The sequence below is a fragment of the Ambystoma mexicanum genome, chromosome 6q (genome assembly GCF_040938575.1).
Source record: "Ambystoma mexicanum isolate Mex_15411 chromosome 6q, UKY_AmexF1_1, whole genome shotgun sequence".
Taxonomy (NCBI): Eukaryota; Metazoa; Chordata; class Amphibia; order Caudata; family Ambystomatidae; genus Ambystoma; species Ambystoma mexicanum.
In genome coordinates, this window is record NC_090937.1 from 80,977,355 (window position 1) to 82,130,787 (window position 1,153,433).

The 1,153,433-nt window shown below is 46.8% G+C and overlaps 1 protein-coding gene, 1 long non-coding RNA gene and 1 pseudogene across 4 annotated transcripts; 2 read left to right on the plus strand and 1 right to left on the minus strand.

Moving 5' to 3' along the window:
- Positions 1 to 10,674: 10,674 nt before the first annotated feature.
- Positions 10,675 to 750,388, minus strand: LOC138515785 (transmembrane protease serine 11D-like). 3 transcript variants are annotated; one of them, XM_069630499.1, is made up of 12 exons: positions 750,184 to 750,384; positions 702,751 to 702,895; positions 467,081 to 467,199; positions 403,264 to 403,397; positions 314,838 to 314,905; positions 268,225 to 268,385; positions 240,273 to 240,311; positions 200,492 to 200,548; positions 126,294 to 126,462; positions 114,433 to 114,692; positions 68,805 to 68,947; positions 10,675 to 18,773 (listed from the first exon to the last, which is right to left on the minus strand). In XM_069630499.1, exons 2-12 carry the CDS (start codon positions 702,783 to 702,785, stop codon positions 18,612 to 18,614), a joined length of 1,347 nt encoding a protein of 448 aa, XP_069486600.1. In that variant the 5' UTR covers positions 702,786 to 702,895; positions 750,184 to 750,384; the 3' UTR covers positions 10,675 to 18,611. The 3 variants fall into 3 exon arrangements, with proteins under 3 accessions (XP_069486600.1, XP_069486602.1, XP_069486601.1); XM_069630501.1 differs by lacking the exon at positions 750,184 to 750,384 and adding an exon at positions 617,716 to 618,075 and having other exon boundaries at positions 702,751 to 702,891; XM_069630500.1 differs by lacking the exon at positions 10,675 to 18,773 and adding an exon at positions 18,805 to 19,585 and having other exon boundaries at positions 750,184 to 750,388.
- LOC138515687 (ATP synthase subunit beta, mitochondrial pseudogene) lies at positions 126,819 to 170,655 on the plus strand (annotated as a pseudogene).
- A 360,757-nt stretch (positions 750,389 to 1,111,145) lies between the features above and the next one.
- On the plus strand, positions 1,111,146 to 1,112,749 carry LOC138515455 (uncharacterized). The gene is made up of 3 exons (XR_011282012.1): positions 1,111,146 to 1,111,225; positions 1,111,683 to 1,111,786; positions 1,112,328 to 1,112,749. It is a non-coding gene; the product is annotated as an uncharacterized lncRNA (long non-coding RNA).
- The last annotated feature ends 40,684 nt before the right edge of the window (positions 1,112,750 to 1,153,433 follow it).

Consider the following 1,153,433-nt stretch of genomic DNA (forward strand, 5'->3'; position numbering starts at 1 on the left):
CCCTCTTCAGTTTTGAACGGGTTCTGCCCAATTAGGTTTTGGGAAACACTAGACCGTTCAGTCAAGTTCTCATGCGTGCTCTCTATGCTTCTGCACTTCTTCCTTGTCATACTACTGATCTTGAGGTGTTCCCGTGAGTCAATTGGTCTCTCCCTTGTCTCAGTACTTAAGGGATACATGCCCCTTGAGGAGTCCACACTCTTCCTCGTCCTAGTACTTCCTATATTGATGGTATGGCAAAAAAATATAGGAACACTAGGGAGGTGTCTTAGGGTGAGGTTCACTATGGGGATACCATGTTCTCCCTAAGTCATCACTAATCTCATAAGGGGATTCCCTTGCCATGAGATCCACCCGTTTAGTGCACCCCATTGGGCTATCGGGTAGCGGCCTCACCTGCCAGGCCACCTGGAAATGGGCTCCCCCTAAGGGAGAAGTGACGACATCTAGGGATTCTGTTTACATTTTGACTGTTTTCAGTAGAGTGGTGTGAAGGGGACAAGAGGGCCCTTAATTCCTAGGACTCTTTTTTTTCCTTGACATCTAGGGATTCCACACAGAGCCTAAAGGAAACCACCTTCTATCTCTTACTCCGTCCAAGATATTCCTTTCTCTCACTAACCAATACCTCACTTTGTAGAAGCTCTCTGTGATTCTCCCACATGCTCTGCTGTGCTGTCCCTCCTACATCTGGTCTCCCGGTCTGCCTTCTCCTCCCTTGACCTCACCCGAACAAAACACACTGACCGGTTGCCCACATCCCCTTTCAGGGCCGGTCTTACAACAGATTGCACCCCAGGCGGGAAGCATCATTGGCGCCTCCCCTCCCCCGACCTGTGATCTCATGCATGTGTCATGAGCTGAGCAGCGGGAGTGGGGACTATGAGTTAACAAAATTGTCAATGCTGGCATCTGCTGAATTTTATGAACCTCAGAAAATAGCAATAAGAGGGTCAAACCCGAACAGGCCTGGTTATGTTAGTCTGCTTTTGCTCTTCATTTTTAGTAACAATGACCAGTTTGCTGCTGTGACTCAGGTCAGAGAATCGACAATTTCAGATCTACACTAATGTCATTCGTATGACCTCAAACATTTAGCCACTCTTAAGAGTTGATGAACTGGTTTTGAACAGTGTTACTCAAACCTCTAAGAACAAGTACCAGCAACATACCCAACGATAGCAGTACAAGCCCCTCTATCTCAGCATTAAAATACATGCATTTATGCAATATGTATTGCATCAAATATTTCACGAGAAGTTAAATATATTTAGGAGAGACCAACGTAAACAATATCACTACTCCATGTGAGTGGTAAAGTCTACTTTAAACATATGCAGAGAGTTAACATGCATGTACAATTCAACATAGCTCCCAATGTTAATGTTGGAGAGGTGGCATTCTAAAATTATGACATTACAATGTGGACTTTACAGTGAAACACACTGCAGTGCATTACCGCGGCAGAGAAATGGCAGTTCGAGTATTGGGGTTTGTTTCAAAATTCTTAAATGTTTCCTTCGTGATCACTCATTTTAGCTCCCGACAGCACCATGAAACTGTAAGATCACAATGAAAAATGATGTCTACCATCCCAACATAAAAACAAAAACAATCAAATTCTTATAGGGTGCAAGGCAACCTTTTCTTGGGACTCGTTAAGTTTACTTTTTGCAAATTACTAGTCGCGTGCTGCTTGAATAACAGCGGCCATTAGACAAATTTAATTTAAAGGAACTTGGAGTACTGCGGGTATCAGGGGAAGCATCTCCAGTGTACCCCAAGCGTAGTGCGCCTTTCCCTCCACCCCCAACCCCCAGCCTTGCAGCCCTGCACTTTTTCACATTCTCCATTATAGTAAAGAACATTGTCCCGAGCTTGGGAGAGAAATGGACTATGCAGAAGGAGCTGCCTCCCCACGGTGCGTTTAGCTGCTGGTGTATCAAATGCAGAAATGGGTGGCATCTTTTGCGCACTGGTTGGTCACACGACAGAAAGTGTGAGCAGGTGAATCCCCAACACTTAGAGACCTGGCTTTGATTAATTTAGCGTTAGCTAGTCATGGCCATTTCCCAGTGTTTGTGTTAAAGAAGATCGGAAGCTGTACCGTGCAGGGTATTTTAAAGGCCATGAATTGATGCTACAGCATGTCGCCCCCAATGGAACAAAGAAAGTGAAGCATGCATCCTGCAAGTCTGGGTATTTGCATTATACAGAAGATGGGCCATCCGTCCATGGAGACGGTTTCTACTGTACTTGCTGAGTCGCTTTCCCAAGCCAGCTGCTGTGCAGACTTCGCTCAGCTTTTGGTCCAGCGCCTGCATCCATCCTCCACACCATCATTCACAAGGCGCGTTTGTGTAGGTGTTTGTTTATCTCGTTAGATTAGCGTGATTGCTATTCCAAACAAAAGAAGCACAACGACAAAGAAGAGTATGAGACAAGTCTGAGTGAACAGTGAAATGTATGAAACTCTTGCACTAAAATAAAGTCAGCAGTGAATGCCCAGGAAAGAGGGAACGATGAACAATATGCTCAGGAGCGGGAACTAGGGGGGCATAGTAATCCCCAAACCAGCCCAAGCATGGTACCGGCCCCCAGATCCTCGCCCTCGAAGTGATTTTGGTCCGGCAATGGACTGATCAATCCAACCCCGCTGGAACGTGCAACTGTCTAAGATCTGCTGACGGTGACACTCTGCCAAGGTCTTCCGAGAACCGGCCATTTGATCTCCTGAGGAGAGTCCACCACCAGTGCTTGCTTCCTTTTTCACGACTACTTGAACCTTGACAAAAGTGTCTAGCTTTGTGGCCTCCAGAGGCTGTTCTTGGATGGCCCAGTCATCTTTGCAATACCATTTTAAAATAAATAAAACGCCTATGCAGCAATAGCCCTTACCTGCGAGGACGGGAGCAGGAGGAAAGAAGTGTGCTTGCCTCGGTAGGATGGAGTTACTGCCGGGTTTCCTGAAACAAGGCCAATCAGTGAGGGCAGGATGCAGCAACTGTTTGTATTTGCTGATTCTGCTGCTGCTTGGCAGTGTGTGCTTGTGATGGGAACAACTTCAGGATTTAGTGACCCACTCGCTCCTCTTTTCTATACTGGCCGGGGCCGACAACACCAGCCAGACCCAATCGATCCACACTTCAGTGTCAGTGCGCGCCCATAGTCTGGAGGAGGGCACACCGCACGTGCGCCCATGGGCCTGGCTGCTGCCAGCAGCGCCGGCGCCAACCGGGGCTGGGGCAAGGTAATAAAGCAACAAATGTTGCTAATTTATTTGCCACCTCCCACACCCACCCCCCCCATCCCACGCCATGGCTTAATGGTAGATAACAACAACAGGGTCCAGCACATCATCTGAGGATACAATGCGAGCATAGGGTTGCTTCCGAGAGAGAAACGGTGCTCAAAAAATAAGGTCCAACATATAAGAGTCACATGTCTTATAACAATCGATCTCCTCCCACTCCAAAGGGGTTGCCCCAATCGTGTTGTTCCCATCAAGAGAACCTTCTGAGATGGTTACTCGTGCCTCAGGCTGTTTTCCCGTATTTGTCAAAGAATGGCAGCCATAGGGCCTCGATGTTAGATTTGGATTCATCGATCAGGTGGGTCAAATACTCCATATCGTCGATTGCTCGTGTTTTCGCTACCCACAACTTTTTTTTTTTTAATGGAAGCTTCTGGGCTTTGGCAAGTGTCATGTGGTTCTTTATTTTTGGAGTGGCTGACTTTCTTGTTCAGGCCTATAAAAAAAAAAACGGGGTTCCACAAGTGTATCAATTTGAGCAGTGATTCTAAATAAGAAAGAATAAGAATAACGCATAATTTGGCTTTCTGGAATTCTATCCAATAATTGCCAGACTCATAAAGGTTTATTTCCAGGCACACTTTCGGTGGTCAGTCACTGATTTAGCCTGTTCTTAAACACCTTTACTCAGCCTTTCACCCTTCAGAGGTCGATAAATGAGAACCAACACAGGTTGGGGGATATTGTATATAATAACATATCATTCTCATTTGGCCTTGAACGTCTGCTTGCATTCACAGTAATTTGGTAATATAGTCCTATACACACTGATATTAACGATACATATGGTGATCCATCTTCTATGTAATGTATATAACATTTATGTAATGTATATAACATTAGAGTGATATCGCAACTATATTTCTCGTAGTGTACTTAGGAACAATATGTGATGTCCCTTTCTGTTTTGTCAAGGGGTGAAAGGTTGTGTTCCATTGCATCTCATGATGTGACTTTGAGGTGCGGGGGTGGGGGGTTGTCAAATGACATCACTTCCTGTGATGTCATCAGAGGTCAAAGGTCATGTGATGTCACTTCCGCTACCCCTGGAATTTTGGTGAAATAACATCCCTGGGAGGCGGGCAACTGCCCGTGGCACAATAGCCCCGGGGGACGCATTTGCAACTGTCCCTGCAGCCTCTGGAGGGGATGGATTTCCCCAGTTTGTGGGGCGGCGCATTGACGTGGGGAAAGTTCCGCAGGTCAGGTGCTGGCGCTGCCCCTTCCGACTGTAATGTCACGTAGTACAAAAGTACTACGTGACATTACAGAAGTCAGAGGCTCCCTCTGACCACTTCGTGCCACTTGTGGTGGGGGCATAAGCACACCAATAAAAACACTTTAGGTCCCCCTGCAGCTAAGACCAGCCCCTTCCATCACAATGCCGGCAGAAAACTGCTAATGGTGGCCCATAAGTCACTAAATGGTTTCGTGCTGGCATTGAGATGGGAGGGGAGGTGCTGTGGGCTGTGGGGAGTGGCCGTGCCTTGCAGGGACGCACCGTGGGCCCCGATACGGTACAAACGAAGACTCGTTTGGGCCCATGGTGCGTCCCTGCAAGCCCAGAAAATGGCCAAACTAATAGTTTAAAGCAGCGCTATTTCTTTCATGTTGCTTCTTTTCCAAACTATATATCAATTACACTTTAAACCACTTCCATGGCACTAGTGATGAGTTACTTCACTATGCGGATAATAGTTTACCAGTGTTGCTGAGTAAATATTCTTTAAGCTACGAACCAGTTTATTTATTTATTTATGCAATGTTTGTCGGGTACATGGAGACGGATAATTTATTTATGCAATGTTTGTCGGATACCTGTATGCGACATACATTGCATAAATAAATAAATATGCAGGTATCTGACAAACTTTGCATGAATGAATAAATAATCCGGGTCCATGTATCCTTATAACAAGTCAACAGACAGACTTTACTGTATCAAAGCATACACTTGATTCCCATTCAAAGAATGTTAAAGTGATTGTTTATTGGGTTCAGGTGTCTCCTTGTCATTGCCATTTTGGCTTAGGTTGCCTCCAAACCCCCTTCAGCATCTTGTGTTCTTTGTTGGTTGTATATACTGCATCCTGTGCCATATTCATGGTCTCTTGGTTGGTGTGTCCAGTCCTCATTATCTGCAGCCTAAGTGGGACTGGGGCATAACATTGTCTTGCACACCAGTAAAAAAGTGGCCCACTGTTGCAAATGGCAATTCATTCCTTGTGTGAAGGACTGTTTGACTTTGGGTAGGAGTTCCTTAGAAGTGTCGTTTGGGAATGGCGTGCAGGGTGCAGTGGGAGCGGTGCGCGGCAGGAGTGGAGCGTGGGGTGCAGTGGGAGTGGCTCATGGGATGGGGTGCTGGGGGGTGGCGCATTCCTAGTGTTTCGCCCTGGGCACTACATGGACTACAAACTGCCCTGGCCGAGCCCACAGCCTGCAGCAGTGCCAGTGGCAGAATACACGTGTAACACGTTAGTTTCCTAACATTATAAAAATGAACAGGTACATTCATTTTTATAATGTTAGGAAACTAACGTGTTACACGTGTATTCTAGCACTGTGGACTACTGGTGCAGCGCCCCCTAGAGGCTGACTGACGTCAGGCAGCCCTCTGGGCTGCCTGATGCAAAGACCGGCCCTGTCCCCTTTCATTCTCCTCCTCCCCTTGGTTCTGGCACCCATCTGGTTGTTCACACCAATCTCGGTCTAGCTTTTTCCCCAAGGATCAGGTTAGGCTTTAAAGCGCCTCTAAAGCCCTGCCTAGAAGCGGGTCCATATGAGTTTTGTAATGGCAGCCCAGGACCAAAATAGTCAATTTCAAAGTTCGTTTTCCAAAGATTCTTGAGTGTCCTGTTTGTCAGATGGCAGTGCATACTGCTAAGCAGGCTCTGTGCTCGTCGCAGGTTTACTTGTGGGTGGGTTGTGTGCTCCTTCCTGAACTGCAAGGACTTCTGAGCTCTGCAGTCCTGAAAGAGAAGAAAGAATACACTGGCCAGAAAAGGGTATGGAGGGTGTGGGTTGAACAAAAGTGTTACTTTGCATTGGAAGCTGGACATGTTTAGAGGGGACACAAACTGGGGCCTTGCCTACTCCATTACTCCACCTCTGCAGCAGTACTGTCTCTGGAAAACACTGTGATACCCCTCCTGCCCCAGGTTTAGAGGGGTTCCTATTCCCCTTGACCGGGTCAGATGCCTGACCTGTCACAGTATCCACATTGAAAACGTTTTTGGTTTGAACTTTTTTTGAGAGAGGATGCTTTCTGGGGAGGCAGCCACCTATTTGTGGATAGACTGGGCAACTGGTAAGGGGTGCAGAACTTTAAGGTCAGTATTATGGGTTACATTGAGGCACTAGGAGAAAGCCAATGCTCTCGAGGAAACTTTTGTTTTTTGGGGGTAGTTGAAAATTAAGTCTGTGATATGATTTGTGGTGCAGGATATACTGTTTGCTTAAAGGCTGCTGCAGAGAAGGGAGGCAGGCAAGTTTCGAAGACAGGGAGACAACACAATTTGTGTTTTTTCCCTGAACCATGATGCTTCTGTATGCTACAGTAGGCAATCAGGGGAGGTTGTTGAGGCTACAACATTGATATGGGCCATAAAGAAGATGAAAGCTGTGGCTGAACGGTGAGGTAAGAAAAGAGGCAACGGCTATGACACAAATACGTTGCCTTCCATTCATGGCGTGAATCCATTTAGTAATGTTTGGCTAGCGAAAGATTTGGCTCTATAGTCTTGAAGTATGTAGAGGGGCCTTGGTGTAAAGCAGCTGCTTCGTGATGCATAAAGAGTGCATCATGCTAAAAGCTTGGTTATAGTGTCATCCATTTTGTGGAAGCTATTGCAACTGTGTCAAATGTTGCCCTTTAGAACTTAGTTTGTTTCCATGTGTGAGACAGGCATGGTATCATGAGAGAAACACAGACACAATGATTCAAGTTTATGAAAACCTTTGGTTTGGAGACTGCCTAACTTGTCCTACGTCTATAATGGGAGTAGTGTCAACCATCAACCAAAGTCAGTCAAGTTAGTCAAAACAAAAGTGTCTTTGTTAAACCTATGCTTGCCCTCACACTCTCTAATACAATAATGTGCATGGGATTGGACTAAATAAAAAGGGTGCTTCAAAGTAAAGGACCGGATAGTATTGGAGCTAGTACACAGCTCCCTTCCCCAAGTCTTGAGCCACTTGGGATTCCGCATGCGTTCCTCGGCTTTCAAAGGCACTGCATAAAGTTCTTTTTACAAAGTTCAAACAGTTCTGGTCGCACAAGTTCAAAGTTACTTTAGGTATCAATTCCTCTGTGTCACCTCTCTTCAGGAAGTCTGCTACATAAGCAATATGCCCCGAGTGGCGGGGGCATTACTGTAGCTGGTAAGATAGCTCAGCGGGTTGAGCGCTTGCTGCTGTGATCTATGTGTGATCTGCAGGTCGCAGGTTCGAATCCCGGCAAGGTCAATTTCAGCCTTTCATCCTTCTGAGGTCGATAAATGAGTACCAACTTCGGTTGGGATGATAAATGTATGTAAATATGTTCTCTGTAGAGCGCTTTGGCTTAAGGCTCTATATAAATAACACATCATTATTATCATTATCGAGTCAGGTAATGCCTTGGGGCCCATAGTTTGCTCGGACCTTAACGAAGGCCCCGGGGCATTACCGGACTCAGTAATGCCCCCTGCCGCGAGGGGCATATTGCTATTCGTACCCCGGCCCGCAAGACTGGGGTATGAAAAGCATTTTTTTCTGTCCCAAAACGCTGCGGCATTACAGGATTAAAAAAAAAAATGTTCGCTCTGAAAAAGGAGAAATCAGAAGGTAAGTGGGGTTGGGAGAAGAAAAAAACATACCTGAGTCCCCTCGGGGGCGATGGCAGCTTCTCAGTCGTGTGGAGGCTCGGAGCGAGGATAGCCCTGCTTCGATCCTCCTCATTGGCTGAGGGGCTGCCACGCCCCCGTCAGGAACAATGGCTGTGGAATCCCAGCCGAGGGATTCCCGGCAACGACCCGGCCAGAGCCAATCAGAATGTGTTTTACATTCTGGTTGACTCTCGCTGGGTACTAATTATCATTAGTTCACAAGACTTTCACAGTTCACAACAGTATTGGTGTACCAGATCCTTTCGAAAATTCCCAATATTCCTGAGCTCCACCTCAGCTCTCCTCACATAGTTATTCAGCAGTTCAACGTATCAGACACTTTCGATGAACACACAGTACATGCGGCCCTGTGTGGGACCACCTCTGATACCTAGGCCCCTCTTTCAGCTTTCTCTTCTCATCGTGCCCTGGCACCTTCTTGCAGTTAAATCTTGGCTTACGTTCATCAGCTTGCCTCAGCACCTTTTTACAGTTCAACTTCAGCTTTTCTCAATATCGTGCCTCCGGCACCTTTCACAATTTATCAGCAAGCTTTCATGGGGTCTCGGCGTGCCTTTTCCCTCAAGCATACCCCTCCTTAATTTGCTTCTATATTCACAATCTCTCAATGAACTTCACTCCTGTACACAATGGGCCTCATTACGAGTCAGGCGGTAACTGTGCCAGAAATTCCAGCAGGTTACCGCAGGACTCGTATTACCATTCCGACTCCGTGATTGCCAGAATCACTGGGGCATTACAACCCTGGTGACCCGGTAATTCCAGAGGCGGAATTCTGTTGATCCCCATTCCCATGGAGTCCTATAGGACTCCATGGGAATGGGGAAGTGGAAACACTGGCACCATGCTATATTGGTGCCGGTGTTTTCCATGTCCACCTGCAGGCGGGTGGTGTTAAACCCGCCAGGTCAGACTTGGCGGGAGTGACACCTCCCGCCTGCAGGACTCTTAATCAGCCGGTCCGGAAAGAACGGTGGTGGCGGATTTACCACCCCCGTTCTTTCCGGACCGGCTCACTCGTAATGAGGCCCAATGTCTTGTCTCTGTTCACTAGAGCTCCTTTAACCACGTGTTAACGTACACGCGAACGTTTGCTACTTTGTTTCTCTGATATTTCAACTTTCACAACGTACAATCGAAGCTTTCCTCTTACGCTCGCTTCTTATCCTACGCTCGTCCTTGTAATTATCTTACTTCTTGCAACATTTTATCCCTCGCGCTTTGCTGCTATCATCAGCCAGGTTGCACTCTGGCTTTCAACTGACCTGTTGTGATTTCTTTAACGTCACTCATGGTTTCATCAAATTCAAAACCAAGGGCTCCTTGCCAGCCCCTCCAATTCTCTCGGGCGGCTCAGGATAACTAACACCCTTCCACAGACTTCACTCTGGAGAGCAGCTCTGCACTTAATCCCCTTCTGGCACCTTGGAGGCACAGCTCACTCGCCACGCTTTCGTTAGCCCTTTTACACCATAGGCTCTCAGCGTCTCTGCTCTCAGTTCACCCCCAGTAGGTCTCGGGTTCTCTGGGTGTCCCAGTTCGCCTGTGCTCTCGTACACCGACTTGAGAACCACCTCGGGCTCCAGCTTGCTCATTCTGTTTCGCTGGCTCACTCCTTTTATACACCTGTGGTGTGCTAACAGTCCTCAGGTGTACTCGCTCTGTATTCAGTGCCTGACTTCGCCTGTCCTTGTTAATGGGACATTGATAGAAATGAAAAAGTCCTCAGTTGGATTTAGCTGTGTTGTTAACAGAGCAGGGAGGTTTTGTCAAAGGGAAAAGGGGACAGTCTGCGGTCATTAAACAGGAGGGAATGTCGGCTTGGGGGTTATTGGAAAAAGGGGTACCATGTCTCACCTTCAGGCAATCCCTCCCCAATCCCAAAGGATCCTCCACCCAGGTGATTCTCCCTCGCTCGTCCACCCCAAGGGTCGGGATCCAATAGCGATGGCCCTCAGGTTTGCCACACATGGCGCTTGATATAATAATGCTATTTTTCTCTTTTGTGCCGCATCAAGGTGTATGCAAAGAACATAATAAGGAGGCTCATAGACTATAATAACTATCAACTATCTGATGCACAGCGTGGCTTTCCTTTGGCCATTGTATATTAACTAGAGCAGTTTTTTCATAAAAATCATCTAGGCATGATAGGATATGCTGGAACATGTTATATTTACATGTGTGTGTCTGCTTCATGTTACTGTTTCCATTCAAGTGCGTTTCTTTATGTTTGACAACCTTTGGCTGCAGTATAGGAAAACCTGTTCACTCACAGTTTGTTTTCGAAGGTTTGTGTAATTCAATGGTGCAAAACATATGTGCCATGGTACAATGCCGCTCTGCAGGGCATGATTTATGTCCCACTACATCACTGGAGTTTTACAATGAAGTGCAGCCTACGTAGGGTTGTTCAATCTCTAATTATTAGAGAGTAAACAAAGCAAAGTAGGAATTAACACAGATTGGCACTACTTCATTCTCTACATGTTTATTTTCATACGTGGACGATGAACAAAATCACGAAACCAAAACAGAAAACATTTCCTTCAAAGTAGTCAGTAGTTCAAAAGTACCATAAAAAAGTATTACAAATGTAAACATTTAGCTTTAAGAGTCCCCAACCACTACTCGCCATACCAAACTCTTTCAACAAATTAGAAATTACTTTTGATGTAGCAGTTATAAAACTGCATTACATAAGGCTGACAATGAAACATCAGTTAAGATAAATACAATTGTATTAAATAACAATTTCATTAATACATATTTCCAACAATATAAGCATTCAATTGCAGAGGGATAATTGAATTACATTGGCGAATAGTATTCAGATTTCACAAGTGATTTTTTTTATAGAATAACGTGCCATGGTATTGCGCTTCAATTCTAGAATAAGATGGTCCCACAGAGGGCTAGTTTTTGTTAACTGTAGCAAGTAGCACATTGTGATCTTGTGAAATCGTATATTGAGAGTGTTTGTATTCATCAGGACTCAACGTTGGCAGGATTCATACAGTACAGTTTTTGCAATCCCGGGCAAAGACCATAGGCATATATCTCTGTTTTCCGTTAGTAGGAAAGAAAAAGTTAACATTGGGAGAAAAAAAGAGACTCAAAAACATTGTGTCATTTTGATCTTTGGCAAGAAGTATATTGGGAGTGTGTGCGTTCCATAGGGAGGAATGAAAAGCAATATCCACTGGAAGATGGAAGGATCCATTACATTGCAGTTTTTTGTTCATGATCAAGCAGTATATTGTGAGGTATTGTTTCCCATGGCGATGAAAGAATGGATCAGCACATCAGGGTAAAGGGATTTATCATAGTGCATCTTTGTGACCTTTGGCAAACAGTATATTCTGAGTGCTTGTGTTCCAGCCACAGGCAAGAATGCAATCAACACTGCAGCCAGCACTGGAGTTGTGAGGATACAGCTTTTTTTTTATCTTGCCAACAGTAAATCCACAGCACTTCGGTTGCAAAGAAGGGAAGGCGTGGAAGAAATCAGAAGTGGAAACTGAATGGGCCTCATTACAACTCACCCGGTATGGAAACAACGGTGGCGATAAACCCGCCGCCACCGTTGTTTCCATACCGGGTGATCTCGACTACTGCAGGCAGAGGCGTCAATCCCGCCAGGTCTGACCTGGCGGGTTTAACACCGCCCGCCTGCAGGCGGACGAGGAAACACTGGCACCATCACGAGATGGTGCCGGTGTTTCCATGATCCCCATTCCCATTGAGTCCCATGGAACTCAATGGGAATGGGGATTTACACCATTCCGCCTCCGGAATTCCCGGGTCACCGGGGTTGTAATGGCCCGGTAATTCCGGGAATCACAGAGGCGGAATGGTAATACGAGTCCGGCGGTAAACAGGCGGTTTTACCGCCTCGGTTACCGCCAGACTCGTAATGAGGCCCAATGTCTTATTGAAGAGGAGATTTGGAATCGTGGGGAACTTGTCTAACGTCTATAATGGGAGTAGTCTCGACCATCAACCAAAAGTATAAGTCCAAAGTCAGTCAAGTTAGTCAAAACAAAAATGTCTGTGTTAAACCTATGCTTGTCTATGCTACACTGTCTAATACAATAACATGCATGGGATTGGACTGGTGTCTGTGTGCATGTGTGTGCGTGTATATTTATCTATATATGTATATCGATAGTACTATTTCTAAAAAATGTCAAGGTTAGGGTTTCCATGTTCAGACTTCCCAATCCACAAATGTGGTGGTGTGCCTAAGTGTTTGGAGGTCTTGATGCCCAGCCCTGATTGGCTTACTGGCAAACCTTCAATGATTCATGCCGGTGGATTGATGAGCAGAGTTGCCCCTGTTCACAGATAAATGTGTATATCTGTGTTAACCCTGTAGCTCTCGCAGATCTGTAATGAACTTCCCTGGAAGTACTGCTGGCAAGACAGAGGACTCTTGAAGCTGCTGTGACCTGCTATAGTGGCGGGGTCCTGCCCTTTTAGTGTGTTTTTCTGCTTCTACTTTCCTAGAAGAAACTCTGATGGGCTCTTTGCTGCTTCCCTTCAGCCTTCTTTGATGGAACGTCCAACCCTTCGTTGCTTGAAAAATATTGTGCTTGCAATCCTAGTGCTCTCCTGGAAACCCTCCTATCCTTGCCACATCCCTAAGGTAGTGGCACTCCATCCTGGGACTGTCCTTTTCTGACCCACTCAAACTTTATTTCCGCCCGAGTTGCCTGGCCCTGCTGTCTGGTGTCCTCTTTGCTTGCTCCATCATGGGTTGTCTTCACAGATTCTGCTTCTTTGTGATTTAGTTGTCCTGACTCTTGCACCTTCTACAAACTAGAGACCCTAACCACTGCTAGCTCGACCCAATCCCAATGTCAAAATGTATCTGTGCACTCACGCTTCATGGGTTATTTGCACTGTAGCTAGCTCCTTAAGTAGGTGTTGCTTGGTCCTTGGACACGTGTCCCATCATTGGTCTCCTCCTCCAGGGTTTCCTGGATCCAAGTGAATTTTGGGCTGTTTTACTGCAACGGAAAAAAACGCTGCTGAAAAGACTGTAAAGGTTTTGGCTGAAAATATTTTATTTTCCTTTACAGTCAAACAACCTAAAACCAACAATTTAGCTGCTCCCACCCCACCCTCTTACCTACATTGCGGCAGCACACTTCCCTGTGTGCTGCCGACTAGCTGTGTTTCTGCGATGCATGTTCCCACTCACTTCTGTGATCGTGAACGGGCGCTGCAGGGCCCTTTTTACTTTTCTTTATGCAAACAGCTGAGGGGGACACCCCCGTAACTCCTGCTGACATAGTGAACAAAGGTTCAGGGGACACCCCTGTGGCCCCTGCTGCCGTTGTTCACTATAATGCCACCGAATGGGGGATTTGGTCGAACATTTCGACCATACGAATTCGTATGGCCGAAATTCGACCAAATCTCCCAAACAGTCTTTTATATTCAATCTTTTAGGGTATTACCTCCAAGTGCAGTGTCTCTTCTGTGCCCCACTTAAATGCTACCCTAAAACAAGTGTAAGCTGACACCTCATCATGCTGTCATATATCTCAAGGCCTCTGGTTCTGGAACTGTGATCTAGAACACTTCTGCACGTGCACCAAGACTCCTCAGTTGGGTGGTTATAACCTCTTCCACACCTATGCAATGTAAGTAGAATGCAACTACTTTTATAGCATGGTCGTCCAATGAACACACTTTTGGGAATTTACCTGTAACAGTGTACTGCCATTTTACTCTGGTCCGCCTTGAGGCCCAGACGTTTTCAGGACAATCATATTTTTTAGTTGAACTGATGATTCTGCGTCTATTTTAGGTTGACAAATCACTGAATTTCATTCACATTGTATCACATATTGTAGCTCATTAGTGCCTGAATGTGTACTCGTTGTTGCTACTGTGTTTATGGGTCCTTTTAGATCCAGTACAGTACTTACTTAATATATTTACTTGATTGAAGACTATTTGGGTCTTTGTAACTTTTTTTAACCCACTTACTCCCTCCGGATGTAATGTGTTGTGACAAATCCAGGGGATTCGTCCCTTTACCCGAAGGGGGAACCACCATCTTTGTGACTAGGGAGGTGAGCATGATATGCAAAACACTCCCTAGGGGACAGGGCAAGCCGGATCTCAATAGGGGATACCCCCCCCTTACGGGACAAGGCATCCCCAAGTAGAGAAGACAATCTATCTCCTTGTTATACTGACTCACAAGCATTGATAGGATATATGGCAACTGAGCAACGTTATGATGTGTAGGGCCCTTTTAACGGGTTTGGCTTGGTTTCTGACTCTCTGATGTTGACACCCGCAGCTGTTGCCGAGAACCAATTGACTCTCTTTTCTTCTTCCAGATAGGAACTGAAAAGACTCGGCATCAGTGAGGGAGGGGGACGAGTAAGCCAGCCTGAAAAGACCAGCAGTCTGTTCAGGAGTGCGTTGGAGGAGCTGCCTCCCTTGCCTCAGCCTGGAGGCAGGACCACATTGGAAGTGTTATGTTATGTTAACGTAACTTTGAAAGTGCAGCATTCACCCAAAGGCATCATGGCATCACTCACGAAGAGGAGAAAGTGAATGGCCTAAAAAAGGTGGGTTTTCAGTGCTTGACGAAAGCGTAGGTGGGTAGAAATTGGTTGCAGTGAACAAGGAGGGGAGTTCCACAAAGTGGCTGCTGCTACAGAATAAGAGTATCCGCCAGCCCGACTAAGTTTTACCTTTGGGATAGAAACAAGAAGAGCAGTAGCCAAGCGTGTAGGGGTCCCCCAGGGACATATGGACAGAATTTCACCTGGAGGTATTTGGCCCCTTGTCCATAAAAGGCATGATGAACAAGGCACAATGCCTTAAATTGGATATGCTGCACTACCGGAAGCCAGTGGAGGATCCGTAGCATGGATGAGATGTGTGCACAACAAGATGTGAAGTTGGCCATATGGGCGGATGAGTTTTGAAGGACTTGCAGCTGTCTCAGAAAGTAGGCCAGCTGGAACAGATAGAGAGTTGCAGTAGTCAATAGAAGAAACAACTAGTGCCGAGTGTGGTGGGCAGAAAGCCTGTGGAACACTGCAGAGTCCAGGAATCAGGCAGAGAGCCGAGGACTGCCTCTGTGACCAGGAAACGAGTTGCTGCTATAGGTGCGTGCCAGCACCGAGCAACCCCAAAGCTGCAGACTTGACCCCTGGCAACAGGAGGAACCAAGGAGAGAGACGTGACCACAAGGAAGTTGGGGCTGCGGTACCGCAGTACCGGAAAACGACACCTGCCCCCAACATGCTCTGCCATGGAACACTGGTACAAGGCTGGAGAGAAGGACCGAGTGGAGGGCGGTGAGGCACCGAAGAAAGCCACAAAGGGCTGAAACTGAGAATATCTTCACAGAGCGAGAAGCCAAACTAAGAAATACAAAAAGAGTTTAAACTGTGACTATCCCGAGAGAGTTGGAAACCAAACTGAGAAACCCACTGCTTTTATTTTGAACTATTAACAGTTTCACTACTTTTTACAACTATTTTCATCATTCTGAAACAATTATTTTTTAACATACCTCTTCATTTTATCACCCAAGGCAATTAAGGCTAAACTGAAATATGTTTCACCATATATTCACAAAGAGAATGCCATCTCAGGCTGGATGAACTCTATCTGGCTTCATCATAAGTATCGGAAGCTGGAGGAAGTTCTGTTAACATTGAGAAATTATCTCTCGCAACCCCCCAGCTCCACTTGATTTTTGGAAAATGTGTCAAGTGTTTACCTCAGGATAAATGTTCAGATGTTACAATTGATAAAGGTCCAGGCCATTTCCACAGGATTTTATTTTAACAATAGGTAGCTACATGGGATTTACCCCTTCATACCACTGGACAAGTGTGCAGTTATAGTATGAGTTTTAGTGACTAGTCACTTGGAGAATTGTAATGCAATCCTTTGAGATAATTCAGGATCAAAGACTATTCATCCCACTGACTCTTTCAGACCAAAAGAGATAAAAGATTTTCAGTCGTGGTATCCATCCTTTATAATAAATGAACACATTCTATGACATGACAACACGCATGTTTCTAATGGCCAGGCCCCTGTTGAAAAAGTTGCTGTTCAGATAGGTGTTAGGTATGGATCAGCAAGTAGAGGCAATGGATTTCACAAGGCCACACATACATGTTTGAACTGACTGACCAACTGAGTGAAATTAATGAAAAACGATACAGATGTACCTATTACACCCACTTGGTTGTCAACCTGGCCCATCCACAACCCATTGACACATGTGTTGCACCTTTCTCCCTCCTGCCTACCCTGTCCCCTGCTGGAGTTATAGTTCCACTATTATTTGGCACACTTCTACCACTGGTGAAAGCAGAGTATATCCCACAAAGGGGTGGATGTGAATCAGCAAGCAGAAGGCCTGCCAGTGAAAATAACTAACCATGGGGTAAAATCAAAACAGGAAACAGACGGCCTGAAGGGTCCGAAAGTCAAGCTAAGAATGACAAGAACAGCAGTAGTTTTGGTAAGTAAAACCTGGAGACTTATTGTGTTTGTCGAGGACAACAGAGTCCAGAACCACAACTACTCTGAGGTGGAGAAGAACTGTTTGAACTTTCAAGATACTTTGCACAGTGGATCAGAGTAATCTTTTACAGGAGTTAAACGAGCCCATCTTTGAAAACCATCAACAGGCTCGGGCCTGGGAGACTCTGAGAACTAAAGACAGAAGTGGGTGCTGGTTAAAGAAAACAGCCACCTGAAGCCAAAGTATAGTGATTCTAAACTGACGTAGGACACTTTATATTGTTTTGTTTTAGTGTTAGGGCAAGCATAGGTTAGAATAGCTTTTTGGACCGAGGACGGAATTTATGTGAGCCATCCTGACAAGCACCCATTTGTTATTTTCTTTGTAGTTAGGGACCAATCATCGTAGACATAGGGCTAGTTTCTTTTCTTTTAATAGAGAAGTTGAATCATGTCTTCTTGTCCGCCACCTTTGACTGACTTACTACATACAGCACATACTAATTCCCTGTTAGTGACTCTCTTTCTCACTACGTTCTGGAGTGAAATTGCTTCATTTAAACCCTTTATTTTTGAATGCGTAGTATGCGGTCTGTGTAGTTACCCTTAATAATTAGTTCACTTATGTTTTTTACCTTATGAAGTACTTATAATAAATAGTATCTATATACATATAGATTTATGCACACAGTATACTTTATGTAGAATATTGTGTTGTGTTTGTGGGGGTGAGGGGATAATTGGTCATTGATTCTAGCCCATACCGCCCTAAGAGTGAAGCCAAACTGCTTAGACACACTACCATTGAGACAACACGTTAAGCTGATATATGATACTAAATGTATGTGGATGAGGCTTTCAGTTGTGTGACTTGAAATCAGTGTTCAGAATTACGGGAGGTTGGGAAGACAGAAGCCACACAGGTCTGTGTTTCCACTTCACATGGCAAATAAGAGTAGTGAAATCAGTACATATCTTTACATTCATACTGTGATTCAACAATACCATGCAATTTTCCCAAAATCAGCAAAGCAGAGAGGGTGCTGAGCAAGAACTTCTCAAATCTCACAAACATATATTCAATAATCTAAGCAACTGTAACATTTTAGCTTCATAAGGTAAATAACGAGCGATGTATAACTTTCAAATCACACCAGATTGCCAACACAGTGCAATAATACATTCATTTTGCCTGTCAAACTCTATTGCGCCCAAGGCATATTTGACATCAGAAACCAATTTCAGTAAAACAAGATATCTAGAACCAAAAAGCCCTAAAGAAATCTCACAAGTATCCTTTCGTGCACAAGGGCTTTGGCCTGTAGGAGCTGGGGTCTTCCAGCTCAAAGTAAGTAAGAACCTGTCCACCATGTTTTAGCTACATTTGGGGAACAAGAAACCTGGCACCACTGCAGGACCTTAACCAATGACCTCCCGCAAAAGGTCACCTGCATGGAAAACACATCGAGGAGACTACTAACATGTCATAAAAAGGGTTCAAAATCCAAAGGGAACATCTTCAGTGTTCTCCAACACACTTCTACAGGATAGCCATTATTTCCAAGTGTAATTAAAGTGCTGAATCTGAAACCATCTCTTCAGGTTACATTTCTCCTGGTTCTTATTGGAACTCTCTGTTTTAAATCATATGTTCCTCTCATCAGTTTTATCTCCATTCTCCCAAACTCTGTCTCTTCAGAGAATGCTGTTGATCCTCCAAACATGAAGCTTCCAGAAAAAACACTTGCTCATCAAAGATCATTGATAAGGATCTTGAGAAAGATGCATCGATGTCCAGTGGGACAACTTCTGTGGGAGATGCACGCTCCGTTATAATAACAATGCAGAGTTGTCGGACATCAAAAGTAGAAATGGGGCACTTTGTGATGTCTTCTCTAGAGACCTGTATTGTTGGCAATCCAGTCTCGCAAGGATGTGATTCGTGAATACACTCCAGGTGAATTTGGTCTGCCACATCCCAATCCCCAACTCACAATTCCAACAATGTACCAGGGACCTGTAGAGTTTGCTGTCATCAATGGTCCCCCAGAGTCGCCCTATGGAAAACAAAAACAACAATAAGTGTACATCAGAAATATTGCTCTTCCACACAGTAGTTCTCAAAGATTCTGTGTTGTAATTCACTCAATGCATCCATTACAGTAAGAAACAAAATATAAATCTTGCATGTATCTCGTTCCCTTTTAAATGTAAGCATAGTTGTTCCTTTCATGGCAGGCCTGGTCTGTGAGGTTCTTGTTTTCTTCTGTGCCTGTAACAATTAGCTAGGACGGACCTGATACGTGAAGCAGGCGCTGTCTCTGAAGGTCTCAGGGTTGCGCGATGGTGTTGAGAATGAGACAAAGCCACAATGAACATCCGTCTGCCTGATATGTAAAGGGCAGCATATGTTCAAAGGGCTGAGCCGAAGTGAAACCCTCTGGGGGTAAAAAACCCTTCACTCCATAGATGTAGCAAGGAATTCGAAAGAAATGTTTGGCGTTCTGGAGCGGCAGGAATTCAGTATGAAGAAAAGAGTATGCCAGGAAATCCAGAGCGGCAGAATCCTGAAGCGAGCACCAGAAGGCAGGAAGGAAGAAACTAACTGGACGGTAAGGAACTCAGAAGTGGAGCAGAGCAAAGAAAAGCTGTGGCGAAGCAGTAGCGAAGCACAGGGAAAGAAAGAAACTATGACAGGATCAGTGCTTGTGAGAAACAAAGCAACGCTGGAAGCTCATCGCTGAACTCATCTTTATGCTGTTGGTGTTGCCGGCAAGTCCTGTGTGACTCTGCTTGAATCCCACTCGCAATCTTCAAATCTGCTAGAACGTTACCTTGATGTTGGTTTAGTGAGAATCCATGGCACCATCTAGAAAGGGCAAATACTCAGTGAGGATGTCTCTTTCTCCATTACTGTCAAACCAGCCAGGTATTTGTGTGATTCTTCACAGTGCCATCATAATGGGTAAACTGTACATAGGATAAATAAAGGACAATTGAGGGTTAGGGTGTCCCTGACATGAGGAGGAACTGGGTCTGCCCGTCATGATTGGTGACACTGGATTTTATGGACTGTGATGTTGCATGTCTGTGAGTGAAGGCATTGTGGAGCTTGTGTACAAGTCATGGATCATACACAAGCCCTGAACCTTACAAGTGGTTATGTCAGTGTGCTGACACATGCTGACACATGCTAGAAGGCCCATTATCCTAACTTAGGTTAGTCTATCCTGACCTGGACATTTCAAAATGGTTCTTTTTTTTACTACCAATGGCCATCATGTTGGCAGTGGAATGGACCCCATGTTATGGAATTCCAGAATTGAGGCAGGGCAGGAAAAACGGATGTCACAGCCAAGGGGTCAAAAGACAACTCTGAAAGAGCTGGGTATAAACAGATTTATTTTACAACATAAATGGGTCCAGGGCTTGGGTTGAACTTTGTAAACGAATAGAGGTGTTTTGAAAGATATCAAACGTGAGCTATTCAAACTTGCTTAAGGACTTCTGTCAGTCCTCATTTCCTGGACACCTAGCAAAAGTCACTCATAGTCAATGTTTAATCTTGCTATTAGGGTTTATTTTCAATAGTCAACAAATAACATAAACCACCAACAGTACACATATGCCTACATCCCTTCATCTTTCCTCCATACTTATTAGTGTCCATTGTAACGGGACTGTCCGGCACCAGTAACCACATTGACTCGAATGGTAACACCAAGGGTGTTTATTGGGACTTTACAATCACTTTGGGGCAGGGGTTCTCGGGTAACTCTCAAGGCTAAGCATGTTCTTGGGGAATTGGCGCTAAGGCCGTCCCTGTCTATCTCGACTTCCCCAGCCTTTTCCACCTCCCTAAATCAGACGTCCATAACGGAAGGTTAGTAGTTAATGCCAGGTGACCCCGACTGTCTTTTGTTCTTCCTGCGGCTAAGTGTAGTTTCCCTAAGGCGTTGGCTACCTGACTCCCTTAGAGTCTTCTAACTCTCCCTTTCCTAGCCCTGCTTAGTGTTCTAGGGGTGGTATGGTATGGTGCCTCTTTCCACCCCAGTCCACCTGCTTGTTTTACACACACAGTCTCGCCTGACCCTTCTCTGCCCTTTGTACCAAGATACTCGCCTCCCACCATACTACTGTCCCTTTGATCTCTCAATCTAGCTTCCACCTCCACCCTTTGATCTGTCATCTCCTCTTACTTCTCAACTCCTTCACTCCTTACTATTGTTACCTTCTGCTACTCTGCTGTTATCCTCTCTTCTTTCTTCCCTCCTATTCTACCTCATATCCTATCGCTGTTCTCACATTATAATCACGGTCTCCCTATACGCTGATAGTTACTCCAATTCTCACACTCATTGTTGATGTTACTATTCTGTTTCTCCTACTATTTCTACTCCGTACTTAATCCTTGCTAATGCCCTCTACTACTGCTCTACTGCTTCTTCTACTCACTAACACTCGCTACTACCTACTCCACTTCCAATATTGGGCCTCATCATGAGTTAGGCAGTATCCGGTGGTAATTGCGCCAGGATACTACCCAATGCAATTAACGTTACCGCAACTGAGTCCGGTGCAAATTGCGCCAGATCCCGAGTTGTTGTGGCGTTGTTAGTCCCCATTTGTTATGAAACCATAGGATTCTATTGGGTTTTTCAACACTATTACCATCGGCAGTAATAGCACCGGTGGTAATTGTGCCAAAAATGGGCAGGAAGCTGAAGATTTTTCTCCAGCTCAGAGTAAGTACTCGGTGGGATTTTGTTCAATTGGACAAGCAGCTAATGTTTTTAATATTGAGTGTGTCTATTATGAATATTGAATTTTGATACATATGTGTTTTTTATCTGCCCTCATAGGGTCACTAGTTTCATCTGTCCTGAGGAAGCCTTGACATGGATGCTACAAATCTCGGCACGCCGAAACGGCATCAGTGCTTGACTAACCAATAACACACCAAAGTGTTGACAAATAATTTTGATATTTCACGTACACGTAGGCAGACAGAAGACATGACTATCTGTTAATCATGTCTATAATATAAAAACTCTCCAGGGTAACATTCTATATACCTTGTTGCAGTTCTAGAGTAGCACTCAGTCTAACTCGTAGCAGTTCACATCATTGTCAAATTGTTTGCATGTTTTTCTGTTTTAGTTTTTTCCCCAAATATTGTCTTACTTGGATTTCTTTGATCACATGTATTGTCATAGAATATTGTTTTTTATGTGTTAAAAAAAGAAAATGAGAAAAAATGCTTTATTCATTTCTGCATTAAATAATCTTTATATTCTAATGAGACTCTCTGTGATCTCTGTGCACACAATGATTTGCTAGCCAATAAGCATGAATGGTGACAACACATTGTATTGTCAGTAGCATGGGCATTTTCCTTTGTTTAAGACTTTATCTTTGGTAGGAAACCTTGGTCAAGCCCGCACAGACTCCAGAGTGTCTGTGAAGGCAGGAAGCGAGGGAGGAGTCCAAATCTCCACAGTCCTTTGTCTGTTTGATTGGCTGGGCTCCTGCATAAAAGTCAGATCCTGGAAGCTGAAGAGGTATTCGAGATGTATTCGACCAATGGAACGAAATGCTAAGAGAAAGACGAAGAAAATGCGGCTGAGACGATTTCCAGCAAACTGAGAGCCTGCTGTGTAACCCAGAGCCTGCTGTTACCCTTCCTCCCAAGCGACCTGGGGACTACGAAAATGATGACCCCGACCCAGCGCCTGGTGATAAACACTGGACTCAAGAAGACCTGCATTTCACATTCGAATGCAGTCACATTAGGAGACGCCGTAGCCGTGCAGCTCCAGACCATTCATGGACCGTCTGTACGAGCTGCAGCCACATTAAGAAGTGGATGACTCTACCCTCATCATACTTTGATGACAGTCTTTACCGCTTGAGGTATTTACCTGTTTCCACACTGGTTAGTCATATGCCAGCTTGTCATCCACACCAAGATGGATGTCTTTACTTACCCCAATGCTGGATAAGTCTTCGATAGAGACCCCGGGACTCCAATTCACTCCATCATACGTCCTGATGAAGGCCTGCACAAAAAGCTGCATTCTACAACTCACTTCTGGGCCGAAACACCTTAGTGTCGATGATTATATCACATGTTCAGTGCACAATCCATGCACTGCTTTGTTGTTTGTTAGATGTTCATTGAATTTGTTTTTTTGTTCACATTGTACCTGCATAACTTAATATGTTGTCCAATATCAGCAGAATTTGTTTGTTATCCATTTAAACCCAGTTCATTCCACCGGGTTATACTTACCTGTATTGTCTTCCCAATACTCCTAGGTACTCTATCCCCATATTTTGTCATTTATATGCTAATTAAATATATTAAGTCGAAACACGTGCGGTTATTGACTTTCATATTTGTTAGACTACTGGATTGGTGTGAACTCTCACCCTCAAATTTTTTTTTGTTTATTCAACTACGCCCACCTGGGTTTTTCAGGGCATAGCCAGGTGCCCTTACTTATACTCTAGACCTGCATTTTGAGCCATCCCATGTCATGCTGCGACCTTGCGCGGCTGCAATATCCTAATGCCCTGGGATCTTGAACCATCATGCAGTGTATGGTCTTCCGAATTCCAAATCGAGCTGAAACTTTGGTGGTATCCTGTTGGACCTCTAGAAACGTGATTCCAATCCGTGAAATCCCCTCACCAGACTGCTGGACCAGAGAGATATGATGTGATATGGCATTTATAACGTGCCTATACACAAGTGTTTCAAGGCACGACGAGGCAAGGGAGGGGAGACAGAGGGAAGACAAAAACAACGATCTTAATAGGCCTGGTGACATTGAGACCACATAAGTGCAGGGGAGAAGGAAGGGGGGAAGGGCTGGGGGCGGGGGAGAGGAAGGATGGGCAAGTGCAGGGCATGGAATCAATGCAACAAGTAGTGCAGCCAACAGGTGGCAAGTGCAAGTGTTAAAAGTATAGTCAACAGGTGTCTAATAAGTGCAGGAGAGGGGACTGTAGGATACAGATACAGACCACAAGTGCAGGGGATGCCAGGGGGCAGTGCAGATGTGCAACTGGGCTAGTAGGGTCCTGGGCCCGAGTTCAGAAGGTAGCTAGGTGACCAATGCAGTATCAGACAGGAGATCAGCAGGGGAGAGGAAGAGAGAAGGCAGAAGCAAAGAGGAAGGTCTTGAGGTGCTTCTGGAACCAGAGATGGTTCTACTCAAGTTTCAGAGAGGCAGGGAGGCTGTTCCAAAGGGAGGCCCCAGCCGAAGAAACAGATCTGCCCCCAACTCGTTGCTTGGAGAAGCGACTGACCCTGAAGGAGTTGGAGGTGGAGGAGAGAAGAGCTTCAGTAGGAAGATATTTCCGGAGAGAGAGGTGGAGATTTTGCTGTTGTAGACACGAGAAGGCCTTGTGGACAATGCAGAGGGTCTTGAACTTAATCCTTGCTAGCACTGGGGTCCAATGGAGAGATTTCAGGGCTGGTGAGATATGATCCCTGGGCTTGAGGCCAAGGACAAGTCTTGCAGTCCTTTTCTGGATGAGTTGTAGAGGACGAGAGTAAAGGCAGGTAGATTTAGAAAGAGGCTGTTGCAGTAGTCCAGTATATAGAGAACCAGAGCTCTGGAGACATTGAGCTTCTAGGGGAAGGTGAGGAAAGGTGAGAAAGATTAATGACGCAAGTCCAATCAGCGATATTCTGTCTTCTTTTGGTTCCGGAAAAGGGCGCCAAAACCACATAGCTGCATCCAGCCGCAAAGAAACTCTTACCTAGAGCCTTCCCCATTGATCCTTGTTGCAAAATCCCTTCCAAAGTCCTCTCTTCCGTCTTCATGAAAAAAAGTTATCAATTGACCAGGTTTTTGGCTGCAGATCCTGAAGTCTCCCCTGCCGCAACTCTTCTTCCGTGCTGAGGTACTGTGTTGGCTGAGGTATTTACCTACCTTAAGCCTTTGTGATTCCTGTTTCGCTTTGGGGTGTTTCTTGTGATTGGGAGTCCCCTCATCCAGTTCACCTAGGCCCACTGCTGGAATCCGCCTCGGGTGTCTTCTCAAAAGTCTCTGGACCCTTTCAGCCTCTCTCAAGTGTAATACTTACCCATTTGAACAATCTTCCATAAGGAACTCTGACTTTTGCTACTTCTGTACTAATCCTGAACTCCTAGTTGGACATTAGAGTCCTGGAGACCGACCCCCCCCCTTCTGCCACTGAGAACACTCATGCTCCAAGAATAAGGGAAAGACTTTCTAAGGATTGGGCCTATTGCCTAGAAAAGACAGTAATTGTTTAAAAGTGTACTTACTTCTAAATGAGTTGGTTGGTAACTGTAACTCTGAAAGTGAGCAGTTATAAAAGTTCTTACCTTGAATTTGTGCTGTGCCATTCTGGAAAGTATATGTAAGGATATTTTACTCACCTGTGAATTGGTTGTGCCTCTTCCCAAAAGTAATGCTGTTGGCTTCACTTAACTATTTCTTGCAGAATACTAGTGTGTAAGTTCACCAACTGGGTCTTGCTTCCCCTGTCCTGGTGTATAGTCTGTCTAAACTAAGTCTGCCTTGGGTTTTACATACCTTGAATAACATTGAGTCATTCATAAAGTGTAACATTGGGCCTCATTATGAGAAGTGCGCTAACAACGGAGTCATTACCGGCATGGAGGAAGTAGCGGGTCCGTGCTCGTTTGACGCCGCTAATAGCAGACGATTACGAGTGCGCGAACATGCGCGAACCCCCATGCCGGTAATGGCCATACCGCCATGCCGCTAAAGGCCCTTCAACCCCCTGATATCGGCATCACGGGACCCGCCGGTACCGCCTCCGCCTAGGAGGCACCCCTTAATACCGACCCGGTAATAACACCATGTAAATAACGGGCTCGTAATACTGGACCAGGGAGTAATGTCATTGCGTCGGAACGGGAAATGCACCGGCGGCCATCTTTAAAAACACAATCCATTGCAATCCTCCCAAACCACCAGTGTTGCATAGGAGAGACCAGGGCCATTGAAAAGAACATGTCTAAGGCAACCCGAAAAACCAACCCCCGCCTGCGCAAGAAGCATTTCTCTGATGAGGAATTGAACATGTTGGCAGACACCCTTGCTGCCCATGCTGATGAGATCAACACCCATAACCTCAAAAGGGAGGCGCAGCGGAGGAAGAAGGAGATATGGGAGGAGGTAGCCGCAAGGTGTCTGCAGTCGGCACCACCACACGCACAGTCAAAGACTGCAAGAAAAGGTGGGATGACCTCCGCCTCAGGGTACGCAACATCCTGGCCATCAATCGTCGGGAGGCCATGGCCACAGGCGGGGGTGCCCACTTCTTGGTCAAACTAATGCTCTGGGAGGAGACATGCAGCGCTACCATCCAGATGGAGTCGATCAAGGGCTTCGGGGAGATGGAGACGGGTGCCGCAACATCTGGAGATGGAGGTGAGTGACCCTGCAAACCCCAGTAGGGCAAACCATGACGTAGCACAAGTGATGTGGAATAGAGCCTAGACAAGGCAATGCATGTCCCATCACACACACATCAACATATCCATGTCCAGATGCAGGCCCAAACCCTGCCACAATGAAATGCATGCTGAGTGCCAATCCCATTACCAACAGACAGCCAACACACAGGGACCATTCCCATGTCATACATCACACAAACCCCAATACAACGGCATGCCACCTGGCATGCAGCATTGCCGAATTGTGACGTCACGGCTAATGCCAAAATGCCCCTCTTCAAACTATCCTGTGTGACACACCTGTAAGATATGAATGCATGGGAAATGAAAACTCCACAGCACCATCTCATGCATCTTGCATGTAACACCATCACTGATGCCCTGCATCTCTTCTTCCCCCCCAGGCACCGATGGAGAAGATGGCAGTCAAGACCCAGCCACAAGGCCAACCACGTCCCGGGCCAAACCACTTGGCACTGGCAAAACCGTACAGGCCAGGGCGAGTGCACAGGCCATGCCGGCACATGAGGGCCCCACAGCTGCGGATGGGAGTGCAAGCACAGAGCTGCCAACAACAGTGGAAGGGGAGGCCAGTGGCACCCGTTCTGCTGCAACAAGTTCAGTGGGTGAGGCAGCAGCCAAAGCCCCACTGAGTGACATTGACATAGGAGCGGAGGAGTACGTGGACCAAGAAGGCTTAATCCATGTGGCATGTCCACACCACCCAAGCCCCCCGTTCGCCCCCCAACCCCACACTCAGGCCACACTCTCCAGCCCCATGGCGGATCCTGCACTGCACAGTTCCGGCCTCAGTACCACCCCCAAGCCCAGACCTGCAATTGCACACCCAGCCGCAGCACCCTCAACCTCTGCTGCTCCCACTGACTTGGAGGCACGACTGTCAAGGGTGGAGGCAAGGCAGGACTCCATGCTTGAACTTGTTCGCCAATATGTGGCTGACGGAGAGGATACAAGGTGAGAGATCGCTCAGGCCATTGCAGGGAACACTGCCACCATATATGCCTCTACGATCATGATGCATGACAGTTTGGGGGCCTCACGCAGGTCCTGACCGGCATACTGCAACACATGCAGCAACAACAACCTGCATCAGCCGTGCCAATCCCTACGGCATCCACCCCATCCTCCACACCCGCATCCTCTGCACCCTCCAGCCCTGTGCGACTGACAAGGCGGAGTGCGAGGCAGTACGAAATGCTGCCCCAGGACACAAAGAAAGCACGCAAGTAGTGTGGGACAACAATGGGAGTGGGGGGGTGGTATCGGTGGTGTATAGGGGAATAAGGGGGTGTTCATTGGGGGTATGGGGAGTTCATTGGGGGTATGGGGGTTCATTGGGGGTATGGGGAGTTTTGGTGTGTTGGGGGGAGGTGGGATGGGGAGGGCATGTGAGTGGTGGAGGGGTGAGGCACTTTTCTGTAGTTTTCATTAATACACCCGTTGTGTAAAAAATAATTTAATGCCTGGACATTGTTCATTTCGTGTGTATACATTTTATTCATGACAGTGCACATTGCCCAACTCCCCACATACCCTGTGTGCATGTCCACATGGACCCAGTGCTCAGTGTAGCACTGACACATATCCATCAATGTCCCTGTGGTTCAGAAGTATTCGTCAATCAGTGATTGGCGTACAGCAGGCCATCTTGTGCATCACGTACTGGCAGGGGTGCTGTTTCTCCTCCATCTTCATCCTCATCATCCTCACCCGTGCATGCATGTCAATGTCAGGTGGCAATGGTACATTTCTCCGGATGCACATGTTGTGCAGCATGATATAGGCCATAGTGATCTTTGCCACGTTCTCAGGCCTATAAAGGAGTGCTCCACCAGACCTGCTTAGCAGGGGAACCGCGCCTTCAACAGGCCAGAGGTCTGCTCAATCAGGACACGGGTACGGGTATGAACCCGATTGTACTCCTCTTCATGGCTGTTACACAGGTTTCGCGCAGGGGTAAGTAGCCACGGCTTCAAGGGATATCCTCCATCACCTGCATGGGAGTACAAAGAGGCCTGTGAGAGTCATTCTGAGCTGCCACCTTCAGGATTCACAGCCATGGCCGCAGATATTTGCTGTTGACATGCACATGTCCCTGTACGTATGCACAATTTTTATTTGGATGCATTGTGTACTGCAATATGGTCTGCTAGTCTGGATGGCGTTGTATAGATGATGCAGGGTGTTGACTTGCATGCTGATGCGGATGTACTGTGGATGCGAAACGATGTCTTGCCTCCAATAATTGCAGTGTATGCTACTCTGTGCCTAATCACAATAGCGACATTGGCACACTTGTAATCATGTTTAGTCATGCATCGTTTGACATACCCATGGTGGGCTAGTTGTGCGTCTTACATGTTGTCATTGATGTACGGCATTGCTCCAATGTGTGGCAGTGATGTGTCATGTTCAGGTTGGGAGGTTCAGGTCAGAAGTGTTTAGCTCTGAGTGCATTGTGCACTCAGTGCCCATTCCCACCCAGGTGGAGTATGCATCCCCCCACATCACAACCCCAATGAACTGCCATGGGCCAGTCAGGCAACTCACCAAGCAGCAAGGCACGTCATCCAGCATGTTGCTCCATGTGACGGGGTAGCGTGGAGTTACGCAGCACCATGGCATCATGTGTCGATCCCGGATATCGGGCACAACAATGTGTGATGATCTTGCCGGAGTCACATACCATCTGCACATTGATGGAGTGGTATTTCTTGCGATTGCGGTACACCACCTCTATGGCATGAGGGACTACCAATTAGACATGGGTGCAGTCGAGGGCACCAACGCAATTGGGCATGCCTGCCAGTGCATGGAAGCCTACTTTGGTGTCGGCAATCTCCTGGGCAGTCTGTGGTAGGGATATGTGGGTGCTAGTGTGCTTCAGGAGGGCATCCAGCACTTGGGTCAGCATGCGTGAAAAGAGCGGTTGTGATATGCCATGCAGCTGGCCCACTGTGTGCTGATAGGTGCCTGTGGCCAGGAAGTGGAGCACGGACACCACCTTTAGTAGCGGGGGGATGGCAGTGCGTATTTCTATGACGATGTCGTCATGTATCATGTCCACAATGGTGGTGATGGTGTCCCGGTCCAACCGGTACAGGGTGTGGATATGCTCAGGGGTTAGATTGAATGGACTGGGTCTGATGCGAGGGATTGCTGGCTGCCTATGAGGTACTACTGGCTTCACTGGTGGTAATTGCTGGGCCTGTCTCACCTTCCTTCTCGTCCTGCGTCTCCTCTGTGCTGCCTGTTGTTGTGGCTGTAGTAGTTGTTGTAGTTGCTGTTGTTGCTGTAGTTGTATCAGTACAGGCATGTCCTCCAGCCCCATGATTACAACAGCTAGTTGTATCATTTTGGTGTGGGAAGGGGTGTGGTGTGTGGGTGTACTCCATTTATACTGGTACAGTCTCCATTGACTCCACCTGTGGTGATTGTGTGCACCTGTGGCAGTTGCCATCACTGCAGGTTGCTATTTACGGGTGGTCCGCGATGCCTGTATGGTCGCCATCGTGCAGGCTCTATTTACTGCGTTCGGGATGCCGGTAAGTGCATGCCCGCGTAACTTGTGATGTCCTCTTATTACCGGCATCCCGGTATTCCCTCCGCGAAGGGGCGTGTGTACGCGCGCAAGCCGGTATGAAGGGGCACGGTACAGGCAGTGGCGGTATTGGCGGGTCGGAATGGCCCGGACCCGTTAACGATGCCGGTAATACCATTCCGCCTTCCTATTTTCATTACCTCCATTCTCGTAATGAGGCCCATTGGGTTTTGCTTTCCGTGGTCTGTTTTATGCAGATGTTAAAACAGTCTTAGGTTTATACCTACCTTTAAGTTGCTGATATCTCCTTTAAAAAGTATATGGGATTTACTTACCTCGATCTGCCTTGTGCCATCCTAAAATAAGTTAGAAAGTGACTGCTTACCTTAGTTTGTGTTCCACTGACCTGAAAAGTAACTGTAATAGTATATCACAACATTAGGTTTTACTTGCCTAGAATAGCTGTGCGGCATGCTTAAAAAGTGTTCTGTAGGTGTAGCTGATCTTGGTCTGCCTGGAGCAATCCTAAATTAGTGTAAAGAGTTCTTCTTTACCTTACTCTGTGTTCCACTGAGCTGAAAAGGAACTGTAATTGTATATTACACCAAAAGGTCTTACTCAACTAGTAGAATTGTGCGTTATCCTGAATATGGTTGTAGGTTTCTACTGTTCCTTGAATTGGTTTTCCACTATTCAGAAAAAGTATACTTTCAGATTGGTTTACTAAGTGATTCCTTAAATGAGCGTCACTGCACAACTGCTAGGTCTACTACCCTTGGATTATTCAAGTATTCAGAAAGTAACCATGGGGGATCAAGGGCGCAGGAGTTGGAGCCCGCAGGAGCAGCATTGAGCAGAGCGAGCTGCCGTAGCCAAGCTGCCGTAGCCAAACTCCGCCCACCATCCACACTAAAACTCCAGAGTCTCCCTGTGAGGGCTGAAGCCCGCAGGGAATCAAGGGCGCAGAAGTTGGAGCCCGCAGGGAGTTAGAGCACACTGGTGAGTGACTCCCTGAAGTCCCTCTAACGTTTGGAAATATTTTTCTATTAAGCCCAACCCAGCGAATTTCCAAGGAAGCGAAGGAATTTGACTACATCCCCTGCTTTGCCTAAATTGATCTTTTTGGCGACAACCATACAAGAAGCGTGTTAGGCAGAATTGCAGGCAGTACCCTCTGGGACCACTACCCACAATTAGGACTACAGGTGTTAGCCAAACCAACCTTTGGTATAAGTCTGTACCACAGAGTTTTTGGTACCGAGCTGAGCAGTCAGGCTTATCTCAAGAGTGAATGTGAGCAGTACCAGTAGTTACACAAAGGATTTTCAATCACAGTGGTTCAAGTAAACTCTTATACTCAAGGTTTCTTGGTAACAACACTTATTAATTTATTACACAATCATTTAGAAAACATTTCACTAGGAGAAGGCAACTTAATATTATAAACCAATACACTTCAATACAAAATTCTAAGGTTTTGAGACAGTTTGGGCTCCCCTGAAATAGGAGCCAAATAGCAGTTCAGTACTTAGAAAGGAGCAAAAGGCACAAGGTAAGTAAAATAGATCATATATACGTTTTAGACAGCGCAAATAGTTTCAGTTTACTAGAGGAGTTCAATTCAAGTCAATAGGCCAGGCCAAAGTCAATGGGCTAGTGTTCTGGGTAGGAAAGAGCAGTTCTGGTATCAAACGGTAAAGTCTTTACGAAAGTTCCTAGAAGTAGTTTAGGCGAAAAAGAATCATATGTCGGGTCCCAAGCTGATTAGGCCTGCAAGTTGGGAAAGTTTCACAAACTTTCACCGCAAGAGTGGCGTTCTCTCACTCGGGTTGGCACAGTACCTTTGTACGAAGAAACAAATGCTGCTGAAGTCGTGGTTCCTGGCAGGTCCTGCAGATCTCATTGTTCCTGAGCCTCAGTCGTGGGGACAAGAGGGAGGACTTCGGGGGACTCCTGCACTGCACAGGATCGTTGAAGAAAGCAAACAAAATGGATTTACTTGAGTTCCAGTAGCTGTAGATTCAAGAACACAAGCTGGTGTCCCTCTCCCTGGTTAATCCTAACCAGCCTTGAGAATGGTATCCAGGTGTTTTATCAGTTGATTGGTCCCACCAACTCAAAGGAACAAACCGTCCTTGAAGGAGCTTCTCTGTCAAATGCAGTTTGGCAATTCGGACCTGCAGCAGGGCTTCACCGGGCAAATCAAAGGTCCAGGAGTTGCAGCAGCCGTCCTCTTCCAGCTCGTCTTCGGCTCTTTCGATCCAGTGGTGGACTCTGCCTTCCAGTCCTGGAGACCTGCCTTCTAAACAGTTTTCTCCCATTCATTCCGGCCTAGCTGTCACTCACCCAGCAGGGTAGCTGTCCTTGCTGGACAGTCAGCCAGTTAATCACACCAGAGTGCATTTGGATCTCCTAGGAGACTAAGCACAGGGAGTTTCGGGCACCTCCCTCAATTCCTGTGCACCCCAGACAGTCAGACACCAGAGGCGTTCTTCGGGCACCTCCCTCAATTCCTGTGCACCCCAGACAGTCAGACGCCAGAGGCGTTCTTCAGTCCTGAAGCCCGCCAAAGGCACACGAACAAAGGGACCAAACCTGGTTTGGCACGCAGAGAAAAACTCTAGAATGACCTTTCCAAAAAGAAACAGCAAAAAAGAAGACGGGGACCTGTTTAAACAAAGGGGCTTAAGGCGCCATCTTGAAAAACATGGCTCCCGTGATTTTTAGCTACTGGGGTTCGCGGTTGGGAAAAATCATGGTAGTTCATTGTAAAACCACTGCCACCAGCCTTTTCAATAGGAAAGGGTAGCATTTGACTGCTACATGAGTATTTAGACAGAGGGGATACTATGTAACACCTCCAGCACTCCATTGTAAGATGATGTGTGCTGGGTCTTAGAAAGACTAGTAAAGTCAATTTCGCTTTAGATACTCTGGGAAACAGTAGTTTGTCCCAGAGAAGGTATTTAAACCTTTGGGAAGTCTAAAAATACATCCCTGTTTCACTGCACTGAGGGTGCTGTGTAACACACATGAAAAGATGCCTATGGAGTTATCTTAAAACTCCAAAGTCAAAGAACACAAATGTAAAACACACATCAAAATACATACAAGAGTGGGAAAAAAGGCTCACACTCTTTCCAGGTAAACAAATCAAGTCCTCAAAATCCAGCAAAGTTGCTGGGGGTCTCTAAGGTGAAGGGACTTAGCACATTTATGAGAATTCTCCCTAACAAAGCACATATCCACACAAGGTAATGCTTTGAAAACCATCAATAATACTATTTTTTTAAATGGAGAGGCATGACTGTCGCATGAAAGTTCTTTGGACTATTGGGAATAGGAGCAAACAGCGTGAACATTATAGGCGTAGGGAGGGGGGAGCCTCGGATTAAGCGTGCTCTTCGAGCTGTCTGGCACGCCTCCCTCGCCTATACGGTCCCTGGAGGCACACACAGACCCTAGAAGTATTGGTGGACATACTCCTGCTGGGAGCCGGAACTGGCTATCATAGGCCGCACAACCTATTCATCCCACGAAAATATTAATTTGAGCCTGGACAGAGAGAGTGTACATTTGCACCAAAGCTGGGAAGTGGCATGCACTGTGAGGGTGTAAGGCATGAGGTGGAGGGATCCACAGATTAAGAGCACCCAGGAGGGGGAAGCAGCGGATTAAGCGAGCCCCCTGAGCTGCCAGTCCTGCCTCCCTAGGTAACATCCTCTAAGCAATTGAACCGAGTCCCAGAGATTCACTACAAATAACTCCACTGTGGAGCTGGACATATAATTGAATCCGGCCCATTGGTTCTTTTTTTTTGTTTTTGTTTTTTTTTGTCAATTTATTTACAATACAAACAAGAATACACCAATGCATAATACAATAACATTATATACAAAATCACAGACAAAAGTAAATAAACAGCAAAATTCAGGATCCAAACCCGCCCAACCCCCAGTTCACATCTCGTTACCTACAAGATCCGTTCAACACTGTTCCAAAAAAGTTCTCCAAATCTTGTGAAACAAACCCATTTTGGCTTGTTTTCTATACAGTCATTCCTCCAAAGCTGCCAAATTCCCGATTTCAGTCAGCCACAGCTCTTTGTCTAATGTAGCAATCGACTTCCAATTTCTCAGAATAATCGTTTTACCCATTGCCGCTCCTCTGAAGAACCATTTTTTCTGGCACTGAGTAAGATCTTCCAAAATGGAATCATTCCCTAGAATTAACGTCTCAAAATTAAAATCAATATTCACATCCAAGATTCTCTCACAAATTCCACCGATATCATTCCAAAACCCACGGACCTTCACACAATCCCACATCATATGTTCCATAGTACCATCCTCCTGGACGCATGCCCAACATTCCGGACCATCCTTCAAACCTCTCCTCCACAATTTTTCCGGGGTCCAATACACCCTATTCAGATTTTAATTTGTCTTGCCCGTTCAGTCAGTCCCAAGGAACACAATTTGATATTCTCACACATTCGTTTCCAACTTTCCTCAGTAATGTCCGCCCCAATTCTCCGACCCCATTCTATTCTTAGGCTATCATTTTTATAGGTATGAACAATCTGCCTGTACACCCGGCTCGCCAAACCGCCCTCATTCACCAATGATTTCCTCGTAGGAAATTCCAGGTTTAGACCATTCTGAAAATCAATTATACCAACTGCTAACTTCAATTTCCTGTAATCCGATAATCTGAATCCGTCAATACTGAACTCTTTGCAATTCTCTCGCACTTTTCCACACACCATCATTGAAGAGATCTCCAATCCATTTGACACCCCCAAAAACCATTCAGGCCAGAAAAAAGATTTGCCATTCAATTTAATAGACGGATTCATCCAAACAGACGCATTCGGGTCCCTGCATGCGTTCACACAAAATAAGACATTCAAGTTCTTCCAGGAATCTCTCAGTGATGTAGTCAATATATCCTTTACTCCCTTCGATACAGTGGTTAACAATGCCCTAGGAGAAAATGGACCATTTGCACTTGCCTCCGCCGCAGCCGATACACTAGGACTCATTACCATGTAATCCACCAAAAAATGCACAACTGAAGGCCAGATGATAGGCCCTGAGGTTTGGTACACCTAAACCACCCTTCTCTAAAGGCAATTGTAATTTCCACTCACTCAATCTTGCTGGTTTATTGTCCCACAAGAAACCTTGTATAAGCCTGTCCAATTCTTTCCAATAAGATGCATCAACATTCGAAGGGATCATACTTAAGATATAGTTAATTTTAGGGGCCGACATCATTTTTAATGCGTTCACCTTCCCCCAAAGCGACAGCTTCAGTAACCCCCATCATTCTAAATCAGATTTAAAAGCCACAGCAATCACATTCATGTTCACTCTTACCAAGTCACAAATCTTCAGAGTGATCCAAATCCCCAAATACAACATCTTATCTGGGCACCAACGAAACCCTAGATCAGTGACAAATTTTCTGTTACATCCAGGAACCAGCGGCAACACTTCAGACTTGTCCCAATTCACTCAAATCTCCTGAAATGAGGTTAAGACCTCCATCAATGTCGGCAATGAAAGACTTAAGTCCCGCAGGACCAAAAGTATGTCATCTGCAAACAGCCATATTATTTGACACAAACCCCAACATGAAACCCCAACTATATCCCGTTGATCACGAATGGCAGCTGCCAAAGGTTCAATCGCCAGAACAAATAACAAAGGTGAAAGCGGGCAGCCTTGTCTCGTCCCCCTCTCTAGTCTAAATGGATCAGATCGAATCCCATTAGTGTTAACGTCAGCTGTCGGTTCCGTATATAAGAGCTTAATCCACGAAATAAAATTCACTGCAAAACCCAACTTCTCAAGCACTAAGAATAAATAGTTCCATTCCACCCTATCGAAAGCCTTCTCCGCGTCCAATGAAAACGCAGCCATCTCTTCAGTCTCATTAGATGCCTTATTAAGCGTGTGAAATAAACGCCTGATATTGCTGGAGGTTTTCCTCCCTTTTACAAAACCTGACTGATTTTCATTGATCAACCTCGGTAGTAGACCTTCCAACCTATTAGCCATGATCTTAGCCAAGATTTTGTTGTCCGTGTTAATCATACTAATCGGTCGATAACTTCCAGGAAGTGTCTCATCCTTGCCCTTCTTCGGAAAGACAGATATCATATTGTGTCTAGTCGAAGTCGGCAGTATACCCTCAGCCAAAGAAGACACATACATATCCTTAAGAAGATTCAAGGCTGAATCTGGCAAGATCTTGTAGAATTCTACCGGGAGGCCATCAGGCCCCGGCGAGTTCCCCACATTTAGTTTGCTAATAGCCTCCTTAATCTCATCTAATGTCAGATCCTCCTCCAATAACTGTGAGTCACATTCCGGTACATTAGCAAGATTCACACTCTCCAGAAAGTCAATAGTCCCGACAGGCGCAACAATTTCACTCTTATATAAGTGCATGTAATAATCCCGAAAAACATTGTTAATTTCTTTCGGCATAAAAGTGATTTGGCCATCCTTATCTTGAATAGATGCAATTGATCTTTCAGCCTCCCTCATTTTCAATCTATACGCCAACCATTTATCACACTTCTCACCCTTCTCAAAATATGCACATTGCAGGTTACAATATATTCTTTCTGTCTTCTCCTCAATTATGTCATTAAGTTCCCTTTTCAGCACCCTCAACTCAGAATTAGTATCCCTGTCAAATGGGTCAGCCATAACTGTCTTGGATAAATCATCAACCCTAACTTCAAGTTCCTTCTGTCTATTTGCAGTTTTCTTTCTCAATCCGCACGTCAAATTAATCAGATAACCCCTCATAGTGCATTTTAAAGCTTCCCACACAACTTCCGGCCAGACATCACCAGTATGATTTACTGAAACAAAAAAATCAATTTCTGCCTCTAACTTATCCACCTCTTTTTCCATCTTTAAATACGTATTATCCATTCTCCACGTATACGTTCTCCGAACAGTATTTCCCAAGTCAATGTTCATCCTCACGTGAGCATGATCCGTCAATAAGATCGGGCCAATCTGACCTGACATAAAATTCTTGATCATCAGACCAGCTGTCAACAACATGTCTAATCTGGAGTAAACCAAATGTGCACCTGAGTAAAAACTGTACACCCTAGCATGCGGATGTTGCAACCTCCAACAATCTCGTAAAGCATGTTCCTCTAATAAGTTTTTAAGAGAATCATAGTGACGGTAACTATGTCTATAATTACCCGGCACACTCCTATCCAAATCCTTGTCCAAGACAGTATTAAAGTCACCACCAAGAATGATGTTATCCGAACCCAAATCCTGAAGCGTTTGAGCCACCTTTCTAAAGAACGAACCATCATCCACTGAAGGGGCATAAACATTACAAACCGTCACCAGAAAACCCTGAATATTGACCAGCAGAGCCACCAGCCTGCCCTCACCATCTGACATTTCGCGTACGACCTTCAATGAAGAATTCCTCCTGATCAAAATTGCCACTCCCCGTGACCTAGTGGAAAAACAAGAGCTATAAACCCTACCAACCCAACCTTTCTTCAGGCTATCAACCTCGTCTTTAAGCAAGTGAGTCTCCTGAATAAAACAAATGTCACATTTCAGCCCCTTCATATGATTCATAATCTTCAGCCTTTTCTTAGAATTATTAAGTCCATTTACATTCCACGTTAGAACTCATAAATCACCAGCCATTTTCACAGTCCCCTTGTCAATGCCAAAATCATCCAATACAAAATCCTCCACTACAATAGGAAATCTCAACAGGCAACCATGAGATGTGAACAAACACCTCCCCCCCCCCTGAAATAGAAGCAAGTCAGCAACAGCAGATAAATATAGTACACTAGATATAACATACTAAGTAGTCCAGTGTCCTGGACACCCCTCCTATAAGCCTATAAACACATAGGTCAATTTCCGGAACACAAATTAATGGAGGGAGTAATGCAACCAATCAGGTGGTTAGGGAACACATAAAGGAGCAGAGAAACCCCCTCCATCTTGCAGTTGGAAATCTGCGAGCGCCTAGTCATGTGGATAGAGGACACATGAGAGAGCAGGGAAGGTCCTCTCATCCCCTGGTGGGAAATATGCAAACTCACTATTTGAACACCCATAAACATATGCCGTCATGGATCACGCCACCCAACACAACCCCTCTGGGGAACAGGATGATGGGAGGGCTGAAACATGACCACAGCAGGATCCTTATAAACATCTGACAGCATTCCCCACTGTGAGGGCACGGCAGACCATTTCATCTGTTACATTACATAATGTGGGGAAAGATGTAACTGGGTCTTATGAAACACAGGAGGCCCTAGTAAACAGGTGTATCCATTTCTTTAGGCACACAAGAGGGTCCACGACTACCATTAGAAGTGACATAGTAAAGTGTGTGAGACAAAGCAAGGCCAACTGTGATGAGGACATGACTTTGGTCTTCCTAAAAAACAACTGGTTGATGGAAGGTCTTTTGTCCATAGAACTTCGGACATATCCTCCTCTGGGGTCAAAGATTTCAATTAGTCCAACAGTCAGGGCCTCATCACGAGTTGGCCGCTAACCCCGGCAGTAACAGCCAAACCCCCTGGCGCTACTAGCGCCGGATCAGGGGTTTGGTGGAACGGTAAGTCCCCATTCCCCTTTGGGCCCATTCGGGAATTTCTCATTCCCCATGGGGCCCAATGGGGAATGTTTGGCACTATTACCGCCAGCGCCGAAAATCAGAAACATTGCAGCGGATTTGCCCCCAGCTCAGAGCTGGGGGTAAATCCACCAAGCCTGTGATTTGATGGCCGCTTAAATGCGGCGGTAATAGCGTCACCACCAAACTCGTGATGAGGCCCTCAATATGCAGTTTATGGATGCCCAAAATGCTAATCATGTATCCCGTGGAAAACGACCTGTAGCAAGAGACCACCTGCAGCCAGGTAGACACTAATCTGGATGCTGTAGATTGACAAATCCCTACCCCCGAACTGAAGCAACAGCCGAAGGAGAGAGGAGTCGAACTAATCTCCTGAAATATAGCTGGCCTCAGGAAACATTTGATAGGTCCTGACTGGTGTAGCTTCGTTCGGGTATATGAAGTGGTATGCTTCCAGGAAACATGGGAATTGGGTTTGATTACACTCCAGGGCTATAAGGATTTCCAGGTGCTGGCCACGAAGAGGGCCATGGGTAGGCCCTTTGGTGGGATGGCAACATGGATCAATAGTGCTCTTAATTGGCAAATTTATAACATTGAGTCTAGTTCCCCTGATGTACAGCACCTGGTGCTTAGCCCACTGTGCATGCAATCAATTTCTATGTTTAATGTATATAATCAGGATACAAATAAAACAACGAACCATGCGATTGAACTGGCAAGGAATCTTGTAGAAACAAGAAAGACATATGCGGGTTTGGAACATCGAACCATACTTGCTGGTGACCTGAACCTGTACATTGAGCCCCTCTCAGATTTGGAGGGGGCTTGGGATGATTATGATGAGGTATGACATATTCCTCTCTTGGATTAATCATTGCCAGGCAGGGTTTATCCGCAAGCCCTTGGTTGTGCTGCTACCCTAAAGGGCTTGTAATGGGCGCTTTGGAAAGGATCAGCTGGAAAAAACTACTTACCTAGGAAATAACAGCACCTTGCACATAGATTATATTCTTTTATCAATGAAACTGTGGGCTAATAGAACGGATTTCGAGGTCTTGGAAAAACAGGGAAGAGATTGCAAGTCATTGTCCCTAATGTTGATTAACCTGCGCAATATGAGAGCAATCATCGAAGTAACCCTAGTTATTTCGTCCAAATCCTGCCTGACTTGGAGCGGCTCTTATCAATGGATTCTGGTAATGCAGATATCTACTCTGTATATGACAGTTTGGTCCTGTCTATACAGCCCTTTGTGACTAAGCCCAGTACGAACACAAAGAAATGTTCCATAAAACATAACACCTGGTTCAACGAGGACTGCAGGAAAGCAAAGCTTGACATCCTTAAATCATTTGTTTTTCGCCCAAAATTGAAAACGTTTACAAAACTCAATCTGAATATTAATGGATCTCCCCTTGAAAAAGTGTGATGCTATGATTACCTAGGGTGAGATTTAATGACCAAGGTAATGGGACATCACAAATGCTTAAATCCAGCATAAACCTGGAAAAATATGGGGGAGCAAGAAGGAGATTTTTCTTTGCTCATGGCCTGGGCGCCAATTCCCCGGCTCTCGCAATGTATGTTGCCCAGGCCAAATCTGCAGCCCTGCATGGGGTGGAGAATTGGGGCCATTCGACCAGTTACAAATTGGGCTTGGTTGAGAGATCTTTCCTGAAAAGTCTACTTGGATTGTCAACAACGTGCCTGGGCAACCCTGTGTATTTAGAACTGGGTCTAAGGCAAATTCAGAACAATGTCATCCTTAGACTGTGGATAACCCCTGAACATAAAACATATTGTGAGACACTAATAAACATATTGCATTCTGAGGGCGGCAGATCTTTACCCTGGTTTATACATGTCAAAAAATATTTGCAGGAAATTAACTTGGAAGATGTGTAATATGAACTTGGAAGATCTGTGGCACAATCCCCAGGGAATTATCCCAGGTGATGTGGATAAAGCTTAGAGAACTTCACAGGAGATTTCCGAGGTCGAATTGGTTAATGCTTGCAGTGGGCTGGCTACGGGAGATACATATTTGGCCAGCAAGCCGGCCTTGGGGTTTGAAAAATACCTAGACCTGGTTAATCCCTCTCTTGCACGTACTTTATATTTGAAGTTCAGTTTTTCCCAACTGAATCTGGCATATCGCACTAAAAAGTGGGAGCCCGCTGGCAATGGCCTTGATTTGTGGTGGCTTAGCCAAGGAATCCATAGGTCATTTCCTGTTTTTTTGTAAGGGTTACCATGTGGCCAAGTGAAAGTACTTAAAGACCATATGTAACACACACAGCATATGTCGGAAAAAGTGATACTCTCCTGCTTTTTAGGTGCAGTAATGAATAAACGTAGTATTCTTTGTAGCAAGCTACATCCATCAAGAATGGTGTACAAGAGCAAGAATATTGAAAGGTGGAGGATTCGGGAATTAGAATGCTGCCATTATAAATGGCGTCTATAATCGATCTCATATATTTTTTTTATTACCAGTGTGATTAATATAACCGAATCCTTCGGATCCCAGACTATCGCTCATGCAATTTTATATGCACTTTATTGCTCTTTCGCACTTCCATGACGCACGTAATAACATTCACTGATGCACCTTTTTTCTCCAATTATTTTGCACACTTTTTTGGAGTTGGGAATTAGAATACCATCATTGCAAATCGCTCCTATAACCGATCCCATATGGTTATTATTAAAGTGATTAACATCTCAGGAGGATAGCTGAGGGGCAACGTGCTCGCCTTGGAAGCAAGATGACACAGAGCACCACAGGTTCGATCCCCGGGTCTGCGCTTAGAAACCTCTGGGTATTAAGCGTGTTATAAATAACCTATCATATCATATTATAATCGAATTTCTGTGATCCCAGACTACTATCCTTGTAATTGTATATTCACTTTATTGTTCCTTACACTTTCATGATGCTAATATTTTACTAATGCACTTTGTTGCAACTTTTTGCACACTTTGTTGGGGTTGGGCAAAAATTTAGAAAGTTGTATTGTTCACCCTGGCCTCTTAACGTCCTAGGCATTTTATCTTCCGTATGGAGGTGTGATGCTGGAAATTCCTTATGGAGGGACAGTGCCTCTTGGCCTTGTCCTGCCACCTCTCTGTGTTTGTTTTCTCTATGTTTCCTGCCACTGCCGTCCCACCTGGAGCTCTTCATTCTTATCTTTTGGTGAACATCACCCATGGGATACCCTCATGGCACCCATGGGTGGGGGTACCCCTTGTACTCCTTATGGGTGTTTTTGGGCACCTCTGTGTGGCCCACAGAGCAGGGTATGGGCCGGTGGCAGCTACATGCTGACTGGACAGTGGCTCGGAGTATCCTCCATTTTGGGATACCCAGGCCCTGCCATAGGAATCAGTGGATTCCTGACATAAGGCAAGATGGCCCATGTGGCCTCTTGGATTCTACTGCCTTTTACCTTATTTCCCAAAGTCCTGGAAAGTCCTGGCTCTGTCCCTTGCTCCTAAATGGCTGGTGGGTGGAAACACCATATATGTCTCTGTTGTTCCCTTTCCCTCTGACTGGCTGTTGGGTGGAAATTCCATATATGGCTCTGGGGCTGCCTACTGTCAGACTGACTGGATGTGCAAGGAGACCTCTCCCCGAGCTCGTGCAGAACTGCTACTCTTCATCGAAGTATCCTGGAAGCCAGTCCTGTGTGCCTGCCGTTCCGAGAAGAGGTCTTCGAAGTCCAGAAGAGGAGTGCCGGACATCTCGAGCCAGAGAAGTCCATTGGTGTCACCCAGGGTCCGGAGAGAGAGTTGTGGAAGCTGGAAGCCGTTGCTGTCTACTGCCCAGAAGAGAGGGTACCCAGGCATAGTGCTGCTGGACATCCAGAGCTGTGAATGTTCCAAACTGCCTACGAACATTTGAAAGGACATCCTCGCAGTCACCAGTGACCACTTTTTCCCACTGGAGAGAGAGTCGTGGAGTGCCATAGAAGGTCTGCCGGTGGGTTTCCCGCCACCAATAGCTACCAAAGTCCTTGAAGTGTCATGGGTCTTATCTTCATCGACCAAGCCTTTTAGGAGACCACAGCAAGTTTTGTATTCACAGGACTTCTACTGTCAGAGAAATAGTCGACGGAAGAAGAGCACCTCAAAGAGCCACACTGCTGCCATTCTGAAAGACTTTGGTTCCTTTTTATTCTTGGACTCAGTATCCCAGTGGCTCCTTCTTCCAAAGGGGACCCATCCTCAGAGACAATCGTCGAGTGAAGCCAAGAAACTCTGCTACTTCGCCTGGCAAGGCACCAAAGGTACTGTGATGAGGAAGAGCATCTTCTAGCCTCAGGAATTATCGTCCAGGGGTCCCCAATTTGTCTTAGATCCTGTTCTCCTGTGGCCTCCCAGGTACTTTGGGGTTTTACCCATTACTGGTGTAGCATTGCTCGCCGGTGGCTCTATATCTAGCCCGTTTTTAGGCGTTTGTTCTTGCAGTTGAGGTAATGCCGAGTTGCTGGGAGAGGATGGATTCAATATATTCGGGCTTCCTTACGGGTTAGCCCCCTTGGCTAAGTTATCTCTCCCAGGGATACCATTGGCTGTTTTCTCTTATCTACGAACAGCTGGACACTTGCCCTCTTGCCACTGGCCTGGCTCTCTGTCCCAACAGTTAGATAGTCTTTTTGCCAGTTTATGCAAGAATTTGACCTGCCTGGTCGAATTGAATTTGGGGCTACTTGCCCTTGGGTTGTTCTCCCCTTCTAAATTGTTGGTACCAAAGGACCGTGAGGCCTCTCATCCCAGGACGGTTTATCTGGCATCTCCTCAGACCCTGCTGACTCTTTCGAGGCAGGGTCGTTTGGTCCCCCACCTTCAGCATAGTCCTCGGTTTCTTCCTGGTCTGATATCGAGTATGTCGATAGATCACATAAATCAATCGATGCCATCTCATCAAGGTCCTATGGTTCCTTGAGGGATTCCCTGAGCGGTGATAGGTGCTTTCTCTATTTTTCCAGTGCCGTCCTATTCGGTGTTGGAACGAGTTTTTCGGGTCTTGGGTGCATTGATAATTGTTGTGTCGGAACCATAAGTCTTTTTAGACAAGCCTTGCTTCCACTTGATCTAGATTCATCGTCATATTCTTGGCTTTGGTCAAAATATTTTTCACCCATTGCTTTTGTCTGGTCCTTGCCGATATTTCTTCGTCACAGTTTTTTTTTTTTAAAGTTTTATTTATTGGCAGAAGTTACAGCAACCACATACGGCAGAGTGCATTGCACAACAGGTGCATAAGTGGTAAACAGTGCATATAACAGACAGGGAATGTTACAATTACATAGCAGACAGTAGTTGACCAATGTACAGCACACAGGAGTACAACTATGAGGTGCCAGGAGAGTCACCACCAGACATTCTCATATTGGTCTATGAGATAGCTTTTAAAGGCTGACCACACATTTTTAGGTCGGGATTGCACTGGAAGCATTGTCAGATATTCTTCCTCACAGGTACGAGACCAGGTAAGTGCATTGAGCCATTTCTGAAAGGTTGGGGGAAGGGACTTTTCCAGCATTGCAGCACGTACTTCTTAGCTACCATGCAGCTAATATCGAGAAATGTAGCCTGTCTTCCGATTCCCACACTCCAAACAAAACACCCAACCGGTCCGGGTCCATTTCTACACCCGTAATGTCAGTGAGGGCTCCCATAACCCCCTCCCAGAAGTCCGCCAGCTTATGACATAACCAAAACATGTGTAAGCGGTCTGCGCCTTCCTCTCTGCATCTGTTACGCTCACCTGGTCTCCACGGGTGCGTCGTACGAAACTGAGTGATGAATGCCTGCACGTGTCTTCTCTGTCTCACTACTTCTTCACAGGGAGCATTTGTCTAGAATGTGAAACGAGATGTTAACCAGCCATGAGGGGCGGGCTAGGTTCCCACCTCCCGTAACCTCCAAGGGCCCCTCTTTGCTAATGCCTCACCTTAGGTGTTTTAATGATGGGCTCTCCGTCCTGCAATTGAATGCAGGGGCGCAGTATGTTCCAGCCTCTCGTCTGGATCTAGTTGCGTCACTGATCCTGCGGGCTGTAGCGGAGTCCTGAACAACTGTGACTCTGTAGGTAAGTCTCTATGCCAATAGACTCTTGGTATAGTTTGCCTAAATGTTTTTAGTTGCCAAAATTCTCACTTTTGTTCTTATTCTCTTACAGGGGTGGTTTAGGAGGGTGCCAGATGAAGGATTGCTGTCTCCCCACGACACTGAGCAGAATTCCTACGGGTGAGTATTAGCGTGAGAGCGCGGCGTCGAAATGTACAAAATGGTTCTTTTCCTTTGTGCGACTAACCTGCTGTTCTTTCTTTTCTGTTCGGCAGGTGCGGTGTGACTCCGGAGCGGCGAGCGCGTGAACCGCTTCAATGGAATTCAGGAAGAGCGCAGCCTCCGGGTGAGTATTGGCTCTCCATGCGTGTGTTTCCTTTCTGCAGATGCGACGATCCTGAGAGCGGCAGAAGGAAAGGCCTTTTTCAGATGGACTACTTCTCAGGTAAGGACTCAATTGCTGCTCTTGTTCGTGTTCTCTCTTCCTTTCCTTTCTCCACAGGTGCTGGTGGTTCGTGGTTCCCAAGGCAGGTGTGGCTGAAGACCGGGTAACTGGAGCTAAGCAGACACAGTGAGCATTACGCTGCAGGAGTGCAGAATAACGCGAAGCGTGTTCTGTCCTTACGGCGTGGTTTATATAGCCTTGCACAAGTAGTCCCAGGTAAAGTAGTCCCTCCAGCCACAGCCTGCACATGTAGTCCCAGGTACAGTAGTCCTTCCAGCCGCACCCGAAGCTAGACTGTATGGCTCAGTTCTTTCAGGCTGGGCTATGTGTGTTTCCATGCTCCCGGCAACAAGATGGAATAATATTAGCCTGGCCCCAACGGCGCCAGGACTGACTCCAGGAAGTCCTAAGGCAACCTTTTGGGGCCTTAAAGGTCCCCATGGGTGCCAGCAACTGGGGTAGGCTGGTCTGCTCCTGATGTCTGGGGGCATGCATCATAAAAGCACTCCCCTCCCTATGGCCCCCCCTTAGGGTGGGTTCTCCCGCTGGTCCAGGTTTGCTTGGATGATTATGATGGAAACTTTTTACCAAGCGTGGCGCATTAATGTGGTTACTAGGTTCCCATGTTCTTTCTTGTGGTCCATAGCCTTTCCAGTCGACTAGATAGAATAGTTTTGACTTGACAATTTTAGAGTCCAGAATATCCTTAACCTCAAATTCAGGTTCGCCGTCGACCATGATTGGTTTTGGTGGTTTCATTACTCGTATTCCAGGTTGCACTGGTTTCAGAAGCGAGACGTGCAACACGGGATGGATTTGCATATGTGGAGGTAACTCCGATTTCACAGCCACCGGATTAATGATGGCCTTAATGGTGTATGATCCCAAATATCTGGGATTGAAAATATGAGTTCCTTTTACTGGTATGTGTTTCGAGGCCAGCCTGACTTTATCCCCAACCTGATACTTTGGAGTTTCACTCCTACGTAGGTCTGCAGATCTTTTGTATTTTTCCTTAGCTTGCCTTAGATGTTCTGTCAGCCTTTTGAAGGCTTGTGTGATGGTAGTATGCAAACTTCTTACGGCTGGCATTTCCAAGAGATGAGGCAGGTCAAGGTTGGAGGTTTGTGGATGCATCCTGTATATCGTATAAAATGGACTCTGCCCAGTGCTGGAGTGTAAGGAATTGTTATAGGCATGCTCGGTTATCCACAAAGCATATTTCCAACTGCCTTCCGTTTGGTGTAACATGCACCTTAAGTACTGTTCTAATGTTTGGTGTGTTCTCTCGTTCTGACCATCGGTTTGAGGATGTGGCTAGTGGAAAGTCTTACATCAATTTGAACTAACTCGCAAAAAAATGCACAAAAATGTGAGATAAATTGGCTGCTACGATCTGAAATCAGGACGGAGGGGAATCCGTGTATTTGGACAATCTGTTCTAGTAACTCCTTTGCCAGGATTGAAGTGAGGGTAAGCCTTTTAGTGGAATGAAGTGGGCCATTTTGGAAAACAAGTCTACTACCACTAAAATGGTGTTGAATCCATTACAAGGAGGGTGATCAGTGATAAAATCGAGAGACAGCGTATGCCAGGGTGTAGGTGGAATATCCAGAGGTTGTAGTAGGCCTGGTGGTCTCTTTTTTTAGCCTTGTTTTGTGCACAAATACTGCATGATAGCACAAATTGCTTGCTATCTTTACGCCAAGTTGGCCACCAAAAATGCTGCTTGATTTTGGCTTCAGTTTTTGCAATTCCAGGATGACCTTCTACCAGTGATTCGTGGTAATTTGAAATGACCTTTTCTTGAAATTCCCTACTGGGTAGATAAAGGCAACCCTGAAAGTGTGGCAAATGATTTGTGACTGAATGGTGTTTGCTTTTAGTTGGCCAACCCTGCAGAGTCTTGGTATAGAGGAGATGCAAAATTTCCTCATGGATGTCATCCAGGGTCAGAGATGTCATAATTCCAAGGATTCTTCCTCCAGGGCTGATGGCTACTGGGGCTGGACTTGTGTATGCTTCATCTATCCCAATGCAGGACAGAGCATCAGCTTTTCCGTTTCGAAAACCAGGTTGGTATGTAATCACGAAATCGAATTCAACAAAGAACATCGCCCATCGGAGTTGGCGAGAGGATTGGGCCTTTGCCACCTTTGGGTATTGTAGATTGCAGCGATCTGTGATTACCGTGATGGTGTGACTTGCTTCTAGGAGATAATGCCGCCAGGCTTTAAAAGCCGCCTTGATGGCTAAAAGTTCCTTGTCCATCACGGCGTAATTTAATCCCGGTGCTGTGAATTTTCGTGACCAAAAAGCCACCGGGTGAAGTTGACCCGTCTCAGGGTCCTTTTGAGAGAGGACCGCTCCCATTGCCAGGCTGGAAGCGCCAGTCTCTACCACGTACGGGAGATCTGGGCGAGGGTGTTTCAGGATTGGAGCTGAGGTGAATATCTGTTTCAAGTCCTGGAAGGCCTTTTCCGCCTCTTCCGACCATTGAAAGCGTTTGTTCTTTCGCAGTAAGGATGTGATGGGATGTACCAGTTGCGAAAAGCCGGAATGAATCGATGACAGAAGTTCGCAAACCAGAGCATACTCTGGATTCCTTTGATTGAAGTTGGAGAGGCAAGTTGGGGATGGAATCTACCTTACGTGAATCCACACAAAATCAACGAGGAGTTAGGACAAATCCAAGAAACTCGACCTTAGTAACATAGAAGGAGCATTTATCTAATTTAGCATATAACTTGTGCTGCCAGAGTTTTTCAAGGACAGCACGGACGTGTTTCACATGATCTTGCTCAGAAGAGGAGTACACCAGAATGTTGTCGATGTACACTACGACACAGACATCAATCAATTCTCGTAGGACATCGTTCATGAAATATTGAAATGCCGCTGGGGCGTTACAAAGCCCAAAGGGCATCACCTGATATTCAAATATCCCATATTTGGTACAGAAGGCGGTTTTCCATTCGTCCCCTTTCTTAATTCGTACAAGATGGTACGCCCTTCTGAGATCTAACTTAGTGTAAAGTCGAGCGTCTTTTAATTGATCCAGTAGTTCAGGGATTAGAGGCAAGGGGTACTGATTTTTTAGTCACTTGGTTCAATGCGCGGTGGTCAATACAAGTCCTTAAATCTCCTTCCTTTTTAGGAACGAAGAATAAGGGCGAGGCTGCAGGGGACTTGGACAGAGGAATGAAACCGTTAGCCAGATACTGGTCTAGATATTTTTTTTTTAAATTAAGGTTTTCGGGCTCAGTGAGCGCATAGATCCGACTGCATGGAATCTCTGCGGCAGGTATAAGGTTGATGTGGCAGTCATATGGTCTATGCGGCGGAAGTGTATTGGCTTGATCCTTCTGGAAAACATCCTGATAGTCCTGGTATTCCTGGGGTAGCAGATTTGTGTCACCATCACCTGGGTCTCTGCGGGAGCAATGGAGTCCTCCGGATCCTTCCTCGCGTAACCCCGGGACTGGGAAGCAGACCTGCCAAGAGAAAAGATGTTTAGCGAGGGGTTGGTGAATAGGCTTCTAAACCTCCCTCCGCCCTCCCTGTGTCCCTGTGGAGTGTCTTCCCTTACTGGGGTGTGGCTCACCTTTTGTATTAGAGTGGTGCACTCTCCATCCTGCATCTGCAGGGGCGCTGAAGTCTGGGATTTAGAGCCAATTGCAGGCAGTTGAGTGTGCAAGGTGCACTTTCCGGAGTTCGCCCAGTTACAGCACTGGGTATGTCCATAAGTTCAATGAAAGACGCGCCCACAGGTAAGTCCAACTGTGCGTGGCAAGTTCAACCAGTTGCTTCACTGGATTGCGCGTTGCCTTTGTAAGGTGGGCGGTTGCGTGAGAAAAGCTGAACGTAGTAACGCTGTTTATTGTCTTTCACAGGTTTCAAAGCGGTCTGCTAGCTGGTTGCCGGAGTAGAGAGAATAGTTCCACTAGCCACAACTCAAAAGGTAAGTTCTGTGATTGCGCAGGAGACTGATGCTTTATTCTGCATGCATGCGCTTACTTTTACTGACTTTTGTTCGCTTCTTTCTTCCATAGGGCTTATCCGACGCACGGAAGAACTGCTGAGCGGGTTCGGGGCACGGAAGAACTGCAGAGCGGGTCCGGAGCGCTGAAGAACTGATGATCGGGTCCGGACGTGCGGAAGAGCGGAGATCCACCTGATCGCGAAGAAAAAACAGCTGATGGTGATCCCAGGATATCCGAGCAATGAGAGAGGCAACTGGTAGGTTCGCTCCAAGCTGCAGGGCGGCTGAAAACAGGTAGTTATCCAGGCGGCGGTGAACGTGTGCACGAGGCAACAGAAGGCACATTAAGCATGGACCAAATCTTGGGTGTGGCTTATATAGGCAGCCACACCCAAATACTACTGCGTGCCTTACAGTTCTCACATTTCTTTGATGTCCCTAAGCAGCCATCTTGAGGGTACAGGAAGTGGATGGGAAAAAAAACAAGCCCCTAAGAGTGTGTTCCTACTAACAGTTTCTCAGTGCATGTTTTGTTTGCCAGGCCCTCACCCATCTGGCCCCAGCTTGTGTTACAGGACTTATCCCACGTGTTTGTGTTCCCATACTGGTACCCATGACATTTGTTAGACTCATGATTGTTGCCACCTCTTTGGTCAAGGGTTCTTCTGCTTGATAGCATGTACGAGCACATTCGACTGAGAAGGTCAGCCTCTTAGCACGCCGGTCGATGCAAGGATTATGTGTCTCTAACCATGGCATTCCCAGAATTATTTGGAATTGTGGAGCCTTCATTAAGTCGAACACAATGGCTTCCCGATGCCCATCTTTGCACAAAAGTGTCATCTCTGTCGTCGAGTGTGTTACAGGACCTGAAGAAATCTCTGGTCTGTCGACAGTGGTGACTAAATCAGTTGTTGCCTTCTCGCAAAGAGGAAGATTCATCCTTGAAGCCAATTCCTGATTCATGTAGTTACCAATGGCTCCACTGTCGATGTAAGCTCTGACCGCGTGCATACGAGACGGTTGCTGGTGACTGATGAAAATCATTGGCGAGGCTAGGTGCGAGGTCTGGGAGTCTTTCTTTTCACTCGACAAACAGACCTCTACGCTTGTCGGGCATGGACGTTTTCTGGCTCTGGCTCTGCCCCGACCTTGTCGGCAACCCCTACTGCCTTCTTGGGTGGTTTCACCGGACACTCTCGGAGGAAGTGGTCGGCGGTTCCGCAATACAAGCACAACTGTTGTTGCCTTCTTTTGTCTCTTTCAGCCTTGGATAGTTGCCCCCGCACTCCTCCAATCTGCATGAGTTCGGACATGTCAGTGGGTTTGGAAGCATTTTCCCTTGGACGCACAAACACCCGTGTTCCCATCCTAGCTCGGTCAGCTTTACGGTTCTGCAGTCTGTGATCAAGCTGACCACCAAGTCAATGTATTCCGCACAGTCTCTAGGTGGATTGACCACTTAAGCTAAAACGTCCTTTAACTCGCCTCTCAACCCACGGTGAAACAGCGTTGTTCTTTTGTCGTCTGGCCAACCGGTTTCCACTACCAGTCTGTTGAAGGTTGCGATATACCTTAACAGATCTTGGTTCCCTTGACGCAGAGACAGGAGTTTGTTATCTAACGCTTGGCCTTGGGAATGCCGGGCAAACAACTTCTTCATATCCTGTTGAAACCTCTGAAAGTCTCATAGAAGGGGGTCATCCCGATTGACTAGTGATACCGACCAGTCTGCGGCACTGCCACTGAGATATGAAAGCAGAAAGGCTACCTTTGATTGGTCGTTTGGAAAGGCTGCTGGCCTGCATAGGAAATGAAGACGACACTGGTTCATAAAAACCGAATACCTTTTTGGGTCTCCTGCAACGCGTTCAGGGGGAGCCAAAGGAACGGCTCCCGGAAGGACCACCTGTACAGGGTTACTTGATGGAGCTGGGACTGATGACCTCATTCCAGGTAACAGTGTTTGGCCAGCCTGTGATTGAAGCAATTGTCTGGTTAGGTCATCTGTGCGATCCTTGGCCACAATCAGTTCTCTCCTTAAAGCATTGGTTTCTTGCCGAGCTAAATGCACCTCGGCCCTGAGTTCCCCCAAAAGCTGGGCTAACTGGTCAGTCTCTGAGGTTTTCATGACGTTCAGGTAGAGGATTTGTGTAGGGGTTTGTGTTCTGTTATGCTCACCTGGTCTCCACGGGGGCGTCGTACGAAGCTGAGCGATGAATGTCTGCACGTGCGTTGCACGAAGCTGAGGGATGAATGCCTGCACGTGTCTTCTCTGTCTCACTACTTCTTCATAGGGAGTGTTTGCCTAGAATGTGAAACCCACCTCCCACCTCCCGTAACTCTCTGCTTAGGCCTCACCTTAGGTGTTTTAATGGTGGGCTCTCCGTCCTGCAATTGAATGCAGGGGCGCGGTATGTTCCAGCCTCTCTTCTGGATCTAGTTGCGTCACTCATCCTGCGGGCTGTAGTGGAGTCCTGAACAACTGTGACTCTGTAGGTAAGTCTCTATGCCAATAGACTCTTGGTATAGTTTGCTTAAATGTTCTTAGTTGCCAAAGTTCTCACTTTTGTTCTTATTCTCTTACAGGTGCGGCTTAGGAGGGTGCCAGATGAAGGATTGCCGTCTCCCCACGGCGCTGAGCAGAATTCCAGCGGGTGTGTATTAGCGCAGGAGCGTGGCATTGAAATGTACAAAATGGTTCTTTTCCTTTGCGCGACTAACCTGCTGTTCTTTCTTTTCTGTTCTGCAGGCGCGGTGTGACTCCGGAGCGGCGAGCCCGTGAACCGCTTCAATGGAATTCAGGAAGAGCGCAGCCTCCAGGTGAGTATTGGCTCTCTATGCATGTGTTTCCTTTCTGCAGATGCAACGATCCTGAGAGCGGCAGAAGCAAAGGCCTTTCGGATGGACTACTTCTCAGGCAAGGACTCAATCGCGGCTCTTGTTCTTGTTCTCTCTTCCTATCCTTTCTCCACAGGTGCTGGTGGTTCGTGGTTCCCAAGGCAGGCCTGGCTGAAGACCGGGTAACTGTAGCTAAGCAGACACAGTGAGCGTTACGCTGCAGGAGTGCAGAATAACGGGAAGCGTGTTCTGTCCTTAGGGTGTGGTTTATATAGCCTTGCACAAGTAGTCCCAGGTAAAGTAGTCCCTCCAGCCACACCCTGCACAAGTAGTCCCAGGTAAAGTAGTCCTTCCAGCCACACCCGAAGCTAGGCTATATGGCTCAGTTCTTTCAGGATGGGCTATGTGTGTTTCCATGTTCCCTGCAACAAGATGGAATAATATGAGCCTGGCGCCAAGGGCCTTAAAGGTCCCCATGGGTGCCAGCACTGGGGTAGGCTGGTCTGCTCCTGATGTCTGGGGGCATGCATCATGACAGCATCGGGCGCATGTGTGTGTGTCAGTACCAGCAAATTTGGAGATCCGGTGAGGAGTATAGTACAATCTGTTGAGCAGTTTGAATTGGATGAGACGATAGCAGAAGTTAAGGGATACCCTTTTGGTATGGGAACACATCTTTTTCTATAGGTGGTACGAGATTTCCATGCCCATCTCATTTGCCCACTCAGCACGCGCACGGGCTTGTCGGGGGCGGGGGATCCGGGCCAGCAAAAGCTTGTAAAGAGATGAAACCACCCCACAAGTGCCACTGGAGTTAGCAATATAGGCGACTTCGGGAGAGTCAGGGGGTTCATCAGGAAAGCTGGGCCTCATAGCACGGAAGGAGGCAAGGAGCCTATAATACTGTAACTTTTCAAGTGCGGATTTCGTGTGGTCTTCGACACTGTCGTGGAGCTTTTCCTCCTGATATATACCATTGCCCTTTGTGACTGATTGCTTCTTTGCAAATATCTGGCATATTTTTTTCGATGATGGCAATAAGTCGTTTTCAAGGTCTATGTTTTGGTCTTTGTCTCTAGGTAGGTAGAGCCTCGGGTTTCTTGTTGGGTGCTCGTTATTTTTGGTTAGTAGCCAACCCCTGACCCAGCCTTGGTTCCGATGGATGTTGGGGCTGCAGATGGTCGTTATATTGCTTCCAGACACTGCCTCTCGTGGCATTAGGGTTCCATGGGGTTCTTTTGGTCTTGTCCCCAGATTAGATTGGTTCAATTGGATGTCTAATCGAGTAGCAGTTTCCGGGGGCCTATCCAACGGGAAAGTCTGTGGTAACTGAAGATTCTCAGGTGTCTCACTATCCGACCATTTTAGTACTGTTGATGCTATCCATTTTAGCTTCTCTTTGATGATCGGATCTAAAATGGTGTGTAAGAGGTCAGCTACTTTCGCCATGCTATTGTCCAGAATGCTTTGTATCCCTGTTACAAAGCCTTCCACGTATATTGCCTTGAAATGCAACATGGCTAGCATGGTGGTCTGATCCTTCAATTGGTCGCCAATCTGCTCACATAACTTCATGAAAGGACACATAATTGCTGTCAAAGTAGCTATAGTTTGGAAGTCCTTCTCACACGAACCACCATTTCCCACCATTCCCTGGTCCGGAAGTAGATCCGGCACCTCTGTTTGAGTGGTATTTGTGTAGGTGGCTGATTCAGTGGGAAGGTCACGCATGCTGTCTGCCCTGTCTGTGTTGATACCTGATTAGTAGTCGCTGTCAGACCTTCCCACAAGGATTCTATCGGTTCCAGTCTGGATCTTTTGTAGAGGCACGCTACATTGACCCTATTTGATCTTAAGGGCCTGTTGTTGGAAGTCAGTGCGGGGTACAATGTTCGGTGTACAAGGACTGGAGTGGCAAAGTCTATCTTCTTTGTTCCAGCATTTCTTATCTCCCACTCCCATTGAGTAGGTTGGTGTGTTCCATGAGTTACGTTGTTCAACTTTTGAGCTAGTGCAGGTAGACAATGTGGCTGGTCAAGCTGGTCTATTCCTAGTGTACCCTGCAGTAGCAAATGATCCGGGGTTTCTTCCATAGAGCTTAGTTTGCTTGCTGGAGCCTTTTGAGCATTTTGAACAGAGTTCACCTGGTGTCTATAGGAAAAGACACTTTCTTCTGTACCTCGACTAAGTACCAGTCCTTTTGGCTTCCAAATGTTGCAGTGCCCATTTTTAGAGTGTGCTGGCAATGTCAGACTAGTGGTTAGCGCATTACAGAGGACTGACTTGCCCCCGCAGATCACCTTCGAGGGCTGATCCTTTGGTCGTCCTATGTTGTTCTCCTCTACATTCCCACCTCCATCCATTATGTCTCTGGACAGTTGTTGTACCCCCAACCCTGATAGCAAGGGCGTGGGCAGATTGTCTAAGGCCACAGTTGGCGTGGAGGGGGACTGGTTCCCAAGAGGCCACCTTTGACAATGTCAGTACGGTCTCCCCCTCAGAGACATGCTGGGTCGTTGTTTCTTCAATATTGGCTGTTGCAGTAGGTCGTATCGGTAAGTCCCCAATATCATTGTCACATGTTACAGAGTTGTGATCCACCAACCGCATGGCAGGCAGACCCATACTTGGTACCTCACACAGGGAGGAGGGTGAGAAAGACCGGGTACTCTCCAACTCAGCAGTCCTATCGATATACGCTGCCGTGCTGTCGGCCACCAGTATGCTTATACTGATAGGTGGAGGATAGTTCCCGGTGCTCACCTCAAGGTGTATAGTTGATCTTTTGTCATCCGCTGGACTCCGCGCTGAATGTTCCCGAGGGCAGCAGGCATCCTCCGATCTCCTGCTCTCACTTTCGCTGGCGTTTGCAAACTCAGCAGGTATTTTAGCTCCAAATCCGTCTCCTTCGTTAGTTGCGATCGAGCACTCACCCGTCGTCACGGCAATATGCTCTTCCTACGTCGGAGCGGGCGACGGCAGCAACGACTCCATTGCTTTCTGGCCAGTGACCGCAGATGATTGACAATACCACAATGGCACTGTTATCAAGGGCGGAGTGGGAGAGTGACTGGATCGTTTACTCTGTGCCCTGCACACGGTCACATAGTCACTCTGCCTCACTCCGCCTCGGCTCTGCTGACCTCTGTGTAGAAGCAGGTGACGCTCTTCAGTAATAATAGACAACAGACTCTAGGCAGCACACAGTTACTCTGCCTCACACCGCCACAGCTCCGCCGACCGCGACGTTCTTGAATAAGCAAGTGACGCTCTTCATTAACAATAGACAACAGACTGTAGGCTGCACCCAGTCACTCTGCCTCACTCCGCCGACCGTGGCGTTCTTGTAGAAGCAGGTGACGCTCTTCAGTAACAATAGACAACAGACTGTAGCCAGCACACAGTCACTCTGCCTAGCTCCGCCGACCGTGGCGTTCTTGTAGACGCAGGTGACGCTCTTCAGTAACAATAGACAACAGACTGTAGGCAGCACACAGTCACTCTGCTTCACTCCGCCTCAGCTCCGCCGACCGCAACGTACTTGTATAAGCAAGTGACGCTCTTCATTAACAATAGACAACAGACTGTAGGCTGCACACAGTCACTCTCCCTCACTCCGCCGACCGTGGGGTTCTTGTAGAAGCAGGTGACGCTCTTCAGTAACAATAGACAACAGACTGTAGCCAGCACACAGTCACTCTGCCTAGCTCCGCCAACCGTGGGGTTCTTGTAGACGCAGGTGACGCTCTTCAGTAACAATAGCCAACAGACTGTAGGCAGCACACAGTCACTCTGCCTCACTCCGCCTCGGCTTCGCAGACCGCAGCGTTCTTGTAGAAGCAGGTGACGCTCTTCAGTAAGAATAGCAACAGACTGTAGGCGGCACACAGTCACTCTGCCTCACTCTGTATATTGCTGTCTTGCCCTACTAATTGTTTCACTTAGGAGGATTATAACCAGGACTGACCGGGATCCTACTTATTTACGCATACTGGACATTATGAAGTACAGCTCTAAATTATTTTTATAACAACATTTTGTATTATCTACCCACTGTCCATATAATACGATGGTATAATGAGATGCGCAACATGATGCGATGCTTTATATCATGTGCTGTGCATTATGGTGTACAGCCCCAGCTGCTTTTTAGAATGTTGTCTGTATTTGTATTCACTCTATGCATAACATGATAGCACAACAAGATGCTCAATATGATGTATTAATTGTTGCACTATGTTCTGTATCCATTTCTATCCTTTATATCATAAATTGGGATATTATGTGTTTTTTGGCAAATTACACAATTGTCGAATTGATGTATTGTCATATGATGAATCAGAATGTAACTTATGGTTTTACTCCCCATGAACAGTTGTGTCGTATACTAAATGTGTTTGATAAGGTCTGACTTGCCTAGAAATACTGTTTGTTTTCTAAACAAGGTTTATGCTTGGGTCTGTGTACCTTCAAGCAATGTGTTGTGTTTTTATAATGTGTTTGTGACTCTATGACAAAGTCCTTACCCCAAGACTTAACTTGGCCTAACTGTATTTATAAAAAACCTTTATTTTTTATAAAACTTATGGTTGTGTTTTTGTTGAACCCTTGGTATAATACAGGTTCTTTGCACCTTCCTACAGACCTCTCTCCCTCCTAAGATAAGCCTGGCTCCCATATCTATGCTACCATATACTAAGGTGGTACAGCCTTATAGTAAGAGTGGAGTCTTGTACTGTCTCAGTTGAATGGTTGTACTCAGCCCATAGTTGGACTGTCCTAACACGTCTCCTGCATTTTTTCTGAACCGGCACACTGCAAGTTTGCGGTGGGTGCCACGGATCACTCGGCAGGTCTGACCTGCTGGTAGATTAGGCCCACACTGTCAAAAAAATGCCTGAATCACTGGCACCATGGATCCATGGGAATGGGAACTTGCCGCCACTCTGCTGCCTGAAATATCCCGGTAATACAAGTTTATCGGGCGGCGGAGACAGTAAGTCAGTTACGCTGGTATCCCGCTGTTAATACCGGTGGGATACTGGAAAACCTGTAATGAGCCTCATAGTGTATTAAATATAGCTTCTACTTTTTTCGATGAGTTGAGTAAATCATTGCCGGATCCTGTACAATGCAATAAAGTCACCTCCGTTCTATTCACTATATTGACTCATGATCAGGATCAGACCGATTCTTGGGCATTAAGTGCTTTTACCATAGAGGAGTGTGCAAATTGTATGGAGAATTGAGAGCGTTGCGCCAACCAGCTCTCTATAATGAAACAGTAGTTGAATTATTAAAGGATTCACTGGACAAGTTAAATGGAAAAATAGACACCATCTACTCAACAGACCAGGTTCTGATGTCAAAGTGTGTTGGCCTGGAGGGAAGATAGTCATCCAAACACACACTGTCTGATTCTGGAATCCTTAATCTAGCCCTGAGGGTGAATGCAAAATTTAATTTTCAAGCTTGTGTTGTTATTCGAGATGGGGGATTTCATTTATTGTAATGCCAATGTAGAGCTGGAGGACTCCAAGATGGCTGGTACATATGAACCCAGTAGTCTGTTAAGCGAAACTAATTGAAGTATTGAGACTGATAGAAAAGAGACATTGGGCCTCATTACGACCCTGCGGTAGAGTGATAACGGCGCCGGTAGTGCTGCCGGCGCCGTTATCACTCTACTGCCACATTACGAGTGCTGCTCGCGTGGCTGCCCTGTAACCCTGGTCAGACCAGACGTGCAGAGCGGAACCTGCTAGCAGAACAGGATGCTAACAACGGTCCCATTATTAACGGGACCGTTGTTAGCATCCTCCCCATTCCCATTGAGCCCCATGGGGGCTCAATGGGAATGGGGACGTACCGGGGCGGGTCCTGCGAATGGGAATTGCCGGGCCCACAAAGGTCAGAATGGCCAGTAATTCCCATTTTACGGGACCCAGGCCCGAGTTTGGGGGTAGCCATGTCGCTAAAAACGGCATGGCTACCTCCAAACTCGTAATGAGGCCCATTGAGGCTGCCGATTTGCTTTGGCAATATTCCTAGGCTGTGTTGGCATATTACCCATGCTGTGGAATGGATTAAATTGATGTTAGGCATCTTGGTTTCACAACCTACTACTCCAACACTCATCGGCTTCCCTGGAGGATCCAATGTCCTCGGTCCGCTGCAGAAATCACGTGATTGCTGCATCCTCCTTGATCCATATTTAGCACAACGAGACACAGCAGTAGCGTTCTCGCAATGCTTCTCATTGCATCAAACCCTGGATTTGATGTATCTTGTTTCTTTTCCTAGTCACTTAGGTATTTAGTTAGTAGAAGAATTCAGGACTTTCCTTATATGATTTCGATCATCTATGACATTTGTTGAAGACAGGATCAGGATTGTTTTTCTTCTTTGCTGTTATTTCACATGTAAAGGTACTTTTCGATCTCATAAGTGTTGTCAACTTACTGCATAATTCCCGTACCATCTCCTGTACTTACACACTGCCATTGTCATCCTCTACAGCTCCTGTATCCTGAATCCCAAGTTGCAGATAGGAGGTGTGTCTTGTAGCACTTCTGGCAGGGAGAGGCACTCTGCTGTATGGTCAAACCCTGCCAGTGGATTGTGTCCTTACTGGTTGGTTGTGCATACCTTCAAGCTCCTGAGAGACCTTGAGTCTGGCCGTGATCATTAATAATTGAGGGCACCAGCTGCGGCCGAGAAGTTTTGCCCTACAACTTCAACCGCAGGAAAATGTCTTTAGTATTTTTCTCACTCAAGTTATAGAGCTAAAAACTGGGCACAATGAGAAAAAGATGTATTTTCTTCCATCATATGTCCACTTTTTGAATACCAACACAGGTATAATGTTGGAACCTGTAAGGCATATTTTGATGGCTAGGAGTAGAGTGGCTAGGAAAGTGGAGGGGATTGTGTTTTTATGTGTAAGACAGGATTTATTGCTGAAAAGATCCTAAAGTCATTGGGTAACTTGTGTATTCCAGGGAGGATGATCAAACAGACCCACTTGGTTTCTTCTATAAATCTCTTAAACCATCTACTACTCTGAAAGGGAGCTTCTCTTACATGATTCGGATAACAGAGAAGTTAATCTATGTTAATGTGTTTTCTGAAAATTCCAATAAAATTTTAAACAATAATTTAGAATAACTGGAAGCTTACTTCGTCCTTAAATACATTTATTCAAGCTCAATATCTCTCCTTAATGAGGAAAAAAGTTTGAAAGAACCCCTGGTACTCCAGATTTCTTAGCTGGCATGTGAGATGTATGATTGTACTCTTGCCGCTGTGACTATATAGGTATGACCACAAGGCCAGTTAATATGAGAATGCTAGGCCAGTTATTATGAGAATAATTGAGAACAGGTCTAAAATTAGATCAAAGAATGAGCCGGCACCGATGGTGTTCCATTTTATGGAAAAACAGAATAGTGAGGGTGGCTTGCATTGTGTGGTCCTAGGGAAAATGACTGCTGATGTTTTTAAGATTATATTTATATTCTTTTTTTCTTGATTATTGTACGGATTCACCCTTAATGATATGTAGGAAAAGGAGATTTAATTTTGAAATTGTACGCAAATTTATGTTTACAGTTAGTTCCTTTTCAGCTTCCGTATAAAGGCTGACCAATTTTCTATTAAATTGTTATTTATTCATTCTCATGAGAGACTAATCATCACCTGTCTAGTAATGTGTTATGTTTCTATTCTCAGAGTCGTCTACTCTTTTTTACATACACAGACTTTAGGTAGTGAATGGACAACATTAACATGGCTGCCATTTGGATATGTGAATATGTAATGATATCTCTGGTGATGTTAAGATTGGGGAATGCGATATGTCTAATGTTTAAGGAGCAAAATGGTGCTGATATTTGTCTGGAGACTTAACTTGATGCAGGATGCAGTTCCTTCATTTTATTTTGCTGCAAAATGGAAACAGGTAAATCCATTTCAATGAAGTCTTTACCCTGCATTTCCCACTAACTAAACATCTCAGCACAAACAACTGTATTGAAAAGAAAACTCAATTTTCTTGGCCTAGTTGTATCTCAGATTCAACTCATACAACTACCAGTGGGCTATGTTCAATGTTTCAGTCATTCCCAATAAAGAGGAAAAAGTTGCCCAAGATGTTTGAAGTTTGAAAGGTACTAGCAAACCCACACAACCCTGCATAGGATGTATTCGTAGTGTCTTCTCATCTTTTTAAACAATTATAGGTTTTAAGAGTGGTTGCATTACCAAATAAACATGTTGTCCCTTTACCTCCAGAGAAGCAAGCCCATCTCTAGAAAGATAATGAGATTCAGTGTCAAACAAATCAAATGCCCAACATGTTCTTCTTTGACCTACTATGTTTTTTTGTTCCGTTAGCAATTATATGTAAGTCAGATATCCTACAAGCCCACCCACACTCTACCGCTGCATTAACGCCCAGTGAATTTTAGGTGATGGCCTACCAAACTAATGGCATTCACACCAACTGAGCACATACAGAGACAACTTTGTAGCTAAAACAACATTCTACCAACAAGGGGGGTGGAGGGATCCTAATTTAGAGGTACAAAGGCAGCATCTGTAGCGGGGGAAGTATATCCAACCTGTAGGGATGTATTCAGGCAAATAGTAATGTAAACAACAGTACATGTGTACAGATTCCAAGGGAAGCAAAAATGGGTGTTTCATTGGCAGTATGTGAAAGCAGCTATTTCGAAATGGGTGCAAGGGACAGCTTTTCTCAGCAACAAGCCAGTAAAATTAGTATTATTTTTAAAAGCATTTAGCAAAACGATTTTAGCAGCAAGCCAGTAAAATAGGGTATTGCTTCAAAAGCATTCAGTAAAGGGGGCAGTCATTTTAAAATGCAGAAGCGTGCATATTTACAAATTGAATGTTTTTATATCTGTGTGGAACTGCATTGGAAATATCTAAACAACTAACAACTAATAAAAAGTCCCAATGAACTTTATAATGCAGTTTGGTAGGCACAGTTTGAAAGCCATTTCATTTTGGGTTTTTATATGGGGAGATGCACAATAGAAAAAAGCAGAAGGGCTGTTTGTTTTGTGCACGTTTTTTGTGCAGGTTAAGAACTTCCATTGTCCTCGCAGGAAATTAATTGTTACATGAAAACCCTTGCAATGTGATTGGTGAAAATCAAGGGGTGGCAGAACCACGTCAGAAGAGGCTGATCTAAGTTTGTCAGACAGGCAGAGGTGATTTAATCAGCTGGACTGGGGTGTGCTAGTCAGTCTGAGATTAGGTTCCTGTCAGCACACTGTGGGATGGTGTGTCCGGGGACTGCTGCTGCTGGAAGAGATTGAAGACAGCTGGCAGGCCATGCAGAAGGGGTGTCGGGCTGCTGGCATCGAAGTAGAAGGAAGTCCAAAGGCTGCAACCAGCGGCTGTGTGAGGGAGCTTTGCATAGATAAAGCTCCGGCAGCAAGAGATTCAGACTTTGCATACTCTGGTGAGTTAGGTCATAATTGAGGTGTGTATAAAACCAAATGAATGAAAGACAATGTACTTATTGGCAGACAGTGTAGTGAGTTAGGTTTGAAAGAAATGTGTCATGTTTCTCTCTGCATTTCTGCACTGGGTAAGAAAGTGCTGAACACTAAGTTCATTTTGCGATGTGCTTTATTTTGATCTCTTTCTTGCTGCATTTGTTTCAGAAAAATTGCATACACTCTTTTTATTTCTTCCATGTTGCCATGTGTTGTTTTCTTTCTATCTCTCAGAGAGTCGGAGTTGGGCTCACTGTTGGTAAGAACATGTAACTGAGATTATGTGATGTATTGTTTTATCTTTTTATTAGTGCAACATAATAGTGGTAATCAAACCATATTAGCATTAAAAAATAAAAAAAAACAGAACGAGGCTGTTGCTTGGTTTTTGTGTTTAATTATTGCCTCTGACGATCGCTGTGTTAGGGGGAAAAGTCAGTAGGTGATCCTAGTGTCATACCACTGTGGTAAGAAAATGTGCTACCTCATTTACCATCTGGGACAATGTTAGTGAAAAGAGTAAATCCATGCAGATGAGACAGATAGAGTGTGTGTGAATGGGCTTTTCTCTGCATGCTGAAGAGAAAGCAGTGTCATCTAAGGCACATAGGTTACTGGATGTAAATAAGTCAGTAACATGAGCTACATGCAATACGTCACATTCTGAATAAACTCACTGGGTTCCCTGAAGGTGTGCTAGGTCCAGGGGTTCTTCATAGTGAGCCAAGGGGTATCCCAATTATGGCAAGGGAAGTTTGTAGTATTATGGGACGGTAGTATAAAGGACATGCTCATCACTACACCACAAAAATAAGATACCACTAAAATGTACCGTCAATATAAGCTAACACTATATTATCACCAAAATAGGGTAATACTGAACTACCTCTAATGGTAAGGCCAGTTTACTGCCAAAATACAGCCAAAATACCATGGTCAGAAAATACCGTCAAGGGGGCGCTGTTGTATGCCGAACAAAATGGCCGCTTAACCCGTGAGCTCCGTGGCCGACAGAGATCCTCTGATAAAAATCCTGCGTCGGTGCTCCACTAGCGAAGTCCCTACGAAAACGATTCGACAGCAGCTGATTCAGAGACCACTCGGTCTGAAACAGGGAATGGACATCTACGGAGCCGCGACTCTGATAGACGGCTGGGACGCTGCGTGCGTGCCAAAAAACAGAACCTGCATTATTAGCGACACACTGAGAGGAGAGAGGTGCGTACCGGCCCCTGCCACGACCGGGGAAACAGCCTGACATCCCCCGGAAGCCTGAAAGCGGGAGTACATCCAGACCTACGCTACCCACACTATCTAACGGCGGATACCCGGAGGTAGACACGAGAGAATTGAAGCCCCGGGCCGCGGGTGAGACGCGGAGCGGCCGGCGGGGATGCTGAACCTGCGCCGGGCCGTGTCTCCTATGGCCCGGGCTGACACCCGCTGAAACGAACTTACGCCCTCCCCCCTCAGCGAGACTTCAATACCCAGGGTTGAGACGCCACGCACACACGTTACCCAAGTGCCGCGCTCCCCCATCAACGAGGAACGGTACGAATCAGACCAAGAAGGTATGAGGGACGTGAGGGGAGGGTGTTCTCTCTTCTTGGGGCACTAAAACTAAGTAACCCACAAGACATTTCACTTACACCCCCATGGGGAGCCTAGGGACGGGGAGTGATTGGGACACAGGGAGAGGAAACCACAAACGCCAGACCTCACCACCCTGGAGGGGGACATCTACTTCACCAGGGGGGGACAGATCAACACCCCAGCCGCCAGCACTGCGCATAAAACTGAACGCCAGCACCCCAGACCCTCACCAATCCAACTAGGAGAAGACACCCCTATCCAGCAACCAGGTCTATTTACAGAAGTGAACTATTCTCTAAAACTCCTTGTACTTTGCTCCAGACCACCCTCCCAACATTGGAACACAGGTAGAAAACGAGGCCAACACACAAGATTGATGGGAGGCGTGAAAAACAAAAAACGAGGCCCCATGGACGCGTTTGCGAGCACTCCTACATCAGCCCTGGAGACGGCGCAGACATCCAGCCAGAGGGACCCCGCATCAGATCCGACAGAGCAAACATGGCCCCATATATGGCAGCTATGGAGAAAGGCTTCTTAGCGATCAACTCCAAACTTGATGACATAGGCGAAAACATTACATCGATAGGAGCAGACATTAGAAAAGTCAACTCCGGAGTAGCAGAAGAAAGAGTATCTACCCTTGAAGACACATCTGCTGGGCAGAACAAAACTATAGAACAGATCCAGAAAGACATTAAAACCATTTGAAACAAATGAGAAGATTTAGAATCCCGCTCACGCCGGAATAATATTAGAGTGGTCGGGGTGGCAGAACACAAAATCAACACTCCCATGGAACACTGTCTTGAAGACATGCTACAATCTTTGTTTCCCAAAGCACCATTCTCGAAACAATTCCTGGTCGAAAGGGCGCACAGAACCCTAGCACCTCCACCTAAACCAGGCGCACCACCCCGAACAATCATAGCAAGAATACTAAACTACCGGGACCGAGACCTCATCCTCAAATTGGCGCAAGAGCATGCGCCCCTCTCCTACGACTCCAACCTCATACACATTTATCCAGACTTCTCATCGGGAGTCCAGGCTTTGAGGCGCTTCTTTGACCCGATAAAAAAAACACTCAGAGAAAGGAAGATAATATACGCAATGCTGTCCCCAGCCAAACTACGGGTACAACACAATGGCAAAACGCAATTTCGAGGAGGCCAGTGCATACATTGAACAGCACATTCCGGCAACCCAACATGGCACCTGAGATTCCAAACCTACCTACCCAAGCACAGAAACAAAAATTGGAAATTAATGCACCAACCACATAAGCAAAAATCAGCCACGACTCCGGAGCAGAAAGCGGGCCATGCAACCCCCCACACCTTGAAATGCTGCAACTAGTTCATAGGGATACACCACACGATTGGGGGGGCAGGTGAGGGAGGAGGGAAGGGAATGTTACAGGCTTGTTGCCAGGTTACGTCTGATCCTAAAGGAAATGGGATCACAGTTACAAAAGTTTGTTACAAAATAGGAAAACCTAGTTTACCTCAAGCTGAATATAAAAACCTGACAAGGCAAAACCTGAAAGATACATACTTGAACTACTCAAACGATGAACACATCCCGAAAACTGTGATTAATGGCCACCCACGATAAGACAAAGAGCACTAGGCTCATGTCCTGGAACGTAAGAGGCCTGTCCAATCCAATCAAATCCAGGAAAATTATGGCCTACGCCACTAGACACTGTATTGACATCCTCTTCCTGCAGGAAACGCACGCAACTGAAAAAGTGGTCACATCCCTCAACCGCACATGGGGCCAACAGGTGATTACCACCGACTACTCCTCAAAATCCAGAGGGACGGCGATAATCATTCACCGTAAAGTAGGATTCGTAGTAACCAAAACCAAATGCGATCCAGAAGGTAGATATGTGATCATATGGGGAACACTCCACGGACAAGACGTGATACTCCTCAATACCTATGGTCCCAACGTAGACAACCCGGAGTTCTACCGCCAGATACTGACGCTGATATTACCCGCAGGCGAAGAAAAAGTAATCTGGGGTGGGGACTTCAACACCATTCTAAACCTTGAAATGGATAGAACAACCACCAATAATCGTAAAGAGAGTAAGACAGCAGCAACTATCAAGCAAGCCATGCGCCAGCTACTACTATCGGACACTTGGAGAGTGCTTCACCCACACAAACAAGAATTTACATTCCACTCGCACGTTCATGGGTCTAGCTCCCGCATAGACTACTGGCTATGCTCCACGGACTGCATCCAAAATACCAAAGAATCTACAATACTGCCCCGCACCCTCTCGGACCACTCCCCAATCATCCTAGATATATCCCTTGACACTGCACCACGAGCCCCTCGAATGTGGAGAATGCCACCGCACATCCTACGAGACGAAGATCTGGTGGAAACGCTCTGCATCGAAATAACATCCTTTTTTGAGAACAATGAAGGCTCTGTGTCATCATACACCACAGTATGGGAAACGTTTAAGGCATGGCTGAGAGGACTGCTGATCGCCACAGTACACGGTAAGCTACAAGAGATCCGCTCAAATCTAACACACACCGAAACCTGCATAAAGGAGGCAGAAGAAGCTTAAACCATCACCCCAGGGCAAAACACCTTGAGCCTCCTACATGAGGTCACGGAAAGGTTCAAAACACTAGCGGACCAGGAGGTGTACTATATGATACGCCCAGTCAAAGCCAGGAGGTACGGTGAGGCTAACAAAACAGGAAAACTCCTGGCCAATTTAATTAGGTCGGAAATTGGGCAAGGACAAATAACCAGTATCATAGATGAACAGGGAAGAACACTCACGAATCAAAAGGAGATGAACGAAGTGTTTTTCAAATACTATAAGGAACTATACCAGAATAAGGACCAAAAAACACGAGATGAGCTTCAGCAACACCTGGTCTCATATTCACTCCCGCAACTCACGGAAGAAGACAAATTAGCCCTAGACATACCGCTCACTGAAGAGGATATAGCGCAAGCCATCAAAGACTTAAAAATGGGCAAAGCGCCAGGGGCAGATGGCATCACGACAGACTTATACAAAGCATTCGTCCAGGAACTAGCACCTCGGCTCCTGAAAGTGTGGGAGGAGACGTTAGAAAAAGGGGTGCTGCCGCCTACACTACGAGAAGCCATAATTACAGTCTTGTTAAAACCACATAAACCACCTCACGATCCTTCATCCTATAGACCTCTATCTCTCATTAACGTGGACGCAAAGATTATAGCCAAGGCCTTCGCCAACAAACTGAACCCGTACATGAATAAATTGATTCATCCGGACCAATCCGGCTTCATCTCATCCCGCTCCACTGCCCTAAATCTCTGCAGATTCTTTGCGATCTCATCACAAATGGACCCAAAGAAAAAAACAATTGCAGTAACTCTATATGCCGAAAAGGTGTTTTACTCCATCTCCTGGAAATTCATGTACGCCATCCTCGAAAAAATGGGATTCGGACCGGGATTCATCAGATGCATACGGACACTATATTGCAACCCCACAGCCAGAGTCAGAACCAACACGACCATCTCAAATACCTTTGAATTACAAAGAGGGACGAGACAAGGATGCCCGCTGTCCCCATTGATCTTTGTGCTCACAATAGAGGGAATGGCAGCATTCCTGTGAACCAAACACGCCTGGAGAGGGATACGCATCATGGGCAAACCTCAATTCATCTCACTATATGCAGATGACACTATGCTCTATGTCCGAGACCCAGAAACAAATCTCCCCCCGATCATGCAAGACATTGCAGAATTCACGAAGTACTCCGGATATAGGATAAATCAAAGTAAGTCCGAAATAATACCCTTAACCAAAGCCATCTCACAAATATAATCAATGTCTCAGTTCCGCTGGTCGCCCACCACCGCAAGATACCTGGGAATTATAATGGCAACGGATAAAAACACATTATACTCTACCAACTATGACCCACTATTGACGCAAATAGTAACCAAACTTAGCCTCTGGACGAAGCTACCGTTATCCATATACGGCCGGATATCCTTACTAAAGATGATAATCGTCCCCAAACTGCTATACCTCTTCGGAGGAATACCCATATGGCCAGGCCGTAAATTCTTCGAAAGCCTACAGAGAAGCAGTGCGAACTTCGTATGGGGTGGAAACACACGCAGAGCAAGTTGGACCAAGTTATGCGAACATTATGACACAGGAGGCCTAGCGGCACCAGATTACCTACTATACTACCAAGCGGCACAAGCCCAGTTCGCCAAATTCTGGTTCCAAAACACTGAACAATATGCACATATCCACATCGAGGAGATCGCTGCAGCCCCAAATGACCTACGGAGCATGCTATTCACGAAAGTTAAAGAAGAAAGGGTGGTCGCAGACCCAGTGTCAACCACGGTGAAAGCATGGATGCAGATCCTACAAAGATTCCAATGAGACACGCCATACTGGCCACACATCCCGCTATGGGCATACCACGATCTTGAACCGACACTTGATCGGACTATACAAAACCGCTGGGACCCGGAACGTGGAGCCAGACTAGGAGACCTTTTCCCTGAAGGACAATTCATCACTATGTCAGAGCTACGGGAGAGAACAGGTAAAGGCCTGATCCCAATAATGCAGTACCATCGACTGAAAGCAGCATGCAAAGCAATCTGGCCATCATTTCTGACGGAACCCCCGATACACATATTCCTTACAGATATTCTTACTACGGAAGGGTTCAGAAGCAGCGTCTCCGAAATATACAAGAAAGTACAAGCTCACACCCCCTCAGCTAACACAATGCGAACCAAATGGGAGGAAGATCTTAACGTTCACATTAATGAACAACAATGGACGCACTACTGCAGGTACACTAAAGCCATATCCATTAATGCGAATTTCCGCTTAATCCAATACAAAATCCTGAACCAATTACACATCACCCTGAGAAAAATGGCCAAATTTGATCCCACTAAACAAGCAAGATGTCCCAAATGCGGAACCATCGAAGCAGATGCACTACACATGTATTGGAACTCCCTCCAATTCATCAATTCTGGATAAATGTAGCGGAGAAGATAAGCGACATACTGAAGATGCACATACCGGCAACCCCACAGAAATACCTGTTTGGATACATTGGAAAAGCTTCGACTAAGACACGCAGACTGTTCGCAGTAGCAGGGGCGATAGCCAAGAGACTAAATTAGAAATCTACCTCCGCCCCTACGCTCCAAAACTGGCTTAGACAACTAGCCATAACACAAGAACATGAGGAGATTTACGTGCAAGGTATACAACCCCACTCCAGACCTAAGGATATATGGGCCCCGCTGAGATCATATCTACAAGCTCAGACACCAAGCTCAGACGAAGAGGACAACTAGAAAGACTGTTAGCGAATAATTGAGACATATCATTATTAACAACACAGTTTATATTAATAATGTTCATCCAAATATCCAAATGTATGAATATTTTATACCTGTTTACTATCTAATTGCTATGTCAGAACTAAATAAAGGTTTTAAAAAAAGAAAATACCGTCAAATCCAGAATTTGCCCCAGAAGACAAAACCTCCTACAAACCACTTTGATACTAAGCAATATCATGTTCTGCAGCTGTAGTGCTTTTAAGTGTGACCATTGTTCACAATGTCAAAGCACTACGCAATTCCCCCACCCCTTCCATCACCCACTGGATCATAGCATAAGATACATGCAAACATTGGAATGTATTTTATGAATCGTAAGCACTTTCTCTGTAGTGACCTACTGGTGGTCTGAGGAATATATATAGATTGCCACAAATTACATTGATAAATACATCCTTTTTTGTTCATTTTAGAATGACTGAGCAGTTTTTGATCGGAGGCTTTCAGCCCACTGAGAATGCTCTTGCTCATGCTCTTTACGTTTTCTTGTGGAGAATGTAACTTACTTGGCAGGTGTCAACTGTTCCATTCATATACCCAGCACACAGCATTGAGGATGTCACCCGTTGGATATACTCCACAGATTGCATGCATTCTTCAGTATCAATTATTCTAATTTGTCCTTGATGAAGGGTTGGGGAGTAGTCACCTAAACACAAAGGAATCATTTGTGAGGGGTCAAAGGATAGCTTGTATTTCAGAGTGCATCAATCGACAGAAATTTGGGAACAAAAGAGGGTAAGAAATTGCTTTGTGGGTTGTGGTTAAATGCCAGTAGCGCCAACTTGGCCAGTCATTCTTTTGAAGCTGATCAAATCAATATCATTAAGTTGAATAACAACAACTCACTGGTACCCTCCAAGTGATTTATAACTGTCAAGGAACTAGTAGATCAGCAATCAAGGGGTTCTGCCAAGATAGGTACCCATACTTCCTTCTAAGAAGGGCTTTATGTTAGTAGATCGGCCTGTAAGACTTCAGTATCAACGACATTGCAATTCTTTTGAAGAGATGTTCTTTCCCAAATTGAACCCTTCAGTAGACTTGGTTTTTCATCTAGGAGCTTGGCATCTTAAAATGTATTGGGTGTTGGGCTTAGTGCATGCCCTAGGTCGCTAAATGTACCCATCAGGAATTTACATTTTCTTTTGACAGGGAATTGGGCTTTAAAGATGAGAGCATTTTACGGTCACACATGCCTTCTCTCACCTCAGTGTCCTCCGCTGATCTGGAGAAAAGGAAACTGTGGGCAGTGAGTAGGTGGGTCGGACTACACATACAAGCAGCCACTCCCTAAAATCCTTATTTCCTAGAAATTCTCTCTTTAGCCACAGCTCGCAAGAAAAAGGATGGGGGCCTCCAGAGTGGGGGGATTAGATGGATGATGTGGGAGCTGCCTTTAGTTTCATATGTCGTATCACAGTGCCCGGGTAGGTTGCAGAAATGGCTGGACTCAGAAATTGTGGGTTACACTCTTCATATTTACATGGCAAACGGTCAACACACAAGCCAATTTAGCAAATGGAAATGTAACAGGTGTAGCAAATAAAGGTCTCCCGCCGCCCTTGGTTACCAACTCAACTTACCCCAGGGTGGTTGCGACTCTGTGTTGACTAGATAGCTGTAGCTATTCAGTACTAAGTGTCCTTAAGAAGTTCAGATCTAAGTTGACTTCTTGAAATCCTTGTTAATGCATTCTGCATCGTTTCCACCAGCAGTAGGTGCAACTTGAGTTTCTCCAGGGGTTGGAATTAGAGCCGGTAGTCCTCACTACCAGAATCTACTTCCAGGCATTTGCGCCACCTTTAGGGTTGAACCCCTATATCTCCTTTCTTCTAGGTTCCTCACAAATCCTGCTCTCCCTGCCTGGTTTCATAATTCCTCCCTTTTTCTGGATTTGACCTGGGCCAACTCGATCTCCTTGTTCCTTCCAGCTCTTATTGTCTTTGTCACCACCTTCTCCTGCTTAAGGCAACTCTGTCCACCCTCCTGTAATGTTGAAACCTCCTCTAAACTTTCACCACTGTTGTGTTTCCGCCCTGCGTCCCGCTACGCGGTGACGCAGGGCAAGTGAATAAAAGCTCCGCCCCTTGGTGAAGGAGGCAGTTCTGGGGCACAAAGCTACCGGCGTGTGTGCGTATTTCTTGTCAGCTCCTGCTGGAGCGACGCCAGAGCGGCCTACACACACGGCCACTCACGTTCGGGCCCAAGCCGGCACTACGCTAGGCCCGAACGCAACATTGGCGACGAGGAACGGGATCCGAACACGTGTGCCACACATCGTCGGACGTGCGCTTTAAGCGACGCACATAATTTTTGAACACCCGGTGGGGGTGGGCCACATGACAAACCCCCCCCCCCCCACCCAAAAAAAAAACCAAAAAAAAAAAAAAATTTCTTTCATAAGCAGCCATCACGCGCGCACGCTGTGATTTGTCAAATGGTGATCAAGTCACCTCTGTAAACCCAGCAAACCCGGGACATTGATGGGCCAACACACAGGTACAAGGAAAGCAGTGAGCAGGTCCACATAAACTGATGGTGTCAGGAACATTGGAAAACAAACCCAAGTCCAATTGAAACCAGCTGTAAATTATCGCCCGCAGGAGGAGCCACAGTCAATGCTCTGAGGTGAGGAGAAATTCCCTGGCAGGGGAGAGGGAGGCCACGCCATGGCCACTGGAATGTCCACCCCCAGGCCGAGCACACCATCTAGACTTGCAGCCAACCTATCTGTGTCAACGCCACAAACTCGATCACAGGGCAGCTCATCCATAATGATACAGCCATTTGACCCGTTCACGGATCCTTCATCGGTTGGCCCCCGATGGCAGTTATGGATTCAGAAATTTGAAATGGCTATGGATTGTAAAGATATTACTACTGCCAGGAAGATGAGATCACATTTGTTGTTAAATGTCGGGGATGAAGTACTGCGAATCTTCAACTCACTAACCATTGACGATGGCCAGGACATTTACCAACAGGCCAAGGATGCCATAACGGCCCATTTTCTCCCACAACTCAACCCGGATTATGAGACTTTCATATTCTGTACAACAATTCAAGCAGAGGAGGAGACCCTTGATGCATACCACACCCGGCTCAGAAAATTAGCCATTTCATGTGAATTCACAGACACTGAGAAAGAAATTAGGAGACAAATAATGAATGGCATCCAATCGGAAAAGTTGAGAAGGATGGTATTAAGTGAAAGAGGTATCACGCTAACACGCATTCTGGAATTGGGTCGCCAGAGAGAATTAGCACATGCCAGAGCCGCCCACATGGGCACAACGCTTCAAAAACTACAACCTGCCCTCACAACAACCATAGTGGCTCATGTCGCCAATCGTCACTCAACAAAAGAAGAGGTTGGGGGAAACACTATACATACCCGATGGCAACCGCGAATTCCAGGGCCAATGGAGTGTGGATGGTGTGGTGGTCCTCGACATGGACGACAAAACTGCCCGGCACAAGGGACCACGTGTGGTGCATGTGGTAGGATGGACCACTATGCAAAAGTATGCCGGTCATCAGGAGCTCAACCATCAACAAACAAACCACGCCAATGAGAAAAGTGGGAACAAGAAAAAGAAACAAGCTGGAGCCCGACAAATAGAGGCCACAAACTCATCCACTGACGACGAAGGAGATGACATGAATGCAGCACCTCAAGAGGCGATCAAGGAAAATTGGAGAAAAGGGAGAAAAGTATATATGGTCTCAGCCCTTAATCACCGACAAGCCACGTCAAGAAAAGGCCGCAGGAGACGAAAATGCCAAGTCATGATCCAGGACCAGCACGTGTGGATGACCATCGACACGGGGGCATCAGTCAATGTTATGCCCATAAGCACTTTCCGGTTACTACAGCCTCAGCCGGACCTCAAAAACACGGACACGCTACTATTTGCATTTGGATGTAAGAAACCCTTACCTGTGGTGGGCAGATTCTGCACCACTCTTAAGCATGGAGAAAGCAGTTTAACATCCAAAATATATGTAGTAAATGCTGGCATAGAGTGCCTTTTGAGTGGTGACGCAGCAGAAGATCTGGGGTTGGTGAGATTCATTTGCAAAGTGAATGAAGCACAAGAGGTTGAAAAACTCCTGGGAACGTACCCTAACCTGTTGAAAGGAATCGGGTGTTTAAAAGGAAAATCCATTAAACTCCACATAGATGAATCCGTACAACCAAAGGCTGTCAGACACCGAAGAACACCATTCCATATGCGTGAGCAAGTGGAAAAAGAACTAAGAACACTTGAGAAGGCCGGGATAATCGAAGAAGTAACAGGACCTACACCTTGGGTTTCTCCAATGGTTGTCACAAAAAAAACAAAACAGCCAGGGAAGGTCCGCATCTGCATAGACATGAGGTTACCCAACGCTGCAATCAAGAGGGAGCGACACATAACGCCAACACTGGATGAGATCGTGGCTGATCTCACGGGATCAAAAGTATTCTCCAAAATAGATTTGAAGGCTGGATATCACCAACTACGATTACATAAGGAATCCCGGTACATAACAACGTTTTCAACACATATTGGTCTGCGACGATACAAACGTTTAAGTTTTGGGATCTCCTCAGCAGCTGAGGTTTTTCAGCAGACTATTCAAGAGCTCATAAGGGACATACCGGGTGTGTTAAATGTGAGCGATGATATTTTAATCCATGCAGCTGACAGAGAAGAAGGGCCTCATTACACGGAAGGCGGTGAGCCATGGCGCTATTAGCGCCATGGCTCATGCCGGTAAAATACCGGCACCGCCTTGGCGGAAAAGGGATTTACCGCCCCATTCCAAGGTTGGTGGGGCGGTAAATCCCCCTTCCGCCATTGCCCTTCCCCATTCCCATTTCTGCCCCATAGGGCTCTATGGGAATGGGGAAGGCGCTAATTACGGCACTGCAATTTTGCGGTGCCGTAATTAGCTCCGAGGTCACTTAGCGGGTTGGTTTTTAACGCCTGCAAAAAGCAGGCGTTAAAGCACCAACCCGCTAAGGGACCTCGTAGTAAGGCGGTAGGGTTTTACTGGTACCGGTATTTTACCGGTACCGGTAAATCCCTACCGCCATCCGTGTAATGAGGCCCGAACACTTGAAAAGACTGCATATGCTCCTCGGCAGATTGGAAAGTGTTGGACTAACCATCCACCGTGAAAAATGTGAATTTTTCAAAACAGTTGTCTTTTTTCGGTTATACATTCAGTAGTACGGGCATCTCGCCGGACCCACAGAAGGTTGCTGACATTCAAACAGCCAGTCCCCCTACATCACCGACGGAAGTGCGCAGTTTCCTAGGGATGGCCACATACTGTGGAAGATTTATCAAGAAGCTAGCTACACTGTCGGAACCACTGCGTGAGCTCACTAAAACCAACACAAAGTGGGAATGGGGGCTAGCGTGTCAAGACGCATTTGAAAACATTAAAGAATCCTTATCAACGGACACCAAAATGGCCTATTATGACACCACACTTCCTACAGAGCTGTATGTTGATGCCAGTCCCGTAGGTCTGGGAGCCATACTGACTCAGGTGACAAGAGAAGGGGTACAAAGGCCGATAGCATATGCATCACGAGCTCTCACTATGACTGAACAACGATACTCTCATATTGAGAAGGAGGCCATTGCTGTTTTATGGGGTTGTAGACACTTTCACATATATTTGTATGGCAGGAAATTCACAACATATACCGATCATAAGCCTTTATTACCCATATTCATGGGCACCTCCTCCCATCCTCCGGCCAGGATTGCAAAATGGCTTTTGCATCTGCAACAATATGACTTTGAACTAAAATATCAACCAGGAACTGGAAATCCAGCAGATTTTCTGTCAAGGCATCCCAGAGAAGCAACCACACAGGAGGTCCAAGTGGCAGCAGAAACAGAAGAAAACATATGCCAAGTGGTGTGTGAAATGAGACCAAAAGCGGTCAGCAGCGAGGAGATTGCAGAGGAAACACGCAAAGACCAATGTTGCGACTTGGTGAAAAACACAATCTTATCAGGTGAATGGAATTCTTTCCTGAAGAACATTCATAACAAGACACAAGAAGCCAAAACATTTCTTGAAGGGATGTTCACAGTACGGCAAGACTTATCTATCACAGAACAAGGCCTGATCCTTAGAGGAGAACGCATTATCATCCCCATGAGTCTTCAAGAAAGAATAGTAGCGTTGGCACATGAAGGCCACCAAGGAATGGCACGAACAAAAGCTCGCATCAGATACCGAGTGTGGTTTCCACAAATCGATGCCATGGTTGAAAAACTCATCAACACGTGCTTACCTTGCCAAATCACTGGTGCCCCACCACACCCGACGCCGATTCAGTCACCAGTGTGAGGATGTGGAAGATGGGACGCTATCAGCCTTGATTTTTGCAAAATACAGGAAAACTTATATCTCCTAGTGGCTATTGATGACTATTCGCGCTACCCTGAAGTAGAGATAGTGAACTCAACAGCCGCGGAAGTGGTAATTCCAATGATTGAAAAAATGTTCGCGACACACGGTTTACCCACAAGAATAAAAAGTGACAATGGCCCTCCATTCCAAGGGGAAGAATTCAAACGTTACTTACAGGATCTAAACATACGATATCACCACATAATGCCAAGATGGCCCCAAGCCAATGGAGATGTGGAAGGTTTTGTGTGAACTACGGGTTTCAAGAATAGTGAAGTGAAATTTACTTTACTTACCTTTTCTCTTTGTAGGTCCAGCACACACCATCTTATGTGGAGTGTAGGGGGTTACTTAGTAGCCCCTTATCCTACCTACGCATTAACATTTTTCATGTTACCCTAATGACTTCAAATGGCTGGAGGCAGTGGTTTAATTTTCCTACCATTGTGCTTTTCTACCAGAGGCTGAATCCTCATCTGCCTATAGCACCCATGTGTGACCATTGTGTTAAAATGGCCCCAGTCTTCTTTTTTCACCATTTTCTGTTTGTGAGGTCTTTCCTGGTTTTCACTCTGAGTGCCAAGCCAGTTTTGAGCCTTTTGTTCATTTTGCCTTTGGTGGGCTTCAGTACTGAAACCCGACTCTGGCTCTAGGGTGTCTGGAAGGGCAGGAAGTGAGGGAGGTTCTCGAAACTCCCCTGTCCTTTGTCGATAGGAATGCCTGAATCCACCAGTCCTGATTGTCTGGCTGGCAGTCCTTTAAGAACAGCCACCCTGCTGTTTGAGTGACAGCTAGGCTGTGCATGAATGGGAGAAACCTGCTTAAAGGCGAGGGTTTTGGGACTGAAGAAAAAGTCGACCACTGGGAAGAACAACCCGACGAAGAAACCGTGAACAAAGCTTGCTGCATCCTCCTGGACCGTTCAATTGCCCGGTGAAGCCCTGCTGCTGTGCTGAAACTCCTTTTTCTAATCCTTTTTCTTTGATTAGTGGGACCAACTAACTTCGAGACAAACTCCACTGGTCCATCATCCCTGACTGGCTATACTTCTTTGCTGCTGCAGGAACCGAGTGCCAGGGGTCGAGAAACCCGTAGTCGAGTGCAACGTCTGATATCTGGCCAGAAGCTCCAGGAGTCTCCCCGGGACCCTCCAGAAGCAGGACGATAAGAGCTTTAGTCCTCTCACCAGAGTGCAGGACCCTCGGAGTGAAGGAGGACCAACCGGTATCGAAGATCCGCAGCGGTGCTGTTTACCATGTGCTGAAACCGCGAAGTGCCGCTGATCTGAAAAGAGCCCGTAGCTGCCGCCGACCTCTGAATTGCTGCCGCAGTAGTCCTCCAGGCATCCTCCCTCTTGTCCCCACGACTGCGGCCCAGGAACACAGGATCTGCATCACTGCAACCAGACAGAAGCCAGCTGGACCACTCTTCTTCTAACCAAAGGTACTGTTCCGGATTGGGGTACTTACCTCAGTGTCTTTAGCTTTGCTCTTCTCAGTTGAGATTTGGAGTAGCTACTTTGCTAGAGTTGATTTCAGCTCCACCCTTCACACGTGTAACAGCTTGTGACCCTACAGTGATTTTCCTTCAACAAACTCTCTAATGTTGTGCAAGACTTTGCTTTCTAAGAAGTGCCTCAGCTCTATAAACTGTGCTCCAATTGACTTTGGCTGTCCTGGCTCCCTGCAGACTCTTCGGGCCTCATTACGAGGTTGGAGGTAATGGAAAAACGATGCCGGTAAAGGATTACCGGCATCGCTTACCGCTCTGGTGTATTATGACCCGGCAACCCGCTACTAGCGGCACCCTAAATAACGGTGCCTCCAATAGCGGCATGGGCGCGTACACGAGCCCCTTCGAGGAGCAAATAACGGCATGCCGGTAATAGGAGGACATCACAACCCACACGGACATGCAAATACCGGCATCCAGAAGCCGGTAATCATGAGCTGCCGATGCCGGCCATACAGGCATCGCAGACCACCCGCAAACAGCAATCAGCAATCAAGCCAACTGCCACAGGTGCACACAATCACCACAGGTGGAGTCAATGGAGGCTGGGCCAGTATTAAATGAGCACACCCACACACCACACCCCTTCATACACCAAAATGCTACCACTAGCTGTTGCAATCATGGCGCTGGAGGACATGCCTATACTGCTACAACTACAGCAACAACACCAACTACAACAACAACTGCAGCAGCAAAAACAGGCAGCACAGAGGAGGCGCAGGAGGAGAAGGAGGGTGAGACAGGCCCAGCAATTACCACCAGCGCAGCCAGCAGTGCCTCGTAGGCAGCCACCAATCCCTCGCATCAGACCTGGGCCATTCAAACTAACCCCTGAGCAGATCCACACCCTGTACCAGTTGGACCGGGACACCATCACCACCATAGTGGACATGATACACAACGACATTACCAGCCTCATAGAAATACGCACTGCCATCCCCCCGCTACTAAAGGTGGTGTCTGTGCTCCACTTCCTGGCCACAGGCACCTATCAACACACAGTGGGTCAGCTGCATGGCATTTCACAACCACAATTTTCACGCATGTTGAACCAAGTGCTGGATGCCCACCTGAAACACGCAAGCACTCACATATCCCTACCACGGACTGCCCAGGAGATAGCCGACACCAAAATAGGCTTCCATGCACTGGCAGGCATGCCCAATTGTGTTGGTGCCCTGGACTGCACCCATGTGGAATTGGTAGTCCCGCATGCCATAGAGGTGGTGTACCGCAATCGCAAGCAATACCACTCCATCAATGTGCAAATGGTATGTGACTCCAGCAAGATCCTCACACATTGCTGCGCCCGATTTCCCGGATCAACACATGATGCCATGGTGCTGCGCAACTCCAGACTACCCGTCACATGGAGCGACATGCTGGACCACGTGTCTGGCTGCTTGGTGAGTTGCCCAACTGGCCCATGGCATTGCTTTGGGGTACTGATGTGTAGGGATGCATACTCCACCTGGGTGGGAAAGGGGCGGGATGCATACTCCACCTGGGTGGGAAAGGGGGGGATGCATACTCCACCTGGGTGTGAAAGGGGGGATAAATACTCCACCTGGGTGGGAAATGGGGGGATGCATACTCCACCTTGGTGGGAAAGGGGGGGGATGCATACTCCACCTGGGTAGGTAAGGGGGGATGCATACTCCACCTGGGTGGGAAGGGGGGATGCATACTCCACCTGGGTGGGAAAGGGGGGGGGTGCATACTCCACCTGGGTGGCATATGTCGGTGATTGGAGAATGCATGCCGAGCTAAACACTCCTCACCTGAACCTCCCAAACAGAACATGACACATAACTGGCACACATTTTACCAATTATGCATATCGAAGACAACCAGTAAGAGGCACGACCAGGCCACCATGGGTATGTCAAGCAATGCATGACTGAACAGGATTGCAACTGTGCCAATGTGGATAGTGTGACCATGCACAGTGTAGAATACACTGTATCAATGGGAGGCTAAACATAGTCGTACAACCACAGTACATCCGCCTCAGCATGCATTATTACACCCTGCATCATTTATTGAACGCCATCCAGACTACCACACCTCATAGCAGTATAGTATGCATCTAGATAACAATCTTGCATACGTACAGGGACATGTGCATGTCCACACCAAATGACTTTGCTTCCTGAAGGTGGCAGCGCAAAGTGACACACACCTATTTGTATTTGCTTGCAGGTGATGGAGGATATCCCTTGAGGCCGTGGCTACTTACCCCTGTGCGGAACCCGCAGAACAGCCATGAAGAGGAGTACAATCGTGTGCACACCCGTACCCGTGCTGTGATTGAGCAGACCTTTGGCCTGTTGAAGGTGCGTTTCCGCTGCCTAAGCAGGTTTGGTGGGGCACTCCTATATAGTCCTGAGAAGGTGGCAAAGATCACCATGGCCTGAGTCATGCTACACAACATGTGCGTCCAGAGAAATGTACCACTGCCACCTGACATTGACATGCATGCACCGGGTGAGGATGATGAGGATGGAGTCGGAGGTGAAGCAGCCCCCCTGCCAGTACGTGATGCATGGGATTTCCATGCAGTATGCCAAGCACTGATTCACGAATACTTCTGAACCACAGGGACTATGATAGACATGTGTCAGTGACACACTGGGTCCATTTGGACATGCACACTGGGATTGTTGGGTGTTGGCCACTGAACACCGTCACACATTAAATGGATATACACAAAATGAACAATGTCCAGCCATTTAATTTTTTGGCACACAACGGGTGTATTTCTTCAAACAGGGAAAAATGTCACCACTCCCCCCCAACCCCCAGTGAACTCCCAAACTCACCCAACAAACCCCAAAAGACCCCTCCATGAAATGGTCCCTTCACCCACAACCATGTGCCCCACTCCCATTGTCTGTCCACGCTACTTCTGGGACTTTTTGCTGTCCGGGAGTGGCATCTCGGAGTGCCATGCACTCCTTCGGGTCTGGCGCACAGGGCTTGCGGGGACTGAGGATGCAGGTGTGGTGGCTGTGGATGAGTCCGAGGCAGGTTCCACGCCTGCTCCAAGGCATGGCTGCTGCATATGGAGCAGGATGGAAGTGAGGACTTGGGTTACTACCCCCAGACAGTCCCTCATGAGCGCAGCTGACGCATTCACGGCGGCTGTGTTCGCTGCGATGGCCGATGTGGTCCCCGCAATGGCAGTTGCAATACACCTCCTTGTGTCCTCACCATCGGCAACATACTGCCGCAGGAGATCCAACATGGCCTCCTGTCGGGCCTCGACCCTCGACAGGCGTGACTCCAGGGTGTTGGTGGGAGCTGGAGTGGAGAGAGCTGGAGTGGTGGGAGCTTGAGTGGTGGGTGGTGCACTGGTGGGTGGTACACTGGTGGGTGGTGCACTCATGGGGCCTGCGTCCTGGGTGTTGTCCTCCTCGAAGGGGCACAGGTCTGAATCGCTCAGGTCAGAGTCATGGAGGCAGGGATCATCACTGATGTAGGTGGTTGAGTGCTCCATATGGGGTGGGGGAGTAGGCAGGGGGCTTGGGGTGGGTGGACAAGTCACTACTGTGTCTCCCCAAGGTCCACATTGCCATCCAAGACACCCTCGGTGGTGGCCGGCACAGGAAGGGACCCCCCTCCGACTGGTGTGGGTTGCTGGGTCGGATGTGTGTCCGGCACACCGGCAGCAGGTGTTGGTGGATGTGTTTCCACTCGGACAGGCACACTGCCTGTGGGTGTGGCCTGCTTGTCTGCCAAGGGGGTGGTGGTGGCGGTGCCCCTTTTCTTTTGGTGTGACACGGATGCCCTTGCAGTGTTCTCCTGACTGGCATCTTCCTCATCAGTGCCTGGGGGGTAGACGAGATGCAGGTCATCAGTGATGATACCAGATATGCCAGAGGCATACAATCATGCTGTTCAATATTCATTCATTCATTCATGCATTCATGTCTTACAGGTGTGTCACACTTGGTGTGCTGATGGGGCATATTGGCATTCACTGCATGGCAGGTGGCATGCCGTTGATTTGGGGTTTGTGTGATGTGTTACATGGGCATGGTCCAGGTGTGTTGGCCGTGTGGTGGTTATGGGATTGGCACTCAGCATGCATTTCTGTGTGGCAGGGTTTGGGCCGCAATCTGGACTTGGATATGTTGATGTGGGTGTAGGGACATGCATTGCCTTGCCTAGTCCCTCTTCCACATCACTTGTGCTCGTCATGGGTTCCCCTACAGGGATGTGCAGGGTCACTCACCTCCTTCTCGGGATGATGCTGCACCCATCCCCATCTCCCCGAATCCCTCAATCGACTCAGGATCGATGAAGCTGCTAGCAGTCTCCTCCCAGGGCATTATCTTTGCAGGTGAGTGGGGACCCCCGCCTGTCGCCATGGCCGCCCTCCTGTTGCTTGACATGACGTTTCTGACCCTCAAGTGGAGGTCGTCCCACCTCTTACAGCAGTCCTGGACACTACGTGGGGTGGTCCCCAAAGCAGACACCTTGCGGACTACCTCCTGCCAGAGTTCCTTTTTCTTGAGCTGGGCCTCACGCTTCATATCATTCGCTTTCATGTTGTCTGCATGTGCAGCGAGAGTGTCCGCCAACATATTCAGCTCTGCGTTGGAGAAACGCTGTTTCCGCTGCCGGGGGTGGTCTTCCCGGTAGCCTTGGACATCCTCAGAGTATTGCCACAGAGCACAACAGGAATCGACTGGTGGTTTGGGAGGATTGCAATGGATTGTGTTTTTAAAGATGGGCGCCGGCCAATTTCCCGTTCCGATGGGATGACGATATTTCCGGGTCTGGCTTTACGAGCCCGGTATTAGCATCTTGGTATAACCGGGTCGGTATTTAGGGGTTCCACCTAGGCGGTGGCGGTATCAGCGGGTCCCATGATGCCGCTATCTGGGGGTTGGAGGGGCTTTTGTGGCATGCCGGTTTGGCCATTACCGGCATGGGGGTTCGCGCGTGCTCGCGCACTCATAATCACCCGCTATTAGCGGCGTCATACGAGCACGGACCCACTCGTTCCGCCATGCCGGTAATGACCAGGGTTTTACCGCGCTACTCGTAATGAGGCCCTTCTAGTCCATTTTACTTACTGTCCCTCATAGGTGTCCTAGTTAGAGAAGTCACCTCAGGGTGTAGGAACTGTGTAACAAGCATCTTTAAAGCGTATCTACTAGCTTTGTGTGGATTGTGGAAAAGTATTTTAAAGTATTTTGATTGTTACATACATTGCCCTTTTTAAAGAATGCTTATTTTAAAACCGTGTTAAATAAATACATAATTATTTATAACTACAATCCTTGAGTATAAGTGTTACTTGGCTATTTGTATTTGTGGATTTCATTGTTACAGCTCTACAGCTCACATTTACCCCTCTTGACATAAGCCTGGCTGCTCAGTCACACTACCAACTTGTGTAGTACAGGCCTATACCAAAAGGTGGGTTACCTAGTACAAGAGGATAAGTGTTGTGTAGTCTCCCACAGGGTTACTACATCAATTCTTGCCTAACAAGGAACCGCTGCCTTTGAGACTAGGGGGGTGAGTCTGCTAAGCCTAACACCACCTAGGGGACAGGGCAAATCTGATCCCACTGCGGGTGACAACTCTCTGGGAATAGGCAATCCCTTACGAGGCATATATTTTATGCTCCCTTATCCCATGAATATCCTAGCTTTATGGGTTACGTGGGAGTTAATTTGCATGCTGACTTACCATTTCACACTATAATGGCTCGTGTGATTTCTGACCCCTTCAACCCGAGATGGAAAATGGGTGGAGAGTTAGCCCCCTCATTGTTTTCAAAAGAGAGGCCAACCTGCAGTACAAGGGAGGAAAAGGGTAGCTGCCAAAGTTACAGACACTGAGACCGCTCATGAAGTTGGTCAGGCAAAGAGACCTCCTCCTGGGAGGAGCCGAGCAGAGAGACACGTCTGGCATGGGGCCAGAAAGAGGCAAGACATTGGAATGTCTCATTCCCTTGCAAAGATGCAGACCGAAGAAGCCTGGTCCCAGAGGAACTCCACCACCAAGTAATGCCCGAAATGAACTGCACACCAATGAACCGACCTAGCGGAAGTAAGCGTTAGGGGAGCATAAGGGCAGTGTAAACTGCATGACACTCAGAACCGCCCGCAAGAACACCCCAAAGTGGGGAGAGGAGACACAGACCTCAAGCAGGGGTGGGAACCGTCAAACCCCAAGCTGAAGTGAGATCCAAACGACCACAAGCGATGGGGTGAGAGCCACGAAGCCCCCAGCGGGTGTGAGAACAAACAGAGCCCAACCGGGGATGAAAACAAAGGGAGCACATGCAGGGGTATGAGAGTCAACAGGCACCAAGGCGGGGTGTAAGAGAACCGACCCACAGGTGAATTGAAAGAAACTGCATGACATGGAGTAGTGTGATACCTGAGACCCCAGGGAGGGGAGCGAACACAAAGGAATCCAAATCTTGGAAAACTACATCCCCTGCACACTGTCAATGAGGCAATAAGCCTAAAGAGATGTAATAACAGGTATGGATATTTTAGAAAAGGCTTTTTTAATATATTTATCCACATATATCGTGTAAACAAGTGTAGAGTGACAGTGTTAATAAATTCAATATTTTCAAAAAATGACATTCAACAATTCTGTTGGTTTAGGTTAAGAGAAATCTTCTCCTTTTTTATTATTTTCAGGTTGGCCCAACGCGTTTCGAGATTCATTTTCTCTTCATCAGGGGCATAAGTATTTCAACAATTCTTTCACTTCAATCTACAAAAAATTAGTCCAACATTTAGTAATGTTATTTTAAAGAAAGTAAGGAGAAATCAATAGCAAACCAAATTACATCACTTTGTTTAGCAAGCTGTCAGAAAAATAATTTATAAAGAGGCGCATCCCTTTGCAAGTGTCAGGGATGGCACTCTATTAAGAGTGGCACAGGACACACAAAAAGGGTTTGGGTGGTTGTGCCTAAATAAAGTGGACCGAGAAGCACACACACAGCTGAAAGGAAAGAGAACGAAGAGTAGGCAAGAGTAGCAAGGAAAAGGTACAGAATGAATTCCCTCTTGGGGTGTATGCAGATATAGGAAAAGAGTATTCCACGAACCTTAGGAAATACTCAAGCCTTCTGCAGTTTGCTATAACAGAGGCCCACGCTGTTTGCTCATGACTTGGAACAGCAGCTATGGGTGTCTGTAATGTAGAAAAGAGACAAGGGAAGGGGCAGAGGTTGACTGATGGGAACCAACAGACAAGCTCTGTACAAAAGGGTCTACAAACAAGACAAGAGAAGATACTTGCAGACAAATCCAGGAAAGGAGGTTGATAGCAAACTAGCAGAAGGAAATGAAGGGAAAGTCATGTAACAGGATAGGATAGCAGAGGACAGTAAGGAACAAGGTTGAGAGCTCAGAGGAGCAGGAAAGCAATGAGCAAGCCCACAGGAGCAGGGCTGTAAGGTAGAGAGCCCAGAGGAAAAGGGCTTAGGGCAGCAGAGTAAATCAGGCTGCACGGCCAGGAACCCAGAAGGACCGGGCAGCAAGGAGTGGGCCCTGAGGGGCAGGGCCGCTGACAGTAGAAGGTTGCAGAGGACTGTAGAGGGCTGCTAGGCCGAGAACCCAGCGGAAAAAGGTAGGTAGTAGGCAGCGGAGCGTGATAAGCTGCAAAGTAGGAAGCCCAGAGGACAAGGGCTGTAGGCAGCCGGAGTGAGGCAGGCTGCAGAGCAGGGAGCCCAGAGGACAAGGGCTGAAGGCAGCCGGAGTGAGGCAGGCTGCAGAGCAGGGAGCCCAGAGGACAAAGGCCGAGGCTGGAAAGCAGCAGAGCGTGATCAGCTGCAATGTAGAGAGCCCAGCAGGGCAAGGGCGGAGGCTGGAAGGCAGCAGAGCGTGATCGGCTGCAATGTGGAGAGCCCGGCAGGGCAAGGGCGGAGGCTGGAAGGCAGCAGAGCGTGATCGGCTGCAATGTGGAGAGCCCGGCAGGGCAAGGGCGTAGGCTGGAAGGCAGCAGAGCGTGATCGGCTGCAATGTGGAGAGCCCGGCAGGGCAAGGGCGGAGGCTGGAAGGCAGCAGAGCGTGATCGGCTGCAATGTGGAGAGCCCGGCAGGGCAAAGGCAGAGGCTGGAAGGCAGCAGAGCGTGATCGGCTGCAATGTGGAGAGCCCGGAGGAGCAGGGCTGTGAGGAAGGGAGCCTGAAAGGCTATGGCTGTAGGCAGAGAAGTGTAACAGGCTGCAAGGCAGGAAGCCCAGAGGAGCTGGACTGAGGCATGGAGCCCTGAAGGCTAGGGCTGTAGGCAGCAGGGTGTAGCAAGCTGCAAGGCAGGGTCCAAGCAGGAGAGATGGTAAACAGCATACAAAGATCCGTAGAAAGACACGAAAGGTGGAGGAAGGTCTCTCAATGCAAGAGGCTGAGCCACTGCAGGCAGAAGCCTTTTAAACTGCCTAGCCAAGCACAGAGGCAGGCTGATTGGTTGCACCTGCCTAAGCACACCGGCAGACAATCGGCCACCTCCCTCTCTGTTCCTGAGCTGGTGGAAGCAGAGCATATCCCTAGGGCTTCTGGGGGGTGTAGTTCCTTTGATGACCAATAGGAACAGCCAGGAATCGATGCTTATAGCCAAGTGCATTGTGGTATGCGTAGTTTGTTGGAAAAAATAATAAAGCACCAAAGTCTCGCAAATGGGAAATAAAGTCCCCAAAGTAAATATAGATTGATCCAAGAGTCTGTTGTAAATAAATGATAAACAAATAGTCCATTTTGAGCGCAAATGGATGCGCCCATGGCGCAGGCATGACAGTATGCCCCTCTCCAGGCCCCTCTCCAGGCTCCCTGAAGACCGACCTACAAGAAGAATGTCTGTCACACCGTACAAGAGTCTTAATCCAAAAAGGCACATCATGAAGCACCAGAAATGGTTTAAGGTTGCAAGGTGAGAGTCTTGAATGACGGAGACAGTACAAATGTTCTGAACTTTTGATGTAGGAATCAGAAAAGACAAAGTCTTTGGAACACAAACCCCAACTGTGTGTGCATGAAGAGAGGAACTGCGAAAAACTGCTGCAGGCTCCATGATAGATTTTGCTTTAACGGGCAACAGTATGATGCTGGAAGGTGGAGACATAGGTACAGCAGAGTTGGTAGCTTTAGGAAGGTTTTCCAAGACATCCGGAGCAGCCATGACAACGTTAGGGTTAGCCGCAGAGAGTTCAGGAGTCACAGAGGCGGTTTCGCCATGATTAGTAGACAGTTCAGAGGTTACAGCAGCAGTGAGATCTTGAATGGCTGTAGAGAGTATCGAGGCTGTAGCAACTGGGTGTGTGGGTGCCATGAGAGACCCAGCGGGCTGGAACGCACCTGAGACTGGTAGAGTAGAGTCTGACAGTCTTAGTGCTTTAGATACACCAGCAGGAACAACTGGAACATTAGTCTTAACAGGGAAACCCTTCACTGACTTTGCAACAGTTAGCATGGTGGATGTAGGATCAGGAAGAGAAGGTGCTGCGGGATCAGGTTGTGTAGCAGAGGATTCTGCTGCAGCTAGCACAGCTGCGAAGGAAGTAGAAATCTGGGCATCGGGAGCATCAGAATTAGCAGTAGCTTCAGGAATCACAGTAGCTATAGCAACCTCAAGATTTGCAGCAGGTACTTCAGGAGACTCAAATGTGGCAGGGAGTTTAGGAGCCACAGCATCAGGAAGATCATGAATTGCAGTTGGAAGTACGGGTGCTGTAGCAGCTACAGACAGTTCAGGTGTTGCAACCACTGGTAGATCGGGTACCACAACCACTGGCGATTCAGGGGGTATCGAAGAAACTGGAGATGTTGATTGCTCAGGAGTGTTGTCTGATAGCACAGCCACACTTTGGCAAGCCCCGCTTGCCAACTCAGCATGCTCGGTGTGAACTGCGCCAGTCTCCTCAGCTGACGTTGTCATTCCAGAAGAGGTTGTAAGTGTGAGTACTGGACAATAGGCAAGGGTGAGGGCGGAACCATCCTTTGACTCAGAGGGATTTCCAATCAGAAGACCACCCTTGTTTTGTGGTGTAATGGCTGTGTGAGTGATTTGACCCACCGGAGGAGTTAATTCTTTTCTGTCAGTACAACAACCTGAGTTTCTATGGCTGGAAGGTGAAAGAACTGTGTCAGTCTTTAGAAGGGATACATATGCTATATTTAGGTCTTCCATCTGCTTGGTATAAGTCTGTATACTTTTCTGCGTGGCAATTCCAGGCCTTATCATGTCGATCTCTAAAGATAAGATGTCAGGTGTTGGACATAGTGTCAGATGGTCTGGTGACTTGTGTCCCTTCATAAGATTCTTATAATGCAAATAAACAAAGTCATCATAGAGGTCTTCGGTCTTTCTTTTAAGGCGTAGGAGTTGTTCGTGTAGCAGGTAAGTATCATTAGTTTGATCTAAAGCTTCAGAAGCTGGTGTGGCAGAAAATTCGGTTGTAGCAATGGGAAGACTGACCTTAGGGTTATTGTGGTTAGTAGATACTGTGGAAGCATTAAGACAACCGATGGTTAGTATAGGTCTTTTGTACCCAGGGCCAGATGCACAAACCTCAGGATAATGACTGCCTTGTCCTGTCAAATAAGGGTTTCCAGCATTCTGGGGAGCTTGCCAAGCTGATCTTGCGCATATCACTCTGGCAACAGCGTATTCTGGTTTAGAGTCTCCCACAATGAGTGCTATATCCTTAGCTGTTGCGGTGTTAGAAGGCTTGTCAGAAGACGCAGGAGTGTTTTTCACTGTTTGGTTTAACAAGATCTGTAAGAATTCATTATCTTGCTGTAGCTCTGCAACGGATAAGGACTGCGGATCATAGTCGCAAATGTCATAATAATTGTACATGGAAGAAGGGTCAGCTAGCCAGTGAGTATAGTACCGTGCTTGTAAATCTTTGTTTACTAAGGCGAGACTGTCCTTTAGACTAAGGTTCTTGTTTGCTGTCTTTAGGGAAACCATAGGTTTATGCAAAGGTTTCTTAACCCGAAAGGAAAGCATCTTTGGTCTGTGTGTGCCTTTCCGGCCTATGGAACAAGAAATTTTTGGCTCTTGCATTCTGTCAGGGATGGCACTCTATTAAGAGTGGCACAGGACACCCAAAAAGGGTTTGGGTGGTTGTGCCTAAATAAAGTGGACAGAGAAGCACACACACAGCTGAAAGGAAAGAGAACGAAGAGTAGGCAAGAGTAGCAAGGAAAAGGTACAGAATGAATTCCCTCTTGGGGTGTATGCAGATATAGGAAAAGAGTATTCCACGAACCTTAGGAAATACTCAAGCCTTCTGCACAGTTTGCTATAACAGAGGCCCACGCTGTTTGCTCATGACTTGGAACAGCAGCTATGGGTGTCTGTAATGTAGAAACGAGACAAGGGAAGGGGCAGAGGTTGACTGATGGGAACCAACAGACAAGCTCTGTACAAAAGGGTCTACAAACAAGACAAGAGAAGATACTTACAGACAAATCCAGGAAAGGAGGTTGATAGCAAACTAGCAGAAGGAAATGAAGGGAAAGTCATGTAACAGGATAGGATAGCAGAGGACAGTAAGGAACAAGGTTGAGAGCTCAGAGGAGCAGGAAAGCAATGAGCAAGCCCACAGGAGCAGGGCTGTAAGGTAGAGAGCCCAGAGGAAAAGGGCTTAGGGCAGCAGAGTAAATCAGGCTGCATGGCCAGGAACCCAGAAGGACCGGGCAGCAAGGAGTGGGCCCTGAGGGGCAGGGCCGCTGACAGTAGAAGGTTGCAGAGGACTGTAGAGGGCTGCTAGGCCGAGAACCCAGCGGACAAAGGTAGGTAGTAGGCAGCGGAGCGTGATAAGCTGCAAAGTAGGAAGCCCAGAGGACAAGGTCTGTAGGCAGCCGGAGTGAGGCAGGCTGCAGAGCAGGGAGCCCAGAGGACAAGGGCTGAAGGCAGCCGGAGTGAGGCAGGCTGCAGAGCAGGGAGCCCAGAGGACAAGGGCCGAGGCTGGAAAGCAGCAGAGCGTGATCAGCTGCAATGTAGAGAGCCCGGCAGGGCAAGGGCGGAGGCTGGAAGGCAGCAGAGCGTGATCGGCTGCAATGTGGAGAGCCCGGCAGGGCAAGGGCGGAGGCTGGAAGGCAGCAGAGCGTGATCGGCTGCAATGTGGAGAGCCCGGCAGGGCAAGGGTGTAGGCTGGAAGGCAGCAGAGCGTGATCGGCTGCAATGTGGAGAGCCCGGCAGGGCAAGGGCGTAGGCTGGAAGGCAGCAGAGCGTGATCGGCTGCAATGTGGAGAGCCCGGCAGGGCAAGGGCGGAGGCTGGAAGGCAGCAGAGCGTGATCGGCTGCAATGTGGAGAGCCCGGCAGGGCAAGGGCGGAGGCTGGAAGGCAGCAGAGCGTGATCGGCTGCAATGTGGAGAGCCCGGAGGAGCAGGGCTGTGAGGAAGGGAGCCTGAAAGGCTATGGCTGTAGGCAGAGAAGTGTAACAGGCTGCAAGGCAGGAAGCCCAGAGGAGCTGGACTGAGGCAGGGAGCCCTGAAGGCTAGGGCTGTAGGCAGCAGGGTGTAGCAAGCTGCAAGGCAGGGTCCAAGCAGCAGTGATGGTAAACAGCATACAAAGATCTGTAGAAAGACACGAAAGGTGGAGGAAGGTCTCTCAATGCAAGAGGCTGAGCCACTGCAGGCAGAAGCCTTTTAAACTGCCTAGCCAAGCACAGAGGCAGGCTGATTGGTTGCACCTGGCTAAGCACACCGGCAGACAATCGGCCACCTCCCTCTCTGTTCCTGAGCTGGTGGAAGCAGAGCATATCCCTAGGGCTTCTGGGGGGTGTAGTTTCTTTGATGACCAATAGGAACAGCCAGGAATCGATGCTTATAGCCAAGTGCATTGTGGTATGCGTAGTTTGTTGGAACAAATAATAAAGCACCAAAGTCTCGCAAATGGGAAATAAAGTCCCCAAAGTAAATATAGATTGATCCAAGAGTCTGTTGTAAATAAATGATAAACAAATTGTCCATATTGAGCGCAAATGGATGCGCCCATGGCGCAGGCATGACAGCAAGTAACTCAATGGACCTGTCTTGACTGCGGTGTAATTTTTTTCATAGAGCAATAGTTTGATTCATCATGTGCATTTTAGTAAATAGGTATTGTGTCATATGTGACAATAATGCGGATTAATCGAGATTTTAAACCCATCATGAACCTTTAATTTACATAGGTAAACTGTGTTTGAGAGTAAAAAATGCCTACAAATAGTCAAGTGTAAAATAAAAATAAAACCTTAATATAAGGTAGGGGGGAGAGAGAGAGAAAAATGGATTCAAGTGCAGGGAGAGAGCAGCTGGTTGCTGTAGATAGTCTGGTAAAGAAGCTCCGTTCTCCTATGGGAGAATAAGAGCATAAGTGCTTAGAATTTGTGTAGGCTAGAGAGATAGCCTAAAAGTGTAAGGAAGAAAAGACTTACAATTAGATACAGGAAGCAGGAACGGTCCACGGCGGGTACGCGGTCAGGAAGCAATGCTCACCTACCGCATCCGCCGTTGACCGCTTATTTATACTGAGTGTAAGAGCTGTGACATCACTCGCGCATGCGCGAGCGGCTTCGCAACAATTATGACGTCACTCACGCACGCGCGAGCGGTGAAATGTCAGAAATTGTCAAGATGCGCGTGCGCGGGCGACGTTAGAGACATGTCCCCCGCTACCGCGCGTAATCAATGTAAACAAGACTGGAAGTGAAATGATGACGTCACTTTTGTAACACGCTATTCGAATTTGTGAAAACGAATATAATCAAGGCTCACTATTACGCTGTGTATACAAGACTGGAAGTGAAAGGGTGACGTCACTTTTGTAACACGCTATTCGAATTTGTGAAAACGAATATAATCAAGACTCACTATTACGCTGTGTATAGGAGAGGGACCGAAGATTATGATGTTGTATAAAGACCTAATACTACAACAAAATGATATTTTCGGCTAAAGGCCATTCTAGTGAGCTACATAAGTGAGCAAGATCAGGATTCTGGTTTGATGGGCAATGTTGTGTCTCAATGTTAACCATCAGGAAGATTAAAATATCAAACTTTTTCATATCCACATATCAAAAAAAGAAAGTAGAGAATAGACACGTATACAAGTAGTCTAACCCAAAACGGAAGGGTGTACAATCTAATATCAATACCTTTCTCACAGTTGTCATGATTTATAAACACATTACGGGATATTGGAAAAGCATTGTGTGATTTAGAACAAAGGGTCTTAGATAGTTGTTGTAGTTTATAGACACATTTCGGGATACTAGACAAGCATTGTGTAAATTTGAACAATACCCCTGTTTACAGAAAGGGTCCTAAATAGTAGTCCTCATTAAGGCCCAGTGGGGTCATTGCGTCAAGTTTATTGATCCAGAACAGTTCTCTCTGGGCCAGTAGTTTAGGTAGGTTTCCTCCCCTGCTGAGGGGGTGTAGAACTTCCAAAATCACTAATCGCATTTGGCAGACGTTGTGTCTTGAGTCCCGGAAGTGTCTGAAGACTGGTGATTTAATGTTCTGTGTCCTGATGCACGATTTGTGTTTCGTCCATCTATCCTTTGCCCTTCTGTTTGTCTTGCCGACATAGTATTTCCCACAAGGGCAGAGAATTGCGTAGATGACATTTTTGGTGTTGCATGTCGCAAAATGCTTCAACATGATTTCTTTACCCGTATGTGGGTGACGAATGTGGTCTCCTTTAATTAGGTTGTTGCAATGCTGGCAATGCAGGCATGCGAAAGTGCAACGTTTTGGTTTACTTAGGGTTTTCTGAGTTGTAGATTTACTCCTTTCGGCTCTTATTAATTGGTCCCTAAAGTTCTTTCCACGTTTATAAGCCATCATGGGCGGGTCCGGAAACAAATTTGATAGAGTTTCATCTGATTTGATCAGGTTCCAGTTTTTATGAATGATTCTCTTAATTTGGAAACTTTGGCTTGAATATTATAGAGAATGTATCAGATTTTTATCTTCTCTCCTACGATTGGCCTGTAAAAGTACGTTTCTGTCCTGTGTCTCAGTGCGTATGATGGCTTTATCGATGGTCTCTGACGGAAATCCTCTGTCTAAGAACCTTTTCTTCATGTATTGTATTCTTCTTGTAGTGTGTCAGTTTCAGAGGTAATTCTTTTAAGATGTAATAACTGACTGTATGGTAGATTGTCTTTTAGATGTTTAGGGTGATGACTTGCATGATGCAGACAGCTGTTCACATCTGTGGGTTTACGGGAGATCTTAGTTTTCATGTGCGTGCCAGTATATTCCACTGTGACATCTAGGAAATTCACCGTAGGTTTACAGATATCCATTGTGAGGCCAATTCTTTGGTTAATGTTGTTTAGGAAATTTCAAAATTCGAGCAGTTCTGCTTCTGTACCTTTCCAAATCCCAAATATGTCGTCGATATATCTTAGCCAGGTTTGTATCTTGTCATGCCATCTGGGGTTGTCCAGTACATGTGTTTTCTCAAAGTGGTACATAAAAATGTTAGCATAGGATGGGGCTACTGAAGACCCCAACGAAGTACCCAAGATTTGGAAATAGTATTGTCCGTTATACCTGAAGTAATTATTGTAAAGTATGATATGTAACAGTTCCAATGCGAAGACTTTGTTGATGTTCACATCTCTGTGAGTCAATAGGAACCACTCCATAGCTTCTATACCTTCGGAATGTGGAATGGAAGTGTACAAACTATTCACATCCATTGTGAACAGAAGTACAGCGTTATCCTCCAGTTGTAATGCTTGTAAGCTTCTCAGGAAGTGAGTGGTGTCTTTGAGATATGTGCTGATCGATTGGACTGCTGGTTGAAGGGCAGTGTCTAAGTAGATGGCAAGGGGCTGGAAAATGCTGTCTGTCCCAGCGACGATGGGACGGAATGGCGGATCATTTACATTTTTATGGATTTTGGGGAGTCCATAGAACACCGGTGTGACAGGATGTTTTTGGATAAGGTATTCTGCTGTTTTTTCAGAGATCCAATTCATAGTCTCAGCTTTCTCCACAGTTGTCTGTATAATTGAGATGATACCCATAGCAGGGTCGTTGTCAAGTAGTTTATAAGTGCGCATGTCTTCCAATAGTTTTCGACATCCTTTGTCATAGAGTAAGGTATCCATCAAGACAAGTGCTCCACCTTTATCTGCCTGTTTTAGTGTCAACGTAGTGTCTTCTGCTAGTTGTTTTATCAGTTTCAGTTGGTGTTTCCTGATATTGCATTTCTTTGGTGGGGCGTATTTCAAACGTTTCAAATCCTTCATGGCTCTTTGTTTAAACAAGTTAATCAGGGGGTGATTCACTTGAGGAGTAACTCCAAATATCTTGGCGTGTCTTTTGGTCGTATATTTTCCTCTATGTTGTTAAAGAAAACCTTCAACTCCATTTTACGTATAAGTTTGAACAAGTTGACTTCCTCTTCAAAAAATGAGGTAGAATTTGTTGGAATAAAGGATATACCTAGATTGAGCGTTTGGATTTGAGCAGAAGTTAGTGGTTTAGATGATATATTAATGACCAAATGTTCATTTATTTCTTTTTTTGACGCAGTTTCCTTCTTTCCTCTTCTTGTTTTCCGTTTCCTAAAAAAGGAACAGGTCGATTATCTGGTGTTGGTCTGTTTCTGGTGTCCTCTGGTTCTTCTATTGTTGGAATATTAGCGGATGTTGATGCTGCTGAAGGGTGAGATCTGTCCTCAATTTCTCCACTTACCACTTCACTGCTATCCGTATTACTGTCTGGTGTATTGTGGGGTCTCTGTGGTCTCCTTGGCTGTGGTCTAGTATTAGCGTAGAACTCCTGCCAGGAATAGACAATATCTCTGGCGTAATCCAGGGTGTCACGGCGAAATTTTCTGATCTTCCTTTGCTCAATATCCTGTTTATAAGAATCCAATTTATTGTTCGTGTCTTCCAAAATTTGTTTTAATTCAGTCTCCGTTTTGAGTTTTGACAGTTGTACCGAGACTTCCTCTATTTCCTGTTGTAGTGTTAAGACAGATTTTGATAATTCTTCTATAGTGAACAGAATCAAGTCCAATGAACACTCGTTAAGAATGTGTTCCCATCTAGTTACAAATTCTTTGTTTTCTTTACAAAATGTTGGTTTAAGGTAAATCCTCAAACCTCGCGGGATTCGTTTAGCTCTATAGTACTGAGCAAGTGTGGTTGCATGAAGTTTTTGCTAGATTTCTCGGCGAATCAGGCGTTCCAATTTTTGGATTAATCGGTCTGGATTGTTGTCAGCTGAAGATATTTTACTTGTGTCCTTGATTAGTCCTAAAATTCTAGTTGCTTCCTCATCTGAGAAAGCTAATGTTTTAGCTGATTTGTCAGTCAATGTACTAATACTCGAAAATTACATATTCTAAGTAGGTGCTAGTGCAATATAGAGATACCAACCCACGTGGTGGGAAACTAATACTAACCAAAATGCTGAGATGCACTTGCACACCAAGTTATTAATGACATTCAAAGTGAAATACGTTATAATGTTCAAAAAGATAATTTAGTCAAAATTTTGAGGTGCAGGGGAGAAAGACTCAGCCTTGGTATCTAAACTGGAGTATAGTAGCGAACACAAAGGAATCCAAATCTTGGAAAACTGCGTCCCCTGCACACTGTCAATGAGGCAATAAGCCTAAAGAGATGTAATAAAAGTTCTGGATAATTTAGAAAAGGCTTTTTTTATATATTTATCCACATATACCGTGTAAACAAATGTAGAGTGACAGTGTTAATAAATTCAATATTTTCAAAAAATGACATTCAACCATTCTGTTAGTTTAGGTTAAGAGAAATCTTCTCCTTTTTTATTATTTTCAGGTTGGCCCAACGCGTTTCGAGATTCATTTTCTCTTCATCAGGGGCATAAGTATTTCAACAATTCTTTCACTTCAATCTACAAAAAATTAGTCCAACATTTAGTAATGTTATTTTAAAGAAAGTAAAGAGAAATCAATAGCAAACCAAATTACATCACTTTGTTTAGCAAGCAGTCAGAAAAATAATTTATAAAGAGGCGCATCCCTTTGCAAGTAACTCAATGGACCTGTCTTGACTGCGGTGTAATTTTTTTCATAGAGCAATAGTTTGATTCATCATGTGCATTTAAGTACATAGGTATTGTGTCATATGTGACAATAATGCGGATTAATCGATATTTTAAACCCATCATGAACCTTTAATTTACATAGGTAAACTGTGTTTGAGAGTAAAAAATGCCTACGAATAGTCAAGTGTAAAATAAAAATAAAACCTTAATATAAGGTAGGGGGGAGAGAGAGAGGAAGAGCTCACCCTTCTTCTAGTAGAAAAATGGATTCAAGTGCAGGGAGAGAGCAGCTGGTTGCTGTAGATAGTCTGGTAAAGAAGCTCTGTTCTCCTATGGGAGAATAAGAGCATAAGTTCTTAGAATTTGTGTAGGCTAGAGAGATAGCCTAAAATTGTAAGGAAGAAAAGACTTACAATTAGATACAGGAAGCAGGAACGGTTCACGGCGGGTACGCGGTCAGGAAGCAATGCTCACCTACCGCATCCGCCGTTGACCGCTTATTTATACTGAGTGTAAGAGCTGTGATGTCACTCGCGCATGCGCGAGCGGCGTCACAACAATTATGACGTCACTCACGCACGCGCGAGCGGTGAAATGTCAGAAATTGTCAAGAGGCGCGTGCGCGGGCGACGTTAGAGACACGTCCCCCGCTACCGCGCGTAATCAATGTAAACAAGACTGGAAGTGAAATGATAACGTCACTTTTGTAACACGCTATTCGAATTTGTGAAAACGACTATAATCAAGGCTCACTATTACGCTGTGTATAGGAGAGGTAAACAAGACTGGAAGTGAAATGATGACGTCACTTTTGTAACACGCTATTCGAATTTGTGAAAACGAATATAATCAAGACTCACTATTACGCTGTGTATAGGAGAGGTACCGAAGATTATGATGTTGTATAAAGACCTAATACTACAACAAAATGATATTTACAGCTAAAGGCCATTCTAGTGAGCTACATAAGTGAGCAAGATCAGGATTCTGATTTGATGGGCAATGTTGTGTCTCAATGTTAACCATCAGGAAGATTAAAATATCAAACTTTTACATATCCACATATCAAAAAAAAGAAAGTAGAGAATAGACACGTATACAAGTAGTCTAACCCAAAACGGAAGCCTTTAGCCGTAAATATCATTTTGTTGTAGTATTAGGTCTTTATACAACATCATAATCTTGTTTACCTCTCCTATACACAGCGTAATAGTGAGCCTTGATTATATTAGTTTTCACAAATTCGAATAGCGTGTTACAAAAGTGACGTCATCATTTCACTTCCAGTCTTGTTTACATTGATTACGCGCGGCAGCGGGGGACGTGTCTCTAACGTCGTCCGCGCACGCGCCTCTTGACAATTTCTGACATTTCACCGCTCGCGCGTGCGTGAGTGACGTCATAATTGTTGTGACGCCGCTCGCGCATGCGCGAGTGACATCACAGCTCTTACACTCAGTATAAATAAGCGGTCAACGGCGGATGCGGTAGGTGAGCATTGCTTCCTGACAGCGTACCCGCCGTGAACCGTTCCTGCTTCCTGTATCTAATTGTAAGTCTTTTCTTCCTTACAATTTTAGGCTATCTCTCTAGCCTACACAAATTCTAAGCACTTATGCTCTTATTCTCCCATAGGAGAACGGAGCTTCTTTACCAGACTATCTACAGCAACCAGCTGCTCTCTCCCTGCACTTGAATCCATTTTTCTACTAGAAGAAGGGTGAGCTCTTCCTCTCTCTCTTCCCCCTACCTTATATTAAGGTTTTATTTTTATTTTACACTTGACTATTCGTAGGCATTTTTTACTCTCAAACACAGTTTACCTATGTAAATTAAAGGTTCATGATGGGTTTAAAATCTCGATTAATCCGCATTATTGTCACATATGACACAATACCTATGTACTAAAATGCACATGATGAATCAAACTATTGCTCTATGAAAAAAATTACACCACAGTCAAGACAGGTCCATTGAGTTACTTGCAAAGGGATGCGCCTCTTTATAAATTATTTTTCTGACTGCTTGCTAAACAAAGTGATGTAATTTGGTTTGCTATTGATTTCTCTTTACTTTCTTTAAAATAACATTACTAAATGTTGGACTAATTTTTTGTAGATTGAAATGAAAGAATTGTTGAAATACTTATGCCCCTGATGAAGAGAAAATGAATCTCGAAACGCGTTGGGCCAACCTGAAAATAATAAAAAAAGGAGAAGATTTCTCTTAACCTAAACCAACAGAATTGTTGAATGTCATTTTTTGAAAATATTGAATTTATTAACACTGTCACTCTACATTTGTTTACACGGTATATGTGGATAAATATATAAAAAAAGCCTTTTCTAAATTATCCAGACCTGTTATTACATCTCTTTAGGCTTATTGCCTCATTGACAGTGTGCAGGGGACGCAGTTTTCCAAGATTTGGATTCCTTTGTGTTCGCTATTATACTCCATCTTAGATACCAAGGCTGAGTCTTTCTCCCCTGCACCTCAAAATTTTGACTAAATTATCTTTTTGAACATTATAACGTATTTCTCTTTGAATGTCATTAATAACTTGGTGTGCAAGTGCATCTCAGCATTTTGGTTAGTATTAGTTTCCCACCACGGTGGGTTGGTATCTCTATATTGCACTAGCACCTACTTAGAATATGTCATTTTCGAGTATTAGTACATTGACTGACAAATCAGCTAAAACATTAGCTTTCTCAGATGGGGAAGCAACTAGAATTTTAGGACTAATCAAGGACACAAGTAAAATATCTTCAGCTGACAACAATCCAGACCGATTAATCCAAAAATTGGAACGCCTGATTCGCCGAGAAATCTCGCAAAAACCACATGCAACCACACTTGCTCAGTACTATAGAGCTAAACGAATCCCGCGAGGTTTGAGGATTTACCTTAAACCAACACTTTGTAAAGAAAACAAAGAATTTCTAACTAGATGGGAACACATTCTTAACAAGTGTTCATTGGACTTGATTCTGCTCACTATAGAAGAATTATCAAAATCTGTCTTAACACTACAACAGGAAATAGAGGAAGTCTCGGTACAACTGTCAAAACTCAAAACGGAGACTGAATTAAAACAAATTTTGGAAGACACGAACAATAAATTGGATTCTTATAAACAGGATATTGAGCAAAGGAAGATCAGAAAATTTCGCCATGACACCCTGGATTACGCCAGAGATATTGTCTATTCCTGGCAGGAGTTCTACGCTAATACTAGACCACAGCCAAGGAGACCACAGAGACCCCACAATACACCAGACAGTAATATGGATAGCAGTGAAGTGCTAAGTGGAGAAATTGAGGACAGATCTCACCCTTCAGCAGGATCAACATCCGCTAATATTCCAACAATAGAAGAACCAGAGGACACCAGAAACAGACCAACACCAGATAATCGACCTGTTCCTTTTTTAGGAAACGGAAAACAAGACGAGGAAAGAAGGAAACTGCGTCAAAAAAAGAAATAAATGAACATTTGGTCATTAATATATCATCTAAACCACTAACTTCTGCTCAAATCCAAACGCTCAATCTAGGTATATCCTTTATTCCAACAAATTCTACCTCATTTTTTGAAGAGGAAGTCAACTTGTTCAAACTTATACGTAAAATGGAGTTGAAGGTTTTCTTTAACAACATAGAGGAAAATATACGACCAAAAGACACGCCAAGATATTTGGAGTTACTCCTCAAGTGAACCACCCCCTGATTAACTTGTTTAAACAAAGAACCATGAAGGATTTGAAACGTTTGAAATACGCCCACCAAAGAAATGCAATATCAGGAAACACCAACTGAAACTGATAAAACAACTAGCAGAAGACACTACGTTGACACTAAAACAGGCAGATAAAGGTGGAGCCCTTGTCTTGATGGATACCTTACTCTATGACAAAGGATGTCGAAAACTATTGGAAGACATGCGCACTTATAAACTACTTGACAACAACCCTGCTATGGGTATCATCTCAATTATACAGACAACTGTGGAGAAAGCTGAGACTATGAATTGGATCTCTGAAAAAACAGCAGAATAACTTATCCAAAAACATCCTGTCACACCGGTGTTCTATGGACTCCCCAAAATCCATAAAAATGTAAATGATCCTCCATTCCGTCCCATCGTCGCTGGGACAGACAGCATTTTCCAGCCCCTTGCCATCTACTTAGACACTGCCCTTCAACCAGCAGTCCAATCGATCAGCACATATCTCAAAGACACCACTCACTTCCTGAGAAGCTTAAAAGCATTACAACTGGAGGATAACGCTGTACTTCTGTTCACAATGGATGTGAATAGTTTGTACACTTCCATTTCACATTCCGAAGGTATAGAAGCTATGGAGTGGTTCCTATTGACTCACAGAGATGTGAACATCAACAAAGTCTTCGCACTGGAACTGTTACATATCATACTTTACAATAATTACTTCAGGTATAACGGACAATACTATTTCCAAATCTCGGGTACTTTGATGGGGTCTTCAGTAGCCCCATCCTATGCTAACATTTTTATGTACCACTTTGAGAAAACACATGTACTGGACAACCCCAGATGGCATGACAAGATACAAACCTGGCTAAGATATATCAACGACATATTTGGGATTTGGAAAGGTACAGAAGCAGAACTGCTCGAATTTTGGAATTTCCTAAACAACTGTAACCAAAGAATTGGCTTCACAATAGATATCGGTAAATCTACGGTGAATTTCCTAGATGTCACAGTGGAATATACTGGCACGCACATGAAAACTAAGATCTTCCGTAAACCCACAGATGTGAACAGCTGTCTGCATCATGCAAGTCATCACCCTAAACATCTAAAAGACAATCTACCATACAGTCAGTTATTACGTCAGTTATTACGTCTTAAAAGAATTACCTCTGAAACTGACACACTACAAGAAGAATACAATACCATGAAGAAAAGGTTCTTAGACAGAGGATTTCCGTCAGAGACCATCGATAAAGCCATCATACGCACTGAGACACAGGACAGAAACGTACTTTTACAGGCCAATCGTAGGAGAGAAGATAAAAATCTGATACATTCTCTAAAATATTCAAGCCAAAGTTTCCAAATTAAGAGAATCATTCATAAAAACTGGAACCTTATCAAATCAGATGAAACTATCAAATTTGTTTCCGGACCCGCCCATGATGGCTTATAAACGTGGAAAGAACTTTAGGGACCAATTAATAAGAGCCGAAAGGAGTAAATCTACAACTCAGAAAACCCTAAGTAAACCAAAATGTGGCAATTTTGCATGCCGGCATTGGCAGCATTGCAACAACCTAATTAAAGGAGACCACATTCGTCACCCACATACGGGTAAAAAAATCATGTTGAAGCATTTTGCGACATGCGACACCAAAAATGTCATCTACGCAATTGGCTGCCCTTGTGGGAAATACTATGTCGGCAAGACAAACAGAAGGGCAAAGGATAGATGGACGGAACACAAATCATGCATCAGGACACAGAACATTAAATCACCAGTCTTCAGACACTTCCGGGACTCAAGACACAACGTCTGCCAAATGCGATTAGTGATTTTGGAAGTTCTACACCCCCTCAGCAGGGGAGGAAACCTACCTAAACTACTGGCCCAGAGAGAACTGTTCCGGATCAATTAACTTGATGCAATGACCCCACTGGGCCTTAATGAGGACTACTATTTAGGACCCTTTCTGTAAATAGGGGTATTGTTCAAATTTACACAATGCTTGTCTAGTATCCCGAAATGTGTCTATAAACTACAACAACTATCTAAGACCCTTTCTGTCAACATGGGTAGTGTTCTAAATCACACAGTGCTTTTCCAATATCCCGTAATGTGTTTATAAATCATGACAACTGTGAGAAAGGTATTGATATTAGATTGTACACCCTTCCGTTTTGGGTTAGACTACTTGTATACATGTCTATTCTCTACTTTCTTTTTTTGATATGTGGATATGTAAAAGTTTGATATTTTAATCTTCCTGATGGTTAACATTGAGACACAACATTGCCCATCAAACCAGAATCCTGATCTTGCTCACTTATGTAGCTCACTAGAATGGCCTTTAGCCGTAAATATCATTTTGTTGTAGTATTAGGTCTTTATACAACATCATAATCTTCGGTACCTCTCCTATACACAGCCTAATAGTGAGTCTTGATTATATTCGTTTTCACAAATTCGAATAGCGTGTTACAAAAGTGACGTCATCATTTCACTTCCAGTCTTGTTTACCTCTCCTATACACAGCGTAATAGTGAGCCTTGATTATATTCGTTTTCACAAATTCGAATAGCGTGTTACAAAAGAGACGTCATCATTTCACTTCCAGTCTTGTTTACATTGATTACGCGCGGTAGCGGGGGACGTGTCTCTAACGTCGCCCGCGCACGCGCATCTTGATAATTTCTGACATTTCACCGCTCGCGCATGCGTGAGTGACGTCATAATTGTTGTGACGCCGCTCGCGCATGCGCGAGTGACGTCACAGCTCTTACACTCAGTATAAATAAGCGGTCAACGGCAGATGCGGTAGGTGAGCATTGCTTCCTGACCGGGTACCCGCCGTGGACCGTTCCTGCTTCCTGTATCTAATTGTAAATCTTTTCTTCCTTACACTTTTAGGCTATCTCTCTAGCCTACACAAATTCTAAGCACTCATGCTCTTATTCTCCCATTGGGGAACGGAGCTTCTTTACCAGACTATCTACAGCAACCAGCTGCTCTCTCCCTGCACTTGAATCCATTTTTCTACTAGAAGAAGGGTGAGCTCTTCCTCTCTCTCTCCCCCCTACCTTATATTAAGGTTTTATTTTTATTTTACACTTGACTATTCGTAGGCATTTTTTACTCTCAAACACAGTTTACCTATGTGAATTAAAGGTTCATGATGGGTTTAAAATCTCGATTAATCCGCATTATTGTCACATATGACACAATACCTATGTACTAAAATGCACATGATGAATCAAACTATTGCTCTATGAAAAAAATTACACTGCAGTCAAGACAGGTCCATTGAGTTTCTTGCAAAGGGATGCGCCTCTTTATAAATTATTTTTCTGACTGCTTGCTAAACAAAGTGATGTAATTTGGTTTGCTATTGATTTCTCTTTACTTTCTTTAAAATAACATTACTAAATGTTGGACTAATTTTTTGTAGATTGAAGTGAAAGAATTGTTGAAATACTTATGCCCCTGATGAAGAGAAAATGAATCTCGAAACGCGTTGGGCCAACCTGAAAATAATAAAAAAGGAGAAGATTTCTCTTAACCTAAACCAACAGAATTGTTGAATGTCATTTTTTGAAAATATTGAATTTATTAACACTGTCACTCTACATTTGTTTACATGGTATATGTGGATAAATATATAAAAAAAAAGCCTTTTCTAAATTATCCAGACCTGTTATTACATCTCTTTAGGCTTATTGCCTCATTGACAGTGTGCAGGGGACGCAGTTTTCCAAGATTTGGATTCCTTTGTGTTCGCTACTATACTCCAGCTTAGATACCAAGGCTGAGTCTTTCTCCCCTGCACCTCAAAATTTTGACTAAATTATGTTTTTGAACATTATAACGTATTTCTCTTTGAATGTCATTAATAACTTGGTGTGCAAGTGCATCTCAGCATTTTGGTTACCCCAGGGAGGGGAAACATACTGAAAGCAGTGAGGTGTGGCAAACACCACGAGGTTCCCTGGAGGGGGACCTGACAAGAAAGACCTGTCTGCGCTTACGAGCCAAGAAGTGTCCAAAGAGAGACTAGAACCGATAATAGGCCAAAGTCTCTGGCCTTCCAGAGAGAGAAAGAGAGAGACTAGCCAAGGACTGAGCAGTAATCCCACGAGAGGAATCTTGGAGAGACATGTGCAGGTGATTTGAATTGGAACTGTACTTCTGCCGAAAGAGATGCCCCTTTCCCTCAGAAATCAGCCACCATTCCATCATTTGGGTAGAAGATCCTTCTGATAATTATGGTTACATTACATTCTGTTTAGTTGGAAAGTGGTAGGGACAGAAATCAGGTTAGGATAGGTTGTTCCTGGATGAAGGGCTTGGATTATTTGTTTGTAAGGCATCCTGAAGTGCACTCTTTTGACTCCTCCTTTCTTTAACGGCTGAGAAGTTTAGGGATAGTATAGGTTTTTGTGTTCAAATAAAATTGTTACTTTAACCAAAATGCCACCTTGTCCATCTCCTGAAGATGACTCACCACAATTCTTATTAAAAAGAGGCAGGGCTTTGGGTGTCTGTCACTGCCGGCGACTGGCGTTTGTGGCGAAGGTGGAAACAGGGACGCCATTGAAGTGTTCTGTTACGTTCCTTCTCCGTCTACCAGACACGGTCTAGTTGTTTCCAAGATGGCCGCCGCCGTTTTTGTTTATCTCACTCGGCTGCCGGCGGCTCTGCGCGTTGCAACTGAGTTTATTCTCGCCCCGTTGCTTGCGCTAGTTTCCCTGTGACAGACTTGTCCTTCTTTCACGCCTTGTTTTCGGCGTCAGTTTTGCTTCCTTCTCCTCCCGTTCCATTTGGCTTTCCTCCTCTCTCTGTTTTCCGCTTGCCTTCTCCCCTTGCTTCCCGTGCTGCTTCCCCCCCCGCTGCCATTCTTTGCTCTTGGGTTCCCTCTGACTCCCGGATTCCCCCGTTCTCACTTGTCCTCCACGCTGTGGGGTACTTACCTATCCAGCCACCTCCAACAACCGGTCTGCATAGACACGCCAACCTCACTGTTCCTGGGTATTCGGCGGAGGACTAATCCTACCTACTACGGATCCGACGACTTCCATTGCCTTTACAACTACTCCGGATCCAGGGGTTTTTTGCCATCCAGTGGCTTTTTCCCCTCTGGCTGTCGCGGAGGGGAGTCACACGGTGGCTTCCTTCCGAGGTAGACCTTATTTTAAAAAAAAGAAGAAGCCTTACATTGGATTTACCCGCAGAAAGAAGCTGGACTATTCAGGTGAGGAGGAGGTGTTTGGGAAATGTAGTAACTCGAGTGAAGACGAAGACATTGCTGATCTAGCTGATCCCGTAGCCTATAGCGCCAGTTCTGATAGTGTCTGGTGGTATTAGTGTGACTGCCCCCTGATTCTCCCATTCCGTCCCACGCCCCATCATCTCTGGCTAAGGGTGGGGACATAGTCCCCTGAGTCAGCCAAGAGACATCATCACAGTAGGTATGCCACCACCTAAGTTACTTTATCATTACTTATCAGTTCTCCTGGGGGGACATCACATAAAGAGTGAGGGTGTCTGCTCTCTTTTGGTGAAGGGACGAGATCTCACACTTGGGTATACATCTACTTATAAAATTAATTAAAATATCAACAAATTCCTTTTCCAGATTTTAAACTCTTTTCCCATGGCACAACCTCGCTGTGATTTTGAAAGGTTTGCCCTGCTATTTCTTCACAATCATGAATAGGAACTCGCCCCTCATTTTCACAGCCAGCCGTATTGCATGTTTTGGGTGTCCTTGGGATTCAATGGCCTCACAAGCTATCTCATCCACCACCCTCCTGTGGCTACAGTTTCGTGGACCACCTGGAGATGAATGCATCATTAGAAAGTATTGGGAACTGAGAAAGAAAGAATGAAATCTAAGCAGGGTAGACAAAATCACTGCACTGGTCAAAAGTGAAATATTAAGCACAGACATGCTTGAAGAGAGTCAATTTGGGTCTCCAACATTTGGCTCCTAAGATGTTTTGGACTACAACTCCAATCAGCCCTAGCCAGCATAGTCAATGGCGAATGATAATGGGAGTTGTAGTCCAAATCATATGGAAAGTTGCAGGCAATAGACCCCTGCTTGGACAATACAAATGTACGTGAACGCCTCAGCTCCAGGTCCTTTCTAGGGGTACCCTGGAACAATAAGGAAGGCTGCCTCCATTACTTCCTGAAGGAGGTAGGTGGCTTCTTCGGTGCAGAAACAGTGGATTGGAAAATAAAATAGTTCTCAAATGCGCGAACAGCAGATTATATTTAACATAGCCAACGCTGGGGACAAGGTTGGCCGCTACTGTTAGGATTCTGTCATCTTGTCAGGATTCTGTCATCTTGTCATCAGATGACTTTGCCAAGGGCTCTGCAGGACCCTGCTGAGTGCCTGTGGACTCTGCCTGCACCAGACACATGTGCACAAATCGCCCTTACGGATTCCATTGCTACATAGCAGGAATGTTGCTTTGTTGTCATTATACTTTCCTTCACCTCAGATTATGAAATGGCTACGTCAAGGAAGTGGATTGCTAATTGTTTTTACCTGATTCATAAAAGCACCAATGTGCTTCATTGAAGCCGCATTTGTAAATTCTGTGTCGTTGTAGACGTTATTTTCTGCCAGGCAGGTTGTTTCTTAAAATCAAACTCGCAAGTATTATATTTCTCAGTTTTCCTGCCTCGCCACGTGGCTCTCACTGTCTTGTTTCTAGTTTGTTCCGGTCTGCGTGTGCCGTCTTGCCCAAACGTTTTGTGCAGCTGCAGACCAGGCCTCTGTATGAAGTTATGCCACCGCTGTCCAAAAGCGATTTTTGTAGTCCCTTCCCTTTTAATGAGGACAGGTTGGATATTCGAGTTACAAAAGTGGGCCGCTGTCGCCCCTCAGCCAGTGGCGTCATAGATAGCTTCGTAGAATTGCTTTATTGTACCATCTGCCCTTGCAGCAGACTTTCCGGTTCCTGTGAGAAGTTTCCGGTCTTCCAGGATTTCCACCTGGAGCCGCTTTTTTGCTTTCAGTATCTTGGCATTATAAATTCAGTTCAGACCTTATGGTGTTGCTATGAATAGCCCCATCTGAGCCCAGAAAAGATGCTCACTCAGCCATCAGATTCCTGTGCCTATTTTCGGTATCAGTTTGTATCCTTAAACCAGGGTGGAACCGGGCACGAATGAAAAAGTGTCCACAGCGACAAATAGCAATTCCTTCTTTTTGTGAAAGACGATTTGAATAGTACCGAAGGGGGAGTTTTTTGATAAAATGTGATGAAAAGTGTGCATTTTAAAGAATATGTATCCAGCAACACTGGTCAAAACTACTAGCTGCATGTTAAAGTAACTCATCAAACTGGCCCACAATCGCCCAAAAGGTGGCCCATTTTGACCCAAAAAAATTGCCCCACATTGTGCCCTATTGCTCTATAGGCCAGTCCAATCCTGACTTCCCGTCCTAAATGGAGACTAGCTTTTCTTAGCTTCCCAGTGAAACATGCTAGCTCTGGTGTAAGAATTAGCCATGCTGTACAAATGTGTCTCAGTTCCTTGCTCAACTCTTCACCTCAATAGACATGTCTTTCTTCATCAAGAGTCTCCAAGTGCCGTCCACTGCTCTGTGTTTTCAGGATACCCACTGACTTTGTAATTGCCTTCCACTTAGACCCACTGCATTTGGTTTTGGTTTGTGTGGCTAACCTCAAAACATAGAGTCGATTTAGCGCGCAAGTGCTAGATTTGAGACCTACCTCCTGCACCCTGTATCTATTAAGGTAAACGAATACTTCGAATGCACAGATGAAGTGCTCAAAGGTAGGCTTTATTGGGTTCATGCAATTATGTCAAGAAAAGGGTACCCCAGGGACCCAGGAGCAGCCACAGGACAGCCTTTCCGTTCAGTTTTACACCAGCCACCACTGGATAAAACCTCTTGATCCTCAGACATCTGGAACCTTTTGTCCCCTCTGGTTCGATTCCCTGTGCGCGAGGCCTTTTGAGGATACAGCTTTTAGTACACATGAAAGAACAATAAACCAGCATGTTATAACAGTATCACATATCCTATATCTCCAGACCATGAAGCTCTATATACTTGGAAAAAGTCGTTACTGGATGGCAACAAAGTAATGTACAACACACACGTAAGAAACTATAAAAAGGCTGCTAGTATGGCTAAGAGAGTATATCTTGACGATTTCCGTGCCAACCTGCATTAAGCATTCATGGGTTACGCCATTGTTGAAAAAATCAGGTCTTCCACTTGACGACCCTTCAAATTATCGCCCTATCTCTAATTCCCCCTTTCTGTTGAAGATTCTTGATAGGGTGGCGTATACACAGATGCTTACAAGCATGAGATCTGCTAACATTCTTAATAAGAGACAATCCGGCTTTAGGGAAAAGCACGGAACAGAGACAGCTATGCTGGACTTAAAGTCCAGACTCCTTCGACATATCGACCAGGGCAACACCAGCATGCTGATGCTGCTGGATCATTCTGCCACCTTCGACCTGGTGGACCATACTATTCTAGCCACCCGGTTGGAGGAGCTGGCGGGTTTTGCGACCTCGGCAGTTTGTTGGGTCAAATCATTCCTTGAGGGACGGCAGTGGAGAGTAAGTAGCGACCTAGCGGATGCTAATGCCAAGGACTTGATCCAAGGAGTCCCACAAGGACCCTGTCTCTTGCTGATATTCGACAACATTTTTACGGCGCCATTTTTGGATTTCCTGGATATTAACGGCATTGAATTTACAAATAATGCCGATTGACACCCAATGTGTCATCCCCCTTACAGGTATCTTTATAGAGATGAAATAACAATTAACAGGATTTACCATCTTATCCAAACGTGGATGTGTGTGAATGGTCTGGCTTTAAATATGAGTAAGACAGAATTGATGCTCGTGGGAACTGATTCTAAAACTTGCAAACTTGAAGGCCAGTACTCCCAACATCTGATCGGAGACTGCCTCATAGAATAAAAAAAAAAGGTCAAGACACTGGGGGTACACTTAGACCGCAATCTTAATATGAAGGCGCAGGTTAGCAGCATTGTGGCCTCAGTAGCTTACTACATCAAACTTTTGTTCCACGCCTGACCCTTCTTATCAAGAACCAGTAGGGAAACTCTAGTTCTTTGGTCTAGGCGCAGTTGTTGTATCGCATGATCCACTCATCACTCAATCAGGAACTTCCAGGTTTCCTTGAGTATTTCCATATTCAGTCAAAGAAGTGGTTTCTCCATCTATACTCCAACTTTGCACTCAAGGGGCCCCATTACAACTCCAGCGGTAGCCGTGCCAGCGGGTTGGACTGGGACAAGAAATAGACCCGGACACCCAAAAAAAGGTGGCCCACCCCTCGCCTAAAAAAATTGGCCCACCCCTCGCCTCAAAAAAGTGCCATACCCTACGCCTCAAAAAAAGTGGCCCTCAAACCATCATCTGTTAATCGCGTATATTTACGACTTTACTGAAAATGCTACTTATGGAGGGGTCATGTGTCTGTTACATTAGAACACAACTCATAAAATAACATAACTTTGCATACAGTTCTGTGACAGGGTCCACAGCTCCGAGGCGCAGGAGTGGCATGAACATGACCTTTCACCCCTTGACAAAACAGGAAGTGGCATCAAATAGCATTGTTCCTAAGTACACTACGAAAAATATGGTTATGATTTCACTAATGTGATATACATTTCATACAAGAATGGATCACTGTATGTATAATTAATAGCTGTGTGTATATATCCATATTGTCATATTACTGTGAATGCAAGCAGACGTCCAAGGCCAAATGATAATATGTTATTGTATAGCACTAACATTTAAGCTCTTTTTTATAGAACAAATATGCACACAATATCACACAACCTGTGTTGGTACTCATTTATCTACCTCAGAAGGATGAAAGGCTGAGATTGTTCGAACCTGCAACCTGCAGATCAAACACTCATCGCAGCAGCGAGCGCTCAACCCACTGCGCTATCATATCGGCTATAGTAAAATGAGCAATTACTCTGTAGTGTGGATACCATATAACTGGTGATTGAGATTTAACAGCAGACCAGTTAAGTTCATCTGCACATCTGGTGCAAATTTGGCCGCATGTCAAGCCTGCGTGCATCTATTTTTCAGGCTTCAGAGGTTGGCAAAATAGGGAAAGCAGCACACTCACAGGACATCGAATACTCTGAGCGCTTGCTACCTCGTACATGCAAACAAACATCCTGAACAGCATGCCAGGGAGATGGGAAAGATAGACACATTACAACAAAGCATTCATTGTGGCAGAATGAAGTCAATGGTAAGCCACTTGATGTGCTATGGTCAAATAGTTATACACTGTACACAAGCTTTTAGGCACAAGGATTTTGTCAAGTGACCGAGGACACTGAGATGGAATGATCGTAACAGAGACAACAGCAGAAAAAACATGCTATTACTGCACCTTGTCTATAAAGGCAGTAAAGTGGCTTAGAATAGGATCCCACATACAGAGGCAGCTAGCTGCAACATTTGTTCAAACTATCACTGCACATTCTGAATGCCAGCACAATTGTACTATGGTACTGTGAACTATCCAGCCCTGGAGAATCCAAGTGACTACAAGGACTCTGGCCGACCGCTGTATGTGGACTTTTATAGCAACTACATGTAGTTCCTGCAAGGCCTGCATTGTAGCAACAGGGCGCCATATCATTAGTAGTACGTTTACTCTGCACCATTTGTTTATCATGAGAGCGCGGACCCACTGTTGAAGGTGAATAGTAGGAGCAGAGGGCAGGTGCTGGAAGCGTGCTGCCCTGAATGCCGGCGTGTTGCTCTGGGTCTGCTTTGCAGTGTTCGAGCGGCTAGCGGCAGTGGAAGACATGCGCTGGGCCCGCTCTACCTCATACACCTCTGATAGTGGCACGGAACATAGATTGAGAATAGCACCCTAGTGAGTACTGAGAGGTGGAATTGCCCTGCGGGTGTCTGGTGAAGCCCACCTTGAATGGGTGCTGCTCCCCAGACTGGTGGATGCAGATGGTGTGTGTGCTCTCCCTGTCCCCCACCGTGGCTGGGGTGCTGGTGGAAGGGTAGGAGGACCACCCTGGCAGGGGGCTCTGCTGTGTTTTCTGGAGCAACTATGCCCTGTGATGATCGTAACAGAGACAACGGCAGAAAAAACATGCTATTACTGCAACTTGCTAAAAGCAAAATACATAGTTCGAAATGGAAGCTTATTCTACAAACTCTAAAATTGGAAATGCCAGTTATGGGACGCGATCATGTGAAAGAGGGGGAAAGGGGTATTGCACAGATGTAACTTACCGGCGCTGCAAGCCAAATACACGCAGAGTCCTACACAAGCAGCCACAGCCTTCCCGCGATTCCTGCTGCACTTGCAGCCTAGCAGCCACCAGAGCCTCCCCGAGTTCCAGCTCACTGAAATTGCTCCGGAACCACTTCATTGACATCAGAAGTCACGTGAAGGAGAGTTGGTGGCCTGTTTCTATGGTCCGTTTCTCAGATGGGAACTAAAAAAAAAAAGCACCCGCAACAGCCGGGTAGCCACTAGTTCCATGCTGTTGCGGGTGCTTTTTTTTTTTTTTTCCTTCTTGCAAAGGCATGGGCAGACCCCGGCCCCCAGGGACTCACCAGGATTTCGGTCCAGCCACGGGGCAACTGGCCGGTGGGTCAATCCGCCCCTGCGTGCCGGTAAAAATGGCAGGCTGCCGCCGGAGTTGTGTATGTTTTCCGGCACCTGGCAATGGGGAATCACCGGGGCTTAATAGCCCCGGCGGTTCCTGAAGGCATTGGAAAAAGTTACTTCCCATTCCCATTGAGTCCTACTGGACTCAATGGGAATGGGGAAGATGGTAGCAGTGGCACCGTTCATAATGGTGCCGGTGCTACCGTCAAAGTCTGCGAGCGGGTACCTTTCTGCCACCAGGTCAGAACTGGCGGGCGGGAGGGCATCCGGCCCACAAACTTGTACTCTGCACCGCTGTTACCGGACCGGCAGGGTTGTAATGAGGCTCAGAGTATTTTATTCAATGTTGTTTCTTGTTTGCTTTCAGTTCATTGTTTAATATGAGTAGTTGTACTGTTTCATATAACTCAATGTTCAAAATGAATAGTCTTTGGCTGCCTCCAAACCCGTGTCCGGGGCCGGGTAGACAGAATGGGGACTTACCGGGTCATTCCGACCTTGGAGGAACCGGTAGGTCCCTATTCTGAATACCATTCCCCCTTCCCATTGAGACCCGATAGGGATCAATGGGAATGGGGAAGGAGCTAATAACTAGCTATTTGCGGGCCCGTTATTTGCTCCATGGTCCCTTAACGGGTCCATGGAGCAAAGGACAGCTGGTCAGACCAGCCGTTCCTGGTGGGACCCGGTAAGGGACCTCGGAATGTGGCGGTAGGGGGTTAATGGCACCGGCATCCTTACCGGTGCCATTAACCCCCTACCGCCATGGCGCCATACTTGGAATGACCCCCTATGTCTTTCCTTTCACTTTGTTAATCATTAGGTGCATGTTTTGTATATTTCATTCAGTTCTGTATTTAATAAATGCAACTTTGTTAGTTTTATTCAACTTAGAGTTCAGTAAGAACAAATTTGCTTGTTTAGTTCAATTCAATGTTAAATAAGTGCAACTTTGCCGGTTTCATTCAAATCAGTATTCAATAAGGGCAACGTTACTTGTTTCATTCAATTCAGTATTCAAATAAATGCAACTTGACTTGTTTCATTCAATTCAATCTTTAAGAAATACAAGTTTGCTTATTTCATTCAATTTGTTATTCATGGCCCGTTTTGTTCAAGTCTATATTCAATAAATGTACGTTTATTTGTTTCATTCAATTCGGTTGTCAATAAGGGCAACTTTGTAGGTTTTGTTCAATTCTGTATTCAATATGGTTATCTTTGTCGGTTTTCAGGGACCACTATGTTATTTGCGTTCCCTTGGAGCACTCAGGCGTTTCTTGTGTCTCTGACACTTACCCGGACCAGCAGCTCCTTTCTGTGCAGCTTTTCCCCAGATGGGAAAGCCTGTTCGCTGGGTGCGTCAGCCAGAGTACACCGGCTCTCATGCGTAGCTTCGCCTCTGCCCTCTGACAGCTTTTGCTGCCTGCCTTCCCTTTTAAAGGATCTCCTTCCTTAAGAGTCCCATCAGCAGGTCTCCCGGAATCTGGATAAGCGTCTCGGCTTCTTGCATGACTCCTTCTGTTGTTTCTTCCTGTTCCCCTGTTTCTCTCGAATGTGTCTGCAGTCCATCTTGTATACACCTGTGATTGTTCAAATGGGCTGCAGGTGTATTCCATTAATTAAGGGTCCCTGACTCTGATTACAAAGACGTGCCTGGCCTTCATGCATTTTCTTCGTCCCAGTACCAAAGTTGTGAGAGTAAGTGGTGTCCATTACTCTTAGTTTCTTCTTCCTCGTCTCAGTACTAGAGTGGGCAAAGTGTGTGATGTTCCTAACTCTCAGTTGTTTCTTCCTCATCTAAGTTCTGTTAGATACCCCAAGAGGGAAATAGAGGGGAAATGCCTTATGATAACCCATAAAGGCCGGGGGAGGGTTAGGCTGGTTCTCACAAGGATAAGGGGGATACCATGTCTCGCCCGAAGGTACCTCACTTCCAATCCCCAAGGACCCTCCACCCTGGTGATCCTCCCTCACTTGTCCACCCTCAGGGTCAGGATCCAATAACAATGGCCCTTCCCCGGCCACCTGCGAAGAGAATTTAAGGGATTAGGAGTGAGAATACTCTCAGGTTTCACACATTATCTTCTTGTGAACCACAAACTCTTCCTCCGGGAAGTCGCACCCTATTGCAATTTCTCAGAGGCGGCTGTAAAATTAATTGATCTTTTCATCAGGTCGCTGGCGAGCTTGGCTCATTTGAAACCTTTCAAAATCTGGGTTGAGCTGCGGCTTGAACTTCCTAGTTAGCACTAGTTTTGCCATATCATAGTCGTCCTAGGTGCCTTTGTTGGGTAAGGAGTTGAATAACCACAGCACAAGGGTCCGAGGTTGAGTATCAGGAGTGTTTGCTTCTCCTCACAGTCCGTGACCTTGCGTGATTTTGTGTTCAGTTCAAACTATTGCAGCTACATTTCCCACCTAAGTGCAGTTCCATGTCCATATGGGTCGAAAGGCTTAATGAAAGTCCCCTGAGCTAAGTCGAACCACGTGTGGTTATCAGAGAGGAGTCCTTGGGCACCTGCTCTCGCTGGTGAGGCAGACGGGTCTGCCGTCATGATGGTAGGATGTTGTCGCTGCTTTGCAGACTGTAGGCGGGGCTCGCAGCTGTTAGAGATCAAGCGCCGGGTGGCTTGGTGGTCAGCGCCATTGATATGTTGTTTAAGGGTATCTTGTTCTTTTTGCTGGCTGCGTTAGTGCTAAATGCCTGGACTCTAAAGCTGTCGTTGCTCACTATCAGGGCAGCAGAGCCTTTCCTGTGCTGGCAGTGGCACACTCTCAATTAGGGGTTTGTACTGAGTTAGTGTGTTTTGTTCTGGTTAAAAGGTCCTTCTCCCTTTCCCATTTGCGGAAGAAAAATTGAAGGACATTTTCTTCCAGGGGGCACCCCTCCTGCCCTTCCTATGTGTTTCTGCCTTTTCGCTGCCGGCCTCCTGCTAGTAGGCAGGGCCCAGCTGATTGTTCGGGGGAGGATCGGGCGTGGTTTGGCGCTCCCACGCCTTCTGACGGTTGCCAGCACCTTCCCGATGTTGATTTCTTCGTCGGTGTGCTGTATAGCACATTGATTGTGCTAGTTTTCGTGGGGACGGAACATAGAGCCTCATTACAAGTGTGCAGGTCCGGTAACAACAGTGCCGGTAAGGCTACCTGCACTGTTGTTACCAGACCAGCACACCACGAGTCTGCCTGCCGGAGTTGCTGTGGCCAGCAGGTCTGACCCTGCCGGGAACAGCGGCCACGGTAGGCAGACTTTCATGGAAGCACTGGCACCGTTGTTAATGGTGCTTCCGTGGTCTCCATTCCCATTTGAGTCCTCTGGGACTCAAATGGGAATGGGGATTAACATTTACCAGTGCCTGACTGCCCGGAACACTGGGGTCGTAATCCCCCAGTGTTTCCAGCAAGCCAGGAGCTGGTAAACAATGCAAGTCCGGCGGCAACCTGTGGGTTTTACCGGTGGGGTTACTGCCGGACTTGTAATGAGGCCCATAATCTTGAGAAAGGGAGACAGAGCACCAAATACTGGGACGTCTGGTCACCCTAGCTTTCGCCCCTCTTCTATGACCACTGTGTACACTCACGGAATGACGCTACGCGCCATGCCGTCAGACAAGTCATATGACCATACCACATACATGGCTGTTCCCTTGCTAGGTACGAAACAGCCTGTATTTGCGGACTCCATGCTTATTGTTGATCTTCCTCAGAGTCCTAATAAGAAAAGTGTTATTTTTTTTAAACGGCAAAGTCACACACTGCCGCAAGGGCTTACAACAGGGAGGAACACAGCGTCCCTTTTCTCTTTCACACACAAGTTCCGATGCTCACTCCCTCCTATGCAGAGGCAATGGAGCTAGAAGGAGAGAAAGCAGCAATGCTGCTCATGTCTCCTACAGCAGGGCCTAAATGGAGTAGCTGGCCATATAGTGCGAATACTGCACTGAGGTTTCAATGGCAACGCTTGGAAATGCCACGAGCAACTGGGATTCTGATGACCGTACATGTTAATCATGTATATAGCTGGGCATTTGTTGGCAATATTTGGCCATGGTTGCAGTGCCTGGGGATAGCATGGTATTACCTGGCAAACAATGGGACTACCTGGGCATGTGATAGCAATACCTGGCAGTGGAGTGAGTACCTGGACTAGTGATGAAACATGTCAATAGCATGTGTGCCTAGTCATATCATTGCCCCTAGACTCCGGAACACTACCTCTGGGCCTTGGAATCTTCCATTCCCTCACACAGGGCAGAGCCGCCCTGACAGAATGACCAGTTCTAGCTCTCCTTTACTCCTTTTCTAGCTCTCCTCCCTGTCACAGTCTATTTCCTCTGTTTTTTTCTATCCAGATTCCCCCTCCCTCTCTTCCACCCCCATGCTGCCTTTCAGTCTGATCAATTGTTTGCAAACCATCTCTGCTCCTGCGTTTTGGGAGTCTAGCGCATAGAGACAATTTAGTTAGAGGTGTGTGCTGCTCACATCAATAAACATAAACACAAACAATTACACCTGGGATATTGCCCTTGTACCTAGGCACATGATGGCAAAACCTGGCAACATATAACACATTTAAACTATACAAAACCCAAGCGATTAGATTTGTCAGTGCTCGTTTTACATTTCTGCACAAAAGACAGCGGTGCGGGGCTAAGTGGAATTGACCCAGAACATCACAGTGTGACACAGTGGCATTCAGGTACTAACCTCCCTCTCGAAGTGCCCCCCATCCTACGATGTAGCAGAGGGAATCCGCTGGGAATATTCTGGAAGCTTCTGGTAGGCAAACTGGGAGTATGTTCCTCGTAAAATTGATAGGTTTGTCCAATTGTAGAAGGGCAATGTCATTGTCGTGGGTTTCACTGGTATAACCCGGGTATAGAAGGACGTCCTTGAGCTTTAACCCATCACCTGCGATCAAATCAATTGTTCCTAATCTCACAGTCCATTCACTGAAATCCTTCTGCCTGAAAAAAAGGTTGAATAACGAAAATATGTCATGCAAAAGCAATCCGTGGCAATGCTTTGTGAAGAAAATAGTATGGTACCATAAAGAGACAGGTTAAACGTTTTTCCTCAGAAGAGAAAATGGTGACAAACTATAGTGCATCCAACGGCATGCCTCCCATGGCACACCAAAACAAACATTGGCAATGCCAACAGTTTGGGCTTTTGTGTAGACATGGGAAAGGCACATGCCAGGCACAGCTGTAGTGCTATTAATTACCCATTGTTGGAAGCAGGTGCAAAATGGTGCGAATGCCTGGGCATCTAGTAGCAGTGCATGGCAAAACGCTTTAAATGTATGCACAATCCAAACATGTTGGCTGTGGAAATGCTTGTTTTAAACAAGACTTCAGTGGCTTTGCCAATGCTTGTTTTTAACAGTACTTCAGTGAAGGACACACTGGGTGCTTATAAAGCGAGTGGCTGAAGGCAGGCCTGGTAAGAAATGTTTCTTAAACCAATAGCGTGTTTACAACTCCAAATAAGTCATTCTCGATGTTTTGGTTTCTTCAAAAATTGCATTCTTTGTTGTCTATTCGATAACATCACTGCATACCACGTCAAAGCTGTTGGCTTTGCTAATGTTGTTATTCAAGCAGTGACTTCCTGGAGTCACTTCTCATGCTGTGTGCGTGCATGGATGCATGGTGGGGGTATGGAGAGTAAGTGTTGAGTATGGGCCAGTGAGCTGGTCCTTCCCAGATATACTCTACTTCAAGCGACCTTGCTCTTTCATCCCTCACTGCACTGCATGAGTTGGCCTGTGATGTGGTCTCCCACACTTTTGCCATTTTCGGCCTGCAACCTAGAGGTGGCCTTTTCTGTGTTTGGGTATGTTGCATGCACCTGCTTGTTTGTTACCTTGCACCTGCCTAAGTAGAAGAATTCTGAAGAGGGGCCAGTGACGCATGGGGAGCCATCTAACATGGAGGTGGATGGGTAATGAGGAAGGGTGAGAAAGCCACAGGTGGAAACAAGGGAGTGGACGAACCATGAGGAGGCTGGAGCAGAAGTCCAAAGTTTAGATCTGGAGTCATATGGAATGTTAGTTGATATGTGGATGGTTGGGGATGGATTTTGTGGATGTTCTGAGAGAACCCTCAAGTTGTTGGAGAAGGTGGCAAGGGCAATCCAGTGGGATGCTGGAGGAGACTGGTCAAGAAGGGCCAGCCCCCCGAAGACTCATAAGGGACCAGGCACCAGTCTCAGTGGCAGAAAGAGATTAGCACGGGAGAGGGAGAGAGAGGGAGGAGGACAAGAGGAAAGTTTTGAGAAGTTTAAGAAACTTTAGAAGGTCAGGCTCAACAAGTCTGAGGGGTTCAGGGAGGCCATTCCATTGGGAGGCTCCTGCAGAGGAGAGGGATCTACCTCCCACAATCTGCAGAGCGTTGGAGCTAGAGGACCGAAGAACTCTATCAGGGAGTTATTTAGGGAGAGAAAGCTGGATGTAGAGAGGTCCCAGACCGCAGACAGCCATGTGGATGATGCAAAGAGTATTGAATTTGATCCTTGTGGTCACTGGTATGCAGTGTAGAGATTTTAGGCTGGAGAGATGCAGTCCCTGGGCTTGAGGCCAAGGATAAGTCCTGCAGCCCTATTCTGGATTAGTTGAATTGGGCAAAGGGAAGAAAGGGGCAGATTGAGTAAGAGGCTGTTGCAGTAGTCCGGCCTAGAGAGAACCAGGGCTCTGGAGACATTGAGCTTCTGGGGGAAGGTGAGGAAAGGGAGAATGTCTTTAAGGAGGTGAAGCTGAAAGTTGGACTTCTTGGCAAGGACCGTGATTTGCGGGGAGAGAGAAGAGTAATTGATGATCCAAAGGTTTTTGGCCCTACAAGAAGGTGAGAGGACCCAAGGAGGGTGGCCAGAGAGAGGGGGGGAAACAGGGAGCAGGTGTTCCAATGATGAGAATCTCTGTCTTACTGGCATTAAGGCAGAGATCATTAGCAGAGCACCATGCCTGAATAGCAGTCAGGCAGTCAGGTATGAGAGCGGAAGGAGAGGAGGTTGAAGGGAGATTAAAGGAGAGCTGAGTGTTTTCAGCATAGCACTGGAAGTGAGGAGATAAGGTAGAGATCAAGTGGGGCCTGGTAGATATTGAAGAGCCATGGCGATAGGATAAAGCCCTGAGGGACGCCACAGGCAGAGAGTGAGGGGGCGGATAGGAAAGAGCCCAATTGCACTTGGGAGGGTTGGTTTCAAAGGAAGACAGCCACGCCAGTTCCTGGTCTGTCATGCAAAGGGTATCACAGAGACGATTTATGAGGATGGCATGATTGACTGTGTCAAAGGCATAAGAAAGATTGAGAAGGTTCAGAACAGAGGGAGAGTTTGAATCCAGGTTTGAGAGCAGGTCTTCACGGGTGTTTAGAAGAGCAGTTTCCATGCCTCTGGCTGCTCTGAAGCCGGACTGGTGGTCGTTGAGGCAGCCAGCCAATTCAGTGTAGTGGGTTCGTTGGGAGATGACCAACTTCTCCATGAGTATGCCCAAGAAAGGGGTGATGGAGATTGGGGCGATCGTTAGCTGGGCATGAAGGGTCTGCAGATGCCTTTTTTAGGGGAGGGTGCACGAGAGAGTGCTTGAGGGGTTGTGGGAAAGAGCCAGTGGCAAATGAGTGGTTACAGAGGTCAACCAAGGAAGGGGCAAGGGAGATGTTTGGAGGAGACTTTCATAGATTGGACAACTCTAGAGACCTCATCCAGTCCAATGGGAGAGAAGGAGGACAGTATTGGGAGGGGGGCCAAGGTTGAGAAGAGAAGAGTTGGGGAGTCGGGCTGGGGATAGTGAGGACAGGATGTCCTGAGTTTTGGAGGAGAATTGGGAGGCCAGTGCAGTGCAGAGGGCCTGGGAGAGAAGAGGTGACGAGGAGACTGCCATAGGATTGGCAAGTTCCCTGCAGATTTTGAAAAGTTCAGCCGTGTTATCGGTGGCTCCAGAGATGCAGGCTTGGACATGAGCCCTCTTCTTGGAGAGGATGGTGAGACGATATTGCATTTGGAGCAGGCGGCAGGCCAGCTTGTCAGAGGATGTACCTGAGGTCTGCCACTCCCGTTCAGCAGCTTTACACTTGCCTTGCCAAAGCTGCCCAGTCAAAGTCACACCAAGAGTTGCATTTGGAGACTGGCTTAATGCAGATCTTCATGAAAGGGGCAAGGATGTCCAGAGTGTTGGAGATGGACAGATGGAGGTTAGACAGTGCCAAGTCTGTGGAAGAGTCAGAGGTAGGGGAAGGAGGAGGGATGAAGGTGGGGGAAAATGCAATGAATGACACATGCTTCATCAGTCGAAAGACAGAGGTGGAGACTGGAAGTGCAGGCAGAGGCATTGTTGGGGGGCCAGGAAGCTCAGGGTGGGAGGAGAGGAGAGAGTGGTCAGACCAGGAGAGTGGAGTAGTTAGAGGGTTGGAGAGAGGAATGTCCGTTGAGAGGAGAGCATCCCGGGTGTGTCCGGCAGAGTGGGTTGGGCCAGAGGGAAGAATTGTGAGAGAGAGAGAGAGTCACAGAGGTCATGAAAGAGTACAGAGGCCAGATCCTGGGTGTCAAGATGGATATTAAAGTCCCCCAGGAAGAGAAGTCTGGGGTAGGAGGCCAGGAGAGAGGAGGAGAAGTTCGCCCATTCCGAGAGGAAAAGGGAGTATGTCCGGGCGGCCTGTAGATCATGGCAAGAGTGAGGGAGAGGGTAGGAGAGACAGTCATCCTGCAGACAAGGCATTCAAAGGAGGAGTAGGATTGAGTGGGAATGATGGTGGCCGGAACCGACCCAGGATAAATCAGGGTCACTCTGCCCACAGACCGAGAGGTCCTGGGATTGGATCGGATCTTATAGCTATTAGGTAGAAGGGTGTCAAAAGAAGTGACAGAGCTGGCCATGAACCATGTCTCAGTCAGAGCAAGGACGTCGAGGTCAAGGTCTTCAAGGAGGAAACATGCCAGAGGAGTGTTTGCCTACAGAGCGAGAGTTGTGGGTAGCTAAGTGTTTCTGGTTGCCCCCTTTAAATGTTTTCCCAGGGGGGTACAGGGGTGGGGTACCACCATCGGATGGGGGAGGGAGTGGAGAAAGAGGGCAGTGGGGCTGCGGGGGTGGGGTTGAAAAGAGACGGTAGACACGTGTCAAGAAGGAAGAGATTGGGCTGAGAGACCTGGGCCATGATAGTGACATTACGATAGACATTGATGATGCACCTGGATGATAAGAAGTGAGCCAAAAGCACTTGACATTTGGTACCACCATTAATGGGAGAGAAAGAGAAAGGGGAGAGGACAGAGACCATATGGGGAGTCCATAGGTCAGGAGAAGGAATGACAAAGAGAATGTCAGGGACAGTCTGTCTGGAGGTAGCATTGCTGTAGGTATCTGCAATGGGCAGACCTGGGTTGGAGTTGGAGACAAGGAGAGCCTTCTTGAATATCTTCCTTCCAGACTTTGAGAGAGAGAGAGGATAGGTGATGGAGAAGCAGTTGGAATTTATAGAAGAGATGGAAAACACCATAGGAAACGGGGGGACAGGGGGTATGGAGAGGAGGGAGAGCAATAGAACTGCACAGTGCATGACAGAATTCACCAGACGGCCTAGTAGCCAAGTAGAGCAGACACAGCACTAATAACAGGATCCTAGTGAGGGCAGCAGAGCTAGAGGTACATGAAATGAGGTTCAGATATATATGAGGACTGAGAGAACACAGAGGTTTTGCACAGAAAATGACCAGCAATTAAGAATCATTTAGCACAAATAATGCCTGGGGTACTTTCTAGTAAAGCACTAATATGCAGCAGAAAAACAAATCATATGCAGGAGTAATGGCACAGCTAGATTTGAGTTTCAAGTGAAGCACCAGAATGCAGCAGAAAAACAAGTCATGTGCAGATTTAAAGGCATAGTTATATTCAAATTTCAAGTAAAGCCCTAGAATGCAATAGAGAGACAAGTTAAAGTGCATGTTTAAGACATAGCAAGATTCAGGTTGCAGAAAACAACAGAAGTAGAGGGGCTTAACGAATCAGGCCCCAATAGTTAGGGCAAACAGGCAGCAAATGTTGGTAGTAGGGTAGGAGAGAGAAGAGGCAAGGGGAGTATGAGAGAGTGGTGGGGGAACACAAAGTGTGAAAACAGTGTTAAACAGAATGAGGCACAATGTTCGGCAACACTGTATAGACAAGTCAAGGCTTCTGTGTGAGAGTTCAGCTGCGGATCCACGGACGAAAGTCAAGAAGCATAATGTGGTAGAATCACAAGACCAACGGAGAGGCCACAGAATTAGCAAGCACGTCCTGGCAAAAAAGTCTAATCCCAACAGCTTTGGGCCGGAATGAGCGAGTGAGAAAAGGCAGGTTATGGCAGCACACGAGATGGGGAGAAGATAGAACACAAGAAGTGCAGGTGGCAAGGATGTTGAGGGCTGACCCATGGTGCGGGATAGTAGTCGCAAGGCAGGTGTGGGCAGAGGCCAGGGACATGGCTGGGGGTCCACACTGCCCTCACAGGTCCAAACAGGGGTCTTAGTGTGGGGCCTTTGTCAGTGGCTGGCTCAAGCCTGCCGGCTCCCTTATTGGTGTAAAGTGGCCCAGGCTGGCCAATCGCAAATGCTGCAGGGTGGGCTGGCGAGGCACTTCTTATGTGCAGATGGTGTCGGCCATGTTGGAGATGATAGCCCCGGCAGGATATTGCAGCCCTACTAGGCTAATGTGGCATTATGATAATCCAGAGTGGCCCAAAGTGTTGAAAGTATGCCCAATTTGCAAAACAGATTCTGTTCACCTTCACCCTTTATGCTGAAATATAAATGTAGTTTGTTACACTTATAAGTATACCACCCAGATTCTAGGCCCAATTCAAAACAAATTGCTTCAATAGGCACTGACAGGGACACGTTTAGCACCACATGCCATATTTTACCTTCCAGGATACTTATCTTTATCACAGGTGTCATCAATTCGGGACTGTAAGAAATGGCCGGCATACTTTTTCTGAAATAAAGTTCCTCCACTGGCAATAGTGAATAATAACAATATTTCATCTGTATCATCCACATTTCGAGAATACATTGCTAAATGTTCATATTTACGGTCTCCCTCACAGACTGCGTGTGTTTCTTATTAGAATGAAATGAACCAAAGTAAACCAAGCAGTCTACCACATCAATTCTATTACAGTTAATATACCAATTATATTTCCTAGAGACAGCTTTGGCATTATAACACATGATGTGGGATTTTACAAGGTTAATTAATAAGTGATTTCCCCTCACATATGCCTCCACATTCTCTAATCTTCTTTGGAGGCCGATCAGGGTAGCATCCAGTAGTATTAAATCATCGCCATAAGCTAACCAACCGACTTCAAGTGCCCCGATTCTAGTGGGAGAATAAGGATTTTGGAAAGCAAGTGGTAAATCAGATGTATACAAATCAAAAAGAGTGTGGCCCAACCTGAATCCCTGCCTTGACCCTGTGCTCACCACCATGTCCTATGAAAGCAATCCATCTAAATATAACCGAACTCTACGTTTATTGCTGGAGTAAAATAATAAAAGCATATTTAGCAGTCCAGAGAGAATTCCCTGATAAGACCATTTTTGCCATAACTTTCATCTACCAATCTGTCAAAAGCAGAGGACATATCCAGGCTTGCTAGAAAAAGAGGCTTCTTACCAGGAAGCCTGGACCTCCTCTGGAACAGAGAGATAATAAGGCCATTAAGGGATGTACCTAATCCCTGTCTAAACCCGTTGTGTGTGGATCTGCACTTGGAATCCTCAATCCACTTCACTAAATCCCTTCATACAAAGCTCGGAAGAATCAATCTGGGAAATCGCTTTATAGTAGGTTGGAGAAGCCTGATCCATATTTTTATAAATAGGAACTACTATAAAGACCAACCAAGATGCAGGAATGACCAAAGAGAAGGTAATCTGAACAAAGAGAGTCCAAAGAATTTTGCCCCACAGACCAACATTACTTTTTAGGACTTGGTTGGAAAGACCGTCTGGGCTGCTGTCCTGGAATTTTTCAACTTTCCTAAACAATTAGCCAAGTTCTCAAAATCAAATATGGGGGTCCGAGGAGTCCCACTTAAGGAGATTATTGGGGCAGAATCCCCATGATGCTTGAAAAAAATGTTGTCATAAAAATGTATCTAGCCTAATTCTGAAATGCAATTTACAAGAAAATAGCTCTGGTCGTACTGCAAGTCATGCAGCAAGCGCCAAATACCCCTAGAATGATACTTTATCAACTTGGTTAGCACGTTTTGGTTAGCTCTCAGATAAATATTAATTTTATATGTGTTTAACTAATTTTTATAATTTGCTTCAATCTCTTACATGTCTGTGTCTTCGCGTATTTCTCCCAATGAGGTCTCCCCCAAATACGTTTTCATTTGCATCACAGTTCTCTTTTGTGATTTCGAATTTGGATGGCAAAAGTATGTATATGGTTCTTAGTGAAGGGCTTTATTCTTGCTAGTAACATTACAGATGTTTCCAATTTATAGTGTTGGATAGCATCAGAAAAGAGACTAGGCGCACACATTAATGATTTCTTCTCATTAGACCGCAAGACCCGTGTGAAAGTGCATGTTGCTCACCCTAGAGCTAATGCATGAGCTCATATTGATCATGGGCCGGCCATAAGTCATCTATTTCTTGATATATTTAGCACTACATTTTTACAAGCAGAGGCGGAAACCCCAATACAGGCCAATTCAACACTACATTTTAATAGCAGTGTAGCATGATCGCTCTCCGATTTCTTAACACTTCTAATGAAGAGATCCTCTCCAAATGAGAAAAAGGCACAAATATGTAATCAATAGTGAAGTCTGAAATAGGACCAAACCAAGAAGGCTGCATGGACACATCCCCTCTCATGTTGCCATTCGGTCTCCACATGTTCCACTTTCCCATAAGGTTCAACCAGCCTATACTTCTGGAGTTCCTACCTGAAAAAGAGGGAATGTTACTCCCTCCTGTTAAGAATCGGCTGGAAGGCTGAGCATTCTCATCTGGAGCCTGCTCCAAACACACAGTTAAAATACCCTAAGAAAATGGCCATGTCCCGAGGATGCAGTGCCCACCATTGCCAAAGCATTTTGTCAAGTTCATGCCAAAGGGCAGAATCTGCATCAGCGGCCTGATTACTATCAATATCAATGAAAAGAATAATAGGCATCACGCCCGGCCGCGAGGGGCTAATTTCACCCCTAAAATTGAGTCCAGACTCGTCTTCCATGATGTAATTCTGTCTTTTGAATCAGAATTATGATTCTAAATTGTATTATGTGTTCACAGGAGAGTCCTGGCACGAAATGCTGTGGACGTTATATACCTGCATGGTATAAAGGAAAATCTACAAAGTGAAGATATTTTTCTTTAATTTAAGGTGATGATAAAACATGTTGAAATACACAAACTTGGGAGATGTGGATATGTACAAGGTACGATGTTAATTCATCTGCCATTTTCTTTCCGTGGCATTTTGTTATCACTAATTTTTGCTGCAAAAACTCATCGGAAAATATGGGGGACTGGGATAAGCGGTAGGATGTGTGGGGACTAGGTTGTAAACAGCTGGGAAAAGGTTTTGTGGGGGTAACCACCCCAAAAGATAAAAGAAATGTGCAGAGTTTTTGTGGTAAAAAATTCAGTGAAAAACAACAGGCGAGGGAATGACAAAAACCATGTACAGTTGCTGCTACAGTATTGGTGTGAGTAAATGGATGCATACATGTGATTATTTGCACCGCACACTGAGCGGCTAAACCGCCACTTGGCGCTGTCATTCACAGACCTGGGTGTGATGTGACAGTTATGTTTTGAGAAGAACTCAAACTAACATAATTGGACTGAGTGTTAATAGAAGCACAAGGTTTGCTCCATTGTTGGGGTCCTGTGACGAATCCAAGGAATTTGTCCCTTCTCTCCAATGAGGGAGCCAACACTTTTGGGACTAGAGAGATGATCCTACTATGTAAAAGTCTGCTTAGGAATTTGAGCAAGCGGGATCCCACTGGGGGTCACCACCTTGTGGGGACAAGGAGGACCCAACAGGCTTACATCTCACCTCCCTCTCCCTCTAAGAGCCCAGTCTTTATGGGTTACATGAGAAATTACCCAATTACTCACATGCAGGGCCCCTTTAAGGGGGTTGGTCTGGTGACTAACCTCTGTTTGCTCCCACCTCCTCTGAAGCCTGATGACAAATGGATTTCTTTTTCTAGATCCAGGGAGGAACTTAAAGTGAGCGAGAAAACAATCCAGAGAGAGAACATCCGGCAAGAATCCCAGGAGAGTAATCCGCGCCAAGACGCAGCCCCACCATTCGAGAAACGAAAACTGCGTAGAGGACATGGTAGACGGAGTGTAGGAGCTATGCAAGCATGGCAACTGCTTCAACAAAGGTGGGGACACCAGGAAGTCTGGAACGACTGAGGCAGGAAGCGCACTGCAACACAGCCCGGGGTACCAGTAACCCAATGCAAACACGCTGCCTTAGTGATAGGGAAGAAGCAGAGGAGAAGCTGGAGAAACACCCGCACAGCATACAGCAAGCCGTGGAGCCACCAGAGGCCGGGATCCCAACACCGTCCAGTAACCCTGCCGCACAAGGTACGTGGCAGGAAAAGGGGAACAGGAGGAAGACTGTGCGGCAAAAGGTAACAAGGGCTCAGAAAGCCCAGTGCCTGCTGGGGGTTGAGAGCCTCAAGATCCCAAAGGGGGTAGGAGAAACCTGCCGGTGGCTGAGAGCAACCAGACCCTAAAGGAGGAAAGCAGAAATCTAATAACCCAGCCCTAGGAAGCCCGTAGCTGGCTGAAAGCAGCAGGACCTTGCACAAGGATGTCAGAAAACTAATATGCAGGGAAAAGAGGTCCACAGCCCACTGGAGGCTGAACCAAACTAAGCAAAGGGGGCTAGAAGAAGCTCGCAAATCCAGGCCGAGAAAGACCATTGCCCACTGGGAATGAACAAAACAATATCTTGAAGAGAAACAGAAGAAACACACTTATGAGGGCTGAGAAAGACATTGTTGGTATGAGGGTCCGAACCCCAGCCACCACAAAGTTTACGAAGGGGGTGTAACTCTTCTGACTAAGCTATGACTTAGTCCACCCTCCTTCCTTCCTTCCTTCCTTCCTTCCTTCCTTCCTTCCTTCCTTCCTTCCTTCCTTCCTTCCTTCCTTCCTTCCTTCCTTCCTTCCTTCCCTCCCTCCCACTAACCACTACAACTGCAGAGGTGCCCCGGACCTGAAACCGATCGGGGCACATAGGGCTGCGATACTGGACAGATAAGAGGGTGAAACTTTATAAAGACAGTTGTGCACCTAACACAATATTATGAAAATAACTAAGCAAATGGTATCTTCTGTAGAGGCTAAAAACGAGACTGTGTGGTATACTGAAAGCATAAAATATATGAAAGATTCCCTTCCTGCCCCTGAGTCCGCTGCCTTACTGTGGCATGAAACGCTGTACAGGCAACAAGTATGTCATAGCCTTGTGTTAACAATCAAAGTATAGTAACATAACACAACACAAGGGTGTCAGACTGACACTGTACTGGGAAGGACAGATATCTGGCCCTTCCCTACCTGCCTACCCTGTATGTCCCACACCCACCTCATCCTTTTACACAGTCAAATGAACACAGCTTGCATAGGGAGCTCAGGCCATATTTTCTCACTGTACATGTCTATGTATTATATTAATATACTCTGATAACCTACGCCAAAAATAATGCCCACCCTGTCTCACCAATAACTAAAATAAAGTCTAGCATGACAGGGCACAAAATAAACTCTTAATAATAACCTTTATCGACATCAAGGCACCAGGCTTTTTCAGTTTGACCATGCTAGTTTGACCACTCCATTCCCCTACTGTCCCTTACCAGCAACATTCACCTTTATGCACAGTCTATTCTTCACTATGCCACTCATGGCTTGGGGCTTAGCTGTCACAGACTTAACATTCTGGGTTACACCGTAAAGAGATGCCAAGGTAAATAAGCCACCAAATGTCCAGTATTGCCCGAGCACACTCCGGAGCTCCTCAAGCATCCAACATTACATTGCATACTACCTTACAATTCTGCATATCTTTCTTGGAAACACAATCCATTTTGCAAAATACCTTAGGGTATATGGCCTCCTCACTTTTGCAGACCATGGCCCACCAAACAGGTCTGACATGCATGCATGCTATCACAAAACATTCTCCCCCCACTGCATGCTTCCCCTCCCTTTGTTTGTAGCATCCATTTCCTGCTTTCCCGTCCTCTTCAATCCAACTCATTTTCTTTCCTCCAGAAGGCCAAGGTTTGAACACAATGGCTGTGGTTGAATATGCCAGTCAGTGGACAAGCCTAGGTGCTTTTAAACTCCTACAATGGTTAACTGGCACAGTATCAAAGCATATTAACATAACATTACATGTGTAATGCTAGTCCTGAGAGGATCGCTTCAGGAACTTTCGTGATCTAGAAGTGTGGATCACTGAATGTACATTACTCTGTTATATGTGGCCCCTCACATGTTTGTGCTTAGACCATATAATCTTATACAAAACTTACCAATCAAAGCAGTGTGCTGCGGTAACAAGCCAGGAGTTGCTGAGGAGGGTTGCGCCACACCTGTGATAACCTTTGAATAGAAGACTCGCCATCCATGGCCATTCACCTATTTTCGCATTTGTCCCTCCTGTTATTCTCGCCGATGATTCCGCCATGCGTCGGCCACAACCTAAAACAGGACATTTGAAAATCCTGGTAAAGCAGGACTGCAAAGATACATTTTCCATTTTGCACACTTACACGTCATCGGCCCTTCCCCCCACACCTCATCAAAATTCAGACCTTGCTTCACCCTTTGCTTTGGTTATACCTGAGGCTGACATGTCTTTTTTATTAGCGAAAATACAATGAATTTGTTTTTATTTTCTGTTGTACCATGAGATACATTGTCTGTGCCTGAGAGGTTTTTTCCTGAGGCATCTTTCAAGGGCAAACAGCACTACAAAATCCCTACTAGATTTAAGGCCTGGAATCACAGCGCACCATGCAAAACGCCTGGCCTATCATAGACTCACTAGCAGACACATGGTTCACTCTGAGCAAATAGTCATTGTCTCCTACAACTTGGAGAGCATGCTTTTTCTTGATATTATGTGGTAAGTCAGAAGAAGGATACAGACTACTTTTTGTTAGGTGCCCCAAGTGGTGTATTAAAATGATAAGAAAGTGACATATATATCCCTATTCTGTGGGTTTCCTTACCTAACAAAACTAACTAGTGTGCTCATCGTCAGTAGTGAAGTCTGAAGTAAACAGTCTGTCCTCCGTTTCAAAATTAATCTATTCTGGCGCTACCACTAAAGAAAGAAATTACAAAAGTCCAGGAGAATGACTCCCTTCTCCTGGATAGGTTGTTTGCCCCAAACAGATGATTTTCCAATAGTTCTTGTTATCTCCTGGATTAATTCCTTAAGTTCTTCTCTGGGGCTCTTCCACTCTCCTTGCCTCCCCTTTCCTTTTCGATATGACCCTGTTCTCCTTGCAATACTTACATGTTCACCCCTTTGGGCTGCGTCCTCTTTAAGTGTCTCTATAAGGTTCCTTTTCCTCAACACTTTAAAAGAAGCCAAATGTCCCTCTCCTTGATCTTCACTTTCTGTATTCATTTGCTTCCTTATTTCCACAAAACCAATGTGTTTTACACAAATCTTTTCATGGTCTTTATAAATGCATGCTGCGTCACTGGGATGAGTGGGCTGTGTCTCGTAGTTATTCTTACGCTTACAAGAACGTGATGTGTCACTGAGACAAATAAGCTGAGTCCTGTAGTTATTCTCACACTTATAAATACTTCTTGTGTCACTGGGACAAGCATGCTGGGCCCTGTAGTTATTTTTACACGTATAAACACGTCTTGTGTCACTGGGATGAGTAGTCTGGGCCCTGTAGTTATTCTCACACTTATAAACACTTCTTGTATCACTGGGACAAGTAGGCTGAGTGTGTCCCTGATCCCCGTATGCCTTTCTGGGTCTCCTGCCTTTCCTGTTAGCTTTTTGCTGACAGGCAAGCATCACCGGATCTCTCATCGGGATCAGCACAACTTTCAGCATTGGAAGGATCTTGGAGGTGAAGCCGAATATTCTTGGTTCTCCGGTGTGGCTCTAAATAGCAACGGCTGCATCAGTTTCAGTGCTGTTTCTGGACTGAATAGTCCACCTTTCCCAGGTCACCCAATTGCTCACTTGGTCCTCCTTTCCTTGGAGTTCTCTTCCCCTGCACCACACAGTTCTCGGGTTTCCCTGTACCTCGTTGGTACGTCCAGTAGCCAGGTCCTCACAACTGGGGCACTCCCGCTCCTCAGCAGCTCCCAGCTCTTCCCAGGTACGAACTTCCCATTCTTCACTCCCCATCTTCATCCTTCTTCTATTTTTATATCTGAGCACTAGATCCTCCGCCATGTAACATCAAAGTATTTTCTCTCTCTTTGACGAGCAATCTCTCTTACTGGTCTCAGCTCCTTCGCCCCAGTTGGATAAACTTCTGCGCATGGAGTAATCTGTATTACTCACCCATGTCTCTTCTATTTCTCAGTAGTTTTGTCAGACATTTCTTCAAAATGAATGTTAGGACTAACTTTACAATAGCAAACAGTTGTTTGTTCTGATGGACTTTTCCGAAGCATAGATGTTATTGATGGTTCAACAGAGAGAGTTTTAGCGAGTTCCTTAACAGAATGGGAGTCCTTATGTTGGTAGGGGAGTCTCTCCTTGTGTGATCCCACTGACTGCCACCCCTAGGGGGAATATTGCAAAGTGGGCTCACCCCCCTAGCGTCAAAAGAAAAGGCTCCCCTTGGGGAGAAGTGAGGAAACACTGTGATTCATCAGAATTGTAAAAGAGATACATATTTTTCATATTTTAAGAGTGCAGGAATAAGGCCCGGACACAATGGTGGCATGTTTTTGGATATGGACTTTTATTAATTAAAAGAGGGTGGGAAAAATGCCTCTCTGTCTCTTAAGCTAAGAGAGGTTTCCCTACCTCAAAGAAAACTAGTGAAATTGTCAGGAAGTCCAAAACTAAAATTTCTGTCCCTGCTGTGTCCCAAAACCTACCTCTGCCCCCTAACACTAATAATGTAAGACAACTGTACAAGGATGATCTCTTAACAAAGTAAAAGTTTTCTTTGTGTTTTCAACCGACAAAAAAGTTCCCAATGTTCCAAAGTATAAGATTTCAATGCTAGCGTGGTGCTCCTTTTCCCTAGACTTCTTCTTATCTTAAGTCACTGGGGGCCTCATTACACATGGTTCATGCCGGTACAATACCGGCACCGCCTTGGCGGAAAGTGGAATTACCGCCCCATTCCAAGGTTGGCGGGGCGGTAATTCCCCCTTCCACCATTGCCCTTCCCCATTCCCATTTTTGCCCCATAGGGCATAATGGGAATGGGGAAGGCGCTATTTACGGTACCGCAAATTGCGGTACCGTAATTAGCTCCCTGGGTCCCTTTGCGGGTTGGTTTTTAACGCCTGCAAAAAGCAGGCGTTCAATTCCCCAACCAGCAAAGGGACCTCGTAGTAAGGCGGCAAGGATTTACCGGTACCGGTAAAATACCGGTACCGGTAAATCCTTACCGCCATCCGTGTAATGAGGCACTGGATATTTTACGAGGAACTGTTTCTAAGCTTCACAGTTCTTGTATCCTAGCAGCTTAGCGCGCTCTGCTACCAAGCTTAGGATTCCTTTTATCAGACTTTGAATTCTTGACCCTCTTGTTCTCATCCTCCCCTGTGGGTGCGAGATCCAGACTTGCAATACTTTAAACAACTTGGTTCACTGTCCTGTCAAGCCTGTGTTCATTTCTGTGCTGTCTCTTTTTCACTCATAGGGTCCCAGACCCTCTTCGATTTAGACTTCAGTTTCTCATATGGGCAAAGGCCCCAGGCTCATACTGTTGTGTTGTATTCGTTTGGTTCACTCTCCTGCCAAGTATACAACTCTTTCTTGTTTGCTTCAGGGTCTCAGACCCTCCCTCTCATCAGGGTCCAAGACACTCTTACCTTTGGGTGCGGGACCCAGACTTGCACTGTTGCATTTTATTTGCTTGGTTCATACGCCTGCCAAGTATACAACTGTCTCTCCTTTGCCTGAGGGTCCCAGACCCCCTCTTTCATCAGGGTGCCTATCCCTCTTATTCTTGGTTGTGGGTCCCAGACTCACACTGTTGCATTATATCTGCTTGATTCACTCTCCTGCCCAGTATACAACTGTCTCTCATTTGTTTCAGTGTCCCAGACCCTCCTTTTCCAGTTTCTGAGCTCACCCAGTTGCTACCCCGGACCGCTTCCAAGTCCCAGGCACCCTGTGTAGCTTTTTGGTTCCTTCTCAAAGGTACCAGTCGTTCCTGGGCAGCTGTGTCCTTTCTGGAGGCTCTGGTAGCGCTCGGGCATCTGGCGGGTTCTGTAGTGGCTCTGCACTCTGATTCCTTTCCCTGGCTGTGCGTTCTGTCTCTTCCTCACTTCGCTGGGCCCTGGGATGCAGAGAGAATTCTGGCATTAACCCGCGTAGTCCTCTTGTGATGGACCACACTCTGGTTCCCTCTTTCCTCTGGTTCAGGCTCTCTTTTGCTTCAGCTACTCCTGTGCACCGCTCCCACTCTTCCTCTCCAGAGGACATCTCTCTCGCGTCCCAGCTGCAATTGAGTTTGAGCTTGAACTGACTTCAAACTCTGGCGCGGAATTCGTATACTCCTTTGGGCCAATCACTGGCATTAGGGAACTAGACCACTCACTCTGCTTCTCATGAGTGATCCTTGGACTCCTGGTCATCTTCTTTGTCACCCTGTCAGCCTTAAAGCTGTATGCCTGATACTTTGTACTTTCTGGGTTTTCAGTGCTGTCGTGTAGGTTAGGTTGACTAATTTGACAACAAAACACAATTGCTCAATCCAGGGAGGGGGCAGGAAGATTTAGTGTTGGAGAAGGGGTTCAATGTATTAAAGCGGGGTGATACTGCGTTTTCTGGTGATGGTCGTCCCAAATCCTATAGGGGGATACCTTCCTCATGTGATCCTCCCTCGGTGCACTACCCCAATGGGAATATTGTACCTTGAACGCATCGCCCTAGCCCCATAGGAAAGGTCTCCCCTTAGGGGAGAAGGTACGATGTACTCAGATTCGTCACAGTAGTTGCTTGTGTGCAGAGAATGAGGCATGGGAATCCTGCCATACTTCACCAGATTTCAGTAGGACAGTCCTAAAAGCCCTCAGGCTGCTATTTGAAAGGATAGCAGTACAGGGCATTGTTTCGAAATATATATGGATTAAAGTTTACATGACCCCTGAATTGAAAGAGGCAGAAATTGAATATTACATTAATCAAATGAAAAGCATTAGACAGCAAATGTCAGAGCCTGATCCCTTCGTCTCTTGGGTTGGTAAACTAGACATAGGCCAGAACAGACTCTTTGCTGCAGTCACACAGCACACAAAAGGCAACCCTAAAACAACGTTGTCTCTATCATTAAATAACATGTTCCCTTTCTCATCAAGCACTTTGGATGCTACCAGCTGAAACAATTATGCTCTGAAAAAAGTGTACTTATAACCAGTATCGTGCTAGCGAGGCAGCAAAGGAGGACTGAAAGTGCACTGGAAAGGGCACCTGTAGTCCTGTATCGACTTTCTCCACTCAGACCCCCTAACGCTTCCTGGTCCTTACATGTCATCTAGCCCCACAAAACTCTTGAAAACCCTTCCAGCTTCAAATTCCAATGACCTCTGAAAAGAACGCTGTTCAGGCTGTCTTGATGAGTGAAGCTTTTTTGACCCTAGATGTTTAGGTTTCTGATGCCACTATAACTTCTCATTGCATCTTGGTGTCTAGGTGGTACTTGGCAGCATTTGTTTTCATATCCCCTACCCACTGCAATGCAACCTCAACCTATATTGATTCTATATATGTGTATGATATATGCTGGCCTTCACTCACCTCTCCTATCACACTTCCTCTCACTCCTCTCCTCATACCTCTCTCACACTTCTCCACACACTTTCCACCGCTCACGCAGGCGTTCTTTGATACTTGCTATGACTCAATTATTCAATCATCACCCCTCCAACTCTCACAGCATTTTCAGACTCTCCCTATCACTCCCAGCATCCTCACCTTCACTCAATCTTAACACTACTTACACTGCAACTCTCAGCACCACTTACTCACTCTGAGTATATTCCCCATTCATGCTGTCTTCTCAGTACTTACTCCAACCATCACTCATCCCTTCCTTGTCATCACAGCTTACAGCATCACACACCTACTCACACTGAAGCTCCCATTCACTGGCTCACACCACCCTCACATCACCAGTGACACTTTTATTGCCTCTCACTCCTACCTCATTTGAAGTCACAGTCGACAGCGACCTTTCACCACTATTCTCCGAAATCGCTTTAATCAACACCATTGATACACAACAGTTTCACAGCCATTCACAAACTACCTCTAACATGCCCTACTTCTACTATGCACCGCTAACGGTTGGTTGTGCATGGCAGTTCTCAAGTACTCACATGGAACCTTACTGAGCCTTCTGCATCATCTCTGCCAAAAACCATCACAAAAACCTATATAAAAAGAACACATCCCCACATATATATGCCCCTGTGGGGCATTTGTTTTATCACACATATGCCCCCTTCTGATGCCTTCCCAAAACCAAGCCAGAGTGACTTCAACATTTGGTTCAATGAATCCCGCAGATACTGCAAGCAGAAATGCTGAATGATAATCATCTTGAAGAACGTAAAAAACATAGGTAACTCCAGTGTTTAATTTGTGAAACAAAAGTGACAGGGACCAAAAACTCTTGGCTCACTAATGCCGGCACCTGCGGCGCCAGCGGCCCGGCTCAGTGCTAGATCAGCCCACCACCAAACCATCACACGCTGCCGCTCCATGTCACATGTTTGGTGCTGTAGCAACTGCTGGCACGGGCTAGTAGTGGGATAGATGGGGAAGGAGCACACATGCGTTGAGGAAGTATAATGCTTTAAAGTTGGAAAGAACTGTTATGGTAGTTTTAGTGGTTCTGGCACCCCCATAGGCAAAAGAGTGTATTTGAACATATCTGTAGACCATACTTGTTACAAGTCTGGACCATACTTGCGGTTCTTGAAGTAATAATGCATTTAAAAAAAATGGTTGAGAACCTACGGACGTTATCTTATTTGTCAATTTTATAAAATGTCCCCGCCCCTACCCCCCCCAGTGTCTCAAATGGTTCTTAGTGGAGCTGGAGTCTCTTGTGTTGGATTTTTCTGGGGGTTTCAGGTAAACTAGGAAAATAATAAACTGTAGTTCAAACAATATGTTTGCTTGAATGTAAGTTAACAGATGCTGCAGTAATTACAAATCTGAGACAACATCCTCAAAAACACTTTTTTATTTAACCTCTCACTGATTAAAGAATAAATAAACCCACTAAGAATAAATAAACACATTGAACTCAGAACCAAACAAAAAACACAAGTTGCCATGTTTTGTTTTCATTTTAAACTTAGAAAAGGAGGCAGTGGTGATAGAAAGCATCAGCATATATATGATCTTCTCTATACCCAGGCCCAAGGGTTCAGCAGGGGGAGTGGCATTGATGTTCCCAGAACGGATACCCTTGTCCATCATCCCGCTCAGGCCCTCTCCTCTTTCGAATGCCTAGTCTGCAGGCTCTCACTCTCTCCTAAATCTTCCCTCCTATGGCCACCTTCTATCGGCCACAAGGGCAATCCACACTCTTCCTCTCGGAATGGGCTGACCTGGCATCCTCTCTAGTCTCCTCCTCTCAACTCCTCCTGTTGGGAGACCTCAACATCCATCTGGACTCTCCTGACTCCTCAGGACCTTTCTGCAACCTATGCAATTCCCTCTCCCTCTCTATCTCACCTTCTGGCGCAACGCACATAGCAGGCCACACTTTGGATGCTCGCCATCACCTCTCTCTATCCCTCTCACTACCTCTCTCTCTTGGACGGACCAGTCTCTTCTCTCTTCACACTTAAAGCTCTACTCTCCCCTTGCATCAGCACAACCAGCGCGGCCACTCAGATTCATAGTCACCAGACCCATGAAAAGAGTGACAGCGGCTGCCTTTACCCCCACCTACTTTCCGCCTCCTACGCCTGCGGCTGACTCCCACCCTGACACAGTCCTTGCTAACTTCAATCTCTCTATCTCCATCACCCTTGACATTCTTGCCCCTGTCATGAGGGTCCAACTGAAGCCTTACAAAAAGTGCAACTCTTGGTGCGACTCTGATCTGGCTGCCCTTAAACGCAAGTGTAGACTAGCTGAACGGAAATGGAATGCATCAGGCAGTACCTCTGACAAACTGACCTACTGCCTCCGTCAAAGGCAATACCGAGTCTGCATCTGTGCCAAGAAAAGAGTATTTATTCAAGCCTGCATCTCTGCGGCATCAAACAACAATGACAAACTTTTCAAAGTCTGTAAGGAACTGGCCAATCCTGCAGCAACCTCCACTTCTGTCACACCCACCCAGGGCCTTTGCTCGGCCCTGGCTTCTCAACCCATGACATCCTTTCCTCTCTCACTTCCACACCACATCTTACATCAACAGCCCTGGAGCCCCCCTCGGCCGCTCCACCACTTCTCCTCTCTTCTCTGACTCCCAACACACCTGATGCGGTTGCCAGACAAGTCCGGTCTATGAAGGCCTCGTCCAAACAGGTGGACCCCTCCCCCTCCAAAACCATTAAGGAAAACATTGACTCTCTCACTCCAGCCTTGGTTGATCTCTGCAATCTCTCTTTTGCCACTGGAGTTTTCCCAACTTCTCTTAAGCACTCCCTTGTGTACCCTCTGCTTAAGAAACTCTCTGCCGACCCCTCCATTCTGGCAAACTAATGGCCCCTCTCTATCACCCCTTTCATGGGAAAACTCCTGGAGAAGCTGGCTATCTCTCAGCTCACCCTCCACACTGAATCTGCTGGTTGCTTCCACAGCCATCAGTCTGGCTTTAGAACATCCGGAGGCACGGAAACGTCTCTTCTGAACACCTGTGAAGACCTGCTCTCAAATCTTGACACTAACACCCCTTCTGTCCTCCTTCTTCTTGACTTCTCCTCTGCCTTTGACATGGCAAACCACAACATCCTGATTGCACGTCTCAGTGACACCCTGGGAATCACTGGTCAGGCTCTGACGTGGTTAACCTCCTTCCTGTCCACCCGCCCATCCCATGTGTAACTTGGTCACTTTCTCTACACTATCACTCTTTCAACTTGCAGCGTCCCACAGGGCCCGAACCTTTTCCCCATGTTCTTCAATGTCTACATGGCTGCCTTGGCTGCCTTGGCACGGGAGATTGCCAGTTTCACCTCTAATTTCCAATGTTATGTGGATGACATGCAACTCTCCTTCAGGCTACCCTCAGCCACCTCTTCTACCTATCTCATATCTGACTGTCTGTCTGCAATTCAGTCATGGTGTTCTGCAAACGACCTCTGCCTCAATGCCAGTAAGACTGAGATTGTTTGCATTGGGGCTCCTGCTTTCCCACTTTCACTCTGGCCAGCCTCTCTTGGCACTGCGTCCGCACCCACAGATGAGGCAAAAAAACATCGGGGTCATCTTCGACTCCACTCTCTCCTTCCCCACTTACATTTCGAACATCTCCGAAAAGTCCATCTACCAGCTGCACCTCCTCAGAGGTGCTCTAGCTTTTCTCACCGTCCCCTAGAGGCTCACTGTCTCCAGAGCCCTGGTTCTCTCAAGGCTTGACTACTGAAATAGCCTCATTCTCAACCTCCCTGCCTCTACGCTGCGCCCTCTGCAACTCATCCAGAATAGAACTGCAAGACTTATCCTTGGCCTCAAGCCCAGGGACCGCATCTCTCCGGCACTGAAATCCTTCCACTGGCTCCGCGTGACTGCAAGGATCAAGTTCAAGACCCTCTGCATTGTCCACAAGGCTTTCTGGACCTGGGACCCACCTATCTTCACTGATGTCTTCCTCCGTCTTGAGGCTGATCTCCTTAAGTTCCGAAAACTCCTTAAGACATTCCTCTTCTCCTCATCCTTCTCCCTCCCTCTACCCTGCTAACCTCTCTCTCCGCTTTATCCCTCTCTCCCTCCTTTTCCACACAGCATGCCGACTGGCCGCCGGGAGTACCTCAGAGTCTCACAGTTCCCTGGCACCCTCGCCAGTCCTCCAGCACTTGCCTCAAGGCCTGTACTTGTCTCATTGCTACTGCACTCGGTCAATTACCCATTGAGAATGGCATCTCTCAGCACTTGCCCAGTTTCTGACCCACTGTGGCATCTGTATTCCCCCACCCCCTGCACTCGTCCTCCTCCCCTCTCCTGAACCGTCTTTGCACTTGCATGATCTGAACGTACCATGCCTTGAAGATCGTCTACCTTTTCCTCCCTGTCTCCCCTCCTGCATGGTGGCGCCTCTATGCTCTTGGAAAAACTGCAGAATCATCGTCAGACCCATTTGTTGTTATCTTCACTGTTACTTTTACTATATGCACTTACTCTGTCTGGGCAGACTGGTTATCATTCGGAACCTCAAGGGCTCTGTATGACTGTTGTTTTTCTCCCCTGCTCCCTCCCTCTTTGAGCGGCCTTGAAACACTTGCCTTATGATTAGGCGCTTTACAAATAAACATTACCATTACCTTATTAAATAGGCTGTCAGATGCTATTTAAATGTTGTGTTTGTTCGAAGTACTTTACATTCTGCCAGCCAAAGTATTTAGCATAACTTGGCAAAATATTTTTGATAACATTTCAAAAAATGCCATAATCCAGTTACAGATTCTATCACAACTTTGCCAACAGCTGTTTGGGGTCACCATGACTGAAATAAGCTGCAGAAGTCAAGCGCAAATTGCAATCTATGAATATACAAAACAAACAAATGCAAATAGCAGTTTATACATAAAGTACAAATAACATATTAAATGATTACATGTGCAATAGTGCTTAAATAGCTGTCTCTATTTGCTCATAAAAGCCCATAAAGTGTCTAAAATTTGACCTGGCTGTGAACTCCTCTTTTTGTCCCTTACTCCTATTGTCATCAGCAGCTATTCGTCCTTTTGCAACCCATGAATTGACATAGGGGATGGGGTTGAACCTCTTCAATGGTGGGCCAACAAGATTAATAAATAATATGGATGTAATGGTGTCAGTATGCACAGATGCTCTTGTTGATGTGTAGACAAGATTAATTTGTGAAAAACCTTGTTCACACTCAGCAGTGGAGACAGCAATAATGTTCACAGCTGTCAAAATGTCCCTATAGTGTCTATGTACTTCTTTTTCACATGTCTCCCTATGCTCCCCGTAAGGCCGAATGGTTTGACGAGTGTCACCAATATCAAATCTTTCACACAGAGACTCTACCTCACATTCTCCATACATAGGTGGTAACTCATCTGGCTAGTATTGCCTGCACAAAACGTTTACTTTGCTTATTAGTTTCCCATACCCAACTTTGTTGTCAGCAGCAGCAGAACCCCCTGTTGATGACAAACGGATTCCGTACATTTTCTGCAAGTCTGCAAAAAAACTGTCCATGTTCAATTCTTTTGTCGCACAACTTTCCTTCATGCAGGTTCACTCCTTGGAACCTATTTTCTTTGGTGTTCTTCTTGCACTGAGAATAATGTTTTCCCGCCTTTCTACCATTGCCTTAAACACTCATATTTGTCAGCAAATAGCACGATGTGCACCAATGATCGTGTATTCATGTTTTTGTAAGTCAAGAGACAATTCTGACAACTCTTGAAGTGCATCAAACATAATGCCAATATTAGCAACAAACTGCACAGACGATAGGCGCCTACATAGTCCAGTGTACATTTTATGTGCTGTGCCATCACTAGAGCCATCACTGGATGCCAAGATAAAGTGTTTGTAAAGAGCAGGATAAGCATTCCAAACAGCCACTACTGTTCTGTAGCTTGAGGCAACCCAGCGAGTATCAAACACTCTACCTATTTTATTACAAAGCCGAATGTCAAGAGCAGATATGCACACCAGGATTGTGACTGATTTACCTATAAAGAAGGCAGAGAGATTACTATTAGAGACTTAATTAATTGTAAAACAAAACACGTTTACGCTATTATATACATGTGCCAGAAATTGTACATTGGTAGTTCCATCAGACAACAGAGAATTCGAATCAGGGAGCACCTTGCTAGCCTGAATAGTCAAAACCTCAGGTTACCATTGAGACATCACTTGCAAATATGCCATCAAATGTCCAATAAGGGTGACCTCAAATTCATTGGCCTCATGAACGCCAAGTGTGGTAAACATGGGGGAGATCTTAAACTGACTCTGGGACAAATGGAATCCAAATGTATTTGTAATCTACAAAGTACCACAGAAGGACTAAACACTGAACATGAAATGTATGTGTTCCTTTAACACGTTCACTAATGTTTCATCAACTGCTTAAGATTAATGTGACTGATGTTTATACATTCCAACTTGGCATTTGTGTGTATGTCCAAGGTAATGAAAAGATACTTGGAATGCCATGTACTCATTATAACGTCAAGTAAGGTTGGGACAATACATTTTGCTTCCAGTACCGTGTCAATTTTCACTTATACATGTCTTTAGAATGTTGGATAATATGTATTAAGATACCGGCATATCATAGGAGTTGATACAGACAAGTTGCGCTTTCATTATCCATTTTTTACATGTATCATCACGAAATGGGTGAATGCAGACTGACTGAAGAATCATTCCTGTCTCACTGTTTGATCAGTGATATTTGTCATTAACAAGGGAAATAACTAAATATAAAGACACTGGATGGGCGAAGCATCCCAAATACTTTCATACAGTAAGGCACGTTGGCTAATATAGGTGCCAATAGATAAACTGTCATTATAATTTAGGTTGAATCTGGCTGGCTATATTTACCAATTCAGACACCACTGCTGGTGGAAGCCAGTCCGATAGCACAGCGAGTAGCGTGCTCGCTTTGACATCTGTGCAGAGCCTACTGATGCAGGTTTGAATCCCGGCAGGGCCAAACTCATCCTTTCATCCTTCTGAGGTTGATAAATAAGCACTACACACTGTGGGTAATAATAGGCAGCGCTCAGATACCTGAGGGTTTGTAGCGCTATATAAATGCTAAATTATTATTATTATAATGAAGCAATTTCAATAGGGACTACACAATTAGTGATACATGCTCTTATGTTAGAGATCCTCCTTTGGATGTGGGGGGGGACAAACTGGCCATCAGTCCTCAACTGTGGCAATAGTGTGAGATTTAAATGCGATTGCATTATGGTGCACAATTATATAGGAGCTCCAAATATTGGCCAATGGGGCGATGATCCATACATCCTATAAATTAGTTGTCTTGCCATAACACTCACCCTACTAGACAGGGCAATTTTTACTGTTGTCCTAATTATCTATGCAAGGTTTATGAATTTTGCGATATTGGTTACAATAGAGTCACACCACAGCCATACACGAGGGTCTTTCATGCACTTCAGGCCTCGGGACAACCAAAGAACTTAGTAACATTCCTCCTACATTTATAGGAGCCATTAGAAACCAACACTATTATTCACCTTGTTGTCCAGGCCGATGCAATGGGCCAGTCCGTGGCTTCTCGTTAAGGAAACTTCCTTGTTTACAGTATCAGTCAAGGATGTGACGTCAAGCGGAATGCGTGTGACATCAGATGCACGTTAACAATTTAAATACTAGAAACAATATAGCACCTGCGCGGATTACATATGCGGGTCGCCTGTAAAGATCCCCTAAACCGGGTATCCCATCCAATATTAGGTAAGAGCCACCCACTATTGTCTTTAGGCATCAAAGATTGGAGTTACTGAATATATTTGGATACACTGTGGTTGTAGTAGTAGACAATACTAGCAATATCATTCCTGTTAATCGCTAAACAGTGAACATGTTAGCATTTAACCAGTTCAATTAATCTTTTTGTAGACATGACACTTTGCCCTAGTTACTTAACCGGGCTTCCTGTTTTTCCCCAGGATTATATATTTTAGCAGAGCCCACCCGCATTAATCTTACCGCAAAACACTAAAGGAGCTATAGGTGAGTGCGGGCCACCATATTTTGCAATAAACTAGAGGGCACACTAATAGGACAATTTTAACACTAGGATTCTTGGCAATTTTTCAGCCAGAAAACTATTTGCTAAACCAGTATTATTGAACGTTGACTTAGTTTGAAGAACTAGACACGGCACATGGGTAAGTGCCTCAAGAATACCATCTGGCACCATAAATGATTTATTGGATAATCACTGTCAGGACTGATCTGTAGCCAATTATCCCATATTTTCAACAGGCTAAATACTTTTAGACATTTTCAGTGAGTGTTAACTATTACTTCAACACACCACGCTTGCTACCATACCAAATGGTATTTAATTGAGACCCACTTGGGACCCACTTGCATGCACATAATGATCAATCTTAATCAGCAAGCCAGTTCACATCATGCCATATATGGTCACAGGTGTCACAACCTGTGGCCAGCTGTGGGAATAGCTTACCACTAATTTGCATGACAGGATTTTGGGTGCTTCTCTTGATCCACAATAATAAAATGTAATTTTTATTTGTGTTACCTACTATTTACAGTCTCAAATCAAGAGGACACATAACTATATTCATACAAGTGAATTCTGGTGTTATTTGTATTTGCTTACCCTTTCACTTTGTTTGGATTCCTTCTTCCTTTTGTCCTCCTGCTCTAACCCATGATTTTTGTATGTACATTTTATTTTAGTTAGAATTCTGGCTTAGTTATTCTTATTTGTTATTACTGTTATGGCTAAGCTTTCACAACAGCCTTGTGAAAGACCTTGTGTCGAAATGCGTGTTGGCTGTTTTCTGCAGAGGGTTGTACCACAAAAATACAGTTCATTGGACATATCATATTTGCACAAGATATATATTTTTTCTGATTTGTTAATTTGAGGTTGAGTGCAACTAACCAGTTTAACTGGTCAATGTGTACATTGCACGAGGTTAAGGGTAGGTGTCTCACAATACTAGTTACGTAGCATGCCACACAATATACTACAAGGACCAGAGCACACCCACAGGCGGTCATACTCAGATTGTTACTTGAATGTCAAGAGCATCTGCACATTCTTTTAGCTGCAAATGATTCTTTACAGATGTGCTAAAAGAGAATACAGTTTGTCCAACATCGCTTTGAAACAATTTGTAGCTCCAATGTCTTTCATGACATCGTTGACTGCAGGTTAAGCGGTGTGCTGAGCAGTGTCAGGCTACACTATTGGGAGAAATTCTTTCTTGTAACCTTTTTACCACCCCGTTATTACAGCCAAACATCACGGATGCTCCCTCACAAGCGACTAGCACCAGACATTTGGTGAGAAAGTCCTCACTAATGTTAATTATGTCTTTTTGGAGCTCAACCAGAAAACTGTTTACAATACCTTCAGCAGACACATCACTGAGCTCAATAAGGTCATCACAAATATCAGCTGGAGACTCCATATCCTGAAGCTGAATACATAGGTACACAATGAAAGCATGTTTTAAAAAAATGTAAAGCAGTTGCCTCATCCAGCAAAAGACTCACTTTAGGAAAAAAGGCAGCTATTTTGGCAAAGACCTTCACTTAATTTCCGATGAAATGTGTTGCTGTATATATATTTGAGCAAGCCACATTGGAATGTAAAATGCGTCCCATATCCAGCCCATTCAATTGCTAGCAGTCTATCTTAGATTCAAAACCATGGGCTGGCCTGTTCCGCTTTGCTTCTTTATAACCTGTATGGAATATTCTGGCAGTTGTTGATATTTTCACTGCTTGGGCTCTAGATGTTACTTTCAGCAATGTATCTATGTTTGCCTGCTCCAATATTTCTGATTCTGAGTTGTGTGCCTTTGTTTGTCTTTGTTGGTACTGTATGAGCTTACAGTTGACTCAGTGCATTCTTTAGACAACTTAATTACATGAGTTTTCTCTGCACCAAAGCTATTGACTTGACGACAAATAGTGCATCCAAGAATGAGTCCTCTAACAATCAACCATGGGCATTTGCTTTGAAAATATTGTTTCTGGTCCAGCTTCCATCCTTTAGGGATTAGGCCTTTTCGTTAAGGGAGTTGAATGTTGCGGAAAATAAAATTGACCAGATTCTTTGCTAGTGCTTGGCATTTCTGTGTCACTGTAGTTAGTCATTACACTGTCTTCATCAGTGATACCACCGTGCCCTTCTCCGAGTGGGATGCCTGCTGTCTTGATTTCTGTTTGGATGTTAACACTAATGCTGGTGGTCTCCTCTAGTGTTTTTTCTGGTTCTTCACAAACACAATATTTTACCTCATCTGTTTACTTCGCTTGTTTGTAGGCTGATCCGTTATACATTTTTCACCAGGGTTTGAAAAGTATGACCACATTTTCTTTTGGGCTCCTTCAAACATTCTATGGAAGGGAATTCCTTCCAATACACACTGAACTTTTGGCACAGTTACTTGAAAATACACATGCTTCACTTTTGGGGAAGTTTGCCCTGCTTTATTAATAATGAGCAGAGATGATAGATTTGGTATTGATCAAAAGACCAAAAACAAGAACAGTGTCAATCTCGCTGAATGTTATGTTACTTTGTAGTTATGATTTGTATAGCGCTGAAATGCGTTCTAAAAATAGTGCTGATACAGTAATGGAAGAGAAGAGTGGTTGTGCCTTTTATGTGTGCCCCGGACCCCCCAGTGCCTGTAGTACAGCAGGACACTGATACTTTGCCATAGGCCAACGGTACACATGCACCAGCATTGATACAGAACTCGGATAGCGGCTTCATAGAATGTACAACTGCTGTAGCACTGATGAAAGCGACACACCTGGTGCAATGAGCAGAATACACATATTGTTACGCTCACCTGGTTCCCACGGGGGCGTCGACCGGAACTGGGCCGCTGTTATTTCCACTAGCGTGACGTGTAGCACCGAGATGACTGACTGGACTGGCCCGCTCAGCCTAGTTTGTCTGGCTCGCAAGAATATTCTTCTGCAAAGGAGAAGAGGAATTAACCACCCGTGGAATTGAGTGTCAACCCACCTTCCCCACTCCCGTTGTCTTCCCACTGACCACTCTTGATGTCCCCTCCTTAGTCTCACCTGATGGTTTGGAAGGATGAGCTCTCCATCCTGCGTCGACCGCAGGGGCGCGTTGATGACCAGTTACTTCACTGGTGTAGAGGAATTGGTGAGTTCCAGTATTGACTCTAAAGTCCAATTGTTCATAAGAGTTCAAATGTCTGCTCTTCACTCTGTCCGATTCCTTGCAGGTTGCCGATTAATCCACTCGAAGATTTCCAAATGGCACTCGGTAAGATTCAGGTACGTCTATTGTGTTTTTCCCCTTAGGGGCCGGGGTACGGCGATGAAGCACAGTTGACTGTGCCGACCCGAGATGAGGTGAGACCCCCGTGGTAAATCAGGTAAGTTTTGTGGGGGGTAACTGGTATTGTCCTTGCTTTCTCCCCTTAGGGGCCGGGGTACGGCAATGAAGCAGAGTTGACTGCGCCGACCCGAAATGAGGTGAGTACCTCTCGTGGTAAATCAGGTAAGTCCTTGGGGGTAGCTTGTATGGCCTTAGAGAGTCCCCTTGCTCACCTTGCTGTCTTTGTTTCCTTAGGTGTCGGAGGGCAGCCGCGAGATGGAGAGAGCGTGATGGAATGCTGAAGTACCACCAAGCAGGTGAGTTCAGAGCGGAGCCGTAGGAATGCGAAGCGATGCTTCAAGGACTTCTGTCTTTCAGTTCCGTGGCAAAATGGATCAGGATTCAGGTAAGGATTAAAGTTAAAACTCCTGTTCTAACTTATCCTTTTGTCTTCTTGTTTCAGGAGTCCTAGGACTGAAGCGGGCGTGGCTGAAGACTGGAGCTGCTGAAAACACGGTGAGCGTTACGCTGCAGCAAGCAGAATAACGCGAAGCACGTGTGGCTGTCCGGGCGTGGTTTAAATAGCCTTGGAAGAAGATCCAGGTAAGTATTCTTCCACAGCCCCACCCAAGTAACAACATAGTCCCTTCAGTAAAATAGTCCCTCCTAAGCCTCATTTGGCTTGAGTCTTCATGCAGCATGGTCTGCCTCAGGTGAGTATGCAGCATGGTCTGCTTCAGGTAAGTTATCAATAATGAGCCTGGCGCCCATAGCGCCAGGACTGACTTTATCTTTATGAGCCTGGCGTCATAGGCGCCAGGACTGTATCCAAACAGCCCCTAACTGGGGCTTTTGGGCATGCTCCAAGTGGCATGATGCCTGCTTCCGGGGCTGCTGGGCCTGGTCTGGTCTTCCGGGGGCAGGCATCATGACACATATACCAAATCATAGATGGGGATACAGATTAGTTAGAGGTCCCATTTCTTTTAGTAGTTTTGCCATGCGTGCAGCAAGAAACAAATTGTGATGTCCTATATGCCATAGCTCCCTATTACTATACATGAAGGCGTGCTATCGTCAATTAAACCATGAGTGTAGATTTTTTTTAAGTGCGCACACTGAGAACTGAATTAATCTGAGGAACTGCCCATTTTGAAATATTAGGTACTGGGCCTGGCAATTTTACAGGTTAGGACAGAGATTAAAGTGTAATATAAATCACTAGTATGCCGTACCACTAGTTTTTTTAATTTTAACAGAGCATACCTTTACTTCAAAGCCTCGAGAAATGCGTCCTTGACACTTTGTCTTTCTCCTGAGCCAAATGTAGAATCAGCTCGGGTCGGATATTCAAACACTGCCCATTTACCAAGTCGCAACTAGGCAGACACACACGTCTAGCGTCCGTGGATATGCAGTTCATTAAGGTGCTCAGGTTGCAAACATATTTCAGTGGCAGATCCTTTCGTATGCATGATGGAACATTTCCAGCTCAAAGAGCTCACAAAGCCCAGCTAATTTGCAAATCTGTGCAAATCTGTGCAAGTTAAAGTGAGCAACACAAAGTGCCCATTTGAAGATTTGTGTATGCTCATGACGTCTAATATCTTGATATGCAAAACAATAAAGTTGCTTTAAGTAACTAATCAAATCTTTTCAAGATCATGAATAACAACGTGCTGGAAGTTTGAGACAAAGAATCTGCATATCCATCTTTGTTTATTACACAACTTCTTTTATTACATGTCCTAAATCACTGAAAGTACAGTGGGGTTAACTAGATTTTTCAGGTTGGCTGGGCTGCCATCTATGAGAGCATGGAGGCTTCAGTATGGAAGGGGGAAGGTATGGAAAGGGGTGTGGGCTCAAGGGAGTTATTTGTTCCCTACAATAAAGTGAAGACCAATATGGCAGAATAAGTCAAATAGACATGCTAATGTTTGTGTATTTTTTCTTCCCAAACTCTAGCCACTGAAATGTATTGAAAGATACATTTGCACCTGGGGAAGGGCGTGCAGCCAATCAGGTGGCTGGAACAGTGGGCGAGAATACACAATCCCTGGCTGCTGTCCCAGCCACCCAAGGCCCTTCCCTGGGTGGCATCTTTTTTCCCCCTTTCAATGCAGGGAAAGGCTCCCTGTTGCCAACCCTTGCCCCCAAAATGGCCCTATCCCCCTCCCCGCCCCCTCCACTTACCTGCGGGACAGAGGATTGCACTTCAGTCCGGCGCTCCTCCTGTCTGGCCACCACCATAGACATTGAAAAGGGAATCAGTCCCTTTTCCATAGGATGGCGCCCATCTTTTGGGACAGAATCTCAGAGTGAGATTGTGGGATCAGACCAAAAGAGGATGTGGATGGGGGGGCCTATATAATGTGCCAGTCATCAAGACTTGTATAACTTGAATTATAAAACATAGGCAATGGCCTATCACAAGGAGGAACAGGATTGGGTCAGAAGTCAGCAGTCATTGATTTCTGAGGGTAGTTCCCTAAAGTCTTTATTAGCTGTTTATTGTTTTTTTTTGTAGAAGGAAAGTGGTTAGGTTGTAGCAGGATTCCGGAATGAGAACTTTACTCACTTTAAGACTTCTTGACGAGCACCCTTTTAACTTTAATTTGTAGAATATGGTTTGAGTTTATAGGTTTGGGGAAAAGTTAATTTTGACTTGGAGAGAAAAATAAAAGAAGGTTGAGCTATGCCTCGTTGTCCAAGTCCTGATTTGGACCTATCACAGTTACTTGACAAAGAGTTGAATGTGTGTTATTATTTGTTAAGTAATAACCCACAAGTAAATATGTTTAAGAGCCACACTTCCCCCATTCATTCAAACAGGCTGTAGTGGAGGCTAGCACATGGTAAAGCAGCATTTGAGGAAAGGAATGGATAGAACAATTGATCACATACGCAATTTCTCTTTTGTAACAATTGGATTAGTAGAGTTTTTGCATTTAAACCCTTGAGAAGACTTTTCCTCAAAACTGAATTTTCAGAATAGCCAGATAGGGCGAAGTCAGAATGAGTAGCCCTTGGCAATTAAGAATTCTTTGTAATCTTAAAACTCGAGGAAGTTAATTTCTTCAGTTTAAGAGATCAATGATCCCTAAGGTTAAAATACATGTCAGATGGGCCCCCGTTTTTTACTACATAAACCTTTACCACTGTAGACCTGTCAATGTATGCTCATTAAACGATATAGTAACCAATAGTGCCAATGCAAAGGATTGAATAGTATCCTGGATCGATGTCTAGAGACCTCAGTTTCCCCACTTTCACCTCTAGTGTCTCCTTGTACAAGTCTTTTTCAACCACAGTGTTTGGATAACATACTGTGCAGAACCTGGAGGCTTCCTCCCATCTACTCCCCTTGATCCTATACTCAGGTGGCCAGGGAAAGGCCATCGCTTTTGGATCCTGACCCTGGAGGTGGATATGCGAGGGAGGATCACCTGGGTGGAGGGTCTTTGGGGAGTGGGGAGAGGATATCTTCAGATGAGACATAGTATCCCCCTTTTCTTTGTCAAAATGCATCCTTCCCTCCCCCTACCTTTGTAGGTTATTTTCAGTCTGCCCCTCTTTCACACCCACACACTGCCCCACATTCATATGCCTTTTGTACTGGGACGAAGAAGAGGCAACTAGGAGTAATGCACACTTCTATTGCTGTGAATCACTCTGGTACTGAGACGAAGAAGAGAACTGTAAAACACTACTACCATGGTCAGGCATGTCCCACTAATTGGGGTCAGGCAAAGGACTTACACCTACAGCCAGTTGACAGGCTACAGGTGTATATGAAGAGAAGCCAGCAAATGGCAAGGGGAGATCTGCCTGGGACAAGGAAGCTTTAAAAGATTTAGTCACAACGTTCCTCGATGTATTCTCTGAGAAACCAGAGTGCAAGGCACTTATCACTATATCAGAACTCGAAAGGGAAAAGTGGTCCATCTGAAACCATATAGACTCCCAGAAGCCCGTAAACAGATAGTGGTGGAGGAGGTGAACAAAATGCTAAGGGCAAATATTATCGAACCTTCTTCAAGCCCATGGTCCTCCCCTATAGTTTTGGTCACAAAACCTGATAATTCCTGGAGGTTTTGCATAGACATCTGACAGGTCAACGCTATCTGCGACTTAGATGCCTATCCCATGCTGTGCATCGATTAATTGATTGATAATTGATAACCTTGGGAATGCAACCTTCCTTTCCACCCTAGACTTAACTAAGGGGTACTGGCAGGGTGCAGTACATGGATCTGATAAGGAAAAGACAGCTTTCCCCTGGGACTATTCCAGTTCAAAATCCTCCCCTTTGGCTTGCACAGGGCCCTCACCCAGGCCCGGCTTCAGCAGGGGGGCCAGGGGACAGGCCCCCCAGAACCAGCCTCTGGCCCTCCCTAGAAAGGAGGTCATGTCAGTGCTGTTATACACCACTGCTAAACGAGGGAGTGGGGTGTGCATGTCACTCTAAACATTCAGCCGCAACCTCCGAGACATCATCCTGAGAGGCTGAATTGCAGGAGGCCTGACCAGGATTTGTTTTCTTACCCTAAACAATGATGTATGCCCCACAGCAATGAAAGTACAAGTTACCAGGAAGATGGAGGGCCATTTACACCTCTAAGTGTGTTAGCACACTTATTCAAGCAGGCTGCCTACAACTATTTTCTCAAACCTAAAATCACAATTTTGATTTCCATACTTTAAAGTAGGTTTCTTTTTTGTGGGAATATAGTGGTTTTTCACATCATGCGTATTAAAATGGTTAACTATATCAAACAATAAATTACAGGTAAAGTTGCTTGAACACAGATTTCTGCAGAAGGTGCGTCAACTGACGGGGGCCCCTTACAAATTACATTCAAGGTATATATTCTGCTGCATTAACTACTTGGGTATAAGTGCAAGAAAAGGTTGGCAGTAACAAAAATGTAATTCTGCAGGGTAGAGTGTAGTAAAATCATAAAGTGCTTGAATGCTTTGAATTAAACGTTACCACTACCGTTGCTCTGCGCAATATTCCATGCCTTAATTCTGTAGTATGTCCGTGCGATTAGAGAAGGGGACAAGCCATTAGCAAATTACATTTGGTGCTGCCACCAAAAGGTGCAGTTGAATCTCAATTGCTAGGCAGTGTTCCATCTGCACTGGTACACAAGCAACCACATGAATTTGTTGGCCCTGTGGTCTAGCAGTTTTGGAAGGGCTTCTGACATTAGTGATAGGGCCAAGACTGATATGCAAACAATGGTATAGAAGGCTGGCTAGAGCAATGACAGTGGTTCTAATTTATTCAGAGACTTTTTACCTATTAGGTACAACCAGAACGCATTCTGTGGAACACGGATAGGATGGCAATAAACTGTGAGGAGAAACACACAACCTATGAGTGTCTCTGATCATTCACCCACCTAATGACTAGCCATGGCTATGTTAATGCCTCACCACCAAAACCTAAACCTTCTAGAACTCTTTGAGCAAGCTCAACAACAAACGTGTTGCTGTATAGGGCCTGCCAGTGTTATATCTAAACATTCGTTTGAGTGTTTAATTACTTAATGGCCTCTGTTAATGAGCTCCTGGTGTAGTAGAATTCTCTTAATGTGTGTCTTCAGCCAGTCAATTTTTATAAGCAACATATGTGTCAATGCATCCGTGACTTGCACTGAAGTACTGTCTTAAACCAGCAATCACAAAGCCAGCATTTTTGGCATGCATATAGGTATTAGCAGACATTTGCCATGCCATAATATACCCAGTTACTTACACCATTTTCCAGCTTTTCCCATTTTATGGACAGGTGGTACCCTTATGGCAGTGCCTGGCAAAGGCCTATCCATGCCTAATCAAAAGCCCAAGCTGTTGGTAGGCCAATGCATGTTACCTTGAGTTTGTCTCCCTAAGGTGAACGTGTATATGCCCAGATGTGGGTGTCTTGCTTGCTATGCTAGGGAATCAAGCTGCACCTCAGTGAGCTGGTCCAACAAGGCCCTAACGGAAAAAATGATAAGGCTAGGTTGGCAAGTATTGACCAGTTTCAGATATTCTCATGCATACTTACCAGTGGGGCTGCTCTGACCTAAATAGAATGTATCTTTAATTGGAAGCCTAGTCTACTCTGCCAGAACGTTTCATGATTTAATCTGATAAGTACTGACTTGATAAAATCATTCTGCTTGCGTAACTTGACAGAGTTTGCATGCAAACAGAATATGTCATGTGTGTTGTGGGATTTGTTTGGAAAGTATGATGTAAATCCTGGGTACTGGGTGTTTAGGCAGTGCCGGAAATGAAACACGAACACCCGTAAAATAACAAAAAAGAATAGCGTTTTCTATAATGTTACGGACAACGAATAAAAGGTGTACATTTTTTATAACTAAAAAGCAGTATTTAAATATTTTCTAAAGAGTGCAATCAGAGGTGGATTTAACATTGACCTCCCCTCCCCCTGCTCTACTCTCTCCCCTCAAATACAGACAGCAGGGCTGAACAGGCCCTATCAGTGAGATCTTGGGCCTCATTATTAGTATGTCGGTCCGGTAACCACGGTGCCGGTGAGCTACCGGCACCGTGGTTACCGGACCGGCATATTCCGAGGTCTGCGAGCGGGAGACTTTCCTCCGCCAGGTTTGACCTGACGGGCAGAATGACACCCGCTCACAGACCTTGACGAATGCACCGGCACCATTAATGAATGGTGCCGGTGCATCCGTCCTCCCCATTCCTATTGAGTCCAATGGAACTCGAATGGGAGTGGTGAGTAATATTTTCAAGCTCCCGGCAATGAGGAATTGCTGGGACCGCCAGGACTGTAATGCCCCAGTAAGTCCTCATTGCCGGGCGCTGGAAAAAAAATGACTCTGGCGGAAGCCGTGCCGTTTTTACTGGCACGGCTACCACCGGACTCATAATGAGACCCCTTATCTTTTAACGTGTCTCAGAGGCAGATTATTTACAAAGAAGGAAGTGGTTAGAGATGAGAAAAGGTAAAAAGGCAGTGACCATTGCTGTGGCACTTTAAAGATTATATAGGGTTTTAAGAAGCTATTTAAGTCTGATTGTTTGGTGATTAGTAACTAAGGGGATACAGAACAAGCTGTGTGAAACAATAACCTTGTTATGCATTTCATTTCACTTTGTGTATGTATGAGATTTTTTGTAAGTTCTCATTAATCGCTATGCTGGAGCTTGTAGGCTTCCATTCAGGATGGGGAAAATAAAGCTACAGTCATCGGAGATAATTTTCCAGGTCAAGCGGAGTCGAAGAAGTGGCGCTACATGCATTTAGCTCCACTTTTTATGAGCTGCAGGATTTTGTTTGATTTGACAGGCAAAGTTGGAGAGCAGATCGGACTTAACAAGGTCCCCCTGCTAAATCCGATTGGTATTCCACCAGCATGTATTTTTACATTGGTGGAAAACCAATGGATTCCTATGGGATCTGCCTGACATTTACACCTGGTAAAAGCAGGCAGAGTACAAAGGAATACATTGTGGATGGCTCCCACAATCGTTAATTGTGGAAGTGATTTACACTTTTCCAGACACGTAGTGGTAAAGTAAAGAGCAAAGGCAATTTTTGCCTGTATTTTACTCTTTACTTTTCCAGTACTTGGTGGAAACAAATAAAATTAATGAACGGCCCCATTTACAAACAAGTGCAAACAGGAGAATTCCACTCTGTGCAATTTAGGATTCAAAACAAAATGCCCCCTTTTAATCTTTTCATTAACATGTTTCTACAATGATGAATACATTGTCAGGTTTGTTTATCATGTGACTTGTGCATTTTTAAAGTAATCTGTATAACATTTAGTATTATTTTAGGTATTCAAAGCCAACCTTCAACACATATTTGCACAAACTTGAGCTCGGAAGATGTGTGGTCAAGTATCTAAATTTTAGGCTAGGCTCAAATTATGGCTTTACCACTTGACCAAAGTGTGTGATCCTTGGCATATTTTTTAATTTCACTATGCCTTACCTGTTAAAATTAGGTGCCCGTAGAAGCGATTCAGTTCGCATTATAAGCTATTCCAAAAAGCGTCACTCATGGTTTAATAGATGGGCAGCACAGGCATTAGGACACAAACACACTAACTTTGAAAATATCCGGGCCACATTTATTGAACAGAATTGTGTCATTCAATAGCAAATCAAAGTAAACACATCAAACAAAGAGTCATCATGGACAATTGCATATTATAACCATTATGTAAACAGTATGTACCAGACAATGATTTACAGGGGCACACCCCACCAGGAGCAATACCAGGAGGCCACAACCCCCTCAACCAGCACTATCTGCCTCTTGATGCAGCCCTTACAGCCCTAGCACTCCCTTGCACTCTCAAATCAATTACAATGTGCTGCAAAAATGGAACAAAAAATAACATTTTGTGTTTAAAATGTAATTTTGGAGATGAACCATGATGGGAGACATTCAGAATGGAACTACTGTAGGGGTTCAGTTGGAAAGGAGGGGGGAGAAGGTTGTGGAATGAGTGGGTGAAGGGAGGATTGTATGTACATGTGTATGTTATTGGAGGATATGGTGTTGTGCTCGAAATATTCTTAAGATCAACAAGACTATCTGTATTGATTAGACATGGTATGTTCTCTTCTTGAAATTAAAAGAAGTTTGAAAAATAAATATTTAATTTTGTAGGAAACAATGGGTGTCATTACGAGTCGGGCGGTAGGGGATACTGGTGCCGGTAATCCCCTACCGCCTGATTCCGAGGTCCCCTAACGGGAACCACAAGGGACGCGTGGTCGGACCACACGTCCCTTACGGGTCCCGTTAGGGGACCAGGCCGCTAATTACGGGCCTGCCATTAGCAGGCTCGTAAATAGCGCCTTCCCCATTCCCATTGAGTCCTATGGGGGCTCAAATGGGAATGGGGAATGGTTGGTGCAATGTGGATTTACCGGTCCCGCCAGGGTCGGACTAGACCGGTAAGTCCCCATTGCACCAAACCGGACTCGGTCCCGTTATTGGAGGCAGTCATGGCGCAAATAGCGCCATGACTACCTCCAATCTCATAATGAGGCCCAATATCTCATTGCTTCAGTATTCTGGGGGGTCTATCTTTCACAACAAGATGGAAGGAGCACAAGAATCTCCTCCGGGGCGTGCTGGGTGTAGCCACAGTGCTCAGGAAGGTATTGTTGGGAGGACACCATTGGAGATGGTACAAAGACTGGGGGCCTCACTGTTCAGCCCTCTCAGAGTTGGAAGAGGAGGCATCACACTCAAATCTCCCAATCCAGGCCAGGAAAGGCATGCTGGGTGCTAGTGTGAATAGGTGGTCGGGGAGGTAAACGGGAACAGTGGTTAGGGCAGCTGAAGAAGGGTGACTGGATGGTGAAAGGTGAAGGAGGATCATATATAACAGAAATAGGAGAGAAGATGGGAAGGGAAGAAAGGTAGATTGAAGTTGCAACACTATTTTCGTTGCTTCTCTTTGCTAGGTATTGTTTTTTATAGAGGGGTGCAAATGTATTTTTCCAGATCTGGGAAGACTTTTTTTGCAGGATCAGGGATCTGGGAAATCTGGATCAACGCAAGCACTTTGTTTAGGGTACTCCAAGACCTACACCCAATGGAATGTGGGTCCCCCTGTTCACAACCCTGGCCCACCCAGATGAAAATTCCTGGAGCTCGGCCAGCCCCCGCCACTTTCCAATGACTCATGGACAAGATATTACAGCCTACTCCGATTTCTGTGGAGCTTACATTGACGATATAGTCATTTATAGTAAAACTTGGGAAGACCCTTTTCCATCTCTACTATTATGAGAGCCATCAGAGAAGCCAGCCTAACTGCCAATCCATCCAAATGTAAGCCGGCTCAATCAGCCGTGAAATACCTTGGCTTCTTTGTAGGGAATGGCAGTGTCCAACCTCAATGCGAAAAAGTAAAAGCCGTCTTAGATAGATACTTCCATGCCTAAAGCTAAGAGAGAGCTCAGTGCATTCTTAGGGATAATCGGTTATTACCGTAGGTTTATCCCTAACTTCTCGGACAGGACAGCTAGGCTAACAGACAAATTAAATAATGGTGAACCCCAGAAAATTCATTGGACTGACAAGGATGATGTACATTACAACAAACAAAAACAAACCTTGTGCCAGAACCCAATCCTAAAATTAGTAGTTTTCTCAAAGGAGTTTGTGTTGCAAGCAGACGCCTCCCTTGCAGGGCTAGGAGCAGTCTTGTCACAAGTTTGTGAAGGACTGGAACACCCAATCTTATTCACCAGTCGCAAATTCTTCCCACATGAAAAGAAGTGGAGCACCGAAAAGGCAAAGACCAAGGAAACATAGATTTCCTTTCTAGGCTTCCTTGTGATACAGATGCGGCTACATGGCAAAGGGGAAGTGCATGTGAGAAACCTGACTGTCAGGGTGCAGGCCTTGGGGTTGTGTGGTAAAGGTCCCGGTGCAGGCTACAGACATGGCCCACAAACAAACACCAACAAGAAACACCTACAAAAACAAATCCAGCCTTACAGAAGGCGTTTGTGCCCCCTCTGCAGAAAAAAGAACCTGCAAACTACACTACCCAGAGGACCCTGGGCCAGGAACTACAAATCTCCACCCACGTTGGGTGGGGCATGCTCGTGTATGCGCGCGTGCGCAAAAGCACGGGGCTTGAGCTTGAACATCCGAGTGAAACGGACGTGCAAACCGGAGCTCCGAGGAAGGGTCTCAGATGAGGGGCCACACCCCAGCCAACCTTCATTCAGGCCCCTCACAAGTCAGAGATAAGTACCGCGAGCGTAGGGGAGCCAGGGCACACGCAGGGAAGGCCGCGCCTACTACAGCGAAGCCGCGCTGAGGAGACAATCAGCAGGAAGCCTCCCACGCGAACCTGGGCATACGCAGGGGGCACCGCCCATACTCTTGAGTCCCCCTGCTCTAGAGAAGATAAGTCCAGCATGCAGTAGCGTTCCTACCCGTATCTAAATACCGCGCAAGGGGGATCCAGAGGTGCAGCGACCCCGCGAGCAATGCATATCATTACCATGCATAATTAGCCATGTGCGCCCTCTAAGGAAGCCGCGACTTGTAATACGGCGTGACTTGTATTGAAGTCGCACCGCGCCATGTGCGGCTAGCAGCACACCTAAAACTCAGTCTACGTGTGCCTTTTTTTTAGCACGTGAATGGATAGTAACTGCGGAGCCACATGCGGCATTAGTCCGCATGATAGTGTAAAACCCATTTCAGGGGGCATGTAAACTAATACGCACCCAGCCTGAGTCACATGGGTCTGCATGGGGAAGTGTTACTAACCCACTGATTGCACCATGCTGTGTGTGTGAGGAAACACCCACAAGGTAATAACTCAAAACTCTCTTTGCAGAATTTAACTGCTCCGGATACCGGACCTGAGAGTGCGCAGGCAGGAGGCCAGCACTCAAACCCAGAGATAAATTTGTTGTTTTCTTTAACTCACTGTTAAGACTGAAATCTTATGAACATGCAATAAGTATAATTGTGAAATGAACATGTGTATTTGTTAGTATTGTATTTACCCATATTCCCCTTGCCTGTCCAACTCCCCTCTCCTCACCCTCTTTCCGTTGCCCTGAAACCAGTTCCTGTCCAACCAACAATTCCCTAACCCTCTTTCCCCGCCGGGGTGTCGGAGGTCTGTGTAAGTTGTAACTTGCAGGCACCCAGACCGCGGAGGGGGTGGTTGGTTCGTGCCACTCCTGCGCCTGGAAACCGAAGCCCTGACACTGACAGAGTCTCACCCGCTAGTCCCCGGGGATTTGTCATCCAGTTGGCCAGGACATGGCCATCACTTTTGGATCCAGTTCTTGGGGGTGGACCAGTGCGGGAATGATCCCCTGGGTGAGGGGTCCTTGGGGAGTGGGAGTAGGACACCGGATGGCAAGATGCGGTATCCCCTTCCCTGTAACACCTTTACTCCAAAAGGGAGGATTTTGAATTGGAATAGTCCCATTGGTGTTGAGAAAGCTGCATTTTCCTTGTCAGGACCATGTAATGGGTCTTGCCAATATCCCATGGTTAAATCTAGGGTTGACAGTAATGTGGCATTTCCAAGTTTATCTATTAACTCATTGATTTGTGGCATAGGATAGGCATTGAAGGCGGAAATGGCATCAACCTGCCTGAAGTCTATTCATAACCTCCAAGAATGATCGGGTTTAGTTACCAACACAATATGGGAGGATCAGGGACTCGAAGAGGGCTCGATAATGTTTGCCTTCAGCATTTTCTTTAACGTCCTCAACTACAATTTGTTTTCATGCTTCTCAGAGTCTATATGGTTTCAAATGGACCACTTTTCCCTTTGGAGTTCTGTTATAATGATACACATCATGTACTCTTCCTGGCTTCTCATTGAATACATCAGGGAATGCAGCAATAAGGTTGTTCAAATCTTCCTTTTTCTGTTTAGATAGTTCTTAGGGAATAAGTTCAGAGTTGTCTATCTGCTCTGGTACTTTAAGGAAGGCATGGTAACAACAGTAAGACAGACACAAGTGATCACAGTTCAATGGTTTTATTGAACTTCAATTGGGTTTGAAAACCGCCTATCTAAACCTAAATCTAAAGATGGGAGCAAGGTACGACCATCAAATTATAATAATGCAGTCCAAGCCGAGTCTGTCAAAATAAAAGGGCCTATACTAATAAACATATTGCCAATCCTTACTTCTAAATACAAATAGTGTGAGAAAAAATGTTATGCAAAAAAAAAAGTGTTCAAGAAATTATATGTCAGGATATTCAAGCCGTTGGCTTCCCTTCCCCACGTTTTCAGCACGGGACAAGGTGGCACACTTGAGCTTAGCACACTGTCTGGCTTCTCAAGCGCTAGGATGCAGTTCAAAACCTCAACATCAGGGCCTTCTGTGTCAAAGTCTCTTTGCCATTCAAAGTCTCTTATTTCAGAGGGCCTGATGCAACACAACAAACATTAAAGTTCCTTTCTTCTTAGGATTTCACATATACGACTTCTCAGGTGATTTACTGTTCACCCGGACCCCCCTCCACCGGGCTCAGACCAACTTTAACACGAAACCTTCAATTGGTCTCCCTCCTCTGGGCTTGGACCAAATTTGTCTACTTCGTCAAAATCGAAGACATTCGACTGTGCGCAGGATTTTGCTCGACCCATCGCAGGACCACTTCGATACACAATTCCTCGTTCTCTTCTTGATATAACCTTTTCCTCGCTTTCACTCAGGCCTTCACTGGCCCTCCCGACACCGGGAGTTTCCCCGCTAGGCCGTGGGACATAGGGCCTCTTTCCTTTGGAGAAGGATACATAAATCAAATCACCGGCACACCACGTGACGCTCTTCACACAGTGCCAATAGAAGCCCCCCCCACACACTCCTCACGTGCTCAGCGGCCGTGTGGCCCCGTTTCCATCTCAAGCTACACCTGCCAGGAGTGCATCCATTTAGGAAACAAGGCAGCCGGTTGTCGCCTCGTTCTATGCATGGACGGAATTGAGGGGCTGTGTTTGGCGCAAGTTAATTTTGGAAAAAAGCTTCTCCCCTTCCCACGTCAGTCTTGATGTATGTTTCTGCAAGTACTATACGGAGCAAAATGGTTTATGCGCAAATTAGTTGTGCGATTATTGCTGCTGTTTTCCATTCCAGCTTCTGTGAAGAAAGCATGATGTTTATGTGAGCAATACTTGTTACCTCCAATCAAATGAAAAATAAAAGAGGAGCAAACGTATTTGCGAAGTGGCAAAGCAGAATCTCCCTAAATGCAAGTTGAACGTGTCCGGAATGCATTGGGCACTCAGATGCTGGGCAGTGAATGAATGCTCACCACCTGTGCCCGTGAGACAGGACGCAGGCCCGTGTGAACCAGCCTGGTTGTGGGTTTGCGGGCATCGCTGCATGATTCTGCCCGCCTGTGGATTATTTGGGCGTGCGCCTGCCACACGTGCCCCAGTGTGTTCGCATGTGTGGCTCGTGAACGTGCCGACGTGCTGTGCAGTGCTCCTATGACAGGAAGGCCAGCTGCATCCATTCGGCAGGCAGGAGGCAGCACATTGAACTGGCGAGCTGCTGCGACTCGAGGCTGGGGCTGAGGGCAGCAGGTCTGAAAGGTAAGGATTATCCCCACACTATTTTTCTTTTTTAAGTTGAAAAACATCAAATTCTGACCTGAATCGATACGTGCTGACTATGTGCCCCAAAGTGATGTTGTAGATTCTGATTGCACAGTAACATTTGGCAAGTAATGATGACCTTTAATACAATCTAGAGGCCTGCAAGGCGCAAGATGAAGCACAAAGTTTCAGCGCTTCTTCAAAATGTTTATTTATGACCTGCCTTCCCTAGGCATAATGCGCGCGAAACGCAATTGCTAAAAAGGGACGTATAATCCTGTTGTAGTGAAGTAATTTATCAATGTAACTAAGAATGCGTACTGTCAGCCTTGGCAATCAGCAATGCATTGCCTCTATGCAGTAGCTGAAGCAAATACATTCCCTGATATGTTTACTTTTGAGGGCCTGGGCCTTTAGAGCGTACAATCAATTCTACAGACCATTAAAATCCCATGTAAGTTCAGGGGAGCGGAGGCTGCGGAGGCTGCGGAGCCTTCGACTTCAAAGGGCCTCACATCTATTCTTGTAAAAATATGTTAGAAAATAAGGGCAACCGAAAAAGCTGATCTTTCCCAACATCGTCGGAAACAAGCAATCCACTAATACAAATGCAGTGACCGTGGATGTCCAGAGGATGCCATTTTGGGGGCACACTGAAAAACGTGTCTTATCACTTTTCAGGGTCAGCTTTGCAGTGCTTAGCTGTCATCGTGTGGTTGGGGGGTCACAGTCTCAGCTGCCCCCTCTCAGCCCCAGAAAGACACTCTTTGGCCTGCGAATGCTTGTGGTGAAGTTGCAGGGTGCAGCACAGTAGAAAAACAATCGGCAGCAACGAGAAGCGAAAGGTCGTGACCATGTGTCCGTAAATGTTTGCTGTCTTAGTCGTTTTCTGTTCGGAGGGTTGTACTGGGCAGGAGGTTTGGGGGACAAATATGCGTGTCTGGGAGGATGATTGCATTTATCCCTGATGTAGGCTCAGGAAGACTAACTGCAGTTAAATTCACGATGACTGAGGAGGGAGTTTGGTGGTGTAACTATGCTGTAAGATGATTTTTAAAAGCCATCACATTTGCATGGATTCATGATAAATGAAAACATTTTGCGTTACTTTCTGCAACGTGTTACCAAAGGGTGTGTACGCTGTTTGGAGGGAGAGGTTTTGGATATAGAAAACTGTAACTTATGTTCCAGCAAATGATTTAAGTGTGACAGGACTACAACAACCCCCCAGCATGAATCCCTGCAGCATTGGAGCGTCCCCAGACATTCTTTTTGTATTTTATAGAAGAGCAAAGCCCCATGGTTCAATCCTCATCTCATGCTGGGCCCTCTAGGAAAAGATGTGGAACTTTTGACCAGGAGACCAGCCGTGGTTTTCCATATCGCCAAAACTGTGTGATCTTGGGCACATTATGGTATCTTTGCGCTTCATTCCAATTATATGAGAATTCATCATTTGTTTGCAGGCTTGCTTATAGAAAGCAACATATGGAATCAGCACTTTGGGTGTACTGAATATTAGGGGTGTACTGGCTTACAGAGAACTCTGGAGATTTCCTTGTGGGTCTCTTTTGTGCAGTTACCTATTTTATTTGCACATTTTCTCATGGGAAATGGATGGGGCTTGCTCACACTATGTAATATAGGGCCACTTTAAAAAACATTTCCAGGGCCTCTTTTGGTTCCCAGTCCACCCCTGCTTTCGCTTCTGCCACTTCTAAGCTGGATACCTTACATAGACCTTCGAATGAGCACCCACAAGGTGCCGGACCACTCAGTCAAACGGGTTGTAGCTTGCTTTAAAGTTCAATCACTCATCAGCAGTTTAACTTCACTCGTGTCTCTTACTACGAGCATTTGAAAAATGTTCGTTCCAGCGATCGCCATATGTTGCTGCTTGCAACCTTGGTTTCAACACAGACCAGTCTTGTATCGGTCTCCCCAACTCTCCGGCTGTGTTGACTTCACTGATGCTGCTTTGTTCTTGGAGCTAAGGACCGTACCATGGCGGCTGGTGATTCTCCCCGCCTTGATTACTGATGTGGGAGGGCCCCGAGTATCTCCGACACACAATGCAGGATTCTTCAGCCTGGTTTCCTGGTCTTACGCTTTCTATTATTGAGGTCTCTGAAAAGTAATGGTTCCTTGTCGAAAAGGTCAAGGGACTTTCCCTCCTTGCGATCCCCTTCAGTTTTGCTGTCTTTCCCCTCTTGAAACTGCTGTTTCCCTGTGTGCTTTCATGCTGCACCTTTTATCCAGGTGTTAGTGATTGTTGGTAATTGCCTGACCTCGCATGACCATAGTATTGGGACATGTCAGGTACACGGCTCGGGTGTTAGTCTGTTTTCCCTTATAGTGGGCTGTCCGTGAGAAAGTGTTTATGTTGTAAAGGCGGGGGCAAGTTCCTAAATATCCTAATTGGTAGGATGGGGTAAAGATGTTACAGGGAAGGGGATACTGCGTCTCACCATCCAGGGTCCTACTCCCACTCCCCAAAGAGCCCTCTTCCAGGTGATCCTCCCGCACTGATCCACCGTCAGGAACTGGATCCAAAAGCAATTGCCGTGTCCTGGCCACCTGGATGACAGATCCTTCTGGAGGCACCTTCTGGTTTCTCACAGTACCTTTGCAAGGTGATGAGAAAGACTATGGGGGTCATTACGAGTCGGGCGGTATGGGATTCCGGGCACCGGTAAGGAGACCGGTGCTGGTAATCCCTTACTGCCCGATTCCGATGTCCCCCAACGGGAACCGCAAGGGACGTGTGGTCGGACCACACGTCCCTTACGGATCCCGTTAGGGGACCAGGCCGCTAATTACGGGCCTGCCATTAGCAGGCACGTAAATAGTGCCTTCCCCATTCCCATTGAGCCCTATGGGGGCTCAAATGGGAATGGGGAATGGTTGGTGCAATGGGGACTTCCCGGTCTCGCCAGGGTCGGACTAGACCGGTAAGTCCCCATTGCACCACACCGGACTCGGTCCCGCTATTGGAGGCAGTCATAGCACAAATAGCGCCATGACTACCTCCAATCTCGGAATGAGGCCCTATGTGTCCCCATTGTTGCCACTGGTATATCCCCCTAGCCTGAGAGAGTGCCTGCAGGTTGCAATGTTGTTAGACAACACATGTATCAATTCTTGTCTTCTTCGCTGGAAACTGCTCCTCTTTCCACTGCGGGTAAATGGCTATTGTTCGGCTTGACTGCACCACGTGGGTGAGGACTGCAAAACTGAGCTTTTTGGTCTGCAAATAGTGAGAATTTATTCTTCTATTTTACAGGTGGCTCCCTATCCCTGGAGTCAGGAATGTTCTGCTTGCCTCTGACATTGGCTACGAGCACCAGTTCTGAGCAGCGTGCTGTAAAATCTGTTTTCCTTCGTCCCTTATTATGAGGCCTGTGGCTTTTCATGTATCTCTGCTGTAGTTATGCTATGATTTCTATATGTCTAGATTGCACTATTTTCCTTATGGGTTAGTGGTACTTGGCTCTCTCAGGCTCCTTATACAGTCCTGTAGTTCCATATGGTTAGTTGCAATACACGGCTGCAAGCTTGCTCTGCATCTCTTGCTTCCTTGCGTTTCTGAGTTTTTGCCAATGAAAGACTTCTGACAGTATGTATATGTATCTGTCCTCTATCTATAGAACTGTGTAAGCATGTTCTTCGTGTGTGCACGTGTGTGTCCGTGTAACTTCGTGAAGGAATGCAAGTTTGTTTCGTGGCTTATGTTACTATGTCTTGGTGTCTCTATTGACATCATCACAGCTGGATATTTGTCATTAGTCAACCAGGTCCAGTGTTGAGGCACCTGTATCCGCGAAGAATATCTGCTCACATATGTGGAAGTTACTGGCCCTCTTGGGGCTGGCCAAACCGTGACTGGCATCAGTCATTTCTTAGTCTTCGGGTTGTAATGCGTATAACGGTAACACGGGGCATTCCAGGGACCCTCTCTTCACTGGGTAAGGGGAATTCACCCAGGTTATGAAGAGAAACTGTGGTTATATTTTAAATTGTACATTATTGTTTTGAACTGCCATATATTTCCTTGTTTATTTGTTATGTGTATACGTGTGTGAGAGAGATATCCTTTGTTACAGTGTTTCCTTTAGTTTATTTTAGGTTGGGAAATCCTCGTCAGGTGAGAGATATTGAGGCGTTCATCCAACCTTATACTCTAACAAAATGGCACTGGTTGAAAAAACTTCCCAACGTGGTCTGCCTCACATTTCTGACCCCTCACAGCTTCCTGGAACAAATTACCAATGCAGATAGGACTCAACCCCATCCTAGACTGCCCCCCACCTACACTTCTGGAACAACCTGAATTGGCCAGTCACTAATCAGACCAGTCAAAGCTTTCTCCCCTTTTGGTGTTCCGCATTCCCCTGCTCTGGCTATCCATCCCAACTCCGCTACCTAGGTGCCCTAATTGTCAGCCCTGGGTGCATCTCCTTTGTACAGTGCTCTGTTGCTTCCCAGCCAGATTCATGCGTAATGAATCCCATACACAAATACATTGCATCATGGTACTTTTAGTCCTGGGTTTATAATGGGAAAATAAAACTACAAGTCCCAGAACGCAAAGAACGAAATATCACCAGTTAAGCATCTCCTTCATGCTATATTGATATCCATGCATATTGGCATCCATGTTAAAATGTCTCTCCAAAAGGGAATACGCTTGTAAAGAAAATGATAAAGTGTGTCAGATTCACAAAGATTTGCAATGGAGCAAATCGTGAGATCTCCTGAGCACCCCAGATTTGCTTCTGCTGCATTATACTTTATTCAAAATTCCCAAAATAAGATCAAATGAAAAGCTGCCTGCAGCATCTCTGAGATGCCTTTGAAATTTGTTTTGTGAATTGCATTTGCACATGAGCATCTCAAAGATGCTCCTGCAGGTGTCAGATTTGCTCCCGTTTTAGGATTTCTAAACAAGTGATAAGCAGGAACAAATCTGAGATGTACAGGGCAATTCGGGATTTGCTCCAAAGCAAATTATGTGAATCAGGTCCACAGTGCTTAGAAGAATGTGTGATTACCAAGACACTGGATGCCTGCATATCCATCTTCTTCGTCCCAGTACTAGAGTGGTGTTTACATAGGAAGTGTGCATTACTCCAAGTCCCCTCTTCTTCATCTCAGTACTAGGTAGGGGTGAATGGGGGAGTATGGGTTGGGATTGTATATAAACCATGAAGGCTGAGGGAGGGTAAGGTAGGTCAGTATTAGGAAAGGGAGGATACCATGTCTCGCCCTCAAGTGCTCTCTCCCCAATCTCCAAGAACCCTCCACCCAGGTGACCCTCCCTCACTTGTCTGTCCCGAGGGTCGGGATCAAAAACCGATGGCCCTTTCCTGGCTATCTGAATGAAGATCCCTGGGGAATGGTTGTGAGAGCACCTTCAGGTTCCTCACAACCTCCACTAGGCAGAACAGGTTAGGTTATCAAGATTATGCCAGCCCTGTGTGGCCAACCAGAAGAAAGCATGAACTGGAGAAAGAATGTTGGCGTATATCAGCCCAAGCTATGGAATTCTCTCCCAGGAAAACGGAACTCCGGAAGACTACCTCGAGTCATGAGCACATTCAAAACACACCTAATCTACAAGGCTTTTCCGCAAGAATTGTCTTCCCAGTCTGCATTGTTTATGCCCCATCATCACTCGCAGGTATCCCACACATTACATGAAATACCTCACGTTCTCTGGTGTTTGTCCATTCTGCGACATGGAGTTGCACGTAAAGGAATGGTCCACTGATCATTATGGGGTAGGCACTTACAGCAAAGCTAAATGTCAATGTGAATATCACAAAATCAAATGTTACATGCAACAGGAGGGAGACTGTTATATTCTATTTCTCTTATCCCTACCTTTCCCTCATCCTGATGCCTCCCTATTGCTACTTCGCACAACCCACACCCCCTAACCTTTGCCTTGGATCCTCTGAAGCAGAATGTTTCTGCCTCTGGTGCATTAAAAAAAAAGTTAACAAATAAATACATATTTTTTTAAAATCATGCTATTGTCTTGGTACCAAATCAATAATATAACACTACTGGTCTGTTGCCTTGTATACTGTTGCTGCCCTGAGTGTTGCTACCGATCCTGTCAAATTGGCATCTATTGTCACTCTCTTTAAATGAAGAGGCTCCAGGGACAACCCTGTATACAGGTGGGAAGTCACGTATCTCCAGATGAGAGCCTTGCACAAGTATTAGGGTACTGGCAGATACTAAGCTCAGAGATCAATGAGACACTAGACAAGGTAGACCCATTATATATCTTCAGTGGAATCTACCATTTCTCGTTGTACCTATAACAGTTACCGTGCCATGTCACAGTACTTTGCCATCTGAGTATTCAACCATGAGTGTAATAACCTAATTGTTTGACTTTGTGGAAGGAAACCCCATTCATCCTCTGTGCAAGTAGGAGCTCTTTCGAACCTCAAAGTCTGATTTATCTCCAGATAACCCTTCTTCTAGTTCATGAGGGATCTATAGGTTTGAAGAAGATGACATCAGGGGGATGTTGTCCACTGCCTTTGAAAAAGAAGAAGTGGGATTTCACAAAGTGGACACAATGTGTACCAATCATACCAAGACCTAAAGGAAGACTCTGGGAACTTGTGATGAACCACAGGGCAGAAGTGCAAACTGGAAATGCAGATTCAAGTGGGAAGATGGGTATATCTTGTCACTCTGCACCACAGAAAATCGTAAAGTCTTCACATTACCTGTCGCTGCTTCTGGGTGCCTTAAGGTATACCCAATCCTAAGAAGTAATAAAGCTAGTGATGCGGTACCCATTTGATGCACCAGGTGCTCAAATGTCATCACAGAATTGTTAATAGATAAGGTGCAAAATTGAAATGTTTACTGTCAAAATTCCCATTATCATTTGTCCATATTTTGTCACTTGTTTCAGCCTCATGTAGACCTTTTTCAAAACTGGGCTTGTTTTCTTATGGTTCATGGATGTCAATTATGATATTATTCCATTGGAAATATATCATATAGTTTCAATTGATGCCCCGTGCTAACCACCGCCGGCCCAATACCCTGAGTCGGTAATGAACTTAATCGATGTCTTACGAGGCCCTCTTCGGATGAGTACACAGGAGGATGACTTTATTTTCGATAGCCTGCCTGCTGGCCCAAGGTGTCCCCGGGCATCTGGACACTTGAATATTGGCCAGGGTTCTGAGGAATACGCATCAAACCATCCTTTTAGTATTTTAATAGAAAGCGTTATCTCAGACATTAGATCTCTGGTGTTGAATCAAAAGAACATTCTTTGTCTTCTGAGTGAGATTCCAGCTTTGTCAGACATTCCCTGTAAGGAATGGGGAAGGATCAATTTTATCGATCTGTACAGAACAGATTGATCATTTATATTTGTGAAGTCCAAAATTGTGTTTGGCATTATTCCCAGGGAACGTGAAAATCTCAGAGTGCTGGGCTTTGATTTGTTAACTTTCACTGCAAAAAGGTTTGTTGGAAAGGGTTCATCTGTGGATATGAGGCGGGTGACCTGTGTTGATTCCATGGGATGTAGTGATGTGTTAGAGGAGCAAGTCTTAACATTGAAAAGGAAAATAAAGGTTTCAGAGGAGAGTACGGATTGGTCCTAGTTGTTCGGTGTGTTGAATTGAGAGCTTTCTGCACCCTTCTCCTCCTCCCCTCCTCACAAACCTAGCTCTTTTTCTTTCCTATCCTTAAACACTCGTGGCCATCAGCATCTTTTTAACAGTCCTTATCTGGGTCCATGTCTGAAGAATTATACCAGCGTTACTCTCCAAGAAACATGGCTTATAACTACCCCCTCTTTGGATGGTTATGTTACCTACTCCCAGGGTGCTTGACAGGAAGATCTCGGGTGCCCATACAGTGGTCTCTTAAACTTGGTGAGATCTTGCATTGAAATAAAGGGGGTTGACAACTATGATATTAGTTTTGGTACCATGGCCACACTCATTGAGCTCTGTGGAGAAAGTTATTTCCACTTGTTGATGTATAGTGGCATTCTGGCCTAATTCCGGTTTGTGATAAATTGGAGCTCATAATGCAGTTTATGAATGAGTGGATTAAAAACTTCCCTGGTGGACATAATATACTCTTGGGTGACTTAAACTCAGACTATATTCATCACCATCCTTTGTGTGATGTTGGGGATCTGATGGGTCAGCAACATCTTAAACTCATTAATGGGAAAAAGTGGCTTGAAGGGCTAACTGGTCTGGGTCTGTCTCCTCTGAATGGGACTGTCGTTGGAGATATTCCACCTCACTCCACCTGATCTAGTAAGACTGCCCACTCTATATGCTTTTGTTACCTTAAACTGCATAACCTAAGACTGTTACGGTTGGCCTACGCCAACGATTTTCTCATCTTCAACTGTACACCCATAGGTTTGCAGCATTTACTTAATGATTTTTCTAATTTTGTTGCCACACATTCGTTAAAGGTCCATTCAACCAAATCAAAAATTATTCAAATTTCAAATGAGAAAAAGAAAGTTCCATTCAGTTGGCACATTCGGTCTGAGCCTCTAGATATGACTGACACCCTTCTCTATCTGGGCTTCTTTGTCACCTCGAAAATAAATAAAATCAAGTTGCGGTCCTGGATAAGAATCAATGCCATTGCTATGGCAAATCAGCTCTGTAAGGTGGACTTGTGCTTCGGGAATCTTCCTTGTTGCCTTGTATTTGTTACTACTAATGGAATATAGTACCAAAGATTTTATATGGAATTGAAATTTACAATCTGACAATTCTAGACAATCTCCCTGTACTTGAAGCCCTGATTTGGAGGAAAGTCATTCGTGTCCCTGGCTTCATCCATCTCCTTGAAATGCGCTATGAGCTGGGCATAGTTTCTCTGAAAGCTAGAGCTCAGTGGAAGTGTCTTTCACTTCATAGGAAAATATTGGTGCCTAGCGAGGGATCTCTGGTTATGGATCTGAAAGAAATTTTGTTGGAAAAGGGATGTGGAGGATTGCAAGAATTTGATGAGTTTTGTACAGACTTAAGCATTGAATGTGGTTGCACTACAAGTGAGTTGATGGGGAATACAACCAAGGTAAAACATGCTTTATACAATCTTGATTGGATACGCACTGTTGATGGTTTCCATCAGTACATTTCACTGTCTCACTTGCAGGTGGATCATAAGAGGTTGGGTACGAAAGCCCCCTTTTTGGCAATTTGTCCTGATAAGAGTAAGCAGCGATTATTTCTTAGGTTTCGCTGCAACCTTGTGCTTACCAAAGAAATTTTGTTTCGATTTGGGCTAGTGCAAGCAGAGAATGCATTTTACAGGTTCTGTCAGGATAAAGGTCAACATGAAATTCCTAAGCATCTGTTGGTCCATTGTCCTGGGGTTCATGGACTGAGGTGGAACTTCCTCAAAGCGTTCATTGATTTGTTGGCTTGGGGAGAAAATGAATTAATTTGGAAATATTGTTTTGCTGAATTTACTACTTCTGTTGTGTTGGTCACCTCATTTTGAAACAATATCAACATTCATTTTGACCTTTTCTTGTTTTTTTTATATAAATGTTTTAAACTCATTCCTTATAATAATGTTTTCCTTAATCAATGTAACAGTGTATTTTAATGTTCACATTTTTCCTTTTTATCTTTTTAAAGGTAGCTTTTTTTAACCATATAAAAATAAAAAATATAATTAAATAAAAATGAGGACCCTACTTCCCAACAACCTCCTGTGCGTGTTACATGTTCTGGCCCTACCCATTGGCATTATTTTAGAGCCCATTCCATGATTTGCGGGTCCTATAAGGGTGCAGAAGTAGACGTGGGACACAGAGGTGACATTTTTCTTGTCAATGACTTTTATTGAAAGGAAATACAATGGAAATCCTTTCTGTCCCTATAACTAAGAGGGGTTGCCCTGCCTCAAGCAAAACTAAAGATAGTGTCAGATTGCCTGTCAACAGAAAGATTATCCACCGTCCTTTGTCCCAAATCTATTTACGTCCCTCACACTTCAAAAGAAAACTACAATACTAGCTTCACCGTGATTCCAGAAAGGTGTCTCCTTCCTTCTGGACAGGTTTCTGCAGTTTGTGACTATAAGGGAATATCCTCCTCTCCCTGGCATCACCAGGCCTTTCAAGATAGATTCACACAGTATAAGGTGGGGTCTCCCTTGCCCAGGTCCTCTTAGGCAGCTCTTTATAGTTCCATGAAGAAGGGGGGAATATATCTCCCTTCCCCAGTCCTTTATTAGGCTCCCCTTTTGTATTCCCACTAACGTCTGTGGATTTGCCGAGGGATCTCTTTCTCCTGCCATGGTTTTCTCTTCTCTCTTCGAAAAAGGGTATCATGGTTCGCTTTTCCACTTATGAAGGTACCAGACCACTTCCTCAGGTTTATAATGTCTCTCACTCAGGCCTGGTTCACTAACCTGCCAGGCACTGTTTTGTAGATACAATTCTGTTATCCTTTCAGCATTTGGGTCCCAGACCCCTCTCTAAAGTTTGTAGTGTCTCTCAATCAGACCCAGCTCACTAACCTTCCAGGCACGGTTTTGAACATACAAGTTTTCAATCCTCTCAGCATTCGGGTCCCAGACCCCTCTGTGTGGTTTCTAATGTCTCTCAATTGGACCCGGTTCACTAGCCTGTCAGGCACTGTTTGACATATAAAGTTCTCTGGTTGTCTTCCAAGTACTGGTATGAGGAAGATGTCAACTTTTGTACTCAGCTTGTTAGATTATTGTAATTGGTTTATCCCGGGGATCTATATTTTGCCCTGACTTAGTTCAACACCACCCCTCAGGGTCTCATTAGGGTTTTTGCACTGTCCTTTGCTTAAAGGAGAACTTTCTCATTTATTATCCCAGTTCACTTTATAGTTTCTTTCAACCCCAGTGGCTTGCTCCATACCCCTGCTTTCGGGCCACTTCTTTCTCAGGCTCCCAGCTTCTCTGGGCTTGTCTTGTCAGCTCTCAGTCTCTCTGGTCTTCTCTCACCAGCTCTCAGCTGGCCTGGGCTTCTCGTCAGCTTTCGGCTTCTCCAGACTTCTCTCACACCTCAAAGTCATGCAGCAGTTCCACAGCCCTGGGTCCCTCACAGGTACAGAGGGACCTTCTCCCGATCGCCCACTTGATGCCAGATACCTCCTTCTCCCTCTGTGGTCCACGGGTGTTAGCGGCGTGCTCCGCTGGGACATGTATGTTGGCTGTTCGGCATCCCGGTCTAATTTGGTCCCTATTCTCCGCACCCCAGCTCAATTCAACTCACGGTTCCACCAGGGAGGATCAGAGCCTGAGAGAAGTCCTTCCTCTCTTTTTATCTTTTGCCAGTCCAGATAAGAGCTGGTATGTTTGTTTTCATTCCGCGGAGGGCTCTTCATTGTTCCTTTCTTCTTCCTCGTGTCAGAGCCATCATTTTCCCTACTCTTCCTCGTCACAGTATGGTTTTCTTCGCAATAATACATAGGTGTACATTGCATAAAGTAATTATGAGTAGAAAGAAGGGGCTCGGAGGATGAGAATGTTGTGGCCTTAGCAATTTGTGGGGATGTGGCTTTAGAGGTAGAGTGGTAATTATCACACCATGTTCTCCCTCAATAGACTTCACCTCTCCCACACTGGGGGGATGCCCTCCCATGGGATCCTTCCACTGAGTAGCAGGGAGACTATCAGGTAGCGGCCTCACCTTGCTGGCCCCATGGTAAGGTTCCCCCTCTGGGGGAGAAGTGAGTTACCAAGGGATTGGCCCCGGGCCCTTCCAGAAAAAGATGTGTAGTGGCCCCTAATTTGCATATGTATTTAGTCTATGTGAAGGTATTTTATTGGTTAAATAACAATACAGCATTTAGGCATTCATGATTTTATAAAGAATGATTCCTCTTTTAATATATATGCTTATTTAAAATGTCCTATCTATGAAATATTTGTGATGTGTTTTATTTATTTATGTATTTTTCAGACAGAACTGTTTTATTCTAAATGTTAAATACTCTGTAGACAGACAAAGGACATTGGAACTAGGCAGTCCCCCCAGAGCCGCATAGAAATGAAACTTCACTGTAGGATGAAGGGAGTGCTTATGTGCTTATGGATAATAGAAAAGTCTTAAGCATATTCCTCTGCCATTTTCTCAGCCTTGGCAACAGCTTCTTCAATTGGACCAACCATGTAAAAAGACTGTTCTGGGAGATGATCATAGTGCCCTGAAAGAATTTCCTTGAACCACTTGATGGTTTCCTTTAGAGGGACTAGTTTACCCAAGTGACCAGTGAACACCTCAGCTACCTGGAAGGGCTGGGACAAGAACCGCTGTATTTTATGGGCATGTGCAACTGTCAGGTTGTCTTCCTCAGATAACTCATCCATACCCAGGATGGCAATGATATCCTGAAGAGATTTGCAGTCCTGAAGAATGTTCTGCACCCCACGAGCCACCTCATAGCGCTGAGCTCCCACAATATTTGGGTCCATAATACGAGAGGTGGAATCTAGGGTATCCACAGCAGGGTAGATGCCCAACTCGGAGATGGCACGCGACAGTACAGTTGTAGCATCCAAATGAGCAAAGGTGGTGGCGGGGGCAGGGTCAGTCAAATCATCAGCAGGTACGTAAATGAACCCGGGGAAGGATTATGAATGTAATTGGTGAACCTATTGATGAGGGAGGACCGATTACCACTAAGCAGTATGCAGCAATCCATGCAGAGGCCCCAGAGTTTGTGGAAATGAGTGTCAAGCAGGAGATCCTGGTCACTGGCATTAAGGTGGTCGATTTGCTGGCACCCTATGCCAAAGATGGAAAGATTGGTTTGTTCGGTGGTGCTGGTGTCAGAAAAACTGTCTTGATCATGGAGCACATCAACAATGTGACCAAATCACATGGTGGTTACTCCGTTTTTGCTGGTATTGGTGAGTGAACCAGAGAGGGCAATGACTTGAACCATGAAATGATTCAGTCCGGTGTCATCAACCTGAAGGACACCACCTCCAAGGTTGCATTAGTGTATGGACAAATGAATGAGCCCCCAGGTGCTCGTGCGCGTGTTGCCTTGACTGGTTTGACAGTTGCAGAGTATTTCATAGATCAGGAGGAACAGGACGTGCTGCTATTCCTTGACAGCATCTTTAGATTTACACAAGCTGGCTCTAAGGTGTCTGCTTTGCTGGGGAGAATCCCCACTGTTGTCAGATACCAGCCAACCCTGGCCACTGACATGGGTACCATTTAGGAGAGGATCACCACCACCAGGAAGGGATCCACCACCTTTGTGCAGGCCATCTACATACTTGTGATGTGGTTTATGTGTTTTGGCTAATGACTATTGTCGAATGAAGCCTAAATGAAATTAAATATGTATTTATGTCAGAAAAAATTACATCGCAGGGAGTGAGTTGCATGAGTCTTTCATGCTCGAGAGGATCATGTGAAGTTACATTACAAGAAGTTGCCATGAGTAAGCTAAGGGACACATAAACTCTGTGTTGTGCAATATGTAAATGTTTACTGTTGCTTCTATGAATGCAGCAATACCAGGAGAAAGGTTTTTTTTCTGATAGCGTACAGTGCAAACTGAGCCACTTCTAGGCACTTCTCATTTTGGCAGATAAAGCTCAGTGTGATAAAGATGATTTGCCCAGGATTACACACTTGAGTGAAGTTGTAAAGCAAGAATTTTAGACCAGTCTGCAACTTCACTAGATATCTTTACAGCGCTAGTTGGTGGAATGGCATTGTTTGGCTTCAAGAGTAGTCTGTTTTATAGAAATTAATGGAAAAGTACACACACCACAATAAACCACTCAGAAAAATGCTACAAAATGGATATTTCGCCACAGAAGATAGGAGCCCAGAATTGGTCTTTTTCAGTATGCCAAATTGCACATACGTTTACCATAATCCTTTTTACATTCATTGACCAACTTTGGGCAGGAAGTTAACAAATGGTGGGCTGTTTCAACTACTGAACCACATAATCTACACATTCTTAGGTTTTAAGGTGTCCTTGCCCAAGCTCCCAACAACATGTCAGTGGGAAGTTGAGTAAAGCCTAAGTGCATAATAAAATGCCTAATCTTCCAATTTTGCATATTCACAATATACTTAAAGGGGAGATTCATAGGGAAATCTTGCAACACATATTCTTTAAATAGAGATATAGTAGTAGTGTTACATGCGTCCCAGACTCTAGCTTTTTGCTTGATTTCCTTGTGAGCTCACATAAGATTATTGGGGCTCCTTAAGTCAAATTCAATTTCCTAATGAAAGGATATGACATCATTCAGCCACGAATAAAACACCCCATCTCTGAGATTTTTCCTAAATATATCTACAAAATTTGAATATACTGATGCAGGATTCTGTTCTTCGGCTAAAATCTTCATATACCGACAGCTCTGTGCAGTGTTCTACCTTGTGAGGAGTGAGGTAAGACCTAGTTCTTTACAGATTGCTTCAGCAAGGGTAGATTTTGTAAGGCCTAAGACTGAACGCCATAACTTGCTTTCTACTACTTTTAACTAGCCAGCTTCTTTGCTCTGGAAGATCTCTAACCCGTAGAGTGTACTAGGAACCATGCAGGCTTCTTGCATGTTAATTAGGCCTTCTGCTGACTAACCACGTCCCTCTGATATAAAAGCCTTAATTGCTCTGAACTTTTTCAGAATCTTGGCTTGAAGGGTATTTGCTGAGAGAGAAGCATCGATAGAATCGGAAATCAGAACACCAAGATAAGTCTAGCTGTTGACCACTTCCAAAGGGACCACATAAAATGTCCATACAAAACTGGAATTGTTTTTCCTGCCTTGCCGAATTGCCATCACCTTAGTTTTTCACTGATTCATTCAGATATTGTTCTCTAACGAAAACTGGTGCAGGGCATTAAGACTACATTGCAGACGTAGGGGCGTGTAATCAAGGATGATGGCGTCATCTGCATCCGCCAACCAATGAATCATTTATTTTCCAATGCAGGGGGGAAGAATATGACATGGTCGCAAAACTTTGTCTAGGTCTGATACATACAGGTTCAATAAAACCGGAGCTAGGTCGCATCCTTGCCTTGACCCATGATTAGTGGGTATTCTAGCAGTCAATCGACATTCACGATTCAGTTATTTGATTGCAGCTTTATTTTCCCCATCTTGAATGGAAGAAAATGAGTACCAGAATGCAAAGCAGCATACGAATCTAAAAAACTGCCACTATTTTAAAAATGTATTTTCAAGAATTAAAAGCCCACAACAAAAGATATTGGGCCTCATTATAAGCTTGCCGGTCCGGGAACTACGGTACCGTTAAGCATGCCTGTACCGTAGTTCCTGGACCGGCAAACTACAAGTTGTGCTCGGGTGTGCCTTTCTGCCCACCAGGTGAGACCTGGCGGGCAGAAAGGCACCCACGAGCACAGCATGTCGGTTGCAACAGCACCGTTATAAACGGTGCCGGTGCAGTCAACCTCCCCATTCCCATTCGGCCCTATGGGGTTGAATGGGAATGGGGAGCATCTTTTTTCCAGCGCCCGCAAATGGACAATTACCGGGTCGGGCAGGGCCGTAATGATCCGGTAATTGCCCATTCGCGGGCACCGGAAAAAGAATGACACCGGCGGTGCTGCCGATGTCATAATGAGGCCCATTGTGTGATAAGATCATCTGAATGTAGTAATTATTTGAGACAGGCATGCTGCATATTAGATATATAAAAAAAAGTGGAGATCCACAAAAAAGTAAACACTTTAAATATGTCAAATAAACACGTGAAAGTAAGGGTGACAATTCTAAAAGGTATTCTTATGTGTGACATTTTAATTCTCTTGAAAGAAGACACACATTTGGCTAGCTAAAAGAAGCTTTGCGCAGTATTTCTTAAGAAAAATGCATCTATCACAGTACTTAAACGTTACCAGGGTCTTGTCAGAAACAATATTTATACCAATGAACCCTCACTAAAAATGTTTCCTATTTAAGTGCTCTGCAACAACAGAGTGTTCTGCAATTATGTATTTGCAAAGCCCCTGTGGGACTTGAGGGGCTGAGCATGCTGAGCAGCAGGAAGGAGGGGAGAGGAGTTATCCCCTGGGCATTACACAGGTTAGCAGGAGAGTTGACAGGGCCTCACTGGGAGGGCAGACAATAAAAATGGGCCTGGTAACCCAAAACAGCCCCTCTAGACTACATAACAATTAGTTGCATTGTTATTTTGTCACAAAGTTACTTCTTCCAAATATCAACATCCCACTTAGGCATTGCTGAAGTCCAATTTGTGTGCGGTCAAAGGTCTTGATATTGTTTGCAAAAGCTAACCAATGGATTTTAAGTTGACCAATTCCAGATGGAAGCACTCTCTGAACTGACAGAGAATCGCACAGCTTTGAGAGGTAAAGGTTGAATAAGTAGGGGGCCAAAACATAGCCTTCATGTAGGCCCCTTCCAGTAGGAATGTTGTCAGTCAAGGCCCCCCTATTATTCAACCTAACTTCTACTGATGTGTTGGAATACATCATTATTTGTAACTTTAACAGGCCCTCAATTTAGTGATTTACTCTATCATAAACTCCATACTAGCAAAATAGGTATTAGCACCCTTCTTTGTGGCTGTACCTTGGAGAGGTGATATTATTAGGTCATTCAAAAATGTCCCCTTGTTCACTCGAAACTCGATCTGGAATGTGGAGAGTTGATTTGTTTCTAGGGTCCACTTTTGAAGATCTGTCAATACCAAGAAATTTTGCTGCACTCATCTGCATTCATCTAAAATGGCAATCTCACGATAATTCTTTGGATCCTCCTGGTGGCCCTATCAAAAGATAGGCGCTGTATGTGCTCTGTGACAAGGAATCGTATAGGTTTTACTGATGTTTCCAAAGAGTTTAACCAGAAGCTCTGGGCACAAGTTCAGACTTGGCTTTAAAATTGTTGTTGTGATCCCGTCTGGGCAATTAACCCAGGAGTTTTATTTAATTTCATTGTTTAATTGACTATATCCTCCTTGGTTGCTGTTAAGCACCAATCAGAATTATTTTTATACTCTTCAAATGAGACAAGAATTGGCTGTTCCTGCTTGTCTGGTCTACTTTCCTCATCAATCGACCCTCGGGTATCAGGCTCCTGCCTTCTTTCTTTTTCCTGTGCCTTGTCTGTGTCTTTGACGAGGTTTTTGAAAAACAAGGCATTCCTTTCGTTCTGGGCTGCCACCATTGTCCCTTTGATCTCAGTCACTGGTAAGGTTATTGATTCATATCGGATTCAGACTTCTGCATTCTTTGCTTCACCAAGACCTCATCTCCCTTGTTAAACACTTTTAGCTTTACTCCCTTCTTCCAGTCAGTTCACTCTTTGGCTTGCTCTTTCCTTTGGGCATCTTTCTCAGGTCAGATTCTTTTGTGCCCAGCTCTCCTTCTCGGTGTTTCGCCTCCTCCCATGGTAGCCTCGTCTTTGCTTGGTAGGCCACCATCAGTCCCCCTGGTGTCTTTCCTGTAGAGTTGTGCAGTCTGTTCCGGTACTGCCGCAACATTCTGCACAATGCCTGTTGTATCAGCATTATCTCAATCATGGCCTTCTGTATTGTTTATGGATGCCATAAATCGCTCTGCCTTGCCATTGGGGCCATAGGGGAGTCACCTCCTGATGCAAAAACCCCAGGTGCTTCGCAAATCTGTGAAACTCATGGCCATCAAATGGAGGCAGATTGTCAGTTTTCACTGTGTGGGTGATGCCCCATTCACTGAAAACTTAATCAATGACTCCTGCCACCTCTGCAAATGCCTTTGTGGTGGACTTCTTGATGATCGGAAATCCAGAGGGTTCGCCTATCATCACCAACAGGTAGCCGCCCATTTTCATTGGCTCATAAAAGTACATGGCGACGCTATACCACACCTTCTCGGACACCTCAGTCTCTTGCAGTGGCAAAGCGGGTCTCCTCTTGCAGTGCATTGCCAAGGGAAACATTTCTTCAACCATTTCGTCCATGAACATGAACCTTACATTCTGCCATAGTAGTTTCTTTGTGGTGTCTGCGCATCTGTATCCTTCATGCAGTGTCAGCACCATGTTTCTCCTGAGGGCAGCCGGGAAGACCAATCGGCCCCTCCTCAGGAAAATCTGGTGATCAGAGATCACTAATTCAGTTCTCACTTTTGCTAGTTGTTCCACCTCCCCCCTGTTGATGTTTTTGTGATGTTTTAGCTGTCGTCTATAGTCATTCCATTTGTTGGTGTTGATAATTGGAATGCCATGACGGTGGAAGGGTCCTCTTGTGAGGATTGAACAAGCTCCTCTAGTATCAGCTCTGGCATCAGGGCATTCTCTGTGATGTAGTACAATTATTCTGCATCACCTTCTCTCGGCTTTGCTGTTGGTGGCCTTGGCACTGTGATATGTAGTCAACCAGGTTGTTCTCTCCCCCTGGTCTGTGTATGATTCCATAATCGTAATCCTACAGCCGAATGCCCCACCTCTCAATCCGCAGTCGCACCTTCGTCCTTGGATTTCCAAATAGTGACAATAAGGCTTGGTGGTCCATTACTAGTGTGAATCTCTTCCCTATGAGAAAGTGGTGGAAGTACTCACATGCCCATACAGCGGCTAAGCTCTCCTTTTCAGCCTGGGAGTATGTCCCTTCAGTGTGGTTCAAAGCATGGCTGACGTAGGCCACTACGTCTGGTGCTTCTCACTGGGCTAGGATTGCCCCCACTCTGGGTTGAAGTAGGCCAAGTGCGTCACATTTGGCAGCTCGTCCATGATTGTCTCAAACGCCCGCTGGCACTCCGGTGACCATCGGAACATCTCTTCTTTCCTCAGTAATCTCTTCAGAGGTTCTGTGGTGATGGTGTACCTGAGAAGATACCTTGCACAGTACCCTGCCATCCTCAGAACCGACCTCTCTTCGCCACATGTGTGGGCCCAAATAACCCATTGATGGCGAGTACTTACTTGTGATTGGGTTGCATGCCTGGACTGGAAAACATGTGTCCACAAACCCGGAGTTTCTTTTTGTTGGTGTTTTATTTGTCAAGGTTCAAGGTGAGTCGGGCCTTTCATAGGACATCACAGACAGCCATGAGTGTTTGATCGTGCTCCTCTTCGGATGTTCCATAAACTAGTATATCGTTGCTGCAGTTAGGCGCTGATTTGATGGGGAGCAGCAGCTGCTTATGGCCTCCTGGAAAAGTTCTGCAGATGAGGAAATGCCAATGTTGGGGTGCTTGTATCAGAACAAGCCTTTGTTGTAGCAAACATTGTTATCGGCCTCGAGGGTGTAAATTCCATTTGATGATACCCCTTGTTTAAGTTTAGTTTGGAGGCCATGGTGGCCTTGTTGAGTTACATAATCATGTCCCCTATTTTTGTACCCAGGTGTCTTTCCCTTTGTATCAGTGCATTTGCCACCCTCATGTTAATTGTACAGAATGATTTTGCCCCCTTCCTTCGGTACCGTCAGCAGCAGCGAGATCCACAGTGGCAGACCCATTGCTTTCTCAAGTATCCCGTTGTCTAATTACTGAAGTACCGGGCATACATTTCCGTCAATGTGGAGTTCCTGATCATTTTCCCAAACCCCAGAAGGAAACATTTGTTGTATAATGTCCTTTGATATCTCTCTAAATGTCATTTGGCAGATGGTTCCTGCATTGGGGGGGCTGTTACTGCATCTTACTACCTCACTGCCTTGATAGTGGATGTCAGTCAGCCCTAGTTCCCTCACCGTTCGATAGCTGAGTAGACATTTCCCGCTTACAGTGCTTCTGAGGACATGTATAGCGGTGGCCGAAGTCTTCCCTTGATGGTACAGTGTGCACTGAAATTGTCCACTGGACGGCAGCGGTGTGTTGGTGCCCCATTGAAATATGCACACAGTTGACGGACATAGGCTGTTTGTGTCTTCTGTTTGTAGAAACTCCTTTTCCCCCATGATGTTGACGGTAGAGCCATTGTCAATTAGAAAGCAGCATGTTGCTTCTATCCTGACCATGATCTTCGGGGCTCCCCCCGCCTCTTGATCCCTGTGCATCAAGTTTACAAACTCGTCAGTATGTTCTGGTTACAGGTCTTGTGCAGGTTTCTCAAATTCTTGGTATGGGTCTGGCAAGCAATCATAAGGGTCAGGGATTACCTGCATGTTCCTCATTTTGCTCCTCTCAATAGTCTAAACCTTGGTCCATTGTTCTCCCCATTCTCCATGGCATCTGTGGGTACATCTGCGGGGGGCTCCAGGTTAATTTCATCTGCTGTCTGACTGGTGATCTCCATGCAACGGGCACAGGGTATCTCAGCACTGGCAACAGTCTCCCTTCCCTGCACACCGTGCGGAAGTGACCTTCTCTTACGCATTTGGAGCACTTCTGGCTGATAGCTGGTCACATCCCCGAATTTGGGAACGCTAGTCCACACCTGAAGCACATTCTCTGGGGTCTGGGGCCCTGTCACAATTGTTGGTATATGTCTCTTGTTGGTCCCCTTGTCATGGCAGGGATGCCTGAAGGTACTCTGGCTACCTCCCTTGTCGATATAACGGCTGCTACAGTCTCATCTTTTTCTCCTTTCTTCTTTGGCATTTCCATCGATGTTGCATCTCTACCCTTTCATGTAGCCTCGCTAGTTCAATAACTTTGTTTAATTGATAGGGGTCTCTTCAATAGCTGTTTTCTGAAAGCCGACGATGTGCAGTCCTCAATCACTCGCAGCAGGATGACTGTGTCATCTGAAAACTGCAAAAATTGGCAGTGCAACAACTTCTGTCTGAGTCTCATGGGGTAATTGCAAGCACTGATTGAAGACATATCTTTTGTTTACTCTATTGGGCTGCATCACTAGTTTCTTGTTAAGCGCCATCACCAGGTCCCCATACAACATCTTCTCTGTATCCGGGATGTTGTTAATGATCCCCTTAATTTCTTTGCCCGCCAGGTTCCTGAAGATGCCATTGATGATGGGCGATTTGCCTTCTCCCACAGTCCTTATGAAGTCGTCTAACTCCTCTACCCATTCGGCTCATCTGAGTCCTTTGTCATTGTGGGGCTGTGATGAGAATGGGGCCAGCTTCGTGAGGAATGAGGCTCTCGTGTCTGTGTTTTGTAGTGCTGGCTTGTCTGCCACCTGATCCTCCATGGCATTCTGTCGGTCCCAACAACGCAGTGTTTGTACGCAACTGTATAGTATGGAAGCAGTGTCCTTGTCAACAATGGTAAAGCCCTAGAGGCGTTGCTGTCATTGTAAGCCTGTCCTCTGCTCTTCTCCCTAGGCATGCAGTGGTATGGAGCCTGTTGGGCACTGCAAGCCACTCCTACTTGCGTCCATAATGGAGTTTAGGCGCTCGTGTGCCCCCCATCCCGCCTAGATCTGCTGCTTTGTCCAGGCTGGCAGGTCTGCGCTGGCTGCTGGAAAGCCTTGTGGCAGATGACAGCAGAGTGGTAAATCCTTCAAATTAGCAAAACCTCCAAATATCCTGTGGCAGGCCCCACGCCTAGGGGTGCCACGTGTGACACCAGATACTGGTCTTTTGGTGCGTAGGCCCTTCCTGCTGCCTTTTAGGAAGCCATGTGTGTCAGATGGCTTCAAACGTTATCTCGCTAGCCTGCTGGAGTACTCTATGTAGGCCTCTGGGCCTGTGTCTGATCAGGCTGCAGATAGCAGCAGGGGAGCGAGTCGCGGCCTGTCCTAGTGCTGTGTGTAGGCCTCTGGGGGATGTGTGTGATCAGAGCAGGCTGATGCCCATCAGAGTTGAGACGGCTGCCTGCGGATCACAGGCACTTGACGCCGGAATACGGCAGGAGATTCACGCAGCAGAGTGTAGCGATGTGGACGCTGTGGACTGCAGCCGGAACAACTGGACGCTATGGACGGTAGCCAATCCCTGAATTTGATGTGTCTGGCCCCCGTCCAGCCTGGGGCATAGGTGGAAGTGGTGGATTGATCGCCTCGACATGTACTTCAGGGCCACCATGGAGACCAACGAGGACAGCAAATTGGCAACCCTATTGTACTCTGCAGGGCCTGTGGTACATGAAATATTTGACTCTCTCCAACCAACAGAAACCTCTTACGGTGCAGCGAAGACGGCTCTTCATGACTACTTCCTTCCTTTCGCAAATGCAGACTATGAACATTTTGTGATGCTTTCCACCCGCCAAAAAGAGGATGAAACTCTTGACACCTTCTATGGCCGTCTCAGGCGGCTATCAGTGGAGTGTGCCTGGGACAATCCTGATGCAATGGTCAGGAAACAGCCAAGGTTGCTCGTAGAGGAAACTATGCAGACAGTTGCTGCGGGAGCCTGATATTACCTTGCCTCGTATCCTCGGACTGGGTCACTGCCAAGAAGTGTCTGAGGTATGTGCGTCCAGGATGGAAGCAGTAGTGCGCTCAGCCAAGGTGGAAGAGGTCTGTGCCGTGAGCCGTGGTGGCAGAAGTACCAGGAGGCCAGCAGGCAGCTTCTGTGACAGGGGCAGAAAGCCAGGGAGGCGTGCCTGAAGTGCGGGTATGACCTGCCCAACCCTGCTGAGTGTCCAGTTGTGGGAAAAGCTTGTGGTCGATGTGGCCTAGCTGACCACTATGCCCGGATATGTAGGGCATCCCTACCATTGATGGTGCTGCGGGGTCCTGTTCGGTCTGGCTACTTTCGCCAATCACGCCCGCCCAACATCGCCCAAGTCGATCAGGGTGATGAAGGTGCACAACTGGACGAGGAGGAGGAAGGGGAAGAGGAGAACATTTTCTCTGTATTCAGCGTCGAGGGCCTCAAATCAAAGAACAGACAGCAACCGCTGTTCATTGTCGCAGTTAATGAATCATCTGTCCGGGTACTAGTGGACATGGGGGCCTCCGTCAACGTAATGGCTAGGGAACACTACAACGCCATGGAGTTCCCCCCAAAACTGACTGCCCACATGGTCCGCATCTTCACGGTTGGGGGATCCCAGCCAATTCCCCTAGACGGTGCTTTTGTAGCGAAGGTGGGGCATGGTGGTTTAAAAATAAGGGCCTGCTTCTATGTAACACCTGTAAGCACCAACATGCTGTTGAGCTGTGCTGCGGCGGAAGCCCTAGGAATTGTGAGATTTGTATACTCAGTGTACGTGGAAGACATTCAAACTTTATTGGAAAAGTACTGCTGTTTATTTCAAGCGATTGGACAGATGGCAGGCGATCCGGTGAGGCTGCATATCGATGAATCAGTGCAGCCCGTCGCTCTCAAACACCGCTGGGTGCCTTTCCACTTGCGGGATTTAGTGGACTAAGAACTGGACAATCTTGTCCACCTTGACATCATCAAGAAGGTCGAAGGCCCGACACCGTGGGTGTCCCCCATCGTCGTTGCACATAAACCAAAGCAACCAGACTCAGTGAGGATCTGTGTTGACATGCGGCTCCCCAATAAGGCAATCCGGAGAGAGCGGCATCTAACACGGACCATAGATGACATCATCACTGAGCTGCAGGGGGCCTGATTCTTTCCAAAATTGGACCTTAGGGCCGGGAACCACCAGGTCGTGTTGCACCCTGAATCCCGCTACATTACGACATTCACCACTCACAGAGGGCTGTACCGATACAAGAGACTAAGTTTTGGGGTGTCCTCTGCAGCAGAGGTATTTCAAAATATCATCCATGGTGCCTTGCCGGACCTCGACGGTGTCTTGAACATAAGTGACAATATCCTTGTGTTCGCAAAGTCCGAAGCAGAACATCTGCACAAGCTTGCCAAGGCTTTTGAACAGCTTCAGTCCCTGGGTCTGACGCTCCACCGGGAGAAATGTGAATTTCTGAAACCTACCATCGAATTTTTCGGATTCATGTTCAAGGAGGGAGGTGTGTCCCCCGACCCCGCAAAGTCAAGGACATCAAGGACGCTCGCCCACCAGAGAATGTGTCGGAGGCACTGAGCTTCTTGGGCATGGTGACCTAATGTGGCCGCTTTATAAAGACCTTGGCATCTCGGTCAGAGCCCCTGCGAGCCCTCACAATGAAAGAGACCGTGTGACAGTGGGGACCGCTCAAACAGGTGGCTTTTGAGGACATCAAGAGCACCCCCACGGTTGATGACACTATGGCATTCTTTGATCCTGCCCTCCAGTAAAATCGTAGTGGACACCAGCCCGTTTGGCCTGGGAGGCGTGTTGGCAAGGTGCTGTCTGAGACTGAGCAGCGCTGCTCATAAATTGAGTGGGAGGCCCTGGCTGTTCTGTGGGGGTGCAGGCACTACCGTTTGTACATTTTGGGTAGACCTGTAACGGTTGTGACCAACCACAAGCCTCTGCTGCCCATCTTGGCAGGTTTGTCCTCTAAACCACCAGCGAGGATCGAAAGGTGGATGCTGGCGCTGCTCGAATATGGGGTCTCGCTGGTCTATCGGCCGAGTACCAACAATGCGGCTGACTACCTGTCTCGCCATCCCAGAGGTGACCTCGGGGGCTGGGTGGATGCCCGTGCAGAGGAAGCGGACGCCCATGTTCGGTTGGTAGTGGAGGCGGCAACCCCGAACGCCCTACCGTTGGAAGACATGGAGGCGGCGGCGACCCAGGATAAGTGTTTTCACATCCTGAAATCGGCGATGCAACAGGGATCCTGGAAGATGGTGCTGGACGCTCTGGCGATGCGAACACAGGACGCGAAAGTGGAGCTTGAGCAGGTGTGGAAGGTGAGGGATGAACTGTCATTCTCCGGGTCCGGCCTCCTACTTAGGGCCGACCAGATCGTGGTACCTCAGGCAAAGGTCCAGGAGGTCATCCGGTTGACCCACCAAGGTCATCAAGGGGCTGCCAAGACCAAAGCCCGCCTGCGCCTCAAGGTGTGGTTCCCTGAGCTGGAGAAACGTGTGGAGCAGTTTGTGGCCTCGTGTTTGTGGTGCCAGGTGGCACCCCCAGCACAGAGAGAGCCCTCCATCGAAGCCATGACCTGAGGCACGCGACCATGGGAGGTGGTGCATGACGAGTTTGGCTCCACAATGCAAGGCACCCACTTCCTGGTGGTGGTCGACGAATGGTCCAGATACCCGGAAGTTGAGTTAATTGAGTCGTTGGCCTTCGAGTATGTGGTGGTGGCCATGGAAAAGATCTTCGTGGCTCATAGTCTCCCCAAGACTTTGTGTTCGAAAATTGGGGCGCCATTTGAGGGTGAGCGGTTCGCGCCCTGATGGAAGACTACAGGGTTCAGCACAGGAAGGTCACCCCGCTCTGGCCCACGGCAAACGGGCAGGTGGAGAGACTGATGCGAACCATAAACAAAGTATTTCGCATAGCTCAAGGGCAAGGCCGATGCCTGGAAAGGGCGCTATACCAGTTCCTGCGCATCTACCGGACCACCCCCACACATCCACGGGATTGGCCCCGGCGGAAGCCCTATTCAAGTGATGCGCGAGAGGACTGTTTACGAGAGGTCGGGGAAAAGGAGCCGGCGGTCATTGATGACCAACAGGTGGAGCATGACTGCAGGCTGAGGACTTAACAAGAGAATCAGAGGAAAGGGCTCAGACCTCAGCAACTTGTGCCTGGTGATGAGGTGCTTATCGGAAACAGGCACCCACACAGGAAGTTATCCCTGACGTACGAACCTGAGACATTGGACGTAGTGGCTGTAAAAGGGTCCATGGTGACAGCCTCAGATAGCAAGGCATCGGTCACTAGAAATGTGAGCTTCTTCAAAAGACTGAGGGAACCTCGGGTGGAGGTGCCCCCGGACAAGGACGTTGTGGAGGTTCCAGACAAGGGCGGGGTTGCAGCCCCCCTCCCTCGCTCTCCGATCAGTGTGACGGCTGCTGAGGGATCCCTGCTCCAGGAGGCGAGCAGGAGATACCCTTTGAGGACAGGGCGAAGGAACCCTGTTCGCCCCAGGGACTATGTGTTGGAACAGTGATTCCAAGTGACCCCGGTGGGGTACGCTAGTGATAAGGGGACCCAGGTGGCTGTGATTAAAGGGGTCCAGTTGGGTTCTGAGTTGATGAGATAGTTATGTTTTAAGAGTGTGATGTGTATATTGTTTATTGTTTGTCCTCATGAAAAAGGAGGAGTGTGGGGCTGCCCATTTAAGGCCTTTAGCACGCGGCGGAGTGACGTTGCACTCTGCCGCGTGCCTTTAAATAAAGGGGGCGTGCCCCAGCAGTCAGAGTGTTCGGGGAGCCCGAACCGGACAGATGTCTCTGGTGTGATTCTGTGGCGGGTGGAAGCTCACGGGTATCTCGAGGCCTCAGAGTGCCCCACAACACGTCCCTTCTTCAGGGGCCAGTGCTGCAACCCGCGTCTCACCCATAACTCCTCCTACACCCCTACATGGCACAGGAGACTGCCCTGCAGCTGGGCGTTTGGCATCATACACCTCCTGGCGGCTATAGTGCCATTTGCTTATGAAAACCTTAACATCGTTCACCCCTATTCTAAACACTCCAGGTTGCCTATAGGATGAGCAAATTTTGACACGAATAACTGGGGTGATTTTGCAAAGTTAATACAACAGACAAGAAGAAGGACTCCAAAGGCTAACGGCCTGATTAACAAAAATGTTTTAACATGGGAAAGATCCATTGAATTTGTTTTATAAATGAGGTCCTTAGTCTTATAATATGCGTGACAAACCTGAGTGGCTTAATCCACAGAATGATGAGACTATTATCGTTGTTTTAATTTAATCAAGACTCTGGGTATCTCTAGCCCCTTTCTGTGCCATGTTTGAGTTCTTTCAAATATTTCAGAACCATTGTGCATTGTTTCCACCTCTGCAATGAGATCTGTGTTTTTCACAGCAGGGTACTAAAGTCCTATGGCACTAATGATGGTCAATACTGATGGGAACTCTACCGGGGCACTGGGGGTATGGACTGTCCCCACACAACCAAGATGCCTCGACGCCCTACCCATGGTGGCAGCTTCAAAATCTCCGATCACCACTGCCTGTCAGGTCAGGCGCAAAGGGACATTATATGGACTGGTGTCCCATGTGCTCCAAGGTCCCTTCGGTACCAAAAGGTGACAAAGCCACTGGCTGCAGAACCAACACAAAGTACCGACTTAAGTCTACTTGGCTGAATTTTTACCGCTTTGCAGTAACTTACTGAATTTGGGAAGCATCACTCCCTTGCTTCAAGTCCTCCCAAAAAGTGAGTGGACTCTGCCACACACAATGGGAAGAGAGATTTCAGGAAGTGAAATATGCACATTTAATTAAATGTGTCTTTACCAGTTGAAGGAAGTGCACTGGAAATATAAGCATTTATCAAGAGAACAGATTTTCCTCTAAGATTGCTGGATAAGTATAAAGGGTGTGCACCTTTTATGGCTAAGAATCTGTAACAAAACATGCACTGTATAGCAGAATGTCAATAAGAGATTCGTGTGTTGTCTGCTCCACAGCTGTGCAACCTTTGTTTCAATAGCGGGCACGGCAGGTTTACTCAAAGCGGGTGCATCAAATTGTATCCTTAAAAACACGCAGGTGCACTGCCCTGTGAAAAAAGTGGGCGGACGCCATCCCCCCACAAATTCCCTCGACTTGCGCCCATTCACTGCCCATTCATACTGTCTTTGTCAGGGTTTCTTTACTCGCAATATTTCTTAGAATGTCTATTGTATTTTAATGGGCCCGGCAGAGCTTCCGGCTTGATGTACGTTGTTAAATATTTTAATAAATGATAATTAAAGGAATTATTTCAGCGATTACTTTTTTTACAGTCATTAGTTTCTATGTTTGTACAATGTTTCTCGAATACCGATGGCAGGAAAGTACATTGCATTCTAAATAAGTGCAGTTTGAGAGCCAACACAAGTACGCAGTTCACAAAAGGACAATCGGGCATCGGTTGTTTTGTACTAGGTTTTTGAAAGCTATTCCTGCCCGAGACAATGCTGGGCGTTGACGCAGTTACTCCACTTGTGCACAGAAACGGAATATAGTGTTCCAGGAAACAAGCCCGCGCAAGGTGACTAGCTATCAACCGTGACAAATTCGAAATCTGTGCTGCGTGATCCTAAACGTTCAAACGGGAAGCAATCTGAGGTGTTTGGGGTTTAAGGTGTCCTACTTTCCCTCCCAAAATGCGCACCTTAATCAACAAGTAAGAATTACACGCAGACACTGCTTTTCACATCGGGTAGAAACCAGGGATCAAGTTGAGGGCACACGCACTTTTTTCTGAAGGTGGACGCCGCCCCCCTGGGTATTTTACACGCAGACACTGCTTTTCACATCGGGTAGAAACCAGGGATCAAGTTGAGGGTACACGCACTTTTTTCTGAAGGTGGACGCCGCCCCCCTGGGTATTTTAGAGGCCGTGTGTGAAATGAGCAACACTGTCCTGGGTCTTTAAACTTGTGAATGTACTCTGTCCTCAGCGCTCGAACCATGGTCGCAGGGCACTTCGCCATTGTATTAGATAAATTGACAAAAATTAGCAAACAACGAACGCTAAATGCCACATTTCGGAAATGCATATTCCAGGGGATGCATTGTTATTGATTCTTGGACTTTAAAACATGCACACCTTTTAACAGTATTAGAAGAAAATATAGTCTCTTGGTTTGAGTGTTGATTTTATGAAAGGCAAATGTATAGGCGCGTTATAAATGTCATATCATATCATTTCAAATGCTATTCGTCCTATGCAATTAGTATGGTTATGCAAAGCAATTGAATTAAATTAGCATACTTCGCCTTGTTATGTCAATTTCTGGTGACGTCACGTCCGATTGAGTATGTTAATGTGTTCCCCCACTTTTTTTTTTGCACTTGGCCATTGATAGACCCTAATGGAATTCGCCACAAAAACAGGTTTTATAAGGTCGGACAAGCACCATTGATTATTTTTGTGTGGCGAAGAATTGCTCCTTGCCGTATTCTACACTGGCACAAACAGGGGTGGTGGTGAAGCACACTAATGGGGAAGAAACATTGTTGCACTTAAATGACTAACATAAAAGGATAATTATCATTGCTCATTTTAGTTAACTAATCACCCATAACGTATAATACCGTTTGAGACAACAAACACTGCCTTAAAAAACACAACTGCAGCAGGCAGAATTCTAAAGTGCTAGGCCAATCAGCGTATACTCCACTCAACAGTGTCATGGAAATAGGGAGGACTTGTGCAAACTAGCCTTGTGGAAAAGCCGGGTTACACACTCTACGTGTGCATAATAGGACTGTGACCCCCACGGCCATCTCGGCAGGTGTCACTGAGTCATGTGAAACATTGTCTACATTAAGACCAGGGGCCTCATTACAGACACGTTGCACCAATGCAAGTGCAATTTTGCATTGGGTTAGCACAAAGCCAAAAGGTGCCCTGGTATGATATGATATTTTATTTATATAGCGCCTATACACAATGTGTTTCAAAGCGCTTCAAGGCAAGGGAGGGAACAAGGGTAAATACAATGACATTCTTACAGGCCATGAACCTGTAAGGATGTGAAATTAACTATCGTACTCGGCCTGACGACATTTCAGATAGTGCAAGAGCTTAGACATAGATAAGGAAGGGAGGGGGAGAGTGGGAAGGAAAGGAAAACAGACAGGCGACTACCGTACTAGGCCTGACAACATTTTGGGTAGAGCCAGAGAAAAACAAGAGGTGAGGGAGAGGGGTGCAGAAAGGTAGGGGAGGAACAAAACAAGTGACTATCATACTAGGCCTGACGACATTTCAGTTAGTGCTGGAGGGGGGGTGAGGAGGAGACAGACGAGGTTGCTATCATACTAGGTCCAGTGACAATTCTGATAGAGTAAGTGCATAGAAGAAAGTAATGGGAGGAGATCAGAAAAGGGAGAAGGGGAAGGAGGAGAGAACAGAGAGTTAGCAGTTAAAAAGAGTGGAGAAGCAAGAGGGGAGAGTGAATACAATTGCAGAAGTCAGTAGTAACACATAATTTTGCAAGTCAGGATACAAGATGAAGATGGGAACAGCATGATTCAGGGCCACCATGAGTACAAGATGCAAAGGAAGTCCAGCATGAGAGTTGAGAAAGGGTGACGCACCGTGAATCAATGAAGTCCATAAAAGTCAAATCCAGCATTTGCCACAAGACGGTGATGGTGAAACCAGAATGTATCAGGACAGACTCCTGCAGAAGTAGGCTTGAGGGAGGGAGGTTAGGGGGAGCAGGGTAGAAGAATCAAGCGAAACAGGCAACACCTGTGTGCAACTATGGATTATTTCAATGCATTTTTGCACCATGGCAATGTTTGCCCTGTTGCTAATACCATGCCCTATAAAACCAGGGCAAACATTGCCATGGTCAGAAAATGCATTGACTTTTTATTTTGCACTAGGGTCTTTTTTTGCCATGGTGCCAATACTGTGCAATATTGCATTTGCACCAGTACAAACTTTCTGTAATATGGCCCCTACTCAATGCATGTCTTATCTTGGGCACCGACTTTGTCGGTTTTCTAATGCTTGTCTCTGTAGCATAGCACAGGGGCAATGTGCTCGCTTTGGAAGCAAGACACACGTAGCAACAGAGGTTCGATCCCTGGGTCCGCGCTTAGAAACTTCTGTGTATTAAGCGTACTATAAATAACCTATCACATCAAAGTTGCATACAATCCAGCCTTTGCATGTACCATTCTCCATGTAAGTGTTCCATGCCTCTCCATGATAGGTCAATAATGGACATTAGCACACAGAGGTCATTAATGACCTCCTCTAAGCCAATAGGAATGCACTCAATTTCTACTGATATTCCCAATGGTTTGACTTCAGAAGCAGACAGGGAGACACCAGACAGGAAGTCATTCTCATCAGGGGCATGAAGTGCCATGGGGGGATCATTTGCACTTAGGTGCAAACACGCTCCTTCCAGGCATTATTCCTCATTTGCACTATGAAGAGCAAGCCAAAGCTGTAATTGCTTCGACGCTTTTACTGCTGCACTATGCAGTGCACACAGAGGAAACACAGACTGCCATTTACGCACGGCAGGCACCGTTTACAATGGATCTCTATGGAACCTGCCTGCTTTTTGCTGTTGTAAACAACAATCAATTAGTTTCATGCCAGCATAAAAAGGTCATGCATGGGGGGAAAAACCTAGTGGTTTTTGAAGGCGGGTGGGAAAAGGGAGTCAGAAGCTTGACTCCCATTCTGTGCCCCCCTTTGCCTTCAAAAACACAGAAATGGCACAGAGTGTAAATAAAGGTGTTAAGACAGGCCTAACACCTTTACGCCTGTCTTTAGCACATTTATTCACTATACAGAGACTTGAAAAAGGAGAACTTGCGTTTCTCTGCATTCAAGAAACCGAATTGAAATGCACCATCAATGTTTCTCCCCCAAGATCCTCCATCTCGGAAGGAATCTTTTCTTCACTGCACCTTCAAGATGACATACAACATCCATTTTAATAAACCAAAGTGAAAGTTAAAGCATGGGACAATACTTTCCCTTTTGTATTGTACCTAATGCAGGCTCATTTTAAAACGTTCATTTAAATATTAATATTACAAAATGAAATCACATTTAATTTATTTCCAGAGTTTGAGTAGAGTTACTTTGCCAACTTTTAAGTTAATGTGTTTCGCTTAATCACCTCAACTCCAAAACCTATATTGCTACTACCACTATGTGCGAATAGCTCACAGGTCTTCCTCAGGATGGGTCATTATCGCTTGGCATAATGGCCATTCCCCAACTTATTGCCTCTGGCTTTACCTCGGGCCAAAACTTCAGGGCGGGTCATTACCCATGATAATGACCCCCTCGCTTGGTCTATAAACTTACAGTAGTGCACACCTGGTGATAACCATGCCTACAGCCTGGCGGTGTGGCACCTCTTGTCCGTAAGCATGGCTACTGCCAGGCAGGCCATGCCACCCGTTTATGTAAGACATAGGCCCAAACATTGTTTTCATTTTTTGTGTGTTGGACCCACTATTACAAAATGTTCACAAAAGTTGCAAATCAATAAATGGAAAGCAGCAAATGCACTAATACAGTAGTATTTTGCTGGTCCATAACATTACTGCTAAACTACAAAAAGGAAAACAGTAACTCCCTCACACTTTGGTCTTCAGAATTGATCACCAAGGTGGATCGAAGGGTGATCATTTCAAAAGCGCTTTCCAAGATTTTTACAGACGCCATAGTCCACATTGTTTTCTCCCCTGACATCAACCTATTCCACCAAGTTGAGTCTTCATCTTCAAGCAGTTCTAAATGGTTTGTACGAAGGTTGTGTAGGTATGTGGCTCTTACATTTGTCAACTCTGAACATTGCAGTAAGAGATGCTTTATTGTTTCTGATTTGGATAATTCCTTACAGAGCCGACAAGTTTTGTCGTTGGATTGCATCCGGATCGCCATGATTTCACGTGTCGGCAGAAGATTAAATCGCGCTCTCATGTACATTTTCCTTAGATGTTTGTTTGGGAATTTCGTGCAGCATGCCACCGGCTCCTTCAGTCTGTTAAAGTTAGGTGGAAGATCTCTTGTCATTATGTTTACATGCGCTTTCTCCAGAGTCATTATCCAGTCTTGAGCCTGGAGTTTAGATTTCACTCTTGCTGGATTTATTTTCAAATCTTCTTCTGTGCATGCGATCTCAGAAAGCTTTTCTTTGAGCCTGTCTGTCCATTTGTTGAGAATACTTAAGTGGCGATTTGCTATTTCTGCTGCTATGATCTTGTATATGGGTGGACTATCTGTCATTAGAGTGTTCCTGAAAAGTTGCATTGCGCTTTGGGTCACTGTCGCTTCCAGAGAGAGTAATCCCAGCTCTCTTCTGATAAGATCCATTGACACTGAGTTTGGGAGTCCTAGGACCGTCTTCAGACATAACTCTCTAGCTTCCGCCAGATGTTGTTAGGCATGCTCAGTGTTGCCCCCATGCCATAAGTCAGTGTTGGGACAATTTTCCCTTTGTAGAATGCTATCACCGGACTTAATGAAAATTTGCCATATTTTCTGTCGATGACTTTCATTTGAGCAGCAAGATTTTTTGCTTTTCCCCAAAGGATGGTCTGCATAGATGCTTCTTTTGCTGAGTGGTCTATCTGAACTCCTAGGTATTTGAAACTATGCACCACTTGGATTTCAGATTTGTCCAACACCCATTTGTACCCTGGACGGGTCATCTTCGCACTTTTCCCCAAGATCACTATTTGCGTTTTTGTTTTGTTTATTTTCAGATTGTTTCGCTCCATGTATTGCGCCAGATTTGTAAGTTGGCGTTGTAAGCCAATTTGAGTTTGATCTAGTAATATCAAATCGTCTGCGTAGAGAAGACGCGATATATTTACCTTACCCAATTTGGGAGGGAACGCTTAAGCAGGTGTTTCTGAGTCTTTTATATCTCCCAAAAAGGCAATAAATAGTGCCGGGGCCAGAGGGCAGCCCTGTTTAACTCCCCTCTCCGCTGCTATCTCTTTAGACAGAAGGCCTTGGTTGTTTAAACGTACTCTTAGTGTCGTGTTGGTGTGCAGAGCCATCACAGGGTCTAATATTTCCATTGGGCAGTTCCATTTTTTAAGTTTGCTCCACAGCATCCGCCTGTCAACTTTATCAAAGGCCTGTGATAAGTCTACAAACGCAAGGAACACCGTAGGAGACCCTTGCTTTACCTTGGCTTTTATGAGATTGAGGATTAGGATGTTGACTGACGTGCTCCCTTTCTTTAGGAATCCCATTTGGAAAGAATCATAGGCCAGAGAGGTTCTAGCCCAAATTTGGAAATGGTGCAGAAGGAGAGTTGCGAAGATTGTACCTATTATATCTAGTAGGGCAATAGGTCTATAATTACCCGACTCTTCTCTATTCCCTTGCTTGAAAATCGGCACAACCACCGCAGTGACCCAGGACGCCGGAATAGATTTTGTCTGTCTGCATTGAGTGAAGATAGAGCTGATGAAAATAGCCCATTTTTCCGGATTTTGTTTTAGCTCGATGTTACATAGCCCATCTGGACCAGGAGCTCTAGAATTCTTTAGGTTGAGGATTGCACTTTTTATGTCGTCTATCGATGAAATATCGATCCAAGGTGTTATAACTGGTCCTTCGGCCGCCAGTGGGAGATGTTCCGGTGCCATAAACAAGTTTTCAAAAAAATGTACCCACGCATTTTCACTCACTGCGTTTACGATCTGATTGTCCACGTTCTTATCTGGTTTCTTGATAAGTGTCCAGAAGTCACCAGTTCTTTTGGTGCTTAACGTGCAAAGCATGTCCTCTGCATCTTTTTTGTACATTGCATGTCTGTGACCTCGGATCCAGGCTTTGTATTTTAAATTTTCATCTTTCCATTTGTTCCATGCTGTAGGTGAATTATCATTTTTTATTTTTATTTTCAATTTTCTCAGGGATCTTTTTCTTTCTGCGATCTGGTTGTCAAATATATGTTTGTTTTGTTTTGCCTTTTGCCTTTTCGCTGACTTCTTCGATCTGTATTGGAGTAGGAATGGAAGATAGTCCGGCCTTTGGGTCTTTTCCCCTTGCCCGTGGATGCTGGTTTTGTATTTTTTAATAATGGACTCGATGTTAGCCGCAGTCAGACATACTCGGTTTTGTTGATTATTCGACTCAATCTGGTTGTTGTAGTGGCTGTTTACAGGTCGTAGTGCTTTCCACTTTATAGCCAACAGATTGTGGTCACTCTCTTGGGTTTTTATCACTGAGTAGTCTTCTATGCATGCCACTAGACTGTTGGAAATGAAAAAGTAATCAATGTTTGCGCTAGAATTGCCCCTTTCCCATGTGGGAGTATTTATATTCCAGGATTTCTGAGAGGCCACATTGTGGAGATTTCTCGATTTCATTAGCCTCAGCCATACTTGTCCTCTGTGTTCCCCTGAAGATTTTATCTTTTTCACCCTATTTTCATTTTCATTGCTACAGTTGGCATTTAGATCTCCACAGATTATTATGTGCGTTTGAGGATCTTCAAGAATGATGTCGTCAATTGTTCCTGCTATTTGGTTACAAAAATCTGATGTTGTAGATTTTTCCGGGTTCCAGTATATTGTCATCAAAGCTAATTTCTCTTTTTCACATTCCTTTTTCCTTTCGTCAACTTGGGTCCATGTTGTAGAGACTGCCAGTATTCCATACGACTCGTATATCGTTTTTATGATGGAAATTCCTGAACCTGCCTTTATTGCTAGCAGGAGTCCAGCAGACAGACGGCCCAGGAAGCCTTTTATGGCAGGAGAGAAGGCTATCCCAAAGCCGTCTAAAGATGGTTTTTCTGTTAGCCAGTGCTCTTGGAGACATAGGATGTCGAAAACCCCCAGATCTTGATTTTCAGGGTTCGTCAAGTGTGTGTGGTCTCTCGTGTTCCATGAGGCCATCGAGATCAATTTCGGAGGAGTCGTTGCTTGGTAGTAGGTTGGAGGCGGTGTGCTTCTGGACCCACCTCCTGGTGGTTGCTATTTGTCCTGTTGAGGGTTTAACGTTTTTTTAAGCCAATTCCATGGTCCCTTTGGTTGTCTAAATTCTTGGCTCTCTCCCATTTTCATTTCTCGATCTTTTATCATTCTACACTCCTCTTCCGACCTTTCACTCCTGGTCTTGGTCATTTGCAACTGAGCCACAGTTTCAGCTCTATGTCGTTCCCTTCTTTCTTGGGATTGACCCCCATACCTGGATCGTTCTTCTTTTCGATCTTCCCTATATTCGGGGTCTGTTCGTCTATATCTTTCGTTTCTCCTCCCCCTTTTTTCCCACTCGTACTGCCGACGGTTTTCTTGTTCCATATGGTCCGAGGGGGCATATCTTTTTCTATTGTAGAGTTCTTTTGTTTTAGATGTATAGTGCCATTTAAGGCTCTCTTTCTCCTTTGAGGACTGTGCTTTTAGGTCTGTTTTTGACGTACCTATTTCCGTCAAGATAAATCCGGCTTGTTCTAAGTCTTTATAGGCTTCCTCCGGCACTCCTTTTAGTGCCTTGGATTGGATGTGTAGATAGGACTTAGCCTTTTGATCACGATGGTAGGGTTCTATTAGTAGAAAGTCTTCGGACTTCAGATATCGTAAGCAGTGTACCTTACTTAATAAGTACAATATTGTTTTCCTGTTAAGCACGATGTATCTGCTTTTGCAAGATATTTGTTCTAGTTTGAAAACTCTAGATTCTTTTTCGGTGTTGTCTGGGTTCTTATTTTTTTTTTCCGAGTAGTATTTAAGTTCAATTTCTCTGCTTTCCCCCTCACCCCTTTTACTTGTTTTCCCTTCGTAGCACCGGTCTAATCTTTGATTCAGGGGGGGTGATCCATGGCTAGGCATTGAACTAACTAGAGTTTAGTCGCTATTTGTTTCCCTCCTTCTTTCAGGGACAGATGTGCTTTCTTTTGCTAATCCGTCTGGACTTGTGTGCTCTTCACCCTGCACGTCTGCTTCGAGATGTAATGATAAGTCCATCAGTGCACTTACGCTCATGAATTCATTCACCGTTCTCGGTGATTTTTCAGTCGGTTTCAAGTTTTTTTTCGTCGCCGCAATTTTATGAGATGGAGTTTCAGGGCTTTGGGTTAAGTTGATTATTTCATCTTCCTTTTCGGATTCGGATGACGCTATTTTTATTTTGTTTGATTGACCTGTGATAGTTTCACTTGCCAAACACAGAGCAACTTTTTTCTTTTGATTTGTCATTGCTGGTACTATTTTTGCGGCCCCAATCATATTCTGAGTTTGTAGTTCTGACAGATCATTCGCGTTTTTTGATTTTTGCTTATTGAAGATTGATTCCATTTCTTTCTTATCCCACTTAGCCGTTGTTTGACAGGCTCGGTCCGTTTTTGATTTTTGCTTATTGAAGATTGGTTCCATTTCTTTCTTGTACCACTTCGCCGTTGTTTGACAGGCTCTGTCCATACATTTTTTTACAATTTTTTTTGTAGCTAGTGCTTCTTTTCTTTCCATCTCTAGATTGGCCAATTTCTCCTCCCAAATTGACTGCTGCTTGCTGTTTTTGATCTCTGCGGCTGTAATATAACCCTCCAGAAACTCTAGCTTAGATTGCATCTTGCACAATAGTGTAGTGTTGTCTTTTGCCGTATCACTGATTGTTTCATATAATTTGCAGAATGGTGCAAGTGCAATCGTAAGCGCCGCCATAATTGTGGTCATATCGGGTTTTTTGTTTTGGGATAGTTTTTGGGAATTGATCATAATTTCACTGTGTCTTCTGTGTTTGGCAGGCGTGTTCAAACTTTCCCTGCCCTGGCCAGTTTTGGTTTGGGTAGTTGAAATATCCCATATCGAGGTCCCAGCTGTCGCGATAGATACTTCAGAGCAGTCTGATAGTGTTTTAGAGGCAATTGGATCTATTGTTCCTCCTTCTTTGACTTGCCTGGTTAATTTTGCTCCTCTTTCTGTATGCTGGTGGTGGATTTTTGTCCAGGATTGATCGCTCATTTGAGGTCTTGGGCATAGAGCGCCTTCTTGATATCTCCCAGTCTCATTATTTATTTTCTTTCTGGCCTGTATTTCGGGTCTCAAGTTTCTTTTTGGACTTTCAGGTGGTACTTGCAGGTCCCTCTGCTCTTTTCTTGGGATTTTGCCTGGTACTAAATCATGGGGGTTCCGGGTTTTTAGTAGGGCCCGCATCTCTTCCTGTTCAGTCCATTTTTGGGGCCCGCTTTGTAACGTTGTTTTCGACATTGGCGGTGTGTCTGCGCCATGGATCAGTGACTCAGTGGAGATTGATTTTCTCCTTAAATTAGTACTCGGCCCCGATTTGGTTGCTTCAGGCCCCAGCTGCGGGATAAGATGGCTCTCGCTAATTTCCGAGGGGGCTTTAGGAAGGTCAGCCACCTTCCTTAGAGTGTCTGATGCTGTATTTTCTTCCCTGACGGCTTTATTTGGGCTTGTCGATTCAGTCGGCAGGTCTTTTCCCACGGTCATCTCTTTGGTCTGCATCTCCTTATCTTTCGTGATAGGCTGATTTACCTGTTTTATTTCTTCTGTGTTTGTTTTCTTTTATTCGGTCTCATTTAGGCACATTTCTTTCCTTGGGCTAGGCTGAATTGCCTGGCTTGTTTCCTCTACGTTTGCTTCCTTTTGTTTCATTTTATTTGGGCTGACCCCTGGCTGATCCGCTACTCTTGATCTCCTTTCACCATCTCCGATTTTGCTCTCACTGTCAGTCATATCTGTATCCGTTTTCCTCTCTTTTGTCGAAGGGAGAGACCCCTCTATCACTTCTAGAATTTCCGCATCAGTGATTTCGTCCTCTGTTTCTAGTTTGCGTTTCTTCTGTTTGGTCTTGAAGAAGGATAACAGGGCATTTGGGATGCAAGGCTTTTGGTGCGCTCCCGGCCCTGCTGCTGGTTTTTCCACTGGCGTACGTTTAACTTTGTTTATCCCCGTAGTACCGAGGTTTTTCTGATGATGCGTGGATATTTTATTATCTTGGTGGTTTTGGTTTAAGGATGCGCTTGCGGCTGTTTTTTCCCCCTTTTGGCGCTTAATATAATAGCGCTTATTACCATTGAATTTATTGCACTTTTTTGGGTCCATCATATTCGTAAATCCTGGGGACCCAAGATCGACCCAGTCTCCTGCATCAGGATTCGATTCCTTGGTTATGCAGTCAATCGGTGCTACTCTAGTCTCCAAACTCACATTTCCCTCCTTTGTCCTTATTGGCTGGTTGTTTGAGTAGCTGATTACAGTGTGTGTGGTGCTAGGTGCACCGATGCTATCATTTAAATCTGTCGCCATCTGTACGTCTTTAGTACTGTGAATTAGGGGTCTAGTTACAATGACCGGTCTTTCACTCGGCAGTGTCTGTACTGCGTCCCTTACGTTCTTCTCTGGGGACTTATAGATGTTAGGTAGCTCAGTCCTCCCCCCTCGTGTGTTAGCGCACAGGGCCAGGGGAGGGTCCCAGTCTGACCACCCTCCGGGAGTCAGGACTGAAGAACCACCCGCCGAAGCAGTGCTCTGTTCCTGCGCTATTTTCGCCACCTTGCTGATGTCCATGGGGTTTTGCGGGGGGGCGGCAAATATCCGTGAGGGCGCTGTAGCAGTTTCAAGGGACTCTTTGTTGGTATTGATATTACAGGGTGTGTCCTCCCCCCTTCTGCCAACTCCTAAGGAGGACTGGAGTTGGGTGGCGGTGGGCGTCAACTCTTTAGGAGTTTTCAAGTCTGATGTGGGGTGCACGGGAATCTTACCTTTTTTCACCGGCGACCTCCGCTCTCCTTTGGAAAGAGTCTTGTTGTTACTCCGCAGGATTCGATGTGAGTCCGGCGGCTCCGCCAGTTCTACCGGAGCTCCCGCCACCTCTTGATGCTGCTTTTCGGCGTCCTCCAGCTGGTCGTAGCCCAGCGCTCCCGCCCCAGCTGACTGCATTGTTCTTTCGATCTGCAGGGGCTCTGTGGGGCTCCGGGGCTCCGGGCTGGTTCTTTGCGTCGCTGAGTTACTCTTTACTTCCACTTTACTTCCACTTTACTTCCACAGAGCGGGGCGCTCCCGGACCTCCCTGGACCCACCGGGAACACTGGAAACACTCTGTCCACTCCGCTCCGCTCCGCTTTTTTGAGCGAGGGGTTTTTGAGAACTGGCTCCTCCTTCACAATGGGAATGGCAAACAGACTGCCAAACACTGGAAACACTGTGTCCACTCCGCTCCGCTCCGCTTCGTTGAGCGAGGGGCTTTTGAGAACTGGCTCCTCCTTCACAATGGGAATGGCAAACAGACTGCCAAACACTGGAAACACTCTGTCCACTCCGCTCCGCTCCGCTTCGTTGAGCGAGGGGTTTTTGAGAACTGGCTCCTCCTTCACAATGGGAATGGCAAACAGACTCCCAAACACTGGAAACACCAGTGATTATATTTACCAGCTTAAACAATGAACCCAAAAATAGTTTGCAACACTTCACAATGTCTCCAGCAAAGCCTGAACAAATGCCTTACATTTTGTCCTACATGTTTATTGATTTTTTTAAATTTCTTTTTTATTTGTGTCAGTTGTACAAATTGTACATTTACACAATCTTTTACAACAATTCATAACAAAAAAATCAACTCTGCACTCATCAATAATAAATTTGAAGACGGCAAGACAAGTAAGAAGAAAAAAAAAGAAAGGAAGTAAGAGAAGCAAAGAAATATTGAATATGAGAACCAGAAGGAATTATTGATGCAGGTAGTCAGGACATCAATAACGCCCAGTTAGTGTTGTTAATAAGAAAAAGGTTAATGTGCTCATTCAAATGAGCCCTTAAATCTTCTGAAGCAGACTGCCTCTGGGACAGTGTTCACCTCCATGGTCCGCTCTGCTGGAATTTGATAATTTCCCGGTCAGAGTGGTAAAAAGACACTCACATTGGAGTGGTTTTTGTGTTAATCTGCCTTTCACATCCCCGGCTGTCATGGATCCGTTCTCCCTGCTGCATCGCTGGAACCTCCACTGTCGCCGCAGTACTGTTGTCTGTACCCTTTCCAAGATGGCGGCTCGCTACACCAATCCCAAGATGAGGGTTCACTGGTTTCCTGATGCCAATAAGGAAATCTTAACCTTACTTTTCTACTAACCGTTATTCCTCGGGAATGCGCTCGACCCTGATATATTCTCCCTGACTTCTTTTGTATTTGTGTGTTTTTGTCTTGTCTAGCGCTGCAGGCTCTACAAATAAAATAAATACAATCCCAAAATGACAGATGCACTTCCGGTTTCAAATATGGCGTCCTGCGTTTGGTGGCAGGTATTTCTTCATGCAGAGCCGGAGGGGCGATGCACCTTATTGCATAAGTGATTCTGTGTGCTCCCTTGGACTGCTCTAGCTCCTTTCTTCGTTCTGCCCCGTTCATTGCACCCATTTGGTTCCTGTGTTTTTCCCTGCCATCCCTTCCTTCTTTTGGCCAGCTTTTATACCTAAAAACTTTGCCTCCTTCTCTTTCATTAGTTATTGAAGTCTGGTTTCCCTTGGGCTTCTCAATTGCTTGCCTGTTCTTCTGGAAACCTTTTGGAGTGCCAAGTCTTCACAAGAATTCTTCCCTGCTGGGTTTTCCCCTGTCCTGGAGGAGATTTCCCCACTTCGTTGGCCCTTTCCTTTGAGGATAACAAGGGGGGTCCTGGGAGACTCTCTGCCAGACATGAGTCCTGGTTACAAGAGCCTTACCCAGAGTCTTTAGCTCACTATCTTTCACAGAGGAGAAATATCCTAAACATATCAGTCTTTGTCCTGCCCTGGGGCAGTCCAGCACCAAAATGCTAGGAAATTCTCCTCTGAACAAGAGTACCAACAGCAACCCAGACACGTGTTTTGGTCTGGTTGAACCTCAGCGGTAGGGTGTAGATGTGCCTCTCTAAGAATAGTGAGCAAGGGGTCCATGTCTGAATTCCCCTAGTAACTTAGGGTGAGACCCAAATTTACTTGAAATATGCAAATAACAAGGGGGGTCCTGGGAGACTCTCTGACAGACATGAGTCCTGGTTACAAGAGCCTTACCCAGAGTCTCCCAGGACCCTCCTTGTTATTTGCCTTTCCTTTTGGGTACACCACGTAGGTTGTTTCTGCAAAACCAACAGCGTGGCTTCCTCAGAAGGTAGGCCCTTTTCCGTAAAAAAGACACGCCGGAAGACCCTGTCAAAAACGGCTCTTGACACCGGCTGACAAATGAGCATGGTGACTGCCCTGTGCATGCACAGTGGCCTTCATCACAATTAATCCCAATAGATTCTGCATGATTGGCAAATGAGCAGTAATGGCAGCTACCATGTACACGCATGGTGGCCTTTATCACAATGAAAACCTATAGATTCTGCATTATTGGAAAATGAGCAGTAATAGTGGCTTCCATGTGCATGCTTGGTGGCCTTCATCACAATGAATCCCTATAGATTCTGCATGATTGGCAAATGAGCAGTAATAGCGGCTTCCATGTGCATGCATGGTGTCCTTCATCACAATGAATCCCAATAGATTCTGCATGATTGGCAAATGAGCAGTAATGGCAGCTACCATGTGCATGCATGGTATCCATCATCACAATGAATCCCTATAGATTCTGCATGATAGGGCAAATGAGCAGTAATAGCGGCTTCCATGTGCATGCATGGTGTCCATCATCACAATTAATCCCTATAGATTCTGCATGATTAGCAAATGAGCAGTAATAGCGCTTCCATATGCATGCATGATTTTCCAATCATGCAGAATCTATAGGTATGGTGTCCGCTCAAAGTTTCGACTCAAAAGGGTCGAATGACAAAAGGGTCGAGTCAATTCGAGCAGTAACAGTGGCTTCCATGTGCATGCATGGTGTCCATCATCACAATGAATCTCTATAGATTCGGCATGATTGGCAAATTAGCAGTAATAGCGCTTGCATGTGCATGCAATGTGTCCTTCATCACAATGAATCTCTATAGATTCTGCATGATTGGCAAATGAGCGGTAACAGCGGCTTCCATGTGCATGCATGGTGTCCTTCATCACAATGAATCCCTATAGATTCTGCATGATTAGCAAATGAGCAGCAACGGCGGCTACCATGTGCATGCATGGTGGCCTTCATCCCAATGAATACCTATAGATTCTGCATGATTGGCACATGAGCAGCAACAGCGGCTACCATGTGCATGCATGGTGGCCTCCATCACAATGAATCTCTATAGATTCTGCATGATTGGAAAATGAGCAGCAACAGCAGCTACCATGTGCATGCATGGTGGCCTTCATCCCAATGAATCCCTATAGATTCTGCACAATTCTTTATGTTGTAAAAAGCAGGTGGTAATCCAAAGGGAATGGTGCCCCTGCACCTGCAGCAACATTAGATATGGGGGGGGAGACACTGTCTGTTACACCACATGGAGCAGAGACATATTTCCTGCTCCGCCAGGGGAATCCTGATAAAAATGGCACTGATTGGAAAAGACACACACAGAGGTTGTGTCTGTGTGTCTTTTTTCCAATCCATACCACTATGTTCCCCATCAAAAAGAGGAAATAAGTCATTTCTTGATGTCTTTGAGTAATGGCAAAATAGTGACCATGTACAAGGTTAATAAACTCAAGCGGGCACTTACTGTTGGGGTCTGGTTTTGGATCCATTCCTTCTTGTTTTGCATAATAAGAAGAACCAAATATTTAAGCAATATTTAAGTATATCATAGTGATCACACTAACATGTGAAGGACAATGTGCAACAAGCCAACCGCTATTGCAAAATACCATAGCAAACATGAACAAGGGCTTTGGTGCAGCTTGCTGGAACCCTACCTGGAAGGCTCCCGGTGGTGGCTTGAACGGTGGTTCGGGGCGTCGTGCGGCTGGGAACTGAAAATGAAGTGGAATCAAGATTTGAGAAAACAGATCTGCAACATATGAACATGGTATTCGTCCTTACTCCAAATGGTTGCCATCACTCGGTTTGTGGGTAGCAACAGGTGCTGTGAAGTTGAGAACACAATGAACGCTCTGAGTTACGAAGTCTCTTGTTACAGTGCAATTTGAATGGGATCTATGTGATTACTGTGACCCCCAGAAGTCCGACTGCCCAAAATGCAGACTTTTTTTCCAACCCCCATTACACCACATAGATATGCGGGAGGAGACCCCAGTGCCCCTCCATACTTGTATTATATCCCATACACCCCCCACACAGATATATTATATGTGGTGAAAAGGGGGTCCAAAAAGAAAGTGGGAATTTTCAGCAGTCGGAATTCCGGAGGCAACACATTGAAATATTTCCATTTGAACGTCATCAAAGCTTTGGTAGGCTTATTCACGGAGTACCAGCGTGGCTCCCTAAAGACAGCGTGCAAGGTACCCACATCAAAGCATATCCCTTACTACTATGGGCCAGACTGACCGTAAACAGCAACACGTGATGGGCGAAAAACATTAGTTAACGATAACCACCAACAGGTATTCTGGCCAGCTTTAATTCCACTGTTGTGCAACTCATCTGCAACATTACCGAAGGGGACCAACCAGAAGCAAATCAGTCTGGTAGTGCAACTGATCCCTTCTACGCGGCAACACAAGCAACCCCGGAAAAGCTGCACCAAAAGCCGAAACATGTCTGCGTCGTGCTCCCGTGCAGAATGTAAGTGGCCTGGCAATTCAGGCTGAACTGCCCCTATTGGTGGCAGGAAGGAACAGGGCAGACGTCCTCTATAACGAGGCAGAGGGAATGGAAGGCTAGTTCTGGGGCGCACCACAGCAATTGTCATTTACCGCTCAGCAACAGGATTACGAACGGAGAACATGGCACCCACTATCGTCTTTAGGATAGCCTTTGTAGCCTTTTAGTCTTGATCCCAAAACTCCTGGGAACCTGTGATATCATAGAAAAGATGCCAGAGATAGTGTTGTGCTTCAGTATCACCTCTTGTCTGGCCCCGTTTTTGACATGATATTGCATCAATTCCAGGTGGCTTATTCGTTGAGAAAGGTGAAAGTGTTGTATGGCTCACTAAAGCTATATTGTCATTTTGCACAATTACATATAACCTGAAAGCTATTGATCGGGCAAGCTCCACTATGGTTTCTATTTTATGTCCAGGGGCCTCATTATGACCCAGGCGTTAAGGAGTTAATGCCGCCGTAAAAGGTTGCGGCACCGCTAACCCCTTAACGCCTTACTACGAGGTCCCTTTGCTGGTCCCGACTTTAACGGCTGGTCTGTACCAGCCGTTAAGGTAGGGACCCGCAAAGGGACCTTGAAGGTAACAACGGTACCGCAATTTACGGTACCATAATTGCTGCCTTCCCCATTCCCATTGAGCCCTACGGGGCAAAAATGGGAATGGGGAAGGATCAATGGTAAATGGGGAATTATCGCCCCGCCAACCTTGGAATGGGGCGGTAATTCCCCATTTACCATTGGTGGAATCTGTAAAATACCGGCGGCAACCATGGCCCAACTAGCGCCATGGTTACCGCCTGGGTCGTAATGACCCCCCAGGTGTCGATTTGGGCAAAACCCAATATGGCCCACAAAATGTGCTCTGGTACTCACATCCCCCCACACCACCTGATGATGAAGAACATCCGTATTAAACGCTGCTGCTCCATTGGGAGGATAGCTCAGGGGCAACACGCTCGCCTTGGAAGCAAGACGATCAACCCAGGTTCGATCCCCGGGGTCTGCGCTTAGAAACCTTTGGGAATTAAGCGTGTTATAAACAACAAATAGCTGAAAATGCCTTCTTACATTTAAAAAAAAAAATTGGGTTTTGTAATAAAATGTATCTGGCCGTTGGCAGTGGCAGGCGTCTAAGGGACCCATGAGGTTACGTATACAAGTAGCCCAGGACTACTTAAACAAGCAATGGAAATGCCAACAGTTTGGGCTTTTGTGGAGGCATCGGAAAGGCACTTGCCAGCCACTACCATAGTGGCGTTAACTGGCTATTGATGGGAGCAGGTGCTAAATGGTGCGAGTACCTTGGCTCTAATAGCAGTGCTGGGAAAATGCCTAATACCTATACACAACTCAAAACTGTTGGCTCTGCCACTTTCTGTTTTTAACAGGACCTCAGTGAAGGGCATACATGCTGCCTATAAATCGAGTGGCTGGAGGCAGGCCTGGTTAAGATATTTTTATTACACCATTTACTGCTTCAATTAAGTCATTAACTCTGAGAAGACTGTTTTGAAAAAAAACACTGGCTGGGAATTTGAGTGCAAAGTTTGATAGGAAGGCTTGAATAAATTCTCATGAGGAGGTGTCTTGGGCGGGGAGGGGCAGGAACTGTGTGGGAATAGTCATTAGGATTAGCATGGCCATGGGCATCAATGCATGGGCAAATAACCAACAACGGATTCAAGCTTTCTGTCCCTCCTCGTATGCCATCTCTCCCTATCTGTACTCTAATGCAATTGTGTTGGCTTATAGGTGGCACTGCCACCTAATAGCCTAAACTAAACAAGCATTGGCAATGCCAACAGCTTGGGCTTTTGCGGGCATCTAATAGCAGTGCCTATGAAACGCCCAATACTTTATACACATGGTCAATCAATGGGAGGGCAAATAATCAAACAACTACTAGCTTTGTGTCGTCTCTAACACACAGTACTCACACAATCGGAAAAGATGCAACAGAATGGACCAAAACAGAAGCACCCCGCAACTTCAAATAATCAGTTCTGGGCTCTGCTTGGCTGCAAGATAAGCTAGCAACCAAAAGAGCATTCGCCGCTGCACCAGCAAGAAAAACATAGGTTTCAGCTCTGCGCTACTAAGAAGAAAAGAAATATCCCAAAACGTGATTATCCTAATTCTGGTCAATCACTGATGGATGAAATCCTGATTCCGCCTCATTGGGATTCAAACATTTGATCTATAGATTGCATTCTGTGCTCAGTCTGCAGCATTAGCTCAACCCAGCCATCTATCCCAGCTAGCAAAGTGAAAGGAAGCGCCCCCGATTTCAGCACGATCCTCCCCTCAATGAGAGACAATAAGGGACTCTCCCGTAGTGGGAATAAGACCAAGACAGAGTGCGGGTGAGCGTAAGTGGGAGTTTATCCAAAGAATAGGGCATGCAAAGAACTCTGCAACCTCCGAGAGCGCTCTGTCTGACAATAGCAAAGACAGGCGTATTTCTAATACAAAAAACGTCATCAGAACCTACACACTATAGGGGGCACAAGTTAATTGGGATTGGGTGGCGTCGACTAACTATAGGTGTTGCTGCAGCGTGGTTGGTCTTGGCGTGAGGACGTCACTGGTCAGCCTCGTGGGTTGGGTTGGGCCTGGCAGGCCAGCTTGAGGTCATCCGAGCGGTGTTGGTATGCTGGGGCAGCCTGTGACAAAGATGAATACTTTTCCTGACTCGTTTGCCCTAGGCCATGCACACTGCAGTTATTCAAGAAACGACATCTAAGTTCATCAATAAATCGCTCGGCAGTTTGTCTTATACAATAAACGCAACGCATGAGGAATGCACCTCTTGAGAGGTCCGGTGATTGTCGGTTAGGGTGAGATTTACCTGTGTCCTATTGACCGGTATTTTAGGTCGAGGGGCTGAGTTCTGGGGCCTGAGCCGACTGGTACATGCCTGTCTGCCGCGTTAGAAGTTATTATATAAATGGGTCTCTGTGTCTTGTCCCAGTGATGGGGGTCGTTCTTGGGGTGGTCTAGGGGGAGGGTTGTGGACTTTACGAGAGGGTGCTGGTAGATTCAAAACGTGGGTTTATTACCGTGCTGTAAATAACACAGGTGGTGGGCTGTGGCCTTGGGTGCGGTACCGGGGCCTCTGACTCTCTGAAGCGGCTCCAGCTTGGTTGGGGGAGGTGAGGGAGCGCGGCACAGGCCTTAGCTTCCTTATCTGGCGGGCTTGGCAGGGTGGGAGGGAGAATGGCCTTGCATATACTCACAAAGGTTTTTTCCTCGTGCGTTGCTAACTTTTAAATGCAGAACTTTTATAACGTTCCGCCTTATTTTGATGTTATTTAAACACACATATATATTTCCATTTCGTTACACATTTCTTTAATACAGTCGGTCCGAGTACCTTTTCGTTACCTAACATTATATTTACTACATGATGTGATTATTTTATGTACATTAACCGTTACACGAGGTCGTTCTAGGTTATGGCCTACAGAAATTGATGCTCGCTGCTTTAGGTGATTAAGAAAACATATATGAGTAAATAAAGGCTATACATTTGGTCGACATCTTTCTCTGTGGTTGTAGCAGCACTAGTCCAGACCTGGGGTGGTATCATGTAACGTTACATCTTTATGGTTTATTCACAGTTTACAGGATCTGTTTAAACCGAGGTAGTTCGATAATACCAATACTTGAATTATTTTCTACTTTCTTCAGATAGTGATGCTTCAGCTTTTTTCCCCGTCACCCCGGCCTCGCGGACCAGGTCATGCAGGGTGCAATATTACATTGTGGACGAGAATAATGTTACAGTGTTAGCATCTCGGGTTAGCTCATATCCGACTTTCTCATGGGAACGCGCTCGCAGCGGATCTACCAGGGCTACTGCGGCGGCAGAGATGCATGAAAGGTCCTCCAAAGGTGGGGGCCTCGTTACAGTGTGCTGAACTCACGCCATGTTTGCTAAACAAGATGGCTTCTAGGCCTAACTGAATTTAGGTATATGCAGGGAACGGATATGTGTGGGCAATGTCGTCGGCGGGTGACCCCTCCTCCACCTGGGCCCGGGTGGCATGAGGGGACGGCCACCGAGTCATGGTCCTCACCTGGGGAGAAGGCTGCAGTTGAGGAGGGCCTCGCGGCCAGTCCTCCCCTACATTTCCCCCCTTTCGTTACTAAAGTAACGAATTCTTTAGCTCTTCTAATCTTCTACATTCTTGCTCCTCTATCACTGCGTCATCCCATGCAGGTGTTCCTTTTCTAGGCATCCAGGCTCTGCATACCCCCCTCAAGTTCTCACCTCTTCTAGCATACTCATCTGGGGTACATGTTAAATATATACAGTCACCCGTCCCTTCCAAGTCTACCCAGACCTCCTCATACCATTCCAGTTCCACATCTCGGGGTTCCTTGATAGTGGTGTGCCATAGTTTATCTACTATGTACTTATCACGGCACATAGGCACTAACTGGTATCTGGGAGTGTTATCTGGTCCTGTCTGTACATGTACTTCTTGTGTCGCCTTAATTGTACCACCAGAGCTGCCCATTGTCACCATCATCATCGCACCGTTAGGGACTGCGTTAGCACAACATCGAAGGCCCACCTGGCACAGGCAGAACACCACAAGGAGGACCACCGCAACTGGTATCAATAATTTCATCGTCATTCCAAGCCAGGAGGGAACCCAGGAGAAGATATTGTCGAACCATGAGCTGTCTTGAGCCCCACCTTCCAGCTTCATTTTCTCTCCCAGGTTATGGACTGCTTCAATGACGTGGGACAGGGACCCATTTTCTGCGTCTTCAGAAGGTACGAACGTGCAGCACGCACTTCCTATTTTTCGGCAAACACCTCCATCGATTGCTGTTAGCAGGTCCAGAACATACCTGTTCTGCATGGTCATTAGTCGCAGAGCTCGTAGTTCCACCTTTATTATGTTGAACCCTTCTTCAGTGTCATTGGCCAGCTGAATCAGTTCCCACCGTGTGATCTGAAGCCATTTTGCATTTGCTCTTGCTTGTACACTTGAAACCAGTGAGGCAAAAAATGTTTCCACGGAGCTGAACAGGCGATACTTGTCTGGGATCTGTGCCAATAAATCGGATGACGCTTGTGATATGTAGTTTGATGCTCGCTTGTTCCGTGATAGCTCCTCTTCTTTCCCTCCGGAGGACAGGACATAGAGGTGTGCTTCTGCAGTGGGAGACTTCTCGTCCTTGTTCATGTTTCCTTGCGTCCTTTTATTATCGTCGACGTGGCTTTCTGGAATCACCATTAGGGCCGAATGCAAAGTGGCCATTGAGCAGCTGCCACTCCATGCCTGGGGAAGGTGCAAGTAGGCCTTATTCCCGCATACCCAGTATGTGTCCATTAGTGCTGCTGTTCCTTTTTTCATGTCTGGGATGGTGAGAGTTTTGTTACAGTTTTTGTTCGTTCCCATTGCCACTTTTCCTTCTCCCTTGAAACATAGTTCGTTTTGTATTTCACTTTGTAGCTTGAAGGGTTTCTCCATCGCTGTTACCCATGTTAGTTTAGAGATGTGTTCTTTCCATATTGGTAAGCACGTTTTTTCCATCCATCGCAGCTTGTCTGGTTGGACACCTCTCAGTGCTTCCGCTTTGCACAGTACTTCTTCATCTCTCCATTTGTTTTCTGAAAACAGCGTCCCTTGTATTGCAAAGAAAGGTTCTTTAGGACAGACCACTCCAGACGCTTTTGAATAGCACGTTTTGTTGTCCTGTATTATTTTGAAAGAGACATCGTGTGCTTGAAAGGTGTTCTTTATTCTACACAGTGTGAGATGAAGGAGACATTGGGCATCCACAATGGGCAATTCTCTTGGCAACAACACTTTGGGTGTACCTGATGCATGGGGGATGAGCGAACAGACATAGCAGCTTTCATTAGTTGTCTGTTTAGCTGTTGTACTCATATCTGCATACCATTTATTTGCTTGGTGGGGGTGTCGTGGGTCTTCCATCTTGTCTAATCCTAACCCATAATACTCATCATACCCCCTCCTGCTTGTCTCTCTTCTTCGCCTACTTCGGGAAGGGTAGTGGGGCTGTTATATATTTCAGGTAGGGGCATTGTGTCATTCTCCATATCTTTATCTTTTGATCGTGACAGGGCAGCAGTGGGTGGTGCAGTGTAGTAGCCCCATACAAGGCGGGATCCATCCCAGATCAAAAAATCACCTTCTTTAATATTCATATTTGTAATTGAATTCGTGCCAGGGGCAAGGGTGGTGTTACTCCCCCCTCCCCCCTCGTTCATCTCAGTAGAGATGAACGCTATGACCCAATGTGTCATTAGGCAAAATATTGAGATGAAGAACACAATAACACACATTGATAACCCGCATTCATATGAATATGTCAATCTATCTACTAACATTTCTCTAAATCTAACAAATCTATTAGTTGCAGGCTGCCCATTCGATGCCATAGTAAATCCTGTTTGAGACATAAAAGTGCATTAAGTACAAGCATGTAAACATTTAGAACGTTGTGAAATTTTTTCGGCAAAGTATGGGAGTGGGTGAGGGAGGGGGTATGTCCACAGACAAGGTAACTTTACAAATATTACTATCAGTACATTATTTCATACATAAAGAGATAAGTCGAGAGAGAGAGAGAAAAAAAAGAAAACTTCTCCAAAACCCAAAAAGGACCATAAAAACCTTTAAAAGTTGTAAAAAATTATATATATATATGTATATACACAGGTTTATTTCAGTACACATGTCGTGCGCCATTCGCGTTCAGTGTTCATCACTTAATGCACACAAAAATTCCCATCATCCATTCTGCACGACTTCATTGTCCGCAGTTGTCTGTGCCTCGTCCTGTACCTCTCCTTCCACGGCGCTATAAGCTCTGCGTACGTCTGTCAAATGCACCCAGTATCGTAGGCCCTTTACCTTTACTGCTGTAGGTGTGCAAAACACTACCTCATAAGGGCCATGGAAACGTGGTGCATTCCACCTTCGCACAAAACTTCGGACATATATAAGGTCACCAGGCATTAGTTGTAATGGTTTTTCAGGCATTGTCTCTGTTTCTGTTGTGTTCCCCTCTTCCTTGTAGAGGGGGGGGCTAGTTGCTTTGCAATTACGCGCGCTGCCCGTGTCAGTTTTCTCAAGTACTCTGTGAACTCCTCTCCTAATATCGCTGCACTTCTGTGTGCATCAGAACGTTCACGGAGAGGTGAATGCGCTGTGTGCATTCTCCTTCCCGTGACGATCTCATGCGGGGACAAGTGGTGGTCTTTACTTGGCTGATTTCGTAACTCGAACAAGGCCAAAGGCAGGCAGTACATCCAGGTCTTTTTAAGGGAAAAACACAGTTTTGACAATCTACTTTTTAACAGACCGTTCATCTTTTCCACTACGCCATTACTTTGAGGATGATAAATCGAACATAATTTGTGCTTTATTCCCAATAGGGTAGTCACTTCCTTGAATAGTTCATTAACAAAATGCGTGCCGTTATCTGAGCGAATAACTTCGCAAATCCCCCAGCGCGGGAACACTTCCCGCACTAGGAACTTCGCGGCGCCCTTCGCATCAGGGCGCGCACAGGGGCCTGCCTCCACCCATCTCGAAAATGGACATACAACCACAATCATGTAGCGAGCCCCGTTACATCTTTCTCCCATGTCTACATAATCAATGTGGAGCTCTCTGAATGGGCCATTTGGTTTGGGTATCGTTCCTCTCAGTGTGCGCAATGTCATACCTGAGTTGTAAATCTGACATGTCGTGCATTCTAAAGCCAGTCTTGTGACGTGTTCATGGAGGCAAGGTGCAAACCAATCTTCTTGTATCTCTGCCATTATGTGTTGCTTTGCGTTATGTGCGGGAAAGTGTAGTTGTTGAAATGCTATTTCTAACAATGTGACTGGCATTACCGCTTTTCCTGAACTTTTTTGTCGCCACAACAAATCAGTCGGCGATTTGCTGCATCCCCTTTTAGTCCACAGCAATTTTTCTTCTGCACTAGCTCCCTCTTGCAGCTCTATTATTTCTTGTGTGGGCATCATGTTGTATCCTGTGGGGACCTCTTGGCTTGCTGTGTGGTGCAACATGTACTCTCCTACTACACCTTTCTGTAAATACGAAGCTTCTTTGGCAGCGGCGTCTGCTGCCGCGTTCCCCAAAGATATAAAATCTGTATTTGTGGTGTGGGCTTGGCATTTTACAATGGCCACTGCCGTGGGGTCTTGCAGAGCCTCAATCAGTTCTTTCAATAGTTCTGCATGCTGAACTGGTGTTCCATCTGCTCGTCGGAACCCTCTCCGCCCCCACCGTGCCAACCCGCCGTGTACTGTCGTTGTCATATATGCTGAGTCGGTATATATTGTCACTGCGCACCCCTTGGCGGCATGCAATGCTTCTATTAGCGCAATTAGCTCTGCTGCTTGGGCTGAATAGTGGGATGGGAGGCGGTGTTGCACTAGTGTCTCGTATTCATCTTCCTCTAATCGTACAACTGCCATACCCACGTGTTTCTCTCCTGTCTCCATATCTATTGATGCTGACCCGTCCACGAAATACACCTCTCCCTCGTTCAGGGCATTCTCAAAAATCACTTGATCCTGACCTTCGTCACCTGTGAACGTAGCGCAGTTGTGGTTTTGCATGTCCTCTACGGTGCACGCCTCTGTGATGAATGTGGCTGGGTTCACTGTTTTACATCTTACTATGTGGATGTTTGCGCTGGACAGTATTATTTCATATGCTGTGGCGCGTTGTGTTGTCAATGTGCTCTTTGATCGCTCTAATATTGCAAAGAGTGAGTGTTCCACAAACAGTGTCACAGAACAGCCCATCACTATCGTGGCACTTTTCTCAATCGCGAACGCGGCTGCAGCTAGAGATTGCTCGCACGCGAAATGACCTTGCATTACTGCGTCTAGGGTGCCACTATAGTAAGCCAGCGGTTTGTGCCCTAACGATGTCTTTTGTGTCAATACTGCTGTCATCAGTGTTCCTTTGCAGTGTGAAAATAAGAAGAATTCGCGCCCATAATCTGGATTTGCCAGTACTGGAGCGCTTGATATCAGCTCTTTTAGTGAGTCAAATGCTGTGTTCATCTCTTCTGTCCATTCTATGTGTTTGTTTTCCTGCTGTGCCTCTTTTAGTGCCTGTAACAAGGGCCTCGTGTATGCTGCATAATCCAATATCCATGCTCGGCAATAGTTGCACATACCCAGAAATTTCTGCATCTCTTTTACTGTTTTGGGCTCCCCAACTGCTCTAATCGCCTGTGCCCTGTCTGGTATGATCCGCTTGCCATCCTTTGATATCAGCTGTCCCAAGTATAGGACCTCTGTCAGACAGTATTGTAACTTCCCCTTGTCCACCTTGTACCCTTTATTGGCCAATAATGTCAGGAGTGTTACTGAGTCCTTTCTACACTCTTCCTCCGTTTGTGAACAGATCAATAAATCATCAACGTACTGAATCACTGTGCTTTCTACAGACAAATTCCCCAGATCTTCATGTAGTACCCTGTTGAATATGCTTGGGCTCTCGCAATATCCTTGTGGTAGTCTGCAGTGTTCGAACCTCCTCCCCCCTAGTGTAAACGCAGTTAAGTACCTGCTCTCCTCTGCTAAGGGAATCGAGAAAAATGCATTTTTTAAGTCAATAACTGTGAAGTGGGATGCCGTTTTCGGAATGTTGCACAGTATAGTTGATGGGTTCGGCACTAAAGGGAACTCCTTCTGAATCACATCATTGAGTGGGCGTAAATCCTGTATCATCCTCCATGAACCTCCCTTTGCCTTTTTAATCGGGTAAATGCATGTGTTGCATGGGGAGTTTGAGGGCACTATTATTCCTTGTGCTAGCAGTGCATCCAGTGTCTCTCTGATCCCTTCTTCTGCTTCGCGCGACAACGGATATTGTTTTACCCGGGGTATAATTGCTCCCGGTTTCAGTTTTATTACCACAGGCTGAACCCCATGTAATAACCCCACGTCATGGGGGCCATTTGTCCATATGTTAGTGGGTACTAACCTCATGTCGTCATCAAAAAATGCATGTGGTGCTCCTACTACTGCCATTAATTCAACTTGAGTTTTTCTGGCTGTAATTACAATGTCACACGGCATTGCTAGTTCCATCACTATTTCGCCATCTGTCTCAGTGTCTAAAAATAGCTCCTCGTCCGAGAGCTCCCTCAGTGGGATATTTGCATTTGTACACAGTACTGTCCGCCACTCACATCCTTCCATGTCAACGCCAATCACACATATTCTGTTTGCTGACACGTGTACTGCGTGTAAATCCAACGATATCACTGACCCGAGAGCAGTGTCGGGGCTTGCTATGGGGCGGAAGAGGAATTCGGCTGGAATCCTCCAATCCATCCTTTTTAGTTCTGGTACTATGAGAGCCAATGTTCTCATGCCCTCAACAAACATCTCCTCGTTTCTTGGTAACCCTCTGATCTCTTGCATGATTGTGTGGCCGTGTATTACTGCTAATATGCGGAGGGGGCATATGCCTGGCGTCGAACATACGATACCGCTCCCTGTGAATGATATTGTCATATTTAGTTTGCTTAAGAGATCTCTCCCCAGCAAATTAATGGGAGAGTGTTCATAGTACAGTAAGGGTGCTTTCACTGTTTTACCCCCCACTGTCACATCCAATGCTTCTGTGTAAGGAACTTCAATTACAGCCCCAGAGAACCCCTGCGTCTCTAACGTTCTATTAGATAACGGGAATCGGCCCTCTCTAATGCATGATTTCTCCGCTCCCGAATCCACCATGAATATGAACTGCTTGTCTCCTATCTGCGCTCCTATCAATGGTTCCTCTGATGCATTGTGGGTCGTAGATAGTACTGGACACGCAAGTGCTCTCTGTGGGCTGTCCTATGCGGGGTGTCTCATTGCCCCCCCCTGATCAAAAATGTTCCCCGAAACTACTGACACCCCGCTGTAAGGTGCGGGAGCAGGTGCTCCGTTAGCTACTGTGGCGAAAGTGTTACCTGGCGTGTATTGCATATTGTCATTATTCTGTGGGTGGTTTTGTGTCCTGTACTGATGTCCGTGTAGTTGTGCGTTACTTCTTTGTCCTACATTTTCTGGTTGTTGGTATTGTCCCATGGGGAGGCCGTAGGGGCTTCCTGGGTGGGGGTGACCGTACTGTTCTGTCTCCTGGAACCCGTTGTTTTGTCTGCTCCTGCACTCTCTTGAGTAGTGCCCCCATCTCCCACAGTTCCAGCAGCTCCCCTGTGGACCTCTGGGACCCTGCCACCCATTACCTCCCATTCCTCCATACCCTTGTCCTCCTCTTCGGCCCCGGTACCCACCTCTTCCCCCTCTTGGGGCCCACTCTTGCCACGTTGGACCTCCGTTCTGCTCCTGCTCAGTCCACTGTCGTTGTCCTTGTCCTGCCCAATTTGCTGCTATTCTTCCTTGTATTGCTATTTGCCCCTCCTCTCCTTCGTCTCCCTCCCTCATCAGTGGGAGTCCTGCTACCGCTGCTGCAACCTTCACTAGTTTTGATTGTACCAACTTTGCCTCGTCTGCCAACCTTTTCTGTGCTACTTCCCTCTCTCTCTCTTTGATCCTTTTGCAATGGTGCACTATTATACTTTGGATCTCTGGCCACCCCTTCGCCTCAATGCCCGCTATCTTATCGAGTGCTTTCTGCACCTCTTTTGGGAGCCCTCTCTTAATGATAAAATAAAATAGAGATGTGGATTGGTGCCAGGGCGTGCCCGTTTCCGCTCTCCACATCTCCTGCACCCGGAGAATGTAATCCATAGCATCCTCCCCGTCATTCATTGTACATTGCATTACTGACTGTAAATCAGGGGTATCTGGGAATGTCTCCCGCAGCGCGTCCCACACCCTTGCTCGTACTGTATTAAAGGAAGCCCCATCATGACGATCACAATCTAACGTCACGGCCGGGAAACCAGCCTTAGCCCATACTCTGTCCGCTTGATCTCCTACTGCGGTTACTAGGAGGCTTTTCACATCGCCTACTGCCAACGGTATGCCGGCGGTATGCTTCTCAAATGCATATATCCACTTGCTCGCCCCTCCTGACAGCTGGGGCAATAATTTCATTAAATTAGCCTTATCCATCTGAGCCCATGGTATATAGTTTGGTCTCCCCCCACCTCTGTGTATTAATGGAAGTTGTAACTTCCCTTTTGCAGTTGCACCCTCCCTTTCCTTAGTCGCTGCTGACTCCAATGACGCCATCTTCCCCACCCTATTTCTTAGTCGTCCCATCCATTCGTCATCTATAGTCCCTAGTGAACATGCACCGTCCACTTCCTCGCTTTCCCCTCCCACTGCCATACTCAACCTATCGCTGTCATCCAACCCTCCTCTGACATCACATAACAAGTCCTCTCTGATCCCTCTCTCTCGTGATACATCACCAATGCTCCCTTCTACTGCTCCTACCTCTATTATTCGTGTCGGCTCTTCCTCAATCCTGAACAGTATTTCCCCCTTTTTCCATCCTTCCTCAATCTGTCTACCTTCGCTCGACGCTCTAGACGTGCGTCCTGATTGTGTGGGGGCACACGCTGTGCGCTCACATATGTCTTTTATTCTTGAGAGTTCATCCCTTGCCACAGTAAGCCTCGACTCTAAGTCACTCGTTAGCTTCTCTATATCCACCCTCTGTGTGCTTCCCTGGGCGCGCTCTCTGGTGCTTTCGTATGGCGGGGGGCTGTTGGTCTTTGTGGTGTACCAGTTGTGGGGGGAGGCACATACGTAGGGTCGCTGTATCCTGCTGCGGGGGCTGGTTTAGGTAATATCGGGTACAAACTAATCACCTCCGCAGGTTGTGCTGTACTTAGCTGTTCCTTTTCCTCTCTTGGAATCATCAATGGATTATCTGTGGTGGAAGGTAAATCAATATTTGGTGCCGGAGCTTTGGGTGGGGGTACCTCCTCAAACAATCTCCAGAGGTCTAATATCTCCTTCCTATTTTGCCATTGTTTCCCCTTATACTTGAGGCTAATGCATGTTCGTACCATATCAAGAACGCTTTTGTCAAAAGACCCTCCCTCGGGCCAAATCTGGGGCAGACCCTCCCCCTTCAATTCTGTTACCCATTGATTGTGATATTTATTTATTCGTTCAGCGTATCCCGGTAAGCTCTTACAAATATGTGACAAGGGAGTTTCGGCCCCCATCCTCTAAATCACTAACACAGCCGTGTCCACCTTCTTTACTTTTAGTTAGGTGTAGATATGTGTATGTATACCTTTATGGCACAGACAAGAGCGGACGTCTCAAATATTATCACCCAAGTTTATTCACTGCGCAAATCCTTTCGCACTCACCATAGCTCATTTCCTTCCCATTCCCATACACTCTCATGTGTCAGGCTTAAGTACTTCCTCCCCCTCCTCCTCACCTGGCTCCTCAGAGGTGTACTCTATTGGGATGGTCTCGGTCTTCTTTCCTTCCTTCCGTGACGTAAGGGTGTCCCTCTTGGGTGTCCTGCTCTTCTTTTCGTGCAAGTAGGGTCTGGCCCCTCCGGAGGCCACCTTGGCAGAGAAGAAACCCTAACCGCGGGGACCCCCAGGGGGCCAGCCCTAAACAGGGAAAAAGCACAAAGGCGGAAAAAACCCTGTAATTTCTGATGGGTTCAGTAGGCTGTGGTAACTTCCTTGACGACCTGAAGGCAGCCAGAGTTGGTAGAATTCAAGGGAAGGTTTGATGGTGGCAGAAGTTGGAAAAGGAGGGTTAACGAAAATGGAAAGGGGTAGAAGAAAAACCCGATAGAGACAGGGACCAGGGAATAGAGAGAAACAGTCAGAGCCAGTGAGTAAGTACCGAACAAGGAGCAGTAAGGTGCTTACGAAACGGGAACCGCTCAATAAACTAAATAGAGGTGCCGGGACCGGGCGTAACAAAAGTAGTCTAGCAAGGTACAAAACGGGAAGATAGAAAACCAGGTAGAGTGTGCAACACCTTAGAAAGGAACTAGAGAAAAACAGAAGGAAGTAAATATTTAGGACACAGGAAACCAAAATACTATACTGGAAAGACTGGAGGTGGCAAGAATTGCAATGGACAAGAGCAGGCAACGGGAGGATACGAAAGGTAGAAAGGAAGAAAAACGATCCGGCGAGACGGACCAGGAAGGCTGAAAAGGAAATGACGGGAAGAGGCAAAGAGAAATTCTCGGACAAAATTCCTCTCTAACCGTAGCGTTGGTAAAACAGATACAACGCATCGGTCGGTGGGAGGAGTCAGCATATAAGGACTCGTCCGCCATATTGGGTGAGGACTGAAACGCGTGTGCGACGATCAAAGCCTACAGCGTTTCCAGATCCTCTAACTCGTCCGCCATCTTGGGTGAGGACTGAAACGCGCGTGCGACAATCAAAGCCTCCAGCGTTTCCAGACCCTCCAATCCAAGTTCTTGACAGTATGCCCCCTTCTTCTCGGAGATCCCCCGGGTTTGCCCGGATGAAGTCGGTGGAATCGTCGTACCAATCTTGGTGCATGAACATGGCTCACTGGTTCCCAAGTCCGCTCTTCCACTGGATAACCCTTCCAGTGGACCAGATAGTACAGTCGTCCTTTAAGGTATCTGGAATCCACTAAATGGGATACTTCATACTCGTCGGGGGCAGGAGACACTTGAGTACGCCCTCTGAACACGGGCCTCTCGAAAGGGTCCTCCTTATGTTCTTTCAAAAGGGAAACGTGGAAGACTGGGTGCACCCTCTTGAGATATTCCGGAAGCTTGAGCTTAAATGCCACAGGGTTTATTTGTTGTAAAATAGGAAATGGTCCAAGGAAGCGCGAGGAAAATTTGCCTTTATGAACCCATCTCGGCAGGAATCTGGTGGATAACCAGACCAACTGCCCTATCTTCCATGCAGGATTGCCACTCCTTCCCTTGTCTGCCCATTTCTTTTGTGACCGTTGACTTGCTTGATGTGCTTCTTTGGCTAATCTGTGCACATTTAGTAAGTCCTGTAGAACTCCCTCAAGAGCTGGGATCTTGGTAGAAGGAGGAGTAAGCCAAGGTAAGTGTTGGGGATGGTACCCATATGTACAATAGAAGGGACTCATCTGGATCGAGGTATGTAAGGCGTTATTGTAGGCGAATTCTGCTTGGGGGAGGAAACGGTACCATTCTTCTTGTTGGGGACTGCAGAAGCATCGGAGGTATTGTTCAAGGCTGGCGTTTAACCTTTCTGTTTGTCCATTGCTTTGCGGGTGATACCCTGAAGAGAGAGCCTTGTGAATACCCAGGATCTGGCAGAGAGAGGTCCAAAATCTGGATGTGAATTGGGGGCCTCTGTCCGACACGATGGTTCTGGGTAAACCATGTAGACGGACTATGTCCTGGAGAAAGGTAGCTGCCATCTCGGAGGCAGATGGTATCTGTTTGAAAGCAGAAAAATGGGCCAATTTGCTGAATGAGTCAATGGTCACCATGATGACTGTCATGCCATAGGATGAAGGGAGGTCTACTATAAAATCAGTTGATATGTGCTCCCAAGGACGGTTTGGTAAGGAATGTTGCTGCAACAAACCTAGGGGTTTTCCAGTTTGGTATTTGTTCGAGGCACAGACTGAGCAAGTAGTAACATACTGAATTACATCCCTTCTTAATGTTGGCCACCAAAAACCTCTCCGTAGGAGGTCATAGGTCTTCCTTATGCCTGAGTGACCTGTTAAAGGCGTATCATGACACCATGACAATATCTGTGCCTGTAGTTTCTTGGTCGGAATATAGAGTGCACTTTCATGGTAATACATTCCGTCCTTGTCTCGGCTCACTTTAGATGGAAACTCCGTGCACATCTGATATTGTGGTACCAGATCTTGTAGAAAGGAAACCGTAGATGCCAACACAGTAAGTTTTGGAAAAATAAGCTCCTGTCCCTTATAGGAACCAGATTCTTCTCCCAGGCTTCTTGACAAGGCGTCAGCCTTCTTATTCTCTGTTCCTGGTATGAAGGTAATAACGAAATCATACTGTAAAAAGAAATAAGCCCATCTGGCATGTCTGGCGTTGGAACATTCCATCTGCTGTAAAACCCGAAGGTTGCGATGATCAGTTCGAATGGTAAATTGATGGTTAGCTCCCTGTAGTAGATGTCTCCACTCTTGACAAGCCAATTTTATCGCCAAAAGCTCCTTCTCGATGACAGAATAATTGCGTTCGCTACAGGTAAGTGTCTTAGAATAGTATGCTACAGGGTGTTCGTATCCATCTTCCCGCTCTTGAAGTAGGACTGCCCCTACAGCTCCTGAAGAGGCGTCCGTCTCCAGAATGTACGGACTGGTCGGATCAGGTTGGACCAAGATGGGTGCTGTGGAAAAGCATTTCTTTAGAAATTGGAGCGCCCTTTGGGGTTCGTCGCCAAAAATGAACTTAACACCCTTCTTCAATAAAGAGGTCAGAGGTAACACCTTGTTGGAGAAGTTGGGGATGAACCTCCGATAAAAATTGGCCAATCCTAAGAAGCTCTGTAGCTCCTTGATGTTACCTGGATTCTTCCACTCTGTAATGGCCCTTACCTTGTTGGCATCCATTTCGATACCTTCTTTGGACAAAACGAATCCCAAGTAGGACACAGAGGTGGATTCGAAAATGCATTTCTCTGGTTTAACCAGCAACTGATGGGATTGAAGACGTTGTAGGACCTGCTTGACCGATGATCTGTGATCTGGAAGAGTCTTGGAGAAGACGAGAATGTCATCCAGATACACTACCACGGATACAAATAGCATATCCGAAAAAACCTTGTCCATGTACCTTTGGAACACAGCTGGAGCATTTACTAGGCCAAACGGCATCACTCTATACTCGAAGAGTCCAAAAGGGGTACGGAACGCTGTCTTCCATTCGTCCCCCTGTCTTATTCTCAGAAGGTGATAAGCTCCTCTAAGGTCAAGCTTAGTAAAGTACTCCGCTCCTTGAACCGCCTCCAGGATATCTCGAATCAAGGGCATGGGGTATCTATCCCGGATGGTGACCTTGTTCAAGCCCCGGTAATCAATACAAGGGCGAAGTTCAGCTGAGTCTTTTTTCGGAATGAAGAACAACGAAGCTCCACAAGCAGACTTAGATTCTTGGATGAGTCCGTTCTGTATGTTTGCGTCAAGGTAATCCCTCAATGCCTTCCTTTCGGTTAACGACAGAGGATACATCCTCCCAAAGGGAACCACTGCATCTGGTGTTAGATCTATGCAGCAGTCTTCCGCTCTATGTGGTGGGAGTTGTCGTGGTATGGTATCTAGGAATACCTCAGAGAATTCCTGATAGTGGAGAGGAACTGAAGCAACAGTGATCCGTTCTGGGATTCTGCTTATGGAAGACTCCGGTCTCTTTGAAACCGAAGGTGATTCAAGACAGTGAGATTTACAAAACTTGGAGTCGAAGTGCACCTTGTTAGCGGTCCAATCTATATGAGGGTTGTGCCTCCTTAACCATGGAATACCGATAACCAAAGGAAAATGGGCTGCTCGGATCTGATCGAAGACCAGAAACTCCTCGTGGTGTTTCAACTGCATTCTCAAGGGGATTGTCTCCGTAGTTATCGGCCCAGACGACAAGGGTCTACCATCGACCCCTTCCACGGGAATAGGTGTGGCCTTGGTTCTAGTGGATACAAGATGTTCCGCTGCCCACTTGGAGTCCATAAAGTTCCCTGCTGCTCCACAGTCAAGCATAGCTAATACTTCAGTGGGACCGGCCTCTGTCAGCCAAAGGTGAACTCGGAACACCATCAAACTGCAATCCTCCGGAGTGTTTACTGCTCTTGTATGGTTGCAAGGGTGTTGAAGACTTCCCCCGATACTTCCCTTGCTGTAGATCGGAGGTTGTAGTTTCCCTGTCTTCTAGGAGGTACTTCCGGACAGTCTCTTAACAGGTGCTTTGAAGAGCCGCAATACATACACAACCCATGTTCTCTTCTTCTCTTTCTTTCTTCCTGCGTTAACGGTCCTCGGGTTGTTCCGATCTGCATAGGTTCATCAGGGGGATGAGAAGACCTGGTGGGAGGATTAGATGAGGGTAGAGGGGTTGGTCGAGCTGTGCCTCGGTTTCTTCTTCTTTCGGATCGTCTTTCCTTCAAACGAAACTCTATCTGAAGGGACAATGTAACAAGGTCCTGAAAAGACACAGGTCGGGCTACTCGGGCTAGCTCATCCTTGATCTCGTCATGAAGGCCGCGTCGATATATGGTTTGCTGGGCGGAATCTGGCCAATCCGCCTTGGCTGCCAGTCTCTGAAAACGGGAGAGATAGGTCTGGACATCAGTGTTTCCTTGTTCGACATCTAAGATTGCTTCCAAAGAAGAGTAAAACACCTCCGGTCTATCGAAGCGTTCCTTAAACACCTCCGTGAAACGATCATAGTCGTCCAATATTGGTTCATTTCTGGTGACAAAAGGTGTAGCCCATGAAAGTGCATTTCCCATTAGATTGGCTATTATAAACCCAACCTTTGATCTAGCAGTCTCGTAGGTGTGGCTACGAAAGGCAAAATATACCTTGCATGCATCGAGGAAATCCTTCATTCCTCCGGGGTGCCCCTCATACTTGCCAAAGGATAGCGGCATCGTAGGCAAGTCTCCACGGCCGTCACGATGCATTACAACCTGTTGTCGGAGGGCAATATTTTCAGTCCTTAAAGCCTGGACCTCCATCGTAAGATTCTGCATGGCTGCCACTAGTTCCTGATACTGTTCCAATGACGCCATGTTGGATTCTGGGCGTTGTATTCTGTCAGGCTTAAGTACTTCCTCCCCCTCCTCCTCACCTGGCTCCTCAGAGGTGTACTCTATTGGGATGGTCTCGGTCTTCTTTCCTTCCTTCCGTGACGTAAGGGTGTCCCTCTTGGGTGTCCTGCTCTTCTTTTCGTGCAAGTAGGGTCTGGCCCCTCCGGAGGCCACCTTGGCAGAGAAGAAACCCTAACCGCGGGGACCCCCAGGGGGCCAGCCCTAAACAGGGAAAAAGCACAAAGGCGGAAAAAACCCTGTAATTTCTGATGGGTTCAGTAGGCTGTGGTAACTTCCTTGACGACCTGAAGGCAGCCAGAGTTGGTAGAATTCAAGGGAAGGTTTGATGGTGGCAGAAGTTGGAAAAGGAGGGTTAACGAAAATGGAAAGGGGTAGAAGAAAAACCCGATAGAGACAGGGACCAGGGAATAGAGAGAAACAGTCAGAGCCAGTGAGTAAGTACCGAACAAGGAGCAGTAAGGTGCTTACGAAACGGGAACCGCTCAATAAACTAAATAGAGGTGCCGGGACCGGGCGTAACAAAAGTAGTCTAGCAAGGTACAAAACGGGAAGATAGAAAACCAGGTAGAGTGTGCAACACCTTAGAAAGGAACTAGAGAAAAACAGAAGGAAGTAAATATTTAGGACACAGGAAACCAAAATACTATACTGGAAAGACTGGAGGTGGCAAGAATTGCAATGGACAAGAGCAGGCAACGGGAGGATACGAAAGGTAGAAAGGAAGAAAAACGATCCGGCGAGACGGACCAGGAAGGCTGAAAAGGAAATGACGGGAAGAGGCAAAGAGAAATTCTCGGACAAAATTCCTCTCTAACCGTAGCGTTGGTAAAACAGATACAACGCATCGGTCGGTGGGAGGAGTCAGCATATAAGGACTCGTCCGCCATATTGGGTGAGGACTGAAACGCGTGTGCGACGATCAAAGCCTACAGCGTTTCCAGATCCTCTAACTCGTCCGCCATCTTGGGTGAGGACTGAAACGCGCGTGCGACAATCAAAGCCTCCAGCGTTTCCAGACCCTCCAATCCAAGTTCTTGACATCATGTGATTCCGCTTGCAACTGATCAAGTACTAGTTATGGTCAACACTCTCTGGCGCCACCTCGCGGTCAACCGGTCGTCCCCAACACTCACACGGTGCGCGCACCCATCACAATGCCTTTCCACTCACACCTCGTCTTTACTTCCTCCCTTTCCTCCCTGGCCAGCTGTCCCTGTTTTTCTGCTAAGGTTGCTATGTTCACGTCTGTACGTGCCACTACTTAGTCCCCACTCCTCAAAATGTGCTCCCTATTTTATAGTTCTTCTACAAGTATATTTATCTTATACCCTTTTCGCTTTCTTCCCCTGCCCCGTGGAATGGAAAAAAGAAATAGAGAGAGTAGCAATCACTAAAAAATATTCCCGGTGTCTCCTTTTGCCAGACACCAATAACTTATTTCTTACTTCTTCATATATTCCCAGTACTAGTTTAGATAGCACTATGCGGCGCCGCCTTCCACCCCCTTTCGGAGCTAGGTTTCCGTCACTTCTACCACTTCACTTATTTCTTACTCCTACTGGCCATATGCAAAGAAAAGATAAAGAAAGTTTCAAGACCCGTCTTTAGTAGACCCCCATTATTCTTCTCCTCTACCTGTCCCCGTTCTCCTGTTCACAGTTTCCCCTCCCTTCCCCTTTACGATCGCTCGCACTCAGTACTCACGTGCCCGTCTTGAACCAATAGTCTCCGAAACTGGGTCCGTCCAGGCGGTGTCACCGGTAACTCAACGGTCAGCCCCTGGCTCCGGCGAGCGGCACTCAAAGGGGATTTTTTTCCAATCGGGATCCCGTACCCTTTCTCATTGAGTGCGCACTTCTTATTGTGCCGGTCGCCGTTGGCGGGCAGCCTCCCGGAGCCGGCTCACCGTGCGTATCCCTTCTCGACCGGAGATTCTCGTGCCACAAGGGGGTCGTTAGAAAGGAGTTAGGAAAAATAATTTGGAGATATCACGCTATCGGGGTCACCACTGAAAGGAAGCGCCCCCGATTTCAGCACGATCCTCCCCTCAATGAGAGACAATAAGGGACTCTCCCGTAGTGGGAATAAGACCAAGACAGAGTGCGGGTGAGCGTAAGTGGGAGTTTATCCAAAGAATAGGGCATGCAAAGAACTCTGCAACCTCCGAGAGCGCTCTGTCTGACAATAGCAAAGACAGGCGTATTTCTAATACAAAAAACGTCATCAGAACCTACACACTATAGGGGGCACAAGTTAATTGGGATTGGGTGGCGTCGACTAACTATAGGTGTTGCTGCAGCGTGGTTGGTCTTGGCGTGAGGACGTCACTGGTCAGCCTCGTGGGTTGGGCCTGGCAGGCCAGCTTGAGGTCATCCGAGCGGTGTTGGTATGCTGGGGCAGCCTGTGACAAAGATGAATACTTTTCCTGACTCGTTTGCCCTAGGCCATGCACACTGCAGTTATTCAAGAAACGACATCTAAGTTCATCAATAAATCGCTCGGCAGTTTGTCTTATACAATAAACGCAACGCATGAGGAATGCACCTCTTGAGAGGTCCGGTGATTGTCGGTTAGGGTGAGATTTACCTGTGTCCTATTGACCGGTATTTTAGGTCGAGGGGCTGAGTTCTGGGGCCTGAGCCGACTGGTACATGCCTGTCTGCCGCGTTAGAAGTTATTATATAAATGGGTCTCTGTGTCTTGTCCCAGTGATGGCGGTCGTTCTTGGGGTGGTCTAGGGGGAGGGTTGTGGACTTTACGAGAGGGTGCTGGTAGATTCAAAACGTGGGTTTATTACCGTGCTGTAAATAACACAGGTGGTGGGCTGTGGCCTTGGGTGCGGTACCGGGGCCTCTGACTCTCTGAAGCGGCTCCAGCTTGGTTGGGGGAGGTGAGGGAGCGCGGCACAGGCCTTAGCTTCCTTATCTGGCGGGCTTGGCAGGGTGGGAGGGAGAATGGCCTTGCATATACTCACAAAGGTTTTTTCCTCGTGCGTTGCTAACTTTTAAATGCAGAACTTTTATAACGTTCCGCCTTATTTTGATGTTATTTAAACACACATATATATTTCCATTTCGTTACACATTTCTTTAATACAGTCGGTCCGAGTACCTTTTCGTTACCTAACATTATATTTACTACATGATGTGATTATTTTATGTACATTAACCGTTACACGAGGTCGTTCTAGGTTATGGCCTACAGAAATTGATGCTCGCTGCTTTAGGTGATTAAGAAAACATATATGAGTAAATAAAGGCTATACATTTGGTCGACATCTTTCTCTGTGGTTGTAGCAGCACTAGTCCAGACCTGGGGTGGTATCATGTAACGTTACATCTTTATGGTTTATTCACAGTTTACAGGATCTGTTTAAACCGAGGTAGTTCGATAATACCAATACTTGAATTATTTTCTACTTTCTTCAGATAGTGATGCTTCAGCTTTTTTCCCGTCACCCCGGCCTCGCGGACCAGGTCATGCAGGGTGCAATATTACATTGTGGACGAGAATAATGTTACAGTGTTAGCATCTCGGGTTAGCTCATATCCGACTTTCTCATGGGAACGCGCTCGCAGCGGATCTACCAGGGCTACTGCGGCGGCAGAGATGCATGAAAGGTCCTCCAAAGGTGGGGGCCTCGTTACAGTGTGCTGAACTCACGCCATGTTTGCTAAACAAGATGGCTTCTAGGCCTAACTGAATTTAGGTATATGCAGGGAACGGATATGTGTGGGCAATGTCGTCGGCGGGTGACCCCTCCTCCACCTGGGCCCGGGTGGCATGAGGGGACGGCCACCGAGTCATGGTCCTCACCTGGGGAGAAGGCTGCAGGTGAGGAGGGCCTCGCGGCCAGTCCTCCCCTACAAAAGCTAACATTATCCATTGCCTCTTAGCTGCCTCTGTCCCTCACTTTCTCTGCCTCTACTCTAGCACTTTACCCATCATGGTCACATCCTAAGCGCAGCTGGCCGTACTGCCTACCTGCACTTACACATTTCCAATGTTGGTTGTCCTTAATCTATGTATGTCCACTTATCAGGGTGCATCCTTGGAGCAGCAGTGAAGGTGCACAGATAGTGTGGGCATTGCTGTCCTGGTGTTAAGTGGGTTGAACATGAGCCTAAAAAGCTGGCAAGCCTCCAGATTGGCCAGCGGTGCCAGCTGACTGGAACAAAAGAACGCTGAGATCCTAAGTGTTCACTTGCCAAGGAGAAAACAAGATGCATGTAGTGCCTGCTTTAAGAGTGACTCTTCCAGGAAAACGCTACGCCAGAGACCACTGCTGCACAAGCAAGCCAATAAGATTGGGGGGTGGGCATTGGTAGACGCTAGTGAACAAGTCTCACCACAGTTTGTTATTGCAGGTAACTGGCATAAAGCCTAGCTTCACCGCAGAATGGCCAAGTAACCCGGTTGACCCGGAAATACTTTCCGGGAGCTGAGCCTGCACTCTTACTGGCATTATGTGCTACTGTTCTGTGGGAGGGTATTGGAGGAGAGTTCAAGTCTCCTGTGTCTTCAGGTGAAGACACAAAAAGAGTTCACCCTCATTTCTTCGTTGGGTTCTCACAGTCACCTTGGGGGGGCACCTTGCTCAATGGGTGGCGAGGGGATGATGGGCATTTAAGCTCTATTATGTTTCAATCAACAAGGTAGCTAATCAATGATACACAAAATCAAGCGTAACTTGCAAACATGTCCCGGGGCATGTCATGCCCTACCTGCAATCTTCACCAGCCACACCTTGCATCTCTGTTATGTGGTCTTTGCACTTCAGAAAAGGTGAAAAGCCGCCCTAGCCAACAGAATCGCTTGCTGAGAAAAGGTCAGAATGGCCCTAAACCAACAGAAATGCTTGCTTACCATTTCTCAAGCAGGTGGAATGTTTTAATGACAGTTCCCAAGCGGTAAGAAGGCACTTCTACAAGCAGTTCATTTATTCTGGAAGCATTGACATTGATTTTCCCATTAAAAAACAATTGTTCAAATCAGGCCCATAATGTTTACTAACAGATAGCATTGCCACACAGTTTTGTTTTTGTGCGTCTTTATGACTTAACTGAAAAGCTGCATAACGCATAGAAGATATTTTTAGGCTGACATCATTTGCAATTATATACCTGTAGTCTTGTTGCAAATAGGGAAAACAAGGTTACTGTCATACTATTTTTGGTTCGCATAAGTATTTATATTTTTGTAATTTCTGTTTACAATGTGATGTGTGTACAAAATTCCGTGAACACAAGGGAGGACAGTGCTCAAAATCTGTGAGCACGGGCTCTGTGTGTTTGGATTTTTCTCGCACTTTGGACTTCTAGCTCCCTGCTTCCAGCATGTGCCACGTTGCAGGCAGCAAGGAGCTAGAAATCCAAAGTGTGAGCAAAATCCTGTGAACACATAGAGGACATTGCTCACGTGAGCACTGTCCTCTGTGTGTTTGAGGGATTTTGCTCACACTTCAGATTTCTAGCTCCCCGATGTCGTCAACGCGGTGCATGATGGCAGCGGGGAGCTAGAAATCCTGAATGCGAGCAAAATCCCACGAACACTCAGAGGACAGGGCTCCCATCGGAGAGGATCTCGGGGCTAAATACACTGAGATCTTTTCCAATGTGAGCTCTGTTTGGTTTCATGTCCTATTGCAAGTTTCTTATTTGAGCACTTCATCGTTGGTTTAAAAGCAGCAGGGAACGGAAAACAACGGAAAGGGAAGGCATTGAAGGACAAAAATAGAGGTGGGGTGAGCCAGACAATTTATATGTGAAGCTGAGCACAACCAGTCGTATTGCGGGACGATGAGGGGCAAGCATCTGCATGACCCTTCTCAGCTAACAGAGAAAATCATTGAGCCAGTAAGGGTTCGAGCACATGACATGTATCACAACATTGCGATTTTGTGTTGTAAGACATTGGTACATATTAAAACTGATTTTAAAAGGCAAGCAACAACCGTAACTATATTTAAAAAAGTAAAGAAATGAAATGCAGAAAGGACAGAAATAATTACTGCTGTCGAAAGTATTGTAAATTACTTCAGCTATTTAAAAAAAGATTATACTCGCATGATTCAATGTATGATTTAATTTGCAAGATGCATGCTATCTTTCTTATTCAAAGATGGCTGCTACTTTCAGATTGTTTCCAGTGAGCTTCCTTAGAGACAGTCATCCAAGATGGCTGCCTCCGTGGAAGAGCTGAAAGAGCTGAAAGAGTTCAGACATGGGCAGGAATGGGTGGGATTAGCCATAGGGATTAGCATGGTTTGGGGCAGGGAATGGGAGGGATTCACTAAACTAACAACTGTGTATCCCTCCTCAAATGTCATCTCCATTGGAAACGCATTACAGATCCTTACTCAAAGCCCGCATTTGAAGCTCTTATGTTAAAGCTCTTATCTTAATGACAATAGTTTCATTTTAAAGGTAGCGCTTTCAGTGCCACCTCATAGCCCAAGGTAAAAACTACTGTTTTGGTTGAGGGTTTAGTCATTTTTCAGATGTGATGGTGTGGAAAAATTAGTGGTTCTGAATAATCATTCCTTACAAGACAGGAGAGAGTGCACTAGTGTCAGGCAGAGGTAGGTGTTGTATATATGTGTGTATGGCTCGTTCACTAGAAAATTAAGTGCAGAGAAAAAGTGATGAGCGAGCAAGTATATAAGTGAGCTCTGTTTTCGAAACATGGAGCAAGAGCAGGCATAGTAGTAGCAGAGCAAAGGCCCAGAGACACCAAGATGTGCAGCGGAGAGGAGTAAGGTACCAAGACATAAGCATGCAGGAGCACAGTGAAGGTGGCATGCTTGATAATAGCTAAGCAAGACGATTGATCCACACATGAAAGAGTATGCCAGAAAAACGACAAATGCTGAATGCTACCTGGAGCCCAGGGCAGTGGTCTGTGGAGCCCCAGGAACTGTGGATGTGGAATTTGGGGCAGCTGACTATTTGCACAATTTGAATTGTAGACAATTAAGGCCTTCCCCTTGTGCAGGTAAACCCTAGAACATCAAAGACCGAAAAGAATATGACCCATAAAACTGATTTTGGCTAAAAGAGAAATGTCCATGTAAAGTGCGCTTTTAAATTGCATTGATCTCCATAGACATACATTATTTTCTATGGAACTTCCTTCTGTTCTATTGACTACATTAATTTTTTTAAATTGTTTTACGTGTCATACAACTGAACAATGTCAGCTTTCTAACACACATCACATTAATGACCTTCACATTACATCAGAATAATAACCCTCATATGACATGACTGCATTCATTTCAAAGGGCCAGTATTTTCTGGTACACCATCTTTGCTGGCCAGCACATTCTAAGATTCTGTTTCATAGACTTTTCATTTATGAATGTTACTTGGTGTTTTTCCACTCTGCCTATGCCAAAAATGGAGGAAGGTGCCAGGCGACGGTTGCCCAATGAAAGAAACAACACACATTTGCCTAATTGCAGGATGTCAGTTAGACACCTTATGGAACCTGCATTTATTTATTTAATGAAATGGCCAATGAAAATGTTGTGCACATTTGTTGTTTGCTCATTTTATTGTGTCATTTTAACATTAGGAATACAGTTTTGTTATTTATTTTTCAGCTGGCACTTTATCTATGCCAACCTGACCTTACCCCAGCTTGTCAAGAACTCAAGTGGGGGATTACAAGTAGCCCATGTGTCACTTTTCCCACCACTACTCATGAGGAGGCACGCCACATTAACATCCCCGAAACATCCAGCAGTTTCGCATTGAAAGCAAGCTGGAAATGGTGCATTGGGCTGCATGTTGACTGCATACTTGGTCTGAGCCGGAGGGCTCAAGAGTTGGGTCTATCCAGGGAAAATCCCTCTCCTCAGGGGCTTGAGCTGCCTTTAGTCAGTCATCCAATCAGGCTGCTCGAAACATTCAGAGTATTCTGATAGTAGTCTGGTAGCTGAGCTCCCCTCACCAACATCTCTGACACACCTGCATCTTCACACTGCCACGCTACCACCCTCCCGCTTAGCTCTGAACATGAAATAAAAACGCCTGTTGGTGACGGTGCGTGGTACAAATACCTTTAACATTTAACACACTTACATCTCTTCTCGGAAACCGCCGTCATCTCGTGTTGCTGCCATGGAAGTACAAAAGGAGCTCCCTTTTCGTGTTTCCATGGCGGCTATTTTTACTTGGTATATCATTTCTTCCTTGAAAGGCCCTTCACCTGAGATCTCTTTTCATGAAAGGAAACTGCTTTTAAAATCATTAGCAGAACATCCGTGATACTGAGGTGCTGATTGCGATGGGAAACTTGCCAGCAACCTGGCTCTATTGGTAACCTCACCGCCCTGCCCATGTTAAGGGTCAGAGCAAACTTGGGTGGCGGCCGGGCCCGACAGTGTCAACCAACTGGCCAGGTTCTTGTCGCCCAAAAAGATGTCATGCAGTGCAGTAGGCGTGCAAGGCTGTGGCCAAACGCAGAGAGTGATAATGCCAATGTGCATGGTATCAACCTTCACAGCTGAACTTGGGTTGGGTGGAACCCACACTGTTGATTGACCAACGACATGATATATTATGGGGTTGTCAGTTATGCAGGTTTCAAAAAGGATTTTTCCAGCTTAGTCTGCATTCCAGGGTTTGGAAACCAATGATTTACCTTATTAAAAAAATATGTGGAATTGCTCTGGCAAATAGTAAAACTGTTGATTCATTCAAGTACTGTTTGGACCATGATTATTCTGCTAATTGCGGTGAAACGCGGATTATACCCAATCTTGCTTTATACCGAGTTTTGCCATGTCTGAGTGCCAGCGGAATACCCTAAGGTACGAATACCCTGGGGTAGTGGGGCAGCCGACAGGCCAGGAGATTTAAGCACTCGGCTGTGTTGGCGGAGACCCTCCTTCTGTTTGACCATGCAGGTGGTTTGTCAAAGAGTGTGCCATAAGGGGATCCTACGGTCACACATTTTTACTTGTTATGTTATGTTAAAGGTTCTTTTACCGCGCACTGTTGCCCCTGTGTGGTTTCCTGATGCTCTGGCCGATCTGCAAAGCAAGGGGGTGGGGGTGGGGTAAGTTAGTAGGACCGAGCGGGAGAAGAGAGCGAGAGAGCTGTGATGTGCTGTTGGCAGAGGCAGTTCGGTTTACACCGTTCGCTGAGCGTAAGTGTGTTTTTCGGTTGGTAGCCGTCATGTGCTGTTTGGGTGAGGCTATGCAAGATTTGTTTCGTTGTTGTAGTGCAGTGAAGTGCATGCAGTTTGTTGTGCTGTAGCGGTCTGGTTGTGTTTGGGTCATAGTCTGAGAGGTGTGGGTGGTTAGTGGCAGTACCCTATCCTACCCCCTCCATTATGACTGCTTGCGGCGCACATCCCTTTCCCTGTTGTATATTCTGGTGAGCTACACTTACCACAGCTATGTTGTGTACAGAGGTGTGCTTCCTCAACAGTGCTATTCAGTGGCAGCACCCTCTCCATCTCCAGTGTTCTCACCAATAGCCGCCCACAATCCTTCCCTCCCTGGCACACCCTGGTGTTTAGCAGCCACCACCCCATCAAACCCCCACAGGGGAGACCTGCTCTCTGCGCCCCGTGGTCCATCAGTTCTGAGTTCTAGACACCCCTCTTCCCTTTTTCATCTAAGGCCCGCTATGTGCCGTACAATGAGGTTGGACCTATCTCTCTCCCCCGTTTCTGTTTTGGCCCTCCATGGGGGCAGCTACACCAGGGTCTCCCTCCCATTATGGCACCTCTCTATTTCCCTGCACTTCACTCCGGTCCAGCCTACTCCCCATTCCTTTTCCTTTTTAGTTGTGTGTTGATTTCATGCAGCGTCAGTGTTGTTCATTCCTTTTCGTCCCGTTCTGAGTTGAAGAGACATGTTTTTAGAAGTTTTCAGAATTTTAGATGCTCTTTCACGGCTCGTATTTCTCTCCAGACGGAGTTCCCACGTTTTACAGCTAAGCAAGAGAATGCCGATCCACCAAGTTTTTTCCTTGTGTGTGGTTTATGTTCTAGGCGGATGTCGTTGCTGGATCTGAGTGTTCTATTTGGCTGGTATATGGTGATTTTCTTTTATACGAATTCCACCCCTAGGCTGTGTATTCTTCTATGTGTTATTCACACTGGGAGCCAATGTAGTGTCTTTAGTGCTGGAGTGATGTGCTTCCTTCGTGAGAGTTTGAAGAGAAGTCTGGCAGCGGCGTTCTAAATACATTGAAGTTTCTTCAGTAAATAATCAGGCATTCCAAGGTGTAAGCTGTTGGCGTAGTCTATCCTGGACATGATGAGGGAGATGATGGCCAGTGTTTTGTGGGTGAAGGAAAGGAATGGTAGAAATTTTCTGATTGTGTGTAGATGGAAGAAGCATTTCCCGATTATCGCATTTACTTGTGGTTTTAGGGTTAGCTCATTGTCCATTAGGATTCCAAGTTTTTGACAACTTTGGATGGTTTGGGTGCTGTTCCTAGTTCTGTGAGTCATGGGATGTATTGGTTGCTTCCTTCGTTGTTGGATGCAAGCATGATATCCATCTTGCCCAGATTGATTTTGAGGTTGTTAGCATTCATCCGTTGGTAGAGTTCTTTGAGACAGTCTATTAGCGTTGTGTTTCCCTCTTTTTCATCTCCGAATTTGTAGATGATTTGGGTGTCTACGCCGTTGTAACAAGTGAAGTTACGTCTTGATTAGTGGCGTCATATAGATGTTCAAGAGGAGCAGGGATAGCGAGGATCCTTGTGGTACTCTACAGGAGGTGTCATGTGGTGCGGATTTGAAGGGTTGTTTCCATACCTGATCACTGTCACTGATCTTTTCACAGCACGCACAGCCGTAGTCGTAAGGATGGGCCTGAGCCACAGGGGGCGAGAATAGAGGCCCACCAGCAACTTTTTTCCATGAACTGAACTGTCATAGAAGGATGGGGTAAAGCCAAAGGGAAAGTGACATTGACCCACCCGAAGTAGAGCTGAAAATAGGGAAGAGTAGCAGGGTGTACATGGAGACTGCATCAAACGAACGTTTGTTGTGTAGATAAACTTTAAACAGAACAGTTACATTGTCCTCTGAACAACTCATTTATTCAGCTCGTAATCAATCAGAAATAATATTTATAACTATATTTTTAGCTGTTAGATGGTACTACCCAAAGAGAAGGTGGGGAGGGACTGGAAGATTGGTCTGGAAGGGTAAACAGACTCACTGATTTCCACCAGGAGATACCAGATAGCCGACCCACATCTATGGACAGACATGAACATCAATCATCTATTAACAGGGGTGGGGGAGATTATATTTTTCTACTTCTGTCCAACTTACACATTATGATATGATATGATATGGTATTTGTAACGCGCCTATACACAAGTGTTTCAAGGCGTGACGAGGCAGGGAGGGGGGTACAAGGGGAGACAGAAAACGATCCTACTAGGCCAGGTGTCATTCAGATCGCGCAAGTGCAGGGGTAGGGGAGGGGAAAAGTGCAAGGGGAAGGGGAGGGGGGGAAGTGCAGTACAAGGTAAGAGGCGTACGTAATAAATAAATAAATAGGGCCAGCTGGTGGCAAGTGTGAGGTAAGTGCAGAACAAGTGCTGGGGGAGGGGGGGCTGTAGGGATACAGAGACATACCCGCAGTGCAAAGGGGTTCCAGGGCATCAGTGCAAGTGGAGAGTGGCAGGGCCCAGGACCGAGGCCGTTTAGAGTGGTCCAATTGCAGGATCAGTGCAGCTTCAGTGAAAATTAATTAGCCGCTCAGCAGGGGAGAGGGAGAGGGAAAGCAGAAGCAAAGAGGAAGGTTTTGAGGTGCTCCCGGAACCGGAGATGGTTCTCCTCAAGTTTCAGGGAGGCAGGAAGGCTGTTCCAGAGGGAGGCCCCTGCCGCGGAGAGAGATCTACCCCCAGCTCATTGCTTCGAGAAGCGGCTAACCCTGAGGGAGTTGGAGGCAGATGAGCGAAGGGCTCGGGAAGGAAGATATTTGGGAAGAGAGAGTTGAAGGTATTTAGGACCCAGGCCCCAGAAGGCCTTGTGGACAATGCAGAGGGTTTTGAACTTTATCCTCGCAGCCACTGGGAGCCAGTGTAGAGATTTCAGTCCTGGAGAGATACGGTCCCTGGGCTTGAGGCCAAGGACAAGTCTCGCAGTTCTGTTCTGGATGAGTTGCAGAGGGCGGAGAGTGGAGGCAGGCAGATTAAGATAGAGGCTGTTACAGTAGTCCAGCTTCGAGAGAACCAGGGCTCGGGAGACAGTGAGCTTCTGGGGGAAGGAGAGGAAGGGAAGAATACCTCTGAGGAGGTGCAGCTGGTAGTGTGACCTCTTGGCGACGTCAGAAATATGAGGAGAGAAGGAGAGTGTGGAGTCGAAGATGACCCCAAGGTTTTTTGCCTTGCAGGTAGGAGCAGGGAGGGGGCCAAGGGAGGCAGGCCAGAGAGCTACAGGGAAGGAGGGAGTGGGAGTACCGATGAGTAGAATCTCAGTCTTACTGGCATTAAGGCAGAGGTCATTGGCGGCACACCATTCTTGGATAGCAGACAGACAGTCAGAGATGAGGGAAGGAGAGGGGGAGGCTGAGGGTAGCCTGAAAATGAGCTGGGTATCGTCCGCATAGCACTGGAAATTAGGGCAGAGAGCGGCGATGCGGTGGGCAAGGAGTGCCAGATACTGGTTGAACAGCCAGGGAGAGAGATTAGATCCCTGGGGGACACCACAGGTGGAGAAAAAGATGTCGGAGAGGAAGGACCCCAGTTGGACCTGGGAGGGTCGATTTGAAAGGAAAGAGGTCAACCACGCCAGAGCCTGACCAGTGATACCCAGGTTTTCCCGGAGACGGTTGAGCAGGATGGCATGGTTGACAGTGTCAAAGGCAGAGGAGAGATCGAGCAGAATGAGAACACACGGAGTGTTGGAATCAAGGTTCAAGAGCAGGTCTTCACGGATGTTCAGGAGAGCAGTTTCCGTGCTTCTGGCAGCTCTGAAGCCAGATTGATGGTCATGAAGACTACCAACAGATTTAGCATGGACGTTAAGCTGGGAGATGGCCAGTTTCTCCAGGAGCTTGCCCAGGAAGGGAGTGATGGAGATAGGGCGATAGTTAGCCGGGCAGGAGGGGTCGGAAGAGGGTTTCTTGAGAAGAGGGTGCACAAGGGAGTGCTTGAGGGGGGAAGGGAAGACTCCAGAGGCGAAGGAGTGGTTGCAAAAGTCAGCAAGGGCAGGAGCCAGGGAGTCGATGTGGTCCTTGATAGTTTTGGAGGAACAGGGGTGAACCTGTTTAGACGAGACTTTCATAGATCGGACTTGTCTGGAAACCTCGTCAGCAGAGAAAGGTGGAAAGGCAGAGAAAGAGGGAGGAGGGGTGGTTGATACACAGGAAATTTTGGGTGGATCCCTGGCGGGACAACAATCAGACTTTAACGAGTTAACTGTACGTTTGGCCTCTTTAGAAGGCCTTGTGGAAGGAAAAACAAAGAATGACCAAAATATTAAAGAGGCCAACCGATTTCATAAAAGAAGGGAGGAACAAAATATTAGGCTGACCACTATGGATGCCAAAATTACTACACTGCTGCAATTTATGATTTTAGGGGAACGACCAGCCCCATCTTATAGAGGGGTAAGAGCTGAAGAAACCCTATGTCCGGGAGGGAACAGTGCAGATAATATTGAGCATCGAGATGGATCTAGGGGTCCAGAAAGCCCTTCCCCACTTTTGGATGCGATGGTAACAATAGAGGGGGAGGGTAATCATGATCCTATTAGGGAACCCACTAATGAGGCGGTGTTTTTGAACATTAGCAGTGAAGAATCTGTTTTTGTTCATCAGATTGCGCCAAAAAAGGGGGTAAAGTGTAAATAGAAAACTAAACACACTAAGAAAATACTTGATCAATCAGATGAGGAAACCCCGGTTTCTCCTAGACCTCAAAGACGGGGAGAATTACTTCTAAATATATCTAACTATGACATTAATGAGGTACCTCAGTCGCCTATTCGGAGGCGGAAAAAAGCTAAAAAAGGGGTCAGGATGCAGAAGAAAACAAAAAAATATGCCAAATACTAAAATTAAGGGGAGGAATTCTAATCTTAAAGCGATCAGAAATATACCAGCTCAAGAGGAGCAACCTAGCGGTAGTTGTAGAGGTAGTGCACTAATTAATGTTGAGGAGTTTGATCTGGGGAAAGGGACCAAGGAGGGCCTACCTACAGGAAGAGAAGAAAAAACAACTCTTGATAGTAGAGATAAAAATCAACCTAGGGCAGGACAAGACCGCCCACAAACCAAACAAACTAAGATGACGGCCTTTGGAAAAATAGTTAGCACTAAGCATGCTAGAATTTCCACAGGCCCTCAACAATTAAGTGCATTGCCAGTGGCGAGCCCACAATCATTGGCCTCTGTAATGAATGCCTTATCGATTAGTGGGATACAGTCTATGGTTAATAAACAGAGTGGACTGATTTTGAATAATACACCCAAGAATTTAACAAATATACTGGGCGTTAATACGCAGGAGATATTGATAGCTAAACCACTTAAATCTAATGATAATGAACAGGCAGTACCCAAACAGCCAGCCTTGGTGAGTAATACAGGGAAATTTATCGGCTGGATTAATAACAACAAGGCTGACCAAGTGGCTAATTTGAATAGAACTAATTTGTTAAAGATCTTTAAAAAATCCCATTACTTCGCTCTATAACGACTGACAATATAGATGCAATAGCTCTCCCAGGACATAACAACCACTGAATGGTAAGTAGTTTCCATTTGGAGATGGCGGCCAATATGGTCAGAGCACTAGAAAAAAATCTTGAGTCTTTGGGTTATGGTCTGTTCACATTAGCTAATGCTAGAGAGGCTGATGGATTCTTGGCATACAAGGAACCTGTGAATGCTCCAGTGGAACAAATTATATACTCGGGCTCCAATTCATCCATAAACTCTGAACCGGTCCCGACTGTGATCTCCCGCTTGTTAAACAATGGCCAGGATTGGTCATCGTTAAAGCCAGCTCTTAAAACCCTGGAGACCCTTAGACAGGGGCCAGGTTGTCCCTAACAGTATTGAAATTGAGATCATTTCATGTAATACGTGTAGGAGTACAAATTTGAATACATTTTTGATTAAGCATTCGATTTGTACTCTCCCAAATATCTACTTATTTCAAGAAACTATGATGCTCAACTTATATGGAGGGTTTCCATACTTTTTCTCACCTCGCCTCTAGGGGTATAGCAGGTAGGCCTAGTGGCGGTTTGACTGTTGCTGTTGATTGTAATCTGGGGCTCAAATGCAGAGTGATATATAGTAGTGATTGGCTTTTGGGTATTGTATTGCTCCTAGAAGATGAATTAGACCCAAATGTATTGCTGAATCTCTACTGGAATCCTCTGAAAGTGTCGTTTGAGAAAGTGAGGAGACACTCAGTGAGATTCTGGGGGATTGGTATGAGAATGGTTTTGGTGATCGTATTGTGATGGGAGGAGACTTTAATTCACTGTGTGCAGAAGGTACTATGTGGAATGATAGGGGGGCTATCCCTAGGGTGCTCCACCCTAACCTGAGTAGAGGGATGCGATGGGATAAAGTTTTGGAAACCTGGGACTTGGGGATGTTGGATCATCCTATTAACTCGAATCTACCTAAACACACTTGGAAGAGGGGCCTCAATAGTTCTACGATTGATTTTTTTAAATGTATCTAATGGGTGGAAGCAAGCCTGTGGTAATCTGATCCACATAGATACGGATTTGGGCGACCACACACCTTTACTCTTTACTTTGACCATGGCCCTCCCTGGTATCCAAGTAAGACCGGAGTATATGGGTCTCTCTGTTACAAAACAAGGGAGAGCGGTCAGTTGGCATATGAATACTGTTAAGAGATTTAATACTCTCATTTTAGAACATCTGACCAACGTTGCACACTCAAATTCAGGGGATGGGGCTCTCTCCTGTGAGGGGAATTTGTATAATAACATTATGATGTTGTGTGCCTATTAAATTAGCAAGGTGGGGAGGTTCCCCATACATAAACTTGAGAACATCAGCTGGGATTCTAGAATTTATAATTCTAAACTTAAAAAAAGTAGGGACTTGACGACTCTTAAGAAACATCGTTTATCATTTAATGAGTCGCAGGCATTGAAAAAAAAGATCATTATGAGACATAAAAATCTGGTTAAATTGTTGAAAATGGACCAATATCTGAAAGTCCAGCAGCAGATGATGGAAAGTTTGTGTAAGGGCATGGAGGGCACATTTTGGGCGACTGTTAATAGAACCTTAACCCCTGCCAAGGACAGGCTTGATTGTCCTATTCAAGCTGAGGCTTGGTGTACCCATTATACGAACAAATTTGCACTGCCTCAAAAATGTGCTACTGGGTTAGACATGGAACTGGGGTCTCCGGTGAAGGGAGCCTGCTGGTTTTTCTGGCACGGCTACCGCCGGACTCGTAATGAGGCCCAGTCTTCTTGCTTAGAAATTAAACTGAACCAATATATGCTTCAAGGAAACTTAATTGCAGATTCTCTCTGACTAATATAGAATACTGTTCTATGCCCAGTCATCTGACCCCCGGTGCCAGAGAGAGCTATCTTGCCAAGAAAGACCTACAATCACTTTTAGAGCAAGACATCATAGATCTAGATATCATATTGGCTTAAGTAATAGTACAGGTGATTATGCAACGCCCTATTAACAAACCACCTAGCTCAGATAGATTTTTAGGATTATTTTAGTAAGAAAATCAGTACCATCATGATTCCTAGACTGTTCTCTTTATTTTGGGAGAAGAGTTATGCACCATTCGTGAATCAGTGCTGAGCCTTACAGCCAAGCTGGGAAGGGATCCTTCAGAGTGCTCGGCTAAAGACCAATTTTATTGCTTAATTATGTTATGCAAATTTAACCCAAGTAGGGAGCTAACAAATGAACTGCTGCCATTTTACCCAAACTAGTGCATGCAGACTAGTCAGGCTTAGTCGCAGGTAAGCATACACATGACAATATTAGGTGGCTTGGTATGTTTATTATAGGTTTTGAAGACTGTGCAAAACTCTCTGCACCCTCTTCTCACGCACTCTAAAAAGGTGTTTAAATGTGTAGACTGGTCGAACATAAGGGTGGGACAGGGCCTCAGAAATTAGGTTTTGGTCTGAACTTTGAGACATATGTCCTGGCCAACTATGTTGATCTTAGTAGAAGGATCAGAATAAATGGTGATTATTCCTAGGCCTTCCAAATTCACCAAGGCAACAGATAGGCTTGCCCCCCTCCCCTTTGTTCTTTGCTCTTGCAATGGACCATTTGGTCAAAATCATATGTCAAAATGAGGGGAGCGCATATATTCATAACAGACTGACGTGCAATTAACAGGCCTTATTTACTTATCACATCATAATTATGATGCAAGGCTCTTCCTCAATTTAATGCGATAGTCCCAATCCTCTGATCAGATTTAGAATGTCATTGTATACAGTACCAAACACTTTATGTTGAGATGAGTGACAAGTTCAGAGGTTAGCAGGGCCCCTTCTCTAGCTCCGGTATGCGGCCTACCAGGGTATTGCCAGAGCCTGACCTATCCTAGAGGGGGATTGAGGGAGTTGAGAGGGACTCCAAACACTGGCTTTCCTCATGGGTGTTTGTGGCATGAGAGTGTTACTACCATTGTTCCCTCTGCAGTACCTGGCAGCCTCTTAACCCCTTAACACGTCAGAAGACCAACTGGCACTGGAGTCACACGACCCCAATAACCGCTATGGGATGCTCGTCAAAAAAACAACACAACAAGACTTTTTTGACTTCGCAATCAGCAGTGTCCACTGGCTCACAAGGAAGCTTCTTACATGGGGCGGTAGACAGAGCCATGAAGACAGAACTTCTTCACAGGACAATGAAGGAGCGGACACCAGAGAGTGAAAGGGGCGGGGCTTATCAGACATTTTGACATTCTTGTACTGAATTCCCAAACCCTGGGCAAAACTTAAGATAAGATTGGCTGACAGAAACAGGTGACAAGGGAAGCCAATGGGTGCCGGAGGAAGGGCACAGCAGGATGGAGGCTTAAAAGATGCATAAAGGCCCCTTTTCAACACAGATGAATGAGAGGTGTTCGAGGCAGAAGAGTCGAAGGTGGAGAGGAATATAACATGATTGCTGCATAGTTGGAGTGTGCAGGTTATGTAGTGGGGAAGGGAGACAGTGGTACCGATTTTGGATAAGTGTTGTGTGTGAAGAGTGTGTGAGTGAGTGACTGGTAAAGGGAGTATATATATGTAGAGAGAGGAGAGTGTAAGAGTAGAAGGGAGAAGTGGTATAGTGTGGAAGGGTGAAAGAAAATTGTGCAGATGTGTGAGAGGAAGGAGAGTGTGATTGGAAAGTGTTGGGCGAGAAAGGGTAGTAGTGAGGAGGTTGGAGAGCAAGTGAGGAAGGTAGCAGAAGTGGGAAGAGAGAGGTAGTGCGTGCAAGAACAGAGAGTGTGAGAGAAAAAGGCACAGATCAGAAAGAGAGAGGAAATAGAGACGGGGTGAAGAACAGGATGTGGAGAGGGGGAGAGAACCTACTAAGAGCAAGGTAGAATGATAATGGAGATAGATGGAGAAGAACGAAGGGGGCGAAGGAGAGGAAGCGAGAGAAATGGAGAAGGGGGACGAGAGAGAGTGAAAGAGAGAGGGAGTGCAGTAAGACCAAGGAGGAAGGAGAGTGGAGACAGGGGGAGAAGAAAAGTGGGAGGATAGGGAGAAATGGAGTAGGGAGAGCAGGAGTGAGAGAGGGGGAGAGAGATGGATAGAAAAAGACCGAGTGTGAAACAGAGAGGGGCAGAGAAAGAAAGAAGAAAAGAGAGAAAGAGAGAGAGAGAGAGGTCTGTGAGACTTCTGGAGCATAAACCTGTACCATCTCAGCATAATATGTTCAGTTAGTCCAATAAAAGGTATACAAGTTGGATTTCGTTTGATTTTAAAACTGGACAAAGACAAAATCAACCCTTTTCTGTACATATTAAATACAAGTCAGCTTTGGTGCATAATCCTTGTTGAGTGGAAGGAAGTACAGTAGTCCAGAACTATGCTGTCCGATGATGCCTGTACCCTGGCCTGGTCAAAAGGAAGGGAAAATCAAGTCCAGCTAAGTTGAAGGGGACGCACAGAGCTACTCCACAGCCTGAATGTGGAATCAAACATGAATACCCTACTCCCTGCCTCTGTGCAAGTATTCTCACGTGCAGACTCTTTTCTCCAGCATTTTCCCATCGAGCTGGGGGTAAACACGCCAGATTTGTGATTGGGCGGACCCTTAAATGCGGTAACGCCATTACCGCTGCATTTAATGGCTACCACCCAACTTGTGATGAGGCCCTCAGTCTCCTATTAAAGCAGCATCATATCAGGTAGGAGTTAGGTATGGATAAGATCAGCGAGTAGGAGTGAGGATTTCACAAAGGCAATACATTAACGTTATAACTAATTGACTGAGACAAGAAATGAAAACAATATTGGAGGATCTCCTTTTGCCTGTTCCAGCCACTTGACTGTCAACTTCTTACATGTTTTCCCAATCACAAAGTTTATTTTACGACTGCCTTTTTTCCAGGCCTACAAAATCAATCAATCTGTCAATAATGGTGCATTTTTATAAACATTCTAAAAAATAGATCATTACGTGGAGGGATGGATGAGTTGGCTTAAGCTCAGCACTAGAATGTTTGAAAACCTGAACATCCCAGGTTAGAATCCTGGAAAAGTGAATCGGGTTATATTAATGATGAATACATTAGCACCTAATTCTGTTGGGTAGTGATGCTTACAAAGCAAAGGGCCTCATTCCCAAAGAGTTGCTCTGGAACAAATCTGGCGATGTCCTGAGCAGATTTCTGTGAATCAATTGGCACATTAGGATCTCAATGGTGCTCCTGGCAATCACCAGATCTTCTCCAGTTGTTGGCTTTGTGCATCAGGTATAAGGTCCCAGGTGCACATCTGAGATACACACAGACACCACCTCAGCTGCACCAGTGCAAATGTGTGCGAATTAGGCCAACTATGTTATGTGAAGAGTTTATAATGCAAATGCGGCGTGACAAGCAAATCAATGTCATTACGTAGAAATATCTTAATCTGTGAACAGGGTCCGACCCCATCCCCTATGAACGTATGCTTGTAACAGGGCGAAAAAAGGGCCAGCACTTACCATTAAGGAGAAGATTTGCTGCTTCTGTTGTTGTAGCTTCTAAAATAGAAAAATAGATTTAAAAAAATGCTTATATGTCAATGTTCACCGTTTGAGGACTTCTTCATGTTTAGCAACAGGGTAACAGTTAGGATACCGTAATCAATGTTCACGTTGGTGGCAACAGAGAGTTGCTTTTTAGTTCATTCACAATAATCTTTATCTCCAAAACCAACGCTTGTGCATTACAGACAATTATCTAACTTGCTTTATAATTCACAGCATCACCTACTTAAAAAGTCTGAGATCAGAGCAATACCTTATGAAGTCTGTTTTATGTCACATTCCTGGCATAAAAACATGAATACGGACAGGGAAAATGTGTGCTCTTGTGTCAAGTGTGCTATATACTGACCTACATTTGAAATTTTGTGATACATTTTAAAAGAACAAATACACTCTTTCTCAATTTCTGCCAAAGCATTTGTATTAATCCCCCACATAAATTAGAGTAAAACAACCCATTGTGGGAATTGGGTACCTCTTGTTTTTTTTCCTACCTTTGCCAGGGGCGTAATTTAAGGGGGGGGGCAGGGGTGTTTGTCCCCCCCAACTTTCATGGCACAATAATTTTTTTCCCATTCATTTGGCTGTGGTACCTTTTCTTCAGATGTCCTGTCCCCCCCCAACATTTTCAGCAAAGTTACTCCACTGACCTTTGCACAATAGCGGGACACTGGGCTTTGACAAACTCACAATTTGCCTTGACAACAGTGCTCATAATTTAGGGTGTGCTGAGTACAAACAAGGAAGATTTCCACAGCTCGCGGACAGTTCCAGCTATTCCATGATAATTCAGGACCTCTTTTGGGAAATTATCTAGTGTATTTTCCCCTTGTTTGAGCAAATAAAGAGTGCTCATAAAAAGTGCCATTGCATGTGCTTAAATAATACTGTGTAGAATTCTGAGTCAGAAACGTGTTGGGTTTAGTCAAAGCCGCTCCAAATCTTTCTAACAGATATCGATGTCCATTTGATATCTTTTTACATGCTGATCATTGGTAGAAGGAGGACCCGGGCACAGCTGGTTGTGGCGCCTTATGATTAGAAACTTTACAAACATGATAGGGAACGCTGCCCTTTGTCAGGTCTGTTGCGATCCACTGCTGAACGTGGCTCGGACATGGCTATCAAGCCGTGCCAAGGTTCGCCCGGAACACAGGGATTACCGAATTAAATAAACTGATAGCAACACCTGTTCTAGGCAGTGTTATGATGTATCAATAAGTCAGCAGCAAATGCTATACAATAAAAGATAGTGAAATGGTATATTTTGCCAGTGACTTGTACGGTCCGACTGCCTTACTCACCCATAAAGTATTATACTTCTAGAAGGGCAGTGTAGATACAGTTCAGGTAAGTGGGTATGATCAGGGCTGGGCAAACAGCAGGCAAACTAGGCTGCTTCCTAGGGTGCTGGCCAGCAAGGGGGGCATAAGATCAGGTTTTTCCCTCTGTTTTCATGAAATACAAAAAACATGTAAACCAATCTGAGGTAAAGTAGCTGCATAATGTCCTCCTGCAATTAGGGGTTGCCCTGCTGCAAATCACGGTGCTTACATTTCTAAGAGTCTCCAACATGACAGTGGAGACTATTGCCTATTGACACATCTTTTTAGGCATCACAATAAATTGTCTGGCTCAAATAAAAGCACAGAGGCCTAGCAGGAAGAGATGTCTTTATAACAACGTGGCCTGAGCCAGGGCACTCACACCAGGTAATTCAAGAGTCATGGTAGAACCCACCTGGAACTTCTGCCAGCTGAGTAAGGGCCAGGTGAAGTACACCTCACAGGTCGAAGTGGAAGGAGATGGGGTGAGTGTACAGGCCTCCTGCAAGTTCAGCAACAAGGAGATAAGGGCCTTCCACATGATTTCAGAATAGGTCAAAGTGTGGTATGCTTATTTGAGCACGCCCTACTTAAATGTTTTCATTTGCATGGACAACATGATAGATACAACTTCTTAGGCAATGCTGTAAGGGCTGACTCTGTGTACCGACCCCACAATTGATTTGTTGCAGTGTTTGTTCTCAAGTAGAAGTAATGCATATTTATGCATGTAACTTTAGAACAATTTCATGAATAAATAGACTTTATTTTTGACACAATCACTATTTGAAAGTTGAAAATTCTTTGTATCCGAGTGAATTCACAGCTGCATGCATTATCTAGCAGTTATTTGAAAGTTAACAAAGATGCCCAATTAATTTACAATTTTCTGTGCTAACTACAAAGTAATGCTCAAGCCTTCCTGTCTTTGCCATTATAGTTATATATTGAGTGCAGGTTATGAATCAAAGATGAGCATGCAGGCTGAGGAGATGCATATGTTGTGGGTAAATACATCGCACTTTCGGGAGGATAGCTCAGGGGCAACGTGCTCGTATTAAATACAAGACGAGGCAGAGCAACACAGGTTCGATCCTCAGGTCTGCGCTTCGTAACCTCTGGATATTAAGCGAGTTATAAATAACCAATTACAATTACAACCTGTCAAAGGTTTATGGAGGTCTTCTGGTGTCAAAATGCTGGTCAAACATTAAATTTACAGTGAAAAGTATTAAACAAATCGAACATTTTGGAAGGTCATACTAACAATCTGATGATGGGGGAAAAGGTCTGACCTCTCCAAATTGATGTCCCTTAAAAGAAGGTCACCGTTTCTGAAAATAGAGGACGCTGATGGCATGTTGCCTGTAGTGCACATGTGCCCCAAATGGCTACATATGCACCAGCCATGCTGCACTGCCCTTAATGTTTAGAACTTGCTCTCTGGTTGTGCCCTCCCACCTCTTTGGACAGCCTGTGCAGACTTGGAGGTGGGGACATTCTGCAATGGGTGTGTGTGTGTCTGTTTTGTGCAGGGCAGCAACAGCTTACCACTCCATCTTCTCTTCTCATAGACCTTTCACCCGCAAACAAGTAAGTCTGATAATGGGATACGGTCAACACAGAGTGCAGAAAGCAGGCACGTTTTACACTGCAACCCCCGTACCTGACTGCCCCACTCCCCAGCCAGCAAATGGTCACTGGTAATAGCTGCTGATTGGGTTAAAGGGTCATGTGAATGAAGAGCTGTCCAGAAGAATCAGGGCTAACTCGCTAGATCTTGGGCGCATACTGTACCAGTTCTTCGCAGTTAAAAACTGGCACACTACCTATGCTGTACCAGCTGTCTGTTGAGGGAACTTGCCCTTGCTCTGACCATGCTGCACTCATACTAGTTTAGGAGAAAAACCTGGACTGCTCTTGCATATGCTGTACCTGCCCCAGTGTGTGAGAGAAGCTTCCCCTACTCCTGTTTGTGTCATAAATGTGCCTATTTGAGTGAAGTGTGCACAGGCCCTTGCCATCAGTTGCTCTGCAAATGCTGTACTTTTGCATATTTGCGAGCGAAACTTGCACTGGCTGTGGCATGCTGTGCAAGTACCAGTTTGCACGGGACTACCACTGACCCTGCTCATGTTGTACCTGTTTGTGAGGGAAGCTTGCCTGGCTCTACCCATGATGTCCATGTACACACTTGTGAGGGAAACATGCACTTTGCCTGTCTGCCCTGTACTTTTTTTGTGAGGGATGCTTGCATTGACTTTTCTTGTGAGGCAACTTTCATTTGTCCATATTGAATCGTCTGTGAAAGAAGTGTGCTCTCGTATAAATGCTGTATCTTTTCGAGATGGAATCTTGCACTAGATCTTACCATGCTGCATGAATACGTGGCTGTTAGGGAAGCTTGTAGTGATGCTGCACATGCTGTACCTGTTTGTGGAAAGTGCCCATGCAGTTCCTGACGGATTTTGAGGACGGCTTGAGGAAAGCCTGTTCTAGCCTTGCCTCTGCTTTACCTGTACCTGTTTTGTTTGTGAGGGAAGCCGGTGCTGGTCCTATGAATATAGTACATCTATGGGCCTCATTACAGGTTTGGCAGTATTATGCCAGTAAATCTGCTGGAATACTGCCAAATGTAATTACTGTTTCCGCCACTTGGTCCGGCAGATATACCGGCAGATTTCAAGTGGTGGTAGGTGGTGTAAGTCCCCATTTTTTGGAGTCTATAGGATACCAGGGGGATTTCGGCAGAATTACCACCTGCGTTTATTCTGCAGTTTTTGCCGATGCTTTGGTGAGCGGCGGTGGATTTTCCTCCAACCTTTTTGCAAGTATGTTGGTACGGTAAAATGACAGTAACGGAATTACTGCTATGTTATAGCTGTTTTTGTACCACACTGCTGTACTTGTAACGAGGCCCTAAGTGGTGTATTTGTCAGGAAAGCTTGCACTTTTGGAAACTTTGCAGCACTGTTGCCTAGACTGTGACCTATGGGTGCCTGTGAGAGAATTCAGACCTGCTGCTTCCCATGCTGTACCTGTTTGGTGTGTGATAGTAGCTTTGAATTTTCACCACATGGATTCCCTACAGCACCAGATGGTGCTCCGGTGGTGTACCACCTGCTTACCATGGTGGGGGCTAGCTCACCCCTGTTCTCCTCTCCATCTCTGAGACGCCAAAGGAATTCCCTCCACTTGTCTGCGATTGAGGTCAAGCAATGGGTATTTCTCTGCCATCCCTGATACCCAGAAAGAGAATGTGAGGGGGCTACCACCACCCTGAGCTAGTGGTACTGGTAGCAAAGCCACTGACAGCCACTAACACTCACGCTTTCAGTGACGTGAGCAGTGGTTTCTGCCACTCTCTTTAGTGGAGGCTTGATGGATGCAGAGGGAGGTAGGGCAGAGTCAGAGATACAGCAAGAGAAGTTCCGCCTCCAACTTGCTGTGCTCGCAGAGAGCCAGTGGGGTCGGAGAAAGGAAGCAATACTTAAAATGGAACACAATAGCCTAGAAAAGGGCCTCACAGAGGTAAACACACACGTGTGTATGTGGGTAGGTGAGGGAAGTGTGGGGGGATATCTGAAAGTCATTATTTTATTTTCTGCTGACATCGATTTTTTGGGATCAGCCTATTTGTAAAGCTAAATCCTTCCTGATCTGGTTATAGTTTCTACTCCATACTGTATATTATATGTTGTGAGAGCATATTAGTTATGAAAAGGTCAGAAATATGATGTATAACCTGCATCCTGAGAACATGGTAGGTGAAACATGCATTAACTTGGTGAGTGTATAAAGGAGGGTAAGTCCCAATGTTTTGTTAAAGGGGGATTGAGCTGAAAACGGGACTTGGTTCTAGAGGGAAAACAAGGGAACACAAGCTCAATTACCCCTCTTTTCGTCCGCCTTGCAAGGGAACAGGGACAGAGGGATTTTTTGATATATATATATTTTATCTATCTAGGAGTCGCATCGAAGTATTTCATTATTCAGAGAGCAGTCAAAGTAAAAACACAAATTTTAATAGTTTAAGTTATACACTTTTATAAGTAGTCGGTGCTTTCCGCAAGGCACCTCCAGACTTAGAAAGAAATACATGAAATTAAAAAGTCCAGAAAAAACACACACATTTGTCAATTTAATTGTTACATTTCTTGTTCAGTTTGGGGAAAACAAGACATTAAATGTACAGCATAAAAAATTTTAACGCTGCAAAAAACACAATTATTTTAGTGTCAGGATGTCTTCATATGTTTCGGCACACAGTTTGCATCAACACCATCCCTGGTGTTCTGCTGTTTTAATTGTGGCCCTCTTGAGGACAGGATGTTGTTTTTCAAAATGACAAAAGTTCAGAAAACCCCAGGTATTCACACTATTTTCCAGTGCTGTAAGGAATGGAAATATGGAATTTGTGTTAGTGTTACGTCTAGAACACGACTTGCATTAAAAACTCTTCTGATAAAAGTTTGTGCGACATGGATACAAACTTCTCCACATTCCCACTTGCCACTGACCTTTATATGCTTTTGTAGTCGGACTTAAGATTTTTAGTTTTATTTGTGGCGACAGGTGGATTCACTGCCATGCCCTGTATGTCGTCATACAGTGGATTGCTTTTATCTTGTTTGGGCTTAGTGGTTGGTCCTTTCGTCGAAATAATTCAGACTTTCAAACCTACGGAGACAATTCATATATTGAAGTTTTGACGAATCGTTATTGCGTTTGTACATATTGATATTTCCAAGCACAAGAGTCGTCTTCATTATTTACTGACCTGATGGTTTTATCGAAGTCATGTGGTCCAGTTTGGCACTGGTTGTTTTTGCAATTACACGTTTCCCCTGTATGTAATTTCCTAGGGGTACCTTCTTTTTCTATTCAAAAGACCTGTATGGACAGATGGGATAGAACCTACGTTAGGAGAAAAAATCTCCACATTAGCTGTAATATGCTATTCTCTGCTCGTTCATTAGCGTGATTTCGTTGTTGTTTTTAAGTTTCGAATCTTCAGCGTTTTAGTTTTGTTTACCTTCTGAATGATTCAGTAGGACAATCTTTTCTCATCGCAGTGCAGCTCCTCTCAGTTTCGGCGCGGGAAAACCAACTCGTTTGAATTTGGTACTGCGAGAGAGGGGATTATATTACTTCCGTGTTTGCATGTCATATGACTGCCACGTACGTGTTTCAAAAAACGCCTTTTTCTTTCTTGGTGGCACATGCGGCCATCTTGGAGAGTCTGAGTCAGATGGTGGATGCTCTTTATTTTAGAGGTCTCGAGATATGTGATTGTATTTTGTTCGTTGGAGTGAAAAGAAATGATACATGAAACACACATGGACAGTGTTTTCATACAGTACTGCCCGTGTGTTTGTTGTGGTAGAAAACATATCTGGGAAAAAAAGGCCATACAGGCTCAAGGTGTTCTCCTCAGAAAAAAATTCCCCACTCAACTGATGAATTAAAACCATTTTTCACTGTATCCAAGTCAAAAATCCACTTCTGTTCGCATTTGTGCAGAGCCAAGTCGCGGTCTCCACCTCTATTCGAAATTTGAACTGTTTGAATGATAAACCAGAATATTTCACATGGTTTATGTTTTAGTAGGAGATAGTGGGCAACAAGGGGTTTATTAGGTGTTTGGTTCCTGATGTTAGTCCGATGTTCTCCTATGCGTATTTTAATGTGTCTTTTTGTTTTCCCAATATACAGAAGTTGACATGGGCATTGGATCGCATATACTACCCATTGTGAGTTGCAGTTTGTGAATGATCTAAGATGCCAGACTCTTTCATTCAATTTTATACTTTTCATGTTTTTCGTGAGTGGGCAAACCGAACACATACCACATTTAAAATGTCCTGTTACCGGTGGGAGGTCCCAGAGAGTATTCTGTGAATCTGTTTTTTTTAATTGAGGGTATGTATGGACCAAGTTGTCCTTCAGGTTCTTCTGTCTTTTGAACGTAAATCTTGGGGGTGCTGGATTAAAGTCCTCAGTTTTTATAACATGCCAGTTCTTTAGGACTAGTTTGCGTAACTTGTGGCTAATCGGAGTGAAGGTTGTGATACATGTCATTTTTTCCACAGTGGTTTTATTTGGCGGATTTAGACATGTTTCTCGATTTTTATTTTTCACACTTTTGTATGCCACGTTTATATACTTTTTCGGATATCCTCTTTGTTCCAGACGTTTTTTAAGTTGTTTGCCATGTGTCCTGTAGTCCTCCAGATTCGTGCAGTTGCGACGTACTCTTAGGAATTGGCCTATCGGAAGGTTGGCCTTTAGGCTTGCTGGATGGTAGCACTTAAATTCAAGAAGTGTATTTTTATCCGTTTTTTCCCGATATAGGCTGGTGGTTAGAAAGCCATCTGTCTCTGTTCTGATTTCTAAATCCAGAAAAGGAATGGTCTTTGTATTGTGGCACATGGTAAACTTGATGTTTACATTACATTGATTTAACCATCCTTGGAATTCCAGCAGGAGTGAGTTTGGACCTCTCCATACTAAAAAACAATCATCAATGTACTGTACCATGCGATGATGTTAGTTTTGAAAGGGTTATCAGTGTGATAAATGGACTTTGTCTCTACAGAGTCCATATATAAGTTGGCAATATCTGGGGCAAACGTTGCACCCATGCTGGTCCCATGTCTTTAATTATAGAAAGTATCTCCACAAATGAAGTAGTTCTCCATAAGCGCCAATCGTGCGCATTCAAGGGTAAAGGGGGTTGGAACTGTCTTGTTGTTCATGGTTCGTTGGTTCAAGTATTGTTCCAGTATTTTTAAACATTCGAGCTGCGGAATGCTGGTATATAGAGCAACCACATCTAGTGTTGCTAAGATGTCTCCTTGTTCTCTGGTTATATTTTCTATGATCTTTATCATGCTCGTCGTGTCCTTAACATACGATTTCATACGCGATACAAAAGGTCTGAGAAACCAATCAACGTAAATTGACAAAGGTTCGAGGATCGAGTCTATTGCCGACACTATCGGTCTCCCCGGAGGTGTTGTACTGTTTTTGTGTACTTTTGGGAGTAGGTAGAATGCTGGAATAGTTGGATTGGTCTTAATTAGAAAACATTTTTCATCGTAATCTATCCACCCTTTGGCTTCTGCATGTTGCATTAGGCTCAATATCTCCTCTTTAAGGCGCGATGTCGGATCGCCTTGTAGGGGTTTGTAAAATTTCTGGTCTTGTAGATGTAATCTGATTTCCTCATTGTATGCGTTTTTATTCCATAAGACTATTCCTCCTCCTTTATCTGCAGGTTTTATTACGAGTAGTTCATTTGTTTGTAGGTCTTTCAATGCCTGTCTTTCCATCGGGCACAACTTGTCTTTGGAGAAATTATTAGTGCATAATAGTTTTTTGGTTCCTTCAATTATTTTGTTTTCAAAAGCAGCGATGGCTGGACTTATCATGTTGTTCGTGGGGAAAAAGGTCGACTGAGGTTTTAGGCCCATTGTGCTCTTTTCCTTTTCTTTGTTCCCTACTTTAGGATTTCGGAAGAAATATTTTAGCCTGATTGTTCGGAAGAATTTTTGCAATTCAATCTCTGTTTGGAAACTTTCTGCCTTTTTGACAGGTACAAAACTGAGACCACGACTTAGTACTTTAATCTCGCCTTCTGTGAGGACATGAGTAGAGAGATTGAAAATGGGTATTACCAATTCTGCACTGGTCCGTTCCAGTTCCGCGTCTGCATCCGTTGTGGGGCTTGGGTTCGATTGCGGCCTCCTTGTGCCCTCCCTTGAAAAAACTGTTGTGTCTGGTTTTTGCCTCCCCTTGGTGCGTTGGTGTTGGTGCTGTTGTCAGAGTCACTACTTGTAGTACTATTGGTGGTGTTCGAGAAAGTAACATATTGTTTCCTTTGGTATCCCTTTCTTCCTCTCGGTGGTCCTGTTTTGTTGATGTTGTCGTAGTATGTTTCGACAAGATATGGATAGGTCTTTGTTTCCTTGTACATTTTAATGTCCTTTTTTAGTTTCCAAATCTTCTTATCGATGGTTAATTTTTTGAATTTAGCCATTTCTTCCTCTATTTTTTCCAATTTTTGTTTTATTTCTGTAATAACCTGATCTGATTTGATTTTCTCTTCTAGAGTGTTGATTTCGGCTTGTTGTTCTTTCACTTCTTCCTGGGCGATGTCAATAATTAAAATGAGCCAGTCTCTTCAGCATTTATTTCCGACACCGCTAAATTTCCCTTTGAACTTTGCGTTGCCAATGAAAACTCGAGGGATATTTTTGACCTGGAGGCCTTCCGGGATTATTCCAGCTTTTAGTTAGGCTAACATCAGTTGTCCGTGTGATTCAGTTCTGATGAGCTTTTTCTTTTTTTGTGTTAGTATCTCGAAATCATTAACTTGGTGAGGACACATCTGGAATCAGGGTATTGTGTAGTCTGGACACATGGGGTTGTTAATGGGGGGCCGCAAAATGACCTTTCACCTAGGGTAGCAAAACTACTTGCACATGCTCTGGGTATTATTGGCTGCTTGGAGGAAAGGGGAATTACTGCCCTATTCCAAGGTTGGTGGGGCGGTAATTCCCCCTTCCCCCATTGCCCTTCCCCATTCCCATTTTTGCCCCATAGGGTATAATGGGAATGGGGAAGGTGCTAATTACGGCACCGCAAATTGCGGTACCGTAATTAGCTCCCTGGTCCCTTTGCCGGTTGGTTTTTAACGCCTGAAAAAAGCAGGCGTTAAAGTCTCCAACCCGCAAAGGGACCTCGTAGTAAGGCGTTAAGGGTTAACGGTCACCGGTACCATTAACGGTGACCGTTAACCCTTACCGCTGTCCGTGTAAGGGGGCCCAGTGTTAGGAGTATCATGATCAAACATGGAAATATAAATTTAGAAGATGCTCGGCTCTACAGCTGCAACCTCTGTCGAGCTGTCACTTAGCAGTGGAAACGTCGGGCCTTCAGAAAGAATCCAAGGAAATGGCCGCCAGGCCTTTTGCGACACTGAACCTGGTTGCAAGAGCATCTCTTAGGGCTCAGCTGTGGCCACTGTTCTGCTCCTTGTACCTTGTATGGCTGTTTTGGTTTGCTCCTGTAATATTTGAAGTTCTTAGTTTTGCACGTCTAACAAATTTACTTTAGCCACTTCGCTCACCAGGGTCAAAAGCCCTGTAATGTCACTCCTGTGATGGCACTGGTGGTCGATGGATGTGGGATGATGTCTGCCATGACGGATGGGTGAGATCCTGCCACTAAACACACCTCAAGAGGCAGTGCTACACACACAAAATATTTAGAAGACGCGACAGGAAGAACTAAGCAGTATCCAGTGATTACAGAGAAAACAATTACATAGAGGGAATTTATTACAAAACAAAAACAGCAGAAAAAACACTTCATTTTTGTGGTAATATAGATGTGGGGTGGGGTAAGGGGATACAATGGGTGGGGAGGGGGTCGGGTTGGGCTTAAACACATAGGGAAATGGGGGGATTGGGAGGGGGACCCCCAAATAGAAAAAGACAAATAGTTTTTTTCGCTGTTTTTGTTTCGTTAAAAATGGTCTCTCTGAAATTGTTTTCGCTATAATGAGCGCCAGGAGACCACTCAAGTGGTGCTAGTGCACGGTATAAATATCCTTTAACATTAACATTAACATAATCACATCGAATCAAACTAATCACACGTTTTGTCCCGTGAAGGTGGATCACCACAGCAGGGTCTGATGGCCGAGAATCTGGACTTTGCCCGGCTGAATCAACGTCGGATTCACTTTTACCTAAGATGGTTGCCATCGCTGCACTACAAAAACGACAGCATGCATTGTGCACCATGTTGCAATGACAAGTATGATCATTCTGAGGGTAAATAGTAGCACCAGCCGAGTCCACTGAGTAAATCAATGTGGTGGATCTCATCATGTTCCCCCCAAAAAGTCCTGTTCATGTCTGCGTCGTATGTGGTGCAAGGGGTGAGCCCACAAATATCCAGAGTTAGAGTTCGTCTCACCAAGTGTGTGGTGGTTTTATATCATAGAGTTTAAGTTATCACTGCCTGCAACAAAGATAGGTGTGGGTGGAGAAGCTGTCAGTTCCCCTCACAGAGCGGGCAAACACGGAGAGGATCTAATTTTCTTGCTCCACGTAATTTGATGGCAGGGACTTGGAATGTTTGCACTCTGGCATAGCCAGGACCCTGCTGCCAAATGTTCATCATTTGCAAAGCGGAGTGCAAAAGGGGAGGACAAAAGCTGGCGTACAATCATGTACGCCACCTTTTGTCCTCCCCTTTTGCATTCCACTGTGGAAATTGAATAAACGCTGCCTGCCATGTACTCATGGCAGGCAGTGTTTACAATGGATCCCTCTGGAGTGCGCCTGCATTTTGCTGGTGGAAAAAGCTGGCGGACTCCATAGGGATCCCCAGCATTTGCACCAGCATGAAAATGCATGCCGGCACAAATGCTGTTGTATTTGTGTGGCGGAGAAGGTGGGCCTCTCCTCTTCGACATACAAATTGATGAAAATGGGGCATTATGTAAACAAAATGCGTAAAAGCCTTGCTTAAGGCTTTTCACAACGCCAGCAACAACTAGTATGCATTAACTGTTCAAAGGGCAGATTGCCAGCATAATTACACAGCTGGAAAAATCATGCATGACTACGGCACCCTTGATGTGATATACAGGGATCTCTCTCAGCTATGTCAAATCCTGCATTTACCACTGTGCCACTTTAACTATCAGAGCACAAGACATGAAGTCATAGCAAAGTAATGCCAGACCCCTTTAGAAAATGATGGTGTGCAAGGCCCCGTGGTATATATTCACTGACTAGCAGAGGAGCATGTTCTCTCTTTTGACCAATGGCAGCAACCTGCTATGAAAGTAAAAGGCTGAGGAGGACATCTGGATTCCAATAAACACGCACCGACTGTCACCGCTTGATCATTGATAATGGTTTTATGAAAGGGAAACTATGTCAGGCCTTGCAAATTATTAAAAATCCTACTAGACCTGCAGGGCGAGTTCCTTAGTTTACATACTCGACCTTAGAGAAATACACTTGCCCCAAGGTGACTGGTGACAAGACATTTAGCAGTACTTTTGTAAAATGGTGCATGGCGTCATAAGCGCACTTCATATTTGGTGAAATGCTGTCAAGCATGCACAGTGAAACTTGCATTTTCCAGTTTCTGCAAACAGTGTGTTTCTAGTAAATACTAAATAAGTTTCTAACACCCAAATACGCCAGTAAGGTCGAGTATCCTGCAAATGGTGGTCACCCTACATAAAAAACAACTTGCCAATACCAGTGGGCTAGTAGATTTTGTGAGCCCTGTATGTGAAGCCCACAAGTCACATATAGCACTTCCTGGCTTTTAGCTCATGTCATTTGAATTGCTGTAATGCACATGCAGTGTTATTTACTTTTATAAATGTAAGACTACATGAACCAGAACGCAAATTAATGTGAGCTTCCACCCATCAAGAGACGACTTGAGATCTCTGTAAAATCTCCTATTAGTTTAAATTATTAAAAGGGCTAATTTGGGGAAAGGTTGCGCTTACATGGTGGGGTCCGCCGTGGTGGTACCTATGTGCAGAAGGTTACCCTCCATGCAATTTTCACATTTGCAATATGTTGTGTGAAAAAAAGATGTTCAAATGGGCAAAACAGCCTTAACATCCTCATTAAAACTCCTTTTTGCACACACAAAAAATGGTACCTGTCATGTTTGCATTGAAGACTGTATTTACTAAGGAATCCGCCTGCTTAAATCAGGTGCAAAAACAGGGGAAATCCCATAGGATACCATTGGCTTGATGGCAGCATGGAAATTTCCTGCTGTCGTAAAACCAGGAGGTTTTGAAGACAGAGTGCACAAGACAGGCAGTAAACATTACCATCCCGCGCACCCACTCCATCTGCAAACATTTGGAAAATATCCCTGAGCCTGAAAGCAGGCATAATCCGCGTACGCCTTGGGTTTACCCCTTCTTTAGGCAGGGGAGTGGCTAGGTCTGGAAAAGACCCGGGGCTAAGCTAATGTCCAGGCTGTCAGGACTCGGGGCTAGCTAGTCTTTTGGCTGTAGCTCCTGAGCTTCTATCCGGGGCTACAGCCAAAAGATCCGGGGCTATAGCCCCCTCAGCCCCCCCCTAGCAACGCCCCTGTCTTTAGGGGACTTGGAAAATTATTCCCAAAGACACAGCCTGGAAGAATATTTTAAATAGTCCCTGCTTTTAGTTACTATTTGAGCCGAGCGTGCAAATGCTGTTATGCCTGAAGAGACTGTATATGCAGCTAAGTGGAGTAAACGCAATGTTTACATGTCAAGCAAACAGTTCTCATGGAGGCGGCACATATTGCTTTCATTGGCTTATCAGTGTCATTTAGTTATTTTTTTCTTGATTTAGGAAAAAATCACTTCAATGGTGGGCTGCACCAGATTCTAATGGGCCGCCACATGAGTTATGGTTGTATTGCCCTCCATTGAATGGAATGGCTTATGGATTTTGATTGGCAGAGAATAAAACAGGCATGCTGGGAGCACAAGCCCTTTTCTCTGTCCAATGAAGAGCACTACGGAGAAGACAGTGGACATGGAAATGGCATGGGATCTCTAAGCAAAAGCCCTTCTTCGTTTCCATTGCGGCCGGATTGGATGCAGGAAGACATGCAAGCTGGGATAGAAGTGGCAGGTAAGTAAAAAAAAGATGTTTTTTTTATTTGTTGGGTGTTGAGTGTATGGCGAGGCAGGAAGCTATCGGAACGTATCAGATGAGCCAACAACTTGCTCGGAACACGTGCTTGTACCTTAGGTAAAGCTTGTGATCTAAGAACCTAATTGGAACCCACATCCCAATTACCGGGGTGCTAATACAAATAAACATTGAGCATTACCTCCAAGTCCACTCTTCCTCGCCCAGGCACTAAAGTCAGAGGTGGGCCACCACTCTCAGGAACCCCTCTTCTATTTTTACTTTCCCCTAGCCACACCCCCTCCACTTTCCACCTCCAGACAGAACAGTCTGCCTCCCCCCAGCCATAACAGTTTCTTTTTGTTCCTGCCTCTGGCAGGGACTCCTGTTCTCCTTTGCCCCCCTCCATGGCATAGCCTGCGGGGGGACAGTTCCTGATGCTGGTGCCACTGTTCTGTCAAGGCTGTGTTTACTCTGGAGGGTCCCTGCCAGACAGGGACCCTCCGTTGAGGTTGGGCAGGTGCCTTCGCCGGCATAACCAACTGTGTTGGTTGAGGGGGCCCGCCATGGTCAGGGGTGGGCACAGCTGTTTCCTGACCGCTGAGCGAAGCGGGTTTCTGGAGCTGCTGGCCTGGGGTGATCACACTCCGGGAGGAGGTAAGGAGGGGAGGCGGCATTAAACATTGGCTGCTCATTCCTGCTACATATTGTGAATTGGTAGGATGTCGCAGGGTTGTGTTCTTTTTACACCTGTTCTGCGGCAAAGTATGGGACTGTTGTTGCTAGGCAATGCTGGCTTCCCGCGTTCTTAGGGTTTTGCCGCCGTATTTAACTTGGCAATCCAGGAGTGCCCCTGTCTGCTGCTTCACAGTGTTGTGCTAATCATGTGGAAACACAATGCCAAGATGAGGCATGTGGAGCCTCGCTCTTCCTCACCATCCTCCTCCTCTTCCTCTCCCAAGAGAAGAAGAGGGAGCAGAGTGCCTGATGATTAGCACCTTTGGATTTTCAAGGTCTTACAGAAGAAGGGTATCCAGGGTCACCGCAGTAGGGGGGTGTCCCCTTCATCCTCTTCCTCCTCTGATGCATTATCTTCCAGCTTGGGCGACTCTCCCTCCACCAGGTCTGCAGAAGTTAAGGGCAAATACCTGGACAAAGAGAAGACAGCTGATGTTCTGCTGCAAGTGTCCCACTATATGGGGTTCCCAGACTCTGAGCCCCCACCATCTCTATCGGGGGGTACTAGACCCCCTCTACCCCAGTTTAAGCGCACGCTTAAGAGAGGCCTTCCCCTACTGGCTGAGATAAAGCCTGATCTATTTGCCTCTTCCATGACTGCCAAGGTTCCTTGTTTCTTTTCCAGATTCCCCTCCCAGGGGACATGAGGGGTGGATGCCCTGACCCCCCCATGGCCAGCGGGGCTTCTGAATGCCTTACCCCCTTACACTCATTCAGAAGGTGCTACTATGGATACGGCACTCTCAATCGGAGGTCATCTTGGTTGCTCCTCTTTGGCCCTACAGGCGTTGGTTCCCCCACCTGCTGGGCCTAGTAGTTTCCCCCATTCTTCCTCTCTTAGGGGGTCTGGATCCGGTGCTCTTCCCATCGGGGCGAGGGAGGTGGGGCCAAAGAACCTGGTCTGGGGGCTTGGAAACTGAGACTCCTTGCTTAGTGTATGGGGGTCTCTCTGCTGAGGTGGTGTCCTCCATTCAACAGGACCAGAGTCCTTCCACTCTGAAGGCCTAGGAGCATCACTGGGGGCACTTCATGTCCTGGTGCCTGGTCCTCTACCTTGACTTATCGGGCTCCTGTTCTGCAGTTTCTCCAGGAAGGGTTCAACATTGGTCTCTCTGTCTCCAGGCTGCATGCTCAGTGGGCTGCCATCCGCTACTTTGGGAGACTTGATGTTGGTGGTCACTCACTGGCTGGTGGGGAGGCTTCTCAAGAGTTTCTCATTGTCCAGGCCTACCTATGCTTCTGTATTGCTCCCCAAGGTGGCTTCAAAGTTTCACGTCTCGCAGGAGATTGTCCTTCCTTCCTTTTTTCCCGCACCCTCCTCACCGAAGGAGGTCCGCTGGCTACTCTGGATGTAAGGAGGGCTGTCCTGGTTTATGTGGAACGCAGTAAGGTCTTTCATTCCTCCTCTAGCCTATTTGCCACGTTTAGTGGCGCTGCCCCAGGTGGGAAAGCATCTGTCCCTACGATCAGTTAATGGCTGTGGGATACCATCGCATTGGCTTATTCTTCTGTGGGTTTCACCCTCCCATATGTGGTGCAGGGTAGGTCCAGGGGATGGCTTCCTCATGAGTGGAGGCGCGGGGAGTTTCTATCCAGGACATTTGTCGCGTTGCCACCTGGTCTGACCCCAACACATTTATTGTGACAGCTCGTGCTTTTTAAATAGTAATATTTTAGGGGATAAAATTTTATCAATTTTACTGATTGACTGAAATTGTGTGAAACTAACTGTCTGAATTTGTGTGAAATAAAGTTGGTGCTTAGCAGCTTACCTTGATAGCATTCAATAGTTTTAAAAGTGGTTACACCTTTTCCACGAACGAATAACGTATGGTGCTGTTGTCAGGATTAGTCAGGCGAGTACATAGGCAGCGAATATGGCAAGGGAAATGTGCACTAAATCACACAGTGAATAGCTTTGAATTAAACTACGTGCACACAGGAACAACAACTCATGTATGCTAGAACCCAGGAGTGCAAATAGAGTGTGACAACAAAACCAATATATGAAAAGGGATGTGGGGTAAGCACCTGACCGCGAGGAAAGTCGGCAAGCGCCTTACCCCCAATTGCTGTTACAGGTACTGACAGCGCTAAACCCACGTGGAGGGCAAGCAATGACAGGATCTGTGAACTAACACTCTTGATGGTATTAAATAAGGGAACTAAAGAACAGTACTCACGAGGACGAGATAAACCTCTTGAATGTCAGCTAGCCCACGAATCCTGTTGATGAATCTGGGACCCAGAAAGGCTATAACAGCAATGGGAGGAAAGCTAAATACCTAAGCTGGAATAGTGATTACAAATTGGTGAGGAAAACATAAGCATTCACACAGGAGCTAGCTTCAACAGCACACCACACCTAATAATCAAATGGGAAATAAATGCAGAAGTGCAATGGAAAACATGGAATGGATCCCAATGGAAAGTAAGGATCAGGAGCAGGGAAAAACGAAATAACCAATGCAAACTTCCCCCTACTCCTCCAAGGAAAAGACAGGAAGCTAATCTAAGAGGAAGGCTAAGGCATACGGGTTTACAGCAGCAAAGGACAAAGCCAAAGAAATATAGAACACAGACAAACTGGGCTGCATCTAAAAGGGGAAAGCACTGAGAAATGCTGCCTGCAAACAGAGGAAGACAAAAAGGGAATCAAGGGAGCAGAAATCAATTTAGCGCATGAATCCGAAATCCAGGGCGGAGGAACAAGAAAACAGGAACTAGGAACTAGGTACAAAAGCTAAGATCAAGGAAAAAAGGGACTAGTCACAACAGGAAACACTGCAACGATAACCAGCGCTGGACTGAAGTAAGACTGAGGCTTTTAAAGCTGCTTAACAAGCACACGCCTCAGGTGTGCTGATTGCTGCACCTGCAGCCACAGGTGTTGCCTATCCTCCACCCAACCTTGTCCTGCAAGGGTGGAGGTGAGGCGGTGGGCCAGGCATTCTGGGAAGCATAGTCATTTGGTTAAAGAAGCATGCTGGCTGCCAAAAACCTGGAATGGATCCGGAAGGGAAGTAGCGTGGAAAATAGGGATTTAGCGCTCCCAATTCATCACAGCACTGTAGCATAAGGTTCGGAGGAAAAGTCCAGTAGGGAATAAACCCCAAATCATGCCCCCAAGTGGTGGGAACGGGAGCGAAGGGAGCGAGTCGTGACAGTATACCCCCTCCCACGGCAGTCTTCTGGTGCCCGCCACCCGCAAGAGACATCTTCTTTCCATGATGGGAGTGCTTTTTCTTTGGAGGTGGCACTGATGGAAATGGTGGCCTGTGGGCAAAGGCAGATGGACTTCCATGATAGGAGCGCTTTGTCTTTGGAGGTGGCACTGATGGAAACGGTGGCTTCTGGTGAGGAAGAGACTCATGGTTCGAAGAACGGCATGAAGGACTTGCAGGACCTGAAGCAGAGTTGGAAGGTCCAGGAAGCTCAGTCACTGGGAGTGGACACTTATAAGTCTTTGAGGAGGGAGGCAGGCTGGTGCAACATGCCTTAGACAATGGTAGAAGCCCTGTTAGCCTTTCTGCCGAGAGTGGACATGCGGGAGGTGAGGAAATTGCTGGCTTCAGGAAAGGTTTATGTTCAGCCATTAGAGAAGGTGGCGGCTGAGGTAGAGGTTCAGATTTTCTTCTGTCATCCATCTGGGAAAAGGCTTGTGGTTGAAAGTGACTAAGGTTTGACTGCACATGTTCTACGCCTTGGAGACCTGGAAGTCCAATGGGTTGTACAAGGCTGGTACTCCTGGTGACAGTCGTGTAGCCACTTTGTTGCACGTTGGATACAACAGCAGGGACGTTTGGCATACTGATAGGAGTGATAGACGCAGTACTTGGTATTTCAGGCACACTCGCAGAAGGAGCAATAACAGACACATTTTGAACTGCAGCAGTCATTCCCTTCCTTTGGCTACTAGCACCCAACTGGTGCTTCTTGGCGGAATTCTGTTGCACAAGTCCTGTAGGTAATACGCCGGTCTGCACCACCCCCTGTGCACACCCAGGTGAGTGGTTCTGACTCATCACTTGGTCCAGCTTGATGACTCTGAAGCGGGAGCTGGCAAAAGTCTCAAACTCTGATGCTGCATATTTAGGTGGCTCTGATGCTAAAGTGAAGCAGTTGGGAGAATCGTCTTGTGGAAAAGGCAGGCATTCTGGTGCTCCTCCTGAAGCAAAAGAAAGGCAGGCCAGAGGAAACCTTGAGGCTGAAGGCATGCAAGCTGGAGCAATCTCGGTTGCTGGATACAAACATGTCCAGGTCTTTGGGACTGGCTCTTGAATAAATGGCAGACATGGCAGCGGTTCATTGGGTGAAGACACGTGTGCCAAAGATGAATGCAGGGCTGTGGGTTGGATCATAGAAGAGTCAATGGTTGTAGGAGGACAGACAGAAGTCTCAGAAGTTGACAGACACATTGGTGGCTCAGGAATGGAGTGCACCTTTAGGGCAGTAGACTCCTTGGCACCAGTAACCAAAGACTGAGCTGTACCCTTGCAGTCCCTTTCTTTAGTGGGTGACACAGAGTCTTTTTCTTTGTAGAAGTCAAATTCAACCAGTGGAATTACCATAGTAAAGTCTCTGTTAATCAGGATTTCGTCAATTGTCCATTCCTCTGTCTTAGCTTCTGAAAGAGGCAGATTAACAATCAACAGTTCAGGAATCGCCTGCCGGTTTTTTGGTTCTGTATACTGTGGAATGAGTCCATCAGAAGATGAAATCTGTACTGTTTCTGACTGTTCGGATTGATCAGAATTGGCAGAAGGAAGAGTGAACCCAGAGGTAACATCGTTTTCCACATCAGCTTGAACATCTACTTCAGTCTCAGCAGCTGTATCAAGAGCAGGGCCTAAGCCTACTGTAGTGACTGAATCTGTGTATGCCACCATTGTGGATTGTGTTTGGAAATTAGAAGCTTGCATGTGTGCTAGCTCAGAATTATGACAGACTGCTACACAGGAAATTTTAGGTAAAGGAGTGGCTTGTAAATCTTCAGCTAACTGCAATCCCTGACAAACAGCAGAACAATTGTTAGAAACTGTGCCTAGATTAAGCGCTGTGCTAGAAGAAAGACTTTCACTCACAATAGATCTAACATATTGACAAATATCATGGTTTACCAAAGTCTCTGCACTCAGGGGCTGAACAGTGTTCACTTCATCAACAGATAAAGTCTGAGGTGTATTCAGTAAAGAGTGCAAGGTCTTATTCTCCTCTTGTAAAGAAATGAATTCTTATCTTAACTCCTCAAGCTTAGCTCTTAGCATGCCCTGCATTAAATGTACATCCCTATCAGTAGGCACAGTGGAAGGCATGGTGGCATCAGGGCTGGATCCTGCACTAGCAATCTGGATGTGCACCGATTGTACATTGTCATCTACTGCTTGCAGGTTCTGTGATTTATACTTTCTCTTACCAACTTGGTCTGTGTTTCCCTTAAGCAAACTATTGACATTAGACCTCTTGGCATTAGGGACTACAGTATGTACCTGTGCAAAGGAGTATGCTTTAGACTGAGGATAGAAAACAGAAGTTATGCAAGGAACCCCTCCATTCTTTATGTTTGTACCATGAAACTGTTCAATCTGAGGTGAAGCACAACTGGAATCATGGGGTTCAACAACAGAGGTACTCCTGTATAATAAGTCTAACAGTGTGTTGTTTTCTGCGGCTAAGGCTTGCACTGACATAGAATCTGGATCTAAATAAAAGACAGAACTAGGATCAGGCAATGTAGGATGTGCCATCCTGTGGGAAAAATACTTTGCACGTAAATGCCCATTTGTGACAAGGAGTTCCTTTAAGTCAGGACTAGTGATTTGATTGTCACAGGTAAATGTAGGGGAAGCTTTCTGTACAAACTTGTTAGAGGCCTTACTTCCTTTCTTTCTTAAACTTGCCATATTCAATGGGAATTTTGGGCTGGTCATTCTGTCAGGATTAGTCAGGCGAGTACATAGGCAGCGAATATGGCAAGGGAAATGTGCACTAAATCACACAGTGAATAGCTTCGAATTAAACTACGTGCACACAGGAACAACGACTCATGTATGCTAGAACCCAGGAGTGCAAATAGAGTGTGACAACAAAACCAATATATGAAAAGGGATGTGGGGTAAGCACCTGACCGCGAGGAAAGTCGGCAAGCGCTTTACCCCCAATTGCTGTTACAGGTACTGACAGCGCTAAACCCACGTGGAGGGCAAGCAATGACAGGATCTGTGAACTAACACTATTGATGGTATTAAATAAGGGAACTAAAGAACAGTACTCACGAGGACGAGATAAACCTCTTGAATGTCAGCTAGCCCACGAATCCTGTTGATGAAACTGGGACCCAGAAAGGCTATAACAGCAATGGGAGGAAAGCTAAATACCTAAGTTGGAATAGTGATTACAAATTAGTGAGGAACACATAAGCATTCACACAGGAGCTAGCTACAACAGCACACCACACCTAATAATCAAATGGGAAATAAATGCAGAAGTGCAATGGAAAACATGGAATGGATCCCAATGGAAAGTAAGGATCAGGAGCAGGGAAAAACGAAATAACCAATGCAAACTTCCCCCTACCCCTCCAAGGAAAAGACAGGAAGCTAATCTAAGAGGAAGGCTAAGGCATACGGGTTTACAGCAGCAAAGGACAAAGCCAAAGAAATATAGAACACAGACAAACTGGGCTGCATCTAAAAGGGGAAAGCACTGAGAAATGGTGCCTGCAAACAGAGGAAGACAAAAAGGGAATCAAGGGAGCAGAAATCAATTTAGCGCATGAATCCGAAATCCAGGGCGGAGGAACAAGAAAACAGGAACTAGGAACTAGGTACAAAAGCTAAGATCAAGGAAAAAAGGGACTAGTCACAACAGGAAACATTGCAACGATGACCAGCGCTGGACTGAAGTAAGACTGAGGCTTTTAAAGCTGCTTAACGAGCACACGCCTCAGGTGTGCTGATTGCTGCACCTGCAGCCACAGGTGTTGCCTATCCTCCACCCAACCTTGTCCTGCAAGGGTGGAGGTGAAGCAGTGGGCCAGGCATTCTGGGAAGCATAGTCATTTGATTAAAGAAGCATGCTGGCTGCCAAAAACCTGGAATGGATCTGGAAGGGAAGTAGCGTGGAAAATAGGGATTTAGCGCTCCCAATTCATCACAGCACTGTAGCATAAGGTTCGGAGGAAAAGTCCAGTAGGGAATAAACCCCAAATCATGCCCCCAAGTGGTGGGAACGGGAGCGAAGGGAGCGAGTCGTGACAGCTGTAGTCTGAACTACAAGCCCCAAGACTCCATGTGTCGCGCACCCGTTCGACTGAAGCAAGGCGCAACACAGACTACAACTGGCCCACAAAGCCTGTTTTAGCCTGTTTCTGCCTGGGTCGCCAGTCGGCAGGAGATGCTGCCGGTTGTACTCCTGTCTAGTAGGACCGTTTTTGTGGAAAGATCTTCACTACAGCAGTAAGATTTGTGAGAATAATGAACCGCTTTAGTTATAACATCACTTACCTGAAGGAACTAGATAATTCTCGTGGGAGTATCTCTCTTAGAATTCTAAACAAAATTAGGGATTTGAACATCATCAAACATACAACAGGATCTCCCACAGTGACTGAGGGAAATACTGCGAGTTGCAAAGCAGCATTTGTGAATGCAAAGTCAGCAGGGGTTCATGCCACTGAAACTGCAGAGCTCATTAAACATTATGACCTGGATTTACTGCTGATTACTGAAACTTGGTTTAAGGAGGCCTCTCGGAGCTCATTTCATGAGCTGGTTCCAGATGACTATCTGATTAAATATATTAATAGGGTGGCTAAAAAAGGTTGATGCATTGCAATTATCCATAAGGCCGCACTACATATCTCACACCTACATGCTCTAAAGTGGGGTGAAGATGCGCAGGTTGGGCAATTTACCTTCCACATCTCCCGTAAAGCTGCTATTCATATAATTCTGTCCTACAGACCACCGGGTTCCTGTAAAAAAAATTGAGATCCTTGATGTCTTCCTCAGTAGTGAGGGAGCAAATACAAGGATATGCTCTTGATGGGCGATTGGAATATCTGGCTAGCGAATCAGATAAAACCAGATTCTAAAAAGCTATGGGATCTTTTGAACACTCATTGGGCCTCATTACGCGGTAGGTGGTAAGGGATTACCGGCACCGGTAAGGGCACCGGTGCTGGTAATCCCTTACCATCCTATTCCGAGGTCCCTTAGCGGGTCCCTTCCTCAACGCCTGGTTTTACCAGGGGATATGGAAGGGACCCGTTAGGGGACTTCAGAGCTAATAACGGGCTCGCTAATAGCGGGCCCGTTATTGACTCCATCCCCATTCCCATTGAGCCCTATGGGGGCTCGAATGGGAATGGGGAACGGTTCCCGGAATGGGGACTTACCTGATCCTCCAAGGTTGGAATGACCCGGTAAGTCCCTATTCCAGGAACACGGAATGCGGTAAGGGGGTAGCCATGGCGCTAATAGCGCCATGGCTACCTCCTACCGCGTAATGAGGCCCATAGTCTTTATCCCCTGGGGGTTCAACCTTCGCACATAATGGGACATTGTTTGGACATCATTATAGCTTGAGGTAACTATGCCCTTCTGAAGGATATTATGGCTGTCCATTGGTCTGATCGTTTCGTGAAGTTTTTCTCATTGAGCCTACCCAAGGGGGGGTAGAGTTCATTTTAAAGACATAACGCTTATATATTCTCGGAAAGCTAACGATCTGGATACAATGATTGGCAATGAAATCAACAAGGCTCTTGCCTATATTGATTCTTTGCTTCCGTGTGAAGAATTCTTTGCAGCTGGAGCTTTGACCTGGGGCGCTATTTGCGCCAAGACCGCTCCTTTAAAACCCAAAAATAAGAGAGTCTCTCATCCCTGGTTCTCATAGAACCTACTTCCTTTGTGCAAGTTAGTCAGTAGGACCAATCAGAATTGGCAACAGAAGGCAACCTTGGAGAATAAAAGTACGGCTAAGAGTGCATTCATGGTTTATAAACTGGCTATTTTCAAGACAAAAAAAATGTTCTGGGTAAAAAACTCCAAGCTGCCAGTAATCTACCAAGGGTATTGTTCTCAATCATTTCTAAATGTTGTAACCCCAGCTGTAAAGCAACGTCGTCTGATTCTTCTGTGGTGCAGGCCAATCTTTTCAACTCCTTTTTTGTTGAGAAGATTGAATGTATAAAGGCCGATATTGAGCTGGCGGTCACCACAAGTCCACCAGCGCCTTTAGACACTCAATCTGTGGTAATCTGACTGATTCATAGAGCCAGACACCATTGCCTATCTTTGATTTTCATTCAGTAATAGGAAATGACATATATCAACTCCTGATGACCCTTAAGCCTACCATTGACTCTTTATCTTCTCTGCCGTCCTATGCAGCAAAGCGACTTGCGCTGGATTTGCCTCCTTTTGTGACTACATTTGTTAATAAGTCACTGACATATGGGACTGTTCTGGAGAGCTTAATGCATTCTATTGTCTCTGCTTCATTGAAAAAGCCAACAGTGGACTCAGAGATTCTCCAAAACTATCGTCCTATTGCAGGGCTATCTTGGCCGGCCAAAATCTTTGAAAAGGTGGTAACTGGCCAGCTGCAGGAATTTGTTGAACATGAATTACTATTGGACAAGTTCCAATCAGAGTTCAGACCAAAACATGCAACAGACTGCTCTTCTAGCAGTACAGGATGATTTGTTAAGGGCCGCGGACCATTGCAAAGCCATCATAGTGAATCACCACATCCTTCTGAAGCAATTGCAGGGAGTAGGACGAGTTTCTGATCTTGCATTAGGCTAGTTTAGGTCTTTTTTGACAGACCATCAACAACAGGTGAGATAAGTTGAGTTCCTGTCAGATTCCATTAGGTCGAATTGTGGAGTTCTACAGGGATCATCCCTCTCACCTCTGTTATTGAATTTGTATATTCAGCCTCTTTTGGAAATTCTGAGACGCCACAGGTTGAATTTCCACTCTTAGGCAGACAATACCCAGATCTTTATCAGAATTGCCAATTTTGGGGAAGAATTTAGCAGACTGGGCCAGTGCCAGTATTACGTAAGCAGATGGATGTCAAAAAACCATTTACAAGTCAATGCAGCTAAGACCAAACTTATTTTGTTTGGACCTAGACATTTTTTTGAGACTTCTATGCCACTAACTCCCTTACATTCCTAAAGAAGATCATGCATCTGTGGTTGGCGCACTGACCAGTGCTCATTTGGATAACTGCAATAGTCAACTGCTGGGTATTCCATCTAAACAAATCCAAAGACTTCAAAAAGCACATAATGCTGCTGTCAGGATGATATTTAAGTTGGGCAGAACTGCTCATGTGTCATCATTTCACAGTGATTTACAATGGCTTTCAATAGAAGATTGCATAAGGTTCAAGGTAGCCTGCATCATCTTTAAATGTGTAAATGGTATTGCTCCTCTATATTCGAGAGATCTGATTCACCCATACCAACCTCTGAGACAGCTGCGCTCTAGTGATTGTCACCTCTTATGTGTTCCCCACTCAGCGTATAAATCACGGGGTGACAGAAGATTCTCTGTTTTTGGTGCAAAATTGTGGAACTCCTTGCCATTATAAATGAGGACCCTTGGATCACTCCTTCAGTTCCGTCGAGCGTTGAAGACCTTTTTGTTTAGATAGAGTATCTCTATATTTACTGGTGCCTTTATATGGACCTAGCTGTGTTCTTTACCAATCCTGTTTTCATCTGTTCCACTATACAGTTTAGTCCGTTTTGTGCGCGTTATAAATTCCAAAATACAAATCAAATGTATTTGTCACTACCATTTGAACCTCCACCGTACGGATGCTAGAGCTTTCAGGACTGGGGTCTTGAGTGTGGCACTTCTTTGAATTGCTTTTTGTTCCTACTATCTTGGACTGTGTGCTTCAATAAATTGGTGTTGGTCGGGTTGCATATCCCAGCCTGGTCTGTGGTATTTTAATCTCAGCCCATTCTCTCTGGAGTTGGCATGCCTGACTTTAGTGCTGGGACTAGGAAGAGTGGATGCGGAGGTAATGCTCAGATCACTGACTGGTAATCTGCATTACTCCTAGTCCTACTCTTCCTCATCTCAGTACACGTTTCCCGCCTCACCCTTCCCCGTTGTTGAATGGGCCTTCCGGGCAGTACAATTTACTGTTATGGCTTGGGGAGGTGGCCTGTTATGCCCGGAGGTGGAAGGTGGGGTCGGGAGTGTGGCTAGAAGACAGTAAAAATAGAAGAGGGTTTCCTGTGGGAGGTGAGCTACCTCTGACTTTAGGGCAGGGACAATGAAGAGTAAGACTAAGAGTAATGAGATTAACAGTAAGCAATCCGAGCAGTACATTGTAGGGTGTGTGGCCTTTTGTCTTTGTGATGCAATATACAGCAGACAACAGATGTGTCTATGAACATAGAAAGAATCAAAACAAATAATTTCCGTCCAGCATGAGACTCACACTTTCATGGGACACAGCCAGCAAGGTAGGCACAAGGCATGGGCACTGGTTGCCAGAGCAGTGATGAGAGGAGGCCTGCAATAGTCAGGTTGCAGGACATCATTCTGACAGATAATTCAACAGGGCTTCCCACTGAAGCAGTTTCAACGCTCTCTTGATTTTGGCAGAAATGGGAAGCTCCTTATTAGTGCTGGTTAATTGAAGTAACCATTGTAACCTACAAGACCCAAGTAAGTATCAACCATTACATAATAAGAACTGACTCGGCATTTTCTTCTGAAAGCCCACAGAAGGATCCACTTCAGAAGGAGCCACAAATCTGTGCCTTACTTCAAGGAAAATAAACTGAGTCAAACACAAAAAAACTAGACTACTTAAGGAGCCCTCAAGCGCCTTTTCCTTTGCAGATGGGGAGCAGGTGCAAGTTGATCTAGGTCATCTGGCCTAAGCCCTGCCCACCCGGTGCCTTCCTGGTTGCCGCTCTTTTGCCTGCTTAAGGAGCCCTCCACCTCTTTTCCTTTGCAGATGGAGAGCAGGTGCAATTGGATCTAGGTCACCTGGCCTAAGCACCACCCACCTTCTTAGCCCTGTCTCTTCCTTCCTGCTCTTAACTCTTAGATCAAGGGCGTCTCTCGCCCAGGCGTCCGGAGCATAGGGCAGGTGAAGAAAAGGGAAATTCCTGTTTGGACCAGTTTGGACCAGGACGACCCAGAGCCCGAACCCCTGCTCAGACAGCAGGTGAGCATGCACCAACATGTGTTTACTCCCTCTGTCCCCACAGGCCATCCCCACCCCCTTTGGTCCCCACGTGATGTTCTGTATGCCCCCCCCTTTCGCGCTCACAGATGTTGCCTGTTTTGCTTGATTCTTCTACCCTGCTCCCCTAACCCCACCTCCAGCCTACTTATGCTGGAGTCTGTCCTGATGCATTCTGGTTTCACCATCACCGTCGTGTGGCCAATGCTGGATTTGACTTTTATGGACTTCATTGATTCACTGTGCGTCACCCTTTCTCAACTCTCATGCTGAACTTCCCATCTTGTACTCATGGTGGCCCTGAATCATGCTGTTCCTATCTTCATCTTGTATCCTGGCTTGCAACATTATGTGTTACCACTGACTTCTGCAATTGTATTTGCTCTCACCTCTTGATTCTCCACTCTTTTTGAATAATTACTCTCTGTTCTCTCCTCCTCTCCCTTTTCCCCTCTCCTCCTCTCCTCCCCTTACTTTCTTCTATGCACTTACTCTATCAGAATTGTCCTTGGACATAGCATGATAGCAACCTCTTCTGTGCCCCCCCTTGCTTCTTCCCCACGCCCTCCAGCACTATCTGAAATGTCGTCAGGCCTAGTGCGATAGTCTCTTGTTTTGTTCCTCCCCTCCCTTTCTGCACCCCTCTACCTCACCTTTTGTTTTTTTCAGTTTCTACCAGAAATGTCGTCAGGCTAGTACAGCAGTCACCTGTCTGTCTCCATTTCCTTCCCACTCTCCCGAGTACGATAGTTAATTTCACATCCTTACTGTTCATGGCCTGTAACAATGTCATTGTATTTTCCTACTTGCCTTGAAGAACTTTGAAGCACATTGTGTATAGGCGCTATATGTATAAACTATCATATCATACATCATTGTCAGTTCACTGTGAAGAATCAAGAGGCAAAAATATAAAAATAATATTGCACTTGCCTTGGATTTGAAGGGAATTAGGATCTATGGCAAAAGTCCCGGTGCTGTTGGCCAGCAAAGTCTGAAGCAGTGTACTCTGCACCTTTCCCTTCAAGGCGCTATCATTTCCGGTGGAGAGGCTGGAAAACAATACCAGAAACTGCGGCACCACGCTGCCAGGACTACACGAGAGAGAGGGTAATTAGCAGAAATTATTGACAGCATTCAACAGATGGATCATGATGCAGCTTTCCAGTAACATTCCTCCCCTTATCTATATCTATACTGGAGAATCCATACCAAAACACGCAGTAGCAAAGTCAACAGGGCTGGCTTTGCAAATTGAGAGACAATCACAACCTGCTTTAAGCAATGCATACCTTACCCACCACTCCTCCAGCAGCTTTTTAAAATGTTATTAAAACAATTACACTGGGGCGCATACATGTTTTTTCATGAAAGCTTTCAAAGGTGGGACGTATTGTTGAAGGATCAGTCCAGTAGGCCTTTTGGCCTCAGAACCTTTCTAATAAGTATTTAGAAATAGCGATTTTGAGGTATACTTATTAACGTTATTGCTCTATTTATAAATGTAACATTTTCTGAGGAAAATGTGTGAGGTTTCATAGGAACACATTGAAAATGTTAGATAATAGAGGATGGAGAAGATTACTTGATGCCTATGGACAACAGAAATACATCCTATTAACATCACCACCAGCCAAATATTTACCAGTGGTAAGTAGCCATTCTCAAACCCACAAATTGTCAGGCATATGGTCACCTCCAACCTACCAAGAGGGTTAAGGGCCAACGGATACAGATTGGATAGTAGGATGGTCGGGATGGACTTTTTCTATCCATATGGTCTATGGGAGACGGTTGGAATTAGGGGCGAGGGGACAGGAGCCAGGGGAGCTCCTATCTTGCACACACCTTCATGTGAGCACTCGTGGATTCAAAATGGTATGAGCACGATGCAGAGGCATAGAAGGGGTGATCTCATTCGGGGTCTATCGTCCCATAACAGATTTGATCGTCTCTCGTCTATAGACGAGTTGGACTGACAGATGGCAGCCATGCCACAGGTAGTAGAGGGGGAGGTAGTTAGTGGTGCTCGGATTAGTCTGGAGATTGGGGAAGGGGGGATTGGACAAGAGGCTGACATCCCAGAGGTGAGGTTGGTATCTTGGAACATAGCGGGAGTCAGGGGGGAAGTTGGAAAGGGTAGATTCTCTGGAATTTTTTAGGACTCGTGAAATAATCCTCCTACAGGAAACCTGGGCCCATGATATCCCCTTATTGGATGTCTATGTTTCTTATGGCATGCCCACCAAGACGAATCAAAGGGGCAGATGCTAGGGGGCCATGGTCATTGTGGTTAAGGCATCCTTAAAGTGTAGAGTTAAGGTGATATGATATGTGATTTATAACGCGCTTAATACCCAGAGGTTTCTAAGCCTGGACCCAGGGATCGAACCTGTGGTGCTCTGTGTCGTCTTGCTTCCAAGGCGAGCACGTTGCCCCTGAGCTATCTTCCCAAGACAATAGCATGAGTGTCTTGCAGCAGATGTCAACGGTACACGGGGCAAGCCTATGATGACCAGCAGGAGCGAGCGAAGCTCCCGCGTCCGTTGTACTGGCCTTGACTCCAGGAAAACCAAAAGCCAAGTGGTTAATCCCAGCCGGTCAGTCAAGGGGAGAATCAATAAGTACCGGGCTGTGTTGAGTGAAAAGCGCAAAGTGGCAAGTTTGAACCAAGTGTTTTGAACTATGTAATTAACTGTAAAAAGTGTAAAGGGGAGACCAGCTGCAGAGGGAAAACCGGCAACACATGGCTGCTAATTAAAAAGACTGGTCGATCTCCATCTGAATAGAACTTCAAATACCAGAAGGCCGCCAAAGGAATGAAAGTGGTCGTACGTGAAGGTCAAGCAAAATCCCTGTACAATCGAAAGACTTTGATCTGCCAACTAAGTGAAAGAAAGCGACGTTAATCCCACAGTGAAAGGAAACAAGGGAAGCGAATACCAGGAGCGTTTGGAACTGTTTGAAAAGACCTTATGATTTATAGAATACAATATGTGAAGGGTCAACCCAGAAGAGAGAGACCCAGGGGTGAAGCCATCTCCCTATCTGAACTGTGGATTACAGTTGAGAAGGGTCAGCCCAAAAGAGGGGGACCCAGAAAGGTGAATCAGTGTCACCATAGTGAACTTTCATTTTGATGAAAGGAACTTTTGTTTTTGTTATTTGAACACTTTAGGCTCGAAAGCAAGAGACTTTCAGAGGAAATGAAACTTGGCCATCGTCGGTCCTGAGAATGGCGTTGGACCTGTCGTCTTGTGCTGGAGAAGCCCAAGACAGTACTGTGCTCCAAGCTCCCATCCTACCCCTTGCTAAAACTTGGGGAAGGGAGACCCAAGCCATTGTATCCTGACTCATTTTCTTTTAGAATACTTCTTTCTTTTCTTGAGAACTATCCCACACACCCTTTTGTAGTAGTTGTAAGGTTTGGCCCTTTTTTTAATTTATTTTTTATTTACTTGTTTATAATCACATTAGCAATTTTTACAAGAATCTTGAACGTTCCTTAGGAGCTAAGAGATTTCGGCAGAAGAGGAGACAGAAGCAAACAGAAGATGAAGTAGAAGAAGAAGAAGAAGAAACAGGAGAAGAAGAAGACGAAGAAGAAGAAGAGGAAGAAGATAGAAGAAAAGAGCAATGATAATGTAGCAAAGACCGTCAAAAATAGTTAGGATGATCAAAAGCCAAGGGTGAACAAAAACAACAACAAAACATTTAAAGTTCAGAGATCAAAGCAGGACGGAGGAAAGTTCCGCAGAACCCCCTCTCATACGGTTAGAGTCAAATCCTGTCCGGTTCGTTCAGCCTGGTCTCGGGTTGGCAGCGTAATAAGTGCATCTGTTTGGACATGAATTTTTTGAAAAGCGCCTTCCAAAATTTTTGCCGCAGCTATTGTCCAGTTCGTATTTTCCCCTGACATCAGTCTATTCCACCATTTGGATTCTTCTTCTCCCTGATGACCCACAAAGTCGGTGAATAGGCTGTTCATGTAAGTAGCCTGTATATCTCTTAGCTCCGAACAGTGCATTAGGAGATGTCTTACTGTTTCAGGTTGGTTGGACTCGCCACAGAGTCTGCATTATTTGAGGGCCATTTTTAATCTGATAGCCTGAATTTCGCGTGTTGGCAGAAGGTTTAAGCGTGCTCTCATAAAGGTTATCCTTAGTTGTTTGTCTGGAAATTTTATGCAGTATGGCAGTGGTGTCTTCAGTCTGTTAAAGGTTGGCGGGAGGTGTTTTGTAAGTTTGTTAGACTGTGCTTTCTCAAGCGTATTAATCCAATCTTGGGATTCTATTTTGGATTTTACTCTTACTGGATTTGCTAGCAGATCTTCTTCTGTACATGCAATCTCCGCGAGCTTCTCCCTTAGTTTGTCTACCCAAACATTTAGAGGAGTCAGATGGCGGTTTGATATTTCTCTCGCAATGATCTTGTAGATTGGCGGAGAATCAGGTGATGAGGTGTTTCTGAGGAGTTGCATGGCACCGAGTGTTACTGTCACTTCCAGAGAAAGCAAACCTAGCTCTCTCCTAATGAGGTCCACTGAAACCGAGTTTGGAAGGCCCAGCAGAGATGTCCAAAGGTAACCTTCTAATTTCCGCCAGATAGTATTTGGCATATTCAGGGTTGCACCCATCCCATTGGTGATAGTAGGCCCTTTTATCTTGACACAACCCCACTAGGACTGCCTTATTGTTCATTATTGTTCATTTGATGTTGACGCTTGCTTCCATCTTAGATTTAGGTTTAGATTAGGCATTTTTCCAACCTGCATACAGCATTTAATTGTTCAATAAACACCATTGAACTGATTACTTGTGTCTGTCTTACTTGTTGCCATCATGAGTTCTTCACTGGACATAGTAAGTTTTGAGGTGGTGGCAGATGGTAATAGCGACCATCATCCCTTGGTTTTGAAATTAAGAGGGATGTTTGGGGGGGGCAGCATGACAGAGCAACCTATCAGTGGAAACAGAAACAGTCTCCAAAAGAAGAGTAAACTGGGGGAGAATCTGGGACTCAGGCCTGGATTTGAATATAATGGCTTGGTTGACTCTGAAAATCCACGGTATCCTTGAGAACGTGGCCAAACCGGTGCAGGTTGTTGAGCACTTCAAGGGTATCCTAGGGTTCATTACTGGGGGATTTCTGGAAGAGTACAATTGCAGAGGGAACATCAAATGAATGGGATGGTTTGCCCAAGCCTGCAAGACCGCTAAACAAGCTCTATTTAATGGTCAAAAATCTCTGCCTACCTCTAGAGCCAAGATCATCCAAGCACAAACCCACTATCACTTGGCGATAGAGAACAGAAAAATGGAGTTTGAGGAAGAGACGTTGGAAGACTTTCTTGAGACTAATAGGACCATTGATGCCAAAAGATTTTGGGAATTTGTAAAGGGGGGGCCGGCTTACAATTCGAAAGAGGGGCATATTGGGACCCTTGTAGCAGTGGAAGCCTGGCGGTCGCAATTTGCTTCTCTATTTGGAGCCAGTGGTCTACCAGAGGAGAGGGGGAACCGTAGTTCAATCCTATGTTTCAAACTAGAAGAGGTTTTACTAGCAATTTTACTAGCAATTAGGGCACAAGCTCGTAACCTAGTGCCCGGACCAGATGCGATTCCCGCCAATCTATTTTTTGACCAAATTGACATATGGGCACCGGTTTTGACCCTAACCAATAATGCCTGCCTAATCTCTGGCCAATATCCACCATCCTAGAAATCCACCATCATTTTCCCAATCTTTAAAAAAGTAGATGCCACTATCCTGATGTCTTACCGTCCCATATTACTACTAGACACCTCATTTAAAATCTTTGGAAGGGTCTTGTTGGGCCACAGAGTCCTGCCTTGCGGAAGGATCAGACATTCAATTTGATTTTCGACCGGGACTGGCAACCATGGAACAGGGCACTAATCTGCACCCCCTCATCTCTAATTTTGTGTTTTGCAAGCGAGAGGTGGTTTATCTTGCCTTCATGGACCTAATCACGGTCTTTGATAAAGTCGATAGACCCAAGTTGTGGGCTGTGCTGGGTCCTTGGGGCGCCCTGAACAAATATTGGTTGTGCTCTGAGAGATACATACGGAAAAAAAGGCCAGCGTTCGCATTTTTTTTTTAAGTATTTTATTGGCATTTATATGAATACAACACAACCATCAAACTGTAACACAACAAACAAACTAAAACAAATTAACTAACTAACTACCACAGTCTTCATAGGCGAATATATTGTTCATAATTGTGGCGGCGGGGGAGGGGCTGGTGTGCGGCACACCCAAGTTCACGGGGGCTTGATCATCAGGTTGACCATTCCTGGGGTAAGTCACAAGCAAGTCTCTAGTGAGGGTGAAAGCTCAGGGGGGTTTGTGGTCTGAGGCAAACTGGATGTCACGCACCAGGGCCTTCCATGAGTCTAAGGTGTCGTTGGAGTCATCATCGTTTGAGCGGGTTCCATCCTGCCAGGCCCTAGTTTCAGCCTCCGTCCACTTTTCCAGGTCCCTAAGCCAACGTCCGTGCCTTGGGCCCCTTGGGGATTTCCATGCCATTGCAATGGATCGTTTTGCAAGGATGCAGGCAAGGTCCATCAGTTTGACCAGGTGTTTGTATTTGCTAGGCCTGGGGTGAGCTCCCAATAAGCATTCCTTCGGGTTCCACTCATATCTTGTAAGTCCCGCTGAGGTGCAGGTACGTTCCACCATGGACCAGAAATTTGCTGTTTTGGTACAAGTCCAAAACATATGGACCATGTCCGCTTTGTCATTTCCGCACCAGGGGCAGTTCGGGGGTGCATGTTTATTGAAAGTTGCAACTCTGAGTGGGGTCATGTATGTCCGGTACAGTACATTCAATTGAACCTGTTTAAATCTAATGTTCCTCGACACCTCCTTTGGGTATAGTAATATTCGCTCCCATTCACTGTCGGTTAGCGCGATCCCTAGTTCGGATTCCCATTTCTGTCTCAGGGACGCGCTTTTCGGGTTGGATCTATCATTTAGTTTGGTGTACAAGCGGGAGACCGGTTTCCAACCATCTGCTAGATCGTACATCTCCTGAAGGAGGGGGTCCGGTTGGGGTTCTTCTGGCCAGTCAGGCCACTGTGCCTTTGCTGTCCGTTTGAGGCGGTGGTACCACAGGAACTGGGTGTTCGAGATGCCTTCGTTGGCCTGTAGCGATTCGAGCTCTCTGAACTTGCCGTCTTCAAACAGATCTCCCCATGTATAAATTCCAGCTCTCTCCCACCTCCTTGCTGTCGCCAAGTCCGCCTGAGTTTTGCACACATCCACCAGGATGGGAGTATTGGGATTATAGGGGTGTTGCAGCTGTCGAAGAAAGCCAATTCTGGCCCATACCTGCCTGCCCAGGTTGACAATCATGGGGACTCCAGAAGTTTGCTTCGTCGGGTTCCAAAGCATTTCTTTAGAAAACAGTTTGGGGGACGGATGTCGCAGGAGCCCTGCTTCCGCTGAGAGGTCGTCGGAGAGCCATTTGGTTGTGTGGCTGAGCTGCGCGGCTAGGTAATACATTTGCAAATCGGGTAGTTGTATCCCACCTTCTTTGTATGGAAGTGTGAGTGTGGGTAGGGAGATCTTGTGTCTAGACGACCCCCATATAAAGTCCTTGATCAAAGAATCCAATTTTTTGAAGAAAGGAGGTCTGATGTAGAAGCATACATTCGTGAAGTGGTATGAGAGACGGGGGAGAACTATCATCTTGACTATTGCCGCTCTACCCATTACTGCCAGTGGTAACTTCGACCAGAAGTTCATAGATTTACAGAGGGCTCTTACTGCTTTTTCAGTGTTGTGATCGTGCGTGAGCGCTGGGGTATGGCGCACCTCGATTCCCAGGTATTTGAACTGCTCTGGTTGCCATTGTATCCCGACATCTGGGAGGTCGGGCGCATCCAGGCCCCTGAGTCTGGCCAGTGGAAACGCACACGACTTTAGTTTGCTGAATGTTATTCCAGAGTATCGAGCATAGTTGTCGAGGATGTCCAATGCGACTTGTGCATTGAGCTGGGGATTGTTCAGATATAGGAGGACGTCGTCTGCATACATGGATATTATGGCGTAATCACTGCCCAGCCCAATGCCCGCGTCGAAGTGTTGTGTCCTGAAATAAGCAGCCACTGGCTCCAGGCCCAGTATGTATAGCTTCGGACAATATCCTGTCAGTCTTCACTCTCGCTGTCGGTGCGTTATACAGTACCTCGACCCACTTTACAAAGCTCTCGCCAAAGCCGAATTCTTTTAACACTTCCATCACCCACTCCCAGTAGATTGAATCGAAGGCCTTTATGGCATCCAAGGAGAGCACCGCTAGGTCCTCGTCCCGATCATAGGTCTCTGCCATGATGTGTTGGAGCCTCCTCAGGTTCGCAGTGGTGTTGCGTCCTGGCACAAAGCCGTTCTGGTCCTCATGAATCAGGGTTCCAATCACCCTCGCCAGCCTCTTGGCCAGGATTGTCGTCAGGATCTTGCAGTCGTAATTTAGCATGGCAATCGGGCGGTATGATTCGCAGTTATTAGCGGGTTTGTTGGGTTTGAGTATAGGGATGATAATCGTCTCTTTCATGGTGTTGGGTAAGTTTCCGTTTTCGTATGCCTCCATGTACACCTTGTGGAGGGTCGGGGCAAGGGTTACTTCGTAGGCTTTGTAAAATTCAGGCGGGAGCCCATCGCTTCCTGGGGTTTTGCAGGTGGTCAGCGATTTAATCGCGTCTGTCACGTCCTCTATAGTAATTTCCGCATCCAGTAACTCTCTTTGGGGTTCCATAAGTCTTGGGAGCTCAATTTCGGCCAGTGTGGCCTTTATGTCGTCCACTGGTATTTTGGTGTTGTGGGCGTACAATCTGGAGTAGAAGGCCGCAAAAGCTGAGTTGATGTCTAGCTGCGTCCGGTGAGTTATCCCCCTCTCATCGATTATTTCGGTTGGGAGATGTCTCAGGAACTCGCGCCTACATAGCCAGGCCAACATTCTACCAGGCTTATCCGCTTCTTTGTGAGCTCTGGCCGTGTAGGTCGCGTAGTCAAATTTGGACAGTCTGTTCCAGGCCAAAAGGCACTCCTCCCGGGTGCTCTTTAATTCTATTTCAGCGTCCGGGTTAGTATTGATTCCGGATTCCAGGTGGGTGATCTTGTTCTCCAGTTCCTCGAGTTCCAGTCTCAGGAGCTTACGGATACCACCAGCTCCTGATATTACTTCACCCCTTGTCACAACCTTCATGGCCTCCCATAGTGTGTTCCAGCTTGATACTGAGCCTGTGTTAATGTCCAGGTATTCCTCAAGTTTGGTGCCAAGTTCCTCCCTGAATGCGTGGTCTGTGAGTGCTGCGGGTGGCATTCTCCTGCTGGGGGATGGGCGGTCTGGGACCTCTCGGGGTCCATTGCATGATCAGTGGTGAGTGATCGGATATGGTTCTGCCTAGGTAGAGTGTGTCATCCACCTGTTGAGCCAGCTCACAATCTATGAACAGGTAGTCTATCCTCGTATGGACACTGTGCAGGGCAGAGTAAAAGGAGTAGCACCTCTCGGTGCGATGTTGTTCCCTCCAAATGTCCACCAGGTCGAGCTGTTCTATTGCAGTATTTAGCGCGTTAGATGCAGGGCTGTTCGAGAGACGGGGGGGGGGTCTGATCTGTCCACAGCGCCGTTTCTGATGGAATTGAAGTCGCCACCCCATATGAAGGCGCCCTCTCTCCGAGGAATCATTTTGGCACAGAGCATTGAGAGGTGTGAGGGTATTCCATGTTGCGGAAAGTATGAGTTCACCAGGCAGATTGGCGTGGATTCAATGGTACCCCATAATATTAGATATCTGCCCTCTTAATCTGCTTCATAGCCCAACAGGTGGAAGGGCACAGTCGGACTCACCCACGTGAACACTCCTCTGGCGAATTTGGAGTATGGGGCTCCTTTCCCCATACCTCCCCATCTATCAGATAATTTAGCCATGGTTTCTTCTGTGAGGTGGGTTTCCTGAAGCATCGCTATTGACACCTTTTTCCTACGCAAGTAGGAGTGGATCCGGTTCCTTCTCAGATACGTGCCCATGCCCCTCACGTTCCACGTGATCACCTTAAGTTGGAGTGCCATTGGGCCTGCGTCTTGGTTTCATCTTCCCTGCCGCCCCCGTGTCCTGGTGGTGTGGCTTTCCCTCTAGGTTCTGATGTTTTCTCTTACGCCTCTCCCAAGGGCCTCCGGCCCCATATTACTTTTCTGCTGATATTCTGAAGACTGTGGTGTGAACAAAAACAATTAACAAAACTATAACTGGTGCGCCCAGCAACAACGGGGTCTTGCTGGTGCTCAGGCGCTCTCGCGCCGTCAGGACCCATCCGGGTGTCGGGCACGAGGGGGGTCGGTCAGGCAACGGGCCTGACCTGTGCTGTTCGTGGGAGGCGGGGCCCTGTGCCCGGCGTGGGCCGAGCGAGGGCCGTATCATCATTGCTAGCTGTTGGGGGATTTTACCTTCTCTTAAGTCATTCACGTTACATCCAAGTGGGGTTTATGAGTCGGGGTATCTTTGATGTCTCAGGCTCGGAGGGTTCAACAATTTTCAGTAGGTTGAGGGTCATTATCTGCAGCTAAATTGTTGTCTTCTAGCCACATGTTTGCGGCTGCCGGGGATTCCAAGAAAATCGCCCTGCCCTTGTGGATCACTTTCAGTCTTGAGCGGTATAGTAACATATACTTCAGGTTCAGTTGCCTGAGTCGGGCCTTAATCGGGACAAATGAGTTCCTTTCCCGCTGGACTTTCGGGGTGTAGTCGGGGTAGATCGTAATCTTCGAGCTCCCACGTTCGATGGGGCCCTCCTCTCTAGAGTGCCGGAGGATGGTCTCTCTGTCCTGGAAGTTGAGGACTTTGGCAATTACAGGGCGAGGGTGTGAGCCTGGCGGAGGTCTCTTCTGTAACGATCTGTGCGCCCTTTCAATCGAAAATCCTTGCGTCAGTTTTCCGGCGCCCACCTCCTGCTGTATCAAGGATTCTATGTACGCCGTCGGGTTCGGGCATTCAATTCCCTCCGGTACCCCCAATATTCTGATGTTGGCGCGTCTGGCTCGGCCCTCGGCCTCCTCAGCCCTGGCCTCGAGTGTGAGCACCTTCCGTTCTAAGTCCAGCACCTTGGCCTTCAGCTCCACCGTGTCTCCCGACGTCTCCTTTATGGTTGATTCGGCAGAGGTTACTCTTTCTGTCAAATTGCGGGCATCCTGGCGCATGAGTTGTAGCTCGGATTTGAACTCTCCGATTCTGGAGTCTATAAATGCGCGCAGTGATGCAATTGCCTCCAGCACTTGGGCTTGATTTTCGGGAGGGTCTGCCGGATTTGTTCGGGGAGGTTCGGGAGTGGAAGCGCATGGCTGCGGAGGAGCTTTAGCTTTAGCGGACACATACGTGTCCATGGTGGTTGCCTTCGTCTTGTTCCTGGCCGCCATGATGGGCGTCACCCGGTCGTGTGAAGGCAAATGACGGCGGGGGAGGTTGGGGAGCTTATGGTTCTGAAAGCAGGGTTATCCGATTCGGGCAGAGTTAGTGATCAAGTTCTCGGAGAAATATACAATGGCACATGTTCAAATAGTTTATGCCCTCGCCCAGCACTCTCCTCACCTCCAACGACGATGGCAGGGGTCCCCCGCACCGGGGGTCGGGGCGGCCCCACTCGATGCCGTAGTCCAGGGCACGGGCCCGGTCAGGAGCCCCCAGTTGGCTCCTCGCTGCAGAGGCGGAGGTTCCTCTTCCCCTCGGCCGCAGTTTACAAGTCGGTTTCGCTGCGACATCAGCCTCGGAAGATGGCCGCCATCTTAGGTCCCGCGATGGGGGGGACCTTTATCTGGAAGAATCCGTGGGTCCGGAGGTCCAGGTCCAGGGGAGGACCACAGCAGCGTATTCTGGGTCGGTTCCCCTTCCCTTGGAATTGGTTCTTTCCGTCTCAGGTGCAATTTTAGGCAGGCAAAAGGATCAGGATACGGCGCCTAGGCCGGAGCACGGCGACTCAGCTCCCACTCGCCATGAGCTCCAGGCCACGCCCCCCAGCATTCGCATTGGCCCGGGGGGGGTGGGTAGTGCAGGGAGTGTTTCAATTGTGGGATGGGTGTCCGGCAGTGGTGGGTGCTTGCTCCAATATTTCACACTATACATTAATGGGTTCCTATATACATTAATGGGATCCTAAAGGCTCTGGTGGGTTGGAGTTCAAAATCAATTCCACCATGTCTTCAGTGATGGGGTGTGTAGGAAGGAAGAGGCCTGCTAAGAGGCACCCCATGGTTTGTACAGGGTAAATCACCCCAAGAGTAAAATAATTTGACTACCTAGGGGTTAGATTCTTAGGGGCCGTCACTTGCAATGCTCACCTGAAAAAACAGTCTTTGAAAATGAACCAGCAAATGGCAGGTATTTCTTGTTTCTTAACAAGGTGCACGGGCCAGCCCCTGAAACCAGTCCTGAAGGTTTATGCTGCTCAAACAAAGGCGGCCACTTTATATGGAGCTCCACTGTGGGGTCACACGTAGGCTGCAGAACTTCAGGGGAAGAAAACAAGTTCCTCAAACAGCTTTTAGGCCCCCCAGGCTCAACCCCTTGTGCATCCGTCCACAGGGAATTGGGATGGAGTTATGAGAAATGGGCAGCTGCCCTTAGCATTTTTTGGCTACCCCTAGGCAAACAAGCAGGCCACCTTATGCCACTTTATTATCAGGTGTATTATGAGTAGGGAAAGTTGGTGCAAAATCCCATTGCTGGCGTACGTAAAGGAGTCTCTGCGCATCCAAAACAGACTGACTGAAGGGTGAAGGCTGCAGCCGCAGGCTCGTCACAATAGGGCTTACTCTTACCTGCTGTGATTGAATCCGGGTGGCTGTGTAATTCAAAGCTTTGTTCGCCCACAATCCTGCAATTTAGGCAAGGCCACCACACACCAACCTTCACCTTGACCGGGGAGACACTGCACACCGGCCTCATCTCGCCTCCAAAATGAAAGAACAGTCCAGAAGGTTGGCACCCACACGCAGCAGCATGGCCATCATCACCCCACACACTATAATGAATTTCATTGGCTGACTGACAGCCAATGAAATATAGTACAGTGTTGTTACTACCCGGTACCACGTTGGTAATGGTAAATTAATGGTGGAAAGGTGTAAAAGCCAACAGACACCGGCCCGCCGCGGTGCTGCCCACCCACCCATAAACATAAAACCCATGAACATAAAATAAAAAAGAGCCCGCCCGACAGTCAGACGGAAAAATAATACGGCGCCCACAATGCAGCACTGCGGCCCTCCTCCCAAAAGATGGTGGGACAAAAGGGCATGCCACAAGAGCCCATATAATTACGCCCATGCCTTTGCCAATGGTTACCGACGTTAATGAGAATACATTATGGACACTATAGAAACTTTTCCCAAATCTGCACATGATGTGTCCTGGAAGAGTCACAACCAGGATGTCCGGCTTCCGGGTGCCGTCTAGCTCGATGTGCAGTGCCCGAAATTCAATATCAGAAGTCCAGGCAGATCTCGTTGCAATACTTCTTGTGCACTGTTTGCTTCCTGTGGTGGACATGTTTCACTGTTACCCTGTTCTCTTGCTACTATAATTGGTTGTACCCATTCCTTGCTCGCCTGCGTTCCCTCTTGCGTCCTGGCTGTCCAGTGGCTTTCCATCTGTTCTTCTTTCCTCTGCAAGTTCTAACATCCTTGAGAGATTGCTCTTGCACCCGTCACCCCATCCTATGATTTCTGAATATACCAGCTGCACTTCGTAAGAACTCCATTCTTGAAGACTCTAGAGATTTGGCCAATCAAGAGAAATGAAGGAGGTATTTTCCTTCGGGGTTTCCTCTTCATACTGGGCGTTCCTCTTTCACCTCCCTGCTTCCCAGATGTTATACCATCTGGTGGGCCATCTGGACCCACGGTGCTATCCAAGAGTGTCAGGCCGTATCTTCATACTCACGCCATCTGAAGCAGCGTCTGGTGAGAGAATTAGCTGCCATTCACACCACCATTAGCATCTCTAATGCCCGTGTTCTCCTTTGCACTAGTGAAGCACAAGAGCTAAGAGGCTGTGGTGCTGGCCAAGGATAACAAGACTGCACTGCAATGAACATCACAAGGCACTGCTTGGTAAAGTAAAGAGAACCCCAGCTTCTCCAGCAAGGCTTTATAATAACATCTTGTTAAGGCTCTTGTAGCCTTTGGACATAAGGACGTGACACCAGGGAATCGGGACACAACTTCTTTATTCACGATACAACGGAATGCTAACTGTCTTTCCTTTCCTCCTGCCCGCTCCCGCGTCACAACCCACTTAATCCTGTCTTTGTCTTAAAGAGACAGGGTCCTCTGACACATCTGTCATACTATTCTTTAAATGGATTACCAAAATGCACATTGTGTTGTAAAAATCAGTTGTGGAAAGGGAGGCTTGCTGTTCGCATGTCTAATTCAATTATTGCTACAATCGATTGCTTACATTTTTGGGAAGTTTTAAGGATCATTATTGTGTGACAGAGCAGTTTACCTTGACCAATTCTATGCTCCATGTGACCTTTGTGTTATTCAGTTTCATAACTAAAGCATCAAAAGCAACTTCGAATTTGATTGCATGATTTTTGTTTGCAGCAAAGTGGTTGGTGTTCCTAAAAGTCAAATTCATGGGCTGTTGTTGCATTTTATGGTACAAATGAAGTACTGCCTACTTTTTGCCACCTGTCCTTTTTGTTGTCCCTATTACCATTGAAAGCAAATACTGGTATCACTGGTGTAATCTGATGGGCTATTCCCATGCATCACTTAAAACGGTTCCTAGTGATTGCATCGAATGCCAAAGCATCGAATGCCTTAGAATCTATATAAAAGCAACGAAAAAAAGTATCAAATACATTAGCATCTATAAAAAAGCAACGAAAAAAAGCATCGGATGCCTTAGCATCTATAAAAAAGCAACGAAAAAAAAGCATCAAATGCATTTTATTTCCCTTTATGGCTTTTGTTTCCTGTGTGAGAGCGCATTGTGCTTGGTGCTCTGAACGTTTTAACGTTCCAACTTGCCTGCAATAACTCTGCTCCGAGCAGCACTGCGAGCCGTGCTCTTGCTGCTCCCCCTGCTTCCTGGAGGAGGCGGGGCCTTCTTCGGGCACGTGATGCATCACGTGACTGATCTGTGCCACAAATTGCCGGCCCAACCGCCCTTGCGGCGTTAAGCCCTGGAGGCAGTAAGGGCTTGAGCCGCTGTTGTGCTGTTTGGCCGTGACCTGTGAGTAACTTGAACTTGGGTCTTGTGCTGCATAATTCACTCTCAAGCACCTCTTCAGCTCTAAGGGTTTGGGGTGGAGAGTCGGATTCTGGCAGCTCCACTAGCTGTCGGGCGTTCCCTACCCTGAGACTGAGCGCTCCTCTTGGTTCTCTTGACGATTGTGGCTATTCCTAAAATCAATATATTTTGATTATGTATTGACTAAGAACATTATCAATTCTAGTTCATAATACATCTGTTCTTTCTATTTTTTTATGGTGGGGGGGGCTGCATAGATCCAATTCCTTTTGTATTTTTAATCCAAGAGTGTTCTTGGGACAATTGTCATTTTTGCCTGAGGTTGCCTCTGGTTTTTTAGTGCTATATTTTTAGATCGCAGTGTTCATAATTTTATCGACTGTTGTGTACGTTGTTTTTGTGTATTTTAAGGAAAAAATTAATCATTGTAACTCAGGTTTACTTTTAGCTTAACCCAGTATTGTTATTTTCTTAAGTCCCCTGTATTTCCCTCCTGGGTCTTGGTTCTCTCTGAATGACACATAAGGGACTGCAAAGTCAGACAGCTATGGAGGCCTCACTGGCTTCGACTCCGTCTGCTACTGGTAATTTACCTTCTGTTTCACCAGTTACCACTCTGTTAGATGCTCCCTCCCCGGCTATACGGGGGGATTTACATCATGTTCCAGTAGTTGCCCCCTATAACCCTCTACTCCTTAAAACCCTGGCCCAGGCTCAAATTCATGTGAGCGATAGGTCTGAGGTACTCAATGCTATGGGTATTAATCCACGCAATACAGCTTACAATAGCTGTATCTTTAATGGAACTCATGATATCTCGATAGATACACAGGAAGAACGTCTAGCAGCTACCTTAGCCTCTAATCTTGCGGAAGGTGCTACTCTTCAAAAAGATAAGGTCCACTTGGATTACTCTAACAACAATTAATATTGTTTTGTCAACACCTGCCCACCCTCATCCCAGGATGCCTATATTATCTGTTATGGCGGCTGACTCTGTAGCTAATGCCTCTGCATTACCAATGGTGACGGTCAATGGGAACACTGTTTCTCCTCCCACTGAACCTTCGTCTGAGGTTAATTCCGCATCTAGAGGCATTAACCATACTTCGACTATTCTTGTTAATCTGTCTACTAATGTGGCTGGAACTCCATACACTCCTACAGGGAAGTCTATACCTATTTTGTTCAAAACTCCATTCAACAAAACCCATAATCCCACCCTGAAAACAAAATCCAATCTGGGTACCCAAGGGAAACCAATTCAAGGGAAAAATATTTCACACTTCTTTGGAAAGAGGACTACATCTAGTACCCTTGTTAAATCTTTACACTCACTTCCAACAGTGTCTTCATTAGATCACACTAATCTAGTCGATGTAGTTAAGAAATTGGAGATTGAAGACCCTTTAGCTCAGGACATTGACGATATCAGCATTATAGAATGTGCAGACAGGGCAATTCCTGATAGTCACCTGGGCCCCAATTGTAACAATACAAATAATGTCACCCAGCAAATCTGTGATGATTCCTTTGCATGTTCTCCTTCTGATCTCATCAACTTTATTGATGAATACACAGAGAAACACAATTGGTTGAAAGAAAGGGGTCTACTCCCAGACTCAAAAAAGGATCAGGGTAGCGAATCTATCTTACATCATACTCTCAAAGAGGCAGATGAAAGAATTAAACTTTCTCAACCTACTATCTCGGCTCTGAATATGGTTCTGAGTTCCTTTGTGAGTTTGTATGATAATATATGGTCTGAGGTCAGATCTCACTCTCTCCTCCTATCGGAAATCTATTCTAGGTTAGAGGGCCTTGACAGATTTGAAGAGTTAGTTAAAATTATTAAGGGAGAACATCCACTTTTGACCACACACGGTCCTGACCAAATCCCTCCTAATCAACTACCGTCTGAAGCCCATATCGTACATAAAGGGCTCACTGCGACCACGCCAAGTATACAAGATGTAGTTTTAGTTAAGGGCCTGGCTCCTACGGTCCCTCAAGGCCCAGCTTTGGATTTTTGTAGCCATCCATTTATGATTTTGACAACTATTCCCGAGGGTGCGCAAGAGGTCACTGGATCGAAGGCAGTACATCTTACCCCTCACACCAAACTCACTATGGTACTTACGGAGGAGAAAGTTCAAGAGGAATCGGTTGGTCCGCTCCCTAATCTCATTGTTCAAGGTCTTCCCCTTGTGGGTAAGGCTTTAGAACCAGGAGATACTTCTAAGGGTGCCCTCATCGCCTCTTCATTGGACTTCATATCTATTCCGACTTTAGAGAATACATCTGTTTCCACTGAACCCATCAAAGAAATTTTACATCAAAAAGTTTTGCCCTGTATAGGAAGGAAAAGGAAAATTACTCAGCAAATGAAGAAAACTAAAAATCAGAAGAACGTGAAAAACTTAAATTCATATACGAACCAATTTTTCAAAAATCTCTTCCTGGCAAATACTTTAGCTTCCTCATCTAAGACTCCCGTTCCAAAGGGGACCGGGAATTCTGTTGAACCAGTGGTTTCTCTGACCCCTATTCCTACTATGGGGGCTACTGCAGCCACAGCTGACTTACTTCCCACTACAGTAGCTCTGTCTCCCTTACCGGATGGTTTGGTTGATGGTCCCTCGGCTAACAACATTCCTTCTCTAGTAGTGGGACCTAATATTGAGGGGGCTGTGGACTCGGTGGCTTCTAGTACTTTGATAACAGCTCCAACTCCACTAGAGCCGACCTCCATTAATGCCTCTATGGTGCAAACCACCAATATCATTGTCAAAGCAAAGGATTCCTCTTCTGCTGCAGTACTCCCTATTATTCCTTCTAACTGCATATCAGGGATAGATCAGAGCCATTCAGAGACTACTCTGCCAACGATTACAGCAAACTTGGTTAACATTGATATGGTCAAACACTTATTCCGGGAGATACTGGTTCCTAAAAATGTATGTGGGGCAGTGCCTAAGTCTAATATATGCCAGTCCCAGGATGGGGCTTCTTCTACCCCGCCCCTACCTTTGGTGCCATCGCTCATTTCTGTTACTGAGGGTCCTCCTGCTAATATTGAGCTTATAACGAGGGACGGTGGTACGGGAGTTCGACTAGAGAGGGATTCGTCTGCCCCTCTCTCTTTTAATCCATCCTCTTTAAGTTTGCCTATTGCGGGCTCGACTATGGGCCGAGAAGGTGTCCCCTCTGGGCCCGACTCTGCTCATTACAACACTCCTTTCAAATTATGTGAACGATTTCCTGTGGGTCCAAATGTTATTCAAAATAGGACTATACTAAGAGGTGCTAGGGGCCCCGACTGGGCGGTTGATTCTTTAACTCAGTTTACTAAAAAGATCTCTGATTCTCTACCTGACTTATCAGAATCGAAAGTTCCTCGTGACATTATACAGCTTACCAGCCTTTGGGGTCAAGATACGTCAATCTGTTTAAATCGTGGTAATATTTTAAAGATTTTCCATCAACTCCCCTGGCTCTCGCTCATCTCTAGCTATGACATGGATAGCATTGTTTTCCCCATTCAGGATCGGGTAGATGTAAGTAATATCATTCTTAAATCAAGAGTGGTTCTGGACCTGATCATGGGGCATAGGGAAGGGTTAAAGCAACTTGGCTTTGAAGCAAATTTACTGGAGCCCACTCAGTTCTCCAGTAATAATGGAGGGGGTGCAGAATATAGGGGTGCTCTCACTATGGTATATCATCCGGAAAGAACCCCACAGCCCCAACGCAGGCAATTTATGCCCAAATTAAATGGAAATTTCCCAACTGGGCACAGGTTACCGCAGGTCTGTGGAAATGAATACCCTCTGATTAATTCAGCACTCTCTCCAGATGTTCCTCCCGTGAATAGCGTTGGGTTTCTCTCCTGGAATTCTAGAGGTAATTCTCACCTCTTTACGAACTTAGACACTGTCACTCTGATTAGGGCTTCACATTGTTTCTTTCTCCAAGAAACCTGAATGCTCTCAACTCCCGTTTTAGATGGGTTTGATACCTTTTCTCAAAATGCTAAACCCAGCTTGGGAGGGAGGCCGTCGGGTGGTCTTCTTATAGGTTTAAGAACTTCTTTAGGTTTTAGGACTAAGGTGCTTGTGGACACGCCTTTTGGTATCTTGGCCCTGGAGGTGTTCTCTCTTGATCTAACAGTTATTCTACTTCTGGTTGATGTATACTGGCACAAGGGAATCTCTCCTCTTGAGCCGTTTTTGCAAGAGTTAACGGATATGCTTCTTTCTTGGAGATCTTTGTACCCCAGGGGTAAACTGATCCTGGCAGGTGATCTTAATTCGGATTGCTCTATCTCTTCCGAATCGAAATATGACGACTTGGGATTGGCTATGGAGGATGATTCTCGCCTAGGCCTGAAATTCGCACGGGGTCGTCGTTGAAATCTCGCCTTGGATTCAGTGGGTCTAACTTGTCTCAATGGTTTTTATGACACTATTAATTTACCTCGTCCCACATGGCGTAGATCTTCATCAATATCTACCTTAGACTACGTGTTTGTAGATCACTCTCTTATTCCTTTTTCGTCTAATGTCGCGGTTTCCTTCAATTCATGGAGTGATCATAGTATCCTCCGGGTCTCATTTCTCTGTCCCTTTCCCACTAAGTTTTTGCCCGTGGGGGGCCCTACCCATCTCCAAACTGTGGGACAAGGGAAAGGGGTACGTTGGACTCCTCTTAATATCAGTGTACTTAATCGTAAACTGATTCTTTCTTTTAACCATACATCTCTCAGTTGGAAATTAGCAGTTTTTAATACAGTTCATTTTGATAGCTTTCTCAATGCTCTCCAGTGTAGTATTCATGGCCAGCTCAGGAAAGGTGTTTCTAAAATATCTCACCCTCATAGATTTGACCAAGAATTGGCCAATGTAAAGGGTCTCACTAGGAAACTCATTAGAGATTTCCAAGCCCTAGATATTGAATGGGCCGACAAAAAAACAAAAATTAAAACTATCCGCCAAAAATATAAAAATTATTGTAAGTCTAGAAAAGCTATTATGCTACAAAATGACTCGGAGCATATGCTTGCAGTGCTCATAAAACGAGATCTGAGGGCATTTTGGGTTACGGTATCTAGCTTAGACAATGCGGCGGTGGCCGACCAGTCGAATGCCATCCCTGAGGTTCAATGGGTTGAGCATTACACTAAACTCTTCGACATTGGGGGTGAGGGATTAGTTTCCTGTCTTCTGGGGAACAATCCCTCTAGGGACTCATGGAAGCCTCCTACTGATTCCGAGAAAGTACTAGGACTCATCTCAAAAGCCAAGAAATCTAGGGCCCCGGGGCCTAATGGCCTCACTAACAATACATTTAAAGCTGAGCCAGATCTCTGGGCTAACCTTCTTTCTTTGCTCTTTCAAGATGTTGTTAACTCTGGGAAGGTACCCATAAGTTGGCAAACTGCTCATATTATACCAATCTTTAAAAGAGGCTTGCGTAACGAGGTCAAAAATTATAGGCCTATTTCGCTTATTGATGCGGATTGTAAGCTTTTTGCCTCCTTGTTGCTCTCGCACGATAACGTTTGGATCAGGGAAAACCATATTCTCCCCAAATATCAAACAGGCTTTAGGACAGGCCACTCTACTAATCTCAATGGTCTTATTCTCAGCGCCCTACAGACTTCCACCTGGGCTAAATATGATGGTTCTCTTTACGTTGCGTCTATCGACCTGTTAAATGCATTTGACCTGGTTATCAGGTCAAGACTATGGGAAAAATTAACCAAATGGGGCATTCCGGCCGGACTTTTAACTCTTATCATGGCTATGTATGAACATTCTGGGGTCCATATCAGGCTTGACTTGGCAGGAACCCTCTCCAGAAGGATAAGGACACGTATTGGGGTGAGACAGGGTTGCTCGTTAGCTCCCTATCCCTTTATCCTCTATATGGCTGATGTTGATGACTTTCTGGGAAATGCAGGCATGGTGAGTGCTAAACTAGGGGATATGAGGCTCTCATGGCTGGCTTATGCCGTCGATTTTCTTCTTTTTGATCAAACTAAAGTGGGCCTGCAGAGGCTCATTTGCAAATTTGAAGAATATGCCACTCTTAATGGGCTTAAGATTAACCCGAGCAAAACCCGTACTACGGTCTTCTCAAAGGGGAGAATGGGGAATAACAAGGTATGGAAAATAGGTGGTGAAAATATAATCAGAGCAAATAAAATCATCTATCTTGGTTATTTGATTTTGGCCCAACCCTCGGCGATCGAACTTAAAAGATTTCTTAGACACAAATTGCTCCCACTCATCTCCCAATCCCTTAGACTAGACAATAAATATGGCATGTTCTCCCTTAAGCCTGTAGTAGATTTCTTTAAGGGTAAGGTCACTCCAAAGCTTCTGTATGGAATGAAACTCCACTACTCAGCACTTTTGATTTTCTGGGACTCTCTAGAGGGTATCTATTGGAGGAAAATTCTGAAACTGCCAAATTCCATTCCAACAGTGGCTGTTAGGTATGAACTAGGGTTAGTCTCATTCCGAGCCAGGATTCTCTGGAGGGTTCTTTCACTTTTTTCAGCTTTTCTCTCTCCTAAACCTGATACTCTCTATGCTGATGTGGGCCACATGATTTCTTCTCAGGGACCTTTAGTCCAGAATTTATATCTTAACGCTTTTAGTGATCTCTGTGACAAGACCTTGCCGGATATTTCGTCTGATAGGGACACCCTACTAACGAATCCCAACAAGGTCAAGGAGTGTCTTTTCAGTCATGATTGGAGTAACACTATTGAAAAATTACATTCATATTCCTCTTTGAGAGATTTACAATTTGACCATAAGAAAAGAGGCCTGATGCCTTTTATTCTGAATCAATTTCCCACCAGATATTATCGCTCCCTTCTCATTAAACTCAGATGGAATCTCCTTCCGACTCGGGAAGTTCTACATAAAAGGAAGGAGTTTTCTGATTTAGAATCTAGCTGTCATTTTTGCAAAACTCTGGGGGTGATTGAAACTGCTCTGCATCACTTTTTAGACTGTACTGCTTTGACATCTTTAAGGGACAAATATTTAGGTCGTTTTAATGTAATGGGGCAAATGGGGGCGGACAATCTGATCTGGTCACAGTGTCTATCTATTTCAAATATTAAGGATGGACTTGCTGTGGCTGGTTTTATCAAAGCTTTAGATTTATATGCCCCGTTGTTATGATTATGCCTGTTATGATTATGCTTGTCTTTATGAAATGTTTTTAGTTTCTGCAGGTTTATTTTTCTATTAGAATTTTGAACATTTTTAAATTTTAATGTCGGTATATTCTTTAATGCTGCACTGTACTTCGCACTGAACCTTTCTAATCTAAATTTAAATTTGTCACTTATTCCCTTATTAGTCTAATTGAAATTTAAATGTAATGAATGTCTTTTTGCTTCTTAAAGTCTTTTTTTTTTAAAGGTTTCTTGCAAACCATATACAATAAAAATAAAAAAAATAAAAAAAATGTCCCTTTTTTTAATGGGGGGGGTCCCCGACAACCCTGTTTTTTTACCCCTTAAAACCCCTTATACTTAAAATAAAACCTTTACCTTTGAAAAAAATGCATTTGATGCTTTTTTCCATGCATTTTTTTGATGCTTTTGGCATTCAATGCTTTGTATTCGATGCAATGACTGGATACCCTTAAAACATGTTTTTATCAGTTCCAACCTGACTGAATGGAAATGGATTGCGTACATAAGCAGATCCTACTACTTCTGTACAATTTATTATAATGCAGAGAGGATTCAAAAGAGGATATCAGAGATGACCACCTGAAGTCCCTTTTAGGGGGGATCCCTTTTCCAAAATGTTTCTTCTGCAGTGAAGGGAAGCTCTTGCACGTCCCTTTTTAACTGAACAGAAACAAGAAAACCCTACAGTGGACCTGACTGAGAAGGTGGAGGTAATATTTGAGCTATTTTATGGTGGTATTCCTTCTTGTAACAAGCAATGGCAATGCCAATCATTTGGGCTTTTGTGTAGGCTTGGGAAAGCAGGCATTGCTGTAGTGGTATTAACTGGCTATTGAAGGTTGCAGGTGCAAAATGGTGCGAGTACATAGACATCTAACAGGAGTGCCTGGCAAATGGCAAATACGCATTCACGAGCCAAAATGTTTGGCTTTGCCAATGCTTGTTTTTAACAGGACTTCAGTGAAGGGCACGTATGTTGCTTATAAATAGAGTGGCTGAAGCCAGACATGGCTAAGACATTTTTATTATACCAGTAGTGCATTTACAACTCTAATTTAAGCCATACATTCTCAGAGGACTGCTTTGAAAAAACACTGGCAGGCACTTCGAGTGCAAGTTATGATAATAAGGCTTGATTAAAGCGAGCTCAAAAAGTTGCCATGGGGAGGTGCTTTAGGCGGGCAGGGGTAGGAACTGGTCGTGAATGGCCATAAGGATTAGCATGGCCAGGGGCAGTCAATGAATGGCCAAATAATCAAACAACATCTACAAGCTTTGTATCCCTCCTCATATTCCATTTCTACATATCTGCACTGTGATGGAATAGTTTTGGCTTATAGATGGCGCTAGCCTTTTAGCCCAAACTAAAAAGGTAGTATTTAACTCCATTGCTAATCATTTGGAATGCCACTGGTGATGTGTAAAATTAATCCTGTAATGTGGCAGTCAGTAACACAGGTTTTATATGCAAATACTCCTGTTTATTTTAAATTAACAATACCGCTGTGATTAGGCTCTTTAAAGGAATTGTTTTGTATGATGATTTTGTGATTTTGTGCTTTAGTGATTTTGTTCACTTACCACGTTGAAAAACATATAAGCAAGGAATGCACATGGGTCAACCTGTTTTAATTCCCATCTTGCTTTCTTTGCACTCTGCAGTTTAGAGTTTAAACAGGTAGAACACATTGTGAAACTCCAGTGAATCGGAGGGCAATAAATCATACCCTTAAGGGCTGCATCTGGCCCACTGGCTAAAAGTTGTGCACCATGGAATTTGACGAATTTGCAAAAGAAATCTTAAGTATATTATAGCAGAACAGCTTTGCTTAGAATGATTTATTCACCATAATGTATCATTAGATTACATGTCATACAGCTCAAAGTTAAAGCACACACTACAATAACGTTCTATTATAATAGAATGTAACAAGTAATTCACTATAATGTATCATTACATGCTGCAGCTGAATGTTTTCCAAACACAAGGATCCAAAAACATTGTGACAGTTGAAACAATCCCCAGTAAAAAATAACATTGGGCCTCATTAAGGGTCTGGCGTTAACAGTGCCGGTAAAACTGGCAGGTTGCCGCCAGACCCGTAATGAATTACCGGCACCTGACTTCCCGTTGCCACTGCGCTATTCCGAGTCCAGCGGCCGGGAGGTCAGGCACTGGTAATTTTGTAATTCCCCATTCCCAGTGAGTCCAACAGGACTCACTGGGAATGGGGACACGGAATCACCGGCACCATTAATAACGGTGCCGGTGCTTCTATGAAACTCTGCGGGCGGGTGCCATTCCGCCCTGGGTGGCACCCGCCTGCAGAGTCGTACTTTGCCGGTCGGGAAACACTGGTGCCTGTAGGCTTACCGGCACCGGTGTCTCCGCACTGACACAGTTCTAATGAGGCCCATTGTCAGACATGCCCTAGCCATCCAAGGTAGTGTCCATGAACATACTGCTGTAGTTAGGACGCAAAGCCTAAATAAGAAAACAAGCCCACTTACTGCCTGTTAAGAGTACTAAGCGTGGTTCATGGCAAGAAGGATGAGCAGAAATAGGACCTGGTGAACCAGGTCTCACAGAGGGTAGGAAAGGTACCAGTGAGAGAGAGCTCAGGCGCCAGACTCTCGAGGGAAAAGGCAAGCCAGAAAAACCGTTGTAGGACTTCTTGCTTGTTGAATCCCAAAGAAGACTGATGTACGTCGATTGGGTAAGCAGCATGCAATAGAAGGAATAACGGAGAACAAGCACTGTGAAGAAAGGAGAACAACAAACCAGGAACAACAAGGAACTGAGAAGACACCAACAAGGGCAAGCTGAAGTTGGGAACATAGAGAGAAATGTTGGAACAGGGATAGCAGAATACCTGTGTTGAGATGTGTCATCCATCTCGCTCCGACACCATAAGTAGAACCAGGAAGTTGATGAACAATAGCGTAGCGCGTAATGTGTGAAGCGAAAAGGTCCAAAACTATGAGACCGTTAATGTACAGAACTCCTGTGGTGTGGCAACGCTAAGGGGCCCAGAAGATGCCAACAACAGCAAAGTGACCATGGGGCGGTTCTCACAGTATGCCTCCCCCAGGTCCTGTTGAACCGTGCTTCCAAGGATGGAAATTATGGAAGTGCTGCATGAGTCGTGCAGCGTGGATGTGTCACATCCGCTCCCGTTAGGGGTTGAAGGACATGGTCCTTATGGCACAAGTGGAGACATATTACTCGCATTGCTTCTACTACCTCCAACATGGAGGTCGCAAGGAAAAGCAGCGCTCCAGGCTTCCGAATCAGGAAGTGCCAGGTGACTCCGCCTCCAGCCTCAGAGATGGGATTTCCTTCGGCGGCGTCTTCGAAGCAGCGCGTTGCTACTGCTTTCAGAGGCCACGCATAGTAAGTCCGCAAATTTAGACTTGCTCCTTTTTACTTTAGGAAAAGCTTCCTTGTTAACCCTCTTTCTTATCTCTCCCCTTTTCTATAGCTACAATCCTCTCTTTCCTCATACAGCCGGAGAGCCATCATTCTACACTTAGCCACAGGAAGCACTAGCTCAACCCAGTTCAGTACGTATAGTTCTTCTGCCCCCCCGTATCACGTATTCCTTCATTCATTAGCATACTAACTGTTCCATCCTCCTTTAGCCTCTCCTGCATAGTCTGGGAATCAATTTTTCCAACACACAGTGCGAACGCAACAGACTACCAACACTGTGCAGTTCAACGTCCATCCCGGCTGCAGACCTTCAGAATTAAAGGTATATCGCACTTTAGGAAACTGCTCTCACTATCTTTCCAGCCCGTATATTCAATCTGTTCTCCTTCTTTAGGATAGTTCGTGATCGCGAGCAGTCAACTCCAGAAGTCACCCCTCGTGAACAGAAGCATACAACCCGCGGATCCCGACTTCCCGGCTCGCCAGGGTTTTATTCCCCACGAGAGTTTCCCTGCCTTCTTCTCTTTGAGCCGGGTTTCTCAGGCGCAAAGAGAGGAGGGTAGGTGAGTCTTCTATTCCACATTAAGATATCCTACAGGACCAGGTTAGTGTTTTTCTTTTTTTTTAATGTTGATCTGAGTTTTGCTTTGGTGACTGTGAAAACTTTTAACTTTGGAACTGATTAAACATAGAATTGTGACAGATAGCAACACCCAAAGATTGGGCCAGAAAGACACTGGTCTCGCAGTCATTAATTGTAGACTCAGTGGATTCCATTATTATGGAACAACAAATCCAACAACTGGTGGCAGCGGTTCAATCCCTGTCCACTGAGGTCCAACAATTAAAACAAGAGAATGCCAATTTAAGGCAACAGGTAGGACGAATAGCCCATAGCTCTGAAGTACCTCCACCCATTACCGTCAGGCCGTTTTGATGGTAATCCCCATGCGGTCAAGGAGTTTCTTGAATCCTGCTCCGTGCAATTTGCCATTAAGGCAGCCTTTTTTCCGACAGATCGAGAGAAGGTGGGCCATATGATTGCCCAGATGTCGGGAGCCGCATTTGCTTGGGCGACTCCCTTAGTGACCAACAACAATCCCATCCTTGATTCTTACCCTGCCTTTTGCAACAGTGTAAAGAGTATGTTTGGGAGACAGGAGATTACCGTAGCCTCTCGGGAAAAGTTATTGGATTGTAAACATGGTAGTCAGGATCTCCTTACGTACATAACCCGCTTCAAACAATTAGCTTCCGATACAGCTTGGGCTGACGAAGCATTGATGACCATATTTCGAAGAGGACTTTCAGAGGATTTAAAAGACGAAGGGTCCAGAGTCCCACGTCCACACAACATGGCTGAGTATATTGCTTTGGTCATGCAATTAGACTGTAGATTGCAGGAAAGACAGAAAGAAAGAAGAAAAGGAAAGAGCACCAGACAAACCCCTGAAGGAACAATATCTCCCGCTAGACCTTCCCCTACCGATGAACCGATGCAAATTGGTAGCACTACAGTTCCTTTATCTATGGAAGAACGTACCAGAAGGCGTACTCAGGGACTTTGTATGTATTGTGGGGATAGCTCTCATTTGGTCAAGGAATGTCCACTGACTCCTCCTGGGAAGGCAGTAAACGCCAGAACCCGGCCGTAAGGGGAACAACGGTGCAGGGTTCCAAGATTACTAGTTCCCTTCAGAACAATCCTAAGGTCCAACAAAGCTAGTCCTCAGAAAACCAGATGATAGTTCTCGGGGTCACTTTAGCCTGGGGTAATACGAGATTGGTAATGTGCCCGCACTTATTGATAGTGGAGCTGCAGGCAATTTTCTAGATGACACCTGGGCTACAAGACAGGGGATCCCAAGAGTACCCAAAACCTTAATAATTCCGGTCGAAATTGTAGATGGCAGCCCCCTTACTTCAGGTCCCATAAAAGACCACACTTCCCCTCTCACTATGACAATAGCAGCACATCAAGAGATCCTGGAATTAGATTTGATCACAACTGCACATTATCCTGTAATTTTAGGGTTACCATGGTTAAGATTACATAACCCTTATATTAACTGGACAGCAGGAACTCTCTTTTTGGGGTCAGAACATTGTGTTCACAACTGCCATGAGTTGGCAGTCCCCACACTTAGGAACAATCCTTCTCAAGATTCACGTTGTACCAGAAACAGGATGCTTAACGAAGTGACCACTCTTCCTCTAGAATATCAAGAATTCCACAATTTCATTGCTAAAACAGAATATGCCGAATTACTGCCTCATCATAGGGATGACTGTGGGATTGATCTAATACCAAATAGTCCTCTTCCCTTTGGACGGATGTACATTTTGTCCACCAAGGAAAAATAAGCACTGAAAGAATACCTGAAGACAAATCTTGAAAATGGCTTAATAACCGAATCCACCTCCCCTGCAGCGGCTTCGCTCTTCTTTATTCCAAAGAAGAACACTTCCGAGTTACGTCCTTGCATTGACTTCAGAGGATTAAATAAGATCACTGTCCCGGACAAGTACCCCATGCCGCTTATTCCAGATATCTTGGAGGCACTTAGAGGAGCAAAGATCTATACAAAACTGGACCTACGTGGTGCGTATCATCTCATCCGCATTAGAGAGGGGGATGAATGGAAGACTGGTTTCTGGACACCATTCGGTCACTTCCAGTACAGTGTGATGCCCTTCGGACTGGCCAATGCACCGGCAATATTCCAAAGGTTTATGGACCACATCTTTGCAGATATTGCGCTGCATTTTGTCAATGTATATTTAGATGACATTTTGGTGTTTTCATCCACCCTTTCGGATCATGTCATCCATGTAAAGGAAGTCCTACGCAGACTACAGAAGAACCATCTCTATTGCAAACTAGAGAAATGCAAATTTCATAAAGACCGAGTGGCATATCTAGGGTATATCCTTTCCGCTCAGGGTATCTCCATGGATCCATCGAAAGTGTCAGCTATTGTCACCTGGCCATCACCCAAGTCAGTCAAGGAAATACAACAGTTTCTTGGCTTTGCAAATTTCTACAGGCGATTTATTCCTCACTTCTCTACTCTTACACAACCAATCACTGATCTCCTAAAAAAAGGAGTCACCTTTCGATGGACAAATGAAACTCAAAACTCCTTTCAAGAATTAAAAACTCTATTCACTAGAGCCCCTATTTTGGCCATGCCTGACCAACACCGCAGGTTCATTATGGAATCAGATGCTTCAGACCATTGTATCGGAGCTGTTCTTTTACAACCGGACGAAGATAGTTATGAAAGACCCATCGCTTACCTCTCTAAGACACTGTCTCCGGCAGAAGTCAATTACACGGTTTTGGAAAAAGAATTGTTAGCGATAAAAAGAGCCTTCGAAGAATGGCGCCATTTACTTTTGGGAGCATTGTTTCCCATTGAAATTAGAACTGATCACCACAATCTCAGAGCACTTCAATATGCCCAAACCAACAACAGCAGACAGGCCAGATGGGCTCACTTCTTTTCACCATTCCGAGTTACGTTTACCTTCATTCTAGGCAAATCCAATCTCAAGGCTGATGCTTTATCCCGCAGTAATCCACAAGAAGGTGCTCCATTTCAGCCAGAACCCATGTTTCCTCACTTGGTCACGGTGCCTGTTATTCACTCATTTCTTCAAAAGATTGCAACTAGAACAAAGATTCTGGAATCTACACAACCCGAGTCCCTTCACAAATTAGTTCTTACTCCGAGCCAGGGCCTTCTTTTTAAAGAAGACAAGATGTACATTCCCGATCAAGACCTACAATTAGAGGTTCTTCGGATGTGTCATGACTCCAAGGCAGCTGGGCATAGAGGGACATTCAATACCACAGAACAGATCCAAAGACACTTCTGGTGGCCAACGCTTCACAAAGACGTACAGGACTATGTTTCTGTCATGATGCCCGCTCCCGGGGAGCCGGTTCAAGCCCTGCGTCCCCGAAAGCGGACATCCATTCCCCAAGGAAGGATCCAGCAACCCCATCTAGGGGCCCTTTGGACAGTGTCCTGGCGCCTATGGCGCCAGGCTCATAAAAGACATCAGTCCTGGCGCCATAGGTGCCAGGCTCATTATGGAAGTGCTTGGGTGCACTTACCTGATGCAGACCATGCTGCAGGATCCCGGCCTCTTTGAGGCCTGAAAGGAACTACTTTACCTGTGGGACTAATTTACCATCCGGGCGTGGCCGGGGAAGGATACATACCTGATTGGAGGAAGGATACATACCTGGAACTTCTTCCAAGGCTATGTAAACCCCACCCGAACAGCCACACGTGCTTCGCGTTGTTCTGCATCTAGCAGCTGGACGCTCACCGTGTCTGCGCCTGCATCCTGACTTCTGCCACGCCTGCCAGGATCCTGGATCACCTGCAAAGGAAGAGAAGAAGAGAACAGAAGAAGGAAAAGTCCTTACCTGGTAAAGCCGCATCCCGGAGACATCTCGTCGACAATCCTGAAAAGGAAGACTTTTATTTAAAAGCTCATCGCGTCGATCGCTGCAGCACCGCATTCCACTCACCTTTACAGGGCGCCTCCATGTTCAGCAGCGATCATCCGGATTCGCAGTCACGCCCCAGCGCCTAGGGAGAAAAAGACCAGAACAAAAGGTGAGAGAGAGAAGGGAATAAGGAAAGCTAAATCTCCATGTTAAGACTTACCTGTTGATTCATTCCCTCTTCATTTCGGGTCCGCGCCGCATCCTGGCATTTCTAGACCCCGGCCCCTAAGGGGAAAAGAGACATCAGCATTAATGAGCGAATGAAAAGACATGACCAAAAAACGCTCATTAAAGACTTACCTGATTTCTACAAGGATTTCACCTCCCATCTCGGGTCGGTGCCTGTTCCCCGGCATTCCGTACCCCGGCCCCTATGGGGAAAAAGACACTAGCATTAGTACATTAATGCATGGACACAAGGGGAACCTCTTATCAAAAAACTTACCTGGAAGCCAAGCAAGTTTGGTTCTCACCAATCCGAAAATCCAGTGAAGTAACTGGATACCAACGCGCCCCTGCATCAGAAGCAGGATGGAGAGCTCGTCCTTCCAGACCCTAAGGTGAGACGCTACGAGGAATCACAGAAGGGTTTCGAGGAGTGTGAGAGGGGAAAGTGGGAAGCTGATTGCATTACCCCGCAGACAGTTAATCCCCCATTTTCGCCTACAGAAGGATACTTCTGCGAGCCAGACAAGCCAGATTTGGGGGCCCGGTCCAGTCTGTCTTCCGAACCCTGCGCATCACCTTAGAAGAGGTCAGAGCAGCGCGAACCAGGCCAGCGCCTCCGTGGGAGTCAGGTGAGCGTTACAGTTGCTTCTTGTCCAGTTTGTTTACAAACCAAGACTCCTAGAATACCTCCTATTGGGAAACTAGTTTTGACACAAATTCCTACGAAACCGTGGCAAATAATATCAACTGACTTTATAGTTGATCTACCAAGATCCTAGGGATGTAATACCATAATGGTAACAATAGATTCCTTGACTAAATTGGCGCATTTCATCCCTCTACCTTCTGTTCCATCTGCACCTAGTATGGCAAGAGTTTTCGTGGATCGCATTTTTTCACTCCACAGACTCCCGGAAGTCAATATCTCTGATAGAGGGCCACAATATACTTCCGATTATTGGAAACATATTTGTCACATTATAGGGATCTCAAGAGCACTCAGTTCAGGATATCACCCTCAGACCAACGGTCAAACTGAACGTTTGAATCAAACATTAGAAGCCTCTTAAGATGTTACATATCAGCTGTACAAGACAACTGGAAGACTTTGCTACCAATCGCAGAATTTGCATATAATAATTCTGTTCATTCCACCATACGAGTGAGTCCATTTTTTGGTACATATGGATTTCATCCTGCGGTGTATCCATCCACAGTCCCCACTGCTACTCCTTACCTGGATCTGGACGGGTTAATAGCTTCCATCCAACAAGGGCATCGTAATGCACAGGAAGCTTTGAAGGATGCACATAAGCGCTATAAAATACAAGCGGACAAACACCGGAGTCCTATACCTCCCATACAGGTGGGAGACAAAGTATGGTTGGCTAGCAAATTTCTTCCTAAGAAACTGATGCCTTCCAAATTATCTCCAAGATACTTTGGGCCCTTTCTGATCATGGAAATTAAGGGACTAGCAGCATTCAAATTACAGTTTCCGTTTTCTTGGAGACATTTACACCCTACCTTCCATGTTTCTCAGTTGAAGCCAGATGTACATTCTCGATTTCATCCTCCGAAGAAGGGGACTCCCCCTCCAGTCTTAACTGAAGAGGGGCCAGAATACAAAGTTTCCTCAATCTGCGATTCACGTTATCAGAGAGGTGTATTACAGTTCCTTATCAATTGGAAAGGTTTTTCCCAGGCGGAACGTTCTTGGGAGCCCGCCTCTGCAGTTCATGCTCCCCGTTTGATTCGCAGGTTCTATCGACTACACCCGGGCAAGCCCGGCTTTGCCGCCCTTCGGAGGGGCATACTGTCACATCCGCTCCCCGTAGGGGTCGAAGGACGTGGTCCCTATGGCACAAGTGGGGACACATTACTTGTATTGCTTCTACTACCTCCCACATGGAGGTCGCAAGGAAGAGCAGCGCTCCAGGCTTCCAAATCAGAAAGTGCCAGGTGACTCCGCCTCCAGCCTCGGAGATGGGATTTCCTTCAGCGGCGTCTTCGAAGCAGCGCGTTGCTACTGCTCTGAGGCCACGCATAGTAAGTCCATGAATTTAGACTTGTTCCTTTTTACTTTAGGAAAAGCTTTCTTGTCAACCCTCTTTCTTATCTCTCCCCTTTTCTATAGCGACAATCCTCTCTTTCCTCATACATCCGCAGAGCCATCATTCTACACTTATCCACAGGAAGCACTAGCTCAACCCAGTTCAGTACGTATAGTTCTTCTGTTCCCCCGTATCACGTATTCCTTCATTCATTAGCATACTAACGGTTCCATCCTCCTTTAGCCTCTCCTCTGCATAGTCAGGGAATCACTTTTTCCAACACACAGTGCGAACACAACGGACTATCAACACCGTGCAGTTCAACGTCCATCCCGGCTGCAGACCTTCAGAATTAAAGGTATATCGCACTTTAGGAAACTGCTCTCGCCATCTTGCCAGCCCGTATATTCTATCGGTTCTCCTTCTTTAGGATAGTTCGTGATCGCGAGCAGTCAACTCCAGAAGTCATCCCTCAGGAACAGAAGCATACAACCCGCGGATCCCGACTTCCCGGCTCGCCAGGGTTTTATTCCCCACGAGGGTTTCCCTGCCTTCTTCTCTTTGAGCCGGGTTTCTCAGGCGCAAAGAGAGGAGGGTAGGTGAGTCTTCTATTCCACATTAAGATATCCTACAGGACCAGGTTAGTGTTGTTTTTGTTGTTGATCTGAGTTCTGCTTTGGTGACTGTGAAAACTTTTAACTTTGGAACTGATTAAACATAGAATTGTGACAGGATGTTGAATGCAGGTTCCCATGAACGTTCCGAGATGCCATAGCCCAATCGATCAACCAAATATTGCAGTCTTCCTTTACAGTAGTGAGAGTCTCAGATGCGACGTACAGTGTATTCCGGTGTACTATTGATCATTATTAGAGGTGGTTTGCTACAAACTCTTCCCTTCCCTTCTCCAGCCCAAACAGGTTTCAGTAAAGAGGACTAGAAAACAGGATGCATCCTTCTCCATGAGAATGGTAAGGCCAACCGAAAGGCGTCAGGGTTGATCACTTTAGTGATAAGAAATGGTCCCAAATATAGAGGAGAAAACTTGGAAGGACTCAGCCTTTTCAGTACAAATTTTGTGGAAAGCCACACCTTGTCTCCGCTCACATATGCACTCTGTTGGATGTTATGTTTAGCAGCAGTCCTCTGCGTTTGTTCCTGTGCACGTTTAAGATGTACCAGTGCACTTGTGTGTCCTTCTTGTATGGAGGGTGCATGTTGATCCACTTACGGAATGTGTGCAGCTTGATTTATGCAGATAGGGAATGCTGTGGGATGAAAACTGTAAGTGCATTAGAAAGGGGAGGTCTGAAGAGATGAATGCACAGAGTTGCTATAAGTGAATTCAGCAGTGGGAAGCAGCGAAACCCAATTATCCTGCACTGCAGAGGAAAGGCAACGTAAGAACTGTTACATGGTCTGGTTCATACGTTTTGTCAATCCATTGGCTGGGGAATGATAAGCTGAGGACATGGCTCATTGGATCCCCAATCTAGAACATACTGCAGACCATAATTCCGAGGTGTATTGCGTTGCACTGTCAGATATAACAGTGGTTGGCAGACCATGGAGACGGAATACGTCTTTCAGATAGATGTTAGCCATTTGAATAGTGGTAGGGAGGTTAACAAGAGGTAGAACGTGAGCCTGTTTGTTAAAGGCATCTACAACAACCATGATTGTGGTGCAGCCTTGTGATATAGGCAGGTCTACCCCGAAATCTGTGGTAATTATTTCCTAGGAACGGGATGGTAGTTGAGGTTGATGCAACTTACCGACCAGTGCGGTGGTTGGTCTCTTGTTTTGTGCCTGAATAGAACAGCTGGTAACATATCAACGAACACCCTGTACAAAATGATCTGAGGACTAGGTCTTGTGTTGGAGAAATACCATTTTGACCTGCGCTTTTGCTGTTGTGACAGAGAGGAATTGCTGGTATAGGTTCTCATAAGGTATCAGTGGTTGTTACTTCTTGAATAGTAGACCGTCTTTACATGTAAACGTGTCATCCAAAGTAGCAGAAGGTGAATTCTGGAGATATTTTGTGGTTTTGGCCTTAACCTTTGTAGACATGTTTGTAAATAAAACACAAAAGAATGAGGCTTGAACATGGGCACACCAGAAACGTTATGAGAAGCAAGATGTTTCTCCTTTCTGGACAATGCATCAGCGATAATGTTGTCAGTACCAGGTATGTAAGTAACAAAAAAGGAATATTGAGCGAAAAAATAAGCCCATCTTGCCTGAAGGCTGGTTTGGTATTCCTGGTTTTGCAAGGCCCGTAGGTTTTTATGATCGGTTTGTAGTTCCAAAGGATGATGGACCACTAGTGGTAAGTGTCGCCATTCCACAAAGGCAGACTTGATGGACAATAGTTATTTTTCAAGGATGATGTAATTCCTTCCAATCTCTGAAAAAATGTGGGACAGGTATGCAAGTGGGTGCTCTTCCCCATCATCTTGTTTTTGTAACAATACTCCTCCAAGGGCACCCTCAGTGGCATCGCCTTCAATAATGAAGGGTTTGATGAGGTCAGGCTGGCAAAGGATGTGTGCTCTAGGGACTGAAGCCTGGAGAGCTAGAAAAGCCTTTTTAGTGGCATTGTCCCATATGAAGGGAATGTTTTTTCTTAGGAGACAAGTCAAAGGTAGAACCACAGTGGCGTAGTTGGAAATAAACTCCCTATAAAAGTTCGACAAACCAAGAAATATCCTTGATGGACATAGGCAAAGGCCACCCAATGATGGCTTTGATTTTCCAGGGATCCGCCTGTATTCCTGCAGTAGATAATATATATTGCAAATAAGGACCACTCGATAAACAGAAATGGCATTTTTGCGGTTTAACCAATAGGTGATGCTCTTGGAGATGATGTAACACTTCTTTCACGTGTGCTGGATGGTCAATTAGGTTTTTAGAAAACAACAAGTTGTCATCCAAGCATATAATTATTAACTAGAAGCCTAAGTCCGAAAAGATGTGATCAATGAACCGATGGAAGATGGCAGGAGCGTTGGTAAGGCCAAAGGGCATAACTCGATAATCAAAATTACCAAAAGAGTCATAAACGCTGTCTTCCATTTGTCTCCTTTTTTCATCCTTAGCAGGCGATAAGGTCCTCGGAGGTCCAGTTTATTAAACACAACAGCCCCTCAGACAGCTTTCAGAATATCATTGATTAGAAGAAGAGGACATGTGTCTTTAATTGTTATGGTGTTAAGTCCTCGGTAGTCCAGACATGGATGCAATTCCTTGCAATTCGTTTTGGAGGTTGACTCTCAAATATTACAAAAGGGCCCTTTTTCGGATTCCGAAAGAATGAACATCCTACCGAATGGTACAACCGATCCTGGAATTAAGTCTATGGCGCAGTCATCTGCATGATGCGGTGGCAGGTCTTAACTGTTTCTTCGCAAAAAATGTCACCAAATTCCTAATACTCTGTAGGTTCCATACTGATGCTGCCTATAGGTAAGGTGGATAAAACAGAGTTCACAGAGGCAATCGGTTGTGGTCAGACTCCTACAGGGTAACAATACTCCATAAAATAAGAGAGATGTTCCTTTAATTCTTTTAATTTCATTTCATTTTTATTTCGGTGATTCACCATAAAAACAAGAAGACAGTACTATACAAAAAATACAATAATCAAATCACATAAAATCTTACTATTCACAATATATCAGTAACAATATATTGTTAGTATAATTAGAATATCACTTTCATCAAACGATATTTGCCAATAATCAATTGGAAAAAAGTCTACTCGTTCTTCACAAGCCGCGGGAGAAAGTGCAAGTGCATAATTAATAATATCACACAATACATAGATAAGGCTATTAATACATCTGTAATCACGGGATCCACCCACTATACAATTAAAACCCAGTTAGTCATAAATAAAAGACTGCATTAAAAACTAGGAGAGAAGAGCAATGTCTCATAAGCATAAGGGCCTCATCCTTGCTCTAGTACCATGCAAATTCAATGTTGGCTTAAGCCACTTCCATCTCACAAGATACAAAAGGCAAGTGAACATAAAAGGCATTTACTCTTCAACAGAGGTGACACAGAAAGGACAGAAAACAGACGTGCCCTTCCCCCAGTGCTTAGTAAACTTTGAGAGTGGAAGGATGGCGAGTTGAAATTTTGTAATGATACACTTAACTTTCGTTCCACTCTGGGTAATCCAGATATTGCTACATTACCAAACTAGATTGGACCAAAATGTAATTTGCTGACAAACGGCCAGCATTGCATATGTGAAGCCTGGAACCCAAGACCAAGTTGTAAAAGTGCCTCTTAAGAACATCCTTAGATTGTGGACCAGAGCTAGAAGGATCTAACCATAGTGACACGAAATCTAAGATCGAGAACATATGCTTAACATATTTAAAACAAGGCAAGGTTTTAGCACCAGTCATGGTTAGTACATCCATAAGGCCCTCTCTATATACAATGAGGTCCTCAGTGTACCAAATCTTTAGCCAATACAATAATGGTTTAAACATAATTTCATACTTGATTTCAATATGTCCTAATTCAAGTGCTGCCGGGACTGAGGGAGCACTACGGCGTAAGCGCAGAAGACATTTCAGGAACTTGTTTTCAATTGTCTGGAGGGAGGTACAAGGCACATGTCCCCATAATTCTGCTCCAAGTGCCATCGCTGGAATACCCTGTGCCTTACAAACCCTCTTAGATGAAGAAACTGATCTACCTCCATAACGAGCAGAAAAGAATGCAACCGCACCAGATTGCCTAGCTGCTGTCAGGCTTGCACTTTTCCAGCTGTCCTGTCCATATCAAATTGCTCGCAAAAGGTATTCCCAAGTATTCAAATACATCCACTGAATCTAACAACAAATTGTTCAGATAAAATGTGGAGAACGCACAATGAACAGTGCCTAGAGGTCTACATATCATTATTTTAGTTTATGGTTAGGCCTTTGTTCTTACATATGGCATCAAAGGTCGGGAGCTGGTGTTGGAGGCCAGCAGGGCTTTTGGACAATAGCACTGTGTTGTCTACAAAAAACAAAAGGCTTCATTTATAGGAGCCTAACCTAGGGGCATATTATGCAGCTGCACTCATATCTGAAACAATGTTGTTTATAAAAAATAAAAATAGCAGAGGGGCCCTGCCTTACTTCTATATTAATGGCTACAGGAATGGTTAATTCTCCCGCTTGGTTTGACCTAACGCGGGTAGGGTTGCAGCTATATAGAGCCTTAAGAGCACTACTAAGGTAAGCAGGGACTTGAAATTCATCCAAAACATCCCACAGTTGCTACCTTTGCACTGTATCAAAATCTGCCTGCAGATCAACAAATGCCAGATATATATAGTTTGGGATTCAAATATAAGACATTTCTGCAGAATGGATTCCAATCTAAATGCCTGGTCAAGGGTTGAAACACCCTTCCTGAAGCCTGCCTGGGCATTGACAAAATGTTAAGTTCTTCGGGCCAATCTTTGAAGCGACTCAATACAACTTTATAATGTATTTTTGCTAGCAAGTCAATTAGAGATATGGGTCTATAATTTGAGGGGGCTTCAGTGTCCCCTTTCTTAAAGGTTGAATTATAGTTGCCCCCCTCCAAGTAGCAGGCAGAATAAAGGTTCTATTTATTTAATTGAAGAACTTAGTAAAAAAGAGTACACATATCTCTGATTGCTCTTAAAAAGGTCAACTGGGATAAAGTCTTGGCCAGAAGTTCTACCACAGGAATAAATAAGTACATAAATAGGATTGAGAGGGACTCACCTTCTCCACCTCAGGAATGGTGAAAAAATATTTTGTGAGGGGCATTCAATGGAGTTTGCCATTCCCATCCAAGTGATGGTAGGATTTTCTCTTGATGGTATAGAGACTGAAAATGTTTGGCCTATATATCAGGAGGATTGTTACCTAAACTGGAACACTCATCAAAATTAGAGCAGGTTCTCACCAAACACCAAAAATCCCTGCTGTTCAATGACATAGCTGCAGTACATAATGCAGTTCAAAGAGCTTCAGTGTGATAAGTTTTCTTATTCCGTACTAACATCTTATAGTCATGTCTTAGGAGGTTCACTCTTCCCGTGTTTCTTCCTTCTTCGTTCCTCAGTGCTTGGTATGAGAAGTCAAGAGTAAGATTCGGACACAGAGGCCCTATTTTGGTTGCTTTAGACTTTTATTTTATAAACAAACAAAAAAAGCGGGTTGGATGAAGTCCTATCTTTCCCTGACTCTATGAGGGGTTTCCCTGCCTCAACCAAACTAACTAAGGTTACTGTCAGAATGTGCAAAGTAAAAGAAGTCCTCCGTCCTTTGTCCAAACCCTAACGTGCCCCTCATACGCTAAATCTAATATAATCTGAAACGGGCAAAGTCTGTTTAGCTGCCACCTGAAGCTTTTCTCCAGCAGTTCGACTTCAAAGTAAAGTTCCAAAAGGTGAAAATAAATGAATCCACTTCAGGAGAGGATTTGTCCCCCTGATTCCTATTGTGTTCACAGTTCTATTCAATGTATACAGTTCACCATTAGTTTCTACTCTTCATCTGGTATACTCTCCTGCCAGGACTTTGTACCATTTCCATGCAAAAGAACTTCAAGACCTTCAGGGGTTTTACCCTTCCTCTGGATTACAATTACAGTATTCTCTACTTTAAAAAGGGTATGGGTCTTCCCTTTATTTTCCTTCATACACAGTTTATCATTTCAATCCACTTGGTTCCTGGTATACTCTCCTGTTAGGACTCTGTAATACTTCCATTCACAGTTCACTTCCCCTTGGGCTCCTGGTATACTCTCCTGCCAGGACTGTGTAATACTTCCATTCACGATTCAATTCCACTTGGTGTCCTGATATACTTGCCTAACAGGAATCTGTAACACTTCCATTCACTATTCACTTGCACTTTGCTTCCTGGTCTACTCCATTGCCAGGACTGTGTAACACTTGAATTCACAGTTCAGTATTTTCAGGGTCCCGAATTGTAGTTTCAATATCTTCTCCTTGCACCGTTCCCAATTGGATGCAAGTCCCAGACCCACTACTTTCTGTGCCTGAAACACTTCCTTGCCAGCTTTTCCAAATTATAATATGTACTTCGATCCATGTTGCCAAGTATAATGGCTTTAGCTTACTTGCTTTCCAATCATACAATGGTTCTCAGTCTCCCTTTTCGAGCTTCCCCAGCTTCTATTTGGTACTCTTTACGGAATGCGGTAGACCGGACAAAGCCCCCCCCGACCCGGCTTCCCAAACCTTCTGTGTGGGCTCTCTGGCTTTCTTTGGCAGCTTTGTCGTCCTTCGCGTCTACCGGTTCTGTCTGCCTACTGTCGTCGGCTCGGACTGACGCTTCATCCACACCTAGGCCTCCGCTCCACCTCCATTTCCTTTCAGCACCCTTCTCTGGTCACGGTGGTGCAGCGGGAAGGCTCCTCCCTCAGGTTTGCTTTGGACGGCGTCTCCAGGTTCGCCGCAACTCAGCAAGATCGTCTGCTTCCTTCTCACATCTCGACCGGCGTTGGAAATTAATTCTCCTTCTCTCCATCTTGGTTTTCCACTGCCGGTTTTGAATCTCCTGACAGTGTTTACATGTTCCCAACAACTAGTATACACACTGTTCTTTGCAGTCGTAGTAATCTTCATTACTCAATCCCTCCTCCTCATCCCAGTCTTCTCAAAAGGATGTGTATGGGAGATTCTGTTACCTTCACTAGGATGTTCTCACAGTATGCCATACATAGATTAGATGGAAATAAATGGATGTCATTATCCCTTAGGTAAACCATGTCTCTTCTGTTGAGTCGGCCCTACTTCCCCGAGGGTGCTCTTCCCCCATGTGGTCCTCCCTTAGATAGCCACCCCCAGTGTCGGAGTCAGTTAGCTTCTGCCCTTCTTGGCCACATGAGGGGAGGTACCCCCCGGGGAACTGGTGACCAAAGCAGACTTGGCTCTTCTGCATTCTTGATCATACCAACCTCTGGTCTTATTTAATTTACTTGGGGGTGTTCTAATTTACATTGTCACAATAGATGAGAGCCTTACTACCAGAGAGTCATAGAATCTATATGGGAAAGAACAGAATTAGGCTTAGAAAACTGTTCCAACAGGGGTATGATAGACACATATATATCTTGGGGATTATCCTCATTCACGATAGGATGGTTTTGAAAGTTGGCAGTTCCTTAATTCTAGGCTTGCCATGAGGCAAAATGGGCTTCTTCACCCAATCAATCTTCGGTGCACAATTTGCTGACAATGGGTCATGATCACTTTCCCAATGCTCCAACCCAATGAAAGAATCAATAAGGCCCCAAGAACCCACAGACATCAAAATAAAATCAATTAGGCTCGATTTGCTCAAAAAAAGTGAAAAGTAGGATGAGCTGGTGAGTCCTCTGCAAACCGCCCATTGCATGCTCTTAATTCATGCGAATAAAAGATCCCATGGACTATCCCTGCAAAGGGATAGTTATGCGACGAAACGGAGGCTTGTAAAACCAGGATGCCCCAAGCATCGTCTTCATGGGACATCTCAACTAAGGGCACACTAGGATCTTCAAACGGGCAAATAAAACCTCCCAACAATATCAGGGCCTTGTTTGAAGTCTTTTCAATAGATTCAATAATTTTGAATGGAGCCTCCTCAAGTTGAATAACTGTTTGGTGGTTCTGTCGTAAGTATACGTTCAGAAAGAACATTTTAAGACCCTCCTCGAGACCAAGAGCCACTCATAGCAAATCCGGAGACCTCAAGTCGATCTGTTTACAGGACCAGAGGCATAGACAGGGTAGTGCGTGAGCGGGCACGGGCCACGTAAAATCTGTAAATGCCCACTCAGCACTGCTGTGTGGGCCCTTTGCAGATGTTAACGTCCCTGAAGTGGGCTGACTATGTTAGCTTCAGGCCCCACTTGTTAGACAATCCTGGCTACGCCTCTCTGTACAGGACACACCTCGACTACCATGGACCCAAGTAAGAAGACCCCATTTAGGTCTGCCCCTATTGGATTTGATAGAGAAGAAGTGTGGTAACTAGATTTATGAATGGGCTGCTTTGACCAGGTTTCTTGAATGAAAATTAGTTTGTTTTTGTCAATTAAATCATGCCAGTCAGGGTCCAGGTATTTTCTGGCTAATCCGTTGATGTTCTATGGGAGGATTGACACTACCTCTCTATCAGTCGATGGTGGTAAAGAGGCCCCACTGAAGGAAGCATGCAAATCATGTGGGGGGTCAAGACCTCATTTCATAGCATGAGAAACTTTAGTACCAAGACTATAATGTCCAATGAACCTATCTCCCTGTTTGGTGGGGTATATAATCCGAGCACTAGCTGGGTTTGGTGACAATTCCTCTCTGGCTCAGATGTCAAATCAATGACATTTCCAGAGTTCGTTCCAAGCTGTCCATGCTAGCTTTAGCTAAAGCGGGGGGAATGGGATGCACAATAATCAAAGAATTGGTAGGCGGTGAGGAGCAATTGCAGGCAGCGGACTTGGTCGCACCACATCTAGGCTCAGCCGCAGACGGGAGTGGCTCCCCTAGGTAGGATTGACTCCCCTGGGCAGGAGTCATTGTAGGCAGCTATTTGTGCCCTGTTAGGGCTTTCTCATGCGGGAGCAGGCCATGATGCACACTGGGAGGCCAGCGCTGCGAGCCACGTTGGGTCGATGGTGGTGAGGGTTCCTTGGCCCTGGGTGCCGTGCTCCAGCTCCCCCATGCAGGAGCGAGCTTTGACGTGTCCCAGAGGCACAGCAGTGCCAGGCTGTGGCCTGGTGTCTGGGATGAGTGGGGGGCCGGATCTCATCCTCGCTGCCAGTTGTTATGGGGCTGGGGAGGCCGGCCCATTGGTGGTGAGGTTCTGTGGGAGACAGAGCGGCTGGTCCAGGGCCATCGCACGTGCTGAGCCCAGCAGGGCTACAATGACACCCTCAAATCAGGAGTTGGGAGGCAACTGGCGGGTGGGAAGCTATCACTCTTTATTTATATACAAAGTACACATGACCCAGCACGCAACCTCGTGGTGACGTGCTGTAATCACAGCAGTGTGAAGATTCTTCCCCTGTTTAGCCAGCTCAGTTTTGCTGGCGCCATCTAGGCTAAGCATGACATATTTTCCCCAGGCTCTGTTGAGTTTCCTGTTGGTAGTTGCCTCCAGCTTCAGAAGGAAACCAGCTTCCAAATGCAGATTTCCGTTTGGTCATCTCTCAGTATTTCTCCGTTTTCTTTCTGTCAATTCTTTCTGTCAATCAGTGACTTTGTTTTACCGATCTGGCCTCTTGTATGCTCTTTGTATAGGGCAGTGGTGGGTAAAAGGTTGGCTAGAGGTGCTATGGCAGTGCATCAGCAAAAACACACAGAACAAGTAATAACAATAAACCAACACGAAAAAATACAACATAAGATCAACAATAAGCATCTGCGGGAGGTCTAGAAAAACATTCAGACAACATTGATTTCCCGCTTTTATCATAAATCCTAATAGTTCAAAGGATATTGCATTAAACTGTACTTAAAATGTCTGAAAAACATACAGAATCTTATATACGGGGAGGAGAATTCCATAACCACCTGCCTAATACTTTGAGGGTCTTAGCACCCACCCACGTATTACGATAACTATGCTCTTTTCTTTAAGTTCAACTTCTTTAACATAGTGTAATGAACAGCCAGGACGGTACCATTCAAAGATGTTAGCCAAATACAAAGGGACAAGTCCATGTAATGTTTTGCAGATTTGAGATAAAGCGTGGAACTGAAGTAGTTTATCTATAGTCAAACAGCCCAGAGATTTTCGAACTTAAGAGATATGGGCCTCATTACGACCCTGACGGTCCTGGTACTACGGTAGCGGTAAGCATGCCGGTACTGTAGTTCCCGGACTGCCATACTACGAGCTGTGCTCGCGGGTGCCTGTCAGCCCGCCAGGTCTGACCAGGAGGGCAGAGCGGCACCTGCGAGCACAGCACGTCGGATGCACCGGCACCATTCTGAATGTTGCTGGTGCATCCGACGTCCCACTCCCATTCAGCCTCATGAGGCCGAATAGGCATGGGGAGTCCCTTATTGCAGGCACCTGCAAATGGGAAATTAACGGGTCCGTCGAAGTCAGCATGACCCTGTTCTTGGCCATTTCCGGGTGCCGGTAATAATGCAATTCCGGCGGCAGCTGGGCCGGTTTTGCCGGCACGGCTACCTCTAGAGTTGTAATGAGGCCCATGGCCCTATTTCCGCACCAGAAAAATAGTATGGATTGTCTGATTTTGAACGGATTGTGATGTATTCACACATTTTTGCTAATGCCTTAGTAAACTGAAATACAATGGTGAAATAGATAATGCCTATGCTTGCACTAAAAGGACCCAGCAAAGTAGGCTCAGCAAATGACACATTCTACTAATGTTGTATAGGGGATAGTATACTAGTTTGTTACTGAGTCTACCTGAAGGGCAAATAATAGTTTACTTAAGCAATAAACCCTATTGGTGGGGGCATTACCGGGTCAGGTAATGCTGCGGGCCAGTTAGAAGCCAGAGCGAAGTGGGGGCTTTAAACTAGTCTGGGGCATTGCCTTCTACGGTTATGCCCCCGCCAAGAGCCGTTTAATGCTATTAGTATCCTTGCTTGTTATACCAGTATACTAAGCGTTTGATTTTTTCAAGTTGAGAACCGGCGTGTTTGCCGTTTCTCAACTTTCAAAAAAATTAAAAAACTATATGGCTGCTCCGGATTAGGGAGAAGGGGACTATTTATGTTGTACCATCTCCCTTTCCAATGGCGGGCATTGCTGCATCGGGGATGCACCGGAAACACGAGTGTTCCTGCTGCCGGCGAGGGACCAGGCAGCACAAGGTAAGTGGGACAGGGTGTGAGGGATTGGAGATGTGGAAAGGGGGTGGGCGTGAGGGTAAGGGGGCGCAGGGGCAGCGCACTTATCTGATTCTCGGTGAAGGAAGATGGCAGCCTCCAGCTCCAAGGGGGCTCGGAGCAGGGGTTTTACTGTGTGGTAAAGCCTCTGTTCTGAGCATCCAGATTGGCTGGGAGCCTCCCCCACAACCCCACTGGGGCACCAATAGGAAATAAAGCACAATATTCTTAATAGAATCATTTGGAACCAGATGTTGTCCCAGATGTTTAGGTCAATGAAAGGTGAGGGTCCCTGTGTATGGGAAGTCAAGGAGCAAGACCTTTATCTTATCACCATTTAGGCAAAGCCAGCTGTCGTGTATCCAGCACTACCCCTGCCAATTACCATGGGCAATCCAGCAGAATTTGGCTATCATCCACGTTCAGTTAATACCGCAAATTGAAATACTCCACCCTCTGGTCAAAAGGAAACGAACCTTGTGGCATTCCACAAGTAATCAGATGGGGGAGTGAGATGTAGTTGGTCACTGTGATCCTGTGGCTTCTCTCGCTGAAAAAGGAACAAGCCTAGTCTAGTTGCCTAGGCGGTGGAACAGGACCTCACGGTCCATGGTGTATAAGCCACATATAGATCCAGCAGAGTAAGTGCAGTGGACCATTCCTATCCCTGAGGTCTAGCAGCTGCTCGTGAATTAGAAGTGCCATTGTTTTGGTGCTTCTAGAATGCATGGGCTTCTTACTGAAGCGCACTCATAGTAGAACAGCCAACTGTCCTGCACTTGAGATTATTCACTCTGCACTAGGGTTGCAAATCTCTCCTGGCTGCGGTTCATTTAACCCTAAGGTGATCATCAGAGAAAGCGGCAAGAGATAGCCTAAGAACATACGAAGTCCCAGAGACTGTTTGTGTATGTATATTTGCTGGAATATGAAATAATAACTCCTTGACATGGAGCGGTGAACCCCCAGGTGGATTATTAGCTGTCCATGTTAGCGTGCAGTGTATGCCGAGCATCTCTTGACCCAAGCCCAGAATTAAACATGTGAAGCCCAGTTCAGGTCAAGCTGCACCTGCTTTTGACGTGGGTTTGGTCCTCCAACAGATCCAGCACATGTTCAAATTTGCACCCTCCAATATGATAACCTGGAGTAACTACTCCCATCACAATCTTCTTCGAAACCGAAGGGGGAGCATACATATTCACCACAGTAAACAAATCATTGTTTCCATACCCGATTGCCTTATCACCAGCAAATAGCTACCCCATGTCCAACTTTGAGGAACATTTTTAGTCGAGGACCAGATTTCTTTTTACATTAACTTGACTTTGCTTGGTTTTATCATTGAATGAGTAGACTTACAAACACCTGCGTTCATAAAGATCATAAAGCCAGGCACATCCTTCCCATGGGTGATGTTTGAGAATAGCATTGCAAAAGCATGCTAACACTCCAGTAAGTGGAATACTGAAAGGGGCACGTTGTGTGGTGGACAGAGTGTCAAGGAGAGGATCCTACTCTTGCTAATGGCAATAGGCCCACAACTGTGAGGGTATTACCATTAATCATATACCCATATCCTGTGCACTAATGGCAAATTGACTATTTCAGTCTGTTACCTGCCGTATTGGTGTCTTTGAAATATTTTCTCAAACTGCAACGTTGTCCAACCAAACTGAATCCCAAACAATAACATATGTTTGTGATGGCGATAATGCACTGAGAAGAGGTGCTAGCTCACAGTCAGTGCTATACAGCCAATCTATACAAATAACTGCTTAGAAAGAAAAAAACGATCATAATTGTAAATATTTTAAGGGTACACTGTGTGCACTCTTATTAAAATGTGTGACACTATTTATTATTTTCAGAACTTTAATTATTTAAAGGGTGTGCAGTGTTTTTCATTCATGTTATTTTCATAGCTGGTCTGAACGTGGGCCTTTAAGGCTTGGAGCAGATCGGGTGCCACATTCTCCTGAGCCATGAAGGAATGGCAGAGTGTAGACACTAAAGTCCTCGCAATGGGTAACTAATAACGGTATTAGCCAAATTGTTCGTTTATAATTGATCGAATGGCACATTTGACCGAATTCGGTCAGTACCATTCGATCGATTATAAAACATATCGAACATGGGGAGCTGGGGTTGTATGGTATTTTTGGCCTTGCAGGGTTCCAGGGGTGTCCCCTGCTTCCTCAACTTGGGGGGGGGAGAGGAGGTGATCCGACCCACGTTAGTAGGGGAGGGTGGGTGGTGGCAGCCGCATTTCAGTTTCATATGTATTGGGGTTGTTTGTTCATCTGATAATTGATCTAATGCAAGCAGATTTATTGACAGTTCACCACAAACAATTATCAGATGAACAAACAACCCCACACCATGAATAACCACAGACTGTATCACATTTCTTCCAACCATATCCTTCTGAAAAATCACTTAAGGAGGGGGTAAAATCTGTGCTCGCTCAATGACCCCTTTTCATACCCATAATTTAAAACCATACTGAGGATTTTAGTATTAGGCAAATTGTCATGGGTTCTAATCTTTTCTCAGAGGTTTGGCATGCTGCTGGACCTACTGCTGATTTATGTAACTCATTGCTCTACGCTACTCATCTGAATATGGGGAGAGTAGGCAAGCTTCATTGGTGGCAGGCATTAATGAGTTGATGTATTTATAATTTAGCATTCAAGCATTTAAATATTATTTGTAGCCACTTGAAGAGGGGTGCATCCTCTCCGTTTTTAATATGATCTTGATTCCTTCCTTCTGTTCTCTGCTTAGATTTTTTTCTGTACAAAAGATGCATACAAATGTCTTGCTTTTCAGTAGCTGTGTGTTTTTGGAGTGTTATATCATTATATGGTTCCAACACCACTCATTCCTTCCAAGTGTACTCGTTGTGAGTAACATTGAACTTGTGATAGCTCACTAAAACATGTCAATTTAAATTCTGAGTGCATACGTTAATGTTACTGAAACGGCAAATGCTTACCTCAGTTTGATCACTTGCGATTTGACGTATTCCTTTTTTAAGTCAGAATTTCCATACGTTGTATTAAGCTGTTGAAAGAGAGAAGACACTATTAATAAAATGGAACAAAACACAAACTGATAATAGGTGGCATTACTCCTCATTCAACATTGATGGTACTCAGATTACTGTCTCCCCAGCAGTAAACACCCTGGGTGTTTACCTTGATGCTACCCTATCACTCACCCACCAAGTGAATGCGATCTGCTCATCAGCAGCCTACACAACCAAAGTAATACATGCTGCCAGACCCTTCCTTTCAGCTGATAGCTGTCTAACAATTACGCGGGCAGTGGTACACGCCAGGTTAGATTACTGCAGTGCACTCTTTGCCAGCACATCTGCACAGAACATTCACAAACTCCAGACGATCCAAAACAATGCTCTTCGAGCGGCCTTAAACATTCCCAAAAGGGAACACATCTTGGCTACCCTGAGAGCCATTCACTGGCTCCCAATCCAAGAAAGGATCATGTTCAAGACGCTCTGTATCATCCAAAGGTGTAGCTCCATATCTACCCTGCCCTACTTATCCCAGAAAATCATGAAGTCCCTTTCGTCAAGGCCCACTAGAACAGCTTGCTCCCATTGGCTGATCCAGCCTAGGTTCAAACGCACCAAAGCGGGATGTTCCAGTTTACCATCCATTGCAGCCAAGCAATGTAACTCCCTACCACAAGCCCTGAGAGCCGAAGATTCAGACTGGGCCTTCCGAAGAGCTCTCAAAACCTGGCTGTTTACATAATGAACCACTGCATCCCCCTGCCTATGCCACCTAAATCAATTCTAGGGTCTGCATGCTACTAACGACCTTTTCTACTAACGACCCTCTGCTCTTCTCTACCTCTCCCTCTTTGTTCCTCTGTTTCTCATGACTGTAAGTACATTGCCAATAGGCCACATGTAACTGGTCTCAGGCAACAGCACCTCGATGCCTCTGGGTTTTGCGTGCTTTACAAATGAAATAAATACATAAATATAATTACTTGTCTTACGTAGTATTGCATCACCAAATAGATTCACATGTCCCAGTCAAATCAATATTGCAGACTTTGTTTATGTTTCTCCGCAATAAGCTTCCAAAATGGCGGAACTTAGCTAGCAATGAGAGTGAGCTAAACTCAGAGGGTTTGTCACTGTCAAAACACATCATGTACCTTAAACTGACAGACACACTTTATTTGTAAAATACTGGCACATGGTTAAATGTGGTAGATAACATTGCCTCCACCCCTGGTATAAATTGCTTGGGCTGCCTTGCCAAATTTTGTAATGGTCTCCCCCAATTATTATATTTGTTTGTATGTCCTAATGCCGACATTCCAAAGCTACGATTATAGGGCTAACCCATGTGGGTGTGATAATTTCCATCTGGAAATTAGCTTCATACAAAAAGACACACATTGATCTGTAGGAGTCTATGTTGCCCTTACTGATCCTCAAGACACAAACAGAAACTACTACAATACTAAAGTGCAAATAACATTTTGGTGAACTGGGAAACCAATTAGCTGTCTAGGTCACATGGACTTCTTCATCTGGTGTAATCGCAAAGGCAATGAGTTACTAAAACACCCCAATCTAAACAATTCCTTCACATACAAAAAAGAGACTTTTCACTTTAAACTTACATGGGTGAAACAAGAGTATGTATGGAAGATAGGTCTTGGGTGGCCTGCTTTATCTACATAGGCCTAAATCTGACAATACGGATGGTACACATCAAACCCGTTTCACAATTCTAGCAGTGCTGGCAATCACACTTCAAGAAGGCGCAAATTGGGGGGCGTGGCCGACATGTGAGCTCAGAAGACGTGAGTCCCTTGAGCTCCTCTTGCCGCCGAAAACATCCTGATAAGATTTTCCTGCCTGGTGGGACACAGAGAGCCGAAATTTTAAGCACAATTGGGCGAGTGTCTGTAGCGGCTCTGTGGCAAGTCTCAGCTTGCAAATCCTGTGTTTTGAGGCTGTAAGTCGAGAAATACTTTCGGCGCGTAAGACGCGTGAGGTGCCTCCAAGATGGCCGCCGCGACTCGTCGCCTCTAGAGGACAGAGGCCCCTGTAACCTGCGGTGGGAGAAGACGCCTGCACCGTGTGGCAGTGGAGCTGGCCGGGCAGCTGCTGCAGCCTAGACACGGCGGACGGCACCGAGGGAGAGGGACTGAACCCCCCGTGCCTGCCTGCTGAGGAGGGGGTGTGCTGCGGACCCGGCGGGGACCTCTGGCAACACCCAGTAAGTGTGGTGGTGAAGCGGGGAGCTGCGGCCTCATACCTGCCGGCTGGGAACCGGCGCTGCCTAGCGCAACGCGAGCGCCAACGGAGAGGACTGCAGAGAGCGGTGTCGGCCGCGTATGCTGAGGACTGCAGCCCTGAGAGCCGGAGCGACGGACGAGAAGAACAACAGTAAGCGAGGCTCCCCTACCAAACCACGGCTGCATCGGCCAGTGCTCCCTCCCTTCCCTGCTGGGAGCCGGCATCAACACAGGAGCACGGCGGCGCATCCATCTGCTGACACCAGTTTACAGACTCCATAGACCCAGCGTGCCTGCGCTGGACATTGGTGCCGTGATCCAAGCGGTCCTCTGCAACTCAAAGGGGGAGCGGAGGACGCGGAGGAGCACACGCTGTGGCCCGCGGGCCCCTGCAGAACGGCTGGAACCTGGAGGAGATCCCATAGCGTAATCTCTCCCCCTCCCTGCACTACCACGTGAAGAGCGGCTTGCAGAAGGGGACCGGAGGCTGCATTGGGAACAACCCCAGGTCATAACAAGTGAGTGGGGCCCCCTCCTCCTTTAGGCCCTCTCGACCCCCCCCTGACGAACAAACCACTGGGGGAGAAAATATACATAGAAAAGGGGTGATTCTTCCCCACGAGGAAGGAGGTGTGAGGCACGGAAGCGCCCTACAGCCCAGCGAAGAGGGCCTAGCCCGGCTAGAGTCTGGTGTAACGGCAAGGGCCTTCTTAGAGTCTCGTGACGGTGCTGGCATTGGACTAATGATAATCTGTGGTGCAAGCCCCACCTGGCAACTGCTCCTGGCGAAACACAGGTCATAACGCACCGTATAGTGGATGAGAGACCACTAGAGGACCACCACTTCATGGGTGAACTGTTAGAAACGCCAGAGGTCCGCGCGTTCTGTGAAGGCACAATAAGGGGCACCGAGCCCCAGGCGCTCAAAGTACGTTGCCATATTAGCCTATTGGAGGACTCCCTGGGGACCCACAGCTCTCCATCTGACTCGCTACGGGGCTGCAACACCACACACCTGGGTGGGACAATCACTCCAACCGCGCATAAACAATACCACCCGACCCATTGTGCCGGGCGCCCCACGGCTTCCGGAAATATGGGAAAAGACAGGCAGAAGAAACCATCCACACAGAGCAGTATAGATCAGTTTGCCGTCGCTACTGCCCCGGCCACGGCGGGCCCAGCAACACGACCGAACTCCCCCACAGGGGACGGCTCTCTCTCCTTACATAACGTAATGGCGGACATCCCCAACTCCTGATCCTCCATGGAGACTAAAATAGACAGTATTGCGGCGGATGTCTCCTGTGCCACGATTTGCAGAAGCTGACTTCCAGAACAGGAGAGGCGGAACACTGCATCTCTGAAGCGGAAGACAACATTGGCGGGATCAATCATCAACTGTCCCAAGCCTTAAGCCGCTTGAAAACCCTTGAATCAAGACTGAATGATGGAGAGGGAAGATCCCGCCGCAACAACATCCGCATCCTGGGCCTGCCGGAGGGGGAAGAGGGACAATGCATGCAACTGTTCCTGGAACAGTGGCTCGTGGACATCTTCAAGGCCCAATCCTTCTCAAAGTTCTTTTCAGTGGAGAGGGCTCATAGGATGCCTTCGGGCAAACCACTCCCGGGTGTTCCGCCCCGTACTATCATCGCCCGCCTGCTCAACTACCGGGACAGGGACGCCCTCCTGCAACTGTCACGCTCGCAAGGGTCGATCACCCATAACGGCTCCCGAATCGCCTTCTTCCCGGAGTATACCCGAGAAGTGCAGCGGGCACGACAATCGTTTGAACCACTTAAGAGACAACTGGCTCAACTGAATGTGAAATACGGCCTGCTCTTCCCGGCCCAACTTAAAATGTATCATAAAGGAACTACTGTTCACTTTAACGACCCACAAGAGGCCTGGAAATGGGCAGTGGCTCACATAGAAGGCGATTGGACTGCAAGACCAAGGAGACCGAGAGGAATACCCCCACCAGGACCTAGGCGGGCCTCCCCGAGGAGAAACCCAGACCGGGAGGGACAGGAGATCCTGGAGCCAGCGGCAGAACAAGGAGGACACTGAACAAACTGTTGTCCTTTACTCGGGGGCCTAGGAGCAGTGCTCTGACATGTGGGCGTGTGCTTTCCGCGCCTCCGATCCCGATGCATAATCTGTCCACCATGGAAGATGTTGACATTGGGCGCAAGAGAGGGAACTCTGGGGGAAGCTCTGATCCCTCCCCTGGTCAAGCCCCCTTTCCCCCCCCCCCTTTCTCTCTTTCTTGCTTCTTTGGACTCTATCCAAGGGTCTGGTTTTTGAACTGACACCTTAAGTTGAAGGTTCAGCAATGTTTGGGCGACAGGTACTTCGTGTTGGGGTGGAGTATAGGGTGGGAGTGAGTTGGGAAAATTCAAAACTCTGTTTGTTATTTCAAGACTGTCACATGCTCATAGGTCAAACAAACCATTGTCCTTTGTTGAGGATGCTCTGTACCACTCCACAGTGCACCCCCGCTCCTTTGGTACGGGCGGGAGTTATACCGCCATCTTTCACTGATCGCTATACCCTGGAAAACCCCATCATGCGTAATAAATGTCCTCCGCACAAACTTGTAAATCACTCATGCGACACACTAAATCTCTGAAATTCCTTACTTGGAATGTGAATGGGATGGGCTCAGGAATTAAACGGCGTCTTATCATGCAATTCTTAAATAGACATTCCCCTGATGTGGCTCTCCTAACAGAAGCCCACCTGGCCGGATCACACTGTGCCTTCTTTCAGAGAACCAACTATCGCCTTGCCTTTCATGCGGGGTACACAATGGGCTCCAGGGGCACCCTCATTCTCTTACACAAACGCATCCCATTTATTCAACAAACTGTAGAACAGGACCCCAGGGGCCGATACGTGTTCATCTTGGGAACGATCTGGGATCAAACGGTGGCAATTGCCTCAATCTATTCTCCACCTGGGCTGGGACAGGAGTTACTGGATGACCTTACCACCCTTATAGGGAAACATCACCCTGATGCACTCATCCTAGGGGGAGACTTCAATGACACCATGAATAATGACACTGGACGTTCCCATCTCTGGAATCGTAGCCCAGAAACCCCTACCAGATTAGCCAACTTTACATCTGCACTTGGGCTCCGAGATGTATGGAGGGAGTTACACCCGATGTTAGGGAATATTCTTTCCACTCCGGTGCCCAAGGTTCTATGTCCAGATTGGATTATTTCTTCCTACCACATACCGACCTTTACAGGGCAATGTCCGCAGAATTGCTCCCTCGGGGCATCTCGGACCACTCACCACTCTTAGTGGAAATATGTATGCAGGGTCCCCTCCCCCCTAGAACGTGGAGACTTAATAGCTACTATCTACGGTTCCCAGAACTGATAGATCGCCTAGAGGAAGTATCTGCCGAATACCCGGCTCCAGGAACTACTAGAGACTAAGAGGGAAGTGAGTAACTGGGAGACTAAGCACATCTCTGATCCCACACCCGAGACTCATCGATCCCTCCAACCCGCCCAAGAGCGCCTTCGGAACAGAGCGATGGATGACGCCAAGCAGGCCCATTGGCAGGCTAAAGCGAGGGTGTAGGTACTAGGGGACAAGGCGGGTAAATTGCTCGCCTGGCTGCAGAAAAGGGATGAAGGACAGCGCCATGTCAGGGAAATAGTTACATTACAGGGCAACAGCTATCACTCAGACGCTGGGATTGCTGAGGCCTTTGCAGCGTTTTACGCAGACTTGCACCAAGCCCCAACCTCTCCGCTAAACCCCTCCCTCTTAGATGCGGTAACGGTGCCGACTCTCTCTGAGCAGCAGAGGGACCATCTGGACTCGGCCTTATCGGAGGCTGAGATTTCAGAAGCGCTATCTCAACTCCAATCAGGGAAGGCACCAGGCCCGAATGGATTCCCTGTTGAAACCTGGCAAAAGCTAGGGGCAGACAAAATGGCGGCTCCCCTGCATAGAATGTTTCTTGCGGCCTGGGAACAGGGGACTCTCCCACCAGATCTCTGCAAGGCGACCATCGTGGTCATTCCCAAACCTGATAAACCTCCACACAAATGTGCTTCCTACAGACCTATATCACTGATTAACGGGGAGGCTAAGGTTCTCGCTAAGCTACTAGCGAACCGATTACAACTGGTTGCACCCACCCTGGTCCACCCGGACCAATGTGGATTTATGCCTTGCAAATCGACTCGGATGAATCTACGCCGTCTCCCTCTGGCGTTGGAGAGATCCCCGATTATAGACGGACCTTTGGCCCTGTTGGCTATCGATTTCGAAAAGGCGTTCAATTCCATTCGATGGGACAGCCTTTGGGAGATCATGCGCCGTATGGGATTCGGAGAAGCCTTTCTGGGATGGGTGAAGTTACTTTATACTAACATCCAAGCCGAGGTGAAAGTAAATGGATGGTCCTCCAGGTCCTTCCCTCTGGGTCGGGGTACACGGCAGGGATGCCCGCTTTCCCCCCTTCTATTTGCCCTTGCAAGCGAACCACTGGCTCTTTGGCTTCGTCAAAATACTGCCTGGGCGGGGTTTAGATGGCCGGAGGGATATGATGATCGTACATCTCTCTTCGCAGATGATCTCCTTGTATATCTAGGAGACCCGCCAAGGTCCTCCCCTATTGTAACACAACTGCTCATCCGCTTTGGTGAATTTAGCGGACTCAGAATCAACTGGGATAAATCAGTTTTCTTTCCTGTAAAGGGTGGAGAACAAGCAATCCCCCAGGAGTGCCCGTACCGAGTGGAACGACAGGGCTTTCGATATCTGGGAATATGGATATCCGGGGACTTGACAACTTATATAGAACACAATCTCCGACCGATCACAGACCGTTTCATTATTGATGTCCAACACTGGAAACTCCTCCTCCTGACACTTATGGGAAGAGCGGCACTCTTTAAAATGATGACCCTTCCCAGATTCCTTTACATCCTTCAGAATGCCCCACTCAAAATCCCAGACCTAGAATTTCACCAAGTGGAGACACTTCTCAGAGATCTCATATGGGGGGGAGGCCAGTCACGAATCGCGCTAACTACACTCCAGAGATCGGTCTGGGAGGGAGGAGTAGGAGTTCCCCGTCTCCAAACTTACCACTGGGCATCACAACTGGCAGTAGTTAATGATCTTCTTCATGGAAATCGAGACTTACCTCATATACGCGCTGAGATAGCCACTATACAGAACACAGATCTGCGGTCCCTCCTCTATCAACCCCTTCCGAGAACTCCCCCACCCACAACCACAACACACCTTATTATGGTATGGAGACAGGCACATCGATTAATTGGGCGGGAAAACAAAGTTACCACCGCACAACCCCTCTGGCAAAATAATAACCTAGCTGAAATCCGGAAGTTTGAGCCATGACCCAAATGGGTGAGAGCGAGAGCCACTAGAGTAGGGGATATGCTCACAGATGGGAAACTGACCCCATTTGACGACCTGCAACTACAATTTCAGATCCCAAAAACGGAACGATATCATTACATACGCCTGGCCCATGCCTTACGACCCTACTTAACAGCAGCCACACCGGTACCCGAGTACACCCCTATAGAGCGTAACATCCTGCCGGCGTATATTCCCACCAAATGCACTTCCATCCTTTATAATGCCATATCTTCCTTTGCCACCTCTGAACTGAATGAGCTGAAGGCGAAATGGGAAGCGGATGTGGGGGAAATAGATCCAGAGGACTGGCTACAAGTCCTCATGCATCCCCGAGAAATCGCTATTTACTCTAGGCTTCGACTTGTGCAGCTGAAAATACTGCACCGGGTATATTACCCTAGGACGCGCCTATACGGCTGGAAACGGGCCCCAGACCGAATTGTCTGCGATGGGGGGAGGAGGAGGGAACCTTCATTCACAACTTGTGGGCATGTCCTCGGATACAAACCTTTTGGAATGCATGCTGTAGGGAACTCTCCCGAGTTCTGACCCGTACCATACCACTGGACCCAAAGGCCTTACTCCTGGGTGTGCCTGATGAAATCGAGGCTAACAAGTGGGAGAGATTGCTCCTGCATACGGCGATGGGACTGATTAAGCGCAATATAGCACAGAAATGGGGAGCCCCTGATTCCCCGACATTGGACAAATGGAAATCGGATATGGACACATGCGCTATGATGGAGAATAGGATCTACTTAGCACGAGACTGTCCCAACAAAGCCTCGGAAATATGGGATAGATGGGAAGAAGAAGCGACCTGAGAACCCCTCCTACATGCGGGGGAGCGTGCACTGGATATTTAGTACTACACGCTAATATATGTACTGAGAAAGCCATTCGACCTCTGATGAGATGTGTATTACCTCTGTTGATTATTGATGACCATGACAGTCTTTGTGTTGATTTGCTTTTGTTTTTTTTGTGATTGTCGTACTATAATAATAATAATAAAATACTTTATCAAAATAAAAAAAAGAAGGCGCAAATTGTTCATGAAAAAAACGGCTGAACATAATATCCTCAAAATTACGCATGATACCCTGGAAACACATTGGAGCTCTTTTTCGAGTTGCGACTAAATTGCACGGAGGGGACCTGCAACGATTACAAGTTTGCGTAGGCAGGTCCTCGCTGTAATTTTCAACATTTGTATGGCAGAGTGATAAGTAAAGATCAAAAAGGTGGCGTACACGCTTGTGCGCCACCCTTCTGCACTCTACCGTGCCAAATGAGTAAACACCACCTGACATGTACGCATGGCAGGCAGTGTTTACAACAGATTTCTTTGGAGTATGCCTGCTTTTTGCTGGTGTAAAATGCAGGCAGGCTCCATAGGAACCCACAGGATTTGCGCGAATATAAAAATACATGCTGATGTAAATGCATGGAGTATTTGTATAGTGGAGAGGAAGGGGGAGGGGGAATTGTAATGTACGATATACGCTCCTCTCCACCATACATTTGAATGAAAATGAGGTGCACCGTTAAATGAATGCATAAGTCCTAAGGACTTTTATGCATTCAGTTAACGGTCCAAGAGGAGCAAAATTAACTCCATTGAAATGAAGCATTCAAAAACACAACTTTGAAAGCATCATGTGCTATTTTGGATTTACTCCGCACAGAGTACAAAGATGTTAACAGGCAAGCTTAAAATCTCAAGAAACAACTGTTGCCAGAATAAGTCAAATGTCCACAGCACTTGTACAGAACAGAGATAAGGTAGCAAAAGGGCTGCGGATGTCTGAGGGGCGTGGGTATACTGCCAATATACGACCACTAAGAAGGTACAATTAGAACAAGAGAAGGTCCCAGTCACATTGCGCCAAGCATTTTGCAGAGTATGAATTCAAGTCTGGAGTTTATTTGAAAACAGACAGCCCGACACGTGTTTCGAGCTTTAACTAGCTGTTCCTCTGAGGCTGAAGTGTCACATCAAAATATTAGAACGTTTTTTCACATTTGGTTTAAATGAATTGACAAATAAAATTTGGGGTAGCATGGTAAGGTAACATGGTATGGTAAACACAGGGGACAGATTTCCAAGGCATTGTGGGACACAGTACAAAGCCGATTAAATATAAAACAACATTGTATGTGTCAATGATCAAACACATTTTTGCAAGCACATTAATTAAAAAATAAATGTATATACCGCAAATAGTTGAAGCACAGCAGTATAAAGGTGGCAGGTTAAGGGAAAAAGAGAGAAAAGGAGACAAAAGACAACATTAATGTCAGTGTGGCTGAACCAGCACGAGCAATTTTGTCCAAAAAAATGTGAAGGTGAAAGCAATAAGGCAGGAATATTACCTTGACTTGAGGGTTCAAAAGGTCCAATTAGGAAATGGAAACTTGTTGCCAAGTGGCAGTACAGCTTAAAATCTCATTATTGCCGCCAACCTTCAGTTCTTCTAAATAAAACATCTGTCTGAATCTCCCTTGCATACAATAGCCTGAACCGACTTAATGTCCAATAAAACTTAAAGAGGACACTTGGCACAATGTGTTGGCTAAAGTATAGCGTCAGATATAAGCATGTGTTCTACAGCCCCCATGCAGTGTATGGGCTGTGCAGTGTCTTCAGTATACATGTCTGGGGTTGCTTGGTTTTCTGTGCAGAGTATCTTCAGTATAGTTCCTTAAGAGGTTCCATGACATTTCATCACGGGATGTTTTTCCGTTGGTGTTTTTACGGCAGACTTTTTTATGAAAAAAACTCATCAAGATTTTATTTTTTTTAATTTTGGGGGGTTCTCTCATCCCCCATACTCTTTCATTGTTTTGATATTCTCAAACACCCACACCCCAAATATATATTTGTCTACCCCCCTAAAAATTCGATTAGTTTTTTTCATTAAAAAAAGCACAGTTAAAACCCCCATGAAAAAACATCAAGGAATGAAAGGATGTTGTACACCTTAAGCTTACTGGATGCATAAAATGTGAACATAGAAAGGCTGTTCACATTATCCAATGCTACCTCATGTCTGATAATGGCTTACTGTCTTGCATATAATGTGGCAGATACAAATTAATTACCCAGGTAGGAATGATGCAAAGTCCACTGTTCTCCTAGTGTGCCTCATGCTCGAACAAGGGTGCCAACCGTTTTGGTTTAGACACCCACGATTGCCATTGTGGATGTCTTATGACATCATTCATTAGGAGTTCTGAACAGTAGCATTCCACAGCTGTTGGAGAGAGGTGGTGCTGGCAGGGTTGGCATGTCAGACGAAGGACTAGGACTCAGGTCTTCCATTTGCACTCAATCTTTATTTAAAGAAAAGGTGAAAATGTCTGACTTTGATATGATATGGTATTTGTAACGCGCCTATACACAAGTGTTTCAAGGCACGACGAGGCAGGGGGGGGGGACAAGGGGAGAACAGACAATGATCCTACAATGCCAGGTGTCATTCAGATCGCGCAAGTGCAAAGGTAGGAGGACTGGGAAAAGTGCAAAGGGAAGGGGAGAGGGGAAGTGCAGTACATGGTTAGTAGAATACAAGATAAATAATAGGGCCAGCTGGTGGCAAGTGCAAGGTAAGTGCCGGGATAAGGGGCTGTAGGATACAGAGACAGTCCCGTAGTGCAGGTAGGCAGTGCAGGCAAGAGTGGCAGGGTCAAGGACCGAGATCGGTGAGTGGCCAGTTGCAGATTCAGTGCAGGTTCAGTTATTTTAGCAGGGGAGAGAGGGAGAGAAAGCGGAGGCAAGGAGGAAGGTTTTGAGGTGCTTCCGGAACCGGAGATGGTTCTCCTCAAGTTTCAGGGAGGCAGGAAGGCTGTTCCAGAGGGAGGCCTCTGCTGCGGAGAGAGATCTACCCCCAGCTCGTTGCTTGGAGAAGCGGCTGACCCTTAGGTAGTTGGAGGTGGATGAGCGAAGAGCTCGAGAAGGAAGATATTTAGGAAGAGAGAGTTGAAGGTATTTTGGCCCAAGGCCCCAGAAGGCCTTGTAGACAATGCAGAAGGTTTTGAACTTAATCCTCACGGCCACTGGGAGCCAGTGTAGTGCTTTCAGTCCTGGAGAGATACGGTCCCTGGGCTTGAGGCCAAGGACAAGTCTTGCAGTCCTGTTCTGGATGGGTTGCAAAGGGCGGAGAGTAGAGGCAGGAAGATTTAGATAGAGGCTGTTACAGTAGTCCAGCTTCGAGAGAACCAGGGCTCTGGAGACAGTGAGCTTCTGGGGGAAGGAGAGGAAAGGAAGGATACCTCTGAGGAGGTGTAGATGGTAGTGTGACTTCTTAGAGACGTCAGATATGTGAGGAGAGAAAGACAGTGTGGAGTCGAAGATGACCCCAAGGTTTTTTGCCTTGCAGGTAGGAGCAGGAAGAGGGCCAAGGGAGGCCGGCCAGAGAGCTGCAGGGAAGGAGGGAGTGGGTGTGCCTATAAGTAGAATCTCAGTCTTACTGGCATTAAGGCAGAGGTCGTTGGCGGCACACCATTCCTGGAGAGCAGAAAGACAGTAGGAGATGAGGGAAGGGGAAGAGGAGGCCGAGGGTAGCCTGAAAATGAGCTGGGTATCATCCGCATAGCACTGGAAGTTGGGACAGAGAGCGGCGATGCAGTGAGCAAGACGTGCCAGGTACTGGTTGAACAGCCAGGGGGAGATGTTAGATCCATGGGGGACACCTCAGGTAGAGAAAAAGATGTAAGAGAGGAAACAACCCAGTTGGACCTGGGAGGGTCGATTGGAGAGGAAGGAGGTCAGCCATGCCAGAGCCTGACCAGTGATACCCAGGTTATACTTTCCGTATGTTATCGTGTTTCCCTACCTAACCAAACTAGCTAGGGCGCTCGTCAGTCGTCAGTGAGTCTCAAACGAAAGATCTGTCCAGTCCAAAACGAATCTATGCTGACCCTATCACTAATAAAATAACTAAGGCACAGGAGAATGTCTCCCTTCTCCCGTGGGTTGACTTCTACAACAGTTCACTTGAATAAAGAAGTCTAAGATACTTCTTATCAGACTGTATAGTTCATCAACAGTGTTTTTTCACTTCTCTTTTAGGCTTTGCTCTGTTGGTGATTCATTGATTTTGTTTAATAGTCTCACTTGGTTCCCTTTTGTTTCTCTTTTATTCAACAAACTTGAGACACTGTCTTGATTCATTGTATAGTATTTGCCTTGTATGGGACAGCTACTACTATTCCAATTATCAGGTTTACTCTTCTTATGTGTTTCCAACACCAATCCTTTACTGACATAAGAGTGATGGTTCATGTACTCATTCTCTCTCTCCTTCCACTCCAGTTTGTCACTTGGACGAGTATGAGTGGCCCAGTAATGAATCCCACTCTTCTTAGACTCTTGCTCCATACTGAGACGAGTATGAGTCTTCCCTTTGTTATTCCTGATATCCCTACTGGTTCTCCTGCATTTCCAGTTACCTCTTACTCTTAGGGTTGGTGTTACAGGGCCTTCAGTCAGGACGGGATCTCTTTCTTCTTGGGTTAGGTTAGCTTCTCATAGCTCCGTTTCCTTCTCTGCTTCACTGTGCAGGCCTCACAGTGTAATTTGGTAAGTGCTCTCGGCATCATTGTTGGACTTCTCTATCCACCGACTCTTGGTCATGCCACCACTTCAGGTTAATTTGCCCATGACAGACATCTGTCTTCCAACTTCTCTCGTTACGTTTTCCTTCCAGGTTTGGGTCGGATGCCAGCTTTGTTCCTGACTGGAGAAGTGCGCATCCCTCTCTCGGCCAGCTTCACTCTCACAGCTGATTTCAACTCTTGAGCCTCCTTCTCTCCCAGGACTCCTCCTGCTTGCTTTATGACATGACCTTGGGGTTTCCCTCTTGCAATGTCAAACACTTTCTTCTTTGTTCTAATGGCAATCGGTATTACTCCATTGGTTGTCTTCATCCTAGAACCAGTGGAGTAGTATTTTTCAGGTTCCTTCACAGGTTCTATCTGGCAATAACCAATATAGACTTGTTCTGCATGTCTTCTTCGGTAGTCGTGATTACCATTTTATTGTAAGAGACTTAGGGTGTTCCTCTTTGGAATGGGCGTTCTTGTCCCCAAGGGGGGGGGGAGTCTCTCCCAGTGAGGTTCCACTTGCCTCTACCCCTGGGGAGGGTATTGGGTAGCAGGCTCACCTCCCTAGCCTCCCATAGAAAGGCTCCCCGGTTGGGGAGAAGTGACTGAATCACACGATTCGCCACACAGGCTTTTTTCTGATGCTGTTAATGCGATTGCCTTGATAGTCCTGGGCTGAAAGTTGCCCATAGTGTGACATAAGAACTATATCTTTGTTCAGATCTCTATTTTATAGATTGAGAATCTGCAAGTACTTGAGCTACCACGTTCTTCCTACTGTGGCATTTGAAAGGCCACCTGTCAATACCATCACCCACAGATCCTGCAGCTTTTGCCATCTTGTGCAAACTTTAACCGATTGGTGTGTCTGTTTTGTGGTTTGAAGTGGTGTGCCAATGAACATTCATTTTTTCTTGCAGCCACTGACAGGCCCCACTAACAAACTTCCCTTGTAGGGATTTCTTGCATTGAGTGAGGTAAAAAAATTGGATGATCTGCAGTTGTACGTCCCTTGTATCTATATTGATTGGTTCTGCGTGGTTATTACAGAATAGGTACAGATGTGTTGGCAGGTTTTGCAGCTTTCATCATTGCATGGCTATGTTCCAGGTCTTATTTGTTATTGATCTAGTTGAAAGGCACTTCTGTTGGCTGACCAAGCTAGATATCTTGTTTCCTTGTATGCAATTAAAGGAGTTTCCTTGCAAATGTCTCTCGCCTCATTTACCCTCCAGAATATTGGTTATAGGTCCTCAACAAGTCTATAGGTTTGTACTAACTCTATGAGTTACAACTAAGGGTATTCATGATATAGTTCCACTGCACTGTCTCTGTATGGTAGCTCGTTGTCTCCGGGTATCCTCAACTCACCAATGCGAAACAATGACGTGGTAAGTGATAGTTGCAGATGGCGGTGCAGTGATTTAATGTTTTTTCAGCCAGAGCCCCGACTAGCAAGAGGAGCTTTTGGAACAAATGCCTACCAGGCAGTGCCTTTTTTTAGTCTCCTTTTCTGGGAACCCAGAAATGAGATGTTTTGCAACATGTGTTTGCTTAATAGAAGATTTTCAAAAGCGATCTTACCATTAAGGTTTTTTTCTCAAATTATAAGAACACCTCCCTCTTTGCGTGCGGCAGAGATCCGGCTCAGAACTGATGGGGCCCTGCAGCCATAGCGCTGTGCAGTTTTCTCAAACTGAGCAAGGCAAGGGTTCCAAACCCTATGGGAATCAGCTTTTAGCTGAATGCATTTGGTCTGACATGCTCTTTATCTTCTCTGATGTTGTTAAAAGCTTCTAAAAGCTTCTTTTGCAATAATGCTCAAATATATAGCTTTCAACTGCTGCCCTGGCAGCTTATTGGGCACAATCAATGCCGATAGTATTGTAAACAAACTTTTGACTGTGCTGCCATGCAGTATCCGATACAAAGGAGTGAGTTATTCAGGAGTCCCTCTAAATTGAAAACAATCTGCGTATCATCAGAAGGCCTTTAGAAGGCGAAGGAGAAAGCAGCTGAAAGTCCCACAAGCGGTTTCAAATAAATGTAAAAACGCCGGGTTGATAAAACAGAGCATTGGGGAATGCCACAATGTGCTTGAAGATAACATGGATAGTACTTTGTTGTGGCCTCAAAGGACGACAGGACGCCCATGGTAGTTGCAACTACTTTTATTCAACAACAGAACGCGCGGTAGCAATAGTCCAGGAGATGCGACAGGGCGGGTACTCACAGTCTTGGCTGGGCTTCCCAGTTAACCGCACTGGAAGCAGGGTTAGCAGTTGACTGCACGCTGTGTACTTCCAGGGCCCCCAGGAGGCCTCGTGTGGCATTGGACTTATGCCCTAGAAGTGAGCTGGTATTGACTTGGGCCTTCAGTCACATTGGCTCCTCATAAGGAGCAGCGCTGTGCAGACCGACTTGTCTGGCGTTCCACCAGCCTCCAACTCCGCCAAGAGTTCCCGCTCGCGGAGCGCGGGTCCGCGAGATCACGTTGGGCCGAGATCTCGCGAGACCGCGCTCCCATGATCACGTGATGTCCCCACACACCTCCTTTGCTGGGAAAAAGGACCGAGGGTCATCCCATGACGAAGTCTGCAAACCTGCTGGGTTTTCTTTTCTCCCTTTGCGGTCTGCCTTGGTCTAGGCGTGGAGCAGGGTTGTGGGGGGTCTCCTGGGGAGGTGCAGGTGATTTGGATCCTCCTTGTCTTGCTTTCCGCTGCAGCTCTTTGAGTGGAGCGGGGGAGCTGCTGCTTGAGGACTCACTGCTGTAGGGTGGCTCCGGTACATCCCTTTCTGGCTGGCAGGGACTTTCAGGTGGCTCTGGAGGGTCTTGGTCTTCTCCGGTCTCCCAAGGTGGCTGTACGCAAGGTTCTTTGCGGCGGTACATGGCCACCCTCTCTAGGTTCCATTTTCTTCCGTCGCTGGTGCAGATGTGGTTTGGCCCTTTGGCTGCGACGTCTATGGGACTGCTGTACCTGGAGCCTGTCACCGTGTCCTTGTGGGGAAGCCGTATCTTGACCAGGTCACCTTTGTTGACTGATGTGCAACGGGCAGCCCGCTGCATGTCTCCTTGCGTCTTCATGGCTTCCTTGCTCCGCTGCATGCGGAAGACTACTTCTTCCATGTCCACTTCTTCGTCAGCTCTCACTTGCTGGATCCAGGGTGGTACCAGTGTGGATGCTGCCCTTCTCCCCTCAGCAGCTGGAAAGGTGACACGCCGGTGACAGCGTTTGGAGTAGGGCTGTACCGAACTTCGGCTTCGAGTCCCTATTCTGCCGAAGTTCGGCTGAAATACAGCTATCCGGCTTCGGCAGAATAGTTTCTGTTTAGGGACTCGAAGCCGAAGTCCACTTTCTATGATTAGCTGCCCTCTCCCTGTTTGGGAGATGACAGCCAATCATAGAATGTTTGACAGTGTTCAGGCTGCAGAAGCCAAACAAGCTGTTTGCCTATTGGCTTCTGCAGTCTGACCACAGAGGAACCAGCCTAACGTGTTGAAATAGGAAGCGAGGGAAGGGAACAGTTCTTCCCGTCCCTCACTTCCTATGCCAGCACCCGGACCCAATCACCAGGTAAGTGACGCCCCCCCCCCCCATACCCCCTCATCACGGTGAGGCCGCGGGGCCTCAGGGAACCCCCGCGGCCTCACCGCAATAATGTTCTGTTTGTCGGGCCACCGGTGCAAAGCCGGTGGCCCGACGTTTATTTTGCATTGGGGGGCCGCTCCTACAGGAGCGGCCCCCCCAGACTCATGAGGCCGCCGGGGCACTTTGCCGACCCCGGCGGCCTCGGTGCCCCCCATCCCCCTCACCACGGTGAGGCCGCGGGGCTTCAGGGAACCCCCGCGGCCTCACCGCAATAATGTTTTGTTTGTCGGGCCACCGGTGCAAAGCCGGTGGCCCGACGTTTATTTTGCATTGGGGGGCCGCTCCTACAGAAGCGGCCCCCCCAGACTCATGAGGCCGCCGGGGCACTTTGCCGACCCCGGCGGCCTCGGTGCCCCCCATCCCCCTCACCACGGTGAGGCCGCGGGGCCTCAGGGAACCCCCGCGGCCTCACCGCAATAATGTTCTGTTTGTCGGGCCACCGGTGCAAAGCCGGTGGCCCGACGTTTATTTTGCATTGGGGGGCCGCTCCTACAAGAGCGGCCCCCCCAGACTCATGAGGCCGCCGGGGCACTTTGCCGACCCCGGCGGCCTCGGTGCCCCCCATCCCCCTCACCACGGTGAGGCCGCGGGGCTTCAGGGAACCCCCGCGGCCTCACCGCAATAATGTTCTGTTTGTCGGGCCACCGGTGCAAAGCCGGTGGCCCGACGTTTATTTTGCATTGGGGGGCCGCTCCTACAAGAGCGGCCCCCCCAGACTCATGAGGCCGCCGGGGCACTTTGCCGACCCCGGCGGCCTCGGTGCCCCCCATCCCCCTCACCACGGTGAGGCCGCGGGGCCTCAGGGAACCCCCGCGGCCTCACCGCAATAATGTTTTGTTTGTCGGGCCACCGGTGCAAAGCCGGTGGCCTGATGTTTATTTTGCATTGGGGGGCCGCTCCTACAGGAGCGGCCCCCCCAGACTCATGAGGCCGCCGGGGCACTTTGCCGACCCCGGCGGCCTCGCTGTGAAATGTGCCTCACCCCTTGAGCACGGTGAGGCCGCGGGGCCACAGGGAACCCCCGCGGCCTCACCGCAATAATGTTCTGTTTGTCGGGCCACCGGTGCAAAGCCGGTGGCCCGACGTTTATTTTGCATTGGGGGGCCGCTCCTACAAGAGCGGCCCCCCCAGACTCATGAGGCCGCCGGGGCACTTTGCCGACCCCGGCGGCCTCGGTGCCCCCCATCCCCCTCACCACGGTGAGGCCGCGGGGCCTCAGGGAACCCCCGCGGCCTCACCGCAATAATGTTTTGTTTGTCGGGCCACCGGTGCAAAGCCGGTGGCCTGATGTTTATTTTGCATTGGGGGGCCGCTCCTACAGGAGCGGCCCCCCCAGACTCATGAGGCCGCCGGGGCACTTTGCCGACCCCGGCGGCCTCGCTGTGAAATGTGCCTCACCCCTTGAGCACGGTGAGGCCGCGGGGCCACAGGGAACCCCCGCGGCCTCACCGCAATAATGTTCTGTTTGTCGGGCCACCGGTGCAAAGCCGGTGGCCCGACGTTTATTTTGCATTGGGGGGCCGCTCCTACAAGAGCGGCCCCCCCAGACTCATGAGGCCGCCGGGGCACTTTGCCGACCCCGGCGGCCTCGGTGCCCCCCATCCCCCTCACCACGGTGAGGCCGCGGGGCCTCAGGGAACCCCCGCGGCCTCACCGCAATAATGTTGCGTTTGTCGGGCCACCGGGCCAAAGCTGGTGGCCCGAGATTGTATTGCATAGGGGGGCCTAAAAAAAAAAAACTATTCGGCTCACTATTCGGCTCCGGCCGAATAGTTGACAAACTATTCGGTATCCGGCCGAATACTAAATATGCTATTCGGTACAGCCCTAGTTTGGAGTGATGCGGTGGACTGCGACGGCCTCTTTGACCGTCTTGTATGGGTCCAAGCCTGAGGCATTCGCAAGTTGCAGCGCCCCTTTGATGAAGCTGTTCGCCCGCTCGACCAGGCCGTTGGCCTGAGGGTGGTAGAGACTTGCTCTTCGCTGTTGGATGCTGTGATGTCCGAAGTGGAATCGACTTCGACCCACTTTGAGAAGTAGTCAACCGTGACTATCCCCTATCTGTGTTCTGGGCGCATGCTGTCCAGTGGTCCGATGAAGTCCACTCCCAGTTTCCGCCACACACCTTTGGGGACCTCGGTGGGCAGCATGGGGGCTTGCCTTACGGACAAGCGCTTGTCGCTGTTGGTGCTCTCGTGGCACCTCTCAACCATTTGTCGTATGTCCTGATCCATGCCTGGCCACCAGAAGGCATTGCGTATTCTGCGCCTGGTCATGTTGCACCCCAAATGGCCTGAGTGCGCTCTACACAGTATCACTTTGCAAATTCCGTTGGGCGGGATCACTCGGTCGCCTCTCAAGATGAGACCGTTCATGGCAGTGATTTCTTCGTTCACCTTCCAGTAGGGGCGTAGGCCTTTGGGAATCGCCCTCTCGTCAGGCCATCCTCCGTGGACCCAGGCTGTTACTCACCTTAGGGCATCGTCCTGATCACTCTCCTCCTGCCAGTGGCGCTCACTCATTTCCATATACTCGCCGTTCCTTAGGTCGCTTATTGAGGCTACGACACATTTGTCTTCTAGGAATGTGGTCCCTGGGGCGTCTTGGTTCAAGAGCCTGGACATGCAGTCCGCTTGTGCGTTTTTCCAGCCCGCAATGTGGGCTATTTTGTACGTGCATTCTTGGAGTTTTGAGGCAATTCTGGCAAGTCTCGGGGTGGCAGTCTTGGTGCCACCTGGGCTCAACAAGTGGATGAGGGGCTTGTGGTCAGTGACCAGCCTAAACTTTGTGCCCCAAACGTAAGACCTGAAGTAGTCGACGGCCCAGGCACACGCCAACATTTCTTTCTCCATGGTGGAGTAATTCTTCTCCGTTGGCGACAGAGCCTTGGATGCAAAAGCCACAATGTTTTCAGTGTTGCCCTTTCTCTAGGTCAGGGTGGCCCCCAGTCCGTATGCGCTGGCATCCGTGGTGATGCAGGTGTCCCATTCGGGGTTGAAGGGCTTTAGGCACGGTGCGTGCAGAATTCTGCGTTTGATTTCAGAGAAGGCCCGGTCTTGCTCTGGGCCCCAAGAGTAGGTTGCCCCTTTCTTCAAGAGATCCCTCATGGGGGACGCGATTTCGGAGAACCTGGGGACGAATTTCGCGTAGTACTCCACTAGGCCTAGGAACGAGCGGAGTTCCTCTCTGGACTTCGGAGCTGGGGCATCCGCTATGGCCTCCATCAGGTTTTTCTTTGGGTTCACTCCTTCGCTCGAGATGCAGTACCCTAGGTATTCTACTTTCCTGACTCGGAAGACACATTTCTCGTGGCGAAGATGAACTCCTGCTTCCTGAAGCCTGCTTAGGACTGCCTTGAGGGCCTGGTCATGAGTCTCGTTGTCTCTGGCATATACGAGGATGTCGTCCTGAAAGAATGAGACATTTGTGAGGGCCTTGAGGAGGGCATTCATCATCCTTTGGAATGCTGACGCTGCCGAGGACAGCCCAAATGGCATGTGGGTGTATTGAAAGGTGCCGAAAGGGGTGATGAAAGCCGTTAGGGGGCGCGAAGACTTGTGCAACGGAATCTGGTGATATGCATCACGCATGTCAAGCTTTGAAAAAATTGTTGCTTCCTCCATCATCAAGACAATTTCGCTGATGCTGGGGAGCGGGAAGCTATCGGTAACAACCTCTAGGTTTAGACTCCGCAAGTCGATGCATATTCTGAGGTCGTGCTGGATTTCTTCTTCACTAGGACCACCGGACTCAGCCACTCTGAGGATTCCACGGTCTCAATGGTCCCTTCTTCGACCATCTTTCGGAGATGGGCCTCTAACGCCGGTCTTGCTGTGTCGGGCACCAGTCTAACCTTGTGTTTCACTGGCACAGCATTTGGTTTCAACCGAATCTTGTGAACAAAGTCCTTCACTTTCCCCGGTTTCTCGGAAAACAGGCTTGAGAACATCTCCTTGAAGTTTAGCGCTGCTCCTAAGGAGACCATGAGTACCTGTTCCGGAGTGCTGGGGTCTAGTTTGATGCTGAGTTTGTGTTGATCGTCCCACCCGAGCACGGCCGGCCCTCTGGTTGAGAAGTACACTTTGGAGTTGGTAAACCTCCATTTGAATTCAATTTGGGCCCTGATGTAGCACAGTAGGTCGACGGTTGCACCACCGAACACTGTCGGTTTTTGTCGGGTTGATCTGATCTCCACTTTGTCCTTCCCCATCATCTCTTTGTATGTGTCTATTGGAAGGATGGTGAGGTCTGAACTGGAGTCCGCCATGACCCGTGTTTCCATCCCGTCGACTTTAATGGTGCAGTAGAGCTTTTCCCTCCTGGCGTGAAGAGCGTTGACCATGACGAACATCGGTCTGTCCAGTGGCTCGTCCTCATCGCTTGAAGCACGGTCGCCATTGACGCGGGAAACGGTCTTTTCCCGCCACGTGCATGCAGGAGCCACGTGACCAATGCACCCACACTTCGAGCATTCCTTGTTTCTGGCGGGGCAGTCGCGATCATTCGCCATGTGTGTGGTGCTGGCACACCTGTAGCATTTGGAAAAATCCCTTTGCTTGGGGCCCTTTTCCCTGGGGCTGTCGCGCGACTGCTTGTCTCTGCGCCCTCTCCATTGCAGCGCCATCAACTCGGGTGCGGGTGAATGACTTCCCACCTCCTTGCGCCTGCTGGAGGTTTCTTCTTCCGCCCTGGCGATTTGGATAGCCTTGTCGAGGGTTACCTCCTTTTCTTGTATGAGCTTGTCTTGTACTTTTCTAGAGTTGGGGTGGACGACCAGCATGTCGCAGATGACCTGTTCCATGTTTTCACCAAAAGCGCATAAGGACACCAGCTCCCTCATCCGAATAGTAGTCCACAGGTTTGTTTCCTTCTTGTTTGCGGGTGTAGAACCTCAGTCTGTGTAAGACTATGTTCTCCTTGTTGGTGAACAGCTTTACTATGCGGCGGATCGCCTCTTTGTAGACGTTGTCGTCGTCGTCATCCACTGGTATGGCTGTCAAACTGGCAAAAATGCGCTGTCCTTCGACTCCCATTGCGTTCAGCCGCGTCGCCTTCTTCCTGGCGGGGGCATATCCTGTGCCGCCTACAGCCTCCAGGTACGTGGAGAAGAGTGGCTCCCACTGCATCCACGGAATTGCCGGGGTCCCGGGTGAGGGGAGAAACGCCGGGGGCGGCGTGGCGCTTTGCATGGTGGGCCGTGGGTATTCAGGTATCCTTGTCGCCAGTTATGTTGTGGCCTCAAAGGACGACAGGACGCCCAAGGTAGTTGCAACTACTTTTATTCAACAACAGAACGCGGGGTAGCAATAGTCCAGGAGATGGGACAGGGCGGGTCCTCACAGTCTTGGCTGGGCTTCCCAGTTAACCGCACTGGAAGCGGGGTGAGCAGTTGACTGCACGCTGTGTACTTCCAGGGCCCCCAAGAGGCCTCCTGTGGCATTGGACTTACGCCCTGGAAGTGAGCTTGTATTGACTTGGGTCTTCAATCACATTGGCTGCTCATGGGGAGCAGCGCTGTCGAGACCGACTTGTCTGGCGCTCCACCAGCCTCCAACTCCGCCAAGAGTTCCCGCTCGCGGAGCGCGGGTCCGCGAGATCACGTTGGGCCGAGATCTCGCGAGACCGCGCTCCTGCGATCACGTGATGTCCCCACACACTTTTCCAGATCTTGGTTATGATACTTTTAGGAAGGTTGTAATAAACTTAGAACAATTTAAGAGTGCAACCTTTGGCACCCATCATGTTTGAAATCCTGTTTAGCGACGTGTGATAGGGTGACCAGTTTAAAAAGTAAAAAACCGGGACATGGCAACTGACATAAAAGTAGGACTAACTCTTGAAAGTGGCTGTCAAGGCACTACACTTCAGTAGCGTTTGGCGGGAAGGGGGTTTAAGTGTAAATGTTCAGAAACACATATTATAATAATTTTATCACAAACTAACACTATCTTACGTTGTAGAATTCAGCATTTCTTCTGTGCGAGATTGTGCATTCCTGCCTGCAGGGCCGGCCATAAGGGCAGCAGCGCCCTGGGCGAATTGGTGCCCCCCCTCGCCCACCGTGCCCCCCTGATTAACAGGGGGCGGGGCGGAAGGGGCCGGGGCCAGGAGGGGCCCCTTTTTTTTTTTACCTCCTCGTTTGGCGAGGAGGTTAAATAGGGCGCGTTAGCACCCCATTGCCATATAATGAGCCCACCGCCACGGGTTCATTCAATGGCAATGAGGCACCTGCCACGACTTCTGCCACCACGCCAGCTCGGGGGAGCCCTTGAAAGACTCCCCCGAGCTTGCGTGGTGTCGGGCTAATGGTACCTTTTCTTGTGAAAAGTGCCTGCGGCGGCGGTGTGCATTTAAATGCACCCCACTGCTCTGCGCACATTTTACAGTAAAAGGCTGCCTGCTGCGCCTTCTCCCACCACGCCAGCTCGGGGGAGCCCTTGAAAGACTCCTCCGAGCTGGCATGGTGGGGGCAAAAGGTGCCCTGGGGGGCGTGGCGCCCAGGGCGGTCGTCCGGCTCGCCCCCCCATAAGGCCAGCTCTGCCTGACTGCCAGCTGTGAAGAATAACTAAAAAAAAAATGAAACAGGACCACTGCATAATCTTGAGAAAGGGGGACAGAGGACCAAATACCGGGACAGTCCGGGCAAAACTGGGATGTCTGGTCACCCTAGCGTGTGATGATTAACAGAATCAAAAAACGCAGATAGTTCTAGTAAGATGTGGATTGCTGCCTTGTTTTTATCTTGCATAGCAAAGGATTCTTCCTTCAAAAACAATTGTACAGATTCCCCTCTCCAGGTGTGCTCCTTTGTGACCCTCCACTCCGCATAGAAGATTGTCAACCTGCATGCGCAGAGCAAGTGGAGGAAGGACATGGACTTGTGGAGACGGCACTGTGGGTAATGATAAGTGCTTCTGTTAAATATAAACAGTGCATGGTAATGGGCCGTCCTCAATCTGATATGCTATTCCTATGAAGCAAGTTCTTGTGTATCCACTTTACACTTGTGCTCTCACGCCTTCCAAGATATACTTCCTCCAATTAGCAAAAATATCCTGCATAGTATTCCAGAATGTAAAGGGTTAATCCACCCAACATTTTCTTGTATTGCCTGGGTGTTGCACTCATCCCATGGCAGCAACGGAAATCATCCTTCACCCGGAAGCCATGGATGGTGTTGGGTTTGCGTCAGTCAGGCAGTGTGATCTACTTATCAATTCACTGGGACGCAAGGGAAACAGGTTTTTGCACTGGCATTCCAGACCACTCTAGCTGATGGCTCTTATATGAATGATGTCTATTAAGAAGACTAAGCTCATCTTGAGTTGCATTTGGGGAAACAGATTACCATCCTTCTAGAGGATTGTAAGTCTTATACAAGACATAGGGCCTTATTACGCGGTCGGCGGTAACCTGCCAGTGCCACCGGCGGGAAGCCACCGAGCCCGCAACACTGAATCTGCCGCCTGACTTCCCGGTGCCACCAGGACATTACAAGTCCCAGTGGAGCGGGAAGTCAGGCAGCAGATTTGGTTACTCCCCATTCCTGTGTGTAAATGGGGGGACGGAAGCACCGGCAGCGTTGCTAATGGTGCTAGTGCTTCCATGACGACTCTGCCGCCAGGGGCCGATGGCGCTACAGCCCCTGCAGGCAGACTCGTAGTGTGGCGGTCCGGAAACAAGGGTGCCAGTAAGCTTACCGGCACCCTTGCTTCCGGACTGCCACACTCGTAATGAGGCCCTACTTCATCTTCCTTAATTGAGGATTTTGTTACTGTGGTCACCAAACTCTCCAACTCGTGTGCATTCGGCATAATGACTAGGAAACTGATGAGGGATCAACAGATTTTGCAATGCCACGAAGCCAAAGGGCAAGAAGTGCTCCAGGTGAACAAATAAACGTTTCTAGAAGAAGCCATTGAGGTGGCTGAAGCTACTGAACACTGCGTTCACTGCATTAAAGAAGCATGAAAATACAGACACAAAAAAAATAGGTACACTATGTTTAAAAGCATGCCAATGTCCACAAGTACCACGGAAGATAACTTGACAGCACCATCTGTTTTCAGAGACAACGACCTCACTGACTGTTGGGTGCTTCATCGTGACCGATTTGAAGTCAGGTGAAAATGGGAATTCAGTCACACAGCTTTTCAGCATGAATTTGGGTTTCCCTGCCAAGCCGCTGCCTAACCATGCCATTTCCAGATCAAGGTAAGGATATTTACTTTCCAACTGTGAGAGACTGTGCACAGAATCAAGATTTGCTTGTACATGGCAATCTGTGCGAGGGATGACATCTGGCGAACCTCTCACTTGCCAAAGGGAACTGTGTGTGCGCTGCTGTATCAGTGAGGCTTCTGTTTGTTCAGGCAGTGGGGTAAGGGGCTCCTTTCCTTTACATGATAATCCCCTTTCCTGGAGAATACGATACACATCTGCTTTTGTTGACATTTCACAAGAATAACTGGGGCAATCCAAGGGGCTCTGAAGAATCCTCCATATATCGCCTTGAGGTAGCTATTGAGGCCGCGTGGGGTCTTCCCTGATCAGAGACAGAATCTGGGCCATAAGCTCTGGGCTCCCAGAACTACAAGAAGCATGAACTTGGTCAGTTGGGCCTAAATCTAGAGCAGGAGTAGGTCTCTGGCAAATACTTGTGTGGCCCCAATGGTCCCACCCCCCAGACGGTCTTTGACAGGCCACTACTTCTTCCCTGCTCATGGCAGGTTACTCGTTAACACTACCTAAATTCCTAACCAATTCTACATACATCCCCAACTTAATTAATTAGATTCACAACCATCTCAATAACTACAAATATAAACCTACATATACACACTTAAACATACATCCCGAAGACAAGGCCTAATTATATAAAGTTCTCCATTTTGCACAATATATATATAGGGGTGTGACTGCTGCAATCAGTAACACCCCATTTCCGTACCTCTAGATGATGAGTGGGGCCAACCTGCCCTCCTCCTAGTGGTACGCCTCCCATCACATGGGGGCACCACCTGACCATGTACCATCAGTGCCAAATTAATGTCTTCAGGAGGTCCTGTTTGCCACGTGGGGCCACAAAATCACTGCAGTGCACTGCAGCAACAAAGATCTACTTTGGTGGCACTGTGCCGTGTGGGGCTGCCAATGACAGGACTGTTCCGACAGGGCACCTTTTTGTCTTTGCATCAGCCCAATGCTCTGGGGGTCCACTGCACTCACTGCTGCACACCGCCATGCAGTATTTCTTCTGGCGGTGACCCCATTGCCATGGAACGCTGCCGTCATTCACTCACGGGCTGCCCCCTTTCCTCTCCTGTGCTGGAGCTCCCCTCATCACCCGGGAAACAAGGACACAATGGTCTGGGACTTCCCTTTACCGTCCTGCCTGACGTGTGTGGAACAGACCTCCACTGACTGCATTCCGCTGCACCTCCAGGCTACACCTTACCTTCTGGGTCCGCTCCATCTGGCACTGGAGCGAGCCAACATGGTGTACAGCCATGCCACCTGGTCCAGACCACAGCTTTCATGTCTCCCAGTCTGGATAGCCCTGCTCTTTTCTCTGTGGCGCCCGCACGCACAGCCCAGGAGCTTTGTTGTTGAGCCTGTCCAGTCTGGCTACACTTCGTGGTCACAAGGTTTCCCAGCAGAATTGATGCTACAAAATGCAGGACTCAAGGTAGCTCAAGAGACGGTTCACCTTGATGACACAGATCTCTGTTTGGCTAAGAAATCCCACCCAAAGCCACTCGTCGTTGCTGGTCCAAGTGAAGGCCAATCCACAGCCCCGTAGCAGAAGGCTTCTGCAAACACAGAAGAACAATTGGTCCCTAATCCAGAGAAGCTGCAGAAGGTCTACATACATCAGTTGGCAGTGGCTGGTCGTGAACCTTGACTCAGGTGTGGTGTACATATTGAGGAGTGCTGTGGCACAATGAGCCACAGTGGCAGAGCCAGGTTTTGATGCCGGGGGGCCAAGAGGCAAAGTGTTTCTCACGGGGCACTACAGCGGGCGGGTCAGAGAGGGGTCTGGTCACTATTTCCTTACTCTTTGCTGGGATAACTAGGAACTGTTGAAACTAGGGAGGCATACTTTTTTTGTGCATTATATCTGCATGTTGCAGCATTTTTTTGGTGTTCAATTATAAAATAAAATAATTACTATAATATGTATGTTACAGCATTACTTTTCTCCTTCATTGTCTGCAAACTGATAATTGGGATTTGGGATGCTTAATATTCGAGGCAAAACTGGCAGAGTTTTCATTTAACTTCCAATGATACCGTTCTGTTGCATATTGAAGACTCAATCTATAAGACTTTCTGTACTATTACTGATGTGACGCTATTTATGCAAATAGGGCCCTGTAAATCCTAGGGCCGGCCGGCCCGGCCTTGGCTGTAGTCAGGAGCCAGCCAGCCCATGGCAAGTGGAAGCGGCTGACTGAGCACCACTTCGGTGGCGGATGACCCATCTAACAATGCGGGGAGGCAATTTAGCTGTTGATTTCCCATAGATGGTTGTGAGGGCCTGATGGTCAGTGATAATGTTGAAATTTAACCCGTAAAGGAACAGATGATAGTGCTCCGATGGCCAAACCACAGCTAGACTCTCTTTTTCAGGCTGCGAGTATATACACTCCGCAGGAGACAGACTGCGGCTTGCATAGGCTGCAATGCGGCGTGATGTCGATGAGGGAGAGCCTGGTTTGAATTGGGCAAGGATCACTCCTAGGCCAACTGGGCTCGCATCTACAGATAGCTCAGTTTCAAGATTGGGATCGTAGTTTGCCATACATGAGGCTGATGCGATCTGTCATTTAATTTCTTGGAAAACCTCCTCGCAGTCGTTCGACCATACAAAATCTTGTCCCTTTCCTGTGAGATGTCATAGGGGTGTGCTGATGGATGCAAAGTCCTGTATATACCGTGTGCAGTAGCTAGCCATACCTAAGAATGAATGGACTGCTGATGTTGTTCGCGGCGTGGGTGCCTCAATAAGCGCTTGAACTTTGTCAGGATCTGGTTGTAGTCCTTCGTGCAAAAAAATATTTCCAAAGAATTTAACCGTTGTCTTGCTCAGTTTGAACTTGTCAACATTTAGAGTCAGATTGGCTTCTTCTTGTGCCATGCATATTCGACGCAGTGTATCGTCATGAGCTTCTTGAGTCTCACTGAATACTAGAATGTCATTGCTATAATTGAGACACTGCGGAATGTGCTTGATTATCTGATGTATTTTGTGTTGAGAAAATCTCTGCGGCAGAGGACAACCCAAAACTAAGTCGATTGTAGCAAAATAGACCTAGTTGTCTGGAAAAGGTGGTTATATAGCGGGAGTCTGGGTGTAATTCAAGCTGGTGGTAGCCTTTGTTGAGGACTAGTTTTCAAAAGACTTTCGCTCCATGCAGCAGGTGCATCATTTCAGTCATTCTCTCGGACACGTGCCTCTCTTTCTCAATGGCCGTGTTTGGGTGCTCTCATGTCTACATGTATGCAAATGCTTTTCCCGTTCTGCTTCTTCGGGTTTGGGAAAATGGGTGACACACAGGGTGTGGGCCCAGTGGCATGTTCTATAATGTTTTGATTTAGGAGTGATTGTATCTCGTCCTCTACTTTTGGATGTTTAGCTGCTCTGCCTGCGCAAATGGGCCAAAGGAGCTTCCAAAGGCACCTGCATGCTATGGCGCCCTTTGTAAATGACATGAATTTGGAGCCTTGTGTGACCGCCCAAGGCACCTGTGCCCTAGGCTGCCCATGAACGCGCATCAGTCTCCATCCAGAGTATTATTTGAGAGAGTTCCGCCACCACAGGGGTCTTTCCTAGCTCCCACACTGCATGATTCGCTGTGGGCACCAGGGCCATCACGAGGGAGGTGCAGAGGCGGCAAACTGCCCCGGGCCTCGCGCTTGCAGGGGGCCTCACGGCACCCTCTCCTAAGGAGAAGGCAGCACAGTCACCCGTGTACTTTATTCACACGGGGGACTGTGCTGTCTGCTCTCTGCCCCTGTAATGATTTTGCTGTTTGTTGTGAAGCCATTTGGCTCCACAACAAACAGCAAAATAATGGGAGACAGCAGGGTTCAGAAGTGAGCTCTGCTGCCTCCCGTTATTCAGCTAACAACGTGGACCTGCTGAATGACAAGAGAGGACTCCTTTCCTGTCAGTCTATGTGTTCACGTTGCTCAGCGTGACCACGCTGACTGATGGGAGAGGAGTTCTCTCCTATCAGGCAGAATGTCTATGTGTCGGCCGTGTGGATGCTTTGGAAGGGTGCTGTAACGCTCACCTGATTCCCGTAGAGGCGCCGGTCTTGACTGGGCGTATACCGTATCTTCAAAGGTGATGTGTAACACACGGCTGGCTCTTTGGGCTGGACCTCTGTGCACTGTATGTCTGACTTGAAGGGTAAGATGTCTGCAGATAGAAAATACGGGATTAATGAACTGGGTTATTGAATGTCTCTCTCTTCTTCCCTTTCTCTTCTCCTGTAGAACCCCAAAGGTTAACGCTCTCACCTTAGGTAAGTGAACGCCGTGCTCTCCATCTGCCTCGGGGCAGGGTGCTGTAACCAGTTTCTTCACTGGATAAGGGGAGCAGGCCTCTTGACTTCAGAGGACTGCTGTCCGTCGTTTACTGCACGAACGGTAAGTTTCGAGTAATTCTAATGTCTTTAAAAGTCTTTAGTAATGATGTCTCTTGTTTTTGCAGGGTTCCGGCGATGGCGGATGACGGGCTGAAGTGAGTTGGAGATGGAGCCCGTGTGATGAATGGAAGCGCCTGGAAGCACGTAAGTAAGCGCTTGTTGCCTGCCTCACGATGCGCTCTAACTGTCTTTTTATTTTGCAGGTACAAGTTCGGAGCGGCTGCAGGGTGCCGGAATACCCACTGGGTTAGATGTGGAAAGGAGTAATGGCACGTGAGTATTAAAGTTCTCCAATGTCTTTAAACGCACCTTGTTTTGTCTTTCAGATGCGGGATGCAGCGCCGAAGGCCTCCGGAGCGTGCGAAGAGCTGGTAAGCTTTTGTCTTTCAGATGCCGGAATGCAGTGCGAAGACCTCTGGAGCGCACGAAGAGTAGGTAAGCCTTTGTCTTTCAGATGCCGGAATGCAGCGCGAGGCGTTTGTGACAGCCGATGGACCAGGTAAGTGAAGCGCTGTCACTGAAGACCGTAATGCTAACCTGTTCTTTCTTGTTTTTATAGGTGTTGCTGAAGACTGGATTCAGGATGGTAAGCCTTTTTCCTTAGGCCCAGGATCAGATGCAGAAGACACGATGAGCGTTCTGCTGCAGAGGATGCAGAATAACGCAAAGCAAGATTCATCCATCGGGTGTGGTTTAAATAGCCTCCTGTAGTGCTTAGGTGTCTCCTTCCACAGCCACGCCTAGGTAAGAAAAGAGTTCCTGCTTTCCAGAAGAGTTCCAGTGTTCTGAACCTAGGGAGTGGCTCCTGCCCCACCCAACAGGAAAAGTAGTTCCAAACAGAAGAGGATCAGAGGCTCAACTGGCAGGCAAGTAAGCAGCATGGTCTGCTGCAGGTAAGTCCACCCAAGCATTATGAGCCCGGCGCTTCCAGCGCTGGGACTGGGCATATTTATGAGCCTGGTGCCACTGGCGCCAGGACTGGGTCCAAAAGGTCCCAATTGGGACTGGTTGGCACTCGGAACCTGGGTTATGGATCTGCTTCCAAGGGAGTTGGGAAAACCCTGACCCTTTGGAAGCAGAGATCATGACAGTACCCCCCCTCAAGGCCCCTCCCAAACCGGGCTTCTCCGGGGGTTTTGGCTTGTCAGGAAATGTTCGGTGAAATCTTTTGATTAGGTGAGGAGCGTGGACATATTCAGCAGGTTCCCAGGATCTCTCTTGGGGGCCGTAGCCTTTCCAGTCAATTAGGTAAAATAGTTTAGATTTGGAGATCTTGGAGTCCAGAATGCTTTTGACTTCAAACTCGAGTTCTCCATCAACTAGGATGGGTTTTGGAGATTTAGTTAGTCAGGTTTGAGGTTGCACGGGTTTTAATAGAGAGACGTGGAAGACCGGATGTATCTTCATGTGCGGGGGCAAGTCCAACTTGACCGCTACTGGGTTTATTATGGTAGTGATGGAATAGGGACCAAGGTACCTTGGGTTGAATGTGTGTGGCCCTTTTAGAGGTAGATATTTGGTGGATAACCAGACTTGATCCCCTACTTGATATTGAGGGGCTTCCTTCCGATGTTGATCTGCCCCTTTCTTGTATTGTTCTTTAGCCCTTTGAAGGTGAGAAACAGCTTCCTTGAAGGCTTGGGTGATTGTAGAATGCAGGTAGTCTACTGCTGGTGTTTCAAGATCTTGGAGGGGATCCAACTCCGAGGTTTGAGGGTGACTGCCGTATAAAAGAAAAAACGGGGTTTTCCCAGTTCCCGAATGGACAGAGTTATTGTAGGCATATTCGGCTATCCAAAGGATGTCTTTCCAAGTTTTTTCAGTTTGTTGCAGCATGCAGCGTAAATACTGTTCCAGAGTTTGATTGGTCCTCTCGGTTTGTCCGTCGGTCTGAGGGTGGTGACTGGTCGATTGTCTCACATCAATTTGAGCCGACCGACAGCAACTTCGCCAAAAATGAGAAATAAATTGACTACCTCGATCCGAAATTAGAACCGAAGGAAAACCGTGCAGTCGGACAATGTTTTCGAGAAATTCTCGGGCCAGAGTTGGTGCTGTTGGCAAGCCTTTGAGCGGAATGAAATGCGCCATCTTGGAGAATAAGTCCACGATTACTAGAATCGTATTATATCCGGAGCATGGAGGTAGATCGGTGATGAAGTCCATAGAAAGCATATGCCAAGGGCGAGGTGGGATGTCAATAGGGCGTAAGAGGCCTGCTGGTCTTTCCTTTTGACTCTTGTTTTGGGCACATACTCCACAGGACATTATAAAGTCTCTGATATCTTTTTTCCAAGACGGCCACCAGAAGTAGCGCTTGATCTTTTCTGAGGTCTTGGCCATACCGGGATGTCCTTCCATTAAAGAATCGTGATAACAAGAGATTACTTTTTTCTGTAAATCTGTGCTGGGCAGGTATAATCGTTCTTGGAAATACAATAAGTTGTCCTTTACTGCAAAGTCCTTTCCCTGCAGATGCCAATTCTGTATGTCTGCTGGAGTTACAAGTTGCCTGGCTTTATCCTTAACTTCCTCTATGGATTGTGTGGCGATTACACCCAGAATTCTTTGTTCGGGAATGATTGGTACAGGTTTAGGTTGATCAAGTGTTCTTCCACTCCCATCCGAGAAAGGGCATCAGCTTTACCGTTTTTTGTACCAGGTCGATAGGTAATTATGAAGTCAAACTCGGCAAAGAATAATGCCCAACGGAGTTGTCTAGAGGATTGGGCTTTTGCGGTTTTCAAATATTGCAGGTTTCGGTGATCCGTAATCACAGTAACGGTGTGTCGGGCCCCCAGCAGATAATGCCGCCAAGCCTGAAAGGCAGACTTGATAGCCAGAAGTTCCTTGTCAGTAATCGTGTAATTGATTTCAGGAGGCGAGAATTTGCGGGACCAAAATGCCACGGGATGCAACTGATTGGTTACCGGGTCCTTTTGTGATAGAACTGCCCCCATGGCAAGGCTTGAAGCATCAGTTTCCACGATGTAGGGGAGTTCGGGGCGAGGGTTTTTTAAGATTGGTGCAGAGATAAATTTAGTCTTCAAATCCTGGAAAGCTTGTTCCGCCTCGGTAGACCATTCAAAACGTTTGTTTTTCTTTAACAAGGCAGTGATGGGCTGGACTATTCGAGAAAATTCGGGGATAAACCTGCGGTAAAAATTAGCGAAGCCTAACATGCTTTGCACACCTTTTACGGAGGATGGTGATGGCCATTTGAGAACTGCATCGACCTTCTTTGAATCCATACGCACTCCGCCAGGTGATAATATGAATCCCAAGAATTCAACTTCAGTCACGTTGAAAACACATTTTTCCAACTTAGCGAAAAGTTTGTGTTGACGCAATCTTTCGAGGACCATTTTCACGTGTTTCCGATGTTCAGATTCCGATGAAGAATAAACGAGGATGTCGTCAATGTAAACAACAACACACACATCTATGAGCTCTCTGAGGACATCGTTCATAAAATATTGAAAGGCGGCCGGGGCATTGCAAAGTCCGAAGGGCATGACCTGATATTCAAATAGCCCATATTTGGTGCGGAAGGCCGTCTTCCATTCATCGCCCTCTTTTACTCGTACCAAGTGGTAGGCTCCTCTAAGATCCAGCTTTGTATATATGCATGCTTTTCTGACTTGGTCCAGGAGTTCAGGGATCAAAGGTAAAGGATATCTATTCTTGACGGTGATCTGGTTCAGGGAGCGATAATCTATACAACTTCTAAGGTCTCCTTCCTTTTTTGGAACGAAGAACAAAGCTGAAGAAGCATGGGACTTGGAAGGACGAATAAACCCATTTGCCAGGTATTGATCCAGGTATTGTCGAAGGTGAAGGTTCTCAGGCTCGGTGAGGGCATAAATTCTACTACAAGGAGGAGTAGATCCAGGTATCAGGTCTATCTGGCAGTCATAAGACCTATGAGGGGGTAGAGAGTTAGCCTGGTCCTTCCGGAAAACATCTTGGTATTCTAGGTATTCGGGAGGTAACTGGGGAGTCTCTGAAGAAATTGCTGCCAGTGCAACACCAGGTGGAGGGTGACAAGTAGAGACACATTCTGGAAACTGGACCGTTCTTGCTCGCCAATCGATCAGAGGATTGTGTTTCTCTAACCAAGGTATTCCTAGAATAATCTGAAACTGAGGAGCCTTGATCACATCGAACACGATCTTCTCATGGTGTCCATCTTGACTTACTAGCGTCACTTCTTGAGTGGTATGCGTTACTGGTCCGGAGGCTATCTCCGTTCCATCCACCGTATTAATGACGTCCTTTACAGCCTTGGGACAAAGAGTTAGATTCATCCTCAAAACCATTTCATGATCCACATAATTGCCGATGGCACCGCTGTCGACGTAAGCTTCAATTGCATGTAATCGATCCGGATTATCAGGGCTAATGAGGACCATAGGTATCACGAAATGCGAGGTCACGGAACTGGTTTTCACGCTCGGCAAGAGGACCTCTATTCTTGTCGGGCGAGGTCGTTTCCCTGCTCAGAGTTTGTAACTTTGGTAACTGCAGCTCCTACTGCCTTCTTGGCAGGTTTCACCGGACAGTCTCGAAGAAAGTGCCCTGAGTTTCCGCAATAGAGGCATAATTGCAACTGTTTTCTCCTTTCCCGCTCCTTTTGTGTTAGAGGACCTTTCAGGCCCCCTATTTGCATGGGTTCCCCGGAGTCTACTCCTTTGGAAGGAGTTGGCGGTTTGGAAAATACTCGAGCATCAAACTTGGAACTATCGGCCTTCCTATTCTGCAGTCTGTGATCTATTTGAACGACTAAGTCTATATAGTCCGAACAATCTTGTGGGGGATTCACTACTTGGGCTAACACATCTTTGAGCTCTCCACGAGGACCTCTATAAAACAGCGTAATCCTTTTGTCCTCAGGCCATTGAGTTTCCACTATAAGTCTGTTGAAAGACGCAATATAAGCCAAAAGGTCTTGATTACCTTGTCGCAACGAAAGAAGCTCATTGTCCAAGGCCTGCCCCTGTGAATGTCTTGCGAACAGTTTTTCCATACTGAGCTGAAAAGCTTGAAAATCATGGAGGACCGGATCATCTTGATTTACTAGAGGGATCGACCAGTCTGCCGCATTGCCACTAAGGTACGAAAGCACGAAAGCTACTTTAGCTTGATCAGTTGGAAAGGCTGCTGGCCGGCATAAGAAATGCAACCGGCACTGATTGATAAATACTGCAAACCTCTTTGGGTCACCAGAAAATCGTTCGGGCGCAGCCAGAGGTACATTCCCAGGTAGGTTGATCTGCACTGGATTCATAGAGGATGTAGAAGGAAGATTTCCCCCAGATGCGGGTAACGGGGTCTGTCCGGCTTGTGACTGTAGCAATTGTCTAGCGAGATCATCTGTTCGCTCCTTGGAAATAATCAGTTCCCTTCTTAGAGCGTTCGTTTCCTGACGGGCTGCATGCACTTCTGCCCTTAGTTCCCCAAGTAACTGGGCTAGCTGGTCGGTATCCGAGGTTTCCATAGCGCCTAGACGGGAGTTTTGCGGTAGGCTTTGCGTTCTGTAACGCTCACCTGATTCCCGTAGAGGCGCCGGTCTTGACTGGGCGTATACCGTATCTTCAAAGGTGATGTGTAACACACGGCTGGCTCTTTGGGCTGGACCTCTGTGCACTGTATGTCTGACTTGAAGGGTAAGATGTCTGCAGATAGAAAATATGGGATTAAGGAACTGGGTTATTGAATGTCTCTCTCTTCTTCCCTTTCTCTTCTCCTGTAGAACCCCAAAGGTTAACGCTCTCACCTTAGGTAAGTGAACGCCGTGCTCTCCATCTGCCTCGGGGCAGGGTGCTGTAACCAGTTTCTTCACTGGATAAGGGGAGCAGGCCTCTTGACTTCAGAGGACTGCTGTCCGTCGTTTACTGCACGAACGGTAAGTTTCGAGTAATTCTAATGTCTTTAAAAGTCTTTAGTAATGATGTCTCTTGTTTTTGCAGGGTTCCGGCGATGGCGGATGACGGGCTGAAGTGAGTTGAAGATGGAGCCCGTGTGATGATGGAAGCGCCTGGAAGCACGTAAGTAAGCGCTTGTTGCCTGCTTCACGATGCGCTCTAAATGTCTTTTTATTTTGCAGGTACAAGTTCGGAGCGGCTGCAGGGTGCCGGAATACCCACTGGGTTAGATGTGGAAAGGAGTAATGGCACGTGAGTATTAAAGTTCTCCAATGTCTTTAAACGCACCTTGTTTTGATTTTCAGATGCGGGATGCAGCGCCGAAGGCCTCCGGAGCGTGCGAAGAGCTGGTAAGCTTTTGTCTTTCAGATGCCGGAATGTAGTGCGAAGACCTCCGGAGCGCACGAAGAGTAGGTAAGCCTTTGTCTTTCAGATGCCGGAATGCAGCGCGAGGCGTTGGTGACAGCCGATTGACCAGGTAAGTGAAGCGCAGTCACTGAAGACCGTAATGCTAACCTGTTCTTTCTTGTTTTTATAGGTGTTGCTGAAGACTGGATTCAGGATGGTAAGCCTTTTTCCTTAGGCCCAGGATCAGATGCAGAAGACACGATGAGCGTTCTGCTGCAGAGGATGCAGAATAACACAAAGCAAGATTCATCCATCGGGTGTGGTTTAAATAGCCTCCTGTAGTGCTTAGGTGTCTCCTTCCACAGCCACGCCTAGGTAAGAAAAGAGTTCCTGCTTTCCAGAAGAGTTCCAGTGTTCTGAACCTACGGAGTGGCTCCTGCCCCACCCAACAGGAAAAGTAGTTCCAAACAGAAGAGGATCAGAGGCTCAACTGGCAGGCAAGTAAGCAGCATGGTCTGCTGCAGGTAAGTCCACCCAAGCATTATGAGCCCGGCGCTTCCAGCGCTGGGACTGGGCATATTTATGAGCCTGGTGCCACTGGCGCCAGGACTGGGTCCAAAAGGTCCCAATTGGGACTGGTTGGCACTCGGAACCTGGGTTATGGATCTGCTTCCAAGGGAGTTGGGAAAACCCTGACCCTTTGGAAGCAGAGATCATGACAGGTGCATGGAGGTAAGGTAAGTGTTTTTTTATTTAAAATTAAATGTGTATACATGTGTATTTAAATCAAATTAATATGTATATGTGTCTGTATGTATGAATGCATGCGTGCATGTTGGTGTGTGTGTCAATGCTGTGTTTGGTTTTATGTATGCATGCATGTATGGAGTTGTGTAACTGGTGGATGAATGCATGGGTGAAACAGTTTTATGTGAATGTGTGTTCAGCCCCACCCCTAAATTTAGCCGCCCTGGGGGCCACTTCATTGAGGGGTGGTTTCATGGCATCAGAGGTGCACCTAGGCTAAAATGTCTGGCGGGGGGCTAACAATTCAAATGTTGGGAGAGGCGCTAACATCAGAGGCTGTGAGGGAGGGGTTGTGGGGGCATCTAACATCTTTTCACATTCGAATCAGACTATTCTGGTGAAGCTTCAACGTTACAAGCATCAACCGCTCGCTTTCATTTCTGAAATGTCACACTTAAGGACTGCTGTGAGAATTGGATGTCACCACTTCCCTTCTAATCACTCCCCTAGCATACAAGTGCAAACCCCAAATCACGATTTCAATTACCTAAAAATGTATGCCAAAGAATGCAGGTGCTAACAGTAAAATGTTTTATGTTAGTAATTGCGGGGCCTTTGTTAACAGCGAAGGCAAGGCACTATTAAACATTTGTGTCCTGTTCGGTCTGACCACGGCTCTGTCAGTCAACCCGGCAGGGGTTGGAGGAGAGTTTTGAAAGCGGATAGTGAGTGGGGCCAATAAACCCATTGCCCTTTCGGTCTACACCCTGAAGGATGGTATCTGGGCCTTTCACCTTTTACAGTTGAAATGGGCCCCCAAGTAGCTGCCCCATGTTGGCAGTCTTATGACACAGAAAACTACTGATAATCTGCAGATTTGAACCTCCTTGCTGCATTATTTTGACTTCATTACTGATTTAAGCACTACACAGGTGCCTTGGACCATTGTTCCAATCAGTAAGGGGTGCCACAAACATCAAAAAGAAATTAGACCCCACCAGCCCTGATAAATCTTTAGCCAGCCCTGCTCCCATTTCCCTCTGAATTCCCTGAGCCCAGCTAGGAAGCGGAAAAGCTATTTCACCTTCCCTTTGGCCACTAGTCGTACCTTTCACCCCAATTCAGAGGCTGTTTATTTTCATAGTGCTATGCTAATCTCTGGAGAGGTGGGCCATCAAAAAGCTGAGACCAGATGTTAAGACTTGCCAAAGTGAGTCTGTTGATATCGCATTGATAGGTTTTTGTGCTCTGTATGTTTGATGCTGATGCTGCTCCTTAACGAGTGCTACGGGCTGGTGACACATCGAAAGAGGCCTTCTGCCTCAAAGTGGCCAGGTGCTGGCACCGCCCATGGAGCCAGGTCGAGTCAACTAAGCCCAACATTTCAGGAAGAGGCTAGAGCCCGATATGCTCAATGGTGTTGCGCCACTGCATGGCATTCTTTTTGTTTGGGTTATTCGGTGTGCCACCAATGAGCCAAAACTACTGCGTTAGCAAACAGACAGTGGTGGAAATAGACTTTTTTTCTGGGGCATCCCTCCTACCGCAGGGAGGCCGGGCCCAGTAACGGGAGTATTAGGAGGGTTTAAGGGAGGTATTTTAGAAACCCCATGAACATTTGCCTCTTCCACTCAGAGGATTTATCGTCAGCAAAGTTCAAAATCTGCACCCCTTTTAAACCTAACAAAATCCACATCAATATTTCCAGTACAGTGCAACATTGACAAGGGATTTCACAGGGCTCCCGCACAGACCCACAAGTTGTCTTGTGGGGAAGTGTCTCAGCCTAACATAGTTTAAAGCACGAACACACCAGAGCATTCTAAAATAAACATACAATGCACAGATTTCCAAGATTGTGGAACTGTATTTTCAATCTGTTGAGTAATTATTTGCCAGATCCTGGGTCTGGAAAGGTCCATCCCAATGATAGCATTGAGTACAGATAGGAAGAAATGCAATATGAGGGACTTGTAGATGTTGCTTAGTTATTTGCCCACCCATTGACTTCTCATGGCCATGCTAATCCCCATGGCAATTCTCACCCAGTTACTGCCCTGCCCACCCAAAACACCTCCTCACTGGAAGTCTTTGAGCTTGTTTTAAACACGCCTTGCCATCAAACTTTGCCCTCAATGTGCCTGTAAGTGTTTTCTCAAAGGAGTCTTTTGAGAGTTGAGGATTTCATTGGAGTTGTAAACACGAAACAGGTTTAATAAATATGTCTTAATCAGGTCTGCCTTTGGCCACTCCATTTAAAACACTGTCTTTTGCTGAACTCCTGTTAAAAACAAGCATTGGCAAAGCCAACCGTTTTTGCTTGTGTATAAGTATTAGGCATTTGCCAGGCACTGTTATTAGCTGCTCAGGTACTCAAACCATTTTGCACCGGCACTATTAATGGCCAGCTAATACCAATAGAGAAGTGCCTTTCCCATGCCTACACGAATGCCCAAACTGTTAGCATTGTCAATGCTCTTTTTTGCTTTACCCTTGATGCACAGGACTATGCATCAAGGTTAAATCAAACATACTACTTGGCTAAACTGGCTCACATTGAATGTAGGCCAATCTAGCCAGTAATAACACGTATGGTACACAGTCAGCCTGGATATACTTTCTGTGGCATGGCATTTTCACTGGCTGGGAGTCCGTACATGGTAACAATGGCATAATTTTTTTTTTTTATTTGTTATAGCTGATAAATCAACTTTTCAAATAATCATACTGAGAAGCAAAGTACATGCATTCATAGAATCTACATAAAACATGATCAGAGTTTTAAAGAAACCAACATCATAATTCATTAATATAATCTAAAATAGTCACTAGCATACATTGTGAAATTACATAAGAGGAACTAAAAATTGCATGAGTTGCAAATCCATCTCATATACAACCCATAGCAAACGCCCCATGCAAGGTAACACAAGCTACGCTCTCAAAGCCTTCATCATCTAAAAAATTAATTAGTGACCAAAAAACCATATCTACAACATGGAGTGAGGTAATACTAGGTCTAAAAATTGCACAATAGCTATCTGAATTGTCAATCTCTGATTTGAGAACAGTGAGTTCCAGATATGATCCTCAGTCATCCACTCTTGTATTACATATTTTTCTCCAAAACATTTTTCTCTTTCAACTTTTAATGCACTACACCCCACAATCAAGTGCCGTAGCGATTCTCTTGGATGAATGTCGAGACAGAAATGACAAAAGTTCTGATCTTGTGGTATTTGCTTCCTTCTACATAATATGTCCCTCGCATCATATTGATTCAACCTACATTTTAAATATTTGCGACGGAACACATGAGAAGGACATTTCACCAAGTAGTTAGCCATTATGCCATATCTCTTGGACCCAAATGACCCAATATCAAAATCCTTTAATTTGGAGCACCTCTCCATATTGCCAATCCAGTCATATTGGAAAATGTTTACTTTTGCTCGATCCGGATTAGTCAACAGCATTTCAATCATCACTGAAGCATCAGCAGCCATGTTTAGCATATGATTGCACCAATTACTCGAAAAATAATTCTTGGATGTAAATACATTTTGGGCTAAATTATTTAAAAAGGACTGTTTATCCACACTATCTAACAATTTTTGAGACAAAGCACATTGTTTCCAAGTCATATTCGAGTATAAAGACCCTAGTCCCAACTCAAATCGCAATAGGGCCATAGGAGTCCCCCCTGGCAGCTGTAACACAGATTTCCAGTACTTTGCCTCTATGCAGTCCCAAAATGTACACTCTTGGTGCAACAGCTTCTAAACCATATAGAAGTATTGGAATCACTTTCGCTTTTATAGAAAGCAACAATCTGTTTCAATGAAAACTTTCCATATTTTCGCACAAGTATCTTGGACTGCGAAATCAAGGCCTGTAATTTTATCATGATTTCGCTGAGCAAACTGTCTCTAGATTTTTTGTGCTGAATTGAGACTCCTAAGTACTTGTATTGTAATATCACGGAAACATCGCAATTTTTCAGTGTCCACTTAAAATAACGCTGGGTAGACAGATTGCTGTTGCACACCAAAATCTGAGATTTCGCAGTATAAATGATTAGATTATTCGCCATCGCATATGATCCCAATTGATTCAACATATTCTGTAAACCCACCGGGGTCTGGGATAACAAAAATAAATCATCTGCGGAAAGTAAATATGCAATCTTTTAGGACCCCAAGCGTGGCGGGTCCCCAATACAATTTACTAACGTTGGACCTAAGTCAAATATAAAAAAATTAAACAGGAAGGAAGCAAGGGCACAGCCCTGCTTCACTCCCCTATGTGTTAAAATTTGAGGTGACAATTTGCCATCCATATTCAATTTGACTCTCAGAGAAGTATTCGTGTGCAACAGCTTGATTAAATTTAGCAATGATAAAGGGCATTGATGCTGCCATAATTTTTTCAGCAGCAAAGCTCTATCAATCGAATCGAAAGCTGACTTAAAATCAATGAACCCCAAGTATAAAGGTAACTTTTTTTCCAATTGACCCAATTGGATCATTGACAGTGCCAGGATATTGGGGATTGTGCCCAAACCCTTCACGAATCTGGACTGAAGAGGATCTTTCATATGATTCACATCGGATCATTCATTCAGATGTCTAAGAATGAGTCTGCTAAATATTTTCCCAGGAGCGTCCAATAATGATATTGGGCGATAGCTCCCCGAGGATTGCCGATCGCCCTTCTTATATATCGGGATAGTGATAGCCTCAGTCCAGGACTTTGGTCATTTCTGATTAATATTAATCGCCATGAATATGTGGGACAACAACGACCCCCAAATTTCAGGATTTTTTTTCATAACATAGTTTGAAATCCCATCAGGACCGGTGGCTCGTGAATTACTCGAGGACTTTATCAATTCAATGATTTCGCTCTGCTCAAAATTTAGATAAAAGCCCAGTTCAATGTGTGATGGCAGTGTGTATACATGATTTCTAGGACGTGCATATAACTTCTCAAAGTATTCAAATCACTGATGTACTTTCACTACCGAGGTTTGTATGTCCAACTGGTGACCTTTGTTAACCTTGTTTAGTGCTGCACACATTTTGGCAATGTTTTTCTCATCTAATATGGAGGGCCTACTGGCCCCATCTCTATGATACAATCAGGCCTTAAGCCCCTTGACCCAGTTCCCATATGTCAACCGCAATTTTTGGGTAAGCGTTCCTCTAAGAGGAAAAGGATGCACTGAAATTTTTCTAATCTCGGCACGTAATGCCTTTTTATTAATATGTATTTCTCTATCAAAAAAATGTAGATGTTGCCTGTCTATCCGATGCCCAGGTCTCTGATGACTGAAGGTTTGCATTAAGTTACTGTAAACTAAACCTGCTTTTGCCTCATTATTGTTATCGGCCAAGTTAGAGTTACACAGTAGTTTGTTAAAGTAAATCAGGGCATTCTCCGTCCATCAGAGGTGGTTCCCGCCCCCATTAACAACTAGACAACCGCCCCTCAAAGCACTTGAGTTACCAGTGCTTGACGTCAGGGTCAGCCACTCGGCGCAAAGCATGTTATGATCACTCGACAAGGTCGGGGTGACACGAAAAGCCTGCATCATCGACCACAATGCGGTATTCACATAAACAAAATCAATGATCGATGAGGTGGACCCTCTATGCCACGTGGGTGCTGGTGGTATGTCGGCATTAAAAGCTCCATTTAGAACGTGAAAGCCTCGCATTGACATCAAACCTTTCCAGCGTGCCAGCCTTGGATTATGGCGCTTGCCATCATTTTCAAGACACTTTAGGTTTAGATCCCCAGCCAAAATGCAGTAAATAACTTCTTTGTCCTCAGTCACCATATCAAGTAGACTGTTTAGATCTCGAAAAAATCTTTCAATTGCTATACCCACTGGATGCCAATAGATGTTGATTATTGCATATACTTTGTTCTCAATGACAGCTCTAACCATTAGCATGTAACCATTTGGCATGGCCCATACTCTTGAGGACATGCCAGGACTCACTTTTATCGCTACCATGAGGCCTGCAGAGGGCCTACCAATAGCTGGTTTCCAAGCGGGATTTAAGTGAACTTCATAATTGGGCCATACCATTGGAGTTGCTAACCATGTTTCCTGTAAGAGTACCAAATCAAACTTATCTAGAGAGTTATCATTGTTATTTAAAAGATGTTTAAACCCCTGAGTGTTCCAGCTTACCAATGAGACCAAGCCTTGTGCAGATGCCTGCCCTAGCTACTGCCCACTTGAGTTCCTATTGCATGCACATGACTCCCTAGTCCCACGCTGTTGGTTTGAACCTTCCTTACCACTCACTGAGGGCTTGTCTGTTGAGACCGGACGAGTCACATTCCCTGTGGTTGACTCAGCATTCATACCCTCATGCACACTTAACAAGAACCCCAAATCATATAAGGAGCTTCTCGCATTCCAAATTAAATTTTGTACCACCCTTGATTGTAACCACATTCGTACTGCATTTTAATTGTTTTTGGATGTGAACTCAACTAATTTCAAGTCAGCCGATACCACATCTTCCAGTGCCTGAACATCTGAAAAGATGGCTAAAATTGCCCTTCTATTGAGATCATATTGTGTAAAGGGCGCTGGTCGGCATTGCAAGGTTAAAGAGCACAGAGCCGGACGCATACTTGTTTTGTCCTTCTTCTGATTCTGTTGCGCAGATAGGGCGGCGACCGGCGGGATCACCACATCCCTTTTGGCTTTATTTCCCAAAGTACCAATCACATCCCTAATTAACAAAAGAATTCTCTCCGAGAGGTCAGTTGCCGAGCCTAACTGACCATGCATGCTCGGAACAACTGAGCTGCCCTCCATAGCCTTTGGCAGCGACCTGTTGCCAGACTCCTTATGATCCAGGTTAGAATTGTTCGCTTGATCAGGGGCCATACTGAGAGTGCCATGCCGTATTTCTAGATTTTCCTTACTAGGAAGACGGCTACTGCTCCCATCCGACACAATTGGAGAGTCTACCACCACAGGCTGGGGGACAACTTTTGGAGCAGCTAACACATGGCCCTCCATATAAGCGTCCACCGCTTTTCGTATTTCCGCTCTGTAATGCAAATCAACATTCATTTCATCTACCGTGGGGCCAGAATTACCATTTTTCACTATGGAATTAGATATACAGCTAAGATTTGCAAATGTTGTATTGTCTGACACAGCTCTAGATAGTTCTTCCACCAGAGCATCCAAAGGAGGATGGAAAGTCACTGCAACACCACTGGAGTCACTTGTTTTCTTTTTCATTTTGACTTGATTTAATAATAAATATGTTTTCTTGATTGCTTGGGATGTACTTATATTTTTATTCTTGGGCAGAATTGAAATGGCCTTCAGGAAGCGTTTGGTTTGTGCTTTACCAGAATGTTTAGGCGGAAATTGATTTTTAGACAATTTCAACGTTTCATCTTTTTTTTGACAGTTGTATTACCCTCTTTTTTTCCCTTGATACCAGCAGGTCGAATGCCTACTGATGCTGATGTATCCAAAGCCCTTAAGGGGCTCCCCTGGGTCACTACAAAAATTGGATAAACTTTACGAGTCGACTCGAGCACCGCTGGCTGAGGCCCTTTTTGCATACCGTTTTTACAGGGCAAATTTTGAGTATCATAAATTACATCATCATAACATGGTAACACGCTCCTGCACTCGTCACTTGCCACCAAACCCCGGCAAGTGCACGGGCCAGGAGGGACGTCTGTGATCAATTCAGTCTGACACGCTATTGAAATATTGACAACTTTCTTTGACTGACTGTGTACCAGCGTACATTCGCTCAATAGCTCACACTGATCAAGTATTCTTTGTTCCAGCAGCTGATAAAGATTATTCAAAGACTGCACCGCTAGATTTAACGCTTGTATGGATATGTCTGCTTGTGTGATGGGAGGGGTAGAAAGAGGAGACATGTTGGTTCCCAGAGTGTTAGTGCAGATGGTGTGTGCACAGGAGTCAATAGATACACCCTCTGTGTCAGCAGAACTATCCGCCGATTCAGAAAACATCATGGGGGTGCTAGACAAATTGGCGGACAGACATTTATCTGAGAACTCAGAGTCATCAATATCTAGATTGATGACTGCTGCATCACCCACCGACCTCGTTGGAACAGAGATGGAAACAGATAATTTGCCAGCCTGCATTGGTAGTTCTAATAACGCAGTGTCCGAAATAGAACTGTCAAGCATACACATAGTCAAAGCCTGTACTGGCGCTGCACACGCCGGCGGGGTTAAGGCAGATGCAGTGAACGTGCTGCAGGCAAGGGCAAGCTTTGCTATACCGAGCCTCTCATGCCCCACCACTACCCCTTTACCTGCTAGCACAACAATATCTTCCTTTTTTTGTTCCTTTTTTTCTGATCCTCTAAAAGCGGACCACGAGCCCTTACAAAAGGACCGAATATCCGCATTAGGAAATGGGTTCTTATAAACAGTCTCTCTCACTGGAGTGAGGCAATCCAAGTGATTTTGCTGCAGCTTACGGGAGAGTTCAACCTCGAAGGCTCTAATTGCACTCCCAACGGCATGCCGGTTTTTAGCGAGTTAAGCTTCATTCCCCGGAGTGACCAATGCCAGTCGGTGCGCACCCCATGGACGCCCTCTCCACCTCACGCCGACTCGGCGAAGAGGCAAAGAGGTGCTTCCAAGGTGCTTCGACTGGTGCGCGTGCGCTGGTGCACGCGATTTCCGGGTTTTGAGGCCTCGCCTTCCTATGGGCGTGGCTTAGGACCAACTACGATATTTAAACACGTTATTCACGTTATATGCAGTAATCCAATCGTACCACAAGCACTAAGGAAAAAGACACAATGTTTAGTGCTGCATCAAATTGCAAGTCAGTGAATAATCACTTGTTCTCCAGTACGCCGTTTAAAGTACCATGAAAATCCCAGGACCGTTGAAGAGCAGGAGGTGCAAAGAGGTGCTTCTAAGGTGCTTCGACTGGTGCGCGCCAATAGCATATATGGATGCAGCCTGCATGGACATACATGAGAACAACCAGCATGGATATATTTTTATACTAGCATATCTTGCGTGGAAAGGCGGTATGAAATGTATTGAAAAATGTTCCTTTGCACGGTTTGTGATTTGCAACTATTGCATGTGCTTCCATGCAAAAGCAATTGCAAAATGTATGGATTTCTACCCAATTTTGCAAAGAAAATGCTGTAAGATGCATCATTTTAACTCAATGTTTCAAACATTTTCTTGGGAGTGAGAACCCCCCCCCCTCAAGCAACCCTTGTTTGGTTTGGGCTCCCTCACTGTGCTGTGTTGATCCTGCCTAATTGGCACAAGTTTTTAAGCCTCTTAACTTCAACAATGTACCAGCCTCCACTGTACATAATTTGTCACTGTGTATGATGGGTGTTTTAATGCGCACACAGGGGCAGTGTGCTCCTTAATGATATGATATAGCATTTATAACGTGCCTGTACACAAGTGTTTCTAGGCGCGACAAGGCAAAGAGGGGGGAAACAAAAGAGTAGGACAAAAAACAGATCTTACTAGGCCTTGTGTCATTCTGATCGCGCAAGAGCAGGGAAGGGGGGAGGGGAGAAGTGCCTACGGTGGGGTATGATGCAGAAGTGCAGTAACAAAGGAGAAACAAGAGTGCAACCAACAGGTGGCAAGTGTGGGTACTCATAAGTGCAGCCAAAGGGTGGAAAATAAGTGCAAGAGAGGGACTGTAGGGTTACAGATACAGACCATAAGTGCAGGGGAGCCAAGAGGCAGTGCAGGATTGCAACAGGACAGGCAGGGGCCTGGCACCGAATTCAGAGCTTGACCAGGTGACCAGTGCATGGATCAGGCAGGTGATCAGCAAGAGAGAGGAAGAGAGAAGGCAGAAGCAAAGTGACACGTCTTGAGTTGCTTCTGGAACCAGAGATGGTTCTGCTCAAGTTTCAGAGGCCCAGGGAGGCTGTTTTCAGAGGGAGGCCCCAGCTGAAGAAAAAGATCTGCCCTCAACTCTTTGCTTGGAAAAGTGACTGACCCTCAGAGAGTTGGAGGTGGCAGAGTGGCGAGCTCATGCCTTCCTATATATATTTATGCATATGATACAAAAGTTAGTCCGGCATAAACCTTTCCTCATTAGAGAAATCTAACTTTGCTGTAGTTGATTTGGAGTTGTATTAATAAACCATATTTGTGATCCTGCACACAAAAATTGTAAGGGGGCCTCACCAAATGTTGCTTGGCATTCAAACAAAATTCCAGATTGGTGAATCACTCCTCAGTCGGAAAACCCTCCTTGCGACGGCCCATTCCCACTTCACTGCCGTTTTCTTTGAACACGCGAAAGAGAATGGCTTTCCTCAACAAAAGCTTTTATATGCTTTGCCTACACACTTCATGGCTCGGGTGAGTTGAATGGCAGTGGTTAGTGTGGGCTTAAGTCCGGCAGCCCTTCAAAAGGCCTGCTTGGCGTTCCACAGCGCTTCCGCAATCAGATATGCAGCTGGCCGACTAGCAAACCCCGGGCCCTCATTCTCCTCGTGAGTGTTTCTCTCCCTAGGAACAGCAAGCGACGACGGACTTGGCGGCACGCGACATCCTTGCCAGTAGATGTATTGCACGTCTGCTCTAAAACACCAAATACGTGAATGAATACAGTATATAAATAGACATTCAAAGGCACCTGAAGGAATGTCTCTTCCTCCCCTTCCACCAATATTTGGCGTGTTAGTTTTACTGTCATTGAGCTCAGCACACAATGCGCATTTCAGTGTTCACCGAAATTCATTTTTAGGATGTGCAGAATTGACCTGGCCACAGGTAGCACTTTTATGCGAATCAGGCATTCGTGGCACTTGCTTAATCTATTGTTATATTCTTTGCATCATATGAGCTCAGAAGTATCCTGTATAGAACTGGTACATTATAGGACAGCACATAAATAAATAAAAATGTCAAGCGCTATTGTAAGATTTGTCCACTGGATAATTCAGTCACCAGTTTAGTTTAGTTAACATTTAGTGAGCGCACACACCCGCATCACAGCGCAATGTAAATATACATATACACAGCAGGAAACATGACACATAACCGAAAGATCAGTGCAGGCATCCGGTTAATCGGATACAAGCAGGGAAAAACTCAAGCGATCCTGCATTGGTGTGTCCCTGTTGTGTCCAGTAAAGGGGTGTGGCATCTTCTTGCAGAAATGTGAGATTGTTGGTGTGGAAACAGTTCGTAAACTGAATAATAGTTCACACCAAAGCCTGTTTTTTAGCCATTCGGTAGACTCAAGAAAGAAATTACGTTTTCTCTTTGTATCCTGGGCAGCACCAAGCGGCCTCTCAGGTCACCCGTATCGAGTTTTAGTTTTCTCGCAAAATGAGTTCTAAACTCAATTTAGTCCTACTAAAGAGCGCTGCGTTCCACGTAGAATATCTTCCTAAATTTGCCTTGAGTATTTTCGCTTCTCTTGCGCCCTTCTTCACAGCTATTAACGAGTAGAATTTGAGACCCTCTCTTTGTGCTGGACCATCCATAGCAACAGACACTCCACAGTGCACGGCAACAGCAATCGATCAATATCTTAGCTCTCCCTTGACTCGTATGTGAATTATTTGTCCTTGGCACTTGTAACAATAATTCCACTCGTGCATCTGTATTTCTTCTGTTTATGTCCCCAGTGAGACTTCAAGTGAACTCGTTTATGCATATGGTATGATTGGTTATTTATACCCAGAGGTTTGTAAGCGCGGACCCGGGGATCAAAACTGTGTTGCTTCGTGTCGTCTTCCTTCCAAGGTGAGCACGTTTCCCCTGAGCTATCTTCTCGGAGCCATACATACCTCTGTGCTTGGTAGTCATTCTAACAATTCCCTGAAAGAATGCTACCAAGCAATACATGAGGTGGAGAGGGAGACTTGAACTTGGCAAACCCACCAGCGGACTGTTTTGCTATTGAATTCCCAGGCAATGCATGAAGGATACTTAGGTTGGATTCCAAACGGGCACCCACGCATTTCATTTAAGAAATTGAAACCTGAGGTGGTTGAGTTCAACATCCCAGGTGGCAGAAGCCCAACTCTGAGGGTTTGTACTGATTAGTGGAGAGTCCCAGGATACTAATTGCGAGAGTAGTAGAAGAGTGGTGCCGCTGTGCAGTGGACTGCGTGAGCTGTGTCATTGGAGGTGGAGCTGGGGTGATGATGAGACAGGAAATGGAGGCCTAAAGATGGCAAGGTAATGGTGCTTAGGCATCCGTGTGTGTCCGTTTGCCAGATAAGTGGCAGTACAGGAGGAGGAGACAGGTGGCATCAAGGCCTCATGGGAATGTGAGCTTTTTGACATGGAGCATGTCACGGAAACACAGAGCTTCATCGTGCAGTTTTACCAATCAGGAAGCTCCATGTTACAGTCCCGGGTTCTAATAAGAAGGTTCCAATTTAACTGTACAATATCTGGGCAGAGCTAAGTAACGAAAACAGAGACAGTGGCTGTTTGTACGAGGACTCCTGTCCAGAAACCGTACTACATTGAATGTTGGTTTGTCCCAATAATTGTGAACCACGACATTTGTTAGTCCTATTAGTGTAGTAAATTAATACCTGAAGGAAGACAGGAGCCAGGCAGGGATTTCACCAGGGCTTTATTTTTCTGATAACACTGGAACTGATCTTGCATAAATGACATCCAGAATTACAAGGGCCAACGTGGCCAACTGGGGCTGGGCTGCATTAGAAGAAAATGTGCAGCTATAACGTTAAATTAGTCCCGTGCTCGGAGGAGCCGGGAGGACGCAGCTGTCCGTGTTCTCAGCTCGTCCCGTAAAGCGCGCGTAGCGCGCGGTGGCGGAGCCGAGGGCGCGAGCGAGATCTCGCGAGAGCGGGGCTCTCGCGACATCTCTACACACCTCCCTTTTTCCAATGCGGAACGGGTTCACTGTAACACATAGTCATTGTATCTCACCGGTCTTCTGTGCTCCCTTCGGGGCCTCTCACTGGTTGCAGGGCATGGTCTCTGCTGATCCGGTTCTGGACTCACATAGGGTTCTTCCCGTTCTGTTTCGGTTTCGTCTCTTTCTCCATCGCTTCCTTCTGGTTCTCGTTCCTCGTATCTCCGGTCCTCTCTTTCAGTCTCTAAGTGGGGTGTCTCTGGGGTTCTCGCTTCTTCTTGCCTTCGCTGGTATAATGCTACCCTTTCAACGTTCCATGTGCGCGCATCTTCTGTGCGGACATGATTTGTTCCTTTGTGAGTTACCTTTATGGGCCGACTATACCGGGATCCCGTGGCTTGGTCCTTTCTTGGGAGTTTGATTTTGACCCAGTCCCCTTCTTCTATGTTGGGCGCTTGCTTCGTCCTTCTTCTTTCATCACTCCACGATTTCATGCGTGTCTTGTTTCTCTCCATGCGCCATACCACTTCTGTCATGTTAACAGCTTCATCTTCCCTTACTTTCGCCAACCATGGTGGAATGAGGGTGGATGCCGCACTCCTCCCTCCCTCTCAACATTTTGAACGGGGTTATTTGTTTAATTCCATTTGGCGTGAGCCTGTGGGCCGCTATGGCTTCTTTGGTGGTTTTGAGGGGGTCCATTCCCGACGCTGTTGCAAGTTGGATGGCCTCTTTTATGAACCTGTTCGCCCTCTCCACAAGTCCATTTGCTTGGGGGTGATACAAGGCCGCCTTCTTTTGTTTGATGTGGTTCTTTTTTTAAAAATGCTTCCATGTCTTTGGAAACTAATTGCACTCCATTGTCTGTGACGACTTCTTTGGGGAGGCCTTCCCTTTGGAATATTTCAGTGAGCACCTGTATGACCGTCTCTGTGGTTATGTTCGGGACGAACTCGGCTTCCACCCACTTGGATAGGTAGTCGACCAGCACTATGCCGTATTTGTGTTCCGTTTCCATCGCCTCCAGGGGCCCTATGAAGTCTATGCCCACTTTGGACCATACCGCTTCTGGTATCTCCGTGGGTATGAGAGGTGCTTGTCGAACCTTCAGTCTTTTGTCACTGTTTAGGCATTCATGGCAGCGCTCTATCATGGCGCGTATTTCTTGGTCCATAGACGGCCACCAGTAAGCTTCTCTCACCCGGCGGCGGGTCATCGTGTTCCCGAGGTGTCCCGCATGGGCCCTGCAGAGAATGGTGCGCCTCATTCCTGTGGGGGGGATGATTTGATCCATTTTCATGATTATCCCCTCCGTTTCCGACAACTCATCTTGCACCTTCCAATATGGTCTCATGCCTTCCGGCAGCATTTTCTCATTTGGCCAACCTTCTTTGATCCATTTGCGAATCTTGGCCATGGTTGGGTCATTCGCGTCCTCTTCTTCCCAGTGTCTCTCACTGAGTTCCAAATAGTCTGGGGCCCTTATGTCCGATATGGATGCGACAATGCATTCTCCGTGTAGGAATGTGGTGGCCCTTTCCTTGTTTTCTGGCAGTCTCGACATGCAGTCGGCTTGCGAGTTTTTCCATCCGGAGATGTGATGGATTTCAAATGTGTATTCCTGTAGTTTCGCTGCAATGCGAGCTAGTCTGGGCGTGGATGTTTTGGTGCCTCCCGGACTAAGCATGTGGATTAGCGGCTTGTGATCTGTCACAAGCTTGAACTTTGTGCCCCACACATATGTTCTGAAATGTTCGACTGCCCATGCGCATGCTAGCATTTCTTTTTCAATGGTGGAATAGTTCTGTTCCGCCTCTGATAGTGCCTTCGACGCAAAGGCCACCACATGTTCGGTGTCACCTCTCCTCTGCGTTAGCACTGCTCCTAGTCCGTACGCACTGGCGTCAGTGGTAATGACCGTATCCCACTCTGGGTTAAAGGGTTGAAGACATGGAGCTTTCATGATGTGTTGCTTTATGGTGTCCATCGCCCTCTTCTGGGGTTCTCTCCACAAAAATTCTGTCCCTTTTTTTGAGTAGCTCGCGTAGGGGTGAAGTGGTTTCTGAAAACTTTGGTATGAATTTCGCGTAGTACTCAGCCAATCCCAGAAAAGACCTCACCTCTTCTTTGGTGGTGGGTTCAGGAGCTTTGGTGATGGCTTGCATAAGATTTTGTTTTGGGCTGATGCCCTTTTCCGAAATTTTGTACCCCAGATATTCAACTTCTTTTACTCCAAATGAACATTTCTCGTGACGTAAACGCACTCCTGCTTCTTGTAGTTTGTTGAGAACCACTTTGAGGGTGGTATCGTGCGTCTGCTTGTCCCTTGCATAAACCAATATGTCATCCTGAAAATATACCACATTTTTGACTTTCTTTAGTAGGACGTCCATCATGCGCTGAAAGGCCGATGCAGCTGATGACAACCCGAAAGGCATTTAGGTGAATTGAAACGTGCCAAATGGCGTGATAAATGCCGTAAGGGGTTTCGATTCTTCGTGGAGCTGTATCTGATGATATGCATTTCTCATGTCGAGTTTTGAGAATATTTTGGCCTCTTTCATTAATAATATGAGTTTGTTTATGCTTGGGAGCGGGTAATTGTCCGTGATAACTTCTAAGTTGAGGCTGCGCAGGTCTATGCACACCCTTAATTCCTGTGATTGGGGTTTCTTTATCAGGACGACTGGGCTCAACCATTAGGACGCTTCAATTTCCTCTATCACTCCTTCCTTCTTCATTTTGTCTAGCTGTTGTCTAAGGGTGTCCCTTGCTGTGGCCGGTACTGGTCTCACCCGGTGCTTGACAGGGACGGCATTTCTTTTGAGCACAATTTTGTGAATAAAGCTTTTAATGTGCCCCGGCTCCTCCGAGAAAAGTGTTGGGTAATCGCTCTTGACAACGGATTCGCTCCTCGTATGGACTGATAGAACTTGATCTTCTGTGCTTGGATCCAGTCTGATTTTTAGTTTGTCCTGATCATCCCAGCCCAAAACGGCAGGCCCTTCATGGCTGAAGTAGACTCTGGTGATGGTTTCTCTTCCTTTGAATTCGACTTTGCCGTTGATATACCCTAGCAGTTCGACTGAAGCCCCCCCAAACACCGTGGGCTTGTGTCTTGTGGTGAGTACTTCCACTTTCTCTTTACCCAGCATGTCTTTGTATGTCTGAAGGGGTAAGATGGTGAGGTCCGACCCGGAATCTGCCATGACCCTTGTCTCTCTTCCATCGATTTTGATCACGCAGTGGGGCTTCTCTCTCCTGGCTCGTGTGCTGTTCCCCATTATGACTGTGGGTCTACCCTCCTCATCTGACGAGGATTCCCTTTCCCTTGTGTATTCTGTGGTGAGGCTTGTGACTTTCTTGTTCCTCCATCGACACACTATCGCGAAGTGTCCTATGCGTTTGCAGACGGAGCACTCCTTGTCTCTGGCTGGGCACTCTCTGTCAAATGCCAGGTGTTTGGTGCTGGTGCACCTATGACACTTGAGGGGTTCTTTCTTGCTGTTTCTTGCTTCTCTCGTGTCTGGTGCAAACTTTTCCTTTCTCGGACGGAATCCCACCGCTTGTATTTTGGTGGGAACTTGGGCCCCTGTAAACTCTTTCCTTCTTCCCGCTGTTTCCTCTACTGCTCTGGCAATATCGACGGCTTTTTCTAACTGTAGCTCTTTTTCGAGGATGAACTTATCTTGGACTTTCCGACTGTTGGTGTGGACGACTAGCATGTCGCATATGCGGTTTTCCGCATTGGTGCCGAAGTTACACAGGGCTGCTAGTTCCCTTAATTTCGTGACGTAGTCATCGACGGGTTCAGACTGCTCTTGTTTTCGCGTGTAAAACCTTATTCTATGGAGTACTGTGTTCTCTTTGCTGGCGAACCTCTTAATGATTCTTCTAACCGCCTCCTTAAACACATCATCATTGTCGTCATCTACTAGTACCGGGGTAAGGCCCTCGAATATTCTTTGCCCTTCCACCCCTAAGGCATTGAGTAGCATGGCTCTGCGTCTCACCGCTGAAAATCCTGATCCACCCATAGCCTCCACGTACGTCGTGAACAGGGGCTGCCATTGTGGCCAAGGAATGGCAGGCCTACCTGGCGTTTGTAGAAAGGGTGGCGGCGGCGTGGCTCCCTGCATGTTTCTGCGCGGTTTCTCGTGGTGATCCTCGTCGCCAATTTATGTAGTAAATTAATACCTGAAGGAAGACAGGAGCCAGGCAGGGATTTCACCAGGGCTTTATTTTTCTGATAACACTGGAACTGATCTTGCATAAATGACATCCAGAATTACAAGCGCCAACGTGGCCAACTGGGGCTGGGCTGCATTAGAAGAAAATGTGCAGCTATAACGTTAAATTAGTCCCGTGCTCGGAGGTGCCGGGAGGACGCAGCTGTCCGTGTCCTCAGCTCGTCCCGTAATGCGCGCGTAGCGCGCGGGGGCGGAGCCAAGGGCGCGAGCAAGATCTCGCGAGAGCGGGGCTCTCGCGACATCTCTACAATTAGTAAAAAAAAAAGTAGGTATTTACACAGCCTAGGACAGCATTGGTGTTCCTGATCCTGCTGAGCGAGCAAATGGCGTGTCAGATAGTTGAATGGCACCCCCGCAAAGCCTGCTGCATAACAACGCATCTTGTAAAAGAAAAATGGTGGTCACAATTACTGGAATAAAATGGTTTTCAGATGACGACGAAAGATCTGATGATCCGATGTACTTCGGAGCTCCAAAGAAAGCCTATTCCATACACTGGCGGCAGCGACAGAGAAAGCGCTGCCACACAACCTGGCTTGGCGAATTCTTCGCACCACTACCCAGAAATCCGTAGAAGAACAGAGAGGGCATGCTGGGACATAGCAGCAGAATATGAGCTGCAGAAAGGCAGGTGAGGCGGGGGTGTGGGCAGGGGTTTGGCCAAGTCATAAATGTTCAGGGGAGAAAAGACCGAAGGTTATTGCGAAAAAATTATCTTCGGTCTTTTCTCCCTCCAACGTTTGCAACTCGGTCTTTCAACCCCAATCCGAGCCAGATGCTGGGCATTTCTAGTAGTCTAATGAAATCAGAGAGGCCACCACCGGCCCGCAGCGCAACCAGCATAAACCGAAGTACTTTACGCAGGACACCGAGCTTAAAATTGCCTGTTTGGCATACTGCACTGACCTGGGCCTCATCTTGACATAGGTACAGGTTGAGGAAAGGAGCCCAAAGAAGGGGACTTTTGGAGATGCGTTGTACAATCTGCGCATGCTTCCTTTCAATAACTGGATAGCTTGGCAAGTACACTCACCTAGCAATCATCGTGATCCCAAAAGTAGGGAGATAGGCGCTAGCTAGAGAATATTGGCTGGATTACAGGACCATATCGACCCGCAATGTCAGCATGAACATTCTGAAAAAAGGCTGGGCTTTGAGGCTAGATATAGTCATGTGTGACTTGTGGGCAAAGGTCAAGGTGGATTTTAAGGCAATAATGCATTCACTGGTGAGCTCTACTGTGTGGTAGCGGCCCTCTACTCGATTTAGTAGGCGTTTACTTCCTTTTAACGAGGTTGGTGCGCTCTTCCCATCCTGGCAATTGCTGCCACTGAAGTCTTTATTCCTCTAACATGCGGGGTAAAATGGGTGGTGCCGAGTTTTTGTTTACGAAAAAAAATAGATAATGGCATAAGGTGCCATGTCTGCCATGGATAAGGCAAAGGGAGATCTATGAAAGAGTTCCTTTTACATTTCCGCGGCGAGCCCGTGAGCCCAGATAGGGATACAGGTGAACCAAAGGATTGACAGTGAAGACAGGCAAGCGATCAAGATTAATTTAAAGATGGCGGTGGAGGGAGGGTGAAGCGGGAAGCCAACACACAGCTTGTTCAGAACGTGCGCTTTCACAGTAGAATTCAACCCATGTTACAGCACCCGCATTGACCGCTGCGAGTTTAGGCTGATTAACTATGGTAAGAAATGTTACACAAGGTAGATAAATGATCTAGACGATGAGAGACGAAAGGCTTCTTCAGTTTTGCTGCTGAGAAAGCTTCTGATTTTGTAAAATAGAATTGTCTTTTTGTGCTATTTATGCTGATGGCCATCGGGGGTACTTTTTCAAATGGTTTGAATGCAAGTACAAATATAGCTGTTAACTCGCAAAACAAGAAAGGGGAGATTCCGGTGTTCTGTTGTGTTTAAATTATGCTGTCCAACATTACACGTTCTTCCAGTTCCCTCCATCCCTGCGGGGGGGGGGGGGGTAGGGGGGGACAGGAAAAAGCAGTATGCCAGTTTAAATATATGCAATCTTGAATACATTAAACGTACCTGTGCAAAACACGTTGAGCTGCTGTCATACTGCTCAACGTTTCTCTGTCTTCAACCTTTATTTCTCCAGATGTTCCGGACTACAACTACCACCAGCCCAAGACAGCATAGTCAATCTTAAGGGATAATGGGAGTCAGAGCCAAAACGTCCCAAGAGGCGCAGATTGCTGACCCGAGATTTACACTGTGGTCATATGACTTTAAAACTACAATTCCCATAACTACTCATTCGCAATAGCAAATAATTACTCGCCTGCATCCAACTCTATCATGCAACCTATACAGAAAAATCAAAAGAGGCGAGCAGGCTGCGGGAAACAATACAACAGAAAAGCTACTTTTGTAATTGCTAATCCTTATTAAAACCTGCCTAGTGCAAACCATCTCATTGGAAATATAAAATGTATATAAATATGGACCCATTGGTCTCCCATGTCCGTAACCAGCATAAAGACTCTTCTTCAAACTCACATGTAATTGCAAGGATAACAAGCATTGGCAAAGCCAATAGTTTTGGCGTTTATTGGTGTTCTTTGCATTTTTCAATGTGTAGGCACCAGGGTTCAAGGAGGAGAGTGTAAAGTTCCAAAGGAGGATGTAATAAGGGGTGCGGGTGTGCAAGAGCATGAGAAGGAAGGAGAATAGAGCAAGGGAGGAAGCGATTGGGAGAGGGTGCCATCGATGATGAGCAAGAGGAAATCTGATCAAGTGTTACCACATCGCCACTTACCTGTCATAGGGGGCACACCTATGGGTCACGGCGCGCCCCATCCTGGCGCTGCTATCCTCGATACCGGCTGGGGGGACCGCGGTCTTCTGCGGCACTCCGCGCTTCCGGGGTTTCTGTGTCTCGGGATCTGCGCATGCGCGGAAGGCCGCGTTTCGTTCTTCGCGCATGCGCAGTCCACGGAACGCTTGGGAAGCCACAAGCTTGCTTCCCAAGCCTCGCTCTGGGCACGGCAGCACTCGGGAACAGCACGGCTTGCGTTCCAAGCCTCCCGGGTGCTGCCCGCCCTATTTAAGGGATAGAATCTTGAAACTCACCGCGTCTCAACGCGGTTTGTTTCCAGATCGTGCTTTTCGCTCCTGCAGCCTTCCGCTGCGCCCAAATTCCTCCTTGTTGGATTCCTGTTCCTCCTGTCCCCTCCTGTGTTCCAGGTTTGGTCCTTCCTTCCCTGGGTTCCCTTAGACTGCCTTGCTCTTCTCCTTCCCTCCCAGCCTTGCTTCCCTTCTCCTTGCCTGCTGCAGCCCCTTTGCCATGGACTAATCCTTCCTGATCAGCCTGCTTGCTTGCTGTCTTCCCTGAGCCCTGCAGCCCCTGCCTCGGACTCTCTCCTCTGACCAGCCAACTTGCCTGCTGCCATCCTTGTGCCTTGCACTGCCTTGGACTACCTACACTGCCCTACTATTGGTCCCCAGCCTGGAATCTTGCTACTTTTGTGGACATCAATCTTCAGCCTATTTTTGGGGACCTCTCAGAAGCGGATTCCGGCATACCGTCCGCAAGCATCGGCCCTCCAGACTGCCCCGGCACCACAAGAATCAGGGAGGTGTACGCTTGTGGCGTTGGGAGCTGGTCCACCCCTTGCCCTGTTGATATCAGGGAGAGGGCTGCACTGGTTTCTCGCGTTGCACCTTCTGCAGTCATTTATCGGACAGCCTGGCGACCTCACCACGATCAACTACCGGAAGTTCAGGTACTCAGCGCCCTAGGGACGCTATCTTTAACAGATTGAGACGCCATCTCCTTGGGGGCCGGCATTCTGTGGAAGTACGTACTGATCACCGAAACCTACAGTATTTGAAGTCTCTTCAGTGCCGAACCTCTCGTCAAGCCCGATGGGCCTTCTTTTTCTCTCACTATGACTTTCGTATTACGTACATCCCCAGTGCTCAGAAATTGAAGGCCAATGCCTTGTCTCGATCTCTGGATACAGACGCGAGAAGTCAGTACAGGGATGAGCCACTAATATCTCCAAGGCATTTTTTGTTCACACTTTCGCCTCATCTTCAGAAGATTCTACAGGACACAAATTCTGATCCTGCTCGGGAAGGCCTCCTGAGACATTCTCAGGTTACTGAAGAAAATGGGCTGCTTTTCTTCCGGAACAGACTGTATATCCCCACGACCGCACTCCGGACTCTTGTGCTTCATGGGTTTCACGACTCCCGAGTAGGTGGCCATCGTGGAGTGAGAGCAACTCAAGAACTGATATCTAGACAGTTCTGGTGGCCGGGCTGGGCCGGTGATGTTGACCGTTATGTCAAGAGCTGTCCTGTGTGTGCTCAGGTGAAGACTCCTAGGAAGAGGCCCCTGGGATTGCTGCATCCCACTGAGATTCCTCCTTACCCATGGCACACCATTACGGTTGATTTCATCGTGGAACTCCCTCCATCAGAAGGATATACCTGTATCTTGGTCGTAGTAGACCGTTTTTCCAAGGCAGCCCATTTTGTTCCATTTCCTAAGATTCCCACTGCTTCACAGATGGCGTTGGCATTTCTTCAGGAGATATATAAACTACACGGCTTACCGGAAAAGATCATATCCGACCGAGGGTCTCAGTTTTTGTCGTCTTTTTGGCGCCAATTGTGTAGCCATCTCGGCATTCATCGCGCACTCAGTTCTGGTTATCATCCTCACACCAACGGCCAGACTGAAAGGACCAACCAGACTCTGGAACAATACCTTCGCTGTTTTGCCAATGCCACTCAATCTAACTGGAAGTCGCATCTGATTTTTGCTGAGGTCTCCTACAACAACACGGTTCATTCTGCTACAGGCCTGAGTCCATTTTTCTGTTTGTCTGGTTTGCATCCTAGACTGGTGCCCTTTTGTCCTGTACCTTCTAGCGCAGTTCCCTCTGCTGATCAGCTCGTCTCTTCCATCCAGGATCAACACTCCTTGGCTCGCAGTACCTTGGCAGAGGCACAGGCACAGATGAAGCGACAGGCTGATAAGGGGAGGGCCCCGGAACCCGCTTTCCAGGTGGGGGATTTGGTTTGGTTGTCCTCCAAACATCTTCCCATACGTAATTTGCCCACCAAATTGGCCCCCCGATATTTTGGCCCATTCAGGATTACTAGGCGCCTGTCTGCTGTGGCATTTCGTTTGCAGTTGCCTCAGACATGGCGGGTGCATCCAGTTTTCCATGTCTCCCTTTTGAAGCCATACGTGGTCAACACTTTTGGCCGGTCTTTCCCCCGTCCGGCACCTGTTGATGTCCGGGGGTCCCCTGAATTTGAGGTACGGGAGATTTGCGATTCACGCATAAGGCGTGGGGTTCTCCAGTACTTGGTGGACTGGAGGGGCTACCCCGCCTGTGATCGTACTTGGGAACCCCGTAGTTATGTGCATGCTCCCCGCCTGGTCCGTGATTTCTATCGCTGTTTTCCCTGGAAACCTGGGGCTCCTGGCCTTTCTGGGAGGGGGCAAAGTGTTACCACATCGCCACTTACCTGTCATAGGGGGCACACCTATGGGTCACGGCGCGCCCCATCCTGGCGCTGCTATCCTCGATACCGGCTGGGGGGACCGCGGTCTTCTGCGGCACTCGGCGCTTCCGGGGTTTCTGTGTCTCGGGATCTGCGCATGCGCGGAAGGCCGCGTTTCGTTCTTCGCGCATGCGCAGTCCACGGAACGCTTGGGAAGCCACAAGCTTGCTTCCCAAGCCTCGCTCTGGGCACGGCAGCACTCGGGAACAGCACGGCTTGCGTTCCAAGCCTCCCGGATGCTGCCCGCCCTATTTAAGGGATAGAATCTTGAAACTCACCGCGTCTCAACGCGGTTTGTTTCCAGATCGTGCTTTTCGCTCCTGCAGCCTTCCGCTGCGCCCAAATTCCTCCTTGTTGGATTCCTGTTCCTCCTGTCCCCTCCTGTGTTCCAGGTTTGGTCCTTCCTTCCCTGGGTTCCCTTAGACTGCCTTGCTCTTCTCCTTCCCTCCCAGCCTTGCTTCCCTTCTCCTTGCCTGCTGCAGCCCCTTTGCCATGGACTAATCCTTCCTGATCAGCCTGCTTGCTTGCTGTCTTCCCTGAGCCCTGCAGCCCCTGCCATAGACTCTCTCCTCTGACCAGCCAACTTGCCTGCTGCCATCCTTGTGCCTTGCACTGCCTTGGACTACCTACACTGCCCTACTATTGGTCCCCAGCCTGGAATCTTGCTACTTTTGTGGACATCAATCTTCAGCCTATTTTTGGGGACCTCTCAGAAGCGGATTCCGGCATACCGTCCGCAAGCATCGGCCCTCCAGACTGCCCCGGCACCACAAGAATCAGGGAGGTGTACGCTTGTGGCTTTGGGAGCTGGTCCACCCCTAGCCCTGTTGATATCAGGGAGAGGGCTGCACTGGTTTCTCGCGTTGCACCTTCTGCAGTCATTTATCGGACAGCCTGGCGACCTCACCACGATCAACTACCGGAAGTTCAGGTACTCAGCGCCCTAGGGACGCTATGTTTAACATCAAGAAAGGTTGACAATAAGAGGGTAAGAAATAAAGCAAGAGTGTGAGAGGAAGGATGAGCGATAGTAGAGAGCGTGTGTGGGGTGGGTTGTTGAACGAGTTTGGTGGGTTGGGATAGAGAGAGTTGGGGTGGGTGGCTGGGTGTAGAGAGAGGTGTGTGTGTGGGTTTAGAGTTATTGGGGTAGGGTGGGTGGGGGTAGTGAGAGTGGAGATGGAGTGGGTGATGTGGGTAGAGAGACTGGGGAAGGGTGGGTTGGGTTAGAGAGAGTGGAGTTAGGGTGGGTGGGGTATATAGAGTGGAAGTAGGGTGAGTGGATGGGAGTAGGGTTGGTGGGTGGTTTTGGCAGAGAGAGTGGGGGTAGGGTGAGTGGGTGGGCGAGGGTAGTGAGAGTGGTGATAGAGTGGGTGAATGGGGTAGGGAGAGTGGGGTAGTGTTGGTGGGTGGGGTAAAAAGAGTGGGGGTAGGGTGGGCTGGTCGGGGTAGAGAGAGTTGGAGTAGGGTGGGAGGGCAGGGGTAGAGAGTGTGTGGGTAGGGTGGATGGGGTAGGGAGAGTGGAGGTGGGGTGGGTGGGAGTAGAGAGTGGAGGTTGGGAGGGTGGGCGGGGTACAGAGATTGGAGGTAGGGCGGGTGTGGGTAGAGAGAGTGGAGGTGTATGGGGGTAGAGAGAGTGGGGGTAGGGCGGGTGGGTGGGTGGATGGGGAGAGTGGGGGTAGGGCGGGTGGGTGGGTGGATGGGGAGAGTGGGGGTAGGATGGATGGGTAGGGTAGAGACAATAGGGGTAGGGTAGGTGGGGTAGAGTGACTGAGGGTAAAGTGGGTGGGTGGGGTAGAGAGAGTGTGGGTAGGGTGGGTTGTGGGGATAGAGAGTGTGGGGGTTGGATGTGTGGATGGGGATAGAGAAGGTGGGGTAGGGTTGGTGGGTGGGGGTAGAGAGGGTGGGGGTACGGTGGGTGGGTTCGGGTAGAGATGGTGGGGGTAGAGAGGTTGGGGGTTGGTAGAGAGGGTGGGGGTAGGGTGGGTGGGTGGGGGTAGAGAGGGTGGGGGTAGGGTGGGTGGGTGGGGGTAGAGAGGGTGGGGGTAGAGAGTGTGGGGGTAGGGTGAGTGGGTGAGGATAGAGGAGTGGGGGTAGGGTGGGTGGGTATAGAGCGTGGGGGTAGGGTGCTTGGGTGAGGTAGAGATAGTGGGGGTAGCAAGAGTGGGGGTAGGGTGGGTGGGTGGGCTAGAGAGAGTGGGCATAGAGTGGGTGGATGGGGGTAGGTTGGGTAGGGGTAGACAGGGTGGGTGGGGATAGAGAGAGTGAGGATTAGGTGGGTGAGGGTAGAGAGGGATAGGGTGACAGGGTGCGGGTACGGTGGGTAGGGGCGGGTGAGTAGGTGGGGTTAGAGAGTGTGGGGGTTGGTGATGGTAGTTGGTTGGGGGAAAACATGGAGAATAAAGCAGCCTTTGGGAGGATTTGTCAAAAATAGCCCAAAATAGCACAAACAAAGACCAACCAGCAGACGTAATGGGGGTGGAGTGGTTGGGTGTGGGTAGAGAGAGTGGGCATGGGGTGGGTGTAGAAAGGCAGCCTCAGGATAACAAAAAACATCTGCTGTCAAATGTAGCCCATCATAGCCCAATATGAAATCACTGCCCAGCTGGGAAACGGAAAGCCTGGCACCCGATTCGTTTCTTACAAAGCTGGTGATTGGAGCAAATATTTTTAGGGACCTTCTCATTGGGTAATACGTTGGAGGAGTTTGGAAACACAAATATTAGTGATTTGACAGTTTCAAGCCATGGCATTGCACGTTGCTATAATAGTTTTCAGGTTTTGAGCAAATATTTTTCCTCTTTTTTTTGGGGAGTAGGGTGATTGAAGAGATAAATGTATACAAAAGCAATTTCACCACTAGCTTCCCACCTTCCCCACACATAGGCCGTGGAATGAGTACTCCATGAATGATAATAACTTTCACTCAGCTGCTGCGATGCCAAGCAGATATTCTCAGTTCAGAACCCCCATTCCTGCTCTCTCTCTTCTGTAGCAAGGGTTTTGGTAATTTTGTGGCGCAAGTGCTACGAAAATTCACCAATACCCAAAATGCTGGTACCGATGTTCAAATTATATATCACATCGTAAAGTACTTAAATGTTTGAGGCTCAGATCCAGCCACAAAATAAATCACCAGTAGGACTGTAGCCAATAACCCAAGGTAATCCACCACTTCACTGGAATCTATAATTCTCAAAATTAAAAAATATGTCCTACTATCTAGACTGTGCAATATTTCCCTTAATGAGTGTGCATGTCCAAACATGAACATGGCTACACACATATCTGTTCATCTTTTACACTGATACACCTGCACAAAATGACACTACAAATTAAAATATAGTGAGGCATACGTCCATATTGGACAGGTGCAATTCTTCCATTTTACTAGTACAGAGACATATAGATTTATCCGAGTGTGTTATAAGAACAGGTTTAAGCCCTCACTAGTTTTCAGCCACCCTGGGTGTTTAATTGAAAACAAATTATTTAACATGCTTTGAAACATGCCATGACTCATTTGTGATTACCGCTCGGATACCGGTTTCGGATACCACTGTATTACCAAGTGATATAATTACTGACAATTATTTTTTTCTAATTATTTTTTTTTATATAGCGCCACAACAAGCAAGCACAGAGGCATCACAGCGCTCACAACAACATACAAACAAAAAACATAAATCCCTTATTCATCATTACCAATAGCCATATGTCCAGAAGTCAAAACACGGAAAGGAACGGTGAGGCATTAAGCAAATAGAAAGTATGCTTAAGTACTGATAGAGAGCTGCAACCCCTAAGATCCGGTGAGAGAGTATTCCACAGCTTCGGTGCAGCACTAAAGAAAGCTCACTGACTCACAGCTGATAATTCAGATTTTCAACACATTCTTTACAGAAAGTCATGATTCTATTAAAGACACGGAGGCGAAGGATTATGCTTTCTCTTCAACTTTACTGTTCAGCAGCAAAGAAAACAAATACCAATGAACATGAATACAAAACTAATAAAAACTACAATAACCATGTTTTTCTGAGTTTTTGTAGTCCATTTCAATTGGTCTTCGAACTGACCATGTGATAAGTCTGTAACCAATAAACAAAGTCCTCAGTGTATAAAACCTCCTGTCCTCTTTTCATTCCTCCTCTTTCTTTGTCCTTGTGAGGTTGTGTCCAGTACGACTTTGAAATTCCGTCCATTCCATTCGCATCCTAGACCAAATTCCAGATTGATTGTTGTCTGTTGCTGTCCCTAAAGAAAAAACAATCAGAGAGGTGACTACAGACCGAAAACAAGGGTGGGACAATCGTATATATGCTATACAGTCTATAATATGCCCAATTAAGCGTTAACTACAAAATTGCATATAATATACATCCTGTATGTCTCAATAAACATAATCAATGTCAACCATACATGAATTACAATTCATTATATTTTACGATTTATCGGGTGGGATAATCCTTCGCCTCTGTGTCTTTAATAGAATTATGATTTTCTGTAACGAATGTGTTGAAAATCTGAATTCTATGTCAAGACCAGAGGCTCGGATTATGCTTGTTCAAAGCGTACTCACCACTAACGATGTCGCACTTTCCATAGGTTTAAAATAGAAAGTTTTAAAAGTCGATTCATTCGACCAATCTGCAGATCTCATAATGTCCACTACTCTGGCTCCTATGTTATACGCTTTAGTAGCCATCGCTCCTCTAGTTAAATGAGCGCCATATCTCTTGATATCGATACCCGCTTGTACCATCACCCATCTAAGCCATCTGGCTATGGTGGCCGGTCTAACCGCTTTAAATGGTTTACAAATTGCTATTAATAATTGTGACACCCCCGGGGGCCTTACTTCCCTCGTCATATTTTCATATGCTGTTAAGCATCTGACTGGACATAATTTTGGTTGGTTTGGAAAAGCCTCATAGGAAATAGATCTCAACCCCGTTTTGGTCCTCCTAGTTATGAGAAAAGTTACTCCGTTCGGAGATTTACTTTTCCTGTTAATCTCCAGTGCTCTAACATCAGAAGATCTCTTATATGCTAAAAGACATAAGAGCATGGCTAACTTGCCTGAAATTGCTTTACGTGTCAAATCCTGATTATCTGGCCATGATAAAAATAGTCTCAAAACCTTGTCTACATCCCATAACTGATTATATTTCTCGCTAGGGGGTCTAAGCATCTTTACCCCTCTCAGAAGTCTACAGATGAATGGATTTTCCCCAATCGCTAAACCTTCAACTCTAGGGTGCCCTGCAGATATCGCAGATCTGGCTGTGTTGATAGTTCTGTACGCCATTCCTTGAGCTGCCATCTGGGCTAAAAAATTAGCTACATGTACTACATCCGTTCCATCGGGATGGATATTCCTTTCCAAACACCAGCTACTCCATCTGACCCATGCTGATCTATAAACTTTGTGTGTCCCTGGGGCCCATGATTCGCTAATGATGTTTTCAGCTTCATCCGATAGTCCTGGCCAAACCCAAGATCTCCTGAAATCGCCCACACTAAGAGATTGAGTCCTCCTGACCTCTCCAGTGGATGACTGAGACCTCTGGGATCTCGAATGATGAATTCTGTGTTGGGTAAAGCCACTGGGTTCTAATGAGTCAATTCCAGCAGGCTGGGAAACCATACCTGCCCTTTCCAGTCCGGTGTAATTAGGATTAGGGATGCTCCCTGTCGTCTCAGCTGAGCTAGCGTCCTCGTTATCATGGAGAACGGAGGAAATGCATAGTTCTTCTGTTGACCCCAGGATTGCAGGAATGCATCCGTCGCCTCTGCTTCTGGGTCCGGTCTCCAGCTGAAAAACCGGGGTAATTGCCTGTTTAGTCTCGATGCAAATAGGTCAATCTGGCATGGACCCCATTGAGACATCAGTTTCTGAAACACAACCTCGTCCAGCTTCCAATCGCTGGCGTCTCTGAGGTATCTGGAGTTCCAATCGGCCACTTCGTTCTGCTGGCCCGGCAGATATTCCGCCATCACTGAGACTCTTCTCTCCAGACAGAGTTCCCAGAAGTCCTTTGCCAGTTCTGCTAGTAACCTGTATCTTGTCCCTCCCAGTCTGTTGATGTACCTGACTGCCGAGATATTGTCAATTTTTAGCAGAATGCAACATTGAACCCTCTCCTGGGTCCAGCATTTCACTGCAAAGGACCCTGGCAGTAATTCCACACAGTTGATGTGGAGACTCGTCTCTTGATCCGACCACCTGCCCCCTGTCAACAGGTTTTCGCATCGGGCTCCCCAGCCCCATCTGCTGGCGTCGGATTCGATGATCAGGTCCGGGGATGAACCAAATATCGCTCTCCCGTTCCATGCATCCATATGAATGAGCCACCATTCTAACTCTTTCCTCACGTCTTGTGAAATAGTCACCTTTGATTGTATGAAGCGCCCTTCCTGAGGTGATAGATCTTCAACCTCTGGAGTGCCCTGTAATGTAGAGGTCCTGGGAAAATCGATTGGATCGATGCCGCTAGGCGCCCCACTAATCTCGCAATGTCTCTCAACGAGAGTTCTCCCTTCGCTAGTGTGTGTCTCAGCTGTTTCTTGATATCGTTCACCTTGTGAATGGGTAGACTGAGCGTTCCCTGAATTGAATCCACTATGAAACCCAGGAATTCCATTGTCTGCATTGGTACCAAACTGGATTTCTCCCAATTTATTATAAAGCCCAGACTTTCTAGCAAATCTATTGTTATCTGTATTTGTTCTATTAATGTCTCCTTCTCTTGGCACATCAGACATATATCGTTTAAATATATTATAAGTCTTATCCCTTGAGCTCTGAGGTGTGATACAACTGGCTTCATCATCTTGGTGAAACACCATGGTGCCGATGCCAGGCCAAAGGGTAGGCATCGAAACTCCCATGCCGCTTCCCCCCAGATGAATCTCAGAAATCTGCAGTGTTCCTCTGCTATGGGTATAGTCAGGTATGAATTTTTCAGATCTATCCTGGCTAGCCAGTCTCCCTGAATTAGTGTATCTCTTAATAGGTGTATCTCTTCCATTTTGAAGTGTCTGTACACCACGTAACCATTGAGGCCTCTCAGATTTATGATTGGTCTTGTCTTGTGTTTCCCTTTTACTAGGAACATATTGCTTATGTAACCTCCTGTCTGACCTGATGCGGGTTGTATAGCTCTTTTGCTTTCTAGCCCTCTCAATTCTCTTTCCAGTAAGATCTTGTCTTCCCTGTTCATTACCATCCGGTGTCTAGTCAAATGGTCGACAGACAAATGGTCGACAGACAAATGGTCGACACAATTTGGTCGACAGGACAAATGATCGAATTTTTTTTTAGTTATATATATATTTTTAGGTTTTCATATAGGGAAAAAAGGGGTTTTTAGCAAAAAAATGGCGTTAGAGGGGACCCCCCCCAAAAAATAAAAAAATGTGGGAAAAAAAATAAACAAATTTGATCATTTGACCTTTTGACCTTTTGGTGTCGACCATTTGTCCTGTTGACCATTTAGATTAAACCATTTGACCTACAACCTTACCATCCCTCTTGGTGGTTTCTCCTGATGAGGTGTATCTAGAAAATCTATATAAAAGCCTTGAGTGGTTTGTATCACCCAGGAATACCCCGATATGTTCAACCAATTTCTTAAAAATTGAGCTGTCCTCCCACCTACTACTGGGGTATTTAGACGTGGGGATGTTATTCTCACCTGGGTTATTCTGCTGACGTTCCCCTCGCCAGTTTCTCCCTCTTCCTCTACCTCTCGAGGGAAAGAAAGGTGTCTGTCTGCATTTCTCTTGTTCTCTCCAATGAACACTGTCCTGATAGGATCGATTGTATTGGAACCGGCCAGCCGAACGACCCCTGCCTCTGCTGGCCCGTCCAAAAACTTTCCTCCTGAACACTCTCTTGAGCGAGGCTTGAGCCTTGTCCAAGGCTGCGTAGGAGTTGACAAATATGGTTAGCTCCTTGATAAAGGAGCCCCAAACAGTTTTCCTTTTGCCGATGAGGCAGATTCCGAGGAGGCCAGCTCACTTAATTTGGGGTCGATCTTTACCAACAAAGATCTCCTCCTTTCCGTGGTAATAGCATGATTGGCATTCCCCAACATGCATATCGCCCTCTGGGCCCACCCAATTAGAATTGACGGTTCTATTGGCTCTCCTCTGACTTTGGCTTCCTCTCCCATCTGGAGAATTTTTGTGAGGGGTCCCGTCATATCTAGCATCTTATCCTGGCATGATCGCCAGGATCTGTCAAGCCCCTTCCTCACATCTTTTGTGTATTTACCCATGAAGGTTATCATCTTCTCGTCTATGATGGGTGTATCCGCAGCACCCTCTGGGAGGTGAGGTCTGGGGCATTCTGCCCTCATCTTGCTCCTAGCTTCTTTGGCTAGTGGTGCTCTCAGGCATTTCTTTAAATATGCCACTATTCTTTTGGGCGGTTCCCATTCAGATGATCTGGGAGGAATAAGTGCCTCTGGATCGAAATCATCGTCCTCTGCACCATCCTCTTCTGTTTCCTCATTCTTCCTTTTCTTCGGCGCTTTGTGGCCTTCACCCTCTGAAGAGGATATAGATAGAACTTCCTCCTCTTCGGAGTATTCCTCCTCCTAGTCGTCCTCCCCCTCATCTGAGGTGTTTGAGGAACCTTCTCATCCCCTGCTAGGCCCTGCTTTTCCTTTTCTCTTCCTTTTTCCACCCTTCTTCTTCGGTGGAGTGCCCGGGGGGGTTTGGGCTTCTTCCGCCCTGCGGGCTGCTTTACTGCCCCCTTTCGACTTTTTCTGTGCCTTAAGGCCTTTGATTACCTCCAGGCCCTGCGAGAATCTGAGCCAGTCCTCCATCAGCGCTATTTGCTGAGGTCCATGTCCCAGTGAAGCCCCCAGGGCTTTATGGAGGACATCAGTCATTTCCGAGTAGCTCCTCTTTTGGCTAATACTAGCCTTCCCCTCATCACTGGAGGAGCTCATGGTTCGCGGCCTCTGGGGAATACAAGTGTCTGTATATAATATATATATACCAGGGTTTTGTAAAGAGATTCAATATATATATATCAAATCTGAATCTATGTAGTATAGATCACCTGGTTCGTAATTATATATATATATATATATATATATATATATATATATATATATATATATATATATATATATATATATATATATAATTTATTTATTTATTTATTTTTTTTAATTGACAGGTTTTACTTGGGACTGTGCCCGTATTATCGTGCGGTACCTGAGATGGCCTGCAGGGGCACTGTCGAGTTCCTGACAGGACACTACGCTCTAAAAGAACGATGCGTGCTGATGCAGAATGTAAAGTTCTGGTAATAATGGATCTTTCGATCGTAAGAATCAGTCTGCACAACGTTCATATCACTCGTTCCGTACTCAAGAAAACCTGAATGCCTAAATGGGAGAGAGAGCGCCAGAACTACGCGGTCCCGTCTCGCTCTCTCTTCCATGTCGCAGTGCCCTCTGCGTCGGATCTGAGGAGCTGCGGCTGCTGGTGCACCAGCCCGTCGCGGCCGCAACTCCCGAAAGCCGACTAACTTGACGCGGATATGCTCCGCCTGATCAAGCGCACACGTGTCGTGTTCCCAAAATAGTATCTTAAGCCCGTAGAAACACTCTCACTCACACATACAATAGAATGAAAAAAGTACTTAACTCGCTGCCGAGCAGCAAAGAAAGAGGAGGAATGGAAAGAGGACAGGAGGTTTTATACACTGAGGACTTTGTTTATTGGTTACAGACTTATCAAATGGTCAGTTCAAAGACCAATTGAAATGGACTACAAAAACTCAGAAAAACATGGTTATTGTAGTTTTTATTAGTTTTGTATTCATGTTCCTTGGTATTTGTTTTCTGTGCTGCTGAACAGTAAAGTTGAAGAGAAAGCATAAGCCGAGCCTCCGGTCTTGACATAGAATTTCCTAGCAACACCATCAGCAAATTGGTGTGATTGGAGCAGAGCGTCCTGCCAATTGGTAGCCAGGAAATGCTGGTAAAAAGATAACTTGGGCTAATGCTTGAATATTGTTTGAATATTGAGGGCATTAAAGTGACTAAAGCTGAGTATTCATATTCCCTTCAATACTTTGTGAGAAATCATCAAAATATTTAAAGTATAGGTGCACCTAGAGAATACCAGGTGTTTTTTCCATTACCTAAAAGTAGTCATCAAGAAAAAATACACATAGTGAATATTGTTATGTTATGTTATTTTGCATTTATATAGCGCTCTATGTATCATTGGTATGACCTCAAAGCGCTGGTAGGTTGAATGCCCTCAGGGACCGTAGTCCGGGTCAGTTGAGAGAATAAGGTGTCGTAGGGGGCTTGGGTGCACCTGTTATGTGTGCAGCTGATGTAATTGCCTGATGGTAGCTGCATCCTAGCATTTAGGTGTGCTGTTATTGATATCAGTTAAAAGTGTGCAGTCTGGCGGGTGGACACCAAGATTCGGTTTTGGCTGCATTAGGCCTGTTGGACACTTATGTGTGCAGCTAGGCCGGTTCGTCATGGGATATAGCTGTGTTTTATTAGAATGATGAGGTGTTTATGGGGTAATGTTCGTATCTGAGCAGATAGGCCGAATTTGATCCAGGGTTATATCTGTACTCCAAATGAGTGATGTGTAGAGTAGAGAGTAAGCACAGTGATATGGGGGTGAGGGTTTGGGGTGAGTTATGATCTTAGACATAGGTAAGTAACATTTACAATGTTATCTAAGTGTGGCGCATGCTATCATTCACAATTCCATCTAAGTGTGGGACATGCTAACATTCACATCTCTATCCAGATGCGACTCAGGTTAAAGGAATGGTTCGTCCAAAATTGTTTATTTCAAAATTAGATAGGCAATATAAAAAAAAAACGATTGTCATTTTTTTTTCTTCAAAGTCCCTATGTAAAATTTTGAGCAATTCAAGCTCAAAAATGTGCAAAAGCAAGCACATGGGCGCATCCATTTTGTGAAATGGATGCCCGCCTGTGCTGGCTTTTGCGGCACTTTTGAAGGAAAAGCCAGCCAGCTGTAGAAAACAAAAGCTACCACTGGGTGGCTTTTCCTTCATTGGTGCCGGGACTCGGAGGACGCGGACCGGAGACTACAGGCAGAAAAGCTGCATCTGCATCTCGGTAAGTGCTATTTATTTTTTTTTTAAAATAAGCTCTAGCTGCGTTTTATTTTCTAAGTTTTCCGGGTGGAGGAACCCAGAAAACTTAGAAATAAAACCGCAGCTTTAAAAACGTTGTATTTATGTTTGCGGTCGCTTTTGAAGCGACCGCAAACATAAATACAACGTTATTGTGTTTGAAAACACTGTGGTTTTCCTTTCTAAGTTTCTCAGGCTCCCTCGAGAAAGAAAGAAAAACCGCAGCGTTTTCAAACACAACCAGGTTGTGTTTCTGCCTAAATCTGCTTTCCCATTTGGGGCTTTAGGGCTCCCCACGGGGAACCCTAGAGCCCCAAATGGGAAAGCAGATTTAGGCAGAAACACTGCAGCATTCAGCATTGCGGAAAACAACCGCGTAGTGTTTCTGCCTAAATCTGTTTTCCCGTTTGGGGCTCTTGGGCTCCCCGTGGGGAGCCCTAAAGCCCCAAATGGGAAAGCAGATTAAGGCAGAAACACTGCGGCATGTAAACACAACCGTGTTGTGTTTCTGCCTGCCTTGGCTTTCACGTTGGGTCTCCGGTGCTCTCCTGGGGGAGCACCGGAGACCCAAAGTGATAGCCATGGCAGGCAGAAACACAATGCAGTTGTGTTTGAAAACGCTGTGGTTTTTCTTTCTGAGTTTCTCAGGCTCCTCTGAGCCTGAGAAACTTAGAAAGAAAAACCGCAGCGTTTTCAACTGCGTTGTGTTTCTGCCTAAATCTGCCTAAATCTGCTAATGTTCACAATTCCAACTAGGTGTGGCACATGCAATCATTCACAATTCTAATTGTGGCACATGCTATCATTCATAACCTGATATAATTCACAATTCTATCTAAGTGTAGCACTTGCTGACATTCATAACCTGTCTAAATGTGACTCAGGCTAATGTTCACGATTCCATCTAGGTTTGGCACATGCTATCATACACATATTGAAGAATGTAAAGATAATATGAGATACCTCAGTGTAATTATCATTAGTAACCGGCACGCGCAGCGCAACGGGAATACTGTGTGGTGACTGGCTCATTTGCGAGCCATACCACACGGTATTCCCAGTTACGCCGTGCTTGCCGGCTACTCTGTTCCCGGCGAGGGGCGTGGCAGCCCCTCAGCCAATGAGGAGGCTCGAAACGGGGCCATCCCTGCTCTGAGCCTCCCCGTGGCTGAGAGGCTGCCTTCGCCCCCCGCCGGGGACTCGGGTAAGTCTTTTTTTTTTATTCCCTTCCCTCCCACCGCCCCCCCCCCCAACTTACCTTCTTGTTCCTGCGTCCCCAACGGGGGACGAGGGAAGCCTCCAGCCATGTGGAGACTCGGAGCAGGGCCATCCCCGCTCTGCGCCTCCACACGGCTGGGGGCTTCCCTCATCCCTCGCCAGGGATGCAGGTACGTTTTATTTTTTTTTCCCCCTCTCCCGCCCTCCCAACCCCACTTACTTTTTTTAAAATCCTTTATCGGGAGCGACGTGCTGGGAACACTTGTGTTCCCAGCGCGTCTGCTCCCGATGGCCGCCATGGAAAGGGAAAACGGAGTCCGTTTTCCCTTTCCATGGCGGCGGACATTTTCTTGGTCGTTTTTTTGTCTTTTTTTTTCTGTTCCTAAACGTTTCGGAACAGAAAAAAAAGCAATTAGTACCCCGGTCTAACGGGCCGGGGTACTAATGGCAATAAGACCCTCAGCGGCGGGCCAATACTGCCCACCTGGGGCGATATTGGCCCGCCGCCTCGGGTCTTATTGCCACAATAACTCTGTTATTTTAATTGGTTCATTTCGCTTAAATCTGATTATCACAGACACTTATATGGATATTGTGTGGGTGGAAATATCAAAATGTACATTTTGTTCTAGAGAAATATTATCAAAGTGAGAGTTCCTGAGACTTCACTTGCTCCTCTACCTGCTCCCAGATTTGTGGGCGCATCACTGACAAAGTCAGAAGTTGAAGAGGATGAAACCTAGGCTCTACCCTCTCCACTCCCGCCACTGGGTCTCTGCTACTGTACAAATAATACAAATGGAGAATGAAACTACCTGGCATGTGGCTGTGGCCCAGCAATCACAATATTTGACAAAATGCCATTTGTATAGGTGGATACATGGGGCAATGTTGTTAACATTGTTACAATAATGCTAAAATTGGCATGACAGTTTCGTAGTGGCAATGTGAAACGGACATGACTATTTCATTTTCTGAAGGAAATTAAGAAATTGGCATGACAAAATGTTCTTAGCTGGAGAAATGCCCAACAGTCAAGACGATGCTGAAACTGACAGGTATGCTAGACTTGAATGCCAATTTCCCAGGGCCTGTGTAGAAAATGGAATGAAAATAGTGTTCACTGAGTAAATATGAACGAGGCATGGTGATTTTGAAAGTGGCATATCACTGTTGAAATCCGTACCACAATCATCTAGGAGCAATATGAAACTAGAATTGACATTTCCCGGGGCAATGAATAAACAGGTATGTCAATGTGTGCTTAATTAGGACAATGTCAAAATTACTTAACACATTGGTCCTCAGCATGGCAATGTGGAAACTGGCATGCTGCACAATCTTGCCATAGTTGTGAGCAGCATGGAATATCTGAGCAACACGGATGACCAGCTGGCATATTGAGCATCATATTGTTAGCAGCACACAGGAATATTTGAGGAGCAAACTAATATTATTGGTAGCACTTTGGAATATTTCAGCCGAATCAGAAATTCATTGGCAGCACTCTTTTATATGATGGCAGCAACCTTGCACATAATAGCAATTCTGGTTATATTTTGTTTTATGGCACATTAATTTTGAAAGGCTTTTAGCAAATACAGGAAGTAAGATATGCAGTATATATCCTTACACAGTATTTACAATCGATACAGTTTCCAATTCATCTTCCTTCACATTGGGGTATTATTTTGTATTTATTTATTGTGTATTTATTTATAATGTGCCGTAGCCCGCAGTGATTGGGGCTCAACAATTAGTCAAAGACACCATACAGAATAAAACTGGACAACTGAGCACAAAAAGGAGGGCCGGGCTACACAGCAAAAAGTAGTGGCACACTGGCAACAAGATTAGTCTTCTATGCATCCAATATTTATATTAAGTGCACAATATTCTGAGCAGCACATGCAGGATTAGCTGCTGGAGAGAAATGCTTCGGGTACTGTGGCACGCCCGATCTCTGAAATATTGAAATATTTCCCTTTCAGAACTGGCTGTAAATGCGTGAGTATTTATGCATTTTCTTTTCTTCCATTTTTAAAGAAAAGAAAACATTCAAGCGTATTCCCTCTGTTCACTTTTTTGGTGCAGTACAGGTCTGGTATGTACGCCCCACCTGTTTAAGTCACCTGATCATGATTGATGAGAGCCACTTGCCTTCTGCAGGCTTCCTGTACTTCTAGAGACGTTGGAATTCAACTTTTGGTTCCATTTCTGATAAAGAGCAAAGCCATTGGTCAAACCAGCAAACGTAGTGACATTAATGTATGCAACAGGATAACAGTGACAGCAAAGGAATGGCGTTGGTGGCATCACGAGGGCGATGAGACTGTGCCAGTCCCTGAGTAATGGCCTACTCTCACTCCTGCAGATCTGTAGATTCACAGTAGTGAGAATACCTCGAAAGGGGGGGTCCCAGGCGTTGAAGCGAGCAGTAGAGTTCAGTGAGGTGATGCTTTAACTTGTTGGTCTAACTTAAGCCAGTGCTCTGGAGCACAAATGGAATACCACTGGAGTACACCACAACTGTTCATGTGTTCAGGCCCCCTAGAAAGAGCAGCGAGGGGTTTGAGATTAGAAAGGTGCAGGGAGAAACATCAGTGATACTACTGGAGCTGTTATCCAATGCGTATATAAGTGTTGCGTGTTCATCCGAAAATCACCACCTTAGTCGTTTCAGAGCACCCACTCGTGGAGTGGCATACTGTCGCACCGCCCATGGGTATCCAGGATTTAGTGTGCTGGAGGAGAGAAAATGAGCGAGGGGAAGATAAGGAGATGGGAAAGCGAGAAAGAGTTGCTAGAAACAAACCAATGGAGGGCTAAAGCGGGTCAGAATGTTTCGTGATAGCATGGCTGAATGGCAGGACTATTAGGTGGACCATACTTCTGCCAAAAGGAGGAGGTGGATTTGTTCTTAAGTGTTGTGGTAATTGGGTTGTGTTTGCATGGCAGATTTGGAGAATTGGAATTTAGTAAACAAGTTAATGTTGGATGCACGAGGGGCTCGAGAGTGTTCTCAGGCAATACTAGGAGGTGTGTGGCTTATTTCCCCAGTCATCTCTATACTTTGTACCCCAGGTCAAAACTCCAGAATGTTAATTCTGTGGCTGCCAAGCCTGAGCCGAGTGCCGCTTAGTCAAGAATAGATTGTGTATAAAGGTGAATGATATTGGTAACAGAATGTAAGGGAATCAAGTGTCAAAGCAGTACATTAGAACCCAGGGCAATGGAAACAGCCAATCAGGAGGCAAGGAACGCAGGTTTGCACTAACAGTAGAAGTGCACGTTCCTTAACAGCCTGCTTTGTCACTCCCCCGTGCTGCCCTTTTTTTGTTATCCAGAGCTGTCCTGTTTTCCCCCACAATCTCTGCCACATCCTTTGCCTCGGTCTGCCACCCCCGACTTGAGAGTAGACTATCGAAGTATAATAATACATAGCCATCTATAATGAGAACCTATAACCTGAGCTATCTATGCATGCTGAGTTCATTATACTGTGAGAAAGGCTGACGTGGATGTGCAACAAACAGGGCACGTAGGGAGCAGAGGACCAGATGTCTGTCTTTAGTGATAGCACATTTCCTATGCATGCAGAGACTGGCTGCGGGTCCCATGCCACCAAGTCTAGGGTCCCATGCCACCAAGTCTAGTCCTATCGCCGGCATGCAAGTCCCCGGGCCCTACATGTAAGGGCAGAATGTTAGGGACATTCTGTTCCTCTTTTTGAATTTCCCCTTAAATAGCATGAAGATGACCGCTTACAAATACACTGATGTTTCAGTAGTCACCTCCTTGCCATTTTGAACCATTTTGGCGATAGCTGTTATTGTAAGAAGAAAATGCATGCAAATCCTGGTTATTGTAAGATGAAAAGGTGTGCAAATCCAGGTTGTTGTATGACAAAAATGCACAAAAATCCAGGTTATTTTTTTGATTTTTTTTAAAAAATGTTTGGTTTATTACAAACCTTTCATATATAAACATCTTTAAATACATTTCATCTATTCCTTTAAAACACCAAACAAGGTAGTTCCTATGTCCTTAAAAGAATCTCATGATTTCATCACAAACGTTCATAAATGTCATTATTGCAATTTAAAAACTTAATCTAAAAAAATCGTATCCCTGCAAAAACCAAAGATACATTTTCACCCACTAAAAACATATTCCACCATTCATCAACCGTCAATGAATTGACGTTCTCAACAAATTCCTCCATATAAAGCGTTCTCAATGAGGTCAACATAGAGCAAGTAGTTATTATGTGATTCAATGTCTCTGTTATTCCTGCTCTTAAATAAAACCTACACCCATTGTCTTTCCAGTTACCTTGTTTGTTACTGAACAATAACTCCTTATTTGGGTGTAAGTTCAGTCGTAATCACAAAAAATGATTCCGATAATAAGGGCTAGGAAATATGGCCAACTGTTTGGCTACAACATTCATAGCTCGAGTTTCTGTTCCAGGATCCAGAGACATGTTATTGCTTTCTCTCTTATTTTGAGTGTCGATCCAATCTTGGCGTTTTTGTTTAGCTGCTCCAGGGTAAGTTATCAATGACTCATTGAAGTTTCCAAAACCTTTAAGCAGTTGATACAATTCATTTCCAGGGACCAATAGGCCAAACAACCTCTTTATTAACTTTTGATATGGTGGGAGAAAATCTGTCATGGCAGCTTTCCGAGCAAGGTACAGGGCCTTCCAAAGTGTCACCAAGTAAAGGGACTGAAGGTCCAATTCATATCTGATTTGACGCGATCAGGAGTACCTTAGGAAGGTGAAGCACCCTCTTCCAGCTAGCACCTTCCAGGACTTCCCAGATTTGCCACGATAAATGTAAACCTACCTCAGCTCCATAGATTAAAATCACCAACACCTTCTGTTTGTAGAAAGTCAAAATAGGCCATATGGTGAATTTACCATATCTCATATGTAAAGCAATCCCTTGGGTGGACAAAATCTTAATCTTCGATTTTAATTCTAAATCCCAGGAATTCTCATTCAATCTTCTAATAATACGAATTCCCAGATATAGTATTGTGTTAACCTGATCCAGGCGTTCACAACCCACATGCCATTTCAAATTCATATTTTGGTTTCCCCTTAATGTCCTAAAAATCAGTACTTTTGCTTTATTTACATTTATCTTCAGGTTATTAATTGTCATACATTCCTCCATAGGCTGTCTCTATTCATACTTTCAAAATCTTGTTACAAACCTACAAAGGCTAAGAACAGCTTTGTTCTTAATAGCCCATAGTTTTAATACATTCAATAAGTAGAGGATCAGGTCAGTGCCAACTCCCTTGACAAAACCGCTGGTCAAGGATCAACTGGCCTACTTCCCTTGCCCAAGTGGTCAGATGTCTCAGTAGTACTGATGCAAACAGTTTGCCCAAAATGTCCAACAGTGCGATAGGTAAATCGTTTTTTGTATTCGTCCTATCCCCTTTCTTGAAAATCAGGATTATTATAGTAGACTTCCAAGAAGTGGGGATATCCTTTGCTTGCAATATCTGTTTAAATAGTAGAAAGACTAAATGTGCCCACATCCCAGTTGCTTCCTTAAGAATCATATTAGTAAGCCCGTCAGGGCCAGGTAAACAGGAAGAACTTTCAATATCATCTTTCACAAATGAAAGGGTCCAATGATCACTAGATTCCCTATCGCCTGCCTCGTTACAGGAGCTAATAAGAGTATACAGGATTCTAAAACGGTTAACCCAGCAACTTTCGGACACCCCGTTAATCAATAGGGAATGTTGCGACAATTCTTTATTAATTAAATCCCTGGTGTACCGCAATTCTTCTTTTACAAATTGAACCCAGCATCAATTCCGCCTCCTGTTGACATCTTAACATTCTAAACATTATTAGCCAATTTATATACTTATGTTTTCTTTTTCTTGTTTGGGCACTTGGTAGCCCTGCCGAATTGCGCCTTTACTGTCTAAGATCACCTTGCAAGAATTTTCTTTTTGTAACAAAGTCCTTATTATAAAGATGGTTAGGGCGGAAATCAGGATTCCTATGTCTCCCTTTCACTTCCTCAAAGAGGGAAAGAATAAGAGCATAATTCAGACCAGAACTACCCCAGGCCAGATTCTCCTCATATTTAGAAAAGCTTAAAGCAACGTCTTCAGGTTTAACAATGAATCTGTTTCTCCCCTGTGTAATATGAAGAGTTCCCAGGTTAGCCACTCCAGCTCGTCTCTTCCAGCTCTTCCATGTCATCTTTAAAAGGCTGTGATCGCTATTCATCATTGGGAGAACTGAAAAATAATCTACTTGATGGAGAAGATTCAGTGAAATAAATAAATAATCCAAGGAGGGCTGTCTGACCCCGAGCCCAAGATGCTTTTCCTGGTATGTCACCTTTGGTCTGGCCATTCAACATGTAAACTTCCCTATCATTCAATTTTTGCATCCTTAATGCTGCCCTCTCTTGAATAGGGGAATCAATGGTTTTAAGAAGCAGCAGTGGGATACCCACCTCCTCCAAACATCTAATGTTTAGAATCACCACATATGATAAATTGAGGGTTGCACAGTTGCGTATAGGATTCATCCATTAAGTCTACCTACACAATTAACAAAAATGTTTGAATCAATCATAGCCGGGTTCCAATATAAATTAAACAGAACCATTACCATGGATTCTCGACATGGACCTTGATCCAGATTCAATGTCAACATTTGGATGAAAGGACATGAATTTCTAGTCTCTACCACAGATAGTCACAAGCCATTTTTTATCAAGGTTAGCAAACCTGAGTAGTGCCTTCTCTTTATACCTTTCAAGGCTGGATTTAAATGTGCAGAAAACCCACCACGCACTGGAATTGAGTGCAACCAGATTTCCTGTAAACATAAGATGTCATAAGAAGCCATATCCAGTTGGTTATCATTGAACAAATGTTGGAACCCCAGAGTAGTCCAACAGGCCACTCCATGGTCATAGAATCTTCCACATTCCTTGTTCTATTTATTGTTAGGGGCCACTAACGCCCCTGCTATACAAGACCAGTGTTCTTGCACTCGAGGTAAAAAGGTGACAATCACAATCTTCAATAACTTTCCTATCAAACTCATTGTCACAGGAACATGTCACTCTCAGTGGACCATTCCTTTCACCATGACAATTAACTATCTTCTTTCCGTCATCAATTGCACATGTTTTACCTTTCCCATTAAGGGATTTCCCCAAGCCGCCTTCAATTCTAATCCAGGGCTTTTTAAAGGTTGATATAGTAGGATCAGTTTGTTTGTCAAGTCAAGAAGAGGCGTGATTTGGTGCTGCACATTCCCTCAATTCAAACCCCAGTGGAAGCAGCGCTGCAGAAGCATCCAAAAGAGAGAATTTCACTGAAAACGATCTTAAATGAAGTATGACCCAATCTGTTTGTGATTCATTCACAAATTCTACAACCTGTATGTCCTCTGAGTCAATTAAACATAGCTTTGGTAAATGATGGCAAAGTTGTAAAACATTCCACAGCAAAAATGTATATTAAATCATCATCAGAAAAGAGTAGTCTATCCAAAAATATTATTATTCTGTTTGTCAACTCAGGATTTTTTGGTAGTGCCAAAACTTCATGTTTATCTTTGGATGTATAAACTAGGTCTTTAACTTTATATTTAACATCTGCCGCACAAGGTTTCTGTCTTAGTGGTTGAAAAGAGACACGATTTGCATCAAAAGAAGATGCAGTCTGAGATTCAGAGGGTATATTAGAGAAACTCCCTTGGTTATTAGTATGAAGTTTCATTGGCGGCAAAGAGATTTTAATCCCTACGCTCTTATCTGGGGCTTGTAATTCCTCTGTATCTTCCTCCTCCTCATATGCATAAATTGATACATCCAAGAGGGTGTCTATTTCCACATCATTATCTTGCAGGACTGTGTAATTTCCATCCTCTAAGGAAACTATGGAAGGGAGGTGCGCCTCATAATCTTTTTTTAAATGATTATAGTTAATAAGCAGGACATAGCTGACCCATAACCTTGTGGTTGGCCAGCAACATATCTTTCTGGAGGAGGAGTTCTTAAATTATTATATTTTGGCTTTTTCACTTTCTGCATATTTTTTGCTTTATTTTAATTTTTGCCATCGTCGTTGTTCATCGTAGAAAATTCCCTTTGTTTTTTTTTATTAGTGAAGGTAGAAAAAATCTTTTTGGGGACTTGGTGGTCGAATGAATTTCCTAATGGAGGCACAAGGACAATGGACTCATCTAGCAAAGTCGTTACATTTTTTTCAGGGTTGGACAATTGATCTTCCTCTCCAAGAGGTGATTCTTGAGAGAGGGATCCTATCTAGCAACTAGTTCTTGTATTCCTGACCTCACTAACAATCGGGATCTAACATGAATAGTCAGAGGCTTAAAAGAGGACTCAAGGTGATGTTTTTCATCTTCCGAGTTGCCAACTTTATGTTGTTGATCTCTAAGTGGATTGCATTGATTATGAACAACGTCCATCTTAGGCTTCTTATTGGCATTAGTATGTTGCATTATGTTCATGGGTCGTAGGCATTTAAGAGATTCAAGAATTGCTTCCATCATGAGAAATGTATCTGAGAGTTCACCTGTCACAAGGCCACAGACCCTTCCCTGCCACTGGGCAAAAGTTTCTGCTTTGTGATCTAGCCTGGTATGCAGCACTGTAGAAAACGAATCCAAAAAGATAAATTTAGAATGTACCAAAGCAAGTAAAGTTGCCTGGTCTTTAAAGTTGTCATTCAAGGTCTCATACATTTTCAAAAATGGCACCAGTGAGATAGTGAGCACTGACATTGTGTTGTTTTGTAATTGAAAGGCGGCTGCCACAGAAAGATGAGATGCATGTGTGTTCAACAATGGAGAGGACGAGGATCCATTCGGAGTTGTCAAGTCCGAGGAGGTGGAAGAAGTTCGCGACTCAGCCACTGAATCAGCAATTAGTTGGTTACAACGTGGGCTTCGACTTAAGTTTAGGAGGTAATTTTTTCCCAATACTGGTTGTAAGGATGGCCAAGCAGGTGCCAAATCCAACAGAGTAGAGAGACTCACATTGTTTGCAATTATCGGGGCTAGTGACGGTGTACAACGTAGACCCCCTGACGTGTTTTACTCCATTTGAATTTTAATCTCCGCAATATTGCGGGAAAGTCTTGCGGCCAATAATGAGGTTGAGCCCTGCTTGTCTGGGCCGTTCTCAGAAGATTTTAAGAAGCTCCCCCCAAAATGTCAGTAGTTGGCCCAAGTTGAAAACAGGGCTCCTCCGAGTAAGCCCCTGAGGGGGATGTTACAGTCCTCAGGGGGACAGGAGGCACAAAACAATTCCCCTCTCCCACACAGACAATGTCAGTTCTCATCATGATGTTCGGACCCATCATTAACTCAGCCGTATCAACAAAAATAGTGTCAGCTTCTAAAAGTTCTGCATCTGTTAAATTAAAATCTTTGGATAGCAGGGATCGACGGGTCGGTGACTGTGAAATTTGTGGGCCCTGAAGCAAAGGATTACCTTTACATAGCAAGGAGGAGTTTTCTGCACTCACCGCTAATTCCAGTGCCTGCACAGTTGAGTCATGTAATCGCAGCTGCCATCAGGTGCAGAGCCCCCTGTTTCCATAAGCGCCATGTGTAATTAAGGGCAATGGAGAGGCGAAACACCCAAGGATCTTCTTAAGAGTTGGTATCCTTGCCTCTGCCTTACCTCAGACTAACTGAATTGTGACTGAACTCAAACACCAAACTCACGTGCCGGTGCTATGCGCCCGGCTCCAGTTATATAGAAAAAGCAGATCCTTAAAGGTATAGCAGCAAGCAGATCGGAGCAGTCCACAGCACATTCACAGCACGTCTGGTTTCAGGGCAGACCGAAGCTTGACTGAACTCGAATGCGGAACTCACGTGCCGGCGTCTATTCACCCAGCTCAAGTTACATAGAAAAAGCAGATCCTTAAAGGTATAAGAAGGTAGCTATGAGCAGTCCACAGCATGTCCAACGCACATCAGGATTCAGGGCAGACTGAAGCGTGACTGAACTCAAACACCAAACTCACGCCGGGTTATTGTGAGACCAAAATGCATGCAAATCTGGGGTTCCTAGTTAATTTACAGCCATTACAAAAATGGTCCATGAATACCACCTGCCATGATCTGCCTGGCAAACAGCAATGCCTGGTGATATTACATTTAAAACACGCCTATACACAAGCGTTTCAAGGCGCGACACAGCAAGGGAGGGTGAACAGAGGGAAGACAAAGATAACGATCCTACTAGGCCAGGTGTAATTCAATTGCGCAAGTGCAGGAGAAGGGGGAAGGGGAAAAGTGCGGGGGGACAGTGCATTACATGGGGTAAATAGAATAGGGTAAGTGCAGACATCAGGTGTCAAGTGCTGGTGTGGAACTGTAAGGATACAGAAAACAGTCCCTAAGTGTGAGGGTTGCCTGGGAGGCAGTGCAGATGTGCAACTGGTGGGGAAGGGGACCTCGGCCCGAGATCAGAGGGTGGCCAGGTAACCAGTGCAGTTTTAGCCAGGAGTTCAGCAGGGGAGAGGAGAGAAAGCAGAAGCAAAGCGGAAGGTGTTGAGGTGCTTCCGGGACCAGAGATGGTTCTCCTCAGGTTTCAGGGAGGCAGGGTGGCTGTTCCAGAGGGAGGCCGCAGCTGAAAAAAGAGATCTGCCACCAACTTGTTGATTGGAGAAGTGACTGACCCTGAGGGAGTTGGAGGCGGATGAGCAAAGAGCTCGGGAAGATTTAGGAAGAGAGAGTTGAAGGTATTCAGGCCCCAGGCCACAGAAGGCCTTGTGGATAACATGATTAGTGGTGCTAAACATGAGTAGTAAACAGCTTATGCATGATTTTCACACATTGTTTTACAGTCCGTGGACATCCAAAATGGCCACCTCTCTCTTGCATTGAGCTCCTGCATCTGTTTCGCAAACAGGCGTGTGGAAAACTGGGTTCTGGTAATATAACTCTGATTCCATCGTAGTTACAAGTGACTCTTTTATTAAGTCCCAGCATATTACATCCAGTTCTTAGTGTCATATATACAAGGTAGTAACTTCCAGGTCACAGTGGCAAACACCGGCATCCTCTCTGTGGGCTACATCTCAACGGACTCTCCTAGAACCTTAGTCATATCAATACATTCCATCAGGTAGCATACCATGTCAGTCAAGCCCACTTTCTCTGGATTTTACAAGGATGCAGGAGGAAGACACATCACTAGATGTCTCCCCCCCTACGAACAACAAAACCACACCCAACAAGGCCAAACTCACTCACACGCAAACACCTCCGAATAATATGCGCATGCATCACAGCTCTAACCAAACACTCTGCCTGACACATACTAATCCACGATGTCCATGACTATCCTCACCATAGTGGGACAAACCTCTACAACAATGCTCCTTCCCCTTTCTACTCAGTGGAGAAGAGACACCACCAACATCAAAATGCCTTTACAACGCCTTACACTCCTTTGCCGGCTTGCAGTTCATTTCCGACTTTTTAAATGACCATCCAAGTCTTTAACACACTTACTTGAAAACGTCCTCCTTTAAGCATCCCCTTTATTTTTCTTTTATCGACCTCAGTGACAAAACCTCTAAAGCTTGCGCCTGACGAAACCTCTTCCATCTTGGACTCTTGGCACTACAGGACGCCCGATACACCTCCGAACTTACTTTGAATTAGTGCCATAATCGCTACGATGAGAACCTCTGTCCCATGAATTATCGCCAGAAACAAAAAGGAAACTGCTTTAATGAAGTTACCACATAACGTCAACGACGTTCTGCCCGAGCCTCACACTCTTGAATTCCTTGATACGCGATTACTCCGCACGTCACAACAGTGACCTACAGAACCTTACACCGGGTCGTCAACTCCCTTGCAGAGTGACATCATCAGAACAACTTGGAAGCTCCAGAGGACAGATGTCCTGGCCCCCAACCGTCACTGTGCAGACCGCCATAGCTGCGCTCATTTAACTGCCCACAGCGCCGCTCATGCTACCCAGCAAATTGCGCTCTCCACACGGATGACAGAGCCTCCCTTGTGTCCCGCTCTCAAAACAGCTGGCCCTCCAAATGCGCTGCTCAGCTCCACATCCCAGGACATCAGGACATGCCGGCCCACATAAAGGTAACCATTTGCTGCCGGCCCACATAAAGGTAACCATTTGCTTAAACACTGAACGGTAACAGTTGTGATTTTACTGCTAACAATAGATGCGCTCACAGCCCCTCCAATGGGCTCCAAGCCCCTCATCAAATCAGTCAGTCATGGACTTTAGGCCCCTCAGCAATGGCTCCAAGCCTTTCCATCTGTGTTTCTGGACCCTAAGCCCCGCCAAACAGCTTGTCACTTGATGCTTTAATGCTCACTAGCAAGCCCCTCTGCTATGAAGCAAATGGGCTCCAAGCCCTTCCTAGAGCTGTAATGGCCCCCAGGACCCTCCTCTGCACAGTATATGGCTCTGAGTCCCTCCAGGTGCTTTGCAGATGAGCTTCAAGCTCCTTCTACCAACTTCTCTGTCACTTCTAGGCGCAGTTTAGGCTCCAACCTTTTCCAATGCTGCTACCCTGGGCTCCAGGCCCCTCAGCTGCGCAGCATGGCTTCTCAGTTCTCCAGGTGTAGCTCAGACCCAAAGCCTCTTCACTTGCTACTGCCATGGGCTCATAGCCCTCCATGCGCAGCTTTGGGTTCCTTCAAACCAGTCACTGGGCCCTCAGTCCTGCCAAAAGTTCTCTGCCAGTCTCTTGACCTTCACTGTGCTTGACCTGCCCAAGTGCTGGCAGGCCAGCTGGCCCCTGCCCCTGGCGCAGCTCCTTATCTCCTGCTCCTGTGCCCTTTGCGCAGGGCCCTTCTGCGACTGCTGACTATATGCGCTCGCCCTACCTGAGAGAGAGGGTCTTATTTGGTTTGGGGGGCAGTGTTTGTCCCTTCTTCTGTGCCGTCCCCCCAGCACAGCCAGCATCCCCGTCGCCAATGTGGAAATCTGGGTTCTGGTAATATGACTCTGATTTCATTGTAGTTACAAGTGACTCCTTTATTAAGTCCCAGCCTATTACAGGTCACAGTGGCAAACACTGGCATCCTCTCTCTCTGTGGGCTACATCTCAACTGACTCTCCTAGAACCTTAGTCATATCAATACATTCCATCAGGTAGCATTGCATGTCAGTCAAACTCACTTTCTCTGGATTCTACAAGGATGCAGGAGGAAGACACATCACTGCAAGGCGCTAACATAAAAATATTACCATAGGTTGTATGTGTATATTGTACTTTACCAGTACACACACGGTCACACTTGTCCATAGGAAAATCGACCAGTCAACTTGTATTATCTTCCAACAGGACTTATACATGACAAGACATTGAGCTATACAAATGCCCCCAAACTTAAATTGTTTACATCATGCTTGCATCAAGATGTGGCGTTGCACTTATACCGTGCTCTAATCAGACCAAAGTTATATATCCTAAACTTGTTTTTTTTTCATGTAAAGCAATAGTGACGCCAAACACGTGCTTTCCCAACTCACGCTGCATACAACTTTCAGGCATAGAGAGCAATTGGGCAATGCCCAAAGCACTGGCAAGGCACTGGCCCGACTGGCCATTGCGGGCAAGTTGTGTGTGCAAATGTGGGCTAGTCTGGCGACTTAGTGCACTGTGCAGGGGATAGTTCTCCCCAACTTCACAACATTCTTTAAAACACCTTACCTGTAGAGTCTTTTCAAATGGGCACCGCCCAGGTAGACCAAATATTGTATTTGCTGCCCACGTTATTTTTGGCCCACTTTGACGTTTTTCAGATTTCTGTTGCTTTTCTGAGATGTCAACATTTCAAGTTCTTCAACTGTTTTTTCAAGGAACCTGCTCTCTCAAGACAAGATTCTTTGACTTTTTGTGCTCGAGGATAATCTGCTTTTAGCTTTCTAAAGGTTAATTGTTGGCAGAGTGGGCTCAGGGCACAGAGGTAGACTTCAAATGTGCCACTGCAAAAAGGAAAGGACCAGAAAACAAGTCTTCTCTGCCTACGCCTCAAGACTATGGAACCTTCTCCCTGTCAGCATCAGACTTACCCCCACGCTCCTACAATTCAGAAAAAACTCAAGACCCACCTCTTCAAGGAGTCTCTCCTCCTCAACACCTAGGACATCACATTGCCTCACGCCACCTGACTCACTAGATGCCAAACCGCTCTTCTTCTCCCTACAACTGTGTAAAGCTGTTCCCCTCTGTATACCAAACCATGCTGTGTATCTGTTCTGTTGTTACCTCTGGAAAGCACTCCGTTATAAATCTGTACTGTCTGTACTGTTGCATACCTCTGTAAAGCGCTCTGTTATGTATCTGTTTTGGGGTATACCTCTGTAAAGTGCTCCGTTGCTTCTCGAAACTAGGTCTGTGCTCAGTAAATACCATAATAATAATAGTAATAATAATAAAAGAGCTGAGTAAGCATGTTTAGGTGCTGAAGGGTTGGCGGGAGAGGCAGCAGGGTGTCTTTGGGGGCACCAGAATTCTAAATTATACATGGTCAGTCACGGCTAGTGAATCTTTTCACTAGAGGAGCCTACCAATATCCCCAAATTGGTATGTGCGAGGGAGCGCAGCAGAGGGATCCCAAAATAACGCTGGAGGTTTGGGTGCAGGGATTTCTCCCGAGTCCATTTTGAAAAAAAGTGTTGAACTTGTGCATTTTACAGAACATTTTTGGAAGAAAATGGGGGGAAAAGCCACACAATTTACAATTGGTTCTCTAGGGTAACAAATGAAACAATCCAGTACATGCCATGTCACTAACAGTACACAGTAGCATTTTAAATCGCTTGCATGAAGCTGCAGCGATAATATATCTATGTGAGTAATGGCCATTACAAATCACTTGCATAGATAGAATGGGGAAGCAGCTTCATGCATGAAGCTGCTGCCACAAACTGAGCCAGTAATAGTCACTTTAAATCTTGTAATGAATCTGTGGCCAGAGTCCATGCCCTATCCCAGTAATGGTCACTTCAATGACTTGCATAAGGCTGTGGCCACAATCTATTGATGCTTTAATGGTCATTGAAAATCACTTGCGTGAGTCTGCAGCTACAATCTATGCCATTAATAATATTTACTGTAAATCACTTTCAGAAGGCTTCAGCCACAATGTATATATGCCAATAAAAATTGTCAATCTAAATCACTTGCATGAGCTGCAGACACAATATATCTATGTCAGTAATAGCTACTGCAAATCACTAGCATGACACTGCAATCACAATCCAGTAATAGTTGCTGTAAATCACTTTATGAAGCTGCAGCCAGAATCCACACCCTATGCCTGCAATGGCCACTGAAAATCACTTGCATGAGGCTGCGACCACAATATAACTATGACAATCATGAAAGTGTTTTACAGTGACTCAAACTAGCATCGATAGATTATGGCCGCAGCTTCGTGAAAGTCATTTACAGTCTGTCAAACTCCAGCCACTATGAATCAATGCCAGCAATGGCCACTGTAAGTGACTTTCTTGAGGCTGCATGCACAATCTATCTATGCTAGGAATGGTCACTTTAAATCTTTTTCATGAAGCTGCATCCACAATCTATCTATGCTTATAATGGTAGCTTTAAATCACTTTCATCTAGATGTGGCCTGAATCCCACCAACTATGCTAGTAATTTTCACTGTTAATCGCTTTCATGAAACTGAGCCTGCAATAAACATCATCATTGATCGCTACTACTGTCTACTCCATGCCACACAAGCACACTTGCACACATTGCATTCATGCTCACACTCACACACACACAGACCCAGACATAAATGCTGATGCACACACACACCATGACACTAAAATAAACATGCATAGATGCACAGACTCACTCAAACCTTTGCACACCAAACACAGCACACAGTGCACGCAAGCATGCATACACTACAAAATCATAAACACGCATTTAACATCTTTAAAAAAATCTTTTTCCTTACATCTTCAGTTTACTTCAGGCAATGATTTAGCATGCTGGAACACATCGAAGCAACAGCACTGACACCTAGGAAGAACTCGAATGCACAGATTTTACCAGTCTCCCTCCTCACAACTTGGCTGCTCAGCAACTCTGGAACCCGATGCGTAGGTGCTTTTTCTCATTTTTTTTAAAAACCTCAAATAAAGCCAGACAGCCCTGTGGGATTCAGCAGTGGTGCTCCGGGCAGTGTGGCAGTGTTCAGGGGGTAGTTGATCACACCGCCTACGTAATTATGAGTCATGGGATAGTGCTGTGTGGGACATGGAGTGATAATTATAGGCAAATGTTCCAAAGAAAATATGCTATCTTTCTTCTGAAATATTGTTAAATGTGTAACCCAGACTTAAGGAACCGGGAAAACAAATGGCACAGGCAGGTGACAGTATAAGCATAATCACAGATAATTGCATTGCATGAAAGCCAAGATTCCTCATGCAAGTGTCAGCAGAATAGGACTGGAGGAACAGCAGTTATCTCCATCAATTGCAACGTTGACTTAATATACGATTCAACAGATTCTTTTTCTTCTTCAGCACATTCAGAAATAGACACACAGCGACTGCATTCTATTCTTTACCCATATGGCTGTGGTATACAGCAGCATATGCTTTGCTTCAAAATCTATGCGCCAACACAACTTTCATGATGGAACTATAGCAAATAAATGTCCACTTACCATGGCCTCAATTTGAGCTGCCAACATTCGGAATTCGCTGCTGTTTGGATTTTCATAAAGCGCTGTGTAGTTGGCATTACTGATTCTGAAGTTGCCTCTGAAGTAAACGTTTTTGGGTGGCTGACCACCTCGGCCTGTTGAGAGGGAGAGAAAAAAAGGATGAAAGAATTGTCAGGATTGATTGGTTCAGCATTCAAGTGATGTTCATTATGGTTGATGCAACTCCCTAGTGTCTACATTGTAAGGTTATGACCCCATTGGTCTATTTGCCATGTGGCCCCCTGCAATTTTCTTTATTGCTTTTCTGCAGATGTCTTTTGTTTGACATGTCACATCATACTTGGGATGATTTAGTTGAAAGATTAAAGAATATCGAGGCTTAATACCACATAATAGAAATATGCTAGTCACAAGGTCAAAGTATAATGTACATTTATTGACAGGCAGCTGTCTGGCTCTCAACACCCCGCAATATGTGCAAGCAGACACCGTGAGATGAGAGAGTGATGGACATTTCAAAAACACAAGTATTTCAAAATCCCGGACACATCGTTCAGCCCCTCTTTGTGTAATACATTTACATAGGATTCATGGCCTATCCACATAACTAAGTCATGCTTAGACATCTTTGAATAGTTTGTTGTTTTCCTTTAAACATTTCACGTTTTCCAAACATAAGACACAACGATAACATTCCTTATTTTGCTGGCTTATATTTGTCTATCATTTGTTCTTGAGTTTAAAGTCAGCTTAGTTTCATGGAGAGAAAACAAAGAGAAGAGCACGTTCAACTATTCATCATTCTACTTTGCTGTTTGAACGGAGAAGTCACTATTGGAACAGATGGTATCTAAATTACTGATTAGTACAGCTTTTGTTTAACTCCAAGGTTTCTCAGTGTAGGACAAACAATCCAAATTAGCAGCTTCAACATTCATATCTACCTTGACATCATGGAAACAGTACAAAGTTCATTTTGCTCTGCTGGAGCCAAAAACACAATTCTAAACATGGGACAGAAAGCAAGAGGCGATCAAAATGGCGGATAACTCAAAATGGTGGTGTAGTCAGCCTGTTTCAGGTTAATTCAATGCAATTTATAGTGCGATGCGAATGTGCTTAGGCCAATCGTTTACTATGAGGCGGTATTCATGCAAAATATACTTTTACATAGTAAGCCATTAGGTTATTAACTAAGTCCCGCGAAGAAATGTTGGATTTGTAGGTCATGTCCAAACATAAGTATCAGGCCTGATCATCAAGGTGAACCAGGGCATTAGGACTGGCATAGAGCAGTGTTGGGTGCCGTGTTTGTCATGTTGAGGCAAGTGCCTGATCTCGTTTGTCATCTCAATGTAGTGGGACCTACTGCACAGTGGGGTGCTTTCGTTCCGTTAAATCATTGTTTCCCATTTTGGACTTGGTTATGGCTCGGTTACGGAAAGAGTTTATGCTCCACTGCAAGATGAAAAAGGACAGTGACTTTTTAGGAGTAGCTCTTACCAACTCTCGATTGCATTATTGTAATGCTGTACTGGAGGAAGCAGCTAAAAAGACATTTACAATGACTTACAATTTTCGCAAAATGCAGCAGTACCACTCATATGTGGGGCTTGTAAAAAATTAAATATTTTAGAAATGAGGCGATCCCTGGATTGGTACCCCATCATGGGAAGAATTCATTTGAAAATTGCTAGTCTAGTTTTTAAATGCCTTGTAGGGGAGTCCCCAGTTTATTAAGCTGCCAAATTAAAAAGATGTCAGTCAGTAAGAACTTCATTTATTTATTTTGGAATTATTGCAGCGCACAAAACCCTCGGGCGCTAGTTACATTGAGGAAAAAAACAAGGGGGGGAGAAAATGCATCAGGATGAGTGACGAGTCTTAGGAGGAGCTATGTTAGTTGAAGAGCCAGGTCTTTAGATTTTTGCAGAAGGTTCAGTAGGCCTGTTCTTTTCTGAGGACTGGTGGGAGATTGTTCCAAAGTTTGGCGGCCACGACCAGGAAGCTCTTGCCCCCCCACCGAGAGGCGACTGAAGTTGGGGATTTTGAGGAGGTGACAGTTCGCGGATCTGAGAGGTCAGGCGGGGGAGTATTTCTCCATGCAGCGTGAGAGGTAGGTCGGGGCTGTGTTGGAAAGGCATCAGTGGCACAACTTTGCACTCGCTTCAAAAAGCTAACTAACAGTTTTTCTGTTTTTTTTTTCTCCTAAGCAGCTTCCCAACTTAGAAAGGCTTGGCAAATCCCTTCTCTTTTACTAAGTCAACGGGTAAGCCTTTATCCCTCTTTCATCATCTTGAGACAATTTATTTTGTATTACAAAAGTACTAATAACGGTCTCAAATCAATGAACCAGTCAATCAATCAATCAATCAATCAATCAATCAATCAGTGTATGACATGTGGGTTTTCTTCTTTTTGGTTATACCGACTGAAGTTATTTGTTTTATGGTATTCTAAGATGGCTAACGCTGTTGATGCTCTCTTTCTATCACATGGATGCTGGAAAGTATTTAAGCAGCTGTTGAAAGGAAGGAGAAAAGCTATCAACTCTTCAGACCTGACAGGTCTCTTCTGGACTGACTAATAATGTCATCTTCATTTGCTGGTCTTTGAAGATTCAGTCTGATTCCATTAATCTCTTTGGATTACTTTTCGGTCTAGCGCTTTTAATTTAGTTTAGTCTTATCCCTAAGGTCATTGTGCTTGACTCTGGTTTGTACTTTCACCGATGGCACAAGAATCACTCTGAGTCACGAGGTTGATTCAAGGGTTTTTATTTTCTTCCCTAACCCAAGCATCCATTACCCAGGTTAGTGCTACCATACGGTAACACCTACTTTGTTATGTCTGTCTTCAGCTAGAGATCTCTCCATAAATGCAGGCTTTGCAAACTCCCTCAGGGACTTCTGAGCTTTTCCTACACTAACCAATGATTAATGTTCTAATGGGAGTTTGGGAAATGCTTTGCACTTACTCTGTATATTGAGGCTAGCTCAGTCATGCCCAATCACCTCTTTCCTTCTACGCTTTCTATCACTTTCTCCGACTTACTCCTCCCACCAGTCCTCCTTCCCACCTACTCCTTGCCTCCACGTTTTGATGTTACCATTATTCCCACTCAACTTCACTACTATCCTTTCTTCTACTACACTTCTCCTCTCAGTACTACTCTCCTGCTACTACTCCATTCATTCCACTAGTCCTCTCCCTCATTACACTCCTCCACTCCTCCTCCCACTACTACTCTTCTCCTCCCACTAATAGTCCACCCCCCAAACCACACATACAAATGTGTTCCATTCTGTACCATTCACTTTGAATTCACTCCTTACACTATTTCCACTCGCTCACCACCCAAACAAGCACACTCAAACTGCAGAACCACTTTCACTCTTAAGCCAATAGCTCACCTTCTCTATGAATCTCCTCCACAAGCTGCCACTCTGTCCTTCCTCTTGCTGGTCTCTTTGTCCACTGCAAGCTCCACTACTAACCTCACTCGAATAACACACACTTCCTGTTTCCTGCCCCCTTTTTAAGTATTCCTCCCCTGTGCTGATTGACCATCTTTCCCTAGCCAATAAGACCATGTTTCTTTCCTCCCTAGGCATATGTTGACAAGGAATATTCTTTAAATGGGAGTTATACCTAACCCACTTTCCCCATGCTGGCTCGTTACATAATGAGCTTGGCGCTGCTGGAAGTTCCATGTTTGTGCTCCCATTTTGGAACCTGGAATCGTGAGGTCTCTCTGTAGGTTCAGGTGGGGGTGCGTATTCCAGTCCATCATATTACTCCCCGGTGGTCTGGTGTGCTTTAGTGTGGTGGTGTGGACTGGTCCGCACTGGTTCTCAGCTCTATCATGTTTTCCATACCACTGTGTATGAACTCAGCGTTTCCTTCTCACAAAAGGGGGGAAGGGCAGGAATTGGAGCCCTCTCTGCCAGTTCCCCCCTCAGGGCTGTTACAGGATTCCTTTTCCGCTGCGTTCTGCTGAGAGGTGACTGCTTCCCAACCTGCCGAGACTAGATTATTGGCCATGCCACAGCACACATGGCCTGCATAGTGACTTCAGGATCTGTATCATCCTTTCCTCTAATGCCACCATGCTGGGTGGCCCAGGTCCCAACCAAAGTTCATGCTTGTCTGATTATAGCAAGCACTCCAAAGAGTGTGGCAAAGCAATTTGCAAAGTCTTATCCTTAGTTGGCCCATGTGTTCTGCTTAAAGACTACCACTTCTGGATGAAACTGTTCAAAAGCACACTGCCAAACGCATTCAACAGACACTTAGGCATTGTCAGAGGAATGAATCCTGAAAGGTTGAGAGCAAAACTTGTGTGAGGCCCACCAATCCCAAATCTTGGTAATGTGTAAGTTTACTAAAAAGCATACCTAGAGATCTAGATATATTATCCACCAGAGAAAGAATTTAAAAAGAACTGCATGTAAATTGGAGCAGTCATTTCCTGCCCACTACCCGCGTCAGATGGGTGTGGAATAAATATTGAAAACAAACATAGGAGACAAAAAGTGGTGGGGTTGGACCTGAATGTTTGAGTTGTTGTGTCTTACCCCCACTACCAGTGAGAAGAGGGGCGGAACTGATGAATGGGTGTTGCTTGGTAGTGTACCTCGAGCAAAGACTATTGTGCAGAGTATAGGAAAGTATGTGAAAAGACATTAAGTGGCAAGTGATATTTGTAATGTGGGGAATAATAAGGTCTGTATTCCAGTGAAATGTCATGCGGTGCAACACTCCATATCTGTAATGTGCTCCCTGTCACTGGCACGATAGCTCTGCGGCTTGAGCACTCACCTCAGATATGTGTGCGACGTGCAGTCAGAGGTTTGAAAATCGGCAGTTCCAACACATCGCTTATCCTTCTGAGGTTGATATATTAAACTAGGTAATAATAAACACATATCATTATAGCACTGAGAAACTGAAGACGTCTGGAATGAGGGGCCATATTAAAATGAGGTATGGCTATGACGGACTGAAACTGTCTAAGCTGGAATGGACATGGGTGGGGGTCTTTCCCCGAGCTTGAGGAGTAGAGACAGTGAGGGATGGAGCAGCAGTGGTGCAGTGGAACTGATGGGGCTGGGAGGAGATAAGCAACAGTTAGTACTTGAGTGTACCTCCCTTCCACTCCCCCAGTGGCGCAGGCCAATCGCAGACCCTCGACTCTCAAACATGAATGGCCCATCAGTTAGGGGTTTGTCAGCTTCTGGCCGCAAGAACACGTCAGAAATGAGTAATGTTCAGGTGGGATTCCTCTAACAATGGCGGCTACAGGGGGGCAAAGCATGACTGCCGCAGGATCTTCATTGACAAATGCAGACCTGCTGACAGTCGTGAGATCAAAAAGACACTCATTGCAAAGGACAGTTGAAGCTAGGATTGTGCCGGGACAATCAAGCAATTCCCGGAATAGCATGTAAATTGGGTGCTTAGATGAGGTTGAAGCAAATACACACCTAGTGCTCCTAAATGCATATTTTGAATAGCGACGATCATGTGGAAGATGTCCCAAGAGGTCAGTGAGGTTCCATCTGCCGAATGTATTGGTGCAACCTGAGTTTTTAAAAACATTGGTATTGCCTCTTTTCATGGAAACTGCAGATCCGTGAATTGTCCGTGGTACCGGCATCAGTGAAAGTGGCAATGTTGACCCATGCTGTAGGTCCTAGACACTGAATGGATACATAGGCATGTGGGATGCTGCATTAGATGAGTAAACACGTAGGGAACAAAAGAGGGGATTGGATACCCATGAAGAGAGTTCCCCATTATCTCCTATCTCTGACGTTTACCACATTCTTTAAAGGGCACTGTTTTCTCAATACAGGCAAAAATCTTCCAGACGTCTCTTATTCCTTTTTTCTGGATAGAGTGGGATATGGAATCATCCAATCTCCATGGGCATGGGGTCTTATGTGACGATGACTGGCAGAAACTATCAGGGTGGCTGGGAAAACAAGAAGGGCTCAAATGCATTCGGTTTTCTTTCTTGAATTCTCTAATCAATTCAAAGTGCCATATTGATACAGTCTTCAGTGGTGGCCTGGGTAGTGTGCAAGTGTACTAGAGCATCCTGGATTTCATCCTGGATTCCACGTTAGAAAACATTCATCTGAACGTCTTTGGACCAGTGGAGCTCTGCAAAAATGCAGAATGTAGACAAGCACATTTCTAGCACCCTGTTTTAGCATCGCCCTTTCTACTCCTTTTGCCTGGGATGAGGGAAATATTTCCTAAACAAGGCACTGAATCCTGCATTATCTCTAAGAATTTGATCATCTGAATAGAGCAACGGGGCAGCCTAGATTAAAGTGCCCCTGCCCCTCCCAAGCGCCAAACGTTAATTATGACTTTATACTTTTGCAGCTTGGAAACTGAGAGAGTGTCATTAGAAAATGTATGAAACACTTGGACGCGGAGTAGGACGCAGAGTAGAAGCAGTCTGCAGTCCCTGAACTCCTTGCAGTCTCTCCTCCATTGTTGTTACTGGAGGCTACTGGAGGCGGATCTACATTAACCCCACGTCTTTTCGTGGAGCGGAATGCGGAGTAGGACGCAGAGTAGAAGCAGTCTGCAGTCCGCAGGGCTGCAGGGGCAGCGGGGCGCGAGCATCATCATGGGCTCCGCCTCATCTCCCCTCCTTTCCCTGCCCGCGGCTCCAGACCCGGATTCGAAACGGATTTTACGCAGCAGTAATATGCCAAGGACTATACGACAAGAAAAGCTAAGTTCCGTCACAGCTCTGTCACCAAACAGGTCAAAAAGTAAATCCAACAAGATCACGGCACTTACCAATGAAACGGGAGGATCCTCCTCAGTGCCGCTCTGCTCGAGCCACCCCGACGCTGGTATGCTTTTACAACCCCCAGTTCCGCGGGCCGAGCCTCTGGCGGGAGGTGTGGCGCTCAGGGAGGAGTCATCCACGGAGGACCACGCGGCGCACACGGAAGCAGATGGAGGCCTTGTCTCTCCCTTCTCCTCCCCCCATTGTTCCAGATCATCGCGGGACAAAGATCGAGAGCAGAGGCGGCCACGAAAATCAAAGCAAGTAAAAAAGTTCTGACATCCAATTCCAGTCTCTTAAATCAAAGCGTAACAAGAAAAAACGATATGGGCATCCAAAATTACCCAAAGAACCCTACTCCAAAAGCTCTCTTCAACTTATTTAAAAAACACCAATGCAAACGCAAACACAACACGGAAATGGAACTATCGGATGCTGAAATTTTGGAAGTTCTGGAAAAATCTCCCTTGGAACACAACCAGAAAAATATAACCGCAAAGGACGCACTAGGACAAGCAAACATGTCCTAGTGACCAAGTTACCATCGAACCATTACTGAACTCTCCAATTCAATCAGCGGCAGCTCTTCCAGGGCCCGCTTCCACAAGTATTGCGCCCTGTTCGGCTCAGTCTAGTACACTATGCAATTCGGGTCTGGGGGCCCAGCCATCAGAAACTTCGAAGGCAACAAATTTGCCCACATCCAGTCCGGGAGTGACGGCCACGACATCTGTGCAGCGTAAAAAGCTCCTTGACTTGATTTGCTCTGAGCAACTTGCAGTGAAAACAGTTCCGTCAGTGCCCAGTATTCCTGTAACCAGGCAAAAGACCAAAAATGGGATTAGCCCTCCTAAGATAAGGATACTACAAAATCGTAAAGGAGCTCACAATCATGGGTCAATGTCCACCTAGTCTGTGCCGACTGTCCCTACCAGCGAATCCCTATTCTGGTTCTTTCAACTCCAGCCGGGAAGATTTACCAATGTCACCCAGAGTAAGAAAAATTACTTCCGGCTATTCCTTTACATCTGAAAATACATCTGACACTCAGTCCCAATTGAGGGATTCAAGAGATGCAACATCAAGAAAAAGACCTTCTTCAGAGGCCTCAGGAGAGTCGTGCAATGGATCGCCTAAGAATAGGCCTGACCTAACTACAATAATGTCTGCACACACCATCGCCCTATCTCCCTTTTGTAAACTCTACGAGGCCCTAAATGACTCTGCAAAAGACAACACCTCTATCCTGGCATCTCTACAGTCGAAACTGACTTTCTTAGAAGGCTATATAACAGCCGTTGAAACAAAAGAGGCGGCAAAGCAAGTAATCCTCGAGGATAAGCTATCCCGGATAGAAATGCAATTAAACGAGGATCAACCGGTTGTAAGGAAAAAACAGACGCAAGAGAAGGCATCTCAATCATCAGTCTGTATCAACCAGGACAAAATAGCACCTGTCTTTCTCAACCAACAAAGTAAACCTTTGAAGGCAGTCCATACCGCTTCAACTGCAACAGCTGCAGAAAAGACGGGTGCTGGTCCCTTACGAACACTAAATCCGGCCTTTGAAATATGAAGGCTTTTGGGACGTGCAACCAGGCTGTTAAAGAGAACCAAGCCAAGCCAGAAATTCACCTAAATAAATCGCAAAAATCAAGAGATCAAATGGAGGCTCAAGTGTTCATCGATCTAAGTAATTCACCGAAGACAGCAGCGGAATTCCAGGCGTCTAGTAGCCTTATGAATTTATCTCAACATGTGGACAATGAAGATTTCTCCCTGATCGAGCCGAATCAAAGCAGTCCAAAATCAGTTATGAGGGCAAATCAGGAAATTCAACAAGACCCGACTCCTGTGTCTAAAAAAACTAAATCTAGAAACTACAGTCACTCCTGTCCCGAGAGGAAAGCAAGAACAGTGACAGACAGAGCAGAAGTTGGGAATTTCCAAAACCCAGAAGTTTCACAAAAAGAAACACAGGTTAGAACAACGACGAATAAACAACCTAATTCCTCAGCAGAAGCAATCAATCACACAGAACAAGAGGAATCCTCACGAAGAAACTTGCTCAGTGATCAACAGGGCACCAGACTTTTCAAGCTTGAACAAACTTCGAACAAATCAGGTTACATGATCCTGAACAGGAAAACGGTGCTAAAAATTCTGAGTAACACCAAATCACTAAGGTCACTATTATCGCGTGACTTTCGGTTAATTGAACCCTACCTCAGAGGGCAAAGGAATTTCTGCATATAAAAGCAAGGGCGCTGCAGACAGGAATGGAAGAGTCTTATCAAGAACTGAGCAAAACTGGCCTCTAATTAACCGAACTGAAACTACCGTCGCATGAAGCCCCGACCAGCAAGCAGGAGCCCATGCGACCACAAAAATCAAGTAACGAAAGAACCAAACTCAGATCATTCAGAGACCTTCAGATGGAGGACGCCTTATATACAAAAACAGATACCTCGAGGAAAACGGATAGCGCTTCTGCACCCCACAGGTCCAGTCAAATGGAAAACAAACGACGAACCAGATTTGACAGGACATCAACAAGATTGACTTCGGAGGAAAATCTTGACAGCAAAGATCTGTCCCCAACTCGTGACCTAACACGCCACCCGAAAGGCCCTTGGGAATGGCTAAAATCCGCAGTTAATGGCAAGACCAGCAAATAGCAACCAAGATGGGCTAACATCACGCCAGCCCTAGACACACTGGAGATTCGATCAATTTCTATGGCCTCTTGGAATACCAGAGGCCATGCCCACCTAACAAGCAGCAACAACCGGTCCTTAGTGGGTTTTGACATCATATGCCGCCAGGAAACCTGGCTGACTGAGAAACCATCTCTAGATGGCTACGAGATCGAACTCTCTCCCACCAAACGTGGCCTATTTGGACGTCCAACATCCGGTCTACTACTTGCAGTGAAAATAGGATCAGGCATTAAAATCAGGGAAAAGCTTTCAGAAGCTATGGAACACTAGCAGTCCTGACGTCATGGTCGTTTGAGGATCCAAAGTCCAAAAAAATCAACACCATTGATCTGGAGATATTAAACTTGTACTGGAACCCGTAACAAACTTCAATTATACATTTTTGTAATGAAGTAACAGAAGCAATAGACAACATCAGAATTGACTCTCATACAGACCATATCATCATCTGCGGAGATTTAAATGCAACCTGTGTACAAGAATATGCTAACGTTCCCAATAACAGGCCCAAAGTATCGTCGGAAAAGAGAGAGGTAAAGCATGGATGATCGCGATGAATTCAAGAACATTTCACAATCTGGCCTGGCTAAAATCTTGGGAGAACATTTTACCTACGAGGGAAAGGGACAACTCAAGGGCCACGCTTGACTATATTTTTGCATCAGAAAATCTATTACCACTGATCAAATCATTTAAAGTCACACGGACAAAAGAAAGCGACCATAACCTGATTACAACAACCTGGTCATCATTACATCACACAAATAAACTTCGCCTGCCCGCTTTAGAAGCCAACACCCACCGAACTAGACTTCGCTTAACAGCCACAAACATCAAGAACATTTCTGATATCTATGGCGAAAAAATAGCACTAAATAGCATCGAATGTGAGAGACCGGATTATCTTCCTTTGCTATTACAGTTCAGGTCTGAGCCAAAGAAAGACAAAGGGCCTAGCCGCAATCATCTGTACGTATTCGACCATGATCTAGTTGGCAGAAGAAAACTCCTGAGGATAGCTAAAAGATTAGCAGCTATGGACAAATCCGACTTGGCCAGGTCAGATTGTTTAGCGGAAATCAACAGCTATAAATCCTGGCTCCAGGGTCGCAGGAGGGCAATGTACCAAAATGATGCAGAACAAATGCTCAAGATACTTAGTTGATTAAATCAACAACATCCAGACAGGAAAGTGATCTGGTAAACGCTGTCATAGAGGGAAAATGGACACATTTCTTTAAGAATATGTTTGCCCCACCGAAGGACCAGAGGGAAAGCAATTCAGAGCCGTCTAGTGATAGATGGTCCACCCTCTCTGACGAAGAAGAAATCTTAAACGTCATCAAACATCTGAAATCCTCGAGAGCCCCGGGTCCCGACGGTCTGAGCAACATCGACCTGAAGCAACATCCGGAAGCCTGGGCAAAATTTATAAGCATCATATTCCGGCACTGCGAATCAGCCAGAAGTATTCCTTTGTCTTGGACGCACTCAATAATTGTTCCGCTATTTAAACGTGGTAACAGGGAAGACCCACAGAATTACAGGCCAATTGCCTTGCTTGATATTATCGGCAAAATATTCACAACGCTTCTGCTGAAATAATTCCAAACCTGGGCAAAGGCGTCTGCAGCACATGACCCTTTTCAGATGGGTTTCCTCAAAAAAGGTGGAACCTCGGCAAACATCTTGATGCTAAATCTACTCAAAGCCAAGGTAAAGCAGGGCTCTCCACCGGTGTTCCTGGCCTTTATAGATCTTACACAGGCGTTTGATAGAGTAGATCGGAGTCTTCTTTGGTCCAAACTGCACAGATGGAAATGCCCGAACGAAATCCTACACCCAATAAAAGCCTTGCACACAGCAAACAAATTGCGTGTCAGACTGGACAAACAAGGAACGTTATCAGAAGAGAGTCCAGCAGAGAGAGGTGTAAAGCAGGGATGTCCCCTTGCTCTGGCACTTTTCATAAGTTTCTTTGGCGACTTTAAGGATTCGGAATTCACTGTTCGAGCGTTCCCGCCAAAAATAGATAATACCAACATATCTCTCCTTCTCTATGCAGATGACCTAATTCTATTAGATCAAACTGAAATAGGTCTACAGCGGCAATTGACCAATCTGGCAAATTACATAAAAACAAATAACCTCGAAATCAACAAATCTAAAAAAAAATCCTGATTCTGGCAAAAAACGACTCCATCAAGTCCCGTAATGGAGGATGGTTCCTGGAAAACACTAAGATCGAAACTGTTGACTGCTACAAATACTTGGGAATAATGATAGACAGCTCAGCTCGGGAATCATGTATGCAAACTACTCTTTGGGGCAAGGCTAGGAACTTAGCAGCCCAGATGAGATCAATTGACAAGAAGTATGGTAAATTCTCACTGGAGCCTGTAATCCAATTTTACAGAGGCAAAGTTGTCCCGGCGCTGGTTTATGGAATGGACGCAAACCTGTCAATGCCAACTTCAATCTGGCCAAAAATTGAAGGCTTACTATGGCGATCTGTTTTGGGTTTACCAAACTCGGTGGACATTGCCAACCTCAGGCGTGACTTAGGCCTTCAGTCTTTATTGGGAGTGGTGGAACAAAATGCTATGCAAACCTACAGAAAAATCATCCTTCCGGATATGCTCCCAATATTCAAATTGATAGCTGCAGAACTCTCTACTGGCTGTTTACATAGCCTAACAAAATGGTCGCTAATACAGACAACAAAATTGAAGAAAATAGCCTGCACTGAAGCTGAACTGATGGGAAACCCTGAAAAAATAAAAATAAAAATGGCGCTCATGGACTGGATCGACACAGTTGATAAGGCACAGTCAAACAAACCAACTGCACATCTCCCTCCATCTTTTAACAAACTAAAATTTCCTCTGCCATATTGTCAACAGTTCCCTGACAAAAAACTAATGAGGAGTTTTCTGAGAGCCCGTCTGAACCTAATGCCCACACGGGAAATCCTTTACATCAGACTCCAGGCGGCCTCTAAAGAATGTAGATAATGCAAAGCAACAGACGAACCAGAACATTTGAAACATCTATTGTTGCACTGCAAGGCGCTTAGCTATGAAAGAAGCGCATACCTTTCACCTCTTGGGATGTCAGTTTCAGTTCTAGATGAAAATGTGTGGTGGAACAGACTGATGTCAGGTGAAAAATCAAAATGGACTATTGCAATAACAAAACTTCTAACAATCATTTTTGTTAAAATGAAAGAACATGAAACAGGAAACATAGAAGGGTGAAGCAACTGGACTCAACACTCTCACCCAGTCATCTTTATGATTACGCGCAGAAATTTTGTTTTGTTTGTCTGATGCATCTTTAGAAATCTTCAGAATTCACAGGAAGTAAATTGATTATGTAAAAATCACAAGTTGATTATACACAATAAAAGAAAAAAAAAGAAACACTTGGTTTAGTAGAGTTTAGATGTATTTGGGTTACCCAAGAAACCTTCTGGTATGGGTAATGTATAAGCAGCATCTCGGTTGACTGGGTTGGGTCCTGGTCCAAGGAAGGATGAGACACTGGCTTTGTCTCTTGGAGGTTTCCTATCTACCTTTTCGTGCCAGGTCTCCTGTATGTCGGGCAAGGCTGGAGTTTCTGCAAGTCCCACTGCTATCTCTACTTGGACTTGGTAAAGCTGGGCTGTTTATTGTAACATAGCTAAAAGAGACATTAGTTCAGGTGTGGAAAGGAGAATAGGCAGACACAGAAACACAAACTGAAATGGCGGCCTCAGCAGGTCCAGCAACATTCGGACTCAAGCTTTATCACCATGTTGTCCTCGCACAAGGAGCTATGCTGTTATAAATGGCGCAGCTTTGGGCTATCTGGAGCCAAACAGTTCTTCTAGCACAAGTCCAGAGCACGTTGGTGAGGCTCCTTTGACTCCTTAACTTTTCTGACCACATTCTGATGTGTGCGAGTTTGAAGGATGAACACATGGAGAGGTTGTCTAATGTTCTGAGGTTGAGAGAGCAAGGTTTAATTCTGATGAAAGGAGATTGCAAATTTGTTAAATTCCAAAATCTCATTTTTCAGATATGTGTTCAAGTTGTCAGGACCCTCAGTGGCTCTGAAGAAGGTAGTGGGTTTAAGGGCATTACCAAGCCCTAACAACCCTTTGAGGTCCTCATCTTCATGTGTATGGTAAATCCCTGTGGAAGGTTCATCCAGAGTCTTGTGTCAATTGCTTAAGGAAGACGCTCTGGAGGAAGAGGTGTTTCACACAACAGCTTTGGTAAAGGTGACTTCCATGGCATTCTTCAACTACTCACTCTTCACTGAGGTGCTAGTGCACATGAGCCCATATGAGATAGGGCGGTCTTGGTTCAAAAGGACAAATGTGATCAAGCCTACCCCATTGTATATGCTAGCAGAGTGCTGACGGTGACAGATCAACGCTCATTACAGAACAAGAGAACTGCTCTGGTAGTTCTATGGGGATGCTGTCATTTTCACAATTATATATATGGTCTTCTGATATTGGGGATGATGGGCCTCAAGCTCCCGAATCCAACATGAATGGAACAGCACCCATGTCATCAGCAAGCATTAAAAGATGGCCACTGCAGTTACAGGAGTATGATGCAACACTGTTACATCCTCCCGGAGCTAACAACTTTGCCGATTATTGGTCTCATCGCCCAGGGTCAGGACCCGGGTGTGGGTACTTTTGAGGCCTCAGGGGTTTCTTACCCCTCTCTTCTTTCTACCAGTCTCTGGGGTTTTAGGAGTTTCCTGCTCCCTGTCTTCTTTCTGCCAGTAACAAGCTTAAGTGGTTTCCGTCATTCTCTCTTTCTGCCAGTTTTGTGCTTAACGTGTTTCCCTCACTCTCTCTTCATTTAGCCAGCCTCATGCTTCAGTCCCTGGGTTGCTCGTTGCTGCTACACAGGTATTCTCATACGTGACACAGGCCGGCCTTCAAACTCTGTGCAATTTTGAGGTGCTTCCTCAGGGCAATCAGGTGCCGCCGAGGTGCCTGGGCTAGCCTAACCTTCCATGGCCACCCAAAGGGCATCTCTAAATGTTGCCAAAGTCTGAGAGTCTTTCATCATAGACACCTCTCTTTGCGGGTCCTTGCCCTCACTCTTGTGCCTTCTCTCACCGTGGGGCAGACCTGTTAGCATGGAGTGATTCCCCTACTACCTGCCTTGTGCCCAACTCGTCTCATGAACCTTCTTGCAATCTCTAGCTCCTTGCTCCCCTTGCTCTTTTAAAACCACATCTGGGATCCCCTCTACCGCCCCTTCTTGATGTCTGCAAACCCCATTCTTCTATTTGCCTGCCATCTCTACCTGATCTTCACCCGCATCCTCCGTACTCCTTACTTTGCTTTACATCTCTTCCTTACGTTACTCTACCACCTCTTTCTGTTGTTCCCCATCCTCTGTCTTAATGCACTTCTCCACCTACTCCTGATTTCCAAACAACCTCCTGCTTAATTCTAAATCCCCTCTTCCACTTCCTCCTGATCTCCTTACTACTTTGTTTCACCTCCACTTTATCTCTAGCAACTTTCTTCCCAATGTTCTCTACCACCTTGCAGTGCATGTCATAATGTTCTTAAAATAGTGCTGTTTTTATCAGCTGAGAAATCTCCATTGCTGCTTGTTTTGATGATGCCTTGGCCCCAATCGATTGGGGATGCTGCCTGTACACAACCTTTCGTGATACTGTTTCTTATTTTAACTATTGGGTGGCTCCTAGCCATTGATTGGTGCCTAAGCAGACACCTTCATGGGCTGCCACAGGGGAGGTGCGAGTAGGAGGAGAGTGTGATATAGTTGTTCATTCAAGCACATAGAGGTGCATGTGCCCAGCATTCTGCGTGATGTCCGTTGTGGCGGCTCTGAGTTACTGCTGCCTTACTCCATACATTAGGTTTTGAGAAAGGATTTAAGGCTGATGCTTGCCAGTCATAAATAATTTGTTTTCATTTTTTTTCATATTTTTGGATAATTCACACAGTGGGCCATAACATCATAAAGACCCACTACTATACAGTATGTACATGCATTCAGCATGCTTCTGTGTTAGAGCCGGGATATGATGGGGTGGGCCAGCTGCTCATGAAAGAGAAGAGATCTATATACTGCATATTGTGCTTAATGAACAGTATGTTTTATTAGGCAATTGACTGTACAGCGACTGTGCTATATTGTTCTAATACCCACCTCCCACTGAAATGATACCCATCATCACCTCCCCAGGGGACAGTGCCTACCCTCTGAGCACCCACATGATGACGCCAATTCGGGACCCCACCAAACCACCCGAGGTAAGATACAACACAGCCCATATTGCAACCCGGGGCATAGTGGAGCGCACAAGCCACGCTTTCGCTCCCTTGACCGCTCTGGTGGGCAGCTGCTATACGCGCCCCCAGTAGTGTGCAGGATCATAGTGGCAGCATGTGTCCTGCACAACGTTGCACCCCACTGGGGCCTGGCGGTGGACATGGTGGTGCCCCCACATCCCCAACCACATGCACGGCCGCTGCGCATGGGAGGGGAAAGGGCACATGGTGAGGCAGCCCGTACGCAGCTGGTGGATAATTACTTCACCTAAAATCACACCCCTGTGGAGTGCACACAGCCCTGGCACATACCAGCTGACAATCAATGATGATGACTTAAGGGACAGGCAACTGTCACAACCATACCAGCCTGAGATTGGTCACTTGGAAGTGTTACATTGTGTGCATCCCTACCTACTGAAAGACAACCAATGCTGTGTCACAAAAAGAAACACATTTATGCCTCATGAATGACTACTCCCTTGCAAAATACAACATGAAAATAGTGCCATGTCACCAAACCCCTCCCCATCTCAGCTACCCAACACACCCTGGCATGTAATGTGAAAGCAACCAAATGAATGCACAACACATGATACAAGTGTCACAAAGTGCACTGTCCCAAATGGAAACAGGCCACAGACAATATGCTCCCAGTAATCAATAACAAACAGCCCACATGAACAAATACTTACCAGCAACACAATACAGCAACACAGGATGAAACAGTGGCAAAATATGACAGCACAAAATCAAAGTAGTGCAAGTCTTACAACCTGAATAATCCAGCACATCGACCCCTTCCAACAGCAGAGTGTTGCTGTCAGGCAAATGTGTCAGTGTACTGCATACAACATGAACTGCATCTGCAAAGGAGACGGCCTTGTGAAGACATGAAGAAGGTACCTGTGAATAAGGAGGAAGACATGGATGCACAAGCACATATCAATACACCATGCAGTGTTCAATACAACAACATTCCCCACTAGGGATGTCCACACAATTTTGACTACAGACTGGCCACACAGCTCATGGGAGCCCAATGTCACTGTGTAAGTCACTGTCACTTGGTCACAACCTTTGCAAGCCCATGGAAAGGGGAAGCAGGAGGGGAGTGTGCGTCATGGACCCAAGCATCTAACCCAAAGACAGGACAAACCTGCATGTGCCCAACTGGAATACACAGTGGATGCCCACGGGAGCCACACAAGGCAACACACTGTAAAAAAAAAATACTAAAATCAAAAATGGCCATGTGTGGACCGGGGGGGGGGGCCACCCAGGAGGTTCGAGGACAGGGTGCACACCAACACCCACCTGCGTGGATGTTGCGAAAAACAAAATACCTCCATGGGCTCATGGCCTGCACAGCTACGCCAATGTGGGAGAACTGCTGTCGCTCTCTTCACCCTGTGCTGCTACATCAGGAGGTGCCGGTGCTATGGGAGGCAGCCCATGCAAAGCCCTGGTATGGTCCTCCATGGCAGCAAGCATGCAGGTGTGGAAGGTCTGGTTCTGGAGGATGATAGCACAGAGATCCCCATGCAGCACCTCACGGGTTGCCTGCATTTCTGCACGCATGGCCTCGCGTGATGCCCGGATCTCCTCACGAGTTGCCTACAGCTCAGATGAGAGTGAACATGTGAGCTGCTCCAGCTGCTGTTCTGACCTAAAATTTTGGGAAGTCTCAAGTTCACCCAGAGTCTCCCTGAGGAAATGTAGTTCTAACCTCAGGGCTTCCCTGTGGCCCTGCGACTCTACAGATATGGCTTCACGCAGAGTCTCCAGTGCCACCCGTCGGTCCCTGTTGGACGCCAACATGTCTTCCCTGTGTGATTGGCAGATGGAGTCTGTTGCCTGCTGTTGTTGCTCCATCTGCCTTTAGGGGGGAGAATGGCCACCCTCTCCATTGCCTGAGCCTTCATTTCAACCAATGCTCCCTGTTGTGCTGCTATACTGTAAATGGAGTTTTCCCATACAGTATTGCCTGATGGCGTACGGCCACCACGTCGGCGGGCACCACACCTCTTTGGGGCAAGGCGATCTGCACCTTGCTGTGCTGGCACTGCGTGAGGCTGCAGGACTGCATTCCCCCTCTGATCCGCTGGCCCAGGAACAGGATCAGATGTAGTGGAGTGTGACCCTGCATCCGTAACCGCCAAAGGCGGAGTTACCAACACTGACATCCCCATAGAGGGGCCTACCCTCGGTGCAGGTGGGTTGGACAGAACAGCATCCCTGCCAGAAACACTCACCTGCGACAGCACATAAGTCCCACTGTCTGATTCAGCACCTGAATCATAGAGGTCTGGGGAGGTGCACCCAGATACACCCGTGGACAGTATGGTCTGCAGAAGGATAGGGTTTTCACCCACCATCACACCACATCCTCCTCTGGTGCCCGGTCGTGGCTGAGATTCCTCCTCGGTCTGCACCACCTCCTCCACCTCAACAGCATCAAGTGCGTCATCACCTGCAAAAACATGAAAGACAACAAATGGAAACAGGCATGTGCACCATAGCACACACATAGGTCTCACATGGCAGAGATCCTGTACATGAACAACAAATGTCCCACACGACTATAACCCTGGCATGCATGCACTGTCAATGAGTTGGAAGGGGAGGCAAAAAGCAGACACTGAGGACTCCAATATGGAAAATCAACACATGTGCAAGCACCGGCATCACAGATTAGCCTGTGAGTGGCATGGGCAATCCACATACATGACACATGCCAGTACACAGATGGCACGTAGCATAGCAATGGTACATTTGAAAGTACAGCCATATGTCAGTGAATGTGTACTGTCACCCATCCATGTGAGATGGACATGATGAGATGAAAAATGCAAAATAGTGTGACAAAATATGCATGTGCCACACAGTGCAACACATCCAGTGTGAAATAATACAGTGAGGGCAGGCAGATGGATACATCAATGGTTGGTCACTTCAACATGACAGGAAACAACAATCATGTTCCACATTCAAACAGGCCCCAAAAAGTAATGTGAGCAGGCCCTTACTCAATCAGCCTGAATGGTCAAATCATTCCCATAACAAGGTAATAAATGTGGGCCAATGTGGGTTGTAATCTATGACAGAAGCATGTCACATATGTGGCATTAGGGCAGAAAGATGCGTTGCAAAACTGGAGGATTGAAACAATCAGGCTGAATGAACACTGAAAAATCAGAACAATGTTGTTGCAAGATGACAGTTCAAGGGCAACTGCAGTAATGTGGCGCTAATTGGCTACTGTGGTCAGAAGGGATACTGTCATACCCAAACCCAAGGCTGGTGAATGGTTTGGAGGAAGCACATGGGTGACCCATACCACTCAGGAGTACACACCGTCACCTGGCACTCAATCATTACACATCACCCAAGAAACATACACATGGATTACACACACTTGCATGGGCACTCACTGGACAATGCCTCATAATCTGGTAGGTCTCCCACGCCTTGGATCTGTTCCTCTGTGATGAAGGTTCCAGCAACAGACTCATCTTCAGTGAGTTGGTCGTCCTCTGGTGGAGACCCACCGCCAGTCACCAGAGTAGAGGCATGATTGGAAGCCAGCTTGTTCTTTGCTCTGCGTTTAAGGTCATTCCACCGCTTGTAGCAATCATCAGCTGTGCGCCTCACAAATCCAAGGGCACTAATGTGGTCCACGATGGTCTGCCAGTGGGCCCTACATTGAGCAGTCGTAGTCTTACAGCCTGCAGTCACCAACATTTCGCGGCTATGTGCCGACACATAGGCCACAAGTGCATCAGGTTCGGCGTCATTGAAGGTAGGCTTCCTTGACGTGCCGGAGGGTGTAGCCGTGTCTGGGGTCTCAGCCTGTAGTGCAAGAGCACCCTTCTTCTTCTTCTTCTTGTAAGGTGGTGTGGATCCTGAGTGGCTTACGCCGCTCTGGTCAGTAGGGGCAGAAGCGCAGGTGGACTGGGTACTAGAAGCCTGTAAAGGCACAATGACCATAGGTCTTGGTGCAGGCATTGGCTGCAGGGTGATGTCGGCAGGGCCAACGTCGGTGTGATGGACCTGGACCGACACTGTCCCGGCTGGGAGACTCGGAGCTGGGGTGGATTGAGCTGCAGCTGCCCCTGCAGCCTCCCCACCCTGCAGATGACATTGCTGCCCCAGATCCACGTGGCCTGGTGACAGCAACTTTCACCACCACACATGGATTAGACTTGCTGACCTGGAAGTCAGCCTGGGAGTCATCCTGTGCCGGTTCAGGTGACAAAATGGGCCGGTCCAACAAGGGCTGAGCTGGGATGGTGTCAGCCACATTTCCAACAACCATTGGGGGGGCATAGGTGGCCCTGATTGGTCCTTCACACACAGGGCTCTGGGGCACCCTGCAAATCCTGCCCACGTTCCCTACCACGCCCACCACGCCCACCTTTTGGAGGTCGGCCACCTTTGCCTCCCTTACTGCTTGGTTGCCTCCCAACCATGGTACTGATGTTGTTGTGCATATGGGAGTTGCAGTAAAGAATTGTCCTGGGCAATTGGGGTGAAAGGGGTAGGGTACTAGATGGAATTCGTACCCTAGTGCTCTAGCAAGGCTGCATGTGACCCCTGGGGGAAGATGACGGGTCACGCAACGCACAGGCACAGCAAAAACAAAAGTACACGTGCACGCAACCCCTGGTAGACCACGTGCGTGGCAAAATGATCCCGCACTACGCTGTGGTACCCAGAAACACAAAAATAAGCGTATGCGTGTTACACGCAGCCTACAATGACCTCTGAAGGAGTACGCGACACACGGGGGCAACCACAGTTGGAAAATACGTGCGCCACTCACCGTCTGCCTTGAAAAAGAACGTGTGCGCATTGGCAACACCCCCGCCAAAAGAAGAAAAGAACGCAGTCTGAGGAAACAGGGAGTATGAACTTGAAAAGTTTTGAAGTAATCGCGTGTGAACTGACAAGAAGTACAAGAATCACCCGCAAAAAGCACGTACAAGAAAATAGCGTGACACTCGTACCTTTTAAGCCAGCCCACACGTGCAATGTCACTTACGCGCTTACGTGCTAAGGCCCTTTCCTCCAACAGCACGGTGATGTGCAGTTTTCTCACGTGCTGATTCACAATGCACCCGTGTTGTGGGGAACGCCCGCAAGCGTAACGTCACTTACGCGCTTACGCGCTAAGGGCCTTTCCTCGGATTTCACGCTGACAGGCACTTTTTTCACATGCCAAATCACTCCGTATCAAGCCGTTCACACGAAAACACACGGAAGACCACATTCCTGCCCAAAAGGCCATTTTCCTGCCCCCAAGAGCCCCGAGCACGCTCCCGCCAGCCATCTGCTGATGCCTGCCTGCTGCCCACGTGCCCTGCTATTTGGTGCATGCACGTCAGCCATCTGCAGGGGTCCAGTTGCTTTGTCCACCCCTGCTGGAACAGAAGACTCCCGACTGGGATACCATTGCTCCACAGCCCAGCCCCAGGACCCAGTTGCCCACCCACGCCTCCCTCGGGGGTCACCATGTCGGGGCAAACACCATCTGAGATCACTGGCGACCCCCAGCCAGAGAGGCAGAGCACCACCAGCTTCAGTGAGAAGGAAGTTGGTGTCCTGGTGGAGCATGTCCGGGGCATTATGATGCCCTCTTCGGAACATCACACGCCAACAAGGAAGGACAGGAGAGGATCTGGGAGGACGCAGTGGTTGCCATCAACGTGAAGGCGGTGGCACCCGCGACATCAAGCATGTCCGGAAGCACTGGGAGGACTTCAGGTCCAGGAACCTCTACAAGGCCAGGCGCCTCGCGAAGGCAGAGGATGCAGAGGGGTGCCGGGTCAGCATGAGCAACATTCAGATGAGGGTCCTGGAACGCTTAGGCCCAGCGCTCCACGCCCAGATCCTTCGGAGGCAGACCCGTCTGGAGTTGAGCGGTAAGTGGCCAAGCATTGCTGTGTGAGACAGGGCATGTTGCAGTGTGCTGGTAGTCTGATACTTGCCTGTATGTGTGAAATAGGCCATGTATGGATGTGTGTGTGCAGGGACATCATGGTCATGCATGTGAGACCAGTAATGTGTGAACCACATGGATGGTGCATGTGTTCCAATGCAACATGGGGAGCTGAATGTGGAATGCACACATGAATGCATGCCAGTCTCTGTTCTTGGACATGGAGGGGGGGTGAGGGATGGGTGCTGCTCTCATGTACATGTATGGTGCACATGTGTGTGTGTCTGAGAAGTGTGTGTGTGACTTTGAAACACCATGGATGCATGACACATGTCCGTGAAGATGTGTACATTCACTCATGCAGTGCGGTCACCGTTGTAGCCACTGTGTCTATCCACTGTGTCTGTGGTGTACAAGCCATGATGCATGACCCTCTGGTTATGTGTGTGCATAGGATCAGTGTGAGCCATGATGCTTGTGAGTTTGAAGGCAACATTTTGGTAAAAAGAGGCCCTTGTACATGGATGCTGATGTTGATTGCAGGCGCCGTGCCTGTTTCTGCATGTGTGTTGCGTGGATTCTACCATGTATTGTGGAGGGACAGGATGGAAGTGACATTTGACAGTGCCACTCATGTGTTATTGCTTCCTGTCTAGGGGAATATTGTACTGTACCCTAATGCTTGTGTTCCATGTCTCCCTCTACGCAGCGTCAAGTGAAGAAGAGGGCGGAGACGGCGCTGTGGAGCCAAGCGGCGGTGATGCCTCCACCAAGTGGCGACGCAAGGTCCAGCCACCCTCCCAGGAATTGCCATCATCAGGGAGAGAAGGGACTGGTGCCGCGTCTGCCACTACGGCTGTAGCGGAAGGGCCGGGTGAGCCCCCACATGGGCTTGCAATGGCAGAAGACGGTGTGGAGACCTCCAGGTTGGTGGTCTCCACAGAGGAGGAGGAGCCTGCTATTGAGCCGCACATGGGGCCTGGTGGAGGTAGTACCACTGGTGCAAGTGGTGCAGTCCAGGGCCAGGTTCAGGAAGCAGGACAGGTCACCGCGGAGGGGCCTGTGCATGTCGCTGTCCTTGACCCTGTAACTGCACCACCATGCACCACCATGCACCAGCAGGGATGCCCCGTCCCAGGCCCGTCTGCAGGTAGGGGGGAGTGCCACGTCATCTGCCTCTCCACTACCTGCGGACGAGGGGTCCCATGAACGTATGGGCTCCGTCCTGATTGGTGTCGCGTTGCGCACGTGTGACATTCATGATGACATGCGTGCTTCCAGGGTGGAGCACGCACGCCATCACGAAGAGCAGCGTTGCGACGTGGCACTGTTGGGAGGGGCCCTGGTTGGTGGGTTCCTACATGTGTCGCGCACTCTGGCGGACCTCTCCTCCTCTGTGGAGACTATGCGCCAGTCGTTTTCCCTGCCGTCTTCTGGCCCAGATTCCACCAGGGCCCCCTGTGGACCTGGCCTGACCAACACAGCCAGCTTGGTGGAGATCCCATCACTGCCACAGTCGGGAGTCGGCGGTCCAGCAGGGGTGGACACCACAACAACTGGAGATCAGTTGATGGAGGATGTGCAGGCATCATCGGACAGGGCACATGGACAGCAGCAGCAGCAGCAGGCTCTAGGTGAGAGCAATGATGGCTCGGGGCCATCGACATCAGAGGCACAGGCATTGGCCAGAGGGCAGGAGGACCCTGGAATGGGTGTGTCTTCCGTGTGGCTGCGGTTGGGCCGGCGTATAGATGCGGATCGGCGGCGGGCAGAAGAGGCACGGCTCACAATGGTCAGGGTGGAGAACTCCATGCAGAGGGCACTGAAGTGGGCCGAGTGCCTCGAGGCTATTCGCAGGGAGTTGGAGTCCATCATGGCATCGTCCCTGCGAACCCTCTGGCCCATGGAAGAGGACCACCTCCAGGACATTGAGCAGGGGTTCGATGATGCCCTGGCCCGGGAAATCGGAAAGTGAGCCGTCTGACTAGCCCGCCGCCATTGTATATAGTTTTAAGTGTTAGGTTTCATTTTCGTTTTCCTGTATTTTGGGGTGTTTGGACTTTGCCCCACACATTTGTATATAGTTTTTTTATTAGGTAGTTTTTTTCATAGGTTTCTGTTCTTTCGTTGGGCTCATGGACCCTTGACAATTGATTGTACATAGTTGGACAATGGATTTATTGGAACTTTTTCTTTGAATTTCACCATGGATTAATGGATTTTACTTTTTACATTTCCTTTGGATTTGCTTTGGTGGAGGGAGAGTTTGTACTATTTTTCTTTTGGATTTCTTTGGACTGGTTATACTTTTCATGTACTCATCTTTTGGACATGCTTTTCATTTCATGTTTGCAATTTTTTTATGCTTTCATTTCATTGCTTTATTTTTGTCCAGAATACATTTTGATATTTTACTTCCATGTGTGTAATTCGCTCTTTGAGTTCATGCATGTGAAAATGTGGGTTTACACAATCAATGCCAACCAGTGTGTGTGTGTGACGGACATGTATTGATGTACATAGTTGACTTTTGGTTTGTGTCTTGAGATAGGCATGTCAGTGTGGGGTGGATTGGGAAATCATTGTGTCTCAAGACTGGGGTGGCGTGCTTTGGTATTTTGGTGGAGATGTGGGCCATGATTGTGCATCTTTATGTCATGTAGAGGGGGACATGATTCGGGGCCTGCTGGGTGGGTGGGGGTGCTGGGGGACATGAGTCAGGGCCTGAGGCTCACTGCTGGGTGGGTGGGGGAGCTGGGGGACATGAGTCAGGGCCTGAGGCTCACTGCTGGAGGGTGGGGGTGCTGGGAGACATGAGTCGGGCCTGCTGGCAGGTGCCCGTCAATGCTGGGGGGGTGGGGGTGCTGGGCGACATGATTCGAGGCTTGCTGGCAGGTGCCCTTCAATGCTGGGGGGTTGGGGGTGCTGGGTGACATGAGTCGGGGCCTGAGGCTCACTGCTGGGTGGGTGGGGGTGCTGGGGGACATGAGTCTGGGCCTGCTGGCAGGTGCCCCTCACTTCTGGGGGGTGGGAGTGCTGGGGGACATGATTTTGGTCCTGCTGGAAGCTGCCCCTCACTGCTGGGGGGTGGGGATGCTGGGGGACATGAGTAAGGGCCTGAGGCTCACTGCTGGGTGGGCGGGGGCGCTGGGGGACATGAGTCGGGGCCTGCTGGCAGGTGCCCCTCACTGCTGGGTGGGTACGGGGTGCTGGGGGACATGAGTCAGGGCCTGAGGCTCACTGCTGGGTGGGTGTGGGTGCTGGGGGACATGAGTCATGGCCTGAGGCTCACTGCTGGGGGTGGGGTGCTGGGGGACATGAGTCAGGGCCTGCTGGCAGGTGCCCCTCAATGCTGGGGGGGTGGGTGCTGGGGGACATGAGTCGGGCCTGAGGCTCACTGCTGGGTGGGTGGGGGTGCTGGGGGACATGAGTCGGGGCCTGCTGGCAGGTGCCCCTCACTGCTGGGTGGGTACTGGGTGCTGGGGGACATGAGTCAGGGCCTGAGGCTCACTGCTGGGTGGGTGGGGGTGCTGGGGGACAGGAGTCAGGGCCTGAGGCTCACTGCTGGGGGGTGGGGGGGCTGGGGGACATGAGTCAGGGCCTGCTGGCAGGTGCCCCTAAATGCTGGGGGGTGTGGGTGCTGGGGGACATGAGTCGAGGCCTGAGGCTCACTGCTGGGTGGGTGGGGGTGCTGGGGGACATGAGTCGGGGCCTGCTGGCAGGTGCCCCTCACTGCTGGGGGGGTGCTGGAGGACATGAGTTGGGGCCTGCTGGCAGGTGCCCCTCACTGCTGGGGGGTAGGGGTGCTGGGGGACATGAGTCAGGGCCTGAGACTCACTGCTGGGTGGGTGGGGGTGCTGGGGGACATGAGCCGGGGCCTGCTGGCAGGTGCCCCTCACTGCTGGGGGGTGGGGGTGCTGGGGTACATGAGTCGGGGCCTGCTGGCAGATGCCCCTCACTGCTGGGGGGAGGGGGTGCTGGGGGACATGAGTCAGGGCCTGAGGCTCACTGCTGGGTGGGTGGGGGTGCTGGGGGACATGAGTCAGGGCCTGCTGGCAGGTGCCCTCACTGCTGGGTGGGTGGGGGTGCTGGGGGACATGAGTCAGGGCCTGTGACTCACTGCTGGGTGGGTGGGGGTGCTGGGGGACATGAGCCGGGGCCTGCTGGCAGGTGCCCCTCACTGCTGGGGGGTGGGGGTGCTGGGGTACATGAGTCAGGGCCTGCTGGCAGCTGCCCCTCACTGCTGGGGGGAGGGGGTGCTGGGGGACATGAGTCAGGGCCTGAGGCTCACTGCTGGGTGGGTGGGGGTGCTGGGGGACATGAGTCGGGCCTGCTGGCAGGTGTCCCTCACTGCTGGGTGGGTGGAGGTGCTGGGGGACATGAGTCGGGGCCTGTTGGCAGGTGCCCCTCACTGCTGGGGGGTGGGGATGCTGGGGGACATGAGTCGGGGCCTGCTGGCAGCTGCACCTCAGTGCTGGGGGTGGGGGTGCTGGGGGAAATGAGTCGGGGCCTGCTGGCAGGTGCCCCTCACTGCTGGGGGGTGGGGGTGCTGGGGGACATGCGTCAGGGCCTGAGGCTCACTGCTGGGTGGGTGGGGGTGCTGGGGGGCATGAGTCAAGGCCTGAGGCTCTCTGCTGGGTGGGTGGGGGTGCTGGGGGACATGAGTCAGGGCCTGAGGCTCACTGCTGGGGGGTGGGGGTGCTGGGGGACATGGGTCGGGCTTGCTGGCAGGTGCCCCTCACTGCTGGGAGGTGGGGGTCCTGGGAGACATGAGTCGGGGCCTGCTGGCAGCTGCCCCTCACTGCTGGGGGGTGGAGGTGCTGGGGGACATGAGTCAGGGCCTGAAGCTCACTGCTGGATGGGTGGGGGTGCTGGGGGACATGAGTCGCTCTTTGAGTTCATGCATGTGAAAATGTGGGTTTACACAATCAATGCCAACCAATGTGTGTGTGTGACGGACATGTGTTGATGTGCATAGTTGACTTTTGGTTTGTATCTTGAGATAGGCATGTCAGTGTGGGGTGGATTGGGAAATCATTGTGTCTCAAGACTGGGGTGGCATGCTGTGGTATTTTGGTGGAGATGTGGGCCATGATTGTGCATCTTTATGTCATGTAGTGGGGGACATGATTCAGGGCCTGCTGGCAGGTGCCCCTCACTGCTGGAGCGTGGGGGTGCTGGGGGACATGAGTCAGGACCTGAGGCTCACTGCTGGGTGGGTGGGGGTGCTGGGGGACATGAGTCAGGGCCTGCTGGCAGGTGCCCTCACTGCTGGGTGGGTGGGGGTGCTGGGGGACATGAGTCAGGGCCTGAGGCTCACTGCTGGGTGGGTGGGGGTGCTGGGGGACATGAGTCGGGGCCTGCTGGCAGGTGCCCCTCACTGCTGGGGGGTGGGGGTGCTGGGGTACATGAGTCGGGCCTGCTGGCAGCTGCCCCTCACTTCTGGGGGGAGGGGGTGCTGGGGGACATGAGTCAGGGCCTGAGGCTCACTGCTGGGTGGGTGGGGGTGCTGGGGGACATGAGTCGGGCCTGCTGGCAGGTGTCCCTCACTGCTGGTTGGGTGGAGGTGCTGGGGGACATGAGCCTGTTGGCAGGTGCCCCTCACTGCTGGGGGGTGGGGATCCTGGGGCACATGAGTCGGGGCCTGCTGGCAGCTGCCCCTCACTTCTTGGGGTTGGGGGTGCTGGGGGAAATGAGTCGGGGCCTGCTGGCAGGTGCCCCTCACTGCTGGGGCGTGGGGGTGCTGGGGGACATGAGTCAGGACCTGAGGCTCACTGCTGGGTGGGTGGGGGTGCTGGGGGACATGAGTCAGGGCCTGCTGGCAGGTGCCCTCACTGCTGGGTGGGTGGGGGTGCTGGGGGACATGAGTCGGGGCCTGTTGGCAGGTGCCCCTCACTGCTGGGGGGTGGGGGTGCTGGGGTACATGAGTCGGGCCTGCTGGCAGCTGCCCCTCACTGCTGGGGGGAGGGGGTGCTGGGGGACATGAGTCAGGGCCTGAGGCTCACTGCTGGGTGGGTGGGGGTGCTGGGGGACATGAGTCGGGCCTGCTGGCAGGTGTCCCTAACTGCTGGGGGGTGGGGGTGCTGGGGTACATGAGTCGGGGCCTGCTGGCAGCTGCCCCTCACTGCTGGGGGGAGGGGGTGCTGGGGGACATGAGTCAGGGCCTGAGGCTCACTGCTGGGTGGGTGGGGGTGCTGGGGGACATGAGTCGGGCCTGCTGGCAGGTGTCCCTCACTGCTGGGTGGGTGGGGGTGCTGGGGGACATGAGTCGGGGCCTGTTGGCAGGTGCCCCTCACTGCTGGGGGGTGGGGATGCTGGGGGACATGAGTCGGGGCCTGCTGGCAGCTGCCCCTCACTGCTGGGGGGTGGGGGTGCTGGGGGAAATGAGTCGGGGCCTGCTGGCAGGTGCCCCTCACTGCTGGGGGGTGGGGGTGCTGGGGGACATGAGTCAGGGCCCGAGGCTCACTGCTGGGTGGGTGGGGGTGCTGGGGGACAAGAGTCAAGGCCTGAGGCTCTCTGCTGGGTGGGTGGGGGTGCTGGGGGACATGAGCCAGGGCCTGAGGCTCACTGCTGGGGGGTGGGGCTGCTGGGGGACATGAGTCAGGCCTGCTGGCAGGTGCCCCTCACTGCTGGGAGGTGGGGGTCATGGGGGACATGAGTCGGGGCCTGCTGGCAGCTGCCCCTCACTGCTGGGGGTGGGGGTGCTGGGGGACATGAGTCAGGGCCCGAGGCTCACTGCTGGATGGGTGGGGGTGCTGGGGGACATGAGTCGCTCTTTGAGTTCATGCATGTGAAAATGTGGGTTTACACAATCAATGCCAACCAGTGTGTGTGTGTGACGGACATGTGTTGATGAGCATAGTTGACTTTTGGTTTGTATCTTGAGATAGGCATGTCAGTGTGGGGTGGATTGGGAAATCATTGTGTCTCAAGACTGGGGTGGCGTGCTGTGGTATTTTGGTGGAGATGTGGGCCATGATTGTGCATCTTTATGTCATGTAGGGGGGGGGCATGATTCAGGGCCTGCTGGCAGGTGCCCCTCACTGCTGGGGCGTGGGGGTGCTGGGGGACATGAGTCAGGACCTGAGGCTCACTGCTGGGTGGGTGGGGGTGCTGGGGGACATGAGTCAGGGCCTGCTGGCAGGTGCCCTCACTGCTGGGTGGGTGGGGGTGCTGGGGGACATGAGTCAGGGCCTGAGGCTCACTGCTGGGTGGGTGGGGGTGCTGGGAGACATGAGTCGGGGCCTGGCAGCAGCTGCCCCTCACTGCTGGGGGGAGGGGGTGCTGGGGGACATGAGTCAGGGCCTGAGGCTCACTGCTGGGTGGGTGGGGGTGCTGGGGGACATGAGTCAGGCCTGCTGGCAGGTGTCCCTCACTGCTGGGTGGGTGGAGGTGCTGGGGGACATGAGTCGGGGCCTGTTGGCAGGTGCCCCTCACTGCCGGGGGGTGGGGATGCTGGGGGACATGAGTCGGGGCCTACTGGCAGCTGCCCCTCACTGCCGGGGGGTGGGGGTGCTGGGGGAAATGGGTCGGGGCCTGATGCTCACTGCTGGGTGGGTGGGGGTGCTGGGGGACATGCGTCAAGGCCTGAGGCTCACTGCTGGGTGGGTGGGGGTGCTGGGGGACATGAGTCAGGGCCTGAGGCTCACTGCTGGGGGGTGGGGGTGCTGGGGGACATGAGTCGGGCCTGCTGGCAGGTGCCCCTCACTGCTGGGAGGTGGGGGTCCTGGGGGACATGAGTCGGGGCCTGCTGGCAGCTGCCCCTCACTGCTGGGGGTGGGGGTGCTGGGGGACATGAGTCAGGGCCTGAGGCTCACTGCTGGATGGGTGGGGGTGGTGGGGGACATGAGTCGCTCTTTGAGTTCATGCATGTGAAAATGTGGGTTTACACAATCAATGCCAACAAGTGTGTGTGTGTGACGGACATGTGTTGATGTGCATAGTTGACTTTTGGTTTGTATCTTGAGATAGGCATGTCAGTGTGGGGTGGATTGGGAAATCATTGTGTCTCAAGACTGGGGTGGCATGCTGTGGTATTTTGGTGGAGATGTGGGCCATGGTTGTGCATCTTTATGTCATGTATGGGGGACATGATTCAGGGCCTGCTGGCAGGTGCCCCTCACTGCTGGGGGGTGGGGGTGCTGGGGGACATGAGTCAGGGCCTGAGGCTCACTGCTGGGTGGGTGGTGGTGCTGGGGGACATGAGTCAGTGCCTGAGGCTCACTGCTGGGTGGGTGGGGGTGCTGGGGGACATGAGTCAGGGCCTGAGGCTCACTGCTGGAGGATGGGGGTGCTGAGAGACATGAGTCGGGGCCTGCTGACAGGTGCCCGTCAATGCTGGGGGGGTGGGGGTGCTGGGGGACATGAGTCTGGGCTTGCTGGCAGGTGCCCTTCCATGCTGGGGGTTGGGGGTGCTGGGGGACATGAGTCGGGGCCTGAGGCTCACTGCTGGGTGGGTGCGGGTGCTGGGGGACATGAGTCAGGGCCTGAGGCTCACTGCTGGAGGGTGGGGGTGCTGGGAGACATGAGTCGGGGCCTGCTGGCAGGTGCCCGTCAATGCCGGGGCGGTGGGGGTGCTGGGGGACATGAGTCGGGGCTTGCTGGCAGCTGCCCCTCACTGCTGGGGGGTGGGGGTGCTGGGGGACATGAGTCAGGGCCTGAGGCTCACTGCTGGGTGGGTGGGGTTGCTGGGGGACATGAGTTGGGGCCTGCTGGCAGGTGCCCCTCACTGCTGGGTCGGTGGGGGTGCTGGGGGACATGAGTCAGGGCCTGAGGCTCACTGCTGGGTGGGTGGGGGTGCTGGGGCACATGAGTAAGGGCCTGAGGCTCACTGCTGGGGGGTGGGGGTGCTGGGGGACATGAGTTGGGGCCTGCTGGCATCTGCCCCTCACTGCTGGGGGCTGGGGGTGCTGTGGGACATGAGTCAGAGACTGAGGCTCACTGCTGGGTGGGTCGGGGTGCTGGGGAACATGAGTCGGGGCCTGCTGGCAGGTGCCCCTCACTGCTGGGTGGGTGGGGGGTGGTGGGGGACATGAGTCGGGCCTGCTGGCAGGCGCCCCTCACTGCTGGGGGGTGGGGGTCCTGGGGGACATGATTTGGGGCCTGCTGAAAGCTGCCCTTCACTGCTGGGGGTTGGGGGTGCTGGGGGACATGAGTCAGGGCCTGAGGCTCATTGCTGGGTGGGTGGGGGTGCTGGGGGACATGAGTCGGGGCCTGCTGGCAGGTGCCACTCACTGCTGGGGGGTGGGGGTGCTGGGGGACATGAGTCAGGGCCTGAGGCTCACTGCTGGGTGGGTGGGGGTGCCGGGGGACATGAGTCAGGGCCTGCTGGCAGCTGCCCCTCACTGCTGGGGGGGTGGGGGTGCTGGGGGACATGAGTCAGGGCCTGAGGCTCACAGCTGGGCGGGTGGGGGTGCTGGGGGACATGAGTCGGGGCCTGCTGGCAGGTGCCCCTCACTGCTGGGTGGGTGGGGGTGCAGGGGGACATGAGTCAGGGCCTGAGGCTCACTGCTGGGTGGGTGGGGGTGCTGGTGGACATGAGTCAGGGCCTGAGGCTCACTGCTGGGGGGTGGGGGTGCTGGGGGACATGAGTCGGGGCCTGCTGGCATCTGCCCCTCACTTCTTGGGGGTGGGGGTGCTGGGGGACATGAGTCAGGGCCTGAGGCTCACTGCTGGGTGGGTGGGGTGCTGGGGAACATGAGTCGGGGCCTGCTGGAAGGTGCCCCTCACTGCTGGGGGGTGGGGGTGCTGGGGACATGAGTCAGGGCCTGAGGCTCACTGCCTGGTGGGTGGGGGTGCTGGGGGACATGAGTCAGGGCCTGCTGGCAGCTGCCCCTCACTGCTGGGGGGTGGGGGTGCTGGGGGACATGAGACAGGGCCTGAGGCTCACTGCTGGGTGGGTGGGGGTGAAGGCGGACATGAGTCGGGGCCTGCTGGCAGGTGCCGCTCACTGCTGGGTGGGTGGAGGTGCTGGGGGACATGAGTCAGGGCCTGAGGCTCACTGCTGGGTGGGTGGGGGTGCTGGGGGACATGAGTCAGTGCCTGAGGCTCACTGCTGGGGCGTGGGGGTGCTGGGGGACATGAGTCGGGGCCTGCTGGCAGGTGCCCCTCAATGCTGGGGGGTGGGGGTGCTGGGGGACATGAGTCGGGGCCTGAGGCTCACTGCTGGGTGGGGAGGGTTGCTGGGGGACATGAGTCGGGGCTTGCTGGCAGGTGCCCCTCACTGCTGGGGGGGTACTGGGGACATGAGTCGGGGCCTGGTGGCAGGTGCCCCTCACTGCTGGGGGGTGGGGGTGCTGGGGGACATGAGTCGGGGCCTCCTGGAAGGTGCCCCTCAATGCTGGGGGGTGGGGGTGCTGGGGGACATGATTCGGGCCTGAGGCTCACTGCTGGGTGGGGAGGGTTGCTGGGGGACATGAGTCGGGGCCTGCTGGCAGGTGCCCCTCAATGCTGGGGGGTGGGCGTGCTGGGGGACATGAGTCAGGGCCTGAGGCTCACTGCTGGGTGGGTGGGGGTGCTGGGGGACATGAGTCAGGGCCTGAGGCTCTCTGCTGGGGGGTGGGGGTGCTGGGGGACATGAGTCGGGGCCTGAGGCTCACTGCTGGGTGGGGAGGGTTGCTGGGGGACATGAGTCGGGGCTTGCTGGCAGGTGCCCCTCACTGCTGGGGGGGTACTGGGGACATGAGTCGGGGCCTGGTGGCAGGTGCCCCTCACTGCTGGGGGTGCTGGGGGACATGAGTCGGGGCCTCCTGGAAGGTGCCCCTCAATGCTGGGGGTGGGGGTGCTGGGGGACATGAGTCGGGGCCTGAGGCTCACTGCTGGGTGGGGAGGGTTGCTGGGGGACATGAGTCGGGGCTTGCTGGCAGGTGCCCCTCACTGCTGGGGGGGTACTGGGGACATGAGTCGGGGCCTGCTGGCAGGTGCCCCTCACTGCTGGGGGGTGGAGGTGCTGGGGGACATGAGTCGGGGCCTGCTGGCCGCTGCCCCTCACTGCTGGGGAGAGGGGGTGCTGGGGGACATGAGTCAGGGCCTGAGCCTCACTGCTGGGTGGGTGGGGGTTCTGGGGGACATGAGTCGGGGCCTGCTGACAGGTGCCCCTCACTGCTGGGTGGGTGGGGGTGCTGGGGGACATGAGTCAGGGCCTGCTGGCAGGTGCCCCTCACTGCTGGGGGGTGGGGGTGCTGGGGGACATGAGTCGGGGCCTGCTGGCAGCTGCCCCTCACTGCTGTGGGGTGGGGGTGCTGGGGGAAATGAGTTGGGGCCTGCTGGCAGGTGCACCTCACTGCTGGGGGGTGGGGGTGCTGGGGAACATGAGTCAGGGCCTGAGGCTCACTTCTGGGTGGGTGGGGGTGCTGGGGGACATGAGTCAAGGCCTGAGGCTCACTGCTGGGGGGTAGGGGTGCTGGGGGACATGAGTCGGGCCTGCTGGCAGGTGCCCCTCACTGCTGGGGGGTGGGGGTGCTGAGGGACATGAGTTGGGGCCTGCTGGCAGCTGCCCCTCACTGCTGGGGGGTGGGGGTCCTGGGGGACATGAGTCAGGGCCTGAGGCTCAATGCTGGATGGGTGGGGGTGCTTGGGGACATGAGTCAGGGCCTGCTGGAAGGTGCTCCTCACTGCTTGGGGGTGGGGGTCCTGGGGGACATGAGACAGGGCCTGAGGCTCACTGCTGGGTGGGTGGGGGTGCTGGGGGTCATGAGTCAGGGCCTGAGGCTCACTGCTGGGGTTTGGGGGTGCTGGGGGACATGGGTTGGTGATCACTAGTGCAAGGTGACATGTGGGCTGGCTGGGGGGCATGCCCATGGTGGATGGACTGCGTGCGGGACATGGCCAGGGGTGCTGGGTAGTCCCCTGTGGTATCGGCTGCCTGCAGGGGCCGTGGAGGGGCTAGAGGGCACACCTGGGAGGACCCACACTGCCAATTCACGTGTGGGACTCCCCGCGCACCCCACTGGATACACGTACCCTGCTCTGACAGTGAAATCGCGTGTGAAACTGCCCGTGAACCCCCTTAATACACATACCCCGCTCGCACAGGGCCAATCGCGTGTGAAACTTCCCGGGAACCCCAGTAATACATGCACCCCGCTTGCACAGTGTCAATCGCTTACGAAACTTCCCGCGCACCCCCGAAATACACGTACCCCGCTCGCACAGGGCCAATCGTGTGTGAAACTTCCCACGCACCCCCAAAATACATGTACCCCGCTTGCACAGGGCCAATCGCGTGTGAAACTTCCCGGGCACCACAGTAGTACACGTACCCCGCTCGCGCAGGGCCAATCGCATGTGAAACTTCCCGCGCACCCCCGAAATACCCGTACCCCGCTCGCATAGGGCCAATCGCATGTGAAACATCCTGCGCACCCCAGTAATACATGTACCCTGCTCGCACAGGGCCAATCGCGTGTGAAACTTCCCGCGCACCCACGAAATACACGTACTCTGCTCGCACAGGGCCAATCGCGTGTGAAACTTCCTGCGCACCTCAGTAATACATGTACCCCGCTCGCACAGGGCCAATCGCGTGTGAAACTTCCCGCGCACCCCAGTAATACACGTACCCCGCTCGCACAGGGCCAATCGCGTGTGGAACTCCCGCGAACCCCAGTAATACACGTACCCCGCTTGCACAGGGCCAATCGCGTGTGATTCTCCCTGCGCAGCGAGGTACGTGTATTTGGAGGGGTGCGCGGGGAGTTTTACAGGCGTTTTCGTGGTTGGGGGCCTGTATGCTGGTCCACTGGCCTGTGCGCCATGTACGGGATTTGTGCACTGTACATGGTGCACGGGGAGGGATTGGGGGCGTAACTCGCGCTGCTGCAGGGTCCCTGCGCCACTCTGCACCACGGCTGGTAATGGATGTTAAAATCCATGAATACGTTGTGCACGGAAATGGATTTTGGCGCACGCGTCTGGCGCAGAATGTTGCACGCGCACACTGTGCCCCAGCCGCGTGTGCCACTTGTGCGCTGAATTCTATGAATTACCCCCTTGATGTTTGAAAAAGTGTTCCACTGTATTGGCTATGTGTCTGAGCCAGCACTTACCTGCCCCCATGTGCTTTCATTTTGACCTCCTCAACAATGCTTCCAACCTCCCAATGCCTAAACCCCATCCTTCTGAGTTCACTCCTAATCGTTCTGAAGCATTTCACTCTTGCCAAAGTTTCCAGAGCTAAAACATGGCTGGGGGTCGGATGGTGACGGGCAAGCTGCGCTCATTTTGGTAGTGATTAATTCATAAATGTTTGTAGTGGTAACAAGCGCAAGCCAGGCCCCATCGAGGTGTGTTGACATTACTAATAGTACTACAAATATAAGTATATAAAAACAGCCAGAATACCAATGAAACAAATATCAGGGGATTATTCAGGAATTTCATAGTGCTTTTTATTACAGGCATGTTACAGAATTTAAGAGACTGCTACAGTGCAATATACACTGCCCAATTCATGACACGTACGGTGTGCTGCTACAGATGCTGTAGATCAATTGATGCTGTTCAGCGCGGTCTGATACCAGCATTTGTTATGTGAGAAAACCTTCTGGGCCAGGTGGGTTTCCACCAACAGCTGAACAATGATTGTGGTGGCTCCTCTAGGTTGCCGAAGCATTGTTAAATGCCTGAAAAAATTCCGCAGTCAGAAACTGGAAGTGCAGCATTCACACAAAGGCAGCAAACACCTACAATCGCGCAGGCAAAACATGCAATGAGAGGGAGTTCGGAGCCTGATCAATTTCTTTACATGCTGAATTATAAGGAACAGAAAACCAGAGTTTCACTACCAACAATCACAACAATGTGTGCCCCTGCCAATAATCTCAAGGAATGCTGCTTATGCCACTATTTAAACAACATTTTGATTATTATAATCATACAAAACAATCAAGACATATAAATCATATATTTAATTACACAGCTAAAACAATTCTTTTTCCATTTTTCTTAAACAAACATAACTACACAAAGGACACCCTACTTAAAAGCAGGAAACAACCAGGTTATGACAATATTGGGTGAGACCTTCTACCATTATGACTTCCCAGTATCACTGTGACTGCCTGGCATCATGATTAATTAGAACACACCCAAGAATGCATCAGTTCAATCTTTACCAAACTTCTATTCCCATGGCACAGAAAAGCTAGGATTCGTACTGCTTTGCTTTGCAGTGCATATTGTTTTCCTGGTATGCTCTTAGCCGGACATGCTTCGTTTGGGCATTGGGGAGCTTCTTCAATACGATGTAAAGCAGATCTACTTCAAAGAGTTGAATTAAAAACGTTATGTAATATGTGCACCACCTAAGACATACAATGATCATGTCATGATGTTTGACAGGTAAACCGGGTATGTGTGTGTGTGTGGAATCACCCTATCTGAAATGTATCCCATGTAAAGCACTCTGTGGACAGAAGGAAATAAATTCCAGTCTGTCACTCTCAATTTAGGATTGAGGATCCAATTAACCTCCATCAGCCAATGATGGCTGTGCTAGTTCCTGTGGAGACACACAAAGCAGACAAGTGTCCAGAGAAGAGACACTGGTCCATCAAAAAAGCATGTCCAAGACAGTATACAGTCTTTACATAGAATCCTATATATTGAATACCCATATATCGAACCTATTATCTTGAAAACCTTTATAGTGAATGTATTTAGGGTGGGGTAAAGGGTTAAATATTTTTTTTAACGGGCGGGATGTGTTTTTAGGGGTGGGAAACAGGGGATCGAGGGGGCCCCCCCCCACAATAAAATGCATTGACTATAAATGTTTTCAAGATAAAAGATTCGATATATGGGTATTCATTATAAAGTACCTTGATATAAAGACATTTACCCGTCTAAGACCATGTGAAAGGGGGAGGGAACCCATCAATACAAATATTTACTGAGTAACAAAAAGACACACAGTTGCTAACCCAGAGTTAGGAAAAGCTCTGGTTCCACATCAGCTGGACCGCTTGCGATTATATGATCATTTTCTTTAATGCTTCAGTTTGGGGGTGAGTTTGAAGGGTATCATACCGGAATACCGAGGGAAATAATTCTGAGGACGAAAATGGAGAATGTCCAGAAATGCATTTAGTTGCATATATATGTGGGGCTGGGCAAGGGTAATAATAGATGTGGTATGTGTGTAGGGGGGCTGCAGGGGATCTCCCGCGCATACATATGCAGCAAAATGCATAAACAAAATAAGAAATTCAGCATTTTCGGCCTCCAAATTCTGTTTTATGACAATCATATAGATCCGTTTGAAGCACAACGCTGGGTAGCTATATAAACATATGTTGATACATATAGGGAAGATGTTCAATATCATGTGATTTTTTTTATAAATGGTAAGCCAAAAACGAAAGAAATGTAGGACCAAACACTTAATCGTGCAATGATTAAAAAAAATACACAGGATTCCTGCTCCAACTCACAGAATGCTACAATCTGGCATCTGTTGCACCATGCTGTTACAATATTAATGAAAGGTGCTTCTGCCTAGTCAGTTACGTCATCAAGTATTAAGCATTATGACGTCTTCTAATTCATACTTGCATCTGTGTTTCTTTACGAAAAGCATCTCTTCTACTTCTTGCAAAGGTGGAGTGGTAAAAGTGGAGTATAGAGAGAATTTTGAAAATTGATAGTGATGTTAATGGAGTGACCGACAGTGAAGGAAAACCTACTGTATTCAGGGAAGTTAATGACATTGAAACAATTGGTAATGGAAGAGCGGTTAATGATTTTCTGAATAGGGGAATTCGTTGTAACTGGATGAATGTTAACTCAACAATGGGCATAACATCTGCAGTATGACTACTTTGTTCTGGGACAAGATGTGAGTTTTGTTCTGGAAGGAATTAAAAGTGGTATTTCAGGGGAAGAATTATTGATTTTTCTACTGTAATTACAGTGCGGAGTTTCGGTGAAATGTCTCATTGCACTGTACATTAGCCATACATTCTCCTTATCTTTGGTATCTTTGCCGCCTCGACCTACACACGCTCAACTCAAACACATGTAGTGGCTGGCTTCAATGTTGGAGGAGTTCAGGAGGATGTTCAGAATTCTGAAACATCAAGTGCGCAACAAAAAATGACAATCTTATTATGATGATGGAGAGCACTGAGTGTCTTGTAAACACCCTACAGTTTCATGCAGTCAAAGAAGGCAGGCGGGAAGGGCAACATGACAAGGGTAGTCATCCAGCATCTCGCAGGCAACGAAGCAGCCAGCCCTTTCAAGCAAGGACCCATATGTGCACTTAGGTGCGCTGAAAAGATCCCTCATGTTGCGGAGTGCTGGCACAGCAAGGGCAGCACGGCAAGTGCTGTCATCCGGCAGTCACTGAAGCAGCGCCAGAGAGCTGGGAGGCCACAAACCAGATTCGTCAAGCTACATGGATGATGGACACCCCCAGCCAATCCCAACAAAGTTGCAGTAAGGCCATCAGACTACCTACTGCTTCTCCTTGGTGTCAGGCCCATTTTACTATATAATCACTGGATAACAACTAATCCAGGAGGCCTTGTCGATGGTGGGAGAAGGACTAGAAAAACCTGCCAAGTCAATTGGGCGTTCCTCCAGGCTCCACTTATTTACACATGACACTCTCACATTTATACGAGTCGTGAAAAATACTACAGACCTTGGGATAATTATCTGTTTCACCCTGAAACAAGGCTGACTGTCTAAAAATGTACTGAACACAGTTTAGTCGAGGGGTCCTTGCAGGGGATGGGGGATTGGGGGATGGGAGCTGGACTAGGAATATCTGTCATGCCTGCGCCATGGGCACACACATTGGCAACCATCATGGACTATTTGTTATTCATTTATCTTCAGAATACTCTTGGAACAACCCCTATTCACACTTTGGTACTTAATTCCCATTTGCGTGACTTTGGTGCCTTCTTATATAACTCAACTAACTACATGTACCACAATGCACCTTGCTACAGCTATCAATTCCTGTCCATTCCCATTCGTCAGCATTGGAACCACAATCCCCAGAAGTCCTAGGGATCAGTGCTGCTTTCACCATCTCAGGACCAGAGAGGGAGCAGGCAGATTGTATTCAGGTGTGCTGCTCCAGGTGCTGCCAATTAGCCTGCCTCAGTACAGGGGCGGTATTTAAGCAGCTGCCTGCAGGAGCTCAGTCTCTTGCATCAAGAGTCCTCCCAGCCCCTTTTTGCCTTTTGTCTCGAATTTGTATGCTGTTCCTGCTGCTGCATTTTCCTGCTTTTGTTCCAGTGCTCTTTCTGGGCTTCCTGCCTTGCAGCCTGCTACACCCTGCTGCCTACAGCCCTAGCCTTTTGGGCTCCCTGCCTCACAGCCCTGCTCCGCTGGGCTTCCTGCCTTGCAGCCTGCTACACCCTGCTGCCTACAGCCCTAGCCTTTAGGGCTCCCTGCCTCACAGCCCTTCTCCTCTGGTATTCCTGCCTTGCAGCCTGCTATACCCTGCTGCCTACACCCCTAGCCTTTTGGGCTCACTGCCTCACAGCCCTGCTCCTCTGGGCTTCCTGCCTTGCAGCCTGCTACACCCTGCTGCCTACAGCCCTAGCCTTTTGGGCTCCCTGCCTCACAGCCCTGCTCCTCTGGGCTTCCTGCCTTGCAGCCTGTTACACTCCGCTGCCTATAGCCATAGCCTTCCGGGCTCCCTGCCTCGCTGCTCTGCTCCTCCGAGCTTGCTCCTTGCTGCTCTACTCCGCTGGGCTCCCTGCCTTGCAGCCTGCCACTCTCTTCTGCTTTCAGTCCTGACCCTCGGGTCTCTCTGCCCCTACGCCCTGTTCCTTTGGGTTCGCTCCTTGCTGCCCTACTCCTCTGGGCTCTCTGTCTGCCGCCTACTACAGCTCTCAGTCCTGCTCCTCTGGACTCTCTGCCTAGCAGCCTACTACAGTCCTCTGCAATCCACTACAGTTTTTCTGTACTTTGTACCATTTGGTACTGCAGCCCTGCTTCCTTGTTTGCAGCCCCCCTCTTTCCTGGCTGCTGCTCCCTTGCTCTCTTCCTTGTTTGCAACCCCTTGTTCCTGATCCCTGTCCTCCTCTTCCTTGACTCCTCTGTCCTTCCCTTTTGTTTATCCATTTCTATTGTACTGTTTCTTCCTTCATTCCCTTCTGCTAGATTTCTCTTAGACTTCCTTGTCTTTGGTTATTTCTGTTCTTGTCTCTCTTGTGTCTTATGTTGATCCTTTGTACAGAGCTTGACTATTGGTTTCCGGCAGGCAACCTCTGCCCCTTCCCTTGTCGCGTTTTCTGTTTAACAGACACCCACAGCTGTTGTTCCCAGCCATGAGCAGACAGAGTAGGCCTCTGTAATAGTAATCCGTGCAGAAGGCTGGAGCTTCCAAAGGTCTGTGGAACACTCTTTTTCCATATCTGCATACACCCCAAGAGGGAATCCAGTTTGTTTGTATCTTTGTATTTCCTGCTCCTTTCTGTTCACAACTACAGTTGCCTACTTTTCTTTCTTTATGAGTTTCCTGCTGTGTGTGTACTTATCTGTCACCTTACATCAACACAGCCACCCAAACCCTACCTGGGGGCCCTGTGCCACTCTTGACAGAGTGCCATCCTTGACAATATCCACCAAGCCAATCTGCATACACACAGGCTCCATCTACCTGTGCAATGGTACTCTGGTCTACCAAGTGCTGCAACAAAATATTATATGTTTTTTGGAAATACATGCCGACCAGCGTCAAACTGCCATGACTGCCCTGGAATCCCTGTACTTAAACTTTGGGACCAGCATGAGGATCCCCCAAGTCGGAATAACCCCAGGATTTTGCCAGCCTTCCCTTAAGTCTTCTCAGTTAAACTGCTATTTCCTTACTGTCAAAGACGTAAGCATTGGTTTAGTGAACTGGAATTGGACGCTTGTTTGTTAATCGGATTACTAAATGGATAACTTATAACTTCTTAACCAACAAACTACGATTGCAGTTTTTATCATAAATTGATTGGAACTATTGTTTTATGTCATCGAAATATATGTGAGGTAGTACATGAATTGACCCTATTGTTTTAGCTGATTTTTTTGTACTAGTATAGTGTATCCCTCTTTAGAACTTCAATATTAAATCCCAACATCATGGTCAACTGAAAGGTAACCCTCACTAGAGTAACATCAGGCCAAGAAATAAATGCTTATAGCTGCCCCAATCAAAGAAGTAAATAATCTAATATGTGATATTTAAACCTTACTGTATGATTTGGGGCAGAAAAGGGAAATTCTTTAGGGGCTGCAAATATTGGAAAACGTTTTTTAATGTTGAAAAGGAATGCTTTAAAGCAAAAACAGAACGAGGCAAAACATACTGTAAAGGGATGGACTCAGGCAACTCAAATTAGACTTTGGTGGGAAAAAAATGAAAAAGGAGTGTCCACTGTCACTGCATCGATTACTACAGATGAAACTCCCCCTGCCACAGTCGATATTCATCTCAATGACATGGCAGAAAATCGTTTGTTTTTGAAACTACAAAAAATTTCACACCTTGGGGTCTAAGGTTTATTACATTCCTGCAGACATCCTTTCAAATAAATACATTCTTTCAGACCTAATAGTAAAAAGTAACCACACCAAAAATAATGTGGCTCAGACTCTGGATATTACAGAGCACAACAAACACTCAGATGCAATGGCCAACATCTCTGATGATGTCCCATTAGCAAATCACTTTAATATTCTGAATACACAGGCAGAAAATACCCCTCGACCCAAATGCCATCGACCAATTCAAGTATTAGGCATTACCACTAGAAACAATAAATTGCATAATAACAAGATACTAGACAGGACCCCAAGAAACCACAAGCCAAAGAAAAGAGGAAGACTAAAGGAAAGATAGCGAAAAGTAGCATACATCCAAATGACCCATATGGTTTATACTGTGAGGGATGATGATTACTGAAAAGTGAGCTAAAGAACACAAATAAAAAACTTGATCTGATGGCTAGAGTGTTTCAGCTGCTTAAGGAAACTTAAAAAAAATGAAAAGACAGGAACAAAAACACAGCAACAGCTCAGGAACAGGAACATAAATTTGAGTGGATGAGAACCAAGAAAACCCGAATAAATTAGACCAGGTGGAATTAAACCTTATCAAAAAACCTTCCTGGAGCAAGCAGAAATATTGCCCCAAATTAAACAAGCCCAGATTGGTACAAAATCTTAGTTGTTGCTCAAGTAACGAGAACCATCCGAAAATTGTATCCCTGATTTACTCATATGCAAAACAAAATCCTCCCTGATTACAGCGTGATATAAAAAAGCAGAGTCACACCAAGGACAGAGATTTTTTCTGAGCCGAGCAGAACCCTAATGCCCCATCATCATCATATATTTGACTAATTTACCCACAATGACCCATAGATCATGGGAAAAAATGGATTCTCTGCTCAACAAAACTATTCATTGGTTTCGCAAAACTAAGGGGTCCTACTCTATCCAACTATGTGAACATAGAGACCCTACTTACTTTGTTCTAGTTAAGTGACTAGATTCTGCTGCTAGACACATAAGAGGTTTAAGCATATATAACCTCGTAATATTAGAATCAATTAATAAAACAAAATAAACCTATCAAAAGAGCTAGTAATCATGATCAGTTTTTATCAACATATAATTTTCGTTAAAAACAAATATACCAAAATATATATCCTCTTTATCATAATACAAAAAATAGATCATCATAAAGTGACTAGTGCAACCAATAAAAGCGACAAGTGCGATATTCTTAGGACAAGTACTAACAATGTTCTAAAACCAATACTAAAACAGAAAGCAATTATTTTCTAACATCTGCTACCCAACATACAAGATCTGTATTTAGAGACAAGTTCAAATTTATATACTGTGCCTGTCGCAGAAGGTTGATGGAGAATTAGCAGATAATTAATTTAAGAAGGAGCTGGCCCTGACGAAGGAACTCTGTTCCGAAATGCATTGGCCATTTTTTGAGCTCGCCCTGCACATCTGCTTTTACTAAGATATACAGTTGTTGAATATAAAGATAAAAATTAAACAGTCGCACTTTGCAACAAGTTAACGGAAGTTTGTTACTTTTTTTGCCCGAACTACATTGAATGTACACACCACGCTGTGGTGTTTGGGAGTGCAGCCCACACCGCTGGCTTAACGGCCTTGGTCCATACCCCCTGGATTTTTAAAGCATAACATTTTTGAGTGAACCACCCCTTTAATTCTGGTCCACAAGAGGATTCAACTCAGGCTTCTCACAGTACAGCACGACCCACAGGGGCAATTTGTGTTGCTTCGTGGGAATCTTTGGGGGACTGTTTGGGCATGATAGCAGTTTACGCCCCTCCATATTTGACACTAGAGCTGTTAGATAGCATTCAAGCGTTGTTCGTGAAATACTAGTCAGACACTTGGATCCTAGGCAGGGATTTTAATGACGTGATGACCCAGTCTCTGACCGGACACACCTCACTAATCTACACACTTTTGCTACAGCACTTTGGCTTGCAGATACCTTGAGAATGCGGCACACTGCGAAGGCATCATGAAGAAGGACACAGACAACAGATTCCAAATTCAGAACAAACAATTTTATTAACTGAAATGCCAGGATGGAAAGAGGCCTAACTTGCCCAATGCTAAGGTAGGATTTCCCTACCTAAATGAAACTAAGGAAAATCTTTATCTGTACAATGTGTGGGGATGTCAGCAACCAAAAGAGAATAGTGTTCAACACAAATTTCTGCACTTCTTCTAGCTCGCAGCTTCCTTTCAGCTCCCTTCCCCAAGTATAAAAACAGTTCCACGAAGAAAAGTCTCACAATTTCCTTTCGTGGATTCAGTATGCAATAGTCTTATGCAGGTCTCAGGGTATCCTTCCCCAAGTCAGGACTCAGGGTTCCTTTCTCCAAGTTCGAAGTCACATAGTTAAAACAACCTTGAAATAAAATACTCCTGTTCAGGACTCAAGGTTCCGTTCCCCAAGTTCCAAATTACACAGTTCAAACAACCTTGAAATGGACGCTCCTGGTCAGGACTCCAAGTTATACAGTTCAGAGAAAACCCCCAAATATCCTTGTCTCCACAGTTCAATTAATGTTGTTTTTCAAATATTTGTTCAGATAATTTGCAGCTTTCACACAGGCTGAAAGTTTCACTGTAAATCAAGCTTTAATATCTTTTGTTCGCATTTTCTTTAAAGTCATATTAGATTTCAGCACACTGGGGTTTGTTTAAAGTTATATTCATTGTTAGCACTTCAACGTGTAATGATTTGCTTGGATTTAAAGTACCTTTCCCCTTTTTGCGTTCCAAATATTTTAGTTCTGTTAGGTAGCAAGGTTTTAATTCGGTTCGATATTCAATAATTATACTTCTTACTTATGGTTCACTTTCACTTCATCAGTGGTTCAATATTAATTAATTTCAATTTAATTGAATAGCTCAATGTTTGGAGTCCTTCGAAAAAGTGTTTCTTGATACACGCAACCTCTCCGCTACAAGATATCCACATCTATTTGATAATTGCCAATAAAATGGTTGGAGACTTTTGAAAACATGCTAATTTGCAGCACACAACCACTTTGCTACAAGGTATTCCTTTCTGTTTGATGATTGACAATGGAAAGATCAGAGACTTTCAAAAACGTGCTAATCCACAGCATGCGGCCACTCTCATACAAAGTATACAGTAAATTAAGTTCACACACGCGCACCGGGTTTCTCATTCACTAGAAACGTACTGGTCGCTTTAAGAGTGTGTGCTGCAGCGCAGATCACACAGCCTTCTGCCTTCAGTGGCAGGGCTCAAATTCCTGCCCCCTCAGACGCTCCTATGGTGGTCCTCCGCCCGAGGGGAACAGGCACTTCGAGTAGAAAAGAAAGGTGCAGCCTTCTCGCCCGGCTCCCTTCACATTTTCCAGCCTGCTTCAGGGAGTCCCAACGCTGTAGGATTCTTTGCTGCATGCATCAGCCTCCTGGACGTTCTCCCGTTGTTCCTGTTGTTGCCCCCTACCTCTGGGCTGGGCTCCATTTATACACCTGCAGCCCCTTGACAGGCTGCAGGTTGGATAACCAATTAGCCTTGCCTGACCACAATTAAAGCGGCATGGCTGACCTTCACTGCTCTTAGCAGGCATCTTCCTCGTCCCAGTACTAGAGTGGTAAAAGAGCATAGTCTTGATTGGTCTTAGTTGCTTCTTCTTTGTCCCAGTACTGTCAAGTGTCAATGGTGGAGACATGAGGGGAGCTGGTTTATAACACCCTTTAAATGTTGGGGAAGGGTTAGGTTGGTTGTCACTAGGGAAAGGGGGATGCCACGTCTCGCCTAGGTGCCTCCCACTCCCAGTCCCTAAGGACCCTCCACCCAGGTGATCCTCCATCGCTTCTATGCCCCCAGAGTCGGGATCTAATAGCGATGACCTTTCCCTGGCCACTTGTGCAGAGGATCCAAGGGGTCTAGGAGTGACAATATCGCCAGGTTTCTCACAACACACAAGATAATGGCTTTTCCTTTTTTTGAGTTAGTACATGCATCTATGTCTCGGATAGACTATTTTTTCATCTCCCAACATGAAGTACACAAACTCACCTCAGCTAGGTTCCTGGTCAAGGAATATAAGACCACTCACTGCTTGTCATTGACCTCACAAGTGGTAGATATAGACCCAAATCGATATGGCGTTTAAATAGTTACTATCTGGGCTTCCCAAAATTCAAGAGGAAATAACTGTAAAGATAAATTAATATTTTACACTTAATGAAGGAACAGTGGATAGTCCAGTAACACTTTGGGAGTGGTACAAAACGGTTCTCACAGGGGAAATGATCTTCCTACTAGCAGCAAGAAAAAAAGCCAGATACAGGCGGTACGGGAAGCGGAAGCAGCCGCAATAACATCCAAGGAGGAATTTCTTCATACAAGGTCCCCATCCTCGCGTGACGAGGGCCAAAGTGGTATTTAGGAACTCTGCCCCAGATATCACACAACAGGTACACTGGGTCAAGCAGAGCCACATTTACGAATCGTGGGACAAGGCAGGGAAAATGCTTGCCTTGTTCGAAAAACATGATGAAGGGAACAGAGATGTGAGGGAAATAATAGATGGCGAAGGGAATTGGATTACCGAAGATGAGGACATTGCCGAAATGTTTGCTGCTTATTACGAGGAACTCTATCAAGCCCCACAAGACCAGGACCCGTCCATGAAATCGAACGTCTTGAGGGATATCTCTCTTCCCCAACAATCAGGTTGGCATAAACTAGAACTGAAAGCTGGGATAAGTGAGGAGGAGATAGTTACGGCCATCTCCCACCCCCAATCATGGAAAACCCTGGGTCCTGAATGGATTCCCAATAGAAACCTGGAAGAAACTGAGTGATCTTACAATCACTCCGTTGCATAAGATGCTCTCCCACAGTAGAGAAGGTCGGATTCTGCCACAGGATCTCAGGAGTGCCTTTATTGTGGTCCTCCACAAAGAAGATAAACCACCCAAAATGTGCTTCTCGTATAGGCCTAATTCCCTCAATAATGGAGAGTTCAAAATTCTGGCTAAGGTGCTTGCTAATCGTTTGATCAGGGTCATATCTACTCTGGTTCATCCGGATCAATGTTGGTTTATACCAGATAAATCCACCTGTATGAATATCCAGAGAGTGTATCTAGCAATTAGCCAACCTTCCAAGATCCAGGACCCACTAGCCCTGCTTTATGTGGATTTCGAGAAGGCTTTCGATTCTGTCACCTCAGATTGCCTATGGCAAATGATGGTGTCTATGGGTTTCAGGAAGAATTTCTTGGGCTGTGTTTGCCTGCTTTATAATTCACAGATAGCGGAGGTCAAGGTAAATGGGGTATTATCCAGAGTGTTCCCCCTCGGCCGAGGCACTAGACAGGGGTGCCTCCTTTTTCCCTTAATGCTTACTTTGCAGTTGAGCCCCTAGCGATTCGTTTGAGAACAAACCCAAGCTTGTCAGGATTCTGATGGCCATCTGGTTTGGAGGACAGAGTCTCTTTATATGCGGGCAACCTCTTGGTATACACGGAGGACCCTCAGCACTCTTGTCAGATAGTGATCCTCACACATTGTGAATAAGAGACATTTAGTGGGCTATGGGTAAACTGGAAAACTTCCACCTTTTTTCTAATACAAAGATATGACAGGGCAACCCAACAAGGATGTCCCTTCAAGATACCGAAGGCCGGTTTCAAATACATAGGAATACAAATGGGGCTAAATCTCACCCGGTACATCCCCATGAATCTCTACCCTGTTACAGAATGGTTCCTTCAAGACATGACACAGTGGAAGTCCCTTCCATTGACTTTGCTCTGAAGGGCTGCTTTATTTAAGATGCTGACTTTGCCCTTACCTATAGGTACTTCAGAATGCTCTTTTCCCAATTCCCAAATCAGCGTTTGACAAAATTGACTCAGCTCTTAGGGAGTTGTGGGGTAAGATACAACCTTGTATTGCTCTAGCCACACTACATTGATCGATGTGGGAGTGGGGCATCAGACTGCCCAACATAAGGCGATATTACTGGACAGGACAGTTAGCCACGGCAAATGACTGGTTACACGGGGTCCTTCAACTACCACATAATAAAGCTGAACGGGCATGGATGGGGGGACATTTGCTGACCCAAATCCTTTACATTGGAAGAAGGAAGCCTACAATACCAGACATGACACAACATATCCTTTGAGTGTGCAAAGAAGAGCACCACCATATAGGGTGGGGAGTTAGACTGACCCTGGCTCAACCACTGTGGGATAAAGCACATATGCCTGAAGTGAACAAGATTGGTACTTTTAAAGTGTGGGAACTGTCTAATATTTTGTCTTTATCAGGCATGACAAAGGAGGGTAGTTCAGATCTTTTGCAAACCTACAGTTCTCCTTCAGGCTACCTGATACCGAATACTACCACTACATTCAGTTTGCTTGTGCTTTTAGCTCACAAACTCAGTCTCCTCAGGACATTTCAATTAGTTCTTTCCTTGAAATGAACATCCTCCGGGAACGCATAGATTCTAAAGTCACTTCCACTTTATACCAGGTCATAATGGCCTTCAGAACCAGGGAGTTGTCTAGCCTCCAACCAAGGTGGGAGGTGGATGTGGGCACAATGAAACCCAAAGAATGGATCAAGGCATTCATATTTCTGAGGGAGGTTGGCATTTCAGCAAGGCTCTGGCTAATCCAGTTCGAAATTCTCCACAGGGTGTATTACCCATGTACTGCTCTTTTCAAATGTAGTCGAGCAGATCATAATCACTGTTTAAGGTGTGGGGAAACATACAAATGTTTTTACATATCCTGTGGGACTGTACCATTACCAGCTGCATTTGGAGGAAATGCCTAAATAGGATGAACTTGGCTCTCAACACTTCGATTCTGTCAGGATTCCGTCCCGACCCTGGTCCCTTTGGGACAGTTGGAAACAAATCAGAGTACAATTGCCAACCAAGGCTAACACTCGCTCTGTGCACACAGTTGCCAACCACAAGGTGGCCCTGGGTACCTCCCGTCATCACATCTACGCTAAGATCTGTGAGCGGAATCATGCTCAAAACACAGCCAAGTGCCACGTATTCTGGCAAGCGGTGCGTCGCAACTCCTCTGTTGTGCGGACACTGTTTCTCTCTTGCCACCCGTGTCTTTTGCCTATTGCTTACCTTCTTGCCCCTTTCGCAGTCCTTAACTTGCTTTCTCATACCCCACTTTGAATGCTATTGTGCCAAATGTGACTCCACATGTGTCCACCACCATTGGAAAATCAGCGTTGTGCAACTCTTCTACCACCCCCAGCGTAACCACGCCCACCTCTGCACCCACTTTCCCCATGGACCCCCCCCTAGCCGTTACAGAACCCCATCTCAAATGCGCCATGATCAACGCTAGGTCCACCAATGCCCACGCTCTGGACATCCATGACCTCATCACCACCCATGACCTCGATCTACTCATGATCTCAGAAACCTGGCTTCACGAGGCCTCTGGCCCCGCGCTCTCCCTTGCACTGCCCTCTGGTTACTCCATCACTAGACAGGATCGACTCTCTAAAGGGGGAGGTGTAGCAATCATTGCCAAAGACGCCCTTTCGATTAGAAAGGTAGAGACATCCCTACACAACAACAGCGACTACCTCCAAGTCAAAATCAACATCTCTCCCCATTGTACCATTACTATTCATACTGTCTATTGCCCTCGAGGCCCAACAGGAGACTTTCAAGCCTCTCTCACCCACCTCCTCTCCGACAACCTCAAAAAACACTCAAAAGCCATTCTCCTTGGGGACGTCAACCTAGGCCTCCTGGGCAGCAAGGATTCAGCAGCCAAATCCCTTGACTCAGCCCTCAGGGCACTAGGATACAAAAACACCATCTTCTGCCCAACTCACACCCAGGGCAGAACTCTCGACTGGGTCGCACAGCATAACTGCCCACTCATCATCACTGGAAACACTCCCACCCCCTGGTCTGACCACCACATCATCACCTTTAGCATCCTTACCACCAGCCCCTCCACTCCCGCACCACAACCCCTCCCTCCCTGTCTCGCAAGAAGCTCCCGTCAGCTCACTAAGGAAAGGCTACTGCCCTTCCTACAAGGCCCAGCCTTCAGACCACCTTTTTCCACAGACCCAGAAACCCTCGCAACAGCCTATGATGTTGCCATCAAAGCAGCTATCAACTCCATTGCACCACTTAAACCCCGGAAATCCAAACCAACTACCCACTCCAACTCCTGGTTCACCCCGGACCTTCTCATACTCCGCAATGAGAAAAAGGCTGCACTTACGCAGTGGCAAACATCCCACTCCGACAAAGATAAGCTGATCTTTAAAACCCGCTCCACCATATACAAAAAGGCAATCACCCTAGCAAAGTCCAAATCCTTTGAATCCAGAATCTCGGAAGCCCAATCTAGCTCAAAAGAAATCTTCGCCATCTTCAGGGAGCTAGAGACACCCACTCCCGCCCCCCAGAACTTCACCAAAGACAAAGCCTGGTGCGATGAAATACAAACGGCCATGCAAACCAAATTGAGGACTCTCCAAAGCAAAATACTGGCTACCAAACTAGCCCTGCCTAATACACACATCCCTGTCCCACCACCAGCCTCGGACCCCCCCCCAACCTTTTTCCTTCAAACCCATACAGGAAAAAGATATCATCAACATAATGAGGAATATCAAACCCTCTAACTGTAAAGGTGATGCATGCCCAGCCACCATCATCAAGGACTGTACTGAAGCGCTGGCTCCCTTCCTGACAGCCTTTGTCAATGCGTCCTTTGCCACAGGGAAAGTCCCCGCCTCCCTCAAGGAAGCCTGGGTCCGCCCTCTCTTAAAAAAACAACTCTTGACCCAACATCCCCTAACAACTACAGACCTATCACCATTGTCCCTTTCTTCCTCAAAATATTGAACAAAGCAGCCTACCTGCAGGTCCAGCACTTCATTGAAGAGAACAAACTCCTGGGACTCCGTCAATCTGGCTTCCGCCCCAGACACGGGACTGAAACCGCCTTACTTGACCTGAAAAACCAGATGGACGATGCCAGAGACATGGGCAAACCAACACTTCTCCTACTTCTTGACTTATCCTCGGCTTTCGATCTTGTAGATCACGACGTCCTATGCCACCACCTCTCCTCCACTGCCAAGTTCTCCCCTGAGGCCACTGCATGGATCACTTCCTTCCTACAAGACAGAACCATGCAAGTATTCTCTGACCTAGCCTCCGCCTCACCCTCCTTCATACTCTGTGGTGTGCCCCAAGGCTCCTGCCTCTCTCCCACCCTGTACAACATCTTCACACGGCCCCTCTTCCTCATCCTCGACGCTATGGGTATCTCGTACACTAACTACGCTGATGATACGCAGATCCTCCTTACCCTCACTGGCAACTATGACACTGACTCCTTCACCCTTAACAACCTCTACAACACCATCCAAGCCTGGATGGCAGACAATGGACTATGCCTCAATTCCGATAAGACCGAACTCCTCCTGATAGGTTCCACCGACACACTAAGAAATCTAGACTCCTAATTCAGTCACTTCACCACCGACACCATCAAAATACCTGTCTCAGACTCAGTCAAAACCCTTGGGGTCTATTTGGATTCCAACCTATCCATGGACAGACAAGTCAATGCAATAGCCTCCTCAGCTGCATATCACGCTAAACTAATCAACGCAGTCAGGCCCTTTCTCTCCAAAGAGAACTGCACAAACATAGCCAGAGCCATCACTGGCTCCAGGCTAGACTACTGCAATGTACTCTTTCTAGGAACCTCCAACAAAAATCTGGAAAGGCTACAAGTCATACAGAATAGTGCTCTCCGTGCAGCCCAAGGCATTGCTAAAAGAGAAGACATCTTGGAGGCTAGAAAACTAGCCCACTTGCTCCCAATTAAGGAAAGAATCATCTTCAAAGCTCTTACACTGACCCACAAGTGCATTCACCTCACTGCTCCCGTTTACCTCTCCTCCACAAGGCCAACCAGATCACCCTATACCAACATGCTCTATGTGCCACTAGTAAAAAGAGCCAGAGCGGGTGGTTCCAGCTTCCCATATCTTGCACCCACACACTGGAATGCCCTACCTCCCACTATCCTAGATGAGGCCTCCCTCATCGCCTTCCGTAAAGCTATGAAAACCATCCTCTTCACATAAGGTCCCTCGCATCAGCATGAATACTACACATATGACCCACTGCATAAGCTGGAATGTAATGACCAATCACATAAGCTGTAAGTATTGTATTATGTCTGTAATATTTATAATGTACCAACGACTGCTACCATTTCTGTACCTCTGTAGCTAAGCTCTCACAAGTAACAGCGCCTCAATGTCCTTGGGCTACTTGCGCGCTATATAAATTTAAATAAATTAATAAATAAATAAATGTGCCTTTACGAAGGTGCACTCTTCTTGACCTCGCCTGCCTGCCTGCCACGGTCGGAACTGTGGTCATTCTGTCGAATCCTGCATGCCTGTTTGAGAACTGACCTCCAGTCTTCGCCAGCCATCACCAAGAAGGTTTATCGCTTCTTGAAGGGTTTTTACTGGGCTTGGCCTTTTGGACAGCTGTTGCGCTCCGGTTTGGGGGGAGCTGGCTACTTGAGAGGACCAGCCTTTTCTCCACGATTCCCGATCCTCTCGCAAGACTCAGGTAAGGCATTCGCCTGAAGGATTCCAGAAGACCCTAAGCGGTTGTTGCTGGGAACATGGAGGAAATCTCAGTATAATCGCTATGAAAAACAGTTCCTATATACCACAGTGGTGCTGATAAAATGAGAAATAGGGATCAAGTGGGGGCAGCAGATTAGGGAGGTGGGTCTCTGATGTGGACATGTGTGTATCCCTGGATAAAAAGAGTGTATAATGCCTGGGGCTGCCCAGTCAAAATACAAAAAACTAGCTGTTCCTGGTGCAACATACGCCATTCTAGCATATCCTAAACATTAATATTGGTTGCTAATTCATAGGGTCAATTCTCTTGCCCTTTTTAAATATCAGAATTACCACTGATCACTTCCAGGAAGGAGGTGTAGGTCCTGTGACTTATTAGTGGTCATTGAAAAGGCTAAACATATCAGATGGAATGAGAGGTATGCGCGGTATAAGAACAGTATCTAAGTTCCATCGATCACACAGGCCTTTATGATGTGTCTTTGTAGAGGCATAATTGTCAACCTTGTTCCATTTCAGAGCCCCGGTGTTGGCATATGATTGTGCAATAGCATAATTACAGCACCTACTTTCAGTTTTAGCTTCTGAGGAGGCATGCATCCTACAGTGTTTCGCTCTTTAAAGACTGAAACATTAAGCTGATAACTGCTCATTGACACTAGAACCGCCATGCCCTGTGAGAAGAGAAGTGGGGGTGAAAAGAAGTAACTTCCGAATGGTTGCGATAGTGGAAGGTGAAGGTGACCACGTAGAACCATGCTCATTCTGTTTGTTGAAATGTTATTTGTTGTTGAAGTGGGTGCACTTTGCCATTTGGGCAGCAGAGGGCAACCTAGCACTGATACATTTCATTTGTATGTTGAAATGATATCTGTTGTTGAAGTGGGTGCACTTTGCATTTTGACAGCAGAGGGTAACCTAACCCTGATGAATTGCACCAGCTGAGTACAGAAACATACCTAAGCATTTTATATATCTAGATATGGGCGAAATGGAAAGAGGAGGGTTAAATAGAAGATGCTTTTGCCTTTTCAACCAAACTCCCTTCATTACAGCAGTATTCAAATATGGAGGAATTGAATTTTCCCACTGTCATGTACATTTTATGTTCTGGATCAAATGCATCCAATTATGTTGTAGTTTGTTTTTGCTTTTCTTTGAAACCAATAAAAATGTTATTTAATAAAATAAAAATGATACGTTACTTGCACAGAATGCAATTAAGGGATTGAGCATGCCCATTTCAACACAAAGCAGGACCACTGCCAAGAGATCTGTGCATCCTACTTCAAAACCTGCAAAAGCATGATGTATTTGAGACTAAAGAAGTGGCAGAATTGTCTTTTTATAGTTTAGCAAATAAATGTTGTTTGTAAAATATGACTTAAGCAATGCGTACACAACTAGCTATCTATGCACAATGATTCAAAACATTTAAGTAACTTTGTAACCCCAGAGGGCACTTTTCAATTCACTTCAATGCCAACAAGCTATTCTGAGGAACGTGGGTCTTTAAAGGATGATGCCCCATCTTCTTTGCAACATTACAATGGCAGTCTACTTTAAATACGACATCCTGGTGCATGGTCACAGCAGAGAAAAACACAACCTGAAATTGGGAAACGTGCTGCAGAGGAATAGCAAGAGGGTATTATCTTCCATAGGGACACATGTGTCTTACTGCAATGCTCTGTGGAACATTTAGGTTACACTATATCACAAGATGGCATCAGCCCAAAATGTAGCCTAGTAACAGATTTTCAAGATGGTCTGCTGCCTAAAATCAAAGAACAGCTCTGATCATCAATGGGCATGGCAGTGTACTGTGCCAAGCATGTGAAATACTTCTCTAACACACAAATCACTCAGAACTCGTCCTGAGAAAGCTGCCAACTTTGCCGTGAATGAAGATTGCAAAACAGCAGTTCACAAAGTCAGGTTTGGCATAGTAGCCTCACCATGCCTTCAGCCATTTGACCCCCGGAAAAAACACAGTTCCCATGATAGATGTGCACAGGTTATGGGCCGCACATCTGGAAAAGTCGAGAGAATCAGTGGTGGCATTTACTTCAAAATCTCTGTCCCTTTCTGAATCCAGTGCTTTCTTAAAGAGCAGGAAATGCTGGTGTGTGTCTGGCTTACTGATCATTCCCACACCTAAATTTGGGGACACCTTTTCATTCTGCTGAACGACCAGAAGCCCTTGGTGCATATCCTTACCACTGTCTGACAGCATCAAGAATAGGTTGTAGCGTCTAGCACGGTTAGCTGTAAAGCTACACGACTTCTCCATCAATGCAGAACACGCACCGGGTGAATACAATGTACAAGTTACCTGTTTAGAGAGTGGCATAGGATTACAACCGAGAATGCCCATCATGAGCAGCATTGCATGGACAGGGAAGATGTTGAAAATGCTAAGAGTGACTTAGGGAAGATGTGGAAAATGGTAAGAGTGACTTCATAAATCCCCTTGAGGGCCTTTCCTCAGAACACAAGCATGCATTGTAGTAACACGGCAAAGCTGCTAGAGCATCTACACTAGACGTGCTACAAGGCCTATCCTGGCAAATACACAAATAACTTCTTTCAAATAATACCATTCAGTTCACATCCAAAGCCATGACCTCTCTCCTCAGGATCTATATAATCGAGGCATGTCCTTCTATCATACAAGTTGAAACAAACATGTTTAGTGTTACAACCGATACATCAAACATTCCATATGTGGTGATCTAGCCCACCACTTCAGTGCAATAGAAACCATACTACAAGCAGGAGCCATCCATAGGATGACAGTACACTCTACCACAGGTCATTCTTGGAATACCAGATTAAATCCGGTTTAGTATGGAAAGGTCTCCAATCACCAGTCCCTCGCTCGCCTTCATTCAGAAGATAGCATAGATAAAGAAGCAGGGAAATTCAGTTTAATGAGGGGTATGCCACTTCTGCACATTGCATAAAGAAGCTGGCTGGATGAATGTAAAACTATCCACCAGAACAAAGGGAGTTACTTCCGCAACACGGTTCACTTTACCATAGGAGGGAAATGAAACGTAATTTGCATTGTCCTGTACAAGAAAGTAAATGCACAAAATATTCTAAGTTCACAAAGCCATCCTGCAGGTAAAGACAACTATCTTCATGCAGACGAGTGCAACAAGGAAATCTAAGCCTCACATGACAGTCAGTTCCGCGTATATGAAACATGTCCAACCACCAAGGAAAGACACGACACATGTCATATACAGTCAAGAAGAAACCCACAGATGACACTCAACAAAGAGACGCATATCTATCAGAAGAGCAGAGTGAAAGGGCAGAAGAAGGCCAAGAAGAAGAACAAGAACAAGAATGAGAAGAAGGAGGAGGAGGAGAACGAGAAGAAAAAGGAGGACAAAAGCAGGGAAAGAAGGAAATTGTACAGAGAGCTGTACGAAGAGAGTGAAGAGAACTCCACTGTGTTGAAAAGAATATAGGGCCTCATTACAGAGTTTGCCGGTCTCTCGCTGGTATGACCGGTGGGATACCCACAAACTGTAATACCGTTTCGACCACTTGGGGGTTCATTACGAGTCAGGCGGTAAGGGATACCGGGCACCAGTAAGGAGACTGGTGCCGGTAATCCTTTACCGCCCGATTCTGAGGTCCCTTGGAGGGAACCATAAGGAACGTGTGGTCTGATCACATGTCCCTTACGGGTCCCGCTAAGGGACCAGGGCGCTATTAATGGGCTTGCCATTCGCGAGCCCGTTATTAGCGCCCTCCCCATTCCCATTGAGCCCTCTGGGAGCTCAATGGGAATGGGAAATTGTTTGTTCAATGGGGATTTATCGGTCCCGCCAGGGTCGGAATGCACCGGTAAGTTCCCATTGAGCAAGATCGGACTCGGACACGGTATGGGAGGCAGCCATGGTGCTACTAGCTCCATGGCTACTGCCCATCTCGTAATGAGGCCCTTGGTCTTCCGGAATTACTGGCATATTATAAGTGGCTGTAACTCTGGTAAATCCCCATTCCATGGAGTCCCAAGGGAGACTCTATGGGGGATTGGCCAGTATTACCAGGGCGGTAATACCAGCAGTTTATTTCTGCTAGGGTGGCAGATATACCTCCAGTTCAGAGCTGGAGGTAAACCCACACCCTACTGGCAAACTTGGAGTGTGCCTTTACGGTAATGTGTCAGTATCTGGTAATACCGGCACGTTATTACTGCGCTGGCGCACTCATAATCTTACAGACCTTCCTTCTTCCCCAATTAAATAATATATATATATGCCACATGTTTACCTCTCCAGCACATCTGTACATGCATAGACTTACGCTTCCTGTTCATATGATTGTTCATAGTTATTCAATAGTGAATAATCTAACCTGGCTTTATTATACTTCACCTTTTGGTTGAAGTATTGCATCTGCCATCCCCTCCCCCCACCATCTCTAGGCACCCATCCGGGACCACCACAGTGGGCTATGAGCAATAATAGGAAGTGAAGCAGCAGCAGGGGAAAGGACCGTACACATCTGAGGCAGAAGGAGGAGGAGGAGTAGAAGAAGGAGGAGACCTACGAAATACAAAAGCTACCAGTTGAGGAGGCATGAGAAGAGCTTACAGGTTTACTCACATGCACAAATGTAAAATAGACTTACTGTGGGCATTGTTCTGGAAGGGATTGGCCAGTGTAGTAGGCTGTGCAGCAATAGACATTTTCAGGGCTATGCAGGGTAGTAGCCGGGCCAATGCATAGCCATTCTTATGGCTATACAGAAGGTGTGGACACTATTGCGAGGAACCTGAGGGCGTACTCACTTCTTTTCCCCTGGTATCCTCTGCTCAGGTGGCCAGAGAAAGACGATTGCTTTTGGATCCACACCCTGGGGGTAGATATGCGAGGGAGGATCACTTGGGTGGAGGAATCTTGGGGAGTGGGGAGAGGACGTCCTTAGGCGAGACATGGGGCCTCATTATGGGTGTGTATTTGTATTTGTATTTTATTGAATTTATATAGCGTTTCAATCCAAAACGCTTTACAAGAGGAACAAGCAAATACAACAAGCGTAAATAACAATTGAATTAAACCAGAAAACAGTACAAAAACAATTTACATTATGGAGGAGGATTGGAGAGTAGGGAGGGGGGTGTGGCGGTCTGGAATTAAGGGTGCCGGTAGCAACGTACCAGAACCCATTTCAGACCACCACACTAAAAGTGTGCAGGGGGGGCTTTGCGCCCGGCAGGTCTGTCCTGTCGGGCCCAATGGCACCCGCCCGCAGAGTTTTCTCTGAAGCACCGCCACCATTAGCAACAATGCCAGTGCTTCTGTCTTCCCACTCCCATGGAGCCCTATGAGAATGGGGATTTAAATTTACCAGCACCTGATCTCCTGATCCGCTGGGACTTGTAATGTCCCGGTGGCACCGGGAAGTCAGGCGCAGGTTAAGTGTTGTGAGTCTGGTGGCAACCCACTGGAAGCTCCAGCAGGGTTACAGCTGGACTCGTAATGAGGCCTATGGTATCCTCCATTTGCCTTTCTCCTCAAACCCTCCATCCCTCAAGCCTTCATAGGCTTTTGTCTGCCCTGTCACTGTGATTCCCTTAAAAAATTCCCCAAAATAAATCAATATGGTACTGGTACGTAGAAGAAGACAACTGGACCACCACATCCTCATTTTATGAAAACAAACAATTGTCAGCCCCAACCAAGTACTAAAATGAAGAGGAGGACAACAAGATCAAGGCAGGATTATCGCTTTGCTGGTGAGCTGTCTAGTCCTTTTTGTAATGAAACTGAATGCGGGAGCTTTAAAAGTTGGAAGTGCAAAACACGGTGAGCTGCTTCAGCACCGTCAGCTTTCTGTGTAGGGAGACCTCTCTGGTGTGGCGACATGGCAGGAGGAGTGCTGGAAGCCTTTGAAGCAGTGAATAGTGTATGCAGCAAGAAGCAGTGACAGAAGTAGCTGGAGGCCGATAGCAAGCCGTGAGACGGAGGCCAGCAGGACCTAAGGAAGCAGTCGTGTGTATCGTGCTTCACTGTGGAAGCATTGCAGGGTGTGCGTGAGCCACAATAAGATCGCTGGGAGAAGATGCAAGTGATTGCACGGGGAACCATGAACCCGTGGTGGTGGAAGGACTCAATTCGCTGTGGTGGCGGAAGGACTCACAAGGAGCCGTAAGACCGACTGGTGAGCGAAACCAGAAAGGGGGAACACTGGGCTGGCTGGCTGTTTCAGAAATAAAGTGAATGCTACGTATTTTGAATACCGAACGCAATGACAGCAATGAAACAGATTAAATGTATTTTGAATACCGAACTCAATGAAGCAAAAAAACAGATGAAATGTATTTTGAATATTGTACAAATTGAAAGCCAGTTAAAATGAAATTAAGGTATTATGAATATAGAACAAATTGAGAACAAGTTAAAAACACTGGTATCCTGAAAGGAGTGAGAGAAAGAGTGTGAACTTTACTGAAAGGAAAGTTGTGAACTGCATGGGGATAAAGAACTGCACTAAGTGAAAGAAGTGCTAGCAACGAAAAGAGAGCACAAAGAGTTGAATGCAAGATATGAGAAATCTAATACTGGCCACAGCCAAGCAAGTGCAAGGAACTATACATTGTAAGGAAACACGCATTGGGTAGAGCCAAGGAAACATAAGAAGATGTAACAAGCACAAGGTGTTTAAACCAGCCATAATACGTTGTCAGAAGAGTGTGACACGTTTGACAGAGGCAAATCTCACTGCTGAGGAAAAGCAGTGGGCTAGAGTGCAAGGAAAACAGTCAAGGAAGGGTACTGATTGTGTAGCCTGTAATGGGTGGACCATGTAGTCCGACAACTGAGCCCAGACCGGGTAACCATAAATGGAAAAGCCACTAAATACTTGCAGGTTCACTTAAGCATGCCTTGGTGATCCCCCTGCTTAAAAGCCTTCTTTGGATCCCGAAGTGATGGCCAACTACCACCCCATTTCACTTCTTCCCTTTTTAATGAAGGTTATGGAAACACCTGTATCTGCTTTGTTGTCTATGTTTCTGGAATCTTCCCAGTTTCTTGATTCATTTCAGTCTGGTTTCCAGCCTGGCAGAGGCACTGAATCCATTCTGAATTCAGTAATGGATGATCTTCTTCGCCTGGTCAACCAGGGCGGTGTCGGAGCAGTCTTGCTATTAGATCTGTTGGCTGCTTTCGACACCGTCGACCACTCTCTTTGTATTGCCTGGCTTATCTGGCCAAGTTATTGAATGGTTCAGAGCTTTTCTGACTGATTGTGCTCAATGAGCCTCTCTTCCGCCTTTCTGTTCAGCGCCTGCCCCTCTCTGCTATGGAGTCCCTCAGGGCTCAGGACTGCCTCCCATCTTATTCAATGTCTACATAAGATATCTCTTGTTCCTTATTCAATCGCACAGGTTTCGGTTTTATTCATACGCTGATGACACCCAGATTCTGGTCTGTTTGGACCTGTCAAAATCAGAAACAGCCAGGAGGCTGAAAAAATGCTTGCAGGATCTTGGAACATCGATGATACTGAACTGTCTCATGCTGAATGGTAGTAAAACCGAGGTCCTGGTTGTAGGGACCTCCACTCCTCAGCTGTACTGGACATCTGACTTTTGGCCTTCGTCACTGGGTCCTCTCCCCATACCAGTCCTATCAGTTAGGAATCTTGGAGTGTGATTCTCTGCCACTCTGACTATGAATGAGCAGGTTAGCGCAGTATGTAAATCTGGTAATTTTAAACTCTGGGTCCTCCGGAAGGTCTTGCCATTTATTCTTGTAGTTAGTCAGGCACCGGCAGTGGGAGTCCTCAGTATGCTGGACTACTGTAATTCACTATATCTGGCGTAACCAGGCTACCTTACTGGACGTCTGCAACTGCTTCAGAATGCCATGGCTAGATCCATCATTTGCCCTCCATTTGGATACCATAGACTCCCTTGCTGAGACAACTAACTGCACTGGCTCCCTGTCACCCAGCGGATTTGGTTTAAATCCATGTGCATTGTACTTTTATGGAGAGGGAGCAGTTTATCTGCAAGACAAGTTTACCCCCTACCAACCTACTCGTACTGTTTGTTCTCAAACGACCCGGCAGGTCACTGTACCTCATTTCAAGCAAGCTTGCAAGGGAGGCCGTGCCTTATCGGTTGCTGCCTCTAAGGCCTTGAACAATCTACCTTTCTCTCTTTGTGATACTATTGACCACCTTGCTTTTCTGTGAAAATTAAAAACCTTACTTTTTTAACTACCTGCGGTAGCTTACCTTGCCTCCTCAGTGGCAAGATGCCTCTGGGCGAACGTGCGCTTACACAAGTGACTTTAACATAACATACCATAATATAACACTAAAAACACCTAGCAACAAAGACCATGATGTGATACTGTGCCCAAGTGTTGCTTTGAAAGTTGGTAGATTTGAACTTGGGTAAGGGAACCCCATATTTGATTAACTACTTTGAACATGGGGAAGGAGCGTTCAAGCCAAAGAGCTAGAAGAGGCTCTGAACTTTACTTTGAACCCTGTTCCTTTTTGATGCTGACATCCCTACGCATTTTTTATTTATTTTTGCATTTATTTACAGCGCACATAACACGTAGGTATGCAGGCGTAGTTTCATTGTGGAAGGATGGTTATTTTTAACACTTTTTTTTTCTCCCAAGCTAGGGTCCGGAATTCGAACCTGTGTTTGCTCAGCGTGGTCTTGCTTCCAAGACCCGCGCGTTGCCACAGAGCTATCCTCCCATCCTGCATGCAGTTAGTTGTGAGGGCAAGTATAGGTTTTGGTCACAGACGGATGTTTCATTTTAGACTTCCTGACATAGACTGTCCCAGGTTCTAGGCAGGGAAATCCCACCTTAGCATAGGGCAAGTTAGGCATTCATCCACCCTCCCCTTTTAAGTGAAAAATAAAACTTTGTTGACAAACTTGAACCTGTTGTCTTTGTCTGACTCATGATGCCTTCATCATATTCAAAGTATTCCTTTGCAGATCCTCAGCTACTCTCAGTCCTTCTTTCTCTCTCTCTCTCTCTCTCTCTCTCTCTCTCTCTCTCTCTCTCTCTCTCACTCAGTCGCTCTCTCACTCTCTTACTGTCTCTCTCTTACACTCACACTTTTCATGACAACAGTTTTGCATTAGGTGGCTGCTACCGCCTGTCCCCCAAAACCAACCAAAGGCTTAGCCACTCGCCCACCCTCTGAGGTGCACAAACTACAATCTCAGAAAATCATCTTCTAAATAAAATGGGGCCATCTTTTAATAGACCAAATAGTTGATAGATTTCTGGCTTCTGCTGAGGCCATTCAGTACTGTCAGGTACTGCTGCCTCTGACAGTACTGACATGGACACTGGATCCCTGACCAGCCAACGAGCTACACATCAAAGTTTACCCCGATGACTACATATTCGCTAGAAGAAAACTTGCTTTAAAATGTTAGATAGCCTGTGAGGAGCCAGGAATGAGACCCAGACACAGAGGACTCATGGTTATTGCCATAAACATTTATTAAATAATAAAGGGGTTGAAAACACCTCACTATCCCTAATCTAAGAGGTATTTCTCTACCTCAACCAAAACTAAGCGTCTGTCAAGGGTCAAGATGTCTAAAGCAAAAATGTTCTGTGTCTGAAATCCTATCCTAATCCTCGCATTCTAAAACTAACTCTAAGGTATGAAGGATATTGTCTTTGGCTTAGAACGTTCACACATGTTCAAGTTCAACAAAAGGTATAACTCCAACAAAATGTTCCAAATGGATAATGTTCACAGTTCCAAAGGGAATGACTCTGTTCCCCATGATTCTCTCCACCCAAAACAAGTTCAAAGAATAACCTGGTTCTTTATGCACCAAGAGGATAACTCCCTCCTCTTGTGTTCACTTCAGGGGAAATGACTCCCTATACCAGGACTTTTTCCACATTTAATACAATTCAAATCTTAAGGGCATGAGTCTTCTTTAGGATTCTCTTTCCAAGATAACACAACTTGGGTGTGGGTCCCAGACTCCCAAAACACCAGTTATACTCCCCTGCCAGGTTCTCTTGTACAGTGCCTTTACACAATTTGAGTGAGGCTCCCAGACTCGCGAAACACCTGCTATACTCCCCTGCCAGGTTCTCTTGTACAGTTCCTTTAAACAATTTGGGTGTGGGTCCCAAACTTGCAAAACACCTGGTATACTCCTCTGCCAGGGCTTTATCCTGCAATCTCTCTTTCTCATTCAGAACAAGAGGGCATGGATCTTCCCCAAGTTACTTTATGACAAAGTACTGTGACGATGAAGATGACACTGATTCTAATGAGGATTACTCTCTTCCCCACTCTTGGCAACCAATTCACTCTTTCAGATTCTCTTTGCCTCAATGTCAGCGTCCCCTTCTCCCCTCTGGGTACACCGACAACATATGTATTCTCTCATTCCAATCGTACACTTTTGGGTACTCGCCTTGGTATTCACTGGACTCGAGAGGCTTTCCCCAGTCAGCAGCGCAGAGCGTTCTCCCTCCTTGCACCGGAACAAACCCTGTTTTGGCTTCCAGTTCCCGCCACAACTTCCTTCTTCTTCATCTGACAATTCCACACTGAACCAGCACTGCTTCACTACGCGGCCCATCTGGACCTCGTCTCTCCACCTCTCCTTTCGCTGGCAGTGATCTGTGGCCACGGCTCTCTCCCCTGTCTGCTTCCTGGTCTGTCCGAATGGTCAGGAGTCCTTGGGTCGGCACCCTCTCTCACCACCTCCATCCGCCTGCGTTCGGGGTTTGCTCCCATTTTAGGAAATCATCTGCCCTGCTCTGTAACCTGTGTCTTTCGCCGGTCTCCAAGCCGACACTTGGAGAAGGAAGGTGTCTCCATTATCTCACAGAAGCTGATTTAAACTCCCACCTGTAGGCTGATAAAGGTCTTGAACCAATCCCATTCTTATTTTTTTATTTTTTTATTATTGTATTAGTTGAACAATCAAACTTTTAATAGATAAGTACATAATAAAACTTCATAATAAGTTCATACAACAAATGTATCCTAAAATGTGTTCACTTCACAAAAGAAAACAAATAAACACAATTAACAAAAGAGTAAAAAAGCATAAATATATACAATCACATTCTTCACAAAACTAGACTGCACTTTATGGTTCACAATCTTTCTCATGGCAGTCCCCTTCCATCAGTACATATTGTTTTACTAGATGAAAAATGTTCAAAGGTTCTGTCAGCAGCTTTTGCAAAATGTTGAAGGGGGTTGTCACAATATGCCATCAAGGCACGGGGAATGGGAGGGATAGCCCTCAAAGGAAAGTGGGGATACCATTTCTCATCTGGGGAGGAAGGAAAGCTCAGGGGCAACCCGTTTGTCTTGGAAGCAAGACAACACAGTGCAACACAGGTTCGAATCCCGATCCTGCGCTTAGAAAGCACTCATTGGTATTAAGTGTGTTATAAAAGAACATTATTATGATCTGATGATGCCTCTAAATCGCACTGAGCTTCGTCTCCCCTCATGTGATCCTCCCTTGCATAGCCACCCCCAGTGTCAAGCTCAGATAGCGACTGCCGTACCTCCGGGAAAGAAGTGATGACATCAGATTCATCACAAACCATATATTTAATGAACATTTTATAACGTACTTAATACCGTAGACCAGTCTGTAAGTGCAGGACCAGGATTCAAATCTGTGCTGTTTTTCTTCCAAGGCAAGCGCGTTGCCCCTGAGCTATCCTCCCGGCCACTGTGTATCGCGTTATGGAGCATTCAGCACACCCTTTGAAAACAAATCCTAACAATATAATATGAAAAACGGAGCTAAAACTGTTTCTTACCTAAAACGACGAAAACAATAATCAGGGCAACTGCCACTAGAACTATCACCACTCCCGCAACAGCCACTGTGATCTTCCATGTGCTGCGATGCTTCTTTGCGGTGCCCAATTCAATCGCCCTGAGGAAGGAAAGAATATAATATGAAGGTAATATCATTATATTTGTCTGTCTTGATTTGGCCGTTCTTTCAACAGGCCTTTATCATAATGCATTACATACCCTTAGACAATGATCTGTGAATTATGACTCGTAATTTGGAACTGACCTGAATAAGTATTTCCTTATTTCTGGAAAATTGCACACACTCTAGCACAGCTGTGTGCACCAGCGCAAGCATATTCGGGCTGATCATGGGTGTGGCATAGCAACAATGATTCACATAGTGGGCCAGTTGGGGAATTATTACTGATATGGTGCGGAGGCTCTAGGGATTATCACAAACACTCTAAAATTGCAATTTCTATCATTGAAGATATAGTGGACCTGCCTTATTTGTTTGTTTGTTTGTTTATTTATTTCCAATGCACACCAAACCCAAAGGTAACAGGGCCCTTAGAAGTTATTGCTCATGATAGGACTAATCTGGGAATTATAGCAGATGTGCAGGGGCTGCTATTGGAATGATTGAATATTCTCTGCAATTACAATCATATTCTGTGAAGATACACTAGGTCTTTCGTGTGCGTTATTGGGCATATACACACTCTTACACCTATAGCAGCTAGATCAATGCATATGCACTAGGATTGTACATCAGTGAAGATGTGCTGTCCCCGCCCTGGAAGGTATTGCGCACATTCAATTATACTATTGGATTTATTACATACACCCTGTGCTCCAGATAAGATTTGGAAGTGGGAGTATTTTACTCCCTATGTTTTAAAGTTGGGAGTAAAATGATTTTTTAGGGAGTAAAAATGTAAGTCCAATTCCAATGAGAGTGTTTTATAAGCGACTAAAAATATCTTTTAACTGAAAAACTTTAATTTTTTTTATGTTTATTTCTTTGCACCTGGTTATTCATGTACATTAAAAGATACACGTTCACTTCTTCCAATCAGGCGGTTATAAAAGTAGTTTATCCCTGTGGTACTACGTCCACTAATGGTCCAAACATATCCATGGAGCTGTGAGGGTGAAAACAGGGGAGCAAGACTCTACATGTCTTTTCTCTGTTTTCTGTTGGGAGCATTTGCCATTTTTTAGGGAGTAAAAGTTGCTGATACACCCCTTATCTGTAGGGCTCTATACGCCATAGGATTGCAATCAGAATCAACAAAGATAAACTTGGTCTGGCTTGGTAGGTACTGATGCATTAACTTCTCGTTGCACACGTAGCAGAGTATGTCTTTCAATGGTGATTCAGGGATACAACACATGCTCTAGGAATTATCGCTGGCATATTGAAACTTTGTCATAGAGGATTTTGTTTAGAAATATTGATACATTACACTGGAAATGATTACATATGTTGTAGTTGTAATCGAAGTGATAGTAGTACTACTAGCAGTAGCTATACTACGAATAGTAATAGTAATAGTTTATTTTGATAAGATCCACACAGTGATCGAAGTGAGCGGGAACGGTCGCAAGAGGTGTTCCTCTACTTTTATTTTTTTCCATTTACCATTTCTCCACTTTTTACCACCATATTCACCTTCATAGGTACCGGCACCGTTCATACCGGGCCGCCACAATATGAGTTTGCTCGCGGGTGGCGGTATGCACGTCTGGTCCGGCCAGACGTGCATACCAGCACCCGCGAGAAGACCAGGATGCTAACAATAGACCCATCATTAACAGGTCCATTGTTAGCATCCTCCCATTCCCATTGAGCCCTATAGGGGCTCAATGGGAATGGGGATGTACCGGGTCCAGGTCCCAAAAATGGGAATTACTGGGCCTGCAAAAGTCAGAATGCCCTGGTAATTCCCTTTTTTCGGGACCCGGACACGAGTTTGGAGGTAGCCATGCCGGTAATGACGGCATGGCTACCTCCAAACTCGTAATGAGGCCCATACATTTCATAATCACATTATACCCAAAGTACAAATAAAAAAGCTGAAAAAAAACACTTGCTTAGCTCTTATGCAGACTGTAAGATCCTAGATTTAATTTAACTATCAACTCTATTCGGGGGACATTTGGGATGCTAATGTGAAAGGTGAGCCTACTTTTTGTGATTTTGTTCTTGCATCACTCTAAAGGTAAAGGTTTTGCACGTCCTAGATCTTGTCACCATAAAAGGGCACTAAAACAGCTTGAGCTCTGTAAACTTCCATTCATGAAAAAAATGATTCACCCTCCCTGTCTTTTAGCAAATCTTAGAAGTGCTGTGTTGTGGTGTGACAGGATCGGGGTACCTTTCTTGATCTGAGGTCACGATGAGCTGCCATGATTTAGGTATACACAGAGGTAAAGAAATGCTCTCGCCTGGTCCACTTTCTTGCCATGTAGTGAAAGGTCTTTTTCGATTGTGGCAGGCCATGCCTTTTGTTTTTTTCTATATTTATAGCTAGCCATTTGTTGTTACACCTATCACCGAACAGATTAAGTTGGTGCTGGAGGCCTATAGGCATTTTATTAAATTAGCACTGCCTCACCAGCAAAGAGAAGCATTCCCAAAGTATGGGACTGGGGGTATCTGCAGCCAGATTAGTCTTTTCCAGAGCCACACTGTTTATATTGATGCAAAACAACAAAGAAACTAAAACGCAGCCTTGCCTAACGTCCCGCAAGACACGAATGGCTCTAGCTTTCGCACAACCTGGACCGAAACAAACCTTTGCTCTGTTGTCGAAGCACAAATTATGAACTGTCGTCAGCAGCAGGGGAGGCCTCAACATGTCTTTGAATGTTGACTAGAGGCGACCTGGTGGAGCAGCGTCAAACACTGCTCTTCAATTCAGAAACATAAAATAGAGGCTCTTCAGCATTAAAAAAAGTGTATCAGTTAAAATACACAAACGATTTGATATTTTTTACTAACCCAAAATGTGAGCCTCTAAGCATCAGGAATTGGTACGATTACAAATAACCTTCTCACATATTTTAGCAAGACTAGCAAAATGGGAGATCAGGCAGTAGTTATATGTGCCCTTTCGATCTTCCTTTTTGAACATAGGGATAACCCCTCCCAGTAGCTCCCAGGGTAAGCATGCTGTTTATTGATTCAGATAAAAACTTTCAGCAGAAAAGGCACCCCAATTATGAGTACTTGTTTAAAAAGAACTACTAGTAGATAATCCAGTCCTGGACCACTCTCTGCTTTTTGCCTGAGCAAAGTCAGTCTCACCCAAGCCTCTGAGAGAATTATAAAATGACCACTTAGAAAACCTGAGGCTTTAGGGGAGTTAAAACACTTTGGAAGAGGGGCTGTCTCTCCCTGCGCATAAAGACTACTATAGTGAGAGATCCACTTATTCTCGGTAATGAACCTGAGAAGGCTTGTGCAGATGTTTCCTCGTTGGCCACAATCTGCCAAAAGGCTTAAGACTTAAGACTTAAGACTTAAGACTTAAAAGTGAGTCAAATTAATTCTCATGGAAAAGTTCTTTGTTTCCAACAAGAGAAATGTATGATTACACAATACATTAAACAATCACAATTCATACAGAACAACACTTCTCATAAAGAAAGTCTTTGATTTAAAAAAAAAAAGGATAGGTGCATAGTTACACATATAGTTACATGGTTACAACTCATACAGTGCAACACATATTACACATTATTAGACAAAGAAACGACTACATTTATATAACACATAATTCCCACAGTGCATACTCCCTATCCAGATCCCACTATCAAACATAACAAAAATGTATTGAAACAATTTTTAATGTACAAATAGTTCATACCATCATCATCACTCACTTTATTTTGGTAAAACAAATTTACCATAAAAGCAAACATGTACATTACAAAACCAAATATAATCAATATACAAAAGTTATATAGAGCATAATTTGCACATGCAGCATAAAGCATAGGCTAAGAACTAGCTGACAGTCCCTATTTAAAAACAGCTAAAACCAATGTCGAACCAAAGTGCTTCTGAGGATGCAACGGATGTATTTTACACATTCCTCAAACGATAAAACAACCAAAAGAGGAAATAATTGTAGCACCGGGCCGGGCCGGGATTCTTCAGCCCATCAGGAAACATGGATAGTTTAGGCACACCATTTAGCACAAATATTGATTTTACGGGAGTAGATTGATCAGCTTTGTTCTTCTAAACCAAGCCGAATCAAGAACCAACCCACCGTGAAGGTGGCGCAAGGGAACCTTAGCACTTAGACAAAGCGCAAGGGCCCCAGTCACGTTTGAGACAAGTAGTTGGAGAAAGAGATGCTTTAATGACATGTTTCGGATATCCTTCTACATAGGACAAAGGAACAGGAAGTGAACTCGATCTTCTCTAACCCCTGGACAAAAAGGACTATCTGAGCTCACATTTGCATTCCATTTTCATGTAATAGATGCTAAAGGTAAGATATCAAAGCAAGCTTTGAGAAAGAGAGAGGACAGTAGCTTGGGACTCATAACATTGCGATAGTCTTCGTAACCCTTGACCTGTTCAAGGGACCAGTAGTTACTAAACTGCAATGACCTGCTTGTTCTCTATACTATCTCCTTCATTCTTTCCCACTTAATAGCATGGAAAATGTTGGCTTTTGTGGATGCATTAATAGTCGTGGGATTGGTCCAAAGCTCTTCAAGGTTCAATAAGTGCAGCTAAGACTTTATGTGCTGCACCCAGAGGAGTGATAATCCCCATCCTGGTTGATTACATCTTTTAGGGCTACCCGGTATTTTAGAAGGTTCTCGTTTTTACACAACTTAATCCAGTACAGGAGTGGTTTTGCTCTGCATATTTGTCTAATAGACTGAAAATCTAGTTACAGGAGGATCTGGAGAGTCGGAGCACTTGATGCAAGCCCCAATACACTTTTAAGAAGCCATTGTCTCCCACAGATAGTTGTGCACGATTTGTCCATTCTCAAAGCTCAGCACCATAGACAGCAGCCTGCCTTATATGCCTCTAGAGTCACACAAACAGCACCACCGCCATGAGTTTTAGCGAAGCTGGCTATAAAGCCACCATATCTGGCCAAAGTCAACTCTAGCTTTTCAGATTGCTTGTTCCAAGAATTGTTTTTGTGTACTCTTATACCCAGGTAGTCATATTTTGTAACCTGCTCAATATGCCATCCATTTAGGTCAAATCAAGTTGCGGACACTTTTTCCCCGGGCACCCTTAAAAACCATGGCCTTTGTTTTGTCAGTGTTTATTGTTAAGCCATTTTTATCACAAAAACTAGAGAAAATCTCCAGCTGAAGTCCCCCGGGTGTTAGAAACAAAAGTATGGTCTCATCAGCAAACATCAAAACCCGGGATTTTGTCATGGGTTAGTGCAGGGGCATCCGTGGACAGAGACAGAAGCTCGCAGAATACACTATTTATAAATAAACAAAACAAAATAGGGGCCCAGACACATCCTTGGCATGTTCCTATCTCAATGCTCACTTTACTAGATAATGCCCCACCCATGCCATACTGTATCCAAGCCCCATTCTCACGGAATAATAACATGATGGCTATTATTAGCGGTGGGGGAATACCACCGTTTGACACAATAGCCCACAGCCTGGCCCTGGGGACAGTGTCGAAGGCCGTCCTAAAGTCAATGAAGACCGAGTAAATGGACATTTTTCTTACCATATTTATCTCAAAGCAACAGGAGCCTTAGTGATTGGTCGACAATACAGATACCCCTGTGTAACGCCAGCTGGAGGTGGTTCAAGGCACCACTCTCAGCAACCCATGTTTCCAAATGGACCAAAAGTGTTTTTTGCAAACATTGTTGATACAAATACCATTTGTGCAAATAAGTCTTTATTTCGATGGGTTCCACCATAAAAGATTCACAATTAAACAATCTTGTACACATAGTCCAATTTGCATTGAAACAGTAAATCTCAGCAGGTGAAAGGTTGATAGTGGTGAGTGCCCTGTCTGCATATTACTCAAGTAAACAGCACTCTTGTCTAGGCAAAGAATGTGGTCAGCGACCAAAGATACAATTTGTTGGAGGTAGGAGGATCACTGAATAAACAGCATGAAGTACAGGATTGACCTCATCAGTTCCAGTACTCATACGTGCAGTTGGCAACCACAACTAACGTCCAATAGTTCAAGGTACAGGGGTAGAAGGTACATTAGGTAGATTTTACTATTTAGAACTGATTACAAATAAGATACAATTGCCAAGGTAAAATCACTGTAATGAGGAGCATTAAGTATTGGATTTTAGCACGCCATATTTGAAAACCAATAGTGAAAGGTATGAAGCTATAGTGTACATTTTCTGGATTTTACTATATACAGAAAGACAACATCTGCAGTGTCTTATGCAGGAGCTGTTAGCTTAGATCATGGAGTGTACAAAAAGTGTTCGCTAAAGCGCTGTACAATAGAAATAATACATTACAATATACAAGTTATGTATCTATGACAATACATTTACAAATTTAACAATAATAATCCGGAGAGGAAGAAGAAGAAGAAACAAGAATGTGTTAGTTAAGCAAAGAGCTGAAGATTAGAAGAGGTGAAGTAGCACACACAGCGACAGGAAGAGAAAAGACACAAAAACTAGATTGGGCATAGGGAGGTTGATGGATACACAAGACGAATTGCGATGCAGAGTATAAAGAACACGGTGGACAGTTTAAAGACATTGATACATTTTTAATAGAATACAAAAAATGAAAAGATATACAAGAGTGAAAAGTAAGCCAGTGCAAAGAAGCAAGCAAAGAAGGTATAGGGGACCCTGGGGGTAAACCAAATAGGGGGCGCATTAAAGACAGATTGAAGAGACACCAGAATATTTGCAGGAAGATCAACAAACAGTTGAGAATACGCAGTCGTGAAAAGATAACAGTAGTAATTTACAGTTTGCTAGCATGAAAACTAAGACAAGGGTGCATTTTTTGATACATTGAAAAGGAAAAAATTAGCCCTGTGTGCAATCCTTCATATAAGAGGTGAAAAAAGAGAGAGACAAGTTAAGAGAATAACCCCATGGTTACGAGCTCCGGTAGACAAGGGGAGACCAGAGGGAGGAAAAAGATCAAAGAAAAAGGCTGGAAAAAATATGAAAGAAGGGGAGGGACTATGGACCAGTAATGGATTTATTGCTCGACCAAAAACTGCTTGAACTTATTTTGTTTGTTTTCTTTTCTCGAATTTTGTCACCAAAATGTAGATGATGGGTTGTGACCAGACAATATTTGTGGCGGTGAGCTTCTGTTAAAGGGAGGGGTAGTGAGATGGCTGTGGGAGTCTCTGCCCACACCATGTGGAAAACAACATGCAAACAAAAATGTGAGCAGTTTCTTTCGAGCAATAGACATACATCCGAAGGAACTGATGCAGTACGGTTATTGGGTAGTGACACACGGACACCAGGTAAGCGTGTGATGACAGAGCCTTCTTTATTGTCTCGCGTGCAGGCCAGGTAGTACAGACACAAGATGGATGTTAAAGGGGCAGCCGGCACCACCACCCAGGCAGATCTTCCCAACTCAGCTCCAACAGCTCAACTGCCTAAAACTGAACACAAACTTCCTCTTCGCGGCATTCTAATGTGCCATCAAGTTCCACAGCATGAGGAGTATGAGGTCACAAAAAGTGACAGTAAGACACCTCAACACACCTTACCCCTTAAGGAAAACAAACAGATCATTCTTACACGTACAGCTAACCTATAAATACAACAAACTATAGCAATGTTTGACAACAACATGCGCACAGCCAATTGGGTAAAAAGCACTCATTACAATAACACACCCCTTCAATAACTGTGAGTGCCAATGGTGTGATGGTTGGATATTTTGCACACACAATAATTGTGGCACATACGTGATAAGCTATTTCACACTTGCGATGACCATGAGGGTCAATAGTGAAGCGTTTGGTCTAAGCACAGGGCATGTTTAACAGAAACTTCCACACAAGGATGAAAGTGCTGCACTAAACCATCCCCCTGGGGGTTGACATGAATACTACCAAGGGAAAATGACAGGGAGTGCAACTAAGAACTAAAACATGGGAGCCAGCAAAATGTACACAGGTGCCGGAAGGACCCAGAACCAAGGACAGAAAACAAACTGGAATACAACCCCACTCCCTCAATTACGCGACCTGAAACAAAGAGCAACGGGCAAATTGATAAACCCACTGGGAGACAGAAGCCCAAGAATGCAAAACAGATGGCACCCATTAACAACACAACCTGGAAGTGGGAAGAAAAAAACAACATGTTGAGGCAACAACCCAAAACTAACCACCACCTAGCCACACCACATGGCCAGGGAGAGGAGGGCTGGTAGCCACTTAAAGACAAGTGAATCCCAAAGATCACCACTTCCGACTGAGGAGGAACCTGCAGATCACCACCCAAAACAGAAACCGTAGGTCAAAATGCAGGAAGCAAAACATAAATGTTTATTCAGGAGATAAGATGGACGTAGGAAGGGCAGGAAGGCGTGCACATTTGTCTGAAACACAAAGATCTGCCGGCAATAAAGTGTAGGACCCTAGTTCGCATTTCTTAGAATTTAAGATGGCACTCAGAGTTGTCTCATCATTCAAGTTGCATATATTGTACTATAAGGTTAGGTTGGTTTGATAAATTGCGAATCATGCCTTTGAGCAATAGAAACATCTGTTATTTACAATATTCTAAAATTGAAAACTATGGTACATGAAATAAAGTGACTAGTTTGAATGGCCTGGATTGTAGCAAGTTATTTACGAGGAAGGTAAACATAACTGCAGCAGGTGCAGTAACTCTTGAATCTACCTTGCTGCTTATGTTGTGTGGCACCAAGCTTGAACAATGGGCCAAGGTGCCACAGTCCAACCGTCACCACCAAGGGTGCACAGCCACCATCCTTGGGCATAACAACCAGGCAGAGGTTAGACCAAGAAGAGACCCGGGGGACCTCCGAGGCATGGGGAAGTTGAGGGGCACACTCCCCAACAGTCACCACACACTGCACCCTGCCAATTCTACTCAGTGGCGACGGGAACTCATGGCGTGAGCATCAGCCACAACGAAATTGCCACCACAGCCACAAAAATACTGCCCTAAATCCCAACCAGGGTGAGGCTTTGCGGAAGCGAGCAATGCAAAGAACCTGAAGTCAAAACGATGCACAAGGTTGAGCCTGTAAAGCTCCCCAAAAGAATAATAAATGTCCTCCCCGACTCCAACCTGGGTGGAGTCCCTAAGAAATCTGGTATGGAAATGTGAATTTGCAGCACAACACTGGTATCATCCTAGACCCCAACCAGGGTGGGACCCCTAAGACGCGGAACAAAGTGGGATGGCACCCACTTGCAACGGGACTCCATCCCCGGAAATCGTTAAGGTGCAAGGCATTAGTAGCAACACCGAGCACAACAGGCTTTGGATTCCCACAGTCAACACCATACAGATGGAAGAATTGAACTAGCAACTAAAAAGAAGGGTTTAATTCCCTAAAAGTGCCCCGGGGGCAACACCCACAACTGATGTTAGCTATGAGCAATAGAGAGCCTTTAGTTCCCTGCTGCCTGTAAGGCTGAAATTCAGCAATCCCATCTATAACACAAGAAGGAATTGAGTCATAAAGCAAACAAATTAGGAGAATTCACATCCCAACACAACATTATGTCGGGGGTTTCAGCATCCCCTTTAAACACAACACATGCAAGAGAAAAACTGGGCATGCAACCAAATCGCATCCACCACATAAGCACCTGCAACAAAACTCAAAGTGAAGACTCAGCATGCACATATAGAATGAGTCAGAATGAACCTGATCCAATTATTACATTCTTGTAGAACTCTATCAATCCGTGGTCCAGTTCCTGCAGCATCGAAATGTATTCCCTTCCCTTAATCGGAAGGACGTTGCCGCAGATTAAACAACAGCACATTATGGAAGCCAGCTTGCCCTCATTTTACGAGCAAGCGAAACTCTGCGCATAGAAGGCAGAGCCGTTCTCTCCTGCCCCGAATTGGTTCCAGATCTCCTTCATCGCAATCTTCGCCGGCATGGGCAGTACAGTACCTGGCAGATGATTAGTACTTTGAGGGAACAGCATTACACTCTTGTGCAACCGCCCCTGAGTCCATCCTGTACTTCTTGTGCACTGGTTCCTCGTTCTGGTGACCGCTAGTCATAGGGCCTCATTATACGGTAGGCGGAGGACCGAGGTGCTATTAGCACCTTGGTCCATGCCGGTAAAATACCGGCACCGCCTTGGTGGAAAGGGGAATTACCGCCCTATTCCAAAGTTGGCGGGGCGGTAATTCCCCCTTCCCCCATTGCCCTTCCCCATTCCCATTTTTGCCCCATAGGGCTCTATGGGAATGGGGAAGGCGCTAATTACGGTGCCGCAAATTGCGGTACCGTAATTAGCACCCTGGTCCCTTTGTGGGTAGGTTTTTAACGCCTGCTAAACGGCAGGCGTTAAAGTACCTACCCGCAAAGGGACCTCGTAGTAAGGCGGTAAGGGTTAACGGTCACTGGTACCATTACCGGTGACCGTTAACCCTTACCGCCTTCCGTGTAATGAGGCCCATAGTCACTGCCACTGATCTTACCCTGGTAGCTGGCTCCCGCCCGGCTTTTACCCCTGCTATTTCCACCAGCTGGTTGCTGGGATGTTGGGAGGGAAAGCCACCCGAGCGCGGTGACAGGCACTCAGTTGCTGCGCCTGCACCACGATTCCCTGCGGTGACTCAGGGATTACTTGTCATACTAATGAAGCATGGGTGCTTGCCCTTGGTGGTGAAGATGGGGTGGGGGGGGCAGCTGCCGATCGCTGCACCCCGACCAAAGCAGCCGCGGTGCAGTTTCAGGGAATCCTCATCACCAATGTTAAGTAGTGACAAACGGACACCAGGTAAGCGTGTGATGGCAGCACCTTCTTTATTGTCTGAAGTGCAGGGCAGGTAGAACAGTGACAGGATGGATGTTAAAGGGGAAGCCGGCACCTCCCAACTCAGCTCCAACGGTTCAACTGCCTAAAAAAGAACACAGACTTGCTCTGCTGCGGCATTCTAATGTATCATCAAGTTCTACAGCATCATGAGTAGGAGGCCACAGGAAAGTGACAGCAAGACACCTCAACAAAAGTCAAGTATTTTACATGTAAAAAGATTACGATGAAGTGAATATGAAATCATCCAAGTTTGGATTGCAGAAAGAAATGATGTAGATTTAGGTTTAGATAGCCATTTATCACACCCTTGCAAAAGTTCAATAAACACCCTTGAACTGTGGTCACTTGTGTCTTTCTTACTATTGCCACCATGCATTCCTTACAGCGCTAAACAAGACCACGTACATTACATTATATTGCAGCTCACATAGTGATTTATTTGAACTTTAATACGAAAAATAGCCCCTTTTTAATGAAGGACTAAAGCACACTCATATGCTTTTGAAAAATGCAAAACATGTAATAAGCCTTTAAAGTTCAACAGCTGAGATCAGTTAATGTGTGTATTAACTGTACAATATAACCTCCTTCGTTGAAGTCAGTGAGTTGGCAGTGGCTCAAACATGAAGTTTGATTACACATTCACAAAAACCCATCCTCCGAACCACAGGTCAAGCAAGAAGTGCAGAGCAAACTTTATTAATTGAGGTTCATCTTTTTGCTTGAGCTAGATGAATTACTTACAAGGGGAGGAAACCCGGTATACTACTGTCTAATAAAAAATTAGCAGTGTATGCTTTGTCTATATCCGGGAGGCTAATAGTCAATGTATAAGGAGACAAAGTTAAAAATCAGGTACTGGAGGTGCCTTGCATTAACACTCTAAGCAAAACAATAGGAGGGACCAGATATAGTTAAAAAATAGTGTCAAATTTTAATAATAACGAAGAAATCGTCAAGTTTAAAACATCCAATTAAATAGATTGGTCCAAGTGACAAAAAATATATATAACTTCCAATGTGCAAAAACAACAATAGGGAATACGTAACAGGCTTATATGGTCATTTTACAGAAATGTTACCAGAAAAATACGACCTCTGTGGGTACTTGTCAAGCAAAAAGTGTGGTACCCATCCACATATGGATCAATATGTCATGAAATATAATCCCTGTTTACAGTCGAGAGATGTGTCTCGACATGTTTCTGTTCCATAGGACAAAGTGTGGAACATTCATCAGGAGATAAGTATTATACAGTATAGCCTATTTTACAAATGGGGTAGTTCACAAATTAGTTAAAGCCTCATAGCACCTGTAAAGGATAAAAACAACAACAGACATCAAAGAATTAGTTACTGAATAACTATGTACTTAGGTAGGTTCAAAAAATGAACTAGGCAACAAAATAGGGGTATAATTACCTATAGTGGTGCCAGTGGGGGCTCTCTACTTAGATTAGTAGGTGTAGGGAGGCAATCATCGCAACCCTACGAGAAATGTAGAAGACACTACGTTTGATGATACACAAAACAGCCAACTAGCACATACAACATTACAGCAGATAACAGGAGTGTGACACCCAGGTGGGTATCAATAGGTAGATGCACCTCATAGTAGGTGGAGGAGCCGATAGCAGTGTGTTACGCCTAAATGTCGAGAGGACGAGGAAACGTGAGTGCTTGACCGTAGGGGCGCGGGTCTAAAATGCACTGCCGCCCATACGAACAGATGGCCCAAGCTAGAAGGATACAGGGACACCAGGTGGGGGCGTATCCGTGGTGAGGCTCCCTGGGTCTGTGTGCGTTAAGATGTTGGTCGAGAAGTGCAAAGTTGATGAGAAAAATTCAAAAAGTTGATGAGAAAAATCCATTTTAAAGAATTCTTCACTCCTCTCAATAATACCATCAATGAAGGACCTATTAACTGTACAGGACTACGTAATCCATCTACATTCTACCCTCCATCCCAGAGTTTTTCCTCGGAATCACTCGTGTTTGAAAAGAAAGTCATTTCGGATATTACCGCTATGGAAAAGAATCACCAGAGAGCATTTCACAACCTATCCAATTTGGAACGTAAAGCCCTCGATTCTCTGTCCAACAATCCCACAATCATCATAAAGAAGGCGGATAAAGGGGGAGGAATTGTTATCTTGAGCCGTACCGATTACATTGATGAATGCGAGAGACAACTGAGCAATACCTCATACTACCGCTTACTAACTCAAGACTCTACACCAGAACTTTTACGACTTATAGCTGACAAAGTGGGCAAGGCTAAAGATCGTGAATGGATTTTGAAACAAGAAGCAGACTTTCTTGTCAACAAAAAACCCAGCATTCCAAAGTTTTACACCCTTCCAAAGGTACACAAAACCCTTCAGAGCCCACCAGGACGAACCATAGTAGCGGGTATCGACTCAGTCCTCGAACCACTTTCAATTTTTGCTGACCATTACTTGAAAGTATATGTACAAAAAATGCAATCTTACCTCAAAGATTCCAGAGACGTTATAAACAGCTATGAGAATCTGGATTTTGACCCCACGACCGATCTACTCATAGGCTTGGATGCTGTCTCCTTGTATACCAACATCCCCCAACAAGCCTCAGTGGACACCATAGAAGAAATACTTCTTACCGAACAGATAATGATCCTGTACCCACCTCATTCATCCTTTGGTGCGTGGAACTTTTACCAACAAACCGAGGGCACGGCCATGGGGGCCACCATGGCTCCTAGTGTAGCCAATCTCTATGTTGAAACTTTCGAAAAAAGACATATTTATAACAACGGCAACCCTTTCAGCAGCAACATCACCAAATGGAGTCGCTATATGATGACATTTTAGTACTGTGGAAAGGTACACAGGATGAAGCCAACAACCTTTTCACCTGGCTCAATGGTCTCAATCCCCATCTGAAATTTACGATGACTTCCAGCAATGAGTTTACTAATTTTTTGGACCTCACCATCTACCACCGAAATGGCGTCCTGTAAATAAAACCTTACCATAAACCCACAGACAGGAATTCCCTTCTGGATTATTCTAGCCATCACATTAAACATTTACGTGATAACCTCCCTTTTGGCCAGTTCCTTCGTCTTAAAAGGAATAGTTCTGATAAAGAAACTTATGAAGTTGAAGCCTCCACACTCAGTAACAAACTCAGACAAATAGGTTACCCTAAAAAGTTAATTAAAAAATCAGCCAAAAGGGCATTTAATAATAACCGGGAAGCTCTACTTGAACCCAAGCCAACTAAATCTAAAGATGATCGTATTGTCTGTGTGACTACCTTTACGGACCAGAGTTTTGAAATCACCAACATCATAAAGAAAAACTGGAAAATTTTTAGAACCATGACTCAACCCCTTGCTATGCCCATCTTTGCTTACAAAAGAAGCACCACCATTGGCAATCTAGTTAGTAATAGCAGACTCAAATAGGTCAACACTCCGGAACCTAAACTAACCATCCTTTGGGGTCTCCCTGAAGCCACCGGTCACTATGCCTGTGGAACATGTGGTGTTTGTAAATTAACAACCAGATCCAAAGAAGTTGATGTTGGTCTCTCAAAACTCTGGACCCAAAAGAACCTCACCAATTGCAACACTGATTACGTGGTATATATGATTACATGTATATGTGGATTGCATTATGTTGGAAAAACTGTCAGAAAAGTAAAAACACGCATAATGGAACATCGGAGTTGTTTGAAGAACAGAACGGAGAATGCTCCCCTTGTGAAACACTTCAACCTCCTGAAACACAAATACGAGGACTTCACATGGACGGTCCTCCTGGCCCTGAAAGGAACGAACAACACAACACGTGAAAAGAAACTGTTGAAAATGGAACAAAAGATGATCTTCACCCTTCATAGTGATGTGAAGGGGGTCAACCAGTCAATCGATTGGCATAACATCTAGTTTTCTTTTGTTATACCTCTACGGACTGTTCTGATTTATGGAGGATCGAATTTCATTCTACCCCCTGTCAGTATCCCAACTTTAGTTTCATCATCTTTTTGCTTTTTGATCCACCTAAGTGTCTCCCATTCCCTCCATACCTCTCCCCACACCCTTAGACCTGTCGAGGTCTGGTGTTTCCCCTGCACATCGTTAGTGCCCTGCTTGCATTTAGGGCCATTGAACGCCCGCACCCGAGGAGTCTTTTTTGGCCAGTTTCTAAGGTTATCCTCTGGTCCACTCCAATATGGCTGCCGTTCTCCTGCCATCCTCGGCACCTTGTTTTGGGATCACCGACATAGTAGCAGGACTCACAGGGTTGCCTTGACTACCTGTCAGCATCGGCCGCTTTGTGCAGTCACTAGTTTCTTTTTGCTGGTCGTATACGGAAGACCTGCATCCCGTGCACCCCTCCGCACAGGGTAAGTCACTCGTCAAGCGCCTAGCTCCGCACATCCCTCCGCTTTACTAGGTCCTTATTTGAGGTAGCGCGCACTATGTAACGTTGTCCACACCATTTCTGTCCCCTCTTTATAGTACGGACCGCAGAGATTCGTTCCCGCTCACTAACCCGTGGACGCATTTAGGTAAAGTTATTTGCATTGTTTTTCTTAATACTAGTCACCGCGGGTGTGCACGATGCGGGACTCTTTGCACTTCTCGACCAACATCTTACCGCACACAGACCCAGGGAGCCTCACCACAGATACGCCCCCACCTGGTGTCCCTGTATCCTTCAAGCTTGGGCCATCTGTTCGTATGGGCGGCAGTGCATTTTAGACCCGCACCCCTACGGTCAAGCACTCACGTTTCCTCGTCCTCTCGACATTTAGGCGTAACACACTGCTATCGGATCCTCCACCTACTATGAGGTGCATCTACCTATTGATACCCACCTGGGTGTCACACTCCCGTTATCTGCTGTAATGTTGTATGTGCTAGTAGGATGATTTTTGTATCATCAACCGGAGTGTCTTCTACATTTCTGGTAGGGTTGCGATGGTTGCCTCCCTACACCTACTAATCTAAGTAGAGAGCCCCCACTGGCACCACTATAGGTAATTATACCCCTATTTTGTTGCCTAGTTCATTTTTTGAACCTACCTAAGTACATGGTTATTCAGTAACTAATTCTTTGATGTCTGTTGTTGTTTTTATCCTTTACAGGTGCTATGAGGCTTTAACTAATTTGTGAACCACCCCATTTGTAAAATAGGCTATACTGTATAATACTTACCTCCTGATGAATGTTCCACACTTTGTCCTATGGAACAGAAACATGTCGAGACACATCTCTGGACTGTAAACAGGGATTATATTTCATGACATGTTGATCCATATGTGGATGGGTACCACACTTTTTGCTTGACAAGTACCCACAGAGGTTGTATTTTTCTGGTAACATTTCTGTAAAATGACCATATAAGCCTGTTCCGTATTCCCTATTGTTGTTTTTGCACATTGGAAGTTATATATATTTTTTGTCACTTGGACCAATCTATTTAATTGGATGTTTTAAACTTGACGATTTCTTCGTTATTATTAAAATTTGACACTATTTTTTAACTATATCTGGTCCCTCCTATTGTTTTGCTTAGAGTGTTAATGCAAGGCACCTCCAGTACCTGATTTTTAACTTTGTCTCCTTATACATTGAGCTAGATTAATGCCTTAAGAACTTTGATTTTTTCTCAGGATTTAAGTGGCTTCAACTTTAGGCCCACAGGGTGAAAATTCATGTAGGAACAGTGGACACGTTCTTCACCAAGACATTTTTTAGCCAAGACCTCCAAATTTCCTACCTCTCCTACTCCCCTATGCCCTGCTAATTCTCCCTCATTCGAAGCCACTATATCTCTACAATCACTGCCCCCTATGGCACACATATTATCTCTCTCTCTACCAGACACCTGGTCTGGTAGGTCAATTTTTCTACCACATCTCCGGACTAATTTACTCTCTCCCTCCTGAACACCACCTCATTGTCACTAGTGGCTTTAACCTCCCCTCTCTCGCTGCTGCTCTAGCCACTGACCTTAACTCTCTTCTACTTAACAACTTTCTCTTTTCTGTTGACTCTCTGCCCACCCATTCAAATGGAAACTTCCTTGACCTTATACTCATCGCCTATCATCTCTCTGCCTCTAATATCTCCACTGCTCCTCCCTCCGATCACTGGATCGTCTTTGCTTTAATTTCCACTCTTCTTCCTCACTCTCTCCATCTACTCCAAGTATTAATAAGTGCAAGTTCCCCTTGTCCAAACTCCCTGACTACCTCTCTGACCTACACCACTTTCTCTCCTACGCTGAACTCATCTTTTCATCCACTGAAGAAGCCTTCACTAATTTTAACACAGATTATTATGCTGACGTCTCCTCTCACTACCCTCTTACTACACTCACTCCTAAATCTTCCCCTCCATTACACCTCTCACCCACACGCTGAAAACAACAATCCGAATGAAGCTCTGCACGTGGCAAAGGTCAAGACAGCCCTCTGATCTCCAACTCTATCTCACTGCTCTTCAAACCTATTCCTCTACTCTTGATGTTACTCACCGGACGGGAAGTAAACCAATCGGTGGCCGGAAGACACAGGACTGCACTATTGATTGAAGAGCTAGGTCGGGGCCTCCAACCTAGCCTCCTCTCTGTGAGGGCACAAGACCTTTTTAACGATATGACCCTCTGCTGGGTAGGACCAGGCAGATGGACTGATCGCTCAAAAGGGCGGGGAGGACACGCCGCCAAGAACCCAGTTGTAAAGGAAAAAACAAGAGGTGAGCAATTGGAACTGTAAGAAGAATCCTTTCCCTTGATACTTCTTTCATGTAGTACCTGAGCTATGCCCTCCCCTTGTTTAAGGCAACCGGAACCACCTATAAGTAAGAAAGGAGAATGTAACCTATACTGATGATAGTGGTCGCTTAGCTAAGAGGTATGGAATCATAAATTAGAGAACCCTTACCACGGCTGTGTTGTTGAGTCTTGAGTTATCCCAAAGGAGTTCAAAAATGGAAGTGCAAAATAAGAAATGGGTAGGTTAGTTAGGGAACTAAACCCGGGCGGAACGAGGGCCGCGCTAGAGTCGAGTGGGTGCACTCTCTGCAAGGCGTCCCTGTGCACTACTGGAGGATGTCCAACGGAAGTCTGATTGTGGAGATGATGGGAACAACAACCATAAGAGACACAATGGAATTGGAGAATTGTAGGTGATGGTTTCGGTGGCAGGCAAAGGCAGTCCGTGATGGAGAAAATAGGTCTGGTACACAGGTAAGTAGTTTTCCAAAACCGGCAGGCAGAGGCAGTCCGTGAAGGAGAAAACAGGTCTGGTACACAGGTAAGTAGCTTTCCAAAAGCGGCAGGCAGAGGCAGTCCGTGAAGGAGAAAACAGGTCTGGTACACAGGTAAGTAGCTTTCCAAAAGTGGCAGGCAGAGGCAGTCCGTGAAGGAGAAAACAGGTCTGGTACACAGGTAAGTAGCTTTCCAAAAGCGGCAGGCAGAGGCAGTCCGTGAAGGAGAAAACAGGTCTGGTACACACGCAAGAATAGTAGGATCGAAGACGGAACTTCTAAACACCGGGATGCAACTTTAATCAGAAGCAGCGTCTTTCCCGGTTGTGCGGTTTAAATCGGGAAGGGGAAAGGCGGAACCGGACGACACCGAGGTTCACGCATCATCGCCCATCTGCTGAGAGCGGGAGGCGGAAGGCTGGGAATCGTAGTTCAACTTGCCGCAGGGCGCCGCGGAGTGAGCCGAGGCCACTATTTTCCAGGGCAGTTGCCAGTGGGCGTAGAATGGATTTGCAATGTGACGCATGCCTTTCCGAAGGGCTATAATCCTCCTCCGTGCCTGCCGAGGCATAACAGCATCCACCCCCAAAGGCGGCACCACCCCCCTACGGGCATGAAAGCGGCGAAGCAGGGCCGGAGCATGTATATTAGATAAAGGCTCCCAAGATCTATCCTCAGGGCCAAAACCTTTCCAGTCAACCAGGTAAAAAGGACGACCCCTCCGAAGTCGGAAATCCAGGATATCGGCCACCTCGTACTCATCATTACCATCCACCCGCACCGGGGCCGGGCGTATTGGCAATCGCATGTTGGCCGGACAAGGCTTCAGCAAGCTGACATGAAACACAGGATGCTGTTTCCAGGACGAGGGCAATGAAAGACGTACAGCAACTGGATTCAAAACCTTAGTGACAGGAAAAGGTCCTACGAACTTGGGTAAGAGCATCCGTTTTCCAGGCATTCTCAGGTTGCGTGATGACAGCCAAACCTTCATACCTACACGGTAGTCGGGTGCCGGTGCCCGATGCTTGTCAGCGAATTTCTTAGCTTTAGCCTGAGCATGCAGCAGGTGTTGACGAACTACCTCATGAATGGACTTGAAGTCCCGAACACACGCATGAGCCGCTGGATTGTCAATTGGAAGATCAGGATCCAGGGGCAAGGACCGTGGATGGTGTCCGTATAGTGCAAAAAAAGGTGATACACCAGAAGCGGCATGCAGAGAATTGTTATAAGCGAATTCAGCAGGTGGTAACAACGCCAACCAAGACGACTGGAAACGAAGTGTGAGGCAGCGCAGGTATTGCTCGAGAGTGGCGTTGAGCCGTTCAGTCTGCCCATCAGTTTGTGGATGGAAGGCCGAGCTGAACCTGTCATCAATGCCCAGGGATGCCGTCAGAGCCCTCCAGAAACGTGATGTAAACTGCGGTCCGCGATCCGAAACCACAATAGAGGGCAGACCAAAGAAACGAAATACGTTCCTAACGAACAATGAGGCCAAAGTCGGAGCAGAGGGCAAACCCACACAAGGAACGAAGAGTGCCATTTTTGTGAAATAATCAATTACCACCCAGATGGTATCAAAACCATCCACAGGTGGCAGGTCCACGATGAAATCCATAGAGACCATGTACCATGGTTTGTGAGGAACCGGGAGTGACTGTAACAAACCCATAGGTTTAGACCGGGAGACTTTACATTGAGCACACACAGAACAGGAGGCCAGATAACGAACCACGTCCTGTGACATAGACGGCCACCAGGCCCAACGCCGAAGCAAGTCCAGAGTCTTCTTTTGGCCTGGATGAGCCGCTATCAAGGAGTCATGGGATAAAGCAAGGGCTTGGAGACGTGCTTTCCCCGGGGGCACAAACAGGCGGCCCTGAATATAAGGAAGTCCTCGTACCACATCAAGGTTTAGGACTACACATTCTTCTTTATGTGTATTCACCCAGTCCGAGATTAAAGAACGGAGCAAAGGACGTGGAGTACATGCACATACGACCCTAGAAGGCAGCAGAAGAGGGCATTCGGGTTTGCTTTGCTCCGAGTGAGAGGGCAGGCGAGACAAGGCGTCGGCACAAACGTTGAGACGGGCTGGCCTATATGTGATGGTGAAATTGAACTGGGAAAAGAAGAGGTGCCAACGGGCCTGTCGGGCAGTGAGACACTTCATTGATTTGAATGCCAATAGACTCCGGTGGTCAGAGAAGACAGTAACCGGATGACGGGCCCCCAATAGATGATGTCGCTATTCGGCGAAAGCGTCCTTGACTGCCAGCAATTCTCTTTCCGTGATAGGATAGTTGCGTTCGTATGGTGTCAGTTTCCTCGAAAAGAACGCCACCGGATGGATCTCACCCGAATCCTGACAGGGTTGCGACAGAATAGCCCCGATGGCCATCCCAGAAGCATCAGCTTCCACAAAAAATGGCAGGAGCAGATCGGGATGTTGCAGCACTGGCGCTGAAGAAAAAGCCGCTTTTAAGGCCTCGAAGGCAGATTGCGCTTCTGGTGTCCATCGGTATGGCTTTTTTGAGCTAGTTAAAGCCGTCAAAGGAGCTGAGATGGTAGAAAATGAAAAAATAAAGCGCCTGTAAAAGTTCGAGAACCCCAGGAATGACTGTATGGCTTTGGTTGTAGCAGGGACAGGCCATTCCAAAACGGCCTTAACCTTAGACTGGCTCATCCGGATACCCCGGTTGGTAAGGTCATAACCTAGAAACTCAACCTCCGATGAATTGAAGATACACTTCTCGGCTTTGACGAAGAGATTTTTCTCTCTCAGCCTTTGTAAGACGAATCTCACATGTCGGGTGTGTTCACTCTTGGATGAGGAGTAAATCAGTATATCGTCTAGATAGACCACAACAAACCGGTCCAGACAATCGTGAAATACATCATTCATGAAGGCTTGAAAGGTGGCCGGGGCATTGCACAACCCGAAGGGCATCACTAGGTATTCGAATAACCCATACCGGGTCTTGAAGGCAGTTTTCCACTCGTCCCCTTCTCTTATGCGGACTAGGTTGTAAGCACCCCGCAGATCAAGTTTGGTAAAGATCACGGAGGAACCCAGCTGATCCAAGAGTACTGAGATCAGGGGAAGAGGGTACTGGTTCTTGACTGTGATGGCGTTTAATGCCCTATAATCAATACAAGGGCGAAGGTCACCCTCTTTTTTAGGAACAAAAAACAGTGGACACGCTGCCGGTGATCTCGATGGTCTGATGAACCCCGTAGCCAATGCCTTGTCAATATACTCTTTTAGCACTTTGTCTTCTGGCAGTGTGAGCGAATAAACCCTGCCGGCAGGTATTTTAGCCCCCGGTACCAGGTCGATAGGACAATCATACGGCCTATGTGGGGGGAAACTGTTCTGCTCCACCTTTATCGAAGACGTCCCGAAAAGAAGCGTATTCCACAGGGATGCTAGGTTCAAGGGCATTGGTAATGGCACCAATCAAGGCCATTGAGGCCACCAGGGCTTGACAGGAAGTGCCGGAAATGCTACTAGTCTGAAAACAGCTTTCGTTACAGACAGAGGAAGGAAACTGTACCACCTTCCTGGCCCAGTCAATGTCAGGATTGTGATGTTGTAACCACGGAATGCCCAAAATTACACGAAGCTGGGGGGCCTTAATTAGGTCGAATGTGAGTGTTTCGGTATGTCCATCGTTCGTCTGCATAAGGACGAGGGACGTACTTTGAGTAACCAGACCCGAGACCAGAGAAGAGCCGTCTACCGCATGTACGGCTTCAGGTTGTGGTTTAGAAACCACAGGAACGTTATTGCTCAGGGCATAATCATAATCCATATAATTCCCAGTAGCACCGGAATCAAATATAGCCTGAGAAGAGAAAGAACAGTCAGTTGAAGTGGTAAATACCACTGGCAGACTGACAGGTACGGTAACTGCCATATTCGAGTCCAAAGATAATACCCCCGGCATAGGGACTCCTGCTATCGCCGGGTTCTGGCGTTTCCCGCCTTCTTAACGGGTCTCTTTGGACAATCCTTGAGGTGGTGCTCCGACGAACCACAGTACATGCATAAATTGTTTTATCAACGGTGTTCACGTTGTGCAGGAGACAACGGACCCACTACCGCCCCAATCTGCATAGGCTCAGAAGAAGCAGAGGAAGGAGGGTTAACAGAATCAAGGGGAAGGGGAACTGGAGTCATATTTTTCCGTTCTCCCTTCCGTTCAGATCTTCTAGCATCTATTTGTAGTACTAAATCAAGTAACTCCCCGAATGTAGTAGGAATCACCGGCACAGTAGCAAGGATGTCTTTTAACTCCTCAGACAATCCTTTGTGAAATACCGCAGATTTCTTTTCTTCCGGCCAATCCGTCTCGGCTGCCAGCTGATTGAACCTAGTGAGGTATGTAAACAGGGAAGACGTACCCTGGCGTAAATTCAAGAATTCTAGATCCGTGGCTTGTGACTTGTACCGGGTATCGAATACCCTATTCATGGCTGTAATAAGAGCATCACAGTCATACAAAACATAGCTATTGGATTCAAGCAAGGGATTAGCCCAAGCTGCCGCCGTCCCTCCGAGGTGCGAAAGGATAAAGGCCGCCTTTGTGGTGGGATTGGGAAAGGCCGAGGGGCGGCAAAGAAAATGCAATTTGCATTGGTTGATAAATGTCCGGTACTGCTTTGGGTCACCCGTAAAGCGTTCCGGAGGAGCCAACGGGAATTGGGTGGCCATCAGAACAGGGCCCGAGGTAAACCCAGAGGCGGAGGCTGAATAGGTTCCAGAACCTGAGGCAGTAGCACCGGACGGATCAATTCCCAGTGTCTGGGGTGCAGGAAAGGGCCTTATGTTGTCAATCCGTTGGTGTAAGACATCATGTGCGGCAGACATGTCTGCCCGTAGTTCGGATACCAAATGAACTAGAGTGGCCAACGGATCCGCTTCTTCCATGGCTTCTGATTTTGTTACTCACCGGACGGGAAGTAAACCAATCGGTGGCCGGAAGACACAGGACTGCACTATTGATTGAAGAGCTAGGTCGGGGCCTCCAACCTAGCCTCCTCTCTGTGAGGGCACAAGACCTTTTTAACGATATGACCCTCTGCTGGGTAGGACCAGGCAGATGGACTGATCGCTCAAAAGGGCGGGGAGGACACGCCGCCAAGAACCCAGCTGTAAAGGAAAAAACAAGAGGTGAGCAATTGGAACTGTAAGAAGAATCCTTTCCCTTGATACTTCTTTCATGTAGTACCTGAGCTATGCCCTCCCCTTGTTTAAGGCAACCGGAACCACCTATACGTAAGAAAGGAGAATGTAACCTATACTAATGATAGTGGTCGCTTAGCTACGAGGTATGGAATCATAAATTAGAGAACCCTTACCACGGCTGTGTTGTTGAGTTTGAGTTATCCCAAAGGAGTTCAAAAACGGAAGTGCAAAATAAGAAATGGGTAGGTTAGTTAGGGAACTAAACCCAGGCGGAACGAGGGCCGCGCTAGAGTCGAGTGGGTGCACTCTCTGCAAGGCGTCCCTGTGCACTACTGGAGGATGTCCAACGGAAGTCTGATTGTGGAGATGATGGGAACAACAACCATAAGAGACACAATGGAATTGGAGAATTGTAGGTGATGGTTTCGGTGGCAGGCAAAGGCAGTCCGTGATGGAGAAAATAGGTCTGGTACACAGGTAAGTAGTTTTCCAAAAGCGGCAGGCAGAGGCAGTCCGTGAAGGAGAAAACAGGTCTGGTACACAGGTAAGTAGCTTTCCAAAAGCGGCAGGCAGAGGCAGTCCGTGAAGGAGAAAACAGGTCTGGTACACAGGTAAGTAGCTTTCCAAAAGCGGCAGGCAGAGGCAGTCCGTGAAGGAGAAAACAGGTCTGGTACACAGGTAAGTAGCTTTCCAAAAGCGGCAGGCAGAGGCAGTCCGTGAAGGAGAAAACAGGTCTGGTACACAGGTAAGAATAGTAGGATCGAAGACGGAACTTCTAAACACTGGGATGCAACTTTAATCAGAAGCAGCGTCTTTCCCGGTTGTGCGGTTTAAATCGGGAAGGGGAAAGGTGGAACCGGACGAAACCGAGGTTCACGCATCATCACCCATCTGCTGAGAGCGGGAGGCGGAAGGCTGGGAATCGTAGTTCAACTTGCCGCAGGGCGCCGCGGAGTGAGCCGAGGCCACTATTTTCCAGGGCAGTTGCCAGTGGGCGTAGAATGGATTTGCAATGTGACGCATGCCTTTCCGAAGGGCTATAATCCTCCTCCGTGCCTGCCGAGGCGTAACACTTGACTCTGCCAAATGTGACTTCTAACTCTCTCTTATTTTGTCTCAATCCTCCCAACCTAGGCAACTCCAAAAATCTCTGAACTCAGTTCTCTCAGCTCCTGAACCCACATCCATCTCCTCTACTCTTTCTGCAAATTATCTTGCTCTCTACTTCGCTTCTAATATTTCTACCATTCATAATACCCTCGCTAATTACCTTATATCCCCTCCTCCTGCTCAATTTTCTCCACCACTCCTACTCTCCTCTTCTGCTACTATGTCTTCCTTTGCCCCCACCAACTTGTATGAGATTATTGCCATCCTCCTCAAGGTGAACGCTTTCTGTGCCCCCACTGATCCACTGTCCTGACAAACTGTGAATCACATTGCTCCCAGTGTTGCTCCACATCTTTTTTCCCTTTTCAACTACTCATTACAATGACACTTTTCCCTCATCCTATTACACAACTACTCTCATCCCTCCCCATAAGAACACTAGAGTGAGTAGTCTTTAATTGAGTCACTGAGTTCCTTGATATTCATAACCTCCAGGACCCTCTTCAATTTGGCTTCTGACCTCTGCATTCTACTGAGACAGCTCTCCTCAATGTAAGAAACGTCATCTCTTCCACTCGCTATGCAAACATTTAATCTATTCTTATTCTTCTCAACCTCTCTGCTGCCTTTGAAACTGTTGACCATTCTGACCTTCTCTATACATTATCTCTACTTGGCATCAGAGATAATCATCATCATGTGTATTTCGGAAATATGCACAAAACATTCCATAAAGGAGTTCAAAATACAGAAATGCAAAAATACATTTAAGTTGTGACACAGTAAAATACAGCATAATATATCATAAAAAGACATCTAGGGAACTCAGGACCCTGATCAATGATAGTGGTGCACAATTTAATTTCATAAAGTTCTACTGAACATGCTTTTCTGTAGATAGAGTGCCGATTTCAGATATGAGAGCAAGGACCAGCCCAGACGCAGTGAACCCGCCCACAGCAAGTATATCAAGAAAGGCCGATATTCTACAAAACTCAATTCCTGCAGTAATGGTCGTATGAGCAGGCCTCTAGCCCTCGCATAAGCGGGACAGAAAATACCAGATGTACCAGGTCTTTGTAAGGCACCTCAACATAGGGCAAGACCGGTCAGTGACCCACCCGACCAGGCTGCCACCACTGCCCGTAGAGGGATACAGTTAAGCCGTGCCATGTCATGAGTATATGATTGTCATTAGCCCTCGGTTCTTAGGTTTCAACAATTTCATACTTTCTCTGTTCATACTCACAAACTCATAAAAGCGGTCAATCCATAATTTTATCCCTCCAGGGCAGAGCATACTACAAGGTGGGTACAGATGCGTGATATTAATCGCCGTCAGCGGTTTCTTGACATGAGACAGCCATTGCCTCCCGGATTCTTGTCAATCAGAGAGATAATCAGTTTGTGGGTTAAGATGGCTCTCCCATTACCCCATAGCCTAAGCCAGTGCAATACTGGCTGCAATGAAACCACATCCCCAATCAGATTACAGCCCAATTCCCCATCCACTCAAAAATTTGGGGCCGAAACTGGCAGGCCTAACAGTTTCTTAAAAGAAATGGTTCCCCGCTGTCTGTACTGCACTAACATTAGAATAGGCCCACAGTTCCATCCCGAATCTGGCAACCGAGGCTACCTTGCACTTGTATAATTGCAACAGTGGATCAATTGATCTAGCTGTAAACACAGACATAGCCCTAGAGGCCGCACCCGGAGCCTGCTTAAATGGTACCACCTGTTTTTTTATATGGGCGGTGGAGCAGAAACTGGCAGATAATTTAACCCCAGGTAATTGAAAAAATCGACCAAAGGGGATCACACTGCTCCTACAGTGCATATCCCTGAATTTGATCTTCCGTCGCCTCTTCCAGCAGGCCATCCATGCTGACCTGGTTGCATTCACCACTAAGTTTAACCCCTCCATGAAGTCAGCATAGTCAGAGATTAGGGCCTGTAAGGCTCTTGAGGTACGCGCCATCAGAACAGAATCATCTGCACACACAAGGACTGGTAGGGGCCGACCACCCATCTTTGGAACATCGGGAGAAGATTTTTAGAAGATGGTTATAGAGGCCATTCATATATAGACAAAAATGTAGAGGCGCCAGGATGCAGCCCTGATGTACCAACAATTTGACTGAGAAGAGACCCATGCAATGACCATTAGCACCATTCCTAACGCAAGCCTGTGTTGAGTCATGCAACCTGGCCAAAAGGTTTACCAGGGCCGGAGGGCAATTCATTTACCTGAGCATATGCCACAGCTTTACGCGATTCACCTTGTCAAATGCCATGCCCAGATCCATGAACGTCAGATAGATAGGCTCCTCCTTCAGATAGAGTGAGTGTGCAGACACTTGATAGAGGTTGAACGCCTGCTCGGCTGTACTCAGCCCTGGCCGAAATCCCAGCTGGACTGGGGAGAGTACCCCACTGCTTGAAACCCAATCTTCTAGGTGGGCCAAGATAGCACAACCTAATATCTTAAAAAGAGAATCCAAGAGTGATATCGGTCTGTACAAAACAGGAGAAGCCTGGGTCCCTTTTTGTAAATTGCCTGTATCATAGCCCTGGACCCTGAGGGCGGTATGGTGCCACATGCACATATAGCATTAAAGCCCTGGGACAGTACCGGGGCATCAGAGATAATGCTCTTGCTTGGTTTGCTTCATACCTTGCCCCCAGACACTTTCTGGTGTCCTGGAACAGCCTTACCTCTCCACGCACCCCCATTACTGTAGGAGTTCGCAAACGGTCTGTCCTTGGTCCACTTCTCTTCACTCTCGATACTTCAGCTCCTGGCACCCTGATCTCCTCTTATGGCTTCTCCTATCAATTATTCACTCTGATAACACTCAGATCTTTATCCAATGAGCTGTTGTCAAATATTTCAAACGTACTCGGTGCCATCACATATTGGATGGCATCTCACTCGCTCATGTTCATCTACACTAAGACTGATGTTTTCCTCTCCCCCTCTTCTTCTCTTGTCTCCTGACTACCTTCCTTACTCTGCTTCCGCTCGTAAGCTTGGTGTCATCTATGACCCATCACACAACCTCTCACCCTTCACATCCAAATCTGCCACTGCAGTCAGACTCAACATCAGACAAATCTATCATTACCTTCCTTTCATTATTTCTAAATAGCCAATCTCCTCCTTAGTCCATTCTAGATAGACTACTGTGCAAGTCTCCTATATGACCTTCCCAACTATGCTTTTTCACCTCTGGAAAAAATCCTAACTTCGTGGTCCACACACTTTTTAACCTTTCTTATTACTGCATGGGTATTCACTCTGTGGACCTTAAATTAAAGCCACTTACACCAAACTAAAATCCTGGGGGAAAAGTAACAGTACATTAGGCATTAATCTGGCTGAAGCAAAAAGAAGTTTTTTAGAGATGAACCTCTATTGATAAAGGTAGCTCCTCACTTCTTGTTTTACCTGTGATTCACAAGATACCTGTTTGTGGAAGTCTACTTAAACTTCATGGTGTGGTCCGTCGATAACATACTAAACCCAGTGAAGGAGGTCAGATCGTAGAGTGAATTCACACGTTTAATTTCCTCCATTTTTGACTTTCATAGGCCTATTCAGTTTGCGCCTTTCCCAAATACATGTAGGGGTGTGTTAGTCCTCAATTTAAAAAAATGTGTTTTTTTCTTGTTAAAGTTCAAATAAATCACTTTGTCAGCTGCATTGTAGTCTAATGTAAGTAAGTGGTCATGTATAGCGCTCGTCTGCCACTTTTGGTTGCTTCGCTGTGCGTGGCTTTGTCAGAAAAACAGAAGGAGGGCAATTATTGGCACACTGGGAGAGGCAGATGTAAAACCAGTGGTGTTGATGGGTGCAGGTCGGACGTATCCTGTGTGCCATTCTGCTTTCTATGGGTTTGGCAGAAAAGCCTCATAGACTTCAGCGCTTTGGGTCTGATTAGTCGCTGATGTGGTAGAAGAGCTAAAAAGGAGAGCTTGGTCGTGGTTTGGTTAGTGTTGATGTCCTAATGGCTAGGCCGGTGGTGGCCATCTGTAGGGGATTTGTGTGTGTGCAGTGTAAGTTGATAGGAGATCTTAGAGAGGAGTCAGTTAGTCAGGGGAAGCGGGAATGGGTCTTACTAGGCAAATCAGCATGCAACTCTGCACTTGTACTACTGGCCATTTGCCAATCCCTTTCTCAAACACTCAAACACACACAGACACATTCTCTGTCTCTCTCCCTCTTTGCCTTTCTCTCCCTCTGCCTCTCTCTCTCTCAAATTGTATCCCATGTGCAAAAAACAAGGAAGAATCTAGAAACTGCACTCATTACCATAAGCGTCATGCTAAGGGTTACAGGAAGCAGGGTATTTCGGTTCAGAGAAATGGCTGCTTGAAATTTGAGAACTGCAGTCGCCCATTCTGCCTTCCTCAATATGTTGGTTGGCAGGCTGACAGACATCTCAAACCTCACTTTAATATACTCGAGAGCTCTGCTCAGAGGCCTGCTGCGACTTCTGCTGTTGAGGGCAGGACCCATTGGACAGTCAAGGGGTTGGTCGGGGAAAGGGCCAGAATCCATGCACCTTCATTCCAGAGGTCTGCCCTGCTGTCTACCAGAGGCCCAAACCCCTTTCACGCAGTCCAAAATGAAATTCCATGTCCACATCCCTAATTGTTGCCACTCACCAGGGTTTGAAGAGGCACCACGCCTTTGGTGGCATAGTGATCCTGAAGCTTTGAAGGGTCTTCCTCACTATGAAATGGCAAGCAGAATAGATAGAATTCAGCGTGTGGACTCCTCAAAGGTGCAGCACCAAGGCCTATAAGAATGGAGTAGCATCCACAGAATGGTGGAGAGCAGTATGCTGGCAGTGACACAAAAGGGTCTCGGTGGGAGTGTGGGGTGCTAGGATGGACTTTCCAATAGCACTGCAATCGTGAGTTTTCAGTATCTCTAGCCCCTTGCAGGCTAAGTTTTGGTCGGTGTCCTTACAAAGCTGTGTGCTTTAATTTAAGACATATGTCATGATTCCTAATGAGGTCAGCTAATTGATACCCTCAAGGGGGAACCACCTACGTTGGGATTAGGCAGATGGGCCTGCTAAGCTAAGCACCCCATAGGGGACAGGGCAAGAGGGATCCCAATGGGGGATGGGGCGACCTCCCTTAGAGGACAGGTCATCCCTGTGTCACCCTCCCTTACCTCAGGAAACCAATATCATTCATTGGTTATTTGGGGATTACACCAGATCACTGTCTGAAAGTTTTTCCCTGGTTTGGTTTCTGACCCTGTACTGTTGTCATTACCAAACCAATGGAGTACTCCATCTTCCTTCATAGAACGATTTAAAGGCATAGCGAGACCAATACGAGGAGGAGCAAGTGAACAAGCTAGAGTGCAGCTCGCTAGCCTGTGGTGCCAATGCACAGAGAAGAACCCATCCTCCTGGGAGGCAGAGTCAGGGAGCCATCTCATGCAGACAGCGTGGAGCGCTTAAGATCGAGGAAGCCCATGAAACGCTGCTCTCTACACCCATGCCAAGAGCTAGAGGAGCTCGGCCCTGCAGTACTGAAAAGAGACACGCTTCCTGAGACGTGCTCAACCGGCACCTACAGGGACCGAAGATGAAGTCCATGTCAGGAATGGTAAGGTGGTGGGGGCTGTTAAGGGCCTCTGCTGCCGGAGCCAGCAGATGCGGGCTAATAAGCCCTGGCATTGCGCCTGCCTGGGCCCACGGACCACCTAGGCAACTGGGACTTACATCTCCCATAGGGAGATGCACAGCGTTTCACACCGGGCACATGTGCAGCATGAGCAGACACATCCGGGACACGCCGTAAAAAGCTCCCGCTCGCCCGTGCTCGGTGCTGATAAGGATGGAGCAGACTGAAGTGGTGTTGTGTAGGTTCCTGGATGGCAGTTCTTGCCACGTAATGATCGAGACTCAGTTAGGCTACTTGGACTAGGAGTCCAGAAGGCGTTGGGGGATGGCGCTTGGCCGCAGGCTGTTAGGCTTGCAACAGCCAGGTGGGGTGAGCCATAGACTACATGCCAGCATCTGAGTGCTCTGGGAGACTTCACAAGGTTCTGAGAGCTTGGGATAAGTACCCTGAAAAGCTTACATGTTTTTTTCTGTCCATAGTTGGGGGTACCCCTGTGAAGCAACAGAGTGGACAATATTGTGGACTACGTTACACTCATGAAACCTCAAGTTCTGAGTCAAGAGTGTTCATGCATGTGTTGAGTTAATTTTGCCATGTTGTCTGTGCTTCATAAATTATAGATCAAGGTAAGCGTGGAGGCCTTGAGTGCGGTAGATGCAGTATCAATGAAGCCCAGAATCTGTGGGTCAGTATGACAGTTTTTCTTTATCCCTTCCTCTTGGCACCGAGTCCCAAGCTGCCTCGGTGCATGCCACAGTGATGTAGTAGCAGGCCTAGTATGCTAGTTTAGATTTAACAATGTATCTCATGAGCAACCTGACTTTCACCCATGCAAAGGATGAGCCCAGCTGACCCACGTGGAGCCTGACAGACAGCGGAGAAACCAAACAATTGTAGCCTGGCATCGCCTATGGAGCGGGCCCATGTATATGGTCTCGCCAATCAGTGGTGTTCATTTTTACTGTTTGTGATGACGCTACCTGGATTTTTTAGCTTCTACTTGAACTAAGATTACCCAGAATGTTCTCGAGCAGCAGAGTCCTTTGCTGATATTTGTATCCTGTATTATTAAACCTTGTTATCGTTGCAAAGCTATCTCCTGGCTTATTTCCCTAGAGGGTTGTATTCACTCTGGAGTGTGTGTAAACAGGGACTTGCCTTCATTGCTGCGTCTCGCTACATGATTACCCTGCAGCACAGAAGGGCTGTGCATCTCAAGGTGTATGTTTGTAGTGCAGAATCAAGGGCTGTGCCCTACCACTTGTATGAGGCATCTAAATAAGGTGTCAGTTGGAATGTCCATCACTGGGGAGAGGATAGAACCCTGCGGGACTCCACAGGTGACTGGTAGCATCAGCGATCTAGAGGAGTCCATCTAAACAAACCTACAGTGGTTGGCGGGGTAGGACTTGAACCAGCGTAGTACAAGGTTGCTGATCCCCATTCACCAATGAAGGGTGTCCCTGAGCACCTGGTGGTCTACTGTGTCGAAAGCGGCCGAGAGGCTGAAAAGAACCAGGAGGCAGGGGTGGCCATCGTCAAGGATGTTGAGGGCGCCACTGTATAGTGCTGCATCTGTGTCTAAACCCGGATTGGTAGGTTTGGAGGAGAGTGTTGGCGTTGGTGTGTTGCTGCAGTTGCGCGGCTACCTCTTTCTCAATTATCTTACCTGGGAAGGGAAGATGGGTGATGGGATGATAGTTACCTAGGTTGGCAGGATCCAGAGTGGGTTTCTTTAGTAGAGGGAGGGTTTGTCCTGTCTTTAGGGTCGATGGGAAGGTGCCTTGAGTAAGGGAGCTGATGATGATCTCCAGATAGGGAAGGAGAGCTTCTGCGGGACTGCGGGCGTGTGGAGGGGCATCTTGAGGAGGGTTTATTTACTTGGTATTTATAATGTGCCTATACAGCAATATGGTGTTTCAACTCAAATGGTTGGTGGGTGGATATCGCCTGTATACGATGCGGCTTTGAGGGCAGCCAGGGTTTCTACTAGGTCCTCTGTAGAGAGTATCTTGAATGTAGTCCAGGGTGTTTAGATTTCGCAAGGAGTGGCGTGAGGTGGGGCTATGGATTGTGAAGCAGACACAGACAATAGAATCAAGTTTGATCTGCAAACCTTTATTTACTCAAAATGCAGTATGGAGTAAGGTGTAACTTGCCCTATGCTAAGGTGGGATTTCCCTACCTAAAGAAAACTAAGGATAGTCTGAATCAGGAAGTCCAAAGCAAATGGCTGACTGTGTCCAAAACCTATACTTTCCCTCGCAACCAACTGTATACAATGTATAGGGATGTCAGTAGCAAAATGAGTAGTGTTAAAAATAAAGTTCAGAGCGTATTCCAGTTCTTGGCTTGAAACAAGCTTCCCTTCCCCAACTTCAAAATAGTTCATGAAGTACCTGTGTTCCCTTCCGCAAGAGTACAAATCTTCCAGCGTTTCAAAACTAACACAATTCCGTGAGACTCGTCCCAGCTCTGCTGGTATTGTTTCTGTTCACTCATTCATTTAGGTAGTTCAACTTCCTTACTTCAGAATCACATTCACATTGTTTCAGTTTAAACACAAGCTTCTTTATGGGTGCTTTCAGTGGCTTCTCCATACAGGGGTGCACTCAGTCTAGGCCCAGTTGTTGGACCACACGGTCCAGCCATTACAGGTCACGCAACCAGTACCCCTTCCTTCCTGGATACCATCAACACTAGGCCGCTGCCTTTACTTGACAATGATGCTTGCCTGATTCACTCGTGTTACACTCTTCTGACACTTTAACGTGGCTGGATTGGCCACTATGCACTTGTTACGCTTTCTTGGGTTTTCTTGACTTTTGTCAATGCGTGTTTTCACTTAAACAGTTCCTTGTATTGTTGTGGCTTTAGCCAACGATTGTTTTCTCATACAATAGTTTCTTGAAGTCTCTTGGCTTTTGCCTTTGATGACTTCCTCATATCACATAGTTATTGATAAACACTTAGCTTTTGCCAATACTTATTCCCCAAGAAATACAGTTCCAAAAACTGAATTCCCTTGGCTTTGCCCAATGATTGTTTTCGCATACAATGCAGCTCTTGAATCAGCCAGTTTATCAAACTTTCTTTCACAGTGGCCAATATTCAAGAAGGCTCAAAACTTGCTTTTCATTCCGTTCGGTATCCAAAAAGTACTTCTATTGTTTCACTCAAATGGGTACTCATATAACTGCTTGTTTCTGTTCAAATAAATATTCATTGTCTGTTTTGAATATTCGCCTACCAACCCAGAGGTTCACCTTTTTAGTACATTCACAGTATGGAGCTTACAGCTATTCTACAAGGTCCTTTGCCACCATGAGCTCTCTGCTTCCCATGCGGTACCTCGCTCCTCCTCTCGGCGCCTCTCTGTAGCTCCGTTCACCCAGCGATGCTCCTCCTGCAGCTCGAAATGCACACAAACACTTTACTTGGTCATGCCAGTCTCCTTCTCGTGGATTCCCACTGGCCTCCAGTGCCTTCCAGCTGCTTTTCTCACTGCATAGATTCTGCATCCTTGAAAGAGTCTTGAGCGTTCTGCTTGCCACAGCGCTGCTCCTGAGAGGTCTGCTTGCACCCTTCAGTCTGCAGCCCTGCTTCCAAAGCTGGCGCCATTTGCACAGGGATTCTAACCTATAAAGTTCCCGCCACCATGATTGTTACAAAAAGGACTAGACCGCTCATTGCTGAAGCAGCACTCCTGCCTTACTGATGTTTTCCTCCTCCTTGTCTCAGTACATGGCTGAGGTCGGCATGTGCGTGTGTTAATAAAATGAGGATGTGTATTTTGAGTTGGTTTCGTCCTTGTCCCAGTGTCGAATTTATGTTTTTTTTGGGGAACGTTTGAAGGAAAGAACAGGGAAATGGCTAACAATAGCCTATAAAAGCTTGGGGGATAGAGTGTCTTTTATGAAAAGTAAATGAAGGATGCCATGTCAGACCTGAGGACGTCCTCTCCCCACTCCTCAAGTCTCCTCCACCAAGGTGATCCTCTCTCGCATATCCACCCTCAGGGTTAGGATCCAAGAGCAAAGGCTTTTCCCTGGCCACCCGAGAGGAGGATACAGGGGGAAAAGAAGTGAGGACGCCCTCAGGTTCCTCACAGGATGCAGAGCTGGTGTCTATGTGCTCGCAAATCTTGCTGATTTTATTGATGAAGAAGGTGTTGATGGTGGTGGATTTATCAATGTAGTGTAGTATGACAGGGTCGGATACAGACTCGGACTGGCAATGCCCGAACCAAAACCATAAAATGCTAGTGTGGGCCAGTTTTTGGGTCAAAGTGGGCCACATTTTGGAAAATGTGTGCAAGTTTGATGAGTTACTTCACTATTCAGTGTGAAAAACCAGAGGGGGTTTCACTGCCTAGACCTTACTCAGGTGACGAGGGCAAGGCCATCGCCTTTGGATCCAAACCCTGGGGGTGGACAAGGGTGGGGGGATCACCTGGGTGACGGGTGCTCGGGGTGTGGGAGGAACACGATGGGGAGACATGGTATCCCCCCTTTCCAGATACCATTGTCTAATCCTCTTTTATAAGATATTCTAACTTCTCAGATCCCCCTCCCTTTCATACACAAACACTGAGCCGAGGAAGAGGAGGTCTGAGGCTGAAAGGAGTACCGCCCATGCAATACATTGGACATGTCCCATTAATAAGGGTCAGGCACTTGATCGTAATTAAATACACCTGGTACCTATTAGCTCTCCCCACATGCTTAAAAGATGGAACAGTGAGACACACTCTGAGGAAGGCAGTGCACGAGAAGGAGCAGTTCTTCCAGGCAATGGTGGACCAGGTGATCAGAGTGACAGGCCGAGAGACAGGACCGAGGTACGGAGAAACAGTGGACACCCCGGCGAGAGATCGTAACCTCTGAAGGGCCTTGAAGGTTGCTCAAGGAAGCCCAGCTAGAGAGAAGAGACAAAGCTCTTTTGTGTTTCAAGGACACCAGCCACCCTCCTGGGTGAAAGGAAGAGTTGGGAGGTACAGCAGCAGTTATGGTATCAGCCTTGAATTCAGGATCAAAGCAGCGAAAGACAAAAATGAATTAACACCACCAGTGAGTTGATGAAAGCAATGAAATTCAGGTCTGTGTTAAATGAAACTTGATGGCAACAGTATCCGAAGAATGAAGGGTGTGTGTGTGCCGATAAGACGCAAGAGAACACAAAGCATTGTAAAGAACTGTAAATTAAAGATACAAAGTAACAGAGTGGTCCGGCAAAAAATGATTGCCAAATATAAGGTCTGTGAAAGGTCTGATGCTGTAGAAGCGGCGGGATGAGAAAGAAACTGAGATGCAAGATTTAACTGTTGTTAGGTTTGATCCCGGCAGAGGGATCCCTGGATGTGAGAGATTTTTTTGAACTTTGAAATAAGTACTGTGCTTGAAACTACATTTACCAAGAGGCCTTAGTGTAGGAGAGAAAAAGTGACTTTTGAGGATTCAAGGTGGAAGTGGTCATGCCGAGGTAAGAGCAAAAACATCACAGTTTTGAAAGTCTTTGACAGCGGAAGGAAAATGAAAGGAGGCTTGGAGGGAAGCCTATAGAGGTGTGATTGAAGCTTGGGGACGAGAACCCCACATATTCAAATTGAAAGGTTTGAGCCTGGCAGAGGGAAACCTGTACTGAATTGTGGCAACCCAAAGGAAACAAACTTTTGTTGAACTGTATTACAAGCTAAAAGGTGACCTGGGCTGGAGTGAGAGAAAGCCGAGAGGTGGAGTGGATTATTTCATGACTTTTGGTGGAAGGCCAAGTGGGCCCTGGTCCACGAAACAAACTGCACCCTTGTGTCCGAAGCCATAGTGTGTCGCAAGGTCCAAGTGTGCCACCTTACCCTGTGCTACAAAACGTAGGGAAGGGAGTTTGCTCAGCAATACTGACATTTCTTTTTAACACTGATTTTCCTTTGTGCATTACACATTTCCTTTACACATTTATTATATTAGAAAGAGGGCAGGCATTAGGTTTATTAGTATGGGCCATTTTATTTTGACTAAGGACTGACAAGGATTGTATTTTCATTTTGTTTGATGGTTGAGAATACTCCCATCTTAGTTATTGGGCAGGATAGGAGTTTTCCAACCCCTTTTAAATCATCAATGAAGGTTTTGAAACGTGCAGCTTTTGTGTCAGTGTCTACATGTGATACCATGCCTCCCTCACAGCAACAAGTAGTTTTGACCATTGTTGCTGAATATTCTTTAAATTGCACAATTTGCATCACATTTTTATTTTAAACCTCCTCCTTTGGTGCTATTTAAACAGTCTGTCACAAAAGGAATTAATTGACATTTGCAACTGTGGGCTGCTTTTTCACTGGTGCCTGAGACAGTCTTTTTCCCCCAGTCCGAATCTGGTCAGGTAGTAGGTTGACGCAGTGCTCACCCACTTTAAAGGGCTCTGCTTTTGTTGTCGGCTTCTGCTATGGTGTTCTGATAGTAGGAAGCATTGACTGTGTTGATTAGTTGTTGGTGGGTTGTTTGTAGTTCCTTGAGGAGGGCCAGGTCGGATGTGGTCCAGGAGAGGTGCTAGGTTTTCTCTTGTTTCCAGATGACTCTTTTGCTGACATTGCAGGTGCGTTGTTTCAGAGGTGCGTATCGGTCGATGGAGGCTGGGGGGGTGGAGTTGAGTGCTTCCAGTACAGAGTCGCACTTTGGTTGGGAGTGTTCCATTCATGCGAGGTGGAGGTTGGCAAGATCTTCCATGAGGGCTTCCAATGGGGAGTTCTTGAAGTGCCTGAAGGTTTGTCTGATGTGTTTCTGCTGTGAGTGCTTGACTGGGGTGGTGAGCAGGATGTTGAAAGGTACGGCCAGGTGGTCACACCCGTCAAGCGGGAGAGGAGAGCTGTGGTGTAGTTAAGGTACTACGGTGATGATTAGGTTGAGATCTTACCTTTCTCATGCGTTGGGTCTTTAGTGTGCTGTGTGAGGATGAGGGTGTCGAGAAGGCTGAGGAGAGCTTCCTTTGTCAGTTTCATTGCCTTGTCTGAATCCTTGACTCCCCTTATTTATTGCGACTTGTAAAAGTCCTTTCTCTTAGAATGATGATAGGATTTTATTATTCTGCAACTTAATCCCCAATGGGAAGACACCTAGTCACTCTTTAGCCTTTACCTTTTGTTTCCACTGTTCTGTGACTGCCCTCACCAGTAGCGTGGTCAGGAAAGCAGACATGGCATGAACCAAAAGTATGAAGAAAGCCTTATACCCTCGGGTCTGGTGCGCAATACAAATGAATAAATACAAAATACAAATACAAGGATCAAGCTTATGCTTCTTCAACAAAAGTGCAGCTGACTAAAGGTGCACATGTCCAAGAAGGCAATGAGAGACCATCAGTGCCAAACAGAACCTAATAAAGCACTGCATAGTTTGGTCACTAGACCTGCAGCTGGACAGATTGTGTGGATATGGCTTTGATTCAATTCGTGTTTGATGTTTATTTTCTTTATAAAGAGTGCACATACCCTGGGGATAGTCTCTCCTTGTTGTAGCACCAGAGTAAATGTCAAAACATAGTTGACATCTCACTAATGAACTATAAACACGCTGTATATTTACAGAAGGAGTAATCTCATTTAAAGGAATGTGGAAAAACCAGAAAAGGCACATTTCACCCTTTTGTCGATTCTTGGGAAATTTCAAAGATGATTCCAACCTTTCATTCTTTTGAAACTGCTCTTTTAATTGTTGACAACTCCAAATAGACAGAAATGAGGGGATTTGAAACCAGAGAAAACTGCCATACACCTACAAATATCTTGCTGAAACTTTGAAATGTACTCGGTGGCCTCACGAGGCATGATTTCTACAGAAGACAGAAAACTTCAAAGACAGATACAGGTCACTATTTACTTGATTCTATTACCCAATTGATGTGTCCACTAAACGCTATCCCTAACCAGAAGCACACCCTATCCCTGTGGGGTGTACTAACTCTAAGCGAGAGGTGGTGAACTGCCTAGCTAACAGAAACGAGAGAAGGAAAACTGTGCCTACCACTACAATGAATATTTAGACAACTAGTAAAAATAGCTCCTAAAAATGGGGTCCTGTCCCATTCCTGTCCGCACAACCGGACAGTTCATGTGGGAGTTTTATAAGCAGCAAACAACCTTGATTTATTCACCCTACGGGAAGTATGTACCTTCTGTGCGAGAGAAGTTGCATCTCCGAAAAAGATGAGGTAAGACACTTCAATTGTTATGTTCATTTTTTTCATACTGTAAATTTGTTGAAAGTCTTCCCCATATTAAAATGATGAAACTTTATTACAATTCCAATCAATGGGAACATAGCCAAAAAGATGTCTTCTGTGACAGGTAGCATTAATAGATGTTACTTATACTGCGTATCTCAAGGATCACTCAGAGAAAGCACATTCACGTGGTCGACCGGTTTCAATGATGTTACTACTGTAGTCACCTTCCTCAGGACCAATTTCTTTTGGAAATGCAGCCAGTCATGTAGCCATCAGATGCGGTGAAGCATCCAACCCAGTCTTATCTCCTGTCCCACGACTTATGTGGGTAAATATTCAGGATAGTTATGGTGGTCCCTTTTGCAGGTCTGTTTCACCGGATTGATGTAATTAAGACAAAGCAAAACACCTTACGGATGCTCCCAAGGCGCTGTGTTGGATGCCTCACCTCATCTGCCCAACTCATGATGAGGCCTTATATAGTATAGAGCTACACTCAGCTCTTTATTCAATTAGATGCCCACACTAGTTGGCCTCGTAAATTTTAGATATACTGTGACTGGGTGGTTGGCGCTATCGCCCGATAGCGCCACCATCACATCCACTTTAAGGGGGGGGTAAACACAGTTTTGCCACTTTTGGATGCACTTCATGCACTTTTATGTACTTTGTGTGATTTGCACCTATGTATAAAGATCTTTCATCAAACCTTTTTGCATGGTTGACAGCTTTGAACGTTTTCTATGTAAGAGTTGCTAGTGCTATGATGCTGTTTTTGTCACTGTTATATTTACTGCTTTTATTTTTGGAATATATTACATAAATACCCTTGCAACATTGTATTTTGGACCCGCTGAAAGGAAATATTACAGAGATGTTTCCCCTGGATTCAAAATAATGAAACATCCTTTTTCACTTCTAAATTATTGTTTTCTATTAAATGTGTTCTAAGGAGAATTTTTTGTTTACGCAGTGTCATGACCTTAAGGCATTGCTGTTCACGCTTACCACCTTCATCAAAGAAAAGGCCATCCCTTTCCAGAAACCACGTGTCTGGCTCTGAAATAACCTAAAGGAGAAGACAGGGCACCAGCTGAAAAACGATCCACTCGGTGGAAAACGCTAGACCTTATAACAAAAAATTTCCTAAGTGGGTTAAAGCCAAATAAATAAAGCCCATAACAGAAATCCGGCAAGATTTCAAGGACAGAAAAGTAGGAATACACTGGGTATGAACTGGCTTCCACAGATCAGCAGACGAGTTGCAACACACCTCACTTCCGGCACGTATTAAGTGAGTGTTTGCCACAGATTGGAGAAAGGTGTGCTGTGCACATTATTCAGATATGCTTGAACAACAGCAGCAACACGCACCGACAGCGTTGCTCACAGCAGCCTTTCTGTAAATGGGAATAATCCAAATTGGCAGACATCTTGACTCACAAGGAAACTGATGTTTTCTTTCGACCGCCTATATCACCGAGCCAAACACACCACCTGCGCCTTACCTCTATAAGCACAGTGCAGTATAGCTACAATACCAAGTAGCACATGATGGCACATGGGAATAAACTGGTCTTGACAGCCCTTGACACCAAGCTGTCCAGGAAATTCCGGAAGCCCTTATGAACCCGACACACAGGCATGACAATGGTTACTGATTTCTACTCATCGTTAATAAATATGACAATACGTATGCTGAACCTGCTTGCCTCCAATCTCTCTACGACTATCATTCAGATGCTTAGGGTCATAATATATAAAGAGAGGAACACAGCACCACGGGCGCCATTTTGTGAAGGGCCTCCCCTCTGCTTCAATTGTGACACGTTCTCACTATGTACACTGGGAATGAGCCGACATTCTTAGAGCAGTAGATTTAGCGACGGGTGCCCTACTAGGCATCTGCGCCAACATTAGGGACCGTTTAACCCCCAGCCACGCCCCTCCAGGGTGGCGCAGTTTTTAAACCACATGGTGGTGGCCTCAAACTTACACTGCCATGGGTTCTGTGAGGCCACTGGCACAAGTTTGGTAATGTGAACACTGCTGGAGAGTAGTGGGCGGGACTCAAATCAATGGCAGTCCACTGAGCGGAACCATGTTTAGCACCTTATTTTAGAACACTCCTGCAACATTGGTGGGCTGTCACTAACTGGTCTCACGTGTAACTGTTTCTTACTTTGAGGTGCAAACCCTTGAGGAAAAACGCGAAGGCAGAAACCTTGAAGAGCGGACAGGGTCTGAATCTGAGTTGGCACGACCACAGAACAACAATGGAGGTGTGGGGGCTGGAGAGCAGGACCGAATGACCTAACAGCCTTTAACATGGGCAGCAGGCCGTTATCACACAATACAGCCTGTCAAACTCGGCATTTAATGTTATTAGCACCCTGGGCCAAATTGCTAGGATACTTTGGGACACATGCTTTCATACAAAAAGTACATTATAAAAAATGACCACCGCGGCAATGGCCACGGGTCTCTATTTAGAGGGAATGTTGTTGGGAGGGAGGCGGACGGTAGCCATGGGGCTGGGGTCCCAAGCCACGGAAGAGAAGGCCAGAAAATAGAAGTCAATGGGACGAGGCAACAGCAATCCTGTTGCAATGTGTGCCTCGCAGTGGTGGACTGGGACACAAAAGGGGCCCTGGAAATATTTTTCAAAGCGGCCTCATATAATACATTTTCAGCAAGTCAAACCCTTTTCCTATGAAACAATTTGGAAATAAAACGTGTTACCACACAAAAGAGGCCCAGGGTGCAGAGGCCTAGCAGGACATCTACAGAGTTTCCTATAGGCCAGTCCACCCCTGGTGCTTCGAACAGACAATAAAGCCAGCATTTCTAGCATCCTAATTCGCTGGTGCCAATCAGCCAAGTGCTAATTTGCAGAAATACATTAATGGTAACATAAGTGCATGGAAGTATTTGTGAAATGATTGTTAATATTTTTTACACAATTCATATCTCACTTCAGCAAAGAACTGGTTCTATCTTCATTGTAAAAAGACCAATCTCTTGATTTCTGTGGGCAAAGATGGCTATAACCTTAGTAAGAAACGATGCAAGTTGTACAGCAAAGTATTTTCACAATGTTAATACTATCTATAAACAGCTACATAGTAATAAGGCCATGCAACTAGTAGTGATGTTTTGCTCAACACAAAAAAACGCACGATTTGCTATTTTCATTTTGTTCATTAGGTGGCATTGATAGCACTGCTCGAAGCTGAAACTATTGTGATGGGAAATGACGACAGGAGAGACATGAGAGGCGAGGAGGGACAGACGCCTGTGAGTGTTGCTTGCCCCCCCCTGGCTATGCTAGTCCATATGGCCATTGCCACCCACTACCTATCTCTCCACACCTAAAGGATATCCCCCACCTTCTTCCCGCCCCCGGATCTCAAAGTCTAGCCCTGAGCAGCTTTTCTGGGCAGCCTCCTGAAAGGTAATGGCTTAATTTTAAACTATAAACCGGCTAAACCAGCTTCTGCTGTAATAAAACTGCATTAACCAAGTATGCCCAGGGCTACTTGATTTATGAGCAGCACCTGAGTCCTTGCAGCAACAAACAGTGTCAAAGCCAACAGTTTTGGCTCTTGTATAGGCCTTTGGTAGACATTTGCCAAACACTGCCATAATACGCCAATGTACGATCACCAGGAAGAACAATTATGCCAGTGCCTGCAAAATGGGAATGTCATGCCTGACACAAAAAACAAAACTGTTGCCTTTGCAGATGCGTGTTAAATGTGACACAACATCTCTGAAATGCGGTTAAAACGGTGGGAACTAGTATTTTATCCATCTGCCACTTATTAGAATTAGTTTCATAGATACATCCCTGTCTGCTTCTGATATCCAATGCCCACGACATCAGTAGCCCCACAAGCCCTAAACATCACGTATATGAATGAATTCCCTTTTTGAGAGATTTGTTTTCAATCACGAGACACAGTACATTAGAGATTGAATTCTGTACATTTAAGCACCTACTTTAATTAAGCACAAAAGCTGAAAAATGTACAGATTTGTGCAGCAAGATTTCCTTGTTCGTGCCTCAAGCGAATAAATAAATGCCACTACATCGAGGGGGTCTGACTACGAGAGAGTCAATGGAGCAACGTAACTTTTCCAAGAAACTCCAGAATCTAAATATAAGGATGACGAGTCACACTGACGAATCATCGCAAATGCAAAACACTAGGTTCAAGTGCAGGTTAGGTTGGTATACTACCCCATTGCTAGACAAAAGCCTTACAAAGAGAGCCTGTTAAGCAGGCGTTAGCTGTGGAAGTGTTCCTAGGCTTCAGTAATGGCTGAAGCCCCATCAGTGCACCACCGGCCACCCACTTCCACTGTGCATCATGGCAGCTCCTTTGTTTCAGTTTATGATGGAACTAAGGATGTGGCGCCCAACACTCCAGAAATATTCTTTGCAGCGCTTTCAATCACTTTGTCATTACCTGCTGTGTTATGTACCTTTCAAAACAATCACGAATGTTGCGATTCTCCTTCCCATGATGCAACATTATACACTTTGCCAGTCTATGAAAACTGGAAGCACAACTGTTGTAGTATTAATCAATGTTAAGTGGCTCGTGCTCAGGGACGTCATTTGGGGGTCGCCATGGGGTCGCATTTGCGACCCCTGAGGTCTCCCTTGCTACCCCTGTGGTCTCCCTTGCTACCCCTAGAACATTTTTTTTAAAACCTTTTTTTTTTGTTTAACTTTTTTTTTCTTTATGTTTGCTCCTGGGCTGTGGCCAGTGTCATGTGGCTCTTTATTTTTGGAGTGGCTGACTTTCTTGTTCAGGCCTCTTAAAAAATCGTGGTTCCACAAGTGTATCACTTTGAGCAGTGACGCTAAATAAGAAAGAATAGGAATAACACATAATTTGTCTTTTTGGAGTTCTATCCAATAATTTCTAGACTCATAAAGGTTTATTTCCAGGCACACTTCAGGGCGAGTCACTGATTTAGCCCGTTCTTAAACACCTGAACTCAGCCTTTCACTCTTCTGAGGTCGATAAATGAGAACCACCACAGGTTGGGTGATATTGTATGTATAAGCGCTTAAGCATAAGTGCTATATAATAAGATATCATTATCATTTGGCCTTGGACGTCTGCTTGAATTCACAGCAATTTGGTAATATGGTCCTGTACACACTGATATAAACGATACATATGATGATCCATTCTTTTATGAAATGTATATAACATTATAGTGATATTGCAACCCTATTTTTTGTAGCAATGTATTTTTTGTTACATTGATTCCCCTGATGTCACTACGAGGTGGGGGGAGGGGTCAAATGACACCACTTCCTGTGATGTCACCAGAGGTCAAAGGTCATGTGATGTCACTTCCGCTACCCCTGGCATTTTGGTGAAATGACGTCCCTGCTCGTGCTGTCACAAGAGTCGAGAATGTGGAATGTGGGGGATGGTAGAATGCGGGTGGAGGACGGTTGTGAAGAAGAGCTGGAGAAGAAAGGGAGGCAGGATGCTGTACCGACTCGCTTGTGAATGAACAAAGATTGTAATTCTACTCACGGTTCTGTGTGGTAGTTGATCTCTTCATTTGGCAACGAGCGCCAGCGACACAGACCCACGACGTATGATTATCCTGTCCATGCATGGCAGGATTCATGCAAAGTAATGATATGATATGATATGGCATTTATAACGCGCCTATACACATGTATAACTTATGGCATAAGCACGCTACAGCCGTGGAACCAAGGTCATTTTGGAAGCGGTACAGTAAAGAAAGGGAAGGCCTGCTCTCCGTTAAGCGGCAAGAAGTGTATCAAAACAGGGATGAAGGACCAGTGCGTCATTTCAATATTCAGTGTTGCACGCACACTGTTCTGTTGCCTGGCATTAGAGAAAAGGCCAAGACAGCGTTAAGTGATGCGTGGCCCTTTCTGAATCGGGCAAAACATTTTTTTTACTATGTTTTTTCATTCCTTTCATATAAGCAGTCAGCAAATACTGAATTAAGTAAAGCCAATTTTGGAGGAAGAAAAAGTAAAGCAATACCAAGATAAAAAAAAAAAAAAAAAATAAGTGAGAAATGGCTATACAAGACACTCAGTTATCAGTGCATCATCCAGAGAGCTTTCTTCCGAACTCAGGCCAGCCAGCAGTTCCTTGGCCAGAATGGAGGGAATATTGGAGCAACTACACTAAATCTGTCGAACATGAAGGACTCACAGCTGGGTAAAACAAGCTACTTATATTACATGCCATTGGCCCAGAAGGTCAGCACATGTATAGAGAACTACTTGTGTTGACCGATTTAGATGCTGGAGATATTGATGCACAGGAGTGTGTAATAAGACAACTCAACAATTACTATGCACCAGAACAAATGTTGCCATCAACAAGTTTAATTTTTATACAAGGGAAAAAAGGAAGAGGAAACAGTAGAGGAATATGTGTCATCTCTGAATAAACAGGCACTCACGTGCAAGTTTGGTGCAGGAATAACAACGGAAGAATGGATACGTGATCAGATCATAAAACACTACAAAGACTCAGCAATACAAGACAGATTAAGGATGGTGGGAGATCCATCTTTACAGCAAGCTCTGTCAATTGCTAAACGAATTGAACGCTTGCAGAGATGCTCAAAAGAGATAAAAAGACAAGAAGAAGGAAGTACAGCGAAGATGAAGAGGTGAATGATCAAACTTGTGTGGCCGTAGTTAAGAAAAATATATACAGTGAGAGAGAAGTAGAAGGACATAGCAAAACTATGTCCAAGAGCAAAGATCGGGATAGTAATATGCTTAGAGAAAAGAAGAAAGGCTTTAAGAAGAGCACATACTGATCAACAGAAACGAGGTAGAGAGATAGATGTTTAAGGGGCAGAAGAATAGGACACTATGCTTCATCCAGAAATTGTCCAGCCATAGACAAAATATGCACGGCTTGTAGAGTTAGAGGGCACTTCGCTGTAGTGGGCAGAAATAAAAAAAAAGTGTTGGTTGTTCAAGAAGACTCTGACACAGAGGAGGAAAGAGTAGTAGTGGCGTGCAAATCCGGCAGGAAGAATGACCAGGATCGAATAAGATGTCCTAAACGTGAAGTAGTGGTGGAGAATTGGCCACTCAAGCTAATGGTGGATAGTTGCTCGCCATATACGATAATAACGGAGTACAAGTGGCAGGAGTTGACATCCAAGCATTTTAGACAAAGGCTGCAGCGTTCAGACATTCGCAACCCAGGACGATTTGAAGGGACAAAAATACATTTAATTGGATTTTTTGTGGGCAGTGGCCAATTTAAAGGTCACACAGTCGAGATCAACGTGTATGTGGCCAAGAAGGGCATAAATGTGTTGGGTTTGAAAGATCAGGCCAAGTTGAAAATTCGCCTGGACCCATGTGAGTGCGACCCTGTACATTATGTAGGTAGTAAAGAGAACAAAAAGATTGGTGCCCGAGAACAAGGAGAAGATGTGTTTCAGGCAAAGTTAAGCTTGCTGATTGGATAAGCACATAAAATTATCCTCAAACCTAAGGCAATTTTGGTCATACATAGGAAGGCGAGACCAGTTCCTTTTGCATTGATGGATAAACTGGAAGCAGAGTTTGACAGATTTGAGAAGGAAAACATGATTGAAAGGATTTAATCCTCGCTATGGGTGAGCCCCATTGTGGTAGCCCTAAAGAAAAATGAAAAACTCTGAGTTTGTGTGGATTTAAGAGATTTGAATAAGAACATCCAAGTGGACAACTACCCGATGGCCATTATTTCAGAAATGTTGAACTGTATTGAGGGGTCAAATGTGTTTACCACCTTGGATTTGTCGAACGCAAACCATCAGATAAACTTGACAGAAGATTGTAGAGACTTGATGGCTTCTATCACACCGTTTGGTATGTTTCGGTTTAAGAGGATGCCTTTTGGGCATGCTTCAGCAGTAGCCATGTTTCAAAGGGCTATGACTCAGGTGCTTAAGGGCCTCAACGGAACATTGATATATCAAGATGATATAATTGTGTTTGGAAAGGGAGAAAAAGAGCATGGTGAGAGATTAGAGATTGTGTTGCAGAGGTTCGCGGAAAAGGGACTCAAAGTGGAGAGTAGTAAATGTAAATTTAGAGAATGTGAAGTAGAATATGTGGGGCACATCGTGAGTGGGAAAGGATACCGTCCAAAACTGGATGCCGTAAATGCTACAAGGAGTGCACCAGCTCCTAAGAATAAAGATAGTGTGAGATCATGTTTAGGTACGTGATTTTGTGTGCATGACAGAGCCGATCCGGAAATTGGTGAAAAAGGATGGCAGTTTTGAGTGGGATAAGAGTTGTATGCAAGCTTTCAATTCCATAAAGGACCACATTTGTAGTGCTGTGGAATTGGATGGGTTTGTGGTCGGTAGAGAGACTAGACTAACGGTGGATGCTATTGGAGTAGGACTGGGAGCGGTGCTGTCCCATGTTGTAGAGAGACAGGAAAATGTGAATTGCTATGCTTCGAGAGCTGTAACTGAAATTGAGAATAGGTACTCAGTTATAGAGAGGGAAGTGTTGGCTTGCGTGTGAGGTATACAATATTCCGCAAGTATGTTTGTGAAGGCAAATTTACGGTGCCACTCTTCACTGAGACACTGAGCAATCGCAGCAGGTCATACAGCGTCAGCGTTTTACCTCGCCTTGACCCTGTCACCAGCTTGGTCAACGCGACTCAAAGGGTGAGGGAGACACACGACCGCAGAAGCCCAATTTGGCTTTCTATTGAGAGAACCTGGCGTTTGTAAACAACAACTAGACACTGTGTTCAAGTTTTCACTATTCAGGTGTTGGAAGAGCTATGGCTTCAGATTTTCACACAAGGTTGGTGTTAGAAGAGCTATGGATTAGGAGTTGTGAAGCTTTTAAACTACCATAGTTTGTTCAGCAGTTTAAGGGAGTTGAGTTGTGGGAGATCTGGTGGTGTGCCCTACGCCAGAGTTGTTGTGCAGTCCTCAGTCTAGCAAGTTTGTGTTGTTGCTTGGTTCACAGGCTGAATGTTGCAAATACCTCATGAAGGTTTGTGGGGAAGGGGCCCTTGGTCCACAGTGGGGGATTGAGGTTGTGTAGAGGTGGGGCATGCTATTGGAGTAGGACTGGGAGCAGTGCTGTCCCATGTTGTAGAGAGACAGGAAAATGTGATTTGCTATGCTTCGAGAGCTCTAACTGAAATTGAGAATAGGTACTCAGTTATAGAGATGGAAGTGTTGGCTTGCATGTGAGGTATACAATATTCCGCAAGTATGTTTGTGAAGGCAAATTCACGGTGCCACTCTTCACTGAGACACTGAGCAATCGCAGCAGGTCAAGCAGCATCAGCGTTTTACCTCGCCTTGACCCTGCCGCCAGCTTGGTTAACGCGACTCAAAGGGTGAGGGAGACACAAGACTGCAGAAGCCCAATTTGGATTTCTATTGAGAGAACCTGGCGTTTGTAAACAACAACCAGACACTGTGTTCAAGTTTTCACTATTCAGGTGTTGGAAGAGCTATGGCTTCAGATTTTCAGACAAGGTTGGTGTTAGAAGAGCTATGGATTAGGAGTTGTGAAGCTGTTAAACTACCATAGTTTGTTCAGCAGTTTAAAGGAGTTGAGTTGTGGGAGATCTGGTGGTGTGTCCTACGCCAGAGTTGGTGTGCAGTCCTCAGTCTAGCAAGTTTGTGTTGTTGCTTGGTTCACAGGCTGGATGTTGCAAAGACCTCATGAAGGTTTGTGGGGAAGGGGCCCTTGGTCCACAGGGGGAGATTGAGGTTGTGTAGAGGTGGTGCATGCTATTGGAGTAGGACTCGGAGCAGTGCTGTCTCATGTTGTAGAGAGACAGGAAAATGTGAATTGCTATGCTTCGAGAGCTCTAACTGAAATTGAGAATAGGTACTCAGTTATAGAGAGGGAAGTGTTGGCCTGCGTGTGAGGTATACAATATTCCGCAAGTATGTTTGTGAAAGTAAATTTACGGTGCCACTCTTCACTGAGACACTGAGCAATCGCAGCAGGTCACGCAGCGTCAGCGTTTTACCTCGCCTTGACCCTGCCGCCAGCTTGGTCAACGCGACTGAAAGGGTGAGGGAGACACACGACTGCAGAAGCCCAATTTGGCCTTCTATTGAGAGAACCTGGCGTTTGTAATCAACTAGACACTGTGTTCAAGTTTTCACTACTCAGGTGTTGGAAGAGCTATGGCTTCAGATTTTCACACAAGGTTGGTGTTAGAAGAGCTATGGATTAGGAGTTGTGAAGCTGTTAAACTAACATAGTTTGTTCAGCAGTTTAAGGGAGTTGAGTTGTGGGAGATCTGGTGGTGTGCCCTACACCAGAGCTGGTGTGCAGTCCTCAGTCTAGCAAGTTTGTGTTGTTGCTTGGTTCACAGGCTGGATGTTGCAAAGACCTCATGAGGTTTGTGGGGAAGGGGCAGGGGGAGATTGAGGTTGTGTAGAGGTGGGGCATAAGGGGGCTGTTATTGTAGAAAATATGAGGTACTAGTTGGTCATTTTGGGCATTATTTGCTAGAGCGGCCAACCGTCCTTATTTTGCGGGACTGTTCCGATTTCAGGGGTTGTGTCCCACGTACCGCACACAGCCTATTCAGGATGGGTAAAACTCGTCCCAACTTTGCTCTTCTGAAACAGGATCCACTGTTGAAAACCTTCCCAGCTCTGACTGTGTTAACAAAGCATTATCATTTTTTGGTGGGTTATTGATAGTCCCTAGTAGTAAACAAGCTTTTGGTCTACCACAGGTGGGTTCCGAGGCTTCCTTGCTTAGGAGCGTCTAACCAACCAGAACTATCTTTTCTACCAATCAGGTCTCTTGGCGGGGGAAAATATCATGCCTTTGCAAGGTGGCCACACATATTTTAATACAAAGCATTATAATCACAGAGATTAGAGGTTGATGACCCTGGGGAAGGACTATTATCCATTAAGAAGTGGGGGTGGTGGGGTATATAAATGGGCGGGGGGCATAACGCTGCATGCAGTGTGGAATAATGATTCCTGCAAGTTCCTTCATGTTGCTTTGCATTTTCTTTCACTTTGAACACAGTTATACAACCCAAATCAGATTTGTTTAGGCTGACATACCTTTGCAGGCTGCTACTGTAAACTCGCATTCAATGTGGGATAAATATTGCTACAATCCCCCTTTTTGCTTGACATGCTTCTATAGCAATGTATATGTCTGTTTAGTTTCTTACTGAATGTGTGTCCTTTGGAAGGCATTATTAAAAAAATATTCATTATTTAATGTCTTGAAACCCAAATCTGAACAAAGACTTACATGAACTATAGCTGTGAAGGTATGTGGTCAAGTACTTCAATTGCAGACTGGACCCAAATACTGGTTCCACAACTTAAGCAATGTCCCTGATCTGCCAGAATTGGAGTCCCTAGAATTGATTGAGTTTGCAGCTTTTGGTATGCAAACATCCTTATGGTTTACATGGCCTACTATATAATGGTTGCCTATTATTAGCACCCAATCATGCAATATAGTCTCAAAGAGCATGACACTTCTTTTAATGTTATTTTCCTGATGACGTCACTAGATTTCCAAATTAGGGGATCTGCATGTCGTTTGTTCCATTTGGCCTCGGAAACCCCAAAGAGGCCTTGAAGAGAAACATGCCTGGTTAGTGCCCTGCATGCATAATAGTCCTACGGGGTGGTGTGTTTGTGTTAAAAAGCAGATGTGGCACGGAAGATAAGAGGGGCGTGAATGACGCAGTATGCAACCGCACGTGCCACAAGGCTTCTGATTGCTGCCACATCGAAACCATTTTGTAAAGTTGGCCACTCTATTTTGAGTCTGTAGGTCTACGGCCAGAATGTTTGCATATATTGTTAGAGATGACTTGCCTGGCACTAACAAGCCCTTTTCACAACTTCACCATCTTCGAGCCCTCTGTCTGAATGTCCTGGGTTGCTGGAAATTCTGAGCCAATGCGTCACTGTGCAGAGCAGACAATTAGAAGTATGGCGGTGTGGATATAAAAAAGCAGTAATTGAGCAGTAACTCTGTTACCGCCACATTACCACACTGCAGTAATACAAGTTTGGCAGTGATGTAGCAGATTCACCTCCTGGAGGTAAATGTGCCACTTTACAGCCAAAAATCTGTGGCATTACCATGGTGCAATTACCGCTGGTGGTTATTCTGCCAAAATCCTCCAAAAATGGGGACTTACACCACCATGCCACCACTTCTAATCCTGAGGTAAATCTGCAGGACCATGGAGTGGTAGTAGCAATCAGGTTTGGTGGTAATTCAACAGAATTACAGCCAAATTCCGCCAAACTCGTAATGAGGCCCATTAATATCTCAAACAATACCTTTCTTGTTGTCACATAGATCCTCCTTAAACAGCAAGCAGGCAATGAGTGGGAACTACAGCAGTGATTGCATTGCAACCATGAGGAATTCAATTACAAAAATGCAAATGAAAGAGATAACTGCGTTTAGCAATGGATAATATTAATACGATCGGGGTTTAAAAGCACTTGATGCTAACCTCCGCATGCTTCTAAGCACTGTAATAGCAGCCATTATTATTACCCAAATGAATGGCATTCAATTTTCGACTTCGAAGAGGATGAAAGGATTGAGTCACCTATGCACGGATTTGAACATTCAGAGTGCAGGCTTATTAAAGGCGAGCACGTCACCAGTGAGCTATCTATTCAGCTCATGATGTCACTGCGATCACGATACCCAAGCAGCTATTCTTGAGTCCTCATTGTTGGCGGTTGTGGATGAAGCAGGTCAGGGGTAAAGAGTCAGAGATCTCCAATTCTTTATTTTCACTAACTCCTTTAGCTGCTTCTTCGCAAGTAAAGTCTGAGCTTTTTTGAAATTCTAAAGACTGGAGACTTCGTACCAGCTCTTTGCAGACAGGTTCTTGCCTGCCATCGAGGCCTAGAACTGTTTGCTGGCCTGGTTCTGTGACTAGAGTACTTAGGCTGTGTATGCAGAGGGCATGAGCTGAACGGTACCCTAGAAAGCCATGTGGAATGTGTAAACCGGTGTGCTCTGGATTCCAGGAGGGGCGGTTAGGGACAAGATAGATAGGAGAGCAGGATACATGCATCCATTCAGTGTTAGCGCCCATCTTCCAGTCCCTCAAGTGAGCAAGTTAGTGCAGCCCAGTGCAAAAGGAAGTGTTGCTATTATTGACTGTTGTGATCCTGTCGTGCTTGCTTTAGCATGCTGTTAGACCTTGTGTGTGTTTAGTTTTGCTTTGGGAAAGGAGATGTGGTGTGGCTAAGGCACTTAGGCTGTGTATGCTGAGTGCAGGAGTTGAGTGGCATCATAGAATGCCATGTGGAATTTGGAATCTGGTGTGCTCTGGATTCCAGGGGTAATGGCATTGGCGAGGGACTGGAAGATGGGAGCTAACACTGAATGGGTTTATGTAGCCTGCTCGCCTATCGATCCATGCAACCTGTAACTTGAAACAATAAAGTACATATTCCTTTGGTACTAACCGTGTGCAGCCTGGCTCTTGCCTCTTATCTCCTCTCCATGCTCAAGAATACAGGAGGGCGTGGCCAACTGCGCGATGCAGTAGACGTGTGCTCTCGGAGCTCCCGCGACCGCGGCCTAACATCCTGGTACATTCGACCATTTGCAGTGCTTGGGGGACCCCAAGATAAGCCCCCCCAGTGCCCGATACCCTGGAGGGCATCTGGGGCGATTTCCAGCCCGAAACGCCCAGGAACCACGGAGGCAGCAGCGAACGCGGGGAACGCCGGTGCGGCCCGCGGAGGAAACAAGATGGCCGCCGGGGTGCGCTCTGGGTGAGGAGCGGATCGTCCCTGCATCTCCGTAGCCGGCGGGGACGAGGCGCCAGAGTGCCTGTGCGGGTTGGAGGCGCAGGCGAGCCCCCCGAGGGAACCTGTGAGGGAAGCCGCCCGCCCGGTCGAAGAAAGGAGCGGACAGCTGAACGCTGCGAGGGAGTCCCGTGCACTGCCGAGGCGGCCCCGCCGGTGAGTGCCTCCTGCTGTTGCTGGGGGGTCCCTGCGCGAGACTCGTCCCGCCTGCTCGGGAGACCCCAAATTCGCTGGGAATCCCGAAACCCGACTTCATCCCGAGAGGCCGGCACGAACACCGGACACAACTCCCCCCCCCGGGAGCAGCCATCTTGAAACCCGCTGGCCCGCTGCGCGGGCTAAACCATCCGGCGGGGCCCACGCCTCCGCGAGGCTTTGTTTGCTTCCCCCCCGACCCCTGGGAGTTATTGGGTGATAACGTTGAGGGAGAAGGCGGCCGGGCAACGCCTGGAGAGACGGCCGGGGGTTTCTGCTGCAGTCGAAGGGGCCATTCGGGTCTCTCCTGCCCCCCCCCTGGGACTACAAGCACCGAGGATCTAATAACAGAAGGTGGGGATACGCCGATACGCGGCCTCCATCCCAACGGGGTATAACAAACCCCTAGCGCCGGTGGTCGGGCCTACACATCCACTGACACGAGTTCGCCACCCGGCTCTCTACGCCCTTCCCTTCCCCCCACCCGGCTCGGTCGGGGGGGCTGCCTGCGTCCACAGAAGGTGTGGGCAGCGCTCACAACCCAGCGCAACTGTCCTGGTGGGGCTGAACCGGTGTGCAAGAGGGCGCCCGTGAGGCAGTGACCATGGGGAAAGACAAGAGTAGAAGACCGGCCACGCAAAACAGAATCGACCAATATACGGTTCCCCCATCGCAACCTCCTGACACTCCATTGCTGCCGTCGGTCGAAGAGGACTCTGCATCTGGGCTCTCCCTAAGGGATGTCATGGCAGCTATAGCGGACTCCCGCTCATCGATGGAGCAAAAGATGGACGGAATCAGTCTCGACGTCTCCCTCCTCCGACATGACCTGCAGAAACTATCGGCACGCACTGGGGAGGCGGAGCAGCGCATCTCCAACACGGAGGACGGGTTGCAAGTAATACAACAACAGCTCCAAGGAGTCACCGCCAAACTTAAAACTCTGGAAGCCAAAGTCGAAGAAGGGGAGGGCAGATCCAGGCGCAATAATATCCGCATCCTCGGTATCCCCGAGAAAGCTGAAGGCCCCTGTATGGAGCTTTTCTTGGAGCAATGGCTGATGGACCTGTTCGACCAACGATCCTTTTCTAAATTCTTCTCTGTAGAGAGGGCACACCGAATGCCCACTGGCGGACCAGTGCCTGGTGCTCCACCGCGAACGGTGATAGCAAGGCTACTGAACTACCGGGACCGAGACGCGCTGCTGCACCTCGCACGAACCAAGGGCACGACCACATTCAACGGGTCCAAGATAGCCTTCTTTCCGGACTATACCCGTGAGGTCCAGAAAGCGAGGCAATCCTTTGAGAAGCTGAAGCGACAGCTGCAAACGATGGGAGTCAAGTACGGCCTGCTCTTCCCGGCCCAGCTGAAAATATATTACAAGGGTACAATAGTCCACTTCAACGACCCAAGGGAGGCCTGGCGTTGGGCAGAGCAGCACATAGAAGGGGACTGGTCGGCGCCCCGGCCCAACAGGGACAGAAATCCTAGACCACCACCGGCACATCCTCCACATCCTCCGGATCCGGGTCAACCACCCTCACCGAACCAACCGGCGGCGGCCGGAGATTGAACAGGACTGCTCCTCACGGAGGGGTCTGCCCCCACAAGCGGGAGCACGCCCAAATTGATGTTGCAGGGGGTGTGGGAGAGTACCACAGCACTGCTATAAGTTGTCCAGGTCATTAATAGTGCGGTCTGCGGGGGCACTTCTTCCGTTGCAAGTGGGGAAAGCAACGGGGGCCCCCCCCCCCCTCCATTCGTTAACTTCTTCTAGTGTTAATCTGTACAGGGGTTTGTAAGGCTGTCACCTTACGTTGTTGAGGGTCAGCGATGTTGGGGCGACAGGTACTTCGTGTTGGGGTGGAGTATGGGGTGGGGGTGGGAAAGGAAAGTTTCAATGGGTTCACTGTTACCCCGGGAGCAACGCGTCTCCGCAAGCTCCGAGGTTTGTTGAAGTTGAAGTTCACGGCAACACGAGGCTACAAATGGTTCAGGCAGCACATCACTCAGCATTCATGGCATATACTGCGATACACCACTGTTGACGGGGATGCCCTCCTCGGAATACACCTGGTCAATCTCTTGTGTGAGTCCTTAGATGGCACCTTTACAACCCCAGTCGACTCCGACTGAACATCCCAAGTCTCTCAAGGTGCTCACCTGGAACGTAAATGGGATGGGCTCGGCGATCAAGAGGCGCTTGATTAAACATATTCTTAGTAGACACTCCCCCGATGTGGCCCTGCTATCCGAAACCCACTTGGCGGGTTCGAAATGTTTGCATTTCCAACGCACAAACTACAGGGCTGCCTTCCATGCGGGATATACAATGGGATCCAGGGGCACTCTCATCCTCATACATAAACGTGTCCCTTTCACCCTCCAGTGCTTAGAGCAAGACCCACAGGGCCGCTATGTGCTGATCCTTGGTACGCTTGGGAACGTAAGGGTCCCCTTCGTCTCGGTGTACTCCCCGCCCGGACTGGGGCAGGAGCTACTGGACGAATTGACTGCCCTCATAGGTAAACACCAACCTGACGAGCTGTTTCTGGGTGGAGACTTTAATGACGTCATGTGCAATTCCACTGATCGTACACATCTCAGACATCGCAACCCGGACACCCCCACAAAGCTCTCTACCTTTGCCTCTGCCTTGGGCCTGGGTGATGTATGGCGGGAACTGCACCCGGACGTCAGGGGATACTCCTTCCACTCTGGTGCCCACGCCTCCCTCTCCAGAATTGATTATCTCTTTGTCCCACATACAGATTTCTATAAGGCAACGGCGGCGGAATTCCTTCCCCGGGGCATCTCAGACCACTCGCCTCTGCTGGTGGAGATCCGCACGCGGGGTGTTTCCCCCCCTAGGACATGGAGACTGAATACTTACTATCTGGGTTCCCCCGAACTTGTTGATCACCTCACTGAAGTCTCTACCGAGTATTTTGAAATTAATGACAACGGAGAACAGGATCCAGTGGTGGTTTGGGAGGCCTATAAGACCGTTTTGCGGGGTGCCTTGATCTCCTGGGTGGCAAATAATAGGCGAGAGAGGCTCCGGGAGGTAACAGAGGCGGAGGGTGAACTGGCCCAATGTGAGAATAAGCACACCCTAGACCCATCCCCGCAGACCCACCTCTCCCTTAAACGAGCCACCGAGCGGCTCCGAAACCTCCTATTAGATAATGCTAAACAAGCCCATTGGGACTCCAGAGCCAGAATTTATGAGCACGGAGACAAAGCTGGCCGAATGCTAGCCTGGTTGGAGAGGAGAGATGAGGGACAACGATGTGTTCGTGAGATTGTCAACTCAGGGGGTGAAAGGTTTCAGTCGGATGCAGAGATAGCTGAGGCTTTCGCCCAATTTTATGAAACACTTTATCGGGCTCCGACCTCGCGGCTGGACCCGTCCCCTCTAAATGACATCCCATTCCCGACTCTCTCAGATCAGAGTCCAGCCTCACCCTTTGTTGTACTCTCAGAGACCGAGGTGGCTGACGCACTAGCCCAGCTGCAGACCGGGAAAACGCCGGGCCCGAACGGGTTTCCGGTGGAGACGTGGCAGAAACTGGGAGGGGTCAGCATAGCGTCATCTCTCCATAAAATGTTATTGTCAGCCCGGGAACAGGGCGCTCTCCCGCAGGATCTGTGCAAGGCCACCATCGTGGTCATCCCCAAACCGAGCAAGCCCCAGGAACACTGTGCCTCCTATAGGCCGATCTCGTTAATCAATGGTGAGGCTAAGGTCTTCGCCAAGCTCCTGGCCAATAGGTTACAATCAGTGGCCGATACCCTAATACACCCGGACCAATGTGGCTTCATGCCACACAAATCGACCCGAATGAATCTGCGTCGACTCCACTTAGCGCTAGAGAGGGCTCCCGCCATTGACATTCCGCTTGCCCTTCTGGCAGTTGACTTTGAGAAGGCTTTCGACTCGGTCCGATGGGATGGCCTCTGGGAGATCATGGCACGTATGGGCTTTGGGGAGGAGTTCATGGGATGGGTGAAATTGTTGTATACAAATATATGGGCGGAGGTCAAGGTGAATGGGTGGACCTCTCGCCCCTTTCGACTGGGACGTGGCACGCGGCAGGGGTGCCCCCTCTCCCCCCTTCTCTTCGCCCTGGCGATAGAACCATTGGCTATATGGCTTCGCCAGAGCACATCCTGGATGGGATTCAGATGGCCAGAGGGACACGAGGACCGGATATCTTTATATGCGGACGACCTCCTGTTATACCTGGGAGACCCTGCCCGAGCTTGCCCCATAGTGACCCAGATTCTTGTCCGATATGGGAGATTTAGCGGTCTAAGGATCAACTGGAAGAAATCTGTTTTCTTCCCAGTGAAGGGAGGAGAACAGCCCGACCCACAGGAATGCCCTTATCAAATAGAACAACTTGGTTTCCGATACCTTGGGATTTGGATCACATCGAACCTAACTGATTATAGCAGGCATAACCTCAGACCAATCCTGGATCGATTCTCTAATGATGTACAGCACTGGAAGCTTCTTCCCCTGACCCTCATGGGTAGAGCCGCTCTCTTTAAAATGTTGGCTCTTCCGCGATTCCTTTACGTCCTTCAGAACGCCCCTGTGCAGATCTCGGGGGCCGAATTTGGCCGGGTGGAAACTCTCCTTAGGGAGCTCTTGTGGGGTGGTGGACAAGCGCACATAGCCCTGGCTACACTTCAGAGGTCGATCTGGGAGGGTGGGATCGGAGTGCCCCGCCTTCAGACCTACTATTGGGCCTCACAATTAGTGGTGGTCAATGACCTACTGCATGGGGACCGGGAACTACCCCACATTAAGGCCGAGGTGGCAACCATGCATGACACCGATCCACTACAGCTACTGTACGACACCCCCCCTAGATCCTCCCCACTAACGATGAGGGCACAGATCACTACCACTTGGAGGCAAGTTCACAACTTTGTGGGATGGGGGAACAAGATATCAGCGGCGCAACCCCTATGGAGAAATGCCAACCTGAGGGAAATGGCGAGGTTCGAACCTTGGCCGTCCTGGGTGAGAGCTGGGATCCAGAAAGTGGGAGATGTTCTTAGCGGTGAGAATCTTGCCCCGTTTGCGGTCCTGCAGCACAGGTTTCGGCTCCCTGACACCGAAAGATACCACCATATGCAAATGTCCCATGCCCTAAGAGTCCACATAGCGCTGGACGACATCATACCGGAGTACTCACCTATAGAACGTAACATTCTACCTGAATACATCCCCTCCAAATGCACATCCATTCTTTACAATGCCATTACATCCTTTGCGACTCCTGAATTGATCAGCTTAAAGGCCAAGTGGGAAACAGATGTAGGGAACATTGACCCTGAGGACTGGGTACGGGTACTAATGCACCCCAGGGAAACTGCCATCTCCTCGAGACTCAGACTAGTGCAACTTAAAATACTACATAGAGTGTATTATCCTAGAACTGCACTGTTTGGATGGAAGAGGGCAACAAACTCGAATTGTCTTAGATGTGGGAACGAGGAGGGGACCTTCTTTCACATTCTGTGGTCCTGTCCCCGCATCCGAACTTTCTGGGGGGCCTGTTGTCGGGAACTGACCCGGATACTCTCCACTTCAATAGAACTTGACCCGAAGGTCCTAATCCTGGGAGCGGCAGGGGAGTATGAACTGAATAAATGGGGAGAACTCTTATTGCATACGGCGACGGCCCTGATGAAGCGGAATATTGCACAAAAATGGGGAGTCCCCGAATCTCCGACGATGGAGCAATGGGCGATAGACATGGACACATGTGCTATGTTTGAAAGACGGGTCTATAATGCAAGAGGCTGTCCCAACAAAGCCTCTAAAATATGGGCGGCATGGGAGGAGGGAGGGCCTTGAGGCGTGTGGCCTTGAGAGATGCCCTTTTGAATATTTACACTGTGAATTGCAGGTGTGTCCCCTGTGAACGGTAATGATATACTACTACTGCTGAATGGGTCATGTGGGCCTCATCTGATGTAGCTGCCTCTTTTTTCTCTTTTCTCCTTTCTCTTTTCTTTCTTTTGCGCCTCTCTTTTGGTTTTGGCCTATCATGTCTATGTTATGACTAAATGAAAATAAAATGTTTTATAAAAAAAAAAGAATACAATCGCCGAGATGCATGTCTATCTGACACATGCCTGGTTGCTTGGCGCTCTGCACCGGGTTCAATACATGTGGTAAGCGGGCTTTGCTGTCACGAGTGTGGTCCTGTTTGCATGCCCACCATCTCTCTAAGCCTATGGCACACGGGCATGACCCGGCTACTTCCTCAGTGAGGTGGCGTTCTCTGTTCTTCACTGTTATTATACAGGGAAACCCTATGGACCTCCAAGGACACGTGCATCGGAAGTGGACAGTTTATGTGTCCAACTGGTCAACGTTTTTGTGGGCACCTCGTGTTACCTTATTAAGCACTGCACTATTTAAAGGGTACCTGTCGTTCATCATTTTATTTTCTTAAACATTGAAGTAAGTACTCTGGCAGATTGGAGAGACTTGTAAACATGTGAAAGCAGCAAACATGGATGCCATTGATTGCCAGGTGCCAGTTCCTCTGCTCTCTGGCCGACCCCTCCTCACCTTGCACACCTCATCCGCACGATGCCTCGCCCCCTTATTCCAATTGTTTGGTAAACTAGGGTGCTTTTTCTCCCCTCGCAGGATTCTCAAACTTAGGTGGCCCTGACCTACTAAGCATTACTGTTTGCTCTGCATTGTGTTCAACTAGGGTGCTTTTTCTCCCCTCGCAGGATTCTCAAACTTAGGTGGCCCTGACCTACTAAGCATTACTGTTTGCTCTGCATTGTGTTCAACTAGGGTGCTTTTTCTCCCCTCGCAGGATTCTCAAACTTAGGTGGCCCTGACCTACTACGCATTACTGTTTGCTCTGCATTGTGGTAAACTAGTGCCCTCCACTCACTTCCTGTCTGCATACTCGTGTCGTCCGCCTCCCCTCTTACTCCATGGTGCTCTCTATCTCGCCTATCTACTCTAACTGCTTCTCCATTGACTATCCTGCTCTCCTCACTAAATCCGGTAGGAAAAAGTTTAAAAAGGACATCCTGGTCTCCAACCCAGGCCTCCCTATCGCTGACACCTACACGAGCGCCTGCTCCAAGGAAACTCTCACTGACATTCTCTTTTTCGTGCCTTCACCTGAACTATGGACCCTTCACATGGTCGCTGTGCTCTCTCCTTTCTCCACCTCTCCCATTAATGGTGGCACCCGTTGGGATGTCCTCTTGGCCCCTTTCCACTCCTCTAAAGCCATCATTAATGTCTATGCTAACGGGACCGTCTTGGTCCAAGGCCCTCAGGCCAACCTTCACCTCTTTGATAGACGCTTCCCATGCCTCATCAACTTCCTCTCCGCTCCCGCTGTCCCCCCTCCTCTGTCCTCGGCTACCTTGCCTCTCCCCTCCCTCCCTGCCCCTTCTCTTGCTCCCTCTTCAACTCCTTCTCCAACACCTCCGCAGGGCGTACCTCTGATCTGTACCCCTCCCCGGAAGTTTTTCAAGGGTGGCAACCTTCTCCACATTGCCACTCTAAATTCTCGCTCTGCCATCAAGCACTCCTCTGATATCTGTCGCCTTCTTGAGGAACTGGACCTCGACGTCCTCGGTCTCACTGAGACTTGGTTCACTGCCAGCTCTGCCACCAGCTTCGACACACTCCTACCTGATGGCTACAAGATCCTCTCCGTGCCCAGGCCTAACCGTTCAGGGGGTGGTGTTGCCCTTATCTTCCCTGAGTGGATTCCTGCCACTGTCACTCCTACGCAGACCTACTCCTCTTTTGAATGTCTTGTCTGCCGACTCTCTCTCTCTCCTAGCCATTCCCTTACCGTTGCCACTATCTATCGGCCACCTGGTCAAATTTCCTCCTTCCTCTCTGAGTGGGCTGACCTCTCCTCCTCACTCCTGTCCTCAACCACCCAACTCCTCTTTCTCGGTGACTTCAACATCCACCTCGATGCCTCCTGTCCCCCCACTGGTCTCTTTCGCGAACTCTGCAACTCTCTCTCACTCTCTATTCTCCCGTCTGGGCCTACTCACTCTGCAGGGCACACTCTTGATGCTCTGATCTCTTCTGACCTTCCCCTCTCCCTCCCTCTCTCCACTCCTCTCTCCTGGAGCGATCACTTTCTCCTATCCTCCTACCTCTCCCTCCCTAACCCACAGGCAAAGCCACCCTCTTCACTGCCTCCCACCTTCTCGGTCATCCGACCCATGAAGCGCGTGTCAGTTGAGGCTTTCGCTGCTACCTTCTCGCCCCCTTCTCCCCCCTCGGCTGACTCCCACCCTGACACAGCCCTCTCCATGCTCTATTCCTCTATATCTGATACTCTCGATATCCTTGCCCCTGTCATGAGAATCCGCCTGAAGCCCAAAGCCAAATGTAACTCCTGGTATGACTCGGATCTCGTCACCCTAAAACGCAAGTGCAGGGTGGCAGAGAGGAAATGGCGTGCTTCATGTTCATCCTCTGACAAACTGGCCTGCCGCCTGCTCCAAAGGCAATACCGGCTCTCCGTTCTCACCAAGAAGAGAGCCCTTATCCAAGCCCGCATCTCTGAGGCATCTAACAACTCGGCCGAACTCTTTAAAATCTGCAAGGAGCTGGCCAACCCTGCTGCAGTCTCTACCTCTCCTGTCCCCTCCCAGGCCCTTTGCACTGCACTGGCCTCGCACTTCATCTCAAAAACTCAGGACATCCTGTCCTCGCTCTCCTCCTCTCACCTCCCTCCCTCTCTTCCCGGCTCTTCCTCTTGCTCTCTTGCAGCCGCCCCTCCGCCCTCCTTCTCTGCTTTTCCACCTTTTTCTGCTGATGAGGTTTCCAGACAAGTCCGATCTATGAAAGCCTCGTCTAAACAGGTTCACCCCTGTTCCTCCAAAACCATCAAGGACCACATCGACTCCCTGGCTCCTGCCCTGGCTGACTTTTGCAACCACTCATTCGCCTCTGGAGTCTTCCCATCCCCCCTCAAGCACTCCCTTGTGCACCCCCTCCTCAAGAAACCCTCTTCCGACCCCTCCTGCCCGGCCAACTATCGCCCAATCTCCATTACTCCCTTCCTGGGCAAGCTCCTGGAGAAACTGGCCATCTCCCAGCTTAACCTCCATGCTGAATATGTTGGTAACCTTCATGACCATCAATCCGGCTTCAGAGCGGCCAGAAGCACGGAAACTGCTCTCCTGAACATCCGTGAGGACCTGCTCCTGAACCTCGATTCCAACACTCCCTGTGTTCTCATTCTGCTCGATCTCTCCTCTGCCTTTGACACTGTCAACCATTCCATCCTGCTCAACCGTCTCCGTGATAACCTGGGTATCACTGGTCAGGCTCTGGCATGGCTGACCTCTTTCCTTTCCGGTCGACCCTCCCATGTCCAAATGGGCTCCTTCCTCTCCGACATCTTTTTCTCCACCTGTGGTGTCCCCCAGGGATCCAACCTCTCTCCCTGGCTTTTCAACCAGTATCTGGCACTCCTTGCCCACCGCATCGCCGCTCTCTGCCCCCACTTCCAGTGCTATGCGGACGATACCCAGCTCATTTTCAGGCTACCCTCGGCCTCCTCCTCTTCTTCCCTCATCTCCGACTGTCTGTCTGCTATCCAGGAATGGTGTGCCGCCAATGACCTCTGCCTTAAAGCCAGTAAGACTGAGATTCTACTCATCGGCACACCCACTCCCTCCTTCCCTGCAGCTCTCTGGCCGGCCTCCTTTGGCCCCCTTCCTGCCCCTACCTGCAAGGCTAAAAACCTTGGGGTCATCTTCGACTCCACACTCTCCTTCTCTCCTCATATATCTGACGTCTCTAAGAAGTCACACTACCAGCTGCACCTCCTCAGAGGTATTCTTCCCTTCCTCTCCTTCCCCCAGAAGCTCACTGTCTCCCGAGCCCTGGTTCTCTCATGGCTGGATTACTGTAACAGCCTCTATCTTAATCTGCCTGCCTCCACTCTCTGCCCTCTGCAACTTATCCAGAACAGAACTGCGAGACTTGGCCTCAAGCCCAGGGACCGTATCTCTCCAGGACTGAAATCTCTTCACTGGCTCCTAGTGGCTGCGAGGATTAAGTTCAAAACCCTCTGCATTGTCCACAAGGCCTTCTGGGGCCTGGGGCCTAAATACCTTCAACTCTCTCTTCCTAAATATCTTCCTTCACGAGCCCTTCGCTCATCCGTCTCCAACTCCCTCATGGTCAGCCGCTTCTCGAAGCAACGAGCTGGGGGTAGATCTCTCTCCGCAGCAGGGGCCTCCCTCTGGAACAGCCTTCCTGCCTCCCTGAAACTTGAGGAGAACCATCTCCGGTTCCGGAAGCAGCTCAAAACCTTCCTCTCCGCTTCTGCCTTCTCTCTCCCTCTCCCCTGCTAAACCTGCTTAACTCCCCACTGAAATTCTGCACTAAACCTGCATCTTGGCCACTCTCAGCGACCTCGGTCCAGGGCCCAGCCACTCTCCACTTGCACTGCCTCCCTGGCTCCCCCTGCACTGTGGGATTGTCACTGTATCCCTACAGCCCCCTTCCTAGCACTTGCTCTGCACTTACCTCGCACTTGCCACCAGCTGGCCCTTTTATTTATTATTTATTATTTTATTACACTACTTACCGTGTACTGCACTTTCCCCCCCACCTCCCCCCCTGCACTTTCTCCTTTTCCCCTTACCTCTGCACTTGCCCGATCTGAATGACACCTGGCCTAGTAGGATCGTTTGTCTGTCTTCCCCTTGTTTCCCTCCCTCCCTGCCTCGTCGCGCCTTGAAACACTTGTGTATAGGCGCGTTACAAATACCATATCATATCATATCATATCATTAGATGAGGCTATGGTTCCTGTAACAATGTATGAATGATAGACGTGACTGATTACGAAGGACACCTTCTAAGAATCAGGGTTTAGGGCTCCTGTTACAATGTATCAATAATGGGTTTGATTGCCGGAAAACATTTTTAACTCTGAAATGCAAAAAAACAGTTCTGAAACAGCCCAAATCTCAATAGTGTGCTGATTAATTTCCTGTAATCTTCTTTACTCAGAGTCCTACCCTTCCTCTCAACTTTACTTTTCATATTGAAGGTGATCCGCCTTCTGGGAGAACCCTTTTCCAATATATATTTATTATCCCCACTCCCTCACAGCATGTGGTATGGCATGTCCCATAATCCTCCTGCCTATATCAGAGAAATTGGGAGGAATTTACCACCAGGGAGAGAGAAGAGTGGTGTCAGTACTGTGATGAGGAAGAGTAAGACAGCAAGTAATGAAGATTACCGGCAAGTGATCAGAGCATCACCCTCACTTCCCTCTTCATCTATACTTATTGAAGTATACCAAAAATTTAAGATCGGCCTTGCCCATACTTGGAAGGTAACACCTCCCCCCGCACAGTGGGAGCAATGGCCATCTCACAGAGAATCACAAGCAACCGCCCCAAGAAAAGAAAGGGCAGAGTGAAGGACATCCAACCGGAAAGAGGCAAAAAGCAGTCGTTATGGATAGATAAGTATCACGGCCGCTCGAAAAGGACAACCTCAGGTAATCCAAGAGCCCTTACCTCAAACAGGCCAAAACCAGTGATGGCCAGAGAATCACAGAAGTCCCAGGAAAACCAGTGAAGGAGACATCCCCAGGCTAACTGGAACAAAAGGGACCAGGCCAACTGGCCTCTCCAGGATTCACTTGACAGAAGGACACAAAGGAGGAAATGGGACATATGAGGTGCACTATACCACAGGATGTCAGGGGATGGGGATTAAAAAAAAAATTGGGCAAAGGTTCTTTCACAAGGTAAATCGTCTTCAATAAGTAGAGTACTGTGGTGAGGAAGAGGGATGAGAACATAATGTTATATTGTAATGCTATACTGGCCCATCTTAACACATTGCTTTGGTTCTTTCTAGCCTTATTATTTTGTTGTTTTCCCTCTTTCTGAACTTGCACTTTCATTGTCCTTACATGATTGTGTTCCTTGTTCAATCTTATTTATTCTTTTTGTTCTCTTTGTTTCTTTTGTTTCTTACTTTCCACCTAACCAACTACCTCCACTTTCATTTTCTATTTGACTTTTATTTCCTTCATTTCACTTCCCTTCATTGTTTTTCCTTCTCTTCTATTCCATTCAGTCTACCAATTTTCATTATTTCCATCTATACATCTCTCTTTTCTTTAGTCTCCCACTTTTTAGCTGTCCAGTTTCTTTCTTACTTGTTCTTTCATTGTTTATTTATTTATCTTTTGTGTCATCATTCTTCATTCCCTTCAACGTCTTTCCTTCTTTTTCTAACTTTCTTCCATTCCATCTATCAATTTTATTTCTTTCCATCTATCAATTTCTCTTTTCTTTATTCTCACTTTTTTTATTTCTTTCATTCATCCATTTCCTTTCTACCTTCCATTCTTTTACTTCTCACTGTTTCATTATTTTCCTTTATTTCCCTTTTTCTTTTCATTTTTTCTCTACTGCCAGCTTTCCTACCTTCTTTCAAATGATAAACAATACATGATCCACCATGTTCAACATTCTTCCAATTTTTGTAATTGGTGCAATTATATTGTGGTTGTGCATTAGAAAATCTTACAAAACAAAGTGAAATCACTACTACCAATCTTTTTTCTAAAAAAGACGTCCAGTTTAGTTGGTGAGTAGGTGCAGGTGGATCTAGGTCATGTGACCTAAGCCCCACCTAACTGTCAATCACTGATAATCTTTTGGCACCTTTCTTGTTTTGCAGCCCTTTTTCCCAATTTAAGCAGCCACCAGCCTCTTTTCTGTTGCATTTGGCAAGCTGGCGCAAGTCGATTTAGGTCACATGACATAAGGCCCACCCACCTACAAAACCCTACCCCTGCCTTTAACTTCTTAACTGTTAGATCAAAGCCGTTGTTCACCAGGGTGTCCGAAGCAAAGGGCAAAAGAAGAAAAGGGCAATACCTGTTTGGACCTGTTCGGAATGGAAGGACACAGGACCAGAACTCCTGATTCCCCAAATATATGTTTCACGCCTCTCTCCCAAAAACCCATCTCCACCATCACCACTCATCTACAACACCCCGCTCAGCAGCAACATCATGGACGTCACATCACAGCAACCTAAACCAGTCAGTATAGACGCCTTAACATCAGCACTCCATCCTCCACCACAGCACAAAAACGAATGCCCAGCAATCAACCACGCAGCAGACATCGCTGACCTCATCACCACACATGACTTGGAAGCCATTTCATTACTGAAACCTGGATGACATCCACCTCCGCCCACATCCAAGATGTCCTCATCCTCAACGGCTGCATAATTCTACAACGAGACCATCCAAACAAGATGAGTGGAGGCCTCACCATCACTCACAAGGCATCATGGCCATTTACCCAACTGGAGATCTCCACCATCCACTCTTTCAAAAAACATTCCTGCCACTCCCTCATCTCCCCCAAAGACACAGCCCCTTTCCACCTCATCTATTATTATTATTATTTGATTGTATATGCACAAGCCTAACTCTAGAGCAGTTGAGTGTTGAGCATGGTTGGGTAGCTAGCGTTTGGGCTGGCATCTTTTAACAGAAGTGCAGTACTGTGAGTTACAGTCTGTGCGTCAATTGTGGTTAGCCCTTGGTCAGTTGTTGTTGAAAAAAGACATGTTTGAAGATATTTGCAAAACTTGAGAATTGTGGGGGCATTCCGAGCTGTTACGGTGATCGAGTCCCAGAGGGTGGGTGGGTGCACGAGAAGGATTTTTGGCAAGTCCTCTCTTTGTGGACGAGTTGTGAATTGTGCCAGTTGGTCGATTTGCTACAAGAGGAACGTGCCCCACCAGATATGTGGAGCTTAGCTGTCAGGTACGCTGGCGTGCTACTCATGACTGCTTTGTAGATGATACATGAAGTCTTGCGCCATACCCTGGCTTGGACAGGAAGCCAATGTAGTTTGCATAGAAGGGGGGTTATTCGATTGAGTTTCTGTGCGCCCATATTAAGCCCTGCTGAGGCATGATGGACTGCTTTTAGAGGAGCCAAGTGAGTGGCTTGGAGCCTGTTAAAAGGTTCTGTAACACACTTCAGAGACTTCACATGAGTTGAGAGGTTTTATTCAGAAAAGATACATCCATGAGAACGGCCCCCAGTAGTGAACCACTTCTCTCCTTCAGCTCTCAACCTCCCCTGGAATCTGGTACCCTTACTGAGTCAACACAGCCAGGGTTCCCTTGTAACTAAGATACCCAATGCCATGAGTGACACCAATATTGCACAGGGAGATGAGATCTCAGGTTGGTACTAAGCACCTCCTAACACCTCCCTTCCTTTAACACCAAATCAAAGAACAGAACAATAACAAAATATAAAAGTATACAAGCAATGAAAAAAAAGCATTGCTGAAATAACAGTTGTTAAAGTGGATAGGTTACTGGAACAATGATATTAAATTACATTGGTCCCATTAATCTTCTTGCAAAGTGCTATCCTCTCCTTGGTCCAAATACCACCTCCTTTGACAAGGACAGAAGATCCTAAATCTTTCACAACCTGTTTAGGCTGGGAAAATAGAGATGCACCTTTGCTGACTTTAGTAGGCAGTTAAAACAGTCACCTTCCTCAAGTTTGAACTCTCTACAGGCATTCCTTTGGTCATACCGCTCTTTGGATTTGACCCCTGACTCAAATATTCTCTTTCTCACACTTTCCACATTCACTCCCACTACTTTTGATTTTCCCATCCAACCAGGACACATATGCGAATTAGGCTTCCTTCCCCTCAGCACCTCAAAAGGAGACACACCTGTAACACTATGCAGAGCTAATCTGTACTGAAATGTCCTCTCCATTACAGTTCTTATCCAATCACCTCCATTGACCACAGCAATTCTAATGGCATCCATGAGGGTGCAGTTGAAGCGTTCTACACACCCATTGGTTTGGGGATGATACAAAGAGGTGTTTACTTGTTCTATGCCATGACTGCTAAGAAACTCTCTAAACTCCCTGGACACCAATTGAGAACCATTATCTGACAAACATTTCCTGGGAAATCCTTCTCTCCAAAATAATTGCTCCATATGTTTTATGATTCCACCACTGGAAATATCCTTCAGTATAAATACTTCAGGCCATTTAGACAATAAATCCATGACAACCAATACATAAGTATCTCTCCCACCTCTTATATTAAAAGGGCCTAACAAGTCCAAGGCAACCTCATCCAACGGAACTGTAGGTGATCTCCTTACGGTCATGGGAACTTTCTGTACTCTGAGTCCCTTATTCCCTTCAATACAATCACTACAACCACTTCTTCTGTGTCTCTGTCCACACCAGGCCACCAGAACTCTGACCTAACCAAACCTTTGGTCCTGGCTAGTCCCAAGTACCCAACATGAGCTTGATCAATTACCAATTTCCTTATCTTGAGGGGTACCACCATCGGATGACCCCTATGTAAATACCCTTTATCAATCCAGAGTTCATCTCTAACCTTGGCAAAACCACCTAGGTCACCCAGGCAACTCTTGGTTTTACCTTCCATCACCAAACCCAACACTCTCTGGTACAAATCATCCTCGGAACAAGCAATGTCCCAATTGTCCTTCTTTTTGGACTTGTGGACCTGAAATATTTCAACATCACTCCCATGACCTGAAAATTCCTCTTTAGTCAAAGTTTCTCTCAGCACTGATCTGGACAAGGCATCAGCAATTACATTGGTTTCACCTTTGACATGTAGCATATTATATTGTAATCCTTGTAAAGAGGTCACCCATTTCATAATGCGCCTGGAAACTCCCTCCAGACCACCCTTGGTGAATATACCAATCAAAGGCTTATGGTCTGTGCACAAAGTGAATTCCCTGCCCCCACAGGAACCTTTTGAATTTTTCCACTCCCCAGACACTAGCTAGTGCTTCCTTTTCCACTACAGAGTATCTATTCTCAGGTCATTTGAGCAACCTAGATGCAAACGCTATTGTGTGCAGACCTTCCTGATCCTCCTGCATTAAGACTGCTCCAACACAATACTCACTGGCATCTACAAACAGTAATGAGTGTCTACTTTCTTTAAACATACTCAAAATGGGAGCATTGGCAATGGCATCCTTAATATTGTCAAACTCCTCCCTACATAAATCATTCCACTTAAAGGTAAGACCTTTCCGAGTCAGCATTCTCAAATTTCTTGACATGTCAGACAGCCCTCTGACATATTTTCCATAGAACTCAACCAGGCCAAGGAAAGACAATGCATCTGCCTTTGACCTTGGCACTTCCATCTTACAAATGGCTTCTATGGCCTTCTCCTTCATGACCAAGATACTCTACCTTGTTAGCTTTACATATACATTTCTCTCTTTAAATATTTTCAACACTCTCTCTAGTCTCTTATCATGTTCCATTTCATCCTTTCCACACACTAGCAAATCATCCTGGTAACACATGACACCTCTTTCACCTCTTAGTAACTTGTACATTATGCTCTGGAACACACTCGCCACCGAAACCAATCCAAATGGCATAAGCACGCATCTGAAAAGACCACTTCGAGTAATGAAAGCTGTAAGGTCTCTGGAGTCAGGATGTAACTCCACCTGATGATAGGCCGATTTTAGGTCAATAATGGAAAATATTTTAGAACCAGATACACCTGCAATTAAATCATCTATCCTGGCTAGTGGAAATGTGTCAGCTACCACCATCCTATTAAGATGTCTGAGATCTATGCATATTCGTAAAGATCCATTACCCTTTCTCACAATCACTATAGGGCTAACCCAATCTGAGGAATCAATTTTCTCTATTACTCCTTCACTCTCCATTATTTTCAATTCTCTTTCTGCATCTTCACTGAGGGCTAATAGGATAGTACGTAATTCATCAATTTGTGGAGTGGCATCTCTCTTCAATCGAATCTTATGCACAAACCCTTTCAAACATCCTAATTTATCAATTGTGGTATTGGCTTGTGCTCTCCCATCATTTACCAAGGTACTGGCGGTGGTGGTTTCACTCCCTACAGCCAATACTTGATCTGGGTGACTTGCTTCAAGCCGTATTTTCAGTTCAGCTTGATCACTCCAGGACAGGAGTTCCCCACCTCTAGTGGCGGCATGGACTGTTCCTGTTGACTTCCTATCCTTGAATTGCAACTCTGCTTCAAAACATCCTATAATTTCTATCAGTACATCTCCAGAGGCATTCGCTCTTACTATATTCTCCCAGAAGGTACAGCATCCAAACTTTTCTCTCCACACATGCACACTTATCAAGGTATAATCTGCTCCACTATCCATGAGCATCGACACAGGTATACCTCCAACCTTCACTGTGGTGTATGGTTTCTTTTTCTTCACTTTCCCATCAATGGCATTGACTGAAAACACCACCTCCCTACCATCATCATCATTCGGGTCATACTCATGCTCTACGTTGACCTCATGTACCTGACCTGAGCTCGCATTGAAATTCCTACAACACCTGGCCATGTGTCCTCTCACTCCACAGTCATTACATATTATGTGGATCGCGTAACACTCTTTGTCAGATGCTAAATGTGACAGACTTCCACACCTGAAGCACCTCCTTATTGGAGCACCTCTCGAGTAACTAGAATCTCTACCACCCTTAAATGCATTAGTCTCACTGGGTGATCCTTTGGCTGCCCTCATGGACAACCACTGTTGGCCCAGTGCCCTGGTGGCAAGACTTTGATGATTCTCTGTCCTTCTGCTCATTTGCAAAGGACGGCGGGGAGGCCCTGCAACACTTCTCTGTACCACTTTTGAAACCTTTTGTATCGCAGCCTCATTGTCATCTGTCTTGGGCCTATCATGCGATGGATTGTCTTGTTGAAGAACCTTTATAGAATTATCTGGATGTTCTACCATTTTCGCTATCTCAATCGCCCTGTCAAGAAAGGGATTCTTTTCCTTCCATAATTCCCTTCTGATATTGTCATTTGAACATTTGATCATCAATTGGTCCCTTATGTGTTCGTCATGACAATGACCAAATCTATACTTAATAGCCAGACCTCTAAGGACAGTTATAAATTCTTCAATATTCTCCCCACTCTTCTGGTCTCTTGTGGTAAACTTGTACCTTTCTAGTATTATATTCTCCTCAACACAATAATGTTTGTCCAACTTTGCTAAACTTTTTTCAAAAGGCCCCCCTTCAGGAATATCTGGAGGTTCCGGAAGCTTTTTTAATACTTCTTGCCCAGCAGCACCTAAGCAATGAAAGAGGAGCACCTCTTTGCGCTCATTGGAAAAGTTGGGGCCAAATGCAGCCAGTACATATTTGTAAAAGCCCTCCTTCTAGTCTAACCAACGCACTCTAGGTTCACCTGGCATTGGAAGGAAGAAAACTGGAGCCGGTATGTTTGCCATGTCTCAACCTGGATACTGTCACCCCCAGTACAAGCAAACCTCTTCCTCTGAAGCACTGTTCCCCAAAAGTAGCAAGTAATTCAAACTCTTTAAATCTGCAAAGTTTAAATAAACTTAAATGTAAATAGTCGTAGTGGTTGCATCCAACGGCGGGATCGCACAATGACAATATTGCAGCACCTTGCGCTCACTGAAGCATTTGAATGATGCAAGTCCGAGTGAAGCTAACGCCAGGCCTCCCTCACTCAGCGTTGCTTCAGTAATCCACCGTACTCCCCGATTCCAATAAGTAAATGATGCTCCTCTCACCTTCTAAATTAAAAAATAAACGATGCTTCCGGGACACACACTCCGTTTCAGGGTGCACTATGTCAGCTCCGAGACACAGACCAGGTCCAGGGGGTCAAACCGACCAGGATACCCTTCCTGTGCTTCCTTGCACCCGGTAAAATCCAAAACTGGTGCAGGATTCCTGTTGTTGCCGGGGGCCGTGTCTCACTGTGCCCAATCCTCGTCGCCAATGTTAAAAGGTTCTGTAATACACTTCAGAGACTTCACATGAGTTGAGAGGTTTTATTCAGAAAAGATGCATCCATGAGAACGGCCCCCAGCAGTGAAACACTTCTCTCCTTCGGCTCTCAACCTCCCCTGGAATCTGGAACCCTTACTGAGTCAACACAGCCAGGGTTCCCTTGTAACTAAGATACCAAATGCCATGAGTGACAACAATAGTGCACAGGGAGATGAGATCTCAAGTTGGTACTAAGCACCTCCTAACAGAGCCCTACACAGTAGGGTAATTCCACCCTCAATGTACAAGACCACAATAGCCTGCACTATAGTCCAGAAGTCTGGCGGAGGGATGAATGTTGCTAGGGGTGGAGATTTGGCGCTAAGCCGTTTGGAAATTCTTGGCTATCTGTCTCTGAAAGGACAGTCTGCTGTCAATGGTGAAGCCTATGGATTTAACTGAATCTGAGAGCTGCAGATAAAATCCTTCTAGGTGCATCTCATTGAGCCATTATTGGAGAAGTTGTTGTTTAGCGAGATGACCAATGAGGACAAATTATTCAGTCCTGGATGGGCAAAGATTGAGGTAGACGATAGACATCAAGGACTGGATGATGCCTAGGTAATCCCAGTGATGACTGATATCGTGTGGGATTTCTTATCTCATGTACAACTGAGTATTGTCCGAGTATTAGTGGATGGCTATATCAGGATATTTGAAGAGTGTGCCCACAGGCTCCATGTAAAGGTTAAAGAGCATTGCTGAAAGGGTGGGGTACTCTGCAGGAGCAGATGGTTAGAAATCAACATGCTCATCAGGATGTCTGCCCGAGAGGTAGGAGGCAAATCAATGCAGGGCAGTACCATAGAATCCGATCCTGTCGGTGAGGAGGGATGGGAGGATGCAATGGTTGACAGTGCCGAATGCAGTCAAGAGGTCAAGGAGGAAGAGGAGGCATGAGTCACCCTTATCCATGATTTGGAGGGCATCATCCAGCACCTGGATTGTGGCTGCCTCTATGCTACGCTTGGGGTACAACCAGGGGTGTTGCTAGGTCTGGAAAAGATAAGGGGCTAAGCTAATGTTGGTAATGGTGGGATTCAGGGCCTTTTGGTTGTCACCCCTGAGCTTCTATCGGGGGCTACAACCAAAACACCCGGGGCTAGAGACCACTCAGCCCCGCCAGCAACACCTCTGGGTGCAACCCCGGCTGATAGTCATTTAGAAGGTGTAGATGTTCAATTCTAGCGAGTAGTTGTGTAGCAACAATTGGTTCACGATGGTTCGGTAGTTGGCCAGGTAATCTGGGTCTAGGGTGCAGTTTTTCAAGAGTTCATATAAGACCAGTCTTGAGGGTTTCCGGGAATTAGCCTTCTTTGAGGGGGGCATTAATGATGCTGAGGAGTGTATTGAGCGCCTGGCCCATCAGTTTTTTAATGATCGAGGCCAATGATATAGTCAGGACAGGAAGTAGATTTGAGGGAGGCTATTGTTTTTAGGATGTCTGAGGGAGAGAGAGAGAGGAGAAACATTGGTCCAGAGGGGTAGTGTGTGTGGTGTAGTGCATGGAGGCTAATGCTGTGGGAGGTTGATTCCATGATGTGTCAGATTTTGTCTATATTTTCAATTAAAAAAAATATTTATTCAGTTGCATTTTTCCTGAGTTGCTGGCACATTCGGTTCGTGGGTGGGTTTGATAAAATGCTTTACTACTTTGAAGAGGGCTTTGCTCCTGTTAGAGGCTGCTGCGATGGTGGTGGAGTAGTAAGCAACTTTGGCGTTGCTAATCAGAATCCTATGATTTGCGCAGAGAGATTTGAGGTGCGTGAGATCTCCAGGGTTACGGTTTTGTGCCACCATTTCTCTAGGGCTCTGATTGAGTGTATGTTGGAGGCGAGCTCGGCGGTGCACCAAGGGTGGGATGTTTTGGTGTTAGTGATGCTGGTTTTTAGTGGTGCATGAGTGTCCCCAATGCCATAGTGGAGCCATGGAATAATTGTAGGACATAGGGCATTCCTCCTGCTGGGGAAGTCTGTGACTAACCAAGTCCAACGTCTCCTTCATCGAAGGCTTCACAGACTTGGCCACAACCATGTCTCTTGTGCACACCAACAACATCTTACTCAGCGATTTTAACATCCCTGGCAACCCAGCAACCAAGTTAATGAAGATAGATCTCCGTGCCTACCTGCCACTGTGAACCTCACACAACACATGAAAGACCTAAATCACAGGAAAGGTAATATCTAATCCCGTTTTACTGGTCGGACCATTTTGCATACCCTTTTGACATTAATCAAAACACCCCAGTTAAACACACCCATCAGAAACCCAGACAACAAGTACTCAGATGATTGAACTTCCAGGGGAGGGTCTCATGGGAGATCTTGCCAACTTACCCCTCACATGAGCTGATCAACCTCAGATGAAGCTGCACTGCGCCTCCCGTCACCAAGAAAGCAACACCACCCTCACAACCAACACCAACCACCATGCCTCAGTGAAACAATGCACCCTCAAGCCTAAACTTTCCCAACCATGGTACACTCAAAAACTCAACTTCAACAAAAGAACCATCAGAAAACAAGAAAAGTCTTGGTGAAACTCCTGCAGCGCATCCAACCTTACCGTACACCAGCAACTCCATTCTACAAGCATATAACTGATCACCAATGTCAAGGCTAACTACTACCAAAACAACAAAGCTAAGGCAAACAATAAAAGCAGAGACTTCTTCAAAGCCATTAAACATTGCATCACACCTCTGTCCGACCCAAGCGTACTGCACTCCATCAAAAAAATCAACTGCCAGGAATTCCAAGATGGTAGCTGGAGGAGAGCAGATGTAACATCTGCGAACTCCCAACGGGCCTCCAAAACAACGGCAAGACAATCTGTATCCTGCGCCATAATTGCCTCTTGAGCGGTCGCAATGACCTTCTAATGTGAGCAGCTCTACAGGGAGAGTTTGTGGTGAGGCTTCGGTGTTGGCCCTCGCCATTCAGTGTACTTTCGCTCAGTGTCAGACCGAAGGGCGCTCCCAGGCTGAGGCTGCTCATGTGAAGGAAGTATCGGTATTGATGTGGCGGCACTACAGCAGAAGTGGGGATATCGCTGGAGCGGAGGATGGGGCGACCACAAAGGTATGGTGGGGAAGCAAAGATAAGTGGACACTGTAGGATGCGCAGCACACTGCAACCGCATATTGGGGGTGGAGGTCCTGGGTGAAGGAGACCATGGTGGGATCCCAGCCCACCCCAGAAGTTCCCCGTGGACTCCTAGTCAGGGGACGAAAAAGGCTGAAGAGGTTGACATGCATGGTGGGCACTTTAGTGGATCTGACCATGGGGAGGAGGCATTGAGTGTGCAAGAGAATTTAAGAGGTGACACTGCCGGTTAGTGCAGGAGCACGCAACTTGCCTGTTGCTAGGGGCTGAACTGAGGGCCTTTCCTGAGGTGTAGGGCAGGTAGTGCTTGCGAGGACTCCATCAGCTGGCCCAGTGGATAGAATTTGTGATTGTACTCAAGGAGGAAGGGGAGTAGGCCCATCCTGATCTGTCTGCAGGTGCAGGGACAGTGCTATCAGCAGGCATTGTGGATGTTATTAATGCTGTTTGACCAGTTGCTTGTTACAGGAATTCACTCAGGGCACAAGGAGTGACCAGGCGAGATAAGGAAGAACTCTGCAGGCATCACAAGAGGTCAGGGGGAGCAGGACCGGCTGGGCCTGGCTGAAGCTGCATCCAAAACTAAAGGTAGCCCAGGTGTGGTTGAGTGGCACCCTTGACCAACCCCTAGCACCTAAATGCTGGAAGGGGGCCCTTCGATGCTGTTGAAGACAGAAGACAGCTGGATCAGCGGACAAGATAGGGAAGAGCTTCCCCGGCGGACAAAAAGACAGCACTGTCATGGATACCATTGTGACGAGCAGGAAGAACTAACCCCGTGCCTGAAGGACTTTCAGGAAAAAGTAAAATCTTCCTTCTATGATCAGTTCGCAGCTCTGAAAGAAGAGATGTAGCAGTCACCACAGAACAGGCCTTTCAGGATCTGTTTGATGACCCCAGAAAATTGGATGAAGCCCTGGAACACCTGACCGCTCTCTCACAAAACCTTGAGATCCAGTGTGAAGATTTGGAAAATAGATCACAAAAATCAAATATTAGGATTAAAGGCCTTCCTGAAGACATCGCTGATAAAGATCTTAAAGAAACAGTCCAAAATTGCTTCGGGAGGTGGTCACAGATCTTCCAGGTGAAGAGATCGGCATAGACAGAATCCACAGAGTGGGCCCCAAGAGATCCAAACCTGGGGTCAGATCTTGGGATGTGTTGACCTCTCTGACATCATATGGCCACAAGGAGAGTATTCTGAGAGCGGCAAGAACGGCGAAGCATCTAGCAGTGAAAGGGATGGAAGTCTCCCTTTACCAGGACATAGCACAATCTACTTTACAAAAGAGGAGAGCGATGGGGCCAGTCACCAAATATTTGACACAAAAAAATGTCAGGTTCAGATGGACATTCCCATTTGGTCTACTGTTCCCATTGGAGGGCAGCCAATGGTGAATCACAACAGTGGAGGAAGGGGAAACATATTGCAGATCGCTGATGAAGGCACAAGATTAGAGCTTCCCAGGAAACTGACCGGGAGGAGCAGAAGGGGATTGGAATGGAAACTTGTAGCAGGGAAAAACAGAGAAAGTGGGGGTACAGCCTAATATCTCATTTCGCTGGTGGGGTCGCATACCAAGTGGAACCGAAAGTGCGATACACACATGACTCTGTAGGATGGTACTCAAGGACCATGGGGAGAGTTTGAAGTACAGCAAAGTGGAAGTAGGAGGTAGAGATCTTCAAAGATGTTGCCGATGCCCAGAGCTCCAGGGGGCTCAATGACTGGCTCGAGAACAACATGAGGTTTTCTTAGAGTCAGGGTGGGGGGAATTGTATGCCCACATTGTATTATATCTCTGGGGCTCCACAGGGTCACGTCTAGGGTGTGTGATTTGCTAAGGTCTTTTGGAATAGTGATCCGACCCAGGAAGTTTGGTTTGGAGGGGTGGGAGGATGGTTGATCAGTTGTTTGGGTGCAGAGTTGAGGGTAGGGCAGGGGTGCACACCAGTGGAGGGGGAATGGTTACGGAAGTTTCACTAACTGGCAGTCTAGGGTAACGCAAATGGGAGCTCAGTGACAATTTTCAATCTTATAACATATAATTTTTGTGGGATGAATAGCCCTAAAAATAAAACAAATAGAATTGTTTCTCAAAAGGGAAAAAGTAGACGTCATGTTATTTTAGGAGACACACATTAGGAAATATGACCAAGCCGTGGGGCAGCTACGATGTTCTTCACGACTCTATCAGGCTGGGGGCTTTTAAAGACTCCTTAAATGTGCAGGTCTTACACACTTTGGTAGACAATTAAGGCAGATACATATTTGCCATGCTAACATCAAACAACAGTTATCTAAGCTGGCCTCGTGTATGCTCCCAATAGTGGCCAAGATGGTTTTCTGCGAGGCGTTCTCACTTTGCTGGACAAATTTTCAGAATGGGAAATTATATTAGCGGGAGACTTTAACCTCGCATGGGTTCCTCAGGTCGATAGGAGTTCAGGAGGGCAACAGAACATGCCAACCCCGCCTAAAGCACTGAAAGAGATGTGCGAGAGTCTGACTCTCAGGGATGTTTACAGGGCCCTGAAGGGCAATGAAAATGGGTACACCTATTTCTCACATGAACATAGCTCTATGTCTAGGATTGATTATATTTGGGTGACTCCCACACTTATGAAGAGGGTGTTGGAACTGGAGGTGGGACCAATGTCGCTCACGGATAATTCACCTCTGAAAATCACTTTTATTGCCCACAGAAATGGGGGGAGCTTGTGGGTGTTCCCCAGCGAGATGTTAAAGGATATGGTTCTCACGGAGATCATAGGTGGGAAGATAGAACAATATTTTGAAGAAAATGAACTACCGAATATTAGTCGGGAGATGGTGTGGGACTCCTTTAAGGCAGTGCAGAAGAGGAAAACTGATTGCGATAAAGACCATGAGAGAGAAGCAGTGGGCACATGTCGAGAGGGATCTTGAGGATCAATTAAGTGAAATTAGGAAGGCATTCATTTTGAAACAGTCTAAATCGCTACGTAGGGCATTCCAACATTACCGCAGCCAATAAGACTTACTTCGCCTCCGAAGAGCAGAGAAACCCCTCTCATACGCGAAGAAAAGATACGATGTAGGTGTGAATAAACCTTATCAGCTGTTGGCTCGACAGTTTAAGGAAAGTACTCCAGCCCAAACTATCCTAAAATAGCCTCTGACACAGGGGTCTTGGTGACTGAGAATGAGGCTATAGTTGAATCCGTAGGGGACTTGGTGACTATAATGAGGCGATAGTTGAATCCTTGGCAGCATTCTATGAAAGGCTCTACTCATCTGACTCCGCAGACTGGAATGCACAGGTGACCTATTTGAACTCTATTTATCTCTATCGGCTGACACAAGCTGAGAGGGAAGAGATGGAGGGGGATATTCAAGTACAATATGTAGAGAAGGCGATTAAGTTTCTCCCGCTTAACAAGGCGCTGGACCCGGATGGCTACCCAACCTTGTTTTTATAAAAACTGTAGATCAAAGCTAGCGCCAAGGATGACATGCCTGTTTAACACATTTAGAATGATGAGGACGATTGCCAGGTCTATGTAGGAGGCATAAAGGGTTATTTTTCCCAAAACGGGTAAGGATCCTAACAGCTGTGGGTCGTACAGACCCATAGCTTTAATTAATACGGACACAAAAATATATACCAAATATAATCCAAAATCCTGGCTGGGAGGGTGAATCGATTACTCTCTAAACTGAAAGCCCCTGGCCAGGCAGGATTTCTTCCTGGGAGGCAAACCTTCGATAATATCCACAGTCTGTCATCTTATCGAAAAGATAGCGATCAAGCAAACACTGGCGGTTGTGTTTGCATTAGATGCATAGAAAGTGGTCGACCGAGTCAAATGGTCATTCCTTTTCTAGTCCCTCACACACATGGGATTTGGACCTAACTTCCTGCAATCGATAAGAGTAAATTACGGATCACCCTCAATTAGGCTCTCCATTAACAGACCTCTCTGCAGGCAGATCCCCCTGATGCGGGGTACGAAGCAGTGTTGTCCCCTCTGTCCACTACTCCATGCCCTATAGTTGGAGCCCTTCCTGTTGAAAATTCGAGCTGCTACGGCTTTTCAGGAGGTAGGGTTTGGTGGGGATATGCATAAAATCATGGCCTATGCGGAGGTTATGCTGCTTACACTGACAGAGCCAAAGACTTTGTTAGAAGCATTAGGGGAGGAGCTGGAGAATGTTGGCAAGGCGGCCGGTAGGAAAGTTAACAAACTAAAATCTGAGCTATTGAATCTTTCTCTGGGACTTGAACGGCAAGAGCACATTCAAACCCACTCAGCCATTTTGATGGACCAAAGGGGGAATTAAATACTTCAGGGTAAATATTATCATTAGACCAATTACACAAAGCAAATTTCCCGGATCTCTTACAGAAAGTAAAGGCAGATTTGGTAAGATGGAATCACCTCTCTATTTCTTGGCTCGGTTGAAATGCTTTGATGAAAATTGTAACTCTGTCCAGGGTGTTATATTATTTTTCAAGAACTTCCCATCCCCCTTCCAAATTCTATCTTCAGGTCCCTGAATAGAATCATCTCGGCATTCATGGTGGAACATGCGCCCAAGAGTATTGATTAGAGCCCTGATGGCAGCAAACAGTGGCGGGGGTCTGGGAGTCCCAAACCTCTTCAAAAATTATGGGGCAGCCCAATTAAGGGTTATCTAGGATCAGCTCACGGGGGACATGTCTAAAAACTGGGTATGCATGGATAGAGCAGTGACTGTGACTCCGCTGCAGAAGCCTTGTGGCTGGGCAGGGTGGATAGACCACCGAACATGCACATAAGCCATATTTTATCAACGGCTGTCGATGTTTGGGACTCTTTGGCAGCGTGAGGAGCATTATCGACTATTCCATCTCCCTTCACCCTATTATTTGGGAACCCACAGTTTTCACCAATAATGGATTCCGGTGCATTCCAGCAGTGGAAGAGGATGGGGTGCTTAAAACTGGGAGATATATTCCTGGGATCGAACTTAATGGCATTTGATCAAGGAAAACCAAATTTCAAATTAATAGAGGGCAACAGGCATAGGCACTTTCAATTACGATATTGGATGGCTAATCCCACACTGTGTGTGGTGGCTACCAGATCGCTTACACCTTCCAAGAAATGTATTATCACCCACAGTGGATGAAAAAAACGAATCTCCTCTCTTTATAAACTGGTGATAGAGGAGCACGCACCTCAGCAGTGGTTCTACATGACCAAATGGGAAGCTATGTTGGGAGGCGAGATCCGGGTGAGCACTGAAAATGAGTCTGGCGCAGCATACCCAAGTTAACTCAATTGATTCATCTGCGAGAGGCTTGGTACAGAGTTATATTGCAATCGCATTATATGTCAAAAGTGCTACATAGAATGTTTCTTAATACTTCAACCAGTTGTTGGCGGGGAAGTAAGGATAGGGGGTTGTGCTGGGACTGCCTGGTGATCCGTCCATACTGGCGGGAAGTCATTAATCAGATGGAAGCCATTTTTGAGGCAGGCAAAGGAATTAGACCCAGGCAATGGTTGATGGGGTTAGGGCAACCTGCATATTGCTTATTGGCTAGAGAGCAAAGAAAGGCATTTATTGTCTTATTAATAGACACCTGGCTGGCCTTGGCGCAGAACTGGCTGCAAAATGCACCTCTGACAGAATACAAGTGGCTTCAGAAGGTTTGGACCTTCCTGCCTATGGGATGGGTCACATATAGGCTACAGGGGGCAAATGAGACCTTTAGGCAGGACTGAGGGTTTGTTTTGCTATATCTGCAAAGTGATTTCAAAATTCAGTGGTGCCCACAGAATTTACGAATAATGGACTTCCAGTGATAAAGACATTATTTGTGTGTCGGGCCGACTGGGGGCAGGATGGCTCCTCCTCTGATGATGTTGGGAGGGAGGGAAGGGATGGGGGAAATTGTTGTATTTTGTTTAATGCAAAATGAAAAACCCAAAAAACACAATTCACCCCATCATCTCTTTCTTCATAAACAAGATCAGCTCAATGATTTTACTGGCAGAGAAACCTTATGCGGTTGTTGTGTCTTACTGGACACACAAAGTTGTATTTTACTGACCACACCCGGTTCCCTTTAAGTGTGTGTTTAGGAGGCCACCAGGGGGTGCACAGGTAATGGCTGCCTGATCGCTGGGTTCCCGCCAAGGCTGGGCCTTTTCAGGGGAGTGAGCCCCCCCGGGACCCTCAAGGCAGATTCACAGTGACGTATATGCTCGAAAGAGCGAAGTTCCAGGAACCCGGGAAGCCGGTTTACTGGCGGTGACGGAGGAACGGAGGGGCGCGCATCAGCTCCGGCGCTGGTAAAGGAGGAGCGGCCCGCCGAGGTGAGGAAGTCCCGGCGACGGGCCCGGCCCTCTCTCATCCACCCGCCGCTGGAAATCGGGTAGCCGAGGCATCGGGGCCTGACGCTCTCCAGAGGCGGCACAAGAGGACAGGCGACATCAGGGCGGGCCTGGGAACGAGGGCCCCCCGCAACGCACCACACCATGGATGGGGCGAAACGACGCCGCCTCCCCCCTTTGGTTGCGGTCCCCCCCAGGAGCAGGGCCGTCAACGACTGCATCGCCCCGCGGAGGGCCCCCACAACACCAACGGACCACAGCAATCCGGTAGTTGGAGCGGGAGCGTGCCCCCCCTCTCCCGTGAGGGCTCCAAGGCCTCAGTGGCCGCTCCTGTCCCGAAGACAAGTGAAGGGACAGCGCGCCTCCGCATCCAACTCCAGCAGGTGGAGGCCCCTGGGCTCGGCCCCAGGGCGTGTGCCCACCTGGCGGCGAAAGGCTTTGGACAGAGGTAGTGGAACGGCAACGGTGACTAACTCGCCCTTAGAAACATTACCAGCACCGAGGCGAGACCCAGGTGAGAAGCCCCATCCGGAGTTGGTGGGGCAAGTGCCCGGCTGAAGGCTGCCCCCCGCCCACAGAGGAGCGCATACCATTCATAAGCTCCCCCGAGATGCCCCATCCAGGTTGCTACAGGGCAAGGTGGTGCCCCCCTTTAGGCCCCCAGCCCGCAGCAGACCCCGCAGTGGTTGCACTGTACGACTACATGAGCTGGCAAGAGACTCTGCAGGCATTCCGCTACAGGGAGATGGAGAGCAACACCAGTGGCCCTACTCGCACTGGCGACATGGCTCATCCAGAGGCCTCGACACAGTCCGCGTTGACGATGGAGAGGGGCTTCGCCTCCATCCTCCAGGAGATCAGGGAAATGTGATCTGACATCGCCCAGAAGTTCAAAAAGATGGACCAAGGGGTGGACAAAGTCGAGGACAGACTCCTACAAGTGGAAACTAACCAGAAGTATGTATTTAGAAGATCTACAAACATATTTTAGGGTGGGATTGTGATCCCACTGGTCCTGATTCACAAAGGAACATGCAGTAATCTCTCTCTCTCTCTCTCGCCCTCTCTCACTCTCTCCCTCTCTCTCTCTCTCAATCACACACACACGCGCACACACACACGTAACCAGATTGGGTGTTACTACACGTTTCTAAATCTGCTAAACAAACACTTACGGGAACCTCACGTGTTCAGTAAGTCACCCATGGCTTATAAAGTGGTAAGATTACCTTCTTCCAAACAAAGGAGGACTCCTCCGCACCTAGGAGTGAACAAAGAGACGGGTGCCTGCCAAAAACAACATATGTCTGTAAAAAGGTCGGGTTTTTCTAGAATGAAACAGAGATGGATTGCTCTTTCGGCAGCCAGTGCCTGCCCATTCTCAACTGAACGTCCAGCCGTTGTGTTTAAACCCATCTCTGACGCATTTTACAGCAGGAGTCCCAATGTACTAACGCATGTCAAGGTACATTTTCTTCGAAGCTCTTTCCTATTGCTTATTTTCCCATATATCACATACCAAACCATGTGGAGCCACATTTGATTTTCGGAGTTGTCATAAAGTAATATTATTATATGTTCGATAGTGTGAAAGTACTGACAAGGATATGTGACACTTTACGTAGGAAAATGAGAAAACACATCTTCTTCAGTAACCTTTGATCCTCATCATGTAGATTCACCAAACCAGAAAACACTGGTATAGCCACATCCAAACACACATGCCAAGTTTGGTGAAATTAGGAGGCGGGTTTCATTCAAACAAGGAATGTGCAAAAATAAGAGTTTTTTTCCATTGGATTTTTCCTTGACCCGGAGAAAACATGTTTTTCGGACACATATACGGAAATTAGCTCTTGCTTGAACCGGTGCATGGCAACATCTAATCAGAAATTGGATCAGCCAAACTCGACACAGTCCACAAAATATATCATTCATCTGCGGCTGCGCCAGAGTAGAAACAAATATGTTCGTTCATTACACATGCACAGTCAAACCCATATGATGACTAGCAGCACTGCACTCGGAATACATACCCTCAGAATACAAGCAAGCACATTACACACTGCGAGGAGTCAGACATGAATGGAAGTCGGACGCAAGGCAGTCCTAGTTTGAGTTAAAGACTTTTATAAAAGAAATGGGGTTGGCAAAAGGCCTGTCTGTCCCTGCACTACGAGGAATATCCCCACCTAAAACGAAAAAGAAGGATCTGTCTGTGTCAGGGTGCCAAAACAAAAACTGTCCAGTGTCCAAACTTCTATTCTGTCCCTCACACTAAAACGAAACCCTAAGGTGAAAAAGGGGAAATGTGTTTAACCTTCGGTGGTTTGGAAAAGTGATCATGAAGGAGAAATAACTTAAACAAACGTTTCTTCAAGGCTGAAGATCTTGACTCCAGAGGGTCCTTCCCTTCCCCTGGATTCGTCTTTTACTCCTTGAGTTTTTTTTTTCATTAGTTGTTTATTTGTTAAGTTCTAAAATATCTTTACAAAGAGACACAATACTAATAAAACAGATTATAAACTACATTGCAAACACATTAACAGCACAAAGATAAAAACATGTTTTAAGAACTTATTATAAAACACACATCATACTTATTACTGCATTGAAAATACACTATACAAGGAAATATAAGTCTGAATACTCTATTTCCTTCTGCGTCCTAGGTGCAACATACTTGCCCCTACACATTTTCCAATGCCATCAGACAGCCACTACAGTGTATACCTCCCCCAATTAGAGGGGCATTGAGGGATTTTCACACACAACTTTCTTTTGCCACTCTCTCTAATACTTGCGCACAAAAAACTGGTTTCAAAATCTTGGTTTCTTTCAAAAACAGTTATTTGGGCCTTTCTTGGCCAAGTACATCTTTTCCACAGCAACTGTTTAACTTTACCATTGCAATTTCTCTGCCAAATAATTCCTTGGATTTTCCTGTGCCAAGGATACCATTTACAAAACTTTGTTTGGTTTTCACAATGTTGGCTTCTTTCCGAACAGTTCTTTTTTTTACACAATCCTTTTCCCACTTGCCTGGACTTTTGCTTTGTACACTTAATACTGCCTGGTATACTCCCCTGCCAGGACTTCTGCTTATTCGGTTCTTCCGCCCGCTCCAAAATTTCTTTACATATGAGATTTGATAATGTATCCTTCCAACATATTATCCTCGTTCTGCTTGCTTCGTAGCAGCAATGTGTACATTCACACATTAGAAAAGGGTTTATTTTAAATTCAAATACCCTTCTCTCAATTTGTCTACAATCCGGCTTTCCTTATGTAAGTAACATTGCTCTCAGGGGGACTCACCGGTCTCTGGCGGCATTGGTTTCTTTTCCCACTGTCGTACAGGCAAGGGATCTCTCCCGCTTCTCTCTCGCAGTCTGCTTTTTTCCATTCGGCAGACCTCTGCAGCTTCCATCCAGCTCGCCTGCTGTTCTCTCGGCTCCGGCCAGCGGAAGACTGTTCTTCATCTTCTGCGAAATGCCTAAGAGGTCTTTACCGTCTTCTTCCTCCAATGGCGCGACACCTCGTTCCACCACGCTGGTGCTGGCTTCGTGTCTCTCTGCTCTGTACAGGGAGATGCAACTGTCTCTCGCCAGTCACCACAGCATCTCTCTCTCATTCTCAGTTTGGGGTGCTTACATTTCCCGGGGGAACAGGGGTGTGTCTGGAAACACTAGAATGCTCATTAGTTACAGAGTCCTTTATATTATTCATTGTTCAGTGTCTCTTCGTCCTCATCTCAGTACTTGATGAACTGTGGGAATAGAATTGACTTAGGGATTTTGGATGAGCAGAAAAAGGTTTTGATGCCAAGTCCTTTTTGATGGGTCGATAAGTGGAATTGAAAAAGGTTATTTCACCAGAATGGCAAGGTTGTTCCAGAGATTTTGTCAAATAGGGTTCCCGGCTCTTCATGGGAAAGGGAGTGAAGGGTTCCAGGCACGAGGTGGTTCATCCAAGGAAAATATGGGGGATACCATGCCTCTCCAGGTGGAGTCCCATCATCTCCATGGAGGCCTTCTCCTCTCATGTGATCCTCCCTCATATTGCCACCCCCAGGGTTAGGATCAGGTAGCGGCTACCGTCCCCTGGCCACATGAGAGGAGGTTACCACCATGAGATCAGTAATGACTCGACCTGATTCATCACAACACAGACAATAAAGACAGGACATATTCTCGCACTAACTAGACATGCACCCACCCACACACACACACACACACAGACTCTACACATTTTGGGAAACACACCCAAACAATGATCAAAACAGGCACATGCACACTCAGGAATACCCACAGCAGAAACAACAGACAAAAATAAAAAATATGTTTTCAAAAAGAGGTAAGTTTACCTCCAATGAAAAGGTGAAGTCTGTTAACGTTGGGAATGCCAACATTAAGGTTTTGACCGACACTCCAAAACAACAAAAAAGTAAAGTCTAAAAACTTTGGGAAAGTTAATATTAAAGTAATTAAAACCAATCAGTAGAAAGTAGATATTTCTCATTAATAAAACTACTCCCTATGTGACAAATTTAATCTTACCTCACACTACAGCACTATTTCACAAGAATCACTTTAACTATTATCAGTCTGCTGCTCAAGGTCTGCAAGGATAGTCATTATGACCTCTCTACACAGCAATCTACAGCAACCTGCCAGCAGATAAACATGTACTGGCTAGATGGTGAGAACAGAGGTGTGGGGATTGGGAGAATACAAGGCTCCCAGAATGAAACAGAAAAGAAAATGCACGAGGCAGAAGACCTACTTAGGAACCTGCCTCTCCCTGAGGTCCTGAGTCCATAGGCCAGAAGCCTGCATACCGGATTGGGGCACGGGAAAAAATTAGTCTGCATGGGCCTGATCCAACAGTGCACAGTACAAACTAAGTGGAAGCAAACCATAACAATGCACAGATAATCTCATAAACCAAGTCAAAATTAAATCCAATAAACCAAGTCCAAAATAATCCAGTATCCCAAACAGTAAATCCAAGTAAGGGAGGAGGGAAGGGGGAAACACAACAATGGGCCTCATTATGACCCTGGCGGTAGGGGTATAAACCCCTACCGCCTCATTACGAGGTCTGCTCGCGGGACCCGGTAAGGACGGCTGGTTTTACCAGGCGTCCTTACCGAGTCCCGCGAGCGGCCCAGCATGCTAACAACAGGCCTGTCATTAACAGGCCCGTTGTTAGCATGCTCCCAATTCCCATTGCGCCCTATGGGGGATCAAATGGGAATGGGGATTTACCAGGTCCGGGTTCCCTAAATGGGGAAATACCGGGCCCTCCAAGGTCGGAATTGCCCGGTATTTCCCCAGTCAGGGAATCCAGACCCGGTACCCGGAATGGGGGTAGTCATGCCACAAATGGCAGCATGGCTACCTCCATTCTTGTAATGAGGCCCAATGTCCTGTAGTAGGAGGTGCCAGTCTGTCCTCCAGAAGAAACACCATAGCTGTATTCAAAGCAGGCTGTTGGTTGAGTATGCAGGGCTATATACACAGAGGATCCAGGTGAGACACAAACACCAAGGAGTCCAGGAGCTGGGAAAAACTCACTCACAGGCAGTGATACCAGAGGCGGGTACACACAGAATCTGCCAATGACAGAGCAGGAACAGCCATAAGCGGCGGAAAGACATGATAACTATTAGGAAAGTTTCATCACTACTATTGTTAAATTCAATCATGAGAAGTAGTGTTGTGATGTTAATCAATGTTTAGTTTGTTTTGTGAGGGAGAATGTTTATTTTTGAGGAATATTTCATGAAAAAACTAATTTCCACTGAGTGTTTGCAGTATGGTAACCTTAAGGTTGGCATTTTATGTATTTATTTATTCCTTTATTGGACATTTATAAGGCGCTTAAATAACAAGACAGTGTTTCAAAGCGCTGCAAGGCACAAGGGAAGGGAACAAGGGAGAAAAATAAACAATGGAAATAACTATGAATAAAGAGAAAGAAACAGCAGTCCTACGAGGCCTTGCGTCATTCGGAGCGTGGAAGTGCAGTGAAAAGAAAAAAAGTAAAAAAAAGAGGGTAGGGTGAGGGTAAGTGCTATTAGGAACCCCTAGGGGAGAAAGTGCCAGAGGTACCCGTTTGGGAGGCAGGAGGTAAGTGTGTGGGCAGAGACATCCCAGGGCAAGAGGGAGGTCTACTGCCCGACAGGTAATTGCTGGGGAGGTGGAACCATCCGAAAGGCGGGTGTGGGCTCAGTGGGCAGTGCAGGAGAGTGCTGGGGGCGATTGGACAGAAGGCCGGGATCCTATTTGACTCTTGAGGGACCAGGTTTCCAATCACAGCAACAGAGGAGATGGTTAAGAGGTGGAAGGAGGAGGAGAAGAGAAAGGTCTTCAGTTGTTTGCAGAACTTGAGGTGGTTTGGTTCAAGATGGAGAGAAAGAGGGAGACTGTTCCATTGGGGGCAGGCAGCTGAGGAGAGAGATCGGCCATCATCTCTCTACTAGGAGAAGCATTTGATCAGCAGAAAATTGGAGCCACAAGATTGACGGGATCTGGAAGGAGAGTATTTAGTTATAGAGAGTTGCAGGTAACGTGGACCCAGGCCCTAGACAGCCTGGTGGATGATGCAGAGGGTCTTGAATTTAATCCATGCAACAAACAGCAGCCAGTGGAGAGATTTCAGAGCTGGAGATATACAGTCCCAGGGCCTGATGCCAAGCATACGTCTTGCAGCCCTATTATGGATTAGTTGAAGAGGACGGAGCAAAGAAAGGGGCAAGTTGAGGAAGAGACTGTTACAGTAGTCTAGCCTGGAGAGGACCAGACCTCTTGAGACATTGAGCTTCTGGGGGAAGGTGAGGAAAGGGAGAATGCCTCTGAGGAGCTAAAATTGAAAGGTGGCCTTCTTGGCAAGGTCCAAGATGTGAGGATTAAAGGGGAGAGAGGAGTTGTAGATGACACTGAGGTTTCTGGCGTCAGTGGAAAGAGAGTGAGGTGAGCCCAAAGAGGGCGGCTAAAGTGCAAGAGGGAACCGGGGATCAGGTGTCCTGATAGGAAGGATCTTGGTCTTACTGGCATTAAGACAGAGATCATTGGAGGTGCACCAAGACTGAACAGCAGACAGGCAGTCAGGGATGATAGAGGAGGAAGAAGAGGAGGAGAAAGAAGGGAACTTGAAGAAGAGGTGTGTGCCATCTCCGTAACACTGGAAATGAGGAGAGAAGGCAGAGATCAGGTAAGCAAGAGGTGCTAGGTAGATGTTGAAAAGCCAAGATTTACTTTTTCATTGCTTTGGAGTGCTGGTAGTAAATTTATTGTTGGCATGAACAACATTTGTAGACTTCACCTTTTTATTGGTAGTAACCTTAATCGTTTTGTAATGTATTTTTCCTTAAATTATTTATTTATTGAGATGTTTGTACACAGCTGGCATGTCACCTCATGGCAGGTTTGCTATACTTAGTTTTGGAGTTGCCCATAGTTCCTCCATGTGTTTTTAGTCTTGGACGGCTGGAGGTTTGTCAGAAGCAGTACTCATAAAACAGAGGTGTGTTGTAATCCAGTCCCCTATCGAGGAGTGGGAGGAAAGGATTAGTCTTGGCTTTTATGGAGGGTGGGAGGGAAGGCCTTCTTGAAAAGTGCCATGTTCAGTTCTGATACAACGTGAGTCTAGGTGCTGCCCTGAGGCTAGAATCCAAAGCATTTCACAAATGAAAGCCTATTCTAGGACTGCAGAGAAAACAGCATATATCTGATCAGACATCTTTAATCCTTATATTACTGGCATGTTGCTTACTTCACGCAACCTAATATATTGCAGTAACGTGGGGAGGGTACAGCTGGTAAGCTGCTCTGCAAGACCTTTCCTGATCTTGGAACAGTAAATCTGTGCTGCCGTTCATTTTCAGTGGGCCTATTGCTTACACTACACTATGTATGGCTGGGCGAGCCAAACAGTCCACGGATGTTGAAAAGCCAAGATTTACTTTTTCATTGCTTTGGAGTGCTGGTAGTAAATTTATTGTTGGCATGACCAACATTTGTAGACTTCACCTTTTTATTGGTAGTAACCTTAATCGTTTTGTAATGTATTTTTCCTTAAATTATTTATTTATTGAGATGTTTGTACACAGCTGGCATGTCACCTCATGGCAGGTTTGCTATACTTAGTTTTGGAGTTGCCCATAGTTCTTCCATGTGTTTTTAGTCTTGGACAGCTGGAGGTTTGTCAGAAGCAGTACTCATAAAACAGAGGTGTGTTGTAATCCAGTCCCCTATCGAGGAGTGGGAGGAAAGGATTAGTCTTGGCTTTTATGGAGGGTGGGAGGGAAGGCCTTCTTGAAAAGTGCCATGTTCAGTTCTGATACACTGCATATTTTAATAAGGAGGGTTTAATATTATGAACATTGGTCTGGAAGGAACATCAATTTTCAAATAATAATTTGTCGTTGGGGAATAAGGAGCATGAGCCTTTTGCTGCTGAATCAATAACTTCAGTAACCTCATATTTTCTGGTGTTTAACAATTGAAGCAAGTTGAGTGAAATGAGTGGTTGAGTTGCAGGTGAGTCTCGGGGATTCAAATGCCTGACGTTTGATGTTGAACTGGAGCAGCCACAGATGCACGCTGAAGAACCCCTCCATCAAAGACAGTGAAACGCCTCCTAAGTGTGATGCTGGCTATTGAAAGGGTGGCTGCTACGTGGCCTTGGTAAGGCTAGGAAGGAGGTTAAGTCATGGCTAAAACCAAGAATCATCAGATTCAGGGAGATGCTAGAAGTCTCCTGAGATCAGCCTCGGGTCCTGTGTTTTTACAGGGATTCTGATTAATGTTCTATACCCCAACTGCCACCTTTTCTAAGACATGCTTCAAAAACACAGCAATATACTGCGGTAAATATCTCTCAATTGGATTTCATATTCAACATGAATATTTAAAATCCAATTAAAATTTCTGTTTTATTACTTTTATTTATTCAATGTGGCATTACAACAAATAATAAAGTGAAAAAAAGCAATCATCTATCAGTAAAGTAAAAGTGCCCAACTGCACAGTTATAACCATGGATTTGCAGTCTTATAAACCACTGGGGTGACTAACCGAAAGAGCCTTCTACGACAAGAAGCGTCTCAGGCAACCTCAAATGTCTTTAGGTTTAGCTATATTATATGATAATTCACGATAAATTTCCTCTGCATCATTAGTTTTGACCCGTTCATGGTGTTAGGTAAGAATTGGTTCAGTCACTCTGGGTGAGACTACCCAAAACTTATCTGCTTGGTATTAGGCCATCCACCTTTTGGTATAGGTCTGTACTACAAGTTGGTAGTGTGACCGAGCAGCCAGGCCTATCTCAAGATGGGTAAATGTGAGCTCCAGAGCTGTAAAAATGAAATCTGTATATACAAGTAGCCAAGTAACACTTACACTTAAGGTTTCAGTTATAAATAGTTATTTATTTATTTAACATCAGTTTTAAATAAGCATTCTTTACAATATCAATAAGAATGTAACAATAAGAATACACTTTGAAATTACTTTTCAAAATAAGTTAAGCCGGTGAATAATCTTTGGATATGTTTAATACATTTCTCCTACACCCTGAGGTGTCTTCAATCAGAAGGATAGTATTTGCATTTATATATCACACCAATATACTTTGTAGATTCTGAGTTGCAGAAAGGAAAGGTTAGGGGAAATAAAAAGGTTAGAACAGTTTCTCAGAAAATGTGCGGACAACTGAATCCTCCAATGAAGTCTAGCCTTTCCCAGCATTAACAGTGTTTAACAAGGCACAACCTATGGGGGGAGCAATACCAAAGTCGATGGATTTGGAAGAGTGCCTTTAGGGAGCCAGGACAGCCAACGTCATTTGGGCACAGTCTATAGTTCTGATGCACTTCTTGGATAAAAATTGTGCACAAAGTTAGAGAGTTCAGAAAAATTACTTGTAGGGACACAAGCTATTAAGCCTGTGCAAAAAGGAGTTGAAATCAACTCAGAAAGTAAGCAGGTGCAAGTCTCAAGTGAAACAGTATGGGCCTCATTCCGAGGTTGGAGGTAGTCATGGCGCTAATCCAATACCGGTACCGAGTCCGCCCTCGTTCAATGGGGACTTACTGGTCTATTCCGACCTTTGCGGGACCGTTAAGGCCCCATTGAAAAATCCATTCCCCACTCCCATTTCAGCCCCCATAGGGCTCAATCGGAAGGGGGAAGTCACTGTAAATTGCGGTACCGTTATTAGCTCTGAAGTCCCTTAACGGTCCCCAGTAAAACCAGGTGTTAAGGAAGGGACCCGCTAAGGGACCTCGGAATAGGGCGCAAAGGGATTACCGGCACCGATGTCCTTAACGGTGCCCGGTATCCCTTTGCGCCCACCTCGTAATAAGGCCCTATGACTTAAGGCAAGAAGGTAAATACCCCCAAGCCTGAAAAAGTAGCTTTGGATAGAAGAAAGGGGTCCAGCTGTATTCCGTCTTGCTGCAGCCAAGCAGACCCTGGTTCCTGAGCCTCAGTCGTAGGGACAAGCGGGAGGACCTCTGGAGGGCTCCTGCAGCAGTACTCTGGGAGGTCGTCGGCAGCTACAGGTTTTCTTTGTTTCATCGGCACTTCGCGGTTTCAGCGCTTCGCAAACAGCACTGATGCAGAAAGATGAACACTGCTTGGACTTTCCTTTCTCATTCGGTCCTGCACTCTGGTGAGGGGACTCTGGATTGGGACTTCCTGCTTCTGGAGTGTCCTTAGGAGGCTCCTGGAGCTTTTGACTGGATTTGTTCTGCGGCAGATGTTGCACTCGACTATGGACACTCGACAACTGGCATAGGGCTACTGCAGCAACAGAGAGGCGCAGCAAGTCAGGGATTGCGCCAAAGTGAAGTTCGTCTCGGGGTTAGTTGGTCCCTCTAACCAAGGGGAGAAGTTGGTCCGTCTGAACTTCTGTGTCGCTGTGAAAAAGGAGGTCGGCACAGCAGCAGGGCTTCACCGGGCATTTGAAGGGCCAGGAGGTCGCAGTGGGCTTCTCTTCAAGGTTTCTTCTTCGGATGTTTCTTCCAGTGGTCGACTCTGGATGTAGCCCCAAGAACCTCGCCTTTTAAGTAAGATTTCCCATTCATGCACAGCCTAGGCTATCAATCACACAATTAGGACTGGTTTTGTTCAGGCATTCCTAGAGACAAAGGATAGGGGAATTTCGGGATACACCATCTCATCCTGTCCTTCCAGACACACTGGAGTCAGGGGCGGGCTTCAGGGCTGAAGCCTGCAAAAGGCAAGACAAACAAAGGGCTCAAACCTGTCTCAATGCACAGAGAAAAGCCAAGAAAGACCTCACAAACAGAAAATGGCAAAAAAAGAAGACAGGGGCCATTTTGATGAAATGGCCACCCATGGTTGCTGTACTGCAGCTGCGGTTTCAGCCTGCGGTAGAAAAGCACAATGGCAGGAAATATAAAACCACTGCCACCAGCCATTTAAAGTAGTGAGGGTAACAACATTTTTTGCATGAGAACATATTATAAGGGGCTATTAAGTAACCCCACAGCACACCCCATAATATGGTGTGTGCTGGACCTAAATAGAGAAAAGGTAAGTAAAGTCAATTTCACTTTACTATTGTTGGGAACTGTAGTTCACCCAAGAAAAGGTATTTACACCTTATGAGAAACCCAGAGAATTTCTCAGTGATACTGCACTGAAGGTGCTGTGTGTTACCATACAAAAAGCAGATGCCTATGGCATTTGCCAGACTCCAAAAACAGTGAAAACACAAAATCCAAATCAGGTAAAAACGCATGAGAGAGGGAGAAAAAGGTCCCACTCAATCATGATTTACATTTAAAAAGTCCTAAGCCTAGAAAAAGAGCTGGAGGTCTTTAAGGTTGAAGGGAATTAGCACAGAAATGAAAATTTGCCCTAACGCATGGGTCCATTGATTGACGGTAGGTGCTGCCCCATCCATCCACCTCAGTGCACTACTTTTTTCGAGCCAGGAGTAGTGCGAGCACAGTAAATTTACCAAGTGTCAGCGGTTGAGGCGTAGAGAGGCCCGGTAGACAGATCAAGGGACACACAATGGCCTCAGAGGTAGTGATGGCCACGATTGCGTCAGTAACATCTGCCCAAAATTCGCCGGTCTTAGAGCAGGACCACATCACACACAGAAAGTCAGCCAACATTTTTTGCATTTAGGGCAGGCACCGGTAGCTGTAGGGTCAACATTGTTCACCTTCAATGGGGTGTATACTACGTTTGGTATAAAAATCGGTATTGCAGTACTCGATGTTTATAATTAAAAGATATATGCATTGCTTGCCCGCATATCTTTTCCCATTTCAGCTCATCTATCGTGCATCCCAAAGCATTTTCCCAGCCAGCCTTAATCGTGGTATTATTAGCATTTAAGGAATGAATAGCCAGGCCATGCATTGAGGAGACAGATTCAGAAGCAGTGCTTGCTGACATTAGATATTGCGGTAAGGGGCTAGCGTCAGGTTCTCCCGGTGTCAATTGCAATTCCTAGTGGCTTTGTGGAAACATCACAGATACCCGTTTTTCCGCCATGCTAATCAACTACCTGCTTTGGTTGGAGACTCACAATTCTTTAAGCTCAATATGTTGGTATTTTACAGCATTTCTTTTTACTTTGTGTCCGCTTTTGGGGATGGGCAAGGATCACAGCACTCTTTGAAATTTATCTCCACAATGAGCAGATCCACCACTGAGAACCCAATGGGAGACCCCATCTCCATTCTAATATTAGTTATCAATCTCTCCGGGCATGAACGTACACAATCTGTACCAGCCAAGCGACTGGCATTCTACCAGAGGCAGTTACTAGACACATTTCAACTTTCCTGGAAAAAATAAAGGACCAACTACAATGTTTACATATCAAAGAATATTTCTATGGGAAGAACAACAAACAAAGCCCTGCCCAAGATTGTGATGGCACACAAAACACTCAAACAGGACACCGTCATATGGCTGTAGCCAGAAATTTGAAACGTGAATCAACTGTCTCAGAAAACGGGTAGATCTAACTTACCTGGCAAGAAATGGATAACTTAATAGATCCTTACTGCTTGAGAGAGATGGGCAATAAGAACACTTCAAAACCAATAGGAAATCAGAATCAAACCAGCAGCCAAGCATGATGCTGTTGTGGTCATGGATGTACCGAAATACAAAATGGAGGCATACAGACAGCAAATGATTACCAGGTACTGAGTGTTTACCCCATTACGGAGTACAACAAAACAGATAAAGAATTCATCAGGCCCATGATATGCAGTATTGGGAATACTTCCAAAATCTGATATCAAACAATCCAACTCGTGGGATATTTAATCTGCTCCAAAAGATCAAACAACCTGACAATGTAGGCTGCAAGATCATATCTGGTGAGTAGATGTTCACCTAAGAAATATTTGGATATGTTAAATCCTTTTTCAAACCTTGGTGATGGACACAAACTCTTTTTACAGGACACAACTCGTATCCTAATGAAGATTTGAGAGGTAGAATATCTAACAGAGAATGCACTACTGGCCCTCTCACTCTATTGTAACATTATGTATGGCGGTGAAATCATTTACCTGCTAGAGATTCCTGCAAAGCGTGACCAGCAAGCTAGATACCACAATCAGGGCCATCACAGATCTCAACAGGTTCATACTTGCACACACCATGCATTGCGTTAATGGAAGCCATTTGCTCCAAAAGACCACAATGCACACAGGTACAAAAACTGTGCCTTACTATGAAAACCTTTTCATGGCAGACAACAACAATCCCAGAAAACTCTCCCATGCTTTCAGCATGCTGATGACTTTTTCCTGCTTTGGGCAGAAGGCAAAGATTTGCTTAAACAATTCCATAAATAATGATTTAGATTCGACTACTGTATTATTAGGTGCACCATGGATTTCTCCATGGAGAGCATACACTTCCTGACCGGCACTATTCCTGTTAGATGGAATGGCCATCTAAAACAGCTGTGTACAAGAAACCTAAAGACAGGAACAACTACCTGCACAGGACAAGCTTCTATACAAGCCAAAGAAAACAATCTATTGTCCAAAGCCAGTCCATCCGATACGAACATACATGTTCAAACAGGAAGATAGGGGACACTCAGCTTGCCACACCTCTGGCAACCGGGTCAGTGAATTTGATTGGGCTGTTTATATCCCCAGAGATGGCCTACTACAATACAGAGGGCCTCATCACGAGTTTGGCAGTAACCCTTAAATCCGGCGGTAGCGCTATTACCGCCAGATTTAAGGGTCCGCCAAATCAGGGCTTCGGCGGATTTCTCCACAGCTCTGAGCTGGGGGGAAATCTGACGAAATTTTCGCGCTATTACCGCCGGCGGGAAATCCGCCGGCGCTAAGAGCGCGAAAATTCCCCATTGAACCCAATGGGGAATGGGGAATTCCCGAATGGGCTCAGTGGGAATGGGCAATACCCGTTCCGCCAAACCCGTGATCCCGCGCTATTAGCGCCGGGGGGTTTGGCGGTAGGGCTATTACCGCTGGCGCTAATAGCGCAGCATTACCGCCCAACTCGTGATGAGGCCCAGAGACAGCAAAACTACAGAATGAATACCCTTTTTGGTCACTTATCATCCAGCACTAACACAACTGAATAAAATTATTAAGGAAACACAACCAATAATCATCAGGGACAATGAGCTAAAGGACATTTATAAGGAAACCTCCTTCATTGCATACAAGCAACCAAAAACTCTAGCACAGTCCCTGACTAGAAGCACATTTCAACTATGTCAAGAACAAATAAAACATGGAAAAACCCATGCAATCTTTGGAGTTGAAAAACCTGCTAACACATTGGCACCAAATATCCCATAAAATAGACCTAATGTACAGCTACATGAGACATATAACTACAAATCATCCAATACAAGAAATGCCTGCAAGGAACGTATGCAGATGAGAATTTCCAGGAACTGTGCAAAAAAATGTACCTTTATAGATATACTAGCTCGAGCTACAAAATGGAAATGCCAGTGGGTCATCAATTCACACAGGATGAGCACGCATTGCAGGACTTGTCAATGATGGCTTTGATCGGTGGCCTCTCGACTACCACGCTCAGAAGAATCTAAAATCCAGAGGTCTGCACATAGATATCGGATTTATGACACGCCATGGCCAACTAGGAGCCAGGGATGTTCAAAGCAACTACATTGACAGTGTCGTAAAACAACCTGCTGGTACTGCATTTCACCAACTGCTGTGGGCAGTCACAACGGTACGGAACCCATATTGGGTGAGGACAGAAGACAACAAAACCAGAAACCTTGGCCACTAAGCTCAAACGTTTGGCGCTCATTATCGAGCACAAAGCTCACTGAGATAACAATGGCTATTTGCCAATTCCAACATTGGTATTGTATTTTCTATTTGCCACTTTCTATGCAAGCCAATAAGCCATTACCGAGTATGGGGTGCATTGGGCATTTCACCATTTCAAAGTTTGGAACATTTTTATATTGGTCATATTGTCAGAAAACCAGTAAGCATAAGTAACCGCAGTAAGCCGAGTAGACACCACAGACACTGCACAGAAGCTGCACAAAACATATACTGATTGCTGACCTAATGACTTAGTTTCAAAACAGTAGTTCAATGCACCATTCTAAAACTTAGTTGGGCACTGTTATCACTGCAGATAATTCCATGGATGTGACTGCCACAGAGATGCAGATATTTGATTTAGGAAAACAGAAGGCTGGTTACAATAATGGAATTTCAAGCATACAACTTTAAAGTCGGTGTGAGGTAAAGCGGAAACAACACATCTTACATTTTGAGCTTGCCTAACAGTAACATGAACATTTTTCATACTTACTGGGTCCCATTTTTCAGACAAAGTGAGTCTAGTAAAAATATAATTCCACGCTTTGACCGTATTGTAAAATGTTTTCCAAAGAGTACCATTATGAATTCCATGTACACTCTTTCTGCATTCAATGGAGTTTAATGTGAGAGATGTTCTCCTGTGGTAAAGAGATAACCAGCAGTGTGCTTGTTTATGGCACATTTCACTGGGTGACCTCAATATGATGAAGAAGTCTATGCGACTTAAAAAGCAAATACATTTTACCCTCTCTGCATAATATTTTTCAGTTTGTCCAATAAAAGGTATACAAACTAGGATTTTGGTGAGTGAATTGGGCTCAAGAAGTAGCTGGTGAGTTGCTTACATGTTGCATCATCCAAGGGTGAGTGCAATGTATTATGGTTGCACAAAATAAGCAACACAACAGCATAAGTAACGCTAAGACAGTAACATTTTAGGTGGTAGCACAAAAGTATGGTATGTAATGAATCTGGACAAATGGTTCTTCTCCCCAGAGGAGAGCCACCCTCTTTGAGGCTAGGGAGGGTAACCCAATACGCAAGACCCTCCCTAGGGGTCTGGGCAAGCAGGACCTCCCATGGGATCTGGGCAAGCGGGACCTCACTGGGAGTGACTCCCATCTTGGGGAAAAGGACTCCCATTCCAGAGCGGATCTCCTAGTCCAAACCACTTTGTCTGCATATATCGATGTGGTAAAGACTTTCTCAGGCTAATTCATAGAATCCAGCGCACAAGTAGCGCACGCGGCTGGCGCACAGCGTGCGCCTGCGATAGTCTGCGCCAGGCACGTGCGCTAAAACAGATTTCCGCGCACAGCGTATTCATGGATTTCAAGCTCCCAAACCAGCCGTGGCGCAGAGAATCGCAGCGAGCCTGCAGCAGCGCCAGTAACGCCCCCAAGAACGCCCTCGCGCAAGGAAAAGCCATCAAAATCGCTAAATCATCGCTAAGGGCTGCGCTAACCCTGGACCACTTCACAGGGCAGGCAAACAAGGAAAGAAAAGCGGGCAATCTTCAAATCAGGAGTACGCGGGAAGTACTACACGCGACTAGGCAGGGAACGTGAATTACAGGGGTACGCGTGAAGTAGAAAACGCGATAGGCCAGGGAACGTGTATTACAGGGGTACGCGGGAATTATCACACGCGAACAGGCAGGGTGCGTGTATTACAGGGGTAGCGGGAAGTTCAACACGCGATTGGCCAGGGAACGTGTATTACAGGGGGACGCGTGAAGTAGAACACGCGATAGGCCAGGGAACGTGTATTACAGGGGTACGCGGGAATTATCACACGCGAACAGCCAGGGTGCGTGTATCACAGGGGTAGCGGGAAGTTCAACACGCGATTGTCCAGGGAACGTGTATTACAGGGGGACGCGTGAAGTAGAACACGCGATAGGCCAGGGAACGTGTATCACAGGGGTACGCGGGAATTATCACACGCGAACAGCCAGGGTGCGTGTATTACAGGGGTAGCGGGAAGTTCAACACGCGATTGGCCAGGGAACGTGTATTACAGGGGGACGCGTGAAGTAGAACACGCGATAGGCCAGGGAACGTGTATCACAAGGGTACGCGGGAATTATCACACGCGAACAGCCAGGGTGCGTGTATTACAGGGGTAGCGGGAAGTTCAACACGCGATTGGCCAGGGAACGTGTATTACAGGGGGACGCGTGAAGTAGAACACGCGATAGGCCAGGGAACGTGTATCACAGGGGTACGCGGGAATTATCACACGCGAACAGCCAGGGTGCGTGTATTACAGGGGTAGCGGGAAGTTCAACACGCGATTGGCCAGGGTACGTGTATCACAGGGGTGCGTGGGAATTATCACATGCGAATAGGCTGGGTGGGCCCTCACAGGTGTACCCTGTACACCCTCCACGGCCCCTGCAGGCAGCCCACAAAACAGTGGACTACCCTGCACACCTGATCATGTCCCCCTGCAGCCCCATCCACCAGGGGCACCCTCCACCAGGCCCCCACCCATGTCTCCCACCACCCCCACCCCCCAGCAGTGCAGGGGCACCTGCCATCAGGCCCCCATCCATGTCTCCCACCACCCCCACCCCCCATCCACCAGGGGCACCCCCCACCAGGCCCCCACCCATGTCTCCCACCACCCCCACCCACCAGCACTGTGGGGCACGTGGCCAGCAGGCAGTCAGGCAGCAGCCGATGGCAGGTGGGAGCGTGCTCAGGGCTCTGGGGGACTTAAATTTGGCCTCCTGGCCAGGAGCCTGGTCTTTCGTGTTTGAACGCGTGGACAGCCTGATAGGGAGTGATTTTGCACGTGAAAACCCCACACTCAGCGAATCGCGCGAAAACCCGTCACCAGCATATGTGCGTCAATAGTTACCTGCACGTGCAGTGTCAAAGCGTGTGATTGGTGAAAATGGATCTACACGCAGGAGTGACAAAGCGTGTGATTGGTGAAAAGTGAGCTACACGCAGGAGTGTCAAAGCGTGTGATTGGTGAAAAAGGATCCACACGCAGGAGTGACAAAGCGTGTGATTGGTGAACATGGGCCAAGCACGTACACGCCGTAAGTGACGCTGTACGTGTGGGCCTGTATAAAAGGTAGTGTTGAACACCATTTCCTTGTACGTGCTTTTCGTGGAGAGCGAGTGGGTGAATTCTGTACTTCTTGTCGTTTCACACGCGATTTACTTCACGGCGTTTCCAGTTCGTACTCCCTGTTACCTCTGACAGCTTTTTCTCTTTTTCCTCTTGTACTGGTTTACCTGGGCCTGTTCCCTCAAACAGTGTCCCCTTCTACTGTTGTCCTGTCTCCTCAGACAGCGTACACATCTTCTTTTGGCGGGGGTGTTGCCAACCAAAAGCGCTCATTTTTCACGCTCTTTTACCTGGCAGACGGTGAGTCACGCACGTATCTAACATCTGTGCTTGCCCCGTGTGTAGCCTACCCCTTCAGAGGTCAATCTAGGCTGCGTGTGACACGCATACGTTCATTGTGTTACTGGATGCCACAGCGTAGTGCAGGGTTTTCCATCAGCACACGTGGTCTAGGAGGGGTATTGTGCACGTTCCTTAACTTTTTTGGGGTGCCTGTGCGTTGCGTGACCCGTCATCTTTCCCCAGGGGTGTCATATAGCCTTGCCACTGCACTAGGGTACGAATACCATCTGGTACCCAACCCCTTTGACACCCAATTGCCCAGGACAATTGTGCACACCGACTCCCATACGCACAATACCATCAGTGCCATGGTTGGGAGGCGTCCAAGCCGTAAGGGTGGCAAAGGTGGCCGAGCCACACGTGGTGGCCGTGGAGGATCCACTAGGGGACGTGGTTGTGACTTGCAGGGTGCCCCTGTCCCCCCCAGTCTGGAGGACCAGTCAGGGACACCCATGCCCCCCCCCCCCCAGTTGAGAGTCATGTGGCTGATACCAACCCTGATCAGCCCTTGTCGGACCAGGCCATTGTGGCACCAGACCTGTCCGAGGGTGATCCCATCGCTGACATCCAGGTCAGCAGGTCCACTGCACGTGCACCGGTGCACATTGGTGTCATCAGGGCACGCGCATCTATGCCAGATAGGTCATCTGCTGGCCCCCGTAGCCAGGGTGTGGCTCCATCCACCCCACCTCTCATACACCCTGCCAAGACTGTGTCGGTCCTAGTTCATGCACCTCAGATCAGGCCTGACCCCATCCCACTACCCCCAATGCCTGCACCTACTCCCATGCTGAGTGGGCAATCCCACACACCCAGTACTGAGTCCACCACGACTCCTGCCCCTAGTGTCCACAGCGGCGTAGGACACTCTGGATCCCCACCCCCTTCCAAGTGCAAGAGGAAGAGTGCACGTCCGGCACAGGCTGATGCCCCAGGCACGGCTGCACAGTCCGGCCCATCAAGGAAGCCAAGCTTCACAGACGCCGAACTGAATGCACTTGTTCAGTATGTGTCAGATCATGATAGGGAAATGGTCATCGTTGCAGGGTCCAAGACCACACATGCCAGACGCCAGGCACACTGGCAGACCATTGCTGACAGAATAAGTGCCCTTGGAGTAGTGAGGCGCACAGCTAGTGATTGCCAGAAGCGCTGGAATGACCTTAAGCGCAGGGCAAAGGATAAGCTGGCCTCAAGTCATGCCGCAACCTTGGTGACTGGAGGTGGGTCCCCAGCACAGGATATAGAACTCACACCACACGAGTCTGTAGCTGGATCCTACGTCACCGAGGGACAACTCCAAGGTGTGGGAGACCTCCCTGATTACGAGGCATCATCCGGTGAGTGCACATGCATGTGTGTATTATCCATGTGCATGGTGTGTGTGTGAAGCATTCATGTTGGGTGCCTGTCAAGGGGGTGTGTGGCAGAGTTGATAGTGGCACCCATGTGCCTCATCCAGTATGTTCAGTGCAACACCATCTGGCCACAGCACTATCCCTACTGGCAACAGTGCACATATGGGCCGACACCATGGAAGTTGCCCTTGAATTGTCATTTTGTCACTACATTGTTGCTCATACTCCCCTGTCTATTCATCTGATGTCTTACATACCATTCCTATCCTTTCCCCCAGCCATTCAAGTTTCATCTTCACATGCCTGACATGCAATGATACCACATGCTAATGCGTCCTCTGTATATAAATGCCAACCAACATGCTGTCATACTGTGGATGTTGCCTTGACATCCACCTCCTACCTGTGGGCTTTGGTACCGTCTGGTTTCGAGCCCCATTCCCTCACACTCCATGCTGCTCTTCATGGTCTATCTTCCATGACTCCTACAGTTCAGACCATCGTGCCCTACTCACGACACCTGCTTGCCAAAAGTCAAATGAGGGCACCCTGCCCTCCAATGCGACCCACCCTATTGCTGAACAGTGCATCTGAGCCTACTCTAAGCTAACTCTCACTGACATCTGCTCATACATGCCTTTGCCTGTCCCATAGACCCTTCACATGGTCCCTGTCCTCTCTCCTTGCTCCTCTTCCACCATCATTGGTGGGACCCGTTGGGGTGTACTCCTGGCCTCCTTCCAATCCTCAGAGGCCACTATTGATGTGCATGGTAATGGGAGCGTCTCAGTCCAAGGCCCTTAGGCCAACCTCAATCTCCTTGAGAAATGCTACCCACATCTCATCAACTTCCTTACCTCTCCTGCTGTCCCCCCTCCTCTCTCCTCATCAATCCTGCACTGCCTCCCTGCACCCTCCCATGAACCTTCTCCGCCTCCCACTCCAACTCCTACACATGCTGCACCTTTGATCTCTAGCACTCCCCGTAAGTCCTACAAGGCTGTCAACCTCCTCCACAATTACACTCCTTTCACTGCGGCTGCATCAGGCATTCCTCCGATATCTGTCACTTACATGAGGTTATGCACCTTGACATCCTTGGTCTCATGGAAACATGTCTGACGGCCAGCTCTGTCTGCATCCTTGACCCTCTCCTTGGCCCGCCACTACTGTGCAGGGGGGGTGTGCCCTTGGCTTCCCTGAGGGTATTCCTGCCACTGTCACTCCTACTTAGACCTACTCCACTCTGGAATGGCTTGTGTGAGGTCTCTCTCCACCACACCTTGACATTCTCAAACAGTGCGTACTGTGTCTGGGAAAACTGGTCAAATGTACTACTTCCTTTCTGAGTGTCCTCACCTCTCCTCCTCACTCATGTCCCCAGACACAGAAATCCTCATCCTTGGTGCTGTACGCATCCACCTGCATGCTTGTTGACGACCCCACGTGACCTTTCTGTGACCTCAGCAACTCCCTCTCACCCTCTAGACTCCCGTCTGTCCCTACTCATTCTGCAGGGCACACTCTTGATGCTCTGATCTCATCTGACTTTCCCCTCTCCGTCCATCTCTGCACTCCTCTCTCCTGGAGTGATCACATTCTCCTCTCCTCCCAGCTCCCCCTCACCACCCCACAGGCAAAGCCACCCTCACCACTGTCACACACCTTCTTGGTATTCCGACCCATGAAGTGTGTGTCAGTCGAGGCTCATGCAGCCAAAATCTCCCCCCCATCCAGCTCCCCCTTAGGCTCACTCCCATCCTGACAGGGCCCACTCCATGCTCCACTCCATGTCAGGTACACTGGATGTCTTTGCCACGGTCATGACCACCTGTCTGAAGCCCCATGCCAATGCAGAGTCCTGGCATGACTCGGATCTTGTGAACCCAAACCACAGGTGCCGGGTGGCAGAGAGGGAATGTCCTGCATCATGGCCATCCTCTGGCAAACTGGCCTGCCACATGCTCCAAAGGCAATAGCGCCTCACCCTTTTCACCAAGATGAGATCCCCAATCCAAGGGCACATATCTGCGGCATGTGACAACTCTGCAGGACACATAGAAATCTGAAAGGACCTTGCCGAGCCAGAAGCAGTGTGTACCTCCCCTGTCCCCTCCGAGCCCACAGCACTGCATGATTGTCTCTGTACCCCTATAGGCCACCCCCCCAGCACTTGTCTGCGCCTAACACCATCTGCCCTTGACGTCAAGTCCTACTTACCTTGTACAGCACTTCCAGCCGCCACTTCCCCTTGCACTTCATTGTGCCACCCACCCCTGCACTTGCGTGACATGAATGACACCAGCACCAGTAGGATTGTTGACTGGCATCCCCTTCTGCCCCACCACCCCTCAGTGCTCCGCTGTACCTTCATACATTACTTGACCGGTGCTTCACGAATGCAATATGAATCCTTGACAGGTGATGGGGAGGTGGAATCACATTGTTTACTGCATTTTGTTGATGTAGACAAGGCACTGTGCATCGTTGCCAATTTGGACTAGCAGATCCATGTACAACATGTATACTTATGGATGTGACGATGCAATGTCAGGACCAGAGTGGTTGAAATCCAAAAAAGTAGCCCTCCTCTCCCTCTTCACTTGGTGGCTATGTCACATGCCATGTGTGTGATGGCATGTGCCTTTGACATGGCAATCACCGGCCAATGTGTGATGGCAGTGCTAGGCAGCAAGGTGAGCAGGCGTTGCTCTCCAATCTGTACATTGTATGCCCTGAGCCTCCCCTACAGACCCAGTGATGGTGAATGCATAGGAGGTCTCCCAGTCATGTTGGACATGTGTCGTAGAACTACTGCCTCTGTTGTTCATCAGCCCTTGTTGCATGCCATGGTGCTAATGCCTGTTTCCATTTTTCTCTTTCATGTCTTTGCAGGGGACGAAGCACTTGTTGATGCTGGGGATGTGGTGGTGGAGCCGTCCCAGGAGGGCAACCCGGGCCGACCTACCACAAGTGAGGGACGTGGTGTGTTTGTGGGTGAAAACCCACAAGTGCTGCAGGCCGTGCTGTCGAGGGGTGTCTCTGGGGGTTCCTCCCCCGAGCAGTATTCAGGTGTAGACTCGGAGGATGACACCTATGTGCAGTCGCAGGTGAGTGTTCTTGGGAGAGAATCTCCTCTGTCCGACCCACCTGCAGCCGGGCCATTGCCCTCAATGGGGATGTCAGTGTCGGCAGATCAGCCTCCGGTGGTTACGGATGCAGGGCCACACTACCCAATCTCTGATCCTGTTCCTGGGGCTGCAGATCAGAGAGGGAATGCAGTCCTGCAGCCTGAGGCCTTGCCGGCACAGCAAGGCGCAGTCCGCCTTGCCCCAGGCAGGTGTGGTGCCCGTCAACGTGGTGGCCGTATGCCACCTGGCAATACCGTTTGGGAGCAATCCATCTACGGTATGGCCACCCAACAGGCAGCATCATCCGAGATGATTGCACAGGCCATGGATAGGGTGGCCACTTCCATTGTCCCCCCAGAAAGGCTGATGGAGCGACTGGAGCAGGCTACAGAGTCCATCTGCCAGGCACACAGGGAGGATATGTTGGCGTCCAACATGGACAGGCGGGCGGCACTGGCGACTCTGCGGGAATCACTTTCCATGGAGTCCCAGCGCCACAGGGAAGGCCTGAGGGAAGAACTCCGTCACCTCAGGTCGACCCTGTTAGAGCTTGAGGCTTCATCCCATAGAAGGACAGAGGAGCAGCTGGAGCGTCTGACACGGACGCTCTCGGCCGAGATGCAGGCAACTCGTGCGGAGGTCAGGTCATCCCGGGAGTTACTGCATGGGGACCTCCGCATGATTATAACCCAGAACCAGAACTACCAGACCCGCCTGCTTGCAGCCATGGAGGAGCAAACTCGTGCTTTGCGTGGGCTGCCTCCCATTGTCACACCATCTTCTGAGGCAGCTCCCCCACCTCCAGAGTCAGCTGCAGGGTCTGGCCAGAGCCATAGCGACTCATCTCCCACAACAGAGTAGCCGTGTGGGCCACGAGCCTATGGGGTGTTTTCCTTTCCCATGATCCACACAGGTGGATTGTGGCGTGCATCCTGTCCTCGGACCTCATAGGTGGCCCCCCCCCCCCGCCGGCCCTTTCATGGCCATTTTTTCTCATTTTTATTTTTATTTTGCAAGAGTGTTGCCTTGTGTGGGTACCTGGGCATACACTGTATTGTGGCTGGGCACATGCAGGCTTGTCCTGAGTTTGGTTTCGATGCTTGGGTAGCAGACATCCACACCCCTCCTGCTTCCGTTTCCATGGGCTTGCAAAGGGTGTGCCCAAGTGACAGCAAATTACACGGTGACATTGGACTCCCATGAGCTGTTGGCCAGTCCATAGTCAATACTGTGTAGACATTCATAGTGTTCATTGTTGTTGCACCTAACTATGCATGATGGTTTGATATGTGCCTCTACTTACATATGTTGCTCATGTTTTGCAGGTATTTCACACAGATCTTCACAAGGGCATACTCTCTGGAGTCAGACTACATGTCGGTAGATGTGCACTGACACTTTTGCATGGCGCCATCACTGTACATCTGGACGGTGAGGACATACCAGCAGAATCAGGTAATGAGACTACCATTGATTACATGCAATGTGTCTTGTTTGGGTGGGCTTCAGGGTGGGTTGGAGTGTAATTTGATTGAAAATACTCTTACACAGGTGTGTAGTAGTGGCTCCAGGGCGGTTAGCTGCTCAAGTGCGGCTATGTTCCATTTGGGGCACTGCTATTTGTGACACTGGTGTCATGTTGTGATGGCCAGTTTGTTTGCTGTCACATACCATGACATGGTGTCCTCAGTGGCGGGACTGTGAAGGGAATGGGTGACATGGCAATGTTGTCATGTAGTGAATCGCCTGTGGCAATGCATATTAGATTGATGGAGTTGTGTCTTTGCGTTGTGATGCATTGCTGGTGTATGTGTAGCTAGGGGTGCACACATATTGACACTTCCATGTTAACAATCTCAGGCTGATGTGTATCTGACTGTTTATTGTCAAGTAATTTTCAGACATTGTCAGGTAGTGTCATCATTGATTGTCAGATGGTATGTGCCAGAGCAGTGTGCACTAGCCAGCACTGTGATTCCTAGGTGAAGAAGTTGGCCACCAGTTGCGTACGGGCTGCCTCCCCCCGTGCCCTTTCCCCTCCCATGCGCAGCGGGCGTGCATGTGGTTGTGGATGTGGGGGCACCACCATGTCCACGGGCAGGCCCCGGCGTGTTGCAACGTTGTGCAGGACACATGCTGCCACTATGATCCTGCACACTATTCGGGGAGCATATAACAGCTGCCCGCCAGAACGGTCAAGGGAGCGAAAGCGTGACTTCAGCACTCCGAATGTGCGCTCCACTATGCCCCGTGTTGCAATGTGGGCTGTGTTGTACCTTACCTGGGGTGGCGTGGTGGGGTTCCGGATTGGGGTCATCATGTGGGGGCTGATAGGGTAGGCACTGTCCCCTGCGGAGGTGGTGATGGGTATCATTAGTGGTGTTGTGTCATGACCCAGTATCTGACATGCATGCATGTGCAGTGGCATTCATGCTCACCAAGCAGCCATGTATCTCCATGCTGGCCAGCCTCTAGGTCCCGGCATAGGGTAGACATTCTGTAGATGAAGCTGTCGTGGGTGCACCCTGGATAGTTGGCATATACTGATGTGATTATTCCCTTGGCATTGCATACAACTTGCACGTTGATGGAATGCCAGTGCTTGCGGTTTCTATAGATGTGCTCTGTTGCCCTGGGTGGACGTAGAGCCACATGTGTGCAGTCAATTGCACCAAGCACTTTGGGGAATTGAGCCACACCATAGAATTCCTGGATGCACGTCCGCCTTTCTGCATGAGTCCTGGGGAGATATATGTGCCTGCGGACTGATGGCCGTGCAGTGATGATGTTCAAGACCTGGTGTAGGCAGCGTGACTGCGTGGCCTGTGACACACCACCCACTATGGCACTTGTCCGCTGAAAGGATCCAGTGGCCAAGAAGTGCAGTACATTCAGGACCTTCTGCAGGGGGCTGAGTGCTTGGGAGCACAGGGTGGGTGATGTGAGGTCATCCTCCCACTCACTGACCAGGTCCAGTATGATGTGTGCTGGAAACCTGTACCTCCCATACACCTGGTCATCAGGCATCCCGAATAGGCTGGTTCTGGGTGTGAATATTCTGGCCCTGACTCTCCTCCTCCTCCTCCTTTGGTAGCCCACTGCCACTGCTGCTAGGAACGGTATGTTCATCCTGGCATCTGGCTTGTTTATTGAAAAGTGCGCAAATTAATGCCTTGCGCGTGTTGTAGGCGAGCGTGTGAGCCTCGCACCCCTGGAATCGAGTTCCCACTCCAATCGCGTGTGGAAATTCCCACGCAGCAGGCATACAGGTGCGCTGACGTACTTGCTTGTGTAAGTGGCCGCGCGCCCCTGAAATACACGTACTTAGGCCAATGGCGCGTACGCGCACTTTTGGCCAATTACACGCGATGAAATACACGTACATAGGCCAATGGCGTGTACGCGCACTTTTGGCCAATTACACGCGATGACACTCTGACGTGCAGTATTTCCACGTGTGCTCCGTCTTCACGTGCTGAGTGGGGAACGCCCGTGCGGATCACGTCAGACGCGCTTACGCGATGAGGGACTCTGGTCCAATAGAATCGCGTATGCGTGCTGACGCACTTACGCGCTAAGGGCCTTTCCTCGGATTTCACGCTGACGTGCAGGAATTTCACGTGCCAATTCACTCCGTATCAAGCTGGCCACCCGAAAACACACGGAACACCACGCTCCTGCCCCGAAGGCCGAGTTACTGCCCCCCCAGTGCCCTGAGCAGCCTCCCACGTGCTATCTGCTGCTGCCTGCCTGCCTGCCTGCCTGCTGCCACTGTGCCCTGCCATTTGGTGCCTGCACATCAGCCATCTGCAGGGGTCCACTTGCTGTGTCCACCCCTGCTGGAACTGAAGACTCCCAACTGGGATTACATCGCTCCACAGCCCAGCCCCAGGACCCAGTTGCCCACCCACACCTGCCTCTGGGGTTGCCATGTCGGGCACTTCTACATCTGGCACCAGTGGCAACCCCAGGCCAGAGGGGCAGAGGGGCACCAGCTTCACTGCCACCGAAGTTGGTGTCCTGGTGGAGCATGTCCTGGGGCAGTATGATGCCCTCTTTGGATCGTCCCGCGCCAGCAAGGAAGGACGGGAGAGGATCTGGGCCGACTGTGTGGTTGCCATCAACGCGGAGGGGGTGGCAACCCGCAACGTCTTGAAGATCAAGAAGCGCTGGGAGGACTTGAGGTCCAGGACCCTTGTGAAGGCCCGGCGCCTCGTGGAGGGGGGCCGGGGCCACATGAGTTCCATCCAGAAGAGGGTCCTGGAACGCGTACGCCCAGCGCTCCACGCCCAGATCCTTGAGAGGGAGACCCGTCTGGAGTTGAGCGGTAAGTGTCCAAGCATCACTGTGTGAGACAGGGCATGTTGCGGTGTGCTGGTTCTATGATACTTGCCTGTATGTGTGCCATGGGCCATGTATGCATGTATGTGTGCTGGGACATCATGGTAATGCATGTGCGACCAGTGATGTGTGACCCACATGGTTGTTGCATGTGTTGAAATGCGGCATGGGGAGCACTATGCAGATTTGGGACATGAGAGCATGCCAGTCTCTGTACCTGGACATGGATGGGGGTGAAGGATGGGTGCTGATGCCAGGTACATATATGGTAGCCATGTCTGTGTGCCTGACCTGCATGTCTGTGACTTGTGCATGCCATGGATGCATGACTCATGTGTGTGACAATGCACAGATTCAGTGACGCACCCAACTTACCCTTGTTTTGCCTGTGTTCGGTGTGATTGGGGCCAGATGGATGTGACTGAGGTGAAGTGTGTGCATGTGATATGCATGAGCCATGATGCATGTGAGTTACATATCATTGAATGTTTCAAGAGTCAATTGGACATGCATGGAAATGTGCATGGCATGCACCATGCCTGTTACTGTGTGTGTTTTGCCTGGACTGACCCATGTGTTGTGGAGGGACATGATGGAAGTGTACTTTGACAGGGGTGCTCATCTGCTATTGCTTCCTGTCTAGGGGACCATTGTACAGTAGCCTGATGCTTGTGTCCTTTGTCTCCCTCTACGCAGCGGCTAGTGAAGAAGAGGGCGGAGACGGCGCTGTGGAGCAAGGCGGCGGGGATGCCCCCACGGCTGCAGCGGAAGGGGTGGGTGAGCCCCCACAGGGGCCTGCTACGGCGGGAGACGGTGAGGAGCCATCCAGGTTGGTGGTTTGCACAGAGGAGGAGGAGGCCGACACTGGTGCACACATGGGGCCTGGTGGGAGCATCCCTGCTGGTGCAAGTGGTGCAGTCCAGGGCCAGGGGCAGGAGGCAGCACAGGTCACCGTGGAGGTGCCTGTGCATGTCGCTGTCCCTGACCCTGTGAGTGCACCACCATGCACCAGCAGGGATGCCCCGTCCCAGGCCCGTCCGCAGGTAGAGGGGATGTCCATGTCAACTGACTCCCCTCCACCTGCGGCCGTGGGAACCCCTGGCCGCGTGGAGCAGGTCCTGATTGGGGTCGCGATGCGCACGGCTGTGATTCGTGATGCCGTGCGTGCTTCCCGGGAGGAGCACGCACGTCATCACGAAGTGCACCGTGCCGACGTGGCCCAATTGGGATCGGCCATGTTCGGGGGGTTCCTGCATGTGTTGGCCAATCTGACGGCCCTCTCCTCCTCTGTGCAGGCTATCCACCGGTCGTTCTCCTTGCCGTCTTCCGGCCCAGATGCCACCATGGCCCCCTGTGGACCTGCCCCGACCAATGCAGCGAGCTCGGTGGGGATCCCATCCCTGCCGCAGTTGGGAGTCGGAGGTCCAGCAGGGGTGGACGACACAGCAAGTGGACCCCAGCAGATGGAAGATGTGCCGGCATCATCGGGCAGGGCACGTGCACGACGGCGTCGGTGGTTACCATCAGCCTGGATGCCGTCGTGCTGGCAGAGGCAGTGGCGTCGGAGGCAGCAGCGGGCTCGACGTGGGAGGCATCATGGCTCAGGGCCATCAAGATCGGAGGGGCAGGCATCGGCCGGAGGGCAGGGCAACCCTGGCATGGCAGTGTGTTCCGTGTGGGAGGAGTTTGGCCAGCGGATAGGTGCGGAGCGGCAGCGGGCTGAAGAGGAGCGGCTCGCCATGGCCAGGGCGGAGATCTCCATGCATCAGGCATTGAGGCGGGCTGAGTGCCTCGAGGAGGCTCGCAGGGAATTTGGTGAGCACATGGGGTTGTCCCTGCGAGACCTCGGGGCCAGGACTGAGTCCCGCCTCCAGGACATTGACATGGAGTTCGAGGATGCCCTGGCCAGCATCACCAAGTGAGCCGCAGGACTAGCCCGCTGCCTTTGTATATAGTTTTTTAGTTAGTTAGTGCTAGGTTTCCTTTATTTCTTTTTATTATTTTGGACCGCTTGGACAATGGCCACTTCTTTGTACATATTTTTTTAATTAGTTAGTATTAGGTTTCATTAGTGGTGTTGGGCTCATGGACCCTTGAACAATCCTGTATATATTGTTATTTTTTGGGAGGTACATTTTTTTACTTTCATATTGTTTACACCATGTCGTAATGGTTTTTCTTTCATTTCATACTACATGTGTTTACTTTGGACAAAATCTATTGATTTTTCTATCCTTTATTTTTTGGTTTCTCATTTTTGTTCCCGGACATGGACCTTTTATTTGCTTTGCCAGATAGTTGTATTAGTTTACTTGATATTTTTTGTAATACATTTTTATATTATCTTACACTTGTGTCATTTTTTCTTTGGTTTCTTACATGTCATGATATGGGTTTTGACATTCACTTGCACCCATTGTGTATGTGTGTGTGGCGGACATGTGTTCTTTTGCATACTTGCCTTTGGGGTTGTGTCATGTGATTGCATTCACTATGTGGGTGCATGCAATCCTTGCCTGGGTGTTTGTGCTGGGTATGCTGGCCATTACTGCCATTATTGTGTATCGTCAGGACCAGGGGCCAGGGGGACATGGGTGGGGGCATGGTGGAGGGTGCCCCTGGTGGATGGGGGGTGGGGGGTGGTGGGAGACATGGGTGGGGGCCTGGTGGAGGGTGTCCCTGGTGGATGGGGGGTGGGGGTGGTGGGAGACATGGGTTGGACATGGGTGGGGGCCTGCTGGCAGGTTCCCCACAGTGCTGGGGGTGGGGGCGGTGGGAGACATGGGTGGGGGCCTGGTGGAGGGTGTCCCTGGTGGATGGGGGGTTGGGGGTGGTGGGAGACATGGGTGGGGGCCTGCTGGCAGGTTCCCCACAGTGCTGGGGGTGGGGGTGGTGGGAGACATGGGTGGGGGCCTGGTGGAGGGTGCCCCTGGTGGATGGGGGGTTGGGGGTGGTGGGAGACATGGGTTGGACATGGGTGGGGGCCTGCTGGCAGGTTCCCCACAGTGCTGGGGGTGGGGGTGGTGGGAGACATGGGTGGGGGCCTGGTGGAGGGTGTCCCTGGTGGATGGGGGTTGGGGGTGGTGGGAGACATGGGTTGGACATGGGTGGGGGCCTGCTGGCAGGTTCCCCACAGTGCTGGGGGTGGGGGTGGTGGGAGACATGGGTGGGGGCCTGGTGGAGGGTGTCCCTGGTGGATGGGGGTTGGGGGTGGTGGGAGACATGGGTTGGACATGGGTGGGGGCCTGCTGGCAGGTTCCCCACAGTGCTGGGGGTGGGGGTGGTGGGAGACATGGGTGGGGGCCTGGTGGAGGGTGTCCCTGGTGGATGGGGGGTGGGGGTGGTGGGAGACATGAGCAGGTGTGCAGGGTAGTTCCCTGTGGTGTGTGCTGCCTGCAGGGGCCGTGGAGGGTGTACAGGTAATGCCTGGGAGCACACAGCCACTTCGCGTGTGCAACTTCACGCGCACCCCTGCAATCCACGTACCCGGCCATATCGCGTGTGGAACTTCCCGCGCACCCCTGGAATCCACGTAGCCGGCCATATCGCGTGTGGAACTTCCCGCGCACCCCTGCAATCCACGTACCCTGCCATATCGCGTGTGGAACTTCACGCGCACCCCTGGAATCCACGTAGCCGGACATATCGCGTGTGCAACTTCCCGCGCACCCCTGAAATCCACGTAGCCGGCCATTTCGCGTGTGGAACTTCCCGCGCACCCCTGTAATCCACGTAGCCGGCCTTTTCGCGTGTGCAACTTCCCGCGCACCCCTGCAATCCACGTACCCTGCCATATCGCGTGTGGAACTTCCCGCGCACCCCTGGAATCCACGTAGCCGGCCATATCGCGTGTGCAACTTCCCGCGCACCCCTGAAATCCACGTAGCCGGCCTTTTCGCGTGTGCTACTTCCCTCGCACCCCTGTAATCCACGTACCCTGCCATATCGCGTGTGGAACTTCCCGCGCACCCCTGTAATCCACGTAGCCGGCCATATCGCGTGTGGAACTTCCCGCGCACCCCTGTAATCCACGTACCCGGCCATATCGCGTGTGCAACTTCCCGCGCACCCCTGAAATCCACGTAGCCGGCCTTTTCGCGTGTGCTACTTCCCTCGCACCCCTGTAATCCACGTACCCTGCCATATCGCGTGTGGAACTTCCCGCGCACCCCTGTAATCCACGTACCCTGCCATATCGCGTGTGGAACTTCACGCGCACCCCTGGAATCCACGTAGCCGGACATATCGCGTGTGCAACTTCCCGCGCACCCCTGAAATCCACGTAGCCGGCCATTTCGCGTGTGGAACTTCCCGCGCACCCCTGTAATCCACGTAGCCGGCCTTTTCGCGTGTGCAACTTCCCGCGCACCCCTGCAATCCACGTACCCTGCCATATCGCGTGTGGAACTTCCCGCGCACCCCTGGAATCCACGTAGCCGGCCATATCGCGTGTGCAACTTCCCGCGCACCCCTGAAATCCACGTAGCCGGCCTTTTCGCGTGTGCTACTTCCCTCGCACCCCTGTAATCCACGTACCCTGCCATATCGCGTGTGGAACTTCCCGCGCACACCTGTAATCCACGTAGCCGGCCATATCGCGTGTGGAACTTCCCGCGCACCCCTGTAATCCACGTACCCGGCCATATCGCGTGTGCAACTTCCCGCGCACCCCTGAAATCCACGTAGCTGGCCTTTTCGCGTGTGCTACTTCCCTCGCACCCCTGTAATCCACGTACCCTGCCATATCGCGTGTGGAACTTCCCGCGCACCCCTGTAATCCACGTAGCCGGCCATATCGCGTGTGGAACTTCCCGCGCACCCCTGAAATCCACGTACCCGGCCATATCGCGTGTGCAACTTACCGCGCACCCCGGTATGCACGCACACGTTTATTTTTTCTCTCTGCGCGTGTGTGTGTTTGTGGGTACCCCTTTGTACGTCTTTTGTCCTGGAGGGCCACAGTATTGGACATTGATCATGTCTGTATATAGGTGCTATTTGTTGGCGCACCTTTTAGCGCACATTTCTTGCAGGCGCAGAGACGCTACCGCCTGCTTTCTTGTGGCGGTCGTGTTTGTGCCTGTTTGTGCCTGTGCGCTGCTTTGAGCGTGCGCTTTTTTGCCCTATTCTATTCCATGAATACGTGTTGTATGCGAGCGTGTGGGCGTTCCGCGCACTTGCCTCCTAAACTTTCCCCGTGCCGCCCACATTCTTCCCCATTGCGAGTGTTGTGCCCCATTTTATTCCCCATTCCGAGTGTCCCGCCCTGTGTCCCGCCTACTTTAGAGCTGTGCGCTGCGCTCGGAGTGATGGCGCAGTGGCCGTGGCGCACGACGTTGGTTGACCTGTGCGCCGGCCTGCGCCGCGCGTTTTTTCCGCGCACGTCCTCTGCTTTTCTTGCGCAGGGACTTCCATGAATCGACGTGCGCTGGTTTCCCTGCGCTTTGCGCTGATTTTCGGCGCAGCGCACGTATTGGCCCCTCTGCGCCGGGATTTTCGGCGCACATTTATTCCATGAATCGGCTTATATATCTCCTGCAGCGACTATGTTCCACAAATATCCTTCTTTTCATGTTTTGGCTACAGTCAATGATGAACCCAGCCTAAACACAATAGGCAGCAAAGGACACTGTTCTGTTTTTTTCCTGTGACGCGTATAAGAGAGGAAACTCCTACAGAGGAAAGGGAAACGCTAGGCAAACGTGTGCCCCCACATTGTTCACGTCCATTAAAAGGTACGAAAAGTGTGATTAACGACTGTAAACTATCAAGGTTACGGGAGCCTGAGAAACCCGATGGAGAGCCTGCCGTTAAAAGGTGTGAAGAGTGTGATTAATAGCTGTGAAAGCTATCAAGGTTGTAGCAACCTGAGAATCCCAAATGTACAAATGCCTTATGAAAGGAGGACAGAGAAAAATGTGAATATTGCGAATAAGACTTGGGAAAGCTATACTGGTTATGGGAGCCAGAAAAACCTGAAGATGCAAATACCTTATGAGAGTGGGACCAAGAAAAATATGAACATTGGAAATAAGATCTGGGAAAGCTATACAGGTTACGGGAACAGGAGCAACGAATGTGCAAATACAATATAAAATGGGGACCAAGAAAAATATGAACATTCTGAATAAGAGCTGGTAAAGCTACGCAGGGTATGGGAACCTGAGAAACCCATGGCGAGATTTAGAAAGTGATATGGACACTTTGAATTAAGGCTGAGCAAGTAACAGAAGGTACAGACCTCTGATAAGACAGGGTGAACAGTCGCCCTATTTAAAACAGCTTGGATAAAAGAAAATAACATATACAAGAATCACAGAACTTTTTGGAAGAACCCAATGTTGTGTAGTTCATAGGCCCCTCCATATACGACACCAGACACGGCATACGTCTTACCCTCTTTATTACTCACTCCTTACTGACTTCCCTCCTTCCCGCCTCCCCTTCCTCCCACCCCTCCCACATCCTGTTCCCGCTTTCACTTTCCCCTTAAAGAGGACGCTGTCCATTTCCCTCGTAACACTCCCCCACCTTACTTATCAAGTAAGTTCAATGTCTACATTTCTCCGATGACGACGGGCAGGCTTTCTCTAGACTCTCTTGGGACGGCTGGCCACGTCACTTCTTTTATCGTCTGGGCCCGCCAACATGGGAACCTCGGGCGGTTCAGGGGGTGTCTCTCGGCCTTCAGGCTCGTCCTCCTCAAAGGGTTTCTCTTCTTCCTGATCTTCTTGTAACATTTTACGGAAGAATGACTCCTTCCTTGTTATTTCTCCTTGGTCTCCTAGGGCGGTGATCATGGATCCCTTGACCTCAGTCACCACCAGGAGTTCGGGTCGGTATCGTGAGTCACTCTTCCTGGACCGGGTCTTCCTGACTAACACGATTTCACCAACTGGAATCTGTGGTTCTCTGGCTCTCTGTTTCTTATCCACCCATTCCTTGGCTCTTTCTCTTTTCTCGGCTTTGTGCCTTCTTATCTCGTCATCCTTTGCCGGGGTATAGTCTTCCAGTTGAGGCAACCTGGTTCGTGGCTTGTATTTAACTATCAGTTCTGCGGCCTCCGATATGTCGCTTCGTGGGGTGTGTGTTGATAGCTTCTCAGCAGTTGTGATATGGCTTGGGGCACAGAGCTTTGGTCCTTGGCAGCTTTCTGGTGTGTCCGCTTGATGTTTGCCATGAAGCGCTCCACCATGCCATTGTCTTGTGGCCATAGTGGCGTGATTCTTTGATGATGGAATCCCAGGTGGACTGCGAACTTCTTGAACTCTTGACCCTGCAAGGGGGCCCGTTGTCGGTTTTCACTGTGTTGGGGATGCCCCATTCACTGAACAGTTCATCCACTACAGCTACGACGTGATGAAATGCTGTGGACTGCACGTGTTTCACTAGGGGGAATCGGGTATATTAATCAATTGCCACTAGGAGATATCCTCCTTCTTCTAGTGGGCCGTAGAACTAGAAGTCAAGTGCTACCCGTTGCCACGGTCCCTCTGGGAGGGGGACTGTCTGTAATGGGCAGGGGGGTGAGCTGGCTGCATTTACTTGGCATGGTTCACAGTACCTCAGTATGTCCTCAACTATGGTGTCCATGTGTGGGAACCATACCTGGTTGCGTAATATCTTATTCGTGTTGGCTATGCCGCGGTGTCCCTCGTGTGCAAACATGACGAGGGGCTTCCTGAGGCTCTTGGGGGCCACCGGTCGGTTTCCTCTCAATAGGGTTCCTTGAGCTGTTGTGGCTAGTTTGCTCTGTATCTTTTCCATTCTTGCTAGGTCTCTCCTGTCTATTCCCCCCCTTTTTCCCGGTTCAAACTGTTCCTTGGTTGCCTGTCGCCACCTGTTTGTATTCGTGAGTCGAATGGCTGCTCTGATTGTGGGGTCGGGCTCTGCTCCTTTCTTCAAATAGTTTCGCCATTATTGCTGGGGGATGGGCGTTCAGTGACAGGTATGCAATGTATCCCTCTGCTTCACATTGCATTCATTGCGGTGTGTGGGGGTTTGTCCGGATGTCTCGACAGGTAGTCGGCTGGGTTGGCATCACCTCCGGGTTTGTGGCCAATGGTGTAATCATACTCCTGGAGGTGGATACCCCATTGTTCAATGCGTGGTGGCATCTTTATCTTGGGGTTTCCAAATAGGGCTAGCAGGGCATGGTGGTCGGTGATCAGGGTAAAAGTCCTTCCGATGATAAAGTGGTGAAATTTTTTGCACGCCCAGACGGCCGCTAGGCTCTCCCATTATGCTTGTGAGTAGGCTTGCTCGGTGGCGTTCAGCGCGGTTCTACGTGATTTCGCCGACCTATTTTTGGTAGTGGTACTTTTCATCGCTGGATTTTACATCGCCAGAAACCCTGTTTTTGTTTTTTTTTTATTCAGGGGGGGTCCCCCAGAACCCCCCCTTACTATTATAATAATACCCCAACCCCAACAAAACACCCCCCAAAATAAAAAATAAAAAAAACGGGGTTTCTGGCGATGTAAAATCCGGCGAGGAAAAGTACCACGACCAAAAATAGGTCGGCGGAATGTGTGTATACCGTTCAGCGCACGGCTGGCGTATGCGACTACGTCGGTTTCGGTGTCCTGTTGTGGGTTGGTCTGGGCTAGGATCGCTCCCAGTCTTACGGGGCTGGCGTCTACGGTTATTTCCGTGTCCCATTTGGGGTTGAAATATGCCAGCTGGCGGTTTGTCGCTAGTTCTCGTTTGATTGCGGAGAATGCTTGTTGGCATTGTTCTGCCCAGATGAAAGGTTGGTCCTTCTTCAGCAGTTGTTGTAGAGCGTTGGTGAGCGTCGCATAGTGGCGGAGGTATCGTGCGCAATACCCCGCCATTCCCAGGAATGAGCGTAACTCAGATATATCTTTCAGGCTTGTCAGCTTCACTATGGCGCTGATTTTGTCCGGATCTGCTTTGGTTCCTTTGTTCAAAAAGATGTGGCCAAAGAAACACAGGCTGTGGGTGCTGACTTCACATTTCAAGCTGTTGCGTGTGAGGCCGGCTTCCTGGAGGATATGGCAGACCTGGCACAATGCATCATCGTGTTGGTCCTGTGTTGCTCCTAAGACCAAAATGTCGTCGCTGTAGTTGAATGCATTGGTCACTGGACTAATTAGTCTGCGGATTGTTTCTTGGAAAATTTCGGCCGCCGATGATATGCCGAAATTCAGCCTCTTCTAACGAAATAGTCCTTTGTGTGTTGTGAAGGTTGTCATTGGTCTTGATTCGGGATCTATGACCAACTGGTGGTAGCCTTGGTTTAAGTCCAGTTTTGAGAATCGGGTGGCTTGGTTGAGTCTCACCAGCATGTCTTCAATGTTTGGTCTCGGGGGTGTCTCTCCCGTTGAATGGCTGTGTTGGGGATCCTCATGTCGACATAGAGACGGAGGCGTCCGTCGAGTTTTGGGGATGACTACTAGTGGGGACACCCAGGGTGTGGGTCCTTCTGCTCTCTCTATGATGTCATTGTCGAGCAAGAGCTGCAATTCGTGTGTTACCTTGGCTTGCAGGGGGAATCCAATTCTTCTGGGGTGTTGGGGTATGGATCGCACTGAGGGGTCAATGTGTAGTTTTATTACGTTGTCTTTCAGCATGCCAACACCATTGAACAGGTTGGGGAACATTCCTCGCAGTGCTTCAAGGTTAAGTGGCTTTTGGCTGACTGCCTGTATGGACTGGGCGTCAGGTGGAAACCCTTGGATTGTCTCTGATTGGTTGTAGTGGATGTCTATTAGGTGTAGCGCAATGGCTGTTTTGTGACTCAGGAGGCATCTTCTTCTGGCTGGGCTGTGTATAACATGGATCGCTGTCGGAACGCTCTTCCCTCTGTGGACTAGATCACACAGGAATTGACCTTGGTGAGTTCCTCGTATGTTTGCTGGTTCATGACGTTGACCGTAGCGCCTGTGTCGGCGAGGAATTGTGTGCTGATTGCTCCTATACGCACAGTCACTTGGGCTGCCATGCTGTCATCGGACGAGTCAGAGATGAGTCGGACATATTCCCTGCTGTATCGGTCGTATTCTGCATACTGCTGTGACTCTGTCGGTTGTTCTTTGACAGGTGGATTTTCATATGGGTCACGGGTATTGAATTCTCTTCTGAAGTCTTCATCAGGAATGGTTTGCATGTGGTAGACTTGCTCCTGACTGTTGTAGGCTTCATTCAGTGGTTCTACCTGGAGGTTTTCCACAGCTGTGATGAACCCGGGATGGGCAAGCTTCCTGGGACTGTTGATTCTGGTGTTGTCTTTCTTGGGGTATGGTCGCGGGTTGAAGGGCTTTGGTGGTTCATATCGTCTGTTTTGCGTAGGCTGGCTGGGAGGCCAATACGCTTGTAGGTGTGGTGTCTTCTCTCGGCACATGCTCTGGAAGTGGTTTTCCTGGCGGCACCTCATACACATTTGGCCAATTGCCGGGCACTGACCTTTGTGGGGAAATTCAAACCGGCAGCGATAACATTGCCTCTCGGGTTGAGTTTGCCGAGTCGGGTTCCAGGAGTCTTGTCTGTAGGTGGTGCCAGTATGGCATCCTTGTCGTTGCGGGTTGGTGTTGATGGCCGCTATCATATCTGCCTTCTTCGTGTTTTCTATATTAGCCGCTTGGACATCCACACACTAGTATACTCTTGCCAGTTCCGCTATCTCCTGCAGGGGTAGGGGCTTCTTTAGTAGGTGTTTCCGGAACTGGGAGGACAAGCATCCCTCGATGACTCGCAGCCAGATGGCTTCATCATCATTGAAGTTCGTGAAGCCGTAATACGTTATTTTTCTCTGGAGGCGTTGTATGAACTGGCCTATCGTTTCATGAGGCAACTGGGTGCATTGGTTGAAAGTGTAGCGTTCATAGTCCCTGTTGGGAATGACCACTAGGCGGCTGTTGGTGGCGCCAATGAGTCTTTGGTATGTCGTACTCTCAGGTGGCGGGATTGTTTTAATGACACTCTTGATGTCTTTCCTGACGAGGTTGGTGAAGATGTCCAGTTTGTTTGGCACATCTTGATTTCCTACGGCTCTCATAAATTCTTCGAATTCGTCCATCCACTCCTGCCATCTCTGACCTTGATTTTCTTGAGGCTCCAGCGGGAATGGGTTTGGGCGGCATAGGACTGATATCCGGTTATTGGGGGTTATTCCGGGAGTGGATGGTGCCGCCGCGTCTACTGCAGCGTTTCCTGACTGTGACATCTCTGGTTTTGCTTGCTTCTCGTTGGGTTACCTGGTCGCTGGTAAATGGCCGCGGTTAGTGATGGGCAGTCCTTGCTTTGGTGTGGTCGTGGTGCTCCGTGCGCCTGTGGTGTGGACCCTTGTGGGTTGGTGTTCCACACTTGAACCCCCACACTATCGGTGTTGTTGGCGAGTTGAGCCACTTTGTGTAGGCCTTCCTCCTTTCTAGTGTTTATTGTAGATGTGGTTGTTGTCTGCCTTCTGTGACAACGTTCCTCACTTACATGTGGCTTATTAATGTTCTGAGCAGTCTGTGCTTCAGTGCCCTGGTAATGTTCCTCGCTTTCAAGTGGTTTAATAACGTTCTGAACAGTCTGTGCTGTAGTGTTGGTAGCCCTCTGTGGAGTGCTCTGAGGGTATGCTCCTCGCATTTACGTGGCTTATCAAAGTTATGGGCAGTCTGTGCATTAGTGTTGGTGGCCCTCAATGCCGCTTCCGATAGTTATGCTCCTCGCTTTCAAGTGGTTTTTTTAGTATTGTGCGCAGCCTGCGCTCCCTGTGGCTCTATCCGCTGTGTAGTTTTGTTACGGCTGGCCTGCGTGCCCTCCTGCACGTGTCCACGCCTCTGCATGTCTCCAGACCTTGCTGCAGCCCGTGGATGCTGCACAGGTGGTCTCCTGGTTCCCCGGCATGGACCTGCTGATGCGCGCCATCTCCCTCTTGCCGCGCGTCTCTTCTTGAGTTCCTCTGGACCGTTGGCGGCTTCACTGGTTTTCTGCCCTCCTGGGTGAGCGATCCGTTGCACTGTGTTTCTTCTTCCTTTGGTTTCATTTCTGGCGCGCCGGACCTCCTCACCGGTCGCTCGCTGGTCTGCTTCCTGACGGCGGCACCGTGCTCCTCCTTTGCTGCCGCAACACCTCTGCTCTCCGTGCTCCTTCTCCACTGCGGCTGCACCCTGGCCCTCCTTGCTGGGTGCGGACGTGCTCCTCCTGTCGCCCGGGCCAGTTTCTTGCTTTGTTGCCAGTTGTTGTGTAGTTCATAGGCCCCTCCATATACGACACCAGACACGGTATACGTCTTAACCTCTTTATTACTTACTCCTTAGTGACATCTCTCCTTCCCGCCTCCCCTTCCTCCCGCCCCTCCCCCATCCCGTTCCTGCTTTCGCTTTTGGTTGTTTTATAAATCTCAGAGGAATGGAAATGTTCATAACAAGAGGCAGTTGGCCTTAATTCAAATGTCGAGGTCTGGAAAAAAGGGAGCCGGTAGCAACGTACCGGCACCCTTTCCAGACCACCACACTACAAGTCTGCCTGCAGGGGCATTGCACCCGGCAGGTCTGACCGGCCGAGCGCAACGGCCCCAGTAGGCAGACTTGTCACAGAAGCACTGGCACCGTTAGCAACGGTACCAGTGCTTCCCTCTCCCCACTCCCGTGGAGTCCTATGGGCCTCCACGGGAGTGGTGAACAACATTTTCCAGCTCCTGACTTTCCGATCCGCCGGGACTTGTAATGTCCCAGTGGCACCGGGATATCAGGCACCAGAAGAGTGTTACAAGTCTGACAGCAACCAGCCGGTAGCACCACGGGGTTACCGCCGGACTCGTAATGAGGCCCACTTCTTTGATACCAGGAGAAAGTGAAACCCTAACTTGAAAAAACTCAGAAGAATGTCCTGTGTTGTTGAAAAGGGAACTTTTGAAACCCAAGCACTCCAGCTATAGATTGGGCCAAGCAGACGCCCTGTTGAGGCTATTGAACAAAGCCTCCCATTTCCCTTTTTTGTTAGAGGTTTTTTCTAAAGTGGTAGGGCCAGTTAGTTGGATAGGATTAGGACTGACAAACTTATTTTTGGACTTTAAAACCTGCATTCGCATTGGTTTCATTAGGCGGGGAACTTCCCTTATAGTGATAGGGCTAGTTATTTTGAGCAAACCCCTTTGAGAATGCAATCTAATTGTCTGAGCCCTTCTTCTGGTTCACCACAGGTTAATGCAATTGAAGGGAAACACTGAATGCAAGTATATGTACAGTAAAGGGAACATCTTTAGGCATGCATTGCAAATCTCCAAACACCAGGGGCCAGATTACAGAAACTTTTGACCTATCCAATGCAAGTGCTATTTGGCACGTTAGCACTAGAGCAAAGTTTGCCCTGGTGCAAAAAACATTGGGGTCACTTTGGAAAACCTTTGCACTATGTCAAGTGAAAGTTTGCATGGCATTAGAACTTGGTCTCACGTTCAAAACTATAGTGAAGATCCTCACCTCCTACCAGCCCTTGTTTCAGTAATGGATCCTCACGTCTTGTCCGTCCTGTCTTCTTTTGCTTGTAGAAGGAACGTTCCTTGTATAGGAATGGACGGCCCTGCCTGTTGCCACAGTCTGTCAAATTAAACAGGCCGAACAAGGGGACAACTGGAAGGTCAGTCCTATTTGGGGAAAAACCAAGGCACAGAAACCCCAATGAGATAGTAGATGGTAGATGGAAATGGCAATCTGTAAGGAAGGCAATCAGAAATCCAAGGAAGACTGAAGCTAAGGGATCAACAGGAGTTGACAGGAGTACCACGGACACAGAAGAATGCCAAGCATGGGCGGAATAGCGAAGGGTAACTGTGGTAGGGCAACAGAACAACAGGAGAAAAAGGGAGGAGGACCAGCAGAATGGAGCCAAGGATAAGGGTAGTACAAGACAAGGGGAAAGAAGAAAAACGAGCGTCTTACCCGGGGAGGGAGAAGGGTTGCAACGCATCAGCGCGCCACAGACTCAATGTGTAAATACATAGCGCTGGCGACATCCTGGAAAACACTAGAATGTTACGCCAACATATCGGTACAAACATGATGGAACTACAGCGTGCATCCATTTCCATTGATTCCAGCGCGAAGGACGATGCATTGTGACACTTGGGTAAACACTGCCCCAATTTAAAAAACACTTACTTTCAATGCATTTCTTTCTCACAAAGGCATACTTTGCCCTACTGCCAACACCATTCTTTATTAGCACTAGGGTAAACTTTGCCCTATCTGAAAAATACATTGAAAGAAGAGGTTTTTGCCCAAGGGCGAAATTTGCCCTAGTGCTAATACTCTACATAATTGCACTCACACCAGTGTAAAGTTTCTGTAATCTGGCCCAAGGTAGAGCAAACGTAAAAGAAGTTATACATTCAGATAGAAGCCAAATCTAAACACCATTTGCAAACATGGCTTATGTGTGGTGAATGCTAACAAGTCATGGGAGGCAACATTTGACTGAAGTTGTGAGTCTAAGACCTTAATCTCTAAATAATTCCACCTTTTTGTGTGCAGTAGTCCAGACCCAGCAAGTGCATTCCTGATCATTGCTGCAAACTGCCTCTTTGTGACATACATGGCCCAAAAACGTATTCCTCTGTCAAGTAGAAGGTCACCCTGTCATTTATGGCTTATCACCTTGTTTTCCACTTGAATGTTTGTGCAACACGTGTTACGCAAGCATTTTTCCAAAGTTATGATTTATGAAAAGGCACAGAACGTTGTAAATGGTAACTCTTCAGGAGAGAAGATGCCATTCTCAGAAAGGGGTGGGGGACTTAGTGAACTATGGCTGTGATTAGCTATTTAATGGTGCACAGAGTTTGAGTATGATCTCAATCCCAGAGTGCATTATAGTCTTCAACCGTATAAAAATATACCCAGGCAGAAATGAAAATGGACCGCAATTTGTAAAAATTCATCATTAGTGGCCGGTCATACATAAGGTTGTTAAGCACTTTGGGGAAGTAATATTGGTGAAAACCACACACAAAGTAATCAAACTAACCATTTTGCCCCAACTCTAGACTGCAAGGCCAGCCCTTCTGACAGTGCTCGCTTGCCCTCGAGACCAGTCCGAGCCCGGTACATGGGCTTTCACGTTCTGCATTTGGTTTCTAGAGTATCAACTAAAAAAATCTTGTTTTGACCTCAGAATATATTCTTTCGCCTCTATCATTACCACTGGCAGCTTATCATGCAGGTCTGTAGATACGCTGCTACGGATGTGCTCGTTTGCACGTCTAAGACATATGGCCTCATTACGAGTCCGGCGGTAACCGAGGCGGTAAAACCGCCTGGTTACCGCCGGACTCGTATTACCATTCCGCCTCTGTGATTCCCGGAATTACCGGGGCATTACAACCCCGGTTTTCCGGGAATCACGGAGGCGGAATGGTGTTAATCCCCATTCCCATCGAGTCCTATTGGACTCGATGGGAATGGGGATCATGGAAACACCGGCAGCATCTCGTAATTGGTAACCTGGCAGGAACATCACCTCCCGCCTGCAGGAGTCGGGATCAGGCGGTCCGGAAACAACGGTGGCGGCGGGTTTACCGCCACTGTTATTTCCGGACCGCCTGATTTGTAATGAGGCCCATAAAGTTCATTTTGCAGGGGGGCCATGATCGCTGACCTTTTAAAAGAACATGTACATTCAGTCTGCCTTGGTTTGCTATCAACAGGGGTCAAAATACATGTGATATCACTTCCTTTACTCATATCGGGCAGTGTACTATTGCGTAGAACCATGGCAGCATGGGTGGAACAGGGAAGCAGGCACAGCAGTGTGCTATGTAAAGATCTGGATCACAGGTCACCTGACGCACAGTAGTGATACTACTTCCTGTTCTCGTACACCGCTTCATGTGCCTGGAGGGCCACCAACGCCACATGGGTGCAATGTAGGGCTGCAATGACATTTGGCATCTGTGCCACAGTATAAATCTGTGCCTTCATGGTTTGCTCTTGTGCCAGGGTGGTGGGCAGAGAGATATTCCATGACACATGGCACCGCAGGGCTTCCAGCACCTGTCCAAGCACATATGCAAGGGTTGGCTGCAACATGCTATGCAGCATGGCCACAGAGTGCTGAAAGGTACAAGTTCCCTGGAATTGCAGGACGGACACTAGCTTTAGCAGTGGGCACAGCTGTCCTGATGATAATCCTGCTCTTAATGTCCCCATGGATAATGGTGAGCAGGTCACCTATGGTCTCCCTGTTGAGCCGGTAAAGGGTTACCAGCTGAATGTCAGTTAGGGTCCAAGGTGAGGGCATGACCCTGGGTATGGGGGCTCGCCTTCCATGGCATCTACTACTCCTTCTACTCCTCCTCCTCCTCCCTGCACCCTGTGCAGTGGGCTAATTTTCTTGCCTCTGTAGATACATGCGGACTGTGAGCAGCTGCATATCCCAGGTCACAATGCCTAGTGGCTGCATGGTATTGGAAAGTTTGTTTAGGGAAGGTGTGAGCCTTATGTAGCCCTCTTGAGTTTTATGGGTGCACCTGTGGCTTCAATGTTGGCACCTATCTGAATGTACCTCCTCTTGAAAGGTGGAGTTAACTGCGCTGTGTTTTTGGAGGTATTAACACCCAATTTCAGAGGTATTACTGCCATGTCCCAACTTGTACTACAACGGTAATACAGCTTTTGTGTTCTCTGCAGTATTTCCGCCAATGGTGTTACCGGAGAGTCAGAATTCAGCGGAAGGGTAAATGTGGCAGTAATTCTGTTACCACTACTTTTACCATATAGAACCAAACTCATAATCCATTTCAATATAGTCACTGCCAGTCCTATCCCCGTCCAGGCATCTACACTGAGTCCAGAATTTGTCTGAAATACCCATAAATTGACCCATGAGAGTCTGAAGCCAATACTCCTGGACTCACTGAAGTCCTGCTCCCTACCCTCTAATATGAAGCCCCAGAATATAGCCAACCACTACCATGCCTGTCTTCGCATTACTATAGACAAGCGCGCCCTGATCATGGCAAACATGCCCAAACCTCACAAGTCAAATAACACCTGATTCACTGATGACCTCGTCACACTACGCATCAAAAAAGAGCCTTTGAGCACTTATGTAAAAAGCTTCCATCTCCTAGCAACTCCCTTCCACTGATCCGCACACATACAAAACCTCAGTTATCTTCACTAAAGCCAATTCCTACAATGTGCGTATCTCCAACGTAGGCTCCAATACCAAAGAGCTATTCTTCATCTGGAGAGAGCCCGAGGCTCCCATTCATATCATACCAACTACCAAGGCAGACAAAATCTGGTGCACCACCATACCAGACACCCTTGCACATAGAAATGACTTACTCTCTGAGAGAATGAGTGCAGTTAAGCCAGTCATGCTGTGAAAGATCCCACAAAAACCCTTTCACTCAAACCGTCTAACTGTAAAGGTGACTCCTGCCCTCCCCACACAGTGAAGCTCTCTGCTCCCTCCCTATCACCCATCATCACCAATTTTATTAACGCATTGTTCTCCACCAATAATGTCCCCTCTAACATCAAATCAGCATGGATCACCCCTCTCCTCAAAAAACCTTCCGTCGATCCTACCGTTCCCACTAACTACCGCCCTATTATGACGGTCCCCTTCGTGCCTAAGATACAAGACAGAGTAGCGTACGCACAAGTCCAACTATTCCTTGAGCAGAATCATTTGTTAGGAATGAGGCAATCAGCATCAGGCTTCCACCCTAACATAGCAACGAAAAATCCAAATGTATAACATCCGTGACTCGGGCAACCTAGGCATCCTCCTCCACTTAGACCTTTCTGCTGCCTTTGATTTAGTCGAGGACAACACTCTATGCCAACTCCTCAGCCAGTATTTCCACTTTTTTCCAGAAAACTCAGCCTGAATACACTCGTTCCTCAGCTAATGCACCACCAGAGTCTTCATTGGTGAGGCGGCAGTCCACCCCCACCCCCTAGGTGTGCCTCAGGAATCCTGCCTTTCACCCACATTTTACAATACATACACTAAGCCCCTATTCAACCTCCTTGACTCTGTGAGTGTCATTTACACTAACTTTGCAGATGACACCCAAATACTCATCCCCATCACAAGCAGCTAAGCCCAGGACACCATCAAAATCAACACATGTACTGCAGCATACAAAACTGGATGGTCACACATAATTTATGTCTACATGGCGGGAAAAAAACAATCTACTTATTGTGGGCTCCCCCTTCCGGCTAAAAAAAAACTTGATTCCTCCTTCACTTCCCTCTGCATTGATGGTACCTCAATCCAGGTCCTTAAACAAGTTAAAACCTTGGGGGTCCACCTTGAAGCACAGCTGGCCATGACTAGGCATCATCTGCCACGGCCTACTACACATCCCGGGTTTTATCTCTGAGCAGACAATTCTTAGTGCCAAAAAACTGGCTCAAGCTCACACGAGCATTGATCCTTTCCAAACTGGATTACTTCATTTTATTTCATATAACTTTATTTTGATCCGACAGATCATAAAAGTCGCATACAAAATTCATCACATGAAACAATCAACAATAAATAAAATACGTCATAGTACGATAAAACCAGGACAGTTCAAAAACACTCTGTTACATGCTTAAAATATTTAAAATATAAGCAGTTCATTGTCCAAGACTAAAACATCATTCGTCAGACTGCTGGTATGCTTTAATTTCTTCCTCTGTGCCCGGTATACATAATTCCCCATACAATGGGTCGCTAGTTCACTGCCCCCGGCCAGGCACAAGTGGAAGTCTTCTTATGCAAAGAGGTATCAGATATTTCTTTCTAATATGAAGATATTCCGAACAAAAGAAGATAAAGTGTGCTGTGCTTTCAACAACGTTTGGGCAAAATAGGCAAGCTGTTGAGTTACTCGGGCTCCATTTATGCTTCAGACTGGCTAAAGGCAGAATGCCAAGACGCAGCTTCGTATATAGGATTTGCATAAGTTTCAACTGCATTCTGTCTAAATAGCATTCACAGCCAGGTTTTAGCTTCCATGATGCATATAAAATTGAGCTAGTTCCAAACAGGATTACTGTAACGTTCTTCTTATGAGCACCTCAGCCACTAATTTGGACAAACTTCGCCTATTACAAAATAACGCCCTGCGAGCTGCACTGTGTCTAACTCGGTCGGACCACATCTCTGCAATAAAACGCGCAGTACACTGGCTGCCGATCAAAGCACGGATTGACTTTAAAACCCTAACCCTTGCCCACAAGTGCATCTACAAGGAGGCGCCTACCTACCTCAATACAGTCTATCACAGAAACTTCTGGTGCGCTCGCTAAAATATATCTCATTGGTCACCAAAACAGGAGGAAGTGCCAGCTTTGGCGTTACCACACTTACTCTCTGGGGGAATGAATCCTGAAGGTCCAAATTAGGTGGTGGCCCCCAGAGAAGTCCAGTGCTCGAGTCCAAGTTGCCAGAAGCCATTCTGTCATCAGCAGCACCGAATAATCAAATGGCGGGAAAATCTACAAACTGATGAAACTCGACACCTAATTCTGCCACTGCACCCACGCCATCCAAAGTCATCAACAGAAACCAAAGAACTCATCCTTACCTCCCAGCCTTGTCGTGGATTTTACATCGCCAGAAACCCTGTTTTTTTTTTTTTTTTATTCAGGGGGGGTCCCCCAGGACCCCCCCTTACTATTATAATAATACCCCAACCCCAACAAAACACCCCCCAAAATAAAAAATAAAAAAACGGGGTTTCTGGCGATGTAAAATCCGGCGATGAAAAGTACCACGACCAAAAATAGGTCGGCGAAATGCGTGTATACCGTTCAGCGCACGGCTGGCGTATGCGACTACGTCGGTTTCGCTGTCCTGTTGTGGGTTGGTCTGGGCTAGGATCGCTCCCAGTCTTACGGGGCTGGCGTCTACGGTTATTTACGTGTCCCATTTGGGGTTGAAATATGCCAGCTGTCGCTAGTTCTCGTTTGATTGCGGAGAATGCTTGTTGGCATTGTTCTGCCCAGATGAAAGGTTGGTCCTTCTTCAGCAGTTGTTGTAGAGCGTTGGTGAGCGTCGCATAGTGGCAGAGGTATCGTGCGCAATACCCCGCCATTCCCAGGAATGAGCGTAACTCAGATATATCTTTCAGGCTTGTCAGCTTCACTATGGCGCTGATTTTGTCCGGATCTGCTTTGGTTCCTTTGTTCAAAAAGATGTGGCCAAAGAAACACAGGCTGTGGGTGTTGACTTCACATTTCAAGCTGTTGCGTGTGAGGCCGGCTTCCTGGACGATATGGCAGACCTGGCACAATGCATCATCGTGTTGGTCCTGCGTTGCTCCGAAGACCAAAATGTCGTCGCTGTAGTTGAATGCATTGGTCACTGGACTAATTAGTCTGCGGATTGTTTCTTGGAAAATTTCGGCCACCGATGATATGCCGAAATTCAGCCTCTTCTAACAAAATAGTCCTTTGTGTGTTGTGAAGGTTGTCATTGGTCTTGATTCGGGATCTATGACCAACTGGTGGTAGCCTTGGTTTAAGTCCAGTTTTGAGAATCGGGTGGCTTGGTTGAGTCTCACCAGCATGTCTTCAATGTTTGGTCTCGGGGGTGTCTCTCCCGTTGAATAGCTGTGTTGGGGATCCTCATGTCGACATAGAGACGGAGGCGTCCGTCGAGTTTTGGGGATGACTACTAGTGGGGACACCCAGGGTGTGGGTCCTTCTGCTCTCTCTATGATGTCATTGTCGAGCAAGAGCTGCAATTCGTGTGTTACCTTGGCTTGCAGGGGGAATCCAATTCTTCTGGGGTGTTGGGGTATGGATCGCACTGAGGGGTCAATGTGTAGTTTTATTACGTTGTCTTTAAGCATGCCAACACCATTGAACAGGTTGGGGAACATTCCTCGCAGTGCTTCAAGGTTAAGTGGCTTTTGGCTGACTGCCTGTATGGACTGGGCGTCAGGTGGAAACCCTTGGATTGTCTCTGATTGGTTGTAGTGGATGTCTATTAGGTGTAGCGCAATGGCTGTTTTGTGACTCAGAAGGCATCTACTTCTTGCTGGGCTGTGTATAACATGGATCGCTGTCGGAACTCTCTTCCCTCTGTGGACTAGATCACACAGGAATTGACCTTGGTGAGTTCCTCGTATGTTTGCTGGTTCATGACGTTGACCGAAGCGCCTGTGTCGGCGAGGAATTGTGTGCTGATTGCTCCTATACGCACAGTCACTTGGGCTGCCATGCTGTCATCGGACGAGTCAGAGATGAGTCGGACATATTCCCTGCTGTATCGGTCGTATTCTGCATACTGCTGTGACTCTGTCGGTTGTTCTTTGACAGGTGGATTTTCATATGGGTCACGGGTATTGAATTCTCTTCTGAAGTCTTCATCAGGAATGGTTTGCATGTGGTAGACTTGCTCCTGACTGTTGTAGGCTTCATTCAGTGGTTCTACCTGGAGGTTTTCCACAGCTGTGATGAACCCGGGATGGGCAAGCTTCCTGGGACTGTTGATTCTGGTGTTGTCTCTCTTGGGGTATGGTCGCGGGTTGAAGGGCCTTGGTGGTTCATACCGTCGGTTTTGCGTAGGCTGGCTGGGAGGCCAATACGCTTGTAGGTGTGGTGTCTTCTCTCGGCACATGCTCTGGAAGTGGTTTTCCTGGCGGCACCTCATACACATTTGGCCAATTGCCAGGCACTGACCTTTGTGGGGAAATTCAAACCGGCAGCGATAACATTGCCTCTCGGGTTGAGTTTGCCGAGTCGGGTTCCAGGAGTCTTGTCTGTAGGTGGTGCCAGTATGGCATCCTTGTCGTTGCGGGTTGGTGTTGATGGCCGCTATCATATCTGCCTTCTTCGTGTTTTCTATATTAGCCGCTTGGACATCCACACACTCGTATACTCTTGCCAGTTCCACTATCTCCTGCAGGGGTAGGGGCTTCTTTAGTAGGTGTTTCCGGAACTGGGAGGACAAGCATCCCTCGATGACTCGCAGCCAGATGGCTTCATCATCATTGAAGTTCGTGAAGCCGTAATACGTTATTTTTCTCTGGAGGCGTAGTATGAACTGGCCTATCGTTTCATGAGGCAACTGGGTGCATTGGCTGAAAGTGTAGCGTTCATAGTCCCTGTTGGGAATGACCACTAGGCGGCTGTTGGTGGCGCCAATGAGTCTTTGGTATGTCGTACTCTCAGGTGGCGGGATTGTTTTAATGACACTCTTGATGTCTTTCCTGACGAGGTTGGTGAAGATGTCCAGTTTGTTTGGCACATCTTGATTTCCTACGGCTCTCATAAATTCTTCGAATTCGTCCATCCACTCCTGCCATCTCTGACCTTGATTTTCTTGAGGCTCCAGCGGGAATGGGTTTGGGCGGCATAGGACTGATATCCGGTTATTGGGGGTTATTCCGGGAGTGGATGGTGCCGCCGCATCTACTGCAGCGTTTCCTGACTGTGACATCTCTGGTTTTGCTTGCTTCTCGTTGGGTTACCTGGTCGCTGGTAAATGGCCGCGGTTAGTGATGGGCAGTCCTTGCTTTGGTGTGGTCGTGGTGCTCCGTGCGCCTGTGGTGTGGACCCTTGTGGGTTGGTGTTCCACACTTGAACCCCCACACTATCGGTGTTGTTGGCGAGTTGAGCCACTTCCTCCTTTCTAGTGTTTATTGTAGATGTGGTTGTTGTCTGCCTTCTGTGACAACGTTCCTCACTTACATGTGGCTTATTAATGTTCTGAGCAGTCTGTGCTTCAGTGCCCTGGTAATGTTCCTCGCTTTCAAGTGGTTTAATAACGTTCTGAACAGTCTGTGCTGTAGTGTTGGTAGCCCTCTGTGGAGTGCTCTGAGGGTATGCTCCTCGCATTTACGTGGCTTATCAAAGTTATGGGCAGTCTGTGCATTAGTGTTGGTGGCCCTCAATGCTGCTTCTGGTAGTTATGCTCCTCGCTTTCAAGTGGTTTTTTTAGTATTGTGCGCAGCCTGCGCTCCCTGTGGCTCTATCCGCTGTGTAGTTTTGTTACGGCTGGCCTGCGTGCCCTCCTGCACGTGTCCACGCCTCTGCATGTCTCCAGACCTTGCTGCAGCCCGTGGATGCTGCACAGGTGGTCTCCTGGTTCCCCGGCATGGACCTGCTGATGCGCGCCATCTCCCTCTTGCCGCGCGTCTCTTCTTGAGTTCCTCTGGACCGTTGGCGGCTTCACTGGTTTTCTGCCCTCCTGGGTGAGCGATCCGTTGCACTGTGTTTCTTCTTCCTTTGATTTCATTTCTGGCGCGCCGGACCTCCTCACCGGTCGCTCGCTGGTCTGCTTCCTGACGGCGGCACCGTGCTCCTCCTTTGCTGCCGCAACACCTCTGCTCTCCGTGCTCCTTCTCCACTGTGGCTGCACCCTGGCCCTCCTTGCTGGGTGCGGACGTGCTCCTCCTGTCGCCCGGGCCAGTTTCTTGCTTTGTTGCCAGTTGTTGTGTAGTTCATAGGCCCCTCCATATACGACACCAGACACGGTATACGTCTTAACCTCTTTATTACTTACTCCTTAGTGACATCTCTCCTTCCTGCCTCCCCTTCCTCCCGCCCCTCCCTCATCCCGTTCCTGCTTTCGCTTTTGGTTGTTTTATAAATCTCAGAGGAATGGAAATGTTCATAACAAGAGGCAGTTGGCCTTATTACAAATGTCGAGGTCTGGAAAAAAGGGAGCCGGTAGCAACGTACCGGCACCCTTTCCAGACCACCACACTACAAGTCTGCCTGCAGGGGCATTGCACCCGGCAGGTCTGACCGGCCGAGCGCAACGGCCCCAGTAGGCAGACTTGTCACAGAAGCACTGGCACCGTTAGCAACGGTACCAGTGCTTCCCTCTCCCCACTCCCGTGGAGTCCTATGGGCCTCCACGGGAGTGGTGAACAGCATTTTCCAGCTCCTGACTTTCCGATCCGCCGGGACTTGTAATGTCCCGGTGGCACCGGGATATCAGGCACCAGAAGAGTGTTACAAGTCTGACAGCAACCAGCCGGTAGCACCAGGGGGTTACCGCCCGACTCGTAATGAGGCCCACTTCTTTGATACCAGGAGAAAGTGAAACCCTAACTTGAAAAAACTCAGAAGAATGTCCTGTGTTGTTGAAAAGGGAACTTTTGAAACCCAAGCACTCCAGCTATAAATTGGGCCAAGCAGACGCCCTGTTGAGGCTATTGAACAAAGCCTCCCATTTCCCTTTTTGGTTAGAGGTTTTTTCTAAAGTGGTAGGGCCAGTTAGTTGGATAGGATTAGGACTGACAAACTTATTATTGGACTTTAAAACCCACATTCGCATTGGTTTCATTAGGCAGGGAACTTCCCTTATAGTGATAGGGCTAGTTATTTTGAGCAAACCCCTTTGAGAATGCAATCTAAGTGTCTGAGTCCTTCTTCTGGTTCACCACAGGTTAATGCAATTGAAGGGAAACACTGAATGCAAGTATATGTACAGTAAAGGGAACATCTTTAGGCATGCATTGCAAATCTCCAAACACCAGGGGCCAGATTACAGAAACCTTTCACCTATCCAATGCAAGTGCTATTTGGCACGTTAGCACTAGAGCAAAGTTTGCCCTGGTGCAAAAAACATTGGGGTCACTTTGGAAAACCTTTGCACTATGTCAAGTGAAAGTTTGCATGGCATTAGAACTTGGTCTCACGTTCAAAACTATAGTGAAGATCCTCACCTCCTACCAGCCCTTGTTTCAGTAATGGATCCTCAGGTCTTGTCCGTCCTGTCTTCTTTTGCTTGTAGAAGGAACGTTCCTTGTATAGGAATGGACGGCCCTGCCTGTTGCCACAGTCTGTCAAATTAAACAGGCCGAACAAGGGGACAACTGGAAGGTCAGTCCTATTTGGGGAAAAACCAAGGCACAGAAACCCCAATGAGATAGTAGATGGTAGATGGAAATGGCAATCTGTAAGGAAGGCAATCAGAAATCCAAGGAAGACTGAAGCTAAGGGATCAACAGGAGTTGACAGGAGTACCACGGACACAGAAGAATGCCAAGCATGGGCGGAATAGCGAAGGGTAACTGTGGTAGGGCAACAGAACAACAGGAGAAAAAGGGAGGAGGACCAGCAGAATGGAGCCAAGGATAAGGGTAGTACAAGACAAGGGGAAAGAAGAAAAACGAGCGTCTTACCCGGGGAGGGAGAAGGGTTGCAACGCATCAGCGCGCCACAGACTCAATGTGTAAATACATAGCGCTGGCGACATCCTGGAAAACACTAGAATGTTACGCCAACATATCGGTACAAACATGATGGAACTACAGCGTGCATCCATTTCCATTGATTCCAGCGCGAAGGACGATGCATTGTGACACTTGGGTAAACACTGCCCCAATTTAAAAAACACTTACTTTCAATGCATTTCTTTCTCACAAAGGCATACTTTGCCCTACTGCCAACACCATTCTTTATTAGCACTAGGGTAAACTTTGCCCTATCTGAAAAATACATTGAAAGAAGAGGTTTTTGCCCAAGGGCGAAATTTGCCCTAGTGCTAATACTCTACATAATTGCACTCACACCAGTGTAAAGTTTCTGTAATCTGGCCCAAGGTAGAGCAAACGTAAAAGAAGTTATACATTCAGATAGAAGCCAAATCTAAACACCATTTGCAAACATGGCTTATGTGTGGTGAATGCTAACAAGTCATGGGAGGCAACATTTGACTGAAGTTGTGAGTCTAAGACCTTAATCTCTAAATAATTCCACCTTTTTGTGTGCAGTAGTCCAGACCCAGCAAGTGCATTCCTGATCATTGCTGCAAACTGCCTCTTTGTGACATACATGGCCCAAAAACGTATTCCTCTGTCAAGTAGAAGGTCACCCTGTCATTTATGGCTTATCACCTTGTTTTCCACTTGAATGTTTGTGCAACACGTGTTACGCAAGCATTTTTCCAAAGTTATGATTTATGAAAAGGCACAGAACGTTGTAAATGGTAACTCTTCAGGAGAGAAGATGCCATTCTCAGAAAGGGGTGGGGGACTTAGTGAACTATGGCTGTGATTAGCTATTTAATGGTGCACAGAGTTTGAGTATGATCTCAATCCCAGAGTGCATTATAGTCTTCAACCGTATAAAAATATATCCAGGCAGAAATGAAAATGGACCGCAATTTGTAAAAATTCATCATTAGTGGCCGGTCATACATAAGGTTGTTAAGCACTTTGGGGAAGTAATATTGGTGAAAACCACACACAAAGTAATCAAACTAACCATTTTGCCCCAACTCTAGACTGCAAGGCCAGCCCTTCTGACAGTGCTCGCTTGCCCTCGAGACCAGTCCGAGCCCGGTACATGGGCTTTCACGTTCTGCATTTGGTTTCTAGAGTATCAACTAAAAAAATCTTGTTTTGACCTCAGAATATATTCTTTCGCCTCTATCATTACCACTGGCAGCTTATCATGCAGGTCTGTAGGTACGCTGCTACGGATGTGCTCGTTTGCACGTCTAAGACATATGGCCTCATTACGAGTCCGGCGGTAACCGAGGCGGTAAAACCGCCTGGTTACCGCCGGACTCGTATTACCATTCCGCCTCTGTGATTCCCGGAATTACCGGGGCATTACAACCCCGGTTTTCCGGGAATCACGGAGGCGGAATGGTGTTAATCCCCATTCCCATCGAGTCCAATAGGAGTCAATAGAATAGGCATTCTTCTGTGTCCGTGGTACTCCTGTCAACTCCTGTTGATCATGGATCATGGAAACACCGGCAGCATCTCGTAATTGGTAACCTGGCAGGAACATCACCTCCCGCCTGCAGGAGTCGGGATCAGGCGGTCCGGAAACAACGGTGGCGGCGGGTTTACCGCCACTGTTATTTCCGGACCGCCTGATTTGTAATGAGGCCCATAAAGTTCATTTTGCAGGGGGGCCATGATCGCTGACCTTTTAAAAGAACATGTACATTCAGTCTGCCTTGGTTTGCTATCAACAGGGGTCAAAATACATGTGATATCACTTCCTTTACTCATATCGGGCAGTGTACTATTGCGTAGAACCATGGCAGCATGGGTGGAACAGGGAAGCAGGCACAGCAGTGTGCTATGTAAAGATCTGGATCACAGGTCACCTGACGCACAGTAGTGATACTACTTCCTGTTCTCGTACACCGCTTCATGTGCCTGGAGGGCCACCAACGCCACATGGGTGCAATGTAGGGCTGCAATGACATTTGGCATCTGTGCCACAGTATAAATCTGTGCCTTCATGGTTTGCTCTTGTGCCAGGGTGGTGGGCAGAGAGATATTCCATGACACATGGCACCGCAGGGCTTCCAGCACCTGTCCAAGCACATATGCAAGGGTTGGCTGCAACATGCTATGCAGCATGGCCACAGAGTGCTGAAAGGTACAAGTTCCCTGGAATTGCAGGACGGACACTAGCTTTAGCAGTGGGCACAGCTGTCCTGATGATAATCCTGCTCTTAATGTCCCCATGGATAATGGTGAGCAGGTCACCTATGGTCTCCCTGTTGAGCCGGTAAAGAGTTACCAGCTGAATGTCAGTTAGGGTCCAAGGTGAGGGCATGACCCTGGGTATGGGGGCTCGCCTTCCATGGCATCTACTACTCCTTCTACTCCTCCTCCTCCTCTCTGCACCCTGTGCAGTGGGCTAATTTTCTTGCCTCTGTAGATACAATGCGACTGTGAGCAGCTGCATATCCCAGGTCACAATGCCTAGTGGCAGCATGGTATTGGAAAGTTTGTTTAGGGAAGGTGTGAGCCTTATGTAGCCCTCTTGAGTTTTATGGGTGCACCTGTGGCTTCAATGTTGGCACCTATCTGAATGTACCTCCTCTTGAAAGGTGGAGTTAACTGCGCTGTGTTTTTGGAGGTATTAACATCCAATTTCAGAGGTATTACTGCCATGTCCCAACTTGTACTACAACGGTAATACAGCTTTTGTGTTCTCTGCAGTATTTCCGCCAATGGTGTTACCGGAGAGTCAGAATTCAGCGGAAGGGTAAATGTGGCAGTAATTCTGTTACCACTACTTTTACCATATAGAACCAAACTCATAATCCATTTCAATATAGTCACTGCCAGTCCTATCCCCGCCCAGGCATCTACACTGAGTCCAGAATTTGTCTGAAATACCCATAAATCGACCCATGAGAGTCTGAAGCCAATACTCCTGGACTCACTGAAGTCCTGCTCCCTACCCTCTAATATGAAGCCCCAGAATATAGCCAACCACTACCATGCCTGTCTTCGCATTACTATAGACAAGCGCGCCCTGATCATGGCAAACATGCCCAAACCTCACAAGTCAAAAAACACCTGATTCACTGATGACCTCGTCACACTACGCATCAAAAAAGAGCCTTTGAGCACTTATGTAAAAAGCTTGCATCTCCTAGCAACTCCCTTCCACTGATCCGCACATATACAAAACCTCAGTTATCTTCACTAAAGCCAATTCCTACAATGTGCGTATCTCCAACGTAGGTTCCAATACCAAAGAGCTATTCTTCATCTGGAGAGAGCCCGAGGCTCCCATTCATATCATACCAACTACCAAGGCAGACAAAATCTGGTGCACCACCATACCAGACACCCTTGCACATAGAAATGACTTACTCTCTGAGAGAATGAGTGCAGTTAAGCCAGTCATGCTGTGAAAGATCCCACAAAAACCCTTTCACTCAAACCGTCTAGCTGTAAAGGTGACTCCTGCCCTCCCCACACAGTGAAGCTCTCTGCTCCCTCCCTATCACCCATCATCACCAATTTTATTAACGCATTGTTCTCCACCAATAATGTCCCCTCTAACATCAAATCAGCATGGATCACCCCTCTCCTCAAAAAACCTTCCGTCGATCCTACCGTTCCCACTAACTACCGCCCTATTATGACGGTCCCCTTCGTGCCTAATATACAAGACAGAGTAGCGTACGCACAAGTCCAACTATTCCTTGAGCAAAATCATTTGTTAGGAATGAGGCAATCAGCATCAGGCTTCACCCTAACATAGCAACGAAAAAGCTCTCTTGGACCTAAAAATTCAAATGTATAACATCCGTGACTCGGGCAACCTAGGCATCCTCCTCCACTTAGACCTTTCTGATGCCTTTGATTTAGTCGAGGACAACACTCTATGCCAACTCCTCAGCCAGTATTTCCACTTTTTTCCAGAAAACTCAGCCTGGATACACTCGTTCCTCAGCTAATGCACCACCAGAGTCTTCATTGGTGAGGCGGCAGTCCACCCCCACCCCCTAGGTGTGCCTCAGGAATCCTGCCTTTCACCCACATTTTACAATACATACACTAAGCCCCTATTCAACCTCCTTGACTCTGTGAGTGTCATTTACACTAACTTTGCAGATGACACCCAAATACTCATCCCCATCACAAGCAGCTAAGCCCAGGACACCATCAAAATCAACACATGTACTGCAGCATACAAAACTGGATGGTCACACATAATTTATGTCTACATGGCGGGAAAAAAACAATCTACTTATTGTGGGCTCCCCCTTCCGGCTAAAAAAAAACTTGATTCCTCCTTCACTTCCCTCTGCATTGATGGTACCTCAATCCAGGTCCTTAAACAAGTTCAAACCTTGGGGGTCCACCTTGAAGCACAGCTGGCCATGACTAGGCATATTAATGCTCTATCATCTGCCACGGCCTACTACACATCCCGGGTTTTATCTCTGAGCAGACAATTCTTAGTGCCAAAAAACTGGCTCACGCTCACACGAGCATTGATCCTTTCCAAACTGGATTACTTCATTTTATTTCATATAACTTTATTTTGATCCGACAGATCATAAAAGTCGCATACAAAATTCATCACATGAAACAATCAACAATGAATAAAATACGTCATAGTACGATAAAACCAGGACAGTTCAAAAACACTCTGTTACATGCTTAAAATATTTAAAATATAAGCAGTTCATTGTCCAAGACTAAAACATCATTCGTCAGACTGCTGGTATGCTTTAATTTCTTCCTCTGTGCCCGGTATACATAATTCCCCATACAATGGGTCACTAGTTCACTGCCCCCGGCCAGGCACAAGTGGAAGTCTTCTTATGCAAAGAGGTATCAGATATTTCTTTCTAATATGAAGATATTCCGAACAAAAGAAGATAAAGTGTGCTGTGCTTTCAACAACGTTTGGGCAAAATAGGCAAGCTGTTGAGTTACTCGGGCTCCATTTATGCTTCAGACTGGCTAAAGGCAGAATGCCAAGACGCAGCTTCGTATAGAGGATTTGCATAAGTTTCAACTGCATTCTGTCTAAATAGCATTCACAGCCAGGTTTTAGCTTCCATGATGCATATAAAATTGAGCTAGTTCCAAACAGGATTACTGTAACGTTCTTCTTATGAGCACCTCAGCCACTAATTTGGACAAACTTCGCCTATTACAAAATAACGCCCTGCGAGCTGCACTGTGTCTAACTCGGTCGGACCACATCTCTGCAATAAAACGCGCAGTACACTGGCTGCCGATCAAAGCACGGATTGACTTTAAAACCCTAACCCTTGCCCACAAGTGCATCTACAAGGAGGAGCCTACCTACCTCAATACAGTCTATCACAGAAACTTCTGGTGCGCTCGCTAAAATATATCTCATTGGTCACCAAAACAGGAGGAAGTGCCAGCTTTGGCGTTACCACACTTACTCTCTGGAGGAATGAATCCTGAAGGTCCAAATTAGGTGGTGGCCCCCAGAGAAGTCCAGTGCTCGAGTCCAAGTTGCCAGAAGCCATTCTGTCATCAGCAGCACCGAATAATCAAATGGCGGGAAAATCTACAAACTGATGAAACTCGACACCTAATTCTGCCACTGCACCCACGCCATCCAAAGTCATCAACAGATACCAAAGAACTCATCCTTACCTCCCAAGCCTTGTCGTGGATTTTACATCGCCAGAAACCCTGTTTTTGTTTTTTTTATTCAGGGGGGGACCCCCAGGAACCCCCCTTACTATTATAATAATACCCCAACCCAAACAAAACACCCCCCAAAATAAAAAATAAAAAAAACGGGGTTTCTGGCGATGTAAAATCCGGCGATGAAAAGTACCACGACCAAAAATAGGTCGGCGAAATGCGTGTATACCGTTCAGCGCACGGCTGGCGTATGCGACTACGTCGGTTTCGGTGTCCTGTTGTGGGTTGGTCTGGGCTAGGATCGCTCCCAGTCTTACGGGGCTGGCGTCTACGGTTATTTCCGTGTCCCATTTGGGGTTGAAATATGCCAGCTGGCGGTTTGTCGCTAGTTCTCGTTTGATTGCGGAGAATGCTTGTTGGCATTGTTCTGCCCAGATGAAAGGTTGGTCCTTCTTCAGCAGTTGTTGTAGAGCGCTGGTGAGCGTCGCATAGTGGCGGAGGTATCGTGCGCAATACCCCGCCATTCCCAGGAATGAGCGTAACTCAGATATATCTTTCAGGCTTGTCAGCTTCACTATGGCGATGATTTTGTCCGGATCTGCTTTGGTTCCTTTGTTCAAAAAGATGTGGCCAAAGAAACACAGGCTGTGGGTGTTGACTTCACATTTCAAGCTGTTGCGTGTGAGGCCGGCTTCCTGGACGATATGGCAGACCTGGCACAATGCATCATCGTGTTGGTCCTGCGTTGCTCCGAAGACCAAAATGTCGTCGCTGTAGTTGAATGCATTGGTCACTGGACTAATTAGTCTGCGGATTGTTTCTTGGAAAATTTCGGCCGCCGATGATATGCCGAAATTCAGCCTCTTCTAACGAAATAGTCCTTTGTGTGTTGTGAAGGTTGGCATTGGTCTTGATTCGGGATCTATGACCAACTGGTGGTAGCCTTGGTTTAAGTCCAGTTTTGAGAATCGGGTGGCTTGGTTGAGTCTCACCAGCATGTCTTCAATGTTTGGTCTCGGGGGTGTCTCTCCCGTTGAATAGCTGTGTTGGGGATCCTCATGTCGACATAGAGACGGAGGCGTCCGTCGAGTTTTGGGGATGACTACTAGTGGGGACACCCAGGGTGTGGGTCCTTCTGCTCTCTCTATGATGTCATTGTCGAGCAAGAGCTGCAATTTGTGTGTTACCTTGGCTTGCAGGGGGAATCCAATTCTTCTGGGGTGTTGGGGTATGGATCGCACTGAGGGGTCAATGTGTAGTTTTATTACGTTGTCTTTCAGCATGCCAACACCATTGAACAGGTTGGGGAACATTCCTCGCAGTGCTTCAAGGTTAAGTGGCTTTTGGCTGACTGCCTGTATGGACTGGGCGTCAGGTGGAAACCCTTGGATTGTCTCTGATTGGTTGTAGTGGATGTCTATTAGGTGTAGCGCAATGGCTGTTTTGTGACTCAGGAGGCATCTTCTTCTTGCTGGGCTGTGTATAACATGGATCGCTGTCGGAACTCTCTTCCCTCTGTGGACTAGATCACACAGGAATTGACCTTGGTGAGTTCCTCGTATGTTTGCTGGTTCATGACGTTGACCGTAGCGCCTGTGTCGGCGAGGAATTGTGTGCTGATTGCTCCTATACGCACAGTCACTTGGGCTGCCATGCTGTCATCGGACGAGTCAGAGATGAGTCGGACATATTCCCTGCTGTATCGGTCGTATTCTGCATACTGCTGTGACTCTGTCGGTTGTTCTTTGACAGGTGGATTTTCATATGGGTCACGGTATTGAATTCTCTTCTGAAGTCTTCATCAGGAATGGTTTGCATGTGGTAGACTTGCTCCTGACTGTTGTAGGCTTCATTCAGTGGTTCTACCTGGAGGTTTTCCACAGCTGTGATGAACCCGGGATGGGCAAGCTTCCTGGGACTGTTGATTCTGGTGTTGTCTCTCTTGGGGTATGGTCGCGGGTTGAAGGGCCTTGGTGGGTCATACCGTCGGTTTTGCGTAGGCTGGCTGGGAGGCCAATACGCTTGTAGGTGTGGTGTCTTCTCTCGGCACATGCTCTGGAAGTGGTTTTCCTGGCGGCACCTCATACACATTTGGCCAATTGCCGGGCACTGACCTTTGTGGGGAAATTCAAACCGGCAGCGATAACATTGCCTCTCGGGTTGAGTTTGCCGAGTCGGGTTCCAGGAGTCTTGTCTGTAGGTGGTGCCAGTATGGCATCCTTGTCGTTGCGGGTTGGTGTTGATGGCCGCTATCATATCTGCCTTCTTCGTGTTTTCTATATTAGCTGCTTGGACATCAACACACTCGTATACTCTTGCCAGTTCCGCTATCTCCTGCAGGGGTAGGGGCTTCTTTAGTAGGTGTTTCCGGAACTGGGAGGACAAGCATCCCTCGATGACTCGCAGCCAGATGGCTTCATCATCATTGAAGTTCGTGAAGCCGTAATACGTTATTTTTCTCTGGAGGCGTAGTATGAACTGGCCTATCGTTTCATGAGGCAACTGGGTGCATTGGTTGAAAGTGTAGCGTTCATAGTCCCTGTTGGGAATGACCACTAGGCGGCTGTTGGTGGCGCCAATGAGTCTTTGGTATGTCGTACTCTCAGGTGGCGGGATTGTTTTAATGACACTCTTGATGTCTTTCCTGACGAGGTTGGTGAAGATGTCCAGTTTGTTTGGCACATCTTGATTTCCTACGGCTCTCATAAATTCTTCGAATTCGTCCATCCACTCCTGCCATCTCTGACCTTGATTTTCTTGAGGCTCCAGCGGGAATGGGTTTGGGTGGCATAGGACTGATATCCGGTTATTGGGGGTTATTCCGGGAGTGGACGGTGCCGCCGCGTCTACTGCAGCGTTTCCTGACTGTGACATCTCTGGTTTTGCTTGCTTCTCGTTGGGTTACCTGGTCACTGGTGAATGGCCGCGGTTAGTGATGGGCAGTCCTTGCTTTGGTGTGGTCGTGGTGCTCCGTGCGCCTGTGGTGTGGACCCTTGTGGGTTGGTGTTCCACACTTGAACCCCCACACTATCGGTGTTGTTGGCGAGTTGAGCCACTTTGTGTAGGCCTTCCTCCTTTCTAGTGTTTATTGTAGATGTGGTTGTTGTTTGCCTTCTGTGACAACGTTCCTCACTTACATGTGGCTTATTAATGTTCTGAGCAGTCTGTGCTTCAGTGCCCTGGTAATGTTCCTCGCTTTCAAGAGGTTTAATAACGTTCTGAACAGTCTGTGCTGTAGTGTTGGTAGCCCTCTGTGGAGTGCTCTGAGGGTATGCTCCTCGCATTTACGTGGCTTATCAAAGTTATGGGCAGTCTGTGCATTAGTGTTGGTGGCCCTCAATGCCGCTTCCGATAGTTATGCTCCTCGCTTTCAAGTGGTTTTTTTAGTATTGTGCGCAGCCTGCGCTCCCTGTGGCTCTATCCGCTGTGTAGTTTTGTTACGGCTGGCCTGCGTGCCCTCCTGCACGTGTCCACGCCTCTGCATGTCTCCAGACCTTGCTGCAGCCCGTGGATGCTGCACAGGTGGTCTCCTGGTTCCCCGGCATGGACCTGCTGATGCGCGCCATCTCCCTCTTGCCGCGCGTCTCTTCTTGAGTTCCTCTGGACCGTTGGCGGCTTCACTGGTTTTCTGCCCTCCTGGGTGAGCGATCCGTTGCACTGTGTTTCTTCTTCCTTTGGTTTCATTTCTGGCGCGCCGGACCTCCTCACCGGTTGCTCGCTGGTCTGCTTCCTGACGGCGGCACCGTGCTCCTCCTTTGCTGCCGCAACACCTCTGCTCTCCGTGCTCCTTCTCCACTGCGGCTGCACCCTGGCCCTCCTTGCTGGGTGCGGACGTGCTCCTCCTGTCGCCCGGGCCAGTTTCTTGCTTTGTTGCCAGTTGTTGTGTAGTTCATAGGCCCCTCCATATACGACACCAGACACGGTATACGTCTTAACCTCTTTATTACTTACTCCTTAGTGACATCTCTCCTTCCCGCCTCCCCTTCCTCCCGCCCATCCCCCATCCCGTTCCTGCTTTCGCTTTTGGTTGTTTTATAAATCTCAGAGGAATGGAAATGTTCATAACAAGAGGCAGTTGGCCTTATTACAAATGTCGAGGTCTGGAAAAAAGGGAGCCGGTAGCAACGTACCGGCACCCTTTCCAGACCACCACACTACAAGTCTGCCTGCAGGGGCATTGCACCCGGCAGGTCTGACCGGCCGAGCGCAACGGCCCCAGTAGGCAGACTTGTCACAGACGCACTGGCACCGTTAGCAACGGTACCAGTGCTTCCCTCTCCCCACTCCCGTGGAGTCCTATGGGCCTCCACGGGAGTGGTGAACAACATTTTCCAGCTCCTGACTTTCCGATCCGCCGGGACTTGTAATGTCCCGGTGGCACCGGGATATCAGGCACCAGAAGAGTGTTACAAGTATGACAGCAACCAGCCGGTAGCACCACGGGGTTACCGCCGGACTCGTAATGAGGCCCACTTCTTTGATACCAGGAGAAAGTGAAACCCTAACTTGAAAAAACTCAGAAGAATGTCCTGTGTTGTTGAAAAGGGAACTTTTGAAACCCAAGCACTCCAGCTATAAATTGGTCCAAGCAGACGTCCTGTTGAGGCTATTGAACAAAGCCTCCCATTTCCCTTTTTGGTTAGAGGTTTTTTCTAAAGTGGTAGGGCCAGTTAGTTGGATAGGATTAGGACTGACGAACTTATTTTTGGACTTTAAAACCCACATTCGCATTGGTTTCATTAGGCAGGGAACTTCCCTTATAGTGATAGGGCTAGTTATTTTGAGCAAACCCCTTTGAGAATGCAATCTAATTGTCTGAGTCCTTCTTTTGGTTCACCACAGGTTAATGCAATTGAAGGGAAACACTGAATGCAAGTATATGTACAGTAAAGGGAACATCTTTAGGCATGCATTGCAAATCTCCAAACACCAGGGGCCAGATTACAGAAACTTTTCACCTACCCAATGCAAGTGCTATTTGGCACGTTAGCACTAGAGCAAAGTTTGCCCTGGTGCAAAAAACATTGGGGTCACTTTGGAAAACCTTTGCACTATGTCAAGTGAAAGTTTGCATGGCATTAGAACTTGGTCTCACGTTCAAAACTATAGTGAAGATCCTCACCTCCTACCAGCCCTTGTTTCAGTAATGGATCCTCAGGTCTTGTCCGTCCTGTCTTCTTTTGCTTGTAGAAGGAACGTTCCTTGTATAGGAATGGACGGCCCTGCCTGTTGCCACAGTCTGTGAAATTAAACAGGCCGAACAAGGGGACAACTGGAAGGTCAGTCCTATTTGGGGAAAAACCAAGGCACAGAAACCCCAATGAGATAGTAGATGGTAGATGGAAATGGCAATCTGTAAGGAAGGCAATCAGAAATCCAAGGAAGACTGAAGCTAAGGGATCAACAGGAGTTGACAGGAGTACCACGGACACAGAAGAATGCCAAGCATGGGCGGAATAGCGAAGGGTAACTGTGGTAGGGCAACAGAACAACAGGAGAAAAAGGGAGGAGGACCAGCAGAATGGAGCCAAGGATAAGGGTAGTACAAGACAAGGGGAAAGAAGAAAAACGAGCATCTTACCCGGGGAGGGAGAAGGGTTGCAACGCATCAGCGCGCCACAGACTCAATGTGTAAATACATAGCGCTGGCGACATCCTGGAAAACACATTTCCATTGATTCCAGCGCGAAGGACGATGCATTGTGACACTTGGGTAAACACTGCCCCAATTTAAAAAAACACTTACTTTCAATGCATTTCTTTCTCACAAAGGCATACTTTGCCCTACTGCCAACACCATTCTTTATTAGCACTAGGGTAAGCTTTGCCCTACCTGAAAAATACATTGAAAGAAGAGGTTTTTGCCCAAGGGCGAAATTTGCCCTAGTGCTAATACTCTACATAATTGTACTCACACCAGTGTAAAGTTTCTGTAATCTGGCCCAAGGTAGAGCAAACGTAAAAGAAGTTATACATTCAGATAGAAGCCAAATCTAAACACCATTTGCAAAATGGCTTATGTGTGGTGAATGCTAACAAGTCATGGGAGGCAACAGTTGACTGAAGTTGTGAGTCTAAGACCTTAATCTCTAAATAATTCCACCTTTTTGTGTGCAGTAGTCCAGACCCAGCAAGTGCATTCCTGATCATTGCTGCAAACTGCCTCTTTGTGACATACATGGCCCAAAAACGTATTCCGCTGTCAAGTAGAAGGTCACCCTGTCATTTATGGCTTATCACCTTGTTTTCCACTTGAATGTTTGTGCAACACGTGTTACGCAAGCATTTTTCCAAAGTTATGATTTATGAAAAGGCACAGAACGTTGTAAATGCTAACTCTTCAGGAGAGAAGATGCCTTTCTCAGAAAGGGGTGGGGGACTTAGTGAACTATGGCTGTGATTAGCTATTTAATGGTGCACAGAGTTTGAGTATGATCTCAATCCCAGAGTGCATTATAGTCTTCAACCGGATAAAAATATATCCAGGCAGAAATGAAAATGGACCGCAATTTGTAAAAATTCATCATTAGTGGCCGGTCATACATAAGGTTGTTAAGCACTTTGGGGAAGTAATATTGGTGAAAACCACACACAAAGTAATCAAACTAACCATTTTCCCCAACTCTAGACTGCAAGGCAAGCCCTTCTGACAGTGCTCGCTTGCCCTCGAGACCAGGCAGAGCCCGGTACATGGGCTTTCACGTTCTGCATTTGGTTTCTAGAGTATCAACTAAAAAAATCTTGTTTTGACCTCAGAATATATTCTTTCGCCTCTATCATTACCACTGGCAGCTTATCGTGCAGGTCTGTAGATACGCTGCTACGGATGTGCTCGTTTGCACGTCTAAGACATATGGCCTCATTACGAGTCCGGCGGTAACCGAGGCGGTAAAACCGCCTGGTTACCGCCGGACTCGTATTACCATTCCGCCTCTGTGATTCCCGGAATTACCGGGGCATTACAACCCCGGTTTTCCGGGAATCACGGAGGCGGAATGGTGTTAATCCCCATTCCCATCGAGTCCTATGGGACTCGATGGGAATGGGGATCATGGAAACACCGGCAGCATCTCGTAATGCTGCCGGTGTTACCTCGTCTGCCTGCAGGCGGGCGGTGTTAAACCCGCCAGGTCAAACCTGGCAGGAACATCACCTCCCGCCTGCAGGAGTCGGGATCAGGCGGTCCGGAAACAACGGTGGCGGCGGGTTTACCGCCACTGTTATTTCCGGACCGCCTGATTTGTAATGAGGCCCATAAAGTTCATTTTGCAGGGGGGCCATGATCGCTGACCTTTTAAAAGAACATGTACATTCAGTCTGCCTTGGTATGCTATCAACAGGGGTCAAAATACATGTGATATCACTTCCTTTACTCATATCGGGCAGTGTACTATTGCGTAGAACCATGGCAGCATGGGTGGAACAGGGAAGCAGGCACAGCAGTGTGCTATGTAAAGATCTGGATCACAGGTCACCTGACGCACAGTAGTGATACTACTTCCTGTTCTCGTACACCGCTTCATGTGCCTGGAGGGCCACCAACGCCACATGGGTGCAATGTAGGGCTGCAATGACATTTGGCATCTGTGCCACAGTATAAATCTGTGCCTTCATGGTTTGCTCTTGTGCCAGGGTGGTGGGCAGAGAGATATTCCATGACACATGGCACCGCAGGGCTTCCAGCACCTGTCCAAGCACATATGGAAGGGTTGGCTGCAACATGCTATGCAGCATGGCCACAGAGTGCTGAAAGGTACAAGTTCCCTGGAATTGCAGGACGGACACTAGCTTTAGCAGTGGGCACAGCTGTCCTGATGATAATCCTGCTCTTAATGTCCCCATGGATAATGGTGAGCAGGTCACCTATGGTCTCCCTGTTGAGCCGGTAAAGGGTTACCAGCTGAATGTCAGTTAGGGTCCAAGGTGAGGGCATGACCCTGGGTATGGGGGCTCGCCTTCCATGGCATCTACTACTCCTTCTACTCCTCCTCCTCCTCTCTGCACCCTGTGCACTGGGCTAATTTTCTTGCCTCTGTAGATACATGCGGACTGTGAGCAGCTGCATATCCCAGGTCACAATGGCTAGTGGCAGCATGGTATTGGAAAGTTTGTTTAGGGAAGGTGTGAGCCTTATGTAGCCCTCTTGAGTTTTATGGGTGCACCTGTGGCTTCAATGTTGGCACCTATCTGAATGTACCTCCTCTTGAAAGGTGGAGTTAACTGCGCTGTGTTTTTAGAGGTATTAACACCCAATTTCAGAGGTATTACTGCCATGTCCCAACTTGTACTACAACGGTAATACAGCTTTTGTGTTCTCTGCAGTATTTCCGCCAATGGTGTTACCGGAGAGTCAGAATTCAGTGGAAGGGTAAATGTGGCAGTAATTCTGTTACCGCTACTTTTACCATATAGAACCAAACTCATAATCCATTTCAATATAGTCACTGCCAGTCCTATCCCCGCCCAGGCATCTACACTGAGTCCAGAATTTGTCTGAAATACCCATAAATCGACCCATGAGAGTCTGAAGCCAATACTCCTGGACTCACTGAAGTCCTGCTCCCTACCCTCTAATATGAAGCCCCAGAATATAGCCAACCACTACCATGCCTGTCTTCGCATTACTATAGACAAGCGCGCCCTGATCATGGCAAACATGCCCAAACCTCACAAGTCAAATAACACCTGATTCACTGATGACCTCGTCACACTACGCATCAAAAAAGAGCCTTTGAGCACTTATGTAAAAAGCTTCCATCTCCTAGCAACTCCCTTCCACTGATCCGCACACATACAAAACCTCAGTTATCTTCACTAAAGCCAATTCCTACAATGTGCGTATCTCCAACGTAGGCTCCAATACCAAAGAGCTATTCTTCATCTGGAGAGAGCCCGAGGCTCCCATTCATATCATACCAACTACCAAGGCACACAAAATCTGGTGCACCACCATACCAGACACCCTTGCACATAGAAATGACTTACTCTCTGAGAGAATGAGTGCAGTTAAGCCAGTCATGCTGTGAAAGATCCCACAAAAACCCTTTCACTCAAACCGTCTAACTGTAAAGGTGACTCCTGCCCTCCCCACACAGTGAAGCTCTCTGCTCCCTCCCTATCACCCATCATCACCAATTTTATTAACGCATTGTTCTCCACCAATAATGTCCCCTCTAACATCAAATCAGCATGGATCACCCCTCTCCTCAAAAAACCTTCCGTCGATCCTACCGTTCCCACTAACTACCGCCCTATTATGACGGTCCCCTTCGTGCCTAAGATACAAGACAGAGTAGCGTACGCACAAGTCCAACTATTCCTTGAGCAAAATCATTTTTTAGGAATGAGGCAATCAGCATCAGGCTTCCACCCTAACATAGCAACGAAAAATCCAAATGTATAATATCTGTGACTCGGGCAACCTAGGCATCCTCCTCCACTTAGACCTTTCTGCTGCCTTTGATTTAGTCGAGAACAACACTCTATGCCAACTCCTCAGCCAGTATTTCCACTTTTTTCCAGAAAACTTAGCCTGGATACACTCGTTCCTCAGCTAATGCACCACCAGAGTCTTCATTGGTGAGGCGGCAGTCCACCCCCACCCCCTAGGTGTGCCTCAGGAATCCTGCCTTTCACCCACATTTTACAATACATACACTAAGCCCCTATTCAACCTCCTTGACTCTGTGAGTATCATTTACACTAACTTTGCAGATGCAACCAAATACTCATCCCCATCACAAGCAGTTAAGCCCAGGACACCATCAAAATCAACACATGTACTGCAGCATACAAAACTGGATGGTCACACATAATTTATGTCTACATGGCGGGAAAAAAACAATCTACTTATTGTGGGCTCCCCCTTCCGGCTAAAAAAAAACTTGATTCCTCCTTCACTTCCCTCTGCATTGATGGTACCTCAATCCAGGTCCTTAAACAAGTTCAAACCTTGGGGGTCCACCTTGAAGCACAGCTGGCCATGACTAGGCATATTAATGCTCTATCATCTGCCTAGGCCTACTACACATCCCGGGTTTTATCTCTGAGCAGACAATTCTTAGTGCCAAAAAACTGACTCACGCTCACACGAGCATTGATCCTTTCCAAACTGGATTACTTCATTTTATTTCATATAACTTTATTTTGAACCGACAGATCATAAAAGTCGCATACAAAATTCATCACATGAAACAATCAACAATAAATAAAATACGTCATAGTACGATAAAACAAGGACAGTTCAAAAACACTCTGTTACATGTTTAAAATATTTAAAATATAAGCAGTTCATTGTCCAAGACTAAAACATCATTCGTCAGACTGCTGGTATGCTTTAATTTCTTCCTCTGTGCCCGGTATACATAATTCCCCATACAATGGGTCGCTAGTTCACTGCCCCCGGCCAGGCACAAGTGGAAGTCTTCTTATGCAAAGAGGTATCAGATATTTCTTTCTAATATGAAGATATTCCGAACAAAAGAAGATAAAGTGTGCTGTGCTTTCAACAACGTTTGGGTAAAATAGGCAAGCTGTTGAGTTACTCGGGCTCCATTTATGCTTCAGACTGGCTAAAGGCAGAATGCCAAGACGCAGCTTCGTATATAGGATTCGCATAAGTTTCAACTGCATTCTGTCTAAATAGCATTCACAGCCAGGTTTTAGCTTCCATGATGCATATAAAATTGAGCTAGTTCCAAACAGGATTACTGTAACGTTCTTCTTATGAGCACCTCAGCCACTAATTTGGACAAACTTCGCCTATTACAAAATAACGCCCTGCGAGCTGCACTGTGTCTAACCCGGTCGGACCACATCTCTGCAATAAAACGCGCAGTACACTGGCTGCCGATCAAAGCACGGATTGACTTTAAAACCCTAACCCTTGCCCACAAGTGCATCTACAAGGAGGCGCCTACCTACCTCAATACAGTCTATCACAGAAACTTCTGGTGCGCTCGCTAAAATATATCTCATTGGTCACCAAAACAGGAGGAAGTGCCAGCTTTGGCGTTACCACACTTACTCTCTGGAGGAATGAATCCTGAAGGTCCAAATTAGGTGGTGGCCCCAAGAGAAGTCCAGTGCTCGAGTCCAAGTTGCCAGAAGCCATTCTGTCATTAGCAGCACCGAATAATCAAATGGCGGTAAAATCTACAAACTGATGAAACTCGACACCTAATTCTGCCACTGCACCCACGCCATCCAAATTCATCAACAGAAACCAAAGGACTCATCCTTACCTCCCAAGCCTTGTCGTGGTCCACAGTAAGTTTCATATTCGTGGGACATCCACAGCCGGAGTAACTACCCGACCAAGGAGACCACTACTACAGACCATCACTGCTGCCTTTCCAACACTGCTTGGTTCCCTTCTCCTGCCTGACAGCAACAACCCAGTGACTTCTTCTTCCAGAGGGGGGTCCATCCTCAAGGGGCATCATTGAGTAAAGCTGAGAGAACTCTGCCACTTTGCTTTCCAAGGCACCTAAGGCACTGTGATGACGAAGAGGGACTTCCACCCTTAGGGTCCATCTAGGGGTCTCAGATTCATCTTGGGCCTGGCTCCCCTGTTGCTTCCGATGTAATTTGGGTGGCCGGACCTGTAAAACCAAAAGCAGACAATGAACATATACAGACTGGGCATTGCCATAAAAGCAAAGTATACCTTACCGTTTCCTTACAGGTTGCCCAGGTGGGGGGATCTCCACATAGTGTTGCATCTTGTCTCTAAAGAAAGCATTCTGACAGTGTTCTAAAGTAATTGTCTGCATTTCTACATTCATGCGTGTGGGGTTAAACAGAATTTAATAATCTTAATAAATGTTTTAGGGCCATAACCAGTTGGTGCATTATTAATGAAACTAAACATAGCACTTTATATATTGTGTTAAGTTTTGGAGTAGGGAATCTTGAGTACAAAGTGAGTCTTATTTATTTGTTTATAACCACCTGAATCTTATGTTATTTAATAAAAGAACTTGGGTAGCACATAATGGTGTGAAGACATTCCTTTATGGGGGCTTGGGGATTCACTGTACCTAAGAACCAGCCTGCATCACCTCCCTGTGAGGCTCAGCCTTGGTCCACTACTACCATGTGAGAGCCTTGGCAAGGGTGCCTCTGTGCCTCTACCCCCTACTACCTCTACTATAAATAACATTATAGATATGCCCCCTCCAGTCTATAAACATAGGTTACACAATTTCAAATTAGAACCTATATGGCAACAACTGGAGCAAGTAGAACTCACTTTAAAATTGTTTGTTTTGACTCCAGTTGCTAACCTCTATGATTTTGTACATCTCCTGCTGTGAGGTTGCTATAAAGGAAGCTCCAGTGGTGGTGTCATCTTATGAATCAAAATGTTATTTTTATTACCTGCATATATAGATATTGTCCAATGTTGTAAAATAGTCCATTTTGTAGACGTTGACATGGCGCCACTAGAGAAAGCCATCTCTTGGAATTGGCCCCACGTGTCTGATTAGAAACCTTTTAGGTGAACAGGAAGCACACAATCACTCAAACACTTTATTATGCAGTCCATCTTGCATGCAGTGACTATATCAGGCCTATGATGGCATTAGAAGGTGTACCTGGCCTATTATAGCAGCACCTGCACGCGTCGGTCTCCCTTGGCATACAATGACTATTGCATGCTTAAGGTGGCATTAGTGGAGCAGTTGAGGCTGTAATTGACATTTAACATCCAAAACCTATTGGCTTTGTTGTGTATGACTTTCATGCGAAGCCATGAGAAAATGGTCCCCTTTCCGAATGCTTTAGATGTCCACTTACATCATGACAGAGGATTGCGAGTTCAAAACCAGCTGCTGTGACGTCACGGCAGGAGGCTACCGCATTTTCACTGCTGCGTTTTTAGTCTATTGTATATGATTTCTCTGTAACTTAGGCCCATCCATACCATCTCCTTTCGTTCTCTCAATCACCAGGTTTATCTCTCAGGCTCCATTCCTTCATTGCTCCACTTTTGTACAGAACCCAACAATGGCACTGCTTCGCTCACATCTGACCTTTGCCTCTGCCTCTGTCACAACTTTGAACCCTGGTTTCCGGTTTTGAAAGTCAGTAATTTAGCACATAGGGCACGCATCCTCGCTTGTTGAGGAAATGACACAGCCCACTTAACTGGGTGTGCCTCAGGATGCTCTGAGCCGATACAATGGACCTAAAAGTCGAACTTTGTATTAAATATGCAGGGATCTGCAACATTTGGCTCTCCAGAGGTTTTGGACTGCAACTCCCATGAGCCCCAGCCAACATAGTCAATGGTTAGGGGTCATAGGAGTTGTAGTCACAACTGAAATATGGTGATCCATATTTAGAAATTCTAACAACAGAATGGCAACCACGATACATGCTGAAAATGACCGTGCAAGGGGCATCTATGCAACAGATTTGTTTGCTAATTCTGCTAAATTGGCAAGATTCAAATTGAGGAACATACGAAACCCAGGAAAGATCCATCTTTTCCCAAAAGCAGTCCACAGAAAACTCTAGGGTGTTTTACAAAATCGGCTTACTATGCAGAATAAGGCAATACATTTCCAACCACAAGAAAGAAAGACAAATAAGCCTCTCCACGCCAGTGGCGTCCCCAGACATTTTTCGTAGGGGTGGCCTGATGAGGTCACTGGGGTGGTGCACCAAAACAAACACATACCTGAATTTAGGGCAGGTGGGGTGGGTGGGGCATCGTTTTTTATAAGGGTGGCTATGGCCCTTCTTGGCCACCTCTGCTCCACGCCTCCAGTGATTTAGAACGTAGGTATTTAATACAATAATACTGAAAGACGTGTGTTATCGTAGACAATCTTCCCCCTAATCAGATCTCTATGGTAAACTAGTTTACTACAATGGGGAAGGGGTGGTAGGCCTGGACACCAAGAGAAGAAACCAGATAAGACATAAGCATGTAGAAGAAATAATACTACCTGATCCTCGTATTCATCAGCAAATAATCAAGGACACACAATTCAGGCATGCTGTCCCCAAGGGGATGACCAGGACGGAGATACTACCCAGTTGTCGTGTAGCCACTTGCTTAGAATTCATTGCCATCCTCCTTCAAAAGATCCTAGGACAGCCCTCAGAAGACTTAAAGGGTTAATCCAAACCACAGAGCATGCCCGATGGCCGAACAGACTCCATCTCCCATCCTTTGTCTCACTTCTCTCTATCTCTTGGAAATCATACCCCCTTTAAGGTAACTGGCCTGGCATAAAAAACACTCAAAGGAAATTACAAGTGTTGCTTGTCTGCTAGCCTGTTAAGATTACTGCTAGCAACATTGCCCTCTTCCCTGCTTCCCACACAGGTGTCCTCCTCGCTCCCGCGGTTCAGGAAAGATGTGCAGGGCTCTGTTTGGGTCAGATGCTCAGCTATCGTGTCGCTGTCCTGCACAACTTCATCCACGTCTGCTCTCTCCAAGGTCTTCTTGTATTCTGTGTTTGGGTGAGATGCTCAGCTATTGTATCGCTGTCCTGCACAACTTCAGCCACGTCTGCTCTCCCCAAGATCCTCTTGTATTATATGTTTGGGTGAGATGCTCAGCTATTGTATCGCTGTCCTGTACAACTTCAGCCACGTCTGCTCTCTCCAAGATCCTCTTGTATTCTGTGCTTGGGTCAGAGGATCAGCTATCACGTCGCTGTCCTGCACAACATTAGCCACGTCTGCTCTCCCCAAGATCCTCTTGTATTCTGTGTTTGGGTGAGATGCTCAGCTATTGTATCGCTGTCCTGCACAACTTCAGCCACGTCTGCTCTCCCCAAGATCCTCTTGTATTCTGTGCTTGGGTGAGATGCTCAGCTATTGTATCGCTGTCCTGCACAACTTCAGCCACGTCTGCTCTCCCCAAGATCCTCTTGTATTCTATGTTTGGGTGAGATGCTCAGCTATTATATCGCTGTCCTGTACAACTTCAGCCACGTCTGCTCTCTCCAAGATCCTCTTGTATTCTGTGCTTGGGTCAGAGGATCAGCTATCACGTCGCTGTCCTGCACAACATTAGCCACGTCTGCTCTCCCCAAGATCCTCTTGTATTCTGTGTTTGGGTGAGATGCTCAGCTATTGTATCGCTGTCCTGTACAACTTCAGCCACGTCTGCTCTCCCCAAGATCCTCTTGTATTCTATGTTTGGGTGAGATGCTCAACTATTGTGTCGCTGTCCTGCACAACTTCAGCCACGTCTGCTCTCTCCAACGCCCTCTTTTATTTTCTGTTTGGGTGAGATGATCAGATATCTCGCCACTGTCCTGTGCTAGTTCAGCCACGTCTGCTCTATCCAAGGTCTTCTTGTATTTTCAGTTTGGGTGAGATGCTCAGCTATGTTGCTGCTGCCCTGCACAACTTCAGCTGCGCCTGCTCTCTCAAGGATCTTCTTGTATTCTGTGTTTGGGTCAGATGATCAGCTCTCCTTCTGCTGTCATGCGCAGCTTCAGCCACGTCTGCTGTCTCTCCAAGGTCCTCTTGTGTCATTCCAGTATTTACTGCAGAGAAGCCATGGGGATATTCTGCTCCCCAGAAAGCACATGGGTTTCCTAGTCCTGCATTGCCATGCCCTGTAGGACCCAGGACACATGCACACTGCCTCGTCTCTGCACCCGCCATAAGATGGCCGACATCTTCTAAATCAGTTGAAGCCCCTGGGAGTCAACCTGGCTGCCCCCAGGATCTCCCTTATATCTTTGTGTCAATCACTTGCATTGCCAAGGAGCAGGTCTCCTGAGTTGCACGACCATTGGAAATTGAAACTATTATTTTGCACAAAGGATTACTAAACATTACCTAGACTTTTCTGCTCATTTAGCCATTTCTCTCCTGTATTTTGCCTGATGTTAACTTTTAGTAAAGATATATTTGATAAAGTGCTTTGAAAATACTGTTTTTAGTTCCTGTGATTCTTCTTCCTGGAGGTGAGACAATTTGTTTAATGAGCATTAATAACTAGGAAATAAAACAAGGCCTTTAATTCCATCTTTAGCACTAGAAGATCCAAAGTTGTGTTATGACAGGTGTGAGTAGCTCACTAAGTCCCGGCTTTAATTATCCTCCTAAGACTGTATAATGGAAAACTCATAATAATTTTGCCAGAATGCAAACAACAAAACCAGGTGTGAAGAGTAGAGAACCCTACTCCGGGGCTTGTTAGTTTATTCAGCCTCAAAATCTTGAAACGGCATCATTGAGGGCAGCTGTAGGCCTAAGTTCACTATAATGAGGAATCCTTTAAGAACTGGAAATACCAGACTCAAATGTTTGGCCAACTTAAAATACATGACAATCACACTGTGTGATATGCACTGTATGAGCTTGTGAATTCCTGTTACAAGGAATGGAAGCAGAGCAGAAGCATGCTCCAATTGAAACATCCAGAAGTTCGAAGACATTCCTTAATGATCCCTGATTTTGAACGTCTTCTCAAAATAGTTAGTGGAGGATTTTGAGTTGAGGTCATCAGCGTGTACTAGTTCTCTGTGCCAGATATTTAACTGAAATACTGGAATTAATTATAATGAAAATCTTGGAGATTGGAGAGCTCAAGGGTTCCAGCAGATGGGCTGGATCATGGGAAGCATGGTGGTGAAACATATTGCCCCTTATTTTAGACACGCTGTCTTCCTACATTTCAGTCAAACTGCTTATTTTGGTTTGATTCCATCATCATCAACAAAATACTTTATTCGGCTAAAATGCCATAAAAGTCACATTAATTAAAACATACATTAATAAAAACATTAAGAAACAATCAGAATTCATTACGGGAGAGAGTATATATAATAAAGTGCAAAGTGCGTAATAAAAGGAGAGATACAACTAAACAGTTCTTTGTGAAGAGCCCAGAAGTGGGATTATACTTGCAGCCCTTCTGCCTCTTATTTAGTACAGCGAGTAGTGTTTGTACCACTTTATCACATAGCTGTCCTAATTTCAGGTCTGGATAGATTCAGAGTGAGCTATCCTTTCTCGTTTCGCTCATTTTCTTCTTATGGGCCAAGCTTTGTGAACATATTGAGCAACACAAGTTACAATGTGTGGGTTTGATGTTCCTTTACATGATTCCAGTGCCTCAGCTGTGGAGCAGACTCCAGGATCCTTAAGCAAGGGGCCTAGAAATCGGAGTCTCAGCGGTTTTGTAACGGTGCATAAAAACAAAAAATTAATCACTGTCTCATCTCTCAGACCGCATACAGGGCAGGCCTTCGAGCCTCCTCCTGCCGAGAGATGGGTTATAGTAGCCACTGGTAATGTCCCAAATCGCAATCTTACAAAAAACGATCTTGCAAATGGTGGCAACAGATAGTTAAGAAAACTTTCTAGGCTGAATTTAGTTTTAAGATTATGAGATACGTCAGACCACAATACAGTCTTCCTGCATTTTCGATCTTCCTTTTCCTTGTGATGACAATGGCTGCTCTCTTGATCCTTCTCTGAGCCCCGTGTCTATATTTTGTGGCTCCTCTCACAGACTGACCTCATTCAATTCAAGCAAACTTTTTTTCACATGGGCCACCCAGGGAATGCTTTTACCTCCTTCGTGGTCTAGTAGGTGTTTCAAGGCCTCTTGATACTTCCACAGCGCCTTTGAACTCCAAAGCCTTATCATATACAAGGTCGCAGAAGGAGAGGCCAAATCACATATAAGGCGTGCATTGAGTTCCAGATGTACCAGAGCATTAGGGGTGGAACGAGGGAGCCGAAGTTGTTATTTCATGAATTTATTTTCCTCCCTAGTGAGGCTAGTGGCATTTGAGTTGCCCCATAACTCTGAGCCATAATAGAGAGTAGCAGGAATAGCCTGCTTTCCATGCAGCTCTATGGCAGGGTGGACTGCCCCTCTCCCATGTCTATTAAAAAAAGGATAGTGTTGCTCCACCATATTTCTCTAGTGGAAAACATGCCTTCTCCACCTGGCGTGTCCAGAGGCCATTTTCATTAAACCTGATCCCTAAATAGTCATACAACTTGACTTGTTCCAAAAGACAGCCTTCTACTTTGATTTGTAATGTGCCCTGTTTGGCACATTTTGGCTTAATCACCATGACTTTTGTTTTGCCAACATTTAGGTTTAAATTGAGATAACCACAAATATTCATGAAAGTTGCTAGGCAGTTTTTCAGCCCCCTGGGTATCATGGATAACAGGACTGCATTGTCGGCATCAAATAAAGAGGGAATCTGTCCCGTCCCCGCCTGGGGGAATCCAAGTTGTCCCCCAACAGGGCTGCTATGATTTCCTCCATTTATATGCAGAAAAGTCAAAGTGCAAGCACACAGCCCTGTCTCTCACCCCTGTGTTCAGGAAAGGGGACTGTGGCCTCACCAGCCATGACATATCTGACCATGGTCTGATTATTACTGTATAGCTCCTGGATCACAGCAATCAGACGGGAGGGGGCTTTCCTTTTTTGAAGGACCAACCACAGTTTATCTCTAGGGACCACATCAAACGCGGTCCTTAGGTCCACACATATTGCAGATAAATTCATGTTTTTTTAGCAGAGTGTACTTCTCAATTAATAAAAATAGTCTAAAACTTTGGTCCACCGTGCTTTTATGCTTCCGAAAGCCAGCCTGTAGGTCATTAATTATATTTTTCTCATCAGCCCACGTTTGGAAATGGGACAGAATGACCTTAGCGAATATCTTCCCAGCCAAGTCCAGGAGTGAAATGGGTCTATATTTTTCTGGCAAGCCCCGGCCCCCCTTCTTGTAGATCAGTGCTATGACTGCTTCCTGCCTACTGTGTTCAATTTAATAAGTGCATTAAAAAGTTTGCATAATACAGGGCCCCAAATGTCAAACTCATCCTTATACAAATCTGTTGGGGCACAGTCTGGACCAGAGGCTTTGCCACTCTTTTGGGAGGTTATTGCTTTTACAACTTCTGCCAGATTAAGAAGAAGGGCATCCTTCTGAGTTAGTGATGGCTGGTATGGTTCCATTAGCACAACCCTCAGCAGGGTTGCAGTTAGCAAAATGGTGCTCCCATGTTCTTGCATTGTAATGATCTATCCCCAGTATCGTCCACCCCTGAGATCAATTTTCAGAAGGATCCTGAGTCACCCTCTTCGTGTGCTTTGATGAGAAGCTTCCACCTCATAGTGGTCTAAGCCTCCCTTTTTTGTGCAACTATTTACTTATAGTGTTGTCTCTGAAATCGAAGAAGGGCCCTGTCGACACCTATACCAGCTGACAGAGTAGCCATTATCTGGCGTTTAGCTTGGTGGTACTCTTTGTCATACCGATTAGCTTTGCTATGTGTTTCATAACCTCTTGCGCCTTACTAATTATATGTGGAAAGAGGTTAGCTGTAAGGCAGCCATATTCAATGATAACCTTCTCTTCAGTGACTTCTTCGCTGCATATTTCTGAGATGTTGCTCATGATGGCATTATATATTAAGGGTTTTGTGTCTTAGCCCATGATCCTGGCCCACTTTATTGTTTTTCGAGAGTGCCCCAAGACCACTAGTGGCACCACCCTGGCTTTTACTGTGGCACACTGCGATGGATGATTATTTATTTGGAAATGTGCACATAATGGCTTATGGTCGCTATCTGCTTTATTTAAAACCACAACATTGCATACCTACTTCCAATTCTTTGCAGATACTAAAATGTTATCTATTAAAGTGCTACCAGTAGGGCCAGAGAAAATCAGGTTAGCTGGTTGGTCATTCTTAAAGCAACCATTTGAGCCCTCAGACCCAGGTTATTCTAAGTACAGATCGTGTCATTAGCTTGCGTATGTACTCTCATTGGTTTCGAAGCACCTCTGATAGGAACATCCCAGGCACTATGCTGTTCCTCCCACAGTCCAACTAGCTCTGGTATGGGCTCCAGCGGCAGGTTAAAGTCACCTCCCACTAGTACAAACCGCTCATTATTAGTTACCAAAGTGTGTAGTTTCCCTACAGTATCTGGCCCAGATTTGAGTGTTGGCCTGTTGTATATATTAAACAGGAGGATAACATTTCCACCAGGGGTGTGCATGGCCAGATTTTGTAAATCTGGGGTACCAGTGACTTTTTCACTTATTCCCCAGTTTAGAGACGTGCCAACTCAAATAGTTAGCCCACCGCTCGGCCTTCCCTTAGGTCCTTTCTTTGCCAAGATATCAAAGGATCGATTTTCTTGAATACAGTATGGCTCGATAGCCCAAGTTTCCTGAAATAGTATCAAATGGAAGCCCCGCATAAATCCACTCCATTCTGGATCATTTAAATGCTTTATGATGCCCATCCATAAAGCACACATGCATTCATTCATTAAAACCCACCAGGAGAACATTATCAACTTCTCTAAGGTTATCCTGTTTTTATCATGCAAAACTGGGACACTCCGAATCTATGTTTCACCAAGCGGGTTGGCTTATCGAGCAAGCCCTTCTATTTCAAGGGGGATGGGAATGCAGAGCCCCCCTCTAAATATTGCTTTTTAAACATGACCAAATGGTGCATTTCAAAGGATATTTTCACTGTTTATAGAGTCTGGGATCATTATGTATGTGCAGCAGCAAAGTCATTTACAGGAGATTACTATAAAACAGTAAACATTTGTTACATACATGACATAAAAAATAGACCCATGTCCGACGGTGGTTAAAAAATTCTGTCCTGTTGCCTTTGCATTCTGAGACGTGTAGTGCCAAATTTATAAAATAAATGGTAACATTTCAACCGCCAGACTGCAAAGGACAAAAACTGGACTTTGATTGAGAGCTATGAATTGTTTCACCCAGGACAGCTATCCATTGAAAACATGTATTTACCAAAGTACAGAGAATGACCATCTGCTACATCGCCCTCAACTGATACAATAGCAATCACAAAGCATACATCAGAAGAAATAGCATCTGTTTTAAATAATGTGCTAGAAGGTATAATACAACCTGTCAATTTCCCTGTGCCAGAAAAAATCCTAATCCTTGTGCAAGCAATCAAAATAAAATATCTGTACTATGGCCATATTGTGGGTTGCTGCCAGTATACATCTGGGTGCTGGTCAAATACAACCACAATATTGTAGATATAGAGATCACATGTTATACTATGGCAGGCGTGAATAGCCTGTGCAGTACAAGTTTTATTTTTCACATCTTGAAAATTGTAGTTTTGTTTTTATGGATTCATGCCCTGCCAGGAGGGCGGGCATGGCCTTTAACGCCATGCCAGTATGAGCTAAGGTAGGCCCAAGCGAAGCATGGGCCTCAGCTCGGGCTGTGGGCCGTTAAAGGCCATGTCCGCCCTCTTGGTCGGGCATGAAACCATTCGCACCCCAGGGTCAGCCCGGGGTGCAAATGACTTGCTTAATTTTTCATCCGCAGATCCGCCCTGCGAGCGCAGCAGATCTCCTGATGAAAAGTAGAAAAATACCCAAAAAAGATGGCCGCCACCATAAGGAAAAGGAACGTAGTGCCTTTTTCATGTCTATGGGGGTGGACAGACGGGAGCAGCTCCAGGACTGGAGCACAATGCTCGGGTCCCAAAAGGTAAGTGGAGGGTTGGGGTGGCAACAGAGAGAGGCTTCCTGTTGCCTCTCCACAGTGAACAAGTAAAAAGAATCGCCACCCGGGGAGGGGCCTCGGGTGGCTGGGACAGCGAACATGGATTGTGTATTGTGGCCCACTGCTCCAGTCACCTGATTGGCTGAGCGTGCTTCCACGGGTGCAAATTCACAAATGAACACAGGACTACAAGTAATAAGTTCCAGAATGCAAAGAAAAAAACACATGATTAGAAGAGGCACTGAAGCTTGGCAATAGACAACTTAGCATACTGTGGATATTGGTAGTTCAACTATCTAAGTATGTTGTCTGCCTGAATGAGACAAATTTATATTCTTATTTTGATAATCGTTCAGAACCATTCCAATGTCACTGTAAAACTGATCATTGGGCACAGGTCCCAGGTTCCCAAGATTGTTTTCAAAAAGTACAAAAATATAACCGGCCCGACTCTTCCAAATAACACTGAATTGGTACTAATATTTTTTTTTTTTTAAGGAATGAAAAATAAATGCTGTTTTAAATATAGGAAATGTTTCTAACATGCACCATCTTGAAAATCAAGCCGGGAGCTTCTCCATTCCTCCGTACCCAACTCACAATTAAATAACAAAATGCAGAGAAATACATAGCAATCGAACCTTCTCAAAATCAGGCAGCAGAAAAATGCTGCACAGAGACAGGAGATAGTGTCTGAGTTTGGGGTTTAAGAAGAGGCTCGGAGAAAGCGAAGAAGTATAGGCAGTGTGGGATTCTGAGGACAGGGAAAGAATGCAAATAATTTGAAAGGGAGATGGGCTCGCTTGATACACTTCTTAAACACTGCCTTTGAGACTGTGGCTAAAAAAAGGCTTTTCTTTTTGCCATAACCGGGTATATATGCCATTCACTATTGTTGCCACTGTGGGGCGGTGTCACAGATTAGGGACAATGTACCATGAGCTTTCTAAGTTTGGTGAATAGAGGAAGCATAGAGCAAAGAAGGATTGCATATTTACAGTGCTTTGGTCCCAGGCATGCTGGTTTATTCGGCACTGTGTTGCACAATAGACGCTCACACTTCACAATTTACGTACAGAACACCTGCAATACCAACCATTTAACAATCGAGGAGTAAAATAGATAACTTGGTACAGCACATACATATATATATATATATATCACATCATCATAAAAGTTTATTCGGAAGCAAATTATCCATAAACCATTAACAGAATAAAAATGCATACATTACAGAAATCAATTCAACATATTAAAAAATATCTAGAGTATAAATTTACAAACATTACATACACATTTAAAATGTGCATGTGTGTAAATCAGATAATATCCACAAAGAGCAGCCAAACAATTCATTAAGATTAAAATTTCAAAGCTCAATCAGATTCTGTGCTATGGTTTTAGATCTCCGATACCAGGCCCGTCTCAAATAATCCACCATACCCTAGGCCACTGGAATCTTAGCTGCTGACAGCAAATAACATAAGGCAGGCTTACCCTGAAACATGCCGGCCGACCTGAGTAGTGGCAAAAGTGTTCTCCGTCTTAAGTCTATATAATGTGGGCAAAACAGTACAAAATGTAGGAGATCCTCCACCGGCCACTGACAAAAGGGGCAAGCTGTAGGTTGCACACTATCTGTCCAGCTTTTAGTTTGTGCCCCAACCATAAGCAGTCAAACCGTGCTCGGGTCAAAGCCCAGCGGTCTACAGGATTATCACTATGGAGTAGATACGGCTGAATAGCATCCGTTGTTGCATACACAATATGCCTTCTGTTTGCAACAATACGTAAGGCAGCGGACTCCCTATTTGCCACCAAAATGGTTTTGAACAATGGCTTTTGTGCCCTGACCATACATGGGGTCAAAATGTTTGGTGGGCAAACTAGGTTTGCACCATTTTAACTGTCTGATGCATTTATGAATATACATGAGCCATGGGATTTTCTTAACTGCTGAACTGCTTAGCAGGGCTCTTATGATCTTATGTGAGATAATTGCATTCTGATTTGCCCATAATGCCAACCAATGGGAAACCGGGGCCAGTAACCACTCATCAGCAATATGGGAGCACCCTAGTTCGAAATGTGTCCCATAGTTTGAGGCAAACTGCGGCAATCCAAGAAGGTTTTTAAGAAACGCATTCTGCACATTTTCAATTTTTTGGATCCTTTCCATGCCCCACAATGCAGCCCCATAGTTAGTAGCAGTTTTTGTTTGAGCCCTGTATACTTCTAAAATAAGTTTAAAAACAGAGGCTCGCCCCTCACATATATAGAGGTAGCTCCCACCAAATACAAATTCAAAGCCTGGTCCCTAGTTCCCAGCCCCGGGCGAAAACCATATTGAGTCTCTGTAAGGACCCCAGAGTCAAAGATCCTTTGTTCCAACCTTGCCAAGACCGCCTGACCAAAGATTTTAAAAGAAGTATCGAGCAAAGAAAGCGGTCTATAAGAAAGAGGACTACCGGGATCACCCTTCTTAAAGATAGGGAAAATTATTACATGCCTCCATGTTGACGGGTAAAGACCAAGCTCTAAAAATGCATTGAAGCACTTAGTCAAGATTGGGGCCCACAGGGCCACCTCATTGCAGAAAATGTCCGCTGGGATAGCATCAGGTCCAGGGGCACAATTGGGAAGTTGCTTATTAATAGCCACCTCTACCTCTTCTCTAGTTAATCGGAGTTCACAGCCTCTAGGCCCACTATAAGGAGTTGGAGGGTTTGCTCTATATAGGGAGCTAAAATGATTCGACCAAGCCACTGCACTAACATTATGTTTTTTATATGTTTTTACTCTTTTGTGGGCGGGCCCATTAGCCACATATTCCCAAAAAGTCTTGGAGTCCCTTGACTGCACAGCCTGAATAAGATCCTCCCAGGCTCGTGCTTCTAACTGGGTCTTCCTTTTTGCCAGGAAATATTTATAGTGCGCCCAGGCAGTGACTATCTCACGACGGGTGCTATCTTTTGCCTCCAGAATGCCCTTAAGATTCTACCCGGCAAGATTCATCAACCCAGGTTTCCAGATTCTTATTCCCTTTTTTAAATTCCCTTTGGAAAATGGCAGACATAGAGTTCCAAATCTTTTGAGATGCCAGAATTATAGAGCCCGGAGAAGATCCAGTGGACAGAATAGTGGAGAGTTCCTCCATGTTTAATTCACAAATTGATGATTGAATGTCTGCAGGGTCCTATATATATATATATATATATATATATATATATATATATATATATATATATATATATATATATATAGCACCCCGGGAACAACATCTATATATGCTGTACCAAGTTGCCTGTTTTATTTGATTGTTTAATGGTTGGTATTGCACATGTTGTGTATGTATATATAGTATATATATAGAATTTTTCTCGCGTGGTGAGGCAACAAATATTGCAATTGTGCACTGGCACGAGATCTCGTCATTAAGTTCATATACATTTTCTCTCGCTCAGGCATGGCATGTTTGACTCCCCCTGTTTCTGCTATCTACACGCGCTAGTTCAATTTCAAATCATTTATCAGTATTTTATCTTCATATATTTTCACCTACGTTCTATTAGACCTTAGTCACTCCAAGATGGGGGATTTTTCGTCATGCAGAACCATAGAGTTCTTTTTCAGTAAAATTTGAACTGTGTATCATGAGACGCGTGAGTAACAGTTGGGAGGAGCACATGACATGGCCTATGAGTTAATATAAACACGAGAACAAACTAGTTGGGAACAACTACAAGCCTGAGGAAGCTCGCGAGTCATGCGGAACGCGTGGCATTTTTCCACCTGTTGGGGTGAGTGGTGCCTTATGCCTGGTCTGACCAGGTATTGCTATGTATGCTTTTTATGATGTTTTGCACAACTTTTGATAAAGGAAAATAATTTTTTAACTTAGTAAATGGTTGTGAGTGCTTGGGCAAGTTTTGGCTAAAGTTGGAGGTGTTGTTCATCTGCCTACCTGCACCTTTTTCCTGACACCCTTTTGCCATTTTTAGAGCCCAGCCCACTCTAGCCCAACAGCACCAGCTCAATAATGAGGCAGAGCGCAGTCTAGGGGCTGACAAATGTTTTCCCATATATATATAACGCCTCCTCATGAGGAGTGGTGCACTTGGGAGGACCTGGATACTTTGGTCTTTATGTTTGTTTTTTCCAATTTTGGAACGGATTTCCATGGATTTTTAACGTGACTTTTTCCCTGTGAAATAAATAAAGGAACAGTTTGGAATGAAAAACAACGGTTTGGATTTCAACTTCTTGCAATGGTGACTGGTTGTTAAAGTTATTGTGGAGAGTGCAGCTCGAACCATCTACCTAACAGGTAGAAGCAAGAATATATATATATATATATATATATATTTATGATGTCATCTTTGATGTTTTCAGGTGTTAGTCTTAGCACACTTTTTTTGATTTTACCTTGCAATCAAAGGGCCCCTTTAACAACGTTTTTACAGTGAATTTCAGAGGTTTTTATTAGTGCAGCTTAACCATAACATCCCTTTAACAACTTTTTTTCTTTGAATTTCAATGGTTTTTATAATTGAAAATGTTTCGTGATATTACAGCACTGTATATAAGTCATTAATAATTCCTCTTTTAACATACATAAAGGGAAAATAAACTTCCTTTAACAAACATATGTTTGACGTGCGACTGATGTGTGTCATTTTCAGCAGCGCATGCTGGGGCTGCAAGTCATGTCGAATTGCCTAGAGCATGAGGAAAATCAGAGAAGACATTTGTTCTTGCCGCGTGCCAGGGCCACTGCGCAGGCAGCAGTTATATCACAATTTTTTGTACTTGCATTTTGACACTTTTTAAATAAGAAAACACTGGAGAGCTTTGTAAAAGTATGCTTTCGGGTCCTTGCCGATGCTCCTCACATAAGTTTGCTGCAAATTCGTCCAGCACTTTGGGCTACAGACGCAAGAAGTATTGTTTTCCCATTCAAGCCTTCCCGATTTTGAAAATGTGAGACCGTCTTACAATTTAGCCCCCTCTTCACAAAATCCATTCAAACTTTGCACAAACATTCAAAGTTGGGTCTATACTCGTTTTGCAAACCTTTGTGTGGATTTGTCGCTTTGCGCCAATGTCATAATCCATCCCAAAATTGTGGGAGCCCCCCTCCAGTTTTTCCTTTTCCCGCTCTTGGCAGAACGGCCCCAAACTTTGCAAAGACATTCAAAGTTGGGTCTATATTTCTATTGCAGAATTTCATGCAGTTTCGTTGAAAGGGACTAAAGTTATAAGCTGTCCAAAAACTGCTCTTCACCGACCCTGGAATGCACACATATGCATGGATGTCCTCAAACATTTATCAAGTTGGCCAACATTGAAAATAGAAGAAAAAATACCAGATAATTGGCTTTTTCTGGACATATCCGATGGCATCCTCGTCATCCCTCAACTCCCCAGAGATTGTTTCATTTGTTTGACAAGTGAAATGTTGTGCTTTTGAATATGTTTTGACCGCAACGTTCGTGACCTACTTTTGACACACTTCATGTTTCTCACTTGAGCAATCAGTGGCCATGTACATTGTCCTTGAACGTTACGCAGCGCCCTCATTAGTCCAAAGACATCCGCGGACACCGAACCAGGAAGTGAGTCCACAGACCAAACCGAGATGTCACAATTCTTTTGAACCAACCTTTGGGGTATTTAAAACAAATCTACTGGACAGATTACCAGCAAAGTTGCAAAGGGCACATTTGAAACCAGGCTGCCGCTCCTGGCGAATGTTTGGTGCAAATCAGTCCTGAGGTTTAGGCTATAGCCACGAACAAACGTTTTTTCCATTCATGTCCATCAGGATTTCAAACCTTTTGGCACCCCGCCTATAACTCCCCCCTCCTTGACGAAACTGCACCTATCTTTGCAAAAATATTCACAGTCGGGTCTAGCACTTTTTTTAGAAAGGTTTTGCATGGATTGATCGAATGGCGACAAAGTTATTAGCTGCCCAAAAACTGCACTTCCTATGGGAAAGGCAACTTAACCATAACTTCAGGGTCACTGCCGTGGACCCTGTAATATATGTGTATGTATATCAGATAGTAAACATTGTTTTTAAATAAGAAATATGGTTAATCTAGCAAAAAGTAAAGTCTACCAAGTGTGTGAATAATGTTAAGCTACAAACACTCAGTCTATACTACTACAACTTCAATCATGAAACTCAAAGTATAAACACGCACTCCATGCCACTAAAAATACTACCTTAACATGCACTGTAACTGTGGTATTGATGTAGCCTGCCTAGTACTTGAAGTGTTACGGTTGCATTTGTTATGGTATGGAGTCAGTGTTTATACTTTGGTTTCATGGTTCAATTGGTAGTGGTATACAGTGAGCATTTGTACCTTAACATTGTTATTCTCCCTCTTTTTAATATCTAATTTCAGGGGATATGTTCGTGGGGTGTATGGGGCATAGCACAAGAGTATATGGCTTATACGTGTATGAAGTATATATGAGAGTTTGCATTTTGTTTATGTCATATATATGAAAATTCACATCAAATGTAGTCCTGTCTTTGACGTCGTTTTTTATACGTATAGTAGTGTACATGTACATAAAGTACATTTCATATATACCCATGTCTAGTTTGTGTACAAGATGTACATTCATTTAGCGCATGTCTTCTAGTTCTTCTATATGCATATGACTGGGTGGCATAAGAGGGTGCTGTAAGTGCGTGTGTTATAAGTGCATGTGGTGTAAGGCATATGAGTGTTTGGTGTGTTAGGGCCTGATCATGAGTTAGGTGTTAACCCTTAAAGGCCGCAGTAACAGTGTTACCGCTACATTTAAGGGCTGGCCCTATCATGAATCTGGCTGGGAGCTGGGGGTAAACACGCCGAGAAAATGCCAATTTTCAGCGTAATTCCCACCAGCGGTATTATTATGTGGTAACTGAGCCACAAATTCCCCATTGGGTCCAACAATTGAGACTTACAGTTAGCGCCCAACCCGTGATCCGTCGGTAATACCGTCGAACAGGTGGGCGCTAACGCTAATAAAGTTGAGCGGTATCCCAGCCGGGATACCACCCAACTTGTGATCAGGCCCTTAGTGTCTGGCATATGAGTATGCTGCATAAATAGCATATGAGTCCTATACATATGAAAACTCACATAAAAGTGAGGTTACACTTTAATGTGAGATATTATGTGGGTAGGCGGAATATCAAAGTTTTACAGTTAGTGCATGTATGCAATTCACGTGTCCTGTATGTTTAATGGTTCCCTCAATTACGTATTTTTTGCAAAAGGTTACACCAGTTTTATTATATGCCTCCGAAACCAAGATCTTGATACCTGAAAGTGAATGGCTCAAGATGGAGGGTGAATTTTGGAAGTAATTTTGCACTTACCTGATTGTGTCCCCATTGAATGGATGAAAAATGAATTGGGCCTGATCTCCTTATATGCTCGGTACCTATGGCAATTGATAGCGCTGTTCAGAAAGTGTCTTTTGGCTGCTAACTCTACCATGGTGATAGGTGTTCTATCTAAGCAAATCTTTTCGTCAAAAGATTTGTTTATCAGAAGGTGGAGAATTTTAGTTGTTCAAGCACTGACAAATGCTGATGTCTCTCTTCTGGCTCTCAAACAAAATCCAACTAGAGTCAAGACGAAGTCATTTCAGTGGGACTGGATCAAGACTAGAGACAGATGCCTTTCCTATCGTGACTTCAATAAGAATCCATGCCAGCATAAAGGATTCAGCGCTCTTGAATCATACATGGTTAAGTCTCCCTTGCCTGCTCATAGATCAGATTTCTTACGATTAAGAGTCAACATTTGGCTAACAAATGTCGTTTTGGCTAAACGTAAAAGCATTAGTCAAGCAGACAACGTGTGTCGCTTTGGCAGAAATCCATCTCAAGCAGAAACACTACGACATGTGTTGGTTGAGTGTGACGCCTTAATGCCATTGCAAATTAAATTCTTGAAAGCCGCCACTGCAGCGTACAGAGAGAGATCTGTATTATTGCAGTTAATCTTCTGTGACTTAATCACCACAATAAGACTTGGCGCTATCAGTTTTCTACATGCTCTGAAACTTAATGAAAGCTAAAGAGATGTGTGTGTATCACAACCTGACACCGAAAAATTCCCAAAGAGGCTTTGAGCAGAATGCATATGAATTCACCATTTGAAATGCATTTAATTAACTTGACATTCGATGATTTTATTTGAAAAAAAGACTACATTAACCATCATGAATTGTATGCTATATTTTTATGTTTTTACTTTTGTTTTCTTTTTTTTAAAAAGGTTTGATTTAAAAATTATTGTAAAGTTGATTTAAATTGGCTAAACCAATAACATTAAAATATATATATATATTCAAAGACAGTCCTGACTTTAATATGAGCGTTCATACATATATTAGCGTACACCTATGAAAAGTACATCTCCTACACATAAGTACTGTAACAGGGAGAGTAGTCTGCCACTGTCAGGAGGGACTGGTAACCCTCTCAATCTGGAGTGGGATATTTACCAGGCTCGAAGCCAGAGCCAGTCTTGCCACTGCCAGTAGGGAGGGCACACAGTTCCTATCTCTTCTTTTAGTGCCTATATGGATGAGTGCAGTACCACTGTTGATCACCCCATACCTGCCTTACATGATGGTCTTGCAAAAACTATGACTACCAAGATGATGAGTGAAAAAGAAGCAGACACGCTGCAGGACAGAGCAAGAGGCAGAAACAAGCTCCTGTGCCATTGAACAGCAAACCGGCAGACTAGACACACTTCTCAACCCTCACTTACTCGAGCCTGCTGAGTGGTCAACACAGCATTTTGTTCTTCGCGGCGCTCCTATACGAACCGAGCCTGAGACGCCATGCACTTTCACCCATGTGGTACTCCAAATAAAGCTGAACTAGAGACATTAGATATTCACAGCATGCAGAGCCGGCCCCATGCTGTACTGGAACTGTTGACACAGTGGGCCACCACTGCCGGTCAGCGGTGAGTCTTGAGAGACAAAAGAGGTGGGGTAATACCCCATTTTATGAATTGTCTTGTTTTTAACCACCTCTCTGCTGGGAAGAGCAGCCAAGATTGGCTAGGGGGAACCAAAGGGGCAGTAGGGGGATAAAATGAGGGACAGGAAACAGGAAGTTGTGTGTTGTTTTGGTGAGCCCAGAGAAGGAGGAGATGGCAGACCAAGAGACCAGAAGGTGGAAGGGCGGTGGATAGAGAGTGGAGGTGGTTTACAGAGAAGGTGAGTTATTGGTTCATGAGAGAAAGTGGTACTGTATTGTGAATGTGCCTATGAGGTGTGTGAGTGAGAAGGTACTGAAAGTGTAGGGCATGAATGAAGGGTGACTCAAGTGGTGACAATGGGAGGAGGTGGCATAGTGGTAGTGTGGAGAGGAGAGAGTAGTTGTAGTGTGGAGCAGAGAGTAGTGGTGTGTGGAGAGGAGAGTAGGAGTAGTGTGGACAGGGGAGAGCAATAGTAATATTGTGGAAGGTAGGGGTGGAGTAGTTCTTTGAACAGAGGGAGTTGTAGGAGGAACAATAGGAAGAAGGAAGATCAGAGGGTAGAGATAAGTGAGTGTGAGATACATTGGTGGGACAGTTGAGGAAGTAGCAGGGAGCGAGAGTTAAGAAGGTTGGTGAAGTCAGAGGAATCCTAGGGCATAAGAGGGAAAATACTGAGTGTGGCTTGAGTGTCTGGAAGGCACCTCCCCCCGCCTCCGTCTCTAGAACTAACCTACGAAGAAGAGTAGGTCATACCTAGGAAGTTTCTGTGGGATTTAAATAGTTAAGGCATTTGTCTTTAGGCCAAGACATCGAGACATGCAAAATCTATACAGTAGGGGTAAATAATCAGTAGATACTAACCTCGAGACTAGGGATACCTGGCTAAGGGAGGGATTTGCTGTCTCTAGATGAGAGATGGAGAGAGGGATGGTCCTTAGAGCCCGTTTCATAAAATCACTAAAAACACTTATCTGTCTTTGGGAGTTGGTGTGTTATTGAGACCACCTATGATAGTTAACAGTTTGTATAGAAGATGTACATTTATTCTGCGCATGTGTCATGATAGTGTATGCATAAGAGCACAGGGCGTAAGAGAGCATGGCGTAAGTGTGTATGTTGTAAATGTGTGTGTGCAAGAGCATGTGTTGTAAGAGTGTGTCTCATAACTGTGTGTGTGTGTGTGTGCGTGTGTGTGTGTGTGGTAAGAGCATGTGTCCTAAGAGCATGTGTCATAAGAGAATGTGTTCCAAGAGTGTGTGGCCTAAGTTTACATTTTGTAAGTGTGTGTGTCATAGCAGCGTACATCATAAGTGTTTGGTGTAAGTTTGTCTGCCGTAAGTGTGAGCATCGTAAGTGTGTGTGTGTCAAAAATATGTGTTATAAGTGTGTGTCAATCATGTGTGTAGTAAGAGTGTGTGCTGTAAGACTGTGTGTTGGGAGAGTGTGTTGTGTAAGAGAGTTTGTCATTTCAGCATGTGTCATAAGACAGTGTGGTCTAACAGTGTGTGGTGTTAGAGCTTCTGCCATAACAGTGTGTCTCATAAGAGTTTGTGTCATACAAGTTTGTATTATAAGTGTGAGCGATGTAAGTGTGTGTGTGTCGTAAGAGTGTGTGGCATAAGAGATTGTGTTGTGAGAGCATGTGTACTAAGTGTTTGTGTGTGTTGTAAGCATATTGAGTTCTAAGAGCATGTGTCAAAAGTCTGTATGTCATGGGGCATATGTTGTTAGAATGTGTGTCATAAAAGTGTGTAGTGTAAGAACATGTGGCATAATTCTTTATGTCCTGAGGGTCTAAGAGTCTGTGATGTAAGCAATATGAGTGTTTGGTCTGTAAGTGTGTGGCATGTGAGTGCACCACATATAAGTAGGGTTTGAGGGTGTGGTATAAACTCATGAAATGCATATGTCCTATACACCTTGTATACATATGCAAATTCACGTTAAAGTCAGGTTTAACTTTGATGTGAGTTTGTATATGTACAAAAGACATGTGTTTTACATTTCATAACATGTGCACAGTTTACATCTCCTGAAAACTGAGAGGTCAAACCTGATTTTGATGAGAGTTTTCAGATGTATATTAGTGTACATTTAATATGCAATCTAAGGCCTCCTAGCACCTTGCACTACAGACACAAGCCCCCACAGACGGCCACCACAGGCCTGACTGTTAGCACATCAACATGTACCAAGCCACGACTAAGCTCTCCTCTTTACCCCTGTCGCACTCTCCTACATGAGCAGCTAACCAGTGCTGTAGTTTGTCAGATCTTGGTCTCTTCCCTATGGATAACATTCTCCCAAGTTTCTCCATAAATCCCATAGAAAGCAGATTGGCACTCAGGAACTGGGTACTTCTGACCTGCACCCATCAACACCATAGGTTTTGCACCTGCCTTTTGCACTGCCCCACTATTGAAGCCCAACCCCCTTTTTACTTACAGAGCCAAGTGCAGCGAGGCCACCAATAGTGGCAGATGGGTGCAAAAGAAAACCACATACAATACAATAAATGTACACAATGTAAATTTCCCACACATATGGGTACAATTCATTTTAGAAGATGCACATTCATTCTGCTCATGTCTTATTAACTCCTATAAACATTGCCCCAGATAAGATTTTGAAGTAGGAGTATGTTACTCCCTATTTTTTAAAGTTGGGAATAAAATTATATTTTAGGGAGTAAAAATGTAAGCCCCATTCCCAATGGGAGTATTTTATATGCGGATAAAAATATGTTTAAACTATAAAACAAATGTTTTTGTAATATTTCTTTGCACCTAGCTATTCATGTACATTAAAAGATAAAAGTTAACCTCTTAGGATCAGGCTGTGTCAATAGTAGTTTCTTCCTGTAGCACAACGGTTCCTATGGAGGGGGGGGTTGGGGTGTGTGTGTGTGTGAGAGAGAGAGAAAGAGAGAGAGAGAGAGAGAGAGAGAAAGAGAGAGAGAGAGAGAGAGAGAGAGAGAGAGAGAAAGAGAGAGAGAGACAGAGAGAGACAGAGACAGAGAGAGACAGAGAGACAGAGACAGAGAAAGCAGAGGGACAAGCTTCTATCTGTCAGTTTCCTATTTTTGGTCTGGGATATTTATCCTCCCTATTTTTCTTTTTTGAGAGTATTTGCCAATTTTTAAGGGAGTATAAATGGTTGATGCACCCCTTATCTATAGGGCTGCTATAAGTATAAAAGCTTATATTTAAGTGATCTCTAACCTTGATGTGTTTTCAATGCGTACAAGAGGTGTATAGGAGTTTTACATTTTGTACATGTTTGCAATTTACATATCCTATTTATATTATATACATATGATAACGGTCATCAGAGTCAGTCCTGAGTTGTTCTTTCTGTGTGTGCTTTTTGTGGGACCTCGGCATATACTGCCAATGGCTGGGATACAGTAGGAGTGCAAACATTACGTATGGGAAAACCTAGGTGTAAGATGGCAATACCTGACACGTTGTACGTACCTAGGCATATGATTACAGTCTCTGGCATGTGAGAACCTGGGCAGATAATGGCAGCACCTGTCATATAGTACATTCCACAGCATGCAGTGCCAAAGCCTGTAATGTCAGGTTTTACAATTTTTATTTTTACATAAATAAACATGAACATGAATAATCCAATAAACACACAGCCAATCAATTCAATGTAAATAAGCAACATATCACAACCAATTTAAAAATAATCATCAATGTACTAAAAATAGAACCGGTTGAAGAAGAAATAAAAAAAAAAAAAAAGAAAAAGAAAGGAAAGAGAAAGGAAAAAAAAGAGCAAATGCAGGAAATAAGGACTAAGAATACTAATTGCATGAACCATACAACAAATTCAATAATAAAACAACCAATGCACATCCTATAGATGTCATACAACACAATAGTGTACAAGGATATGTATATATTGTCCCAGATCAAAGTTCTGCTTTACTCATAGGCATCAAGAAAGCAGCCCCAAATGTCCCAAAACTTGTCAATGTCATCAGTGAGTTTGTAAATAGCTCTTTCATATGTCGAAATTGTAAGAAGCTCCTCCACCCAATCATCAATGTTGAAAGAAATACTCGATTTCCAGGACCTCAAAATGAATTTTTTAGCAACCATACATGCACGTAGCAGCCAAACTTTCTTTCCAAAGTCAATTTCCTCCAGAAGAGAATCATCGCCTGGACATAGTAATGTCTTGCCTATAGCAGGAGTAGATGTCTTGGCATGTGATTAAATGTACTGGCTTGTAAGGATCTGGGCATTCAAGTAATGTGTGCCATGCTCTTTGAGTACCTAAATGGTCCATTCTATGTCCTTAATGTCTGTGACAAAATGTTTTACTGATAATGGGGACAATTCTCATTCTCGTTTCATCATGCTAATTTAAAACACAGAGGATGGCCTTTCTTTATTTGGGTGATTGAAAGAAATGTCGAGGTGACCTTATTCACAAAGGTTACCTGTTCATTTCGAGGTGGCTGTGGCCGGCACAAATGATGTATCTTAACGAGTCGTCATTTCTGGCATGTGGGTGAAGGTCTTTGGCTGGCTTGGGGCAATATCATTCTGGCACAGGAAATGTTGAACATGCAATGGCAACTTTCTGGGAGCAGTGCAGAAACACTCAAGGCAATATGTTCTTAGCTAGGAATGGCAATGTAGAAGAAGGCATGGAATATGAGCTGAACTGGGGCTTGGTGAACCTGGCAAGTAGCCAGGTCACATACACTGTTCCAGTGCTAGGCAATTTTACACCAAGGAAACCTGGCATAGATAGATGCGAATGGATCAACGGTTACAGAATGCCATCTTTGCACTGGTCAGTCAGTGCAAATTACATTTTTGAGCCGGTTGGTTGGCGCAAATGTTGTTACCAATCTTCCCTGTACTGGGGCAGTACAAAGTTTCTCAGCACTGTGGGGCAAATTTGCTTGGAACAAAACAGGGCATGTGATGAGCTCTATGCAATTTTCCTTTGACCAAAGCAGAAACTGGTATGGCAATATGTGCTTCACTGGAGTGGTCTGGAACTGCCGTGACAATATTTAAAATGTCATGGCAATCATTACCTCGGGGGAAATGTGAAGATGGCAAGTCCATTTGCTAAGGGCAAACTAGAAAATGGCATCACAATACATTCTGAACTGAGGCAAGGTAAAACTGGCATGGCAATGTTGGAACTGGCTGGGCATTATTGGAAACTGCAATACATTAGTTGTTTCAAAGTAAAACAGGCATGGCGGTTTTCTGGAGACAGTAACGAAAAGGATATTATAATATAAGCTTAACTTGGGCACTGAAAAACTAGCATGGCATTGTTGAAGCTGGGCTTTCTTGCTCACATTTTTAAAATAGGCATTGAATGATGTACTTAAGTGGCGTAATGTGATGTGATAGAATTGTGTATGCATCCAGTGCTGGGGCGCACCATTTTCTGACACTCTTCAGTTGCTGCTCCAAAGAAATTGTGCTCCTCTTCCAGACTCTGCAAGACCTAACTCAGAAGCACTGAACTGATCCATATGTGCCCCCATAGGACTTTAGGACCTCATTACAAGTTTGGCAGTGGGGGGCTGACGGGGGAGAAGTGGTGATCATTCTGTTACCGCCACTTTTTTTGGCGGTGATGCAATTACTGCCATTTCTCCCGCACCACCAAATTATACTTTTGGATGTAAAGTGGAGGATTTACCTCCAGTAAAAAGCTGGAGGTGAATCTGCCACTTTACCACCAAAAATCGATGTCTTTACCACAAAGTAATTCCTACAGCTGCGAATCTGACAAAAATCCCCATGGTTTCCTATGGGCTCCAAAAATAGGGAATTACCACCACTTGGAATCCCGTGGTAACTCCACTGGACCAAGTGACGGTAGGTGGTAAATTGAGGGATGTACTGCCGAATTACCACCAAACTCGGAATGAGGCCCTTTAGTCTTTTGGCCAATTCTTTTCTATGGCGTTTGCTGCCAAATGCACCATTTGGCCCAGTTTGTTCAAGGCTTTCTTAGGAGATGGAGATGAACGGAACTTCTCCAAAGGGTTCTGCGAACAAGGGTGAAGTTCGGTCGGTCTTGCTTCACTCATTAGGTGCCATTCAGTTTGGATATTTTAACGATTCACCAGCAGTCACTCATGAGACTTACCCTTGTGTTACCATTCCTGAAGTTTAGGCTTCTAAAAATATGTTTTCGCAAATGAGTGTCTAAGCACGTAGGGCCTCTCTTAAATCAAGTGGCATGCTTTAAAAAACTAACAGCAATATATCCTATGAAACTTCAATAAAACAATATACTGGACTTCCCAAACTAAGGGTTGATTTGATGGATACAAAATAATCGGTCACTCAAAAGGCAGAAAAGGATGCAATTGCATGACACATTGCAGCCTCTTTTAACGGGGACTGTGACGGGATTCCATCACTTCTCCCTAGGGGGAGCCTTTCCTTGTGAGGCTAGGGAGGTGAGCCCACTACGCGATACCCCCCCTAGGGGTAGAGGCAAGCAGGATCTCATCGGGACAGACTCCCTCAATGGGGACAAGGACGATCATGCAACAACCCAACTTAATGAATCCTGTTGGGAGAAGACAGGAAGAAACACTATGCATCTGCTACTGTGATCTGCCATATGAGGAAACGTACCTGTCTAACAAAGAAAACCAATGAAGTAATATTGAGCACCAGTCCAACACAGAAGAAGGACTGTCACGTTACGCAGGGGAAGCCTGGCACAACGTCATAAGCATTGAAGGAGGAGACTCCGGGGAGAGGGAATCCCAGGAGGTTCAAAGCTGTGGTGGCTGCAGAACGAGCAAAGCTGAGAAAGTGACACAGCTTCCTTCGATCAAGGAAAGTGTACACCTACCGGTGCCCGAGCTGCACCAAAGAGGAGAGAACCCCAGGGAAGCCAAGCAAGTGAGTACAGGCCGGAATGAAGAGACGTCCAGACCGGACACGTAGAGAGAGAACATTAGGAAACGCTCACCAGGCATAGAAGCCAAGCACAAAGTGACTCTGCTGAGGGTGCTAATGAGGGAAGAAGAGAATACAGAGATCACATCCTGCCCTGGGAGAAGAGTCTGTTAGATGGACTACCAATGCAGTGATGCAGTTCAAAGACCACTAATGTAATAGAAAGAGCAGGATACCCCGGAAGGGTAGCGAGTATACTGAGTACGATACACATATTCGTCTCTGTAAGATGCAAAGTAACCAGGAGAATTACATTCACTACTGGGCCAATGATAATTCCCAGTGAGAAAGTAACCAAGAGAGTGTGAATCATTACTGCGCCCATCATACTCATCCCAGTCAGAGAGAAACGAACCAAAAGAGTGAGAAGCGAGAAGCATTACTGGGCAACTCAAACTCGTCCCAGTGAGAGAGAAAGTAACCAAGAGAGCGAGAATCATGACTGCACCCATCATACTCATCCCAGTGGGAGACAAAGTGATAACAGAATTGAAAACTAGAACCATAAGAAGATTGTTTATAATTCTCAAGAGATGAATTGGGCATCAGAGAAAGAGACACTTTCAAGTATGAATGTCAAATAAATAAATTAAATAAATAAAGTATATGTGAGAAAGGCGGATTGAAAGAACCTCCAGGAAAAGGAGCACCTTTAAAGGAGATCTAGAAAAGCCATGAGAAGGGGAATCTAGGGAGTTGGAAAAGACCCATTAGTGAACTGAATGAATTGTTGAACCTGATCGCAAAGAACTATTTAAAGATTTTATTTTGAGCAGAACTTTCTGAGAAAGCAGCACCAGGAGAAGGGAGTCATTCTCCTGGACATTAACTGTTTTGCATTAGTGGTAGGGTCGGAGTGCCTTCGTTTTGGACAGGGGACAGACTATTATTTGATCTTCAGAAATGACGGCGAGCACCTAAGTTAGTTGTGTTAGGTAGGTGTACCAGGGGACCTCCACCAAAAGTGACTCCACGGAATAAAAGTAATCCAAAAAGAACAGAGTGTAAACCAAGTGATAAGTAACGCAAATTAATTGGACCCAAACAGCTGGGAAGCACAGTTCAGACAGCCCTGTGGAACTGAACTGAATGAAATGAGACTTTCAACGCCGCCCACATTTTATACCTAAATTACAAAATTATCATGTTGCATTTGTAGGGCAGGTCACAGGAGCGGATTGGTGGGACTACGTCAGCCCCCTATATGTTGGTATATGTTAAGTGACCCTGATTGGGTAAACCCTTTCTTTGGCAAGAAAACATGTTGTCACCCCTCATGACATCACAAACCTTCCCACAGCGCCCCTCACTTATGTGATTGTGCTGATCGGTCAAAGACACTTGTTTGTCATTGCTTGGCCCTACCCAATATACAAAATGGTTTGAGAGGGCAAGGACCGAGACATTCACGCCAGGTCTGACCAATGATGTGCCCCACGAACATCAGCCTGGACACTGTACAATGTTGCACCCTAGGGACACCGAAACCTCTCCCTGCTGACTGACTCCCTATTCCGTGCCTCATAACCCCTACCCCAATGCTCTGGCAACCCAGCTCCCTTCTCACGGCTAGCTGCCAAGTGTAGTCTGGAAAAACTATACCCCACCGTGGCTGGAGGTCAATTAACTGTATTTAATTTCTATTTTTCTACCAATTCTCCTCGTGCGCCCAGGTGCCTAGCTCATTGACCTCTAAAGTATCTCTTAGAGTGACTTCGATGTGGCTGCGTTCTCCTGAGAAACTTCAGCCATGCAACATTTTGGTACACTGTTTCTGTTGTATACTCAAGAAATACATTCTGCTTGTAACGTGGGCCTACAAACAAAATGGCTTCCCTATTGTACACATATTGCTCAAAAAAGCCCCCTACCATATACCCCCTATGACATCTCGTACCCCCACCCGGTACCCGCTCTATACAACTACCCCACACTATGCCCAAAGCACCCACCCATCATTGCGTTCCACCATGGGACTTCTCGCACTGCGCCTGCATCTGTGTCACCTTATGCAAGCAGTGTCATATTCAACGACGTCCCCACCACCAACGTCACCACGTCACTCTTGATGTCACTACGTTATTTGCGCAACTGGTAAATGCCCCCACCCCTTGGCAGCATTGAATCTGGCCTATATAACACAGGGAAAACCATAGCTTCGGGAAGGTGAGGCATATTTGAATAAAACCTTGTTGAAGATGGAAAAATATGGTCCATCTCCTTCTTCTGACCCAGGACAGAGAGCTATAAAACCTCCTCAGGCATCCTTTGTGGCAGTGAGCTGGAAGCAAGGCATTGTACCTGAAGGCATGCAATGAGGTACCATCATCATTGCACATGAGTAAGTCTTTCTTTTCTTTCCAGGATCACGTGACCCCGACCGCAGTCCCACAGTTGAGAGAAGAGCGCTGAGGAGGAGAGGGGAGGTGGTGCAAAGAGGGGAAGTTCTGAAGCCACTGCAATCCTGTACTCGAGGCAAGGCAGAGGGATCAAGGGTTGAGAAGCACGTCTAAAGATTGTGACAATCCATGTCTGGGATGGAACATCTGAGGAGAAGTGAGTATGAGTGAGCAACATGGTCTGAGCCTACACCTGAAGGTTGGCCACAAGTTGACGTGCAAGCAGAAAGGAGTAGTTCTAGATACTCAGGTGATGCTGAAATACCAGGGAAAAGAGACAGGAGTAATGAGCAGTGGAGATGGTCACATGAGGCGCTGAAGGATACAACATGGAGTCAAGTGAACATGTTGAAAAGCCCAGAGGAAGGGAAGATAGCCCAATGGCAGGAGGCTCACTGAAAGACACCCCAAGTCAGCAGGCCACCCTGAAACCAGTGATTAGAGGAAGAGAGAAGGATACAGAGGGTGGCGTGAAAGAACTTTGAGGTTTAGGGCAAAGTGCCAATAGCAAAGGTATTAGGTCCAGGGAGCGGGTGGAAAGAAAAATACAGAAGGACATGGATGCCAGAAAGTATTGAGGAGAAAAGCAAAGCTGAAACTGTTTCTTGTTTTTATGCCTTGCTGCTGAAAACATGGTTTGTAGACTGGAGGAGTAAACATTGAAGAGAAAAGCAAATGTGAAACTGCTATTATTAAAAGATGCAGTTGGCTAAAGTCTTGAGGAGAAGAACGAAGGTGGAACACAAACAAGTTCCAAAGCAAATGTTGTCATGTAGACATTGGTGGAACCACCAAAGAAATCAAACTGTGAAAACCTAAAGGAGGGTATTTGAAATGCTGCGGAGTGCAAAACGAAGACGTAAAAGCAAGGTGTTAGCCATTTACTCCTTACTTCTACTCTCCAGGGTATGTGTGTGCCTTTCCAACACGTAGTATGGGAATAAAGGAGAGTTTGCATCTCTGCCTTGCTTTCCTACATCTTGGAAGAGCAGCCATTTTTACACTTGCGTGAGATTTTCATGCAGGTGCAACACCAATGGATTCCTATGCAGTATGACTTGCATTTACAACTACTAAATAGCAGGCGGATTCCAGAGGCATCCATTGTAAAAAACCACCTACAAAGCTCAATTTGCAGGCAGCATTTATATTTTTACAAGACAGAGCATAAAAGTGAATAGTAAAGACGAATCTGCCTTGTTTTACTCTTCATTATTACACTGCCCTGTGTACATGCGAATATTGTATGGAAAGGACCCAACAGCATGTAAGTGCTAATGTTGGCTGTCTCGTGCATGTAATTTGCAGTTAATTTAAAATGACCGCCAAAGTGTACAATATGGTGCACACTGGGAATTTTAGTGCTAACGAAACACAGAGTTTAAAAAATTGAGAAAATGCCGATGTTGGGAACTGCTGAGTAAATGAACTACAAAATAGGAATGATGAGAAAAAGTGCACATTGGGAATGGTAGTGCCAACAAAGTGCCGATTAACCAAAACAAATAAAGCCTTTCATGCTTGGAAAGCAAATGTTGACAAAGTGAGTTAAGGATAACCTGGCTGCTTGGAGTTGTTGGGTAACTTGAAGGAAATTGAGGGGAAATGTTGCCTGCACAGAGTTGCAGAGGGCCCGATTCAGAGGTCTGTGTAGAAAAAGAAATGTGTTTTCCAAGAAGGAACAACACATTTCTTAAAAGCACCATATTCTGACAAAGAAAAAATGTGGTGCATCGATATGAAAGCCTCAGCTTTTGCATGAGCCTGATTTACGGCCAGACAACGGCATTGGTAACCATCTGGAATGCAGAGGCGTAGCCATGACTGTCTAACAAGTGAGGCCTGACGCTAAAGTAGTTGGGCCCACCGCAGTGACATTACCTTCTGTACATTTGCACACAGTGGCCCTCATTCCGAGGTTGGTGCTAGTCATGGCGCTATTAGCGCCATGACTAGCACCAATACCGGTACCGCCACCGACTTGGTGGTATGGGGACTTACTGGACTATTCCCACCTTTGCAGGACCCGTAAGTCCCCATTTGAAAAGCCATTCCCCATTCCCATTTGAGCCCCCATAGGGCTCAATGGGAAGGGGGAAGGCGTCAATAACAGTACCGCAAATTGCGGTACCGTTATTGACCCCGGTATACCTTTGCGGGTCCCGTCCATAACGCCTGGTAAAACCAGGGGTTAAGGGAGGGACCCGCAAAGGGACCTCCGAATAGGGCGCAAAGGGATTACCGGCACCGGTGTCATATCCGGTGCCCGGTATCCCTTTGCGCCCAGGTCGTAATGACCCCCAGTGATGCAGAAGGGCATTTACAGATTTTGGGTGGTATGTGCCTGCTCAGGCCCTACCCTGCGTACACATCTGCTGGAATACAGACAGGGACTGCGAGGGGATTCTCCTGGCAGAGCCCCGCTTTTGCATGTCAAAAAACCAGGAGATAAAATATGGCATCTGTGAGGTGCCGTTAACATCTACTGCGTCATTTCCCCTTGTTCATTAAGGCATTTCCCAGAGAGCAGCACCGCTTTCCCTGTTCACTGAAATTTTCTGAAAAATAGGAACATTTTTGTTTATTTGAAAAGTGGCAGCCTTTTAAGAAATGCGTGCAGTGAGACGGCTGCACACGCTGCCCAGAGGCGTAGACAGGATAGGGCCTGAGCGGGCAAGGCCCAACCAAAATCTATAAATGGCCACTCAGCAGCTCTGCGTGAACATTTACAGATGTTAATATCACTGTGTTGGGCCCAAATACGTTATCTTCAGGACCCACTTGTTAGGCAATCCTGGCTACGCCTCTGACGCTGCACCGATATCGAGGGATTTTAGCAGCTTTTACAGCTCCAATGCACAACACCTCCCTTCAAGTATTTCCACCCACGTCGGAATGGTGGCACTGAAAACTGGAGGGGACAATGCTAGTTTTCCACACTGCTTTTAACCTGAGCTGCGCATTGGGCCCTGAGTTGGGAAAAGTAGTGAATTCTAATTACAGAGGCCTTGTGAAGGTATGCAGCGCAGTATTGTAGTGTATTTAACTACTGCCCAACCGTCTAAGTAGCTCTGCAAGTTGTGGCGAGAGCAAGATGATAGGCCATGCCGCAAAAACTGTTGCCATCCGGTCAAACATACATCGGGGGTCTCGGGAGGATAGCTCAGAGGCAACGTGCTGGCCTTGGAAGCAAGACGACATGGAGCAACACATGTTCGATCCCGGGTCCGCGCTTAGAAACCTCTGGGTATTAAGCGCGTTATAAATAACCTATCATATCATATCATATCATAGCACTGTTACACTATGAGCGTCTCTTAGCTGAACCAAGGGCCCCACTAAAGGGCCAGGAGAACTGGGAAAGCGGCACAGGGATCGAATTTTCAGACATCCTTTGGGACTCGATGTTCTGAAAGACATACAAGTAATCAATCGCCGTACTATGCATGATGCACGGTGTTAAACCGCTCCATACGTGGCACTGTACCGGCGTATGCATTTCTAAGATGTTCCCCACTACTAGCCCATACTGGAGGGGATGCCAAACCAGCGGGGACTATTGGCAAATGTGGTGGGACCGTGATTCCATCCAGAGGTTCTGGAAGGACATCCTAGCATGGATCGAAGGCTTAGATGGAGTCACGCGCATGGTGTCGCCCCTGTTTGTTCTTTTTGGAGTAGGAAATAAGGATGAGGAGGATTAAGGGATGAGTCATGTGGCACGCTATGTTGCGAGCAGCAAGGTGCAGCGTAGCAGCTTACTGGAAAGAGACTGAGATGCCCTCAAAGAAGGAATGGCTGATTACAGTCTGGGAAAGAATAACAGAGAGAAGGGAGAAGGGGCGGCTACATCTCAAGCTTCATGCAATACAGGTATTTTGTTCTGTTGGAAGGTCGAAGCGCAGTATCATTTCATGACTTTATAGGTTTATCATAATCAGCTGGGCAGGGCGGTGGGAGGGTAACGTTAACATCTTCATCTTATCATCTTAAATGTGATTCGGAAAAAACAAAAATGGATCTTGGGTGTTGAGCCTATAAGTACTTGACTGTGACAAGACAGTCTGCTGTTGATTTCTGCCATGTAGGCAATGAAGTCATGGACATTGGGGGGCACACACCCATAAGATGCGCTGGATGATGCCCATAGGATCTCATAGGATGCCATGCCCATGATACTATAAATGCCAAGCTGATTTCCCCACATGGGCGTAAGTTAATTGTTAAAAGGGGGCTCGGATTGGCATCTGGGGTCATGCAAATCTATATGGACCGGCTCAGGTCAATCTGACGAAAATGAAACCAATGACATTAACTTCAGCGAGATTCCATTGCATTTGCTGTCCAAGGTCTGTATTTAGTGAAAGTGGACGGAGGCTGCACTCAAGGATTAAATAAGTAAAAAGAAATCACTAACAGTAGTACTGCACAATTAGGCAACTATTCAACAGAGGTGCAATGTTGCAAAAGGAGTTTGCCCATATACTCACAAGAGCTAGAAACAGTGTCTGAACGTCAGCCGTCCAGAAGGCAACTGCACACTGGATAAAACGAGGTAAAAAAAAAATACGGCCTCACACATTTGGTAAATATTTAAGAATTTTTTTATAACAAGAGGTTTGTCTTGAAAATAAAGAAAGATACATTTTTACAAGGACAATTCTTGGTAAGCATTCACAAATTCACATAGAACACAATGTGCAAAACAATTGGAAAGTCAATTCATAGAATGAAAACAAGAAGTGTCTAAAAACAAATATACAAAATGAGTAACCTAACACCTATTTTACACCTAAATGCAAAGTTGCATTCTTAGCCCAAAGTCTGTATTTACCCATAAGGTGCGATACTCAAACAGCCCTACAGAAAATCCAGAATTTCCAGTCGCGCCTGCCATTGCACTGAAACTGGTGATGGCTGAAGCTTTCCAGACTGTTAAAATTAAATGGCGTGCATAGTGTGTTGGGCCGTGAACAATACTGTGGTAGTGTTGAGGCGAACAACTCTTACAATAGGCAAACAATTAATCTGGGATGCTCAGGAGCAAAATACAGTTGGGCAACAATTAAATTAATTGTTCCACTGCAACAAACAATTCATACAGTGCCCAAAAGCAAAATACAGCAGGGCAAGAGTTAAGCAGGGCAAACAATTCATACAGTGGGGCCACAGTCGATCTAGATTGCAAATTAGCAGAAGAGTGCAATATGCATCAAATAATACAGTATTTTCTTTTTTGCAGAGTGATGTTGGTGTTGCATCTTGCACTAAAAGCAACTATTTAAGAATCTATGTTAATAAACTGAGACCAACTAAAAAAGTCATGAAGCAGTAGTAGATGAAGGATGGCTATACATAGCTAGATTCTTCAATAATATCATGAAAAATTCAAAAACATAATCTCCCAAAAGTTCAATTTAATAATGCAATATTCCAAACTCCGTGGGATGAGATTCGAATATTTGTTTTCTCCTAACATCTATATCCTGGAAAAATATCAACTACCAAGAGCATTAGACAGCTTGTCTTCCCGACCTGGGGAGCGAATCCACAGCCTAGCCATCCCTAAGTTAATTCTTGCCTATAAAGAGTCCTGCTCCAGTCCAGTGTAAATGAACAAAGCCTCGGATTCCCACTCAATCACCACCTTCACAGCATTATCAATATCGATAAACTCCACTAAGTTTAAATACATTATCGTAAATCTTGCTGTCCCAGCGCAAAACTTCAGGCCGATCTCTCAAATGATTTATCTTTTTATTCAATCATTTAATTGTTAAATTAACTCTTTAACAAATCTTTCATCTGTGAAATCCCTGTAACCTATGAAGCAGTTAAAATGTTTTGCACTGGATTCCGTGCGAGTGAGATTCTGACATGCCCCGGGGATGAATGTGGGGTAGCACAGATGTTTGGCAAGAGATGCAAAGAGCAAGGTCTTTGGTTCTCTGGTCCTTTTACCTCTGCCAGCCAAGTTCAACGACATTAACCAGATTGTTTTCTGACCTCAATTCTTCCATTCCCTGCTACAGAGATTGGATGTTTGATTATGGGTACATCACCGAACTTCACCACAACACTGTATCGCTCATCTCACAGCATCTTAACTGATAGCACTCCACAAAGGGTCAGCATTTATTTATTTTATTTATTTAATTTTTTTTTTATAACGTGCCTAATACTGTACCTGAGTTCGGTTTCTAAGCGCATATTCGGGATTTGAACCTCTGTTGCTCTGCGTGGTCTTGCTTCCAAGACCAGCACATTTAAATGTATATGCCCCACGTAAACTCATTTGGTATAGCTTTCTAAAATATGAGCAATGCTCAATTTATGTTCAAACGGAAACTGCTGGTGTAGAAGACTACCAGAATCCTTCACAGTTTCTCATCAAAGTTACTAGCTAAGGAAGGTAAACATAAATGTAACTGAGAATGAAATCAAAGCAAATGGCTCCCAACCCACACAATGTCATATTGATATCTGGCATACAGAGTTGTGGACCAGTCCCACGCCAGTCAACCAAGTAGAAAATCTCAGGGTAGCCATTAATCATGAGCATGCAATGCTACAGCAAGTCTCGTCAACAATAAAAGTGGCATTCGACCACCTATGGGTTCTGAGAAGGAGATCCCACATGTTGAGGTTTCCAAATAGTGAGCCGGCAATGATCACAATTTTACCCTCACAAATAAACTATGCTAACGGAGCCTATTAGGGCAAGCCACGGAATCTGATAGCATAGCTTTAGTACCTACACAATGATACCATAGGCCTCTTTCCCCGCTAGAAGCCCTGTTACTACATGTCCTCTTCTCTGAGCCCTCTCTGCTACCTATCTGCCCATAACAAGATGCTTTTATGGTGTATGATTCCCACAGTTATCTATATGTTTGTTACTGACAACATCATACAATGACATCCCCCAAGGCCCCTGCCAGCTCTGCTAATAAGCTACCTGTGATGGATCCACCCTACATAAACAATGTTAGGAAGCTGCACCTTCACAGGTCAAGCAGATAATCTGTGGAGCAATCTACCCCTCCAACTCAGAGCACCTGAGGAACACCCTCCACATTGATGGTCACTCAAGATTTTCTTGTTCCCACAGTAATGTCTCACAACCAAGAGTCAACTTTTTCGCTCTGTCAATGTTTCGGTGGTAAATATAGTTTTTAGGAATTCAATTTAACATAACATAACATAACACATATTTCACAGGCATTAACAAGGACCTGATGACTTCATCAAAGATCATTGCCCATTAGGCTCTTGACATGGCCAGGAAACACTTCACATGATCTGGAAGCACTTGCGAGAACCTGGATAATACAGAGATATTATTTTGATCATAAATTCATAAACGCATGATGCATTGGAAGATGGCCCCAAGGCTACTATGTCCTCACCTCTGCATCCCCTCACTACCGGTCGGCCTCAGGGAAGCTGTAGAGATGTTCTCTCACAAACAACTGGAATGGCCTGTAATGCAAACTTCTAAAGTTTGATATCCTGCATTTTATCATTCGGAAGCTAACTAATAATTATAACCGTTTACTGAGAAGCCACCCTCAACATAGGGAGTTCCTTCCCTCCCCACTCAAGTGGTTATTCAACAAACGGTTTAACAGATTCTTTTTTTTAGCCCTATCTCAGACACATATCATGCCCCTTGGATCTCTAGCCCCTGGGCTAACAATGAGCCAAGAACCAGGCCGGTGTACGTGAAATATATTGGTATTTATTTAAATTAAAGTAATAGAAATTAGTGTTAAGGCATGCGTCATGTGACCGTGAAGTACCTGTATTTCCGGAGGATGTCCGTGATAAAGAAGTCAGTCTGGTTGATCAGGAAGCCGGTAGATGAGAGGATGACGCAAGGAAACAGCCCCAACCCAGCCCTGATGGTACAGGTATGGGCGGGGCCAACCCCTGACGCCACGAGGGCTCTTCCCTGCGGATTTACGTGACGTCAAGACAGTGCAAGCACTGACAGGGAAGATAAATGGTGTTGAAGGCAAGTCTAAGAGTTCAGGTATGCTGGTTGAAGACAAGTCCAAGGATACAGGTATGCTGGTTGAAGAAAGAAGAGGAGACCCTCCGTATCCTTGCAGTGAAGTGAGGAGCACACACAGTTCAGGATGTGAATACAAGGGAAACAGTCTCAAACTGGTCTCTGAAGGCACTGATGAAACTGGAGATGCACCACAGTCCAGGAGCTGGAATCCAGATGGAGCCGAGAACTGAGGCAGGAAATCAGGCCAGAGACTAGTACCCTAGCAAGGCAGACAGGAAGGGAACCCGAGGAGGGGAAACCAGGAAGGCCGAGCCCCAGGAGAGAAGGACCCCCCCAGAAGGAAGCTGGGAGCCCAAGGAGTTCCAGGAATCCAGACCCGGGGAAGGCAGGAACTGAAGAGAGGGCAGACACAGGAACAGGAACCCAGGGAGCAAGGCAGGAGCAGGCAAGCACAAGGCGAAGCAGCGGCAAGTCAGGAACGAACCGGGTTAAGACGCAATTCGTTTCTGCACTCGAGCGCTACTGACACCACACGGCATGAAGCCGAAGCTTGGAGCGCAGACCGGGTCGCGCATATGCCGCGGCCCTGCTGGAGCGGGAATGAGGCTTGGCACACAAGCTGTCGACTGCCGTGGTCCGCGGCACATGCACGCGCCCGTGACTGGAACACGGCAGCCAGTTCGGACGTCGGAAGATCCCTCTCCCGGCAAGCCGGAATCTGGAATAGAGCTGCCAGGAGCGACGACGCTGTCCCGCAGTCCTCCAGGTGGGTGTCCTAACAATTAGCACGAAAATGAAAAAAAACACTTTATCCATGGCACAACACAATCAACTTCTCTCAGAATAAATAAATCACAAAAATGAGTTAGAAAGAAAACCAACTCAATTCTTCCCCTTCTGTAAATTGCACTTCATAAAATAATTAAACTGATTAATAAAGAAGACATTTAGGTGCGATTTTGATTTTCCTGAAGGCTTAAAAAGGTAGGATTACAAGGTTGGTAAAAATACATATGGTAATTATAATTTCCCCCACACTTTTGGTTTAAAATAAACACAGAGTGATGTATCGCTTTGTTTTTCAGACCCCCCCCCCTCACCCGGCTTTGGTCTATGTTGGGAAGTCAGACAGAAAAATTGGAATGCTTTGGGGAATTTTGGATTTGAGACCCCCCTTACTGAAAGGCCTGTGTTGGGGAAGCTGGATGAAAAGGTTGAACCGATTTACGGACAAAGACACCCCCCTCGTTAAAGAAGTTGGGGTCAGCTGGACAACAAGGATTACCCAATTAAATTATAGCCTATAGTTTTCAGCACACACTGGAAAATAAGCTTTGTTAATTTTCTAATTTTAACAAAATTCAACCCATAGTGTTCTGCCAATTGGGGAATTAATTAAATAAATATTTTTGTTTACATAGGCTAAGGATTTACACAGTTTTGCCCCTCCCCCACCCACTCTTTGGTTCAGGAAAGTGAGCAGCATCTCAGGACACTCTGGAAAGATATGGCAGGTGTCTGGTCACTCCACTCTCAAAGATGGCCTCCCGCTCTCCACCACAGGACCCAGTCAGCTTTGAGGCCTTCCTAGAAATAGACAGCTCCACCTAGATGCACTCTCAGCAATTTCCTCTGGTGTCTCCTTACAGCTGTCAGATGGTAAATTTCAGCAGCCTTCCTGATGGTCTGTCTCTTCTCTCTGTCCTCCTGACTTTCTCCTTTTTCTGTCTCCCTGGTTTTTGTGTGTCCTCGGTCGTAGTGCAGTCCCCCTTATATAGCAGCAATGATATCACCAAGTTTACAATCTTGGGGAAGTACCTTGTAATAATCCCTGCCACTGTGATTAGACATCTACTCCTCTCTCTCCTCCCAACCCTGCCTCCAAGTCAACATTTGTTTAGGGGTCTGGAGCAACATATGTCAATTTCTATTTGTAATCGCCCCTTTGTTCTCCTTTCAACTTTCTGGCAAAAACTAGTTATGTGTCACAACTTCATAATGTTACTAGCAACTGCCATACTAAACATATTTTCTGTTTTAGCTGGCCATGGAGACTCAGATAAGCCGACCACCAAATCCGTACAATGTCGCATGGCCATTTCCATAAAAAGTACAACAGTTATTAATATGTATGCTATTAAGCATATCCCTAATTTTATTTTCCACCCGCTCACCAACACTCAGATTTGGAACATGTTCAGATCAGCCATAAGCTAGTCTAACTGGCCATTACAGTTCCCAGAGTCATAGGTAAATGCATTTTATATCCCCAAAACCGCCTAGAAATTACATTAAAAATGGTACAAAAATTTAAATCAATCCACATTATGGTTGCTGAGAAAAAAGCCTAAATGATAATAGTCCTTTTAAGTTAATTGTGAATGTTCATGTGAGACACATGGCAGTTTCTGGCTTCCAGCCATTTGTCTCCCTAGGCCAGCCTGTGACCCTCTGAAGTTGGTAGTTTACTCTCTGAAGTTGCAGCCCCCAGTCTTCACATCTTTTAGTCATGCTCCAGCCAGGAATGACTTTGCTAGAAGGCCCTTCTTTCAGAGCCAGCAGGTCTAGAGAACATTGGGCTTTCGACACCTTCAGCAGGAAATTCTATTGCGGGGGATCATTAGATGGGAGTTGGGACATCCAGGCTGGAAGTGAGAGATTTCCTTTGTGAAATTTTGGTAGAAGAGATGGGGGGTGGCAGGCACAACTTTAAATGTCAAAAGTAAGTGTTTTTTATAATCATTAGTGGTGTAAGAAATGATATATGTAATTAAGTAGAAAAACTTCAGGTGCAGCTGGGAAGATCTCGAGGCCACTCGGGATCCAGAATAAAGAGACACAAAACACACACTGGACATTGCCGACCAGTAACCAAAAGCTGCACTCCCAACAGGATGAAATCCCAGGTATAATATCACAACTAAAGAGGGTTGATCAGCCCCTCCATGGAGTCAATCATCCCCGATAGTTGAAGGGGTTAAATTGTAATCTTATCACAGGCAATGTATACTTATACTTTCGTTGTGTTCAAAATATCATAACTATTAAAATATTTCAATATCCCTGTCTGCCTGCGGGAATGTAGAAAGGAAAAGACCAAACTGACTCGAGACAGGTTGAACAGGTAAAAAACAATTATTTATATAACAAAGTAACAAAGTTGCACTGTTGACCCTACAGTGCGGTATGTAAATAATAAGAATTATCAAAAAACAGCGTTTCAAACAACAGTAGTACAATTGAGCTGCAAAGACGCTCAAGTAAACCAAAAAGAATCAAAAAGAATATACAAAGTTGAGTCACAATTTCATCATTGATCATAACTCTTGAAATTTCAACATAGGAAAACACTCCTAGGTGAAGATTGATGCCAATGCATTTCGGATTAAACTAATCCATCTTCAGAAAAGGATGTGTTAACCTTTCGTACAGTATTCATGATAAATTCTCTTGGTGAGTCCTAAAAATAATTGGAATATACTAATTAGAAATCCGTGAGTGTTACAGAAAGTAGTTCAAATCAAAAGATTAATGAGAAGAACCACTAACCTACGTACAACCACTAACCTACGTGGTCCGAGAGGAAGGACTCGTAGATTTTAGTCAGGTCTGGAGAGTGTCTTCTAGAGGCCAGAGAGCAATGGATTGGTAGCGGGAAGCACCCCCCTTTTTTTTCAGGCATCTGAAACAAGAGGGAACCTCAGTCAGGGTTGAATACAAGGACGCATGCTAGGCAAATCCACTATATGCTAATATTAGGGCTTAGTTGTATACTGAAACGTTTCAACTGTGCTCAAACGGGCGGAAGTATTAAGGTGAAGCAGATTCACCTACAGTCAACTGATATGATTGAAGTTTAAAGCACATGTAACAAGTATTAGGGTCAGTAATGAGGAAATATAAATTACGCTCTGTGCGGCCAAATGGTGCTCCAGGCATGTTTCTGCAATCGTCAAGAGATGTCATTATAGTGTAGGGGCAAAATGCTAAGTTCCCTAAACCACTTACTTGTACTCTGCGAGGAGAGGTTAGAGTCGAGCAGCCCGTCGCCAAGACGGATCTCTCGAATCTGTTCTGTAGTAGTGGGCGCCGAGGACGCCATCTTTGTGTGGGCATCAGCCGGCTCAGTAGACAATGTTAAAGGTGACGCCGCATCTAAGTGGCAGATTGAACACGGGTAAGCTAGTTGTAAGGTGGATGTAACTCCAGAGCCTCCTGTGTATGTAACCAGGGGAGGTCTGCGGTCCCTCATCTGAGATACCCATAGTCGTTTATGTCCATGCATCTGTGGTCGTCATGGAGATCATACAGAAATATGGTATGGGCGACTAGCCGTATGCTTGTGAACAGAACATTGAGGTAAAGGAACATAGACTGATCCTTGAGTGCCCTCTGATCAATATTGGGCACTATGTTTTTAACAGAAAATACAAAGAGGATTTAGGAGGCAAGAGGGGGGGGCACCATAGTTAAAAAAAAACTATTGGGTGCCCCCCCTCTTGCTTAGTAAATGAGACCCGACATAGGCAGACAAGGACATGCCTTGTACCTATCAGAAAACGGGTCACAGGGTAGGAGATGTGTAGATGATACCATTTAAAACAAATCATTTTGAGTCAGCACAAGGCCATTCCAACAAATCACTGTATGGATCATATTTTACCGTAGGTCAATACATCACTGCCGGCCCATCGGCCGTTCACATTCTAGGCAATCTGCCTTATTGTCGATATTAGACATATATATGCATAGTATAGCTTTTCAGGTTTTCACCAGAGTCCTGATTCGTCCAGCATTAAGTATAAAACATCATAAGAAGCACATAAGGTCAAACTCACAGTTCATTCCCCTACGGCTAAGGCAGTCTAACAAGTCAATATATAATTTCTCTTTGGAGCAGTTTCTTGTGGATATCGCCCCCTCTTGGTCCAACCTTCACTTGTTCTAAAATGAAACATTTCAACTGAGCAATCGAGTGCCTAGATTCCATAAAATGCACAGATACCTGTGACCTAAGGCTTTTCGTCCTTATGTTGGACTTATGCTCTGTCCATCTCAGTTTGGCCTTTCTCATGGTAATTCCCACATAGTAAAACCCACATGGACATTTTAGGGCATACACCACATTGGTGGAATCACAAGTGCAGGAATGTCCGAGTGAGATTGGCTTTCCTGCGTGTGGGTGTGAGATGGTATTGCCAGGTAAGATGTTACTACAATGCTGGCAATTAAAACATGGTTGTGTCCCTTTGAATGTTTTGGACGTAGGCTGGTCTTTCAAAGTTTCAGCTCTAATAAGGCTACTTCTTAGGGCCTTACCGTTTCTGTAGGCGAAGGTTGGAAGTTGTTGAAAAAGGGGTTGTGTTTGGGGGTCCATTTGAAGCATTGGCCAGTTTTTTTGGATGATGTTCCTGATTTTCTTGCTTTGAGCAGAGTATGTTGTCACATAGACCATGCACTCATCTTTTGGTTGATTTTTCGAAGTTAGCAGAGTGTCTCTCTCTATGGTGGATACCTTTCCTTTAATTCCAGTTATTGTAGCTGGATTATATCCTCTTTCCTTAAAATTTTGACGTAATGTGGCAGCTTGTCTTACATACTCAGTGTCTTCCGAGATGTTTCTCCGGTAGCGCAAGAACTGGCTCAGTGGTACACTGTCTATCGTCCGGTGGGGATGAAAACTTGTGGCTAGTAAAAGATTGTTTCTGTCCGTGGCTTTCGTAAAAAGCCTGGTCTCCAAGTTGTCATCTTTGACATAGACCTCAACATCTAGGAAATTGATCCCAATTTACTCTTTAGTGTAGTGAACTTAATTTGCGGATGCATATCATTCATCATGGAAAAAAAGTTGTTCAGTTCATCATCCGGGCCAGACCAACCAGATGCCAAAAATGTCATCAATATATCTGGCAAAGAGGATCAGGTGGCGTGACCATCTTGGGGCTGTCAGAACATATTCCAATTCTAGGTAATACATATACGTATTGGCGTACGCTGGTGCCATAGCAGCACCCATACTGGTCCCTGAGAGTTGTAAATAAAAGTTATCCTGGAATCTGAAGAAATTATTCATCAGTACTACTTTAAGTAGTGTCAGTACAAAAAGTTTATCGCCTTGGCAATTATCTGACTTAAGTAGCAGCTATTCCACGGCCTCCAGCCCGGCCTCATGTGCAATATTAGTGTACAGGGATGTGACATCCATAGTGAAGAGTGTGTCTCTTTCTCTGACAAATTCAGTTTCTTTTAATTTGTTCCAAAAATGCGTGCTATGTTTGACATACGTCTCAGTTTCTTGTATGAGTGGTTGTAGGATTTGGTCCAAATATTTAGCGAGGGGTTCCAGCAAGCTGTCAGTTGCTGCTATGATGGGTTGTCCTGGTGGGTCAATTAACCTCTTGTGGATTTTGGGCAAAATGTACATAACTGGTGTGATGGGATGAGTCTTCTCTAGAAATCTCAGTGGAGCACAGTCGGCCCTGCGAGCTCTTGCCCGCTCCGGCATGAAAATCGGTCGAATTGAGGATGTCACCCCCATTCCCTCAGACAGAACTCGCAGGAAGGGTGGTCGCTGTGGTCGTCGTCTGTAGATGAGTTTGCTGCCAATAAAGAAATTAAACAAAAAAAAGGCCCTAGTTGCAAACATGAGAAACATCACGTGCAGATCCCCACGTAGGCTCGGCTGGGGGGTGTTTTTCAGTTTAACACAGCAAAGTTCTCATACACTCCATCACCGTGCAAGCCGTCAGCAGCCAGCCCCTGGACTCTCTTTTCAGCTGTTAGCTCTTTCAGAGGCTTCTCGAGCACTATTTCCATCCTACGCCCCAGTGAAGGATGTGTTTATCTGAAAGCAGATTTTGACTCCCCGAACAGCGGGTAATTGTGGGCATCACTGAGCAGGGAAGGGCTGTGGGAAGTGTGCATGGAGACACTCAAGGTGCTTTATGATGGACATTTTGCAAAAGACAGGTACGGCCTCAACTTGAAACAAGTAAATATTCTAGGCGTCTAGCTAGATGGTAACCTCTCCATGACCAAGCACATTAACGTCCGTCCCCCTCCACAGCCTACACTACGAAACTTATCTGACTCAGTCAACAATTCCTCTCCCCCCAGAACGGCCTTACTCTAGCACAAGCCCTCATCCTCTCAAAACGAGACTATTGCAACATCCTGTTACTGGGCACCACTTCTACCAATCTTGCCAAACTGCAGCTACTGCAGAATAAAGCACTACCTGCTGCCCTTGGCTTAAAGAGGAATTATCACATCTCTCATATCAGAAAAGAAGTCCACTGGCTCCCTATCAAAGCGAGAATCCTCTTTAAGGCCTTGACAACTGCCTACAAATGTATTTTTAATGCTACCCCCAGCTATTTGAAGAACAGCGTATCGCAAAAGGTCTCCACTTGATCCATAAAATCATGTACACTCCTGAATGTTCCTCGTTACAAAAGTAAAAGGGCCGGAGGCTCTAGCTTCCCAGTAGCCGCACCAACACTTTGGAAAACACTACCGGTGCACATTAGAAATGAACAATCGCACCAGCTAGGATAAATAAATAAATTTGACTAGGATCTCAACCAAAGCTGAATGTCTGTTTGTACCAGTATTCTAAGTTTGTAACAAGTTAAGTTCTGAAGTAATCAAACGCTGTGATACCCTTGGGTTTGGGCGTGTAACAAATACAATAAATAAATAAAAACAAATAAATAAATGGTGAACTGACAAGGGAATTTTCTGCAGTATGGGTCACAGACATACACGTGAGTTGCCGTCTACAAATCATTTAGGAACGTTTCTGGTTGGCCAAGAACAGAATGGACCCATGGTGGGTAGCCAATAAGGCCTGCTCCTGCTATTTGTGCATGATGCTGTGCTACTCAATCGCACAGATATAGCAGTGCACCTTTTGTAATTACTGCATGTACAAGAAGATGCCTTTTAATGAGAGCAGAAGAAAGACATCAGCGATGGTCCCAGCTAAATAGCCCTCAAGGAGTTGTTGGGGAAATAGTTGATATTTTGGAGCTTTTTCAAATGGTGGACATTTAGAGGTAGTTTCTCACTTTGACCATCCTGGCATCTGCTTAGATAATAAAACAGGGCGGAGATGCAGACGAAAAGGAGTGGGAATCATTTGGGTAGTGAGTGGGGAATCTGCACAGGCCCTCGACATCTATCAACGCAAGTTATTCCCTTTGGCAATATATGGGTTTAGGGTCTGGAGCTATGCACCATATGCTGTAGTGACCGTAGCTGAAAGTTCTTACTGTATCATCTCTTTTCATTATCGAAGGGACCTACAACCAGACCTCTTTGTCTAGACACTGGGATGTTTCCTGTCTCTGATCGTAGCACCATCCTACCATTTGCACATTATACTTGGGACAACCCAGAGGCTTGAATACACCAGGGCACATTGAAAAATACTCTAAACTTTGATGCTTAGCTCAAGATTAAGTGGCTGGGTGAAGAAACTGTTGTATGCATTTGTCTTTGGAGCCCTGTGGGAATTTCCAACTATGATTACTTAGAATTCCCTCATGGAAGTGAGGGAGAGATTTTCGGATGTGAGAAGGGAGGCGATGATGGGTAACCCAGACAAAGGCTCCATGTTGTTCTGGTACTTGAAACATAAGAATATATTGGTGATGGAGACTTATGTGCCCTCAAGTATACAAAAAGAGGCCATAAGCTATTAATGCATTTTAGATTTGAGAGCCTTCCTCTGGACTACATAGCTGTGGGTTGAAGCACCAGACTCTGCAAATGTCATAATAAGATTGTTGGGGCCATGGTGTGCTTCTTCCTTTTATGCCTTGTTTATTGAATGTCCTGAATGTCTTTTTACTCAATTGAATGTCTTTTCCCAATTGATTACTGATATACTCCCTGTTATGAATCAAGCTTGTGTATAAATGTAACTGGTCTGCAACAGCGCCCTGGTGCCTGAGGGTTTAGACGCTCTACAAATGAGAAAATAAATAAATTGCAAATGGAGACAAAAGGGGCTCCTATGCCTCTTTAGGTCAAATAATGTTAACGTGTGCAAGATGGCTATCGAATACTTCACAACCCCTACAAACTGAAATGCTGTCGGAAGTAGTGGCCCGCTATTTTGCTGCAAACGACATGAAAGAAGAATGGCCCTCGCTCTGCAGATATGCAGGCCTTGCTAGGACAGCGATAGGAAGTGCTGTAAGAATGGGATCTGAAGATTCTATTATGGAATGTGTAGTTTGTATTGCTCGTGCCTTAGTGTGGGTGTTTCTTATTTTATGGACTTTGGTCTACCCATTTTGTGTTTATTGTTGTTTTTCTACGATCATATTGTACTGTGCTATATTTTAATGCCTTTTGCTACACAATAAAGTGATAAGGTAATGATGATGAGAGGAAATGATAACAAGCATGAAAGAAAGTGAAACAGACAGAGAGACAATGAGGGGCATGAGAAAGGGGAAAAGAAAAAAAAAGATTAATGAAGCAATACAGAGGAGAGCAGGAGCGGGAGGGACTTTGACTGGTTGACAGACCGAACCTCAGACAGCTAGGCTAGGACAGAAAGAAGGACTATTCCAAAAGAGAAGGACTGTGACAAAGGAAAGGGAGTATGATGAAGTAATGTTAGGAAAGAGAAGCACTAGGTTGAAGGACACGCACTGTGACAAAGGACTGTGATGAAGGAGCAGGACTGTGATGCAAGAGAAGAACTGATGTGGGTGAAAGTCAAGAACATTAGCAAAAGGATATCACAATCTAACTTGTAGGCTGGAGACATATTATTCTGACCAAATAGGTAGCCTTTTATACTCAAGAAATTGTACTGTTTTAAATTGTGCATTTGACCATATCTGGTTGGAAACAGAAAAATGCATGGAAAAAACATGATGAAATGATTAGGTGCCTTTCCTTAGATATTCCTATTTTCTCATAATACTGTGGATTTTAAATGCAAGGAAAAAGTTATCAGCCTTTTAGATACATAACATGTAATTAAATGTGATCCTTAGGATGTATGAATTTAAGGATTTAATGGAAATGTATGCAACTGTATTTTATGTGAATTGTTTATTAAATGTAAAACCTTTAGGTAATTGTATTTAGTGTTATAAATATAGTGTTAAAAGGTGTATTTAACAATAAAACGCTTTACTTTTTTTTAAAACAGTAGCAAAGAAGAAAAACTATGACAAAGGAAAAGGACTATGATGAAGGAGAAAGACTGACAAAGGACAATGATTATGACAAAGGAGAAGCACTTTGATGAATGACTGGTAAAATAGAAGAAGTGTGTTGAAGGACTAGAGTAGATTTGAAGGAATTTGGCAAAGGAATGTGATGAAGGGGAAGTACTGCTTGCTATAAAGGTCTGTGACAAAAGAGAGGGAGCATGATGGAGAAGGACTGTGATGAAGGACTGTGATATGATATATTATATTTTATTTATATCGCGCTCGTACACAGGTGTTTCAGAGCGCGACCAGGTGAAGGGAGGGGAACAGGGGAGAAACACAACAACGATGTTACTAGGTCCAGTGACATTGAGAACACGCAGGTGCATGGGGAAGGGAAAAGGGGGAAAGTGAATGGAAAGGGGGAGAAATTGGAAAGCGCAGAGCATAGGAGTAAGCAAAATAAATAATAAGTCAAATAAATAAAGGTAAACAGTGGTAGTGTAACCAGTAAGTGGCAAAGTGCTAGGTTAGTCAGATAGGGTGTATCAGATAATTGCAAAAGAAGAGTGGGTGGGGGACTGTATGGGTACAGATACAGGCCCCAGTGCAAGGGGTGGCCTGGAGGCAGTGTGGAAGGGTGGCAGGGTGAGCAGGTACCTGGGCCCGAATGTTGTGACTTGAGTGTCGTGTAGGCAGAAGAGGCCTCCGTCCCCAAATGCCGCACAGAGAGAACCTAAAGCCACTCTCTGTGCAGCCGTTGAGGCAACAGGCGAAGATGTTCAAGTCCGGGACCACGAACCTCTGGGACCCCACGCTGCTGCAAGAAAATGCGGATTAAGTACCAAGCAATAAACAGTAATCACAATGTTTAGGAAAAACGGAAAGGTCTTACCAATAAGGGTCAAGGAAGAGGTGGTGAACCTAGTGGAGAGGTCCGGGACCCACGTGGACTGAAGTACCCCAAGAGGAGTAGTTCTCAGTTTGTTCGCCTGTTAGCAGGAACTGTGGAGCTATGAGACAAGAAGTCCAAAGAGCCAAGGTGCAAGAAGGAGATCCGGGAGGCAATCCAATAACAGTCCGTGGTCGAGAGCCGAATATCACTATGCAAACAAATCCAAAGGGTAGATCCAAGAAGAGTCCAGTAGAGCAGGCCAGGTCGGGTCGATTCTGTGAGCAGTCAGTGATCCAAAGGTACGTAACGCCAAACAGGATGCAGAGCACAGCTGTGAAGCAACGAGTACCTGGGTTTCCGTTTTTAAGTACTCGCGCTTCTGATCACGTGATGCACGGCTGAGTCACGTGATCGGGCAAGAGCGTCACATGACCTTACAGTCCCGCGACGCGGAAGCTCAATGCTAGTCCTTCGCGATCCTAGGCGCCAAGGTAACTGCCAGTGAAGAAACGGCAGTAGCCTGACAGCAGTCCTGTTATGGAGCAGGCGCGGGCGCGCGCGCAAGGCGTATGAGTATCCACGTGAGTCCCGGAGAGGGGAGGGAGAAAGGGATGAGTGAGACGGGGGCGGGGACCACCTTGGGGACCACATGATGCCTTGGGGACCACATGATGTATAGGTGTGTGCGTGGAAGGGATCGTGACAGAACCCCCCCCCAAAGGCCCACGACCCCGTGGGCAGGAAGGGTGATCCCGGTGGAAGCGAGCCACCAACCGGGGAGCGTGGACATCAATAGCAGGGACCCAAGAGCGCTCCTCCGGGCCATAACCGACCCAATCAACCAGATACTGCAAGCGCCCCCTGCAGATCCGAGAGCCCAGGATGGAGGAAACCTCGTATTCGTCCGGGGATGCCAAGGACACCGGGGCAGCAGAGGCGCGCAAGCGGGAAGGGGCCGGACATGGTTTGAGAAGGGAGACGTGAAACACAGGGTGGACCCTCCAAGACCCCGGGAGAACCAGACGGTACGTGACAGGATTGATTACCCGGGACACCACATAGGGACCCACAAAATGGGGCAAAAGCTTCCTGCAACCCACTAGCCTCAAGTGACGGGTAGAAAGCCACACCCGGGAACCCACCGAGAAAGCCGGGGCCAACAGCCGCTTCTTATCTGCCTGGACCTTCATGGAAGACTGGGCCTCACAGAGATGTAATGCAGTCCGGGCATGGATAGAGGACAGATCCCTAAGACAGGCACTAGCGGCTGGATTGGTGGAGGCCACGAGGTCAGGGACCGGCAACGTGCGGGGATGTTGGCCATAGAGGACATAGAAGGGGGAGAACCCAGTGGATGCATGAACCGCATTGTTGTAGGCAAATTCAGCGTGTCGGAGGGCACGCAACCAAGAGCACTGCTGCTGCAGGATCAAACAGCGGAGACACTGCTCCATGGTCTGGTTCGTCCTTTCAGTCTGACCATCCGTCTCCGGGTGGTAGGCCGAAGAGAACCGGACATCAATACCCATTAATCTGGTCAGAGCGCGCCAGAAGCGAGAAGTAAATTGAGAACCCCGGTCAGATATAAGGACAGAGGGCAACCCAAAGAGACAGAAGACAGAATCAAAGAACAAGGTGGCCAGGATGGAAGCAGAGGGAATACCCTTACAGGGGATGAAGTGTGCCATCTTTGAGAAGGAGTCCACCACCACCCAAATAGTGTCGTAACCCTGTACCCGAGGAAGTTCTGTAACAAAATCCATGGTTAATGTATGCCATGGTTTCGGAGGCACGGGTAAAGGGAGAAGCAGGCCTAATGGGCGTCCCCTACGGGTTTTGCATTGTGTACAAATGGTGCAGGTATTGACGTAGCAATCCACGTCCCTCTTCATGCCCGGCCACCAACACCAACGTTTCAGGAGGGATAACGTACGGCGTTGGCCAGGATGACCATTCACAGGGGCATCGTGCGACCATTCCATGGCCATATTGCGTTTATCGGCAGTGGGTAAGAATAGGCGGTTCAGCACAAACGGGAGACCATCCTGGAATACCGGATCCCACTCTGATAGCTGGTCGGGATGCAAGGACACCCACTTGCGTACCGCGTCCACTAAGGGCACTGAGGGGGTACATAGACAAATTACCTTAGTATTGTCTAACAATGTGTCAGGGAATACCGGCAGAGAAACCTCCCCGGGAGAGCGGGACAACGCATCGGCTTTGCCGTGTGCGGAACCAGCCCGATGTCGGATCTGGAAGTCGAATGCCGCGAAGAAAAGATGCCACCTCACCTGTCGACTGTTAAGACATTTTAGGGATGCCAAATCCTGCAGGTTCTGGTGATCAGAGAACACCGTGACTCGATGTTTGGCGCCCAAGAGGTGGTGTCGCCACACGCGGAATGCGTCCATAACTGCTAATAACTCCTTCTCGGTCACGGTGCAGTGTGACTCGGGGGTGGTGAACTTGCGGGAATGGAATGCAACCGGGTGCAGACGACCCGTGGACTGACATGCTTGGGACAGGACGGCACCAAGAGCGAAGGAGGAGGCGTCGGCTTCCACGATAAAAGGGAGTTCTGAGTCGGGATGCTGGAGGACAGGGGCTGTGGGGAAGGCAGTCTTCAGTGAATCAAAGGCCTTCTGTTGTGTATCAGGCCAAAGAAAGGGGACGTTAGGACTGGTTAATGCGGTGAGGGGAGACACGATAGAAGAGAAACCAGAGATGAACCTCCTGTAGAAATTCGCGAAACCCAAAAAGGACTGAAGAGCCTTCAGGTTCGCAGGAATAGGCCAATCCAAAACCGCTTTAACCTTGGAGTGGTTCATGGACAACCCCCCGGGAGTGATACAAAACCCGAGGAAGTCAACGTTATCAACGTGGAACAGGCACCTTTCCGGTTTGGCATATAGCGAGTGTTTTTGTAAGCGTGATAGCACCTCACGAACGTGGCGTACATGCTCTTCCAGAGACTGAGAAAAGATCAGGATGTCGTCGAGGTAAACCACAATGTAGACTTCTAAGATATCACTCAGGATGTCATTCATAAACCTCTGGAAGGTCGCTGGGGCATTACACAACCCACAAATAATGACTGTATATTCATATAAGCCGTACCGGGTACAGAAAGCGGTTTTCCATTTGTCCCCGGAACGGACGCGGACCAGGTTGTAGGCTCCGCGGAGGTCCAGTTTGGTGAAAATGGTAGCACGTGTGAGTCGGTCAAGCAAGGGCGTGATGAGGGGAATAGGGTACCGATCTTTCCTCGTGATAGCATTCAGGCGTCTATAATCTACGCATGTGCGCAGATCGCCTTCCTTTTTAGGCACAAAAAAGATAGGGCTTGCTGCAGGCGAGGTGGATGGTCGTATGTGCCCTAGGCTCAAGGCCTTCCGAATGTACTCCTTGAGAGTCGTTTCCTCAGATGGTGAGAGGGAATAGATCCGCCCTGTGGGAATCACTGTGTCAGGGAGTAGATCGATGGGGCAATCGTATGGGCGATGTGGAGGCAGTGTTTCAGAGGAACCACGATCAAACACAGTCGCATAATCTCGGTATACCTGGGGAACATCTGTCGCCACTAGCCCGACTACGTGTTCTGATGGTGTTTCTTGCGGATCCTGCACCGTTAGCTGAGCTATAGCCTGAGCAGGATTGTCGCTGAGTGTGTCTGTGGGAAGACGGAAATGTTGACAGACGTCCGACTCAAAGTGAACCAAACCCAATTTCCAATCAATGAGGGGGTTATGTTCCTGAAGCCAAGGGATTCCCAGTATGAGCCCGAACTGTGGCATGGTAATGAGATCAAAACTTATGGTCTCCCTGTGTCTGGATTGTATGGTCAATAGCAAAGGGGCTGTCTGTTGTTTTACCGGGCCCGAAATCAAAGAAGAGCCATCTATAGCATGTACTGGTTCGGGCCTGGTCTTGGTCAAGAGGGGCAGATTCAATGAACGGCCAAGGAAATGTCGATATAGTTACCCGTTGCCCCTGAATCGATTATCAAAGTAACAGGATGCGATACAGACGCTGTGGGCTGTAGAGTGGCTTGTACATGGATGGCCCGGATACGCCCGAAAGCGGGTGTTGGATTCGGGGTGTGCGTGGTATAGCTCGATCCCGTCCCCGGTACTATGATCAAGCTATCCGAAAACCCTGTGGCTTGAGTTTGGGGTGGCGTGGACATTCCTTAACAAAGTGACCTAATGTGCCACAATAGTAGCAGGCGTTATCCACCCTCCTATGTTCCCTTTCTAGGGGAGATATCGGGCTCCTGACGCCCCCGATCTGCATGGGTTCTTGAGAGGTGTCAGAGGAAGGAACTGCCGTGTGAGGTGTGGAGGACTGGGCGAAACCTGCTTCCGCCCTTCTTTCGGACCTACGTGCGTCCACCTGGAGCGACAAATCAACCAGATCCTGGAATGCAGTGGGTAACGAAGGCACTACCGATAAGGCGTCCTTCATGGGATTACTGAGACCCTTATAGAAGACTACTGCCTTCTTGACCTCTGGCCAGGAGGTTTCAGCGGAGAGCTGGTTAAAACGGGTTATGTATTCAATGAGGGAACCCCTACCCTGACTCAAATCCAGAAGTTCCAGATCTCGAGACTGGACTTTTTGTCTAGTATCAAAAACCCTGGACATCTCGGTGACAAGGAGATCGAAGTCATATAAGGCCGGGTTGTCATTCTCCAACAAGGGGTTGGCCCATGCCGCAGCCATCCCAGCCAGATGGGAAAGGGTGAATGCTGCTTTCGTGGTGGAATCTGGGAAAGCCTGAGGTCGGCACAGAAAATGCAACTTGCATTGGTTTAGGAAGGTCCTGAATTTCTTGGGATCCCCATGGTGTCTCTCAGGGGCTGCCAACGGGAACGGAGTAGGTAGTACCACGGGAACGGGGTTCTGAGGTGGGAGAATCGGAGGTGGAACGGGTTGGGAGACAGGGGGTATGTCTCCGAATTCTGCATCTGGGGGCAAAGGGTGTCTGACACTTTGTATCTTGTCAAGACGTTGATGGATAGCCGTGTTGGCTGCTGCCATATCGGCTCGTAGCACTGTGATGGCTTGGACTATAGCAGTCATGGGGTCTTCAGCGTTCCCCTCCATTGCCTACACGACAATAGGCTTCACAGTCTGTTGTGACTTGAGTGTCGTGTAGGCAGAAGAGGCCTCCGTCCCCAAATGCCGCACAGAGAGAACCTAAAGCCACTCTCTGTGCAGCCGTTGAGGCCACATGCGAAGATGTTCAAGTCCGGGACCGCGAACCTCTGGGACCCCACGCTGCTGCAAGAAAATGCGGATTAAGTACCAAGCAATAAACAGTAACCACAATGTTTAGGAAAAACTGAAAGGTCTTACCAATAAGGGTCAAGGAAGAGGTGGTGAACCTAGTGGAGAGGTCCGGGACCCACGTGGACTGAAGTACCCCAAAGGGAGTAGTTCGCCTGTTAGCAGGAACTGTGGAGTCCAGTAGAGCAGGCCAGGTCGATTCCGTGAGCAGTCAGTGATCCAAAGGTACGTAACGCCAAACAGGATGCAGAGCACAGCTGTGAAGCAACGAGTACCTGGGTTTCCGTGTTTAAGTACTCGCGCTTCTGATCACGTGATGCGCGGCTGAGTCACGTGATCGGGCAATAGCGTCACGTGACCTTACAGTCCCGCGACGCGGAAACTCAATGCTAGTCCTTCGCGATCCTAGGCGCCAAGGTAACTGCCAGTGAAGAAACGGCCGTAGCCTGACAGCAGTCCTGTTACGGACCAGGCGCGCGCGCAAGGCGTGTGAGTATCCACGTGAGTCCCGGAGAGGGGAGGGAGAAAGGGATGAGTGAGACAGGGGGCGGGGGAGAGCCTTGGGGACCACATGATGCATAGGTGTGTGCGTGGAAGGGATCGTGACACCGAAGGACAGAGGGTGGCCAGGTGCACAGTGCCAAGAGAGAAAAGCAGATCAGCAGGGGAGAAGCGGAGAAGCGGAGCAAAGTCAGAAGCGAAGAGGGAGGTCTTGAGGAGCTTCCGTAACCGTAGATGGTTCTCCTCAAGTTTCAAGGTGGCAGGGAGGCAGTTCCAAAGGGATGCCCCAGCCGAAGAGAGAGATCTACCCCAGCTTTGTTCTTTGAAAAACGACTGAACTGAGGGAGTTAGAGGTAGAGGAGCGAAGGGCTCGGGAGGGGAGGTATTTACAGAGGGATAGTTGAAGGTATTTTGGACCCAGGCCCCAGAAAGCCTTGTGGACAATGAAGAGGGATTTAAATGTCATCCTTGCATCCACTGGGAGCCAAAGAAGGGATTTCAGAGCTAGAGAGATACGATCCCAGGGCTTGAGGCCAAGGACAAGTCTTGCAGTCCTGTTCTGGATTAGTTGTAAAGGGCAGAGAGTGGAGGCAGGGAGATTTCAACCTAGAGAGAATCAGAGCTTGGGTGACAGTGAGTTTCTGAGGAACGGAGAGGAAAGGAAGAGTACCTCCAAGGAGGTGCAATAAGAAGTTTGACTTTTTGGAGATGTCAGAGATGTGTGCGGAGAAGGAAAGTGTTGAGTCAAAGATGACACCAAGGTTATTAGCCTCGCAGGTAGGGGCAGGCTGAGGGCCAAGGGCGGCCCGCCATAGAGTGAAGGGAAAGGATTGAGAGGGTGCACCAATGAGGAGGATCTCAGTCTTGTTAGCATTTAAACAAAGATCATAGGCAGCAGAGGGTGAGGTGGCTGAAGGAAGCCTGAAAATGAGTTGGGTGACATCAGCATTGCACTGTAAATTTTTGCAGAAAATGGAGATGCAGTAGACAAGAGTTGTCAGGTATTGGTTGAAAAGCCAGGGCGAGAGGTTAGACCCCTGGGTAACACCACTGGTAGAGAGGGAGATAGAAGATAGGAAGGACCCAAGTTGTACCTGGGAGGGTCAATTAGAGAGGAAAGAGGTCGGTCAGACCCTGATCGGTAATACCCAGGTTGTCAAGGAGACGATTGAGCAAGGTGGTATGGTTGACTGTGTCGAAAGCAGAGGAGAGATCAAGTAGGATGAGGACAGAGGGAATGCTGGAGTCAAGGTTGGAGAGCAGGTCTTCACGGATGTTCAGGAGAGCAGTTTCCGTGCTTCTGGCAGCACTGAAGCCAGATTGGTGGTCATGGAGAGAGCCAACAGAGTCAGAATGAAGGTTAAGCTGAGAGAAGGCAAGCTTTTCCAGGAGCTTACCCAAAAAGGGAGTGATGGAAATTGGGCGGTAGACAAGAACGATCAGCTGTGGGTTTCTTCAGGAGAGGATGCACAAGGGAGTGCTTCAGAGGGGAGGGGAAAGATCCAGAGGCAAAGGAGTGGTTGCAGAAATCGGCAAGGGCCGGAGCAAGGGTATCGATGTGTTGAAGGTGATGATGGAGAAGGACTGTTAAAAGGGGATGGACCGTGAAGAAGGAGGACGATGACAAAGGAGAAGGATGATAGAGAAGGAAAATGACTAATTTTGAAGAAAAGAACTGTGATAAATGAAAACAACTATAATGAAAGACTAATTAATGAGAAAGCCTGTGATGAAGTACTGTTGAAGGAGAAGAACTGGGATGAAAAAGGACTGTGATGGAAGATATGTATTATGATGACGGAATATGACAAAGCAGAAGGTCTCTGACAAAAGACTGTGATGAACAACTGATGAAGACAAAGGACTGTGAAACAGAAGGGCTGTTATGAAGAAGGACCTACAACGAAGACAGGCTTTTATAAAAGAGAGTGACTCTAGTGATTGTGATGAACGAGGACTCTGATGGATGAGAAAGAGTGTAATGAAGGTGAAGAACTGTGGTGAAGGACAAGTACTGTGATGAAGAAAGACTGTGATAAAGAAGACCTGTGACAGAGCATTGTGACAAATGAGAAGAACTATGATGAATGAGAAGGACTATGATGAAGCAGAAAGATGGATTGTGATGAAGGAGAAGGTCTTTGATGAAGAGTAAGGACTTACGAAGGAGAATGACTGAGATGGACTGTGATGAAGGAGAAAGACTCTGATGAAGACAAAGAGCACTGATGAATAGAAGACTGTGATGAAGCACTGTAATTCCGGAGGATGGTGATAATGGGGAAGGACTATGAAAAAGGATAAGGACTATGATGAATGACTGTGATGACTGCATCAAAGGACTGCGATGTAACAAACTGACTGTGATGGAGAAGGACTGTCACAAAGGAGGAAGACTGTGACAAAGGACTCATGAAGGAGAAGGTCTGTAGTGAAGAACTGACAAAGGAGAAGGAGTGTGACCAAGAAGGGATATAAAGAAGGAGAAGTACTGACAAAGGACGTGGACCGTGACTAAGCAGAGGGACTGTGTAGAGGGACTTAAGAAGGAGAAGGTATTTTAAGAAGGGGTGTCAGGCTCCGCACTCACTGCAGAAACAGACAACGAGCATGGTGGCATCTGTCGGGGCATTTGGGGCGAGGCCACATTTCCAAGGTTACCTAGCCCAATGACGCTTCACGGGGATGACATCATCACATAGCACGTTGCACCCATTCTGAAGAGGAATATCCTAGATCCAAGACCATATCAGCCCATATGAGACTGCCTACAATGAAGATCAGTCATCCTTATGTTTGCCTTCAGGCAATGTGGGAATTAAACAGCAATGTCAAGAAAGACGAAATGTCTTTTTAAAACGACATGTGCATATGCGGTGGGCTCCACTGGCCACATTGTTTGGACCTGCCCAGTTATACAACCGTTCTGGGGTCTTGTGCTGTGACTTTATTACTGCATTTGCAAAATGGGGGGGATACTGGGGGGCTGACTATTTTACAACTAAATGTGCACTCGTATGTATAAGACGCCATGATATCAGCCTTCATACACACATGATTTGTATTATTTGGTTTTGTTCAAGTATCTTAATAAAAAGATAACATTAGTTTTAAATGAGACGTGATATTACTGGTAGGAGTTATTCTTGTGAAGAGGGAGAGTAGGGTGCACAGGAGAAGACCCCTTACGTGAGCACTCTTTGAAGAGGCAGAACAGTACAAAGTTGCGGAGCCCATGACTTCAGGAAAGGCAATGAATGCCAGAGTGAAATGCCAGAGAGCCAACAAATCCTGCAATGGGAGAACCACTGCCTGAATGGAGACATAAGACCCATACAAGGTGGTAGTGTGACTTTGTCTGTTTCATGGTGGGCAAGACGGCCAACGAACGACGCCAAGAGCACCGTTGAATCAAATTGTACAGCTCCCCTACTCCACCCAATGCCCATATGGCATGGAGACCCTGTACCTAATGTGATTTGTAAGGCTGGTAAGCCAACCCGAAGGGTCGACTATTTGGAATCCAAATGTTATCTTTATGACTACTCCAGACCATGCACTGAGCTTAAGCAGAACGAAAAAGGAAGCATGGTGGAAGGGAGATGCATGGGAAGAGTGTTATTCTTAGACAATGGGCCTCATTCCGAGATTGGTGGTAGTCATGGTGCTATTTGCGCCATGACTGCCTCCAATAACGGGTCCAGCACTGATGTTGTTCAATAGGGGACTTACTGGTGCAGTCCGACCCTGGCGGGACCGGTAAGTCCCCATTGAACAAACCATCCCCCATTCCCATTTGAGCCCTCATAGCCCCCATTCTCATTGAGCCCTCATAGGGCTCAATGAGAATGGGGAGGGCGCTAATAAAGGACTCGCGACTTGCAAGCCCGTTATTAGCGCCCTGGTCCCTTAGCAGGACCCGTAAGGGACATGTGGTCAGACCACGCGTTCCTTACGGTCCCCGCCAAGGGACCTTGGAATAGGGCGGTAAGGGATTACCAGCACCGGTCTCCTTACCGGTGCCCGGTATCCCTTACCGCCCAGGTCGTAATGACCCCCAATGTCCCAACATTACCACATAACCACCCAGAAACCAGGGAAGCCCTTGTTAACAAATGCACTCATTGCCTCTATGCAGTGCGTGGAAGTATATCAGTGATACGTGAGGACATACTAAGCTGCACCAGGTTACATCATCAGGGGGAAAGTGGTGTTGACTCAATCCAAATCGAGTTTAGGATCAAGTGTGGTAAATGGGATACTGGGTATGTGTATGAGAGCCCAGTCCCCAAAACAGCACAATACAAATTTGAGTTCACCCGCTTTACAATGCTTACTGCTATGCAGGAACTAAGCCACACCACCCCCTACTCTCGGGTGGCAATGCACTTGGAAAAAGGCCAGAGGTTAACTCTATATGGTCTAATCCAGTATGGAGATGACAGTCTCATGGGGGTGGGGTTGTTTAAGAGTAACTATTGGTGACAGGCTCAAAGTCACGGAGAGGGAACCTGTGGGAAAATGTGTTTGTTGCAGGGTTATTGCAGCTATTCTAAACTTTTTAAATATACTTTTCCTTTTCTGTGTTGTGTTTTTCTAATGTTTCATGAGGAACATTGATGGCCTCAATGCCAAATAAAGTTATTGATGATGATGATGACTGATCTATTAATTCTGAATTTGGAAAGATGCTTTTCAATATACAACAATTTAGGTATCTATTGGATTTTGTGACATGCCTTACCAAACGATGAAAATTGCCATAAGAGACAGCATAAATGTATATTAAGTTGTTTGAGACCACTAGTGTCGAAGTCTGCATACAATTGTGCCCTTTTCACCCTCTGTACAATTTATCGCCAGACAAAACATTGAATATCTCTAGAAATAACCAATTAGCATCAGGTTTCATAGGAAGCACACCAATTATCATTGTCATTTGGGGGCAGTTGTCATCTTCACTATTTGCACTGTATCTAATAAAGACAGGTTCAATATACGCCACCTAGAGCTGCCCAACAAAATGCCTTTCAACTGGGAATATAAGGTATCTTGGAACATAGCATGTAGGCTCAGATGTGGATTTGACACCTAGATATTTCAAATCCCTGGGTATCCAGTGGAAGTGGGGGTGATCTTGTAAATTCATATTGGTGGTGCACCATAAAACGGGCATTGTCTCATATTTTTGCCCATTGACACTGTAGCCTGAAAAGATTTTGAAAAGATTGATTGTATCTATTAACTCTTTTATCGAGAGGGAGGGAGAGTGTAAATGTTATTACATAGCAAGGCTTTAAACATGCCAGACAGACTATGCATATCTTTAGTGTTCTTATCTTGCCTAAAACCGTTGAAGGAGGTTCTAATGCCAGGAGAAACAACAATGAGGACAGCTGACAGCCTTGTCTAGTTCTGGTGGTAGTATCAAAATCCTCTTATGTAGGTTCATTACATGAGACTCTTGCACTTGTATTAGTATATACATGGTTGGCCTTGCAAAGGAAAGCTTTCCTCAAGCTGAATGTTTCAAGCATTCTAAATAAATAATCCACTTCAATCCTGTCAAAAGCCTGTTTCTCAGCGCTCATGGGGTATGATGGGCCTTTTCCAAACACATTACATGCAAAATCTCTTTAATATTATCCAGGGGCATCCAATTTGACACAAATCTGACCTTTGAGTGGTTAATTAGTGTTGCTATATATTTTGAAATCTGGTTGCTAGAACCAGTGCTAATAGTTTAGTAGCACCATATATGAGAGATATGTGCCTAAAATTGATGCATTTTTGGATGAGCGTAAGTAGCAGCCTATCAAATTGTGGCAGTAAGCTTTGATCAGTCTCGGCTTCTCTATATATCTGTGCGATAACAAAGATATTGATTTCATTCTAGAGTGCAGCTATTTCTCCTGGGAAATGTCCACCTCTGATATAGGGGCTCGAAGAAATTCCCCTATAGACATTATTTGTTTTGGGGAGAGGCACTTTAAAAGGCTGATTACATGTCCCCTGTAAGTGGATCCTTAGAACTGTTAAGAGTGTGATAAATGTGAGCAAAACAAGCACATAATTCCAAGGGAGAGGAGACCATTGCTATTGCTCCATCAACCTTTGTTGAAAAGGTATTTTCCTCATCAAATCCTGTTGTTTCCCAAGCTGCCAAGCCAGTAATCTGTCCGCCATTTTATAATGTCTCTGATTGAATCTGTGCAAGGCACATTTTGCTTATTTAGTGACAAATATGTTCACACCATACTTGGCCGTAGTAAGTTTATATAGATGAGAAGGTTGGGATGAATTTCTTTTTTTAAATTTCTTTTATTGATTTTATACAAACAAAACAATGAAAACCAAACAAGCAGCATAATCATAATGGTTCGATTACACATCAAGTTATCGTAGTCACTGCTCCCATTATCCCTCCCTCCCCCCGTGAGCCTATTTGTCCATCTCTTTCAGTGTTTGGCACGTGCGGCCGAGTTTCATCCTCTTCGGAGTCTTTTGGGTTTGATATTACTCCAAACAATTCTGTTATTAGCGTTTTCCAGGACAACAAGGTGCCCACCTCCCCCTCATCAGCCCGGCTACTCGCATCTTGCCATGCCACCGTTTCAGCCTCCGCCCATTTCTGTAAGTCCTTCCACCATACATCCACCTTAGGTTTGTGGCATTTCTTCCACCCCATGGCGATCCTACGTTTCGCAAGCACATACGCCAGATTTCTTAGTTTCTCAATATGTTTGAGTTTCCGTGGCCTAGGGAACCCACCCAGTAAGCAGGCCCAAGCCGTGTCTATGACAAGAGTAACCCCTCTATCGGCCAGTTTCTGCGCCACATCATTCCAGTAGCATCTAATAATCGGGCACGACCAAAACATATGTGTCATGTCAGCGTTTTCCGGGTTACATTTAGGACACACTTGTATGCCAGCATTTCGGAACTTAGATATCCTCAAGGGGGTCATGTATGCCCTATGCGTTACATACAGCTGAATTTGTTTTAATCTGGCATTTCTAGATACTTTTTTGTGGTAACCCAGGGCACGATCCCACATCCCGTCCTCCATCGGGGCCCCCACTTCCATCTCCCAGTCCAGTCTCAGATGCGTCAAATCTTTACCCACCTTAGCCATCACCATCTCGTACAGTCTCGAGATCTCATGACCCCCTTCAGACATATCATACATTGCTTCCAAAACTGCATCTGGTTCTTCTATCAAAACTGTTTCTGGCCAGGTGCTCTTAATCACTCGCACCAATCTAATGCATGTGACATATTGCCCCGTGTGTAGCCCCGCCTCTTCGTTGAGTTCTGTACACTCCTTAATGGATCCCTCCTGCCATATATCGCCCAGCGTTGCCAACCCCACCGATTCCCAGTAGGTCCTAACGATCGCCCTTAGCTGATCATCCCCTCCTGTCAAAGCAACCAACGGTACCTGCGGGAGGCACGGGTATGGGACCTCCATTAGGCGACAAGCCCTACGCCCAATTTTCCGCCCAAGCTTCAACATCGCAGGGCGCCCCCTCATTTCAGTTTCAGACAGCCAGATCATTTCTTTCAAATAAAACGGGGCACAGTCCTGCCCAAGCACCCTATGCTCAGGGGTCACTTCATTGGAAAGCCACTTAGCCACATATTGCAACTGTCCCGCCAAATAATAAACCTCAAAATGGGGCAGTCTAATTCCTCCTTTTTCATAAAAGTTCTGCCGTTTCCAGAACGCCACCCTATTTCGGGTACCGTGCCACAAGAAATCCCTACACATGCTGTTCAATTTACTAAAGAACTTCTTGGGTATTATGTATGGTATATTACAAAAGTAATGCAAGAGCCTGGGCAGAACTACCATCTTGAGCATAGCCCCCCACCCCATCATCGCCAAGGGCAATCTTGCCCAGAACTGCATGCTGTTTCTGATTTTCTCGACAGCTACTTCCGTATTGTGTCTGTGTTCATCTTGCGCCGTGTGATATATATCTATGCCCAAATAGCGAAAAGAGCTTGTTGCCCATGGTACCTGTAGCACCGGTAGTCCTTCTGCAGGGATCCCCTTATAGCTACCTAATGGGAATATGACAGACTTTTGGGGGTTCACCGAGATGCCCGACAACTCTGCATACCTTTCCATCACTTCAAGTATGTATAAGAGATTTTCTTCTGGGTATTGCAAGTAAAGCAACAGATCGTCCACGTACAAGGATATCAAGTGTCTTTCCCCTCCAACCTCAATGCCAATCGTCTCATACTGTGCCCTAAGGCATATTGTCAAAGGCTCCAGGGCCAGGATGAAAAGCATCGGGGACCAGGGGCACCCTTGTCTGGTGCCTCTGCCAAGTTGCCATCTTTCGGATATCACCGCTCCAGTTCGGACCCTGGCAAGCGGCTCACTATACAACATCTTGGCCCACCTGATATAGCACGGCCCCATTCCATACCCTTCCAAAGCAGCCAATAACCATGACCACTTGACCGAGTCAAAAGCCTTGACTGCATCTAGAGACACTATTGCCATCTCACCCTCGTTCTTAACACCCCATTCGACCACCCGATGTAGTCGCCTATGGTTGTGTGTAATGTTCCTGCTTGGGACATAACCCGTCTGATCAGGATGTATGAGTCTGCCAATCACTTTCCGCAATCGATTTGCAAGGACAGCTGTGAGAATCTTGCTGTCTTGATTGAGCATCGACAGGGGCCTGTAGGAACCACATCTGTGCTCCGGTTTATTGGGCTTGGGCAGCGGTATTATAATCGCCTCTCTAAGTGACTCAGGCAACCGTCCTATCTCAAACGCTTCATTCAACATGTCCAGCATTGGGGGGAGGATTTCCTCCTTGTATACTTTATAAAATTCGCTGGGGAACCCATCTGCCCCTGGGGCCTTACAAGTAGGCAGCTGCTTTACTACCTCTTCTAATTCCTCCAACGTGATTGACTCATCTAACTCTTCCCTCTCTTCGTCGCTTATCTTGGGCAGCCCTATGTCTTCTAACGTTTCGGTTATTGTGCGCTGGTCGCCTATCTCATCATCTCCATACAGCACTCTGTAATATTCCACAAATTCTTTGTTAACCCCCTCTTGCGTGGCCACCTCTTCTCCGTCCTCCCTAATAATAGTCCTAATCGGAGGCTTAGGGGTCTCGCTTTTGTATAGCCAGGCCAAAAGGCGGCCCGTCTTGTCTCCCCCGGCGTGCTGCCTCTCAACATATTTCTTATAATTAAGATTGCAGAGTCTTTCCCAGTGCCCTGAACATTGTTGCTGTAGTTGGAGTACCAGCTCTGTGTCTACATCTTCGCTCTTTAACGTTGTTTCTAGCTCAGTTTCCGCCCTCTGTAGGTCAGCCAAGACCCTGTAACCCTCTGACTTAGCAATGGCCGCCCCCACATCACCACCTTAAAAGCTTCCCATAGTGTGCCCGCAGAGTCAACACTTCCAGTATTTTCCACAAAAAGTTAGTAATCTCCTCTCTTATATCTTCTCTAAAGATTGGATCTTTGAGCACTTCCGCTCGGAGGCGCCATGTAGGGATTTTCGCCCTCGGGGGGCAATATTGCCATCCGAGGATCAGGGGCGAATGATCCGAGAGGGCCCTGGCCTTGTATTCGGTTTGAGTAATCTCGGACATCACATCTGCTGTGACAAAGATGTAATCGAGCCTAGTGTGCAGTTGGTGCGGGGCTGAATAGTGTGAGTATTGCCTCTCAGTGGGATGTTTCATCCTCCACGCATCTGTAAAACCAAAATCTGTTAGCAGCGTCCGCAACGCTCTCGCCGCTGGGCTAGGCTTACCCACCCTGTCATCTGACCTGTCCACCACCGCATCCAACACACAATTGAAGTCCCCGCCCCAGATCACCACGCTCCCCATACACACACTAAGATTGGTACACATGGCTCTGAAATATGATGCTGTGTTTTGGTTGGGGGCATACGTGTTTACTATGCATACCTCCCTGCTCTCCACCAGCCCCCGCAGTATAGCCGTCCTTCCATCCATTTCAACCACCTCTTGTGTCAATTTGAACGGGACATGCGGTGCCACCCAGATTAGCACCCCCCGGGCATATGCAGAGTTTGGCGAGCCCGCTACGGTCCCTTTCCACTTTCTCTTAACTAGGTCAAACTTCTCCCGCGTCAAGTGCGTTTCTTGTAGTAATGCGATGTCTATTTTCTGCCTTTTCAGATACATCATGATCTTGTTTCTTTTCAGGTAGCTGTTAAGGCCCCTGACGTTCCACGTTATTATCCTGAAGTCCCCCATAGGTTGTTAATAAGCACCCACCCGATTCTCCATCGATTACGTTACTTCATGCACCGCAAGTACCACAAACTGATTCTCCCAAATAGGCTCGAAACAAAACTTAAACTCCCCATAACCACACACACACTCAACTCCCCATCCCCCAACTTTCTGCCCACGCACCCCTCCCCAACAATACCCTCCCCAACCATTGCCCAGCTCCATTCCTGGATCTCAGGCACCCCCACATCTAGCCCTGCCGAGCGCAAGCTTCTGCTCAGGGCTCAGTAGGATAAAGCCGCCCTAATGGCCACTGAAACTAATAGTCTATTGGGGTAGGTTGTCCGCGTTCTGTTGCTCCTTTCAAAAAACATTACACATTCAATTGCCAAACTGTTACTGATTACAGTTACACTCACTATATTCTAGTCCGAATCGAGCACCAGGCTCAGATTGTGTACCAAGTTCAGTCAGTCACAGCTTCTCCATACAATCAGGGTCCTTCTTCATTTGGTATGATCCTGCCGATCTTGATCCGCTTCTTGTTCCGGGCAGCCCTGCAGGTCCAGCCATGCGACAACATCCTCAGGGGTATCGAAAAATAGCGTTTTGTTCTTATGTAGCACTTTCAATCGTGCCGGGTACAGAAGCATATATCTGATTCCTGCTGCCCTCAGCCTCCTTTTGACGGCTACGTAGCTGTACCTCTGCCTCTGTACCAGCATCGTGTAGTCCGGATATGGCGTGATGTTGGTGGATGCTCTCTCTATCGTGCCGCCCCTACGAAAGTATTTGAGGATCTTTTCTCTATCTATGTAATTCAGGATCCTCGCGATGATCGGTCTTGGCGGGGCCCCCGGCCGGGGTTTCCTCATCAGGGCGTGGTGCACCCTCTCCACCGTAAATCCCTGCTAAAGATTACCAGCTCCGATCCCTTGCAGGATCATGTTTTCAACATAGTTTGTGGGATCTTGGCCTTTTTCTCCCTCCGGAAGGCCAACCACGCGAATGTTGTTTCTCCTCGCCCTTCCTTACGCCTCTTCCACACAATTTTCCAAGTTAGATACCTTTTGTTTTAAGACATGAATCTCCTTCGCATTGCTCATGCTAACATCAGCATTAATCTTCACCCCTCTTTCCAAACCGCTGGTCCTTTCTGCAAGTACCCTAACATCTTGACGTAGGAGGGTGAGTTCTGTACCCACAGCATCGATCTTATTCTCCAGAGCTGTGCGTAGATCCGCCATTGCCAAGTCCCATTTAGCACTTAGCCCCGTTATAGCTTCTAGGATCTGGTGCTTATCCCCTTCGGGGGCATCCTCCGCAGGGGTCTCGATCGCGCTCTGTACTGATGTTGAGGGGGTCCGTTGCATTGTCGTGAAAGTCTCCATCGTGGGTTGCTTGGTCTTGACTCTCAACCCTTTCGCCGACATGGCGCTTCCCGCTGCTCCTGTACGCCTCCGCTTTAGTGCTGCTGTTGCACCGTCCTCGGTCCGACAATGGTCCGGCTTCCAGGTCGCCTAACGCACATTCGAGATGGCACTTCAAATTGTCTTGCGGATGGGCTATGGCTTCCCACTCCCCATGCAACTTCCGTAGGCCTCGTCACCCAAGCATCCAATGTCATCTCCTCTTGCGGTCAGATCGCCGAGGCTCCATTCGCGTATGTCAGGCCGGGCGCTTTCATGGATTCGACCACTCCGCCATATCACCCAATTGTGTTTCTTCTCCAGGCAATTTACGCCGCTGTGTTCCGCAGGTCCGGGGAATCAGTTTCGTTTCTCCTCGGAGGCCTTTCCTTTGTTAGCCGCCATCTTGGTGTCGAAGAAGCCACACAATCGCACCAACAAAACCATGTATATCTCATGATTCTCGGGGACTATGAGCTTCCCCAGCGAACGTCACTTCCGACACCTGATCCTCAAAGTTCTAGGCGCTCGTTGCAGTTTCAGCAGGTACATTTGGCAAAAATAGAGTCGGATCATCAGGAGCTCCTCACGCAGCACGTCCTATTCCATGGCCAGTTAGCCACGCCCCCCTTGGGATGAATTATTGAAGAAAAGATTGAAATTGTTAATCTAAGTTTTTAACTGCTCAAGTTATTCCTTTTTTTCCTTTTTGAGAAGGAATTTCTCCGGATCATTGCACTCCTCATGGATGCTTTGTTGGATGCAGAAAGGCTTTCCAATGAAGGACCAGAAGGTTGGTTAAAGTCGTGAAATTCACAAAAATAAATGCATGAGTCTCTCCTCATTCTTAAAACTCCCAAGGATTTGCCTTTGTCCCTCCTTATTTCCTAAATGTCTTATCATTCATCAGATATCTGCACATTCCCACATTCATCGCCCAACACTGTTAAGTGATGTGAGATATCGCTTGTTAAGATTGTGCAGCAAACTGCACTATTTAGAAGTTGGATCATCATGATATAATAATGAAGTCTAGCATTTGTGCCATGTACAGGGCAAATGTGTACAGTCTCTACCAATTGGGTTAAAGCTGCACTATGTTCCAGCAATTTGCAATCATCCATAATGTCTTTCAGCACCACTCTGTCTCTGTCAGAGGCAGTGTTCGGTCTACCAGAACAATCTAACACCACATCCACTACTAACTACTAGATACCCCCAAATAATGTCAAAGACTAGTTGCCTACTTTAGTCAGGAGTCTGTTCTACTAGGAAAGGAAAAAAGCTGTGAGCGGCGTAAATTTCACCAATCGCTAATTAGTAATTGCATATGTAATTTACCCGGTATGTTTCTACCATCACCATCCAGACAAGTGTTCATAATTTTAGAGTGCATTGATTCATGTCTGGGGATCACAGCTGCATGTTTCTTTCATCCCCCTATTGCTGTAAATTACTTTCCAAATCCAGAGCTATGTCTGGTTTCTAGATTTTCAAATATTATAGAAGTCTTTTCTGTTTTTATAAAATTATTCAAACCTTTTTCCTTAACAGATATTATTCTAAGATTCCTCGTATAGGGTATTTTGGAAAAGTGTTTCTGATGAAAATCGTTATTTAATTAAAGAGGAATAAACAGTTATCTGTTGCATGTCATCCATTAGGGGAATATAATTATTTCAGGGACACGGACATTACAATGTATCACAATGCTGTAGCCCCCTTAAACCATGAACCCCTGAAACCATGAAACTATGCTATGTGAAATAAACAGAGCGTTGATATATATTAAGGATGCCTTAATCGTCCACCCAACAACCGTCAACTTTAGATAGGAATGGGAAAGTTATCTTACCCCCTCCCACATCTTAACCTGAAGCCTAAATAACAAACTACACCACACAAAATAATACATTTTAAGTGTTTAATTCACACCAGTGTTCAAAAAGTAACTTAAGATGTCAGGATGCCTGCCAAAATGTAACAACAAGAATATCAGGATGGTAAGGATCAAGACAAGTAAAGTACTGGCTAATGGCTACAAGTGTTGTGGTCTTAAAGTGAGGAAAGGGCTATTGGGGGTCTCAACAAACGACTCAAAAGAACACTCTTGCTTCAAAGGGGTTTCTCAATAAAGTGATCAGTGTAACCAAAGTCCCACAAATTCCCAAGGTCCAGTAATGGGGCAAATTAAAAAGTCCAAAAGGTGCTACTAGAGTTAAATATATATATATATATATATATATATATATATATATATATATATATATATATATATATATATATATATATATATATATATATATACAAGTTTTCTCTCTTCAAGGAGGGTGTTTCTTCTCCTTCAGGCATATACAGGAATAGGATGCTCTGTCGCCCTGAATCTCTCTTCGGGCTGCTGTTGTTCCCTACTACAGTTTCCCAGCTCCTGTGCAGACTTATGGTTTGGGGGTCTACCAAACCCCTGCCTTCTACATCTTTCTGGATCTTCCTGTCCACTTGGCTGCTAGGGGGTCACTTTGTAGGAGGTTTAGTTGGCCATGGTAAGGTTTGAAGAAGCATAACACTACTCTTACATGTCCACTTCTCTACTCAAGGGTTTTTCCTGGGCCTTCCTTTCTCCTGACTAGCTCCAGGCTGGTCTTCCTTCTCCCCAGCATAGCAGCAACGTCTTTTGTCCCCTTCTACCACTAGCCTTTCCACTGAACCAGTGTAGTGCTTCAGCACCATCCTATCTTCACGATCTAGAGAGGGTTAGTCTTTCCTCTGCTTCTCAGCCTCAGTTGGTCCTAGGCTATCCCCATCTCTAGTGGCTCAGGTTATGCGCTCCCCTGATGGTAGCCCTCATCTTCCATGTACCAATAACTCACGATCTCTTGATGGTATCTTTTTTCCTTCTCTTCCTAACAACTCTCTCCCTCAGAATAGAATCTATTCCTCTACATACATGTCGTTCCAACATCCTCCCCTCCACTGTCTCCTCATTCAAAACCATTTGCTTCACCTCTGCTTCCTTCCAGGTATTCTCTTTTTCTTTCAGAGTCTTTCTCTACTGTCTTGTATCTCTCTTGATCACTTTCCAGATGGTTCCCCTCACTTCTCTGCCCAAGGAGCCAATCCCTCCCTATCTTTCACTCTCTCATAGCTTCCTTCCTGTTCTAATCTTCGACTACTGCCCTCCTTACCTACAAACCCTCTTTCTAACCAGATGATTAATTCCTTCTACGCCAACACTCTCTCTACCTGGACACACAGATGTTATCCTCCCTTCCCTTTGGAAGCTCTGCAGTGGCTATCTGTTCTTCATCAGACCACACCTGTACTTGCAGGATGTGAACTTTGTGTTACCTAGCACTGTGGTAAGCTTGAGGAAGGGTTTGATACATGCATTATGCCTCCAGAGTGTCTGTCGCATAAAAGTGCAACATTGTGTCTTCCATAAGAGACACATGTTTGTTTTGAGCTTCCACTTTCTAGAATGTATCGGTGGTGGAGGCTGGGGGATGGGAGCTGGGGGATGAACTGTGTGGCCTTCATAATTTACTCCACCAGCATCGTTGCCAGAGGGGGAAAAAGTATCAACCCCTTCTCCAAGTTACTAAATGTACAACTTTGTCCTCTTAAAGCAACAGGCTTCTATCTGTCTCCAGCATATGGGGCTTCCTTGTCCTGGCCTCCCATGTAGCTAAAGGTTCTTGGAGTGCCCAAGGGCAGTCGGTGGGGCCCTGATGTGACAGTCCTCTATGCCCACAAGTCCTTGTCACATGGCAAAATGCCAATTTGCAAAATAACAGATTTGGCAAGCAATAGAACATCAAAACAAAGATGCCTCATGTTATATCAACTTAATCACATATCAAAGAGACATAAAAGGGGCTGCCCCAAGATGCGTAGTCTCTGTGTTTGCAGACAGAATATAAGAGCATATGGGAAAAGCTGTTGAATGGAGCAGAGAGTGCAGAGAGAAGGGTGGGGAGAGTAGAAAGAAATAGCATGATGAGAGGCAGAGAGAGAGAGGAAGTGAGCAAGGAGAGAGAGGGAGTGAGCAAGGAGGAAGGACATACATTAGGAGAGGTGGGCAACCTATTGTTTCACTCCACAGTCTCACGGTTACAGTACCCTGCATGCTTCTGGTAGCCTTCCCACAGTTCCTTCAGAGATATGGTTGCCATTTCAGTCTGGATCCAGGGATATAGCACGCAACTAGCTCTTCATCCAGAGGTATAGCATCCAGCGTGTGCTGCAGCGCCCTCCCACTTCCTCTGTTCTTTTTCCTGTATCACCTGCTAATGCTCCCTCTCCCTGCCTCTCGGGTACACCAGCTTATATATGCTTAGCTTCATCCAACTCTGATCACCAGCAGCTGTTGGTGCTGTGTTCATCCCAAGGCTTCTAATGGCCTGTTGGCGATTTTGAAAGGGGAGGAAGTCTGCCCTTCATCTGACCACCCTGCGGCAATGTGCTGCTGCAGTATGCAAACCCCTCGTCTGGTTCACTGAAGCTGCTTCCCATTTTCTCATTTCCCTACCTGAACGAAACTAAGGAAAGTCAGAGTCAAAGAGTTCAACTTAAAAGTCTTTCTGTGTCCAAAACCTATCCTTTTCCTCACAACTAAAGCTACCTAATGTGTAGGGATGTCAATAATGAAATAAATGGTGGTACACAACGTTCTGAGCTTCTTCCAGCTCTTAGCTTCCTCTTCAGCTACTACCGGGGGACACCTTGCCCGTCCCTGCAGCCAAACATTTGAACAGAAGTGCAACTAGTTTGATGACATTCTTTATTGCCTTGGTTTGGTCTAGTTATCTGTTCGAACTCATGGGGCCCAAGTCATTTGGGCAAAGTGCCACTGCCATTATTTGTCCATGTGCACTGAGTCTGATGTCGGCCCCCTGCAAACTTGTTACTCTGTGCTTTGAGGAAGAGAACCTGCCATGTCCCCTTTAGCCGCATGAGGGCTGACATCAGCATTCTAAAATACGCAGCCTGCTCGCTCCTGCTGATGATACTTCAATGGTTGTGTTTGTGCCACGCGGGTACGTGCCTTATATGATGCAGCTCCTGCGGCGGGTCTCAGCCATCAGCTGCTTTCCCTCTGCTGCTGCTCATTGTGGCTCACAGGGCATTTGCTGCTGTCTGCCACTCGCGGATCCTCTGTACTTCGGGCTCCCGTTCCAAGCATCCCTTCCACAGCCGTCGGTTAAAATTGCTCTGGTAGCCCCCGGGGGCTTCTGACACCACTTGGTGTCATTCTAGCGACAAGGTGAAGACTTTAACGGTTGCTGCTCTTCATTTTTCTGCAGTGGACAATCTTTTCCTCTGCCTGTCATAACATACATAACCATGCTAGATTGGAGGTCTACCCAGAGGGTTAAGGAAATTATGATCTTCTCTCTAGCTGGGACTGCACCTTCTTGGGGACATAATAGATGGTAACTGTTCCCCTCCACTGTTTTCTATATAGGAAGAATGGCCTGGGCTACCAAAGGATGAAAAGTTATCATCCTTGGACTCGGGTTCCACACGATCCTGACCTTCCCGAGTCTAGTGGTCTGGATTCATCGAAAGTGGACCGCTCCGCCTCTAATCTTTGGGGAAAACGCTTGCTGGGAAAATAATTAAGATTGGCTGTCTCAACTCTCTCAAAGCTATTCTCAAGGTTAGAGATTCCACTATCTAACTTCCCTTCCCTGATTATGTCAGTTCCTCCCAGTTGGTAATTGGGTTCATTTTAATGAGTCGAGGATCGGAGGCTCTAGTAACTTTGTCACTTTCACAGGTTCCCCAACTTGTATCGGTTGAGCCGCATGCCACGCTTGACACCATTTATGAAGGCATTATTAAGCAAGGCACAGACAACAGATTCAAAAAAATCAAACAGAAGTAATTTATTAACTCAAATGTCAGGATGGCAGAAGGCTGAACCTGCCCTGTGCTAAGATAGGATTTCCCTACTTGAACAAAACTAAGGAAAGTCTGAGTCAAAGAGTGCAACTTAAAAGTCTGTCTGTATCCAAAACCTATCCTTTTCCTCACAACTAAAGCTAACTAATGTGTAGGGATGTCAATAATAAAAGAAATGGTGGCACACAACGTTCTGAGCTTCTTCCAGCTCTTAGCTTCCTTCCTCTTCAGCTCCTCTTCCCCAAGTTTAAAAAGTTCCATAAAAGTCTCAAGATTACCTTTCAGAAGTTCAAGGCAATATAGCTCCATAGAATTCCCGGGGTTCCCTCCCTTCCACAAGTTCAATGCAAAACAGTTCAAATGAAAATAGTCTCGAGGCTTTGTTCTCAATACAACATTTGCAGTTGCTCAAGTTTAGAGGTTCTCTTCCACAAGACTTTAACTTGTATTTGTTTTAATCTTTTCATAAGGTTCAACACAACTCTACAACACCCTGACCCTACTTCTGGCTTGCATCACCAGTTTGCTTACAGTACTTCTCCTTGGTTTTTCACAATGTCCTTGGTATTTATAATTTAGGACTCACTGGTCTAGGCGCAGTTATCAGTCTACACGGTCCACCCATCACAGGTTGCACAACCAGGATCACTAGGCTCTTCAGCCCACACATGTTCTTCTGTACTTGCCCCTGTGTTCAGAGTCACATTCGCTTAGCTCCTCCTTGTTGGCCTCTTGGCTTTATGTGCAGGTTTACACCAATTTGCCTTTCTCTAGTTACCCCCTTGGCTTTGCCAACACTCTTCTGGCTTTTCCTAGTTAGCCTCTTAGGTTTTGCCACAATGTGTACACACCTCTTGCCAGTCTTTGGCCATGCCGCACTGCATCCATTCATAAAGTTCATCTCCAGGTGGTCTTACTCATGACCCTCCTCTCTATGGCACTCTTTCACACTTGCACTCGTTTCTGTATGTTGCTTTCACATGGACACCTTCCCTTTTGCTGTCACCTGCTATTTGCTTGGCCATAATGTTGTATTCAATTTAATATTCAATATGCTTAATTTCAAGTTTTCATTCAGTTCGGTAGTCAACATGCATATTTCGGCTTGGTTTCAAGTTTTCATTCAGTTCGATATTCGAAATGCATAATTCCAATTAGTTTCAAGTGTTCATTCAATTCGATAGTTAGTTACTTGTTTGCAGCCCGCTGGGAGTGCCCTGGCTCTGAGTGGCTTTCCTCGACATACACTGGTCCTCAGTGTTCCTCCCATAATATGGGAGCACAGTGTGCAACTTAGTGTCATGAGATTTAAAGCACAAAGCTTCATACAAAGTGGGAAAATGATCTTGAATGGGAAACCCATTATGATAGGATGCAGTAGTTTTGAACGCACATACATAAATATAAACACGCACACATGGGAAAAACATGGGGAGATTGTATGCCACAGATTTGGGCTCTGTAGGCTGAGGTCTGAGTTGGTGAAATAGATTTCTAGCTTGTCTGGAAGACTGGCTGGCTAAGGGTGAAGGTATCGATTGGCAGAGGGACAGCCGCAACAACATGGGAGCGGCTACTTGGAGCTGAAATAGAATGAAAAGTGATGGGCCCAAGGTTTTGAGCTTGGAAATAGTTTTTAGAGTGGCCAAAGAAGAATCTTCCAACAGGCAGGGTCAATCTGGGGTTAGTGGCTAAAACTGCAGAATGGTGACTGGAATCGAAGATGACTGCAGGGCTATGAAATTGTCAAATAGATTAGCAAGAAAAAGAGTGTAAAGGGACCGGAGGCCAGATGGATTGAAATGGTGGTTGCATAATGAAATGGCGCGAGAGGACACCAGGAATAAATATCCAGGGTGTGAGACTGTTGGGAGAAATTAAGAGTTAGTGTCTGATCAAAGGAGCCTTTTATTAGCTCTGTATAGCCTCATAAAGTGAAGTGCCCATACATAAACCAAGCACATCAGATTTAGTGTTGCAGGTCTGTGATGTGGGGTACATTTACCAACCCAGCAGAATACCCCTCCATCACCAAGCTACAATTGAGCAGTACCAGCAGAATGATTGCACTGGCACTATTGAGCACCATTGCCTTGCATCAAAACTGCGTTTTGCAGCTACAAAAATAATCACTACGCTGTCTTTGCCAAGCACATATGGGAGGGAACATAGAACACCCCGAGAATGGCTGCCAGTGTTTTCCTTATGTGCACCAAATAAAGGAATTGAAAAGCAGCGCTGCTTTGCTGCTAGCTCAAAATTTCCCATTGAAAAAAGGAAATATTTTACATTTAAAATGACTGCACCCTGGTGCTCTTTTCCACCGTTTTCAACAGTACGCAGTTCTGATCCAGTGAGACCCAGTTATGTTTATACACCTTCAGGTTGTGCTCCAGTAAAAAAGGGGCATTTCTCACTGAACGACAGGCTGTGTCAGGCAAAATCTGTGAAATAACAGAGAACTCCATTCCAAGCCGTATGCAAAAAGGCTTTACTTTGCAAAAAAATATCACAGCTAACTCTTCACAAGAAGCCCTATTTCTCTGTGCTTATGTTGTGTCAATGGACCTTTGCTTGAACAGATTTCTGTTTTGAGAAGTTCTCTAGGGCTGCAAATAATATTTAGGATCTAGATGGAAGAGAAAACCACATTGTGAAGTGACAGCCAGGAAAAATTAACCACGTGTAAAAATGGTTGCTTTTTGCAAACAAGAAAGTGTCTGTTTAAAAGTAAAATGTTGAATTAAGGTTGTGTCCTTGCATAGAAAGGTGGGAGGGAGGGTTGTTTTAAAATATATGTAGGATATTTATTCCCAACAGACTTGCTTCTGCTTCAGGAAAGAAAAAATAAATAAATAAATCTACTGTGAAACCAGCCTGACAGGTTTTTTTCAGGCCCTTGCTTAAAAGGACATGGCTTCCTGGAAACAGGATTTGCCTCCCTTCTTGTGGACAGCCCCCAAGCCATCTCAGTAGGAAAGGGTGGTGGATGTAACACGCTCATCAGACTCTGTGGCAGTGCTACTACCTGATACAATAGATTCTGGGACACATAGGTGTGACTTTTTTAGAAGCACCTCCCATCAACTTAAACTGGGGTGCTTCAAAGGCAATGCCGGAGCCACATTGGATTCAGGCTGGCTAAAGCCTGACATTTCCTGGGAGTTGGGAAGTATGCCCTATTTGGAAGACAATGCTAGCCCATTTGGGGCAAACGACTGTTCTGAATTAATAAACTTTAAGACTTGTATTTCTGCAACCGGACAACGCAGTAATGCAACAGTTTAATAGTTTTAATGTAATTTTGGTGGCATTTAAACAAGACATTGTAGCTTTCCCTAGGATGTAGGGGACGCACACAGCAGAAAAAGGTAAATCATGGGAAAAGTATCCATGGTGCAACTTTGAAAATCAATGCAAACATGCTCTATGATAATATGTACACATGTATAAAGTTGTAGAATTGTAGGTGAAATATTTCCCACCAAAAATTGCGAAGGATTAGTAGAAGGACGAAGCAATGTCGTACAGACCTGGGAGTTGGAATACAATGGTATGTATGAGATAAGTCCTTTGCCTATGTGATTTGCAAAAGCACCACAACTGTAAAAATGTGCAATTTAGGTCATAACTTATTTTTGTCAAAATTAACTTTTGAAGGGCCTCGGCATACTAAACCCACACCATAAAACTGATGTCATGTCTCTTAAGTCCAACCGGCTGACAGGAAGGCGGTAACAGTCATCCCTGACTAATCCAGTTCTTAGAGGCATGTCCAGCCAAAGCCTGCCCCATAGTATAATCCTGTGATGTCATCCTCCTGATATAAGGTGAAATCTCACAGAGACACACACTCTCTTCTGAATTTTCCAGCTCCTGCGTATCCAGATATTCTATATTCACTCTGCCAGATTCCAGATTCCACTGCCAGACCAGACCATAGCTGACCCTATCCCCTATCCAGACAGGACCATTGATCCAGAAACCCACCACCCCAAAAAAAATCCCTATACCTCAGGGAGAAAGGGAAAAGAGCTGTGGTACCGTTTTTGAGAGTATCCTGTGACCAGACCGGCTTTTTGCCCCACTACCTGCATTCCAGCTGTACCCTCGCTATCCAGTGACCAGACCAGGCTCAGCTATCCCCTCTTAGGAAGCTTGCGGTTGTGCTGTGACCAGATCCTTTGAGTCCAGAAACCCGGTTGGTTGTCCCAAATCCCAAACTCATGTGCTGTGAGTATCACCCCACCCCATGGTTTTACCAGCCATTAAAGTAGGGTGCCGCAAAGGGACCTTGGTGCTAATTACGGTAGCGCAATTTGCGGTACCATAATTAGCGCCTTCCCCATTCCCATTATGCCCTATGGGGGCAAAAATGGGAATGGGGAAGTGCCTTGGTGAATGGGGAATTACCGCCCCCGCTCACCTTGGAGTAGGGCGGTAATTCCGCCATCCACCAAGGCGGACAAGGTAAAATACCGGCAGCAACCATGGCGCTAATAGTGCCATGGTTACCGCCTACCATGTAATGAGGCCCTACATACTGTATCTGTTTTGCGGTTCAGGGAGATTCAGTCAATCTCCAAGGAGATGTCTAGCCTGTCCCCAGCGGCCATTGTGAAATAAACTTGCTTTTATGACACCGTTCTTTAACGTCTTGAGAGGTGGGCTACTTTAGAATGCAGAGATCTGAGGTCAGCCCTGCCAATATTAATAGTGGCCAGTGATATATTGCACAGCACAGCCTTTTGTTTCTTTGTCCTGTAATGGGCACACCACTTGAAAACCATTCCGGGACTTATGCAATTAGCCAATTGAATACTGGCAATACAAATGATTCTTGCATTAATGGCATAAGAATTTGTCACTTTCTCTCTTGTATCTGTATATCTACCTGTGGTGTTCGCCAGGGGTCTAACCTCTCTCCCTCGCTGTTCAACCAATACCTGGCACTTCTTGCCCACTGCATTTCTGCGCTCTGCCCCAACTTCCAGTGCTATGAGGATGACACTCAGCTCATTTTCAGGCTATCTTCAGCCACCTCTTCTCCCTCTCTCATCTCCGACTGTCTGTCCGCCATCCAGGAGTGGTGTGCCGCCAATGATCTCTGCCTTAATACTAGTAAGACTGAGCTTCTCCCCATCAGCACACCCACTCCTTCCTTTCCTGTGACTCTCTGGCAGGCCTCTCTTGGCCCTCTTCCTGCTCCCACCTGTGAGGCTAAAAACCTCAGGGTCATCTTCGACTCCACACTCTCCTCCGCTCCGCACATCTCTGACATCTATAAGAAGTCACACTACCAGCTTCACGTCCTCAGAGGTATTCTTCCTTTCCTCTCCTTCCCCCAGAAACTCACTGTCTCCAGAGCTCTGGTTCTCTCTAAGCTAGACTTTTGCAACAGCCTCTTTCTAAATGTGCCTGCTTCTACTCTTAGCCCTCTGCAACTCATCCAGAACAGGACTGGGAAACTTGTCATTGGCCTCAAGCCCAGGGATCACATCTCTCCAGGACTGAAATCTCTGCATTGGCTCCCAGTGGCTGCAAGGATTAAGTTCAAAACCCTCTGCATTGTCCACAAGGCCTTCTGGGGTTGGGGGCCTCAATAACGTCAACTCTCTCTTCCTAAATATCTTCCTTCCCGAGCTCTTCGCTCATCCGCCGCCAACTCCCTCAGGGTCAGTCGCTTCTCTAAGCAACAAGTTGGGGGTAGATCTCTTTCTTCGGCTGGGGCCTCCCTCTGGAACAGCCTCCCTCCATGAAACTCGAGGAGGATCATCTCCGGTTCTGGAAGAACCTCAAAATCTTTCTCTTTGCTTTTTTGCCTTTTTCTCCTCCTCTCCCCTGATGACTTCCTGGCTGAAACTGAAATTGCACTGGTTACCTGGCCACCCTCTGTTCTCGGGCCCAGCTGACCTTACTTTTACTTTATTATCCCACGTATTGCACTGTCCCTTCTCCCCTTTCCTTCCCATGCACTTGAGCGATCTTAATGACACCTGGCCTAGTAGGATCGTTGTCTGTCTTCCCTCTGTTGCCCCTCCATTGCCTCGTTGCGCACATTTGAAATGCCATGCCATATCATATCATACCTTTCCCCAACCTGCTGCGTGCCTTTGACCAGCCTATTATGCGTTAAAAAAATTGTTACATTATAACAGAGATATTTGCTTCCTTTTTGGCTAATTGTATTCAAACGCTAATCAAACTACATCAAAGTTGGTGTACACTGGGTAGATCATTAATGTCCAACACCAATTTCTTGGTGGAAGCAATAGCCTATGCTAACACAATAAAAACACTTGGCTGTCACTGCTGAATGATAAAGAGGGATAGGGTCAAAGGATACCCTAGACATAGGCGTGACAAAGGGTCAACAGCACCTTGCAGCGGAGCTAGGTGGCTGCTAGCTCGAAAGGAGATCACCGTGAGATACAGAAATGAGAAAGGTTTTATTTAAACTAACAAGAAGACATATTTACAAAATGTACATGTGCCGTAGCACGAGAAATATGCATTATGAAGAGCATTATAGTCTGCACATTGGTGAGTTAGTAAGAAAAGTGAGTTTATTTCATGTATTGTTTAAAATAACAATACGTTAACATTGTCGACACATTGGTTGGTGTTTCTGGTTCGGTAAATTGATGGCAATAAGCAGTGGCTGTGTAGAGTGGAGCAGCGCTGCAATGTTGTACCGAACTGTCTTCAGGACATTAAGTCGTGGTCAGAACTTTGTTAATAGAGATGGGCGTCCACCTAAAGTTAAAAAGGGGGACTGTGGTAGGTAAGGGTGGTCAGGTGAGGCCAACTAATGGAAAAAGAAGCTGCAAGGGGGTGAACCTACCATGTGCATGAAAATAAACGCCATGGCTGAAGTCTTGATTTGTCCAGTTGCTAATTAATGCGGCTGGGGAAGCAGTCTGTGTGAGTCAGATGCCAGGATCTAAGTGAGAGAAAAGTCAGGGTAACAAAATGATTAAAAAATGATTATAAAATAGGATGCTGTGGCAATATTATTGGTGTGCATCTCTAGGGATTCGAGTGCAGAGTAGCCATGCCTATTTAATGTGGGCATGGGCCACTAAGGCCTGCTAAAATAAGCCAGGACATATTAGCCGCTTGGTTATACACCTTTTGTTGGTGGCGGCAATCCGGGCAGAAACCGCGAATCTAGATCATTTGCAAGTCTTTGGTGCATGTGGTAAAGAACACTGCCATGTCGTGCCATGTCGTGGAAACGCGTGGGTGTGGAGGCTACGTGTCCCGCACTTGAGTTGAAAGAACAGAACATGAGCTGCGGTTACAAATTCAGCGACATCAACCACAAGTGCAAAATGCACGTGAGCGTGGTGCGGTAGTAACAAAGGGAGTGTGGCTGCCCAAAGGCTGAGGCTGTGTGCATGCGTGCCGTGGGATCGCTTTATTTTTTCAAAAACGACCGAACATTATTGAGCTGGTACTACGCATGTGTCAGTAGAGTAGTGTCTCTGATGATATGTCTTGTTTGAAGGAAAAGTAGAAATGAATGGAAACGAGTCCTGTATAGATGCCAAGGAGAGAGTGTCTCTATGTTACGTCTTGAGGAAAAGGGGGGCTGATGTCATGGGATTAAAAGATCAAAACCGTGAAGAAATGGAAATAGTATGCAATAACAACTGTTTGAAACGAAACCTAATATGCTTACATACTTGAAACATTGGTGCATATTGCTGATTCCAATAAGGGGGTTATTCTTTATGGTTTCAATGTGGCACATATCGACAGTAATCCATTAGTTATATCGCATTTGCATCTGGCACATACATGTTTTGGATTTGGTAATCACAAAGATGGGGATGCAACAATGTGATGGCTGTCATGCTTATAGAGACAACAGTGCTTGACATTGTGGCGTATATCAACAGTAATCTATTGTTGGCACCTTTGTTCCTCTAGCATGTGCATATTGTAATATTGGCTGTCATGTCCTTGAGAAAAAAACACAATTTCACACATTGATGCAGGAATCGGGGTTTGGAGACTATTATTTAAAGAGAGTTAAGTAGCCCCTACTTTACTTATTAAAGAAGAGATTCCATTCAATTGAAATGTTTAGGCCCTGTTTGACAGAGTCCAGACAGTAAATCCATTGTTGCTCAAGTTGGCGTAGAGCAAGGTCTCTATCGCCTCCGCGGAAGGGATTGCCCACTGTTTGTAGTAGTGCCCAAAAGATGTCATTGTGGGTATGATTTTTAGCTTTGAAATGTGCCACTAGGGGTTTGTCCTCTATTTGATTTCCCACACAAGAACGATGTTCGCAAATACGTTACCTTATTTCTCTTTTGGACTTGCCTACATAGATGAGGTCACAGGGACATTTGATTATGTAGACGGACCATTTGGTTTTGCAATTTGTGAAGGAATTTAGGGTCTAAAGGTTTCCTTTCAAGTGAATGGTCTTCAGATTTGTTGTCAGAGCGCAGACGGAGCAGTTTCCACATTTGAAATAACCTTTCACTGGCGGAAGGTGCCATAGTGTGGTTTGTTTGTTGTTCGGTGAGTCTACTTCACTGTACATGTGTACAAGGTGGTCTTTGAGATTGAGGCTACGTTTGAACGCAAATCTAGGTTTTTCTTGTTTGAAGGAATCGGTATGAAGCTTGTCCCAATGTTTGATGACAACTTTTTTAATTGAATTACTCAATGGAGTAAAGGTTGTTACGCAGGTCATTTTGGTGTTCAGTTGTTCTCTTGTTGTTGGTGTAAGGCAGAGCTCTCGATTGGTGTGTTTAACCCGCTTTCTGGCTTGACGGACAATGTGGCTGGGGTAACCTCGTTCTTTTAGACGGGTTGCAAGTTCTCTATCTCGGACCCCCAGCCTTCGGGCAGCCACACTCCCTTTGTTACTACCGCACCCCGCTCACATGCATTTTGCACTTGTGATTGATGTCGCTGAATTTGTAACCGCAGCTCGTGTTCCGTTCTTTTAACTCAAGTGCAGGACACGTAGCCTCCACACCCATGGGGTTCCACGACATGGTAGTCTTCTTTACCACGTGCACCACAGACTTGCAAATGATCTAGATTTTGCGGTTTCACCAGTGTTTTGCCCGGATCGCCGCCACCAACACAAGGTGTATAACCAACCGGCTAATATGTCCTGGCTTATTTTAGCAGGCCTTAGTGGCCCATGCCCACATTAAATAGGGACGGCCACTCTGCAATCGAATCCCTAGAGATGCACACCAATAGTTTTGCCACAGCATCCTATTTTCTTTTAGCATTTTTTAATAATTTTGTTACCCCGACTTTTGTCTCACTTATATCCTTGCATCTGACTCACGCAGACTGCTTACCCAGCCGCATTAATTAGCAACTGGACAAATCAAGACTTTAGCCATGGCGTTTATTTACATGCACATGGTAGGTTCACCCCCTTGCAGCTTCTTTTTCCAGTAGTTGGCATCACCTGACCACCCTTACCTAGCACAGTCCCCCTTTTTAACTTTAGGTGGGCGCCCATCTCTATTACAAAGTTCCGACCACAACTTAATGTCCTGAAGACAGTTTGGTACAACATTGCAGCGCTGCTCCACTCTACACAGCCACTGCTTATTGCCATCAATTTACCAAACCAGAAACACCAACCAATGTGTCGACAATGTTAACATATTTTTATTTTAAACAATACATGAAATAAACTGTCACTTTGCTTACTAGCTCACCAATATGCAGACTATAATGTACTTCATAATGCATATTTCTCGTGCTACGGCACATGTACTTTTGTAAATATGTGTTCTTGTTAGTTTAAATAAAACCTTTCTCATTTCTGTATCTCACAGTGATCTCCTTTCGAGCTAGCATCCACCTAGCTCTGCTGCAAGGTCCTGTTGACCCATTGTCACGCCTATGTCTAGGGTAGCCTTTGACTCTGTCCCTCTTTATCATTGTACTTCATAACCCTCTAGAGTCAGGCCCCCTTATAAAAAAGAGGGTTCCGCCCATATCTCTTACCACCGCTGTCACTGCTGAATGCCAGGAAACCTTTTCCCCAGATTAATTGGGATTTTTATGGAAAAATAATGTCTAGAGTGAAAATACAGATATTGTTCATTCAAGCTTTATAATCTGCATACTAGGAGCCACATCATATCTAACAGTAAATGGAAACATAATTGGGAAGCTTGGAATTGATAGCGGGACTTGCAGGAATGCCCAGTCTCACTGCTCCTATTTAAAGTTTATGTTGCACCACTGGCCAGTAATGCTCGGAACGAGCACCAGGTCGTAGGAAATCCAGACAAAATGGGGTTGGCATGAATTAATTACCTTTGGGTGATGTGGTGATACACCTAAGTCCCACAAGAACATATGAAGTTATCCAGAGATATTTACGGGTGTTGGTATATAAGATAAATCAAAATAACAGCAGGTTCACGTTGTTGAACGCAAAGGGGGAGTCTTTACTGAGATTATAACTGGGAAATCATGGCAAGGACCCTCACAGAAATGTAAGTGTCAGGTTTGCCGATTATATAACCAAACTGCATAATCTTAATGATAAATAACTGTAGTATAAGACATAAAAGTATCTGGATAGTTCGAATAATTTGCAAATATCATGGATAGGAATGATTAACTTGCTAAAAATTGTAACATTAACATAAGTGATGTTTTTATTTCAGACTTTCCCTCTCAGACTATATGATATCTTCAATGCCCGGCTAAAGGCATACATTACTTTATTTATGTGGGCGAAGAAATTGGCAAATTGTGGAAGGAGAACACAAACTATCAGAGATGGGGGTTGCCTCTCCCCACTCTTCAAGTATTCTAGTAAACTACTTCCCAGTGGTGTGTGAACAGGATGATAAGGATGGTTCCCAAATATGGATGTGATTGTAAAATAGTAAGGGTATTTGAAAACATATAATAATTGCATGGCCCATTTCATACATTGCTGTGAATAAGAGGGATATCTAGGATTCAGACCAACTGTACATCAACATAAAATGTCGGCAGAATCTCCACTGTCTGCGTTATGACCACATGGAGCATACAAACAATTTGGGTTATGGATGCTGTCTGAGATTGCCATTTAGGCAAACACCATGAAGCAGAATTTCAAATGGAGTAAAAAGATGCATTTAAGTATTTTCAAGTAAAATGCAATTGCCAGTGGGAGTTAGCTAGTCTTGGCACAGTTTTTGACCACATGGTCCACCCTCTACAGGTCACGCATCCAGGAACTTCCAGGTTTCTTTTGGAGTTCAATAATTTAATCAACAGGCAGTTTCTTCAACCACAGCTTCACAACTTTATCACATAGGTTGATTCTTAATCTTGATTCTGCTTTATTCAAACTCTCTTTCATTCAGTTAAGAAGATCAGTTTGCCAAAGATGTTACTTTCACGTATAACTGTGGCTTTCATTTAACAAAGTATACCTCTGCTGGTTTATTTCAATTCAACATTCAAATAAATTCCTCTTTGCTTCTTTCATTCGATGCAGAATTCAATAATGATTACTGTTGCTCCATTTTATTCAATTCAATGCGTTTCTTTCACTTGTGTCATTCAGTTCGATATTCAATAGAAGTATTTTCACTTGTTCCATTCACCGTTACTGTATTCACGGTCTTCTTTGAGTGCCCCAGATATTTTAAGTGTCCCCAACACTTACCCGATCTTGGCAACTCCTTTGGGAAAGCCAGATAAGCGGGCGCTCTACTAAGCACTCGCCGGCTGCTATGTGTAGCTTCTGCTTTGTCCTCCGGAAGCGCCTGCTGCCCGCCTTCCCCTCTGTGAGAGATCCAGTCTGCATTCACCATCCAGCAGGACTCCCAGGGTCTCATTCAGCGTACTGGCGTCTTGGCTTCCCTTACTCCCACCCAGCTTTCACTTTCATTCTCCTTCCTGTTCCAGCAGCTCCTACTTTTATACTCCTGTGTTGGGCTAACAGGCTGCAGATATGAGTTAGAGTTTTCCATTACCTGACTTGTATGACCACAATTAAGCAAACCAGTGGGACATGCCTAACCCCCAGACATCTTCTTAGTCCCAGTACTCAAATGAGGAAAGGAGGTAATCCTCATGCCTCCTAGTGGTTTCTTTCTCCTATCAGTACTGTTAGGCATTTTAAAGAGGGGGTGAAATGGAACACTTTCATAATGACCCATAAAGGTCGGAGGGAGGTTAGATTGGTTACCATGAGGATAAGGGCGATACCAGGTCTCGCCTAAAGGTACGCCACTTCCAATCCACAAGGACCCTCCATCCAGGTGATCCTCTCTCGTTTGTCCACCTCCATGGTCAGGATCCACCAGCAATAGCCTTTCCCTGGAAACCTGCATAGAGGATCCAAGGGGATAGGAGTGAGAATAACCTCAGGTTTCTCACAGCAGTCAGGAGGTGGTTGAAGATTTTACATACATATTAGTGAAGTTAGAAAGATACTGCAACTATGTAGGTGAATGCTCGTTAGAGAAGAATGTATTGAGATGGAAAAAGTTGAAAAATAGGATACAGGTATCACAGAACTAACATCTCCACCGGAATGTTGCTGACTGAATATAATTGGGTGAAAAAATGGTTTTAGGATAAAAATGCCACCTGTTTTTTTACATTAAATATTGACGTTATGCCAAGCTAGTTTGTTTGAATGCAAACCTATCCGCAAACACCTGCGCACAACCACAATCCCAGAGCATAATAGCTCCTCTCACAGCCAAATACTATTGTACCTGCTCTTGTTGTCCTCTGTCAAACTTTACCCATCTGGGAATTAACACGCAGAACCCCCATTGCAGGCTCCCCTGTCAGTCAATTACGATTGGCCCTGTTTCTTGTTAACCCTGTGACAAGCTCTAACCATCTGTGAATTAGCACACAGAGCCACTACCGCAGAGCTTTATAGCACTGATGTTTCAAACATTACGATTGGGCCATATCGTGTCACTTATCGGGTACACAAGGCGTTATATGCTGAAGTCAGGCTACCCTGGCCTACCTAGGCATAATGCCAAGAATTCCCTCACCCGAGGTGGTATAGCAACTATGCTTGTCTGGACCCACCTTAGAATATGCACTACGGCCTCCAGCCAATCAGTTCTCAGCACTCCTACTCTCAGAAGGGGTAACGTTGTTGCAATATAATTCCACACCTGAAACCACAAACGTGTCAGGAACTATAAACCATGACCAGGGACATGGAAAATTGGCCCTTTGGCACCCAAAACAGAGCCTCAGAAACAAGGACCCTCCAACTAGGTAAACACAACATACTCTGCACCAGCCAGAGAATCTCTCTTGGAGATCCATTACCATGAACCTCCAGGACAGACACAGTCAGCTCAGACTATGGAAAGTATCCAGGAACAGGGTCCTCTTACCAGTATGCACAGACACTCACTCATACCAATATGCTCATTCTTCCCTTACACCAACAAACAATAGAATGCAGCTATACCCCTCAATCAATTTCGGCCTAGCTGCACACATACCTACACTACTCCATGAACACCTCAACATTCTGTTAGAACCCAATGCCCCACGGAAAACCTGGCCTTGCGGCACACATAATCTCACACACAGGCCCCACAGCAACCAGGAGGCAGACCCGGAGGCCAACTACCATGCTGTACACATTCCACTGATCTTTCACAATCGGAGCACCACACGTAGCATTAGAATGCAGCCACCTCCGAGCAACCCGCATTGGCTGCTGGCATACTGAGTGCACCCGATCACTATATGATACCCAACCCTCTCCACTGACCTGGACTACGGTCCCCAAGGGGCTTCAACCCGCAGAGCTTTGAGATCATAGCAATGGTATATAAGGCGCTATACAAATGCACAATAACAATCAAATGGATGTCAATATAAAAAAGACAGCTGTTAATTATGAATAACATATATTATGCAGGTAAACCCATACCTCAGGGGATCAGCCCCATTCTGTTGTGGCAGCATATCAAGCCAGTGCTAAAATAACCGGGTACCGATATGGCCAAGGCCTGTGTTCAAAAGCATAGGTTATTGTTGAGGATGTTGGCTTCTTGTAGGAAGTCCATGGAAATTCACTAGGAAAACATAAACACAAAACTTATTATTTTATTTTATTCAATTTATTTCATTTATATAGTGCTTTTTTATGTTTTGTTCAACACGTAGTATAAAACACTATATAAATGACACACATGAGCACTATATAAATGAAACTATATATAGATATGTGAACAAAGAACAAAAGCAAATACACAGATAACAACTCAAGATAACTCAGGAAAAGCAACACTCAACAGATATTTTTCAAACGTGATTTAAACTGCGATAACATGGGACACAAACATAAATCTGAGGGCAGAGTATTACCGAAGCTTAGGTGCCAACCATTGAAAGAACCGTATAAAGGTAAAAGGTACATGCACGTTATTGAATATAAAGTAACCACGGAGAGGAAGAGCATAGTTGCCTAAAGGGCTGATTTACAGATTTGGAACCAGAAGGATAAGTAGGAATTCAACTAGCTAGCTACAGTTACAAACAGATGGGATACTGGGGCCCCCTACAGACTGTTTCTTTTTCGGTGGTAAAGCAGAAACATTACCACATTTTCTTTTTGACCACATTTTCTTATTGTCTGTCTTGTCTATAAGGACATAAGGCAGAGGCATCTTAAGGCATGTTTGAAATATTACAGGATTACAACTATGTACATTGACGAACGCTTCTTCAATTCCACTAATAATTCTGATGGAGTTTTTAGTGTGGCCTCTTATATCAATAGAGCTTGGATAAAAAGTATGAAAGCCAGAGACAGACTTTCACACGTTAGATTTTATAATGGCTTTAAGACATTTTAAACTCTGTTTATACACTTGTGTACATATTAGCTTTTATTGCATTTAAATGTTGTTGTTTTATAGATGACAATTTGTTGAATAAAGCCAATAAGATAATATAAGTTTAAGGCCTTTTAAATACAATACTGACAAAATGAAACTGAAACCTTGCAGTAACAAAGAAGCCACTTTAGTTGATTAAGATATGATGACACATGAGAAGACTAAGATACATGGAAAATATGAATAGCAGAATGATGAATATACAATAGCCAAAGACAAGCATGAATTACAGGCAGTGGAACTATTATCAATCTCCCTGATTATAGGCAAGAGGAACTGGGCCAAGGAAATCCCCTGCAGCAGAAATGAGAGATCCAGCCATAAAACAAAGTTTTGCTGCATTTATTGAAAATTCAATAACAGGGATTGAGGTATGAACAATGCAACAATCTCCACACTCGCTTTTAGATGTTGAGCCGGTGGTCCAGTTTGTTAATACATCACAAAATGAAGTTACATCCTAGAAAACCTAACGTGGATCGGGATTGGTTAGTACGGTAAAATATATACACATTATATAGGGGGTTTGTGCGATAATTGGATAAAAATATCTGGTGGCTCCTCCTGTGGCCACCTCTAAATGTTGCAAATACAAACGTTACAGGTTAGCGTGAGGTGATTGGACAGTGCAACAAAGTGTGAGCTTAACATGAAAGGTGAATGGGGATTGGGCAAAAAGGGTCTTCTCAGCATTGGAGCTTTGGAAAGTTACCAGTCCAAGTGCATTCAAGGTGGTGAGAACAGCCCCAAAGGTGCTGCATGTTCTCAACAAGTTACCATCTTCGATCGCCTTGTCCTTGTGACAGAACATTTTTTTTTTATTTTATTTTATTTGTATCTGGTTTATACAAATTAAACCTTTACAAAATTTGACACAACATTTTTCAAAGCTTAAAAGTTAGAACAGATATACAATATCATTCCAAATATTAGCCCATTTAAAACAGTGTGCAATATTATTATTGAAAATCAGACATTATAAGCGTTAAAACAAATATACACAGGGTAATTCATAGAATTTCGCAGAAAAGTGTCGCAAGCGGCTGGCGCAGAGTGTCCGCGTGCGATTGTCTGCGCCAGGCACGTGCGCTAAAACCGATTTCCGCGCACAGCGTATTCATGGATTTTAGGCTCCCAAACCAGCCGTGGCGCAGAGTATCGCAGCGACCCTGCAGCAGCGCCAGTAACGCCCCCAAGAACGCCCTCGCGCAAGGAAAAGCCATCAAAATCGCTAAATCATCGCAAAGGGCTGCGCTAACCCTGGACCAGTCTACAGGGCTGCCAAACAAGGAACGCAAAGCGGGTAACGTGCATATCAGGGGTACGCGTGAAGTTCTACACGCGATTAGCCAGGGCACGTGTATCACAGGGGTACGCAGGAATTATCACACGCGATTTGGCTGGGTACGTGTATTACAGGGGTACACGGGAAGTTCTACACGCGATTTGGCCAGGTACGTGTATTACAGGGGTGCGCGGGAATTATCACACGCGATTTGGCTGGGTACGTGTATTACAGGGGTACACGGGAAGTTCTACACGCGATTCGGCTGGGTACGTGTATTACAGGGGTGTGCGGGAATTATCACACGCAATTAGGCTGGGTGGGTCCTCACAGGTGTTCCCTGTACACCCTCCACGGCCCCTGCAGGCAGCCCACAAAACAGGGGACTACCCTGCACACCTGCTCATGTCCCCCTGCACCCCCACCCCCCAGCAGTGCAGGGGCAGCCTCCACCAGGCCCCCACTCATGTCTCCCACCACCACCACCCCCCAGTATCCAGGGGCACCCTCCACCAGGCCCCCACCCATGTCTCCCACCACCCCCACCCCCCAGCCACCAGGTGCACCCTCCACCAGGCCCCCACTCATGTCTCCCACCACCCCCACCCCCAGCAGTGCAGGGGCACCCTCCACCAGGCCCCCACTCATGTCCCCTCTCACCCTCACCCCCCCGCCACCAGGGGCACCCTCCACCAGGCCCCCATCCATGTCTCCCACCACCCCCACCCCCCAGCCACCAGGGGCACCCTCCACCAGGCCCCCACTCATGTCTCCCACCACCCCCACCCCCCAGCAGTGCAGGGGCACCCTCCACCAGGCCCCCACTCATGTCCCCTATCACCCCCACCCCCCCGCCACCAGGGGCACCCTCCACCAGGCCCCCACTCATGTCTCCCACCACCCCCACCCCCCAGCAAAGCAGGGGCACCCTCCACCAGGCCCCCACTCATGTCCCCTATCACCCCACCCCCCAGCAGTGCAGGGGCACCCTCCACCAGGCCCCCACTCATGTCCCCTATCACCCCCACCCCCCCGCCACCAGGGGCACCCTCCACCAGGCCCCCATCCATGTCTCCCACCACCCCCACCCCCCAGCCACCAGGGGCACCCTCCACCAGGCCCCCACTCCTGTCCCCTATCACCCCCACCCCCCGCCACCAGGGGCACCCTCCACCAGGCCCCCACCCATGTCTCCCACCACCCCCACCCCCCAGCCACCAGGGGCACCCTCCACCAGGCCCCCACTCATGTCTCCCACCACCCCCACCCCCAGCAGTGCAGGGGCAGCCTCCACCAGGCCCCCATTCATGTCCCCTATCACCCCCACCCCCCTGCCACCAGGGGCACCCTCCACCAGGCCCCCATCCATGTCTCCCACCACCCCCACCCCCCAGCCACCAGGGGCACCCTCCACCAGGCCCCCACTCATGTCTCCCACCACCCCCACCCCCCAGCAGTGCAGGGGCACCCTCCACCAGGCCCCCACTCATGTCCCCTATCACCCCCACCCCCCCGCCACCAGGGGCACCCTCCACCAGGCCCCCATCCATGTCTCCCACCACCCCCACCCCCCAGCCACCAGGGGCACCCTCCACCAGGCCCCCACTCATGTCTCCCACCACCCCCACCCCCCAGCAGTGCAGGGGCACCCTCCACCAGGCCCCCACTCATGTCCCCTATCACCCCCACCCCCCTGCCACCAGGGGCACCCTCCACTAGGCCCCCACTCATGTTTCCCACCACCCCCACCCCCCAGCAGTGCAGGGGCACCCTCCACCAGGCCCCCACTCATGTCCCCTATCACCCCCACCCCCCAGCAGTGCAGGGGCACCCTCCACCAGGCCCCCACTCATGTCCCCTATCACCCCCACCCCCCCGCCACCAGGGGCACCCTCCACCAGGCCCCCATCCATGTCTCCCACCACCCCCCCCCCCCAGCCACCAGGGGCACCCTCCACCAGGCCCCCACTCATGTCCCCTATCACCCCCACCCCCCCGCCACCAGGGGCACCCTCCACCAGGCCCCCACCCATGTCTCCCACCACCCCCACCCCCCAGCCACCAGGGGAACCCTCCACCAGGCCCCCACTCATGTCTCCCACCATCCCCACCCCCCAGCAGTGCAGGGGCAGCCTCCACCAGGCCCCCACTCATGTCCCCTATCACCCCCACCCCCCGCCACCAGGGGCACCCTCCACCAGGCCCCCACTCATGTCCCCTATCACCCCCACCCCCCAGCAGTGCAGGGGCACCCTCCACCAGGCCCCCACTCATGTCCCCTATCACCCCCACCCACCCGCCACCAGGGGCACCCTCCACCAGGCCCCCATCCATGTCTCCCACCACCCCCACCCCCCAGCCACCAGGGGCACCCTCCACCAGCCCCCCACTCATGTCTCCCACCACCCCCACCCCCCAGCAGTGCAGGGGCACCCTCCACCAGGCCCCCACTCATGTCCCCTATCACCCCCACCCCCCCGCCACCAGGGGCACCTTCCACCAGGCCCCCACTCATGTCTCCCACCACCCCCACTCCCCAGCAGTGCAGGGGCACCCTCCACCAGGCCCCCACTCATGTCCCCTATCACCCCCACCCCCCGCCACCAGGGGCACACTCCACCAGGCCCCCTTCCATGTCTCCCACCACCCCCACCCCCCAGCCACCAGGGGCACCCTCCACCAGGCCCCCATCCATGTCTCCCACCACCCCCACCTCCCAGCCACCAGGGGCACCCTCCACCAGGCCCCTACTCATGTCTCCCACCACCCCCACCCCCCAGCAGTGCAGGGGCACCCTCCACCAGGCCCCCATTCATGTCCCCTATCACCCCCACCCCCCAGCAGTGCAGGGGCACCCTCCACCAGGCCCCCACTCATGTCCCCTATCACCCCCACCCCCCGCCACCAGGGGCAACCTCCACCAGGCCCCCATCCATGTCTCCCACCACCCCCACCCCCCAGCCACCAGGGGCACCCTCCACCAGGCCCCCACTCATGTCTCCCACCACCCCCACCACCCAGCAGTGCAGGGGCACCCTCCACCAGGCCCCCACTCATGTCCCCTATCACCCCCACCCCCCCGCCACCAGGGGCACCCTCCACCAGGCCCCCACTCATGTCTCCCACCACCCCCACCCCCCAGCAGTGCAGGGGCACCCTCCACCAGGCCCCCACTCATGTCCCCTATCACCCCCACCCCCCAGCAGTGCAGGGGCACCCTCCACCAGGCCCCCACTCATGTCCCCTATCACCCCCACCCCCCGCCACCAGGGGCACCCTCCACCAGGCCCCCTTCCATGTCTCCCACCACCCCCACCCCCCAGCCACCAGGGGCACCCTCCACCAGGCCCCCACTCATGTCTCCCACCACCCACACCCCCCAGCAGTGCAGGGGAACCCTCCACCAGGCCCCCACTCATGTCCCCTATCACCCCCACCCCCCAGCAGTGCAGGGGCACCTTCCACCAGGCCCCCACCATGTCTCCCACCACCCCCACCCCCCCTGCCACCAGGGGCACCCTCCACCAGGCCCCCACTCATGTCTCCCACCACCCCCACCCCCCAGCAGTGCAGGGGCAGCCTCCACCAGGCCCCCACTCATGTCCCCTATCACCCCCACCCCCCCGCCACCAGGGGCACCCTCCACCAGGCCCCCACTCATGTCTCCTACCACCCCCACCCCCCAGCGCTGTGGGGCACCTGCCAGCAGGCCCCCACCCATGTCCAACCCATGTCTCCCACCACCCCCACCCCCCAGCCACCAGGGGCATCCTCCACCAGGACACCAACTTCCCTGGCACTGAAGCTGGTGCCCCTCTGCCTCCTTGGCCGGGGGTTGCCACTGGTGCCAGATGTTGTAGTGCCCGACATGGCAACCCCAGAGGCAGGAGTGGGTGGGCAACTGGGTCCTGGGGCTGGGCTGTGGTGCGACGGAAAAGCAGTCGGGAGCCTTTGGTTCCAGCAGGGGTGGTCACAGCAACAGCACCCCTGGCTGATGTGCAGGCAGCAAATGGCAGGGCACGTGGGCAGCAGGCAGTCAGGCAGCAGCAGATGGCAGGTGGGAGCGTGCTCAGGGCTCTGGGGGGCAGTAATTTGGCCTCCTGGGCAGGAGCGTGGTCTTTCGTGTGTGAACGCGTGGACAGCTTGATACATAGTGAGTGATTTTGCACGTGAAAATCCCACACGTCTGCGTGTAAATCGATGAAAGGCCCTTAGCGCGTAAACGCGTATGCGCGTCTATGAAGTCACGTGCACGCGTAGGAAAAAGTTGCGTGACACGTCCGAGTGTCAAAGCGTGTTATTGGTGGAAATAGCCCTACACGCAGAAGTGTCAAAGTGTGTAATTGGTGCAAATGGACATACACGCAGAAGTGACAAAGCGTGTAATTGGTGCAAATGGACCTACACGCAGAAGTGACAAAGCGTGTAATTGGTGGGAATGGGCCTAGCACGTACACGCCGCGTAAGTGACGCTGTACGTGTGGGCCTGCATATAAGGTACGTGTAGAACACCAATTCCTTGTACTTTTCGTGGAGAGCGAGTGGGTGAATTCTGTACTTCTTGTCGTTTCACACGCGATTTACTTCACGGCGTTTCAAGTTCGTACTCCCTGTTACCTCTGACAGCTTTTTCTATTTTTTCTCTTGTACTGGTTTACCTGGGCCTGTTCCCTCAAACAGTGTTCCCTTCTACTGTTGTCCTGTCTCCTCAGACAGCGTACATATCTTCTTTTGGCGGGGGTGTTGCCAACCAAACGCGCTCATTTTTCACTCTCTTTTACCTGGCAGACGGTGAGTCACGCACGTATCTAACATCTGTGCTTGCCCCGTGTGTAGCCTACCCCTTCAGAGGTCATTCTAGGCTGCGTGTGACACGCATACGTTCATTCTTGTGTTTCTGGGTGCCACAGCATAGTGCAGGTTTTTCTTTCTGCACACGTGGTCTAGGAGGGGTTGCGTGCACGCCATCTCCCTTTTTTGGGCCTCCTGTGCGTTGCGTGACCCGTCATCTTTCCCCAGGGGTTACATTCAGCCTTGCTAGAGCACTAGGGTACAATTACCATCTGGTACCCAACCCCTTTGACCCCCAATTGCCCAGGACAATAGTCTACATCCACTCCCATACGCACATTAACATCAGTGCCATGGCTGGGAGGCGAGGATTCCGTAAGGGTGGCAAAGGTGGAAGAGCCACAAGTGGTGGCCATGGTGGATCCGGTAGGGGACGTGGTCGTAACTTGCAGGGTGAGCCTGTCCCCCCATGTGTGGAGGACCAGTCACGGGCACCCATAATCCCCCCCCCCGCCCCCCCTCCCGTTGAGGCTGATGTGGCTGACACCATCCATGCTCAGCCCTTGTTGGACCAGCCCATTGTGGCACCAGACCTGGCTGACTCCATGGCTGACTTCCAGGTCAGCAGGGCTACGACACGTGCGCTGGTGCACGTTGATGCCATCATGCCACGTGGATCTGGGGCAGCAAGGTCATCTGCTGCACCAAGGAGGCAGGGCGGAGAGGCTGCAGGGGCAGCTGCGGCTCCATCCACCCCAGCCTTCACACTCCCAGCCAGGACAGTGTCGGTCCTAGTCCATGCTGCTGACATTCCCCCTGACACCATCACACTAGAGCCAATGCCTGCACCAACTCCCATGCTGAGTGTGCAATCCCACACTCCTGATACAGAGTCCACCAGGGCTCCTGCCCCTAGTGTCCAGAGCGGCGCAGGACACTCAGGATCACCACCACCTTCCAAGCGGAAGAGGAAGAGTGCTCGTCCGGCACAGGCTGATGCCCCAGACACGGCTACACAGTCCGGCCCGTCCAGGAAGCCCAGCTTCACGGATGACGAATTGAATGCACTTGTCGAGTATGTGTCCGGACATGACAACGAGATGGTCATTGTTGCAGGATCCAAGACCACACCTGCACAACGCCAGGCACACTGGCAGACCGTTGCGGACATCATAAGTGCCCTTGGAATCGTGAGGCGCACAGCCAATGATTGCTATAAGCGCTGGAATGACCTAAAGCGCAGGGCAAAGAGTAAGCTGGCCTCAAGTCATGCCACAACTCTAGTGACTGGAGGTGGGTCTCCAGTAGTAGACATGGAACTCACTCCACATGAGTCAGTCGCTGGGACCTACGTCACAGAGGAACAGATCCAAGGCGTGGGAGATCTGGCTGATTACGAGGCATTGTCCGGTGAGTGCACATGCATGTGTGTGTCATCCATGTGCATGGTGTGTGTGGGAGGGCTTCTGTTTGTGTGCCAGGTGAGAGTGTGTGCGCCTGAGTCGTATGGGTCAGCCATGTGCTTCATGCAATACTTCCTGCGCAGCTGCATTTGGCCATAGCAGTATCCCTTCTGCCAACAGTAGACATCTAGCCCAACTGCACGCCAGTTGCCCTTGAAGTGTCACCTTGCCACAACATAGTTGCTTATTTTTCACTGTTCATTCAGTCAGATTGTTTGCATTCCCCCACTTTTACTAGCCATGTCGCTGTCCACTAGTCACATGTCTGACATGGGTATGGTAAAGTGGAGTGACTTTGTTACCTGGATATCATTTGTACACACATGTCCCTGTGCAATTGGACCATTTTAGACTGGCAGCTCCAGGTGAAAAATCTGACCTGTTATAATTAGAAAAGCAATTACATGCGGGAACTGGACTGAATGAATAGGTGCTGCCCTCCTCTCCATCTTCACTCAATAGCAATGGTACATGCCATCTGTGTGATGGCATGTGTGTTACACCTGGCAATCACAGGCCAATGTGTAATGCCACTGCCAGGCAGCATGCAGAAAATGTGTTCATCTTCCATCTTGGTGTCATCAGTTTGTGCCATTTGCCTGCACTTCATACGCAGTGAGGGTGCATGCATGGGAGGGTTTTAGTCATGTGGGACATGTGTCAATCAAGTACTGGTTCTCTTGCTTCTCAGCCCTCATTGTGTGCCATGGTGCTAATGCCTGTTTCCATTTCTTTGTTTTCATGTCTTTGCAGGGGAAGACGCACCTGATACTGCTGGGGTTGTGGAGATGGTGCAGACCCAGGAGGTGTCCGAGGGCCGACCAACCACCAGTGAGGGACGTGGTGTGGTGGTGGGGGAGAACCCACAAGTGCTGCAGGTCGTGCTCTCAAGGGGTGTCTCTGGCTGCACCTCCCCCGAGCTGTACTCAGGTGTTGATTCGGATGAGACCTACGTGCCGTCGCAGGTGAGTGTTCCAGGGAGGGATTCTGTTCTGTCTCACCCACCTGCACCAGGGTCAGAACCCTCTATGGGGATGTCAGTGTTGGCAGCTACGCCTTTGGTGGTTACGGATGCAGGGTCACACTCGCGACATCTGATCCTGTTCCTGGGCTAGCAGATCAGAGGGGGAATGCAGTCCTGCAGCCTCAGGCAGTGCCGGCACAGCAAGGCGCAGTTCGCCTTGCCCCAGACAGGTGTGGTGCCCGCCGACGTGGTGGCCGTACGCCACCTGGCAATACCGCATGGGAGCAATCCATTTACGGTATGGCAACCCAACAGGCTGCATCATCCGAGATGATGGCTCAGGCCATGGATAGGGTGGCCACTTCCATTGTCCCCCCAGAAAGGCTGATGGAGCGACTAGAGCAGGCAACCGACTCCATCTGCCAGTCACACAGGGAGGACATGTTGGGGTCCAACAGGGACAGGCGGGCGGCACTGGCGACTCTGCAGGAGGCCATCTCCATTGAGTCCCAGGGCCACAGGGAAGCCCTGAGGCAGGAGCTCCTTCACCTCTGGACGACTCTTGTTGAGCTTGAGGCTTCAACACACCAAAGGACAGAACAGCAGCTGGAGCGTCTCACCCGTACGCTCTCAGCTGAGATGCAGGCAACGAGGGCGGAGGTCCGGGCATCCCGTGAGTTGTTGCATGGGGACCTCCGCACACTCATCCTCCAGAACCAGACCTACCACACCCGCATGCTTGCAGCCATGGAGGAGCAGACTAGGGCCTTGCGTGGGCTGCCTCCCATAGTGCAACCACCTCCGGATGCAGCTGCACGGGGTGATAATAGCGACAGCAGTGATACTCCCACAACAGGGTAGCCGTGTGGTCCATGAGCCCATGGAGGTGTTTTATTTTCCCAGGATCCACGCAGATGGGTTCTGGTGTGCATCCTGTCCTCGGACCTCCTGGGTGGCCTCCCCAACCCCCCCCGGGCCCATCAATGGCCATTTTTGATTGTTTCTTATTTTTATTTTTATTTTTATTTATTTTATTCCCTATTTTTTTAGGACGATTTGTTGGCTTCCGTGGTCCCTGTGGGCATACGCTGCATTGTGGCTGGGCACATGCAGGCTTGTAATGTATTTGGTTCAGATGCTTGGGTTTGAGTCACACACACCCCTCCTGCTTCCCGTTTCCATGGGCTTGCAAAGGGTGTGCCCAAGTGACAGTGAATTACACAGTGACGTTGGACTCCCATGAGCTGTGTGGGCAGTCTGTAGTCAATACTGTGTATACATTCCTAGTGCATATTGCTGTTGTGTTGTACACTGCATGTTGCATTGATGTGTAGCTCATCTTCTGTGTCTTCCTCCCATTTTGCAGGTCCCTTCCTCATGTCTACACAAGGACCTCTAGTCTGGAGATGGGGTCCATGTTGGCAGCAGTGCACCTACAACTCTACATGCCGCCAACACTGCACAGTTGGAAGTGGTGGGAGTGCAGGCATTTCCAGGTGGTGAGACTACTAATATGTAACATTTGTGATGTCATGTTATTAATGGTAGTACGTGCTCAAGTATGTTGTTGGTCCGGCATTGCTGTGAGCATTTCAGGTGTTGCAGGTTTCTAATAGGGACACTGTACATAGTGACACTAGTGTCATGTTGTGGGGATTACTTTGTTTACCTGCAAATAGCATGACATGGCACGGTGTGTCGTGTGGCGGCGCTGGGGTTGGGTTGGCTGACATGGCACTGTCCTCTTGTTGCATTTTGCAAGTGGGTATTCTTTTTAGCTGCTTGAATGTGTAACTCCACAAAACTGCATTGGTGGTGTCTGTGTGGGTAGGGATGCACACATTGTGACACTTCCAGGTGAACAATCTCAGGCTGATATGGTATTCACGGTTCATTCTCCAGACATTCAGGATCAGTGTCAGGTTGAGTCATCATTGATTGTCAGATGGAATGTGCCAGGGCAGTGTGCACTCCACAGGGGTGTGATTTCTATGTGAAGTAATTAGCCACTAGCTGTGTACGGGCTGCCTCCCCCCGTGCCCTTTCCCCTCCCATGCGCAGCGGCTGTGCATGTGGTTGGGGATGTGGGGCCACCACCATGTCCACGGCCAGGCCCCGGCGTGTTGCAACGTTGTGCAGGACACATGCCGCCACTATGATCCTGCACACTACTGGGGGAGCGTATAACAGCTGGCCGCCAGAACGGTCAAAGGAGCGAAAGCGTGACTTTAGCACTCCGAATGTGCGCTCCACTATGCCCCGGGTCGTAATGTGGGCTGTGTTATATCTTACCTCGGGTGGCGTGGTGGGGTTCCGAATTGGCGTCATCATGTGGGGGCTGAGAGGGTAGGCACTGTCCCCTGTGGAGGTGGTGATTGGTATCATTGGTGGGGTTGTGACCTTGCTCAGTATCCAACATGCATGCATGTGCAGTGGCATACATACTCACCAAGCAGCCATTTATCGCCATGCCGCCCAGCTTCTAGGTCCCGGCTTAGGGTGGACATTCGGTAAATGAAGCTGTCGTGGGTGGACCCGGGATAGTTGGCATATACTGAGGTGATGATTCCCTTGGCATTACATGCTACCTGCACGTTGATGGAATGCCAGTGCTTGCGGTTCCTATAGATGTGCTCAGATGCCCTGGGGGGACGTAGAGCCACATGGGTGCAGTCGATGGCACCTAGCACTTTGGGGAATCGTGCCACACCGTAAAAATCCAGGGCGGCAGCATGCCTTTCTGCAGGTGTTCTGGGCAAGTATATGTGCCTGCGGACTGATGGGCGTGCAGTGATGATGTTCAAGACCTGGTGTAGGCAGCGTGACTGGGTGGCCTGTGACACCCCACCCACTATGGCACTTGTCCGCTGAAATGATCCAGTGGCTAAGAAGTGCAGTACATTGAGGACCTTCTCCAGGGGGCTGAGTGCTTGGGAGCACAGGGTGGGTGATGTGAGGTCATCCTCCCACTCACTCACCAGGTCCAGTATTATGTGTGGTGGAAACCTGTACCTCCCATACACCTGGTCATCAGGCATCCCGAAAAGGCTGGTTCTGGGTGTGAATATTCTGGCCCTGACTATCCTCCTCCTCCTCCTTTGGTAGCCCACTGCCACTGCTGCTAGGAACGGTATGTTCATCCTGGCGTCTGAGCTTGTTATTGTTAAAGTGCGCAAATTTATGCTTTGCGCGTGTTCTAGGCGAGCGTGTGACCCGCGCACCCCTGGAATCCAGTTCCCAGTCCAATAGCGTGTGGAAATTCCCACGCACCACGGGATACAGGTGCGCTGACGTACTTGCGTGTGTAAGTGCCCGCGCACCCATGAAATACACGTACATAGGCCAATCGCGTGTACGCGCACTTTTGTCCAATTACACGCTGACGTGCAGTATTTCCACGTGTGCTCCGTCATCACGTGCTGAGTGGGGAACACCCGTGCGGGTCACGTCACAGACGCGCTTACGCGCTGAGGGACTCTGGTCCAATAGAATCGCGTATGCGTGCTGACGCGCTTACGCGCTAAGGGCCTTTCCTCGGATTTCACGCTGACGTGCAGGATTTTCACGTGCCAAATCACTCCGTATCAAGCTGGCCAAGCGAAAACACACGGAAGACCACGCTCCTGCCCAGAAGGCCGAGTTACTGCCCCCCAGTGCCCCGAGCAGCCTCCCACGTGCCATCTGCTGCTGCCTGCCTGCCTGCCTGCCTGCTGCCACCGTGCCCTGCCATTTGGTGCCTGCACATCAGCCATCTGCAGGGGTCCAGTTGCTGTGTCCACCCCTGCTGGAACTGAAGACTCCCGACTGGGATTACATCGCTCCACAGCCCAGCCCCAGGACCCAGTTGCCCACCCACACCTGCCTCTGGGGTTGCCATGTCGGGCACTTCCACATCTGGCACCAGTGGCAACCCCAGGCCAGAGGGGCAGAGGGGCACCAGCTTCACAGCCACCGAAGTTGGTGTCCTGGTGGAGCATGTCCTGGGGCAGTATGATGCCCTCTTTGGATCGTCCCGTGCCAGCAAGGAAGGACAGGAGAGGATCTGGGCCGACTGTGTGGTTGCCATCAACGTGGAGGGGGTGGCAACCCGCAACGTCCTGAAGATCAAGAAGCGCTGGGAGGACTTGAGGTCCAGGACCCTTGTGAAGGCCCGGCGCCTCGTGGAGGGGGGCCGGGGCCGCATGAGTTCCATCCAGATGAGGGTCCTGGAACGCGTACGCCCAGCGCTCCACGCCCAGATCCTTGAGAGGGAGGCCCGTCTGGAGTTGAGCGGTAAGTGTCCAAGCATTACTGTGTGAGACAGGGCATGTTGCGGTGTGCTGGTTCTATGATACTTGCCTGTATGTGTGCCATAGGCCATGTATGCATGTATGTGTGCAGGGACATCATAGTAATGCATGTGCGACCAGTGATGTGTGAACCACATGGTTGTTGCATGTGTTCAAATGCCGCATGGGGAGCCCTATGCAGATTTTGAACATGAGAGCATGCCAGTCTCTGTACCTGGACATGGGTGGGGGTGAGGGATGGGTGCTGATGCCAGGTACATATATGGTAGCCATGTCTGTGTGCCTGACCTGCGTGTCTGTGACTTGTGCATGCCATGGATGCATGACACATGTGTGTGACAATGCACAGATTCAGTGAAGCAGCCAAATTACCCTTGTATCCGCTGTGTTTGGTGTGTTTGGGGCCAGATGGATGTGACTGAGGTGAAGTGTGTGCATGTGATAGGCATGAGCCATGATGCATGTGAGTTACATATCATTGAATATTTCAAGAGTCCATTGGACATGCATGGAAATGTCCATGGCATGCACCATGCCTGTTACTGTGTGTGTTTTGCCTGGACTGACCCATGTGTTGTGGAGGGACATGATGGAAGTGTACTTTGACAGTGGTGCTCATTTGCTATTGCTTCCTGTCTAGGGGACCATTGTACAGTACCCTGATGCTTGTGTTCTTTGTCTCCCTCTACGCAGCGGCTAGTGAAGAAGAGGGCGGAGACGGCGCTGTGGAGCAAGGCGGCGGGGATGCCCCCACGGCTGCAGCGGAAGGGGTGGGTGAGCCCCCACAGGGGCCTGCTACGGTGGGAGACGGTGAGGAGCCATCCAGGTTGGTGGTTTGCACAGAGGAGGAGGAGGCCGCCACTGGGGCACACATGGGGCCTGGTGGGGGCATCCCTGCTGGTGCAAGTGGTGCAGTCCAGGGCCAGGGGCAGGAGGCAGCACAGGTCACCGTGGAGGGGCCTGTGCATGTCGCTGTCCCTGACCCTGTGAGTGCACCACCATGCACCAGCAGGGATGCCCCGTCCCAGGCCCGTCCGCAGGTAGAGGGGATGTCCATGTCACCTGACTCCCCTCCACCTGCGGACGTGGGAACCCCTGGCCGTGTGGAGAAGGTCCTGATTGGGGTCGCGATGCGCACGGCTGTGATTCGTGATGCCGTGCATGCTTCCCGGGAGGAGCACGCACGTCATCACGAAGTGCACCGTGCCGACGTGGCCCAATTGGGATCGGCCATGTTCGGGGGTTTGCTGCATGTGTTGGCCAATCTGGCGGCCCTCTCCTCCTCTGTGCAGGCTATACACCAGTCGTTCTCCTTGCCGTCTTCCGGCCCAGATGACACCAGGGCCCCCTGTGGACCTGCCCCGACCAATGCAGCCAGCTCGGTGGGGATCCCATCCCTGCCACAGTTGGGAGTCGGAGGTCCAGCAGGGGTGGACAACACAGCAACTGGACCCCAGCAGATGGAAGATGTGACAGCATCATCGGGCAGGGCACGTGCACGACGGCGTCGGTGGTTTCCATCAGCCTGGATGCCGTCGTGCTGGCAGAGGCAGTGGCATCGGAGGCAGCAGCAGGCTCGACGTGGGAGGCATCATGGCTCGGGGCCAACAAGATCAGAGGGGCAGGCATCGGCCGGAGGGCAGGGCAACCCTGGGATGGTGGTGTCTTCCGTGTGGGAGCAGTTGGTCCAGCGGATAGGTGCGGAGCGGCAGCGGGCGGAAGAGGAGCGGCTCACCATGGTCAGGGCGGAGTTCTCCATGCGTCGGGCGTTGAGGCGGGCTGAGTGCCTCGAGGAAGCTCGCAGGGAGTTTGAGCTGAACATGGGGTTATCCCTGCGAGACCTCGGGGCCAGGACAGAGTCCCGCCTCCAGGACATCGACATGGAGTTCGATGATGCCCTGGCCAGCAACATCACCGAGTGAGCCGCAGGACTTGCCCGCTGCCTTTGTATATAGTTATTTAGTTAGTTAGTGTTAGGTTTCCTTTATTCATTTTTATCTTTTTTGGACCGCTCGGACAATGGCCACTTTTTAGATATTTTTTTCATTAGGTAGTAGTAGGTTTCATTTATGGTGTTGGGCTCATGGACCCTGGAATATTCGTGTATATAGTTTGCTTTTTGAAGAATAATTTTTTTTATTAATTATTGTGTTCACCATGAGGAAATGGTTTTTCATTATTTTCCTTCCACATGACATTGCTTTGGACTACATTTGTTTTTGGATTACTTTTTTTTTTTATTTTTACATTTGTTCTCGGACATGGACCATTTATTTTGTTATCCCCATTGTTGTATGTTTGATTTGTTTACTTATTTTTCATCTTTAATACATGTTTTTTTAACTTTCACTTGTGGTATTTTCTCATTGGTTTCATACATGTCATGATATGGGTTTTGACATTCACTTGCACCCATTGTGTATGTGTGTTTGACGGAGATGTGTTCATTTACATACTTGCCATTGGGGTTGTATCATGTAATTGCATTCACTATGTGGGTGGATGCAATCCTTGCCTGGGTGTTTGTGCTGGGTATGCTGCCCATTACTGCCATGATTGAGTATCGTCAGGACCTGGGGGCAGGGGGACATGTGTGGGTGCCTGGTGGAGGCTGCCCCTGCACTGCTGGGGGGTGGGGGTGGTGGGAGACATGAGTGGGGGCCTGGTGGAGGCTGCCCCTGCACTGCTGGGGGGTGGGGGTGGTGGGAGACATGGGTGGGGGCCTGGTGGAGGCTGCCCCTGGTGGCGGGGGGGTGGGGGTGATAGGGGACATGAGTGGGGGCCTGGTGGAGGGTGCCCATGGTGGCGGGGGGGTGGGGGTGATAGGGGACATGAGTGGGGGCCTGGTGGAGGGTGCCCCTGGTGACTGGGGGGGTGGGGGTGGTGGGAGACATGAGTGGGGGCCTGGTGGAGGGTGCCCCTGGTGACTGGGGGGGTGGGGGTGGTGGGAGACATGAGTGGGGGCCTGGTGGAGGCTGCCCCTGGATGGTGGGGGGTGGGGGTGATAGGGGACATGAGTGGGGGCCTGCTGGAGGCTGCCCCTGGATGGTGGGGGGTGGGGGAGATGGGGACATGAGTGGGGGCCTGGTGGAGGCTGCCCCTGGATGGTGGGGGGTGGGGGTGGTGGGAGACATGAGTGGGGGCCTGGTGGAGGCTGCCCCTGGATGGTGGGGGGTGGGGGTGGTGGGAGACATGAGTGGGGGCGTGGTGGAGGCTGCCCCTGGATGGTGAGGGGTGGGGGTGATAGGGGACATGAGTGGGGGCCTGGTGGAGGCTGCCCCTGGATGGTGGGGGGTGGGGGTGGTGGGAGACATGAGTGGGGGCCTGGTGGAGGCTGCCCCTGGTGACTGGGGGGGTGGGGGTGGTGGGAGACATGAGTGGGGGCCTGGTGGAGGGTGCCCCTGCACTGCTGGGGGGTGGGGGTGGTGGGAGACATGAGTGGGGGCCTGGTGGAGGGTGCCCCTGGATGGTGGGGGGTGGGGGTGGTGGGAGACATGAGTGGGGGCCTGGTGGAGGCTGCCCCTGCACTGCTGGGGGGTGGGGGTGGTGGGAGACATGAGTGGGGGCCTGGTGGAGGGTGCCCATGGTGGCAGGGGGGTGGGGGTGGTGGGAGACATGAGTGGGGGCCTGGTGGAGGCTGCCCCTGGATGGTGGGGGGGTGGGGGTGGTGGTAGACATGAGTGGGGGCCTGGTGGAGGCTGCCCCTGCACTGCTGGGGGGTGGGGGTGGTGGGAGACATGAGTGGGGGCCTGGTGGAGGCTGCCCCTGGTGTCTGGGGGGGTGGGGGTGGTGGGAGACATGAGTGGGGGCCTGGTGGAGGCTGCCCCTGGATGGTGGGGGGTGGGGGTGGTGGGAGACATGAGTGGGGGCCTGGTGGAGGGTGCCCCTGGTGACTGGGGGGTGGGAGTGGTGGGAGACATGAGTAGGGGCGTGGTGGAGGCTGCCCCTGGATGGTGGGGGGTGGGGGTGATAGGGGACATGAGTGGGGGCCTGGTGGAGGCTGCCCCTGCACTGCTGGGGGGTGGGGGTGGTGGGAGACATGAGTGGGGGCCTGGTGGAGGGTGCCCATGGTGGCAGGGGGGTGGGGGTGGTGGGAGACATGAGTTGGGGCCTGGTGGAGGCTGCCCCTGGATGGTGGGGGGTGGGGGTGGTGGGAGACATGAGTGGGGGCCTGGTGGAGGCTGCCCCTGGTGACTGGGGGGGCGGGGGTGGTGGGAGACATGAGTGGGGGCCTGGTGGAGGCTGCCCCTGCACTGCTGGGGGGTGGGGGTGGTGGGAGACATGAGTGGGGGCCTGGTGGAGGGTGCCCCTGGATGGTGGGGGTGGGGGTGGTGGGAGACATGAGCAGGTGTGCAGGGTAGTCCCCTGTTTTGTGGGCTGCCTGCAGGGGCCGTGGATGGTGTACAGGGAACACCTGTGAGGACCCACCCAGCCTAATTGCGTGTGTAACTTCCCACGCACCCCTGTAATACACGTACCAAGCCAAATCGCGTGTGATAATTCCTGCGCACCCCTGAAATACACGTGCCCAGGCTATTCGCGTGTGGAAATTCCCGCGCACCCCTGGAATACACGTACCCTGCTGAAATCGCGTGTTAAACTTCCCGCGCACCCCTGAAATACACGCGCCCAGGCTATTCGCGTGTGGAACTTCCCGCGCACCCCTGAAATACACGCGCCCAGGCTATTCGCGTGTGGAACTTCCCGCGCACCCCTGAAATACACGCGCCCAGGCTATTCGCGTGTGGAACTTCCCGCGCACCCCTGAAATACACGTACCCTGCTGTAATCGCGTGTGGGACTTCCCGCGCACCCCTGAAATACACGCGCCCAGGCTATTCGCGTGTGGAACTTCCCGCGCACCCCTGAAATACACGTACCCTGCTGTAATCGCGTGTGGGACTTCCCGCGCACCCCTGAAATACACGCGCCCAGGCTATTCGCGTGTGGAACTTCCCGCGCACCCCTGAAATACACGCGCCCAGGCTATTCGCGTGTGGTACTTCCCGCGCACCCCTGAAATACACGCGCCCAGGCTATTCGCGTGTGGAGCTTCCCGCGCACCCCTGAAATACACGCGCCCAGGCTATTCGCGTGTGGAACTTCCCGCGCACCCCTGAAATACACGTACACTGCTGTAATCGCGTGTGGGACTTCCCGCGCACCCCTGAAATACACGCGCCCAGGCTATTCGCGTGTGGAACTTCCCGTGCACCCCTGAAATACACGCGCCCAGGCTATTCGCGTGTGTAACTTCCCGCGCACCCCTGAAATACACTCGCCCAGGCTATTTGCGTGTGGAACTTCCTGCGCACCCCTGAAATACACGCGCCCAGGCTATTCGCGTGTGGAACTTCCCGCGCACCCCTGAAATACACGTACCCTGCTGTAATCGCGTGTGGGACTTCCCGCGCACCCCTGAAATACACGTACCCTGATGGAATCGCGTGTGGAACTTCCCGTGCACCCCTGAAATACACCTACCCTGATGGAATCGCGTATGGAACTTCCTGCGCACCCCTGAAATCCACGTACCCGGCCAAATCGCGTGTGAGACTTCCCGCGCACCCCGGTATACACGCACACGTATTTTTTGTCAGCGTGTCCATGTTTGTGGGTACCCCTTTGCACGTCATTTGTCCTGGAGGGCCACAGTGTAGGACATTCATCATGGCAGTATATGGGTGCTATTTGTTGGCGCACCTTTTGGCGCACATTTCTTACAGCCGCAGAGACGCTATAGTCTGCTTTCTTGTGGCGGTCGTGTTTGTGCCTTTGCGCTGGTTTGAGCGTGCGCTTTTTTGCCCTATTCTATTCCATGAATACGTGTTGTAGGCGAGCGTGTGGGCGTTCCGCGCACTTGTGCCCTGTACTTCCCCCGTGACGCCCACGTTTTTGCAAGTTGTTCCCCATTCCGAGTGTTACGCCCGTGTTCCGCCTACTTTTGTTGCGTGCGCCGCGCTATGTGCGAATTTCGCTGTGGCCTGTGCGATTTTCGCTGTGACCTGGCGCACGCTGTTAGATGGCCTGTGCGTCCAACGTGCGCGGCGCACTTTTTATCGCACATCCGCTGGTTTTCTCGCGCACAGACTTCCATGAATCGACGTGCGCTGCTTTTCGTGCGATTTTCGCACTTGCACTGCGATTTTCGCTATTCCACTGCGATTCGCACGTTTTTGCCCACTTGCGCCGCGCTAATTATTCCATGAATCGGCCTGACAGTATTCTTCCAATATATACCAATCTAAAACAGTACACAGTCTCTTTGCAAATATTTTTAAAAAATTGGAATCAGAGAAGCGTATGCGATCTAAGGGGCAGAAAGAAAAGAAGAAAGACACCCTTTTCATTTATTTAGGATCTTAAATCAAGTAGCACTTCTGCGGTACTTTACATTTTTATAATTGTAGACATGAGGTCAAAGCAAGTGGGGAAAAGAGAGAGCCACACTTTACATTCAAGTGTATTTAGAGGTCAGGTGGAGCTTCTCTGCGATGCCAGTTTGTTCTTCCTAGGGTTGCCAGACCACACACTTCTACTATAAAGTTTACCACAGCTAGCTTTAATGCATTTGAATTACCATGGACCATGTACCACCATAATAATTCAGTAAATACCCTCGAGGATTCATGGACAAATTTACCAAAGGAGGTTAGCCGCTGTGGGGCAATTGTTACACAATGTAGAAGTAGATCTTCAAGTGATTCAGTCGTAGTTTGACAATGGCAAAAACGACAGGGGATTTTTGGACCTGTACCAGATCTAATTTCGAGTACTTCCCCCGTAGGAGGACATTAAAACGGAAACGTAGATAGACTGCTTTCCTTGTGGGATCTGGGAATTTGGTCAAGCAAGATTCCAGCATGCCTAGTTCTTTCCCCTCGGCAATTTATTGTTTGTAAATCTTAGAGGGAGCCACCATTTCCGTGGTATTAGCCCAGTCCAACCATTGCAACCGTTTTTTCACACCCACCGGGTTGAAAATCAACATTTCATGCGATACATTGATGGTCTCGAGGAGATCTAAACACTCTTTCTTTAATTTCAGCATCCACATTGATCCACTAGTTCCCCTTCTCAGTCTACCTCCCAACAGGGTATAGAGGGAGTTATTTTTGGATACAACCAGACTCCGATATAGTGCCATTTTTTTCCACTTAACTCTCATATGTAATGAGATCAGACCTAATTCGTAACAAATTGCAGATACAGGAACGCTCTGGGGTAGATAGAAGATGATTTTCCGGCATATTTTGGATTCCATTTTCTGTACCATGCGCGATGTTTCGAATGGTAGAATTTCAAGACCGTATAGTAATTTTGGCACAACTTTAAGATTATAGAACCTGATCAGGGGACTGATAGAGAATTTGCAGTATTTGCCAGAAACCTTCCTCATTTGGAGGATAAGCTTATCTGCTTTCTCCAAATAGAAATTCCAGTAAGACTGTATGGAGGCACTCCCAAATACCGGGAAACACAGATAACATAGGGATCTTACTTTTGCTAGGGGACGTGCATTTATTCGCCATTTATAATTTACATTCCTCTTCATGGTAGTGAAGGATATTACAACCGATTTCTTTTCATTTATCACCAGTGCGTTTTCTTGCACATATGTCGCCAATGCCGTCAGTTTTCGTTGTAAACCAATGGGAGTGTTATCAACCAGGAGAAGATCATCAGCATATGCACTCCAGCATATGTTGATGCCCTTTATCTTTTGGAGAAACGAGGGAGAAGGTTGTGAGCGGGACATTTATGTCTGCAGTATAAAGGTTAAAAAGGGTTGGGGCAAAAAAACACCCTTGTCTTAGACCATTATTAGTTTGGATTATTTTAGAGAGGTCACCGGACATATTCAGTCTCACTTGGATTGCCGAGTCCTCATGAAGATTAATGAGGATTGTCAGGAGTCGAGACGGGAGCCCCATTTGGGCTAGTTTTGTCCAAAGTCTCACCCTGTTCACCTTATCGAAGGCAAGCGAAAGGTCCACTGACGCCAGGTATATTGGGGTTACAGTTTTTTTGCATGCCTTCTCTAAGAGTAGACAAATAATCAGTCCCCCTATCTCGGTTCCCATCCCTTTTCGAAAGCCAAACTCCTGGGGCGGTAAGATCTTGTTCAAATTCGCCCACTCCTCTATTCTCTGTAATACCAGCCCCGCAAAGATCTTCGAGTCGGCGTCCATAATCGAAATCGGGCGGTAGTTAGTCGGGCAGGTTCTGTCCCCCTTTTTATATATAGGCACAACATAAGATATTCTCCAAGACTGAGGAATTACCCTGAACTGTATGATAGAGTTGATGAAGATAAATAGCGATTTTGCCCAACGCTCAGGAGTCTTCTTCAGGGTATTATTTGTCAACAGAACATTTTGTATCGTCCTGCCTTCAGTTGGATGGGAACAGCCACCTCAGTCTGGCTTGAATGAATGGGCTCTGTCTTGCAGGCTCAGGTCACGAGTGTAGGGATCACAAAATGGATTTCTCCTGCTTGTAATCATGAGGATTTTCACCCTGTAGTCCCTGCAGGTGTCTTATCTCTTCTGCTGACTTGAAACTTTCCTTATCTCTGTGTCCTTGACAAGGCTGTGCACGGTGGCTGAACTAGAAGCCCGGTCTGTATGCTTCAGCAGGATCATCCTGTCAGCTTTTCTCTGTATCCTCTGTATCCCCAAGTCCTTTCTGCTCATTCCATGACTTCCATATTGATTTACATGGCCGCCCATGTTAGTTGCGTTTAAGCGTCAGCAAGCAGTTCAGATGTATTCTTGTGCATCTTGCAGTTTCAGGGTGACAAAAGTGTACTTGTGTCAGTCCTTTAACTATGTGAGTCATAAGCATGTTCTTCGTGTCTACCAGTAATAAATCTAAGTGTCAGCATAACTTCATGCAGGGATGCCTATGTGCTTCATGTCTAATGCATCTATGTCATGGTGTCAGTTGTGACGTCATTAGCCTTCTTCGAGGTTACAGTCAGTCGACTTGTTCCATTGATTGCAGTTGTATCTCTTCTACATCATCACCAGGATAGGGCCTGAACATTTGTTTGAGTGAGTAGTGTTTTTCACAACTGCGATACATCGATGATGTGGAAGAAGGGCCAAGGTACGATTTACACCCCTTGCTTCTCTGTCGCAGAGATGAGAGCAGGATAGGTGCAAAAGGACCACGTTTAGGTCGCCCTTTTCAATCCACACTCTGGTCGATAAATCAACCACACTTCCTTGACAACTTTCCCTGTTCATGTGCGACTTTGGTCATATAGCAGCATTTTCCATTGGGTTTTCACCATGCCCATCTTCCACAATCGTTTCATGGATCTGGGGGAAATGAGAACCTTGTGTCTGGTGGCAACATAGGACACTGCTTCAGGTGTAATTGCAATACGTGGAAAGTCTGTGTCTCTCTGTCTGGTTTTGTCTCTACGTCCAGTAATATTTTAATTCCTATTGTCTTTTTGGTAGTCTTCCTGCATTATGCTACAGCTACTCCAATAACACAGAAGGTGAATAATACTAGCAATAAGGCAGGTATCAGTACCTTCAGTCCGCTAACCATCCATGTTGGTATCCAGGATAAGATGTATGTCAGCAAATCCTCATCTTCTCCTATTTGGTTTGTCACTGCCTCCATTTTGGTGTGTAGGTCTGATAATTGCATGATTGCCTATGTGAGCGTCCCATTCTCTCCATCATGGGAGGGTGCATATGTGCAGCTAGATGGCCTGATACTGTTGCAAACACCTCCTTCCATGGCTGTGAGGAGACCCAGAATGTATCTACTCTGTAGGAGCATCAGTCTGACAGCTCTCAACTCTTCTTTGATAGCCTTGAACCCCTTGATGGTCGAGGTTATTGTCTGTAACAGTTCCCATCTGGTGATCCCTAGCCATTTCTCGTTCCCGTTGGTCTAAACGCCTGGAACTAATAACACGAAAGAACATTTTGATTCTGCTGTACAGTCTGTGCTCTTGTGGTATTGTGTCCAATGCATCTTCCATTTTGGTTGATACATATTTTCCTCTCTTTACTCTATAAAGCTATGCAGATCTCATGTTCATTTTGGGGAACCCATCTACTTGTATCTCCTTTCAAGGCACTACTAATATTGGTGTTTTCAGTTGCACTAGAGAGCATATTCCTCCCCAGTTTGGCAGTAGTTGCACGTATGCCTTGGACTCGTAGCCCCAGTAGTGATCTTCTTCGATATTTGTTTGCATCCTTTGTTCTCTCCAACCTTCACTGGACCATCATTCAGGAAAGACAGGGACGCGTCCTCGAACGGTATGATTGGCATGAGACACGCTTCATTCTTTACCCACGTGGGCAGCTTGGCACTTGCTGCCCATTCCTTGAGACAATCGTCATTTTTCTTCTGCAGCACTTCGACTGGAATGTCAAGAGTGCATGCACTTTGCACCCTACCCATCCCTTCCTTCCATCCGTCTCCTGTGAATATTTGTCCATATACCAGCAGCTGAGATCTCTCCCAGCATTCTGGCATCTATCCTATCTCCGTTTGTCCTGTTTTAGGGCATTGAAACTCTTTTTGTGTCACTATCCTGACTTCTCCTTTGATTGGGCCGTCAGGAAAGTATTCTATTGTCTTGTCTGTGCTCTAATAGTCCTCTATCATTTCTTGAGACTTGATGTAGCTATCTTCATACGGGAACATCTTCTGTGGCATCCATTTCAGTGTAGCCCATCTCCCTTGAAACCTGCCTCTTGTTGTCCAGAGCAATAGGTGCATGAGGCATTGTGTTCTGGCCGTTGGGATTTCTATGAATATTCTGGAAGCATTCATGGCATAGAGGATGAGAGAGCAAACATAGCAGCTCTTCTCCGTTGTCTCTCTCCCTACTTCATGTGCTGATACCACACATTGTTGGACACGTGGGCCGAATCAGCTAGATATGTACTTACGTGTTCACAATCTATGGCTGCACTTCCCCTGAGTATTTTTACCTCTTGGACCGCGCTAGTTACTCACCAGATATGGCTTCAGTAATAGCAGGAATAGGGGTTTTGTTAGCATGTACTATAGCGTATGCGTGAGACAGTGCAACCTTTTGTAATGCAAAGTGGGTAAAGAGGTAGAGACAGTGGATGGCACACTGAGTGATTGCCCCGCCGCCTAGATCAGCTGTGACCTTTTTGCATTACCTGGTGAATTCCTACTGCATTGTATGGTTATTTGCCTGCAGTACGTACACTGTGTGTTTGCCCAGAACTGCCATGTTGACCATTTGCATTGCCTTTGAACTGTTATTTGCCTGCAGTACATACACTGTGTGATTGCCCAGAACTGCCATGTTGACCATTTGCATTGCCTTTGAACTGTTATTTGCCTGCAGTACGTACACTGTATGATTGCCCAGAACTGCCATGTTGACCATTTGCATTGCCTTTGAACTGTTATTTGCCTGCAGTACGTACACTGTGCGATTGCCCAGAACTGCCATGTTGACCATTTACATTGCCTTTGAACTGTTATTTGCCTGCAGTACGTACACTGTGCGATTGCCCAGAACTGCCATGTTGACCATTTGCATTGCCTATGAACTGTTATTTGCCTGCAGTACGTACACTGTGCGATTGCCCAGAACCGCTATGTTGACCATTTGCATTGCATTTTTGCATTTGACACTGCATTGCACTATCATCTGCCGGGTGCACCTATACTGAGTGACTCATAACCCGTTGCCTACTCTTCCGCTACTATGCATCTCCAGAGTGCAGCATTCACCTACCGTCAACTTGCCTTCTGCCTCCTAATCATCCTTATAGCACGTCTAGACTCAGCATTACCTTGCCTCAACACCCCCATAGTAGCCTTAGTAGCACCATCACAGAACTACACTCACGTCGTCCTGTCATCCTCCTGCGCCTCACAACACATATTCAACACGTCCCCTACCGTGCACGTACAACGCCTCAGTGGTACCCCTGACAACGTACACCAACAACTACCTTCTTACTCAACCATGGACGTCCCGCTGGCTAACCCTTACCTCAACCATCCGGCTCTCTGGTTACAACATTTCACCAGGAAACCTACACCTAACCAACCTTGTACTGTCTCACTGAGAAACTCTAGACTAGGGTCCAGACTGCCTCACTTCTCCTACAACCGCTCTATCAGTGCCCAATTAGTCAAACCATCCGACATGAAGCTTACAGCAGCCACCCAATACTATGCTCCCACCCCCTCTATGAACACACCTTTGCTGGACCCCACCCCTGACTCATGTACCTTACCGCCCACTTCACAACCTTCAACAAGTATCAAAGCAGCATTAATCAATTCCAGGTCTCTCACTGCCCATGCCCTTGACATGGCCGATATTATCACTACTCATGACCTAGACCTTATAGCCGTCACTGAAACCTGGCTCCATGCGGCCTCAGGACCCCTGCTATCCCTTGCAATCCCTGAAGGCTACACTACATCAGAAGTGACTGCTACACTGCTCAAACCAAAGGAGGAGGTATAGCTATTATTTACAAAACCGCGATAAATCTCCGTCTTTCCACTCCTTGCCAATTCAAATCAGCAGAATCCCTCACAGCTAAGCATGCCATCTCCCCTAACCAGACCATCACTATCCACATTATATACAGACCCCCTGACCCCATATCCACCTTCACTGAGGATCTCGCCCACAACCTGTCTGAAAACACCAAGACCATCTCTCAAATCATCGTATTAGGTGATTTCAATTTAGGCCTCCTTGACCCTAACGATGCATTTGCCCATGATGTCAATAGTTTACTACTCAACCTAGGCTTCACACAATGTGTTACCGCACCTACTTACTCTAAGGGCAGAATCCTAGATTGGATAGTTGACCTTAACTGTGACTCTAAGGTCAATTCCAACTTACCATGTGCCCGGACGGACCATCACCTTTTCACCTTTAGCATCCCCACTAAATCCATCCACTCCATCCCTAACATAGCACCTGCCACATCCACCAGGAACAAGCGCAACATAACTTGTGCCAAACTGATCCCACTCATCCTCTCTGCCCTCAATGATCTTGCCTCTGCATGCTCGGATCCTACTGTCGTGGTTGACACTTACAAACAGACTCCAAAAATCTGGAGGTCACAGCTTCCCAGTCCTCGCAGCCAAGTTGTGGAACACATTACCTAACCCACTCAGAGCTGAACCTTCTTTCCCTGTCTTCAAGCGTAATGCCAAAGCTTGGCTGTCCACCCACGACTATGTATGACTTTGACTGTAACATTAATCTTAGCATCATAGGCCTTTTGCATTATTTGTTCCCTCTGTATTATGCTCAGCCTGTGTAACTTGCATACCATCGATTATGTAACATGTATATTTTGTATATTTGAAGTAAATACTTTGACTATAACCTGCCTGCAACTAAATAATGCGCCCGGTTGCCCTTGGGCCTTGTGCGCTATACAAATAAATAAAATACAAATACAGCAGAATGCATACAATATCAACACAATTATTCTTGCCATAACTTCCACATATTGTAGGGCCATACGCACCCTGTTTTGTCCATAGATTCCACAAAACCCCTTGAAAAATTCTTTGATATTCATTGTTATTACTTGTTGGACAATCAGGCTCTCCTGCAGTAATACTGTGACATTCCCAAACAAATTATATTTTTGCACTATTAAGCAATAGAATAACAGGTATGTCACCCTGTATCAATATTGAGTAAGTATGGGCTATGTGAGAAACCTGGTGCTCGGGGATCTGTCATCCAGGGGGCCAGGACACGGCCATCGCTATTGGATCCAGTTGCTGGGGGCGGACCAGTGGGGGAAGATCACCTGGATGAGGGGTCTTTGGGGAGTGGAAGTGGGACAAAGACGGTTGAGACGCGGTACCCTGTTCCTTTTAACACCGTTTCCCCATCCAACAGACAAATACCAGAGCCGTTTACCAGACATCTCCCTATGCAGAGGTCAGGCAGAGTCAGACAATTGACAATAACCACGCACACCTGACGGCCCTTTACCTTTTCCACAGGGATAAAAGGCGCAGCACAAGAGCACACTACGAGCAAGGCATACCGCACAAGGAGGGAGCTAATCCAAGATGGCAGTTTAAATGGAGATGAAAGGCGGCCAGACCTGAAGAAAGCCCAGTTAAGGTCCAGGTGCAAAGGAGTCTGGCGCCACGTAGGTGCTCATTCGAAAGACTCTGACTGTGACCTGCTTTGAAACTGAAAGTACCAGAAGGCCCTAGAAGAGGGTGGCGTAAGGTGTCAGAGTGGTCCTACAAGGTTCACGTCAAATCCATTGTATTGTCGAAGTCTCTGACCCGTTGCTGGAAGAAAGCTAGGGGAAGGGAAACCCCGCTTTCTATAAAGAGTGTGAGTAAAAGCATGAACTGTGTGAAAGAGTGAAAGATGGTTATGTGAACCCGTTGAAGGGATGCCAAGAGGAAAGCGAAGAAGACTGAATCCTGCATTGTGTTAAAACTAAAGTGAACTGTGAAATTGGCAATTGTGAACTTGGCGGAGGGATGCCTGCGACTCGGGGTAAAATCTAATGCACCCGAGAACATTATGTTGATATTAAGAGTGAAAGGCCGTAGTGAACCCGACGGAGGGAGGCACAAGTTGCAAGAAGGGTCCGAGGGAGATCCAAGGGGCGAAGACCAATCGCACACGGTACAAGATTACCTAAGGAACTTTTGACAAGAGACTTTGTAGAAAAGAGACTTGGCCACTGAAGGACCTGCTATCGTTGAGTGGAACTGTAACCTCGTGCTAGCAAGGCCCTGGAGTGCGCCGTGCATCAGAAGTCCGCCTTATCTTGTGCCTAAAACGTGGGAAAAGAAGAACCAGCCATATCATCCTGACATCATTTTATGAATACGTCTTTATTTTCTGGCAAACATTATCCCACATTCTTTTTGTAAACTTAGCTGTAAGGATTGGCAATAGGTTTGTCTTACTATAGGCCCTTTTATTTGACACAAAGCCACTAGGACTGCCTTATTATTATTTGATGGGCGTAGCTTGCTCCCATTAGATTTATCCCATCTTAATTTTAGGTTTACATCAGGCGTTTATCTCACCCAATATAAAAGTTCAATTAACACCCTTGAACTTGTGTCTGTCTTTACTGTTGCCACCATGAGTTCCTTACAGCTATGCAGAGAAGGAAAGCATGAAAGACCACTTTAGGTGGTATTATTTGTCCAGAGGTTCCAACAAGTTCGTAAACGTGCTCTACAACATTTGTGCAGCTATGAAATTCTTGCCAAAATCAGTCCAAACATTCACAAGGATTACCTAGAGTAAGGAAAACACAGTGTGCCTAATCTAGCTTTTCAATTTTCTCTTGTCTAGCTCTAGTTCTTGATGGTGTCTAAATGTGTTGTTGTGTTTCTTCTTCTTCTTCTTCTTCCTCTTCTTCTTCTTCTTCTTCTTCTTCCGTCAAATCATCGACGCTTTGGGCCAGAGGGACCTTACCTTTGCAGGGCTTGATATCTCCATGGTAGTTCCAGGATATTTTCCCTACTAGCTTTGCAGCCTTGCAAGTTGCTTGCTCTATGGTAAAAGGGCCATTGAACCTAGTTTTATACCAAGGTCTAATGAAGTTTCTTAGGCGGACTCAGTCTCCTGGATAAAGAGTTGGTTGCTTAAGCAGTTCAGATTGTTCTTCTGGTGTGTTATCTTTATCATCCTTCTTTGACCTCCCTCTGGGGACTTCAACTGCTGAGAGATAAAAGAAGCACTAGCCATCATTGAAGCAAGATATTTGTGCATTTCATCACCAAGAACAGTGGCTGTACTTTGGGCATCTGTCAATGCTCTAGTGGGAGGAGCAAGAGGGAAGCAAATGCGTCATCCTGTCACCCCTTCATGAGGGGTTAAATGGTGGTTGGATCCAGGTTGGTTACGCAATGCGAACAAAGCTAACGGGAGGCAATCGAGCCATCCCTTTTTTAGCAATACTTTTGCTTTGGCAATCTTTTCTTTGAGCAGGCCATTGAGGCATTTACAAATCCCATTCGCTTGCACGTTATAAGCACAGAAAAACATATGCTTAATCCATGCTGGGCTGTGATGTCTTCAAAAACTTAATTTACATAGTGAGGCCCCCATTGTCTGAACGCAGGACCTTGCACAACCACCATCGTGCGAACACCTCATTGGGTGTGAGCATGGACCAGCTTTGATCCAGAGAGAAAAGGGGCATACTACCACAATCATATATCTTTAGCCCTTGCATACTTGGATCATGTCCACGTAATCTATGTGGAGATGTTGGAAAGGCCCATTAGGGCCAGTATTGCTCCTCGCACTGCATGCAATGTGTGGCCTGTGTTGAACTTTTGGCATACTATGCAACTACTCTTAAAGTGGTGATATATTCTGCCAAATTGGGACGGAACCAATCTTCCCCAATATGTGCTGCAAGAACATCTTTACTAAGGTGAGTAGGATAGTGCAGCTACGTGAGCACAATCTGCAACAGCACTAAGGGAATCACCAGCACTACTCTGCTTTTCTGTTGCCAAATTTTATCTGCAGGGGATAATGAACACTGGCATGGTATTAAGAGATGGTATTAACAGACAACAGATTTCAAATTCAATAGTAGAATCTTTATTAAGTATCAGGATGGTGTAACGCCTAACTTGCCCTATAACCATGGTGGGAATGTCCCTATCTAAAGAAAACCAAGGGAAGTCTGTGTCCGTAAGTCGAATTCAAAAGTATGTCTGTGTCAAAACCTATGCTTTCCCTCACATCTAAAAATATACATGGTGATGGGGTCCTTCTTAGCCAACAAAATAGTGTTCAATAGTAAATTCTGAGCTGTTCTCAGCTTAGGTTCTTTCGCAAGTTCAATGCAGTTCAATAGCTGCTTGCACAGCTAGCACAGTTCACACAAAAGAGAGGTCTCGAGGTTCCCTTCCCCGAGACAGTGTTTATCAGTTTTTTCAGGTCTCAGGGGTCCATTCCCCAAGATTTCACCTCAGCACTTATGCAGCTTTCACTTGCTTAATGTTCACTGTAAGAAAACAATATGTCCACTTGACCCACCTTCTAGCTTGCTTTAGCATTCAATTCAAAATTCATTGTGGTTTATTCACAAGGTCTTTTGCTTGTCAGAGCTCCCTGGCCCAGCCAAAGTTGTCAGATGACACGGTCCACCAATCACAGGTCAGGCAACCATAAACACTGTGCTTCTCCTTGACATGATTTTCGATGTCTCTGATCTTCACAGTGGGGAACTCCCTGGTCTAGGTGCAGCTGTCAAACCACACAGTCCATCCAATATAGGTTGCACAAGCATACATTCTCCTTGGCCTTTTTTGGCTCCTTCAAAGCCTCTTCTGCTTGAGGCTTATGCCTTCTCACGCCTATATTCTCTATGGTTAGTCTAACACAATTGTGCATCAGTCTTTTACTTTTCCATAGACTTATAGTTCTTTCTCACATTGGTTTGTTAACATATTCAGGTGATTGTTCAATTTCCAATATGCTTTCATTCCGCTTACAGTGCTGCTTGCACACAGTCTGACATTCAATATGTCGTTTTAACTCAAATGTTTGTTCAGTATTCCATAGCCCGACACTACAGTTTATTCAAATCGGACTTTCCATGAAGATCGGTATTCAATATAACATGTTTTAATTGAAATCTTTTTTTTCCATTCAATTTGGTATTTCATATAACATGGTTTCACTCAAACCGGGATTACCATTCAATTTGGTATTTCATATAGTTCATATTCGTTTAAGTTTGTGGACTGTTACTTGCCTGCGGTCCCCTGGGAGCGCTCTGGTCTTCCTGTGCCCTCTGACACTCACTGACTCTTTGCATTTTCACAGCAGCAGTTCCTGCTACTCTTGCTCACCTTCTCTGGAGTCGGGAAGTAGACCGCTTGAGCTCCACTTACTCGCCGGGCACTTCTCTGCACACGCCGGCATCCTCAATGGATGCGGATTGCGTCCCTTCTGCTTCCCTGCTGTTTGGCAGCTCCAGCTTCCTGCCTTCTAATTCGAGGGCTCCCGGTCCTGCAACCACCATGCGACTCGCTCACTCTGGGTCCTGCAGGTCTTCTGGGATTGTTGCCAGCATTCAGACCTCCTGATCTAGTTCCACCACAGCAGTTCTCTCTCTCTTGCTTGGTTGGGTCTCTTCCCTTTATGCACCAGAGGCCTATTAAGGGGCCTTGGGTGTGAGTCGTTGGCTCGTATTGCCTGACCATAATTAACCCAATCACTGGGACATGCCTGACCTTCAGTACTGGCCTTCATACCCCTCTTCTTTGTCCCATTACTAGAGTGGTGTTTGCAGTAGGAAGTGTTCATTACTCTTAGTTGCTTCTTCCTCTTCTAATTAGTACTCACAGGGGAAAACAGGGCATGAATGGAAGTAGCCCATGAAGGCTGAGGGATGCGAGGGTAAGACAGTATTAGGGAAGGGGAATAGCATGTCTTGCCATCTGGCACACTCTCCCCAATCCCCAGGGACCCTCCACCCAGGTGATCCTCCCTCGACTATCCACCTGTAGGGTTGGGACCCAAAAGTGATGGCCCTTCCCAGGCCACCTGAGCAGAGTATCCCTGTGGGAGTAGAGGTGATAACACCCTGAGGTTTCTCACAACACCCTCTCTTTATCCATAGCTCTTTCTCCTCTGCTGGTACTCGCCCCTGAAATTCCATTATTTAGTTAATGGGTAATGAACGGTATCCCTCACGCAATATCATGCTAAGTGCACGTATGCGTTTGTTAGGTGAGGTGTCCTCAGTCTGTGGCTTTGTTGCCACGGGAGATCACATCCTCCCCTCTCGTGTGTGCTTGACACTTCACGACTGCTATGGCTGATGGGAGTTGTAGCACATCTATGAGTCTAGCCAATAGGGGCATGTGCTGCAACAGTGTGCCATCAGTACATTGGTAGCCCCTCCTCTTCCATCGTGACAGTCCTGCATTTACTGTTGACATCACGTAGGCGGACTCAAAGTACACTGTGATCTCCTCGTTCTCATGCGCTTCTCATGCCATTATAAGAGCTATTGATTCTGCCGCTTGTGCTCAAAGATGCAAAGACAATCTTGCACTCGCCACTATTTCGACTGTCCCACTCATTTTCAGCTTTACTACTGCTGTCCCAGTATGCCTCTATCCTGTTGTCTGGTCAACACCTGAAGACCCATAAAAAAAGGGTACCACCCCTCTACCGAATGTTATTCGCCTTGCTCTGGGGATCATAGTATTCTGTGTACGTGGTACAGTTGTGTACATAATCTCCCTCTTCTACTGGTTCTGCTATGAATGTCGCCGGGTTTATAACTCTGCTTACTACTTGTATTGCTGTATTCGAGATAATTACCTCATATCCAGATGCTCTCTGCGTGGCCAACGTGCTCTTGGACTTTTCAAGGATAGCGAAAAGGGCGTGCTCCACGTACAGCGTGGTGCTATTACCCGCTGTGGCATTTGTTGACTTCTCTATTGCAAAGGCAGCAGCATTCAATGCTTGTTCGCAGGGGTAATGTTGTCTCATTACTGGATCTAAATGCCCACTATAGTAGGCTCTTGGTTTATGCCCTAAGGTCTTTTGTTGTGTGAGCACCGCTGTCATCAGCTCTTCAAATACTTCAATCATCTCCTTTGTCCATGTCAGTTTACCGTCCACCCTCTGGTCCTCCCAGAGCCCCGCTTAAGAGAGATTTAGTATACGTACTGTAATGGGACACCCAGGTCCTGCAATAATTACAGAGACCCAAAAATTGATGCATTTCCCTCACAGTCTGGGCTGGTGGTGTTCTAAATATTGCCTCTGTTCTTTCTGGGGTTACCTTTGTGTGATATCAACTGACCAATGTACAAAACCTCACTTTGGCAATATTGTAGCTTTGCCTTGTCCACCATGTAACCCTTCTCTGCTAAAACTGTCAGCAACTGTACTGAGTCCTTCCGACATTGTTCTTCTGGCCTGCTGGAAACCAAAATGTCGTCCATATACTGGATTACTATGCTGTCCAAATGAATGTCTCCCATTTTGAGGACCCTGTTGAATATAGAAGGTGAATCGCAGTACCCTTGTGGTAGTCTTGTATGTTTCCACTTGTTATTTCTATACAGAAATGACGTCAGAGCCTGTGACTCCTCATGAAGTGGGATAGAGAAAAAGGATTTTTTAAATATATCACCATGAAATTAGTAACTTCTGGCAGAATGCTACATAATATTGTTGCTGGATTGGGAACTAACAGGAACTCTGTTTCAACAATATTGTTCAAAGGGTGCAAGTCCTGAATAAAATGCCATGATCACCATGTTGCCATCTTCACTGGGTACAAAGCTGTATTACACTGTGATTCTGATGGCACCAAAATCCCTTGCTAAAAGATAAAAGATATTGTTTTGCCCTTGGTAAGATCGCCCCTGGCTTGAGCTTGATTTTGACAGCTCCCACTCCCTTCAACAAACCAAAATCATATGGGCTGTTGGTCCATAGAATGCTCGGCACATGTGCTAGATCTTCCTGACGCTGGCACCTTTTTAAGTAGGGCCATTCTCTGTGGTACGGAACTATAATTAATTCTCACAAAATAAGTAATGCTCATAAAGAACACTGTCTCCAAATCCAAATAATAATCTCTGAACAACTCTTTGTCTGTCAGGTCAGTCAGTCTGTGCCCTTCTCCTAACATGATTACTGCTCTCCATACCTGTCCTGTATCATCAGTCCCATCCTCTCCTCCCTCACTATAACCATCTCTAGTTCTAGTGGGAACACCTGCCCTTCTTTTTTGTCTAAGAGAATCTCTGTTCTGAATAAAAACTCATTGGGCAGACAGAGAAGTTTGCCCTGTATCCCTGAAAGCCATGCTAATAGTACTTCTGCTCCATATTGAAATAGCTTGGGGTCTACAGACATCCCCCTCTGTACGGTCTGACCACAAAATGCATGAATTAATGTTTGGGCATTCATGTAGTGAATCCCTGGGGTAGAACACACTATCCCCTGCTCAGTAAGTTAAATGCTCATGTTAAGTCTACGCATCATATCCCTCCCCATTATATTAATTGGTGTCTGTCGGGAATGTAAAAGTGGCATGGTGAGGTCATGTTCCCCTATAGCAATCAGAAGTTCGTCAGAACCAAATCTGTAGCCCCAGAGAATCCTTGCGCATTCATGGCAATGCCTGACATTGGGTAACTCCCTTCCTTAACACAGGATCTGGTCACCCATGTATCCGGTATGGGAGTCTGCATCATAGAGTCTGTGTGTCTCGTGGCTACAGCGTTCTACTCTGCTGGTGCCTGCTTTGCTGTTTGTGGTGGCTTCGCATACCCTTGTGTCTGCGATGTGTACACCATGACCTCCCTGGTGCTTGCTGTGCTGGTGCCATTGTGGCGCTTGTGTGTGCATCTGCGTGTGATCTTGGGCATAATAGTCAGGCTGCTCAACCTGGTATGTTGGCTGATATGTCGCCCCCCCATTCTGCTGCATTCTACCTCAACTCCTACACATTCGCGATATGTTGCCCACTTTCCTGTATGTCCAACATTGTGGTGGACCTCCCAAGGGTCTCAGCTGTCCCCCATTAAACCTGTCTCCACCCTGCTACATTGGGTACCATGCACCTCTCCCCCTGGGAAACCCTTCTCTTGCCCATGGCCAATAGTTAGCCTCTCCTCTTCTCACAAAACCTCTCCCTGCCACCTGCTGTTAGTTTTCTGCGTTCTGGGTAACCACTCCCTCTCCGCTTCAGCATCGCCCCTTCGATTGTATACATTGACAGCCTTTTCTGTACTACCTTCGCTTCATCCTGGTTTTTTTCCACACACTTCTTTCTTGTGTTTTCCTGCATTAGTCGACAATAACATACCATAGTAAACTGAATTTCTGAAAATGGCTTTGCCTCCATCCCCACTCATTTCTTTGATTGCTTCTGTACCTTGTGAGAAACCTGAGGCTATTCTCCCAAGTAGATCCTGAGAATCCCTTAGTCAGGTGGCCCGGGAAGGGCTGGCACTCTCAGATCCCAACCCTGGGGGTGGACGAGTGAGGGAGCATCACCTGGGTAGGGGAACCCAGGGTTATGCTTAGGGGAATGCCCCAGTTGAGACGTGGTATTATACTGGGGAAGAAGTTGAGGAGGACAAAGTCCCTAAGGCTTTTATAGGCTGTTTCAGATCAACCTCCCTTCCACCCAATGAATCCCCCTTACCAGAATCCAACAACCCCTCTGCATCTAGAAACCCTGTTAGAAACCCAAACCTTGTTGGAGTGGGAAACTACATCTCCCAGAATCCCTACTTTCTGGTTGCCTATCCGAGTACTCCCAGTCACTCTGCTCCCCGTCCCTCCGATTATTTTTCTTGAACTCCCAGTCTGCTTTGACAAAACACTAAAGTTCCCACAATCCCTGTCCTCATTTCACAAATCCTACAACCCTCACCCTTCTGAGTTCATCAACTCCCCTAGGACGAGGGATATGATTCCTTATGATACCTTTTCCCAATCCTACCCGTAGGATACAAAGAAACTCTACCCCACCTTTTCCAACATGAACACTTTCTCACACCGTGAAAGACAACGTACTAACAGCAGAGCTGTTTACCTGACATGTCCCAACACAAGGGTCAGGCAGGGTCAGGCAGAGTCAGGCATTTGCCGATAACAACACACACCTGACTGCCCTTTCCTTTCTCCACAGGGATAAAAGGCAGAGCACAAGAGCACACTTCGAGCAAGGTCGAACGCACGAGAAAGCAGCCATTCCTGGATGGCAGTTCAAACCGAGAAGAAAGGTGGAGAGATACGAAAGGACAACCAGGTGGGAATTGCCCTTTCCCTTTTCAACCCAGACCCACGAAACCTCCAACAAAGGAACATAAGACCGAGAATCGCAGCTGGCGAGTGGTGTGTCAGATGTCAGTGGTACGTGGGACCCTCCCGCACTGATTGCGATGGTGGGGAGAAGCAGTTGCCATCGTAGTACCGCCCTTGACTCCAGTGGGAAAGGAAACGCCAACAAGTTCAACACAGCCGGTGACTCGGAACAAACTGATAGTGGACTGCACTGTGTTAGGCTCAAGATTACAGTAGCAACATTGTATGTGAAGAAAGAAGATAATAGACAGAGGTCATTTGTGAGCAAAAGCGGTACCAGAAAGTGGTCCGGCGCCACGTGGGTGCTCTTTCAAAGGACTCCAACTGGTACCCCTCTCCTGAAAGAGAAAGCATTGAACGAAGAACTTTTGAGATAGCAAAACTAAAGAAACCAAGAGGCCTAGGGGAGGCCAGCATGAAGTGTCAAAGTGGTCATTCAAGTATAAAGCCAAACTCCTTGTACAGTTGAAAGTCTTTGACACATTGTGAAAGTGTGCACGTAAGTAAAGGTGGGGCTGTGAAGGTGGGGTTGGTGCCCGGAAGAGGGGAACGCCATGTGATTATGTGAAACCAGCGAGATGTAAATTGACAAATGCTTTGGGAAACCGTAAAGTGGAAAGAATAATCTGCACAATTGTTTAAAAAGACATTAAGATTCTTGAACATTATGAGGTGAGGATATTGAATCTAAATGGCAGTGTGAACCCGACTGAGGGAAGCCAGGAAAAGCTAAGGAAAGTAAATCCCACATTGTGTTAAAACCAAGGTTAACTGTTGTTTGAGGCAAATGTGAACCCGGCTCAGGGATTCCTACAAATTGAGGTGGACGGTGATACACCCGCAAACATTGTGCTAACAAGCGTGAACCCGATTGAGGGATGTCCACAGTGAATGGTTGGGCTGCGCCTGAGTGCAGGAAGCTATCATTAAGAAAAGGATCGGAGTCTGGCTGAGGGGGATCCAAGGGTGAAGATTAATCGCCCGGCACGAAAATTAACAGAAGGAACTTTTATTTTGTGTTTATAACTATCAGATCCTCTGAAGCAAGAGACTTTCCATGAAAGAGACCTTGGTCCAGAAGGCCCTGATATTGTGGAAAGGAACTGTACGCTTGTGTCGGAGAAGCTCAGAAGTGTGCTGTGCTCAATTCCTGCACTGTCCCATGCTAGAAACGTGGGGAAGGGAGACCCCAGCCTAAGCATCCTGACTTATTTTGTGAGCATATCTTTTCTTGTGAACATTATCCCACACTATTTTGTAGCATAGCAGTAAGGATTGGCAATAGTTTTTTTTTTATATCGGCCCTTTTCATTTGACAAGACTCCACTAGGACTATATTATTATTTTTTGATCGTCGTAGCTTGCTCCCATCAAGTTTAGGTTCAGATTAGGCATTTATCTCACCCATGGCCTCATTACGACCCTGGCGCTAAGTGTTTAACGGCGCCGTAAAAGGCTGCGGCGCCGTTAAACACTTAACGCCTGATTACGAGGTCACTTTGCGGGACCCGACCTTAACGGCTGGTTTTACCAGCCGTTAAAGTAGGGTGCCGCAAAGGGACCTCGGTGCTAATTACGGTACCGCAATTTGCGGTACCGTACTTAGTGCCTTCCCCACTCCCATTGAGCCCTATGGGGCAAAAATGGGAATGGGAAAGGGCCATGGTGGAAGGGGGAATTACCGCCCTGCCAACCTTGTAATGGTGTGGTAATTCCTCCTTTCTCCATGGCGGAGTTGGTAAGTTACCGGCATGGACCATGGTGCTAGTAGCACCATGGTCCTCCGCCTGGGTCGTAATGAGGCCCCTACAGTTTAATAAATGCCCTTGAACTGTGGTCACCTGTGTCTATCTTACTTTGATACTTTGCCTTCCTTACAACCTGCTCTGGTAACCCTTGTCTTAATATGTGGTAAAATAAACCCACTCTTTCATCCCATGGTTCTCGCGTCTCGAGACGACAGTGCTCTTGTATCTCCTGAATATATTGATGCGGATCTTCATCCTCAAATATTTTTTGACACATATTCGCACTTATGTCCGATCTGTCTGTGTAATATACTCTCAGAACCTGCAATATGGCTGCTCTGCAGTTATTGAACGGTGTGCCACTGTGTGCCGTGTTCTGTGCTGTCACTTCGGGGTACCCTGCCCGCTTCCAAACATTGTCAGCTACCTCCGCAAGAATGACTGAGAGTAAGCTCTTCATGTCGACCATTGCCAATGTCATCCCCGCCGTCAGTCTTTCTAACTCATTTATCCATTTCCCTGCTTCTGTAGTCAGTGAGGGTAACTTACACCTCAAATTCTCCTTGTCCATTTATTGCCACTGTATATATTGCGAACCAACAATTGTACTCACTATGCACACCTATCTTTAGAGGTGAAGATTTTATGTATTAAGACTTATAACATTTTATAAGTGGCAAATGTGCCTTTCATGCTTTTAAGGTGCAGAGGAGAAGACAGTCAACCCTGGCATATGGGTTGTGAAACATATAAACACGGAATAAGTTCCAAATGGAATAACTCCCGTCCCCTGCACACTTTCACTAGCTCAAAACAAGTGAGCCAAATAGTACGTGGCCAAAACGGCACGGAAAGCAAGAGAACGCTGGACTGGGCATAAGTCTAATATCAAAACTGGAAATACTAAATCACCAGTATCAAGACACGTTAGGGAAAATGGACACAACATTTCACAATTATGGTGTGCAATATTAGAAGTGGTCCACCCATCCCCAAGAGGAAGTGATCTGGCAAAGAGGCTGGCACAAAGAGTGTTCTTTTGGATGCATAAGCTTGATGCTATGACACCACCTCCTCTCGGGAGGATAGCTCAGGGGCAACATGCTTGCCTTGAAAGCCAGACCACAACAGGTTTGATCACCGGATCCGCGCTTAGAAACCTCTGGGTATTAAGCGCGTTATTAATAACCTATCATATCATATCATAAATGAAGACTTCTATTTAGGACCATTCCTTTGAAATCCGAATTGAACAAAATATATGAGTCTTAAGTGAACCATTCTAGACCAACAGGTATCCTCTCTTTAATATATTACGTCCCTAAACCTAAGTAAGCCATAAACCACAGAGATAGGGGTTTATATCACAAATGTGCCAAAAGTATAGATTGTGAATCTTCATATGAAGGACAGACTGGATATTCTGTGTCACTCTACAATGTATTGTATATCAAAAGGTGTACTCCTATGATCTTGCTGTTTTCCAATGAGCATTAGAAACTGGTTAAGACGTATATGAACCATATACAAGATTCCAGAATGTGCACTCTCGCATTAAATGTATTACACATCCTAAACAAGTGAACTCCTTGGTCTACATACCTCATTATTGAAACAATGTTCACTCCATAAGTTCTACATTGGATTATATTGCAGCTACTTCCAGATCACTCATTTTTGTCATTACCGCTTAAACTTTAAAAGATCAACTATGTGAGGCATCAAACATCAGTCTTGCATAAGATTCACTTTGCTAAATTAGCATTTTTATAAACACCAAGATCATCTGTTTCACTTCAATCACTATTTGATTCTGCATCACCCAGCTTTGGGCTTAAATAATCTTACACGATACAAATTTAGGGATTACTCCCTTTTGAGTGCCAACCCGTAAAACTATTAGTTCCGGTTATATCCCGAATAGTAGTACTATGAACTTTGTTTACATTGTTTACATTGTGACATCTTCGCACGCTATTGCGTGCTGATGTCATCATAACCCGCCGATTTTTTAAGTCGGCCATCTTGGTCCACATAAATCAGACACTCGCCTCCCAGGAAAGAACAACAGCGCTTTCGATTTCCTATGGTAAGTCTTTATCCCTGTGCTTCCTAGAACCCTTTTTAACCATGTTTTAATCCTTCACTTCTATGTAAGCCCTTTAGGTAATTATATTGAAACTTTTCTGAATTGGCTATAATACTGAAATCACTCCAAATTTTTAGACCTTCACTTATAACTGGATGCTCTTGAGCCAAACACTGAAATTTACCTGAATTGGCTATTATACTGAAATCCCTCCAAATTTCTAGACCTTCACTTACAACTTAACGCTCTTGAGCCCAAAATTGAAACCTACCTGAATTATCAGGCTCTATACCAGCATTTCTCCCCAAGAATTGTTTTTTAAAAACATCAATCGGTGATGTTGTCTACAGACTACAAATTGGACATTTATTATTACAGTGATGAACACGTGATTCCATGTGTATCTTCACACATCTAATAAACACATGACGTTGTGGACCCCCATGCAGGACATAGACACAGAATCTGGATCTGCCCTACTTAGCTAAACTTCACTGCAATAGCCCACACTCATACGGTAAGGCAATTGCCTCACTATTCCTAAACTTTTTTCTTGACCCCTTGATTTGGACATTAAGAATGATTACTTGATTACTTTATAAGATTCCAATCTGAAGTTTCTACTGAAGTCAGCTCGGGATCTAGTGGCCCTAGTACACGGAGGACAACCTAATTCTAACAACCTCATGAACAAGCGTTCTTCACTTGCTAAGAATCACCATTGAGGAACAATACTATATTATATGTCTATTACCTATATATCACTTACCATAACCATTCCTTTAGGTAGAACTTGAGAACAATATTGGATATTGAACAAACTGAGCTGAGCACAGTCCAGGATAAGGGCCTTCCAACTAGACCACTCAGGTCAGTACAAATGTAAAACTGATCTAGTTAGGAATTTGCACAAAAATGAAGTAGAAATTATATCTTTCAACTATGTATTACCAGTTAGGAAGAACGGATATACCTCACAGACATAAAGCTATCATCAGATATACAGTCAGATATGTTAACGTTGTGACTATGAACAGAGGAAGAACTCAACAAAATTCTAAACCAAGTTGAATGTGTAATGTTGAGAATATTGAGTCTTGTGGACTACAAAAGAAGTAACTGTATACTTTCTAAAATGTTTCTTTTAGATATTAATTGAATGTACCAATCTGCCCCTGAAGACGAGACTATCCTCGAAACGCGTTGGGTCAAACAAATATTAAAAAATATATATTTAATTTCAATGAATGTTGACTTTGTTCATTTATGCAAAAAGATGGGGGAAAAAGTGGTTCATATAAAAATGGTAAAAAAAAGATATTGAAATTCTGTAAAAATACACTACAAACTGTTTGGCTCACTTGTCTTGAGCTAGTGAAAGTGTGCAGGGGATGGGAGTTCCTCCATTTAGAAGTTATTCTGTGTTTACAATATATATTGTGGTCGTCCTCCACCCTTTTCTAGCAGCAGAAACTGTGTCAGCATTACTCCTCTGTCTAATTTCACTACGTGTTTTGTGGTCGTGAACACTGTCATCATAATTGATCTTTTCCATCCCGGTAAAGCTCTCAGCCTCTGTGCATATAGAGTAAATTCATCTGCGCAATGCGAACCACCTTTGGAGCGCTCGAGGCGTCCCTCAGGCTTTAGCTTGTCCCTTCTCAATGTCTTCCTCTCCACCTCATAGTGGCTCCCGCTCTTACTTCCCTTGATGGGCAGCATCGCCTCCTCCCTTCATCATCATCACTTTCCACTAGGTCCTTATCTGACCCCATGGTTCCCATGCTGTCACCGCTGTCCTTGCCCTCTTCATCTTCAAAATGAAGCCTCTTCAGCATGCGTTTCGCCTGTCGTTTCCCCATTACTCTCTCCGGTGAGTTGCTCCCCCCTCAATGGGACCCCACTATACTCCTGCTTGCCTCAGGGACAGAGGCACTATCCCTCCTGCTTCTATGCAGTATCCCAACTCTTCACCGTATTGCCGCTTCCGCATCATCATTTAATTATTTTAGTCTTGTCATGATGTCCTCTACCTCCTTGAGACGTCTCTCTCTGCTTCTGTCTCTTTCCCGCTCCTGTCTGCTGTCTCATGCTTCTTCCTCTCTACTTAAACGCTCTTTATTGAGCATTTCCTATTGCCTTTTCCCTCTTCAATTACAACTGCCTCTCCTTTTCCTCCTGTCTTTCTCGTCACCTTTTCTTCTATTTCTGCCTTTCCGCTCTCTTTACTCTCTTTTCTTCTTCTGCTCTCTCTGCCTCCCTTCTCAGTCACTACTATTCCTCTTTCTCTTCCCTCTCTGTTCTCTTCACTTGCTCCATTATCTCTGCCCATTCTCTATTCTCTTCCAATTTCTCCTTGTGTCTCTGAGCTTCCTCCTCAATGTGGCTATGCTCTACTGCAGCCTTTCTGCCAATTTGAGCAGAATCTGTCTTCCTAGCCACTCTTTTGGTGGGACTGTCACTTCGTTATCCCCACTATGTCCCGGTGTCACCTTGTTGCCTCCGTCAGTTTCGCTTGCAGGTCGCTGCACTCTTTGGGTTCATCAACTGTAGTCCCTATACTCTTACGCGCCTACTTTGCACCACTAAGTGTGTCCTTGCTGCAATATGCAGGTGGTGGATAAACAGGGTTGGTATACTCTGCTGCAGCTAATTCTTACAAGGGGTAAACTCCCTGGCCTTCCTTCATAGGGTCTGCGGTTTGAGGTGGGGGGGCTGTGGGGGCTGCGCCCCCACATCATGCTGGCTCAGCATTCACTCTTTCTTGGGTGTGCCCTCTTTACCTGTCCTCAAACATTTTCCTTAGCTCCATTATAGCTAATCGTTTACTCAATTGTGTCCCTTTACACGCAGCATGTAAATATGTGGTCATGTGTTGCAGTACAGATTTGGAAACACTGCCCTCCCGGGGCCACGGCTTTGCTATTTTGCCCCCTGTATCGCAAGTCCATTCCACACTGTACTTGCACATTTTGTCTTGATAGTGCAGAAGGCACTTGTACAAGTGCTTAAAGGGTGCATCCCCCATGATGGTACATCACCGTCTGGCTGCCAATACTTACTTGACCTCAGATCGTGATTTTTTACAAATTTCAACAACCTGTCAAATTATATATATCACAATTATCATCAATTCTCAATCAAATCCCCCAAAACCACAACAACTCTCAAACTATTCCACCAGCCTCTCTGGCTCGCCAACACCAACACGAGCATGCTCCGCACACCGCCCACACTCTATTTTCTGCCCTTAAAGGCCAAGTCCAATCCTTCCACATGCTCCTGAAGCCCAACCCAAATGGTATACACTCTTTTACAATTTCAACATCACCTTGTCAAGTTAAAAAACACTGTTTTCTCCCAGGGTTTTTCCCATTTTCTCTCACCAACAAATCTGTGTCCCACTGCAGGCCTTCACCTTCACATCAACACGCCATGTCCTATTAACAACCTTTTGTGTGACGTTACGAGCCCAAGGCAAAAATCCCAATACTTTGAGGGCACTTTCAAATCCCACAATAACACAAGATACAACAACACAAATGACCTACAGCCATCTTCCTGCTTTTCAAATCACAGGGGATACCAAAAAATATGTGGTCCTTCTTCTATAGCGGAGGATAGGGATACACCTATAGAGAAAAAATACGAAATGCCTTCTGTGACCTAAGCTAGCACCTAGAAACAGGGATCCATACATGATTATTACTATTAAAAGTAGCAGCATCTGCAAAAAACCTCAGCCTACTCCCATTCATTTCCACCTAGAGAAAAAGTCCACATTTCAGCACAGCACACAGCAAAAACCGCTGGATGGAATTGGACCAGTTATGAAACAACTTGGGCACGAAGGGTGATTAGATTTCCGGAAGGGGGCTGGGGTTATTCCATCCAGTAGTTGTGCAAATATTTTATGGAGAATGGGGTGCCTCTTCTCCCAAAGGTATAGCTATATCTCCCATTGTGCTTTGCAGGAGAGAGGCTTTTCAGAAATGAAAAAGTCACTGTTTTTTTGTTCGATGCAAGATATAACTGCGGTTTAACAGGAATAACGAGGGTTAGCCGAAAATGAAAAGTGGAAAACATGTTGTTTGGAGGAGGGCAAAGGATGCGATGGCATCAGGCAAGAGGTAGGGAGGGGGTAAGAGGACACCATGTGAAATTGGGTAGTTGGGTGCGACCTGGGACCAACTTCAGAGTATGAAAATTTTCGCATAAAAGGGGTTATTCAGTGGGAAACTGCGGTTTTAACAGAAAAAGCGATCGGGAATGAAAGTGTGTCACACAAAGCAATGAATGCTGGGGGAATGGGAGAGGGGGAGGTAAGGAAAAAGGATTGAGAGGAGTGGGGTAGCATGGCAAGACGAGGGGGGCACTTGGTGAGTGCGTGGGAGGGCAGTGAATAGTTTTGGATTTTGCATGCTTTTTACGGATAACCACAGTGATTTTCAGGCATTTACTGATAACCGCGGTTATTTGTAGTACATTGCTAATATAACCGGGGCTATGGGGAACTTTTTTTTTTTTAAATGAGAGAGTTAAACAAATTGGACTAATTATAAAAAGGGGAATTTTATAGCTACGGTGAGGTGGGGGTAATGGGTGTGGTCGAAGCATATGGCTACTGGTTTCCTTTAAGGAACCGAAGGCTGCAATATGGAAAGTGGACACAGCCAAAGGCCATTGGCCACTGACCAGGGACACAGGCCATGGAATGTGGCCCGAAGTGTTTTAAAATATACAGTGGACATGAAAGACATAGTGAGTCAAAAAGAAACATATAGGAGTAATGTGTACAGTGGCTAGGTAGTGTTTTAAAATATACAGTTGGCCCGAAAGACATGTACAGCGGCCACACCCAAATGCTGTGGCCTCCTAGTGGGTCCAAAAGAATCATATTGGGGAAATGGGGAAATATGCATAGTGGACACGGTCGAAGGCCATGGATAGTGGCTCGGTATTGTTTTAAAATATACAGTGGGCCTGAAAGACATGAATAGTGTTCACAGACCAAGGCCATAGCCACCTAGTGGGTCCAAAAGAAACATATTGGGGGAACATGTACAGTGGGCACGGCCAAAAGCCAAGGCTAGTGGCCAGTAAATACTATGGTATAACAAAACCCTTGAAATTCACTGACAAAACCTTAGTTAAGGTGCAGTTAAGTTGTGCAGATTCAATGCAAAACAACCCTTGAAACCCCAGCGGATGTCTGAAGTCATGACCAGTTTTCCATGCACTTTCCTGTTGCAAAGTTCATGAGCACCGGCATCTTGCAAAGTTCATGAGCACCGACATCTTTTAAGAGAAGGAATTCCCAAAAATGCCATTATGGGGGACATGGAACTATGGGGGACATCAACGGGAGCGCTGACTTAAGCTGGTCATGACTTCACACATCCACTGAATTTCAAGGGGTTTGTTGCATTACATCTGTGCAACTTAACTGGCCCTCAACTGAGGTTTTTTTCATGGAACATATATATATATATATATATATATATATATATATATATATATATATATATATATATATATATAATACTATTTGTACGCGTCAATATTGGATATCCTTGTTCCTTATTTTCCGTTTCACAAGCATTTCTAGCTCTACCAATGTACTTGGGCTGTATAGACATTTTATTTGCTTTTTTGGTTACTTTGTGCTTTTGACCATTAGCACAACAGGTACGAGTTTACATTTATACACAGCAATTCCACATATCAGTTTTGCCTTTATTATGTGCCTTTTCCACTTTTGATCCTCTATTTTCAAAACATTTAGAATTGTAAACATAGAACACCCACCACACAGGTATGTTTTTTGTCATGGATTACAGATTTTAGAGCTTTCTGTTACTCCTTCCTCTAAATATATTGTAATTCATATTTTGCATACGTTCATTATAGTCTTCCCTTAATCTTTCTCTAAATATTTAGACTACAAACTGTTAACTATGCGCCTTATAAATACCACCCGTGTGTGAAGCCAACTGTAATCACTACGCTCATGTGAACTATGTATGCTCTGTACCAACTATGTCCGAAACAAATTGTAATGTATTGCTTGTAACCCCTGTCACCACCACTTTTAAATGAACTAGCTCCCAGATGCCTTCGGGTTCGATGCGCTCTATAAATGTACAAATAAATAAATAAATCAAAATAAAAGATGGAGGACCAAGGCGAAATGCATTGGCCAAGATTCATCTGCCTCTGTGAATTGTGTATGGTGATCACGAAGATATGGTCAACATTATGAGTAATAAAACAATGTATATTACTAAGTTGTTTACTTTTTTGGAACTAGCATATTCAATTATGAAAGCTGGGATCTTTGAGTGCAACCAGATTTGAGGAAGTGTCCTCAGTTTTTCCCCTTCATTTGATTAACCACACTGTGCACTGTTGTTACTGGTATGCACGTCTAACATTTTAACGCATCACAGCAACAACACAATAATTGTATCAAAAAGTGGTGCCCACTTTCTCCCTTCTGCAAAACCTTTGGCTTTGCCAATGCTTGCTAAGTTCGGTAAAAGCTGTTTAAGGTTGTGACATGCTTTTCGCTCGCAGGGATGAGTGCAAAGCATGTCACAATCCTAAACAGCTGTTGTAACTATTAGGTGATAGCGGGCACACCTTTTCTGTGAACTGTGCATTGCAGCTTGGTCCCTTCCCAAGACGTTCGTGTGGGCAAAAGCGCACAGTTTAGACCGTCGCTCGCTGACTTACAAGTTCGGTAAACGAATGGGGCGCTCCTTAGTTCTATTATAAAATCTGTGTTCATTGTTGTCGAGCATGAAACATGCTTTCATTTTAGAATGCATGCGATTAGAAAAAAAGGCAAATGAAGACATTCACAAGGCAGATTTGGATTTCGCCGACTGGTTATATATAACACATTACGTGAATTTCACGCTTCCGAAATGACAAAATACATCAAGCCCGCAGGCACACGCACCTTCATCGGATCCTCCGGATAGGTCCCATTCGCCTCTGCGCTGCCTGCTCCACCTTGTGTCCAGTCGAACACTCAGCCTGTTTTCGCCCCGACTGCTTATTTTGAAGGCTACGGGGGTTGGGCTCAGTTGAAAAGGACGGCAAAGAAATCTCGTCGGACGGGGAAGTTAAAACTTGTCAAACTCGCCTGGAAGGAAATGGTGACAGGCTATCACCTTGATAACAGAAACAGCAGGGAGGTGTGGGGAGATGGGGTGTGGGGGAAGTGCGAGACCGAGACTGGATGCTCTGTCGGGGCGGCCCGGGAATTAATGAACATGAAACGTCAAGAAGGTAGCCGAGGAACAATGACATTTTGTGTCTTCTAAAAATAGGCGGGTCAGCCCATGTGGGTGCTGCCTGGAATGCACAGTAGCTTATGAGTTTACAGAGGTGGAGATTAGACTTCAATGTTAAAATTGCGAATGTTAGCATACCCACACCTAGACAGATTTCTAAACACTAGCCTGCACCGCATCTAGATAAAATTGCGAATGTTAGCATACCCACACCTAGACAGATTTCTAAACACTAGCCTGCGCCGCATCTAGATAAGATTGCGAATGTTAGCATACCCACACCTAGACAGATTTCTAAACACTAGCCTGCGCCGCATCTAGATAAGATTGCGAATGTTAGCATACCCACAACTAGACAGATTTCTAAACACTAGCCTGCGCCGCATCTAGATAAGATTGCGAATGTTAGCATACCCACACCTAGACAGATTTCTAAACACTAGCCTGCGCCGCATCTAGATAAGATTGCGAATGTTAGCATACCCACACCTAGACATATTTCTAAACACTAGCCTGCGCCGCATCTAGATAAGATTGCGAATGTTAGCATACCCACACCTAGACAGATTTCTAAACACTAGCCTGCACCGCATCTAGATAAGATTGTGAAGGCCAACAAGTGCCACACTTAGACAAAACTGTGAATATTAGCATGCTAAAGGTCAGGTAACCCACTAACCAATATAAGCTCAAATTCTGCATGCTTATCTCACTCAAAAACTCACACAACCATCTCTCGCACCACAAGCCGCACGCACTTCACAACACTGCAACAACACATAAGCCGGAGCAACAGCACACCCGGACCGACACCGATCCAATACCAGCACCAAAGGTCAGCACCCGGTGTATACCGAGTTAAAGCTGCCCTACTCCCTCTTCATCCCACTAACCCACCCCACCTTATCGTTTACAGATCCGCCTGAGCGCCTGAGGACCAATTCCGTTGGCGACGGTGCGCGGTACAAATACCTTTAACATTTAACATTCAACATTAGTCTTGCCTCACGATCGCGAATACGCTAGGCACAATCGCCTCCTCACCCGGCCGTGCTACCAGGCTCCAAGGTGAAGACTCAAACTAGAGAAGGGCAACCAGGCACACCACCAGGGTTTTTCAATTCTTTCAGTAAAAGGGGTCCACGAGCCTCGGAGGGCGGGGGAGGGAATGGGCGTCAACTGCCCCCATGTTCGTTTCTCTATTACTTTCGTTCTGGGGCTTCATATGTGTGCTTTGCAGCATTTGCCTCACAGGCTGCGTTTGCTGGAGCTCTTCTTATTGTCCCTTTCCTCGGAGTATACATGTAGCAGGGACATGCACCTTATTGAGAGACGGCTGTAGGTGGGGACACACAACATACACATAAACCGGCACTAACTTGACTCCAAGCCCCACTTACTGGGCTCGAAACCTTGGTGAACCCTGGTGTGGCGTTGGGAAGGGATGGAAAGGCAAGGGGTGTAGTGCAGGAGGAATTTCCCTGGGTTAGACTAACTGGCACAAAAAAGGAAAAGCAGACAAGGGAACGCTGTGGTACAGATCTTTAGTTGTCATTTGCTTCTCTTTACTTTTCTGCTACACCAACAAGGTTTTTTTTAATGATTTTGTATGAAGGGGGATAAAAAAAGACCTTCAAAATGCCTCTCAAGTCTCTTTACAGTGCACTGTGTGAGACAGACATGGGGTCTCATTACACAGTAGGCAGTAAGGGATTACCGGCACCGATAAGGGCACCAGTGCCGGTAATCCCTTACTGGCCTACTACGAGTTCCCTTTGCGGGTCCTTCCTTAGCGCCTGGTTTTTCCAGGCGTTAAAGACAGGACCTGCAAAGGGATTTTAGAGCTAATAACGGTACCGCAATTTGCGGTACCGTTATAAGCGCCTTCCCCATTCCCATTGAGCCCTATGGGGGCTCAAATGGGAATGGGGAAGGGCCCTGGTGAATGGGGAATTACCGGTCCTGCCAACCTTGGAATGGACCAGTAATTGCTCCATTCACCAGGGCGGAGTCGGTAAGGTTTTGGAGGCAGCCATGGCGCTAATAACGCCATGGCTACCGCCTACCGTGCAATGAGGCCCATGGTATCAAAGGAGACACAGGGCCTCATTACGAGTTTGGAGGTAGCCATGCCCTTAATTAGGGCATGGCTATCCCCAAACTCGGTCCGGGTCCCGCAAAAGGGGACTTACCGGGCCATTCCGACCTTGGAGGGCCAGGTAAATCCCTTTCCGGGACCCGGAGCCGGTACGTCTCCATTCCCATTTGAGCCCCGATAGGGCTCAATGGGAATGGGGAGGATGGTAACACCGGTACCGTTCATAACGGTACTGTTGCTACCATCCTGGTCTGCACGCGGGTGCCGCTCTGCACGCCTGGTCTGACCAGGTGTCCACAGAGGCACCCGCGAGCAAACTCATAATGTTGCGGCATGGCAACAATGGCGGCAATAGCACTACCGGCGCCGTTGTTGCCTTACTGCAACAGTCGTAATAAAGCCCACAGACTCAAAAGGGTTTGTTTAAAAACCTTTAATTAATTACTAAGGTTCCTGGGTGGTGTAATGCCTGCCTGACCCTAACTCTAAAGGGATAGTTCCCTTAACTGATGCTTCTAATGTCCATTGTTGTCTAATAGTCTAATAATCCAAAGCAAAAGTCTGTCTAAACCTATGCTTGCCCTCACTCTTTACAAAAATGTGATGGGAAGTCTTTTGAAAAGGAAAATAGTGGTGCAACAAAAAGTGGGAAACCAAAGTTAGTTTCATGTGTTCTTCTCACTAGGTGCAGTTTGGTCAATGTCATAAAAATGAGTTCCATTAATAGGGCTGTTCGTAAGCCCTTCTCCACAGGGCCCTGGCAGTGATTTCATATACCTTCAGTGTCTTTGAATTCCTTAGGGTTCCCTTCCCCAAGCTTCAACTTATTCAAGTTTCAACCACTAGATGAAATGTAACACAGTTCCTTTTTAAGCTTCTCGGGGTTCCCTTCCCCTCGCTTTAATCCGTTGAACACTTATAAAGAAAACTACTAAGTCTCCAACTTGGTTGGGCCTCTTAGGTTTCTCTTCCCCAAGCTCAGGCCTCTTCCAGCTTTCAACACAAAACAAGAAACATATATCACAATTCCTTTTAAGTTTCTCAGTGTGCCCTTCCCCAGGCTTAGGCCCCTCTAGTTTCAAACACAAGTTCAGCTGGTCAGGATGTAGCTTTTCCTTATATACAGTGTTTCTTACATACAATCCTCTCACGGGGTAGAAACAGAGGCTTTTCAAAAACGCCAGGCTCTTTGCTTTTTCTAAGCACGATCACTCTGACCCTTTGACCCTCTCTTTAATTCTTACTTTTGCTTTCCTTTATACCTTTTATATTCAGGTGCTACCTGCACCCCTTACATGTATTCCTTTCTCTTTGTCATGCACACCTGCACTGTCTTTTATTCCTTTAACGTTGCTGTGCCGTTTGCACACTCCTCTCCTTCTGTCGTGAACACTTGCACTGTCTTTCATTCCTTTCGTGCCTCTTGAACACTCCTTTCAATCTTTCGTGCACATCTGCACTTGTTTCCTTCTACCCGGGTCGCTCGCACCTTTCCTTTTATTCTGGACATTACTTTTCCTTTTGCACTGCTATGTACCCTTTTTCCTTCCTGCAGTGCCACTAGCCCGCTTTCTCCTTCTTTCTTACTTTCTTTTACTTAAAACGGTTCTTTATGCTTTCCGCTCTGTGCCGCTGTATAAATCTTGCTTTTTCTTCCTTGCTCGGGCCAGCCACCCACACTTTCCTGAGTTTCTCTCTCTCATGCAAAATTCACCGGGTAGCGTAGCGGTTGCAAGCACTCTCTCCGAGATGATTTGGGTCAAGGTCAGGGTCTCACCACCTGCCCCTCAGACAACCATGGGCCCTGCACAAGGCCGAAGGGAACGAGCAATTGCACAGAAACCGCCAGCAGGGTCCCAGCTGCCTCGCTCCGGCTCTGAGGAGTCACGGCTCCCCAGCCACACTGCAGCCCCTCTCCAACAATGGCACAGCATTGTGGCACGCTGCTCTCTTCCAGATCCTTCTGTCTGCAGCTTCGTGGCTTCTCCGGTCCAGTATACTTCCCAAGCTCTCTCATCCATTTGTGCAAGACCACACCTCTTATAGTGAACAAACCTGTAAAGTGGTGTCAGGCGAATTGTTTTATGCACAGGTTTGAACAGGAACATATTCTATCTCAAGTAGCGTGGAAGAAGAACATAGCACTATGGACGAGGTACATAGATGACCTTTTTGGGATATGGGTAGGGTCATCCAAACCATTACAACATTTTTTTACATACCTGAACACCATAGACTCAAGGATACAATTTACTTACGAGAGCTCCTCAACAGACATTCATTTTCTGGATGTGGCCATACACGTCAATGGAAGGGAGATTACGAGACAAACATCTATTGCAAAGAAACAGATCGCAATAACCTGTTACATCGACTTAGCTTTCACCAGCCTAGTCTACTTAAGAACTTGCATATAGCCAAATGAGACGAGTGAAAAAAATCATCAACAATCCCATAATGTGTGACAAGGAAATTGAAGTAATGGGAAAGAAATTTGAAGCCAGAGGTTACAAACAAACAGAAATCACAGCAGCAAAAGAAAGACTGGCCCTACAGACAACGGAATCACAAGGAAGAGTGAAACCAAAGAAATCGGACAACCCTATGGTGTTTGTATCTTGCTATTCTTTACAGAGTAGTCGAATTAAAGGAGCCTTGCTGAAGAATTGGCAAATACTGAGGAATGACACGAGAGTAGAACATCTATTCAAGGACAATCCCATTTTTGCGTATAAGAGGAGCAGAAATCTGAGAGACAGACTGGTCAAAACAAGACCTATGATGCAACAACCGATAACTCAAAGAACAGGCCAATACCCGTGCCTACACTGCACTAATTGTAATTTCATCATTAAGGGGAACACCATCAATCACCTGCACACAGGAGAAAAGATTCAGTTAAGGAGTTTTGCAACATGTGACACCATTAACATTATTTATGCCATAAAATGCCCATGTGGCATTTATTACGTTGGACAATCAACGAGATCAGGCGGTATTCGATGGAATGAACACAGATCCTGTATACGCACAAACAATAAAAACTCTGCAGTAGCGAGGCATTGGGATACGAAGAAACATAACATCAACCAAATCAGGATACAGGTCCTGGAAGTGGTGAAACCGAGAGGTAAACATGAGGACATCACCAAGAGACTGAACCAACGAGAGACCTATTGGATAGATAGGTTGGACTCATTAAAGGCAGGCGGAATAAATGAAGAGATAAATTATGTATGCTTTCTATAACAAGTAACAAATGTGGAGTAAGGAACACATAAGGTTTATGGGTCCTGAGAACTGACTGATGAATTATGTGACTTTGTACATATGCTGAATATTGTATATCGGAATGTTGAAGGTTGAAATGTTTATCTCAGAATTTTCCATGGGGTGACACTCCCGTTTGGGACTTGTGTCCTAGCGGTACCCAAGGCAGGGACAACGTCCCATGCCATAGCTCAGCCCTTAGGTTTAATTTAGTTTATTTTATTTTATTTTATTTTATTGTATTTAATTCAAATTCTGTCCTTCTTGGCTGGATGTTTTTGAAAATTCCATAATGTAGCAATTACAAGTTGGATAACATCTAGGTTACTATACACGAGGGAGTGGTACTCCACACAATCCACGGGGTTAGGTGAATAGGTAGCGATATGCCCACCAGAACCTTGCCAGAATTGTAACTCGGCTTTTGCTGAGCTTACTTTGATTTATACTTCTTCACTTCATCCACCCACCACTTAGCAACGAGCAACATACAAACACAAATATACTGTTGTCACTTTAAGTGCTATTGTAGTCAGCGTCTGTGCGGCAGCGCAGCGTCTGATAGAAAGTGATAGTAACTTTCCTTGCAGACCTGCGCATGCGCGGGTCGTTTAGCAACGGTAGGTAAACTTAGAAAACCAGCGTCTGACAAGGACGCAGCTTTTCGCAGCGAGGAGCGCCGCAAGCAGCAAATGGATAACCCAGGTAAGCAGGGTTTAAGGAGGAAGCAAGATAGCAGTTTTGTGAATATGAAAGATAGATAAACATAATCACGGTGGTGCAATTCTCCACAGGTTAACATTGAGATCGTAAGATTGAGGCTCAGCGGAGTGATACAAGACGTAATACAAATAGCGCCACTTTTGAGAAGAGGTACACAGCTTCCATTAACTGCATTTGAACATTACAGATAAGCGGTTGTACCATTAAGCTTACCTCTATTCAATTTTGTTTATTTGGATATCTACGGAAAAGTATGTGCTTTAATTGATTTTACATTGTTTTCTGAATTATTTTGTTTTGTATGTGATTTGAACTTTGAATATGGGCGCATGTGTCTTTTTTATGGACATGAATGTTAACAAAATAATATGAATAATTTCAAATTGACCTTTGCTTTACACAATTATACATGAATATGGATATATTGGCATGTATTTATTTTTGATGATACTATTATGGTGACTACTTTATTTGACAATGTAAAATGATGGCGGTAGCACCCAGAGCCCTGATGACAGACAACAGTCCGAAATGCATTGGCACAATATACGAAGAGGTGCTATATCAATACAGGACGCCTAAGCCTCAACAATAAAACAGAAGAAAAGATTCTTCATAATTTTACCAACGAGTACTGAGTGATGATTATGTAATAAACAATACGACACTTATTTAGAATTTAAGCAACTCCTACAGGAGAGCTGGGGAGAGCACACCTAGGGCCAGATTGAGTTCTGTTCCCTTTTCTATTGTCAGGTGTAAGTGGTCACTATTAAATGCCTGACCCTGCCTGACTCTATTAGTGGGACAACCTGAGTTCTTTCTAGGGTAGGCTTTCCTTATTTTCCCTGTGTTATTCCTATGAGTAATCTTTATTGATCTTAGATGCCTCCTCCTCGTCCCAGTGTTTGTAAGAAATGGGGAGGGGAAGATGGGGTGAGATTGGAGATACCCGATAAAGGCTGAGGGAGAGTAGGTTGGGGTATTTTTGGGACTGGGGGAATACCATGTCTCGCCCTTTGGTATCCTCCTCCCAATCATCTGTGACCTTCCACTCAGGTGATCCTCCCTCGCTTGTCCAACCACGGGGTTGGGATCCAAAAGCAAAGGCCATTCCCTGGCCACCTGAATGGAAGATCCTCAGGTAGTTGGTGGGAGAATACCATCCGGTTTCTCACAACTGTAAAATCATATATAAACTCCAACCCCTTACCTGAGAGACAGCCTGCCATCAGCTGTCTCAAAGGCTTTGCTGCTGCTGTTTGATCTTCTCCTGCGGTGATGGTTCCCTGATCTTCTCTGAGGTGGCTGTTCTTTTAATGGGCAACCAGCAGAAGAAGTTTGTGGGCCCCCCAAAGTCTTTGCTTTGAAAAGGCTGCTTATGCAAGGTGCAGTCCAGCAACCATGTGCTGCTTGAGGGAGTCTCTTGTATTTTCTATAGGCGGGCTGTGCATGTCAGATTCAGACCCGACATTGATTGCAGCTCGTAGGGGGGCCCCACACAACTCTCCTTGACCCATGCTACAGCTGTCAGGTGCAGCCCGGGCAGTCCTGTTGGGCTGCCTGGCAGGTGGTTGCCCCTTTAAATAATAATGCGACACGGCAGGGCTGTCATTTTGGGTGTTCCCCACTGTGGGGAGAGCCAGTAATTTGGGTGCCCATGGCCGCAATACATGCAGGCCACCGGGGAGGCAGTAGTGAGTATGGCCGCTCCCCTGGTTATCAGGGGAGAACTGCACTCAGGCCCAGGGAGCAGCAATGAAATGTCACAGGGTGGAGCGTCTCTCAACCCTTGAAGGGTTGATTTGGTTAACACCGCTTTTCTGTTTTTGGAGTAAAGGAGCCTTTAATCAAACTTTTTTCTTTTTGTTGAAAGATCCCAGACGCGGCGGGGATCCTTTACTTTTTATTTATTTATTTGTATCCCCCGCAAGGGGGTTACATGCTCCCCCTTTGAACTATCCTCCGCTCTATAAACGTGTCTAGCCATCAGTTTGATTGACTGGTTTCCATTCACTACCCTGAATCTCAGGAATCTCCCACAGAACCCCATAACTCCTAGAAACATGCTCTTAAGAATGAGGAACAGAATACTGAGAGGAAGAGGCAATGGGAACCTCACACTGAACCCCTGGTGAATCCTATGTTAATTTCATAACAAGTATGCTCTCCCTGGTGGTACGAGGGAGAGCAGCTAGGGCCTCATTTAGGGTTTCCCCCGGACTCAGTGGAGTACTCTGCACTAAATCACGGATCCTATCTTCCAGTGGAGGAATGGGTAAAGGTTCCTCTAACGTGACCAGAGTAGTAGGGGTAATTGAAACAGGATCGGGAATAGACTCAACAAGAACACTCTCAGGATGGGGTTCAGGTTCCCTAGGAGTGGGATCTGGGTCAGTGGGTGTAGGCCCCAATCTAGTGTCTCACCTAACCAATGGTCTGGGTAGATGCCAAACTGATCTCTTCAGCGTCTTCACTGTTTTCTGGCTGGCCTTCAGCTGGTCTCAAGGTCTCGGTAGCTGGAGAAGCTTCCGGGGATTGAGCCTTCGAAGAATCTTCTTTGGGCCTTATAGTGCAGAGCCATTTCTCTCTGGTACATTGGACTATTCTTCTTAGGTGGTTCTAGTGCAAGGTCTTGATGTTCCTTGGCCATCCCTCCTCTTGCAGTTGGTAGACAGGGAGCTCTCCTAGCTGATATTCAATGAAGAATGCCTGAGACTCCCATTTGTCACCTGGCTTGTTGCGTCTTCTCTTTTCTAGGCTACAGATCAACACAGGATCGCCAGGTTGAAGTGAAGTTCCCTCTGCTGTCTTCTCCACAGCAGCCTGGGTGAGCTGATATGTTTGCTCTAGTTGGCGCTTGGGCTGGTTCTCATAGGTAGCTTAATTCATGTTGTCTGTTCCAACTGCAGACACTAAAAACGCAGGTCTGCAGGCAGCCAGGCTTCCCTTCCAAGCATCAAGAAGTACGGTGTAAACCCGGTGGCATCATTCTTTGTACAGTTGTAAGCATAGGTCAGGGTAGCCAAATGCTGACTCCATCTGTTTTTCTCCTTCAGCCTCAGGGTGCCCAGCATTGCCAAGCGGGTGCAATTGAACCTCTCCACTTGCGCATCTCCTTGGGTGTGGTAAGGGTTTGTACTGGTCTTCTAGATATGATGTAATATGATATGATATTGCATTCATAACGTGCCTATACACAAGTGTTTCAAGGCGCAACGAGGCAAGGGAGGGGAACAGAAGGAAAACAGACAACGATCCTACTAGGCCAGGTGTCATTCAGATCGCGCAAGTGCATGGGATGGGACAGTGTAGTACATAGGATAACAGAATAAATAAGTAAGGTAAAGTCAACTGGTGGTAAGTGCAAGGGTATGTGCAGACATCAGGTGGCAAGTGCAAGGGTGAGTGCAGACATCAGGTGTAAGTGCTGCTATTGGGACTGTAAGGATACAGAAACAGTCCCAAGTGCAGGGGTTGCCAGGAAGGCAGTGCAAGTGTGCGAATGGTGGGGGAGGGCACCTGGGCCCGAGAACAGAGGGTGTCCAGGTAACCAGTGCAGATTCAATTTCAGCCAGGAAGTCAGCAGGGAAGAGGAAGAGAAAAAGCAGAAGCAAAGCAAAATGTTTTGAGGTGCTTCCGGAACCGGAGATGATTCTCAAGTTTCAGGGGGGGAGGGATGCTGCACCAGAGGGAGGCACCAGCCGAAGAAAGAGATCTACCAGCAACTCGTTGCTTGGAGAAGCGACTGACACTGAGGGAGTTGGAGGCGGATGAGCGAAGAGTGCGAGAGGGGAGATATTTAGGAAGAGAGAGTTGAAGGTATTGATGCCCCAGGCCCAAGAAGGCCTTGTGGACAATGCAGATAGTTTTAAACTTTATCCTCGTAGCTACTGGGAGCCAGTGCAGAGATTTCAGTCCTGGAGAGCTACGATCCCTGGGCTGGAGGCCAAGGACAAGTCTCGCAGTCCTGTTCTGGATTAGTTGCAGAGGGCGGAGAGTAGAAGCAGGCAGATTCAGAAGGAGGCTGTTGCAGTAGTCCAGCCTAGAAAGAAGCAGAGCTCTGGAGAAAGTGAGCTTCTGGGGGAAGGAGAGGAAAGGAAGAACACCTCTGAGTAGGTGCAGCTGGTAGTGTGACTTCTTAGAGACATCAGAGATGTGAGGAGAGAAGGAGAGTGTGGAGTCGAAGATGACCCCGAGCTTTGTAGCCTCACAGGTGGCAGCTGGGAGAGGGCCAAGAGAGGCCGGCCAGAGAGTGACAGGAAAGGAGGCGTGCCGATGAGGAGAATCTCTGTTTTACTGGATAAGGCAGAGATAATTTGCGGCACACCACTCCTGGATGGCGGACAGAAAGTCTGAGGTGAGAGACGGAGAAGAGGTGGCTGAGGGTAGCCTGAAAATGAGCTGGGTGTCATCCGCATAGCACTGGAAGTTGGGGCAGAGTGCAGCAATGCGGTGGGCAAGTAGTGCCAGGTATTGTTTGAACAGCCAGGTAGAGAGGTTAGACCCTCGGGGAGCACCACAGGTAGAGATAGAGATAGAGGAGAGGAAGGACCCAAGTTGAACCTGGGAGGGTTGATCAGAGAGGACAGAAGTCAGCCACGCCAGGACCAGCTCCAGCATCTGCTTATGAGTGTTGATTTAAAATCCAGTCCCTGGTTAGAATGAATCCTAGATGGCCAGCCGTAGTGCACTAAATATTTCTCCCACCACACGCAGGCAACGGTGGTGGCACAGTGATCTTTAGTGGGAAACGTCTAAGTATACTGAGTGAAGTTGTCTATCACCACCAGGATGTTCTGTACACCTCGCCTGTCCATATCCAACTTTTGGACATCGATGCAGATGAGATCTATGGGCATGGAACTCTGCAGGTGATGAAGATACGCTGCAGGACAAGCCATTGTCTCCCTGGTGACATATTGCTGGCAATAATGCTTAACATCTGCTGCTACTCTAGGGCAGAAAACCCTTGAGTTGACCAACTGAAAGGTTCTTTCACTGCCAAGATGTCCGTTCTGATTGTGGAGTGCATGCAATAAAGCACAGCGGAATCTCTGTGGTAACACCAGGCGATGTAGAGGCCGCTCTCCAACTTTGCCTTCCTTGTACCAGACTCCACCATTCTGCTTGTACGTCTACCACTTCTTCAACATTGCAGCTTGCTACAGTTCATAAGAGACATCTCTAGACATATCTGCTCCTGTGGTCTTGGCTTTCAGGCATGGAGCGATGCCAGGATACGCTAGCTGGGCATACAGATTTCATCTTGGGTTAGACACGGTTGCTCAGATACCTCCAGACTGGTGATGTTGCAGTAGACAGTGGGTACAACCTCAGCTGAGTATCCCAAGTAATCTATGCCCCTAGCTCTGTCTGGCTCCTGCTGACTTGCAGCCTAGCATATAGCTCTGACGCCTGCTAAAGACAACTCCTTCCAAATGTATCATCTGACTGAACATGAGGCCTCAGAGAGAGGGATTCGACATTGTTGTGCACCTAGGTCTGTATTGTAAATTGAACTTTTATGTGGACAGTGCAGCGAGCTGTCAGTTTCTGGCAGCATCCAGCTTCACCGACTTCAACACATATGCAAGGGGGGTTGTTAACAGTCCTCACCGCAAAAGTGGCTCCTTAGAGGTAATCTTGGAACTTTTCTGTAATGGTCCACTTCAATGCCAAAAATTCCAACTTGTGGACTGGATAGTTTTTCTCTGCCATGTGCAGACCTCGGTTGGGGAAAGCGACCAGTCTCATCTCACCGTTGGTCTTGTGGTAGAGAACAGCTCCCAATCCCTCCAGGCTCGTGTCCAAGTACAAAATGTAAGGCCCGTGAGGATCCGCATACGCCAGGACTGGTGCTGTGGTGAGGGTTCACTTGAAGCCTCAAAGCCATGCTGGCATTGGTCAATCCACCAATCACAAAAGGGCTCCTGAGAATGGAAAAATGGTCTGCAGAGTTGATGGTAATCCTCCGGATCCTCTGGGTAGGTGGGTATCCTATGGTAAAGTCCAGTGGTTGGGCAATATGACGTAACCTCTGGTAGTAGTTACAAGTAACCTCTGGTAGTAGTTACAGAATCCCAGGAAACTCTATAACTCCTTGAGGTTCTATGGTCCTGGCAAGACAGGGAGGGTGTCCATCTTTGCCGGATCCATGGTAATGCCATCTGTGGAGACGATGTGTCTGATGTACTCGACGCTCATCTGACATACTCACACTTGTCCACATTGACCTTTAGCCCTTTCTCCCGAACCTTCATGAGCCTCCTTTTATGTTCTTCAAGGTTCCTCCTGAACACAATGATGTCATCCAGGTACACAAGTGCCTCCAGGAGGTTCATGTCCCTGGCAATCTTTTCCATGAGGTGCTGGAAAGTTGCTGGCACACTGGAGATTTCCGGAGGCATCCCAATGAACTAGTAAATTCTAATGGACAGATAAACCCGAACAAACTAACTACACCAAAGGAGGTACTAAAACAAGACCATCAATTGGCAGATGTGACCCCAGGCTAGGATAAATTAAGAGGGCCTAAAAGACCAATCAACATCCCAAATAATTAACACGAATGACGAGCAGGGGCAAAAAAGTGACACTCCTTCCATCTTGGCCACCCGATTAGCAAGAGATATATTGCCCAAATTAAAAACGATCTGGACAATAAGGCAAGAGAACGCAACGCTGCCTTGATTAGCAAGTTTTCAAACAAACGCAACTCACAAGGTGAAGCTTTTTTGACAAATCTACCACATGCTAATGCACTTAAAAGGGAACAGAATCTGAATTTGGATAAAGCAAGTGAAAATGCAGGCAAGATGGAGAATTGCTTAACACAATCTCATTTGATATCTTTCTCCACTGACCTGCTACCACCTTCTTTGGAAAATCACTTGCTGATTTCAGCTGCAACGTCGACATCAGAAGAGGATCTGTTCTCACCGCAAACACTTCAATGTCCGACTCATCGTTCAAGCTCCACAATCTTCGATGCTCAAGCTACGCTTATGACAGCAGTAACGATGGCCCCTAGCCCTTTCATAAAACTCTTTGCAACAGTAAACAAGTCCGTCAAGGATCAAGCAACACTTTTAGCGATGATCCACACAAAAATGATCTATCTTGAATCCTTTACAACATCTCTCAAGTCTAGGGTAGAAACGGAGGCGGCAACCTAGTCTTATGTGGAGAGGAAACACCTGGAGATGCTTAATGGTGAGCGGACAGATAAAAGAGAGACCTTAAAGGTGCTTCTGAAGCTCTCCAAGGATAACAGGAGCGAACTGACAACAGAAAGCAATGGATGAGTTGTGTGTTAAGCAGGGAAAAGTCGAGGAAGAGAAACAGACTCATGCAACAGAATTGAAGATCAATCTGGGGCAGCATCCGCCTAATTTAGAGAACTCGACAGTGCGACATACAACTGCAAAGGTCAACAATCTTAAATTGGAAAAGGTCCCATCTGACTAAAGAAAAGGGAGAATATTGAAGTTTGGCTATCACCGGAAAATTGCTTAGAAGGAAAAATTGGAAAGTCGAATAAAGATCAAGAGACACTGTTCCCAATATTTCAAAAAACGAAGTAGCGAATACAGAAAAGGATAAAGAGGCTATCTTCAATAAGAACTCTCGCATTAAATATGAAGACAAGGAAAATCACCTAATTGGAACACAAAAAATTGCTTTTCGACCCTTGGTAGAAAAACATCTGCTGGCAGATTTGAAATTCCATTCAGCAAATCGAGATGAGGATACAGAAACTTTGAAGGTGCCCATCCAAACTATGGTGATATCCTTGATACACGAGGATAATTGTTGGAACGAATCGGAAGCTTGAGAGTTAAAAAGAACAGATAAATCGGTAGGGGCAAGAGAAAGCAGAGTCGTAGACCCTGTCTTCAGCTAGAGCGTATTTTATGAGCTAAAGATGGTCTGGTATTAAATCAAGCAAATGTTACGTGGCTGCCCCATCATGTTCGACTATTGAGATCTGTCACTACAGCGGATATAAAGATCTTCAAATTCCCCATGGAAATCATATTGGACAAGGTTTTCTTACACCTGAACTCAATGACAATTACAATTTTTCTATTAGAGGCAGCACATTTGTTGCTCCCCGTAGGTTTTGAATTGACAGACGCATTGGCTGATGCTAACAAGGAGTCTACCTCTTGTCCGATGACAAACAATCTCGAGAATGAGAAATATTCTGACAAACCAGCTCCCAAGGTACTCTTATGAGGAATTCAGAATAAGAGGTTTGGGAGTGACTGCTTAGTGGACAATAATGATGATGTGACTGGCAAGATAAAGACCAGGATAAAAGTGACATTTGACTGTCGACAGGATTCACCACAGAAAAGCATAATGGACCTGGATAATTGGACCACAGTTATCAGGGAACAGTACCAACAATTAATACAATCATCTACAAACTTTGTTAAAATTAATAGTAAGTAACAACGAAATGGACAGAAAAACGAGGAGTGGACTGTTGGCTCCTGGAACACCCAGGGCTTTAAACACTTGCTTGTGAATGATTGGCTGCATAAAGAACAGTTTGACATATTATGCCTCCAGGAGACCTGGCTGCGATCCACTCTGTTGGCAGAGGTTTCCACTAGATTTTTAAACCCAGTATACATGGATCGCAGAGGCAGGCCTGCTTCGGGCCTTTTGATATTAGTAAAGATGGGGGAGAGTTTGACAGTGGTGGAGAAAGGAAACCTGAACACTTTTGTGAAAATCTTGATGCTGCAGAAGAAAATCCTGGATCCCAAACATTACTCAGTGACACTGATTCTAAATGTCTATTGAAATCCACTGGCTATTAATGTAGACAGTTTTATTGATTCAGTTACAGAGACCATAGACGAGTGCCCCTGTCAGGCATGATGAATTTACAATTATGCTATGTGGGGATTTGAATATCTCTTACGATGACATGATGACGGTGAGCAAGAGCACCGGGAAGAGATCTTTACCCATAGAAAGCCATAAAATTAGAAAGCAGTTAACTGCCAAGCATGTTAGAGATCTTCACTTGCTCAATGGACAAATGGTGGGTGATACACTAGCAGTTTCAACCTGGACGAACGGAGTACGCTCAAGAGTCCTGGATTATTTATATGTATCAAATGTGCTAGTAAATGAGGTAACATCAATGAAAGTGATGAAGAGACCTTACAGTGACATGCACTAATAATAACCATATGCAGGTTGGGCCTGAAACAGCAGTCAGATAGTTACAGAGGGCAGAAATTGCCAACGAATAAACAGAGGTGATACTCCTCCTCACTAAGGATTTTAGAGAAAGGATGAGAGAGTGTATTATCGACACCAAGTACGCCCCTTTACTATTGGAGTTTTGCTCGAAATCATCCAAAAGGAATACAGCAAACTTTTCCCATAAGCATGTTTTTGATCACGAGTTTAATCTAGGAAAAAGAAAACTTGGACGAGATCTTAGGGTGATCAACAAAATAGGTGGGGAACAAAGAAGTTTGACGGTGAACAAATGAAAACAGAAATATAAAAACTGGCTCCTGCTATATAGAGGCAAGCTGTTTCAAACTGATTCTGAGAACATTCTAAATTTAATTAAGAACAGAGACTCTAGACAGATTTGGTCCCTAATTAACATTCAAATATCCCCCCCACACAGTGGTATTGGTTAATGGGGTAGCTGAGCAAGATTGGTCTGCTTTTTATGGAAACCTCTTTGGTCGTGATAATCTTAACTCAGACCAAACTATTGTGGAGAGTGAGGGGTCTTGGGAGATCCCATTTGACTGGGAGATCCTGGTGCGACTCATTAAAAATACAAACTTGGCAGGTGCACCAAGGCCTGATGGGCTCACCTATAACACCATAAAGAAAAATCTTGAAAGATGGCTGCCCTTTGTAATGGCTCTATACGACTGGGTAAATAAACTGGGTATAATCCCAGACTCCTGGAAATCCGCCATAGTCTTACCAATATTCAAGAGAGGCGATAGGGCGGATCGCTCGAACTATCGACCAATCTCACTCTTGGATACTCTCGGTAAGCTGTATGCTTCTCTGATTCTTACTCTGTCAGTGCTGCCGTCTTTTGGTGGTCGCTGGCGGTTATGGAAGGCTTGGCGTTGGTGGCGCCATTAGATTGTTCCGTGTTTTTTCCTTTCACTTCCTGGTTTGACGGTCTAGTCTTTTTCTCTTGTTTCGGTATTTAACCACGCCCTCCCCTGGGCTCTGTGCGTTGCAACTTTGTTTCCTTTTCCTGGTTGCCGTGCTGCTTTGTTTTCCGTGCCTTTTCCTGTTGCCATTTTCCGTGGAGTCTATCGCGGTATCCTTTCACTCAGCTTCCACCCTTCCTTCCCTTTTTCTGCCTTTCCGTCCTCTCGGTCCTCTTACCTTTCGGGGTTTCTCCTCTCCTTCCTTTCTCCCGGATCTCGTTCCTGGTTCCTGGCGGTGCTTCCATTCCAGTCCCTCGCACTGCTCCTAGTTCAGTATCAGCATCTCCGGACTATCCAGCTTACTGCCGCACCGAGAGACTTACCTTGATTCTCCTGCTCCGGTTTTTTCCTGCATTTCCCGGGCTCTCCAGTCATCTCTTCCTGCACAGCATCCGTACCAACTACATCCGCAGAGAGGTTTTTTTTAGCGGCTGCTTTTTTCCTCTCGTCTTGGTTTCTGCGGGACGGGGGCCGGCTGCTTCCCTGTTTATCAGGGGATCAGGATGGCTTCTTCCCGCGGATGGCCGTACCTCTTCACAAAGAAGAAGAAGCCCAAGAACAAGGCCTCCAGACGAGAAACCGTTCCAAAAGAGACAGGTGAGGAGAAAGGGGAGGTGGACGTTGATTTATCAGATTTGGAGGATAATCCGCTGGTTCCCATCATCCGTGACAGTTTGCAACGCCCGAAAGAGATTACAATGTCTATTCCGGAACAGGTCCAAGAGCTGCTCACCGCAATGCAGAATGTGACATTAGAATTACAGACTGTGAAGGCCGAAAACGCTGCTTTGAGACAGCGAGTCGACCACTTCGAACAGTCCCGGAGTGATCTGCCTCCCATGCCCTTAGCCTGCGGTAAATATGATGGTTCACCTACTCGATTTAAGGAATTCATGGAGGCTTGCATAATCTATTTCACCTTCAGACCTCAGACATATGCTTCAGATGCAGCCCGTTACTACACGATTACGCCAGTTTCACCGCCCAGTTCAAATTGGCCTTCGAGAGGCAAGAGACTGCGGTAGTCGCCAGTGAACAGTTACTGGACATTCGACAGGGAAGTTCAGATCTTCTGTCCTACATCTCCCGCTTTAAACGGGTGGCGGCAGACGCAGGCTGGCAAGAGAACGCTCAGTACACCATTTTTCGCCGAGGATTAAGGGAAGACCTTAAAGATGAATTAGCAAGGGTAACCAGACCAGCCACTTTAACCGACTTGTGGTCTACAGTGGTTCAGCTGGATTTCCGTCTCTCAGAACGGCGGTCTGAACGGCGAAAACAGCGTGGATTTCCTGCTACGCCTGATCCTGGGATTACCTCTCCTTCTCCTACCTGTATGTCGAAAGAAGAGCCAATGCAAATTGGGATTACTCGAGGGCCACTCACCTCGGAAGAAAGAAGAAGACGCAGGGAGAACAACCTGTGTATGTATTGTGGATCTAACCAGCATATTCTTAGAGACTGCCCTAATGTACCACCAAGACGTTCGGGAAACGCCAGCCTCCGATCTAGTAGGGACAAGTTACCGAGGGGGATTTCCTGGTCCCTTCGTTTCTTTATCAGTCACACCCATGCTTACTACAGAAGACAACCGTCTCATGGTAGTCGGAGTAGAGTTATGCATCTCTCAGCAGTCCTATGAGGTTCTGGCTCTACTGGATTGCGGCGCTGCTGGTTGCTTTATGGACTTGGTTTGGGCGGAAAAGGTCGGTATTCGCCGTTTGCAGAAAGACGAGGACCAAAAGGTGAAAGGTGTGGATGGTAGACCACTCAGCTCGGGTCTTATCACCCATACCACATCTCCTATGCAGATGAAGATTCTACATCACAACAAAACCATTCAATGCGACCTTATCCGAGCAGCACATTTTCCAGTAATCCTGGGAATCTCTTGGCTTCGGAAGCATAACCCGACCATTGATTGGACAAAGAATCAACTGTCATTTACTTCAAAATTTTGTCGTCGGTCATGTTCTTCGCAGACCATGCATACTTCTGTCCACATTTTTCCAGATATAACCTCCAGTTCAGATGTATTGAAGGTAAACAGCATCCCTAAAGAATATCTCCGCTATCAGGAGGTGTTTACGGACGATGGGCCGCAGGAGTTACCTCCTCATAGACCAGAGGATTGTCAGATCATTCTCCAGCCCAATGCTGTTGTCCCTTTTGGACGAATGTTTTCTCTTTCTCTCAAGGAAAAGAAGGCTCTCAAGGAATATCTGGATTCTAATTCACATCATGGCCTGATCCGACCTTCATTCTCTCCCGCTGGGGCTTCACTTTTTTTTGTTCCAAACAAAGGTTCCAATGAACTTCGTCCTTGCATTGATTATAGGGGCCTAAACCAAGTCACGCTTAGGGATAGGTATCCCATGCCACTTATCGGAGACATTCTGGAAGCAGTTCAAGGGGCGAAAGTCTTTTCCAAAATCGATTTAAGAAGAGCCTACCACCTTTTGCGGATACGAGCAGGTGATGAATGGAAGACGGCCTTTCGCACTCCCTTCGGACACTACGAATATTGTGTCATGCCCTTTGGCCTAGTCAACGCTCCATCGATATTCCAAAGATTCATGGATCGCATCTTTTCTGATCTACTTTTCCATTGTGCCGTCGTCTATCTTGACGACATTCTGGTTTATTCTAAAAACGCCCAACTCCATTCTGATCACCTCCACCAAGTCCTTCAAAGACTGCGAGACAATCTACTTAAGGCCAATGCTGATAAATGCATTTTTCAAGCCTCCGAGGTCAACTACCTTGGCTTTATCCTGTCTTCGGAAGGAATCTGCATGGATCCCACTAAGATCGACGCCATATTGCAATGGCCTACACCCCATTCCATCAAAGACGTCCAAAGGTTTCTAGGGCTAGCCAATTTTTATCGCAAATTCATCCAAGGTTTCTCGAATCGAGTTCTTCCCATTACGAGGCTGTTAAAAAAGTCTTCAATTTATCTGGTCTTCTGAGGCAAACCGAGCTTTCCAACGACTTAAGGAGGAATTCTGTTCTGCCCCGGTACTTTGTCAACCAGATCAGAATCTAAGATTCATTGTGGAGACTGACGCCTCCTCTGCGGCGATTGGTGCAGCTCTTCTACAGGAACATGAAGGTTTGGAGTATCCTGTTGCCTACATGTCCAAGACACTGAATGACAGCCAGACACACTATTCGGTGATAGAAAAAGAACTCCTGGCCATGAAATCCGCATGCAAAGAATGGAGACATCTCCTACAAGGAGCAAACCATCCCTTTGAAATCAAAACTGACCACAAGAATCTTAAAATTCTACAAAAGATGGAATGTGTCAACTCCCGTCAGGCTCGCTGGGTGCATTTTTTCTCCCAATATGAGTTCACATTGACTCAATTACCAGGTTCCAAGAACATACTAGCTGATGCCCTTTCTAGAAAGCCATATCCAGACGTGTCTCAGAAGGAATTTCCCAGTCTCATGCTTCCTGAGGTCAAGGTAATCTGTTCGGTGGAGTCTTTCTTAGAAAGGGTCCGCAAGGCCACGCGGTCCACCTCTCCTCTCTCAAAGGACCTATCCATTCAAGATGGTTTATGTTTCAAGCAACAGCGATTGTTTCTGCCAGACAGATTCACCCGTCAGTCGGCTTTAAAGTGGTGCCACGATGATCCAACGGCAGGACACAGAGGTGTTAAGAACACTTTGGAATTGCTTCATCGCAGGTTCTGGTGGCCCGGTATGGCCAAAGATGTTTCAACCTACGTCAAGTCATGTCCGGTATGCTGTCGATCCAAACATTGCACTCAAAAGTCGATTGGATTTCTCCAACAACAGGACCTTCCCAAGAGACCCTGGAGCCTTATTTCCACAGATTTTATTGTGGATCTGCCACCCTCGGAAGGTTGTTCATGCATCATGGTAACAGTCGACTGCTTCACTAAGATGGCACATTTCACTCCCTTGGCTGGTCTTCCCACTGCCGCTGAGATGGCGGCTGTATTTGCCAGAGAAATATTTCGCTAACATGGTACCCCAGACAAGATTATTTCTGACAGAGGTTCTCAGTATACTTCAAAGTTCTGGAAGGAGCTTTGTGAGAGACTGGGAATGGAACGTGCATTGTCATCTGGCTTCCACCCACAGACTAACGGGCAGACTGAAAGAACCAATGCCACGCTGGAGCAGTATCTTCGATGCTTCACAAATGCCCAACAGGATAATTGGGTTAGTCTGTTGGTCACCGCGGAATTTGCCTATAACAATGCCAAGCACAGTGCCACTGGTCTCAGTCCTTTCTTTTGTTCCTATGGTTTCCATCCCAGCTTTATTCCTTCTCTCTCCTTTCCTCCTTCTACCACTCCATCTGTGGATGCCCTACTTACCAGTATCTCGGAGGCTCACAAGTCTGCTACAGGATGTTTGAGGGCAAGCAGTCTTCGGTATCGATCATACTGCAATCTTAAGCGCCAGCCTGTTCCGGCATGGCGGAGGGGCACCAAGGTCTGGTTATCTACTAGGTTTCTGCCTCGCTGGCTTCGCCCCTCTAAACTGTCTCCCCGGTACCTGGGTCCTTTCCCTATACTTCGCCAGATCAACCCCGTGGCTTTCCGCCTCCGGTTGCCCAAACACATGCACCGTCTCCATCCTGTGTTTCATTCCTCTCTCCTGAGGGAATGTAGGGGTGATCCCTACCATCGTCCTTTGCCACGGGACCCGGTCCCCAAGGTGGTTCCTTCCGATGAGTATGAGGTGGCCTCCGTTCGTGACTCCTGCTATCGGCGGGGTCGCTTGGAGTATCTCATCCACTGGAAAGGGTACCCCCACTCAGAGGACTCCTGGGAACCGGTGTCTCATGTGCACGCTCCGGCGTTGATTCAGCGGTTTCACCGTCTGTTCCCGGGTAAGCCGGGGGGGTGCTTCTTGGGGGGGCATACTGTCATGCCGCCGTCTTTTGGTGGTCGCTGGCGGTTATGGAAGGCTTGGCGTTGGCGGCGCCATTAGATTGTTCCGTGTTTTTTCCTTTCACTTCCTGGTTTGACGGTCTAGTCTTTTTCTCTTGTTTCTGTATTTAACCACGCCCACCCCTGGGCTCTGTGCGTTGCAACTTTGTTTCCTTTTCCTGGTTGCCGTGCTACTTTGTTTTCCGTGCCTTTTCCTGTTGCCATTTTCCGCGGAGTCTATCGCGGTATCGTTTCACTCAGCTTCCCCCCTTCCTTTCCTTTTTCTGCCTTTCCGTCCTCTCGGTCCTCTTACCTTTCGGTTTCTCCTCTCCTTCCTTTCTCCCGGATCTCGTTCCTGGTTCCTGGCGGTGCTTCCATTCCAGTCCCTCGCACTGCTCCTAGTTCAGTATCAGCATCTCCGGACTATCCAGCTTACTGCCGCACCGAGAGACTTACCTTGATTCTCCTGCTCCGGTTTTTTCCTGCATTTCCCGGGCTCTCCAGTCATCTCTTCCTGCACAGCATCCGTACCAACTACATCCGCAGAGAGGTTTTTTTTAGCGGCTGCTTTTTTCCTCTCGTCTTGGTTTCTGCGGGATGGGGGCCGGCTGCTTCCCTGTTTATCAGGGGATCAGGGTGGCTTCTTCCCGCGGACGGCCGTACCTCTTCACAAAGAAGAAGAAGCCCAAGAACAAGGCCTCCAGACGAGAAACCGTTCCGAAAGAGACAGGTGAGGAGAAACGGGAGGTGGACGTTGATTTATCAGATTTGGAGGATAATCCGCTGGTTCCCATCATCCGTGACATACTCATTTGCAAAACTGGGAAGAGTCGACAGGGAGAAAGGATACTCGACCAACAGGGTTTGTAAAGGGAGCGGGGACAGACCTTGATTTATTTGGATTTAATGTTCTAAAGTGGAAAGTGATGGAACAGCGCTCAAAATTGTATTTAGCCTTCATAGATTTGAGAAAGGTGTTTGACAGCATAAATAGAGAAATGCTATGGTCAAAGCTAAGAGCTAGGGGATGTCCGACGCATTTGATCTCATCTATGAGGGCATTATACACTTCCACTAAGGTCTGTATTAGACTGAATGCCCAGGGCACATTGACTAGAGAAATCCAAACATATAATGGCCTAAAACATGGTTGCCCACTGGCCCCAACCTTGTTTAAACCCTTTTTGAGTGACATGCCAGAAGCTTTAAAACAAAGAAGATCATTCCCTCCAAAGATTGGTGATGACGACGTGGGTTGGATGCTATATGCAGACGACTTAGTCCTGATCGATCAGACCCTGATTGTATTACAACGTAGGCTGTCAGCTCTGCATGAACACATTGCAGAAAATCAGATGGAGATAAATACTACCAAATCTAACATTTTGACCTTGGGTGGATGCAGAGTCAGCAGTAGAAAAGGCTTCAGATGGCATGTAGCAGAAAATGTCCTAATGAAAACACCACATATCACTTATTTGGGTATGTGTGTATCCCCTGTATCTGTGACGCACCACATGTGCTGGAGCTATAAATGAAATGTAAAAACATGACAGCTCAAGGGCGGGTTATATGTGGGAAATATGGGAAATTCTCCATAAAGTCAACCCACACGTTTTATAACCAAAAAGTAGTACCCACACTAATTTATGGTGCAGAGGTGTTTTTTTGCACACCAGTTGAAATATGGGCAACACTAGAGGGGTCTTTCTGGAGAGCAATTTTGTGACTTCCACGTAAAACCCAGATGGTGATAATCAGATATGAACTTGGCCTAACCTCACTGGTTGCTAGCACCACTTGGAAAATACTTTGGCTTTTTTGGAAATGCCTTACTTATACAGTAACATCCCCCTATTACATTGTAAAAGAGGAGCTTTTAAAGGGGGAATGCAAGCTTAGTGTCCCATTGGAGCTCAAAATGTACAGTGATTATACAACAGCTGGATGTAGACCTAGCATCGTCCATGATCAATCCACATGGAGTGAAACGGAAGCTCTGGGAAAATGATTGGATTAAGACCTTGGATGCAAAAGGCAAATATAGTTTATATGATGACCTCAAGTTGGAAACAAAGAGTCTTAATTCCTTGCCAACATATCTTTCCAGATTCCCTTGCCCAAATTTAAGGTATGGCTTCTTCAGGTTCAGACTGAACCTCTAGCAACAAAACAGGTCACAGCCTCTTGCAAACTATCAACTGATGATAAAGGCTGCAGATTCTGTGGTATAGAAGGAGAGACTGAATCTTTGAAGCACATCACTCTCTTCTGCACAGGCCTCACTACTCTAAGGACCATACACTTGGGACAACATCTTCTGACTTCTGACTTTTTTGTAACTTGGATTTGATGGAACTGTTTTTAACATTAATTCTTTTTACTTTTTGAAGTAAATAATTTGTGGAAAATGAGTCAAAATTTTGAAATAAACTGAAGGTCTAAATAAAAATAATCACAAATAATAATAATAATGAAAATTAAAATTAAAATAACAAGCAAATGAAATATAATGCAGATGAACAGTGAGCAGTGATAAAGGAAAAGAATAATACATAAATACATACATGTATCAACTTGTCAAGCTGAACTAGAGTTGGAATAGTGACCAGGTCATGGAAACCTGTTATACAGAATAATGATATGGCAGTTGAGCACATTGATGAAGGATAAACAAAACGGACACACAAACAAATTGAACTAGATGAAAAAAAAATGACACACAATGATGTCCAAAAGAAAATAACGTAGTACACAAAGAAACAGAAGAATCAAATAAAGATTTTGAATGTTCATATAGGCAAGAAGCACTTAAGAAAATAAGCAAGATTGCAGTCTTGATTTATTCCTCTAGCGGTAAGCGAATCCAACAATTTCTGTATGTAATGCCCTTGCGGGGGATACAAATAAATAAATAAACAGTAAAGAGGAAGCTGCGTCAGGGATACTTATATGAAAAGAAAAAAGGTTAAAGTATATGACCCTCACATGTTTTTTTTCACCCTGTAAGTGTTGAGAGGCGCTCCGATTGACGCAGTTTCACATCTGCTGCCCGGACCTGAGAACGATGCTCCCCTGATAGGCAAGGGAGCACCCATACTCACCTCTGCCTCCCTGGCAGCCTCCCTTTCACCACTTCCCCGGGGCACTAAAATGACCAGAGCGCCCAACAGCGGGGAGCACCCAAGGTTTAATGCCTATGGGGCTGCATAATTGATTAAAGAGGCTGTCCCCAGCCAGGCAACCCAAAAGGACTCCGCACTGCACCTAGCAGATGCAGCCCAGGCCAAGGAGAGTTGTGTTGGCCCCACCTACGTGCTGCAGTCAACGCTGGGCTGCACTTGACATACAGCCTAGCTATAGATAAGAGACACCCTCATGCTGTGTTTGGTTGCTGGGTTGCACAGTGCAAAAGCAGCCCAGACAAAGCAAAGACTTTGGCACCCCCACACATTGCTGCTGATGAATGCCCATCAAAAAACAGTTACTGTACAGAGAGGCATCCCCCCAGAGAAGATCAAACAGCAGCAGCAAGGCCCTTGAAATAGCCCTGGCCAGGCTGTCTCCCACGTAACGAGTTGGAATGTATACATAGTTAAAAAAAACCTGCTGGTGTACCGGAAGAGAAAAGTACAGATAAACAAAGAGCAACTAAAGAACTGTACAAAAGCATTGCTTTGTCTGCCTTTCCTTTTGTGTGCCAGTTATTCTAACCCAGTGTCTTTCTCCTTAGGGGAGTTTGTGGGAAATCCCTTCTGCACTAACCTTTGCCTTTCCCGCCCTTCCCAATTCCACATCAGGATTCACAGGATTGATTTCAAACCCACGTAAGTGGGTTGGAGACAGGTAAGTGGTTGGTCAGAAGATAAGAACGTGGTTCATTTGCATATTGTGTGCCTGCCTATACCTGTCTCCCAATAATGTGTGTGGTACTATCCCCCGGTACATTTTTTGGAGGTACTGCTGAGATCACCTTTGATGTGCCTACATCTACCCTATCCTACCCTCTTACCTACCCTTTTTTCCTCCTTGCGGTAGTGTACAGATTTTTAGTGTACATTTAAATTTATTTCCGTCAATCAGGTTCTGTGTTCAAGTTTGTGAATAGGGAATTGCATATAATGTTGTAATTATTGTGTTCTTGATTCTTACTGGATTTGCCAACCATCTGACAGAAAGGCACCATCCTCATGGATCAACTTCAGATACCCAGCTGGGCTGAGGGTGAGGGAATTAAGCCAGACCATTGCTTTATCATAGGCAACATCCCTTTGAGCACACCTCTACATTAGGTGCTCAAGTTGACAAAGTCCCTAGAGTCCCTCACCGGCCAGGTTAAATGCCTGGGTAAAGCCCAAGGTCTAGAAGGAACCAGTATATTGGTCTGCTATGTGCCAAAGGAAGTTGACCCTGAGACATTGCGCCTTACCATCGACAGGGGAGACCCTATAGTGGCATATGCTCTCTGCGCATTTAACACATGGACAGGGTTTCAGGCAACTATACCATTCACAACAGCTACGGTTAGCCCAAATTCTACCTTGCACAGCTCCCGGTGTAGTTGCCATCATGGCTGTGCAAATAAACACCCATATTTCACCAGGGCCTAGTGCACATGCCAGTGCTGCACCAGAGGATAGAGGCGCCAGACTGATTGCTTCCTTCATGTCTGTGTCTGATGCTTTCAAGGACGTGACACCATCTGAGCATGGAACCTATGTCTGCCTGAGACCCTTCTCTGGAGAGAAAACAACCCAGAGGGATGAAGAAGAATACCAACTTTGGGTAGACTAGAAAAACCAGATGATAGACCACTAGAGAGGTCCATACTGGTAGAAGAGGCATTGCGTCATTGACAGTCTGTGTAGCCATGCATCGAGAGTCATCCCGGAACTCTATGCCACGCATCCAGACCGCACAGTGAAGGACATCATATACACAATGGATGGAGTGTTTGATGCCACCGAGTCCGGTGCAGAGCTGATGGACAAATATTACACTACCCGCCTCCAACAGGTTGAGAGACTCTCAGAATATCTAGGCAAGACCGAGGCAATTCTACAGATAGCTTTCGAGCAGAAGGGGATTAGTCCGAACAACCTGCACTTGGTCAGGCTGCAACAAGCAGTGCGCAGAGCAAATTCACTGTCGCTGATGCTGCTGTATCCACGACTCGGCGAACAGACCCAGAAACCACCTTGCTTTGATGAAATGGTTTGGGAGGTACATAATCTGGAAGGGGAGATGGAGGAGACACTATACAATCTACCAACTCAACTGGTATCTCCATATACAGACCCACAGTATGACATTGATTTTTCATTACAAACAAGCACACGTATAGTCTTGCAGCCTAACAAAGTGCTGGAGCACTTGAGGAAAACAGTGCTTCAGCCTCATTAGGATTGTTTGAGTGATAGAATACCAGGCACCAGGGGAGAGGGAGAGGGAGTGGGTGGGGATGGGAGTGAGATGGACTAAGATTAGTCTGCACCACTACTTACTAAGAACGTCCAGAGGTTAACTAGCTTGAAGTTGTGTCTGCTGTGGTGCAGTCCTGGGCCCAGGAGAATCATCATTGAAGATCACTATATTGGGCAAGATCCTCTTGCCAGAAGTCCATAAACCATAGTAAATGTCCATCTAGAGGCAATATGGTAAAGAGAAAAGCCAACACTAGGCTCGAAGAGATTCGGGTCAAAAGAGCACAAAAGAGTAGTATGCCTACCTAAAATAAGCAAATCCAATCCTTCCTCGATTTGTATCTTCAAGAGGTCTCTTGGAAATTAAACGAAAAGATACTGGATTTTGAGAATGAAAAGAAGATCAGAAGGCAAGGTATGGAAACACCTTGACGGGGAACAACAGCTGGGTCACTGTTTTTTTTAGCCGGCACTGAAAAAACTAAGGACATAAATCTCCCTAATCCAGTCGGGCTGGCCTGGGATATTTGGGAAATTGGCATCACAGTAGCTGGGTTGAACATTTCACATCAAGTCACCCCCGGTAATTTGAACAGTCTCAGAACCTGCCCCTGGATTTCAACCTGGACATATTAGCCCCGAAGGAAGCAGATCTGAGTGACCTGGGGGATGTACAAATTATGATGGGTCACACTGACAGGGCCCAGCAGATTGGAGAAATTAGCCAGAATGGGAAAGTTCATCTTAACCCTAATGACACTCTACCAAATTGGGGGGTGGGTCATTGACTTGGGGAGAGAATATGGCAAGTGCATATAGATTTAAAAATAATACATGGGAAATTGCCCTATTTCTATTGCAGTATTTTAAAAGGATCAATTACACCCCATTTGGGATTTTTAAAATAATTTTAAAACGACCCTTTTCAATTTTTTAAATGTGATGGATGACTTGGTAAGGCAGATAAAAAAAGATGTCACCATGGTGAAGGAAAGGAGTTGTTAAACAATTGTGAAGGGAATAGGGTACAGATTGAGGCTATTCCCCTTGCTAGCGCAGGGGAAATAAACCTCAAAGAAATCCGACTCAAGTGCTGAAACAGAGAATTGTAGCACAATGTCCACAACCTAATACCATTACATCTAACCCTATACATGCAAGATAAACGGTTCAATCATCCAGGATAGGGCCTGGAGCAGCCACATAAGTCCCAGTGGAACATCAAATAAGACACCTAGAATCGGAACTGAGAATATTATACTAAATTTACCTCCAGATGCCTCCCCTCTAGTTGGGTATTATAACACGTGTAGACCTTGTAAATAAGGAAGTACACAAATGAACCATGATCTTAAGAAATAAGACAACTCATTGGACAAATACTAGACTACACAGTCCTAGTATTAATCCTCAATCTATTCTTATGGCCAAGAGGGTCACTTCGGTGGGGAGGACAGACAAATCTATAGAGGGGGATTGTGTAGTATTGACTTTTGCATCAATGCAAGTGGCAGCCCATGTATTACATTCTAATCTGGGTCTGCCACAGTCGCCTAGTAGGCCAAGGATAATCCTGATTTCTTTTTTTCACCCACAAAATGGTGAACAGATCTTAAAACAAAAGCCATCTAGACCAATCATTAATGCTCCACAAAGAATACATTCTAACTGTATGAGATCTTTCTTCCCCCTAGAACAACGTTGAGAATAAACTCTCAACACAGGGAAGTGGATCTGTGTACCAGTGGGGCAATAGTGAATGGTCAAAAGGGTGGTGAAGCCATGGGAAAGAGATTGCAAAACAATTAAACCTCTGTCCAAGTACTTGGGGGTTTATTTCAGAGGATCAGGTTGAAGCCCTAATGTCCCTACAAGAAATTGAATGACCACTAGAGATAATAATTGACAAGGATAAATAAGAAAGGAATACTGTAGAAGTATCACTGGCACTGGGTTCGATATCTTCTAATAGTAATAGCATCTCGGATTCCATGAATGTGTCCAGTGGACAACCACTAACCTCCACACTTTCGATTTTGTCATAAAATATAGATGTGGCAGGGCAAATTCACAGGTAATGCAATTAAGTCCCTTCTTAGCAAGTACAAGATCATCCTACTTCAGGAAACATGGGAGGGAGGGGATCTGGTACAAGATGGATATTTTGTCGGGTGAAAGCACTCTTTGAATTGCACTACGAAGGTAGCTTCGGATGCGGGGCCACTGCGAATCACGTGCCATGATCACGTGACTTTCTACGGATCTTCAAATTGTCACTGAACCGGCCGAGTGGCGTCAGGTGAAAGCACTCTTTGAATTGCACTACGAAGGTGCAGGAGGCAACATTTTACTGCGTTTTACACTGCCTACTTGAGGTCTAGCTGTGGATTTATCAGCATGCGCCCCCTCTGCACAGCAATGCGAGCACTGGGCTCTTGCTGGCTTGGCAGACGGGGCCGCTGCGAATCACGTGCCGTGATCACATGACTTTCTACGAATCTTTAAATTGGCACTGAAGCCACCCTCGCGGCGTAAGCCCTGGTGGCAGACGGGCTGTTGCTGTTTGGCTGTTCGGCGTGGATGGCTGCCGGATGCCTTATGCTAGTAAGCACTCTTAATCCATTGTGATCATTGACTGGTGACTGATTTCGCACTTGGCTCTCTTATTCGGCCCAGCTTGTCTTTTAAGCTGCAGATTTAGTTACTTCATTTGTGGTGTGTTGCCAGAGACGGCGGAATTGCAGGTTAATATTCATCACTGCAATCTCTTTGATCTGGACACACACTCACTCAGGTCTAGTTTACCTGTGTTAAGCACGGATTTGCACTTTTCTATTTCCTTGATTTTAATTGGTCTTAAAACATTAACCATCTCCTTTATTCTAAGGCTTGTGGGTCTATATATTTTTTTATCCCAGGTTCAATTATGAGATCCGGTCTACGTAGCCAAAAAGGTTCTTCTATGTTGTGGACCCTGCTCACTATACCAAACCACTTTGCACATATTCCAAGTGCTGCCCACTTACTAATGTACAACTAATTACTCTAAGTCATTTTCTGCTGCTCCACTTACAGTGCAATCTACCCTCCTTCTAAAAAATGAAATGTCTTGTAGCCTCTTATTAGTGAAGCCTAATTTTTTTAATTATATGGATTCCACCACTGCAGCAGTTACTCATAAAGTTCTGATCCATAATCCAGAGGCCGCTGATGCTTCTATTAATCTTCCCACTGTCCATGACAAATCGCATCATAAACTCCTAGAAAACTGAAACCAATTCAAAAAGTCCCAGGACAGACATTTATCGACAAATACATCTTGAAAGCAACCTCTACTAGCACTGAAATTAAACTGCCCAAAGCTTTTAGAGAAAATGCAATGTTAGATCACTCAGCAATGACTACACAGGTTTTTTTTGTGGAAACAATAATATCACGGATATCAGTATAATTGAATGTGCGGATAAAGTGATGAGCCTGCAAGCTATTGTTGGAATCCTGGAAATCTCCATTTCTTCGTCCGAAGTGGGCTTGGTTGACAATACACCTACCGCCTTAACCAATATTATTGAATGTATTGATTCTAATAAAGGTGACCTTGCAGCGGAAGCAAGCTACAGGGATTCCAATTTGGAACCATGCAAACTCACCACATCTACACCACATGCTGAAAGATCTGGATGAACAGATTTGTTTGACCCATCCGACAGTCTCAGCCCTAAACGTGGTCCTCAGCTCTTTTGTTGAGCTGTACAATAATGTCTGGTCGGAGCTTAAAACTGTCCAAAAATCAATGATGGAACTCAACTTGAAAATTGATTGCATAGGTACCGATATTCTGGTAGACTTATATAATAAAGTGGACTGGATTGGCACTGAATTATCTAAGAAGCTGGCGGTGCAATTACCCTTATTGGTTTCACAGGGTGAAAGCTCTGCCTCAGCACCTATGCAAACACCTACAGTTACAACACACATTATAGAGATATCTGACAATATCTCTATATTGGAAGCTAACAACAATGCCACTCCTCAAAACCAAGCTGTGCAAGTACCATCTGCTGGCCTCTGCTTTTCTGCTGCTCCCACAGCTTGTATAATCAATTCTATACAGAGCCTTCCCAACTTGATTTCCAATCTAAGTCAGCCTGCATCTACTCTGACTTTAGCTCCACAGGAAAGTGTCCCTTATAATGACATTGCTCATGAACAAGCTAAATTGGTACTACCGGCTGCCCACTGTCATACTGCTGACGCCTTACCCGGCATAACCAATCCAACACAGATTATTTCCAACCTTACCTCCAATATAAGCCAGCCTCCATCTGTTGTGAACTCAGTTATACAGGAGAGTGCTTCTTAGCGCCTTGGCCAAAAAAAGAATTATCGCACCATGCAAATCACGCCTTATTAAGCGGAAATTGGCCACAAAACAAACCAATCTATTATTTGCCAAGATCCACGCTCCAACTCCGTCAAATCTGGACCTAGGGTCTACCTCAGAGGGGAAACTCGTATGTGCTTCTAATCTACCCAGGCCCAAACTAGTTGTTTCTACAGTCCAAACTGATAGTTGCAATCTACCAACTACTCAGGCTTCCGCTATCTTGGAGGGAAGTTATTCGCAGTATTGCTTGGCCCCTTTGAAATTGATGGCATGAGAAACCCCAATTGCTTCACCAATTGCAAAGTTGTGCTCCACATCGGTTTTACATCAGGGATGCGGCACCGGCAAATTTAGGACCTGTGAAGAAGTTCCTCTGTTACCTGCTGTGTCTCAGGCCATAAATCCAACTAAGTTACAGGGACTCTTGGACGGACACAAGGAATGCTCAAATTTCTTCAATATGGGGGCCTATCCAAAATTCAACCACCTACGAATAAATATCCCAATCAGTCTTTGATACCTGTTCCTCCATTGGATTTAGGAGCTGAGTGGGGGAAGCTACAGGGCAATAATATTCCACCAGCCTCTATACATCCAACAATCTCAGCTGGTATTTGAAACCTGGTGGATCGCCTGCACAAACCAACTGCAAGGCTTCAGTTCCCTGATGCTGATAAAAGGCAAGTCAACAACTTAAAGGGACTTCTAAATTTACTGGCGGGCTCTCTAAAACGCCAAGAAGGTACTAAGGCTCCTAAGTCGAAATCGTTGCACTTGGTAAAAATTCAGAGCCTACTGGAGTTGGAAGCTCCAATCTGTCTGAATAGATGTAATGTTCTATCTATTTTCTCTGAAATCCCTGCACTCTCTCTAATTTCCTCTAAGGACATCACTAGAGTGGCTTTTCCGAATTGAAACCTATTAAATATGATTATGATCTTCTTTGCTTCCCCATTGGTCAAGGAACTGATCCTTACCCAAACAGATTCCTTGCAGGAATTGGGATTTAAAGTTGAAGCCGCTGCATCGTGGGAAACGTTGCCGCTTGAGCTTTCTCCGACACAATCTTCAGTTATACTATCGGGGGCCAACCCAGGCGGACCTGTAACCTTGCCTGATCAAAGAATTACACTTAAACAGCAGGATAAGGACGTTGATTGGGCCTCCATTATCTCCACCCTCTGGCAAAAACGTGTGCCTTAGGCCAACATCACCAAGCTTAGGCTTAGACTCTTCTTCGGACCTCTGCCTTAAATCTTGGAACTCTAGAGGCAATCAGCACCTATTTACAAACTTGGAGTGCCTAGAGTTGTTGAGAGATGCTGATGTCATTTGTATTCAGGAGACCTAGATGACCTTGACCCCATGTTTAGATGGCTATCAAATTTTCGATCAGCCTGCTCTACATAATCTGGGAGATAGAACTTCGGGTGGTTTAATTTTTGCAGTCAATAACTGCTCCGGTCTATATGGCAAGGCTCTTTTGGGTCTTCCCTATGGGGCTTTGGGTGTAGACCTTACTTCTAGCAGTGGACAATTGAAATTGCTAATTATTAACATCTATTGGCATAGAGGTGTTGGTGAAGTCAATTTGTTTGTGTCCATTATCTCTCATACCATCCTAGAGAGGGTGCTTGCTAACGACTCAGGACACGTATTATTAGCTGGGGATTTAAACTGTGATTGTTTATTTAATTACTCATCATGGGAAATGTGTGAGATGAAAACCTTTAACCCTTATTATACGAGGAAGAAACAAGATGGCTACATCTGGTATACGGAGCTGGGCAATTTAGGTCTTCAACCTACTCTCAATTCCCTGAAAACCCCATTGAATATACCTGGCGTTGTGGGCTGTCCACCTCTATGCTTGATTATATCTTTGTGGACGAATATCTGAGTATAAGATGCTCGAAGTTGGAAATCCTCATGAATATCTGGAGTGACCATGGTATACTAACAGCAACATTTAAAATCTGCCACCCAAAGGGTTGGTACCGCACTCAATTTATGGTCACTCCTAATTCATCGGGTACTGCGGTTCGGTGGTCTTCTAAAAATATTAACAACTTGAACTTTAATTTGAGAGCTATGCTGAACCAGACTACCTTTGATTGGAAAATGACAACCTTTAACACTGCAACGGTTACATCAATGGTACAAGTAGTGGTAGATGTTTTGGGCAATCACTCCACATGCCAAACTCCACTTAGTAGGCATACCCATCTTTATAACTCTGATTTGGCAGTAGCAAAAACTAACAAGAACAAGATGATTAGGAAACTCCGATTAGTAAATCTCAACATGCCCATTCGCTTAGGTCTTATTAAAAAGGTCAAACAAGCCTATAAAAATTACTGCAAAACAATCAAACATCAGGACTCTGAATCAATGCTCCAGGTTATTATGAAGGCAAATGTGGGTGCCTTCTGGCATATTGTCAACAGACAAGATAGTAACCCGGCCATTGCTTTATTGAATCCAATTGCCGAACAAGGCTGGTTGGACTTTTACTCCAACAGATTTGCCCCCAGTTCTTCGGAGGGGATTAACCGCTCTATGAATTGTGATATTCCATTCCATCTATTTAAATGGGCTCCCCCAATTGAGACTGACATAGTGCTAGATCTAATCCGAAAGTGTAAAAGATCTAGAGTCCCTGGCCCAAATGGGCTAAAAAACAACACTTTCAAAGCTGACCCTAATCTCTTGGCCAATCTTCTATGCATTGAGTTCCAAGACATCCTCCAATCTGGGGTATGCCCATCCTCCTGGTCCACAGCTCATGTGATCCCAATTTTCAAATACGGCAGTAGGTCTGACCCTAAAAATTACCGGCCTATTGCTCTGATCGATGCACATTGCAAAATTTTCTCTGCCTTTCTCCTATCGCATTTGAAGGATTGGGAAAAAACCAGCCATCCCATAAGTCCTTTCCAAACGGGCTTTGGTAAATCCCATTCTACCAATATCAATGGGCTTGCGGTCAAGTGCCTTCAGGAGGCTGCCTGGAGCTCAACTAGGGGCCCTACGTTTATGGCCTCAGTGGATCTCTCAGCAGCCTTTCACTGCGTTGATCGAAATAGCCTATAGTGTAAACTCTCTGCTTGGGGACTACCAAGGGGCTTAATTGTCCCGTTAGAGGAGGTCTATAACAATTCGAGTGTACGAATTTGGCTAAATAAAAAGGGAGCTATGTCAGCTGTGGTCCATACATATCGTGGGGTTAGACAGGGTTGTGTCTTAGCCCCATGGATATTTAACCAATATGTCTCTGATGCAGCAGAGTATTTGCTGAAGGAGGGTCTTTTAGCGCCAAGAATTGGCTTTGTGAAGCTTATTTGGATGGCCTATGCAGACGACTTTTTATTATTTGACCTAACTAAGGTGGGTTGCAGCGTCTACTGGATGTATTCGCCAACTATGCTAAACTAAATGAGCTGAATATCAACCCTGTGAAAACCAAAATCCTTGCCTTTTCCAAAGGGCCGGTTAGAAAGAAAACTAACCTCTGGAATCGGTGGGGGGCGTAAGAATACCTTGCTCCACTTGCTTTACTTATTTGGGCTATTATGTCGGAGCTAGTAGAGGCTCGAAAGAGCAGACTCAACTTCTCCTAAACAAAGCTAAAGTACTGGCCAGGCAGGTCCTTAAAATCGACCGCAAATATGGCCGATTCTTTATTAGATCTGCCCTCCTATTCATTGAGGGTAAAATAGCCCCAAAAGTGATATATGGTCTAGAGTTCTGTACGGGGTTAACCATCTCCAAACTTGATGGTATTGAAGGCAACATCTGGAGACGGGTCTTACTTCTCCCCAATGCTGTTCCCCTGGCCGCAATCCGTTTCGAGTTAGGCTACATCTCCTTAAAATCCCGAGTTGAGTGGAGGATGCTTACGCTCTAGGCTAAACTTAAGGGACCAATAGTCAACACTCTATACAAACTTGTTGGGAACAACATTAATCAATCTGGTTTCTTAATTAAATTTGCTAAGTCGTGCAAAGATTTTCTGTGCAACATCAGCTCAGATTTAGAGCAGCTAACCACTAACCATACAAAAACTAAAAAGAAGCTGTGGTTCTATGATTGGTGCCAGACTATAGATGCTTTCCATTCTTACAGCTCTATGTCTCACTTGGCTCATGAACACAAGAAAAGAGGTACTCTTTCTCCAACTCTTAAGATTTTTCCTAATCGTGATTATCGACAAATCTTACTCAGATTGAGGTGGAATATTTTACCAACTCTGGATACCAAATTGAGGTGGAAACAGATTTCTGTGGCTGACAGCCTTTGTAGATCCTGCCATTTAGTTCCTGAAATGGCTAAACATCTTATTTTGTTCTGTACACAACTTAATACTCTAAGAGATTCTTGTCTGAATGCTCTAAAAGCTCAATTTCTGGGTTTATCAACTGAACTGGTATGGCAACACTGTTTGTGTATTGGATCTACTCGATAGGGCTTGGCTCTGTCTAGTTTTATTCGTAACCTTCATCTGGAACATATATGATTGAATGCATTCTGCTGTTTAAAACATATAGCTTTTAAAACATATAGTTGTCCTCTTTAGAGACTATTTTTGCTATCCTAAGGGAATACATTGGTATTTTAATAGTTAATACATTACTGTATATGCACTTTTGTACCTTTTCTATGTATCTGTTTTCTCTTTTGTAAAGGTTTAATAAAACCGTATACAAATAAAAAAAAATGTTGTACTCCAAATTAAGGCAAAAAAAGGGATTGAGGCACACTTTTGGTTGGTTTGGCCAGTTTGTTTTAAATACCTTATTAACGAAGTTATAGAGCAGCAGAGACATTTGATGCACCCATTCACATGTTTGAACTGATCCCTACGCATGGCCAACCCATGTACATATTAAATATGTACACTAGCTCCTCAGCCCCCCTATGTGAAAATATATCTCACTCTAATAAAATTAGAAATTGAGGAACTTATTAACCAGTCACCCCATAAGGAACTTGTTGTGATTGGAGGTGGGAACCTACATATAAAACTAGGAAATGGGCCACTCCAAGGTCTGTATGATCCAGAGGAGGACATAACAATGGGTATACTCGAGCCACAAATAATAGACACCAGAGTTTGTGGTGAGGGTTTAAAGTACTGGAATTGGCTGTACGATATAGGTATGAGAAATCACCCTTGTGTCAGTGATAGTGCCAAAGCCACTGACCGCCAGAGAAGGGCTAAAGACCTCAATGTGAGAGAGTGCGACTTTTGCATCCGAGGATGTCTTCCTCATGTTGGTGGTAGCCCCAAGACCACTAACCGCCAGAAAAAGGTTGAAGACCCCAACGATAGAGAACAAGAGAAAGATACGAGTCATCTTCCTTGTGGCAGTCCATGGCAGGGAAGTGAACCAAGTGGCCCAAGTCAAAGAAGAGGTGAAACCAGAATTGAGTGTTGTAGGTGTTATACGTGTGAAGCCTGATGGAAAGAAGGCCAGGGGAAGGGAGTTGTGATGAGCTGATGGTTGTGATGAACTAAAAGCAAGATACCATGAGAAGGGAGTCATTCGCCTGTTAGCCAGAAAAAGCTGTAAAGTCTAATAAGGCATGGGGAAAGGAGTCATTCCCAAGCTGTTTGAATAAACCGATAACTCAGACTGGCAGCAAGGTCAAAAAGGAGCCTCAGGAAGGGAGTCATTATTTTTATTTATTGGACATTTGTAAGGCGCCAATACAACAAATGATGTTTCAAAATGCCACAAGACAAATGGGGTCGGGGGGGACAAGGGAGGAAGATACGATAACGGTCCTACTAGGCCTTGTGACATTCGGATCATGCAAGTGCAGAACAAGAAGTGCGAGGGAAGGGGGAGAGGGAACTGCAGGTCAGAGCGATAAGTACTAAGGTGGGAGGGAAAGGTGAGGGGGAAGTGCAGGTGTAACGGGGAGGCCAGGTAAGCACAGGGGAAAAAAGGAGGTGAGGGGGTGTGGGAGACTGGGCGGAAGGGCGCCTGGGACCCTGTAATACTAGGAGGGAACCAGGAAGCCAGTCATAAAGGGGGAGGAATGAGTTAGCAGGGGAGAGGGAGAGAGAAGGGGGAGGAGAAAAGAAGGGTCTTGAGGAGCTTCCAGAACTTAAGGCGATCCGGCTCAAGCCTGGGAGGGGCAGGAAGACCATTCCAGAGGGAGGCACCTGCAGAGGAGAGACCTCTACCCTCCACTCTTTGCTTAGAGAAGCAACTGATTTGAAGGGAGTTAGAGCTAGCAAACCAAAGGGATCTAGCAGGAAGGTATTTAGGGAGAGAGAGAAGGATGTAGCAGGACCCAGGCCCCAGAAAGCCTTGTGGGTGATGCATAGGGTCTTGAATTTCATCCTAGCAGAAACCGGGATCCAGTGGAGAGAAATTAGGGCTGTTAAGAGATGCAATCCCTGGACTTGAGGCCAAGAATACATCTCATAAGGCTATCTGAAAACATAGGTCAGAAAATTTGAGTCATTATCCTAACCCACCAAGAAGTAGTACCGGATTGTTTGGGACTCTCCTATCAGAGGAAGGGAGTCATTCCGCCTGATACCACGTCAGAAGTATTATTTGGAACATTACTAGCAGGGTATGGGAGCTAGTCCAGCTGATATTGTGTGAGGCACGAGATTGTTTTGAATTGAATAGAACTGTTACAACAAACTAGGAACTTGAACCCAGGGGAAGGGAGTCATTCCTCTGGGCTCAGAAAGAACAATACTACTTTAGTTATGGTTTCTAGTGTGAGAGTCAGAAGCAAGGTGTTCACGACACCTGACAGTCGCCTTAGATGTTTTAGTTGAGGCAGGGAAACCCCCACGCCTAGAGATAGGGATGGGTAGGTTTTCTTTTCTCTTTTTCAATGAATAAACATCTTTGCCTGCACATATGCCATCTTTGTGTCAGCCTCCTCCTTCTGCACACTTAAAATATAATAAGGGTTATACAGACCGACAACGAGGAAAGTGTGAGAAGTGGCACAGATGGCCACTGCACGCCCTGGTTTGCAATATCCCCGGAGGGAGGCAAGGGTGTGTTTTAGCCCCATCATGTTTTCCCTATATATCAACAAGCTCCAGCAGTAACTTGTAGAATGTAAAGCTGACATCCCCAAAATAGGTGATAAACTGGTACCAGCACTCATGTATACAGATGACACTGTGCATATAACTCACACATCAAGTACCCTTGAGACTTTAATTAGTAAGTATACGCATCACATGAATGGTTTAGACCTACATGTGAATTCTGAAAAATCAGCAGTAATGGTTTGTTGCACGGAAGAAGGAAGGTAAAAACTCCCACCCTGTAGTGCACTACTAAACCCATTCCCAATGAAGATAACTTTGACTATTTAGGCATTGACTTGAGAAAATCGTTTACTTTGGATGCTCTGGTAAATCAGAAGAAGAAGAAGAAGAAAGACATGTTTTTGTAATATTCAACAAGGGATTTATTTAAAGTATAAGAAAATGGCCTTTCTATCCCTATTGTATGGGATTCCCTACCTAACAAAACTAACTAGGGTGGTCGTCATCAGTAGTGAAGTCCAAAAAGTAAGCAGTCTGTCCTACATCTCAAAACTAATCTATACGGGTTTCCAAGATGGCCGCCGGCATCGACTAGACGTGCCGACGGCAGCTCCCGCACCTTGAAGCCTGTGCTTGGGACCCACCACCCCCAGGGGCATAAGGCAGCTGCGGATGTCGGGGCTGTGTGAGGGGGCCAAGCGGCGAACAATCTTGGGTGCCGCGGCCCCAGCTTGTGTGCGGTGGCGGCTGTCGATCGGCCGATGCAGGAGAGTGCCGCCTGGCCGCGGTGACAAGCACCCTCTGCCTGACCGCCTGCGCCAGGGATGTCGGGGGAGACAGCTGGCTCGGAGGGCCGCCCCAGGAACGCGAGGGCGGCTGTGGCAGCACGGGCAGCTTAGAGTCCCGCGGGGACAGACGCAGCCTGCATAGAGGAGACCCGAGTGGCCCTGTCGATTGGCGCCACCCGGGGCCCGGACTGCCCTGCCAGCGGAAGAGGCGCTGATCCCCGGTAATCAGGAAGCGGGGAGCGGAGGAGCTGGAGCGGCCGCGCCTGAAGCGTGCTCACCGCCTGAGGAGGTGAGGAGCGGTTGCGCCGCGGGAGGCGAGAGGAGGGCTTTCTCCCTGCTGGCCCGCCGGGCCCCGCCGCCCGGAGTGGGTGGGCCGGGGCGACGAAGTTCTTTTTTCTTTTTTTTCGTCGCGGCTCTCCCTGGGCCCGGGGAGCGAGGAAGAGTCAGCGGAGCCTGCTCGTGGAGGGAGGAGGGTCTGCGCAGTGGCTCTGAGGTGGACATGGCTCAGCCCCGGGAGCGGGGATCCGGGGGAGCTGGAGGGGCTGGCCTCTGGGCCCCTGGCCGCCTGGACTTGACAGGGCCCTCCAGTGGTGCGGGTGCCTTACATTGGAGTCAGCCCCCTGGATGATGAGGGGTTCAGAGGAGGGGGACCCTGGTAGGAGCGGGGGCGGCGCAATTTCCCCCCCTCGTGGCCAGCTGTGAAGGTTTCTGGAGAGGGCTGAGAGGCACCAGGGAGTTGTTGGATACAACCAGTCTTGACTTATTGGGCCCTAAGGACACTGAGGACACAAAGAACCTGATGCCCTCCAGGGCCAAGGGCAAAGCGACGCGGTCCTGCCAGTGCATGGGAGACCCCATGGCTACCCTCCCTTCCATGTGGTCGGCGATGGACACCAGGGATAACAGAGGGGATGATAATGGGCAACACAAGAAGCTGCCGGCCCGGGAGGGAGCGGGGGACAAGGGGCTTCTGACGCGACAGGACCTTAGTGGCGAGATGCAGGCTCTAAGAGAAACCTTAGCTAAAACGTTTCAGGATCAGTTTTGGTTAATGAGATCCGACTTGAATGTCGCGTTGGGAGAGCTGAAACAGGACATGGCCCAGCTAGGGGAGAGAACAGACCTACTGGAAAGGGGTCTGCAGGAGGTGGAAAAGGATTCGACAGCCAACGGGGAAGCTATTGATCGTCTAGACCTGGCGACGCGCAACTTAGAAGCCCAAGTGGAGGACCTCGAAAATAGATCAAGAAGGGTCAATATTAGGGTGAAGCTTCTGCAGGAATCGGTAGGAGACAAGTACTTGAACTGAGAAATCCAGAGACTTTTCATGGGGCTTTTGGGTGAGGGGGACCCCGAAGCGATTGAGCTGGACAGGGTGCACAGAGTGGGCCGGCTCTCCCGCGGACCTAACACTAGGCCTCGAGACCTTCTGGCCGCGTTTGCACGGTACACCCAAAAAGAGGCGGTCCTGCGCGCTGCGAGGCTCCAGGAACCAGTGAGCTACAAGGGTCAGGAGATCGCCCTGTTTCAGGACTTGGCAAATAGCACCCTAGTGAAGAGGAGGAATATGGGTCCGGCCCTCAGAGAGCTCACTGGAAGAGGCATTAAGTACAGGTGGACCTTTCCATTTGGGCTTGTGTTCGAGTGGGAGGGAGTCCAAAGGAGGGCTACTACATTGCAGGAGGCGGCCAATATCATTAACTTGGACCTTGAGGATGGGGGGGATGTAGGGGGAGCCCAGCCGAGAGCCTCGGCCCTAGACGACGGTAGCAGACCGTGGTCATGGTCTACAGCTGGCGAAAAAACAAGGAAGAGAGCGGGCCGGAGAGGTCCGCAGGAGAGGAGGAGGGAGAGTGCACGAGGGGAGGAGGAGGGAGCAGCGTCTGGGTTGGGTTCATTTTGCAGCGTCGAACCGGGGCAGTTCTTAAAACGGGTGTGGTGGGGTATAGGCTGTTTACAGATCTGGGGGGGGTGGTAGTGCACTTCTTGGAACACGCAAGGACAATTGAGTCCGGGGAGGGCTGTGGGGGGTTTCGGCTCACCTTCCAAGTTGGGGTCCGGAGGGCGGGAGGGGGGGGCGAGGGGAGTCCGCCAGCGGGGTGGAGCTGGCAGCGTGTCCGTATGGGGAGAGGTTCTCCCCAAGGGAGAGCTGGAGGCGACACGAGGGGGGCCGAGTGCCGCGAGGGGCTGCCCCGCGGGTTTTGAACGGGTCAGCAGGCACGCGGCACCTCCTACGGGGTGTTTGGGAGCTCATATGAGGTGGATCTTCATTCCTAATTCAAGTTGGGGGGGCGGGGAGGGAGGGGACAGCGCGGGGTGCGGTCACAGCAGACAATAGGGAAGGTAAGACTCGAGTGGATAGTGGATGGGGGGCCAACGGGGACCGAGGGGGGAGGAGGAAGCCCGAGGCCCACACCAGAAAGGAAGGGGGGAGGGTGGCCGGGGTGCATCCAGGGAGTCCCGAAGGGCTGGCTGAAGGGGACGCTGCATGTTCAAACGCTGTTTTTCGGTGGCTAACACATAATGTGAGGGGGCTTAACTCCCCCCTCAAGCGTACGAAACTGGAGCAATTCACTAAATCCCACAAGCCAGACGTGTTGGCTTTGCAGGAAACCCACTTAAGGCGGCAAGATCAAGGCCGGCTTCGCCTAAAGGAGTTCCCGCAGATATGGTTTGCGTTGGGCTCTACGAAGAGGGGGGGTTGCCCTAGCCTTTGGAAGGGGGGTCGATTTTAGGCTACAAGAGATTCTCAGAGATAGTAATGGAAGGTATATTATGGTGAGGGGGACAATAATGGGTTCCTGTTACACTATTGTGTCGGTATATGCCCCCAATGTGGGCCAGGATCAGTTCCTGTGGGATACCTTGTGTGTCCTGGAGAATTTATTGAGGGATCAAGTGGTTCTGATGGGGGATTTTAATTTGGCTTGGGACAGGAGTCGGGACTGCTCCCATCATGAAAGGGGAGGGGGGGCGTGGTAGCCTCTCCTCTACTGTGGGAGAGGTGGGAAGAGGCCGGCTTGCGGGATGTCTGGCAGATGCTATGGCGAGATGAGGAAGGTTTCACCTTCTTTTCGGATGTTCACAGGACCCAGTCCCGTATTGATTATATTTGGGTTTCTGCCAGTCTACTTGGAGCGGTAGAGGCGTTGAAGGCGGGCCCTCTGGGAATAGCCGACCACAAGGTTGTGCAAATGAATCTGAGGCTTGGGAGGCGAAGGCCGGGGGTGTAGGGATGGAAATTCCCGGGGGAGCTTCTGAGGGATCCTGTGATAAGGGGGGAGCTGGAGGGCAGGATTCAGGAGTTTTTTGTAAGGAACACCTGCATGGACATGAGCTTGGGCACAAGATGGGATGCCTTTAAGGCTACTCTGAGGGGGGAACTCATTGCATTAAAGGCGGAGAGAAATAAAATGTTAAGGGGGCTGGAAGCACAGCTCGAGAGGGAGGTCGAGGCTGCTAGAACCAGGATGCGGGAAACCCCCACGAGGAAAGTATACAGGGAGTACAGGCTTGCGGAGGGCCAGCTCGGGATCTTAAGAACTAAGAAGGCAGAAGAAGCCATGTTGAGGGTTCGACAAAAATGTTATGCTAAGGCCAATAAGGCAGGCTCACTGCTTGCTCGCCTCCTGAGAGGTCAGAGGGAACAGAAAGTAATTCCGGCTATTAAAGACCAGGGGGGTAGGAGACTAACCCGAGCTGATTAAATAAAGGGGAGGCTGGTGGAGTTTAACGAGACCCTTTACTCTTCCCAGCATCCAGCCCCACTCCCACAGAAAGAATTCTTAAGGAACTTACCACTCCCGCAACTGTCCAGAGAGGAGGGCGGGGAGCTGGGCCGACCCATTACGGAGGACGAGGTGAGGGCGACAATTGCATCCCTTCCCTGAAACAAGGCTCCCGGGCCCGACGGGTATCCCGCTTCCTTCTACAAGCCATTCTCCCATCTCTTGGTCCAGCACTTAACGCAGCTATTTAATTCATCTGGCGCCAAAAGGCAGAATCACCCTAACGATGGAAGAGTCTAAAATTATTCTCATTCATAAAGCAGGGAAGGATCCGGAGGAATGCACCTCCTACCGTCCCATTGCCCTCATCAACACAGAGGCAGAAATGTTCACGAAGATCTTGGCAAGGCGTCTGGAAAAACACCCACCCTCGCTAATTCATCAAGATCAGTCGGGCTTTGTAATGGGACGGCAAACATAAGGAGGGTCGCTCACCTGGTGGAAAAATCACGTAAAACGGCCACTCCAGCGGTCCTTTTAGCACTGGATGCCGAAAAGGCGCTCGACCGGGTGGAGTGGTCGTTCTTATTTCAGGTGATGGGCAGGATGGGACTGGGGGAGGGTTTCATAAACCTGGTCGCTGCTAATTATAAGAACCCTGCGTCACGCATTTTGGTTAATGGGGAGATGTCCCAGTCTTTTAGGCTCCAGTGAGGGACGAAGCAGGGGTGTCCCTTCTCCCCGTTACTTTACGCTATCTATCTGGATCCACTCCTTTTGGCACTCGCCAGGCAGAAGACATTAAGGGTATTCCTTTCAGAGGGAACCAACATAAAGTAGCGGCCTTCGTCGATGATATGTTGCTCACATTAACTAACCCAAAGGGGTCCCTTCAAGCATGCATGGCCCTACTAACCACCTTTGGCGAAATCTCAGGCTTGCGTGTTAACTTCCAAAAGTCTGAATTGATTAATTTGTCTCTAGGGTTGCAAGAAGCGAGGGAGATGAGGGAGATGTCCCCGTTCAAGTGGAGCCCGTCTGGGTTGCGGTATTTGGGAGTAAAGATAACCCCCTCACTGGCGGGCTGGTACGGAGCAAACTACGAGCCGATTCTCCTAGCAATTAAAAAAGATTTACGGAAGTGGGGAGCCCTGCCCATCTCTTGGTTGGGTAGGGGGGCAGTCCTTAGAATGGTGATCCTCCCTCGAGTACTTTATCTATTCCAGGCTATCCCCTTGAGGGTTCACGAAAGTTTCTTCAGGAGGCTGGACCGGGTGATCAGGGAATTCGTATGGGGTGGGAAGAGATTGCGTCTGTCCAGGTAGTTACTCACGGCATCTAAGGAGGGGGGGGCTTGGCATTTCCCGACTTTCGCTGCTACCATGAAGCGGCACAGTTTAGGGTAATCAAGGAGTGGTTCTCGAAGGATTACCTGAAGCACTGGGTGAAGATGGATAGAGCAGTCGCCCGACACCACCTAGGAGAGGTCTTGTGGCTCCCACGTAGGCTGAGACGGCCCACCTTTATTTGAGTGCCATCACTAAAAGTGTGGTTGACAGTTGGGATCGTGCGGTAGAGAAGCGGGGGATCACAACTTTCCCTTCGCCGTTTACTCCTCTCTTCTCAGAGGGGACTTCTCACCGGGACTGGAGAGGGGGGCATTCCTTGCATGGGAGCAGGGGGGTGTAGAACCTTGAAGGACATGTTCACTGGGGAGGGGGTGAAAACATTTGAGGATTGCAAACAGGAGTTTGGCCTGGGGGAGCGGGAAAGGCTCCGGTATTTCCAAATCAGGCACTGGGTGATGTCCGCGGAGGAAAGGAGGGCCGCGACTAGAGATTTAACCCACTTTGAAAGGTTCATAACTACCCATGAGGGTTCTAGGGGGTTAATTTCAGATTTGTACAAACAGTTGGAGAGATCCGGCCCGAGTGTCAGTTGGACCTACATGGAGGACTGGGGGCGGTACTCTGGGGTTCAAATGGAGCAGGGGGACTGGGAGAGGCTGTGGCGACTGATCCCTAAGGTTGCAAAAGCGATCCAGCTGCGGGAAAGCTGGTACAAATATTTGTATGGTTGGCACTACACTCCTGCCCGACTTCACGCTATGTATCCTGCTACCTCAGGGGAGTGCTGGAGGGGTGGCAGGGAAATAGGCAAGGCTACGAACATATGGTGGGATTGCCCTGTTATACAACCTTTTTGGAGCGTAATCATGAGCGCACTCGCTCAGGCTCTGGGGGAGGGGGCTCACCAGGATCCCCGGGAGCTCTTATTGGGGATAAGCGGGCGGGAGAACGAAGTGGAAAGGCGGGGGTGTACCAAGGCGAAAGTAATATTTATGTTGGCTGCAATGTCCCTCATCGTGCAGAAGTGGAAAGGCACCACAGCCCCTACAGAGCAGGAATGGCTGAGGAAAATGTGGGACATTGTCTCATTGGAATGGGCAACGTATGCTGCCGACAAAAAACTGGAAGCCTTTTATGCAGACTGGAGGGAATCTTTGGAATACTTGAAAGGGGAATTCAGGGAACAATGGTGCCTCCAAAGACTTAAACTGTTGGACATCTTCAACTGAAGGAGAGGTTGGGAAATGGATGGAGGGAAGGACTACAGGGGCTGTGACGTGGGTCTGGGGGGGGGGGTGATTTCATTGTTGAACCTTATTTGTTTTTCTCTGTTAATGAAACAATGAAAAGAAGTTTTAAAAAAAAACTAATCTACACTGGCCCTACCATTAAGAGAAAACAACAAGTAGTCCAGGAGAATGACTCCCTTCTCCTGGATAGGCTTTCTAGCCCAATAGTTGATTCTTAGATCTCCTTGCTGTGTTTGGGTTTCTTTCCCTTCGTATTATGAGTTCTTGAAGTATCTCTGTAAAGCTCCCATTTCCCAATATTTTGGGGGAACTGGAATTCCTCTTTACTTGGTCTTGGTTCTCTGTATTCTTCTGGTTCCTTACTTCCTCATGAACATCATGTTTCTCATCAAGGTTCTCTTGGTCTGATAAAAGGACTTTCTCTTTGATATGGATATAGCAGCCCAACAAACTTTTGTTTGCTCCTTTGTTCAATTCCCTTTACTCAGACAAGTAAGCCGAGTTATTCTCATTCATATAGGTATTTGCCCGTTCACTAGGATGAGCAGGCTGAGTAGTGGAGTTATTCTCACTCATAAGGGCACTTGTCCATTCACTGGGATGAGTAGGCAGAGTCCAGAAGTTATCCTCACTCTTATAGACACTTTTCCATTCACTGGGATGAGTAGGCTGAGTCACATAGTTATTCTCACTCTTATAGACACTTGTCCATTTACTGAGTCACATAGTTATTCTCAGTCTTATAGACACTTGTCCATTCACTGGGACGAGTAGTCTGACTGTGCTCTTGATCCCTGTATCTCCTCCCGGGTGTCCCGTCTCTTCTGTTACCTTCTTTCTCACGGGCTAGCATCACTGGGTCTTTCTTCAAGATCGGGGCGACACTCGGAGTCAGAACAGCTCCTGGGTTGACTCAAAGTCTACTTGATTGTTCCGCATTGCTCAGCGGAGTCCACTCTGCAGCAGTCTCAGTGTTGTTCCTAGACTGAACAGTCCACCTCCCACGGGTCACGCCACTGCTCACTCGGTTCTCTATCTCTTGGGGTTTTCTTCCCCAGCACAGCTCAGTCATCTACTCTCTCCAGGCATTCTGGTTAGAACCACTGGCCAGACCCTCCTGACAGAGGATCTCCCAGTTTTCGGCAGCTTCCACCTCCTCGCTGATTTGAACTTCCGGGCTTCATAACTCTTCCGTACTCCTTCCATTCTATTTTAATGTTAGATTTCTGAGTCATCCCCAGCAGAGCATTAAAGTCTTTTCTCTCTGTTGAACAATCTCCCTTCCTCGTTTATTGTTCATCGTCACAGTTTGGTTGGCTTCCAAACATTGAGCGATCGGCATCACTCGCTCACCTCTCTTCTCTTTCACAGTATTTCTTCAAGCTGAATATTGGGTCTGATGTTACAATAACAAAGAGTGGCTTATTCTGATGCACTTCTTTGAAGTCTGGATGTTACTGATGGCCCTCAAGAGAGGTTTCAGGGACATCCTCGACAGAACAGGACTCGTTGTCCCCAAGAGGGGAGTCTCTCCCTGTGAGGTCCTGCATACCGCCACCCCTACGGGGAATGTTGCATAGTGGGCTTGCCTGCCTAGCCTGACAAGGAACGGCTCCCTTCTGGGGGCAAGTGGCAAAACCCTGCGCGTCATCACAAATCACATAGTGAAAAACAAGTGATAAGAATGAGACACTTAATGGGTGGTATTTTCCGTTTAATGAACAGCACAAATAACAACCAATTAATTTAATCAAGAATATATATTTATATATATATCACACAGATTAAAGGCACAATGAAATATGACACCACAGCGTGGGGCTTTTCTTATTCCCAAGTTGTACAAAGAGAAGAAAATCTCTTCCTGAAAAGATTGCTGGGACTACCTGACTCTGCGCCTAATTTCGCAACACATAAAGAGCTTTGCCTTAATTTTATCCAGTATGTAATAGCCCTAGAGTCTGTATTACTTTGGGTAAGAATATGGGCAAACCCACGTGCAGCATTTATACAATATTTAATTGCAAATGTAGCCGTTAGAAAAGGGGCAGAAAACATAAAATGGCTTACACATGTAAAAAATATTGCTCTAAAGAAGGGTTTGGGAGTGTATTCAAACACGCATTGCCATAATCATATGTTGCTGCGATAATTACAGTCACAGGGTAATAGTAACATATACACATATAATGTATAACGTTTGCAGGAATGTATTTAATCAGATTCTATACAGCCAACACGTGTTTCGACCAAACGACTACATTATATGTGTATCTGTTAGTATTAATTATCGCAGCAATATATGATTATGGCAGTGCGCGTTTGACTACCCTCCCAAACCCTTCTTTAGAGCAGTATCCTAATTCTGAGCCTTGTTAGTGTAGGCTCTGTGGAAGGGTACACACAGCAGGCCTTTGCCCTTAGTTACCTTTTTAGGTGGATATTACAGTGCATGGGTACTTTTTGTAGAACACTCTACCGTTAATCTAGACATGTTAAAAAATAAGTTGCATGAAATCAATGCTGACCGTTACCTTCACTCTAGGCGACAGCTTAATCTCCCGGAAAGTAGAGATTTAAACCACAGGCTAAAATGTAGAGTGATGGAAGAAAGGGAATTGGCAGAGATTGGTAAACCTTCAAATAGACGTTATATGATTTTAGCTTCAGACACCATTAAAGAGTATTTATCATGGAGTAACTATACTGTCTCTAGGAGTCCCATAAGCAGAGTAGGATTTAATTGCCTTATATTGCCAGAGCTCATGTCAAAAAGAGCTGTGCAGGAAATAGATGTGTATTACCCTAAGTGCCAGGCAGAGGTTGAGGACCTGGCACATTTTCTTTTTTTTCTGCCCACCGTACACAAATTTGACAATAAAGTTACGGGTCCCCATTTTTTAAAATAGGAGAATTGCGCAATACGTCCAACGCTCTATTATTTATTGAATGTAGAAACTCCTATCCTAGGCTTTTTCCCTGTATATAGGCAAAGCCTGGAGGATACAGGAATGTTCTTAACTCTGAAAATGTTTTGAAATTTGAATATTATGGGCCATTGTATTGCCATTCTGAGGAATTCATTTATTTCATTACCTAACAACTCAAAATATCGTTTATTCTGCATAGATTGGTCCAATGGTTCTAATCAGCATGGGTTGGACTTCGCCTAGTCTAATTAATATATTGTTTATTTTTTAATGTTTGTATGATACATTAGTAATATTATGAAATTATACTGCCTAAGAGGATTTCTATAATTGCAAACGTCGTTTTTTAATATCTGTACTTTTATGGAGCCTTTCCACTCCGAAATACGGTTGTTAAGAAGTAGAATATTTCTTTGGCATGTCAAGTGCCAGTACTATTGGAATGCATTCGCAGCCTCACAGATGGTTAGTTTATGTTTCTTCTAAAACCTGGTCCTGTCCCTTCACCATAGTCCTTCTACTTCCTCACAGTCCTGTATGAGCAGTCAAAAATGTGAGGCCGACAAGTTTCAGGTAATTTACCAATCAATGGCACTTTATAAAATGAAGAATGTCAACCAAACGCTGCAGTTGCCCTACTCTAACAGGGACTTCCCAGCCTAAAAAAACTAAGGGAAATCATCTAACATAACATTTCTGGCCCTCACACCTGTGCATAAACAAGAAAAGGTATGGCAATTCACAATGGGCATCCACAATAATAGAACCTAGTTTGGGGATCTGGAACTCAACTCTTCCCTCGTATTGTATCACAGTTTGATTTGAGTCAATTCCATTCAGGTATTACTTCTTATTTTAAGGATTAAATCCATACCGTTGAATTCCTGATTTGTTTTATCCTTCAAGATTTCACACATTGTATGTTTGTTTCCCAAATAAACATTAATATTTATTTCGTTTTTCGGAATGCATCCTGTTTGCAAACATACAATGTGTGAAATCTTGAAGGATAAAACAAATCAGGAATTCAACGGTGTGGATTTAATCCTCAAAATAAGAAGTAATACCTGAATAGAATTGACTCAAATCAAACTGTGATACAAAAACTCACAATGGGCCTCATTCCGAGGTTGGTGGTAGTCATGGTGCTATTTGCGCCATGACTGCCACCAATAACGGGTCTGGCACAGGTCCAGTTCAATGGGGACTTACCGGTGTAGTCCAACCTGTTTTGGGACTGGTAAATCCCCATTGAAAAAGCCATTCCCCATTCCCATTTGAACCCCCATAGGGCGCAAATAACGGGTTTGCATATGTAAAGCCCGTTATTTGCGCCCTGGTCCCTTAACAGGTCCCGTCCATAACGGCTGGTCAGACCATCCATTAATGGAGGGACCCACTAAGGGACCTTGTAGCAGGGCGGTAAGGGATTACTGGCAACCGTCTCCTTACCCTTACCGCCCACCTTGTAATGACCCCCAATGTCAGTATTTGCATTCACTGTATTTTCAAAGTCTCTGATAGCAACGTGAGCGAGTTCCCCTTCCCCTGGTTTTAAGGCAAAGGCAATTTTGTGGATGAACACAAAAAGCAAGGAAATCCGGGGTTGAAACAGAGTTCCAATACAGTTCTTGACAAAGTCAGGATGTTAAAGAAAAGCTCCCAATACTCCAGAGTTCAACATAGAAAGGATTCCTCTCTCCAGGAAATGTAGATAGGTCAATGTTCCTTACACAGTACCAAAGGAATTCTTGGTTAGGAGGATCTATGTTGAAACCTAAATACAAATAGGTTGAAATTGGCTTCTCTTCACATTGCTTCTCTCTCAGCACCATGAAACAAAAACTTCTTCTGTTTCAGAAATGCCACTGTGTTTCTTTCTTAGCACTATAAACAACAATTGCTCACTTCACAGTGTTTCCCTCTATGAACCATGAAGCAAAGAAACTTTGCAGTATGTTCAACTTCTTCCGGAGTGATCCACACCCGGTCCTCAGCTTCCACCTCTGTCTGGTCCACTCGCCAGCCAGACCTAACTCTGACAATGACACACCATGTAGTTTCACAGTGCTTCAATAGTAGTGCTTCTGAAGTCTCAGGCCCACTGATACTTCTAAAGTTTACTACTTCTTCAGTTTTAAACAGCTTTAGACAACTCTGCAAAACTCTGTAGCAAAGACAAGATTTATACCAATGCCCTTTTAATTCTGTTAGACAAACAACGAGTTTGGCGGTAAAAATCTATCATTACCGGCATGCCGTTATGAACGTGTCCGTGCAGTGCTTACTCCGCAAACAAAGTCTGATTATGAGTCTGCGTACACGTGCGTCGCTGCATGCCGGTAATGGATGCACCGTCATGCAGGTAACGTCCCCCACACCACCAGATAGCGGCATCAAGAAATGTGCTGATACCTCCTCCATCATCGTTGTGCCCCTAAATAATGGTACCGTTATTACGGTACCATCATTACGGGCACCGGAAGTAACATCATCGCACTGGAATGGGAAATGCAGCAGCGGCAAGCTTGAAAAACACAATCCATTTCAATCCTCGGCCGACAGGAACTGTCCACCAGAATTCCCAATCCCTGTTGGAAGACAATGGCTAAAGTGACAAAGAAAGGCACTTCTCGCATGCACAAACTGCGCTTCAGCGATGATGAGCTCGATATGCTCTCAGACACGCTTGTGGCGTCCAGCACAGTTGTGCGAAAAACAAATTTGTATGAGTCCCAGCATCGGATGATGATGGTGAGTGACCGTTTGCACAATGCATAAGTCCCCACACACCCCTGACATCCCAAGTACAAAGTTGGCCACCAAATGTAAAACTAATGAGAGCAAATACATGGCCCATCATACACACATACACACATCCCTGTCGAGATGCTGGCCCCCCCACTGTCACATCAAAATGTATGCTGCATACCTCTCCAATACCTAATACACCCCCAATACACAACCAATCAACACATGTCACACAGCACGCAAGCCACAACACACCTGTAGGCCTCACAACAGACACCATGGAAAACATGTCTTCACCTGAGGGATGCCAATACAATCTCCCCCCAATCTTGCAAGCACCATATTCTGCCACTCCAACAAGCACACAACGAAGCACATGGCCCAAACTGCACCAAAACCAATGCATGCAGGATGCATGTCCCCCCATCACTGATGCCATGCCTCTCTATCCCCCACAGGCACGAATTCTGACAGCAACGGGGATGATGCAGCGGCTCATCCAAGAACACCTGCAAGAAAGGCCAGGGGTCAGGACGATGGCACCAGGCCATCCACATTCGGGGGTGCAAGGATGAGCAAAGGGGCTGACAAAGCACACACCAGTGCCCAACCGGGTGCACTGCCCCTAACACAGGTCAAGCAGCCACATGCACCTGTCGCCATGGAGCAATAAAGATGTTGCCAGCAGGAAGCCTACCCACATGCATGCATTCTCCCCCAAGGAGACACACATTGCCGGGGATGAGTTCACATCAGTGGCAAGAGACCTTGACGGGATGCAGTCAGCAGCCACAAGTTCTGTGGGCGAGGCTGCTGCATCCGCGCAACACAGTTCCAACGAGGACAAGGGGCATGAGGAGGACCCTAATGCAGGAGGCAGCATGTCGAGGAATGGTGGACACACGCCCAGCCCACAGGACACACCACAGGGCACCCCTGAGCATGAGCCTCAAGGTCACTTTAGCCAGGAGGAGACGTCTTCACCAGAGGACAGGCCTGTGTTGCGTATGTCCCCACCAGCCATGCAACCATCCCGAACCACCTCAATCCAGGACATGGATGGACAGATGTCCCGAATGGAGGCCCATCAACAGTCAATGCATGACATGATAAAGCAATATGTGTCTGATGGAGAGGCAACACGCAGAACCAACAGAGAGAACACTGTGGCCATCATCCGGGCTGTAAACTGTACAGCAAAGCATGTCCATGAGGGCTTTGCATCTGTAGCACAAATACTTGAACGCATGGCCAACAACATGGAGCAACGGCGTCCTGCGGCATCCGAACCACAACCGTCCACATCCACGACAACCTTGCCTGCCAGCTCAACCCAAACAAGCCCTGTGCGCAGGTCCCTACGCATCATGCGCCGTCCAGACATATAACCCACTCCATCGAAAAGGAGGCGGCAATAGGGGGGAACATTGGGTGTGTTGCTTGTCAGTCCATTCGGACACATATTGAGCTCTTGGTGTGTGGGGGTTTTGGGAGGTGGGGGAAAGGGGGACAAGGTGTGTGGGGGTGTTAGGGGCTGGAGGGAGGGGGTGCGTGGGGGTGTTGGGGGTAGAGGGAGGGGGGAGGGGGTGTGTGGGGATGTTGGGGGTGGGGAGGGAGGGGCGTGTGGGGTTATTGGGGGTAGAGGGAGGGTACAGTTAGATGTACTGCAAGTGGTGGGTTCATTCATGTTCACATTTATATCAGTTCAATACACCTGTTGTGTTAAAACAAATTCACATGATTGGACATTGCTTCTTGAGCGTGTGTCAATGTATTGCATGACAGTGTACAGTGCCCTGATTACCCCAATCCCAGTGCCCAGAGTCCCCCAATCCCAGTGCCCAGAGTCCCCCAATCCCAGTGCCCAGAGTCCAACATTCCAAACTCCCTCTTCAACCCAGTGCCTCAGAACAAATCAGTGATCAGTGATTGGCGCACAACACATCCATCATGTGCATCGCGACTAGGCCGTTGTGCAACATCTTCTACTTCATTCATCTTTATCCTCACCTGGTGGTGGCTGGTCCATGTCAGATGGCAGGGGTACGTTGCGCCGGATGCAAATGTTGTGCAGCATGGCACATACCATTATGATCTTGTCCACCTTCTCAGGCCTGTAAATGAGTGCGCCACCCGACCTGTTGAGGCAGCAAAACCGTGCCTTCAACAGGCCAAAGGTCTGCTCTATGACCACACAAGTGCATGTATGAGCACGATTGTAGTCCTCTTCGTGCCTGTTCTGCGGATTCCTGACAGGGGTGAGGAGCCATGGCTTTAGAGGATAGCCAGCATCACCTGCATGGGAGCACAATAAGGTATGTGTGAGGGTATGTCTTCAATTCCAATTCTGCTTAGCCTGTACATTGTTCATGCTCATATGCAGTATATTGTCAATGGCAGCTACTGACTGCACATCAGCGCAACTATCTGCCCTGTACAGAACTTGGCAATCCATGCTGCTGGTCTTGGGTGACATACAAGACTTAGGGGCCTTGACATTGGAATCACCAGTCACCCAAATGGAGTGAAAAGGTCCATGATGTACTCACATGTGAGGGTTGTGTGGCAGGGGATGAGACCAAATGCATTTTGGGCAATGTTTGATGCGGTAGGCTGATGCCCAACATGATATAGGTTGTTTAGTCTATCATGATTTTGTATAATTGATGACACCATGCACATGTCCCTCGACATCTTCACACGTGTCACAATGGCACAATGTGATTGTTGGTAAAGTCTGCATGTGTAGGGATGCGTTCATTGGATGATACAGGGTGTCGACTTGCATGCTGGTACTCATGTACTGTGGGTGATTCCTGCACCAATCGCACCCATGTAGGTGTTGTTCACAACTTGATGGGTTCAATTTTAAGCATCCTTGTCACATGTGATTTTCCCATTTGCATTCATCTGCACATGTTGCCATGGTGTTATGCAGTGTTACTGTCGGGGAGGGGCAGTGACAGGGAATTACCTGAGTGGGAATTTATACTGTGCACTCATGGATGCATGACCTGCGAAGAGCTTCGATGTGGTCATGTGTATTCAGCTTTGTGACTGCATGATGGTGCATTGTGGTTGTGTGGGTACGGTCAGATGATGTCCAGTGGCCAAGTTCAGGGGTGTACGATGATTGTGAGTCTGACATTTACACATTGGTGTGAGGCCAGAGTATGTCGGCCTCCATTGTCAGTGTCATGCATCAAATTTGAATTATTATGGGAACAGTGTTTGCCAGCATGTACAGTGTCCAGACACCCCAATGAGAACACTCCCATGGCCCAGAGAGCAGACAGGTTGCATATGCATGTACCCCCCACCAAAATACACGCCCATGGCCCAGAGAGCAGACAGGTTGCATATGCATGTACCCACCCCCAAAATACACTCTCATGGCCCAGAGAGCACACAGGTTGCATATGCGTGTACCCCCACCACAATACACTCCCATGGCCCAGAGAGCAACAGGTTGCATATGCATGTACCCACCCCCAAAATACACTCCCATGGCCCAGAGAGCAGACAGGTTGCATGTGCATGTACCCACCCCTCCCAAAATACACTCCCATGGCCCAGAGAGCAGACTCACCCAGCAGCCAGGCACGTCGAGCAGCATGCCCTACCCCCACCTGCGAGGCTAAGAACCTCGGGGTCATCTTTGACTCCACACTTTCCTTCTCCGCCCACATCTCTGAGGTCCCTAAAAAGTCAAATTTCCTACTGCACCTCCTCAGAGGTACTCTGCCTTTCTTCTCCTTCCCGCAGAAGCTCATGGTATCCCAAGCTCTGGTTCTCTCTAGCTTGGACTATTGTAACAGCCTCTTTCTAAATCTACCTGCCTCTACTCTCCGCCCTCTGCAACTAATCTAGAACAGGACTGCAAGACTTGTCCTTGGCCTCAAGCCCTGGGATTGTATTGCTCCAGCTCTGAAATCTCTCCATTTGCTCCCAGTGGATGCAAGGATTACATTCAAAACCCTGTGTATTGTCCACAAGGCTTTCTGGGGCCTGGGTCCAAAATACCTTCAGCTATCCCTCAGCAAACAGCTCCCATCTCGAGCTCTTTGCTCCTCTACCTCCAACTCCCTCAGGGTCAGTCGTTTTCCAAAGAAATGAGCTGGGGGTAGATCTCTGTCTTCGGCTGGGACCTCCCTCTGGAACAGCCTCCCTGCCCTCTAAAACTTGAGGAGAACCATTTCTGGTTCCGGAAGCGCCTCAAGACCTTCCTCTTTTCTTCTGCCTTCGCTCCCCTCTCCCCTGCTGATCTGTTCTCTCTTGGCACTGTGCACCTGGCCACCCTCTGTCCTCCGGGCCCAGGTACCTGCTCACCCTGCCACCCTCCTGAACTGCCTCCGGGCCACCCCTTGCACTGGGGGTCTGTATCTGTACCAATACAACCCCCCCCCCTTTTCTTCAGGCACTTATCAGACCTACCCTGTCTGCTGCCTTAAACTTAGCACTTGCAAATTGCTGGCTGCACTACCACTGTTTGTTGCCTTTATTATTTATTTATTATTTATCTGTTTCTCCACTTCTCCCCCCTTCCATGCACTTTCCCCTCCCCCTCTCCCATGCACTTGCGCTCATTCTCAATGTCACTGGGCCTAGTAAGATCGCTGTTTTGTTCTCCCCTGTTCCCCTCCCTTGCCTTGTAGCACTCTGAAACACTTGTGTACGACGCAATAGAAATAAAATATCAATATCAATATCAACATCAATATAGTGGGGTAGCAAGGAGTTCCGCAGCACCATTGCATTATGCGTGGATCCTGGAAATCTAGCAAAGCAATGTGTTATCATCTTGCTGGCATCACACACCATCTGCACATTGATGGAGTGGTATAGCTTCCGATTGCGGTAAACCACCTCCATGGCATGCAGGACTACCAACTTCATGTGGGTGCAGCCGAGGGCACAAATGACATTGGGCATGCTTGTCAGTGCATGAAATGCTATTTTGGTGTCATTTACCTACTGTGGTGCATCCAGCACTTGGTTTAGCACACCGGAAAAACAAGGTTTCAAGATGCCATGCAGCTGCCCCCCTGTGTGCTGGTAGCTGCCTGTGGCCAGGAAGTGGAGCACAGACATCACCTTCAGCAGAGGGGGGATGGCGGTGGGGATGTTGATCAGGCTGACCAAGTATTCATGTATTCATGTATTAGATGCACTGTGGTGGTGATGGTGTCCCTGACCAGGCGGTACAGGGTGTGGATCTGTGCTGGGGTTAAGTTGAATGGACTGGCCCTTATGCAAGGGATTGGTGGCTGCCTGTGGGGAACTGCTGCCTGCACTGGTGGGATTTGCTGGGCCAGTCTCACCCTCCTTCTCCTCCTGCGTCTCCTCTGTAATCGCTGGTGTACTGCCTGCTCAAGGAGTAGCAGTGCAGGCATGTCCTCCAGCTCCAGTATCGCAACTGCAAGTGGAATCATTTTGGTCTTGGAAGGGGTGTGGTGTGTGGGTGTGCTCCTTTTGTGCAGGGCCAGGCTCCATTGCCTCCACCTGTGCTGATTGTGTGCACCTGTGGCAGTTGGGAACACAGCAGTTTGCTATTAACGGGTGATCTGCGATGCTGGTGTTACCGGCATCATTGTGGCCCTTCTTACCGGCATCTGGATGTCATGTCGGTATAGTGGTGCACGGTCACAGCGGGTCCCTGTCGATTCCGGTAGGACCGGCATTGCAGGTAGTGATGGGCCGGTCCAGTAAACGATGCCGATAATGCCTTACCAGTATCGTTATTACTGGACCGCCAACCTTGTAATGAGGACCAATGTATCTTTCACCTCTTAAACCCTGCTTTCTTCTAGGGCTGTTTTTCAAACACTCATGTCTTTTGTCAAGCCACCAACCAAGTACTTTCAAATCAAAAACCTCTACTGGCTTCAGCAATGAAAATCCATGACTAACTGTTGGTTCTTTCACATCACAGTCATTCATCTACAAGCTTTACCTTCAGAGATATTATATTAGCCCCCTTTCTTCTATTACGCGAGCACTGCACCTCTGCGAATCTGTTGCACGCCAACAGATCCCAGACTTTAAGTGAGTTTTAGCCCACTTTGGACAATCCCTCCCATCGAGAGCTCCACCTCGCAGCCCGTTCACTTTATTGACAGGAGGGCTCGCCCTCTCCATTTTTTGTCTCCCTCCGCCCAGCAGCTTCGATCGCCTGGCCGTCCATTCTCCGCAGACAGGAACTTACCTCCTGCCTCCAGGACTCCTTCCACACCGAGGGACCCATGTAGCACCTCGCCCAACGGTGCATAATCCTTCAGGTACCTTTCTCCCATTGGTTCCTTCATTCTAGTACAGCCAGTCATAGGCTACCCAGCCACATGGATCTTACACCCCTCCATGTGTGTTCTTTTCCAGATCACTTCACAGTGTGCACCCAGCGTCCCGCAGTCAGCGGGCCTCCATCCCTCCACCATGAGCACAGTGACCACCAGCTCATTCACCTAAATACCTCTGATTGCAAGGTCAGTGCCTGGGTCCAGATGGCTTTTCTTAGATTGTAGCCTCTCACGGGCATTTTTAACATTTGCATACATGGTCCATGTTCTTGAACATCCAACAATATTTTATATACTGTTTTTTAATCATAGGGAGACCTGCTTTTTCTGGCCCCAGAAGAAGGCTGCCACCCTTTCTCAGCCAAAACATCCCACATCATCGTGTCTTGAACTTACAACATTGAGACCAATGACCCACATCATCTTTACCACCTTAAGTGTTGACGTCGCTTCTTAGCAGACCCTATTTTTAGGTTTCTTGAAGCAAAACATTGTATTGTACAAAGTATTGGTTGCAATAGTGTTGCCTCTAAGCAGACCGTATTTTTAGGTTTCTTGAAGCAAAACATTGTATTGTACAAAGTATTGGTTGCAAAAGTGTTGACAAATATGAAGCAATATCTTGTAATACAACACACAGAAAACACAACAGAGTAATAGTATAGCAGTGTGGAGTTAACACACTATACTTATCTTATGAATGTGTTCGTTTTTTGATACGTTGGCAGAGTGCCTAAAAGTTAGTTTAGATTTCTGTACAACTTCAAGTACAACAGGTTGCATTCAGTAACCTGTGTGTTAAATATGTGTGTCCTCGCTCTACAAAACTTAGCAAGCTGGTGACTATGTTTACTGTTTATTGTTTGAATGTAAGTCTTTCAGCCAGCAAAATTGAACTATCCATGCTGAAATATGCAACCTAAATAAATAAAGGTCTTAACGACTGGTTTTTCCAGTTTTTTCCAGATTTGTACGTTTTTCCTCCTAGGATGCATACTTATGAAGATGTATTGAATATGGAGATGTGTTATAATTCTATGACAAGACGGAGGCGAGCATTATGCTTAACTCTTTTATTTTGCCACCAACACAGCAATTCAAATTTTAATAAACTTTTTTAAAAAACAAATGTTTCTTTTGCTTCCAGTGAAAGAAATCTTTAGTTTAAAAGTTTGTCTTTCCTTTCTAAAGGCTCTCTACTGCTCTCCTACAAGTTCCATGAGCCTCTTGGCAAACTGTAGTCCTTCCTCCACCAATCCGGTGTCTGACCCTCCTATAAGGACCACCAGCCCAAGGGTCCCTTCCTCTTTCTTTTTGCTGCCGACATACAGATGAGGGTTCATTTTATTATGCCTTTTTCAGGCTTGTTTCATTAGAATGTGCGAGTTAGGATGGTTTGATGTAGTGTTAATAGCGCAGCTCTCATATTGAAAAAAAAAAATAATAATAATAATATGTATATTCTATATATTAGCTAGTATTTTCATCCGTGTCTTATTCGACGCAGCGGTGCCTTCGTGCCCGCTCTCTCTTCTCTTATATCGGCTCCGTAGAGCCGCAAAACACATAAAATAAGCCCGAGACTCGGGTAGCTGTGGAGCCGGAGCCGGAGACGCGGGCGCTCTGACCTGTGTAAGGCTTCCGGCCCGCTCCACAGGACGATGCGCGGAAGGTGCGCGCTAGGACCCTGAGGGAGTGGGAGGTCTCTAGCTTTCCCATCGTCCCCCGGGCCCTTCCAGCATTCACAATACGAACGCGAGCGAAGGAATAGTGTCGTGCGTGGTGCCCAGAGTTAAAAAAAATAAATAAATACTTAATTGAAATTACATTTATGCGATTTTGACGCAGAGCACGTACTAAACAGCATAAAAAAATGTACAAAAAAAGAAAAAGAAAAAGGGTAAAGCCTGCTCCTCACGTGGCTCCAGAAGGCCTGCAGCTTACAGCTGCCTCATTAAGTGGGTCTAATCCATTACAGTCGATTCAAGGAAGTTAGCTTTGCTGACTCAAGGACAATTATGGCCCACTCTGAAGGGGAACACTCCACAACTCCTGAATATACAGAGGAAGAATGGGAGGAGAAACCCTCTCCCCAGGAAACTGAGCTGTCTCTCAGCTTTAAGAAGGTACTGGGAGAATCCCTATCTTTAGCAGTGACTGAAGGAGTGCAGCCTATTGCTCAAAGACTTGACATGCTTGAAGCATGGATACTTCAAAAAGAGCAGAAATCCCCTAGGAAAAAGAGGGCGCTTAGCCCAGGCGAAGGACCGTCGACTGGACACCTTCATAGTGGGGTTGAACAGGGGTGTAAGGCTCGGAAGAGCAAGGACTCTTTGACCCCCCCCGAGCAAGGAAAGGAGGGTCGACCAGGACCCCCACAAGGCAGACGATCCCGTTGCAAGATTAAAGAAGGCCTTCCTGGCAAAATCAACAGAATGCCAGCCCAGACCCCCTACCCCAGGGGTGAGTAATATAGGGGATATAGACGAGGGCTACTCGCCTGATGATGAAGGGGGAGAGGAAGATGACTTGCCAGGGCACCCCGTGGCAGGAGAAGAAGAAATTCTGGACCAGGAGAAAGACACAAACAATATGTTCGACCCGGAGGCCATTAGGCACCTGAAATCCACTGAGTGGCTTCCCTCTCCGAAAGTGGCGCTTTATATGGCGCAACATATTCGCAAACCGCTGGATAGGGAAGTGAGATCTCGCATGAGAGCGGAATGTCCTCGCCCAGACCTCCCGGACAAGCCATCCGAGACCCCCGACCTGGACGCAAAGATGGTTACCTTCGTAACAAAAGTTTCCAAAGATATCAGGAAGGGCGTGGATAGAGCGTGGAAAGGGTGCCAAGACAAAGTGCCGGACTTGGCAGGCCCACTGGCTAAGATTATGGATTTGGCTGAGAAAGCCAAAGACACTGGAAATACCATAGGCCCTATGGTTCTAGCTAACTGGGCGTAAAGGGCCATGTGTTTCTTGGGGAACGCCAACTGCGCTCTATCTTCAGAAAGTAGAAGAGGAGTACTCCTGAAAATTGACTCTAAGTTAAGCGACCTAGCGTCATATGAAGCGGGGCAAGGAGCGAAAGGTCTGCTTTTTGGTGAAGCCTTCGTGAAAGAGATGTCGCAATTCGTGGGAACTTATTCAGCCCTCGAAAAAGCTCAAAGCTCCATTAAAAGGATATTCCCAGGACGTGTTTTTTCAGGGACCGGTCGCCAAAGGGGCCGAGCGTCCGGTCGATATTCCTTCCATCGCAGGCCCCAAGGAAACAGAGCACAATATTGGGAGGGAAGGCAAGATGCTTTTTTTCCCACAAGAACGAGGTTTCTAAGAGGTCGCAGGCACAGAGGAGCCTACATACATGCAGGAGCCACTGGCGGTGAGTACCTCGAATGTGCAAGTGGGGGGCAGGACCCTACAGTTTCTGAGTGCTTGGCACGCATTATCCAGCGATGTTTGGGTCTTAGACGCCGTAGCAGGCTTGCACATAGATTTTTTAGGCGACCCCTTTCAAGGACAAGAGCCGCAACCAATGCACCTATCAGTGCAGGATGCAGCGCTTCTGCAGACCGAATTTTTGAAACCTTTCCAAAAGAATGCGATAGAACGCGAGACGCAATGTTCCCCGGGGTTTGTAAGCAATATGTTTCTTGTGCGCAGAAAGGAGAAGATTTGCCCAGTTATCAATCTAAAAAATCTGAACGAGTGGCTAAAGTACAATCATTTCAAGATGGAGGGAATCCATCTTCTCAGAGACCTTTTGCGCGAAAAGGATTGGCTGGTGCGCCTGGATCTGAAGGATGCGTATCTTACAGTGCCTATAGCGGAAGCCCACCGCAGATACCTTCGTTTCCACTGGAACAAGGAGCTGTGGCGCTTCAAATGCCTTCCTTTCGGTCTAGCCTCAGCCCCATGGGCCTTCACCAAACTGATGAGGCCAGTAGCAGCAGCTATAAGGGAAAGAGGTATTCGGATCATAATCTATCTGGACGACATTCTGATCCTAAACCAGACCAAATGCTCCCTGGTCAACGATGTGCGTTGGGTGTTCACCTTACTATCTTCTCTGGGGTTTCTGGTGAATCTCGACAAGTCGCAGTTACAGCCACAGCAGAGAGTAGAATTCCTGGGGTTCACCATAGACACGGTGAAAGCGACTCTAGAACTTCCAAGTCAGAAAGTGAGAGCGATAAAGAAAGAGATCAAGACAGCCTTAGCGATGAAAGTTATCTCTCTTCGATACCTAGCAAGGTTTATAGGCCTTCTTGCAGCTTCCATTCAGGCTATCTTCCCAGGGTGCCTGCATTACAGAGCCCTGCAGAGGCTCAAGACCAGACATCTTCAAGGAGGGCTGGGCTATCATCAATTAATCTCCCTAGACAGCGAAGCAATCTCAGAGCTCCACTGGTGGCTTCAAAACATGGAAGCCTGGAACGGTCGCGCAATTTTCGGCGACGTGCCAGAGCTCATAATAGAATCCGATGCCAACAAGGCAGGTTGGGGGGCAAGATGTGGTCAGATCGAGACCGGAGGGAAATGGTCAGAGAACGAGTTACAACTGCACATAAACTGTCTCGAACTGCTAGCAGGCTCGTTCGCAGTTCAGACTTTCAACAGGGGCAGAGTCAAGTGCTCTGTGGTGCTAAAGATGGACAACATCTCTGCAGTGCGTTACATAAACAAGCTGGGAGGCACCAGATCAAAGATGCTAGCAGAGCTAGCGAAAGACTTCTGGCACTTCTGGCACTATTGCCTCCAGCATCAGATAGCAGTGGCAGCGGAGTATCTGCCGGGAACTCAGAACAGCATAGCGGACTGGAACTCTCGGTACTTGACAGATTCCAGCGACTGGAAACTGCTGCCCCAAGTCTTTCCCAAGTTGAACCGAGCGTGGGGTCCCCCACACATGGATCTGTTTGCATCCAGACTGAATGCATAGATTCCCAATTACTTCAGCTGGAGGATGGACCCGGGTGCAGCGGGTACAGAAGCGTTCCTACAATCGTGGACAGGGGCAGTTCACTACGCGTTTCCTACCTTCATAATGATCACGAGGCTTCTAGCGAAGGTGCGCAGAGATCAAGCAGAGCTGGTACTAGTGGTCCCCCTTTGGAGATCTCAGCCTTGGTTTCCAGTAGTGATGGAACTTTCCTCGGATTTTCCGAGGAGGATCCCTCATCGCCCGGACCTCCTCCTCAGCCCATCAGGCCAATATCACCCCCTAGTAGAGGCGGGCTCCCTGCATCTCATAGCGTGCAGAATTTCAGGAGAAGATGGGAACTACCAGGTATTTCGCAGATCGCTGCAGACTGCATCAGAGATTCCTGGGCGCCTTCCACTTTCAGGAGCTATAGTTCGGCATGGGATGCCTGGCCGCGTTGGTGTGCAAACTTGCAGTTGGATCCCGTTTTAGCACCTGTAGTGCACGTCCTAAATTTCTTAGCAGACAAATTTCTCGAGGGTTGTGCGTTCAGGACCCTAGGGGTCTATAGATCCGCTCTATCAGTGGGACATGACAGAGTGGAAGGTGCTCCAGTGGGAGAACATCCGACGGTTCACAGGTTGCTGAGGGGGATTAGGCTGAAGAGGCCGCCTGAACCCAAATACTCTTCCCTATGGGACGTTCGGGACGTCCTACAGTTATTTATGAGATGGCCAGAGAACAGTCAACTGTCCAGGTCGCAGCTTTCTGGGAAATTGGCGATGCTGCTCTGTCTGACGGCATGCCGGAGAGTTTCCGATGTAAAAGCATTAGAGATAGATAGAAAGATCTTCTATCCGGAAGGGATCGCGTTTACTATAGTGCAAAGAACGAAATCTGACTCCAGAGTGATCTCCTATCCCTATTTCCCCGAAAACAAGAAGCTATGCGTTGCGCAATGCATTAAAGACTAAGAGAACGCAACAGCGCTTATTAGGCCGCGAGGTGTTACCCAACTGCTAATTGCGCGTAGGAAGGCCCACCATGCTATAGCTACAGCGACAATTGCTAGATGGGTGAAAGAAGTTATGCAATGGGCTGGCATAGATTTAACCCTTTTTGGGGCTCATTCTGTCAGAGGTGGAATGGCTTCTAGGGTCTTCTCAGTAGCAGTGTCTCTACAAGACATCATGAAAGCAGCTGATTGGTCCTCAGAATCGACTTTTAAGACTTTCTATTTCAAGCCAGTATCAGAAATGGCTAGAAGGGTGGTACAGAGCTTTGAATAAGCATAATGCTTGCCTCGGTCTTGTCATAGAATGAAGGTTGCCCATGCTAACTGCACTGGTCAGTCTTGATTCTATTAAAGACAAGGAGGCGAGCATTATATCCCACCCAAAAGAATGCGAAACATACATATAAGATCTGCAATGTTGAAAGTTATGAGACTGTTTATATGGTAGCAAAACATTGCATTCCCTCCCTTATGTCATTTTTGTGTATCTTCTAGGAGATGAACAGAAGCCAGCATGATGACATCACAAGCTGAATCGGAGGTGGTATTAGTTGTCCCATTGGACCTGTTGGATGGCAAGTTGTAATCTCAGTTGCATCGAGGAAGACATGTTAAAGTTGGAACGTTATACTGACTGGAGACTTTTCTGCAGACAAAGAAAGAGGAAGAGACCCTTGGGCTGGTCGTCCTTATAGGAGAGTCAGACACCGGATTGGTGGAGGAAGGACTACAGTTTGCCAAGAGGCTCATGGAACTTGTAGGAGAGCAGTAGAGAGCCTTTAGAAAGGAAAGACAAACTTTTAAACTAAAGATTTCTTTCACTGGAAGCAAAAGAAACATTTGTTTTTTAAAAAAGTTTATTAAAATTTGAATTGCTGCGTTGGTGGCAAAATAAAAGAGTTAAGCATAATGCTCGCCTCCTTGTCTTTAATAGAATCAAGACTGACCAGTGCAGTTAGCATGGGCAATCTTCATTGTTCCTACAGCAAATCACTGTAATGTAAAAGTTTGAGGTCAGGACTACCCCCCTGTACTAAATATCATTCCAGCCTTAAGGTCCTGCCCGACCACAGGCTGTCCCTTAGGTTACAAACCCTTTCTTCTATTAGCAACAGTTAATTCCACCAAAACCCTTTCTTTAACCTCCTTTGGCTGAGAGCAATGCTTGCTCAGTTCTGGGTTTACGGTAATGCTTGTTTGTTCTCTTGAATTCACACTATTGAGTTTTAACACTTGGTTTCACAGGATGCAATGGTATTGCGGCTTTACTTAGGCTTTGTCGTTTTGTTATAATCACTTTTATGAACACGCAACCATTATTAACATTGTTAAAGCTGTTTCTGCAATTTATCACATTTGAAAACCTTCTTTTAAATCGTATTCCTCTATACTCAATTGCCACAAATGTTACACTCATTTGTCTGACAAGCTGCGGTCAGCTTCAGCCAGTTTCACTACTTCGTAAGTGAAAAGCAACTGGTTACAGTTGCCCGCCTGAGATGCCTGATGGCTTGGGAACGTGCAGAAACACTCACTGGCTTCTCGGCCTCTGTCACAGGCTGCAGGACTTCTACTACGAGGATTTTCGCGACTGGGCACACTTCTTATTTCAAGCTGCCTTTGGTCCCATCTCACAGGCACGAAGTTCAGCTCACCACGACCCCTAGAGCATGCCAGTCTCCAGACACGGCCTGCTGCATGCTTCTTGTCGCGAACGCTCAGCAATCAGGTCCACATGGGGGAAAGCTTTCGAACCTCTGCAATCCAGACTTTGGGGGAACAGGACCAACTCATGATTTCTAACTGGAATAAGCTGATGGCAAATCCCGGCATCCTTCCGTTCCCCCCACTTCTGTGGTTTCTGCCAGCAACATGCTTTCTTCGGCCCATTTCTCCTGCCACAGCTGCTTCTGCTGATGCTACACCTGCTACTACTCCTCCATCCGTGTGCATGACTAATGGCCTGCATCTGACAGAGTTTTTTAAGCCTCTCAACCTCCCTCAGGTGTGACCTGTTAAGCTTAATTGCCTGGCCTTCAGGCCTATATTGCTCTTCAGCCCTCTTCTTCGTCCCAGTACTCTTGGGACTATGGGACTTGAAGTCCCTTGTAACAAAATGTATTCTAACTGTTAATTTACTATTTTTTAACTTTAGAACTAATTTGTTTATACCTTTTTAAACATGTTTCATCCATTTTTAACACAGAATGAAAAGCCAGTTCATTTATGCCACCATCTATCGATAGACTTTCTATCTACCTTTGTGAGGAAGGGGGATTGTTCTCACATAAGGCATAACAGGCTCCTCCTTACTTAAACTGGTTAAAGATGTTAGCTCATATATCTTAACTTAACATGGGGTTCAGATACGTTACAATGGCAATAGGCCATTATATGTTTTTGTATACAAGAAAGGTTTCTCTCTTTCAAAGGAGAGAACTGTGCCTCATCCCACGGATCCTTTTGCCACCCTGGGCCCTGTCTCCTCCCAGATGATCCTCCCGCAGTACACCACCTTCAAGATCAGGATCGGGAAGCGTCTGCCTTTCCCTGGCCACCTAGGAGCAAACTTTAGGCAGGTGTACAGTGAGGGATCTGTAGGATTCATCACACCTGGTTCTTCTTCTTCATCGTAGTCTTTCACTATGGTTCTTCGGCATAGTTCTTCGTCATAGTCTGTTAGGGATCAAGGGTAAGACTCAGACACAGTGGCATGTTAAGTGATGATTACAGACTTTTATTTCCAGAAAATAATAAGAAGAGTTGGGGTAAATCCTATCTATCCCTAATGCTAAGAGGGGGTTCTCTGCCTCAACAAAACTAAGGAACAACTGTTTAAGGATGTTAAACAAAAGAGCTTCCTCCGTCCGGTGTCCAAAAATCCTAAAATGACCCTCACATTACAAAACCCAATGTAATGTGTACAAGGGAGTTCTAATAAGCTACACACATGCAGCTTGCTTCAAATGTTCTCAACATAAACATTTAAAGTGCAGAACAGAAAGGAATAAAAAGGTTTCACCACGAATGGGGCTTTACCTCCCTTAGAGTCCTTCTGGCAGTTCACAATGTGTCTCTCGGATGATTCAACTGTGCTCAAATGGCATGAATCTTCCTCTTAGTTTTCCTTCAAGTGTGCAGTTCTTTACAATGTTCAATTTCTCACTCTCTGTTAACTTTCTATCCCTGGTGTACTATCCTGCCAGGGTATTTGTGACATTCTCTCTGTTCCTTAATAGGGGTGTAAGTCTACTGCTTTTCATCCACAACTTCAGATTTATTTGCCTTTGCACTCCTCGTTTACTCCCTTGCCAGGATATCACTTTACTTTTCTTCCTATGCCTGGTTTACTCTCCTGCCAGGATATGACTTCACTTCTCACTCCTGGCTTACTCTCCTGCCAGAATATCACTTCACTTCCCACTCCTGGTCTACTCTCCTGTCAAGAAATGGTATCACTTCCCACTCCTGGTTTACGCTCCTGTCAGAATATCGTTTCTCTTCTTATCTTCCTCTCTTTGGTGTGAGTCTCAGGCTCCCTGTTTGCCTGGTGCACTATCCTGCCAGGTCTTTCTCTTTCTCCATTCACTCTTTCTTTCATCCAAGTCATGATAGCTTTCCAAAGTTGCGTCAGTGACCTCTTTTTGATAAAGTTTGTATTAACTTTGTCTCCCATCTTCAAGTGTTGGTCTCTGACCTCTTTTCAACATTGTCCACATGTATGTCAGTTTCTCTTTTCAAAGGTAGGGTCTCCGGGCCCTCTTTAAACATTTTTCATATACATATCAATTCCTCTTTTCAAGTTTTGGGCTTCCGTTTCACTTTTAACACTGTTCACATATATACAATTCCCTTCTTTGGAAAATTGGGTCATTGGGCCTCATTACGACTGTGCCGGTCCGGTAACAACGGTGCCAGTAAGCCTACCGGCACCACTGTTACCAGACCGGCACAGTACGACTCTGTGGACGGGTGCCGTACTGCCTGCCAGGGTCAAACCTGGCGGGCAGAACGGCACCCGCCCGCAGATTTTCACAGAAGCACCGGCACCGTTATTAACGGTGCCGTTGCTTCTGTGGTCCCTATTCCCATTTAATGGGGATTAACAATTTACTGGCGCTTGACTTCCCGGAAGGCCGGGGTTGTAATTCCTCGGTGTTACCTGCAAGCCAAGTGCAGGTAAATATTGCAAGTCCAGCGGCAATCCGCTGGTAGCACTGGCGAGGTTACCACCGGACTTGTAATGAGGCTGAATGGCTCTTCTTTAACAATTTTCTCTTTTTTATCAGTTCCTTTAATGACTTAAATTACTTTCTCTCATGTCATACACGCAGCCCAGCATTTGCTTTCAGGCACCCTAGTAACCCAATCCATTTCCCAGGGCTTACCAGGCATCACTTGCTGACCTTGTACAGGGACGAGCCCCGCCTCCCCCTTAAACTGTATGTAAAGGAAATAGACCCCACCCCCATCAAACCAAATATACATAGCTTATCAGGATGATCAACAGTCCCGAGTGTGTAAATGTCAGATTTGTAGGGCTTAAAAGGACAAGAAACACATTTGTAGGGTGACGTATATTGTTTGGGGTCATACTGTCTTGTGGGATAGAAAGTATGTCAAGTAGTGCATGCTTATCATAAGTTACTAAAAATCTAGATTCAAATCAGAGCAGGTACCAAGTTCTGATCAACAATAGGTTGATCCACCATTTTGTGATAAACCAGGCATGGGCAGGCAATTTCTAAGATGGTAGATTTCTGCTAGTCATAATGAGGTCAGTAGATAACATGTTTTATAGAAGTTCATAAAGAGTCCACTGGTGTAGAATGAGTCAGATAAGAGCTGTTCAAGCTAGTTCTGAGTGGCAGATAGGCCAACTAATCACAGGTTGGAAAAGAGGTTGTACATTGATCATTGCATTACCCCACCTTTCTAGATTGTATATAAGGGGCTGAGAGCCCAGGGAAGTTGGAAGTTGCAGATTGTTCTTCAGTATGCTGTGTCCTGCTCTGCTGAAGTGAATGAACTGATGTCTCTTGAAAACCAGCCTCAGTGTCTTGATGTGCTTCAGCCTCCCTTTCCTGATCCTGGGGTTATAAGACTAACAGAGGGTGTCATGACCCTCTATTCAACCTCGTTTCTCTTCGGCTTCTTGCTCAGTTCGCTGACTATGCATGCGTCCTGTCAGCCGGTCCGGATTCACTTTGGTTTCTTTCTCTCCGGGCGGCTTCTGCTACTCCTGGTCACCAGGCGGCAGGCTGCTTTCGGTTCGGTCTCTCCTTACACTCTTTGTTTCAGCCTCCATGCTGCTGCCCACAATATGCTGGTTTCTGGCATCCCGATAGGCATTTTAACAGGTTGCCGACAGCCTCCAACACTGCCACTCTTTCCAACTGCTATCAGGTGTGGCAGTTTTAAACTTCCTGGCATAAGTCAAAAGCTTCCTAAAGACTAGAACGCAGCACTTAGTATGCCGCTCTCAGTGAGCTTCCTTACTCCATCCCTCTTCCTCATCTCAGTACTGACAGGAAAAATACTGTAGTTAGCTGATTGGTTAAGTTGAGCCTTCTCAACAGAACTATGATTAGTATACTTAGAGGAGAGGACATCACATGAATACATTTCAGTTGTCTCAGATCTCATTAGTTTAGGATCTTCAGGGGTGGATGGCTGTCTTTTCGTCCTGTTCACTATATAGAGTAATTGGTTGGGATAACCTGGAATTTCTTCCTCCACATTACAATAAGCTATAGATGTATGTTGTAAAGGTGTATGGGTGTGATGGGGAATTATGACTGCCAGGATATTTTTGGGCCATTGTTTTCCTACCTCTCTGGAGTTGCTCTTCCCCTAAGTGGTCCTTCCATAGATAGCCCCCCCCAGGGTCAGCGTCAGGTAGCTTCTGCCTTTCCCTGGCCGCATAGGAGAAGCTTCCCTCCATAGAGTCAGTGGCTGTATTGCTAGATTCACCACAAGTCCTTTGTTCTGCTTCTTCCCTTTCATAATACATTTTCATCATTATAGTGCTTTGTTTTAGTCCTCTTTCTTTATCATCTTCCATTGTCATAGTCCTTCCATTTAGTTCCTCTCCCCATCAAAGTCCATCGTCATTGTCATAGTCCATCTCCTTCGTAAAAGTCCTTCTCCTTGGGCATAGTTCTTCTTTATCAAACGCCTGGAGACTGCTCTTGGGTGGTATTGGTGCGTGGTATAAATCAACATAGCATAACATAGTCCTACTACATCATAGTATTTCGTCATCTACATAAAGGGCTTTCAAAGAGTATGTGATTTTCTTTGTTTATGTTGGCTACTCAGGGACAGCACTCAAATGCTTCAATACTGCTGTGAAAAGTATACAATTATGAACTACAATTGTTTTTTGCCATTTAATTTGAGGTGCTTGGGATGTTTCAGTAATCGTATGCTGAGTCACTTATTGCTGCATGAACCTAAGGATCCTTTTCTATTTTGCAGGATTTACTGTATCTATTAAATTATTTATGTGAATCGTTCACATTTTTAGCTTACTGAAACTGCAGGTTTGGGGGAACGTAGTGACATATACAAATCACTTGGGGTCTCCCTTGCCTCAAACCTCTCCTTGACACTTTCAATGTAAGTCAACCAAATTCTAGCTAAGAATCTAACAATTTACTGCCTCCACCCACCATTAAACCAATAACACTTCAGTGTCTAGAAGTTGCGACAGGGCAAATAACTGGGCCTTGTCAAAGGTGGTGGGACCACCTCTCAGGATGGGATGCATATCAATGTTAATGCCAGAGCCAGTAGAGCCAGTCCTACCATGAGGTGGACAGTGGCACAGAAAGGGTCCCAATCCCTGCCCCCCCCTTGTACCAATCTGTGCTCCAGCCTTGCCTTTAAGCACATATACTCACCAGTGTTCTCTGTCCATAGATTAAGAGACCCAGGAAGAGTTAACTGCACGAACAGAGCTCCAACACCAAAAAGACCCAGTCACCACTGTGGAGAGGCTGGTGAGATAGAGAAGCAGACTGCAACCATGCAGCACCACAGAGCAACCGCAGAATGAACAGGACCACCATTAATCCTGCAACTAAGGACAATCCACTAAACCACAATGAACCTGAAAGGGGAAGATTATACAAACTTACCCAAGGGGAACTGCCAATGGGCCCCAGAAACCGAACTTCGATACTGGTTTTCCAGAAAATCTCTTGAACGGCAAGCCCGTGCAGAGTAAGTGGGCGCACTAAGACCCATTTATAAGAATATTGCCACACATTGTGAGTAATCTGAGGGTGTCCTTACTTCTTTCCACATTACATCCTACTCGCAGGTGACCAGGGAAAGGCTGTTGCTAATCGGATCCTGACCCTGGGGGAGGATATGTGAGGGAGGATCACCTGGGTGGAGAAGACTTGGGGAGTGGGGATGAGGCACCCTTAGGTGAGAGACAGTATCCCCCATACCCCTTCACAATTTGTATAGGCTATTGTCAATCCTATCTCTATTTTTTCTATAAATCATTCCCCAATAGACACCAGTTGCGTACTGGGAAGAAGAAGGGACGAACTAGAGAAATTCATCCTCTCTTTATTAACAGACATACATACAAACACAAGTTATGTACTGGGACGAGGAGGAGGCCAACAAGAACAATGCAGGACTTGTGAGTCAGTAATGAGCGGTTTAGTCATTTTTGGACCAATCAACCTAGCGGGAGGTTTAAAAGCGGAAGTATGGTGAAAATGGAGTCACCTGTGGAAGCAAGTGTAGAGATATCGCGAGAGCCCTCACTCTCGCGAGATCTCGCCGCGAACTATAGCTCCGCCCCCGCGCGCTCCGCGCGCATTACGGGAAGAGCCAAGGACGCGATAAGGTGCGTCCTGCCGGCTCCTCCGAGAACGGGGCCCGCGGCCCACACTCACGGACACGGACATTACAGCTGCATCTCCAAGCCACGTTGGACCCGTTGCCATTTGTTATTGAGGCACGCACTTGGCGTGCACTGTGCATGAAACCTATAAGAGAATAAACACAGCGTGACAAGCCCCGCAACTCCTGTCTTCATTATAAGCAAGTTACAACATAAATTGGCGACGAGGATCACCACCAGAACTCACGGAGGATCATGCAAGGGGCAACGCCACCGCCACCCTTTCTACAAACTCCAGGTAGGCCTGTCATCCCATGGCCACAATGGCAACCCCTATTCACAACATATGTGGAGGCTCTAGGAGGAGCAGGGTTCTCAGCGGCAAGGCGCAGGGCCGTGCTACTCAATGCCTTGGGAGTAGAAGGACAAAGAGTATTCGAAAGTCTCACCCCGATACCGGTGGCTAGCGACAATGACGATGTTTTCAAGGAGGCGGTCAGGAGAATCATAAAAAGATTTGCCAGTAAAGAGAACACAGTGCTCCACAGGATACGGTTTTACACTCGAAGGCAAGAAATGTCTGAACCAGTTGACGATTACGTCACCAAACTGACGGAACTAGCGGCGCTGTGTAGTTTTGGCAACAATGCAGAGAGCCTCATATGTGATATGTTGGTCGTTCACACTAACAGTCGGAAAAGGAACTGCAGTTGGAGAAAGCAATTGAGATCGCCAGAGCAGTCGAAGAAACGGCGGGAAGACGAAAGGAGTTTACAGGGGCCCAGAGTTCTGCTGAAATACAAACAGTGGGCTTCCATGCAAAAAAAGAAAGGCCGGCAACCGACACGAGAGAAGGGAGAGGGAGCAGGAAAGAACCCCTCAAGTGTCACAGGTGCACCAGCACGAAACACCTAGCGTTCGACAGGGAGTGCCCAGCCAGAGACAAGGAGTGCTCCATATGTAAACGTATTGGCCATTTCTCAATCGTGTGTCGGTGGAGAAACAAGAAAGTCTCCAGTCTCAATGCAGATCGCAATACGGAGAAAGAATCTTCCTCAGAAGATGAAGGAAGACCCACAGTCATTATGGTGAACAGCACAAGAGCAAGGAGAGAGAAGCCTCACTGCACGATCAAAATTGATGCCATGGAAACAAGGGTCATGGCAGACTCAGGTTCGGATCTAACGATCATTCCCCTTCGGACTTAAAAAAGACATGGTGGGAAAAGAAAAGGTGCAAGTGTTAATGACGAGGCATAAACCTACGGTGTTTGGAGGGGCGTCAGTCGAACTGTTAGGATACATCAAGGGCAAAGTAGAATTCAAAGGAAGGGAAACCACAACCAGAGTCTACTTCAGTCACGAAGGTCCAGCAGTGCTAGATTGGGATGACCAAGACAAGCTGAAAATCAGACTGGATCCCGGCACCGAAGATCAGGTCCTGTCGGTTAGGGTGACGAGCGGACCCGTCATCAAAAGCGACTACCCAACACTTTTCTCGGAGGAGCCGGGGCACATTAAGGGTTTTCTGCACAAAATAGTGCTCAAAAGAAATGCAGTCCCCGTAAAGCACCGCGTGAGGCCAGTACCAGCCACGGCACGGGACATCCTTAGAAGTCAGTTGGAAAAGATGAAAACGGAGGGGGTCATCGAAGAAATCGAAGCATCCGAATGGTTGAGCCCCGTCGTGCTTATAAAGAAACCCCAATCACAGGAACTCAGAGTGTGCATAGACCTGCGCAGTTTAAACTTGGAAGTCATCACAGATAATTACCCCCTTCCAAGCATAAACAAACTCATTCTGTTAATGAAAGAAGCCAAAATATTTTCGAAACTGGACATGAGGAATGCATACCACCAAATACAGCTACATGAAGAGTCGAAACCCCTCACGTCATTCATCACTCCATTTGGCACATACCAATTCACCAAAATGCCATTCGGGTTGTCATCAGCAGCATCGGCCTTCCAACGCATGATGGATGTATTGCTACGGAAAGTTAAAAATGTGGTGTACTTACAGGATGACATCCTCGTGTATGCGGAGGATGAGCAAACGCACAATGCCACGTTGAGAATTGTCCTAAACAAGCTACAAGAAGCAGCTGTGCGATTACGTCATGAAAAATGTTTGTTCAGGGTGAAAGAAGTTGAATACTTAGGGTATAAGATTTCAGAAAAAGGAATCAGTCCCAAACAGAATCTCATGCAAGCAATCATTAAAGCACCGGAACCCAGCAGCAAAGAGGAAGTGAGGTCCTTTCTTGGACTGGCTGAGTACTATGCGAAGTTCATACCGAAGTTTTCCGGGACCACGGCACCCCTCCGCGACGTACTCAAAAAGGGCTCGGAATTTATATGGCAAGAACCCCAAAAGACGGCGATGGAGAATATAAAGCAACATATCATAGATGCACCATGCCTTCAACCATTTAATCCGGTGTGGGAAACAGTCGTCACTACAGACGCCAGTGCATATGGACTAGGAGCAGTGCTAACACAAAAGAAAGGTGACACGGAACATGTTGTGGCCTTTGCTTCGAAGGCATTATCGGAGGCGGAACAGAACTATTCCACCATAGAAAAAGAAATGTTGGCCTGCGCATGGGCAGTGGAACATTTCAGGACATACGTATGGGGCACAAAATTCAAACTAGTGACTGATCATAAGCCCCTCATCCATATGCTCAGCCCGGGAGGCACTAAAGTATCCACACACAGATTAGCACGCATTGCAGCCAAACTGCAAGAGTACACGTTTGAGGTCCAGCACATCTCAGGCTGGAAAAATTCGCAAGCTGACTGCATGTCGAGACTGCCGGAGGGTAAGGATAAAGCCACCACGTTCCTTCATGGAGAATGCATAGTTGCATCCATCACGGACTTGAGAGCACCAGATTACCTAGAACTCAGTGAGAGACACTGGGAAGAGGAAGATGGGAAAGACCCCACCATGGCCATGATTCGCATATGGATCAAGGAAGGTTGGCCAAGTGAAAAAACGCTGCCCGAGGGCATGAGACCCTATTGGAAGGTGTCAGACGAGCTATCTGAAACAGAGGGGATAATTATGAAAACCGATCAGATTATTCCCCCCACAGGAATGAGAAATACCATTCTATGTAGAGCCAACGCGGGCTACTTGGGAAACACGATGACCCGTCGCAGAGTGAGAGAGGCCTACTGGTGGCCATCCATGGACCAGGAAATTCGATCCATGATAGACCGTTGCCATGAATGCCTCAATAGCGACAAGAGACTTAAGGTCCGCCAAGCACCCCTAATACCCACGGAAATACCAGAAGCCGTGTGGTCAAAGGTTGGCATCGACTTCATAGGGCCTTTGGAAGCAATGGCACCTGAACATCGGTACGGCATAGTACTGGTTGACTACCTATCAAAGTGGGTGGAGGCGGAGTTTGTCCCAAACATAACTACAGCAACAGTTATAGAAGTACTTACAGAAATTTTTCAGAGGGAAGGCCTCCCCAAGGAAGTGGTTACAGACAACGGGGTGCAACTGGTCTCTAAGGACATGGAAGAATTCTTAAAAAGAAATCACATTAAACAAAAGAAAGCGGCCCTATATCACCCCCAGGCCAACGGGCTTGTAGAGAGGGCCAACAGGTTCATAAAGGGCGCCATCCAATTGGCAACGGCTTCGGGTATGGACCCGCTCAAAACCACCAAGGAGGCCATAGCGGCCCACAGACTCACTCCAAATGGGATCACGCAAATATCCTCGTTCAAAATGTTGAGAGGGAGGAGTGCGGCATCCACGCTGATTCCACCATGGTTGTCGAAAATACGAGAAGACGAAGCGGTGGACATGGCAGAAGTAGTCTGGAGAATCGAAAGCAGCAAGACACGCATGAAATCATGGAGTGATCTGAGAAGAAGAACCAAGCAAGCGTCCGACATAGGAAAAGGAGACTTGGTTAAAATCAGACTACCGAAGAAAGATCAGGTCACGGGGTCTCGGTTTAGCCGACCCATCAAAGTGATTCACAAAGGAGCAAATCATGTTCGCACGGAAGACGGGCGAGCGTGGAACCTCTTAAGAGTGGCACTATACCAGAAGACTCGAGGAAGAGCGAGGACTCCGGAGAGATCACGAACGGAAACCGAAAGAGACTACGGAACAGGCGAAGAGCGAGAACCAGAAGGAGACGACAGAGAGAGGGTGGAAACCGAGGTCGAACCGGAAGCACTGAGTGCAGATCCCGAACAGGAGCAACAGGATTGCGCCGGAACTGAAGATCGGCCCAGAAGAGAACACAGAAGACCAGTGAGATACAATGACTATGTTTTACAGTGATTTTGCTGTGCATTGAAAAAGGGAGATGTGTAGAGATATCGCGAGAGCCCTCACTCTCGCGAGATCTCGCCGCGAACTATAGCTCCGCCCCCGCGCACTCCGTGCGCATTACGGGAAGAGCCAAGGGCGCGATAAGGTTCGTCCTGCCGGCTCCTCCGAGAACGGGGCCCGTGGCCCACACTCATGGACACGGACATTACGGCTGCATCTCCAAGCCACGTTAGGCCCGTTGGCATTTGTTATTGAGGCACGCACTTGGCGTGCACTGTGCATGAAACCTATAAGAGAATAAACACAGCGTGACAAGCCCCACGACTCCTGTCTTCATTATAAGCAAGTTACAACAGCAGGTCTATGAACTGCTGAACAAGAGAAGACCTCTCCAGGAAGACAGCGTGGCAGACGGAGTGCTCCAGACCTCCTGGAAGATGCAGAGTGTATGTAGCGAGAACAAAGGCTGAAGGAAACTGGAGGCCTGTGGTGGACAGGGGAAAGTGAACCGGTTTGACCAGGCAAACCTGCAGTGTGAGGCCTGAGCTGCGAGAGAAGCATCAGTGGGGTGAGCAAAACCACAGCGAGCCACTGGGGAGATGGAGCGAGGCGCAGCACGAGAGAGAGAGATCTTTTGGCAGCTAGAAGCATAGCTGGAACGCCGCAAGCACCAACCGGTGCGTCGACCTAGCAAGCGGGACACCTGGATGGCAGGCGAACATGTAAAGCTTATGAACACTTTAATGACTGCTGAACTGAATGAAAGCAAGTACTTTTTTAATATCGATCTGAATGAAAATTAAAGTAAACACTTTTTGAATACCAATCTGATTGAAAACAATTTGTGGAACTTCCTGATAAAAGGAACTGTACAATTGGAGAGAATAATCATTGGGAAACAAGCATTGGCAAGAGCAATAAGAATAAGTATAAGGAACTATGTAACTTCAGTGAACAAGCATTGGCAAGTGGCAAAAGAGTATGTGAAAGTACAACAAGTGAATGGTGGCAAAACAGGCAATGATAAAGCATCATGAGTTGTGAAATGAGAATGAACCAAGCACCACTGTAAAGCTGAAGCAGTGGAAACATGCATGTTAAGAAGAATTAAGTAAGGTGAGGCAGTTGTGGGACCTGTAACAGGAAGACCGTCTCGTCTGGCTGCTGCGCCTAGACAAGTGCACCCTTGTATGGAAAAGCCACTAAAAACACCCTGAAAGAAGACTGTTATTGAATAAAGGAAATCCGGTGTGACCTGAATTTAAGGAACTGAACTATAAGAAATTGGTTAAAGGTAACTAAACCAGGAGAGCTGGGAAGTGTCCCAAGGAATTGTGTTGTTTTGGAACATTGAAAGACTTGAAAGCTTGGGGAAGGGGTCCCCTTTTCATTGTGAATTATTTTGAACTTGGGGAAGGGATACCCTTAACAAACCAAGAGCTGGAAGACGCTCTGAATTTTTATTTAAACACTACTTATTTTGATGCTCACATTCCTACACATTGTATACAATTAGATGTGAGGTCAAGTATCGGTTTTGGACACAGACAGATATTTGCTTTGGACATCAGGGATATCCCACTTTATAAATAGGGCAAGTTAGGCCTTTTTCCAACCCTCCTTTTCATTTAATAAATGTTTATAGCCCTTCCTTTATTAATGTGTCTGTGTCTACCTTGTGATGCATTCATAACATTCACACCTCGGGAGGTGAAGGAAGAAAAGGAAATTTGATAGGTATAACTGGCCAACCCTTACAAAGGGATGGATTTACAAACAAGGGACAGGAAACAGGAAGTGTGGGTATATCGTCTGAGGTCAGAGGAGGAGGTGGAGGGTGACCAATAGACCTGCAAGAGTAAGTAGGGAGTGGCCGCATGTGGAGAAGAGTTTTTGATCAGGTGAGACTTTGGCTTAGGAGTGATAGTGGTTCTGCTGTGTGAGTGTGCATGTTTGTGAGGCGGGTGCATAGAGAGGATAGTGTACGGTGTGAATGCGAGAAGACTGGTACAATGTGAAAGGAGGGTTTAGTAGTAGTGTGGGAGGAGTAGTGGTGTTGGGGAGTAGTAGTGTCAGAGAAGGAGGAGAAGTAGTGTGGGAGGTGGATGAATAGTTCTGTGGGAAGAGGAATAGTTTTGGAGGACGAGGCGTAGAGGGAAGAAGTAGGAATATTAGCCTAGGAGGAGGAATAGAGAGTGGGAAAAGTTAATATTAAAGGTGGAGGCAGGAGAGAGGAGGAGTGAAACATCAGAGGGACAGATGGTTGCTGGGGAAGAGTCAGTGGAGGGAAAGTAGGTACAGTAGAAGGGTATGGTCATGATAGTTGTGAGTGGAACCAGGTAAATCCTACAAATAACTGCAAGGCACAGCCTCATTCTCCATTAGACCACTTACTCGCAGCGGAAATAGAGAAAGTAAGGAACTCCCTGAGGGAGTCAGAGATCCTGCTTTTAGGGATAACATCCTTAGTCTAACCCAGAAAGTAGACCGAATGGGTCCACGAAACCTGTGCCAGGAATGAGGTTTATGTGAAGGCGAGAGACAGAGAGACAGCCATAGCCACCACTAGAATTAAATAAAGACCCTTGAACTGTCCTTAAGACTTTGAATGTTTCTGTTCATCTATGACACGAACACCAAGCAACCGCAGCCTTGATGACTTCCTTCCTCTTCTAATATTATGACCTTCCTCTTTTCATCAACAACATTACCCCTCTGTATATGTTTTACTTAAATTAATTAATGTTCTGCCTGTAGGGTGTCCAAGCTTATATTTACATATGGGGCATACAACATTCCGTCCTTTAATTGACATTAAATATGTGAATTCTTTGCAGTGTTCATTTATTGAATCTGCAGGTCACCTCACAGACTGTATCACTTCACCATAAAGACAGGCAGTAACTTATATCTTCCAATGGGGACAACCTAGCTTCAAAATGCTCATAAACGTAAGGTAACCCCTCTTTAAGCCTAACAATTGACTTCCCCTTCCCTCCATTGAACATCTAACAGACTCATACATCCCCTCTCTCACCCTACTCCCATACTTGCCTTTAAGGCCTTCTTTGCTCATGACAACATTATTTCTCCCAGGTATTTCTTCCCCGGGGTCGCCGAGTGGATAGAGTTATATAATAACCAATATACATACAGATACATTTGACAGAAGCTGTACTATAAGGGACAATGCCAGAGCAGCTTCCCAACAAGCTTTGCGTGCTTCCCTTTCACACCAGCAAAATACTAACATGCACTGTGCTGCTCAGGTTCCCCTATTTTCCCAGTCATGGTTCCCCCTCATCTGCCTTATCTGCATCCCTTCCCAATCCAAGCAACCCCTTACATTCATAGGACTGGTAACATCCATAATTCAGCTAATGTAATGTTCCAGACACCGCATTGGCACATGCATCATGTTTAACTGATCTTCCATTCCAGATTCATCATATATCACAATCCTCTTACAAGACCCCAAAGCTCTTAATAACTTCTATTCTGTAGTGATTGTCACTCCACCATTTTACTGCTAGGAGCCCATACTCCCATGTTCTGTCATGATTTCTATTATACCCATTTAGTCAGAGCCCAACCTCCATCCCAGAGTCAAACAATATGCCCCACTGGAGCTCTTGCAGGTTTTGTGGCAGAGAATAGTGCTGTACCCAATGCAGGGATCTGGCAAGAGTTAGGTATCTGCACTTAGTGCAAGTGAGACCACTCCCCTTGCACCCATGATCCGCTGATATGTTTAATATTTGATAGAAATACTGTTGTAGGCCTATGTGATGAAACAGCAATGATTCCCCAGAAAACCTAGCCTGGGACCCTTCTCGTGTGGCCTGGGAAACACAGATGCTTTCCGATCCAGTCCATGGGGGTGGCGTTCTGTGGGAGGATCACATGAGAGGGGAAGCAGGTCAGGAGGAATGGGAATTCCCCCTTGTTCAACTTTGCCCGAAATTCCATCCTCCTAATGGCTTTTTGCAAAACAGAAGAAGCAAGAAAAACTAACTTTGCCATTAGGGACTTCAAGTCCCATAATTCCCAAAGTATTGGGACTAAGAAGAGGTCCAAAGAGGAACAATGCTGCAGGAGTGGTCAGATTGTTAATAGAAATGACCAATACCTAGGGGAGACTGGGAAGCTTAAGAGGCCCCCATAGGTGCAGGCCATTGTCAAGCAGAGCAAGCAGGAAGAGCAGTGTGATCTGTGTATTCAGCCAATGCAGGAACTGGAGGAGGGAGAAGGCGTCGGGACCCCTGACAGGCAGATAACAGTAGCTGGTCCTGAGAGGGTCTGTGCCTCCAGAAGCCTTAAGTGCAGAGGCTACGGGGCGGGAAGCGAAAGTGAGGGAAGCTTTCCTTTCCTAGAGGCTGTCTCTGGAGACTGTAAAGCACCAGAGAGCGTACAGAGGAAAGGAAGCTCCTCTATCAAGTGGCGCAGGCGATGGCGGACCAGGAGTATCTGTTTGCTGGGTCACGAGGAGCCAATGAAGCAGAGCACCTGAGAGCAGCGAGGGGATTGGATGCGCACGCCTTATCCAGTGAGTTCCCCAGCTGATTGTGACCCTGCAGCACTCCAAGACCGCTCGCATGCTCAAGGCAGGCGTCTACCAAGTAACCAACACTCACGTATGAGTAGAAGTGATACTAAAAGTCATTTTGAATACCGAACTATCAGAAAGCAGCAAAAGCAATATTTGTTAAAACCAAATGACTGTAACTTTAAGTGTGTGCGTTTGTTGAGGACCCAGCAACCCAATGGGACAATATTATTGGAAGGTTATAGATATAATCATTGCCCAAGCCAAAAGAGACCAAAACCAATGCAATTCAAATCCAACAGATTTTGCCAAAGGCAGAAGGGGCCTCGTGAAAGGTCCAACGGTTGTGAAGATTGTTGTCTATATTTTGAGAAGCATATAACAAAAGCTGGTATAAACCCACATTGCCAAAGCCAAGGAAGAAGCAGAACAAGATCCTATCCTTGTCAGTATTCAGTTACTTATGCAGTGGGGAAACAAGAATAGCAGGAAGGCTGCCCTTCTGGAGAATGTTATTCAGAAGGAGAGGAGCATAATTTGCAGAGGTGTATTAAAGAGCACCAATGTGAATCTTATTTTCCCTCAAGAGTTGCTTAAAGTTTAATGTTGCAAACCGAATGAACACTGCAAAGCTGTTGTAAAGCTGTTATAAGTTGATCCTAACTACAGAAGCACTTGCTGTTTGTGAATCACTGTTTGGGCAAGGGAGTATACCCGAATGGCAAACCTTTGAAGTAGTAGGCCTGGCATGGAAGTAAACCAGGTAGATATTGATGAAGTGCTTTAAAATGGTGCTGACAAATACCATTTATGCTGTTTGTGGTGCTGAAGAAAGAACTGTATAAGAACGGCTGTAAAGGAGGTATATTTCCTGCAAACATTCTAGAAAGACAATTTGTGTTTCTGAAGAAAGAACTGTATAGTTCTGAAACTTATTCTTGTTCAAGGAAGATAAAGAACTTTCTATTTTCTTTGATAAATCACTGGAGTACTGGAACGTTTCGTTGTCAAGTTGGAGTCACAAACAACTGTGTTGGAACTTTGTTACAAATCAGAATTTCCTTGTTGCTTTTGGAACTGTGGAGCAGAATGCTGCTTGAATCTGGGCAACGGTAATTCACCAAGATCCGAAGTAGAGAGTGTTGTCATATCAAGAATTCAATTGTGATATTTGTGTTGCCTTTGAACTGCCATATATATTACTTCATTGAGTTATTATATGCATATGTATGAGGGACAGATATCCTTTGTTAGAGTGTTTGCTTTTGTTTATCTTTGCAGGGAAATCCTCGTCAGGGTAGGAATAGTGAGGCGTTCATCCAAACTTTTTAATTTAATTTAATAAAATGGCATCTTTTGAAAAACCTTCATATAGTTGTCCGCCTCACATTTCTGACCCCTCCCACCTACCTGGATAACATCTAGGAACCACTTAGTTTTACCCGGGTTTGAGTGATAAACGTTAGATGTCATCAACAACCTCCTCACACAGTTTTATCACTAAAATAACTAGCATTTGCACGTGGAATATAGTACCACACTAAATAGAAACATGTAAAGAATGTTCTGATTCTTTTATTTGGCATTTGTGTATATATTTTCCTTTGTAGGGATATTATATGAGCAGCAAAATAGAATAATGAAACAATGAGCAGCCTCTAATATTAGCAATAATGTTGTTGAATGTAACCTTGCATCGCACTGTTTCCCTGTTCACCAATCAATCAATAATATGTATAACCACCCAAAATGTGGAACAGTAAAACATAAAGATATAATCATAGTAGTATTGTCAAGATTGGCAAGATAAGTGATGTTATTCCAACTATTGAAAACCCATTAAAGGAAGAGGGCAAAAAAAGTTCCACCAAAAGCCCAGAACTTCTACATGCAATCACCTAAACACAATATAAAGCTATGGATTCAAAATACAGGTAAACAGTATAAATCCACCTTCTGAGCCTCCCTTACATACACAAGCGTATATGTATGTGGTTCCATTAATCCTGTCATGGGGAAATGCAAGGTGAAGCAGAGTTTATGAAATGTGCTTTGCCCAGACTTGCCTCACACCATGGCTCTGTGTTTCGCCACACACCAGTGAACAGTTATGAGGTTCTCTAACAAAATACAGCATTACCACTCTTGATTTTCAAAGGTCATGGAAAAGAAAACTGTTTTAAAAAAAAGGTTATTTGTGAAAATAGGTCAAACAAATCTTAATTTAGCCCCCAAAATATGGAAGCAAGAATAATATTAGAATTTGGAAAATTTACCAATTTTGAAGTACCAAAATACAGCTTTACCTTGGTAAATATATTAGAATAGCTGCTGCTTCTCCTTACCGAAGCCCATCAGTCTTTTCAGCTCTGTGTGTCAGCTATGCCTGCCAACTTTTCCCCACATGGAATCTGCTTTCCAAGACATTCAGGAAGCTCTGTGTGACCACAATTAAGGGATTGCTTTACAGGGTGATTGTAGGCTTATCTAAACCCTCCTATATCATGCTAGTCAATGCCGATCTCCAGTTTCATTGCCTAATAGTAATTCTGATCTTTCTAGCCACCCAACTGCACTTTTCCTCTATTGCTAAGCATTATTTTTTTATGAAAATACAGTGATGTTGTAAAAGCAAGTAACTATTTTCCTCCTAAAACCAAGAATCGTTCAACTGTCAGTTTCGCCTTTTCCTCCATATACAATTGACTTTTCAAAATGGCCGAAAAGCCAAATTACACTGCAGGTACGTCTTTCTAATGGAGAAACCTAATTGTATATCAGAATACAATCTGCTTATTGTTCATATGCATGTATGTTTGGTAAAATATGAATAATACTTTTAACTTCACCTAACTTTAGTGACTAGCTCAAGCTGGATTCTTGTCAATTAAGTACCATACTTATAGAGCACACCTTGATTTGATTCACTTTGTGAAAATGGCACTAGCCTGCATATATGAATGTACCACTGACAATTAAACGGAGAGCAACTGATTCCCACATTTGGTTTTGATTCGGTGAACATTTTGTTTTTACAAAGCAAAGCACAGATATGCCACTCTGCAGAGCAATGTCAAAATAACACACTCAAATCAGCGGAACCTGTGTATGTGAATTGTCCAGGTTTTTGCAACAAAAATGAAATGAAACATGTAGCATGCCAAATTCAACAATAAGACATGGATTTTAGTATAAGCATGTAAGCAGTTCTCATAATGCTTAGATAAGAATCTGTTAATACTTCTCTTTCAACGAGTGTCATCTAACATGCAATTATCATTTTGGGAACATGATTGCTATTCTTCCTCACTACACTCTCAAATTATCCTACTCCACTGCATGTCTGGGCATGCAAACTAGGACCATTCATATCTCTTCTTCTTCTTCTTCGTCTTCTTCTTCTTCTTCTTCTTCTCTCTCTCTCTCTCTCTCTCTCTCTCTCTCTCTATCTCTCTCTCTCTCTTCAGCAATGATAGAACACCCCCTGTGGAATCTATACCTCCCCTCTCATGCTCACTAGAATTCGAAACAACCCTTCTCTAATATTTACATCTTTCAGCTGTATCATCACAGCTAAAGCTTGAACACCCACTCTCTCTTACACACATTTTCCTTCCACTATTGCAATAAAAGAAACTCACTGTATCCATTATGGACATAAAAATGTAAGATGTGTTCCTTACCAGGGGCATCGACAACCACCTTAAGGACTCCACAGGTCATTAGAGCTTAATTAGAAAAAATTGCAGATGATTAATAATTGCAGCCGCAAAAAACACTCGAACGGGGACTCCAAGCAAAATGTATCCATGGCCGTGCTTGGAAAGAACACGTATATATAGAATAACTAAGAGGCCGGGATATGAAAACTTGTTTAGGTGAAAGGCAAGACTGAAAAGTTTTAACACAACCAATTATTAACTTAACCAAGTGAACACATCACACAACGGGAGGTGAAAAGATTCAATTCACATCCAAAACATATTAGAAAATAGATTTATTGATTTAATAAAATATACCATAAGAGTTATAAAATCACATAATGTATCAAAAACTGGAAGTAATAAAAAACAATTCAGAAGAAACTAACAAATGATTATCAAATACCATTCACCACATTTAGTGTGCAACAAAACCAGACCCACTCATATAACCAGTAACTCCATCCATACTACACTCATACATACCTAAAATGCATACCTAAAATACAATGGTGATCACAAAAATACACAAAATGTACATAAACATAAGCAAAAAATATTATTTACACAAAAGGTTATAGCACCATTCACAAATTCTAGTCAGTAACAAGCACGGTACTACTAGAAATAAAGTTTCTCAAGATTGGAAAACTTAATTTGTCAGATTAATTGACAATTAGATCAAAACAAGAGTCAAGAGACCAATCAAAGAACCGACCTGTTTCTTTCCATCTTCAGTATTGAATTAATTGTGTGGAAATTCATCAGGGAAAACAAAGGCCTGAAGTCTTCGGAGAGAGATGGTACTGGATTGTCACAGAATGCTGTGTAACAGTCTTGACCTGGCACCTAAACAAGAAAACAGAAATTACTGATCTCATACCAAATAAATTCCATGAGTTCAGTATATATCTGTGTAACGCTCTATCAATGGGCGTAATTACAAGGTCAAATGACCTAATGAGAAGAAGTTTACCTGAATGGGGTCACAAGCAAAACATGAATGGATCAGCGGGGCGTAGGACCTAAATAAACAAAGTTCAGTATAAGAGAGTGAAAAGAAATACCCCATAGTTGGTATAGGAGTACCTATCGGTATGATATCTAATTTTACAGATCCCAAAAAGTCGCTCAAGATGTAGTAGTGGCAAGCTGCATGAGATGGAAGAGGTCACAACAGTCTCCTTCTGATATATATAAACAGGCAGAACATAATCTTGAAAAAAACAGCACAGGGACAGCTGACAATGACCTGGCAATGAGACACAACCACCCGCCTACGACCACAGTTGGTAGGGGAAAGGGTTAACAAAACAGTAGAGCTTAGAAATGGGCTAGCATAGGCAGTATGGAGTCATACCTAAACTATTAGCTGTGGTCACTTAAAAGCGAGATTCAAAACAAAGTCTCACTTACTCTGCTATAAACCGACTTGCAATAAGTTGGACGGTGTAGTAAGTCACGAAATGATGAACCAAACAACTACGTAACCAAGTGTTAGTCGTGAAAATACACCCTACAGAGAAAAAGCACAAGAATAATCAAAAGAATTATATGTATTAGGTGTATGGCAAGCCAGACTTAAATAATGCAGTAACTGTTACTAAGCGCCATGTCCTAACAAAAGTAAGTAACACTCAAAATCCGACAGTGATTGGCTGATGGAGTCAGGAAAAAGACACTTACCTGTCAAAACGACGTCAACGAAACCATTGTTTGTAATTGAACAATGCCATGCTTAATCACACGGGTTGAAGGAAGATCACTCGTGCGGTAATTGATGCTGCGGATGTGTCTCAAAACCGGCTATTAATAGTGCCTGTTGAGTAAACCAATAAACACAATTTCTATTAAGGGATAGACAGGCAGGGAAAATATGGACGGCAATGAAATATGCATCGTGTCCAAAAGGTAGTTTATCCATAAAATGTAACAGAGGGCATCATGAGAAAATGGATGAAGTGAATGGACGACACCGCCACAAGAACGGCACGTATCATGAGCCCATACAAAGTGCGAACCCTAAATCGCATAACTGGGTGTAGATGACACTCATGCATGCAAATGATGGCCATGCGGTAATAAGAAGAACGTGTGCGTAGTGACTCATGAAGTGGTTAAACATATAAATAACCTGTGCGCTCTACCGACAACATGTGCAGAGTGTCGTACTTACCGAGAGCGAGTACCCGACTGATGTCCATTGTCAAAACAAAAGCGTCCTCTCAGAAATGGTAGAAGAACTAGCGGAAATGTATGTGGCTGCTCAATATATATTGTGAGGCATCATGGTACTCATCATATGGAGTGGCAAGCTGCAGGGTCGTACGGGCGGCCATTTTGGAAAGGCAACAGTGGTCAAACAGAGATACTGTGAACCTGAACGCCGAATAGGCTAAAGGAACAGACTGAGTGCACAAGACGGATCATGACGAAATACAATAAAATTAAATAAAATTCTGATACTCATCAGGAATAGACAGTGCAACAAGAGGTAATAATAAAAGTAACTATTACCTGTTATGTGTAATAATTGCCACCAACATCTCAAACAACTCCCCATCCTGGTTAAACAAACATTGCTGAATATATTTTTTTTTAAAACGTAAACCTGAGTAAAATATCTTGTTATCATCATGAACCTGGACCTTTCTATGGTTCCTGTCATGAGGTTGAGTGGTCAATACAAAGTACAGAAACCAGAATGAGGTTCAAAAACAGAGCTTATTTGGCACTTGAAAGAAAAGTGAAAATAATTTTAACTGAAGTTATGGTTCAGAATGGAAACCTCTGTAGTTCCTCAAAGCTCTAAGGGTCAAAACTAAATATTTCTCAAAAGTCCCTTTGGGTCTCTCCTTGGCGTTACTTACAGTTTCTTGTGAAAAATTCTCTTTTCACATGTCTCCAGTTGGCAGATAGGTTGTAACTTGGTCAGCTTGCTCCATCTCACTTCGTTGGTGGTTGTATTGCTCCAAGCTGTCACTCCTGCTGGGCTTTGGGACTAGACACAGGTCGCAATTTCCACCACATGTGAGACTGGCCTAAAGGCTATGTGTCTCTGGGGCAAGCCAGAAGGAGGACTCAGACTAGACGACATACTTTTCAAGTATCTTTATTTAACTTAGACGGAAAACACTCACTAACCCTATTGTTAAAGAGGAGTTCCCTGCCTAAGAAACTAAACTAAGGAGCTTGTCAATAGCCATAAGAAAAATAGTCCTCTGTCTATCCACTAAACTGTCCTTACCACTTAGGCAAAAATAAATGACATTTTGGTGGTGTGCCCTGCACTCAGTATTGGCTACTACAATATTTCCTGGGGGTTCATTGATTCTTCAGTTTTACATTCCTCATTATTTAACAGTACCTGGCAGTTTATCAAAGTTCCTCAAGTTTCCCAAGTTCAACAACAAAACAAAGGGGGTCATTACGAGGTTGGAGGTATGGGAAAAACGATGGCGGTAAAGTATTACCGGCATCGCATACCGCTCCGGGCTATTCCGACCTGAGAAACAGGTATTAGAGGCACCACTGATAACGGTGCCTCTAATCGCAGCATGGGCGCGGGCACGTGGCCCTTCATGCCGGCAATACCGGCATGCCATAAACAGGAAGACATCACAAGTCAGGCAGACATGCAAATACCGGCATCAGGAACGTGCAAAAAGTGGATACCGGCATGCCGGCAATACCGGCATCGCGAACCACCAGTAAACTGCCATGTGCAGTGTTCCCAACTGCCACAGGTGCACACAATCAGCACAGGTGGAGGCAATGTAGTCTGGGCCAGCACAAAAGGGGCACACCACACCCCTTCCCACACCAAAATTATTCCAATACTAGTAGCAATACTGGGGCTGGAGGACATGCTTGCATTGCTACACCAGCAACAACAACAACAACTACAACAACAGGCAGCACAGAGGAGACGCAGGAGGAGAAGGAGGGTGAGACAGGCACAGCATGCCCCACCAGTGCAGGCAGTCATACCACAAAGGCAGCCCCCAATCCTTCGCATCAGAGCCAGTCCATTCAACCTAACCCCTGAGCAGATCCACACCATGTACCGTCTGGACCGGGACACCATCACCACCATCGTGGACATGAAACACAACGACATCGCCAGCCTCATTGACATCCATACTGCCATCCCCCCTCTACTGAAGGTGGTGTCTGTGCTCCACTTCCTGGCCACAGGCAACTACCAGCACACGGCATATCACAACCATTATTTTCATGCACGCTGAACCAAGTGCTCGATGCCCCCCTGAAGCACACAAGCGACCACATATCCCTACCACAGACTGCCCGGGAGATCTCCAACACCAAAATTGGCTTCCATGCACTGGCAGGCATACCAAATTGCATTGGTGCCCTCGACTGCACCCATGTGGAATTGGTGGTCCCACATGCCATGGAGGTAGTGTACCGCAACCGTAAGATATACCACTCCATCAACGTGCAAATGGTATGTGACTCAACCAATATCATCACACATTGCTGTGCCAGATTTCCCGGATCAACCCATGATTCAATGGTCCTGCAGAACTCCATGATACCACGCTACATGGAGCGACATGCAGGACAACGTGCCTGGCTACTTGGTGAGTTGCATGGCAAGCACATGGCAGTGTGATGGGGGAGAGATGCATACTTCACCTGGGTGAGATTGGGGGGGGAGATGCATACTTCACCTGGGTGAGATTGGGGGGGAGATGCATACTTCACCTGGGTAAGATTGGGGAGGGAGAGATGCATACTTTACCTGCCTGAGATTGGGGGGGAGAGATGCATACTTTACCTGGGTGAGATTGCGGGGAGGGGGAGAGGCATACTTCACCTGGGTGAGATTGGGGGGGAAGAGATACATAATTTACCTGGGTGAGATTGCGGGGAGGGGGGAAGTTCCATACTTCACCTGGTTGAGATTGGGGGGGGAGAGATGCATACTTCACCTGGGTGAGATTGGGGGGGGATGCATACTTCACCTGGATGGTATTAGTTGAGAGATTGGACAATGCCCATACTGAAATACACTGTGCCCCAAAGCAGCCCAGACTGAACCTGACACCTGAAACCAATATGCAAGACGTAAGCTGCACAACAATGACAACATGCCAGTACTGCAACCATACCATATCCATCAACACGTACACTGCACATCATCAGACAGTACCCTCTGCAACACAATGCAGCAACATGCTGTCAGTATGCCTAATACAAATGACCGCTGAACAGCATCACAGTTGACGGAACACCAAGAGACCAGAAAGGATTGTGTAGAAGGTGGAGGATGATTTAGAGGAGACTTTTGGTGTGTTAGAGAGAGTGAAGTTAAGGTGTTGGGACTAAGAGGATGGTACCTATTTGGTAGTTTGTGTGTGAGTGAGATAGTAATTGAAGTTAATTTGGGAGGGAGAACTGGGGGGCCTTTGAGAGTAGTAAAGAAAGTGCATGTAAGAGAGAGAAAGAAATGATACAGAGAAACAGAGAGAGAGAAAGAGAGAGAGAGAGAGAGAGAGAGAGAGAGAGAGAGAGAGGGCATGAAGGAAAGTAGGTAAGAGAGTTATCAGCAGGGAGTTATAGAGTAGACACCATGGGAGGGAGAGGGGAGTTAAGACCAGGAGACAGTGTAGAAAGGAGATGGATCAGGAGAGCGGGGACATGAAAGGGTCTCAAACAAGAGAAAAAGAGAAAGAGAGAGAGAGAGAGAGAGAGAGAGAGAGAGAGAGAGAGAGAGAGAGAAGACGGGAGCAGGAGTCTGGAGAGAGAAGAGACAGGCGAGAATAACAAAAAGGCAAATGATCTGCCAGAGTGTATAGATCATCCTGCTATGTGACCTAGGAAGTCAATGTTGGAGTTAAATAAATAAGGCTACTGCCTTTAGGCCCCTCTGTCGTAGGACTAGCCAAGACAATAGGGGTCACCTGGCTAAAGAGGGAATGTGTACTATCACCAGACTTCTTTGAGTAAGCATACTGGGTTAAGGAGGTGGGTCCCCCCTCAAACGGAGAAGGAAACGGTACAGGAATCAACCCTGGCCTGTGAACCCCAAGTGCCTGTTTTTGTCATATTGCCGGCATAGGTGGAGATGAAGAATTCTGCCAATGTCTTGTTGGTAGTGTAGTGTGTTTGCAAATATAATGGTTTTCTTTCATGTGATAAAATACATTTGACAAGGCTTTAATACTTATATGAAGTAATATGTAGACCTAATAGTAACATAACTTTAATCTCACAGCTGAGTGTATACTGAAAAAAACATCTCTTTATTAACCACTAAATCACACTTCATTACGTTATTCTCAATGAGATTAAAAATATGGTCCCCCATATCTTCATCATACTCAAGAAGGTATTCAGCATATTGAAGGTGTAAAGTTTAATTCTGAAACAGACTGACTGGTATCTCTAGTGTGGTAAGTCAGACATAAGAGATGGACAAGAAGACATGTTTGCAAACAAGTATTTTTATTAAAGGAAGGAATGCCTCTTCTATCCCTACTTCTATGATGAGTTTGCCTAATCTTTGAAGAAAACAACAAACTAGTGCTTAACAAGTTGTCTTACAAAAATTCTGTCTTTTTTTCCAAACCTATGCTACCCTAATATCCTCCCTACCACTATTACAAAAAAGATAACATAACTTAGCCTATGAAATAATGACTCCTCCCATCCCCCTTATCTTGACTAGCGTGGTTGCTTTTCTAATCCCCAACTAAAAGCTTTGCTGTGCTTTCTTATACCCCAGGCCTGATGCTGTGATTTAAATGCCTTTCTCTGTTCCTCTTGGTGTTTGGTCCGGGCCCCCACCCAAATGTTATGATTCTGACTCTGAGCCAATCGACCTTGCTAGGTCGTTCAAACTCAAAATCTATCCAATATCTCTGTATGTGTGCTCTTCATCCGAGACAACAGACACCAGTGGTCTGGGTTCATCTATATTTACATAACTGAACATTTCTTTCACCCTACCTCAGGGTATTGTGAGACGTCAGACATGGGAGACAGACACATATGTGGAGTTGCCATTTATTAAATAATAAGAGGTGAGGCAAACACCTGTCTTTCCCTAACCTAACAAGGAATTCCTTACCTATCCAACTAAGGCTGAAGGAAAGTGACCTAATATCCAAAGATATATGTCCCGCACACTCATACATACACACAAATCATACAGGAATGATTGAGCTGTTTAAACTCCACAAAACAACATATGCATTCAAACATCAAAGTTATAAACAGAAAATCTTGTGGCCACGGTTGGATTCCCTTCATCTGATCAATTCAGGATGTTTCACATCAAGGTCCAGTTTCAAAAAGGTTATTTTCTCTAGCCAAGTTCCACCCCAAATAGAATACACAGTTCTTTTCATCCATGATGTCCTTCACCTGGCAAATAATGTGTCTCCCTCTTAAGACTATTGTTAAAACTTTCACAACCTTCTTATTAGGACACCAAAAAGACTCTCACTTCATACATCAAGTTGAAAGGTTAAGGTAAAAGTAATTTTCTCAGTAGACCAATCACTTTTTATCACTTTGCATTTCTTCTTCACAAGCAACACCTTTTTCAGAAGGGTTAATTCAGAAAGTTAGACTTTTAGTCAGGATGATTATGCAACAGTTTATTAAAACAGAGTAATGGAATTGCCACTTCTTTTCCACCACAACCTTCCGCCACATCACATCCTCTTCTTTCTGGTCCACTAGCCTGCCAGGACTAACCACTGCATGTCCCTTTCCCAGTGTACTCGCCTGCCAGGACAAAACTCTTACTATTACAATTTGCATTTCGTGGTGAGACTTGTTCCAAACGTTCCATACTTAAATCCTCACCGGGGAAAGTTAAACCATCAACTGATTCCTCGGTAGGTCTTTTGACTTGCAACACAATAGGTTTACAACTTTTTCCACAAACATGCTAGAAAAAATGACAATGATTCTCGCATTGATCTGTTTGCCACTAGCAATGCAAGTCACAGTAATCTGCCCCTTTAATCTTCCTACAAGGAGGGCTTTTCTCCTGCAAGCTCTGATTTCTTTTTAAATTACTTATTGGATGCTGGACATGTACTTTACAACTTTCTTCTGAGCTGTAACTTGTTCTGGGACTGCTGCACTTAAATTGCGTTGAGGTCACTCTCAATTTACTTTGGACTTGACAATGCAGGTTATAATGTCCCTTCGTTGAATATCTGTCATGCATTCAACATCATCGCGTCATTCAGCATGGGTATGGGGGGGAACAGAAGGCGGTCACGTGTGTGGCGCGGGCTGTTTCCACGATGGAGATTGCCATGGCGACTACAGGAAGCCCAGAGAGTGCCTGTAGTCGCATCCAGAGGACACACAACGCCACGTAGGCAGTGACCGCATATATACGCCCCGGCTAGCCGCACACGTTGCTTAGCAGCTGTGCTCTTGCCGGTTAGTGTGGCATTCAGTTTTTGCTTTTTCTACCATTCGGATTACTTGGCTTCTGACCTCTCCTGCTTCTGGACTACATAGTTTCCTTGATAATCCCCTTTGCTTTTTTTGCCTGGACTACTGCTACTCTGGCACTAGACCTCGGATCGCCTTTCTGACTTCAGACTTGGATTTTCCCACTGAACTGTTTGCTTCCTACCATTGACCTCTGACAGTCTAACGGATTGCTTTGGCCTCCTCACGAACATTGGTTGCTTTGGCTGAGGTGCTTTCCCTCAGAATTGCTGGCAGTCCTCCTTCCCTTATCACCTGGAGGAGCCCGTGGTTGCTGGAACCTCGTCATCTACCCTGCACCATCTCGGGATGGACAGCGGAAGCCTGCACTGCGGGAACCCTGATATTGTGCTTCCACTTCCACGCCATCCACAGCTCCTCCTAGGTAGGTGTTCACCCTTTCCCTAGTGATACCTGTTCTATGCTTACCTTGACCCTTATCAGCTCTGTTTTCTTTCTAGCCTCAGAGACCCGGTGCCATCGTTCCAGCCACCTCTGGCCCTAAAGATTAGTCAGGGAGTGCATTCATTTCCTCTCTGGCCGGAGCTTAGGGATGGAGATATTCATACTCTCCACGACAGCTACATTTGTGACAATATCCCTCTTTAGGAAAATTATATCCCGTGGATTTTATTAGTGCCCCTCATTGGCTATGGTAATGAGGGTTACAATATTCCCCTTTTGGATATTTCCCTTCTTGTAATTTGTATTCACTTTGCTGAAATATTGCCTGCTTTTGGCTTGGACAATGCGGTTCCAATGTTCTCCTATTGGATATCTCCCTCCTGAGAGATTACATTCACTTTGTTTCTATTTAAAGTTTTGGTATTCAAACGATTTGACTTCTTCCTTTTGGGAGATTGCATTCACTTTGCATCAATTTAAAGGCGTGGTATTCAAAAGGTATATTTCTACTCAGTGGTCTACTTCAGAGTGCCCAGAGGTCACCTATGTCAGGCCAACTCACCTGTACTTCCCGGTGTCTCCTTCTGACTCGTTGCTTTTGCTTGTTCGCTCGTTGGGGCATCCCTATCTTTTGATATCTCTGTTCAACCTTCTCCTGCTTATGAAGGCTGTCAGTGGGGCTTACACGGCTCCACACGCACTGCAGTGAAAACCTCACACAGGGGCGAGATGAAGGACACACAGAGCTTCTCTCTCCTGTGGGATAGCTGGCCTTGCTACATCTTCCCACTGTGCATCCTCTGCATCCTTGAGGCACCCCGGCCTCCGCCACGTTCTCTGCATGACGTCCCGCTATCAGGAAAGAGGCGGCGCCGACCTCTGCTTCCTCCTGCTGCTTCTGCTCCTGCTGCTTCTCCTTCGTCATGGCCCGCAGCTGAAGGGCCTTTATATGTCTAAACGTCCCGCTCAGGTGTGGGTCATTACAACCACTAGACCGCTCATTTGGGTTTTGTATCTCTGGACCCCTCTTCTTTGTCTCAGTACTAAGAGCGTTATGGGACTTGAAGTCCATAATGTTCTTAGTTGGGTTTCTTTGTTCTAATTCACTCTGCTTGAGTAATTTATAACATGTACTTTTAAGGGAAGATTTTAAAGGGAGTAATGATTTTCTTTTGGATTTATAATTCACACATAAGGTAGAATCATATCTACTAAAAGTATTTTTATCATCTTCCTGCCCCTTATCTACATCTTTTCCAGGTTTACAAGAAGTAATCTTATATTTAGTAATTTGGGTAAATCTGGGAGGGGGGCTTTACTGTGACAACATGTGATTAAATAGTCAGGCATTGGGGCAACCTTATCCTCAAAAGAGGAGAAATGCCATGTCTTTCCTGACAGATTCACCACATTCAAGGGAATGCCTTCTAGTTCCATGTGATCCTCCTGTATAATACCACCCCTAGGTTTAAGATCAGGTAGCGACTGCCTTTCACTGGCCATATGGGAGGAGACTTTAGGCTGGGATTCTGTGATGACTCTGCAAGATTCATCACAGTATTTTATGTCCTGCTGTGTTTTGTGCACTTCCCTTGCTTACCCGTGCTTGGGTTGTGGGATTTCTTACCCCACTAATGGGATATGTTGTGTCTTAGCCTTACTGGGTTACCTGTCTCTTCACCCCTTCTTCACTGATCGGTTTTCTCACCACTTCATGGGATGTCTTTATTTTTCAGCCCAGCATGGGATATAGGGCTTCTGGGCTGTGCTTCGGTTATCGGTTTTCTCACTGCATTGTGGGGTATTTGGATTCTCATCCAAGTGTGTGCTGTGGGGTTTCTCACCCCTGCTCTGGTTATCAGTTTCCCCTTCCCCATATGGGGTATTTGGATTCTCAGCCTGGCGTGGGCTACCCTGTAGCCTCAATGCCCACTCCACGTCTTTGCCGTGTACTTGCATTTCAGCGGTGCTGCTCGTTGGGGGAGGTGGTCTCTGTGCCCAGTGCAAACCGCCCCTCCTGACTTTGTTCCAGTCTTCGAAGTCAGATCTCATGCGTCTGTTCCTCCCATCCTGGACAGACAGTTCTTCGGCGTCGGTTACATAGGACGTGGGCATGCTTCTTCTGGTGTGATTTCATTTCGCTTCTCCTCTGCGGCTCCAAGCTCCTTGGTCTCCCCACCTTCCTGGTAGTGGCAGCATTCCGCGGACTTCCCTGTTTCTACACCCAACCAAGCCATCTGCATGGGTCTACGTACGGACACCTCTTCTAAGGGTGATGTTGCCTCCTCTTTAGGGCTATGCAGGCCTGTTCTCTCGTCCTCCGGCTAACTCTCTCTTCTTGTGTCTGGGTCTTGGGACCTTTCTGTTCCTCCCTGGAACGAGATGGAAGGATCCATTGGCTCTGCTCTCGGCAACAAATACAGGTCAGAAACCAAACCATTCACTTTTAAAGGGCCCTGTACATTACTGCCCTGCTAAATTCCCATATAACCAGCAAACACGTGGGATTATGTGTTGAAGGAAGGTGGAGTAAAACCCTTCTTTGAGGATTCCTTGTCCCCTGAGGGGAAAGGGGGTCACTCCCAGTTGGATCCCGCTTGCCCTGTTCCCTTAAGGGAGTTAAGCATAGCAGGCTCACCTCCCTAGACCCAAAGGTGGTGGTTCCTCTTTGGGGAGAAGGGACGAATTTCCTGGATTCGTCACACTAGATATAGAATCAATGTACACTGACATTGTTGTCGTTAGATGTATGGCTGCTTTGTATTCTGGCTCTCCGTTTTTGACAACTTATACAATATTGTTTTGCAATAAAACAGACAGATCCTTCGTTTTGGTACTAGGTAGGGAAAATCCTTTTTAGAATAAAGTCAGAGAGGTATTTGTCCAACCCATTATTATTTAATAAATGTCTTTGAATGTAACTATGACTACCTTGTGTCTGGCTCTCATTTTTGACCCCTCACAGAGGTAAAATGCAAATCAAGTCAGGTTTTAATTCTGAGCTCTAGAGCTTTGAAAATATATTACTGTTTTTGTTTAAACCTCTTTAACAAACCTTACTGCAAAAATATATACCAACCCAAAAACAATATATATGATATTGGCGATGTAGAGAACCAAGAAATACATAAGAAGTCCTGGCAAGGCAAAATACCAGGCAATTGAGAGCATGAGAAGTAAGTGAAAACCATGAGTGAAGTCCTGGCAGGAGACTACACCAGTCAATTGCAATTGCATAAAGAGTCGTGGCAGGGGAGTATATCAGGCATTTTGCAAAGCTTCCAGAAACAATATAGGAATACAATGTTTAGGAGAAATTGGTGAGAAAGACAGTGGGGCTCATTACGAGGCTGGCAGTAGCCGTGCCTGTAGTACCGCCGGTATCCATTTCGTTCCGGCACCCGCGAATGGGCAATTACCGGGTTATGCCGAGTTTGGTGGTGCCGCGGGTGCCGGTAATAAGGGACTCCCCATCCCCATTCGGCCCCATAGGGCTGAATGGGAATGGGGAAGGTGGTAGCACCAGTACCGTTAATAACGGTACCAGTGCTACAGTCCTGTTCTGCTCGCGAGTGCTGGTACGGCCACCAGGTCAGACCTGGTGGCTGCAAAGGCACCCGCGAGCAGAACTCGTAGTATGGCGGTATGGTAGCGCTACCGGCACCATTGTTGCATTACCGCCATACTTGTAATGAGGCTCAGTGTTTTCTAAAACAAGGATAAATTGATGAGAAAGAATGACTGGTATAGAATTTGTTGTTTAAACAGGATCCTTGTGAATCAAGGAGAGCCACAAAGGAACTGTTAGTAAAAAAGACATTTGCCTCCTTAGGATTACTACAGAAGGTGTTTACCCTCTGGATCCAAGACTTCTGCCTTGGAGAACATTTCTGTTGGAGCTGTACTTAATTTCAGTTGTGAACACTTTTTGGCAATATCAGGTTGGAGACATTGGCCCTCATTAGGAGGTTGGAGGTAACCATGCCACATTTAGTGGCATGGTTGCCTCCTTCCCGCATACCGGGCCTGGGTTCCTCCATTTTTTTCATTTTTTTTATTTTTTTTATTAAAATGTTTTGTTTGATTTAACAAACTTTTAATTTTTCATAAATCTAAGTAAAAAGGAAATTATCAGGCACAAGTTCACGTTATTCCCATTGCTCCTCTGGATTTTCGGTAATAAGATCATTCCAGAATTTAATCACAGTAAATATTAATCGTTGGTTACTTCCTTCGAGGAGTTCCGCCCATCTTTCTTCTGTTGTCGATGGCTTTTCGGAAATTTTAAAGAAGTCTTTGTATAAATCTCTTTTCGATTTCAAGGCTGGGCATACCATGATCAGATGAAATAGAGTTTCTGGTCTCACTAAATTACAGAATCGACAGGCATCAGATTTCTTAAGAGGTTTGGCTATCAAGGCTTGGTATTCGTGAGTAGGCAATATATTTAGTCTAAATCGCAGAAATAAATCGCGAAACTTACAGCTGGGAAACTGTACCAGATATTTAGGTAGTTGATTAAGTATCCACACCTCTGTTTCTGCATGAAGATGCCGTTTGTACTTTTTCTGTAATTCCATTGTTCTTAGCCAATCGTTTTTTGGTATTTTCCGTTTTGCATATTGTGGTCTATTCAGTAGCAATTTGCCTGAGATGTCTTCTATTTTCATTTTCGCCTTAATTTCATTAACCCATTTCTGTAATGCGTTCGATCGGAAAGCGTCCTTTTTTTCTTTTAGGATTTCCAAAGCTGGTATTTCATCATCAGACATAATTTTTCTTAACAAGTCCAGTTGTTTCCATAGGACTATTGACTGTACCGATTGTAAGGCTAACTCAAATCTTAATCTGTTCATTGGAAATGTTTTGGGCAAGGCAAGTGTCTTCCTCCAGAACAGTGCCTCATAATAGGGCCATCTCATTATTTTTTGATTAATTAGCGTCTCGCTTGCATATGTTAAAATTGGGATTACTTTTTGTTTGTACAGAAGAATTGTTGGTTTTACTGAATAAGTCCCGTATTTTAAATGGAAGAAACGACCTTGGCTTGCCAAAGTTCTTGCTTTTGCTTCAATGTGTTCTTGCCATTCTGTTTCGTTTTCTGAAGGATTAATTATAACTCCTGAATATTTGATTGTCTTGGTTATCACAATCTGTTGTTTTCCTATCTGAATCTTTACGTTTGGTTGACTTTTGGTTTTCAAGTTAATCAGCTTCATAATTCTTGTTTTATCGGTGTTGATTTGCAGCTTATTGTCCATCATGTAGTCTTGTGCTTTATCCATTGTTCGCTGCAGTCCTTGCACTGTTTTGTCCAAAATTATAATATCATCTGCGTAAATTAGCGTTTGTATAGCTTCGCTATTGATTTTTGGAGGATTCGCTACGGTGTTTAGAATTTTTTCACCTAAATCATAAGTAAAAAGATTATAAAGACACGCAGCTAATGGACAGCCTTGCTTTAGGCCGTTGTCTTTTGAGATCGAATCAGTCAGTCTTCCTTCTTTGGTCAATCGAACACGTATTGAGGTATTCAAATAAAGCTCTTTAATTGGGTTGAGAATATTTGCGGGGCAGCCCCAATTTCTTAATTTAACCCATAACAGTTGTCTATTCACTGAATCGAAGGCAGTTTTTAGGTCTATAAAGATGCCGTAGAGTTGTTCCGATTTAGCCATTGCTTCATATTTCAACATATTCAACAGTAGGAGGTTGACATTAGTACCTATATGTTTGACAAATCCTGTTTGTCGTTTGCCTTTTTTGTTGTTATCTTTTGCCCATTGATTCAACTTTGTTTGCAGGAAACCAGCAAATAATTTACCCAAGGGATCTAGTAAAGCTATTGGTCTATAATTGGCCGGATCTTTTCTATCTCCTGTTTTGAAAATTGGAATCAAAACCACTGTAGTCCAAGTCTGAGGTATCTGTTGGGTCTTTTTAATTAAGCGTAATAGATTACTTTTAAATCGGTGTTTGATAAACCATCAGGTCCTGGGGCTCTCGATGATTTGAGTGAGTTTATGGTCTTAATAATGTCTTCATTTTCCCATTTAGTGTCCCACGGGTCATTGTTTGCTTCTCTTACATTCATAACTGTTTGTACAGACTTTTGGTATAATGCTGAATAATGGTTCATCCATCTATTTGCATCCACTTCTTGAATCATCTTTTGACTTGTTGCTGATATATTCAACAATGACCATAGCTGCCTCATATTTTTTTCTTTAAGTGTTGTCAAAATCGCTTCTGCATCATTCTGCTTTATTGAAGCTTTGATACCTTTGATTGCATTGGAATATTTGGTCTTTTCTTTTTTTTATTTCTATTTCAAGATTAGGTGTTTTGGATTTTCTCAATTTCCGTAGCGCTTTGTAGTGTTGTTTCTTTTGTTGTTTGGACTTCGATATTGAAATAGTGAGAGTGTGCTGGTTTTTGGTTATTCTTTCTGGCCTTCTGTTTGTATTTTTCAAGGATCCAGCCATACTCCATTTTGATGATATCTTGAATTGGTGCACCTTCAAAGGTTGAAGCTATTTCTGCCATTTGATTGTGCTTAATCCTGAGTCTATTCAACCCATTTGTTAGCTCAAGGACCGGTAGTATTAGGCATTGGTCAGTGGCTGGTTTGGTAGACCATTCAATCTGGATTAAATGATGATTGCTATCCTGTTGTCTCGAGTTTCTTATTGACGTTGTCAAGCTTCTGATTCTTTCCGATGTAAATATTTCGATGTTTCACCTGTCCATGTTGGTAGAGGTTACCTTCAGTATCTGTTGGCTGGTTACTTAGATATATGCTTCTTTGAGCCACTTCTCTCATCCACTTTTTTGCTCTGCTCGACCATGAACTGGGGTCCAATGACTGGCCTTCTTTATCAAATAAGTGAAAGTTAAAATCTCCTAGTATGATAAATTCCATGTCACTATTTGCAATTGCTACGTTGTCCAATTCTTCAAATATAACGTCTATAAATTTCTTCTCTGACATTGCGTTAGGGTTCCAATATATATTAACTATGGATAACAACAAATCATCCAAGGCGGTCAATGTTTCCTCTTTATTGGGTGTTGTCATTTTAATAGTTAAATATTGAGCCCACGGATGAATGTTTTTACTAGCAATGATTGTCCAATTTGGATATATTTTTGAAAGTAACAGCATTCCTGTTGCGGGTCTACCCTGTTGGCCTGATATCACCGTGTTCATTAATGTACTGTACCCATCACAGATCACCTCTTCCGTTAGCCATGTTTCTTGTAAACAAATGATATCCAGATTCTCTAGAAATTCTGACTGATTTTCTAGGAGATGTTTATTCCTCCTTGTATTCCATGTTCCTAGTGAGATGGTACATTTCTGTGGTTCATTCTTATTTCGTTGTTATAGATAGGTTTTCTTCAAGATTGATTCCCTTTGTGGAGAGTCGCGGAAATCACGCCATATCGGTTGTGAGTGCGAATCTTCATGAGGAAGTAACCTTGGACTATGGTTGTTCTGCTTTGGAGCAGGTTTCATCCGTCTAATCTGGTCCTCATTATAGTTTGGTTTCAGATTGTTAAATGGGGCTAGATTTATTTTTTTTTTTCAGCTAAGGCCCGTGAGACAAAGATTTCCTCTATTCCAAATCCTAGTTTCTCAAACTGATGTTTATTTGCTAGAACCATTTGCATTAATTCTTGCTTGCAAAAATCAATTTGCACCTCTTCCATATGTTGCTTATTTGGAAAGAGAACTAGATCTAGATCATCTGATTTTAATTTCTCCACTTGTGGGATTGCTTTGAATAATCGTAGAATATTGGCTCTATTCATTATTACCGGATCGTCTGTAATAGGTGTTGATGGAAATAGAGCTATTCTGTAGGCAGCAGTTATCTTCTATGGGTTTAGAAATTTTGGTCTCACTAATGTGGGACTTCTTTGCGGGATCTGGGTATTTTGGCTGAGCTCTTCAGGTTCTGTTTCTGGTGATAACCATGGTTCATCATTAGATATTATTGAGTATTCCAGGTCCATACTAGATACTTCTTCCTCCTCCGCTTCAGACAAGGTTTGTTCTCTTTTCGAGTCTTTATATTCGTCGACGACGATCAGCGTCAGATCTTGTGAATTGATTGACATAGAGATATAGGCACTCATCTCATCAGCAGTTGATAAGTCTATTATTGGAATAGGTTTTTCCACCTGACTGGGTGTTTTTTTATTTATTATTTCCAGCAGGGCATCCAATGGTTCCGATGTTGCGCTGGTAACTGAATTGGTCTGCTCTTTTTGAATTACCGCTCTTTCCTTTTCACTCGCTTTTTGTTGAGTACGTTTTTGTTTTAGCATAGGATGGTTATTATTCTTTGCTTCATCAGGTAAAGTTTTCTGTATTGTCTTCATTTTCCTCAGAAATGCACTGGATCCATTTTGGATTTTTTTTGCCGTTTTTTTCTTGGACTTTGGATTCGTTATTAAATCTTGACCCACCATTCCACGCTTTGAGAGATCAAATATATCAAAGGGGGTGCAAGCTGATGGTTCGATGGAGAGTGGATGTGTCAGTAATGGCAAATTTACTGGGATAGTCGAGAAAGTTTGTCTTTCATATTGGAAGTTTTGATCTACTTTGTGTTCTTTGTTATTGTTACAAACTTCGGTTTGCGTCTGGATTGTTGCATATTGTTTTAGTTCCATCATGAGTCCCTGTTTTTTTGTTTTATCATCCATCATTTTTTTAGTAATGATTGACACCGTCTCAAGGAGATTCAGTTTGTCTGTTGTCGGCTCTAGCTACGTCCGCCAATCGTGTTTGCCAAATTCTCAATGTTTCGGCTTCTTGTTTTAGCCGTTCATGCATAGTATTTATAAATGTTTCCATGTATGTTTGTTTCGTCATTATCATTGCCAGCAGTGTTGCCTGATTTTTTGTAGCGTCAACCATGTATTCCTGTATCTTTAAAAACGGAATCATTGCTGTCGACAGCACGGCTACCAGTGTATTTTGTAAATCTAGCATATTTGTTGGTATCCTTTGTTGGACTTCCGATACGGGGGATTGCTGATTCCGTGGTAGCTTTGAGGCAGCAAGGTCATAATCTTCCAATTTAGGATTGTGTGACTCTTTGGACAATGAGGTTGTGTTTTTGTCACCAGGTGAGATGGATCTTGGCCGTACAATTGGTGTGGATGTCTTGATATTTTTGGCGTGTATTGGCATAATTGCTCTGTCAAAGACTTCATTTCTTTTTTCCTGGGACTCCATAATGGCATCAATTTCAGTGATGTCAAGAGATAGTCGGGCGCATCTAAGTGCATTAGGTTTATTGCGATCCATGCTCTTAGAGCGTGATGATGTGTATGTTTTCTGCCAATGTAACCTGGCCGCTTTGGCTCTGTCTTGTAAGGACGGGGTAAAGGAGTTCTTTGTGTCATCTTCTTTTGTCCGATTTTTCTTTATTGGGTGATCAGGTTGTGATGTACCATGAATTGGCGTCACCTGGGGCATACATCTCTCACCTTGTGTCGATTTCCTTACTTCTTCTGTTTTTAGGCTGACTGGCTCTATCGGCACCGACGTGGCCTTTTGACCTTTCAATGCAATCGATTTTTGTGCAATATGAGTGCTAGTTGATAGTTTTACAGCTATCTTATCATTCAACGTCAACTGCCCTTTTAACGAATGTGGAACATTTCCTTCTGTCAGTACTGGTCTTGTATTTAATTTCTGTGTTTCAATGTTTCTTGCTCTAAGTGATTGGTCTACCATGTTATCATCAGGTGGCGTGTTTACCTCCATTGTCATCTGGGTAGCAGGGTTTACGGGTAAGTGCGCAAGGGATTCCTCTAACTTCCCTTGGAGCCTAGTTCTTGGTTTTTGAGGTTCCATTGCTAAGAGTCTTCACCGAAAGCGACCCGGGGTCACTGAGTGGATTAATTACCTGGTTTGATCAGTACTTCCTGCCGTAACCAGCCGCAAACAGCAGACAACAGCTCGCCCTTGACTCCATTCGGGTTTCACGTCACAAGGATCGAGCTGAACTGCTTTTGAGGCTTGCAGCAGGGGGCGTGGCTTCCACAAATCACGTGAGGCAAGTCACGTGTAGCAACAAGATCCCGCTCGCTTCAACTGCTCACAGCTGGCCGGTGAGGCTTATGCAAATCGGAGCGGATGCGGGTGCAGAACTTTTCAAGCGGAGCTCCTCGTAGGCAAAAGGTCAGTAGTTCGAGTAGGAGATTAGAACAGCCGCACAGCAAATAACAGCTCGCCCTTGACTCCACTCGGGTTTCACCATGCCAACCATGGCGGACCCGGTAATTCCTCGTCCGAGGAACCCGGACCCGGTCCATCCCCATTCCCATTCCAGCCCCCATATGGCTCAATGGGGATGGGGAAGGAGCTAACAATGGATGTTAGCTCCCTGGTCTCCTCGCTGGACCCGGTAAGGACGCCTGGTTTTACCAGGCGCCCATTGCGGGTCCCGCGAGGAGACCTCGTAATAGGGCGGAATGGGTTTACCGGCACCGGCACCATTACCGGTGCCGGTAAACGCATTCCGCCAACTTCCTAATGATGACCATTGCCTTGCACATTAGTACTGTTTTGCAGTGTGAGGGTCAGGATAGGACGTTTTGGACACAAGGATGGCTTTTCAGTTGTTGACATCCTGACACAGATAGATCTTTCGTTTTGGTTTTAGGAAGGGAAAATCCTCTTTAAAATAGGGTCAGAGAGGCATTTGTCCAACCAATTAATATTTAATAAATGTCTTTAAATGAAACTATGATAACCTCATGTACGTCTTTCATTTCTGACCCCTCACACAGGTAAAATGCAAATCCCACATTTCTTTTCATTCTGGACTCCTGAGCTTGGAAAATACATTATTTAAAAAAAACTTTTTAGCCAACAATTGCCTAGATGTCTAATTGAATGTAGAACTGTGATAATCAATATAACACTTATTTAAGGTTATTCCATGAGTGTAATTCCTATCACTTTCCTTCCGAGTAGATCAATATAAGTGAAGGTCCATCTAAATATATGCTTCAGTTCTCAAGAGATTATCCTTCCCCGTAGCCTATTACCCCTAACCTAGGATCTTTGGGCACTGGTAATGCTTAATAATGGTTAGCATGGGATACACTTAGTTTGGGTGCTTACTACATCTTCATTGGATCTTCGGTACATCACCATCTTTGGTACATCACCATCTTCATTATCATGATCCTTGGTATTCCTCATTTCTTTAGTTGTCAGACCATCTTCTTTGCATTTGACGGTCATCACCCTCCACTGGTCTCTGTCTGTTCCCTCCATCTCTCCGAGGAAATTGAATCTACAATAGATAGAAAAACAGATGTTTTAAGTATTCATTAAAATAATCTATTTACCTTTCCAGTCTTTTACACTTTTTCCCTAAATGATTCCTCAATCTCTTGAATTTTTGATTTTGGATGGCATAACTTTATTTGGTTGACATGCACACATTGTTCAGCTTCTTTGTCACCATCTTTTATCAAAATTGTATGCACAACTGGAGATACCTTATGAATGATCTTGAACAGACCATTCCGCCCTACCATGAATTTCAATTGCTTTGCAATGCTCTTGGCAAAATTGAATCCAAATACCTAGTCACCAATTTTGTACACTTTTAGAGATGACATTTTATCACAAAAAGGCTTTGGCACTGTCAGCTACTTTTTCATGTTCTTTTGTGAAAAGGTAAAAGCATGTTGGAGATCTTGCCTCAGATTATCCACATATTCATTAATAGTGGATGCTTTGATAATGTTTTAATATGCTAATAATTATTTTATTCGTCTTTTCGATGCCCCAATTGAGAATGGTCTGTAGGAGATGTGTAGTTTTCATTTGACATTCAAGATTGCCGATATTATTGTCATCACTGCATTAGAAAACTGGCTGCCTATGACCGACTCAATCTGATGGTCTAAACCAAATCTAGAGAACATTTGATTTAGCATCAACTACAGAGGTTTCTGCTCTACAATTGGGAGCCGGAAGACATTCAACAAATTCTGTCATCATTCAAACTAATGTCAACATGCACTTATTTCCGAGGGTTAATCTTGGCACAGGACTAATCATATCCACCTGGAGTCTGGACAATGATAAAGTCAATCCTCTTTCAAGTAGTGGTGAACTAGGTTGGAATTGAGCACATACCAAACATCCTCTGCAATACAATGCAATGTCTTGCATGTGCAGCCAATATCCAAATTCCCACAAGATTTCAAAATTATTTTGTGCCACCTACGCCCTGCAGAAATGTTGTCATGTGCATGATGCATCATTAACTCTCTGAACGACATGGGCACAACCCTTTGCACAAATCCTGATATCAGTTTCTGTACCTAGAGCACATCGTTTAGAGCATAATTAAATAATTTCTGCGTCTTCATTTCTGTGTCTTCACCTATACGCTTAATTATTATTTTCCTACACAATCTTCTTCTGAAATAGGATTCTTCTCAGGATCTTCATTATAATCAACATATTCTCAGTATGTGATCCTCTCTTTGGACAATTATTAAATCTTTGGCCACTGGGAGCTGATTTTCTTTATTTTGTCGGTTGACAACTGATATTTGTGGGGCCAAATCTGGCGGTAACTCTTAAAAGTGGCAGTAACGGAATAACCGTGCCTATACCGCTCAATAGGATCACAAACCTGTGCAAATACTGCTGATTGTAAAATCAGCCAGTGCTGTTACAGCCAGCTGTAACTGTCCCGGCCACACGAAGCACAAAGACAGCCACATCACAAGTCCATGAACGGCAGTATTAGCGCCGAAAACCGGCGCTAATACCTCTGAAAACACAGCGCAGTTACCTCCAGCTTCCATGAACACAGGTGTCAGAAATGAAGCCACAGGTGAACCCAATCTACCCCAGAGGGCTACATAAGGCACACACCTACCCCAAACACTTTTTCCAACATCATGCTGCCACTAGCCACTGTAAGCTGGGACAGGCAGCTGCTCATGCTGCGCCTGGAAGTACAGAGGCAAGATAACCAGGCCAGGGCACGGGGAGTACAGGGTCGGTTGGAGGGGTAGAGGACAAGGAGGAGAGCCCAGGCAAGATGTGCACTGATCCCCAGGGTTAGGCCCTCACCCTGGACCCTCACTGAAAGCCGGTTGGTCACCCTGTACTGCCTCAAAATGGAGTCTATAACAGAGCTGCTCACCACAATTCAGGATGACATAAGGAGCAGGATCAACATACGGACAGCTGTGATCCCCCCACCCCTTGCTGAAGCTAGTGCCTGACCTACAATTCCTTGGAATTGGCACTTTCCAGCACTCAGGCATGATGCATGGCATGGTACAGCCCACATTCTGTGCAGTGTTGGGCCAGGTGCTTGAAGCCCTCCTGCTGCATGTGCAATGCCACATTTCAGTGCCTACCAACCCAGCCCAGGTCAATGCCATGAAGGCACAGTTCCATGCCCAAATGACAAATGTGATTGCTGCCCTGGACTGTACCCATGTTGCACTGCCACACAAAGTGGTGTACCTTATCCGCAAGCACTACCATACCCTGAATATGCAGGTGACCTGCGACCCCAACCTGTACATCACCCACTGCTGTGCCCACTACCCTGGTTCCACCCACAATGCCATGGACCTACGGAACAGCCCGCTGCCAGGATACATGGAGAGGCACAGAGGACAACGGACTGGGATAGTGGGTGAGTATAAAAGCCTGCACACATGCGCTGTGAAGCACATGCCAAATTGGGGGGCGTGGCAAATAACTACACAAAGGAAGGCAAGACAAACGAATGCGAAATCCGTACTTGACCACCTCCCGCACCAACGTCAAAATACAGGCCAGGGAACATGCACATGTCAGACTTACCTGCATGGAGATGCTGATTTACACATACAGAAGGAACTATAAACACCAATATGACTACAGGTACCACAATGCAACATGCACTTACCCAAGCAATGCTGACCAATGGCCACATCGCCTCACACAACAACAACCCTGCCAGTACCACAGCCATGCACCCATGTGCACCCAGCCCACAATGGCGACCCGCCGGCCCCAGATGCTCAGGGAGGGCCCATGGGAAACCCACCATGCCACATGCACAGTGGAAATATGCTGCCACATGACAGCCACCATGTCAGTTGCATATGTCACCGACACACTCCTCACGTAACATATGCTGCAAGGGAACAGGGAGCATGTGTAGCAGAAACAATGCATGACAAGAGTGACACAGAATGCGCAGACAGAATCAAAACATGACTTGAAATGAAGGCCCATTGGTATGCACAATTTGTCCACTGCCCTGATATTGTGTAAGCCCACTCCCACACCTTACACCATGACTAATGGCTGTGCCTCATGGTGGCAGCAGTAAAGACAGACACAAGTGATCACAGTTCAAGGGTGTTTATTAAACTGAATATGCAGGTTGGAAAAATGCCTAATCTAAACCTAAATCTAGGATGGGCGCAAACAAAGACCATCAAATAATGATAAGGCAGTCCTAGTGGCATCTTGTAAAATAAAAGGGCATACACTAAGAAAAACCTATTGCCATTCCTTTTCCACTAAATACAAGCAAAGAGTGTGGGATAGGATTCACAGAAAAGAAAGAAGTGTTCACAAATAATAAATCAGGATGCTGTAGTTGGGGTCTCCCTTTCCCACGTTTTGACAAGACTTCAGTTCCAGTCTCAAGTATCAGGATTTTCAGTGGTTAAGTCTCTTTTATAAAAAAAGTCTCTTGCCTCCGAGGGTCTGATGTGTTCCAAAAATAATAAACAAAAGTTCCTTTACGCTTGATGCTTTTCACCCTTGGATCCCCTTCTTTTGGGCTCAGACCCTTCTCGAATGTTAGCCTCCCTCTGTCAGGGTTCACTACGGCTTCCAACACAATCTCATCTGTGACATTCACAAATCTTAATGTCTTTTTAAACAGTTCACTGTGGACACCCCACTGCCGGGTTCACTCTTGTCAACACACGATTTATCAGGACTTTTGGTTTCGCTCCCTCTTTATCAGCATCCCTCCGTCGGGTTTACTCTTGCCAATTTTGTCAATCGCAATATTCCTTGAACAGTTATTACGATGCAGGATTCACTTCCCTAAGCTTCACAATCATCTGTCGGTCAAAGACTTTCGACTGTACAGAGGATTTTACTAGACCCCTGTATGACCACTTTGACCCCTTTCTCACCTTTCCCAAGGCCTTCTGGATAAGGTAGTTTCAACAATAGGGTTTCCAGAGTGAGCACCCACGTGGTGCCTGACTCCTCCATAGCTGGTTTTCCCCTCTCACATAACAATTCTTTGTATTTCTTCAATTATCTGTTGGCTAATCTGTTTGCACAGTTTGGTTTATCGGCTCTCCTCTCGACTTACCGGCTGTGATGAACCGCTTGGCTTTTCTTGTCTCTGGAGTCAAGGCTGGTATCACAGTGGCAAGCGTCTCTCCCCGGCTTGGTTGGTCACCCTGTACTGCCTCAAAATGGAGTCTATAACAGAGCTGCTCACCACAATTCAGGATGACATAAGGAGCAGGATCAACATACGGACAGCTGTGATCCCCCCACCCCTTGCTGAAGCTAGTGCCTGACCTACAATTCCTTGGAATTGGCACTTTCCAGCACTCAGGCATGATGCATGGCATGGTACAGCCCACATTCTGTGCAGTGTTGGGCCAGGTGCTTGAAGCCCTCCTGCTGCATGTGCAATGCCACATTTCAGTGCCTACCAACCCAGCCCAGGTCAATGCCATGAAGGCACAGTTCCATGCCCAAATGACAAATGTGATTGCTGCCCTGGACTGTACCCATGTTGCACTGCCACACAAAGTGGTGTACCTTATCCGCAAGCACTACCATACCCTGAATATGCAGGTGACCTGCGACCCCAACCTGTACATCACCCACTGCTGTGCCCACTACCCTGGTTCCACCCACAATGCCATGGACCTACGGAACAGCCCGCTGCCAGGATACATGGAGAGGCACAGAGGACAACGGACTGGGATAGTGGGTGAGTATAAAAGCCTGCACACATGCGCTGTGAAGCACATGCCAAATTGGGGGGCGTGGCAAATAACTACACAAAGGAAGGCAAGACAAACGAATGCGAAATCCGTACTTGACCACCTCCCGCACCAACGTCAAAATACAGGCCAGGGAACATGCACATGTCAGACTTACCTGCATGGAGATGCTGATTTACACATACAGAAGGAACTATAAACACCAATATGACTACAGGTACCACAATGCAACATGCACTTACCCAAGCAATGCTGACCAATGGCCACATCGCCTCACACAACAACAACCCTGCCAGTACCACAGCCATGCACCCATGTGCACCCAGCCCACAATGGCGACCCGCCGGCCCCAGATGCTCAGGGAGGGCCCATGGGAAACCCACCATGCCACATGCACAGTGGAAATATGCTGCCACATGACAGCCACCATGTCAGTTGCATATGTCACCGACACACTCCTCACGTAACATATGCTGCAAGGGAACAGGGAGCATGTGTAGCAGAAACAATGCATGACAAGAGTGACACAGAATGCGCAGACAGAATCAAAACATGACTTGAAATGAAGGCCCATTGGTATGCACAATTTGTCCACTGCCCTGATATTGTGTAAGCCCACTCCCACACCTTACACCATGACTAATGGCTGTGCCTCATGGTGGCAGCAGTAAAGACAGACACAAGTGATCACAGTTCAAGGGTGTTTATTAAACTGAATATGCAGGTTGGAAAAATGCCTAATCTAAACCTAAATCTAGGATGGGCGCAAACAAAGACCATCAAATAATGATAAGGCAGTCCTAGTGGCATCTTGTAAAATAAAAGGGCATACACTAAGAAAAACCTATTGCCATTCCTTTTCCACTAAATACAAGCAAAGAGTGTGGGATAGGATTCACAGAAAAGAAAGAAGTGTTCACAAATAATAAATCAGGATGCTGTAGTTGGGGTCTCCCTTTCCCACGTTTTGACAAGACTTCAGTTCCAGTCTCAAGTATCAGGATTTTCAGTGGTTAAGTCTCTTTTATAAAAAAAAGTCTCTTGCCTCCGAGGGTCTGATGTGTTCCAAAAATAATAAACAAAAGTTCCTTTACGCTTGATGCTTTTCACCCTTGGATCCCCTTCTTTTGGGCTCAGACCCTTCTCGAATGTTAGCCTCCCTCTGTCAGGGTTCACTACGGCTTCCAACACAATCTCATCTGTGACATTCACAAATCTTAATGTCTTTTTAAACAGTTCACTGTGGACACCCCACTGCCGGGTTCACTCTTGTCAACACACGATTTATCAGGACTTTTGGTTTCGCTCCCTCTTTATCAGCATCCCTCCGTCGGGTTTACTCTTGCCAATTTTGTCAATCGCAATATTCCTTGAACAGTTATTACGATGCAGGATTCACTTCCCTAAGCTTCACAATCATCTGTCGGTCAAAGACTTTCGACTGTACAGAGGATTTTACTAGACCCCTGTATGACCACTTTGACCCCTTTCTCACCTTTCCCAAGGCCTTCTGGATAAGGTAGTTTCAACAATAGGGTTTCCAGAGTGAGCACCCACGTGGTGCCTGACTCCTCCATAGCTGGTTTTCCCCTCTCACATAACAATTCTTTGTATTTCTTCAATTATCTGTTGGCTAATCTGTTTGCACAGTTTGGTTTATCGGCTCTCCTCTCGACTTACCGGCTGTGATGAACAGCTTGGCTTTTCTTGTCTCTGGAGTCAAGGCTGGTATCACAGTGGCAAGCGTCTCTCCCCGGCTTGGTTATCAGCGGAGCCCTGTGTACCATTGACATATGCTGCAACACATGCTGGCTATTGTCCGCAATCTTACAAATCCTTCCAAAGAGGTTTCACAGGCCTGGCTCGGAAAGGGCACGGTTGCTTCTCTCCTTGTCACCCTCTCGGTTCACACTGTCTTTCTCCTCCTCTTGAACTGCACTGATGAGTTAGCTCTCTCATCGTGTAGTCTGTCTTGCTCGTATTGTGCTCTCATGCTCCACCTTTTATCCCTGTGGAGAAGGGAAAGGGCCGTCAGGTGTGTGTGATTCTGGTAAATTGCCTGACCCTTGTGTTGGGTCGTGTCAGGTAAACAGCTCTGGTGTTTGTCTGTTGTCTTTTGTGGTGTGCAAAAGTGTTCATGTCAGAAAAGGGAGGATATAGTGTTTGAGTATGGGGAAAAGTTGTTATAAGAAGGGGGATACCGCGTCTCACGGGTCGGTGTGCCACAACCACTCCCTGAGGACCCCCCATCCAGGTGATCATCCCTCACTGGTCCATCCCCAGGAACTAGATCCAATAGCTATGTATGACAGATCCCCGGGGACTAGTCAGGGAGACACCTTCAGGTTTCTCACACACCCCCCATGCAGAAGACTCTGGATGCCCACAGCTGCCCTGGCTAATGACCCCTGTGCATGACCCACAAATACTGCAAGATAATGCCTACAACTATGCTCACGGCAGGACCCAGGTGTGCCTTGAGCATACCTTCGGCCTCCTGAAGGCACGTTTTGGCTGCCTTGATCATACCGGTGGAGCCCTGATGTGAGTAAAATTGTGCTTCTGTGTGCCATGATGCACAATATCTGCCTGAAGTGGAATGTTCTGCTACCCCCTGATGTGGACATAACAGCCCCAGAGGATGAGGATGCAGTGCCTGAGATGACGTGAGGGATGGGAGAATGGCCCGCCAGGGACTGAGAGACAATTTCTTCTGACACCTTCACATGACACAAGCCATGCACAACTGTGTTACACCACCTCAATCAATAAACACGACAATGGCACAATCAGGAATGTCATTGCATTGATGTAGTTCAATGGTTTTAATGGAATAAAGTTCCCTAACAATCCCCCTGGCTCCTCCCACAACCAACTCCCCATAACACTATCCCCCTACCCCGCCTACCAGCAACTCCCCATCACAATATGCTCCTCCCCCTCCCACCACCAACTCCCCATCACACGATCCCCTCTGCCCCCTCCCACCACCAACTCCCCAGCATGGCCACTCATGATAATCAGTATCTCAGAGTCCTTCACAACCATGGCCTCTTTCCCCCTTGCCAGACCTCAGTGATTTTGGGCACAGAAGGCACTGTGACTGACGTCTCGGTGTGCCCTGCTGTGACCCCTCTGTGGGTGTAGTGGAAGGTATGGAGTCTGTCCCCAAGTTTTTTTGGTGTTGCACCGCCGTGCTCTGCCAGATGGCCTCTGCCAGTGCAAAGATGCCTTCCAACTTCTCCCTGACCCTCTGGGCTTTGTGAGAAACCTAGGGGTGTTCTCCCATCCAAACCGCCAGGAGTCCTCTATTCAGTTGGCCTGGGAGGGCCATCGCTTTTGGATCCCAAATCTGAGGGGGAAGAGGGAGGGAAGATCACCTGAGTAGGAGAGTCTGCAGTAGTCTTAGTGAGAATACCCCAGTCGAGACACAGTATTCTGACAGGACAATAGAGGAAGTGACAGGGGCCTTTATGGGAAATGTTGATTCCCACAATTCTTATCTAGGTGTCATGGCCTTTGATTCCGATCCTATCAGTTATGACCCAAACGGAAGAAAGACAGAAGTCAGCTGCCCAAAACAGGGGAGGAAGAAAACCCAAATAAAACAAGAATAAAGTTCTTGTATTAAGATCCCTTCAGCCTCTACCTGTCCAAGTTACAAAGAATGCCCTCAAGACCCCTGTTTTGACAATCAACCCGCAGATATAAAGAGGGTAGCCATTTCCTTCAGTAAAGATAAGATTGGAAGATTTTGCTATACTCAATGTCAACTCCCTAAAAAAATAATAACAGGAACTCAATCTAATCTCCAATCCCATTACACTTCACAACCCTCACCCTCAGCTTTCACACGCCATTTTCAATCTCACCCTACCTCCCCTCCCCGATTCCAGCAAATACTGAGACAAAGAGGATGCAACTAGGATTAGTGAAGATTACCCATAGAGCAACATGGGGAAAGTAAGGGAAACCGACTATAAAAAGAACACAAGTTGTCCCACTGATAGAGTCAGGCACGGTCAGGCATTTGATAATTACCTTTCACACCTGACTCCACTTGACTTTTCAACTATAAACAGTGCGGTTTTTCATAAAGCAGAGAGCGAGCTGGGGATGCTCTCTGGACCAGAGAGGCCAAGGAGGAGGGAGCAGCAGGACCTGAAGCCTGGAGGAGAGCAGTGTGCCGAGACGTGGGCCCGGTGTTTGTGAGTGGTTGCACTGTGACTAGGGAGACATGCCTCCAAGGAGCCAGAGCGAGGCAGCCTGCATTCTACTGTTGGTGTCCGGTGAAATATTTGTTCCCTTGCGACTCTACCTGTCCCAAGGGTGTCTGAGGGGCAGGTGGTGAGTCCCTGATCTCAACCCCATGTAACCAGAGAAACCGCTCATCAACACAACTCTGCCCGGTGAGTTTCATGTCAGTGAGTGAGTTTCATGTCAGCACAGAAAAGCAAAACAAAGATTATAAAGATGTATGAAGCAGAAAGCGAGAGGAAGCTTAAGGAAAGCAGAAAGAAGGAACAGGCACTACCAGCGCCGAAGGAAAGTAAAGGCATTTCAAGTTGCACGGAAGGAAAGTGTGTAAAGTCTGCAGAGGTATGAGAACAAAATGAACAGGTGCAAGTGTGCATGTTTAACAGGTGCAAGTTTGCACATTAAAGAAAAGGGAAGTGTGTAAAATGTGCAAGAGGAACAATACAGCTAGAACAAAGCAAAGGAAGGTGCAAGTGTGCATGAGAAAGTAAAAGAAACGAAGGAGAGCAAGAAAGGGGTACAGGAAGCATCTGAAGGTGAGAGGTTAACGCGAAAGAGCAAGCAATAAAGAAAGGGGATACAGATCAGAGTGGTCACGCCTAGGAAAAGCAAAGAACCTGGTGGTTCCGAAAGTCTCTGATTGTACCCCACACGTGAAATGTGTATGAAAGAATTGACTATGAAAGGAAAGGTACATCCTGACAAGCTGAACTTGTGTATGAATCCAAGAGGGGCCTAGGCTTGGGGTAGGAAAACCCTTAGAGGCCTAACAAAGTGGAATACCTATTACTTAGTGACAGCTAAATTTGTGTTTGAATCCAAGAGGGACCTAAGCTTGGGGAAGGGAAACCCTGAGAGGCCTAACAAAGTGGAATACCTATTATTTTGTGACACTGAAAAAATTGAAACTTGGGGAAGGGAACCATGAATGGCCGAAAGACGTTGAATACTTATTGGTGTTGATGTTAAAGGAGTTAATGCTTCGGGAAGGGAACCCTGAGGAGCTTGGAAAGTAACTGTCTATATTTCTTTTTATTGTGTTTTGGAGCTTGGAAGAGCTAAATCTTGGGGAAGGGAATCCCAAGGAACTTAATACATTTGAAAGTATAAGACTGTGACAAGAACTATCAAGAAGGTCTGATGTACAGCCCTTTGTTGTTGAACTCATTTTTGTGAAGCTGACCATCCCACACCTGGTGAGAAAGTCACCTGAAGCCAACCTTGGTTTCTTATTTTTCTGTTGACTAGTCTTCCCTTTTAAAGAATTCCTAACACATTTTTGTAAAGAGTGAGGGCAAGTATAGGTTTAGACACAGACAGATAATTGTTTTGGACTCTTAGACATTGGCAGCCCTTAGAAACATCAGTTAAGGGAACCATTCCTTTAGAGTTTGTGCCAGCTAGGCATCACACCAACCCAGGACCCTCATAAAGTTTTTGAAACTAACATCTTTGAGTCTGTGTCTCTCTTGATATCATGCCTGTCTCACAGCATACAGTGTCAGGGCAGCCGTGCTGGCAGTTGTCTCGGCCCTGTGCATGCCGGCAGCAGCAAGAGCTGCCTCGGGCCTGTGGACGCTGGCGGCATGGACAACTAGCCGGAGAGTGTGGACGCTGGTGGCGTGGAGGGCTATCCAGGGAGTGTCGACACTGGTGGTTTGGAGAGCTAACTGGGGAGTGTGGATGCTGGCGACATGTCCTCCTGAGAGTCCTCCGTCGCCCTGCCAGCAGATGGCGCCTCTATGTCTGTGCCTCGAGCTGCAGGTGTGGGTGCAATGGGCCTTGCACTGCTCCTGGTGGCCTGTAGTGTGGGTGTTGGCTTGGCCCTAGTCTGTTGCGGTGTAACATGGCAGAACGTCCGCCTCGGTATGATATGATATTTTATTTATAGCACGCCCATACACAGGTGTTTCAAGGAGCGACAAGGCAAGGGAGGGGAACAAGAAAACAACAATCACACTAGGCCCATTGACATTGAGAATGTGCATGTGCAGGGGAGAGGGAAGGGCGAAAGTGAAAGGGGTAGGGGAGGGGTGGAAAGTGCTGGACATGTGATCAAAACAACAACAGGTAGTGCGGCAAGCATGTGGTAAGTGTGAAAGTTAAGCGCAGACAACAGGTATCTAATAAGTGCAGGTAAGGGGACTGTAGGGTTGCAGATACAGACCCAAGTGCAAGGGTTGCCAGGAGGCAGTGCAGGTATGCAGCAGGGTGGGCAGGGAACTGGGCCCGAATTTAGAGGGTAGCCAGGTGCCCAATGCGGCAACAGACAGAGATCAGCAGGGGAGAGGAAGAGAGAAGGAAGAAGCAATGAGGAAGGTATTGAGCTGTTTCCGGAACCGAAGATGGTTCTCCTCAAGTTTCAGAGTGGCAGCGAGGCTGTTCCAGAGGGATGCCCCAGCCCAAGAAAGAGATCTACCACCAGCTTGTTGCTTGGAGAAGCGACTGACCCTGAGGGAGTTGGAGGTGGAGGAGAGAAGAGCTCGAGTAGGAAGGTATTTCCGAAGGGAGAGTTGAAGGCATTGCAGACTCAGGCCCCAGAAGGCCTTGTGGACAATGCAGAGGATCTTGAACTTAATCCTTGCAGCCACTGGGAGCCAATGAAGAGATTTCAGGGCTGCAGAGATACTATCCCTGGGCTTGAGGCTAAGGACAAGTCTTGCAGTCCTGTTCTGGATGAGTTGCAGAGGGCAGAGTTTAGTAGCAGGCCGATTTAGAAAGAGGCTGTTGCAGTAGTCCAGCCTAGAGAAAATCAGAGCTCTAGAGACAGTGAGTTTCTGGGGGAAGGAGAGGTGTAGCCTGACTGACCCTTTGCGGGGTGGTGGTGACAGACCTAGAGGGCCTGGTTGCGCCGCTTCCAGGTCGGCCTGCGACCTCCTCCTCCTCTGAGACCTCTGGCGATTCATGAGTGCCTTTAGGGGACATTGGAAATGTCATCAGGTATGGTTCCCCCACGTCTGTTGGCATGCAAGACACATGTTCTATGGTACAGAGTGGAAGGTATTTCCGAAGGGAGAGTTGAAGGTATTGCAGACTCAGGCCCCAGAAGGCCTTGTGGACAATGCAGAGGATCTTGAACGTAATCCTTGCAGCCACTGAGAGCCAATGAAGAGATTCCAGGGCTGCAGGGATACTATCCCTGGGTTTGAGGCCAAGGACAAGTCTTGCAGTCCTGTTCTGGATGAGTTGCAGAGGGCGGAGAGTAGTAGCAGGCCGATTTAGAAAGAGGCTGTTGCAGTAGTCCAGCCTATCCAGAACCAGAGCTCTAGAGACAGTGAGTTTCTGGGGGAAGGAGAGGTGTAGCCGGATTGACCCTTTGTGGGGTGGTGGTGGTGGTGGCAGACCTTGAGGGCCTGGTTGTGCCACTTCCAGGTCGGCCTGCAACCTCCTCCTCCTCTGAGACCTCTGGCAATTCATGAGGGCCCGTAGGGGAAATTGGAAGTGTCATCAGGTATGGTTCCCCCACACCAGTTGGCATGCAAGACACATGTTCTATGGTGCAGAGTGGGACCCCACACATATTGGCAAATGGACATGGTTGGTCAGGGGGTATTGCATGTGGGCCTAGCATCATGAGGTTGCTTGTAACAATGAGTGTGTGTGACATGGCCAATTGGTCTTTAGCCTGTGTGTGGGGAGGGCAGGGTGTCCATGCTGTGGGAGCTGACAACTGGCATGCACGCTTGTGGTCCTTCATGCTCCCACATCCCCTTCCTGGGTGGCACTCGCATGGTGGGGTTGGGGGTGGTGACTTAGTCCATGGCACTGTCATGACTCTATGCGGCACTGCTGTGCAGCCAGCAAGGCTGCACTGTGGTGCACAGTGATTGGCAGGCTGAGCACATGTCGGTGTGGGGGACATGTACTTCCATGTAGATTGTCTGCCATGCCACCATGGGGCAGGCCAACTGGGCCCAGAACACGCTGGTGTGCCTGCTGTACGTTGTTGTGGTTACTCACTCACCTCAATCACGCTGGCACAGGGTGGGCCAGAAGGGGAGTGGTGCGCATTGGCATTTGGTTTGGTCACTTGCCACTCCTTCCCGCTGCTGTGATGCTTAGGGGTGTCCCTGGTGCCCTGCCCCATGGCTGCTGTGGAGGGTGACTGATGGGGCACCTCCTCACTTCACCCTGTTGGCATGCCCAGCTTATGGGTCTGCTGACATTTGTCCCTGTCTGCTGGGACATCTTATGCTGGAATGTCATTTGTGCATGCACTTGTGTTGGGGGGTTGTTCACTCACCTCCTGCCTCCTGGCTGCTGGCACCTGCCTCCGCACTATCAACTCCCTCTATCCCTTCAATGTCCAGCACCGTACTGCACTTCTCCTCCCAGGCGGATTGGACCAGTGGCTCTACAGTACATCCTCCAGTCCCCAGGGACTCCTGGCAATGTTGGGACAACTGTCCCTGCACCCTCACCCTCAGATCGTTCTACCGCTTGCAGCAGTCCTTTCCATCACAGGGTACACTTCCAACTGCTGTCTCCTTCTGGCAGATGGCATTCCAGATGGCTGTTCTGAGCTGCCCAGTAGTCTTCCGCTGCCGACTGTCATATAGTTACTCACAGTGGGAAATGGCCTCATCTGTGAGGATCACCAGCTCCCTCTCACTACATTTGGGTTTGTGCAGGTGATGTTCTGCCACCTTGACTGTTATCCTCTCCAGAGACATTCTTGCTTCTTTACAGGAAGGGATGGCTGCAGGAATTGGAGATATTCAATGGATTGTGTCTTTATAAATGTCAGCCGCAATGCTTCCTGTTCCGGCGATGACGCAATTTCCGCAGACGCAGTATCAATTATCACCCTTTCACCTTGGACGATTCAAAGAAAATGTTGTAGCAGCCATATGATCATCAACAAGAAGCATTCACATTAGTTGAAACAGCACTCCCTTACTAGCATAGGCTACCACCTTTGTTTTTTTCTCCTGTTCCTGATACAAGACTGCATTTATAAATGGCTTAAAAAACATTCTCCAGAAAACATTCACAACCGTTGATTGGGCACACAAGACATGGGGACTTTTTCAGCTGGATGACTGCTCCATGCTGCTCATTTTTCCATTTCCAAGTAATGCCCTTTTCTAATTTTTTGGTGTGAGGATCTGTAATTTCAGAATACTCTAGTATACAATTTCTACTGTCAATGATTATACCCGACAGAGCTCTCAATTCCTTAAGGTTTGTGGTATCCTTTAACTTCTGTAATCCTTCATCTTTTATTTCTTTCCATTTCGTAGTTGTGTTTGATTTCCTGAAAAGTTTGCAACAGGAGCTTTGCTCAGTTGTGCCGCTACCGACATGAACAGGCAGAGCAGAGCGTTGCAGGTCCCCTGAACACAGAGCCCAACCGAAACCAAGCAAGGTGTCAAGAGAAACCACTAAAAATGTATTTGCCTGGGAAGAAGAGCTCCAGGGACCAGAAGGGGTGAAGGCTGAATCTTGGGGGTGAAGCAAACCCTGAAGATGCTCTGACAAGACCCCCCTTTTTCAGATATGTGACAATGCTGAACAAGGCAAATGGTGCTGGGCAAGAGAGTACACCCAGACCATCAGAAAGACCAAGAGGAAGAAGTAGGGAACCCTCAAACTCCTATGCTCTTCTTCGTCCCAGTGTTTGGGTGAAAGATAGGTAGTACTCAACAGGTGAGTGAACCAAGTAATGAACTGGAAAAGCACAACAATAAAAGGGAAGAGCCATAACCCTTTGAGTTGTTAATTGTGGAAATTTGAGTAAGGCCAGGGGAGGAACACACCACTTGGCATTTTGGACTGTAAAAACCTAAGAAAGGTCAAAGGAAGAATCATATCCCCCTTAGGATAGTGGAACTTTGTTTGTGTCACCTTTATGATCTTTATGTTGAAACTTTGGAGAGAGTTGTGAATGACCAGCTGAGAGACAATTCCCCTTTTCACCTTATATTGAGTATAGGTGTGAGGGTCAGGTTAGGATTTGGATACAGGATGGAAGATTTTACTTTGGACATTCTGACACGGGCACTAGTTAGTTTTGTTGAGGGAGGAAAACCCCTCTTAGTGTTAGGGCAAGTTAGGATTTGTATCCAACCCCCGGGTTTTCTTTATCAAATAAAAATCTATACCAACCACACTTTTAATCCTTTGTCAGTCTCCTGTCTGTGCACGCTTACAGAATACAAGAAATATATTAGTAAGATAAACTGAGATCATAATCCATGGCAACTCAAATCCTTAAATAAATAGCCCCACTCTACCCAATAAAATACTTTTTCAGCCTCAAGAACAATAGCAGCATAACTATCTAATACTTTGTAAGGGATACTGAAATATCCCCAAAAAGTCTAGAATTAGCAGAGGAAAGACGACCTTTAATAAAACTGTTCGGTTAGACTTTAATCAATTTAGAAAGGAGGGGCCCACCCTATTAGCAATGACTTCTGCAAACATTTTACAATCAGAATGAATTAACAAAATATGTCTAAAGTTTGTAGGGTGTTCATAATCTTTACCTGGTTTTGGGGAAAGTATCAGTCTAGATTCAGAAAATGAACTACTAGATGCGTCATTGGTTTCAAAATAAGAAAATAGGTCTTTCCATTTAGGAGTCACTAAATCCTGGAACTGTGCACAAAATGTCAGCAGATAAACCATCAGGACTGGGAGCCTTATGTTTCGTAAGGTCATGAATAGCTTTGCAAATTTCTTCAAAGGAGAAGAGTGCATCCAAGAACTCTAGTTCCCATGTCGGGTGTCAAATGTATTGCACATCTTTAAAAAGATGTCAAAGTTAGTATTACTGTTGAAATGATCTAAACTTAATCATCTTTGTATAATGTAGTGAAGAAGTCTAGAATGTCTTTATCAGATGAACCCCTGACCTCTTCAACATTTTTGATAACTGGAACTCCAGAGTGTTCTTTGAAAAACTTCGGATATGAAGCACGGGAACTACCTGCCTTGTTAGAGGTTTGATGCATTGTTGCTTTATATTTCAGAAAAGATCTACAAGCGTGTTCAGAAATTAATCTATTAAAGCCAATCCACACAGCTATAACATTTGTAAGTGTATGGATAGGACGTTTAATATCATAAGCTTTCTTAAGGGTTTTACATTTTTTTATTTTTGAATCCAAAACTAATTCAGCAATTCATCTTAGGAACTCTTTATGAGTTTTACTATTTTTATACATACATTTCCAATTTCCTATCCAAAAATGGAGCCCTTATTTCATTAAAGTCTTCACATTTTTATCAAATTAGAGTGATCGGATTGCAGCAAATTTCTTTTTAGATTTACTTAGAAGAAGAGATCAGACACGGTTGGACCATATATATATATATATATATATATTAACTATAGAAAAAAATCTTAGAATTGACTAATAATTTTAACAACTCACCTAATGTATCACCTGTTTCACTGTGTATTAATGTGTCATTGGAAGATTCATTGATTAAAATAGAAACATCTTTTTTTCCCAGCAGTCACACTACCTATCCAAAACATCCTAAGTTTAGCTGCATCTAGTAAAGACAAGTTTGTCTCCTATAAGCAAACTATAGTTGGTGTAGGTCTTTTTAATTAAGATAAAATGTTATGTCTTCCAATTTAATTATTTAGACCTTTTGAATTTCATGAAATACATTTGATCATCATTTGACATACAAGGTATACAAGATATTTACCTTAAACCACTAACAGAATAATGGAAATAATACATACTAAGCATTTATACATTTGAGATGTCTATTTAGAGTTAGATGCTATAGTATTTAAGTTATGTTAGGACTCTTCAAGAACATACAGAGGGAAAGACTCAAACAATAGGATAGAGAGGCACATCATTTTAAAAACTTGGATCATTGTATATATTGCGACCACTGTTAATATGCAAGGTGGCCAAAAATAAGAAGCTACAATGACCCAAGCTACGAAGGAGCTAAATAGGAGAGCCAAAGGCATCTGCCCACAAACAACATCCCCACGCTGCATAAATCATGTCACTTTATTCTGAAAATCCAAAGATGATATGCAGACAAGCATTTGTTATGAAGAAAAGAAGAGCTTCCAGTTAAACCACTTGAATTAGATGTTCTCTGACTTCCAGAGGGAAGCAAGGTATCCATATTTTCCATTTTACAGCATCAAATAAGTTGTTTAAGACCTGTAAGGTCATCAAAGGTGGACATATGACCCTAATAGTTACTTTAAAGCAGCACGGGTGAACAATTCCACAGCACACTTAGTTATTTTAAACCTAGACGAAACCCAAGAAGCTCTTTCCTTCTTAGTATAGCAAATAGCATTAGATATGTCTTGCCTGATGACGATTTTAAGTCCATGTCCGTTCACATGTTTGGAGGATTGTACTTTATTGAGAATCAACTGCAACTTAGTTTATTCTAGTAGGGTGAAAATTAATGCTCTTGATCCATGATTCCTGTTTGAAGAGAACTTCTTAGAAGCAATTCTATGAGCTTTTTCAATATTTAGGTTAACAGTTTGGCTTTGGCAACATGGATTCTAGGAAAGAGATAGGGTCAGTCCCCTCTGCTCCCTTTGGCAGACCAACAATGGGAAGATTATTACATGTACTGCAATTTTCCAACTTTTCTGTAGGTTTTTGGAGAGTCTTAAGAGCTGTTTCAAGTTGAATAATTATATTAAAGACATCTTCACCACAACCAATTCTTCTTTCAACTTCATCCATCTAGGAATTGAAAGATGACCATCTGTCAACAATTTGCTGTAATCTAGAGTTACTGACTTTCAGGAAAGGGCTTACAAGCTATTAATTTAGATAAAATAGACTGCATTGAAGAATCTGTGGTGTGGTCTTTTGGAGGAGGAAAATCATTCTTGGGCCATTTTAAAGCCCTTGTGGATGGCTGTCGGGATCCAGGGGGCTGTGACACCCATATCACATCAAGTACGCCCTCTGAGAATGGCTGCAGGGCAAACAGGCTCATCTTCACCACATGGAGCTGTTCGCAATGCATGCTTCCACAATGCGCTCATACAGGTATGCATTGGGAAGTAGATTGCAGTTTACTGACTGCTGGAGGTTGCCATGGAAATGCTGGCATCCTCTACACACTCATGTCCCGTTCAGGGATTGGTCCGAGTACAGTCATGTGATCAAGGGTATTTAGGCTCTGCCCGCCCGCGTCTCTGTGCTTCTGATTTTGTTAAGTACGTTTGGTTTCCTCATTAGTTTTTTACTCTTGTCCTATTACGAACCTTGACTTGTCCCTCTACCTTGCTTAGACTTGTCATGACCTGTCTATGTGATACTCTGGTAACAACCTATTTCTGCCCCTGGATTCCACTGCTCAACAGACTGCATCTTGACGCTGACTTGGAATGCTTCCGGAATTGCATTGCCTTTCATCTCCAACACAGTCTATGCCCGATTGATACAAACTTTGCTTTTGTTTACATTTTCTTCTGCTGGTCCGATTCAAGACCTCATCCGTTGTCCATGTGTGCCGTGCACAGACTAGAGACTTCTTGGTGCGCTCTCTCTACTCCTTAGGCGTCCTCATGCCGGCGGGGTAGGTGGACTATTGGGAGTAGAGACTTTTGCTCTTCATCCGCCTTAGGCGTCCTCGTGCTGTCAGGACAGCTCATCACTGAATTGTTTCATCAGACTCTATGTACCTGTTCCCCTCTCCCTCATTCCCCTTCCGGTCTCACACACAGTAAGACTTGATCTCCTGCCAATTATTAGAACAACACCTCTGTGCCACACAGTGTTAGTGATTGTTACCGTATTTTGCAGATTCACTCGTCACATCCCGAGAAGGACTCAGAAGGAAGTGCCTCTCCTCTAGATCCTTATCGTATAAATTACAGGTTAGCTCAGTCTATCTCTGTGATATAACCTTTTTGTTCACTGCTATTATCTGATCCACTGATATTGTTTGTTTTCCTTTCTGCAGCCTCCAGTGCTCGTGTTGTGACCATTTTTCCAAGTAATAGATCCCTCAGTACGTAACACATACTGTCTAGAGGAGTACATTATTGGGAAGAACTTATCGTCTAAACGACGAGTTCAAGTCGCTTGGCAATCCACTCCCCTCAGGGCAGATCGGTTCTGACAATGGCATAGAAGAATATTTTCCTGCATTGCCCTTTTGAGAAGCCATTGTATAGGATACATCACTCCTTCAAATCCATACCAGCCCTGTAAGAATAGGGTATGTAGGCAGTGATACCTTTTAAATCAAGCATTTGCAAGTCTGCAGGTAGGTATGTTATTATAATATGAAATAGTCAGAAGTGGTCTGCGAATAAGCTATATCACTGTATAGCAATGTTTTATTGCACACATAACTAGGGTTAATCAGCAGCTGCAAGTCATCCTCATCGAAAAACCTCTATTAGGACAATATGATTGTACTGGTTTATAAGAATTCCATGGAGAGTTATGGCTGAAAAGATCAATTTCACCCAAGCCATCCAGCAATGCCATATATATGATGACAGTAGTCACATAAAACAATATTTGTTATTTACAAGGAAGATAAGGCAGGCCAGAATCCTGAATATCAGCTTTTTCGATAACATATAAATAAATGCGTTGCAGTACTTTTCATATACAGTAGAGGAGGTCACCCAGCATACTTATATATGGTATACTCCTTAAGCACAGGGGGAGTTCTCCTCCCTCGGGTAATTGCTCAGCAATGCGTCACTGGAGGAAGGGGCCAATCGCTTCATACATGGATCAGTTAAATGGATCAGTCGGCCTCCACGCTGCTCCGCCCCACGACAGCAGATCTAGAAACTCACCCAAACGAGCAAGGAGAGCGGCAAGCTACACCGCTAATTAGGCGCCACTGGTGATTATTCACTTTTTGGCTCATCTTTGACTTTCCACTATTGCATAGGCTGCCGCCCAGCATCTACACAGTAACGGTGGAGTGGGAACTGGGCCTCTAGGCAGCCATTCTGCCTGGCCCCAAACCATGCCTCCTTCTATTGTTACTTTCTGAGGACACAAGACCATGCCCTTCTTTGTTCCTCACTAAAACTGCCACAAACTTACAAATGCTCCCCTAGTAATTGGGATTTTAAGTGGATGCTTATCTGAGCGTGCCAGTAAAGATAGAGACCAGAAGTAGTCTGAGGTAATATATACATGTTTATAATCGTATGGCTGCTTTTATAGGAGCACCTGCTTCTTTGTGAGAAAATGTGTGTTATGCTGTATGTTACTTCAGTGCTCGGCCAATACTGGAGCGTTTGTTCTATTGTGGCGTGACGTGAAAGGGAGATGCAAAAACCTTGAGTAAGGCTTTTACGCCTCCCATTCACGCCACGCCACATTTTCAATCATTTGTATTGCGGAGAGGAGGGGTGGAATGCAACTTGCATTTCCTTCACCTCCCTTCCTCTCCGCCCTGCAGATGCTCCAGCATGGATTTTAATGTCAGAGCAAGTGCTGGAAATTCCTATGGGGAGCATAAAGCAGGCGGATCTCCTAGGGGTCCTTGTACACTGCATGGCAGCCGCCATGTACAATTAAAAGCTGCCCGACATGCTTGCAAGTGGAACAGCGTTTAATTGGAATTGTGCACACTGCTTAGCATGCACGCATGATGAGCAGTGTTCACAATGAAAATCAAACGCTGCCCAATATGTGTTTATGACAATTGTAATTGTGAGCACCGCTTCCCATTCAAGCATTGCAAGCCCCGCTCACAATTACAAGTAAACGCTGCCTGGCATGCGACAATGGCAAAAAAGTGGCAAAAAAGTGCAGGGCAAAAGGCGATGTACACACATGTACGTCGTCTTTTGCCCAACACATTTACACTCCGCCGTGCAAATGATGAACATTTGGAGGTGGGGAAGCTTGCCAGGCCCGAGTGCAAATGTACGAATGGGTGAAACACGAGCTCCACTTGGTATTTTATTCCTAATAAGCCCCAACCGTTGTCTGGCATCAGCTGGTGGGCTCCATGCCAAAACATTGGTTCAACAATATGACTTCATTGCCAATAAAAACAGCACAGGGCATTTGAAAACTTGTTGGGTAGTTAACGCTTTAAAGGCTGAATTGGTGGAAAGCTAAACAAATATGAGCATTGCTTCGTAATCAATTGACATTCACAGAACAACGGAAAGCTTAGTTGTTCTGAGTAGAGGGATATTACCACCAGGGCAATAATGAGCAGCGATATTTAGAAAAGAAACCATCCACGATACGCGGTGATTCGAGCAGCGCCTGTTATGGCATCATGGAACACAGGAGGTCATCTTGAGTAGTTAGCGGCTTCAGCAGTAACAACAACAAAAATAACTCGCCTCAACCACCAAACGCCCCAGTCAAATTAAAATTCAAACCGTTTATTATGTATTTAAAAAAATGTAATCCATAAAATCGTACAATGTCAGTGGGGCAGCGATGGCAGTTAAGCAGAGCCTTAACCGTTATTCACTTGATCGCCAGATCCCGACTGCTAATGTTCCATTTATTGCAGGCGTGCATGCACGCGCTATGATAACTACAATACAGCGTAGCTTCTCAACAATGAAACAAAGATCGTAGAACATTTCAGGAGGAGCAAAGGTAAAAGAAACATGTACTAACATTGGCAACAGGAATGTGTACATCATATAGTCTGCATAGGTTCTTGGCAGACCGCTGGACATTCCAAATTGTGGGCATAACTGCGCTCTGGTAAGGAATTGGGATGAGGGTTGGACACTGCAGCTAGACCACCAACCCACACTGTACAACTCGCAGGAGGAGCTTGAACGTGAACATGTTCACCACAAGGAGAACTTGCCCCAGTTTTGACACTTTAGATTGTGACCACACAGAAGTCTTTAGCGCCGGTAACTCTGATGGTAACTGAAAAGAGAGACATCTTTTCTTATTCTGCGTGGGAGTTTAACCTTAACAAACTCGCCAACAAATAAGTATCGTTTGGTGCCACGGCTGATCAACGTAACTCTTCATAGCCTGCTGTCTTCTGCCTGATCTTGCACACGGCAATTTGAACTTCCAAATTGTCTCTTAACTATCCAGGAACTAACTGTCCTTGGATCCACGCCTACATAAAAGCAAACACACCATTGATAGAAACAAACATCAACATACACGCGCACATACACACACATTTAATTTAAATAAACGTATATCTACACATTTAATTTAAAATAACACTTACCTTACTTGCATGCACCATTCATGAGTGCCCCCCCAGCCATGGGAGGACCGGTGGCCCTCCCCTCACTACGGCATGTAGACACGCTGCCTGCCAGGAGAGGAGGCCCCCTCTTAGCAGCCAGCATGTTCACGTTGCAGGCCCCCACAGCGGGAATACGTTCAGCGTGTCTACACTGCCAGTTCAATAATCGAGGTGACAGGGCGCGCTTCTGAGCCCTGGTCTCTACCATTATTTTGCTATTTGTTGCAGTGGCCAAAATCATTACAGGGGGTGTGGTGTGTGTCTGCTCCTGCTGAGAGCAGACAGCACAGCCCCCTTGTAAATAAAGAACAAGCGTGGACTATACTGCCTTCTACTGGGGTGACGGCAGGGCACCTCTAGTGGGGTGAGGGCAGGGCACCGCCAGACCCGTGGCAGTTTGCCCCCCTGTGATGGCACTCATAGGAAGGATGGGGATGTGGTTCTACTTGTGCAGGATGATATCAGTGAAGCCTGCTTGCCCAGCCAAGGTGGAAAGTGAGCTTTGATGGTCAGGTTAGTGGTTTCTCTGTCCAAACACACTATTATTATGCTACGGTCATTTGCCTGTCATTTGACCTAACTTTGTTGTACTGTTGTATATTTGTATTGTGTTAAATGATTGGGTGAAAACGCTCAATACATATTACTAAATACAAATACAATTCTTTCCAAGCGCATTCTTGATAATGTCTGGCCACATCCATACCTAAATGATCTTAACCTTACACCTAGCGAATATGAGGGTGAACAAAATTCCAATGAAAGATTCTATAGCAGCAGCAGAGTGTTCTAATCCTGGCAGATCAACGAGGACCGAGGTTTATTATTGTGCTAGAAGGGCGCAGGGGAGTCAACTTATGAATTTCCCAGTGGGTGCCGCTGCCCAGATTTTAGGACAGTGGCATTGAAAGGATATTAACATTGTTAGAGATTGTTTTTTTTGTCCGGCGGGTGCCCGGGCCCCAGAGCACCCGTGCACCCGGCACCACTGGAAAAACACATCCATTATTAGGTGGCCCTTGCAAAGAGCCTTTAAAATTGATTGATTGATATTTTATTTCTATCGCGCTTGTACACACGTGTTTCAGAGCGCGACAAGGCAAGGGAGGGGAACAGGGGGGAACAAAACAGCGATCTTACTAGGCCCAGTGACATTGAGAACGCGCAAGTGCATGGGACAGGGGACAAGTGCATGGAAGGGGGGAGAGGTGGAAAGTGCGAAGCAGAGGAGAAGCAGATAAATAATAATAAATAAATAATAAAGGCAACAAACAGTGGTAATGCAGCCAGCAATTTGCAAGTGCTAGGTTTAAGGTAGCAGACAGGGTAGGTCCGACAAGTGCAGGAAGAAAAAGGGGGTGGGGGCTGTATGGGTAAAGTAAAATTAAGTTACACTGAGGCAAGAGTGACCAAGTTTTCACTATTGGTGCATCAGGTATTGATGGTGTTGTGCACTATTATACTAAGATCTTCAGGAGTGAAATTGGACGCGCTGACGGTTTTCATTATGACATCATTCTTGAAGAACATGCTTTTCCAGTTGCCCACAAGTTGCTCATGGTGCCCATCAACTGCCTTGAGGAGCTCAGTAGAATATCATGAGATTAGAGGTCTAAGGTTGTAATTGAGCCAATTGATTCCTCTGAATTGTGTTGGTATGTAAAGCGAGTTTGAAGGAGACTATATAAATCGAATGCTATACGTGACCTAGTTTGCATGAACGTGGATCGGCGGCGGTTGATTACAATTCGAGGCATTAGAATGTTTTTTTTTTTTGGTGAAGGGGGTTATCCTCCAACCCCCCTCCAAACCCATCTTTACCTATTCCCTACCCCCAACCCCTTATCTGACCTCCCGCTAAAATATTCGATGAACATTTTCGTTATAATATACAGGCGATGAAAGGACGTCGTTTCAAATCCAAATATCAGTCTACATGCGACATGGGTGCTTACTATAAAGTTCCCCTACATTTGGGCTCTAAATGTCAGACTGCATCCCGCACACCTGATGGGTTATTTCACTTTAAACGAATGCCCCTCGGTTTAGTCAGTCCTACCTCTGTTTTAATAAAAAAGTAATGACAAAATGATTCCAGAGAGTGTTAGTGATTTCCAGAATGCCATTCCGATTTACAACAATTCTCCTGAGGAAGATTGCAAAGTTTTAGAGCCAATTCTGAGTGTCCTGCAAAAAAACTGGTTTGATCTTGCTTTGACCTCAAAGAAAGGAAAATGTATTGGTAAAAAACAGAAGTGGAATACTTGGGGCGTACATTGACTGGTAATGGGGTGTTAAAGCTAAGAAGAAGCTACTTGAGGCTTTGACTCAGGCACCACGAAAACAGAGACCAGCTATTGTCTTTTTTAGGGTTGCTGGAGTTTAACTAGCATGTAATGTGGCTGAAAAATAAGAGAATTTGAAGAATGTGGATGCTGGATGATATGGTTTGTGGGCTGTGAGGTTACAAAGACACCCAGGATAATAGCCCGTAGTAGCTGTCACTTCTAGCATTTCAATTAAAGTAGAACAGCTATATATCAGATTAGAGTGTGAGGTTTTGGCTTGCTTTGGGTGATTAATCATGTCCACATGGTTGTAAAAAAACGCTTTATTCTTATTAATGATGTCAAGCTTTCAGTGGCAATCCAGAAGTCATGGAAAGTAAAAAAATAATTCCTCCACACTGGAAGGATTAGCTGCTAAATTTCAGCCCTATAAGGATGATATCTGCTATGCTGCAGGGAAATCACATGTGCATGCTGCTGTCACGTCATCCTATCAAATGTGACAGTGCTGAGGAGGTTGGTGAGCGTGAGGTCCCGTGGATTGATGTTTGGGTGTTGGGGACTTGCTTGGTGAAATAAGGAAGTGGTTGACAAACAGATGTGGGGGACTGAACGAGAGGGTGTTGGGATTATTACAAATGTACCAAATGTTTGATCGCGTGGGCAGCCTGTGTTGCACATTTCATTTGAAGAGCTAATGAGACACTGGAAAGCAAGGAATAAGCTGTATCTCAGGAATCAGAATTTGTTGACGAGTTTTACATTTCTCCCACCATGTAAATTGAGAGGACAAATAATCCAGCGTAGACATTGTGGCCCGTCTGTTATGAAGAGGAAGCTAAGGGAGGATTTTTGGTGGCCCGATATGGATCATGATGTCGAAGAATTTGTTCCGGGATACAGTGTTTCGGCTAGCAGTGACAGAGTGTTGCAAAGTGTGGTACGTTCATGCCCATGGAAACACTTCAGTGCCCATGGTCTAAAATTGCCATGGATATAATATGTTGAGACTTGAAACGAGGAAGGTCGATAGATTCTTGATGTTATTGATTACCACTCAAAATGGCCTTAGGTTGCCTGTATGCCTGTTATTACTACTCATTGTGTTGTGGATGCACTTGAAAAGTGGTTTGTCCTAGGAGGCTTGCATGCGACAATCGTAAGGGATAATGGAGTTCAATTTGTTTCTAGTGAAATGTGTGAATTTTGCGCAAAAAGAGGCATTAAACATTCTGATACCTCATTTTATCATTGTGACAAGGTTGTCAAGAAGGCATGGGAACCCCTCTCAGCTGGGGGTGGGAGGCCTACCAGAGAGAAATCCAGGGACAGTCCTATCCCTGTGGTGGACGGCATAGTTGAGAGGGCCCCAATTCCTGTACCCCTTTGTGTCAACATGTTTCTATGCAGACTACCGTTGTCTCAAGCCATGCCTATATTACCAGATGCGCACCAGCGTTTTTCATTTTGTTGAGGAAAACCCTGCATCAGACTGGCAACCAGCACAGCCCCCGAAGTGAGAGCTAATCCAGCACCTTTCAACCATTCAAAGAAACAGGACACCTACCAGCTTTGATCGGCAGCCATATGCAGCAGAAAAGGATAAGTCCAAAGAGAGATAGAGAAGCAGCAGCATTCCTGCCATCTCATAGCGCAGCACCGCGCGCAGATAACTTCAGGCAGCAGTCCCACACGAGCAACGTGGATACTTGTGAGGAGTAGCCGGGGAAAGACCTTCAAAAACGTGCTTGAAACCCTAGACCATCAGAGACTTTCAAGGGGGATTTCAAACCTCCCCACCACCGTTCTTACTTGCAGGGGCCAAGAACTAAAGCCCCACAAACTGCACTTGGAAATGTGCCCCCTGGGGCCACATTGGCTGTTCCATGGCAACTCAATGCAGAGGAAGTGGGCAGAGCTTAGCCTCCTACTTATCATAGTTCCTGATTCTGTCACATTTGTGCAGGGGAAGATAGGGCAGGATTTTCTAGGGGCAAGGGTTCCATCGAAGAAGGGATACGAGGATAAAAGGAAGCATCAGGAAGCGGGAAGTTTGGGTTGACCAGGGTGAGTTAGAGTTGTAGGTGGAGGACGACCAAGAGACCAGCAGGAGGCAGGACTGAACATTGGACTGTGGAGGCAGATTGTGGAGCAGGTGGAGTATTTGATAGAGAGCAGAAGTGGTACTGACGTGTGAGTGCGCACCTTGGTGTAGTGAGTGTGTAAAATGAGTAGTGTAAGAAGTGTTTGAGAAGCATAAGGCAGACTTGGTGAAAGGAGGGTGGTTGAGTAGTGTGGAGGGAGTAGTATTAGTAGTAGGAGGAGGAGGAGGGAGACTTAGTGATAGGAGTGAGTAGTATTGGTTTGGAGTTGGGAGTCGTAGTAGAATACAGGAGTGGTAGGAGGAGGGATGAGTAGTGGTTTGGAGGTGGGAGTGCTAGTAGGAGGAGGAGGGCATAGTAGATTGGAGGCAGGTGTAGTAGCAGGAGGAGAAGTAGCAGTGTGGATGATGGTGAAGTAGAATGGAAGGAGGAGTAACATTAAAGGGTGGAGGCAAGAGCTAGGAGGATTGAGAAAATTGAAGGGACAAGCGAGGAGTCCCTGATGGAGCTCAGAGAGGTATGGCATAGCTCCTTTAGGTTGTCATCACACCTCATATAGAATTTAGTATACTGAGGGAGAAACAATCACTAGCACTACTCATTACAAGTTTGCCGGTCCGGGAACTACAGTACCGGTAAGCTTATCGTTACTGTAGTTCCCGGACCGGAAAACTACGAGTTCTGCTCGTGGTGCAATTACAGCCACCAGGTCTGACCTGGCGGCCGTAACAGCACCCGCGCGCAGAGCATGTCGGAGGCACCGACACCATTCTGAATGGAGCCGGTGCATCCGACCTCCCAATTCCCATTGAGCCCTATGGGGCTCGAATGGGAGCATTCCATTCCGGCGCCCGCGAATGGGCAATTACTGGGTCTGGCAGGGCCGTAATGACCCGGTAATTACCCATTTGCGGGTGCCGGAAAAAAATTGCAAGTTTGGCGGCGGCCTGCTAGTTTTACCGGCAAGGCTACCGCCAAACTTGTAATGAGACCCAATGTTAAGACTGATTTTACAAAACGTGTTAGTGTTTAAACCGTAATCCCACATCTAACAACAGGGTGATCCACTTTTGAGTTACCTAATGGAGGTTTACTATGTTATGTTATTTTGCATTTATATAGCGCCTTATATACCATTGGTATGGTCTGAAGGCGCTGATAGGTTGAACGCCCTTGAGAACCGAAGTTCAAATCAGTAGAGAGAGTAGAGAGAGTCAAAAGGTGCATGTGAGCACCAGGTATGTGTGCAGCTTGTGCGATATCCGTGTAGTAGCTGCTTCTTAGCGGTAGGTGTGGTGGTTGAGAGGTCAGGAGAATGTGTTAGTTCAGGCAGGTTTTATCCAGAACGGCTGCGGCTGCGTTAGGCCTGAGGAGAATGCCTGGCTGGGGGGTGTGAGACCAGCAGTGTCAACTTAGAATGATGTGGGGTGAGCGGCGGATGTTGGTATGAGAACAGTTATGCCGAATGGTGTCATAGTATCTCTGTGTTCTAGTTAAGTGGTGATGTAAAGGAGAGAGTAAGCATGGTGGTGTGACATGATGAGTTATATGCTCTTTCAAACGTTCTTTGCATTCTAAACCATACTATATACGTCACGCAATATTTATGCGTTCCAGTCCGTACCGTGAACAGCTATCCATTCTATACACCCCAGTCAGGTCCAATACACTCTGGTCCGCCCTGCGCGGTCTAGTCTGCTCCGCGCATGCGCTCTTGTCTGCCACACGACTGTCCATTTGTCCGCACCACGCATGCCCTCTTGTCTGCCTCACGCATGCACTTTGACTGCCCCAGTGTCATGATTTCCCAACGAGTTCCCTGATTAAACCCATGTTTCCATAGGTTATTATTGCTGTCATTTGAGAGAAGGTATTGTTCCCATTCAGATCCATATAGTAAGTCATGGAAAATTGGGATTCCAAAATGGCCGCCTAGTGGTGTCAACCAGGAACTAATCTGTAGGTCTAGTCTTTTGCGACCTCTGTTACAAGTACTCAATTTCTGAGGAGACTCGCGCTTCGCGTTGCTGACTGCCTTGCAGTACGGACGCTCACCGCGGTCTCTGTAGAATTCCAGTCAGAGTTTCCCTGCCCTTCAAAATTTCAGTCAGAATTCTTTCGTCCTGTCCAATAGTCTCCTTCCCTGCTCACAGTCAGTAGTTTTCTTTATTATTTGTCGTCCCCTAGTTACCGTGTCCTCAGTTCCAGTCCGAAGTTTTCCTGTCAGAGTTTCGTGAGGAGTACACCTTACACACACGCAAGTACCAGTTTCAAGGTTTCCCGTGGGTTACCAGTGTTTAGTTGTTTCTTGTTGCGAGTGTTTTAGCAACGGATTAGTTACTGTGCATTGTCGCATTTTTTGTTAATGCTACACGCAGTTGTTCCGTGTGCCAATGTTTGTAATTCATTTGCTGTGCCAGGTTGTTGTCACACTGCCCGAAAATTTTGCCAAGCTGTGTAGCTAGCTCAACGTTCATTTTGCAAAAAAGGATTTCATCTCATTCCGCATCACACTCTGCTGGTAGTTGTTTAGGCAGTTCCCTAGGGAAAAACACTACACCTCTTATACTGAACAGAGTGTCATCTAAAATTCCACTTTTGCCCTCCAGTTTTGATTGTACTAAGGCCTTTCACAGCTACACTCATATATGACTAAATAGGCATTATCTTCTCCTTGTCACTAGTCGCCTTATTCCATTATATAAGTATACTATTGGCATCTAGACTACACCGTTTCTTCAGGACATGCGCCCCTGTATGAATGCAGGATGGAGGGCTCACTAAAAAATAACCTTAGGTGAGTTTTCCTGATGTTGGTTATTATTCTATTTTCAGTACTGGAGAGTTTTCTCAGAATAGGGTAGGAACATTATTAAGGAGGGTTGTTATCTTGTCATCCTTTCTACAGGGATTGTGATTTACTGAAGTTCCAGGGAGTTCTTCTGGCGTTCCGCAGATTGACAGGTGAGCGTTACAGAACGCAAAGCCGCCTTTTGAAAATATCTGCCTGAGCGCCATGGAGACTCCTGAGGTGGATCAGCTGGCTCAGTTATTGGGGGAATTGAGGGCGGAGGTTCATGCCGCACGTTCTGAAACATGTGCACTGCGTAGGGAGCTAGTGGTTAATAGGGACCGTACAGACGATTTGGCACGCCAACTTTTACAAACACAGGCTGGTCAGGTTCCCTTACCCGCAGCTAATCCATCAGCCCCTATTCCCGCTACACCCCAAGCTCCAGTCAAAGTAATTGTTCCTGGAAACATTCCCTTAGCTCCTCCTGAGCGTTTTCTGGGGGATTCCAAGAAATTTGCTGTGTTTATGAATCAGTGTAGGTTACATTTCCTCTGTCTCGTCCAGGAGTATTTCCCACTGATCAGGCCAAGGTGGCCTTTATTTTATCTTACCTGGGTGGTTATGCTGCGGATTGGTCAATACCCCTAGTCAGTAGAGACGACCCAATCTTGAGGAATCTATCAGAGTTCCAGAAAGAAATGGATAAATTATTTGCACGACATACCCAGGGTCAGGCCCTAGATAATGAGCTGCTCTCTCTCCGACAGGGAAACCAAGAATTGTTGGCTTATGTGGCAACCTTCAATAGACTAGTAGCAGAATCCAATTGGCCCAATGAAAAAAGAACAACCTTGTTTCACAGAGGATTGCGAAGTGAATTAAAGGATGTCTTGGCTCAAGTAGTCAATCCGCCAGATGGCATTGCCGACTTTATTGACCTTACTATCCAGTTAGACCAGCGATTGCAAGATAGAAGAGTGGATCGTTCTCTTTCCGAAAGTCGGACTTATTTTGTGCGCCCAAAGGAAAACCCAGTAAGAGCTGGCCCGGATACTCGCTCAGAACCGATGCAGTTAGGGGTTGTTAGGGGGCCCATTTCGCAGGCTGAGAGGGACAAGAGGCGTCAACAACAATTGTGCCTTTACTGTGGCAAACCTGGCCATTTCCTAAAAGATTGCCCTGTGAAACCTCCAAGAAAACCTATTGGAGGCATCAACCAGGAAACAACGAATCAGATTTCGGAAAACTCCAGTGCCCGGCAAGTATAGAGGTCAGCTTGTCGAGCATGAAACAGGGAGTAATGACCTCTCACTTTGTCTTTCCAATTATCTTATTTAGTCTAGAACAGCCCACTAAGATGCATGCTTTACAAGCCTACATAGATTGTGGTGCCATAGGTAACTACATGGATTCTAAACTGGCATGCAAGTTATATCTCTTCCTTGTGGACAAATCCGAAGCAGACAATGTATCTACAGTAGATGGTACTCCTTTAGCTTCTGGGCCAGTCACACAATGTACGAGTGACCTTATCATGCTTTGCCAGGAAAGTCATAAAGAGAGGATAACATTCGACCTTATAAGTGCTCCACAATTTCAAATCATTCTAGGTATGCCTTGGCTCGTGAAACACAATCCCACTATAGATTGGCGCTTCAGATCCCTCACCTTTGCTGCTGAATGTGAAGACTCCTGTTCTATGGTTGGTAACCCAAAGAAATTCGTTCTCGAGAGAGCATCTACTGACTCAACGCTTGGATTGATTGGAAGTTTACCCTCGGATTATAGGAAATTTCAAGAAGTTTTTGAAGAGAAATTGGCTGAGGTATTGCCTCCTCATCGTCCCTACGATTGTCAGATTGACTTACTTCCAGGAGGTCAACTTCCTTGTAATCGAATATATTCATTAACAGAGAAGGAGGATGCCCATCTGAAGAAGTATCTAGACCAGTATTTAGCGAATGGGTTCATTAGGCCTTCTAAGTCCCCTGCTGCCTCTCCTCTTTTTTTTGTACCGAAAAAAGAAGGAGATCTCAGGACTTGTATTGATTATCGTGCCTTAAACCAGATTACAGTCAAGAACCGGTACCCCATTCTCCTCATTTCAAATTTGTTAGATCAAACCAAGGGCGCCCAGATCTTTACAAAATTAGATCTTCGAGGTGCATACCATCTCTTTCGAATAAAGGAGGCTGACGAATGGAAGACTGCTTTTCGTACCAAATATGGCCTGTTTGAGTACCAAGTGATGCCCTTCGGATTGTGCAATGCTCCGGCAGCATTTCAATGTTTTATGAACGATGTCTTAAGGGATCTTCTGGATGTATGTGCAGTGGTCTATATTGACGATATCCTGATTTTCTCCAGAAACCACCAAGAACATGTGAAACATGTTACAGCTGTGCTTCAAAAACTACAAGAGAATTCTCTTTTTGTGAAGCTAGAAAAATGTTCTTTCTATGTTTCCGAAGTCGAATTTCTGGGTTTTGTACTATCCTCTCAAGGTGTCAAGATGGACATGCGAAAGGTGGAGGCTATACTCACCTGGCCGGCTCCAACGTCTGTGAAAGGAGTCCAAAGTTTTTTGGGTTTTGCTAATTTCTATCGTCGCTTTGTGGATAATTTCTCCCAATTGGTACACCCCATTACGTCCTTGCTTAGAAAAAATAAAAGATTTGAATGGACCAAGGAGGCTGAGGAAGCCTTTCAGAAATTAAAGACAAAATTTACTGAGGCTCCAGTACTGCAACATCCTCAAGCTGACTTACCATTTGTCGTGGAAACTGATGTAGTGATACATGAAATTGCAACCTTGCCAATTAGGGCTTTAGATGACAGCATTAGCCGCTGAAAGCCAATAGTGTATTCAAAGTATGTGCTAAAAATGCTGACAGTAGTCTGTTGTAGCACTTCCATTATGCAGTAGTGAGCTACAAGGAATATGCAGGCCTAGTATGAGTGATAGGTCACATTATGCATTTTTGATAGACAGGCAGGGAGAGGGCCCTAGCTCTGTAGCTAATAGGTATTTTTGGAGTGTTTGGAACATTATGGCACCTATATAGCGCTTAGATAGCCAGTTTTAAGCGCTATAAACACTAAGCTATGAGTGCATGCCTTTTAGAGCTTGCAGATGGGGTTAATACATCCCTGCTTCCCTTAGAATATTCAGCCTCACTAACGGTAGCCCTGGCCCCAAGCTAATCTTCCTTTTCTCTGGGAAGGCACTGATAAGACATTCCTGAGCTTTCGCAGATGGGAGCCAGGGTGGGGCTCAGACGGAGCAGTGGAAATTAACAGAGTTGGGTTTTTTTCCATGAGCCAGCCTATATTTTGCACAGGGAAAGTTCTGGAACTGTGCGTCATGGACGGGCAGCACGAGATTATAAAATATCCATGCTCCCATGACTCGGGGGGAGATCGTCCTGTGGACTTGGTTCGTGCAAGGTCAAGTGCCCGGAATTGGCTCTGACGGTGTCCTGCAGCACTGTTCTCTGAGCGGGGCTTGTTTACAGCTAGCTTATGAGGGCCAGGGTCTCCCAGTGCTGATTAAAGGGACGTAAGACTGTGTTTCTCTATGTTTCTCTATATTTCTCTATGTTTCTCTATGTTTATCTAAGTTCCATGTTTCACTATATTTTGCATTTCTCTAAGTTTTATGCTTTGTAATATTCTCTAACTTGAATCCCAAATGTATATGAAATTCACTGCTTAGAATAAATATGCTAAAACTTATTTGAAGGTGTCATTTGTCACTAGCATGAGATCACTGCTCAGCACAATAGAACCTGTATTTTGGGCTGAATTGGGTATTTTTTGCTCTCAAAGGGCTGGCCCCGAGGAAGATTTTGCCCAGATCACGACAACTGATGCCTCAAATGTTGCTATGGGTGCCGTCCTGTCGCAGCGCAATCCAGTAACTCAGGTCTTGCACCCAGTGGCATTCTGGTCGAAGAAACTCTCTCCAGCTGAACGCAATTACACCATTACTGACAAGGAGTTGTTAGCCATCAAGAGTGCCCTGAAGGAGTGGAGACATTATCTCTTGGGAGCTCAGCACACGATTGATTACACCATTACTGACAAGGAGTTGTTAGCCATCAAGAGTGCCCTGAAGGAGTGGAGACATTATCTCTTGGGAGCTCAGCACACGATTACCATCCTCACTGATCATAGAAACCTCCAGTATTTACGTTCTGTTAAGGCCCAATCTGCCCACCAACTGCGATGGGCCTTGTTCTTCGCAGAATATGATTTCATCATCACATTTAGACCTGGAGTAAGGAATGGAAAGGCTGACGCGTTATCTCGAATTGGCAATGGAGAGGAAGCATTTGTCTCTTCTGCTCCCATGAACGTCATCGCCGGAGAAAGAGTCCTGGGTTTATTGCACAATGAAGAACCATATTTCGAGAACCTGAAGAAGGAAGTTAAAGAAATCGTTACTCGAGAAGAGCTGCTAACATGGGTTAATCTAGGAAATCCATTCAAGGTCCAAGATGAATTACCTTACTATCAAGATCGAATGTATCTCCCTACTGAGACAATGAGAAACCAAGTAATTTCCAACTACCATGGCTCCCTCATTGAGGGTCATCCCGGAGTGACCAAGACCTTGGAGAAGATCAAGAGGTACTACTGGTGGCCAACTTGGCGTAAGGATGTGACTCATTTCATTCAGACTTGCGGAATTTGTGCACAAAACAAGAATTCAAAAAAGAAACCAGCCGGTCTTCTGCAACCTTTAAATGTTCCACCCAATCCATGGCATACCATATCTATGGACTTTATCACGGATCTGCCGTCATGTGAAGGTTACAATACAATCCTGGTGGTGGTAGATTTATTTTCGAAGATGGCTCATTTTGTGCCCCTACAAGGGATTCCAACCGCTGCTGGCCTGGCAAGGAGTTTTTTAGAAAATATTGTCAAACTACACGGGTTTCCTTCCATAGTCGTTTCTGACCGGGGTAGTCAATTTGTTTCCAGATTCTGGAGAAAGTGTTGTGACCTGGCCCAGATTGATGTTAGACTATCCACTAGTCGCCACCCTCAAACGGATGGTCAAACAGAGCGCACTAACCAGACCCTGGAACAGTACTTACGCTGCATGCTTCATCAAACTAATGATTCCTGGTTAGACATTTTGTGGGTGGCAGAATACGCTTACAACAATTCTATCCACTCTTCTACTGGTCTCACACCGTTCTATACCTTGCATGGTCGACATCCTCGAACATCTGCATTTGACCCTCCAGATCCACTAGAAATGCCGGCAGTTAGGAACCTTCATGACAAGATTGTAACCGCAACCAGGGAGGCCCAAACTAGCTTAGTGACGGCTAAGGAATCCCAAAAGAAGTTCGCTGATCGACATAGAAGTACTCCTCCCAGTTTCCAAGTTGGTGACTCTGTCTGGTTGTCCTCCAGAAACCTGGCCTTAAAGGGTTCTAAGAAGTTTCTTCCCAGATATTTAGGACCATTTGTCATTGAAGCTGTTATTAATCCAGTGGCTATGAGGTTGACACTCCCGAAGAAAATGAGAATACATCCAGTTTTTCATGTTTCTCTATTGAAACCGGTAGAAGCAGAGACACATTTGCCATCAGCCCCACCCCCAGTGGAGGTTGAAGACGATCAACCAGAATTTGAAGTCAGGGAGATTTTGGACTCCAAGATAATACGTCATAAATTATTTTACCTGGTAGATTGGAAGGGTTATGGTCCCCTTGAGAGATCTTGGGAACCTTTGGAGAACATTCATGCCCCAAGATTGTTAAAAAGATTTCATCGTAACCACCCAACCCAGCCGGGAAGGAAATCTTTGAGGGAGGGTACTGTCATGATTTCCCAACGAGTTCCCTGATTAAACCCATGTTTCCGTAGGTTATTATTGCTCTGTCATTTGAGAGAAGGTATTGTTCCCATTCAGATCCATATAGTAAGTCATGGAAAATTGGGATTCCAAAATGGCCGCCTAGTGGTGTCAACCAGGAACTAATCTGTAGGTCTAGTCTTTTGCGACCTCTGTTACAAGTACTCAATTTCTGAGGAGACTCGCGCTTCGCGTTGCTGACTGCCTTGCAGTACGGACGCTCACCGCGGTCTCTGTAGAATTCCAGTCAGAGTTTCCCTGCCCTTCAAAATTTCAGTCAGAATTCTTTCGTCCTGTCCAATAGTCTCCTTCCCTGCTCACAGTCAGTAGTTTTCTTTATTATTTGTTGTCCCCTAGTTACCGTGTCCTCAGTTCCAGTCCGAAGTTTTCCTGTCAGAGTTTCGTGAGGAGTACACCTTACACACACGCAAGTACCAGTTTCAAGGTTTCCCGTGGGTTACCAGTGTTTAGTTGTTTCTTGTTGCGAGTGTTTTAGCAACGGATTAGTTACTGTGCATTGTCGCATTTTTTGTTAATGCTATACGCAGTTGTTCCGTGTGCCAATGTTTGAAATTCATTTGCTGTGCCAGGTTGTTGTCAAACTGCCCGAAAATTTTGCCAAGCTGTGTAGCTAGCTCAACGTTCATTTTGCAAAAAAGGATTCCATCTCATTCCGCATCACACTCTGCTGGTAGTTGTTTAGGCAGTTCCCTAGGGAAAAGTGCTACACCTCTTATACTGAACAGAGTGTCATCTAAAATTCCACTTTTGCCCTCGAGTTTTGATTGTACTAAGGCCTTTCACAGCTACACTCATATATGACTAAATATGCATTATCTTCTCCTTGTCACTAGTCGCCTTATTCCATTATATAAGTATACTATTGGCATCTAGACTACACCGTTTCTTCAGGACATGCGCCCCTGTATGAATGCAGGATGGAGGGCTCACTAAAAAATAACCTTAGGTGAGTTTTCCTGATGTTGGTTATTATTCTATTTTCAGTACTGGAGAGTTTTCTCAGAATAGGGTAGGAACATTATTAAGGAGGGTTGTTATCTTGTCATCCTTTCTACAGGGATTGTGATTTACTGAAGTTCCAGGGAGTTCTTCTGGCGTTCCCGCTGATTGACAGGTGAGCGTTACACACAGGCATGCACTCTTGACTGCCCCAGGCATGCACTCTTGACTGCCCCAGGCATGCACTCCTGACTGCTTCATGCTCTACGCATTCAGTAGCTCAATGTACTCATCCATTCTACGCACTCATCAGTACTGGATGCGTCAGTGCTCGTTCGTTCTATGTTCTCGTTGGCTCTACGCGATGCGTCAGTTCACTCTGGGCACTTGATCGCTCCAGGTACTCATCTGCTTTATGCACTCACGCGTGCTAGGCGTTTACCTGTTTTACGCACTTATCCCCTCTACGCACTCACCCCCTCTATGCACTCACCCCTTCTACGGACTCCTCTCTATGGACTCACCCCCTCTACGGACACACCCCCTCTACGGACTCACCCGCTCCACGCACTTAACCGTTCCACGCACTCATCCTCTCTGCACTCATCCGTTTTAATCACTCGTGATTTTCACGCATCCAGCAGTAATATCTTGTTCTATATATTCAAATCTACACTCATCTGTCCTATACCTTCATTTACTCTGAGTATACATCCACTTCATATATTCATCTGTTCGATACGCCTATCCGCTCCATACTCCATTCAGCTTCATACACTCAACCCCTCCATACACCGATCTGCTGGTTGCATACCTTCATTTACTCTGAGTATACATCCACTTCATATATTCATCTGTTCGATACGCCTATCCGCTCCATACTCCCCTCAGCTTCATACACCTAACCTCTCCATACACCGATCTGCTGACCGCATACATCTAACCTCTCATACACCGATCTGCTGGGTGCATGCACCTAACTGCTCCTGAGTCACTAACGTAACAGTGGCCCCCGTCACTCTGCCTTCATAAAGAAATTATTTCTGTTACAGGCAGAGTGACTACAAAAAGAAACTATTTATTTTTGAAGTCCAAGGGCTCCCTCCACCCCATGACATGGACGCCTCTAGGCTGGAGGCATCCATGTCATAAGATTGGAAAGCTCCATGACTTCAAAAAGAAATAGTTTCTTTTTGAAGTCACACTACCTTCATAAATAAATTATTTCCATTATGGTTCGGTCCTTAACAGAAATAATTTCTTTATGAAGTCAGAGTAACTGCAAAAAAACCCCATTTCTTTTGGAGTAATAGGGCTCCCCTCAACCCCATGACCTGTGCATGTGTGAGTGTATGGTGAAAGGGTGCACCCTTAAATGTATAGATGGCTGGCTGTATGAGTGTATGGTGAGAGGGTGCACAATTAAATATATGGGTGGCTGGGTGTGCATGTTGAGTGTATGGTGAAAGGGTGCACACTTAAATGTATGAGTGGCTGCCTGGGTGTGCTAGTATGGTGAAGGGTGCCCACTTAAATGTATAGGTGGTTGCCTGTGTGAGTGTATGGTGAAAGGGGGCACACTTAAAGGTGTAGGTGGCTGCCAGTGTAAGTATATGGTGAAAGGGTGAACACTTAAATGTATAGGTGGCAGCCTGTGTGAGTGTATGGTGAAAGGGTGCACACTTAAATGTATGGGTGGCTCATGTGCCTGTATGGTAAAAGGGTGCACAATTAAATGTATGGGTACCTACCTGGATGTGCCTGTATGGTGAAAGGGTAAACACTTAAAGGTGTGGGTTGCTGTGTATGCGTGTGTGTGTATGTTGAATGGTGTGTGTGCTTGTGTTCCGGGGCGCAACAAAACATACATTTTGGGCGGTGGGGGCTGCTAACCCTTCAAATGTTGGGAGAGGTGCTAACTTCACAGGCGGTGGGGGAGGCGCAAACTTATTTGTGTGAGGCATCTAACTTCTTTATGCAATCTAATGAGACTATTCTAGTGCAGGTTCATTGTTAAAAGCAGTTAACTCTCTCCTTTAAGTCTGAAATCACCCACTTATGGACTGCTGTGAGAATAAGTGGTCTTCTGTCCCCCCTCTACCCTTCTAATCACTTCCCTGACATGCAAGTACTAAACCCATATCAAGATTTAAATTTCCTAAAGAAGTATGCATTTGAATGCAGGTGCTAACAGTGAAATGCATTACGTTAGTAATTGCTGGGCCTTTGTTAACAGTGAAACCCAGGTGCCGTTTAACATGTGTGTCCTGTTCTGTCCGCCGGCTCTATAGGTGAGCCAGGTCGAGTCAACATAGCCCAAAATGTCAAGGAGGGGTGAAGACCAGCCAGCTCAATGGTGTTGTGCCACTACTTGTGTTTAACCCCTTGGTTACTTATTGGTAATCTTCATTACTCATAGCCCTATTCTTCCTCGTCCCAGTACGTCTGTATGAGGAACCTTGATTTATACGCAAGTACTGGGATGAGGTAGAGGGACATGGAGGTAATGCCTGGCTTAGTTACATGTAATATTCATTACTCCTAGTCCCACTCTTCCTCATCCCAGTACTTACCTATGAGGCGAGGAGTCTCATACGTCAGCACTGGGACAAGGAAAAGGGACGTGGAGGTAATTCTGGGCCGAGAAGTTGATTTTGGGGGTTTGAGGCAGGGGGGGGAGGGAGAGGGGATTTGTTGGGGGGGGGGTGGGATGGCTCTGGGTATTATGAGATCAATCGTAATGGTCATCCATGCCCAGTCTAAGCCGACTTGCTATGTGGCATTAGTGGCTAGAGAAGCATTTTGGTGCAACCAGCCTAGTAATTTCTTAGTTTAACTTAATTCTTTTTAATTGGGCATCTCTGATAAAGCAGTCCTGCTAAGTGTAATTATTTGGCTAGACTGGCATTTGGGTGCTGCCAGTCTAGCCGTTTCTTACTGCAGCATTGTATATTTTTCTGGCCATCTGTGATATAAAAACCATGATAAATGTTAGTGCTTTGACTGGCATTTTGGTGCAACCAGTCTAAGTATGTCAAAATGTGGCCGGGCATGCTTTACTGTAATATATTATTACGTGTATAGACTGGTCTACATTGTGCAGCCAGTTGGACATGTTTTAATTGTTGAATGGCATTTCTAATGGGAAAGCATTATATTAATAAAAGCATTAATGTTGCAGTGCACTGTTGGTGACTTGCATGTATTGTATTTTTAGATTGCTGTTACCCTACAAAACAATTGGAAATGCTCTGGCCTTTTATCCAATTTTCCTCAGAAAGTGTGCTGTTTAATGCATTGAAACACATATTTATATCTTTCCGTAGTGCAGTGTGCAGCGCACCGCTGCAGCAGCACGTTTGTGCGTATTGTGCAAGCGTGGTAATCAAGGCCAACCCAGAGTGTGGCACGACCCGTGATCTGTTGCCAAGTTGGGGAGTGCCCTCAGCATGGCTCCCAGAGGGGGCCCCAAATTCTGTGTTTCGCCACTGCTCCACACATAAACTCAAGGGAAACTTTCTCGCGTCTCCTGTTTGCCTAGTGCAAAAAACCATAAGAGGACCACAACAAATATTTTGCACCAGGCCTCACCACACCGGTGACAGGCCTGCTCCCGATCCCCTTCACAGGAGTCACCTGCCGCAATATTCACTCTATTATTATCCCTCCTGCTACACCGCTTAGCAAAATGCCATCTTGTTTTACATAGTGCACATATTTTTTTCACAGCAAGACAACATTTATCATTGGCTAATTGCCCTTCATTGCCAGATCTACGACATATCACGTTCACCTGTTGTCACCTGTACACTGGATAGCTACAAATGCAGTTTGCTTCTTTTCACTTTGGACTCTGTCCTTATTTTCCACATTATTTATCTTTCTTTAACTACTTTAATTTAGTTTCCGACATTTCAAGTCTACGCATAATATCTATAGTGTGGCCCAAATCAGGGGTTTTCCCTGTCTATAGATGTTCTTTAATCTACCCATCGAAAGCAAGCATTAAAATCTGGTCATGAAAAACGTGCACTTCATTTCAATTCTGAAAGTCACATGTTGCACCAAGATACCGAACATCTGCCAGATATTCATATATGGGTTCATAACTACTCTGTTTCCCGGAGTAAACTTTAAATCTTTCCATTACAATGTTAGTCTTCTATGAATCGGATGTCCAAATGCAGCAAATTAACATCACAGGCATCAAGGTTCAGAATCCAAGTAGGGCAGCAATGTCAATCAATCAATCAGCTATCTGTGTAGCGCTCTTTCCCCAAAAACATCATGGCGCTTAGACATCCAGCATCTGGAGCAGCACACACAAACACAGCCAAGAGCAGGCGACGTTTAACTAAAGAGAAACGTCTTGAGGCTTTGTTTGAAGATTAGAAAATCCTCAATTTTCCTCAACATGAGAGGCAGCAAATTCCAAATCTTGGGCCCTGCCAGTGAAAAGGCACAGCCACCCAGACGTTCTTTCCTATGTTTAGGTGTTTGCAGCAATGCTGCATTTAGAGATCACAGCACTTTAACATTTTACCTGTGCTTCGATGGGTATCCAGTGTAGAGATTTCCGAGCCCTAGTCACTCCTACTCCTAATGGAATATATGTAAGCAGGCACACTGCTTCATTTTGTAATACTTGTAGGCGCTGTATAAGAAAAGTCAGTTGCGCCACATAGATGGCATTGCAATAATCCAGTGACATTATCACAAAGCCCAGCCAGACCAGCTTGCAGTTTTGCCATAGATGCAGTACCTCAGCCCTGAAGGCAGCCCTGGATAATGACTACTCTCACCAACTCCCAGAAAGTACTACAAAGGGGAGGGTTGATCAACGTACCAAACAACAAACAAGGGACCATCAAATGAAGATGGTCCCCCAGGGCTGGGATGCAAAAGCGATGGCCCTTCCCTGGCCACCTGAACTGAAGTTCCCTGCGGATTAGATGTGAGAGTACCTTCAGGGTCTCACACTGCTTAACAAATTTATATTTTACATCATATCTAAATATGTGGAACTGAATTTACAAAGTTCTAGCAAGAACAGTGAAGGCGCGCCCCTGCATGCTCACAACAGAAAAAATACAGCCTACTAGGGAAAAAGGCCCAAGACACGCTTGCAAGGATAACAAGTCTTTATTTCACCAAAACACAAATGCATCCGCAAAGAACTCTGCTGCCGCCGAGTGCTCTGAGCTCTGTAGGGACGTACAGCACATTATAAGCACAAATAACATCACGAATGACGTAATCGTATTTGCCTTCTGACCTTAGTGATTGATCAAGGGCTTTAAAAGTTTTATTGGCGGTGGTCTGGGTTTGGACGGTGCCATGGCATGCGGGGTCATGGTATGAAAGCAATGCAAAGCTGTATTTCTCGTGTGGCGATCATTGGGGGCAGGAGGGCTTTGCTATCTGTCCTGTAAGATGGTACTGCCAAGAGGTGAACTGCTCCCTTCTCATGACCTTGCAGGGCGCTTTCTTTCCTGGGTGCAAGGGCTTGTAACTTTCTTAGAACAATGGAGGATTTTGTGGACTCTGCGAGATATGGCCTGGGTGGGGGTGATGTTCGCGCTGATGCAAGGGGGTCTAATACACACAAAAAGATGTTTGCCACGCTGAGGCCTACTTCTAAGATGACTGTTGCTTGCCAATATGCTATTTACACCAGTATCTACCATATATCTTGTAATGCATGCACTTAGGTGAACGTGCATCCTCCATTATGAGCATTCCCGCCCCTGCTCCCTGAATGTGCTCTCTTAGCCTTTATTTCTCATTCGGGATCGCCTACGCGGGGTGGGATGACCCTCTCTCCTTCCCAACATGCCTCTCTTTTGTTAATTCTACATTAACTAACTCCCCATGCAGTGTCATTGGCAACTAAGTTCCAATATATGTTCTCCTCCACCCTCTGCACCCTCTCTAATGTTTCAGCTTCTAGGAATGGTGGCAACCCGTCCTTTGGAACCCATGCTCTACAAACATCTTGCAAGCTTGCCCCAGACTGGGCATTTTCTTCTGGGGTACATGTAATGTAGATACAAACTCCATCCCCAGCTAAGTCGACCCAGTGCTCTGTGTAATTTTCAGGGTCTGGTGGGGTGTAGTGATTGTGCCCCAGGAGTGTAAGGGGTGATAAAACTCTACCATACAGGGTTTGTTTGGGTTGTCTGTCTGGGTACCGTTCTCTGTAGTACCACAAAGTGCTTTGGGTGCTACCCCAATTGAGACCATCATCATTGTGCTATTGGGCACTGCTTTGGCACAACACCCATCTAGCACATGCAAAAAATAACCAAAATAAAGACGATGACGGCACCAGCATCTTCACAATCGCCAGAAAGGTGCGGGACCAAGAAAAAACCAGATCAAACCAGTCTTCATCTTTTATTTCAGCTTCTTTATTCATGTGCACGCCCAGGTTGTGCACAGCTTCCATTATATGTGACAGAGAGCCATTCTCTGCATCGTTGGGAGGCATGAATATGCATCAGGAATCCCTGAGTTTCTTGCACACGCCTCCTTCCTTTGCAGTAAGCATATCCAGGACGCTGTCATGCTCCGAACTTGGAAACTCTGGAGGCGTTGGCGGCTCCATTGAGCTTGCCACCACGTTCCGGAATGCAGTTACATCCGTTGTCCAGTGTTCTTTCAAGATGGCCGCCGTCACTATATTGTCGGCCCTCGGCATCAGCACTGAGCGTTGCAACCCTTGCTCATTGGATTTACGCTCATAGTTCGCCTTTGTGCATCCTTGCTAACTTGCAGTCGTTTGCTTTTTCTTCCCTGGGCTCCTGCTAGCCGCTTGTCGTTCCATTCCGCATCCTGTGGGCGGAAACTTGGTTTCTCGGCCTCTCCCCTGTTTTTGCTCTATCTCTCCCGTCTTCACCGGTTCTCCCTCCTGATGCCCCATTTCCTTTGTTTTTTCATCGGAGGCTTCCCCGTGCTTTCCAGTTGGACTTTCTCTGGTTCCCTCAGTGCTCGAGTCCCTCTGCTTTGGGCATTCCTTTTGGGAAATCATTTCCAGTCTGGAATACTGTCCTCTGCCTACTTCACTGGATCTTCACCAATTCCAATTGTGCGGAAACACATCCGAGCACAAGGCTTCTCTGCTGGATCCTGACTACTCCTCTGCTTACCTGGTCCTCTGCATACATCCTCGTGATCCCGCACCAACCCAGGTTTTATTTAGCCACACAGCTTTTTCCCTGGCTGGGGTTGGCTCCTCGGAGTCCCCATTGCCTGGTGTGTTGCTCACCCAGGCAAGGTGTCCTCCGGAGGAGCTTGCCCCCCACCTCTTCACAAACAAGGAGAAAAAGAGAGAGAAATCCAAGAAGGCTGGATGAAAGAAGCAGACAGAGGCTATGGAGAGCTCATTGGAAAATATAGGTGAGGAGGGACAGAGGGAAAAATATACAGAATCTGAGACTGAGAGATTGCAACGCCCATGAAGGACTATGGCCTTGCTGGAGCAGTACCAGGAGTTGGTGGCTGGTCTGCAGGGATTAACTGTAGAAGTACTGTCACTCTGGGCTGAAACCATTGCTCTGAGACAGCAAATCGCTGTACGGGTAGACCATAGTGGCGACCTTCCTCCATGACCCTTCTCTTTTGGGAAGTATGCCGGATATCCTCACCACCTTAAGGAATTTCTGGATGCCTGCAGGGTCTATCTCGCATTCCGCCCTAGTGTCTACGAACTGGATTGGGCAAAAGTTGGGTTTCTCATTTCTACCCTTGTAGGCAATGCCCTATCCTTAATCACTCAGGCCGACCGTGCCATGAGCGATTACGCCTTATTCACCCAAAAATTCAACACTCGTTTTGATCACCCTGCAGTACAGTACTTCTCTATTGAAGCTGTGTTGGACATTAGACAGGGCTCTCAGGATGTACAGTCCTACGTCTCTGCATTCCAAATGATATCGACAAATGCAGGTTGGCCAGACTCAACAGACAACGTTTCGGAGAGCTCTACGCGATGACATCAAGGATGAACTGGCCCGTGTAGCCAGGCCTACCACTTTCCAGGAGCTGGTGACTCTGTCCCGCCAGATTGAATTCTGCATATCTGAGCGGCAACTAGAATGACGACGAACCAGACAGTTCCAGCTTTCCATCAGCAACCCTACTGCCTTCACAGAGAAACCGACAGGAGACTAACCGATGCAGATAGGTACAGCTAGGGGACCGTTGATTGCAGAGGAATGCAAGAGGCGGAAAGAGCTAGGTCTTTGCATTTACTGTGGATCCTGAAAGCACCTTCTCAGAAACTGCCCCGAAGTACCACCTCAGTGACAGGGAAATGCAACACCCCGACCTTGATCAGTGTTAAGATCGGGGGTGATTTCACTAATCCCTGTGATTCCACCCAATGAGTAGATGCCTCCAGTGACAATAGACTGATGGTCTTCAGTGTTCAGTTATCCATTGCACATTTTCCCCCTTTGGAGGTTCTTGCTATGTTGGACTGCGGTGCCACTGGGAATTTCCTCGACATCACTTGGGCTAAAGAAAAGAGCATAACCCTACATGAAAAGTAAAACCCTATTCCTGTGGAAGGGGTGGATGGTTCCCCTCTCACTTCTAGGCCCATAGTCCAGGCATCCTGCCCATCACAGTTACTATGTTCCACCATCAGGAACAAATCATCTTTGATGTGATGATGTGATACGTGCATCCCACTTCCAATCATACTGGGTAGCCCTTGGATACAAAGGCACAATCCTGCCATCAACTGGACTTCTAACACCATCTGCTTCCAGTCCCCTTACTGCAACCACCATTGTTTAGAACAGCAACCCCAGATCCATCAGCAGGGTGTGACGATCTCCTTATCCACTTTGTTGGTGCAGCCTATACCTCTGCGTTACCAGGAGTACTGAGATGTGTTTGAGGACATTATACCCAGGCATCTACCACCACACCAGAAGGAGCATTGTTCTATCGACTTGATTCCCAGTTTTGTTCTGCCCTCCGGCAGGATGTACCCCTTATCCCAACCAGAAAGAAGAGCACTTAATGAATACCTTGATACCAACCTCCAAAATGGTCTCATAAGAGAATCCAGATCGTCAGCCGGTGGTTCCCTCTTCTTCATACCAAAGAAAGATTCGAAGGAACTCAGGCCTTGCATAGATTACGGCAGACTCAACCATCTCACAATCAAGGATCGATACCCCATGCCTCTTATTAAAGATGTCCTGGGAGCGGTCCAAGGGTCCAGCATCTTTACTAAGCTAGACCTCCAGGGTTCATACCACCTCCTGAGAATAAAAACGGGGGACGAATGGAAGACGGCTTTTTGGACCCCCCCTCCCTAAGGCATTCTGAATATCTGGTAATGCCGTTCGGCCTTGTGAACTCCCAGCAGTGTTCCAGTGGTTTATAGACAAGATATTTACAGATCTGTTGTACATCTCGGTAGTAGTATACCTTGAGGATATCCTAGTTTTTTCATCCAACCTGATGGAACACCGGAGAGATGTCACCGAAGTGCTAGCCTGTCTGCGGAATAACCAACTGCTCGCAAAACATGAGAAATTCTACTTCGTAGTCACTACCGTCTCCTATCTAGGGTTTATCCTCTCTAGGGAGGTGTTCAGATGGACCCAGGAACGATCAAGGCTATCCTTCAGTGGCCAGAACCTAAGAACACCAAGGACATCCAGCGTTTTCTTGGCCAAGCAAATTTTTACAGGAGGTTTATACCTTGGTTTTCCGAGATTATTTCTCAAGAAAGGGGCAGAGTTTGTGTGGGATGCAAAAGCCAACCTGCCTTTCTGACACTTATGAAGGCCTTTGTCTCAGCCCCCATTCTCCTTCAACCAGACCAGGCTGTTCCTTTTGTTGTCGAAGCTGATGCCTCAGGAGGCGCGTTGGGAGCTGCACTTTTATTTTATGGGGGCCAAAAGTAAAAAAGTGGTAAGACATCTTTATTTTTCCTATTTGTAAAGTAGGTGAACTAGTCCATTTCTGGTGGCAGCAACACAAGTCTTACTTGCTGCTAGGGGTCTGGAGAGTAAATACGTTTACAACATTTAAAGGACATCACATGACCAGATGGATTATAAACCTTGTTAAGAATGCTTTAACTTTGTCCCACTCCCTTCGATTTGATGGCCATTTTAAGACAATTTAACTACAATGATTTTCTGATCACCGACGATCCCAGCCCACCTCTCCTTCTGCTTTATTACATTCCAAACAGTCTTTCTGCATTACCCATTCATTGAAAAAGAGATGCCTAAAAGGGAAATACGGTGTGGAACATCTGGTGGCCTATTACTCTCGGACCCTCACACCCAGTGAGAGAAACTGTTCTGTCCTCGAGAAAGAGCTTCTCGCCATACGTTATGCTTGCAAGGAATGGCGGCATCTCCTTCAGGGAGCGGCATTTCCTTTTCTTGTACGAACAGACCACAGCAACCTATGCGTGCTCCAACAGATGGAGTGCTGCAATTCACGCCACGCCAGATGGGTGTATTCCTTCTCCGGCTTCGACTTTGTAATCACATACATCCCTGGCAAGGAAAACGTGCTAGCAGATGCCCTATCCCGCAGTATGGGGGGAGACTCATCTCTCTACCAGGGTGTAGTGTGTGCGAAAATGAACCAGAAAACATGGCCCTGATGCGCGGCCATCTTGAATATTTCCATTCACCGCAATCAATTAGCAATGAAAGCCTACGTTTTTGTGGGCTCCGCAAGCAAACATGTATTTCTGCAGCAAAGACAAGGTCACATATTAATGTCAACTGAACAAGCTACGAAAAATAGTTGTTGTATTGTCTGCTGAAGGACGAGCAGAAAAAGGGAGGCGGACCACTCTGCAGGTGCAGTGATAAGGGCCACTGGGAATGAAGGCAAGGAATGAAGCTGGGTTTTTTCCCCTACTAGCTGGATTTTTCCACTCTTTTCCCCTCTGGCTTGTGGCCTGCTCTTTGGCTGGGAGCAGTCTGGTAACCCATGAGGGGAGGGGATCGAAAGTAGCCCGATAAAGAGAGGAGATTTCTCTAGGAGAGAGCTAGCTAAAATTTGGACCCCGGGTGATGCAGTCTTGCTGAAAGGGAGGGTGCTCTAATTCAGACCCCATTTGTACGAGTGATCTCTCTGCCTACCTGATGTGGGACTAAACAGTGTTGACGTGGCCGAGATGAAGGTGTCTTTTGTAACTATGAACTGAATTTAGAAATGTTCCTAATAGCCTCGCTGGGAAACTGAATTTGGAAGTATCCCCAATAGCCTCGCAGGAAAATGAAGTTAATAGTGCGCCCAGTAGCCTCTCTGTGGAAAATTGAATTTAGATATGGGCCCAATATCCTCTGTGAAAGCTACATCTAGAAGTGTGCCCATTAGCCACGCTGTGAAAGCTGCATTTAGAAGTGCTACCAATAGCATCTGTGAAAGTTGACTATAGAAGTGTATCCAATAGACACCCTGGAAAGTCTCAAGTAGAAGTTTGCCCAATAGCCTCTCTGGAAAATTGAACTTAGAAATGTAGCCCAGTAGACGCTCTGTGAAAATTTGCATTTAGAAGTGTACCCAATAGCCTCCGCGAGTGTTACACTTAGAAGTGTGCCTAGTAGCCTCGCTGATAAACTGAATTTAGAAACGTTCCCAATAGCCTCTGTATGGAAAATTGTACTTAGAAGTTCGCCCGGTAGCCTCTCTGGGAAAGTGATTTTAGAAGTTTGCACATTGAAAGAGCATATAACCATTCTTACCACACCCCACGCTTACTCTCTCCTTTACATCACCACTCAATTAGAACACAGAGATACTATGACACCATTCGGTATAACTGTTCCCATACGAACATCCACCGCTTACTCCACATCATTCTATGTAAACACTGCTGGTCTCACACCCCAGCCAGGCGTTTTCCTCAGGCCTAACGCAGCCACATCCGTTCCGGATAAATCCTGCCAGAACGAACACATTCTCCTGATCTCTCAACCACCACACCTATCAATAAGAATCAGCTATTACATGTGTACCGCACGAGCTGCACACATATCCGGTGCACACACGCACCTTTTGACTCTCCCTACTCTCTCTACTGATCTGAACTTCGGTTCCCAAGGGCGTTCAACCTACCAGCGCCTTCAGACCATACCAATGGTATATAAGGCGCTATATAAGTGCAAAATAACAATAACTATCATTACAGTGATGTATTTTTCTCTATGTTTATTTGTGTAACCTATTCTGTGTTTGTCCTGTTGTATACGTAAATATATGTTCTGAGTGAATAAAGGGCCTATAACGAGTCATATATATTATTATTGTAACTATAGTCTCCTATGTCGTCTTTGCCTATGTGAGTCCAATTATTGCTTTTAGGAGGGTCCAGGGGACATAAGTACGGATTTATCCCCACGTGGCCAAGCAAATGCAAAACAATTGGCGCTGTGAGCAGGGTCTTTGTGCTGTTATTGATGCCAAAAGAGCCCTCCTGCATTGATATAGGGGTGATACTGACCTCTGTGAGGCAAATATTGGAACTGTGAATATCTGATACGAAAAGATTGGTGTTGCGAGGTATTGGTTATAGGGAAGTGAAATGTATATTTAATATCGTGAGATCCCTATTTAGAGAAAAAGGAAGCTCCGCTGACAGAGGTTGTCCTGAAGTGCCATTCCCAGGGTGGACTAAAGGTCATATGATAAAGTGGCACAAACCTGGGTGTGTGGGGCAGGTCTTAGTGAGACCTGGGATACTAGCATAGGAGAGGCGAGCCCGGCGGAGATAGTGGGCTGTCTGCACCAGGCGCCTGTGGAGAAAGGAAGAGTGTTTTGCGTTGGGGAGAAGAGGTTGGATTTTATTGCATGCTTTTTGAAAACTGCACCAGCAGAACGTGGAGTTGCAGGCGAGCGTGTTGAAATTGGAAAAGGAATTGGCAGCAGAGAGACAAACTGTGTTAATGCAGCAACTTCAAATGAAATTGTATCAAGACAAAGAAGATAAATATCAGGCAATAGCTGTACGTGCCACTGTTAGAGTTTCCCAGTATAAATACCGAAAGAGAAGAGGGAGGCGCAATACCCATAAAGTAGCCATGGTGATTGCCTCTGTGGGAGTTGATTGGGACCCCGATCGTTGGGATGGGGATGCATTTGATAGTACTAGTACTGACAGCGGTTCAGAGGTACTACCCAAAATAGAGGCTACTAAAACGGAGGTAATGGCCACACCAGTATTACATAGAAGGATGGGGCGTACTTCAAATAATCCTGCAGGAGGAGTGGTGGATATGAGTGCACTCAAAGACTATTCACAGCAAGAAATTTGGGAGATTATCAGTCGGTTGAAGCAGAGGGCCGGTGAACCCCTGCTGACCTGGATGGTTGAACTGTTAGATGGAGGTGTGGCGCATCTTTATGTGGATGCGACAGATTCCACCAGGTTCCTACTCCTTTTGCAGGAAATACAGGTACAAGAGATGCTGCGGGTAGGTCCTCCTCAAGAGGAAGACGGGGGAGAAACCCAAATGTCCATATTACAATTGGCTGACCAAGGTTGTCATCGAAAATATCCTATTGCCTCTGACTGGCCAACCGAAGAAAAGAAACGGTATACGTTAAAAGAAGCGATACAAAGAATAAGGGAGCCTGCTATTAAAGAGGCTATTCATTTAGATACCCCAGAGCATATGGGGATGGTAGCCTTGTCTATTTTGGCCAGAAATACCATTGTCCGGACTGGCCCCCAGCCTATGAGAATGTCATAATAACCTTATTGGTGGGAATGACGGGCAAAACAATGGATGAGATAATGGATGATATTAGGCAACTGGCAGATCTAGTGGAGTTGGAAAAGACGGAAGAACGTCCCATAGAGAGAGAGAAAGGGAGGGACGAAGTGAGAGGCACACTCCTGGGAAGTGTCCCGCATATCCAGAAAGGATATGATTCTACCTTTACTGAAAGATGGGGTGCCGCGGGAAGACATTGGTGGGATTGAAACGAGGGAAATGTATCAATTGCACAAAAAATGACGTTTAGATTGAAAGGAACGCTATAAACAAGTGAAGCAACAAGAAGTACACAAAGGAGAGGGAGGAGGATACATTCATATCATCCCATGCAAAAGAAAAGGATGAGCCTTTAGATATGTCCCAGCCGACTTATGCAGACTTAAGAAAAATGGTGAGTGCAATGGTGGAAATGGAATCTAACCACACTCATTCAAAATATTAATGGGGTGATGGTCAAACTCCGGTAACAGTTGCCCTAATTAAGGTAGACGGACGACCTCATGTAAAAGTAACATTATTTTGGCAATCAGGAAACACACAAGAGGTCAATGCCTTAATTGATACTGGGGCAGATGCGTCTTTGTGACTTGGGAATCCTTTAAAGTTCAAGGGGCGACATTTCACAATTACAGGATTACGGGGGAAAGGGACCCCCGCTTTATTGGATTTTATATTTTAGAAGGTTAGACACTTGGATTGGGAGGAAAACTTTACCAATTTGGGGTAAGCACATTAACTTGCACCCTGTGGTGGTAGGACAACTAAAGATGCCGCCAGTACAAGTTCTGATAGACACTAAAAGAGTGTCCATGAAACAATATCGAATTCCCGGGGGGAAAAGTAGATTTCATAAACCATTAAAGGGTATGTGGAAGCCGGTGTGTTGCATCCTGTACACTGCTTACAACCACACGATCTGGCCTGTCAAGAAACCGGACGGAAGCTATCGTTTGACAGTTGATTATTGTGAGTTGAATAAACACACTCCTCTGTTAATACCAGCGGTCCCTGACGCCGTAACTTTGATTGAAAAGGTACAAACATTTGGGGGAACTTGGTATGCTGTGTTAGATTTGGATAATGCCTTCTTCACAATATCTATTGCTGAAGAGTGTCAGGAGCAATTTGCATTTTCTTGGAATGGGAGGCAATATACGTTCCAACGTTTGCCAAGGGGATACAGGCATAGTCCGACTATCTGTCAATGGCTGGTGGCAGAACATTTAGACAAAATCCCATGAAAGCCAGATGTACAGATTATACATTACATTGATGACATACTGATATAGGGAAAAGATGAGCATAGCGTGCAAACGCACTTGGAACTTATCAGGAATGGATTGCGCAAGGAAGGATAGGAAATTAATGAAGCCAAAACAAAGTGTCCAGCAGAGACAGTGATCTTTTTGGGAATACAATGGCATAACGGACACCCCGAAATGGTGCCAAAAGCCAAGCAAAACATTCTTGAGTTAAGCACCCCAGGAACAAGAAACAAGCTCAACATTTCATTGGGTTGTTTGGATTTTGGAGACAGCATATAACACATTTGTGGCAGATCTTGGCGCCCCTTTACTGAGTGAAGCGAAAGAAATTAATTCAATTTTGAATAGGGCGTGGAGCAAGAGAAAGCATTTCAGCTAGCAAAGGACACTATACAAAAAGTACTTGATTTATGGTCCTTGAGGGAAGAGGAGGTAGAGTTGAATATATCTGTACAAGACAATTATGCCAATTGGAGTTTGTGACAAAAACAGGACAGGAAGCGGGTGTCATTAGGATTTTGGATTCATAAGCTACCTGAAGCTGGAGACCGATTCACTCCCTTTGATAAACAATTATTAGCTTGCGCTAATAAATGGCACTTGTGGATACTGGACAGATGACAGTTTGACATGATATAATGATCCGACCAGAAATCCCAATCATGCAATGGGTACTGAGCTACCTACGTTGGGAAAAGGAAGAAGTAGCCAATTCGCTCAGTTATACGCTGTGTACCAGGCTTTGAAGCAGGCTTTGAAGCAGGAGGCGCCTGGCTCGTGTTTTTATTACACAGATTCATGGTTCGTTGCTAATGGGTTGGCTGTCTGGTTGCCTACGTGGCAAAAGAATGGATGCAAGATTCATAACAAAGATGTATGGGGAAACAAATTATGGCATGACATAGCTGAAATGTTAGTGCATACAGCTGTAACTGTGTATTATGTGGAAACACATTGTGTGACAGATTCATTAGAACGATGGTTCAATTCTGTTGCAGATGAACATGCCAAAATTGCGGTCCTAGACACAAGGTCTGACAAAGATGATCTGGAGGGGATTGTTAAGTGGTCCCACCAGAAAAGTGGGTTTCTGGGAGAACAGGCTACTATCAGGTAGGCATAAAATAGGGAACTAGCCTTCCATTAGAGATTGTGAAAGCAGTGATATTACAATGCCCAGTGTGTCAACATCATAAGCAGAGATCTATTCCTCATATAATTCTAGGAACCTTAAAACGAGGGAAATTACCTGGACAAATTTGGCAAATTGATTATGTTGGTCCCTTACCCATTAGGCGAGAATGTCAAGATGCATGCACCATTGTTTTTTTTTTAATATAACATTTTATTGGTTTTTGAAAAACATAAAACATACAGCCCCGTACAGCGGGGTAAACAAAACAAAACTTCCCAATCCCTGCCCAACAACAACCTCCCACCATAGCTCACCCCCAACATTCTTCAAAGCACTTCTCGACATTTTACTCTTATGTGACACCCATCAGGCCATATGCAAGTCTCTGGGTTGCGCTACTGTACAATATTATGCTTACTGTTAGTTCATTTCTTCCCACTTTTGCCATATTTTCTGCGCTTTCTCAGGGCACCCTCTGGCAGTATAAACCCTCTTTTCCATGGCGATGCAGATGTCCACATCCGTGATCCATTGCTCAAAGCTCGGTGGTCTATCCGAGCCCCATAGTTGCGCTATGTTCCTTTTAAGTATCGCAGTGGTGGTAGCTAAGAACGCTTTCTCATACCTTGATAGGTCAATGTCTCCTTCTATCCCCAGCAGTAATTGTTTTGGATTTACAGGTATTCTCTTCCCCATTATCCTTGATAGTTCATCACAGCACTGCTGCCAATATTGTTGAATGTTGACACATTCCCACAGGATGTGATAATACGAGCCTTCCTCCCTCTTACATCTCAAACAGTATGGATTCGCAATCTTACCCCATTTGAACAGCGCCACCCTTGGGTAATATACCCTATGTAATATCTTCAATTGGATTAGTCTCAGCCTGGAGGAGATGGTCGATTCTCTGGGGTACATTAAAACATTTATCCATTCCTCTGGAAGTATATCCCCTACCTCCCTCTCCCACTTGGCTTTCAGACCCGACATCTCTTTTGTGGCAAAGGAGTTAATAGCACTATGCATAGTCGATGTAACTTTCTGTTCAAGCAGCTCTGGAAACACATTACGTTCTACTGGAGAATAGTCAGGTATATCACACAAGTCCGGGAGGTGAGCCTGCGACGCGTGTTTGAGCTGGATACAGTGATATTGTTCGTTGGGTGGGAGTGCGAAGATGGCAGCTAGATCCTCAAACGTTAATATTACATTATCCTTCATTACGTCACCAATTTTCGTGATACCTAGTCGGGCCCATGTTTGCCATTTAGGGAGTTTATTCACCTCTGGGAGATGTCTGTTGCTCCAGAGTGGTTGTGCTAATGTTAGTTTTTTATCCCAGCCCAGGTATCTATGTACGTCAGTCCAAATTAGCGTTATTTGGGACAACATGGATGGGCCTGCGGATCGATCTTTTTTTTGGTACAGGAGGCTCATGATGGGCCTCTACTGTGCGGCAGTGATCCGTATTTTGTTGTGCGGTAGGGTGGTATCGCCATGCAGTTTGTCATTCACTATTGCCATTTGACTGGCCCAATAATAGGTTTGTAGTCGAGGGAGTCCAATCCCGCCTTCCCATATGGATCTCTGTAACGTGGTAAGTGCCATTTGCGGGTGTCCCCCCTTCCACAACAGCCTTCTAAGTGTTTGGTCTATCTTATGGAATTCACTGGTTGCTACGGGTAGAGGTGCGTTTTGTACTATATTAAGAAAACGGGGAAGGGCCATCATTTTAAAGAGTGCTGCACGTCTGAGTAGTGCGAGTGGCAGGGGCATCCAGTGGCGAACATCATCCTTGAATCTAGCCATTATTGGATGTAAGTTCTCCCCTACATAATCCGACAATTTATGTGTGACTTGGATACCGAGGTATCTAAACTGTTCCCTTTCAATGCGATAGGGGCATACGTCCGGTATTACATTATCTATGTGCTTCACCGGGAACAGTGTAGATTTCGACCAGTTGACGCGGAGTCCACTGAACGCGCCATATCTCTCTAATAGGCGCGACACAACGGGACAGGAAACTTGCGGATCCGCCAGATAGATTAACAAATCGTCCGCATACAAGGACACCCTGTCCCCCCAGCCGTCCGCCCACCTGAAGCCGCTCCATGTTTGAGTGGTCCTTAACAGGATTGCCAAAGGTTCGATTGCTAACGCAAAAATCAGCACTGATAGGGGGCAGCCCTGTCGTGTGCCTTTACCCAGTTGCAAGGGTTTGGAGGTATACCCGTTTACTCTTGTTACTGCTACAGGAAGGTGATATAACAGCTTGATCCAACTCATGAAGTAAGGGCCTATTCCCATTCGTCGCATAATTTCCCAAAGTGCCTCCCAGTGTACGGAGTCGAAGGCCTTTTCGAAATCTATGGATAGAAGGGCTAGGGGGTTGTTTAACTTGGGTATGTTTTCTAGTGCTGTGTGTAGTCTATATATGTTTTGCCTGGTGGACCTTTGTGGCATAAACCCACACTGATCTGGGTGTACCAGTGTGTGTATGACTTGTTGCAGCCGATTGGCTAACATCTTCGCGAGTAGCACTTGTCAGGTGGTTTATCAGCTTTTGGCAAAACTATTATTATAGCTTTTCTGAGGTCTGGGGGGAGGCAACCCTGCGAGCGTGAGTGTTGAAATAGGCGCAGCAGTTGTGGGGAGATTATGTTTGCACCAATCTTTTTCCATATTTCAACCGGAAAACCGTTAGGGCCTGGGGTTTTCCCTGATTGGAGTTCTGAGATTGCCCAGGTTACTTCTTCCTCTGTAATTTCTTGTTCTAATAGGGCCGCCTGTTGCTCATCTAGAGTAGGGAGGGTAATTTCTCCTACTATATCAGTCGGTGTCGGTGCAGGTGATGCACTGTACAATTCTGCATAGTATTTAGCAAATCCTTCCGCTATATCTTGGTCTGTCACTAGTGGGTCCGATTCTTCTGTTGTTAGTTTCCTAACTTGGGTGAGACCTAATTCCCTGCGCTCTAGCCATGGCAGTATTTTACCCGCCTTGTCCCCAGTTTCATATATTTTCGCACACATTGCTGCGTGGGCCTTTTTTGCGTTGTTTAAGGCTATGTGCTGTAGTTGTTTCTGTGCCAATTGGAGTGCACGTTGTGTCTCGGGTAGATCATTGGCCACGTGGGCAGATTCAGCGTCCCGTACTTTGGCCTCAGCTGCACATATCGCCTCAAGGTATTTTTTCTTATAGGCTGTGGTCCAGGCTATGATTTCACCCCTTAATACTGCTTTTAATGCCTCCCATATCGTTGTTGGGTTATCCACCGAGCCAGTGTTTGTTTCAAGGTATGTTTCTGTAACTTTTTGTATGTGTTCCACCAATTCCGGAAAGCCCAAGTAATAACCATTCAGTCTCCAGCTGGGTGGGGGGAGTGGTCTATTAGTCCTAATCGTTAGCATAAGCGGGGAGTGGTCTGAGATACCTCTGGGGAGCAGTTGTGCCTCACATGCCTCATATATGTTAACCAATGGTAGGAAGAAATAATCCAACCTGGATAGCGAAGCGTGTGTACCAGAGTAGTACGAATATTCTCTTGTGTTGGGATCTAGGGATCTCCATGTGTCATGTAACCCCAATACATTGGTAAATGTGGCGAGCTTAGTGCGTATGTTTAGATTTCTGGATCGTACATGTGTCCTGTCTAACTCTATATCCATGACTTCGTTAAAGTCTCCTCCAATCAACGTGAGACCTTCAGTGTTGTTAACGATTAAGGGCGTAATGTCAGTAGTCAGAGGGGTTAGTAAGTTAGGTGGTGCATATACAGCGATCATGGAAATAGTGCGTTCCCAAAGGGTTCCTACCGTGTGTACATACCTACCTCCCTGGTCCTGGGTGACCGTAGTAGGGCTGTAGGGGAGTCTTTTATGTACTAGTATCAATACCCCACGTGACCCCATGGTAAATCCTGCATGAAAGGCTTGCCGGTAATTTGTACGTTTAAACAGCGTGCATCTTGTACCCGCCAGATGGGTCTCTGTTAAGAAGGCTACATCCAGCGAATGTCGGTTCAGTGCTTGTAGGACCAGTCGCCTTTTAATGCTATTACCGAGCCCATTAACGTTCCATGTTATCACACGGATGGTTCTACTTTTATCTACGTTGGCTCTCTGGGCCATAAAACTTGGTCATATGTGATGTCAGCATACCGTATATCTAAGGGCGTTCCATGGTCCACCAATCCGGGCAAGGAGTGAACTAGACCATACATCTGACGATTTATTGTCGAGACTCGTTTGTTCCTTTGTTCAATGCGAACCTTATGTGGGGGAGCTATTGTGCACCCCTTAAACTTGGTGCGGTTTTTAACAACAGTTCTGACCCACCCACCCCCACCCTATACGCCACCCAACCTGAAGCATCTGTCGCCCAATATAACAACCAAACACCCTGTCAAAAGGACAGGTAACTCATTACTAGTAACCATTACCCAAGTCTCTTTGTTACTGCTGTAACCAACCTCCAATTATCTTGCTTCTGGTCGTTTCGCTTCCAAACTGACTGCTCGTATTCACAGTCTAAGTCCCTGGGAGGTGGCCTCGGGCAGCCGCCGTCACTATATTGGTTTCGAGCTGTTGCATGTGGCACGGAAAGAGAGTTCTTCTCGTGCAACGTTTTGGCCATACTCTCAATGCGTCGGATCTGTTGGTGCAGCAAGGAGAACGACAAGTAGATGACCCGACGGGTCCCAAATGTAACCTGGCCATGCAACAGCCCAAGATCTTTCTGAAAATCGTTGTGTGGCATAATTACGGCATCCGAGGGGCAGGATGAGGTTGTATCCAGGGTGCTGTGTTTCTTATTTCCAAGCTTTTGGTTCTGTCGTGTTCCAGGAGATGGTAGCCCACAGCTCTTGTAGCAATATTCCTTTGCCTCATCCTGGTTGTTGCTCTGCGGGCTCCACTGCCTGTTCCAGCTCTACTGGTGCCATGTCCGCCGGGGGTCTCCCTTGGGGGACATGTTCCGGGTGGGGCCGGGGTCTACCCTCCCTTCTCCCCGGTCACGCTGACCAGTCACCCTCGATATGGGTTTCTGCCCAGTTCCACGCCTCTTGAGGGTCAGTGAAGTGCGCCATTGTCCCTTTATGATAAATCTTAAGCTGAGCTGGAAATAACAATCCGGATTTTACCTTCATGAGGGATAGCTGTCGCTTCAGTGGTTCAAAAGATTTTCTTGCCCGTTGCACTTCTCTCGTATAGTCGGGGAAGAATGCTATCCGAGAGCCATTGTAGGTGACTGTTCCCTTCGCACGGGCCATCTGGAGCAGCGCGTCCCTATCTCGATAATTGAGGAGCTTAGCGATTACAGTTCTGGGTGGCATTCCTGTAATAGGTTTGCCAGAAGGTATCCTGTGGGCACGTTCCACCGAAAAAAATGTGGAAAAAGAATGTGGATCATAAATGTCCGTTAACCATTGCTCCAGGAACAATTCCATGCTCGGTCGCTCCGTCCCCTCCGGGATTCCCAGGATGCGAACGTTATTGCGGCAAGACCTGCCCTCACCCTCATCCACTCTGGCTTCCAGGGTCTTCAACCGGTGCAATGTTTGTGACAATTGTTGGTTGATATTGCCAATGCTGTCTTCCGTACCCGAGATGCGCTGTTCCGCTTCCCCATGCGAGAAGTGAGTTTCTACAGGTCATGTCGCAGGAAGGACATATCCGCCGCTATGCTAACCATTTTTATTTCCATGGAGGTGCGGGAACTCACGATGGTCGCCATTACATCTTTCAGAGAAAGGGGATCCTCCATGTCTGGAGAGTTTGGCGGTGGTGTTTGATCCGTTGGTTGAGATGTTGTGGCGAAAGCATATTGATACATTTTGCTTTGTATGGCCGACTTCCGCGGTCTGTCCTTCCCCATTCCGTAGCGTGGGATGTGGCGGAGTATACTGTGAAGGCCTGCTCTGTTGTGCTCCTTGACGGACTTCACGAGTGTCACCTAGGCTTGTGGTTAGTATAATAGTCGTCGCGCCTCAGTAAAAGGACCCGCGTGAGCCCGCTCCAGGCAGTGTCTGGCAGGGTGTCTCTATACCCCAATGTTGCACCTCGGATCCGTTCCAGCACTGTTGTTGCGCTGCACCCTTTGATGTGTCGCCGCGTGCCCCTCCGCCCAGTTTGTGGGTTGCGGGTGTTATACAGTCCTCTCCACGGGGTGGAGGCCGAGGGCAGAGCCAGTCGTAGGCTGCAGGGCCAGCTCTACCGGGGGAGGGCGGAGGCCGTTTCACCCGATCGCGCCACTCCAGTGCTGGTCTCCCGCTTCATTCCCAGAGCGAGGGTGGGAGGGGGAAGGAGAGGCAGAAAGGATGTTGACTGGCCCAGGGGACCCTGTACTACCTTTCTTAAGGGGGGCACACGCAGTGCCGTGCCGTCTGCTCTAGGGCCGACCGGGCCGCAGCACAGGCTGATGCCCTGCCTCGTATCGCCCATCACTCCCACTGCTCCCAGCGTTTCTCCCGCCGTCTCACTCCGCAGTGGTCCGCGTACGCTGTCCGCCTCTACGGCGCCGGGCTCATCCACATTGTGAGGGCACCTCCACCCTTCCAGTCTCTGCGTGGGCGCCACAGCTCTCCTCCTCAGCTCCGCTAAAACACGGTGGCCATCTTGGTGTCGTGCTTACGCACCCGATCGGGTTTCAGCATCGGCAGATTCCTCGGTGGATAAGTTGGTTTCCTGCTTTCCAACTTCGTGTGTTTGTGCCGCATCTCGTCCCCTTTGCCACAGATGTCTTGAAAACAAGTTGTGTTCCGCCGAAAAGGATGTTTAATACAGGATTTCTTCGGCGGCCGCAGGAGCTCCACAGACTCGCGTCCTATCCGCTCGCATGCTGGTCACGCCCCCCGCATGCACCATTGTTGACACGTATTCTGGTTACTTAATGGTAATGCCACGCAAGCGAGCTACGCAAATTAATATGATTAAATTATTGGATCAAGTAGCTCTGTACTATGGAATTCCTCTGCATATTCAGAGTGACAATAGGTCACATTTCAAGGGAAAATTGATTTCTGATTATTGTCAAGAAAAAGGCATTGAATGGATGTTTCATGTCCCTTATCACCCTAAGGATTCAGGGTTCATTGAGACAATGAATGGTTTGCTGAGAGAACAGTTGCGCAAAACAGGTGATGGTACCTTGAAGCGGTGGCATGAACGTGTGTTGGAGGCGATTCAAGTTTTGAATAATCGCCCCATCAATAATGGAGATACTCCATTAATGCGCCTGCTGATGCCAGTCTTGCAAATACAAACAAGTAGAGCTATGGAAACTTTGTTATACTGGGAAACATCTCTTGGGTCTTTAACTCCTTATCGAGACACTCCTGAGTCTGCCTGGGTGGATTTGCATGCGAGGGAAGAAATCCGATTGGAGCCCATGGCATTGTGGTGAGTGACACTGGTGTACAGATTCCTCCTGACCATATGGGACTGATTGCCCCCAGATCTGGATTAGCCTTTCAGGGTGTTCAGTTATTGGGAGGGATAGTGGATGCAGATTATCAAGGCGAGATAAAGGTGATTTTACTGAATAGTGGAGAAAATGTGTTACCCATTCATGTAGGGGATAGGGTGGCACAGCTATTTGTGGTTCCTGTGAAATTGTCTGCTATAAAAAAAGGAGAGCCACCCTCAGTAATGACAACCCATGGGGATAAGGGCTTTGGCTCTTCAGATACAATGATCTCGGGTGCAAAGGTATGGGTGGAAAAGCCTAATGGTCCGCCCGTTCCGGTGGATGTGATTGCTGCTTGGGAGGATCAGGTGGTTTTTGTGATGGAACCTGGGAAAAGAAAATGGTCTCATATTCCCGCTGACAAATGCTATTTATGTGAGCAATGTACTCCGCTCATATCTTGTTTTTGATTTTTGTTTATAGATCATGTGCATGCTGAGTGCAAGTGTGAGGCGCGGTGGAGTGTCTTTGGGAGAGTCCGGGGACATGCTGGAGGAAGTGGCAGATGTATCCATTCTGCCAATGGATTTGGGGATCTGGATCAAGACTGACATGCCTTTTTCTACTATTGAGCCAAATGATGGATTCATTGTGGCGTACCACAGTGCTTTGAGGAAACTACATGGACGTAAGTGTGATGCTTTGCACCTTTCCGCTCTTTCAATATCCATTGTACAAAATAATTATCCTACACTAGTCTGACAGTCCAAAAATATTTGGATTTACCTGGCTCAACGGGTGCTGAACGTGTTACATTTCTGTATGCTGAATGTACATGACTCCACTACTTTGGTTTCTACATGCCTCGTGGCAATATCGACGCCTGTTCCGGTGTTACAGAATCTATTTGGAGTCTTACTTGCGTAATTCTTTTTCAGTGTATGAATATTTTATGTGCAGACACAGACCGCAAATGGAGAAATATGGCCAGTATTATTAATCACAATATTGCCCCTGCTGATGTCTGTTATCAAATGACGTGTGATCCGAACTTTGTTGGCAAATGACAACAGCTGGATTTACACCATGGTGAAAAGAGAACGGATTTTGAGCAGCGCCTATGCACTCGATCGACTTCTGTTTGCATTAATGTTTCCAATAATATGTGGTGTAATTTTACTGTTCTAACAGTTAGCCACCTGAGCCATGTGAAACTTCCTGCGGGTTGGTTGTTTTCTTGTAGGAATCAGACTTATTCATATATTCCTGCTAATATTTCGAGTGGTCCTTGTACGCTTACATGTCTTGCCTTGATGCTATTTCCTCTACGCCCTGCTATCCGTAGATCCACACCTTCTGCCTCCTATGCCTGATTGTAATTCTGATGTACATTTGTTATCCCAAACTGATATGTTAGCATTAGCTATTTCCTTAGTGGGGTTGGTGGACTGGTGGCTAGAGGATATAAAACTATGATTGAATTGGCTTGCCTGCTAGTTAAAGGGGTGAATAAAACATAGCAGGCTTTAACTGAACTACTGCTAGGTGATAGAAATTTTAGGAAAGCTATATTACAGAATAGAGCAGCTATTGATTATCTGTTTTTAAAGCATAATTTGGGATGTAACGCTGTAGAGGGAATGTGTTGTTTTTGTCTAGAAGATCGTTCTCATTCCATTGAAGACCTTACTAAGGACTTAGAGATGCAAGATAATGACGGGGACTGGTGGAGTCAGATGTTTTCCTGGATTCCTGAAGCGTTGTGTTCGGCTTTGATTTGGATTTTTGGCATTTTTGCTGTTTTGGTTTGTTGTTGTTGTTGTAGTATTTCCTGTATTCTGAATTTGTGGCATATGTTTCGCAGATTTTGGGAGCCTCCCTTTCACCCATTGGTTTATGGTAGTTGAATGTCCAGGGGTGGAGTGTAGTGCATGTGCGAAAATGAACCAGAAAACATGACGCTGATGCGCGGCCATCTTGGACATTCAATTCCATTCACCTCAATGAATTAGCAATGAAAGCCTACATTTTTGTGGGCTCCGCAAGCAAACATGTATTTCTGCAGCGAAGACAAGGTCACATATTAATGTCAACTGAGCGAGCTATGGAAAATAGTTGTTGCATTGTCTGCTGAAGGACGAGCAGAAAAAGGGAGTCGGAGCGCTCTGCAGGTGAAGTGATAAGGGGCACAGGGAAAGAAGGCAAGGGGAGAAGCTGGGTTTTTTCTACTTCTAGCTGGATTTTTCCACTCTTTGCCCCTCTGGCTTGTGGCCTGCTCTTCGGCCTGGAGCAGTCTGGTAACCCATGAGGGGTGGGATCGAAAGTAGCCCCATAAAGAGAGGAGATTACTCTAGGAGAGAGCTGGCTAGAATTTGGACCCCTGGTGATGCAGTCTCGCTGAAAGGGAGGACGCTCTGCTTCAGACCCTGTGTGTACGATTGATCTCTCTGCCTACCTGCTGTGGGAATAAGCAGTGTTGATGTGGTTGAGATGAAGGTGTCTTCTGTAACTACCATCACAGTGATGTATTTTGCTCTATGTTTATTTGTATATCCTATTATGTGCTTGCCCTGTTGTATACGTAAATATATGTTCTGAGTGAATAAAGGGTCTATAACGAGCCATATATACTATTATTATAACTATAGTCTCCAGTGTAATCTTTGCCTACCTGAGTCCAATTGTTGCTTTTAGGAAGGTCCCGGGGACATAAGTACAGATTTATCCCTACATGGCCAAGCAAAAGCAAAACACAGGGCCCCGAAAAGATACTGGAAGGAAAGAAGTTCATAGGGGAAATCAATGCATTCCTACGAAATGTCCACCAAACCTCATCACAAACCGGGATCCCCTGCCTCCCAGGACATCCTTTGAAGGAACTGAATGGTCTCTATTTCCTCAATGGATCCGTGTTTTTGCCTTCTCTGGAATTGCAGATTCTAGCCTTCACCTGGTGTCATGATCTTCCTTCAGCTAGCCACACGGGTCAGAAAGCAACTCTGGGCTTTGTTTCACGACACTTTTGGTGGCCATCTCTCCACAAAGATGTAAAGGATTCTTCCTTCTTGTCCGTCATGTGCCAGGAATAAGTATTCCACCTCTAAACCAATTGGCCTCCTGCAACAAGAAACTTCACCATCAGGTCTGTGGCAACATTTATCAATGGACTTTATCGTCGATCTACCCCCCTGAATGGGGTACACTGCGATAATGGTTACCATTGACTCTTTTAGCAAGATGGCTCACTTCTCTTTGTTAAAGGGACTCCCTTCCTCTCCTGAAAACCCAAACTGTATTCTTGCGAGATATTGTTAGACTGCACAGCATCCCTCGCACCATTGTGTCTGACAGTGGCACGATGTTCACTTGGGTGTTCTGGTCTACTCTGTGCAAACAACTGGGTATTCAACATGCTTTATCTTCGGGATACCACCCACAAAGAAATGAGCAGATGGAAAGACTTAATGCCATGCCCGAACAATATCTGAGATTTTTCTGTAACCAAGAACAAGATGACTGGGCTGGCCTTCTCCCCATGGCATAATTTACATATAATAAAACCTGAAATGCTGCCATCGGTATGAGTACCTTCTTCTGCACTTATGGTTATGACCTTAATAACATCCCATACACAGGGTTTCCTTCTACCAAGACACCCAAGATCAATCAACTTCTGGAGGATCTCAGTTGTACCCACAAGGAGGCGTTCCTATCGCTTGAGTCAAGTAAGAAGGAATACAACACTTAGGCAGACAAGGGAAGGAGACAAAACCCTCCTTGGGACATTGGGACCAGAGTGTGGCTTTCCACAAAATACCTCCCTAGGTGAGTACATAGGGGAAGATTCTTTCCTTGCTATATTGGTCCTTTCCCCATAGTTTCCAGCATGAGTCTGGTAGCTTTTTGGCTCTTTTTGTCACACAGATTAAGGAGAATACACCCTGTATTCCATTCTTCCCTTCTCGAGCCTTACGTACCAGATACCTATTCTAGGAGAATCTCAAGTCTACCCCACTTCAGAGACCAAGAACCAGAAGAATATGAAGTGTCCAGACGAGTGGACTCCAGGTACAAACGTGGGACATTACATTACCTTGTCCATTGGAAGGGGTATACCACTGCTGAAAGAACTTGGGAGCCCAGACGCAACATTTGTGATCCTCGCCTTATTCGACAGTACCATGAACAACATACAGGTAAACCCGGGGGTGCCCCGATAAAGAGGGGTCATACTGTCATACGCCGACCTTGAAACTCTGTAAGCGTTGGTGGCTCCAATGAGCTTGCCACCACGTTCCGGACCGCAGTACATCCGCTGTCTGGTGTTCTTTCAAGCTGCCCGCCGCCACTATATTGTCGGCGCTCGGCATCAGCTTTGAGCGTTGCAACCCTTGCTCATTGGGTTTACGCTCGTAGTTCAACTTTCTACCTCCTTGCTAACTTTCTGTCCTTTGCTGTTTCTTCCTTGGTCTCCCGCTAGCCTCTTGCCGTTCCATTCCGCATCCTGCGGGCGGAACCTTGGTTTCCCGGTCTCCTCCATGTGTTTGCTCTGTCTCTCCCTGGCTTCACCAGATCTCCCTCCTGCTGCCCTGTTTCCTTTGTTCTTTCATCGCAGGCTTCCCCCTGCTTTTCGGTTGGACTTTCTCTGGTTCCCTCGGTGCTCGAGTCCCTCCGCTTTGGGCGTTCCTTTTGGGAAAACATTTCCAGTCTGGAATACCCTCCTCCAGCTACTTCACTGGATCTTCACCAATTCCAATTGTGCGTAAACACATCCGAGCAGAAGGCTTCTGTGCTGGATCCTGACTACTCCTCTGCTTACCTGGTCCTCTTCCTACGTCCCCGTGCTCCTGCACCATCCCAGCTTTTTTTGTTGCCACACAGCTTTTTCCCTGGCTGGGGTTGGCTCCTCAGCCAGGCAAGGTGGCTTCCGCAGGTGCTCGCCCCTACCTCTTCACCAAGAAGGAGAAAAAGACAGAAAAATCCAAGAAGGCTTGAAGAAAGAAGCAGACAGAGGCTATGGAGTGCTCATCGGAATATACAGGTGATGAGGGACAGAGGGAAGAATATACAGAATCTGAGAGACATATCGATTCTGCATCATCATCAGCCTTAGGGCACAGAGTTCCACCTTTATGACATTGTTCCCTTGTTCTGTGTCGTTAGCCAGTTGAATCAGTTCACATTGGCAGCAGTTTACACAACAGGCAGAAATAATGAGGCAAAGAAAGTCTTTGCTTTGCTGAAAAGTCTGTACTCTTCTTGGATTTCTTCGAGCAAGTTTGATGAGTTTTTGGACAGATAATTCGCTCTCTTCTTCCTCTGTATTTTGTCACGTTTTTCTTTCCCATGGAGGGTGTGGAACTCTGGTGCTGGCAACAGGTTTTTTGTTTCTTCTTCCGGAAATGGAAAGGTGGTGAGGGTAAACGTCTATGTTGGTACCCCTTGCAAATATACTTCTAGGATTACAAGTAAGGCTGAGTGCAGTGTAGCCAGTGAACAATAGCCCCTCTATGATGGTGGGAGATGCAAGTACGCTTGTTGGCCGCACACCCAGTAGTAATCCATCACTGCAACCAAGCCTTTCTTGAGATCAGGAATCTGCAGAGTCTTATTACAATGTTTGTTAGATCCCCACAGGTATCAATCCAGCACTGTAAAAGCAACATTCATTTGTTTCTTCTCTGTGCACTTTTACTGGTTTCTCCATTGCTTCAATCCAGGCTAGTTTTGTGATTTGTTCTGTCCAGAACGGTGCACATGCTGCTTCTACCCATGACAGAACCCCTTCTTCATAGCCTATTAGGCCCTCTGCCATGCACTGTTGATTCATGCCATTTGTTATTTGTATATTTCATTTGTTGTATCACCAAGTAGGGGTTTTCAGGCATTGGTTGCACTTTGGATTGTCGTTGCATTTCAGGCGACCTGGAGCACCAATTTTGAGCCTCACATTGTGTGCCTGGAAAGTGCCTCTGAGACTACATAGCACAAGATGTACTAGGCATTGCGCCTCCAAAATTGGTACTTCCTGTGGCACTAGGATTGTGAGCGGGGAAGGGACAGGATTCACTTGCCTTCTCCGTACACAATCAGCTTCTGATTGTAGGCAGAAGGAGGTAGGTCTGGAACATTTAGCTTTTCGGTCATGCTTTGTGATGCTTTACCACTCTGTACTCTCTCCATTTGAATCCCACATGAATGTGAGGAGTTCCACATGACTCCTCCTGAGATGTAAGCATTCATTGGTGACCAGAAGGTAATTAAGAAACCTTTATTTTCTATGGTACCTTGGTGAGGTGACCATTTTACCATGATTTACCTGGTCGAGAGGGATCTGTCAGGATTAGTCAGGCGAGTACAAAGGCAGCGAATATGGCAAGGGAAATGTGCACCCAGGAACTACGACTCAGGTATGCTAGAACCCAGGAGTGCAAATAGAGTGTGACATCAAAACCAATATATGAAAAGGGATGTGGGGTAAGCACCTGACCGCGAGGAAAGTCGGCAAGCGCCTTACCCCCAATTGCTGTTACAGGTACTGGCAGCGCTAAACCCACGTGGAGGGCAAGCAATGTCAGGATCTGTGTACTAACACTCTTGATGGTATTACATAAGGGAACTTAAGAACTGTACTCACGAGGACGAGATAAACCTCTTGAATGTCAGCTAGCCCACGAATCCTGTTGAAGAAACTGGGACCCCGAAAGGCTAGAACAGCAATGGAAGGAAAACTAAATACCTAAGTGGGAATAGTGTTTACAAAATAGTGAGGAAAACATAAGCATTCACACAGGAGCTCGTTACTACCGCACACCACACCTAATAGTCAAAGGGAAAATAAATGCAGAAGTGCAGTGGAAAACATGGAATGGATCCTCTAGAAAGTAAGGATCAGGAGCAGGGAAAAACGAAATAACCTATGCAAACGTCTCCCTACCCCTCCAAGGAAAAGACAGGATACTAAACTAAGAGGAAGGCTAAGGCAAATGGGTAACAGCAGCAAAGGACAGAGTCAAAGAAATATAGAACACAGACAAACTGGGCTGCATCTAAAAGGGGAAAGCACTGAGAGTTGCTGCCTGCAAACAGAGGAAAGCAAAAAGGGAATCAAGGGAGCAGAAATCAATTAGCACATGAATCCGAAATTCAGGGCGGAGGAAACAAGAAAACAGGAACAAGGAAGTAGGTACAAAGGCAAGGAACCAGAGACTAGTCAAAAACAGGAACACTGCAAACGATGACCAGCGCTGGACTGAAGTAAGACTAAGGCTTTTAAAGCTGCTTAACGAGCACACGCCTCGGGTGTGCTGATTGCTGCACCTGCCGCCACAGCTGTTACCTATCCTCCACCCAACCTTGTGTTGCAAGGGTGGAGGTGGAGCAGTGGGCCAGGCATTCTGGGAAGCATAGTCATTTGGTTAAAGAAGCATGCTGGCTGCCAAAAACCTGGAATGGATCCGGAAGGGAAGTAGCTGGGAAAATAGGGATTTAGCGCTCCCAAATCATCACAGCACTGTAGCATACAGTTCGGAGGAAAAGTCCAGTAGGGAATAAACCCCAAATCATGCCCCCAAATGGTGGGAACGGGAGCGAGTCGTGACAGTATACCCCCTCCTACGGCCGGCTTCGGGTGCCTGCCACCCGCACGAGACATCTTCTTTCCATGATGGGAGTGCTTTTTCTTTGGAGGTGGCACTGATGGAAATGGTGGCCTGTGGGCAAAGGCAGATGGACTTCCATGATAGGAGTGCTTTGTCTTTGGAGGAGGTACTGATGGAAACGGTGGCTTCTGGTGAGGAAGAGACTTATGGTTCGAAGAAAGGCATGAAGAACTTGCATGACCAGAAGCAGAGTTGGAAGGTCCAGGAAACTCAGTCACTGGGAGTGGACCCTTATAAGTCTTTGAGGAGGGAGGCAGGCTGGTGCAATATGCCTTAGGCAATGGTAGAAGTTCTGTTAGCCTTTCTGCCGAGAGTGGACATGCGGGAGGTGAGGTAAATGCTGGCTTCAGGAAAGGTTTATGCTCAGCCATTAAAGAAGGTGGTGGCTGAGGTAGAGGTTCAGATTTCCTTCTGTCATCCATCTGGGAAAAGGCTTGTGGTTGAAAGTGACTAAGGTTTGACTGCACATGTTCTACGCCTTGGAGACCTGAAAGTCCAATGGGTTGTACAAGGCTAGTACTCCTGGTGACAGTCGTGTAGCCACTTTGTTTCACGTGGGATACCACAGCAGGGGTGTTTGGCATCCTGATAGGAGTGATAGACGCAGTACTTGGTATTTCAGGCAGACTCGCAGAAGGAGCAATAACAGACACATCTTGAACTGCAGCAGTCATTCCCTTCCTTTGGCTACTAGCACCCGACTGGTGCTTCTTGGCGGAATTCTGTTGCACAAGTCCTGTAGGTAATACGCCAGTCTGCACCACCCCTTGTGCACACCCAAGTGAGTGGTTCTGACTCACCACTTGGTCCAGCTTGATGACTCTGAAGCGGGAGCTGGCAAAAGTCTCAAACTCTGATGCTGCATCTTTAGGAGGCTCTGATGCTAAAGTGAAGCAGTTGGGGGAATTGTCTTGTGGAAAAGGCAGGCATTCTGGTGCTCCTCCTGAAGCAAAAGAAAGGCAGGCTAGACGTTCATCGACTGTAAATGGTTGGGATTCAGGAGGAATCGCTGGAGCAGAAGAAAATACAGCAGAATCTGATGGTGTAGACAGGTATACCTCTGATATTGGCAGCGAAGCTATGCAGGATACAGGTGTCTCATGAACTGAAGGCAAATACTCAGTATACTCCGGGACTGAAGACATGCTCTTTTGATGGACTACCAAAGGCTCTAAAACTGAAGGATGATCTGCAGGATGAGTCACTGTAGCTGAAGACAGGCAGGTCAGGGGAAACCTTGAGGCTGAAGGCATGCAAGCTGGAGCAATCTCGGTTGCTGGATACAAGCATGTCCAGGTCTTTGGGACTGGCTCTTGAGTAAATGGCAGACATGGCAGCGGTTCATTGGTTGAAGACAGGTGTGCCAAAGATGACTGCAGGGCTGTGGATTGAATCATAGAAGAGTCAATGGTTGTAAGAGGACAGACAGAAGTCTCAGAAATTGACAGACCCATCGGTGGCTCAGGAATGAAGGGCACCTTTAGGGCAGTAGACTCCTTGGCACCAGTAACCAAAGACTGAGCTGTACCCTTGCAGTCCCTTTCTTTAGTGGGTGACACAGAGTCTTTTTCTTTGTAGAAGTCAAAATCAATCAGTGGAATCACCATAGTAAAGTCTCTGTTAATCAGGATTTCGTCTATTGTCCATTCCTCTGTTTTAGCTTCTGAAAGAGGCAGATTATCAATCAACAGTTCAGGAATCGCCTGACGGTTCTTTGGTTCAGTATACTGTGGAATGAGTCCATCAGAACATGAAATCTGTACTGTCTCTGACTGTTCGTATTGATCAGAAGTGGCAGAAGGAAGAGTGAACCCAGAGGTAACCTTGTTTTCCACATCAGCTTTAACATCTACTTCAGTCTCAGCAGCTGTATCAAGAGCAGGGCCTAAGCCTACGGTAGTGACTGAATCTGTGTATGCCACCATTGAGGATTGTGTTTGGAAATCAGAAGCTTGTATGTGTGCTAGCTCAGAATTATGACAAACTGCTACACAGGGTATTTTTGGTAAAGGAGTGGCTTGTAACTCTTCAGCTAACTGCAATCCCTGATAAACAGCAGAACAATTGTGAGAACCTGTGTCTAGATAAAGCGGTGTGCTAGACGAAAGATCTTCACTCCCAATAGATCTAACATATCGACAAATATCATGGTTTACCAAAGTCTCTGCGCTCAGGGGCTGAACAGTGTTCACTTCCTCCACATCAACAGATAAAGTCTGAGGTGTATTCAGTAAAGAGTGTAAGGTTTTATTTTCCTCTTGTGCAGAAATGAGTTCTTGTCTTAACTCCTCAAGTTTAGCTCTTAGCATGCCCTGCATTAACAGTACATCACTATCAGTAGGCACAGGGGGAAGCATAGTGGCATCAGGGCTGGATCCTGCACTAGCAATCTGGATGTGCATCGATTGTACATTGTCCTCTACTGCTTGCAGGTTCTGTGATTTATAGTTTATCTTTCCAACTTGGTCTGTGTTTCCCTTAAACAAACTATTGACATTAGACCTCTTGGCATTAGGGACTACAGTATGTACCTGTGCAACGGAGTATGCGTTAGACTGAGGGTAGAAAACAGAAGTTATGTAAGAAACCCCTCCATTCTTTATGTTGGTATCATGAAACTGTTCTATCTGAGGTGAAGCACAACTGGAATCATGGGGTTCAACAACAGAGGTACTCTCGTATAATAAGTCTAACAGTGTGTTGTTTTCTGCGGCTAAGGCTTGTGCTGACATAGAATCGGGATCAAAACCAAAGATAGAACTAGGATCAGGCCATGTAGGATGTGCCATCCTATGGGAAAAATACTTTGCACGTAAATGCCCATTCGTGACAAGGAGTTCATTGGAGTCAGGACTAGTGATTTGATTGTCACAGGTAAATGTAGGGGAAGCTTTCTGTACAAACTTGTTAGAGGCCTTGCTGCCTTTCTTTCTTAAACTTGCCATATTCAATGGGAATTTTGGGCTGGTCATACTGTCAGGATTAGTCAGGCGAGTACAAAGGCAGCGAATATGGCAAGGGAAATGTGCACCCAGGAACTACGACTCAGGTATGCTAGAACCCAGGAGTGCAAATAGAGTGTGACATCAAAACCAATATATGAAAAGGGATGTGGGGTAAGCACCTGACCGCGAGGAAAGTCGGCAAGCGCCTTACCCCCAATTGCTGTTACAGGTACTGGCAGCGCTAAACCCACGTGGAGGGCAAGCAATGTCAGGATCTGTATACTAACACTCTTGATGGTATTACATAAGGGAACTTAAGAACTGTACTCACGAGGACGAGATAAACCTCTTGAATGTCAGCTAGCCCACGAATCCTGTTGAAGAAACTGGGACCCCGAAAGGCTAGAACAGCAATGGAAGGAAAACTAAATACCTAAGTGGGAATAGTGTTTACAAAATAGTGAGGAAAACATAAGCATTCACACAGGAGCTAGTTACTACCGCACACCACACCTAATAGTCAAAGGGAAAATAAATGCAGAAGTGCAGTGGAAAACATGGAATGGATCCTCTAGAAAGTAAGGATCAGGAGCAGGGAAAAACGAAATAACCTATGCAAACTTCTCCCTACCCCTCCAAGGAAAAGACAGGATACTAAACTAAGAGGAAGGCTAAGGCAAATGGGTAACAGCAGCAAAGGACAGAGTCAAAGAAATATAGAACACAGACAAACTGGGCTGCATCTAAAAGGGGAAAGCACTGAGAGTTGCTGCCTGCAAACAGAGGAAAGCAAAAAGGGAATCAAGGGAGCAGAAATCAATTAGCACATGAATCCGAAATTCAGGGCGGAGGAAACAAGAAAACAGGAACAAGGAAGTAGGTACAAAGGCAAGGAACCAGAGACTAGTCAAAAACAGGAACACTGCAAACGATGACCAGCGCTGGACTGAAGTAAGACTGAGGCTTTTAAAGCTGCTTAACGAGCACACGCCTCGGGTGTGCTGATTGCTGCACCTGCCGCCACAGCTGTTACCTATCCTCCACCCAACCTTGTGTTGCAAGGGTGGAGGTGGAGCAGTGGGCCAGGCATTCTGGGAAGCATAGTCATTTGGTTAAAGAAGCATGCTGGCTGCCAAAAACCTGGAATGGATCCGGAAGGGAAGTAGCTGGGAAAATAGGGATTTAGCGCTCCCAAATCATCACAGCACTGTAGCATACAGTTCGGAGGAAAAGTCCAGTAGGGAATAAACCCCAAATCATGCCCCCAAATGGTGGGAACGGGAGCGAGTCGTGACAGGATCCTTCAAACACTAACCTTGCCTTTGCTTGCGCTGAGTGTCTGCCATGAACTAATTCTGTGAGAAGGACTGGCTTCAGCAGGCTTTAACCAGTCTTCGGGCTGAGGGACCTGGCAGACCTAAAGAAGTGGCTGTTTTCTTATCCAGGTCTCACTTGTAGGGTTTGTAAAAACATAAGCCACTGCCACCTTTACTGGTGAATGGAAGTCCTTAGCCACCCCTCCACAAGAGACTTTTTTTGGGAGGTGCATGGCTACTTCTCCACCACACACCACTCCCTCTCCCTCTCCGGAGCCAACACGAGCAAACAGACACCCCACCGCTACTGCAAGAACCTCCCCTATGTACTCACTGGAAGAAAACATCACAACTGTGATTTCCATGTCCTACCCGTTGGAGAACGTAAGCACACAGCTCAGTATATTCAACCACTCTACAGGGCTTCTGGTAGCTTTAACACTGATGGGCTTGGCTTGTACAACTATTATTAGAAAATATAGCTGTCCAATACTTTTCGGTGGATTATAGGGCAACATAACTATTTGTATGTTAAACCTGTTGTGGCCTGAATGGAGATAATGCAGAATGCCCATTGCATTCAAATGTCTGCAACATAACATTTTTGAATCCGTTCCTCACATTTTGAAAGTAAGTTAATAATCAGATAAGTCTGATTTAGTGTTCTTACCAATATTTGTGACAATCATCTCTAGGTGAATTATCCATGTAAAGCCTAAACAATTAACCGGGGACAAAAATCATTTGTTTGGGTATTTACTGTAGCAAAGCATTAATAGAGAAACATATTAGAATTTCAACAAACATAAACATTGTACTTGCTTTCTGCTGTGGATGTTGAACTCTTCACAAAGTAATGGGAAGGCAGCTACAAGTGGCACCAGTTTGATTATTTTAAACTCAGTGTTGATGTGGTGTAACATAATGGATACAATGTCTCTGTGTACTGTATGTTGCCTTTGAAAGTTACTTCTGCCATTCCACTAATAAAAGAAGATAAAATATTGCAATAATCCGAAAGTGGCCCCAATTCATTGGCATATTGAGACGAAGCTGTTTCATGAAATTACCTTGCACATTTCTGATGCAGAGTTCCAATGAGAATTTTGGGCACACCTGGTGAAAGCACTAATGCTGTTGTGCAAAGTAAAACAAACCTGATGACACGTCTGTACTAACAGGGTGGCAACATGATATCTTTCTGAAATACAGTTCACCTAGCCTATGAAACTGCCAGTCGCCATCAAACTTTAATACCACTTTAGTCTACTTTTATGATGCCTCACTAGATGGTTAAAAATGTGCACTATTTACCCTTCACCCTTAAAAATCGCTAAAAGAAATTATACTATTTACCAGGGCTGGGGGTACTACTAAGGACCTCTCTTCCAACACACTGTGTTGTTTTCATGGTGTCCTGGTAAATAACAGTGAATATTCACTGCTTACCTTTTGTCCTTGTACATTTTTAAAACTACATTATTTAACAAGGCAATGGGTACTGCTGAGATTCTCCCCTCTAACACAATCTTGCCCTTTTAAATAGAAGAAAATGTGCATTATTTAGCCATAACCCTGCCTGGTAAATAGTGGACATGCTGCACCATTTACCCTTTGTCCTTGCAAAGAGTAGACATTCAGCACTATTTGCCCTTCTTCCTAACAAATAGTACACATTTTGCACTATGTACCCTTCGTCCTGGCAAATAGTACGCATTTTCCATTAGTTACCCTTCGTCCTGGCAAATAGTAGAAATTCTCCGTAATTGTCCCATCGTCCTGGCAAATAGTACGCATTTTCCATTAGTTACCCTTCGTCCTGGCAAATAGTAGAAATTCTCCGTAATTGTCCCATCGTCCTGGCAAATAGTACGCATTTTCCATTAGTTACCCTTCGTCCTGGCAAATAGTAGAAATTCTCCGTAATTGTCCCATCGTCCTGCTTACCGCCTTTGAAAAGTTTCTCCTCACCAACTCAGGAGACAGAAAACTAGTCTCCAATATCTATAGGTTCATGAATACCCAGGGAGAAGACATCAAGTGGGCATACATGAAAAGATGGGAAAAAACGCTGGGGATAGGCATCACCTCACAGCAGTGGCAGTCGCTATGGGCCGATATCCACAAACTGACCAGAGCAGTTCAAACCAAAGAAATGTGTATTAAGATCGTCACGCAATGGCACTACACCCAGGAGAGGCTAAATAGCATGTACCCACATACACCTAATCGCTGCTGGAGAGGCTGTACAGATGCAGGCACGTGGAGACACATCTGGTGGGACTGCCCTAAGGTCAAACTCTTCTGGACAGAAGTAATAGCCGAACTGAAGAAGATCTTCCCAGACGTGGATCGTTACACGGAGAAAACCTGGCTCTGTGGATTCACAGAGCACTATGACAACACACTCACCAAGGCGCAGCGAAAAAGCTTCATGAGCCTACTCATAGCGGCCTGGGCAACAATCGCACAGGGATGGAAAAAGAGAGACCCACCGATGCTGTTCACATGGCTACACAAGGTCTGGTCCCAAATGACCATGGAAAAAATCACACACAATCTCCACGGAACACATGGCTCCTTCATAAAAGAATGGGGAGGAGTGCTAGAATATCTCCAGTCAGACTACATGGCACAGTGGTGCCCGCACTCCATTAAAATAACGGACTTTTTCGCCTCTTAAACGGCCACGAGTACTTTGGAACAATGACTATACTTCCGGAAGAGGGTGGGTGGGGGAGGCGGGACGGGGAGTTGAGGGATTGTTTACCTGTTGTATCACTTATAAAATAATAAAAATATGTTTTAAAAAAAAAAAATAAAAATAAAATAGTAGACATTTTGCATTAGTTACCCATTGTACTGGAACTTAGGAATTTTAATTTTTATGGATGAATTTATTGCGTAGAAAGTTTTATTTGAACTATCATACCCTTATAAATAATACAAAAAAATAAGTATCAATAGAAAGTGAAAGCGAGTGATAGTGTGCATCCGATAGCCAATTTTCAGTCGAGTTCATAACTGAAATTACATTATTTTTAAAGGTAAACTTCAGCAAGAGGCTTTTTAAGTGCGTTTAGTTTTTTCATTCAAAGTTGTGTTGAAGCTAGACTGCTGCGGCTAGAGCCTATTTCTACGGATTTGACACAATCGCGTGGTCATGTCACCATGCATTACATTCTGTGGCTGACTGGCTGTCCAAAACCGTCGCTGATTGTTGAGTTTTTGGCAACATTGTAGCTGAGGTGAGTGCTCAAGATATAACCATTTGAGTCTCCTCAAAGTCTCCTCGTGCAGAAATCACACATTAACCTAAGTCTGTACTGCCCTCTTGCGGGCATTTTGTAGTTTCGCTTTTCTTAAACGGTTTTGAAGCAATGCCGGAAAAAAAAGCAATTCCATCAGACTCTGAAAATAAAAATGCACAGAAAAGTAAACTGTGTGTTTTATGCCTTTTCATGAATATGTAACCGGTAGCCAGAATTTCCAGGACCTCCTGCAACTATGGCAAGAACAATGAATTACATGGCAGAGCTAAGTGGGCAGAATCTTTGTTTTCTTTGGACATTACCTCGCGTCCCTTTTCCTCGTCCCAGTTTACTGTTCAGGCACCAAACGCCAAGACAGCAACACACTTTTTTTTAAAACTTTTTGTCCCGTGCGTTGGGGGATGCATGATGCTTTGCAGCCTGGGTGGGAGAATAGCTCCATACGCTGTTGTTGGCTATTCTGCTAATAGAAGACTCAATGCAAGCTGTATAGACCTGGAATTTAAACTGTACAACCAGTGAATGGTGGGCTAAAGGACAGTGGCGTGTCCATGGCTTGGTCTCCATTTTCTCTGGTGCAGTCTCTACTATTAATGATCTTTCTTCCACTGGCTTATTTTCCTTCCATTCTCATGTCTCGCTTTTTCCTATCTTTCTCTCTATCTCTCTCATCAGCTTTTGATCTCTTTCCTTATAGCCCTGCCTCTCATTTACTTCTTTAGCTCTGCTTCTATCCCTCACTCGTGTTGCCGGTTTTTGTGCATCTCTCTTACTTGTTATTCACCTCCATTTCCTTACTCTCACTTTCTCTATTGCTCTAGCCTCCATAAATCTCTCCCCTTTTTCCATGTTCTTAAGCTTCCTTCTGTTTTGGCATATCTATTGCGTTCTCTGTTGTTCTGTCTGTCCCAACCCAACCCTGTTTCTCTTAGGTTCAGAGTTGTTCTTACTCTCTTGTTCTTTTATTTAACTTTTGCCAGAGCAATATTGAACATTCAAAAATCTGAAAATGCATTTTCCTTTACAAATCTAGCTCAGCTTAAAGATTGAGGGGTCATTTCCAGTGTATGCAAACCTACTTTTGGGCGTTAGACTGGGCGTTTGTCTCAGCTTGTGCTTCACTTGCTTCTGTGTAGATGCTTTACCTGCAGTATGTACTGTTACAAGCCCAGCAGCCCTGGGGAGACATGTGTTCTGAACCATTGAACCTTGAGCAGTCCTGGTGATAAGTGGAAAGCTAGGTCAGCTCTGCTACAATTCAAACCTGCTATATGCTCTGCATTTTGAACACATATCGCTTCTGCATGCACATGAACTCACTGAGCTATCAAAAGGATTGCAACTAGCAGGCTAAACATTGATCTATGCAGCAGGATTATTACGCCACTGAGCTGACATGCCATTGCCACTGAAAGGCCCACGGGGCGGTGGGGACACTGGCAGTCTCATTTAAAGCTCACCTGACATGACTGGCTCGTCCCAAGATCTATGCCTGTTTGAATTGATTATCCCACACATACATCATGAGATTTATAATGGGGACAGTGCCTTTGAAATGGGGTAGGTGTTTGGCAGTGTCACTCACTAGTCAGACATGGTAGAGGCAGAGGGAGAAGTCATGATGGGGAGAAGAGCTCAGGCACGGTTCTTCTTCAGCTTTTGGGCGCATACATCTTAGTAATAAGCCATTACAGAGCTCCGTCCAGACATTCAGGTACTGTCACATAATATTGCAGTCCTGATGAGAACTGGGGGCCATGAGGCCACGCAATATGCATTAGCCCTGCTGTGGATAGTTGGCATTGTCCATGTACAGGGTATAGCAACTTAGCACTGAAATTGAATTGGCATACTGTGCATAAATACATAGCACAACTGCTGAGAAGTATTGGTGCGATCATTCGCACCAAAAGTGTATGCAGCACTGCGAAGTGTTGCTCCTGTCGATTTAAAACATATCTGCTACTTTTGCTGGGAGGGGTTAAGTATGAAGTTGCATCAAAGAAGTGCTGGTAGAGTTTCACACTTCCTAACTCTGTGCATCGTACCTTGACTGGGGGGGGGGAGATGTAAGGTGCATTTCAGACCATATAGCCAGCCATTCTTTGCTCTCTTTGCTGAGCGAACTAACAATATTGACTGGGCCCTTGCACGCAGGCGCACACCAACTGAGGATCAAGTCGAGGGTACACGCTTGTGGACAGAGTCCTCCCTCCCTCCCCCCCGAGTATTTTAGATGCACGTGAAAAACAAGAAATACTGCCTTTTCTACACCAAACTCAGGACTCGAAGCGCAGTTGCTAGGACCGCAGGTCAGGTACTTCACCACTACACCATATAACACGTGAAACGTCACCTTTCCGGACTCCATGTTCCATGGAAAACATTAGTATTGGTTCTATATCCTCCCTTGGTTTTTTGTGAGTGTTGATTTTATGAAAGGCAAATGCCATTCGCCCTTTGCAGTTTGTATGGTTATGCAAAGCCAATTGAAAGACATTTGCATATTTCTTATTGATATACTAATTTCTGGTGGTGCCACATCCTATTGGTATGTTAATCAGTTCCCCCACTTTTTTTTTACCCCTGATACAAACACAAGCAATCCTTTTAAAAATATATAAAACACTTCTTTAAATTTAACACCAAAAGCCTTTCCTAACCACAACTGCCAAACACAACTGCTTGCTAGGAGGCTCTCATAAAAGGTTAACACATTGAAAACCTCAAGCTATTAAAGGCCTAATGGGCTTCTGACAAAAGTGAAAACACAGTATGAAACGTTCCCTGCTAAACCCAGAGCCGGAATCAACTTTGAACTTTGCAAACTTGGACAAATGATTCTGCTACAATTGAGCTGAGCTGCCTTTATGCACCAGTCTTCCAAATCAGACTCAATAAGAATTCTAATTATTATATTTCCCAAAGTGTGCTGAAGAATGCGCACAGCACATTTGTGATGCAAAATGGTTCCAAATTGATTTAAAAAAAAACTTTAATTAATTTCCAAGTACCACACAGAAACTGAGCCTTACACTAACTTTACGAACACTGAAAGCAGGGACGTCATTAAGGGGTCACCAGGGGTTGCTACCTCTAACAAAAATTTCACCAAAATGGCAGGGGTAGCAGGAGTAACATCAAACGACCCTTGACCTCTGATGGCATCATTGGAAGTGATGTCATTTGACCCTTCCCTGAACTCACATCACGGGAAGCGATGGAACACAACCTTTCACCCCTTGACAAAACAGGAAGTGGCATCACATAGCATTGTTTCTAAGTACACTACGAAAAATATGGTTACGATATCACTGTTAAGTGATATACATTTCAAACAAGAATGGAGCACCATATGTATCGTTAATATCAGAGCGTATAAACCCATTTACCAAATTACTGTGAATGCAAGCAGGCGTCTGAGGTCAAACGATAATGATGTGTTATTATATAGCACTTTTGTGTAAGAGCTTCATATAGAACAAATATACATACATACAATATCACCCAACCCGTGTTGGTACTCATTTATCAACCTCAACGGGATGAAAGGCTGAATTGACCTGGCCGGGAGCCGAACCTGCAACCTGCAGATCACACGCACATTGTAGCAGTGAGTGCTCAACCCACTGAGCTAACTTACTGGCTGTAGCTATTAGAAAACAAGCCACTCCAGAAACAAAGAAACAAGTGCTGCTGGCCACTGCCCAGGAGCCTCATTAAAAAAAAAACTTTTTTTAGGGGTAGCAAGGGAGACCACAGGGGTAGCAAGGGAGACCTCAGGGGTCGCAGGTGCGACCCCTGGTGACTCACAAATGACGTCCCTGGTGGCCACAATCTTTGGCTGTGCCCACTATATATTCTAACATATTAATGGGCCACTATGATCATTATGTGTGTCTGTGGCTCTGCGCTTGTACTTCATGCCACCCCTGCATAAGTCAGTGCCCCACTTGGGCCACCACAGTCAAGAGTCTGGACACGCCACTGCTAAAGGAGCCAGGGGGGATTCAAGCCATCAGAATTCTGTGCCCACAAATAGATGTTCAACGTCACGCAGTTTCCCTGGAGGATGGTCTGCAGTGGCCTCAGGCAAGCTGCCATCTTGAGTAGGGGAAGCAAAGTTGCATTTGGGTACCTGCCCAGTGCGTGCAGGTAAGGCTTGACTGCTTGGTGTAATGTTGTGGGCTCTGTAAGCCTCCCTATGTGAGGCAGGGCTAGGGTGGGGGCGTTTGGAGTGGGAAGTGGTGTTGCGGGTAGGAAGGCCGCCAGTTAATAAAGCTTGTAAGTTGAGCCGGTAACACTGTGTCGGAATCTATTCTTTTGGCGCTCGGTGACCCCTGTTACCTGCTTCAAGCAAGGTAACTTCAGCAGGCGTGTGTGGCCTGCTAACATTGGTGATGAGGGGTGTATCAACACCTGCGTCAGCACTGCAGGAGGAGCCCTGCGCTCTCCGCACACACCAGCACTGTAACTCGTGTCGCAGGAGCGGCCGCTACAATTTCCTGGGCAGCGGCGGTGATTGTGTTTTGAAAGCCCCCACTGGAATTTCACAGAATGCGTGACAGAGTGCCACACTGATCTGGCCCCCCATGCAAGCAGTAATTTGATACAAGGAGCCACTGCAGGAGTGGTTGTGCACACTGTTATGAGTGAATAAAAGACTGGCCCCTTAAAGAGGAAGGGTGAACGTCATGGTGAGAGGGAACGGGAGAAAGGAGGAAGGGGAGGAGCAGGAGAAGGAGAGAGGCAGTCATGAAGTGAGATGAATAAAGAGAAGGGGCTGCCGATAGGAAGAAGGAGTGGCTGACGAGCGGTGCAGAGGCGGACTCAGGCAGGGCGGAGCGGTGTCTGGGTGGAGGGTGCTGGGCTCGGGGCGGCAGTGTGGCCTCTCTGGGCGGGTGCAGGTGGTGTGTATGCATGGAGGAGGTGGCGAGGATGTCAAAGGGGAGTGGGAAGGCTGAGGTGAAGGGGGGCAGTGGAGGGGGTCAAAAGGGGGAGGACGGCGACTGTGCAATCTTCATCTATGAAGGGGGGAAGAAGGGAGATTAGGTGCGGCTCCGAAGCAGGTCTGCACACAGAGATGATGGTGGGGGGCTGGACCGGGGCAACGCTGGGTCGGGGGCCCAGGAAATGAGCGTATTGGAGGGGCAGGGGATCTCAGGGAGCGGTGTGTCTGGGTGGTGCAGATGCAGTGTGACAGTGTGTGGAAGGTGGTGTTGAAGCCGGTTAGCCGTGAGAAGACATTTCAGGGGGGAGAGTCCGTTTGTGATTGCTGGGTGGGTGAAGGTGGCTGTGGGGGATGTCACTGGGGTGCTAGTGGTGGCTGGGGGCCGGTGGTTAGTGGAAGGGACGGATGCTGGTAGTAAGGCTAAAATTCTGGAGGTGCATAGTCTGGGTAAGCTTGCGGTGCGAGTGTTTGACCAGAGTGGTGTGTCATGTAAGGGGGTGCTGTATGGAGTACCGGTGTCTGTGGAGTTGTCTGTGGTGGAGGAGCAGCTGGCGGAAGTGGAGGTGGTGGAGGCGTGGAGGTTGGGGTGGAGGGATGAGCATGGGAAGGTGGTGTCCACGACTGTGGAGGTGCGATTTGGGAGGGCACAGTGTCCGGAGGAGGTGGTGTTGGGATTTCAGAGTTTCCGGGTGAAAGTTCATGTGGCGTTGCCTTTGAGGTGTTATAAGTGCCAACAGTTTGGACATGTGGCAGGAGTGTGCAGGAATGAGAGGCACGGGTGTGAGAGTCACAGGGTGGCGAGAGAGGTGGTACAGGTGAGGGCGGCGGAAGGTTTGATTTATGCGGAGGCTGTGGCAAAGGTGAACCGGTGAGGGTGGTGAGTGAGGTGTGTGGGAGTGAGCCGGTGGTGGGTGAGGCTGTGGGAAAGATGAACGTGGTGGGGACGGTGAAAAGCATGGATGTGGTGGTTCTCCCAAAAACTGAGTTGATGAGCTTTGTGGTGAGTGTGCTGGAACTGGTTCAGGAGAATTTGTCTGTCAGTGTGTCGGATCTAACGAAAGGTGTGGTGGAAGCGGGGAGGAGGTTTTTGAGTGTTGTGGATGTGCTGGAAGAGGATGTGTTCAGGATGGTTGCTAAAGTGCGGAAGCAGAGTGGAGTGTCGGTTTGAGGATTTTGCAGTGGAACGCAAGGAGTTTGTTGAGGAATGGAGAGGAGTTGAAAGCAGTGGTGTGTGGGGAATTGAGTGTTGATGTGGTTTGTATTCAGGAGACGTGGTTGAGGGGTGATCTGAGGTTTGTGATTCCGGGTTTTGAGTTGTTTCGTAAGGATAGGCTGTTGGGGGGAGTAGGGGGTGTAGCGTTGGCAGTTCAGAAGGGGTTGGTTGCGAGGGAGATTGTGGTGGATGGAGCGGTGGAGGCAATCGGGGCGGGGATTCGGATAGGGGGGTCGGAAGTATTGGCGTTGAATTATTATAATCCGTGTGAGGTGGTGGAGGTGGACGTGTTGTCTGGAGTGATTGGGGGACATGTGGGTCCTTGCGTTTTGTGTGGTGATTTCAACAGTGCCAATACGTTGTGGGGTAGTGAACGGACGTATGCGAATGGGGAACTATTGGAGGGTATGGCGGATGAGTTGTGTCTGTTTCTGCTGAACGATGGTTCGGGTACGCAGTTGGATGTGAGGACTGGGAAGTTGTTGTGTTTGGATCTGACCTGGGTGTCTGCATCGATTGCGGGTGAATGTGAGTGGGAGGTGCGTGTGGATGGAGATATGGGAAGCGATCATTCTGGCATTTTGGTGACTGTGAGGGGTGAGGTAGGGGTCAGATCCCGGATGGTTGGGAGTCGGTTGAATTTTAGGAAGGCTAATTGGGAGCTGTATAAGGGGTTGTGTCGAGAATTGATTGTTCCTCGGGGTAGGGTTGGGGGGGTGGATGTATGGAATGAGCATCTGGTGCAGGGATTGAGAGCTGCATCAGTGGCGGCAGTTCCAGAGATAGTGAAGGGAAGAGGAGGGAAGGTTGAGGTTCCTTGGTGGTCGGTAGAATGTACAAGGGCTGTGGCGGCGCGTAAGAAGGCTAGGGCCAGGGCGGTGAGAACGGGTAAATTGGTGGATTTGGTGGCTTATAAGAAGGCTAAGGCGATGGTGCAGAGGGTGATTAGAGGGAGGAAGCATGGATATTGGAGGAGCTATTGTGGGTCCCTGGGGAGTGATTCTGGTGTGGGTGAGGTTTGGAAGCAGTTCAAGCGGATGTCTGGGTTGATGAGGCCGCAGGGTGATATGTCTGTATTGTTGAAAGGGGTGGAGGTGGTCAGTGAGGATGGGGAGAAGGTAAATTTGTTGGGGGAGTATTTTACGGGGGTGCACAGTTCGGGTAACTATCCAGAGGTGGTGAGGCTTGGTATGGGTGTGGTTGAGGCGGAGGTGCGTGAGTTGTTGGCGGATGTTGGGCCTTGGGAGGAGCAGTATGAGGTTCCGTTTTCTATGGTGGAGATGGATGGGGCGATTCGGAAGGGGAAGTGGTCTAGTCCAGGGGTGTATGGGGTCATGTATGTGTTTTTGGAGAAGTTGCTGGTGGAATGTAAATTGGAGGTATTGGCACTGCTCAATGAGATCTGGGTGAATGGGGTTATGCCTGAGTTGTGGAAGAGAGCGATTGTGGTGGCGATTCTGAAGGGTGGCAAGGTCCCTACAGAGTGTAGGTCGTATAGGCCGATTGTGCTGACTGTTGTGCTATGTAAGGTTATGGAACATATGGTGGCTGAGCGGTTGGGGTTTTATTTGGAGTCAAATGGATGTTTGAGTGATTTTCAGAGTGGGTTCAGGAGGAATCGGTCGGTGGCTGTTCCGTTAGTGAGTTTGGTGACTGGTGTGGAGGAGGCGTTGTGTGATGGGGAGTTGGTGGGGGCGCTCTTTTTGGATTTGGAGAAGGCGTATGACATGGTGTGGAGGACTTGGTTGTTGGTGAGATTGTTGGGGATGGGTCTGAGGGGGAGGATGTTTCAGTGGATTAAGGGGTTTTTGGCTGATAGGACCTTTCAGGTGAGAGTGAGGGGGGTGTTGTCTGAGGTTTGGATGATGGAGAATGGTGCGCCGCAGGGGAGTGTGATTAGTTCGATGTTGTTTAATGTGATGGTGGATGGGTTGATTCGGGCTTTGGCGGGTGTCAGGTGTCAGGTGGATTTCTTCGCGGATGATGGTGTGGTTTGGGTAAGAGGGCAGAGTTTGTTGTTGGTGCAGAGTCAGCTGCAAGCTGCGATTGGGCGATTGGAAGAGTGGTGTGGGAAGTGGGGCTTCTCGGTTTCTGTGGATAAAAGTGTGAGTATGGTTTTTTCGAGGAGGAGGGTGCAGCAGGAATTGGACTTGGTTTTGAAAGGTGTGAGGGTGAAGAGCGTGGAGGAGTTCTGGTATTTGGGGGTGATTTTGGATAGGAAGTTGAACTGGAATTTGCAGGTGGATAGTGTGGTGGATAAGTGTAAACGTAGGTTGAATTTATTGCAGGCGGTGTCTGGGAAAGAGTGAGGTGTGCAGCAGAAGTGTTTACGAATGTTGTATAAGGGGTTGATTTTGAGTGTGTTGGATTTTGGATTTGGATATCAGGTAGCAGTGGGTTTCACGGCGAGTCAGAAGCTGCGGTTGGATAAGGTGCAGGCGAGGGCATTGAGGGTGTGTTCGGGAGTGATGAGGTCCTCTCCAGTGAATGCGGTTCAGGTGCTTGTGGGGGAGATGCCATTGGGGTTGAGGAGGGATGCGTTGAATATGATGTGGTGGGTGAAGTGTAGTGCGAAGAGTGTGGCTCACCCGGTACGTGAATGTTTGCAGTATAATTGGAGGTTTGATTATTATAGGGACCGGTGGAGGAAGAAGGGGGCACTTTGGGGTTTCACATGTGGGAGAAGGGGGTGCAGTGGGGTGTGGGCGAGTTGTTGGCAGTGACGGGTACAGATTTGGTGAGACTACCGATGCGGATGTTGGGGTCTCCGAAGGTATGTTTAGAGTTGCCAAGAATTGTGTCGAAGAAGCAGGGTTTGTGAGGTGAGATTAAGGCTTTGGGTCAGGCATATGTGGCAGGGAAGGAGGGATGTAAGGTGTTCACGGACGGTTCAAAGGATCCTGTGTCTTGGAGAGTGGGTATATCGTTTTATCTGGAAGGCACTGGGGAGTATAAGGTGGGGCGTCTGACGAATGATGTGTTGATTTGTACTGCTGAGCTGGTGGCAATTGCGTTGCCGATTGATAGGGTGTGTGAGTTGGGGTTTGAAAAGGTGGTGGTGTTTTCGGATTCAATGAGTGGGTTGCAGGCGATTGTGGCAGGGGATGGTGATAGGAAGGATGTGATTTTGGACATCAGGAGGAAGATTGATTGGTGTGTTGGTGGGGGGATGGATTTGGAGTTGGCGTGGGTCCCCAGTCACAGTGGCATTTTGGGTAATGAGTTGGTGGATCTGGCGGCGGGTGCGGGTATGAGGAGGGGAGTGGTTGATATGAGGTTGCCTTTGAGTGTGGATGAGGTGAAGGCTGTGATGGTGAGGCGGGTGATGGATGAGTGGCAGGAGAGGTGGGTGAGTGGGGTGAAGGGCAGGTGGATGTTTGGTGTCCGTGGGAAAGTGTCGGTGAAGGTGGATGCGGGGAGTCTGGAATGGAGGAGGAGGGAGGAGGTGATGCTGAATCGGTTGAGGATAGGGCATGTGGGGCTGAATGACTGTCTGTTTCGAGTGGGGTAGTGTGAGTCGAGGGACTGTGTGGTGTGTGGGGTGCCTGAGACTGTGGGACATTTTTTGCTTGCGTGTGAGAGGCATGTTGAGTGGAAAGAGTTGATGAGGGTTCAGTTGTCTGCGCTGGGTGTGGCTGAGATGAGTGGGAAGGCTTTGCTGGGAGGTGGCTGGGTGAGAGGCAGGGAGAGGAGCAGTGTGCTGCTGGATTTTGTGAGGCAGACGGGGCGGTGGGAGGAGTTGTGAGAATATGTGGGATGTGTGTTGATTGGTGGTTTAGGTGCACATCATCCTTTTTCGATGGGAAAGCGCCTGCGTGGGTCCACCCAGGCATTCGTTAATTTGAAGAAAATGAAGAAGAATAAAGAGAAGTTAGAAGCTAAGATGGATCCCGCGTCATTATTGAATATGTGTGCAAGCCCCAAAAGGGGGGGCTAACACCTGGCGACGAGGCTGATACAGTTTGACTTATTACACGTGCAAAACTGTGTGAGCGGCACTGGGAGAACGAAATGAGCACCTCGGATTGAATGGCGTTTCATTTTCATTTCTGATTTGCCTCATGTAAAGAGGGTCTTTCTAATTGAAAGGACTGGCATGCCACTTATACTGTTAGTGAGCACTGATAGACAGGTGTTACGAGTATTGAAATAACTGCTGCTTAATATATCATCTTTTTTAAGAGGTTTTTCTTCCTTTTTAAGAGGTTTCACTTTCTTTTTAAGAGGCTTCACTTCGCATTTGGTGTGGCTATACATACACGGAGATTCACGCATGCATGGGCATACATGGTGACATGGACTATGTAGAATCCGGGTTCACCGACACCAAGGGTTTTTTTCCATTCTTTGTAGTTGGGGGATATACGTACATGACTTCAAGTTTATAACTTGTGTCTCACTATGTGTTTCCATTATAGCATTGTGAATGGCCTATTGAGTTGGCAAGTCCTTTGTTGGCCCATGATTGACCATTGGTCACGATACCTCGGTGAAGACTCTCGAGCAGCACCCTGGGTGCCTGTAAGTGTTTTTAAATGTTTTTGTTGTTTTAAATTTCACTGTATGAACTTGCAGTGTTACATGAATATCGTCATGGTCACTGAAACGTGTGTTTATGATTGGTTCCATAGGTACAGTATTTACACTGTTTCCAGTGGAGGATTAAAGTCCATTATCCTGTTCACCTACCCTCGACTTGGAACCTGGGGGTGAGTAGGGACTGGTGTGTGAAGAGATTGGGACACATTGTGACATTATTAGTCACCTTTTTGAAGAAATAGGGATGACACTTTGTTTTATGATTGTTTTTAGATTGGTTACGGGCCCATATGTGTTAAGAACAGGGCGAAGCACTTTCCCTTTGCCCTACGTCCTGAAGAAGGTCTCCAACCGAAACACGTGTCGATGCTTTTCTGTGAAAGATATCTGACCTCAATTTGGCATCGGATATACCACGACACCTAATATTAGGGACTGGGTCATTGTTGAATATATCAAATGAAGGGAAATAGTATTTTTCCAAAACCCATTGATGCATTAAACACCTTGGGTGTTCTTATTGTATGAATGTTTGAATGATTTTTTGTATGTGGCTATGATTGCTGGTATGAAATTGTGTTTCTTATCAATTTTTATGATATTTAGATGTTTTCTTGTGTAATGAACTTATGTAATAAAATTTGAATATGTATTAAAAGAGTGTCATCCCATTCTACTGATCCAACCTTGGATATAAATAACAGCCCCACGCCGTATAGCAGGTGGTAGGGAAAAGTGGCAACACCCAGCAGAACGACGGGCCGGCAGAGCCCACCAGGAGAAACAACGTCGGGCAGGGAGCCCAGCAGTAGGAGCTACACTGGAGCCCTGCAGTGGACAGACATGAAATGCCCAGCAAAGGTCAGAAACAGCTGATCAACTGGAACGCGTGGCCCACGGAAAAAGGACAACAACAGAGACACTGTCCAGCAGTGTGTGCAGTAGGAGGGCCTGTGTGCCCAGTAGTGACATGCCGGGACGAACATGCCCTGCAAAAGGCAGAGGAGGCACCGCCAGAGAAAGCAAAGGTGGGCCGTCACACCCAGTAGCGACTAGGGGGGTCATCACTGCAACAAGCCCAGCATTGGAAGAGTAACTGAGAGCCGTGTAGAGGCCCAGGAGATACCCAACGAATGAAAGGAGAGAACGCACAAGAAGAAGATGTGCCCAGCAGCCCGAGTGTACACGGAAGCCCGCGCTGCCAGCAGAGAGCGAACAAAGAGGTGAGGAGCCCAGCAGCCCATGTCGTGTGACGGAGAATCCAGGAGAGCTGCCTGCAGCCACCATGGGGCAACACTGCACTACGTGGATCAGCCCACATTCTCACTAGTAGGTGAGAAGGAGAGAAGAGCTCTCCAACCCCCGGGTCCTGAGCAAAAACACCCAGCACTGCTAGGAAGACCACACAGTCAAGATCCCTGTGTGGTGCAGAATCAAGGGAGAGATTCACATCAGGTGCCTAAGCCCTGATGCAGGCAGCAAGTGAGAAGCCACCTTAGTGATCATGTTGGAGGGGGATATCCATACTACAGTGTCAGCACACCCGTCTGACGCCTCCCAGATGGCACAGGGCGAGGTGGCAATTACCCATGGCATTTGATCTGACAGACACCAGCAATTTGGGCCCACGATGGATCCGCTGGGTCAAGGACTTCAGGGTGTGCATTGGTGCCATGGGGCTCATGGATGATGAGAGGAAGAAGAACATTTTGACATTGGCAGTGGGAGTGCCAGTACGAGACATCCTTTACGAGCTTGTGGACAAGGAAAAGGCCACATTCAGGGAGATTAAGGAGGCACTGGCTACCTATTTTGCTCCACACCAACGTGGGTTATGAGAGGAACATATTCCGCACCACGATGCAAGAGAGAGGTGAGACACTGGCTAATTTTGTAATACACCATCGCATCAGTATAAAACACTGTGCTTTCCATTACTACTCAAACAAAGAGGCTCTGCGCTCTCAAGTCATTGCCGGGTGCGAGTCCCCTGAATTTAGGAAAAACTTGGTGCCTGGGCGAGATTCTGGCCATGGTGCAGATGGATTCTGCCATCTCGCTTCAAGTAGTGAACATGGGGAGGGGAGGGTGAAGGTGTTGTCACCACCCCGGGACCAAGAGTCTGTCAAGATCCTGACACATCCGCCTCAATATCACACGAAGCACACCAACAAGTCCTGTTTCCGGTGTGGGTACGAGTTTCCCCACGAAGGGACGTTCCCTGCCCTAGGACAGAAATGCGTGGCCTGTGGGGGTGAGGACCATTTTAGGGCAGTGTGTCACAATGGCCCCACCACGACACTCCAAAGGAATCACCACAGAGCAGGAGGCTCTACCCCATATTTCACACTGAAGAGCGCAAGATGAGCCGGGACTACAGGAAATATTGCACGGCTGAAGGTGAGAGTGACAAGTACCAGACCCGAAGGTCCTACAAATCTCCAGACAGAAAGGGATCCTACAGGATGAGGCACAACAGAAGATACGTGGAGGTGAGATCTCAGTCAGGGAGTGCTTCCTTTTCCTCGCCAGAGGACCAGCTGAAGAAAGGTTATGTGTGGGCCCTTGGCAATGACGACACCAATGAACACAGTCTCACATTCGTCCTACAGGTGAATGACACGGCGAGAGAATTCCTCATCGGCACCAGCGCAACAGTGAATGCGATGAGCGAAGATGCATACAACCTACTGCCACACCCGCCGACGATAAGACTGTCCTGGTGGACACCTATCCCTATAGCTCCAATACACCACTGCCTAGCAAGATGCATACAACTGACTGCCACACCCACCGAAGATAAGACTGTCCTCGGTGGACATCGATCCCTATGGCTCCAATGCACCACTGCCTAGCAAAGGCATGTTCATGACAATCTGTGCACACAAGTCACACTCAGCCCGCATATAGCTTCATGTATTGTCTACTGAAGCCAACAGTGGTTGCAGCCTGAGCTTCAGGACCGTTGTTGATATGGGTCTCATACACATTTTTTACCACATGGTGGCCCAGGAGTACATGGCCCCAGGAGGGGATGTTGTGAATTTATTCCCCAACCTCTTCAAACTCTTCAACTGTAAACTGTGCCTACACATTGATCCAAAACTCAAGCCTTTCACACAACACTATTGGGACATTCCGATCAATATCCAGAAGCAAGTTATCGCACACTGCATCACCCAGGGCAAGATGAAAGATTCAAGAGACATGGCTTTGCATCTTGACTCCGCCTCTCAAAGGGACATCAGGGCTTGGACACTTGTGCAGGATGAACTCACTGTCTCAGAGGACCTGATTGTACTAAAGGCTGCAAGATTGTGCTGCTCAAGTCCCTGCACCAGCAAGTTAAATATCTGGCACACAAGGTTTACCGGGGAGTGGTCTAAAAGAATACGTTGTTTCACCAGAAGATATGGTTCCCAGTTCTGAATACCATATTTGATGACACTCCAGAAGTGCTCCATCTGCTATGTGGTGGCCCCAGCCCCCGAGCCTCATCCACTACAGATATCCCCTCTACCGGGAGGTGTTTGGGAAGACCTGGCGATCGACTTATTCAGCCCTATCAGGGAGGGGTCCTATGCGCTGGTAGTGATAGATGAATACTCAAGGTTCCCGGAAGTCCAGCTTGTCCAGTCCACGACTGCCATGGCAGTCATACCGCCGATGGACCGCAAACTCATGGCCTACGACATTCCCAAAACCATCAAGACTGACAATGGGCCTCCATTCACCGGTATGGATTTTGAAAACTTTACATAATACATGGGGTTCAAGAATCGAAAGATCACACCACTCTGGTCCCTGGCCAACGGCATGGTTGAGCACTTCCTGGGGAACCTCAAGAGGGCACTACAAGTAGCCCATGTATCAAAGAAGCCTTTTGTGCAGACTCCCTACCAGCTACAAGGAGACTATCGCCATACCCCACACAGCACCACGGTGAATGCCCGGTGGACCTCATGTTTGGCGGTATTGTTCAAAAAGATTTATCTAAACGGCCGCATGAACAAAAAGTTCTAAAAATGCTACCACCAAAGGTTCGAACACCAAAAGTAAAAGAAACAAGACTGCGGGGGATGCAGGGATGTCCCCCGCAACACCCCACTCACTACACTGTGTGGTATAGTGAGCAGGGGTTGCGAGGGAAACACCTGCAGCCCCCGTAAAAGAAAAACAAAGAAAGAAAAGTGTACTGGTAGCTTTTGTTTACTACAGCTGGCTGGCTTTTCCTTCATTAGTGCCGCAAAAGCAAAAGCCAGCACAAGCGGGCATCCATTTCACAAAAAAGCTTGAATAGCTCAATATTTTACATAGGAAGTTTTTAAAAAAAAGTGCTAGTATTATTTTTTTAATGTTGCCCATCTATTTTTAAAATACATTTTTTTACTGGACTATCCCTTTAATGACAAGTACAAAAAACAGGGAAACATGGAAATCAACAGTGATGCAATAGCCCGTCTCGCTTCAACTCTCAAAAACTTCATACAAACAGTAACATTTATACCCAAAACTCGTCATCATTGACGTGTAACACTCAAAAGTTAACATGCAATTCTATTGGTTAGGAAAAGGTAACTTTAATATATGTGTTATATCTGTATATGGTAACGGAGTATGAGGATTGGATAAACACTTATCAGGTGGTTGTCTAAGTCCATCCTTCTAACATTACTCTTGTAGATGTCACTAAAAGTACAACGTCCCATTGGTTCTACTATCTATAGGACACTAGATTATTTGGTCCATTGTGATTGGGTTGGCTTCAACCCCATGCATAAATCTCCACTTTAATTAGCAGCACGCAGAATGGTCAACCAGGTGCAGGGTGCCCCAAGATTCACCCAGCCTCCCTTCCATCGCTCATTACTTTAGTAGCTATGTGTCAATTAGTTGGCTATGGTCGGCCTCGAAGCTGTATCTTCTTGTCAGAAAAAGTTATGATACCTCTGTCTGGGCGACAGCCAGTCGTAGGTGTGAAACTGTGCCTCTTCTCACTCTGCTGGTCACGTGCTAGCACACTGTGAATCTGCCTTCCATTTTTGCATTTAATTCTTGTTCAGCTTGTCCCCTGCCTGGGCCTCCTTATGTCGGCCATTCTGAGATGGGCTGTTCTGTTCTTAAGTTTCGATTCCACAAAGCTACTGTTCGCTCCTTCTCTTGGTCTGACCTTGGCTCTTCCTGGCTCAAGTTGCCTCTGCTGAGTTTCGATTCCGCCATCTCTTCTCATTTTGGCTGGAATACGAATCCTGTCCTGTTTGACCTCTAGTAACCTGAGTTAATTCTGCTTTTGTGTAAAGTGGACTCACACTTATATAATGTGCTTTGTTGAGGTAGATATGTATAAGTGGCGCTTGCCGCGGTCGACCTTCTACTAAGCATAGCAAGCCGCGCTGTTTTCTTACTTCTTGCGGTTTCAAGCATATGTACAGGCCAACATCGTCTCTCCTTCTAAGTTCATCATATCCTTATTCGTGGTGTTTCGTCGCTGTATGTCATCTTTTGGTCGTTTTATCTTCTATCTGTAAGTCTGTCTGGGTCTTTGTGACGTCACCACTCATCTTCAGTTAAGGCCCTTTCAGTTTCTTCCGGGACAGTGTTTAAGTAATCTTCATTTCGTGTCATTTGCTGGTAGGGTTTTCTCAATGGATACCTTACTGTCCATGGTTGTCTAGTTATTGGTGCTTCAATGGGTATTATTCTTCTGATAGGCATTGGGCAGAGCCCCACTGCGGTTCTCTGCTGGTTTATCTGCTCATCATACGTCACATATTTTGGTGCAAACGGTCCTGGTACTTCAAAATGGGCTACTGGAGTGCAGGTTATGTTTGGGACCTCCTCTTCAAAAGGACTCTGCGGGGCCGGTTCCCGATCACGAAAGTAAAAGCGAACTGGCGCTGCAGGGACTCAGCGTGAAGAAAAAGGTAAGTGGGGTTTGTTCATGTTGGGGGTGTGTTGAGGGTGTGGGTGAGGGGGTGTCATGGGTTTGTTGTGGGTGTAGGTGGGGGTGTGGGTATGTATGTGTGTTCGCATGAGAAAGGTGCAAACTTTTGGTGGTTCGCACCTTTCTCATGCAAACATTCCGGCTGCGGCAAAATCATCCGTGGTCGGATCACGTAGATCCATGTTTGGCAGATGGGTGAGGACCTACATCTCACAAGGGGCTGAGGAGGAAGGCCTGACACTCCTGGACCGAAGGCTGTGGGAGAAGGACATGATAGAGAAGAGGAAATTGAAGGAGACGGCTGACGCCCTTAGGGGTGTGTTAAGATGGATTTCTGAACTTTGACCTGGAGGGGCAGAGGTTCAGAAGGCCAACCTAGTTTCTTGGAACAGGGTAACCTCTGGACAAGCCAGACCAATCAGGGTAGCTATGGCAGGCGGTCAAGACTAAAGGCTTCATAACGAGGCTGGCGGTCCCGTAATGAACGGTGCCGGTACGGGACCGGCACCGTTCATTACGGGCTGCCTGATTATGAGGCCCCCTAGCGGGACCCGGAACAAATGGGAATGGGAAATGGTTCTGTGCATGAGGAATTACCGGTCCTCCAAGGTCGGAATGACCCGGTAATTCCTCATTCACAGACCCCGGTATTGGAGCCCGGTATGGAGGCCCTAAGTCTCAGGAGGGGTGAGTGTGACTGAAGGACCTCATTGAGCACACAGAGCATGGACACTTACAAATTACTCCAGGCAGGTGTTATATAAAAAATATAGACACATTTATTACAAGGCCTTTGTAACATAGGCCATAGCAATAGAATCACAGTAACACTAAGTAACCCAACACAACACCATCAATACAATGTATATACAAGACCATTGGGGTCTAAAGGGTTAAATGCACAAAATATGTCGACAACCTAGATGGGAAGGAAACCGGCAGTGCAGATTGTCTTTAGGCCCAGTTCGACATCGAAAACACACCTAAGAGGCAGTCCAAGCCCTAAGAAGAGAGGGGACTTGTGCTCAATAGTACAATGCAAACTGGAAATGGAGTCACTATTTCGCAATAGCAGTGGAAAGGAGAGGGGCCGTCAAGGGCCACTCGTGTGTAATAATGGGCCCTTGCGCTAGGGGCCACCAGTTGGGGTATTGAGTACTCACCGGTCCCTGACTCAAGCAGACCCAAACTTCGGCAGGTCAGTCCACTTCGCTTGCAGGTTCGAATGCAGCAAAAAGGACGTCTCGGCACCTTTTAGTTCCTGAGATACAGCGATGATTCCCAAACGGGACAGTGGTGATTTCTCCGCTCCGGGTGGATGAATCAACCCAGTTTCACTGCAGCAGGCTTCAGAGAAAAAAGGGTCACAAATGCAGCAGACTTGCAAAGGACATTACCGCGGCAGGGCAACACTGTAATCGCGTTTACTCCGTTCCGGGCGCACTCGTCTCACTTCAGACCTGGGAACGCCAAGTGTACGAAATTCGGTGTGAGGGTGCCGCTGACATAGAGCTAGCAGTACACCAAGTTTCGAGGGCCTCCTTGAAACGGTGACGGTGACAGAGCAAAGCAACTGGGTAAACTGGTCAATCCACTGGTTGGCCCAGGGACACTTCTGAGAAAGCTTACTTGCAGGGTTTGATGAAGGTGCAGAGAATAGTTGGTCCCACTATTCCAATGGGTCGAAGCATCTTCGCAGACATTCTAGGACAACCAGATGCAGAGGGGTCCCACGGGACGACATCAGGCTCAGGATTCCAAACCTTCCAGCGGGTCACCAGTGGTTCCTCGCCTCGGCTTCGTGTTGCAGGATACTTGGATCCTATCCTTTGTTCAGTGGGATTCATGGGAAAGTGCATGACCAAATAGGGACTGACCAGGGTCTACTCGACCTGGGGAAGGTGAAGGGGCAAGATGGCCAAAGGACAGGACAAAGAACCTCGTGGCATGGCCATTTTGGAGCCAGGCCACCTATTCGTGCCAAACACGGTCAACCGGTTAACATGGCAGGAAAGGGTTAAAAATAATGCGAAAAGATAGCTGCCACCAGTCCTGTCCCTGACACATCTGCATAGTTCATAAAAAGTCCAGCAAGAGTATCTAAAGCCTTTGGAGATGACTATAGACCCAAGTGTGCTGTATGGTAAAATACATTGCACACTTGTAACATGTTGCACAAAAGTTGCAACATGAGGAAAGGGCTAAGGGGAACAAAGTCTCCCAGTACTGACTGTCTTAAGGGAGTGTCAGTTTCCCCCAAAAAAAGTGAGTGAAAGCCTAGAGGAGTGCTTCTGAAGGCTGTGCTTCTCTGGCATAGTCAGTCAATGGTGTCTAAACAGCAGCAAAACGTTTGGGGGTTGACACATGGAGGGAAAATCACATACAATTATGAAATCTTTCCTAACACTCGCCCCTCCCAGACTAAGGACAGGGGGAACTAATCCACCCCTGCATGAGTTTCTTGTTCAGGTCGGTTAAACATTCTGGACAACCCATCAGCATTGCTTTGTTGGACACCTGGCCTATGCTCAATAGTGAAGTCAAAGCCTTACAGACTTATGGACCACCTAAGCAACTTTGGATTCTCTCGCTTCATGTTCATTAGCCACTTTAAAGGCTTATGGTCAGTTTGCACAGTGAAGTGGGTCCCATAGAGGTAGGGCCTCAGCTTCCTTAGGGCCCACACAACAGAGAAACATTCATTCTCTACTGTGGACCATCTGAGCTCTCTGTCCTTAAACTGGCCACTAATGAAGCCAATAGGGTGTTCCTTACCCTTCTCATTTACTTGTGATAGTACAGCTCCAATCCCAGTTCCAGAGGCATCTGTCTGCACAATAAAAGGTCTTTGGTAATCAGGGGTCCTGAGAACAGGGGCCTGGCACAAGGAGTCTTTTAAGCCATTGAAGGCCTTCCCATACTCTTCAGACCAAGTTACCTGCTTGGGCTTCTTTGGAGTGGTGAGAGCAGTCAGAGGGGTAGCTATGGTACCATAGTCTGCCATGACATTTCTGTAGTACCAAGTGAGTCCCAAAAAGGCTCTCACTTGGGTATGTGTAGTGGGGGTAGGCCAGTCTTGTACTGCTTGTCCTTGACTGGGTAGAGGCTGGATCCCCCCTCCACCTACTTCATGTCCAGGGTAGACCACTGATCCTTGTCCAATCTGGCACTTACTGGCCTTTATGGTCAAGTGGGCCTTCTGAAGAGCCTGTAACACAATCCAAAGGTCTTTCACATGGTCTTCCTAGGTAGCACTGAAAACTGCTATATCATCCAGATATGCAAGACATAATTCATCCAAACCATTCAACACATGATTCACAAGCCTCTGGAAAGTGGCAGGGGCATTCTTCAACCCAAAAGGCATTACCCTGAACTGGTAAAGACCCTCTGGTGTTGAGAAAGCTGTCTTCTCCTTGGCATGTTCTGCAAGGGCTATTTGCCAATAGCCTGCAGTGAGGTCAAACATGCTGAGGTACTTGGAGGCACCCAAAGTATCCACCAGCTCATCTGTTCTGTTCTAGGCAAGGGGTGTGCATCTGTCTTGGTGACAGCATTCAGAGCCCTGTAATCCACACAGAACCTCAGTTCTGAAGTACCTGCTTTTGGAACCATCACCACTGGGCTGGACCAATGACTACTGGAGGGTTCAATCACCTCAATATCCAACATGTTGTTGACCTCTGTCTTAATGTAAGACCTTACTTTGTCTGACATTCTGTATCCCCTACTTTTGGTAGGTACACCGTCCTGTCTCCTGTGCCAATGTTTTTTTTTGTAAAGTATTTTATTGGTTTTTTCAAAAAAGTGAGAAACATTACAAACTTACAAGTGTGGTAATAAAGAAACGATACAAAAAAAAAAAAAAAAAAAAAAGTAACGTGAGAACAACCAAAACAACAGCAGTCTACATGTAGCGTTAATTATGAGATGTTTGGTGGCAAGTAAAAATTATAGTTCCGATGTTACAGGAAGCGAGGGGAACAGATTCGGGTAATTCCATCTCTGTATCAGTATGAAAAATCGGGTGTTGTAGGACGCTACAGTCCCTCAGGGAGGCTTATAGTCTGCCTTGAAGCGCATGTCACTCAGGAGGGCTTTCCAGGAGTCCAGGGTTCCACTTGTGGCTTCTCCGCTGGTTGTGATCCCGTCTTGCCAGGCCCTGGTTTCAGCAGTCGTCCATCTCGCCAGTTCGCTCAGCCACCGAGCATGGCTGGGGCCCGCTGGAGTCTTCCAGGCCATCGCTATTGTTCTCTTGACCAAAATGCATGAGATGTCCATTAGTTTCACCAAATGTTTAAATTTGCCCGGTCTAGGATATATACCTAGTAGGCACTCTCCGGGCATCCAGTCGTATCTTACCATGCCAGCTTCTGCGCAGGATTGTTTGGCTTTGAACCAGAGTGATTTCACTTTGATGCAGGACCAGAACATGTGAATCATGTCTGCCTTGTCATTTCCGCACCATGGGCACGTCGGGGGTATTTTCGGGTTGAATGAGGCAATCCTGTGGGGAGTCATATATGTCCGGTAAAGGACATTCAGCTGTATTTGTCCGAATCTGGAATTCCGGGACACTTTCTTGGGGTAGATCAGTGCTCTCTCCCATTCCTTGTCAGTAAGTGGTGATTCAAGATCTGCCTCCCATTTCGCCTTCAGTGCCTGACCTTTGGGGTTAGGCTTGTCTATGAGTCTGTTGTAAAGTCTGGAAACTGGTCTCCATCCATCTGAGAGGTCGTGCATTTCCTGTAGCAGTGGGTCTGGGGTGGGCTCTTCCGGCCAGCTGTTCCACTGCTTCTTAGCGATCTGTTTGATCCTGTGGTACCAGGGGAACTGGCCCTTGGATAGTCCTTCAATGTTCTGTAACGACTCGAAGTCCCTGAATTCCCCATCAGTGAACATGTCTCCCCATGTATATATGCCTGCTTCCTCCCATCTCCTGGTAGTGGGAAGTTCCGCCTCCGACTTGCAGACATCCACCATTATGGGGTTATCCGGTGAGTACGGATGTTTCACTTGCCTTATGTGACAGGCCCTGGCCCATATCTGCCTGCCCAGCTTGACAATCAGCGGAGTTTCGGGAGGTAGCCGAGGGGGAAACCATAGAGTTTCTTTAGGGATTAAGTTTGTAGAAGATTGCCTGAGTAGTTCCAGTTCGGCCGATGTGTCATCAGACAGCCACTTCGTAATGTGACTGAGCTGGGCCGCCAAGTAGTAAAGGTGAAGGTCTGGGAGTTTTATTCCACCTTCCTTATGCGGAAGAGACAGCGTGGCCAGTGTGAGCTTGTGTCTGCTCGGACCCCACAAGAAGTCCTTGATGATGGCCTCTAGTGTCTTGAAGAAGGGCGGGCGAACGTAGTGGCAAATATTGGCAAAGAAGTACAGGAATCGAGGAAGGATTATCATTTTGGCAATCGCCGCTCTACCCACCATTGACAGTGGTAGTTTGGACCAGAATTTGATTGAACGCCGAAGGCCGGTGACTGCTGCTATAGTGTTATGTTCGTGTGTGAGTAGCGGGGTGTGACCCACATTGATTCCCAGGTACCGGAACTTGTCAGGTTGCCACTGTATTCCGATAGGCGGGAGGTCGTCTACTGCAATGCCCCTCAGGCTAGCTAGGGGGAATGCAGTTGATTTGTGTCTGCTGAATCGTATCCCTGAGTACTTTGCATAATTGTCGAGAACTTCTAGCGTTGTGGGTGCGTTGAGCTCAGGGTTCCTCAAGTAGAGAAGCACATCATCCGCGTATAATGAAATTATGTTGTAAACGTTGCCCACCTTAATGCCCGCATCAAAAAACTGTTGGCGAAAGTATATGGCTATTGGTTCTAGGCCCAATATATACAGCATGGGCGAGAGTGGGCACCCCTGTCTCGTGCCCCTTTGTATTGCCCAGGATCCCGAAACAATTCTGCCTGTCTTAACCCTTGCCATTGGCGAATTATAAAGTACCTGGATCCATCTGATGAAGCCCGCACCAAAGCCGAAGCCCCTCAAAACCTCCACAAGCCACTCCCAATAGATAGAGTCGAAGGCCTTGATGGCATCAAGTGACAGTATCGCCAGGTCCTCCTCTCGGTCGTGGGTTTCGGCCATGATGTGTTGTAGTCTCCTGAGGTTGGCCGTGGTGTTGCGTCCTGGGACGAATCCATTTTGATCTTCGTGAATTATGGATCCTACCACTCTGGCGAGTCTGTTGGCTAATATAGAAGTGAGGATCTTGCTGTCGTAATTCAGCATGGCCAAAGGTCGATAAGAATCACAATCGGTGGGTGACTTGTGCGGCTTGAGCATTGGAATAATTATGGTCTCTTTCATGGTGTTGGGCAGGATGCCATTTGTGTAGGCTTCTTGATAAACTTCATGCAGGATGGGGGTGAGAATGGGTTCGTAGGTCTTGTAGAATTCGGGCGGGAGACCATCACTGCCGGGGGCTTTGCCATTAGCGAGCGATCTGATGGCCGCTGTCACATCTTCGGAAGTGATTTCCGAGTCCAGTTCCTCCCTCTGCTCGCTGGAGATTTGAGGGAGGCCTATCTCCTCCAATGTTTCGATTAATTCTGCGGCAGGCACCTGGGACTCGTGGGCATACAATTTGGAGTAGAACTTAGCAAAAGTCTCGTTGATCTCCATCTGCGTCTTGTGTGTTACTCCTTTTTCGTCCTTTATCTCCGTTGGCAGGTGTTTAGGGTGTTCCCGCTTGCAGAGCCAGGCAAGCAATCTGCCGGGTTTGTCAGACTCGCTGTGGGATCTGGCGGTATGTGTTGCGAAGTCAAATTTCTCCAGTCTGACCCATGATTCCTGACATTTTATACGGGCTGTTTTAAGGATCTTCTCGGACTCTGGGGAAATGTCAGGGGCGGACTCTAGTCTTGCGATCTCTAATTCCTGGGCCTCAAGAGAGGACTGTAGTTGTCTGCGGGTTCCGCCCGCTCTTGAAATGATTTCTCCCCTGGTAACCACCTTCATGGCCTCCCACAGTGTGGACCAGGTAGCCACCGATCCCTTATTGATTTCGACATATTCCTCTAGCTTCTTAGCAAGGTCCTCTCTGAACTCTGGATCATCCAACGCTGCTGTAGGCATCCTCCACATGGGAATTGGAGGTTTGGGTCCAGGCAGCTGCCAATGCATGGCGAGCGGGGAGTGGTCGGAGATCGATCTCCCCAAATATTCAGTGGATGTGGCCAGTGGAGATTGTTCCTTATCAACAAACAAGTAGTCGATCCTTGTGTGGACGCCATGTGGAGCTGAGTAGTGTGAGTAAATTCTGGCCTCTGGATGTTGCACTCTCCAGATGTCTACCAGGTTGAGCTGGTCGAGCGTTTCCGTCAAGGAGGTGGATGCGGGATTGCTTGGCTGAGGAGGAGGGCGCGATCTGTCCTTGCTTAAGTCCATGACGCAGTTGAAGTCTCCCCCCCACACGAAGGTCCTGCCTCGGTGTTGTGCCAGTCTAGCACTCAACGTGCTTAAGTATGACGGGATTCCATGCTGCGGAAAGTATGTGTTAATGAAGCACACTGGGGTTTGTTCTATGGTGCCCCACACTGATGTATATCTCCCTTCCTTGTCAGAATCCCAGCCTTCTAGCTGGAAAGGCACATTCGGGTTCACCCATATCAGTACGCCTCTCGCATATTTGGAGTAAGGAGACCCCCTCGTGGTCCCATCCCATCGATCTGTTAACTTAGACATGGAGTCCGCTGTAAGGTGGGTCTCTTGTAATAGCGCAATCGAGATCTTCTTCCTCCTGAGGTAGGACTGCACGCGGTTCCTTCTGAGGTATGAAGCCATTCCCCTCACATTCCATGTCATCACAACGAGTTGCGACGCCATCGGATCGGTGTTCTGAATTCGTCTTGGAGTTCTGGCCCGCTGGCCCGGTGGCACAACGAACCACAGGTGGCGTTCTGCGGGCGGGGGGCCCCTGGTTCATGAAGTCTTGTGTCGTAACTTGCCACCATCTTGTACTTTACCAACATTGATGATTCGTAGACTGCAAAACCAACTAAACTAATAACATAACACAAACTGGTGCGCCCAGCGACTACAACACTGTCGCGGTGCTCAGGCGCTCTCGAGCCGTCTGAACCCATCCGGGAATCGGGCGTGAGCTGGGTCGGGCGGTGAACTGGCCCAATTGGATTTTCTGCTGGGGGTAGGGTTGGTGCGAGGCAGCAGGGCCGTGCGAGGGCCGCTTCCATAAGTTAAACTGTTGTTTGGATTACCTGCTGGGGTCCGGTTACTGGTGGTGCGAGGAGACTCGGGACTTAATCATCATTCCGAGGAGGATCCTTGCCATCGGCTAGGTTATTATCTTCTAGCCACATATTGGCCGCCTCCGGGTTTTCGAGAAATATCGCTCGCCCATTATAAACAACTCTCAGGCGCGCGGGGTACAGCAGCCTGTATTTAATGTCCAGTTGGCGAAGCTTCGCCTTGATCGGGACGAATGAGTTCCTTTCCCTCTGCACTTTCTGGGTGTAGTCGGGGTAAATAGTAATTTTTGAGTCCCCCCTTTCAATGGGACCTGCTTCCCTGGAGTGCCGTAGGATGGTTTCTCTATCTTGAAAATTCAATATTTTGGCTATTATTGGCCGTGGATGCGAGCCGGGGGGAGGACGTCTCTGGAGGGATCTATGTGCCCTTTCGACCGCAAAGCCTTGGGTTAGTTTTCCGGCCCCAATCTCTTGTAGTAGGAGGGTTTCGACATAGGATGTGGTGTTTAGGCCCTCTGTTCCCTCCGGGATACCCAGGATCCTGATGTTTCCCCGTCTGGCCCGTCCTTCGGCTTCCTCCGCCCTTTCCTCCAGGAAGGCGACCCTCCTCTTTAGATCGGAGACTTCGGACTTCAGGGTTGTGGTGCCCCCGGACAGCTCCGTCGTGGAATTCTCGACGGTCGTTACCCTCTCCGTCAAGTTGCGGGCATCTTGGCGGATGAGTTGTATGTCTATTTTGAACTCATCAATCTTGGAGTCAATGTGGGTTCTCAGTGAGGCAATGGCATCCAATATCTGAGAGCGATTGTCGTTGACCTCCCCTTCGTTCGGATGAGTGTTTTCGGAGAGGCTAGGTCTGGACTGGGTGGAGGTCTTCGCCTTGGTCGAGACAAAGGAGTCCATGGTGGCGGCCCTGCTCTTGTTCTTGGTGGCCATCTTGAAGCCGCTGGACGTAGATCGCCGAGTCGGGGAGCCAAGTGCAGGCGGCCCAAGGGTGCGGTGGTGGTCAGGGGCCCACCAAAGGGTATTATGTAGGCTCACGCACCTTGAGTTTCAGGGCCCCCGAGTGCTTCGGCTGGAATCAGGTCGTTCGGGTGATGGCCGTGGGGCGGGGTGCTGCTTCTCAGAGGTGGCGAGTTTCTCTTTATGTGATGCCATCCACGTGGTTCTAGTTGTAGTCTGCGTTGCATAAATTGGGCCAGCCCAGGGGTAACGGAGTCAGGGGCCTGGGGGCCTGTGTCGATTCCGAACCAGTGTCAGACAGGGGTCGCCCCCCCCGGCCTTGTTGCCGATCCCCAAAGCGCTCCGTCAGGGGACGCTGGTTCAGGGGCTGCGTGAAGCTGTGCCAGGCGCCATCTTGGATCAATGAGCGGCGGAGGGGAGGGTGGGATCCGGAGCCCGCTCTTCCTCACGGGGGCTCCGAAAATTCCAACACTCGGGTAATTCCTAATGGGGAGCACTTCCCCCACCGATGCGTGCTTTTCCGCTGGCTGCAACCACTCTTGTACCGGAGAAAAAGGATCAGGAAGCGGCGTCTCGGCCGGTGCCCGGCAGATCAGCTTCTGCCCTCCATCGGCTCCAAGCCACGCCCCTCTCCTGTGCCAATGTTATGTTTGTACCAAGGTGTCAGACCAGGGGCTTGTGAAAACAAGGAGGGAAAATTGCCCAAGCAAACCTTTCACCTCAGCCTGTTGATAAGAAGTCAGGTGAGAGGCCACTTGGACCCCTTCAATGGAGCTGTCTGAAGGACTGCTTTGGAACAGGTCAGGGAGAGGTTCTGGCTCCCCTTCCTCAACATCTGAAGCCAACAGCAGTGCAGCGATTTCAACTCTTGGGATGAAAGCCTTCAGTCTATTTACATGGAACACTTTTGGAGCCTGACCAGCCCTTCCAAGGTCCACTAAATAGTTGACCTCACCCAGTGACTCCGCCACTGTGTAAGGGCCTGACCATTTGTCTTGTAAAGTTCTAGTCCTTATAGGATTCATGATAAGGACTTGCTGACCAGGTGTGAAATTGATGAGGGAAGCCTTCTGGTCATACCAATGTTTCACGAGAGCTTGACCTACCTTCAACCTTTCACTAGCCAGACCCATCAGGAGTACAATCCTTTTTCTGAGGCCTAGCACATAGTCCACTACGTTGGTAGTAATGGGGGGAGTGGGCATCTCCCATCCCTCCTTGACTATGGCTAAGGGTCCCCTTAGAGGGTGACCAAACAGAAGTACAAAGGGGCTCAAGCCAACACCCTCTTGTGGTACTTCTCTGTAGGCAAACATTAAGAATGGTAACAGAAGATCCCATTTTCTTCTTTGAGGTTCTTCCGGAGCCCCAATCATGCTTTTCAAGGCCCTGTTAAACCTTTCAACTAGACCATTGGTCTGTGGGTAGTATGCGGATGAAAACTTATAGGTGACACCACATTCCTTATACATGACCTGCATATACTTTGAAATAAAGTTGCTGCCTCTGTCAGACACAACTTCTTTAGGGAAGCCAACTCTAGTAAATATGCCAAGCAAAGCTTTTGCAACTGACTTGGCAGTCACAGTTTTTAATGGGATGGCCTCAGGATACCTGGTGGCATGGTCGATCAGCACTAGGATAAACGTATTGCCTGAGGAGGTTTAGGGGTCAAAGGGACCAACAATGTTGATCCCTACCCTCTCAAATGGTACCCCCAAGACTGGGAGTGGTACCAATGTAGCTTGGATTGTTGAGCCACTCTTACCAGATAACTGGCAGGAGGCACAACTCCTGCAGTGACTTTCTACTTGCACCCCCATTTGGGACAGTAGAAGTACATGGATAACCTTTGCTTGATTCTCTTGATTCCACGGTGACCAGCAAGGGGCACTTCATATGCCAGCTGCAGGAGGAAGGGTCTTACAGCTAGGGGAACCACCAACCTCATATGGTCTCCTTCTGAAGACTCTGTAGGCTCACTATACAGGAGCCCACCTTCCCAATAAATCTTGTGCTTCCCAGGTGGTTCACCCTCAAGCTGGGAGCAGGCCTGTCTCCTTAGGCCTTCCAGAGATGGGCACTCACGTTGGCCCTTACTACATTCTTCCCTGTCAGGACCACCTTCTACTAACAAATCTTTTAGTTCAGGGTGGTAATTTGGGTCAAAGACTTCAGGTATCACCTACATCTCGTCAGGGCTGGGTGATTGACCAACTACCTCCACCTCAGTGGTAGGTCAGTTAGGGGGAATATTCTCTTTCCCTCTTTTGGGTTTTCTTACTCCTTTAGCCTTGGGTTTCCCCTTTAGCTGGGGCACTGCAGTGGTCATGACCAGTGCTGCCCTCGTTTGAGACCTTGTGCAGGGTCTTTCAGCTGTATCTCCCACAAGCCCTAAAGCTCTGAGATCATTTCCCAGCAAAACCTTTCCTGGGACATTCCTCTGGATACTCACTGGAATCCTGACTGCTGAACCATTTATAGTAAGATTTACAGGTATAACTAGGAACATGAGAGGTGGGCCATCAGCCAACTTAGTGGGTACCAGAGGAGCTCTGGCAACTTCCTCTGCGTCTACCAAGGTAGAATCCACTACAGTTTGACTACACCCACTATCCCTAAGAGCTGGAATATCTACTTCATTGATCAGCACACTATTTTCTACAGTAGTGCTTGGTATTATCTGGAATCCTAGCATAAGCCTCTGAGACTTTAGGCTCCCAGGAACCCAGGGAAACTAAAACTACCTCAGCTTCTATCCCTCCGGGGAAGGAGTCTGAGGAGAAGGACGCCCCTGTAATCTCTTCTTCCTTATTGGAGGAGAAGGCCGGATTAGCAGAGTGGACCCCCAAGGTTTTGACCTTATATCTGGGATCCCCCTTCACATGGTCAGTTGTTCCACAAGCAAAACAAGATCCACTGGGTCTGTTTACATAGGGAGCCTTACTATAACCAGAGTTCTGTTTTGGAGGCTGACCTCCACTACCCTGTGAGTTATCTTGTGTCTTACCCTTATTTTTCCTTTTGTGGCCCTTCTGGGAGGAAGTTTTATCAGATTCCCCACCCTCCTTATCTTTGGCCTTTTTCGCCTCCTCCTGCTTACCAGGATGAGTCTTGTCCTTATGGGACACTCTATGTGACACCCACAAATCTGCTGCTATGGCAGGTTTCTTAGGATCTATCTCCTTTGAATCTGCCAAGTGCTGCTTAAACTCAGGGGAAGAAGATGCAAAAATATGTTCAAGCATGACAAGACATATCATACCTTCAAAGGTAGAGACTGTATAACCTTCAACCCAGCCAGTCAAGTTTTTTAAGGATTCAGTTACACAAGATACCCAAGTACCACCTTCTTTCTTTTTGTACTCTCTGAATCTTTTAAGTATTGGGCAGGAGTCTTTCCAAACTTTAAGATGAGAGTTTGCTTCAACATTGCAAAATCTGCTCTCTCAGCTTTTGACATTTCCATAATGGCACTACAGCCAGAATGGGGCAGTCTGCTAAGTAACCAGGCAATTTTATCAGCATTGCCAACTTGTTGAACTTCACATGCATACTCAAATGTATTCAGCCAGTCCATAATGTCATTCTTTTCCTCATACAATCTGAACAGATCCTTAGGAAACCTTGGATGAGAGGAGGACCCAGACCCATATCCAGGACCCTTGGATCCAGTGGCAACCCGAAGCTTGGCCACTTCCAAATGGTGATCCCTGTCTTTCTGTTTTTCTGCCTGCTCTATATTCAGTTTGGCCATGTTAAATTCAAGCTCCTTCTGCCTAAACAGCAGTTCTTGTTTCTTGAATTTAAGTATGGCCTCACTAACAGCACTGGCAGAGGAAACATTAAACATGGCATCCTGCAAATCCACATGGTCTCTATGAATCAGTGCAGCCGCAGAACTTCCAGTTCTGCCAGTGAGAGCAGGCCCACCTCCTTCTGCACTGTCATCAGAAGCTATTGTACTAAGCTGAGCTTCTTGCCAGTCGATGATTCTTTGGATAATTTTAATTTTTGTGCCTTGAGCAGAGATACCTCTCTCAGCACACATCTTTCTCAATGTTTCAGATTTAGAAGCATTTAAAGTTAACAAGGTACTTGTTTCCATATTGTTAGATAGGACTATGTCCTTTTTCAGTTATACTACAACCATTCACTATGTGTCCTGGTAGGAATAGATTGAAATGCCTTCACCAGTATGCAACACTGGATACCCTCAGTCCTAACCCACCACTGTACACCAATTTGTTAAGATGGATTTCTGAACTCTGACCTGGAGGGGCAGAGGTTCAGAAGGCCAGCCTAGTTTCTTGGAACAGGGTAACCTCTGGACAAGCCAGACCAATCAGGGTAGCTATGGCAGGCGGTCAAGACTAAGTCTCAGGAGGGGTGAGGGTGACTGAAGGACCTCAATGAGCACACAGAGCAAGGACACTTACAAATTACTCCAGACAGGTGTTATATCAAAAATATAGACACTTTTATTACAAGGCCTTTGTAACATAGGCCATAGCAAAAGAATCACATTAACACTAAGTAAACCAACACAACACTACCAATACAATGTATATACAAGACCATTGGGGTCTAAAGGGTTAAATGCACGAAATATGTCGACAACCTAGATGGGAAGGAAACCGGCAGTGCAGATAGTCTTTAGGCCCAGTTCGACATCAAAAACACACCTAACTAAGAGGCAGTCCAAGCCCTAAGAAGAGAGGAGCCTTGTGCTCAATGGTACATGAAATGCAAATGCAGGCGGTTGTTCCAATGGGCAGAACAGGGTCTCTTCAGGGGTCTCTAGCAGCTCGGAAAGGTGGATGAGGCAATGCAGAACAAGTGCCCACTATTAAAGAAAGACCTCCACTTGAAGGCAGAGGCAGTTCGAGAGTTCGGGATGGAGTTGCAAATTTGCAATAGCAGTGGAAAGGAGAGGGGGCCATTTGTGTGGAAAAATGGGCCCTTGCGCTAGGGGCCACCAGTTGGGGTATTGAGTACTCACCGGTCCCTGACTCAAGCAGACCCAAACTTCGGCAGGTCAGTCCACTTCGCTTGCAGGTTCGAATGCAGCAAAAAGGACGTCTCGGCACCTTTTAGTTCCTGAGATACAGCGATGATTCCCAAACGGGACAGTGGTGATTTCTCCGCTCCGGGTGGATGAATCAACCCAGTTTCACTGCAGCAGGCTTCAGAGAAAAGAGGGTCACAAATGCAGCAGACTTGCAAAGGACATTACCGCGGCAGGGCAACACTGTAATCGCGTTTACTCCGTTCCGGGCACACTCTTCTCACTTCAGACCTGGGAACGCCAAGTGTACGAAATTCGGTGTGAGGGTGCCGCTGACATAGAGCTAGCAGTACACCAAGTTTCGAGGGCCTCCTTGAAACGGTGACGGTGACAGAGCAAAGCAACTGGGTAAACTGGTCAATCCACTGGTTGGCCCAGGGACACTTCTGAGAAAGCTTACTTGCAGGGTTTGATGAAGGTGCAGAGAATAGTTGGTCCCACTATTCCAATGGGTCGAAGCATCTTCGCAGACATTCTAGGACAACCAGATGCAGAGGGGTCCCACGGGACGACATCAGGCTCAGGATTCCAAACCTTCCAGCGGGTCACCAGTGGTTCCTCGCCTCGGCTTTGTGTTGCAGGATACTTGGATCCTATCCTTTGTTCAGCGAGAACTCAGGAGATCGACATGGTAGTGGTGTTTTCAGCCTCCTCTTATCCAAAGTTCCCTTCGCGCCAAAACAGAGAGGACCCAATGGAAGATCTGGTCACAAACACACACTCCATACGTGGACCAATCACGGACCATGGTGGTCCCAGTCATTCATGGCACTCCAGACTCTCTGGCACCCAGGATGTGTATTGGAACCAGACGTTCCAGCCCACATCCTGGAGGCACACACATAAGACCTGCAAAAGCCAGCAAAAGCATTGGGATTCGCAGGAAAGTGCATGACCAAATAAGTACTGACCCGGGTCGACTCGACCTGGGGAAGGTGAAGGGGCAAGATGGCCAAAGACAGGACAAAGAACCTCGTGGCATGGCCATTTTGGAGCCAGGCAACCTATTTGTGCCAAACGCAGTTAACGCGGTTAACATGGCATGAAAGGGTTAAAAATAATGCGAAAAAATAGCTGCCACTAGTCCTGTCCATGACACATCTGCACAGTTCATAAAATGTCCAACAAGAGTATCTAGGGCCTTTGGAAATGACTATAGACCCAAGTGTGCTGTATGGTAAGATACATTGCACACTTGTTACATATTGCACAAAAGTTGAAACATGAGGAAAGGACGAAGGGAAACAAAGTCTCCCAGTACTGACTGTCTTAAGGACATGTCAGTTTCCCCATAAAAAGTGAGCAAAAGCCCAGCGGAGTGCAGCTGAAGGCTGTGCTTCTGTGGCAAAGTCAGTCAATGGTGTCTAAACAGCAGCAAAAAGTTTGGGGGTTGACACATGGAGGGAAAATTACATACAATTATGAAATCTTTCCTAACAGGGTGCCAGAGACAGAGCGCCTGCCATAGGAGACAATGGGGTGGTGTGACAGTCACTGTGCAGGAAAGAATACCCCAGGTTTGCCCCGGGAACCCTCACAATCAGACAGAAGACTGGGTCCATGGTTACCGCCACTGACTGTGAAGGAAAATCAATCACACAGAAAATGTCCCACTTCAGAGAGTGTGATGGAAGGGACATGGAGGGTGATGTTGTCCCAATTGAGTGGCCTGCCGAGGATCCAGATAACTCCTACCAAGGGGATGGGGAGACGTCCGCCGAAAACTGGAGGAACACAGAGCCTAGCCTGGGATGAAGCCTGGTTCTGCCACAAGAAGGGTGGTCTGCTCATGCCAAGTTTAAACCCGTATGACTTATTAAAGAGATGAGTTAAAGTATTATAAGGTACTCATCGTGGCAATAGCAAAGACGGACACAAGTGATCACAGTTCAAGGGTGTTCATTAAACTGTATGCAGGGGTGAGAAAAATGTCTAATCTAAAGCTAAAGCTAAGATGGGAGCAAGCTACGACCATCAAATAATAATAAGGCAGTCCTAGTAACGTATTGTCAAATAAAAAAGGCCTATACTAAAAAAGCTATTGCCAGTCCTTACTATTAAGTTACAAAAAGAGTGTGGGATAATGATCACCAGAAAACAAAGAAGTGTTCACAAAACTGTTGTCAGTATGGTTTGGCTGGGTCTCCCTTGCCCACGTTTTAAGCACAGGACAGGGTGGGACCTATGAGCACAGCACACTCCTGGGCCTTGTTAGCACGAGGTTCACAATTCCAGTTCAACAATATCAAAACCTTCAGAGGCTAAGTCTCTTTCCTGCAAAAGTCTCTTGCCCTAGAAGGCCTGCTGATTCACAACGACAAATAAACAAAGATTCTTTCCTTCTGTCTTGCACTTTGGGCGATTGCTCTTCGCCCCTAAGATCTCCCTCCGATGGGCTCGGATCCTCCTTGCAACTTGGGCCTCCCTCCGTCCTTTTGAACAACCTCTCCTTGTGGACAACCCTCGGCCGGGTTCACTCTTGTCAGATACACAGTTTCACTTGCTTTATCACAATACGGGATTTACTCTCGTTAGCTCTCCCCTTGGCTTCCCTCCGTCGGGTTCATATAGCCACTCTAACACACTGTTCATGGTTTACTCAGCTTTATCTGAACCTGTCAACTTGGGCCCCCCTCTGTCGGGTTCACTAAGGCCTTTCTTTAACACAGTTCAGATACCTTTTCAACACAGTTCATGATTTGCTTAATTTCATTAGAAAGCGTGGGTTCCCTTCACCTAGCTTTCTTCCGGCATCCCTCTGTCGGGTTCACACTTGCCTTATTTCACAGTTCAGAAAGCAGGGTTCCCTTCCCTTAGCTTTCTCCCTGCCATGGGTCAGAGACTTTTGATTGTACAAAGGATTTTGATGTGACATTTGTAGGACCACTCTGACATCTCAGTTTGCCTGTTCCTAGGGCCTTCTGGTAATTCTAGTTTTTAACACAAAAGGGGCCAGCGAGAGTTCTTCGACGGAGCACTCCTACGGCGCCCAACCACTCTGCAGCTGGCCCTTCTCTGTGCTTTCACAAAAAGTTCAAACACACATAGGGTCTTTGTTTCAGGTTCCTGCATTCATCTAATGTTGCCACTTGCAACTTTGGGCTCAACACACGTCAGTTTGCTATCGGTTTCCTTTGACTCACTGGCTGTTTTGAACCCATTGTCTGGTCTTGCCTCCGGAGTCAAGGACGGTACCACGATAGCCAGCATGCCTCCCCAACTGTGCTATCAATGTGGGAGGCCCCTGTGCACTGTTGACATCTGTTCTTCCACACGCCAGATGCAACTCCCGGTCTTATGATTTCTCTCTCAAAGGCTTTGTGGGTCTGATTTGAAAAGGGCAAGGGCAGTTCCCCCTTCGTTGTCGTTCCAGATCTCACCGCCTTTCTTCTCCGTTTCAACTGCCGGTTCGGTGTAGCTGTTTTGTCGTGCATTCGGCCTTGCTCGAAATGTGCTTTCATGCACCGCCTTTTATCCCTGTGGGGAAGGTAAAGGGCCGTCAGATGTGTATGGTTAGTGTCAATTGCCTGCCTCTGCTTGACCCGTGTGTTGAGACATGTCAGGTAAACAGATCTGGTGTTAGTCCATTGTCTGTTACAGTGTAAGAAAGTGATTGTGTTGGAAAAGGGCGATGGGATAAAGCTTCTGAATATCCTACAGGGTAGGATGGGGAAAACGTTTTACAAGGAAGGGGATACCGCGTCTCAACCCTTGGTGTCCCACTTCCACTCTCTGAAGACCCCTCACCCAGGTGATCCTCCCCCACTGGTCCACCCCCAGGAACTGGATCCAATAGCGATGGCCATGTCCTGGCCACCTGGATGACAGCTCCTGGGTACTAGTAAGTGAGACAACTTCGGGTTTCTCACAGTATGTTATGTTTCCGTATAGTCAGCCTCCTAGGGTGGGGACATCTGGAGTGGGAAGTGACGGGGGCAGGAAGCCTGCCAGTTATTAAAGTTTGTGAGTGAAGTAACACTGTGTGGGCCTCCATTCTTTGGGCGCTCGGCACGCCCTGTTACCTGCTTCAGGCAAGGAAATTTCAGCAGGCTTATTTGGCCTGCTAACACTTGGGATGCTTGGATTTTCTTTTGCAGTTCCCCTAACCCGGGTGAACTGAGGTTTAGTTGGGGCTTTCCTATTCGCCAGAGCTTGTGCTGAAGCACAGGAATGCTAATGCCCACTGATTAAGGGCTCTGGGGCATATGGCTGCAGAAACTAGTAAATTGATCTTTTGCAGTGTCAAGGCTGCTCTTTGGCTTGTTTTGTAGTGTTGTATGAAGTGCAAGAATATTCCAGAATATGAAGGTTGCCAGTCTTGTCGCCAGCCTTGCATTATGGAAGGGAGGGTTGCATTTTGCCAGGTGGGCTGGCGGTTAAGTGGGGCACATTTTGAAGGGAGATAATCCACACAGGAGGGATGTTTCTGAGGATTTAGATGCACTTGGGCCTCTACATTCTATACATCCTCCTGATTCCCAACAGTCTTCCAAGGGAGGGGTGATAAAGATGGAAAGATGGGATTGGGTCCTATTTGACAATATTCGCCTCTTTCTGCTTCATCAAATCGCATTCCTTGGCTGCCTCAGATCACTGGAGGAGAGAGTTTTGTGTGGGGGTAAGAAGGCCTTTCAGATAGAAGTGTTGCATTAGATGCCTAGGTTGGGGCTTCTCTATGATGTTGCATGTCACAGCTAGCTAGACCCTGGGAGTAGTCAATTTACTCTTGCTAAATTGACTACTCCCTCTTGAGTAATATGAAGCAACAGTTGCAACTAGGACTCAAAATGGTTTCGTCAGTAAGGGTGGGCAAAATTAATGTATTTATTTATTTAATTGTATAAGTTTAAAAACAAACGTTTTCCAAATTTGAAAAACATTAAAAAGAAAAAACAACAGTCTGCCCACTGAAAGAAATCACAAGCCTGTATAAACCTCACCACCGCAAGTGATAGCGTCACAGATAGACCTCCCAACATAGTCAACCACAAATTATCAAGTTCCACATGCGCAAAATGATATACACATTTCCCAAAATGAAAAATATGCAAAGGCATCAAAGCCAGAGGGGATAAAAGCAGATGATATAAATTCTGATTTGCACAGAATCTACAATAGGCCAGCTCCCGAGGAGAAGCCCCTAAGCATGCACAATATTTCAGTAGTTAAAAGAACCTTAAACAAAACCACACAACATTATTTCTATACGATCTATCCGGAAATGTCATTATGTAAAGCTTTACAACACCCACCCTCTTTATTTATTTAATTTTTTATTTATTTGTATTTATAATGAGCCTATACAGCAAAATGGTGTTTCAAGGCGCATCAAGACAAGGGAATGGGAGATACAGGGAAACAAAACAGTAACAATCCTACTAGGTTTTGAGACATTCAGACTGTGCAAGTGCAGTAAAAGAAAAGAGGGGCCATGGGAGTGAAGATTGGGGACGAACAAGTAAGAAGACAAACAATAACTTTCCTACTAGGTCATGAGACAATTCGGAGCGTGGAAGTGCAGTAACAGAAAAGAGGGGGCTTGGGAGTGAAGGATGGGGAGGAACAGAGAAGAAGACAAACAATAACGTACCTACTAGGTCTAGAGACAATTCGGAGCTTTCAAGTGCGGTAACAGAAATGAGGGGGATTATGAGGAGGGGATGTGAAGGAAGCAAATGACCTGGGAAGAAGACAAACAATAACGTTCCTACAAGGTGGTGAGACAATTCGGAGTGTGCAAGTGCAGTGACAGAAAAGAGGGCAGAGGGCGAGGAGGAGGAGAAGTGTGTGTTGGGATGAGCAGGGAAGAAGACAAACATTAGTTTTCCTACTAGGTCATGAGACAATTCAGAGCATGCAACTGCAGTAACAGAGGAGAGGGGGAGGAGGAGAAGTGAATGAATTGAACAGGGAAGAAGACAAACAATAACATTCTTACTAGGTCATGAGAAAATTCAGAACATGCAAGTGCAGTAACAGAAGAGGGGAGAGGGAGAGGAAGTGAAGTTCAGGACAGGCGGTAAATGGTAATGCTCCGGCGGGAGGGAGGAGAATGGTACATTAAATGTAAGTGAACAAGTTCACTTGCACCTTTGAATAGAGGGTGCACAAGGAGTGATTGAGGAGTAGCAGGAGGGAGCTAGTGGAAAAGGAGTGATAGCAGAATCAGCCAAGGTAAGGGAAGAAATGTCCTAGATAGTTCTGGGGACGCAACAGAGCCCCTGCCTAGATGAGACTTACACAGAGACCTCATCAGGTGATAGGGGAGAGAAGAGGAGAGAAGGAGGGCCAAGGGAGGCCTGAGAGTGGATGAGGAGAAGCATGCTGCCAACATCAACACAACACCAATGTAACCCTCTAGATTCAAGTGTCCAGGATAAAGGATGAAAAGCATAGGTTTCAACATACAGCAGAAGAATCAGAAACACCTAGCTACAAGTTACCTAGATAGGGCCTAAGTGCCAGAATGGAAAACATACAAAAGTGGGCATTGTGCAGGTGACTAAAGCATTTTGGTAAAAAGGAGTAATAAGAGAAGTGGGACACTTTAATAGTGAGCAGTAATGCCTGTTCCCCCTCTCTGCACCTTGCTTACCTACCATGTCAGTCACTGCTGGTTGACGGCTGCGATGCAAGCTCCACTGACAAACACAATCTGGAGCTGTTTCTGCAGGAGCTGCCTTTTGCTTCAGGGCCCTTAGATGAGTGGGCTGCCCTGGTGGCTGTACTAATGAGGAGGCTAGCAGGCAATTGGGGGGTGGACGGAGGGCTATGCCTCAAAAGAAGAGCGCAACAAAAAAAGAAAGAAAAAACAACAGAATAACACATTAGGATGACAGGAGATACAGGGCACACCAGGAGAAGGGGGCTCCACTCACCTGCACTCCGGGCTGGTAATGGAATGCGCGAGGGGGCTGCAAAAGGAAAAATACTTGCAGTAGTGAGGTTGGCAGCCAATGGGGGTTGGGGCTATGGGGTGGGGAAAAAGACCAACAAGGAAGCAGGCAGAGTGGGAGACGAGTAGAAGGAGCGTGACAAAAGAAGAAAGAAAAAACAACAGAAAGACACATTAGGATGAAAGAGGGTTTGGGGGACACTTGGAGAAGGGGGCTCCACTCACCTGCCCTCCAGGCTGGAAATGTATTGCAGGGGGGCCTGCAGATGGAAAAACACTCACAGTAGGGAAGTCAACAGGCAATGGGGGGTGGGTAGAGCTGTCGGGAGGGAAAAAAGACCAACAAGAAAGCAGGCAGAGGAGGCTGAGATGAGCGCAATAAGCAGAACAAAAGAAGAAAGAAAAAACAACAGAAGATCACATTAGGATGAAAGGGGGGCTTGAGGGACACTGGGAGAAGGAGGCTCCACTCACCTGCACTCAGGGCTGAAAATGGAGTGCAGAGGTCCAGCAGAAGGAAAAACACCTGCAGTAGCTAGGTCAGCAGCCAATGGGGAGAAGGGGAGGGAAAAAAGATGAACAAGTAAAGGGCAGAGGAGGGGGAGATGAGAGCAAGGAGCACGAGAAAAGAAGAAAGAAAAAACAACAGAAGTATACATTAGGATGAAAGGGGGGTCAGGAGACATTGGGAGAAGGGGCATCCACTCACCTGCACTCCGGCCTGGAAATCTTATGATTAAAACTCAAGTTTGCACACAGATTACATTTCAGTAGGGCCTCCTATGTGTTTTTCCAGTCCCTTCATAAAATAGTCAGATTAACTTTCTTAGGGTTTCCAATCAATGTCTCTCTAGTTGTATACGGGCCAGTCAACTGGCTCAAACAATATTCTATATATATTCATGTAGGGGGGCACTCGCACACAGCAGCCCAGCTCTTCCTAGGTCAGTATACAAGGAGGATGGTGATGAACATAAAAAGGTACCGAAAGAGCCATCTGTTTCAACAGACCCCTGCTCCTTAATGACTGCAGTCCCAGCTCATGTTGTATCACCACTAAGGGAACACATGCCAGGATAAAATATAAGACTTTTCTCCATATCAGAGCTACATAATAGTCCAACTCCTCCTCTCCATTATCCAAATTGGGAGTATTTCTAGCCCATAAAGCAGCTTAGGCTCTACCTTCCCAATGAAATATTTCAAAACAGTTGTCATGGAAAACCGTCCGTATTTACCATTAATCTTTACCATCTGGGCGGCCAACAACATTGCTTTCTTTTTAAGGAGATCCCGACGGAATATCTTTTTTGACTGGGCTATGATTGGAAAACGCAAATATCTAATATTAACAGTGATTGCTAATCTTGTGTTGTTGATAAACCACAAGAAATTACATCTGTTCTCCTTTCGACAAAATGTCAACACTTGAGTTTTAGAGGGGTTGATTTTCATTGACCTCCATGTACTGAGCAAATGCATTTATCAACCGCTGCAACCCAATCAGATTCCTACTTAACAATACGAAATCATCGGCATAGGCCACCCACGACCTTAGGAGAATTAAAAGCAGCCTTCATTAAAGCCTCGCCAATATCAGCAACATGTAATTTTAAAAAGCATGGTGCCAATATACAACCTTGCCCAAGACCATTTCCGGTTTTCACTTTCCTCAACATAACCCCCTCACTGTTCAGCCTCACCTGAACCATAGTCCCTTCATGGAGATAAACCAATATTTTTAACAAAGCAGGATTCAGTCCCTGACTTCTTTAATTTGGTCCACAAAATATGTTGGTCAACTAAATCAAATGCAGCAGGTAAGTCAATCAAAACTGCATATATGTGCAAGGAATTAGTTCCCCATGCCACCTAATTACAGTTCATGAGGAAACCATTACAATCTGTGCCCATATTGCACCTAAAACTGGTTGATACTTATTTAGGATCCCATTTTCCCTGACCCATTCCTCCATTTTCTCTAAGACGAATACAGCAAAACCTTTGAAGTCTACATCAATAAGTGTGATTAGTCGGTAATTACTCAGTAATTGTTTTCCCCTTTTTATATATAGGTATCACATAAGCATTCTTCCATGACAGCGGAGTTTGTTGATTGCAAACAATGGGCCTCTCTACGAGTATGGAGGTAGCCATGGTGCTATTAGCGCCATGGCTACCCCCATACCGCATACCGGGTCCTGGTTCTCAGTTTGGGGATTTACCGGGTCATTCCAACCTTGGAGGACCCGGTAAGTCCCCATTCTGAAAACCATTCCCCATTCCCATTCGAGCCCCCATAGGGCTCAATGGGAATGGGGAAGGAGCAAATAACAGGCCCGCAAATAGAGGGCCCGTTATTAGCTCCCTGGTCCCTTAGCGGCTCCCGCTAAGGGCGGCTGGTAAAACCAGCCAGCCTTAGTGGGACTCGCTAAGGGACCTTGGAATGCAGCGGTGAGGGGTTAACGGCACCAGCATCCTTACCGGTGCCGTTAAACCCTTAACGCCGCACTCGTAATAAGGCCTAATATCTTTAAACAGAATATACATAATACTTGACCACATAACGGGTGACTGCTTAAAGATAGTATTAGAGAATAAATGCGGTTACCCAGCTCTTGAGCCACTATGTCACCTAATAATACCCCCTATATCATCAACTCAGAAATCAAGACACCATTTGAAATTATCATTTTCTGTCCATAGGACTGCATTCCCACCCTGTTGCCTGTACAACTGCAAATAATGTTGTGCCCAAAAGCCCTGGGGTTCGACTATACCTCCACCTATTTGTGTCGGCTACATTGATGAAGGACAAAAAATGTGCCCCCTTCCTCCCAGCCACAATGGCCAGCATCGCTTCCCCGTCTTGTAATAACTGATGAGGGTGAGCCTTACACCAGTTTTTCAACTTCTGCCTCTCCTTCCTAAAAATCTCCCACTTTACATTTGCATTCATATCCCGGCATTTATTCATATCGATGTTGATGTTGCTTAGCCACTGGGACAGCAGCCGGGAGCTGGAAAAGAGACAATAGGGCTTGCTGTACTGATCCTTTTGTTACCTCCAAAGAGTATACATAAGCATTCTGCGTCAATGTTGCGTTTATAAAAGTAAATTCCATTTCCCTATGGAATAGGATAACATTCATATCATTCCATTTCAAGCGACTGCGCCCCCTCCCTCCCCCCTATTCACTACCATGGAGTTGGCTCCACACACTCCCCTATCTTTCAACTTAATTGCAAAAGACCCTATAAGCATATTGTGATCGCTAAAACTATTCTCTTTAATGTAAAAATCGACACACAAATCTAAAAGTTCCCAATTAACAAACATATAGTCGAGAACAGAAGAGGAGTTTTCCCTATGCCATGTTTAGTGGCTACAAAAATCCCTGCTCAGCTGTTCATTCATCATGGATAAACCCCAATCCTCCATAGTTCGTTGCCACATCTGGCTCTGTTTAATTTTACGAGTTCCCTCCTGTAGCCTACAAAAGCACACAAAGTGCAACCCAAGCCACGATCCAATCCCACAATCAGAGTTCAGGTCCCCTGCCACTATGACCTGACCGCCAGGATGACTAGCATACTGTTCCTCAAATAACAAACAATTTCCCAATGAACCCATCCATATCCCCATGTGAGTGCTATCAGTAGATGTTCACCAGCAAGAGTTGACTAATCGCCTCCTTCTCCATCCTTTTCAAACTTACAACTAGCACCCCTTTGGGCAGGTCCTCTTGCTTAGTAACCCTGACTCATTTTGCACTGCATCCCTGTGCGGCAGAATGTATAGCTATTTGATATCCATCAAATTCAGGACAAGCAACCAGCCAAACCTCGTGTAAAAGTAAAAGAGTATGAGATCTTAAAAATAAACATAGCCCTGCATTATTTATTAGTGCGGGAAACCCCTCAAATTCCATGAAATACATGAAAAATGCTGTTGCTTGCTAAATCCCTTGTGTTAACTCCTTTTGTTGTGAAATTGATTCTTTTAATATAAGGGCCAACCATCTCCATTTATTCAAATCAATCTGGTTTACATCTTGAGCACCTCGATCTTTATTAGAATTAACCCCTGTAGTAGAGCAAAACCTCACTCTATCACCCTTCACGTGTGCCGCACTAGGGCACTTCAATGAGCGAGAAGCCACCCTTTTCTGAACTATATTGGAGTTGAACAGGGTTATATCATAGCCTAGTGAACGCAGGCTTGTCACTACTTTTAATAGGGCCTCATAAACAATCCTTGACGGAATAGCGAGGGTAACACAGTCATCCCTAGCCGTGTCTACATGCTCCACCAGCTCAATGTCCTTTGTATTAATCAACCGGAGACCGGGTATCTCATACAATAGGGCCAAGACTCTAGATTTATTCAAAATACCGACCTTCCATAACATAAATAAATATTCTTAGAACAATTTAGAAATGTTGTCCAGTGCACCCCCATTCTCTCGCGCCTCCACAGAAATCTTTCGAGAGACTGGAAGGATCCCCAGTCTCTAAACAATCAACTAATGATGTTTGACACTGCATATTTGTCTTAATAACATGCTGCTCCCCTGGAACTGAATTTCCTGAGCTTTCCCTGAATCTGCTCGCCCAGAGGGCATAGCGGGATGAGGAGGAAGCCTGAGCCCCCGGCAATTTTCTTTTGGAACCACACCCGCTATTTGGCACTCTACAGTCACCTTAGGGATGTCTTTAACCAGGGTGTGAGGAGGTTTGTTTTAACAGAGCCCTTCCATCCACGTCAAAGTCATACAAAGGCCCCCGGTCACATTTAGTTGTATTCACAATAGTTATTATGGACATGTTCTCCTCCGAGACCAGGGTACTACCCACGACCAGTCCGGAAACCGGTCGGCACTCTTTGCAAACGCCTCGTTATGGTCTCCTGCAGCTTTTCCTTCTGTTTACACTTAGGTGGCTTCTGATCTACAGAGGCACACAGATTAATCCTTCAAAGGAATTTTCTTGATGACTTCACCCCTTGGCCTTTTTTCTTGTTAGTGTTGTTCAATTTGCTGCCCCTCTTCTTAGAGGGATGATCAGGCACCTTAGAGGCCTTATCTCAACCTTCAGTGGGGTCCAGCCATAAACTCTGTCCTTAGGGGTGAGCCTTTTTGGCTACAGGCCCAGACAGGGAGGCATGCCATCCATCCACTCCACTTGCATCCAATCTTTTTATAGAGGACTCATAGCAGATCTTCTCAAATTTCTCCATGCGCAAAGCAATATTACTAAGATAGCAAGTCTGTCCTTTTAGCTCATCACAGATATTTTCCAAAGTTTCTCAAGAGGCAAAAACCATATGAAAGTCTGTCCACGGCGGTGAGCATTTTACTGACTGCACATCTGACATCCGAGCAGATCCCACACTATCAGAGCAGACCCCACATTATTAGAGCAGACCCCACACTCAGCTCGCTCTGTGTAGATAATGAGATTTCAGAGGCCAAAATCTCACCCTATGTAAAAATAGGTGGCGTATTTAATAATGAAGGACTCAGTGAGGGTGAGACCCACATCAATCTCCTGTTGGACACCCTCCCTAGATCCCGCTCCAATTCGCCCTAATATGAGATTTTCAACAGAAGCTAGTAGCGTGCCAAATTCACTCTTCTGTGTCGGGACTGCTTCCCCTCTGTTTTTAGAACCAGTGGAAAGTGCTCATCAATTTTAGCTTTGCTGCACTTTTTCAATCTCTTTTCCCAGCATGGACGCACTGGCTTCAATTGGTGGGGAAGGAGGTAATGGTGTCGCCATCGCCAAACTTACGTGACCTTTCTAGTTGGTAAACACCAACCGGGCCATGCTAATATCCGATCTCAAGGGACCCCTTCTTCTCTATCCCTTAGGTTGTATATGCCCCTCACAACAAGCGCGAGACGTGAAAGGAAAAGAAAATTCCAATAATTTAAAAGGCAAGCAGTTTGATATGCGCAGAAGCTTTCCGGACAGCAACAGCTCACCGCTCCAATGCGCCGCAATCCATCACAAATGGGCACCACACCGGGCGCCTGACCAGGCTACGCAGCAGGGAATATAGCACACTTTGGGTTTCCTCAAGCTAGCACAGATCAAAGAGTTCTCTCTAAATCAGGAGAACCCAATAGCGGGGGGCGGACTGGGAAGGGTGGGCAAGGTGACAATTGCCCCCCTGGCTGGCTGGGCTCTTGCCCAATGGACAAAAGGTGCAAAATGTAAAAGATATCATTGAAAAAGACAAAATCCTTCCGAGCTCAGCCTGCCTGAAAGGAAACGAGTGCTGCAAGGACAGCTTGGCTTCTGCCTAGAAGGGTTGAGGCATTTGTCTTGATTTCCGCATTGTAGATGTGCGTGGGCGGCTCCCAGACACGAACCTCCACAGTGAGCGGATTTGGGAGAAGAGTGTAGGCTGCAGGTGCATGTTCTGACTGCCCAGCGGCAATGTACACATTTAAATGACAGATTCTGTGGCCCTGGACGGTAATGTTACACCAATGAAACCCAGACCCAATTGCTCTGTTACAAACTATAGCAGCTTATCACAACTAAGTAAATGTACATATCTTTTTAGAGTTAGCCTTCGGTTTCATTCTGTAAGAACGCTTACCCTATGTATAGCCCCTTGAGTAGCACCTTTGGTTGTTACTAATATACATGGATGTTGGATTGTTTGTGGTACTTATTTTTGGGCACCGTGGAAAAACACACGCAGAAAGATGTAACATTCATGTATTAGTAGACAACAAACAAAAGTGGAGTCATTCAGAGTTGGGTGTATTTTTTAAATGAAATACCACTGGAGAAAGTTGCCACCTATTCAGGTGGTATTTCTGAAAATCCGCCCCACATCAGCGGATATAATATTTCTGGAAAACCTCCGGGGCTGTTTCAGAAATACTACATCAGTCGATGGAAATGTAAAAAGTTTTATTTTAACATTTCTTTCAGCCATTTACATCATCAAGGGAGAGAAATGTATTATGTGCAGTAGTATCTCCGAAACGCTACTGTACATTTTGTATGCACATCAAAGGCCATTTCTGACCCTTTTATGCACTACATGGGTGAGGTGGTGAGAGGGGGGCAATTAGAGATGCTCACTTTTTCACCCCTTGACATGACGATTTCCACCTAATTCTGTGGTTGTTGTTCATTGTCTTGTGCAGAACACACTTACATTATGTGACCAACAAAAACACTCATGCAAATCAACAACAGATCCAGAAATAGAGATGCAAAGTGAAATGAGCACAGAAACACCCTTTGACCTATACTTTACATAGCCACAAATACACTCAAACCCATCAGCACAGTCACAAAAACTAGAACACAGACACACACACACTCTAACTTATTTGAAAACAGACAAAATATAATAGGTTGCTCATGCTCCCTCTCCATCACCAGACTCTAGGTGAATTCCCCTTGCAATTCCGTCTGCAATTGAAATATGCAGCCGACTTTCCAAGAAAGTGCAATTTGGGAGCTTTAAGGAATCAGGAGTAAGACTTGGACACAGGGGCATTATGATGGTTGCTATAGACTTTTATTAAAGGAAAAAGACCGGTTGGAAAAAGACTTATCTCACCCTATCATTACGAGAAGTTTCCCTGCCTCCGTGAAACTAAAGGATGTCGGTGTCAGAATATCCAAAATAAAGAGTCCTCCGTCCTGTGTCCAAAATCCTAACCTGACATGCTAAACTCAAAATAAAGTGCAAATGGATATTGGGCCTCATTACGAGTTGGGTTGTAGCCCTTAGATATGGTGCTAACTGTATTACCGCCGCAATTGGGCGCTGGGCCCAGACTCGCAACATTTTTTTTGTGTGTTTTCAATGTTTTTTATTTAACATTGCTTGGTGTACAAAAAACAGCCAATCATGCGTGCAGCCCAGAAATACAATATCCATGCACTGTTCACTCTGGTTTCAAAGGGAGTGTTACTCACTGGATTCAGTCTCACTGCTGGGCCGCATGTTCCGAGCCCCCAATCCACTGCTATCGAGATAGCGTTAAAAGTCCAGTCAAATGTCTTTTGTCCTATTGTGTACTTGCACAAAGGTACCATATGTCTCCTCCATGGCATGGGATCATATAAGGTCCCATGACCTGCTGGATACCCTAGGTGCAAGCCCAGTAGGATGCACCTCTTGGCCAACAATAATCCCAACCCGTCGCTTTTCCTCCATCATTTTCCCTGTGTACCCCAACACACAAATCTCCATGGGTAATTAATTGTACCAGTCAGATACTCCCCTCAACACACTGCACACACACCATTTCCCAGTAAGCTTTTAAGCACGGGCAGGTAAACAAGGAATCCGTAGGAAAGACCAAATGGTGGATTTATTCATATTTCGGCTGTATGAAAATTACATACAGGCAAAAAATGAGAACCAATCTACCATTCAGTGTGGTTATAATGAACAATGGGCGATGGGGTTGTGAGAGTGTCCCCCATACCCTTGTTCTCTACAATCGCATCTGGTGGTTGTGGGGCTGTCCCCCACAACCTAAATAATAAAGCTAAACAAATAAAAGAGGACCCTGTGGCACCAGTTCCCATGCCCGTAAGTGAAGGGAGCCAGCATTGCAGAGGGTTGGCGGAGTCGGCAGCACACAGTGAAGTGTCCCGCAGAAGGTAAGTAAGAGGGTATGGGGGAGTGGGTTGCCAGAAATGTCAGCAGGAGGCTAAACTGAAAGTTATTTTCATTCCAATAACATTCGTTTTTTTCTCCCTCAGACATTTCTACTTCAGTCACTTCATGGACATTCGGTAAACAACATATGCAACCAATAAGCATCTTCCTCTGCACCCCTAGAGCACTTGCCTGCACAGTCTTTCCCAAATTGCTGTATCTTGGCAGATATGTAATACAGTCTGTTCAAGATCTTGAACTGAATCAAACAGAATTTGGAGTTATATGAAACCTTTTTAGTGAGGTTACAGATATCCGCCCACCTTTTCTCAGGGAACTCAGCTGCAAAATCCTGCTCCCACTTTGCCCTGTCCAGACTCGCAACAGGTTACCTGGTATACTCTCCTGCCAGGGTTTTCACAATGTTCACTTTATAATTGGGTGTGAGTCCGAGACTCGCAACAGGTTGCCTGGCATACTCTTGCCAGGGATTTCTCCCCACGTAACAGTGTGATTCATTCTGCCAATGGGTCCTCGATCCAATTTCATCTGTTTCATTCCATAATGCACTTGTGTCCCAGCCCCCTTGCACAGGTTCGCCCTGTGAATGTCTCTGTCTTTCCTTGGTATACAGATACACCCCTAAGCGCCCTGGTGTCCCAATTCCCTTCTCTGGGCTCACCGTTCTCGTGGGACTGCTTCGGCATTCTCTGTGGCCTTTGGTTTATCCAGCATGGCACCTCCTCCTTCTGCTGGTGTCGCGTCTGCTATCCAGGACTCGCTGTGCCTTGGCCTCCTCTCGACCACATCTCCTACTGCAGGCCTCTCTGTGGCGTACCTTTGACCTCAGAGTTTCTTGTGCCGGTGCCGATATGAGTTCTTCTGTCCTCTTCTGCAGCTGGCTTCTTCCTCACTTCCCGACCCACGTCAGGTATATTGAATCTCCATCTTCCTTACAGTGCCAGGGTTTTAAATGTTCCGGCACCTATCGGATCCCTACAACCACCAGAGAGCATCTCTAGATCTGCAGCTGTGGTGCTCTGCATTGCTCTCGTGCTCTTCCTAGTCTCAGTTGTTTTGCAAACAGTATAGAAAAGAGCTCTAACGTCAGTGCAAAGTAAGTGGGCAGGGTCTATATGACAAAATGCCGTACAGGTTTGGGAATCAAAGGGTTGGTGTCATACCCTGAGTGGAAAGGGGGATACCATGTCCCTGCCAGTGAGTCTCCTTCCATCCCATGAAGGTTGTCTCTGCCTTTATGGTCCTCCCTCAGGCAGCTACCCGGTGGTCGGGATCAGGTAGCAGCTGCCCTTCCCTGGCCATATAGGAAGAGAATTTCCCTGGAGGGGGAGTGATGGTATCGCTAGATTCCTCACATACCCTTCCCCTCATGTTGCTGGTATCTCCTACACCTATTGGAAAACTGGAAAGGTAATCCATATTGCCTTGGTCTTTTCCTTTCCTCTGTTCTATTCTAAAGTAATGGGGCTTTAGACTTAAAAACCGGCGCATGACTCTGACATTAGTGTCTTTCCGGAGACTGATCCATGTCAAAGTGGAGTGATCAGTTATCAACCTGTAAGGTAGTATTGTAAATAAGACATCCCATTTTATAGCTAGAACCTCGAGTTCAGGTGTGGCATAATTTCTCTCCCGTGAGAAAAGCTTTTGGCTAATAAAGAGAATGGGATGTTGCATGCCATTATATTCCTGGGCACGAACTGCCCCATACCCAACATGGGATAAGTTGGTTTGTAATATGAACTCCTTATTGAAGCCGGCTACTTCTAGGATTGGGTTGCTACAACTACAAAGGATCTGCTTGAGAGTATTAAAGTTAGCTTGGTCTTCTTCATTCCACTTCAGTTTTTGAGGTTCAACATGTTTAAGTTTGTCAGTAAGGCAAGCGGTAATAGAAGAGTAATTGGGAATACATCTTCTATAATGCCCCACTAACCCAAGGAAAGCCTGAAGATCAATTTCTGTCTTTGGGGTCAGGGTTTCTTGAACAGCCTTTACCTTTTCTGTTTGTGGTTGCACAAGACTGTTTCCAACAAAGAACCCCAAATACTTTGCTGCGGACTGGGAAAGGTGGCCCTTTTTAGGGATTGCAGCAAGTCCTGCCTAACTCAGGGCCCTCGTTTATTGATAAAGATCGTACATGTGTTAGTTCCAGGTCTTACTATCGATGAATGTGTCATCCAAACAAACAACACAAAATGTTGAGTATGGATAAATGATCCGATCCATGAGCCTCTTGAATGTGGCGGGTGCCCCATGAAGTCCGAAAAGGTAATACCTTGAACTGAAATAGTCCCACAGGGATGGAGAAGGCAGTTTTCTCTTTGTCGTCTGGATTCACTGGTACCTGCCAATAGCCCTTTGTCAGATCTGTTGTGGACAAGTAAACCGCATAGCCCAATCGATCAAGACCCTGGGCATCACATTGGATGCCGAACTTTCTATGAAGCCGCATGTTGCCCATGTTAAGGCCTTATGTATTTACATTTCCAAGCTTTTAAATCACATCTGTCCCTACATTTCTTTGCAGAATAGGGCATTGCTTGCAACAGTACTTATCAATTTGCATCTCGATTATGGCAATAGCCTTCTGGCAGGCACAGCAATAGATAACCTGCATACTCTGCAGGTTACACAAAACAATGCAGTCAGTGCCGTTTTTGGTCTCTCCTGCAGAGATCATGCTCAGCGGCCAGACAGGAAATTCACTGGCTCCCTGTGAAACAGCGAGTCACACACAAGATACTTACTCTTACCTATAAGTGCTGTCATGCTGAGGCCCCCACAGTACCTTTCTGACCGACTATCTGCATGTAGAATGACTCACACTTTACGTTCCAATGATCCTACAAAGCTTACACAACCTATATTTAAACTTTCAGGCTTTGGTGGAACTGGATTTGATGTCCAAGCCCCCCAGGCCTAGAATAAACTCCCAACTCATCTGAGGCAGGCTAAGTCTAAGTTCAAGAAGGGAGTTAAGACCCACCTGTTTAATCTTGACCCTGATTAATCTGCTTCATTGATAAATACTTTAGGTGTACACCAGCCCTCTTTGCATCAACCCGGATAAATTCCCCCCCCTCGGACTGCCCGTTAGTTTATGTGTTTGTCCTGTATCAGTTGATTGTGCACATCTAAAGGCCTATGGGCGATTTAGCACGTTATAAGTATTAAATCAATTCAAATCAATCAAGTCATCAATACTTGGCATGGGATAATTGTCGAAAATCTCCACGATTGATCCTGCTTGGCATAAGGACTATTGGAGAGGACCAGGGACTTTGAGATGATTCTATAATATCTGAGGCTAACATCTTCTCCACCGCCTGTACGACTATCTCCTTTCTAGTCTCTGGAATTCTGAAGGGTTTTAGGTTGACCACTTTCCCTGGGGGTGTACGAATATAATTAAAAACCTCTTTTACTCGCCCAGGCTCATGACCAAAACGTCTGGAAATTGTTCCAGTAGGTCTTGAACATCTTGTTTTTGATTCTGGGGAAGACTTTGATGTATTAAGTTGTTCTCTTCCGATCCTTCCGTTAGAAGGCTCACCATTACCACAGTTGTGGATGTTACCGCGTCCTCCAGCCATTCTTTTAACAGGCTAATGTGATATATTTTGGTCTTAACCCATCTATCCCGTTGAGAGACCCAGTAGTTACAAGGACCGGTTTGTTCAAGTACCTTCTAGGGTCCATGCCATCTGGACAGCATCTTATTTTCTGAAGTTGGCAACAAGACAAGAACCTTCTGTCCACAGAAAAAGATCTAAGGGTGGTGTTTTTATGAGGAAACCATTTTTGCTGCTCTTGGGATTTGGTCAAATGGGAGTGGACTATAGATCTTACAGTTGCCATGTGCTCTTTCAGACATTGGGCAATCTGAGACAGGGGTAATAAAGCTTCTTCTCTTTCCTCCCACGCATCCCTCAACATGTCTAATACATCCTATGGTTCCCTTTCGTTTAACAATTCAAAGGTGAGAAGCCTAGAGAGGAATGGGGGTCTTCCGGATGGCAAAAGTGCCCATGATATTATAGAATCACAATTCCTACCAACTGGTTCCACCAATTTTCTAAGAGCACTCTTCAGCTTTTGTTAAAATGCTCAAGTAATCCATCAGTCTGTGGATGATATACTGAGGTTCGAAAAGTCTTAAATTGTAAGACTTGTTTCACCTCCACAATTAACTTACTCATAAAGGTGGTCACTTAACTGTGAGAATCTCTTAAGGGAAACCAACTCTAGAGAAAAAGGCTATCATATTTTTTTGTATTTGCTGGGAGGTGGTGTTTCTTAGAGGGAAGGTTTCCGTGCATCAGGTGGCGTAGTCTAAAATTACTAAAATGTACCGATTCTCCAGTTTGGATGACTCAAGAGGGCCCACTATATCCATTCCGATACGGGAGAAGGATATGTCAATAAAGGGTAAAGGTAGGAGTGGGGCCGGGTACAATATATATACATAGTAGTTTTTTGATACAAGGCACAGGTGAGGACAGAATTTCTGATGTCTGCGTAAACTCCGGGCCAATAAAATCTGTTTATCACCAACCCCTGAGTTTTGGCCGTTCCAAAATGGCCACCTGTTAGATGAAAATGGGTGATTTCTGAGACCATTCTTCTGTGACTTTTGGGGACCACAATCTGAGACCTAGGCATGCCCTCTGAACTGGTATCACCTCTGTAGATCAAACCTTGCCTGATAAAGAAGAATGGACTCTCCTTATTTCTCCCCTCTTCCTCTACGATGGTATGCACAAAGGTTTTAGCTAACATAGGATCGTTGGGTTGGGCAAACACTAAGTCTGAGAGGATTTCAGCTTCCTCAATTATAGGTTTTAACTGTAAAACCTCTGGAGGAACTGGAGGGTCTTCATTTGCCACCCCAAAGCCTTTCTCTCCCCTTTCTGTCTTGTCCATCTTGGTAACTTTTACCAGTTTGGGTAATAGGGCCTTCTCTAAATTCCCCTGTGCCACTTTTTCTCCCATCTTAATGTGGTAGGGATATTTACAGTTATTCTGTATCAGGATTTTCATGTCACCCCTGAAGTGAGTATCTATTACCCCAGACGTAACATCCAGGCTGAACTGCCAGGCCAGTCCAGATTTAGATGCCAATCTTACATAGATTCCTGGTGCGGGCAGTAGTACTAGATTGGTGGAAATTAATAACTGGTCTTCGGGTTGCTGCACCTCCTCACGGCTACTGAATGAGTCAAAACCAATGGATTCTTTAGTGGCTACAGATGGATTGGATGCTCGCTCCCTGAGTCAAGGTGTTTGCGATGTGGAAGTTTTGAACAGCATGAGCATGGATGTGGATCTCAGCATCATATAGTGTCTTGAAAGACAACTGGGAAGAAGAAAAACAAGTAATCTCTGAAGACAGTTGTCATCTTTAAATGTGTCTAAATGTAGGAAGGGGGATTACTCAGATAACATCTTGTGTACTGAAGAAAAGACCAAATACAGAATACCTGTGATGTTTCAGGGGAAAATAATGTGGGCACAGTTGGACACTGGAAGTAAAAATTCAGCTATACAAGCTGGTCTTCTTCCATCTAACTGGAAAACTATGGGCTATAAAGAAATAAATTGTGTACATGGTCAATTAGAAAAGCATCCCATAAACATTCTTGAGGCTACCATTCTAGGGAAGGATTGTTCAGTATTAGTGACAGTAATACCTGATCTTCCTGTATCTTTGGTTCTGGGGAGTGAGATTCCATTCTTTGATGAATGGAGTTTTCATATAGCTCAAATGAAAATAAGAACTGAGGCCAAATCTGTTATTCAACAGCAAAGGATAAAAGATTCATATTCCCTCTGTGATGGATGGGTCTGTGGGGACTTCTTTAACAATGATGCAGTCTGGGGCTGGGAAGTTGGTGGACCTAGAAAGAATGTGGGGAAGGCAGAACTAGGAGGGGAAAATTAACATGACCACGAGGTTAGGTCTTTAGAGGAAGGGTATGTGAAGAATCCTATGGATCCCTCACTGAACCCCTGCGTAAAGTCTCCTCCCAATAGCCATGGGGAGGCAGATGCTTCCGGATCCCAACCCTGGTGGTGTTATCTTGCAGGAGGATCACCTGGGAGGAGACAGGTCCCAGGTTAGTGAGGAGATTCTGTGGGATGAGACACAGTATTCTTCCTCTGACAGTATGATTCCTAGCACTGCACCAAAATAGGTTATGGCCTATTGTCATTTTAATGTCTCTCAACCTTATTTTAGATCTAAAGTTGTAAACCCTAAGGTTGCAACATCTGAGCAAACTATACCAAAAGAAAGACCCTTTTTTGTATCTATAACTAAATACCCTTGTCAATCCTAAGGGTACAATGCAAAGGATTGTGGAAATGATGTCTTTTTTTAAACCTCTTACTCCGTAAAAGCTAAATCTCACAGCCTCTCTACTAAAAGCATTAAGACAACCAAATGTGCCTTTATAAATAATTTTGAAGTAGAAAAACCTAATTTTGTTAGAACAAACTACAAGTCCCAGAATCCTAGAGGGACTGCGATGAGGAAAAGGATTGAAGAGGCATGCAGATGTAGCAGTCAGGCAATTAAGCCTAGTAGCCATTGCGGTAGTTAGGCAATTGAGGCGAATAGTCCAAACCTGAAGCCTATTGCACAACCTGTGAGGCATAAAAGGCCCCCACAGGAAAGCAGAAGCAGAAGGTGTAGGTACGGGAGCTGGAAGGCTCGCAGAAGTAGTACTAGTAGAGGAGAAGCATAAGGCTGGCAAATCATGAGGAAGTGGGAGTGCAGAAAAAACACCAGAATGTGGAGACAGCAGATTTCACCTGCAAGCTCTGAGAGAGTCCTGTTCTCCAAAGACCTGAATGGCAGAGGCTGCGCAGAGGAACACATGCTGGAGGCTGAGTTTTCACCTATGTGAGCCATATTGTTATGATTGCAGAGCCGTGAGCGTGCAGGAGACCAAGGCCAGAAGCAGAAGGTAAGCCGAGGGACTCGGGAGAAAAAGGAACTTGCGTATATTATAAAATACCTGATACTAGCGTGAAAGCTAAAGTCATTGAAACTCCATTGTTGTACTCTTTAGACTGTTGCTGAATAACGGAGTGGTCGTGTGTCGTCAATTAAGAAGGAGGATCGCTTGGGAAACCATTCCTGATTACTTAATACCCACAATATACGAATTACATGTAATAGAGAGTAAGAAATACGTCAAGGGAAGGTCGCGCGCACCCAATTGTGTTTCCTACGGGAAGTCAGAATTCATACTTTACCATTATATGGAAATACAATCCTTTATTCAACTTTAAGCCTGTCCAGTAATTCAAGTGCTGAGCTGTAGTAGTAACATTTAAGCTGTTGTGGGCTAAAAACTTGTCAGTAGACGTCACATTGAAGTGGTATGAAGTAGACCCGTACTGTAGGACAAATGTGACTGTTCTCATGGAACCAACAGTAGAAAAGTGGTTTTTGAAAGAGAAGCAACGTCCCAGAGAAAGCATCCTGACAAATATACCAACGTACAGTTGTGACTAAAGCTAAACTGAAGAAACCTTAAAGAATTGTGTACTATTGACTTTGGGGAAATATTACACCTTCTTTTGAACCATTGTAAGTTGGTTGAGAGGAGATACAATTTATCATAACCAGGATTACTATTGGTGCTATTTCTTTGCTGGAAGCTGGAAAGGGATCTCTTCACACAAGGACCAAAGAGTTGGTAGAAGTGGATTTCTGTCTGTTTAATGTACTTTATCTTTAACTTGGAACTATTAAGAACTGGTTCAAGACTTTCTTTCCATTAAAAGAATACTTTGAGTCAATTCGGAATCCCGGGGAAGGGATCTTACCCAGGACGAAAAAGGTCTTTTAGATATTTAGTTAATGTTGTTTATTTATGGTGTTGATAGATAATTTCTTTGTATGTTTGATGTTTAGTGTGAGGGCCAGTTTACCCATGCAAGAGATTGTTCCCTTAGCTTCTAGACATGGCAGGGTCTTCCTCGGTAGAGATGGGCATGGGTGGCTTTATTTTCAATTTTTTACTTTAATTAAATGGCATACTTGGACAAATCTACAAGCAGTTGTCCACCTCACATTACTGACCCCTCACACACAGTGGTGGCATGGTGGTTGGCAGAAACTTTCATTTATATGGAAAAAAGAAAAGGAAACCCTATCTTGCCCTAACTCTGAGAGGGGTTTCCTTGCCACAACAAAACTAAGAAATCTGTCAGAATGTTCAAGATCTAAAAAGAGTCCACCATACTGTGTCAAAAACCTATTTCCAACTCTCACATTTACAACTAAACTAAAGGGGTTTCCTGTCTTCTTGGTCCAGAAGAGAGACTCCCTTCTTCTGGACAGGTACTGTTCAATGTATCACAGAAACAGGTTCTTGAGGGGATGGTTCCTTTCCTTAGGTAGCAATCCTTTTTCCAAAGGTTAAAGCAAAGTTCCAAAGCAGCGAAAAGTTCTCTGACTGAGAAAGAAAACAAGATCCGGGATTAAGAGATTGACTCCCTTCTCTTGGTTTTTCAGCAAAGTCTTCACAATGTCCACAACTACACCAGGGCAGAGTGACTCTTCCTCTGGTTCTCTTCTGGCTCCATGTACTGCCAGGAGAATGCCCCCCGTCTCGTGGCTTTCCTGGTTCTCTCCAGGCTACTTACAATGCCAAGAGACTACCTCTTCTGATGAATCCGGAGGAGTCATCACTGATTTCCCGTCGGTATCCTCCTCCCATGTTGGCAGCCACTACCTGAACTTGACCCTAGGGGTGGCTAAGAGAGAGAGAATCAAATGGGAGGAGACAGCCTTCGGGGAGATGTCATGGCTCCACCAGGTGAGACATGGAATCCCCCCAATATCTCGGGAAAATAACCTCCCCATGTCTGAAACCCTCAGGGCCTTCTGTCATGCATCTACTCCTTTTCCTATAAAGAAAAGGGAAACAACTTCCATTAAATCTAACCAACCTTCCCAGTCTGATGAAATCACCTTTTTTCAGTTCCACTTGTCAACCAAGCAGAACTAACTTCCCACTAAAGCCTTTTGAAAATGCTTATTCAAATTCCATAAGGCAATTGTCAGCAATGGACTTCGGTTCCCAGAATCCTCGGAATACTGGGACGAGGAACATAAGAGACAGCAGGCTAAATGAGTGCTCTAGTGTTTTCTGGCACACACCTGTGCCCAGGAAATGTAAGCAGCTCATTCCAAGAATGAAGATCAACTGCTGTGGCGACCGTTAAGAAAGGGCTGCACCTCTCTGCGAGGTGCAGAGAACCGAAGAGCCGAGACCGGGGTGGTGGAGCCTGGAGGATCACCGATATAAATCAACCACTGTAATCTCAATATCATTAACACAAAGGTGAAATTAGTTACTCATGTAACCAAAAAATACTGAATAGTCAAAATCCTCATTCATGCATTTGTGAGCTAAAGTATCAAGACATTATGAGCCTCATTACAAGTTTGCCGGTCCGGTAACTACAGTACCGGTAAGCTTGCCGATACCGTAGTTACCGGACTGGCAAACTACGAGTTCTGCTCGCGGGTGCCTTTGCGCACGACAGGTCTGACCTGGCGGGCGTACAGGCACCCGCGAGCAGAGCATGCCGGATGCACCGGCACCATTCACGAATGGTGTCTGTGCATCCAGCTTCCCCATTCCCATGGGAATGGGGAAGAATATTTTCCGGTGCCCGGGAATGGGCGATTACCGGGTCTGGCAAGGCCGTAATGACCCCGTAATTGCCCATTCCTAGGTGCCGGAAAAATGTGTAAGTGTGGCTGCAGCCTGCCGATTTTACCGGCAAGGCTACTGCCAAACTTGTAATGATGCCCATTGACTCTAAATCATTGATCTCTGTGATAGGTATTTGCCAATGTCACGCCGACGGATAGATGGTTGCAAAACTTCCAAAATCTGAAATTACATTTGTGCCACAGTATGCTGACAAGTCATACATTGGTGTGTTAAAGGATATTGTTGTAATGTGTCCATTCCATGCGCGTGTGGAATTTGGATGGCCCTTCAGGCATCAACATTCCACATCGGGCAGTTATTTCTGGATCCTTTGGCGGTGGCTGCTCATACTTGGGGTCCACACAATAAAGAGCGTAATTGCACCTACCTGTCTCTTGTAGGTTTCATCAGTGGCGACAAGGATCAGTATGGACCCCTCCCGGATCCACGCGTGCGCCTCCCCTTCCCGCTGCCATCTGCACCGCGGACGGCGCACTGTGGCCCGATCTGTCTGGCCGGGAAGCATCGGAGGTGCCCGGAGTACCGGAAGGGTGCTGTGGGATTGGAGTTGCCCCGCGCACCGGGAGACAGCCGGTGTACTTGGCACACTGCTGGATTAGGGGTGCCCCCCATATCCGAGGGCCCCTAGTGTTGCCATGGGGCTGTGACAGTCGGCGGCCCTACACCCCGCGGACGGGGGCTGTCCCGTCCTGCCTCGCCATCCCATGTGTGGCGAGCTGTTACCGGTCTTGGAGCGACAGAGTGGAGTTGCTTGTGGCAGCTGGTGACTGGATCGGAGTCTGGCCCCTACGCAGGCCTGCGGAGGGGGACTGGAGCTGCCCCGTGCACCAGGAAATGGAGGGTGTGTTTGACATCTGCTGGATTGGTGGTGCCCCGCGGATCTGAGGGCCTCCGGTGTTGCTGCGGGGCTGTGATATTCGGCGTCTGGATCGGAGCCTGGCCGCGGAGAGGGAGTGGCCCAGGATACGGCACGGAATCGTGCCCGGCCTCTTGTCCTATTTCCGTTTCGCCATTCGGCGTCACTATCAGGAGGCGGAGCCAGCTCTCTGGTGTCTGTGTCTGAGTTGGAGGAGATGCGGATGAGCTGCTGCTGACTTTGGAGGCGTGGCTTTGTGATTGACGGCAGTCGAGGGCTACAACGCTTGCTGATAACTGTGCCCCTGGCTGCCCCTGGCTGCTCCTGGCTGCAAACTGATTGCAGACCGGTAGGTTTTCCTTGCCCCAAACCTCTGTGTCCTTGCTGTGATGTCCTGGATTGTCTGCCTGGATTGCATCCGGTACTTTAACTCTGTAGGTACCAGCCTGGCTGATTGTGGGTACTGCAGTTTGCATTTCCACGTGTTGAGACGAGGCGGCATTACCTCTGTAGACGTCCACCTGGGTTGACTGATCCTGCTTGGATTTCACGAGGGAGGCACTGTTTTTGGTTACTGGTGTCTGCAAATTGATTTGAGGCGAACCGCGGTACACTTAATTAACATGTTGCACACAGCTGCGAGGCCTCCTCCCGCTTTTCTGCCAAGACCTGGTGAACCTACTGCTCCATGGGACAAGTGGGTGGATGCCTTCAAGGTATATTTGAGGGCCGCCGGCGGTGCCAAATTCACCGATGATGAGAAGGAGGCTGCACTACTTAACTGTATTGGTACTGAAGGGTTGAGGGTTTTCCGTCACCTGCCTGGAGAGAATGTGATGGTTCCAGGTGGTGGTGAGGGAGAGGTGGTTATAAGTACATATGAGACTGCTCTGAAGAAGTTGCAAACTCGTTTTGGTAAAAGGGTTAATGTTGTTTTAGAGCGTTATAAATTCTTTTCTAGGGCACAAGGGTCCACGGAAAGCATAGATGCATATGTTATGGCGTTAAGAGCACTGATGGCCACTTGTGGGTTTCCGGGTAATTTGGATGAACACATCAGGGACCAGATTATGATGAAAACCTCTAATCAAAAGATCAGAGAAAGGTTGTGGATTGAGAGCGACCCACCCTTAGATAAGGTGTTGGAGATCGCAAGAGCGATTGAGGCCTCCAAGACAAGTGTACAGATTGTGACTGAGAGGGATGGGTCTAGGGATGTGGTTCATGCTGTGATCCCAAGGAACAAAAAATGGTTGTTAAGTTTAACGGTCAAGGGGGAAGGTGGTCTAAGGGTAAGGATGGGTGCAAAAATTGTGGTTGGTCCAGCCATGCGGCTGATTCCAAGTCGTGTCCTGCTAGCAATGTTGAATGCAGGAAATGTAAACGTGTGGGCCATTATGCACGCATGTGTAAAGTGCAGGTGGTGGCTAATGTAATTCCAGATGATTCTACAGTGTTGCAAGAAGGTGCCTCTGGTGGTAGACCTGAACAGGCAGTGATTTTGCATGTGGACGGAAGTGTGCGTAAGGGCCCCTGGGTTCCAGTGTTGGTTGATGATCATCCTGTGGATATGTTGGTAGATTCAGGGTCACCTTACACCTTGGTGGCTCCGGAAGTGTATCATGGAGAACTGGGCAAGCAGATTTCAGCTTTGCTTGCTTCGGATGTCAACCGTGTGCCCATGGGCAGAACCCCATTGATGTACTGGGCTACAGTTGGTCCAATTTTTCGTTCAATGGTAGGCAAGCTCTGAGTAAACTGTATGTAGCATCCAAGGGTACCAGTGTGTTGGGTTGGGATGAGCAAGCGGCTTTAGGAATGTAAATTCATCCTGGTAAGCTGGTTCCTGTTCTCAGTATTGCAACGGGAGTTGTGGATAGCACCACAGTTTCACCAGCGTTGCTCATGGGTGAGTTTCCAGAGGTATTTTCGGAAACTCTTGGTAAGCTCAGAGGTTTTACTCATCGCATTGTGTTGAAGAGGGGCGCTGTGCCTAAGGTACACAAAGTGAGGAGAGTGCCGGTGTCAGCAAGGGAGGGATTGGAAGCTGAGCTGAGCAAACTACAGACGGCAGGTATAATCGAACCGATTGAGTCATCAGAGTGGTTGTTTCCCGTGGTCCTAGTCAAGAATGCTGATGGAAGTATCAGAATGTGTGTAGACCTTCGGGAGTTGAATTCTAGCATTTGGGTGGATCAGCACCCCTTCCCGAACATTAACGAGTTGTTGTTGACATTGGGGGATGCGAAGTATTATTCAACGTTTGATTTGTCTACCGCTTATCATCAAATTGATCTGCACGTTGACTCTAGGCCTCTCACATCATTCATGATTCCGTATGGGGCATACCGCTTTTGTCGCATGCCATTTGGCCTTGCTTCGGTTTCTGCAGTATTCCAACGGTTGATGCAGCAGATGTTTGGTGGATTGTCTGGGGTGAGTTATTTTCAGGATGACATCTTGGTGTGGGGTAGTAGCAGGCAGGAACATGATGTCAGGGTCAGGAAGGTGATGCATATTCTTAAAGAGAGAGGTCTGACTGTGAAACTGGCCAAATTATCAAGTGGGAGTGGAGGAGGTTACCTATTTAGGTCATACACTAAGTTCGGAGGGTGTGAGCCCTAAGTCTGAGTTGGTACAAGTTTTGAAGGACACACCTGTTCCTTCCAATAAAGACCAGCTGAGGGCTTTCCTTGGCCTTGCAGAGTATTATGTCAAGTTCATATCCAACTATGCAAAAAAACGGTGGCTATGAGGGGCCTCATGAAAAAGTCGGCCATATTTGTGTGGTCTGAGGAGTGTGGGGCAGAATTTGAACTGGTTAAAAGAGATGTAGAGAATGCCCCGTGCCTGAAATCATTTGATCCCAAAAACAGGACTGTACTGACTGTGGATGCGAGTGAGGTGGGTTTGGGTGCGGTGCTGGAACAATGGTTGGATGGTGAATGGAAGCCGGTGGCTTTTGCTTCGAGGACTCTGAGAGATGTGGAAAGCAGATATTCAGTAATTGAAAGGGAGGCCTTGGCGGTGTTGTGGGCTTCTAAGCATTTCAGGACATTTCTTTGGGGTATTCCATATATCATCAGGACGGACCACAAACCCTTGGTGCAGGTGTTTTCTACCAAAGGTGTTGTGGCGGTATCACCGAGGATGGTCGGTTGAGTTACAGGATTACAATTTTGCCCTGCAATATGTTCCAGGGAAGCTTAATGTAGTGGTGGACTGTTTATCCCGTTTGCCTGCGGTGGAGGGAGACAGTCAGGATCAAGGAAGATTGGAGAAAGAGGAGGATTTGCAAGAGTGTCAAGTTGCGTTTGTTGCTTCTGCTGTGGAGAAGTCGTTGTGGGATGTTGAGTCTGAGGCTGATGTGGAATTAAAGTGGATCAGGGAAGGTCTCATGAAAGGCTGGCAGGCTGTTAAGGATAGACCTGAGGGAAAGGGTTATTCCCAGGTATTGCATGAGTTGGCTGTGGGTCCTTGGGGTGTTTCCAGAGGTGTCAAGTTAATACCCCCCGTATGTCTCAGGGCTAAAATTGTGGAGTTGGCGCATGCTGGGCATTTGGGTCATTCTTTGACCAAGAGGAGATTTAGGGAAGATTACTGGTGGCCATCTATGGACAAGGATGTAGAACAAGTGGTGAAGGATTGTCAGGCCTGTTCCGTCAGTGATAAAAGCAAGGTATTGCATCCCCAACCCATACATCCTGTTGATGTTCCTAAACAGGTCTGGACCAAATTGGCTTTGGACATCATGGGTCCTTTTGAGTGTCTCCAGCCTGAGTGTAGATATCTGTTGGTGGACTATACGTCTAGGTGGATTGAGGTGGCTGTGTGTGGAAATGTCACTACTGATTCAGTTATTGCTTTTTTGAGGAAAGTGTTTGACCGAGAAGGGTTACCAGCCTATTTGGTGACAGATAATGGTGTGCAGTTCACATCCAGGACCATGAGAGAATTTCTGGATCAGCATGCTATCCCCCATTATCAGACTGCTTTATATAATCCATGTGCCAATGGTCTGGTGGAGAGGTCGAATGGTACCATTTGGTCTGCTATACAATTGGCTTTGGCCAACGGTTTGGATTGGCAGGAGGTTTTGACACAGTATTTGGCTGCGTATCGTACGACTCCTTCGGTGGCTACGGGGAGGTCCCCTTTTTAACTTATGAGTGTCAGGAAGGCTGGAACCTTATTGAGGACCTTGGCTTTGGGTGGTGGTGGTCCATGTAAGGTGGATCTGGATGGGATTCATCGTAGTATTTTGGCACGCCAGGAAGCTATGGTTTCTTCTCAGAAGTCCAGAAAAGAATTGCGGGTTAAGCCTGGGGATGCTGTGTACATTAAAAATCCAAGGTTTGTACACAAGGGTAACAGCACGTTTTTGCCTTCGAGGAAAGTGGTGAAGACGGGGAAGGGCCATGTACAGTTGGAGGATGGTTCTGTTTGGAGTAAGAGACGTGTGGTGGATGATGGCAAGTGTGCTGCTGCTTCAGGTGCAGATTTGAATGTGGAGTCTCAGGATGTTGCTCTGGATTATGATCCAGTTGGCTCCCAAGGAAGGGTGTGTGGACATGAAGAGGATATTGCTAGTTCCTCAGGTACAGGATTGAGTGAGGAGAGTCAAATTGCACTTCCTCAGCAAGCTGAAGTGGGGCATGCTGTGGGGCGCGTCCCTAGGCGGTGTGGGCCACCCATAAAATTCAGAGACTACATTTGTTAGGAATTGCAAGTGCAATTTAGCGGCTCTTGCACAAATATCTTATTGTGACGTTGTCACGGTGTAACGGTATTTTGCACGAACATGTTATGTCAATACACAAATATGTTATTTTGATACACCGTGCTTTAGTTATGTGCTATTGTTACATTGTTCTTCATTAATTTAATTCTGTTCACCTTGCTTTTCTGTTAATGTTTAAATCTTGGTTATGTAAGGGAAGAGGATATGTTGTAATGTGTCCATTCCATGCGCGTGTGGAATGTTGATGGCTCTTCAGGCATCAACATTCCACATCAGGCAGTTATTTCTGGATCCTTTGGCAGTGGCTGCTCATACTTGGGGTCCACACAATAAAGAGCTTAATTGCACCTACCTGTCTCGTGTAGGTTTCATCAGATATCTTGTATTTTTGATTTCATGACTAGATCAGTGTTAATTCCATCTTAGCCATGTCTTTCACACAGTCTGCCGCACATCATATAGCAAGGACATCACAAATGAATCACATACAGGGTGTCAACGTTCGGAAAATGGTTAAACCGGATCTTAAAAGCCTACTTCAGCAAAAGGGGCTGCGTTACTGTTTTGTAGTTGTTCTGAGGGATGGTACATTCTAACACTGTTATATGGCCCTCTCCGGTGCTCTGGCACACCAACCCATGTTGTGTCAGCGCTGGGAGCCAAGAACGAGGCGCACGGTGCGCTGATGCAAGACACGTCCACACAGTATACTATTCATCCACTGACTGCCCTCCCCATCTGGGGTTACGTTGCAGCGCTTATTGACACGTCACTGCAGTGGAGCAGTGCGTGAACATAACACAGGTACTGGACGGATTGGACGTTAAAGTTTTCATAGTCATCTATCAATATGGAGAAGTGGATAGTGAGCACTAGTGACTGTCTGTGCTTTAAGTGGGCCGGGGCCAGCGGGCAGTCTCCAGAAAGTGGGGCTGAGTCGCTGCATCTCCCGCTGCAGCCGCGACGGCGGATGAGCCTGCCGCCATGATCAAGTCAGGCAACTGTGACGACAGAAGTGCCCGCCACAGCGTTTGCGCAAACAGTTTGTGCGATGCTGTGGCTGGCACATCTGTGAGTCACAGCTGAACACCCCCCCCCCGTGTCTGGAAGTGGATGGAGGCTGTCTCGCTGCTCCGCGAGAAGCTTACCTGGCCTTGGAAGGTCTTTTACCAAAGTGAGTGGAGAGATTAGATGATGATGTGCCTCTCTCCACAATCACTTGGATATCGTCCATTTGTTGCTCTGTTCCATCCCACCCCTACCCGGTCATGCTTGTATTTCCATCCGTGATGCACCCCAACCTCCCTCAGAGGCAGATTGTCAGAGCAGAGTTGTCCATGGTAGAAACGAAGCAAGAGTGTTAGGCCAGAGCGGGGAGAATTTCACCCCCTTTTCCCACCTTCTTTTATCTCAGGATGCTGATAGCTTGTTTGAATGTGCAGGATTTTAATTTTCAAGATGCGCAGACCACTTTCCTCACAGCACGCAACTTTTTGGCGTGCAGGCTCACAGGTGTAGCTTTGTGTGTTTTCCTAGCAACAAGTGCCATGTCATTACCCTAGTAGAGTGTTGTATGTGCGGCTTCCATTGCTTCTCGAAGCTTTGACTTAAATGAACATGAGGGTGGAGGAGGGGATGGAACCCTTTGGCAAAGAGAAAGAGGAAACAGGCATCAAAATACCTAGCGAAATATTAAACAAAAGCTGCCACCGTCAAAGAAAATAGGCAACAATCCAAATTTTGCGACAAAAGTCTTTTCCTGACTTGCCACAGTTTTACATGAGTATGATATAATGTAAGGCAACGTAGCCTTGACAGGACTTCTTTTACAAAAAACACGTTTTCATAGCAAATCGTGCAAAACCCTCAGAGGCTGCGGGTGTCATGATGCCTACCTCCAAGGAGCCAGGTCCGACCCAGCAACCCCAGAGGCAGGCATCATTTCCCCCAGGGAAGTGCCAGCGGGCCCAAGCTGGGGCCCTTTGGACACAGTCCTGGCGCCTTAGGCGCCAGGCTCATGTTGGACCCCTGTCCTGGCACCTTAGGCGCCAGGCTCATAAAGCTAGACATGTGTTCAAGTGTTTTAAGGTGCACTTACCTGATGCAGACCATGCTGCTACATCCAGGCCCTCTTGAAGCCTGAATGGAACTACTTTACCTGTGGACCTACTTTCCCCTGGGTGTGGTCGGGGAAGGATACATACCTGTTCGGTGGAAGGATACATACCTGGAACTTCTTCCAAAGCTATTTAAACCACGCCCGATCAGCAACTCACGCTTCGCGTTGTTCTGCTCCTCGCAGCTGGACGCTCACCATGTCAGCTCCTGCATCTGGACTTCAGCCACGCCTGTCAGCATCCTGGGTCACCTGCTAAGAGAGAATTGGAGAGAAAGAAGACCTTACCTGCTAAAGCTGCATCACGGAGACTTCACACCGACGATCCTGAAAGGGAAGACATCATTTTAAAAGCATTTCGCTCCGATCGCTGCAGCGCTGCATTTCACTCACCTTTCCTGGGCACCTCCATCTTCAGCAGCGATCATCCGGATCCGCAGCCACTTCCCAGAGCCTAGAGAGAAAAAGACAAGAACACAAGGTGAGAGAAGGAAGGGAATAGGAAAAGCTCAGTTTCCTTCTAAGACTTACCTGTAGGGTCATTCCCATTTCATTTCGGGTCCTGCCGCTTCCTGGCATTCCGGACCCCGGCCCCTAAGGGGAAAAAAGACAAAGACATTGAATGAGCGAATGCAAAGACATTACCCGAACGCTCATCCAGAACTTACCTGTCAGCCCAGACAGGTAAGTCATCCAGCCCTTACCCAGATCAGCCTGGTGCCCTGGGTCCAGCCCAGGCACCTTCCATCTAAGATGCTCTGTAAGCGATATTCAATCAACACTACAGCCAAGTCAATGCCTAGTCTGGGATGCTGAGGAAAACCCTTATTAATGTATTTTTATGTCTAGTTCAGTATTCTGGATGACAACCCTTGTATAACACCCCCCTCTTAGAATCCCCCTGACCCCACTGAGCCAAGAAGTAGGTTTGTGTTGCAAATTAAAAGGTTTATTTGGACAATTCAACAATATATATCTATCACACTTTTATAATATATTAATATCTGATAGTACATTGAGACATATGATGTGGATCCACAATGGGTAATGTTACAGTGGTACACTTGATTACTTAGGAGTAGTATGGAGGATAAGGTAGCTGAAAATACTTTATGGTTTCAAGGAAATGCAATGAGAAATAAAATGCAGTACATAAACTAACTGATATGGTTTCACAAGATATCATATGTTCACTTTTCCCCTGGTGGCAATTCACCCCCCACCCTTATATGCAATGCAAGGAGATGGAAGTAACACACACAGTTCTCAGGAATGCAATCAAATACAATACAAAATTCAATTCCCACCCCAGCAAGCTTAGAGAAAACAGGTATGAGTTTTAAAACACAGGCCCAAGTGCTTTGAATGTGGTGGCAGTGAAGTGAGAAATATGCTGAAAATGCTTTTAATTCCCTTTTGGAGGTTCAGGGTGAGTGAGAGATACTTGGGATGAGCTCAGGCTCACTTTAGCAATGATTCAGGGATGGTTATTAAGAGGCAAACGAATTTTTTAGCAAAGGAAAGCAAAAAGCTGCTATCTTTTTACAGGTAAAGAAATCAGGCCAAATCGCAAATCGCGGCAAAATTCGCGAGTGCGTGAATCGCGATTACGGCAAAAGTATAAGGAGTGTAGCAAGTCAGATTTAGGTTCGTTGTAAAGCTTAGATTCTAAGCTTTCAGATGAAAGTTGAATTTCGATCCTAGCCCAAACGGTTCCAGAGATACGGACGATTAAATAAAGGTAGTTTTTCGGATTTAAAGTAAACTCAAAATGACAGGTGACAGCTTGCAGCTGCAGAATTGACAGGTGACAGTTGTGCAGCTTTAAAAATGACAGATGACACGATTTCTAGGAGGCAGTTATACTTAGGTTAAAATAGTTTGGATTAGATTATTTTAACTAAGAGATTGGTTCTGCACAGTTCTGCTAGGTACTCACAATATAAATTTGAACTAGGCCTCATCACGGATCTGGTCAACACGTCCGGCTGCGGTTCTGTCTGCTCAGCTGGTCAATCAGGCACCGGTTCTGCTCACAGCGATCTGGGTCAGCTCTGCTCTGCTGGTCTAGCCTCTCTGGATTCTGGATGTAACACTGCTTTCTGGGTACTGCTACAGGTTCTTGCAAAAATTCTCGGCAAAACTTCAAACAGCTCGCCCGGCTGTTGAATAGTTTGGTTGGTTTTGAGGCCTGCTGAAGAGGATTCAGCTGGTGGATTCAGGCCTCTCTGCTACAAATTCTGGAGTTAATTTCTGCTACAGGTTCTGGAGATTGATGGATTTGAAGTCTGGATCTCTGGATGTGAAGTCGTCGGTCAGCATGCTCCGCAGCAAATGGAATTGAATGTCTCTACCTGTCCCAGCAGTCTATTTTTATGTGTTTTGGAATGTGGGTGTGTGCGTTGGTCATAACTAAACCTGCCCCTCTCACTTATCATTGCCAATTCCTCCTCTCTACCTTGATTGGGGGAAGGAAATGTGAGTCAGAGTGATGCTGTAGGTTTTATGGTCAGAGGAACCTCCCCTTGTCAGATTGCACACAAATCTATTTCTGACCCAAATACATATTTATCTATGTACCATTTTTCTAATATAGGTCCAGTTAACATATTTTCTGTAGCACCAAACCATCGAATCCCTGTCTTTATACGATGTTGTGTCCACTGATGACAGAATTCTCCCCTTTTCATCCAGATAACGACCTCTAAACCTTTCCAGATTTTACACAAATGTGCACCAGGGATATGGGTTACAGATGATAAAGTGTCAGATTTTTAACATGCATACATTTGGAGTGACAACCTTTTTTCCGCTACTATCCCCAGGAACATACCCCAGGGTCCTAACACCTCTTAAAATGTTCACAGAAAAATCACAAAAATAATGATATTACTTATATAATTCTGACAAGTCCACACTAGGAGTTATCTATCTTTTTAAAATTATGCTCTGGTCAAAAGGGGTGTGGCTTCTCACATCACATGGTGGAATAACTGGTTTATCCACTTCCCCCAAGCCAGCTTGTTCACAGAGGCACAGCTGCCCCCCAGTTTCTCCCAAGAGGAAGCTATTTTACGACGCCCCCAATATAACATTTGCCTGAGTCAAGGAAGTTGCATTGTTCTGTTATTTCCAGTTCCCAGGTGCTCCACCCCTAATCTAATCAGAGAGGTGACAACTCCTTTTGGCAAGGGGCAGCAGGATGCAGCTAGGCCTGGGAAGAGTGGCTGAACAGGTTTCTCCTGTCGGGGGTAGTTGTCAGGCAGAATCCAGTTTCATTAAGCCAGGTTTCAGCTAAATGTCACTTTTTGTTCCCAGGTTTCTACATTCAAATCAAACTGACAATTTTTACCTATACATTAAATAATTACTTCCTTCAAGTCATTTCAGAATATAGTTTTACATTGTATCCACCTCTTAGCAAGTCTTTCCTTGGTCTGGTTTTGTTTCATTTGTTCAGTTTTACACAAAAGTCTGGTGGTTTTAAAACGCAGGCTTTCTGATAGTGGTGAGTACTGGTAATGCAACCATTTTTGGGATTAAGAAAATGAATTCCCCACAGTTCTGAGTTGCTTTTTTGGCAATCAGCATTGCCATTCCCAATGGTTTCAGGCTACCGTGTGTGTAGCCCAATGGTGGTTTTAGGCAGTGCCCTCCTGTGCTCACAACATAGGCAAAAATGGGTGGCAGCCTATTCTTCATGTTTTCCCTGTGCACTCTCTGGGGAGTTCTGGCCATCATGATGTTTTCCATGCCAGTACTGCACAGTTTTATGGTAGGGCTTGTATGCATGGGTAAAAACATCCCACAAGCCCCCCCTCTTGCGATGGCCATTCTGTCCTTTCACTGATGGAACTCGCAAGATCTGGGATGTTCGCCTCCTCTTCTTCCAATTCCATGGATGGCACAGTTCAGCATCTTTTCCTCCTTCCAGTCGATCAATCAGTTCTCCTTGCTGGTCCTGATGGGAGGATTGGGCGGTACCCCGGGCCCCTCGGGTCTCTGCTCCTGGTCCCCGGTCGTCCTCCTTGGTCAGTCTCCATGGTTTCATCTCTCCTAGGATGATAAAGCAAAGTGGCAATACCTATTTGTAGACATTTCTTCACCACTATTAATGGTGTGGCGAACATATACATTTTATGAATCAGAAGATATGAACATATACATTTTCTTTTTTAAATTAGGAGACAAGAACATATATATATACAAGGATCACAGAATTTTATATGATATACGTGGAATATTTTAGGGTTGGAACTGAATTACTCTGGAGCGGCCCCCTCTGGGATTCCAGTGGATTCCTCCAGTTGTTGCAGAGTGTGCCTGGGATGGCAACACTTTAGCTGATTTATATGTACCCACTTGTCTTCCCCTTCCGCCAGACTGCCTTTGGGGATGCAGATCTTATAGGCAACAGGGGAGATCTTGTCTATAATTTCAAATGGTCCCTTCCATGTAGGCAAGAATTTTCGCTGTTTGGCCTGGTTCCTTTGGAAATTGTATAGATAGACCCGATCACCCACCTTATATTCCTTTCGGGTAGTTTTTAAATCATAGTCTGTCTTCATGCTCTCGGCTGATCTTTCTAGATTCCGCTGAGCATAGGCAAAAGCATGCTGAAGGTGTTTCCTTAAATTCTCCACATACTCATGAGTTGTGGAGGCATTTATCAACATTTGCTCTTGGGTTCTGTAGAGCAAATGCTGGAGAAGCACCATCTTGCACCCCGTCATCAACTCAAATGGTGACATTTTAGTTGCAGATGAAGGGGTAGATCTGATGGCCATTAGGACCAGAGGTAATTGGATATCCCAACTTGGCCCAGAATCTGCCACAAACTTTTTTAATATGCTCACAATGGTTCGGTTATATCTCTCTACTGCTCCAGAAGAAGCTGGCCTGTAAGCAATATGTAGCTTTCTTTTGACCCCCAGTATCTCCCACATCTTTGTCACTGTTACACTCACCTGACTCCCACGGAGGCGCTGGCCTGGTTCGCGCTGCTGTGACCTCTTCTAAGGTGATGCGCAGGGTTCAGAAGATGGACTGGACCGGGCCCCCAAATCTGGCTTGTATGGCTCGCAGAAGTATCCTTCTGTAGGCGAAAATAGGGGATTAACTGTCTGCGGGGTAATGCAATTGGCCTCCCACTTTCCCCTCTCACCCTCCTTGAAACCCTTCTGTGATTTCTCGTAGCATCTCACCTGGAAGGACGAGCTCTCCATCCTGCTTCTGATGCAGGGGCGCGTTGGTATCCAGTTACTTCACTGGATTTTCGGATTGGTGAGAACCAAACTTGCTTGGCTTCCAGGTAAGTTTTTTGATAAGAGATTCCCCTTGTGTCCATGCATTAATGTACTAATGCTAGTGTCTTTTTCCCCATAGGGGCCGGGGTACGGAATGCCGGGGAACAGGCACCGACCCGAGATGAGAGGTGAAATCCTTGTAGAAATCAGGTAAGTCTTTAATGAGCGTTTTTTGGTAATGTCTTTTCATTCCCTCATTAACGCTGATGTCTCTTTTTCCCCTTAGGGGCCGGGGTCTGGAAATGCCAGGATGCGGCACGGACCCGAAATGAAGAGGGAATGAATCAACAGGTAAGTCTTAACATGGAGATTTAGCTTTCCTTATTCCCTTCTCTCTCTCACCTTTTGTTCTGGTGTTTTTCTCCCTAGGCGCTGGGGCGTGACTTGCGAATCCGGATGATCGCTGCTGAACATGGAGGCGCCCTGTAAAGGTGAGTGGAATGCGGCACTGCAGCGATCTACGCGATGAGCTTTTAAATTAAAGTCTTCCTTTTCAGGATTGTCGGCGAGATGTCTCCAGGGATGCGGATTTAGCAGGTAAGGACTTTTCCTTCTTCTGTTCTCTTCTTCTCTTCCTTTGCAGGTGATCCAGGATGCTGGCAGGCGTGGCAGAAGTCAGGATGCAGGAGCAGACACGGTGAGCGTCCAGCTGCTAGATGCAGAACAACGCGAAGCACGTGTGGCTGTCCGGGTGGGGTTTAAATAGCCTTGGAAGAAGTTCCAGGTATGTATCCTTCCTCCAATCAGGTATGTATCCTTCCCCGACCACGCCCGGATGGTAAATTAGTCCCACAGGTAAAGTAGTTCCTTTCAGCCTCAAGGAGGCCGGGATCCTGCAGCATGGTCTGCATCAGGTAAGTGCACCCAAGCATTCCCATAATGAGCCTGGCGCCTATGGCACCAGGACTGATGTCTTTTATGAGCCTGGCGCCATAGGCGCCAGGACACTGTCCAAAGGGCCCCTATATGGGGTTGCTGGGTCCTTCCTTGGGGACTGGATGTCCGCTTTCGGGGACGCCGGGCTTGAACCGGCTCCCCGGGAGCAGGCATCATGACAGCCATTACTTCACTGGTGAAATGGCTACCTCTGTCTGACTCAATCCTTTGAGGTAGACCAAAACGGGAAAAGATGTGGTTAATCATCAGGGCAGCTGCTGTTTCTGCCTTGCAGTTTGGGGCTGGGAGACATTCCACCCACTTGGTAAACAAGCATGTAACGGTCAACATGTACTTGTTTCCTCTAGACGAGCGAATTACAGGGCCTACAAAGTCGATTTGCAAATCTGACCATGGCAGTGTCATCCCCCTCTTTTGGAGAGGCGCACGGTGTGTGAGGGATGATGGCTGAAATTGTGCATACACAAGACACCCCTTCAAGTATTGGTCGAGGTCCTGTCCCATGTGTGGCCAGTATGCAACCTCTCTTAAGATTTCCAGTGTTGTGTGAAACCCCCTATGACTGGCGGTGGCCGCATCATGGGCGTGACTTAACATCAGGCTTCGAATGAGGTAGGAACCACCCACTGATCATGGCCAGCTTGGGATTTCCTTACCAACAAACCGTCTTGGATTCGGAACATTTTTGGACATTTCATCAACACTCTTAGGTCCTCTTTCCCAATGTAATCTGTGTCCGTCAGGGGAAAGTTCTCAGGGTCCTCAAGGTGTTGGTAAAACTTACCAATGATTGGATCCCCCTTCTGAGCTGTAATCAAATCAGCATCAGGGGTCTCCTTGCTCCATTGGGCAGTTGAAAGATCATTGTGAGCATTTGTCTGGGACCTAGTGATCGCAGTGACCTGGATTTCCCCCAACAGGAACTCTATTTCTATTAGATCCCCTTGGATGGCCCCGGTTTTGGCCAGCTGATCAGCTAAGTCATTTCCAGTTTTGTCTGGTCCCTCTACTTTGGAATGACCCTTGATCTTTTTCCAGTAGATGGTCATCCCATTCGATGTGACCAGATCATCAATATTTTGGATTAACTTCCCATGTTTCAGGGGTTTGTTATTAGCGCATAACATGCCTCTGGTTTTCCAGTTGACCAGGTGCTCCACGAACCCGTTCCGTACATAATCCGAATCTGTGATTATGACCAGTTCGTGGAGTTGATGCTGGACAGCAGTGAGGATGGCCTGATGCACACCCATCAATTCTGCCACCTGACTACTTCGGGGACCAATTTTGTATCCAGCGGAGGGTTCTGGGAACTCCTTCACCCATGCATTCCCTACGCCAGTCACCAGTTCTTTCTCCCCGTCGTTGTCAACATGGTAAGAGCATCCATCCACATAGACAGTGGGCATTCCCTCACACTTGTCTTCTTCAAAGACTTTGTGTGGGGAATTAAGGTATGCCTCCATGTTGTCCTTGATTTTTAGACTTTCGTCCTCGAGACAGTTTTCTCTGGCACAATCATGCAAGTCAGCTAGACCCTGCGCGAGGGGACTCTTCTTGTTTTGGCCATATCTGACCTTCACAGGAAAGCCTTGCATTGACAGAATCCAGGAAATAATTCGGGAATTACTCACATTTCCGGCCCGGATTCTGTCACTTTGGAGATATTGCAGAGGCTGGTGTGGAGTCTCCACTATGATGTGTTCCCCATGGATAAACGGGCGGTAATTCTTCAATGCCCACACCGTTGCCAGGAGTGCCTTCTCAAAATTGTTGAATTTTTCCTATACAGAGGATAAAGTTTTGCTCGCATAGGAGATTACTTTATTGACCTTGTCATGCTTTTGATATAATACTGCCGTCAAGCACGTATTAGAGAACCCTGTCTCCAGGAAGAACTCCTTGTTTCTGACAGGGTAAGCTAGGCAAGGCGCTTGTGAGAGGCTTCTTTTGAGTTGTCTTACCGCCTCAGATTGTTCTGGACCCCATTCCCACTTGACCCCCCCCCCATTCAAGAGATGAATCAGGGGTCTAGTGATCTCTGCGTAGTCTTCAATGAACTTTCTGCTGTAATTAGTCAGTCCAAAGAGGCTCCTTAGTTCCCGCAGAGTTGTGGGGTCTTTCAGTTTCTGGAGTGCTTCCACTTTCTTTTCTTGGGGACAGAGACCCTGAGGAGTAATCTCATGCCCCAAGAAATTAACACGGGTTCTACACCACTGTGCTTCCTGAAAGGAAAGTTTTGCTCCGGCGGCCCTCAACTGTGTCAGAACATAATGGATCTCCGCTATGTGTTCCTCCACAGATGAACTTTTGATGAGGACATCATCTACATAAGCCAAGTTACCCCTCACACCCAGGTCGGGCATGGCCTTATGTAGGAAAATGTTGAATTCATTGCCGGAGTTGAGGTATCCGAAGGGAGTCCGGGTCCATGTGCACTGCTGGCCCCCAAAGGTAAAAGCCAGTTTGTATTGGTCCTCCCTACTGACAGGCACGGTCCAGTATCCATTGGTCAGGTCTATTGCTGTGAATACCTGTGACCCCTGAATCTGGGCCAGCCCTTGGTCAATGTAGGGCAGAGGCCATCGGGAAGTATGGACCCGTTTGTTGAGCTCCCTAAGGTCGGCGCAGAGTCTCCACTGGCCGTTTGGCTTCAATATTCCCAGCACCGGATTATTGAAAGTGCTGTGGACTGGACGGATTATTCCCCGGGACTCAAGGTTCTTAATTATTTCAGTAAGGGACTGCATGGATGCGAGAGGCAAGCGATATTGCTTCACAAACACTGGAGTCATTCCAGGGTCCGTGGGAATTGTTGTGGTGTGGATGTCGGTGCGACCACAGTCATATGAGTCTACCGCAAAGAGATCTTGGCAATCCAAGAAAATTTGTTTCAACTTTTGCTTCTGTTCCAGAGTCACACAGGCATCAGCTAGGTTGACTCTTTCTTCCACCATCTGCCTGAAGCCTGGGAAGACTTCTGGTTTGGCTATCTCAGCGGCCTCCTCCAGCTGGGTGGAGAAGTCCCTGGTCAGAGTGCTGATTTGGACTGGAGGCTTCAGGTGGGAAAGGCAGCCCTCATGGACCTGGAAAATCACCTCATCCCTCCTGAAGTCACAAGTCACATCTTCCTTACCATAAGGGCAAGACGTGTACACCAGGAAGTTCCCCCCATGCCGGGTGAAAATCCTGTCTGGTGTTGTATTGTCCTCACTGTCACTGTCAAAACAGTCCTTGGGGATTGGTCCTAACAGTTCATTTCCTAAATCAATGGAGAAATGTCGGTCATCAATCGCCATTCCAATAATGGTGCCTGCGGCTAGAGTAATACTCTTTAAGTCGCTGTTATCCACCCCTATTGGAATGGTGTCATGTTCTATGTTGACTAATGGTGTTGGGTTTACCCCTAACCCTTGCTGTTGGAGAGAAGCATTTAGATGGATATAAGCATCAGGGTTTTTCAATTTTTGTCCTCTTTTAACTTTCACTTCCAGGGAGAATTGTCGGGTCCTTTCTGGGATGGTGACTTCCTCTTTGATCTGAATTTCAACTGCATAAGGTAGCAATTGAGCTGACCTAAATGCTTTTTCTGGATCATCAAAGCCCATGGGATTATCCGCTAATCGGGACCAAGCTTTGAAGTTTATTAGGTCCAAACTAATGGCAAAGCGATTGAGAATGTCACTGCCTAAGTAAAAGGCGGCAGTGACGTCTCGCACGACCCAACAATTATGGACTATGCTCTTGTTGCCAATGGAGATTTTGAGCATACACCTGCTTGGCAGGAGATGTTTGGAATCAGGTGCTTCCAGGTCCATTTCCCATTTGTCTATCAGTTTGAATGTGGGAATGGCTGGATCTTTTGGGAGTTGGCGGAACATGGCTTCGCTGATGAAGCTCTTACCGTTGTTCACACACACTCGAGCGAGAACAGAGTCCTTCCCATCGTTTAACTGAACAGGGATGAACAACTGATCTCCAATTTGCTGAATATCAGCCAGGCTCTGAGCTGATTTCACATCTTTCAGGACTATAGGAGTGGGAGTGTCTGATTGTGGATTGGTGAAGAATTTCAGGGTGTTTCCTTCCAGTGTGGAATACCACCTTAAACTGGAAGGAAGGTTGATTTTCAGAAATAGAGAGGACCCCCCCATCACCAGTCTGTTGTCCTACTGCTATTACTGTCAGGTCTGGAGTTTGGTTGTTCTGGAAGTGAAATTCTACTTGGTCAGATTTTTGTTCAACCATGTGGCAGGTGCCGTTTAAACTAACATGGTTGACACTCTGTTTTAATTTTATTGGTCGGCTAGTCTGGGTCCAGAGGACCTTGTTTACACAATCTATTAGGGGTGACAACCTTCTCAGGAGGTAATTCCCTAGTAAACAAGGGGTGCCCTCTGGAGTCACTACTATGACCGGGTGTTTCACCTTGTGTCGCCCAATTTTAATGTCCAAGTCTGCAGTCCCCTCAACGGGAATTTCCTTCCCGTCAAAGTTCTGCAGTTGTCCAGGAAGAGAGGTGAGAGGAATTCGGTAATTCTCCCCCCTTCCTGCATTTAGTTCATCAAAGGCCCTTTTGGACAGAAGGGTAGCTTGGGATCCAGTGTCCACCAGTGCCAAAATCATACCCTTCCCCTGTACTTGTGCCGGGGCATAGTATCTTCCCTCCTTCTCCTCAAGGGGGCACAGATAAGGCACATTTTTGGACAACCGGTGGGCTAACTTTCTGGTTTTGGACATTGCTAGCAAAGAGATTTGGGCAGAATTCTGTGGAGAGCCTGGGGAATCTGAAAGAAAAAGTTGGCAACTGGAAATAGTTTCGGGTTCTGGGCCACCCCCCCCTTTTGGAGGCAGTCCTCGGGATGGGTTTGACCCACGGGATTTTGGTATTGTCTGTTCTGGGATGAGATGATGGGTGGCGGTAGCTCAGTCTCCACATCTCCCCAGTCTGAATTGGCATCCCTTGGGACCCATTTTTCCTTAGGAGGATTTCCCCCATCTCTGAAGGAGAAGATCCTTTTCCCAGGATCTTCTGAGGATCCCTCTCCCTCAAATTGGAAGACCTGTACCTCCTATACAAAGTGGGTCTGTTTGGGTCCTTTGTTTCTCCTACCTCCTCTCTGCTCCTTGGGTGGCAGACTTTCAGGGGTAGGAGATTTTGTTTCCGGTTCCTGGTTTTCCAGGGGCTGTTTACAAGTTAGGAAGGAAGCTTCCTCCAAGGCTTTACACCCCCCCCTTCCCCTTGTGCCTCCTCCCTGGAAACCGGTGGGTTATCGGGGTGCTGCCCCCGTCATTGTTCTGGAGCACCAGGTCCAGAGTTTGGGGCATTCTGCGGTGGCATGCTCATCTGAGGGTTCTGTTGAGCCCTCAGTATGTGACCCAGATCCCGTGCCATATTTTGGACCTGGCGCTCAAGTTGTGAAACCCGCTCAGGCTGATACGGGGCTCTATTTTCTCCCCTGGGCTGATCCCGGGAAGGGTAGCTATCCCTTCTCTGGTAGTACCCCTGGTTGGGAAGATTTTGGTACCGCTCCACCCTTGGCCTCCCCTCTCCCGGATTAGGTTGTCTGGGCTCAGGGAATTGGGGAAAGAAGGATGGATGATTTTGGGGCTGGAAATTGGGTGGATACCTGGGGAAAAAGTTCTGCCCAGGATTTGGTGAATTTCTGCCCTCCTGGGGGAAGTTAGGAGGGAAGTTCCCCGGGTCAGGTGCTTGGCTGGATCCCCCCCTTGGGCTGGAGGAGTCCACACATAACCCAGGATTGGTCGGTTTCCCTTGTAGCGGGGACTTACATAGTCAGGGGGGCGGGGGACCCCATTTGTGGGACTACCTCCTCGACTCCCTGTCTGTGACTGGCCCGAGGGCCTTCTGGGCTGTGAATTATTTGGTGCAGGCAGGTTTTTAGGCCCCCCCATCTCCAAATCTAAAACGGGGGCAACCTTTACCTCTGCCACCTTGGCAGCAGCAGGGGTGCTGTTGGTTTTGGGGTTTTCCGGTGCATTATTTTTATTTTCGATGGGCTTCTGCACCTCATAGATCCGGGTAGCCTGTTCAATGACCCAGTCTAAAGATCTTTTCTCATGAAAATCTCTCACGAGCTGGGTCATTATGTATTTTGGTAAGGCATGGAAAAACGTATTGATAAATTCTCTGCTATCCGTGCGCACCCTTCTGGTGGTCTGCGCAAAAGCACGCTTTAATTCTTGCACAAACTCTTGTGGGGCCTGCTCCTCTCCACATTGCAAATTGTAGGCTGCCTTGCGAGCCTCTTGAGGATTTCTGTGAACAGAAAAATGTTTCAAGATGGCCGCCTTATAGGTGGACCATCTTAAATGATTTTGGTCCTCCAGCCCCGCAAAGAAACTGGAGTATTCTGGGGAGAATGTCCATTTGACGTACTGGATGCAGCTACTGCTGTCCTTCAAATGGAAAGTCTCCATCATTTGCTCATAGAGCTCCAAGTGTTCCCAAACGGAATACTTGGCGTTCTTATGATAAGGAGTGATGACACTCCTGATTGCCTTTATTTCTTTCAATGGGTCCTTAAGCAAGGCCCTTTTTGCCTTATTGGCCTTTTTGGTTCGGGTAACCCTGGTCCATTCATCCTCTGACTCAGAAGCACTGCTCCCAGAGGTGCCCGTCTGATCTTCCAGGTTTTCCCGGATTCTGCGAGCCTGGGAATAGCTGGCAGAATGTGGGGACCTGGTCTCCTGTGTCCTGTAATGCTCAGAGGAGTCTTCAGACCCCTCCTTTCCTTGCTGCCAGGATTTGATGGGTTCCCCCCCCACTGACATAACTGGGCCGAGGTTTTCAGGATGCCCTTAATGGGCCTACTCTCCTGGGGTTCCCTACTAAATTGCACTGTGCTTGGGTGCCCATACCCGGATGCCCGCCCATCCATTCCTGGGAGGTACTGGCCTATGAGCCCCATACTTCTAGCTGGATAGTAATCTGCCATCCCTGTGGCCCTGGGCTCATGTGCGCGAGGGGACATGGGGGTGGCAGGGTCCAGGGACTGGGAGAGATGAAGGCCTCTGGTACTAGGGCTCCTGAGGTTAGGCTCAGGAGTTTCTCTTTCCCAGCGAATCTCATCTCTATCCGCCCCTGCTTCCTGTTGCAATGCAAGAGCCTGCGCTTTCAGTTCCTCAGTTAAGGCCTTACTAGACTCTATCAGTCTCTCCTGCATCGCTACCTGTTGCTGGAGCCTATCATTGTGCTGGCAGAGAGCCTCATTCTCTCTCTGTGCCTCCTGATTGGTCCTGGAGTACTGGGCCAGTCTTTGCTGCAGGAGGGTTACCTCCTGAGCTGTGTCCCTATTGGCCTGCTCCTTTCTTGCCAGAGCATCCTCCACCCTCCTGGTGTGCTCTAACAAGTTCTGGTGTTCTTTTTGGAGGTCACCCAGTCCCTGGAGGGCCAGGTGATTTTCTTCCATTTTCCTTTTTAAGTGGCAGACTTCCTGGCCTAAGGTATCCCTTTCCTGACTAAGAGCCTGCATCTGTGCCGCCAGGTCGTCCCTTTGCCTTTGGAAGGCATCAGCTTTCTGGCGCTCCTGGTCAAACTCTGCCTGGGTATCCAGGTCTTTCAAAATCAGTTTATTGCTCTCTGCCTTCTCCCTATCTAGGTGGCTTTGCAGGGTGACTACCTGCTCAGCACATGCCCTATTGAAGTTTAACTGTTGCTCCAGCTTTTTCTGGCTCTGCAGTAGGGAGTCCAAACCTTCTTCGTACTCCTTCTGCAAGGCCAGAAATCTGGTATCCTGGTCCGCCTTTTCCTGTTGCAGCACATCCATATCCTCCTTTATTTTAGTGATGTACTGTCTGCTGTCCTTTTCTGACTCCTGGCTCCTGAGCAGCCTCTGCTCAGAAGAGTCCAGATCAGATTGGGCCTTCTCTAACGCCATCAGTTGCCTATTTGCCAGATCTTGGCCTTCAGCACATTTGTCCTGCATGGCTCCCATATATAGATAAAAATATGCCGCTATCCTGGCAATCTTATTATGTTCATCTTTGGCTTTAGGGGCCATATATAGTTCACTCAGGGCCACATGTAGGGGACCCTGATCTCCCCATATATCTGACCCTGTTTCAGTGACCTGTTGCGCGATTGCCTGCAACCAGACCGGTTGGTCCTGATGAGTCCACTCACCTCTCACAAATAGCTTATGTAAGAAGTGCTCTCTGGCTATTTTCATATCTACCAAGGTCGTCATTCTGGAATTTGAGTTCCTTCCTGACTTACAGAAGTTTGTATTTTATTTTGCAAAACAGACCGTTTCCGTAGAGCGTTCCTTTGAGGGATGCTTTCACAGTGTAAAACAGCGTGGTGATCTAACCGGATATGTGTATCTGGTCAGTTGGCACACTGTATTAATCTGCACAAGTGGTAAATCTAACCCAGAATATCCCGTCTCGAGCCCCCACTTTTGTAAGCGATATTCAATCAACACTACAGCCAAGTCAATGCCTAGTCTGGGATGCTGAGGAAAACCCTTATTAATGTATTTTTATGTCTAGTTCAGTATTCTGGATGACAACCCTTGTATAACACCCCCCTCTTAGAATCCCCCTGACCCCACTGAGCCAAGAAGTAGGTTTGTGTTGCAAATTAAAAGGTTTATTTGGACAATTCAACAATATATATCTATCACACTTTTATAATATATTAATATCTGATAGTACATTGAGACATATGATGTGGATCCACAATGGGTAATGTTACAGTGGTACACTTGATTACTTAGGAGTAGTATGGAGGATGAGGTAGCTGAAAATACTTTATGGTTTCAAGGAAATGCAATGAGAAATAAAATGCAGTACATAAACTAACTGATATGGTTTCACAAGATATCATATGTTCACTTTTCCCCTGGTGGCAATTCACCCCCCCCCCCCCTTATATGCAATGCAAGGAGATGGAAGTAACACACACAGTTCTCAGGAATGCAATCAAATACAATACAAAATTCAATTCCCACCCCAGCAAGCTTAGAGAAAACAGGTATGAGTTTTAAAACACAGGCCCAAGTGCTTTGAATGTGGTGGCAGTGAAGTGAGAAATATGCTGAAAATGCTTTTAATTCCCTTTAGGAGGTTCAGGGTGAGTGAGAGATACTTGGGCTGAGCTCAGGCTCACTTAAGCAATGATTCAGGGATGGTTATTAAGAGGCAAACGAATTTTTTAGCAAAGGAAAGCAAAAAGCTGCTATCTTTTTACAGGTAAAGAAATCAGGCCAAATCGCAAATCGCGGCAAAATTCGCGAGTGCGTGATTCACGATTACGGCAAAAGTATAAGGAGTGTAGCAAGTCGGATTTAGGTTCGTTGTAAAGCTTAGATTCTAAGCTTTCAGATGAAAGTTGAATTTCGTTCCTAGCCCAAACGGTTCCAGAGATACGGTTGATTAAATAAAGGTAGTTTTTCGGATTTAAAGTAAACTCAAAATGACAGGTGACAGCTTGCAGCTGCAGAATTGACAGGTGACAGTTGTGCAGCTTTAAAAGTGACAGATGACACGATTTCTAGGAGGCAGTTCTACTTAGGTTAAAATAGTTTGGATTGGATTATTTTAACTAAGAGATTGGTTCTGCACAGTTCTGCTAGGTACTCACAATATAAATTTGAACTAGGCCTCGTCACGGATCTGGTCAACACGTCCGGCTGCGGCTCTGTCTGCTCAGCGGGTCAATCAGGCACCGGTTCTGCTCACAGCTCTGCTCTGCTGGTCTAGCCTCTCTGGATTCTGGATGTAACACTGCTTTCTGGGTACTGCTACAGGTTCTTGCAAAAATTCTCGACAAAACTTCAAACAGCTTGCCCGGCTGTTGAATAGTTTGGTTGGTTTTGAGGCCTGCTGAAGAGGATTCAGCTGGTGGATTCAGGCCTCTCTGCTACAAATTCTGGAGTTAATTTCTGCTACAGGTTCTGGAGATTGATGGATTTGAAGTCTGGATCTCTGGATGTGAAGTCGTCGGTCAGCATGCTCCGCAGCAAATGGAATTGAATGTCTCTACCTGTCCCAGCAGTCTCTTTTTATGTGTTTTGGAAAGTGGGTGTGTGCGTTGGTCATAACTAAACCTGCCCCTCTCACTTATCATTGGCCAATTCCTCCTCTCTCCCTTGATTGGGGGAAGGAAATGTGAGTCAGAGTGATGCTGTAGGTTTTATGGTCAGAGGAACCTCCCCTTGTCAGATTGCACACAAATCTATTTCTGACCCAAATACATATTTATCTATGTACCATTTTTCTAATATAGGTCCAGTTAACATATTTTCTGTAGCACCAAACCATCCGATCCCTGTCTTTATACGATGTTGTGTCCACTGAAGACAGAATTCTCCCCTTTTCATCCAGATAACGACCTCTAAACCTTTCCAGATTTTACACAAATGTGCACCAGGGATATGGGTTACAGATGATAAAGTGTCAGATTTTTAACATGCATACATTTGGAGTGACAACCTTTTTTCCGCTACTATCCCCAGGAACATACCCCAGGGTCCTAACACCTCTTAAAATGTTCACAGAAAAATCACAAAAATAATATTACTTATATAATTCTGACAAGTCCACACTAGGAGTTATCTATCTTTTTAAAATTATGCTCTGGTCAAAAGGGGTGTGGCTTCCCACATCACATGGTGGAATAACTGGTTTATCCACTTCCTCCAAGCCAGCTTGTTCACAGAGGCACAGCTGCCCCCCAGTTTCTCCCAAGAGGAAGATATTTTACGACGCCCCCAATATAACTTTTGCCTGAGTCAAGGAAGTTGCATTGTTCTGTTCTTTCCAGTTCCCAGGTGCTCCACCCCTAATCTAATCAGAGAGGTGACAACTCCTTTTGGCAAGGGGCAGCAGGACGCAGCTAGGCCTGGGAAGAGTGGCTGAACAGGTTTCTCCTGTCGGGGGTAGTTGTCAGGCAGAATCCAGTTTCATTAAGCCAGCTTTCAGCTAAATGTCACTTTTTGTTCCCAGTTTTCTACATTCAAATCAAACTGACAATTTTTACCTATACATTAAATAATTACTTCCTTCAAGTCATTTCAGAATATAGTTTTACATTGTATCCACCTCTTAGCAAGTCTTTCCTTGGTCTGGTTTTGTTTCATTTGTTCAGTTTTACACAAAAGTCTGGTGGTTTTAAAACGCCGGCTTTCTGATAGTGGTGAGTACTGGTAATGCAACCATTTTTGGGATTAAGAAAATTAATTCCCCACAGTTCTGAGTTGCTTTTTTGGCAATCAGCATTGCCATTCCCAATGGTTTCAGGCTACTGTGTGTGTAGCCCAATGGTGGTTTTAGGCAGTGCCCTCCTGTGCACACAACATAGGAAAAAATGGGTGGCAGCCTATTCTTCATGTTTTCCCTGTGCACTCTCTGGGGAGTTCTGGCCATCATGATGTTTTCCATGCCAGTACTGCACAGTTTTATAGTAGGGCTTGTATGCATGGGTAAAAACATCCCACAGCTCCCGGCATCCATGGTGCCCCAGGCACCCTGGCCATGTCTCCATGACCCAACAGGGTCCTGCCATGCAACCAATGTAACCCGGTGACAATCCCCACAGCCGGCCCCACAACAATGGCGACAAGGGAGTGGAACCCCCACAATGTGCCCCGTCCCCTGCTGTCCCTCATTTTGAAGAAAAAGAAGAAGGGAACTGAGAGCCAGGCTCGGCCACCATCCCAGTGTTCCCCAGAAGAAGAGGGGATGCTCACCGCCCTGTCCTGAGGCGCGCATACTGAGGCTCCCATAGTAGAAGAGTCAACCAATATACCAAACCATTCACCTATTACTTCCTCAAAACGTGCATATACGATATTCTGTGCCGTAGACTATAAACATCAGACTACTAAAGTAAATTCTCGAATATCAAATATTCCTCAGGTAAAAGAATCTAAAAATGTTAACAAAACAAAATCGTCCTCAACTTCGGCAACAAAACACTTTTTCAAATCTATTAATAAATTGAAGAAAGGTTCTGTGTTAGCCTCTACCACTTCAACCAGCATACCGTTGTATGCTCCACTTGATGCACTCGTTGTGGCTGCTGCTGACCTTCAGGCCTCTGAAAATAGATTAAAGGAATAGTGCGCTCAAAAATATTATTGTCCTGAGGGTTCGGACATGTGTTTTAAGCATACGTTGATCGATCGTACAAATATTTCCTATGCACTTTAACGTAGTTTTACTCTTTTTTACACATGCGAAAACAGGCAGGAAGGTGCGGCCATTTTGTGATAATCTTATCCGTTGCCGCATCGCCCAAGATGGACTGCCCTGGCGGCACTAAATCATATCCCCCGCACCTGAGGCTGACATCTCCAAACCTAGTGATATTCTCCGCCTATCTCCATGATGTTATTGGGTAGCGTAGCCAAACGCGCCCAGTCATCACCTGCGTGTTTACGTAGGTTGACGCATAACCCGGAATATCAACACACATCATCTCACAACTCAGCGCATCCCACTTTTGAATATAAAACTATACTTTTAAAGGAAATAGCAAAACTGTACAATTTCTAAAGTACTTTTATTTCACAATAAACGCTCCGAGAACATCCGGCGATTGCCATATTCAAGCAAATGGGTATTTTTTTTCTTTTTTCTCGATCCACAAATGTTTATCGTGAGTCACACTGTATTCTTTTTGGGTATAAGAAGCACATTGGACGCACCGTGAATCGCAAGGCTTGGGCATCAGCTTGGCACTAGGCCACCGTTAACGATGTCAGGTTGCCCCTTATCGCTGGTAATACATAAGGGCATATCGGCCCATGGCGATCCTCCCAAAAAAGCGTCATCGTGATCCAGCCATTCAAGTGTATCTGCAGCTGACGGTTAAAAAACCCGTCAGTTGGTATCTGGAATCGATGACAATCACAGAAAGGCAGGATGTAGCTGTTTGAAAAACAGAACAGAAATGTGTCTCAGTAGCCAATCTTTATTACAATTTATCATTTTACCCATTTATTTGGCCCGTGTTAAAACTAATGATGGACACAGACGTGAAACAATGGGAACACAGAGAAAACAACGTGGAAAGTAGTCTACAATTTGCTTTAGAGGTTAGTGCTATGGAGTATGTTCAGCTCGAAATGGGATGCGGAAGCTGATGCAACAATTCAAACCCAGTAGTGGACTACATGCATCTCGATGCTGGACTGCCCATGTGCCTGGGACAAAGACAAGTACACACACAGGTTGTATTTGCGTGTCATTCCAATATGCCACAAAGAACAACCCAGTACAATGTAAGCCAGCAATAACAATCGGCTAATGATAAGTTGACTCGTTGGTCTACAAAATTGTCAGAAGTAAAACTTACATAATATTCGGCATTTCCATTCTCTCAGCATAACAGAGACTCCGTTCAGATCAACGATTTTTCATAAAAGGAAATTACATGTTCCTTTGTCCAGTTTTGGAATGGTGAACCTTATCATATTTGACGGTATTACACCCCTCCCTTCATTCATTCCTTTCGCAACCATCCCTTTCTCTCAAGGTCGAAAAACAATTGAATCTTATACTGTGTGCGATGCGTGGGCTTGCTCAGCTCGCAAGCAAACATTCAAAGCCGCTGACCTTCACTCAGAATGGAAGCCAATAGCCCTTCAGACCACAGTGGCATTAGAAATATTTTTGAAAATCATATGAATTGTTTGCTGCCATCCACCAATGGGGTGTGAAATTTCTAGTGTTTTACTTGATTCCTCTGGAGAATTTCGCACTCTCCCGGCGACTCCCACAGCCAGCCCACACCACCTGTCAGCTCAGCCCGTTTCCTGTTCACGCGGCAAATCACATAAACATTTTTCACAAGGAGCAGGTCTCTAACCATGACAAAATGTGCTCGTACGAGAATGTCTGAGCAAGTCCTGCTGCAACCCCCTCCTGCAAGGCCGCGGTCCCCTGAACCCATGCCTGCAGTTATATATTAGAGGCCTATAAATTGCACACGTGTGTTTGTACTATCCCACTTTGGGTCAATAGCGAGGTGAAGGGTGTGGGGGTCTTGCTCCTGAGGCAACCAGCGGGGGTCGGGATTGATAGCTGACAGGTCTGGCACATCAGGGCTAGAAAGGAGGTGGAGGGAGATATGTTAGTTTAGGACAGAATATACTGTGACTGGGGTCTTGTTTTATTGGGAGGCACTCTGTGGTGGTCAGCAAGGAAGGGTCACGCTTCTGGTACATGAAAAGAATAGCTTTGGGGGGCACAAGATTGAACAAGCAGTAATTTTCCAGCAGCGGGGTGAGAGGTGCAGGAGAACATTTGTTGAGATGGATGAACAACTACAAGTCATGGTTTGGCCCTGACACACGCAGGACAGTTATCTCAGAGGAAGAATTAAATTAATACATTCTTTGTTCGCAACATCTTGTCTCGGCGCATCCATGAGAAAAGGACTTGGGAGGCACAGGCGTAGGAGGAAAAAGGAGGGTGCTGTCAGTGCTCGCTGTTTGAAGCGCTGCTGAGGGGGAGGGGAAACTTCGCAATGCCAGAATGCGGCCTAGCCCAAAGTTGGAGTTGAAGGTACACAAAATGGAGTCCTAGTGTGTCTAGCAATAGCCCCACCTCTGCTCATGTCAGGGCTTTCTTCCCCATGGCTGCAGAAGGGCAGAGGAGGCATCCCCCACGAGTGCAAGAGCAGGGTGTCACATTCGCGTATAATGTATGGGGGCTAGGGGTTCAACCGACCCACTCCTTCCCTACATTAGCAACGACCCCAACACATTCCCCCCTGAATATATTGGTCAGAGTGCAGCTATTTCTTACCAACAACCCACTTTGATGCGCTGTTTTGCTCACAGTCAGTAGTTTGTGCGTGCCGAGTATCTTATCTAGCCTAGGTCCCATCCCTTTTGTGGGACGAGTAATTATTGAGCTATTTGGGCAACTGTTTAGTAAGGCAACTGCAGAACTCCAAAGTTGCTTTCATGCTGTTATCCATCTGGCCCTCCCACGATCAGTGAAGGTCCCACAGTAGCTTGATGAAACTGGGAAGTGTGAAAGCACAGCGTTACATTCTATGGCAATTGTAAAAATGGTTCTTGTTGAAAAAAAATTGCCAAATAGGATAGATTTCAAAAGACAAATTGGATGCTTTATTTGGACACTCTATATAAACATTGTTGATCAAAAAAACAGATGGTAATCATTTGTACCTGGAAGTGAACTGTTGCACGATCTCTGCTTTAGGTGGACAGGGCACGTTTGCAATGTTTTGTTGCAATGTATGTGTCCTTGGAACAAAATAGCGCGTGATTCTGTGAGTATGTATGTCCAAGACAGTCATAATAAGATCTTTCACAAAATCGAATTCCATTTCCTCGTATATTGGCTTGACCACCCATTTTTTGCTTCTTTTTGTAAAGGCCATTGTGTAGCAAAGCCTCCCAAAGTTTCCCATAGCCCTCGATTGTTCATGCCCTACATTCTCGTTATGCACTAATACCGCTAGTAATGTCCTATATTGCATCCCGTCTATGCCTAAATGCAATCTCTTGGGCCTGTACATTAGGCACATATTGTGGAACACCTCCAAATCTACTGTGTGACAGAATTCTGTGAGTCCCTTCAGATCTCTTGATAGGGTTTTATCAAACACAATCTTCTCAAGAGCTATGTGTGGAGGTGAAGATGGAATCAACCGCTTCTTCTTCCGTTCCTGCTCTGGCGACAAAGGGCCATGTGCACATTGGTGGAAATGTTGGTTTTCTGTCCAAGAGTGGACATTGGAACAGTGGTGCATTAGTGAGCACCATTTTTCTAGTAACATTTCCACAGACCCATTGCAAGTTTTGGAGCTCGACCAAAGATGATTGCTGAAAGACTAGGACCACTGTAAAATATTTTAAGAACCTTTTTTTTCCTGCTGCTAAGATTGTTTTATGGATTGATTTGGCAACGTGCCATACATCAAATTGATGGCAAATATTGGGAAACTGCTCTCTCATTGTCTTTTGTAAATTTGCATTCCCCTCGATTGGAGATCTTCCAGGGATTTTATAAAACCAAGTATCTTCATGGCCACTGAGGATTTACATTCGGACACCTGCACGACCACCACACTCACACTTTTTTTAGTTTCCATGTCCTGAAAGTGGTATGTGCAGTACTTTGCTGAAAATCCAGGGCTGTCACACTGTCCATCACCAACTAGCCTGAACCATTTTTCAGAGAATGTACTTTGAATAGACATTTGTTCAATTTTCCAAGCTTCACTAATAGCAGGGAACATATATTGACGTTGATGTTTGTAGTACTGCGTTTTAGAAAGGAACTGGAGTCCCACAATTTGACAGAAACTGGACAACTTACTGAAACTAGAGCCACTGAAAAGTAAAGCAACTGCACACAGTAGATTTCCAGCTGGCAGTTTCCCCAGCATCGGTTGAGCGCACCATGAACAATTTGCATGGAGCATTTCACAGGTGGCTTGTATGTTGAGGTTACTGTCTTGTGATACACAAGTAACATTCACCAATGGCTTCCGGCATACTTCCCCTCTCACTGGATGCACACATTTCAGCATCATTATGATCTCCATCAAGCAGCTGTCAAATGCAATGTATCTGGGCTCCTTTATTAGGTTATCATCCTGCATGAATATTGTTTCTGACACAACTGTGGTTGACATATCAGCCCAACTGGACAAACTGTAGTCGAGATCTTTGTCTAGTTCCTCGGTCAATTGTGTTGATGCTTCAGTCTCTGCTATTTCAGCTTCTGTTACTTGAACACGAATCGGAGAAAACAGCAATGTCGATTGTTTTTTGGATGGCACTTTTTTGGTGGGTGTTGATTGTGTCAAGTGGTCTGCGTCTAATTCTAAAGCATCTTCATTACATTCAGTTTGATCTTCATCTGGTGGAGCTCTCGCATTGTAGCAATGGTCCAACAACACTTTGCTGGCTTCGCCGGTCACATTCAATTAATTTTCTGGCCATTGGGCAAAAGCATCTCGAGTCCGCGTATTGATTTGAACATGCTGTGCCTCAAATAATAGTTGCTCAATGGTCAAATCAGTTTGGCAAGCAGCATCTCTGATTTCTGTAGCTGTCTGTGTCTGCATAGTTCGTACACCATCAGGCAACTAGAAGACAGGTTGGATAAACATGTTCAATATAAATCCAACGTACAGTATATGGCACTTTAGATTTTTTAAAAAGCATGTTATGAAGGTACCAGCACAAAACACTGTTTGAAAATGAAATTGTTTGTAAATTACCATAGCTTTCTTGGTTTTCTGTTAAACCTTCTCCTTCTGTACTGTAACGACTGCACTAGCAAGCTGGTCCACTGACTCAGATCCATGTGCCTCCTCTTCTATAGCCCGATCTTGTATACATGCCTAGAAAACAGTATCCATTAAAAATATGTCAATCGTATTTGAAATAAAATTATTCCCTCGCACACATGGCTTACACAGATACCCTTGTACAACGTGTACGCCACTTAGTCAAAATACAGTTTGAATTTCACCTGATTGATGGCTAGTTTACTCGATGAAAGATGACTGTGCAAAACCCACTGATTGAAATGTTGCACTGAAGTAATTTGCAAAAGATGCTCGTTTATAATAATGTCAATGTCTAATGGTATCAGTTCTAGGACCAACTTTCTTTTATTCGAGGGAACTGTCAGTACGCATACCTCTGTCTCTGTATCAGCTCTGAAGGATGATGTAATTGTAGTCGAAGTACCAGCATCACCCTGTAAAACAGTACTTGTTTTAGTTTGAATGAAAAAAAGTGAAATTGAACACACTGTGCCGAGGTTTCCTTCCTGCTGCCCTCCTCCCCTATGCCCACGTTCTCCTCACCTGAGCTGTTGGATTTGCTGGTTTCCTGGAGGCGTCGCCGGGTGAGGTAGTCTCTTTTCTTTTTGGGATGCACTTGCTTGTCACGGAGAAAAGCACAGTGACAGCTAAGGAACAGCTGTCCTGTGGCTCCCCTTCCGGAATCAAGCCGGAAAGGGAAAAAACCCCAGAGGGAAAAACCCTTGATGAAGGACAGGCTCTTCTTTAGAAGTCAAATCCCCACTGGTGCTGACTGGAGGAGGTGGAGAAAGTTCCAACCGGAGGAAGTAAGGAGCGATGTCACAGAAGGTAAATTGCAGTCCAGTAGATGGAGATTCTGGACGAGTGAAAAGGAGTAGAAGACTCCACCGGAAGAAGCAGCCGTCCTTACAGTGCAGGGAGGAGAAGGAGGCCGTGAATACACCAGGTCCAGGAGCGCCGGGAGCAGGTAAGGGCATTACGGAGACCTGGGAAAAAGGGAAAGACCCTGAGGGTGAGAGAAAAGAGAGAGAGCGAGCGAGAGATAGAGAGAGAGAGAGAGAGAGAGAGAGAGAGAGAGAGAGAGAGAGAGAGAGAGAGAGAGGAAGAGAGGCTCCGTAGAGCCGGAGCCGAACTCGAGAGAAAAAGTAAATAAGCCAGGCACGGCAGAGAGCCGTAGAGAGAGGAGGAGCAGAGGAGGGAGGAAAGCACAACAGTGCAAAAGTATCGCCGAAGCGAAATAGCTAGTCACTGGCAGAACCGAAGGAAGCCAGAAACACCAAGCGAGAGGGACCTGGAAACAGGAAGCGTCCTGAATCGAGGGTTGCAACGCAACGCATCTCCAGTGGGCGGAGCTTAAATACTGCACAGAGCGGTGCATAAGGAAACAAAAGAGGGACTAAAACCCTCTATGTCGGTTTTGCCAATTCCAATGAGCAAGAATCCGCCAATCTCGTCCTCTGCCATAACGGCGGATGACACACACACAATGTGATGCAGACAATGGTACATATCAATAAAAACCCATAAATGAAACATTATGTTAACAAAGGACAGGATACGTAAATTTGATCATATTATTTCAAATTCCATGCATAAAACATTTCTGGAACTGAATAGCTAAATAAAACTACCTGATGCGCGCTCAAACTTGTTGTTGACTCCCGGAAAGACATGGATGCAGAATCTTGCTCCTTCATATTCAGTGCATTGTCATGGAGTTGTAAAGGAAAATTAGATTTGATTTAGAAATGCTAACCTAAAAAATTGACATGTAAAGCAACTGATTAGGAAAAGATTATGCTTATTTCCAAGTGGAGTATAGCATAGTTATCTGTGCCCAAAAATCGTTTTTCTATGATGCTCCTAAAACCAACGACAGATGTTTAGCAAAATGGGGGTTAGTTATAAAGCAATACAATCTTGTAAATATGAAAAGGATTATAAGGGACATTTACACCTAAAATGCCAATCCGTCCATGTAGTTACCTGTTCAGTACCCCAAGGCCTACAGCTAAATCAGCAACCGTGACTCACCTGAGGCAGCGTGTGCATGAACAGAGTCGGAATTGCATTTGGAAGCAATTTATGAGACGTTCTGAGTCGATGCTTCTTTGTGTACTGCGATTGGTCGTACATATTCATGGTAAAGTGCAGGCTGCAGATGCGGAATCGATCACCCCTTGAGTCCCCCAAGACTTCATGGGCTCTACTTTCAAGCTCTTCCAGTGCAAATCCGCAATATCTGACCCATTCTCTTATTAGATCTATATTCCTCGGGAATACATGCATTGTAGTGCCTACAGGTTTTGTTATGGGTCTTAGAGCGGCAACCGTAAACCGTACATTCAGGCATTGTTGGAAATTCTGTAAAAAAAAAGTCAACATTATTAGAAAATTACTTTGCATGAGAAAGATGGAATTATATTATACATTTTTTCTATGCAATCTATGTTTTGGTCCCCGAAGCAAAACCTGTGTAGAGTAGCCGGCTGTATTATAGGATAACTTTCATACACAATTCATTGATGTGACGCAAATCGTAACATGTTACTCGTCCCTTGAATGTACTATCGTGCATCAAATGGAAACATGTTTATAGACACAGTCCGCGAAGGATGCATTTCGATCCCAATTGACAATGATGACATTTGCAATATATAGATAACATAACAAATTAAAATCAAGTCAATGGCAATGACATGAATGAACCTTACACTACTAGGTACGTTCGTTCGAAATAAATGGGAAATTTAAAGATCAAGGAGATATGATTAGGGTGACCTGCCCTTACCTTGACCAACAAACAGTTGTATGCAGCAAGCAGGGTAGTTAGTAGCAGGAGAACAGGGAGATATTCATAGGTAGCACGATGACGAGCTGACTCACACTGGTCATGGAAGTTCTCAGGTAGCACGTTCACGAGTTGACTTGCAGTGCTCAAAGATGTTCTCATGAAAAATATCAAGTGGTTTATAAAGAATTAGAAAAGTGTGTATGTATGTGAATGAATGAAGTGTGTATGGCGTGGTATTATGTGGATTGCAGGGGTGCAGCCTGCTTCAAGGGGAGCCTGCCTGGAGACACAGGGTCTGAGGAGGCCATGTGTAGAATGGCCACTGCGCGTATGATACCCTTGAAGTGTACATGGTGTTTGGCACCTTGGCTGTTGCAACCCCTGCCAGCCCCCATTGGTAGCGCACATCCACTGGTGCCAACTGCTTTTGATAATGGAGGGGGATGGATGGGCCTGAGGTGTGCAGGAAAGGGCCGGAACACTGCTGAATGGAGACACACTTATGTGGATTGCAGGGGTGCAGCCTGCTTCAAGGGGAGCCTGCATGGAGACACAGGGTCTGAGGAGGCCATGTGTAGAATGGCCCCTCCCCATAAGATACCTTTGAAGTGTACATGGTGTTTGGCACCTTGGCCGTTCCAACTCCTGCCAGCCTTCATTGGCAGTGCACATCCACTGGTGCCAACTGCCTTTGATAATGGAGGAAGGATGGATGGGCCTGAGGCGTGCAGGAAAGGGCCGGAACACTGCTAAATGGAGACACACTAATGTGGATTGCAGGGGCGCGGCCTGCTTCAAGGGCAGCCTGCCTGGAGACATAGGGTTGAGGAGGGCATGTGAACAATGACCCCTGCGCGTAAGATACTTTTGAAGTGTACATGGTGTTTGGCACCTTGGCTGTTCCCACCTCTGCCAGCCCCCATTGGCAGCGCACATCCACTGGTGCCAACTGCTTTTGATAATGAAGGGGGGATGAATGGGCCTGAGGCATGCAGGAAAGGGCCGGAACATTGCTTAATGGATACACACTTATGTGGATTGCAGAAACGCGGCCTGCTTCAAGGGGAGCCTGCCTAGAGACACAGGGTCTGAGGAGGGCATGTGAACAATGACCCCTGCGCGTAAGATACCTTTGAAGTGTACATGTTGTTTGGCACCTGGGCCGTTCGCACCCCTGCCAGCCCCCATTAAAGAAAACCTCATCATTATTACCAGAAGGGAAAATCATGGAGGCATTCTGTTATTCTCCCAATATATAAAAAGGGTGATTGGAAAAATCCAGCCAGTTATAGGCCAATCGCTCTTTTAGATGCCCTGGGTAAGATCTTTAGTCGCATCATGCTCAGAGATCTGAATGCCTGGTCCTTACTAGCAAATGAAAGAGACCCATTTCAAACAGGTTTTGTCTCCGGCCTGGGCACTTCAATAAACATCATTATATTAAATATAATCAAATCCCATTACACTACGCAGAAGCAACCCTTATACATGGCTTTCGTTGACTTCAGTGTAGCTTTTGACTCCATAGATCGGCAATTGCTTCATGAGAAATTACATCAATATGAATGTCCCACCTCACTACCAAGGCTAATTGATCTCCTTCATATGGATACTACCATGCAGGTTAGACTCACTATCGAAGGTTTACTCTCTTCTTCCTTTAGTACTATGCAAGGACTCAAGCAAGGCTGCATACTAGCCTCCAGCCTATTTAATTTGTTTATCTTAGATATAGGTGAAACATTTCTGGAAACCACTGCCAATGCTCCTGAGATAGGGACGCAATCAATAGCATGGCTACTCTATGCGATGATCTTGTGCTTCTCTCGCAAACCCCTAAAGGTCTTCAAAATCTGCTAGATAAACTGGAAAACTATGCCCAAACCAAAAATCTAATGATCAATTTGGAAAAAAACACACATAGCAGAATTGGAAAAACACCAAGATGGAAATAAAACAATTTCCTCTGGAAATTGCAGGATTGCAAACTTCTGGTGGCACCCCAATATAAATATCTGGGAATAGCTATCAATAATCAACCAAATGATACATTATATTTAGTCAGTCTAGATTGAAAATTAGCCAATCTTACATCACAAGCAAAAATCTTGCTATATAAATATAGAAAATTCCCTTGTAGCCATATTATGGTTTTTTATCAACAAAAAGTAGTGGCCATTATCACTTATGGCTCGGAAGCAAAGGCCCTGAGAAAACAAAAATTCTGGGACAAGCTTGAGGCTCGTTTTTGGAAGCATTACAATTGCCTAAATGCACACCCACTGCTCTTATACGGTATGAATTAGGGATGCTGTCATTGTATGTCCAAGTTTTATGGAAAATGTGCTGTTTGCTGAGAAAGTGTTTATTGGGAATTAACACAAATAATATCTCAAGTGTATTGACTCTCTACTTATTAACATCCACACATGAGTTCCCAAGACAATAGCGTAATTTTATATCAGATGCTCTTGCTGATGCAAACATCTCTATTGAGCTATTAATCTCAAATCCATTAAGAGCAAAAACCAAACTCTATCAACATTACTGGATATGTACAAAGGATGAATGTAGCACTCATGTAGATTTCAATTCAGCTCTGTTTGGTCATAAGAAATTTCATAATATGGCTGATTACCTAATCAAGAGTCCCTTGACATACATCAGAAATCAGTATCTAAGATTAAGATTAAATCTTTGGCCAACTAATGATATATTGGCAAGGTGAGGCGTCATCGACAAGGATATGAATTTATATTGATTTTGCAATAATAAAGCTGTGAGAGAAACATTGCAACATATTATTGTTGAATGTCCTGCGTTAATGTTAAAACGTAAGGTTTTCTTTAAGATATTACTCAGTACATACCGCCTCTTATCTGTGAGTGAGATCTGGCAAAATATTTTTAATGCTCCAAGAATAGCAGTCAAAATTGCGCTTGTACATTTCTTGGATTCCTTATTTCAATATGAATAATTTAAAGCATTTCTCTTCCCGAATGAGATTGATGGCAGCAGCTATCATGTGAGTAAAATCTGCATGAATTACAAATTGTGACTGTACAAATTCCTATGCATAATGATTTTATATATTAGAGTAAACTGCATGGTATCATTGCGAACTCTCAATTTTTAATGTAGCTCTCATTATGAAGTAATTGTATATAAAGGCATTGTCCTTCTGAATGTCATCTTAATTTGTGAATTGTTATTCTGGGTGTCATAATCTTTGTAAATTCCTTTAATCAATTGTTTTATTGGTTGTTTCAAAAACATTTGTCTGTGATGGAATATTGTATATGACATAATGGAAACATATGAAACATATGGAATTTTGATTGAAATACGTTTAAGTGTGTATATTCCTTTATGATGATGTTAAGTTCTGTACATTTTTGAAAGGTTGAAATATGTTCAGCCAACCAAAATAAAAAAAAATAAAAAAATACAAAAAAATAACTCTTGTTCCTCTTTCAATCCATAGGTTCTTATGACAAAGGATATGTCTGAATTGTGAGTGTCTGTAGCCCTTCGAACCCGCTGTAAGAAAGTAGCGATTGTAATAATGAAATATGCTTTGGGAAGTAAAGGTTCTTGAGTGAAATCAAATCCCACAGATGAATTGGTGCGGGAGATGGCGTCTGCCATCTGGTTTTCTATGCCGGGTAAGAAAGAACATTTGGGATGAATATCCTATAAAAATTTGCAAAGCCCAAAAATCTTTAAATGTCTTTGACGGACGATGTTTCCTTGCAGCGTTGAATGGCTTGGACCTTGATAGGGTCTTTAGAGGCTCCTTCTGAAGTTAATACATAACTCAAATAGCTCACTGATGTTTTATGAAAGGTGAATTTGTCTAATTTAGCATACAAATGGTGGTTTAAGAGGCGCGAGAGGACTTCTGAAACCTGACAACAATGTTCCTCCAAAGATCTTGAAAAAACTAAGATATCGTCAAGATAGATGATCACAGAATGTAGCATTAGGTCGGAGAATAAATGATCTGTGAACCTTTGAAATATAGCAGGTGCATTTCCCAGTCCAAAAGGCATGACGCAGTATTCGTAGTGGCCGAATGCGGTGCGGAAGGCCGTCTTCCACACATCACCACTACGAGATTATAAGCACCTCTGAGATCCAATTTGGTAAATAGAGAGGCCCCTCGAACTGCCTCCAGGGTGTCTGGTATCAAAGGAAGAGGATATTTGTCCTTGATAGTAATTAGGTTTAAACCCTGGAGTTGATCCAAGGTCTTCACTCTCTTATGCCTTTTTTAGGGCTGAAAAATAATGAAGCTCCCACCGGTGACTTACTCAGTAATCAATCCATTTTGCAAGTTGGTTTGTAAGTATAAGTAAGATCCTAGAGCTTCCTTTTCAGGTTTAGAAAGGGTATACACCCTACCAAAAGGCACCTGTTTATGTGGCAGAATGTTAATAACACAATCCTCATGTAAGTGAGGAGGTAATTCCTTGAATTCTTCTTCCAAAAAGACTTTATGGTAAGGTTTGTATTCTTCCGGTAACATGGACAGATGAGATACTGGGCCTCATTCCGAGTATGGAGGTAATCATGGCGCTATTTGCGCCATGACTACCTCCCCTACCGGTACCGTGTCCGGTTTGGTGAGATGGGGACTTACCGGTCCAGTCCGACCTTGGCGGGACCGGTAAGTCCCCATTCACCAAACCATTCCTCATTCCCATTTGAGCCTCCATAGGGCTCAATGGGAAGGGGGAAGTAGCTAATAACGGTACCGCGATTTGCGGTACCGTTATTGGCTCTGATTTCCCTTAGCGGGTCCCGTCCTTAATGCCTGGTAAAACCAGGCTTTAAGGAAGGGGCCCGCTAAGGGAACTCGTAGTAGGGCGCAAAGGGACTACCGGCACTGATGTCCCTAACGGTGCCCTGTATCCCTGAATACCCTCCTCGGAATAAGGCCCACTGTCTTGTTGCACTGCTTCTGTACTTGTGTGTGAAATCCAATCAGGCCTTCATTTAGGAAATGCTCAGATCCTAAAAACATGGTTCCAGCCATCCAGTTGATATAGGGGTTCTGTAGGCGGCGCCCCGGATCCCTAATGTAATAGGGTAATGAGCAGCCTTAATAATATCAAAGGCTATAGATTCTGTATGTGAGGAAATGCGCGTGGGTAACTCGGATGTTTATTCCACAATAGGTCCCAATGGTAAAGAAGTACCATCCACTCCTTCTACAGGTATGGGAACTGCAGTGGGTTTCCGGGCTATATGATGTTCCTCAGCCCATTTATCATAAATGAAATTTCCAGCTCCTCTACAATCTATGAGGGCTGGAATATTAAGAAGAACTGAATCCATAAATCGAAGATCAACTTTGAGAACCATCATAATGGTCTCCTTAGGTATCTGTGTATGGGAACATATTGCTTCTCCCGGTTCTGTGGTTCCACTTATGGACGGGGTTTGGCGTTTCCCGCCAGGTGAGGTGGAGTGATTGGACAGTCCATAAGAATATGTTTATCCGAACCACAGTAGCTACAAAGTCCTAATATCCTCCATCTGTTCCTTTCTTCAGAGGTCAGTGGTCCCCGTGCTGTGCCTATTTGCATAGGCTCATCACCAGAGGGTGGTTGTATCTGGTGACGGAAAGAATCGAAGGCCGAGGTGGACGGCCTTTGTGTTTCTCAGCCAATTTGTCGTGCAGACGGAAAGCCACCTGTAGCACAAGATTAATAATCTCCTTTAGGTTTGGTGGCCTGGGCACTCGGGATAGCTCATCCTTGAGTTCTTACGATAGCCCCCGACAGAAGAGGGTCATCAAAGCGTTGTCTGGCCAGGCTGTCTCGGCCGCCAATATTTCAAGTTCATGATATATGGCAATACTCCTAAAGAGCCTTGTCTGATATCCATCAATTTCTTTTGAGCAGATATATATATATTTTTTTATTGTTATTTTTAGTTTGATTTACAAACTTTTACAACATTTCATCAAATCATCACATTTGCAACAACATTTTGATATAGAAAGCAATTCGAAAAAAGAGACAATCGTAATTTACAATTTACGAACATATTTCAATTAATCAAAATAACTAAATACATTTCCACATAGATACATAAAAAAGATAAAATATTTAAAATGGACAAAGTCCTAAAAACATGAATTCTTTTTTGTTTCCATAATTATTGCTTAAAACTAATTGGGAAATTCTATGCAAGTGTCTAAGTAATGCATACTGCATAATATATCCTAAGCGTTAGAAGAAGTTATTCATCTTTGAATTGAGGTTAAAAAAAACATTGAATTCTCCCCTGATTGTATATGTAAGTACAAATTACTCTCCCTATGTGGCATTCTATGAAGTCAATTTTTATATGTTAAAAACAGTCATCTCAATTTCTGGCAGGTAAGAGAGCCATTGAACGAATGAACATGTATATTAGTATGCACCATTGTTATACACACAGAGAGTAACATGCCTAAACTTAAATAGAGGAGTTCATAAAACAACATCATAGTCCACAAAAAAATTTGCAAAGCAAGCTTTCCTCCGCAAAACTAATAAATAAACAAGATGTAAGTATTGGGTTTACAATACAATACAATTTTCTGTTGCAGATCCTGTTGCGCTTATTTAGTCCAAAACTCAAAAAGATTGTAACTTAAATGGTACAAGATAGAGTCAGACAAGAATAAGCGTAGTTTTAGATTGAATCTCAGTATTGATGATCACCGAAAGGTGGGTTAGTAATAACACTAGATTTGTGGTTGACCCCCACCTGCAGTGTGACCAAAACAGCTCCCATCCAAAGAATGAGGCACCAACATTAGCAATGCCAAAGATGTTAATTCTATGTGTCTCAAAGGCATTGAAATATACTGTTAAGTGTTTTAAAGTTTCTTTTTGGGTATTGTTCCCACATAGCCTACACATCCCTTTATTGGGGTCCGGAATGCCTTTCAACCAATATTGCATTTTCTCATTAGAATGAAACTGATTCAACTTGAAGCGGAAGTATAGGTTGCGTGCCTTATTACTAGCAAAGCGTGTTAGATACATGTGACGTGGGACACATTTTGTCAGAAAACAGACTATTTCACTATAGAGTTTATATTTTGACAGTGACTCTGTAGTTAAGAGCCAGTCATATTCGAAAGGTTGTTTCTTTACGTATAGTGGTCACTGCCACAGATCATTAGGTTTTAATTTAATACTATCTAACAATGCAATCATCTTAGCGTGATATTTCTTAAAGGAGTGTGGATTGATCGCCCCTATCAAGTTGGCAATGTTTTGGTAGAGGGAGCTGCTGGGTGGATTTAACATTTTATAAAAGTTATTTAACTGTCGCCAGTTATGCCTCGCTGCCAGGGATACAGTCCCCAGCTCATGCCATAATATAGCATTAGGGAGGGCCACAGCTAGCCTGAGAGTATTCTTCCAAAGCGTTCCCTGAGTTTGATTTAAAATGGTATCAAGATTTACACATCATGATACCACACATATCCAAACTGTAGAGAATGACAGCCTCTACTTTTAGAGTGTAATACTCGAAGAGCGGAGACACAATATATGGAGTATATTATTCTCATTTGGGAGCGGAGGAGCTTCACTTTCTCTTCGAGGGATTTTTTCCACATAGTGTCTGAAGATATGTTACAGAGGTTATAGCCTAAGTATGTTACAGACAGGACTAATTCGATTTGATTTTTGCTCCACCCAACAACCATTTGTATTTAACACTTTTCCTTTTTTGGTTGTTGAAAATGATAATGTTGGATTTGGAAATATTAGGCTGTAGATTTAATTGCTTTGCATATGAAGCAAAGAGCTCTAACTTAGCCTGTAGTCCAAATGGAGTGGTATCAAAAAGCAAAATATCATCGGCAAACGCTAGCCAATGGATGTTAAGTTTGCCTATTCGGGCCGGAAAGGTAGGCCTCTGAGGCAATAAGGAGTCCATGTCGGCTAAATAAAGATTTAAAAGTGTGGCCGCTTAGTTGCAGCCCTGTTTGACGCCGACATACATCGGGATTGAGTCAGTCAGGGCTCTCTGCTGCGAAATTCTTACTTTAAAAGATGTATTTTCATGTAACATTGCTAATAGCGAGATTATGTGTGGCTGGAAGCCCATTTCACTCATCTTTCTCCAGAACACGTTCCGAATGACGCAGTCAAGAGCTGCTTTTAGATCCAGGGACCCCATGTAAATGGGTCCTGAATCCCAGGTCTTGCTCTTTTCCAATAAATGGGCTAAAATGGTGGCATTGAGTGTTGTACCCATCTGCCGACGGACTCCCACTTGGAATCGTGATAAAGTGCTGTTTTGTTTTATATGAGATTCCAATTCGTTCAGGAATAATATGGAAAATATCTTTTCAAATACATCTAATAGCGCAATAGTGCGATAATTCCCTGGGTCAGCCGGATCACCTTTTTTAAATAGCAATATTATAATTGAGGCATGCTGTGAAGTTGGCATTATGTTAGAAATATAGATGTTATCAAATTTTATTTTAGGTATTGGAGCCCAAAAACTTGGGTCATGTTTAATCACGCAGGCCGGAATATCTTCATGGCCTGAAGCCTTTGAGTAGTTCAGCTGTGAGGTTGCCCATTCTATGTCGACTGTTGTCTCAAATTTTAAATATGTACTTTGGGGAGGAGGCTCCCCTTTGAATCTGAGTGGTAGTTGATATTTATACAAGAACAAGGCAGACCATTTCTCAGTTGCTATAGAGGAAGAGAGACTATTTACCTGCTATGGGGAGATAGTTCTTAATACTGCCCATACCGATCTTCTGTTATTAAAGCATAGGTTGGCAATAATCTTTTGATTGTCATCAATTTGCAGCCTGTATTTTATATTGTAACATTTATTCTTGTGCGGGTTGGGGATAACTTTTTTCTCTTGAAGTATTCTTTAATAGACAAGGGTCATTTTTTTCATTCACAAAGTAGCTTATTTGTAAGGAATTTAGAACCACAAATCTCAGAATTGTAACTCGATGGTTTATCTAGGCGCTTCTGTGAGAAACCCTCTCCTAATTTGATCAACATTACCGACATTATTGTATTATAAGTTGCTTCTATTAAATGAAAGCATTGAGTGTAAATCAACCACAAGTTGATATTATCCATTTCTTGAGAGATCATGTTGATTAATTTTCCACATAGATAAGCACTCCATCTAATTGACAGTAAAGGACTATTGACCTCCAATAGTTTCAATGAGGGCTCCATAGTAAATGAGGAGCCCTTAACATTGATGTTAGTTGAGATGATAATATGATCACCTAGTTGGGGGTCTATAGTCGCCATAGAGCTACAGAGCGGCAAATGGTGTACAGATACTGCTAGATAATCAATGCAGGATGTTTTGATTCCGCTATGCCAAGTGAAAGGGTGCGCTTTGGAGTTGAATGCTAAAAATTGGATATACCAATTGTCAAAAAAAGCTTTCCATCTTGCACCATGATTGATTGCTGTCACGTAGTGAGCATAGGGTACCTTGCATCTCCTAATTAGAGAATGCAGAAGACAACAAGTGTTAAAATCACCTCCTGTGATGATGTTATATAAAGGATTATCCGAGTAGGCATTTGCAAGAATGGTATCGAGCTGGTTAAGATGTAATCTAAGGTTTTTTTGTGGGGTTCCATTATAAAGATATAATAATGTAAGGGTCATCACTCGCCTCAATAAAGCTAAATTCAATCACAAGGATGTCTTCCGTAGAAGCTCTTACTTTTGAGACTATGTTTAAGCTGTAGTTGAGAAAGATAGCAAGTCCCCCAAAAAGTCTTCCGTGACGGCAACATTTTGCCCCTAGAGAGTATAATGTGAAACCATTAATTTCAAGTTTATTCAATTTCATGGTTTCTTGCAACATGAGGATGGATATCTGATCAATAGCTGACAAGGTGTTAATCCATGTAAGCAAGTTTTTAAACCCACATGAGTTCCAGGACGCACAGGAGAGAGTTTGGTTACTACGTCGAAGGGTTGGAGGTCTTTGCTGCATTTATGCTGTTAACCAAAGGTATTAACCAGGACCAGTCCTTGATAACCGAGGTTAGCGAAGCTAGTTGGGAAATGGCAGAAACGTCTGTGGCATTTAGAGTTGGATTGAGTGCGGAAGGTACTGCCATCACATTTTGCAGAGGCTCTTGAAATTCCACAAAACTGTCTACAGCGTCCATCGACTGGAAATGCTGGAGACTTAGCCCCAGATGTTCAAAATCAGCACAATCTTCCCATAACATCGGTGTTATTATCGGTGAGTGCAGTTGACACACCATGCAGTTGTTATTTGTGATGTTCAATCGCACCCAATCAATGTCCTCCAATTGAAGTAGTCTCAGTGGAGTAATGAGGTTAAAGGTTTTCAAGATAAAAGAGCAGTTAAGTTGCCTCCTGCCATTTCGGGCTGCATCGCTCAACCATCCCAATATGTTAAGTGTCTCTGCCTCGTCCTCATTGACGAGCATTTCCGGAGACCCTGAGGGTCATTCCGAGTTTGGAGGCAGCCATGGTGCTGTTAGCACCATGGCTGCCTCCAAACCCGGGTCTGGGTCCGGTATCTCTGAATGGGGACTTACCGGGTCATTGCAACCTTGGAGGATCTGGTAAGTCCCCATTCAGAAAATCATTCCCCATTCCCATTTGAGCCCCCATAGAGCTTAATGGGAATGGGGAAGGAGCTAATAACAGGCCCGCAAATTGCGGCCCTGTTACTAGCTCCATGGTCCCTTAACGGGTCCCGCTAAGGACGGCTGGTCAGACCAGCCGTTCCTGGTGGGACGCGCTAAGGGACCTCGGAATGTGGCAGTAGGGGGTTAACGGCACCGGCATCCTTACCAGTGCCATTAACCCCCTACCGCCATACTCGTAATGACCCCCTCTGTCTTTTCAATGTTCATGGTTGCATGAGATTGATTCAAACCAAAGAAATTTGGTTCCATAGGTTTTTGCAATTCCTTATTGGCAGTAACAGCCTCTGCCTACTGAGGGAGAGAAAGAGTTTGTAATTTACTATCAATATTAGATGTTGACGTAGATGGAGTGCTAAAACTTTCCAGGCCGTTGGTAATGCAAGCTTTCAAAGCATCATTATGTGCAAGATTTTTAGTGCTTTTTATAAGTGGATAAAAAGAAGAACGTTGAGATTTGATTGCGCCGCCGGCATGATGTTTTGAACTAGGCGCACAAGGAGTTTGGAGTCCACTGATGCTTTGTTATTCCCATAATTGATGAATTTATTTTCTTTTTTTTTGGTTGACTCTGCAATCAATTTAGAAGAGGAGTCATGCATTCGTAGAGCTTTTCTGCTTTCCTCATCCAACTGCTCTAAGTCTAATATCCCCCTCTTCACTGGAGAGGCTACAGATATATCTAGGATTAGAATTATAATCATTTGGTTTTGTGGAAAGAGAGTTTCCAGTTTTTTTGCCATCCACCTTTAATTGGGGTTTCCTCAGCGCTCTTTTTTTGATTGCCCTGAGATGCAAACTTTTTGTCTGGGTGATAGGAAACCACCAGAAGCAATCCCATCAGTGCAATTATTTGCAATTTCACTGCCAATTAAAGAGGTGTTTACAATCTCCTGATCTCTCCATCCCTCTTCTTCCCGCTCAATGAAATCTGTTAGAGCAGAAGCGCTGTCAGGAGTGTCATTATATGGTTAGCAAGTTGCGTTAATTTAATGGAAAGTTGAGATTTCATATTTTCAAGCCTATCCATTTTTACGCATGCATCTGCATTTTCCGGTGCAGAATTAGTAGCCCCATTGGTGCTATGTCCTTGATCTGTTTGCTCGGGAGTAATCAAAGCTTGAGCATAGGATTGTCTAGGAGGTAAAGCTAAATTTGCAGAGAAATATGTCTGTGATTGTTTTGAGCATGCAAGAGCATTCACAAAAAGCTTCCATTTGGCTAAACTTTGCAGCGAATTCATGTGACACGTGTTTCAAGTCCCTGATCTCAAGATGAGTCAGCTCATGCCCTTTATCTAACAGGTTGAGTATGCGTGTTACGAATGCTCAGCGATTTCCATGTCATGGAGCACCGCTGAGGTACCCAAAAAAGCAACATGAGAGGCTTTGTGGGTAACTTAAGAGGTCTGTTTAGGATCAAAGGGACTAGAACAGATTCGAGAAGCCTGCTAAGGTTAAACATTTTGATTGCTCACTTGGGGTTAATTGGAAAGAGTAGAGGTACCCAATTGTTCATGCAATCGCAGAGAACTGGGGTATGAGTTGCTATATGGCTTCCTACATTCGGTAGATCTAATGTTATGAAGGTGGACGTTATCAATCCCTCCACTCACCCCAGTGGCAGGCGTGGAGGGCCCACCGAGAGTCGAGTCCGTTTGCCTAGTTTGGCCATCACGGCAGGTGCCATCATAGAAACGTCAGATACGCAATGAGTTTGGGTCTCCGGCGGAACTCGGGGAAGGCAGATAGAAGAAATAGGCTTGTGCATACTAAGGAAGCTATTTTGCACAGAAAGTTCACAGTCGTATATTACTTTTAGAGGGAAAGAAAGTCCTTCTCCTGCATTATCACAAGGTGCATGTATCTGCGAAAGGAAAGAACCACGTCATGGACAATGCCCTCATCCTTTTTAAGCTACTCCGCAATATCATGAGTTGTGTCATTCTTTGAGATGTTTGGCAAGTGGCATGGGGCTGGTAGCGTAATTCCGCTGCTGACTGCTGGCAACATGCAAGTGATCTGGGGAAAAACCCTGTGCATTGGATTAATAGTTGTGTTTGCTGCCTTGCAGATTTTGCCACTTCGCACGCTGTTTGCCATTATTTACGCTAGGGGGCAGGCCGTGGTGCAGGAGCTATGTACTTCCGTTCTAGAAAGGGAAGCACGAAGAGAATAAATGTACTAAAGCCTTCCCTGAAGTAAGCAGCAGTAAGCAGCATTATCTAAATAGCAGCTTAAACCAAAGGTATGGCGTGTATAATATCACCCTCTCTTAGTTGAATCACTGTGGAGCACTTGTAAAATGCACAAATAATTCCATTCAATGATGTTTAACAAATCTTGCATGGAAATTACACTCAAACCAACATGATGATATCTGTAGAAATGAATTAATTAAGTTTCTGCAAGAAATATACTTGCACTATACGCTTACCAGTTGTAAGAGGATATTCTATATGCAGTATCAAAGCGAGATAAACTTGGTAAAAAGTAGAAAAGGAAACAAGTATCCTGACCCCCGCACTCCCACACCCTAACAGCACAACAGCACTTTCAGTGCACTTCCGGGTGCGCATGCACCGTGCACTTTGTAAGCTTGCCGGGAGTCAGGTGGCGGGGCCACAGCGTGAATAGTAATTCTAGGATAGAGAGGAAAGGAACAACGTAAAGCAACATAAACGTTGGGATCATATATGTCCTACACAGAGAGACCAATACGTATGTTAAAGGACCAAAGTCCAAAGTCACAAGTTTATATTTACTTCAAATGAAAGTCCTCAAAGCGTTTCGCCGACTGGAGAGGCAACACGGCTTCTTCTTGCAGACTCAGGTCCAACAAGTATTTTCTGGAAGAGTGCCAGTCAAAGCAGCAAAACCAAGTCAGCGCAGCAAGTCGGGACAGCACAACAGCACTTCCTGGTGACTAAACATAGCCTGAAGACTGTTTAGAAAAGCTGGATATGAATCCAGAATCTGTCTGTTTGTGACAACTAGAGGAGTGGCCCAAGCCAAAGAACCTCCAGCCAGATTGGACACCATATAGATAACCCTGGAGCGGTCAGTCTGGAAAAATGAAGGTTTCAAAGGGAGCTGTACAACACAGGATTCAATGAATTCTTTAAGTTTCTTAGGGTCGCCTTTAAATTTTCCCGATATCAGGGCGGTTGGAGGGAGCTCAGATCTGACTGGTCCTGCGGTCACCATTTGGCGTAAGGTGGCGTTTTCATTTTTTAAATGTTGAACTTCCAGCGTAAATTCGTGGAGAGCACTCATCACCTGTTGCATTTGGTACATTGTAATGGGCTGGGCGTCACTTACTGTAATGTTTCAAACAGTAAAAAGGACTGACCTGTGTGCAGGGATATGGCAGGCAACAATGATGAGTGCAGGTCAAAGCCCAGAAAAGCCTCCCCGAGCCCTGGTAGGAAACAAGGCCCGGCAGGAGCTCCTGGTGCCAAGCCCAAAAGGTAAAAGCCCTCATAAGGGAAAAACCCTTCTTTTCATCCTTCGCTGATTGCAGAAAACGGAATGCGGCAATCCCAGAGTAGGAAATCCAATTGCCAGCACAAAAGAAAAGAAGTTTGAGAAATAAAGTGGGTGGAATGAATGATCCACGAGGCAGCCGTCCCAGAATGGCCGGGCTCTCAGAGGAGAGATGGACAGTGAGCCTCAGAGGAGGAGGAGAGAGGGTGAACAGGAATGAGAGCCAGAGAGGAGGAAGCCAGTGGGGGAAGCTAAGAGGAGCTTGATGCCGAGCAGGAGTAAGAGAGGAATCCAGGAATGGAGAGTTCAAGGTCAAAACAGCATCAGTGCTTGGTAAGAAAAACAAAGCGACGCACAGAGCTCACCTAAACTAGCAGTATATATGCTGCTCCAGGTGATCGTGCCGCGTTCTCTGCATCGGAGTGCTCCCAGGTGCCATCTTGAGGGACAACTACAATGCAAACATTGTTTGTGAGTATTGCACCCAGGTCGCTGCCATCTTTGGAAGGTAAAAAGTCTGTGCGGATGTCTTTTGCGCCAGCGCTGCGAGAGGGACCAGGAAGAGGTTAAGTTACTGAAAGCTCCTAACCCATAGGGTCAAATATAGGTGTGGGGATATCTTACCTTCAGAATCAGGTGGTCCCACTGCTTTAAATGGTAACTGGATAAGGGAAGTTATCAAGGAAGAGCTGATTCTGAAAAAACAAGTCCTGATGTTTAATAGGGATGCTGGTTTTTCCAAAAATAGCTTGCTTTATGACTAAGATTCGATCTTGGTCCTCTGCCTGTACAATAATCTTCTCCCCACTGGGCGGAAATATTATGAGTAGCATAAGGGTCTCAACTTTTTGCAGTTGAACTGTATCCCACTCCTTACACCATATCCAAGACAGGCATGGTGTCAAGAGAGACACGGACTCAAAAGAGTTAATTTGGAAACCTTTATTTACTAAGGTTCCTGGGTTGGTGTAATGCCTAACTGGCCCTAACTGTAAATGAGTAATTCCCTCAAGTGATGTTTCTAATGACCGTCATTGTCTGAGAGTCCAAAGTAAAAGTCTGACTGTGTCTAAACCTATGCTTGCCCTTACTCTGTACAAAAATGTGATAGGAAGTCTTTTAAAAAATAAGAAAAACAGTGGTTCAACAAAAATGGAAACCAGAGTTGGTTTCAGGTGGTCTTCTAATCAGGTGCTGCTTGGTCGACGTCACACAAATGAGTTCAATCCAAAGGGTTATTCGCAATATCTTCTCCACAGGTCCCTCGTAGTTATTCTGACTACCTTCAGTGTCTTTGAGTTCCTTGCGGGTCCCTTACCCCAAATTTAGCTTAATCAAAAATTGTAACACAGTTCCTCTTGTAAGCTTCTTGGGGTTTCCTTCCACACGCTTTAATCCTTTCAACAGAACAACAAAACGTAACAAGTCTTTAATTTGGTTGGGCCTCTTAGGGTTCCCTTCCCCAAGCTCAGGCCCCTTTCAACCTTTAAACACAAAGTTACTGTTACTAGGATGCTTTCTTTGCTAGGTGCCTTAGGGTTCCCTTTCCCCCAAGCTTTAGGCCTCTTCCAGCTTCCAAACAAAAAAAACTACTTAGCATAGTTCTTTTTTGAGTTCACATACCATCCTTTCATGGGGTAGAATCAGAGGCTTTCGAAAATGCCATGGTCTTTGCTTTTCCTAGGCGCAACCACTCCAACACTTTTGTCCCTCCCTTGTTTTCTTGCTCTCTCTTCCCTGCTACCTTGTTGTTTTCCTTTGGATGCTTCTTTCACTGTTAGACTCACCACCGTGCAGACTGGCCGGGGCGTTGGCTCAGGATCAGATAGAGCTTCTCTTTGGGTCCAAATACTTCAGTCACTGCTGGTGTAATTCCCAAAGGAGAATACCAGACCGGACCCCTTCTCACTGAGGGAGCTCTTTCTGGCAATGGACCTTCCTGCTGTTTGATGATAATAGCCAAGACGGTAAATTACCCAAAAGAGTGAGATTATCCACACCGTTTTCACCAGGCTGTAAAGGAAAAACAAAAAGGTTAGAACGGAGTGGATAATGAGTAGGTAAATTCCAGGTCTATATCTAAGATCAAATACCTGTAAGACAGGTGACCTTTGGGTTGGTAGTACCTAGGAGGAGACATGAACCCTTTCGCACAACATGAAAGACAATGGACTAACACCATAGCCGTTTACCTGACATCTCCTAATTCAAGGGTCAGGCAAAGTCAGTCAGGCAGTTGACCAGAATCACACACACCTGATGGCCTTTTCCCTTCCCCATAGGGATAAAAGGTGGAGCACAAGAGCACAAGACGAGCAACGACCTAAGAGCTAACTCAGCATGGCAGTTCAAGAGGAGGAGAAAGACGGTGTATACCTTGCCCTTTCCGATCATGGCCCGTGAAACCTCTGAAGAAGGAATCATAAGGAATCATAAGGAATCATAAGACTGCAAACAATAGCCACAGTAATTTGCAGGAGATGTCCACAGTACATGAGACCCTCCTCTGTGATAACCAAGCCAGGGAGAGACGCTGGTCTCCGTAGAACCGACCTTGACTCCAAAGAGAAAGAAGGCCAAGCGGTACGTCACAGCCAGTCAGTCGAGGGGAGAGTCGATAAACAACCAAACTGTGTTGAATGAAAAGTACCAAGTGGCTAATTGAACTGTGACAAAATAAAGAGCTATTGAAGCTAGAGGGGGAAAACTAGCAACAGAGATGTCCGGCACCACATGGGTGCTCACTTAGGAAACTCTGGCGATTACCCAGTTGTTGAAACTACGATAACCAGAAGGCCTTGGAAGAAAGCAAAAAGGGTGTCAAAGTGGTGTAACGCTCACCTGGTACCCACGGGGAGGTCACTCAGCCTGTTCTGACCTCTTACGACCTCAAACCCTTCCCTGGAGTCTACTCGACTGGAGACTGGGCCTGAAACACAGGATGGTTAGAGTTTAACTCCCTATTGTCTCTGTGTGCTTGAACCCCTTCTTCCCCGGGGACCAACCCTTCCCTTTGATCCACAGCTCACCTTGTTTTCTTGGAAAGTGTGCTCTCCGTCCTGCTTTCAGCGCAGGGGCGTGTTGATTGATGCGGGCTCGTTGCTGCCTAGTTACTTCACTGGCAAGAGTCCGATAGGTAAGTATAATGAGTCTTTTGAACAGTTCTCTAACTTCATTCCTTTCCTTCCTTAGATGATGACCGGCGTCCGGGGATGGCGACATGCTGCTGAGATGAGTAGCGCTGAAGGTGAGTGAGAGCGCGATGCGCGATGCGACCCTTTCGTATTTGTATTGAACTGAGTTCTTTTTCTGTGTCTTTTAGGTGCCGCGACGTTTTCAGCATGGATGCCGGTTATGAAGAAGAAATGCGGTGAGTAAGCGCGGTATGCTGCGCCTCTATATGTTTCTTCGCTAACCTGGAGTGTCTTTTCCCTCTTACAGATGGATGAGAAGTTCCCCCAGAGCGGCTGGGATTCAGGTAAGTGTTTGAAGCTCGTACAGCCTTTAAAAATAAGCAAACATTTGCTGAATGCTTACTAATGCCCTTTTTCTGTTCTTTTCCCTTTTCCTTAGGAAGCGGCGTGCCGAGATGGGAATGACAAAGCCGAAGATGCCCGCAGAACAGAAGGAGCGATGAATGATGGGCAGAAGCGCCGCAAGGTAAGGCTGTTCCTAACGGTGTTCTTGTTCTTGCAGGAGCTGAGCGCAGAAGAAAGATGCAGACCTACTGGAGACCAATCCGAACACAGTGAGTGTCACGCTGCAGGTGCAGACAACGCAAAGCATGTTTCTCAGCCTGGGCATGGCTTAAATAGTCTCTGGGTATCCCAGGTGTCTCTGGGCTGAACCACACCCAAAAGACTAGACTGCACATGCAGTCCTGGGAACCGAAATATGTGGGGGCTTCCATCTTGTCCCCATCAATGCACTACAAGTACAATCCCCAATGTTATCCTATGGGAGTGAGTGAGTCTGGTGCCACAAGCGCCAAGTCTGACTCCAAGTGGGTCTTTGGAGGGATGGAGAGGCCCTTGACGGCCATGTAGGTGATCGTGGCCTGGCTCCAGCCTGACATCTTGGAGGGCTGGGGACATGAGGGGCAGGAATCATGACAGCACTCCACCCCAAGGCCCCTCTCAAGGGGGCTCTTCTGTCTGGTCCTGGTTTGTTTGGATGGTTTTGATGAAATCGTCTAAGCAAGCGAGGTGCATGGATGTACTCACAAGGCTCCCATGTCCTGTCTTGTGGACCATACCCCTTCCAGTCTACTAAGTAGTATAATTGGGATCTGACGTACTTTGAATCCAGGATGTCCTTGACTTTGAATTCTGGCTCCCCGGCGACTACTACTGGCTGCGGTGGCGTTGCTACCCGGGTCCCAGGTTGAACAGGTTTAAGGAGAGACACGTGGAACACAGGATGAATCTGCATGTTTGACGGCAAAGCTAGTCTGACCGCCACATAATTTATCACGTAGGTGACGGTGAATGGACCCAGGTATCTTGGACGGAAATTTCGGGTTCCTTTAATGGACATGTGTTTAGACACCAGCCAGAATTTGTCTCCCATTTGGTAGTTGGGGGCCTTTGCTCGGTGTTGATCAGTGTTAGGAAAGATTTCGTAATTGTAGGTAATTTTCCTTCCATGTGGCAACCCCTAAACTTTTTGCTGTTGTTTTTCACCTTGTTCTTGACTTTGCCAGAGAAGTGCAACCTTCTGCCGCACTCCTCTGGGCTTTTGCTCCTTTCTTACGGGGAAACTGACATGCCCTTAAGACAGTCAGTACCGGGGAACGCTGTTTCCCGTAGTTTCTTTTATCATGTTGCGGCTTTCGTGCAACATGACACAAGAGGGCACTGTAAGCTAAGTTACAGCTCTCTTGGGTCTCTAGCCTTCTACAGGCCCTAGATACTCGTTTAGGATTGTATCTGATCGGTGCAAGTGATTCAGGGACGGGAATGGTGGCAGCGATCGTTTCTTTATATTTTGAGCTCCTTTTGGCGTTCTAAGCACGTTTTCTGCGCTTAACCCAAAATGGTGGCCTGGCTCCCAAAATGGCCAGACCACGAGGCTCCTTTGTCCTGTCCGCTGACCGTCTTGCTCCCTTCACCTTCCTCAGGTCGAGCCGACCCGGGGCCTTCCTTATTTGGGCATGTACTTTCCCGCGAAACACGGATGCTTTCGCGGGCTTCTACATGTCTTGTGTGTGCCTCCAGGATGTGGGCTGGGATGTCTGGTCCCAATACACATCCTGGGTGCCAGAGAGTCTAGGGTGGTGTGAATGCCTGGGACCACCGTGGTCCGTGATTGGTCCACGAATGGTGTGAGTGTTGATGAGCGGATCTCCCATTGGGTCCCCTCCGTTTTGGCGCGAAGGGAACCGTGGATAAGAGGGGGCTGGAAACACCACTAACATGTCGATCTCCTGAGTTCTCACGAACGAAGGAATACAGGAGCCAAGTATCCTGCAACCAAGAGGCTGGACCGAGGAATCGCTGGTGACCCGCTGAAGGACTCCTCCACTGCACTGCTGTCGCCTTGTGAAACCCTTTTCACCTTTGATCGAACCAGAAGGCCTGTACTGGTACTTCGACCCTTTGGAATAGCGGGAACAGCTATTCTCGGCATCTTCACCATCTCCTGCCAGTAAGCCTTCGGAAGCGTCTCTGGGCCATCCAGCTGACTGACCAGCTTACACGGGAGTCTTGCTCTGTAACCGCCGCCAGGTTGTGTAGTATTTCGAGTCCTTGTCACTCTCACACGCTTCGTACACTTGCCGTTCCCAGGTCGGAAGTGAGTAGTGTACATTTGGCTCAGATACACACGGCCGCTCCGTTGCCCTGCTGTGGTGACAAACTGTGCGGGTTTCTTCGATTGGGACGTCTTTTTACTCAACACGACGACGAGGCATTCCCTGCTCTTCTGAACCTGCCAGCTACTGAAACGGACGCGGAGAAGCCTGGGTCTGCTTGCATCGGGGACCGGTGAGTAGCATAGCTAGGATCTGGTCGCCTTCCTGCAGGAGCCCATTGCTTTTCCCCGCTGTATCAAACAGCACCCTTGTCCGTACTCCCGCTCTGCTTCTGCCCACTGTGGAGGCTGCGCTTGAGTCGCGGAACTTGTTCTTCTTCTGTTGTGCACTAAACTGAACTGCCTGATTTCCCTCGAAGAGCTTCTCCTTTTGCCCGTTGGCACCAGCGTGTGCAGGTACTTTTGAGCACAAGGCTCCACTCTTCGCAGGGCTCGGACTTCCATCTAGTTAGGTGCCTCTGAAGGCGAACTGGGTCTAAGCATTATTTCGCACTGCCTGTCTTCCTTCCCTTTTAGGTGGACTACCCATTTCGTGCATCTAATGCTTGAGACTGTCGTATTTGTATATATATTGTGTTGATATGGTAGGTGTTGGTTTAATATTGTTATATTGTGATTTTCTCGCTACGGTCATTGTTTTAAAGGCCTTGAAATAAATGTGTATATATTTTTGATATAACAACTGTTTGGAGTAGTTTGTAAGTGATCTTGCTTTGTGTGCTCATTGCGGGCTTTCAGTCACCCTCACCCCTCTTGAGACCTAGTCTTGACCGCCGCGATCGCTACCTTGATTGGTCTGGCTCGTCCAGAGGTTACCCTGTTCCAAGTAATTAGGTTGGCCTTCTGAACTTCTGCGCCACCAGGACAGAGTTCAGAAATCCGTTCTTTTCTTTATATTTTGAGCTCCTTTTGGCGTTCTAAGCACGTTTTCTGCGCTTAACCCAAAATGGTGGCCTGGCTCCCAAAATGGCCAGACCACGAGGCTCCTTTGTCCTGTCCGGTGACCGTCTTGCTCCCTTCACCTTCCTCAGGTCGAGCCGACCCGGGGCCTTCCTTATTTGGGCATGTACTTTCCCGCGAAACACGGATGCTTTCGCGGGCTTCTACATGTCTTGTGTGTGCCTCCAGGATGTGGGCTGGGATGTCTGGTCCCAATACACATCCTGGGTGCCAGAGAGTCTAGGGTGGTGTGAATGCCTGGGACCACCGTGGTCCGTGATTGGTCCACGAATGGTGTGAGTGTTGATGAGCGGATCTCCCATTGGGTCCCCTCCGTTTTGGCGCGAAGGGAACCGTGGATAAGAGGGGGCTGGAAACACCACTAACATGTCGATCTCCTGAGTTCTCACGAACGAAGGAATACAGGAGCCAAGTATCCTGCAACCAAGAGGCTGGACCGAGGAATCGCTGGTGACCCGCTGAAGGACTCCTCCACTGCACTGCTGTCGCCTTGTGAAACCCTTTTCACCTTTGATCGAACCAGAAGGCCTGTACTGGTACTTCGACCCTTTGGAATAGCGGGAACAGCTATTCTCGGCATCTTCACCATCTCCTGCCAGTAAGCCTTCGGAAGCGTCTCTGGGCCATCCAGCTGACTGACCAGCTTACACGGGAGTCTTGCTCTGTAACCGCCGCCAGGTTGTGTAGTATTTCGAGTCCTTGTCACTCTCACACGCTTCGTACACTTGCCGTTCCCAGGTCGGAAGTGAGTAGTGTACATTTGGCTCAGATACACACGGCCGCTCCGTTGCCCTGCTGTGGTGACAAACTGTGCGGGTTTCTTCGATTGGGACGTCTTTTTACTCAACACGACGACGAGGCGTTCCCTGCTCTTCTGAACCTGCCAGCTACTGAAACGGACGCGGAGAAGCCTGGGTCTGCTTGCATCGGGGACCGGTGAGTAGCATAGCTAGGATCTGGTCGCCTTCCTGCAGGAGCCCATTGCTTTTCCCCGCTGTATCAAACAGCACCCTTGTCCGTACTCCCGCTCTGCTTCTGCCCACTGTGGAGGCTGCGCTTGAGTCGCGGAACTTGTTCTTCTTCTGTTGTGCACTAAACTGAACTGCCTGATTTCCCTCGAAGAGCTTCTCCTTTTGCCCGTTGGCACCAGCGTGTGCAGGTACTTTTGAGCACAAGGCTCCACTCTTCGCAGGGCTCGGACTTCCATCTAGTTAGGTGCCTCTGAAGGCGAACTGGGTCTAAGCATTATTTCGCACTGCCTGTCTTCCTTCCCTTTTAGGTGGACTACCCATTTCGTGCATCTAATGCTTGAGACTGTCGTATTTGTATATATATTGTGTTGATATGGTAGGTGTTGGTTTAATATTGTTATATTGTGATTTTCTCGCTACGGTCATTGTTTTAAAGGCCTTGAAATAAATGTGTATATATTTTTGATATAACAACTGTTTGGAGTAGTTTGTAAGTGATCTTGCTTTGTGTGCTCATTGCGGGCTTTCAGTCACCCTCACCCCTCTTGAGACCTAGTCTTGACCGCCGCGATCGCTACCTTGATTGGTCTGGCTCGTCCAGAGGTTACCCTGTTCCAAGTAATTAGGTTGGCCTTCTGAACTTCTGCGCCACCAGGACAGAGTTCAGAAATCCGTCTTAACAAATTGGTGTACAGCGGTGGGATACGACTGAAGGTATCCAGTGTTGCGCACGAACTAAGGCATTTCAGGTTATTCCAACCAGGACACGTAGTGAATTGTTGTAGTATAACTTTAAAAAGGCCATAGTCCTATCTAACAGTATGGAAACAAATACCTTGTTAACTTTAAATGCTTCAAAATCAGAAACACTGAAGAAAATGTGTGCGGAGAGAGGTGTTTCCTCTCAAGGCACGAAATTGGAAATGATCCAAAGAATCGTGGCGTGGCAAGAAGCGCAGCTTGACGCTATAACTTCTGAGGACAGTGCGGAAGGTGGTGGGGCTGCTCTCACTGGTAGAACCGACGGTTCTGCCGCCGCGCTGATCCATCGCGACCACGAGGACAGGGAGGACGAGATGTCTAATGTTTCCTCTGCCAGTGCTGATGGGGAGGCTATGCTTGAATTCAAGAAGCAAGAGCTGCGTTTTAGGCAGCAGGAGCTTGAATTCAGCATAGCCAAACTAAAAATCGAACAGGCAGAAAAACAAAAAGACAGGGATCACCAGTTGGAACTGGCCAAGCTTCAGTTTGCAAATGGGTCCAAGGGTCCTGGACATGGGTCTGGGGCTTCCTCTCATCCACGGTTTCCGAAAGATCTGCTCAGTGTGTATGAAGAAAGGAATGACATTATGGACTGGCTGAATGCGTTTGAGTATGCATGCGAAGTTCAACAAGTTGACAATGCTGATAAGATTGCCTGGTTACTCAGCAGACTGCCCCATTCTGGCTGTAGTGCCATTATGGAAATGTCGAAGGCTGAGCGAGCTGATTTCGCAATGTTAAAGCAAACTCTCATTTTAAAGTTTGGGAAGACTCCGGCCCAATATTTGAAACGTTTCAGAGAGTATAAGAAAAAGGAAGGTGGTACTTGGGTATCTTATGTCGCTGAATCCTTGAAAAACTTAACTGGCTGGGTCGAAGGTTATAAGGTTTCTACCTTCGAAGGCATGATAAATCTTGTCATGCTGGAACACATTTTTGCTTCTTCTTCCCCGGAGCTTAAGCAGCATTTGACCGATTCGAAGGAAATAGATCCTAAGAAGCTGGCCATTGCAGCAGACTTATGGGTGTCACATCGAGTGTCCCATAAGGACAAAACTCATCCTGGTAAGCAGGAGGAAGGGAAAAAGTCCAAAGATGTGGAGGGTGGAGAATCTGCTAAATCTTCTTCCCATAAGGGCCACAAAAAGAAAAATAAGGGTAAGACACAAGAGAACTCGCAGGGTAGTGGAGGTCCGCCTCCGAAACAGAACTCTGGTTACAATAAGCCTCCCTATGTAAACAGACCCAATGGATCGTGTTTTGCTTGTGGAGCAACTGACCATGTGAAGGGGGATCCCCGTTGTAAGGTTAGACCTTTGGGGGTCCACTCCGCTAATCTGGCCTTCTCCTCCTACGAGGAAGAAGAGATTACAGGAGCATCCTTCTCCTCAGACTCATTTCCCAGCGGGATAGAGGCTGAGGTAGTTTTAGTGTCCCTGGGTTCCTGGGAGCCTAAAGTCGCAGAGGCTTATGCTAGGATTCCGGATAATACCAAGCACTACTTTAAAGACAGTGTGCTGATCAATGGAGTAGATACTCCAGCTCTTAGGGATAGTGGGTGCAGTCGCACTGTAGTGGATTCTACCTTGGTAGACTCAGAGGAAGTTGCCAGAGCTACTCTGATGCCCACTAAGTTGGCTGACGGCCCCCTCCGTATGTTTCCCGTAATACCTGTAAATCTTACTTTAAATGGTACAGCAGTCAGGATTCCAGTGAGCATTCGGAGAAAAGTCCCGGGAAAGGTCTTGTTAGGTAATGATCTCAGAGCTCTAGGGCTCGTAGGAGACACTGCCGAAAGACCATACACACGGTCTCAAGCACGGGCAGCATTGGCCAAGTCCAATACGCCGCCCCAGCCGAAGGGGAAACCCAAGGCGAAAGGAGTCGACAAGTCAAGACGAGGGAAAGAGAATATTCCCCCGAGCTCGCCTACCACTGCGGTGGAGGAAGTTGGTCAATCGCCCGGGCCTGACGAGGAGGTGGCGATGCCTGAAGTATTCGACCCCAACGATCATCCTGAACTAAAAGACGTGTTAGTTGAAGGAGGTCCTGATAGGGACGAATTCAGTAAAGGCCAACGTGAGTGCCCATCTCTGGAAGGCCTAAGGAGACAGGCCTGCTCCCAGCTTGAGGGTGAACCTCCTGGGACGCATAGGATTTATTGGGAAGGTGGACTCCTGTATAGTGAGCCCACAGAGTCTACAGAAGGAGACCATAGGAGGTTGGTGGTTCCCCTTGCTGTTAGGCCCTTCCTCCTGCAGTTGGCGCATGAAGTTCCCCTTGCTGGTCACCTTGGTATAAAGAGGACCAAGCAAAGGTTATCCATGCACTTCTACTGGCCCAAGATGGGGGTGCAAGTAGAAAGTCACTGCAGGAGTTGTGCCTCCTGCCAGTTGTCTGGTAAGGTTGGCGCGACAATCCAAGCTCCGTTGGTACCGCTCCCAGTTGTGGGGGTACCATTTGAAAGGGTAGGGATCGACATCGTTGGTCCCCTTGACCCGCAAACATCCTCAGGCAATAGGTTTATCCTGGTGCTGGTCGACCATGCAACCAGATATCCTGAGGCCATCCCATTGAAACCTGTAACTGCCACGTCAGTTGCAAAAGCTTTACTTGGCATATTTACTAGGGTTGGCTTCCCTAAAGAAGTTGTGTCGGATCGTGGCAGCAACTTTATGTCGAAGTATATGCAGGCTATGTGGAAAGAATGTGGGGTCACCTACAAGTTCTCTTCTGCATACCACCTCCAGACCAATGGTCTGGTGGAACGTTTCAACAGAACGTTAAAGAGCATGATTGGGGCTCTGGAGGAACCTCAGAGAAGAAAATGGGATCTTCTTTTACCATGCTTACTGTTTGCCTACCGAGAGGTACCACAGGAGGGTGTTGGCTTCAGCCCCTTCAAACTTCTGTTCGGTCATCCCGTACGGGGACCCTTAGCCATCGTCAAAGAGGGATGGGAGATGCCCACTCCCCCTGTTACTACCAACGTAGTTGATTATGTGCTAGGGCTCAGAAAACGGATGGTACTTCTGATGGGCTTGGCTAGTGATAAATTGAAGGCAGGACAAGCGCTGGTGAAACATTGGTACGACGAGAAAGCTTCCCTCATCAACTTTACACCTGGTCAGCAAGTCCTGATCATGAATCCCATAAGGCCTCGAGCTTTACAGGACAAATGGTCAGGCCCTTACACAGTGGTGGAGCCCCTGGGTGAGGTTAACTATTTAGTGGACCTTGGAAGGCCTGGACAGGCTCCAAAAGTGTTTCACGTGAATAGGCTGAAGGCTTTCGTCCCAAGAGTCGAAATCGCAGCACTGCTACTGGCTTCAGATGTTGAGGAAGAGGAGTCGGAACCTCTCCCCGACCTGTTCCAAAGCGGTCCTTCAGATAGCTCCTTTGAGGGTGTCCGAGTGGCCCCTCACCTGACTTCTGATCAGCAGGCTGAGGTGAAAAGTTTGCTTAGGCAGTTTTCCCCCCTGTTTTCACAGTCGCCTGGTTTGACACCTTGGTGCAAACATAACATTGACACAGGAGACAGTTTACCTATCAAAAGTAGGGGATACAGGATGTCAGACAAAGTACGGTTTTATATTAAGACCGAGGTCAACAAGATGTTAGACCTTGGGGTGATTGAACCCTCTAGTAGTCCTTGGTCCAGCCCAGTGGTTTTGGTTCCAAAGGCAGGCACTTCTGAATTGAGGTTCTGCGTGGATTACAGGGCTCTGAATGCTGTCACCAAGACAGATGCACACCCCTTGCCTCGAACAGATGAGCTGGTGGATACTTTGGGTGCCTCCAAGTACCTCAGCACGTTTGACCTCACTGCTGGCTATTGGCAAATAGCTTTAGCAGAACATGCCAAGGAGAAGACAGCATTTTCTACTCCAGACAGCCTTTACCAATTCCGGGTAATGCCGTTCCGGTTGAAGAATGCACCTGCCACTTTCCAGAGGCTTGTGAATCATGTGTTGAATGGGTTGGACAAATTCTGTCTTGCATATCTGGACGAAATAGCAGTTTTCAGTGCCACCTGGGAAGACCATGTGAAACACCTCGGGATTGTGCTCCAGGCTCTTCAGAAAGCACACCTGACCATAAAGGCTAGTAAATGCCAGATTGGACAAGGCTCAGTGGTTTACCTTGGACATGAAGTAGGTGGAGGGAGGATACAGCCTCTTCCCAGTAAAGTACCAGCAGTACAAGACTGGCCTACCCCCACTACGCAAACCCAAGTGAGGGCCTTCTTAGGACTCACGGGGTATTACCGCAATTTTGTGGCAGACTATGGCACCATAGCTGCCCCTCTGACTGCCCTCACAACTCCGAAGAAACCCAAGAAGGTAACTTGGACCGACGAGTGTGAGAAGGCCTTCAATGGCTTAAAAGACTCCTTGTGCCAGGCCCCTGTCCTCAGGGCCCCTGATTATCAAAGACCTTTTATCGTGCAGACGGACGCCTCTGACACTGGGATAGGAGCTGTACTATCACAAGTAGATGAGAAGGGTAAGGAACACCCTATCGGTTTTATTAGTCGCCAGCTTAAGGACAGAGAGCTCAGATGGTCCACGGTAGAGAAAGAATGTTTCTCTGTTGTGTGGGCCCTAAGGAAGCTGAGGCCCTACCTCTATGGGACCCACTTCACTGTGCAAACTGACCATAAGCCTTTAAAGTGGCTAATGAACATGAAGGGGGAGAATCCAAAGTTGCTTAGGTGGTCCATAAGTCTACAAGGCTTCGACTTCACTATTGAGCATAGGCCAGGTGTCCAACATAGCAATGCTGATGGGTTGTCCAGAATGTTTAACCGACCTGAACAAGAGACTCATCCAGGGGTGGATTAGTTCCCCCTGTCCATAGTCTGGGAGGGGCGAGTGTTAGGAAAGATTTCGTAATTGTAGGTAATTTTCCTTCCATGTGGCAACCCCTAAACTTTTTGCTGTTGTTTTTCACCTTGTTCTTGACTTTGCCAGAGAAGTGCAGCCTTCTGCCGCACCTCTCTTATGGGGAAACTGACATGCCCTTAAGACAGTCAGTACCGGGGAACGCTGTTTCCCGTAGTTTCTTTTATCATGTTGCGGCTTTCGTGCAACATGACACAAGAGGGCACTGTAAGCTAAGTTACAGCTCTCTTGGGTCTCTAGCCTTCTACAGGCCCTAGATACTCGTTTAGGATTGTATCTGATCGGTGCAAGTGATTCAGGGACGGGAATGGTGGCAGCGATTGTTTCTTTATATTTTGAGCTCCTTTTGGCGTTCTAAGCACGTTTTCTGCGCTTAACCCAAAATGGTGGCCTGGCTCCCAAAATGGCCAGACCACGAGGCTCCTTTGTCCTGTCCGCTGACCGTCTTGCTCCCTTCACCTTCCCCAGGTCGAGCCGACCCAGGGCCTTCCTTATTTGGGCATGTACTTTCCCGCGAAACACGGATGCTTTCGCGGGCTTCTACATGTCTTGTGTGTGCCTCCAGGATGTGGGCTGGGATGTCTGGTCCCAATACACATCCTGGGTGCCAGAGAACTAGGGTGGTGTGAATGCCTGGGACCACCGTGGTCCGTGATTGGTCCACGAATGGTGTGAGTGTTGATGAGCGGATCTCCCATTGGGTCCCCTCCGTTTTGGCGCGAAGGGAACCGTGGATAAGAGGGGGCTGGAAACACCACTACCATGTCGATCTCCTGAGTTCTCACGAACGAAGGAATACAGGAGCCAAGTATCCTGCAACCAAGAGGCTGGACCGAGGAATCGCTGGTGACCCGCTGAAGGACTCCTCCTCTGCACTGCTGTCGCCTTGTGAAACCCTTTTCACCTTTGATCGAACCAGAAGGCCTGTACTGGTACTTCGACCCTTTGGAATAGCAGGAACAGCTATTCTCGGCATCTTCACCATCTCCTGCCAGTAAGCCTTCGGAAGCGTCTCTGGGCCATCCAGCTGACTGACCAGCTTACACGGGAGTCTTGCTCTGTAACCGCCGCCAGGTTGTGTAGTATTTCGAGTCCTTGTCACTCTCACACGCTTCGTACACTTGCCGTTCCCAGGTCGGAAGTGAGTAGTGTACATTTGGCTCAGATACACACGGCCGCTCCGTTGCCCTGCTGTGGTGACAAACTGTGCGGGTTTCTTCGATTGGGACGTCTTTTTACTCAACACGACGACGAGGCGTTCCCTGCTCTTCTGAACCTGCCAGCTACTGAAACGGACGCGGAGAAGCCTGGGTCTGCTTGCATCGGGGACCGGTGAGTAGCATAGCTAGGATCTGGTCGCCCTCCTGCAGGAGCCCATTGCTTTTCCCCGCTGTATCAAACAGCACCCATGTCCGTACTCGCGCTCTGCTTCTGCCCACTGTGGAGGCTGCGCTTGAGTCGCAGAACTTGTTCTTCTTCTGTTGTGCACTAAACTGAACTGCCTGATTTCCCTCGAAGAGCTTCTCCTTTTGCCCGTTGGCACCAGCGTGTGCAGGTACTTTTGAGCACAAGGCTCCACTCTTCGCAGGGCTCGGACTTCCATCTAGTTAGGTGCCTCTGAAGGCGAACTGGGTCTAAGCATTATTTCGCACTGCCTGTCTTCCTTCCCTTTTAGGTGGACTACCCATTTCGTGCATCTAATGCTTGAGACTGTCGTATTTGTATATATATTGTGTTGATATGGTAGGTGTTGGTTTAATATTGTTATATTGTGATTTTCTCGCTACGGTCATTGTTTTAAAGGCCTTGAAATAAATGTGTATATATTTTTGATATAACAACTGTTTGGAATAGTTTGTAAGTGATCTTGCTTTGTGTGCTCATTGCGGGCTTTCAGTCACCCTCACCCCTCTTGAGACCTAGTCTTGACCGCCGCGATCGCTACCTTGATTGGTCTGGCTCGTCCAGAGGTTACCCTGTTCCAAGTAATTAGGTTGGCCTTCTGAACTTCTGCGCCACCAGGACAGAGTTCAGAAATCCGTCTTAACAATCAGCAAACTTCTTTTGGCGATTCTGAGCTTGAAGTAGGTGTTCAGCTTCCCTTTTAAAGGTTTGAGAAATGGTTGTGTGCAAGGTTTTGACTGCTGGCATTTCCAGGGTTGTAGGAACGTCTAACTCAGAAGTACGTGGGTGCCTCCCATACATGGTATAAAAGGTTGTCTGCCCAGTGCTGGTGTGTAGGGAATTATAATAAGCATATTCAGCTATCCATAATAGGTCGAACCAGCTTCCTTTAGCTTGGTGTAACGTGCAACGCAGATACTGCTCGAGCGTCTGATTTGTCCTTTCAGTTTGACCATCAGGGATGTTGACTGGTGGATAGCGGATGTTGATCTGGGCCATAGAGCAGCATTTTCTCCAGAAGTTAGATACGAAATGAGTACCTCGGTCTGAGACTAAAACTGAAGGAAACCCTTGGAGCCGTACGATGCCTTCAAGAAATACCTTTGCCAGAGTGGAATCATTTGGGAGCCCCTTAAGAGGAATGAAATGTGCCATTTTTGAAAATAGGTCCACGACCACAAGAATAGTGGTAAACCCTTGACTGGGTGGTAAGACAGTAATAAAATAGAGGGACAATGTGTGCCAGGGTGCTGGTGGAATTTCCAATGGTTGTAATAGCCCAGCCGGTTTCTGCTTGGATGACTTGTTTTGAGCACACACTCCACAAGATAGGATGAATTGGATAATGTCTTTACGCCACGTGGGCCACCAATAATTTCGTTTTACCTTGGCTAGGGTTTTAGCGATTCCGGGGTGGCCCACGATCAAGGAATCATGATAACCGGGCATGACTTGTTCTCGTAGTTCTTGGTTTGGTAAGAATAAACGATTCCTGAAGTAGGGCAACTGATCTTTTATCATGTAATGTTCTCCTTGTGTACTCCATGCTTGTAATTGCTCCGGATCATCAGGTTTTGGATTTCTTCTGAGTTATGGTTGCTGTGATTCCTAGGAGCTTGTCACTCGGGATGATTGCTATTGGGTCAGGGGTCTGATACCCTTGCTCTTCCACCCCCATACGGGAAAGGGCATCGGCCTTCCCGTTTTTCACCCCTGGTCGAAATGTAATGTCGTAGTCATATTCAGCAAAAAAAAGAGCCCAACGTAGTTGTCGTGAGGATTGGGCCTTTGCGGTTTTTAGGTACTGGAGGTTCTGGTGGTCAGTTATTACAGTGATTGTGTGCCTGGCGCCCAAGAGGTAGTGCCGCCATGCCTTAAAGGCTGACTTAACGGCCAGGAGTTCTTTGTCTGTGATAGCATAATTGAGTTCAGGGGGTGTGAATTTACACGACCAGAAGGCAACAGGGTGTAACTGGCCCGTTTCGGGGTCCTTTTGTGAGAGGACGGCTCCCATAGCCATGCTTGAGGCGTCCGTTTCCACCAGGTATGGGAGATCAGGGTGAGGGTGGCGTAAGATTGGGGCAGATGTGAATCTTGCTTTGAGTTCCTGGAAAGCTTCCTCGGCTTCTGTTGTCCACTGGAACTTTTTGTTGCTTTTCCTTAGCAATGACGTGATGGGATGCACGATTTGCGAAAATCCTGGAATGAACCGGCGGTAGAAGTTTGCAAGACTCAGTATACTTTGAACCCCCTTGAATGAATTTGGGGGTGGCCAGTTCAGGATAGCATCTACCTTGTGTACATCCATTCGGGCTGAGAATAAAGCCCAGGAATTCCACCGACGAGACGTGGAATGAGCACTTTTCGAGCTTGGCGTAGAGCTGGTGTTGACAGAGTTCCTCCAATACGGATCGTACGTGTTTAACGTGGTCCTGCTTTGATGCAGAATATACTAGAATATCGTCGATGTACACTAGAGCACAGACATCAATCAATTCCCGTAGGACATTGTCCATGAAGTATTGAAATGCTGCAGGCACGTTGCAAAGGCCAAAGGGCATTACTTGATATTCGTACAAGCCGTATTTGGTGCGAAAAGCAGTTTTCCATTCGTTCCGCTATTTTACGCGAACAAGGTGATATGCCCCCCTCAGGTCTAGTTTTGTGTAGATTTGGGCATCTTTGACTTGATCAAGCAATTCAGGGATCAGTGGCAGGGGGTAGCGTTTTTTACGGTAATCTGGTTCAGTACACGATAGTCGAATAGAGGACTGGCTGCTGGAGACTTCGAGGGACGGATGAACCCGTTGGCCAGGTATTGGTCAAGATAGGCCTTCAGGTGCTGGTTTTCTGGTTCCGTGAGTGTGCAAATTCGCCCGCAAGGGATTTGTGCGCCGGGTATCAGGTCGATTTGGCAATCGTATGGTCTATGCGGTGGCAGGGTATTAGCCTGTTCTTTCTGAAAGACATCTTTAAAGTCCAGGTATTCACTTGATAGGGTGCCAGTTGCCACAGTCGCAAGCGTGGAGGTTCTGGTGTCTATTGGTTGTTTCTCTTGGCGATAACATGTGTGGGTGCAAGTCTCGGGAAAGGCCAATTCTTTTGCTCACCAATCGATTCGAGGATTGTGAGCTACCAACCATGGCATTCCCAAAATCAACCGGAACTGTGGTGCCTTAATGAGGTCGAAAACGATAGATACTTGGTGTTCATCCTGGCACAGAAGGGTTAAAGCTGCAGTACATTGGGATACTGGACCAGAAGCCATTTCCGTACCGTCGACAGTGGTAACAGTGTCAGTGGTTGATTTAGGGTGTAAAGGAAGCCCCTGTCATGATCTCTGCTTCCAAAAGGTCAGGGTTTTCCCAACTCCCTTGGAAGCAGATCCATAACCCATGTTCCGAGTGCCAACCAGTCCCAATTGGGACCTTTTGGACCCAGTCCTGGCGCCAGTGGCACCAGGCTCATAAATATGCCCAGTCCCAGCGCTGGAAGCGCCGGGCTCATAATGCTTGGGTGGACTTATCTGCAGCAGACCATGCTGCTTACTTGCCTGCCAGTTGAGCCTCTGATCCTCTTCTGTTTGGAACTACTTTTCCTGTTGGGTGGGGCAGGAGCCACTCCCTAGATTCAGAACACTGGAACTCTTCTGGAAAGCAGGAACTCTTTTCTTACCTAGGCGTGGCTGTGGAAGGAGACACCTAAGCACTACAGGAGGCTATTTAAACCACACCCGATGGATGAATCTTGCTTTGCGTTATTCTGCATCCTCTGCAGCAGAACGCTCATCGTGTCTTCTGCATCTGATCCTGGGCCTAAGGAAAAAGGCTTACCATCCTGAATCCAGTCTTCAGCAACACCTATAAAGACAAGAAAGAACAGGTTAGCATTACGGTCTTCAGTGACAGCTCTTCACTTACCTGGTCCATCGGCTGTCACCAACGCCTCGCGCTGCATTCCGGCATCTGAAAGACAAAGGCTTACCTACTCTTCGTGCGCTCCGGAGGTCTTCACACTGCATTCCGGCATCTGAAAGACAAAAGCTTACCAACTCTTTGCACGCTCCGGAGGCCTTCAGCGCTGCATCCCGCATCTGAAAGACAAAACAAGGTGCGTTTAAAGACATTGGGGAACTTTAATACTCACGTGCCATTACTCCTTTCCACATCTAACCCAGTGGGTATTCCGGCACCCTGCAGCCACTCCGAACTTGTACCTGCAAAATAAAAAGACAGTTAGAGCGCATCGTGAAGCAGGCAACAAGCGCTTACTTACGTGCTTCCAGGCGCTTCTATTCATCACACGGGCTCCATCTTCAACTCACTTCAGCCCGTCATCCGCCATCGCCGGAACCCTGCAAAACAAGAAACATCATTACTAAAGACTTTAAAGACATTAGAATTACTCTAAACTTACCGTTCGTGCAGTAAACGACGGACAGCAGTCCTCTGAAGTCAAGAGGCCTGCTCCCCTTATCCAGTGAAGAAACTGGTTACAGCACCCTGCCCCGAGGCAGATGGAGAGCATGGCGTTCCCTTACCTAAGACATCTTACCCTTCAAGTCAGACATACAGTGCACAGAGGTCCAGCCCAAAGAGCCAGCCGTGTGTTACACATCACCTTTGCAGATACGGTATACGCCCAGACAAGACCGGCGCTTCTACGGGAATCAGGTGAGCGTTACAGCCCCATCTTTGCTGCAAGATCCTGGTCGATGTAATTCCCAACGGCTCCACTGTCAGTGTACGCTGTTACTGCGTGCATCCGAGATGGTTGTTGGTGATTGATCAAGACCACAGATAGTGCAAAATGGGAGGTCTGTAGTTCACTTTCCTCGCTTGACAAGTGGACCCCTACACTTGCCGGACTGGGGAGTTTTCCGATTCCTTGATGGTATCTTCCTTGTCCGTGGCCCCTACCGTCCTCCTCGGTGGCTTCACAGGGCACTCTTTAAGGAAATGACCTGACCTTCCACAGTACAGACATAACTGCTGCTGTCTCCTTTTATCCCTTTCCACTTTAGTCAAGGGGGATCTGACCCCCCCGATTTGCATTGGTTCTCCTTAACCTTCCGTGTGCGGGCAATATTGTCCTTTGAACGCACATACATAGGGCGAGGGTCCCGTCTGGTTCAATCTGCTCTCCAGTCCTGCAACCTATGTTCCAGTTGAACAACAAGGTCAATGAATTCTGAGCAGTCTTTTGGGGGGTTCACTACTTGTGCGAGAACATCCTTGAGCTCCCCCTGCAACCTCTTGATGAAATAACGTGGTTCTCTTCTCCACTGGCCATTCTGCTTCAACTACGAGTCTATTGAACGTGGCTATGTATGTTAATAGGTCTTGATTCCCATTGCGTAGGGACAGAAGTTTGTTGTCTGATGCCTGCCCATGAGTACAACGGGCGAACAGCTTTTCCATCTCCTGCTGAATGCCCCTGAAATCTTGCAGCAAAGGATCGTCTTGGGCCACAAAGGGTACAGACCAGTCCACGGCGCTACCACTCAGGTAGGATAGCACAAAAGCGACCCGTGATTGGTTTTTCGGAAAGGCCCCTGGTCTACAAAGGAAGTGCAGGCGGCACTGGTTCATGAACGTTGCAAACCTCTTGGGAACCCCCCTTAAATCGTTCGGGCGTGGCCAAGGGAACTGCCCCAGGAAGGGTTATCTGAACGGGATTGGCTGATGGTGCTGGCATCGAGGGCACGCTTCCCGGCAATGGTGCATGCCCTGCTTGTGACTGGAGAAGTTGCCGGCTTAAATCATCAGTGCGTTCTTTGGCTACTATCAGCTCTCTCCTCAGGGTGTTGGTCTCCTGCCTGGCTGCATGTACTTCGGAACGTAGCTGCCCCAACATGTGGGCTAACTGGTCGGTTTCTGACGTTTCCATGACACCCAGGTGGATTTTGATGTGAGGCTTTGCGTTCTGTAACGCTCACCTGGTATCCACGGGGATGTCACTCAGCCTGTTCTGACCTCTTACGACCTCGAACCCTTCCCTGGAGTCTACTCGGCTGGAGACTGGGCCTGAAACACAGGATTGGTAGAGTTTAACTCCATATTGTCTCTATGTGCTTGAACCCCTTCTTCCCCGGGGCCCAACCCTTCCCTTTGATCGACAGCTCACCTTGTTTTCTTGGAAAGTGTGCCCTCCATCCTGCTTTCAGCACATTGGCGCGTTGATTGATTCAAGCATGTTGCTGCCTAGTTACTTCACTGGCAAGAGTCCGACAGGTAAGTATGATGAGTCTTTTGAACAGTTCTCTAACTTCGTTCCTTTCCTTCCTTAGATGATGGCCGGCGTCCGAGGATGGCGACGTGCTGCTGAGATGAGTAGCGCTGAAGGTGAGTGAGAGCGCGATGCGCGATGCACCCTTTCGTATTTGTATTGAACTGAGTTCTTTTTCTGTGTCTTTTAGGTGCCGCGACATTTTCAGCGTGGATGCCGGTTATGAATAAGAAATGCGGTGAGTAAGCGCGGTATGCAGCGCCTCTAGATGTTTCCACGCTAACCTGGAGTGTCTTTTCCCTCTTGCAGATGGATGAGAAGTTCCGGAGACAGAGTTCCTCCAGTGCGGCTGGGATTCAGGTAAGTTTTTTTAAGCTCGTACAGTCTTTAAAAATTAGCAAAGATTTGCTGAATGCTTACTAAGGCCTTTTTTCTGTTCTTTTCCCTTTTCCTTAGGAAGCGGCGTGCCCGGGATGGGAATGACACCGCCGAAGATGCCCGCAGAACAGAAGGAGCGATGAATGATGGGCAGAAGCGCCGCAAGGTAAGGCTGTTCCTAATGGTGTTCTTGTTCTTGCAGGAGCTGAGCGCAGAAGAAAGATGCAGGCCTACTGGAGACCAATTCGAACACAGTGAGTGTCACGCTGCAGGTGCAGAAAACGCAAAGCATGTTACTCAGCCTGGGCGTGGCTTAAATAGTCTCTGGGTATCCCAGGTGTCTCTGAGCTGAACCACACCCAAAAGACTAGACTGCACATGCAGTTCTGGGAACCGAAATATGTGGGGGAATCCATCTTGTCCCCATCAATGCACTACAAGTCCAATTCCCAATGTTATCCTATGGGAGTGAGTGAGTCTGGTGCCACAAGTGCCAAGTCTGACTCCAAGTGGGTCTTTGGAAGGATGGAGAAGCTCTTGAGGGCCATGTAGGTAATTGTGGCCTGGCTCCAGCCTGACATCTTGGAGGGCTGGGGACATGATGGGCAGGAATCATGACAAGTGGTCATACAGTGTTAGGGCCCAAGGAATAAATCCAGTAGTGCTGGCTTGACACATCGTGATGCAATTGAGTCTTTCTGACAATATACCCCTCAAGAGTACAAAAGGACAGATTGAGGTGAGTATTGGCCGAAAATAGTGGTACACCCTGGTACTCAGAGAACTGGCTGCAAGAAAAATGAACCAAGTATTAACATTTGGCTTAAGGCAATGTAATCTCAAAACAAGATGAAGAACTGATACTCACAAGCAAGAAAATCAGAATGGGACTGAATAGTTCCAAGCTAGATTGGTGAGTATCCTGAAACAAGAAAGGCAACTGTTACCAGGAGGACAGAAGAGTAAGAAAAAGGAAGAACCAAACTGTATGTGCTTACCAAGTGAGTCTTCTGGGTAGAAACAGCAGATGTAGTTTTGGGAAGGAAGTGGTAGTACTGTAAACACAATGTCCTGTTTCCTATTCCCGCCGGCACGTGGACGCCTAAGGAGTCTATTGATCCTTGCGCCGTTGCGCTAATGTCCTTTGATCCTTGTGCCGTTGCGCTAATGTCCTTTGATCCTTGCGCCGAAGCGCGAAAGTCCTTTCTGTTCCTTAAAGTCTTTGGGCAGTAAGAGAATGAAGACGTAGCACTGATTTTAGTTGGAGCAATCTAAGAGACTTAGGTCTTGGCAACAGGTAAGACGTGAGGAAATGAGACAAGGCAGTCCGTGGACGTTCCGAGGTAGCCACTAATCAAGTAAGACCTAAGGAATAAGGCGAATGCAGTCTGACGCTGTTCTGGGTCTAGCAATGAGCAGATAAGACTAGTGGGATGAGGTGAATACAGTCCGTGGCCGTTCCGGGTCTGGCAATGAGCGGGTAAGACTTGGGGGATTAGGCGAGTGCAGTCCGTGGCCGTTCCGGGTCTAGCAATGAGCAGGTAAGACTTGTGGGATGAGGCAAATGCAGTCCGTGGCCGTTCTGGGTCTGGTAATGAGTGGGTAAGACTTGAGGGATGAGGCAAATGCAGTCCGTGGCCATTCCGGGTATGGAAATGAGCAGGTAAGATGAAGGCAATGGCAAGAACAAGGCAGGAAAGTCACAAAGAAAACCAGGGATTCAAGGAGCCAGAAGACAAGGTAACAAGATGCGTAGTTTAGGAAATTTACAAATTCAGAAGCACCGCCGTGCACGGGGGTGGGGCTTGAATACCGGTCAGCTGACCGCACGCATAACACGGCGACATAGGCCTGAACACTTAAGTGAATGCAAAGGACGCCAGCATCTCCAAGGCAAACCATAGTGTTCCTGAAAGGGAGCGGGGAAAGAGACAAACCATGATTCCGAGGAGCTAAAGAGAGTCCCGCTTTAGAGTGAAAACTGTTCGCTCTACTGTGGATTCTGGATGGTTTAATCTTATGAGGGACCGATCTATGATCAGACGAAGAGACATCTAATGGAACCCTGACATACAGGGGTCTTGCAAAATCCTCTGTACAGTAGAAAGTCTTTGACCGACAGATGATGGTGAAGCGAAAGGAAATGAATACGGTTTGGTGAAATTAGCAAAATTAACAGTGTGTTACAAAAGTTGGCAGGGGTGAACCCGGCGGAGGTATGCTGACAAAAAGGGGCATAGCCTGAACTCCCTATGAGCAATGTGTTGACAGGAGTGAACCCGACCAGTGAATTGTTTGAAAAGACATTAAGACTCGTGAAAGTAGGAACAGCCATAGTGAACCCAAAGGAGAGGGGCTGGCGTTTGAATTGTTTACAAAGACATTGGGCCTCATTATAAATTTGGGGGTAGCCATGCCCTCAGTAAGGGCATGGCTACCCCCAAACTCGGGTCCGGCTCGGGTCCGGCTCTGGGTCCCGCAAAAGGGGACTTACTGGGCCATGCCGACCTTGGCGGGCCAGGTAATTCCCTTTTGCGGGACCCGGAGCCGGTACGTCCCCATTCCCATTTGAGCCCCCAAAGGGCTCAATGGGATGGGGAGGATGGAAGCAGCGGTACCGTTCATAGCAGTACCGTTGTTACCATCCTGTTCTGTCCCTCGTCTGATCAGGCATGCAGAACGGCACCTGCGAGCAGGACTCGTAATGTGGCGGCCCGGTATGAACGGTGCCGGTGCCTTACCGGCACCGTTCATACCGTGGCCGCCACTATTGCAATGAGGCCCATTGTGATTCGTGAATGCAAGAAAAGCCATTGTGAACCCGCAGGAGGGAGGCTGGCGTTTGAAAGGGGTCCGAATCCGAAAGAGGGAGATCCAGGGGTGGAAAGATATCACCCAAAGTTCATTTATAAAGGAACTATTTAGTTGATTTATTTATTGTATTTATTTATTTCAATTTTTGTACTGCGCTCACATGCCCCTGGGCCTTGTTTTGTTGAAAACGACATGTGAGGGGTCTGCGCATAAAAGAGGGGGACCCATGGGTGAAGCCATCAATTCAAAGTATATGTGGAACAGAACTTTGGGTTTGTTTGTTGAAAACATCAGGCCCTCAAAGGCAAGAGACTTTTGTTAAAAGAGACTTAACCATCGAAAAAACTGATAGCTAGTATGGAACTGTTGGCTTGTGCTCGGAAAGCTTGTGCATGTGCTGTGCCCCAAAGTCCCACCTTGTCCCATGCTGAAAACGTGGGGCAAGGAGACCCCTGGCAATCACAACCTGACTTATTATTTGTGAGCACTTCTTTCTTTATTGAAATCCCTATCCCACACTCTTTCTGTAATTAGTTGTAAGGATTTGGCAATAGGATTTTTTAGTATAGGTTTTTTTACTTTGACAAGACGCCACAATGACTGCCTTATTTTTCATTTGATGGTCGAAGTTTGCTCCCATTTTAGATTTAGGTTCAGGTTAGGCGTTTTTCCACCCTGCATTTACAGTTTAATAAACACCCTTGAACTGTGATCACTTGTGTCTGTCTTTACTGTTGCCACCATGAGTTCCTTACATTAGCCATACAAGTTGGCACAGTTGTATACCATTCTGCAAAGGACACACTTACAGCACATTTCATGCCACAGCTGAACCCCGAGTATGAGACATTCATCTTTTGCACCACAATTCAGACAGGGGATGAAACCCGTGACGCACACCACACCAGACAGATTGGCCCTATCCTGCGAGTTTGAGGACATAGAAAAAGAAATCAGGTGCCAGATCATAAATGGTTGAACTCTGCAAAGTTACAACGGATAGTACTGAGCATGAAAGGAATATCCCCCATGAAAGAATACTGGAGTACGGAAGCCAGAGGGAACTATCACACGCCAGAGCAGCTCACATGGGCACTACTCTGCAAAAGTTACAACTCGCCCCACCGACTACAATGGCACAAATCACAAACTGTCCAGTGGCCAGAGAAGAGAACAGCGAACCTGATACAGCCCCAAGGTGGCAACCAAGGACACCTGGGCCGAATGAAAGCGGATGGTGTGGAGGTGAAGAAGAAAAAACAGACGGACACACGCCTTGTTGTGACTGGGGACAACTCCTCCATGGATGAATCCGGAAATTAACACGACAGGGTGGCGGCAGCAGTCCAGACACAACGTGCAAGGAGAAAAGGGAAAATTCAACTCATCGCGGCCCTGGAACACGGTGACAAAACATCACAGAAAAAAGAGGAGACCCAGTTGCCTCATGGACGTGCAAGGACAGGAAACTGTCATGACAGTTGATACAGGAGCCTCCGTAAACGTTATGCCAGTCGAGAGGTTGAAGCAGATGCAACCCCAGCCAGAACTAAAACACACAGACACCCTTCTGTTTGCGTAGGGCTGCAAAACTCCACTACTCCACTAGAATGCCTACTCAGATGTGAGTCTGCAGAAGGTTTGGGACTGATAAAGTTCATCTGTGACATTGCAGATTCAAATCAGTGATCTACTAACAAAACACCCCGGCCTCCTACAGGGCATAGGATGCCTGAAAGGAAAGCTAGTCAGACTGCAGATTGACCCAACCATACAACCCAGAGTGGTGCGACATAGGAGGACACTGTTCCACATGCAGGATATAGTCGACAAGGAGCTATGTGAACTTGAAGAAGCAGACATCCTAGAACCAAGAACCAATGCCCGGCCCAACAATGTGGGTAACCCCCATGGTTGTTACTAAAAAACCGAGCACCATGGAAGGTGCAGATCTGCATCGATATGCGCCTGCCAAATGCTGCCATAATCAGAAAATGGCACATTACCCCGACATTGTATGAGATCATGACGGACCACACAGGATCCCGTTTCTACTCCAAACTGGATCTTAACGCTGGATACCACCAGTTGAAACTGCACCATGACTCAAGATATATCACGATGATCTTGACACATCTAGGCCTGAGAAGATACAAAAGGCTGAGCTTTGGAATATCCTCCGCACTGGAAGTACTCCAGCAAGCAATACAGGAGGTCATCCAAGGAATACCAGGGGTCCTAAATGTCAGCAATGAAATTCTTGTACATGCCAGCAGCAAAGAAGAACACCTACGCAGACTGGAAATGGTACTCGACAAGCTAGTAACCGCTACGCCCACCATTCACAGAGAAAGGTGTGAATTCCTGAAGAAGCAAATAACTTTCTTTGGCTACGTGTTCAATAACAAAGGAGTGCCGGCTAACCCTCTCAAAGTCGCAGATGCCAAAGGAGCAACTACGCCAACGGAGGTGCGCAGCTTCCTAGGTCTGGTGACCTACTGTGCCAGGTTTATACCGAACCCAGCTACCATATCGGAACCCCTGAGGGAGCTGACCAAATCTAGCACTGGAACACCCGCTGCCAAGAAGCCTTCGAACACATCAAAGAATTACTATCAGCGAATACAACCATAGCAGATGAAACTCGATGTGGAAGCCAGCCCTGTCGGACTGGGAGCAATCCTAGTACAACCGTTGCACACAGGAGAAGTAAAGCCAATTGCTTATGCATCATGCGCTCTGACGCCTACAGAATAGTGATATTTGCATATAGAGGAGGCCATCACAGTCCTATGGGGTTGTAGACAATTCCACCTTTACCTCTATTGGCAAATGTTTAAGGCATACACTGATCATAAGCCACTACTGACAATATTCACAGGATCATCGCCACACCCGCCAGTCAGAACTGGAAAATGGCTCCTGAACCTCCAGCAATATGATTTTGACCTGGTATACCAAGCGGGAGCGGACAACCTGGCGAATTTCCTGTCCAGGCACCCGAGAGCAGTGACGCCAGTAGAGGTCAAGGAATCGAGAGAGAGACAGAAGAACACATTTGCCAAATTGTTAGCACAATGAAACCAAAAGCCGTCATCATCACCGGCATCCTGGAAGCAACCCACGCTGACCCGTGCTGTGACATAGTAAAAAATGCAGTGCTTGCAGGCCAGTGGAGGTCATTCCTCCGAGACATCCACAATCGCACAGAGTCTGCCAGGTACTTACTAACAGGGATATTTGTGGTTCGCCAGGATCTCTCTATCACAAGCAAGGGGTTGATTCTTAGAGGCCCACGCATCCTTATCCCCACCAGCCTACAGGACCGAATCATCACCTTGGCGCATGAGAGACATCAGGGGATAGTCAGAACCAAGTCCAGAATACGACACAGGGTGTGGTTTCCCCAAATAGATGCAAAAGTAGAGAGTGTCATCTCATCATGCCACCCCTGCCAAGTGACCAGTACACCACTGAGGCTGGAGCCAATACAATCTGCAAAAAGGGGCACAGAACGGTGGGAAGCGACCAGCATTTATTTCTGCACAGTGCAGGAAGGAACATAAATACCCTTCAGTGGGAATAGATGACTAGTCACGATACCCCGAAGTGGAAATCATACAATCGACGGCGGCAGAGGCAGTGATCCCAGCTTTGGAAAAGATGTTCGCCACACATGGACTGCCGAAACATACATCAAGAGCGACAATGGGACGCCCTTCCAAGGGAAAGAACTAACAAAATATATGGACGGTCTGCACATCCGCCATTACCACATTACCCCAAGGTAGCCACAAGCTAATGGCGATGCAGAGCCGTTTATGAGGACCATAAACAAGGTGTTACGCGTAGTGAAAGCCCAGAACAGCCAGTGTAAAGTGACCTGTACTGTTTCCTGCAAAATTACCGGGTGACACCGCACAGCTCAACAGACATGCCCCCGGCACATCTGATGTACGGAACAATTCTGAACTCATCAATACTGCACCACCCAAGCAGATAGGTGAAGAAACTAGACAAGGAGCGCACCCACTCCAAGCAAGTGGCAGCCAACGAGCACATGAGCACCAAGCGACGTGCAAGTGAATCAAGGCACAAGATGGGGGATCAGGTACTGGTGTTGAGAAATGCAATGAAGTCTAAGCTGTCACCCCTTTATGACCTTATACCCTGGAGGGTGATCCAGAGAGAAGCGACAATGATAACCACCAGCTAGCGACAGGAGACCATCACGAGCTTGTCCCAGATGACACGTGGACGGAAGACCAGAACCAGCCACAAGTCGAGAATGAAGATGCACCAACCTTCCTGATATGACACCGCGAGGGGGAAGCAGAGCGGGGCCCTGAGCCCGTTGACCAAGCAGGGGCAGAGGAGACGCCCCCCAGCCCCGAGGGCGAACGTGAAGATGATGAAGACACTGATAGCGGACCACATCAACTCTACAGTGGATACAACAAGAGGGTGGCCCACGGCCCCTGGTAAGCTGAGACTATGGGCCTCATTACAGGTCTGGCGGTAACCGTGCCGGTGCGTCGGGCAGGTGGCCGCCAGACCCGTAATGATTTACTGGTGCCTGACTTCCCGGTAACACTGGGGGATTACAACCCCGGCGGCTGGGAAGTCAGGGGCCGGTATCTTTGTAAATGCCCATTCCTATTGAGTCCTTTTGGACTCTATAGGAATGGGGACCACAGAAACATCGTCACTGTTGTTAATGGTGCCAGTGATTCTGTGAAAACTCTGCGGGCGGGTGCCATCCTGCCGAGCAGGTCAGTAGTCGTAGTATGCCAGTCCAGAAACAACAGTGCCGGTAAGCTTTTCGGCACCGTTGTTTCCGGACTGGCATGCTTGTAATGATGCCCTATATGTGCTAATGTGAGCTTGAGATTAACAGAGGTATAAGCACTGTGAGACCTGTGAGTGTTTACATATTTTTATTATTATGGGAAAGAGGGATGTTATATATGCGTCACGTCACCGCTGTGAGAAACCTGAAGGCGTCTCAAATGCTAGTCCCCGGAGATCTGTCATCCAGGTGGCCAGGACACGGCCATCGCTATCGTTTCCAGTTCCTGGGGGTGGACCAGTGCGGGAGGATCACCTGGATGAGGGGTCCTCAGGGAGTGGAAGTGGGACACCGACAGGTGAGACGCGGTACCCCCTTCCCTATAACACCTTTTCTCCATCACACCCCGTAGGCTATTCAAAAGTTCTTACCAGTCCCCCATTTTCCAACACAAATACTTTCCTACACCGTGACAGACAATGGACTAATACCCAAGCCGTTTACCTGACATGTCCCAACACAAGGGTCAGGCAGAGTCAGGTATTTGACAAAAACTACGCACACCTGACGGCCCTTTCCCTTCCCCACAGGGATAAAAGGCTCAGCACGAAAGCACACTTTAAGCAAGGCCGAACGCACAAGGAAGCAGCTATTCCAGACTGGCAGTTTAAATGGCTGAGAAAGGGGGAGAGATCTGGAGGGACGACAAGGAGGGAATTGCCCTTGCCCTTTTCAACTCAGACCAGCAAAGCCTGCGAAAGGGAAATCATAAGACCGGGAAGTCCCGCTGGCGGGTGGTGTGACAGGTGTCAACAGCACACGGAGCCCTCCCGCACGGATAGTCAAAGCAGGCCTTAACTTACTAGTTGACACCTTCAACAATTCCATGGCTACCGTCATTGATACCATTGCCCCTTTGAAACTACGTAAAAGAAAACCAATAAACCACCTGAACTCGTGGTACACTCCCGAACTCAAACTACTCAGGAAAAAGAAAAGCAAACTAGAATTACTATGGAAAACTAACCCTTCACCTGAAAACAAATCCAATCTCAAGAACATCTCTGCGTTATCCAAAAATGAAATAATTCGCACCAAAAAAGATGCCTATAACGTCAGGATTGATCAGGCAGGCTCTTCCACCAAAGAATTATTGAAAATTCTAAAGGCGCTAGAAAACCCCAACCCCCCTCCAAACAACTGCTCAAAAGATAAACCCTAGTGCACCAGCATCCAGAATTCCCTCAACAATAAAATCACAGGGCTCCAGACCAAAATTGTGAACAACGTCAACAACTCCCCAGCAACAAAACCACTAACCCTAGCTTAAGCCCACCAACATCTAACAAAGCCAACATAGGCTTTACCTTTAAGAAAGTGACCATTTTAGAAGTCCACAAAAAATTATCACTTCCCTATAACCTTCTAATTGTAAAGGGGACAGCTGCCCTGCCCAAATAATAAAAGATGCTGCCAGAGACCTCTCCCCCTTTATCACTAAGCTAATCAACCTTTCGTTTGCCAACAATTCTGTCCCCAACAACCTAAAACAATCTTGGGTGCTCCCTCTCCTAAAGAAACAATCCCTAGACCCAGCCATACCAACCAATTATAGACCCATCACCACTGTCCCGTTTCTGTAAAGAATCCTGGACAGAGTCGCCTACATCCAGTTTCAGGAGTACCTGGAACCTAACCAACTGCTGGGTATACGTCAATCTGGCTTCAGACCTCAACATGGAACTGAAACCGCTCTGGTTGACCTCAAAAGCCAGATTGATGAAATCAAAGACAAAGGCAATGCAGCCATCCTACTTCTCTTAGACCTCTCAGCGGCCTTCAATTTAGTCGACCATGACATCCTATGCAACCACCTATCCATCGCAGCCCACTTCTCCTCCTCTGCCTCCGCATGGATACAATCCTTCCTGGCGAATAGAACCATGCAAGTCTTCTCCAGAACAGCCACTGCTGACCCGATCCCCATCACCTGAGGAGTCCCACAAGGCTCCTGTGTCTCCCCACATTGTATAATATATTTACGAAGCCTCTATTTGACAAACTGGACCGTCTGGGTGTCACCTAAACCAACTATGCAGATGACACCCAGATTCTCCTCAACATCTCAGGCAACTACAATGCGGACGTCACCCGGATCAACGAAATCTTCTCCATCATTCAGGCATGGATGGCCACCCACGGCCTCTGCCTGAATGATGAGAAGACGGAGCTTCTGCTGGTTGGTTCTCCTAATAACCTGTCTAAACTCAGCCCCAGTTACAAGAACATTATCATAGATGGTAACACCATCCCTGTCGCTAAAAGTGTGAACACCTTAGGTTTCCACCTTGATGCCAACACCAACCTCGCCAAACAAATCAACTCAACCGCCTCGGCCACTGCCTATACGGGTAAGCTAATCAGGGCTAGCAGGCCCTTCCTATCCCCCGACAGCTGCCTCACTCTGGCCAGAGCACTCCTTCAATTCAAACTAGACTATTGCAACAGCCTGTACCTAGGAGCCAACCAATCCATAATTAACAAACTCCAGGTTCTCCAGAACAATGCTCTACGCGCAGCACTCAACATCCCAAGGCGTGAACACATCTCTACAACCAGGAAAGCGTGCAAATGGCTCTCCATACAGCAAAAAATCGACCTCAAAACTATCTGCCTCACTCATAAGGCCTTAAATAATCTAGCCCCACCATACCTCTCCAACAAATTTACTTTAAAATCTTCATCCAGAATCCCCAGATCATCCAACTCCTTAAGCCTACTAGTGCTCAGATTTGCCTTAAAAAGAGCAGGAGGCGCTGGCTTCACTGTGCTAGCCTCACAACTTTGGAACACCTTACCACTCAAAATTAAAACCACTGAGTCCTTCCCGATCTTTAGGAAACTGGTTATTGGCTGGCTACTGAACAAAGAGTAGCTTTTACCCTCATCTCCAATATCTAACAGCTGCAACCACACCTGTATTATATGTAAATTGTCGTATTATGTAAATCTTTCTTTGTAAATTGATGTACCTTGTAAATGTTAATGCATATTTCATGACTGTAACCGTATCCTTAAAGCGCCCTTCTACCCACGGGTCCGGAGCGCTCTACAAATAAATTAAACAAACAAACAAACAAATAAACAGGGAGAATCGCTTGCCACTGTGGTGCCATCCTTGACTCCCGAGACAAGAGACTACAACAGTTCAGCACAGCCGGTGAGTCGGAGAAGAAAGATAGTGAAACTGAACTGTGCTTAGCCCACGGTTGCAGGCGGCAAACTTGTTGAACAAAGAGCTGGTGTAATTGAACTTTAAAGGACCTTGTAAGGAACTCATGGTGGCAACAGTGTGGAGGAGGTTCCAGACATGGCCTGTTCCCCTGCCCCTCATTTCGAGGTACCAGGAACGGACTTGCCAATGTATGTGACGTATGAGGAGCAGATGAATCAACAAAGAACTGCACTGGGACTCTGCCCAGTGTACATCAAAAGATCCATTCCGGTAGAAGTGCCCATAACCAGACAGCCCTGGGCAGCACAGTACCCTATCAGACAGCTGTAACAGCCACTGCGACGAAATGAAGAGTACCTATAAACGGTCCATGAAGAGATCCAAAGAGCTGTAATGGAAGGCCAGTGGAAATGAGACAAGGGCCTGGACAGACTCGCGAATGAACGAAAGCAGCTATCGAAGATAGCACGCCAGTGCGAGTAGCTATGAAAATAGATGTAATGGACACAGGAAAGAGACGATGTTAAAATGTGAGGAAACGTTGCTATGAGACAAGATGTAAGTAACCTGTAGCGCTCACCTGATTCCCTTAGAGGCGCCGGTCTTGACTGGGCGTATACCGTATCTTCAAAGGTGATGTGTAACACACGGCTGGCTCTTTGGGCTGGACCTCTGTGCACTGTATGTCTGACTCGAAGGGTAAGATGTCTTAGATAAGTGAACGCCGTGCTCTCCATCTGCCTCGGGGCAGGGTGCTGTAACCAGTTTCTTCACTGGATAAGGGGAGCAGGCCTCTTGACTTCAGAGGACTGCTGTCCGTCGTTTACTGCACGAACGGTAAGTTTCGAGTAATTCTAATGTCTTTAAAGTCTTTAGTAATGATGTTTCTTGTTTTGCAGGGTTCCGGCGATGGCGGATGACGGGCTGAAGTGAGTTGAAGATGGAGCCCGTGTGATGAATAGAAGCGCCTGGAAGCACGTAAGTAAGCGCTTGTTGCCTGCTTCACGATGCGCTCTAACTGTCTTTTTATTTTGCAGGTACAAGTTCGGAGCGGCTGCAGGGTGCCGGAATACCCACTGGGTTAGATGTGGAAAGGAGTAATGGCACGTGAGTATTAAAGTTCCCCAATGTCTTTAAACGCACCTTGTTTTGTCTTTCAGATGCGGGATGCAGCGCCGAAGGCCTCCGGAGCGTGCGAAGAGTTGGTAAGCTTTTGTCTTTCAGATGCCGGAATGCAGTGTGAAGACCTCCGGAGCGCACGAGGAGTAGGTAAGCCTTTGTCTTTCAGATGCCGGAATGCAGCGCGAGGCGTTGGTGACAGCCGATTGACCAGGTAAGTGAAGAGCTGTCACTGAAGACCGTAATGCTAACCTGTTCTTTCTTGTCTTTATAGGTGTTGCTGAAGACTGGATTCAGGATGGTAAGCCTTTTTCCTTAGGCCCAGGATCAGATGCAGAAGACACGATGAGCGTTCTGCTGCAGAGGATGCAGAATAACGCAAAGCAAGATTCATCCATCGGGTGTGGTTTAAATAGCCTCCTGTAGTGCTTAGGTGTCTCCTTCCACAGCCAGGCCTAGGTAAGAAAGGAGTTCCTGCTTTCCAGAAGAGTTCCAGTGTTCTGAATCTAGGGAGTGGCTCCTGCCCCACCCAACAGGAAAAGTAGTTCCAAACAGAAGAGGATCAGAGGCTCAACTGGCAGGCACGTAAGCAGCATGGTCTGCTGCAGGTAAGTCCACCCAAGCATTATGAGCCCGGCGCTTCCAGCGCTGGGACTGGGCATATTTATGAGCCTGGTGCCACTGGCGCCAGGACTGGGTCCAAAAGGTCCCAATTGGGACTGGTTGGCACTCGGAACCTGGGTTATGGATCTGCTTCCAAGGGAGTTGGGAAAACCCTGACCTTTTGGAAGCAGAGATCATGACATAACCAACCAGTTAAACGCATGTAAATAGGGTTGGAACGCAAGAAGCTAAGAAAACGATACTGCTTGCAATGCTTAGTAGAAGAATAGAGCTGCAAGCGCCAACTATATCTACCTCATTAAGGCACGCTATACAAGTGCGACTCCATTTTGTAAAAGCAGAAGTATGCCCAGGCGGCCAGAGGCCTAAGAGGCCTGGTTTCATATCCCAGCCAAAGCCAGGAGAAGGAGCGGAATCGAAACTCAACAAAGAGCAGCTCATGCCTGGGAAATCGAGGTCAACCAGAGAAAGGGAGGAGAGCGTCAGCTAACAGGAATCGAAACTTCAGAGCATACCAGCTGTTAGGAAAGATTTCATAATTGTAGGTAATTTTCGTTCCATGTGGCATCCCCAAACTTTTTGCTGGTGTTTTACACCCTGATCTAGACTTTGCCGGAGAAGCGCAGCCTTCCGCCGCACTCCTCTGGGCTTTCGCTCAATTCGTATGGGGAAACTGACATGCCCTTAAGACAGTTAGTACCGGGAGACTTTGTTTCCCTTAGTCCTTTCCTCATGTTGCAGCTTTTGAGCAACATGAAACAAGAGTGCACCGTAACTTACATTACCGCGCTCTTGGGTCTCTAGTCATTCCAATGGCCCTAGAAACTCTCGTTGGACTTATCATGAAATGTGCAAGTGTGTCACGGACGGGAATGGTGGCAGCTATCGTTTCTTTGTGTTTTGAACCCCTTTTTGCCATGTTAACCGCGCTTCCCGCGTTTGGCCCAAATGGGTGGCCTGGCCTCCAAAATGGCCATGCCATGAGGTTCTTTGTCCTGTCCGCTCACCGTCTTGCCCCTTCACCTTCTCCCAGGTCGAGCCAACCCAGGGCAGTCCTTATTTGGTCATGCTTCTGCATGCCTTATGTGTGCCTCCACGATGTGGGCTGGGATGTCTGTTCCCAATACACATCCTTGGTGCCAGAGAGTCTAGAGTGTCCTGAATGCCTGGGACCACCGTGGTCTGTGATAGGTCCACGAATGGTGTGAGTGTTTGTGAGCGGATCTCCCATTGGGCCCTCTCCGTTTTGGCGCGAAGGGAACTCTGGATAAGAGTGAAAACTCCACTACCATGTCGATCTCCTGAGTTCTCACAAACAAAGGATAAGGAGCCAAGTATCCTGCAACTAAGAAGCAGAGTCGAGGAATCGCTGGTGACCCGCTGAAGGTTTGGCAACCTGCACTGCTGTCGTCCTGTGAGACCACTTGGCCTTGGATCGAACGAGAAGGTCTGCAAAGGCGCTTCGACCCTTTAGAATAGTGGGAACAATTATTCTCGGCATCTTCACCAAATCCTGTACATAAGCCTTCGGAAGCGTCCCTGGGACATCCAGTGGACTGACCAGCCTACACAGGAACTTTGCTCTGTCACCGCCGTCTGGCTTACTGTTAATCCCGTGTCCTTGGCACTCTCACACGATTCGTACACTTGCCGTTCCCAGGTCTGAAGTGAGACATGTGCTTTGGGACCGAACTACACGCGGTTGCCGAGTTGCCCTGTTGTGGTAACAATCTGTGCGTGTTCGCTGCATTTGGGACACCCTCGACCCTGACTCCTGCGGTTGTGGAATCTACACGGCGTCGAAACATCCTGCTGATCGCATCTGAGCCTGCCAGTACCGAAACGGAACCGGAGAAGCCTGGGTCTGCCTGCATCGGGGACCGGTGAATAGTCAATACCCTAACCGGTCGCCCTCCCGCAGGAGCCTGTGGCTTTCCATCGCTGTCGTAAACAGCAACCCTTTTCCGCACTCGCGCCCTGCTTCTGCCCACAAGTGGAGGCCGCACTTGAGTAGCGGGGAACTGTTCATCATCATTTTGTTCACCTCTCTGAACTGCCTGATTTCCCTGAAGAGACTCCCCTTTGCCCGTTGGCACCCGTGTGTGCAGGTACTTTTGAGCACAAGGTTCCACTCTTCGTAGGGCTCGGACTTCCTTCTAGTTAGGTGGCCTCTGATGTCGAACTGGGTCTAACGATTACTTGCACTGCCTGTTTTCCTCCCCATCTAGGTGGTCTGCATATTTCGTGCTCCTAATTCCTTAGACCCCTTGGTCTTGTATATATATTGTATTGCTTGTGATGTGTTGGTTTATTGGAGTTTTACCGTGATTCTTTACTATGGTCAATGTTACAAAGGCCTTGTAATAAATGTGTCTATATTTTTAATATAACACCTGTCTGAAGTAATTTGTAAGCGTCCTTGCATTGTGTGCTCATTGCGGCTTTCAGTCACCCTCACCCCTCTTGAGACCTAGTCTTGACCGCTGCCATCGCTACCCTGATTGGTCTGGCTTGTCCAGAGGTTACCTGTTCCAAGAAACTAGGCTGGCCTTCTGAACCTCTGCCCTTCCGGGACAGAGTTCAGAAATCCATCTTAACACCAGCCTGCCCCGTGAAGGTCAAGATAAGGGAGGCCCATGCAGATGGCGAGGCCGAAAATAGAATTAAATACACTAAAAGCTGTAAACTGAAGCAGATTCACGGTGAACGGACATGTGACCAAGACAGGCGCAAAGAATTACCAACGTCTGATGTCACCCAGATCCAAGGGCGCCATAACCTCTCCGGATAAGAGGCTACAGTTTCGAGGCCATGCCCAGCCAACTAATTGACACATAGCCCCAAGATACTGATTGATGGAAGGGAGGCAGGGTGAAACTTGGGACACCAGGCACCTGGGTGTCCATTCTGCATGCTGCTAATTAAAAGTGGAAATTTATGTCTAGGGGTGTAACCTGCCCAATCACAATGGACCAAGTTATCTAGGGTCCTATATATCGTAGAACCAATGAGACGTCGTACTTGTAGTGACGTCTATCACGTGTGATGTAGAGGGAGGGGTGTAGACGCCCACCCGATAAGAGTTATCCAATCTGCATGCTCCATTATGATATACAGATATTACACCTACATTTAAGTTACCTTTCCTAACCAATTAAATTGCATGACAAGTTTTTTAGAATTAGGCGTCAATGATGACGAGTTTTGTGTATAAAAATTGTTGTTCAACTGAAGTTCGAGGAAGTCGGAGCGAGACAGGTGATCGCAACGATGCTGATTCCCAACTGCTTCCCTGTTTGATGTACTTGTCATTAAACAGACTTCCCTTTGCCAAATTACTGAGTCCTCATTATTGAGTTGTGCTGGAGTAAGTGAATCCTGCACCCTCATCCCTCACATGGTGCAGCTATCTTGTCTTACAAGTACTAGAAGGTGAGCACTGACCTTTGGGCCCGTCGGTGGATATCTCGTCCTCTATTACACTTGGTAGCGTAAGGATGGTTTCGGTCATCGATTATGGATTATGATTTAATATAGTTATAAGACACCTATAGAGCGACGGCACAAAGTAACTCTAGGTCTTTGGCAATATCACAAGTCCTTTCGCCATTCCGGCTGAGTAGGCTGAGAAGCTTCCCGTGGACTATGATAGTGTAAGTCCATACAAATCTGCAGTGGGTCTGAAGGAACCCGCCTTTCCAAGCATAACCCTTCTCAGTCCCACGGGCAGCCAATCGGACGAAAAGACTGCAAGAGGCTGAAGAGGAAGGGGCAGTGATCCCGAAGCTCAAGAGAGGAAAAAGATGCGATCGGTGAGTAAAGTAACAAACTCGTTACTTTGGCAAATGTCTTGTAGGCATTAGAACAAGCAAGGGAAAGGTAAAGGAGGGTGGCGGAGAAAAAATAAAATAGTCAGAAGTAGAGAAGACTGTATATGTTAATAACTCGAGTATAAAAGAGAAAAACGTAAGGTTACTGGGGGGGCACCCGAGAGAAAAACATAAGGTTATCGGGGGGCACCTGAGAGAAAAACTTAAGGATACCGGGGGAGGCACCCGAGAGAAAAACATAAGGTTACCGAGGGGGGCACCCGAGAGAAAAACGTAAGGTTACCGGGGGGGGGGGGGGCACCCGAGAGAAAAACTTAAGGTTACTTGGGGGGGACCCGAGAGAAAAACGTAAGGATACCGGGGGGGCACCCGAGAGAAAAACATAAGGATTCGCCTTGTTCCTGCGCTTTAATACAGCGGTCAGAAGAAACGTGAATTCATAGCCCATATAATAAGGGACAATTAGACTACTATGATGTTTAAAGATGCATTAAAGGAGTTTGTTTAAACTCCATGACGGGGTATTGATTAGAAGGCAGGTATATGTATGACCATCTGGTATCCGTCTAGTCTGTCAAGTGTCTGTCCTATGTGTTCTGTTGTGGGTTGAATGTAAGAGAACTGTATTGTTGATTGTTTGAGATGAAATTAGGTTTTACGCGATTCTGTGAAGAAGAGGGAATCGCCAATGAATTGATGGTTTTGAGTTAATTGATAGTATACATTTTGGCGGGAAAAGATTGGATTGGAGCTTGCGTATCTGGTGCTCGCTCATACTAGTAGAAGGATAACAAACTGCATAAATATTGTTGGTAACGGAATTGAAAATGGAGAAGGTCACCCCACTTGCGCATCTATGCAAGCAACTACCTAAGCATACACCTAAATTTAAAAAGTATAGCACAGAATGGGTTAAGGGTACCGCCCACAAGATGTTTATGCCCTGGCCACAGAATGGGCCCCTATCAAAAGCCGTCTTACAGCACATGACGACTTATCTACATGCCACATATACAGGCAAGAAGCTAGAGACACGTCTTGCTGTTCTAGAACTATGAAAGATGTTTGAGCAGACAAAGGAGGAAGAGCCTCCTGCAGATTGGATATTAAACGTATGCACGGAGGGGGGTGAGACGCCTACCGCGCCACTGGCCCCACCGGAGCCAGCCATCGAGGGAAGTAAGACAGAGGGGCTCTACCCGTTAAGAGAACTAAAGGCAGCCACTGGGTATAGCAACCCCGCACATGAGTCGCCTATGTATAGTAGCAACGACAATAAAGAAAAGGACCAGGAAATTCATCTTGCCTCTGCAGTGCCGAGGGACAAGGAGAGACGCAATGACGTAGGAAAGGATCAGGCACAGAGTTGTGCATCTCTCGTTAAGGAGAGAGAGGGAAAGAAACGAAAGGAAAATGAAGGTAGAACTGATGAGACAACATTCGCAAAAGACTAATGGATGGGAGGGCAGATATTGCTGAAATTAGATGGAAAAGGAAGTGATGATGAAAGGCCAAGAGAAAGGTCTGATAAGACGCCAAGGAGAGAGAGAGAAAAGGAAAAGGAAATAAGGGATGAAAGGACAAGAAGGAAGGATAGGCTGAATCGAGAACAACTATATCACGAAGAGCAAGAGAAACAGTTTGATCGTAAAAAAAAAAGGCAGCCTACGACCGGTACAAACTGAATAAGCAAAAGTCGGAAGAAGAGCAAAGGGTACATGAGAGGAGAGTGAAGTCAAGAGAAGATGAGGGCAAAGGAACGTAGAAACGAAAGGATGAGGGAAGTAGACAAGGCTAGAGAAGAAGCGAGGAAGCGCAAGGAAATAGATGAGGAAGCAGAACGTAAGCACAGACAGAGGGCACGAGATCTTGAATATTTGGAGCGGGAAGTTAAAAAACCCAATCCTGTTGTAGAATGGGAAGACATAGAAGAATTATTTCCTGCACATGACTCGGTACCAGGTACGAGTGGGACAAATATTGAGGATGACTTCGACACCAGAAGCATCAGGGAAACGATTGATAAGATATACGATGAGATGGGGCTAGAACAGAGATCCCATGGGGGAAGGGAAGATGAGCGCCTGAGGATGTCACCCGAAGTAGTGGGAACAGGGGACTGTCCCTAGACAGACTGGAGATTGGGCAGGACGAAGAAGATGCAAGGAGTTGTGTAAACTGGGAGTATTCAGAATCTGACTCCGGTGGGGAGACGGAGGATGAGGCACACGAGGAAGGGAGACGGTGCGAAAAACGGCTCCCTGGGGACCGAGGGATACGATGGTCAGACGCTAGAAAGTCTGCAAGTAGGACACCGAAGTCTGCCGCGCAGTCCGGCCGACATGAAGGAACACCCCACGGTCAGAGGGGGTGTCAGCACCTGCCTATGCAGATAGTTTAAGGGCATTGCCAGGGAGACGGCACCACCCTATTGTGTAGACAGGAGAGCTATGGGGAAAGAAAAGGAAGACTGCGCATTCCAATTCCCACTGCTAGAAAAGGGGGACCAAGACCACAATATATTTCGTGGCCTAAAAAATAAGCTTCCAATGCTGACATCGGGAGCCGGGAAGTGGATACATGACTTAGAGAAAATGACGGGGGTGTCACTCACCTTATCTATAGGGGACATTAGGACCTCCTAATCGCCATACTTGGTGAAAGAGCAGACCATGATGGAGCACCATTTAATAATTGTAGAGCAGCACTGTGGAAAGCACTGCGAACGCTATATCCAGACACTTCCGATAATGGGAGCTATAATGACGCGGAAAATGAAAGAGTCAGAGGATCCATTGATTTATATCCTGAATTTTCGGGATGGGTGGGTGCTCGAAACGCATGAGTCTTGGACGAAATCTATCCCTGTATTCTACCATATATTATGCCAAGGGTATGCCAAGGGTTGCCCGAGCCAGTGCTAAAACAACTCAAGAAATTGGTAGGAATAGAAGCCAAACCATGGGCTGAAATACAGATGACAATTGCACATTACTGTAGATTGTTGCAAGAAAAGAATCGAAAAAATGAGGCAAGTCATAAGGGTGAGGAGGCGAAGCTGGTGCAAAAGAAACTCTCAAAGTATGCTCTCAAGGGAGCCATGCTGACAAGCCCAGCTGAACCACACGCACAGCAAGTGACTAACCCATTGCTGAATAATCAGGGTAGCGCAAGATTTTGGAGGAAGAGGATGGCAGAGTAATCAGGGTGGGTTTTGAGGTAACCAGGGTGGCTTTCAGAATAATCAAGGTGGCTTTCAAATGCGCAGATGGGCAGTCCAGCTACACCAGATGGACAGATGGCCCGACCACTGCCAGTGTGTTGGCTGTGTGGAATGACAGGACATGTGGTGCGCATGTGCGGAAGCCAAGGCATGTGGCAAAGCGGCCAAGGAATGGGAATAGTCATGGTGAATCAGCCTGATGTCTCTCACCAGGGCAGTGCCCAAAATCACGCAGTGCAGCAGGAGGCGTCAGGCTCGCAGCAAGGTGCGCAGCAAGTGGTTCAACCCTCGCACATGGGGAACGTACCGCAGGGACAATCCCAGCAGGCACCACCGCAAATGTCGCAGGGCACAAGCTCCGGAGGGGGAGTCAACCATGGAAAAGGGGGAAATCAGCAAGTATACAGTGGGCTGAACTTATATATGAAATAGGACCGCTCACGGGGGACTCTGATGTATTATATCCTATCAGTGACACCAGACCCTAATAGGGAACCTAGGGTGAATGTCGTCATAGGGGGTAAAGAATATTCCTTCTTAGTTGACATGGGTGCGACGCGCTCGTGCATACGAGAAGGCAAGTTTTCCTTGTCCGGCGAGGCCATAGATACTCAGAGTTTCACGGGAGCTCACAGTAGAGTTCCCTTTACAGACGCGCTCCCAGTCTCTGTGGGAGAGCGCGAAATGAATGTACCCTTATTATATTCACGTCAGACCCCAGTAAATATCCTGGGTTGGGACTTAATGACTAAGTTGAATATGACAATCTCGTTTACCGAGAATGGGATAGTGTGCTCCACTCCAGGAATGCATTATTTGAACGTGTGCGAAATGATCAGAGCATACTCAGGATGTATAGCCATGAGAGCTATACCATTAGAGCCGGAAGTCTTCGCATATGGCGTGCGAGTGCTCATGGCGGGATTGCCAGGCCTCGCTGATAGAACTATGAGCACACCTGATGAGTTCCTATTCAGAACAAGAATACCTATGCATGAAGAAGAGGGACAAGTATTTCCCTTAATGATACAATCTGCCGCAGTGCGAGGGAAAGTGGTATTGGTCGAAGGATATGACGACGAAGGCAGACAATGGTGTGCGATTATCGCCATCGAAGAAGGGTATCGAGTGACTGCCGTCACCGATGACGATCTGTTCGAAGAACGCCCTGACCTAGGAGAGACAAGGGTGGAAGTGAGTCTCATATTTTGGGTCAAAATGATCAAATGGGAGGTGCCACAGAGAATGATGTTGGCGCTGATACGATAAGAATACTTGGATGACGACATGGCCCAAGTGCCTGTCGTGGTATGGACTACAGGGCCCTATGACGTAGGCCTCCTGAAGGGGGCAGGTGAAGTGAAAATTAAACTGAAACCAGGAGCAATTTTACCAAGAGCATGACAATATCCTATGTCCAGAGAGGCAGATGAAGGGATCGCAAAGACAATTTCCACCATGATGGAGCAGGGCATCCTAGTGACATCAGAATCACCTTGCAATACGGTGATTTACCCTGTCAAGAAATCAAAGGGAGGGTCTTGGCGTTTAATCCAAGATTTAAGAGCATTAACCGATATAGTTGAAGCCGAGTTCCCTCTAGTCCCTAATCCATCCACAATTCTATGCAACATACCCACTGAGCCAAAATATTGCACAGTGATTGACTTGAAAAATGCATTTTTCTCAATCCCGTTGCACCGTGACTCACAAGACCTGACGTCATTTACTTTGAGGCAAATGCACCTGAAAAGCACGAGGCTGCCACATGGGTACTGTGAGTCTTCATCCTTATTCAACAGAGTCCTGCAGATGGACCTAAGCAATATTGCAGTAGACTGTGCTGTTTTGCAGTATGTGGATGACATTCTGATCTGCAGCGTCACTGAGGAACAATGCAGGCGCGACTCTGTCCAGCTACTGACTATCCTGGCTGAGAAAGGATAGAAAGTTGACAAGGAAAAGCTACAATACTATCAGCGAGAGGTGCTGTACATAGGCCAGCTAATCTCACACAAAGGGAAAAAGGTAACCCCAGAAAGGGCTGAAGCTATCATGAACACGGCTAAACCGCTCACGATAAAACAAATGCAAAGCTTCTTAGGCCTGTGCAATTATGTCAGAGCATGGGTCTTCGACTATAGCTCGTATATCAAGCCCTTGCTTCAGGCCCTAAAGAAGGCCCAGGCAACAAGTGAAAAAATCGAATGGACCGAGACAATGGAAAAGGGGTTTGCAGAACTCAACGGGGCGATTTGTAAGGCCCCAGTTCTCAGGATTCCTAATTATGCAGAGGAATTCTACCTGTTCTCACATACCGATGGCAATTTTATGATGGCAGTGCTCGCTCAGCGAACCTCACTGAGGTACAAGCCCCTAGCATATTACAGCGGGAGTCTGGACCCGGTCATGAAGGGCCACTTCCCATGCGAACAAAATCTAGCTACTGCCGCGTTCGCCATTGAAGAGGCGTCATCCATTGTGATGGGGTGCTCCATCACATTGTATGTCGAGCACTCATTGTTTGCCATACTAGAGAAGCCAAAGGGCACGCTGACATCTCAGAGAGCATCCGCATATAAAGTGATTATTTCTAACCCATCGATCAAGATAGTGTGATGTAAAACTGTGAACCCAGCTACATTCATAGCTGAGCCGGTCACAGAGGGAGAACCCGTAAATGATTGCGCGAATTATGAGGAATTCTATGATGAAATCCCCAGGGTAAAAGTAAATGCCCTGGCAGGTGGTGAGATCGTGTTTATTGACGGCTTATCTAGAATCAACCAAGAAGATGGACAAAGATACACAGGCGTGGCTGTGATAAAACACCTAGCGAATGGAGAGTTCAGGTACTCGTCAGTGCACAAATACATCTCACTATTCTGCGCAAGCTGCAGAACTATTGGCGCTGATACTCGCCATTGAGAATCATGCAGACCAAGAAGTAACGGTGTACAGTGACTCTGCCTATGTGACATCTACCGTGCACGCAGGCTTAGCACGCTGGAAAAGGAGGGGCTACCTCTGAGCGGACGGCACACCAGTGCAACATGCAGCCTTATTGGACAGGTTGAGAAAAGCACTACAGCTCCCGGTGCGCATAGCGTTCGTGAAATGCGCCGCACACACCCAAAGGACAGAATTTGTGTCACGTGGAAATCATGAAACCGACACGGAAGCCAAGCGCATGGCATCCAAGGATGAAACAATCATGGACGTGGAGGTGGCATGTACCCATGAGCGTATGATGGTAGCACGAGCCACACCAGAGGCCTATAGCAACATGGGACAGACTCAACTAATGGAACTCCAAGGGGAGGCACCTCAGGAGGAGAAAAATGTGTGGAAACGTCGAGGGTGTTCCTTAAATCCCTCTGGCGGGTTGTGGAGGCAAGACAGCACTGGTAAACCAGTAATGCCTGTCGCCCTACGGAAAGTAGCAGTGGAGCCATTACACTACCCTATAAATATGTCAAAAGGAAATCTCACTGCAACGCTCGCAGAAGACTGGTTTACACCGAATTTATCAGAGCATGTTGCATTCTTCATGGTGAACTGCATAATCTGCCAGCAATTCACCGCTGGGCACACACTAAAAGTAGTAAGAGGAGTTATCCCCCGGCCAAATGGGCCTTTCCAGCACTTGCATATCGACTACATCGACATGATTCAAGTGTGCAATGGGTACAGGTATTTAATTGTGGTGGTGTGTCCATTCTCTAGATGGATAGAAGCAGGTCCCTGTGCACACCCAGACTCTACTTGTGCTGCCAAATTTCTAGTGAGGGAAGTGTTCCCTAGATGGGGGGTGTGCGAGGTAATGAGGTCAGACAATGGGGCTCACTTTGTTAATGAAGTTTTCGAGCAGATCAGCTTGTTGCTTGGTATAAGGCACAAGTTCACGTCGGCGTATCATCTGGAGGGGAATGGCATATGTGAACGGCTCAACGGCTTGTTAAAGGAGAGGATAGCCAAGCTGAAACTCACATTGAAAAAGGGATGGCTGCACTGTCTACCACTGGCATTGTATGCACTTCGGAACCAACGAGGCTCTGACCATCATCTCAAGCCGCACGAGATGGTCACAGGCAGAAGGATGAGGACCCTTCTTACCCCCCGAGATAGAGCTAGATGTGATGCCCAGCCAACAAAAGAGGTCTTGGGGACAGAGATGCAGGACTACTTCAATTGTATGACATCCAGTGTCTCTTGTCATTTCAGGCCAGCTGCATCAACAAAGAAAAGGGTGCAGTGCAGCACAAAATACAACAGGAAGTGCTGAAACAGACTCCGCGCAAAGTCTATGTGTGCCACCCGTCTTCCCTGGTGACGCTGTTCTCATAAGGAACTTTACAAGGATTCAATGGCCCTTTTATCGTAGAGGACTGCATTCCTTCAGCCGTCAAAGTCCAGGGCAGAAGGGCATGGCTCTTCCTGAATGACATTAAACCATATATAGGAGAGAGCCCTCCAGATGCATGCAACCACAAAGAAGCCACAGACAACGGGAAAGAACCTCAGCACGTGCAGACAAGATCCATGGCGAGGAAGAAGGATGCATGAGCAGCAACACAATGACAAAGAACTCTGTTTTAATTTGTAACTTTTGAATAAGAACATTTCCCCAAACCAGAGAAAGGTGATAAAGAACAATAATATGGACACTCTGGGCACCACAGTTGCAGGATAAAGAAGGGAACTACATACACAAAGCCACAACAACGCTGAAAAAACAAACTTTTGAAATAACGTCACGCTCAAGTAGTATAAAGAATCAAGACTCTGATAGACTGAAAAAAAAGGAGAAGAACAGTTCTTGAGAGCATAACACAGCGTCCTGAAAGCAACCAGTGTCAAGACTTTGTTTACAGAATTTATGGTATCTCCCAGCAGAGACCTCAAGTGGGATGTGCTAACCTACTTCCAGCTGGTGGTAATATCATATCCGACACACATAGGGAGAGAAACTAGTGTCACAGACTTTATACAAGATCCTGCAAATGAGAAAATAATCTCGCAACTGCTGACTGTCATCACGGAAGCCTTCGCCGAGCTACCCGAGCACAGCGAAGAGGACACAAATGCTTCTGCCGCCGGTAGACATTGATGAACTCACATTTACTTTGTTCTTTCAAATAATCGAGAAATGCCCAGGACTCATCAGGAGAACAACTGACACACGTACTTTCTTCAGAGACCCAAGAAACCCTAGCTCAGTTGAACCAGCTGTGGACTAAACTAAAGCACCTTGTAGTAGTCCATGCAACAGGAAGGTGCAGAGACTGTGCAAATCAAAAGGAAAGCTCATGATCAGGACCCAGCCAAACAGGACAAATGTCCCTATCACCCGAGGACACCCAGCTGGCACACAACGTCCTGCTTAGACTAGTCACAGACTATCTGGAAATGGTGGGGAGGCCTGCAGATATTGACGTCATCACCTTCCTTAGAGATCCAGCCAACATCTCACACATGGGCACACTCCTCCACGGCATAATGCTCCAGGTGGAGCTCTCTAACTTCCAGCGAGAATACTTAAGGAGGTTCCAGTGAGACTTACCGCCGTGGGACAGATCGAGGAAACAAAGAGACAGTGCTTATCTTTCCACGTGGGACAGATCGAAGGGACAGAGACACAGTTCTTCGATTTCCACCGTGGGACAGACCGAGAGAAAGAGACACAGTGCCATATTTTCCGCCAAAGGACAGATCGAGAAGAGCAGAAACAAGAAAGTTCACCATCTTATTTTTCCTTTTTACATTTTCCTCTATTTTTCCTTGTTTTTATTCTTATTTTTTCCATGTTCACTTTTATTTTTATTTTTGTTTTTATTTTTACGTCAGTTTATTTTTGTGTGATTTTTGGCAGTTCTGTCTTTTCATTCCTTCGCATTGAACAGGTTCCAGCATGTCCTCAGGACCAAGGCAAATTCAAGGAGTGCACTGGGACTTTACCTACTATAGATATGCATTATGAACACTTTTTTCCATAGTCTAGCAAAAGGAACTGTACTGCATACTCAGAGATTACTGACATCACCTTCAAGAGGTGGGACACTTGAAAAGCACTCGTCACTTTAAGTAGTAATGAACTCTTGAGCTACGAGATCAGAGCAAGAGAAGGACTAAATAACTGACTATGGACTTGTTCGAAATGGGGGCCCAGAACAGTAACTTAGTTTTACCACCAGCAGAGGGGTGCCCCCGCTTCCCTGGAAGGAAATGCTGCCAGATGTCCTACAGGTCTATTATGTGTATATGCGTAGTAATTGTCATTGGCCCTCATTACGACCCTGGCGGAAATCAACCGACCGGACCGCCATAGCGTAAATAGCGTTTCCGCCATTGCACGATGGAGCAAAGTGCGGCTCATTCCGACCCATCGGGCACGAGCACCACGCCATGGCGGAAGTGCAAAGTCCGCGATGGTGGAAATGACCCCAAAACGGCCCACACCGCCGCCGTACGGCGCCCTAGGTGCAATACCGCCACCCATCTCAGCGGACACCGCAGTGAGCGCCAACCGGAAAGTACGGTGACCGTAAATATACGGAAACGGAAGTAAAAGCATGGTCCCGGAACGGGAAACATCCCGCCGTACACCTATAAAACCACAAATTCCACACAACCATTAAAAATACTACCCTGAGACACATCCCAACCCGTCATCCACCCTAGTGAAACCAAGAAAAATGGGAAAAGTAGCGAAGAAAGCGTGCGACCGCAAGCGGCAGGTCCACTTCTCCCGTGAGGAACTCACCGTGCTCACGGAGACCCTCCAGGAGAATGCTGCCGCCGTCTTCTCCACGCAAATGACCAGGACGGCACTTGCGAACAAGAAGGCCATATGGGCCCTGGTGGCACAGCGGGTAAGTGCGGTGGGGACCGCACCCCGCAACCCACAGCAATGCAGAAAGCGATGGGACGACCTGCGGATACGCGTCCGTAGCATACTTTCTGCCAACCGCAACATTGCCACAGCTACCGGGGGAGGATCGGAATCACCCATCAAGTTGACCCCCTGGGAAGAAATCTGTGCCTCCACCATTGGAATGGAGAGCATAGAGGGAGTCGGAGGGATGGAGAAAGGAGTGCAGACATCCGAAGATTCAGGTAGGTGTCCCAAATAAAACAATGCCAAAACCACAACGTCCAATCATGTGAAGTACCACGTGCCCACATAGTGCAACAGGAACACATGTCCAGGAGAACGTCCACATACATAGGCCTGATAGCACACTTTAAAACTCACATCAAATACATAAATAATTAAAAATCCTAAAAACACCCTCTACACGTGCAGCAGGCACACCCTAACTGCAGGCTGCCAAACAACTGCACCCACACTCCACACACAAATGAAACCACCTCCAAGGCCCCGACCCAAATCACCCTCAGGTACCACCCCAATGCATGTGATACATTGCCATTCCAATTCCCACAGACCCATTAATAACGCTCGCCCTCCTTTACTCCACCACAGGGTCCGATCCAAACGATGAGCTCCAGGACACCCCTACCAGCACACCTGCAAAGATGGCCAAGACCAACGGCCAAAGACCCTCCACCTCAGCTGCACGCATCAAGACACGGCAGCAGCACAAATCAAGTGACAGCACACAGGAGGGAACTCCAACAGGCACCCCAGCAGCCAGCATGCCCACAACACCACCACCACAGGTCCCCCCAATGGATGCCACAGTAGGCACTGCTTCTGGTGGCAGCAGCACCATAGGTGATACTGCATTAATGGCAGCATGCTCCGACACAGAAAACGGGGATGTCGAAGTTAGATCCATCCATGACCTGTCTCAATCCCCCTGTCTGTTCCATCCCGTACACCATGAGGATACCACGCAGGGGCACCCACAAGACGACGACTGGCCATCCCCCACAAGCCCTGTGGCAAGGCAACATGAGGTGATCAGCCCCTCTGTGACACCACCGCAAATTGCCATGGCCCAGCAGAGGCAACAGTCCCTCGACCAGGTAATCGTGCAACAGCAGCAACTGGCCACGCTCCTCAAGGACCATGCCGATGAATGTGGGGGCACTAAGGCAGACATAGAAACATCAACTGAGACACTTAGGGCACAAATGGAGAGTAGCACCGAGAGCCTGAGAGTACAAATGGAGAGAAGCACCGAGAGCCTGAGAGTACAAATGGAGAGAAGCACCGAGAGCCTGAGGGGGGAACTGCATGCGACGTCCAAAGACGTATGTGACGAACTTGCCGCAGTGCGCCGTGTGCTCACTGAGCTCTCACAAACCCTTAGGGACATGCATGGACGTGAGCAGGCAGAGACATCATCCGTTGCAAGTTCCGTCCAGGGCAGCCCCCAACGTAGATCTGGGAGGAACCTGCGCTCCACAGGCAGGGGTGCCCCTGATACCCGCAGAGGGGGCTTGCAATAGCGACAGCCCACTGACAATGAGCATCTTTGGACACTGGTGTTCGGGGGGGAGGTAGGAGGGTGGAGGGGGTGTGTTGGGCTCACTTGGGTGGCGGGTCGATAGGGTGTTTAACATGATATCACATATGCCATAAACAATGCACGATCATGCAATGAGATGTGTGGACATTGATCTCTGTGTACGAGGCCATTATAGGCGTACAGTCCATATTGTGCATGTTCCAGACACACACAGTGCCACGAGTCCCGTGTCCATGTATCAGCCACCAGGCGTGAGTGCTAGAAGCATGCATCTATGAGATGCTGACGAATGTCACGGCCCTCCTGTGCCTCGCAGACTCCTTGAGGTGCTGCCACATCCCCACCCTCATCATGACCATCATCAGGTGCTTGCAGTTCTGCGTCAGGGGGCATGGGCACATTTCTACGTACGCACATGTTGTGGAGCATGACACATGCCATGGCCATCTTTGCAACCTTCACATGGCGGTACAGGAGTGCCCCGCCAGACCTGCTGAGGCAGCGGAAACGAGTCTTCAGTAGGCCGAATGCCTGTTCTATGACTACACGGGTACGTGAGTGGGCATGGTTGTAGTCCTCCTCATGCTGGTCCCGTGGGTTCCGGACTGGTGTGAGGAGCCATCTCTTCAGTGGATACCCGGCATCACCTGTATGTGGACAAGTAAGGAATTTTGAGGAATGCCATTGCTACGTACGCACCCCCCCCCCTTCCTGCCAGGTCATTGCCGCATCACATACCCCACATCATCATGCATGAAATGAGACTCACCGAGTAGCCAGGATCTGTTCCCTGCGTGTCGCTCCATGTAGCGTGGTATAGTAGAGTTCCTCAAGACCATAGAATCATGGGTTGATCCAGGAAATCGGGCACAACAATGTGTAATGATCCTGTTGGAGTCACACACCATTTGTACATTCAGAGAATGAAATTGTTTTCGGTTGCGGTACTGGGCCTCCATGGCATGTGGGACGACCAATTCCACATGGGTGCAGTCGATGGCACCAATGCAACCCGGTATGCCGGCAAGTGCATGGAATCCCACTTTAGTGTTGGTAATTTCCTGCTCCGAGCGTGGTAGAGAGATGTAGTCGTCTGCGTGCTTCAGGAGGGCATCGAGCACTTGCAATAGTGTCCGTGAGAACAGTGGCTGTGATATGCCATGCAACTGTCCGACTGTGTGCTGGTAGGTGCCTGTGGCCAGGAAGTGGAGTACAGACACCACCTTCAGTAGGGGTGGGATGGCGGTTGGGTTATCTATCATGCTGACAAGGTCAGCCTGTGTCATGTCCACAATGGCGGTTATGGTGTCCCGGTCCAAACGGTAGAGGGTGTGGATCTGCTCATCAGTGAGGTTGAATGGATGTGCTCGGAGGCGTGGGATTGCGGGCTGCCTGCGTGGTGGTAGTGGCTGTGCTGGCGGCCCTTGCTGGCCCTGCCTTGCCCTCCTCCTCCTCCTGCGTCTCCACCGTGCGGCCGGTTGTAGTTGGTGTTCGTCTTCTTCTTGAAGTTGGAGTACTTGCAGTGCTATCAGGTCCCCCAGGGCCAACATAGCTAGTCCTGCCGGTAGCATTTCGGAGTGGGTGTGGTTGTGGGAGGAGACTGGGTGTGCAATTTATGTGTTTTCAGGCTGTATGGCCTCCACCTGTGGTGATTCATTCCACCTGTGCAAGCTGCACTCCCCTTTGGGCGAGCACGTCCCGCACACAACGCTGCAATTCGACGAATGGCATCTTGCTATTGCAATCATGTATTTGTACCCGATGGCAGTGTAACATTGGTTGATATGTTCATTCGGCTATGGTCCCATTGTTTCACATACTATCTTTGCAGTCGCGAACAGACTTGTGAAGGGTCAGTGGAACGTAGTACTCGAGTAACGGTGGACCCTCATGCAACACTGTACCGAGCTTCACCGACGGGCGGGGCGTCCCATTTGTGAGTGAAGGCAGTTGCCATTTTCACACACAGCCGCACTAGATGGATTAATTTGTGATTTCAAGCGGCCACAGATGCCTTTTCGACGTGATGTTGCAAATGAGGAATTCGAAGGGCGGCGCTTTCGGTTTTCAGCTAGCGGCGAGGAGATGCCCACAGGTCTGACTGCAAATATAACGTTCTATTGTTCAATGTCCTTGGGACAGGGGCCATGGCGAGGATGCAATGATTGATATGAATAGTTTGGGATGCGCAATAGCGACGTGGGCGATGAGGCCGGACGTTCCCAAATACATGTTACTTCACAACACTGGAATTACGGGCTGGGGCACAGTGGATTTTGCAGGCTGCATAACGCACAGACTCAATGGAAATTTCACATGTTATGTGAGTATGGAAACAGGCGTTTTCATTACGGGATGAGGGAATGATGTATGGATGCATGGACAGATGATTTGATACAGAGTTTGCCATGTACAGGGCTTCTTGGAATCTATCCGCCTCCCCTGCGCTATGTGATGCAGGGCTGCCATAGTGGGACCATCGTCTATCTGGCCTTGTTGAGCCCTCCCTGTCTCGACGCGCCTTCAGACACTTGTGTCTATGCACGTTACCAATCCCATCAGATGGATTCTGTTTTAACAGACGCATGCACAGGTACACTCGTTTGTGATGGTGTTTTCACCTCGATATAGATAGTTATGATTCGCAAGTGGTTTTTGGGTGGTGATGATCCTTTGGAGTGGGCTAGCATGCATATGGCTGTGGATTTGGTGTGATCATTGAAGTGAGTAATTCAAATGTAGTTCTGATGGCCATACTATTCTTTTTCATTTCATTTGGTTGACAGGTATCTCCTCCCCTTTTGCCACTGCCATCTGTATGCCACTCCTGCAGATGGATTTTACTCCCGACACCTGCTGCTTCGTGTTAATCAGTGGAGCAGCATTACGATCTTATGGGACGATCGCCAATGGGCCACATGCCCTTACGCAGTACTAGTGGCTAGGAGCAACATTTCGGCCTTTCAGCTGGACTAGTGCCTCCCTATTGGGACGGCCCTGCGGTTCTAGGTGCTTCCATGTTGCCTTTTCGTACAGGAATGTAGCCCCTGTGTACCATGAAGGAACAGGGCGTCACACAAGAAGTAGCTGGTCATTTATTGCGGTTGCAGCCCACAATAATGAAATATATTTTGGAGTTCATGGCCTAATGGCTGTATGGGCTTGGAGAATTTGTTGTGCATTAATTTTCTATTCTGATATGAACCGTGTAGCGTTCTTCTTTGCAAGTGATGTGGCATATTACTATTTGGGGAGCGATGTATTGTGAGGAGATATGCATTGGGTTCCAGCTTCGGGGTATAGTTGCGTGGTACTGTGCTGGGCGCGTTTGCCTACGAAGCCCAGTGAGGTCAGGGATGAGGGCTGCCATTATGACTGTTTTGATGATGTCATGCTCAGGGGCGGGGGATTAGCTTTTGTGTAACAGATGCCGGTCAGCCAGTTGGATAGGTGGAATGATGTGATTATCGGAATATTGCTGGTCACAGGTGCCTGTGTTTGCGTGCGTTTCTTGGTGGGAGACTGAGGTCATGTCCATTTGTATGGCTTCTGTATTCGTGCCATCTGTGCCCTGCAGCTCCCATTGGGCCCTCTTGAGATTCATTTGTTCGTTGGCAGGCATGGATGACTAGTACATTTCACTGGTTGCATTGTGTGACTTCATTGCACCTACGGGGGGTTGTACAATGTGGGCAGGGAGCGGTGTACAAGCACTCAGTAGGGCCGTTTACGGTTGGTTCGCGATGCCGTACTTCTCACCATGGCGGAATGGTACTTTCCGCCGTGCTTGATGGCGTTAGGTGCATGTCCGCTAGGGTCGGAATTCGCGTACCGTTGCGCCATGGTGCTAATTACGGTTTGGCATGGCGCGTGCGCGTACTTGGTGCAGTTAGCGTTGGCGTTCACTACGGTGTCGCTAATGGCATCGTACTTTGCGGTGACGGGTCATGATCGCACCGAGCGCTATTCGATGGCGGTATTGCATTTCCGCCATCGTTTTTCGATTTCCGCCAGGGTCGTAATGAGGGCCATTGTCTTTCTATCGTTGACTATCAGAACTGCTTTCTTTATTGGTGCACGGAGCGTCCCAATTTCAGTGCATCCACCAGATAATGAACGTCTGGGGCCTACGAAAGCATCCAGACCCTATATAGTGATCCCAGTCCCCAGAAAAGCTGATGGTAAAACAAACGAGATACAACTAAATGTAATTAGCAGTGATTCATACACACTTGTGGCAATGAATGAAGAAAAAGGCTGGAGACAGGGTCAGCATGGAGTGAATGAAAATGTAGCACTGACCACTGCACACACACACACATTGAACACACACAAACAAGGGCAAGTGTCAATGGCAACAGGGCCTCAAACAAGGGCAACAGAGAAAGGGAAACTGCCTACAGAACGAACAGCTCCAGAAAATAGTGGAAGTAACCAAGAGGAGCCAAATGAGAAACCAAAGGGAGAGGGCATAGCAAAATCCCTCAAAAGAACAGAAGTAGCCACAAAGGAACTCATAGAGAAAACACAAATGCTAATGGACCATCTGTTCCCGTTCATAGTCAATGCTAAGAAATTACACAAGGAACTGAAAACTAGAACTACAGAGACTATAACAGTAAGCATGTCAGCGCAGACGCAAGGAACAGCACCAGACCTACGGCACAGCCACGCATTGGGGAGTTGGTGAGCCAACGGCGGTTAGAGAACATCTACGAAAGATTACAAAAGGAAAGGAAAAGAAACGCAAAACCTTCTCCTACCACAGCGATACAGGTAATGAAACCTGCTCCGCTAACAAGCATGCCCAAGAATCCTCCAGCAAGAAAGAGTGATATATACGCATTTAGAGACGTGGTTATAGCTAACTACAAAAGGACATTGAGGATCAAGAGAAACCCACATGAAGGCATCAATGAACTCATGATTACCTGGACAGCACAGCCCATCTCGGAAACAACATATGGTAACAACACATGAAGGAAGTAGGACAAAGGCAATCAGAAGGAGAATGCTTTGTCTGCGCACTTCTACCATACAGCATGAGAAAATCCAATATCTTTGTGGCTGTAGAAATTGATGTCCCCATAACACACTGTATGTTACACGTAGCAATGTGCAACACCAGAGGACAATTTATGGGAAGAGACGCTTCACTGATATGGGCCACCGAAAAGAAGAAACAGGGCGCACACCAGGAATCACGTGATCAGATACGAGAATCCTGATGTCAAAGGATCAGGAACACGATGGGTAAGAAACCCGAGACTGAACATTCAAGGAAAAACTGCAGAAGAGGCACAAATCTGGAAGAACAGAGGTGAAATGCAGATCTGGGGAACAGTGGTTTCCCCAAATGGATGGGAAGAAGGAGTAGTGATCTGCTGAGCTTGGATGGTCCTTGGAGCCTGCAAGGAACCAATAGAAAACTCTCAAAAACTGTGCAAACCCCTATGGCCAAAGCTAGTAAAGTTACTAACCTGGGTCGAAGATAGAGGGGGAGCCCTGCAGATAATGCCACCGGAGAGCCCAAAACTATGCTTCAGAAACAATGGCACAAGGAAGATGGGTGAGAATCTAAACTGCGGACGAATATTTGAAGCTCCAGGAATGACACAAGGAACCGCAGTTAATATGGACCATTGCTGGGCGTGTGGATCCAAGGCATACATAAGGCTGCCGAAAAACTGGGGAGGCATATGCACACTGGTGAACGTCCATGTTTCCGCGCTAGTAATCCCTAAGAATGACATGAATTTGGACAGTTTCCCAAAAGCAGATGCTCATCTAAGGAGAAGGAGATCTGTGGAACTGGTATCCAGAATGAAGAGAGAAAATTACTTTTCTACCAAATCAGAAGAAGCATTTCATGCAATCCCATACGAGCACAGACTGTTTAGCCTCACCTCAACAGTATTCACAACACTACTCCTGCCCCACGTCCGAATTGGAGTGAATGCTAAATGGTTGCAGATAACCAGATGGGAGTTATTGCAGGTCATCAATACCACTATACAAGGATTTAACGTGATCAAGGAAGAACTGAGAGCAATCAGACTGATGACCCTCCAGAACAGATATGTGCTTGACATGATCACAGTGATGGGTGGAGGTGTTTATGCAAAAATCGGAGAATCATGTTGCACATTTGTAGCATCGCTCGATGAAGAAAACAGAACCCTAACAGAGGCCATAGGTATATTGACAAACTTGAAAAACCAGATGATCGATGAAAGTGATGAAGTGGACGATGACAGCTGGTTTGGAGCCCTGTTCTCATGGGTCCCACAATGGATGGCAGATATATTCAAGTTTCTGGGAGCCCTACTAGCAATGGTACTGCTAGGATGCTGTGTTATCAAAATAATCATTACACAGTGCCAGAAAACTGCAAAGAAAGCCATAGGGATGAAAATAATGGTTGATGTCGAACCAGGATGGAAACCCAGAGACCTGACTGATGAAGAAATAAGAGACTTTGTGAAGGCCAGCAAATTTGCACCAGAAGGAACAAGGTTCACATATCCTAAGAAACGAAGAAGGTATGAAGGAAAATGGATCTACTGCAGTCCAAATGGACAATGTCAGCTGATGACATGGAACAAAGACAAACACGTGAAAACAGCAGGAGTTTGAAAGGGGTGTTAAAAATATGGACTCCAAAGACTCACACATTCCCACCATCATGTCCAAACCCTGACGACGATGAACATAACACCGAAGAATCAAAGGAAATAAATGCAAAAGAGATGGCAGAAGTGGTTGATGAACCGACCAGAGGGGGGAGTGTAGAGGTGGTCCCAGACATGGCCTGCACCCCTGCCCCTCATTTCGAGGTACCAGGAACGGACTTGCCAAGGTATGTGATGTATGAGGAGCAGATGAACCAACAAAGAACTGCAATAGGACTCTGCCCAGTGTACATCAGAAGATCCATACCGGTAGAAGCGCCCATAACCAGGCAGCCCTGGGCAGCACGGTACCCTATCAGACATCCGTACCAGCCGCTGAGACGAAATGAAGTGTACCTACAGACGGTCCATGAAGAAACTCAAAGAGCTGTAATGGAAGGCCAGTGGAAATGACACAATGGTCTGGACAGACTCGCGAATGAACGAAAGCAGCTATCGAACCTAGCACGCCAGTGTGAGTAGCTATGAAAATAGATGTAACGGACACAGGAAAGAGACAATGTTAAAACGTGAGGAAACGTTGCTATGAGACAATATGGAAGTAACCAACCAGTTAAATGCGTGTAAATAGGCTTGCAACGCAAGAAGCTAAGAAAACGATACTGCTTGCAATGCTTAGTAGAAGAATAGAGCGGCAAGCGCCAACTATTTCTACCTCAATAAGGCACGCTATACAAGTGCGACTCCATTTTGTAAAAGCAGAAGTATGCCCAGGCGGCCAGAGGCCTAACAGGCCTGGTTTCATATCCCAGCCAATGCCAGGAGAAGGAGCGGTATCAAAACTCAACAAAGAGCAGCTCATGCCTGGGAAATCGAGGTCAACCAGAGAAAGGGAGGAGAGCGTCAGCTAACAGGATTCGAAACTTCAGAGCATACCAGCCTGCCCCGTGAAGGTCAAGATAAGGGAGGCCCATGCAGGTGGCGAGGCCAAAAACAGAATTAAATACACTAAAAGCTGGAAACTGAAGCAGATTCACGGTGAACAGACATGTGACCAAGACAGGCGCAAAGAACTACCAACGTCTGATGTCACCTAGATCCAAGGGTGCCATAACTTCTCCGGATGAGAGGGTACAGTTTCGAGGCCATGCCCAGTCAACTAATTGACACATAGCTCCAAGATACTGATTGATGGAAGTGTGGCAGGGTGAAACTTGGGACACCAGGCACCTGGGTGTCCATTCTGCATGCTGCTAATTAAAAGTGTAAATTTATGTCTAGGGTGTAACCTGCCCAATCACAATGGACCAAGTTATCTAGGGTCCTACATATCATAGAACCAATGAGACGTCGTACTTGTAGTGACGTCTATCACGTGTCATGTAGAGGGAGGGGTGTAGACGCCCACCCGATAAGAGTTATCCAATCCACATGCTCCATTATTACACCTATACTTAAGTTACCTTTCCTAACCAATGATATTGCATGACAAGTTTATTAGAATTAGATGTCAATGATGATGAGTTTTTTGTATAAAAATTGTTGTTCAACTGAAGTTCGAGGAAGTCGGAGCGAGACAGGTGATTGCAACGATGCTGATTCCCAACTGCTTCCCTGTTTGATGTACTTGTCATTAAACAGACTTCCCTTTGCCAAATTACTGAGTCCTCATTATTGAGTCGTGTTGGAGTAACTGAATCCTGCACCCCCATCCCTCACATGGTGAAGCTATCTTGTCTTACAAGTACTAGAGGGTGAGCACTGACCTATGGGCCCGTCGGTGGATATCTCGTCCTCTTTTACAACAGTAAAGGCAGACACAAGTTATCACAGTTTAAGGGTGTTTATTAAACTGTATTTGGGTTGGAAAAATGCCTTATCTAAATCTAAACCTAAGATGGGAGCAAACTACGACCATCAAATAATAATAAGGCAGTCCTAGTGGCGTCTTGTCAAAATTGAAAGGGCCTATACTAAGAAAAACCTACTGCCAATCCTTACAACTAAATAAATAAGTCAGGTTGTGGTAGTCGGGGGATTCCCTTACCCACGTTTTGAGCACATGACAAGGCGGGACTCCCGAGCACAGCACGCTCTCGAGCATTTCCAGCATGAGACGACAGTTCTGCCTTCAGCTATCAGGACCTTCAGCGTGTAAATCTCTTTTCTACAAAATGTCTCTTGCCTCCGAAAACCTGATGTGATCAAAATAACAAACAAAAAACTCCTTTCCAAATGTATGCTGGGTGATGACTTTTCACTCCTGTGCCCCCCTCTTCCGAGCTCAGACCCCTATCGAATATCAGCCTCCCTCTGTTGGGTTCACTACGGCCTTTTCTGAAAACAGTTTCACCTGTGGCATTCACCAGCCTTAATGTCATTTTAAACAGTTCACTGTGGACGTCCCTCTGTTGGGTTCACTCCTGTCAACACACTGTTCATCGGGATTTCCGGCTTTGCCCCTTTTCATCGGCATCCCTCCGTCGGGTTCACTCTTGCCAACGTTTGCCAATCACACAGCTCCTTCTACTTTCTTTCGGTGCGGTATTCACTTCCCTTAGAGTTCCAATGATCTGTCGGTCTAAGAATTTCGAATGTACAGAGGATTTTGCTAGATCCCTGTATGACCACTTTGACCCCTTTCTCGCGCCTCTCCCAAGGCTGTCTGGTAACAGTAGGTTCAACCATAGAGTAATCGCCCAGAGTTTCTCGAGTTAGCACCCACGTAGTGTCAGACTCATCTGCAGCTGGTTTTCGCCTCCTGTATTAACAGTTCTTTGTTCTTTTCTTCAATTAGCCGTTTGCTACTTTTGTTCAACACAGTACGGTTTCTTATCGAGTCTGCCTTCGACTCTCCAGCTGTGATGAACTGCTTGGCTTTTCTCGCCTCTGGAGTCAAGGACGGTAGCATGGTGGCAGGCGTCGCTCCCTGGCTTGGTTATCAGGGGAGGAGAGCCCTGTGTACCGTTGACATCTGCTGCAATACACATTGGCTATTATTCACGGTCTTACGATCCCTTTCAGGGAGGCTTCACAGATATGGATTTGAATGGGAAAGGTTGCTTCTCTCCTTGACACCCTCTTGATTCTCACCTCCTTTCTCCTCCTCTTGAACTGTCGTGCTTGTACAGCTGTCTCGTCAGGCATTCTGCCTTGCTCTTATGGTGCTCTCGTGCTCCCCTTTTATCCATGTGGGTAAGTGAAAGGGCCGTCACGTGTGTGTGGTTCTGGTTAATTGCCTGACTCTGCCTGACCCTTGTGTTGGGACATGTCAGGTAAATGGCTCCCCTTGCATTGTGACATGTGGAGTAAAAAGCTCTAGTGTTAATCTGTTGTCTTTCGTGGTGCAAGAAAGTGTTTGTGTCGGAGAAGGGGTGGGGTTGAGTATACTATGTGGTAGGCTGGGGAAAAGGTATTATAGGGAGGGGGATACCGTGTTTCACCTGCCGGTGTCCCACTTCCACTCCCCAAGGACCCCCATCCAGGTGATACTCCCTCACTGGTCTACCCTCAGGAACAAGATCCAATAGCGATGGCCGTGTCCTGGCCACCTGGATGACAGATCCCAGAGGACTAGTCAGGGAGACACCTTCTGGTTTCTCACAAACCCTAGCTAAAGGTTCAGAAGTAGAGTGGTCAGGCGTCACGGGTGAGCTCATTCGAAGGACTCTGACTGAAGCCTTGGTTGGTTGAAACTACGAAGACCAAGAGACCTTAAGAGAGGGTAGGTTAAAGTGTCAAAGTGGTCCTACGAGGGTCAAGCAAAAGCCCTGGTACACTCGAAAGTCTTTGACACAGGGAAGAGAACTGATTGACCTGGGAAATTGGTAAATGTGAACCCGACAGAGGGATGCCTCGAATTAGAGTGAACTGTGAAATTGGCAAATTGTGAACTCGACAGAGGGATGCCTACAAATCAGGGTAACCAGGCACACACCCGAGAAACCAAATATTAATAGAACTGTCTGAAGCCTGGCTGCGGGCTTTAAGGGAAGCCTGGCTGGGGGCTTTAAGGGAAGCCTGGCTGGGGGCTGAGACCTGAGCTTAAATAAAAGGAAGAACAAAAGAGGTTTTGTGCCGAACTCTGGCAAATGTTAACCCGACCGAGGGATGCCTGCAAATTGAGGGTAAATAGTAATGTACCCATGAACATTGTGACAACAAGGGTGAACCCGGCTGAGGGATGCCCACAATGGATAAATGGTAAAAAGGAAATTGAGACTGTTAAGTGATACATTTTTGAATGAAAGGCCGTAGTGAGCCCGATTGAGGGAGGCTAACGTTGCAAGCAAGATCAGAGCCCGGCTGAGGGGGATCCAAGAGGCAAAGAGCTCAACGTGAAAAGATTGCCAAAGGAACTTTTGTTTGTTTATTGTTTGGTGCAGCCAGCCTTCTAAGGCAAGAGACATTTGAAGGGAAAAGACTTGGCCCCGGAAGGTCCTGACATTGTTGAAAGTAACTGTAACCTCATTCTGGCGAGTCCCAGAAGTGTGCTGTGCTCAAAGGTCCGGCCTTGCCCCATGCTAAAAACATGGGGTAGGGAGACCCAGCCATACCATCTTAACTTATCATTTGATGAACAATTCTTTCTTTTCTTGAGAACATTATCCCACACTAATTTTGTAACTTAGTTGTAAGGATTGGCAATAGTTTTTTTTAGTATAGGCCCTTTTTATTTAACAAGATACCATTAGAACTGTTTTCTTATTATTTGCTGGTCGTAGCTTGCTCCCATCTTAGATTTAGGCTTAGATTAGGCGTTTTTCCCACCCATTATACAGTTTAATAAACACCCTTGAACTGTGATTACTTGTGTCAGTCTTTACTGTTGCCACCATGAGTTCCTTACACTACACACCGCGGGACGTGATGAGCGAATAAATAGCTGGAATGCTGTAAACCCGGCAATTCCGAGGTATCTACAATATCTACCATACTAGCTGGCAGTGTCCTATTTACATGCGCCCCAGGCTCGTGGCCTATCTATGGCGCACTGGAGCTCCCTCACCTCACGGGGAGCTCCTGATAAGATCTAACACTGCTTCACCCGTGTTGTAGTATGCCACGCAGTCGATATAGTGGGCTGCGTTGCAGAATAAGGGGTGGGGTCTGCATTCGTACTGAATCGATAGTGGGTCGAGCAGGTGGGACTGGGTCATATAAGCTGCAGCGCTGCGACTCACCGTGCAACGTGGTGTCAGGGCCAGTGCCCCATATAGGACCCGACACGGTGGAAGGATAGTTCTGCCCGGTTGTGTCTCTTTGAGGTGCTGCAGTGTTTCCTCTCATGCTTTCGTCGAAGGGGAGCAGCTACGTGCTGGGTGTTGGGAAGAACTCCCAGGTATACCAGAGGGACAGTGGAAGTCGGCAGACTCTTGGAAGGCACTCTCCCCTCGATAAACAGAGGATTCATTCAATGGCAAGTTCAAACTGCAGTTTATTACTGACAAAACCAACAGAGATCAGCACAGGAACAAGAAAAATCCATGCACGTCTCGTTCCTTCTCAGCTCCCAGGCCAGTTTTCCTCTAGTGTGGCATCAGCGCCACATCACAACTTGGGCCCTTCTCCAGAAAACCTATCAGCACTCCTAATTGGGTATTGAGTATTTTACTACCTATAGTGGAAACTATGCAGGTTATTCTATTGGCCCTCGCATGTCAGGTCGCTGGCCTGGTCCATACCCAAGTCACTATCTATAACAATGTTGCAGTGTGGGGGTCTTAACATTGGTTATTGTCCGTTGCTACCCACCCAAAGGATACTGAACTGTGATTGGCTAGAGCTGACGTCCCCAGGCCTGCGTTCTGCAAAGATTATCAGCTCTCGGTGTACCTCTTCAAGGTAATAAGAATGACTATGTGTCTGCATTGTAACTTTTGCTGCTGCAGTTCCATAGGGTTATTCGCATGTAAGCATCTGGAAGCTTTGCTCAAGATCTCTTTCTTCTTGCGTTTTTTGCGTTGCTGCATTTGGTTAGTGACAAAAATATTAAAAGCAATGACAGTATGTGTATGTGTCTGTCTTCTACCTATAGAACTGTACGCTCGTGTTCTTCGTGTATTCAAGTGCCTGTTTGTGTCCCGTAGTGTGGATGGCACGTGTGCTTCATGTCTAATGCAGCTCTGTCATGGTGTCTCTAATGAGGTCAGTAACGTGGCTTCTTGGTGCTTTAATCAAGACTGTCAATTGAGGTGTTTTTGGTTATGACCTGGGGCTCCTCATCCAGGCTGGGGTAAATTCGTACCGCACCTGGTCCTGGTCTGTAGGGCTGGTTAAGGGCGTATAGCTGGCTCAGCGGGTATCTCTTGACATACTTGTCAATCATTGGACCACTGGGAATTGGTCTGAAATACAATGGGTGATTGTGGTGCTTCGTGGCCTTCTTCCGCATCATGAATTTCATAAGAGGGGGATGAGTGGGTAGACTTCTCCATCCCTCTTCAGTCCCCCCCCTAGTAGACATGTCGACCACATCATTATATGACAGTCCTTTTGCTCTGGGCTACCATATCTTCGTTATTCCTCTGAGGTGCCCATAGTAGTTGGCATGGTCGTCAAATGACCAGTGCATATAACAGCACACTCCTTCGGGATTACACCAAACCCACTTCCCTTCATAATACTTTGGATCACGTGGATTGTCCAGCTTTATGGATTCTGTTGGGAATAGTTGACATTGTGCAATTTTCTCTCTGAGCGTGTCCCTTTCTGCAACAATCTCGCCTTTTTTTTCTCTTATGTTTACATCCATCAGGATCTGCATTCCGATAGCCTCTTCTGCCGTTTTCTTGCATCTTGCCATGGTGATTTTGATCCCACACATTGATGTTGCTGTCAGTACCAGTGCTCCCATTATCCCCTTTAGTCCATCCAGGACCATATGTACACTATACAGCTCCAGTCTTTTCCTGTCCCCCTTGCTTTATCTTCCATCTTGGCATGCATATGTGCCACTGCATCTGATAGAGTTCCATCATCTTCGTCGTTAGCAGGTATGAATGTGCAACAGGAACTCCCCATCTTTGCGCAAACTCCTCCTTCCCTAGCCGTGAGGAGATTCGGAACATACCTATCCTGGAGCGCCACCAACCTTATCGCTCTGAGCTCTTCCTTTATGGTGCTGAACCCATTTACAGTAGAGTTAATCGTTACCATCAGCTCCCAGCGAATGATCTGTAAGCACTTGGCATTCGTGCATGTCTGTACGGAGGGTATTATTGTTGCAAAGAACATTTGTGTCCTGCTGAACAGCCTGTGTTCCGCTAGGACCTCAGCTAGTGCCTTTTTTGATGCTTCTGAGAAATAATTCCCTCCCATCTTCACTCTGCTCAATCCTGCCCGCTTCTCTGCTTTCTCTGCCTTGGCTGTTGGTGCCACTTCGATCAATCTCTTCTTTCTTTTGTTGTTCATTTTTGGGAACTCATCAAGCTTTCCTTCCTTCCTTGGCACGACCAGTGAAGGCATATTGATGTGTACCAACGAGCAAACTCCTCTCCAATCAGCGGGCAGCTTCTCGTATGCTTTCGATCCGCAAGCCCAATAGCAACCAATCAGTACTGCTGTTCCGATTCTCATAGCGGCAAGTTGTTCGATGCTCTTGCACCCGACATTCTTTACCAAATTCAACTTCACCATTGTTCCGATAGCACAGTGCTGGGGTCTTCAGAGGGATTATCGCCATTGGTCCAGCTTCATTTTCTAACCATGTCAGTAATTTTGCGCTAGCTTCCCATTCTTTCAGACATTTTTCATTTTGTTCCTATACCTTGCGCACTGAGGACTGGGCTAGTGTCAGTGCTTTGCGTCCCACCACTCCATCTTGTCATCCATCGTTTGTGTACACTCGCCCATACACTAGTATTTGTGATCTTTCCCAGGAGCCAGGCTCTCCTCCTATCTCCCTCTCTCTTGTCCAGGGACATGGCAGTTCCTTCAATGTGATAGTCTTTGTTTCTCCCTTCTCAGGTCATCAGTTATGCACTGTATAGCATTTTCTATCTGCCAATAGTTGTTCATCATGTCTAATGTCTTTATGTAGTTATCTTCGTACGGGAATGTTCCTTTGGACATCCATCTCAATGTTGCTGACTTCTCTTGAACTCTTTCTCGTGTTTGCACCATCGCGAGATACATCAGGCATTGTGCTCTTGCTGCTGGTATTTCAGTTGCTATGAACGTCCAAGAGGCACTCATTGTGTAGGGGATTAACGAGCAGACATAACAGCTCTCTTCGGTGGTTTCCTTACCTAATTCTGTCATGAGTTTGTACCACATGTTGTTAGACACTCGAGCAATGTCAGTGAGATACATATCAAAAAACAGTAAAGATATGTCCAGAGAAAAGTATATTTAGAAAAAATGTATCAAAATGTATTTAAAGTGATACAAAAATTGAAGACTAGTGAATAAATCACAGAAAATTATTATACACTGATCATTTTAACATAGCAAAACAGCAGCAACAATATGCCAAAAATCAGCTAAAACATCATCAATCATACTCAACATACATGGTGCATTCATTCACACACAACTCATCATACCGTGGCATACATCCAAAGTACTAAAAGACACAAAAACATGCTAAGAACCAATGGGGAAAAGGAATTCATAACTAGTCCCCATAATGACACACATTATTGCGATGTTTACACACAATAGAAATAATTCATAGACAATCTATTGTCAGGGTGGATAGAAAGAACAGATACAAAGATCACATCCTTGTAGAATTTATCTCTCGACCGGTTCCGACGTGTAGTGGTGGTTAACTGAACGTCTTCCTAAGGAGGTGGGTGTTACCATTCTGTAAAACAAGTACACAAAAGCGACTATAAACTACTACATGAAAAGTCTTTGCCGACTGCCTGCAACATACAATTGAAAAAGAGAAAAGGGACTGCTGCTAGCAGCCTGAGTTGTTAAAAACAATTAAGGAAAGTGTATACCATAGTGAAAATAAGCATATACGGCCCCCATTACAACAGCTGTGTAGACCGGAACAAGAGGGTAAGTGACTCCCAAAAGAGAACCGTGCAATATGAAAAAGAACCTTCAGGACCATGGTGAATCGGCAACAAAAATATATATATATAAAAATATATATCTTAATATCGGAATAGCATGACCAATGGCAATGTCAGTGTCTAAAAAGGACTTGTAGTGAACTAACCTGATGAAAACCTAGCTGCTGCAACAACCTATGCAGTGTAGTGTGGCCAGTCACACCAGACAATTCAGGACTAAAACATGACCTGAAACAAGACCATAATGCACTAGATTAGTAAATAAAAACCTGGGTTCAAAGTGGAGTGCCTATAACTAAGGCAAAAATAATAGCTCACCTGAAGGGCGCCCCATGCAATTTAAGGAGATCCAGAGCTGCATGTATTTAAAAAGTGAAGAGGCAGCACAACTTAGCCTCAGCATTCAACGCCGTCTGCGGATCACTGAAAAAATGGCAAAAGAACTCCATTACAATGTTAAATGGCAAGCGGTGTCCCACGGCTTACCAGAATATAAAGGCACTGCATGAAATGCATCTAAAGACCTCAAATAAAATGGGAGGAAGCCTGCAGACAACCCCACCACTCTGGGGGAGCCAAGAGGTGTTTAAATGTAAATACACGAAAAGCCCAAATAATCAAATGGAGCTGCGGACACAAATAAAATGTGAAAGTAAGCTCCGAGGCAAATAGCAGCAGTCTAAAATAAACGGTGCTATGTTTTTTTTTTCCAATATTGTTTTTATTGTTTTTATTGTTTTAGCACGACAAGCTTTGCAAATATTCATGCGTTACATGCTTTTAGGGCTTGTGGTGGTACACGAGAAAAGAAAACCACACTTAATACAACTGAATAATAACAATCAATAAAGCTTTCTTCACTAACAGAATAATGGATAACAACAGGGGGTGGGGGGCACAGTCCAGGGGAGGAACGGGAAGACTGCCTCTTTCACAGTTGACTTAGTGTGATGCTGTCGGTGTATCTCAATGTTCGGGCTCAGATGAGGCTCTTTCAGAGGAAGAATCTGCGGATTCATGCCAATTAGTCTGCAAGGTGTTTAGCGACTCAGTTTTATACAAACATCCTTCAGTTCTCCGGCTGTTTGTGCTGCCCCTTTCCTTTCAGTCCTTGGTTTCCATCCACCGCAGCGCCGGGGGCTTTCTAGCCATTCCGGGGAATTGCTGTGTGTAGTCCAGGAAGGGGGCCCAGATATGCTCAAATTTGGTTCTATTGCCGAACCTGATGGCAGTGATTTTTTCCGCTGCTACTATTTCCCAACATTTGGACCACCACATTTCTGTGGAAGGCCCTTCCGGGTTCTTCCATAGTCTGGCGATGGAAATTTTGGTGGCTGTCAAGAGGTGAGAGCAGAGATCTGCCATGCAGCCTGTTAAGGGGAATTGGCCATCCCCTGTCGCCCCCAACAGCACGATTCCCAGGTCCAGGGGATGGCAAGCCCAGTTATTGTTTTGATCTGTTCAAGGGTGGATCTCCAGAATCGGGTGGCCTTCGGACAGGTCCAAAAGAGGTGAAACAGTGTTCCTTTATCTGGGCAGCCCCTCCAGCACTGTGCGGGGATGGCCGGGTTGCACTTGTTTAGGATCTCAGGGGTGCGGTACCACCTGTAACAGACTTTGAATGCCCCTTCTTTGTTTGTCACACATTTTGAGCTTTTGTGCGCCCGGGACCAGATGTGATTCCATTCCTCTGGCTCAATCGTTCTACCTATGTCGTCTTCCCATTTTAGCATATATGGCTCCTTTTTGGTTGGGTCCATCCTGTGCAATAGTTTGTATAGTGCAGAGATTTTCCCCCTCGGAGGGTTGGCAGTGAGTGTGTGTTCAAGTGCTGTCAGTTCTCTGCTGCCATGCTTCTTGGCTAGCTCGCTCGAGAGCCAGTGCCTGAGTTGGATGTAGCAAAACCTTTCCGTCTCTGAGACCTGAAATTTGGCTATGCACTCCTCAAAGCTTAGTGGGCGTCCATTCTCAAAGAAGTCTGTCATGGTCTTTAGGCCCCCGTCCCTCCATTTTGTGAAATGATTTGGTGCAATTCCTGGGGAAAAGTCTGGGTTGTCCCAGATTGGTGTGAGGGGTCCGTTGTGCCTTTGCACTTTCATAGGCGCGCTGCCTTTTTCCAGCTAGCGACTGTATTTCTTGTTGAGGGCATAGGACCCGGGTCTTGGGTACCCTTGGGTTCTTTCATATTGGGCAGCGCCTCAATCGGGAACTTGCTCCAGTCTTCTTCCATTTGTAGCCACGGGGTCGGTTAACTAGAAGCTTCCATTCGAAGGCTGGGCCCAGCTGAGCTGCGAGGCAGTACCTGGCCACATCCGGGACCCCCAGAGCATGATGCGCTTCGGGATGCGTGACTTCTTTCCTTCCCAGACGAAGTGTAGTATGTCCCTTTGTAGCTTTTGGAGGGCTTTTTCCTGGATGGTCACCGGAAGGGCTAGTGCAAAGTATAGCAACCTTGGGGTTAAATTAATTTTTACTGCCGTGATCTGACCAAACCATGACATTTCTTGTTTTCTCCAAAGTCCCAGGTCGTTTTTTAGCTCTTTGAGAAGTGAGGGAAAGTTTGTCTTGTACAACTTCTCCGTTTTGCTAGCTATCTGGACTCCTAGGTAGCTGATAATCTCCCTCGCCCAGGGGATCTGATATTTAGTCTCCAGTGCCATTTTGAGCTTTTTTGGTACATTGATGCCCATCACTATAGATTTTGTGATGTTTATTGTGAACCCTGAGGCTGTTCGGAACTCCTCCAGGATTTGCCATAGGGCCGTTATGGATTCTTTCGTTTGGGTGAGTGTCATTAGCACGTCGTCCGCGTATAGGGCCACTTTGTAGGATTCCCCCTTAATTGTGAGACCTTGTATCGCTGAGTTGAGGCTGACTTTATTAGCAAATGGCTCCATTGACAGGGCAAATATGAGTGAGGATAGGGGACATCCCTGCCTTGTGCCTCTTGTTATGTTGATTCTGTCTGATTTGGCTCTGTTTAAGCGTAGTCTTGTGGAGGGGCTCTGGTAATTGGCTAGAACCCTTTGACAAAGTTCGGGCCAAAGCCGTAATGCTGCAGGGTTTCCCTTATGTATCCCCAGTCGAGCATATCGAATGCCTTATGCGCATCTAGGGAGAGGACCATCAGCTCCGAACCCATCCTGTTTGCCGATTCTATTATGTTGATCGTTCTGCGGATGTTGTCCTGAGTGCCCCGCCCTGGAATGAAGCCTGCTTGTTCTGGGCGGACGATGTCAGGGAGGAGCGGAGCAAGCCTGTTTGCCAAAGTTTTTGCAAATATTTTAGCGTCGTTGTTTAGAAGTGTTATTGGCCTGTATGATGCACATTGCGTCCGGTCCTTCCCCGGTTTTGGGATTAGCACCATTAGAGATTCACTCATGGCCGCCGTGGTGGAGCCAGTAGAAAGAAAATAGTTATATATGTTTGCCAGTTGGGGTGCTAAAAGTTGAGCAAATTTCTTGTAAAATTTTGAGGTCAGCCCGTCTGGTCCCGGGGTCGTGTTTTTCAGAAGGCTGATTGTCTCGCTTACTTCTTCCACTGAAATTGGGCGCTCTAGGTCCGCCATTAGGGGGTGCGGTTGCTTGTTTGGGACCAGGGCCAGGAATTGCGTAATGGCCAGACTTGGCGTCGGGGGCCCTGTCATGATTTCCTCGTGATGTTGAACCATTGTCTCGAGTTTTCCTGCTTACGTATGGTGCGGGATGCCTTCTTTGTCGACCAGGCATTGGATGTGATTCCTTGTTTGCAGTTTTTTCAGCTTGTGCGCTAAGAGGCGGTTAGCTTTGTTGCTGTTGAGGTAGTAGAATTGTTTAGTGTAGGTTAATGCTCTAGCAGCCCGGTCCGCTAGGTGTATTTCAAGCTCCCGTTTTCACTCTCTTTAGGTCTTGATTTGTTGTTTTCGTGTGGCGTTCCTTGAGCTTGTTTTCCAGTTCTACTACCCTCTTCTCCAGCCCATGTTGCTTCAGAAGATTTTGTCGTCTGAGTCTTGCTGTTGTGTCCATTGCCACCCCCCGAATCACAGGCTTCATCGCATCCCATACAGTTGCTACTGGAGAGTCTAGGGTTGTGTTTTCTTTGAAGTAGTTCCGAAGCGCCTCGGCGAGGTCGGCGCTAGCGGCCACATCAGCCAGGATCTGGTCCTGCATTTTCCATTGCCGTTTGGTAGGTTCTGGAAATCCCTGCAGAAGCAGTCATCGTGACAGGCGCGTGGTCTGAGATTGCTATGTGCCCAATTTGGACTTCCTCCACATAGGGGGCCATTGCGTTTGCGACCAGTAATAGGTCAATCCTCGAATACCCTCTGTGGACGAGGGAGAAGAAAGTATAGTCCCTTTCTCCCCTGGTTGCGCAGTTTCCATATGTTGATCGTCTCGGATTCCCGCAGGAATTCGGCCATCGCCAGGGCTTTGATGAAGTCATCCCTTGAGGGTGGAAGGGTCCTGTCGGTGCTCGGGTCTGGGGGAAGGTTGAAGTCTCCTCCAATTAACAAATGGACGACGGTAAAAGCTGCAATGATTGGGAGGAGGTTATGAAGAAACTGGTCTTGCTCTTTGATTGGACTGTAGATTGGCACTAGGGTGATCAGGATTTCGACCAGGAAGCCTTTTAGGAGCAAATATCTCCCCCTTGGGTCTGATTTGGTAGTAATCTGAGTTAACAGCAGATTTTGGCTCAGCAGTATCGCAACTCCTCTTTTTTTGTGTTTGGCAGAGGCAAAGTAACATTTAGGGTAACGTCAAAAGCAAATCCGTTTTTCGTCCTCTGCTATTAAATGAGTTTCCTGAAGGTAGACTATGTCGGCTGCTAACTGGTCCAGTCTGTGCTCCACTGATTTCCACTTTCTTGGAGCATTAAGGCCCTGCACATTCCACGTCGTGATGGAGGGTGTTTTATCTAGCAAACCCATCTTTTGAGCCCATCATAGTTCAGCTTGTTGTCTTCCCTGGTGATTACTTGTGCTCTCCTTGTCGGTTCCTTTTCGTGCAGCACCCCCCCCTCTGTGTGAACTTTGAGGTTATAGTCGGAAGGGCTCCTTTCTTAGGGATTGTTACTCCTTTTGCTTTTAGTCGGGGGGCCCCGCGGCCTGCGGCGTCCCTCCATCCTAGTCCTGGCTTTGGTGGAGGCCCTTTGGGATCTTTCTGTATTGTCTGTGGGCCCCCCAAGATCCCCCGTCTCGTTGCCCGGGTTCATAAAGTGCTCAGCTTCTCTGGAGGAGGGGATTAGTTGTGGCTTGCCATCCCATGTGAAGATTGAGAGCCGTGGGAAACCCCCAACGGTAGGTTGTCTTCCTCTCCCGCAGCCATTCGGTCAGTGGTTTAAGGGCCATTCTTTTTGCGAGGGTGGCCGCAGCAAGGTCTTGGTAGAGGGATATTGAGGCGTCTCGGAAGTCAATTCGGACCGAGCTTCTAGCTTCGCGCATGATTTCTTCCTTGACTCTATAGAAGTGTACTCTCGCTGGGACATCTGGTGGAGAGGTTGTCTTCTGTTTACCTCTAACCCTATGGACTCTCTCCAGTTCAAGGGGTGCTTCATCTGGAAGCATTAAAATGAAGCGGAATAAGTTGTTGACACAGGTCCCTAATTCCTCCTCGGGGACAGAGCTCGGGACTCCTCTCAGGCGGATATTATTGCACCTTGACCTGTTTTCCGATTCTTCTTGCTTGTTTTCGAGGGCGTCACACCTGGCTTCGAGCGCAGCAAGTCTGTCGACCCCATCTCCGATTTCAAAGTTTCTCTCAAAGAGAGTTGTTTCGATTTCTTCTGTTCTGGCTTCGATTTTGCCGACTCTCTTGTCTAGTGATGAGATTTTGCTTTTCAGTTCTTCTGTACCTTTTTGATATTCTATAGTGATGGCAGAGAGGAGCTCTTGGAGATCTGCTTTAGTCACTCCTTGGGCTGGCTGATCAGGACTTGGTTCAGGGGGTGCACTGGAGTTTGCGTTGTCGTTGCATTCTCCTTTCTTTGACTTCTCCCCCATGGTAGTCGAGAGCAGGGTGGCTATGTCGGCCTGTTTGGAAGGTTTAGAGTTTCTGGACATTATAATATGCTTTTGCAGCAGGAGTCTGGTTCAGCCCCCCGTGTCCGGTGGGCCAATGTGGTTATCTGGGGGCATTCCTCCGGCTCCGACCCGAGCTCGCACTTTGAAGGTTCCCTGGGGCTGGTGTGAGTTGTTTGGCGGCCCTGCCTCAGGGTGCTGGATCGTGGGGTCCCCTGGCACCCTTATGCTGTTCTGGGGACCCGGTGAGTCCCCCGCGTGAGCGGAGGGTCTTCGGCTCCCAACTGGGCAGTAATCAGGACGTCAGTGGCACCCAGCTGAGTCTTCTCCCGCGGCGAGCTGGGTGGAGGCAGGGCTGACGCCGGGGGAGATCTGCCCCTGGGCGGTCCGCGAGCCGCTCACTCCTGCTGCCCCCAACGGGTCCGCAGCCAGCGGGCAAAGACCAGAGGCACCGACTCGCCAAAGGGGAGGGATGTGGCTACCCCTCCCCGGTCCGATAGGGCTTGTTGCTTATCTTCGGGCCTCCCCCATGAGGGGATCCAGGGCCCTCCAGCCCTCCCCTGTCGCCGAAGGAGAACCGGTGACCGCAGAGCCCACCTGCAGGGTTATAAGGGCCTGAACAGAGGTGCGGCAGGTGCCGACCTACCTTAGTCCGGATGCGAGTGCGGAGATCAAGATGAGAGGCCACTGGGAGTCCGCTTCCACCTCCCGCGTTAGACGCATGCTGAGAGGACGCCCCACGTCCCCGGAGCTGCTCCAGCCGCCGGCTGTGCTGGCCTGCCGGCAGAGGTGAGTATGCGGCCACCGGCCCTTAGACCTGGGCAGACTGTTGCCGCCGGTTCCGCTGGCCTGCCGGCAGAGGTGAGTACACGGCCACCGGGCCCGAAGACGTGGGCAGACTGTTGATTGGGAGAGTGGAGGGAGCCTTCACTGTACTACTTCACGATGGGCGCTGTAGCTGGCCGCCTTCACTCGTGGCTGCGTGGCGTTGTGCTTGCCGGAGCAGTTTGGTCCATTGAGTCTGGGCGGGTGGGTGTTGGGTCCCGTGCCCGACCACACCGGCTGCTGTCCGCGGGTGAGCACACCCCCCAGAGGCCGCTCACAGAGTTGTCCGGAGTCGGAGCGGGGATATCACTGCCACTGATTACTTATGTTATCCCTCATCCCCATGCCAGGGCTCATCGAGGTGTGGGGAACGGCTCAGGCACCGATGCTGTCCGCCATCTTGGGAGCTTGTCAGATGCACCACACTGCCTTATTGGGAAGCTTGATCAAACTCCATTTCCGCGGGACCAGGAACGTCGAGCATGTGGCATCAGCTACCCCAGCCTTCTGGCTCTTCGGAGTGCCGAGTTTTTGCGCAGAGGATTTAACTTTACTGGGGCATTTTCGTTAGACACGCAGTCTCGGCCAGGAGCTCTCACCGGGCCAGACCGTCCGTCATGGCGCCAAGCCACGCCCCCCCGAACGGTGCTATGTTTAAATGTAAATACATGAAATGCCAAATAAATCAATTGGAGCGGCTCGCACACTTGAAATGTGAAAGTGAGCTCAAAGGTAACTAGCAGCCGTCTAAGAGGCGGTGCTGCGAAGTTAATTGTGCAGAGGACTGTAGCTTAAAAGCTATTAACATTAAGTGAAGGCTGGCCACACCCTTACCTGTGTCAAGGAGTTCCCCCCTTCTCACCTGGGTCTGTTCTTTGCTGGAGTCCTTGGTCGCTGCCTTCCTGTGGACGGACCTGGTCTTGAACAAGGCTGCCCGAGTCTCTTCCGACTCCAGAGTGCATTCAGTTTCTGGAACGCGGGTCCAGGAATCGGGGAACTAGGAAAGGTGCAACTAGCACACGAATCCAGGAATTAGGAGGAAAGGAAGGGGCAAGGAACAGGTAGATAGACAGGTACAAGGAAATAATACCGCGAGCTACGGGACACACGTCGGATCGCTACTTTGCAATAGCATTGAGACGCGCGGAGCCGCGGAAGGCGTGGTCTATTAATAGAATACGTTACGTCCAGCGCGTGGAGCGAGAAAGGGGTTTCTCGCTGGACGACCATGTTGGGAGTATTATGAAGTGCAAGCTCCGTTGTGACAAGGACCAGGAAGTCCAAAAGGGACGTGTTCTGTAGTTCATGACAGCATGCCTCCTCCGAAGACCCTTTCCTCCAGGTTTGCCCGGGTGTATGAAGTGAAATCTTCTGAGCAACCGAGGGGCCTTGATATTAGAAATAGGTTCCCAGGTTCTTTCACTAGGAGGATATCCTTTCCATTCAACCAGGTATTGAAGCTGTCCCCATTTATACCTGGAATCGCAAATCCGGGATACCTCATATTCCAGTTGGTTGTCGACCAGCAGAGGAGGAGGTCTACAGGATTTCCGGGAGGATGGAATGTAGGGTTTCAATAAAGAGGTATGAAAAACTGGATGAATTTTCTTCCAGGAGTCTGGTAGTTTGATCCAGTATGAGACGGGGTTAATAATTTCCTTGATGGGAAATGGACCATAGTACTGGGGGGCCAATTTGTTTGGTCTTAGATGTCGGGGTAGTAATTTTGATGACAACCATACTTGGTCACCGACTGCATAAGAGGGTCCTGGTCTTCTTTTGGAATCCGCATATCTCTTGGTCTGCGATCTGGCCTTCTCTAAGCATTCCTTGGCCTCCTGGTGTATGTTGACGTGGGTTTCAATCCAGGAGTCAACAGTAGGCACCGGTGTAGAATGAGGAAGAACAGAGGGTAAAACCGATGGATGGAACCCTTGACTACACTAAAAAGGACTGGTTTTGAGCGCTGAATGTTTGGAGTTGTTGTAGGCGAATTCAGCAACGGGTATCAGGAGTGACCAGTCATCCTGGACCTTGGTGGCGAAACATCGAAGATACTGTTCCAGGGTCTGATTCGCACGTTCTGTGGCTCTGTTGGTTTGGGGGTGATACCCTGAAGAGAGGGCACGCTGAATTCCCAGAATTCAACAGAGATGTTTCCAGAATTGTGAGACGTATTGAGGTCCTCTATCAGATATGATCTTGGAAGGAAGTCCGTGCAGGCGGAATATGTGTTCCAGAAAGATTCCAGCTAGTTCGGAGGAGGATGGTAGTCTACTGAGGGGAGTAAAATGAGCCATATGAGTGAACAAGTCTATGGTAACCATGATAGTAGTGTATCCTCAAGATGGTGGTAGTTCCACAATGAAGTCTGTAGCGATGAATTCCCATGGCCTAGTTGGCAGTGTTGGTTGCAGTAGAAGACCCGCCGGTCTCTTATTATCATGCTTATTTTGAGCACAGACAACGCAATCTTGGACGTAGTGCTGTACGTCAGTCTTTATCTTAGGCACCAGAACTGTCTCTGTATAAGACGGAGGGTATTGGTGATGCCACGATGCCCAGAGTGAAGTGTGTCATGACAGAGGTTTATTATTTTCTGTTGTAATTTCTGTGTAGGAATGAGCAGTGCACTGTCCTTGAATAAATATCCTTCCTTGGCTCTTAGATTCCATTGATTTTTCCTTGACATATCCTTCCATAACTCAGAGGATTGGGTTTGCGCTCGGATTTCTTCCAGGAGGTTGACTGCTTGAGCTACGAAGATCGTGGGGGAAAACATCTTAGATATGCCTTATCTTCAGTGGTTACGTAGTCAGGACTTCGAGACAAGACGTCAGCAATCAGATTTTGTGATTCAGGGGCTTGAGTGATGTGGAACTGGTACTGGGCAAAAAAGTAGGCCCAACGCACCTGATGACTATTTCTACATTCCAATGACTGTAGAATCTGAAGATTCCGAAGGTCCGTACGGACTTGGACTGGATGTCTAGCTCCCAGAAGTAGATGCCGCCATTCAGTGAAGGTTTGGCGGATGGCTAACAATTCCTTTGCCAGGACAGAGTAGTGTGTTTCACTCGGAGTCAGGGTTCGTGAAAGATAAGCAATGGGGTGTTCCAGCTTATCTTCTAATTTATGTTTCAACACTGCTCCTATGGCGTAATTAGAGGCATCCTTTTCCACTAGAAATGGTCGGCTTATGTCGGGTTGGGCTAAGATGGGAGCTTGTGTAAACTCGGTCTTCAAACGCTGGAACGCTGTGTCTTGCTGTGTGGACCAGATAAAAGGGGTGTCCTTCTTTAAGAGAGCAACGATCGGTTGAACAATCTCGGAAAAGGTGGATATGAACTTTCGGTAGAAATTGGCAAGTCCCAGGAAGGATTGAACTTGTTTCACGGACGTGGGAGCAGGCCATGCCAGAATGGCCTTTACCTTTGAAGGGTCCATAACAATTCCCTCTGGGCTAAGGATAAATCCTAGGTAGTGAACAGAGGTAACGTGAAACAAGCATTTTTCGGGTTTGGCTAAGAGTTGGTGTTCACAGAGTCTTTGTAGAACTGCCTTTACGTGTTCTTCATGCTTTTGAGGGTCCTTGGAAAAGATCAATATGTCATCCAAATATACAATGACAAAGAGGAACAACATGTCAGAGAACACCCTATCCATGAAACGTTGGAAGACTGCCGGGGCATTAGCTAGTCCAAAGGGCATGGCCAGGTATTCGTAATGGCCAAAGGGTGTTCTAAAGGCAGTTTTTCACTCGTCTCCTTCCCGGATACGGATCAAATGATAGGCACCCCGGAGATCCAACTTGGTGAATATTACCGCGTCTCTTACGGCTTCCAGGATATCTGAAATCAAGGGTAGTGGGTATCGGTCTTTGAGGGTGCATTGATTTAGGCCACGATAATCGAGCCTAGGAATAGTGATCCTGCTGTCCAGTTGATATACGGATTATGTTTTTGTAACCAGGGCATACCCAATGCCATGGGGTAGTGGGCTGACTTAATGATGTTGAACCTAATCAGCTCTTGATGGTGATTTATTGAGAGCTGGATCTCCTTGGTCTGCAGGGTTATGGGCCCTGAAGTGAGGGGTCTTCCGTCGATGGCTTCCACAGGCTGCAAGGTACTTCGTGTCTCGTACGGAATCTGGTGACTACCAACCCAATCATGATCAATGAAGATCCCCATTGCTCCGCAGTCTACCAAGGCCAAAATGGGATAGGTCTTGCTCTTGGAGGGTGATAGAAATACCTGTAGTATGACCAATTTGTTTTGTCCAGGAGAGTTCAAGGATGGAATTGATGTGGAGCAAACATCTCTCTACTGAAGCTCTGCTCCATCTACGATCGGGAGCTGGCGTTTCCCGAACGCCGAGGGGGGGCTAGAGGACATTCCCTAACCAAATGTTTGTCCGAAGCACAATATATACACAACCCCTTATGAATCCTTCTCATCCTTTCTTGCGGGGATATGGGTCAACGGAAGGCTCCTACCTGCATGGGTTCTGGTTCTGTGACTGAGCCTGGGTGTGTGTCCGTTCTGACGGTACTCTCAAAGGACACCTTGGAGGGATTTCCCCTGGATTTCTTCTTTTCAGCCTTTCTTTCCTGGATACGGAAGTCTATTTGCATCGGTCCAAAATCAGAACACGCAACCTTTCGGCTCCACTAGTGATTCATTGCGTAGAAATGGGACACAACCCAGACTCTTTAATCTGGTTTTGTTTAGAAAAATGTTTTGCCAATTACACAATACAACTGGCTAATAAATTGTCCTACAAGGAACAAATGTGGGTTTTTAATTTAAAAACACTCCACAAAGGCCTTAACACATTGGAGTCATGGGACTTCAATAGTCGCTAGCGAGCATGTTCTGTATTTCTCTATTTGCCCTGCATGGCTATTATGACTGTTTAGCTATTCAGTTTAATTGACACAATCCTTTGCTTTTATTAGAGTACTGAGGCTAGCTGGTGTCATCTTTGCGGTTGGCTTCCGTTTTTTATTTCACACCGTTTTTTATTTCACATCATTTATTTAACACTATTTACATTAGATTATTTCCTTTTCAGCCAAAGCTTTCTTACCACCCTTTTTGTCTATCTCTGTTCTATAAACACTCTTTGAGTCATTGCATAGTAGTTCCAGAATTGGTTAGAGATATGGTGCCTGTTACATGGTTCTGTAATATTTCAAAACCAATTAGTAAACTGTTGGACTGTACACTGTGCCCAAGCTGGACTACAACTCCCAGAATTCACTTGGTGTGATGCCGGCAGCCCATAATTTATTTATGCTGCTTTTCAGTCTCATGTACATCCAGTTTCAGTCTTTATTTATTATTTTTTCTATCAGCTGCGGCGTCTTTCATCATTATTTTCTTTTAATTTGGGCTGCAATACTTGCGCCTTGTTTTGCTCGTGGGTTCTCTTTATTAACAGCACTTGCTGACATGCGTAGTCAGTTTTTTGCTTTGCTTTTAAAAAAGCTTTTGTGTACTATTGGCTGTAGCCAGCCACTTCGTGTAGGTCCCTACACGCATGCGTAGCGTTTTGAATTTACAATTAGTTTGGAACAAAGAGATTACCATCTGTTCTCCCTCTTTGCTGGTCAATTTCATTATACGGCAACCGTTCTGAAGGTAAGCGTGTGGCCAGCCTTCACTTAATGTTAATAGCTTTTAAGCTTCATTCCTCTGCACAATTAACTTCGCAGCACCTCCTCTTAGACTGCTGCTAGTTACCTTTGAGCTCACTTTCACATTTCAAGTGTGCGAGCCGCTCCAATTGATTTATTTGGCATTTCATGTATTTAAATTTAAACATAGCACCGTTTATCTTAGACTGCTGCTATTTGCCTCAGAGCTTACTTTCACATTGTATTTGTGTTTGCAGCTCCATTTGATTTATTGGGCTTTTCGTGTATTTACATTTAAACACCTCTTGGCTACCCCAGAGTGGTGGGGTTGTCTGCAGGCTTCCTTCCATTTTATTTGAGGTCTTTAGATGCATTTCATGCAGTGCCTTTATATTCTGGTAAGCCGTGGGACACCGCTTGCCATTTAACATTGTAATGGAGTTCTTTTGCCATTTTTTCAGTGATCCGCAGACGGTGTTGAATGCTGAGGCTAACTGTGCTGCCTCTTCACTTTTTAAATACATGCAGCTCTGGATCTCCTTAAATTGCATGGGGCGCCCTTCAGGTGAGCTATTATTTTTGCCTTAATTATAGGCACTCCACTTTGAACCCAGGTTTTTATTTACCTGATCTAGTGCATTCTGGTCTTGTTTCAGGTCATGTTTTAGTCCTGAATTGTATGGCGTGACTGGTCACACTACACTGCATAGGTTGTTTCAGCAGCTAGGTTTTCATCAGGTTAGTTCACTACGAGTCCTTTTTAGACACAGACATTGTCATTGGTCAGGCTATTCCGATATTAAGATATATATTATTATATATATATATATTTTTGTTGCCGATTCACCATGGTACTGAAGGTTCTTTTTCATGTTGCATGGTTCTCTTTTGGGAGTCACTTACCCTCTTGTTACGGTCTACACAGCTGTTGTAGCGGAGGCCGTATATGCTTATTTTCGTTATGGTATGCACGGTCCTTAATTGTTTTTAATAACTCAGGCTGCTAGCAGCAGCTCTTTTTCTCTTTTTCAATTGTATGTTGCAGGCAGTCGGCAAAGACTTTTCATGTAGTAGTGTATAATTGCTTTTGTGTACTTGTTTTACAGAATGGTAACACCCACCTCCTGAGGAAGACGTTCAGTTAACCACCACTACACGTCGAAACCGGTCGAGAGATAAATTCTACAGGGATGTGATCTTTGTATCTGTTCTTTCTATCCATCCTGACAATAGATTGTCTATGAATTATTTCTATTGTTTGTAAACATCGCAATAATGTGTGTCATTATGGGGACTAGTTATGAATTCCTTTTCCCCATTGGTTCTTAGCATGTTTTTTGTGTCTTTTAGTACTTTGGATGTATGCCACAGTATGATGAGTTGTGTGTGAATGAATGCACCATGTATGTTCAGTATGAATGATGATGTTTTAGCCGATTTTTGGCATATTATTGCTGCTGTTTTGCTATGTTAAAATGATCAGTGTATAATAATTTTCTGTGATTTATTCACTAGTCTTCAATTTTTGTATCACTTTAAATACATTTTGATACATTTTTTCTAAATATACTTTTCTCTGGACATATCTTTTCTGTTTTTTGATGATATTATAATACTCTGGTCCAGAGGCTAGAGTTTCCCATGCTCTTTTCAGTGTTTGCAGTGTGTTACATATCTACACCCTTCATGTCTCTGTCAACACTGTACTTACCTCTCTATCAGCAATGTTCTCTCGTCCACCTGACATGGTCGTTCCACCTGCATGGGTTGGGGGAATGTTTGTAGAGGGTACAGTGGTAGTGCTAACAGCAACATATAACTGCCAACATATGAATCCCATCAATCCACTGGGAAGTAATACACATGACATAATGATAATGTTCTTTATTGTTTCACTCATTTCCACTTACTCTGCTTGGTCCTTGCAGCTTGAAGATACAGTTGCCCAGCTGGAATGCACAAAGAAGTGCATTACTGTATTAGTATTGTCAATGCTCTTAAGCCCGCGGATCAAGTAATCACTAATTGCAAAGGCAAAAACTTCCACCCACACCTTTCTTACTGATGGGTCTCTTAATGTGGCCAGTCCTGGGCGTACACCGCGCTCTAGTTGTGGGTATGTTTGGGCCAAATACTCTACGAAGACAATATAATGTACTCCAGGGGATCGTGTTCTGAATCGTTTGGGTCTCCTTACAGTGTGAACAAACTGGTTAGAGAAAATGTCTGGGTGATGCGTGAAAGGTAACATGGGTGAAGACAAATAGTACAATCCCCACGGTGTTCATGTAGGCCCTGCATGTGCGGAATGGGAAAATAACAAACAGACAGTGTATCCTTAATCGATTTCTACATGTCTTCCAATTACCGCTTCTGCTGCTTGGGAGCGCCTGACCATCGGGGGTCCTTGTCTGCCTATTTGTGTAAATTCAGAACGCACTTGTAGCTCTTCTAGGTGCTGAACGTTGGCCAAACGTTGTCACAGAGACTTTGTTGCCAGGTGAGGCCACTGCTTTGTAGGGCTTGACGTCTTGCAGGTGGTTCCAGACTGCCTTACCGACTAACTTCACTGCACAGTCGGCCACCTGCTCGACCAGGTGAGGGTTGGTAAACCGGGGACCATTCCAGCGCCTTATGAAATTACATAAGAGAACAATGTCACCCACTTTCACAGTGTTTTTGGTTCACAGTCTTGTGGTGCGTTGTCATAGTTTGTCTCTTTGCCGTCTTCTGGGCTTCCTGGATTTGCTTTATCTGGCGAGAGATAAAAAATAGTGCTAACTACCAGATAAGTGATGTATTCGTACATTTCCTGTCCTAATACATGCACTATTCTCACAGTCCTTCAGTGCCCTTGTGGGAGGAGCCAGGGGAAGATGCATGCGCCGTCCTGTCACCACCTCATGGGGCGTTAAATGGTGCTCGGATCCAGGATTATTTTACAATGCAAACAAGGCAAGGAGCAAACAGTGCAACCAATTTCTCTTGGTGCTTTGCTATGTCTTGGCTATGCACTCCTCCAGGAGTCCATTCAGTCATTCACACACTCCATTTGCTTGGGGGTGGTACGCACAGGTGAACTTATGCTGAATGCCTTGCAGGGTTGTGATGTGGTGAAACATTTCATTGGCGAAGTGAGGGCCGTTGTCAGCCACCAGGACCTCACACATGCCCCATCTCAGGACGACCTCCCTAACCAAGAACTTAGCCGCTCTATGGGCATAAGCATGTGAACAGGGCCCTGCCTCATTCCAGATGGAGAATGGGCAGACAACTATCATCATGTAGCGGTACCCTTGGCAGACTTGGATCATATCCAAATAATCCAAGTGTAAATGCAGAAATGGGCTTACTGGTTTTGGTATGGCTGCTCTCACAACTCTGTGCCCCGCTGTAAACTGTTGGCAAGTCAAGCAATTACTTACAAATTCGACCACCTGTTCATTTAAATTGGGACAGAACCATGTTTCTCCAATGTGTGTAGTAATGACCTACTTCCCTGTGTCTGTTAGCTAGTGCAATTGTGCCAATGCTGTCTTCAATATTGCTAGTGGTATGACCACCTTCCCTGTATTGTTCTGTCACCTTAAGGCATCTGTTGGAGACATTAAGCACCCTCTCCTCACCCATAGCTCTTTCTCCTCCTTGGGCTCAGCTCCCTGGGCTCAGCTCCCTGCAACTCCATAATCTGTGTCTCTGGTAATACATTGTAACCCTCTTTCAGTACCATGTTTCTCACCGCTCCTTGTACATTTAGTTTCTCTCTTAGTGCCCACAATTCCTCAAAATACGCTGCACATTTTGCCTCAAAATCAGCTGCTTCATTCCCTCTTAAGATAGGATATTCCCCTTTTGTGTGGGCTTGGCACTTCACTATTGCTACTTTTGTTGGGTAAGCAATCACCTCGATCAATCAGTCCAAAAACAGCACATGCTGCACTGGAGTCCTGTCTACTCTTCTGAATCCTCTTCTGAGCCAACTTTCTAAACCTGAGTGTACTGTGGACATCACATAGGTAGTACACTGTCACTTCCTTCTCCACACTATATTCCAGGGCCACTAGTTCTCCTGCTTGTGCTGAGTAATGGGATGGTAGTTGCGCACTTGCAACTACCTCACTTCTCCCGTCCTCCTTCAGTATTACAACTGCAGTCCCAGTATGTCTGACCCCATCAGTTTGATCCATTGTCGAAGAACCGTCAATGTAGAGTATGTCTCCCCCCCCCCTCAAGTGTGTCCTCTTCTACCTTGCGTGTCTCACTGAACATTTCTATGTTCTTTGTGCAGTCGTGTGCATAGTCTCCTGCCGGGAGGATATCTGCCAAAAATGTTGCTGGGTTTACGGTCTTGCATCTCACTATTTTCAAGCATACATTTGATAGTATCACATCGTACTGTGACACACTCTGTGTAGTCAGCATGCTCTTTGGTTTCTGCAGTATTGCAAAGAGGGCGTGCACCCCATTGTGATTGGTAATGACTTCTTTACCGCAAATGCGGCATCTGCCAAAGCTTGTTCGCACGGATAATGTCCTCTCATTACTGGGTCGAGTTGCCCACTGTAGTAATCTATTGGCTTATGGCCCATGCTTGTTCTTTGTGTCAGTACTACCTTCATCACTGTACTTTCAGTGTGTGAGAACAAGAAGAATTCCTTTTTGTAGTCTGGGATCTCTAACACTGGTGCTGTGCATGTTGCTTCTTTCAGTTAATCGAATGCTTCAGTCATCTCAGTGGTCCACATCAGTGTCTTGTTTCGCTTCTGTGCTTCCTTCAGGGCGCAGAACAGTGGCCTTGTATATGTGCTGTAGTCAAAGACCCATGTGTCATGACCCACAGGACGTGCCCCTTTTGGTCTTCCTGGTCCTTATCGCAACGGGCCTTGCATTCCCTGACACTCCCAACATGGCCGTCCAGCGTGACACGCCTTCCGCGGTCTATACATTGGACATAACGTATTCTACTAATAGACCGCACCCCTGTGGCACCGCGCGTCTCAATGCTATTGCCAAGTAGAGATCAGACGTGTGCTCCGTAGTTCGCAGTATTGCTTTCCTGGTTCCTAGCTTTTCTACTTCCATTCCTTGCCCCTTTCCCTTTTCCTCTTGCTTCCTGGACTTGTGCGCCATTAGCACATCTTCTTCATTTCCCGGATCCCCGGATTGCTGCATCCCGGAATCTTAAACACACGCTGGAGTCGGAAGAGACTCACTCAGCCTTATTCAAGTCCAGGTCTGTCCGCAAGAAGACACCGCCCACGGAGTCCAGCCAGGATCTGTCTCAGGTGAGAAGGGGGGAACTTGGTGACAGTTTGAGACGCCTACCGACCGCACTCGAAGTCGACATGGAAGCGGCCGTCCAGGACCTGATGCAAGGTATGCAAGAATGAACCACCGAGGTGCAGAATTTAAAGGCGGAAAACACTACTCTCAAGCAATTAGTTCTATCCCGTGATTTAGCCGCAAAAGAAAGTTTGTTACTGGGCGGCATTGTTGACAAATACGATGGGTCGGCAAAAACCCTTTGTGGATTCCTGGACTCATGTTTGTTTCACTTTACATTTAGGCCCTATTACTTTTCCACTCCCAGGGCTAAGGTGGGGTTCATAATCTCTCACCTTTCCGGAAATGCTTTAACCTGGGCTACACCCCTATTTAACTCCGGCGACGCTCTCCTAGATGACTACGATGGTTTCATACGGGCCCTAAAGACCATGTTTGATCGCCCTGAGCAGGTCTTTAGTGCCGAAGAACGCCTCTTAGACTTTCAGCAGGGATCCCAGGATGTGCTCAAGTATGTAACCCGCTTCAAGCAATTGGTCAAGGAAGCTGATTGGTCTCCGGAGGCAAGTTTTACCCTTTTCAGGAGAGGGCTAAATGAGGAGATTAAAGATGAGTTAGCCAGAGTGGCCCGACCGAACTCATTCCAGTCTCTTATGGACCTTGCCATGCAAATAGACTTTCGCATCCAGGAAAGGAAGGCAGAGAAGAAAAAATCTAGGGGAAACCCTCCGAAGGTGTCCTTTGATAGTACCTCCAAATCTGACACAAACCCTGGATCAGTCACCGAACCGGAACCCATGCAGATAGGAGCCTTCCCTGGACCCATATCCCCGCAAGAAAGGATGAGAAGGATTAATACGGGGTTGTGCATGTATTGTGCCTCAGACAAACACTTGGTTAGAGAATGCCCTCTGGCCCCTCCTCGGCGTTCGGGAAATGCCAACTCCCGATCCTAGATGGAGCAGGGCTTCGGGAGAGAGATGTTTGCTCCACATCAATTCCATCCTTGAACTCTCCTGGACAAAACAATCTAGTGATACTACAGGCCTTCCTATCAACCTCCGGGAATAAGACCTATCCTGTTTTGGCCTTGGTGGACTGCGGGGCTATGGGAATATTCATTGATCAAGATTGGGTTTTTAGTCACCACATCCCATACGAAACACAAAGCATCATGCAGCCGGTGGAAGCAATCGATGGAAGACCCCTCACTTCGGGGCCCATAAGCCTGCAGACCAAAGAGACCCAGCTTTCAATTAACCACCACCAAGAGCGCATTCGATTCAACATTATTAAGTCAGCTCATTACCCCATGGCACTGGGCATGCCCTGGTTACAGAAACACAATCCGTATATCAATTGGACAGCAGGATCACTATTCCTCGGCTCAGAGTTTTGTATGTCTCACTGTCTAATCCTGGATCCCTCCTTGACCCCCTCCAATGAACCACCAATAGACCATCAAGCACCTCTCTTGGTTTCCAATATTGTACAGGTTCCTAAGGCCTATCAGGATTTGTTGATGTGTTCTCAACTGCCATAGTCCAGACCTTACCCCCTCATAGGCCTGAAGACTGCGCCATAGACACGGATCCCTCAGCAGTGATTCCTTTTGGCAGGATGTTCATCCTTTCCGAACCTGAGAAAAAGGCCCTCCGAGAATACTTGGATACCAACCTCGAGAATGGCACCATAAGACCTTCAAAATCTCCAGCCAGAGCTTCATTGTTCTTTGTTCCTAAGAAGGACACTAAGGAACTCAGACCCTGCCTCGATTATCGTGGATTAAATCAATGCACCCTCAAGGACCGGTACCCTTTACCCTTAATCTCGGATATCCTGGAAGCGGTCAGAGGCGCTGTGATTTTCACGAAACTGGACCTCTGGGGTGCCTATCATTTGATTTGTATCCGGGAAGGAGACGAATGGAAAACAGCATTCAGAACACCCTTTGGTCACTTGGAATATCTGGTCATGCCCTTTGGATTAGCTAATGCCCCAGCAGTCTTTCAACGTTTTATGGACAGGGTGTTCTCAGACATGCTATTCCTCTTCGTCATCGTCTACCTGGACGACATTTTGATCTACTCCAAGGATCTTCTAAAGCATGAAGAGCACGTAAAGGCAGTACTACAACGACTCTGTGAACATAAACTCTTGGTCAAACCCGAGAAATGTATGTTTCACGTTGCTTCTGTTAATTACCTAGGATTTATCCTTACTCCAGAGGGAATTGGCATGGACCCTTCAAAGGTAAAGGCTATATTATCCTGGCCTGCTCCCACGTCCGTGAAACAAGTTCAATCCTTCATGGGGCTTGCCAATTTCTACCGGAAGTTTATACCCACCTTCTCTGAGATTGTTCAACCGATTGTTGCTCTCCTGAAGAAAGACACCCCCTTTGTCTGGTCTATTGTGCAAGATAAGGCATTCCAACTCTTGAAGACAAGATTTACTCAAGCTCCCCTTCTGGCACAACCCGACATTGATTGACCATTCCTTGTAGAAACGGATGCCTCTAACTGTGCCATTGGAGCGGTGTTGAAGCAAGAATTTTAGGATAAACTAGAACACCCTATTGCTTACCTTTCACGAACCCTGACTCCCAGTGAGACACACTACTCCGTCCTGGAAAAAGAACTTTTAGCCATCCGCCAAGCCTTCACTGAGTGGCGACATCTACTCCTGGGAGCAAGATATCAAGTCCAGGTCTGCACGGACCACCAAAATCTTCAAATTCTACAGTCATTGTCGGAACAGTCGTCAGGCTCGTTGGGCCTTCTTCTTTTCCCAGTACCAGTTCCACATCACTCATGTTCCTGGATCACAAAACTTGATTGCTAATGCCTTATCTCAACGGCCTGACTACGAAACTACCGAAGATAAGGCCTATCCTAAGATGTTTCCCCACACGATTTTTGTAACCCAAGCAGTCAACCTCCTGGAAGAAATCCGAGTACAAACCCAATCCTCTGAACTCTGGAAGAATATTTCAAGAACGAATCAATGGAACCTGAGAGTCAAGGAAGGATATTTGTTCAAGGACAACGCTCTGCTCATTCCTACACAAAAATGACAACAAAGAATAATAAACCTCTGTCATGATACCCTTCACTCCGGACATCGTGACATCACCAACACCCTCCACCTCATACAAAGACAATTTTGGTGGCCTAAAATGAAGACTGACGTACAACTATACGTCCGAGCCTGTGCAATCTGTAGTCAGAATAAACATGACAACAAGAGGCCGGCGGGTCTTCTGCTACAACCCGCACTGCCAACAAGGCCATGGGAATGTATCGCTACAGACTTCATTGTGGAATTACCGCCTTCCAGAGGGTATACCACCATCATGGTCACCATTGACTTTTTCACTCATATGGCTCATTTCCCACCCCTCAATAAGCTACCATCCTCATCTGAACTGGCTGGAATCTTCCTGGAGCACATATTCCGCCTTCATGGACTTCCTTCCAAGATATTTTCCGATCGAGGACCTCAATACGTCTGACAATTCTGGAAACACCTCTGTCAAATATTAGGAATCCAACGTGCTCTTTCATCAGGTTATCACCCTCAAACCAAACCAACGGGGCCGCAGTACGTGCTAATCAGACTCTGGAACAATATCTTCGATGTTTTGCTACTAAGGTTCAGGATGACTGGTCGCTCCTGATACCCGTGGCTGAATTCGCCTATAACAATTCCGATCATTCAGCAGTTAAGACCAGCCCCTTTTATTGCAGTCAAGGATTCCATCCATCAGTTCTGCTCTCTGTTCTTCCACAACCCACACCGGTACCTACTGTTGACTCCTGGATTGAAACACTCATCAACATTCATAAGGAGACCAAAGAGCACTTAGAGAAGGCCAGAACACAGACCAAGAGATATTCGGATTCCAAAAGAAGACCCGGGCCTTCTTATTCATTTGGAGATCAAGTCTGGTTGTCCTCGAAATTACTACCCCGACATCTACGGCCAAACAAATTGGCCCCCCCGGTATTATGGTTCGTTTTCCATGAAGGAAATTATAAAACCAGTCTCATACCGGCTTAAGTTACCAGAATCCTGGAAAAAGATTCACCCAGTTTTTCACACCTCCTTATTAAAACCTTACATTCAATCCTCCCGGAAATCCTGCAGACCCACTCCTGTGGTGGTGGACAATCAACTGGAATTGTCCAGGTATAAACAGGGTCAGCTTCAATATCTGGTTGAATGGAAAGGATATCCCCCCAGTGAAAGAACTTGGGAACCACTTTCTAATCTGAATACCCCTCGACTGCTCAGAAGATACCACCTCATACACCCAGGCAAACCTGGAGGAACAGGTTTTCGGAGGAGGCATGCTGTCATGACCCACATGACGCGCCCCTTTTGGTCTTCCTGGTCCTTATCGCAATGGGTCTTGCATTCCCTGACACTCCCAACATGGCCGTCCAGCGTGACACGCCTTCCGCGGTCTATACATTGGATGTAACGTATTCTACTAATAGACCGCACCCCCGCGGCTCCGCGCATCTCAATGCTATTGCCAAATAGCGATCAGACGTGTGCTCCGTAGTTCCCAGTATTGCTTTCCTGGTTCCTAGCTTTTCTACTTCCATTTCTTGCCCCTTTCCCTTTTTCTCTTGCTTCCTGGACTCGTGCGCCATTGGCACATCTTCTTCGTTTCCCGGATCCCCGGATTGCTGCATCCCGGAATCTTAAACGCACGCTGGAGTCGGAAGAGACTCACTCAGCCTTATTCAAGTCCAGGTCTGTCTGCAAGAAGACACCGCCCACGGAGTCCAGCAAGGATCGGTCTCAGGTGAGAAGGGGGGAACTCCGTGACACCATGCTCTGCATTAGTTGCATAACCCCAAGAACTGTTGCAGTTCCCTCACTGTAGTGGGCTTAGATGTTTTGCGTATTGTCTTTGCTCTCTCTGGGGTGATCTGTCGGCCTTTTTGGGATATCGTCTGTCCAATGTATATAACCTCCTTCTGACAGTACTGTAACTCGGCCTTGTCCACCTTGTACCCTTTGTCAGCTAATACTGTCAGCATGTGTACTAAGTCCTTTCTACACTGATCTTCTGTCTCACTGCAAATCAAAATGTTGTCTACATACTGTAAAACTGTGCTTTCCGTCTGTATGTGGCTCAGGTCCACCTGTATCACTCTGTTAAAGATAGATGGGGACTGTCAGTACCCCTAGGTTTCCACTTCTGGTTTCTGTACATAAAGCTGGTTAAGTCTTGTGAGTCTGGATGAAGTGGTACCGAGAAGAACACGTTCTTCAACTCAATGACCGTGAAACAGGCAGCGTCTGCCGGAATGCTACACAAAATTGTTGCTGGATTTGCAACTAAAGGATACTCTGCTTCTACAATGTGGTTAAGAGGCCTTAAATCCTGTAGAAAGGGCCATGACCCTCCCATTGCCTTGTGCATGGGGTACACTGCTGTATTACATGGGAATTCTGATGGTACCAGGATGCCTCTCTCAATTAGTGCTGTGATTGTCTCATAAATGCCTTCATCTGCTTCCTTTGTCAGGGTGTACTGTTTTACTCCTGGCAAAATCGCTCCTGGCTTCAGCTTGATCTTCACTCCACCTATGCTCTTTGTGCAACCCACGTCATAAGGACTTATGGTCCATAAACTGCTGGGTACCTGGGCCATGTCCTCCTCCCAGAATAAGGCTGGCACCTCCAGTGCCATCGCTTTCTCTGTGGCACTTCTCTTTACTGTATCCGTAACCAATAGGTTACACTCATCTCGAACACCATCCCTAGTTCCTGTCTTTCCTTCTTAAATAGTTTGTCGTCTGTCACTGTGGTCAACCTGCACCCCTCTGCAAATGCGATTATTGCTCTCCATGCCCACACTGTGTCATCCAATCCTCTCTTGCCACCACTGCCTCTATTTCTATGGGCACTATTGTTCCTTCTGGCTTGTCCAGTGGTGTTTCTGGCCTAAATGGGTACTCGTTTGGAACTCACCACAGTTTCCCTGCAATGCCTGGAAGCCATGCAATGGCAATGTCAGTTCCATACTGGAACATCTCTGGGTCCACTGGCACCCCTCTCTGTACCGTGCGTCCACAATATGCTTGAACAATTTGTCTTACATTTAGCATGTGTATGCCTTGTCTATGCCTTGTGTGTGAATGAGAGGGTCATGTTTAGTCTGTTCATAATGTCTCATCCCTGTATGTTTATAGGTGTCTGTTGAGAGTAAAGGCAGTGATAGATCGTGATCTCCTATAGAAAGTGAGATATTGTCTGTAAAAGGTATCACTTCCCGAGCCCCAGAAAATCCTTGCGTGTTCATGGCATCACCTCACAATGTAAATGCTCCTTCCCTAATGCATGACCTTGTCGCCTCTGTGTCTCCAAGAAAGGAAAAGGTTTTGTTACCTATCGCCACCCCTATGCGAGGTTCCTCCTCAGGGTTGGGTGTGATTGACAGGATGGGACACATCAAGTTCCTTGTAAAGGGGTTGATCCCTACATGGTAACTGCTCCCAGTTGTCTGACAGGACCTGTTGCTAGCGTGTCCACTTGTGCTGGTGTGTCATTGTGCTGTATCTGTGCTAATTGCTGAGTGCTCCCTCGAATTTGCCATGCTTGTAAATACTGCGATACCGGAGCTGACATCTGTGGTACCTGCATTTGTGTCTATGGTGCTGGCATCTGTGCGTGTGGTGCTTGTTGAAATGCGCCCTGTATCTGTCCTTGCTGTGGCTGGTCCTGTGCATAATAATCATCCTGATCCCCTTGATATGGCTGTTGGCCATGTCCTCCCCAATTCTGTTGCATCCCCCTAGACCGACATACCCTTGAGGTGTGTCCTATCTGCCCGCATGTCGAACACTGTGGTGGCTACCTCCCTTGCCCTTGGAAACTCCCTGACAAGTCCCCTGAGTTCTGCATCATCTGTTGCCTATACCCTTGAAACCCTCCTGGAAACCCCTCTTGATTGTGATGCATCTGTGGCCACGTCCTCTCTGTTGGCCCCCCTTCCTTGGAACCCTTCTTGTGGGCAGCCCTGCCCCATGTACCCTCCTCCCATGGGCGGTGTGAACTGTTGTGGTTGTGGCTGTTGCTGCTGCGCTTGTGTGGTGGGGCTTGTTATGACCGCTCCTTCCATCACATACTTCGATAGTTTTTTCTGTATTAGTTTCGCTTCGTCTGCCTTCCTGCCCTCTTCCTTTTTCTTGACCTTCTCCTGCAACAGCCTACAATGGTGAAATATTGGGAGCTGTATCTTTGGCCATCCTTTCGCCTCCATCCCTACTAACTTCCTTAGACTCTTCTGCACTGCTTCTGGTAGTATATGATAGAATATTACTACTGTTTTATCCCAACGCTCTCGAGTTTTGAGGCGCCAAAGCTCTCGAATCTCCTGAATATACTGCACAGGGTCTTCATCTTCCCTTATTTTGCGTGACGTAATGGCCCCATGTCTGACGTGTCTGTGTATTGTGTGCTCAATGCTTGCCATACTGCCGCCCTGCCGTCATGGGCTGTGTTTTGCGTTGTCCCCCCTGGGAATCCTGCCCTCTTCCATACGTCATCAGCTGCGTCTCCTAAGATTGATACCAATAGTCCCTTTACGTCACCTACTTCTAGCCTTTGCCAGTTGTCATTTTCTCCATCTCATAAATCCACTTTCCAGCTCCTGCACTCAACGACTGTAACCTACACTTCACATTCTCCTTGTCTGTGTGCTTCTATGGCACACCTCTCCCCTCTCTAATAAGGGCATCAGTGTGAATGTTTCCCCCTCCTTGTGTGTCCTTCTGGTCAGTCTCACTTGGCGGTTACCCCTTTTACTCTCGATACCTGCGCACACAACTATTGGCTCTAATATTGGCACTCTCCTGTTGTCGTCATATACTCTAGTCAATCGTCCCCTTGAACAAGCTATAGCTGTCTTCCCTCTCCTTCGTCCTGGGAGATTCCTTAGTCTATTGATATAGTTGCTGTGTGAGGTGCAAAAGTCATTCGCCTTCTGAACATGTTCATCCGAGCCACCCCCCCTTGTCCCCGTGTACGCGTCCTAAACTCATATGACACCCGTTTCTCTGTCCCCGCGCCCGCTGACTGGGATTGAAACTGCTCCCCACTCTCATCCCCACTGTACTTCTCCACATTTTCCGATCCCGTGTCCATGTTGCTACAGAAAGTGTTTGCAAAACTCAGTCTCCTCAATGTCAAGTCTGTGTTGGGCTTCATGCTGAGATCAACACCTCTCGAGCCGTACCTATTTCCTCCCGCCCAGGCCCTTAGGCTTGCTCCTCCTCCCTCAGTTGCGCTCCTGCCCTGAGAGTTGGTGCTGTCAAGCTCTGTCCGTCTGTCCTCCTCATGTCTGTCCTTTCCCCTATCTAGTGCTACTTGTGTTGTTATTGCTCACTCCTCCTCCTCCCTAGGCGCTCTTTCCCTTGCCAGTCTGTTCAAATGTAACTTCTTCTGCTCCCTCTCAGCTAACATGCATTTTTCTTGCTCTGCTATCTTCCTCCGTCTTTCTGCCTTCTCCAGCTCCCTTTCCCTTTTCTCCCTCATCTCCCTTTCTGCTCTCTTCCGTTCCATGAGATCTCTCTCAATCCTTTCTTCCCATTCCCTTTCTTTGCGTTCTTTTTTCCTCCTCCCTTCTTTGCTCCCTATCCTCCCTTTCCAACTTCACTTCTCTCCTTCTTTCCCTGTCCTCGTGCTCTAATCTCACTTCCCTATCCTTTTCCCTCCTGTCATTATCTGTGCCCAATCTGTTACTTCGCTGCCCCTCTTCAGCCCTTCTATCGCTTCCGTCGCCCCTTCTGCTTCTCCATTTGTCTTCCCTTGAAATTTCAAGAGTACCTGTGCTGCTATCCATTCATTCGTGGTTATGCCCTCTAGCCCCTCCTTTGCGCCCTGCTGTGCCTCACTGCTCACCTCTATATCAATAGCTGGCTGTCCTGCGCCTTTTGGCTTCTCTTGCTTCGTATATGGTGGTGGTTTATATGTCAGATTCAAATACCCCCTCCGCTGCCATGTGTTCCCGAGGACTGGAAGGAGATTGATGATCCCAGAGGCAAATAGCTTGACAAAGACGCTCTGGTGAAAGTTGTATGGGGTCGGAAATGTGAGGCGGACAACTTTGTAAAGAGTTTTCAAAATGTACCATTTTATTCAATAAAATGTTTTACTAAACGCCTCACTATCCCTACCATGATGAGGATTTCCCTGCCCAAAATATACTAAAGGAAACACTCTACCAACAGATATCTGTCCCTTACACATACTATCAACAAATCAATAAGGAAATGCATGGCAGTCCAAAACAACAAAATATAACAGTTGAGTTTGTAATATGAACACAGTGGGCCTCATTAGAGACCGCAATCCGGGCCCGGGTTCCTCGAATGAGGAATTACCAGAGCATCGCAACCTTGGCAGAACTGGTAATTCCCCGTCTGAGGAACCCAGACCCGGTCCATCCCCATTCCCATTCGAGCCCCCATAGGGCTCAATGGGAATGGGGATGGAGCTAACAACGGGCCCGTTAATGATGGGACCGTTGTTAGCTCCCTGGTCCGCTCGCGGGACCCGGTAAGGACGCCTGGTTTTTCCAGGCCCCCATTGCGGGTCCCGCGAGGAGACCTCGTAATAGGGCGGAACGGGTTTACCGGCACTGTCACCTTTACCGGTGACGGTAAACCCATTCCGCCAACCTTATAGTGAGGGCCAGTTCCTTTTTTTGATCTGGGTGAAATCCTCTTCCACAGATTCAAACAGGATTCTGCTCCACAGTTCAAAAAGAAAATAAGGAAATCCTGGTTTGTTCCAAAGTTCCAACACAAGTCTTTGTAGTGTCAACTTGACAACAGAATGTTCCAACGCTTCCCTGAGACACAAAATAATGTTCTTTCTCCTCTTTGAACAAGAATGAGCCTTTGAATTCTCTTCTTCACATGAGCAACCATAATTGTCTTTGTCAGGGTGATTTGCCACAACTGAATACTTCTGAAGAAATGTATATTTTCCACAGAAGGTTTATACAGTTCTTCCTTCAGCACCACAAGCAACATAAATATATATTTGCTAGGAATACTGTACAGAACTTCATGAACTGCTACCTGGTTTACTCCCATGCCAGGCCTCCTACTTCAAAGGTTTGCCATCCCGGTATACTCTCTGCTCAAACAGCGTTTCACAAAACAGTACGTGCATTAGTGGTAACTTCAACTTATAGCAGCTTTACAACAACTCCACAATGTTCGTTATTTTGCAGCATTAGAACTTAAGTAACTTCTCAGGGAAACCAGTTTCACTTTGGTGCCCTTTACTACTCCTCTGCAAATTATGCTCCTCTCCCTCTGAATAACTTTTTCCAGAAGGGCAGCCTTTTCACCACTTCTTTTCCCCCACTGCACAAGTAACCAAATACTGATAGTGAAAGAATATTTTCCTGTTCTTTTCTTGGCTATATCAGCTGTTGTATATATTTCACCAAAAAAGGAATAGCAATTTCGGATCCCTTGGGTTTTACGTTACTCCCTTTTTGCCTTTGGCAATATCTTTGGCGCTTGTATTGCTTAGGTTTTAATTTCTCTTGGCTTGGGTAATGGTTGTATGCATTAGCTTTTAACAATGTTGCCCCACCGGGTTGTTGGATTTTCCATGAACTCAAATGCTTAAAATTACAGTCACTTATTTTCACTGAATACAACTTTTGCTGCTTTTTGTTAGTTCGGTATTCAAAAGCACTGTTCACACTTCCTCCACTCATTACCAAGTGAAACGGCCTGCCTGGAACACACAAGCAGTCTCGGAGCACTCCAGAGTCACTTGCAATTTGTGAATTTACCGGGTAAGTCATGCTTTTCCGATCCTCTAGGCATTCGCAGGTCCTCTGCTGCAGTGGTTCCGTTGCGAAACGGCGAACAACTCCTCCTGGTCTGCCTTCCCCCATGCCACTCGTTCTTTGCTCCTGAGAGTCTCTGGTGCACGCCAGCCATCGTAGACCTCTTGAGAGGGAAATCTTCCCTTGCTGCTTTCGCTTCCTGCTGTGCAGCCTATGCACATCAGGTTGTCAAAGGGCAAGCGTTGCTTCCGCATGATTCCCGCTGCACGACTTCTGCAATTGGGATAACTGGAGGCATAGACCTTTCTCGGAACAGCCACTGTCTTTGGCTTCACAATGGGCCCGGTGTCTTTGCTCTCCTCCAGCCCCGACTTTGGTTGCATACACGGCCTGCAATGTCTTGCTGCTTGCTCTGACAACAGCTCTTTCCTTCTCCTTCTCTCACTCATTCTCCTCCTCCAGATGCCTGTAGGTCATTTACATGAATGAATTGACTACTCCTGCAGCCTTGTTCCTCTGTAGCCGTCTCCTTCGTCCCAGCACTTAGGGAATTATGGGACTTGAAGTCCCTACTAACAAAGTTAGTTTTTCACTCTTAATTTTACTTCTGTTCCCGATAACATTTTCTAAAGAAACGTCATAAGGGTCAGTCATCAGACTTCATTTATAAGAGGGAAAAAGTTATTTAGAATATAGACCGTTATTAACGATTCATTTCCTTACACTACACTTTTGGGAATTAGAGGAGCTTTTAGCTGTGTGAATTTCCCGGGTTTGAAAAGGGCTTTGTCTCTTTCTATGCCAAAGGGGTTTGGATTAGCTTTACCCACATTAAGATGTTCGACTTGCGTAACAGGTAGATTGCTATAACAAGCCTCTCATTTGCCGGGGCCCTTTCTCCTCTCAGGCAATCCTCCCACTGAACACAACCCCAAAGGTCAGGATCAGAAATCATCTGCCTTTCCCTGGCCACCTGGGAGGAGACTTTACGTATTGCATGGGGTTCCTGCCTCAGGAGATTCCTGGAGTAGGGGGTGGTCCAAGAACCTGTCTATTTAAAAAATCACCCACGATGGGGTTCCATTGATTATCCGACATCAAGGACAAGATTTGTCAGAATTGCTGGACCCAGAGTGGATTTCCATGTCTCGGTTTATGTCTAGGATGTAGCCGTTGAAGGGGGGGACGCTTTGGCCAGCTTGGTCATCCTCTATGGCAGCAGAGGAGGCAGCTGTGTGGTATCCTGTGGATAAAAAGATTGATGCTGCTTTCAAGAGGTCCTATCCTGGGGTGCTCATCTTGCTTCAAAGATTAATGCTTATATTTCGTATGCTGCCCAGATTGTGCTGAGGGGCTTCCAGGGTCTGGATTCTGCAATTATGGTTGGACGAACTGTGCACGATTCTGGAAGACATGCGGCTCCTGGAGCTTTTCTCGGCAGACCTTGCCTTTGATGGAGTGCGGGCAGTTGCAATGACCATGGGGACTGTGGCTTCCAGTAGGAGATACTTACGTTTGCGTGACTGATTCTATGAGGGTTCCCAGAAGGCAACAGAGTTTAAACTGCCATTTGAGGGGTTAAAGGAGTTTGGGGAGTGGCTGGTGGAGTGTGTGCACAAAGCTTTTAATGCAGAGAAGCAAACTGATGAACTTAGACCAAGTCCAAGGCAGTTTATTCTCATCAGTCTGGATTCAGCAGGTCTGACAAGCCGGGGTCTTCTTTTCAGTCTCGACAGAGAAGGCCGTGGGAGAAGAAAGGGCAGCCTGTCAAGATGCAAGGTAGTTGAACTCAAAGTGTAGCCGTTGAGTTCTTCCTACCAATGTACCCCTCTAAACAAAATAATCTAAATGCAGAGGGATCTATTAGTCGGAAGATGGAAGCACCACACGAAAGGCCAGGCACTGTAAGGAAACAAACAACAAGGTCACTCGGAGGTCTGACCCCGATGTACAATGAGTCAAAATATGAGAACAAGACCAATCAGTGAGAAAATACCTTTTCTTTTCTAACCAAGGACACAGTTCTGGCTTTTCTTTTTCTGTGTGTCAAGGAAAGGCAGAGCAAGACCTAGGAGACATGACGTGAAATAATAAGACCAAGAGAGGAGGTAGGAAAATGTCAATACACAGGATGAAACAAACCAGAAACAACTTACCAGGTTAGACAAGGTAGTCAGTATAACCCAGGACCTATCCCCAACCACGACGGCACGGGGATGCCTCAGACCGAAGCAGCAAGTCTCCAGTCGCAAATGTCTATCCCGACGAAAAGAGGACGCCCAACGTTCTAAGCGCCAGTGGTGGCAGCCTCAAGTCTGTGCGCTGGTTTGGATTATGCTGCACTGTACCTGGAGGGGATATCCTCGTTGGATCCAGTAGGCTGTTATTGATTGAGACTGAGTTGTATTCACATGATGGTACAGGTGAAGCCTGAAGTGTTCCTCTCTGCGGTGCGTGTTGTTCCAATTCCGTTCCTTTGCAGGATGTGGAGGAAGAAGGTTAGCCAGAGGCAGAGTGGAGGATTGTCGTTCCGGGTTTGTTATTATGCAAGGATTGACAAAACTGAATTCAGGAGGCAGCGGAATAGTTGGAAAGCGTTCCGGGTTCGTTATCAGGCTGGCAATGACAAAGATAGAGTCAGTAGACAGTAGAATTGTCGAAATACGTTCCAGGTTCGTTAACAGGGAAACAAGTACCAGATTTAAGGCAAAAGTGTACGGGGGTCAAAAACGTTCCAAATTAGAAACCGGGGATTCCAAATAGATCAAGGACAAGATGCAAGGCGGAAGCAGGAAAACAGGAACAGGAACAGGACGAAGACGAGATGAAACGTGAGGGCCGTGATTTACACAAAATCAGAAGCGACGAGTGCGGCAACCCGGAAGCATTAAGTAGAGTTGCAGTACTCATCTGGCTCTGCCCCTTCAGCGTAGCGTTGTCCAAGCGTGAAAGGGACGCCACAATCACTATGGAAACCAAACCCCACGTGACCTAGGAAATCGAAAACGAAGAAGACTTAAACAACAACGAAGTCTGCTTAGTCCTGAATCCCTTGTATAATGCGATACTGGACCATTCAGTAGCGTGCTCGCCCTACGTTTTATTAGTGTAGGAGACCGTATGCGAGCGGCTGTATGTTAGCCCTTCGGGACCCAATCCTGACAGTTCCCTTCCCCAAAGAAAGCCTCCCTATCGTGGACCAGAATTCGGATAGCAAAACCGGGGCATGTATGTTCACTGCAGGCTCCCAGGTTCTGTCCTCAGGACCGTAACCCTTCCAATCCACAAGGTAGAGATGTATACCCCGGCAGACTTTGGTGTCCAGAATATGCTGTAACTCATACTCGTCCGAACCCTGAATGTTAACCGGGAAGGGCATGCGGGCAGCCTGGTGGACGGATGGAAAAACTTAAGAAGGGAAACGTGGAAAATAGAATGGATATGCCAGGAGGAGGGCAAATCTAGGCAGACCGCCACTGGATTGTTGACAGCAGAAATCGGATAGGGACCTACAAAACGAGGTAAGAGGGACCGACATCCCAGAATGCGCAGATTGCGGGTAGATAACCAAACTTTCGAGCCGTGTACTTGGGAGCCGGGGACCTGCATGCATCTGTGTGTTCCTTATGCTGAAGTTTGGCTTTCTGTCAGTGGAAGAATATAGCATCCCGTAACTTAGTCAGATCGAGTACACAAGTTCCCGCAGCCAGACTGGTGGGCGAGAGAAAAGGTTGAAGAGGAAGAGCACGTGGGTGACGTCCATACATAGCGTAAAAAGGTAAAGTACCAGTGGAAGTGTGAATTGAGTTGTTATATGCAAACTCGGCCACGATTAATACTGATAACCAAGAATCCTGATGCTGAAGGGTAAGACAGCGTAAGTACTGCTCCAGTGTAGCATTCAAGCGTTCGGTTTGACCATCCGTTTGCGGGTGGTGTGCACTAGAGAAGCGGTCTTCGATACCCAGGGATTTAGTAAGGGCTCTCCAGAAATGAGATGTGAATTGAGACCCATGATCCGAGACAATGATATGCGGAAGACCGAAGAACTTAAAGACATGGCGTAAAAACAAATCCACTAAAGCAGGAGCAGACGGAAGACCCTTGCATGGAATAAACAAGGCCATTTTGGAGAATGAGTCAACTACGACCCATATAGTGTTGTAGCCGTGGTCCTTGGGTAAATCGACTATAAAGTCCATTGACAACATGACCCATGGTTCTACAGGGACAGGCAAAGGGTGTAACAAACCGATGGGTTTAGTGGGTACATTCTTGCATTGAGCACATACTGCACATAAGGCTACGTAATCGAGCACATCCTTATTCATCGACGGCCACCAGCACCAACGGTGTAGCAAATCTAGGGTTTTCCTTCCCCGAGGATGCGCTGCAAACCTAGTGTTGTGACACCACTGTATGGCGGTTCTACAGGTAGCAGCATCAGGAAGATAGATCAAACCAAGATGGTAAGGAAGACAGTTAACGACAGTTAAGTCCTTGTCCCGGATCACCTGCTGCTCAGATCGTAGCCATTGTAACAGGGAAGTACGTAGAGGTGTCTGCATAACACAGGCACAAACCACCTGATGAGGGAGCAAAAGAGAAGTACCGTCATCGTGGCGAAATGAAACACCATGAATACGGGACAATGCATCAGCCTTAGAATGTTTTGAGCCGGGTCTATAAGTTATTTCAAAGTGGTACATCGAGAAGAATTTGTGCCAACGAGCGTGGCGGGCCGTAGTGCATTTCACTGATTGTAGGGCCAAGAGGTTACGATGATCAGTAAAGACCTGCACTGGCAGTGTTGTTCCCAAAAGGTGGTGTTGCCATACCAAGAAGGCATCACGTATGGCCAACAACTCTTTTTCGATGGTGGTGCAATTGGCCTCATATGAAGTCAGCTTACTGGAATGGAATGCTACCGGATGGAGTACACCCGTATCAACACGCTCCTGAGAGAGAGAATAGCCCCAACGGCCACATCTGAAGCATCTGCTTCTACCACATAGGGTAGATCGGTGTTAGGGTGGAGCAAAACAGGTGCTGTGGTGAAGGCGGACTTGAGTACATCTAACGCCTTCTGGGCTACCTGATCCCAAGCAAATGGTATTTTAGAGCTTGTGAGAGAAGTCATAGGGGCTACTATACTGGAAAAAAAGCCGAACCCAAGGAAAGACTGTAACTGTTTGAGAGTAGATGGGACCGGCCAATCCAGAACAACCTTGATCTTGTTGTCGCTCATCCGTACCCCTTGATTGGTGATGTCATACCCTAGGAATTCTACTGAGGTGGCGTGGAAAACACACTTCTCCAATTTAGCATAGAGACGGTTGTCCCTAAGCCGTTGCAAGACCGTGGACACATGTACAACGTGGGTTTCATAAGAAGGAGAATAGACAAGAATGTCGTCATGATAGACCACTACATAACTATCCAATATGTCTCTGAACACGTCATTTATAAAATGCCGGAAAGTTGCGGGGGCGTTGCACAGGCCGAAAGGCATGAAACGATATTCATATAAGCCGTACTTGGTCTTGAATGCAGTCTTCCACTCGTCACCAGAACGTATTCCAACGAGATTGTAGGCACCCCTCAGTGTCATGACCCACAGAACGCGCCCCTTCTGGACGTCCTGGTCCTTATCGCAACAGGGCTTGTATTCATTGTTCCTTCCAACGTGGCCGTATCACATGACGCCTCGCACCAGCCTTCACGGCGGACGTTGTACATCCCATAAATGTGCCACGCCCCTGCGGCCCCGCGCGTCTCAATGCTATTGCTCCGTAGCGACCAGACGTGTGCTCCGTAGCTCGCGGTATTGTATCCTTTGCTTCTTCCAGCTTACCCCATCCTAGTCCCTTTCCTTCCTTTCTTGGTTCCTGGGCTCGTGTGCTTGTTGCGCACCCTGTTACCCGAGCTCCTGGATCCCTGCATCCCGGAACCTTGAACGCACGCTGGAGTCGGAAGAGACTCGTGCAGCTTTATTCAAGACTCGATCAGTTCGCAAGAAGGCATCGACCAAGGAATCCAGCAAAGATCGAACTCAGGTGAGAAGGGGGGAACTCCTTGACACTCAGATCCAGTTTTGTGAATATCTTAGATGTACCTTACTGGTCCAATCGGACCGATATCAAAGGTATGGGGTACTGATTCTGGATGGTAACCGCATTGAGTGCGCAGTAATCAATGCATGGGCGAAGGTCTCCCTCCTTCTTAAAGACGAAGAACAGGGGAGAGGCTCCCGGAGATCGAGATCGGTGAATGAAGCCAGTACTGAGTGCGTTATCAATATATTCCTTTAGGATAGCATCTTCTTTCACCGTTAAAGAGTAAATTCATCCTTTCGGGATCTTGGCCCCGGGTTACAGGTTGATAGGGCAGTTGTAGGGTCTATGATGTGGTAGGACGTCCGGCCCCTTGGCGTCAAAGATATCCTGAAAGGACGAGTATTCCTTTGGCAAAGACACAGGGCCTAATTACGACCCTGGCGGTATGGGTTTAACAGCGCTGGTAGAGCTGCCGGCGCCGTTAAACCCATACCACCCTATTACGAGGTCCCCTTGCAGGACCCGCTCTGGACGTCCGTGAGGGGGCCAGCATGCTAACAAGGGGCCGTCATTAACAGGCCCGTTATTAGCATGCTCCCCATTCCCATTGAGCCCTATAGGGGCTCAATGGGAATGGGGATGGTCCGGGTTCCCTGAATGGGGAAATACCGGGCCCTTGAAGGTCAGAATGGCCTGGTATTTCCCCATTCAGGGAACACAGACCCGAGCTTGGAGGCACGAATGCCCTTATTAAGCATGGTTGCTTCCAAACTTGTAATGAGGCCCACAGAAGTAAGAGCCCCTACCGTAGGAGCAATGCTAAGCAGGGACTGACAGGGATTCATTACAAGGACCGCATGTTCTAAGCAATGGCTCTCACAATATTCTGATGTAAAATGAACCTCGCCCGACTCCCAGTCAACACGCGCATTATGCAACTTCAACCAAGGTAATCCCAAGATCAGTTTAAACTGCGGAGCAACTATAACATCAAAACCGATGGACTCTGTATGGCCTGTACTGGTGGTCATTACCAACGGCACTGTTTGTTCAGTTACCAAACCAGAAAGCAGGGTGGTACCATCCACAGCATTCACAATCTCAGGTTGGTCTTTAGGAACGAGAGAAATCCCCTCTTCGCGGGCATAGGAGAGATCAATGTAGTTTCCAGTCGCACCTGAATCCAAGATCGGTTAACCATGCCAGGAGGAATGCGACGGGTGCTGAAAGGATGCCTTAACCGTGAGGGGTGTACCCATTGTGGAGATCCGAATGCATGAAACTCAGCAGGTGGATCCCATCCACTACTTAGTTCTCGCGTTTCCCGACTTCTTGGGTTTCTTCGGACAAACCTTCAGAAGATGATCGAAGGAGCCACAGTAAAAACATAGATTACCGATCCGTCTTCTTTCCCTCTCACTAGGGGTCCCTCAAAGCGTCAATTTGCATAGGTTCAGGGTTACTGGCTGAGGCAAGAGGTTGTGAGACCAAGGCTGGCAAAGGACCCCTCTTTTCGCCCTTTCTCTCTGCCCTCCGGGTATCAATCTGGAGAACAAGATCCAATAATTCATGGAACCCTGTGGGAACCACTGGGACAGTGGCCAAAGTGTCTTTGAGGGTCTCAGACAGGCCTTTATAGAACAAAGATGCTTTCTTCTACTCAGGGAATCCGATCTCAGCGACCAACTGAATGAATCTAGAAACATAAGCAAGAAGAGGAGTGTTACCTTGCTGTAAACCCAACAATTCCAACTCCGTGGCTTGTGTCTTGTAATGCGTGTCGAAAACCCGACTCATGGCCTCCAGCAAAGCATCACAATCAAACAATCGAGGGCTCCCGGCTTCGAGCAAGGGATTAGCGCAAGTGGCTGCAGTACCCGCTAAGTGGGATAGAACAAAGGCACCCTTAGTAGCGGATTCTGGAAATGCGCTAGGGCGGCATAGAAAATGCAAGCAACAGTGGTTCAAGAAGGTACGATAGACCTTGGGGTCGCCATGGAAGTGCTCTGGTGGTGCCAGTGGAAACTGCGTGTCCATGACCACAGGGGGCATTGCAACTGCTTGTGGCACAGGATCGGTTGCTCCAGAGGCTACCGCAGGCGTAGGCGCCAAACCAATTCGGGCCTGTGTGGCAGCATGAGCTGTGGCCATATCGGCTCCCAGTTCAGCAACCAAGTGCATGATAGCTGCCATGGTTTCGTTGGTGTCCATGTTAGGCTTTTGATTATGTCAAGAAGCAAGGTAGTTGAACTCGAAGTGTAGCCGTCGAGTTCGTCCTACCAATGTACCCCTCTAAACACAATAATCTAAATGAAGAGGGCTCTATTAGTCGGAAGATGGAAGCACCAGACAAAAGGCCAGGCACTGTAAGGAAACAAACAACAATGTCACTCGGAGGTCTGACTCCGATGTAAAATGAGTCAAAATACGAGAACAAGATCAATCAGTGAGAAAATACCTTTTCTTTTCCAACCAAGGACACAGTTCTAGCTTTTCTTTTTCTGTGTGTCAAGGAAAGGCAGAGCAAGACCTAGGAGACAGGGCGTGAAATAGTAAGACCAAACGATGAGGTAGGAAAATGTCAATACACAGGATGCAACAAACCAGAAACAACTCACCAGGTTAGACAAGGGCAGGCTTGAAAACAGAGTGGGCAGTCAGTATAACCCAGGACCTATCCCTAACCACGACGGCACTAGGATGCCTCAGACGGAAGCAGCAGGTCTCCAGTCCCAAATGTCTATCCCGACGAAAAGAGGACGCCTAACGTTCTAAGCGCCAGTGGTGGCAGTCTCAAGTCTGTGCGCTGGTTTGGGCTATGCTGAACTGCACCTGGAGGGGATATCCTCATTGGATCCAGTAGGGTGTTATTCATTGAGACTGAGTTGTATTCACGTGATGGTACAGGTGAATCCTGAAGTTTTCCTCTCTGCGGTGCGTGTTGTTCCGATTCCGTTCCTTTGCAAGATGTGGAGGAAGAAGGTTAGCCAGAGGCAGAGTGGAGGATTAGCGTTCCCGGGTTTGTTATTATGCAGGGATTGACAAAACTGAATTCAGGAGGCAGCGGAATAGTCAGAAAGCGTTCTTGGTTCGTTATCAAGCTAGCAATGACAAAGATAGAGTCGGTAGACAGTAGACAGTTGAATGGTCAAAATACGTTCCAGGTTCGTTAACAGGCAAACAAGTACCAGATTTAAGGCAAAAGTGTACGGGGGTCAAAAGCGTTCCAAATTAGATACCGGGGATTCCAAATAGATCAAGGACAAGACGCAAGGCGGGAGCAGGAAAACAAGAACAGGACGAAGACGAGATCAAACGTGAGGGCCGCGATTTACACAAAATCAGAAGCGGCGAGTGCAGCAACCCGGAAGCATTAAGTAGAGTTGCAATACTCATCTTGCTCCGCCCCTTCAGCGTAGCGTTGTCCAAGCGTGAAGGGGAGGCCACAATCACCATGGAAACCAACCCCCACGTGACCTAGGAGATCGAAAACGAGGAGGACGTAAACTAGAACAAAGTCTGCTTAGTCCTGAATCCCTTGTATAATGCGATACTGGACCATTCTGTAGAGTGGTTGCCCTATGTTTTATTAGTGTAGGAGACTGTACGCGAGCGGTCTGTCTGTGAGCCCATCGGGACCCGACCCTGACACAGCCCCAGGTCTCCATATTCCATCCTCGGCGTGCGGGGCAGAAGTCCTGATGGTCAGTAATGGCCGGTTTGGGTTTGGCTCTGGCATTTCTGCAACATGTTGAAGGGGTGGTCTTCCAATGTCTGGGTCAATCAGCTGGTACATTGGGGCATGAGGCACACTTTCTGGAACATCCACTGCAGTATGGGACTGTGAACACTTCGTGGCACCGGCCCGCACCCAAGAGGCTGGCTTTGCAGAACGGGATCCAGGATTAGTTGGGCAAGATGGTGATACAGAGGGTGTTGAGGTGTTGCAGGGGTCAAGGTTTCTATTCTCGCATCTTTCTGGTTCCAAAGGGTCCAGAGAGGTTCCACTTGGTTATGGATTTGAGGCGGTGTTGCAGGTTTGTGGCAAAGTTCCTGTTCAAGATGGAGACTCTGCAGAAGATTATCCCTCTGGTAAGGATAGGGACTTTTTGGCATCATTGATGTGCAGGATGCTCATTTCCACATCCAATATGGCAGGCATATTAAGCAGTGCTCCCAGATGGCAGTGGGGAGGCATTATTTTCAATTGAGGACTCTCCTGTTTGTCCTACGACATGACATTAAGTGTGCCACCGTTCTGGACAGACCCAGGTCTGGGGCTGCTCCTGTTGGATTGTACAACTCTTCTGCAGGAATTGCTGCTACATTTGTTCAGAAAAGAGGTGGTGAAAGCAAGGTCTCTGGGGCACATGGCATCCTGTGGGTTTGTGGTACCATGGGCACAGTAGCACTTGAGGCCACTGGCGGCGCATCTCCATCACCATGGTCACCTGGCCTCATAGGAGTTTAAGGCACTGCTGCCAATATCTCAGGCTCTGAAGGTCTGTTTTCTTTGGTGGTTAGAGGTGGACTCATTGAGAAGAGGGTATTCTCTGGTGCGGTCAATACTGATCACGCTTACCACAGATTCAAGTGCAGTGGGACCCGGAGGGACTCTGGGGCCTCTCACTCACCAGGATATGTGAACACAGACAGAGAAGTTACGCTCCTCCAACCGGAAGGAGCTGGCAGTGATTGCCAGTGCCCTGATGTTTTTTCTGACAAGGTGCAGGGGCAGTCTGTGTTGGTGCAGACGGACAATACATTAGACGTTACATCTGTGAATTGTCAGGGGGGATCTCGGACCAGGGGTCTGGGGATGTGGTGTAAGAAACTCATGGAACTGTCCTGAAGTGCTTGGCGGTACTGGCAAGATACTCCTGCTGCAGTGTCTCTTTAATTAAATTACCCAGAACAACCTGCTTTTATCTGTGTGTCTTTAAAGCTTCTACTTGAAGTTGAAGCATAGCGGAAGTGTCCTGAAGTGTTTGACGGTACTGGCAAGATACTCCTGCTGCAGTATCTCTTTAATTAAATTACCCAGAACAACCTGCTTTTATCTGTGTGTCTTTAAAGCTTCTACTTGAAGTGGAAGCATAGCAGAAGTGTCCTGAAGTGTTTGGCGGTACTGACGAAATACCCGGAAAGTGACTAATAAAGTGCATTTAGGGGAATTGGGGTGGAGCTCAGAGAGGGGAGGAATGACCTTACGGGTATTGTTGTGTTTAACCCTTAATATATTGAAGTGGTTTGGGCCCGTCACACTTTAGGTCAGGTGTGTGGCTGCTGTAATGGGAGTTACACTTAAAAGTATGGGTTGTCTAACAGAAGAGGTGCCACCTCGGCCAGGAAACAGGGGTGTTTTAAATCCACGGTATCAATGAAGGCATGGGGTGACACCACAACCAAAAATTCCATTACCCACCCCTGACCTGTCGCTGCTAACGGTAGAAGTGAGAAGGTCTTCGGGTACTCCTAAGGTTAGTGCCCGATCTCCCTGTCAGATAAGGAGCTCTTGGATCACGTAGCTTCTGGGACAGTAAAGCAAGAGGAAATAATGGCTGGGGTCTTGGGTGATATAAACCAGGCTTTATCTAATATTGAGGAAAATATTAATTCTATGGTGATAGAAGCAGCGAATCAGGAGGGGGGATCTGGTTTCAGATGATTCAATATTGGCTACGGCAATCTCGCATGGATTAGCAAAGCGTGCACGGTTATCAGGGAATGTCCCATTGCACATGTTTGTCCCGTCAACACAATTGCATACTAGAGCAGATTAACAGGGTTATGACTGGTTGGGAGAGAGCTCCAAGGGGGTTTGGGTGGGGAAGGAGTACCCCTGGAGCCCAGGTTGGTTGAAGGTACTAAGGTAGGAGGACAAGGGGATCACCTTCCAATTGTAGATGAATTGTCCTTTCCTATCTTGACTCGAATCCTGTACTCAATGGATAGAGGTTACGAAACACTCAATTTCGAAATTAGGGACCTAAGAAAATCAGTTAAGGAATTGCTGAATAAGGTCCATCTACTGGAGGGCTTCACAATGGCAGTTTCTGTTTATAATACTCTGCCCTCTAAAAGGGATACAATACCGGCTGATGTTACTCCTGGTGCAGGGGTGGGTGCGCAAAAAGGGGTAGTTTCCTCTGCAAACCCAGGGATACCGGGAGAAGTGGCTAATGTTACGCCAAATATAGATCTGTTTGTGGGACCCTCGCCCCCGGTGTCGAGTTCGGGTAAGCTTCGAGAATGGAGGCATAAGGCAACAAGTAGTAGTCCCAAGTGCATTCACCAGGATAATAGCGCTCACTGTGATCAAAGTAGTGATAAAGTTATTCCCCCAGGGAAAAAACAAAAGAACTGTAAATTACCCCCGAGAGAAAACAATAAGGGCTCAAGACAATGTTTGAGAAAATTTAAAATAGAGGTGGATAAGCACATGCAAGTCGAGGGGAGTATTTTGGATCCAAAAAAAGAGACTTCTTTAAATCCAATAAATGTAAGGTAATTAAAAAGGTACCTGAGAGTAAAGTACTTGCTGTGGAGGTGGTAATGGTGCTAAAAGACCAGGAGGGGGCTAGCCCTTCTTTCGATTTGAGCAGTATATCGGTTTACCCTGTTGATGAACTGGGCCAAACTCCTTTGCGAACTGAAGACCCTGTGGAGCGTTCAAATATAGAACATTGTAAAGGTAGGGGACTAGGGACATGTTGGCTAATGAGGGATGGTGGACTAGTTCCACTGCGTGGTCACCCAAACTCAAATACAATGGGTAAGACAAACCTCTCATTTGACCCAAATGGGCAACCCCCCCAAAGAAAAACTTCATGCTATATTCTCAAAACCAGCTGTACTGAAGGACCCGGTAGGGGGTCAGCCCCTTGGAATAAACCAGTTGGTTATGCCGGCACCACTTGCAAAAACGGTAGAAGAAATGGGTTTGGGTGAACCAAAAAGCCAGCATTTGAAAAGCGAGAAAGTCCCCGACATTAGACAGGACTTGGTTGGAGTCAGACTTAAAGCGTGGGATTCGCACCAACAGAAACACTCATTAAAAAAGATACGCCTGCAAATGACCAGTTGTGTATTTATTTGAATCGGCTCTTTGAGAGTTGGAATAGATACCCATTGAACAGACATTATACACTTTCCTTAATGCATGAAATCCCAAATCTAAGACTCATGACCTCAGGAGACATTATGACTGTGGAATTTGTGTATGAGGATTGTTTAGACACAGTAAAACTGCACCTGAGGTCATTTATCAACAAAGAGATTATTATGGCAGAAAAAGAACGTTTCTTAGCTCTGGGCTTCAAAGTTACTGATACAGATCCCTCAATAATTTCAAGTGTGGCACCAATTTATCCAGACAAGAGCTGGACGGTGCTTGGCCTGGCTGGCATGCGCCACTCGGATATATGCAGCTCAAGAGGTTACACACAGGACCCGACTTATAGGAGGTTGGAGGGTTCCTGGATGAAAGGTGCCAGTAATAAATGGGAACAAGACCGTAGGGAAACACATTACACATGATGGTCCAACTGGTCACTGACTTCCTGGAACTCTAGGGGTTTCAGGAAGATTATAAGTAATCAATATCTCTTTGTCTCTTTTGATATAGTGTGTTTGCAAGAAACACTCCTGCAGGATCCCCCTATTATAGAGGGCTTTGAAGTTGTATATAGCAAGGCCCTACGGGGAGAAAAGGGAAGGCCTTATGGTGGCTTCATGACTGGTATTAAACGTTCTCACAGGGTCTCCATTGAAAAAAATCGAAATTGATAGGGCTGATATGTTGGTGGTACTCTTGGTTTGGCAGGAAGAGGAGGCTGGTACACTTAGTAAATGTCTATTGGTAAATGTATAATTTAGCCCCCAGAAAGAACAACTAGAGGAGGCTCTTTTGGCTCTTTCCTTCACATTGTTGGGGGAATTCCCAGAAGAAGGGGCGTCTCTTATAGTTGTGGTTGATTTTAACGCAGAGTGTTTAGCTGACAAGTGGTATATGGCACTGAACAGAAAGTCCGAAGCTAAGGAGTCTCGTGCCAGGGGAAAAAGAGTTATCCAAGAATTTGAAGCTTGGGACCTGGTAATTGTGAACAGGAATGTTCAAGGGGACATTCCCCCAAACTTCTCGTGGCACAATGGGCCCTGGAAAACAACACTAGACTATGTATTTGTTGCACAGGATTTAGCAGTGAGGGGGGATCTTTGGTAATAAACCCTTTGACTTTGAGCGATCATTCTTTGTTGGTGTACAGCATTATTCTGCCTTTGAAAAAGGAGAATGCTGGGCAACTAGCCGTGGAAATAAACCCTAGAAACACTGAGGTTAGATGGTTATCAAAAATGGTCAAAGCCTTCCTTGGGGGGGATTGCTAGCCTGTCCATAAAAACGAGGACTTTTCTAGGTTCTGCGGTAGGCTTCTATGTAATAATATGGGAGGTCTTGGGTAGTTTAACTACGGATAGACAACTAAAGAAAGGGGTGAACAAGTGGGGTCATTCCCATGCCTTTTATTTGGAGACACAGGCTTGTAAGAAACAACTGCATAGAGAAGTGAGGAGGGTAAAGAAGGCTCTAAAGGTTGGATACAATTTAGTTATTTATTTATTTATTTGCATTTGTATAGCGCACCTGCAGCCCAGAGGCACCGTGGCGCTTGTTACATGAAGTGTATAAGCATTTTCAATTGACAGTTCATATGTGACCGAGAGGTCTCTTAGTTACAGGTACATAGTTCAGCAGCAATACATACACAAGATTACAGCAGTAATACATGCAGACAGATCAGTCAGACATAGGATGCAGTTGAGTGGTATTAGAAGAAGAGTTGTGTTTTGATTGCTTGCGGAAGGCTATGTTGGAATCAATAATTCTTAGGTTGGGCGGAAGGGCATTCCATTGTGTGGCAGCTATTATGGGAAAGCTGGACCCGCCTGCACGGCCTTTTTAGTTTTCCGCACAAGGATGAGGTTGGAGTACCCCTCTCTTAGAGGTCTTGTGGCGGTGTGTTTAACAATCCTCTGGATAAGGTGTGGGGGTTCTGCATCGTGGAGGCATTTGTGTGCCAGGGAGAGTGTTTTGAAAATGATTCTCTGTTTGACAGGGAGCCAGTGGACCTGTCTCCTGATTTCAGAGATGTGTTCTCTCCTTGAGGTCCCAGTAGCTGCCCTGAGGGCATTGTTTTCAGCGAGTTGAAGTTTAGCAAGGTTTTTGCATGACGTCCCGGATACCAGGGCGTTACAGTAGTCGAGTCTGGAGCCAATAATGGCTCTGGCGAGTGTAAGACAGTTCTGTCGTGAAAGGAATGGTCTGGCTGCGTTAATGATTTTTGCATAATAGGCTGAGGAGGTGGAGATAGAATTCACTTGTCTGTCCATGGTGAGGTTTGAGTCTAGGTAGACGCCAAGTGTTTTGACATTGTCAGACACCTTGATGGGCATGTTGTCAATAGTGAAAGAGGAGTAATCCTGACTGAGGTTACCCAGGGTGGTCGGTGAGCCGATAAGTAGGAGTTCTGTTTTTTCACTATTAAGGCAGAGCCAACTGTCCGCCATCCAGGATTGGAGGGTTGAGTAGATAGCCGTAAGATTGGACATGTCAGTTTGTAGTGAGTGGGATTAGCACCAGTGTGTAATCCGAATAATTGGTGTATGAGATGCCCAAGGAGTCCAGGATGCTAAACAGAGGCCTGGTGAAAAGGTTATAAAGCGTTGGTGCGATGCAAGACCCTTGTGGGACTCCACATTTAAGGAGGCTGGGGGTGGCGGCAGCTGAGTCGGAGAAAACTTTCATAGCCCTGTCTTGGAGAAAGGAAGTAATCCAGTCACAGGCTTTGGGGGAGAAGTTAGCCGCAGATGCGAGATGTCGGCAGAGAGTGTTGTGATTGACAAGGTCGAACGCAGCTGATAAGTCAAGGAGCAGGAGGAGTGCTGGTTGGCCAATGTCTCTCAGGTCATCCATTTGGTTCTTTAGGTCAAGGAGGGCCGATTCCGTACCATGTCGTGAGCGGAAACCTGATTGCCGCAGGCCTAGGAGATGGTTCTCCTCTAGGTAGTTTTGTACTTGCAGATATGCAGCTTTGTCGAGAATTTATAGCAAGGGGACCATAGTGATAGGCCTATAGTTCCCGGGGATGGTGGGGTCGAGTGAAGGCTTTTTTAGTAAAGGGCATACCCACGCTTCTTTGAGTTCTTTGGGTACAAGACCTGACCTAAAGGAAGAGTTAATGAATGCAGTGAGGAAGGGTGCCAAGGTGGGGGCAGAGTCTTTGATGAGTTGGGCTGGGCAAGCATCACCTTTGCAATTGGAAGGTTTAATAGATTTGAGCAGGGTAATGACCTCTGCTTGCGTGATGTCTTTGAAGTCGAAGAGGGTGGGGGGTTCAATTCCGGTGAGGTGGGCGCTCGGCTATGCTGGCTAGCTATTAGTGTTTCAAGCACTTTTTGGTGGCCAATGATTTTGGACTGAAGGGTGTTGAGCTTGTCTAGCATAGCGGACTGAATGCTGTTGCACCAGTTTGTATCCTTGAGGAGCGTAGGCGGAGGGGTGGAGGGTTTTTCCAATTCCCTAAAGATGTAGAATATTTCTTTGGAGTTAGATTTGGCATCATTGATACTAGAGTTAAATGAAAGGGCTTTGATGACATTGTTTTTGTAGGGCTTGGAGATGGCTTTGAAGGCCTCCCTATTAGATTATGAATGGTTGGCTTTCCAGGTAGAGAGGGCAGAACGTTTTTCTGAGCGTTGTTTGAGCAGCTCATTGGAGAACCAGGTATTAGAGTGTTAAATTCTCTTGGCTTTCTTAGAGGACAGGGGGGCGATGGCGTCTATTGCTTTGGTGATGATGTTTTTGAAGGTGCTGTTGAGGAGGTTTGTAGACTAAGACAAGATCACAGAAACTGGGTCAAGGGGAGGCAATTTGTGCTGTACATTAATGATGCTGAAATGAAGTTGGCTTGTATGGCAGGGAATAATACAGGCAGATTCTGGCAGCTAATAAAACCTCAAGGGAGAGAATGTTTTGTACAGTCACACTCAATTCCGGAAGAAACCTGGGTGAAGCATTTTTCTCAACTTTATACAAAATCAGGGGTCAACAGTTCATTAGTTTGGTCTCAGGCCAGGTGGAAGGGGGCACTTAACTGGGATCTGGAGGACATCACTTATCTGATGAAAAGGAGCAAGCGTTCTATAGCACCGGGCCCGATGCCCTTTCAAATCTGGCATTTAAAGATAATCTGGATGTCTGGCCTAAAGTATTATCAGATTTATTTTCCAGAATCCTTGTTAATAAAGTGTCCCCCGATGCTTGGTCTGCTGCTACCATAATTCTGATTTTTAAAGGTGGAGATAGGTTGTCACCTTCATTTTATAGGCCTAGATCTCTTTTGGACACCTTAAAAAAAAAAAATTGCAAAAATGTTCCTTAAAGAGCTACAAAAATGGGCCAGCAAATCTAACTGCCTGGAAACTTAGAAAGAAAAAATGCAGCATTTTCAAACACAATAACGTTGTATTTATGTTTGCGGTAGCTTCAAAAGCTACCGCAAACATAAATACAACATTTTTAAAGCTGCAGTTTTATTTCTAAGTTTTCCGGGCTCCTCCAGAAAACTTAGGAAAAAAAACGCAGCTAGTGCTTATTTTTTAAAAAATAAATAGTACTTACCGAGATACAGCTGCAGCTTTTCTGCCTGTAGTCTCCGGTCTGCGTCCTCAGAGTCCCGGCACCAATGAAGGAAAAGCCATCCAGTGGTAGCTTTTGTTTACTACAGCTGGCTGGCTTTTCCTTCATTAGTGCCGCAAAAGCAAAAGCGAGCACAGGCGGGCATCCATTTCACAAAATGGATGCCCCCATGTGCTTGCTTTTGTAAATTTTGAGCTTCAATTGCTCAAAATTTTACATAGGGACTTTAAAAAAAAAGTGCCAATCTATTTTTTTTATTATTGCACATCTTTTTTTGCAATTAAGATTTTTGGGCGAACTATTCCTTTAATCTGGCGAGAGCTCCTCCGCCTACCACAGTTAGTTCCGTTAGTGGGGATACTCTATGAATTAGGACAGCTGCCAATTCAAACTATGATTGACTTGGGGAAGCTACAGTTGTTCACAAGTATGTTGTACCCACCCGCTGCATCAATTTATGAGTGTTTGAACTCTGTATGGAATAAAGGTGGTTGTAAGGTTTTGGTAGACTTGGCCTCTGGTTGTGCAAAAATATTAGAAGAAATAGGTATATCCTTAGATGTACTGGGATCCACACCAAAATTGGCTAAGACTAAATTGTTTAGACATGTGTGGGCCAAATTAAAAGAAAATCCTTAGTCCAATATAAATGCTTTGGTGATCACTTTGTCTGGACATCTAAAAGTTTTAACTCGCCTGCTCCATACCTGAAAAGGCATCCCTCAAGGCACTTTACATTTCAAGTTTTGAGACTCAGGTTAAACCTAGTGCTAACACAAGAAATTGTGGGCTGGCGAAATAATACTCCACGGGATCAGAGATTGTGTCGTCACTGTCACACACATATAGAGACTCTGAAGCATTTGTGTGTGCATTGCCCGACCCTGTGGACTTTACGTACCAAAATCTTATCTTTTTTTTTTTATTCAATTTTTATTGGTTTTTAACGGAAACAAATGAGCTTCTACATAAGGTGTACCTTTGGGCACATGCCCATAACAAGTTCAAAACATAACAGAGTCACAAGTCTCTGAAACTTTCACCCCCCCCCCCACACCCCATTCTCGGGATTCAGTGTCCGCTTTTTCATAATACTTCTCATTGGGCAGTGCGAACCGGGCCTACGTCCGTCGATGTATAATCGACTCTAATGAGTCCTGTGCAATGAATATTATAGCAAAAGTGGTTTCGGACCGAGTGGAGAGTTCCGGTCACCCTCCGTACTTGTCCTCTGTTGACAAATGCTTCCATGAATTGCAGCCAGTCTGTTTCTATCTGCGTACTTGAGCCCTGTATCGCGGCCGTTAATCTCTCCATAAAGTAAATGTCCTTGGCCACTGCCACCCATTCTCTCTTTGTTGGAAGGACGGCTCTTTTCCAGGACGTGGCTCGCGCTGCTCTAGCTGCCAGCAATAGAGAGTGTGTCAAGTCCGGAAGCTTCTCCCAGTGTTCATCCCTCTGTTGTAGGCCAAATATCACCAAGGTGGGGTCTATTGGGTAGTCCCCCTCCCCCGTCTCTCTGATCCAACTAAGCACCTCCGACCAGTAAGTCTGGACTTTTTGACATGTCCACCACATATGCCAATAGTCGGCTTTTCCCCCGCATCCATGCCAACACACTGGGACAATGTCCGGGAACATCCTAGAAAGAGTGATCGGGTCATACTGCCACCTGTGGAGGAGCTTGACGGCATGGGTCTTATATTGGCACGAGATTGACGTCTTGAAGGCCCTTTTACAGAGTTTACCCCAGAAACCATCCCCAATGGCGCGGCCTAGATCCCTTTCCCATTTCCCTCTAAGGCTCCTGGTCGTTCCCTCCCGTGGAGCCAAAAGAGCAATATACAGGAGGGAGATGAGGCCCTTCATTTCTGTATGGGAATCCAGAATTTCTTCAACAGGGGTGAGTTTCCTCTGTATGCATTCCTTGAATTTCGGCTTCATTAGGATTTCCTTAAGTATAAGGTATAGGAGTGGAGAGAGTCTGCCGATTCCTAGTGCCCCCTCGAGTTCATGGATGAATATGAACGATTCCTCCCTCACCAATTGGCCAACCCTGCTAAGCCCCGCCTCAAACCAAGACTGGTAATGTTCATGGCCCGGGATCTCCTCCAGTACTGGTGTGGACCATATGTGACTTAATGGGGAGGACCATGTAGTGACTCTTTCCCTAAGTCCCTTCCCTGCTAATGCCTTCCACATGGTTCCTAAAATAGGGCGGTCCCTAATCCTTTTCGGAAGCTTTTTTAATGGGACCCACAACCATTCACCTATTGTAACGGGGCTTAAGGAGTTCTCGATGTAGGGGGCCAGGACTCTGAGCTGGGCAGCCCTATGGTATGTCTCGAGGTCTGGGAGGGCTACGCCCCCTCTTTCTTTGGGAAGGGTGAGGGTCTCATAGCCTATTCTGGGTTTCTGGCCCTGCCATATAAACTTCAGTATTCGCCTCTTGGCCTCCACGAGGTATGCTGCCGGGGCCTCCAGGGGGAGCATCTGAAAGAGATATAGCACTCTAGGGAGCAGGTTCATCTTTATCGCGTTTATTCTGCCCATCCACGAGATTTGCCCCTTTCCCCAGCTTTCCATCTCCCTAAACAGTTTCTCGAAAAGTGGGGGGTAGTTTGCCAGGCTCAAGTCCTCACTAGGTCTTACAACGTTAATCCCCAGGTGTTTTATCCCATCCATACAGATCTGTTAGCCCAAAGGGGATAATTCGGTTATACACCTATCGGCATCTGTCATGATGCCTGCCCCCGGAAGACTAGACCAGGCCCAGCAGCCCCGGAAGCAGGCATCATGCCACTTGGAGCATGCCCAAAAGCCCCAGTTAGGGGCTGTTTGGGGGCAGTCCTGGCGCCTATGGCGCCAGGCTCATAAAGATAAAGTCAGTCCTGGCGCCATGGGTGGAGCTGTGGAAGAATACTTACCTGGATCTTCTTCCAAGGCTATTTAAACCACCCCCGGACAGCCACACGTGCTTCATGTTATTCTGCTTGCTGCAGCGTAACGCTCACCGTGTTTTCAGCAGCTCCAGTCTTCAGCCACGCCCGCTTCAGTCCTGGGACTCCTGAAACAAGAAGAAAAGAAGGATAAAGGTTAGAACAGGAGTTTTAACTTTAATCCTTACCTGAATCCTGATCCATTTCGCCACGGAGCTGAAAGACAGAAGTCTTTGAAGCATCGCTTCGCATTCCTATGGCGCCGCGCTGAACTCACCTGCTTGGCGGTACTTCAGCATTCCATCACGCTCTCTCCATCTCGCGGCCGCCCTCCGACACCTAAGGAGACAAAGACAGCAAGGTGAGCAAGGGGACTCTCTAAGGCTATACAAGCTACCCCCAAGGAGTTACCTGATTTACCACGGGGGGTACTCACCTCATCTCGGGTCGGCGCAGTCAACTCTGCTTCATCGCCGTACCCCGGCCCCTAAGGGGAAAATCACAATAGACTTACCTGAATCTTACCAATTGCCATTTGGAAATCTTCGAGTGGATTAATCGGCAACCTGCAAGGAATCGGACAGAGTGAAGATCAGACATTTGAACTGTTATGAACAATTGGACTTTAGAGTCAATACTGGAACTCACCAATTCCTCTACGCCAGTGAAGTAACTGGTCATCAACGCGCCCCTGCAGTCGACGCAGGATGGAGAGCTCATCCTTCCAAACCATCAGGTGAGACTAAGGAGGGGACATCAAGAGTGATCTGTGGGAAGATAACGGGAGTGGGGAAGGTGGGTTGACACTCAATTCCACGGGTGGTTAATTCCTCTTCTCCTTTGCAGAAGAATATTCCTGCGAGCCAGACAAACTAGGCTGAGCGGGCCAGTCCAGTCAGTCATCTCGGCGCTACACGTCACGCTGGTGGAAACAACAGCGGCCCAGTTCCGGTCGACGCCCCCGTGGGAACCAGGTGAGCGTAACAGCATCTGAGGCAAAAGGGAAGATCATCGACTTGCCTACATTGACCTTGAAGCGTGAGTAAGGGCCAAACACTTCAATTATCTGTAGGGCAGACGGAACTGACTGCGTGGGTTCCCTCAGATGGAGTAAGATATCGTCTGCGTAAAGTCCAGGTTTGAAGGTGCGGTCTCCCACAACTATGCCCCGCACCCTCGGAGAACCTCTGAGGTATTCTGCGAGTATCTCCATGGCCATGGCGAAGAGGAGGGGGGAGAGTGGGCAGCCCTGCCTCGTCCCTCTTTGGAGGCTGAAAGTACGTGACAGGCGTCCATTAACTGTCACTCTAGCCGATGGTGACTCATACAGGGCTTTGATGGCCTGCCTGATTCCGATACCAAGCCCCAGCTTCTTGAGTACCCCGTGTAGGAACCCCCAGTCGACCCGATCAAAAGCTTTTTCAGCATCATGGACACGAGGACTGGGTTTTCACCCTTTGGGGCTGCGATACGCATGAGATGAAGGGTTTTACGTAAGGTGTCAGCCCCCTGTCTCCCCTGTATGAACCCCACCTGGTCAGAGTGGATTAGATTCAGCATATGGCCGTCCAACCTCGTTGCGATGATCCTTGTGAACAGCTTGGCGTCCACATTGAGGAGGGAGATTGGCCTATAGGAGCGGCAGTCTGCTGGGTCTTTCCCCTCCTTAGGGATCACCCTAATCAATGCTTTGCCAAATGACAGGGGTGCCCTCCCTGTCTTCATTATATTGGAGTATATAAACCCACCAGTAAGCCCGAGAAGGCCTTGTAGAAGCATGCAGTGAATCCATCCTCCCCCGGGGCCCTGCCCAGCTTGAGCCCAGATATTGCTTTCAGCACCTCCTCCTCTGTTATCGGTGCGTCCAGGGCCACCGACTCGGGAGGGAGACCCCGTTTAGATATGCCTCCCGTGCTTCCGTATCCACTTCCCCCTCTCTCCCATATAGGCTCTCATAGAAACTAGCGAATTTCTCTGCTATGCCTCCCGGGTCTGTACTCCCCTCCTCTGCCTCATTCCCAATCCTTTAGACCTACCTGTCCGCTCTTTGGCCTCAGAGTTTGGCGGCCAGCATAGCGACGGCCTTGTCACCTTTTTCATAATACCTCTGATGGAGGTGTTGGAGTCCCGCCACAATTCTGCCCAATTCTAGATCCCTGAGTTCCTGTCTCTTCTCTCTCGCCAGGCCCAGGTGTCTCTCCTTTTCCACTTCCTCCTTCCCTTCAGCTCTTTCCAGGGAGAATATCTCTGACCTTAGCCTGTGTGATAGGAGGGTCCTTGCCCTCTTTTTGGATGCTCCTTCACTTATCAGCTTACCCCTCCAGGTTGCCTTCGCCGCCTCCCATACCGTTTCTCTTTCTTCTTCTCCCATATCATTTAGCTCGAAGAATTCTTTGCTGTGGACATTTCTTCTCTAAAGACTGTATACCTCAATAGATAGTCATTACATTTCCACAGGGATTCCCTAGCTCTTAGACCGGAGATGTAACGTCTGACCAGACCATATCGTGGTCTGACCAGCTGACTGGGCGAATCTCACAAGCATCTATCCTGCTCATGCACTGGTGTCCTGTGAACAAATAATCTATTCTTGTCCTGTTTCCGTGGGCCGCTGAGAAAAAGGTATATCCCTTTGTCCTTGGGTGACGTTCCCTCCAAATATCCACCAGCCCCTTTCCCCACATCAGGTCCCTGAGGCCCCATTCAGGATGTCCCCCCAAACTGCCTGACTGAGTGATCCTCCCACTATGGTCCAAGGCCCGGTCCAACCACATGTTGAAGTCCCCACCAGGCAGCAGGAGGCCTTCCGCCCTGAGCATCCCCTCTCTCATAACCTCTTGGATAAATTCCTTCTGAACTACGTTGGGGCAGTAAATGGATACCAGGGGGATCCTAGAGTTGTGGAGGTTACCGGACACCACCAAGGCCCTCCCGTCCTCACTCTTACAATGGGACACCTCCGTTAGCTTATGGTGCCTATGAAGCAGGATCCCGACACCGGCTTTCTTGGTGGTGCCGGAAGCCCAGAATATCTGGCCCACATGTGCATCGGGGATGGCCCTCTCCTCGCCCCTCACCATTCTAGTCTCCTGTACAAAGAGGACGTCCGCCCCTGAGGTCTTCATTTCTCGCCCCAAGAGGGAGCGCTTAGTCAGAGAATTAAGCCCCTTGACATTGAGGGATCCTATTCTGATCGTCTCGACCCGGCCCTTTCTTTCATTGTCTGCCATTGCTTGTTGGCAAAGTGTTCATTGACTTCATAGTCCGGTAGGAGCTGCCCTGTAAAGCTGGAGCTGAGTTGGGCCCAAAAATCCCTTCCCCACCCTGTCTTCCTCCCCCCCTCCTCCCTCCCTCCCCTAATTGTGACGCCTGCCAACGGGCAAGCGACCAGAGCGAAGGCGTGTTTGTGCACCGCAGTTCTCAAGTTCAAAGAACGTGTCCCTGGCTGGGGTTTCCCCGCTGCTGTCCTCGTACTCTCCACCGGACCATCTTCATTCTGTTAGTCTCCTCCCACTTCTGATGGTGGGGTCTTAGGTTTTTTGAATGTTCTCCTGCCCTTTGCTTTCTTCTTTGTCGACCAGGGGCCCTCCGATCCCCTCCCAGCTCCTGCCCTTTCCTGGGTTCCTGCTCCTTCCTGCTCCTCTTGAGGGTCTCCCCTGAGCGCCTGCAGCACCTGCGTGGCCTCTTTACCACTGATCACTCTGTAATCCACCCCTGCTCGTTCGAAGGATAAAGCGAAAGGGAAGGACCATCTGTATCTTATGTCCTGACTAGTTAGCCACTGCGTAAGCGGGCGGCATTGTCTTCTGCGGGTGAGGATGAGGGTTGAAAGGTCTTGATAAATCTTAATTGTATCTCCTTCAAAAATGAAACTCCCCAGCCTGTTTGCCTTCTCCAGGACTTCCATTTTCTCCTTATAGCAGAGAAACCTCACAACAATCATCCTTGGGCCACCCCTGCGCCTCCTCCACCTCGATGCGCTCTTTCCAGCTAGACCTCCTTACCCCCTTGAAGCGAGAAAAGTTGATTGATCAGGCCCTGGACTTTCCTCCCCACAACAGCAGCCGTCTCCCCCCTTGCCTGGGTCACACCCATGATGCGCATGTTGTTTCGGCGTTCTCTATTTTCTAAATCGTCCATCTTGAGGATCATGTCCTCCTCTCTTATTTCCAAGTCCGTTATCCTTGCCTCATATTTAATATCTAGAAGGTCTGCTTGGAGGTGATTATTCTCCATCCCCTCCATTTTGTCTTCCAGAGTATCCACTCGCCCCTTTAGGTCTATGATGGAGGCCTGAATGTCTGTACGAATTGACTTAATCTCCTGGAGGATATCCCTGAGGTTAGCCTTGGTGAGTGCGGCGGGGGGGGGTTCCCCTACAGCGGGCATTATGGCCCCGGGGGCCTCGTTCTGGACCGGGGTCTGTCGGCGAAAGCGTTGCAGGAAACTGATCACTTCGGCAGGTGAGGTCTGCTCCAGGTTCAGGGTAAGGTGGGGCACCTGGTGGTTGGTGCCTCTATGCAGAACCTCCTTGTGAAGTCCTTGATGTTCAAATCAGGGCCCTTCCCAATTTCTCTGTCGTGAAACTACACTTCCCGTTGTTTTGGTGGGTTTTTATCTCCTGGGCACTATGGGAGGTCTGAGTCCAGGGTGGGCCCCTGGTGCCACGGATATGGAGGGCCCCAGGGGTGCGTGCGCAGCCCCCAGTTTAATCAGCTGGGATTGGTCTGGGGGGCCACCTGTGTTCTGCTTCTCCCCTGCCGCCTTCAATTAGCCCGCTGCGTCGCGAAGGCCGGGCCGGGGGTGGGGGAGCAGGCCCGCCTTCACGTCTCTGCTGGCTCGCTTTCCCCCCGACTCCTCACCTGGATTTGGCCACCTTCACACAGTCGGGCCCCCCCGCGAGGCCGGTGTAGCCCGGAGTGGGTCTCTGTCTGCGCACGGTGGAGGCACTCTATGCCCGGGCCCCGCTCTCTCTGGGTCTTACGTGCTCCCGACGCCCGGTGGAGAGGCTCGGAGTCCAACGGCAGGGCGCGGTCGATGAGTACCTGAGTTATGCGGGCCTTCTCCTCCTCTCTCCTGCTTGGAGGGGCCGATCCTCGTTGTAGGCCCGGGTTAGTATCTCCTCTTCTCGGTGTGTCGTGGGACTCCTAGTGCTGTTCGGCCCCGCCCGCCGGGGCCTCCCACTCCGGACCGCGGCCACTGGGATGCCTCTCCCTCCCCGTTGCCCCCGCGCTGTATTGGTGGGTGCGGGGGGTTGGCCTCCGCATGCGCAGGCGGCTCCTGTGTTCCTCCAAGTGGCCCACGGGGCAAAGGCGCGAGGGAACCTCCCGGCCCAATGCGCGTATTGCACTCGTATGATTGCGTATCTCACTCCGTTCTCCCCCAGTTGCTTTCTCAGGGGT

Excerpts from the sequence above, each read along its gene's own strand:
- LOC138515785 (XM_069630499.1), bottom strand. The coding sequence starts at position 702,785 with ATGCTGCCACAACAGAATGGGGCTGATCCCCTGAG. Across the intron at positions 68,948-114,432 it reads GGGGGCACTTCGAGAGGGAG|GTGACTACTCCCCAACCCTT; the intron begins GTTAGTACCTGA and ends CTTTGTGTTTAG. Across the intron at positions 18,774-68,804 it reads GAACAGTTGACACCTGCCAA|GGCGACTCTGGGGGACCATT; the intron begins GTAAGTTACATT and ends TGTTTTCCATAG.